At 38.5% G+C, this 1,153,433-nt stretch overlaps 4 protein-coding genes, 1 long non-coding RNA gene and 2 pseudogenes across 9 annotated transcripts; 3 read left to right on the forward strand and 4 right to left on the reverse strand.

The window, feature by feature from the left end:
• Window positions 1–62,523: 62,523 nt before the first annotated feature.
• On the forward strand, window positions 62,524–113,750 carry ERAP2 (endoplasmic reticulum aminopeptidase 2). Of its 3 annotated transcripts, XM_049869350.1 has the most exons (20): window positions 62,524–62,716; window positions 65,061–65,860; window positions 72,409–72,547; window positions 76,900–77,034; window positions 78,449–78,569; window positions 84,397–84,551; window positions 87,551–87,664; window positions 88,623–88,754; window positions 88,961–89,092; window positions 93,532–93,600; window positions 94,672–94,847; window positions 97,779–97,858; window positions 98,861–99,044; window positions 103,137–103,293; window positions 103,776–103,960; window positions 106,856–107,017; window positions 107,525–107,665; window positions 111,025–111,106; window positions 111,815–111,946; window positions 112,487–113,750. In XM_049869350.1, exons 2-20 carry the CDS (start codon window positions 65,304–65,306, stop codon window positions 112,493–112,495), a joined length of 2,862 nt encoding a protein of 953 aa, XP_049725307.1. In that variant the 5' UTR covers window positions 62,524–62,716; window positions 65,061–65,303; the 3' UTR covers window positions 112,496–113,750. The 3 variants fall into 3 exon arrangements, with proteins under 3 accessions (XP_049725307.1, XP_049725288.1, XP_049725298.1); XM_049869331.1 differs by lacking the exon at window positions 112,487–113,750 and having other exon boundaries at window positions 111,815–112,474; XM_049869341.1 differs by lacking the exons at window positions 62,524–62,716; window positions 112,487–113,750 and adding an exon at window positions 64,351–64,874 and having other exon boundaries at window positions 111,815–112,474.
• Window positions 113,751–131,504: 17,754 nt separating this feature from the next.
• LNPEP (leucyl and cystinyl aminopeptidase) lies at window positions 131,505–241,229 on the forward strand. Its single transcript, XM_049869321.1, has 18 exons — window positions 131,505–131,687; window positions 180,136–180,973; window positions 188,619–188,757; window positions 190,206–190,337; window positions 199,527–199,647; window positions 200,330–200,484; window positions 201,827–201,940; window positions 203,300–203,434; window positions 208,269–208,400; window positions 210,788–210,948; window positions 211,168–211,247; window positions 218,021–218,204; window positions 219,308–219,464; window positions 224,735–224,919; window positions 229,251–229,412; window positions 231,023–231,163; window positions 231,844–231,925; window positions 232,452–241,229. Exons 1-18 carry the CDS (start codon window positions 131,669–131,671, stop codon window positions 232,581–232,583), a joined length of 3,069 nt encoding a protein of 1,022 aa, XP_049725278.1. The 5' UTR covers window positions 131,505–131,668; the 3' UTR covers window positions 232,584–241,229.
• Window positions 241,230–324,540: 83,311 nt separating this feature from the next.
• Window positions 324,541–378,590, reverse strand: LIX1 (limb and CNS expressed 1). Its single transcript, XM_049858137.1, has 6 exons — window positions 378,509–378,590; window positions 359,393–359,556; window positions 339,819–339,959; window positions 336,851–336,946; window positions 327,196–327,273; window positions 324,541–324,828 (listed from the first exon to the last, which is right to left on the reverse strand). Exons 1-6 carry the CDS (start codon window positions 378,588–378,590, stop codon window positions 324,541–324,543), a joined length of 849 nt encoding a protein of 282 aa, XP_049714094.1.
• A 13,847-nt stretch (window positions 378,591–392,437) lies between these two features.
• On the reverse strand, window positions 392,438–421,720 carry RIOK2 (RIO kinase 2). Of its 2 annotated transcripts, none has more exons than XM_049870850.1 (10): window positions 421,542–421,720; window positions 417,005–417,143; window positions 415,670–415,786; window positions 413,194–413,369; window positions 410,095–410,183; window positions 405,306–405,497; window positions 401,899–401,991; window positions 400,615–401,139; window positions 398,480–398,576; window positions 392,438–392,731 (listed from the first exon to the last, which is right to left on the reverse strand). In XM_049870850.1, exons 1-10 carry the CDS (start codon window positions 421,605–421,607, stop codon window positions 392,567–392,569), a joined length of 1,659 nt encoding a protein of 552 aa, XP_049726807.1. In that variant the 5' UTR covers window positions 421,608–421,720; the 3' UTR covers window positions 392,438–392,566. The 2 variants fall into 2 exon arrangements, with proteins under 2 accessions (XP_049726807.1, XP_049726809.1); XM_049870852.1 differs by lacking the exon at window positions 392,438–392,731 and adding an exon at window positions 397,322–397,410.
• Window positions 421,721–421,951: 231 nt separating this feature from the next.
• Window positions 421,952–833,543, forward strand: LOC126068367 (uncharacterized). 2 transcript variants are annotated; one of them, XR_007515655.1, is made up of 5 exons: window positions 421,952–422,079; window positions 582,721–582,855; window positions 632,180–632,345; window positions 726,432–726,598; window positions 729,315–729,404. It is a non-coding gene; the product is annotated as an uncharacterized LOC126068367 (long non-coding RNA). The 2 variants fall into 2 exon arrangements; XR_007515662.1 differs by lacking the exons at window positions 726,432–726,598; window positions 729,315–729,404 and adding an exon at window positions 833,447–833,543.
• On the reverse strand, window positions 715,259–715,359 carry LOC126070740 (uncharacterized; annotated as a pseudogene).
• A 179,570-nt stretch (window positions 833,544–1,013,113) lies between the features above and the next one.
• Window positions 1,013,114–1,013,232, reverse strand: LOC126070766 (uncharacterized; annotated as a pseudogene).
• Between the last annotated feature and the right edge of the window lie 140,201 nt (window positions 1,013,233–1,153,433).

A 1,153,433-nucleotide genomic window follows, 5' to 3' on the forward strand; every position in this document is an offset into this window, starting at 1 on the left:
TCCTTTGGAATGTTGGAGTTTACAAGATGCTGTTAATCTGAACATTAAAGCAAATTAGGATTCACAAAAGCCGGTACCCAGGCTTCATCTTGTTTATGGCTCCCACTGCCACAGCAATTGAACAAAGAATGCATTATCTCTTCACTAGAAAAAGTAGGAAAACTAGTAAATTGTGTCCCTCCCAAATTATGTTGGAGACCTAGCCCCCGTGCCTGTGAATGTGACACTGTTTTGGAATACGAGTTTTGTGTTAACAAGGTCATACCGGAGTAGGGTGGGTCCTAAACCTAATCACTTCTGAGTGGTATCCTAGAAAAAGAGCAGAATAGACACAGAGACACACATAAAGGTGGAAGACAGGTGCCAAAGAACAACAAGGAACTCCTGGGGCTCCTGATAAGGAAGGACCTTCCCCTAGAGCTGATGACCTGATTTGGACATCTAGCCTCTAAAACTGTGAGACAATAAATCTCTGTTCCTTAAAGCCACCCACGTGGTATTTTTTGTTTATGGCCATGCTAGCAAACTAAGGTAGCCCCTAAGGACCAGGCCTCAAAAATGGGCAGGATCAGTTGTTGGAGTTCCAGAGCTTGGAAGGAACTACTGGGTATGATACAGAGGAGGGAGGAGAGGTGGGCAGAGTCTGGAGTCAATGTGGCATTGACACCTGTCTAGATCACTCCCCTTCTTAACCAATTAAGAGCTTGAGAATTGCAAACTTGGACATTAAAATATAGGTACTTAGCTCAGAAAAAGCCAGAGAAATTCTGTATGTGGCTTTTGATTTCTAAATCTTCATAGAGAGGTTGCATGTAAAGAATTAAGAAATGTCTACTGTTTAAGGAGGACAAACTCTGAGAAGCAAGGTGGCCCACAGACAGGAGGACTCTGTCTATGGGACACTTTTGAAAGAGAAAATGAATGGTAATCTGGCAGAATGGAGGAGGGGGGAGCAATCAGTATAAACTGGGACTGTCTGATCTCTTCCCAGCCTAAAGCCAAAGGGCAAGGGAGCCAGTCACGGCTAGTCAGTCCCCAGGGCATGCAGCAGGGTGGAAAAAGGGGCAGTGTGGCTCTTGAGGAGCAAATGGAAGCTCTCCAGAACAGGCGTGTTAAAGAATAGCAGGTGTTCCCCATGAACCTAGCTAACCACCTATCAGAGGCTGTGATCGGCTCCTAATTCACCAGCTCATTGAAAGCAACAAATAATGCCAACCTCACTGCATGTTTTTATCTACACAATTCCAAACCAGGAAGAGAAAAACAATCAAAACGGTCAGAGACATTTAAAAAACTAATTTCTGTGTTGTATCAGTCAGGGTTCAGTGGCAGAGAACAGAATCCACAATCAAACTATTTAATCAGAAAGGTTGACTAAATTCCAATGAAACCTAAACCTGAACTACATTTCAAGTCAGCAGACTAAGTGATTTTGAGAATGTCACTCAATTTTGGATAAGCAGTCTCTAAGAACTCCCTTTTTTTAAGACTCACTGACAACCGCTACAGCACAATCACCATGTTTTCACTCTACAATCTCCAGCTGTGTAGTCTGGAGAGAGCCAGTTATTTCACCAGCAAAAGGGAAGAGACAAAAGAGAAATCACTGTGAGACCAGGAAGGGAGGTGTGCCATAGGAGAGCAAGAGAGAGAATCCTAAAACTTTTCCTCCCAGTAACGCTCAGTCATGTTTCTTTTACTTGTCTGTAAGCTTCCTCAAAGCTCAGTTATGCTGTAAGTTTTCTGGGATCTTGTTTGAAAAGACAAACCCCTCCTGGCACCAGGTCAGATCAGCAGTTAGAAATATTATGGATTGAGTTGTTGTGGAATGAATTGTGTCCCCCCAAAATCTGTGTTGTCAATCCTAACCCATATACTTGTGGAAAGGGGTCCTGGTGGCAGAGTGATTAAGTGCTCCGCTGCTAATGGAGAGGTTGGCTGTTGAAACGCACCAGCTGCTCCATGGGAGAAAGATGTGGCAGTCTGCTCCCATAAAGATTACAGCCTTGGAGACCCTATGGGGCAGTTCTGCTGTGCCCTAAAGGGTCACTATGAGTTGGAATCGACTCGAAGGCAATGGGTTTAGTTTGGTTTTATACTTGTGGATGTAATCTCATTTTGGAACACGATTTTCTTTATGTGGATGAAGCCGCTTTAGTGTACGGTGTGTTTTAAACCAATCACTTTTGAAATATAAGAACAGCAGGTTAGGCACAGAAACAAGCAAGCACAAATGGAGGGGAAGATATATGGCACATGAAAATCACCAAGGAATGCCAAAGCTGAGACAGGGATTTTCCTCCAAAGTGGACAGAGAAAGTCTTCCTCTAGGGCCGATGCCCTGAATTCTGATGTCTAGCCTCATAAACTGTGAGAAAATAAATTTGCTAAAACCATCCACTTGTGGTATTTCTTTTATAGCAGCACTAAGAAACTAAGACACATACAAAATAATCACTGTCAACAAGGGTTTAAATCAGGGACGAGTTCTCAGAATCGACATCCACCTCTTCAAGCACTGTGTACACTCGGCACAGTATTATAACATTTCGTGAGGGATACAATTGCCTTCCAAGATGTCATCAAAAGTCTGAGCATATAATAGGCTTTGAGCAGCCATGGATTTAATATTCATGGTTTAGATTATTTGGGAGCAACCATAATGTCTAGAACCTTAGTAGCTTGTAATTTTATTAGAATTATGGGAACTGATGTATGAGTAAGGAGCCACTTCATCAGTGAGTGGACCTGCCTGACCATCCACCCGAACCCAATTCCATTGTTCTCTATTCATCATCACAGGCACAGTCACTTTATTTTTTTTTTCTTTTTAAATATTTTATTGTGTTTTAGGCAAAAGTTTACACAGCAAATTGATTCCCATTCAACAATTCATACATGAATTTTTCTGTGAAATCCCCATAATGTGTCAGCACCCTCACCATTTCCACCCCGACTGCCCATTACTATCCATCCAGTTTCCCTAACCCCTCTTCACCTTCTCATCCTTGCTTTTGTGTAAATGTTGACTGTTTGGTCCCCTATAGCTGATTGTTTAAAGGAGCACATTCCTTCCAGATGTTATTGTTCATTTTATAGGCCAATCTATTATTTGGCTGGAAGGTGACCTCCAGGAGTAGCTTCAGTTCCAGGTTAAGATAATATTTTAGGGTGATAGTCTCAGGGGTTCCTCTAGTCTCCATCAGTTCAGTAGACACAGTCACTTTATAAAGTAGTTTTGTTGTTGTTGTGTGCTGTGAAGTCAATTCCAACTCCTAGTGGCTCCATAGGACAGAGTAGAACTGCCCCATAGGGTTTCCTAGGCTGTAATCTTTATGGGAGCAGATCACCAGGTCTTTTCTTCTGAAGAGCCAGTGGTAGATTTGAACTGCTGACCTTTCCATAACCAGTCAAGTACTTAACCATTGAGCCACCAGGGCTCCTTTTTTTAAAGTGATAAAACCTCAAAAAATATTCAAGCTGCATTTCTAGAATTTCATTAAAAATCTTGATGACTTAAAGTTTTAAAGTTCATTTTCGTACATTTTATCAGAGAAAATATAATACTGAAGTGACATTTGAGATTTGAGTCTTGGGACACAGTCTTGTAAAAGTTTGCTGTGATCTAAACATTACTAGTTTTCCTTAAGCTGTTGAAGATAGTATAACCCATGAGTAAGACTCATGTAATCTTTTGTATTAAGTCCTATAAAATTGCTACTAATACTGAAAATGAAATTTTCTTTTGTCTTATAAAAAATAAACAAGCCATGCCCTTTGCTCAATTGCAAATAAGCAAATACTGATTAGTTGCCAAGTCAAATAGTGTTTTCTCGTTTTATCCTGTTGAATTCTTTGCAGTATTTTATGTTGTTTATAAGTGCTCTTTAAGAAGACACCTTTTAGGAGACCTAATACATGGCATAAACAGTATATAAAACATTGCTAACAATGCACAAACACCAGAAGACAAGCTAGATAACAGAGAGCTCCTAAAAATCAAACACTTATGCTCATCCAAAGACTTCACCAAAAGGGTAAAAAGATAACCTACAGACTGGGAAAAAGTTTTTGGCTATGACAAATCCAATTGGTATCTGATTTCCAAAATCTACATGATACTGGAAAAACTCAACCACAAAAAGACAAATAACTCAATTAAAAAATGGGCAAAGGATATGAACAGGCACTTCACCAAAGAAGACATGGACGTAGCTCACAGATACATGAGGAAATGCTCATGATTGTTAGCCATTAGAGAAACGCAAATCAAAACTACAATGAGATACTATCTCACTCCAACAAAAAAAAAAAAAAATTTTTTTTTTTTTTTAAGGCTGGTATCAATCAAAAAAACAAAGTATAGATGTTGGAGAGGCTGTGGAGAAACTGGAACACTTATACACTGCTGGTGAAAATGTAAAATGGTACAACCACTTTGGAAATTGATTTGGCACTTCCTTAAAAAGCTAGAAATAGAACTACCATAAGATCTAACAATCCCACTCCTTGGGATATATCCTAGAGACATAAGAGCCTTCACGCAAACAGATATATGCACACCCGTGTTCATTGCAGCACTGTTTACAATAGCAAAAAGATGGAAGCAACCAAGGTGCCCATCAATGGATGAGTGGATAAATAAATTATGGTATATTCACGTAATGGAATACTACACAATGATTAAGAACAGTGATGAATCCTTGAAACATCTTATAACATGGAAGAATCGGGAAGGTATTACACTGAGTGAAATTAGTTGCAAAAGGACAAATATCTATAGACCAGTATTTTAAGAATTCAAGAAATACATTAAACACAGAAGAAAGTGTTCTTTGATGGTTACAAGGTTGGGGAGGGGAGGAGAGGGGTATTCACTAATTAGATAGTAGACAAGAACTATTGTAGGTGAAGGGAAAGACAACACACAATACAGGAGAGGTCAGCACAACTGGACTAATCCAAAAGCTAAGAAGAAGTTTCCTGAGTACAAACGAACACTTCAAAGACCAGAGTAGCAGGGATGGGGGTCTGGGGACCATGGTTTCAGGGGACATCTAGGTCAATTGGCATAACCATGCTGCCCCTTTGAGCATTGGTGTAAGCTGCTAATCCCTTCCTCTGCTTCTTTCTCTCTCCTGCAAGACAAGACCTTGTGTGGCCTGTTACGCCATCCTCCACCCATACTTAAAGGTTTTGTTCTTGCCCTACTGTCTGTACTCTAGCCTCACTACCTTTTAATTCTTTAATGGCACCATGCTTCTTCCAGCTGTACAACTTTACTACATGCTATTCTAGCTGCCTGGATTATCTCCAGGAGCCCTGGTTTAGTGATTAGGTGCTATGGCTGCTAACCAAAAGGTCAACAGTTCGAATCCACCAACTGCTCCTTGGAAACCCTATGGGGCAGTTCTACTCTGCCTTATAGGGCCACCATGAGTCAGAACTGACTTGACAGCAATGGGTTTTAGATTATCCCCAGTCCCAACTTCTCTTAACTTCTGCTCATCCTTCAATTTTCCACTCAGAAGTCCCTGCTTTATCTCTCTGAGGGCAACTGAGCCTTGCCTTTGGAAGAATCAGTGGCTCTGCTGTCTGATCCTTCTCCGATTTCCTGAGATCACCCCTTAACCTAAGCATACATTAACCATGTCATTGCTGAGAGTGAGTTTCCACTTTTTAAAGAAAAAAAATTATGAAATATTTGAGAGGCATATGGCATACGTTTCACTCAGCACCCAGCTTAAGATATAAAACATTGTGAATATAGCTAAATCATTGAGAGCGCTTTAAGTGTAACCTACAATGAAATGTTGCTCTTTCTCAGAATTCCTTGTCACTTCCCTTATTGACTGTCAAGCATATCCTATAATTCCTTGGCTCTTTCCTTATTGGCTGCCTTGGATCTCCCACAATTCCTTGGCACGTCCCTTATTGGCTGTCTTGGATCTCCCACAATTCCTTGGCGCTTCCCTTATTGGCTGTCTTGGATCTCCCACAATTCCTTGGCACTTCCATTACTGACTGTCTTGGATTTCTTTTGCCTCCAGCTGTGAACAATGTCATATCTAGTGTTCCTCTGGCTCTGGTGTTCTTTCCATGTTAGTTTCTCCCCATATGCTCCAATAGTTTAACAGATTTGTTTTGGTGGGTCCAGAGAGACCCCATCTTGGAAACCAGCTCTCTAGGAACCCACAAAAGGATACTCCCAACCCACAGTTCAAAAGCCAGTGTAGAAGCAGTCAGTGCTATTTTAGTAGCCTCTTTCAGCTTCAAGAAACAGGGCCAGGGATTAAGTTATTAAAATTGACCCATCTGACCCTTGCTTGAGGTGGTGAACAGACACCTTTTCTTTCCCTACTTTGACCCCCTTTAGCAATTGAAGAAGAGATTCAGAGTATTGATTTCCATTAGGCTGAGCTAAGAGCAGAGTGGTACCAAATTTTGCTCCTGCCCATACCTGTTAGCAGTTGTAAATAAGAAAGATCGATGAGCCAGTGTCATCTGTACCAAAGCCAATCATTGCTATGTAATTGTGGACACAGTGTTACCAGCCGTCTGGGTGGTATTTAAGAATTATCATGCTCATCCAAAGCATGACATTTAAATATTTAGCCAAATATTTGAGAACACAGATTACCTCAGAAACCACATCCCTTAGACACTCCACTGACAGCCTGGTTTTTGGCCTCAACCACCCGCAGCTGCTGTAGGTCTTGGTCATGCCTTAACCAGAACCAAGATATCTTTTCTCTTGGCGCAGGAGTTTTGTCTCCACACATAATAGAATCATATCTTCCTTCTTAAAACTCCTCAGTGGTTTCTCTTGATGCTTCCCAAGGTCTATAAGGCCCTGTGGGATCTAGCCCATGCCTACCCCTCTAATTCATCTTATATCCTTCTCTTTGCTCTCTAACTTTCTACCATACTGACTTCTTCCATTTCCACAAACATGCTGAGCATTTTTCCTCCTCACACGTTATTCTCTCAGACTGGAAAACTCTTTCTCCCCTCTTGCCAAAAATTGGATTTCAATTTAAATACCACCTTCCCTGATCACCTTATCAAAAGAAGGGCCTCTACACATAGCCTTTATTCTTTAGCATAGCTCTACCACAACTTTTTATTCCTTTAAAAAAATTCCCTGCTTACTTGGTCTTTGGTCGGTCTTCTCAGCTAGTCTGTAAGTTATAACTGTGTCTTTCCTTTTCACCATTAAATTCCCAGGCTCTAACAGACAACTTGGAGCCCCGGTGGTGCAGTGATTAAGAGCTTGGTTGCTAACCAAAAGGTCAGCAGTTCAAATCCACCAACCACTCCTTGGAAACCCCATGGGGCAGTCCTACTCTTTTCTGTAGGATCGCTATGAGTTGGAATCAACTAAAGGGCAATGGGTTTGTTTTTTAGCAGACAATTTGGCCTATAGAATCTGTTCCATAAATATTTTTTGACTAAAGGGAGGGAGAGCGAGCAAGAGGAAGGGAAGAAGAATGGATACAGAGATCTCACATATTACTCTCTGGATTAAAGGCTTTCAGTTGTTCGCTATTGTCTACACAATACATTTTAACAGTTGTTCCCCCACTAGAAAGTAATATGTCACAACCTATTTACTGTATTTCTTTTCTGTTGTAACATGTAGTTATGTTGCACCGTAGAAGGGGAGAAATTCTGTCAATAAAATTGTGAAACACCAAGGGTAATGGTTGTACAACATGATTAATGTAATGATATCACTAAGTTGTAGACCTGAAAAATGTTGAATTGACAAATGTTGTGTTACATATATTTTTATAATAAAAAAAATTGTGAGATTCCCTCAGTTCCAAACGTTATTTTTCTCATCATCTTGCTGCATACTATTAGCCACCTTACAGTTAAGTATCTGCTGGACTCACATGTCATTCCCTAAACATTTTACTACAGCAGATTAATATATTCCTATTACCTTCTGGGCCCTTGAAAGTGTCTGAATTTTTGACCTCTGCCTTAAATGTATGATTTTTCTTCTCCAAGAAGACTTCTAGCTCACCATGTCTCAAGTTTGCTATCCTCATTTTGAGATTAATTGGCCATTAAAGATGGGTTATTTTCTCTAACTGTAGGGAAAACTACCCCGAAGTTGAAATAAACTGTCTGTAGAAATGTCTGTTAGATATTTTATTAGTGCGGGGCACAGCTATAAAAATGGTCTGCCTCTACTCCCACAAGGCTCCAATACCCACAGTATTTATGAGATGGTATTGGGGAGAGAAAGAGAACAGATAGAATTAAAAACTATTGTTACATTATTAACATTTAAAATTGCCTCAAGAATTTTGATATCTGAGATTATCCCAATCCTACCTTTTATGCACACCCTCCAAATAGATCTTTTCTGTGTCTTTGCTTAATTTAAATAAAGCAAAGGCAGGGGAAGTCAGTGGACCACTGGAGTCCCTCTATTACTACTGTTAGTTGCCATTGAGTCGATTCTGATTCACGGCGACCCGTGTATGCAGGCTGCAACTGCTCCATAGGGTTTTCAAGGCTGTTACCTTTCAGAAAGAGATTACCAGGCTTGTCTTCTGAGGTGCCTCTGGGTGGGTTCAAACTGACAACCTTTAGCTAGTAGTCAAGTGCTTAATTATTTGCACTACAGAGGGACTCCATGGAGTTGCTCTAGTGAACCCTTTGTAGCTACACAGAGTAGGTATTCTTTTGTCTCCTTTTAAAAGTCAGTTTAGTGGTAGAAGACAAGTGATAAGGAGTTTAAAATAAACCTAAAATGCTTCTCACTGTTTAAGGACTAAAAATATAAAAGTGTTTTTAGGAGTTTGCTGCTTCTAACCTTTTAACAACAGTTTCTATTTTGTTTTCCCCTCCATCTCACCTTCTTCCCTGTCTCCTATGTCCTGCATGTTCCTCCCCTTCCTCCACTGTCCCCAAAAGCTTATCTGAAGAACACTGATACTGCTTGCTTGGCTGACACCCCATAGGAGTAATAAGAAGATAAATGGGTCCTGAAACAATTGACTATTACTTTTTTCTATTGGGCCAACTTAAAATCAGATTTATTAGGTTTCATTATTATTTCAGTACATAGACTTACCTATCTAAAGCTACTGTGATAAATTAGGAATGAACCACAGTCATCTTATAAACTATTTTAAATTTTAGCCTGGATATCTCCTGCCATTTATTCAGTAAACATTTTCTAGTATGTGCACAAAGAACAGAACCATTGAGAACACAGACACCATCTCAGCTGCCTGTTATGGTGTCTATTCCAAGCACCTTCTTGTAATAAAGGTCAAGCCTTTATTTATAGGTCTTTTATGAGTCATTACATTTTATTCATGACTGCAAAGTAGAGATTGATACATTCCAGAAAGTTTATAATCAACTATTGTAGCAAATGGACTACTAAGAATACAAAGGGCGCACTGGGTTTGGGTATTGTCGTTATAAGTATGGGTTAGTAATAATAACATTTATTGGGCACATATTAGGTGCTAGTCTTTAAATATTATTGATTATAAATACTACTTATTTAAATATGTGAAAATGAAAAATAAAACAAATATTTAAGTTAGAATTGATGACATGGGAAGTTTTTTTTGTTTGTTTTTTTTTTTAGTTGTTTGCTTAGTATCAAATAAGCAGTTTAGCCACAAAATCAGTACAATGATGCACTCATCATTTTGGGGGGCCATTTGGATCATAATTACAAAATGACAAGGGTAAAGGGGAGTGGGGAGAGGCCTTCAAATCCATCCTGTGTGAGAGGAGAGCCATGCTGATGACTTCCAGGATGAACAGGACTCTGTATCAGTTTTAACATCCTACATTTTAGCAGTTAGGGGCAGGGAGGCCAATAGGCTTCAGAAAAATCGAGATTTTAAGAAATGACTCACTGACTGGCAATCAAAATGAACTTCGCAGTGTTCTCCTCCATGACATTTTCATTCTATCCTTTCCTAACTTTAAACCAATTCTGCAGACCTCTGGAGGCCCATTCCAAATAACTTACGCATGTGTACAGACAGTTGTGTTAACAGGCAATTCCTTGTTTTTTCATGTGCTGAATAAAATACAACGGATTTCCAAAATTCAATATGAGGTTATTTACAAGATTGCATACTACAACATTTGTACTACTAGCATGCTGATGTGTTTTGAATTTTACTAAATCCAAGAATGCCTTTAATGTGGAAAGAATTAAAAACATCATTTCCCCCATAGCAGCAAATGACTAGTCACTTCTCTGATATACATTAAGACTTCTTAATTGAATTCTTCCCGTCCCTTGTGAACTTTTGATCCATTCTAATTCAATTACATTAACTATTTTAGATTCTGTTAATATGGACATTGTTGTTCACAAAAGAAAAAATTCCTAGAATAATATAACAACCAGGTCAAGATTGAATTAAAGAAAATGCAATTACAATATGTGATTTAGTTTCCGTGAGGGTAAATTGCCTTCCAAATTAATGATTCACTCTTTTTATTTTTAATGATTTATATATATATATTTTTAATAGGTAATATATGCCCAGGGCACAAAAGGCAAAGAGTACAAAAGCATACACACAAGAAACTAAGTATCTCTCATGAATGGAGATGCTCTTCACTGTTAGTAGGTATATAAATTGACAAAAACCCACTTTGGTCAGCAAATTGGCCTTAGCTAGCAAGGTTGAAAATGTGGAATTTCCACTGCTGGTAATGATAGACTAATTGGATCAATCCTCCCACCTAGAACGAGTAAAAAAACTTGAAAGTTTTTTAAAGAAAGTTTATCAAATAGGTAACAAAATGCTGAGGGATAACACTAGGACCACTCTGAAAGAAATTTTCACCCTAGTAAGCCCTGTCTCAGTTTTAGGGTAGGATCCTAGGGCTGCAATCCAGGAATAAAGACAAGCCTGGAAGGAATGTAGCCTTTGCACAGGCTGCAGAACAGCCCAGCATTCTCAGGGAGGCCCGGAAACCAGAAGATGATTCTGGACGGCTGCTGCTTCCAAGAGCTTGATAGAAGCAAATGAAAACCCTCTCTGGAGGAAAATAGCGTCATCCTAGGTCTCAAATTGTTTCTACAAAAGTTGGACATGTTCATAAATATGATTGCCCCACTCCCACTCCTGGTACCTAACTTTGGAAAACTACAGCACTACGCACTAGGGGACATGCACAGGAATGTTCATTGCATCGTGATGACTGAAAATGGACAACTACTGAAATGTTCATCAAGATGGGATATTCATCTAATGGAACACTACAGAGCAGTAAAATTAAATGAAACCTTCATACATGCAATATGGATAAATCTCACAAATATTCAGAAAATATATATATAACAAGATTGTATACAGTGTGATACCAATAATATAAAGTTCTAAAACAAGTAAAGTTCATAATATATTGTTTAAGAATATATGCACATGTAGTCAACCTTAAAAGCAAAGGAGCAATAAACATAAAATTCAGGATAGAGGTTACCCCTGGAGAGGGGGGGTCTTAGTTATCTAGTGATGCTATTACAGAAATACCACAAGTGGTTGGCTTTAACAAACGAAAGTTTATTCTCTTACAGTCTAGTAGGCTAGAAGTCCGAATTCAAGGCACCAGCTCCAGGGAAAAACTTTCTTTCTCTGTCGGTTCTGGAGGAAGGTCCTTGTCATCAATCTTTCCTGGGCCTGGGAGCTTCTCAATGCAGAGACTCCAGGTGCAAGGGACATGCTCTGCTCCTGGTGATTCTTTCTTGGTGGTATGAGCTCTCCATGTCTCTGCTCGCTTCTCTCTTTTATATCTCAAAAGAGATTGGCTTTAGGCAAAATCTAATCTTGTAGATTGAGTCCTGCATCATTAACACCTAATCCCACCTCATTAACATCATAGATGTAGGATTTACAGCTCATAGGAAAATCACGTCAGATGACGAACTGGTGGACAATCACACAATACTAGGAATCATGGATTAGCCAAGATGATGCATGTTTTGGGGAGACACTGTTCAATCCATGACGAGGGGAAGGACGTACAGGGAGCTTCAGCAATATCAGTGATGTTCTCACCAGAGGAAACCATTCTTGAACCTCCAAATATATGCTAGAAATAATATTCACTTTAGAAAGGCATACAGTATATTACTTTTATTGATTATAATACTGGTCTGCAATTTGTGCAAGGGCTGCTTTCCTTCCAGATTAATCAGTACTCCTGGAATGCAGTCTCCTGGGATCCCACCCCAAAGTGGGAACTTTTAGCACCTCTCAAATCTCCATCGACTAAATACAGTCTAGTGTGTCCTTCTTTTCTTGGAAGAAGCACAAGAAATGCTCCCTGGAAGCAAGGATGGTGAGACTGCGTCTTGCATACTTTGGCGACATGTTGTCGGGAGGGATCAGTCCCTGGAAAAAGACATTTGCTTGGCAGAGTACAGGGTCAGCGGGAAAGGGGAAGACTCTCAACAAGGTGGATTGCCACAGTGGCTGCGACAATGAGCTCAAGCATAACAATGATTGTAAGGATGGCTCAGGACCGGGCAGTGTTTCATTCCGCGGTACACGGGGTCACTATAAGTCATAACCAACTCGTCGGCACCTAACAACAGCAACAACAACAGCATGCCCTTCTATGTAGTGGATAACATTGTGAAGAATGGGAATTCCAGAACACTTAACTGTGTTCATGAGGAACCTGTACATAGATCAAGAAGCAATGTTTGAACAGAACAAGGGGATACTGTGTGGTTTAAAATCAGAAAGGGTATGCAGCAGGGTTCTAATACATTATTCACCATACTTATTCAATCTATATGCTGAGCAAATAATCCAAGAAGCTGGACTATATGGAGAAGAACACAGCATCAGGATTGGAAGAGGATTCATTAACAACCTGTGATATGCCTTGTATGTCGAAAGTGAAAAAGACTTGAAGCACTTACTAATGAAGATCGAAGACCACAACTTTCAGTATAGATTACACCTAAACATAAAGAAAACAAAAATCATTACAATTAGATCAATAAAAAACATCATGATTAATGATGAAGAAATGGAAGTTGTCAAGGATTTCGTTCTTTTTGAATCAACAATCAACGCTCATGGAAGCAGCGATAAAGAAATCAAAGGATGTACTGCATTGGGTAAATCTGCTACAAAACACCTCTTTCAAGTGCTAACAAGCAAAGACATCACATTGATGACTAAAATATGCCTAATCCAAGCCAAGGTATTTTCCTTTTTTAAAATATTTTTTAAATTTTATTACTGTTGATAATAAAACCCGAAACCAAACCCGTTGCCATCGAATCCATTCCGACTCATAGCCACACTCTAGGACAGAGTAGAACTTCCCCATAGAGTTTCCAAGGAGCAACTGGTGGGTTCAAACTGCTGACCTTTTGGTTAGCAGCTGTAGCACTTAATCACTAGGCCACCAGGATTTCCGTTGATAAGATACACAGCAAAAATTCAACAATTCAAGTTTATGCATGTACAATTCAATGACATTGATTACATTTTTCAAGTTGTGCAATCATTCTCACCCTCCTTTTGAGTTGTTCCTCCCCTATTAACGTAAACTCACTGCCCTCTAAGGTTCCTATCTAATCTTTCACGTTGATGTTGTCAATTTGATCCCATGTAGATAGATATTAAAAGACAATAATGCTCAGAGTAGATATTTTTCACAGGTTAAGCTATTGTTTGGTTTTAAGAAGGTTCCAGAGAATTTTTTTCTCACTTCCTACAGCCTCTATTATTATTAATTTTTTTATTAAAAAAATTTTTTAATTGTGTTTTAAGTGAAAGTTTACAGTTCAAGTTAGCTTCTCATACAAAACTTTATACACACATTCTTATGTGACCCTAGTTGCTCTCCCTATAAAATGACAGCACATTCCTCCTTTCCACCCCGGATTTCCTATGTCCATTCAACCAGCTCCTGTCCCTTTTTGCCTTCTCATCTTGCCTCTGGACAGGAGCTGCTCATTTAGTCTCATATACTTACTTGAGCTAAGAAGCACATTCCTCATAAGTATCATTTTATGTCTTATAGTCCAGTCTAATCTTCATCTGAAGAGTTGGCTTTGGGAATGGTTTTAATTTTGGGCTAACAGAGTCTTGGTTAGACCATTAAGTCTGATCTTTTTACTAGAATTTTTATTCTGTACCCCACTGTTCTCCTGCTCCATCAGGGACTCTGTTGTATTCCCGGTCAGGGCAGTCATTGGTGGTAGCCGGGCACCATCTACTTCTTCTGGTCTCAGGCTGATTGGAGTCTCTGGTATATGGCCCTTTCTGTCTCTTGAGCTCATGTTTTCCTTGTGTCTTCGGTGTTCTTCATTCTCCTTATCTCCAGGTGGGTTGGGACCAATTGATGCATTTAGATGGCTTCTTGCTAGCTTTTAAGACCCCAGGTGCCACTCACCAAAATGGAATGCAGAACATTTTCTTAATAAACTTTGTTATACCAATTGACCTAGATGTTCCCTGACTATGGTCCCTAGACCCCCGCCCCTGCTGCTCTGTCCGTCAAAGTGTTTGGTTGTATGCAGGAAACTTCTTAGCTTTTGGTTTAGTCTAGTTGTGCTGACTTTCCCTGTATTGTGTATTTTCCTTCCCTTCGGTTAAGATAATTCTTGTCTACTATCTAGTTAGTGAATACCTCTCCCTCCCTCCCCGTCCTCGTAACCATCAAAGAATGTATTCTTCTGTGTTTAAACCTTTTCTTGCATTCTTATAATAGTGGTCTCATATAATATTTGTCCTTTCGCAGCTGACTAATTTCACTCAGCATAAGGCCTTCCAGATTCATCCATGTTATGAGATGTTTCGCGGATTCATTGTTGTTTACAGATTCATGAGTACAAGATTTTATCACTACTGGGTGCTTGTATTACATAAATATTCCTCAACAGCTTTTATTGGAAATGTAGATTTGTTTACTGAAATCAAATGGGTTTGTGTATGTGGCTATTTTTGTTGTTGGTGGTAAGCTAAAAAGAGATATTTTGAAGAACATATGTAGTCTCCATTATAAAGTTAATCTAAAATGTTGGTTCACTGAAGGCCTACTATATACAGATCACTATTTTAGGGACAGGGAGGACATTAAAATAAACAGAATATGGTCATGTGGCTCCTGACCTCAACTTGCATAAGAAAATAACGTAGGAAGAATTCTTTTATAGGATTTTCTTTTCTCCAGATTATCCTCCATGTGTCTTCTGTTTTTCCTGCCCATGTATTGCTTATTTGCCTTTGTAGATAAATTAGGACACTCCCAACCTTAATGTAGTGGAAGTGATCCATTGTTGAATGTAGCAAAATTTATCCCACTTGGAATAAAGTTAGTAATGGGATAGCCCCCAAGTAACTGAACATGAAAAACTGAAACTTAAAATTTTAGATTTAACTTCACAGAATTAATAAAATGTTGCCTTAATATCATTAGATTTTTGGTCCCTCAGTAACTCAATTACATGAGGAATTAAAATAATCTTTCTTTAAAGAAAAAAAAAATGTTTTTGTTACCTCACTCTATTACAAGTCTGCTTTTATCCACTGAATTAATTTTTTTTCCTAAGGTATGCATGTACTTTGTCAACATTCTTAACTCAGGGGCTTTGCAGTCAACAGATTTGATTCTGATTCCAGCTCTGCCACTTTTCTAGCCATGAGAGTTTTTTAAGCTTTTTGGCCTCCGTTTTCTAATTAGTAAAAGGGAAATATTAACCTCAACCACAAAGAGTGCTGTGTATAGCTGGCATATCAATAATATTGATTCCTTCTTTTATTTTAGTACAGTTATCAGACCACGTTCAATTTGAGCAATTTAAAAAAAAAAAGTAGTTGCTAAATCATGGTACTAAGAGTGGGGTCCTAGGTTTGATGGATGTAAATTATACTGAGACAGACCTTATACTTTTGGCTGGAATCACAGTAAAGTGAAGTACTTGAAGAATAAAGAGAGACTTGGAAATGTAATCAAAATAAAATCAATCCCAACCAGTGGTACCTGCAATTTGCTGACATTCTTCACTAAATAACATAGAGAATAGACCTGGAAATGTGATAATTGCAAGTTCTTGATGCTGTACGGAGTAATTTTTTTCTATTTCACTGTTATTACTAAATCATTGCTGTATTGTGTTTAACTCAAATTACACAAAGCATATAATGAGGATTCATTATGTCTCATTTTTTGTTACAAGGTACAAATGTTTACAACCCAAAGGAACACAAAATAGTAGTTACCCAAGCAATAGGCAGTTTTTCAGACTTACTGTATCAAAATGTCTGATTCAGGGATTAAACATTTGTATTTTAAACGAGCACCCTAAATGATTCTTATGTACACAATCAATTTTGAACCACTAGGGTAAGGGCTTTCAGTAATTGCTGTATGTCAAACCCTTTCAGATCTCAAGGAGCACTGTGAGCAGTTAGAGGTACACTGGTGGTCTCTTGGCAGAGAAGCTTGCTTCCATACCAGTAAAACCGGTAAACAATTACATTGTCTGTTGTCTGTTGCTGAAAGAGGCGAAACCCTTCTGTTGATCATTTTAGAAGACTCAGGAATAATTGGAGTTGCCAAGTAGGTTATGACAAAAAACTGTTTAGAACTATTTCTATGGGCCAGCCGAGTGATTCCTGCCACGTGGTGGGGGCCTCAGGGACCCGTCAAGTTCCAGGCACCTCAGAACACCGGTTTATCACAGGGCACAAACTGCTCCAGAGATTTTGAAAAATACAAATAAAAGTCAGATACTCAAATGCTTTTCTCAAATTCCAATGCCGTGGTTGGAATTTCGTACCATAGGTCTTTTAACAACAACCAAATGGAATGCTTCTAATTACAAAGTTTATTTGTGTGAAAAAGGAAGCCCAATGCTTTAAAAAAAAAAGTTATTTAGTATCTCTGTGTATGCTGTTTTAAAGCCTAAGTTTATAGTGTGCTTTTCACCTGAAAAAAACTTGTTTTAAGCTGCGCTATCATTTTTTTTATCATAGCTAAATTCATAGTTGTAGAAACATGAATAAATCCTTCAAAAAGTCAGCAATACCAAGGCTTACCAGTCAGGAAGACCCATCCACCACCGCCAGTCGAGCTGACTCCAACCCGTAGAGGTCCCAGGTGTGTCAGAGTAGAGCTGTGCTCCACAGGCTTTTGATAGCTGATTTTTTTGGAAATAGATCAGCAGGGCTGTCTTCTGAGGTGCCCCTGGATGAACTCAAACCTCTTTTCAGTTAGCAGCCAAGCGCACTAACCATTTGCACAACCCAAAGACTGCATACTACTTGTTAGTTACAATAAATCTCATTAGCTAGGTGGGGAGTCTTCCAAAGAGTAAGCAGGCCTCTGGGAGTGTACAAAGACTTTCCAAGGGACACCCAGGCCCACAGGTGGTTATCAAGGGGGCCAGTTCCCAGAACCTCAACTTCGAAGCCTGTTCTATCTAAATGTGATCTGAGAACACTCTTGTGGTTGAAAGGTCGTGCAGGATCCTCTTTCCACTCCTGCTTTCACTTCACAAAGAAAGGCCAACCTCTCCCCATGGCTAATCTTAGCGGAGTGAAATCCCTGGGGTGAGAAAACCTCCGTGATCCAAATAATGAGAAATGTGAAATTTGGTTTTGGTGTTGAGAAAGTGAATGCCTCTAATGACGGGGTAACACAGCTTTTTTATTTCAGGTGGTGTCCTAGTCTTTGCTTGCAACAAAATTATAGAATGAACTAAAAATACTTTTTAATGGCATGTCGCTACGTGATTTTGGTATCTAAGTGACAAGAGTTCAAAAAATTGAGTAATGTTGCTAGAAAAAAAACTAATTCCATTCTCAGTGATTAACTTATGTGAATAAGATTTCTCAGCACTTACATAAAAAATAATTTAAAAAAAGAATGTAATTGATGCTGAATCCTGACTCACTCTAGCAACAATAATAGTCACACAACAGTGCATCAGTTGAAAAAACCCACACCCATTCATCTGCTTCAGAGAGTTTAATTGTAAAAATTTGTAGTATATTTATGTTGTTTTGATCAGTTGTGTACCATTTATGATTATAATGACGGGGCAAACCAGAAGTTTTTTTAAAAAAAATACTTACGCCTTAGGGTCACTGGCAATTAAACTTTCATTTACATTTCCATGTATATACATATTTTATTTCAGAAAAGTATGATAGGGTAAAAGCTTTCAGTCATAAAAAATACTACATTAGGCTAAAATTCTAGGGAGGAAGTGGAGTGGGGAGGAAGGAGAAATTTCCAACTGTTAAAAAAGAACTTGTTCATCTTTTTAGTATGAATATGATAGATATCAAATATCCAAGGTTTTCCCACTCTACAGGAAACATTTTGAAACGTAATTTAAGTTTTTTTTTAATTGTGCTTTAAGCAAAAGTTTACAGCTCAAGTTAGTTTCTCGTACAAAAATTTATGCATACGTTGTTTTTTGACCCAGTGCTACAGTGAACATGGGTGTGCATGTATCTGTCCATGTAAACGCTCTTATTTCTCTAGGATATATTCCAAGGAGTAGGATTGCTGGCTCATATGGTAGTTCTATTTCTAGCTTTTTAAGGAAGCACCAAATCAATTTCCAAAGTGGTTGTACCATTTTACATTCCCACCAGCAGTATATAAGTGTTCCAGTCTCTCCATAACCTTTCCAACATTGATTATTATTATTATTATTTTTGGATTAATGTTAGCCTTGTTGGGGTAAGATGGTATCTCATTGTAGTTTTGATTTGCATTTCTTTAATGGCTAATGATCCTGAGCATTTCCTCATGTATCTGTTAGCCATCTGAATGTCTTCTTTGGTGAAGTGCTAAAATGTAATATAAATTTTAATGTCAATATTTACGCCATGCCAGAAATTGCTTTATTTACAACAGTTAAACTATAGAAAATTTAGATGTCATTTAAGATTTATATGTAGATTTAAAATTTAAAAATACTGGGGACAGGATTTAGTTTTTAAAAATGATTTTATAAGGCACAACAACAAAATATTTAAAGACCACTGGTAAGCCAGTAGTCATCTAACATCCACAAATGTCCAGGTTGTTAAATGGATTGCTAAGACTGCAGATACCCAGATCCCACCCCAGCCAGAGGTTGGGGCTGAGCAGCTCTGAGGTAGATTAGATTCCTGAGGTGACCAAGTAGCCCTGAGGGGGATTTTGTTGTTTGTGGTCCAAGGACTGTACTTTGAGAAGTGTACTTTGATCTAGGCTTCCTCCCCCTTCCTCCCCACCACCCCGCCCAATTTTGGGGAAGCATGGTGGTTTAGAGGCATATGCATGTATTAGTAATGTAATAGTACTTACCTTGCAATTTAAATTCTTAAATTTGTGGGACCAAGTTGCTCATTTTTGCTTCCTTACTGTTGTCCATGTATTTCTTCCCAAAGTTCATATATGACAACTTTTGAAGTCATATGAGAAGTTATAAAAATGCTGAAGTTTTGTGATCAGGGCTTCACCTCTACTTCCCTCTACCCAAACAGCCACTCATTCATTCATTCAGGGACTGTGATGAGACTTGAGGATCCTAAGAAGAATGATACAAGGTTCCTGTCCTCAAGTAGCTCCCAGTGTAGCAGGGGATACAGCCACATGGACCAGTAATTTTAACACATTGTATAAACGTCAGAGCGGAGAAAAGAACAAAGGACTTTGGGAAACAAATAATGAGCCACAAACTCTGCCTGGGAGAGTTAGAGAGTTTTAAAAGACAAAGTGACAGAACTAAGTTTGAGCCCAAAACAGCAACATGAGAGAACTGAGTAAATCACTCACCATAACACACGCACACACACACCCCAATTCTTAAAATCCTTCCATTGTTTCTTGTTACTTTTAAGATATAGACCAACGGTATTTACATGGCCGTGCATGACCATTTCCCTACCTTCCTCCCAGGTCTTAGTTTTCCCCTGACTCCCTGCCCAACAGATACACTGAATGTCTTTCAATTCCTCGAATGCATTCCCCTCCTTCCTGCTGAACAGTCTTCCCACATGGTATTCCATCTTCCTGAAACAACCTTCGCCCTCACCTTTTCTAACTAAATTCCACAAATATTCGTATCTTAGCTCAAACGCCACTTCCAGAAGCCTCACCTGACTTCATCTAACCTACTCAGACTAAGTCTCAAGTCTTCCTGTTGTGCTGGCTTTTAAAATCTGTCCTTCTCCTTCAAAGCACTGTTCACATTTGTAATAAAATGATTAATTTATTAATGAGTTGCTTATTGCTGTCTCCTCTGATAGAATGGAAACTTGATATACTCAGGTACTGTGTTCCCAAGAAGGAGCCCTGGGGGTACAGTGGTTCAGCATTCAGCTGTGAACCAAAAGGTTGGTGGTTCAAACTCACCAGCCCCCAGCCGCTCTGCAAGAGAAAGATGTGGCAGTCTGCTTCCATAAAAAATTTACAGCCTTGGAAACCCTGTGGGGCAGTTCTACCCTGTCCTGTAGGGTCACTATGACTCAGAATCGGCTGGAAGGCAACAGATTTTACATTACCCGGAGGAGCCCTGGTGGCACAATGATTTAGTGCTCAGCTGCTAACAAAAAGGTTGACAGTTGGAACCCTGGTGACCTGCTCCATAAAGATTACACCCTAGGAAGCCCTCTGGGGGCAGCTCTACTCTCCTGGGTCTCTGTGAGTCATAATTGACTGGGTGGCAAACAACAACAATGCATTGCTAGGACCTGCACAAAATATTTGCTCAATAAATAATTGTTAAATGAAGAAATTAGGTGACTAAATAAGTGCTGTTTTTAACATTCCTGAGAATTCCTAACTTTTCAATAATGAAATCTCCCTAGATCTGCACTATCTGTCTCATAACTTTTAAAGATTTATGTATGTTGTTGTTAAGTGCCGTTGAGTCGGTTCCAACTACAGCATCCCTATAGCAGAGAACTGCCCCATAGTGTTTCCAAGGAGCATCTGGTGGATTTGAACTGCCAACCTTTTGGTTAACATCTGAGCTCTTAACCATTATGCTACCATATATAGGGACCATTTAAAGAAATGATCACAACAGTGCCTAATACATTTATTAACTAAGTTGATGTTGTTACCAGTGTATTAAAGCCATGACTTTTCAGTTCATCAGCCCCAAATTATACTCTTTTTCTGTCATTTGATACAGTTGTCCCTGACCTTGTAGGACACGTCGATTGTTATCATTTTCACTCTTTTCCCCCATTTTCCTCAATGAATCAGTGTGTACTTCAGAGTCCATAACATAATATAAAATTCAAGTCTGCCATATATGGCAGTGTAAAAGTCTGTAGGTAATAGCTCTGACTTAGCAGCAAGTGACAAATATGTAAAGATTTCACTTCTCTAAGGCCCTTAATGATGGCAACTCATAATACCAGTTGTTCTCAATCCTGGCTGCATATTAGAGCTACCCGGAGTGCTTGTAAAAAGCACCGATACTCAGTTAAAGCAGGATCTCTGGCCTAGGCGCTGGTCTGTTTTTAAAGGTCCCAGATATGCAGTCAGTTGTATAATGTGCAGTCAGTTGTGATCCACTGGTGTCCTCACAGTCATGGCTGGGTATGTAACTTCACCCCCACCAAGGGCATATGTTATATCTCCTAATTGCTTAAACTTGGCTAAGATGCAAATACATTACCAAAAAGGGATAGTGACTGTGCAGAAAGCCCTTGGCTGGCTGCCTTATTCACAAAAAATCTCCTTCCCTGAGGACACCGTTGATCTGCAAGGTGGCTATGCCTGTGTATTATAACTCTGTCCTACTGGCCATACGTGATTAGCACAGATGTGGACACCTAAGAGAAGTCAGTCCAATAATCTTTCCTCAGATGTTGTAAGTTTAGAACCAAGTTGGAGCTGAGCAGTAATGCGCTGGTAATGCTTTTTGTAGCATTTGCCAATTTCCTTGGTGTAAATACACTGTGACCAATTTCAGACTAGTAATGTAATATCATCTGGCTTGCAGAATTCCTAAAAATTTAACAGCTGGCTCTCTCAAGACATTGTGAACCAGCTCCAGCACACCACTGAACTGAGTCACTTAAATGTCAGCCCCTTCAGGTGGGGTTCTGAGTCCTTGGGTGATGGAAACAGTTGATTTGCTCAGCTGCTAATCAAAAAATTTGAGGTTCAAGTCCACCCAGAGGCACCTCAGAAGAAAGGCCGTGCCTGACCATTTACTTGCGTTCTGAAAAATCAGCCATTGAAAACCCTGTGCAGCACAGTTCTACTCTGACTGATGCACATGGGGTCGTCTTGAGTTGTAATCAACTCCACAGCAGTTCGTTTCAGGTGAGATTCAAGTATACTTCCTGCCCTGTTTCCTGCCTTTCTTGGGCTGAGTAGTGCAATTCTTTCTTAAATTCCGTGAAGACATGTCCTCCCACCCTTGCCATTATCTTCCCAATAAATTTTTCTTTTTTCCTTAAGCTAATTATGGCCAGTTTTTTTTTTTTTTTTTTTTTGACATGTGCAATAAAAAACAAACTAAACAGAAGAAATAGATGGTACCCAGCTACAACCGATGACTGCCCTGACAGGGAACACAACAGAGAACCCCTGAGAGAGCAGGAGTACAGTGGAATGCAGACCCCAAATTCTCATAAAAGGACCAGACTTAATGGTCTGACTGAGACTAGAAAGACCCTGGAGGTCATGGTCCCCAGACCTTCTGTTAGCCCAAGACAGGAACCATACCCAAAGCCAACTCTTCAAACAGATATTGGACTGGACTCTGGGATAGGAAATGATGCATGCTGGTGAAAGAATGAGCTTTTTGGATCGAGTAGACACATGAGACTTTGTTGGCGTCTCCTGTCTGAAGGGGAGTTGAGAGGGTAGAGGGGGTCAGAAGCTGGCCAAATGGACACAAAAAGAGAGAGTGGAGGGAAGGAGTGTGCTGTCTCATTAGGGTCAGGGCACTTAGGAGTATATAGCAAGGTGTTTATAAATTTTTGTATGAGAGTCCGACTTGATTTGTAAACTTTCATTTAGAACACAATAAAATTTTTTTTTAACTAAAATAATTGGTCACTGATTAATCTATTAACATTTCCGTTTGAATAAATGTATCGGCTGATCAAGCAAGTCAACTTTCAAGTCCCTGGGGGAAACAGAGGAAAGAAAAAATCCTGAAATTGAGGAAAGAGCATAGTCACAGGTGGGGTGAAGGACAGGAGAATGCTAAAAACAAACCTTATTTTCAGCATTTTGCCCAGCACGGTTTCTGGCACTCTCTATCTTCCTTGTAGAAAATTGCTCAAACTTGTAAAAGGTTATTGATCCAAACACTATGAAGCCAGGTTTGTTTGTTTGCAAGCACTCATCTCAGACCCTTTAAAGAGGCTGGGATACTGCAGCTTTGAGTATAGGAGAGAGAGCGGAGGAGTAGGGGAAAGCAAATTGGGTAAGAAAAATTACGTGTCTGAAAAAAAGGCAGAAAAAAATCAGGGGCACTAAGGCATTATGTTTCGTAAAGTAAACAGATTGTCCATGGAATGGTATGTATCTTCAATACGAAAAACTGTATGTGGTATTGGGGAGAAAACTGAGTTCATGTGCTCATTATCGATAAGAGAGATTTAAGCTGGGAGTAGAAAATTTGATTTTAAAAAAAGGATGTCAGTATAAAGACAAAACTAATTACAATCACTTATTCAAACTTTCCACCACTCAGGCTTAATTATATTAAACCGAAAAACTAAAACCATTGCTGTCAAGTCAATTCAGACTTATTAATTATATGTACATCAGTAAATATATTACATACAAATGTGGTTCTTTTATTTTATTAATTTTTCCTCATAAAACTTAGCCTACATAATTTAGGCTGATGTAGCATGTTTGCCTACTTTGTAGTATGTTTGCCTAGTTTAAAAATTAGCAAAACTATGGCTCATATCTTGCCATTCTCTGTTGTGACCTAGTGCACTCAATTATTTCTTCTGGTTCTCCATTCCCTCAGCTGCAAATGATAATTAGATTAGACCATCTCTAAGACCCCTCTGTTGGCCCCGGGTAGTGAAAACGGTTTGCACTAGACTAATAACTGAAGGGCCTGAAGATCTATTCCTATAAGGATTACAGCCATTGAAGACCCTCTGGATGGAAGTTTTACTCTGAAACACATGAAGTTGCCATGAGTCAGAATTGACTCTATGTCAGTGGGTTTGCCTTTTTTTTTTTTTTAAAGATCCCTCTGGCTGTAACAAACCCACCCAGCAGCTCTGTGAAAGAAAGACCTGGCAAACTTTTCTGTAAAGATTATAGCCAAGAAAACCCTATGGAGCAGTTCTACTGTGTCACATGTAGTTGCCATGAGTGGGAATCAACTGGATGGCGCCCAAAACAACAACAACTAGCTTTAATAGTTTAAGGGTCTAAATATAGTTGCATATGCACACTTTCATGTATTTTCTGAGAAAGAAGGGAGAAAAACTAAATGGATACATTCAAAATCTTTGGATTTTTTTCCTTTGAAGATCACACATGAAAAAAAGCAAGGTAAGCATGGGCTTACTTGTGCTTGCTTACTAATCCATAGTGAACAATTTCACACGTGGTGAAAATACATGAAATTGTTCACTACTGACTAGTGAGTAAGCACAAGTAAGCCTTTGCTTATCTTGGTCGCTGGGCCATCCACCCCGCCAGGCATTGTAAATTTGAGAAGAGGCTTTGATTCTGTAGGAAGGTGTTGTAGGTTTGGGAGAGAGACAGATGCCAGCCATACCTAGAAGCAGAATCTTTGATGTGGTGGAAAAATGTAAAATTGTTCGCTACAGATGGTCTGGTAAGCAAGGTAAGCACTGTGCTTACCTTGCCTGTGGAGTAATTCATCCCTGGTGATAGTATGAGGAACTCTGGTCGTACGGTGGTTAAGTACTCAGCTGCTAATCAAAAGGTCAGTTGTTCGAACCCGCCAGCTATGAGAGAAAGATGTGGCAGTCTGTTTCTGCAAAGATTTACAGCCTGGGATACCCTATGGGGCAGTTCTACTGTGCCCTACAGGGTCACTATGAGTTGGAATCAACTAGACGGCAAGGGATCTGGTGTTTGGTTTTTGGTAATAGTGCTAGTCTATCACACAATCTGGCATAATTTGCTTTAATTCCTGGAAGAATCAACTCTTGATACGTAATAGATGATAAAATAGGGAAGTAATAGAAGGATGACACACACACTTGTATCAGCATTCTAACTTAGTCATAAGAAAGAGAACTCAACAGACATCTCCAGGAATCTTGAATGGCCTTTAAAGCTGCCATTATACAATGTATTTTCCTAGTCCAGTGCCTCTTAAATTTGGGTGTTTATAGAAATCAGCTGGGGAACTAGGTAAATATAAAGACCCAAGATATATCTTAGGAGTCCCTGGATGGCATAAACAGTTCAACATTGGCTACTAACCTAGGGGGAAAGACTCATTAACAACCTGTGTTATGCAGATGACACAACCTTGCTTGCTGAAAGTGAAGAGGACTTGAAGCACTTACTGATGAAGATCAAAGACCACAGCCTTCGGTATGGATTACACCTCAACATAAGACAAAAATCCTCACAACTGGACCAATATGCAACATCATGATAAACAGAGAAAAAATAGAAGTAGCCAAGAATTTCATTTTACTTGGATCTACAATCAACACCCATGAAAGCAGCAGTCAAGAAATCAAACAATACATTGCATTGGGCAAATATGTTTAAAAGACATCTTTAAAGTGTCAAAAAGCAAAGATGTCACCCTGAAGGCTAAGGTGCACCTGACCCAAGCCACGGTGTTTTCAATCACCTCATATGCACACGAAAGCTGGACAATGAATAAGAAGGCTGAAGAATTGACGCCTTTGAATTGTGGTGATGGTGAAGAATATTGAATATACCATGGACTGCCAAAAGAACAAACAAATCTGTCTCAGAAGAAGTACAGCCAGAATGCTCCTTAGAAGCAAGGATGACGAGACTTCATCTCAAATACTTTGGACATGTTATCAGGAGGGACTGGTCGCTGGAGAAGGACATCTTGCTTGGTAAAGTGGAGGGTCAGTGAAAAAGAGGAAGACCCTCAATGAGATGGATTGACACAGTGGCTGCAACAAGGGGCTTAAACATAACAAAGATTGTGAGGATGGCGCAGGATCGGGCAGTGTTTTGTTCTGTTGTACATAGGATGACTATGAGTCAGAACTGACTTGACGGCACCTAACAACAACAACCAACCAAAAAGCTGACAGTTAAAATCTATCCAGAGGCACCCCAGAGGAAAAGCCTGGCAATCTACTTCTGAAAGTTCACAGCCATTGAAAATCCTATGGAATGCAGTTCTACTCTGAAACACACAGGGTCGCTATGCATCAGAATCGACCTGACGGCAAGTGGTTTTGGTTTAGAATCTATCCTACTTCAACAGCCTAGCCCTCAGTGTTGATCTGTTGCGTTACTGAGTGGTAATATACAACAAATTTTGAGAATCACTGCTCTTGTCTACTTACATTTCCACTCTTCTTGAAAGTTTTCTACCCATTAGAATTGCCTGAGAAGCTTTTAAAAATCATGATGCCCAGGCTGTGCTCCATACCAATTGAGTCAGAATCTCTCTAGGTGAGTCAGGGATCAATACTTTTTTTTAAACTCCTGAGGTGATTGTAATGTGTAATCAAGTTGGACAACTGGAGTCTTTTACCAATGCTTCTTAAACTGTAATGTGCATACTAATTTCCTAGAAATCTTGTTGACATGCAGATTCTGACTCAGTAGGTCTGGGAGGGGGGCTGAGATTCTGCCCCCAAGAGATATCATTGCTGCTCAGAGAATCACACTTTGAGTAATAAAGTCCTGGAGGGCAATTTTATATCTTCTTTTTTCTGAACTCCCAGCCAGCCAGGAGATGACTTAAAGTTAAGAACTCAGAAATTGAGACACCATGATAAAAGAATAAGTTAATTTTGATTATGCTTCTGATGATATAAAGAAATTTTAAACTAGAACAAATGATAAACTGAAGGTTCTATTTGGATGCTATAATCAGAAGGATAGTGGAAACAGCATATTGGGTGTCCAGGAATAAAACATTAAGTCCACATGGGACAAACAGAACTTCAAAAAGATGACGAGACTTCATCTCAAATACTTTGGACATGTTATGAGGAGGGACCAGTCCCTGGAGAAGGACTAAACCAAAAGCAGTAAGTTTCCTAAATACAACCAAACACTTCAAGGGACAGAGTAGCAGGAGCAGGAGTCTGGGGACCATGGTTTCAGGGAACATCTAGGTCAATTGGCATAACAAAGTATATTAAGAAAATGCTCTGCATCCCACTTTCATGAGTAGCATCTGGGGTCTTAAAAGCTAGCAAGCAGCCATCTAAGATGCATCAATTGGTCTGAATCCACCTGGAGCAAAGGAGCATGAATACCAAAGATACAAGGAAAGTATGAGCCCAAGAGACAGAAGGGGCCACACAAACCAGAGACTCCAATCAGCCTGAGACCAGAAGAACTAGATGGTGCCCAGCTACCACTAATGACTGCCCTGACAGGGAACACAACGGAGAATGCCTGAAAGAGAAGGAGAAAAGTGGGTTGCAGATCTCAAACTCTAGTGAAAAGACTAGACTTAATGGTTTGACTAAGACTGGAGGGGCCCCAGAAGACATGGCCCCCAGGCTCTCTCTTAGTCACAAACTAAAACCATTCCCGAAGCCAACTCTTCAGACAAAGATTAGACTGGACTATAAGACATAAAATGATACTGGTGGGGAGTATGCTTCTTAGTTCAAGTAGACACATGAAACAATGTAGGCAGCTCCGGAGGCAAAATGAGAAGGCAGAGGGGGACAGGAGCTGTTTGAATGGACATGAGAAATACAGGGTGGAGAGGAGGAATGTGCTGTCACATTATAGAGTGAGCAATTAGGGTCACATAACAATGTTTCTGTATGAGAAACTGACTTGAATTGTAAACTTTCACTTGAAGCACAATAAAAAAAAAAAGGAAAAAAAAGATGTGCTAGACAAAAACAAACAAACAAACAAAACCCACTGCAGTTGAGTCAATTCTGACTCATAGTGATCCTATAGGAAAGAGTGGAACTGTCCCATAGGGTTTCCAAGGCTGTAAATCTTTATAGAAGTAGACTGCCACATCTTTCTCCTGCAGAGCGGCTGGTGGGTTCAAACCACCCACCTTTTGGCTAGCAGCCGAGCACTTTAACCACTGTGCCACCAGGACTCAGTGCTAGATAATTGTGTTTGTGCTAGACAAAGATACATTGAAAATCAATATTTTAAGTCAGAGGAGTTGAGAGAAATATATGGTTGATAAAATACTGCTTGTGAGAGCTTTTTTATTGTTGTTATTAAAGATGTTTAATTGTATCTGGAAGTGTTTCTTTAAACTTTTTTTTTTAATTTATACTTTAGATGAAGGTTTACAGAACAAACTAGCTTCTTATTAAACAGCACACATATTTACACATATCGTTTTATGCCATTGGTTAACAACCCCACAACATGTCAACCTTGGGTTTCCTATTACCAGCTTTCCTGACCCCTCCTGCCTTCTAGTCCTTGCCCCTGGGCTGGTGTGCACCTTTAGTCTCCTTTTGTTTTGTGGGCCTGTGCAATCTTTGGATGAAGGGTAAACCTCAGGAGTTGCTTCATTGCTGAGCTAAAAGTGTGTCCGGGGGCCATACTCTTGGAGTTTTCTTCAGTCTCTGTCAGGCCAGCAAGTCTAGTCTTTTTTTCTCAGTTAGAATTTTGTTCTACATTTTTCTCCAACTCTTTCTGGGACCCTATATTGTGATCCCTGTCAGAACAGTCAGTGGTGGTAGCCGGGCACCATCTAGTTGTACTGGACTCAGTCTGGTGGAGGCCATGGTAGATGTGGTCCATTAGTCCTTTGGACTAATCTTCCCCTTTTGTCTTTAGGTTTCTTCGTTCTCCCTTGCTCCCAAAGGGGTGAGACCAGTGGAATATCTTAGACGGCTGCTCATAGGCTTTTAAAACCCCAGAAACTACTCGCCAAAGTAGAATGTAGAGCATTTTCTTTATAAACTGTGTTATGCCAATTGAGCTAGATGTTCCCTGAGGAGAACTTTGTTTTGATGAAAAATTCCTATAGTGATAATGAACTCTAAATTTAGGGGAAGTGCCCTATGAACTCTTTACATTTAATTTCGTGGTTATGATATATTGTCCCTGGGCGGTGCAAATGGTTAACACACTCGACTGCTAACCGAAAGGCTGGAGGTTTGAGTCCATCCAGAGGCACGTTGGAAGGAAGGCCTGGTGACCTACTTTTGGAAAAACCAGCCATTGAAAACCCTATGAGCACAGTTCTACTTTGATACACATGGGGTCACCATGATTTAGATTCAACTGGTTTTATATGGTAACATCAAAATAGAAAGTCCCTCAACGTATTTAAATACAATTTACTTTCCTGAACAATAATGAAAAAACTAAACAAGATTGATTTCCATTATAACTTGCTGATTTTTAAGTAACTCATCTCATTTTCTTAAATGTGTGCTTCAGCTTTGTATATTTAGTTTAGCATCCTAAAAACACCAGCCAAACTGATACATGTGTATCACATTTTAGATAAATTGTACCAAGTATAATTATTTCAGTATAGCTCTTTATGCCCTTAAGTTGCTCTTTTCTCAATTTTTAACCCTTCTTTTAATATATTGAATAATATATTGAAATATGTTCTGAGAATTATTCTTAATAGGTATACAGGTTTCTCCTGCTATCTGAAAGTAGAGTGTTCATATGAAACCTTTCATAAGCCAAAATGGCATAAAGTGAAGAAGCGATTGCCAGTAATTAATATGGGAAAATTTTTTGAGCACTTCCAGACCCCAAAAAATAACCTACCAAATCATAGCAAACAACACATAGAACCTAAAATAACACTAACATACCGTAAGGGCAGGAATGATATGATAAACACACAGCCTATATAAAGCAGAAATAATGTATGTACAGTGTAGTTCCCAGGCAAGGAGCTTGGCAACACCACTCTCACTGCTTGGGGTGTGTGCTGCCTCCTTATTGCCTCCCTGAAAACAAACATTGAACACTAATTTCACTTTTGGCCTTGTTTTGTACAAGTGAAAATCCATTTCGGATTTCTTTCAGCTAGTAAAAACAGGTACTAACGTAGGTCTTTCATAAAAGTTAAGTGGCCTAAATGGAACTTTCGAAAACCAGGGGATACCTGTATAGTGTAGCGCTTCCCAAAGTGTGTTCCCCAGAACACCAAAGCAGCAAGGTCTTCCACCATTCTGCTGAAATAACTTTTGCTGCATGTATTTCTTTCTTTCAGAGGTTCATACTGCAAAGCAGGTTACTAAGGACTCTTACTAAAAGCCCTTGCAAAAAAAATAATACTGCTCAGTTCTGCCTACCAACAGCACCAGTTGTTGTCAGGTTGACTTCGACTCATGGTGACCCCATGTGTGTCAGAATAGAACTGTGCATCATAGGGTTTTCAATGGCTGAGTTTTCCAGAAGCAGATTGCCAGGCCTTTCTTCCAAGGTGCCTCTGGGTGAACTTGAACCTCCAACCTTTCAGTTAGCAGCTGAGTAGGTAAACAATTTGTACCACCCTGGGACTCCAAGCCACTGCTTTCCCAAGCTATTTGGCTACAAAATTCCCTCCCCACCCAGGTCCTCCACACCCCAAACCCCAACATATGTTAATTTCCCATGGCACATATTTTATGAGATGCTGCTATATGAAGTCATATTCATAGAGGTTGGGGGAGTCAGAAAACATTTTGGTGTGCTCAATTTCTTTCTACCCCCTCAAAAATAGCTATTTCAATATATAAATAGCATCCACGAAAATTATTTCTGATAAGAAAGAGTTTAAGGTAATTAAAAGCCCAGGATAATGAAATTACAGTCTATATTTAATTAACTACTTCACAGTAATTAAGTGACTGTTTCTTCTAATCGAAGGCATGACTTTGAGAGTTGATTTTCTGAAAGCAATTTTCTAAGTAATAATTCCATTCATATTGAAACATCAGCTGGAGAAAGGGGTGAACATGGTTCTGTTAATCAGATTGCACCGTGCCTTATGTCCTGGGTCTCCTTTCAATAATGAAGAATGAGCAGGGATATAAGGACCTACAAATTAATTAGATCATCAACCAAACTCTGAGGGGAATGAAAACCTACAGCCCTGTGCAGATTTAGGAGACAGCTCAGTGCTTGGCATGATCTCCTACTGCAGTTAGGCTGAACTGCTTGGTTGATAGATTATATCAAACATTTTTTGGATGCTGCTTATTTTTTGGTCTCTTTCTTTTCCCAGCCTAGGTCTTGTAGGTTGGATTCAAACAACCAATAGGCATGGCACAGCAAACCTGCACACACACTGACTTTGCTTTATGTATTCAATTCGGGCATGAGGCAGTGGACCGCTTGCGTAGCCACCACCCATCTGACAGTGGAGGCTTGCTCGTTGTTATGATGCTGAAGAGGACTCAGCAGAGCTTCCAGACTAAGATGGACCAGGAAGCAAGGCCTGGTGATCTACTTGCAAAAATCAATCAGTGAAAACCTTATGGTTCACACTAGTTTTATCTGCAACCAGTCAGGGGGACGGCATAGAACAGGACAGTGTTTCATTCTGTTGTGCAGGGGGTTGCCATGAGTCAGAGGCCGACTTGTCAGCAACTAACAACAACAACAATTCACACCAGAACAGAGAGTACAATCTCTGTTTTCTGAAAATCCACCTTCTTGAGCACTAGAACCAGAGACATTACTACAACAGGTCACTCCTGTATTAAAGCAACAGATGCACAGTCAAGAGGAGCCAAAGAACTCAATTCTGTGCCTTATGTTGGGACCAGCAATATATGATTACTCTGATTACCTGCAAATAGCAATAAAATATTATTCCTTTTTCAGGGAAGCCGAGACACATATGAAAAGGACTGGCACCGGAGGGAATACAAAAGAAGAAAAAACAGGAGAACAAAGGAGACCGGTGGCAAGGGCAGCACAGATTAGAAACTGCGTGTGGAAAGCCGAGTCCTCTGGCAGCCACGGAAAAGAGACGTGACAAACTTAGAGCAGTTCAGTCATGTGGGGAGGGGGCAGATGGCCTCCTGGTCTCAAAAGGGTAGCAATGAAGGTATTCACTTATTTACTCTCTCACTCACTCATTCAACAAAGACTTACTGAGTCTCTCTGTGAGAGAAATCTAAACTTGTTTGACTTCCAAGCTCCTACTTCTTCCATTACAATGAATCAAGGCAATTAATGATTCCTTAATCTGCTGCAATGAAAAGAATGGCACGAAATTCTCCTGGCATTATATACTCAGGAGCAGAGGTAACATAGATGTTGAATATTGTTTTATGAGATGGGAATGCCAGCGAGGACCAAGGCTGACGGAGGACCAGATACCTCTCTCCCATCTGTGTATAATGCAAAGCCCGTCCCCTTCTCCAGATAGTAGACAAACCATGAAGGTGAAAGATAGAATTCCGGAATTGACTAAGAAAACTTTGATATGACTAACTTTTTTCTAAATCTCTAAAAGCAAGTCTCTACAACTAGGTGGATTTGGGACTAAAGATAGAAGTAAGTTACAGAGAAGGGAAAAATGATACAGTTATTGCATATTTAGGTTTGTAGCCTAGAAAAGTTATGTTCTTGTTGTTGTTAGGTGCCGTTGAGTTGGTTCTGACTTAAACACTGCTGGGTCCTGCACCACCCTCACAATCATTGTTATGCTTGAGCTCATTTTCGTAGCCACTGTGTCAATCCACCTCGTTGAGGGTCTTCCTCTTTGCCACTGACCCTGTACTTTGCCAAGCATGATGTCCTTCTCCAGGTACTGATCCCTCCTAACAACATGTCCAAAGTACATGAAATGCAGTCTCGCCGTCCTTGCTTCCAAGGAACATTCTGGTTTACTTCTTGCAAGACAGGTTTGTTCATTCTTTTGGCAGTCCGTGGTATATTCAATATTCTTCGCCAATACCACAATTCAAAGCCGTCGATTCATCTTTGGGCTTCTTTATTCATTGTCCAGCTTTCAGACGCATATGATGCGACTGAAAATACCATGGCTTGAGTCAGGCGCACCTTAGTCTTCAAGGTAACATCTTTGCTTTTCAACACTTTAAAGAGGTCCTGTGCAGCAGATTTGTCCAATGCAATGCATCATTTAATTTCTTGACTGCTGGTTCCATGGTTGTTGGTTGTAGATCCAAGTAAAATGAAATCCTTGACAACTTCAATCTTTTCTCCGTTTATCATGATGTTGCTCATTGGTCCAGTTGTGAGGATTTTTGTTTTATGTTGAGGTGCAGTCCATACTGAAGGCTGTGGTCTTTGATCTTCGTTAGTAAGTGCTTCAAGTCCTTTTCACTTTCAGCAAGCAAGGTTGTGTCATCTGCATAACACAGGTTGTTAATGAGTCTTCCTCTAAACCTATATTCTTAGGTTTGGTTTAAAAGAAATATTGAAAAAAATTCCACTCCCAAAATTTTCTAGTAAAAATTTAAGAACAAGATATACTACCTCTATTTAACAACAAAAATGATATCACGTTTCCATAAGTATGATTTAGCACTTCTCTACTTTTGAAAGAATAACTTATTCTAGCTGCAAACCCTTATATTCAAGATTGGCCATTAAAATAGACTTTTCAAAAAACCATGTTACAGTCCCATGGTTTTTAATTTAGTTTTACAACGTATAGATGGTGTTGTGAATAGAAACGATGACTCCACTTTTCAAATGAAGTACCTTGATGAATATATTCATTTTCTCCTGACAGGGTATTGTTATTGCCTTAAATTTAATCTTCGTTCTGCATACGCTGCAGGGCTTTTTATGGCTAAACTGTTTTAAATTATCTTATGATTCATCCACCTTGAAAAATGAATGCACTCTACCCACATTAAGGCCGAATGATCTGTAGTACACTGTAGATGACTTTAAATTTGATTTTCTAGAGATATTTTGTTAAAGCATTTATCTTAGCTGTCTAATAACCATGCTTCTCGATTCACTTCAAAGACAGGGTTGGCAGAATTGGCTGAGCTTGCAGAGTATGTACTCGCTCATTATTCAGCAAATGTGGTTGCTGTTAGTTGCTGTGAAGTTGATTCCAACTCATGATGACTCCATGTGTGCAGAGTAGAACTTCTCCACAGGGTTTTCAAGGCTGTGACCTTTCAGAAGCTGATCGCCAGGCCTGATAGGCAAGCAAATAAGGGTCAAGGCTAGAGGTTCTGTTAAAACAGAATGAAGCAAATTAGTCTTCAGGTCCACACAGAAGGAAGAGGCAGCCAGTGTTCCTAAGGATAGGATTGTAATGACCACTCCAGGGGAGAGGTTATTTTTTCCCTGCTCTGGTGTGAAACAACCTGTGGGCAGAAGATAGGGGAGAACGGGATCTAGACAACAGTAGAAATAGATCAGAAGTCTGCAGGTAAATCTGATTATATGTGGCCAAGACAGAGGGGCTAAACTTACTTTAGCTTCATGTATACTAAAAATATGAACACTATAGAGTCTAAAAAATTGTTCCAAAGGTCATTATCAATGCCTGGTATACTTCTCTGTAATTAGAAATATGTATAGATGGGCAAATGCATCTGTTATGTAAGAGGGACTGCTATGATCAACTTAAATTTGGCCCAATGAACCTATCTTCCCCCAGCAAGGGTTTGAATAATATGAGTTGTATTTTGTCCACGTTGTAAACTAGGGAAAAAACTTAGAAAGGCAAAGTTTCTTTCCCACACAAGCCAGTGGCAGACTTATATTTGGAACTCAGAGTGAAATGTGACTTTGGAAAAGTTATCATCTCTGTGTAGTATTTTAAAATATTGTGAGCAGAGTGCCTAAGGAAATAGGAGACAGTATTAGAAATCTGAAGACAATCAACCTCAAAGTACTTAAAAGTTCTAAGGACTAAAGTGTGATAACTTTCCTACACCATAGAAAGCTAAACAAAGTAGTGCAGGCTCTTAATAGGGGAAGCAATTGCATTTGTTCCCATAAGGAAGGAAACATTCACCTATAAAGGACAGGAAATAGATTGGTTTTTGAAGGACATCATCGCATTGGAGCAAATCCATAATCATGGCCATGTCTGACTCCTTCATCAGACAAATAATCTTACTTTAGCGCTTGTTCTCTTCCCCTGTCTCATGTACACACACACGCGCGCGCGCGCACACACACGTACATGCTCAGCTCTGTTACCTGAGCTAATTATTAACCTTCTTAGACCTTACTTTTCTCATCTGTAACATAGGAGCAACAGCATCAGCCTCCTAAGATTTTTGTGAGAATCAAATGAGATGATCCTACAAAGCCCTTAGCACAGTGTCTCTATGGCAGGTAAAAACAGTTAATAATAAGAGCTCAGCTGCTAGCCAAAAAGATTAACAGTCCGAATCCACCAGTTGCTCCTTGGAAACCCTATGGGGCAGGTCTACTCTGTCCTATAGGATCTCTATGAGTTGGAATTGACTCGGTGGCAGTGGGTTTGCTTTGGTTTAACAGGTAAAAAAAAAAGATTGTAATGATTGTCTTTACACATGGGATAGACATTAGTGCAAACTAGTAATATGATTTTGATTCAACAGACTTCCCAAGTATGTAAACAGATGTTGATAAAATGGTCTACAGTCCTCAATTTAACTTGGATTTATAAATGAATTACTTTAAGTGTTGTTTATTGTTAATTGCTGTTGAATCAGTTCCGACTCATGGCGGCACCATGTATAGATCTATACATTCAAACCATTGAAGGTCAGTGCTGTAAAAGAACTCCAAGCCTTTTTCATGGTGCACTAAACAATCATGAGCTAATTTGCATTAAAGAAACACACATTGTATGGGAACAGACTGTATGTTTGTCTTATAATTACAATAATAAATGCAGTGACAATACTTACCACTGAGCCTCATTGCTTAGGGAAAACCTGCATTCAATAAATGATGAGGAACGTTTTTAGAGAATAGATTTTGCAACGTTGAATAACTACCCAATGGAATTCAGCTGTAAGATTGTAAATAACAATTCTGTCAAAACTACTTTATTGATTGACCTGTGCCCCCCAAAAAGATATGTTGAAGTCCTAAACCTGAGCCTATGAATATGACCTTGTTTGGGGGAAATAAGATCTTTCTTTAAAGATATTGTCAGTTAAGTCATATTGCAGAAGGGTGGGTCCTGGTCGTAATTCCTTCTGAGTAGTATCTTATAAAAAGACAGAACACATAGACATGGAGAGAGGGTCACACACAGGGAGAAGATGACATGGTAAGATATATCTACAGGCAGCAAAGGAACACCAAAGATTGACGGCAGCCAGTCCCTCAGACAGAGTCAGCACGGCTGATACCCTGATTTGGACTTCTAGGCTTCAGAACTGTGAGACAATAAATATCTGTTCTTTAACAATACTCAATTTGTGGTATTTTGCTATGAAGGTGCTAGGAAACTAAGAAACAGGCTACATTTATGTCTCTCACCCTTGAGACAGTGGTGTATCAAGAGGCTTTGGAGGAAAGAAAATCAAACCAGAAGGGTGGGCAGAGGCACAAGGATGTGACCAGTTCAACACTCTCTGTGGGGCTTCCCTCATGAATTGCATAGCGACCTCTGATTTTAGGGGAAAGACTATCCATTCCTTTTCATGACTTAAGAAATCAGGCACACCATGCCAAAGGACAGCATATTGACATTTTAAAAGCTTGGCCCACCACCAGAGGAGGCTGCAGAAGAAAATTGGTGACCCTTGGATCACTTCTTCCTCTCTCCCACTTACTTGACAGCTTGAGCAACACTTAGATCTGCTTTCACAATCAAATGAACTTGAGTCCCAGATTCTTGGTTTTGTAGGTAAAAGGGATCGAGAGATGCAGGAGAAGGGAATTTTTGGTTCTCTGATCATTTGTGCAAATACACACACACACCCACATAGATACATACGAATGTGTATGTAGATATGTGTTATCTTCTTCAAGCTTCTCAAGCATTAGCCCAGCCTGTCACATGTGGACTGGCCTGTCTGCCTTTGTACACCTGCACACCTCACACCATCATTGGCCTCCAGAGCTGAATTAAGAAACAGGACAGCCAGGTAGATTCCCAGGGCATCAAACTTTAATGGCTGTCAAAACCAGAGCTGATATTTAACAAATATGCACAGTTGTTCTAGCGTAGTTGTTCTAGCTGTAAAACATTTAAATACTTCCATATTGGTCTCCCTAGTTTCTCCTCTGGGATTTTCAGAAGCCACCTACCCCACCATACCCTGAAATTCTCCATCAGGCAGACACAAAATGTTTAAAGCTTGACCCACCTAGGCATTTAGGTCATGCTCTATACTCAGGAGTAGCCATTCTAATTGGTCAGTGGTAGATGTGCTAATTGTCGTTGTTCTTAGCTTCTGTGAGGTCGGCCGCTGACTCATGATGACCCCTTCCATGCACAACTGAATGAAATGCGCCATCCCCGTGATTGGTTGCAGATGAGATAATGTTCTGGTGTGATCCATAGGGCTCCCATTGACTCAGTTTTTGAAGTAGATTGCCAGACCTTTCTTCCTAGCCTGTCTTAGCCTGGAAGCTCTGCTGAAACCTGTCCAGCAACATAGCAACCTGCAAGCCTCCACTGACAGATGGGTGGTGGCTATGCATGAGGTGCCAGGAATTGAACTCAGGCCTCCTGTGTGGAAGGTGAGAATTCTTCCATTGAACCACCAATGCCTCCAATATGTGCTATACCGATTCTTAAATATTTTTAATATCACCCCTGACTAAAAACATCACAGGAAAATGTCACTTGATGGACAAAACTATACTTGCTGGAACTTTTGTCAAGGAGATCATAATATGGAATTGGAAGGGGTAGTGTTGAGATCGTTAAGGTAAAAATTGAGTCAAGACCCCAAAGCAGCATGTTCAAGGTATGGCTATCTAAGAAGAGTGGGTCTTGTTGATTGCAGTGTTGGGAAGGCTTGTGTGCCGCCACAGCTGAATTTCACAGGACAATAGAGGGAAGACTGTTCTCCCTCCCCCACTTGCAGCACTCAGCCTTCCCTATAAATATATTTTGAAAAGATATTTGAAAAATATTAGTTTGAAAAGGACCAAATTATTAGCCTTTCTGGGATGTTTTGATCTAATATTGTTTCAGCAATTTGACACCAAATTTCACCTTAACCCCCCAAAGTTCAAAGCCTACCCCATATCCTGGGACCCATCCTGTTCTCAGGGACATTTAAGGAGCTAGTTCACCAATCACAGTAACTTATATCAACATTGCTGCTGCTTCTGGCTCTTTCTGCTCTGGCCTTGGGCCCTCATTCTATTAATTAGCCTTAAAAGTGCCATAAATCTATGACTGGCTCCTTCGGGCATGCTTGGTCCATTTCCCTTCTCCTGTGTCTGGCCTAGCCTTTTTCATGTGAAGCCATGTCACATGGGTTCTGCTGCTTTCTTATCCAAATCTCCACATTTTGCCCATTTCACTCTTCTGCCGGACTCCTCACCTGTTACCTTTTGCTGGACCTTGTGGACACTGACCACCCAGCTTTCTCTTCTCCCCCTCTCTCTAGATGTCCTGGCCGCCTGCATCCTGATGCCCTTGGCCGGGCTCCTTCCCTCAGAGTCTCAGCCTTACAGCCTTTCTATTTCAAGCCTCATTGCAATAGCTCCACTGAGCTACTTGCTGTTCTCCCAAATGTGACCTATTCTTTCTTCTCCCTCCATACCTCTGCACACATTTGTTTATAACAGTGTCTCCACTGTTTGCTTGGAAAGATGGGTATCCTTCTCATCTTTCAGGACTCAGCATCATGCCACACTTTCTCAAAGAATCCTTCCCTGATCCCCCTAGGCTGGGATAAGTCTGCCCTCTATGTGCTCTCAAAGCATCTTGTCTTACCCCAGCCTGCACTTATCACACTGTTACTTGTCTTTTTATTTGACCATTTTCCCCAGTAGAGGTGAACACCTAGAGAGAAGAGCATCCTGTGATTGTTTCATCCTCAGCACCTAGGACACTGCCTGGTACATAAAATACTCTCAATAAATTTTTGTGTAATAAAGTACAATGATAAAAAATAATAAAAGCAGATAATACTTCTAAAGCAACTCTGGGAAATGGGTATATTTTCATCATTCTCATTTTACAGATGAAGAAACTGAGCACAGAGAAATTAAGTGACTTTCCCAAGGTAACATATTCAAGAAATACAGATGTGAGTTTCAGATCCAGGCAGTCCATCACCAGTTTGTGTGCTTAACTGGTACTCTATACTGCCTCTTGTTTTTTGAGGAATGGATAGAACCATAGCAATATTAATGCACCATTTGCCATTAGTTCAAAATAACCTTAAATCTAAAAGTCACCTATTGGGTGAGAAAACTTCATTTATATCCAGCCTATTTTAATTCTGAATAGAATAACATATTTTATGTTCAGGCCTAGATGGCAGGTCCCTAGGGGCTGGGGAAGAAAGTAGGGAAGAAAATAAGTGGGGTCAAAGGGAAAATACCAAAAATTGTGTCCACAGGAGAAAGCCAAGATCAAGTCCCCAAAGCCTGTTCAGAATCAGATACCAAGGGTGGGGTGAGAATCTGCAGAAAAGAGCAAGGAAGAGCATGTTGACCTGTAGTTTCTACCAACACAGGGGATACTTTTCATCTTATAAATTTGGTTACAGTGGACATTGAGCCACTGTTGGCCATTGCAACCCCCCTTTTTCATTGCACCTAAGAATCTTGAACTAATAACTTGACGGTCAATGACAGCCATTTACCTGGGGGATTTATGCCAAAGAATTCTGAGTGTTTCTCAGAGCTGTTTCTCCAAACCTTAGATTTGGGTGACAGTATTTGTGGTTAGTAATGAAGTTAACAAGTGTTATACTACATGGCACCATTCCCCTGCCAGAATTTCATTGTTACATTTGATCACTTAATAGAGCCCAGAGAACCCCCTATGCTGGATTAATAGTGGTATGTTAATAAGTAATCACTCTAGCTAAATGTTTCATGCCCAGAACAAAAGACCAGCAAGGAAATAAATGTAAGAAAACAGAGACTTGTGGTGTGGAATGCCAACAAGACCTTCTCCTCATTTTAAAATTTCCTTGTGTTCTTGGTCCATAGAAACACATAAATAAAGCGGTTTCAGCCACAAGGAATTCCAAGAAGCTTGGCTCTCAAGATTTTTACCTACAAAACATGAGATTAGTTGTGAGGCTTCCAGAGTTTTGTACTGATGTTTTGAATAAACGGAAAAGGTGAAACTCGTGTTAGAACAACTCCCCCCTTCCTCCCTCCTCCCCCCCCCATACGTGGGACAGCTGAGATCATGATTTATTCACCACTGTATCCCCTAGGGGAAACCCTGGTGGTGTAGTGGTTAAGTGCTATGGCTGCTAAGCAAGAGGTCAGCGGTCTGAATCCACCAGGTGCTCCTTGGAAACTCTATGGGGCTGTTCTACTCTGTTCTATAGATAGGGTCGCTATGAGTCGGAATCCACTCCCCGGCGATGGTTTTTTTTTTTTTTTTTTTTTGGTAGCCTCCCAGTGGGGAAACCTTGGTGGCGTAGTGGCTAAGAGTTTGGCTGCTAACCAAAAGGCTGGCAGTTCGAATCCACCAGGTGCTCCCTGGAAACCCCATACCCATTGCCGTCAAGTCGATTCCAACTCATAGCGACCCTAGAGGACAGAGTAGAACTACCCCATTGAGTTTCCAAGGAGCGCCTGGCAGATTTGAACTGCCGACATTTTGGTTAGCAGGCATAGCACTTAACCACTATGCCAAACCCCATAGGGCAGCTCTATTCTGTCCTAAGTGCCACTATGAGTCAGAATCAACTCGGTTGCAATGGGTCTGGGTTTTAGCGGAGCCCTGATGGTGCAGTGGTTAAGAACTCGGCTGCTAACCAAAAGATCAGCAGGTTGAATTTACTAGCTGATTCTTGGAAACTCTATGGGTCAGTTCTACTTTGTCCTAAGGGGCTCTATGAGTTGGAATCGACTCCACGGCAACAGGTTTGGTGTTTGGTTTTAGTGACTAGCACTGATGGTGCAGTGGTTAAGCATTCAGCTGCTAACCAAAAGGTCAGCAGTTTGAACCCACCAGCAGCTGTCTGGAAACCCTACAGGGCAGTTCTACTCTGTCCTACAGGGTCACTATGAGTCGACTGGATGGCAATGGGTTTGATTTTTTTGGTTAGTAACTAGCACAGGGCCTGGCTTATTCGGCACTTGATGGGGTTTGCTGAATGGTATCTTCAAGCCACAGAACAGCATTCTTCCTGTCCCTTATGAGCTGTACCTGGGGCATCTCTTCCACACAGGCAAAAAGCCTCTCAGGGAAACAGGCACAAGCACAAGTGTGGGCCATGTTGCAGCTTCACATTTCAAGCAAGCCACTTTTCTGTGAATGTGTGCTGAGGCCAGGGAGCCCTCTGTTGGCCAGAGGTTCCAGGCTGCTGTTCTATGGTATGAGATTGGCTGAGCCAAAGAGAGACATAGTCCTCCATGGGTAAGGGGTTCACTGCTCATCTTTTTTCCAGAATGGGGACAATCTGTGCTTCAATGTCACTCTAACCACATGGTAAGGTGAAAAATGCCCTGACAGAACCTGGAAGGCTAGACTCCTGCCTTGACCTTTCCACTATTCACTGTTAAGTTTCCGGCAAGTCACTTAACCTCACTTAGCTTCAGTTCTCTCAGTAAAATGAGATAATACCTGCCCTGATTTCTGTACAATTGTTCTAGGATCAATGGCACAATGTATATGAAAGTGTTTGTAAACCACAAAACAAAGCGAAACCCATTGCCTCAAGTTGATTCTGATTCATAGTGACCCTATAGGACAGAGTAGAACTGCCCCTTAGATTTCCAAGGCTGTAAACCTTTATGGAAGCAGACCGCTACATCTTTCTCCTGAGGAGCGGCTGGTGGATTCCAATGGCCAATCTTTTGGTCAGCAGCCAAGTGCTTTTAACCACTATGCCACCAGGGCTCCCGCTATAAAACAAACCTGATAAATATGACTAGTATTGTTCGTAGTATTTGTGGCATTATCAATTATGACTGGTTTCTGTGACTCTGACCTATTGACCTCAGCCTCGTAAAATCAGTAAGGTTAAGAGGGCTGTGCTAATGTTTGAAGGGAATTTTCACACATGAAATTTGAAATATAGTCCAACTGTTATAAAATGCTGAACAACATATTGACTACTTGGAGCTGTTGGGCTGACCTGTAGTTTAGTTTGCTTGACTTAACGTGATATTCATGTATGCAAATTAGCATCACATTAATATAAATTAAAGTCTAAAAATACATATTATCTACCAATATGATGGCATTCTACATAGCCTAATTATAAATTAGGCCTCCATGGGTGATAGTAATGGTATTAAGGCTGTATTTACAAAGAAGAAGAAATATATATCAACAGATACATATTGAGCAACTACTGTGTGCCAAGCACTATTTTAGATACTAAGAATATAGCACTGAACATAACAGACATGGCCCCTACCCTCGTGATATTACAATCTGGTAACCCAATCTAGTCTGAGTGGGTCCAGGAAGGTTTCCTTGAATAAGTATCAATTTATGGACAACTTCCATGAAAGGTGTTGGCTAGAATCCAGGGGGAATGGAATAAAAGGAAGAAGTGGAAGAGTCTATTGGACATTTGTCATTTGGTGACTGTTTATCATCCTCAGAATGATTGTCTCACATTTTAAGTCCCATTGCCGCAAAGAAGACGTCAAAACTCAAATTCCCAGTCTTCCTTACAACTAAATTGCGGACATGTGAGCCAGCTCTGCCAATCCAATGCACTAATATGAGACTTCAACTTTGACTTTGAGCAACATAGGTAGACAGTATTCATGTAGCACTTTCTTTTACTTTTTATTTGCACGTGCAGAGGCATCCAGCTATTTCTGGAGAGAGCAATCATTGCAAGGTCAGATCCTGGCTTGGTTCTGTAGCTAAATTGGAGATGTTGTTCTCCTAGAAGTTTAAAAGTCTGTTTCTACAGTCTCCTAACAAGTCTATGAAGTGCCAAATATCCTTCAATACATTCCCACAGCAAAGGAGATGTGAGAAAGAGCCCATGACTATGGGATCTACTGGTCACGTCACCTGCTTCAGCTTCCAGAAGCAGCTGGCATCAGACAGTGAAGGTTGCAGCTGAAATGTCAGCTCTGAAACCATGTTCTCTCTTAAGGGTCTAGGATAAGATCCTCTCTTGTCCCACGCAGCTTGTGGTGGCCCCAGACATTCCTTGCAGCTTGTAGCTTGCAGCTTGCAGCTGCAGCATAGCTCCATCACCACATGGCTGTTTTCCCTCTGTGCCTCTGTCTCTGTACATTTTCTCTTTTTGTATAAGGACCCCAGTCATTTAGGATTCGGACCCACCCTACTCCAATATGAACTCATGTTAATTTAACTGATCATGACATCTTTTAAAAAACCCTATTCCCAAACAAGGTCATATTCGCAGGCATAGGGATCAGGACTTCAACATATCTTTTGAAACTCAAGCATACCAATGATTTTGAGGACAACCCAAAACTGAGCAATATTTCTTTCGGTTATACATAAGGTTACCATGAGTCAGAACTGACTTGACAACAACAATGAATTGTTTGAGGCAATAATCATCAGTTACTGATAACATCACAAAAAGAGAAGCATTCTAACATTATATCGCTCCATACACAACCACCCTGGAGATAGTGTAGGACAGAGCAATATTTTGTTCTGTTATACATAAGGTCAGAGTCCCTAGGTAGTGCAAGACTTAATGCACTAGACAGCTAACCAAAAGGTTGGTGGTTCAAATCCATCTAGAGGCACCTTGGAAGAAAGGCCTGGAAATCTACTTCCAAAAAATCAGCCATTGAAAACCCTGTGGAGCACAGTTCTACTCTGATACACGTAGAGTTACCATTAGTCAGAATCGATTCAATGGTAACAGTTTTTTTTTTTTTTTTTTTACACATAAGGTCTCCATGAATTGGAGTTGACTTGATGGCAACTAACAACAATGGTATCTCACCAAAAAAAATGGAATTGAATGGAATTGCCCTCTGGATCCAACTTCCTGCAGTTACAGGAAATACAGGAGACAGAAGAACATGTTAAACTACACCACAGAGATGCAATCAGCCAAGCCCAGATTGTTGGAAACTCTATAGTACATATCCTAGTTTCTTCAACTAATAGATTGAAAGGAATAGAGGGATGAAGTGGGAACCTATAGTTTAAAAGAGATTTAATGGATATAATCATAAAACACAATGTATAAACTTTATTTAGATCCCAATTCAAGGAAATCAATAAAAATTATGACGTTTATAAGATAACTGAAATTTTAACATTGCCTGGTTATTTGATGATAATAAGAACTTATATATAATTGTTTAAGTATGATAATATCATGCTTATTTTTGAAATGAAAAGACTTCTTATATTTTAGAGCTATCTACAAAAAAAAAGACCAAAAAAAATGCCTTTCTTCAACATCTGACCCACCCGTCACCTCCCAAACCAATGTCCTATTTCTCTTCTACAGCAAACTTCTGGAAAGAATAGTTTCCACTCTCCATTAGCTGTTTCCCCCTTGGTTAACCTACATGTATGCCTATAGCTCTGAGCAGAATAGTTCCCACCTCTATGTAATGCTCTCTTAAAGCTAAGTGGTGTCTCGGAGGTGTCATATGAGTTGCCGGATCCAATCAGTTTGTCTCAACCTTCATCCTCATTATTTGCTTGACCACTCTTTTATGAAACTTTCCTCTCTTGTCTTCTGTGTCACTGTTCTTGTGATCTTCTCCTCTCTGGCTCTTTTTTTCTTTTCTTATCCCCATAAATGTAAAGCTTCTTTAGCTCCTTCCTCTTCTTGCTCCATGTTTTCTCTTAGCCAATTCATCCGCTATCACAACTTTATCACCTCTTGGTGCAATTTTCAACTCTGACTTTTTCATGAATCCTTGTTCATATTTCTAACTACCCACTGATCTTAAATATGGACATTCTTATTAGTTCTTCAAGTCAAATATGATCAGTCTCCAATTGTACCTTCCGCTTATCTCAGTGCAAATCTCTGGTTCTAAACTAGAAACTTAGAAATCCATCTCTATCATTTTGCTCATTTAGTATCACTTGCCCATGTGCCCTCTCCCCTTTTCAAACTCTCATCATTCTTTAAGGCTCAGCTAATAGTTCATCTTCTTCTCAAAGCCTTCCCTGACCCCAAATGTACTGTAAATTCTATCCTATAAGTCTCTGAGGGCAGAGGCTGTCTTAGTTTCCTAGAGCTGCTGTAAAGAACAGAAATTCATTTTTTCACAGTTCAGGGTGTTGCCAGTGCCATGCTCTCTATAAAGGCTCTAGGGTAAGATTCTTGTCTCTCCCAGCTTCTGGTAGTCCCAGATGTTCGTTGGCTTATAGTTGAAACATAACTCCAGTTTCCTCCTCCATTGTCACATGGTACCTGTCTCCCCCAGTTTGGGTGAGTGTGTCTCTGTGTCTGTGCTGCCTTTTATGTAACTAAAAGGTGATTAGGTTTACGACCCACCCTACACTGGTATGCCCTCAATTGAGTAATTGTTTATATTATTACAGAAGGTGATTACATTACATTTCATTGCATGTAATTACATTACCTTACATCCACAGATATGGGGGCTTAGGATTCCAGTACATATTTTTTGTTCTGTTGTACATATGGTCGCTATGAGTCAGAACCAACTGGATGGCACCTAACAACAACAACAAATTTTGAGGGGACACAATTCAATTTATAACAGAAGCCACAGATTAAACAACTTTGTACCTCTCATTCCAACTTAGTCAGCTTTCAAAAATGTCTCTTAAGCAAATGAAGAAAGCAATGAATGAAGAAAAAACTGTAAACATTTTGAGGGATAGAGAGGAAAATGTAATCAAGGCAAACTTCTTGGTACTGCCAGGAATAATATTTACATAGTCATGGTATTTAAACGTACTGTTTGATTTTCAACCTTTAAAATTGACCTACAGGAAAAATAAGACACAGAAGATTTAAATATGATTATATGACATATTATAAATGCTACCTATCTTATTTTTTTGTTTGTTTTTTTGACCTATCTTAAAGCTGTGAAAGTGAAAATCCTGTTGGCAGAAGATGGGGGCAGAAGTTGGGAGGAGAGATAAGGAGACATTTAGGGACATGAATATCTTCCTCTTGGAGGAGTGGAGCTTTGGGGGTCTGGATTCAGACTGCCTAGCCTTGAGTCCCTGCTCTGCCACCTTGCACATCTTGTGACCTTGGGCAAGTCACCCCTCTACCCCCACGCTGCAGTTTTCCTCATCTGATACCTTACAGGGTTATATAAGGATTAAATAAAATAGCTCACATAAAACGCCTAGACTCAGTGTCTGGCAATGGTTAATACCCAGGAAATGTTAGCCGTTGTTATCTTACATAATCAAGCATGTGGAGACACTGTCTAAAGTTGATAAAATCAGAAACCAAGGTTTATGTGTATTGTATAATGATACAAAGGTAACAGAGGAAGTAAAATAAAAGCAATCAAAAACTTACATCAGGAGGGGAAATTGAGGATAATAGAAGTGAACTAAGCCCTCATATTTCAAAGCAGGGAGTGTTAACAGATCCTATTTTAAGGTGTAGTGGTCCAAACATGTTATTTAGAATTAGGGAAGCCACCATTAGAAAACACAAAGCAGCAAAGCTTGCAAATGGTTGTCTCTGGGCAGTGAGAATGGAAGCAGAAAGGAACAGGGAGAAGTTGTATTGCTTTTTGTTGTAACTTTCCTATTTGATTTTTGACCATGTGCGTGCAGTATTTTCATTTGTAAAAAAGGTAACTATGTTCATACACGTATTTACATTTACATGCATGGACAATGCTTCAAGCAGGGGCAAGAGTTGTTTGACTCCTCAGCAGCAGCTAATGTGGCACTTTTGCCGATAATGTCTGCACAAGAAACATCTGTTAAATGAATAGTGTTGCCATCTTCCACTACATTTAAGTAAAGTTCGGTGGTGACCTAACACTGTTACCTTCCAGAGTAATAAGATTGCCTTATTATTAACACGGTAGCAGAGCTGAAAGTTATTTAATTTGTGCCAAATATGTCAAACCCATATGCCCTTGTGTTTTTCTTTAGATTGGCAAACAGGTGCTTCCTTATTATCTGAAAATGACAATGTTCTCAGCATTTCAAGGGGAATGAATGTACATTGAAAATCTCATGTTTTTTCCATCCTGAAAAGAGGCGAGCAGGAGAGTCTCAGATTTACTTTGCTCACTTGTGTAAATCAGGTTAGTACAAATTGCACAGAAATATTCCATCAAATAATAAACAGAAGTCATGTTTCTACTGTGGAAGAAGATTTTAAGATTCTTTTTCACAAAATAAAATTGTAAAACAAAGTGCTAAAAGAGCCAATTGATTACAGAAGGGACTTACTACATACATACTTGGAGGGATAACTAATTTGAAAATGAATCCTGATTTTCAGTCAACTGGATCACATCTAATAGTTTGATTTTGGGGCTCTTGATGATCCAAGTTCAAGAGTAATTTCCTTAGAATATTGGCAAGATTGATAGATTAAACAAGGGAATAATAACTTTTTTTCAAAGTCACTTATGTATAGGCTAAGGCTATCAAAATATTCTTGTCAGCTGTCCAATTCCTAGACCTGTTGTGAGTTAGAATGGGCTCTTGATGTTGTTGTTAGGTGCTGTCGAGTCAGTTCTGATTCATAGTGATCTTATGTACCACAGAACGAAACACTGCCCCGTCCTGTGCCATGTTCACAATTGTTGTTATGCTTGAGCCCATTGTTGTAGTCACTGTGTCAATCCATCTCGTTGATGGTCTTCCTCTTTTCCACTGACCCTGTACTCTGCCAAGCATGATGTCCTTCTTCAGGGACTGATCCCTCCTGACAACATGTCCAAAGTATGTAACATGCAGTCTTGCCATCCTTGCTTCTAAAGAGCATTCTGATTGTACTTCTTCCAAGACAGATTTGTTCCTTCTTTTGGCGGTCCATGGTGTATTCAATATTCTTCGCCAACACCACAATTGAAAGGCATCAATTCTTCTGTGGTTTTCCTTATTCATTGACCAGCTTTCACATGCACATGATACAATTGAAAATACTCCGGCTTACAGAGTCAGGCGCACCTTAGTCTTCAAGGTGACATCCTTGCTTTTCAACACTTTGAAGAGGTCCTGTGCAGCAGATTTGCCCGATGCAATGAGTAGCTGATTTTTTGACTTGCATCCATGACTGTTGATTGTTGATCCAAGTAAAATGAAATCCTTAACAACTTCAATCTTTTCTCCATTTATTGTGATATTGCTTATTGGTCCAGTTGTGAGAATTTTTGTTTTCTTTATGTTAAGGTATAAGCCATACTGAAGGCTGTGGTCTTTGATCTCCACCAGCAAGTGCTTCAGGTCCTCTTCACTTTCAGCAAGCTAAGATCTTGATAGATACGTGCTAATCTAAATTAATAATCTGAAAGACATTTCAGAATTGAGCACCAAGCTAAAAACATGAGAACAAATCCTGGGTCAAAGCTAATATTTTATTTTAGTACCTCACCATGAGCTCACTCTTTCTGTAACTCTCTTTCTATGGTCTTTTACTTGATAATTAATGGGTACAACTGGAGTGATGAGAGTCTGGCCTCTGACAGAATGCTTTGTTCTTTCTCCAACTGATATGTGACCTGCTGCATCCTCCTTATATCTTCTAAATCAGTGAAATTCTTAGCCATGTGACGGGAAAGGTCTCTGAATATCCTCACAGACACAGGAAAATCACTTAAAACCTGCATCTTGTAAAAAATTTTCTATTTAAAAAAGCTTTATTGACTTTAAAGCACCCAACAATGGACAAGAGTAGAAGGAAGTTTGTCTTCTCTGTTTCTAATGTCCCTGCTGACATAATAAAGCCTGTTAGGCTTATCTCCAGTTCCTTTGGTAAATGTGTATAAAAGCGCTAATTCTTTCAAAAGTGAAAACTATCTCCAAAGGAATTAGGAAAAGGAAGATTTGCTTAGATGGAGCAAGCTACAGAAAAGGTGTCAAAATAACCAGATAGAAATACTTGATCAGTAATCACTTGCCCACTACAAGCAGTATATCTGAAGTTTTGTTTTCTAAATTGGAATCAGAATTGGGAAACTAATAAAATTTCAGGTAATCTTCAATTGTTTTTAATCTACCAAAAACAAACAAAAAAAATCCCAGAGTGACACTATTTTTAGTATTTCTTTAAGTTTTATTAGGCCATGCCAGTATCCCAAAATTCCTTTATTTAAAATTTAGTTCCTTTATCACCTACCATACCGTAACTCTCGATCTAGTTGAAGAGCATACTCAACAAATGGTTGAATGACCCCCAAGTTATATTTGGGCATATAATACGTGGTCCATATATGGGGTAGAATACTATCTTCCAAACCCTGCTGCTTTCGTCAGGCTTTGAAAGAACTTTGCTTTTCCAAAGACGCTGTATGCTGGACTGATAAAATATTAGCTGTGTGTACTCACTCCACGTGTGCCTCAAACAAAACCACTCTTTCCCTACTAAAACTACCAATTATGCATACATACAGTAATTGGTTACATTTATCTGTAATCTTACTTTTCTGTGTACTTCCAAATGGTTCCATTAGAAAATGAAATATGATTATTAGATTAAAAGAAGAAGAAAGCTGAATAGTGTTATCCACATGCTTTGTCACCTCCAATTTCGTTATTCTTCTTCTGTTATTATGCCAAAACTATAGTTTCTCCTTTGCTCCAGTGAACATATACTGTTGTTGTTGTTGTTAGGTGCCATCAAGTGGATTCCAACTCATAGGTACTCCCAATGTACAACAGAATTGAAACACTGCCCAGTCCTGCACCATCCTCACAATCATTACACTTAAGCCCATTGTTACATTGTGTCAGTCCATTTCACTGGGGGTCTTCCTCTGTTTCACTGACACTCCACTTTACCAAGAATGATGTTTTCCTCCAGGGACTGATCCCTCCTGACAACATGTCCAAAGTATGTGAGATGTAGTCTCGCCATCCTTGCCTCTAAGGAGCATTCTTGTTGTACTTCTTCCAAGACAGAATTGTTCACTCTTTTGGCAGTCCATGGTATATTCAATATTCTTCGCCAACACCACAATTCAAAGGCATCAACTCTTCTTCGGTCTTCCTTATTCATTGTCCAGCTTTCACATGCATAGGAGGCGATTGAAAACACCATGGCTTGGGTAAGGCGCACCTTAGTCCTTAAAGTGACGTCTTTGCTTTTCAGCACTTTAAAGAGGTCCTTTGCAGCAGATTTTCCCAATGCAATGTGTCTTTTAATTTCTTGACTGCTGCTTCCATGGGTGTTGATTGTGGATCAAAGTAAAATGAAATCCTTGACAACGTCAATCTTTTCTCCGTTTATCATGATGTTGCTCATTGGTCCAGTTGCTAGGATTTTTGTTTTCTTTATGTTGAGGTGTAATCCATAATGAAGGCTGTAATCTTTGATCTTCATCAGTAAGTGCTTCAAGTCCTCTTCACTTTCAGCAAGCAAGGTTGTGCCATCTGCATAACACAGGTTGTTAATGAGTCTTCCTCCAATCCTGACACCCCATTCTTCTTCATATAGTCCGGCTTATTGTATACTAATACTCTGAATTCTCTTAGGGGTCAGCACGGCCTGAACTTTGCGGATCGGTGTGCACAAATTACATTTATATTTAATGTGTTCCTGATTTTGGCCTGTGACTCTTGCCTGGAGGAGTCAATTTTTATGCTAATTTCTAAACCCTTCAATATCCATAATAATTTCAATAATAAAGAGCACACCTGTATAAAAAAGAAAATCCATGAACAGGTATCGCCGTTTGTAACTTACTATGACCATAATGATAATACTTATAACTAACATCGACAAGATGGATTGACACAGTGGCTGCAACAATGGGACTCAAACATAGCAAGGATTGTGAGGATACACAGGACCGGACAGTGTTGTGCATAGGTTCATTATTAGTCAGAACTGACTTGATGGCACTTAACAACAACATAACTGACATTTATTAAGAATGGTTACTTAACATGCCTAACAAACCCAGTTTCCATGCCACCCCAGCACTGCTTAGCCCTACTTACCTCCCAACCATTTGCCCCACTGGTGGTTGTCAGATTTCAGCATCTCTCAGAATCACTCAGAGAGCTTGTTGAAATACAGATTTCTAGAGCCCACTCCACAGCTTCTGATTAATTAGATTGGAAAACGACCAATAATTTGCATTTCTAACATATTCTCTGCTGCTGCTGAAGCCATTGCTGGGAATCACTGCCCTAGGCTGTGGTTTATACCTAGGAGGTACAAACAAGGGACAGTAAGTGGAAAGAGAAAGCCTCTGTTTTCTCTTAGATAAAACTTGGGAATTAGCTCACTAATAAATTTTCAAAATTATAACCACGTTTATAATTTTTACTTAGTTTACAGATTTGTTAGAGGGGTAAGAGGTAGATTCAGAATTTCTATAAAATAGGTTGGTAGCCAAGCACTTAATCACTGTGCCACCAAAGTTCCTAGAATAGGGTGGTAGGAGCAGTGGTCTAGGTTATGAAGCAGCACTGGAGAACAACTGCGCTAGGCTATACTTCCAAGGCAAAGTTACTCAAGTATCCAAATAAGAGTGCAGTCACAAGAGTTCTGATCCCCAGTACTCTACAGCACATTTTAGACATTCAAGCCCACCTACAAACCTGGTTATCTTAGGTCTGGGTTGTGTATTAGATAAATGGGGTTAGTTGCTTTCTTTCGATTGTGTACTTTGCCGCAGGTTGTATGATTGCCTAAAACAGTTAGCTCTAGGACAAATGATTCTCTGAGGTTACGCTTTCCACCACTAGATGGCACTCCTGCTGCTTTTGCTCTTTTCTCTCAGTTAAGGGTTTTTTAAGGGCGTTCTGTTTGGGTACCGCTAAATAACATTGATTTGAAATTTAAAATCAGAGCCTAAGATAACTCAAAATTGCTTTGCTTTGAGGGTAAGCAGTCAGTCTTATTTTGATAATTTAAGTACAATTCGGAAAGCCAGGTGTTAAAGCGTACATAAATGGCCTTAAGGCTGTGATTCATGACTTTGCTAGTGGATAACTACTATCACCTTGCTCAATACTGACTAATTTTATACCAAGCCTTGACAATTTAGGAGTTACAAACAAGGGACATCAGTGGAGAGAGAAGGTGGAAATTAGCTTACTAAACATACTTTCAAAATTATAACTATCAGCCCATCCACTTTCACTTAGTTTACAGCTTTGTTAGAGGTGTAAGAGGTAGATGCAGGATTTCTGTAGAAGACGGCAGGAGGAGCAGTGATCTGGCTGCAAGGAGCTAGGGGAGGGGCTTGTTGTGAAGCTGCATTTGCATATGAAGAGCACTGTTACCCAAAATACCTTAAAAAAAAAAAAATTCCGTTGCCATCTAGGAGATTCTGACTCATAGTTACCCTGTAGGACAAGTAGAACTGTCTCACAGGGTCTCCAGGGAGCAGATGGTAGATTCGAACTGCTAACCTTTTGGTTAGCAGCCAAGCTCTTAACCACTGCACCACCAGGACTCCTAGGGAGACTTGAAGGAGGTGATGAGCATTGGCACGGAAAGAAATGCGGGTGGTGAAAACTAGTTAGTAGTCTGTGACCATCAATCCTGTGCATCTATTGTAAGGTGATCAGACATCTGGCTGGATTGAAGAGTCTGGTATATGAGGACTGGAACCCTGGTGGTGCAAGAGTTAAGCACTCTGCTGCTAAATGAAAGTTAATGACTGGAACCCATCCAGCGGCTCCGTGGGAGAAAAACCTGGTGATCTGCTTCTGTAAGGATTACATCCTAGAAAACCCTATGGAGCAGATCTACTCCATCACATGGGGTCATTACAAGTTGAAGTGAACTCTGTGGCACCTAACAACAATAACAATCCAGGCAAAAGGCCCAGAAAGACCTGTTTTGAGACGTAAAGATTCTCTAAATGAGACAGGGGCAAAGAGAGGGAGGTATACTTCCACTTTCAGTCATGTCAGACTATGTAATTAGAGCCAAACTTCCCACTGAAGACAACTATGAACCCTAACAAAATATAAGAGCTTCTCCTTTAAAGCATCAGAGGCCAAAAAGATAGTCAAGAATTACTGGGCCAAGATTTTAGAGAGGATAGAAATCCAAAATGATGAGCCAGGCACCCAAGGATGTTTTTGCCCTTAGGGCATCTGCAGATTTGGACATGAAAACTGAGAGGTTGAGCAGAGCTTTTGACAGCTTCCAAGTATGTGGCGGGGCGGGGGAGCAGGGGGAGAAAATTCAAGTCCAAGAGCTTCTGAGACTAATAAGAGAAAAGCAGTCCCTGACATCTAGGAGCTGGCCTGATAATATCAGTTAGGCCTTGGTGTTCTGCTGAACACGAACACTTTTATAGAACATCAGCAAGACTACCCTGACTGTGATGGATCAAGACCAAAATAAACGAACTCCAGAATCACGCCTGAACATTATCAAAACATGAACACTGTCCAAGCCACAAAAGTGACCAAACATTCCCATACCCTGCCTAGTATGAGTAACTACTGTTTCTTTACTAATTCCAGCCTTAGCCTCCCTCTAGTCTTCCTCCTCCTTCTGGGTAAGATTTATTGAGATACCCAATCATAGAATTACTAGGTCTTTCTGAGAGCATCCGAACCAGAGCAAAGCCCTGCTTCGTTAAACCACAAAATCACCTAACACATCCTATAAATCCTTTCTAATGCCCCCTTACTAAGATGCTCCATGGCTCCCGTGGTGTGCCTTCTCCCCCATTGTAGAAACAATAAACTACTTACCCAACTACAGGTATGTTGCTGGTGATCTTTGGTGTTGACAGTGAGGGTGCTGAGAAACTATGCTCTGGGTTTAGGAATATGGAAAAACTCGTTATAAACTAGCTCTAGAAATGGCTGCCACTGTGTTTCAGGGTGGTCCCCCCAAAATCTTAAACCCTGAAATTGGACTACAGGGGTTCTGGATTACCAGTGTCCGGCGGCAGCAAGGAGACGCAAACAAAACTCCTCACTGAAGAAAGACTCATTACCCTAGGCCTCCAAATGTTCCCATAAATAATTTTTCCAGCACAAGCTCCAGCACACAATAAAATGAAGAGTTAAGATGACTTGAACAAGAACAGTGAGCAGAAACAGATCTACAGGTTGAGCAATCGACAAACCATGTGAATGAACTCTATCTATCTCACCCCCAGTGGCCACTTACTAGCTATGTCTCCTTGGGCAAATTACATTACTTCATGGAGGTCTCGTCCCCTCATTTGTAAAAAAGGTTAATGATAGTGCCTATTACATTCAGTAGTTTTGAGGATTAATGAGATAACAAAGTGTTTGATGTTTACTGTTTGTTGTTGTTAGGTGTCACCAAGTAGGTTCCGACTTATAGAGGCACTGTGTACTATTTTGCTCAATAATATTTCTTGCCTTCCCTCTTTCCTCCTTTAAAAATGGAGTCACTTTACAGCCCTGGGGCAGGGACCTGAAGGTAGGATGGAACAGGACAGCTGGTAATAGGGAACCCAGGGTTGAGAAGGGAAAGTGTTGACCTGTCATGGGGTTGTTAACCAATGTCGTACAACAATGTGTGTACTAACCGTTTGATGAGAAACTAGTTTGTTCTGTAAACCTTCATCTAAAGTTCAATCTAAAAAAAAATGGAGTCACTTTATTTATTAAAGAAACCACAGGTGCTGACTCCTCAGGAGGGATTAACATACAAAATGGCAATGAATAATGGTCCTTCCTTCTTCCAAGGTCATAAAGATAAACTCCTATGATACAATCTAATGAGCCCTTGTGTCCCAATGGTTAAGCAGCTCAGCTACTAACCCAAAGGTTGGCAACTGAACCTACCCAGCCGCTCCATGGGAGAAAGAACTGGCAATCTGCTTCCATAAAAATTGTTGTCAGAGAATCCCTGAGGGAGCAGGAGAATGGTGGGATGCAGACCCCAAATTCTCAAGAAAAGACCAGACTTAATGGTCTGTCTGAGACTAGAAGAATCCCGGTGGTCATGGTCCCCAAACCTTCTGTTGGCCCAGGACAGGAACCATTCCCAAAGACAACTCATCAGACCTGGAATGGACTGGACAATGGGTTGGGGAGAGATGCTGATGAGGAGTGAGCTACTTGTATCAGGTGGATACTTGAGACTGTTTTGGCATCTCCTGTCTGGAGGGGGGATGGGAGGGTAGAGAGGGTTAGAAACTGGCAAAACGGTCACAAAAGAAGAGACTGGAAGGAGGGAGCAGGCTGACTCACTAGGGGGAGAGTTAATGGGAGTATGTAGTAAGGTGTATATAAGTTTATATGTGACAGACTGACTTGATTTGTCAACTTGCACTTAAAGCACAATAAAAATTATTTTTTAAAAAATGGGCAAAAGATATGAATAGACACTTCACTAAAGAAGACATTCAGGTAGCTGACAGATACATGAGGAAATGTTCACGATCATTAGCCATTAGAGAAATGCAGATCAAAACTACAATGAGATTTCGTCTCACTCCAACAAGGCTGGCATTAATCCAAAAAACACAAAATAAAAAATGTTGGAGAGGCTGTGGAGAGACTGGAACACTTATACTCTGCTGGTGGGACTGTCAAATGGTACAATCACTTTGGAAGTTGATTTGGCGCTTCCTTAAAAAGCTAGAAATAGAACTACCATATGATCCAGCAATCCCACTCCTTGGAATACATCCTAGAGAAATAAGAGCCTTTACACAAACAGATATATGCACATCCATGTTTATTGCAGCACTGTTTACAATAGCAAAAAGATGGAAGCAACCAAGGTGCCCATCAACAGATGAATGGGTAAATAGATTATGGTATATTCACACAATGGAATACTATGCATCGATAAAGAACAGTGAGGAATCTGAAACATTTCATAACATGGAGGAACCTGGAAGGCATTATGCTGAGTGAAATTAGTCAGTTGCAAAAGGACAAATATTGTATAAGACCACTGTTATAAGAACTTGAGAAATAGTTTAAACTGAGAAGAAAACATTCTTTTGTGGTTACGAGAGGGGGGAGGGAGGGAGGGAGGAGGGAGGGAGGGTGGGAGGGGGTATTCACTAATTAGATAGTAGATAAGAACTACTTAGGTGAAGGGAAAGACAGCACACAATACAGGGGAGATCAGCACAATTGCACTAAACCAAAAGCAAAGAAGTTTCCTGAATAAACTGAATGCTTCGAAGGCCAGTGTAGCAGGGGCAGGGGTCTGGGGACCATAGTTTCAGGGGACATCTAAGTCAATTGGCATAATAAAATCTATTAAGGAAACATTCTACATCCCACTTTGAAGAGTGGCATCTGGGGTCTTAAACGTTAGCAAGCAGCCATCTAAGATGCATCAATTGGTCTCAACCCACCTGGATCAAAGCAGAATGAAGAACACCAAGGACACAAGGTGATTACGAGCCCAAGAGACAGAAAGGGCCACATGAACCAGAGACTACATCATCCTGAGACCAGAAGAACTAGATGGTGCCTGGCTACAACTGATGACAGCCCTGACAGAGAACACAACAGAGAACCCCTGAGGGAGCAGGAGAGCAGTGGGATGCAGACCCCAAATTCTCGTAAGACCAGACGTAATGGTCTGACTGAGACTAGAAGGACCCCGGTGGTCATGGCCCCCAGACCTTCTGTTGACCCAGGACAGGAACCATTCCCGAAGCCAACTCTTCAGACATGGATTGGAGTGGACAATGGGTTGGAGAGGGATGCTGGTGAGGAGTGAGCTTCTTGGATCAGGTGGACACTTGAGACTATGTTGGCATCTGCCTGGGGGGGAGATGAGAGGGTGGAGGGGGTTAGAAGCTGGCGAAATGGACACGAAAAGAGAGAGTGGAGGGAGAGAGTGGGCTGTCTCCTTAGCGGGAGAGGAACTGGGAGTGTGTAGCAAGGTATATATGGGTTTTTATGTGAGAGACAGACTTGATTTGTAAACTTTCACTTAAAGCACAATAAAAATTATTAAAATATATATATATAAATAAATATTTAAGAATAAAGGGCCATGGTGGATATAAAAAAAAAAAATTGTTCTTTTGTGCCATTAGGTCAATTCTGACTCATAGCAACACTATATGACAGAGTAAAACTGCCCCATAAAGTGTCCTAGGCTATAATCTTTACAGGAGGGGATCACTAGGTCTTTTCTCCCACAGAGCAGCTGGTGGGTTCAGACAACCAACCTTTTGGTTAGTAGCTGAGAGCTTAACCATTGTGCAACCAGGACTCCTTCCAGTAAAGATTAAAGCCTAGGAAATCCTATGGGGCATTTCTACTCTGTCATATGAGTCCCTGCACCTAAAAACAACAGCAAATAATACATTCTAAAATATTCCTGATTTCGCCCTTCACTTTTAAGTTTTTAAACCATTTGGAATTCATTTTCATGGATGATGTGAAGCAGGATCCAATTTCATTGGTTTTCATATAGATAACCATTTGTTCCAGAATCATTTATTGAACCGTCCTTCATTTTCTCACTGATCTGCAATGCTACTAGCTCTGTCATAAACCAAGTTTCCCTCTGTCCACAGGTCTGTTTCTGGACCCTTTGTTCTGTTCTTTAATCCCTACATCAATACACTTTTTCATTTAGTGTAGCTTTATAGGAGCCCTGATGCTGCAGTGATCAAGAGATTGGCTGCTAACCAAAAAAAAGTCAGCAGTTCGAATCCACCAGCCACTCCTTGGAAACCCTATGGGGCAGTTCTACTCTGGCTTATAGGGTCACTATAGGTCGGAACCAACTTGACGGCAATGGGCGATAGCTTTATAACATGCATTTTGATATCTTAGTAGGCAAACTTCTCATCTTGTTCTTCTCCATACATTTAAATTTTTAAGTCATCTTAATAGTCAATAGTTTATTGAAAATTTAAGATCATATTACATTTTCCCCTTTGCGTTGACTTTTCTTTTTGCTGAAGAAAATACAAAAAAAAAAAAAAAACAATTGGAAATGAAGAATATAGTTAAGGAAAAAACACTAACTAAAACAAAAAAACACTAGATAAGATAAAATCTAAACCAGGCATACTTAAGAGATAAAATTAGGGAATAAAAGATACCAAAACCAAAAAAACACTGTTGTTAAGTCGATTCCAAGTCACAGCAACCCTATAAAACAGAAGAGAATTGCCTCACAGGGTTTCCAAGGCTGTAAACTTTTACTGACACAGACTGCCACATCTTTCTCCCGCAGAGCGGCTGGTAGCTTTGAACCAGGGCTTCGAACTGGTTCTTCCCAGTTTAGTCATGGCCGCTGAAGCAAAATAAAACAGACCCAAATTTTTAAAATGTGAGTGAACCAGAGATATTTGGAACAGGAAAAATTACAGGTCAAAGCCCTGCTAGAAATTTAATCTCCGTTTTAGAAAACAAGGGCAAAGTGCTCATTGCATAGCAACCAAATTTCCTGACTGGCAGAGTTGAAAACGGTGGTGCCCTGTTCAAAGATGGTGTCTGACCGCACTGCTTCGAATGTGTGTAGCTCGCCACAGCCCTGCCAATAATCTAATCTCCTGCATCAGGCTCCTGAAGGGGCTCATTATGCCTCCTCCGAGTCTCCCATTCCAGGGCTTTAACCTATAATTTTTCCCTTACTGGTTATTGTTCCATTTTACCAAGATTTGAAAAATTCGGGTCTGTTCTAATTTTGCTTCGTTGGCCAACCTTTCAGTTAGCAGCTGAGCATGTAACCATCGCACTACCAGGGTTTCTGAATAGGAAGGAGCAATTAAAACAAATTGCCACCACCACCACCTCATCTTTCTACCTAGTTGGGTGGTGGAATTTTTTCATTTTTATAAATACCCTTGAGCTTTGTTCAGGGACAAAATACTTGGTAACAGTTTGATCCTTTTGGATTTTGCTTTTAAGGCAGGACTTGAAGCAGTGTTTTCTCTAAGACTAATCATTTCCTAGGAGCCCTGGTGGTGGTAACTGAGAAATTGGTGGTTTGAACTCACCCAGCCACTCCACAGGAGAAAGACCTGGCAATCTACTTCAGTAAAGATTATAGCCAAGAAAACCCTATGGGGCAGTTCTACTCTTCCCCATGGGTTTCTGTGAGTTGAAATCAATTCAACAGCAAACAATAATTGTTCACTACTACTTTTTTTTTTTTTTTTACTACTTAAGCAAGAAGTGTCCTGGTGACACAATGGTTAAATGCTCGGCTGCTAACCAAAAGGTCGGTGGTTCATGCCCACCAACTGTTCTGCAGGAGAAAGATGTGGCAGCCTGTTTCCATAAAGATTAGAGTCTTATAAACCCTATGAGGCAGTTCTATTCTATCCTATAGGGTCACTATGAGTTGAAATCAACTCGATGGCAACAGGCGTGGTTTGATTTTACAGAGGCAAAATCTTTCCGTGTACTCTATCCGTTGGCACATGTATCTTGAGGCTTTTTAGTTGGCTGGTGTCTGTGCTCACTTCTGACTCTTTCAGGAGTTCAGTCCCTGGCTCTGATATTTTCCTGGCATTCTTATACTGATTAGTGCTCTGCTGAATATTCAAGGACCCTCAGCAGATCTTAGGAGGTTTCTCTCTGGGCAGCGCTCTCCTCTCTGGTATCCTGTCCCGTGAACTCTTGTTTCCTTGCTCTCCCCAGACTCTCAGCTCTGTCTGCTCTACTCACAGGGTCTTCACAGGGTCTTTTGGGCTCTGCCTCAGTTCCCCTCCCTGTGCATGGCCTGGAAACTCTCTTAAGGCAGTATGCTCGGCCATCTCAGAGCTTACCTTGCTTGTTTCCTTCTCTTCCGGGACCACTGTCTTTGTTTGCTTAATAAGCAGGTGGGTAAATCCGATCCCTGTTAATCTATCTTGGCCAGAAGCAGAAGCCCTTATTGACTTTTTAGTTAAATCATTAAGTAATGAGAACCCAAACAATACTGATCAGTTGATTTTCTAAGTTGGGAGCATAAAAATTCACTTTCGAAATAAAATATTTAACAGGTCATAAATCACTCTGGCTTATTTTGACACGATTTTTCCTGTTTGAAAATGTGTCATCGGGATTACTGTTATTTAGGTTATTAGGTAATATTTAATTTGAAAATGACAGGATTATTCATGTGGCTACCAAATGAAAACTTAAAATGTGGTACAATTGTAGTTGCCTTTTTTTTAATGCTTGGAGCCCTGGTAGCACAGTGGCTAAGAGCAACGGCTGCTAACTAAAAGATCAGCAGTTCAAATCCATCAACCGGTCCTTGGAAGCTCTACAGGGCAGCTCTACTGTTTCATAGAGTCAGTATGAGTTGAAACTGACTTGGCACCTAACAACAATGTTTGTTTAATATTTTGTTTGTTCTTTAACAGTGTAATATTTTTATTGCTGCATTTTTCTCTTTTTGTTTTAGCAAATGTTTGTGGAAGTCATATTAAAATATCAATTTTTTTTTAATTATCTTCCTGTCAGCTACTGATTTAAAATTCTGACATTGTGCTGTTATTAATTTTCTGCTGAAACTAAATGAGTTTAAAATAAGCTACAGCAAGCATTTACTAGGTGAATTTCCCCCCATCCCTCATATTTTGCTAAGGAACTCACTCTTCATGTTATCAGACTGTCTTATTTCTTTTCTTAAATTAAAATTTTACAAAACAACATTACAGTCTGCCTTTATTTTATTTGAAAATGAACAGAGGCTTAACAATAATTTTGGAAAGCACTTTTAATGGATTTTAAGAGCTCTTTTGAAAATAAATGGGAGACAGAGAAGAGGAAGTGGTTTCTAAAACTAAGTCAGCCAAGCAGCCCGAACGACAAAACCCAGCATTAACAAAGACCAAGCCACACCTGTGTTCAAAGGAGGAAATTCAACACCAGTGCAAGCAACGAGAGAGGGAGATTCAGTAACGTTTCATTTGTCAGGAAGCTGTTTATCCTGCAGTCTTGCCACCTGCAACACAGACAGCATTAGGCATTTTCAGGGCATCTGAGTACTTGAGATAATGTCCAACTAGTTTCATTTTCTAATTTTTCAGGTTGCAGCACACTAGAAGAAACAATCTTGAAACAGGTCAGAGGGTGAGGATAAATGAAGGTAGCAACAGGAGGCAAATAAAAACAATAGTGGAGGAGGTGGAATAAACTTTGTTTGGTACCCACAAGAATTCAGTGAGATATGGCAATGTGGGGTCTTTTATTATGTCTCATTCACCTCAACATAGCATAAACCAAAAAACCAAACCCGCTGCCACTGAGTCGATTCCAACTCATAGCGACCTTATAGGACAGAGTAGAACTGCCCACGTAGAGTTTCCAAGGAGTGCCCGGTGGGTTCGAACCGCTGACCTTTTGGTTAGCAGCCATATCTCTTAACCACTATGCCAGCAGGGTTTCCCAACATAGCACAATTACTGATTATTATGAACTGATGCATGTAATCTACTTTAACATTTATAAAAGATTTTTTACCTATTATCTCAGTTCAGTTCTGATGTTGACAACCATCCTCTGCAGTAATCAAGGAAAGTGTTATTGCCTCTAATTTGGAGCTAAGAAAATGACTTGTTTTAAGAGGAAGATTCAAACTCAATTCTCTTGATTCTAGGTCCAGCTTGTAATAAGAAAGTCGAATCATTAAGTTTTAAATAAGTTAAGAACAGATTCTCAAATTTGCCTACTGTCTAGAATTTATTTGTAACCCCCAAATCAATACTCAAGAGTCCTTCAGTGGTGCAAATGCTTGCCTATTAACTGAAAGATTGGCCATTTAAATCCACCCAGAGGTGCCTTGCAAGAAAGGCCTGGCAATCTATTTCCAAAAGATCACAGCTTTTTGAAAATCCTATAGAGTACAATCCTACTTGGAAATGCATGGAGTCCCCATAAGTGGGAATAAACTTGAGGGCAACTGTTTGATTTTTTTGTTTGTTAGTTTTTATATATCAACACTCAGGTGCTTTTGGAATCATTTGTAGCCATGCACAGGCACTGAACAGAGCGCACGTTCCCAGCTGAGGTTGAACAAGGCTGCTTTAGAATTTGCAAATTCATTGTCCACAGTACTGCGAATCAATGTTATACGGTGCAAGCATAGGTAATAGGAGGAGGGTTGAAAGAGCTGAAGTTAAAGTAAAAGGCATTGATTTGGGGAAAGAAGATGGTGTTTGAAGTGTTAGGTGAACATCCGTGTAGCTGAAGTCCGTTAGGCTGTCGGAACTGCAGCAACAGAAACCTGAAGGGAGAGATGAGAACAGGAGGGGGAAGTGTGGGATTCATGGGGGATAAACATTAAGTCTCTGCACTAGGGCATACTCTCCGGCGGGGGGGAAATAGAGAAAATGACAGAGGGCAGAGGTTTCATCTTTGTGGAAGGCCCATTCAGGGTCAGGAAGAAGAAGTAAGCCGACCCAACCTAAACCACGAGGCAAGAGCTTACAGGAAGTATGCAGAGTTCAGTCTTCAGAAGAGAAAGTGAAAGCAAGAATAAATTCCCCTTCATTCAAATTGGCGACAGCGAGGATCAAGGTAACACACTAACGTTTCTCTTGGATTTGTCTTAAAAATCAGAATTTTTCAATTAGGGTAATGACCTGAACTAAAGGTATGAAACTGCTGTGTTGGGAGTTTTTGTAATCTAAGACAAGGCTCTGCTTAAGTGGGTGCATCTGAAGCTGGTGTACTGGCAAGTGTGTGCAGTCAGGGGTGGGGCATGATTTAAGAATCCTCCGGCTTAACTGACTTTACTATTTTTTTTGGAGATCTTTTAGCCTTTCCCCAACGATTGTTTCAATTCTTGTGTCCTTCAGTCCCGGGATGCTTTGTTGGCTGCAATGCTAATTAAGGAACCCAAACAAAACCCGCTGCCATCGGAGTCAATTCCGACTCACAGCGACCCTATACTACAGAGTAGAACTGCCCCATATGGTTTCCAAGGAGACCCTGGTGGATTCCAACTGCAGACCTTTTGGTTAGCAGCCATAGCTCTTAACCACTAAGCCACCAGAGTTTCCAATTAAGGAACAGTGCAGTATAACGTGAAGTACAGAGCTCAAAGGTCCCGGAGCTGTATTTCAGTCCCCATGTTGCTGCAAACTTCCTGTGATTTTTGAAAACCCCTCACCGTCTCTGAGTATCAGTTTCTTTATCCGAACACCAAGGATTTATACTAGATGGCTTTAAGAGCCCTTACCAATTGTAAGGGAAAAGACTGAGTAAATATCAAGGCCTTTCTCTCGACTCTTATCGATAAAATATACTTTTCTCTGAGAGTGTTACTAATGGGGCAGAACTACTCCTTAATTTAGATCAGGAAATACAAATTATAATCGCCACAATGATAACATCTAACTTTCCTGGTGTGTTTCCTATATGCTAGTTGCTGCACCTCGTTCTTCATGTGAATTATTTCATTTAATCCTCCCAGAATCCTATGAGGAAGACAATTATCACACTCTTTTTTATAGGCGAGGGAACTGTTGCTCAAAAAATGAGGCCATTTGCCGAGGATCATAGAGGCAAGTGTGGTGGAACTAGTGTTGGAATCCAGGCAGTGTGATCCTAAAGCTCAAGACCTAATTAATAAGCAATTTTATTTTTCAAACCATTAGAAATTCAAGCTCATAGACCAAGTAGGGTTTATGCATTAGAGGTTCTTGAAACATTGATATCTAGTAGCAATTATCTGATGCTGTTTAGAAAAGGAGGGAGAGGTATCATCATTTAACCATTATTTTATTCTTCTTTGTTTCTTTAACAATACCTCTTGATTTGCATTAATGTTGCAAACTGGAAAACTGAAGTGGTCATTTGGATAATTAATTCGAAGGAAACTATTAATGATTTAAAAGAAAAGAAAATCATTGATGAGTTTAAGATGGAGCAGGGAGGAGGTAGGCAAAGGTGGGTGGCAGGGTGGGAGACAGAGTTGAGTCAACCAAATTAACTACCTTATATGTCCTGGTTCTACATAAGTTTTGAAGCCTTACCCTTTTCCTAAGAAAAAATGGCCTTAGTTCTATTGTACAAAAAAAAAAAAAAAAAAATTATTGTACAGAGGCAGTGAATTCAGTTTGATTTAACTGTATTTTCAAAGGTAACAAGGTAAAGAGGACCAAAACAATTTTTAAAAAATATTCTCGGGACATTACAGACTCAAATTTTATTTCTGTGGCTTTTGATATGTGGAAGATAAACCAAGGATAAACACCCAGCTTAATTGTTTGTATATCTTTTATATAGCCACAAAATAAGGCCACTCAGATGATGTCATTTATGAAGAGGTGCTCAATGCTAGTAATAGTAGTTATGATACCTAGTATCCAAAAAATATGGGGTATTCTTTGTCAGTTATTAAGATAAAATAGAAAATATCTCACAACACGGATGAATCTGGAGGACATTACGCGGAGTGAAGTAAGTCAGTCACGAAAGTATGTACTCATGAGTAAATACTCAGAGTATTTGTATGAGGCTGTTATCATAAAAACTCACGAAAAGATTTATGCAGAGGAAAAAAAAAGTAAAATAGAGATGTTCTGCACAGTTTATTTTTTCAGGCGTCTAGGCATACCCTTAAAAGGATGTCGTCAAAGGTTTGAAATGTTCAGCCTACCATGAATTCACACACCTGCCCTCTGCCCATTGCACTGGAATGTTGAGGGGATTCCTTAAGTACAGTTTTAAGGTAGGGTCCTTGCATTTGAGCACTAATGGATTTTTGTGTGAAATAACTGGAAGATAATGTTTGCCCTGATTCTGACAGAGAGCAGATTTTCCCTATTTACATATATCCTTTTTTTCTTAAAGATTTTATTTGTGAATTGAAATCTTTTTCTTCATGCTATAAATGTTTTTTGATTTTTCCTTCTAGATTAAATCTGTTTATTGAAGCATATTTTCCAGGCGCCGTATGACATAACCGGAGCCAAAGCAGTGCTATGAAGAACTGTAAGATATAACCTGGATAGTAACTTAACATCTAAAGAACAGGTTTAGTGTTCCATTTTTTAACTGCCCCATAGGGTTTCCAAGGAGCACCTGGTGGATTTGAACTACTGGCCTTTTAGTTAGCAGCTGTAGCTCTTAACCACTACGCCACCAAGGTTTCCTTGCAATGGTTAATTCACACAGAAAACTAATATTTCGTATTTATGTAGGATTTTATTGCTCAGCAATCCTCCTGCTCAGAATATGTATTTGTTCTCAGCTCTCAATGCCATCTATTAATCAGCTCAGTAAGGATGCTGAGACTATCCCTGTAGCCACCAATGGGGAACCATTTCCTTGGCACAAGCTAAGGCTTCCTCACCTGGTCATTCCCCTCCACTATGACCTCCTTGTCCACCCAAATCTCACCTCCCTGGACTTTACTGCATCTGAGAAGATTGAGATTTTAGTCAGAGAAGCCACCCAGTTTATCATCTTGCACATCAAAGACATTGAAATCATAAATGCCACGCTTCACTCAGAGGAAGATTTGAGGTACAGAAAACCAGGGACAAAACTGAATGTTTTGAGTTATCCTGCTCATCAGCAAATTGCACTCCTGGCTCCGGACGAACTTATTGCTGACATGAGATACTATGTGGCTATTAACTTTCAAGCCAAGTTAGCTGATGGCTTTAAAGGATTTTATAAAAGCACGTACAGAACTCTTGGTGGTGAAACAAGGTAAGACATTGCTCTAGCTGTCACAGTATTTGGGATACTTTCCTTATGGGTGCCATCTCTTTGCCATGAGCATGAATGACACAGTGAACTGGGGGGAACTTGTAAGAAAGAGAAGCTCTGCTATTTCTTAATGAGCCCTCAGTAAAGATGGGAAGACAGGATGCAGAGACAAAAAGCTGGAGGGACAAGAGTTAGGAGGAGAGGCCATTGTACGACTATGATAAGACAGGCATATCTATGTGCTAGAGGAAAGGACAGTAGGTGTAGGAAGAACTGAAATAGGGAAGGCTTCTCAGAGGAGGTGAGTCTTGATCTGGGACTAAAAGAAAATGTAAGTGAGATTTAGATGGGAGAGAAAGAGTGAGGGAGCATTCACTGTCCAAGAGACACCATGATGAAAACCAAGAGGCAGGAACAAGTCTATTTGGAAATATGGTCTCTTTGATCAACACATACTTATTGAGTACCTGATATGTACCAGGCGCTCCTCTAGGCACTACATAGATAGTGGTAAGATATGGTGGAAGAGACAACCAGGGCAAGAAAATAAATTAAAGGTAAGTGATAAATGTTATAAAGAAAATAAAACAGGATGATGTAATAGAAAGTAAGTGTGGCTAGAGGTTGGGGCTTATTTATTTATTTATTATTATTATTGTACTTTAGATGAAGGTTTACAGAACAAATTACCTTCTCATTAAATCATTAGTATACATATTGTTTTGTGACATTGGTTACCAACCCCACAACATGTCAACAGTCTCCCTTCTTGGCTTTGGGTTCTCAATCACCAGCTTTCCTGACCTGTCCTGCTTTCTAGTCCTTGCCCCTGGGCTGGTGTGCCCCTTAGTCTTGTTTTGTTTGATGGGCCTGTCTAATCTTTGGAAACCCTGGTGGTGTAGTGGTTAAGAGTTATGATAATCAGCTGTGCAATCCTACCTTTAATCAATGCAATATTTCCATCACTGTTCCACCCCTGGTAACCACTAATAAACTTTGTTCTCTATACATTTGCCTTTTCTTGTCTTTTTATATAAGTGAGATCATATGATATTTGTCCTTTTGTGATTGACTTATTTCGTTCACCATAACGTCTTCCAGCTCCATCCATATTGTAGCATCTATCAAGACTTCATTTCTCCTACTGGCTCAGTAGTCTTCCATTGTATGTATGTACCACATTTTGTTTATCCATTCATCTGTTGGTGGGCATTTAGGTTGTTTTCACCTTTTGGCTACTGTGAATAGTGCTGCAATGAACATTGGTGTACAAGTCTGTTTGTGTTTCTGCTTTCAGGTCTTTGGGGTTATATAAGTAGGAGTAGAATTGCTGGGTCATATAAAAAATGGTGGTTCTATTCTCAGCTTTTTGAGGAACCACCATACTGTTTTCCACAAAAGTTGTACCACTATGCATTCCCGCCAGCAACAGGTAATGGTTCCAATTTCCTCACATCCTCACCAACTTTTATTTTATTTTCAGTTTTTTTTTTTTTTTTATTAGCCAATCTATTAGGAGTGAAATGGTATCTCGTTGTTTTGATTTGCATCTCTCTGATGGCTAATGATGTTTAGCATCTTTTCATGTGTTTGGTGCCATTCGAATGTCCTCTTTGCTGAAATGTCTATTTAAGTCATTTGTCCATTTCACGATTGGGTTATTAAGTTGTTGAAGTTTTTTTTTATATATATATTTCGGTTGTTAGATTCTAGTTGGATATACGGTTTCTGAAGATATTCTCTCAGTTGGTAGCTTGTCTTTTCACTTTTTTGGTAAAGTCTTTTGATGAACAAAATTTTTTAATTTTTGTGAGGCCTTATCTATTTTATCTTTTGCTCTTTGAGCTTTTGTTATTATACTAGATAATCAATTGTTAAAAAAGTTAGGCCTGGCAGCATTGTCCCTGCTTTTTCTCCTAAGTATTTTATGGTTTTAGTTTTCACATTTAGGTCCTTAATCCATTTTGAATTTGTTTTTGTCTATGGTGTGAGTCATGAATCCTGTTTCATTTTTCTGCATGTAGAAATCCAATCTTCCAGCACCATGTATTGAAGAGATTCTTCTTTCCCCGACGAAAGGATTTAGCACCCTTGTCAAAAATCAGTTGACCATAGATGTGGGGGTTTATTTCTGGACTCCCAATTCTATTCCATTGGTCTATTTGCCTATTGTTATACCAGTATCAGGCTGTTTTGATTACCGTAGCTGTATAATATGTTTTATAACCAGGAAGTGTGAGTCCTCCTACTTTGTTCTTTTTCAACATTGCTTTAGCTATTCAGAGCCTCTTGCTATTCCATATAAAGTTGAGGATTGGTTTTTTTTTTTTTCCATTTCTGTGAAGAGAGCTGTTGGAATTTTGATCAAGATTGTATTGAATTTATAGATCTCTTTTGGTACTACTGACATCTTAACAATATTATATCTTCCATTCCATGAACATGGAACATCTTTCCATTTATTTAAATCTTCTTTAATCTCTTTCGTTAGTGTTTTACAGTTTTCATTGTATAAGTCCTTCATGTCCTGTATTAGATTTATTCCTAGGTGTTTTATTCTCTTCGATGCTATGGTAAATAGAATTTTTTCTCTAATTTCCATTTCATATTTCTCATTGCTGATATATAGCAACCCAACTGACTTTTGTTTGTTGACCTTGTAACTTAAAACTGCTAAATTTCTCTATTAGCTCTGGAAGTTTTCTTGTGGATTCTTTGGGATTTCCTATATATAGGATCATATCCACAAATAGAGAAAATTTTACCTCTTCTTTTCCAATCTGGATACCTTTTATTTCTCTTTCTTGTCTTATTGCTCTGGCTAGGACGTCTAATACAATATTGATAGAGGTGGCGAGAGTGGGCACCCTTGTCTTGATCCCTATTTCAAGGGGAAAACTCTCAGGCCTTTCCATTAAGTACAATGCTGGCTGTTAGCTTTCATATATGCCCTGAATCATATTGAGGAATTTCCCTTTTATTCCAACCCTCTTTAGGATTTTCATCAAGCAAGGGTGTTGGATTTTATCAAATGTTTTTTCTACATCCATAGAGATGATCATGTGGTTCTTTTCCTTTGTTCTACTGCTGTGGTATATTACATTGATTGATTTTCTAATGTTGAACCATCCCTGCATTCCTGGAATAAATCCCACTTGGTCATGACGTATGACTCTTTTAATATGCTGGTGAATTCTGTTTACTAGTATTTGGTTGAGAATTTTTGCATCTGTATTCATAAGAGATACTGGCCTGTTGTTTTCTTGTGGTGTCTTTGTCTGGTTTGGTTATCAGGGTTATATTTGCCTCATGGAATGAATTAGGGAGTTGTCTTGGTTATCTAGTGCTGCTATAACAGAAATACCATAAGCAGATGCCTTTAACAAAGAGAAATTTATTCTCTCACAGTCCAGTAGGCTACAAGTCCAAACTCAGGGTGCGAGCTCCAGGGGAAGGCTTTCTGTCTCTGTCGACTCTGGAGAAAGGTCCTTGTCATCAATCTCCCCTTGGTTTGGGAGCATTTAAGCATAGGAACCTCAGGTCCAAAGGACGTGCCCTGCTCCTGGCACTGCTTTCTTGGTGCTATGAAGTCCCCCGTCTGTGTGCTTGTTTTTCTCTTTTATATCTCAAAAGAAATTGGCTTAAGACACTATCTAATCTTGGAGATCTCATCCATATAACTGCCACTAATTCATCTCATTACATCGTAGTGATAGGATTTACAACACATAGGGAAATCACATCAGATGACAAAATGGTAGACAGTCACATAATACTGGAAATCATGACCTAGCCAACTGGACAGATATTTTGGGAGGACACAGTTCAATCCATGACAGGAGTATTCCTTCCATCTCTATCTTTTGAAGAGTTTAAATAGTGTTGGTGTCAATTCTTCTCTAAATGTTTGGTAGAGTTCCCCCAGTGAAGCCATCAGGTCCAGGACTTTTTGTTGTTGTTGTTGGGAACTTTTTAATTTTTGATTTCATCTCTTCACTTGTTATGGGCCTATTGAGCCTATTTCCCCCTGAGTCAGTTTGGGTAGGTTATGTGCTTCTAAGAATTTCTTCACTTCATCTAGGTTATCCAGTGTGTTGCCATACAGTTGTTCATAATATTCTGTCACAATTCTCTTTATTTCTATTGGGTCAGTTATAATGTGCCCTCTTTCATTTTTTATTTTGGTTATTTGCATCTTTTCTTTGTTAGTCTAGCTAAAGATTTGCCAATTTTATTGGTCTTTTCAAAGAACCAAATTCTGGTTTTATTGATTCTATTGTTTTTTTATTTTCAATTTTATTTATTCCTGCTCTGATCTTTGTTATTTCCTTTCTTCTACTAGGTTTAGGCTTAGTTTGCTCTTCTCTTTCTAGTTACTGAAGTTGTGCTGACTTAGACTGCTGACTTAAGATCTTTCTTCTTTTTTCATGTAAGCATTTATTGCTATAAATTTCCCTCTGAATACTGCTTTCACTGCATTCCTTATGTTTTGGTATATTGTGCTTTCATTTTCATTTGACTCTAGGAAATTTGTGATTTTCTTTTGATTTCTTCCTTGACCCAGTGGTAGTTTAATAGTGTTGTTTAATTTCCACATGTACGTGTATTTCTCAGGGGGTTTTCCTATTATTGATTTCTAGCTTCAATCCTTTGTGATCAGAGAAAATATTTTGTATGATTTCAATATTTTTAAGTTTATCAAGACTTGCTTTGTGACCTAACATTTGGTCTGTCCTGGAGAATGATCCATGTGTGCTGGAGTAGAATGTATATTATGCTGTTTTAGGATGGAGTGTTCTATATATGTCTGTTAAGTTTAGTTGGTTTATAATGTCATTCAAGTCCTATATTTCCTTGTTGGTCTTCTTTCTAGATGTTCTGTCCAATATTGAAAGTGATGTATAATAACCTCCAACTGTAGTACTATTTATTTCTTCCTTCAATTCTATCCGTGTTTGCTTTATATATTAGGTGCTCTGATGTTGGGTACATATATATTTATGATTGTTAAATCTTTTTAATTGACTTTTTTTAATCACTATATAATGTCTATCTTTATCTCTTCTAACAGATTTTGTCTTTGAAGTCTACTTTGTCTGATACTAAGATTGCCTCTCCAGCTCTTTTTTGGTTATTATTTACACAGAATATATTCTTTTCATCCTTTCACTTTCAACCTACTTCTGTCTTTGGGTTTAAGGTTTGTCTTTTGTAAACAACATGTGTCTCATGCAAATAACTGGATCATGATTTTTTTTATCCATTCTGCTACTCTCTGCCTTTTAATTGGGATATTTATTCCATTTACATTCACTGTAATTACTGATAAGAAGTGACTTAAATTTTATGCTTTTCCAATGTAAACTTACTATAACCAAAATTTCACGTTAATGAAAATTATACCAGACACTTGAAATCCCTTGATATTTGCAATAACTGCTACCAAATCCAAATAAATTCTGAGGCCCCAAGCAAATCATTTAGAACCACAGACTCATTTTCCCAGGCTGTATTATAGAAGAAATAAGTAAGCTGAGGCTAAATTATCCAGACAGCATCTCTTGTTTTCCTCCCGACCCTTCTTACCCTGTTTCTGAGACTTTAACTTTTCTCTTCCCCCCTCCTTCTTCAATCAAAATCTGCTCTCCCGATTTGCTTCTCATTTGAAGACAAAGCTTTAAGTCCAAAGAATAAATCTGTAATTATACAATTTCAGTCATTATTGAGGTAATGGGGGATAGAGATTCATCACAGCCTGAGGACTCCAGTCTCTGGCAAGCACAGAGAACCAGAAGTGTCTGGGAGTTTAGGTCCTATTGTACATAGGGTCACTGTGAGTTGGAACCGACTTGAGGGTACCACCACCACCAACAACAACAATATGGAGACACTTAGGCCATGATGGTACAGGAGTAGGAAAGCCCAGCTCTTTGTCTCCAGTAGGGGCAACTCAGAGGTGTAGTTTATACTCCAGAGCTCCCCCGGGGATTAGTCTGAAGTTTAGAGTTTGCCTGAAATGGCTCCCTTGCCTGGCTTGTTCTTTTCCCAGGCCTGCTTTCCTCACTCCCTTATCTGTTTCTCCTGGAAGCATTTGCTTAATAAATCAGAGTCTGCTTTGGGGGAGCGTGGCCTAAGATGTTACTCATATACATAATTATTCAAATGTCTGACCTGGGTCCCCTCGGGTTTGGAGATACTACAGACCTACCAATTTCCTAGTAAATTTTGATATCAAATTCACTGTCCTATCTTAGCCATTTACTAGCTAACGATCTTGGTAAGGTTACTCAAATTCTCTGAGCCTCAATATCCTTGCCTGACATGAGGATTAAGGAGATCATGTAAGTAAAGTACTCAGCAGAATGCATTGCTTATAGTTGGTAGTCACTAAAGTTTCCTTCAAAGAGAGCCTGGATTCACTGAGGTTGTAGTTTGGGAAATTAAGTGTATCACCTCCAGATTTGATGAGCTGTTTGTTGAAGGCAAGGATTCATTTCTCTTCTTGGTTTTCCTTATGTATTCTCTCTGGGGGTGGTGTCTGTTCACAGAATAATTGCAGTAACGGATTTCGAGCCAACCCAGGCACGTGCGGCCTTCCCTTGCTTTGATGAACCATTGTTCAAAGCCAACTTTACAATCAAGATAAGAAGAGAGAGCAGACACATTGCTCTATCCAACATGCCAAAGGTAGGGCCACTTTCAGAAACTTTGGAGAATCTTTCTCAGCTTGAGTTTTGGTCTTTTTTTTTTTTTTTCTTTCATATTTCCTTTGTTTTCAGAACTTAAGACATTAATTTGTTTTTATCTATCTTTGTATTGTATACTAATTCCAATCCTTCTAGAATTTAACATCATTCATTTTTGGGTATCGTTTCACAAGTTTTTTTTTTTTTTTTTTTAAGCTATTTCTATTTTATTTGAGTTCATACAGAAACAGTGTTCTTTTAAACCAGTATTAATTGACCATAGGTGCCCTGGTGGTACAGTGAATAAAGTGCTTGGCTGCTAACTGAAAGGGTGGCAGCTTGAACCCACCAGCCGCTCCATGAGAGAAAGATGTGGCATTCTGCTTGTAAAGACTATAGCCTTGGAAACCCTATGGGGCAATTCTACTCTGTCCTGTAGGATTGCTGTGAGTCAGAATCAACTTGACAGCAGTGGGTTTTTACCTGACCAGGCCAAGATTCAGAACCAGAAGCAGCACTTCTCAAACTCTAATGTTCAAATCAATACCCGAGGAGCTTGTTAGAATTCAGATTCTGACTCAGTAGGTTTGGGGTGACGATTCAAATTCTGTTTTTCTAGCAAATTCCTAGATGTTGCTGCTGCTGGTCCAGGTACCAAATTTGGAGTAACAAGGACCTAGAGGACCCTACCTGGGCCCCACCCCAGGAAGTTCTGGTCTCATAGTCTGTAATGGTGCTTAGAAATCTTTTTTGTTTAAGCTCCACAGGTAGTTCTTGACATTATTATGAAAACTATTTATTATGGTTATAAACATCCATTTTTAATCAAAAGAGACCTCTGAACACCTTTATTTGGCTCACATTATACTCAAAATGCAGAGCTCTTGACCCTGAGCCTCATTGGACCCTGAGTCTCATTGGGTATTTCCTCACTCCTGATGTGCTTGCCATTTGTGCTGTTGAACAAAATGTAAAATACTTCCCCAACACTGCTTGGAAAGCAGAACAAAATTAGAGGCTCTCCTAATAGTCCTTCAGAAGGGTGACCGGCTAAAAGCAGCCAGGTCAACCAGCAAGTGGTCCTGTGCCCACTTTCCTCTCTCCCTAGATGGTGGATGACCTCTAAGGTAAAGGAGAGAAATGAGCATGTCCCAGATTTCTTTTTAATGCTGGAAAAGATATTTGCTCTGAAATCCTGGCAGAGCAGATCAAGGGAAAATGTGGCGGTACTCCACGTGACATGTATCTCACAGGTTTCCATGACTGTCCAGGCAGCACTCTAATAACCTCTTTTTCAGGTAAAAATGATGTGCTGCCGCAACTCTGAATCTTCTTCCCAACAACTTAATTTAAGGACAGTTTATCATTTCAGTCGCCTTCCTGGTAGCTTTTTATTTTTCATACAAATTTTCAAATGGATAATCATGGACAGTAAAGTGAAAATACAGGTTAATAATTAAATTAAAAATTAATCTTAATTAAAATGTGATGCAAACACAAACTGCCATTAATATATATAATATAATTATTATATTAGAATTAAAATTTTCTATCTTCAGAAATCTGCAATAACTTCTCATGTTCGATTTTAAGAAAAGAAAGTAATCACTTTGAAAATATTCTATAAAATCCTTGACTAACTGTATTGCCTCAGTTGACTGGACCAACTCTTTGAGTCGTGCTCAATTCAGCAAATACTTGCTTAACTTTTTACTTCGTGTTGACATACCCAGCCCAGGTTTCCATGTTCTCTGCATAACAGCTGCAACACTAAAGATGGGTTATGGATTGGTGGGAAGAAGCCGCACATATTAACTTCTCAATTTGTTTAGTTGAGGATAGGAGATTTAAGAGAAGTGAAGTGGCAGATCACTAGGCCTGTCTTGAGAGGTGCCTCTGGTTGGTTTTGAACTGCCAGTCTTTTGGCTACTAGTCTATTGATTAACCGTTTGTGCCACCCAGGGACTCCTCAAGCAGTAGTAGAGGTAGCATATCTTTTGTGGCATTTCTTTATCCTTGGCAATTTGGTTAAGAGATATGACTGTTAACCAAAAGATCGGAAGTTCAGATCCACCAGCTGCTCCTTGGAAACCCTGTGGGGCAGTTCTACCCTGTCCTATAGGGTCACTATGAGTAGGAATCCACTGGATGGCAACAGGTTTGGTTTGGTTTTTTCTTCATTCCTTAAAGGAACGTGCACCTGCTGATGACAGTTGCTATGCGTGCAGCGTCCTGCCAACATTGAGAAAACAGCTAAATCCTTGTCCAGCTACAAGTGCTTTATGCTTGGAGCTTCCATCACCATTCTGGAAGAACTTAAACGCGAACACCCCAGACACTTCCATTTATGGCAGTGTTAATCTGCATTGGTCTTTCCAGGCTTCTGAACAAAACTCAGCCTCTATGGGCTACATCTTTATCTGGGGGCAGAAATCAGAATGAATAACCCTCTGTCCCCTAACCATCTCTGTATCGCAGACTATTTTTCCTATAGTCTGACAGTCTCACCGCACCCCCCCCCCCCCCCATTCATCCCTCCACACACTTGACTAAGTGGTTCTATAGCTGTGTTTGGTCAGAAGACCACAATCATATCCCTCCTTGTGCACACTGTAAGATAGGACTCTCCTCTGTTGGAAGGGTGTACCCATAGAACTCTGGTTGAATCAGATTACGAAAAAAAAGAAAAGAAAAATTTAATTTGCTGGTTAAATGTGAAAATTACAGCCCTCTATATGTATCTGTCTTTTTTAGAAGTTCATAGGATTTGGTCAAGTGTTTTTTGCTTTTTTAGAACTGGGAATTGATTTTTTGGTAGAATTCTGTAGAATTTAATAGCACAAACATTTGACATTGAAATAACTGTCTTTTTTAGAAGTTCATAGGATTTGGTCAGGTGTTTTTTGCTTTTTTAGAACTGGGAATTGATTTTTTAGTAGAATTCTGTAGAATTTAATAGCACAAACATTTGACATTGAAATAGGCTAGGCAGTTTATGGTAGTGCTTCAGGCTATCTTCTCTCTTCAAAGCAAACTGCCATCTCATTCGAACATACAAACCATGCGCAGTAAGCCATGGTCAGCACTACCACACAGCCTGACACTGAAAGGAAGAAGAAGACAAAAGAAAAAAGAGCAAGTCTAAGGGTTGTTACCAATTTGAAGAAAGTGGTTTTTTCAGATTATTGGATCTGTATCCATTCAGTACCGAATCCGAACCCTTTGCCATTAAGTCAATTCTGACGCATAGCAACCCGGAGTCAACTCGACAGCAATGCATTTGGTTTGGTTTATCCATTCAGTGTTTAAGGGTCTCGTACTATGATGGGAAACCCTGATGGTGTAGTGGTTAAGTGCTGTGGCTGCTAACCAGAAAGTCGGCAGTTTGAATCCGCCAGGCGCTCCTTGGAAACACTCTGGGGTAGTTCTGCTCTATCCTATAGGTTCTCTATGAGTCGGAATCGACTCAACAGCAGTGGATTTTTTTTTGTGTGTGTGTGTGGGTACTGTGGTGAAGACCATCTTCTGGAAAATCTAGCTAGACCAAATGAAGATAGAATTCAGTAATTATCTAGTGAATTTGATGGATGGAGCTGACCAGACTGTAGGCTTTAAATGCTCTGCTTCCTCCAGTAGATAGGCAGAAGCTTAAATTACTAATGACCTCCATGGGCCTGATTGCTTCCATTGCTGAATCAATGAAGCAAAGATAAAATAAGACTATGACTCAAGCTGTCACACAGAGAGTGAAAGAATGAGCAATGTCACGGGAGTCATGCAGATACATCCACATCTTGGTTCTGTTTCAGAACTAGCCGTGTGATGTTGGAAAATTGAGTTAGCATTTCTGAGCCTCTGTTCCCTCACCTGTGAAATAACACCTACTTCACCCCCACAGAATACGAGGAATAAAAGATAATGTAAAACATCTAGCACAATTTTACTTCCCCTTTCCTTCTTCCACAAAGATTTATTTATTGTACCACAAACAAAGGGAAAGGGGCCATCCTCTGGCATTTTTGCTTAGAAATCCAGAACTTGAATTTATGTCAATATTTAAACAGAAGCGTCAACGGTGTTTTGGTGCTTACAAACAACAAAACAAAATATGATTTGCATCATCTTGGGATCCCCCAAACAGTGATACTGTAAGGGAGTGATACTTTGGGGGAGTCCAGTGATAAAACAGAGGGAAGAGAGGCCACAGAATGTTAACAGGGGCCCTTTCATCTCCTGTAAGGGCATCAAATGCCCTTCAGAGTGCAATGCTTTCCTCTAATTACCTACCTTAAGTCATAGACATTGTTGTTAAATACTCCAGTTTGCAAATACTGATTCCTTTCCTTCCTGTAGGTTCAGACAATTGAACTTGAAGGAGGCCTCTTAGAAGACCACTTTGAAACAACTGTAAAAATGAGTACATACCTGGTAGCCTATATTGTTTGTGATTTCAACTCTGTGAGTGGCACAACCTCATCAGGGGTCAAGGTGAGACTGATTTCTAATTTCATACATGGTGCGAAATAGTGTTCTAAGGGCAATGAGTTTTTTCTTCATTTCCTTAAGTTTTTTTTCCCCCTTATTATCAAAGTATTATGTTTATTTTACAATGCTTGGCAAAAAATAAAATAAAAGATTATCCATAACCCCATCACCAAGACGTAACTACTGATAGCCTTAGAGTATATGCCAACCACGTTTTTTCTATATGCATGTCAGTATACAGTAACAGTATGTACTGTCTATATATATACATACTTTTTTACAAAATAATATATTATACAGACTTTTTAACCCAATTTTCCCTTTAATATGCCATTAAATATTTTTCTGTACTACTCTATTAATAATTACATAGTACTATTCTGCATGGAGAGCCGTGGTGGTGCAGTGGTTAAGAGCTACAGCTGCTAACCAAAAGGTCAGCAGTTCGAATCCACCAGCCACTCCTCGGAAACCCTATGGGGCAGTTCTACGGTGTCCTAGAGGGTCACTGAGTCAGAGGCGACTAGACGGCAACAGGTTTGGTTTTTGGTTTTTGGAGGTATTAGCAGGATTTTAAGAATCAGTATCTACAACTTTATATGTGGGTGATTTGAAGCGAATTACTCAGTCTTCATGTGTTTCAGTCTTTTCATCTCTACAATGAAGGTAATAGCATCCACTAAATAGAGTGGCTGTAAGGGTTAAATTAGATCTTATATTTAAACACTCTGTTTCCTCAGTACATGGGCAAATGTGAACATTTAGCACAGTGCCTTGTAAGTCGTCAAAAAATGATGGCCATTAACATATACTCAGTGTAAGTGTTCTGACGGACTTAAGTTAATTCAGAGCATAAAAACAGGTTATGAAATCAAAGTAGCCCTGTACTTGGAAACCAGGAAACTTGTAATCTCATTTTGTTTTTGTTTTTTTCACTTAATAGCTGGATACTTTGGAAAAGTCATTTAACACATTTGAGTAATTTTTAGTTTAAAGCAAACTAGACAGGATAGTGGATCCAGTAAATTCTCGAGGGCTCTCACACATCCTAGACCTATATATTTTTTTTATTGTGTGAGTGGTCATAATTTTGGCAGGCTCTCCCGTACTAGGGTATATTACAGCAATGAGCTCAAGTGGGGTCTTATAACATAGTGGGTGCAAATAGCTTGAAATTTATAAATTAGCACTAGGGAATGGATTGTAACAGTTGCAGAACCACTGATAATTCTCAAGATTGCCTTTTTCTTTTAATATGTTGCAGATCCTCTTATTCCCTGTTGACAACACGCTTAATGTTATCTCAATACTTTTCTCGAAAAATGCAGTCTGTCTTTCCTTGGGTGAGGGTGGTCAGGAATGAAATTGCCAAGGAGCTGTTAGTCAAAGACCACTTCTTCTGATTCACATTTTCCAGGTCTCCATCTATGCATCCCCAGACAAAGGGAGTCAAACATATTATGCTTTGGACTCATCGCTGAAGCTGCTTGATTTTTATGAAAACTACTTTGATATCAGCTATCCGCTACCAAAGCTGGGTAGGTTCAAATTCCACATCATTGCCTTTGCTTTTGCTTATAGGACTTGATTTGATTTCTTCCCCCTTTATATGTGATGGAAGGAGCGCTGATAGTGCAGTGGTTAAGCATTGGCTGCTAACCAAAAGTTCAGTGGTTCAAACCCACCAGCTGCTCCACAGGAGAAAGATATGTAAGTCTGTTTCCATAAAGATTACAGCCTTGGAAACCATATGGGGCAGTTCTGCTGTACTGTAGGGTTGCTATGAGTTGGAATCAACTTGACAGTAATTGTTTGTTTGTTTGTTTGAATATATAAACGAACACTGAAGAAGTTCAGTTAGCCCAACAAAGAACAATTTCTTCCTCAGAAATGGTCCTTCAGTGTAGAAAATAAAGTGTGACTCGCTTCACTCTTCTCTTATCAAGTGTAATACTATCTGCATTGCATATTAGATTTAATTGGATGAATTTTCTGGAGCAATCTCTATACCGTGTTTATAGAAGACCAACAATCTTTTATAAAACTTACCAAAGGTTTATGTAAGCAGGGAGCTGAAAACCACCTTTTCATATGTTATCTATATTGGCTGGTGAGGTTGGAAGATAAGATTGAGGTATAGATTTAAAAAAACAAAAGATTTGCAGGAAACAGATAATTTGGGAATAAGATGGTACTCACAGTCTAGCTTGGTTTTCATTTTCCATCTTAAAAAACCAAAGGCATGATTTTTTTTCTTTTTTTTTAATTGTGCTTTAAGTGAAAGTTTACAGTTCAAATCAGTTTTTCATTTAAAACCTTATACACACATTGTTATGTGACCCTAGTTGCTCCCTCTACAATGTGACATCACACTGCTCCACTCCACCCTGTATTTCCCATGTCCGTTCAACCATCTCTTGTCCTCCTCTGCCTTCTCATCTTGCCTCTGAACAGGAGCTGTGCATTTAGCTCATGTATCTACTTGAGCCAAGAAGCACACTCTTCACCAGTATCATTTAATGTCTTATTAAAAAAAAAAAAAAAAACCAAACCCAGTGCTGTTGAGTCGATTCCGACTCATAGCAACCCTATAGGACAGAGTAGAACTGCCCTATAGAGTTTCCAAGGAGTACCTGGCGGATTCAAACTGCTGACCTCTTGGTTAGCAACTGTAGCACGTAGCCACTATGCCACCAGGGTTTCTTCCAGTCTAATCTTTGTCTGAAGAGTTGGCTTTGGGAATGGTTTTAGTTCTGGGTTAACAGAGATTCCAGGGGCCATGACCTCTGGGGTCCCTCCCATCTCAATCAGACCATTAAGCCTGGTCTTTTTATGACAATTTGAGTTCTGTACCCCACTTTTCTCCCTCTCCATCAGGGACTGTCTGTTGTGGTCTCTGTCAGGGTGGACATTGGTGGTAGCCAGGCACCATCTAGTTCTTCTGGTCTCAGGCTGATGGAGTCTCTGGTTTATGTGGCCCTTTCTGTCTCTTGGGCTCATATTTTCCTTGTGTCTTTGGTGTTCTTCATTCTCCTTTGCTCCAGGTGGGTTGGGACCAATTGATGCATCTTAGATCGCCACTTGCTAGCTTTTAAGACCCCAGATGCTACTCACCAAAGTGGGATGCAGAACATTTTCTTAATAAACTTTGTTTTGCCAGTTGACCTAGATGTCCCCTGAAACCATGGTCCCCAGCCCCCCACCCCTGCTACTCTGTTGCTTGAAGTGTTTGGTTGTATTCAGGAAACTCCTTACCTTTTGGTTTAGTCCAGTTATGCTGACTTCCCCTGTATTGTGTGTTGTCTTTCCCGTCACCTAAAATAATTCTTGTCTACTCTCTAGTTAGTGAATACTCTCCCTCCCTACCCTTGTAACCATCAAAGAATGTTTTCTTCTGTGTTTAAACAGGTGTGATTTTTATTATGCTGCAGAACATATAAAAACCATCAGTTCTGACAGTGAAAAACATTTTTTTCCTTGGAACTTCAGGACATTCTCCTTATCATATACTTTCTCCTTCCTCCTCACTCCCATGTCTTACCAGTAGTACACTCATCCAGTTTTCCTTAGAAAGCTTAAAAGGGACCCTCAAAACACATCTCCTGGGGCAAATTCCTATAGTTCTGAGTCTCAGTGTATTATTACAGTGCAGGTTCTATATACCCATCAGTATAGATATACTGAGCTCAGTTTACCCATAACCCACTGCTGTCCTCTAGGTCAAAAGTCAAGAAAGGATCAATAACAGCTACCAACAATCTTATGTCGTTCCTGAAAAATGCCCCCATACCCTTAAAGACCATATGAAGCATACTTGAAAAGAAAAGAATCATGCAGCGTGAGAAAAATAGCAGATAATAAAAAAAAAAGCACCTCTAAATAATCCAATTAATGTAAAACCATTGACACAATTTAGACAAGGAGTCATTCCCCACAAATGAAGTGCTAATGAATACTGATCTTTTTTAGTGCTTTTTACTCACTAGAATTAACCAGTACCAACTCTAGACAAGGTAATTGCAAGCCAAGTGACTTGGTTCATTTCAAATTTTAAAGAAATGATCTTCCTTTTTAGCCAAGCAGTATTTTCTTCCAAAATGACTTAGCAGAATGGAAAGGAGGAATTTCAAGACTAAATATCAGCCAGACATTTTCTGACCTACATAAAGTCATTGGCATAAAATATGACCTGGCACCTGATGATATGCGTGGAGCCTAATGATGAGATGACCAACTGTAATAGGGTATGTGCCTGACTTGGATTCCCTTCAAGAAGACAATTTCTAAAAGAGCTTGTTTTAACTTAAAACATGACACCTGTAGTGTGGATCTTATGGATCATACTGTATATTAAGATACATATGTGTGTTTGTGTGTGTGTGTGTATATATACATGTGTGTGTATGAAGATCTATGGGAAGAATCTTATGGATTATACTATTATTAAGATGTATGTATCTCTTAATAATATTGTAATCTATAAGATCCTTCCTGTCAATCTTAATATATATATATACACACACACATTATAAATTAATATACATTATACCTGAGTTGCTTAAATGCTATTAGGTATTACTTTTGCCCCAAGGCTTCCTCAGGAGGTAAAGGAAACACTTGAAAATTCTTATTCTAAATTAAAATCACTATTACAAGCATTTATTAAATGAGACTTGGAAATCACAGCGGAAAAAGAAGCTCAGAAAGCAATTCTAAAGAAAGAGGGAGGACCCGTCGAAGACACACAGCAGTATTTTAAAAACAACTGAAACAGTTTATGAGACGGGAGCAGATGGGTTGTTTCTACGCCAGGCTTTACCTAGCTCTTTACTCCAAGTTGCGACAGCTGAAACGTTTCTTTTCAATAGTCACTCCCTATGTGGAGAACAAATATACAATTGGCTTGTGAATGAAATATGCGTGTATTAAAAATCTGACATTATATGTAGCTACTTGGGGAAAAACAGTCAATCCATGACCTGTGTTCTTTCTGTTGGCAGTAGACATCATCATTCCCATCAATGTTGGTTCTTCTGTATCATTTCTCCAAAATTGCATAATATTTGAGCAATCTATCTGTATAGATAGATATATAGACAGGTAGGTAGGTAGATAGATTTTTCAAGTCTTACCAGCCATCCATATAATATACCACCTTTCGTTTTGACAGGAAGCTTTAAAGTGTGAAAAGGGAGAGTGATTGTTTCAAGGAATACTTTATAAATGCTGGTTTCTGAGTTGTAATAGGCATCCTGAATTTGGATCATGTATTTAGCAGTAATGTCTTGTCAAGGGCCAAGCAAGCCATGCCTAAGACAGCCTGAAAGGGTGGGGAACTGACCATGTTTTTGTCTGAACAAGGGTCCTGTCCCTTTAAGAATTTGATAAGGGAAATGGACTTCCTCCTCAGAAAAATATACATAAGCATACAAAATATTGTGTCTAATTTTAAGGGGTTCGGAGACTTTCCTGAGAAAAAGTGCACAGGCTCTTCTAAAAACATTCACCTAGTTGGACATAGGAAGACCCTGACACCAACTTAGCTCCTTTGATAAATGATCCTGCTGTGTCCTAGAAGTTGTATTAGCTGTGCTGAATCTGGTTCCTTGATTATAGAGAACTATTTGTTTAGCTGATTAAAAAACCAAAACCAAACCCATTGCCGTCAAGTCAATTCTGACTCATAGCGACCCTATTTAGTTGCTTTTAAAGGAAAAGAAGAAAATTAAGGGGTAGGACAGGGAGAGCTCTTTCAATCTCTGGTCTATTTTTTTTACTAATATAATAAGATATATATATATATGTGTGTGTGTTTGTGTGTGTGTGTATACCCACTGCTGTTGAGTCGATTCCGACTCATAGCAATCCTATAGGACAGAGTAGAACTGCCTGATAGAGTTTCCAAGGAGCGCCTGGCAGATTCGAACTGCCGACCTCTTGGTTAGCAGCCGTAGCACTTAACCACTAAGCCACCAGGGTTTCCATATGTGTGTATATATATATATATACCAAAAACCAAACCCAGTGCCATCGAGTCGAGTCTGACTCATAGCGACCCTATAGGACAGAGCAGAACTGCCCCATAGAGTTTCCAAGGAACGCCTGGTGGATTCGAACTGCCGACCCTTTGGTTAGCAGCCATAGCACTTAACCATTATACCACCAGCGTTTCCATATATATATATATATATATATATATACACACATATATGTGTATATAAAATAGCATCATTCATCCTGAACTCTGGAAGTGGTAAAAAAAATAGTAATAACACATCTACAGGAGGCAGTTCAGAGAATATCTGAAGCATGAAGTGGTCTTGTTTCCATAATGGTGGAAAGTAATTATTTGTATCAATGAATTCTATGTATCATGCCATAGTAAGGAAAATGAATGTATTAAGACACATATTTGGATAGTACATATAAGTTAATATACATTGTACCTAAGTTGCTTAAAGATAACTCTATTTCACTTTTTTAGGAGGTAGAAGAGATATTATTAGTGTTGAAAGGAAATTGGGTTCCTCCCTAAGGTCAGAAAGAATTAATGCCCAGAGCTTTTCCTTTACTGCCTTGGAAGAATGGTTGCCCATAACAGAAGCTGTTTAAAAAAACAAAACAAAACAAAAAACGTTGCCATCAAGTTGATTCTGACTCATGGAAACCCCATGTGTTACAGAGAGAACTGAGCTCCATAGGGATATTTTTGGTTGTAATCTTTATGGAAACAGATTGACAAGCCTTTCTCCCACAGAGCTACTGGGTGGGTTTGAACTGCTGACCTTTCAGTTAGCCAATCGTAAACTGCTTGTGCCGCCCATGCCCCTTATAGAGGGCATTATGTGATTGAAATATCAACTGAAATATTGATTATAGAGATTGCTCCTAAAAGATGTTCTCCTCAAATTAAAATTCTGTATCTTCCTCTTTTTTCTTTTAGAAATGAGCTTTATATGTTCCCAAAATTAGAAATTGGTAACTTTCATTCTTAAAAATTGTCAGTAGTACTAATATAAAATACCATGTTAGTGTTTTTAAATAATGTATTTTATTTTTCTTGGCAGTAATACATCCAAAGTATTTTCAGAGTTCAGTGCCATTAGTTGAAAAAAAAGAGTTTAAATATCAATGTTACTCTACCTACAATCAAAACTATATTAAAAGAATTTGTTCTGCTTGGTACAAGGTACTGATTATTTTTGGTCTAACTATGAGACAATGTCAGTGTTTAGACGTTCTTGATGTAGTCAGAAAATTCTCTATATAGTGGATAAAAGGATCATAACATATCTGATGGGGGAGCAAATCCTGCTTCTGGTGTGGAATCCACAATGATCCAGTGTGATTGCTCTTACTTCTTAGATCTAGTTGCCATTCCTGACTTTGAGTCTGGAGCCATGGAAAATTGGGGCCTCATCACATATAGAGAGACGTCACTGCTCTTTGATCCCAAGACCTCTTCTGCTTCTGACAAAATGTGGGTCACCGAAGTCATAGCCCATGAACTGGCACACCAGGTACCTGGCACCTCATGACAGTCTCTTAGTATCAGCCACAAAGAGCAGTATATAGAACCCCATCAATCTTCCTGAACAACATAAAAATCACACATTTACTTCTAGCGGAGACCTTAGGGATTATCGAATCTAATACAATCTGACAGGTAGCAAAGGACTCGATCTCTAGACTATGGGATTCATACTGAAATTTTATCAAAAGAGAAGTAACCACTATGTATATTTATCCTTTAAAACCCTTCAAACAAAGCAGTAGTTCAAATGCCCTTTGGTAAAGAAGCGTAGGGCTATGTAGACATATAGAACACAGAACTAGGAATCCTACAAAGATTTCTATTACAAATATTTCTCCCTTTACCCTCTAGTTCCCTGGCATTCCAATTCAGGGCAAAATCAATCTCTCTTCAGTTGGAATCTGTGATTATGTGGCCATAATGAAGTACTTCAAGTCTAAGTACTCACAGGCTACTTGACCCTGGGCATGTTGCCTAATTTCTGTGAGGTTCGGTGTCCTCATCTATAAAATGAATTTAATAATAGTGCCTACTTCATAAAACTATTATGAGTATTACAGATCAGGGAAGTCATATAGTAAGCACTAAATAAGTGTTAGTTATTAATGGCAATGCAGTCAAGTGTTCTAGGTGCTATTACTACTACTATCGCTAGTACTAACAGCACTAGTGCTACCACTACTACTGCTACCAACTCGTTGTAGGATAAGATTCCCAAGGGCCATCTGTCAACACTATATTACGTATAAATACGGAATTGTAAAAACTAAGTCTACAGATGTCAGAAACTATTTCTACTCTCTTTTATTTCTGAAAATTCCTAGTAACTCAGCAAATTAGTAAAAGCCCAGGAAATTCTCTTTCACCATGTAGGCAAATACCATTCCATTGTAGAATCCAGTAAAATACCTTTAAAAAAATTTTTTTTTTAATTTTATCCTTTATTATCACCATAATCACAAGTGTTTTTTTAAAGTAATGACCCACCCCACCCAGTGCCGTCGAGTCGATTCCGACTCATAGCGACCCTATAGGACAGAGTAGAACTGCCCCATAGAGTTTCCAAGGAGCGCTTGGTGGATTTGAACTGCCAACCCTTTGGTTAGCAGCCATAGCACTTAACCTCTACACCACCAGGGTTTCTAAACTAAGTACCAATTACATAGGAGGCCGTGCTCAGCACTGAACTTTGAGAGCATATGGGCTGCTTCCTCCTGGTTCAGAATCTCCCCACTGGCCTGTTGTTGGTGTTTTGATCATTAGTCACCAGGGGTCTATAGCACTTAATTGAGTCTGGGGATTCCCGATCTTTCTGCTCCATGTTTGTAGAAAATGGTCTAAGAGCTTTCTTTGAGGCTTCACACTCCCTCTGTGCCTTCTTTTAATAGTTCCTGTTTTATGGAGACGCAGCATCTAAGGCTGAAGCAGACAGCATTTTTGCATTGACTATTTTGTCTTCCCACTAGTCTCCCTGTGCCTGTATCACTCCACCATGTAAAACGCTAGCAAGGACTCCCCAGTGCCAGCATGGCATACAAGGCTCCCATGGCCTGATCCTACCTATTTCTCCAGCCTCATCCTTTACCTACCCCAAGCTTTACCCATCCAGACTACCTGCCGTTTCCTAAATGTGCCAGTTTGTGTCACCCCTCTGTGCCTTTGTTCCTGCTATCTGATCTGCCTAGAGCACAGACAGCTCCCTGAGGACTACTTACAAGACTCAGGTAATGAATTATTTCTTAACTGTCCTATATACCCTCTCAGCAGAACTGATTATATCCTTTGTCCCTGGCCCAGACATTGATCATAGCATGTATAACACTTGACTGCATTTATTTGTCTACTAGTTGACCTACATCATTTTTACTGGGGCTGCGGCTATCTTGTACACATCTTTGTATTTCGAACATACGGCATGGGGCTAGGCATATAGTGGGTTTTCAATAGGTATTTGTTGAATGAATGAATAAACCACCATCACTAACTGGTCAAGTAACCAACCTGTACTTCTCATATTCGCCATTTCTCAGACTGACGATATTCTTCCCATCCCTACTCACTGTGCCCTTGGGAAGATTAGCGCCTACTTGCAAAATGATTAAAAAGTCCCAGAAAAGGATTAGAACTTAAACAGTTTCTAAAAGTCATAGACCTAGCATTTTCTGTTCTATAACTATAATGAAAGCTCTTCTGAATCTTAGAATCTTGTTGTTTAAGCTCTCTATCATTCTGGAGATTGCCATTCTAAAATGGATATGCTAGATGCATACTGTTGGGCATATATGAAATTAATTAATTAGTAAATAGATAAGTAATACAAAAGCACATGAAAGAATGATAATATATAAAAATACATAATCTGTGTTAGAGATTAAATGTAGATCAAGGGTAAATCTCTATTTAGGTTACGCTTATGCATCTTTTTATCTTATTCATATGTTTTTTAGATCTCCGACCTTTATTCTCTTTAGTGGCCAACTTAATCCCTTGAAGTAAGTCAGGACAGAGGTTAAACACCAAATTTGCTCATCAATACTATTACATAATGATCTGAGAAATCTAAATGAATTTTTATGATTTTCTTAAGCATCTGCTACTTAATATCAAAAGGTAACTTCACCAAGGACGTTTTGGCTTACATTTATCCTCAGGCAAATCAAAGACAAGGTGAAATTATTCTCATTACACAAAAAAGAAAAACTACCCTACAGAAGATTTCATTTTCTTCCTTGATATGAAACCTAATAACTACGAAATTTTGGGAGGGTGGAATGAGAACTGGAGAGTTAGGGAACTAGAGGCAATAAGGACACATTAGGAAGAAGGGAGAAGTGAATGGTGAGAAAAACGAGAAGGCCAAGAAACAAGTAGAAGGTAGTTGTGCAAGAGAAAAGTATAGCAAAGAGGGAGGAATTTTTTTTCTTCTACAATTAATAATTTTTATGTTTGTCTGATTTCTAATAAAATTGAGATTTTACCTCCTAGTGGTTTGGAAACCTGGTTACAATGGAGTGGTGGAATGATATTTGGCTTAACGAGGGTTTTGCAACATACATGGAGCTTATCTCTATTAATGCTACATATCCGGAACTACAATTTGTAAGTTCATCATTTTGTGTATCATACTACATGTCCTAAGAAGTCATCAGTTTATTGTTCAAATTTTCAGTCAATGCTAAAAAGAAAACGATATAACATTAACATTTTTTGAACAAATGGTACTATATTTGATAAATGAAAAAGATCGTAAAACTAGATGAGATTGAAATTTTAAGAAACCATCAGTATAAAAGCCTCACTCAAAAGAGAGAGCAGATTCGCACAGATATACAGCTGTGTATATGGGGTGAGAAAAAAGACTATCACTGTCTATATACACTCACACAGTAATGCCTGTGACTACTAGGTCCCGTGCAGAGTTCTTGGCCTGTAACCTGAATTGAGTATGACTGGAGTCACACTCCTTCAGAACTTCCAAAGGGCCTGTTGGCTTCCCCAAAATGTGTAAAGGGGTTTCTTCGAACGTGTCTTTTTTTATGAGCATAAAGGATCTGGACACGTCCCAAATCCATCTATCGCGATGGTTAGAAGGGTTAATTAGCTCTTTGGGGGAGACATTTGATCCGGTATGGTGTACACAGACATGGGTTCAAATTCAGGGTCTTTTTACTTGCTATGTGGTGACTAAATTGTTTAATCCCAAAGCCTCATATACTGTCACTTGCAAAGTGTGTATAATGGATCTCCCTTGCAGGAGTGTTGAAAGGATTGCAGGTGATGGATGTAAGGTTCTGGCACATAGCAAGTGTTCACTAAATGGGAAGTATTACTTTTATTTCCAAGGGCTTGATACATGGTGAACATTCAGGCAATGTAGGCTGTGTAACTTTATGAAGCAGAGAACTAGGGAAAGGAAAATATATAAAGAGAAAAGAATATCTTGCAAGAAACATTGATTGAATCCTCACCTCAGGACATCTATTAAAATTAGCGTGTTTTCTATTGCTTTGAGAGTGTCTAATAGAAACTGAAGAAATTTTTTTTTCTCCCCTTTTAGGATGATTATTTTTTGAATGTGTGTTTTGAAGCAATTGCAAAAGACGCCTTGAATTCATCCCGTCCTATCTCCAATCCAGCGGAAACTCCTACTCAAATACGGGAAATGTTCGATGTGGTTTCCTATAACAAGGTAGTAAATGCTGCATGCAGGTGGAAGCTCTGCCTTCAGGAGATAGATAATGAGACATGCAAAACTAACAGTTTAAGTTGTTAGGGGCAGGTTATGTCTACTTTTGGTTTACTTTAAATTTTTCAGACGCTGTGCATATTCAGCTTCCTTTATAAACATACCATACTACCTTTTCCTATATCTTTTTTTTTTTTCCTTTTCTTTAGGGAGCTTGTATTTTGAATATGCTCAAGGATTTTCTGACTGAGGAGAAATTCCGGGAAGGAATAATTCACTACCTAAGGAAGTTCAGTTACAGAAATGCTAAGAACGATGATTTGTGGGCAAGTCTGTCAAATGTAAGTCATAGGTTACAGTACACTGTTGTTAAGTTTGCAAAGCAACAGGCTAACTAAGAAGATTCTTCAATAGTTTTATTGTCAGCCAGCTAATACTTATTGCACTTACCAGGCTGCGAAGGTCCATAGAAGGTAACATCTTTCTTTCTCCTCTGGCACCATACTAGACCAGGATGCCATCACCACGTACTGGGATGACCACCAGACAACAGTTGTCATTGAGTAGACTCTGACTCATGCCGATCTTACGTGTTTCAGAATAGAACTGTGCTTCATAGGGTTTTTAATGGCTGATTTTTCAGAAGTAGATCACCAGGCCTTTCTTCCAAGGCATCTCTGGGTGGACTCGAACCTCCAACCTTTGGTTAACAGCTAAGTGCGTTAACCATTTGCACCACCCAGGGACTCTGGGATGACCACAGGCGTTCTCTATTTGACTTCACTGTCTTTGGCTTCACGTCAGTAGTTAATCCTGCATTTCTAACTTCCCTTGTTCCAACATATTTAGTTGCCTTTGTATTTCCTACCATATAACATGTATGTTATGAAATCTCTGCACAGTTTACAAGGTGAAGATTACCTGCTCAGCTTTATCCCCCAACATGTATACTCTGTTGAGTGAAATTAATCTCTGCTTCTTTTTTTTCATGAGAAGAAATCTTGCTCAATCCCCACCTTGTGCTTTTGTTTCTAGTGCCCTTGCTCCCTGAAATACCCTTCTTTCTTCCATCAGCTCAAACCCTACCCATCTTTGGAGATTCACCTGAGACTTCGCTTCCTCCTCATCAGATTGCTCCAGGCTTCATTGATTTGCCTCTCTGCTGTATGCCTAGAAGAGCACTTACAATCTGTTCCACACGGTGATATTCTCGTTAATTGTGTGGGCTTCTAAATAGCTTAAGAGCAAGAATCATATCCTTTTTTTAGTGCCATGCACTAGCATAGTATTGATCCTCTAGTAGTGATAAATAGTTAATGATTGATTGAAGAACCCATGGTCTCTTTGTCTTCAGGATTCATGTAGTATAACAGGGAAGACAAAGCAGAAAACATACAGTCAACTTAGATGATTCTGATAGTTATTAAAATACTTTTAAAAATTTCAACTGCAAACAAAATGATCTTTTATAGAATTATTAAACTGTTTGGACCTGTGCCTTTAGATAAAAGAGCCAGAAGCAGTCCTTACTTTTTTATATGCACATAAGTCACAGGGACAGTAATAATATTGCTCAGCATTTGTACAGTGCTTTACAGTTTAAAAAACACATGCATCATCTCATTTGATTCTTTGTGTGCCTATAAAGCCTGGACCCAAATGGTCCAATTTAAGTGTGATTTTCTGGTCAAATAAACAAAGAATGGCAATCAAAAGTTATTTCAAAGTAACTGAAATCTCTTAATTGCATTTCTTAAAAAGCATGAAAGGGATCAAAATACAATGTCCATAGTAAAACTTACAAAAATCCTCTTTATGATCCATTTCTGTCATGCCCTATCTCTGCAATTCCTCCTAAACCTCTCAACACCAAGCCTCATGTTGGTTTTGTCTCTCATCCCTCTCCCTTGCAGTGTGTGTGCATGTGTGTGTGCGTGTAGATATCAATTTAGCCTCTCTCCAACAAGAATGTTTTTGGTGTACCTGGTAGGAGTAAGGAGTAATTAAAGGGGGAATTTGGCCAGCAATTACAGAATTTTTTATTTTATTTTATTGTGTTTTAGGTGAAAGTTTATTTGTTCATTCAAAAATTTTGTACACACATTGTTTTGTGACATTCGTTGCAATCCCTACAATGTGTCAGCACTTTCTCCCTTTCTTTTCCACCCTGGGTTCTCAGGGTCCATTCATCCAGTTTTCCTGCCCCTCCCTGCCTTTTCATCTTTGCTTTTGGGCAGGCGTTGCCCGTTTGGTCTCGTATACTTTGTTGAACTACGAAGCAGATTCCTCACGCGTGTTATTGTTTGTTTTATAGGTCTGTCTAATCTTTGGCTGAAAGGTGGACTTCAGGAGTGGCTTCAGTTCTGAGTTAGCAGGGTGTCTGAGAGCCATAGTCTCAGGGGTTCCTCCAGTCACTGTCAGACCAGTAAGTCTGGTCTTTTTTTGTGAATTTGAATTTTGTTCTACTTTTTTCTCTCAGTCTGCCCGGGACCCTCTATTGTGATCCCTTGTCAAAGTGGTCAGTGGTGGTAGCACCATCTAGTTCTTCTGGGCTCAGGTTGGTGGAGGCTGTGGTTTATGCAGTCTGTTAGTCCTTTGGACTAATATTTTCCTTGTGTTTTTGGTTTTCTTCATTCTTTGCTCTGAAGGTGCTGGAACCAATAGATACATTTTAGACAGCTGCTTATAAGTTTTTAAGACCCCAGATGCTACTCAGCAATGTAGGCTGTAGAATATTTTCTTTATGAACTCTATTGTACCAATTGATCTATATATCCCCTGAGACCATGGCTGCCAGCCCTCAAACCCAGTAACTCAGTCCTTCAAGGTGTTTGGATGTATCTAGGAAGCTTCCATGATTTTGCCTTGGTCAAGCTGTGCTGACTTCCACATATTGTGTGTTGTCTTTCACTTCACCAAAGTTAACACTTGTCTACTATCTAGTTAGTGATTTCTTGTCCCTTCCCTCGCAACCATCAAAGATTGTTCTTTTCTGCATGTAAACCTTTTCTTGGGTTTTTATAATAGTAGTCTCATACAATATTTATTACAGGATTCTTTTAGGCCATCTGAGGAAGAAATGAAACTATCAATACTCCTATGTTAATTTTTTTCACATCATGCTTATAACTATCTCGAGAAGGTAAGGTGGGCATCCTGACTTGTCTTGGTTTCTTAGTGTGGCTGTACCACAAATACCACAACTAGTTGGTTTTAAAGAACAGAAATTTGTTTTCTCACAGTTCTCAAGGCTAAATGTCCAAATCAGGGTCTTGGTCATGTTGATTCCTTCTTTGAGCCTCTCTCCTAGCTTCTGGTGTGTGCCAGTGATCCTTAGTTCCTTTCCTTGTAGATGATCCTCACATGTCATCTGTCTTCCCTTATGTGTGTGTCTCTGGGCATCTAATCAAGTCTTTTTATAAATCAAAAATGATTAGATTTTGAACCTCAGTGTGATCTGATTAACATAACAGAGAAAACCCTATTTTGAAACAGGGTTACATCCACAGGTATAGAGGTTAGGATTCCAATGCATATTTTGTTATTTTTATTAGGTGCCACTGAGTCTATTCAGCTCATAGTGACTCCATGTGACACAGTAGAACTGCCCCCATAGGGTTTTCTTGGCTGTAATCTTTATGGAAGCACATTACCAGATCTTTCTCCCGTGGAGCTGCTGGGTGGGTTCGAACCACCAGCCTTTCAGTTAGCAGCCAAGTACTTAACCATTTGTACCATTAGGGCTCCTTTAATACATATTTTGATGGGATACAATTTAACCCATAACATTACCCCATTTTACATATGGGAACACTAAGACTAAGGAAGATTGATTTGGCCAAGGTCATGTACCAAGTCAGTGCTTAAAATCCATCTTTGATTGTATTCATGCTTTCCGTTATATTACAGCTGCTTCCTGGTTATCAAGAAAGTCTCCCCTTTAGGTCCTAGAGTCTGGCTGACTCCCTTCTGACACCCAGTGACAGCATGATATAAAAACAAATTCCTGAAAATATGTTACTCACCATTGTGTCACATAAAGTCAACTCTAATACATGATAATAGCAACTTGGGAATTAAAAGCATTTTTTTGTTGTTATTTTTCATAAGTCCATTTCATAGCACTTGAGAGACATTATATTTCAGTATTTTTCCACTTAAAATTCCCCTTAGAGCATTAACTCCTGGTTATTCGAGGGTAGATTGCCAAGTTGATGATTTTCTTGAGTCTCATTCCAATTCCATTCAGTTCAAAATTTGTTGTGCACCCACTAAATGTTGACTGTGGTGGTCATCGTGGGACTATCCAGGTAAGTAAAGGTGTTTTCCCCACTGCGAAGGAACTCTGATCATAGTTGATAGAAAAAAAGTTAATGTTAGACAGACTTATCTAAATGCTGAATAGGGGCCCAAGTAACATGTACAATAAAAGAATAAAGTAGGACCTTTCCCAGGGGTAAAGGAAGAAATGAAAGGAAAATTCAACACTTTTACAAGTTGACTCAAAATTCTAAAAAGGCTCTTCCACAGATTGAACCCTTTAGAAGTTAAAAATACGTATTTTTTAAACAAGAGAAACTTTTGTGTATTTTCAGCCTATGGTCACTGCAAAGATGCTCTTTTTCTTTTTTTTTTTTCCTTCATTGCACCATGCCTTAATGAATTAAATTTTATGTTTCCATATACCTATGTTCATAAGTATTTGCATTAATATGTGATAATGCATTTTCAGTCAACTCTCAGTGCCCAAATGACAGTGTTCTTTATTCTTGTTTTATAGAGTTGTTCAGAAGGTGATTTTATGTCTGGTGGATTTTGCTATTCCAATTCCAAGATGAGAAGTAACACAGTAAGTACAAAGAGAGCTAGAGCAGAATAGACCGGGTGCATCATTCTGACCTGGAGTGAGAATGATATAAAGAGTAACCCACTTCTCCCTTTAAAATAACTGGAAAGGTAGAATGACTCCACGATTTTCCTTAAGACAAACCTAACTGAAGAGGGAATGTTCAGGCCATACAGAGGGATGCTGCTGTCCCTACTTTTCTCTTTTTTTTTTTTTGCTATCATAATTAAACTTTTCTACAACCATACTGCTAGCTGAAAGTATCTCAGCTTAAAATTCTTTTGAGTGGCTTCTGCTGCATTTGGCATTCCCCTGGGCTCTGCAAAAATGCCCCACCAAGTGTATTGTTGGGTTTGGAAGTAGAATGTATGACTTTCTTGTTTCTGCTTGCCTCAGGGGAGTTATTGAATTACTGTAGAGGGAGAAAGAAAGTCATAATGAAAAAAAGGCTGACTCTTCAAGAGTTACGGTAATTCCCCAAGTTGTTGTTGTTGTAAGTTGTCGCAGAATCGATTCCTACTCGTGGCGACCCCATGTAGTGGTTTGTAAATGAAGATTCAACTTTATCCAGTGATCACAAGTCTATTCTAGAAGCTAAGAAGCTAGACGTTTTTTTCTCCACTTAATACACCTCTACTGATATAATATTGTCCTGTTCGAATATTCACAACTTCTCTAAAGGCAGGCATTTCACTCCTTAACCATCTCCTCTAATAGATTCCACCACTACTGTAGTAAATGAAGGGTTTTCACTGGGGAAGAAGAGGGTACAGGAGGAAGGCTTCAGTCTCAGCCACTCCCCTGATCTTCCTCTTTGGCCTTTCCTGCCATGTGTTAATCTCAGCTCTCACATACATCCACCATTCAGGTAGCTTGCAGAGAGCAGCCCCCGACATTAGCGTAACACAACCAAATGAATCCGTCTGCTCCTGCCCCCATTGCCCTCCCCTGAGATTCCAGTCAGAACCCCCTTCCCTACCCTCATTTGTTTCTGGCATTCAGGGAGGTTGAGGTTTCTGAACTCTTTGAATTCTCCTTTCTCTGTTTAATTACCAAAATCACTTGTGATTTCAGCTCAGCGTTTTGGAGAAGAATGTGGAAATCAAAGAGATGATGAGTACATGGACTCTCCAGAAAGGAATCCCCCTCGTGGTGGTTAACCAAGAAGGGCATTCACTCAGACTGCACCAGGAGCTCTTCCTGAAGGGAGTTTTCAGAGAGGACCCTGAATGGGAGACTCTGCAGGGAAGGTGGCTGGTTTTCTTCTTCTGGTCCAGTTTACCTCATCTTAGTTTGCTCATTATTATTTCGTTAGCTTCCTTTCAGCTGCTCTGGCAACTTTGTGAAAGCTGGTGGCACAGTAATTAAGTGCTAGGGCTGCTAACCAAAGGGTCGGCAATTCGAATCCGCCAGGCGCTCCTTGGAAACTCTATGAGGCAGTTCTACTCTTTCCTATTGTGTGACTGGCCGAGACCTAGGAAGCATTATGACAGCCAGGCATCTTACCAGAGAAAAAATATTCTCTATGTGACAAATTAGATGCTAAGACTTCCTGTTGCCTTTTGTTTTTCAGTAATGGACTATAAAATGTAATATCTTAAAATGTGATGTTTCTTGGTAGCAAATCCAATTATCCACACAGTCATCTCGTTCACCAGGCTATCATGAGAAATCTTATTAAAGGCTTTACTGAAATAAAAACACTGTCCACATTTCTCTGCTCAGTTAGCCCTATTAGTGTGATGAATGAGGTTTATTTAAAATGAAATTTTCCAAGTGAACCTATGCTGGTTCTTATGATTATTGTTTCTTTTTTCTAAGTTGTTTTAATATCATTTCTATAATTTTTCTGAGAATCAAAAACCAATTCAAAGCCTTTAACACATAGAATGTACTATTTTCCTTTTTTGCTTTGTCAGTTGCCTGTTCCCAATCCAATGGCAATTCTTATCCTATTTCTGTATCTACACATCCTTCTAAAGTTTGAACCTCAAAGGGCTTAGACAATTTGTAGCTTGGCAACAGAGCCTGGAAAAATTAATGTTTGATTCATTCTTGGGAAAACAGGACTCACAATTTTGGAACCTGTCACAAGTAATGAGAGAGTTCTAATGAGAGAGGATGGCCCTGAATAATAAATATCTACTACAGTGATCTGTATTTTTCCTCTCTCCGGGCAGTATCTAGACAACTCATAAAATTATTACCCTCTGATTCATGGCTATCTCATGAAGTGCTTCTCTCTCTCTCTACCTCCAGATGTGTTTATGTGGAAAAATCCCTTTCCTTTTAGAGTCAAGATCCACCCACAAATCCCAAACCATTACCCTATAGGACAGGGTAGAACTGCCTCATAGGATTTCCAAGGAGCAGCTGGTGGATATGAACTGCCGATCTTTTGGTTAGGAGTCATATCTCTTAAGCACCTCGCCAAGGATAAAGAAATACCACAAATACCCATATGTCCATTTTTACCTTTTTGTATAAATATTTCAAGTTTGCTTTGTTAATTACCTGTCTTTTGTGGGTTAGTATTTAGATTATTTCTTCTGTCCTTTTACTGGAGCAAGTCAGTATATATTATTCCTTTATTGTTTTATATTTTTCTGAGGACTATTGGATACCTCCTCAGTTACTCTTCTTTTTGTTTTTTTACCTGTCGATATTATCAAGCACATGATTTCACATGGGCAGGATTACTGTAGCTAATATGGATAGAGGAAAATGGATTCTAGAGACTGTGAGAATATTAGACTGAAAAAATAACCAATTTCCAAGGTCTTGCAAGCTCCACAGACACATCTAAACTCCCTGAGGGATGAATTGCTGGGCTGAAGGCTGTGGCGACCGTGGTCTCGGGGAACATCTAGCTCAATTGGCTTAACAGTTTATAAAGGAAATGTTCTAGATTCTACTTTGGTGAGTAGTGTCTGGGGTCTTAAAAACTTGTGAGCAGCCATCTAAGATACTCCACTGGTCTCACCCCATCAAAAGAAGGGAGAATGAAGAAAACCAAAGACACAAGGGAAAGATTAGTCCAAAGGACTAATGGACTGCAACTGCCACAGCCTCCGCCAGACTGAGGCCAGAACAACTAGATGGTGCTTGGCTACCACCATTGACTGCTTAGACAGGGTCCACATTAGAGGGTCCCAGACAGAGCTTCTAAAAAATATAGAACAAAATTCTAACTCACAAAAAAAGACTAGACTTACTGGCCTGACAGAGACTAGAGAAGCCCCAAGAGTATGGCCCCCAGATACCCTTTTAGCTCAGTAATAAAGTCACTCCTGAGGTTCACCCTTCAGCCACAGACTAGGCAGGACCATAAAACAAAATGAGACTAAAGAGGCACACCAGCCCAGGGGCAAGGACTAGAGGGCAGGAGGAGACAGGAAAGCAGGTAATAGGGAACCCAAGGTCGAGAAGGGAGAAGGTTGACATGTCGTGGGGTTGGTACCCAATATCACAAAACAATATGTGTACTAATTGTTTAATGAGAAGCTAGTTTATTCTCTAAACCTTCACCTGAAGTACAATATAAAGAAAGAAAATAGCCAATTTCTGGTATTTACGATAGTAGGGCTACTGAAAAGTAACTGAAGCTTTTTCTTCGAATCCATTTTACTTTTCTGCTTTCTGGACTTGGCCCTCCTGCTGACCACTTGTTTGCAGTCACTTAGCAGTTGGGAGTTGTATGTGGGTTGCCCTGTTGAACAAAAAGATGAGTGAAAAGTCATACTGGAGTAAGTTCTTTATCTCCTAAGGCTTTTCCTACAGCTTTGGTTTTTTTTTTTTTTTTGGTTTGGTTATTTCAATTAACATCAGGCTGTCAGTTGGAATTTTTGTATAGGTGAAAGGAAGATTGGATTTTTTTCCCTCTAACTTAGAAGAAAACAAACAGAATAACTTGTTGTGGTATGAGATTTGGACAGCAAAAGACACAGGTATTTATGACAGAGTTCAAGTAGGTATATATTGTTGAACCTTCCTGATTATCTCGGAAGAAATATTTGCTGTGATTTTAGTCCAAGGGTATGCTAACCTTAAAAAATTTTAAGGCCACTGATAGTGTGAAGGATATGTGATTAGGTGCTTTTTAGAGTCTATCTGAGTCTGATAATGTGAAAATTGAAATGGCCGTTTATTTCGTCTGTAATGATCTTTACTTTCTAACATAGGTACTTTTGGCATATCCCATTGACCTACTCCATGAGTTCCTCTAATGCCATTCACAGGCACATTCTAAAATCAAAGACAGGTAATGAACTAATTAGCCAAATAGGTGTTTTAATGTTGAAATTAAACATGTTTTGAACTACTTGAAGGATACTATAAGTAAATCTAATAAAAGATTTATGTTTGGGATGTTCTCACTTATCCATATATTACTTACCAAGAGAATCCTTCAGCTAGAAGTCTGAATTATTTTTCATTCACTGTGATGTTCTCTTATGCTTTTAATTTAAAAGATAGGTTTGTATTTATATCAAGAAATGATAGACTCCTATTTTATGTCCTATAATACCTCCTAATCCAGCTCTTATGCCATGAGGCAAAAATATATAATGGAAAAAATCATATACTTTGGAATCAATTGGTCTTGGGTTCAAATCTCCACTCTGTCACCTATTAGATATGTGACCTTAAAAAAAAAAAAAAATTAATACTTCTTGAAGCTTGAATTTTCTCATCCTATTTTAAACAGGAACAAGGCCTCACAGAGTTGTTGAGAGAATATTATGTCATTGTTCCACCATGATACTGCCTATCCTGTAACAAAAATGCATAATATAATTTTAATTTCTCCTCTAAGTACTTCACTAAAATTTGAGAGTGTCCATCATAAAGTCGTGTTGAACCTGTAATCCTTATTTCACCGAAAATAAGGACTAAACAAATAGATCACCTATTTAAATGATCAGTAACTAAACCTTGGGGCAAGAGCACCAATAAATTAAGTAAAATTCCAGTCTTACTGAGGTCAGCTAGTTAACAGGGTCCTTGCGTGCCTCTTGAACCTGCATAGGCTGTTTTTTGAGAACCAGTTCAGCAGTCCTTTCCCTATGAATTCATTTTTCAGGTTTGGACCATCTTCTCCAAAAGAGACCATCCAGTGGCATATGAAAATTATTGTTATGATGCTTCTAAAACTTTGTTTTTCCATTGACTTATCAGTAATAGTATGGAAACTAATATTTTTGGAGGTGCACCTGGTGTGCATGTTGATAATGAAATGTCTATGCCAATTTCCTCCTCTTAGATACTCTAGAATTACCTGAAAAGACTAGTTGGTTGAAATTCAATGTGGACTCAAATGGCTACTACATCGTTCATTATGAGGGGCTTGGATGGGACCACCTCATTACACAGTTGAATCAGAACCACACACTTCTCAGACCTAAGGACAGAATCGGTCTAATTCATGATGCATTTCAGCTGGTTAGGTAAGTAATGCAACATTTCATCTGATTTCACAGGAAATAACTGATCTGTTAGTGGCTATGCCACATTTCAGAATCAAAAGTTCAGTGTGGATCATTCATAAGATATGGATCTTAATAGATGTTGAATACTGGTCACCATAGGCCACACCCTACCCACTGATGTATTTTTGCACACATAATGTCTATAAATTTGACCCAACATGTATAAATGTGGAAAATTTACATAAAAATCCTAACTTCTGGAATCTCTTTAAAAATAAGATTTGGCAACATTCCCACAGGACAGCCATAGGGAGAGTGCAGTGACAGATCTCCCTTTAGGCCAGGCCTGCATTCTCCCATGTGCCGAAGTCCCAACCCACACACAATGGCCTATTTTAATCACTTGGGGTAGATTCTTGACGCATTTGAGGTTTTGAACCCCAATTTAAAATTTGTTTATGCCTCTAGCTGGCTATTACACCAAATACCTGAGTAATCTGCTGAACAAGGAGTAATTGAGTTGTCAGTTTAGTGCAAGGTCCATTCATTATTTTACTTACATTGGAGAAACCAATAGAAATTGGTAGAAAAATGAAGGAAGAATTGGCTGCTTATGTTTATTGTACTCTAGACTTTCTCGGAAAGACAAAGTGCTCTCTTTTCTACTTATCAACAGAATAATATGAAAAATAAATCAGGTCACAAGATCTCCAATGGGAAAAAAATTCAGGAGCCAGATGGATGCTTCATAAGCTTTTCCTATTCTGAGAGCTCTGGGATGTACTCACTTTTTTCAGCGTGACATATTATTTCCTTTCAGATGCTCATTTAGGTCAAATTGAGTGAAAGTAACCAACAGCACATCTCTCAGGGAAAGCTTCTTCATACAACAGAACTCCCTAGTTTGAAAAGTGCTTAACCCTCATCGCCATAGACCTCAGGAGCATCATGGCGGCATAGCACATTGGCGATCAGGATTAGGAGAAACAATGTCCTATGCAGAGCGGATGCATAACAGGCTAGCTATGAACCGGGCTATTATTAGTTGAAGGTGGTTTGTCTGCTCAAAGGAGAAGCTCTGAGCAGATCCTGAGAAGGTAGATTGAAAATGTAAGAGTAGAGAGAATGAAGAATATTGACAACTCAGCTGAAAAGAAAACTAGGTGTAGTATAAAATAATTTTTATATGTTAAACGTTCTTTTTAAAATTGTGACCCTAGAATATAATACTCTTTCCTCCTATTGCTGCTGCTGTAAGGTACCACCTGGGCTGTAGATTATGATACTTATACACATAAAAGGAATAGTGATGCTAATCTTTCATGTAATTTGAAAGTCTTTTTTTGCTCTTTCTGGTCTACAGATTTATGGGAAGTCTAAATTTATCAGGAGGAACCCTACAATTATTGATGCATTAGTGGAAAAACATTTTTTTTTTTCATTAGATGGACGGGTTAATGTAGTGTAACAGTGCAGGTGTTGGATTAAAACAGACTTTGAGTTTAAGTACTACCTCTACACCTAATTGTTTAAGCTTGGGCAAGTTATTTAACCTTTGTAAGCCTAAATTTTCTAGCCTAAAAATGTTTCTAATCTTTAAAACCCCAGTAATAATAATATCTAATATGTAGGGCTGTTTTGCGGATTGCATAAGATAATGCAGATAAGGCACTGTACACGGTACCTGCTCAATAAATGTTAGCTGGTAGCCTTAGTAGTATTATCTGACAGAAATTATTTAAAAGGTCATGTGTTGATTGGAACGATGAGATAACAGCACAGAAAAGTGCACATTTCAAACAATGTGAAGTTGGAAAAAAGCAGCATATAAGTTGGTATGTTATTGTGTTTACAACGACATAAGAAAAAATAAGTGAAAAAAGAGGGGATATGGAGACCAGAAGGAAATATTCCAAGATGCTGTTAGTGAATGCACATTGTTGTTAGATGCTATTGAGTCAATTTTGCCTCATAGTGACCCCATACGACAGAGCAGAACTGCCCCATAGGGTTTTCTTTAAAGGAGCAAATCCCCAGGTCTTTCTCCCAGAAAGCCTCAGGGTAGGTTCAAACCACCAACCTTTCTGTCAGCAGCTGAGCGCTTAACTGTTGCACCACGAGGGCTCCTTTTTAATGAGTCTATTAAAAGAAAAGAAAAAAAACAAAACCAGACAATTGCCATAGAGTCAATTGTTAATAGCAACTATATAGGGCAGAGTGGAACTGCTCCATAGGCCTTCCAAGATGGTAATCTTTACGGAAGTAAACTGCCATATCCTTCTCCCTCGACCTGGTGGTGGGTTCAAACCGCTGACCTTTTGGTTAGCGGCCAACTGCTTAACCTTTGGGCAACTAAGGCTCATTCACTGAATGTATAGGGTAGTAAAATTATGAGTGTTTTTTCCCCTGCTCTCTAGTTTCCAGTTGTTCTTGTGGTTTGCTTATATCCCTTTTATATTAAAAAGAGATTTTTTAAAAGTAGCTTAGGATTTAAGAGCTATGGCTGCTAATCAGAACATCAACAGTTCGAATGCATCAGCTGCTCCTTGGAAACACTTTGGGGCAGTTCTACTCTGTCTTATAGGGTCACAATGAATCAGAATCAACACGACGGCAACGGGTTTGTTTTTGAACAAATATTCAGATTAATACAAAGAAAAGCAGGCAAATATAAAGTTTTCTAATAATGGCGTTTGTTTTAGTAAATAAATTAGTCTGGGCTGCAAAGAAAACTAGGTGTAGTATAAAATAATTTTTATATGTTAAATGTTCTTTTTAAAATTGTGACCATAGAATATAATACTCTTTCCTCCTGTTGCTGCTTATGTAAGGTATCAACTGGGATGTAGATTACGATACTTACACACATAAGAGGAATAACGATGACATTTTGTGGATTTGGTTTTTTAAAATATACAGCAGTCCATAGAATCCTAGAGCATGTGGTCCAGCCCTCTGTCTTCAGATGACCTTCTTGGAATTTTTTCCATAATTCTGTTCTAAAGCAAATGTCACTATGATCGAGAAGACTAAAGTCACAACAAAAGTTGGTTATTTTTCACCTCACTTCTTTCTAGTTTCAGTTCCCTCTTTTTAGGTAAGAATTTAAAATGTATGCAAAGGAGGTAGAGCACTGTGTTCATGAAAGACTTAGCAGAGGCATCCTTTGTTCTATAATCTGTTTTCAAGTCACATGATTGTGCTTAGTCTGGATGCTCACGAGCATGGCTTATAGACCTTGCGTGGACACACGCCCTCTCAGAAACGCACGTAAGAACCACTCTACAAAAGGGGCAGTATCATGGTTTATCTGATCTACAGCAGAGACCCTACCTAGCAGAATAATGGTTCTATAGTTTGTTCTCATTATAAGAAGACAGAGAAGGCATGCACCTTTAAAAATCTAACAGGATAAGAATACTTATTTTTGTCCTGCTCACAATGATTGCTGCTTCTCTGTTAAGCTCTAAGAGGGACATCAAAATAAAGAAAAAAGAATGAAAAGTCCTCAAAGTTCCAAATTTACTGGGGAAACAATTCAAACACACAAATGAATCAGAGGATGAAACAATATATTAAAACTTTAGTATTAACTCGTTGAAACTTGTTGCCATCGAGTTGATTCCAACTCACAGTGACCTTATAGGACAGGACAGAGCTATTCCATAGGTTTCCCAGGAGTGGCTGATGGATTTGAACTGCTGACTTTTTGGTTAGCAGCTGAGCTTTTAACCACTGGGCCATCGGGGTTCTACTTTAATATTACTTGGTGCTAAATATTAATATTAGCCAATGTTTTATTTATTAAGCACTTATTATGTGCCAGGCATTGTTCTAAATGCTTTACATATATTAACTCATTTAATCCTCACAACAAGCCTGTGACGAAGATACCATTATTATCCCTATGGTAGAGGGGAGGCAACTGAGCCCAGAGAGGTTAAGTGTTTTGCCCAAGATCACACAGCTAGTCTGTGACAGAGCTAGGATTTAAACCAAATGATCTGGCTCTAATAAACTGGTTCTGTTATTGCTCTCCACTTCATATGTGCTTTAATACTAAGAGCTGTAAGATATGCACGAACTGTTGGTGTTTGCTTTATACCTCAGCGTAGGACGGTTGACCCTTGACAAAGCCCTGGACCTGATTCGCTATCTCCCACATGAAACAAGCAGCCCTGCACTTACCGAAGGTCTGAGACACTTAGAATTATTTTACCACATGATGGACAGAAGGAATATCTCAGATGTCACTGAAAACCTCAAGGTTTGTGTTAGTTTCAGAATATTCATTAAGGAAATACACAGTGCGTGGAGGATCAGCGAGGTTCTGTCTGTACTGTATGAATTCCCTGGCATTAAATCATGGAGAAGCTGAGGAAATTAGCTGATAGCATAGTCAACAGCACAGCGCCTCATAGTTTAATACCCTCATTCCTTGTCATTGCCATCCTGAGTTAGGTATCAGGATCATAAGTGGAAGATTCCTCCTAAAGGTGATTTTCTCTTACGCCAATTGATAGTACCCTCACAAATAGGAGATTAAATCATATTTTTAATGTAGAATCTCTTTCTTAGGTATGATAGGTGGGAGCCAGAAAAAGAGGGAAGAGATATAAAGATAAGTAGTTCTGTGTTTGGGAAAGTTTCGTGTGGGTGGTTTAGATTTGTGTGCTTTAAATTGGTGAGTAAGAACTGTGTTAAGAACTAACTTTAGCCTCTCTGTAAACCATCTTGCACTTCCTGCAGCGTTACCTCCTCCGATATTTTAAGCCAGTGATTGACAAGCAAAGCTGGAGTGATGAGGGCTTGACCTGCGACAGGCTGCTTCGCTCAACTGTCTTGAAGTTGGCCTGTGACCTGAGCCATCCTCCTTGCATCCGGAAGGCGGCTGAACTCTTCTCTTGGTGGTTGGAGTCCAGTGGAAAATTAAAGTAGATTTGGACTTCTTTCTTATTCTTCATTCCTTTCACTTTGATGTAAAAGTCTTTGATCAAGCAAGACATTAGATCTAAAAGTTTTTACTAAGGATAGGAAAAAAAATGTCCTGGGAATTACATACTTGTTTCATGCTCACAAGATAGTAAGTGCTCAGTAGATTTTGTGGGAAGCGAATTTTCATTTCCTGTGGGGAGAGTTAGTAAACATTGGCATGGTAACAGAAAGATACCCAGAGGTGAAACAGGGGGAACCCTATCTCCAAAACTGATGCTCTTCAAAGACAAAAAGATACTAGAGGAAGCAATATGAAATTACCAAACCAAACCCACTGCCGTTGAGTGGATTTCAACTTATAGCAACCCCATAGGACGGAGTAGAACTGCCCCATAGGGTTCCCAAGGCCGTAATCTTTATGGAAGTAGACTGCCACATCTTTCTCCTGCAATCAGCTGGTAGGTTCGAACTGTTGACCTTTTGGTTAGTAGCCAAGTGCTTAACCACTGTGCCACCAGGGCTCCTGCAATGTGAAGTTACATGTAATTAAATCACCAGTGATCTGTTTATGAAACTTGTTGAAAAGCTAGTTAGGGGAGTACCTTTTTTTTTTTTTTTTAATATGTTTGCTCCCTCATCAACCAATACCACAGGCCAAACCTTGACCCCCAAGTTGTCATCTGCCTTCACCTTTAATGGGAAACTGATGACTTCACCATGTAAAGCATGTGCATAGTGGCAAAGATTGATTCTCCTGGCAGTTATGATCAGGAGATGCCCAGGGATCAAATGAATTGTGTTGCAGTTCAGTTTTTTTTTTTTTAGTTGAACAGCTGTTGCCCATAGAAACAGACCATGCTATCTTTTCAATTTAAGCGTTATCTTTGTAACACCTAATTTTATGTTATTATTGTTAAAACTCTGACTCTAGATTTGAATGTTTTAGGAAATCAATTTTATATGTGAATTAAGGAAAATTCCTTTTTAAATTAAAAGTCAAAAAGCTCACAACTTTAGCACTGTGGAATATAAAGGCATGTATTTTTCCTGTGCCAAATGGCTATGTTAGACTATCAGGACTTTTCCCTCCATGACTGAATCTCAGTGAGATTTCTGAAATCCTTTCTTGAATTCTTCATTAAAAAAAAGTAATTCAAGTTTTCTTCTTTTTTGGACTTTTCTGCTTTTTGTGACTTAAGCCTAAAATCCGTTTTAGAAAAAGATATCTTTTCACCCTATTATTCCCTTCTCTTTGCTCATGTTTGAATGGATTGTATGGGTGAAGCTATGTCCTGCTGCCCTATAACACAAGAGAATATTATTATTCCATCTTTATGCTGGTTACAGAAGGCGTGATCTCACCAGCAGTAACCCATCTGCGGTAGATCTGATGGTTCAACGTGCTGAATAGGATGTTTTGCCTATGAAAGTACTCTGTGTAAAACTCATTTATGCTTGTAATCGAGAATAGATAATTAAATATTGTTGTTTTTTAAACTGTGAGACTGCTAGAATGAATCCTAATGAAGAATTTCCTCTAATTTTTTCATTCATTTGTGATTCAAAACGTAATTCTTTGTATATCCCCTATGTGCCAGCGACTGCTGTAGGCGTTAAGGATTCGGTAAATAAAACAACTATAAGGCACCATGAGTCGGAATCAACTCGACACGGCAGATGGGTTTTGGTATCCTACCTTCAAGGAACGTATCCGTTTTCGTAACATTGTACAGTAAAATATACTAAAATTGACTCTTTATGGATTATAATTTAATTAGTCTTTTTTTATAATTCAAATGGCACTTGGGATAGTTAAGCATATATAAAGCATAGTGGAAATAGCACAGGCATTAGAGTCATAGGTTTAAATCTCATCTCGAAAATGGCTAGTTATGTCACTTTGTGTAAGTTAGTTAACCTTTACAAACTTTATTTCCGTTCTTTAAGTCCATTTGTGTAGTTTTGACAGTTAAATAAGATGTACAGAGATTAGTACCAAAAAAAAAAACCAAAAAAACCCATTGCCCTGGAGTGGATTCGGACTCAGAGCAACCCTGTAGGACAAAACTGCCCCATTGGGTTTCCAAAGAGCACCCGGTGGATTCAAACTGCTGATCTTTTGTTTAGCAGCTGTAGCTCTTGACCACTACGCCATCGTGGTTTCCGAGACTGGTAAAGTCCCTACCATATGGTCACTGCATTACAAATGAAAATTTCCTGGTCCCTCACCATTCCTGTGGTATGGTTTCTCTGGGCCATCAATATGAGTATCAGTTCTTTTTGATCTATAGATATTCGGGATTAAAAATCGTGTAGCACCAATCAGGACCAACAAAATCCGTTGCCATTGAGTCGATTCAAACTCATGTTAACCCTATGTGTTACAGAGTAGAATTGTTCCATAGGATTATCTTGGCTGTAATCTTTATGGAAACAGATCACCAGGTCTTTCTTTTGTGGTGTCTTTATGTTAGTAAAAAAAAAAAAGTCTTTATGTTAGTAGTCAAGTGCAAATTGAATCGACTCAGACAACTAACAATAGAGTGCCAATAGAGGTTATTTATTGATAGAATTCTCTATAAACCAGTATTTTCATATTTCAGAAATCATCTTTTATTTGTTAATTCCATCAACGTTCTATTTTCATCTCAGAGTAGATTAAAATTTTATGATTTTTCTACTTGCTAACAAGTTATTATCAGTAAGAGATAAAACACAAAATTAGAAAATTGAAATTAAATAAAATACTTCTATAAAAGATTGGCAAAAAAAAAAAAAAAAGTTTAAAATGCCAGGTATTAGAAACAATTCTGTTACGGTAATTTACAATTGCAATAAGCAAAAGTTTTTTTCTTCATAGAAATTTTTCTCAACTTTTATGCTTAATATTACAGCATCCCAACAGATGTTTTAAAGATTGTGTATTCTGTGGGTGCTCGGACAACAGAAGGATGGGATTACCTCTTAGAGCAATATGGACTGTCAACGTCAGTTGCTGAAAAAAACAAAATTCTGTATGCGTTGTCAACCAGCAAACATCAGGAAAAGTTAGTGAAGTAAGTGCATTCATTTAACTAAATTGTTAAAAGCAAACCTGGTTAACTAAATTGTTAAAAGTAAATTTCAGCCACCAGTTTTAAAGGCATAAAATAATTGAACCTAGATTTGTATTGCTTTGGCTTTACTTCCAGAAAAAAAAATGTACTGACAAAATGCAGATGGTGAAAACAGATATTCCCTCGTTATTGATCATGTGATTGACGCTAGCCAAGCGGCGATATTATACCTTCAGAACCTTGGAGGAAAGTTGTGTATAAAATATGTTCTGGTATATTAGTTCTTTGAACTTTTAAGTAAATAAAGCTAATTACTGCTCGAAAAAAGTAAAAGTTTAATTGGAACATTAAAACTTGAGCCAGTAGAGAATTTTTATTGCTGTTTTTGATAAGTTATACTTTACTGTGCTTCTTTCTGTCCTAGTCTTCTAACATATTGGTAGCCTGAGTTAATTTCTACGCACATAACACATACCATGGAAAAACAAGTGGTTTTTATTTCTTCAGGTTAATTGAACTAGGAATGGAAGGAAAGGTTATCAAGACCCAGGACTTTGCAGCTCTTCTTCATGCGATTGCCAGAAATCCAAAGGGGCAGCAATTAGCCTGGAATTTTGTAAAAGAAAATTGGACTCAACTCCTTAAAAAGTTGGTATTTGTTTACTTCCACTATTAACTTCTCAGAGCAAACTTGCAAGAGAAAGAAAAAGGGGTCTAAAACATTTTGTTTTGGGTAATAAATTCAATAAAATAATATTACAGAAAATTCAGGGAAAAAAAAAAACAAACAAACCTATTGCCACAACTCATAGTGACCCTATAGGACAGAGTAGAACTGCCCCACAGGGTTTCCAAGGAGAACCTGGTGGATTCGAACTGCTGACCTTTTGGTTAACAGCTGTAGCTCTTAACCGCTGTGCCACCATGGCTCCTATATATCCTCCAGAACAGATTTTTAAGCATTTATTTTCTTATAAGTGAAGCTGTGTTACAAGTCCTGTGTCCTCAACCCAGTCCTGATCCTGACTAATTAGCAGTGTAGCGTCACACCGGTTCTCTGGATTGCTCTTGGTTAAATGCTCTGACTCGCAGCAAGACCTTTGTGCAGATCCAGTGAGAGGATGTGTGTGAAATACTTTTTTATCAAGAGCAGGGGCAGCTTGTATGAGACCTGAAGCTTATACAACCTGGGGATCTTTTTCAAGAAAAAGAATACAAAAACATCTTACTTCTGCAAAATTTATGAAAGTACATGACCCTGTGAACACATTGGAAGCAGCTGTGCCAGGAAGCACAGCTGCTTAATGTTTCGTCAGTCCCTTGAAAAATCTGCCTCTCGATCAAGAGTAAAGAACCACAGCCCATCTGCTATAGTTGACCTTTGCTTAAAAAAAATTAAAAAATATATTTTAAAATGTTACAAAATTATAAATTTATATGAGCTACTATTTTTTGAGGAATCTTAAAAGGTTTGGGATTCAATTTTAAAACAAAATTTAAAATGTTGAAGATTTAAAGTTTCAGAAACTCAGACCACCCTAGAAACTTTAAAGTTTATTCCAAATCCCTTATTTTGATTTATGCCTGCAGCTATATTTTTTACAGTTTCAAGGGCTTTAGGGAAGAGTAACACAGGTAGTTAAAGGTCTCCTTTTCCCATAATTCCTCTTGAAAAGAGATAATTATGAGTGTGAACACTGAGGGAGGGTGAAGCATTCTATTTTATTTTTTAATAAGTCTTGGGCTTTGTTTGTATAAGTAATACTGTGGAGAATATACAATTATTTGCTCCTCCCTCTCATGTATATTCTTCCATTTACCCAAATAGTTCAATGAAATCTATCGCTTTTAAAGCTCGTTAGCCCAAATTACCCTGTCCAGGTGTGAGAGAGAGAAATGAGGAGGCAAAGGGAAACAAATTTCCCTCAACAGCCCAGGCAAAGGAGAATTGCTGGGGGCAAAATGTTAAATCCAGTCAACAGCCCTATCTATTCCCACCATCCCCTCCTGGCTCATTCCTTAACTCAGAAGGATCCTATGAAACCTTATACAGTACATCAAACACATTTGGCCTGCTTTGTTAAACCTCAGGAATTTTGATGGGAGCTGATCCCTACCCCCCACCTCCATTCCCAGTTCCCCTGTGGAGGTGGTACAGTGAAAGCCTTGGAGTAACTGAAATAAACCTGATCGGAATTCCTTGCCCCTCCCCCCCTCCAAAATTGGATTGGTTCTGAGTCTTTCCAAGGGTTTCAACTTTTAGAATTAGAGCTCCCCCCAGTATCCTCCTGGGCCTAAAACACCCCCCAGAAACACCAAAAAAAAAAAAAAAAAAAGATTAAATTTTATTGGAATGTATAGGATGAGATTGCTTTCTCTCAGAGCAAACCCGTGGCACTCAGAAATTCCTCATCCAGATCCAAAATGGCACTTATGACCTATATGGAAAATACCGTGTCAGAAAGCTGTGCAATTTGCTTTGTTTATCTCAATGTCAGTTAGCATCTCTGATGTCATCCATACCCAGTTCCTTCTCTCTTATGTCCTAGCACTACAGAGGATTCAGAGTCCTCACAGACAACTTTGTACAAGTAAAAAGTACATTTCCACCCCTTTCTCAGGTCTGCATGGAATTTACATCCACAGGAGACTAAACAGAAACTGCTTGAATTAAAAAGTATATGTTTCCTTAAAGACCCTGTTGGAACCATTGGTTTGGCTATTTGCATGACTGTCATTTCCTTCCTGAAATGATCAGACGTTTCAGCAGTGCCATAGATTTCTTTTGTAATTGCAAATTATGCTCCTACCCACCACGTGTAGGAGCCTAGACTTGGAGCCATTTTCTAAGATGTATCTGTGTTGTGTTCTCTCAGCATGAGCCCCTTGTTAGCTGTGGTAATTCTCTACATAAAAAAAAGGGTGAAAAATGTGGAACTGAATTTCGAATTCTTACAGAAACCTGACTTACTGGATTCATTGAGACTCGGGGAACCCTCAAATCTATTGTCCTAAGATAATTAATCTTTAAGCCTTGAGCTGAAACTACCCCTTGAAGTCATTTTTAAACTAAACAACAATTTAGCTCAACTAGTAGACAATGTTTGCCTTAAGCAGTACACTCTTTTAAAGAACTATCTATGTGAAATCAAATTGACAGTAACTCTAAAACACAGGGCAGAAGTTTAGGGGACAGAGAGTCTAAGTCAATGGTGGCGAAACCATATAGGTAGTGATAACTGGAATGGTGACACCATGCAAAGAATGTAACCCGTTGAACTGTACATGTAGAAAATGTTGGATGGGTGTATGTTTTGTTATGTGTATTGTCACCAAAAATAAAAAATAAACAAAAAGCAGGGTGAGGGATGTAGTCTGTGGCCATGAATGAGAGTTTAATCGAGGAACATTGCCCCAGTATACACAATGCTTAAACACAGTGGTGTCCATCCAACTGGGATGAGGAAGTATGCACGACAGTACATTATTGAGAAAGAAAAAAATATTACTGTATATACTATTTCTTATGTGTTTAAATTTTACATTATTTTAAATTTAGAAATATAAATCATAATTTATATATAAATTAAATAAATATATTATTTATATTATTTCTTATACCATGACAGAAAAACTTTTGTACCTATGACATATTAGTGACATATGAATACAATTTTTAAGTAAAAACAAGTATATTGGGGAGTTCTTGCCAAAAAATCTTTACTGATAGTGGTGCATAATTAAAAAAAAAATGTAGAAAACACTGCTTTAAACAACTGAAATAAGCTAGCCATATGTCCTAAAATCTGTATCTATATTTTTATCTTATTATCAAATTTAATAAATGTCATAGCTTTGCAATTGTACTGGGTAAATGTGTTATTGTAACAGTAGTTAATAGTATTTATTATGCTGTGCAGGTATTAAACATTTAAAATGTGATAGACGATAAACATAAAGCCAGTATATCTATTTCTTATATCTGTGGGACTCGGTTTTATTTTCAGATTTGACTTGGGTTCGTTTGCCATGAGAGTGATTATTTCTGGTACAACGTCTCACTTTTCTTCCAAGGATGAGTTGCAAGAGGTTTGTGACTTTCTGTTGGTAATAAATGAAAAATAAATCTTCAAGTTGTAGAATTGAAAGTAATCTTAGATGAGATCTGGTTTGAAGTTCTTGTTTTTAAGAAAAAAAAAAAAAGTGGCTTGTCCAATATCGCATAGCAAGGAAACAGCAGGGACAAGACTAGAACCTGATTCTTAAAATGCATGTGTTCCTAAATGCATTCAAAGCGCAAATACACTTGAGAGATGATAGTCCTTTTATATTATTTCATTCATATTATATCATGAAGTGATTACATTGAAATTTGAAACTATAGTTAAGTCTTTTTAATAAAACTAGTATTGGTAATTATAGTTTTTTTTTTTTCTTTTCTAAGCATTCTAGTGTTTTACATCTTCTTTCCACAATAAACCTTTAATTCATTTATCCTTTAAACAAATTTAGAACTACAGGACTCAAATCCCAGCTCACTACTTACTCTGTGACTTGGGTAAATCACTTTACTGCCCACAGTGTGCTCACTTGTAAAATGAGAATATATAATTCCTGTCTTACTTTATTGTTTGAAGATAAAGTGAAATAATAATTATGAAAGGAAAAATATTTCAGATATTGGCAGAGAAATGCTTGCACCTGAGTGTATATAATTTGCAAGCTGTCTTGAATCCCTTTGAAAGAGAAAGTGTTTTATGAACCATGCCTCTAATTTTTTTCTTCCTTATTTTCTAGGTGAAACTGTTCTTTGAATCCCTTAAGGCCCAAGGATTACACCTGGATGTTTTTCAAATTGTTCTGGAAACTATAAATAATAATATTAAGTGGCTGGAGAGGAATCTTAACACTCTGAGGACTTGGCTACTGGTTAGTATTTAAATGGTCACCAGAGAATACATCAGATACAGGCTCTATCTACATGAAGTCAAGCAGAATGAATCATGCCAGCAAAGCTCAAGTCAGAGTTCTAGTTTGTCTAACCAGTAAGAGGCCTGAAGAAATCAGCCAGTACAGCGGCCTACTCTCAGTTGTTGTCTACAGCAGACAGATACAATGCTAGGAATAGGGGAAGGCCAGTCAATAGACTATGATGATTTAAAAGTTCCTGAATAATGGGTTTATGTGGATACACACACACACTCACACACACACACACACACAGTTTAGCGGCAACACAGGCCTTCTACATTGTTTCACTCTATGCCAGTATTTTGCGTCTTTTTTTTTTTTAAACATTGCTTAGTATCCTGAAGTTTGCCCAGCCAGTTTTACTTCCAGCAAAAAAATAGCCAATACATAAAAAAAAATCTGTCTCATATACATCCTTCCATCCCATTACTTTCTCCAGCCTTCAACTCAGCCTGAACTAAATAACTAAATAAAATATTTAATTTTTACCATTAACAGAATATCTGATACAAATTATGAAGGGTAAAGGCCAGAAAACCGGAGACTTTGTCACCAAATCTCAAATTATTGGAAACTAGATGTCAAAGTTTATCAAGAAAGCTTACGTCTCTCATTCCTGAAGATCCTGAAGGTAGACTTTTGGGGTTATTTCCAAATGAAGTTGAATTTGCAGTCACAGAGGTACGGGAGAGAAAGAAGATACGCAACATACAGTTTAACCCATGCACTATTACCATTTTTAATACATCTTCTGACGGTTACGGAAGTAGATTGCACTGTATATTTTCAGTAAAATCAGGATTTAATGTAAATATTTTTAATCTATCACTGTATTTTGTGATCCAGTTCTGGAATTTCTTCATATTTTAGTATTCAAGGAATAGTTTAGTCTCTAAAATGTTCTGCTGCATGCTTCTTTTAATTGTTTGAAAAGTAGTTTGGAACAAATAAAGAAAACATTACCCAGACAGTAGGAAACTTAACAAATGCGTAATCCTACATATGCATCGGTATGAAAGTATAAGCAAGTTTTAGAAAGATAAAAGACTTGAATCAGTACATAGGTGACTGACTTACCTAGGTTGTTAAGGAAAGCTGGGGAGGTCGAGGAATGTGTATGTGTAGGGGGGTAGGGTGTTACCCAGTACATTTTTGGAATGATATCGTGAAAGTCAATTATAGCTTCTGTAGACCTTTCTCAGCTGCCAAAGTCAGTGAAAGTCAATTATAGCTTCTGTAGACCTTTCTCAGCTGCCACAGTCAGAGACAGGATAGTTTAGATGGACCATGGGTATGACCCAATTCACCTTTCAAGTTTGTTTTCAAATCATTTCTTGGAATCTTTGAAGCGTCTTTGACTCTAGATTTGACCTGGTCATGGACCTATCTCCGTCTTTATAACACCTAAGTGATATCCCTCTGGAATTACATGTACTTTAGCATAAGGAAACTGAAAGAGTAAACAATACTATTTTCTTCTACCTGGGTAATATGTAAATTAAAGAGTAAAATGTGTATGACTTTTGGTAGAATTGTGTCATCAATAATGTTTCCACAAATACACTGGGTTCTTTGTTTTGTGCAGTAATTTGTCTACCATAAAATTTCAAGTTTTTAATTCCCTTCGTTACTTAAATGCAATATTGATTACTTTTGTAATTTTTAGGATTCTTAAGGATTGAGTACAGGAAGTAGCAATTTTATTGTTTAGAAAGTGAGAATTACTATGCTAAAAATGTTTTGATGAATAAATAGTTTAAAAAAAATAAATCAATTGTATTTATTCCTGTGGTGTTTCAAAAACTTTATGGTGGATGCCAGACCACCAAACACCAGTCCAGGTTTGAGGACTGGTGAGAATAACAACTCAGACTTAGCTAAAGTTAGTTTTACTTCCTTTTACCCCAAATGAACAAACACTTTATGAAAAAATAATGCCCAAGATCATGGATATATGACGGGGTGAGCAAACATACCTTCTCAGTGCCTCCCTTGTTCCCCGCAGAGGCCCACTGAGAATTTTGTGGTCTCAGCAGCCCACACAGCATGAGAAATCCGCCACGTCAGTAAAGCCCAGAACCAATGGCTTGTTACCCTTAGCTTTGAGTGGGCACTTCAGCCCTCAAGAATCCAATTTACTACCATAATAGGAACTTCTTGCCGTACCCCACGTACATACTTCTGCATTTCCTTCGTTGCTGTGCCCTTTGGGCCTATTTGAGGTTCCAGAGAAGCAGGCTTGGCCAGGAACTACTACAAGGAATCCTGATTTTCTGAGGAAAGTTTCTGAGTTTTTTTTTTTTTTTTTTTCATCTCAAACTACAAGGGGACACTTCAAATAGCTACGGAAGTGTTTCCCACCTGAACACTACTGTCAAACACAAGGCTGTTTAAAATGGTCACGTTTTCACTATACAGCTTCACTTACATTTATTAATGACCTCTCTTCCATTTAACCATATATCAATATTTTTCATTTTAACATATAAGGATTTATAACTTCTATATTTACAGACTGTAAATCAATCTGATATCTTAATCTCATCAACATCATGTCTCCAAATTACAAGGAAGAAAGGATGAAAAGGATCATAAAAAGTGGGTTTGCTAGATTAAAACGTATACTTATTTTACGTAATCTCATATTTCATAGATTTTCCTGAAGGGTAGGGTTAATTCATTCTTTTCCCAGCTATGTACAAGAGTGCCTATATCCCTGCATCCTGACCTTGTCAGTACCAGATATCGATCTCTCTCTAGTTATACTTCTGTTGTAAAGTACGATTTTCCCCTGATATTTATATAGCTTTTTTTGTTTTGTTTTTTTACACCACCAGGTTTTTTTTTTTTTTTAAGTAGTAGTATTTGCTTGATACATCTTTTTCTACCCTGTTATTTTATTTTGAATCTCTGGTATACTTAGACTCTTTAGTTTTTAGATGAGTCTTTTGTAAATAGCTTATACCTGAATTTTGTTGCCTATTCTGCTTCTCTTCTTTTCCCTGAATTCTCCGAGGCAGAAAAACTGAAGTTTCAGGTGCCCTAATGGTGAAAGCTGACTTCAGCTTTCTGCTTACCCCTTAGAGTTCCTATCTTTACTTAACTTTTGGTCCATGATTATTCCTTACTAACTTTTCAGGTCATCAATGCATTAAAACAAAATTTTAATACATTCTATATTTTTAGCAGGAACGTCTGTAGGGTATGTAGTCTAGCATATTCCCAGGAACCATAATAATTTTCCGACACACAAATATCCAAGACTTTTACATAACTGGCTCCTTAGGATGAAAATCGGTTTGCAGCATTGACTGTGTAGTATTGACTTCTCATAAATAAGTTTGTGGGGTGCCTAACATTGGACAATGCTTAGGAAAGTTAGCAGTATAAACAGATCATTTGTTGAGGATTAAAATCTGGAAATTTTCCAATATTCCTAGGGAGAAATGGTTAGAAACTGGAAATGTAGACTTAACTAACAAGATAGAAAAACATTATCTATCCTCAGTCACCCATACAAGCTTCAATTTCTGTCATGGATTGAATTGTGTCCCCCCAAAATATCTGTCAACTTGGCTAGGCCATGATTCCCAGTATTGTGTGATTATCCACCATTTTGTCATCTGATGTGATTTTCCTATGTGTTGTAAATCCTATCTTTGTGATGTTAATGAAATGGGATTAGCGGCAGCTAATGAGGCAGGACTCAATCTGCAAGATTAGGTTTTGTTTTAAGCCAATCTCTTTTGAAATATAAAAGAGACAAGTGATCAGAGAGACAGGTGGACCTCATACCACCAAGAAAGCAGTGTTGGGAGCAAAACCTGTCCTTTGGACCTGGGGTTCTGCATGGAGAATCTCCCAGACCAAGGAAAAATTGATAACTAGGACCTTCCCCCAGAGCCGACAGAGAGAGAGAAAGCCTTCCCCTGGAGCTGGTACCCTGAATTTGGACTTCTAGCCTCCTAGACAGTGAAAGAATAATTTTGTCTTCGTTAAAGCCATCCTATTGTGGTATTACTGTTGTAGCAGCATTAGATAACTAAGACACTTCCCAACTATAACTTCAGGATCATTTGCAAATTTTTTTTCCTTTACCCGAAAGTCCTCCTCTTTTACCGTGGTCACAGATAAGATGGGGAAACTGGTTTTCTATTCTCAGTGCATGACTCATTATTATCTTTAGATCTTTACACACAGGACTTTGCACATTTGTGAGTTCCTCTCTCCCTCCATTGAATTATGGTATGTTTTTCTTTCTTTCAATACAATATTTCAAGTTCATTCTCTGTGAATAAAGACTCCCGGTATTAACACCACTTGGGATGTCCCTCTAGTAATCCAAGCTATCTCAGTTACACTTACAAACCTTGTTTTACAACTAGGCAGAGTAAATTGTCTATGAAAACGTTTAGGAGACAAAAATTTATTATTCCTCAACTTTAAATCCTTATTCCATTTTTAAAAATTGTTTTTTTTGTAAACTAAGTTTGATAATTCTAACTTGTCTCCAATATTTTGGAGGTAGGAAGAGAATGGATAGAACACTATGTAAAAACTTCAATATAAAAGAAGCTGGAATCAGAGTGGGAAACTTTTTCTAAAAGGGAAACAAGGTCTCCATGGCATAAAGCTGCTGGTATATAATTTTATTTTCTTTCTACGCATGCTTCCAGATGGAGAGCCAAAGAGTAAAGGCAAGAATCTTAGAAGGACAAACAGGAATTTTTCACTGGTAAGAGGTAATCAGGCAGAGAGATCTAGGTCGATAGGGATCAAAGATTTATCAGAAAAAAAAGGTCTGGTCTGGTGTGAAACAATCTGTGTGAAACCAGACGGAACCCACGGTAGTCAGACTCTGTGTTCTGGGTGAGTTAATTCATTGCATGCTCAAGCACTGAATTTGGCAGTGGTGGCTCAGTGGTAGAATGCTTGCTTTCCATGCAGGAGCCCAGTTTTCCAGTACTCGCCCACACACCTCATGTACAGCCACCACCCGTCTGCCAGCGGGAGCTTTCGTGTTGCTGTGATGCCGAACGGATTTCACCAGAGTTTTCAGACTAAGACAGACTAGGAAGAAAGACCTGATGATCTACTTTCGAAAATCAGCCGATGAAAACCCTATGAATCACAACAATCTGATCTACAGCTATTCATGGGGATGTGCAGGACCTGGCAGCTTTTTGTTCCACTGGGCATGGGGTCACCATGAGTCAGTGCCCACTCAGTTACAGATAACAACAAGAAGTAACAATGAATAAATTGTTGATTAAGTTGTTGGTTAATGAGAGAAGTCTTGGATCACATTTAAAGGTTTCTATTTGATTATTCTTGTTCTAAGTTGTATCTTATCTGTAAATAATAGTTATGATACTACTAATCGAAGCACTGTTTTTAAATATAAAAGTTCTGTATTATAGAAAAGCCATTATTACAAAGGCGTATTATTCTTCTAGTTTTAGTTAACTGTGCCTCTGGGAGGTCTTGCTCTTTGGATCCTATGGCCAAAAGGAATGCACCAACTCTTAGCTCCTCAGTCTTTCTGAGGAACTAGAAAGAAACACCCGTGCAAAAAAGGGCTGTCTAAGAAGGAAACCACACAGATTTTTGTGAAAATACATCTCCCCTTATCCAGTTGTCTTTTCTTCTATAATTCCGCTATGACAAATTCATTCCCCTGGGCTAATAAAAGTTGAAACATTCAATTGTAATCCATTAAGCATGTCATAGAGTGACGTTTTAAAAAAACAGTAATACTTATTTCTATACCACTAGGCCAGAAAAGGAGTCTGAGGGGAGAGAGAGGCCCCTGGGTTGGGAGTCGGGGTTGTGATTCTGGAATGAGGGCAATAGCCAGAAAGTACTGTTTGGTTGGGAAGCTCTGGAGGGCAGTACCTGACACTCTAGGGTGTTGTACACAGAGTGCCTTTGTTAAATATTTGTTGACCCTGTGAAGCAGGACCTGGAAGTGAGGAAGAGAAATAGAAAATGGGAACTAGGAGAACATAGAGACAAGCCTACTTGGCATTTCTGCCTCAGGCTGGTCTTGCTAGTACATGACTGTATATTTCCGTGTCTTGTATTATAAATTATGCAAATATCTTGTGTGCTTGTTCCGATTGGCTCAGTGTATTGCAAGCGACTTAAAAGTAAAGGCTTTGCTCCTGTTTGGTTTTTAATTCTCTTTGCTTCTCTGCACACCATGGGCACCCCACCAATGTTGATATCTGACAGCCTTTGCTGGCAGCTATCAGCCAGAGGGAGGTAAAAAGCATGAGTCAGCCGAGAGTCAGCCAAGAATCACAGTCAAGCATAATCTTCAGCATAAATATTACGGGACCTTCTCATGCTCAACAATAAACAAGAAGCTAAAGGACATATTTTATGGGAGTGGTCCTTAGGCTCTATTTCAGCAGAGTTGTAAGAAATAAAGGAAAAACGAAAACTAAATCAGAATCTTTAGGAGTGTAAACTTCTCCCTAGAAAGAGCAAGTGCATCAAAAATTCTAGCTAGAGATCATTTGTAAAAATGCCATTTATGCCTTCTGACTTTTATAGAAGAGGGCCTATGATTGGTTTTCATGGTTGTAGTGGGACCATCTATCCTTGTCACTTCCTGGCCTAGCTAGGATGGATTTAAGGTTTAGCTATCAACTCAACACCAAAATATCTGTTTCCTCAGGATATCATCATTTTAAATTATCAGGTTAGATTATGTCAGCACTATGCAAATTTGTGGAGCCCTGGTGGCACAGCGATTAAGTGTTCAGCTGCTAACCAAAAGGTCAGCAGTTCAAATCCACCAGCCACTCCTTGGAAACCCTATGAGGCAGTTCAACTCTGTCCTACAGGGTCACTATGAATTGGAATCGACTTGATGGCAATGAGTTTTATTCAAATTTATTTGCTTCTACACTTTATTTTGGAGGTCCAAGGTTTTTGCATGCAAGTCTACGTGGTGTTAAAATTTCAGAATTCACATTCAACAATAATAGCAAATAAATCTTTAATGCTTACTTTGTGCCAGTTTCTGTCCTAGGTGCTTTGGGTACATTAATTCATTTTATCCTCACAATAACCCTATGAGGGGGGTACTTGCCCTCATTTTACAAATGAGAAAATGGAACTTGCCCCAGTCAGAGCTAGAAAATGGCAGAGCCAGAGTTTGAGCCCGTGACTCATCCTCTGGTGGCCAGGCTCTCCACCACAATCCTATGCTACCTCTCATATACCCTAGGATTCCCACAGTGCAATTTCTACTAAAGTTACCTGAGGACCACTGTGATCATTAAGGTTGTGTGTCAACTTGGTTGGGCCACAATTCTCCGTAGTCTGGCAGTTACAGTGTAGTTTGGCAGTCAAATAATGATGTGATCACTTCCATGATGAGATTTAATATGACATGATCACCTCCATGATGGAATCTGTTGCGAGAAGCCGATCAGTTGAAAGGGAGTTTCCTAGGGGAGGTGGACTGCATTCAATATAGGTGGGCTCTCTGGCACTTTTTTTTTTTTCTCTCTGGCAAGACTCATGGGCTTTTGCACACTCTGGATCCTGCAGCTGACTCTTGTTCACCTGACCTCCAGCTCATGGGACTTGAGTTAGCAGCTTACCTGTCTTCTTGCCTACCTGTCTTGGGATTTGTCGATCACTGCAACCTGTGAGCCAAAAATCTACTGTCTGACCTGCCGATCTGGGGTTTGCCAGCCCCTGCAGCTACATGGGTCGAGAGAAGCCTCTAGCCTGACAAAGGAACTTGGGACTTTCCAGCCTCCACAACTATGTGAACCATTTCCTTAATATAAATCTCTCTCTATATATGTTTATAAGTTTCCTTCTCTAGAGAACCCAGCAAACTGTCAGAATAACCTGGGACACTTGTTAAAAATGGGTATCAAAGAGATGGATTGACACAGTGGTGCAACAATGGGCTCAAACGTAGCAACAATTGTGAGGATGGTGCAGGACTGGGAAATGTTTTTTCCGCTACATATGATGCATTTGTCAGTTGGTCATACTGTGATAGCTTGCGTGTTGCTATGATACTGGCAGCTTTGCCACCAATATTTCAAATACCAGCAGGGTCACCCTTGGTGGACAGGTTTCAGTGGAGCTTCCAGACTAAGACAGACTAAGAAGAAGGACCTGGCAGTCTACTTCTGAAAAAATTGGTGAGTGAAACATTATGAATAACAGCTGAACATTGTCTGGTGCCAGAAGATGAGCATCTCAGTTTGGAAAGCACTGGGGAAGTGCTGCCTCCTCAATGTATGGTCAACCTTAATTCAGCCAAGCTTTCGGGATCTTCATCTGCTGATGTGGCATGACTCAAAATGAGAAGAAACAGCTACAAACACCCATTAATAATCAGAAAGTGGAATGTACACAATGAATCTAGGAAAATTTGAAATGGTTGAAAATGAAATGGAACACATAAGGATCGACAGCCCAGGCATTTGTGAGCTGAAATGGACTGGTTTGGCCATTTTGAATCAGGCAACCATATGGTCTACTATGCCGGGAATGACAAATGGAAGAGGAATGGCATTGTGTTCATCTTCAAAAGAGCATTTCAAGATCTATCCTGAATTACAATGCTATAAGTGATGGGAGATAACGTCTTAGTTATCGAGTGCTGCTATAACAAAAATACCACAAGTGAATGGCTTCAACAAACAGAAGTTCATTCTCTCACAGTCAAGTAGGGTAGAAATCCAAATTCAGGACGTCAGCTCCAGGGGAAGGCTTCCTCTCTTTCAGGTCAGGAGGGAGATCTTTGTCATCAACCTTCCCCTGGACTAGTTGCTTCTCAGAGCAGGGACTCCAGGTCCAAAGGATGCTTTTTTCCCTGGCACTACTTTCTTAGTGGTATGAGGTCCCCCTGTCTCTCTGCTTACTTCTCTCTTTTATGTCTCAAAAGAGATTGGCTCAAGACACAATCCAATCTTGTAGATTGAGTCCTGCCTTATTAACATAACTGCCGCTAATTCCATCTCACAACATCGGGGGGATAGGATTTATGACATACAGAAAAATCACATCAAATGACAAAATGGTGGACAATCACACAATACTGGGAATCATGGCCTAGCCAAATTGATACATATTTTGGGGGGACACAGTTCAATCCATGACAGATAATATCCATATGCCTACAAGGAAGACCAGTTAATATGACTATTATTCAAATTTATACACCAATCACTAATGTCAAAGATGAGGAAATTGAAGATTTCTACCAATTTCTGCAGTCTGAAATTGGTCAAATATGCAATCAAGATGCATTGATAATTACTGGCAACTGGAATTCAAGAGCTGGAAATGAAGAAGGACTGTAGCTGGAAAATATGGCCTTGGTGATATGAACAACACCAGAGATTGCATGATAGAATTTTGTAAGACCAATGATTTCTTCATTGTAAATACCAATTTTCAATAATGTAAACAGTGACTATACATGTGGACCTCACCAGATGGAAAACACAGGAATCGAATTGACTACATCTATGGAAAGAGATGATAGAGAAGCTCAATATCATCTGTCAGAGCAAGGCAAGGGGCCAATGGTGGAACAGAACATAAATTTCTCATGTACAAGTTCAAGTTGAAGCTGATGAAAATTAAAACAAGTCCATGAGAACCAAAATATGACCTTGAGTATTTCCCACCTGAATTTGGAGACTATCTCAAGAACAGATTTGATGCATTAAACACTAATGAATGAAGACCAGACAGTCTTGGGAAGACATCAAACATGAAGAAAGCAAGAGGTCATTAAAAAGACAGGAAAGAAAGAAAAGACCAAAACAGAACGTCAGAAGAGACTCTGAGACTTGCTTTTGAATGTAGAGTAGCTAAAGCGAATGGAAAGAATGATTGATGAAGTAAAAGAGTTGAACAGAAGATTTCAAAGGGCAGCTCGAGGAGACAAAGTAAAATATTGTAATGAAACGTTCAAAGACCTGGAGATAGAAAACCAAAAGGGAAGAAGACGCTCAGCATTTCTGAAGCTGAAAGAACTAAAGAAGAAATTCAAGCCTCGATCTGCAATTTTGAAAGATTCTATGGGCAAAATATTGAATGATGCAGGAAGTACCAAAAGCAGATGGAAGGAATACACAGAGTCACTGTACCAAAAGGAATTCATCAAAGTTCCCCCATTTCAGGAGGTAGCAGATGATCAAGAATCCATGGCATTGAAAGCAGATGATCAAGAATCCATGGCATTGAAGATAGAAGTCCAAGCTGCACTGAAGGCATTGGTGAAAAACAAGGCTGCAGTAACTCATGGAATACCAACTGAGATGTTTCAACAAACTGATGCAGCACTGGAAGCGCTCAATCATCTATGCCAAGGAATTTGGAAGACAGCTACCTTGCTAACTGACCAGGAGAGGTCATATTGTGCCCCTTCCAAAGAAAGGTAATCCAACAAAATGGAAATTATGGAACAATATCATTAATATTACACACAAGTAAAATGTTTCTGAAGATCATTAACAAGCAGCTTAAGCAGTAAGTACATCGACAGAGAACTGCCAGAAATTCCAGCCACATTCAGAAGAGGATGCGGAACGAGGGACTACCATTGCTGATGTCACATGGATCTTTGCTCTCTTTATGTTTGATGTCTTCTCACTTCGTCTCATATACTTTGGACATGTTATCAGGAGGGACTATCACTGAAAAAGGACATCATGCTCGGTAAAGTAGAGAGTCAGTGAAAAAGAAAACCCTCAACAAGATGGATAGACACAGTGGCTGCAACCATGGGCTCAAGCATAAAAATGATTGTGAGGATGACACAGGACTGGGCAGTGTTTCTGTTGTGTATGGGGTCCCTATGAGTTGGAACTGACTGGATGGCACCTAACAACTATAACAAATGATTCAAAGTCTGGGGTGGGGCAAGGCTCAGGAATCTGCTTCTTAACAAACTCCCCAGGTGATTCTAATGCTCACCGCGGTTTGACAGTAGCTCCCAGAGTGAAGATTTCTTTTTTAAGCATTTCTAGTGGGTTTAGGGCAACCATCTGGAAAAGACAGAAAAGATATATCTGTGCCTACGGAATTTTCTACAGCATTTCTGTGTTTCTAAGTGGATCAGTGTTTAACTGAATGACTCGGTACCTTTTTAAGAGCCCCTGTGACACAATGGTTAAAATGGCCAGCTGCTAACAGAAAAGTCAGTGGTTCAAATCCACCAGTCCACCTTTTGGTTAGCAGTGGGAGAAAAATGTGGCAATCTGCTTCCATAAATATTTACAGCCTTGGAAACTCTATGGGGCAATTGTACCCTGTCTTATAGGGTTGCTATGAGTCAGAATTGACTCATGGGAGCGGGTTTGGTTTTCTTTTTGGTAACTTTTAATGGTAGCAGCCAGCTACCATTAGACTGAAAAACAAACTTATTTAAACAATGGACAAAGAAGAATATTCTTATGAAATATCATTTGCATTCTAAGTCCATAATGTCAAAAATTTACATTTAAATATGCATATACATACATATTTATGTATGTATAAAACACCTTTATTGAGATATAATTCTCAATAAATTATATATATTATATATAATATATATAAATTTTCATATACAATTTTGATACAGGCAGCATCAAAAGAAGATGGAAGGAATACACAGAGTCACCATATCAAAAAGAATTGGTTGACCTTCGACCTTTTCAGGAGGTAACATATTATCAGGATCTGATGGTGCTGAAGGAAGAAGTCCAAGCTGCGCTGAAGGCATTGGCAAAAAAGGCTCCGGGAATTGACAGAACACTAATTGAGATGTTTCAACAAACATGCAGTGTTGGAAGTGCTTCCTTGTCTATGCCAAGAAATTTGGCCATCCAATTGGAAAAGATCCATATTTACCTATACATATGATCCAACCAAATGCAGAACTTATTGAACAATATCATTAATATCACATGCAAGCAAAATTTTGCTGAAGAGCATTCAAAAACGGCTGCAGCAGTATATCGACAGGGAAATTCCAGAAATTCAGGCTGGTTTCAGAAGAGGATGTGGAACCAGGGATATCATTGCTGATGTCAGATGGACCCTGGCTGAAAGCAGAGAATACCAGAAGGATGTTTACCTGTGTTTTATTGACTATGCAAAAGCATTCGGCTGTGGGGATCATAACAAATTACGGATAACATTGCGGAGAATGGGAATCTAGAACACTTAATTGTGCTCATGAGGAACCTGTACATGGATCAAGAGGCAGTCATTTGAACAGAACAAGAGAATACTGCACAGTGTAAAGTCAGCAAACGTGTGCATCAGGGTTATATCCTTTCACCATACCTATTCAATCTGAATGCTGAGCAAATAATCGGAGAAACTGGACTATATGAAGAAGAACGGGGCACCAGGATTGGAGGAAGACTCATTCACAACCTTCATTATGCAGATGACACAACCTTGCTTGCTGAAAGTGAAGAGGGCTTGACGCACTTACTAATGAAAATCGAAGAACACTGCCTTCAGTATGGATTGCACCTCAACACAAAGAAAACAAAAATCCTCACAGCTCGAACAATAAGCAGCATCATGATAAACCTAGAAAAGATTGAGGTTGTAAAGGATTTCATTCTACTTGGATCCACAATTAACACCCATGGAAGCAGCAGTCAAGAAATCAAAAGACGCATTGTATTGGGCAAATAGGCTGCAAAACACCTCTTTGAAGTGTTGAAATGCAAAGATGTCATCCTGAGGACTAAAGTACACCAGACCCAAGCCATGGTGTTTTAAATTGCCTCATATGCATGCAAAGGCTGGACAATGAATAAGGAAGATGGAAGAAGAATTGATGCCTTTGAATTGTGGCATTGGTGAAGAATATTGAATATACCATGAACTACCAAAAGAATGAACAAGTCTGTCTTGGAGGAAGTACAGCCAGAATGCTCCTCAGAAGCAAGGAAGAAAGGTTGGCGAGACTATGTCTCACATACTTTGGACATATTATCAGGAGGGATCAGTCCCTGGAGAAGGACATCATGGTTGGTAAAATAGAGGATCGATGAAAAAAGGGGAAGACCTTCAAAGAGTCAGATTGACACAGTGGCTGCAACAGTGGGCTCAAGCATAGTAACAGTTGTGAGGATGGTGCAAGACTGGGCAGTGTTTTGTTCTGTTGTGCATACGGTCGTTGTGAGTCAGAACCAACTTGACGACACCTAACAACAACAACAATTCACATATCGTGTAATTCACCCATTTAAAGTGTACAGTTGAATGGTTTTTAGTATATTCACAGAGTTGTGCAACCATTACCAAAATCGATTTTAGGAAGGTTTCATCACCTCAACAATAAACCCCATACCCATTAGTGATCACTCCCCTTTCTCCCTCTAACCCTCTACCTCAGCCCTAAAACCAAACCAAACCAAAACAAAACAAAACCTGTTGTCCTGTGGATTCCAACCCATATTGACTGTAAAGGACAGAATAGAACTGCCCCATAGGGTATCAAAGGGGCAGCTGGTGGATTTGAACTGCTTGACCTTTTGGTTAACAGCCTTATCACTTAACCACTGCGCCACAAGGGCTCCACCCTAGCCTGAGGCAACAATTAATGTACTTTCAGTTTCTCTAGGCTTGCCTGGTGACACAGTGGCTAAAAGCTAAACAAAAGGTCAGCAGTTGGAATCCACCAGCCTCCACAGCAATGGGTTTAGTCTTGCCTATTCTGGACATTTCAATGTCTAGCAGACATGCCTACCTGTGACACATGGAATCATACAATATGTGTTCTTTTGTGACTGGCTTCTATGATTACCATGATGTTTTCAAGGTTCACCATGTTGTAGCATCCATCAATATCTCATTCCTTTTTGTTGCCAAATAATATTCCATTATATGTACGTATCACCTTACATTTATCCATTCGTCAGTTGATGGACATTTGGATTGTTTCCACTTTTTTTGGCTCTTATGAATGATGCTGCTATAAATACTTATGTACAAATTTTATTCTGGGTATACGTTTCCATTTCTTTTGGATATATACCTAGGAGGGGAATTGCTGGATCACACGGTAACGCTAAGCAGCGCTGGTGACACAGTGGTTAAGTGCTTGGCTGCTAACCTAAAGGTCGGTGGCTGGAACCCACCAGCTGCTCCAAGAGAGAAAGATGTGGCAGTCTGCTTCCGTAAAGATTTACTCTGTCCTGTAGGCTTGCTATGATTCTGAGTTGGGTCATCAACGGCTATGGGTTGGGTTGGGTACAGTAACTGTATATTTAACCTTTTCAGGAACTGCCAGACTGTTTTCCAAAGCTGCTGTACCATTTTACATTCCTACCAGCAGTGTATGTGGGTTCTAATTTCTCCACATCTGACATTTATTTTGTTTCCCAGTGTATGTGTAAAAGTATCGCATTGTGGTTTTGATTTGCATTTCCCTGATGGCTAATGATGTTGAGCGTTTTTCACGTGTTTTTTGGCTATTTGTATATCTTTGGAGAAATGTCTATTCAGATCCTTTGCCCACTTTTTAATTGGGTTGTTCGTCTCTTTATTATTGAGTAGTATGAGTTCTTTATATACTCTAGTTATAAGTCCCTTATCAGATGTGTGATACATATTTTCTCCCATTCTATGTTTTGCCCTTTCACTTTCTTGACCGTATCCTTTGAAACAAAATTTTTCTTGATACTTATTTTTAACTTTATTTTATTAGAAAAACGCCCAAGACTAAAGTTTGCTTTTTTTTTTTTTCAATTTTAGTAGTTACTTTTGGATCAAAATTCAAGATTTAACGATATACAGTTTCTTGGGTTAGAATCCTAGCTATATTAATCAATTATTTGAAAATTATATTCAATTTAGTGGGCTCTAGCTTTGTTTTTGCTGTACGAGGTATTTTTTTTAATTATCATTTAAATTATCATTAGTGGTGATGGTTGCACAACATGATGAATGTAATTAATGTCACTGAGTTGTACATGTAAAAAACATGGAAATGAAAAAAATTGAAATGGTAAATGTTTAGTTATATATCTTTTTACCACAACAAAAATAATACATGTGTTTATAATTTTTCATGGATATTTAGATTACCTACCTAACATTTTGGTTGTTAAGTCCCCTTTTGCCTTCCGAATAAGAAAAATGACTTTAAGTACTCTTCTGCCCCCACCTGAAACAAGGGAGGTGAGCCTAACCTCAGCATTTGGAAACTCTGCTTTGTCTAAGAAGTAAATCACTTTTATTTCCAGTGGTTGGTTTAGAAATGTATGGAATACAGTTTTGGCAAATGAGATTTAAGAAGAATCGTAATGGGGGATTTCTGAGAAAAGTTCCCTTGCTCTTCAGAAAGACACCGAAGAGTAGCTTCTGTCTTCCTCCCCTGTTGCAGCCATCTTTGGTGTTTTGGAGAAGTGTTCACACTGAGCATCACTGCAGAGAGCGTGAAAAGTTGGGCTCTTGATGAGATTGTGGAGCTGCGACTGGAGATTGCCTTATCTCTGGATTTGCTATTGTGTGACATAATACACATATATTGTTTAAACTAGTTTGATTTAGGGTTTTGGTTTTGTAATACAAAGCATCTGAACTAAAACCAAACCAAATCAATCCAGCGGCCGTCGAGTCAATTCCAATTCATAGTGACCCTATAGTACAGAGTAGAACTGCCCCATAGAGTTTCCACAGAGCAGCCGGTGGATTCAAACTGCTGACCTTTCAGTTAGCAGCCATAGCATTTAACCACCACACCACCAGGGTTTCCTTCCTGATAATAACCTATTCACTTTACTTGCCTGAGCTTTTTGCTTATTCCTAGGCTCTGTAAGAATGTTGGATACTTATTTTGTTTTCCTTAGCGCTCTAAATAGTTCTTAATTTGGTATAACTTTAAATATTATTAATTTACGCAAAGCGTGTGCACTCAGAACAGGTTGCTGAGGCAATGAGATTATTGACTCCTTTGGTGTTTGCAGTGGCTAAGTAAGGTCTGGGGTATCTGGAAACATCACAGTGGTCACCCTGGGCCTGGTTGAAGCATTCTCCATTTACTCATGAGTGCTGAACAAATATTATCATTTTCAAAAGTATGCATGGAATTAATGTATTTTATTGCTTATTTCAGAATAGTTAGAAGATGTAATAATGCTAAACCAAAGTTGATATGGAATGGAATAGTAGCCTGAAGTTAGCTGTATTTCTCTTTACCCCATATCTCTTTCATGAATTATTGTCATTGGCCCTAATTTCGCTGTGGGAATAAGGAACAACAGCAAACTCCAGAGCACTGGCTTAGAATACAGATGACCTGAATTCCATACCTGCTGCTGGGCCGTGAGTAAATCTCCTAACTTCTCTAGACTTCAGTTCCCTCATCTCTTAAATATGAGGTTTGGATTAGCTGATCTGTGACAAACCAAGTGCCTTATTTTGATGGAAAGGTTCCTACATTCATTGATTAGCAAGTTTGCTCGTTCTTCATAAATGAATGCTGTTTGTTATCCAGGGTGCTCATAAGTTTCCTTTCATACTATTTATTATATATTACAATTAGCCTTCCAAAATTTTGGTTTTCAAATTTTAAACAGTAGACTGATTCTGAAAATAGTAGATGGGTATAGTAGATAATTCACACTATCTCCTCTGGTAATTAGTAGTAACGTCATAATAATTTAAAGTGTTAGATGCTTCAACTAAAGAGGAAATTCTGTGTGGGAGGATAGGAGGAGATTAAGATAGAAACATAATGTGTTTTAGCAGCAAATTTGTGAAATCATGTTCCCTCAAAAAGGCTTTATGAAGTCAAATGTAAAATGGTATCAAAAAACAAACAAATGAAAGGAATGAAATTCATTTTTGTTCTTTTGAGGGTAGCTAGGATTCTGAATGACTTCGGTTTTTATTCTTTTTATCTCTAATACAAAACCGCAAGTCTTTAGATAGCCCTTAATATGTGGGTATGTGCTCAGGCACACAGGTGTAGGAATGGCAGAGGAATGAGGACAAGGTTGACAAAGAAAGGATAAAGAAATTATTTGTCTCTTTGTCAAAGAAATCTCAAAAAGACATGATTTACTTACTTGCTAGTGCAAAAATATTTATCACAAGTCTCTGCAGAGTTGAGGCATGTAAGACAAAACAAGACAACGTGCTTCACACTTAAAAGCATGACAGACTGTAGCTTACAGGTGAGGTGAGTCAACAAGCTGTGGAGTTTTAAATATCTCTGATACTAAGCGATTTGGCTGCAAAAATAACCCCAAAGGAAGATGACCTAAAATGTAAAGAGCCTCTTATCTAAGCAATAGAATCTGTTGGGTCATTTTAACAAAACCCAGATCTGCATATACTATATCATATAGGAACACAGATGCCCCAGCCCTGGTGGTTCACTTTCTGTTTTTCGCTCTGAAGTGCCCTGCAGGGAGCCAGCCTAAAGGGCTCTTACTATCTTTAATGCAGTGGGGAGAGAGCAGTTTTGAGGTATCATACCACGCAGACACTTTCTCTGTACTAATCACAAACACATCATTCAACACTGAGACTTTCTCGGCATTGGAAGTGAACTTGAACTCTAAATACCACTGTACCCATTCACTTATTCATTCAACACTTATTTATTGCATGCTTATCTAGGTACTGGGGTACAGCCCTAAAAAAGGTAATGACTCTGCTCTCATAGAACTTGCATTCCTGAGGGGGAGATAAATAATAATTTAACAAATAAAAAACATTGTTTGACAGCCATGGGTGCTATGAAGAAAATAAAGCAGGGCAAATCTATATAGAGTGGACTGTGTTTGTGGTTATTTTAGATTGCATGGTCAGGGAAGGGCTCTGTGTAGAGGTGACATTTGAGCTTGAGCTGAGACGTAAATAGCAAGACGGAACTAGCAGGCCAAGTAGCAGGCAGAAGGCACAGTTCACGCACGAGGCACATGCAAGAGGAGTGGTTAACGATGCTGGAAGGAACTTGGCGATTTTCAGAAAAGGCATGAGGCACAAAGGCCTGTAATAAGAGCACGGGGAGCAAGAGTAGGAGATGCAGTTCCAGAGTTATGCAAAGAGTTCAGATTTTATTCCATGCGTAAGCGGAGGTTTTGGAGAGGGGGTAGTACATTTAAAAATACAATATTGCAAAAACGCTGCGCACTACAAAAACAACCCGCTATGTACCACAATTTTATTTCTTTGAAATCTAATTTCTAACTCCTGTGCGGGTCAAACGACGCCCAGGTCGTGCCTGTTTGCCCAGGCCGTGCGCACCCTGCTGTCTTGTTCGCATCCAACGCCCTCCTGTTGACAGCCTCGGAGGAGCGTGTGACAGTAGGCAGGCGCAGACCGGCGCAGCGGAGACAAGTCGCTGCAAGGGCCGGGGATATGGGAGGAGGGAGGGGAAGAAGGCGGCGGCCTCCGCCTCGAGGGTAGCAGCGAAGCACAGACGGAGCAAGGGACGAGGAAGCCGCCCAGCTGAGCCTGCCCCGGGGCAACGCGGCCCCTAACGGTTCTGTCTCAGAGGCTTGCCGGGGCTTCCTTGATTTGAAACTGGAAACAATGGTGGCTCAGGGCTGGAAGCCATGGCGCGAGTGCCGGGGGCCTCGGGCGACTACAGGAGTGTCGGCTCCCCGGGCCTAGCGCCCCGCGGCTGGCCCCAGCGTCCGCACTCCCCGGGAGCCGCAGGTGTTGATTTAAGGTCCCCTGGCCGACCCATATCCTGCGGCACGCGCGGCCCCAGGCCGGTCGATCCGCCCCGTGTTTTGTGATCCGACAGCATCGGGAGGCCACGCCCCGAGCCTCCAGCGGAGTACGGCAACCCGGGCGCACCCGGGCCGATGGGGCTTCCCCCCACTTCAGTCCCCTGAGGACCGGCCCTTTGGGGTCGCTCTGCCGCAGGCGGGCAGCCCTTCCGAGACTCGTGGCGCCTGCTCTTTCGGGCCTTGGAGAACTGAGTTCTCCGGGGCCAATCTCCCCAAGGAAACAGAAGCTTAGCCGTCTAGAGAGCGATTCCCGCCCGCTGACTCCCGCTGTCTCTTCTTATCTCGGCTTCAAGGCACCCCCTCAGCGTGACCGCTCCTCATGACGCCTTCCGAATTAGCCACTCCCTCACTCTCCAGCCCACCACCCTGATTTAATTTCACTCTCCAGCCCACCACCCTGATTTAATGTTCTGCGGGGGGGTTTACTCCAGTCTAACTAGTCACCTGGGCTTGTTTATTGTCTCTCTCTGGAACGTACGCTCCACGGGGCAGGGACCATGTTTTTCCGGCGCAATGCTGGATTCCCGGCACATTGGACCGGGCCAGACGCAGTAGGACCTGACATTTGTTGAGCGACTCAACACACTTCTTGTTAGTGGAGAGAGCAGAGTCGCTGGTCCTTCTGGCAGGGGCGGGTCTAGTCTCGGCCCTGCCCCGGCCCCGCCCCCGCCCCAGCTCTAACCTTCTCCTCCCCCGCCTTTCCCCGAAGTCGGCCCCAGCGTGAGCCGCGCTTTTGCCTCAAGCCTCACTGTCTTTTTCTGCAGCCGCCGCGAAAACCCGGAGTGGAGGTTTCGTGGAGCGGCGCTGCCCCTCGCGGCACCTCCCCGGCAGCCCTCGGCGGCCGCGCTGGGCATGCTCAGTCGGCAGGGCCGCCTCAGCTCGCAGAGTAGGAAGCTTGGGCGCTCCAGGTGCAAGGAGCCGCGGTGGGGGGAAAATGGAGCCCTTTACCAATGGTGAGTGAGCGGCCCGAGGCGCCAGGGCGGGGGCTCGCTCTGGCCCAGAGGGTCGTGGGTAACCGGGATACGCGGGGTCGGGCTGCAGTCGCCCCCACCACCAATTTCGCGCGAGGGTTGGGGGCGGCGGAGGGGGACTGTGGGAGGTGCCTGGAGACTCGGCGGTCGGGCAGTGGTCGCACATGGCCGGGGGCTATCTTTGAAGGTCAGCTCCTCCGCCGGCCGGGAGTGGGGGGGGCGCTCGGGTGCGGCCGGGTGGGCTGGCGGACGAACGGCAAAGTTTGGGGTGCTGTGCGCAGAGGAGGGGACAGCGGGAAAGTTGGCAGCCGGTTTTGCCCTCGGCGAGGGCGGTGTCGATCCTGGCTCTTGGGCAGCAAGGGTTAAGCCGCGGCCCCTGCCAAAGCCAACTTCCCTAGTGCGCCGGGAGCTGTCTCCCTGTCCTTCAGCGAGTGGCCGGCGTGACTTCTCCTAATAGGGCGGGGTGGGGATGAGAGGCTTAGTAGATTAATTTAGTGAAAGGAAGGGAAACTTGCGGAAAGGCTTGCTCACCCGTGTCCCATGCCGAGGAGGTGCCAGTCCGCACTGCCATCCTCCTGTCGCCGAGGCTCTCCGCAGGGCGTTCAAGCTTCTTTTCACCGGCTCCCGATGATATCAGTTTCAGTCGAGGACTAATTAAATATCAAGTGTCCGTCACGGTGATACCACGATATTGTTTGAGGCGAGAGTTTACGTAGGTGCCTGCGGGATGCCCTGCAAACAGCTACAGCCCTTTACTGGTGGCGAGAATAAAAACGAGGGCTTTTGTTTGGACTGGAAGTGCTGGAGTCACAAGATAGGGGGGTGAGATATGTAACCATTTCGCGGAGTTGAGTAAATGAATTTCCTTTTAGGATAGAAAGTAGAAAAACTGCCAGCAAGGGAGAATTCACTTGAAAATTTGGAAATTCACCTTATTATTGACAGGTGTTTTCCTGCAGTTGGTCGGTTACTTCAGATAGTTGGATTATAGCGTTAATAGAAGCCAAAGGAAACACTGGTGGCGTAGTGGTTAAGTGATACGGCTGCTAACCAAAAGGTTGGCAGTTCGACTCCACCCGGCGCTCTTTGGAAACTGTGGGGCAGTTCTACTCTGTCCTGTAGGGTCGCTATGAGTCGAAATCGACCCGACGGCATTGGGGTAGAAGCCGAAGTTTTGCTTCCGTTTGGGTGGGCCAGTTCCTACCTGAGAGACAAATATTTTCAGCTATATCCCAAACTCCAGCTTGCATTGAATTTTGTGCTTCCTTCTTGAGGTCAATTGAGTATGCAAACTATTCATTATATTCTCCCTGTCCCTAATTCAGAATGCTTTATTCTGCTTCCATTTTTCTGTCTGTACTGTTTAATTAGACTTAATGAGGATAACTTTAATTTTGAATTCTCTTGCTCATTCAGATTCTGTTTTTAATTACTCAAGTTCTAAGGATAGTCTGGTACAGTTACTCAGAGAATTAAGGACGATTTCAGCGGAAAGGAACCTTAGGGACTTTAGTGTAAAATATGCTTAATGCAAGTAGTTAAGTCTTTGAAATGAATAGTCCAGAGCTTTTTCTTCTATAGGTTTATTCTTTCTTTGAGGTAGAATGCTTGGAGCCTCTGTATCTGTAGGATTTTCAGTGTGAGATTTCATGTAAGTAAAAGGCTGAGTCAAGATTAGGGCTATTTGATTTGGTGAACCTGCCCCTGTAGCATTGAAATACATTCTCAAGTCTTAAATTTCTCATCCCATAGAATATGCTTCTTTAGATGTTAACATTTTCAAAATTTTTACATTTGGGACAGAAACGCAGGTGGCATAGTGGTTAAGTGCTGTGGCTGCTAACCAAAAGATCAGCAGTTCGAATCTACCAGGCGTTCCTTGGAAACTCTTTGGGGCAGTTCTGCTCTGTCCTAGGGTGGTGGAAAAATTCCAGAGAGAACAAAAAAGAAGCAATGCTTCAACTTCCATATAGGAAATTGGATTTCTGATCCTTTCTTACATGTCTTTCAGATTTTCAGTCCATGCTGGAGACACTTTGGCAGTGTATCATCTTAGTTAATGTACTAATCACTACTTGGTGTCTTATCTAGAGTCCTTTAACAAGAAGAATAGAAACTACAACATCTAAAGTCAGTAAGAAATTAGATGTTAGTGATCTGAGGTACTTTTTAGGTTTAAGGTGGACTGAGTATTTCATAACCTTTGAAGTCATAGCTATAGAATTTTCTAAGGTCTTCAGACATGATATGGTGTAGTGGAAAGTATGTTTATCTTGTACATAATCCTTTTGAATACAGAGGATATGTACATGTAATTCTTTTATAGGTCTGGGTGTTCTGGTGCAGAGTATTTCATTATTCATACAATTTATAATTACAGGATTTTTCAGGCTTGGTATTGGCTTAGGTTATACATTCATTATCTTATAATAAAACCTTCACCACATACTTAGACTTTCTCATATATTTCTTTAAGAGATATGTTGGAGCTTAATGAAGAAAGTTTCCGTAATTCAGGAGCACGTATCTTTCAGTTAAAATCTAGTCAGTGGCTTTACCCTCTGGCCTGCACATTCGTAAAGGAGGCAGATTTAGTTTTTTTCTTGTCATTCCTGCCTTCAACATTCACCTGTTCCAGTAGGACTTTCTGCACTTTTCCTGTGTTCTGTCAAAACTTGCTCCTGGTGTGGCCCATTTTTCACAGGCCCTTCTCTGTCTGCTGATAGTGAGTTTATTTGATGAACACCTGTCCAAGGTAACTACTGCTGCAACCCATTTAAAATGCACATCTCCAGAAAGGGCTAAAAAGAAGGACATTATGCCAGGAATTTGGCTCGGGGGATATTTTTGGCCTTGCCCTTGGGAGGGATTGCTGACTGCTGTTCTGAAGATGTGACATCCTGTCTTGTTTTGGATCTTTGGTGCCTTTTTTTTTAATGGGGAGAGAAGTATGCTGACCAGTGCTCATGAGAGGTTTGGCAGTGATGTGTATCCTCGTAAGCAGGTGGAGATGAAACTATTAAGTAGTCATTTTCATATTATAAAAGATTTGATGGCAACGCCCTGGGTCTTTCGATAAAGGTACTGGATTAGGGCAAGTAATTTGATGTCTAACTTTGTTCTTATTTGCATGCAGGGCTGGGATATTTCAGAATAATTTAGGTTCATGTTAAGGAATACGGATGCCAGGGCTCACCCGCAGAATCTAATTTAGTAGAGCTGAGGTTGGGCCTGGGAATCCGCAGTACATGTTGAGGATGCTACGAGTATTCACCAGAAAGGAGCTTTTGGGAAGTTGATCAGGTAAGCAAATTCAGGATTTGGGAAAAAAGCGATAGAAAAGGACTTCTTTTTCTGCTAGTATGTATTTTTTCCCTATACTTTTTAGCTGTCTAATCCAGAGGTTAGAAAAACATTGGTATTTTGAAGTCCTAGAACTAAAAACATAATTTAAACAGTTTGTCATTTTTTCAAATGAGCACAGCCCCCAGGAATCATGTTAGTATCATAGCCCGATGCATACTGTAACAAGAGGGACGTCCCAGTCTCACAGAATTATTTTTGTTTTCAGATTGGTATGCAGTTAAAAGCATTTCCCAACTTCCAAAATGGAAGTCTGGACAAGAATTTAGATATTCATGGTTTGTAAGGCAGTATAAAATTCTGATTTCATCGTTTTGTCTTACAAGTAAGTTGTCATATAGGTATGCATTTCTTAAAAATTTTTAGCATCATCATCTGTCAAAAATGTGACCTTAACACATTTTTGTTTATGTATTTTTTCTTATGTTATATTTTACCACGTTGAGAGAAAACCTTTAAGAAATGGAAGATCGTTGTTTCTCTGTGTGATGAAATAGAAATTCTGTTTTTATCCTTCTGTAGAGTTTTTTATTTCACCTAGGGGGAGTTAGACTATATAGGAATTGAGTGTAAGCAGCGATAAAGCCTACTGTTAACATCATTAACAGTCTAAGGTTGAGGCTGTAGGTAGAAACCAATCCAGTTTTTAACTGGAAAGTTCTTTGCTGTTATCAACTTCCAAAAAAGACTGTCTTGAGACCATTGATTATCACTTATCTGTAGATGATCCCTGAGAACTCAGCCTGAAAGATATAGAACTGGAAAGTTTGATCATAAGGAAATTATATTATATACTAAGGTTAAGCAAGGGGTGATTTCTTGCTCAATAATTTAGTCAAACACCATTTTTTGAATGACCACTTAACAGGTAGATTTCTGCCTAGCCACAGTTACAAAAAAACCACAAACCTGTCATCAGTAGTGTTAACCTAATAAGAGAAATGGATCAGAAGAACCTACTTTGGTTTTCACGCTAATATAAAAATATAGAAATGTAGAAGAAGTAAAGAAGCAGTAAAATGGTGTCTAGGACATTATTCTAATCATGAAGAAAATGTATAGAATTATTTTTATAACCTGTTCGTATAGCATCTGCAACCACTGAACCCACATCTCTACTGATTTAGTATGATCTTATTAGGAAAAAACAACGTTTTAACCCACTCTGTAAAAGCATTAAAAAAAAATTGAGATATGGAGGAGTTTGGCCAAGGTTGCTCCAGAAGTTGGGGCAGCCAGAGAAAGGCAGTCTTTTTTTTTTTTTTTTTTTAATTTAATCCCTAGATATGCAGCTTTTCTGAGAGTTCACAAGAAACCAGGAATGGAAATGGAGGGAAGTTTTGGAGCCTTTGTAGTGGTACAGCGTCTTGAATTCATAATGGTGTTTGTAGAGAAGGCTGCTTACTGCTCTGGTGTTTCTGGGCAGTAAATGTGAGTAAGAGTAGTCCGTGTCCCTGAAAGGGTGGTCAGGCTTCCTCATAAAACGTGATCCATTGTCATAATCCATTTGGGATTATTCTGGGAGAAGACGAATTCTGCTACAGTGGAATTTAAAAGGAAAATTGGTGGTGAAGATGAAAAAAAAGTGAAGATTTGGGGCTAAGGGGGGAAGCTCATAGGCACAGAATTTCAGATTATACCTTAAACCTTGCAAGTCTTTGGCTCAGAAATGAGGACCTCAGGCCTAGGTTGGGGCACAGGATACTGTTGTATTTGGTTGAAAGTTAGAGTCAGGGCTGGAGGGGGAGTTGGAAGGTTGGTCTGGTTGGACAAAAGGATTTGGAGGGTGAGGGAATGAATGAGTTAGAGTCATTGCTAGGGTTTTAATCGTACTATCTTCTTTCATCATCAGAAAATTCATAGTCATTTGTAATGTTAGGACTGTTCATTTTTCTGAATGTAGATTTCAGGAGAAAAAAACAAAAAGAAATATAGAGCCATCTGCTTTGTGCAGCCATCCTGGTAAAAGTCACTGTTCTGTATTGCTTTGTTTTGCTTTAATTTTCTATGGATGTTTTTGGCTGAACAATGAGCCAATTAAGATTTTGTTTTGTTTTTAATTCTAACCTTAGCATCTAAATAAGGAGAAAACTAGTTCATTTGCCAAATAAAGAAAACTCAGGCTTCCAAAGGAGCTTAAAAAACAATGGAGAATTAAGTTTGATTGTAGGAGACCCTTTGAAGTTCTTTTCCTTCTAGTGTGTACTGCTTGATGAAGGTCATCCTGGACATTCCTCCCACATATCTCATAAATGCAGTCACGGAAACAAAACTTGAGCCAACTGTCTAAACCTCTCTAGAACGGGGTGGTCCAAAGTCTTCTCTAGTTTTTGGTGCTGTTGGGAAGGCCAAACCATGATCTGGGTAAAGGAAGTTAAAGAAGGCTTCCTGATGTTTCTGTGATGAAAGCTTCTTAAGCTGGGGGAACAGGAGTATGGGGCAGTACAGTGAGAGAAGTGGTATCTCTGTGGTTTAGGTTTGCCCCTTACCTTCCTGGGTCACATAGCAAATTATGATCTGGGTATGTGGTAGTTTCCCAGGTGTCATTAAGGAATTTTCTGGTGGGGAAAGATGCTTCAGGCCATAGTATTTCTTACAGCTGAAGTTTTTATTTTAAAGAGTTTAAAATAATTGCAACAGTATTATACCATTCCAGGGACCTGTTTTGAGGAAAGCTGTATACAAATTAGTGGGCATGATTGAAGAGAGCTAAATATTTAAAAGATTTTTCTTTAAATTGATGTTGGTAGAAAGATTTGGAGACAGAAGTAATGTAATACTTATCTGCTATCCTTTTGTCCCGTAATTGTGAAAAGGCCCTCAATGGTTAAAGTAAGGCAGGCTGCTGTGGCCCTTGGGACCTAGTGGAGGAGCTAAGTATGCCCAGATTTATCAAGATCGCGTCTAGGAGTTTGGGCTGGTCCACCCTTGTTACACTTACTGGCTGTAGTTTCTGTACTCTTTAAACTGGAATGCTAAATGTCTCAGCCAATGGGGCCATTGACATGACATTTCAGTGTCTAGATTGGGTGGCTAGGTTAAGAAGACAACTCAGACTGATTGTAGGTGTATTGGGTATTAGTCTGTGGAAATAAGAAATGTATTGCTCTTTAAAGAGCAGCATCACTACAGGCAAACAGGCTACTGAAAGGCTTGGTAACTTTACAGGTGGAGGAGACAAACAAAAAAAACCAAATGTGTTGCCATTGAGTCGATTCTAGCTCATAGTGACACTATGAGTAGAACTGCTCCATAGGGTTTCCAAGGAGCAGCTGGTGGATTTGAACTGTCGACTTTTTGCTTAGAAGCAGAGTTCTTAACCAGTCTGCCACCAGGGCTCCAGTTAGAGGAAGCACACAAAATAATTCAGTGTATACAGGAGGATGTAGTCTAATTTGGGGATTATTAAATGATATAGTGTGTTGAGTTAGATAGAAATAAGCATGCGTTCACTAAAGCATGGCCAGCTTTGTTCAAGTGCTGTGCTTTGCAGTTGGTACGTGGTTTTATTTTATTTAATTGTTGGGAAATACTGTTGAAATAATAAAGACTTGAAGAATTCATGCGTAGATGCTTTTCTCGGCAGACAATGGAATGACAGCAACTATTGGTAGAAGAAATGTGGTTATTATCCCAGCCTTTTGGGTAATCTTTGCTATTTTTTTTTTTAAATACATTATTGATAAATAAACTGACCTTCACCAAAATAAAACTTGTTGCCTTCGAGTGAATTCATACTCATGGTGACCCTATCGGACAGAGTAGAACTGCCCCACAGGGTTTCTAAGGAGCACTGGTGGATTCGAACTGCTGGCCTTTCGATTAGCAGCCATAGCTTTTAACCACTATGCAACCAGGGTTTCCAGCTGACCCTCAGTCAGTTGTAAATTGATGACAAAGTAATTTCTGTGGAGATTTAAGATTGTCTTATACCTTGTGTTTTATCAGTCAGATAAGTAAATAAGAAAGTATTCCAGAGAATTATCAGCAAAATCATTCTTTGTTCGTATCCATCTCAGATCAAGTCTGGTAAATTTATTCACCAACTGAAGTATTTTCTAACTCATAAGCTTCCTGTATGTGATGAAGAGCTCTTATACAGATTTACTTTGTAAATCCCATTTGGTAATATACATTCTCTGTTAAATCACTCCCAGATATTCATTATAACTTAATGCCATATTCCATTTTGGATGATAAGGAATTATGATCAATTAAAATGTCATTTTGAAACCATAACCAGGTAGTTAATGGATTTAATAATACTTTTTAGCTTTAGATTTTCTAAAGGTATTTGCTTCTATACAGATTTGCTTGAAAATTAGTGAGCATACTTAGACATCATTGACAATTTTGGGCATCATTTACAATTACCTTTTATAACTAAGTCTTTCCAAAAGATGCTATGAGGTTGTTCAAGGACTGTGGGATCTGTTTTACGAGGAAAGAATAAAAAATACTATATACAAAATAAAGATTGTAAGTTCGATTGGGGGACAAGTTTGATACAAATACAAACGTTGTTGTTGCTGTTGTTACCTGCTGCAGAGTTGGCCCCCCACTCATGGCAACCCTGTGTGCAACAGAACAAAACACTGCTGGATCCTGTGCCATCCCCATGATGGGTTGTGGATTGGACTGTTGGGATCCTTAGAGTTTTCACTGGCTGATTTTCAGAAGTAGATTGCCAGGCCTTTTTTCCTAGTCCATCTTAGTGTGGAAGCTCCACTGAAACCTGTTCAGCAACATAGCAAAATGCAGGCCTTCACTGACAGATGGGCAGTGTCTGCCTGTGAGGTGCGTTGACCGGGAATCTAACCAGTTCTCCTGCACGGAGGGTGAGAATTCTACCACTGACCCACCAGTGACCTCAAATATAAACATTAGGATAAAAACATTAGACTAGGAAGAGAAATGGAAAATTGGAGCTAAAATAATTTTATTTTCCTCCACAAGGATATTAGCTAGCTTTTAAATGAGTAAAATGGCGTATCTTTATGTGGATTTTGATCATTGTCATAATGATAAATAGAAGGGTAAAAGAGCCAGATGCTCTCAGTATGCACTCCTGTGCTGTTTGTCTGAATTTTTTAGCCTGTGGAATATCATGTTGTACCTGATGACTTGATGCTTTTCCGGTGTTCTCTAGACAGAGTTTTAATTACAGCATTTTCCTATTGACAGTTTTTTAAAAACTTTTTCATAGGTCCCGGTGGCACAAATGGTTTGTGTTCAGCTATTAAACAAAGGTTGGCGATTCGAAACAACCCAGTGGTGCAGGGAAGAACGGCCTGGCAGTGTACTTCTGTGAGGATTAAAAACCAAAACCAAAACCAAACCCATTGCTGTGGAGTCGATTCCGACTCATAGTGACCCTAGAGGACAGAGTAGGACCACCCCATAGGGTTTTCAAGGAGTGGCTGGTGGATTCAAACTGCCGACCTTTTGGTTAGCAGCCGAGGTTTTAACCACTACGCCACCAGGGTTCCCTGTAAAGATTACAACCAAGAAAACCCAGTGGAGCTCAGTTCTATATTGTGACGCATGGGGCCACCATAAGTTAGAGTCAGCTCACTTGCAGCGAGTTTGGTTTTATACCCATTAAGCAAATAATTTAAACTCAGTACCCATTAAGCAAATAACGCTCCCTAGCATCTGGTAACCACTAATAAACTTCTGTATCTGTGCATTTGCCTATTCTAGATAATATATAAGAGAGATCTTACAATAGTTGTCCTTTCATGTCTGCCTTACTTCACTCAACCTAATGTTCTCAAGGTTCATCCATGTCCTAGCTTCATTTCTCTTTATGGCGAGTAATATTGCATTGTATGTGTACACTACATTTTGTTTATCCCAAATGTGTCTGTTTTGTTGATGGACCACTTGGGTTATTTCCACCTTTTGGCTGTTGTGAATAATGACGCAGTGAACATCGGTGTACAAGTGTCTAGGTCCTTCGTTTGGAGTCTTTTGTGTATATGCCGTGGAGTGGAATTGCTAGGTCATACGGCAATTCTTTAACTTTTGTGAGGAACAGCCAAAGCTGTTTTCCATAGAAGCTGCACTGTTTCACATTCCCACCAGCAATGCGAGAGGGTTCCCATTTTTCCACATCTTCACCAATACTTGTTATTTTCCATTTTTCTGATAATAGCCATCATAATGTATGTGAAGTGGTATCTCATTGTGCTTTTGATTTGCATTTCTTTAATGACATGGCGCATCTTGTGTCCATTAGTTATTTGTATAGCCTTTGATCATTTTATGATTGGGTTGTTTCTCTTTTTGTTGTTGAATTACAAGAGATTTTTAGACATTTGGATCATTAACCCTTATCAGAGATATGGCTCTCTGGTATTTTCTCCCATTCTTTAGGTTGTCTCTTCACTTTTGTACATAAAGATCTTTGATGTACAAAAATTTTAATTTTGATGACGTCCAGTTTATCTTTTTGTTGTTGTTGTTGCTTGTGCTTTTGGTGTCATGTCTAAGAAATCATTATTAAAAACAAGGTCTTGAAGGTTTACCCTAGTCTTCTAAGAATTTTATGCCTTCAGTTCTTATTCTTAAGTCATTGATCCATTTCGAGTTAATTTTCAAATATCGTGTGAGGTACGGGTCCAACTTCGTTCTTTTGAGAGTGGAGATCGAGTTGCTGCAGCGCCATTTATTGAAGAAGACAGTATTTTTTAATGCCTGGTTGGTTGGTAGTATTCAGTGGATATTATTAGTACTTTATAAATTACTGTTAAGTTTTGCATTTTTCTTTAGTTGTGCATTCTAATTCTATTGCAGATAACAACCCAAGAAAGTAAATACAGAAAAAGTATATATAGAGGAAGAGAAAATATTTTACAAAGAAAAAATATTTTTAGATGATGAATGCTTTGGGCTTAATTCTGTTTTATTGGAACCAGAGAGTTCTGGGGTTCAAATCTATCTCCTTCTCTTTTGGTTGTTATTTTCCTATTGGATTACTTTCTTTTTACATCATGTTAACATTTTTTCTTCATCTCTTTTATCAAGGCTAAAAATATAATAAACCAAAATTACTTCCCGTGTCTCGTTACCATCTATTGAAGAGTAGGGAAGGGGGTCAGAGAGGAAGTATTGATTGAAAATTTTAATACAGATTCTTTTTGCCTACTGTCTTAAAATGCCTCAGTTAACATTTTTTTTAATTTGTTTTGTTTTTTACTTATGCCCATTTATCTCTTTTTAAAAAAAAAAGATAATAGTTTTTTAAAGCTATCCCCCCAATAAATACATTAAATAATACTCTAAAATATGCCTTTACTGTATGCTAACTTGTTCCAAACTTTGTTCTTAAAGCTGAAGTACAGATGTGAATGCAGCATGGTTCCTACCCTCCAGGAGTTTACATTGTGGTAGAATTAGTAATGTTTTTAAAAAGATTATTGACATAAACACAAATTAGTATACCCTCTTTGCAATTTGTCAGACCTCAAGAAGCATAGTTACCATCCCACACCTATCCCCTGAAACACATTTGGCTTTGTACTTAACAATTTTAGTTTTGAAAATCTGTTTGTGAATAGATTTCATTTTGTAAGACTACACATAGTGTAACATAATAACGAAGAGCAGTTGAGACTGCTTACATTCACATCCCGGCTCCTCACTCACTAGTTCTATGATTCTTTAATGATATTACCAGGACATCTTAAATTCTTTAATAAAAAAAAAACTAAAATGTGCATAAAAACTCAAAACTTTTTCTGGTATCAGCAGTGGTCTATAGATAAATTGTGATTTGGACATATTCCAGCCACCTTGACATTTTGAAAACTGGGGAAGAAATGGTATTTGTTGTATCTTAATTCTTTACTGAAGGCTTGAGGCTGGTATAGGAGAACTCTCTCCCTTTCAGATTTATTAAAAATTACCGTGAATTTGCAATACTTTCTGAGAAGTATTGTCCAAGAGTTGAATAACTGTTCATTCCTACATCCAATTTAATTCTGGCCAAATGTGTTTTTCTGGTTTCTTCAAGCAGATACCTGATACGCAACACCTTATCATTCATACAAATAGAACTTCTTTCAATTTTAGACCAGGTTTTAAATATATTTTGTCTATTACTAGAGTTGATATAGTTAAGAATTTAAGATCAAAAAGGGGTAGTCTTAATATGAAGGTAAAGAATAAGGGTAATTCATAAACTGGTAACAAGGGCCGTGTTTTAGAGGCGTCAGGAATGCAAATAAACATGTGTATAATATAATGTTTTTAAAATTGTAACTATTTTGTTATGTTTCCTCGCAGGAAGCTTAAGAAGAAGCTAGTTTCACTAGCAAATTTCTATTTCTGCTAGTGACTATGACGCTGTATTAATATTTTTACTAACTGAATGTAACTTGGCAGCAACTTTTGGCTCTGAGAATCCATTATAAATTATGGCAGTTTACCTCCCTATTGCCATCCTGCCAGAAGTCTGGAGTTTTAATTTTTTTTTTCCTCTCAAAGATATTATTTTGAACTTCTGAAACATAAAAGCTAGTAATTTTGGCCAAACAGCAAGGTGAAGAGGTGAAGGATGTGAGAAATGATCCTTTAAGTATTTGGTGGCTAGTGTTCCTAGAAACCTCAGGGTAAAGAAAATTGTAATTTTCCCACAGGAGTAAATTATTTGGAGCCTACTTTCTGCCCAGAGATGTACAAAGAAGCATAAATGACGTTATGAAAGCAGAGGCACCACTTCTTTAGGACTCCATTTTCCTAATGGTCAAAACCACATTTCGGGTTCTATATAAAGGGCGTACATAATTGTTCAGCCAGGAGCCATGAGTTACATACAGCACATAAAAATATAATTCTGTATTTCTGCTAGAGCTGGTACCTAATACAGTGTGTCACACATATTAGGTGCTCAATAAATGTTATCTGAGACTAGTATTACTTCAGTCAACTCCAAAACAAACACTTAAATAACAGTTTTGTTTTGTTTGTACTCTTAGATGTTTTTTTTTTTTTCCTTTTTCAAGGAAAGTTTAATTTAATGCTGCTTTTCCTTTTTTTCTGTAAACTTCCTAGTAGCAAATAGAGTAATTCCAAATCACTTTTTTGAAATACTTTTTTCAGTGTTCATTCAGCTTTCCTTTCTACTGAGATACATTTATTGAGCACTTGTTGTATTCTAGACTGTCATGGATTGAATTGTGTCCCCCCAAAAATATTTGTCAACTTGGTTAGGCCATGCTTCCCAGTGTTCTGTGGTTGTCCTCCATTTTGTAATTGTAATTTTATGTTAAGAGAATTAGGATGGGATTGTAATACCACCTTTACTCAGGTCACCTCCTTGATCCAGTGTAAGGAAGTTTCCCTGGGGGTGTGGCATGTACCACCTTTTATCCCTCAAGAGATAAAAGGGAAGCAAGCAGTGAGCTGGGGACCTCCTGCCACCAAGAAAGCGACACCAGGAGCAGAGCATGTCCTTTGGACCCGGGGTCCCTGAGCCTGAAAAGCTCCTCAGCCATGGGAAGATTGAGGACAAGGACCTTCTTCCAGAGCCAATAGAGAGAGGAAACCTTCCCCTGGAGCTGACGCCTTGAATTTGGAGTTTTAGCCTACTTTACTATGAGGAAATAAATTTCTCTTTGTTAAAGCCATCCATTTGTGGTATTTCTGTTATGGCAGCACTAGATAACTAAGACACAGACCATGTGAATTGTGTAAGGAAAACAGTGATAAATAAGACACAGTCTTGTTTGTTTGAGGGTAAGGAAGATAATGGTTGAGGGGGCTGTCTCCTACACTGAAGCATTTTCAAAATTCAAAATGACCCAGCATTTTCCTTTGTTTTTTTCATCTTCTGAGCTTATTTTATAGCTAGAGGACTGCTGTGTATTTGAGACCAAAGTGGTGCAGTTAAAAAAGTTTTTCTTCCTGCGGTGCTACAGGGCCTCTGACTGACCTGTCATTAGGGCGCTTTGCCCTTTATTCTTGTTGTTGTTGTTAGTTGCCATCTAGTTGGTTCCTATTCATAGCGACCCTATGTACAGCAGAATGAGACACTGCCCAGTCCTGTGCCATTCTCAGAATCACTGCCATGTTTGAGGCCATGTTGCAGCCACTGTGTCAGTCCATCTTGTTGAGGGTCTTCCTCTTTTTCACTGACCCTCTACTTTACCAAGCAAGACGTCCTTTTCCAGGGACTGACCTCTCCTGATAACATGTCGAAACATGTGAGATGAAGTCTCAGCCACCCATGCTTCCAACGAGCATTTTGTCAGTAGTTCTTCCAAGATAGATTTGTTTGTTTTTCTGGCAGTCCATGGTACATTCAGTATTCTTCACCAACTGTAATTCAAGTGCATCAGTTCTTCCTTGGTCTTCCTTATTCATTTTCCAGCTTTCACATGCATGAGGAGAATGAAGACACCATGGCTTGGGTCAGGCATACCGAAGTGCCATCTTTGCTTTCTAACACTTTAAAGAGGTTTTTTGCAACAGTATGTCATTTGATTTCTTGACCGTTGCTTCCATGGGCGTTGATTGTGGATCCAAGTAAAATGAAATCCTTTACAACTTCAGTCTTTTCTCCATTTATCATGATGTTGCTTATTGGTCCAGTTGTGAGGATTTTTGTTTTCTTTATGTTGAGACATAACCCATATTGAAGGCTGTAGTCTTTGATCTTTACCACTAAGTGCTTCAGGTCCTCATTAGAGAGCCACAAAAAACAATTCCCAGGCCAATTAGATTTGGCTTTAAACAGGAACTTACTAACATTGCATATATTTGGTAAGAAGGCATGAAATGTTCATAGATAAGCTTTCCTGTGACCTTATTGAAAGACTGAAGGAGGCGAAGCTATGTCATGATTAGCAGGTAGGCAGAGCCAATGACATACAGAGTAGCTAGTGGTATGAGTTAGTTGCAGTACAAGTTGAGGTATAAAAATGTGAATTTTGTACCTGATACTAATCAGAAGGAAAAAGGATGTGGATGTTTCTGCCTTGATGTTAATCAGAGGATAAAAATCAAATGGCATTTTGAGAAGAACAAATATCTAAGTTCCTTAGTGGGCACATAACAGATAAATAAGTTATGATCATTAAAAAGAAGTCATTAAAAGACAGGAAAAAAGGAAAGAAAAGACCAAATGGATGGTAGAAGAAACTCTGAAACGTTCTCTTGTATATCAAGTAGCTAAAGCGAACTAAAGAATTGACGAAGTCAAAGAGCTGAACAGAAGATTTCAAAGGGCAACTCGAGAAGTCAAAGTTGTATAATGACATGTGCAAAGACCTGGAGTCAGAAAACCAAAAGGGAAGAACACACTTGACATTTCTCAAGCTGAAAGAGCTAGAAGAAAAAAAAAAAAATTGAAGCCTTGAGTTGCGATAGTGAAGGATTCTATGGGCAAAATACTGAACAACGCAGAAGGAATCAAAAGAAGATGGAAGGAATACAGAGTCAGTGTTCCAGAAAGAATTGGTCGACGTTCAGTCATGTCAGGAGGTAGTATATGATCAAGAACTGATGGTACTGAGGGAAGAAGTCCAAGCAGTACTGAAGGCATTGGTGAAAAACAAGGCTGCATGAATTGACGGAATACCATTTTGAGATGTTTCAACAGATGGATTCAACAGTGGAAGCGCTCACTCATCTTTGCCATGAAAAATGGAAGACAGCTACCTGGCCAACTGACTGGAAAAGATCCATATTTATGCCTATTCCAAGGAAAGGTGATCCAACCAAATGTGAAAATTATTGAAAAATATCTTTAATATCATACACAAGTAAAATTTTGCTGAAGATCATTAAAAAACAGTTAACAGCAGTACATCAACAGAGAACTGCCAGAAATTCAAGCCAAGTTCAGAAGAGGACGTGGAAAGAGGGATATCATTGCTGATGTCAGATGGATATTGACTGAAAGCAGAAAGTACCAGAAAGATGTTTACCTGTGTTTTATTGACTATGCAAAGGCATTTGACCATGTGGGTCATAACAAATTATGGATAACATTGCAAAGATTGGGAATTCCAGAGCACTTAACTGTGCTCATGCAAAACCTGTACATAGATCAAGAGACAGTCATGTGGACAGAAAAAGGGCATACTGTGTACTTTAAAGTCAGGAAAGGTGTGTGTCAGGGTTGTATCCTTTCACCTTATTTATTCATTTCATATGCTGAACAAATAATCCGACCAGCTGGACTATATGAAGAAGAACAAGGCATCAGAATTAGAGGATGACTCATTTACAACCTGTGTTAATGCAAAAGTGTATTAAGAAAACGTTATGCATCCCACTTTGGTGAGTGGCGTCTGGGGTCTTAGAAGCTAGCAAGTGGCCATCTAAGATGCACCAATTGGTCTCAACCCACCTGGAGCAAAGGAGCATGAAGAATACCAAAGATACAAGGAAAATATGAGCCCAAGAGACAGAAAGGGCCACATAAACCAGAGACTCCATCAGCCTGAGACCAAAAGAACTAGATGGTACCTGACTACCACCAATGACTGCCCTGTCTGAGAACACAACAGAGAATCCCTGATGGTACAGAAGAAAAGTGGGATGCAGTCCTCAAATTCTAGTGAAAAGACCAGACTTAATGGTCTGAGACTGGAGGGACCCCACAGGTCGTGGCCCCTGGACTCCCTGTTAGCCCCAAACTAAAACCATTCCTGAAGCCAACTCTTCAGACAAAGATGAGACTGGACTATAAGACATAAAATGGTACTGGTAAGAAGTGTGCTTCTTAGCTCAAGTAGACACATAAGACTATGTGGGCAGCTCCTGTCTGGAGGCAAGATGGGAAGGCAGAGGGGACAGGAGCAAGTTGAATGGACATGGGAAATACAGGGTGGAGAGAAGGGAGTGTGCTGTTACATTGTAGGGAGAGCAACTAGTGCCATATAACGATGTGTGTTTAAGTTTTTGTATAAGAGACTGACTTGAATTGTAAACTTTCACTTGAAGCACACACACAAAAAAAACCCTGTGTTATGCAGATGGCACAGCCTTGCTTGCTGAAAGTGAATAGGACTTAAAGCACTTACTGATAAAGATCAAAGACCACAGCCTTCAGTCTGGATTACACCTCAACATAAAACAAAAATACTCACAACTGGACCTATAAGTAACATCATGATAAACAGAGCAAAGATTGAAGTTGTCAGGAGTTTCATTTTACTTGAATCCACAGTCAACATCCTGTGGAAGCAACAGTTAAAAAATCAAACGATGCATTGCATTGGCCATATCTGCTGCAAAAGAACGCTTTAAAGTGTTAAAAAGCAAAGATGTCACTTTAAGGGCTAAAGTGAGCCTGACCCAAGCCACGGTGTTTTCACTTGCCCCATATGCCTGCGAAAGTTGGACTATGAATATGGAAGATCGAAGAAGAATTGACCAATGTGAGTGTGGTGTTGGTGAAGAATATTGACTATACCATGGACTGCCAAAAGAAGTATAGGCTGAATGTTCCTTAGAAGCAAGGATGGCAAGACTTCGTGTCACATACTTTGGGCATGTCATCAGGAGGGACTAGTCCCTGGAGAAGGAAATTATGCTTAGTAGAGGGTCAGTGAAAAAGAAGAAGACCCTCAATAAGATGGACTGATAACAGTGGCTGCAACAGTGGGCTCAAACATAGCAATGATTGTTAGGATGGTGCAGGACTGGGCAATGTTTTGTTCTGTTGTACATAGGGTCACTTTGAGTTGGAACCACCTCGACAGCACCTAACAACAACAAGTTATGGTGTATGGTAGTGTGAAGACATTGGTTGACACCTTCTTAAAAAGATCTCTATTTTTTTCCTATTCTTCAGTATGTTTGTTGAGGAACTGTGGGGTCTTCATGAATTGGAATTGACTCGATAACAGTGGGTTTCGGTTTTTTTTTTTTTGTATATGGGATTTCTATAGGTATTACACAGGCAGTTTTCATGTTGGACATTTGTTCCTGGATATCTCAAGGTAAAGAAGATTGTGTTTTCTCACAGGAACAGATTATTGGAGTCTGCATTCCTGCCCAGGGATCAAAGAAGCATACATGGTTAAGTTCAGTTATCATCCAGGATGATACAAAACTGTCCCATGCCTGACCTGCCATAGGACGATCCAGTCTTTTTATTATTATTTTTTCCTTTCTGTATTTATTCCCTATGCTTTTTCAAGCAGCGTACTAAGACTTCCATGTTCAAATAAGATATCTGGATAGCTTGGGAGTTTTTTCTTTTATCTTTGAAGGTAGGGTTATGATTCTCAAACTGTTGGTCTCAGGACATGTTTTATATTCCTAAAAATTATCTTGGACCCCAAAGAGCTTTTGTCTATGTGAGCTATGTTGTGTTGTTGTTAGGTGCTGTCAGTTTAATTCCGTTGCATAGTGACCCCTGTGTACAACAGAACGAAATGCTGCCCAGTTCTGCGTCATCCTCACAGTCATTGCTGTGTTTGTGCCCATTGTTGCAGCCACTGTGTCAATCCATCTTGAAGGTCTTCCTCTTTTCCATTGACCCTCTATTTTACCAAGCATGAGGTCCTTCTCCAGGGCCTGGTCTCTCCTGATAACATATCCAAATTATGTGAGACAAAGTCTCGGCATTCTTGCTCTAATGAGCATTCTGGCTGTGCTTTTCTAAGACAGGTTTGTTCGTTCTTCTGGCAGTCCATGATATATTCCATATTCTTCACCAAAACCATAATTCTTCTTCAGTCCTCCTTATTCATTGTCCAGCTTTCAAATGAGTATGAGGCAATTAAAAACACCACGGCTTGGGTCAGGCATACCTTAGTCCTTAAAGTGACGTCTTTGCTTTTTAACTAAGAGCTCAGCTGCTAACCAGCAGTCAAATCTACCAGCTGCTCCCTGGAAACCCTTTGGGGCAGTTCTACTCTATTATGAGTTTGACTTGCTATGAGTCAGAATCAACTCAACTGTAATAAGCTTGGGCTTTGCAGCAGATTTGCCCAGTACAATGTGTCGTGTGATTTCTCAACTGCTGCTTCCGTGGGTGTTGATTGTGGATCGAAGTAAAATGAAATCCTTCATAACGTCAGTCTTTTCTCTGTTTATGGTGATGTTGCTGAGTGGGTTATATCTATAGATATTTACTGTGCTAGAAGTTAACACTAATAAGTTTTTAAAATATTTGTTTATTTAAAAATAACAATAAAAAGCCTTTACATTTTAAGTAACAACATTTTTAATAAAAAGTAATTTTTAAAACAAAAAAGTTATTGAGGTATTGTTTTACATTTTTGCAGCTTTCTTTAATATCTGGCTTAATAGGAGACACTAGATATTTAGATCTGCCTCTGCATTCAGTCTGTTGTAATATTAAACATCATGTAGCCTGTGGAAAACGCCACTGTATCCTTGTGAGAGAGTGGAAGCGATAACAACAAGTAGCATTTTATTATTATGAAAATAGTTTTGACCTTGAAGACCCCCTGAAAGTGTATTAGGGATTTCCAGAGTTACCTGTACCACATCTTGAGGACTGTTAACTTTAAGCATTAAACTTGCCTTTTTTAGGCCTAGGGAAGAATACCTTGGGAGTCCACAGCTATTGTAAGGTTGCAGGAGAGAGACCTGCTCTGATCAGGCATATTTGACAAACCACACATCAGATGGTGTCTTAGGCTGGGTCCTCTAGAGAAGCAAAACTCGTAAAGCATATATATGTATATGTGTGTGTGTGTGTGTCAAGGAAACAGCTCACGTGGTTGTAGAGGCTGAAATGTCCCAAGTCCGTGGGTCAGGCTGGAGGCTTTTCTTGATTTACATAGCCACAGGGGCTGGCTCACCCAAGATCAGCAAGTGAGACAGCAGGGCTCTGGCTCATAGGCTGTGAAGATCAACGCATCCCCAGATTGGCAGGCAAGATGGCAGGTAAGCTGCTAGCTCAAGTCCCAAGAACTGGAGGTCAGATGAACAGGAGCCAGCCGCAGGATCCAGAGCAAGCAAAAGCCCTGAAGCTTTGCCAGAGAGCCCACTCACTTATGTCGGATGCAGGCCACACCGCCAGCAAAACTCACTTTCAACTCACAGCAGATCCCATCATGAAGGTGATGACATTATATCAGATGTCATCATGGAAGTGTTCACGTCATCATGCAACTGCCACACTAAATCATAACTGCCAAACCACTGAGAATCATGGCCCAGCCAAGTTGACACACAGCCTTAATGATCGCAGATGCCTTGCTCCGTTGAGGATTCTAGCGTCATTTATTTCAGCCCTGAATGGTTCTAGGGTATACAGGACACATTTTTTTTTTTTTTTTAACTGTAATTACCTTAAAAAAAATTTTTTTTTTCTGTTTTCAGCTCATACCCAAAGGGTTTTCAGAAAGCTTCTCCTTTTTGCTAGCACCCCCCTCTTCCTCAACGCTGTCTTCCTCCCCAACACTCTTCTCTCCACTGCGTTTAACTTCTCAGCCTGTTAATGATTGCTTAGAATTATCTTCATTTTAATGAATTAAAGGCCTACATGGTTAAGTTCAACTAATTTTGTTTCTCCATGTCCCAATCCATTGACTCGAGTTCAGGATGATTCAAAACCCTTTGTCCCATACCTGCCCTGCCAATAAAATGATCTAGATCTGTGAAAGAACTAGAATTAACCCTCTTTATTTCTGGGCTCTCTGACTAGGGTTGATCTGATTTCTCCAGGCTTTGCCTCTAGGGCATAACCAGGTCAGATGGGACCAGCCTATGGGGTTTAACTATACCTGGAACAGTTAGCTGATCTGTAATTAGCTTAGCTTGCTGTAATGTAATTTCCTTTTGGCAGGCTGTGGGGCAGGGTACTTCTAGTGAGCTTTACACTGATTTTCATCTAGTTTTATGAAGTGGGCTTCATGCTGACATTCCTGATTGGCATTTTGTTGGTTTGAAATGATAGGTATAAACAAGAAGGGGTAGGCCTCATCACAAAATGGTTGGACCTTTTATTTTGCCCTTTTCTTAGAGCAAATTTAATGTAGGAGTTTTAATGGCACCTAAGGTTTGCTTGAATCCAAACTACTTATTCTTTTCTTTCCGCTAACCACTGCTACCTCCCCCTGCCCTCCCTTTCCACATGTCTCTCTCACACACACAGACATAAGAGGCCGTTTATGGTCCAGTTTATTCCATTTAATGAGCTGGAGAAGGATGTTCACCTTACCCAAGTTGGCTTCACTTATTATCTGACCAAATACTATGTCACAATATATTGAAATATTTGGTTCTCCGAGTTTCAGGATTTTTATGTATTTCTTTGCAGTTGGCTTGAAACTTTTCTCTTGCCTAATTGTGTTTTAGGATTTTTTAAAAATGAAATATCAATTTCTAGGAAACAAACCAGTTTATATGAACTACTTGTTGGCAGAGGTTAATGTAAGAAATACTTGTGTTGCACTGTGGCAAAAGTTATTCCTGATTCTGACCCTGTAGCAATTTCTAACCAGTGTTTGTCAGTTTATGTAAAGGATTTTTAAGTAGTAGAAAATATCTACTGTCTTATATGTGAATCATAATCAAAATTGATGTTTAGTTGAGTTTATAAATGCCTGAAAAGTAGCTGAAATAAACAGTAGTGGTGAAACTTAGTTCAATTAATAAATCTAAACTAAACCTTTTTTTAAAATCCCATACAATATTATGCATTTTTGAAATGTATTTTTGGGGAATTGACGAAATTCTGGGTGTGGGAGTAGGGGTGTCATTCCTATTATGAATATCCTTATCAGTCAGGGCACTGATACTGATGTCCCAGCAACTACATGGTGCAGTGACTGATTATTCCCAGTGATGACCACGTGTTCAGGATAGTCTTTCTAAGAAGACAGGAAAGTAATAAAACATGTTGGAAATATTTCTATGCAAAAACAATTTGAAAATTGGTAAGTAAAGTTTTATAAGCACTTAAGAGTTAATAAAGTACCAGCTTTTAGTCTAGCAGGAATCAACTAGTATTGCAAGGGGAGAAAAAAGACCCAGCAGGTAGATTTTCTCTAAAAATCAACTATAATGTGAAAAATTTCTCTTATAATATCATTTTTCAACATTCTTGACTAGTCTCTGCTTTAACCAAGATCACAGTGTAACCATGCTGCTCATTCCTGAGCTGTCAGCTTGTCTGTTCTCTGCAGCGGTTTTTATTCTACTGGTTTGGTCTTAAAGTTTGAGAATTCATTTTATTATAAAATGTAAGAGCTTATTTTTAAAAATGTACTATAGTTCTTTTTGCTCTTTTTAAAGGAAAAAGGATTTTTCAGGTAAAGTAATAACTTCTAGCATCTTGTAGACTTGTTGCTTCAGTTGCTGAGTGTGTGGACAATGCTAGGATGTCCTACTGTTTGCAGAGGACTCTCTTTGTTTTAAATTTTTGTCTACAACGTTGCAAGAACGAAAGACTTATCTGAGGTTGCTTAACTATTTCCTGTACGTCTGGGAAAGTGGTTGTTTGGGTAGAAGTAAACTTAGCTGAGCAGTTCTGCAGGTTAAACCCACTCATCATTTCACTTCCATCTTTTTATAAAGCAGTTAAAAAAAATTTTTTTTTTCTTGGTTCTAGTCATATATACCAACCAGCTGAATAACTTTGGACAAAAGTTAATTATTTTATCTGTGTTAGGCAACAGGATTAGAGGTTCTATAAAAAGGTTCCTAGTTTTATAAAATAGCAATAGTTGCTTACTAAAAAACTCCTAGTTTTATAAAACAGCAAAAACTAAAGTTTCAGTAGAGTGGGTGCCATGTTACATTTGCTTAATTTCATAATCATAGTAAGAGGAAAATACAGGTTAGCGCTCACGATGGAGCAGTGGTACAGTGAATGTAGTTGGACAACATCAAGCAACATGTTTTTTGAATACCTGCTAAGTGCCTGAGAGAGTTACTGGAAACCACAGTGTCTCACACATTGTAGAGATTGTGTTGGTCTCTAGGTTGGGTGGCACTGGTTCCTTAACTTCGATGCAGCTCTTCGGCTCTGACTTTGGAGTGGTTCTTTGACCTTCCCAGCCCAGCTCTGGAGGCTGTGTAGATAGGAAACACTTCCCTGGCACTAAGGGACCTGGTTTGATACTCCTGTGCTATTTTTGGTATTGAAGATTTTAGATACTAAAGTCAAAAAAATGTGGGCTTTGAACTTGGCTCTGTGGCTTTTTAGCTCTGTTACGTCGAGCAAGTTCTTTAACCTCCCTGACTCTCACTTCTTCATCTTTAAAATATTGTGAGGATTAAGTGAGATAACACATGTAAAATGCTGAACATAATATGAAGAGCTGTCATTGCTTAGGAGACATGGTTAAGGGTGGTAGAAAAAGTTTGAAATGGATAATGGTGATAGTTGCACAACATGATGAATATAAGTCACTAAATTGCACATGTGAAGAATGTTGAAATGGCAAATATTTTGTACAAGCATATTTACCACAGCAAAGAAAAATAATACAGAGAGCTAATACTTACTGAGCACTTATTTTGTGGTAGGCTTGATTCTAAATGTTTTGTACGTATCGTTTAATTCTCACAACAGCATTTACAAACACAAACTGAAGCTTGGAAAGATGAAATTACTTGCTCAAAGTTACAGGTAGGAACAGGTGGCAGAGCAGTCTGGTTCCAGAGACCGTTCTTTTTTAAAAAAAATTTTTTATTGTGCTTTAAGTGAAAATTTACAAACCAAGTCAGTCTTTCATACCAAAACTTATATACACCTTGCTGTATACTCCTAGTTGTTCTCCCTGTAATGAGACAGCACAGTCCTTCCCTCCACTTTTTATTTTCGTGTCCATTTGGCCAGCTTCTGACCCCCTCTGCCCTTTCATCTCCTCTCCAGACAGGAGCTGCCCACATAATCTCATGTGTCTACTTGATCCAAGAAGCTCACTCTTCAGTGGTATCATTTTCTGTCCCATAGTCCATTCCAATCCCTGTCTGAAGAGTTGGCTTTGGGAATGGTTCGTATCTTGAGCTAACAGAAGGTCTGGGGACCATGACCCCTGGGGTCCTTCTAGTCTCAGTTAGACAATTAAGTCTGGTCTCTTTACGAGAATTTGAGGTCTGCGTCCCGCTGCTCTCCTACTCCCCCAGAGGTTCTGTGTTGTGCTCCCTGTCAGGGCAGTCATCAGTTGTAGCTGGGCACCATCTAGTTCTTCTGGTCTCAGGCCAATGTAGTCTCTGGTTTATGTGGCCCTTTCTGTCTCTTGGGCTCATAATTACTTTGTGTCTTTGGTGTTCTTCATTCTCCTTTGCTCCAGGTGGGTTGAGACCAATTGATGCATCTTAGATGGCCACTTGCCAGCGTTTTGAGACCCCAGATGCCGCTCTCCAAAGTGAGATGCAGAATATTTTCTTAGTAGATTTTATTATGCCAATTGACTTAGATGTCCCCTGAAACCATGGTCCCCAAACCCCCGCCCCTGCTACACTGGCCTTCGAAGCATTCAGTTTATTCAGGAAACTGCTTTGCTTTTGGGTTTAGTCCAGTTGTGCTGACCTCTCCTGTATCATGTGTTGTCTTTCCCTTCACCTAAAGTAGTTCTTATCTACTATCTAATTAGCGAAAACCCTCCTCCCTCCCCCCTGTCGTAACCATCAAAGAGTATTTTCTTCTCTGTTTAAACTATTTTTCCAGTTCTTGTAATAGTGGTCTCGTATAATATTTGCCCTTGCGCAGCTGACTAATTTCACTCAGCGTAATGCCCTCCAGATTCCTCCATGGTATGAAATGTTTCACGGATTCATCATTGTTCTTTATTGATGCATAGTATTCCATTGTGTGAATATACCATAATTTCTTTATCCATTCATCTGTTAATGGGCACCTTGGTTGCTTCCATCTTTTTGCTGTTGTAAACAGTGCTGCAGTGAACATGGGTTTGCATATATCTGTTCATGTAAAGGCTCTTGTTTCTTTCTCTAGGATATATTCCAAGGAATGGGATTGCTGGATCGTATGGTAGTTCTATTTCTAGCTTTTTAAGGAAGCGCCTAATCAATTTCCAAAGTGGTTGTACCATCTTACATTCCCACCAGCAGTGTATAAGTGTTCTAGCCTCTCCACAGCTGCTCCAACATTATTTTGTGTTTTTTGGATTAATGCCAGCCTTGTTGGAGTGAGAAGGAATCTCATTGTAGTTTTGATTTGCATTTCTCTTATGACTAATGATCATGAACATTTCCTCATGTATCTGTTAGATACCTAAATGTCTTCTTTGGTGAAGTGCCTTTTCATACCCTTTGCCCATATTTTAATTGGGTTATTTGTCTTTTTGCAGTTGAGTTTTTACAGTATCGTGTAGATTTTAGAGATTAGACACTGATCGGAAATGTCATACCTAAAAACTTTCTCCCAGTCTGTAGGTAATCTTTTTACTCTTTTGGTGAAGTCTTTGGATGAGCATAGGTGTTTGATTTGTAGGAGTTCCCAGTTATCTAGTTTTTCTTCTGCATTGTTAGTAATGTTTTGTATACTATTTATGCCATGTGTTAGGGCTCCTAGCATTGTCCCTATTTTTTCTCCCATGATCTTTTCGTTTTAGATTTTATGTTTAGGTCTTTGATCCATTTTGAGTTAGTTTTTGTGCATGGTGTGAGGTATGGATCTTGTTTCATTTTTTTGCAGATGGATATCCAGTTATACCAGCACCATTTGTTAAAAAGACTGTCTTTTCCCCATTTAACTGACTTTGGGCCTTTGTCAAATATCAGCTGCTCATATGTGGATGGATTTATGTCTAGATTCTCAATTCTGTTCCATAGGTCTATGTATCTATTGTTGTACCAGTACCAGGCTGTTTTGACTACTGTGGCAGTAAAATAGGTTCTAAAATCAGGTGGAGTGAGGCCTTCTACTTTGTTGTTCTTTTTCAGTAATGCTTTGCTTATCTGGGGCCTCCTTCCCTTCCATATGAAGTTGGTGATTTGTTTCTCCATCTCATTAAAAAATGTTGTTGGAAAATGGATTGGAGTTGCGTTATATCTATAGATGGCTTTGGTAGAATAGACATTTTTACAATGTTAAGTTTTCCTATCCATGAGCAAGGTAGCACTTACGTAGGTCTCTTTTGGTTTTTTGCAGCAGTGTCTTGTAGTTTTCTTTAAGTCTTTTACATCCCAGAGACCATTCTTAACTCTCTTCTGTGCTGCCTCCTTACTGCTCAGCCCGCTGCCAGCATGTGGTAAAGTCTTCAGCGAATTTGGATTTTATATCATCATCATCATTGGTGGTGGTGGTAGGGTGGTGGTGATGAACTTGATTTTGCTTCTCTCGGTATCTAACTTGGATCCTATGCTCAGATCCCAGGCAGATTCCTTACATTCCCTGATGAGAGTGGGAAATTATGAAGTCATGTACCTCAAGGCCCTTGGGCTTTAGAGAAAAAATGTACAGCTGCACATGAGAGTTTATGTACAGAAAAATGGAAAAAGTTCTGGATACCAGCAATTCATTCTCTCCGTGTCTGGGTGGAAGTAACCATGAGGCCCTGCATGTGCTTCCACTCCAAAAGTGCCACAGAATCATGGAAGTAGTTTAATCTGAATTTTGTCTTGGGGAATAAAATTAGTCTGTAAGAATAATACAACCAAATATTAATAGTGATACTGTGTGGGTGATGGGTAAATCAGTTACCTATTCTTGCATAACAAATCGTCCAAAACCTTAATGGCTTAAAATAACCACCATTTTATTTGCTCATGATTCTGTAGATCAAGGGCTCAGCTGGGTGTTTCTTCTGCTGCTCTTGCCTGAGTTCGCTTAAATTGTAGCAGCCATCATCTGGCAGCTTGACTGTAGCTGGATGGTCTAAGATAGTCCCCATTCACATATCTGGTGGTTGGTGCTAGCTGTTGGCTGGGCGTATTTTTTCCTGCCATTCCTTATCCACAAAGGGGCCAGCTCTGGTTTCCTGCCATGGGGCTTTAAGGACAGCAAGAGAGAAATACTGAATGCTACAAGGCCTCTTGGAATTTAGGCTTAGAAATTCTAGAGCATTACTTTTGCTGCATCATATTGATCAAAATAAGTTACAAGGCCAGTACCGATTCAAAAGGTGAAGTATACACTCCACCTCTTAATAGGAGGTTCTATGGGAGATTGGAAACCCTGGTGGTGTAGTGGTTAAGTGCTACGGCTGCTAAACAAAAGGTCGGCAGTTTTAATCCACCGGACGCTCCTTGGAAACTCTATGGGGCGGTTCTATTCTGTCCTATGGTGTCGCTGTGAGTCGGAATCGACTCAATGGCAAGGGGGTTTTTATGGGAGATTAATAAACTTACCCTGGTGTTCAGACTTCCTAATTTTACTGTCTGGGGCCATTTCCTGGTGGCATAGTGGTTAAGAACTACGGCTGCTAATGAAAACGTCGGCAGTTCAGTTCTACCAGGCGCTCTTTGGAAACCCTATGGGACAGTTCTATCCTGTTCTGCAGGGTTACTATGAGTAGGAATCAACTGGACGGCAGCAGGTTTGGTTTTTTGGTTTTTGGGGGGCCATTTCTGGGATACCTCAACAGAGATGGAATTTTTCATTAATTTACTAATTTTTAACCTTGACAGATTAAAACTTGATCTATGCATGTTTGACTTTTTCCTATTTTTTAACATATAAAAAGTAGGAAGTATAGATAATAAAAACACCCAACATAACCACTCTACCTCCCAGAAAGAATCATTTTTAACATTTTTATTTATATTGTATCCAACTGGATGAAGATATATACGTAAATATAATACATAATATATACGTTTAAAATTCTTGCTTTTCTGTTTTTATTATATTTTGAATATATTTACATGTTTAAAATAAATACAAGTAATTTTCATGTCTGCATAATATTTTGTTGGTATGAATATACCTTTCCCCTGTTATTAAACATTTAGTTTGTGTGTTAGTCATCTAGTGCTGGTATAACAGAAATACCACAGGTGGATGGCTTTAACAAAGAGAAATTTATTTCCTCAGAGTAAAATAGGCTAAAAGTCCAAATGCAGGGCGTCAGCTCCAGCGGAAGTCTTTCTCTCTGTCGGCCTTCTCATCAATTTTCCCCCAGACTAGGAGCTTCTCTGTGCAGAGACCCTGGGTCCAAAAGACATGCTTTGCTCCCAGCACTGCTTTCTTGGTGGTATGAGATTCCCCCTCTCTGCTCGTTTCTCTTTCCTTTTATCTCTTGTAAGATAAAAGGTGGTGTAGGCCACACCCAGGTAAACTCCCTTTACAATGGACCAGGGATGTGACCTGAGAGTGTTAGGTACCACCCTCATCCTCTTTGACCACAGGCAGAGATTATGGTTTACAACACATAGGAAAACCACAAAATGGAGGACAACCACTCAATACTGGGAATCATGACCTAACCAAGTTGACACATATTTTGGGGGGATACAATTCAGTCCATGACAGGTTGTTTTTTTGCTATGTAAATGATAGTGATACTGCTGTAAACATTTTTATAAGTTGTTATACATGTGCAGTTATTCCTAGAATGAAAAATTTTTCTTGTACAGTTACTTTGTCCCTGTTGGTGCAGTGGTTTAAGTGTTCGGCTGCTAACCAAAAGGTAGCAATTTGAATCTACCAGTCTCTCCTTGGAAACCCTTTGGGGCAGTCTACTCTGTCCTGTAGGGTCACTGTGAGTCAAAATTGACTTGACGGCAGTGGGTTTAGTTTTTTTGTTCCCTTGTTCAAGAATGTGACCATGACTTAGGCTTTTGATATATATTTTGAGATGGGATTTTTAAAATTCTCTGATTTAAACTCATCAGTAAGTATAACTTTGCAGAGCTAAGTTCGTGTTATAATAAAATTGTTCGTTAGATAGTCTCAAGTAAATTTATATATTATAGTTTGAGTTAGCTCTTGGGTGTGAGACTTAGACTTACATCTGTTTGTCTTTAACCTATTAAAAATAATAATTTTTAAAAGCTAGTTAAAAATGGAAACCATTGAGAAAAATACATTCTTTAAAAATTTTATTTATTACTCAAAATATGTTTAAACTTGCTTACAAGAACATGTAAGCATGTTATAGAAGGTTTACATGCTTTTACTTTACATGTGGAGTCTTACCTACCAAGGGTTTTATTTTACATATGGAATCACTGATTGGAGTTCTGTATCTGTTTTTTTGCATACTGATGTGTGCCAACCATGATGCATCTGTAACTTTCAGGTCTTTTTTGTTTGTGTGTGTTTTTTAAGTGGACCGAGAACTTAGGTACTTTGAAGCCTGAATGCAAAAATCCTTCTACAGTTTTATAAATCTCATACCCCTTCCCCCAGCCTCTTAACATTTTTCTTTTTCATGTCTAATGTGGCAGTAATGTTCTGAAGACTCACCTTTGGATAATCTTTCTTACACATAACTCAGTTTTCATAGAAACACCAATTTTCTTTTTGTATTTTTTTTAATGTAAGATTTAATCATCAAACTACAACAATTATACAGTCATACAACAATAGCATAAACTTATTTGAGAAGTGTCTTAGTTGTCTGTTGCTGCTGTAACAGAAATACCACACGTGCATGACTTTAAGAAATAGGAATTTGTTCTCTCATAGTTTAGCAGACTAGAAGTCCGAATTCAGAGTGTCAGCTCCAGGAGAAGGCTTTTCCTCTCTGTTGGCTCTGGAGGGAAGGTCCTTGTCATCAATCTTCCCCGGCCTAAGAGCTTCTTAGCACAGGGACCCCAAGTCCAAAGGACATGCTCTGCTCCTGGCTCTCCTTGCTTGTTGGTAATGAGGTCCCTATCTCTGGGCTCCCTTCTCTCTCCTTTTATCTCTTGTAAGATAACGGGTGATTCAGGCCACACCCCAGGGAAATTCCCCTTAAGTTGGATCAGGGCCGTGACCTGAGTAAGAGTGTTGCACCTCACCTTGATCCTCTTCAACATAGCCTAATCTTGCCTCATTAACCACAGGCAGAGATTAGGATTTAAATTTTGTATCTTTGAACTGTGTCATGGCAGGTTTCTTTTTGTTTGTTGTTAACAGCTTTGTTGAAATATAATTTACATACTATAAGCTTTATCCATTTAAAGTGTAAAATTAATGAATTTTACTGTATGGCACGGTTCGGTTCTATAGCTCTTATTTCTGTTTGATAACTCTCCTTGTTCATTGCCATTTTCTAGTAGAATTCTTCACGTTAAATGCTTTTCATAGGTATTTAAAATAATGTACTTCAAAGCTACAAAATTGAACCTGTAAGTAGGCCATAATTTTTTTCTTTTTTTTTTTTTTTTGCCTTCCCTTGGCACTAAATTGTTGATTTTTGCTCATAGGAGTACAGAACTACATAGAAAATAGCAGCAGTGATTAGACTCAATAAATATAATGCAGTGCAGGATTGAAGATGGTAGAAAATTTTCTGACTGCGTGTTTTGGTTTGGTCAAGTATAATTAACGTCTATGTAAGCTACCCTCTGGATTATTTAACCAGAAAATGTTGAGCATTATATAAATTTTAATTGCCTCTTTACAAATTATAGCTGTCATCGGATATCTTAGTTTTATTGTATAAATGCAGTTATAGCAAATGAGTGTGGCCTGTAGATACACTTAATTCCTAGGTATGTTTTGGGAGTAGTTTTAGTATCCTTATAATCAAGATAGCCGTTTGACAAAATATCTTAGAAGTCAGTGAACTTAGAATGCAAAACCCATGTATAAAAATCTCTTTGAAGCAGAAAGTAGTGTCTAACGGTTATCCTGTTCCATACTGGCTGATGTTATGTATTGACATTGCCTTAGCTGATCCTAAAAGACATCAGGAGGCAAGAGTTGTCCGTGTTGATCATTTGGTGTTTATGGGGCAGGAGGCAAAATGAGGTTTCTGGGCTCTTTCTGTTTTATGAATTTATCTACCGATCTGTGCTGCATATCAGTAAGCATCATTTTGAATAGTAAAAGATGTGGGGGTGGGAGAATTATACTTGTGGATTTTAAAGAGAACACTAGAGTGCTTGGGTGAAAAGTAAAAGGTTTGTTTAATTGCTTATGATTTTGAGACTCCTGTTCTTAATATTTAGTATAGTAGAATTGAGTGCTCTGTTAATGTAGCACTTTATTTTTACAAGATGTTGTGACCGACTTTGTTTGATCCATGTGGTAATCTAAGTAGACAGAACAGGTTTGTTTATCCCTTTTACCGAAGAGAAAACTGAGATTCCAACACAAACAAAGTAGTGGAGCCAGGACTAAAATCCCCAGGTTACTCCACACTGTACTTTCTGCCTTCTAAACCATAATTGATTTAAATTATATACCAGATTTGAGGAAAGAAGAGGAAATGTGGTGAGGGGTCTCAAGAATCCTGTCCAATTGAAACAAATGCAGTAACTCAGAAACCGTAATTACTGAAGTACTACTAAGCCCTCTTGATTTATGACCTAGCTTCACAGCAGGTGTTATAAGGACCTTGTTAACTTCATAGCTAGCACATTAATTCTGCCTTATTCCAAGTTTCAGTAAACCTGAGTTCAGCCCTCAAAGACTTTATCAGGGGACATGGAGGTAACTTTCATTAATACTTTGTTTTAATGTGTCCAGATTGCTACTTTCAACATTTACTGCTGGCTTCTTCCCTGCTACGCAGCAGGGATGCAAAGATGAATGACATAAGAGTCCCTCCAAAAGGAATTCATGTGTGAAGCAAAATTTATAATTTCAGTTTACTTATGCAGAAATTACCTTCTCAGTGGGGTAAACTAGGCCTTGAGATTTTTTAAAATCTCTCTTGACGTGTAATACTATAGCGAGTAAAAAGTTACCAGAATTAAAATGTGCCCATTAATCTAGAAAAGTAAATAAAGAGCAAGTTTGGAACTCAGTATATTATCTTAAATGTGAAAGACTGTACACAAGTAGTGTGTGCTACTCTCATTTCCCAGGTTTGGGGGTAGCCAGTGTTCTATAGTGCAGAGAGACTAAGGTGACTAATAATTCTGGAATGATTGCTTTGATCTCTCCCTGTAGCCTCTGTAGAACGTTGGCAGGGTGACCAGCATAATTAACACTGCAAGGCCTAATTATTAGAAAACAAAACAAAACCCTTATGTATGGTGGCTACTAAGAAACAAGCCTGTGCTGGATAGCCTTCCAAGACTACTTTAGAGCAATGACTAGATAATGTTAAGCTTACTACAAATCTAGTTGTTTTACCTAGATTCTCCAATGAGTTACCATAAGGGTAAAATGTGACTATAATATCATCTGTGGAAGTCTTATTGGGCACCCTCCCATTAAAGTATTGCAGTGCTTCTAACCTTTTTATCCTAAGGCAGTAGTTACACATTTTAATTTTTATGGCATACTCTTTTAGGGAGGGGAGGGCAACTGGTCAGAGTAGAACATTTGTTCCAGTAATTGTTGGATTGGTTTTGAAAAATGAGAAAAATTTTGGGTCTGAAAAGGTTACGTTGTTCTAGTATAATGAACCCACCCAGAGGCTCCTTGGAAGATAGGCCTGGTGATGTGCTTCTGAAGGGTCACAGCCTGGAAAACCCTATGGAACAGTTCTACTGGGGCTTATTAAACACATGGGGTAGCCATTAGTCAGAATTCACTTGACAGGAGCTAACAACAACAACAGAAGTGTAATGAAGAAGGAGAAGGGAGAAGCCAGGCCTGTGGGCTGAGGAGAGTGAAGAGGGTGGAATAAGGTACAAAAGTGCAGTGACCACAGCAGCCATGCATGCTTGAGAGAAACCAAGATGTTTATAATAGGCATATGATCTCACAGACTGGTCAGTGGCAGAGCAGACTCTGTGTGGTTGTGTGTGCTTAGGGATTTGTGGAAGCATGGCCGAGGTCCGAGGACCAATTTAGTTAGTTTATATATAGGTTTGACTGTTGGGTCTTTGAGATTCAGAACAAGGTTGCTAGCTATGGAGATTCCTTTCCCATAGTTGTAATCTGAACTGCTGCATAGTTGTACTTCTGCAAAATGAGCCTCAGTGTTGTGATTACCCTAAATGAAGTAAGAATTGTAAATTAGATGCTTAAAAACAAGGCTGCTTTTTTGATTTTCTTACTGAGAAATACTCAGGTAAAATTGTAAGTGGATACTTAAAAAAGGGTTTCCTTTTTTTTTTTTTAAGGGAAAATATACAGAAATCCAAGTGTACAAATTTTTGCTTAAAAATACCTTTTTTACTTTTGAAGAGAGCATTAAGTTTTCTTTAAATAGCAGCCAGTGTAATTCATTCTAAATACTTAGATTTCAAAAAAAAAATTCCCTAGCTGTTTATTTGGAAAGAAGAGAACATTTGTATTTCCTAAATTTGCATATAAGTAGCATTATCACTGGCTAAATGATTTTGCATTTGCCAAACATTCATGAAAGAGGGACAGATATAAGACAGTGGGGCTTATTAAAGAGGATCCGTCTGTAGTCCAAGACCAGCTCAGATTTTTCCTTTTAATTAACCTGACTAAACTTTTGAGAAACAGTGAAAAACTGATCTAGAAGATCAACCAGGATTTGATATATGTGGGTTTTTAGGCCAAATTCTAGGAGAATGTGATTTAGAGCTAGTTACACTGCTTTCCTACTCTCCAGCAGCATTTTTGCTTTTTAAATTTTCTGCTTATCTTTTTTCTATTTCATTGATTTCTGCTCAGTTCTTTATTATTTCTTCTCTGCTATTTGTTTTAGGTTGAATTTGCTGTTCTTTTTCTAGTTTCTTAAGGTAGGAAGTTATGTAATTGATTTTGAGCCTTTTCTGATACAGCCATTTAAACAAATTTATTTTCAAATTTTGATATATTGTGTTTCTTTATTATTACTCATTAAAATATTTTCTGAGTTCCCTGTGGTTTTTCTTTCTTCTTTTTTTAAATATTGTATTGTGTTTTGGGTGAAAGTTTATACAGCAAATTAGGTCCCTTTTAACAGTTTTTATACAAATTGTTTTGTGACATTGGTGACAATTTTCACAATGTGTCAGCTTTCTCATTATTTTCATTCTATTTATTCTGTTTCCATTGATCTAAGTTTCCTTCCCCTCCTTGCCTTCTCATCTTTGCTTTTGGGAAATGTTGACCGTTTGATTTGATATAGTTGATTGTTTAAGGGAGTGCGTAACTCATGGATATTATAAACCAGTCTATTATTTGGTTGATTGGTGACCTCCAGAACTAGCTTTAATTCCAAGTTCAAAGGGTATTTTAGGGCGATAATCTCAGGGATTCCTCTAGTCTCTATCAGTCCAGTAGGTCTGGTCTTTTTTAGGAATTTGAATTTTGTTCAACATTTTTTTCCCATTGTATCTGGGGCCTTCTGTCGTGTCCCTGTTCAGAACTGTTAGTAGTGGTAGCCAGGCACTATCTAGCTCTTTTGGTCTCAGGTTAGAACAGGCCGTGGTTTGTGTGCGTTATCAGTCCTATGGGCTAGATTCTTCTTTGAGTCTTTGGCTTCCTTCATTTTCTTTTGCTCCAGATGAGTAGAGACCAATAGTTAGTTATATCTTAGATGGTTGCTCACAAGCTTTTAAGACCCCAGACACTATTCACCAAACTTAAGATGTTTTGATTTTTCTTTGACCCATGGGTTATTTAGAAGTTTTGTTATTTACTTTCCAAATATCTAGAAATTGTCTAGATAATTTACAATTATGGATTTTTAATTGTTGCCATTGTGGTCAACCAACATAGTCCCTGAAAAGACTACACCTTGTCCTCACTTTGAATCCACCAGGTGCTCCTTGGAAACCATATGGGGCAGTTCTACTCTGTCCTTATAGGGTCGTTATGGGTTGAAATCGACTTGACTGCAACATTTTTTTTTTTTCACTCCTCACTTACTGACTCTCGTTATCTGACATTTCACATTTACAACAGTAGTAAAAAAAACCTACTGTCTGAGTATTTTGTGTGTTAATGATGTACGTCTGGCAGTAACGAATGCCAGGGTACAAGGCGAGAGTAACACTGGCTGTGATGGTTAAGGTTGTGTCAGCTTTACTGGGCCATGAGTCTCAGTGGTTTGGCAGTTATATAATGATATAGTCATCCTCTGTTTTGTGACCTGATGTGATCATCCTTCATTTTCACATAACACTGATTTTCACTTAACAACCTGGTCACACTGGAACCTAACCATGTCAATAAGTGATGAGTGGGTATGTTTCAGTATTTTGAAGTTTACTGATACTTATTTTATGACCCAGCATTATGTTTCATCTTAGCAAATATCCTACATTTATTCTGCAGTTGTTTGGTGGAATGTTCCGCAAATGTCAATTAGATAAAATTGACTGGTAGTATTGTTCAGCTCTTTTATGACTTTACTTCTTTTTTATCTACGTGTTCTATCAGTTATAAAGAGGATAATAGAATCTCCTGTGATTTAGAATTTTTCTGTTTCTGTCTTTGTCATTTTCAATTTTTTGAATTTTGTAGCTCTGTTTTTAGGTACGTGCACATTTAAGATCGATATCTTATTCTGATGGATTTCTCCTTTTATCATTATGAAATTTCCTTCTACTTTATCTGATGTTAAAATTGCCACCAGCGTTCTTAATCTGCTGCTTGTGTGGTATATCTTTTTTCATTCTTTTATTTTTAAACTTTCGTGTCTTTAAATTTAAGATGCATATAGTTGGTTCTTGCTTTCTATAATCTAGTGTGACAATCTGTGCCATTTAATTGGAATGTTTAATTCATTTACATTTAATCTAATTATGGTTTACATCTATCACTTTTCCATTTGTTTCATTAGTTCCTTTTAATTTTGTTTCTGCTTTACTGCCTCATTTTGGGTTAATTGAATATTTTTTTAATATGTTATTTTCTCTCTTGGCTTCTTAGCTGTACATCTTTGTATTATTTTTTCAGTGGTTGCTCTAGCATGAATTATGATATGCATCCTTAAGCTATTAAAGTCTATTTAGAGTCAGTATTGTACCACTTCTTATTTTACAACTGACCCTTTTCATTTCCTACTTTACACCTCTTATTTCTCACTTCATATTTAATGTTCGCTATTTTCCACTTCTCAGTTTACAAGTGTAATTCCTTTTACTCACCCTCTCCACCTTTTGCTCTATTGTTGTCATTTCTTTTATTTCTATATGTGGTACAAACCCCCCCTCACAATGTTTTTCTTGGTTTAAGCAGACAGTTATATTTCAGGAAAATTATGAGAGGGAAAGAGAAAATAGACTTTTGTTTTTACTGCTCATTTACCATTTCCAGTGTTGCCCCTTTTTTCCTGAAGATCTGTGTTTCCATCTGGTGTCCTTCCCCCTCAGCCTGAAGAATATCCTTTATAATTTCCTGTAGTGCACATCTGTTTGAGATTAATTCTGTCAGCTTTCACTTATCTGAAAATGTGTTTCTTTTACCCTTGTGTTTGAAGTGTATTTTCTATGGATATAGAACTCTGAGTTGAATTTTTTTCTTCCAGCCTCTTAAAAATGTTGTTCTGTCATCTTTTGGCCCTCTATCATTGTGATGAAAAATATCATTGTTCTTCTGTATGTAACACGTTGTTTGGCTGCTTTCAAGATTTTCTCTTTATCTTTGGTTTTCAGCAGTTTGACCATAATGTTCCTAGCTGTAGGTTTCTTTGTATTTATTCTGTTTGGGATTTGCTGAGCTTTTTGGATTTAGAAAAATGGCGTTTTTCACCAAACTTAAATACGGTTTTAACTATTATTTCTTCAAGTACTTTTTCCGCCTTGTTCTTTTCCAGGCCTTATGTTAATATATGTGTTAGACCATCAAAATATTGACCCATAGATGTCATATGCTCTTTTCATTTTCTTCAGTCTTTTTTCCTCTTTGTTTCTCAAATTTGGTAGTTTCTAGTAATTTGTCAAGTTAATTGACTCTTCTTCTGTTGTCTCCAATCTTCCATTAAACCCATTCAGCGACTTTTTAATTGTACCTTTCAGTCCAAAGATTTCCCGTACGGTCATCTTTTTTTTTCTGATTTAGTTCCTTTTTATAGTTTCAGTTTCTCTTATCTGTTCACATGTTTTCCTTTTTTAACGCATTTTTCCTTTTTAAGAACTATCTATATGGGGTCAAAGTGATAACAGCAACTCAAAAGATTAGATAGGAACCTTAGGAGCTAGTGAGTTTATGTTAATGGGGAGGAACAACTCAGAAAAGGAGGGTATGAGTGATTACACAACTTGAAGAATGTAATCAATGTTACTGAATTGTACATGTAGAAATGGTTGAATTGGTGTATGTTTTGCTCTGTATATTCTCAACGGCAAAAACAAAATTTTAAAAAATTAGAATGAAGGGCATAAGGAGGAAACACAGGTCTATGATAGAATATCTAAATCTGATTTGCATGGAGGGAGTTCTGAAGAAGTGATGTTTAATCTGAGACTAGGTAGGTGAGAGATGTAGCCAGATAAAGAGGGAGTGAGGTTAAGAGTGTTCTCCCAGTTGAACAGCAGTGCAAAAGTCCTGAGGCAGAAAAGAACCCAGCACATCTGAGAAACCTGTGAAAGCTAGAAGACAGAGAATAAAAAAGAGTATCATAAAATGAGGCTGGAGAGGTAGGTAGGGGCCGGTCTGTTTGAGTCCTCATGGGCCACTCTGGGGGTTCTCACTTTATGTTTTGGATACACAGGGAAGCCATCCAAGAATTTTAACAAGGAAGTGACATGATCAATTTGTGTCCTAAAAGCATCATACGGGCTCCTCTGTGGACAAGGTACTAGAGAAGAGCAAAAGAAGAATCTAGGAGCCAACTTTGGAGGCTTTTAGAGTAATGGGTTGGACTAGGGTGATAGAGATGGAAAGGAAGAAAAAACATATTCAAGGTCTGTTGTGGAGTTTGGGAAGGTATCTCATATCGTATCACCTGCAATATGAAACCGTGAAAACTAAGGTGACCTACCTATTCAGTTCCTGCAGAGTATAATGGAAGCAAATAATGAAATGAATATGATCATAAAACACACACACACATTTACCTTTACTTTTGGGAACATATGTATAATAAATGCTCTGAAGTCTTTGCTAAGTGCAACATTGGTCCTACTTAAAGTCAGTTTCTGTGGAATGCTTTTTTCTTATGGGTCACATTTTCTTGTTTTGTTGAATGTCTAGTAATTTTGAATTATATACTGAACAGTGTTGATGATACATTTTAGAGATGCTGGATTATGTTTTGCTTTAATTAATTTGTAGAATGTTGATTTTCGTTCTAGTAAAAACCAAACCAAACCCATTGCCATCGAGTCAATTCTGACTCATAGTGACCCTGTAGGACGGAGTAGAATTGCCCCATAGGATTTCCTAGGAGCGCCTGGTGGATTCAAACTGCCGACCTTTTGGTTAGCAGCCGTAGCTCTTAACCACTATGCCACCAGGGTTTGTTCTAGTAGGCACATTAATTACTGGCTGACCACCTTGAAACTGTAGGTTTGGTTTTACATTTTGTTACGGTAGATCTGTGGGAAGCCCACAGTGTTTCCCAAGCCACTCTAGCTTAAGAGGACTCAACCTCCAAACCCTGTGTCCCTTGTAGATTTTGTTAGGACTTAGTTTTAGGTTTTGTTAGGTGGGTCTAGAGTATGTCTTATTCTAGGGCATAGTTTTTTACTCCTAATGTGAAGTCTTTGTGGTTTTTCAAGTTGATGCCCAGGGTGCTAATAAGGTCTCTTTACTCTGTTTTGGTTGGACCTCCAGTGTTTTCTTGTACTGCTTGGCTTGTAGTATTCCTGTTCTGTCCTCACCTTAAGCTACTCTTACATAAGCCTCATGTAGTCATGTCTTGCCTAGGCTAAGGAATTGTAGGGAACTCTTGCATAAACCTGTGTGGCTCTCCCTCTGCACAGCTCCCTCCTCTTTAGTGCCCTAATCTCTCCCTGTTTGGTGCCCTGATCTCTGCCTCCTCACCCTGCTCTGCTTGGACTCTAGCTTGTTGTATCACAATTGGGAAATTGTCCTGAGGCAGAAAGCTAGAACAATTGTGGACTCACTTTTTGAGTTTTCCTTCTCTCAGAGTTACATTCTTGCTCTGCCTGTTATCCAGTACCTGAGAACAATTGCATCCTTTTCTCCAGCTTAGTGATCGTTTATGAGAAGAGGAATAGTGTGGTACCAGTTGCTCTATCATACTGGAAGTAGAAGTCTCTTACAGCATTTTTTGGCTTAAAATGAACTTTAGGGGTAACTTAAAAGGGAAAAATAAATCTTAGTTTCTCTTAGTTAGAACTAAATAAAGTGAGCTTATGGTGTTCATGCACTGAACCATTTCTCTCTGATCTTCCTGACTCCCACCCCCGGTCATTTATTCGCTTCTCTCTTCCCAAAGTAAAGAGGGGAAAAGAAAGACCATTCTTGGATCCTACATCCTAGGTCATCACCTCGGGCCTCTCAGTTGGAAGATTAAAGGTGGTTCGTGAAAAAGCACTATATACTAAAAGTAAAATAAGTCCTCTGTGCAAGAACTTTTTGTGTTTTTTTATGACACTGCTTGTATCGATGTGTAAGCAAATAGGATGTTTCAGGGAAGGGGACTGTACTTAGAGACATCCTCTTCAAAAGTGTTCTCTGTTAATGACTAGCCCTTCAGATTCTGGTGAGATAATGATAATATCTAAGCTTTAACTTAAATGAGTGCTGTGATTAGTAGGAAGAGGTTTTCTTCGAGGGTGAAGTAGGGGTTAGGTCATGTTTTGTCAGATTAGACCTGTTGATCTAAAATCAAACGCATTACCATCCAGTTGATTCCAACTCATAGTGACCCTGTAGGACAGATTAGAACTGCCCCATGGGGTTTCCGAGGCTGGGATCTTCAGATAAGCAGACTGCCAAATCTTCCTCCCGTGGAGCAGCTGGTGGATTTGAACCACTGACCTTTTGGTTAGCAGCTGAGTGCTTTAACTACTTTGCCACCAGGACTCTATGATTAGATACATACAGAAAAATTATTTTGTTGTTCTGAATTCTAGTTTTTTTTTTTTTTTTTTTCTTTTTCTTTTTAAGCTTAAACTACTTAGAATAATATCTCTTTTTGATGGGAAGGGATTGCTTATTAGGGAAGTAGTTACATTATTTGATAATGTATTTATTCAAAAATTTAATGGAATTTTCATTTGGAAATGATCTAGAAGATATAAATATTGTCTCCGGCTTGGAGCTTTTGTTGTTGTTAGCTGTCATCTAGTTGACCATCAATCATGGTGAACTTACGTATAACAGAACGAAATATTGCTCTGTCCTGTGCAATCTTCACGATCATTGGTATGTTTGAGTCCACTGTTGTGGTTATTGTGTTGGTCCATCTCATTGAGAGTTTCTGTTGGCCCTCTATTTTACCAAATGTGATGTCCTTTTCTAGCAATTGGTCTTTCCTGACGACATGTCCAAAGTAAGCAAGCCAGACTCTCTTCTTCCTTTGCTTCTAAGGAGCATTCTGGTTGTATTTCTTTCAAGGCTAATATGTTCATTCTTCTGGCAGTCCATGGTGTATATTCAGTATTCTTTGCCAACACCACAATTCAAATGCATCAGTGCTTCTTCTGTCTCTTAGCTCTGCATAAATATGTCATAAGGATTTCAGAAGAATAATTTGTTGTAAGGGCCTAGTTTGAAATAGCAAATCTTTTATCTGCCCGTGAAGGCTTATTTAGATTAGGTCAATTCTTTTAAAGATTTTTAGCTTGTTGATTTGAAAATACATCCCATTTCATTTCATTTTCTCAGAAAATAAGATGGTAGTTTAAAGAATTTAAAGTCGGTAGGAACTTTGCTCCTTTTAATTCAAGTTGTTCACCATGTTGTTGGTCATGGCTTTACTTCTCGTTCTGTCTTTTAAATTGGATCAGTTGATCAGTTACTCTCTTGTCAGTACCCTCTATATGCTGACCCCTTGGCTTCTTGCCACACCCTCTCTACATCTTTAACCCTGGATTAACCATGTGCCTTCTGTACTTTTAGACCTGGGCATTACTTGAAGACGCTTCTGGAGATTGGTGGTATGACGAATTCCACTGGGTTCACTTTGTCCTTGTGTCATCACCCCCCAGGCCTCTCCCATGCCATCTGTCCCTTATCATTCTCCCTAAGCCACCTATTCCTTCCTCACAACTGCTTTTGACTCTGAGTAGATGACCTTGCTTCCTGCTGTTCACACCCTCAGTTTTCCATGCTCATACATGACTCTTCTCTGTTTTCTTCTTCTGCTTTCTTCCAGGCTCAGACAGAGAGAGTGCCTGTCTCCCATCGAGGTTAATCCCTCTATTGGAATCTTGTGATCTCTTCCTGCTTTTCTGGGATAGCACTCCAACAACTGTCTGCTCCTCCTCCACTTCCATCCACGTTTTGTCTTTCTTTATTTCTTCTCCACTGAAATACATGCTTAAGTTGTTCTCATCTTAAACACAGGTAAACAAAAAACAAAACATTTAGTTCTTCTCTATGGCATGTTCTGCATTATTTTGAATCTATGATTTTTCCTTCATACACAGTTGTGTGCCTTGAAAGAGTAGTCTGCACCCTTCCTTTGTTAACTTTCCATTCACGGGCCACGGAAATCAAGCTTCTGCTCCTACTACTCCACCGAAAGTGCCTTAGCAAGTGTCACGGGCTTCTTGGTTGCCAAATCTAGTAACCTCTTTAGACTTTATTTTACTTGACCTTTCTGTTTTTACAGTGCTGAGCACTTCCTTCATGAAACTCTTCCATTGGTCTCTGGGATGCCACTTCGCTGTTTTTTCTAGCTGTGTCCATTTTTCATATTCTCCTTTGTTGCCCCTCTTCCTATGCCCACCACTTAAATGCTGATGCTCCCTGGCTGTACTATTTCAATAGACTCATCCATCTGCATGGTTTTAGTTATCGTGTATACTCAGGTGATTCTGAACTTCAGCTCTTCAACTCAGACCCCTCTTTTGTTCCAGACCCAGATAATACAATCCTTTCAACAATCCTACTAAATAGTCTTATTTTCCACATTTGCAGGTAAGGAAATTAAGAATAAGAGATGTTAGGTAACATGTTTAAAATCAGGCAGTCAGTGTAATAGCCAATATTTGAACCTCAATCTAAAACTAGGCCTTTATAATATGCTATTATAATCAAACATCTCCATCTGTGTATCTCAGAGATACATTAAATGTGACATGTCCCATACTGAACGCCATCTCATTGCTCCATTCTCCCTTCTCTCTCCCTCCTCCCAAATCTAAGAAGGGTTGGGAACCAAAAATCTGTGTCCTCAATCTCAGGGAATGGCACTTCTTCTTATTGTGCAAGCCGGAATGTGTGTAGGGAATTGACATAGACTTAGTTCTCTCTCTCCACCCTGCAGACCCAGCCAACCCAACGGAACATCAGCTTCTATGTATTCTAGCTCTTTAACATGATTTGTAATCGTTCTGCCCTCTCTACTTTCATTGCTGCTGCCATTGTCCAGAGCTTTGTCTTGTCCTGGATTGCCATCATAGTGACTGTCCAACCCATAGCTTCTTAAATTACTTGAAGAATCAAGTTTTTAAAACTTTAATCTGTTGTAGAAATTTGTAGTATACAAACAAAAGAGCTAATAGAAAAATGAAATAAAAAATACAAAATGTAAGTTCCAGTTTAAAAAATTTTAAATACAGCAGATATAAAAATTACTCTGTCAAATTACTATAAAAGGTTTTATATACTGATTTTCTATATGTATCTTGTCACAGACTACTAACAAATAGTTTGCAGATCAACTCTGGTCCACCGACTACATCAAGGGCCCTAGTTCACAGTATGTGATGAAAAGAAATGTCTTCAGGTTTCTTAGATCTATAACCACATCCTGTTGCCGTTGAGTCTATTCTGACTCACAGTGACCCAACAGGGTAGAGTAGAACTGTCCCATAGGGCTTCCAAGGAGTGGCTGGTAGATTTGAACTGCCAGCCTTTTGGTTAGCAGCCAAGCTCTTAACCACTGTGCCACCAGAGCCCTGGGATAACCACATGGCCTTATGTTATTTAAAATGGAAACATTTCAACTAAAAGGTTCCATGCTTTGGGCTTATAGATAGCTTGCATATGTAGATTTCAGATGTTTTAGAAAATTCCCCGTTTCTTTAGGACGCCTTCCTTCAGTAGGAATAAGTCCCATCAGAACAAGCGCTGATTATGCGTTAGTTTAATGCTAAGATTGAAGTGTGCTGACTACAGAGTCAAAACCATCATTTTCCTAAATAGACTTGAAGAACAGTCTTCATGGGATACCTGTGATAAAAGTTACATCTCCTGGTTTGATACATTTAGTTTGATGTGATTATATACACAAAAGAAGGTTTGCTTCTAATTTACAGTAAAATATAGCAGATGGGTTGATGTGCCCCATTTCTGAAAGATTAAAATCCTACATAGGTATCAGACTGACTGAGTGATAAATAATAAAAGTTACCCAGACTTAAGGAGCTGACTAAGCCCTTGTCAAAAGATCTGAAATAACGAAGTACAGACAGCAGATGCGAAACGGTCAAACTGTAGAATATTCCTTGACTTTAAATAGGGTCACGACGGAAAATCAGAAAACACAGCAACAAGGTTCTAAGAGGACAGAATTCAAGGATGGAACCCACTAAGTACTGAAATGAGATTCTGTCTACCCAGAGATAGCTTAGAAATTTGTTAGGTAAAGCCATAGTACCCAGGTCCCAGCTTTTTATACATCAGGTTGGACACAGAATAGAACATGGGCAAGTGCCAAAGAGGACATAGTCTTCTTAAGAAAAGATTTTTTAGACATTTTAAAATCAAAGCAAGTTAAGCAACTAATATATATAGGATCATGACAGGTACTAAAACTCAGCTGTGGAAAATTTTTAAGTGTTCCAAAAACCCATTGCCATTGAGTTGATTTCGACTTATAGTGACCCTATAGGACAGAGTAGAACTGTCCCATAGAGTTTCCAAGGAGCACCTGGTAGATTTGAACTGCTGACCTTTTGGTTAGCAGCCTTAGCTCTTAACCACTGCGCCACCAGGGTTTCCTTTTACCTGTTAAGAGATTAAAAAAAAATTTTTTTTTTATTAAAAATTCAGGTACAGCAATATTTCTCTGCTAATGAGATGCGTGCCCCAGACACAATTAACTATCAAAACAAAGCAAAACATGTGTCACAAGAAGTTGGGGTCACTGTAGCAAAGCTTAGGAGGTTAAATTCCCAAAGCAGGGTGTTGTAACCCTTCTTCCATTTCTAGACCATTTATAGGAGATGGATTGATGACTGCAAAACCCCCACCTAGAAAATAACTGTAAGTTTTATTCCAAGAAACTTTAAAGTAGCATTACTTTTGTAAGGTTCAGGATGAAAAAACCAAACCAAAAACCTATTGCCATTGAGTCAGTCTGACTCATAGCAACCCTATAGGACAGGGTAGAACTGCCCTTTAGGGCTTCCAAGGATTTGAACTGCTGACCTTTTGGTTAGCAGCCAAATGCTTAACCAGTGGACCACCAGGGTTCCTAAGAGGCAGGAAAAGGCAATCTAATTGCAGTCCCTTTACACTCCAAAGCTGAAAGGGGAGAGGTGAAGTGAAAAGGAAATTTGTTTTTAAAAGGAGAAACAAAAAGGCAAATAACTTTTCTTAATTTATATTGTAGCAAGTTAAGCTGAGTTATAGAACAGGTTTTCACCAGGTGAACTGGGATGAGAGGGAGAAATGATGACGCCCAGGGAGAGGGAACCTGGAGGAAAAAAGGCATGTGAAGGATGGCATGCAACAGTCTGGCTTGCTTTCAGAGCAGTAAGCAGTTTGGGCTGGCCAGAGCACTCCCAGGTGGGGAGCAGCTGGTGCTGGCTGGGATTGCCCATGGAGAGGGTTCAGTCCCGTGCTTCTCAAAGCTATGAGTGTGTAAGTCACTGGAGAGTTTGTTAAAATTCAAATTGAGGGAGGGGATTTGAGAGTCTGCTTTTCTAATAAGCTGCCCCTGATATAGATGCTGCTCGTTAACTAACCACACTCTGAGTACCAAAACTGAATTTTATCCTAACATTTATCAATGCTTTGTTTCATGGATTATGTGTTATCACTTTTGGGTTAGTATTTGTTGAATAGCACAAAATACAAAGCATTTCTGTTAAACTAGATATTCTTGATTAGAATGTAAGTTTTGCTCTGCTGATGGTGAGTAGCCTTTTTTTTTTTTTTTCCCCTGAGAAATAACACTCTTAGGAACTTAACTGCCAAATACAAAATAAATAATTTAGGTACAAGCTCTTATCCTTTATTGAATTAGTTTGGGTGGGAGGATGCAATATAATAGTGGAAAGAGCCTAAAATTTGGAATATGATTTTTAGACCTGGGCTGTAATACCGATTTTGTGTCTGGCTAGCTGTGTGACTTTGTGAAGATAAATTAACCTGTTTATGTTTACTCATTTCTGAAATAGCTGTAGGAATACTTGCCATTTTATAAAATTGTTGTGAAGGTTAGAAATGATATGTATAACGTGTCTGGCACATAGTAGGCAACTAATAAGTTGTAATTTTTAATCCTGATTTATTATTAATATTAATAACTATGTTACAGCCAGGAAACCCTGGTTGTGTAGTGGTTAAGTGCTACGGCTGCTAACCAAAAGGTTGGCAGTTCGAATCCACCAGGTGCTCCTTGGAAACTCTATAGGGCAGTTCTACTCAGTGGTAACGGGTTTGGTTTTTTGGTTTGATATGATATAGCCAAATTATTGAAATAGTTGAACCAGTTGGTTCAATTAGCAGCTACGTTAACAGTATGTAGTTCTCTTATGACAGATTCTATTTTAGTAATTTTTTCTATGTTGCTCCTGACAGCAGCAGAATGTTCCAGAACTACTGAATTTCCACACCTTAAGACGAGTCAGCTGACTTTTGGAGAGTCATATCTTTTTAGTGAGAACTGCATTAGAGAAAAACACCTAGTACTGGGGTGCATATGAGCGGTGGTGAGCAAATGTAGCAGACTGGAAAAAATATATCTTTCTGACTTTCTCAAAGTTAGAGTTTATGTTGACTTTTCCATTTAACATATCATGTTGCTGAGCCTTATTTCTTGAGTACTGTGGAGCTTCATCAAAGACTTCTTATTGCACTAACAATTATGGAATAGAATAATGTAGTCTGGATCCTACTCGTATTGAACCTGTAATCATGATACATATTGACTAAGTTCCACCTTCCCCTCCATTCATTCATTTATTCAATAAATACTTGTTGAGTGTCTGTGGTATGTCAGTTATGTTACTAGTTGGTAGGTATATTGATGACCATGATGGGGTTGCTTATTGGACTGAGGAGGGAGTAGCATGTATTTGAAGCTCTTGAAACAATTGGAGCAAAGGCCCTGGCTTATAGTGTGTAGGGGAGCATTTAAGAATTCCACTTTATCCCTACTTGCTTGTGGTGGCTCTATTCATGTAAAGTTGACTTTAATACAACAGCATGATCTACTACTTCAGAGGCAGCTTTCTTACTGTCAAGTTTTCAAGTTAGGCTGTTGAGATTTCAGCTACAAGACGTGGCTCATTTTGCTGAGGATGAAGGAAGATGCTGCTTTCATTTTTTCACACGATGTTTTATCTGTGAACATCCTGTAGTGCATGGGAGCTGTTTTCAAATGATTGCCTTCAAACCGTCCTGTATGCCGGAAGCTAGTTTGGTTTACCCTAAAAATTCTTCTTTTAGACATGTGCTTCTCTGTTTGATCTTGAGCGAGTGAATGATCTCTCTGCATTAGTTTTCTCATGTATAATACAGAGAAAATAATGCCTCATAGATTTGTGAAGATACATGAACTAATAATATATGTAAGATGCTAGAACAGTGCCTAATACCACAATAAATAAATAAAACATTCAATAAATATTAGCTGCTATTATAATTATTTCCATATATAAATTTTTTATAATATACATTTTCATATCTCTACATTTAAGTTCAATATTTTATGTTTGAAATTTTGTTTTGTATATATGAAACCACTTCTAAAGCACATTTAAAAATATTTTATCTGTTTTACTCTTGAAACTTACATTTGCCTGTTTCTCTGTCCTGTGCGGAAGTTTCCAGGGAATACAGCATAGTTGTTCCTCATATGCCAGAAATCCCCAGTGCTGAATTGTGTCCTTAAGGAAACGATAAGCTAGCAGCTCATGTGTTTAACACTATCTGACATTTAATTGGAGAATAAATGTGCATGCTGACACTTTCGTTTTATTAAGCCTGTTAGTAAGAAATAAGCTTTAAAAGTTGGGGAGGGGGACCAAAAAACTCTTTCTTCTAAAACAAAACACTCCCAAACTTCCACTTGATTCCCTTCTTTTACTGGAAGAAATACTCTGGTGAAACCAACTAATGCAGGGTCATTTCAAAAAGCTCTTTCTTCATTTTTTTCCCCTCAGCTAATAGTTTGGTTCCTCATTCTTTCCGGTGAGTTAGCATTGTGCTGTAAACTGGTGGGTGGCAGTACCTAAGTACAAGCACATGGTTCTGATCCCTTTCTCCCTGCCGCTTTAAACAGACCCTTTGGCTAACTTGTGGAGCAGGTATGTGAGAGCATAGGTAGTCCCTTCTTTTTGGTTGCGTAACAGTTTGTTAGATTTTTGTTGTATAATGAAACCATATGTCTTCTCTTTGTGTTCTTACTTTTTTGTTCAGTGCTTCTGATGTGCAAATGGTTGACAACTGTAGTCAGAATTTATCCTTTTGGTGATTTACTAAAGGAGCTCGTCCTCAAAACCTCTGTGCCCAATGAGGAAGGTCTGATGTATAATGATGACTGCTGAAATGGTTGGAGTGGCTAATAAATTTTAGAAAAGTTGGGAGGAGGGAATGGAAATCTTTCTAAATAACAATACTTGTTATCTTTTAGGGAAAGGATAATAGGGGTTTCAATTTGATAACTTTTGAAATCCCTTAAAAGCTGAAATTCAATGATTCTTAAAGAACACTGACTGATCTAATTGTGGTGGTGTTGTTGTATGCCACTGAGTCAGTTCTGACTCATAGCAGCCCTGTAGGACAGAGTAGAGTTGCCTCAGAGGGTTTCCAAGACTGTAATCTTTATGGAAGCCAACTGCCACATCTTTCTCCTGCAGAGCGGTTGGCCAGTTTGAACCAACCTTGCGTTAGCAGCTGAGGGCTTAACCACTGTGCCACCAGGATGCCTTGATCTAATCATAGGAATTATTAATATATGTGGGATTATTTACCCCCACTACTTTTTGAATGTTGTTTTTCAGTGATTCTTGGCAAGATGGAAGGCGTGGTTCTTTAATTTTGTAAAAGCTCCCACCACAAACCCACCCCAAGATCCACTGACATTCACTGGTGTAGAATGTGGTTGTTACAGATGGAAATATGTTGTACTTCTGAATGCTGGGGAAGAGTGGGCAAAAGAAAAGTTTCAATTACAGTTTTACCTGATTTTTATAGTTTTTTTCTGTCTTATTATTTTCTGTTGTTTCTTACATTAGGAAATTCCCTGTATAATTTGTTGCTTCCTGTTCCTGAGATAGGACCATCTCTCTCCTGGGGGTGGGAATCGGGGACACCCAGCATGCCCCTTGGTCACCATTCAAGCCTAGAAACAGTTTGTGGCCCTTGGCCCTCCCTTTGAATAGTAGATCTGAAGGAACAGACCCACAAAGGCTCTGAAAGAAGATTTGAGCCTTTTGGGGCAGGTATTCTGGGGTCCTGGTACCCAGACCCCAGCAGGGGGACACAACTGTGGGCAGGCACATCCCTTTGATCCTATTGATTCCTCACCCTGTGGGGACCGGTACAGAGTCAGGCCAAAGCAAAGCCCTCTAAAGCCCAGGGCAGGGGCCCAGGTTGTTGGGTAGGAGCGTACTGGGGAAATGAGTATATAAATTCAAATGTCTTTTTTTTGACACTAGCCTGTGTATTTAGTTTTCTTGTTTCATGGCTGTGGTATACTGTTATTTATGCTGGGGTTTTTAATGGATGATCCAAGAATGTCATTAGCATCTTCCTTAATTCAGTAGCACTGAAATAGAAATGTCTTAGTAATAAAACAAAATTCTTAGATCAAGTGTGGTCTTGCTAAGAGACATTTTATTATGAGCTTTTTTTTCTAACTCTGTATCTTGTCCTTATATTTTGACTCTTTAGATCGGCTTCAGCTCCCCCGGAATATGATTGAAAACAGCATGTTTGAGGAAGAACCAGATGTGGTGGATTTAGCCAAAGAGCCCTGTTTACATCCTCTAGAGCCTGATGAAGTGGAATATGAGCCCCGGGGTTCACGTCTGCTGGTGCGGGGTCTTGGGGAGCATGAGATGGATGAGGATGAAGAGGATTATGAGTCATCTGCAAAGCTGCTGGGCATGTCCTTTATGAACAGAAGCTCAGGCCTTCGGAACAGTGCAGCCGGCTACAGGCAGAGCCCTGATGGCGCTTGTTCAGTCCCCTCCGCAAGGACCATGGTGGTCTGTGCTTTTGTCATTGTGGTTGCCGTTTCTGTTATCTTGGTGATTTACCTATTGCCCAAATGTACCTTTACCAAAGAAGGCTGCCATAAAAAAAACCAATCAATGGGACTAATTCAGCCACTTGCAACAAATGGGAAATTGTTTCCATGGGCACAAATCAGGCTTCCCACTGCCATTAAGCCACTACGCTATGAACTTAACCTACACCCGAACCTAACCTCGATGACATTCAGGGGTTCTGTGACAATTTCAGTTCAAGCTCTTCAGGCCACATGGAATATCATTCTTCATAGCACAGGCCATAATATTTCAAGAGTGACCATGTCAGCGGTTTCAAGCCAAGAAAAGCAAGTTGAGGTCCTGGAATATCCATTTCATGAACAAATTGCCATTGTTGCCCCTGAAGCGCTTCTAGAAGGGCACAATTATACCTTGAAGATAGAGTATTCGGCAAATATATCTAGTTCTTACTATGGGTTTTATGGCATCTCCTACACAGATGAAAGTAATGAGAAAAAGTAAGTAGCCTTTTTTAAATGATTCTGCTTTGTGCTCTGTGATGACTTCTGGAACTTGGGTCACTTTGCCCACACGAGAGACTCTTAACTGCAGCTTATTTATTTATTTTTAATTTAGGTGGTTATGTGCAAAATAGTGGAATGGTGATTTGGAAGAATGCACAGCTTCTCTCTCAGTCATGGCCTTAAGCGTATGTGGTGGTATGGGTGTGCTGGTGAAGGGGAATGAATAAAGATGAGATCGGTTGAATTCTCTTTTACAGAAATTTAAGTTATTTTAAGCTTTTTATGTCTTATAAGTTGAATCTAATTTTCTAACACCTCACGATGGGGAGCAGAATGAAGAAGAGTATGGATTATTCTTTAAGACCTGTCTTCCTAACGTGCGGCATTTTTAAGAGTTGCTTAAGTACTTGGAAAGAGGGAGCGTGCAGAAGTGTAGTATGACATATGTCATTTTTAGTATCCTTAACCTTTGCTTTGCAATGTTATCCATAATTTGTTATGATTGACTCTGCGGATCATAACAAATTATGGATAACATTATGAAGACTGGGAATTCCAGAACACTTAATTGTGCTCATGAGGAACCTGTACATAGATCAAGAGGCAGTTGTTCGGACAGAACAAGGGGATACTGATTGGTTTAAAGTCAGGAAAGGTTTGTGTCAGGGTTGTATCCTTTCACCATACCTATTATCCAATCTGTATGCTGAGCAAATAACCTGAGAAGCTGGCCTATATGAAGAAGAATGGGGCCTCAAGATCAGAGGAAGACTCATTAACAGTCTGCAATATGCAGGTGACACAACCTTGCTTACTGAAAGTGAAGAGAACTTGAAGGACTTACTGGTGAAGATCAAAGACTACAGCCTTCAGTCTGGATTACACCTCAACATAAAGAAAACAAAAATCCTCACAGCTGGACCAATAAACAACATCATGATAAACAGAGAAAATATTGAAGTTGTCAAGGATTTCATTTTACTTGGATCCATGATCACCCATGGAAGGAGCAGTCAAGAAATCAGACAATGCATTTTGTTGGGCAAACCTGCTGCAAAAGACCTTTTTAATTTAATTAGTGTTAAAAAGCAAAGATAACACTTTAAGGACTAAGGCGCTCCTGACCCAAGCCATGGTGCTTTCATTCGCCTCATAATCATGTGAAAGCTAGACATTGACTAAGGAAGACTGAAGAAGAATTGATGCCTTTGAATTATGGTGTTGGTGAAGAATACTGACTATACCATGGACTGCTGGAAGAACAAACAAATCTGTTGGAAGAAGTACAGCCAGAATGCTCCTTAGAAGCAATGGTGGCAGGACATGTTATCAGGAGGGACCAGTCCCTGGAGAAGGACATCATGCTTAGTAAAACAGAGGTCAGTGAAAAAGAAGACTCTCAATGAGATGGATTGACACAGTGGCTGCAATGGGCTCAAGCATAACAATGATTATGAGGATGGCACGGGACCTGGCAGTGTTTCATTCTGTTGTACATGGGGTCGCTCCATGAATTGGAACCGACTTGACAGCACCTAACAACAACAATGACAATCTTTGCTGGTTTATTTTAAAAATGCCACTCTGACTACTTTGAATTTCTGATGGAAATTGAAAAAATAAAAAAATCAAGGGAAGACTTAATTTGGTTTAAGGGAAAAAAAAAAGTGAGACAAAATATCAAAGTGCTTAGCTCCCTACTTGGAGCTGTTTTGTACTTTACATACACATAGCATGTAGTTTGAATTTCTGGAGAAATGCAGTACACACTGCATACAGGCTATTCTTAACTAGCCATAACATTAGCTCCTGTCTGTGACAAGAGTCCTTTCAGATCTAATTTATAAAATTTGAGCATTCTCTCAGATTTCTCTGTTAACTAGTATGTGAATTGCAGATGGCCATTTGGTTAGTGTATAGTGGTGTATTGAGAGAAATAGAAATGAATATTTAAATCTATGTTAAGGAAACTTTTTGATCCTTCTTAAATAGGAAAAGCGACAAAGCAAGATCTATAGCTCTGTTTAGATAAGTAACTTTTCTCTTTTCCTAGTACTTTTTAAATAAATGGCATTCTGGCTCAACAATTCAGTTTAGGTTGCATGAGAATGAGCATTGAAAGAAAATTTTTAATTACAGTGGTGGTTTGAGGTTTCTTGATTTTAGTTTTCATCATCCCTAGGAAATATATACATAAAAGCAATAATCTTAATATATAAACAGACGTTTAAGTCAAGTCCCCTTACCATCTCCTCAGTCACATCACTGCCTCTTCAGTTCCTTGGACCTGCTGCTGTGTGGTGGAAGAAATAAATATGTAGCAGAGGAAGGTGTCTTTTGGTATAGTCACTTATTGCCTCTTGCCATAGGCAGGATTGAATTGTCTTTAAGGAAGACAGTTCCTTAAAATTAAGAAATAGAGTATTAAAAAAGAGTGTTTTAAAAACCATTGAAATAAATTAGTCTGTGAAACTGTGCTGTTTTTTAAGCCTACCTGATTCAGTAAAATGAATCTCCGCGTGAGTGTATCTCTTGATGCAAGATGAAAGGTAAGAGATTATTTATACCTTTCAGGATGTCTGGGAACTGTAGTGTAAGGGAATTTTTTTGTCTTTTCCTGACTTAATTTTTCTTAGTTCTATTAGAGAAATTTTTATATGTTTGTTTCCCACAAGTATAATTAGAATAAATATTTAAACTGGCAGATAAAGGATCTATTCCTTACTGATTGGAGAATGAGACTGTATGTAAAATCAGACATGTTACAGAGTTGTTGCTTGTAATAAGGAAACTTTACCCATGTGATCTAAAAGGAGGAGTCATCAGTAACCTTGGAGCTAAATCTAGAAGTTTTTGATGATAGACTTGAAATCCTAGATAACAAACTGATACTAAAAGAGCTAGTAAATATATTTGGGGTGGGGGTTTGTTTTGCGTATTTCTGTACCCTCCAGTCACTCAGCATCTTTTTCTTGAGTTATTAAAAGTAGCCTCCTAAGAGATCTCCTGACCTCTAATCTTACCACAGCTTCCCCGTGCCCAGCTTCCCATCTCCTGCACTGCTGCCAGACTCACAGTTCTGTAAGTGCAGATCTGACTGTGTTAGTCTTTGGCACACATCCTTCAGCAGTTCCTCATTTCTAGGAGGATTTGGTTCAAGACCTTTCATAATCTGGACCTTGTTTCTTTTAACAGACCTCACGTTCCACATTGAACTTCCTGTGCACTTTCCTGAAATCTGATGATAATTTTAGCCAATATTTACTGAGAATTGCAGTGCTAAACACTGTTTCAAGTATTTTATATGTTTAGCCTTTGTCTTACTCTCTCAGTGCTGCTATTACAGAAGAACAATCGGGTGACTTAAATGAACAGAAATGTTCTTACAGTTCAGGAGACTAGAAGTCTGAATTCAGGGTGCCAGCTCTAGGAGAAGGCTCTCTCTGCCCATTTGGGGGGAAAATCCCTGTCTCCGCTTTTCTAGTGTTCTCAGCACTCCTTGGAGATCTCCATGTGGCATCCATCTTCCCGCTTTTGTCCTTGCTTCTAACGGCACTGAGTTTTTAGTTTCTCTGCCTAATCTTTTATATCTCAAAAACTATTGGTTTAAAACACATCCTGCACTTATATGCCGTGCTGAACATAACATAAACCAAACCTGTTGCTGTCGAGTCAATTCTGACTAATAGTGACCCTATAGGACAAAGTAGAACTGCCTCATAGGGTTTCCAAGGAGTGCTTGGTGGATTCAAGTTGCCAACCTCTTAGTTAGCAGCCGAACTCTTAACCGCTACACCACTAGGGTTTCATAACATAGAACGTGACAGAAAAGTCTCTTGTCTAATGGAATTACATCCACAGGTGTAGGGGTTAGGATTTACAACATCTATTTTGGGGTACACGATGTAATCTATAATAGTGTCTTATACTTCCAGACACCCTAAGAGGTAGATATTAATATTATATCCATTTTACAGCTAAGGAGGTAGAGGCATATAAAGTAACTCATCTAATATCTTACAGCTAGCAGATAGCGGAGAGGGAACTTAAACCCAAGGTCATTTTAACTGCATAGGCCACCTTCTTAACCATTGTGGCATGCTGGTTCACTAATTTACCCCCTCTTTACTTTTGCACATTGTTATTCCCCATGCTTAGGATTCTATTACCTGACCCTCAGCTAATACATAATTGTCCTTTACATTCCGGTTTGGATGTAATATGCTCCGACAGAACTAGCCTTTTCCGCCAGAGTTAATTTCTTGTTTGTGCTGTCACTTCGCACTTCATACATACTTTATTATCACAGAGCTGTTTATTTACACATCTGTCTCCTAAAGTGGATATGAGTAACTTATCTTTTTGTCCCCAGTCTTTCCAATTATGTGGTTTTGATTCTGGCTACCTGAACATCTCATGATGTAGATTCCATTGGAAACTCATAATTCTCAGGTTTGAATGGTGTATGAGTTGAGCACATGCTGTGGTGCTTAGTGGGTATGTTGAGTTATAGAATTAAAGTCTTGAATTAATGCTGTAAAATTTTTCTCTTAAAAAATACAATAGATAGGATGATAAAGCAGGGGATAGGAAACATTTATTACACAAAGGGTCCAATTTGTTTTTCTTTTAAAGGGAGCATGTTGTCAAGTTCTTTTACTTTATATAACTTATAGGTCACTTCTTGGAACCGAGTTTTTATCACAAGGTTCTTTAGCACAGTAGACCTCTGTGAATGAGCTCTAGTTTTAGGAGAAAAGTTTTCCAGTGTAACTAGAGTTAGTGACAACCTTGGGTAGCTGTGTTTTGCTTTAGCAAAATTTGGTAAAGTTAATCTGAAACATATTTAGAAATAATATCCAGATTAACTGCTACATGAAAACAGACTCTAATTCAGAAGTCGTAGTATGGAGTGAAGACCAAAATGTCTCTGCTTCATGGGAGCAGGGTGTTGTGATTCAGAGGAACCCCTCTCTCAACATTAATTTTTCAAACATACCTTTTTTTTTTTTCCCTACTGATAAGCATGTAGGGTTGGCTTTACTGCTTGGCTGAATACCTGGGAGCTGTACCAGGAATAGGCCAAATTGAGAGTACCACTCTGAAAAAGAGATGTAAAATTTTTAAGCGAAGTTTTCAGACCAGTGATAAGTCTTAAAGTAGTGCTCAAAGTGTAACTAGTATTTCTGAAAGCGAATATAGTCAGTAATTAAAGAACATTGAGTCCCTGGGTCCTGCAAATAGCTAATGTGCTTGGCTTCTAACTGAAAGGTTGGAGTTTTGAGTCTACCCAGAGATGTTTTGGAAGAAAGGCCTGGCAGTCTTCCAAAAAATTAGTCATCGAAAACCCTATGGAGTGCAGTTCTACCCTGACACACATGGGGGTCACTGTGAGTCTCGGTTGACTTGACAGCAACTGGGTAATTATAGAGTAACCTTCAAGGTATTTAACATACGGGACAAAATACAGGTATCATTAAGCAGCAGCCTTCTCAAAGAGACCTTTATGTGAGTTGTTATTGTATCTCTTTTAACAGTAATTTGTAGTTTTATTTGTCTTAGAATTTTTATGATTCAACTTTTATCCAAAAGTGATGGTCCAGGTAGGCTCTGTTGTGTGACTAGTAGGGATATCATCAAACTTTATCCCCTGGGCACAGATGTTATCCTGTGGACACTTGTGACCCCCTACTAAAACCTTCTGTCAACTGAGTAAGAGATATGGCAGGGTGAAGAAATGGAATGTTAGAAACATAATATGCTTAAATTGTTTCAAGTAGGTTTATCACTATCTTTCTTGGAGTTTACTCAATAGAAGCAGTTATTTGGACACATTATTACCAGGAAAAAAAATGAAATAATTTAAGTGTGAAGGAAAATGAAGAGTTATGGCTATATAGTATTTATAATAACAAACATCTATATAGGTCATTATGGTAGACAGTAGTTTCTATAGTAAATAGTCTTATTTGATTCTTACAAAACCCCTGCATGTTTGATAGAGAATGTATCTCAATCTTAACAAGTAAGGAAATTGAGACTTAGGTCATTGATTTGTCTGAAGTCATTTGGATGGAAAAGTACAGAATTAGAGTCTTCTGACTTCAAACCTCACGCTCACTCTTTTCTGCTTGTCCTCTAAAAGTGAAAAATAACCCCTAAGCAAGAAAGCCTACCACATCCAAAGTGGGTGGTTGTATACATGCCATATTGACCAGTACCTGAAGTATGCATAGCAGTGCCACGCTTGTCCTGATACTCTATGGCCATGTTTGGGTGATCTTCCAAATGCAGAAGGTCACCTTAAGAAATACTTAACTGAAAATCTGCATTTTCTCACTTTTTTATGTTTTTCTTCCTGTGTGCTATTAAAGACTTATTGTATGTACAAAAATTGGTCTCTTTGTGTGGAATGACAGAGGAAGAAGGAGTGTCAGGAATAGAAGGAGTAAACGGAATGTGTGACTAATTGGCTCTATGAATCCATGAACAACTGCCTCCTTTTCCATGAGACCAGAACAAAGTGGATGGTGCTCAGCTACCATTCCTGAACATTTTGATAAAAAATTCTATAGAAGAATCCTGATCTAAAGGGGGAAAATGCAGAACAGAGTTTCAAATTATCATGGAATCCAGAATTTCTGGAAACATGGAGGCTAGATGAAACTGTTGCCCTGAGATAATCTTTAAATCTTAAACTATAAAAATATTCCCTAAAGTCTTCTTAAAACCAAACAATAGTTTAGCTTAACTCGTAAAGAACGTCTGCCTTGAGCATCGTGCTATTTTAAGATCAGTTTTTTATGGAATTAAATTGACAACAGCAACTTGAAAGATAGGAAACTTAGGGGACAGTACGTTTATGTTAATGGGGGAGGAACAACTCAGAAAAGGTAGGTGAGAATGGTTGCACAACTCAAAAAATATAATCAGTATCACTGAATTGTACACGTAGAAACTTGAATTGGCATATGGTTTGCTGTGTATTCTCTACAGTAACAGAAATTTTAAATTTTCAAATGCTGCCGTGCTGTAGGAAGGGGAGAAAAAGAATTGATTTATTGTTGAAGAGAATAAAGGAAACCAGCATACTACGGGACATGTAGGTTTTTCAGTCTTCATGAAAGTGCAAGTTATGAAATTGAGGTTTAGTGTTAAGAAACCAGAGTGTATACATATGATTAATGGCATGTAATGACTACCTGTCTTAGTGTTCTTCCATCAGAAACCTTTTAAAGGCCTCACTGGCCAGCCGCAGCCTACCTTTATGGCTTCGTCTCTTGCCACATTGGATAGCGCCCTAGTCCCTGAACATGGACTGCTGTCTGTCTTTCCTTGTGTTGTTTACTCTTTCTAGAATGTACTGTTTTCCCTCCTTTCCCTTTTCAAATATGACTCCTCTTTTAAGGCCCTCTGTAGATTTTGTTGCCACCACTTTGTTTTCACTGTTGTTATGACATGATTTAGAGCCTGACTTTAGCTTCCGTCTGTTGTATAAACCTCTGCCTGTTACAGTAGATTGCAGATCCTTTAATGGCAGGGATTGAATGGTGTTTATCTTAGTATTCCTAGTGCTTGGCTTGGTACCCTGAATAGTAGATGCTCAATAACTGTTGGATTGAATTTGTATTTGTTGTAGGTACTTTGCGGCAACTCAGTTTGAACCCCTGGCAGCAAGATCTGCTTTTCCTTGTTTTGATGAGCCAGCATTTAAAGCCACATTTATCATCAGGATCATAAGGGATGAGCAACACACTGCTTTATCAAATATGCCTAAGGTACTGTTCTGTTCCTCGGAATGTGAAGTCTTGAGTGAGTTTCTTTCTCTATTAAAACGCTTGAATTAAATTTTTCCAAGCCATTGTTGAGAATGATTAAAATCATATGCATTCTTATTCTTTCTTAAAATACTTAAATAAAAGTTAAAATGCATGTTAGAATCGACTGGGAAAAGCCAGCTTCAGGAGCACCTGAGGAAAGAAGGACCCAGTGGACTTGGAATGTATGGGTAAGAAATGTGAAGTGTGAGCTATGTACTAAAAAAAAAAAAATCCATTGCCGTCAAGTCGATTGCGACTCATAGCAACCCCGTAGGACAGAGTAGAACTGCCCTATAGGGTTTCCAAGGAGCAGCTGGTGGATTTGAACTGTTGACCTTTTGTTAGCAGCTGAACACTTAACCACTGTACTACTAGGGCTCCGGTTGTGCAAATATTAACTGTATGCACTAGCATTAAAGATCAAAGTGATATTTTATGGCAGGTGGTGAATTTGCTCTTCTAACAGTGATGTTTGATAGTGTTGAATCACGATTGTTCTTTGTATTTTATTGCTAAGTGAAAAATCTATATTGTTGTAATTGGAAGACTGACTACAAGAACAAGAGCCTCTTTCTTGAGTATTAGCTCTACATGGGAAGCAGTGAGGGCAAGGATGCAACCAAGCAGAGTTGTTTTTATGCTAAACAGGACCTAGGGGATTGCTTTGTTGTCTCAGACACTAGAGGGGCTGTGTGCTGCCTGATCAGGTGCCTCCCAGAACCCATATGTATTTAGGAGAGATGAGCTGCCCCTGGAAGCAGGAGAGGACAGGATCTGTCCTTAGACAAAGATGTCACTCCAAGAGCTCCACTCCTAGCCTTAATTTTCACCTTAGTCTTTCTCTAAAAGAGGTAGATGTCTCCTTCCCTGCTGTCCCAAAGCATATCTTAATTCCAGGTTAGAAATCCTGCAGGGTTGCTTGTATTCCTTTGTCTTGTGCCAACTGCAGCCTTCTCTAGTGACATTCTGCCTTTGATCTCACTGACCCCTCTCAGAGCCCTCAACAGGCCCTCAAAGAAGCCATTTCCCATCATTTGGAGGGACAAAACCTTTTTGGCATCTCAGCTGTAGCTCTTTATTTGGTGACTGTGATTATAGCAGTAGAGTAGAGCACTCCTAGGTTGTAAGTAAGGATTTTGGTTTTGGTGGTGTTTTAAGGGGAGAAACAGAAACATTGTTACTTATTAAAGCTGTCTTTTATGCTCAGTATGTCCTGAAGATGAAGAGTGATAGGACAGACTGAGACTAAGGGTCAATGCTCTGTCAGAAGCTCACGCTGAGTGATAAAATACGCCAGCATCTCCACCACCTGTTTCCTATTTGAGTTTTCTGTTTCTCAGTTGATCTGTCACTGTCACTTACTCCCATAGTTACAGAACTGTCATCTTTCTCCTTTATGCTTGTAGAAATCTTCGGCCTTTATGGAAGATGGACTCGTTCAGGATGAGTTTTCTGAGAGCGTGAAGATGAGCACTTACTTGGTTGCCTTCATTGTGGGGGAGATGAAGAACCTGAGTCAGGACATTAACGGAACCCTGGTATGTGATTGTGGTAATTGTTTGAAAGCCTGTTTTACAAGTAAAAGGTAATGAGGAATCTTTGTTCTAATGAGTACTGCTGGCTTCCCTATAAAGGAAAATAAGCTCTTGTATCACAACTCTGGCATTTTATACCAGAAATGCTTCTTTTGCTTAGCTGTTAATTTACCATCATTAGTGTACTACCAGAAAATCAAAGATTTTCAAGTTTCTTTTGATTTTACTTTTATAGGAGAATTCCAGGAAGACGGTATATGTAAACTAAAACTTCTAGAACTGTGTTGTACAGTATGATAATTACTAGCCTCATGTACCAATTTAAATTTAAATAAAAATTAAATTTACTCCTCAGTGTCACTAGCTGCATTCCAGGTGCTCAGTAGTGCTCACGAGGCTAGCGGCTCCTGTACTGGATAGCGCAGATACAGAACATTTCTGTCACTGCAGAAGAGCCTGTTAGACGGTGCCAGATCCCAGGACACTGGGCAGTCTTAAAAGATAATGTAAAAACCGTTAAAAGAAGAACTCTTAAAAAAAAAACTCTAGGCTGTAAAATTTAGATGAATCATTTTTTTTTAAAACCAGCCCTGAATGAGTTTTCGTCATCTTCAAGTAACAAGTAAGGTTGTTAATTTAAGGGTCTAGTTTATCTGTATTTTTGTTGAAATTTATCATTTGTTGTAATTAGGCTCCTCTGCTTTTCTTTGTCATTAGTGCCTATCTGTAAATGGTTTTTGATTGGATTTTATGCTTTAATTTCACAGTACAGACCTAATAAAGCTAATATTTTCACATACAGTGTTAGAGAAAAGGGTTTTCTTTAAGCTAAAAATTATTTTTCATGATAGAAGTATAGATAGAATTCTTTAATTTTTGTTTTCATTTTTTTAATTCTTAAAAGGGAATATCGTATATACTTTAAACATACTTAGCTTGTTTTATGTTTCCTGTATAGACTAAAGAGCTTTATTTTAATCACTATATTTGAGTCTTAACATTTTGCTATTCTAAAAGGGTTATACTCCTTCCATTAGAAAAGATTATCATGTCTACTCCTTACCTCTTAGAGACAAGGGCAGAGGTAAGGATTCTCTGGCTGTTTATCAGCAATAGTACTGCATGCCTTTATGTTCAACATTAAAGGATGGAGCACTACTCAAAAATAAAGCAGGTATTTAAGGGTAAATGTATACTACATATTGAGCAAGTGCTAACACGGTTTACTTAGCTTCCATGATGAAAGACTTGGTGTGAAGTCTAAACCTTTTCAGAATCCTTTCAAAAGAACGTTAAGATTGGTTTAAATGTGAAAATACACAATTCCATTTCAAGCATTGTACCACAGATTTTCACGCTTGGTAAAGTAGAAGGTCAGGGAAAAAGAGAAAGACCCTCATCGAGGTAGATTGACCGCAGTGGCTTTGACAATGGGCTCAAATGTAGCAACGATTGTGAGGATGGCACAGAACCGGCCAGTGTTTTGTTCTATTGTACATAGGGTTGTTATGAGTTGGAACTGACTCGATGGCACATAACAATAGGAACTACAAATTTAACCCTTGGTTGAGAGGTTCCAGTCTTGATAAAGCCTAAAAGACCAAACCTAAAACAATCAGGTTTGCTTCTTATTCAAGACCCAGTTGAATGCCACCTTCTCCATGAAACACCCACCCCGCCCCCCGCCAAAAAAAAAAAAAAACCCATTGCTGTTGAGTCAATTCTAACTCATAGCCACCCTATAGGACAGAGCAGAACTGCCCCATAGGGCTTCCAAGGAGCATTGGTGGATTCAAACTGCTGATCTTTTGGTTAGCAGCCGAGCTCTTAACCACTATGCCACCAGGGTTTACTTTCTCCATAAAGCTGGGATTAATCTTTCCCTCTTTGGTCTTTCACAGCACTTTATTCACATCTCTGTTGTAGTTATTATCACACTCTTTGATATAAAATACCAGATGTCATATTGTTTGCCATCAAGTTGATATCTAACTCATGGTGACCCCATGTGTGCGTAGTGGAACTGCTCCATAGGGTTTCAAAGGCCGTACATGACTGTTTGGAAGCAGATCGCCATGCCTGTTTTCCAAGACACGTCTGAGTGGGTTCAAGCACTTAACCATTTGCACCACCCTGGAACTCCTCAGATATCATATAGCACTTTTTAATGTATTCCAAAGGTAGTCTTGGCTTTTTTTTTTTATTATTATTTCTTTTGTTCCTTTCTCTCCTTCCTTCGTTCTTCCCTCCCTCTTTATAATTCCTTCCTCACTTTCTTTTCTTTTTCCTTTATCTTTCTAAATTCTCTCTCTTCCTTTCAACTGCTACATTGGTTCTTACTGCTGGTAGGATTACATTCAAATTCACCTTTCTGATATTCAAAGTCCTCCCCACAATTTCAACTGTATTTCCAGTTGCTCTGATGTGAATTCTTCTATCTAGCCAAAAGAGTTATTCATTGCTCACATGTATACTTCATTCTCATTCCTGCCTTTGAACCTTCCTGCTTTAATTTCATTCTTTTGAAATTTATTTCTTCCTATTCAAACCCTGTCCATATTTCATAGCCAAGGTAAAGCCTCAACTCTTTCATAAATCCCTACCTCACTAAAAAAAAATAGTCTAGTTTATATGCATTGTCCTTTAAATTTCTAAACCACTGTCCTCCGAACCTCACAATGTATTGCTTTATAATATTCTACTTTAAATTATTTTATAGTTGTTTCTCAAGTATATTCCTTGTAAAGCTCCTTAATATAATAGATTGTGTTTATTTCCTTCTGATTCCTCACTTTATAACCCAGAGTAGGCATGCATCTTTACTGAATGTATACTGGAATAATAGAAATCCTTATGTAATTCTAAGTAAAAACCAAGCTTAGCTATTACTGAGCAACAGATTACCCTAAAAGTTAATGGCTTAGAAAATAAACATTTATTATCTCATACAGTTTCTATGGGTCAAGAATCTGCAAACAGCTTAGTTGAGTGGTTCTAGCTCAGGGTCTCTCATGAAGTTACAATCAGGGTGTTGGCTGAGGCTGTTGTCACCTGACAGCTTGACTTCCAAGGCAGCACAGTGACATACCTGGCAAATTAGTGCTGGTTGTTGACTAGAGGACTCACTTCCTTATTACATGGACCTCTCCATAGGGCCGACTGCTAGTGTATCCTCATAAAATGGCAACTGACTTCCTCCACATTGAGTTATCCAAGAAAGACGAAGCTGCAATACCTTTTATGAGATAATCTCAGAAGTTACATAGCGTCACTTATTCCATCCATATCTTATTGGCTTGAAGTGAGTCCCTGAGTCCAACCCACATTCAAAGGGAGGGGAATTACCATAAGCTCCATTTCTTAAAGGGAGACATATCAAAAAATTTGTGGACATATTTTAAAACTGCCACTGGCAGGCTTTTTGTTTTGTTTCATTTTTTCTTTTAAATATTTTATTGAAAAGATTACTTGATTAATAAGACATTTGTCTAAGGTTAAGGTAATTTATAAATTGTAGGATTTGTTTGCTAATAAAGCATAATCTATACTGTACGATACAGAGTAGTTAAGTCAAGATACCAGTTGGGAATGAGAAATGAGCTGGAGGCACATAGAAACATGGAATAATTCCTGCTGTCGGGTCACAGTAGAGAACAAGTAAGGACGACTTGAAGTAGAAAGATATGATGAACCAAGGTACCTAAAGACTATAGGAGAACTCGCAACAGGATGTAAAATTTCTTCCTGGCTAGGGGAATATTATTTCGTTCAACGAATAGTTGTTACACATCTGTGTGGCAGGTGATGTATTAGTGCTGGGTTCATAACCATTTCCTTAATGAAGTAATCCAGAAAGGATGCAATGAAGACTGAATACTGAAGTTATCAGCAGTTATCCTGGAGTGCTGTAGGAACTTAAAAGAAGTTAAAACTTGTCTTAAGTAGAAAGAAAAATTAAAGTTTAATGAGTCAATAAAATAATATAATAATATAAATAACGAAATAATTTAAAATAATAAAATTTAATTAACTTTTGAAATAGAAGTTTAATCAGAAAGGTACCTTAGAGCTTGCATTTCTTCAAATCTAGCTTCTTGTATTTACTAATTTATGCATCTTTGATAGTGATGAAAATAGTGTTATTTAATTAAGTTAATTTTAATAGAAAGTGGTCTGCAGTATAGTAGCCTATGATTTATTTGTTTGACTAAAAGAGCACCAGAGTAGGGTTAATGAATCCTTGATGCTTATCCAGTTTCTACTTATGTCCCTGCTCTGTGTGTGTGTGCGCGCGCGCGCGCGCGCATATCCTTGGGCAACTCAGTTTCTTCGGGCTATATTTATTTATCCTATTTAATATAAAAAAGTTCTTTGCCTATTTTTGTATGATAGTTGGGTAGATCAAATACGGTCTTGTTTTTGGATATTTTTTTTTTCTTTTTTTGTGTTATTTTTAATGCACGTATAAGAATTGCGTGGTTATTATAGGAAAATCAGAAAATAGTTTAGCTATTACTACTAATAAGAATACCTAAAATTGTTAGAGTTATTACTACTACTGTCTGCTAGGTACTCAGCATTTTACAGGGATTTTTAAAATTTAAACCTCAAGAGAGCAGGCTAATATGGGCAATACGGTATTAGAGTTAAAGAAGGTAAGAGTGGTCTGCTCAAGGGCCTAGAGCTAGTAAGCTGTGGAGGAGAGATTTGAACCCAGGTTGACTCCAGAGTCCAAGTTTAATCATGCTACTACATCGGTATCTCATACAGGTAAATAAAAAAACCTTCCCTCCCTCTCTCTTCTCCCCCCATCCTCCCTTCTTCTCTCTGTACATACATTACTGTTAAATTTTTGTGTTTATTCTTCCAGTTTATTTTTTTTAAGGGTCATACCATGACTATTACTCTGAGCACTTCCTTTTTTGCATGTGTGAAAACCCTGTTGCATGTCTGTGAGTATAAGTAATCATCAGTTTTAATGGCTACCCAATAGTAAATGTGTTTTTGAAATAATTAACATTATACGAATAAACGATAGTTTTATTAATTTTTCCTGTTATTAGTGACTCCAGAAGAGACCATAACTGATTACCATGGGGCACTCTTGTTTACCTGGCGACAGCTTTGGAACAGAATTCATAGGAAATGGGGAAGAATCTATCATACATTGAGTTATACCCTGTGCTGGCAGCCGTCCTAGGCACTCATTTGTAAACATCTTTTCATTTTACAAATCAGCCTGGGACATTATACACAATTTATATTACTCATTTTACATTATCCCCGTATTTCTGATGAGGAAACTGTCTCAGAGAGGTAGTAATTTACTCAGGATTACACAGCCAATAAGTGATAGAATTCTGATGTCTACCACAATATGCTACTTCTTACACCAAAGGACAAGCAAATAACTTCTGTAGGTGTACCCATTCATGGCTGTTGAGTTGATTCTGACTCATAGTGACCCTATAGGGTAGAGCAGAATTGCTCCATGGGGTTTCCAAGGCTGTGATTTTTATGGAAGCAGTCTGCCACATCTTTCTTCCATGGAGCATCTGGTGGGTTCGAACCACCAACCTTTCAATTAGCAGCCAAGTGCTTAACCACTGTCCCACTAGTGACCAGAAGTTTAGACTCAGTTTAACAAAGGATTTTTATTATGCTAAAATGTTGTAATCAGGGTTCTCTAGAGAAAACAGAACCAGTGATACAGAGACACACACACACATCTGTATGTACCAAATCTGTTGACGTCGAGTTAATTCCAACTCACAGTGACCTTATAGGACAGAGTGGAACTGCTGGTGGCGTCAAGCTGCTTCCCTTTTGGTTAGCAGCTGAGCCCTTAACCACTGCACCACCAGGTCTCCGTGCATATATAGAGAGAGAGAGAAACTTATTTTAAGGAATTGGCTCATGTGATTGTGGGGGCTGACAAGTCCAAAATCTGAAGGTCAGGTGGCAGGCTACAGAGTCAGGAGACAGAGTGTAGAGTTGAGAGAGAGAGTTTTGCCAGAATATTTATAGTCTGGAGGCAGAACACACCCTAAGGACACTGCCTTTTCACCTGATCAGTTGGTTATATTAGATTTCAGTATGGACGACGTTAGGGAACAGCAACTAGACTAGTGTTTGGCCAAACCACCGGAAACCATAGCCTAGCCAAGTTGACACATAAAATTAACCATCCCATGTAGGATGGCATATATTTTGTAATACTTGACATTAGTGCTATATCGTAACATCCAGGAAGAAGGCAGTGGAGCTTTCCTTACTAATACCGATCGTAATTACTAAGCAACTAAAAATGTCAGAGTCGACTGTGGATTATTAAACTTGTCCTATGCAGAGGTAAAGAAGGCTGTGTTGCCAAAAGCCTGAACAGGAACATTTCTCATTTCTGTTCATTTTTCAGTGTTTCTTAAACCTCTCTCTGCCCTTCAGTAATGCCTGAGTTAACTAGAAAATTCCAGGCCAGTTGTGAAATGCACTGCTTTATCTGTTTGTCCTGAGGTGTTTTTGTTTTTGCTGTTGCCTGCTTTTGTTTTCATCATGGACAGATTTAATTTGTAGAATCAGAATCCAATCATGGTTAGTCAGATGTGGATAGTACATCCGCTTAAGAGTCAAACAGAACATCACAGTATTATCTATGTGAATTTATAATTTTAATTTATTCCTAATCAGTCAGGAGCATGATTTAGTTCCAAATCCCCACTAAAAACAATTCTATCTCAAGTATTTCTGCATCAGCCTGGGACATTATATACAATTTATATCATTCTCCTTAAGTCGCCTCTAATCAGCTATCCTGGATTGACTTGATCCTGGTTGTTATTTAGAAATTTATGCTTTTTTGTATGTCCATCTGTCTGTTTAGGAAGCCTGGTATTTGTCAGGAAACAGTATTGGAAAGCTTCAGTATTTTCTGCCTTTATAAATCTTGCAAGCCATATTAGTTGTCCTTTTTTGAGAAGGGGTTTGGTTGTTTTCCCTTTTGTTATCTAGTTCTTATTTTTGTTAAATTAAGGAACAGATAAGTTAGGGGTATTATTTCTCAGCCTAAAAGAGCCCTATTCTCTGAGAACTGACTGGGGGTCTTTATAGTTACGCCCCTTAGAAATCTTCCGTAAGGTCTTAGCAAGAGATTTGGCAAGGCAAGTTTTAAGTTATTAAGCCTTAAGGCATAGGTACCAATTGAATTACACTTGACAGTGTTTGGACTGCTGCTGGAGCCCTGGTAGCAAAGTGGTTAAGAGCTCAGGCTGCTCACTATAAAAGTCAGTCATTTGAATCCACCAGCAGCTCCTTGGAAACCGTATGGGGCGGTTCTATTCTGGCCTATAGTGTTGCTGTGAGTCCCAAGCCCAGAATGCTGTTTAAGACTTTATTTGCTGAGCTAGATTGCTCTTTTTTTTTTTTTTTTTTTTATTGCTTCTGTTGCTCTTAGAAAAAGCTCGATAACTACAATGACGAAATGATTTATCTCTAGGGAGAACTCATACAGTCATAGCAGGTGTTCTTTTAAAGAAAAGAAGAAGTAGAAAGGAAGAGAAAATACCAAATTACCTTTTTTTCCTAATCAGTGTATTCCACAAATGGTACTAAGTGAATCCTTTGGTTAGATTTCTGTTTCATGTAAACGTCTTTTTCCCGTTTAGGGCTAAAACTGACCTCTGTGGCAGAAAGATGCAAGAAGCACACACATCAGGAGGTCAGCTTATAGCTCCCATGGCAGGTGGTGACTGAATTTTATTAAGCTGTTGCTGCAGCCAGGTGCCAAGGGCTACAGATGGTGGAGGGCTAGGTTGGTGAAGTACACTTGGCCACATGACCTGAGAGATTAAATGTCTTCCATAGTTACTTTAGAAAGGCACATATTTTTAATTGGTCAATTCTAATCCTAGAAACTTAATTCTCATGGGATTCTGTTTGGAATATGATAATATGATAATAACTAGCATTTATCGAACCTTCGTGTCAGGCATTATTCTAAATCCTATATGTGATTAGCTCATTTAATCCTCACAGCAATCCAGTGAGGGTAGGCGCTGTTTTTTTTATCACCATTTTACAGACAGGAAACTAACTTGCTCAAGGTCATACAACTAGCAGAGATTTGAACATTGGCATTGTAATACAAAGCCTGTATTCTTAAAATTTTTTTTCTTCACATATAATTTTTATGCCATGTTGCTTTCATAATTCTGTGATTAATGCATACATTCTACAGACTAAAGTCCTACATAAAGACAATTATGGTTAAAATCTATTTGACCTTTTAGAAATTGTCAGTTTTATATTCCTTTATGGAAGACTAAAAATACTTTGGAGTTAGAGTTCACCAGTGTATTTTGTCCATATGACGAATTGTTCTGTCAGACCCTGTTTCTCACTTGTTGAGAGCTTCATTTTGAGGTTTTTATTTTCTGCTAATTCTTGTCCCACTCTCCCGCATGAGTATAGAAGGCTTTTCTGAATCAATTGGAAAACAAATAAATATTTCTTTTTAAAAGCCATTACTTGGAAGGTAATTGCCTAAGTTTTGCCTTTTGATATTTAACTGAAGAAGACATTTATAATTGAGTCACATTTTGTGTGTTTAACTTACGCATTTAGCCAAAAGAAAAGGAAGAATGGCTATGTAAATAATGTGGGTGATGAGGACTGGCTGTGCCATAGTTACTGAGAGAGAGTACACTGGTTTCTAATAAGTTTTTCTAGGATAATTTTTGACAAATGTGCAGTTTCTGCCTTAAACGTTAACTTTAGAACTTAATTCCATTGTAAGATGTGACTCCTTTGTATTGAATGCCTGTGAGATGCCAGGTACTGTGATAGATACTAGAAGGATGAAAATTCAGTCTTATCCTTCAGGTAACTCACAGTCTTGATAGCTCGTGGGCAAGAAGGAGAGTACTATAAAATTAAAGGAGAAAATACTTATAAATTGCTATAAGATGACCCAAAGTAGTTGGATGTTATGTTAGCTTAAAAAACAAAAAAGGAATCGTTGTAGGGAAGGGACTTGCTAAGCTCTGTGGAAGCTAAAGTAGCTATAAGCAAGAGTTTCTGTCCTGAAAGACAGAACTCTATGAAGTTCTCAAATATGCTAGTCTTGACAGTGTTCACCAGAATATTACGCCGTTTTAGTTGTACTTCTCCTTACTTCATACCAATGTTTCCCTTTAGGTTTCTATATATGCTGTACCAGAAAAGATTGATCAAGTTCACCATGCTTTGGAAACAACTGTGAAACTTCTTGAGTTTTATCAAAACTACTTTGAAATTCAATACCCACTTAAGAAACTAGGTAAGAAGCAAACAGTGCTTCTGGTCTTCATTATGATTATAACCTAGATTCATTTTGCAAATTTTTTTAGAAAGAGCTTTTGCCAAAATTATTTAAAAAGAGAATCAATAAATACTGTTAATGCTTTAAAGATTGTCTGTAGTTTTTAAGATTATTTAGATTTCCTGAAGGTATCTGAATTTGGAGCTTAAAACAGAAGCTTGCGATGCTATTACAGAGATGCTGTACAAATGGGGATTTGCTAGGGCTTAGCTTGGAATTTGACCAATCTAACTTTCTAAGAAATTTCCTGATTCAAAGAATAGAAATTGAGTCATGGAAGCTCAGGAAAGCGAGAGGATTTTAGAACTATTTAACGTGAAACTGGTGCTAAATAGAAGCATGTCATCCCTGCACTTCGTGCTTCTTGCTCTGGGAAGCTGATTTATTGTGATGGAGTTAGGTCTCTTTTCTTTACTAAGGGACGGGGAACAGTGAAACTAAAAGGAGTTAATTAGATTGTCCTCAGCTAATGGGTGGGTGAGGTGCTTGAAGGGCTGGAATAAGGAAGGTTCCGCTTGTTAGGATTATAAAAAGAACTCAGTGTCTGCTGGTTCACAGTAATAAGCCAGTGAGTAAAATATTTTAACTAGGAAGGCCCTTCTACAAGGAAAGTTAATTACTTCTGTCTCGTTATGTCCAGATTTGGTGGCTATTCCTGACTCTGAAGCAGGAGCAATGGAAAATTGGGGTTTGCTCACCTTTCGAGAAGAGACACTTCTGTACGATAATAATACTTCTTCAGCGTCGGATAGAAAACTGGTTACTAAAATCATTGCTCATGAGCTGGCCCATCAGGTATTAGTAACCAAGACTGTTACATCTGATACTTGCTGTCTGCTTCATATCCTAGAATTTTAGAATAGATTTAGATGTTAATAATAATTCAGCTTCTTAGTATAGAATCGCCTTCTGTAATAAAAAGGTACCTTTTTAAAACAAACTTAATTTTCAGATGAAAATGCTATCTCATGTTTGTATAGGACTCTATAACTTATACAGCATTTTCATGTCCATACAACTGCTGTAAGGTAGGTGATAATCCCATTTTATAGACATGGAAACTGAGACTCCAAAAAATGACTTGCCTAGAGTCATACAGCTAATAAGTGGCAGCACTAGGCTTTAAAGAACCACCACCTCATTAAGATCTCTCCTCCCCTCCACCCAGTAAAACACAACTGCTTCACCTCTGACAAATGCCAGCTGCTTGGTATGACTGCGACAAAGAATCTTTTTCCCTGAGTTGGATTCTTTTCTGACAACTTTTGAACTGTAATGCTTAGAATTAAAATTACTTTTCTCTATTATTGTTGGGAGAGGAGGTCTTAAGAAAAGAATTAGGGTGCTGTTTGCACCCTAATTTTACGAGTACGTGAATACCTCGTACCCCAACACTTTGCCCCTTTTGTGCCCTGGGTGAAGTGTCTATCGGTGTTAGATATAATTTGGTGAATGCCGTGATGGTGGGAGAATATGAAGGAAGAGTATGACATTCTCTGGTCAGTTTGCTCTCTAGTTCAAATACAATCTGTGAGACTATAGCCCTTGAAGATTTCATGACAAGCTAGCATATGAAGCACACACTTATGTCCTGTTATAAATGGGTCATATAGACAAGTTGTCTTAAGTTCTTTCTGATTACACTTGTTTATATGCATGCCAAATTTCTTATGGAATGATGTTTGAATTCTGTTTTGAATCATGTAAATGCTGTCCTCAACTTGGGCAACTGAAGAGAAACACGAAGTTGGGGCTCTCTGACTTGAAGAAAATCTCTTACATAGAAACTTATTTTTTAGTTGTCACAGATGGTTGTAGATATAATGGAGAAATAATCTTACATGCTAACTTGTTACTAGAAGGTAGAAGAATTTCATTAACTAGTAAATAATACTTTTAATGGGGTACCCCAAAGTTGTTTTGTTTGCCTAATATTAAGCATGGGTGTTAAGTTGATAAATACGCTAGTAGTCTTCCCTGCTTGCTTTCCCATTCAATTAAAGTAAAATGTTAAAATTTTTATTTTATTTTTAAAGTAAATTTATATAACTTTTGTAAGTCTTAAATTCAGTCAATTATTAGAAAATTTCTGAGAAAGTAAACGTCATGTGGGTTAGTACTTTGTCTCTTTCCACAGTGGTTCGGTAATCTGGTAACAATGCAGTGGTGGAATGATCTGTGGCTGAATGAAGGTTTTGCCACCTACATGGAGTATTTTTCTTTGGAAAAAATATTTGAAGAGTTCTCAAGTGTAAGTAAAGTGTTTCTAAGGCCTACTATAAATGCTAGGGGGAAAAATTGCTCATTTTTGCCTTGTATTTTTTATACGTTTGGAGTTATAAAAATGTTTTTAAAAAGGTACAGTAAAATTGACTCTTGTTACTGATTGTCTATACTTTTTGAAATTTGACTAGCTAAAATTATATGAGATTATTTTAAATTTTGTCATTAAAATAAACATTTTTAATTGCTTTCCTGCATTTTATTTTTAACAGATGTGGCCCTTCTGCTCAGAGGAAATTCAGATAAGGTTGAAAAGCCTTTTTCACAGAACAGAACTTTTTGTTCTGTGTATAAAGAGAGAAAAAATGACATTTTTTACCAATGCCGTCTATTTTCAATGTGTAGAGTCTTGTAACAGTGACACATAGGTTGATGCAGACAAATAATTAGACCTTTTTAAGTACAAATCATATTTAGTGCCCTTTTTCAAAGACTTGGAATACCATTTTGTTATAGGGAAACATAGTATTTCTTACTGTGTTAATTCAGTCTCTAGAGATACTTCCTATCCTTAGAGATAATAGGACACAGTAGGCTGCCATATGATAGATATTGCAAAAATAATTCAAGCCAATAGGTGGAAAATGTAAAGATTCCTTTTTGTGACTTTCTATTAAACTTCTTGGAGATATGATCCAAAGCTGGTTCCAAGCAGAAGTACCCTTGAGTTTTCACTCTTGAAATTTCTGTGTCAGGCTTGTTCAAAACTTTCAGGTGGTAGGAAAAACTAATTTTTAGCCAGAATACTAAGCAAGATATTCTAAATCTTTTGTATGCTATTTAAGCAATGAGATACACAGTTTCACCACTTGGTGGTGCCCAGAATGTTTAAAAGCAAATATATGCTACAGGGGTACTCATCTGCTGAGCTCTCAGAGAATTATTTCTGTTCTAAAAGTTATGTTTTATTTAAAATGAACCTCAATTAAGGGAAGTGTATACTATCTTAATAGAAAAGCTGGATTTTATATGAGAAAGCTTTAGAATCAGATTTTTTTTTTTTAATTTCAGGTTTTATTTTTAAAATACTACTAGTATTCATGTCAAATATCTGAATTTGACATTTGGTTTGTTTTAGTAATAAATTCTTAGTTCATATGCTGTTGTTTCAGAAATGCTATTTTGTATGTGACTAGGTTATAACTTTTTTAGGTTATAACTTTATTTGTAAATTAAAAAACATGCATGAAGGGCAGTCTTCCTACATTTTCAGACGCTTATCTTGGTTGTTTTTTTCATGATGAACTTAAGTAACTATTAGTCTAATGCATGCAAATAACTACTATGTACTCTTCATGATATCCCAACCTGTTTAATTTTTTGTTAGTATGAAGATTTCTTAGATGCTCGATTTAAAACCATGAAGAAAGATTCTTTGAATTCATCTCATCCAATATCATCATCATCTGTTCAGTCTTCAGCGCAGATTGAAGAAATGTTTGATTTTCTTTCCTATTTTAAGGTACTGCTGTGCACGAAAAAAGTACCTGGAGTATTTCTGAAATTAATTTCATATGTGAGCAAGTAATATGATTTAGATTATTTTAAAGATCAGGCCATGTTTTCACTTGTCCTCTTAGCTCTAATTAAATTGGGTTTTCAGATATTTGCTTCTATTTAAATCTTGGCCTTAACCTTTTGTTAGTTTTTCTTTCTTTCTCTGCCTCTCTTTTAAGTTCTGTGACTAACATTCCAGGCAATTAACCAGGTCTTCTAGCAAAATATCTTTTAAAGTTGGTTTACTTTCTAGATGCACAGGTAGAATATGTCCAGGGAAGAAAGGCCCTAAACAAGCCCTTGTCTGTGTTACTCGAATAGGGGTATGTTCCGAAGTCAGGATTGTCAAAATAAGTAAGCAAAAAGAGATTTTAAGAATTAAAGATTAGATTGCAGGTTTAGAAACAGACTGCATCACTCCTGAGGTTCATCCTTCAGCCAAAGATTAGATAGCCCATAAAACAAACAATAATACACACAGCCACGTATAGGAGACTACATGGGCACGCTGGCTAAGGGGCAAGGATGAGGAGGCAGGAGAGAACAAGAAAGCGGGATGAATGGAAACGGGAAACCCAGGGTCAGGGGGAAAGTGTTGACATGTTGCGGGGTTGGCAACCAAGGTCACAAAACAATATGTGTATGAATCGTTTAATGAGAAAGTAATTTGCTCTTCATCTAAAGCACAATTTAAAAAAAAAAAAGAAATTAGTAAAATACAGAAAGGTATAAAGGAAAAAAAAAGAACACAGGCTGCAGATTTTCGGGTGAAGCAGAGGTCGACGTCATTCATATTTGTGGGGGAGTGAGAAAAGAGAGATGTATCTTTTGGCTTATTTGCCTCCTTACTCTGGTTATCAGATTTATTGATTAGTAAAGTGAATCCCTGGACAGAGAAGAAAATACTCAAAAAGTGTGAGATACAATTCATGTCAAGAAACTCACGGTGGATACTTGTGTAATATGTGCTAAATAAGTGGTCCAGAAGATTTCTGCCTGGGATGATGAGAATTTTTTTTGGAGGGAAATGGCATTTGAAGTGAGTTTTGAAGAATATAGGTAGATGGGCATGGGTAAGGAAGGGCAGGAAAAGGACAGTGAGGTCTGTAAAGAAACAGTCAGAAATACTAATGGGTAAGGAATATTAGGTTAGGGAGTAAATATTGGACTGGGCTGGAAGCTGCATGTAGGGCAGGGGAAAATGGGAAAGGTAACTTGCGGCTCAGTTGTAGAAGGTCCTAAATGCCATTAAGAAATCTGGATTTTTTTTTCTGTGAGCATTGGGAAGCTTTAGAATACTTTTGAACAGAGGAACGACTTGGTCAAAGTTAGGAATATTAAACTGGCTTCAGTTTATAAGGTACATTTAAGTGGGGAGAGACTAAAGTCACGAAATTGCTACTCAAGTCCTGGAATAAAATGGTAAAAGTTTGAAATGAGAAGCCATAATGATAGTGGAAAGACAATGAGGGGTATAAACAGCGACTGGGAAAGAAATATTTAAATGATGTACAGGGTAAGGAAGATAAAGGAGACAAAAATGTCCCCCCGGTTTCAAGCCTGATTGATAGGAGAATTATAGTACCATTGACAAACAAGGAAATAAATGAGCTATATTAAATATATTCCAATTACAGCTATGCTTATTGGAGCCCATACTGGACCTGTCATTAAAGACAATTTAAAACTTAGAGTTCTAACACGAAACTTAGTTTCAGACTTTTTTATTACAGAGCACTGTCCTTCTCCAGTTTCCACTCTCTAAACCAAGAATTCAGTGTTTGCTGATTATGTGGTCCTACAGCATACTTAACCCCTGTCCATGTGATAACTATTTCAGGATTGCTAATTTTGAAATAACCCACATAAAATTGAGAGAAGTAGGGCACTGAGTAATTAATTTACCAATATTATGTACAAGAATATTGATAGACATTCTTTTTGGTCTTCAAAATCATCAAGCATAGTTCTGATGCAAGTTGTTGTGTGAGAATTCATTCATTCAGCAAATCTTATAGTACTAGCCATGCAACAGGCGTTCTAAGTGCTGGTGATCAGGGAACAAGATGGACTGTGTCTGTTGGAGCTTCTGTTTCAGGGGTCAGAGGTTAGAGACAGACACTGAACAAGTGAATGAATACATAGGTATTGTGTCAGGTGATAAGTACGACTATGAAAAATACAGCACCATAAGGGAAATGATAGTGACAAAGGAAATGCTGTTTGAAGAAGACCACTTGATAAGGTGATGTTTGAATAGCCATCTGAAGGATGTGAAGGAATGGGGCATGTGGATTTCGGGAGCAAGACTGTTCCAGGCAGAGGAAATAGCCAATGTAAAGGGTTTGCATGCAGAAAAAAGGTAACAGCAGGCCTGGGAATGCTGTACTGAGAAAAAGTCTGCTTGCAGAGTTGGCCCTTGATTGGCATCTGAGAAATTGGACTTTGGGAGTATTTTCACCATTCCCTGATAGGGGTTGCTCAGTGTCCCTAAACTGTTTGTAGAAACAATATGGTTCTTTCTGAACACTTGCTTGCTTTCTGGGAGTCTGGAATTTTGGTACATGCTAGGCAGAAAGTGACTCAAACCAAACCAAACCCATTGCCATCGAGTCAATTCTGACTCATAGCGACCCTACAGAACAGAGTAGAACTGCCCCCTAGGGTTTCCATGGAGCGGCTGTTCCATTCACACCGCAGACCTTTTTGTTATCAGCCGTAGCTCTTAACCACTGTACCACCAAGGCTCCAGAAGGTGACCAGCCCCCAATGAAAACCCTGGGTACTGAGTCTGTAATGAGCTTCCTTAGACGACATTTAACACATGTCACAACTCATTGCTGGGGGAATTAAATGCATCCTGTGTGACTACACTGGCAGGTGACCGTTGGGAGCTTGTGCCTGGTTTCCCCTGGACTTTGCTCTGTGCATCTTTTCCCTGTGCTGATTTTGCTTTGTATTCTTTCACCATAATAAGTCATTGTGGTGAGCGTACCTATGGGCTGAGTCCTGTGAGGCATCAAACCTGGGGCTGGTCTTGGGGACCGCTGCATACCTGAGATGAGAGATAGCTTGGTATGTGCAAGTACCGGTGAGGAGCCAATGTATCTGGAGTAGAGTAAGCAAAGGGGAAAGTAGTAGATGAAGTCGGGTCATGGGAAGGGTAGGGTGTCTTTTATTTCTTCAAAATGAGGAATGTTACATAGTTTTTGTTTGTTACTGGGAAGTTGCAGTAGAGAGGGATAGAGGACAAAAAGCGGCTGTTGAGAACAAGAATGAGTACTTTTTTTCTTTCTTTTTAAGGTTTTTTTTTTTTTATTGTGCTTAAGTTAGTCCGTCATATAAAAATTTATATACACTTTCCTATGTGTGTTTTTTTTATGTACTCCTAGTTGCTCTCTCCCTTATGAGACAACACACTCTTTCTCTCCGCCCTGTATTCCCGTGTCCATTCAACCAGCTCCTGTCCCCCTCTGCCTTCTCATTTCCCCTCCAGACAGTAGCTGCCCACATAGTCTCGTGTGTCTACTTGAGCCAAGAAGCTCACTCCTCATCAGTATCATTTTCTGTGTTATAGTCCAGTCCAATCCCTGTCTGAAGAGTTGGCTTTGGGAATGGTTTCAGTCTTGGGCTAACAGAAGGTTTGGGGACCATAACATCCAAGGTCCTTCTGGTCTCAGTCAGACCATTAAGTCTGGTCTTTTTAAGAGAATTTGAGGTCTGTATCCCACTGTCCTGCTGTTCTGTCAGGAATTCTCAGTTGTGTTCCCTGTCAGGGCAGTCATCGGTTGTAGCTGGGCAGGAATGAGTACGTAAATTTATAGGACAACTTAAGAGAGTATTAGGTATTGACTTCACTTATGGGTATCTAATAATCTTGATGCCTTAACATGGCTAGGTTTTTATCAGAAATTAAATTCACTCAAAAGCTTCTTGAGAGCCTACTATGTACTAGGCATTGTTCTAGTCATTGAAATTGAGCTTTTCAATTTTTCCCTCAACTAGCATAGTCTAGAAGAGAAAATAAATACCTATAACAGATTCAGGAATTTATATAAAGTGTTTTCAAAGATAGTAAAATATGGTATTTATTTTGAATCAGGGACGGCTTCACAGAGAAGGTGGTGATGGTTTCAAGATTGGGAACGATGACATGTGCATGAGCAAATAGTGTGTAGACTGAATAATTACATGCCTGATTCTGCACTGTTGGTGTATGTTTGCTGCCCCATACATTCATCAGTTCCAAACATATTTGATGTGACTGCAGGAAGAAGAGAGACCTTGAATACTTCGGCAACATGATAAACTAAAATTAGAAATTAATATACTACCTAGCAGAAAGACTTGAGAATTCTGCTGATTTCGGCAGTGTGCGAATGAATTCAACCAATAACTTTAAGCAGCAAGGATGGGGGTGGGAATGCCACAGAAATTTGGCGTATTTTTCTATTAAAAATAAACTTGTAAACACAGCTTTCCAAAGGCACAGATAAGTAATATGTAGACAGTGAGTACACTGAAAGACCACACCGATGGCTTATGGTAGAATTAGTGTGCGTGGGAATCTACTCCATTAATTCTTTTTCAAATCCCTTAAAATAATTTTTCAGGCAGTTTGTACACACAATCCACATCTGGTTATAGGAGACTAAATAATAGTGCATTACAACAATGTTCTATGCATGTAAATAAAGATTTACAATGATTATATTTTGAATTTTGAATTCTTAACTCTATAATCTATGGTATTCTGTTATTTTTCTCCCTTTTCTCCTTTTTTTTTCTTTTTGGAATAGGGAGCTTCCCTCTTGTTGATGCTGAAAACTTACCTTAGTGAAGATGTGTTTCAACATGCTGTTGTACTTTACCTGCATAAGCATAGCTATGCGTCCATTCAGAGTGACGATCTGTGGGAGAGTTTTAACGAGGTAAGCAACCTCCGTATTTTACTTAGCTTATAAAGTAAGAAGACAGGATTTCTTTTTGTATTTTTATCAAATACGTAAATAAGTCTGTGGTACTAAGGATAGTTATTTAAGAGAAAGGGGGGATGGAGCTTTGTATATAAATATCTACAAATAGGGCACTGCATTGAAAGTCAAGAAATGGGAGTAGTGTTCTTAATCGTTGAAAAAATGGGTGTGTGGCCTTGTATGTAGCCATTTTTATTCTGTGTCGTAATCTCCATTTCTGTTCTGCGGGGAAAGTTGTCTTTTCTGCATTAATGTAAATTACTATAGTTTTATTTGATTTTTTTTTTTTTTTAATCTCATTTCCTATTCTTATCCTTTCCCTGCCATTTGTAATTTTTTTTTTTTGGTCTGTACTCTGCCTTCTGAACCTCTTGTCTTTTGTAGCCCTTTTCCTCTAAAATAGATGATATATCACAGGTTGGTTGCTCATGGGCTGCATACCACACTGCCATGGGTTTGCTGTTTGCATTTTGTCATGCCTGCAGATATTCTAAAAAGCAGTGTAATTAGTAGAAGTTACGCTTCATAGCAGTGCTCGAGCCCAATCCACCTCCTGCATGTGTGCTAACTGCTTAAGTGTTTGAGTTTGTTACCATGATCCACGTTAGTGGTTTTTAATGTTTTGGGAAATCACAGACATATTTGAAAATATGATGAAACTTCTGGACATTTTGCCCAGAAAAACCACATATGTGTAAAATATCATGCAAAGTTTCAAAGTTGAATGGACCCTGAGTTAAGAACCCCTCCTCTGGATCCTTTCCATGAATTCTTTCTGTTTTCTTGCCTTGTCTGGAACCTGGTATTTTCCTAGCTGTTAACCCTTTTCAGAAGACACCTTCCCCTGTTGTTTGCAGTTGTCATGGAGAAGGGCCAGTTTTTATTACGTGAGAGTTGCTTCCAGGCCATTGTTTTTTTTTCTCTTATCATTTATTAACATTTCACTTGAAAGCCATGCTATTTACTTTATACATCTTGTCTTATCTTCTGACGTTTAGAATATATTTCTATCTTCCTCACTGACTTCAACTTTTTCATCATAGTATTTTCCTATCCCAACCTTTTCCCTAACGTCATCCTCAGGTTTTTCAGCATCCACATCAAGGATACCTCATACACTAGCCTCTGCTCATTTGAGTTCTGCTTCCAAGGCCCAAAAGTATGACCATCTTGCTTTTGGGCAAATGTGTTTTCCTCCCAATCTCTGTGCAGAAATACAGAGGTCAGGGCCCTGAAAAGTGTATCACAATGAATTGGGAAGATTCCCTCCATCCTTTTGTGCTTCAAAGAAATAGGCATATGGTGATTGAGGTAGGACCTGCTATAGTGGAGAGATAGCTCCAAACAATTTAGGTACATAATGATTTTAGTTACAGGCAATCCAAATCCATATGTAATCTAGAAAAATAATTTGAATTATCAGTTTTACCCACCTGCTTTAAAAAGAGACTTTTTAAAATTGCCTCTTAATCACTGATACCAGATGCCTTAGGGGCAGTGGGCTTTAGAGGGTCTGTGACCCTCTTGTACTGGGTGCCAGATTTTGTTGGTAAATTCATGTTTTTTCTGGGAAAGAGGGTGTATTACCACAAAAAAGTTTAACACTGATGTAGGGAAGCTTAAAGTCAAGGCAAGTGACCTGTTAACGTTTTACTCTTCTGCGTCTGCCAGCTGCTCCCTAGCATTCCTATAGCGTTGAGCCTTTAAAAGATGAACTCTTTAACATTTATGAAGGCAGAGGGTCCAGGGAACAAAGAGAAACCTGGACCCTGTTGACTCATGGGAGTGAGTTAATAGCAATGCTTCTGATTCTAGACTGTATATCATTATTTGTATCTTGTAAATTGTATTATTGTGGCCTAGAAGAACACATATGCCTTCTTAGGAATTTTAATTAATGTTCAGTTGGTTGATAGCATAGGTACTGCTTTTCTCACTCTCTTTTAGGAGCCTTGGTAGTGCAGTAGTTAACAGCTCAGCTACTAACCAGAAAGTCAGCAGTTCGAATCCACTAGCTGCTCCTTGGAAACCCTACGGGGCAGTTCTCCTCTGTCCTGTAGGGTTGCTGTGAGTCAGAATCGACTTGATGACAATGGGTTTGGTTTCTGGTTTGGCTAGTTATCACTTAGTTCTATTCCAGTGTACTTTCCTTTTATCAAAGTTGCTCATTTACCTAGATTAAAAATGTAGTCTCAATTCAGCATTCATGCCTCTTTGTATTCGCATTAAATATAGTCTTCATAGAATGTGCTAGGGAAAGAAGAAAGGGTAGAGACAAATTAAACTGGTTTCTAAACCAATTTTTATCTTGAAGCAAAAATAATTTGTTCTTTTTTTAATAGGTCACAAACAAAACATTAGATGTGAAGAAGATGATGAAAACCTGGACCCTGCAGAAAGGATTTCCCTTAGTGACTGTTCAAAGGAAAGGAAAGGAACTTGTTGTACAACAAGAGAGATTCTTTTTAAATATAAAGCCTGAAATTCAGCCTTCAGATGCAAGGTGCATGCCCTCTTTCTCTCCATTCTGTCTTCTTTTGCCCCCTCAGGCAAAACATTTTTAAATGTTTTGTAATCATAGGTTCTTAAAAAACCTAACAAGATTATTCCTCTTTGGTAATAGCTTCAAAGATTTCACCCCATTTCCCAAAAAAAGACACATCATTTATAACTGACTTAAAATTGAAAAGAGTAATAATCTTACAGTATTTTCTTTTTACAGCTACCTGTGGCATATTCCACTATCCTATATAACTGATGGAAAAAATTCTCAATCAGTATCCTTACTGGATAAGAAATCAGGTAATTACTATAAGAACTTTTCTGATAAGAAATTGGAAATAATGTGTTAAAAAAATATTGACCAAGGGACAAAAAGGAGATAACACTTTCCAGTGTGCAGACTTCCTGAGCTGGTACACATATGCAAGCTTCTGTATATCACGCACAAAACTGGTCTGTCTTTAGTCAAGTGAACTAAAGTGCAAAAAGTACAGGGAATGTCCTGGCAGCCCTGGTAGAAAATTGCAAGTGCTGTGTTCTTACATCCTTGATCTGCGTTTTATGTCACAGAGTAAGAAGTAGTAGAAGTAGAGCGGTTTCTTAAAGTATGCTCCGCTGGCTACGTTCTAGCAGTGGGTTGGGGCAACTGCATTTTTACAAGCACCCTAGATGATTCTTACACATAATAAAGATTCAAATTTATGACCTAGATTTATAGGAAATAATTATTAATAAAATATCCTGCAGATACGTGTTTTCTGGTAATGAGAAAATGGGGCAAAAAATTATGATAGCAAGGAGAAAGGGGATAATAAAATGTAAAGGTGATATATGCTGACCCACAGGGAGCCTATACAAAGCGATCGAAATGTAGTTTCTGACTGTTAAATACTACCATGAATACCACACCACATGAAAGAACATAAGGCTCTTGGGTTCCGTAGGGACCACTAGTGATGCCTTAGAGATTTATGGAAAGGGGAGTGTCTTGTTTGAATTTGGAAATGGTGTCCAAGCCTGTATTTTTGATGGGGGTGTGTAGCTCTGTGGTAAGGGAATGCACTTTAGAGCCAGATTGCCTCATTCGATTCTTGACTCCACCATTTATAGCTGTGTGATTTTAGGTGAGTTGTGTAACCTCTCTGAGCTTCATTCCTTCAGTTATAGAATGGAGATAGTAACTGTGCTTATTTTCTAAGGTTGTAAGGATTAAATGAGTTAATATCTGTGAATTGCCTAGAACAAGATCTGGTATGTAAGTGTTACATGCTATGTAACTACGAGCTGTCATCATTAATATTGGTGTTACTAAAAAAGTAAGTCTTTAAACAAAGTATATCTACATTACATAAAATCTGGAAAATGTAAAACAAACTATCATCCTTTCATAACTTCTCCCATAATTATTTTTTCTTGTCACTTTTTTAGTGAATATATTTTTATTTAGTTGAAATCATTGTATACCTGTGATTTTTATATCTTGCCTTTTTTTTTTTTTTAACTAAACATACACAGTAATTGACTTCACCTTTCTTTTATCATTGGACACTTGATTCCCCATTATCTTTATTTTAAAAAGCCTCCGTAAAAATTTGGCATCTTAGAGATTTTCCAGTAGATGAATTTTGTTCTTAGGAATGCCAAGAAATGAAATCACTGTGTTACCTTTTGTGATTTGATGCATGTTACTAATTTGCCCTTCTTTTGTGTGGTAACATTTGATAATGCCACCTGAAATGTGCGAGCATGCCAGTGTCGTTGCACTTTTACCAGAGTAGAATGTTGCAATAGCAACAAAAATCTCATTATTTTCAAAACGCTATGAACGGTTGGTGATGTCATCCTATCTTTGGGCAATGTAGCATAGCTGGAGATGCAGGGGAGTGTTGCTTTCTTTGATGAAAACAAAACCCCAAACTTTAAGTGGGCCCCAGAACAGTAGTCTCTGACCTAAGAGAGGACAAATAACCCTATTTACCTATTCCCTGTAGCACAGCCAAAACATGGCTGGAACATTTGAAAGGGGCCAAGAAGGAAATTTTGCAAACCATCTGATAGTGAATTAATTTTTGGTGGTATTTGAAATAATTGGACATTAAGAGATTTGCTTTTATTGTCCCTTTACCCTTTAGCTCAATTTATATGAGAGTTTGTTAAACTCTTTTTGAAATTCACACCCCATAGGGTAGCTCATATTTTCCTGCTATCGCCTTTTCTTTCTAAGCCTGGCAGTCTGTACTTCAGCTGCACAAAAATTCTCTTCAGCAACTCAAACATGCCGTTCTTCCTCTCTTCTCTGGGCATATGCTGTCTCCTCTCCTCAAACAATGCTCCTATTCATTCTTCAGAACTCAGCTGACCCATTGTTTGCCTCCAGGAAGCCTTTCCTTACCAAGACTAGTTAGATGCCCCACTTAGGTGTTTAAATAGCATTCTCTACTTGCCCAGTCATAATATACTATAAGTGCTGTTTCATTTGTATCTATCCCCTCTTGAGGATAGGGATCATGGCTGTGTGAATCACTTTTGTAACCTTAGCATTCAGTAGGCACACAAACATTTATCGAATGAATAAATTTTAGTCAACACGAAGTGATTCAATTGCAGATCTCACTGTTGTATGGAAAGAGCATTCAGAGCCTTATGAAATGAAATCTTCTGTTTCCCTTCATTTGAAAAGACTCTTAATAAAGAGGAATATACAAAATATACTATAATACAATTGGTTTAATCCTGAGCTGGAACCGAGCCAGCGGTGATGAACACAGGGTCTGTCACTTCTTCTCAATTGTGATGTTTCCTTTGCTGCTGCTGTTACCGCTGCCGCTGCTATTTTAGTTCTTGCCAATTCAGTTTTTTAGAGTCCACAGTGAAACTGTTTGACCCTTAGGATAGTTGGGTCTTCTTGGTTCTTAGTGCTCCACTGAGAATCACACTTACTTTAAATGCATTTTTCATTTTTTCTTTTCTCAAAAGAAATGGAGCAGAGAGGGTGACTTCAAGCTTTTGTTATGCCCTATGACTTTTGTTCAGTGTATTATCTTCATGGTTTGTTAGACCTGTAGTATATTTTCATATGTCCTAATTTTGGGGTTGCTGGTTAGTACATTAGTTCAGTTGTATAAAGGAATTAAATTTGGCCCGTATCTTTGTCACTTTTCTCCACATATATTAATTCTGAACATATAATATATGTTGTACATAAGATGGGCTGAAAGGATCCCTTTTTCCAGCCTACATACTCAAAAAGTGTCTCGTTCTCTTCTCTGCCCTCACTTGCCCAGACCTTACTAAAGCCCAAGCTTTTTCGCCGTGGGAAATTTTTATATTAAATCTAATGTGAAACATTTATGCTTCTGGATGAATACGACTGTACCAGAAATATTTTCCTGAAACCAAGGGACATGTCATTGGAGTAAAAAGGCAGGGAGAAAGAAGAATTAAAAAGGGCATGCAATTAAAACATTTATCATGTGCTAGTCACTGTTCTTGCCTTTTCTTCCCCCTGATAAAATAAAGGAGAAAGAAAGGAGTATTGGAGAAAACATTGCTTTTGAAAAAGAGGTTGTAATTCAACTGCCTGTATCATTCTAGCATTGTGGAGCAAACCAGACAGGAAGTTTTGTAACTTTGTAGTGAAAACTTTTTTTTTTTTTTTGGATTCCTGTGCTTCATGTTTCTTTTTAAAACAGTAGTTGATTTTTAAAACTCCTAGACAAATGGTTTTTTTAAATCAATATTATATTACTTCATCTGGGTTTCTGCCATTTAAGGTTAGAGTTGCTCTTTTTTACTACGCAGTGGACTGTGAAAATTGAACTGTTAATCTGTTAATGATTTTATTAAATTAAAAACATATGAGGGTAGCCTCATCCAGATTTTGGAGCTGTAGTATGCAGTTAACCTCCCTGTGTACAAAGCTGTTATTTTTGCTATCTGTGGCTTAAGGTCCTAAATTCTCAATTATTCAAAAGACCTGAAAGAGACTAATCTCTTGCTGTTTTAAAAATGATTCCTCTTTTTTTTTTTTAATGATAAGTCTCTGCACTGCTTTGTATTCTGCCATCTCAGCGCTAGTAATAATTTCAGGTACACTCCCAGCTGTGTTCTTCCCCTCTATCATCTGGATTTGACTGGGTTTATAACATGGCAAGTTGCTTATCAGCCAAAATATTCTGTTTTTCAGTGTTTTCCTATATTTATCCGGTGGAACAATTACCATGCTTACCATTCCTTCTTTTTTTTTTTAGGGCAAAGGAGATTTAGGGCCCTTCTTCCCAAAGCCCTTTCTTGATAAAAGCTCTGTAGAAGATTATCTTTGTTGAACTGGAGAGTGTTGATACTTTTGGGTTTGCTGATTGTTTTTTTAATGATAAGATAATTTCATTATTCATAAGTTAATAATGATTCCAACTTGGAGCAGCTACTATTGCCATCACAAGTATTTCTTAGAACTAATCCTGCTCTGGAAAAAGAAATAAACCCTGTTTAATCTAATTGAGTTTTCCCCATCTGTTGCTGTCTCAGCAATACAACAGAAATTAGTACGGAATTTTGTAATTAAAAAGTCTGATTAGCTGATTTGCCATGTTAAGACATATGTCTGAACATCTGCTGAAACGTCTTCTGTAGTATCATGAGAATTGGAGTAACTAAGATATAAGAGTATCTGATACATTTGAATTAATTCATGCTTTTTAGGTTGACAAACCTCAAGGCTTAGGGTACTGAGTAATATATAATCTCTGTGTTTAAAACGTGTTCCTAAAGCATTTTGTATATAAAAACCTGTACTATATAATTGTTACAATAGTGAAAATTTTAAAACAGCCTACATGTTTCAAAATAGGAGATTGATTAAATTATGGTCTTTGTCTTAGTCATCTAGTGCTTCTGTAACAGAAATACCACAGGTGGATGGCTTTAACAAAGAGAAGTTTATTCTCTCACAATCCAGTAGGCTTAAAAGTTCTAACGTAAGGCGCCAGCTCCAGGGGCAGGCTTTCTCTCTGTGTTGGCTCTGGAGGAAGGTCCTTGTCATCTGTCTTCCCTTGGTCTGGGAGCATCTCAGCATAGGAACCTCAGGCCCAAGGGACACGCTCTGCTCCCACCATTGGTTTCTTGGTGGTATGAAGTCCCCATGTCTCTGCTTGCTTCTCACTTTCGTATCTCAAAAGAGATTGGTTTACAACACTACCTAATCTTGTAGACCTCATCAGTATAACTGCCGTTAATCCATCTTATTACATCATAGAGATAGGATTTACAACATACAGGAGAATCACATAAAATGCTGGGCAGTCAAACAATACTGAGAATCATGGCCCAGCTAAGTTGACAGATATTTTGGGGCAATGCAGTTCAATCCATGACAGTCTTGAAATGAAATATTATGCAGGTACTTGAACAGTACGTGTGAAGACATTGAAAAATGGTGAGGTAATCTGATAAGTGAAAAAGAGGACAAAAATAATGGATATAGCTCCACTGTATAAAATGTAATAACAATTAAAACATGTATAGGAGAAAGCTTGGCAGAAAATGTACCCCCAAAATGCTATCATTATCTGAGTTTAGCTTATTTTTCTTATTTCTACACTTCTTTCTCTTGTAATTTTAAAAATAGGCTTTCTGTACTTTAAAAATGGAAAAAAAAAAACTTGTCACAAGTATCTGCAGACGTTTAGGTTTGATTTGAAACTATTTCTTGTATTATTTATTCATTCATTACTTCAATAAGTGTTTTTTGAGCACGTGCTAGGTGGTGTATTGTTTTAAAGGCCGAGAGATTAGCAGAGAACAAAATAGGAACCTCATGGAGCACATATGCTAATAAATAGTAAAGCTTAAAATACTTGGAAGCATCTTAATTATATTAAATCCCCTTCCTTGTAGCCAACTTCAAAGGGCATTTCTTGATGAGTAATTTTAACTTTAAAATTTATACATATATTTCATTGTCGTTTTTAACTCCTCGTTATTTTCATGTTAGTTGAAATCATTCTGTAGAAATTTCTTACAATTCTCTCAGGGTTTATAGATGTAATGATAGGGGCATGAAAAGTGTATGTAACCTTTCTATCCTCTTTTAAGTCAATTAATTATTCCCTATTTGTGCCTAGTGAGACCTTAAGCCTGCTGTCGTGTTTATTTTGCTAGCTTTAAATTATGCAACTTTTCTAAATGGCTGTGTTCTTCCTTTGCTAACAGAAGAAAAGACAAAGGCTGAGATAGTACACATTTTATAGTGTCTTTGCCTGCTGCTTACCCTATACATACTCTCCTTTCTCCTTGCCTGTCTCATCTAGCCATAATGAACTTGAAAGCCAGTTCAGAGCATGGACCGAGGGCACTCTCCCTAATCTTTGAACACGTAGGGCGTCTACTCCACCCTCTTTACCTAAAAACACCTATATATCCTTAGGTCTCAACAGATGTTATTTCTTCGGAGAAGTTGCTCCTAATCTCCCCTAGAGAGGTGAAACATTTCTTTGTGTGCTTCCAGAGAATGCCATGCTCTCTTTTTCCTATCAGTAGCACTTAGATGTGACACTGTGCTTGCCTGTTTACATTAGACTGTAAGATTCATGAGAGTAGGCATATCTACTTGTTCACCGTTTGATCTCTAATGCCTAGCCTGGAGCCAGTAGTACACAGTAAATAACTGTTAAACCAGAGAGTGGTGATCTTTGTTGACTTGAAAATAGCTACACTGAGAGGCAGACATTTAATTTCTTAGTAGAAGAACTAAATATGAAAATATGAAACCACCCAATGTGGGGCTTGAAGCCACGACCCTGGCATTAAGACTACCGACTGAGCACGGGTCATTTGTTACAGTGATTATGTGATGATGACGGTTGCACCATATGATTGATGTAATTGGTTTCAGGGAATTCTACAAGGGAAAAATGTTGAATTGGCAAATGTGTTACCTATATTTTTGCAACAATAAGAAATATATATACCATATTAACTTTGAAACAAAGTGTTTATTTACTATTTTTTTCCTTCCTCTCCTCTCCCCACCCCCCACCTTTTTCTTTCTTTTTTTTTTTTTTGGTCTGAATTAGGTGTCATCAATCTTACAGAAGAAGTAAAGTGGGTCAAAGTCAATATAAACATGAATGGCTATTATATTGTACACTATGCAGATGAGGACTGGGAAGCACTGATCAAACAGCTGAAAACAAATCCTTATGTTCTGAGTGATAAAGACCGAGCCAACCTCATCAACAACATCTTTGAACTTGCAGGGTAGAATATGCTTGGTTTGTTTTTGTTTTTTAAGCAAGTATTATTGAGGGGGAAAAAAATATTAAAACAGTTCAAAAGAACTAACATATATTGCCTGTTAGTACAACTCGTTTTGAAATGTCGAGGAGGTGTAAGACACATTCCTTGTTGTTAGGGGCTTTATAATCTATTCAGAAATATTAGCTACAGGTATTGGACAGTTAAGTAAAGTAAAACAAGCTTTAAATAATATTTTAATACTGTAGATACCACCCAGCAGGACATGTATTTTGCTGAATGAATTAATATAAGAGTTCAGGCTTCGTTTTATTTCATGAGAAATTTCTGTCCAAGCAGCAATTGGTTTAAGGATGAAACTTAGTGTTTACCCACGGGTTCAAGGGATATCTAATGACTGGAGCGCCTTTATCTGTGTACCATTTGTCTCCTCAAACACTTGTATGGTATTGAATCCCAAAGTCAAGAACGGCACTGACCTTGTATAGATACCCTCTGAATAGAAAGATTACCAGTTTAGATCTTTAATGGGCCTGGAGATAACAGCGGTCAAATGTGTTCTGTCTGACTGTCCTTGACCTTCCCATTTTGGTCCATTTTTATGAAGTGGCCTTCTTATATTATCTCAGCCATCATTATTATTATTTCTACAAAATGGTTAATTTTTAAAGTATGCTCACCATAAGTTCACATAGCTCTTAACAAGTTTGACGAATTCCCACACAACCAAAAAATAAAATTTTTTTGAGTTTCTGATTCAGACGCTGTTTCCACTTCACCTTTGGTAAATGTAATTAATAAATAAAATTAATACTTTTCATCTTTCCTCGACCAAGACATTATAATACTTTTCTTGAGTCAGTAACAATTTGCAGATGACCTGTGGAATAAAAGATGAGCTATTATTTAAGCTCCATAAATACACCTTTAACCTTGGATCGCATGAAGTTAACCAAAGATAATAAAATCTGTAACTTTACAGAATGTCATTCGAGCTTAAATTTTAGGTCTTTAAAATTCACCAAGTTCAAGTTTCTCTTTCAGCATGCATGGAATTCATCTGTCTGTCTCTGCGTATTTACCTTTCCTCTTCTTTTACTCTTCAGCATTGGCAAGGTGCCCCTTCAGAGGGCCTTTGATTTGATTGATTATCTTGGAAAGGAGAACCACACTGCGCCCATCACTGAAGCCCTGTTCCAGACAGGCCTCATCTGTAACCTCCTAGAAAAACGGGGACACATGGATCTGGCCTCAAGACTGGTGGTATGTCTTTCTGCCAGCTTCTCTTTGTTGCTTGACTTTAATATTGTTATGCATAGTCTTCTATTTAACCAGTAATGGGCTGAAAAAGCAAGCAGTTAAATTCAACTTTTTCCACCTTCCTAATTTTGGAATCATTACTTTGGATCAAAATGTCTTTGCATACTCTGAAGAACTGGTAAAAGCTTAGTATGATGTGTCTTGATGGAATATCAGAATACAGACTTCTGTCACTGCTGTCAAATCAACCAAACCCAAACTAAACCCAATGCCGTTGAGCTGATTCCGACTCATAGCGACCCTATAGGACAGAGTAGAACTGGTCCATAGAGTTTCCAAGGAGTGCCTGGTGGATTCAAATTACTGACCCTCTGGTTAGCAGCTGTAGCACTTAACCACTACGCCACCAGGGTTTCCTGTCAAACCAAGGTTGCATGAAAAGAGTCCCTTACCTAGTATGTTTTAAAGCTTTGATTCAGACCCAGATTAACCTAATATTTGTGTTATATCACTGTATTTTAAATTAATTTGTGTTCTCGCAATGACATCTTTCAAAGGATACCTTCTTACTGGAAAAATTAAAGCTGTTTCTTCCTGTTTTGTTTTTTTTTTTTAAGATTTTAAATTAAGTTTGAAAAGTTTGGAACATTCATTTAAGCTTTAAAATGGCAGACCCACATACTAGTTGCTCTCTTGAAAATTAAGTCAGTTTACCATTTAATGTGATCACTTTTATATCCAAGATGGTAATAACAGTAGTTCTTTACGATATTTACATGCATTTCAAAGAAGCATGCAGATAACTTACTGGTCTCTTTAGGGCAAACTTAGACCCAACACAGACTTTCTACGGTTAGTATAGTAAAGATATTGGCCCTTTGTAGCCAACTGGGCTACTGTGGAAGATGTACCTTTGGGTTGTTTGCAATTTGAGGCTCTTAGGAATAGCACTGCTATTGATACTCTTACACGTTTGTATGTATTTCTCTGCGGTATATGCCCTATAGTAGAATTGCTGAGTTATAAAGTATGTATAGTTAATATTGTAGTGCCAAACAATTTTTCAAAGTCGTTGTATCAGTTTATACCCCTACTAGCAGTGTATAAAAATTTTAGTTGCTTCACATCCTTGCCAACACTTAGTATTAATAGTAAATCTTTTTCGTGTTAGCCATTCTAACGGGTACGTAGTAGTATTACAATTTTAGCTTTAGTTTGCATTTCCGTAACGACTAATAACGATGAATTCCTTTTTATATGTTTATCAGCTGTTTGGATGTTTTCTTTTGTGGAGTGCCCAAGTCTATCACTTATTTTTTCTGTTGGGAATATACAAACGTTCTTTATGTATTCTAGATACGAGTTCCGTATTGATCATGTGTATTTGCAAATACCTTCTCTCATTCTCACTTGTCTTTCTGTTGTCTTGATGGTGTTTTTTTATTAACATAAATTCTTAATTTTATTGTAGTTTTTTTAAATCAAATATTTGCCTACTCCAAGGTATTCTTCCATGTTTTCTTCTGAAAACTTTCATGTTGAGATTTACGATCCATCTGGGTTTGATTTTTGTGTATGGTGTGAGGTAGAACCCACATTGACTTTTTCAACATGGATATCCAGCTGGCCCAACCACTGTACTACAGTGTTTACGTATATTTTTCATTGTAGAATACTTTGAAGGTGATTAGTGCCATAACAAGTCAATACCATTTGGCATAGTGATAAATAAGATTTCTTAGTACATATTACTTAATGTTTTCTCACTATTCAAGGACATTGTTGAGACTGAATATATCCTAAGAGGAGACAGGATATCTGCCTGCTCTGAGGCTGCCCAGCTAGTAAAATTTCCTGGTGGCAGAAGGCACTTTTCTCCCTGCTTCTCCCCATTAGCTCTATGTAGGACCGACCTAGTGCTGAGGAAGCTCTTGATACTTCACGCTAACCCTCTGCCTAAGGTAGATGCTAAAAAGCAGTTCAAGGAGTTGGACCTTTTGAATATTTTCCTACTGCAAGATTCAAGTAGTAATTCTTTTCAGCACATCTTCATCTTAGATGATCTCCAGTTCTCAGACAGATGTGTGTTTTTGCAGGGTTGGATCCAGGGCACTGATGGATAGACGTAAAGGCAGGAGGCATAGTATCTGTTTCTAAGACGAGGGGCCCTTTTACTGCTGTAGGTCTTAATAGACTCAATTGTTAATTGAAAGTCAGGCTAGCTTTAGTTTATTAAAAGGGGGAAACTATCTCTTTAAAACACTTACTTCAATCTTAAAGGTATTCTGGTAGCTTCAAAACTCAAAATATGAAATCTGACACACTGTACATAGGGGTTGGGTGGCAGACATTTTTAGATCCTTGGATCCAGTGTTCAGATAACATTGGTGTTTAAGGCTAGGGTCTGGTTCATTTTCATCTCATGATTACCAGGGCATTGTGTGCATTAGTGACCGTTTTGTGATATATGCTGTGGTATTATGGTGGATGCAGTGTACAGGCACATTTGAGTTGTTTTAGATTGTTCACGTGACGTTAACAGCTGATCCCAACCATATTTCTATTTCATCACTTACGCATCTGTCATTCTTTTGCATATGAAGGATTGGTGGGAAAGACCTTTTGCAATAAAAGCTGACATTTCACTTTTAAAAAACTCAGTTGACCCAGAGCTCCCTGGGCATATCAGTGTAAAATTAAAGCAGTAAATCAAAATGTAATACGTAATTGCCAGCATCTTTCCCTATTTTATTTTTAAAATCATTTTGTGTTGTTGTTGTTGCGTTTTCTTGCATATCCAGTGTTTGTGGCTTGTATCAAGTTATTCTCTCTCTCCACTTGTCATTTTCTGTTTCCGTAATCAGAGGGTTGGATTATATTAAGTTTAAATTTCAAAAAACTTAATTTGGGACCGTGGAAAAGCAGATTTCACTTTATTTCAAAAAGGGGATGGTAATTTGAAGTACTTGCTGTGTTTTATTAATATTAGAAATATAACCTGGATTACCTATGAAAATGATCATTTTTCATAGCAGCAGAATTTTATAAAAGCAAATTACTCTTTTTTCTTGATAGAAATCTTTATTCTAATTTATTATCTTATCTTTTGAAATATATTTACAATAAACTACCTTAGTAATTTCTCTCAATGATTTGGTACAGGGAATAACTAGCAAAATTGCCTCCTGTATTTCTAAGAGTAACTTATTAGGAATTAGCTGTAATATTTTCGAATGTTTCTTTTGCTTCTTGCACTTTAAAGTGCTGTTTTTCCACTGGCTTCTTTGCGTTTTAGTCATCTCAGAGAGCTTTGTCATTTTTTACCACTGAGTTTTTTTTTAATAACATTTTAAAGCATGTAACTTTTTTATTTTTTGCCATTCATCCTTTGTTTCTGTTTGATGTTGGCAACTGTAAGAAGGTTTTAAATTTCTTTTATTCTTTAGTCATTTCGGACAGTTCACTGTCATGATGCCATTGAGAAGGTCAGGCCAGGGGAAGACAGCCTGTGCCAGTGCGGTCATGTGTGTCCAGTAGGCTCTCCTGCATTGCTTTTATGTTCCGTGCCTTATCAGTCAGCATGGCAACTACTTTTCCACTTCATGTCCTCCCAGTGACACTTGGCTTTACCACTCGCACATTGTACTAACATGCCTATTGTCACCTATTTCATTGCTTTTGAAATGAACAAACAAAAGCGAGTTGACATCTTAGCACAAATTTTGAGTCCTTCTTGCACATATTCTTTTTTTCACCTCATATTCAGGACTAGAAGAGACTTACTCAGAGAAGGTCTGCAGGTAAAATGGCCTCAGCAGTTTAAAAAGTTCCTGATTCATTTTAGGTATTGACAGTAGTACTTTGGAAGAATCTAATGCTCTGGAAAGAGCTTGAACCAATTTTCTGGGATTAAAAGTTTTTGCATGTGGTTATCTGTGATACTTGACTACTTGAGAAATGGTAATGGTGGTGTTGAAAAAATACCAGTGGAAGGAAATCCCCCTGTGCTGAGAACCCCGGAGAACTGGGGAGGCCCCCTGTGAATTTTTTCATTTTGATTCTCCTTACATAAAGCCTTGAGGATTATTTTTTAAAACATCTACACTTTTTATATCAGAATATTTGTTCCTTCCGGTAATATTCATAAATGTCTTTTTCGTATGATGATTTTTTAAATTCCATGTGTCCTCATCCCTTCCCATGCACAACGGCTTGTAATACGGCAATACTTCCATATACTATGAACAGCTTTTAGGCGTTGTTATGGAGTGAGACGTAAAAGGAAGAGAAATCTCTCGATTTATTAATACTGCAAGTATATACAATTAGCAGTGATATCTCATTCAGAAGTAACTGTAACTGTGGGCTGGATAGTAGAAGATATTAGTGAATGACTGTAAATTTTAAGTGTGATAAGGTATGGCTATGTAGGAAAATGTACTTACTTCTGGGAGTTGCATGCTAAAGTATTTGGAATGAAATATCACGATGCCTCTGACTTCTTTGATATGATTCCACGAGAACCAGAAAAAGCAAAGTGTATGTGTATGTGCTTTCTACCCACATATGGAGACAAAGCAAATGGAAGAGTGATAAAAACCTGTGACTCTAGATGAACAGCATCTGGTGTTCATTCTACTATTCCTGCATCTTTTCTGTAGGTTTAAGTTTTTTTAAATAAAAAGCTGAAGGGAGAAAAAAATAACTATAAACGACTATTCTATCCAGCAGACCTCTTTTCTTGTTAATTTGGTTAGATTAACTTGTTATAAGATCAAGCTAGTTAATATGTTAAATATATCTTTAATATTGGATCCAGACATATTTAAACATTCAATGATCAGCAAAAAAGTACACTTTTCTCTCATTGCCTAATGAATTTACGAATTCTAAAGTCTGAGGGTCAGGAAGTACATATACTCTGAGGGTCAGGAAGTATCGACTTCAGCAGTGGTTATAGATGATTATTTTGGGCAGGACGATTATTTCTGAGTACACACAGAATAAAGGTTTGCTACTGCACAGAAGCCATTCATTCTTTCTGTGTTATATCATTAAAAGTCTTTGTTGCCTATAGCAGCCTTATGTATTGCGCTTGTTATTGGATAGTTTCATCCCAGCTGTATGTGGACTTTGATATGTCAGTTGATATTTAGTAATATGTATTTTTTTTTTTTCTCCTTGGGTAAATGATGGGAGAAAGAAATTTGGTTGTCCTGATTTTTCTGACTATCCTAATTATTATTCCATTATAATCAATTTTGTCTCTCTAGACCAGAGTATTTAAATTACTTCAAAACCAAATCCAACAACAAACCTGGACTGATAAGGGCACCCCATCTATGCGAGAGCTCCGGTCAGTCTTGCTAGACTTTGCTTGTACCCATAGCCTAGAGAACTACAGCGCTACTGCCGTGAAGCTCTTTGATGATTGGGTGGCATCCAATGGAACTCAAAGGTAAAGTGTACTCTACTCAAATGAACTCTTCCTCTTCGTTACCTCACATCATATCCCGAAACCGGGATCTTTTTTTCCTGGGTCATAAATGCTGTAAAACTGTGTGAGTTTTACTGTAGGTGAACTCTGTGCATCTTTCTTCTTAAACAAGTCTCTTTAAATTTAGGACTAGCACATATCATGTGAGGAGTTAGCAGTTAGTAGAAATGGTTTTGGCAATAGTTGGTTCTCTTCAGGTTCCTTACTGGTCATGATGGAAGAAGGTTCAAGCATCAGATGAATAATTGGGATAGGGGTTTGGGTAAGAAATTTTGAGGTTCTTCCCTGGCTGATGCAAATGGTTAACGTGCTCAGCTGCTAACCAAAAGGTTGGAGGCTCAAGTCCACCCAGAGGCACCTGAGAAGAAAGTCCAAGTGATATACTTCTGAAAAATCAGCCATTGAAAACCATACGAGCACTGCTGTACTCTGACACACATGGGGACACCGTGTGTCAGACTCAGCTCAATGGCAACAGTTCCTCCTCCCTTCTGCCCCCATTTCTGACATTTTGATAAAAGAATTTGGTCTTACCCTTCACCACCCTCCGTATTTGCTGCCATGTTTCTACCACGGAACTTACTTTATGATAGCCTATGAGTTGCTAGAGGGCAGGGACCGTGTCTCATTCTCTTCTTCCAGCATCCAGCAAGTTGCCTGTCTGGTTTCTATACATGCTTTGATGTTGTTGTTAGGTGCCGTCGAGTCGATTCTGACTCGTAGAGACCCAGTGCACGACAGAACGAAACACTGCCCCATCCAGCGCCATCCTTACAATCATTGTTATGCTTGAGCTCACTGTTGCAGCCACTGTGTCAGTCCACCTTGTTGAGGGTCTTCCTCTTTTCTGCTGACCCTGTACTCTGCCAAGCATGATGTCCTTCTCCAGGGACTCATCCCTCCTGACAACATGTCCAAAGTATGTAAGATGCAGTCTCGCCATCCTTGCCTCTAAGGAGCATTCTGGCCACACTTCTTCCAAGACAGATTGGTCCGTTCTTTTGGCAGTCCATGGTATATTCAGTATTCTTCGCCAACACCACAATTCAAAAGCGTCAACTCTTCTTCGGTCTTCCTTATTCATTATCCAGCTTTCACATGCATATGATGTGATTGAAAATACCATGGCTTGGGTCAGGCGCACCTTAGTCTTCAGGGTGACATCTTTCCTCTTCAACACTTTGAAGAGGGCCTTTGCAGCAGATTTGCCCAATGCAGTGTATCTTTTGATTTCTTGACTGCTGCTTCCATGGCTGTTGATTGTGGATCCAAGTAAAATGAAATCCTGGACAACTTCACTCTTTTCTCCGTTTATCATGATGTTGCTCATTGGTCCAGTTGTGAGGATTTTTGCTTTATGTTGAGGTGCAGTCCATACTGAAGGCTGTGGTCTTTGATCTTCACTAGTGCTTCAAGTCCTCTTCACTTTCAGCAAGCAAGATTGTGTCATCTGCATAACGCAGGTTGTTAATGAGTCTTCCTCCAATCCTGATGCCCCATTCTTCTTCATATAGGCCAGCTTCTTGTATTATTTATTCAGCATACAGATAAAATAGGTATGGTGAAAGAATACAACCCTGATGCACACCTTTCCAGACTTTAAACCAATCAGTATCCCCTTGTTCTGTCCGAACAACTGCCTCTTGATCTATGTAACGGTTCCTCATGAGCACAGTTAAGTGTTCTGGAATTCGTATTCTTCACAGTGTTATCCATAGTTTGTTATGATCCACACAGTCCAATGCCTTTGCATAGTCAATAAAACACAAGTAAACATCCTTCTGGTATTCTCTGCTTTCAGCCAGGATCCATCTGACATCAGCAATGATATCCCTGGTTCCACATCCTCTTCTGAAACCGGCCTGAATTTCTGGCAGTTCTCTGTCGATATACTGCTGCAGCCGTTTTTGAATGCTCTTCAGCAAAATTTTGCTTGCATGTGATATTAATGATATTGTTCTATAATTTCCACGTTGGGTTGAATTACCTTTCTTGGGAATAGGCATAAATATGGATCTCTTCCAATCAGTTGGCCAGGAAGCTGTCTTCCATATTTCTTGGCATAGACAAGTGAGCACCTCCAGCGCTGCATCTGTTTGTTAAAACATCTCAATTGATATTCCATCAATTCCTGGAGTCTTGTTTTTCGCCAATGCCTTCAGAGCAGCTTGGACCTCTTCCTTCAGTACCATCGGTTCCTGATCATATGCCACCTCTTGAAATGGTTGAATATCGACTAATTCTTTCTGGTATTATGACTCTGTGTATTCCTTCCATCTTCTTTTGATGCTTCCTGCGTCCTTTAATATTTTCACCATGGAATCCTTCACTGTTGCAACTCGGGGCTTGAATTTTTCTTCAGTTCTTTCAGCTTGAGAAACGCAGAGCGTGTTCTTCCCTTTTGGTTTTCCATCTGCACCTCTTTGAACATGTCATTATAATACTTTGTCTTCTCGAGAGGCCCTTTGAAATCTTCTCTTCAGTTCTTTTACTTCATCAAATCTTCCTTTTGCTTTAGCTGCTCGACACTCAAGAGCAAGTTTCAGGGTCTCGTCTGACACCCATCTTGGTCTTTTCTTTCTTTCCTGTCTTTTCAGTGACCTCTTGTTTTCTTCATGGATGGTGTCCTTGATGTCATTCCACAACTCTTCTGGTCTGCAGTCACTAGTGTTTAATGTGTCAAATCTATTCTTCAGATGGTCTCTAAATTCAGGTGGGATATACTCAAGGTCTTATTTTGGCTCTCGTGGACTTGCTCTGATTTTCTTCAGTTTCATCTTGAACTTGCATATGAGCAATTGATGGTCTGTCCCTGGCCTCGTTCTGACCAGTGATTTTGAGCTTTTCCATCGTCTCTTTCCACAGATGTAGTCAGTTTGATTTCTGTGTGTTCCATCTGGAGAGGTCCATGTGTATAGTCGCCGTTTATGTTGGTGAAGGAAGGTATTTGCAGTGAAGAAGTCATTGGTCTTGCAAAATTATATCATTCGATCTCTGGCATTGTTTTTGTCACCAAGGCCGTATTTTCCAACTACTAATCCTTCTTCTTTGTTTCCAACTTTCGCGTTCCAATCGCCAGTAACTATCAATGCATCTTGATTGCATGTTCGATCAATTTCAGACTGTAGCAGCTGATAAAAATCTTCTATTTCTTCATCTTTGGCCCTAGTGGTTGGTGCATAAATTTGAATAATAGTCATATTAACTGGTCTTCCTTATAGGCGTATGGATATTATCCTATCACTGACAGCGTTGTACTTCAGGATAGATCTTGAAACGTTCTTTTTGATGATGAATGCAACACCATTCCTCTTTGAGTTGTCATTCCCAGCATAGTAGACTGTATGACTGTCTGATTCAAAGTGGCCAGTACCAGTCCATTTCAGCTCACTAATGCCTAGGATATCGATGTTTATGCGGTCCATTTCATTTTTGACGATCTTCCAGTTTTCCTAGATTCATACTTCGTACATTTCAGGTTCCGATTATTAACAGATGTTTCCAGCTGTTTCTTCTCATTTTGAGTCGTGCCACATCAGCAAATGAAGGTCCCAAAAGCTTTTCTCCATCCACGTCATTAAGGTCGACTCTACTTTGAGGAGGCAGCTCTTCCCCAGTCATCTTTTGAGTGTCTTCCAACCTGGGGGGCTCATCTTCCAGCACTATATCAGACAGTGTTCCGCTGCTATTCCTAAGGTCTTCACTGGCTGATGCTTTTCAGAAGTAGACTGCCAGGTCCTTCTTCCTAGTCTGTCTTAGTCTGGAAGCTCAGCTGAAACCTGTCCTCCATGGGTGACCCTGCTGGTATCTGAATACCGGTGGTATAGCTTCCAGCATCACAGCAACACACAAGCTCCCATACTACGACAAACTGACAGACACATGCTTATTGAATAATTATTGTATTAGATTGAGTTGATGTTCTTCATAGTCACACCATTAGAGAAGTAAAAAGCAACCAAATCTGTTGCCACCGAGTCGATTCTGACTCATAGCGACCCTATAGGACAGAGTAGAACTGCCCCATAGAGTTTCCAAGGAGCACCTGATGGATCCGAACTGCTGACCTTTTGGTTAGCAGCTGTAGCTCTTAACCACTATACCACCAGGGTTTACCACTAGCAATGTAGCAGCCACTAAATTAACCTTTTTCTTCGCCCTAAGTTGTACAGTGAAGACTCATGTAATTATAACCTCCCCTGACCCCAAAACCACCACCACTAGTTAATTCCTTTGCCTTTGTACTCAGGATTCTTTCTTCTTGTCCTTATGTGTGACCACCTCTCTTACAGCCTACCTACTGATGTCATGACTACTGTGTTCAAAGTTGGAGCAAAAAGTGAGAAAGGCTGGTTATTCCTTTTAAGCAAGTACATCACTATAGGCTCTGAAGCAGAGAAGAATAAAATACTTGAAGCTCTTGCTAGCTCAGAGGATGTACGGAAACTTTACTGGTATGAAATCACCCAAGGAATATGATATATAGAAACAAAAGCGTAAAAGCACTGTGCTCCTAGGGTGGGAAGCTTATTTACTTTGGGATCTCCTTTTACTCCTTTTACTAATAAGCCAGACCTGACCTGGACAGCATGGTAAGGAGCCTGCACATGCTGGGCTTCATTTCAGGGATTAAACTTTACAGAGATGCAGAATATGCTTTGCCCAAGAGAGATGGGGAGATGCCAGGAGTCACAACCCCCTCCTGCTCCCTGCTCAAATCCTTCTCCATCTCTTGGGCACGTTGCCTTTTATTCCACAGTTTGTGCTTCATTCTTTTGGGTCAAGCCATTGCTCTGTCTGAGCCATAACTAAGAAAATACAGATACTTCAGAAAAGCATAACACATAAAAGCTTATGTGAATTTGTCATACTTTTTAATATCTGTCGATGAAGGCCTAGGAATAGTAGTTTCAAATGCAAGAAGAAGAGCAGCAAGTAGGGCCTCTTTAACAGGTGACAGTGGGGTAGTGGAGCTCTAAGTAGCTGAGAGACATGTAAAGGTACCTGCCACCTGGTATGTGGGACACCGGAAGTGAAGAGTCACACTGAGAAGGATGGAGGGAGGCACCTGGGTCTCATTGTTTCTTTTGTGTAATGTTGCTCAGGTAAATCCTAATAGTGTCCCACAGATGTCTTCAGCACCTGCCCAGACCGACCCACTTTCCAAAGGCCTTTAAAGTAGTAACCAACCCCTGACTCAAGCAAATGGAATTTTCTTTTTGTTTTGTTTTTAAACTGCACTAACAATACATTAATAAATTCTCATTATAATGTATTCAGGCAATCCATAAGAATATGGAATAAAATGTAAAAGTGCCTCTTACGACCCTTCACTTCCATTCTTGTCCCCTCTCCTGTGGCCTGTGTATTTATTTACCTGTGGAGGATGGTGCTCCACAAACACAGCCACATTTTTTAGACATGGATTTATTCTCTACCCACTGTTTTGTGATGTGGTTCTTTTTAGCAAATGATCAGTCTTAGAGATTTTCCGTGTCAGTTCCCAAACCTACTTCATTTGTTTTTTATGGCTACACCATGTTCCATAGTATGGCTTTTTAATAATTAACTCACCACATATTGATGAACATTTGGGTTTTTTTCCCCTGTTAAAATACTGCATTTTTGGAGAGTGTGTGCTTTCTTGGTATAAGCGGAGAGTACAGCATAGAAGGTACAAACTGCTTATGTTCAGAAGTCAGGCTTTATTTAGCATTTATTCAAATCGCCCAGTTTTTTAACAGTAGTAACATACCTGCCTGCTTAAATAAGGTTTTTACAGAGAAAAAGAAAAATACCAGTCTCCAGAATTATAAAAAATTCTACCAGAATTTATTTTCTGTGTGTCCGTACTATAAGAAAAACTATTATGTGACAGTATATATAAATGCCTATCTCATTGGCGAGTTCTTCCTTCATTTAAAAAAATGACGAGTTTTCAATCTGTGGACTACTTTAGAGTAATCTAGTACCACAGAACTTTAGTTAGGAGACCAGTACTAATTTCAATCATTACTTCACCCTGAATAATTATTTTGGAGATTAAATCTGCTGTGCTCTTCAGGTTAATGAAAAATAGCCTCGATGGAGATGTCATCCGAACACAGAAGCTGTCCTTCATCATTAGAACAGTGGGCCGACGTTTTCCTGGACACTTACTAGCGTGGGATTTTGTCAAAGAGAACTGGAATAAGCTTGTACAGAAGTAAGTTTCTCAGAGAACTACTGTTAGTATTCTCAAGTTAAAGGGCGCTCAGGGTTATGTTAGTGCACAGGAGTCGTGATTTACTATGAGAGGAAATGCTTCCTTGAAAGTTTAACTGAAAGACCCCCAAATTTTCACATTTGTAAACACAATTCTGTAACATGCTCCATTTAACAGTGGTGTTCCATTTGAGTACTAAACAAGCCCAGCTGTTCCTGACATCAGGTCACTTAGCTCAGCATGGCCATGGACTGTTTCAGAATAGCTATTTAGTTATGCATGTTGAAAAACACCTCTTCATTGGCAAGGGATCAGTTAAGAACTCACACCTAGCTAGAGAGCACATATAGGTTGTCTCTTTTCTTTTCTTCTTTTTTGAAAGTGAGAATGGTATTTCTGGAGTATGATATGATTTTTTAGTAGATTAAATGAATTGATAATTTCTCTGGATATCTCGTAACTCTTCCCTTTTTCCGTTGTTGTCCTTACTAGAAGTTAAGTGTGTGCAGGACTGCTCTTCATTTACTGAGCTGAAGTTCCGAGGATCAGGACTCTGCTCTGCCTTTGGCATATAGATCTTATGTTAAAGCATTTCCTTTACACCCAGGAACAGTGCTTTGCTGCCCAGCCGCTGCCTCATTTTTTTTTTTTTTTTTTTCCTTGTATTCGTGTTTCTCCAGGTTTCATCTGGGGTCCTATACCATACAAAGTATAGTTGCTGGATCAACTCACCTGTTTTCCACGAAGGCACATTTGTCTGAGGTTAGTGGTATAAAATGCTAGTAAGGAGGTTGGATAACCCTTTCTCCTCAGGCTTGCTAAGTTTAAACAAGATGGTGGCTTCTCGTGTCAATCCCTGTCCCTTCTCCCTGTCTGCCTTCGTCAGTGCTAAGATTGACTTACAAAGGGTGGGGTGTGGGGTATTGAGGAAAAATTCCAATTCTGTTCTCAACAATATTCCCTTGATTTATCTCATCCAAATAATTTTTTGAATTAAGACCACATACTTTTTTAAGTAGTAATAATATTGTTTTGAAGAATTCAGTTTCGGGGGTGAATTTTTAGCACCAAGCCTAACTTTAGACTGTACCTTATTTACTGTTATTTGGACCTTTTTTTTCCTATTGTAAGTTTTAAAAATTCATCCTTGTGAGAATAAGGGGAATTCATTTTAAAAAGACCTTCACAATCTTTTTAAAGTTAAAGCTTATTTGAAAAGGATTCTCAGAGTTACTTGAGATTTACTGTCCTTGTCTCCTTTTGAAATATTTCTGTGTGGAACTTACAGGTCCAGGCGTTCTTTGAAAATGAGTCAGAGGCAACATATCGGCTGCGTTGTGTCCAGGAAGCTTTGGAAGTCATTCAGCTCAACATCCAGTGGATGGAGAAGAATTTAAAATCTCTGACGTCGTGGCTGTAGCATGCATAACCACGCCTCTTGTCGCCCATTCAGAGAGTTTGTGAACTTGAGACTCTGCTGCTTTTGCAAAAGCCAAGGTGAAGCCAGGCTCGCTGCTAAGTTGTCTGCAGTCTTAGGAGTTCTAGTTAGCTCAGGGCACATCTGTATTTTTCATCTGTCTTTTCTGAGTGTCTTTGGGCAGTATGTTGTTATTTATTACAAAATTGTATTCACCTATATGCCAGTCTGCTACAAAAACAACGAGTAATTTTTCTACTTTGAAGATACAGAAAGGGGGAAGAATGATCTCTTTTGAAATTCTATTTCTCAATACAAGAAGGTCCTGACACAGTGAAACAAGAAAAGGTCGACCATACGAGCCACCATCTTTGCAGGCTGCTGGTATGTCAGCCATTTGTTGCTTCATGTGTACAAAGTTAGCTTTAGATAATAATGCAGACAACGAAGCATGCGGCCATGGAGACCTGATCTCAGGTGTACAGATCTCCTTTGATTTGGGGTTTTGATTAGTCCTTTATTTTCTGGAAAAATTTAAATAAAATCTATAGCTATTATATTTTCTTCTGCAGAATAGCCAGGTGCTACAGAATTTTTAAATTTTTGTTGTATTGAAAAGCTAAATCACAAGGCCAAAAGATTAAATTTTCCAAATACTTAACACATTTCTTTCAATGTTTTGTAGCATTACCGTAGGAAACTGCTCCAAACCTGAGTTAGCTTTAATTATAATTTTTATTCATGGGTGCAGATACTCCTCAAATCTGTACACCTTTATCACCCCACGCCATAGACATACTGTATGCTGTAGATAAGTATTTCTACATTTGTGACAAGCATTTTGTTAACTCTGGTGTCCTTCGCTGTGACTTTTATCACGATTAATAAGAATATAATTTAAGTTAAAAATTATAACCTATAATTGGCATGATAGATCATAGATTCTTTGAATCATACCCTAATGTGGATTTTTATTTTGTATGATAGAGTAGCATATCAGAAGCATATTTTAAAATAGGGCCTTTGAGAACCTGAACATTTTTGTTTGAAGTTCACCATAGTACCTTAAATAGAAATGAGGAAGATGTGGGAGAGGAGTAACCTGAATTCAGATTGGATATGGTGGGCTTTGAATTTTTTCCAGTATCAGAAACAGTACTTTTCTTTAATTGATAATCATAGTTTTTCTTTCATTGTGGCCAAACTAACATTAAAAGAAATGGCCAAAGAAAGAAAGAAAAAGAAAAATGAGGAAGGATACCCAAAACTGTATGGCATTTTTACTCCTGAGGGAGAAATACTGTACTTGAATTTTTTGAGCTATGCAGACTTACACCTAGATTGTTGTTTCTTTGATTCTTAGGAGAAAAGCTTTCTTCCTAGCAACTCTTAAGTTGTTTATATTTTGTTTGAAAACAGCTTCTATGTACATAAAAAGGGTAGTTATCCATTTGTGAGCACTTAAAACACTCCACAGAGTCAGACAGTGGGGAAAGGTCACCTTTTTTTATTTAGCAGGTGTGAAGCTAGAATATGTGAGATTGTGTATAAAATTATATTTATTTTATGGAAAATATTTTTATAAAACAAAATTTAAAAGGCTGGCAAACTAAAAGATAGTCTTTAATTCTAGTGTGTTTTCCCTCAATTTAGTTTTTTCTGAACATTTATCTTTCTGTTTTAGAGTAGAAAATATATTCTGAATCATCTAAAGATGTCTTATTAAAACTTGGGTGATTGTGCTTTGGTAAATGAATGATAATTTAGTTGATATTGAAAGTTTTTGTGTTTTTGTATTTTAAGAGTGGGGAAAATACTAAGTTTTGGAGGGTTTTGTTGTTACTGGTTTTTTACCATGTTACATTACTAAATTCCACTTTGATACAGAGTATAATTTTGTTACTTCTCAAATTCAGTTATGATTCTTCAGTTTTACTTGCCTGTCTTGACATTGCTTCTGTAATACATGTTAACTCTGCATATGGCAAACCTTGTCTTGAATTTTATCAGTTTTTTTCGTGTGTGTGTGGTGTGGGAAGTATTGTTGTTAGTAAAACCTTATAAAAACTTGGGCTGAAAAAAAGAAGTAACTCATAATCCATTGCTATCTTGGCACTTAAAGGCTGTTCATTTCCATGATACTGGAACCATAATATCTACATTATCAGTAGTCTTATAGGCCTCACCTAAATTTTTCCCACAGAATTCTGTAATTTTTAATGTTAGGCTAGTTCATCCATATGGGACTTATAAAAACTAACTCCAAACCAGAAATATGAGTTTAAATAATAGATAGAATGTGTAGGGTAATAAATAGAGCTTTCAAAGGTTTTTTTCCCAAAAAAAAACTTAATCTTACCCTCAAAATCAAAGATTGAAGCACAGAAGTCAGAATATGCTTTTTTATATAAGCACACAGATCCGTGACAGAATTAAGTACTTGTTTGACAAGTATTATTTGCCTTTCATACTGAGAGACTGTCCACTTGAATGTAATAAAAAAGGCACATCATACTACATTATTAGTGCATTATTAGTACAGAGAGATAAAATTGGAAATGATGGAAGAAAATGTTTGCGTTGGAGATCTGAAAGGTTGTTAAAGTAGAAATCTAAGGAGTCTAGTATGTTCTGTTAATATCAAATGATTAATTAAACTGCAAGTAGTATCAGCTTCCATCAAAAGTTTGTACCTTTCTCCATCTTGTGGTTCTGTATAAGTCTTTTTAAATGAAATTGTGTCATTTGTCATTGTTGTGGTGTTTGTGCAAAACTTTGTCACAGGTTCTGCGTACCACTGATTTCTTTGCATAGCGTTTTGTTTTATTGTACTTTAGTCATTGTAGTAGTAAAAGAGCTGTCAGATGAGTGGTGGGTATCTAGAGTGGATAGAGCTACATCAGTGTTGGTAGTTACAGAACAGAATCCTTTCTGAATGTGAGGAAGTTACATGCTGAATTTGTTGGATTACTGATAGCCTGTTCTTGAGTTGGATTTGAAGGAGTCTGTTCAAACTAGGGCACCTGGAACTATAATCTGCAGTCAGATTGCAGAACATTCAGGTAATTCCCATGAATTTCATGGGGCTGCAGGGAAGGTCTATGCATATCAGAAGATGTGTCATCACAAAGAAAAGACGTTCCTAGGCTAAGTTTGCAAAACTAGAGCTGAGTTCTGTTACATAGACCTAAGAACTGAGGTCATAAGTACGATGTACATTTTCTCCTCTTTGCCTTTGTTGCTTATGTTTTTATTGGAATTTACTCTCTTCTTAAAGAGCTCCCCCTCACTACCCCATTTGTACTTTAAAAAATTAGCGTATGTAAATACTTTTGCATTCTTTTGTTTCATGCTTCTTTCTCTGCATGGGCAGGTAAATACCAAATGAGGAGTGGAGGTCCGAAAGTGTGATATGTCTCCTCTCCTCCCTTTCCCTGACTCCCTGCATGGTAGAATAGTTGATTGATTTCTTTGAGTGGTTTTGGAGGTATATACTTTAAAAACTTACACATGTTTGATACTTTTTTATGTTCTTCACTTTGTATAGTTTATCCTGATGAAAAGTAAGATGCTGTCCTATGAAAATCTCTTCTCCCCTTCCCCTATTTGTGCCGTGTGGGCAACAGCTGACAGAGTGTAGTCATTTGGTTTCCTCCTTCGTAAGGAGGTGATGATGTTGGGAGGAGAGCAGGATCTTTTCTTTTTAAAATGTGTACAGATTTTTTTGCTGCTGTTTGTGGATGTTATGTCATTTTGTACTTCATTCATCCTTCTCAGTGGGTGTTTAGCTACCTAATGAGCTGTGGAGGTCCTGAGGTATGGCAAATGTTCCATTTACTCCCCTTCTTACTGCTTGTGTAGACAACAATGATAGAGTAGTTTCTAGTCTCTTGATCTAATCTTGGAGGGATGGGTATTGTACATCGTTCTTTTAAGAGTGTATAAATGTCTTGCTACTTTTTTACATTTCATTTTATACTTCTTTGTGTGAATACATACATAATGAAAATTGAGGTTCAGAGTATGACAAATCTCTTTCCCTTTTCCGTATTGCCTGTTTGGGCAATAACTAATAAATTGTTTGTTTTATTTTGGGGGGTGGGAGAGAGTGGGGCTGTAAAGTATGAACTTAGTGTACACAGATATATTTGCTACTATATTACTATTTCATTTTGTATTATGTCCTTCTCATGGATGGAGAAGTACCTAATGAAACGTGGAGGTCCGGATGTATAACAATCTCCTCTTCTCCCTTCCCTTATTGCCTGTGTGGGCAATAGCTGATAGAGTAGTTGCTGAATTATTGTTTGTTCATTTGTTTGGGGGGGTGGGCGGCAGGGATGTGTACTTACTGTATATACATGTTTTTACTACTATATTGTATTATTGTACTGGGCTCCCAGTCTTTCACTTGGACTGGACGATACCTAATGAACTATGGAGTTCTGATGTATAACAATCTCCTCTTCTCCCTTTCCCTTATTGCCTGTGTGGGCAATCATTTTAGAGCAGTTTGGGTTTTTTAAAGAATTTTTTGCGAAGGGAGGAGGGAGGGGTTTCAGGGCAAGGCTGTGTACTTTAATATATCTAAACCCCCAAACCCAGTGCACATATATATATATATATATATATATATATATATATATCTTTGCTATTTTTTGTTACTTCATTTTTTTCCTTGTCCTTTACATGGATGTTTAAATATATAAAGAAAATCGAGATTCAGTCTATGTCAAATCTCTTCTTCTGCCGTTTCCTTATTGCCTGTGCGGCAGTGGCTAGTAGAACAGTTGATTAGTTTCAGGGTTTTTTTTTTTTTTTGGAGTTGGGGTGTTGGGGAGAGGGGTGAGATCAGGGTACATACTTTTATAAATGTGTGTACATGTTTTTACTTCTTTTTTATATTATTTCATTGGGTTCCCAGTCCTTCATGTGGACTGTAGGTTGCTAATGACCCGTGGAGTTCTGGATGTCTAACAGTCTCCTCTTTTCCCTTTCCCTTTGTATCTATATAGGCAATAATTTTAAAGTAGTTTGGGTTTTTTTGAAGGCTTCTTTTTGGGGGGATGGGGAGGGGCTAAGGGCGGGACATACACTTTTTAAAAATGTGTATATAGTTTTTGTTACTGTGTTACTTCATTTAGTACCCAGTCCTTGGGCGGACATATGGGTACCTAATAGAACGTGGAGTTCCGGATGTATGAAAACCTCCTATCTCCCCTTCCCATATTGCCTGTGTGGGCAACTGCTTTAGAGGAGTATAGGTTACTGTTTTCACTACACCACCACAGAGAGGGTGGGAGTATGTACTTTAATGTATATAAATGTTTTTATTCATTTTTTTCTGTGCTTCATTTTGTACCTAGATCTTTCCATGGATACTTAGGTATATAAATGAAAACTGAGGTTCATTCTATGAAAAAAAATCTCCACTTCCCCTTCCCCTGTTGCCTGTCTGGGCAATTGCTAGTAGAGTTTTTTGTTTTGTTTTTGCTAGCAGGATGATTTCTGGGTTTGTATTTTTTTTAATGTATATAAATGTTGGCTTTTTGTGTTGTTTTTCTTTCACACCAAACCCAGTGTTTAGTTTTTGGACTTGTGGGTGTAAAATGAAACTTAGACGCCCAGATCTGGAGGTGTGAAAAATCTTTTCTCCTTCCCCGAAAGCCTATGTAAACGGGCAGTTGTTTAAGAGTACTTTAAGGCTGGCTTGTGTGTTTGTTTTTGAGACTTTTATTCAGGAGTGGGCAGGGTATCTATTTTTTTTTTAATATGCATGTTTTTGCCCCTTTTGGTGTTAACATCATTTTGAATCTCGTCCTTTGCATGACTGTTAAGGTACTTGATGAAAGTTGAGATTGATTCTATGAAAAACCCCTTTTCCCTGTTCCTCGTTGCCTGGTGGGCAATGGTAGAAGAATAGATGTTTGGTTCTTCTTTGCATGTGTGGAGGGGCGTATATTCTCTTTAAATGTATATAAGGGTTTGCTACATTTTGTGTGTTGTTATATCTAGTACCCAGTCCTTTGCTGGGACTTACAGATGCATTAATAAAATATGGAGGTCCAGAACCGAACCTAACCTAAAAAACCTACGGAGGTCCAGACGTATGATAAATCTCCTCTTCTCCCCTTCCCCCATTGCCTGCATGGGCAACAGTTTTATAATAATTTGGGGTCTTTGTTTTTTGAGGTTCTTTTATTTGGGTAGTTAGTGGTTAGGGGAAAAGAGCAGGAGGTGTACTTTTTAAAAATGTATATAGATGTTTTGTGTTAATTGATTTTTGTACCTAGCCCTTTGCATGGATGCATAAGTACCTAATGAAAATTGAGGATTAGTGTATGACAAATCTCCCTTCTCCCTTCCCCTTATTGCCTGTGTGGGCAATAGCGAGTAGATAGTTGTATGTAGTTTACTTACTTGTTCATTTGAGGGATTTATAGTTTTGGCAGAGAAGTATTCTTAATAGCTACAAATATTTTTTCTTTGTTATTTCATTTTGTATTTAATCCTTCACATAGCCATATAGGGACCTAATGGAAAATTGAGCTTCATAATATGAGATCACTTCCTCCTTTCCCGCATATTTCCTCACTTAGCAGTAGCTAGTATTATAGTTGTTCTTTGGTTATTTTGTTTTATTCTGTAGGGTAGATGGTTTTTACAGTGTAAATATATATACTCATATAGATAATTTGATTCTTTTTATCATTATTTCTTTTTAGTACTTGGTCTTTGCAGGGCTCTGAAGATACCTAAGAAAAATAAAGGCCCATTAAATCCCTGCCATCTGGCTTAAAGATCTAGCTGTGTGGTGGTGTAACTAATGACAAAAGGCATGTAGCAAATAAGAAGAAGGACTGTTTGGATGGGGGAAGACACCTTGGATATGGTTGAGTTGTGAAAGTAATCAGATCCAGAATTTCTTGTATTGATTCAAACTGAACGAGATAGCCAGAAGGGACCTATACTTTGGAAATTCCAGAAAGGCAGGAGAGCAGTACTTAGTAAAAGTGTGTTTAAAGTTCATTACTAATGAGTCTCAGTAACTGCTAAGCCAATGAAGCCAACCATGGGCCTATAAGATAAGAGTGCTGCCTAAAACTCATCTGAAGACCTTTGAGAGTAGCTCCTTTTTGAAACCTGGAATTCTGATTTACCTACAGAAGTCTGTTGTAGTTCTGGCGATAGCATATTCATGCATAAAAAAAAAAATTTTTTTTTTTTCTTTATCCAATGGAAATTCTTTTAATTCTTGGGAGGAGCCTTTTGAGTTATTGCCATGGTTCCAGTGAATGACAACATGGCCCCAAAAACTAATCCAAAGAGTTGCGGGGGCAGCCCTTTCTACCTTTCAACACCCACATATGGCAGGGCAAGGTTGGCCCTTTCCTACCCAGAGCCTTTTGTGTGGCTGCATCTCTCTCCTCAGGTCTCCATTAACTGGTCCATGCCTGTTCCTTTTTCCTTTTTGTCTTTAGGGCCTGGATGTTAGATACTAGCTTCAATTGCGCTAAAAACATAAGCCAACACTGCCTTGCTAGCTGCATGTTTTTGTGCACATTTCATGCATCCAGACCTGCATGTTTGATTTTAGCGTTCTTGTATTTTATTTCACACGGTTCCTTCATCACCATATGGTAAATGTTATAACACCATGTTGTCTGTATTAAAGAAAATGCATGTGTAAAGATCTTTCTTTTCTTCCTTCCCTCCTTTTTTCCCCTCCTTTCTTCCTTTCAAGCATCTTAGCATTATTTGTTTTAACATTTATACTGATACTACTCCATGCCGAAGATTTGCCATATTTTTTAAGAAACATTGAGTGATACGACTCCTAGAAAATTTGCAGAGATGTTATTTACCATAGCAAATTCTCAGGTTCTAGTGATGAAAAATTAGCCTATACTTTGCTGTTATTTATACCTGCTGCTGTAGAAAAAAAAAGTTTATTCATAACAACACATTTAACTTTGATCATAAATAAAAGAGAGGGAGCACCTTTTTGGAGTTAGTCATGGTAGTCATTAGTGATACTTCTGAATGGTTCTTAATTTGAAATGCTTCAAAGAAAGGAAAGGTCATGGCTTAGCTGAATGAAATGCTCCAGGAATTGAACTGCTGTAAACCAACAGTACAATAGTGTGCTTGTGTGTGTGTGTGTGTGTATGAGATAAGAGTTACAACATAATGGGAGCATTTGCATTAATCACCAAACTCATATTGAGACAAAACTTAGTCTTACAGCTCTCTTGATTAAAGCCAAGTGTTCAATATTGCTGTGAAGAATAGTAGCTTTCAAATACTTTGGAAAGTAGTTACTTGGGAACTTGTAAAACGGTATTACATTTTTGTATTTAAACACCTATAAAGATCTCCAATTCCAAGTCTGAGTTTGTGGGTGGAATTCTAAATTTGTATCATAATCTGTCTTTTGTCAAAGACTTTGAAAATAGAATATATATATACCTAAAATATTGTTTATGTAATTGTGTTGTTTCAACAAGGGAAAAGGCTTATTTTTCTTTGTATTTGTAATGACTTATTTTGCATATGACCAGCACTGACTGAAAGGCATGTGTAACTGCAAACACTGTTCCTTGTTTTTTTCTTTTTTTGTGAAATAAAAATAAAAGTATTTAAATACAATTACTGTGTGGACTCTTTGAATGAAAAACCTCTCTCAGGGCATCAGCCATATCCATTGTCCTTCATAACTTGTTTCCTACCTCATCAGTACCCCCAAATCCCTACTGCATATAACTCAGGCTTTCTCAGCCTCCACACTATTTACATTTTGGGCTGGATAATTCTTTGTTGTGGTGGGCTTCCTATGCATCGTAGGATGTTTAGTAGCATTCCTGGTGTCTACACACTCAATGCCAATAGCAACCCCCGCCCAGTTATCATAACCAAAAATGTCTCCAGATGTTGCTGTATGTTCCCTGTGATTGGGAGGGTGGGTAAAATATAAATGGATTCATGGGCAGTGACTCAGATACAGCTATGTGAACGTGAGTGATCTAGAGCAATCAGTTACTTTTTTACCTACGTCTACGTTCCTGATTGGAGCCCTAGTGACGCGGTGGTTAAGAAAGAACTCAGCTGCTAACCAAAAGTTCAGTAGTTCAAATCCATCAGCCGCTCCTTGGGGACCCTATGGGGCAGTTCTACTCTGTCCTACAGGGTCACTGTGAGTAAGAATCGACTGAAGGACAACGAATATGTTCCTGGTCAGGTCTACAAAAGGAGCTTATTTGTTCTATTCCTATGAGTGGCCTTGAGGTCGAATTTAGAATTTCTTAGACTCCTGGATGTGGAAAGTGGCACCCGTATTCTTTTATAATTGTCAGAGCTTGAAGTTGGGCATATTAGGGTAAGTCTCCAAACTCAACTCCCATACCCAAAATCCTATTTCTTGATACCATGTTCTTATTCAAATCTGTAACGAGGAACATTAATAATATATAGGGGAAATGCTATTAGATATTATGAAGATTGTGATCAAAAGCTTCTGGTTAACTTTTTGATACTTTTTTATCCATAGATACCTGTGGTGGTGGTGTTAGGTGCTGTAGAGTCGGTTCTAACTCAGTGACTCTGTACAACAGAACGAAACACTGCCCAGTCCTGTGCTATCCTCACAATCGTTGCTATGCTTGAGCTCGTTGTTGCAGCCGCCGTCTCAATCCACCTTGTTGAGGGTCTTCCTCTTTTTCTCTGACCCTCTACCAGACAATGTCCTTCTCCAGGGACTGGTCCCTCCTGATAACTTGTCCAAAATACTCAAGACGAAGTCTCACTATCCATGCTTCTAAGGAGCATCCTGGTTATACTTCTTCCAAGACAGATTTATTCATTCTCTTGGTAGTCCACGGTATCTTCAGTATTTCTATGCCAACACCAAAATTCTAAGGTGTCAATTCTTCGGTCTTTTTTATTCATTACCCAGCTTTCGCATGCATATGAGGCAATCGAAAACACCCCGGCTTAGGTCAGGCACACCTTAGTCCTCAAGGTGACATCTTTGCTTTTCAACACTTCAAAGAGGTCTTTTGCAGCAGACTTGCCCAATGCAATGAGTCTTTGGATTTCTTGAATTATTGCCATGGGTGTTGATTGTGGATCCAAGTAAAATGAAATCCTTAGCAACTTCAATCTTTTCTGTTTATTATGATGTTGTTTATTGGTCCAGTTGTGAGGATTTTTGCTTTCTTTATGTTGAGGTGTAATCCATATTGAAGGCTGTAGTCTTTGATCTTCATCAGTAAGACCTTCAAGTCCTCTTCACTTTCAGCAAGGAAGGTTGTATCATCTGCATGTTGCAGGTTGTTAATGAGTCTTCCTCCAATCCTGAAGCTGTGTTCTCCATATAGTCCAGCTTTTCAGCTTATTTGCTTAGCATGCATATTGAACAGGTAATGGTGAGAGGATACAACCCTGACATATACCTTTCCTGACTTTAAACCACACAGTATCCCATTCTGTTTGAACGACTGCCTCTCGATCTATGTACAGGTTCATCATGAGCACAATTAAATGTTCTGGAATTGCCGTTCTTCCCACTGTTATCCATAATTTGTTATGATCTACACAGTCCAATGCCTTTATATAGTCAATAAAACACAAGTAAACATCTTTCTGGTATTCTCTGCTTTCAGCCAGGGTCCATCTGACATTAGCAGTGATATCCCTGATTCCACGTCCTCTTCTGAATCCGGCTTGAATTTCTGGCAGTTCCCTGTTGAAACTGCTGCAGCTACTTTTGAATGATCTTCAGTAAAATTTTACTTGTGTATGATACTGTTTGGTAATATCCACATTAGGTTGGATCACCTTTCTTGGGAATAGGCATCAATATGGATCTCTTCCAATTGGTTGGCCAGGTAGCCGTCTTCCAAATTTCTTGGCATAGACGAGTGAGCATTTCCAGGGAAGCATCCATTTATTGAAACATCTCAGCTTCTATCCTGTCAGTTTCTGGAGACTTGTTTTTCCCCAGTGCCTTCAGTGCACTTTGGACTTCTTTCAGTACCATCGGTTCCTAATCATATGCTACCTCCTGAAATGGTTAAGCGTTGACCAATTCTTTTTTGCTATAGTGACTCTTTGTATTCCTTTCATCTTCTTTTGATGCTTCCTGCATTGCCTAATATTTTCTCTGTAGAATCTTTCAGCACTGAAACTCGAGGCTTGAAATTTTTCTTCAGTTCTTTCAGCTTGAGAAATGCCAAGTGTGTTCTTCCCTTTTGGTTTTCTAATTCCACATCTTTGCACATGTCATTATGATACTTTGTCTTTTTGAGCCGCCCTTTGAAATCTTCTGGTCAGCTCTTGTACTTCATCATTTCTTCCTTTTGCTGTAGCTACTTGACGTTCAAAAGCAAGTTTGAGTCTCTTTCTTGCCTTTTTTTTTTTTAATAATTTTTATTGTGCTTTAAGTGAAAGTCCACAAATCAAGTCAGTCTCCCACACAAAAACCCACACACACCCCACTACACACTCCCAACCACTCTTCCCCCAATGAGACAGCCCGCTCCCCCCTCCACACTCCCCCCGCCGTGTCCTCCTCGCCAGCCTCCAAACCCCTCCACCCTCCCATCTCCCCTCCAGGCAGGAGACACCAACGTATCCTCAAATGTCCACCTGATCCAAGAAGCTCACTCCTCACCAGCATCCCTCTCCAACCCATTGTCCATTCCAATCCATGTCTGAAGAGTTGGCTTCAGGAATGGTTCCTGTCCTGGACCAACAGAAGGTCTGGGGTCCATGACTACCGGGGTCCTTCCAGTCTCAGACCATTAAGCCTGGTCTTAAGAGAATTTTGGGTTTGCATCCCACTGCTCTCTTGCTCCCTCAGGAGTTCTCTGTTGTGTTCCCTGTCAGGGCTGTCATCAGTTCTAGCCGGGCACCATCTAGTTCTTCTGGTCTCAGGATGATGTAGTCCCTGGTTCATGTGGCCCTTTCTGTCCAGGTGGGTTGAGACCAATTGATGCATCTTAGATGGCTGCTTGCTAGTGTTTAAGACCCCAGATGCCACTCTTCAAAGTGGGATGCAGAATTTTTTCTCAATAGATTTTATTATGCCAATTGACTTAGATGTATCCTGAAACCGTGGTCCCCAGACCCCTGCCCCTGCTACGCTGGCCTTCGAAGCATTCAGTTTATTCAGGAAACTGCTTTTGGTTTAGTCCAGTTGTGCTGACCTCCCCTGTGTTGTGTGCTGTCCTTCCCTTCACCTAAAGTAGTTCTTATCTACTATCTAATTAGTGAATGCCCCCTCCCACCCTCCCTCCCTCTCCCCTCTCATAACCACAAAAGAATGTTTTCTTCTCAGTTTAAACTATTTCTCAAGTTCTTATAATAGTGGTCTTATACAATATTTGTCCTTTGCAACTGACTAATTTCACTCAGCATAATGCCTTCAAGCTTCCTCCATGTTATGAAGTGTTTCACAGTCTTTCTTGTCTTTTTAATGAACTCGTTCCTCATGTACGATGTCCTTGCACAATTCATCTGTCTTCGGTCATTAGTGTTCAACTCATCAAATCTATTCTTGAGGTGGTCTCTAAATCCAGGTGGGATATACTTAAGGTTGTACTTTGGTTCTTGTGGACTTGTTCTAATTTTCTTGAGTTTCAGGTTGAACTTACATAGGAGCAATTGGTGGTCTGTTCCACAGTTGGCCCCTGGGCTTGTTCTGATTGATAATATTGAGTTTTTTCATTGTCTCTTTCCACAGATGTAGTCAATTTCATTCCTGTGTATTCCATCTGGTGAAGTCCATGTGTGTATAGTCACTGTTTATGTTGAAGAAAAAAGGTATTTGCAATGAAGAAATTGTTGGTCTTGTAAAATTCTATCATGGGATCTCCGGCGTTGTTTCTATCGCCAAGGCCATATTTTCTAACTACTGAACATTCTTTGTTTCCAACTTTCACTTTGCAATCTCCAGTAATTATCAATGCATCCTGGTTGCATGTTCGATCAATTTCAGACTGCAGAAGTTGGTAAAAATCTTCAGTTTCTTCATCTTTGGCCTTAGTGGTTGGTGTATAAATTTTAATAATAGTCGTATTAACTGGTCTTCTTTGTAGGCATATGGATATTATCCCATCACCAACAGTGTTGTATTTCAGGATAAATCTTGAAATGTTCTTTTTGACAATGAATGCAATGCCATTCTTCAAGTTGTCATTCCCAGCATAGTAGACCATATGATTGTCTGATTCAAAATGGCCAATACCAGTCCATTTCAGCTCACTAATGCCTAGAATATTGATGTTTGTGCATTCCATTTCATTTTTGATGATTTCCATTTTTCCTAGATTCATACTTCATACATTTCATGTTCCAATTAATGGATGTTTACACCTGCTCTCATTTCAAGTCGTGCCACATCAGCAAATGAAGGTCTCAAAAGCTTGACTCCATCCATGTCATCAAGGTCAACTGTACTTTGAGGAGACTTTGAGCTCTTCCCCAGTTGTATTTTGAGTGCCTCCCAGCCTGAGGGGCTCATCTTCTGGCACTATATCAGACAATGTTCCGTTGCTATTTATAAGGTTTTCATTGATTAATTCTTTTCAGAAGTAGACTGCCAAGTCCTTCTTCCTAACCTGTCTTAGTCTGGAAGCTCAGCTGAAACCTGTCCACCATGGGTGACCCTGCTGGTATTTGAATACTGGTGGCATAGCTTCCAACATCACTGCAACACTCAAACCCTCACAGTACGACAAACTGACAGACACAGAGCAGATATCTGTAGTAAACAATTAAAACCAATAATAAATGTAAGGAAGAACACTTAGATTCCAATGAAACTTTTGGATGAACAGTAATAAATCTTTTCCTATTTTTCGAAATAATTTTTTTTTTTTTCTTTTTAGAACTCGTGGCACAGAAGAGCTTGATTTGGTTGTGTTTTCTTTTTGCTTTATTTCAGTTCTCACCATAAAAGTCTCCCCCACAGGGCCTGAAAAGCCTCCATTGCTTTCTTTTCTGAAACTTGTGTGCAAGTTGAAAAGTTGACTAACATGCTATAAAAGGATTTTTTATAAACAGACATTAAAATTCTTAATTATACCCCACCATCTAGATCCAATAATTGGTGATGTATTTCCAGTTCTTTGTACTTGTTCTTCAATTGTATTATTTTTCTTCATAGCTGGACATCTAGTCAACTGGCCTAAGTCCAGTTGAGGCTAAATATGCTTTTGGAAAGCCTATGATTCCTGTTGTTGGTTGAGCTGTGTTATTTTTAGGGCCTATGCTTAAATGCTTTTATGTGGAAACCCCGGTGGTGTAGTGGTTAAGCACTATGGCTGCTAATCAAAAGGCCGGCAGTTCAAATCCACCAGGCACTCCTTGGAAACTCTATGGAGCAGTTCTACTCTGTTCTCTAGGGTCGCTATGAGTCAGAATCGACTCAACAGCAATGGGTAACAGGTATGCTTAGATGTATAATGACAACTTTCATTCCTGCTTTCTCAGTCACTATTGTAAAAGGAAAACAATGTAATAATAAAGTAACCTACAAGATGGTGATGCTGCCAAAGTTGAACTGCTAACAAGCAGGCAGCACCAGGAAGCAATAGTTGGAAAGAAAATCAGGGCATATACAAGAATAAGTGCAACCATCACACAGGAAAGGCTGTTTAGGAGTGTCGGTGTGCTGCTTATTAAAGTGCCATTTCTGTACAAGCCACGTGTGGGAAATTGAAGGCCCTCCTGTTGGATGTTTCTGTTGCTGTTACTTCCCTCGTGTGTGGATGTACCTAAAGTGCTCCACAGCTGCTGCGTGCAAGACCGCACATCGGCTGCACTGTGGGTAAAGTTGCTGTTTGTATCTTCATTCTCTGTGCCTCCCAGGGCTTTGTAATTTTTTATTTGAGCAAAATTATTTGAGTATTACTTATAATCACATGATTACAAAAGCTAATGATTTCAAGAAATTTAAAATACTTGAAAGTCTGTGGCGTGTAGACCAGCATCACATAGAAGTGGAATCGGTCCCTGGTTCAATCATCTTCTGCTTATGGAGAGTTGTTGCTTAATTTCTATTAGCCTTAGATTTCATCATTTATAAAGCAGGTACTACCTACTTGTAGCGTTATTAGGATTAAATAAAATATAAAGTGCCTTGCACAGTACCAGGTGCAAGCATAGTAAGTATCAATGGCTATTGTTAAAACTGTCAGCTGCTTTCTAAGGTATATGGGCAGATGTTAATATCTTTAGTTGCAGGTGGAAATAGTTTTTAAAAATTAAATGAGTTTATTTGAAATGTAAACTTTCACTTAAAGCACAATAAAGAGAAAAATGAGTTTACAGAACTTGCAAATTAGAAAAATAACGTCTGTCTAATCTGTTTTTTGTAAATTTAAGCCTTAAACTCAGAAAAATTTTGCTTAGAGGCATTGTAGTATATTTAGAAAAGACATGAAGTAATATAGGTTTGAGACATGACAAATAAATTCCTGACTCTCATTGGTTTTGGTTAGTCATGAGAAAGAACACAGATACTTGCACACCACTATTCATTGTAGCACTATTCACAATAGCCAAAGAGGTGGAAAGACCCAGGTGTCCATCAACAGATGAATGGATAAAGAAAATGTAGTATATATGTGTGTGGTAGTTGTGTGCCATTGAGTTGATTCTGACTCATAATGCCGCTATACTACAGAGTAGAACTACCCCATAGGCTTTCTAAGGCTGTGGTCTTTATGGAAGTAGACTGCCACATCTTTCTCCCATGGAGTGGCTGGTGGGTTCAAACCAGCAACCTTTCGGTTAGCAGCTGAATGCTTAGTCACTGTGCCACCAGAGGTACTTGGTATATCCATAAAGGCAATATTATTCTGCCACAAAGAGAAATGAATTTCTGGTATATGCTACAATATGGATGAACCTTGATAACATTATTCAAGTGAAATAAGTCACAAAAGGACAAATATGGTACAGCCCCAGTTATATGAAATATCTAGAACAGAAAAATGTATAGAGATCAAAGTTTATTAGTGGTTACTAGGGGTGGGGGAGGGGGAAGAGGCAAGTCATTACTTAGGGGGCACTGAGTATTAAGGTGATGAAAAATTTGAAAATGGGTATTGGTGATGGTTGTACAATGTGATAAACATAATTGATGCTACTGAATTGTGCATGTAAAAATGTTGCAATAGCAAAAGAAAAAAAAATTGGGTGTGTGTGTGTGTATACACCACAATAAAAAGAAGGAAGGAAAGAGAACAGAAGAAAGAGGGAGGGAGGGAAGAAGGGAGAGAGAGAGACCGGGAAGGGAAGAAAAAAAAAATCCTGACTTGACAAATCTGTGATGTCTGTAGTATCTACTTTGCATAATAATCTGTGGCCCAAATGTATGGGGAAAGAAAACTATGCTACTTAATTAGTGCTCAGTAAGTAATATTTTCCTTTCAATTTATTTGCCTGAAGTATGCCAAAGGATCATGCCCAAGTCTCAGTTCTAGCTAGAAAACATTGTATACAACTGCTTGAGATAGCATGATACAGATTATTAGGTTGAATGTTTTAGGATCTCTGTTAATGTTAAAAGGAAACTTCCACATGACCTAGTCTAAATCTCTCCTTTTACAGATAAAGTAAGGGCACCAGAACTTATGGCTTGGCTAAGATCCCACGTAATTAACATTATATGTGAAAGTTGTATACATCTGTGTTTAAATTAGAAACAGTTTGAATGTATCACCTTTGAGACTGTTGTTGTTAGGTGCCGTCGAGTTGGTTCTGACTCATAGCAACCCTATGTACAACAGAAAGAAATACTGCCCAGTCCTCACCATAGTTGTTACACTTGAGCCCATTGTTGCAGCCACTTTGTCAATCCATCTTGTTAAGGGTCTTCCATCTTTTCACTGACTCTCTACCAAGCAAGATGTCCTTCTCCAGGGACTGGTCCAGAAATGAAGGTCCTGAGAGCTTGACTCCATCCACGTTATTAAGGTTGTATTTTGAGTGCCTTCCAACCTGAGGGGCTTGTCTTCCAGCACTATATCAGACAAGGGCCTGCTGCTATTCATAAGGTTTTTGCTGGCCAATTTTTCATAAGTAGGCTGCCAGGTCCTTTTTCCTGGTCTGTCTTAGTCTGGAAGGACAGCTGAAACCTGTCCACCATTGGTGACCCTACTGGTATTTGAAATACTGGTGGCGTTGGTTCTAGCATCACAGCAACACACAAGCCACCACAGTATGACAAACTGACAGACACATGGGCCTTTGAGATTACTGATAGGCAATTGTCTGCAAGATATGGTTGCCTTGGAGAAAAGGCTGTGAGAGTTTACTTTTGAAAGAGGTGTTTCATTAATTTGAAGTGTGGAGGTGAATTAAACTATAGTAATATTTTTAACTTTAAACTTAATGACGACGTGAATGGTCCAAATATATCTCAAATGAGAAGCAGTTTTTTTTTTTGGTATATTTAAACTAAGTGGGTTGCATTGATGTAATCTCTGTCAGGTGGAGGATACCAAAGTCTGGGAGGTTCAGACAAACTTCTGTCACGATCCAAGAGGATATGAGGGAGGTGGGTAAGTCGGTTAGCAATGTAAAGAGCTGAAATGGTTGGTGAAGGAACATAAATATTAGCTTCATCAACTGCAGGTAGAGGGTGAAAATGAACCATTTTGCTAAAGTAGTTTGAAGCAGCCTGAGATGGGCCTTCTGTCCTAGGGTCACCGTACACTCCTAGATTGTGTGTGCACATGTGCCTGCTGCTATTCTTTCCTGCTTTTCGAAGAGCTCACAGCCATGGGAAAAGAGACAATACTAAAACAAATAATTTAAAAATCATCTATTTCATGTATTTGATTTTTTCTCTTTTTTTTTTTTGAGGGGGACTTAGCTGGGATGTCAGCTGACTCTCTGGCTCTTGCATGCCTGTCTGTAGTCTCTTCACTGTCTTGAGTAAACCTGCATGCAGAACTAACACTTCTTCAAGGTTGCATCCCACAAAGTCCACTGATGCCAAAGGCTTACTGAGCAATGTAAGTTCCCCCAAGATTTCATGGGGACAGTCTGGGAGAAAAGTTACCTCAAACACCACAACCAGCAGCTTCATCCTCACTCGATGTTTCTCTTCTGGAGAGCCTCTCCTTTACCTTGCCATTCTGGGGGAATCTTTTTACCTGCCCTACTGCCCTCCTCACCCAGAGAACACACACACACACACACACCAGGTGCTATGGATTGAATTGTGTCCTCCCAAAATATGTGTTGGAATCCTAACCCTTATTCCTGTTGATATAGCCCCATTTGGGAATAGGATTTTCTTTGTTATGTTAGACAGGCCATCTCAGTGTGAGATGAGCTTTAAACCTGATCACTTTTGAGATATAAACAGAGCAGATTAGGCAGAGACAGAAGAAAGCACAAACTGGGGAAGGCAGAGGTACATGTGAGGATGGCCAAGGAACCAAGGAACGCTGGGGCTGTGAAGCTGAGACAAGTATCTTCGCCCAGAGCTGACAAAGAGAGAGAGCTTTCCCCTTATTTGTCCTGAATTTGAACTTGTAGCTTCCTAAACCATAAGGAAATCAATTTGTTTTTTAAAACCACCCACTTGTGGTATTTCTGTTAAAGCAGCACTAGGTAAAATGGATGCTGGACTCTCTGACTCCTTGGTTTTGCCCCTAGACACCCTCCTGAACTTGCAATTTCTCTCTCCTTTATGGCCCTATGGTGTCCCTGGGTGGTACAAACAGTTAATACACTCAGCTTTTACCAGAAAGGTTGGTGGTTTTCGTCCACCCATAGGCACTTCGGAAGAAAGGCCTGGCAATGTACTTCCAAAAATCAACCATTGAAAACTCTATGGAGCACAGTTCTACTCTGACATACATGAGATAACCATGAGTCAGAATCTACTTTCAGCGAGTGGTTTGGGCTTTTGGGTTATGGCACAAATTGGCCCTTTGCTAGTTAGGCTTAGTCCCTGGAGTCTTATCCCTTACTCCAAACAGCTTATCAACTATTTGTTTCAAACAAATGGATGGTTCTCATACAAGGAAACTTTATCTGCCTTTTTAGATTAGCAACAGATTTTTCTTCCTAGCTATGTTTTTCTAGGCTAATATGATAATTGGTTTATAATATCTGAGCACATTCTGACTTTGGGTGGAAGAAAGTGACCATAAATCGAACCTGTAGAAGAGGGAAGCCAGGCCATACTTGTAAAACGTTTTCCATGGATCATTCATTCAATAAATATTTGTGATCATCTATTATGCACCAGGCCCAGGGCTGGGTGGGCACGGTAAAGCTTGATGCTGTAACGTGTGAGGAGCCGGCTCTCGCTGGGAGAATGCCACCTGGGTTTTGTAAACACTGCTGGCGTGGTGGGTGGTAGACAGGCAAGGACATTTGGGTTCATAAGGGATGGGATCAACGGCGTCGCAGTGGGGGTTGTAAGCTCTGAGGCTGGTCCTTCTGCATTCTACTTCAACCCCAGCCCAGCAGCCTTCAGTGGGGTGGGTTTGGGGGACACTCATTCCCCAGCCAGAACTCCCCCTCTGCTCATTCCTGTGTGCGGTGGAATGTGAGAGGTGGAGCCTCTCGCCAGATGCTGCTTCAGTGGCCACAGTTAAAGCCCATGTCACTGACCGGGAACCAGAGGTGCTTTTGATCCATGCTGAGGAACTACGCAGGTATTCACTCCCGGGGTGTTCCAAGTGAGTGACAAGGGGCTGCAAGTTAACTGCCTGTTCCAGTTTCACTGCAGGTTTCCCCTAAATTCTAAATAGTAATATATGACTTTGGCTCACCTCCACCTGAGCTGTAAAAGTGCTTTCATGTGTGACTTTCTCTACGTGGCTAAGCAAGAATTAAGAGCATGTTTTAAGATAGGCTTCTAAAGCAGAGCTTTGACTAACACCTAAGTTCAACAAAAGGTGGTGGAGTAGACTCGACGGCAACTGAACTGGGAGCAACAGTCATCAGAACTGAAATTTGGATCTTTGGCTTTTCCGAGATCTTCACCCTAAATTAAGAACAGTTTGCCCACATCTTTTAAGGAAGCTGTGCTTGGGATGCAGCTTCAGCCGGATTAGGAGTGGTAGAGGAACTCCGAGGACTCCTGTTGTTGCCCAGAGCCCACGAGGGATGACTAGGACCAGCTCAGAAGGCTTGTCTGCCCGGAGACAGCAGAGAGTCCACACAGACCTTGGGAAAGGGGCCCAGATCATGCATAGACTAGGGGAAAATCAGATGGAATTGAAGGAATCCTGGGAAATGTGCTCCTCGAGAGAGGGCGCGAAAGGAAACCTTAGTTTCAAGTGGTTGTTGATGTTAGCTGCCATCGAGACAGTCCCCGATTCGTGGCGACCCACGCACAACAGAACAAAACACTGCCTAGTCCCGCACCATCCCCACGATGAGTTATGCATCGGACTGTTGAGATCCACAGGGTTTTCGCTGGCTGATTTTCAGAAGCAGATCACCAGGCCTTTATTCCTAGTCCATCTTAGCCTAGAAGCTCTGCTGAAACCTGTTCATCATCACAGCAACCCATAAGCCTCCACTGACAGAGACAGGTAGTTTCGGGTAAAGTAGCCTAAATAGAAGTGTCCCTGGGTAGTGCAAACCGTTAGTGTGCTTGGGTGCTAACTGAATGGTTGGCAGTTCGAGTCTGCCCAGAGGTGCCTCAGAAGAAAGCCCGGGCAATCTACTTCCAAAAAATCAGCCACTGAAAATGCTGTGGAGCACAGCTCTTCTCTGACACCCGTGGGGCTGCTGTGAGTCAGAGCTGACTCAACAGCAATCAGTACTGACAGGCCTAAAAAGCAAGTATTTCCCTTTGTATCGTGAAGAGATGGTTAGCTCTAAAGGACTTCCCTCCCCTTCCAGGAAAGTGCCTGGGAAGGCCTGTGGGCCCAGTCAGGTTTCCACTGGCCAGGAGAGGACCAGGAAGGGAACTGAGTCGCCTGGAATACGACTTGGTCCAGCAGATGCTGGGAAGGTGGGGCTTTCCCAGGGCAGCCAGAATTCCCTCCTGAAGGAGGCAATGCTTGGTTTGATTAGGGACTCCCTCACCCCAGGAGTGGAAAAGCTATGCCAGGAAGGCAAGGAATCGTCCTTAGGATCTCTGAGACAAAGCTCCTCTCGGGTACGAGGAATGGTGCTGCTCCTCAAAGCTGTTCCTTCCTACAGTGGTTGCCTGGGGTATGCTTGTCCCGAGTTAGACCACCAGCTCGCTTACCCCGTGCTGAGGCTGAAGTACTGACTGTTGGTTTGCCATGAAAAGTAGTTCCAAATGATGTTGCCTCAAATGTACTCAAGACAACGACCTCTCAGGCTCCTCAGCCGACAGCTGCTCCTGGAAAGTGCCCTCCTTCAGTCCTTACCAGCCCAGTTCTGCAAATCTGCAGGAAAACATAGATGGTACATTCAGATCAGGCTAATCTAATAAGAGGGTAAGTATCTGAGAGTATTGGACTCTGGGCTTTTGGAAGAGGACTGTTTGGCAGACATTGCCTGTGCAACATTTGCAGCTTCAGCTTCCACAAATGTTTATTCCAGGTGCTGATATTTTGAGACTAGCAATTAACAAGCCAGGTGCTTCAGGACTTAGAATACGAGCTTCTGATGCCCCAAACAGACTCATGGCCCACTATGCAGACCCTCCCGGGACAGCAGGAAGCATCCCTTTGGCAGTGGAGCCCCTCCCTAGAATGCTGGCCAGCCAGGGGCTGGGGAGAGGGTGGAGGTGGGTCAAGTTTTCTGAAATCTCTAGTATATAGGGATGCTCAGTTCCTCAAACACTTTCACATTGCTCTTATTCCCTTTCCTACTATTGATAAGAAGCAATTTCTGGCCTTGGCACAATAGTACACCGAAGACTTTGGTGTCTTCTGCCATATTTTATTTGTTTGTTCATTTGTCTGGAAATACTTTTCTTTCTGGAATCCCCGACCCCCCACCCCCAGGTGGAAAGTACTTGGTAAGAAGATGCAGGGTGCCCGGCTTTAGACAAAAGGATGGGAAAAGGAGAGAACCCAGAGGGATCTGAAGCTAAGCTGGGGCACTTCAACCAGAAGTAACCCAAAGGGAAGCCCGGGCTAGGTCAGACACTGGTGTGGAGATGAAAGCAGAAGATGTGGGCTCTTTTCAAGGTCTGTGTTTTCTGCAGATGAAGGGCTGGGGACTCAGGGACAGATTACCCAGTAAGTAAGGTATGCACAAGCTTACTTGCTCTTTCTTACTAATCTGTAGTACACAATTTCTCCTGTTTTTCACCACATCCAAGTGTGAAATTACTCACTACAGATTAAACTACAGATTAGTAAATAGAAACAATTAAACCCGTTCATACCTCAGTTACTGGTTACTCCACCCCTGGTGGGGAGCATCCATAGAGGGTGAGAAGAGTCTGAGTCATGCCTGTGCTGTTTCCCAGGCTGCAAGAGAATAGGACCACTGGTGAAAGAAGTGCTGCTGAGAAAGTTAAGTTACAGTGGGGAACAAGGGTGGGTACTATTAGCTAAGTTATTCAACTTTCAGGGGAAAAAATAAAGAACTAAGTTATAAATATTTGTGCTCCACATTTTTTTGCTGCTGGGAGTAATAGAAATACAGAATTAGAGAAGCTGAAAGATATAAAAATCCCTCTCTATGTAATAAAAGCTAATGGAGATTTCTTAAAGGTAGGATCTGGAAGAGAAAGAAGGCTACCAAAATGGCCAGAGGGCTGTCCCTCCGGAGGAAGGAGGAGACTCCGAGCAAGTTCTTATTTATTTATTTATTTTTGGAGGGAGAGGGTCACAGGTGTTATGGCGAAGAGGGAGCAGGTAATAGGGACAGATATTTAAGAGCTGCTGGATCAAGTGAGGAGTCCCGGGGCGGTGCAAATGGTTAAGGCACTTGGCTGCTAACTGAAAGTTTGAAGGTTCAAGTCCACCCAGAGGTACCTCAGAAGAAAGACCTGGTGATCTACTTCCAAAAAATCAGCCATTGAAAACCCCGTGGAGCACAAGTCTACTCTGACACACAAGGGGTTGCCGTGAGTCAGAGTCTACTCAGCTGCAACTGGCTTTGGTTTTTTGATGAAGGGAGGAGGAAGAGAACATTTAAAAAGGAATGTTTTAGAAATTTAGCCATGTAGCACTTGTGGTATGACCCTCTCTTCTATCAGTATAGACCTGGGGTGAAGCTTCACTTTTCTTTTTTTTTCTTCTTGTTATAAATATACAGAGCTACTTTGCTTTTTTAATAGGCAAGACCACTTCAAACAGCAAGGTACATTGTGATTACAACACAAAAGCAGACAAAGATGGCAAACCCATCCCTGCTTCTGGAATTGGTACCCTGCTTTGGTCATGCACTTAGTGGTGACACTTGTCACTTAGAAATCATTTTTGGGTGCTATTTGTCTTGCTCAGTAGGCCTGCATTCGAACTTAACCTCTAGACATTGGGTTTTATAGATTTCCTTTCATAATTATGGAAGTTGTAATCTGGTTCATCCATCTGAAGGGGAGCTTGCTCAGGTGAGCAAACGCTAGCAAAACATAAAGAAGGTACCAAGTCATTGACTTGCCCACCTTGACCTGCATATAGCAGTTGCTCAGTCATTACTGGTCGAATGTGGTAAGCTGGAGGAAGCTTTGAGGCAGGAGGTAGAGGAGGCAGACAAAACAAAGGACTTACACTTTTTCCTTTAAATATTTTGAACTTTTTACAGCTGGCATGTGCAAAAAAGAAAAGAAAAGAAAAATCTACAACGAATAAAAAAAAATTCAACAGCTTCCATATTTTAAGATGGGAAGTGTTAAAAACATAATTGCATTAGACTAGCAGTACTTAAGCTTTTTGGTCTCAGAACAGCTTTAAATGCCACCCCAAACCCTTGAAACTTTACATTCCTAAAAATTACTTTTATTTATGCAGGTTAAAGTGATCAGTATTTACTGTATTTGAAATTAAAACAAAAATTTTAATATATTTATTTTAATATAATATAATGAACTCAATATATATTAACGTTAATTGGATTTTTTACAACTAATAACTACACTTTACAAAACAAAAAAAATTTAGTAAGAAGAGAGTCATTGTTTTATATTTTTTTACATTAAAAATTTTAATGTAGGAATTTGTTTGTGACAGGTAGAGTCAACATGGCTCTATAGACAGAAGCACCATGCCGTCCCTTCATAGCAAAGACCCGAAAAACTGAGTAAAACAGAGGCAAACATCAACCTGAAATTCTAAGAGCCAAATGAAAAGATAAAGAACTCAGCCAAGCACCAAATGGAATAAGAAACTAACAGACAACAGAGAGCAAGGAGAGATAGACGCAGAGGTCCTCTATCACCATCTTGGACTCTTGTAAGAGATCGGCAGACAGGGAGTATGGGAAAGCAGCTTCATGGAGCTTCCAGCAGGAGACAGAACAACCAGTAACCAGTGATATATGCTTTCCCGCCCCCCATCCTTCTCCCACCCTCTCAGGCTCTGCTGCTTCCTAGCTGGCTGTGGCCGTTCAGCCAACTGGGAGATGCGGGGTCTGTGCCTCTTGGATTCACCCCACGCACACTGGCCAGCTCCATCACTGCCATTTGTTTGTTGTCGGTGTTGCTTTTTTCTGATTCTTTTGGTTGATTCCTTGCCTCTCACCACCTCCCTCTCCTTTCTTTCAAACACCTGGCTCTGTGTGCAAGCTTTGCTGCTTCTTGAAAGGCTGTGAAGCACCACTCAGCTGGGGAATTGCTTCCCCTGTCTGTGTCGCCATGCTGCTGGGATCCCCAGGGTCATTTTTTGTTTTGTTTTGTCTAGTTTGTTTTCTTTTTCTTTTCATGTCTTGGGAGCCCCTTCTAGCTGGGTAGTATTGCCCAGCTTGGGAGCCACTTCCCTGCTCCATGCAGCCATGTTGGTAGGATCTATGGGGGCATTTCTTTCTTTTTTTCCCTCTCTTTTTGTCTTTCTTCATTTCTCAGTTTCTTGTCTCTATACTTATCTTCTTTTCCTGTCTCCTGAATACCTGGCACCGTGTGACACCTCTGTCCCTTCTAGCTAGGCTGTACTTTGCGGCCTGGGAGCTATTCCCCTGGTCTTCACAGACGCACTGATGGGATCCCTGGGGGCTTTTCTTTTCTTTTTTTTTTCTAATTTTTATTTACTTTTTTCTTTTTCATTTATGTTTTTCTTTATTTCTTGTTCTCTCATCTCTCCACTCCAACAGCAATCTTCCTTAGCACTCTTTTGTGTGTGTATGTGTCTGTTTTGTCTACTTTTGCCTCCTATTTCTTTCTGCTCTCTTCTTTCCCATACCCATCTTAGCTCCACACATCACAACCTCCCCCTCCTTTCTGCCTACATGCACTATGCATTGAACACCACACCCCTGAGCAGCACAGACATGATCTACCAGAACTTCCCCTGCACTGATCCCCAGCCCACCCTGTCAGATCTAGAATGTGCCACAACCAACACATCCCAGCCCCTCCCCTTCAGCTGGACCTGCCCTGCTGCACCATAGCTGAGTGATTGGCCCTGCCCATTGAACAAGGAAGTGAAAAGTATCATGCCCACAGATGAGCAAACAACAAAGAGCACACAGCCTGCCTACTTAGGCATAAGCAAATAAAACAAAAAAGCAGGATGAAACAAACAAAAATCCACAATCAATAAACAAAGAAAATAACTACTGAATGTCCTGAAAACAGGAGACAATATCAAAACATATACTAAAAAAAAAAAAAAAAGACAAGATGGTTCCAGTAGGCATCCAAAATAAAACATCAGTGACTTTCCAGTAGAAAAAAAGGCACTGGAACTACCTGATAGGGAATACAAATCTCTAATATTCGGAGCTATCCAAGAGCTGAAGCAAAAAGCAGACAAAAATGAGGGAAAAGTATTCAAATTCATGGAAAAGATGAACAAGGAAAATACGGGGAAAAAAAGGAAGAATTCAGGAAAATAATACAGGAATAAAATGGCAAAATAAATTCACAATTAGAAATCACACAAAAAACAATTAGAAATCCAAAAAATAAATAAGATTTCAGAAATGGACAGTGTCATAGAAGGGCTGAGGAGCAGGTTTGAAAAATGGAAGACAGGATCATCGAAGTTGAAGACAAACACTTGGAAACAAGTCTGAGGAAAAATAGAAAAAATAACAAAGAAAAATGAAATCTTGAGAATTATGTAGGATACAGTCAAAAGCAAAAACGTGCAAGTAATCTGAGTTGCAGTGCAGGAGGAGAAAATGGAAAACACAGAGAGGATCATTGAAGACTTGCTGATGGAAAACTTCCCTAATATCATGAAAGACGAAAAGCTGACCATCCAAGAAGCTCAATGAACCCAATATAGGATAGATCCCAAAAGAAAATCACCAAAAAATATCATAATCAAACTTGCTAAAACCAAAGACAAAGAAAGAATCCTGAGAGTAGCTTGAAACAAACAAAAAGTCACATACAGAGGGGAAACAATAAGACTAAGCTCTAATTGCTTGGCAGAAACCATGCAGGCAAGAAGGCAATGGAATGACATATATAAAACCTTGAAAGAAAAAAATTGCCAACTAGGAATAATATATCCTGCAAAACTCTTGTTCAAATATGATGGTGAAATTTGAACATTTCCAGATGAACAGAAATTAAGGAAACATGTAAAAACCAAACCAAACTTACAAGAATTATTAAAGGGAGTTCTTTGGCTTAAGAACTAACAACATCAGACCATAACCTGAATTTAGGATGTAAGATTGTGCCAGCCAGATACCAACCTTGGAAATGAACTCTCAAGGACTACCCAAAACCAGAAGAATTACAACAGGGAGCCAGAGAGATTAATCAGTAAATGACAACATCAGAGCAATAAAAGAGGGTATAAACAGTGTAAATATAGAACTTTCTAATGGAGAGGAAGGCAAGATGATACCAAATACTAATAGAGTGGTTCAAACCTAGGAAGCTAAGGGTAAATTTCAAGGTAACCACAGAGAAAATTAACAAAACTGCTTATCAAAATAAAGAAGAAAAACATTAAATGTCAGTAAAAACAAAACCCACAAAAACAAAAGAAATGAAAAAAATCCACAAACAAAATAAATTTGACACAGGAGAGTAAAAGAAACAAAGGAAACATCAGCACTACAAGAAAAAAAAAAAAAAGAACTACAAAATGACAGCAATAAACTCACACCTGTCAATAATCACACTGAATGTAAATGGCTAAAATTCACCCATAAAGAGACAGAGAGTGACAGAAGGGATTAAAAAAAACAGGATTCATCAATATGCTGTCTACAAGAGATGCACCTTAGAAACAAACACATAAATTTATTTAAAATCAAAGGATGAAAAAATATATGTCAAGCAAACAGTTACCAAGAAAGAGTAGGAGTGGCAATGGTAGTCTCAGATAAAAAAAAGACTTTAAAACAAAATCCACCACAAAAGACAAAGAAAGGCACTATATAATGACTAAACGTATGATTAATCATGAAGAGATAACCATAATAAACAACTACAATGACAGGGGTATGAAATACATAAAACAAACTTTAGCGGTACTGAGAAGAGAAATTGACAGTTCCACAAGAATAGTAGGAGACTTCAAATACACCACTCTCAGTAAAGGACAGAACATCTAGAAAGAAAAGCAGCAAAGATACAGAAGAGCTAAAGGACACAGTCAGCCAACTCGATCTCATAGACATACATAGAACACTCCACACAACAGCTGCAAATTACACATTCTTTTCCAACGCACATGGAATGTTCTCCAGAATAGATCACATCTTAGGTCACAGAGCAGCCCTCAACAAAATCCAAAACTTTGAGATAATACAAAGTATCTTATCTGACCACAACACCATCAAGGTAGAAATTAACAACAGGAAGAGCAAGGAAAAAAAGTCATTTACATGGAAACTGAATAACACACTGCTTAAAAACCACTGGGTAATAGAAGAAATCAGAGGTGGAATCAAAAAACTCCTAGAAGCAAAGGAAAATGAAAACACATCATACCAAAACCTTTGGGACACAGCAAAGGCAGTGCTCAGAGGTCAATTTATAGCAATAGATACACACATCAAAAAAGAAGAAAGGGACAAAATCAAAACATTAACTATACAACTCGAACTAATAGAAAGAGAAAAGCAAAAAAAGCCCACAGCCATCAGACGAAAAGAAAAAATAAAGAAATTAATGAAATAAAGTATAGAAAAACAATAGAAAGAATCAACAAAACCAAAAGTTGGTTCTTTCAAAGGATCAACAAAGCCAACAAACCACTGGCCAAACTGACAAAAGAAAAACAGGAGAGGATTCAAATAACCTAAATAAGAAATGAAATTTGGGACATTACAACAGATCCAACTGAAATAAAAGGATCATAACAGAGTACTGTGAAAAACTATACTCTGACAAATTCAGAAACCTAGGGGAAAGGGACAAATTTCCAGAAACACACTACCTACCCAAACTAACACAAAATGAAGTTGAAAATCTGAACATACCCATAACAAGAGAAGAGACTGAAAAAGTAAAACAAACAAAAAACTCCCAACAAAAAAAATCCCTGGCCCAGATGACTTCACTGGAGAATTCTAGCAAACATTCAGAGAAAAGCTTACACCAGTACTACTCAAACTATTTCAGAACATAGAAAAGGAAGTGATAATTCTGAATTCACTCTATGAGACTAGCATAACCCCGATACTAAAACCAGGCAAAGACACCAAAAAGAAAGTTACAGACCATTATCTCTCATGAATATAGATGCAAAAATTCTCAATAAAATTCTAGCCAATAGAATTCAACATCATATCAAAAAAAATACACCACAACAAAAGAAGATGATTCGACATTAGAAAATCAATCAATGCAATCCACCACATAAATAAAAGGAAAGGAAAGAATCACATAAGCATCTCAACTGACACAGAAAAGGCATTCGACAAAGTCCAACACCCATTCCTGATTAAAAAAAAAAAACTCAATAAAATAAGTTTAGGGGAAATTTCTCAATGTAATGAAGGGCATCTATGCAAAACAAACAGCCAACATCATTCTTAATGGGGAGAGGCTGAAAACATTCCTCTTGAGAACAGGAGCAAGACAAGGATGCCCTTTATCACAACTCCTATTTAACATTGTGCTGGAAGTCCTAGCTAGAGCAATAAGGCAAGAAAAAGAAATAAAGGGCATCCAAATTGGTAATGAAGAAGTTAAACTGTCCCTATTAGTGGATAATATGATACTATACATAGAAAACCCAAGAGACTCCATGAGAAAACTACTGGAACTAATAGAAAGATTCAGCAGAGCAGCAGGATACAAGATAAACATACAAAAATCAGTTGGATTCCTAGACATCAATAAAGAGAACAATGAAAAGGAAATCAGGAAAATGATACCATTTATAATAGCCCCTAAAAAAAAAAATACTTAGGAATAAATCTGACCAGGAACATAAAATACCTATATACAGAAAACTACCAAACATTACTGCAAGAAACCAAAAGAGATCTACATAAATGGGAAAACATACAATGCTCATGGATAGGTAGACTCAACATTGTGAAAACAACAATTCTACCCACAGCAATTTACAAATACAAAGCAATCCTGATCCAAATACTAACAACATTCTTTAAAGAGATGGAAAAACTTATGATTAACTTTGTATGGAAAGGGAAGAAGCCTCAGATAAATTGAAGAAGAGTAAAGTAGGAGGACTTGCACTACCTGACCTTAGAACCTACTATACAACTACAGTAATCCAAACAGCCTGGCACTGGTTGACAGGTACATTGACCAATGGAACAGAATTGAGAACCCAGATGTAAATCCATCCATGGTCACCTGATCTTCGACAAGGGCCGAAATCCCATCAAATGGAGAAAAGACAGTGTTTTTAACAAATGGTCCTGTCAAAACTGGATGTCCATCTGCAAAAAAGTGAAACAGGACCTATACCTCACACCATACACAAAAACTAATTCAAAAGGGATCAAAGATGTAAACATAAAGCCAAAACGTATAAAGTTCATAGAAAAAAAAATAGGATCAATGCTAGAGACCCTAATACATGGCATTAACAGGATACAAACCATAACCAATGACACACAACCTCCAGAAGATAACCTAGATAACTGGGATCTCCTAAAAATTAAACACTTATGCTCCTCAAAAGACTTCGCCAAAAGAGTGAAAAGAGAACCTACAGACTGGGAAAAAAAATTTGGCTGTTACGAATCCAGTGAAGGTCTAATTTCTAAAACCTACAGGAAAATTCAACACCTTTACAACAAAAAGACAAAAAAAAACCAATTAAAAAATGGGCAAAGGAAATGAGCAGATACTTCACCAAAGAAACAAGGTGAGGAAATGCTCACCATCACTAGCCATTACAGAAATGCAAACCAAAACCACAATGAGATACCATCTCACCCAGCATTACTGGCACGAATCAAAAAAAACAGGAAATAACAAATATTGGAGAGGCTGTAGGGAGATTGGAACTCTTATGCACTGCTGGTGGGAATGCAAAATAATACAACCATTTTGGAAGACAATATGGCGCTTCCTTAGAAAGCTAGAAATAGAAATAAGATATGATCCAGCAAACCCACTCCTCAGAATATACACTAGAGAAACAAGAGCCATCACACAAATAGACGTATACACACCCATGTTCATTGCAGCATTGTTCACAACTGCAAAAAGATGGAAACAACCTAGAAGCCCATCAACAGATGAACGGATACACAAACTGTGGTACATACACACAATGGAGTATTAAGCAATGGTAAAGAACAATGATGAATCTGTGAAGCATCTCATTACATGGATGAATCTGGAGGGCATTATGCTGAGTGAAATAAGTCAATCACAAAAAGACAAACATTGTATGTGACCACTACTATGAAAACGTTTATATACAAAAAGAAACAATTTTTGATGGTTATGAGGGAAGGGAGGAGTAGGGATGGAAAAACACTAAATAGACAATAGGTAAGTGGAAACTGGTGAAGGGTAAGAAAGTACGCAGTACTGGGGAAGCCAGCACAACTTGTACAAGGCAAGATCATGGAAGCTTCATAGACAACTTCAAACTCTCTGAGGGACCGAATTGCTGGACTGTGGGGACCATGGTCTTGGGGAACATCTAGCTCAATTGGCATAGCATAATTTATAAAGAAAATGTTCTACATTCTACTTTGGTGAGTAGCGTCTGGGGTCTTAAAAGCCTGTGAGCGGCCATTTAGGATACTCCAGTTGTCTCATCCCTTCAGGACCAAGGAAGAAGGAACAAAACTAAAGATACAAGGGAAATATTAGTCCAAAGGACAAATGGACCACACCTACCACAGCCTCCACTAGACTGAGTCCAGTGCAACTAGATGGTGCCCGGCTACCACCACTGGCTGCTTTGACAGGTATCACAATAGAGGGATCCGGACAGAGCCGGAAAAAAATGTAGAACAAAATTCTAAGTCACAAAAAATAACCAGACTTATGGGCTTAACAGAGACTGCAGAAACCCTAAGAGTATGGCCCCCAGACACCTTTTTAGCTCAGTAATATAGTCACTCCTGAGGTTCACCCTTCAGCCAAAGATTAGGTAGGCCCATAAAACAAAACGAGACTAAAAGAGCACAACAGCCCAGGGGCAAGAACTAGAAGGAAGGAGGGGACAGGAAAGCTAATAATAGGGAACCCAAGGTTGAGAAGGGAGAGTGTTGACATGGTGTGAGGGTGTTAACCAAGGTCATAAAACAATATGCGTACTAACAGTTTAATGAGAAACTAGTTTGTTCTCTAAAACTTCATCTAAACTGTAATAATAAAAGAAAAAGAAATCTATAGCCAGAAAAAAAAAATCTTACATCAAAAAAATTTTTTTAATGTAATAATTTTTTATACTAAAATTTTTTTATTATGGTAAATATATCTAGATTTTGTCACACACACTTTGGTTATGTTATCAGGAGGGACCAGGCCCTGGAGAAGGACATCATGCCTGGTAAGGTAGAGAGCCAGTGAAAAAGAGGAAAACCCTCAATGAGATGGATTGACACAGTGGCTATAACAATGAGCTCAAACACAGCAAAGATTGTGAGGATGACATAGGACCAGGCAGTGTTTCATTTTGTTGTACATGGGATCATTATGAGTTGGAACTGACTTGACAGCACCTAACAACAACAACAACAGAAACTCAGCACTCCTTAAGCAATGACTTCCAGTTGCCCCTGGTAACCACTAATAAACATTGGTCTCTACACAATTGTCTATTCCAGATATTTCATATAAATGTAATCACACACTATATGTCCTTTGTGTGGACTTATTTCACTTAGCATAATGTTTCCAAGGTTCATCCATGTTGTGGCATGCATCAGAGCTTTGTTTATCCACTGATCTGTTGATGGACACTTCAGTCATTTCCACCTTTTGGCTATTGTGAATAGCGCTGCAATAAACATTGGTGTATAAGTATGTGAGTTCCTGCTTTCAGGTCTTTTGGGTATATACCCAGGAGTGGAACTGCTGGATCTTATGGAAACTATCTAACAAAGTCATTAATATCACACTCAAGTAAAGTTTTGCTGAAGATAATTCAAAAATAGTTGCAGCAGTACATCAACAGGGAACTGCCAGAAATTCAAACCAGATGCAGAAGAAAACGTGGAACAAGGGATATCATTGCTGATATCAGATGGATCTTGGCTGAAAGCAGAGAATACCAAAAGATGTTTACCTGTGTTTTATTGACTATGCAGAGGCATCCCACTGTGTGGATCATAACAAAATTGTGGATAACGCTGGGAAGAATGGGAATTCTAGAACACTTAATCGTGCTCATGAGGAACCTGAACATAGACCAAGAGGCAGTCTTTCGAACAGAACAAGAGAATACTGCATGGTTTAAAATCAGGAAAGGTGTGCATCAGGATTGTATCCTTTCACCACACTTATTCAATCTATATGCTGAGTGAAATAATCTGAGAAGCTGGATTATATGAAGAAGAATTTGGCATCAGGATTGGAGAAAGACTCATTAACAACTTGCCACATGCAGATGATACAACCTTGCTTGCTGAAAGTGAAGAGGACTTGAAGCACTTACAGATGAATATCAAAGACTACAGCTTTCAGTGTGGATTATATCTCAACATAAAGAAAACAAAAATCCTCACAAATGGACCAATTGGCAACATCATGATTAACGGAGAAAACACTAAAGTTATCAAGGATTTCGTTTTACATGGATCAACAATTAATGGCTGTGCAAACAGCAGTCAAGAAATTAAATGATGCATTGCATTGGGCAAATCAGCTGCAAAAGACCTCTTTAAAACGTTGAAAAGCAAAGGTGTCACTTTGAGGACCAAAATGCGCCTAACCCAAGCCATGATATTTTCAATCGCCTCATATGCAGGCGAAAGCTGGACAATAAATAAAGAAGACTGAAGAAGAAATGATGCATTTGAACTATGGTGATGGCAAAGAATACTGAATATACCATGGACAGCCAGAAGAATGAACAAGTTTGTCCTGGAAGAAGTACAGCCAGAGTGCTCCTTGAGAGAGAGGATGGAGAGACTTTGTCTCACATTCTCTGGACATGTTATCAGGGGGAACCAATTCCTGGAGAAGGACATCATGCTTGGTAAGGTAGAGGGCCAGTGAAAAAGAGGAAGACCCTCAAGGAGATGGATTGACGAAATGACTGCAACAATGGGCTCAAATCTTATAACGATTGTGAGGATGGCACAAGATCAGGCAGTGTTTTGTTCTGTTGTACATAGGGTCCCTGTGCGTTGGAACCAACTCAACAGCACCTAGCAACAGTAACAACAACAATAACATGATAATTCTGTTTAATTTTTTGAATGTTTTATATTTTTGCAAATCTCTGTAATTTCTGGACTAATAGAAGACAACTGGATTCTCATACCTATTTCTTCATTCATTCTGTTCTAGGGAGCAAGAGAACTAAACAGACACTTCCAGATGTATGCCTTGGATGAGAAAAGTTTCCAGCTCTGCTACAAGATCAGTAGCTTTCAAATACTTTTGACCTTGACCTAGAGAAACACATACAGGAAATGTTGTGAATACTACCACAAATTACCATGCAGCCTTAGATCAATGGATCAGTTATATAAAGTATCTTTTCAATTTGCGTAATTTTATGTAAATTACAACTACAGGCATCCAAAGTAAGGTACATTTTGCAAGAATAAACATATAACAAAAGAGATAACATATCAAACACATTCTGCAGTTGCCTGTTGGAGGTCAAGGAGGCGAATGGAAGTGGAGAATGAGGAAAAAATAAGAGAAGAAACTTGTGCCAATCAACATGAAAATAAATATGCAATGAACTAATAAGTTTGACTGAGGTTTTTTGTTTCTTTTGTTTTAAATGCATTATTTACCTTGCAACCCAGTTTGTTGATATTACTCACCATTGACAACATGTGTACAGAGTAGAACTGCTCCGTAGGGTTTTCAAGGCTAAGACCTTTTGGAAGCAGATCACCTGGACTTTCTTCCAAAGCACCTCTGTGTGGGTTAGAACCTCCAACTTTTCTCCTAGTAGTCAAGTCCTTAACCACCCAGGAATTCCTGCAACCCAGTACACACATATAAATGTATAAAAACCCAAAACCAAATCCACTGCTATCTAGTCAATTTTGACTCATAGCGACCCTAAAGAACAGAGTAGAACTGCCCCACAGGGTTTCCAAGGAGTGCCTGGTGGATTCGAACTGCCAGCCTTTTGGTTAGCAGCCACAGCTCTTAACAACTACACCACCAGGGTGATGTAATAAGTGTTTACTGTCACTGTGTTCAATATTGTCTAGTTTTATTCTATCTGATTTTTTAAAAAATGCTGGTCACAACCTAATAACTGGATTTCATGTCTCCCTGAGGTGACACAACCTAGAGTTGGAGAACTCTGCACCACACCTCAGTGAAGAGCGCATGGGTTCGGTAGCAGATCATCCGTCAAGTGGCTCTAAATTTGTATAACAAAGACTCCAAAATGAATTAAGCACAGGAGATTTTGCAGGAAGTAGAAACAGTTTGTGTTTCTCCCATTTTATAGAGAGATATTTTGGATTCACTTCTATGCGTAAATGAAGTTTAGAACCCCAGTGGGGTGGGCAGAATAATGGTCCCCCAAAGACTTCTGTGTCCTAATCCCTGGAACCTGTGCATATGTTACCTTACATGACAAAGGGGAATTCAGGTTGCAGATGGAAATAAGATTGATAATCAACTGACTTTAAAATAAGGAAATTATCCTGGATTATCTCGGTGGGCCCAATGTAATCACAAGGGGTCTGTCTTAGGTATCTAATGCTGCTACAACAGAAATACCACGAGTGGATGGCTTTAACAAAGAAATTTATTTTCTCACAGTTTAGGAGGCTAGAAGTCCAAATACAGAATGCCAGCTCAAGAGGAGATCTTTCTCTCTGTGTAGGCTCTGGGGAAAGGTCCTTGTCATCAATCTTCCCCTCGCCTAGGAGCTTCTCAGTACAGGGACCCAAGGTTCAAAAGATGCCTGTGCTCCTCATTCTTCTTACTTGGTGGTAATAATGTCTCTCTGCTTGTTCTCTCTTTTATATCTCAAAAGAGACTGACTCAATATGAAACCTAATTTTGTAGAGTCCTGCCTCATTAACATAACTGCCTCTAATCCCATCTCATTAACATCTTTAGAGGTAAGATTTACAACACATAGGAAAATTACATCGGATGACAAAATGGTGGACAGTCACACAATACTGGGAATCATGTCCTAGCCAAGTTGACACACATTTTTTGAGGACACAATTCAACCCATAATATGGTCCTTAGATGTGGAAAACGCAGGCAGAAGGAGCCAGAGTGATATTAGTGGAGAAGGACTCTGATTCACCCTGCTAGCTTTGAAGATGGAGGAGAGGGACTGCTAACCAAGGATTGTTGACTATCCTCTAGCAGCCAGAAGAGTCAAGGAAATGGATGCTACCCAGAGCCTACAGAAAGCACCGCAGCACTGTCGAGGCCTTGAGTTTAGCCTACTGAGACCTGTGTCAGACTTGGGACCTGCAGAATTGTAGGATAATAATTTTGTGTTGTTTAAGTTGCTAAACTTTGTGGTAATTTATTACAGCAACAAATAGAAAAAATATACACAGTTTGTGGCACAAGCAGCTCATACTCATCTACTAGCCCTGCTGGCACAGTGGTTAAGCACTTGGCTGCTAATAAAAATGTCAGCAGTTCAAACCCACCAGCCACACTCTGCGTGAGAAAGATGTGGCCGTCAGCTTCCATAGAGATTACAGCCTTGGAAACCCTATGGGGCGGTTCTTCTACTCTGCTTTATAGGGTCACTATGAGTCAGATTTGACTCGACGGCAATAGGTTTGGTTTTGGTTTTTTGGACTAACCTAAATGTTGGCAATTGGCAGTTCAAACCCACCCAGGAGCTCTGTGGAAGAAAGGCCCTGCGATCTTCTTCCTTAAAGATTACAACCAAGAAAACCCTATGGAAAGTTCTACTCTGTATCATATGGGATCTCCATGAGTTGGAATCAACTCAATGGAAAGGGATTTGTTTTGTTTTGTGTTTTTGGTATTTGTAAGTACTGTTAGATCTTTCATAAAGATTACAGCCAAAAAAAAACCTATGGACAGTTCTACTGAGTATCACATGAATTTAGAGACCGTCTCAAGAATAGATTTGATACGTTGAACACTAACGACTGAAGACTAGATGAGTTGTGCAAGGACATCGTACATGAAGGATGCAAGAGGTCACTGAAAAGACAGGAAAGAAAGAAAAGACCAAGACAGATGTCAAAGGAGACTCTGAAACTTGCTGTCAAACTCAAGCTGCTAAAGCAAAAGGAAGAAATGATGAAGTAAAAGAACTGAACAGATTTCAAATGGCAGCTCGAGAAGACAAAGTAAAGTCTTATAATGACATGTGCAAAGAGCTGAAGATATAAAACCAAAAGAGAAGAACATGCTTAGCGTTTCTCAAGCTGAAAGAACTGAAGAAAAAATTCAAGCCTTGAGTTGCAATAGTGAAGGATTCTATGGGGAAAATGTTAAATGACGCAGGAAGCACCAAAAGAAGATGGAAGGAATACACAAAGTCATCATACCAAAAAGAATTAGTCAACATTCAACCATTTCAAGAGGTATCATGTGATCAGGAACCGATGGTACTGAAGGAAGAACTCCCAAGCTGCACTGAAGGCATTGGTGAAAAGCAAGGCTCCAGGAATTGACAGAATTCAACAAACATCTGTTTCAACAAACAGATGCAGAGCTGGAAAGGCACACTCATCTATGCCAAGACATATGGAAAACAGTTTCCTGACCAACTGACTGGAAGAGATCCATATTTATGCCTATTCCCAAGAAAGGAGATCCAACCAAATGTGAAAATTATAAAAAAAAAAAATCATTAATATCACATGCAAGCAAAATTTTACTGAAGATCATTCAAAAGCAGAGGCAGCAGTATATCGACATGGAACTGCCAGAAATTCAAGCTAGATTCAGAAGAGGACGTGGAACCAGGGATATCATTGCTGATGTCAGATGGATCCTGGCTGAAAGCAGAGAATACCAGAAGGATGTTTACCTGTGTTTTACTGACTATGCAAAGGCATTCGACTGTGTGGATCATAACAAATTATGGATGAAATTGTGAAGAATGGGCACTCCAGAACAGTTAATCGTGCTCATGAGGAACCTGTGCACAGATCAAGAGGCAGTTGTTCAGACAGAACAAGGGGATATTGAGTGGTTTAAAGTCAGAAAAGGTGTGTGTCAGGGTTGTATCCTTTCACCATGCTTATTCAATCTGTATGCTGAGCAAATAATCCGAGAAGCTGGACTATATGGGCCATCAGGATTGGAGGAAGACTCATTAACAACCCGTGTTATGCAGATGACACAACCTTGCTTGCTGAAAGTGAAGAGGACTTGAAGCACTTACTGATTGAAGATCAAAGACCACAGCCTTCAGTATGGATTACACCTCAGCATAAAGAAAACAAAAATCCTCACAACTGGACCAATGAGCAACATCATGATAAACGGAGAAAAGATTGAAGTTGTCAAGGCTTTCATTTTACTTGGATGCACAACGAACACCCATGGAAGCAGCAGTCAAGAAATCCAAAGACGCATTGCCTCGGCCAAGTCTGCTGCAAAGGACCTCTTTAAAGTGTTGCAAAGCAACGGTATCATCTTGAAGACTAAGGTGAGCGTGACCCAAGCTATGGTATTTTCAATCATATCATACGCATGTGAAAGCTGGGCAATGAATAAGGAAGAACAAAGAAGAATTGATGCCTTTGAATTGTGGTGTTGGTGAAGAATATTGAATATGCCACGGACTGCCCAAAGAACGAATAAATCTGTCTTGGAAGAAGTACAACTAGGGTGCTCCTTGGAAGCAAGGATGGTGTGACTGCATCTTACATATTTTGGACATGTTGTCAGGAGAGATCAGTCCCTGGAAAGGGACATCATGTTTGGTAAAGTACAGGGTCAGCGGAAAACAGGAAGACCATCAACGAGATGGATTGACACAGTGGCTGCAACAGTGGGCTCAAGCATAACAACGATTGTAAGGATGGTGCAGGACCTGGCAGTGTTTCGTTTTATTGTGCATAGGGTTGCTATGAGTGGGAACTGACTCGACGGCACCTAACAACAAGTACATGAGTCAGATTTGATTTGATTTTGGTTTTTTGGGCTAACCTAAATATTGGCAGTTCAAACCCACCCAGCAGCTCCATGAAAGAAAGGCCCGGCGATCTTCTTCTGTAAAGATTTCAACCCTATGGACAGTTCTACTCTGTATCACATGGGATCTCCATGAGTTGGAATCAACTCGATGGAAAGAGATTTGTTTTATGTTTTTGTATATAAGTACAGTCAGAAGAGTTGGATCCAATTACTTGCTAGGTAACTACTAACTACAAATCCCATAATTCCTGACTCTGAGGAAGGAGCTCTAAGCTTGAGACAATTATCACAAATGCAAGTAGTGTTCCTTGGCAATGAAAAGAATAAACAGTTTCAGAAGAGGTCAGATGGAGATTAGACTCACCAACATTATCCTTCAGATGGCAACTCTTGGTACAAACTTATGCTTTTAAAAAAAAAAAAAAGATTTTACTTTCTAAAAATACAGAGTGATTCAAAAGATATATAAACATTTTCACTCATGACAATTTTTGTGAAATACAGGAATTGATTGGGAAGTAAAAACTGAAAAAACAATGGCTCTCGGGGGGGGGGGGTCTGAGTAAAGGTAATATCTAAACCAACAATTATTAACATGTTTTGGGTCACAGATTCATTTGAAACTCTCTATAGAAAAATACACATACATAACTACTCACCCAATTTTGCATTTGCGTGTAAGGGTTTTACAGCCTCCCTGTTTTATAGACCCAAGTTACAAATAGCTCATCTAAATGAGTATTTTCACAATGTCACATCTGATTTTAGGGAGGGATAAATTTCTTAAAAAACATTCACGTGATGGAGCATACATTAGCACAAAGAAATAATATTATCTTCATTCTAGTTAATGGTAGAGGAGCAGACTTTTTTTGGAAGGCTTGAGCTTTTTGTTTTTGTGGTCCATAGGATCTAAATCCAACACTGCAAGGAAAGGGTGTGGGCTCTCCAATCCTATAACTGTGAGCACTGTGGGAAGGATTTTGTCAGCCGCACAGCTCTGAAGTATTGCTTTCACCTGAAACATCTTGGAAAAGTTCACTGTGAAAAACAAGGCCAAGTCCAGAGGCAGAAGCTCCAAGACACCAGTGAGGTACAAGTGGGTGAAAGTGGAGGAAAGCCTTTGGGTTTCCCTGACTTTGTCCAAACACCCATGCTTTTGGTTTTGATTTTTAGCTCTCTTCATGGCAATCTATTAACAGATAACTAAAATTAAAACAAAAGCTTGTGGCCATAGATCAGGTGGTGTGATGCAGTGGTTGGAGCTGGGTGTCTCCTTCCCCTCAGCTGTAAAGTATACATCTCCTGGGGATGCTGTAAAGAACACTTAGCAGAAGGCCCTGAACTCACCAATTGTTTGTCATATATGGGGCAGCTGCTGTTACTGCTATTATTATTTTAAAGTGCTTCACACAGTGATACGATTCTCACAATCCTAGAATTGTTTACTCTGAAAGTGACCTTGTTGTTAGCTGCCATTGAGTCAGCCCCCAACTTATGGTGACCCCATGCACAGGGGAACAAAACGATGCCCAGTCCTGGTCCTGTGCCATCCTCACGATCTGACAATTTTCATTGGCTAATTTTCAGAAGTAGATCACCAGGCCTTTCTTCCTAGTCCGTCTTAGTCTGGAAGCTCCACTGAAACCTGTTCAGCATCATAGCGACATGCAAGCCTCCACTGTGTTTTGTTTTTTTTTTTAATTTTCAGAAGTAGATCACCAGGCCTTTCTTCCTAGTCCGTCTTAGTCTGGAAGCTCCACTGAAACCTGTTCAGCATCATAGCGACATGCAAGCCTCCACTGACAGACAGGTGGTGGCTATGCATGAGGTGCATCGGCTGAAAATCGAACCCTGGTCCCCTGTAGAGAAGGCAAGACTTCGACCACTGAACTATCACCCTGCCCCTGCCTGCCGCCAAAAGTGACCTGAAACCAAAAAAAACAAAAAACAAACTAACCCTGTTGCCGCCAAGTCAATTCCAACTCATAGCGACCCTACAGGACAGAGCTTAGATATAGATTGATGTACTTGCCTCCTTCCTCTTCCCCATTTTATGAGTGAGGGAACCACAACCCAATTAGCTTGAATGATTTGCTCAAGGTCATGCAAAAAGTAAAGGTCAGAAGAAGAACTAGGATCTCATTCTTCTGATTTTGTAAAACAGACACTTGTGCCGTTTTTATTATATCCCTTTTCAGCACTGTGGCTCCACCTATGGCCATTGCTTTATTAATCTACAGCAGCTTTCCATGTAGAACCAAAGGACTTTGTTGTGTTTTGAAAACACCAGAGGGTGGAATGAAAATTTACTGTGCCCATGAATGGGAGCACTTAGTGAGAAACCAAGACTAGCAGATCTTTCAACCTAGTCATCTAATTGCCGTGTTACTTTTTCTCAGTCTGTGCCTGACAGTTTAATCATGTAGCTACACAAGCTAACCTGGGAAAATCAAGATGAAAGGAATATAAAGCATACCACTACAGAAACATCAAAAACCTGCAGGATGTGTTCTGGTTAGGCACTTTGGAACAGTCCTCAGCCAGGAAAATCACGAGATACAAGAGCATTCTTACACACCCAGTAAAAGAGGTAAAGCAGATGCCTTGTGCTAGCCTTCTGTGGATGGTCACACAAGTAGTAACCATATTTTGGTTTTCCTTCCTTTCTAGATGTTATGGGTTGTTTCCAGAAACAGGAAATAGAGAAGGAAGAAGATGGGAACCAGGATGTGGCTTTGACTACACATTCGTGGGATGGAAGGGGCAGAAGATAATCGTGCAGAACTACATGTGAAGGGAGAGAAAGCTAAACAGCTGAAGCATTGTTCAAAGAGACAACACTGTCAGCAGCACAAGTCTAGGGACAGTGGACATAGCGTCAAGAACTCAGGATATTAGGAATCAGCTCTCCAGAATCAGGCATGTGGGCTACTTATATTCAGGAGACTTGATTATTCATATCAAAACCTCAGGGGCCAGGGGAGGTAGCAGGTAGAACTCTATTCCCATAGAAAAGGATGGAACAAGACAGAATAACTTGCAGCCCTGGTCATGAAGGAGAATGGGGTGAAGCTTAGGGGCAGGCCCCATGGCAGAAACCTGCCCGATTCAGCAGAAACCAAACTATAGCCTTACCCAGGTTAGGCAATAGGAAGTAGTGAGCGCTGTCAGTCAGTGATGGTCCTGGAGGGGCTCAAGCTCTTACTGTGTTGGGCAAAGGAGAATCTACGTTTGGGTTTGCATTTAAAAACAGACAAACAAAAAACAGCTGCTGCTGTGTCGATTCTGACTCATGGCAACCACTTGTCTGTCAGAGTAGAACCATGTTCCACAGAGTTTTCAGTGGCTGATTTTTGGAAGTAGGTTGCCAGGCTTTTCTTCTGAGGTGTCTCTGGGTAGAATCGAACCTCCAAATTTTTAGCTAGCAGCCAAGTGCTGTTAACCCTTTGCAGGGACTTAGGTTTCAATAAACCTTTCAAATCATGGAAGAACTACCTGTGTTTGGAAGAGAATTCTAACCACCCCCAGATGCTTGAGGCTGATTGCCTCAGGACTTGGAGAGGGCAAAGGTGGCTGGTAGAGCTAATATGAGAAAAAGAGTTCAGGACCTAGGAGGCAGTGATAGGGGGAAAATGGAAATGACCTGACCCTGACCTCTGAGACCTAAGTCTGAAATAAGTACTGTGAAGTAGATTTGGCTTAAGTGAGTACTTTTTACTATTTTTTCAGGCTCCATGGGGATTTTGCATAAAATTTGCATGTACGTAATAAGCCACTCTTCAAAACTTTGACTTAAATGGCTTCAGCTGAGAGTCAGCTGGTCAGGCTGCTTTTGTGAGGTGGGGAATAGGCTGGTATCTCTGAGGGGGAATGTGCAGGCAACTGTCGGCTCATAAAAAAAAATTGCCATTGATTAGATTTTACTCATGGTGACCCCGTATTTCATAGTAGAACGGTACCACAGGGTTTTCTTGGCTATAATCTTTATGGAAGCAGATTGCCAGGCCTTTCTTCAAAGGCTTTGCTGGGTGGGCTCAAACTGCCAACCTTTAAGTTAGCAGCCGATTGTAAATCACTTTTGCCACTCAGGGACTAGTTAATTGGCTCAAACTAAATAAATATTTCCCTAATGTTTTGCCAAGTGCATGAAGTTCCTGCCATTAAAGACATTCATTTGGTGAAGACAATGTCTTTTTAAGATAACCATTTATAAACACATAACTAAGTGGGGAGAAGACTTTTGTAAATTAGCACAAATTACTTTATCACATTAGCTTATTACAACTTTTAAAAGCAGATCTCTGGGGGAAAATATTTTTTACTGGCAGCAAGAAAAAAGAGTGTTGGAATCGCTTTTATTACTTCACACATCTCATCCCTTGCAACCTCTACTTTGAAAGATTTATGTATAAAATGTTGGGGTGTAATTTATTTATTAAGAATTCTATCATTCTCAGTCCCATTCAGATTGATGGAAGTGCAAGAGTTCTGTATACTGGACTCCTTTGCCCTGGTCTGTTCATATTAACTTAACCTGGGTGAAATAGGTAATTCTCAACTATGAACAGTAAATTCGTATTATAAAAGAGTACTAGAGAAGATACAGAAATAAGCTTTGTTTCTTAAGGCCCGCCTATGTCAAAAAAAAAAAAACAGAAAAATAGGATTTTATGTTTTGTTTGACACTTTTGTTGTCATATGTATGGTCTATCTAAACCAACTGGTGGTTACTGCTTGTCTTAGGCTGGGTTCCCTATAGAAGCAAAACCAGTAAAGCCTATACATGTATATAAAAAGAGATTTATATAAAGGAAATGGCTCACACAGTTGTAGAGGCTGGAAGTCCCAAGTCCTTGAGTCAGGCTGGAGGCTTCTCCTGATTCACACAGCCACAGGTGCTGGCAAATCCAAGATCAGAAGGTCAGATAGCAGGCCTCTGGCTCACAGGGTGCAGACGCTGACTAATCCCGAGATCCGCAGGTGAGACGGCACGTAAGCTTCTATCTCAAGTCCCAAGAACCAGAGGTCAGATGAATAGGAGTCAGCTGCATGATACAGAGCGAGCAAAAATCAGTGAGCCTTGCCAGAAAGTCCACCTACATTGCATGCAGGCCACACTCCTAAGGAAGCTCACCTTCAACTGATTGGCTGCTCACAATAGATCTCATCATGGAGGTGATCACATTATATCGGATCTTACTATGAAGGTGATTATGTCATTAAAAAGCTGCCAAACTACATCATAACTGCCAAACCACTGAGGTTCTTGGCCCAGCCAAGATGACACACAATCTTAGCCATCACATTGCTTTATTAAAATCTGTTAAGGTAAAAATATTCAGGAAATAATAATTGACTTTGAATATAAATGATGGTACTGAAAAGTGATTAATTCCACTTTTGGTGGGCTGACTCTGAAGACAGCAGTATATGTATTGGCTACTATGTTTCAAGCAAAAGAATCAAAATGTAAAAAAACAAACAAACAAAAAAACGCAAAACAACCCAATATATTGATTTGGCATAACTGATGAAACATGAAAGTCCCTGGGTGGTGCAATTGGTTACTGCACTCAACTGCTAACTGAAAGGCTGGAAGTTCAAGTGCACCCAGAGGTGCCTCAGAAGAAAGGCCTGGTGATCTACTTCTGGAAAACCAGCCCTACCATAGAAACTCGTGTGGAGCACCGTTCTGCTCTGACACACCTGGGGTCGACGTGAGTCAGTGGACTCAACAGCTACACTATTACACATTATCTACGTTTTGATATGAGTTTTTGTTATTGTTCAGTTTCGCTGTGATCCATGAGTTTTTAGAAGTATGTGTTTCTAAAATTTCTAAAGACCCGTTGCCATCGAGTCAATTCTGACTCATATTTTTTTAGCTATTTTATTAGCGATTTCTGCATTGTGGTCAGAGAATGTAGTCTGTGCGATACCAGGCGGAATATGGCCCATGGGCTGACAGTTTGAGACCTCTGGACTAGATTGCTCAAGTTGGAATTCTTTACCCTGGCATCTCAGTCATCTAGTGCTGGGATAACAGAAATACCACAGTAGATGGCTTTAACAAAGAGAAGTTTATTTTCTCACAATCTAGTAGGCTAGAAGTCCAAATTCAGGGCATCAGCTGCAGGGAAGGTTTTCTCTCTCTGCAGCTCTGGAGGAAGGTCTTTCTTGTCAATATTCCCCTGGACTAGGAGCTTCTCTGTGCAGGAACCCTGGGCCTAAAGGATGCACTCTGCTCCCCGCTGCTTCTTTCTTGGTGGTATGAGGTCCCCCCGTCTCTCTGCTTGCTTCTTTCTTTTTATATCTCAAGATACAATCCAATCTTGTAGACTGAGTCCTGCTTCACTAACATAACTGCCACCCATCCTCCCTCATTAACATCATAGAGGCAGGATTTATAACACATAGGAAAATCATACGATACTGGGACTCATGACCCAGCCAAGTTGATACATACATTTTGAGGGGGACATAATTTAATCCATGACACCTGGGATGTTTTACTGAAACCTGTTAACATACATGTTTTTAATTAGAAACTTTAAAATTATTTAGTACATTGGGGCAATTTTTTTTCTTTTTTCCCTAGCACAGAAATCTATCAGTTTTAATCCAGCCATTTCTCTGTTGGAGACTAAAGGTTAAAATGTCAGGTAAATATGGTGGGAGCGAAAGATTGTTGGTTCAGCTGACTCTCTAACAGCCGAGAGAGACAGTTTCACAAGGCAGTTCTGATGATAAAGTTGACCTCCTTTGCATACGGAATTAGATTCTTGCCTTAGCCACATATAGCAAAATAGTCTATCTCTGGGCAGTGAATAACAAATACTGTTCATTTCTCTGTGCAGCCCAAATGTCCACAGGATTTTCACCTCATAACATGGTGGAGTATAAAACTCCCCAAGAGCTACAGAGATTTGCAGATGAAAAAATTTGCCCTGCCTTGAGTCCTCTGAGTGCAGGGTGTGCTGCTGAAATCGGTGCTCTCATGCAGCTGATCAAGGGCTGCTTTCCATTCCTGGCCTCCCGTGTGATCCCAGGTAACCTGAGCTCCGGAATGCTCTGGCCAGGCCTTGCAGCCTTAAGGAAGTCATTTCCTTTCCCTTGGAGGTAATGCACATCAATTGGGCAGGGCCACATGTTCAAAGGCCAACATCGCCCTTCGCATGGGGGAAACACCAGGCCTGGTAGAAGCCCTTTGAAATGCCAGGGCAGCTGCAGACTGGTGGAACAGGCACTCCACCATGCCACAGCTGGAATGCATTAAAGATGGCAATTTTTGCCCAAAGGAATAAAGTGCCTTTACATTGGCAGGGCCAAGGACTTGGCTCACTTGACTGTGTTTGTAAAAGGATGCTTAAGGGAACTAAGGCAAAGGAGGCGAGCCTTTCCCCCAGGGCACTGTTTTACGCCGGAGCAACCTGCCTGTGGAAGTAATTAGGTGCTGTGCTGATGGTCTCCCTGTCAGCTTCACAACACTTCTCCGAGTCCAAGAATGTTGTCCACAGAGTGCAGATCTATTCTGTGAAAATTTCCTTGAGGGAAAATGGCCTAAGTATGGGGAAGGTATCCAAACAAGAGCAATGGTGTGGTTTCCCTCCTATAATTATTATTTTTAATGTCCGTACCCTCCTATATAATATCCAACCTGTGTTTAAAAAACAAAAAAGAGAACATATTTCTGAGAGCAGTTTATTCTGATAGTTTTTTTCATTCCATTCCTTCATTTAAAACAAACACATTTTATTATAAAGTCAAATTGAAAGGATGTTGTTGTTGTTAGGTATCTGTCAAGTAGATTGTGAATCATAGCGACCCCACGGGACAGGGAAGAACTGCTCCGTAGGGTTTCTTGGCTGTAATCTTTACGGAAGCAGATTGCCAGGTCTTTCTCCTGTGGAGACACTGGGTGGGTTCAAATCCATGACTTTTCGTTGAGGGCTTAATTGTTTGCATCACCAGTTCATTTAAAAGCAAAAAATATCTTTTAATGAACCTAAATAAATATGATTTCATGGGTAAGATTAAATTTTAGCCAAAATAGTTATGGTAAAAGTCTGAATATGAAGCAACATATTTTCTCTGACAGAGAGATAAAGTGTAAGGCACAGAGCTGGGAACTGAGAACCAGAATTCCAATTCTAGTCCTGCAAGATGCTCACTGAGAACAGGAAGCAATGATTGATTAAGTTCAGGGATTGCTGTGCCTGTATTCCATCCTTGGAGGTCCATGGCAGGCACTGGTATACCAAGAGCTCTCAGACTTGTGACTACATTTCCCATTTGCCTCTGTGATTTCCAGTGTGATTTAGGTTCCATCAATTAGTTGCATCAGTGCAAGATTTGAGTCCAGAACTGAGTTAAGTCAGAGAGAGGTGGTGGTGCATGAGAAGCACATTTTAGCTAGTTCAGATGTAGCGGGTGCAGAACCGCTTTGGAGCCAAGACTTCTGGCAATAACTTCTGGCCCCTGGATTGATAGCTAGAGTGATGTGTTCCTGGGACCCGCAATTGCAGAGGCAGCTTTTTGATTCTCCTATCTCAGGTGAGGCAGTCTAACCCTGGAGCCAGCAGCTGCATTGCAGCTTTCAGATCCCCAGATCTCTGCTTGTAGCTGGGCAACGACTTCCCTAGCAGGCCAGTTCGGCAGTGTTATTCTGAAAGTCATTACATAAAGCCCAACCTATAGCCTCTTCTTCTAGCTCTTCCAACGATTCCCTGAATTAAATCCCTTTCTGCTCAAAATACCTGGAATGGTTTCCCTCACCTGCAATTGAATCCAGGCTGGTGCACCATGGTTCTCACTTTGTGAAATGCTCCTTTAAAATAGCTTTCATGATCCTATGAATTGGGAGAAAAACATAACCTTGACCTACACAGTTCTTGCTGGTTTGTTCCCCTATCTTCTCTAATAGTAAACAGTTCTCACAATTCATGAACTTTCCCCTTTGCCTTGAAGTACTCTGACCCAGCTGCCGTGTCTCTGTGAATATCAGTTCAGTCTCCTCCCAGGGCAGGCTGGGAGATGCCAAGGAATTAAAAACAGCACATGTTATCTTACTGCCACACTCAACACAGTGCCTGACTGAATGAGCCATTGGAAATGATATACGATAAATGGCAGAGAGTTTAGAGCTTCAGAACATTTTCTAACTTCATATGAAATTGCATTTGCACCTTATGTATCACATTCTACCTTTGCTATTAGTTGCCATCGGGTCAATTCTGACTTTGGCAAATTGTTTTTGTCTTCTGGACATGATCGTTCCTAAATCATTCAGTCCAGTTGCTGCTTCAGCGTTGATTCTGACTCATGGTGACCCCGTGTGTGTCAGAGTAGAACTGTGCTCCGTAGGATTTTCAGTGGCTGATTTTTCAGAAGTAGGTTGTCAGACTTTCCTCTGAGGCATCTCTGGGTAGACTTGAACCTCCAATCTTGTGGTTAGCAGCTGAGTGCATTAACTGCACACCCAAGTTGCTGTTGTTAGATGCCATCCAATCGATTCTAACCCATAGTGACCCTATGTAAAACAGAACAAAACACCTGAGCCATCCTCACAATCGTTGTTATTCTTGAGCCCATTGTTGCAGCCACTGTGTCAGTCCATCTTGTTGAGGGTCTTCCCCTTTTTCACTGACCCTCTACTTTACCAAGCATGATGTCCTTCTCCAGGGACTGGTCCCTCCTGATAACATGTCCAAATTACATGAGACAAAGTTTTGCCATCCTTGCTTCTCAGGAGCTCTGAGATTGACGTTGTGTTATTCAGTGATGTGTTTACCAATGTGAATGGCTATAAGAAACAATTGAGAGAAGGATTGGGTGCTCTGAGAAAAAACTTGAAGCAAACTTCACGTGTTTGAGAACCTGCAACCTCAGGTTCCCTTTGACTGCTAAAGAAGATGAAGAAAACAAAGACATGCTGTTAACTACTTAAAATTTTGATTTTTATAAAATTAAATTTAGCAAGAACTTTGAAGTAGATTCTCATTAATTGTAATTACAGAATACTTTATTAAAATCATTAATGATATATTAAAAAAAAAAAACCATTGTCATCAGGCGGATTCTGACTCATAATGACCCTATAGGACAGAATAGAACTGCCCCATAGGGTTTCCAAGGAGCAGCTGGTGGATTTGAACTGCTGACCTTTTTGTTAGCAGCCGACGTCTTAACCACTGCACCACCAGGGCTCCATGATGTATTTAGAAACATAGAAAACTAACATCTACCAGAAACATAAAAGTCACTTATGCTTTTAACTTCAGGTGGGTACAATTTGTGTTTATGGCACCCAAATTTGGGCCACCTCTCCCAGGTGCTCACTGAGGGCTACTATGTGTGAGCCTTGGGCTGGGTCCTGGGTGTACAGTGGTGAATTTAATTTCTGTCCTTGTGTATTGCTCATCATCAAGTGGTTTTTCAAGCAGAAAGAGTCTCAGAATTTCTAGCTGCAACTGTTCATAAGAATTTTCAGGTCTTTTCTGCAAATTCTACTTTCTATAACTTAACCTAAGTTCTCACTAGAACATCATAGATGGCTTTCTCCTCCTTCTGTTTTGTTTTTTAAACTTGCTCATATTTAAGCTATGCCATGATGTTAATTTATTCTTTAAAAAAATTGCAGTTTGAAATCTGCCACATCCCTTAATATTAGTTTAGGTTTTCCCCATATCGTATCCATTGTCTTCACAGGGTGGCTCTTATATAAAGGGGACTGACACTCAAGAAAGCTCTGAGATTGCCGTAGTGCTATTCAGTGATGTGTTTGCCAATGTGAACGATTACAAGAAACAATTGAGATTGGCCGCTCTGAGAAAAAACTTGAAGCAAACTTCACATGGGAACAGGTCTGGGTGAAGGTCATTGTGTTTGTCTCTGTAACTTATTTTATCCCACAGATGGGAAAGGCTGCTAAAGAAAACCATAGCTCTGCACAGAGGAGCATTATCAAGCAATAATTATTTGTATATGGTAATGTTAAATTCTTGGGAGAAACTTGGAGAGGTTGCTCCAGAGGCAGACATTTGAGACTTTTCTAGCTAGATTTCCATGAAATTTCACGAATTTGAGATCCTGTGATTTGAGGACTAATTATGTCTTCCCCAATGCATCTTTATTTAATTTCCATCCCCTTAGCTGAAATCTGACTCTGAGGAATGCAAACAGGAAGGGGTGAGAAAGGTGCCTCCAAGTACTGAGGAACCTTGGAGACACATTTATCCGATAAACATTCCCTTCGGCAATGTCCTTGGGTCTCTTGCTGACGTGTCCTTGCTGACTCTGCACACAATGTGTCTTAGCCCCAAAATGTTGAACTAATCAGGCCTGCTTTTTGATGAGTTCCAAAAATTAAAAAAAAAAAAAAAGCTCTGACATGTTTTTATTTCCTATTTCATTTTTACATCTCTTGCTATTTTTTTTTTTAGTTTAGTGAATTGTGGGTATAGAAAAATGCAGATAGCTATGTTGTAAAGCAAATAAAACATTTTTCTTGAGAAGAACAGATGAGGTTATGTGCCTTTTGAATTCTGAAATAGGATCTATGTTTTAAAATAATGTCCCAGAACTGTTTATTAATTTAAATAATGAATTCATTTCCAAGACCGCCCTTCAATGAAGTACATGGAGCTGGTTGAATGTGACTTTTAATGAAAAACACTACCTTCAGGAACAACAAACACCTACTAAATTATGGTTGTTAGCAAAGAACGACAGATGAATGGCATGGCCATGAGCGTAATGAAGCACATTGGGGTTGATAAAGCAGAAAGGGAAATTATAGAATTTAACACACAACCTCACTCTGGACAGGGAAAGACCACCTTTAAGAAAGAAAAAGAAATAGGAGAATGTGTTTTTCATTTTTACCCATTTCTTCTTCCAAGTTTTGCCCATTAAATTTGTAAACTAGAGGGTACATTATGCAATTGTTCCTATTATTTATCACATCAGGGCAGTTAATGTACTCTAAAGACACATTAAAAATAAGAGTTAGAGTATACCCTTTTCATGGTGACCTTAGTTGGAATCAAAATCTTTCCTCTTCATTGTTACCTCCTTTTCCTATATACCCTGGTCTCCTCACATCAAAGAACCTTGTAGATGCACTCTCCCTAACCCTCATTTTCCATCTCTTTATCTCAGACATCGTTCTCTAGAACAAAACCGTGCTTGCAGTTTTTATTTTTTTAGAGTCGTAGAACGAAGTTTGAAGTAGGACCCCTGGAGGGGGGTGGGGGGGAACAACTTTGAAAAACTTGGTTCATTTGCTCTAATTATTCCTGACTGAAAACAAAGCAAACTGATTTTTTAACCTTTGTTCATTCTATTCTTTCAACCAATTAAATAATCTAATTTGATAGCTTTTAAAGTTGAACAGGATTCCCAGGAAGCCACTACCCTTTCCTTTGAATCTATTAAAAGCCTCTTCTTTTCCCCGCCTCAGAGTGATTTTTCAAGGGGCTAACAGTTTTTATTCAGCTCAGAATATGTTTTATCCCATATTTTTGCAGTTTTGTTTTGCTAAACAACTCATGTCACAAAAAAAGGTGTATAATTATAGAGCAACAGGAATTCAAGAGAGGCTGAGTGGGGAGGATTGTGAAGTTGGGAGGGGAGGCTGATTATCCAAGGATGTTAACTTGTACTGCAATCTGTATACAACAGTCACTTTTTCTGGCTTTCTTCTTCCCTGCTCAGAGCACCCAAGCCCATACCAAGATTCATTTGAAGGGAAAATTAAATTAAAAATGGAAAAGAAGCAGATATGTGAGTCTGACAGTTAGTTTTGACTCCCACCCACAGAGAGTGAAGAAGTTTATTTTTTCAGTAGATACCTGGTTTTTGGTGATCTATTGTTTGTTGCTGTTATTTTTAAAGCTATTCAGTTACTTTATTTTGAAAGGTGGGTGTGAGAAAAGCCTTTCTTTTCCTTTGGAACTAGTCCACATCTTAGCCTGTAAGTAACAGCAACTGTTCTGTATCAGTCATTTTCTGGGCCCTGCTTGTGAATGAACTCTCAGGAGGCATGCCCAGTAACCCCTAGGAACTGGAAATCGTTTACGCACCACGGGTACTGTGCTCCTCTCTTTACATACCAGTGTGTTTATTATTGAAAACCACAATGGAACCACATATTCTGAGCTTTCAAGGAAAGCACTGTAAAATGTGTTATGATTATAATTGGGACTTCTGTCCATTATCTCTCGTTTAATAGTCTGTTGATTTAAAGGTCTTGAAAACAAGAATCTCTGTTTCTTCATATTCTTAGGTCAGGTCATCATCAGACTCTTCTCTGATAAATAGTCCTTTTAAAGCCATTTTGCAGTACATGGAGTTGTTTCTGACTGGGCTGAGGTGAAATAGAAAGTGGAAAATGATACCATTTGCGAACTCATGACCAAACACTGCTAGCACCCATGGCTCCATTTCCATTTATAATAGCAGTAAAAATCTCATGGGATGCTCAATGGGAAGTGAGGTTCATGTAAGTTAACTTAGGATAGTACTGGCATTCTCATTAACATTGACCCCATTCCAGAAGCGATCTGAACACCCCAATAGATTCAATATCTCACTCAGACCCTCTGATATCCACAAGCCTAAACTCCACCCACATAGGGCAGTATCTCCCACACACAATTTTCATATTGGGTTTAAGAAAGATCTGGTTTTAAACTGAAGCAGGAATTGTGGGCTATTTTAACTCCTCGCACTCTCTTATTGCCCCTTGCCTGACAGGAAGAAAAAGATAGGAGAAAAGTAAGATGATTTCATACATTCTTTTAGCAGTGGTTGTTGTTAATTGCTGTCGAGGTGGTTCCAGAACAAAACGCTGCCCAATCCTGTGTCATCCTCATGATCACTGGTATGTTTGAGTTCATTGTTGTGACTGTTGTGTCAACCCATCTCATTGAAGGTTTCCCTCATTTTTGTTGACCCTCTGCTTTACCAGACATGATGCCTTTTTCTAGCAATCTTTTATTGGTGCATACAGCCAATTCGATCTTCATAGACTTGACATTAAAAAATTTATTCAGGGATACAAATTTTCAGAAATTTCTCTTCAATTTAAATAAAAGATTGGACATAAAATACTTTTTATTTTTTTCATTTTAGATGACCTTACAGTTCACTAATTGTCTCTTCTACTATATTAAATCTGTTGTTAAACTTATCTATAAGGTTCTTAATTTCAGTTATTATATTTTTCAATTCTGTAATTTCCATTCAATTCTTTCTTTATAAAATTGGACATTGGTTTAATTTTCCATCTTTTTGTCACTTTCTCTATCTTTTCCTCTATTTTATTAAACTTTTTAATCAGTTGGAAACCCTTGTGGCATAGTGGTTAGGTGCTATGGCTGCTAACCAAAGGGTCGGCAGTTAGAATCCATCAGGCACTCCTTGGAAACTCTATGGGGCAGTTCTACTCTGTCCTATAGGGTCGCTATGAGTCGGAATCAACTTGACAGCACTGGGTTTGGTTTGGTTTTGGTATTAATCAGTTAAAGTCCTTATCTGCTTACACCAATATTTGGATCACATATGAGGTCTGTTTCTATAGTCTATTTTTTCTTTTGGTTTTTAATCATGTAGCCCTGTTTCTTGGCATGTCTAGTGATTTTATTATTATTATTATTAAAACCTGGACACTGTGCATAAGAAAATCATGGATGCTTCAGCTGATTTTATCTTTTTCCATAGAGATATACCCTTTTTTCTACTAAGTGGATAGAGTGAAATCTTATTACCCAGGTCATACCTTATACTAGTTAATACATTTTAAAGATCAACTAGTGATTACAATGTGTAGCAAAGTTCAGGAACTACTGGTATGGCATAGTGTATTTACCAAGGCCTGCTCCTAATCCTTGTCTCTTCAGCTTCTAAGACTGGGCACTAATCCATACTGTCTCAGCGCAGTAAGACTACCAAAGATTCCACTCAACTTTCCAAAGCATTCTGCTTAATTTCTTAACTTTACCTGTCCTGGGCCTCTTCAGAACTCAGCAAATATTTTGAGGGGCAAAACAGGCTCAATTCTTTAGCTTTCCCTTTCACAGGATCATGAACTTAAAGTGCCTAACATTGCCTCTTTGGCTCTTTGTACCTGACAAAAGTTCTACTGATTTTTTTAACCTGATTATCAAATTTCCATATAAATTATTGATTAAAAGGGGGGAGTGAGAAAGAGCCTTTCCAAAACCAAGACTTATTGACATGACTGGAATTTCTGTCTAAGGTTGAGCCCAATTCTTTCTTGTCCTAAGCAATTCCATCTTGGAGTTTTTCTTTGTCATCAGCTTGTCATTTTTGCACAGTCTTCCACTGTATCTTTTAACATAGAAAATAAGCAGTTCTGTAGGAAAATGTGGCTAAAACTAGCCAATGCTAAAGGAATATAAGCTTCACTTTGGACAGGTGTTAAACATGTGACTTTAATTGTCAGCCAATTGTCAGAAAATGCCCCCTTCACTCTGCCTAAAAAAATGTTTTTCTAACTTGTGACTTTTCCATAACCTTGTTCTAACATTCCCTCTAATCTCTGTAAATGTTAACCAATCATAAATGTTTTAGCTGTATCCTTCTGCTTGTCTTTATAAGTCTCTGTATCACTGTAACCCCTTGAAGCATTTTGTTCAGATTATCCTGGCACTGCGTTTTCCATTTTGCAAAATGCTTTTATCACTGTAATAAAACTCTTTGTCTTAAACCTAAACAGATGCAAGGTTTGTTCCGCTACAACAAACCCCAGAAACCTCCCTCTGCCCAAACGAAGTCCATATTTTCAACCCTCTGTCTATGCCCACAATTGACTATATCCCCAGGGACAAAGCAGCAGAGTATCAGTTTACTTCTCCATGACTTGCTTCTCCTCACTCCAAATCTTGGCTCCTTTAGCTTCAGAAACTCCTAAAACACCTATATACATTATTTTGTTAAATCTGACTTTTTTTAGTTTTTCTTAGCCATGATTTGCTGAAAACTATTCCGTTTTACCCAGAAGTGAAATTTGACAACAGCTTTTTAAATATATTACTTAATCATATTCATGATTAATAGTATCTTTTGGCCCAATCCAAATTCAAGTAATCATTTAATCAAAAATTCTTTATTGGGTACCTACTATGTGTCAGTGCTGAGGACAACAGTGGATGAAACAAACACAGTCCCTACCCTTGTGGACCTAACACCCTAGTGTCAGAGAGAGATAAGCAAATAATATAATGTCAAGTGGTAATTTTAGTGCTCTAAAGAAACATAAAGCAAGGTAAGGAGACAGAGAATAGGAAGGGAGGTATTGTTATAGAGCTATTGTTAGCAGCCATGGAGTTGGCCCCTGACTCATGGTGACCCCACGTGTTACAGAGTAGAACTGCTCCATAGCATTTTCTTTTTTTTTTTAATCTTTATGGAAGCAGATCACTAGGTCTTTGTTCTGTGATGCTGCTGGGTGGGTTCAAACTTCCAACCTTTAGGTTAGTAGCCAATTGCAAACCATTTGCACCTCCTAGGCCCCTTTTGTTACAGAGGGTGATCAGGAAAGGCCAAATTGTGAAGCAATGATCTGAATGAAGCCAGGGATCAAACCACATGAATAATCTGAGGTCAGTGTATTCCAGGTACAGAGAACAGCAACAAAGGTCCCGAGATGGGAATATCCCTGGAGTGTTCAAGAAATACCCAAGAGGTCAGTAAAACTAGAATGAGGGAAAGAGTGGTAGAATATAATCTAATATTTTATTCTCGCTCTATTACCTCTTGTATCATATCGTGTTACTTCCTAATGGGGAAGAGAACTCCATTGTCTTTAAGATTCAGTTTTTTGTGTATTGAAAATCTTCTCAGTCATTCTTTTGAGATCTTAGCTTACTATGACATGCTGGGGCCTACACCCTCCACAGGTAAGATTTACTTGTTTTGTTTCCCAGAAAGACTTTAAAATGGCTGCTCATTCAATATGTTTTAACAGAGGGCCAACCATGTCCAGACTCAGCATTCTGAGCCAGGCACACAGAGCCAGGCTGCCTGTAGTGGAACCAAAACCCTTAGTATTTTTAGGAATTACCTTTTCTTTTCTGCAGTGCGTAAACACTGTACATCCTTACACTGCCAGTTTTCAATTTCAAAAGTATTACCAAGTAATAACTATTTGTCCAGTACAATGGAGTGGAGAAAGAGACACAAAAGAAGTATGGTCTTTGCCTGCAAGGAATGTACTCTTGTAGCAGGAATTCCAACTTGAACCTAAGTTGAGTTTGCACCAGGATTCAGTCACAATCTGGTGATTCAGGAGTGAGTCTCCCTCCAATGGAAAAAGCAGATTAAGTAAGGACTTTGGTCCAAAGTCAACAGATCAGTTTTGAAGGGATTTATATTTAATACTAGCTTGGTAGACTCATGCCTTTGCCTTTAGGAGAAAAACTTCAGAAAATTGAGTAAAACCCCAAAAAGTGATTTCACGGATGTTCACTACGGCAGTCAGAACTTAAATCAGTGCAGATTTGCAGCCTGAGTGGAAGATTGCAGGTCTGGGGTTACTTCACAGGCAGGGAAGGGAAGGGGCACATGAAGTCTGAGCAGCAAAGGGACCCAGTCTTCACCCAGAATTGAAAAGATGCAGCTGCAGACCCCTCTCTTTGGTCGCCTAGTGCCTTCCTTGCTTGGCACTGGCAGAAGCAATCGTGCCTTCGACAAGTGTGGCCATCACTGGCAGCATTGCCAGTTTGGGTGGGAGCATCAATGCTCTTGGTATCAACAACCACGGAAGACATCAGCCACAGCACAAAAGAGCAGAAGAGAAAAATGGCACCTCCTCTGTGGTATGCAGAGAATAAAGTCTGCAAGCACCTATGAGGTATTCCCTGGGCCTATCTCAAGTAGGGAGGTAGTTTGAGGGAGCTGGAGCCCCTAGAAGAGGCAAGTTATAAGGACAGAGCCAGAGAATAACATTGTTATGGTCACTGGGATTATATTTTTGTCCTTAGATGTTTTGTTATCTGGAGAAATATATGGAATAAAAAATCTAATTCTACTCATGAGAAAAGAGGGATAAAGTATCTCCATGCTAGACAAGGAGATTAAGACCTAAATGACTTGCATAGATGTAAATGTATTCTTCAGAGAACTTGGGGGTTGAGTTTAGGCTTCTGCCTAAGTTAACCATTTATATATGTTCTGTGTGGCAAAATGGCAAAATAGAAAATACCACTCAACTTGTGAGCTAATGCATGGCTAGAAACCCTCCTTCAGCTTAGCCAAAAAAAAAAAAAAGCCCGTTTCCATCTAGTAGGTTTCGACCCACAGTGACCCTATAGGACAGAGTAGAACTGCCCCCATGGGGTTTACAAGGCTGTAATCTTTATGGAAGCAGACTGTCTTATCTTTCTCCCATGGAGCAGCTGGTGAGTTCGAACAGTAGACCTTTCGCTTAGCAGCTGAGCATTTAACACTTTCAGTGATCTATTCACTTATTTATTTCATTCAACCATTATTCCTGGAACACATCTATGTGCCATCAAGTACTTACTCTGGATTAGGTCCTGAGCTAGGAGATCAAGGGTTCTGCTCTTGTGGGGCTCACATTTGGTGGAGGAGAGATTTGCAAGTCATTACTCTGAAATATTTTGTATCTCCTAAAGCTCTAATCTCCTATCTTCATATCTTTGCATAATTGTTCCCATTGATACATTTTTCCTAACCTGCCCCACTCTATCTTCTGCCTTGCAAATTCCTGCTAACCCTTTGAGGCTCAGCTCAAATATTACTCCCTTTCCTAATCCTTCCTGAAGAGTCTCCTCTTCTTTCCATACAACTTTCCCCATATCACTGTCATAGCTTGACCCTCTAGTAATTGTGCATAGGTTTGGTTTCCCATTGTACTTGAAGGTAAAGTTTGTCTTTGTGCCTAGTGCTGTATTATTCAATAAATATTTATTGAGTAAAGGAAGGAACGTAACGTTGGTCCTGCCCTCTCTCTGCCAGACTCTAGAAGAACATGGTGGTTTTCTCAATTTGATTCCTTTACTTTACCAGCACTGTTGGACTATGTGCTGTTCATACCAAAATTACCTTCTATTGTGCTATAATTTGTCAGTGCACATGTATTGGGTGCCAATATGTTCTAGAAGCTGTGTTAGAACTTTGGGTACAAATATAAATAAGACGTGGTTCCTACCCTGGAGGGGTTTATAGTCTAGGAGGGGAAACAGATACATAAACAGATCATTTTAATACAATGTTATTGTGGTAAAATGAGATCCTTTATGTGGTCTTTTGCCTTGGTTCTTGGAAAAACAGCTTGAGATTCCCCTAAACCCTGAGGAGTTAATGTTGCCCTATTTTTGTAACCCAGAGAGTTTGTTACATTTCTTGGGTAAGATGTAAAAAATTTAGTTTGATATTTTTTGTCTGGCCCTGAGCTGCAGCCTACCATTTGATTGGTACATACCTTGCATGAATTGGACAATATACTATGCAAATGAAGGGACTATGTGCTATGCAAATGAGGTGAGCTGTAGCCTACTACACAAATGAAGTGTCTGTGGCCTACCAAGAGGAAATTGGTCAGTTTGTAGTCCCTGCTGAGAGGGGCTATGCCTTGAAATTGATGAGCAGTTTGTATATATAAGTAGCCAATCCCACAGAGTTTTTTGAGACAGAAAGAAGAGAAACAACAGAAGAAGCAGTAGAAAGAAAGAAGAAAGAGGAAGCAGAGAGACAGGAGATAAGGAACCTCTTAAAAAAGGAATAACATGGATCAAGGGCTGTAACACTGAGGATGACAACAAGCCTGGGAGGGACCCAGTGGCAGAGCTGGCAGTGACAGATGGCAGGGGGCCAAGAGGAGACTCTCCTGAGGGGGCTGAGAAGAGCTTGTCCTCATGGGGCCGAGAGGATACCTGTCCTGAGGGAGCTGAGAGGAGGCCTGCACCGTGGAGAGGAGCTGAGAGAGCTGTCCTGTACCTAAGAAGGGAGACTTTGCCTACATGCTTCCTGATCCTGATCCCGAGTTGTGCCCTGTTGCTTCCTTAATAAACCACTTAACTCTAAGTACGGTCAGTGAGTTCTGTGTGGCCATTGCAATGGATTGTCAAACCTGCAGAGAAGCAGAGAGTGCCATGGGAGGGATGGCTACTGTCAGAATCGGTAAAAAGGTTGGAGAATGGAGGTATGTCTGAGCTCCACCTTATGGGACTCAGCTTTGGGTTGATCCTGGTCATTATTCCCCCTGAAGTTATACAGGTTCCAATGCTACTATTATTACTACTGGTCTCATTTTACTGTTACCTAAATTAAGACAGAAGTATGGGGAGCTCTGAGAGAAGATGGGGTACTAGGGAGAAGAGTATGGACGGTTAGCCTAAGCTGAGGTTTTAATTGTCTTCTTGGCTCTGGTACTCTTGCTGAGCCTAGAAGATTAAAACGAAATGCTGTGATTTATATGGCACCTATTATGTGCCAAATACAATTATCATTGTCCTAAAATTGCCCCTGTTTAAACCTCACAACAAACCTGATAGGAAGATATTATCCCAACTTTCAATATCGAAAAACTGAGCCTTAGATAATGTAAGCAACTTGCCCAAGGTGTGTAGCTAGTAAATGCGAGAACTGGGATGCAAACCCAGGACTGGTATAGACTTATATGGAATCAAAGTTATACAGTAGAGAGAATACACTGGACTTGAGGTAAAATCCAGCTCCATTTCATATTATCCATGTGACCTCGGTAAGTCATGTAAAACCCTCAACCCTCAGTTTTTTCAGCCCACTCACACCTCTGGAACCTGAAGAGAAGTGCGTTCTCCGCAAAAGCTAAGTACTTGCGTATCTTTTACTGCGCCCTCCCCCACCCCCAAGCCAGCTTCAGCGGCTGAATCCCTAGGCCTGAGATAGACCCTGGTGAGCACCTGGAGCCATCCTCCCGGCCTTGGGGAGGGAAAAAAAATCTGTAAAACGGGTATTTAGAAGTTACCTCACAGGATACTTGTGAGGATTAAAATATGAGATACAATTTGAAACCATGTAGCAAGGTGCTTAACCCATTAAATGCTTATTAAGATGTTTTAGTCTCCTTTGGCCTGGCCATAGTCCTGTGAAGCCCTTGCGTTTGTGTAAAATGCTACTTTTCCCCTGTGTGCAAGCTTCAACAGCACAGTTGTTGGACAACAGCAGCGCCTGGATAGTTTTCAAGAGGATTTGAGGTTATATCAGTAGCTTTTAAGTTAAAACATCCCCCAGAAAAGCAGATGCACATTTCTGCACCATTTTCTAAGACCCCAGAGTTCTTGAGTACAGCTGTGTGAAATGAATTTAAAAAGACTAAAATTATTACGTAACCCTGTTTCTCCCTATTGAGGGTGGGGAATGGATTTGACAGGAGACCAACAACTCAGACAAGTCCTAGGATTCCAAGAACTATTAATGTGCAACAAAATGTTAAATATAACCACATTAAATATTCAAAGGCATCTTACTGTTATTCCCTGTATATCTTTCTTATGTGCTAGGCATCCAATCGCATGGCCCATGTACCATGATGCAGCTCAGAGCCTTGAAATTTGATAAGGACACAGTTGACAACATTCCTATTCAAGTATGGTTCTCGGGCCAGCAGTATGAGCATCACTTGGGAACTTGTTAGAAATACATAATCCTGGGCTCTTCCACAGACATACTGAGTCAGGAACTACATTTCAAAATCTTCCCAGGTGATTCTTCTGCTTATTAAAGAGTGAGAAATACTGACTTAGCCAATGATCAGGGAACATTCAGGCCCAGATATAACCAGCAAGGGAGAACAGTAGCGTGACTATATAGATAATTTTAACTTTTTACCTGTGCGACTTTGGGCAAGTTACTTAACCTCTCTGACTCTATTTCCTAATTTATAAGCTGGAGATAATAATAGTTTCTACATCACAGGATTGTTGAAGAGTGTGTGTTAATGCGTAGAGCACTTGAAACAGAATTTGATGAAAAGGAGCTCTGCTTCTTTTACAAATGCAAATGATAGCAGTAGTAGTAATAATTATGATGAAAATGTTGATATAATAATAATGATGACAGAGCAACCAGCTTCACAGTTTGAGTGGAAACAGAAAATTATAACCACCATAGACTCCGTTTTTGCCCTGACTAGCAAAATATGATTAAAGTTAGAGGACAGCAACTTTGGTTCCCATAAATGTCAAAAACCTTGATGTAGTGGAGATGTCGGTACAATGGCTTTGACAAAATAATCCCTGAGCTGGCCACAACGTCTTGTTAGACAGATAGTAAAAGATTAGCAAGGTATTTACATACTTATTACATACTAATGTTTAAGTGAAATTCTTTTTGTATCTTTATCATCATAAACCTGAATTTTTGTCCAAGTCTCTCTGCTGAGAAAGGCAGAGAGCATCCCAGTAAAAGTGAAAGGTCTGTTTTAATAGTTCTAATGACTTTTACCACCACTCTGTCAGTTTGTCATACTGTGGTGCCTTGTGTGTTGCTGTGATACTAGAAGCTATGCCACCCATATTTCAAATGCCAGGAGGGTCACCCATGGTGGATGGGTTACAGAGGAGATACCAGACTGACTAGGTAGAAGGACCTGGTGATCTACTTCTAAAAAAAATTGGCCAGTGAAAACCTTATGAATAGCAGCAGAACCTTGTCTGATATAGTGCCAGAAGATGAGCCCCTCATAAGCCCCAAAATATGACTGGGAAAGAGCTGCCTCCTCAAGGTAGAGTTGACCTTAATGATGTGGATGGAGTAGATCTTTTGGAACCTTCATTTGATGATGTGCCATGACTCAAAATAAAAAGAAACATCTGCAAAAATCCGTTAATAATTGCAATGTAGAATGTACAAAGTATGAATCTAGGAAAATTGGAAGTTGTCGAAAATGAAAATTAAAGGCAGAGCCAAGATGGCGTAATAGACAGATGCTTCCGTTGAGCCCTCTTTACAACAGAGACCTGAAAAAACAAGTGAAACTAGTATATTTGTGACAAGCTAGGACCCCTGAGCATCAAAGGCAAGCTTAGACAACGAACTGAGGGGCAGGGGAAAGAAGAGACCCTTCAGAAGCTGAGAGGAGTTACCGGACCTGAATCATGGGAAGCCCTTAGGCACCATTCCTGGAGCGGCGGCCGCAGCGGCAGTGGGCTGGTACTAGCATTCAGCCGCAGTTTCCTCAGGGAGAAGCAGCCAGCCACACAGCCCACCTCACACCTCTGGAACCTGAAGAGAAGTGTGTTCTCCGCAAAAGCTAAGTACTTGCGTATCTTTTACTGCGCCCTCCCCCACCCCCAAGCCAGCTTCAGCGGCTGAATCCCTAGGCCTGAGATAGACCCTGGTGAGCACCTGGAGCCCTCCTCCCGGCCTTGGGGAGGGAAAAAATTTGCAACTGGGGGGAAAAGATAATTTGCTAGCTCCATTAACTGGGGGAGCTCAGGACAGAAGTGGCTCCTGTCCAGGCATAAACCGTCCGTGGACCTTGAGCACTTTTCCCTCTGCATGGACCTGTGTGGGCCTATTTGGGAGAATAGGCCCTTGTTGGCAAACTCCAACCATTTTAGCTCTGCGGTGGAGAGGTGGGTGTTTGACGTTCGACATTGCTTTGCCTATTAAACAAGGTCCTCACCTACCCTCAACAGAGACCTAAGGACTGGTGGCTCCACATGGGTCACCCAGCCACCCACGACAGGGGTCCAGGGATAACTGGTACCTCCCAGTCCTTACAACAAAAATTTTGGGTGCTCATGGTCTCTCTGCAGAACCCACCCACCAGCACGCTCTAGGGAACAGAGACGCGCTTTCCTCAGAGACAATTGGGGGTCAGTTCTCAGCCCCCTGCCTTGTTCAGAGCGTGATCCCCTGTTGCAATCAGATATGGGTATATACACCAATCACCCCTGCCCCTCTAAGAGTGCAGGACAGAGCCTGTACCACACACTTGATATCAGCTACCTGGAAACCTGAGCTGAATTCATACAAGAAAACTGAATGGACTTCAAGACTGATATACCTGATAACAGCTCTAGCCAGCTGGGGACAGGACACCAGAGCTCCAAAGGCAAAAATAATCAAGCTAGCTCACTCAAGCAACCCATACGGGTATACCAAAACAAAACAAAGCAAGCTACAACACAGTAAGCAAGCATAAACTAATACAATAACTCATAGATGGCTCAGAGACAACAGTCAATATCAAGTCACATAAAGAAACAGACCATGATCACCTCAACAGGCTCTCAAAACAAAGAATCCAGGGATCTTTTAGATGAAAGTGCATCCCTGGAATTACCAGATGCAGAATACAAAAGTTTAATATACAGAACCCTTCAAGACATCAGGAAGGAAATGAGGCAATATGCAGAACAAGCCAAGGAACACACAGGTAAAGCAACTGAAGAAATCAGAAAGGTTATTCAGGAACATAATGAAAAGTTTAATAAGCTGGAAAAATCCATAGACAGACAGCAATCAGAAATTCAGAAGATTAACAATAAAATTACAGAATTAGGTAACTCGATAGAAAGTCAGAGGGGCAGAATTGAGCAAGCAGAAGCTAGAATTTCTGAACTCAAAGATAAATCACTTGGCACTAATACATTTGAAGAAAAATCAGATAGAAGAATTTAAAAAAGGAAGAAACCTTAAGAATCATGTGGGAATCTATCAAGAGAAATAACTTATGAGTGATTGGACTACCAGAACAGGGAGGGATAACAGAAAGTACAGAGAAAATTGTTGAGGATTTGTTGGCAGAAAACTTCCCTGATATTGTGAAAGATGAGAAGATATCTATCCAAGATGCTCATCGAACTCCACTTAAGGTAGATCTTAAAAGAAAGTCACCAGGAAATATTATAATCAAGCTTGCCAAAACCAAAGACAAAGAGCCAATTATAAGAGCAGCGAGGAATAAAAGAAAAGTCTCCTACAAGGGAGAGCCAATAAGAATAAGCTCGGACTACTTGGCAGAAACCATGCAGGCAAGAAGGCAATGGGATGACATATTTAAAAAATTGAAGGAAAAAAATTGCCTGCCAAGAATCATATATCCAGCAAAACTGTCTCTTAAATATGAAGGTGAAATTAACACATTTCCAGATAAACACAAGTTGAGGAAATTCATAAAAACCAAACCAAAACTACAAGAAATACTAAAGGGAGTTCTTTGATTAGAAAATCAATAATATCAGGTATCAACCCAACACTAGAACACTGGGCAGAGCCACCAGAAGTCAACCCAGACAGGGAAATCCAAAAAAAAAAAAGGCAAGATTAAAAAAAAAAAATAGTCCAACACAGGGTAACGGCGATGTTATTATATAAAAGAAGACAATGTTAAAATAATAGAGGGACTAAAAATTTTCTTTTTTAAGAAATGTAATCATACACCTTCCATATGGAAAGGAAGATACAGGGATACAAAGAAATAAAAGTTAGTTATAAATTTAGAAAAATAGGGGTAAATAATAAGGTAACCACAAAGGAGACAAACTATCTTACTCATCAAAATGAAATACAAGGGAAAAATACAGACTCAGCAGAAACAAAATCAACAACAACAAATATGAGGAAACGACAATATATAAAGAAAATCTACTCAGCACATAAAATCAAGTGGGAAAAAGAAACTGTCAGCACACAAAAAAAAGACATCAAAATGATAGCACTAAATTCATACCTATCCATAATTACCCTGAATGTAAATGGACTAAATGTAGCAATAAAGAGACAGAGAATGGCAGAATGGATTAAAAAACAAGATCCGTCTATATGCTGCCTACAAGAGACACCTTAGACTTAGAGACACAAACATCAAAACTCAAAGGATGGGAAAAAATATCAAGCAAACAACAATCAAAAAAGAGCAGGAGTGGCAATATTAATTTCTGACAAAATAGACTTTAAAGTCAAATCCATCAGAAAGGATAAGGAAGGACACTATATAATGATTAAAGGGACAATACACCAAGAAGACATAACCATATTAAATATTTATGCACCCAATGACAGGGCTGCAAGATACATAAAACAAACTCTATCAGCACTGAAAAGTGAGATAGACAGCTCCACAGTAATAGGAGACTTCAACACACCGCTTTCGGTGAAGGACAGGACATCTATAAAGAAGCTCAATAAAGACACGGAAGAACTAAATGCCACAATGAAACAACTTGACCTCGTAGACATATACAGAACACTCCACCCAACAGCAAACAACTATACTTTCTTTTCTAGTGCACATGGAATATTATCTGGAATAGACCACATATTGGGTCATAAAGCAAGCCTTAGCAGAATCCAAAACATTCAAATATTACAAAGCATCTTCTCTAAACTTAAGGCCATAAAAGTGGAAATCAATAACAGAAAAAGCAGGGAAAAGCAATCAAACAATTGGAAACTGAACAATACCCTGCTCAAAAAAGACTGGATTATAGAAGACATTAAGGATGTTCTCATTGTTGTTAAGTGCCGTCGAGTCGGTTCCGACTCATAGCGACCCTATGCACAACAGAACGAAACACTGCCAAGTCCTGCGCCATCCTTACAATCGTTGTTATGCCTGAGTTCATTGTTGCAGCCACTGTGTCAATCCACCTTGTTGAGGGTCTTCCTCTTTTCCACTGACCCTGTACTCTGCCAAGCATGATGTCTTCTCCAGGGACTGATCCCTCCTGACATGTCCAAAGTATGTGAGACGCACTCTCGCCAATCTTGCTTCTAAGGAGCATTCTGGTTGTATTTCTTCCAAGACAGATTTGTTCATTCTTTTGGCAGTCCATGGTACATTCAATATTCTTCACCAACACCACAATTCAAAGGCATCAACTCTCCATCGCTCTTCCTTATTCATTGTCCAGCTTTCACATGCATATGATGTGATTGAAAATACCCTGGCTTGGGTCAGGCACACCTTAGTCTTCAGGGTGACATGTTTGCTTCTTCAACACTTTGAAGAGGTCCTTTGCAGCAGATTTGCCCAATGCAATCTGTCTTTTGATTTCTTGACTGCTGCTTCCATGGCTGTTGATTGTGGATCTAAGTAAAATGAAAGCCTTGACAACTTCAGTCTTTTCTCTGTTTATCATGATGTTGCTCATTGGTCCAGTTGTAAGGATTTTTGTTTTCTTTATGTTGAGGTGTAATCCATACTGAAGGCTGTGGTCTTTGATCTTCATTAGTAAGTGCTTCAAGTCCTCTTCACTTTCAGCAAGCAAGGTTGTGTCATCTGCATAACGCAGGTTGTTAATGAGTCTTCCTCCAATCCCGATGCCCTGTTCTTCTTCATATAGTCCAGCTTCTCGGATTATTTGTTCAGCATACGGATGAAATAGGTATGATGAAAGAATACAACCCTGATGCACACCTTTCCTGACTTTACACCAATCAGTATCCCCTTGTTCTGTCCAAACAACTGCCTCTTGATCTATGTAAAGGTTCCTCATGAGCACAATTAAGTGTTCTGAAATTCCCATTCTTCGCAATGTTATCCATAATTTGTTATGATCCACACAGTCGAATGCCTTTGCATAGTCAATAAAACACAGGTAAACATCCTTCTGGTATTCTCTGCTTTCAGCCAGGATCCATCTGACATCAGCAATGATATCCCTGGTTCCACATCCTGTTCTGAAACCGGCCTGAATTTCTGGCAGTTCCCCGTTGATATACTGCTACAGCTGTTTTTGAATGATCTTCAGTAGAATTTTGCTTGTGTGCGATATTAATGATATTGTTCTATAATTTCCACATTTGGTTGGATTACCTTTCTTGGGAATAGGCATAAATACAGATCTCTTCCAATCAGTTGGCCAGAAAGCTGTCTTCCATATTTCTTGGCATAGACAAGTGAGCACCTCCAGCGCTGCATCTGTTTGTTGAAACATCTCAATTGATATCCCATCAATTCCTGGAGCCATGTTTTTCACCAATGCCTTCAGAGCAGCTTGGACTTCTTCCTTCAGTACCATCAGTTCCTGATCATGTGCCAACTCTTGAAATGGTTGAATATCGAGTAATTCTTTTTGGTATAATGACTCTGTGTATTCCTTCCATCTTCTTTTGATGCTTCCTGCATCATTTAATATTTTCCCCATGGAATCCTTCACTACTGCAACTCAAGGCTTGAAGTTTTTCTTCAGTTCTTTCAGCTTGAGAAATGCCAAGCGTGTGCTTCCCTTTTGGTTTTCCATCTCCAGTTCTTTGCACATGTCATTATAATACTTTATTTTGTCTTCTTGAGAGGCCCTATGAAATCTTCTGTTCAGTTCTTTTACTTTATCAATTCTTTCTTTTGCTTTAGCTGCTCGATGATCAAGAGCAAGTTTCAGAGTCTCGTCTGACATCCACCTTGGTCTTTTCTTTCCTTCCTATCTTTTCAGTGACCTCTTGCTTTCTTCATGGATGATGTCCTTGATGTCTGTCAGTTTGTCATACTGTGGGGGCTTGTGTGTTGCTGTGATGCTGGAAGCTAAGCCACTGGTATTCAGATACAAGCAGGGTCACCCATGGAGGACAGGTTTCAGCTGAGCTTCCAGACTAAGACAGACTAGGAAGAAGGACCCGGCAGTCTACTTCTGAAAAACATGAGCTAGTGAAAACCTTATAAATAGCAGTGGAACATTGTCTGATATAGTGCTGGAAGATGAGCCCCCCAGGTTGGAAGGCACTTAAAAGATGACTGGGGAAGAGCTGCCTCCTCAAAATAGAGTAGACCTTAATGATGTGGATGGAGTAAAGCTTTTGGGACCTTCGTTTGCTGATGTGGCCTGACTCAAAATGAGAACAAACAGCTACAAACATCCATTAAGAATCAGAACCTGGAATGTATGAAGTATGAATTTAGGAAAATTGGAAATCATCAAAAAAGAAATGGAACACATAAACATTGATATCCTAGGCATTAGTGAGCTGAAATGGACTGGTACTGGCCACTTTGAATAGGACAAACATAGAGTCTACTACGCTGGGAATGACAACTTGAAGAGGAATGGTGTTGCATTCATTGTCAAAAACAACTTTTCAAGATCTATCCTGAAGTACAATGCTGTCAGTGATAGGATAATATCCATATGCCTACAAGGAAGACCAGTTAATATGAGTATTATTCCAATTTATGCACCAACCACTAGGGCCAAAGATGAAGAAATAGAAGATTTTTATCAGCTGCTACAATCTGAAATTGATCGAACATGCAATCAAGATGCATTGATAATTACTGGCGATTGGAATGCAAAAGCTGGAAACAAAGAAGAAGGACCAGTAGTTGGAAAATATGGCCTTGGTGATAGAAACAATGTTGGAGATTGAATGATAGAATTTTACAAGACCAACGACTTCTTCATTGCAAATACCTTCTTTCACCAACATAAACGGCGACTATGCACGTGGGCCTCGCCAGATGGAACACACAGAAATCATATTGACTACATCTGTGGAAAGAGACGATGGAAAAGCTCAATATCATCAGTCAGAACAAGGCCAGGGGCCAACTGTGGAACAGACCATCAATTGCTTATATGCAAGTTCAAGCTGAAACTGAAGAAAATCTGAGCAAGTCCACGAGAGCCAAAATATGAGCTTGAGTATATCCCACCTGAATTTAGAGACCATCTGAAGAATAGATTTGATGCATTGAACACTAGTGACCAAAGACCAGACATTAAGGATGGAATAAAGAAATTCAGAGAATCCAATGAGAATGAAAACGCTTCCTATCAGAACCTGTGGGACACGGCAAAAGCGGTGCTCAGAGGCCAATTTATATCAATAAATGCACACATCCCAAAAGAAGGGCCAAAATCAAGGAATTATCCCTACAACTTGAACAAATAGAAAGAGAGCAACAAAAGAAACCCACAGGCACCAGAAGTAAAAAAATAATAAAAATTAGAGCTGAACTAAACGGAATAGAAAACAGAAAAAGAATTAACAAGACCAAAAGCTGTTTTTTTGAGAAAATCAACAAAATTGATAAACCATTGGCCAAAATGACAAAAGAAAAATAGGAGAGGAAGCAAATAACCCGAATAAGAAATGAGATGGGCGATATTACAACAGACCCAACTAAAATTAAAAGAATCATATCAGATTACTATGCAACACTTTACTCAAACAAATTTGAAAACCTAGAAGAAATGGATGAATTCCTAGAAACACACTACCTATCTAAACTAACACAAACAGAGGTAGAACAACTAAATAGACCCATAACAAAAGAAGAGATTGAAAAGGTAATCAAAAAACTCCTAAAAAAAAAAAAAAGCCCTGGTCCAGACGACTTCACTGCAGAGTTCTACCAAACTTTCAGAGAAGAGTTAACACCACTACTACTGAAAGGTATTTCAGGGCATAGAAAAGGATGGAATACTACCAAACTCATTCTATGAAGCCACCATATCCCTGATACCAAAACCAGGTAAAGACACCACAAGAAAAGAAAATGATAGACCTATATCCCTCATGAATGTAGATGCAAAAATCCTCAACAAAATTCTAGCCAATAGAATTCAACAACATATCAAAAAAAAAAATTCACCATGACCAACTGGGATTCATACCAGGTATGCAGAGATGGTTCAACATTAGAAAAACAATTCATGTCATCCACCACATAAATAAAACAAAAGACAAGAATCACATGATTTTATCAATTGATGCAGAAAAGGCATTTGACAAAGTTCAACACTCATTCATGATAAAAACGCTCAGCAAAATAGGAATAGAAGGAAAATTTCTCAACATAATAAAGGGCATTTATACAAAGCCAACACCCAACATCAGCCTAAATGGAGAGAGCCTGAAAACATTTCCAATGAGATCGGGAACCAGACAAGGATGCCCTTTATCACCACTCTTATTCAACATTGTGCTGGAAGTCCCAGCCAGAGCAATTAGGCTAGATAAAGAAATAAAGGGCAACCAGATTGGCAAGGAAGAAGTCAAAGTATCTCTATTTGCAGATGACATGATCTTATACACAGAAAACCCTAAGGAATCCTCCAGAAAACTACTGAAACTAATAGAAGAGTTCAGCAGAGTATCGGGATACAAGATAAACATACAAAAATCAGTTGGATTCCTCTACACCAATAAAAAGAACATCGAAGAGGAAATCACCAAATCAATGCCATTTACAGTAGCCCCCAAGAAGATAAAATACTTAGGAATAAATCTTACCAGAGATATAAAAGACTTATACAGAGAAAACTACAGTACACTTCTGCAAGAAACCAAAGAGACTTACATAAGTGGAAGAACATACCTTGCTCATGGATAGGAAGACTTAACATTATAAGAATGTCTATTCTACCAAAAGCGATCTATACATTTAATGCAATTCTGATCCATATCCCAAGGACATTCTTTAATGAGATGGAGAAACAAATCACCAATTTCATATGGAAGGGAAAGAGGCCCCAGATAAATAAGGCATTACTGAAAAAGAAGAACAAAGTGGGAGGCCTTGCTTTACCTGATTTTAGAACCTATTACACTGCCGCAGTAGTCAAAACAGCCTGGTACTGGTACAACAACAGATACATAGACCAATGGAACAGAATAGAGAATCCAGACATAAATCCATCCACATATGAGCAGTTAATATTTGACAAAGGCCCCAAAACAGTTAAATGGGGAAAAGACAGTCTTTTTAACAAATGGTGCTGGCATAACTGGATATCCACTTGCAAAAAAATGAAACAAGACCCATACCTCACTCCATGCACAAAAATTAACTCAAAATGGATCAAAGACCTAAATAAATCTTATCGGGGAAGAAAAAATAGGGACAACGTTAGGAGCCCTAATACATGGCATAAACAGTATAGAAAACATTATAAAGAGTGTAGAAGAAAAACTAGATAAATGCTCATCCAAAGACTTCACCAAAAGAGTAAAACGACTAACTGCAGACTGGGAAAAAGTTTTTAGCTAGGACATTTCTGATCAGCGCCTGATCTCTAAAATCTACATGATACTGCAAAAACTCAACTGCAAAAAGACAAATAACCCTATTAAAAATGGGCAAAAGATATGAATAGACAGTTCACTAAAGAAGACATTCATATAGCTAACAGATATATGAGGAAATGTTCACGATCATTAGCCATTACAGAAATGCAGATCAAAACTATAATGAGATTTCATCTTGCTCCAACAAGGCTGGCATTAATCCAAAAAACACAAAATAATAAATGTTGGAGAGGCTGTGGAGAGATTGGAAGACTTCTACACTGCTGGTGGGAATGTCAAATGGTACAACTACTTTGGAAATCAATTTGGGGCTTCCTTAAAAAGTTAGAAATAGAACTACCATATGATCCAGCAATCCCACTCCTTGGAATATATCCTAGAGAAAGAAGAGCCTATACACGGACAGATATATGCACACCCATGTTTACTGCAGCACCGTTTACAATAGCAAAAACATGGAAGCAACCAAGGTGCCCATCAATGGATGAATGGATAAATAAATTACGGTATATTCACACAATGGAATACTACGCATCGATTAAGAACAGTGAGGAATCTGTGAAACATTTCATAACATGGAGGAACCTGAAAGACATTATGCTGAGTGAAATTAGTCAGTTGCAAAAGTACAAACATTGTATAAGATCACTATTATAAGAACTTGAGAAATAGTTCAAACTGAGAAGAAAACATTCTTTTGTGGTTACGAGAGGAGGGAGGGAGGGAGGGTGGGAGAGGAGTATTCACTAATTAGATAGTAGATAAGAACTACTTGAGGTGAAGGGAAAGACAGTACACAATATAGGGGAGGTCAGCACAACTGGACTAAACCAAAAGCAAAGAAGCTTCCTGAATAAACTGAATGCTTCAAAGGCCAGCGTAGAAGGGGCGGGGGTCTGGGGACCATGGTTTCAGGGGACATCTAAGTCAATTGGCATAATAAAATCTATTAAGAAAACATTCTGCATCCCACTTTGAAGAGTGGTGTCTGGGGTCTTAAACGCTAGCAAGCAGCCATCTAAGATGCATCAATTGGTCTCAACCCACCTGGATCAAAGGAGGATGAAGAACACCAAGGACACAATGTGATTATGAGCCCAAGAAACAGAAAGAGCCAAATGAGCCAGCGACTACATCATCCTGAGACCAGAAGAACTAGATGGTGCCCGGCTACAACTGATGACTTCCCTGACAGAGAACACAACAGAGAACCCCTGAGGGAGCAGAAGAGCAGTGGGATGCAGACCCCAAATTCTCATAAGACCAGACTTAATGGTCTGACTGAGACTGAAAGGGCCCTGGTGGTCATGGCCCCCAGACCTTCTGTTGGCCCAGGACAGGAACCATTCCCAAAGCCAACTCTTCAGACATGGATTGGACTCGACAATGGGTTGGAGAGGGATGCTGGTGAGGAGTGAGCTTCTTGGATCAGGTGGACACTTGAGACTATGTTGGCAACTCCTGCCTGGAGGGGAGATAGGAGGGTGGAGGGGGTTAGGAGCTGGCAAAAAGGACACGAAAAGAGGGAGTGGAGGGAGAGAGCGGGCTGTCTCATTAAGGGGAGAGTAATTGGAAGTGTGTAGCAAGGTGTATATGGGTTTTTGTGTGAGAGACTGACTTGATTTGTAAACTTTCACTTAAAGCACAATAAAAATTATTTAAAAAAAGTGAAATTTAACACTTGAAGATAAATATCCTAGGCATTACCCATTAGTGAGCTGAAATGGACTGAATTGGACAATCACGTGGTCTACAATGATGGGAATGACAAATTGAAAAGGAATGGCATCAAATTCATTGTCAAAAAGAACATTTCAAGATCTATCCTGAAGTACAACATCGTCAGTGATAGGATAATATCTATACACCTACAAGGAAGAATGGTTAGTACGACCATCATTAAAAATTATGCACCAACCACTAATGCTAAAGATGAAGAAATTGAAGACTTTTACCAACATCTACAGCCTGAAATTGATTAAATATGCAATAAAGATACATTGATAATTCTGGTGATTGGAACAGGAAAGTCGGAAACAAAGAAGAATGGATAGTTGGAAAATATGGCCTTGGTGGTTGAAACAACATTGGAGATTGCGTGATAGAATTGTGCAAGACCAATGAACTATTCATTGGAAATACTATTTTTCAACAACATAAACTAGCTGGATGGAAATCACAGGAACCATATTGACTATATATGTGGAAAGAGATGTTGGGGAAACTCAATATCATCAGTCAGAAGAAGGCAGGGACCAACTGTGGAACAGATCATCATTTGCTCATATGCAAGTTGAAATTGAAGAAAATCAAAACAAGTCCATGAGAGCCAAGGTATGACTTTGAGTATATCCCACCTGAATTTAGAGACCATGTCAAGAATAGATTTGATGCATTGAACGAACACTAATGACCGAAGACCAGATGAGTTGTGGGATGACATCAAGGATATCATACATACATACATATTATACATAATTACATTCTGTCATTAAAAAGAAAGAAAAGACCAAAATGGATGTCAGAAGAGACTCTGAAACTTGCTCTTGAATGTATAGAAGCTGAAACAAAAGGAAGAAAGGATGAAATAAAAGAGCTGAACAGAAGATTTCAAAGGGCAGCTCGAGAAAATGAAGTGAAGTATTATAAAGAAATGTGCAAGGACCTGGAGTTAGGAAACCAAGAGAAGAACACACTAGGCATTTCTCAAGCTGAAATAACTGAAGAAAATTCAAGTCTCAAGTTGAAATACTGAAGAATTCTATGGGCAAAATATTGAACAACACAGGAAGCATCAAAAGAAGGTGGAAGGAATACATGGAGTCACTGTACCAAAAAGAATTTGTCACCATTTCAGGAGGTAGCATATGATCAAGAACCTATGGTATTGAAGGAAGAAATCCAAGCTTCACTGAAGTTATTGGCAAAAAAAAAAGGCTCCAGGAATTGATGGAATACCAATCAAGATGTTTCAACAAATAGGTACAATGCTGGAGGTGCTCAATTGTCTACGCCAAGAGATTTGCGAGACAGCTACCTGGTCAACAGACTGGAAGAGATCCATATTTATACCTATTCCAAAGAAAGGTGATCCAACCAAATGTGGAAATTATCAAACAATATCAATATCACACGCAAGTAAAATTTAGCTAAAGATCATTCAAAAGCAGTTGCATCAGTAAATCAACAGGGAACTGCCAGAAATTCAATCCAGATTTAGAAGAAGATGTAGAACCAGGGATATCATTCCTGCGTCAGATGGATCCTGTCTGAAAGCAGAGAACACCAGAAAGATGTTTACCTGTGTTTTATTGACTATGCAAAGGCATTCAACTGTGTGGATCATAACAAATTATGGATAACACTGTGAAGAATAGGAACTCTAGAACACTTAATTGAGCTCATGAGGAGCCTGTACATAGACCAACAGGCAGTTATTCGAATAGAACAAGGAGATACTGTGTGGCATAAAATCAAGAAAGGTGTGCGTCAGGGTCAGGCGCTGATTAACCAGTAAGCATTGTATGCACCAACTTATATTAAGCAAGGTATGTACAGGCTTACTTGTGTTTATTTACTAATCTGTAGTGAAGAATTTCACATGGGTTTTGCTACATCTTTGACCTTGTGAGAAACAGGTGAAATTGTTCTCTACAGATTAGTAAATAAGCACTAGTAAGACCGTGTGTACCCTGCTTTTTGAGTAATTTGACCGTGGTCAGAGTTGTATACTTTCACCATATTTATTCAATCTGTATGCTGAGCAAGTAATTTGAGAAGCTGGACTACATGAAGAAGAACATGGCATCAGGATTGGAGGAAGACTCATTAACAACCTACAATATGCAGATGACACAACCTTGCTTGCTGAAAGTGAAGAGAACTTGAAGCATTTACTGATGAAGATCAAAGACCACAGCCTTCAGTATGGATTACATCTCACCATAAAGAAAACAAAAATCCTCAGAGAAAAGATTGAAGTTGTCAAGGGTTTCATTTTACTTGGACCCACAATCAATATCCGTGCAAACAGCAGTCAAGGAATCAAAGGATGCATTGTAATCGGAAAATGCACTGCAAAAGACTTCTTTAAAGTGTTAAAAAGCACAGATGCCACTTCGAGGACTAAGGTGCACTTGACCTTAATGTTTTCATTTGCCTTATATGCATGCAAAAGCTAGACAACGGATAAGGAAAGACTGAAGAAAAATTGATACCTTTGAATTATGGTGTTGAAGAATGTTGAATATACCATGAACTGCCAGAACAAATAAATCTGTCTTGGAATTTGTACATCCAGAATGTTCCTTAGAAGCAAAGATGGCAAGACTTCGTCCTACATACTTTTGACACTTATGGATTGAATTGTGTCCCCCCAAAATGTGTGTATTGGCTAGGCCATGATTCCCAGTATTGTGTGATCGTCCACCATTTTGTCATCTAATGTGATTTTTCCCTGTGTTATAAATTCTACCTCTATGATGTTAATGAGGCAAAATTAGAGGCAGTTATGTTAATGAGGCAAAATTCAATCTACAAGATTAGGTTGTATCTGGAGTCAATCTCTTTTGAGATATAAAAGACAGAAGCGAGCAGAGAGATGGGGGAGGGGTGGGAACCTCATACCACCAAGAAAGTAGTGCCAGGGGGCAGAGCACGTCCTTTGGACCTGGGGTCCCTGCACTGAGAAGTTCCTAGAACTAGGGAAGATTGATGACAAGAACCTTCCTCCAGAACCAATAGAGAGAGAAAGCCTTCCCTTAGAGCTGACACCCTGAATTTGGACTTCTAACCTCCTAACCCTGTGAGAGAATAAATTTGTTTGTTAAAGCCAACCACTTGTGGTATTTCTGTTATAGCAGCACTAGATAACTAAGACAGACATGTTACCAGGAGGAACCAGTACCTGGAGAAGGACATCGAGAGGGTCAGCAGAAAAGAGGAAGACCTTCAACGAGATGAATCGCTATGTTTGGCAACAACAACAGGCTCAAACATAGCAACGACTGTAAGGATGGTGCAGGACTGGGTCATGTTTTGTTCTGTTGTATGTAGGGTCACTAGGAGTCAGAGCTGACTCAATAGCACCTAAAAGTATAACAAATGACTTGTTGCCTTATAACTTTCAGACTAGAATATGTTTGCTATAAAAACATTTGTTAGAATATTTGCCATAGACAACTCTATTTGTTCATCTAAAGTCATACACTGTTTATCATAGAAATTTGCTTTACTCCCTAACCTGGTGATAACTATTATGTCCCTGATTTATCCCTAAATAACTTGAATGTATTAAAGAATTGTTCTAACCAAACCAAACCCAATGGCATTGAGTTGATTCAGACTCATAGTGACCCAGTAGGACAGAGTAGAACTACCCCACAGTGTTTCCAAAGCTGTAGTTGTACTAAAAGCAGACTGCCATATCTTTCTCCTGAGAGCAGCTGGTGGATTTGAACTTTTGACCTGAACCACCAACCTTTTCAGTTAACAGCCAAGCCCTTAACCACTGGGCTACTGGGGCTCCTCTAAAAGAATTGTTCAGATACTTTTAAAATTAGAATCCAGAAATGAGCATATAAAAACCAAAAAACCAAACCCGTTGTTGTTGAGTGAATTCTGACTCATAGAGACCCTATAGGACCGAGTAGGACTACTCCATAGAGTTTCCAAGGAGTGGCTGGTGGATTCGAACTGCCAACTTTTGGTTAGCAGCCAAGTTCTTAAGCATGGATCTATATATATATATATGCTTGTTTTGTAAAGTATATATTCTAAATAAAATAATCCATTAACTTTAAAATACGTACTGTAGAACCTAAATTTGCCGAGATAATTAACAGGTGATGTTGAGAGTCATTACATTGCCATTTAGCTGGATAGGAAGGAATGGTATACTTAAAGGGTACGCAAAGTAGATTAATATTAGAAACACTAATTGTGTTGAATTGGGAAAATTCAAGTGGGTTATGATAAAAGATACCAAACACTTATGTCATACAGTTAGAATGTGCATACCCCAAGCTAATGATTTTTTTTTTTTGAGATTGCAGTATTAAGGGATAGTTGATTATTTGATCACTATTTAAAATAGCTTTTCTCCCTCACTAATCTTTAATCTTTGATTAAATGAAGTAGATTATTTGTTTTCAATTTGACCTAAATATGTATTTTCAGTTAATCACCATTTTTATAAATTAATTCCTCCAAGTGCCCAAGTCGTAGAATCAATTAAAAAAAAAAAAGTATGTACAAATAATACTAATTTAGATATTTGCATAAGGTTATGAAGTCTGCTTCTGAGAAATGTATCTCCTCTGCCAGCAGGGAGAAAAGTCATTTTCATTAGACAGGGTGTGCTCAGTTTGAACTGCTCGGGCATAATAATACTGAAGTTTCTCCTCTAATTACTTGGACAAACTAGAATTACTCCCCCGAACACAGAAAACTTTTGTTTTTTAACTCTCAAGGTTTTTTAGTTGAAGTATCATAGCTCATTTGTAGCAGGCGAAACCAGCAGGAGGGGAGGAGAGGGGATTCTCACAGTTGTCTTTGTTCCTTGGTATTAACAGATTTAAAACTTCACCTTTACTGCAACTGTAACGGCAGTGACGAAGCACAGCTGTGTGCATTGGCCCTCCTGCCGTACCGAGTGGGTTTTGTCAAGGCATCTATCTTGAGGGAAAAGGAGCTCACCCACTTAATGACACATTGGTTCAAGACATCATTTGCCAACCCCACTGAGGAAAATAAGTAGGTAACCTGCACATGGGCACCATGTGAGCTTTTCTTTTCATGTCCCTTTTCTTCATGCCTTCAGGCCCCACCCCCTTTTCTTGGAGTAGGGGAGAGCATGTGAACACAAGGGCTGTTATAGAACATCTGTATTACATTATTTCGAAACAGGGCATAATGGTTTGGTGGGAATCAAAGAATAGCAACAAAAATATTCAGTGGCGTAATAACCCAATGGATTGGTGCAAGGAAGTAAAGCACAGAAGAAGAAAAAAAGAGATACTTGTGGTACTATTTGAATGGGGTGTTTAAGGTTTGAGTTTCAAGTTTTTCTTCCGCTGTAGCCGTTCTAACAGAAGCAAAGTTAACAGGTACATCTTCAAAAGTTGATATGTGTGTATTTTAGTATCTTTCCTTCCCTTTGACTGCAGCAAGATCTAGCATACAGCCAAGGCATGTGAGTGAGACACAGTGATTGATTCGAATATTTCAAGATAAACTTTTGATAAACAGATAACTAGAATGCATTTGTATGAATTTTCCATTAGGCAGAAAAGCAGAGAGGGGGGTTTATTAGAACATATATATGGCCACTTTCTACAAGGAATGTTTGTCTTCTTCACCTTTGTAAAAAGTCACTAACAATCCTTAGTTTTTAATCTGAATGACATTGTTTACTATTTGTACCTTATTGGGTTTAACAATGATGTTAATTAACATTAACCACTTTATAAAAGCCTGTGCTGCTTCTATATAATTGGCTCCTATCTTTAAGCAATATTTTTCTCATTTGACTGGGTAAAGATTTAATAGTGCAAATAGAAAAATAAACAGAGAAATAGAGCTTCTTGCATATGTTGATCCTTGGTCAAATGACAAGCCTGGTTTTGAAATCTAATACTTTTTATTCTCTATAGCAGAGAGCAGTCAGAGGTCCAAGAAGAAACTTACGTATTAAAGTACCATATCAATAAGTCTGAGATTCAAAAAGGTAACATTGTGGGGAAACTGGACCTCATATGTTGCAAAAACTGTAGATTGGTTTTCTATTTTTGGAGAATAGTCTGGTAATACGTATTAAAGTTTTAATGTATTAAGAACTTAAAAATATTCAAACCATTTGTCAAGTTAATTCCACTCTAGAGAATTTTTACTGTTTGCTAAAAAAATTGCAGTCATTTATATTAAAAATGCGTTGTAAAAGGGAGCACTTCAAATAAACATTTAAAAAGAAGGCTCAGAAATACCTAGAGGAACTACTCTTGGAAAAAATGAACCAAATGAAAAAAGTAATTTGTATAAATATTTTCAGAATATTGCTACTAATGAGAATTAAAAATTGGGGGATAAAATTCCTCTGAAGAGCAAATAGACTTGTCATATAAACATGATGAAATACTACTCAAGACAAGTTGGGGAAACATGTTAATGCATGGAAAGATTGACATGAAATATGTTCACTGACTAAAACAGAAAACCAAATAATAGGACATAAACCAGAGCTACGTAAATATTCTGTGAAATGTGATGTAAAATCGTTTGTTTATTAATTCTTCCTCCTCTAAATTTGCTTTAGTAAAATGTGAAGAGAATCTTCTGCCTGAAAAATTTTCAACTATGGCTGCCTCTTGGCATTTGGGAGCATCAGATGGTTGAAGTAGAGCTGGACTTTAAGTCTTGTGTTCATTGTTATCAACCACTGTGGGGAAATTGTGAGAAGTGAGTATTAACCAACTCAAATCTGATTTGCTGCCCACCATTTTTTATGAGGACAAGATATTTTATTGGCCTTATATTTTTCTTTTTAGGTAAAACCAAATGGCAATAGTAAGAAAAATTTAACATTTTATTAAGGGGAAAAATTGTATGATTTGTCAGCAAAACACATATTTGGATAGTAACTGATACGATATCTTGAAACTTTTTTTCCTCCTTTGAGACTGTTTTCAACTTTCAGTTTTAACCATTAATTTTTAAAAAATTTTTTATTCTGCTTTAAGTGCAAGTTTACAAATCAAGTCAGTCTCTCATACAAAAACATATGCACCTTGCTACATACTCCCAATTGCTCTCCCCCTAATAAGACAGCCCGCTCCCTCCCTCCACTCTCTCTTTTTGTGTCCATTCTGCCAGCTTCTAACCCCTCTACCCTCTCATCTCCCCTCCAGACAGGAGATGCCAACGTAGTTTCAAGTGTCCACCTGATCCAAGAAGCTCACTCCTCCCCAGAAACCCTCTCCATCCCATTGTCCAGTCCAATCCCTGTCTAAAGTGTTGGCTTTGGGAATGGTACCTGTCCAGGGCCAACAGAAGGCCTGGGGGCCATGACCACCGGGGTCCTTCTAGTCTCCGTCAGACCATTAAGTCTGGTCTTTTTACAAGAATTTGGGATCTGCATCCCACTGCTCTCCTGCTACCTCAGGGGTTTTCTGTTGTGTTCCCTGTCAGGGCAGTCATTGATTGTAGCCAGGCACCATCTAGTTCTTCTGGTCTCAGGCTGATGTAATCTCTGGTTTATGTGGCCCTTTCTGTCTTCTGGTCTTGTGATTATCTTCTGTCCTTGGTGCTCTTCACTCTCCTTTGGTTCAGGTGGGTTAAGACCAATTGATGCATCTTAGATGGCCACTTGCTAGCTTAACCTTTAATTTTTTATATATTTTTTTCTGATGTACATAAATTGCAATTTTGAAGATTTAATGTAAAAAAGTTTCCTCTCTTAACCTCTAACCTCTACCTGTCCAACAATGTTTGGAGCATATTCTTCCAAATTTTTTTTTTTTTTACATATGTTTAATTTTTGAAAAAACTAAAAATGGACATGCATTTTATGTATTGCTTTGTAAATCATTTCTCATTTAATCTATGTCAGATCTTTTTACATCTGTACATAGAGATCTACAGTATTTCTTTTAATGACTGCATTGCATAGGTCATTGCTATCCAAGAGAAATATGATATGAACATCAAATATGAGCCACCTATGTTACTTTGTATATTTCAGTAGCCACATTAAAAAGAGGCAGGTAAAATTAATTGTAATAACATATTTTCTCTAGCCCAATATACGAAAAACATTATCATTTCAACATGTATTCAATATAGAAATTATTGAGATATTTTACTTTTTTCATATTAATCCAGTGTCTATATGTAACATATGAATTTGGACTAGCCACATTTTAACTACTCAGTAGCCACATGTGTTCATATTGAACAGCACAGATAGAGATGTACCATGAAACTATCTAACCAATTTCTCTATTGATGAACATTGGCTTTGTTTCCAATGTTTACTATTATGAACAATAAGATAAAGAACATCCTTTTGCACCTATCTTTGAATACTTGTAGAAATGATTCTACAGGATGAAGTCCTAGAATTATAAAATGCTGAGTCAAAGGGGCAGAACTTATCAAATTTTAATCAAGGTGATTGTATCAATTTACATTCTCACCAATAGAGTCTGAGAGTGTCCTTTCCTTACAAACTCCCCAGATGGGGTATTTTTATTCGTTATTTTTTGCCAGTCTGATTGGTGGAAAAATAAAATCATTGTTTTTAAGTAGTAAAATTAAAAATTGGAATTTCTCATTCTGGAAATTGGCTGTTGAGCATGAATTTTTCTAACTTAATAAACCTGTCTTCATTTTTTGGTTTAATGGAACTCAGTACTAAGTCTTCACTCTGTGTATCCATGTTCCAGAGACTTCCCTCCTCTTGTGCTGTGCAGCTCCTCACAATTTACATCTGGGAACTGGCAGAGAAGCCCCTGTTCTTCTGCCCCACGGAGGAATGAGGGCGGTCCTCAAGCTTTTGGTTATATATGAGATTTCCGGAAATTGATGTTGTTTGGTACAGACACTATCATTCAAAGTTTCCCGTTTTTATAAAAGATAACCAGAAACACACAAGGTAACTATTTGTCTTTTCTACGCCCTTACAATGTGAGAAGCATTTTTGCTATCAAGAAAGAACCCAAGGCCGAGTAATTTTATTAGGATTAAATGTAAATGAGAAGGCTTCAATTACCAAAATCAATTCCCTTTAATATCTTCTCACAGAACTTTAATTCTCAAATGCTTTATAGGGCCACTGTGAATACAGGGTAGTTTGAATAAAATGAATAGAATGTGGAAATAACCAACAACACGGGAAAGAAATTGAAGACAGAATCCAGGGAGGAAATACTGCCTCTGCTTAAGAGCAAAAATGAGAAAGATGCACAGTTACAGGGACAGAGTAGAAGTTTCTAATAGGTATGATTAGTCCTCTATGGACTTGCTCCCATCTTTCCCAGATTTCTACTCTTAACTGAGCTTCTTTTTAACTCTGACATTCTCCCCTCTTCTAACTATGTAGCAATTTAAGGATTTAAAAATGAATGATTTCATTTTGTTTTTTGTTTTATTTAGGCCATTCATTTTAGGCCCTGTGAATCCTACTGTCAACGTTTGTCACACCTGCAACACCTGGGATGAAGTTGCCCATGTGGCGAGAAGCAGCCTGTTGAAAACTCTGTTCAGTGGGGTGAAAGCTGAGCCTCCCTGGCTTTTCACCAACAACTGGAAGACTGGAAAAGGAGATACTCTCCTTGGATTTCTATGAAGAAAACCTAAATTATGCAAAACACTTTGCCAATAAGAATGCTCTGGATGAAGACAGAAAGTTTGGATAAAAGACAGCATCAAGGAAACTTGTGTAATTAAATTCAATACTTTATTGAACTGAATCTTTAACAAATACATTTATGAGAGTCATCATTTAAGAGAAAAGAAACTATGTTTCAGTCTTTAAAAAAAACTGTTATCATCAAGTTGATTTCAACTCATGGGGACACCATATGTTACAGCATAGAACTGCTCCATCTTTATAGAAGCAGATCACCGGGCCTGTCTTCTCTGGTTCCAAAGGGTGGGTTTGAACCACCCACCTTTAGGTGAGTCAGAACCAAACCCATTGCCAGTGGAGTTGATTAAGACTCATAGTGACTCTATAGGACAGAGTAGAACTGACTCATAGGGTTTGCAAGGCTGCAGTTTTTACAGAAGCAGACTGCCACATCTTTCTCCTTTCATGGGTGCAAACCACTGGCCTTTCAGTTAGCAGCCAAGCGCTTAATCACTACACCACCACGGATCCAGCACAAACCATTAGCACCGCCTATGGACTTGTTTCAGCCTTTAAGAGAATTGAACTCCTTTCTCCAAGTCTTTGGGTTTATTTGCTTTGGTGGCCTTGTGACCAAAAAACATTAAAAAAAAAAAAAAAACCAAGTCATTTAAATAAATAAAAAAGCAAATAAAATAAAATGAATTTCCCAGATTATTTGAGAAAAGATTAACATAAAGGTAAAATATGGAGAGAATATCGAAGCTGTCAAGGATTTCATCTTTCTTGGATGCACAACCAACACTCATGGAAGCAACAGTCAAGACATCAAATGACGCACTGCACTGGGCAAATCTGCTGCAAAAGACCTCTTTAAAGTGTTAAAAAGCAAAGATGTTACTTTGAGGACTAAGTTGTGCCTGACCCAAGCCATGGTATTTTCAATCACCTCGTATGCATATGAAAGTTGGACAATGAATAAGGAAGACCAAAGAAGAACTGACACATTTGAATTATGGTGTTGGTGAAGAATATTGAATGGACTGCCAGAAGAATGAACAAATCTGTCTTGAAAGAAGTACAGCCAGAATGCTCCTTAGAAGCAAAGATGGAGAGACTTCATCTCACATACTTTGGACATGTTATCAGGAGGGACCAATCCCGGGAGAAGGACATCATGCTTAGTAAAGCAGAGGGTCAGTGAAAAAGAGGAGGACCCTCAATGAGGTGGATTGACTCAGTAGCTACAAGAATGGGCTCAAGCATAATAATTGTGAGGATGGCGCAGGACTGGGCAGTATTTCGTTCTATTGTACACGGGGTTGCTATGAGTCAGAACCGACTCGATGGGACCTGCAGCAACAAAATATCACCTGCTTTTTAGCTTTAATTAATTATGGTTTTGAGTTGACTTTTCACGTCTCTTGGCAATCTGGAATTTCACTGGGACATCTGTTATTTTCCAAGTTTCCATACAAAAACCTGATACCAAATACCGCCAACTTACTTCCAGGTATCATCTCACAAATCGGTACATGGAAACATGGAAATATCTGGGAGATATTCTGAAGGTTGCCTCAGAATAAATTATTTGTTTCCAAAAATCATTTCACAACCATCTGAATCATGCCTCATGGATTAGAGTGGAGCCATATTTAACATTTGCAAATCGCTCAATAACAAGAAGAAATAAATAAATTATCCAGGCTATTGAAATGTCCGGTTTTGCCACAACTGTTTTCAATTTTTGGAATCAACTGTTTTCTTTTCTATTAGGGAGCATTAGCAGCCACTGATAATGAAATCCAGGGCCTACCAGAAATAGACCAGAGGACATTTCCTGACTCACTCGCATAGCAACAATTCATCGGCCCTGAGGATAAATGAAGTGTGACTGCAGAGTATTGTGAGTGATCAGGTTTCTCCACAGAACAGAACTCTTACATACAAATGAATGCTGTTCCCTTCAGGCGAGTCCTCGGGAAACCTGTGTGCCTTTTCCAGTGATGTGATTGGTCTGGAAGCACTTTGGATTTCCCTTCTGGGGAGAATGTTCTTTTGAACACACTTAATGGTGACAAATCAAGTTCTTTGAAGAAGAGTTTAGTTTTTGGAAATGGCAGTATGCATTCATAGGGGACATCTGTTGTTTCTGTGTACCCAGAATCCTTTTTGCTCACTTCTGGTTGGAGAGACTGCATTTCTTCTATTGTTCATTCTATCTCTGAAGGCCCTCAAGAGTTTTAAAAAAGTCTTGGGAAATGGTCATATTTTGATAACTGAACCCATATTTCCCTTGGGCGACTACTCCTCCCTGACTAGGTTGAGTTGTTTAGGTGGGTTGGCTCGACCACTAGTTCCAGAGGGGCAGCTAGGTGACTCGGACCTGACCACAGCGATTGATTCAGGGATAACACATGACTAAGGCAACACTAAGGCACCGCATTCTGGAACTTGGGGTTGACTGTTGGGAAGAATGTTTCTCATTCTGCTATAATATAAGCATGAGGCTTCTGGCTGCCGTCTTGCTGCTACAAGTGGAAAAAAAAAGCCTGCCTAAAAATGGAGCCAACACAAAAGAAAGGAGAGATGACACACACACACACATATATTTATTTACCTAATGAGAGAGATCAAGTGCTGATTTGTGCCCCTGTATTCAGATGTACTTGGAACAAAAACTAACTTGGGACTTGTTCACGTCATGAGCCAGTAAATGCCGTTTTTGAGTAGGGCTTCTATTTTGTAACCAAGTGAGTCCTGATAACTCTAGTAGAGCAGAGCCAGGTTGTGTGAATGAATGAGCTCATCAGATGAGGAGTAAGGCACCAAGGCGTTCATGACAAATTTCTACTTGAGAAACCTTCACTGAGTACATGCTAAGTATTAGACTTAATACTTGAGATGCTGAGATGAAAATGCAAGTTCAGGATGTACTTTCTATGTTTTCTGCCTACAAGAGTCTGCTCTTCTTCCATTGCTCACATCAACAGGGATATCATTCTGAAGGAGTTTGTGACAAGAATGTCTTCGTCAAAGACGGCTCTCGTGAACATTGTCACAGCTCTCTTGAGCATTGTCAGAGCATGTTATTAATTTCCCATGGTGACTAATATTGAAGAAGATAACAGTTATTTAAGGTTATGAATTCTTTTTTTTTTTTAATAGAATTCTGTTTTCCCTCTTTAGCCATTCCTCATGTGAAACATGAGACCACAGGAATTTCTATGTAGGCAAGACAGGACAGGATGGTTAACACATAAAAAAAATTATTTCAAAGTTTGGAATGACCCTGACCTATGTAAGACTTTACACTGGGGTGGGACAAGCAGGGAATGGGGGTAAATGTTAACCCTGTCGCCAGTTCTAAATCTAGTTTTCTCAACAGCATTTCTGTCCCATTGTCATGGATCCTTTTCATGTCAGCTTTTTTGGTCCAACCTTAGGATGGAGCCCCGGTGGTGTAGCAGTTAAGAGGTAGTTGCTAACGAAAAGGTCGGCAATTCAAATCCACCAGTCGCTCCTTGGAAACACCATGGGGCAGTTCTGAAACCAGAGGTTTCTTGTCTTGTCCTAGTAGCCTATTGAAATAAGACCGATGCCACACCACCAGCTGCAAGGTAAACAGAAAGTAGAAATTTATTGTTTGCACAAACAAGGAGCAATGTGGGACCTAGCAGCCAAAGGCCACGTGCTTCCAGCTCCAGGGGAGCTTGGAGCTTTTATGCCCTCCAGTCCCCAGGGGGTGGGATTGGTGCCCAAAATCCAACACCCCTTCCCTCTGATGTCCATATTTGGAGATCAGGTGCTGAGTCATTTGCAAAGGAAGGGAACTATTGTTTTGCAAATGGCCTCTCCGGTGCAGCTGTGTGCGGGAGAACATCTTCTTCTCCTGTGACGTTCAGGTCAGGGTTCAAGTTCTGGGCCACAGTTCCTCAGGTCCCGCGTGTATGCTGAGATCCTGGTTTGTGCATGCCCGGGATTTTGGCGCCAAATTCAAACCGCCTTTGGGGCCCACGCAGCATGGTTGGGCCAAGCCGCAGTTACAAACAGCAGCTTGGTGGGCTGCCAGAGGGCAACTGTGGCAGAGTGAGAGGACACCTTGGAGGTGGCTTCAGTTCTACTCTGTCCTATATGGTCGCTCCGAGTTGGAATGCCTCAATGGCAATAGGTTGGGTTTTTTTTTTGGTTGGTTAGGATGGAGAGGGCCTGGGCTGTACTGCCCAGTAAAGAATGTGTGGGGTAGCTTTAGGCCAAACCAACCCACCAAACCCACTGCCATCAAGTCTATTCTGACTCATAATGATGCTATAGGACAGAGTAGAACTGCCCCATAGGGTTTCCAAGGCTGTAAATCTCTATGGAAGCAGACTGCCATATCTTTACACCTTTCTCCTGCAGAGTGGCTGGTGGGTTCGATCCACTGACCTTTAAGGTTAGCAGCCGAGCGCTTTAACCACTGCACCACCTGGGCTCCTTAGCTTTAGGCCAGGAGATCTCATATTGAAGTGCAATTAGAAACACCTAATGAAATGATAAAGCATCTGAGAGACAGCATGGTCAAATCCTTTCTGCTGCACCAAACCCGAGGCGCAACATGGCAAATCTGCAATTTACTGTCAGGTTGTAAACCATTTCTTGGTAACCAGGAGGCCATTAGAAAAAGAGAACTAATAGCTAATATGGATTGCTCCATAAACATCACACCCTGCCCATCAGAGTCTGAACACACTTTAACACATGAAAAGTAGCTTTTGTTACTTACAAGAAGCGGACAGTATATAACAGATGAGCAGTCCCCTGGCTCAAATGCTGTCCAGGCAGAGATAACGACTTCCACACACAACCCATGTTGCATTGTGGGTGAGAGGCTTAAATGGGACAGTTACATGGCAGGCCATCCCCCCTGGCTTCTGGAAACTGTTCCAGTGAAACTCTTCCACACCTGGCCTCCACCTGGCATAGTGGCTGAAGGACATAGTAGTAGTCTACATTCTACTTGTCTCCCCCTGGCCAGGTAGGCCCAGGTAGGTGGACTGTAAGCTTAATACAATGTGTGCCCTACTTGCACCATAGCTGAGGAGACAAAAAAACTTCCTCTCCCCAGCCTATGTGACAAATTGTATCTTCTTAACCCTGCTACCAAACATTCTACTGTATCATTCCCCCCTGACTTCTTGAGGGGAGAAGTCGTCAGTCCAGAGTTGTATCTTTTTAACCCTGCTAACAAGCATCAGGCCTTGGTGAGGGGGTGGTGGGGGTGGTTTGTTCTGAGGCCTAAAAAAGTCAGCAGGTGGAGGAATGAAGAAAACCATGGTCACCTGGCTTGTCTAAAGGATTACCTCCTCACAGCACCCATATTCCCAAACCCTTTCCAGCTTTGGTCAGCAGGTCTAGGTGTGGCCTGGGAGCTTGCATTTTTAACCAAGTACTTCAGGTAATTCTGGTACAGATCGTTCATGTACTGTATTTCAGAAAGACAGTCCTGGACCCTGGGGCAGACTCTGGCTCTCTTGCTCATGAGGGGTGTGTATGTGTTTGTGTTTTACCTGCTTTGGTCTGGGCTCCAAGAGAACCTCTTGCCCAAGTGAAAGTATTTGGTCCTACCTAGATCAAAAGAGCTGACATTTGAGTTTGAGGCCAAGACCAAGTGGAGAATAGCTCCCATTTGTTAGGCCATGGGTGTCTTAGCCAATACTTCCTAGGTGAACCTGGGGTTCTCAAACTTGCTCCACACTGGAACTACCTAGGGAGCTTTAAAAAACTACTAATGACTGGGCCCCATTCCGAAGAGTCCGATTTAATTGGTCTGGATGCTGTCTTGCTATTTGGAATTTTTAAAAGCTCCCCAGGTGCTTCAAATGTGTGGCCAAAGTTTAGAACCACTATGGTAGGGAAAAGCTTTTGGTTTTCCTGTAGCCTTGCCTGAAAACAATCTTAAGTTAGCCCTTTAACATGATGGGCACTATAGAAGAAATTCTGACATTTGCATTCTGCAAGGCAGAGCAAATAAAAACATCAACAATATAGGAGATGATATCTTAAATATGTTTACCTATGAATACAGTCAAGGATAATGAAAATATCCTCAGTCAATGGCAAGAAAGGCATGGCAGTATAAAATTCAGAATTATCTACAGCATCTCAGCTAGAGATAAAATCAATTACAAGAATACTTCAGTCTTCAAAAGCTTTCCCTAAAGAAACAGGAAAGTGTTAAACCTTGATGCTTTTTTCTCTTTTCTCCCGAGGCCTAGATAATCAGATTCACATTTGATACAAGTACTGAGCTTCAGCAATAGCTATGGTTTGATTCATTTCATTTTCTAGAAGTAGGTGGATGGGTTTAACAGCAAAAATATGAGTAGGCTATAGCTTTTGAACAAATGGACAATTGAATTTTGAACAGTAGATGAACAGGCTTTATTATATCTGTATGTTCACACGTTTAGTGACTAGTTTGTTTTAAGCTTTTTTTTTTCTCATAGTAACATGTTGTGTTTAGGTTTTGTGAAAGTTAAACTATTGTCATAATACAGTGCAATTCTGTGTCTAAGGATGATGCGATTTGTCTTAGGAATAGGATACATAGGCTACACCTGAGTTAAGTTGACTCCTGGCTGTGGAGTCTAAATTAAGAGTTCTCAACCTTGGGTCCACCTATAGGTAGACTCGGGGAGGGGGGCGTCCTAGGGTAACCCATAGGTAGACTTTGGGGGGGGGTCCTCATATTCTATGAAATTGTGTAATTTTGAATGTCTATTCAAGACACCGAAGGTCTGTTTTTCTGAGAAGAAATCCATAGTTTTTATCAAATTCTTAAAGGGTTTATAGGCAAGAAGGGTAGAGCCCAATGTCCCAAATATTCAGAGAATTGTCTACCTAAGACCACTTTAACACAGTGTGTAATTGAGAAAAAGATACAAAAAAGGAAGAAAAATAACCGTTTTCACCCTTCAACCCCACTCTTCCCAAGGTCAAGATTATAGATATTTGCGTAATGTTCTGAAGGCCATTATGTCTTAGTCAAAATCGATTTGCTATTAAATGAGAATTAAGGAGACCCACAATGGTAACAATTCTGACTTTTGTTTCTTTTGCTGTGGCTTCCATACCATTCCAGGAAGTGTGGGGTTGTTTTGACCAGACTGGGAAAATTGGTAGTGGCCAAAAGAGAACCTCTCTTTCAGTTTACGGAGTGGGTGCAGTTTTCTAAATGTAGCTCACCAAGTAAATCACTATTGTTCCATCTGATTCCTGTTCCTACTTCTAGTTAGATGATACTAGTTTGTGGTGTAGTGGTTAAGTGCTATAGCTACTAACCAAGAGGTCGGCAGTTGGAATCCACCAGGTGCTCCTTGGAAATTTTATGGGGCAATTCTACTCTGTCCTATCGGGTCGCTTTGAGACAGAATCGGCTTGATGGCAGTGGGTTTGGCTTTTTTGTTTTGTTTTGTTTTAGTTTGTGGTAGTCATAGTCAAAGGCTGCCAGTGCAGTAAAGAGATGTACCTAATTTTAATCACACTCAACATGGGAAACTCTGGCTTTTTCAACACAATAATGAAATGAGTATTGACTTTATGAAACCAAACCGAAACCCAAACCCACTGCCGTCAAATCGATTCCAACTCATAGCGACCCTATAGGACAGAGTAGAACTGCCCCATAGGGTTTCCAAGGCTGTAAATCTTTATGGAAGCAAATGCCACATCTTTCTCCTGTGGAACAGCTAGTGGGTTCATGACACTGACCTTTCCGTTAGCAGCCAAGTACTTTACCACTGCACCACCAGGGCTCCTTAACTTTATAAAAAATTTGCTTTAGTTGCCTTAATTTTAAAATCTATTCAAATTACAAAAATTAATTCTAATCCCTTTCGGGGAATATAGGGGGATTAAGTTCTAGGTGACATTTAGGCTCATAATGGGTAGAGCATGATTTTTTTTTTAAATAATGTTTTTAAATAAAGTTTATTTATAATTACATACTATTGCCCTTTGAAGCTATTTGAGTTGGGTAGATACGTAGCTAAATTTTTCCCTGTGAAAAATGTAATAGTGTGAAGTTAATTTTTTTAATCACCAAGGCTAATTATAAAATACATGATCTATAATATATAAAAAAAAAAAAATAGTAACCCAAAAAAACCCAAACCCAGTGCATCGAGTTGATTCCGACTCATAACGACTCTATAGTAATGGCACAAAGGTTAATAGCTTCCCTGCTAACTGAAAGGTTGGTGGTTTGAACCCACCCAGTGGCTCAACGGGAGAAAGACTTGATGATCTGCTCCTGTAAAGATTACAGCCTAGAAAACCATATGGGGCAGTTCTCTTCTGTCACATAGGTTGCTATGAGTCAAAAGTTGGCTCAATGGCACGTGACAACAACGTTATATAGTAGTTTTTATGAGGATGTAAGGAGTGAGTTACCTCTGTACATATTTAGATATGAGGCTAAAATATATTTTTATATAATGGCTTTGGCTTTTAGGAGAGTTAGTTCGCATTTCTATAAACAACAAAAAATGGCAACTTTAATTTTTATTTAAAATTAAGAAAAATGTTTTCTTTAATTTGAATTGTTGGACTAATTTCAGAATAATCCTTTTTGTGCTATAGATGTAGAAATACCTATGAACATTTAAAATTGATATTGCTGCCATTTTTAAAACTGAGTGACCAGGAATTAACTAAAATTTAGTTTTGTGTTTATTGTTGATTTCCTAATCAGTTGATTAACCTAAGCCATTTTCAAATGGAGGTGGAAATATTATCCCTTCTTTAAAGATTACAGAAATCTAAACTTAATAATGACACTACATTTGATCTGTTGGTTATTGTCTTGAACAACAACAAAGATAGCTAAAGATTCCTTCTCTAGCTCCTGAGAAACTATTCAAATGCAAGCACTGTTTGTTACATGCTAACGATTTTTCAAAATGTCTTAAGCTTTAAAAACCCCTGCAGTTTTTCAGTTATAGATATGTGTCTGTAGGGGCAAAAATGAAAACAAATCAGTTCCAATGATCTATATACAAATTAAAATGAACATGATTGATTGCAGGACTCGTAAAAATTGGGTATTGATTCTTCTCGAGGAATAAGAGTGAGGTGACATTTATCCCCATTACAGAAAAGTGTGAATTAAAAAAAATATATATTAATTCATGGTATTTAAGTGTTTTAGTGTTCTCATACTATTACCACTTCAAGATTTCTGATTACTCAATATCCAGATAAAATCCCCACTGTAGTTTTGGATAATACCTAGTAGAACATAAGCTATCACTTAGCTTACAAAGTTTAGGAAGAGACATTGACCCTTGTATGTTTTTAAAAACAATCTATATTTATTTAATCCCAGTATTGTTAAAATTGCTATCATGCTTCTTTCCTCAGTCCTGGCTGCTGTTCTTTTCGGGGGATGCTGCTCCGGTCCATTCTTTGAAACAACATGTATAATCTAGCAAGGCACATTTCAACCAGGCTTTAAAAAAAAAAAAAAAATTTTTTTTTTTTTAGGTTAGAGCCAAGTCTGGCAAATATTTTTCACATAATCCTGTCTCCATCCTTTCAGTTTGAGGTGGAACTATTGAGAGTGAACTACGGAGAGCGTGGTGGAAAAATCACATCAGGTGGGATGTTGGCTAGATGACCTTGTATAAGAGACCCTAAGATTCTGTGAATGGAATGTGTGGGGAGGATTAGTACAGCCTTTAGGTAGTAGTTATGGGTGCTAAAGCCTCAGATGACCTCCTTCCATGAGCTTCCTAACGTTACAGTCCGGCCTCTGCCATCCTTGGGGCACCCGGGTACCTTGCTAAGCCTTGCTAGTGATAGCCACACAGGGCTGTGAGGCTCAGCTGGTCATCACTAGGTGAGGACGTGTCAGGGTCATTGTAGATCTGTGTTAGGGCTAAGCTCAGGATTTCTTTCTTTTCTTTGTAAAACCGTAGTTCTTGTCCTGCCTTCCTGGCTTCCTCCAACTCTCTCAGAGCCATTCGTAGCTCTTGAGAGAGGATTCCTGGTGACTCCCGCTCCTTCATGATCCAGTCCAGCGCCATGTGGCTGCGCATCTTTTCATCTAGGGAATACTGGGAATAGTAGGAGATGACTTCCTGGGAGTAAAGAGACAAAGTCCAGAGTGTAAGTAGAGAACAACAAAGGCACCGTGCTCATGGCCTTCCATGCTTTCTTTCTTTGCCTCCACCCACCCATTCATTGGGGTTTTACCAACAACCATGTCTAATATTGAATATACCATGGACTGCCAAAAGAATGAACAAATTTGTCTTGGAAGAAGTACAAGCGGAATGCTCCTTAGAAGCAAGAATGGTGAGACTATATCTCACATACTTTGGATATGTTTTCAGGAGGGATCACTCCCTGGAGAAGGACATCATGCTTGGTAAAGTAGGTCAGCATAAAAGAGGAAGGCCCTCGACAAGATGGACTGACACAGTGGCTGAACAATGGACTTAAGCATAACAATGATTGTGAGGATGGTGCAGGACCAGGCAGTGTTTCAGTCAGTTGTACATAGGGTCACTATGAATTGGAACCAACTTGACAGCACCTAACAAGAAGGAGTCTCACTGATGTTTACAAACCAATAAAACCAATTGCCTGTCAAGTTGATTCCGATTCACAGTGACACAATGTATGTCAGAGTACAACTGTGCTCCATGAAGTTTTTAATGGCTGATTTTCAGAAATAGATCACTAGGCCTTCTTCTCAGAGGCACCACTAGGTAGCCTCGAACCTCCAGCCTTTCGGTTAGGAGCTGAGCGCATTAACTGTTTGCACCACCCAGGGACTTCGATGTTTACAAACTAAAGCCGTACTTCTTAAAACTAGATGATGGGGTAAGCCAGTACAAGTTGATTCAAAATATAAGCACCAAGAATGACTCCATAATGTTTGCAAAACAAAGCTCTCGTCTTGCTGGAAAATACAAATTTCCTTTGGAAATACATTACTGTAACAACTAGTGTGAATATTACCTCATGTCGTCATTGAACTGTTCTGCCCAGCATTATCTCCTGGCAAGATAGAGAGAGGAAAACAGCTACACCGAGGGACGTGGGCAGAATTGGTTTTGGTTACACCCACTGCAGAAGCCTAATTAGTGGGAAGCTTTAAGTCAAGGGTACCTCAAGAGAAGACTTAGAAACTAGTAGTGCCAGCTTACTAACTGCTATGTTGTTAGCTCACACAGTCCAAATGGCTCACAGTAAATATAGAACGAACTTTAAAAATATATTATGGAATATAGACACTATCATTATTGATATAATAGTGGCACCCTCATGGTACAATTTTCTCTGATGTTTGCAAATAATTAAAAAAATGAGTCACCACTTGACAATTCTCATGTGAAACAAATGCAAAGACATTGCTAACATCCTATATAGGTTTGATGCATACGCTTTAAGAAGATCGTGCGGAGTGGATGCATTGCTTATTTTTATTTTCAAGGACATATGGTATTTATTTATGACCTTAACAAATTAAAAACAATCATGGAAAAGTGTTTATAACCCACCCGGCATATTTCAAAGGCCTTTTATAAAATCAAAGGAAAAGGAAAAAAAAAAAAAAAGCCAAAGCCATTGTCGGCTGCTCATTTCTTTTCCATCTTTGACATTTTGAAAGCCAGACTTTCTAAGCAAAGAACAAGTAAAAACTCCTGGGGCTGCAGTGCCTGGAAGACACTCACATCCACCCTCATCCTGCCGACTAGTACGGGCTCTGTTCCTCAGACAGATGCCTGTTAGGAAATTCTCAAAAATAAACTACTGTCTTTCAAATTCTAACGGCGGGAAAAGGAAGAATACATTTTTGAGGATAGTAGGTGAAAACCGTCAAATATACAGGACGGGATTTTGTCTTTGCCATCCAAAACAGGCAGAAGGATGCTTCTCACAGGCAACAAAGAAACACTACAACCCTGTCTCCTAAAAATAAAGAAGGCATTTACAGACCAAAACATTGGGCTGATTGCCAGCTTGTTCACCTTTATGATAACTTCTGTTGGCCCTTGGGGTCTTTTGGTGAGGATCCCTACAACTAACTTTACCTCTCTTCAGTGAGGCGGCTTCAGAAGCTAGGCATTCTCAGGTTTCTTTCTGCTTGAAGATGTAAGAGGGCACAGCTTTGAATTCTATGTAATAGTCAGGGCGGGTACGTAGAGTAGATTCGGCATTTGATTCAGAAATTATGTCTGTCTTAAAATCCCTCCATTCTGGCGTCAGTACTGGTGTCTGAATCAGTCCTATGCCCAGTCAAGATTCTCCTTATTGTGTGTGTCCTGCCAGTCCCTGACTCACCCAGATTGTTGTATATATTTTTTCATGGTGCCCTCTACTCTGACTCGAAAAGTAAGATACCAAATTTAAATGGAGAAAAATGCAAATATAGGAGCTCCCCAAAGAGAACGACAAGCCCCAAGAGACACAAACCTTGTCTGGGTTGGAAATCTCACCTGTCGGGAACACTTTGTTTCACGAAGGGCTTTTAGGCTTCCGTTCCAGTGCAAGAGTTGAAAAATGGTCATCAGCTCCTACAAAACCCAAATACTTGTCATTGGTCTCAAAAGCAGAAATGTGAAGGAAAGTCTCTCAGGGAAAGTTGAGTAACTGATTCTGAAATCTCTTAGGGAAATAGAATACACAATATTGTCAGAACATTCCAGGACTCTTCAAAGACCAGAGTCCCCAGGCTTCTGGAACATTCTCCCCTGCTGTATCCATACTTGCACAACATAATGACTAAATAATTAACAGATCTCTTTCAACATTAAAAATATATATACTCTAACAATTCTACTTCCAAGAAGTTAGACTTTACCTATACCAGCACATGTGAGACATAATGTACAGACAAGGTTGTTCTCATTACATCGATTTTTTTGAAATTGTCTGAGACTGGGAACATCTTAAAAGCTGCTTTTTAGGTGAATGGCTAACTAAATTATGACACATCCACACTACTGAATACTTTGTAGTTATAAAGAAAGGATGAGAATGCTCTCTAGGTTCTGATATAAGCAATCTCTAACGTGTATCAATATGAAAAAAAAAAATGTTAGGTGCACAACAGTGTGTATGGCATGCTACTACTATTTAGTAAAAAAGACTAGAAAATCCCACCCTATATACATATACATACATATCCTAGGCTTGTACATGCGTACAGTAGTCCTGGCAAGATACAAAGGAATCTCAGAACATTTCTTGCCTCTGAGGAGGGGAAAGGAATGTCTAGGGGCAGGAGTGGGAGGGAGAGAGTCAGTGACATTCTTTTGCACCTTTTGAGTTCCATATCAAGTAACTATACTATGTATTGAAGCAAAAAATAGAAATATTTCAAAATTTAAAAGCCCCACTATAGAGATATATATGATAGACAACCTACAGAAACCGCAAAATACTCCCATGTTTATGAAGTCAGTCAAGAAAACACCTTACAAAAAATGGCGTAGTGGTTAAGTGCTATGGCTGCTAACCAAAGGGTTGGCAGTTCGAATCCACCAGGCGCTCCTTGGACACTCTATGGGGCAGTTCTACTCCGTCCTATAGGGTCGCTATGAGTCAGAAATGACTCGAGGGCACGGGTTTGGGATGATAGACAACCTACAGAAACTGCAAAATACTCCACGTTTATGAAGTCAGTCAAGAAAACACTTTACAATGTGGACAATAAGGTTTGTATTGAAATTAAAACCCACCCATAGTTGCCACATTCACTGGCAATCTGTGAGCACAGCATTAAGGCTTTCTGTGGGCACCATCCTTTCCTCATCTGCTATCAAGGGCACAATAAAGTATATAAACGTGCTGAAGATTTGTATTTCCCTAATGTGATTAGAGCTAGCAGCTTTCCATTGACGTTATCTGTATTTTATTTATGGAGTTATCTTTTTTTTTTTAATCATAGAGACCTCTATTGTGGATTAATAGCACAGACCACAACCATATAATTACAGGCACTCATTATGAAACAGTTCTGTTCTCAATTCTGTCTTTAAGTCGAATTTGTAAGAAAATTGGGAGAGCTAGGAATGGTTCATATCTACCATCAGTTAGTCAAATGCTTGTCTTAGTATACTTAAAGTATACAGTGTACCCTTCTATGCATAAATAACATTAAAGAAACACTTGCAGATACACTAATACATCTTTAACATAATAATACAATAATAAAAATAACAATGTTTTGATGCGAGTTGCAAAGTTGTGGCCATTTGTTATTACGAACCATTGTATATACCTTGAATTTTTAATACAATAGGTTTTATATTATAGCCTTGGGGTTGGTTCATAACTACAGGTTGTACATGAAGCAGGCAGTCATGAAAGGGTTATTAAGGGTAACTAACCATTCCATAATAGTTGTTTTTCAGAAAAGTCTACTTTTGCTACATTTTTGTTATAACTTTTACAGCACTTCACCATGATTGGTCAAATCCCCAGGGTTCTTCTGGCAGGAGGCCCAGACCCAGGCACACTGACTCTGGATCTACTCAATATATGACCTTCCTGGGGTGGAAGTAGCAAGCCACCGCCATTTTTTTTAGGGCTGTGCTCAGTATTTTTAGAGCCTGCACAAAAACTCATTCACTAAAATTATGCAGACTGTGCACGCATCACAAGACTGAAGATCCTCCCCTCATTGTTCATGCATATGTATGTCACTCCCTAAAGGAGCAAATCTGCCTTGGTTCAGGGAGCTGGCAGCCTTAAGTCACAAGACCCTCCCTGCCTCCCAGTTTGCAAACTGCGAATAAAACTTTCTGTTCTTCCAACCCTGCATCTGGCTGACTTCAATTCGCTAGTCTGCTTGACAAGAATCTGTTAGTTGGTGGCTTCATACATAAGTTGGATGTTTGTAACCTGGGAACTTCCTGTATTAGAAAATAATTTCATACAATTAATTAACTTTCCAGTTATGAAAACTTAACTTTTAGATAAATTTCCTACCGTACATTCCAAAAACCTAACTTTTATTTTATTAACTGTCCTTACCACTGATGGCTCAGGAAAAAGATTTTATTATGAAAATCATGAGACACGTAATCGTTCTTTGATTTCGAACATCTTAACATTATTTGGTAAATTTTCAACCTACAAGATTACAGAAAAGCAAATTACACTACATATTAGCATGTCTAAAACTGGCATTAGAAGGTAACGTTTTCCTTCTTTTCAGTCTGAAATCCAGCTTTGCACTTCTTCTATGTTCCACAGCATATTAAGCACCCTGAGAGCTCACAGAGACCTCAGTAAAAGCAAAACCACTTGTTTCCATTAATTAAAATACGATATGAATAGCAGCTGACTTCTCCATCTGTCGCAAATGGAGACCCACCTTCCTCCTAGGGTCCCATGCCCTGTTTTCTCCACTTCTTCCTACCCCTGTACAGATTTTCACTCTGCCACATCAACATAATGACTTGGGAAAGTGTCAGAGGTTTGTTCAATAAACCAAATGTTGCTCCCACTGCTGTGCCTCTCAGTTTTTTCCCCCAAAGTAACCCTAGTGGCCCAGGAAGGTAGATTTGCTCTGCTGTCCCCTTCTGTTCGGGAATCGATCCCAAGTCATGCCGATCCTATGTGTGCAGAGTAGAACTGAGCTCCGTAGGGTTTTCAAGGCTGTGAGCTTTTGGAAGCAGGTCGCTAGGCTTTTCTTCTGAGACACCTCTGAGTGGGTTCAAACTACCAACCTTTTGGTTAGTAGTCAAGTGTTTAACCATTTGTGCTATCCGGGGCCTCCTACAAAATCTACCTCACTCAATACTTGTGCAGTCATAAAAATGAGTAGGAAGGCTCTTGATGTATTGATGGAAACAGTTTCTAAGGTGTTAGGGGAGGGCAGATGTTTGCAAATAAGGTATTTCTTTCCATTTCATGTTTTATGTTAAGAACCCATTTGAATTGTGTATTCTATTTTTTTTATTCTTTGATATATTCATTTTTTTTTTAAATATTACCCCCACTCCTCCTGATTTTCCCAAAATCTTCATGTAAAATTGACAACCCAGGAAGATATACTGGATTTATTCTGTGGCTTTCACTAACCCTCTTGGCTTTGGCTCTCGAGTCCATGCAGCCCAGTCTGAGAAATAACAGAGCTCTCTAAGCAGTTCCCACTCCTGGATCCCCTTAATTCCATCCACTGATAAGGGTTGCCTTATCATTTCTTCACCAATGTCCTCCTACCAGCTATCATTCTTATCCACACACAAACTCCTCCCACCCTCTGGATAAACTTTTGTCATACTATCCAGCAATGCCCCTAAGACTCTGTTGTTTCCTCTCAAGTAAATTCTGACTCATGGTGACCCCATGTGTACAGAGTAGAACTACTTCATAGCGTTTTCAAGGCTGCGACCTTCCAGAAGCAGACCACGAGGCCTATCTTCCAGGGCCCCTCTGGGTGGATTCAAATCTACCTAAAAGCTTAACTGTTTGTGCTACCCAGGGACTCCTGAGACTTTGGAATCCACAGTTCTGCTGAGAATAGAACCAGAAACCTTTCTCATACCTCTCAACACCTTACATCTCTCAAAAGCCTCCCCAGAGAAACCTCAACTGTTTTCACCCTAGGGGCGTGTCAGCCTCCTCCTCTGCTCTGGCTTGCCTAAACTTCTGTTCCATCATTACTTAAGTCGTTTTGGGCAGCTTCCTCAGTGTTGCTCTTGCTTCTAAAGCTTCCAAGGGAAGCTAGCTTTCTTTCCACCTTCTTACACTATTTCTTGATCAAGTTCTTGTTCTCCTCTGGAGAAATATTAATCTCCCCATTATTATGTAAAGTATATTTAAATATTTTCACTTACTTCCTGTCCTGTTTCTTTATTTCCCCTCAGAAGATCAAAATCGCTATCTTCAAATCTTCCCAAATCTGTGTGAACTCTCAACTCAGCCCCAGGAAATCCTTCCTTGCCTCTGATCGATTCCATGAGAAATCCTCAAGTTACTGCAGACTTCTGTAAGGAATTGCTTTCTCATTTCACCATAATTAGGAGTCCCTGTCTAGTACAAACGGTTAATGGGCTTGACCGCTAAATTGAAAGATTAGAAGTTTGAGTCCACTCAGAGGTGCCTCAGAAGAAAGGCCTGGCAATCTACTTCTGAGAAATCAGTCATTGAAAACCCCAGGGAGCACAGTTCTGCTCTGAGACACATGGGGCCTCCACAAGTAGGCATCAACTCAATGAACGGCAACTGGTTTTCTCCATGATTCCTCACTGCTTGGTTTTTATACTATCTCTCTTTACTGGGAGAAGAAACTCGGTCTTTCTAAATGAACTTACTGCTGTCTGCTCAGTAAGGTCTCTGTTTTACTCCTTGCTGAGGCTTTTGTGCTGTGTTGTTTGTTGCGTGGGCTGATCTAGAAGCTGGAAAGTCTGTCTGAACTGACAGAAAAACAAAAAACTGGTCTCATAGGTTGGGCTGGGACTAGGATGACGCAAGTGAGGCGCTTGTCCTGGACACAAAATTTAAGTTGCATGAGGTAAGTTATAAAAAAAAAAAAAAGAAAGAAAAGTGCCCCCAAAACCCCCAAATCCATTGCCATTGAGTCAATTCTGACTCATAGTGACCCTATAAGACAAAGTAGAACTGCCCCATAGAGTTTCCAAAGAGCACCTGGTAGATTGAAACTGCAGACCTTTTGGTTAGCAGCCGAACTCTAACCACTACACCACCAGGGTTTCCTGTATAAACGTAAGATCTTTCATTTAAAATCCTGTCTTTATTTAAAATGTTGTACTTTGTTCACCATGGATTTTTTTTTTTTCACATTACTTTTGATATAGGAGCCCTGGTGACACACAGTTAAGTGCTCAGCTGCTAACTGAAAGGTTGGTGGCTTGAACTCACCCAATGGCTCTGCAGGAGAAAGACTTGGTGATCTGCTCTCTTAAAGACTAAAAAACCAAAACCAAACCTGTTGCTGTTGACTTGATTCCAACTCATAGTGACCCTACAGGGCAGAGTAGAACTGTCTCATAAGTTTCCCAGGGCTGCAATCTTTAAGGAAGCAGACTGCCACACCTTTTTCCCATGGAGTAGCAGGTGGGTTCGAAACGCCAACCTTTCAGTTAGCAGCTGAGCACTTAACCACTGTGCCACTAGGGATCCTCCGGTAAAGATTACCGCCTAGAAAACCCTATGGTGCAGTTCTACTCTGTCACATGAGGTCTCTATGAGTCAAAATCGACTTGACGACACTTAACAAAACAATTCTGATATTTTAAAGTATTGCATTAAAATCTTGTTTATCGTGATTACTGAGGTTTTTTGTGCTCCCTTAAATTTTGTGCACAAGGTGAGCACCTCACTCACCTTACCCTAGTCCGGGCTCTGCTCATGGGTCTATACTAGGGACAGGCCAGCTTCATGGGCACTCAATCTGTGCTCTCACAGAGGGCCCCCACTCGGATTAATGCTCTATTGTTCTCTTGACATTCTTAATTTTTTTTTTTTTTTTTTTTACCAGGGCCCTGCATTTTCATACAACACTGGGCCCTGCAAATTACTTAGCTGTTTCTGGTCAGCCAAGTAAATTTAAAATTGAATGGAAAAATTGAGCCCTGTTTTTTCTTTCTCTTCAGGGAAGGCAGCAGTTGCCCCTTTCATTGTAACTGCCTTGCTGGTTCGTTTTGTCATTCATTCAGTTTAAACCACCAGCAACTGGGCTCTGTCAGAACAGGGCTTCCTGGGGCTGCCTCCTATGAGAAACAATGTTTGGCTTTTCAGCTACTTTGTGGGGAGAAAATGCATATTGCTTCTCTCTGGAGCTATGTCTGGGAGGCTGGCTTGGCTCTGTGCTTCATCAGAAACAAGAAAAACAAACACTGTAAATCTAGAACTTGAAAAACAGGTGGGCACCATCTCCCCACCCAAGAGAGTGGATTTAAGAGGAAATTTGTTTATGGGATGAGGTTTTAAAAGGCGACCTGGAGAATTTAGCAAAGATGTAAATAAACAGCTCTCCCTTGGATTGCATTAGGCTTTAGAAGAAATTTATTAACCAGCTTCAGTCAAAGTCCACCTAGAATCTGACCTTGACGAGACTCAACTACTGGCCCCGCCTCTCCCTCCAGACTTCATGCCGTTTTCTCTATGGCAAAACTACCTCAAAACAGGCATCCCAGCTTGCCTCACACGATGTGAAGGTACGTAGAGGCCTATCATGTTTCCTTCTGAGCCTGGCTGGGTGGTGGCCCCCCCTGAAAGCCTGCAGGCGCTTGGGAGGCACCGGGTTTGTTTTTATACCTTATGAAGTCGTCCATAGCGAGATATAAACCTACATCTATTACCCACCAGGGGAACCAAATTGCTGTCTTGGCTGCAGAAAGAGCCCAGGTCTATGGTCAGTTCCCATTATATGCAGACACAAGCTGATGGGTTTAACCCAGGCCACTAAAGAATGTGCTGGGTCCCAGCAGGCAACCTAGAGCTGGCAGAAGAAAGAAAGATGTGCTGCATCACTCTCCTGCTGGGTTGCCAGTGTTCCTGCTGGGGGTGGAGTGGATTTTCCCTACCCTCATGTCTTCCTCTTCCTTGATCCTCTACCCCACCTCCCTCCACCATTCCTGCACCCAGCCTTTTTTTTTTTTTTTGAGAATTTATGAAGCTTTTCCACAATATGATTGAAATTATTATTTATCTTAGACCACGCAGAAAACACACAACCCTTAGCAAGGCAGTTAAAGTACAGCCAATCCCCAGGTTACAAATGTCTGACTTATGGACAACTTGTACTTAAGACAGTACTGCCGTAAAGCATATTATATTAAAAATTTGAGTTAAATACATGTAATGGTTGGTAATAACTAACGCACACACTACGTTTTGACGCTCATGAAAATATAGTGTGGTTTGGAAGTGTTTCTTAAGTGTTTTATATGCCTACAAAACCCCAGAAAGGTAAAATATATACTATATACTAAGACAAACATTTGACTAACTGATGCTAAATAAGAAGCGTATGTACCTGTTCCTACAAATTTGAATCAAAGACAGACTTAGGAATGGACCTTGTGCGTAACCTGGGGACTTCATGTATTACCAAAAGGAGATTAAGTAGAGCCTTTCATAGTACTTGAAAGGAATTTTAAGATTTTTTTTTTTTAATCTCACCTTCCCCATCTTTGGCAGACAATCACATTCAAAATCATTCTTGATTTTCTGTAAATTGTTATTAAACCACACACAAGCTACTGCATACGGGGGCAGGCAACATTCCACCAAAAAAAGCCAAACCCACTGCCGTCGATTCTGACTCATAGTGACCCTATAGGATAGAGTAGAACTGCCCCATAGAGTTTCCAAGGAGCGCCTGGTGGATTCGAACTGACGACCTTTTGGTTAGCAGCTGTAGCACTTAACTACTATGCCACCAAGGTTTCCAGGCAACATTCAGTCTACAATAAAAGAAGTACAGTAGTCTTTTGAGGGGAGGAGGAATTAAAGTAAATGTGGTTCCTCCTTGGAGGAAGCACTGTACTAAATGGTTTATAAATGTCATCTTATTTAAGTCTCACAAAAACCCTATGAAATGGGTCACAACCAACATATTAATCTGTTTGATTTGGTTTAAGGGGAACTTTGCAGTGAAAAGCTGGTGAAACAGTATAGGGTCATAAGACAGTGTTCTTCACTTATTTCTTAGACTTAAGTCTTTTACTCCCTGTGTGATAATTTCAAACGAAACCCTGGTGGTATAGTGGTTAAGTGCTACGGCTGCTAACCAAAGGCTCAGCAGTTCGAATCCGCCAGGTGCTCCTCAGAAACTCTATGGGGCAGTTCTACTCTGTCCTGTAGGGTTGCTATGAGTTGAAATTGACTCGACGGCACTGGGTTTGGTTTGGTTTTATGATAATTTTGAAAGGAGCCCTGATGGCACAGTGGTTAAGTGCTCAGCTGCTAACCAAGAGGTCGGTGGTTTGATCCCACCAGCTGCACAGAGAGAGAAAGATGTGGCAGTCTGCTTTCCTAAAGATTCAGCCAGACAAGAAAGCCCTATGAGGCAGTTCTACCCTGTCATATGCGTTTGCTATGAGTCAGAATCAACTCGATGGCAATGAGTTTTTGGTTTATGGCAATTCGGTGCAACAGTGAAGAGTTTGGCTGCTAACTGAAAGGTTGGTGGTTTCAATCCATCCAGCTGCTCCTCAGGAGAAAGACCTGGCAATCTGCTTCTGTAAAGCTTACGGCCAAGAACACTACATGGGGCAGTTCTACTCTATCGTATGGGTTTGCTATGAGCCAGAATCAACTAGAGGGCACCCAACAACCACAACATAGCAGTTTAGCTAAGCTATCCAAACCAAACCAAACTCCTTGCCATTGAGTCATTTCTGACTCATAGCGACCCTATAGGACAGAGTAGAACTGCCCCATAGGGTTTCCAAGGCCATAATCTTTACAGAAGCAGACTGCCACGTCTTTCTCCCACAGCTAAGCTATAACAAAAACTCATTGCTGTCGAGTCAGTTCCGAGTTATAGCCCCCCATAGGACGAGAAGAACTGTCCCATATATGGTTTACAGGGCTGTAAATCAATCAAACACAAATCCAGGTGTTGCTGTGGAGGTATTTTATAGATGTGATTAACATGTACAGTCACCTGACTTGAAGTAAAGGAGCTCGTTCTCCATAAACTGGGTGGGACTCACCCAGTCTTTTGAGGGCCTTACGAGTAAAACTGAGGGCTCCCTGAGGAAGAAGAAACTCTGCTCAAGACGGCAGCATAAAACCCTGCCTGCATTTCCAGCTTGCTGGACTCCCTACAAATTCAGACCTGCCAAACCCAACCCTTGCATAAGCTAATTATTTGAAAAATCTTTTTTTACTGGTTATGTTACTCTGGGACAGCCCTGAAGAATCCGCTCCCCTTTGTAAAAGCAAAGATTGTACCTGGTTTGCTTGTTTGTTTCAGCCTACTGAGGTATGCTGAGGTGTAGCTATTGTGCTGGTTTCTAGGAGTTTTAAATTAAAATGACCAAGATGCTTAGGACCAAAAGAAACAAGTCGGTTATTGGAAGGGTGGATGTTGGTGATAAGAGTGACTACTTCTCCCAGGCCTCTGGTTTGGATAGTCAAACGAATATGTGGCAGGAAGTCAGGTACCTGAAATTCCAGCATGGTCTTCCCTATGTTTGACTCCAACATGTAGTGATAGGCCCCAATGCTGGTGCTAGGGTCATCAGCATCATTTAAGGTGCCCTTGGAAAGAAAAGCACAAAGGAATAGATTACTGATTTTTCTCCTCCTTCGTGGGTAGTCATGAATTAATTCTGTGGCTGCACAGTGAGTCTTCTACTGTGGTCCTAACCCTTCAGGTATCCACTCTACAACCAAGTCTCTAGTTGATTTTGGATAAAATTCTTAATCCCCACCATGGCTCAGAGTAAGAGGGTTCTGTAATCAGTTTGAATCTGGTTTTTTATTAGAATGCTAACTGCTTGCTGAAAGAATAATCATTCAAAAGTCGTTGTTAGCTGCCATGAAGTCAGCCCCTGATTCGTGGTGACCTCAGGCACAATGGATACAATGCTGTCCAGTCCTGTGCCTTCCCATGATCTGTTGTGGATCGGACTGTTGTGATCCATAGGGTCTTTACTGGATGATTTTCAGAAACAGATCACTAGGCCTATCTTCCTAGTTTGTCTTAGCCCAGACGCTCCGCTGAAGCCTGTGCAGCATCATGGCAACAATGAGTGGTAGCCGCGCATGAAATGCAGAAATCCCCAGGGTTTTTGTTGGCAGTGGCGTGGTTGCCCTCCAATGCTGCCTTCATTGGTTATGGAAATCATGAGACCCTGACCTCGCTCTGATGATAATCAGGTTATGTAACTCTCATGGAAGAATTCTTTGGTTGTATGAACCATTCATATTTTACTGCCACGGTTCTTAATGAGAGCTTTTTGTAATACATTGCTCTTTGATCCAGAGACATGGATCTTGGTTTATGTTTTTTCATCCTGGACCGCTTAATCTTTAGAAAACAAGGTGGATGGGTGATGGGTAGAAACGAAATTCCCTTTCACTTTGGTAGGAGGGAGTGGTGGTAAAAAAAACCTAAAAGGGGCTTTGAGTGGCATTCGGGCCAATTAGCTCTAGCTTGCTGTTCCACATCCTGTGGCCTTGGATTCCTGGGAAGGTGGGCCATGGCGACTTCATGAGACTGAACAAACAACTGCCAGCATCAGATAGCAGCGAATTTATAGCTTTTGAATGCAATAACATTAACACGCTGCTGCTGAAATATTTATGTTGGCTTTTTAAATATCCCAGAGGAAATCCATCCAAAAGCCTGAAAGCCATATATATTCTCTTTCTTTAGAAATTCCCATGAAAAAAAAAAAAAGATAAATTACATTTACACTGAGGGCCCCTCCTTGCTCCTGAGTAAATTCCACACCTGTATAATCAGGCATCATTTTCCTGACTTCTGTTCCTCAAAGGCACTTGAAATTTACAGGGCTGGAAAATGAAGGCTTCCTTTCATCCTCAGACCAGATATAAAACAGAGCTAGCTCCCTGACAACTCCCTGCCTAGTCACTCACTCTCCTTCCCCTGCCCCTTCCATTATCTCTCCTTGAAGCAAGAAATGCATTTATGAGGAGAAAAGGAACAAAAAGGTCATTGCTGACCTTATAGGACCTCCCTCATTATCTGCAGCTTCTCTAGAATGACACAATCTTTTTAGTCAGACTAAGGAGAAAAGAGGAGTCCCTGGGCAGTGCACACAGTTAAGTGCTCGGCTGCTAACCAAAAGGTTGGCGGTTCAAACACACCCACAGGCACCTGGAAAGAAAGGCCTGTTGATATACTTCTGAAGAAATCAGCTACTGAAACACTTTATGGAGCACAGTTCTACTCTGATACACCTGGAGGCACCATGAGTCTGAATTGACTCAACGGCAACTGGTATAAAGAAAAAAAGAAGGAAAATCTTGAATGTGGTAAGCAGTGTGGGCCCTCAGATTTATTCATCCTAAAGGCAAAGTCGGAGGTGGCTAATCCCTTTGGTTATGCCACATCTGCCCTGGGAGGCACACAGTGAGACACCTGCCTGGGCTATATGAGAGCCACAGGTAGGGACCCAGAGCCTCTTTTATGGCTTCAGGTTTGGAGGTAACATGGGTGAGGAGTTCCAGATAATTCACAGGGCAAATAATCTAACTCTTGGGTTTTTGTGAAAACCTCCTAACCAAATTTCTTAGACAGAGTTTTTTGTTCTTAAAGCATTTTATCCTTAATTTTGTCCATTACAGAAGTTTTTAGAGTTCTCTGAAAGAAATAATTGATATTAACTAAGAATGCTAACAGCTAACAAATATTTGGGCATAAACCTTTCTCCCCTCAAGCAGAAAAGGTGCATTACAGAATCTAATCAAGGTTTTCTTAAAAATACAGATTGTAGGGCTTCATGCAGGCTGAGGAATTGGCATTTTTAAAAATGCCCTAAAGGAATCAATGTTCCTCAAAATACGAACATTCTAAAAAATGCCTGACTTGAGCATTAAGAACTATCTATATGGGATCAAAGTGACAGCAGCAACTCCAAAGATTAGATAGGAACCTTAGGGGGAAGTGAGTTTATGTTAACAGGGGAGGAACAACTCAGGAAAGGAGAGTGAGAATGGTTGCACAACTCAAAGAATGTAATCAATGTCACTAAATTGTATATATAGAAACTGTTGAATTAATGTATATTTTGCTGTGTATATTCTCCATAACAACAACAAAATAAATAAATTTTTTTTTAAAAAGTCAACCTAAAAAAAAAAAAAAACATTTAAATAAGTAAATCAAGGTGACACAAATCAAATCATCTACTTTGATTTAAGGCTTGATATATTGTGATCCAAGAAAGCTAATAAATGTTACTGAGATTTGGAATTGGGAACCAGCTCCAGTTTCATGATTTCTAATCCAAGCATTCTTTTTGCTGAAAAAGAATGAGTTAATGGGTAAAAATTAAACTTTCATGATTCTTAAACTCTGCTCACTTCAGCATCTCCCAAGTTTCAAATGCCTCAGCTGGGGTATTCTGGGCAGCAGCCCCTCCCTTCCCTTATTGGTACTTACACTGGTGGAGGCGACTGCTTCCTGTACACTTTCCATAATGAATTCCTTGGTGATCCTGCGGGAGGGCAGCTCATTGAAGAGAGAGTTGATCAGGGCCACTTTAGCTGCATCTCGTCTGGCCTCAGCTCTACTTAAGCAGCACTTGAGAAGAGAAGGAGAAAAGGAGTGATTAAAGGATTCAGCATCTCACCATTTCATCCCTGCATCAATGGGTCTCTGGACATTTCTATTCATACATTTATTGTCTGGGACTACTCGTCCATACCCACTGCTAATCCCCCTGAAGATCGTGCACATTTTCTTTCAGCTCTAGAGCTCATGCAAATGTCTTGGTCGGTCTTCTATTGCTTTTTGTCTTATTTCACAGTCATTGAATGTGAACCATGTACCAGAGGCTTTGTCTGTGCTGTTAATAAGTAATAATAAAAGTAATAATGGCTACTATTGTGTACTAGGTGATTTACATTCATTATCAGGGCTTTCCTCAAATTCCATCCTGGGGGGGGAGTAGAAAAAAAAAGTAAATAAGAAGAAAAGTCAGAGAAAGGGGAAGACTTGTAATACAGTGATTAAGAAGACAGGTCCTGAAGTGAGACTGCCTGGCATTGTCTAGCTGTAAGACCTCGGGCAAGTTAGTTAATCTCTCTGTGCCTCAATTTCCTGATTTTCCTCCTCTTGTAAAACGGGAATAATAGTAACCCCTTTGTCATAAGGTTGAGGTTAGGATCAATTAGTTAATATAGACAAAGCACTGAGAATACCTGCACCTGGTAGCACTCTATGTGAGTTTTCTATCACACACAAATGCCCTAGCGTTACACTTTTTTTTCCTGCAGGCTAGTGCAAGGGTGCTCCAGTTGATATCAGAGAGAAGATCCTTCCCAAACATTATGGATATCTGTTGTTTTGCTTTTGCGGCATTTATTCCCCACCTTCCTTCTGATAATGGCTCCCTGATTTTCTTGAAGACTATCCCCTCCACCTTGCTCACAGTCCACATAGTTTGCGTGGGATATACTCTATGCCCAGCTCTGAAATGGACAAATATCTATAGCCTGGCCAATCAGCACCTGATTGCCTCACCTACAGTGATTGGTTCAGGGCAAGCATCTGACCTAATCCAGGCTTTCCTGGGATGTTGCTGGAGATTTTGAAAAAGACATCCTTTCAGCTAGGTTGCTAGAGTAACTGGAGCCATCTTGCAATGACTAGGGAAGAGGTTGCCCCAGAATGATGCAATACAGAGGAAAGTAGAGCCAAGGGATGGGTTATCTCTTGATTCTGACAACTTCATTTGATTACCTGAATCCAGTTGAGCTCAAAGTCAAACAGTGCTGGATTTCTCAATTCTGTGAACCAGGATTTTACCCCCTTGCCTTAACCCAGCTTCCGCTGGCTTTCTATCACTTGCAGCCATAACTAAAACACAAATCCATTGCTGCTGAGCCAATTCCAACTCAAAGTGATCCTATAGGACAGAGTAGAACTGCCCCATAGGGTTTCTAAGGAGTGCCTGGTGGATTCGAAACGCTGACCTTTTGCTTAGCAGACATCCTCTTAATCACTACGCCACTAGGGTTTCCAATCCTTATTAATACAAGAAGCCCTGAACTTTCTTTCCTCTTTCAAACTTCCTGTTCCCTTATTTGGACTGAATGCAATGTGGCTTATCCATGTGCACCTTGGTTGCCTCTTCTCCCCTGGCCAGCTGGCCTTGCTGAAGTTAGTGGCCCAGGCCAGGTCCTGGTCAATAGGTAGTCTATAATTAATAATTCATTTAAAAAACGTTCAGTTCCCCCAAATGCAATATCATTCTCCTTCCTCCTTGCCTGGCTTCCCTGTTCTCACATGGATCTGCTCAATGTATCCTGATTCATTTCTTCCCTCTCTCTCTTTTTTTTCAACTAACAAATCCTTCTCTTCAAATTTAGCTTTGACTTGGGCCCTGGGGGTCCAGATACAGGGGTGAAACCCTATGAAAACTTGACTGACTGTGGAACCCACATATGTGGGAGGACCCCAGGGTGTGATGGCCTCTCTCCTGTAGGCCTCTATAAATTCAGAGCCAACATTCTGGAGTTCTAGGGCTCAAACACAGCAATGATTGTGAGGATGGCACAGGACCAGACAATGTTTTGTTCTGTTGTACACAGGGTTGCTATGAGTCGGAACCAACTCAACAGCACCTGACAAGGGTCTGTTCCAGGATCCTATTGGGAGACAAGCCCCAGGTGGAGAAGCCCAGGCGTGGGTCCTAGTCAATGGGGTGGCCAGGCACTCCTGACTCTGCCACTGAGTTGCCTGAACTTTGGAGGCTTATTTCGTCTTGGACAAACAAGGAGGCCAGACTCTCTCACCTCCAAGGCATCCTCTAACTAAATGATGATTCTCAGAATCAGTAAAGCTTGGTAACTGATTTGAAATAAGAAGAAAGTACCAAAGATCATGTTTCCTTTGCAGTTTCATAGTTTTCAAAAGGCTCTGAATCACCAATGGGAAAAAGCCAACCCCTCCCGTTTGCTTTCAGCACATCCTCCAGCTCCTTGCATCTTCCCCTGGGGTTGACTTCTCTGCACTGTCCCAGGGACATTCCAAACTTGTGTCCTGTATTCTCCAGGGGGCTGTCTCTCCTCTCCATCTCCACAAACCCAGTTTGAGTCCCGCTGGGGTCAGGTTCCAGCCCTCCTCTGATTTTCTCTCTTCAGCCTCCTAGACCAGTAACCAGTTGCCAGTCAATTGCCTAGGTCCAAGGTCAGCACTTGGAGGTGCTTGTACACCTTTAGTACGTGGATGAAGTAATTACAAGATTTCTGAAAGGGCAGGAAGATGACACTGAAGAGAATGAAAGAACATCTGCGAGGCACCTAACAAAGCAGAACAATTATGAGCAAGGGGAGCTGTTTCTTTAATTCATTCATTAATTCATTTTTTATTGTGCTTTAGACAAAGGTTTACAGAGCAAGTTAGTTTCTCATTAAACAACTAATAAACATATTTTGTGACATTGGTTGCCAACCCCACGACATGTCCACACTCTCCCCTTCTTGACTTTGGGTTCCCCATTATCAGCTTTCCTGTCCCTTCCTGCTTTCTAGTCCTTGCCCCTCAGCTGGTGTACCCCTTTAGTCTCGTTTTGCTATAGGCCTGTCTAATCTTTGACTGAAGGGTGAACCTCATGAGTGACTTCAGTACTGAGTTACAATGCTGAGTTAAAAGAGTGTCTGGGGGCCATACTCTTGGGGTTTCTCCAGTCTGTCAGACCAGTAAGTCTGGTTTTTTTTTTTTGTGAATTAGAATTTTGTTCTAGGAGGAGCTGTTTTAACCTACCACAGATGAGAGATTTCCAACATCCCCCTTACACGAAGAATGGAGCCGAAGTTCTAAAATGCATACGAAAAATAGTTTGAGGTTTTTCTCTTCTGTGTTGAATGATAAGCAAGAAGGCATTGGAGCAGCTTCAGACAGCAAAGCCGTTCAAAGTTGAGGCCGCTCCCAAAGTTTAGGCCATCTGTGTTAAACCAGGAGTCTGGGCAGATAGGTTGGTTTTTCATTATGGACTTGGGCAGGAATTTAAGGAAGATTTTTGAGTTGAAGTCAGCAGTCTTTCACTTAAACTCAGGTGCCCCTTCTTCCAGGAAGCTTTCCTTGACGACTCCCAAGGTCAGGCTGGGAGAACCAGTGTCCATGGGAGTACTTAAAACACTGCAGTATAATCGTCTGCTAGAACTGTGCCCCACACCCCCCAGGCTGTGAACTCCTTACTGGTAGAAACTGTGACTTAGTCATTTTGTGTCCCCTGCACCTGGCATAGACTTTATTGAAGGAATGAATGAAGGTTAGGAAACTCAAACAAAAGTTACAAAAAGCATCTGACAACGCTCAAGAAATTCTCTTAAAGAAGACAATTAAAGATACACACGTCTTATCTTTAAGCATAGTATGTATTAAGGAGTCCTGATGGCACAACAGTTAAGTGCTTGGCTGCTAACTGAAGAGTCATTGTTTCAAACCCACCAGTGGCTCCATGGGAGAAAAGACCTGGCAATCTGCTCCCGTAAAGATTAAAAAAAGATTACAGCCCAGGAAACCCTATGGGGGCAGTTCTGCTCTGTCACATGGAGTCTCTCTGAGTCAGGATTGACTAGATGGCACCTAACAACAACCTACTAATACAAAGATTTAAAATGCTTGAATTTTGGAGGGATAATTGGCCATTAAGTTCAGATACTCTGAGATTACTTTTTTTTTTTTTGCCGGAGTGTAGGATATGTTCACTGTTCTTTCGAAAATCAGTCCCCCACTGAAAAGCAAACAAAATTTTTGCAAGTACAACCTGACATCTGTAGGAGCAATGTTTTAATAGGAATTTGGCTTTACTAAATCTGTAATAGAGCCTTTGGGGTTTTAGAATTTAGAGAATTAGATTCAGATCCGGACACTTTCAAGAAATTTTATGTAACTTTCTATCTAAATAATAGCAATTTAAACCATCTTTCATGGAGAGAGACCTAGTAAACACTACTTAGATAAAAGAAGCTATCTATTTTAAATAAGACCAGCTAAGTACTAGATCAAAGGCGCCACATACATTTACAACCAAATGGCACTACTTTGGAGATCAAAGTGCTGCCCAGCTGAGAGAACAGAAAGAGCCTTATACCCAGCAAGCATTAAAAAGAACTATGGAGACTTTTTTTTTTTTTTTTATGGAGACTTAGCCAATATCAAGATTTGAAAGCAGACACATGTCTTTACTTATTTTATTGTTTCAATTTCCAGAATTTTTGGTTAAAATGGGGGAGAAAGTGTACCAATTAATAAGTACATAAAATAAAATAAATTCTGAACCATCAAAGGGTTTTTCTTGCTATTGTTTTGCATTTCTGCAAGACAAGTACTTCAAAATGTCTATATAATGTTAACCAGCCGCTTTCTTCTAAATTCTTGAGGTATGAATCCAAGCCAGCAAGGGCTGCATATTTTTCTTTAGGGATCTTTTCGTGGGACCTCTCAAACAATATGAACCCATACTTGGGCAAGAAATTTAGCCGAATAGCAATCTACTTGGCATCTCTAAATCAGAGTGTGGATGCTGCTCTAACAGGCACCGTTGGTGTTAAAGTAACATCAAACTGGGAAATACTGCAAGAAAATAAAATATGGCAAGTGACAGGACATTTTATTGATGTGCCCAAACCAGTTGTCAAAGACATCAGTTGGGGAGTGAATGAAGTATGATGTTATTTCAAAGCAACTTCCTGCTAGAATTAGACTTCCCAGGTTGTATGGTTTATTCTGGCTATTTTGTTTTTTCAGCCAGGCCCCAATCATAAAGACAGATTTGTAAACTATGCCTTATCTGCTAACCAATCTGACTTGTTAATATAAAGAGACTTCTGTCCTTTGCATTCTGTGGAAGTGCAGAGCTGGGATATTTAATAGTTGAGATTTTACTGAAGTCAGCTGTGGATTTCTGAGGCATGTGAAGCCACAGGCTTTCTAAGTGGCTAGCGGACCTCACTCATACATTTATCTTGATGCTCAGATGCCTTTCATTTGCTGGTAGATTATAAACCACTCTAATCTTTTCAAAGCTTCCTGGCTCTAATTTAAAATTAAGGAAAAAAAAAATAGTAAGAGTGTCTGTGGTGTAACTCAGGAAAGCTATTGAAAGGCTGTGTGAGCCACCTCCTGTGTTAGCCTGCCTCCTGGCATTTACACCCTGGTGTGGTTCCCTGAGGGGACTCCCCTCCCACACTGTTCCGGGGTTGGTCTGTGTGGCCAGTAGAACACAGTCAAAGTGATGGTTTGTCACTTCCGGTATGAGGTTATAAAAGACACTGTGGCTTCCGTTTTGGTTGTGCTTACTTTCTCCTTGGATCACTTGTCCTGAGGACAGTCAGCTGCCAGGTTATGAGGAGCCCTGTGGAAACACCCACAAGGAAAGGAACTGAAACCTTCCGCTGGCAGCCATCGGAGTGAGAGGGAAGCTGATCCTCCTGACCCAGTGAAGCCTCCAGAAGGCTGCAGCCCCAGCTGACTGCAACCTTATGGGACACTCTGAGCCAGAACTACCCAGCTGAACAACTTCCAGATTCCTCACTTCAGACACTGTGTGAGGCAGTAAAAAAAAAAAAAATAATAATAAAGCTGCTGGGTTTAGAGGCAATTTGTTATACAGCAATAGATAAGTCTACCACCTGTCTATCGGTTTGTCATACTCTGGTGGCTTGCATGTTGCTATGATGCTGAAAGCTATGCCACCAGTATTTTATATACCAGCAAGGTCACCCATGGCGGACAGGTTTCAGCAGAGCTTCCAGACTCAGACTAGGAAGGAAGGCTTGGAGTGCTACTTAGGAAACTTAGCCAGTAAACCTTATGGATCTCAATAGAAGACTGTCTCATACTGTGTTGGAAGATGAACCCCCTAGGTTAGAAGGTACTGACACAAAAGCAGCAACAATAGACTCAGACGTACCGATAATCAGGAAGATGGTGCAGTACCAGGCAATATTTCACTCTTTTATACATAAGGTCGTCATGAGTTGGAGTCAACTCGATGGCAACTAACAACAATAAATAATACAAAAGCTTTGCAGGCATCAAGTAATTAGGAATAGTCTCAGTACACCTTTGAGGGTGCACTCAGTAATAGTAATTGTCATTGCTGATGCTATGTGCTTGGCCCTGTGCTAAACAGTTCATGTTTATTATCATACTTAGTTATTACAACAATCCTGTGAGGTTGGTTTTGTTATTATTCTTATTTTACAGATGAAGAAACAGAGGCTTAAAGAGGTTATGTATCCTGAGGACATAAACTTAAAAATTGACCAAAACAAGATTGAAACCCAGGTCTGTCTGACTTGAGAGCTCATATTTTTAACTATGCTATTCAGCTCTTCACAGAAATGGCCATTCACCTTGGAATAGAGAGGATCCGTAATTTGGCTAATGTCCTACAACATTACCCAAATTGGTATAGTACTTTAGCCAAAGCTCCAACTTTGATATACCGTGAGTCATTTTAATCTCCTCCTATCCCTACATGACAAACGAGCCTCATTTAGAAAAAAAGGCCAAGAAGGGAATAGCACAGTTGGGCAAAAAACTGTGCTCCAGGAGGAGAGGAATGTTCTGCAAATTATCTTAATATCCTTTTCCTCCCTGTGGTTCCCCTTTTGATTCTTTCCACTATGTGGAGTTTAGGGTTCATAGTAAAGTCACCTAAGGGAAGGAGAGAGAAAGGTCAGCTATGCCTAGACAAGAAGAGGAGATGTAGGAAGCTTCTTCTGGTTGGAAGTGACTTCTTGCTTAAGAAGTCACTGGGGTCAATAAAATTTGGGATTCCACCACATAAAATTGCTCAATAATTTTAAGAAATGTTTGGTAACTCTTCAAGTGTAAAAGTCATTCAAACTAAAGTTCCCCCGCTCCATTGGATAAGAAATTCCTTCAAGACTAGCTCATGCTGGCTGTGTATTTTATTTTGGATTTTAGCCACCAGTAGTCCATAGGTACATTTGAAGATCATTGCCAAGCCTTGGCCAGGAGTCTGGACCAATGGTTTAAAAACTTTAGGGTTTATAATAAGATCACCCAGGGAACTTGTTAAGCACACCCATTCCCAGGCCCCAGCCTGACCTAATGAATCAGAATCCCTTCAGATGGATTCTGGTGGGGGGTCTGTATTTAACAAGCCTTCCAGGTGGTTCTGAAGCAAGTAGACCCAGGGCTACTCTTAGAGAAACACTGCTCAAGCCTTTTGTCCCTGCCTTACCTCATTTCTGACTTGCAGGGGTAAGAATCAGGTTTTGTGGAGCCTGGATTTTACACAATTTGGGGGTCTAGTTTAAGAAAAAAAATTATGAAAATCCAGTGAAAACATTTGGCACTGTGACTTGAAGGGTCACTCTTGGAACCATCAAAGCTTCATTAGCTTCATGGTAAATCTACCTCTAGTAACATCAAAAAGGCTAATTTTTCTCTTGAGAAAACTGTTTCTATCCAAGGGTAAAGAAAAGCAGGATTGAGGTTTAAAAAAAAAAAAAAAAAATCCTTTATAATAGTTCTAAAGAGTGAGAAAAAGTAACACCATAAACATCACTGATTTAACAAAGTCATAATTTTACTTTCTTGCTCAGCAGGTTTTACTTCTTCCATGATAATTTTCCAAATTGTCATACTATACAATGTCAAGATCCAGCCAAGAATAATTGGTAGGCCAGCAGGTTGTCCTGAAATAGAATAGTGGCTAGTCAATGTTTTAGGATGTACAGATGTTCTTGAATTAATTGAAATAAAATTTTGGTAGACCTATACATATATACATCAAAATGCCTAATAAGAAATTAACTTTATTGTGAATTATCTACGGAATGCTTTAAAACTGTTTATTGGCGTGTTACCGTTCAGAAACACGTTTAGCCAAGGTGATAAAATTTAGACTCTGAGAGCAACTTTCCTGGTAGCCCTCATTTGATAAATACTTTTTCCCATTCTTTCCACTAGAAAATAGACAGGATAAATGTGCTGGATAGTTGTTTCTGGATAGTTGTTTCCTAAAGAGAGCACTGTTGGTAGGTTGTCTGTACAGTAAAGTGCAGACAACCTAACAACAGTGCTGTCTTTAGGAAAGTGTGGGGAATGACACTGAGAAGGTACTTTTTGTCACCTGAAACAAACAACAGACATTCTAGAATCATTTATCTGTGCGCTTTAAAAACAAAAAAATGGTCTGCAGGTCCAAAGTGTATGAAAACAAATTAGGCACGCTTTTACCCTATGTCTACCAATGGCAGCCTGGGGGTTGAAAGATGGTCTATAAGGTACAGTTTTTTTTGAGCAAGAACAATAATGCGATAGCAAATGTGACAGGCTGTATCTACATTTGAACGCAAAGTGAAGATGGCGTCCTCCCTGGGGTCAAGGGCAGGGCAGTATTATTTAGGTGGCATGTGTTCAATAGCACATTGTACCCAAGGGGGCCTCCCACGCTGGGAGTTGCAGGTGGCAAAACCAAATAAATTGATTCTGGGAGAGGTGAGAATTCCTGCCCAAATCCTTTAGGCAGTTAAGTCTGTCATTCAGGTGGTTGGGAGTGTTTTGCTTTTGCATCTCAGAGCCCTAGTCTCAGCGAGTGACTTGCAGCCAGCATGTGTACTGTCTGCCAGCTCTGGTCAGTGTCACCAACACCTTCATTTCATCCTGACAGCAAGCCTTCAGCACAAAGAATGCCACAAACCAGGCCCTGCTGCTAATTATACTGTTTTCAGTTCTTTAAGACCTTGCCTGCCCTGGTCTAAGCACGAACATTTGCATGTGTTCCAATTTACCTAATTGCGGATATATTAGCATTTTTTCCCCTTCCAGATGGTGATGTGAAAAAGGGCAACCGTTGAAACTCAGTCACCCAAGTTAATATTGTGTCTCTTTCTCCATAGGTCAGGCTGGCTGCAAATACATTGGGAACAATTTGGAGATCTGAGTGTGCTGAGAGGGGAGACCTTTGCTAGGTGTGGGGGAGGGGACTGGTCTGGGAGCCCAATTTTCAGTGAAAACTCACCAGTTCCTGTCAACTGAAAGAAACGTTTTATGCACATGGTGGGTCAGAATGTTATTTTTATAATCTAAACCACCTGGCCTCCCCCTTCCTTGCCTCTGCCGCAAATGAGCTATATTCTACACACATACCTAGATCATGGTCCCTGGTAACTATTACAAAACCATGTTGTGTTTTGCTCCTTGAGGTTTTTTCTTTTTTCATGTTAAGGTGAAGACAAGATGAATTGATCCGGGCTCAAGATTTTGGTTTATTTTTATAGTGGCTTTGATGTAAAAGAACTTGGATCTGATTGAAGGGAGAAGGATGGGAGGGGATTCGGGAGAGATGGAATCAGACTTTCTCCCTTACTATGTGACTTGCTCGGTGAGACTCTGAGCATCTTCCTAAAGCTTAGGAATTACGGGGGGAAGCCTCCTGTGGAAACCCGTTAAAAACTCATTGCCATCGAGTTGGTTCCGACTCATAGTGACCCTATAGGACAGAGTAGAACTGCCCTGTAGGGTTTCCAAGGAGCGCCTGGTAGACTTGAACTGCCGACCTTTTGGTTAGCAGCTGTAGTTCTTAATCACTATGCCACTAGGGTTTCCATCCCATAGAAGTAGTCTGCAGTCTTTATTTACTGTGGAACCTTTTCCCAGACATTTCTTTCACTACGTTTTACCATCAAGCATCTCTTTTCACTTTGCTTGATAAGAAAAGAAACAAATTAAAGTCAGGGAAGGGACCTGGGGAAGAAATAAAGGGTCTCATTAAAACAATATTCACTACCATTTTCATGGGACAAGTAGTGAATGTCTGTAAATTAGCTGACATATGACTTTGAAATGGAAAGGGGTTATAACTAACCCTCCTATCTTTGGGTCTCATTAGTTGCAAAACAGGACGCCTTCCTGTGGAGATCTCCACCAGGAAATACCTCCTTTGGAAGTTATGTTATATTGCATAGTGTGCAGTACATCTGAGTCAAGGTACACAAGTCTGGAGACAAAGAAGAGGTCACAGATGATTTCAAATAGAAATATTGGCATTGAAACAGGAATAGTGCAGGGTAGAAGTCTCAATTTTATGGCAAGAACTAAATCTCTATTTAGGGCATGGAATGTTTAAGTCAGGCTTTATTGAATAATCAGTAGAAAGAGTATAACAAGTCCATTTAGTCAAGTCTATGAATTAATGAAATTTCTCTTAGTCATTCTCTCCTGGGAAAAACTTAATTTTATCAACCTAGTGATTTATATATGCCTTTAATTCCCAGGATTTTGAGAATAATCATTCAATGTATGCAAGTATAAAGTTTGTGTTTTTTTTAATCTGATAATACAGGTGAAGTTTGCTTGCTGCCTTAAGTAACTAAAGCAAAACAAAATTAAACACCTCTGTCCTTCTTTGGGAAACGCTGGTGGCGTAGTGGTTAAGAGCTACAGCTGCTAACCAAAAGGTTGGCAGTTCGAATCCATCAGGTGCTCCTTGGAAACTCTATAGGGCAGTTCTGCTCTGTGCTATAGGGTCATTATGAGTTAGAATCAACTCGACAGCAACAGGTTTTATCCTCCTTTGGGGGGCCTTGGTGGTGCAGCAGTTAAGAGCTCAGGGTGCTAACCATAAGGTCAGCTGTTTCAATCTACCAGCCACTCCTTGGAAACCCTATGGGGCAGTTCTCTGCTGTCCTATATGGTCGCTATGAGTTGGAATTGACTCAGTGGAGGATTGTTTTTGTTTTTTTCTTTTTTAATCCTTTGGGAGCCCCTGGGTGGCACAAATGCTTGAGGACTCGACTACTAGCTGAAAGGTTGGCAGTTTGAGCCCACCTAGAGGCATCTCAGAAGACAGGCCTGGTAATCGGCTTCTGAAAAGGTCACAGCCTTGAAACCCTGTATAGCAGTTCTACTGTGCACATGGGGGTGGCCATAAGTCGGACTTGACTTGGTGACAACTAATAACAACAGGATCATCCTTCTTTGGGATGCTATATCCCTTGGAAAAGTAGTTTTTCTAGGTATTTTCATAGGAAATGGCTTTGGTTTGGAAACTAGAGTAGCATAAAAATCAAAGGCCATTAAATGAGTTTATTTCTTCTTAGAGACAGAACTTCACAAGGAGCTCATCTGCTGAGTGTCTGTCTCCACCTCTCTTCTCTGCAGCCCTGGTACAAAACACCAAACACTGGATAAAACAAAAATCCCATTGCTGGCAAATCGATTCCAACTCATAGCAACCCCGTAGGACAGAGTAGAACTACCCCATCAGATTTCCAAGGAGCGGCTGGTGGATTTGAACTGCCAACATTTTGGTTAGCAGCCAAGCTCTTAACCACTGTACCACCAGGGCTCCAAATACTGGATAGAAATGAAAAAAAATCAATCAATAGATGCCTATGGAAATACTGAATGTTTCAGTTTCATGTGGTGCCTGGCATTATACTGTCTAGGTACCTAACCCCCGTATTCAACACCTGTATTTATTTTCTGCAAAGAGACTTTAACAACAAAAAATACTTAGGTGAAATAGATATGATACCCCGGTGAATTTGTGTCCCCCACTTCAAATAAATCTAGCTATCACGTCAATGTTTTAGCCAGGGGACATATTTTTTATTCAATCATAATTCATGCACATAAATAATCATATGGTCTAGTACTATACTCAAAGGAATTTTTGTGTTTTGCTCCAAATAGGAATGAAATTCATTAATCCAAATCACTCCAGCAGACTCTATATGGAAGACTACATCACTGGCTTAAACACAAACCTTGAATCACAAACCTTTTAATCAAAATATAAAATAAGATAAAATGCTCAATAAAGTTCCCCTTTTGGATTTGAAAACAAAAACAGCTGCTGAAACAATGAGTGGCTTTCCATCTGAGTTCACCAGGAGGGGAGCCAGACGTTGATCTGATGGCCTTTGTGTTGCTTCTATTGTAAAAAAATGGAAATTACTGCATAGTTTTCATGGTCATGATATGTGGCTGGGGAAGGATTAACTGCCTAGACAAAAATGGCATAAAGAAAATATGTCCAAAATGCCTGAATTTCTACTTAATGCCTGTAATAGTAGAAGATGATTTCTTTTATGAAAGATACAATACGTACTAATGTGTTTAAATATAACTCTCTAAAAGAAAAATAATTGAATATCTATAGATTATTTTATTTATTATCTAGAAATTCAAAAATAAAATCATATTTTCACTTGTCTTTTTCTGTACTGTAGTAGTTTATGAAGACAGTTTAAAGTTTATACCTTCTCTTTCTCTCTCTCTGTGTGTTTCGTGGGCTGTGGTGTCAGGACTAACTGAAAATTCTTTAATTAGTCTTCATGGACAAAAGCCTCCCATTTACTTCAATGGGAGGTTTCTTTGCAAAAAAAACCTGTGGTTTGTGTCCATCAGGGTCTTTTGACTGCTTTCCTTTGATTAATCAGAAAACTAAAGCCCAGTCAGAATACCATTTTTCTAAAGAATGAATGAGCATGATCTCTTACAGCTTTCATGAAACTGCCTGAAACCAGAGGGATTAATCCTGCAATCCAGTCCCATACTCCACTTCAAGTATTTTCAATTACTTGGCACCACTGGAGGTGATGTCCATGGCTCAGTAAGAAAGCTACTGCTGGCATAATGGTTTCTCCATGTCTCTGCACATGGTCTTGGCATTAATAATCCATCGTGAAATGATTTGCAATGCACAGGGGTGACATTTGATTATGTGAAAGGCATTGCAGGAATGAGAATGTATGCTGTTACAGACCAGCTGCTGACGAAAACATGATGAAATGTTATATGGTGAAAATAGCGTTTAAGATGGTTTCTGAACTGAGGAAGCACAGTGTAAGGACATTGCTTTAGGAGAGCCTTTCTTTTTCTTTTTCCCCTGGTTTTCTTTTCTCAAATCATATTTTGGAGGGCCATATGGGTCAAGGGCCAGATTTGGCAGCCAATAACCCAAACACATTTTCAAAACATATTTGATTCAGGAAATTCTGGATCTTTTTAAGCAAGGATGTTAACAGTCCTCCAGAGAACTTTAGTATATGATGACTTAAACATAAGGAAAAGGAGACCCTGAAATGATCAGAGAAATCACCAAGAGGCCTCCCTGCTGAAGACTTCAGTTTTTTCATTTTGTTTTGTATTTTTTAAAGACCATGAGGAGGATGTTGAATGTACTACCTAAGAGAAGTCTTATCATCTTGGTTAGAAATTTATGAGACAATTGAGAGATTCATAATTCTCAAGGCAGCAAAAACCAAAACCAAAAATGAGAACACCAGAATTTCTTTGACTCATGCTTTCCAGGTCTATTCACTGATCTTTCAAATGCATTGTAGTCTAGACAGATTGTAATGCATGTATTTTTTACATATGAACAACCATAACACATGCCTGGGCATGAATATATATGGCCATATCTTGGTTATTCATCGTCATGGAGGCAGGTGGGGGCAAAAATTAAATCCAGAGAGAAGTAAAAGGTCTTTTTAGTCAATACTTTCAAATTCATTCTACTTCCAAAACTTTAACCACAGATATGAACATAATGTCGGCTGCTTTTAGTGTTGTTTGCTTTTCTTTCCTGGAGCACCATCTTGTAGACTCATGTGAAACATCTGAATTGACTATTGATTATAACAAGAATGGACAAATGTTAATTTCATTTGGTTTTGGGATCTGTCATTCATTCATTTCGCTCTTCATTAAACAAAATTTGTTAGGTGCTTACTACATGAAAACCACAGTGCTGAGAGTCTTAGGGAAATAAAGATACAGACCCTAACCCTAAGAGACTTTTATTAAAGACAGAACATGCACATAAGTAACTTTAGCATAAGGAAACAGAGATAACTGCTTTGGGAAATTAGAGGAGGTAGAGATTTCTAGCAGGGAGATTCAGGGAAAATTCATGAAGAATGTGATATTTGAGTGGACTCCTGGAAGATGGGCAGGGTTTAGAAACAAAGAGAAGATGGCAACTATACTTCATGAATAGGTCTCAGAGTGCATATAGGAAGAGTTAGAAGAGGTCAAGGTGCGGATGAGGAACAGTTAGGCTAAAGCATAGGGTGTCAGAAGAGGGATGTGGGGAGATTGGCTGCAAGGAAAGGGTGGGGTCAATTGTATAGTCTGTTGCCAGAGTAAAGAATTTAGACTTTAATAAGAAGACAATGAGGAACAACTGAAACCTTTGTTTTTGCTTTTTATTTTGGAAAAAAAAAAAAAAAAGACTTACAGAAGAGTTCCCAGAAAATCTTCTACAGCATCTAAATTTTCATAGTTTTAAAATATAATGGTTTATATAGTACTCTTATATTACACTCCTGTGATTGTATCCCTTCTTGAATTCTGAGTATGGTCAATGTATTATTTTTTTTTCTTAATCAGAAATGCCAAAGATTTGTCTTTCTTATTTATCTTTTACAGTTTTTGGTTTTGTTGACCTGGTTTGCCAGTTTCCCCCTCCATTCCATCAGCTGCCCGAAAGCTATTCAAAATATATGTTCAATCTGGGTCAAAAAACAAAAAACCTATAGTAAGATTGCTATACAAATGCAGCATCAAAGCATCAAAAAAACAAAAAAAACCTCTGACTCATAAACAAAATGCTGTGCCTAAGTCCCTCAATGATAGAAATTTTGAAGAGCTCTATGATTCTTTTGTCATGAATCTGTGTTGAAATTGGCAGTTCCTTTCAATCTGAAACCATGTGCTTTTCTTTAACTTAAAGAAAATCACTATTATTTATTTCGTATCCTCTATTTCTGTCCTTCCTAAAACTCTTTCTGCTTTACCAGCATTATCCCTGCATCGCCTGTACTGTTTTTTTCCATCTCTTTACCTTTTCTCTAAATTCTAGATCCACTTTCTTTTCCAAATTACTAATTTGGCTATTGCTTATATCCACTCAGCTATTTTCCCTCTTTTAATGTTTTTGTTGCTATAATTCGGCTGTTGTATTTTAAAATTTCTTGCCACCTGCTTGCTCCTTATTTGTAGCTGTTTTAAGAATAAATATCCTCTCAAATTTGTCTGAGGATATTCGTTGTCGTGCTCTCTTTTGTTCTCTACCACTTGAACTATTTCTGTTCTTTTGTTTCCTTGCCTTAATGTTTTCTCTTATGCTTTTGGTTTCCCACAAATGTTTGGTGATCCTTAGCCCACTGGCATTAATGAACAAAGAAGTGGATTAGTTTAGGTGGCTGGCAAGAGCTTCCTCTGTGGTCAAGTAGGTCCGTTTCTCCAGGAGATCTCCCCTGAAGGGGAGGGCTTCTGGGAGCTCTGTACGAGTGGGCAGGGGGTATTGACCGGCAAGCTTCGTTTTAGAATGCTCAAGAATGAACCTGTAGGCATGGGTGGGTGGGAGAACCCCTTCTTCAATTGCGAGAATAAGAGGAGAGCTGCCTTTCTTCTCCTTTCTCTGCTCCTTATCCTTGTCTTTTGTGTCTGGAGTTACATCAAGCTCGGTTCTGTGGCTCCTAGGCCCACACTCAAAGTGATCCCCACCAGGCAATTTACTTCTATTAATCAGAAGTTGCAATCCACTGCTGACCACTGCTCAGGGTAGGGAGAAGCAGGACCTGACTGACTGGGTAGGCTATACCATTATGAAAGCAGTTCTTTAATTACGGTTAAGATTGCCCCAGGGCCCCATCCTCCTCTTGGTATTTGTTCATCTGGAGTTTCTCTAGCTCTTTACCTTCACAGTGTATTTCTCCTGTACATGTTTAGACTGTGGTATTTTTGCACCTAATAATTTGCTTCTACTTCCTTTTATCTCAGAATTGCTTTGAAAGTTCAGCTGTTTCAATGGCAGCCTTCCTTGTTTTCCAGTAGTATTGTAAATTTCCTTATTTAAAAATGTATCTTTGATGTTTTAAGGCATTTTAGACTAGAGAGGAGATTGAGGAATGTCTGAAGTTTACCACCTTAATTCAATGTTGAGAACTTCTTTTGGTGTTTTACATTCTAAATTCAGTTCATCTTGTTGATTCTGGCCCATTGTTGCAAGCTATTTGAGAACTGTTTGAATCCTGTGGCTCAGTTATCCTTCCCAGCCTTACTTATGGCTTAGATGTCTGGAAGCCACTGATTACAATTTGACTGGAACATGATTTCTCCCCCATTCTCCAAGGGTCTAAAAGCTATTTGAAGGCAAGGATCATGTCTTATAATTTTTCTATATTCCCAAACAATGCTGAACACAAGAATAGACACCATGTAAATCCTTATTGAAAGATACTATCTCCACTTCTAAGCCACTACTTACCCTCTAACCTTCTGTAACCTGACTTTCATCCCTTTCTCTTCACTGAAGTTAGTCGTCTGAAGGTTATCAAGGCCTTTGCCTTCAACTCATTGGACCTCTGTTCTGCGATGGACACCAGCTCACTGCATCCTCACTCTTGAGATGTCACATCCCTTGGTTTCCATAAACTTTTTCTTGTGGTTCTTTAGCTCTTCCTGCGTAATTTTCAGACTTTTTAGAGAAATCCTTTTTTATCTTCATACAAAGACTATTCCTAAGAGCACTCCCTGATCTTCTCATTCCATACCTTTTCTTTGGACAGCAGTGCCTGCGGCCATGGCTTCAAGTATGTGAAATGTAGAAATATAGCCCAGATCTCCCTTCTGAGCTTTAGGACATACATTCAGTGACCTGTTGTACATCTCTGCCTGGAGGGCTTCCAAGCACTTCACATTGACTCTGTCACCAGTTCCCACACACCTGCTCCTACTTCTCCTGTGTTCTTTGTCCAGTGGCCAAAGGCAGAGCTGAGGCATCATCTTAATTCCTGTACCTAATGAAATCCTTTTACTCTTACCTCCTAAATATATTGTGTATGCAGCTCAACTCCACAGGCACTTATTGCTCACCTTCCTGTTGGCCTCTTGGCCATCAGCATCATTTAGCTTTACACCATCTTCGTACTACTGCCAGAATCACCTTTCTGCAACACCTTTGACTATATCACTCTATGTTCGGAATTCTTCAGGGGTTTTGATTTTACGTAGAATAAAACCTGTTCTCCTTTGCAAGGCATGAAGATCCTTTATGGTATAATGTCATCTAAACATCATCTCCCACGATTTCCCTGCCACACACACTCACACAATTCTGGAAGGGTTCCTCTTGCTCTGTGCCTTTGAATGCACCATTCCTTAAGCCTAGAATGTCTTCTCCTCCTTTTCTGCTGGCAAAGATACCACGAATCTCAAGTCTTAGCTTGCCTTTGCCCTCCTCATGAATCCTTCTTTGCCGCCCCTCAAGCAGACATGGTTATTTGGGTCTATTTATTAAATTATACCCTTCCCACCCTCCAAAAAGGGTTTGGGGCAATATAAATGTATATCTTGTCATGTAACAGGATAAAATGAATGAGTGAGGCAATAAGATTAACATGAAAATAAAAGTGTAAATATCAAATAACACCAGGTATGAGGTTAGTCTTAAAAATTATATGACATTAAGTTCTGTATACTTGTACAACAGAGAGATACACTGAAAATTTGGCTCTGGCTTTCTTAGTAGTTAAAACTAAGAGGGAAACTTGATTGTTTATGTTTCACAATGTCCATGAGCTATAAATCAAATATCTCTGCCAGTTACTGAAAATTGAGAGGTCATTTACTACATTAAAGGGGTACTTACAAAGGGCACTGGTAAACTCAGAAGTTCCTTCCTTTGTGGTTTTATTGACCCTCTAATATAACTCTATGTAATTACTGTTTTTTTGTTTTTTGTACGCTGATTTCCTCAGGGTAAGGATCATATCTCCAGTACTTGGCCCAATGCTGGACATTTCTGAGTCAATCAATGACTATTTGTTGCACACACTAGGTAACCAGATGTTGGTGATTCATACGGGCAAATGTTTTTGTATGAGTAGCTGTACAACTAGAAATGTATCATCATTTACACCCCTTCATATACATAAACATGATAAAGATTAAACCATTGGAAGGGTCTTTATTATAACGATAACACCAATACTCAAAATACCTACTATGTACCAGATGCCATGCTAAACACATTGTATGTAATTTCATATGACTCGCAACCCATCCCAGGGGTATTATTCCCCACATCAAAGTTGAGAAAATCTGGAAGTTAAGGGTCTACAGTTAGTCAAAGGTAGAACTTAAGCTTAGCTCAGGCGCCCGAATCCTAGCCCTGTGATTGTGAACACTTTGCTGTAGGCTTATGCTTTGGTTGTATAGCAGATTGGTTAGTATTTGATTACAAAGTTCATGCAAGTAGAGATGTTTAATGTGAGCACCAGTGTGTGTCCTGATGGACAGGCCTTGCCATAGCTTCCTGTTCTGTAAGTTTTATTCCAGAATATTTTGAAGGAAAGAAAACAAGAGTTATCTGCCAAATAAGATGATGTGTTATAAAATTAATTTTCCATGAAAAATATCAGGTGACATCCTAATATGAAATATATCTATTTAAAAAAATTGAAACTTCTGACTGGAATATGGACATGGCACAACGTTTTTCACTATAACCAGAAAAACTTATAGTGTTACCTTTTTATAAAAAATGTTTACCCTTATTTTATTTATTTTTTTAATTGTGCTTTAGGTGAAAGTTTACAGCCCAAGTTAATTTCTCATTCAAAAATTTATACACATATTGTTTGGGACATTAGTTGCAATTCCTACAATGTGACAGCACACTCCCCCTTTCCACCCCGGATTCCCTGTGTCCATTCTATCAGTTCCTGCCCCTTTCTGCTTCTCATCCTGCTTTTGGACAGGAGCTGCCCATTTGGTCTTATATATCTGATGGAACTAAAAAGCACATTTCTCACATGTATTATATTTTGTTCTATATTCCTGTCTAATCTTTGTCTGAAGAGTGGGCTTCAGGAGTAATTTCTGTTCTGGGTTTACAGTGCGTCTGCAGGCCATAGTTTCGGGAGTTCCTCCAGTCTCTGTCAGATTATTGGTTTACTCTAATTTTAACCCAATTAACTTTCACTGACAAATTGACCATTGCCTCTTACCTGAAAGTTGCCAAAACAGCTTCCCCCTGGGAGGGTCACATAGCTCACAAAGGGAGGTCCAGGAGATGGCAGCGACTCATAGACCACCACGCCTTCACTTGGGAAGGCAGCCCTCTGTTGCTGCTTGCTTTCCCAAAATTCCTGTAACATCGACACAACATTCACTGAAAAAGACAAGAGAAATCATCAGTTATTAAGGATGGACACACCCTGGCAACAACAAAATTTTACTTGCAGGCTGGATTCTGTAACATGTCAATTCCAGTTTGAGCAGAGTGGAAAATGAATGGCAGGCATGCTTGCAGCTGTGAACGAAGCATATAGTATTTTAGCACGTGTGTGTATTTCTTCAAGAGCAAGACTCAAGTGGTTTTGATACCACAATGCTAATGACATTGCAGTATATTAAAGTTACTTTATAAATTAATTTTTAATATCAAATTTTAAACATCTCCCTCTTCCTCCTTTGAAAATTTGCCTTAATGAAATTTGTCCAGAGCTGTAATTATTCATGGCCCCCTCTCCTATTTCTGAGATTTAAACCTGCAGAGTGGAAGCCAAATTGGGATGTAAGCAATGTGATTTAATGGGGACTCATAAGATTTCAGAGGAGAAAGGCATAAAGAAGAAAACACTTTCATTCTTCCTCCACCCCAGTGTAAAGGAGAATGAAAGGCAATTGTGGAATAAGCAGGAGGCTAGAAAAAGGCATGAGTGAAACTAATAACATGGAGGTCTTGTTAAAGACAAGGTCTGTTAGATGACTTCAGAAAACATAGTAATGGCTACAGCCATATGTTTTAGATTAAATGACCTGTGATAGCCTGTAGAAGTTCCAGATCAAATTAGGTTGGTTTGTTTATCCTGTACTGCAAATTGAATTGTGGAAATTAACAAGGATAATAGAATCATAGACGCCAAAGAGGCCTTACAGGTCGTGTAGGTAAAGCTCTGCCTAATGCAGGAATTTTTTGCATAGCACTTGTGACAGCTGCCCATCTGGCCTGGGCCTGACATGTGGATGGACCTGGTACTTGGTGCATCTTGAGGCAGCCCATTTCAGCTGCTAATGGTTCTAGCTATGAAAAGGTCCTTCTTTGGACTGAGCTACAATCTGGTTTCCTGAAAGGTTGATACAGCAGGTCTACTTCTCTTCTCAGGTGCCTTAGAGATGTTTATACCTTCATCCCCATGAAAGCCCATCACATATTTGAAGGCAGGTTAGGACATCTATTCTTTTTGCCTGCCCTGGCATTTGCATCCAATCTTGTGGAGGATTAAAAAAAAAAAACAGTTGCCGTCAAGTTGATTCTCACTTACAGTGACCCTGTGTGTGTCAGAGTAGGACTATGCGCCATAGAGTTTTCAATAACTGATTTATTTGGAAGTAGATTTCCAGAGCTTTCTTCTAAGGGACCTCTGGTTGGACTCAAACTTCCAATCTTTCAGTTAACAGCTGAGCAGGTTAACCATTTTCACCACCCAGGAATTCCCTCATGGTAATAACACAAAAGTTTTCATTGAAGAACCAATTTTCCTTCAACCATGTGGTCTTTGAGGGCTAGGGTAGGGGGATTTGACCAAGGCCAAGCCATTTAGGGAGCCCTGATGGCATAGTGGTTAAGAGCTTGGCTACTAACCAAAAAGTCAGCAGTTCAAATCCACCAACCACTCCTTGGAAACCCTATGGGGCAGTTCTACTTTGTCCTATAGGATCGCTATGTGTAGGAAATGACTTGATGGCACCTAACAATAACAAAAAGCCATTTAGAGCCCATGAGTATAGGACTTTTGTTGGAAATGCTATGAAACAAACTTCCCTTTTTTTCAATATGGTATCAGAGGCATAGATAGTAAGTGTGGCATTGCCACAGGCAAGGGGAAACCTGGCTGGGAAAAAAGCCAACACGAAGAAGCCTTGTACCAAGAGATAGAGAAAAACTAAGTTCTGATGACGCAGTTTAACCCCAAACTCCAGGATTCTTGGTTGGACTTGTGAGTTATCTGACCCAACACATCTGCTTTTCCCTTAAGTCTTTTTGAAATGGTGTTTCTCACTTGCACGCAAAAGTACCATATAGTCATAGAGATTTCTCATGTTCCCCAAGTTCCAGATTAAATAGTCTTTATTCTTTCAAACATGCTTCACGTAACATGGTGTCTATGCCCTTTGCATCTAAGTCATCCTGAAAACATTAATAGACATGCTTCAAAATGCTAGGCTTTAATATTTTTCAGGGAGTCAGAAGGGTCACAGAGTTTGACCTGGAGGTAAAAACTTCACACAACCCTTTCTAAGCTGCTACTAGAATGCCTGGCTCCTGTAACTCATCCCTAGGACATCGATCAGCTTCAGAGTATGTAATTCAAGCAGATTCTCAAGACTCCCAAAGGATTGGCTGCCTGTGTATATTAAAAAAAACAAAAACTGCACTGTTTTAGTATTTAAGTGTTTTGGGAAAGAAACTGAGAATGTAAGACTGCCAGAGGGGATAACTGAATCAATCAATGAAATACATGTTGACATGGTCAAGTTGCGAATTGGTCATTACAGAGCTTTTGCATTCATTCAGAATTATTGGAAACAATATTTTATACCCATTGATGTACTCAAAATAGAGCTAAAAACTCCTTGCCATTGAATTGATTCCTGTAGGACAGAGTAGAACTGCCTCATATGGTTTCCAAGGAGCGGCTGGTGGATTTGAACTGCCAACCTTTTGGTTAGCAGCTGAGCTCTTAACCACTGTGCCACCAGGGCTCCCAAAATAGAACTATTATTTTCTAGACTGTATTTCTGCCCTCCTCCTCTCCCTCCCACCCCCAAGAAAACAAAGATTTCTACTTGTAGTTGATCTCCAGAATTCAAGGGAGGTGTCTTAAAGATTGAAGCCTGAAACCAAAGCAAACTGCCTATTGCTTTGCTAATCAACAAGGGCCGTTATCCTCCTATATTTAATTCATTGTTGAATGATGTTCAGCTGAGAACTGGAGTAGGAAAATGCAGACTCATGATTATCTAGGTAGAATGAATACCAGAATTTTGGTGCATAAAACTATTTGGATTAAAGAGTTCAAACGTACATACTAAGTAAAATTTCTGCATAAACAAAAGGAGCAGTTTTCAGACTCTTCATTCTGCAAAATTGGAAGATTTCTGTGGCCCAGTGTATGTCATCACCCCTAAAGAGCGCAACATGTGGACACGCACACACACAATCCATCTTTCTATCTCTATCTCCTCTTGTCGACTGCAAAATGAGATGGATGGAGTGCAGCAGGAAGAAGCCCAGCTGGCTGTTTGGAATTCCAAAGGTCGGTGTAGCAGAGGATGCTTTTTTATGAACACATGCTCTTCTATTTTCTTGAAGCAGCATCAATAAGGCTCATGACAATTTTAAAGAAAATGTAAGCAGAGGGTCAAGTACTACTGAAGAAAACCACCCAAGTTTGAGGATGGGCCTCGCTACACATTTTAGTCTTTAGCTACAGTTGTATTTTCAGTGCTCAGCAGATGATCCTGCCTTCCATGTTACAGCATAAACTTGGGCTACCAACTGTGTGATTTCCATCCCTACATCCAGGAACCCATATGTACAAAGGCCCAACTCCACCTTATCTCCTCCAGTCTCAAATGAATTTGTGCTGCTTCTCCTGGGCATTTTTCTATTAGTCATTCCCTTGATATTCTGTTTTTCGATGTTTCCTCTTTCCTCGATCCTTCTCAGCAGTCATAAGCATGCTCAAAACAATGAATGAATCACTCAATTAAACTGAACACTCAACCTTGGCATTATTTCTGGCTACCATTATTACAATTTTCCCATGATAGCCAGGATTCTGGAAAGAATTGACTGTCTCTACTTCCTTATCTTCCATTCATTCTTTAACCCACCATGACCAGGGTTACTGCTACATTATTCCACTGAGACTACTCTGGCAAATACCACCAACTCCTAATTTTCAGTCCTTGTTTACCTGACCTCTTAGCTGCATCAATTTCTTCTAGAAATTCTCATCTCCCTAGGCTTTTGTGGCAGTATTTCTTCCTGATTATGTGTCTCTCTATCCTCAGTCTTTTGTGGACTTCTCTTTCTCGGATCACCCCCACGATGGTTTACGTGAGAATCTTGTCTTCTTTCACTTCTATCTTTTTTTTTTTTTATTAACATTTATTGAGCTTCAAGTGAACATTTACAAATCAAGTCAGACTGTCACATATAAGTTTATATACACCTTACTCTGTTCTCCCACTTGCTCTCCCCCTAATGTGTCAGCCCTTCCAGTCTCTCCTTTTGTGACAATTTTGCCAGCTTCCAACTCTCTCTATCCTCCCATCCCCCCTCCAGACAGGAGATGCCAACACAGTCTCAAGTGTCCACCTGATATAATTAGCTCACTCTTCATCAGCATCTGTCTCCTACCCACTGTCCAGTCCCTTTCATGTCTGCTGAGTTGTCTTCGGGAATGGTTCCTGTCCTGGGCCAACAGAAGGTTTGGGGACCATGACTGCCGGGATTCCTCTAGTCTCAGTCAGACCATTAAGTCTGGTCTTTTTGTGAGAATTTGGGGTCGGCATCCCACTGATCTCCTGCTCCCTCAGGAGTACTCTGTTGTGCTCCCTGCCAGGGCAGTCATCGGTTGTAGCTGGGCACCATCTAGTTCTTCTGGTCTCAGGATGATGTAAGTCTGTAGTTCATGTGGCCCTTTCTGTCTCTTGGGCTCTTAGTTATTGTGTGACCTTGGTATTCTTCATTCTCCTTTGATCGAGGTGGGTTGAGACCAATTGATGCATCTTAGATGGCTGCTTGTTAGCATTTAAGACCCCAGATGCCACATTTCAAAGTGGGATGCAGAATGTTTTCATAATAGAATGATTTTGCCAATTGACTTAGAAGTCCCCTTAAGCCATAGTCCCCAAACCCCCGCCCTTGCTCCGCTGACCTTTCAAGTATTCAGTTTATTCCAGAAACTTCTTTGCTTTTGGTCCAGTCCAGTTGAGCTGACCTTCCATGTATTGAGTATTGTCCTTCCCTTCACCTAAAGCAGTTCTTATCTACTAATTAATCAGTAAAAAACCCTCTCCCACCCTCCCTCCCGCCCTCGTAATCACAAAAGTATGTGTTCTTCTCAGTTTATACTATTTCTCAAAATCTTATAATAGTTTCACGTCTATCTTAACTGCGCTCCTTGAATGACAAAATCTATCTCTATGTCAACTACCATAACATATGCTGACAGCTCCCAAATCACTCCCCTGATGCCTGGACCTGTAATTCCAACTTAGTTAATAATTACCTCTATTCGAATGTTGCCTGACCTAGGGATTTTGGGACATAAGACTGCAGCAATCTCCAGCCTGCACCTGACCTAAATATACATTTTGGATTTGCCAGCTTCGCCACAATTACGTGAGTCAATTCCTTAAAATAAATCTCTTTCTATGTATACATATATACATGTATATGTATACAAACCAAAAACTTAACCCGTTGCCGTCGAGTCCATTCCAACTTGTAGCGACCCTATAGGACAGAGTAGAACTGCCCCATAGAGTTTCCAAGGGGCGTATGTATGTATGTCTCCAGTACCAGTTACCACTGAGCATTGAGTCGATTCTGGTTCACGGTGACCCCATGTATTGCGCAGTAGAACTGTTCCATAGGGTTTTCAAGGCTGAGACCTTTTGGAAGTATATTGCCAGGGCTTTTTAGCTAGGTGCCTCTCGGTGGGTTAGTAGTCTAGCGCTTAACTGCTTGTGCCACCTAGGAACTGACACTCTCCTCTCTCTGCATATATATATATATATGTCTGTGTGTGTGTGTATATACATGTATCTGTATATATATATATATATACACACACACACACACAGATAGACTTATGGGTTCTGTTTCTTTAGAAAACCCTGACTAAGACAACATGTTTCCAGTCTGAGACTGTCACTACACCGAATGTGAAGTCTGTGTTCATATACACAGGCATCCTGATGATCAGTCTTCAGCCAACACTTTGCTCTGGTTTAGAGCAATGTTGTAAATACCCACCAACTGTGTGCCTCCTAAGGGGCTCTGACTGAGCCTACCATTTCAGCTCCCTCTTTTAAATGAGACAGCACAAGAGGAAAGGACCAAAGACTGATGAGGAGCTTCAAGCAGGTTCCTCGGCAGAGGGGCGTGAGGAAAAGCCAAGGTCTGTCTGCCTGATTATGCTGAGTTCAGCCACTTCAGGGTCTGCAGTATATTATTTTTGGTTATGCAGTTTTTCACCCAAGGTTTCTTAATACAGTTCCTTTTGAAAAGTGTCTATTCTGTCTCAGTGGTCACTAAGGGAAAAGGACTTTACCCACAGCCAGGGCAAGATAAATTGATCATCCAGAGCGAATCTGGACCCCAGACGTGGAGCTGGCAGTGAAGCCTCAGCTGGAAACCTGGGCAATGCAGATGGGTAACAATTTGGCTGATTCAAGAGTCAGGGCAAGCTGAGCTGAACAGCCCTTCTGGTCCAGGGTTTAACACTCATAGGCCATCTTTTGGTCTTGCCTTTGCCAAGATAACTAATGTTTAACCTGTAAAATTATTATAAAGAAATAGAAGATTAAATGTCTGAGGCTGGGGGTGTGAGAGGGAGTGGAAGGAGAGAGCATTTTGGGGAGATCCTAGGAACAACAGATGAAATCCAGTTCCCTTTGTGACTCCAATCTGCTTATAACATCTGAGAGTAAAGAAAGCAATTTATCTCTGAATTGACTTTGCATAAACTTCTTAATCCATTCCTCTGCCTCAAATTGCTTTCTCAGACACAAGCAAAAGACCACTTTGGCAGTTTGGCTATGTTGTGTATCAACAACATGACAATTTGCTATGTTGTATAGAGCTCAGCTGCTAACCAAAAGGTCAGCAGTTGGAACCCAGCAGCCGCTCCTTGGAAACCCTCTGGGGCAGTTCTATTCTATCCTGCAGGGTCGCTGTGAGTCAGAATCAACTCGATGGAAACAGGTATATAGACATTAGTGTGGCCGTGTTCTTCACTGTGTTTTGGAATTTGAACACAACAAATGTTTTCAGAGTGGTTATTAGATCTCCAAACACACTTTTTATAAATAAGGTTTTCATCTTCCCCCTTTTCAATCATTCTTTCAGCTTATAATGTTCAGCAGCAGGGTTTTCACACAGGTAGCTGACTGATGTAGATGCTAGGCAGTGTGGAGCACCTTAGCTCTCCATCCTCTGACCCTCTCCAGCAGAAACCTTCTATCTGCATCAACCAGAATAGGCTCTTTACTTGTCCCCAAACACATGGTACTTATTTCTCATCTGTGCCTTTGTTCGTACTTTGAGTGCTATTTCTGCCCCCATCCTCCTCTCCATCCATCTCCTTTACTCCCATTTTTCAGAGGAAATACCGCCTTCTCCATCACACTGTACTCACCCACTCCATCCCACAGGGGCCTCCTTTTTTCCAGCTTTAATTCCGTTACTGGCTCTGTGTCTTAGCACTTAATCTCCTGTAAACCGTGCTAATAAAATGGACGTGGTGCTCCTGGCTAAATTTATCAAGTCAGACTTGTCTGGACTTCCTTCTGGCCAGAGGAATGAAACAACTTGTGGTAACAATTCATCTTATAGACTACACTTTTCTGTTATTAAACTCTGCGGTATGGGTGTGCCTTCTCTTTCCAGCAGACATTAGATCCTAGAGCACAGGGACTCTGGTTTGTTCTTCTCTGCAGCCTCCTTGGTATCCTAGATAGGGCTCTTTACTTAGAAGCAGTTATTGAATTTATGTGGAATGTAAGAAAACTCAACATAATCCAAACAGTTTGAGTGCAATTAAATGAAAGCTTAGAAGATAAGTAAAGTCAGTACGAGACATGGAGAAGTTAGGAGTTCCTTCTGGAATAGAAGATTTCCTGTATGAACTGCCATGATGCCCCCAAGGATGGATGTGGTGGCAGCATCTAAGTCCCAACTACAGATGGTAGGGGTCTATGCAGAAAGATGAAGCCTCCTCAGACTAGACAACGCGATTGCTGGTTGCTTCTTTGCTTGGGTTTTATCTTCACAGTTAACTAAAAAAAAAAAAATGAAAACCCCAAATGGGGATGTCTCAGACTGCCAATTCGAATCAAATTATGTTGCTGCCTGGAGCACTCTGTTGAAAAGGATTGGGAAGTAGCTTCTGGGGTTTGTGAAACAGAACATCGTAATCAACCAGGAATGTGGCCCAGGTGTGGTATATATGTCAACCCTGACCTTCATGGTATGGAGTAATAAGTTCAAGACAGGCCTCTGCCCACAGAGATTTATAATTTGATTGGAGAAATAATATATTCAAAATATAATTAGTGGACAAATATTAAGAGTACTAAATTGTAGAACAGAGATAATTTGAAAGTAATATTTAAAGCTTAAAAATTTATGGCAGTTATAAAATTTATGCAAGAGGAAAAGTAGATGAGTGTGGGCTGAAAAGGTTAGGAAAAAGACTGCATCGAAAGAGTTCCTAAGCAATGCACTTCAGAGGAATGAGACCTAGATAGGGATAGAGGAATGGAGGAAATTGTGATCCCAAAGGAGTGAGAGTGACATTTGACGAGAAGAGTAAGAGAAACAATTATGCTTGAGCTGAGTGACAGGAAAGAGTACCATCAGGGAAAGCATACTATTTGGCGAAAGATAGACTAGAAGTCTTGGTTTCTCTTAATAACTGGAAAAGAACCTCACCCTTTTGGTAGCCTAACTTTACCCAGGTGGGAGAGAAAGGATGGAGCACAGAGTTCCTAGTTGCTTGCACTTGCCCAGGGTGTCGTGTTGCCTGTGGTGACTCCATCCATGTACAGGTGGAGCCATGAGTCATTAGAGCAGGGCCCCGTCACTCGGAGTGAATGTGTGGTTGCTCTTGTACATCTATGTTACCCCAACACAGGACTTTTTTTTTTGGAAAAGCCTGGGCAGAAAACCCATGAGAAGTGGGTAGTCGATGAAGTGAGCAGGAGATTGCTCCTTCTGCAGCTTGGAAACAGCATGAAGCCCCTTCAGAGAAAAATATCAGTAACTGGACACTCAGAGGGATTTTATTCTAAAAATTTAGAGTTTGTCATGTATATTATTATATTTTCAGTTTTACAGGTTGGACATTATGGACATGCTGAGGGGGACACATAATCTCTGTTTTCATACGGAAAGTCTGAGATGTAAAGAATTTAAATGCCCCACACACTACGGAGTATGTTATAGAAGAATCCTCAAATACAGGCACTATAACAACAGGCTTACTGTATCTCATTTCTCCATCTTTTATCAATAGGCAGGCAGTTAACTTGGTGGTTAAAAGCATAGACTCTGGAGCCAAGCTTGCCTGGGCTTAAATCCTGTCTCTACCATTTACCAGCTACAAGATACCTAACCTCTTTGTGCCTCAGTTCCCTCATCTGCAAAATGGAGTACCTGTATGATTTGATCCAGTTACCATTCAAGTCGATTCACATATACCATATGGTTGCTATAAGGCTTAAAATGGAAAATATTTAGAATAGAGCTTCACACATAGTAAGCACTAGAGTGTTAGCTAATATTTATAGTTAGAGGTGGTGAAGGAAGAAAGAAAAAGGCATGATTATACGTTTGGGTACTCTATCTTTGAATCTAACTGTGGATTGGAAACCGAATATTCTAAATTACGGAATATCCTAAAAATAGTCTGCAAGTCTGAAAATTCTCTAATTGAACACTTTATGCTATTTAATTTATTTCCAAAATATGTGACAAGTTCAGAGATTGACGTAAGAGAGCTCATTTGATACCACTCACTGATAAAGTCAAAGCTTTGTAGTAACCAGAAAATAGATGGTTGAAATCCTACATATCTTGAAAATTGAAAACATGGTAAGAAAATCATTTTGATTCTCCCAGAATCCAGATTTTTAGGTCATCCTTTTTAAATGTTGAAGGAACTGGTTCCCTGGAGTCACCTTTAGGTAAAACAATAGCTTAGTAAGCAGCTTAGCAGAGACATTTCACCTAAGGCATTGGGTTCTTTTGTAAAATTATCTATGTGCAGCCAGCTTTGAGAAGCAGGAACTCTAGAATCTGACTAGAGGTTGTGTTAGGATGTATGGCTTGTCCTTGGAGACTGTTTCTGTAACCTGCCCAGTGCTTTGATGTTATCTTTTGGGAAATTAACATATCAATGACCCATATAGTCCCTTTTCACAGTCCTTTCTTTGAGGGGCCTTCTCAAGAAGTTCCAGTGACGCTGCCCAATTAAAATCATATCTACTCACCATAAGTGTATTCTGTTACACTAATTGTTGGTGTTCCTCTAAGTATTTAGGTCTCTGACAATGAGTTTTTGCCCTGGTCTTTCACTTTCTAATGATGGATGCTAACATTTAGTAAAAAGTACAGAGAGAGGAAGCAACTTTTATTTCAAATTTGTGATTAATAACTGCTTATACTTCAGGAAAGCAAAAATAATATAATTCACTGCTCAGTTCAGTTACCTAGTATGAGACAAACCCTGCTTAGAATTCTGACAGTCACTTGTTGCCTGTTGCCCTCAAGTTGATTCTGATTCATCGCGACCCTGTATGACAGAGTAGAGCTGCCCCATAGTTTCCAAGGAGTGCCTGGTGGATTCGAACAGCCGACCTCATGGTTAGCAGCCGTAGCTCTTAACCACTACACCACCAGGGTTTTCTGCTTACAAAAAGGGATCCTAAAGGTCCATTATAAATCTAGATATATATAAAAAATACTTTATGCCTTACATAAGGAAAAATTCTTTCATTACAATAAACCCACCTACTCCTTGCCAAAAAATTAAAGACAAATTTGAAGGGTTACCATTTAAGAATGAATCATTAAGAAACCTTCAAGATGAGTAACATATCTTCAAATTGAGTTTCTGCCTCTGAACAGATGGATTTATGTTATGCAATGGTTTTATATAACCTTCAATTAAATTAGCCTTAGCAGGTGATATTTTAAAATAAATTTAATTAGTATTTTCAATTCTAGCAATTCAATCATGTTCAACTTGCTCTTAACAATGTGATTTCTCAGTTTTGTTGAGGAAAGACAGCAAACAAACCCCCAAATAGTTTAACGGGCAACTCCAGATGTGATGCTGGTTCACTGCTCATTGAAAATGGTTTACAAAATGGGGTGCCTTTGGGTCTTGTGCTGGGCTTGGCTGAACCCCAGTAACTGACCGACAGAACCTACTGTCTAGCAGCTTATAGCCATTCTCAGACTTCGCCACGTTTTGACCAGGTAGTGGAATCTGTGGACACAACCTGTGTGTAGGGTACCAAAACCCACTGCCATAGAGTCATTTCTAACTCACAGTGACCTTATAGGACAGGGTAGAACTATTCCATAGGGTTTCCAAGTCTGTAAATCTTTACAGAAGCAGACTGCCACATCTTTCTCCCACAGAGCGGCTGGTGGCTTTGAGCCACCGACCTTTTGGTTAGCAGCCGAGCACTTTAACCACTGCACCACCAGGGCTGCTTTGTAAAGATTACAGCCTAGAAAACCATGTGACAGTTCTACTCTGTCTCACGGGGCCACTGTGAGTCAAAAATCATAGTAACTGCTGACCTTTTGGTTAGCAGCCAAGCACTTTAACCACTGCACCACCAGGGCTGCTGTATAGAGTACAACACTAGGCATCTTGGGCCCCTTTCTCTTTTGTGTAGACTTTCAGAGGTAGCCACAGCCACACAGCAGGATTGAGACAGCTTGGAGTCTTGCTTTGTTCCTAACAGTAACAGAAGAACTTCGCTTTACTAAAAACCTTTCCTTTAGTTTAAAAAAAAAAATCTGAGCGAGGACCTTCCTCCTTCAGCAGCTGGAAAGCTCCCTTGTGTTTATTCTTTTGTTTGCTTTTTCTGTTCTTTCACTAATGCTCCCCACTGTGAATACTTTCCTGAGGGAATTATGATCCTTTAGGCTGTTTTACAAGGTTAACCTTTCAGGAAATTCTCCAAAACATGCAATAAGAATACACTTGTTTTTTTGCATTAATTTTTATCTTTAAAATTGTGGAAATGTGCATCATTTGGGGAGAAATTTAAATAACAATGTAATTGTGTATTTGGAAGCACAGGGTAATTTTTTTTTTTTTTTAATCGGGAGGGAAAAGAATATGGAGGAGAAAGAGAAAGTCAGAAAGACAAATTAAAATAAAAAGTCATTAAGTATACCACAATTAAACAGCAGCACCAGTGTGCCTGAGCTCATACGTGTGGTTTATATGTGCACCTAGGTCGGATGATGTCATTTGATCACAAAAGCTACATAAAATAAAAACCTGATGTAACTTATTTAACCAATAAGGAAGTATATATCTTTCCCATGTTCTACCCGGCACTGGTATTACACTGCTTTTAAGAGACTTTGTAGGACCACTGATTTTAGATAAGGATCAGTCATACTGGTTGCTTTGCTAACCAGATCTGATTAGTTAAAATGGTTAAATCTGTGCAAATGTGGCTTTAGGCTTATAACCTACCTTCTCTGGGAACGGTCATGATACGAAAGCTTTTGACGAATCCCTACAGCTATCTAACTGGGGTCTATGTAGAAAGCACGGAAGACCGTGGTGCACACTGTGGAAGCCCACAGTTGAGTGGGGACACTGAGGATACGTGTGAGGATCAGCAGCCTAAGCCACTGTGCCATTGTGGCGTACGGGCTGGCTCTGGACTGCTCTTCTGCCAAGCCAACCCCAGACGGCGCTCTGGGGAAGTTGCCGGAGGTGGCTGTGTTTGTCTTCTGAGCCCTTCTCCCTCCATCTGTTTCATCTGGCTGTCAACTTAACCCTGCATATAATTAGCCTGGAATTAAGGTGTCAGTGGATGATGGCTTAGAATGGTCCCAGCACAGTTTATTTTATGATAAAGGAGAACACCTGACCAGGGATAATCCTCCCCACTATTTGTAAAGGAGAAAGTCAACCAACTAGAGATTAAAAAAAAAAAAAAAAACAGGTGTCTATTGTATACCTGCTACGTGCATGGCCCTGTGGGAGGCAACTTGGGTGTGAAATACTCTGCCCTCTGGGGACTTACGATTTTCGATTTTCGGTGTGGACGAAAACACATTGGTGAAGACACGTGAGAGAAATGTAAAGCAAATAGTACAGATCACAAGTGGCAAAGGAGTGGTGACTGAACGATGGGTTCCCACACCTGCTGCCTACCAGGATGAGATCAGAATATGGATCAAGTGGTCATCTTCCCAGCAGAGGGAGACAAAAAAGAAAAGCAAAATCCTAATTCAAACAGCATTCTATGGAGACCGGAGAGAGAGAATACAGTGAACTGCCAAACCAAAACAAACCCACTGGGTCAGTTCTGACTCTCAGCGACTATATAGCACAGAGCAGAACTTCCGCATAGGGTTTCCAGGGCTGTAAATCTTTATGGAAGCGGACTGCCACATCTTTCTCCTGTGGAGCAGCTGGTGGCTTCCAAATACCGACCTTTTGGTTACAAAGAAATACAGGGAGTGTAATAATTGTCTATTTTGTTAATATTAGATTTTCAATAGGATTCCTTTATTTTCTTTTCCTTTTAAACAGGATTGTTTTAACTACCTTGACAGACTAAAATTATATGCACTTTGGAACATGGAGGAAAAGAAATAAGAGCTGTTGGGGTTAAAACTTCAATATTAAATAAAGAAGATTCTTTTATGAAAGCCTTCTAAAGTTTTCTTACATATCTTAAATCAATCTGTAGCACATAATCAGTAAAACCGTATCATTTAAACAGAAAAATCATAACTTAGAAACTCACCCTTATGCAGCTGTAACCTATTACCGGCTGTAACTTAACACATGAGTTTCAGAAGTTGTTAAAATTGAGTTCAGGCTAACAAATCTTAACTGTTAAAAAAAAAAACCTATAGTGAGATGAGACAGCAGACCATGAAGAAGTACCAGATTTTACCACAGGATGGATGTCTATCATATTTTATTTTGATTCATTAAATCTTATTTTCCTATAAGAAATAAATGTATTAGGACAGATATGGCCATTAAGAGATCAAAAAGCATCTATTTTCTTTTTTTCCATTCTGAAAAACTTTCCTCTGGGCCTGAGATATTTTAGCATTTAAACCCTGCCAAGTGTATATTTACTGAAAAAAGAAAAGAGAACAGCTCTTAATGTCACTGATAGCTGATTAGAAATCTGAATTTTTCTCTTAGTATAAATGCAAATAAAAGTAGTTACAGCCTATAACAAATCAAGTAAAATTAGCATTCAGATAGGCTTCAGTAGAAAGGACATCCCATAGTTTAGATGCTAAAATTATCAGAGTTCAAATTATTGTAATCAAGATACAGTCATTATTCTCAAATCAGCTAGCGAGCAGTAGGGTGTTTTTTTTAGGCACAGTTTATGTGGAGGGATTCGGTGCAATATGTGCAGGGATTTTACTGCCCAAGTACCTTCATCCCTTACACGCTACTCCATTCTTTTCTTTGAAATGCAAAAACTATAAATGTATCATCAAATTTATAGATTACAAATATCTACACTCAAAAGCATGGAATGGAGAAAATACTTGACTCTTGAGGATTTTTGCGCTCTCACGTTGTATGTGGCCATGGTCATGATTACCAAGATGTTTTTAATAGCTCTACAATCTGGCCCAATTTTTCTGAAGAGCAAAACTGTACTTTTCTTTGAAGTGTTCACCTATCTAAGTAAAATCTTTCATGAAGAAAAATGTTTCCTCAGATAGAAGAGTTAATGCACCTCAAATGTGTGAGATATTTACCTCCAACTATGCAATGTTTAGTTGAGTTTCTATCTTGTTTTTTCATTGTAAAATTTGAGGAAAAATATTAGTGAACTTTCATATATCACTTTAGAAGTCAATGCTAGACACCAATGCATTCTCATGGCTACAATGACAATTAAATTAACTTTTCAACAATCTGTTTGCCTTGATTTTGGCCTTCAGTCAGTGAAGTGGTTTCTCCCCATACATATATTTGACATTCACAAATCTTGCATTTTGCCTAGATTCTTGCTGCGAAACAGCAGTAATGATCCCTAACTTAGGTATCAGGGAGCATACCTCCAACAGATGTCAATATAAAAATTTCCCCCAATGTAACATAAAGCTATAAATTTCTAGAACTAATCTAGGATCACCATTAACTGCCAAGGTTCCCTATTGCCTGCACTTTAGCGTGACCTTTCCTGATCCGACTCCCACCTGCCTCCTCAGCCAGGTGTCCACCTCCCCCAGTGTGCCATTCTTGTTTTGCCCAATCTGCCTTTGGACAAGTTTTTCCCTTTCCAAAAATGCCCTTCCCCTCTCCACTCTCCTGTCATACTCCAATTGCCCTTTATGTCCCCGCCCACTCAGATGTGTGGTCAGTGGGCTCCATCCACATTTCCAAGGGAATTCATTTCTCTCCCCTTTCTGTTTACCCAACAGATAGAGTTATTACATGAAATGTTAATGTAGCACTTCTGAGAGGCAATGTCTTGTCATGACTAAAGGTGAGGAGTTGGAAGACAGAGTTTGAATCCTGGTTCTATCATTTACTAGCTATGTGACCTTGGGCAAGTCACTTTAACCTCCATAAGCCTCAGTTTCCTCACCTGTAAATAGTGCCTATCACATTATGAGGACTTATCATCCTCACATTACTATTAAATGGACAAAGAAAGAGCACAATGATAGCAGACAAGCGTATTACACTCTTGTAATTTAAGGAGTTGGGGGAAGTGGTTTGTTCAGTGTTAGAATTCTTGCCTTCCACGCAGAAGACCAGAGTTCAATTCTTGACCAATGGGCCTCATACTCAGCCACTACCCGTCTGTCATTGGAAGCTTGCGTGTTGCTCTGATGCTGAAGAGGTTTCAGCGGAGCTTCCAGGCTAAAACAGATTAGAAAGAAGGACCTCGCAATCTACTTCTGAAAACCAACCAATGGAAATCCTATGGATCACAACAGTTCCATCTGCAACGATCATAGGGATGGCTGAGGACCAGGCAGCATTTTGCTCCATTGTGCATAAGTTTGCCACAGGTCAGGGTTGACTTGACAGCAGCTAACAACCACGATTTGAGGGATTAGCACTCAGGTTAGGAGCTGAAAGTGCAGCCATCTTGAAATCATGTGGTGATTTCTTTTAAGAAAGCATGCGACGAACTGTCAAACAGTAGCAAATAAATAGTATGCTCACATACATTCTCTCAAAAGAGCTGATAGGGGCTGCCTTTAGGATAGCCCAGAATCCTTAGTTGTGACTCATGAGTTGAAAAGAAATTGGGTGTTACATGAAGCCAAGAATGGAAGGCAACATGGAGAAATGCCATCGTTTCACGGCAGTGGGACTCTGTCAGTGTGGAGAACTCTAATGACTGTAGTGATGAGGCACTTCTGTAGTGAACAGCCAAGTGTTAGCATAGATGTGCAAACTGCAACTTTTGAGCCCACCTTACTTAAAAACTCTTTCTATTATTTTTCATTTGAAATGTGAAATAGGGAAAGGGAAAAAACAAAACAAAAAACTTGCTATGGAATTCATTTCCTTCCAGGAGAGACAACAAAAACAAATCACAACTATTGCCAGATGAACACCTCGTCTAAAATGAATGACAGATTTAATGCAATACATTGCAAAATGCCGTTTGTGGGCCTCCTTGGCTGAGAAAAGCATTCGAGTTTTATTTCCTTAAATGAACCTAACTATTCCCACGTGCATCTGTCTCAGACCAGAAAATGCTCTGGGTGTTTTCCTACCCACTTGAAAAGAAAATTCACTTTACTATTGCTTATTTTAAAACAAATCAGAAGGCAACTGAGGCAACAAATTAATTGAATGATCATTTACACTCCTTGCATTATGTGTCCAAAGAGTGAAGAGAGGAAAACAAAACAAACAAAAAAAACACCCTGCATTTTTAGAAAAGAAATTTAGAAAAAGTCTGCAAGTAAGTGTTCTTTAAACTTTCCTTCTTTGTTGAACTGTGCTGGGCTTTAAAAACCCCTGGGTCGGTTTTCCATCATTCAGGAAAGTAAGGTAGCAATTTTTTTCAAGGAATTGGCAGTGAAGTTTTCAAGCGCTCAGTCCTTTTCTTTCTGGCAGGAAGACTAGACTAGGGGAGGGGGAGGAGCCAGGAGAGACTAGAGCCAGAGGGAGCTGCTCAGAACCTGGATTCAAGGCTGGTGGCAGCTTTTTACAGGCTGCCAACAGGAGTGCGGGGGCAGCAACTTACGGGCGTGCCAAAGAAAAGGGGCCCACGTGCCAAACGCCAGCACGTGCACTCTAGGTTGCCAAAGCATGGCATAGCCCCCAGACATACTTTTGATGTCCAGCCCCAGAAAGTAAGCAGGCTCGTTCCCACTTATTCCACGAGGACGGTAAGTGGTTAGATGTTTCCGCATTATGAAACTCCCGGTACAGAAATTTGCCATTTGGCTTACATTCATTTAGTTATTTTTTTAGATTAGAGAAAGCCAGAGGGAGAGTATCAGCACTTTAATATGCATACCTCTTAAGCCATGTAAGCAGTTGCCCCTCTATGGGGAAGCAGGTGATGGTTGATTTTTCATATAAATGAGTTCCTCAAAACGTCTGGATGACAGAACTTAATGCATGTTTTATTTTAGCCTTCTTTCTATTCTGTTCTCTCTTCTAAACTGTAAACAATTGCTGGAATTTAGCTAAGCTTTAAAAGTGAGCCATGCAATTTCAGATTTAAACTTCTTAAATTTCCCTTCTCTTTCTTTTTACTGCTTCCACTATCCAAACTCTCAGCCTAAGAGTAGGTCCTATACAATTTATCCAAAGCTTTGGGCAGTCCAAGAGTGCTTTTACTTTTCACTAGTGAATTCAGCGCTATTGCAGTAGGGACACATTCTTTCCTTCCCTCTTCACTTAAAGAAACATACCAAGCCTGAATAGTCTCCGCTAGACTGGGGGAGGGAGTGCTTTTAGTTATTGTAAAATGCTGAAGACAATTTCAAGAAAGAGAGAGAGACAGAGGAAGAAAGGAGAAACAGAAAGTGCAGATTAGTTGCAATTTAATTTCTAAGAGGAAAAAATTATAGAATAAAATGATCTAGCATTTCTCTCTTTTCATCACACATATGAGAAATATAAACTAAAAGGACATCTGGAAAGTAACATTATTCAGCAATCAGAAAGCAAAAATCCAAACCATTGATGTTTTGATGGAGACAAAATTTACATAAATATTCAGAAAGAGGAAAGCTGTAACCTATTGAAAAAAAAAAAAAAAAACAGAAAACTTCCAAATGCATTTTACCTTTTGGGCAGTTGCATAGCAAAGTTCTGTTTCAGAAGCCCTTTGTAATATGAAACCCACTGTAGATAAGATACAATGTGAAGATCGTCTGTTCTGCAGCAGCAGGAAATCAAATTGGTTCCAGAACCGAAGTTACATGACAAATGGTTTAATAGCATTGCAAGAATTGGAAAGCTTGACTGAATTATTTTTTTTCATAATTGTTTTTAAAAATTGAAATAACTTCAAATAGCTGTATGGACTTTTGGGGAGTGTTGCAGAGATGAGAGGCATCTTACTTTATTGCCCTTTTTAACTCAATTGTTATAATTCATTATCAAAATTGAAGAGCTCAGCGGCAATTTATTTTGAACATTTTTGCCTGCAACAAAAACGCTTAGACAAACACAACACTTGGTTTAACATAACTAATATATTTTTATGGAGGATTAAAAAAGTTAACACATACAGATATATTTTACTAACATTTGCAAATAATTTTTAGTTTTAATATCACTACCAACCAGGCTTGCCTTCCTTGAAAAGCACCTGGATAAGTTCCTTAAGTCTTAGGCAGGTCTTAGATTTTAGGAGGAGAGACTTCTAAACTGTTACCAAGACATATCACTGACAAAATAACCCAACAACTAAATGCCTGTAGGTGAAATGAAATCATTTGTCTGACTTTAGTCAGGAACAAGTTAAATATCACTTGGACCACAGCACACGATTACAGAGATTTAAGGGAAATCGTACTTAAATAGGATGTGACTGGACGGTTAGGACCATTTTCTAAAAAGTCAAAAAACTTTTTCCACTGCAGTACTTACAGTCTTTGAAGACCAGCGCGGGGTCTCTGTGAGGCAAGACTTGGGTAATAATGTGTCTCAGGGATTCCAAGGTTCTGTCCATCTCGGGTCTGCCTTTGCGCGCCTCCTGCACAGAGTGTCCTCATGCCTAAATTCTTGCAGTCCTGGACTGAATTTGTGCAGCTCATTGATGCACTGGATTACCAAAGAATCCCTTTTAACATCTGCCAATCAGACATTTCCCAGAATCTAAAGACCCCTCAGGGGGCCCTCCTCCCAGGCTCACTTATCTTTGTTGTATGCTGAGCTAATTAGCTTTAAAGGCTGGCTGACAGGCGGGTTCCCATTGCTTCCTTCTGTTAAACACACCCACCTACAGGCTGGCTGGGGAAGCTAGTTAATCATGGGAACAGTATTCCTTTCCAACCAGATTTTGCCTGAATGGTGTGCAGCTTTCTGACTCGGATTTTTCTTCAGGCCCTCTATCATCACTGTATTGCCCCAGGAATACAGGATATTTCTCAAGGAAATTTTCTAAATAACAAAGGGAGAAAGCTCTTGGGACTTCTAGCTCTGAAGCAGTGTAATTTAAATTCTCCTTTGGTGAAGGAGTTCTATAACGTTATGGATGTAGCCAGGCACCAGATTATGCTTTCTATTTGAATTCAAGAGTGTCTCTCCTGAAGCCAATTTTCCCACCCACACGCCCCCCGCCACCAAATTATAGCCACTTGTGATGGGCCCAACCCACGCAGTGCCGTCGAGATGGGCAGAGGTAAGTAAAACCCGGTGGATTGTCTTACAGCTTGCTTGGAACATTTGTTTCTCTATTTACCCTTCAAGACAAATTATTCCCAAGGAAGACTTTAATTAATTCTGATACTGCTTGTTTCTTTTCATTTCAAGATGATAAGTCTTTCTCTTAAAAATTTCCAGAATAGAAGAAGCAAAAAAATATTTTTAAAATACAGGAAGTTATTAAAGGATTCTAAGAAAATGGAGATTCTTTTTCCACCTATGTCCTATACCATCCAAAAAAATTTGCTAAGTAATCTTTCCTCAGATGACATAATAAATAAGTCATAGGGTTCCATTGAAGTAATAAGGATTCTTATCAGATGTAAGGAACTGATTTTATGGTTGTAGGAGCCCTGGTGGCGCATTGGTTAGGAGCTTGGCTGTTACCTGAAAGGTTGGTGGCTCGAATCCACCAGCTGCTCCTTGGAAACCCTATGGGGCAGTTCTACTCTGTCCTGTAGGGTCACTATGAGTCAGAATTGACTCAATGACAAGGGTCGAGTTGGGTTGGAACCTACATTAGTTATTGAAGTGTTGTTGAGGATTTCTTTACTTTTATTTAAAATGTTTTTCCAGGGTAGGTAGAAGAGACTACTTTCCAATGTTCCTTCCAACTTTTGGATTTCATAATTATACTGTATTTTATGATTAACTGAACCAGTCCTTTAAAGGATATATAAAAATAAAAATGTCTTCCCCGTGATCATCTCATGAGCTAGTTGGTAGAAGAGTGGGCTTCATAAAAGGAAACAGAAGGAAGGAGGCTGTAATAATAATTCTTAGTTTAGTGACTATCACTTAGCAAATACTCACCGAAAGTATATGCCACACAGACCCATACACAGGGGTGCCCCAGAGTGCAAAGATATTGTGATAAAAAAGAACCTGAAAGAAGTACCACTTCATATTAACGCATTTATTTAGGGTCTCAAAGTGCACTTTACAGTTCTGTGGGCTGTACCAAATAGGAAATAGTCAATGTCCTTGCCATTCAGGAGTTTATAATTTAAAACATAATCTAAATGGTTTGTGGACACAAAACTATTGTATATTGATTGGGCACAAAGTACAAATGAACACAAATACTTTCAGTGTGATATTGAATTGGAAACCGAAATATTTAGGGTATATATTAGAGAACCAGAAGAAATAATATGGAACTTTCAAAAGAGTGAGACAGATAAAACAAAAGTAGAGAACAATTGGAAATTATTGATGCTTAGATTTCAGTCAATAAAGAGACATTTCTATAGGCTTAAATTTACTTCCAGAAGTACTTAAAAATATTTTGGTTGTATAGTGTGGTAGAAGAAACGCTGGATTGGGATCAATATGGTGTAGGGTTTGAGATTCCTTATCTGTGTGACTTGAGGAAGTCCCTCTCGTCTTCTCTGGGCTCAGAGTCCTCATTTATAAAAGTAGGGAGTTGTTTCTTTCGGTTCTTACATCTATGATATTACAACTACATTACGAAATGAGTTCGAATTTTATCACAGACTTTCTAGCCTTCTGGAATATCACATATTTATTCTTAAAAGCTGGACAAAGTACTTCTATTCCAAAAGTCAACCTCATATCCGTTCATCAATATGAGAGACATAAATCATTATGATGAATTAAAAAATGCTCACTGCTAATACTAACTGCAATGAAAGGTAAGAATTTGTTAAGAAAGGTAAGGTTCAATCTCCACCAAGAGTTTTATAAAGAAGGCAAACTGTGAGCATCTGCATAGTCAACCCCAAAACAACTTTGCAAAGGTAAGCTTATATGCAAATCATGATCTTTAACGACTTATATTTTAAGAAATAAAAAAGATGAATTCCAAGAATGATGGATTATACGAAATTCCAGTTGGACAGTACTTAGCTGCTTCTTTCCTAGTAAGCCCAATCCTTCAGCAGAAGTTTTCTGAAGCCTTTGCTTAGCATTTCTTGTCTGCCCATAAAGACTTCTTGCCTTAAATTACTGAGATAAGACAGTCTAGAAAAGCAACTATGTGGTTTCTCACCATTCTCTGTCTTTGAGGTAGAAAGCATCTGATGAAGATGGAAGAGCCGGAGAAGTCCCTGTGTGGTATGTCTACTTTAGCACAAATTCCAAAGTTTACATGCTAGGTTTCACTTTCAACCTCAGCCATCTGAAGGTGTATACCAAGGGCAGAAATGATAGTACTGACACAGAGTAGATGACTCCAGCGATAACCCAAGGTCATGTTTTTCACAGATCCTTTTAGAGCACTATTCAGAACTATGAGAAATGGCTTCTTTCAGTGATCAAAATCTACCACTTGATGGCTCAGCAACACTGACCAAGCTCCCAGGGAAGACAGAGATCTTTGAGAAGATGAGAAATGCAGGTGGCATATTCTGCACAATGCAACAACAAAAATCTGTGAGAACAATCATTTTTGGTAAGGAAGAGAGAATGCATTCCTGTCATTCCAATAACATGTTTGATAGATAGCTCTTAAAAGTCATAAACATGATAAATGTTAAAATAACATCCAGAATGTTAGAAAACACAATATATGCATCAAAGAACCATCTTCAGTTAAAAACAGAAGGAAGCTCCTCCACTCCCCCCACCTCTCATGCCATAATGCCTGGGAGAAGAGGCCAGGGCAGGCCAGGCAGGAAGTGGGCCTGTGGGTGAGCCTGCAGGTAAGGTAGGTGAAACTTCAGGTCCAGAAAGGTTTCAGACTAAGGCATGCAGATGCCAAAGAATTAAAAAAAAGCCATTTTGGTATTTTACATTCCAAGTACAGTTCATCTTGATTCTGGCCCGCCCGCAGGCTAGGCTGTTTAAGCACTGTTTGAATTCTGTGACTGAATCTTAGCTGTCCTTCCCAGATTTAACTATGTTTTTTTTTTACCATACCAGTTGCCATGAAGTCGACTCTGACTCAGGGAGACCCCTTGTGTGTGAGAGTAGAGCTGTGCACCACAGGGTTTTCAGTGGCTGATTTTTCAGAAGTAGGCCACCAGGCCTTTCTGCCAAGAAGCCCCTGGGTGGATTCAAACCACTAACTTTTTGGTTAACAGTGAATAAGTTAAGCATTTGAGCCACCCAGGGACTGCCTCCAAAGAATAGGCCTACAATAACTGAGCCTGAGCCAGTTTACAACTCATCCCCAAGGAATCAGGTGACTGCTGGGAAGGACAGGAACCTGAATTAGATTCAGGAAGATTCTGTTCCCTGAAATAATTTCATTTACTTGCTAATGCCTTCATTCTTAAAAATGTACAATTTAAGATAAAATAGTTGAACTTCAACAAGAGGAGTCATGCAGTTAATTTCATTAATATAGTATAATATAGTTTATGGAAACTACTGACGGCAGCTCCTTCAGAATTCCAGTGGGGAGGGGCGTACAGGAGACTGGAAGAGTCTAAATGCTGGAATCATAAAAAGAGAGTCAGAGCTGTGTGCAGGAGTGTTGCTGGGGGTGAGTGGGAGGGTGAAGAAGAAAGGCCAGCAAGAGGTTGACTTTGCAGATGTAATGACTGATGGCTGTTTAGTGTCAGCTTTGTTTAGCCTCGACTAGGAAGAGACCAGTAGGAGGAAGGAATGGCTGGTTAGCATCAACTTTGTTTACTCTCGACTGGGAAGGGACAAGTGAAAGGAATGAAAGGCTGTTTAGTGTTAAATTGTTTACTCTCAACTGGGAAGGGACCAATGAGATGTTTGGACCAAGGTACTTATAAAAAAGTCAGAAAGGCAATTTCAGATGATATCTAGATGTTTAAAAACACAGGTAACATAAAAGAACTTTACCCAGAGCATTTGTTCGTTGCTGTTTTATTATACTTATGAAATCACCAATAAGAACAAATCTGTTGAATTATATGAAAAGTAATTAGAAAACTGATTACTATCCCATCTATAGCTTGAAGAAATGTACACTCCCCATTTTTATGGAAAATTATGAAAGATATTTTTCTGTTATTTCCTTTCCCAGCAGATAAAACCACTATTTATCCCATGGCAGTCAGGGCCTATCCTTCTCATCAGTCCAGAACCGAAACCATTTCTGAAGCCTACTTTTCAGACAAAGATAAGGCAAGCCTATGAAACAAAAAGTAACACACATGAGGAATGTGCTTCTTAGTTCAATTAAAAATAGGAGACCAAAATGGGCAGCTCCTGTCCAAAAGCAGGATGAGAAGGCAGAAAGTGACAGGAACTGGACGAATGGACACAGGGAACCCAGAGTGGAAAGAGGGGAGTGTGATGTCACATTGTGGGGATTGCAACCAATATCACAAAACAATATGTATATAAATTTTTGAAATATAAATTAACTTGGTCTGTAAACTTTCACCTAACCAAAACAAACCAAACCTGTTGCCGTCAAGTTGATTATGACTCATAGCGACCGTATAGGACAGAGTAGAACTGCCCCATAGAGTTTCCAAGGAGCACCTGGTGGATTTGAACTGTTGACCTTTCACTTAGCAGGTGTAGCACTTAATCACTGTGCCACCAGAGTTTCCATCTTTTACCTAAAGCACAATTTAAAAAAGAAGGAGAAGAAAGCACAATAAAAGTGAACCCCTTACACCTGAGTTTTCTTGGGGGATCCTGCATGAGTCCATATTATCTTGATTTACTTATGTAACCAATTACCCATCCCCATCTTGGTATTTGGAGCACTGGTGGTGCAGTGGTTAAGAGCTTGGCTGCTAACTGAAAGGTTGGTGGTTTGAAACCACCAGCTGCTACACAGGAGAAAGATGTGGCAGTCTGCTTCCATCAAGATTACAGCCTTGGAAACCCTGTGGGGGACTTCTGTTCTGTCCTGTAGGGTTGCTATGAGTTGGAATAGACTCCATGGCAATGGAACTTTTTTTTTTAGTTTGGTCTGGATTTAATACTCCCAGGAGCCCAGGAGCCTTGATGGCACAGGGGTTAAGCATTCAGCTGCTAACCAAAAGGTTGGCAGTTCAAATCCACCACCTGTTCCTTGGAAACCCTATGGGGCAATTCTACTCATTCCTATAGGGTTACTATGAATTGGAATTGACTCCACAGCAAAGGGTTTGGATTTTGGTTTTGTTTTGGTATTGAGTCTCCAACAAGAGAAGTAAAACCGATTCTTCAAAAACTATTTATAGACTAAAGATGTCACTGGGGGAGGTGCCATTAGTTCACAGGTTAACACTTTCAGGATCAACTCAGACTTAAAGGTAGGAGAATTCAGATTTTCAAGCCTATAAGATTGGAGATGGCAACACCAAGCCCTTGAGTCATTAGATATGTGTTCTGTGAAAACTGATTGCCTTAACTGTGCAGGCTGACTTCTAGAGTAATACATATTTTGAAAAGGGTAGTTTTTAAGATTCTGGTTTGTTTTGGGGGTAGATTTTGCCAGTGGCCATTACAATAATATTTTCCTTTTCATAAAAGTTTATCTATATAACAGTGTTTGTTGTAGTATTATTCACAATAGCCAAATAGTAGAAACAATCCAAGTATCTACCAACAGATGAATGGATAAACAAAATATGGTATATGCATACAGTGGAATATTGTTCAACCATAAAAAGAAACTTATACATACTGTAACATGAATGAACCTTGAAAACATTATACCGAATGAAATAAATCAGATACAAAAGGACACACATTGTATGATCCCACTGACATGAAGTATCTAGAATGCAAATGCATAGAGACTAAAGTTTATTAGTAGTTACCAAGGGCTGGGGAATGGGGAAGGAGGGAATGAGAGTTATTGCTGATGGGGTACTGAGTCTCTCTTTGGGGTAATGCAAAACTTTTGGAAATGGGTAGTGATGATGGTAGTACAACATGGTGAAAGCAATTAATGTCACTGAATTGTATGTGTCAAAATGGTTGAAAAGGCGAACTTTTTGTTATATATTTTATCATGATAAAATTCAACTTAAAAAAAGTATCTAATTATAGGTTTCTCTCCCTACCTTTTCTTACAGATGAGTGTGTGTGCATACACATTCCCTGGTCTATAACAGGAATTTAATTTGTTGGGTGTTAAGCAAAATCTTTATGTAACAGATGGCTATAAGTGATCTTTTTTTTTTTTTTATAAAGTGATCAAATTGATCCTGAAGAAGTACCTGAGCTCCAGCCTCGTCTCTGAGGCTGCTAAGAGGTGATATTTTCTATAAGGGACATGCTGGGGGATGAGACAGACATCTAGCTCACATGCACTAATTGGAACTACTGGGTTTCTTCTTGAGATAAAGCCGTGTTTCTGGGGGTGTGAATCCTATGTAATGTTTAAGTCTTTGTGATAATAATGAGCTAATTAAAATGGAAATCTGGACTATGGAAAACTATTTTATTTTAATTAAAAAAAATTTTTTTAATTAGATTATTATTATCAATATTAGGTTAAAATAAACCTAGGTGGGAAGAATGTTTTTTGGTTATCAACAAATAACTCACACCTGAGATTAGTTGATGAGTTCAAGCAAGCTAGTAATTTCACAGCTCCATGTAGCTTTCAGTGAAGCTTCCTGTAAGGGCTGCATCATCAGTCTACTCTTAATTCAATTTAGGCTACATTTCTGGCTATGCTTACATTAAGATAAAAGCCTCCTGCCCATCCATTTCACACTGTAAACTATAATTTCCGCTTCACTTCCTATGCAGTCACCACCAGAGCACTGCACTTAGCATGCATCCTGCTGACACAGAAGAAACATTATTTCTTTCCAAAATGTGTTTAAAGAATGAGGAATAGGAAACTGTGTAGAAAGGGGGCCTATTTTTCACAAATTGAAAACTGGAGGAAGACCAAGGTAGAGAATAATACATTCTTCTAATCCTCTCAAGCTACTTTAGTAGCCTTGAGCTCAGGGACATGGAACTACTTCCCCAGCACTGCCCCCAACCCTCATGAAAAAACAGAAAATTTCCACTGAGGAGCTTTTTTCTGTTTCTTGAGATGAATTTTTTTGGGCTTGTGATGAGGAGGTGAAAGGCTTCTTACGGCAAAAAGCTTTGTTTTCTAACAAGGGAAGAAACTGTGGAGGATAGGACTCAATACCCACTTGTGGGTGCTATAGCTTCTGACTCATCCACAGCACCAGGAAGATAAGTCAAAGTTGGTGGACCTTCGTGGCTTTGCAGAAGAGATCCCTGGGCTGAATACAAACTAAACCACCGAGTATGCTCGTTTCCCTACCTCCTCAGTATTTATCGATTCCATCTTTTCCTCTTAATTCCTATATTATCTTTTCTTTTCCTTCCACTCCCTTTGAACCTTACTAAGTGTGACTTTGGACAAGTAATTTTATATCTCAAGATGTTCTCTCATCTCTAAAATGAAAGCAGGGTAATAGAGAATCTCTATAATAACTATAATTCTAGGATGTGATAGTAGGATTCTAGTCCAGACTGCCTTGAACAAATGCTTAGACTACTGACTGGGCAACCTCCTGGATTCTATTCCGGATTCCCTCTAATCCATTCTAATATTGCCAGACAAATTTTTCTTACCTCCTCACATCCTTCCTCCCCCTTTTAAAATCAAATTACTGCACAGTTCAAACCTAGAATTGGTCTTTTTACTATTCCATTAAGTTGAACTTTTTTGTTTTTTAATTTAAAAATCATCTTTAATTTGATTCTTTCCTGCACAATGCCCTTTCCCCAACTACAATATACCAAGTGTACTATATTCATTTCTGTCTTCTGGCTTTTCTGGGTGACTTCCCCCTTTGGAAACTCTGCTTTTCAGTCTACTCATTCATCCAAATTCTCCCTGCCTCAGAAACTCTGCGGAAATGAACCTACAATAATGCTTGATAAAGTACAGGATCAGTGAAAAAGAGGAAGACCCTCAACAGGATGGACTAACAGTGGCTTCAACAATGGGCTCAAGTATAGCGACAATTGTGAGGATGGCACAGAACTAGGCAGTGTTTTGTTCTGTTGTACAGTGTTGCTATGAGTTGGAACTGATTTGATGGCACCTAATAACAATTTTAATAACAAGAAGGGTGAAGACATGTTTCTTTGCCTTCAGTTTCTCAGCTAGTACTGAGTAACTAAGCAAAGCCAAGTAGAATGATGTCATACTAGTTTCATTTCTAATTTGCTTTTAGCACTTGAATATAAGAAAATGTGTTCCAAAATAAATATTATGTAGTTCTATTAATCTGTTTTCACTGTTATTTTACATTATAAAAATGCTTTAAAATATATTATAAAATGAATACTTGAATTTAAAGACATCTGAAATTCAAATACTTCTAGTATTTCAAAAACCAAACCCACTGTGCTCAAATTGATTCTGACTCATAGTAACCCTATGGGACAGCATGAAACTGCCCCATAGAGTTTCCAAGGCTATAATTGTGGAATGAGGGATATCACTGCTGATGTCAGTTGGATTCTGGCTGAAAGCAGAGAATACCAGAAAGATGTTTACTGGTGTTTCATTGAGCAAAGGCATTCAACTGTGTGGATCATAACAAATTATTGCTGACATTGTGAAGAATGGGAATTCCAGAACACTCATGAGAAACCTGTATACTTAGACCAAGAGGTAGTTATTCAGACAGAACAAGGGGATACTACATGGTTTAAAGTTAGGAAACGTGTGTATCAGGGTTGTTGTATCCTTTCACCATGCTCATTCAATCTGTATGCTGAGCAAATAATATGAGAAGCTGGACTAAATGAAGAAGAATGGGGCATCAGGATTGGGGGAAGATTTATTAACAACCTGAGTTATGCAGATGACACAACCTTGCTTGCTGTAAGTGAAGAGGACTTGAAGCACTTATGATAAAGATCAAAGACCACAGCCTTCAGTCTGGATTACACCTCAACATTAAGAAAACAAAAATCCTCACAACTGGACCAATAAGCAACATCATGATAAATGGAGAAAAGATTGAAGTTGTCAAGGATTTCATTTCACTTGAATCCATGATCAACACCCATGGAAGCAGTAGTCAAGAAATCAAATGACATATTGCATTAGACAGATCTTCTGCAAGAGAGGTCTTTAAAGTGTTAAAAAGCAAAGATGTCACTTTAAGGACTAACGTGTGCCTGACCCAAGCCATGGTGTTTTCATGAGAAAGCTAGACAATGAATAAGGAGGACCGAAGAAGAATTGATACCTTTTAATTATGGTATTGGTGAAGGATATTGAATATACCATGAACTGCCAAAAAAATGAACAAACCTGTCCTGGAAGAAGTACAGCCAGAATGCTCCTTAGAGGCAAGGATGGCAAGTGTGATGGTTAAGATTGTGTGTCAACTTGGCTGGGCCCTGATTCTCAGTGTTTCGGCAGTTGTATAATGTTGTGATCACTTCCCTGTTGAAATTTGATATGTGATCACTTCCATGATGAAATCTGCTGAGTGGTACTGGCAGGAGTGGGGCCTGCTCACCACCCCCTCAGCCTTCATCTCTCCGCCTTCTGCCTCCTACTTCCTTCCTGCTCACCTTGCAGAAGTTGTTGGCTTGTTCTGGATCTAGCAGCTGTCTCTTGTCTGACTTCTGGTTCTCCAGACTTGAGCTAGCAGCTTATCTGTCTGTCTTGGGATTTGCCGATCTTCACGGCCTCTGCTCTCTGACCTGCTTATCTTGGGTTCACCAGCCCCTGCAGCTGAGCGACTCAGGAGAAACCTCGTGGTCTTGCCTGCCAACCTTGGGGATTCCTCGACCATCACAGCCTGTGAGCGGGATACCTTCTCTCCAACCTGCTTATCTTGAGTTACCAGCTTCTGTGGCTCCCATGAATTGGAAAAGGACTTTATCCTGATCCAAGGACCTTGGAAATTCCAACCCGTACAATTGCGTGAGCTGTTTCCTTAATATAAATCTCTCAACTGACTGGAAGAGATCCATATTTATGCCTATTTCCAAGAAAGGTGATCCAACCGAATGTGGAAATTATAGAACAATACCAATATCACACGCAAGCAAAATTCTGCTGAAGATCATTCAAAAACGGCTGCAGCAGTATATCGACAGGGAACTGCCAGAAATTCAGGCCGGTTTCAGAAAAGGACGCGGAACCAGGGTTATCATTGCTGATGTCAGATGGATCCTGGCTGAAAGCAGAGAATACCAGAAGGATGTTTACCTGTGTTTTATTGATTATGCAAAGGCTTTGGACTGTGTGGATCATAACAAACTACGGATAACATTGAGAAGAATGGGAATTCCAGAACACTTAATTGTGCTCATGAGGAACCTTTACACCTATCAAGAGGCGGTTGTTCATACAGAACAAGGGGATAGTGATTGGTTTAAAGTCAGGAAAGGTGTGTGTCAGGGTTGTATTCTTTCACCATACCTATTCCATCTGTATGTTGAGCAAATACTCTGAGAAGCTGGACTGTATGAAGAACGGGGCATCAGGATTGGAGGAAGACTCATTAACAACCTGCATTATGCAGATGACACAACCTTGCTTGCTGAAAGTGAAGAGGACTTGAAGCACTTACTAATGAACATCAAAGACCACAGCCTTCAGTATGGATTACCCCTCAACATAAAGAAAACAAAAATCCTCACAACTGGACCAATGAGCAACATCATGATAAACAGAGAAAAGATTGAAGTTGTCAAGGATTTCATTTTACTTGGATCCACAAATCAATAGCCATGGAAGCAGCAGTCAAGAAATCAAAAGATGCATTGCATTGGGCAAATCTGCTGCAAAGGACCTCTTCAAAGTGTTGAAGAGCAAAGATGTCACCCTGAAGACTAAGGTGCGCCTGACCCAAGCCATGGTATTTTCAATCACATCATATGCATGTGAAAGCTGGACAATGAATAAGGAAGACTGAAGAAGAGTTGACGCCTTTGAATTGTGGTGTTGGTGAAGAATATTGAATATACCACGGACTGCCAAAAGAACGAACAAATCTGTCTTGGAAGAAGTGTGGCCAGAATGCTCCTTAGAGGCAAGGATGGCGAGACTGCGTCTTACATACTTTGGATACATTGTCAGGATGGATCAGGACCTCAGAAGGACATCATGCTTGGCAGAGTACAGGGTCAGTGGAAAAGAAGAAGACCCTCAACAAGGTGGATTGACACAGTGGCTGCAACAATGAGCTCAAGCATAACAACGATTGTAAGGATGGTGCAGGACCAGGCAGTGTTTCATTCTGTTGTGCATAGGGTCGCTATGAGTTGGAACTGACTCGACGGCACCTAACAACAACATATATTTATCCACATTACTGGTTTTGCTTCTCTAGAGAACCCAGCCTAAGACAGTGAGACATCGTCTTATATGTTTTGGACATGTTATCAGGAGGGACCAGTCCCTGGAGGACATCATGCTTGGCAAAGTGGAGGGTCAGTAAAAAAGAGGAAGATCCTCAGTGAGATGGATTGACACAGTGCCGCAACAACGGACTCAAGCATAACGGGCAGTGTTTCATTTTGTTGTACACGGGGTCGCTATGAGTTGGAACCAACTCCATGGCACCTAACAATTTTTACAGCAGATTACCACATCATTTTCCATCAGCGAGGCTGGTGGGTTTGAACTGCCAACCTTTCGCTGAGTAGCCAAGCACTTAACCACTGCACCACCAGAGCTCCTTACTTCCAATATGACATTTTCCTTCATTTATTTTTATATATTTAAGTGAATTTATTAGACAATTATGGATGCTGTAGATAATAGCTGAATTAATTTTGTAGAGGTGAAAGGGAGTCTACTATCCTACTACTATTAATCTTTGCGAAGAATCTGTTGTATTCCTTCAGGTAGATCATAATCACGAGTACAGGTGATTTAAGGACATCCTGTCTGGTGACTGAGGTGACATTGCCACCTAGTGGCCATTTTCACTGCAGGTGACCTCCTTCTGAACAAATGGGTGATGTGGAGACATCAGGTGCCAAGTACTGAGCCACCCATCTTCACATCTCTGGATTATAAAGTCCTTAAGGGAGGGACTGTGTGTTATGTATTATTTTTCTTTCCCGCACTATTTGCTAATGTTGAATGAGATCCATCCAGTTAAAAATATGAGTAAGAACATTTCCCTCACCATCTTTTCCCACCTGCAGCTCTTCTCTTTTCAGACCTGCATAATATCTGGCAACTGCAAAAATGGTGGTGGAACTGTTCCCATGCCCACATTACCAATGTAAATGAGAGAAAATAATGTAGATAAAATTATGCACTACTGGCTCATTTTTTAATGGAATTAATTTACTGAATGAATTGTTTATACTTCTTTGGTTTTCAGCCATAGTGTACATTTTCTGTATGGTGAGAAGCCACCTAGTGTCGTGAATAAGGCTATACAGTCCCTGGTGCCAGTCTGCCTGGGTCAGATCCTGGTCCTGTCACGTACCGTGTGGCCTTGAGTCACTAAGCTCCGTGCTGAAGTTTACTCATCTACAGAATGGGAACGCCCAGCCCCTCCCTAGGAGCACTGTGAGATTTAGACGAGCTGACGCACATAAAGGCTTGTAACAGGTCCGGCCTGTGTAAACACTGGCTTTATGTTTTATTGGGCATTTGTGTTTCAGATGTTTCAGTTCCTGTACTTTGCACTACTGGTGCATTTTTACTACCAGAGACTAAAGAAAAAAAAAAAAAAGAGACCGCAGTCCATTCTTTCAGGGGTTAATAAAATACAACCAAGTTGTCAGCAGAATTTCATTAAAATAAATGTAGTTACCATTTTAACAGCTACACCTTATTGAATGTTTACAATGTTCTAAGCATTGTTCAAAGTGCTTTATGTGCATTATCTCAGTTAATTCTCAAAACAACCCTAAAAAGTAGTTATAAATACAATTTTAATAGTAAGAAAACCGAGGGAGAAAAGAAAAAGGGAATGTGGAACTATCTATTTTTGGTGGAGACCAAAAACCAAAACAATAAAAATAGTGATATTTAGACTAACAAAAGAAATTTTCAAATATCCCTAATGTGATAAGCATTGTTCTGAAAAATGATTTTAGATTGACCATAATCAATACTTAAGAACTACAGCTGCTAACCAAAAAGGTTGGCAGCTTGAATCCACCAGGCGCTCCACGGAAACTGTATGGGGCAGTTATACTCTGTCCCATAGGGTCGCTATGAGTCCGAATCGAATCGACGGCAACAGGTTTTAGCAGTATTACTGTAATGATTATTAGGGAAGACACAGATCAAATGAGTCAAATTTACAGGGAAAAAAAAGGATTTATTTATTTATGTACCCATGTTATCCTAAAAAAGGTAAAGGTGGCTTAAAAAGAGATAACTTTTTTCCAAACATATTCGAAATCTCTAATATCTTAAATATATTACTCTCCCCAAAAGCTAACTGCTTCTAAGCTTGATTTAATATTTTGCATGTTTTCCCTCCGTTGTTTAGTAAATATATTTGCTTCTCCTTTCTGCAGTCGACGTCTGACAGCTGCCTTTTGCTGTTTTGTCAACTGACGTTTCACCTTCTGTTTCACTAGTTCCTGAAAAGAAAATTTCTACATTAGCATCACTGATAATAGGCTGTTTCCATGAGTTTGTTGTTTTGTGCCGAGTCAGAAAGTAAAACGGTTTATACAAATATCTTCAAATTTATGTTAACAGCGTGAATTAAAAAAATTCCAAAATCAGATAGTACTATATGAGTCAGCAATAAAACTCCATATAAAACAGAAGAAACTAAATTTCTAACAGAAATACAGATTATATAGCAAAAAGCAGTGTAGAGGCAAAATTCTTTAAATTACCACAGTGCCACCTAGTGTCTATCATGAAAACTGGCAAAAAAAAAAAAACCAAACCTGTTTCTAGGTGAAAAATAGGCATGGTTTTGTAGTGGAAAATTATTTTTGCAAATGTTTACTATTGGTCAAAATACATACAAGAGTGTCCTCATAACTTCAGGGGCAGACATGACAGCAGTTATCCATGCAGAAGTCTTCATTTTTTGGGGACTTTTTGGGAGATGTAGAATGCTTTCTCCTAGTACATGGCCATAAATTTAAATTATTTGTAAGTCAAGACAACAGTGGCACATGTCATAGGACTTAAAGGGTGAATAAGACATTTAAGTATTCAGTTCACAATGACCTTCTCTTGCTCTGAAGCACTACAACCTGTTCTTAATTGAACATATAGCTCTGCATCATTCAAATGTCTCCTAAAAAAGAAGATAAACACAGTCAGAGAAAAAGTGAGGGTCTTTTTTCTTTTTTTTTGAATAATTTATTTTCCTTGTTAAAAATGTACACAGCAAAATGTACACCAATTCAACAAGCATTTTTGAATCATATTCAGCAAAATTTTACTTGTGTGTGGTATTAATGATATTGTTCAATAATTTCTGCATTCTGTTGGATCACCTTTCTCTTGAATGGGCACAACTACGGATCTCTTCCAGTCTGTTGGCCAGGTAGCCATCTTCCAAATTTCTTGGCACAGACAAGTGAGCGCTTCTAGTGTTGCATCTGTTTGTTGAAATAGTTATTTTGTCAATTCCCGGAGCCTTGTTTTTTGCCAACGCCTTCAGTGCAGCTTGGACTTCTTCCTTTAATACCATGGGTTCTTGATCATATGCTACCTCCTGAAATGGTTGAACATTAACAAAATCTTTTTGGTACAGTGACTCTGTGTATTCCTTCACCTTTTTTTGATGCTTCCTGCGTTGTTCAATTTTTTGCTCATAGAACCCTTCACTGTTAAAATTTGAGGCTTGAATTTTTTCTTCAGCTCTTTCAGCTACAGAAATGCCAAGTGTGTTCTTCCCTTTTGGTTTTCTAACTTCAGATCGTTAAACATTTCATTATAATACTTCAGTCTGTCTTCTCGAGCCACCATTTGAAATCTTCCATTCACCTCTTTTACTTCATCATTTCTTCCATTTGCTTTTTTTTTTTTTTTATAACTTTTATTAAGCTTCAAGTGAACGTTTACAAATCCAATCAGTCTGTCACATATTAGTTTACATACATCTCACTCCCTACTCCCACTTGCTCTCCCCCTCTTGAGTCAGCCCTTTCAGTCTCTCCTTTCTTGACAATTTTGCTGGCTTCCCTCTCTCTCTATCCTCCCATCCACCCTCCAGACAAGAGTTGCCAACACAATCTCAAGTGTCCACCTGATATAATTAGCTCACTCTTCATCAGCGTCTCTCTCCCACCCACTGACCAGTCCCTTTCATGTCTGATGAGTTGTCTTCGGGGATGGTTCCTGTCCTGTGCCAACAGAAGGTCTGGGGAGCATGGCCGCCGGGATTCCTCTAGTCTCAGTCAGACCATTAAGTTTGGTCTTTTTATGAGAATTTGGGGTCTGTATCCCACTGATCTTCTGCTCCCTCAGGGGTCCTCTGCTGTGCTCACTGTCAGGGCAGTCATCGATTCTGGCCGGGCGCCAACTAGTTCTTCTGGTCTCAGGATGATGTAAGTCTCTGGTTCATGTGGCCCTTTCTGTCTCTTGGGCTCTTAGTTGTCGTGTGGCCTTGGTGTTCTTCATTTTCCTTTGCTCCAGGTGGGTTGAGACCAATTGATGCATCTTAGATGGCCGCTTGTTAGCATTTAAGACCCCAGACGCCACATTTCAAAGTGGGATGCCGAATGATTTCATAATAGAATTATTTTGCCAATTGACTTAGAAGTCCCTGCAAACCATGTTCCCCAGACCCCCGCGCTTGCTCCGCTGACCTTTGAAGCATTCATTTTATCCCGGGAACTTCTTTGCTTTTGGTCCAGTCCAATTGAGCTGACCTTCCATGTATTGAGTGTTGTCTTTCCCTTCACCTAAAACAGTTCTTATCTACTGATTAATCAATAAAAAACCCTCTCCCACCCTCCCTCCCTCCCTCCCCCCCTCGTAACCACACAAGTATGTGTTCTTCTCAGGTTTACTATTTCTCAAGATTTTATAATAGTGGTCTTATACAATATTTGTCCTTTTGCCTCTGACTACTTTCGCTCAGCACAATGCCTTCCAGGTTCCTCCATGTTATGAAATGTTTCAGAGATTCGTCACTGTTCTTTATCGATGCGTAGTAGTCCATTGTGTGAATATACCACAATTTATTTACCCATTCATCCGTTGATGGACACCTTGGTTGCTTCCAACTTTTTGCTATTGTAAACAGAGCTGCAATAAACATGGGTGTGCATATATCTGTTTGTATGAAGGCTCTTGTATCTCTAGGGTATATTCCCAGGAGTGGGATTTCTGGGTTGTATGGTAGTTCTATTTCTAACTGTTTAAGATAACGCCAGATAGATTTCCAAAGTGGTTGTACCATTTTACATTCCCACCAGCAGTGTATAAGAGTTCCAATCTCTCCGCATCCTCTCCAACATTTATTATTTTGTGTTTTTTGGATTAATGCTAGCCTTGCTGGTGTGAGATGAAATCTCATCGTAGTTTTAATTTGCATTTCTCTAATGGCTAATGATCGAGAGCATTTTCTCATGTATCTGTTGGCTGCCTGAATATCTTCTTTAGTGAAATGTGTGTTCATATCCTTTGCCCACTTCTTGATTGGGTTGTTTGTCTTTTTGTGGTTGAGTTTTGACAGAATCATGTAGATTTTAGAGATCAGGCGCTGGTCGGAGATGTCATAGCTGAAAATTCTTTCCCGATCTGTAGGTGGTCTTTTTACTCTTTTGGAGAAGTCTTTAGATGAGCATAGGTGTTTGATTTTTAGGAGCTTCCAGTTATCGGGTTTCCCTTCATCATTTTTGGTAATGTTTTGTATTCTGTTTATACCTTGTATTAGGGCTCCTAGGGTTGTCCCAATTTTTTGTTCCATGATCTTTATCGTTTTAGTCTTTATGTTTAGGTCTTTGATCCACTTGGAGTTAGTTTTTGTGCATGGTGTGAGGTATGGGTCCTGTTTCATTTTTTTGCAAATGGATATCCAGTTCCATTTCCTTTTGCTTCTCTACATTCAAGAGCAAGTTTCAGAGTCTCTTGTGACATCCATTTTGGTCTTTTTTTTCTTTCCTGTTTTTTTAATGACCCTTTGCTTTCTTCATGTATGATGTCCTTGATGTCACCCCACAACTTGTCTGGTCTTCAGTCACTAGTGTTTGATGTGTCAAATCTATTCTTGAGATGGTCTCTAAATTCAGGTGGAATATACTCAATGTTGTACTTTGTCTCTCATGGACTTGCTTTAATTTTCTTTGGCTTCATTAAAATTTCCTCAGCTTGATTACTGTAATTTTATGTTTTGAAATCAGGAAGTGAGTTCTCCTACTTTCTTTTTCAACATTGCCATTCCATATAAAACTGAGGATTGGTTTTTCCATTTTTGTAAAGGTGGTTGTTTTGATTGGGATTGCATTGTATCTATAGATTTCTTCGGTGGCATTATGGACAACACTATTAAGTTTTCCAATCCGTGAACATGAAACATCTTTCCATTTATTTAAGTCTCCTTTAATCTCTTTCAGCAATGTTTTATAATTTTCACTGTATAAGTCTTTCACCTCCCTGGTTAAATTTATTCCTAGGTATTTTATTCTCTTAGATGTTATTGTAAATGGAATTGTTTCCCTAAGATCCCTTTCAGATTTCTCATTGCTGATGTATAGAAACCAAACTGAATTTTGTTTGTTTACCTTGTACCCTGTAACTTTGCTAAATTCCTCAATTAGCTTTAGCAGCTTTCTTGTGAATTCTTTGGGGTTTTCTACATATATAGGATCGTATCATCAGTAAACAGACATAATTTTACTTCTTTTTTGATGTGTATACCTTTATTTTTCTTGTTTTATTGCTCTGGCTAAGACTTCCAATACATTATTGAATAGGAGCAGTAAGACCAGGCATCCTTGTCTTGTTTCCGATTTCAGTAGGAAAGCTCTCAATCTTTCTCCATCAAATATAATGTGGCTGTTGGTTTTTCACTGATGCCCTTAATTATATCGAGGAACTTTCCTTCTATTCCTGTATTGGTGAGGGTTTTCATCAAGAATGGATGTTGGATTTTATCGAATGCCTGTTCTGCATCAACAGAGATGATCATGTGGTTCTTTTCCTTTGTTCTATTGATGTGGTGTACTGTGTTGACTGATTAATCATTTTATTTCCTCCTTCTACTTTCTATAATGATTTCCTTCTTTTGCTCATTTTAAGTGAAGTTATAACTAAAAACTGGGTTCAGTGATTCTCAATTTAATACCTTAAGCAGGAAGAAAAAAAAAAACAACACACTTATTGCGTGATTTTAATTTATGGAAAAAAAGTGAAAATTACTATGTTGCTCTTTCTTAGTGCTGCACAGAAAATGATTTTTTCAAAAGTTTAAAGTACAATTTTAAAAACACTGCCTGATCCAAAAATAAGACTAGGAAATAGTGTGGGCACCACAGGCTTGTGGTAAATGTTCGCTGATGGCTGCCAAAAGGACTCAGGAAAGTAACTTTCTAAGAAAGCCAAGAACAGCTTTGTTCCACTCATCAGAAGAATTACGGTATTTAGAAATTCACGTTGTTCCCAGATGGCAAATAAGAGTGGTACATCTCCGTAACACCGGTGTTAGAGAACAGGAGTGACAATACCTCCAGAGGCCAGTGAGAATGGCATTGCTCTGGGGAACATGGCCTCTCTAAAATCATGTAAGAATGAGCCATATTTCTCTGTTGAAAATATACAAAGTAAACAAACTGGTTTTCCTTTCTAAGCAGCTCCCAGAGAAGGTTGGCAGGCAGCAAAGCTCCTTGGCAGGAGCTGGACTATTTGTGCTCATTATCCTGCCCAGAAAATGTCCCTTGTGAAATTTCTTTAAAATAAAAATTTGAGATACCAAGAAATATTTTAAAAACTATCTATTTTTCTCCTTCAAAATTTAAGGACAACCTAGCTAGTGAAGGCGGTGCATCTTTACACTTCAGTCCCAGTGTTGTGACTAGCTAGGTAACATGTAGCCTATTTTGGCCTCAATTTCCTTATACTTAAAAAGCAGGGACTAGGCCACATGAGACTCTACAAAGTCCTCCCTTAGATACATTTCTGTGATTTTTATCCTTCAAGTTCACGCTAACTTACATGCTGATTTTTCCCTGAAAGTTGTAACCATTCCAGCTAAAAATGAACCTGCTCTTATATTATTAAATTTGTACCTGTTATAATTTAATATTATTAACATGTGAGGTCCAGATGGCCCTGTAACCCTTACAGTGACTCTGCTCAGTAATCTGACCTCAGCAGTAACCTAATAAACATTTACTAAATGTTAGATGAATAGTTACCGGGGCAATTGTTGAACAGCTGACAACACTGCCTGCAGAAGTAACACTCAGAGTTCTTGTTCTGTATTGAGTAACATCTCCCATATTTTCTTCATCTCTAAAGTTAAAAAAAAAAGATAACAATAATTTATCTAGTTAATCTTTTAATAATATAATTAGTTATGCTTGACTAAATTCATTTACGTTATTCCTTACATGGCAGTAAAACTTAAAGATCAAATTCCTCAGAAATATCAATATATTTAAAATTTCCATGAAGGTAAAGCCACCCACAATTCAGCCCAATGTATTAACAATTTTTATTTTTCAGCTTTCTTAGAGTTATCGTCACAATCAAAATTTTGAACCAAAAAGGTTCTACTAATCCTCTCCTCTTCTTTCACAGAACTATACAAATCTGCCTCTCACAAACTAAATCTCTGAGACATTTTCTTGCCACATTCCCAGAAACAGCAGAGTATAATGGGAACTGAGATGGTACTCCATACAGAGTTCACTCTGCGAAGGCAGAAAAAATTGCAACTACGGAAACTGTCTTACCAGTTTTTCACATTGCTCCGTTTCAATGCATATATAAGAAACTCAGACAATATTAATTCTTAATAGAATTTATTTTTCAGCAATATCCATTATTTTACGTTTCTACTGGTGGCATAGTGGTTAAGCGCTCCACTGCTAACTGAAAGTCCAGCAGTTTGAACCTACCAGCTGTTCCAGGGAGGAAGATATGGCAGCCTGCTTCTGTACAGCTTAAAGCCTTGGAAATCCTATGGGGCAGTTCTACCCTGTCCTCTTGGGTGCTACAAGTCAGAATCAACTTGATGGCAATGAATTTCTTACTTCGAATAGTAAAAATTTTGCCCAGCATGTGTTAAGAGAGTGAGAGCAAATTACTACTATCCTGTGCTTAGAAGACTCTTTAATCCTATGTAGGTTTTCTTCCGTCACTTACTCGAAATCCTGAACCACTGCCACCCTTCACTTCTTACTGTCAAGGTTCTGCTTTAATTTAATTTTACAAGTTTATTATTTAAATGATAGTAGCCCTGAGATTCAAGAAACAGAGCTACATAAAAAAGGAACAAAATTCTCATGCTTTGCTTCATAACAAAACTGTAAAGATAAAAGCAGCTCAAGGATGTAAGTAACACAAACGTGTACTGGGAAAAGCCTAATAAATGTACCGCTGATCTAATTTTGTCATGTTACTATTTTGGAATAAATAAAACCATAATTTCATTACAATAGAGTTGTTTGATTCTGAATGAGCTATCCCAAATCTAAAAGTTAAATGTTAGATCTTTTGCTAATCTAAGTCTGATTAATATCTGCAAGAAAAAAAAAATCTTAAAAGAAAGCAGAATAATACCATCATGTAATTTTAACTGTACATGAACAGGTAAGACAGAAGGTTCAATGTACCAGAGAAAATGCATTGTACGAAAATATTCTCTGTAAAGAACATATTTACTGTATGTTTATTGACCTATACATTAGTCTGTCTTGGAAGAAGTACAGCCAGAATGCTCATCAGAAGCAAGGATGGTGAGATTTCGTCTCGCATACTTTGGATATATTATCAGGAGGGACCAGTTCCTGAAGAAGGGCATCGTGCTCAGTAGAAGGTCAGAGAAAAAGAGGAAGATCCTCAATGAGATGGACTGACACAGTGGCTGCAACAGTGGGCTCAAGCACAACGACGATTGTGAGGATGGTGCAGGACTAGGCAATGTTTCCTTCTGTTGCACAAAGGGTTGCTATAAGTCGGAACCGACTCAATGGCACCGAACAACAACATATAAATCAAATATACATTAAATTATGAAAATATATGAAAAACAATTCATCCATCTTAAAACCATATCATTTTATTAAGAGACTGTTATTAATTCTTTGAAAGTCTGCAGTTTGTATTTTGAAACAGAACAACTGCTTAAAATTTAATCAATAGGCTATTAAGAATCATGCCAATTATAAAGGAGGAATTTTAACAAAAAGGTTATCTGCTTTCCTTTGACACAATGGTGGCTGAAAAGAATGCTGTCAGACTATTTGAGAAAATACTCTTTACCAGAATTGACAAAAGTACTGGTTTCAAGATTAAAGTAAAAAAATCAATCAACAGAAATCCGTACCTGAAAGGCCTCAATTCTTTGTTTAATGATGCCAAGGCAATCAGATGAGGGCATTCGTCTTCATAGTCCTCAGAGCCAGCAGGCATTCCTCCTTGACCTGTCTGACTGTCTTGTCTGGTGCCATTTTCAGTTCTGTTTTTCTCCTTAGAAAACTCAGTTACAGAATTGTTTTCACCAACCCGCCCTTTTATTTCATCTACAGCTTGACTGAATTCAGTCATTTCAAAACCGGGTGCATCAGCACTTCCCTCTGACAGATGGTCTTCCATTGTCTGTTCAAGGTTTACAGGTGACATGCAACAGCAGCCATCTGATTCACCTCCAGGGTTTCCTTCACTTTCATTTTCTGACCTACAAACCGTTGCTTTTTCTGACACCTCTTCATCCGAAAATGCGAATTGAAATCCTTCATCTGCTTCAGTATTTTTATCATCTGGCCCGACTGGATGAAGCAGTTCATCATCTGCCTGCATTTCCTTTGTGTAGCCACTGGCAGAAACCTCTACATCAAGAGAGTCCTCTCTCCTAGGAAGAAAGGAATTTCAAGCATTGAAAGAGGGGAAAAAATCATCTGACGTGGATAAACACTTACACTATTATCCTGACAAGTTATGATTCACAAGCTAGTTTAACAGTACATATATTTTAAACATTTTCTTTGCCTAAATTGTAATACTTAAATTACTTAAGTACACAACTGTAAAAGATACATGCTGGCTGTCACTTTAAAAATAAAACAACTATAGAAAGTTACAGAAACTACAGTTGATATCTTTTGACTTAATAAATTAACTTTTCAGAGGGGGCTATTGATTCTAAAGGTTTTTTCTTCTCTTAAATTATGTGAATCATCCAATCAGAAAGCACTATTTTACCTAAGTATATAAAACAAATGAGAAAATCAGGCTTTGAGAATGTGTGTAATAATTTTGTTCCACAAATCAATTACAATAGTTGCTCTTCTGAATAAAGAAAAAATACAAACTCTGGTACACATCTGGTTTGATTCCTTATAAATGGGTTATTCACACAGACCCAGAATAAAAGTTCTTAATTTATAAGAAACTAGGTATGTTCCTCCCCAAAACTCATTAACATTGGTTTAATGGACCTAAGGCAGGTATTTTTGAGTTTTAAGTTAGGTAGTATATAGCAATGATACTCAACAATGACTATAATTATCAAAGGCCACTATTTGAAAATTTTTAGATGAAAGTGTTAACTTTTAGAATGAAATAAATCAGATATTTAAAGAGTCCTACTAAAGCAATGCAGAATACAAACCTGATATCACTAAAGGCTGGATAAAGCTCACTTTCATAGCTGAAACGTTTTATGAAGAAATCTCTAATGCATTTAACATCTCTGTCAAAATACCTGCAAAAGCAAGAAGTATTTTTGATATAGCCCTTGTTGCTCACCTTCTTATTAGCCAATGACAATATCCTTATTATTTGCTATGACACTTCTATTCCTTACATGAAGGAGAAAAAGATGTTATGCAAAAGGAAAACAAAGACACAAATCAGTTGTCTCAGAAAACTAAAATCAGTGCCAATCATAAGGAATACATGCTGTCCAAGTTATATAGGTCCTATGGTTAAAAAACTCAAGGTTTTCTCATGAAGAAATGTACTAACGGAATATAAGGTAAGCAAGAACCCCAAGAAGGAAGGGCAGAGGTCTGTACTTCCCACCTGTCCTCCTTAGTCGCCTGTCTGTCTGGCTAAGCCTCCATCAGCAACACCCACTAGAACCTCTAGCCAACTGGCAAAGCTGAAGATAAAAAGAGATTAGTGTTTCATAAGGAAAATCTTGGGGACTATTGTATTATGTTTGTGTAGATATGTTTTCCATTACTGATATGCAATAATACCCCAAGAGATAAATAATGATGTGGCTTACAAATAATGATCTGGAGGTTTGTTAATCTGGACTCAGCAGCAGAATACAGGTTGCTTTTTAGGTCTTCATTAAACAGCAAGAGCTGATTCAATTCTCCAGAAGAGTTCCAGATAAGGGAGAATTAAGGATAGGGTGATATGGAATTGACCATTTCCTTGAATTTTAACTGATTATTTTGCAGAAAGATGAAGTTTGGAAATAGAAAGGCAACACCACTATTTGTTCTCAGGGCATCCTGGGAAAAATATCTTAATAAATCACTTTAAAATGATCTTTTTATATATATTCACATACCCTTACTACAAAATAAAACTGGTATAATTTCTTTATTCAGTGCTTGTCCATAAAATTTCAAATTATATCACAATGTCACCCCAAAGAACAATGTTGCCTAAACATGGCATGTGTCAATCTGTTATCATTCCCATCTCTAATGCTGGTAGTTCCCAGATGTTCCTTTACTGTGTGACTATGTTACTCCACGTTAATAAAAATGGTGATTAGTCATCATACAAAGATATACTGACCACCCAAGTGCCAGGCATTAATCTAACAGTATTGTTTTGCTGGAAATGTTTTTTAAATTTGTTTTTCAATGACCTTTCTCTAGCATAAGTATTTCCTAATGAAAAGCAGTAGGAAGACAATGTTCACTTAACACAAGCTGGTTTTGGGCTCAAACTTTGCATGAAAGAGTATACTCTTTTATGTAATACCAGTTGTTACACTAGGGAAAAGGAGAAGTTTCTCATGATAACTGGAACAGAAGAGAAAAAACACCTACACTTAAGTTGATTACACTCGACTGCATTATGAAATACAAGCAAATAAAGGAAAAGGACATATTTCACTACTTGGCTGGTTTAAATGGTTAAGCAATGTGAAAAATATGATTATCACAAAGTATAAAGTGATTCTGCTCTGTGCCAGGGATAAGGCTTTATATGAACTATTTCCTAATAATAAAATAAAAACTAGTCTCATTGGTCTGGCAACTTAGTCTAAAACAGACTTTTATTCAAATTCTTCAATGTGGTTTAAAAAGCAGACAATTTCTTCAGAATTCCAATATATAGCATAAGCTTAATGTAGAGGTTTCAAAAATTAGATCAAAGTGTATGTTTTTTTAAAAATATTGAGAAGTAATAAAGATTCTCTTATAGGTACAATTCTAGTAATCTGATATTCTCTAATAAAAAAACAATTTTTTTTTTTACCATTATCATCAGCCACTTCAAGCCAGTTACTGACCCAAATGATATTATCACAAAACAGGAAAACCATGATAAATAGAAATGGTTCTAATATACATATTGTTGTTGTTAGGTGGTGTTGAGTTGGTTCCCACTCATAGCGACCCTATGAACAACAGAATGAAACACTGCCCGGTCCTGTGCCATCCTCACAAGCATTGTTATACTTGATGCCACTGTTGCAGCCACTGTGTCAATCCATCTCATTGAGGGTCCTCCTCTTTTTTGACTTCACCAAGCATGATGTCCTTCTCCAGGGACTGGTCCCTCCTGATAACACATCCAAAGTATGTGAGATGAAGTCTTACTATCCTTGCTTTTAAGGAGCATTCTGGCTGTATTTCTTCCAAGACAGATTTGTTTCTTCTTTTGGCAGTCCATACATAAATATCAGAAAGATGTTTACCTGTGTTTTACTGACTATGCAAAAGCATTCAACTGTGTGGGTCATAACAAGTTATGGACAACACTGTGGAGAATGGGAATTCCGGAACACTTAATTGTGCTCATGTGAACCCTGTACATAGACCAAGAGGCAGTCATTTGAACAGAACAAGGGAACACTGTGTGGTTTAAAATCGGGAAAGACGTCCATCAGTTTTATCCTTTCACCATACTTATTCAATCTGTATGCTGAGCAAATAATTTGAGAAATTGGACTATATGAAAAAAAAGATGGCATTAGGACTGAAGACTCCTTAAACAACCTTCAATATGCAGATGACACAACCTTGCTTGCTGAAAGCAAAGAGGATCTGAAGCACTTACTGATCAAGACGAAAGAGTACAGCCTTCAGTATGGATTACACCTCAACATAAAGAAGACAAAAATCCTCACATATGTACCAATAAGCAACAACATGAGAAATAGAGAAAAGACTAAAGTTGTCAAAAGATTTTATTTTACTTGGATCTACCATCAATGCCCATGAAAGTAGCAGTCAAGAAATCAAACAGCATATTAAACTTGGCAAATGTGCTGCAAAAGACCTCTTTCAAGAGTTAAAATGCAAAGATGTTACCTTGAGGACTCAAGTGTACCTGACCAAAGCCATGGTATTTTCGATAGCCTCATATGCATGCAAAAGCTGGACAATGAATTAGGAAGGCTGAAGAAAAACTGATGCATTTGAAATATGGTGTTGGTGAAGAACACTGAATATACCACGGACTCCAAGAAAAAGGAAGAAATCTGTCTTGGAAAAAGTACAGACAAATGCTTCTTAGATGAGAGGATGGCTTTGTCTTACATACTTTGGACATGTTATCAGGAGGGACCAGTCCCTGGAGAAGGACATCATGCTTGGTAAAGGATCAGTGAAAAAAAGACCCTCAAGGAGATGGATTGACACAGTGGGTGCAACAATGGGCTCAAGCATAACAACGATTGTAAGGATGGCACAGGACCAGGCAATGGCTCGTTCTGTTGTATGTAGGGTCATTATGACTTGAAACTGACTCGACAGCAACTAACCACAGTAACAACACACATAAACAAAGCCACAGTCATAATAAAATAATTTCAGCACATACCATTCAGCATTGGGATGAGAAGTTGAAACCATCTGTGGAAAATCAATCATGGTGATGTGGTCATCTTTATCCAAAATGAGATTGAATTCATTGAAATCGCCATGAATTAGCCCATGATTTCCAAGTTTAACAATTAGTTCCATAGCTTCATTATATACTGATGCAGGATCTTCAACATGGTGTATCTGACATCTGAAAGTATTTAAAATTATGACAGGAGGTTATTTGTACCTACTTATGATTTAAATGAAAGGAAGAACATGTGTATGCGACATAAGATATAAAAATTGCAGAAAGGTATCAAGAAAATAAAAATTTATCATTATCCTATCATCCAGAGAGGAAAAATTCATACATGATGCTTAATATATTAGTAAGAGAAAAAAAAAAATCTTTTTTTAAAAGGTGAAGATTCGGCTCACCAACCTAGCTGTCTTTAAACTTTTTGGAAGAAAACAGGGCATACATAAATATATACGAACACATGCACATACATGAATCAACAATTCACTTACTGAAATTCCATTAAGCAGGATAATGTATCAGATATTATGTGAAACTTATCATGTAAGTAATCGGCTAGGTTCATCTACATGAATTTCCTTGCTTGTAATCCCCTCAAAAATAAAATATGCTATGAAAATGAAGTATATATTTTTTAGCACAAGGAACTTTTAAATTTCTTGACAAGTTATCAAAATAGGAACATCTGCTTTAAGCCTCCAATACAAACCTACGAGATTCATACACTCGATGAGCTCTCTCTGCTCCTGGAGTCAAATCCTCCCTGCCCACTGCACTATCTATCATCTTCTCTCACCTACCCAAAAGCACTGCTCCAGCAACCACTGCCATTCCCTTCTCTCCAGCACAGTTCACTCCTAATCCCATTAGCATACAGACAAGGTACAACATCTCGTACCTATTTTAAAAAAAGCCACACCTTTGGGAAGATTCCGACTCATAGCAACCCTGTGTGACAGAGCAGAACTGCCCCATAAGGTCTTCTTGGTTGTAATCTTTATGGAAGCAGGCTGCCGGGCCTTTCTCCCGCAGAGCCACTGTGTGGATCTGAACCACTAACCTTTTGTTTAGCTGCTGAGTGCTTAACTGTTGCACCACCAGGGCTCCTTCCTTCTTTTTTTGACCTTTACAGCCAAACTGTCTACATGTGCTTTCTCTGTTTTTTTTTTTTTTTTGAAGAAAACAGCTTGTGCTTTATTTTTATTATTTTTTATTACTGTACTTCAGATGAAGGTTTACAGAACTAATTTCTCATTAAACAATTAGTCACATATTGTTTTGTGACATTGGTTACCAACCCCAAGACATGTCAACACTCTCCCTTTCTCAACCTTGGGCTCCCTATTATCAGCTTTCCTGTCCCTTCCTGCCTTCTAGTCCTTGGCCCTAGTCTGGTGTGCCCCTTTGGCCTCATTTTGTTTTACGGGCCTGTCTAATCTTTGGATGAAGGATGAACCTCAGGAGTGACTTCATTACTGAGCTAAAAGGGTGTCCACGGCAGGGTTTCTCCAGTCTTTGCCAGGCCAGTAAGTTTGGTCTTTTTTCCTGAGTTATAATTTCGTTTTACATTTTTCTCCAGCTTTGTCCAGGACCCTCTGTTGTGATCCCTGTCAGAACAGTCAGTGGTGGTAGCCAGGCACCATCTAGTTGTGCTGGACTCAGTCTGGGGGTAGCTGTGGTAGTTGTGGTCCATTAGTCCTTTGGACTAATCTTTCCCTTGTGTCTTTAGTTTTCTTCATTCTCCCTTGCTCCTGAGACGATGAGACCAGTGGAGTATCTTAGATGGCTGTTCGGAAGCTTTTAAGACCCCAGACGCTACCCATCGAAGTAGAATGTAGAACATTTTCTTTATAAACTATGTTATGCCAATTGAGCTTGATGTTCCCTGAGACTGTGGTCCCCATAACCCTCAGCCCAGTAATTTGGTCCCTCAGGGAGTTTGGATGTGTCTACGGAGCTTCCACAGATGTGTCTATGAAGCTTCCGGAGCCCTAGTGGCATAGCGGTCAAGTGATATAGCTGCTAACCAAAAGGTCGGCAGTTCAAATCCACCATCTGCTCCTCGGAAACCCCATGGGGCAGTTCTACTTTCTCCAATTTCTTTCCTCCCACTCTCCAATGAACCCATTTCCGCAGGCTTTCATTCACCTCACTCCAGTGAAATAGCTCTTGTCAAGGCTACCAATTACTTCCATGTTGCTAAGTCCAACGGTCAAATCTCAGTCTTCATCATATTTTGTCTGGCAGTTGACTTTTTCCATTACTTTGTTGAAACACTTTTTTCTACTTAACTTCTGGTATCCCATACTCTTGGTTTTCCTCCTTCCTCACTGATCATTCCTTCTTAAGTCTCTTTTGGTAGTTCTTCATCTTCTCCCTGACCTCTAATTTTTTTTTTTAATTGTGATTTAGGTGAAAGTTTCAGAGCAAGTTTCTCATTGAACAGTTAATATACAAATTGTTTTGTGATGCTGGTTGCCAACCCCACGATGTGTCACTGCTCTCCCCTTCTCCACCCCAACTTCCCTGTTTCCATCCCTCCTGTTTTCTTGTCCTTTCCTGCCTTCTCATCTTTGCTTTTGGGCTGGTGTGCCCCATTAGTTTCGTATACATGACTGAACTACGAAGCATGACCCTCGTGTGTGTTACTGTTGGCCCTATAAACCTGTCTAATCTTTGGCTGGAGGTTGAACCTCAAAAGTGACTTCAGTACTGAGTCAGAAGCATGTCTGGGGGCCACACTCTCAGGGTTTATCCAGTTTCTGTCAGACCAGCAAGTCGGTTTTTTTTTGTGAATCTGGATTTTATTCTACATTTTTCTCCTGCTGTGTCTGGGGCCCTCTATTGTGATCCCTCCCAGAACAGTTGGTGGTGGTAACCAGGCACCATCTAGTTGTTCTGAGCTCAGTCTGGTGGAGTAGTTGTGGTCCATTAGTCCTTTGGACTAATCTTTCCCTAGTGTTTTTGGTCTTCTTCATTCTCCTTTGCTCCAGCCGGGATAGGACCAGTAGATGTATCTCAAATGGCTGCTCACAGGCTTCTAAGACTCCAGTGACTACTCACCACAGTCGGATGTAGAACATTTTCTTTATAGACTATGTTATGCCAATTGAATTACATGTCCTGAGACCATCTGACCTCTAAGATTTGAAGTTCCTCAAAGCTGAAGCCTAAGCCCAGTCTTGCTGATCTCATTCAGGCTCATGGCTTTAAACACCATACATACATTAATTTCAACCTAGACTTGGACCCCAAACTCCTAGCATCTCCAACTTACCAAGTCTAAAACTGAATCTTTGATTCCGCCCCACCCTCCAACTCCAAACTGCTCTTCTGCAATTTTCCCCATTTCTGTAAATGGTGACATTATCCTTCTAGTTCGTTATTCAGGCCAAAAACCTTGGCTTGCCCTTTCTTTACATCCATATCTAATCTCAAACAAATCATGTTGATTCAACTTGCCAAATATATCAGAATCTAAACATTTTTCATCACTTTTGTGGCTATCACTCTGATGTGAATCACCTTCATCTCTTGCCTGGATTATTACAACGATCTCTTAATTTGTCCTCCTAATTCTGTCCTTATCTCCCTTTAGTCTAAATATAGCAGCCAGCATGATCCTATTACCATATAGTCAAGTCACATCTCTCTGCTCAAAATCCTCCAATGCCTTCCCATCTCAATCAAAATAAAAAAGTTCTTACAATAGCCTACAAGCCTTAAATGATCTGGTCACCTGTTACCTCTCTGTTCTCACCACTTTCAAGTTCCCTTTTTACTCAGCTCTAGCCAGACTGGCTTTCTCGCTGTTCCCCTGAACATTCAGACATGCTTCCACCTCAGGGTCTATGCACTTGTTCCCTCTGTCTGGAATATTTTCTTAAGATATTGCTTCATTTCTTCCCTTGTTTCTTTTAGGTTTCTGCTCAAAAGTCACCTCATCAATGAGACTTTCCTTGACAACCCTATGTAAAAGTGCGGCCTCTTACCCCAACCTCAATACTTCCTATCCTCTTTACCTGCTATATTTTTATCCATAGCACTTATTACCATCTGACATATCATATACTTCCTTGATTAGTTTCTTATTGCATGTCTCCTTCTATCATACATAAGCTCCATGAGGGCAAGGACATTGTTTTGTTCACTGCTGAGCCCAAGGCGCTGCTGGCACCCAGTAAGACTCTTAGTAAATATTTATTGAATGAACATATCACAGAGATTATGCTACAGATTGAACTGTATCCCCAAAAAGATATGGTGAAGTCTTAACCCCTGGTACCTAGGAACAAGACGTTGTTTGGAATCAGGGTCTTTGAAGATATTATAAGTCAATGTGAGGTGATACTGCACTGCAGGAGTATGAGTCCTAATTCAATGTGAGCCAAAGATCACCTGCAGCAACCAGAAGCTTGGAAAGACAAGAATCTTCTCCTAGAGACTTTGGAGGGAATATGGTCTGGCAGACATAGTGATTTGGACTTCCTAGTCTCCAGGACTGTGAGACAATAAATTTTTGTTCTTATAAGCCATCGAACTTGTGGTAGTTTGTTATAGTGGTCTTAGGATACTAATATAGATTCCAAAACCCAAACTGTCAGAACTAAAATGAATTTTCAATTTGCCCTTGAGTCACTCTTTAGATCAACATCTAACCTCCCAGGAATAATATTACACTTAATTAAAAAAATTTTTTTTTATTTTTAAAAAATGAAACTTAGATTTATTTATTGGGATCCATGCTTTCAAGAATAATACTCACAAAGGATAGCCATTTACGAGTTCCATGACTACTGCATGGCGATTGTAATCGATTGGCTTTGGAACTGGAAATTTCCTTTCATACAATGCCTAAAACATAGCAAAACAGGTGTAAGTTAATACAAAGGTCATTCTTTTTTAGAGTACAATGAACGTAGCTGCATACAACCGGAAGAAAAACACTCAAGACTTTACAGAATTACAGTTAACACATGGTTACTCATGTATGGCTTTATCACTACATAGAATAAGCTGGACATCAAAACGAACTTTAAACTAAAGTTTGTTTTATTTCATTTTTTCAACATTCATTCATCGAATATTTACTACACTAGGGTTACAAAAATTAGTGTGAAAAAGTCTTAGCCCTCAAGAGGCTTATAGTCTCTTAGGATATTTCCTCTCTTGCTTTTAAGCTTCTGCCACATACTGGAGTGTGCTCAAAAAATTCAAACCAAAGCAAATTATGTTTTAGGAAATACTCTCTCTTCTGACATATCAGGAAATGAAGTATCCCAATAAATCATACACTTTAGTTCATAGAGCACTGACCTTTCTTTTCTACAGACCATAATAGTAATAGAAATCTATTACATGACAAACACGCACATTTTTTAGTTTGAGACAAAGGTTACTTCAGATCATCCATGTTGCTGCTGTTGGGTGCTATCAAGTTAATTTTGACTCATAGTGATCATCTATACGTCCAACTTTTCCCAGTGTTTAATTTCTTCTAGGCTCATTGTTCACAAACATTGTTCACAAAGTCCTGTTATTTCATCCTTCAAAGTTATGTCTGCCATCTGGAATGCTACCATCTCAAAATAGGCCATCGTCATTTATGCCTGATTACTGCAATAGGAGGAACCCCCCTGGTGGCTCAAGTTAAGCATTTGGCTGCTAACTGAAAGGTCAGCAGTTCAAACTCACCAGTGGCTCCATGGGAGAAAAGACCTGGTGATCTGCTCTTGTAAAGATTTTAGTCTAGGAAACCTGATGGTGCAGTTCTACTCTGTCCTACAGGGTTGCTATGAGTAGGAACCGACTCAATGGTACACAACAGCAACACTACAACAGGGTTCCAGCTCTTGCCACCAATTCTAAATTATTCTGCATACCTATACGAGACTAAAATGCTTATGTCAACTCTCCATTTAAAAAAAAAACAAAACTACAGTGACTGCTTAAATATTGACTGATTCCAATCTGAAGGATTTTTCCTGGTTTCCACAACTTTCTTTAATCTACTTAACCAGTCCTGCTTCTACCAACACTCTCTCCAATAGGCACTCTGGAATGTGGTCAGGACAGTCACCTCACTGTCACCTATTCAGAGGACTCACACCCACACACTTGCTCCTCTGCAAAGTGCACTTCTAGTTATAGCCAAACCATATCCATACTTCATGACTTGGTTCAACTCCCGCCACTTCATGAAGTCTCCGTCATTGACTATTCCACTCTCCTGAAGTTTCTCTGAACTCTACATATTAATTTTTTAAACTGTTTGTTTCATGTGTGTTCATGCTATTGTACTAGTTATTCCTTTAGTATCTGTTCCCCCGACACCACCTATCGCAGTACTTAATACAGTGATAAGCACACAGCTGAATCTCAATACATACTTACTGATTAACAGGGTTAACTTAAAAAGGTTGTCTACTCTTACCTCCTACCTTCTTCAGACAGAATTTGAAGTATTCCCCAATCCAATGATTTTTGTTTGTTTTCAAAGCTTTTCTTTTCAATGCACATGTTTTTTAAAAATTTTTTAATTTTTATTGTGCTTTAAGTGAAAGTTTACAGCTCAGCGTACATGGTCTTGAATATGCCCAGGCAGCCCAACAGCATAACGTTAACAACTGGCAATATCTGTCTAGCCTTTTGTATATCTTAACCCTCATAACTAGTTGCCATTGAGTCAACTCTGACTCATGGTGACCCCACGTGCACCAGAGTAGAACTGTGTCCCATAACGTTTTCAGTGGCTGATTTTTTGGAAGTAGATCATCAAGTCTTTCTTTTGAGGTGACTCTGGATGGACCTGAACCTCCAACCTTTTGGTTAGCAGCCGAGTGTATCTGCACTACCCAGGGACACCAAGCTATAACTTAGTCATATTTTTTCTCTCTTAGAAAAATATGAATGTATTCAAGAAGCGCAACCAGGTTCCATTCTTGTACCTTCATATAAACACCCCAAGAGAATACCTATTACAGTTTTGAGAATCCTTATCAAGCTACCTATGGGCTGAGTGAATATCATAGGATAGGATACAAACTATTATTATAAGAAATATATAACATGTCACTTATTTATTCTACCTTGAGAATATTCCCCCTAGGGTTACTAAAAATTTAACCACATAAATTAAAATAATCTACTCAATAAACACCAAATCAAAACTCCCAAAAAACAACGGTTCACTGATTTTCCATAATTAAAAAAATTGAGATAAATTATGATAAATAAATCCCACTTGACAGAATAATAAAAACAATGTTATTTTCTTCAGTTTAATTTGGTTATTACGAGCCATATTTGACAAAATTGATTCATGAGTTAGAACTGATTCATTAGCACAAAACAAAAACATTAATTTTGAAAGTGAAAGGTTAAAAACGAAAGATTTTTAATGTACAATTTTGTATATTGATATTTATTCCATTATGTGGGAAAAAAAAATACTATCTGAGACATTAAGGTTTCCACAGACAGTAATTCTTGTTTCTTCAATTAAGAGATATATATATATACGAAAAAACTGGATAGATACACATTCACATACACATTTGTGAAGCACTTACATCGATGGCACTGGGACTGGGTTACATCATTAATTATTTTAGGCTACTCTAGCTCATTCATTTTGTAGAATACAGGTTGCTTTTATGCATTTATAACAACTCAAAATACCTTCACGTAGAAAGAAATCATCAGGAAAATAAGCAAAAGAAATAATTGAGAGTTAAAAGCGATCATCTCTAGAGTTTGGGACTGGTGGTAGGAAGATGTGGGGCAACAGGCTGATGCTTGTCATTAAGGCCTTCGAGCTACATGTCTTATTTAATTAAAAAATGTAAAATTATTTTAAAAATACCTTCATATAAGCAAATTCCTTCATGGCAGAGAGACGAGATAAATAAAGCCAAGACACGTTATGTCTGTGTTTATGGTAATCACGCTTATTTTTCAGGTTTCTAAAGGAGGTTCTTCCTAGTCTGTGAAGCTTTAATGCAAATTGATGTCCCTCTTCATTTGCAACGATGTAAATATCTGGAGCCAAGATTTAAAAGTAAGGATTATCATTACACTTTTATTCTGATAATCTGAAACAATTCTAACATCTAGCTTTTTCTGATTTTATTTGTATCAAATATGCTATCTTTCCTAATATAACTAAGGATACTTTTCATTTAGCAGAAACCTTTATATCCCAAGCACCCATCATTTTACCTTACTTACAACCCCAAATGAGAAGCTGACATGTATTACTACCTCCACCAAAGAAGGCAGCAATGCACTGTGTCAAAGGTTACTGCTTCCAAAGATGCGCCCTGTGTCTACCATATGTCAAAACAATCATTCAATTAGCGGGAAAACATTAAATTGTTCCTTAATGTCTTTATGTAAGAGAAGTGATTTAATAATATCTCCCTTTCAACAAAATGAAGTTCAATTTTCAATTACTTCAGTGTATAATACTATTGTTAGAATATGATTCTACAGTAAACAGAATGGTGATCTTCAAATAAGCTTTCCAACTACCAAAACGAGTTACTAGTTGTAATACTGACATTTAGAACAGGTTATAAGTATTCATGAAGAATTTTAGCTATTACTTGTCTTTTGAGAAACAGGCTCTCTCTTACATTTTTGGGATTATAGATGGGGACAAACTTTTTGAAGGATAATGTGGCAGTATCTATCAATATTTTAAATGTAAATACCTTTTGTTCCAATAATTCAATTCCCAAGGATATATTTATAAATTTATTTGCATGTGTACACTTGTACAGGGATGTTTACAGGGTCACTGCTTACCAAAATAAAATAAAGACTAGAAGTTACTTAAAAGCCCATTAACAACTTGACTGGTAAAATAAATTATGGAGCATCCACAGAACTTAATACTCTCCAACTATGAGGAAGATATATTTGCTCATATGAAATGTTATCAGGCATCTATCAACTGAAAAAAATCAAAGTGTAGAATAGTGGGTAATATTTACTTTCACCTGTGATTGAAAAGATATTTATGTCATATGTGGCTGTATATAAAAATGAATTGTCAAGTCAACTGTGACTCATGGCGACCTCATGTGTGTCAGAGGAGAACTGTGCTCTATAGGGTTTTCAATGGACGATTTTTTTCAAGGAGATTATCAGGCCTTTCTTCTGAGTGGACTTGAACTCTCAACCTTTTGGTTAGCAGCTGGGTGTGTTAACTGTCTGCACCACCCAGCAGATTCCTGTGAATGTGTGTGCGTGTGTATATATGTAAATACACACAAACACACTCCTTCAGTGCATATAAATATACTACTTGTATTTATCTAAAAAATTTCTAAAAGGATATGTAAGAAATCAAACAGTGATAGCTTTGGAGGTAAAAACAGGACATTAGAAGTAAGACTTAATGATACTCCTGTATCATTTATCGTTTTGCCATGCAACGAACTTCTTAAAAATTGTATTGGATTTTTGTTTCATTATGATGTGCCTCTCCTATGCATATAACTGGAGTGTTTGTAACAGTCAATGCATCATTCTACACTCAAAAGCAAAGTTAAGATGATGTAAAAAAAATTAACAGAAAGCCTACTCTAAAGAGGGTGTTTCATTACCTCACATACCTTGTATCATATACACACAAGTAGGGCTATATTTAGTTCTCTTACATTATTTCTTAAATATATGCCAAAATCTGAATTATAAACACAGAAGACATACAAACCACATGAAGTAACACGGCAACTTTTTTTGGGTAGACTTCCTAATAATACTTTTAATTTTGCTTCCTCTGTTTAAATAAATAATGTAACTATCCAAGATACAAAGCAGTGTCTAATATAGCATGATATAAAGAAAATCATTCCCTGTTCTTTGTTCCTTCCTGTCTTCCACATAAGAGATTAAAAAACATACAGGTATTTGTTCAATACTATTTTAGAATGCTTTTTTTCCTGTACTGTACATATACCTATTTTTGCTTTGTTGATCATATTGCTGTGATACATAAATATATTCACTGTCTTCTAATACCTCCTTGTGTTATGTATTATTGACTTACAAATGTACAGTTTATCAGATATAAAGTAAAAATGAATATTTGCCAAAATTTCAGTTTTTTGAGGAAAATTAATTCTTAGTATAACTCTATATTTTCAGTAATAGACTTATTAAAAAAAAAACTACTAAACTAAGAGTACTTTCATAATGTGTATTGTTTCCAACTAATTTTTCAATTTACTGTTTAACTGGAAAATACGGAAAAATTAAAGATGAATACTTTTTCAAGGGAACATATACACTAAAGCAAAGAAAATGCTTTCAATATTATTATTAGCACTTACCTGATTCCTTGCCAACACCCATCTGGTTTCCAACAGACTCAACTACCTGTCTTGAAGAAAGTGTTTTCAAAGCTAGGTAATCATAGCCTGCGTTTGTCAACCGATAACCCTGGACAGCTAAACAAGATAACAAAAACCATTTTTTAGTTACATCGCACCACCAAGTAACATCAGTTCAAGGCATTAGAATTTAAACATGGGAAGTCTTAGTTGGAAAAAGATGAACTACCAGTCTTCGAAATTTCCCATTTCTTCCTGTTGCTGTTGTGTGCTGTTGAGTCGATTCTGACACATAGAGACCCTACAGGACAGAGTAGAACTTCCCTACAGGGTTTCCTAGGCTGAAATCATTACCAGAGTAGGTTGCCAGGTCTTTCTTCTGTGGAGCCGCTGGTGGGTTCCAAATGCCAACCTGTTGTTACTAGCCAAGAGCTTAACCACTGAACGACCGGTGTGTACGGGCTACTGAGTCAATTCCGACCCGTTGTAACCATATAGGGCAGAGAAGAACTGCCCCATGGGGTTTCTAATACTGCAATTTTTTACAGAAGCAGATTGACACATTTTTCTCCCGTGGAGCGACTGGTGGGTTCGAACCGCCGACCTTTTGGTTAGGAGCTGAGAGCTTAAACACTGTACCACCAGGGCTCCTTCCTACAATAGACATTTCTTCTCTAGAGTAATGCTACTCAAAGTGTGACCTGCAGACTGATGCCAATCTGTAAATGTTTTGTTACTGGTCTGTGACAAGGTAACTTCAGAAACTGAAATAAAAAGTTTAAGTTCAGACATTTTTACATCAATTTGACCAGCTTGTTTTATGCTTCTGACTTGAATTTGTACCTATATTTTGTATGGTTGTTTTTTATTTCCCTTTATTAGTTAATTCTTTTATTGTATTTTGTACAGATCTGTGAAGGGCTGAAAAAAAGAAACTCTCCCTTCACCACAGATGGTTTGAGAAGGACTGCTCTAGAGTCCTGTGCCTGACTGAATTTTCCAAAGACGGCAGCAACAACATCTATCCCACCTGCTCTTCTGCAGTGCGAATTTGCTACTCCCCTACAACGAGATGGAGCCTATTTCTCTACCCTCTTTGATTTAGGTGGGCCCTGTGATTGCTTTGACCAATAGAATATGGCAGAAATATGCTTTATCACTTCTAGGTCTAGCACTTAAGTTGGTCTGGCAACTTCCACTTCCTGCCTTTTGGAACACCTGCTCCTGGGGAAGCCCCACCCATTGCCATCAAGTCAATTCTGACTCATAGCGACCCTATAGGACAGAGTAGAGGCCAGTCACGAAAAATCAGAAGTGGTGCCTTAAAATACTTACTTTTGGTACGCTCCCAGGCTATGAGTTTATGTTTCACTAATTCTCTTAAAACCTTATTACAGCCACCATGTTTAAGGCTGGCTATAGAAGCAATCAAACTGCAGGGAACTATTTCATGGTTCTTCATGCCCATTTCAACCTGAAATTAAAAGAATCATTATGTGATCACACTTAACACAGAACCCTTATTTATCAAAACCTTGCTAAGAAATTAACTTCTGCTTGAAATTTCCCTACCATGCATTTCCCCAACCAATTCTGAGACATAATTACTCCTTCCTTTGAACATATTTTTAATGACAATTTGATATACAACCATTGATATTCACATTATTTCCCTACTAAACTAAACTAAACGTGCTTCAAAGGAATTTTGAATGCTTAACATACATGTTTCACATACTTACTAAGCAATGTAGGCATTGTATCATACATTATGGAGAATAAATAAATATATGTAGACACACACACAGACACACACACATAAATACTCTCTACTCGAAACAATTGTGGAAATAAAAAATGTATATATCTATTAGAAGGCAGTAAGTGATATATGCTTTAAAAAAAGGTAGCTAAGGGCAGAACAAGAACCCTTCTAGCTAAGGGACTGGTTTCAAGGAAGCAGCAGCAGTTGAGATTGACTTTAAGAGATGAAGGCACATGGAGAAAGTAGGCAAAGGAATATCAAGGAAAGACCAAAAAAAAAAAAAAAAAAAAAAGACTTGGACATGGCACATATGCAAGAAAGTACAGAGCACAGGGTACAGCCAGAAAAGTGGTAATTCTGATGGGAAGACACGTAGAATTTATGAAAAGATGGCTGGAAAAGTTTTTTGAGTAAGATATGTGAGGCCTTGAAACTAAGACCAGGAATTGAGATTTTATACTGAGGAAAGCTGTTGTTATTAGGTGCCATCAAGTCCGTTCCAACTCACAGTGACCCTACGCACTACAGAATGAAACACTGCCTGGTCCTGGACCAGTCTCACAATTGTTGTTATGCTTGAGCCCACTGTTGCAGCCACTATGTCAATCCATCTTATTGAGGGTCTTCCTCTTTTTCGCTGTACTTTACCAAGCATGATGTCTTTCTCTAGGGACTGATCCCCCCTGAAAACATGTCCAAAGTATGTAAGACGTAGTCTCGCCATCCTTGCTTTCAAGGAGCATTCTGGTTGCACTTCTTCCAAGACAGATTTGTTCATTCTTTTTGCAGATCATGGTATATTCAATATCCTTTGCCAACACCACAATTCACGGTCTTCCGTAATCATTGTCCAGCTTTCACATGCATATGCTGCAACTGAAAACACTGTGGCTTGGATCAGGCGCACCCTGGTGTTCAAGGTGGCATCTTTGCTTTTCAACACTTTAAAGAGGTCTTTTGCAGCGGATTTGCCCAATGCAATGCATCTTTTGATTTCGTGACTGTTACTTCCGTGGGTGCTGACTGTGGATCCAGGTAAAATGAAATCCTTGACAACTTCAATCTTTTCTGTTTATCATAATGTTGTTTATTGGTCCAGTTGAGAGGATTTTTGCTTTCTTTATGTTGAAGTGTAATCCACATTGAATGCTGTGGTCTTTGATCTTCATAATGCAGGTTGTTAACGAGTCTTCCTCCAATCCTAGTGCCCTGTTCTTCATATTGTCCGGCTTCTTGGATTATTTGCTCAGCACACAGATTGAACAGGTATGGTGAAAGGATACAACTCCGACGCACACCTTTCCTGACTTTAAACCATGCAGTATCCCCTTGTTCTGTTCAAACAACTGCCTCTTGATCTATGTACAGAGCCCAGCGGAAGATTTCAAAGGGCGCCTCGAGAAGACAAAGTATTATAACAAAATGTGCAAACACCTAGAGTTAGAAAACCAAAAGGGAAGAATACACTTAGCATTTCTCAAACTGAAAGAACTGAAGAGAAAATTCAAGACTTGAGTTGCAATACTGAAGGATTCTAGAGGGAAAATACTAAACAACACAGGAAGCACCAAAAGAAGATGGAAGGAATACACAGAGTCAATGTACCAAAAAGAACTGGTCTATGTTCAACCATTTCAGGAAGTAGCATATGATCAAAAACCAATGGTACTAAAGAAAGAAATTCAAGCTGCACTGAATTGAGGGAATACCAACTGAGATGTTTCAACAAATGGATGCAGCACTAGAAGTGCTCACTTGTCTATTCTAAGAAATTTGGAAAAAAGCTACCAGGCCAACCGACTGGAAGTGATCCATATTTGTACCCATTCCAAAGAACGGTGATCTAACAGAATGTGAAAATTATCAAACAATATAATTAAGAGCACGCACAAGTACAATTTTGCTGAAAATCATTCAAAAGTGGCTGCAGCAGTACATCAACAGGGAACTGACAGAAATTCAAGCGAGATTCAGAAGAGGACATGGAACAGCAGATATCATTGCTGATATCAGATGGATCTTGGCGAAAGCAGACTACCAGAAAGATGTTTACCTGTGCTTTATTGACTATGCAAAGGCATTCAACTGTGTGGATCATAACAAATCATGGATAACATTGCAAAGAAGGGGAATTCCAGAACACTTAATTGTGCTCATGAGGAACCTGTACATAGACCAAGAGGCAGTCATTGGACCAGAACAAGATGATACTGCGTGGTTTAAAATCAGGAAAGGTATGCTTCAGAGTTGTATCCATTCACCATACTTATTCAATTTATACGCTGAGCAAATAATCCAAGAAGCTGGACTGCATGAAGAAGAATGGGGCATCAGGATCGGAGCAGGGGACTCATTAACAACCTGCATTATGCAGATGACACAACCTTGCTCGCTGAAAGTGAAGAGGACTTGATGCACTTACTGATGAAGATCAAAGACTACAGCCTTCAGTATGGATTATACCTAAACATAAAGAAAACAAAAATCCTCACGACTGGACCAACAAGCAACATTATGATCAACGAAGATAAGACTGAAGTTGTCCAGGATTTCGTTTTACTTGGATCCACAATCAACGCCCATGGAAGAAAAAAAAAGCAATCAAGAAATCAAATGACTTATTGCATGGGGCAAATCTGCTGCAAAAAACCTCTTAAAATGTTAAAAAGCAAAGATGTCACCTTGAAGACTAAGGTGCACCTGACCCAAGCCATTATGTTTTCAAGAGCCTCATATGCATTCGAAATCTGGACAATGAATAAGGAAGACTGAAGCAGAATTAACACCTCTGAATTGTAATGTTGGCAAAGAATACTGAATATACTGCGTACTGTAAAAAGAACAAACAAATCTGTCTTGGAAAAAGTACAACCAGAATGCTCCTTAGACGGATGGTGAGACTATGTCTCACATGCTTTGTCCATCTTACCAGGAGGGACCAGTCCCTGGAGAAAGACATCTTGCTTGGTAAAGTAGAGGGTCTGCGAAAAAGAGGAAGATTCTTAACGAGACAGACTGACACAGTGACTTCGCAACAATGGGCTCAAGCATAACAACAGTTGTGAGGATGGCGCAGGACCAGACAGTGTTTCCTTCTGTTGTACACAGGGTACATAGGATTGCTATGAGTTTGAATAGACTCAAAGGCACTTAACAACATCAAGGGCCGACCCATTAAAAACCCACCGCTGTCCCTCTAGTTGATTCCAACTCACAGCAACCCTACAGGACAGAGCAGAACTACACCATAGGGTTTCCAAGGCTGTAATCTTTGCTGAAGCTGACTACAACATCTTTCTCCCGCTAGTAGCTGGACTGTTGACTTTTTGGTTAGCAGCCTAGCACTTAACCACTGTGGCATCAGGGCTTCTCATCAAGTACCATGCATTTTTTTTTAAGACCTTGCAGGCTTCGATAACTACAGACTTTGGTTACAACCATAAACACAAGATTCTTACACAAAGGCAGCCTTCCCTGACTACCCAATTTAAAAGCTGCATCCCCCTTTCTATTCCATTATCCTGTTTCTTATTTTCACTGTTCTTATTATCTGTTATTATCTTCCTTATTTACTCGTTTACTTGATTATCATCCGTGCCTCTCTCCTATCCTGTTGTCAGCTGAATCACTTAAAAAAAAAATTGTTCCTAAATAACCTGACAAATACGTATTGACTGACTGAATGAAAAAAGTGATAGTCTGTGATTGCAGAACTCACCCTTCGTAAATTAACACAATGCTACTTCTACCGATTCTCCCCAGGAGCATCTTAAACCTTCCCCACTGGCCGGAAGCCCAGAGTCTGAAAAGCTTCCCAGGGCACAGATGAGTGAGTGTGGCTGCTTATAGAGCACGGAAAAGGGGAGTGGAAAGAAAAGAATTACAAGGGGAGATATTTACAGTTTTGGGGCGGAAGTTAAATTCCCAAGCAAGAACGATTCTCCAGGCTTATTAAAACTCCGACTCTCGTCGGTCCTCTTTTCCCCCATTCCCAGCTTCCGCGGCGTTCCAGGGCTGAGAGCGCCGGCTCAGCTCCCACGAAACATCAACAGGAAAAGGGCGCAGGGTGGGGAAGGACTAGAGAGAAGGGAAAGGAGTACTTCTTACCGCGGTCAAGACCCTGAAGTCGTCCCTACTCATGTAACGCAACTTGGCCACATTCACTTTCCCCATGGCGGCCGAGCCCAGAAGATTCTTCCACCACAGCCCCAGTGCGCAAAACAGGTCTGTACGGAGACCTTTCACGTGCCGTACAGCCGCTGATGGCTCGCTTGCGTCGCGTGTTACTGCAGGTCCTTGTTAATAAGAAAATTATCTTCTCGCTTGCATGGGAAAGTAAAATGATTTCCGTGTCTTATGAAGGATCTAGTATGGAAAAAAGGAAAGTTTTATTTATAAGTCATTTTGTCATGTGAATGAGTTGGCGGACTGTAAAAGTTCTCTACAATGTGCATTTTAATTTTTCCTAGCTGTCAGGACTGTTGCCTAAATGACACGCCCTGCCTCTGAGAACAGAGTGGAAGCTATAATGGGAGAAACAAATTTCAACTCCAAACTGCAGCTCCTACTTTAGGCTAAGCGAGTTCCAGTAAGACAGGATGAAAATGAACACGGGAGAAGCTCGGGACAATTAGGGCTGTTAAAGGTAACGATAACAGTAACCACCCGAGCCGACCTCCTTCCTCTAACTGCGCCTGCTCAAACCAGGGGAAGGCGTGGTTAGCGAGAACTCCAGTGCGCTTGCTCCGTACTAGGATTTACGTAGTCCCGCGGGACTTCGGGGTGCGCTTGTATGTACTGGAGGCGGAGATGGGATTCAGGGTGAAGGATAGAGGGTGTGTTCTCATCGCCTGTTTCCAGAAATTTGGGAATTTTGATGGTTCAGAGACGGGCCTGCGCTGGTAGCAGCACTTCGAGGGCCCAGTAGCAATTTAAGAGCGTTAGGGGAGTTCTACTCTGGCCTATAGGGTCGCTATGAGTTGGAATCCACCAGACGGTACTGGGTTTTTTTTAGGGTTTTTTTTTTTTTTTATCCACACTAGCTCTGCGAAGCCTCTTCACGCCAACAAAAGGTAGTAACTGGAGCGGGACTTTAAAACAGCTTGCAGTCCGACAGTGAGGATGCATACTCTACCCTATCCTCATTAAAACAACACTAGGAAGGATAACAGTACCAAAACTTGTACGATAATGTTTGTATTCATATCTTATTTCACGAACTATATTTTAAACGTTTAAACGCTACGTCTTACACTACTCATACTAAGCGTAAAGTCCTTGCTGTTGAGGCGATTCCAACTCAACGACCCTACAGGGCAGAGAACTGCCCCATAGGGTTTCCAAGGCTGCAGTCTTTCTGATGGCAGACTGTCACATCTTCTCCCGGTAGGTCTTTGGTCTTTTGGTTAGCTGCTATTAACCACTGCGCCACCAGGGCTGCTTACTCTAGGTGTGAATGCTGCATGTTGTCATCAGGGGTTGTAGTCCACTTCAGCCTTGACCTCATTCCCAACCACTGATATTTAGCTTCTTTCTGAGTCTAGTCTCAAAATTTTTGGTGTAAAGTTTGAAATTCGCTATTTACCGACTCCCCCCCCCCGCCCACCCCCCCGTGTTGCTGAGTCCTAACACAGAACTAGCGCTCAGAAAACTTGCACTGGATTTCGGAGGCAGGCAGCAGACTGTGATTTGCCCTGTCTTTCCAGCCAGAATACTTAGTGGTCTGAAAAAGTGGAACCCTCTATCTCCTCTACAGGCCAACTTCTGGCTTCTTTTTACTCCAGTGCAGTAAATATTTGATTATCTATACTCAACTAATGGAAACCTCCATTTAAACGGAATTTTTCTTTCTGTAATTTATATTGTTGTTAGTGGCCTTCGGAGTCACCTCCAACTCATGGTGACCCCAGTGTAAAACAGAAAAATGTTGCCCAGTCCTGCACCATCTTCATGATTGTTGGTATGCTTGAATCCATTGTTATGGCCGCTGTATATTTTGAGGGTCTCTAACCTAGGAAGTCTCTTCCAACTCACGGACTCATATACTGGCACCATATTGGCCAGTATTTTGTTGGGATCCATAGGATTTTCATTGGCTGATTTTCAAAAGTAGATCACCAGGCCATTCTTCCTAGTCTGTCTTAGTCTGGAAACTCTGCTGAAACCTGTCCACCATGAGTGACCCTGTTGATGTTTGAAATACTGGTGGGGTAGCTCCCCCCATCACAGCAACATGTAAGATGCCAAGGTATGACAAACTGACGGATGGTGGCTAATTCATATCAAGAAGACATAAAAAGGAAAAGTTTTTAAAGAATCTAAATAATTTTTAGAGCAAAACGCCAACAAATCTTTTAGGTGTTGTTTTAGTTTCTTAAGGACCCCTGGTGGTGCAGTGGTTAAGTGTTCAACCACTAACTGAAAGGTTGGGGGTTCGAACCCACCAGCTAATCTATGGGAGAAAGATGTGGCAGTCTGTTCCCATAAAGATTTACAGCCTTGGAAACCCTGTGGAAGAGTTTTGCTGTGTCTTTTTTTTTTTTTTTTAATAGGGTCACTATGAGTCAGCATCGACTCAATACCAATGAGTTTTTTTTTTTCTTTTTGGCTTAGTTTCTTAGTGTCGCTGTAACAGAAATACCACAAGTGGGTAGCTTTAACAGAGATTTATTTTCTCACAGTCTAGGAAGCTAGGAGTTCGAATTCAGAGCATCAGCTCTTGGGGAAGGCTTTCTCTCTCTGTTAGCTCTGGGGGAAGTCCTTGTCTTTTCAGTTTCTGTTCCTTCCTTGGTTACTTGATGATCTTCATGTAGTGTGGCAACCGTCTTCCTACATCTGTGCTTACTTGGTTCTGTGTCTAACCTGCTGTTAAATCTCAAACGTGATTGGTTTAAGACACACCCTACATTGATATGCCCTCATTAACATAACACAGAAGAACTCTATCCCCAAATGGGATTGTATCTACAGGTATATTGTAGTTGGGAGCCCTGGTGGCCCAGTGGTTAAGAGCTTGGCTGCTAACCAAAAGGTCAGCAGTTCGAAGCTTTCGGCCGCTCTTTGAAAACCGTATGGGGCAGTTCTACTCTGTCCTATAGGGTTGCTATGAATTGACTCCATGGCAATGGGTTTGGTTTTTGGATGTCGTTATTATTAGATGCTGTCCAGTTTGTTCCAACTCATAGCGACCCTGTGTACGACAGAAACGCTGTCCAGTCCGGCGCCATCCTCACAGTTGTTGCTGTACTTGAGCCCATCGTTGCACCACTGTGTCAGTTCATCTTGTTGAGGGTCTTCCTCTTTTACACGAACCCTCTTATTTACCAGGCATGATGTCCTTCTCCAGGGAATGGTCCTTCCTGAGTACATGGTCCTTCAAAGTACATGAGACTAAGTCTCGCCATCCTTGCTTCTAATGAGCATTCTGGCTGTACGTCTCCAAGACAGATTTGTTCGTTATTCTGGAAGTCCATGGTATATTCAATATTCTTCACCAACACCATAATTCGAGGCATCAGTTCTTTGGTCTTCCTTATTCATTGTCCAGCTTTCACATGTATATGAGTCCTCAAAGTGACGTGTTTGCTTTTGCACACTTTAAAGATGTCTTTTGCAGCAGATTTGCCCAATGCAATACATCATTTGATTTCTTGACTACAGCTTCCATGGGTGTTGATTGTGGAGCCAAGTAAAATGAAATTCTGGACAACTTCAATCTTTTCTCTTTTCATCATGATGTTGCTTGTTGATCCAGTTGTGAGGATTTTTGATTTCTTAATGTTGAGGTGTAATCCACACTGAAGGCTGTGATCTTTGATCTTTATCAGTAAGTGCTTCAAGTCCTCTTCACTTACAGCAAGCAAGGTTGTGTCATCCGCATAATGCAGGCCGTTAATGAGTCTTTCCCCAATCCTAATGACCTGTTCTTATTCATATAGTCCAGCTTCTTGGATTATTTGCTCAGCATACAGATTGAATAAGTATGGTAAAAGGATACAACCCCTACACACACCTTTTATGATTTTAAGTCACGCAGTATCCCCCGTTCTGTCCAAATGACTGCCCCTTGGTCTAAGTACCAGTTCCTCATGAGCACAATTAAGTGTTCTGGAATTCTTATTCTTTGCAGTGTTATTCATAATTTGTTGTGGTCCACGTAGTCGAATGCCTTTGTATCCACATAGTCAATAAAACACAGGTAAACATCTTTCTGGTATTTTCTGCTTTCAGCCAAGATGCATCTGACATCAGCAGTGATATCCCTTGTTCCACATTTTCTTCTGAATCCAGCTTGAATTTCTAGCAGTTCCCTGTCGAAATACTGCTGCAACCACTTTTGAATTATCTTCAGGAAAGTTTTACTTGCATGTGATATTAATAATACTGTTCAATAATTTCCATATTCTGTTGGATCACCTTCATTTGGGATGGGCACAAATATGGATCTCTTCTAGTCGGTTGGCCAGGTAGCTGTCTTCCAAATTTCTTGGCATAGACAAGTGCTGGATCCGTTTGTTGAAACATCTCAATTGGTATTTCATCAATTCCCAGAACCTTGTTTCTCACCAGTCTTCAGTGCAGCTTGGATTTCTACCTTCACTACCATTGGTTCTTGATCATATGCTACCTCCTGAAAGGTTGAATGTTGACCAGTTCTTTTTGTTACAATGACTCTCTGTATTCCCTCCATCTTCTTTTGATGCTTCCTGTATTGTTCAATGTTTTTCCTGCAGACTCCTTCAATAATGCAACTCAAGGTTTAAGTTTTTTTTCAGTTCTTTCAGCTTGAGAAATGCTGAGTGTGTTCTTCCCTTTTGTTTTTCTAATTCCAGGTCTTTGCACATTTTTTTGTAATACTTTGCCTTCTCGAGCTGCCCTTTGAAATCTCTTGTTCAGCCTGTTTGCTTCATCATTTCTTCCATTTGCTTTAGCTACTTTACATTCAGGAGCAAGCTTCAGAGCCTCTTCTGACATCCATTTTGGTGTTTTCTTTCTTTTCAGTCTATTTAGTGACCTTTTGATTTCTTCATGCGTGATGCCCTTGATGTCATCCCAGATCTCATCTGATCTTCGGTCATTAGTGTTGAATGAATCAAATCTCTTCTTGAGGTGGTCTCTAAATTCAGGTGGGATATGCTCATGGTTGTACTTCTCCCTGGAGAAGGACATCATGCTTGGTAAAATAGAGAGATGGTGAAGAAAAGCAAGACCGTCAAGGAGATGGATTGACATAGTGGCTGCAACAATGGGCTCAAATATAACAACGATTGTGAGAATGGCCCAGGACTGGGCAGTGTTTCGTTCTGTTGTACATAGGGTCTGTATGAGTTGGAGCTGCCTCAGTGTCATATAACAACAACAACAACATATGTGTATATATCTATAAAAAAAAACTATATATGTATGTATATATGTATGTGCGTGCATATATATGTACATTTACATTTATAGACTTAGAGCAGGGGCAAATAGCTTGGCTTGTTGATCAGCAGCCTAGAAGGAGAAAAATTATGGGTTGTGGACAAGGAAGTCTGAGACAGAGGAATGAGAATAGATATATGGGGATGATCAAGAAGTGTGAAGATGTTTGTATTTCATATTAACACTGACCAGAAAATATACAACACAGAAGAGGCATTAAACCGGATAGACTAAAATCATGTCTAGTTGGCATCAGCCGGCCTTTGTTATTGCCACTTGCATCCAGTGATGCCACAATGGGTATACATATCAATTAGCATTAATGGCTGGAACGGAGGAGGGCCCAGCGGCATTGGCTGTGACAAACCAAGGCTATAACAGCTTCTGATGCTCTTGAATACTCAGTCTACCTGGAGCAGAAGCCAATGCTGGATTCCTAGTATAATGCCATCCCTTGAGAAGTCTAGTCACTTGGTGTCAAATTGACTATATTGGACCCCTTCTACCCTAAAAGGGCTGAAGCCAGAGATTCATATTGCTAGGAATAGACATATATTATGGACATGGGCTTGCTTTTCCTGTCTGAAGGGCTTCAGCTTACACCAGTATTCTAGAGCTTACAGAATGTTTGTTCTAGCATGGGATTACATCAAAACACAGGAATATTCATATGGCCATAGTATCATTGTTCATATCATATCCACACCACTGAGAAGATGCTGGCATGCAGAGTGATGGAAAAGTCTGTTGAAGTAATAGCCTGTTGAAGGCATTGTTGAAATCCCAGCTAAGAGTAAGTTTGAGTTATCATCCTCCAGAAGATCACTAACTTTTACATGATACCCAATAGAATACATATGTTCAGGAATCAAGGTTTGGAAATAGAATTGACTCTGCCCATTGTAATTCTCGGAAAACCTGGTGGCTTAGTGGTTAAGTACTACAGCAGCTAACCAACAGGTCAGCAGTTCGAATCCACCAGGTGCTCCTTGGAAACTGTGGGGCAGCTCTACTCTGACCTATAGGGTCGCCTGTGAGTCAGAATCGACTCGACAGCACTGGGTTTGGTTTTGGTATTGTAATTCTCAATGATTACTTGGGGGTGGAGGGGATTGTGTTTTTTTTTTTTTTAATCTCGGCAACCCTGGGCTCTGAAGGTTTAGAAGTCTTGGTTCCCAAAGGGGAATGCTTCCACCAAGTGACACAGCAGAAGTACAATTAAACAATCAGCAATGGCTGCTGCCTGCTTTGGAGGCTTCTTGTTTCAACGAGGCATGGCACAAGAGGGCATGAAGACCTTGGGATAAGGATCTGGATTCTGCCGCCCAGTAAGTCATGGCAGTTGGTAGACATGGCAGCTGAGGGTGGGAGAATGCAGAATGGATAGTAGATGAGAGTAATGATGACTATCGGTTATGGTCCTAAGACAAGCTGTAGTTATGGGGGCTATAGCCTATTCCCTTTACTTTCCTACTATAAGATTCTCCCAGAAAGAGAGGCTAACAGGAATACTGAAGGACCTACTTCCAGAACTTAAACGCAGAAGTAGGTCTAAGCAGCAAAAGGGGTGGACTATGGTGGATACCGTGATGCACCATCCAGATATATCCCTTCAGGAATGAAAGACTTATTTCTCCCAGCTACGAGGAGTGCTACAAGTAGAAAACTCTCAGCTGTCAGCCTCTACTTGGATTGCCTAGACTGAACAGAACTACCGTATGCAAAGTCACGCCTCCTTTCCAGAGTTGCTCGGATCCAAAGATGAATTGACATGAAAGTCAGAAGGTCCAAACTTTATCCCCCAACTTAGCACAACTCTGAGGGGTCATCCTACCTTTAGAACTCCCTGTGGAGTCAACTGAAACTTCCTTTGGGACTGCATCACTGTTCAGCCTCTTCCTTTGCTCAGTCCTGTTTCTTTGCCTGTCCTCCTATAGGGGTTGATAGTCAGAGAAGTTCCTATTAATCCTCCTGCATGCTAATCTCCAGTGTAGGGTCTGCTTGCTTGGGAACTCAAACCAACGTATTTCTGGACTCTCATCCTAGTGATTATTGGATCTTGCTACTAAAAGTGGGATAAAAAAAAAAAAATCCAACTGAAAGATTGGTGATTGGCCTAATTCTGCCACTAACTACTTTTTTAAACTTGGTTTAACTGTTAACTTCTCTCATTTATACAATTTTTAAATTTTGAATGTTTACTATTCAAGGCATTTTGCTAAGCAAAGCGCAGTTCTTTTCCTCAAAGAGCTTATAGGTCTAATGGATCTTAAAATGGATATTAGGTTCTTTATATTATGAAGAGGTTGGACTTCAATTGATGTTTTTAAACCTTTTATTATTATAAGTCTCCATTTCAGATCCTGTCACCTCCATTCCTTTCTGGTTGAGAATCACACTCCCCTGTATATTCCTAGGAAACAAGAATCTTTGGTTTAGATTTGTTTTATGAAAATAATATTTTTAAATTTTGTAAGTAGAAAATTATAATATTTGATATGCATTTTTAAGCTGTACCTCCGAAGCCCATGGAAACTTTGGTAGCACCACTCACCTAAAGAATTACTGGATACTGGATCCCTGTGTCAGTCAGGGTCCTGTCAGAAGAAAGAAGCCATATCAATTATTTAAACAGAGCATTTAATATAAAAAAATAAAAATTAGGTACAAAGTTGTTAACTAGATAAAAGGGGAAAGGAGAACACGAAGTTACCATCAGTAAGCTAGAGAAACAAAAATAAGTGATTGGAATTACTGAAGCTTAGATGCTTAGAAGAGAGGGCCCATGAACCTGAGGCCCATACTTCTGAGGAGGGGGCACTGCCAAGTTGGTGCTGGTATCTCTGGGGCAGGAGGGCATGATAAGGCTGGTTTGGCAAGTAATGGGAAAACTGCAGACTGGATTCAGACATCCTATGGGAAGGAACTGCTGCTGCTGAGGTGAAGAAATGTTAGGGTGATGCTAACAAAAATGGCACGAAGACAGGAGGCTGGAGGAAGGAAACAGGAAACAGACAAGGAGTAAGTCAATTCTTCCTCCTTCTAGTGTTCTTCTTTGGTGGGCCTCGACCTGGAATCAGCTCGCAAAGCAGAAATGTGTTTTGCAAGGTTCCAGCCCTACCATCCGGAAGTGGAGTGTAGAAGTATGGGTTTGGACTTGGGAGGTAATAGCTTAATGCTGGCACAACTTGCAAAATATTTCTGAGTTTTGAGATTTTATTTATCTGCCTGTTTGACCTGCACTGAGTAATAATCGAGTGAGCATTTTATTGTTTTGTCTTTTTTATAATGTTTTCTTTTTATGTACCTTAATTAAGAGAGTAAGTAACTTGTTTCAGAATTTTGATCTTCTGCTTCCTTAGGGAATTTACTTGTTCTAGTCCTGTGCTTGGATTTCTTTTGTTGTTGTTATAGATACGGTTGCCTAAAAGAGTTAAAAATTAATCCCATTACTCTGTTAGAGATTTTTATTTAATATGGGCATTTCAGTTACTTAAAATAGTGTATGTAATTGTCTAGGTTACAAATTAGAACACTAGACGTATTATACTAAGTTAAACTCTTTCAACTGCTGGAATTTTAAATGTTTCCACACATTAAATTTTATATAGTTTTATGTTTTTTTCTTTTTTGAATAATGAATCTTGGCTTTAAAAGTATTCTCCAGATTATAGTGTATTTAGGTGGCTCTCTGTTAGAATAACTTTTTTTTAGTTTAAGGTACTGCCTGATTTCCAAACTAGGTTAAACATTCTTACCACACCCCCTTTAACATGACTTATATACTAGTCTATAATATGAAAACGTTATTTGCTGACAAGGATTTCTCATGAAGGTAGACTTTATATAAAATGTCGTATTAAACTTTCGGTAGGAAATGGTGACATAAATAGAGAATATTAAAAATGAGGTGTTCAAAAGTGGAAAGGTGATTTAATTAGCTGAAGAGTACTTAAAAATGCCAGTTGGCATAAAGCTAACAAACATATGAAAATGTAGTTATTTAGTCACTAGTGTTTATCGGTTGATACATTATTATAAAGAATAATCTATGAAAAAACTTATATCTTGTTTATAAATGTATGAGATGGTCCATAAATACATGTTCTGTAAGATCCAAATTTTGAAACTGGGTTCTAGTCAAGCTTAATGAAAGGCAGTAACTGTGCCAGACCTCCAAATATTGCAATTCTTTTTCATAGGTAAATTTATAAATACCTCAGAATGCTTGCTTTAAGTCCAACTTGAGCAGGCAGTTCATATACTGGGTTCTTTCATGCTAGTTTTGGGAAACCACTGTTCTTAAGACATGTCCAAATGGTTCTACTTTTGTTAGTGCAGGTGTCCCTTTTCAAACAGGCCTCCCAAGGATAGGATTGTTTGGTTCTTTTAGAATTCTTAACTTTGTTAACCTGCCATTTGTAATCAGAGGACATCTGGAAATGTTGAATTAGCTTTTAAAAAACCGACTGGGGTTACCATAGTCAATAATACTCTGATATTCCAAACTCATTTATAAACCTACCAGGGAGTTCTTGTCAAGGAAGTCAGAGGTTGGCATTCATTGACCTGTGGTTGCTGCCTGAATATTAGTTCATATTGAACTGATTTGTTTTTCTAAACATATCTAACATGTTAAGCCTGTATGAAATAAAACTCATACAGTGTAGTTTAGCCGAAGGCAACCCACTGACTGGTCATTTTTAGAAATTTCACTATTTCTGTAAATACTAGAGTTGGTATGTTCTAGTACTTAATACATGGCCTCTTTACAGTCACTGGGGGAGTTGATTATTCAGTTTGTGAATAAACTGAACCCCTCTCTTAGGATTTTCCTCATGGTGCCTGCTTTAAGTATTCCTTTACCTGTGTAACACAGGGCAGATAGATAAAAGAAAGTGAGGTGAGATGCAAACTATGCTACTTCATTGTTATTTTTATTTTATTGACTCTGATAAAATGTTTCTTAAGTTTGACGGTATCATATTGAGGATCCTGGCTCATCTAAGGGCCTACTTTTTCACTATTTCTCTGGATCACTAAAAGTAGATCTCACTGATTCTCAAGATTAGTTTCTTAAATGTCAAGAGAGATCATCATTTATACACATTAAATTATTTCAGAACTAAATCTGTAAAGAAAACCATTTTAATTTTTAAAAATATATTCTTAATGTAGTATTTCATGTTTTTTCAGTACTTTCTTTTTCAATGTTAATTTTTAAATTTTGAACTTACTAAGTTTAACATTAAAATTACTTATAAATATTTAGATATATTTGTTATACTTATCTTACTGATTAGTGTGTATATATACACGCTTCCAGAACTTCCACTTGAATGTTTTTTTTTAATAGCTTTCATTTCACATCAGACTTCCCTGTCTGTTCACTCATCATGTCTATTTTTTTTCTTAAGTATCTGTACATATACATAATAACCAAACCCACTGCCCTCAAGTCAATTCTGACTCATAGTAACCCTGTAAGACAGAGTTAGAACTGCCCCATGGAGTATCCAAGGCTGTAAATCTTTATGGAAGCCGACAGCCACATCTTTCTCCCTTAGAGCGGCTAGTGGGTTTGAACCTGACCTTTGAGTTAGCAACCGGGTGCTTAACCACTGCACCATCGTACATATATATGTATATATATGTGTCTTTAAAATGTATGTATTTTTGTGCTACTTCTAACATCTGGGGGCATTTCAGGACCATTTCTATTGACTCCATTTTGTCTTGATTATGGGTCAGGTTTTATGCCTCTTCTCAAAAGTAGTATTTTTTTATTTTATAGTATACATTGTGAAAGATAGGTTGTAGGGATTCTGTACTATACTGTTTTTCTTTGGTGTGCTGAGGCTTTTTTCTGGCAAACAGTTAAATTACTGGTGAATCCTCTTGAGTCTTCCAAAATTAGAATTTTGCTTTTTTAGTGTGGGCGTATTTCAGATATTTTTTCCTTAGACCTACAGCTTGTCTCTTCCTTTAGGTTGTGGTTCTTACTGGAAAGGCATAGCCTTTTGGGGGTTGCAGTTGAACGCCTGAGAAGCTCTGCAAGGTCTTTGGGCCATTTTCTTTGGGCCTGAATGCAACATCTTCAAGCACTGCAATTTCTGTTTTTTTTTTTTTTTTTTCCCATTTGACAGTATCACAGCAGCTACTATCCATTAGGCCTTGTGGAGTGTCAGCTTGAAATGAATGGCCCTGGCCTTGGTCAAAGCTGTATGCATATTTCTGTGTCAGTCAGCATAACTTCTCTGTGGACCCTGGCTCAAGAAATTCTAGCTGTTTCAATACCCCAGACTCCAATCTTTGCCTCCTTGGCTCAGTGAGACTGCTGTTTTCCACTTGAGTTCTTTCTCGTTGCACCATGGTACAGAAAGTGCCCCCAAGGATGCACCTCATGTTTTTCCCTTTTATACTACTGGTTGTGCAATTTCTAAAAGCAGTTGATCACATATTTTGCCCAGTTTTGTAATTGTTTATAGCAAAGGTTATGTCTAATATCAGTCACTGCATCCTGGCCAAAGGCAGAAACCTGTATCCTGCAACTCCTGTAATTATCTTCTTTTCCCACTCTACATCTGAGTACTAAATGACTACATAAAATCTTTTTTAAAAGTACTTAAAAAAATTTGTCCTGCTTTTCCAAAAGCTAGAAGAGGAGGAAACACTTCCTAAGTCATTCTATGAGGCCAGTATTACGATGATACCCAAACCAATTACAAGAAAACTACAGACTAGCATCTCTCATGAATAGAGAGACCAACAACAACAAAAAACCCTCAACAAAATACTAACAAGCTGAATCCAGCAACTTACAAAAGGGATTATACACCATAACCAAGTGGGGTTTATCCCAGGAATGCAAGATTGGTTCAATATACAAAAGCCAATCAATGTAATACATCACATTAATAGAATAAAAGATAAAAACAACATGATTATCCCAATAGATGAAGAAAAAGCATTTGGAAAAATTCACCACCCTTTCATGATAAAAATACTTAACATACTAAGGACACAAGTGAACTTCCTTAACCTGATGAAGGATATATACAAAAAACTCACAGCTAACATCATATTTTGTGGTGAAAGACCAGTAGCTTTATTCCTAATATTAGAAACAAAGGTGTCTGCCCTCATCACTTCTATTCAAAATTGTACTGAAGGTTGTAGCTAGGGAAATTAGACAAGAAAAAATAAGGCATTCAGATTACAAAGGAAGAATTAAAATGATCTCTGTTACCAGAAAATCTGATTTACATTTAGAAGAGTCTAAGGAACACACATACACACACAAATTATAAGAACTAGTAAGTGAATAAGGAAGCAGGATACAAGGCCAATATGCAAAACTCAGTTATACCTGTATACAGTAAAAATGAATAATTGAAAAATAAAATTAAGAAAACAATTCCATTCATAATAGCTGGCAAGATACGCTGATGAAGGCTGAAATTAGAAGACAACACTTTAAGGAGAAACAGAATATTTGCATAGCTTGGAAGTATCTTCCCCAAATATTTATTAATTATTACTGTGATTTTTACATATGTCTACAAATGCTGTGATATTCCTCCTTCGAACTAGACTTTATACTCTCCCATTAAGTGTGGTCTAGATTTAGTGACTCAATTTAAAAAAAATAGAGTATGGAGAGAGAAAAACAGTAATTTTTTAGTGAGAAGACTGAGTGACATTATCTTAACCAAGTGATCAACGTTTCTGTCACCAGTAATAAGTCATGTTAATATCATGAATCTCATGATATGTTGAGAAGGGCACGTCACCTTTATATTTATCATTCTCAAAAAATTTCAACTCTGGTGTAATCTGAGAAAACATCAGGCAAACCCAAATTGAGAGACCTTCTGTAAAACACTACACCAATCCTCTTAAAAAATATCAAGGTCATGAAGATCAAGGAAAGACTGAGGAACTCTCAGTGATTGGACGAGACTACGGAAACATGAAGACTAAATGCACTGTGGTATCCTGGTTTAGATCCTGGAACAAAAAAAGGGTGTTACTATAGAAATTGGTGAGATCTGAATAGAGCCAGTAGTTTAGTTACTAGTGATATACCAATGTTAATTTATTCATTTTGATAAATGTGTGGTAAATGGTTATGTAAAATGTTAAGATTAGGAGAAGATTAAAGGAAGTGATACTACCTTCACAACTCTTCTGTAAATCTAGGATTGTTTTAAAATAAAAAGTTAAAAAAATTGCTGTCCTTTGTATGCCCTGTTATTTCCTCTTTTGGGTAAATTATGATTTTTCTCTCTTATGAAGAGTCCACTTAAAAATTAATAGGTGATTGACCCTGAATTAGGAGCCCTGGTGGCACAGTAGTTAAGGCGCTTACCTGCTAGACAGAAGATTGGCAGTTTGAGCCGAATAGCTGTTCCATGGGAGAAAGATGTGGCAGTCTGCTTCTGTAAAGATTTACAACCTTGGAAACCCTATGAGGCAGGTCTACTCTCTCCTTTGAGTCTATATGATTTGACAGCAGTGGGTTTGGTTTGGCCCTGAACTCTGTGGGCCATTTATTATTTCTTACTACTTAAACAGTCTTTTCAATCTTCATTCATCTAAGCATTATAGTTAAAATCTTGTAACATGAATCCATGATTCCAGAATATCATATTGTTTGGTTGAAAAAATATGAATGTTACAGAGCTTTTGAACATTTAAATTCAAGTGTCGTATTTCAATTTTAATTTATAATGTAAATTATTTTGTCTTTCAAAACTGATGAAAATTAGATTAATATTATGATATGAGGGTTAATATTGAGATGTCAATATGAAAAGATGCCAACATTAAAACAAAAAACAAGGACCAAATAATGTAGTTGTAGATCTTTCACATGGAGAGGAAGTCAAGGTGATATCAAGAAATAAAAGATTGGTTTAAACTTAGAAATATAGGGCTAAATATTAAGGTAACCACAAAGGAAGCTAACAGTCCTACATATCAAAATAATAAAACAAGAAAAACATAAAGACTCAGCAAATACAAATCAACAAAAATGAAAAGGGTGAAAAGAAAATATATAAAGAAAAATGACTCAGCACAGAAAATTAAGTGGAACAAAGAAACTGTCCACACACACAAAAAAAGACATCAAAATGACGCACTAAACGCATACCTATCAATAATTACGCTGAATGTGAACGGGCTAAATGCACCAATAAAGTGACAGAGAGTGGCAGAATGGATAAAAAAACATGATCCGTCTATATGCCGCCTAGACTTAAAGATACAAACAAAACTCAAAGGATGGAAAAAAAACATATCAAGCAAACAACTATCAAAACAGAGCAGGAGGGGCAATATTAATCTCTGACAAAATGGACTTTAAAATTCACCACAAAGGAAAAGGAAGGACACTATATAATGATTAAAGTGTCAATATATCAGGAGGATATAACCACAGTAAATGTTTATGTCCCCAATGACAAGGCCCCAAAATACATAAAGCAAACTCTAACAGCATTGAAAAGAGAGATAGCTCCCCAATAGTAGCAGGAGACTTCAACATACCACTTTGAGTGAAGGACAGAACATCCAGAAAGAAGCTCAATAAAGACACAGAACTAAATGCCAAAATCAACCAACTTGACCTCATAGACATACACAGAACACTCCACCCAACAGCAGCCAGTATACTTTCTTTTCCAACGAACGTGGAACATTATCTAGAATAGACCATGTGTTGTTGTTGTTAAGTACCATGGAGTCGGTTCCAACTCATAGTGACCCTATGCACAACAGAACAAAACACTGTGCGGTTCTGCTCCATCCTTACAATCGTCGTTACACTTGAGCCCATTGTTGCAGCCACTGTGTTAATCCATCTCATTGAGAGTCTTCCTCTTTTCCACTGACCCTGTACTTTACTGAGCATCATGTCCTTCTCCAGGATCTGATCCCTCCTGACAACATGTTCAAAGTATGTAAGACATACTCTCGCCATCCTTGCTTCTAAGGAGCATTCTGGTTTTGCTTCTTCCAGGACAGATTTGTTTGTTCTTCTGGCTGTTCATGGTATAGTCAATATTCTTTGCCAATACCATAATTCAAAGGAATCAATTCTTCTATTTCTCTTATTCATTGTCTAGCTTTTGCATGCATATGATGAGAATAGGGGAATAGGCATAAATATGGATCTCTTCCAGTCAGTTGGCCAGGAAGCTGTCTTCCATATTTCTTGGCATAGACGAGTGAGCACCTCCAGCGATGCATCTGTTTGTTGAAACATCTCAGTTGATATTCTGTCAATTCCTGGAGCCTTGTTTTTCACCAATGCCTTCAGTGTAGCTGGGACTTCTTACTTCAATACCATCAGTTCCTGAACATATGCTACCTCTTGAAATGGTTGAACAACGACTAATTCTTTTTGGTATAATGACTCTGTGTATTCCTTCCATCTTCTTTTGATGCTTCCTGCGTCATTTAATATTTTCCCCGTAGAATCTTTGACTGTTGCATCTTGAGGCTTGAATTTTTTCCTCAGTTGTTTCAGCTGGAGAAAAGCCGAGCGTGTTCTCTCCTTTTGGCTTTCTATCTCCAGCTCTGCACGTGTCGTTAAAATACTTTACTTTGTCTTCTTGAGCCACCCTTCGAAATCTTCTGTTCAGTTCTTTTACTTCATCATTTCTTCCTTTTGCTTTAGCTGCTTGACATTCGTGAGCAAGTTTCAGAGTCTCCTTTGACATCCATCTTGGTATTTTCTTTCCTGTCTTTTCAAGGACCTCTTGCTTTCTTCATGTATGAAGTGCTTGATGTCATCCCACAACTTGTTTGGTCTTCAGTCACTAGTGTTCAATGCATCAAATCTATTCCTGAGATAGTCTCTAAATTCAGGTGGGATATACTCAAGGTCATATTTTGGCTCTTGTGGACTTGCTCTGATTTTCTTCAGTTTCAGCCTGAACTTCCATATGAGCAATTGATGGTCTATTCCACAGTCCGCCCCTGGCCTTGTTCTGTCAGTGTCTGTCAGTTTGTCGTACTGTGGGGGCTTGCATGTTGCTGTGATGCTGGAAGCCATGCCACCGGTATTCAGATACCAGCAGGGTCATCCATAGAGGACAGGTTTCAGCTGAGCTTCCAGACTAAGACAGATCAGGAAGAAGGACTCGGCAGTCTACTTCTGAAAGGTATTAACCAGTGAAAACCTTATGAATAGCAGTGGGATATTGTCTGATATAGTGCTGGAAGATGAGCCCCCCAGGTTGGAAGGCACTTAAAAGATGACTGGGGAAGAGCTGCCTCCTCAAAGTAGAGTCAACCTTAATGATGTGAATGGAGTAAAGCTTTCAGGATCTTCATTTGCTGATGTGGCACAACTCAAAATGAGAAGAAACAGCTGCAAACATCCATTAATAATCAGAACCTGTAATGTACGAAGTATGAATCTAGGAAAATTGGAAATCATCAAAAATGAAATGGAATGCATAAGGATCAATATCCTAGGCATCAGTGAGCTGATATGGACTGGTATTAGCCATTTTGAATTGGACAATTATATAGTCTACTATGCTGGGAATGACAGCTTGAAGAGGAATGATGTTGCATTCATTGTCAAAAGAGCATTTTGAGATCTATCCTGAAGTACAATGCTGTCAGTGATAGGATAATATCCATACGCCTACAAGGAAGATCAGTTAATACAACTATTATTCAAATATGCACACCAACCACTAAGGCCAAAGAGGAATGGAAGACTTTTATCAGCTGCTGCAGTCTGAAATTGATCGAACATGCAATCAGGATGCATTGATAATTATTGGTGGTTGGAATGTGAAAGTTGGAAGCAAAGAAGAAGGATCTGTATTTGGAAAACACACCCTTGGTGATAGAAACAATGCCAGAGATCAAATGATAGAATTTTGCAAGACCAACGACTTCTTCATTGCAAATACCTTCTTTCACTAACATAAATGGTGATTATGCACATGGACCTTGCTAGATGGAACATACAAGAATCAAATTGACTACATCTCTGGGAAGAGATGATAGAAAAAAAGAAAGACCACACATTAAAAAAAAAAAAAAAATTAGACCACCGGAAAAAAAAAAAAAAAAACAACCCAACCCAACCCAACCCCATTGCCGTCAAGTCGATTCCAACTCATAGCGACCCTACAGGACACAGTAGAACTGTCCCATAGAGTTTCCAAGGAGTGCCTGGTGGATTTGAACTGCCAACCTTTTGGTTAGCAGCTGTAGTTCTTAACCACTGTGCCACCAGTGTTTCCATTAACCCACAAAGCAAGCCTTAACAGATGCCAAAGCATCGAAATATTACAAAGCATCTTTCTGACCATAAGGCCATAAATGTAGAAATCAATAACAGAAAAAGCAAGGAAAAAAAATCAAACACATGGAAACTGAACAACACCTTGCTCCAAAAATACTGGGTTATAGAAGAAATTAAGGATGGAATAAAGAAATTCACAGAATCAAATGAGAATGAAAACACATCCTACCAGAACCTTTGGGACACAGAAAAGCAGTGCTCAGAGTTCAATTTATAGCAATAAATGCACACATCCAAAAAGAAGAAAGGGCCAAAATCAAAACATTAGCCCTACAACTTGAACAAATAGAAAGAGAGCAGCAAAAGATGCCTTTGGGCACCAGAAGAAAGCAAATAATAAAAATTAGGGCAGTGTTAAATGAAATAGAGAGTGGAAAGACAGTGGAAACAGTTAATAAGACTAATAACTGGTTCTTTGAAAAGATCAACAAAATCGATAAACCATTGGCCAAACTGACAAAAGAAAATCAGGAGAGGAAGCAAATAACCTGAATAAGAAATGAGATGGGCGATATCACAACAGACCCAAATGAAATGAAAAGAATCAGAATACTATGAAAAATTGTATGCTAACAAATTTGAAAACCTAGAGGAAATAGAAAAATTTCTAGAAACACACGACCTACCAAACAGAGGTAAAACAACTAAATACACCTATAACAAAAGAAGAGATTGAAAAGGTAATTAAAAAACTCCCAACAATAACAACAAAAAAGCCTTGGCCCTGATGGCTTCACTGGAGAATTCTACCAAACATTTAGAGAAGAGTTAAAACCACTACTATTAAAAGTATTTCAGAGCATAGAAAAAGGTGAAATACTCCCAACTCGTTCTGTGAAGCCAGCATAGTCCTAATACCAAAACCAGGTAAAGACACCAAAAAAAAAAAAAAAAAAAAAGAGAGAAAATTACAAATCAGTATTCTCTATGAACATAGATGAAAAAATTCTAGCCAATAGAATTCAACAACATATCATAAAAGGAATTGACCATGACCAAGTGGGATTCATATCAGGTAAGCAAGGATGGTTCAACATTAGAAAAGCAAAGTAATCCATCACATAAATAAAACAAAAGACAAGAACCACATGATCTTATCAATTGATGCAGAAAAGGCATTTTACAAAGTACAACACCCATTCATGATAAAAACTCTCAGGGAAATAGGAATAGAAGGGAAATTCCTCAACATAATAAAGGGCATTTATACAAAGCCAACAGCCAATATCATCCTAAACGGGGAGAGTCTGAAAGCATTCCCACTGAGAACGGGAACCAGACAAGGATGCCCTTTATCACCACTCTTATTCAACATTGTGCTGGAGGTCCTAGCCAGAGCAATTAGTCTAGAAAAAGTAAAGGGTGTCCAGATTGGTAAGGAAGAAGTAAAAATATCTCTATTTGTAGATGACATGCTCTTATACACAGAAAACCCTAAAGAATCCACAAGAAAAGTACTAGAACTAACAGAAGATTTCAGCAAAGTATCAGGATACGAGATAAGCATACAAAAATCAGATGGATTCCTCTACACCAATAAAGAGACCATCAAAGAGGAAGTCACCAAATCAATACATCTCTGTAAAAGACCTATACAAAGAAAACTACAAGACACTACTGCAAGAAAGCAAAAGAGACCTACATAAGTGGAAAAACATACTTACTCATGAATAGGAAGACCCAACATTGTGAAAATGTCAGTTCTACACAAAGCAATCTACAGATACAATGCAATCCAGATCCAAATTCCAACGACATGCTTTAATGAGATGAAGAAACAAATCACAATGTTCATATGGAAAGGGAAGAGGCCCCGCCTAAGTAAAGCATTACTGAAGAAGAAGAACAAAGTGAGAGGCCTCATGCTACCTGATTTTAGAACCTATTGTACTGCCACTGTAGTCGGAGCAGCCTGGTATTGATACAACAACAGATACATAAACCAATGGAACAGAATTGAGAATCTAGATGTAAATTCATCCACCTATGAGCAGCTGATGTTTGACAAAGGCCCAAAGTCCGTTAAATGGGAAAAAGACCATCTCTAACCAATGGTGCTGGCATAACTGGATATCCATCTGCAAAAAAAAAGAAACAAGATGTAGGAGGGCTTGCGCTACCTGACCTCAGAACCTACTATACAGCTACGGTAGTCAAAACAGCCTGGTACTGGTATGATGACAGATACATTGACCAATGGAACAGAATTGAGAACCCAGATGTAAATCTATCCACCTATGGTCACCTGATCTTAGACAAGGTCCCAAAGTCCATCAAATGGGGAAAGGACAGTCTTTTCAACAGTGGTGCTGGCAAAACTGGATGTCCATCTGCAAAAAAATGAAACAGGGCCTATACCTCACACCATATACAAAAACTAACTCAAAATGGATTAAAGACCTAAATATAAACCCAAAAACCATGAAGTTCATAGAAGAAAAAATAGAATCAATGCTAGAGGCCCTAATACACGGCATTAACAGCATACAAATCACACAAGCTCCAGAGGATAAGCTAGATAACTGGGATTTTCTAAAAATTAAACACTTAACACTCATCAAAAGAGTTCACCAAAACAAGAAAAAGATTAACTAAAGATTGGGAAAAAATTTTTGGTTATTAGAAATCAGACAAAGTTCTAATCTTTAAAATCTACAAGAAAATGCAACACCTCTACAACAAAAAGACATATAATCCAATTAAAAAATGGGCAATGGAAATGAACAGACACTCCACCAAAGAAGACATTCAAGCAGCCAACAGATACATGAGGAAATGCTCATGATCTCTAGCCATTAGAGAAATGCAAATCAAAACAATAAGATACCATCTCTTCTGGGCATTACTGGCACAAATCAATAAAGTATGAAATAACAAATGTTGGACAGGCTGTGGGGACACTGGAACTCTAATGTACTGCTAATGGGAATGCAAAATGATACAACCATTTGGAAAACGATATGGCGCTTCCTTAGAAAGCTAGAAATAGAAATACCATATGATCCAGAAATCCCACTCCTAGGAATATATCCTAGAGTAATAAGAGTTGTCACACAAATAGACATGCACACACATGTTCATTGCATCATTGTTTACAATAGCGAAAAGATGGAAACAACCTAGATGCCCATCAGCAGATGAACGGATAAACAAACTGTGGTACATACACACAATGGAGTATTATGAAATGATAAAGAACAATGATGAATCTGTGAAACAACTCATAAAATGGATGAATCTGGAGAGCATTATGATGAGTGAAATAAGTCAATCACAAAAAGAAATATTGTATGAGACTGCTACTGTAAAAACTCATGAAAAGGTTTACATACGATCTTTGATGGTTATGAAGGAGGGAAGAGATGTAAAAAAATTAATAGACAATAAATAAGTGGAAACTTTGGTGAAGGGTAAGACAGTACAAAATACTGGAGAAGCCAGCACAACCTGAACAAGGCAAGGACGTGGTAGCTCTGTAGACACATCCAAACTCCCTGAGGGACCAAAGTGCTGGCCTGAGGGCTGTGGGGACCATGGTCTTGGGGAACATCTGGCTCAATTGGCGTATCATAGTTTATAAAGAATATGTTCTACATTCTACTTTGGTGAGTAGCACCTGGGGTCTTAAAAGCCTGTGAACAGCCATCTAGGATACTCCACTGTTTTCACCCCTTTGGGAGCAAGGAAGAATGAAGAAAACTAAAGATACAAGGGAAAGATTCGTCCAAAGGACTAATGGACCACATCTACCACGGCCTCCACCAAACCGAGTCCAGTAAAACTAGATGGTGCCCAGCTACCAACACTGACTGCTCTGACAGGGATCACAGTAGAGGGTCCTGGACAGAGGTGGAGAAAAATGTAGAACAAAATTCTAACTCAAAAAGAAAGACCAGACTTGCTGGCCTGACAAGAGACTGGAGAAACCCTAAGAGTATGCCCCCCAGATACCCTTTCAGATCAGTAATAAAGTCATTCCTCACATTCACCCGTCAGCCAAAGATGGAACAAAACAAGACAAAAAGGGTGCACCAGCCCTGGGGCAGGGACTAGAAGGCACGAGGGGACAGGAAAGCAGGTAATGGGGAACCCAGGGTTGAGAAGGGAGAGTGTTGACATGTCGTGGAGTTGTTAACCAATGTCATAGAACAATGTGTATACTCTTTGATGAGAAACGAGTTTGTTTTGTAAACCTTAATGTAAAGTACAATTTAAAAAAAAAAAAAAAGAAGAAACAAGATCCATACCTCATACCATGCACAAACACTAACTCAAAATGGATTAAAGACCTAACCATAAAATCTGAAATGATAAAGATCATGGAAGAAAAAATAGGGACAACACTAGGAACCCTAATACATGGTATAAGCAGTATATAAAACATTACCAACAATGCACAAACACCAGAAGAGAAACTAGATAACTGGGAGCTCCTAAAAATCAAACACTTATGCTCATTCAAAGACTTCACCAAAAGAGTAAAAAGACAACCAAGAGACTGGGAAAATTTTTTAGCTACAACAAATCTAATCAGTATCTAACCTGTAAAATCAAGATGCTGCAAAACCTCAACAACAAAAAGACAAATAACTAAAAAATGGGCAAAGGATATGAATAGGCACCTCACCGAAGAAGACATTCAGGCAGCTAACAGACACATGAGGAAATGTTGATGATCATTAGCCATTAGAGAAATGCAAATCAAAACTAAAATGAGATACCATCTCACTCCAACAAGGCTAGCACTAATCCAAAAAACACAAAATAATAAATGTTGGAGATACTGTGGAGAGACTGGAACACTTATACACTGCTGGTAGGAATGTAAAATGGCACAACCACTTTGGAAATCAATTTGGCACTTCCTTAAAAAGCTAGAAATAGAAGTACCATACAATTCAGCAATCCCACCTACACCTTGGAATATATCCTAGAGAAATAAGAGCTGTCACACGAATAGATACAAGCACACCCATGTTCACTGCAGCACTGTTCACAATAGCAAAAAATGGAAAAAAACCTAGCTGTCCATCAACGGACGAATGGATAAACGAAGTATGGTATATTCACACAATGGACTACTACCCAATGATAAAGAACAACAATGAATTTGCGAAGCATCTGATAACATGGATGAATCTTGAAGGCATTATGCTGAGAAAATTAGTTGCAAAAGGACAAAATATTGTGTGAGACCACTATTATAAGACCTCAAGAAAAGGTTTAAACACAGAAGAAAACAATCTTTGATGGTTACGATGGTGGGGAGGGAAGGAGAGGGGTATTCACTAACTAGATAGTAGATAAAAACTATCTTAGGTGAAGGGAAGGACAGCACACAATACAGGGGAAGTCAGCACAACTGGACTAAACCAAAAGCTAAGAAGTTTCCTGAATAAAACCAAACACTTTGAGGGCCAGAGTAGCAGGGGTGGGGGTCTGGGGACTATGGTTTTGGGGGACATCTAGGTGAATTGGCATGACAAACTCTATTAAGAAAATATTTTGCCTCCCACTTTGGTGAGTGGCATCTGGGGTCTTAAAAGCTAGAAAGTGGCCATCTAAGATACATCAATTGGTCCCAACCCACCAGCAGCAAAGGAGAATGAAAAACATCAAAAACAAAAGGAAAATATGAGCCCAAGAGACAGAAAGGGTCTCATAAACCAGAGACTCCATCAGCCTGAGACCCGAAGAAGTAGATGGTGCCCGGCTACCACCAATAACTGCCCTGACACAAGGGAGAGTCCCTGGTGGAGCAGGACAAAAGTGGGGTGCAGCACTCAAAGTCACATAAAAAGACCAGACTTAATGTTCTGACTGAGACTGGAGGAACCCTGGAAGACATAGCCCCTGGACTCTCTGTTAACCCAGAACTAAAACTATTCCAAAAGACAATTCTTCAGACAAAGATTAGACTGGACAGTAAGACATAAAATGATACTCATAGAGTGTGCTTCTTAGCTCAAGTAGATACATGAGACTCAATGGGCAGCTCCAGTCCAGAGTTGAGATGAAAAAGCAGAAAGGGAAAGGAGCTGGTTGGATGGACATGGGAAATACAGGGTGGAAGGAGGAGTGTGCTGTCACATCATAGGGAGAGCAACTAGGGTCACTTAACAATATGTGGATGAATTTTTGTATGAGAAAGTAACTTGAGCTATAAACTTTCACTTAAAGCACAATTAAAAAAAAGTGGTAGAGGCAGATGAAAGAAAAAAGGCAGAATGTTAGTACTTGTTAAAGCTGTACCATGACTACATTATACTGTTTTATTTTGTGTATGTTTGAATATTTCCATAATAAAAAGCAAAAATGAAAGACACATGGAGGATTTGAACACATTAACTGTCAGCCAGGTAGAGATCCTGAAAAGATGGGACAGAGGTGTGAGAAACGGCTGAATGATGGGTGGAAAGAGGGTGCTCTGTGTTTCCCTGACATATTGGACTGGACAGTCATATTGTCTTCCATACACTGCTCTCTTCTGAGGTCTTCGCTATGGAGATCATTATCCTTTGTCCTGCTTGATCCCACTATCCCAGTCATAGCTGACTGATCCAGGGAGGGGGCTTTATGCAAAGGCATCTATGTGTATTGCAGGGTTTCTGAACATTGGAGCTATTGACATTTTAGGCTGGATAATTCTTTGTCGTGGATCTGATTCTGTGCGTTATAGAATGTCTAGCAGGATCTCTGGTCTCTATCCAGTAGGTGACAGTACTGCTCCTTTAATATGACAACCAAAAATGTCTCCAGACATTGCCAAATGTCCGTTGGGAGTCAAAACTGAAGTATAAGGATATGAAGTTTTAGCTAGGCTCTATTCTTGTACATTGTGGCTGACTTGATTTGGACATGTAGATGCTGTAATTTTTCCATCCTAAATTAAAAGTACATGATGATTTAGAAATAGGAATTCTCAGGTCTTCCTACGTGTTTGTTTCAATAATATAACTTGTTTTATGTCCAGATCCCCTCTATTTTCAGCTTTATCAATGTAGTCTTTTTTTTTGCATAAAATATTCTTAGAATTGTCTTTCCCAAGTTTATGCCTAATACATTTTATTTTACAAAATCCTTTATACATTATTGTTTTTCTAATTGGCAGGCTGCTGTTTCTTCTTTTGGATGTAATTATTTAGTGCATTTTTTTTTTTTTAATTATCTCAAATTTTACAGTATCTTTGGGAATTTAGTTTTTATTTGGATATAAGATCCTGGAAATTTATTTGATAAATTTTGTGGTTCTGGGCATGGTGTAAATGAGACATTTTCAGGTGCTACAATATATAAATAAATGAATGTTTTTTCTGGCTCAGTTTTGTACCATAACCAGCCAGCAGTTCTTGTATTAACTTCTTCAACTGAAGGGGAAGTGCACTTGTACATACTTCTGATTTAATAAAATCCTCAAAATAGGTTTTTGTGCTAATATATTTATAACATGCAGGTGTTTGACAAGAAACATAAATTACATGTGCATAAAATTGGCTCAGGGAAATACTGAAATGTGCTGGGGAGGATATTAAAATATGTATTTGAACGTTTATTTTACAATTCAGCTTGTACATTTTTCAGAACTGTTAGAGAATTCACAGCTCAAATATATGATTTGGTTTTCTCTGTTAAACGTTTCTAATCTTGTACGGTTTTTAATGCTTTTCTATTTTTCTTGAAGCTATTTTATTACTTAGTTAGCCTAGTTGCTTAATTCCTTCTTTTTGGAGCACCCACAGAGATCTGAGTACTGAAAAATCTGTATGATTATTCCCAAGAATCTTATTTATCAGCTCTTTTTTATTATGATTTCCTATGGAAACATGTTTAACTTATGGTTATTTTCTCCATGAGAACCACAAGTCTGCTGGTCTACTTAGAATGACAGTCATCTTTGTATGTTATGCTAAAAAATGTTACTCACATTTTTAAGTGTTTATAGGGAGACAGCACTATTAAATGCAGTATTTTTAAAGGATACTTAAATTGGTGAGGGGTTATATCTGAAATTCAAACATGCCAATTTAATTTGCCTCATAAAAGATATTTATTAAAAATATATTTGAGTGCCCACTGAGTGACACTGTTCTCTTTGAGCATTCTTTTTGATCACTGTTTCTCACCAAATGTATGAAATGGATTTTTCAAACAAGGAAGAGTAATAAAAAATGGATATGATTGAAAAGGAACCATGAACCACAAATTAAGAAAACTGTTGATTATGCATCTGTTTTTAGAATGATATCCATGTAGCCAAGTTCCTTGCCTCCTTCAAATCTTCACATAAATGTCACTTTCCCAATGAAACCTACCTTGACTATTCTGTTGGAAATTATAATCTCATTTCAATCCTGCCCTCCCTTCTCCCATAAACTGGCTCTGTCTTAATAGCACTCATCACTTGCTGGCATACAAAAAATGAAATATGACCATATTTATAATGTTTTTTGTTGTCTATCTGCTCCACTACCCTTACTTTCCCCACCCCTCCCCTCCCCCCGCTGAGCACAAACTCCTCTAGGCAGAGCTGTTTGTTGGTTTCTTACGCCTGTCTCGCAGGGGTCTTAAACACAGTAGTTCAGGGCATTAGAAGAGTGTTTGTTACTTGGAATTCTAGCAGTTCTGCTGCTCTGCGGGAGAAAGCAGTGGCAATCTGCTTCTATAACGATTACAGCCTTGGACACCTTATGGGACAGCTCTGCTCTGTCCTGTAGGGTTGCTGTGAGTCGGAACTGACTGGATGGCACACAGCAACAGGACCAATGAGATCTCTGTTAATTGCATTTTCTGCTATTCTTTTATTATCAGTTTAAACTAAGAAATACAGAACATATTAAGGACCTGAATGAGCAAAAAATGAACTCTCTTTGGTATGGATGTTATGATTTATTTTTATAGATAATAAAGATAATAGCTACCATTTTTGACCATAGGTGATGCCGGGTATTTCACATGTAGTTTCTGTTATTCCTCATGACATCTTTAATGAGGGAGGCAGTGTCATTCCCATTTTATAGGTGAGGAAACTGAAACACGGCGTAGTTAAGTAACAGCTAGTAAATGGCAGGACTGGGAATGAAACTCAAGTGAGTCTGACTTCAAACTCTGTGGTTTTAAGTGATCTCCAGTTGAAAAAGGGAGCCCTGGTAGTGTAGTGGTTACGTGCTCGGCTGCTAACCAAAAGTTTGGTGGTTTGAACCCACCAGCTGCTCTGTGGGAGAAAGATGTGGCAGTCGGCTTCCTTTAAAGATTGAAAAAAAAAAAAAAAAAGTTGCCATCAGGTTGATTCTGACTCTTAGCAATCCTATAGGACAGAGTAGCACTGTCCCATAGAGTTTCCAAGAAGCAGCTGGTGAATTGAACTGCCGACCTTTTGGTTAGCAGCAGAGCTCTTGACCAGTACGCCACTGTGGCTCCCCTGGGGAAGTGCTACCCTGTCCTATAGGGTCACTATGAGTCAGAATTGACTAGATGGCAATGAGTTGGCTCTTTTTTTTTTTTTTTTTTAGTTGACAGGGAACTTTCCTATTAACAGGTCTGATCTTGTGACCATATTGAATAAAATATTTAGCAGATTTTATATATGATTATTGCTGTGGTTGGTGTTAGGTGGCGTGAAGTTGGCTCTGACTCATAGCGACCACAGAACGAAACACTGCCTGGTCCTGCACCGTCCTAATTGTTGCTATGTTTGAGCCCATTGTTGCAGTCGCTGTGTCAATCCATCTCGTAAGGGTCTTCATCTTTTTCTCTAACCCTCCACTTTACCAAGCATGATGTCCTTCACCAGGGATTTGTCCTTCCTGATAATATGTCCAAGGTACGTGAGACAAAGTCTCTCTGTCCTCGCTTTTAAAGAGCATTCTGGCTGTATTTCCAACACAGATTTGTTTTTTCTTCTGGCAGCCCATAGTATATTCAATATTCTTCACCAACACCGCAAAACAAAGGCATCAATTCTTCTTCAGTCTTTCTTACTTGTCCAGCATTCACATGGATATGAGGCGATTGAAAATACCAGGGCTTGGGTCAGGTGCACCTTAGTCCTTAAAGTGGCGTCTTTGCTTTTTAGCACTTTAAAGAGGTCTTTTGTAGTAGATCTTCCCAACACAGTGTGTTGTTTGATTTCTTGACTGGGCATTGCTTCCATGGGCATTGATTGTGGAGCCAAGTAAAATGAAATCCTTGACAACTTCAATCTTTTCTCTGTTTGTCAGTACGTTGCTTACTGCTCCAGTAGTGAGAATTTTTGTATTCTTTATGTTGAGGTACGATCCATACTAAAGGCTGTAGTCTCTGATCTTCATTGGTAAGTGCTTCAAGTCCTCTTCACTTTCAGCAAGCAATGTTATGTCATCTGCATAATGCAGGTTGTTAATGAGTATTCCTCCACTCCTGATGCTGCATTCTTCATATAGTTCATATGTTTTAGTTTTTTTTTTTAAGATTTAAATTACCTTCATTAAATTTCTTCAAGTTTGATATTTTCATTCTTACTGGATTGTGACACTAAGTTCTAAGTGTAGATGAATTCCAAGTAATAGAGCAAATTAATAATAAGATTCAGGATTTAATAAAGAATTCTTGATTTTCAGCCTAATGCAATATCCCGAGATGTAATGTACTAAATGACTATTATTTTTAGGATAACTTGGTGCTTTCTTTATTTCATAAAAAAATCACTGGTTATTTTTCTTATGCATGAAAGATAAAAGCAAAACAAAAACAAAAACTAAGATATTCATAATCAGCTTAGTGGTTGTCTTCACTGTGATTGGTGGTGTTGTTCTTAGTTGCTGTTGCGTCAGTTTCCACTCATAGTGACCCTACGTACAACAGAACGAAACGCTGCCTGGTTCTGCGCCATGCCTAGAATTGTTATGCTTGAGCCCACTGTTGCAGCCACTGTGTCAGTCCACCTCATTGAGGGTCTTCCTCTTTTTTGTTGACCCTGCACTTTACCAAGTATGATGTCCTTCTCCAGGGACTGATCTCTCTTGAGAACATGTCCAAAGTATGTAAGATGTAGTCTCACCATCCTTGCTTCTAAGGGGCATTCTGGTTGCACTTCCTCCAAGACAGATTTGTTTGTTCTTTTGACTGTGATAGGCTGTATTAATCAGAATGCTTGGATTTTTTTTTTTTTTTTAAGTTTCTAGGGCGGGTGTCAGAGAGAACTACAGGGTAGAGATTTTCACACAGCCAGTGTGCTGAATCTGGCTTACAGATATATTTTGTTTGGCCTGCATGGTGTTTTTAAAAATGTGTATTAATGGCTTCACATTTAACAGTATTTAATGGATGAGAGTTTTTCTACAAAAATTGAGATGTCCAACCTCTGAAAAATCAGAATATTTGACCATAGTGACCCTGCTTTCCCACACAGCAACAATTTAGCTGAGTTGAGTAGTGAGGCTGTCTTTAGACCACGCTTCAGTTTGCCATGGTTCCCACCATTCCCTCTTCTCCCTGGACACTGACGTAGTCAGTTACTGTTTATCAGTGTGCATTGCACTGCCGTTTTTTCCTTTATTTGGCCTGTGGTCATGAGTTTCCATCCTCTGCCATAGAGGGAATGTTCTTCTCCGGAAGCCTTTCTCATATCCTCTTTCCGATCAGCACTGTTAGGCCCTGTGTTCCCAGTGTCCCCACAGCACCTACTTTATACCTCTCTTTAATACATATCATTTTTTATGGTAAGTGTTCACTTGATAATCTTTTTTGCTGGATGTGAACTTTTAAAGGTAAGAATTTTGTGTTACGTTCCAATCTCAGGGAATTCTATAGTGTCTGACACTTAAAAGGTGCTAAGTATATGCTTGTTTGTTGAATAAACGAGGAGAGCTTCATATATTTCTTGAAAAGCATAGATTTTAGGATTCAAGTGAATCTTGGAAATAGTTTCTTATAGGCCCTAATTTTTGTCAATGAAAATTATCAAAAGGAGTATTTTGATGATTGCTACAGAACAGGGCCAGGACTATAGTGAGGCCAGAGAGACACATAAGGTGAAAATTTAAGGTGGTACTCACTCTTGGGGTCACACGGTGTCTTAAATTCTGTGTCCTAAGAACCTCTCATCCCTCACCGTGGTCTCAGCTGTGCTGCAGAATGACGTAATACATAAATGAACTTTCAACTTAAAATATTGGCCCTAATTGGAATGGCTATAGCAAGAGACTCTCGATTGATTTTTTTAAAATAATATTTTATTGTTTTGGTGAAAGTTTACACAGCAACTTAGGTTCCCATTTAACAATTTCAATATACATCGTTCAGTGATATTGGTTGCATTTTATACAATGTGTCAGCATTCTCCCTGTTTCCATCTGGTTCCTCCACTTCTGTTGATCTAGCTTCCCTGCCCCCCGCCCCCAACCTTCTCATCTTTACTTAGGATTAATGTTGACTGTTTGGTCTCATATAGGTAATTTTTAAAAGGGCTTATTACTCAATGGTGATATTATTTATTTTATGATCCAATCTGTTATTTAGCTGAAAGGCGACCTCTGGGAGTGGTTTTAGTTCCAAGTTTAAAGAATATCTCAGGGTGACAATCTCAGGGGTTCTTCTCATCTCTACTGGTTTGGTAAGTCTAGTCTTTTTTTAAGAAGTTGAGTTTTGGTCTACGTTTTTGTCCCATTTTTATCCAGGACCATCTATTGTGTCCCTGGTCTAGGCTGATTTTTAAATGAAACATGACCAGAAAAGACATGTTCTCCCTCTCTCTCCATTTTTTGTTTCTCATTACTGTGGCTACTTTAAAAAATTTTCTCTTTATCACTAGTTTTAAGCAATTTAATTATGATGTGCCTGAATGTGGTTTTCTTCATGTTTTTTGTGCTTTGGGTTTGTCAAGCTTCTTGGATCTTTGCATTTATAATTTCCATCAAATTTGGTAAAATTTTAGCAATTATTTCTTCAAATATTTTTTCTGTCTTCTCTCTTCTCCATTAGAACTCCAATTACATGTAGATCAGATAGCTCAATGATACCATGTTCATATTTTTTTTTTCAGTCTGCTTTTCTCTTTGTGGTTCATTTTGGATAGTTTCTATTGCTATGTCTTCAAATTTAATAATATTTTCTACTGCAGTTTCTAATCTGCTGTTAGTCATATCCATTGCATTTTTTATTTCAGACATTTGTAGTTTTCAGCTCTAAAAAATTTGATTTGGGTTGCTTTTTTTTTACAGCTTTCTATGTCTATACCAAAAAAATAAAATTAAAAACAACAAAACCCATTGCCATCAATTGGATTCTGACTCCTAGTGACCCTATAAGACAAGGCAGAACTGCCCCATAGGTTTTCAGAAGAGCGGCTGGTAGATTCAAACTGCTGACCTTTTGGCTAGCAGCCGTAGCTCACCATAGCGCTTAACCACAAGGGCTTGGGGGTTAAAAACCACCAGCAGCTCAGCGGGAGAAAGATGTGGCTGTCTGCTTCTGTAGAGATTTACGGCCTTGGAAATCCTATGGGGCTGCTATGAGTCAGAATTGACTGCACTGGATTTGGTTTTTTGGTTTTTATGTCTGTAAAAACTGATCAAAACCAAACCCATTGCTGTCAAGCCATTTCTGACTCATAGCAACCCTATAGGACAGAGTAGAACTGCTGCATAGAGTTTCCAAGGAGTGGCTGGTGGATTCAAACTGCCGACCCTTTGGTTAGCACCTGTAGCTCTTAAATACTACGCCACGAGTGTTTCCTTTTATGTCTATAGATATGTTCAATTTTTCCTCTGGCTTCCTGGACGGATAGAATATAGTTAATAGTAACTATTTTAATGTCTTTGTCTACTAATTCCATTGTCTATGTCATTTCTGGGTTGGTTTTGATGATCGATTTCCTCCCCCCGCCTTATATTTTTGGTTTAAGTTTTAAAGATTATCTCAGGGCAATAGTTTGGGGGGTTTATCCAGCTTCCGTGGCTCCAGAATGTTTGGAAATTTTGATTGTTGCCAGACATTGAGAATTTTACTTTGTGGGTGCTGTGTATTTTTCTATTCATATAAATATTCTTCAGCTTTTTTCTGGGACTCAGTTAAGTTTCTTAGAAGAAATTTGATTCTCTCATGTCATGATTTTAAGCTTTATTAGTCAGGATTAGAGCAGTGTTTATTCTTTGGCTAATTTTGCCCCACTACTTTTTTTTTTTTTTTACTGAGTCAAAGCCCTTTTGAGTATTCTATGCCTTGAATACACCTGAACACTTTTTAGTGCTTCTTTATGGTCTTAACTATCAATCATTAGTTTTTTTTTTTCTTCATCTTACCTTAAAACAATTCCTTGCAGTGGGCCATTTCAGGCAATAAGTAAGTATAAACTTAGTGTTCCATGATTTGTCCAGCTTTGGGGGAGGGATGTTTATTTTTGGAGTAGGTTCTGCAAGTTCGAGGATAAAAAGGAAAGTCTTTCTGGATGAATGTCTTTGCAGTTTAGTATTTATGGAAATAGTTTATGGTAAAAATTCTCTGCCTATACCTTGAAGATATCTTCCTTGGAATGTCATTTCTCAAGTCCCCTCCTTCTATGCTTTTTCTATGTTAGATGTAAACACTAAAACAAATGTACAAAAAGCTACCTTTTGGATCCATCACAAAAACCACTCACCAACGCACCACTTAAGTGTTTATTGATCATCCACTATGTGTCAAGCACAGTTTTTGGCATTAGGAATATAGCAGTAAATGTAAGAGACAGAGCCATCTTTCCTATGGAGTATAAATTTTAGTAGTGAAAACAAAAAAAGAAATAGGTACGTAATATAGCATTAAGCAGTGAGTATTATGAATCAAATTAAAATAAAGGGCTAGAAAATGACAAAAGTTGTTATTATAGAATATATATATATTATATTATAGGGAAGGCCTCTGTAAGGGGGTGACATTTGAGCAAAGACCAGAATAAAATGAGCCATGGAGATAGCTGGGAAAACTGACATAAGGTAGCTATTATTTTTCCCATTTTATTGATTAGGAAACTGAGGATATGAAAGATAAAGTAACCTACCTAAGGCCACATAGTTGGTATGTGTTAGAGCTGGAATTAGACCTCAAGGCTGTCTGACTCATACCTTTTCCACAGAAGACCTTGTCCTCAGGAGCTTAGAGTTTGACAGCAGTATAGGCTGGTGTAGAATTAAGAGTTAGACTGGATGTCAAAGACTGCATATACTTTGGGGATTGAGAGAGAGGAGACCAGTAAGGGATGGCCTTGCACAGAAAGGTTTTGTGGAAGAGATGGGACTTCAGCTGTGTTCTTGAATGATGAGAAGTGCTATATTCAAAGTGAAAGTCAAACCAGGTGAGAGAAATGACACAAGCAAAACCTCAGACACCAGAAAAAAAATCAGATCTTATACTCGAGGCATGACAGAACTTTCCAGGCAAGGGCACAGAGAATTTTGGGAATGGTTGAGAAATAAAGGGATAGGTAAATTATAAAATGCCTTAAAAGCCAAGAAGTAGAACTTAAACTAGTTGAGCTACTTGATGGGAGAATTGTTGTTGTTGTTAGATGCCGTCAAGTTGGTTTTGGCTCATAGCGATCCTATGAACAACAGAATGAAACACTGCCTGGTTCTGCTCCATTCTCACAACTGTTCCTATGCTTGAGCCCATTGTTACAGGCACTGTGTCAATCCATTTCATTGAGGGTCTTCCTCTTTTCTACTGACCCTGTATTTTACCAAGCATGAGGTCCTTCTCCAGGGACTGATCCCTTCTGATAGCGTGTCCAAAGTATGTGAGAAGTAGTCTTACCATCCTTGCTTCTAAGGAGCATTCTGGTTGTACTTCTTCCAAGACAGGTTTGTTCGTTCTTTAGGCAGTCCACGATATAGTCAATATTCGTCACCGACACCACAATTCAAAGGCATCAATTCTTCTTTGGTCTTCCTTATTTATTGTCCAGCTTTAGCATGTGTGTGAGGTGATTGAAAACACCATGACCTTAGTCCTCAAAGTGACACCTTTGTTTTTCCACACTTTAAAAAGGTCTTTTGCACCAGATTTGCCCAGTGCAACTAATAGGAACCATAAAAAATTTTCGAGCAGTGATGTAACAGGATATTTGCCTTTATTTTTTAAAATTTTATACTTTAACTACTTATCCTCTTCTTTATATATGAGGAAATTAAATCTTTTAGAAGTCATAAGGGTCTCCTGACTTTCCCATGATGTAGGTAGTGTTCTGTGAGATTAATTGGGCAGTGATTTCAAGTTTGACCTTAGGGAAGTAAATTTTATAACTAGATGTCTTAGTCATCTAGCACTGCTATAACAGAAATACCACAAGTGGATGGCTTTAACAAAGTGAAATTTATTCTCTCACAGTTGAGTAGGCTACAAGTCCAAATTCAGGGTGTCAGCTCCAGGGGAAGCGTTTCTCTCATTGCTGGCTCTGGAGGAAGGTCCTTGTCATCAGTCTTCCCTTGGTCAGGGAGCATCTCACCACAAGAACCTCAGGTCCAAAGGATCCACTCTGCTCCTGGCACCGCTTTCTTGGTGGTATGAGGTCCCCAACTCTCTGCTTGCTTCCCCTTCGTTTTTATCTCTTGAGAGATAAAAGGTGGTGCAGGCCACACCCCAGGGAAAATCCGTTTACATTGGATCAGGAATGTGACCTGGGTAAGGGTGTTGCAGTCTCAACTGAATCCTCTTTAACATAAAATCACGATCTCAAAATGGAGGGCAACCACACAATACTGGAAATCATGGCTTAACCAAGTCAACACATATTTCTGGGGGACACAATTCAATCCATGACACTAGAGAACTCTGCTAGCAGACTTTTACAGCAAAAGCTATGGAGTCAGATGGATATGGATGTTACCACTCAGTGTGTGATCTTAAGACAGAATTTTTAAAAAATGTGAGCCTCATTTTTCTTATCTGTAAAACAGGGATAACAATATTTACTGAAAGGTATTGTTATAAGTATTAAATCAAAGGATAGTATGATATAAATTATATGCATAACACAGTGCTTGGATATTTAACTTTGGAGATGCTGGCAGGGAGAATGGAGAAATCCTTAGATAATACATTAGTTTGATCTTTTTATCTCTTATTTGAACTTCCCAAGTAGTGGATTCATTGGCCTTTTCAGTTCAATGTCGTATTTTTCGTATCATTTGCCATGAAAAAGTAATGTTATAAATAGCATAAATGGACTATCAATTTTCAATAATGGGAAAATGAGGTATAAAATTGATTTCTCTGTCCACTACTTACACTTATAGTATTTTAAAGGTAATGAGAAGCATATTTGACAATAAGAGAGATGGTAATTAAATATTATCTGGAATTATTTTTTAAGTGAGAGAAATTAGATAAAAAAAAAAGTCGGTAGAAGGGGTCAGGTATAGGGCTATCTAGGAGCAGTGAAAATGAAGCAAAAGTTCATGTTTGACACTGAAAGATAGATACATCTAACATAGCACAACTATCTGGAGAATTTTGAGCTGAAATAGGATGATGCTCCAACACATTAAAAAAAAAAATTTGTGTATTTTGTTGTTGTTCAGAATATGCACAGCAAAACATACACCAATACATCAGTTTCTACACATGTAATTCAGTGACACTGATTACATTCTCCTGGTTGTGCAACCATTCTCACCTTCCTTCTCTGAGTTGTTCTTTCTCCGCTGACATAAACTCACTGCTCCCTGAGGTTTCTATATAATCTTTTGAGCTGCTGTTGTCAATTTGAGCCCATACAGTTTTCAAAAAAGCATAATCTTCAAGGTAGACATTTTTTTACTAGTTAAACTTAATTGTTTGGTTTTAAGAAGACTTCAGGGAATATTTTTGGCTTAAGTTTTAAAGATTATCTCAGGGCAATAGTTTCAGGGGTTTATCCAGCCTCCATAGCTCCAGAAAATCTGAATTTCATGAGAACTTGAAATTCTGTTGTGCGTTTCCTCCCTTTGATTAGGATTCTTTTATAGAATCTTTGATCAAAATGTTCAGTAATGGTAGCCGGGTACTGTCCAGTTCTTCTGGTCAGCCACTGATCTTTTTATTACTTGGTTTTATCTTTTTTGGAATTTCATGGAATTAAATGGAATCATAAAGTATATAGTCTGTTGTGCGTGGCTTCTTTCACATGGAAAAATGCTTTTGTGCTTCATCTGTATTGTTTGCATGTATCAGAGGATAAAATCAAAACACCTGTTGCCATCAAGTCGATTCTGACTCATAGTGACCCTGTAGAACAGAGTAGAACTTCCCCATAGGGTTTCCAAGGAGCAGCTGATGGGTTTGAACTGCCGATCTTTTGTTACCAGCAACGCTTAACCACTCCCTGCACCACCAGGGCTCTGTATCAGAAGGTAGTTCCTCTTAATTGTATATCCACTGTCTGGGCAGACCATAATTTGTTCCTCTGTTTACCATTTGGTGGGCATTTAGGTTTTCTTTAGTTTTTGGCAATTAAGATTGAAACTGTGAATATTCACTTGCTCGGCTTTGTGTGGACATATGCTTTTATTTCTCTTGCTTGAGTACTTAGGAGTGCAGTGGCTGGGTCATATGGTAAGTGCATTTTTAACTTAATAAAAAATTATGAAACTGTTTCCAAAGTGGCGGTACCATTTTGCATTCATACCAGCAATGTTTGAGAGTTCCAGTTGCTCCACAATTTCATGAACACTTGGTATCTTCAATATTGAAAATGCTCCTCTCAGATCTCTGATTGTGGCCCCAACAGCTGTGTTTTGAAATCCTTCACCACCTTTCCACCTGGGCTACTTTCATTACGAGCTGTTCGCAACCAATGACAGCACAAGAAGAATACTAAAGCATGCCTGTTCCTGGATAGAGAAACACAGCACATGCGCTTTAGGAAGAGAGAACAGAATGTACAAATGCATGAAGATATGACCAGGTGTGTTGTGCACAGGAAACTGAATTTAAGAAAGGTTGGGTGCTGGGTCATATGGTGGAGTGGTAGGAATTGAAACTGGAGACATACTCCATAGAAAGATCATTTCATGGTGTGAAGGGTAGTTTGGAGATAGTCCTAAAGGCAACAAGGTATCAAAAGAAGGATACAGTAGGTTTACTTTGCATTTTAATAGCAGTTACACTAGATTTGAGGATGGGCTGAAGTAGATAGAGCTAAGGAGCACACACTAACCAGCTGTGGTAAAAGTCAGGAGAGACATGGTCAGTGCCAGATACGAAGCAGTGGCAACTTCAGAGCATGAACAGGTTGATGGCAGGGACATTTTGCAGTTGAACCAAAAACATTTAATATCCCATTCCATGAGAGCGATACCTTGAACTTTCAACCATACAAGAGTGGATTCAGTATAATGGTTGAATTTAAGTCCTCGAGAGGTATTTAAGTTGACAGGCAGTATTAAACATGTGTCTGGAGCTTGTTATGGATTGAATTGTGTTCCCCAGAAAGATATGTTGAAGTCCTAACCCCCGTACTTGTGAATGTGACCTCGTTTGTTGAAACTGGGTTTTTGCAGGTGTTATCAGAGTTAAGTTAAAGAGGTCGCTCCAGAGTAGGCTGGATCCTAATACTTTCTGAATGGTGCCTTATAAAAAGAGATAACAGATTCAAAGACCGGCAAAACCTAAATAAATATCTGATTGTTACTGATTTGTAAAAGCCCATTCATTCCTAGTAGTTTGCAAAGTTTCAAACAGAATATATACTCTACTAAAAATGTGAGTAATAAATTCAGATATTATAAGAAATTGACAGCTTCATGTTAGAGAAAACTGTAGTATCACAGAATTTTATATGAGAATATGCTTGACCTAGAAAACAACATTGGGATCATATTTTATAGAGTGGCCCTTGTGTATATTGATTTATGGAAAATAAAAAAGGTAGATACTGTTATGGATCATATGAGTGGTCTATTTTTTATTTAGAACTTTTCTGGGGAAAATATCTATAATCTTTACCAAGAAACCTAAGTTATTTTGTTGACCTGGCAATAAAGTGTGACTCTCAGTTGATTTTTTCATGATAAGGGCAAAAGTGTCAAGAAAGATTTTACAAGCCTATCGTCATTCCATGGAAGTCAAGAACAGCAGAACTTCACAAATCAAACGAGATAGAGACCATAATGTCAATATTTGTGTACTGATAAATATGAGTTGTGAAACTTGGCTTCAGTTGCCAGCTGCTTTAGAGCCTTGGAATTTAAAATTACATTAGTAATAAAAACTAATGAACACAAAATTTCCATTTTTAAAGAACAGTCCTACCTGAATTGCACGTATTTGAGAAAAATAGTTTTGGCAACTGCTGATTAAATATTTGAATCTGGTTTTGTGCACACAGAGCACATTTTATTCATTACATTAACCACATAGTAAATAAATGAACACCACAGTCGTTTACTTTGCTTAAAAATAAGTTAAGTATTAAGTGTGCAATAAATATGTAGAAACGCAAAAGTAGTGAGGACTCTTATAAGATTACTATGCATAAAAACATTTTTGTATCCAACGATTTCATTTTTCTTGAAATTTAACTGAATAATTCTAATCTTATTTCCTATATAATTTTCTATATAAATTTCAAATGTAATTTTGACTCATTCTTTCATATCATGTATTCTGTTAGTTTCTGTGTTGCAACTTGTGTTTAATTGTCCCTGTTGGTGTCTTAGTCATCTAGTGCTGCTATAACAGAAATACCACAAGTGGATGGCTTTAACCAACAGAAATGTATTTCCTCACAGTAAAGTAGGCTAAAAGTCCAAATTTAAGGTGTCAGCCCCAGGGGAAGGCTTTCTCTCTCTGTCAGCTCTGAAGGAAGGTCCTTGTCCTCAATCTTCCTATGGTTGAGGAGTTTCCCAGGCACAGGGACCCTGGGTCCAAAAGATGTGCTCTGCTCCTGGTGCTGCTTTCTTGGTGGTATGAGGTCCCTAACCTTCTACTTCTCTTTCCTTTTATCTCTTGAGGGACAAAAGGTGGTGCAGGCCATATCCCAGGGAAACTCCCTTTACATTGGATCAGGGAGGTGACCTGAGTGAGGGTGGTGTTACAATTCCACGCGAATCCTCTTAACATAAAATTACAATCACAAAATGGAAGACAACCACACAATACTGGGAATCATGGCCTAACCAAGTTGATACACACATTTTTGGGGGGACATAATTCAATCCATGACAGTAAGATAACTTTTTAGTAATATTTTAAGAATCTTTAATTGGCTATCAGTGACTTCTAATAATTTTCCTTCAAGGATAGAAATATTCTAATTATTATTACAAATTTGAAGGTAAGTCATAATCAAAATATTAACCATTACATAAAAATAATGTATTATCTGACCTTTAACCAAGTAGCACTTTTTCAGTTCTTTGCCCCCTTTGGATGTTCGTACATCTTTTTGCTGGGTTCAGCTTGAAAGATTTGAGAAGTATGCCTATGGTAGACATCTGGGGAAAGATTGGTTCTTTTATTCTGCCATTACAACTGAAAAATTAGGATTTCAGACAATGTTTTCAATGGTAATTGGATTCCATATTTTCTACCTTTAATTTTTCACATAAAATTAAAAATGGGGGATATTTGGGATGAAGATTTGCTAGTTGTATTTATCAAGGGAAGATAAAATTGATGATGCAAAATTAAATAATGTAAATATAAATAATGTACATTTAAAACTCAATTGACAATGACAACACTTCCAAGAGCTCTAAAATTCACATCTAATGTTTCATCTCTGTGTAGGAATGACAGAAGATGAACTTTTAATTTTTTTTCAATTGTGCTTTAACTGAAAGTTTACAAATCAAGTCAGTCTCTCATACAAAAATTTATTACACCTTGCTATGTACTCCTAGTTGCTCTCCCCCTAATGAGACAGCACACTCCTCTCCACCCTGTATTCCGCTTGTCCATTCAGCCAGCTTCTGTCCCCCTCTGCCTTCTCATCTCCCCTCCAGACAGGAGCTGCCCACATAGTCCCATGTGTCTATTTGAGCCAAGAAGCTCACTGCTCACCAGTAGAGATGAACTTTTTATTGTTGTTGTTAGGTGCCCTTGAGTGGCTTCCCACTCATAGCGACCCTGTGTACCACAGAACGAAATACTGCCCGGTTCTGTAGCATGCTTGCAATCGTTATGCTTGAGCCCATTGTTGCAGCCACTGTGTTAATACATCTCATTGAGTGTCTTCCTCTTTTCCACTGACCCTGCACTTTACTGAGCATGATGTCCTTCTCCAGGGACTGATCCCTCCTGACAACATGTCCAAAGTATGGAAGACACACTCTTGCCATCCTTGCTTTTAAGGAGCATTCTGGTTTTACTTCTTCCAAGACAGATTTGTTCGTTCTTTTGGCAGTCCATGTATATTCAATATTCTTTGCCAATACCCTAATTCAAAGGAGTCAATTCTTCTTCTGTCTTCCTTATTGTCCAGCTTTCGCATGCATATGATGAAATTGAAAATACTATGGCTTGGGTCAGGTGCATCTTAGTCTTCAAGGTGAAATCTTTGGTTTTCAACAGTTTAAAGAGGTCTTTTGCAGCACACTTTCCCAATGCAATGTATCTTTTGATTTCTTGACTGCTGCTTCCATGGGTGTTGATTGTGGGCCCAGGTAAAATGAAATCCTTGACAACCTCAATCTTTTTCCGTTTATCATGATGTTGCACATTGGTCCAGTTGTGAGGATTTTTGTTTTCTTTATGTTGAGGTGCAGTCCATACTGAAGGCTGTGGTCTTTGATCTTCCTTAGTAAGTGGTTCAAGTCCTCTTCATTTTCAGCAAACAAGGTTGTGTCATCTGCATAATGCAGGTAGTTAATGAGTCTTCCTCCAATCCTGATGCCCTGTTCTTCTTCATATAGTCTGGCTTCTCTGATTATTTGCTCAGCATACAGATTGAATCAGTATGGTGAAAGGATACAACCCTGACACATACCTTTCTGACTTTAATCCACACAGTATTCCCTTGTTCTGTCCAAACAACTGTCTCTTGATCTATGTAAAGATTCCTCATGAGCACAATTAAGTATTCTGGGATTCTCATTCTTTGCAAAGTTATCCATAATTTGTTATGATCCACACAGTCGAATGCTTCTGCGTAGTTAATAAAACACAGGTAAATATCTTTCTGGTATTCTCTGTTTTCAGCCAGGATCCATCTGACATCAGCAATGATATCCCTAGTTCCATGTCCTCTTCTGAAACCGGCCTGAATTTCTGGCAGTTCCATGTTGATATACTGCTGCAGCTGCTTTTGAATGATCTTCAGCAAAATTTTGCTTGTGTGTGATATTAACGATACTATTTGATGATTTCTGCATTTAGATGGATCACATTTCTTGGGAATAGGCATAAATATGGATCTCTTCCAGTTGGTTGGCCAGGTAGCTGTCTTCCAAATTTCTTGGCATAGACGAGTGAGCACTTCCAGCGTTGAAACATCTCAGTTGATATTCTGTCAATTCCTGGAGTCTTGTTTTTCGCCAATGCCTTCAGGGCAACTTGGACTTCTTCCTTCAGTACCATTGGTTCCTGATCATATGCTACCTCTTGAAATGGTTTAACATCAACCAATACTTTGTGGTATAATGACTGTGTGTATTCCTTCCATCTTTTTTTTTTTATTTTTAATTTTTATTTTGCTTTAAGTGAAAGTTTACAAATCAGGTCAGTCTATCATACAAAAATTTATATATACCTTGCTATATACTCGACGGCACTGGGTGGGTTATACTCCTAACTGCTCTCCCCCTAATGAGACAGCCCGCTCCTTCCCTCGACTCTTTCGTTTCGTGTCCATTCTGCCAGCTTCTGACCCCCTCCGCTCTCTCATCTCCCCTCCAGACAGGAGATGCCAACATGGTCTCAAATGTCTACTTGATCCAAGAAGCTCATTCTTCACCAGCATCTTTTTCTGTCCCATTGTCCAGTCCAATCCCTGTCTGAAGAGTTGGCTTTTGGAATGGTTCCTGTCTTGGGCTAACAGAAGGTCTGGGGGCCATGACCACTGGGGTACTTCTAGTCTCAGTGAGACCATTAATTCTGGTCTTTTTACGAGAATTTGAGGTCTGCATCCCACTGATTTCCTGCTCCCTCAGGGGTTCTCTGTTGTGTTCCCTGGTCTCGTCTAATTCTTCTGGTCTCAGGCTGATGTGGTCTGTGGTTTATTTCGCCCTTTCTGACTCTTGGGCTCATAATTACCTTGTGTCCTTGGTGTTCTTTATTCTCCTTTGCTGTAGGTGGGTTGAGACCAATTGATGGATCTTAGATGGCTGCTTGCTAGCGTTTAAGACCCCAGATGCCACTCTCCAAAGTGGGATGTATAACGTTATGTTAATAGATTTTATTATGCCAATGGACTTAGATGCCCCCTGAAACCATGGTCCCCAAACCCTTGCCCTTGCTACTCTAGCCTTCGAAGCATTCAGTTTATTTAGGAAACTTCTTTGCTTTTGGTTTAGTGCAGTGGTGCTGACCTCTCCTGTATTGTGTGTTGTCTCTTCCATCTTCTTTGGATGCTTCCTGTGTCATTTAATATTTTCCCTGTAGGATCCTTCACAGTGGCAACTAACTTTCCTATTGAACTTTTTATTAGGGTCACCATATAACAAAAGAACAGTCAGGACCTCAATACTTACAGAAAATATTAAAATTGGCCATTTTCTTATTAAGTTTCACTGGTGAACCATCATTGGGAGATATATACTGCATGGTTATGCATCTTTTTCACAATAATAGTAAATGCTGTGGATCAATAGTCCTTTTTGTTTCAAATATCTATAATGCTTTAAGGAACGCGTAAAGGAAAACAGATAACCTTCACTTTTCCTTTCAGAATGAGAGTTGGAAAATTTGACCTGCTATGAGGTCAACGACCAGAATATACTATGTTTTAAAAATTTCCCATGAAATGAAAATGGAAAAATTTATTATGAAAAGCTTTAATTGGAGTCATGTTCTTCAGGAACAAAAAAATGTGCTTAAAAATTCTTGGAGGGGTAATCTCAATTAAAAATAAAAATCATGGGAAGATATCCTTCAATTTCTATACTTCGTGTTACATTGCTATAAAATATTTATTTTATTAAAAAATTTATTCTTTGTAGCCATCTGGCAACATATGCCCAAAGCAGAGGTGAATTGTTCATAAAAATAATGAAACTTAATCTTTAGGGCACCTGATTCGCATGGATTTTTTTTAAAGCCACCATTCTGGAAGACAGACTGAATTTGCTTTCTAGTCTGTCTGTAGAGAGTGATACGTCAAAATAATTGATATCTGAGGAAGTGGTCAGAGAGTATGCTGTCAAAATAAATAGGGAAAAAAGTTATGGCGATTGTCAGGCAGATAACTAATAAAACATTATGTTATTTGTCTCAATTTTATAATGTTTGTGGTATTTTTCAGCCTTTTAAAATCTATAATTTGCTGTGATTTCTTATTCTTAAGAAAATGTTCATTTTTGTACAAATTTATTATTTGTAACTTTTTTTCTTAGCGAGCAGTCCCTATATTGTGAAAGCTTCAGGCCTCCTGAAGTCCTTGTCTCAAAGAAGGTTCTTTGCTGTTAGTTGATAGGTTTGAGAGTAAAGTCATTTCCACAGTTAAATTCTCATAGAGGCTGAGTTACATTTGTTTTTAAATAGTTTAATTTATGTGAATTTTAGTTGTCCAGAGAGGTACTAGATATGCCATTTTTAAGTCAACCTCTTATTTAATTATGATATCATGTAATATGTACTTTTTTTTAGACAGAAGGAATCATTTCATATTACAGCTTCAGATTTTAATACTATTCCTGCTAATAATGATATATTGCTTATTTTTCCAAAGGTGAGATTTTTGTTTTGCTAATTAAGGATGATACTTTCCATACTTTTACCCCAACTTAATTTCCCTCACCTCTTTGTGTTCTCTGTTTTATTTTCTCAGTTGTTTGAATTTTTAAGAAATGTTCTAGAATAAAATACAAACAAATAAATTAAAAAAAAACCTTACTTTAGTAGCACCAAGGGTTTTCACAAATGCAGAGTAACTATGTTCATCCTGAAAAGACAGAGTTCTTCAAGTTCTAAGTATAAGAACCATTCCTTTATTTTGAAACTCATATTAAGAATATTCATAGATAATTAGTCTATGCTTTCAAATGTTCTTTCTTTTATATTGCTAACCAAAGAATAGTATTTGCTATGAAAAGAACAAAATGAGTTAACTGTAAGCTCTCCTTCAGAAGAGCAAGGACATATGTGTTATTTATGTACCACGAAAAAATTAAAAAAAAAAAACAACACAAAAAACCCTGCTACAATCGTTATTCTAAAAGATAGTAGACATAAATATATTTCCCAGAAGATTTCTTACTCTAAATAAAGTACTTACTGTTATTTGAATGAAAACTATCCCAGTGGTGTACAATTCTCAGGACAACTTGCTAGATCTTCTTTAGTCATGGGTAGGATATATATGAGAACTGGGTTTTGACACTGATAATTGACTAATTTTGGAATCCTGATGGTGCAGTGGTTAAAGTGAACTACTGCTAACTGAAAGGTCAGTGTTTCACCAGAGGCTCCATTAGAGAAAGATGTAGCAGTCTGCTTCTATAAAGACTACACTCTTGGAAAACCCTATGGTGTCTCTATGAGTGGGGATCGACTGAAAAGCAGTGGGTTTGGGTTTTAAAAGACAAATATAAGTGATTTATTGAAGATAGTTAACATTATCACATCTTCCAAGCTTGTGTGAAAGAAATCATGGATAGGATATATATGAGAACTGGGTTTTGACACTGATTATTGACTAATTTTGTAGCCCTTGGTGGCACAGTGGTTGAAGATCTCAGCTGCTAACCAAAAGGTCAGAGATATGAACTCCCCAGTTGCTCCATGGCAGAAAGATGTGGCAATCTGCTTTTATAAAGATTGGAAACCCTATGGGGCAGTTCTACTCTGTCCTCTAAGGTCACTATGAGTCAGAACTGACACCACGGCAATAGGTTTCTTGACTAATTTTAAACATGTATGCTCTGAACCTTTTTTTTGTAGAAGATTCTGAGATAAAATATTACTGTAATTCTAAATATTTAAATGTACTTCTGCTAAGTTATATCAGAAATTTTCTTAAGGCGGGAGTGTTTTTCTTAAACTGTTACATGAAGGAAAATTGTTTTGTGGTAGACAGCGATGTGGTGACTGAGTTGAAGAGAGAAGGCGTTTAGGACCCAGCAGGTAGGCTTTGGAGGAGGGGCTGGAGGTCGAAGAGGTGCAGCGGTGATGGAATTTGGCTCAATAGGAGGAGCAGGGGAATAGAGGAGCCTATGAAGTGGTGATCGCAAGTTCAGGGTAGGAAGCAACCTTTGTGAGTAGAGAATAGGTTTTGAGACTTATTCCAGAAGAGTTTCATTTCTTCTGTGGTGGTGCTGCCAAGTGTAATAACCGCCTTGTAGAGAGGGATTGAAAACAAGTGGGGATTGTGTGTTAAGCTTGACCAATTTGGATTCCCCAACTAAATGAGTACAAGTGGTTTGTGCCCTCGTATTCCTCATGCCCTGGTGAAAGAATCTTCGCATTTAAAGCAAGTAACTGAGAATTTTACAATATGGATGATGCTCAAGAAGCAGAAAAGAAACAGAATGGGTACGTGACCCTAGGTTGTGGTTTCAAGATCCTGCCCTAAAGAGAAGTAAGTTAATCCTTTGTTTGTGGAAAAACAGCAGAGACCAACTTGAAACTTCTGGTGGCAATTTTCTTTAATAGTTCATTAAAAGCCCTCACACTGCTATTTTGTGACATTTTGTAGCTCTGTAAATATACTGTGGCACTTTGGGGTATGACAGTAAGAAAGAGGGACACGTCTAATTATGAAAATCAATGTGCAATGGCTAGCAGATGTGTGCTGAGAAAGGAAAATGCTATGTCACACCAGAAAGTTTTCTGCTCATGTAGTGTGCTTTAACTTCTCGTCGTAAAATGTTTTTCTACTGTATATTTTTTGCAAGAGTCTTCTTCAGTGTGGAAACCCTGGTAGCATAGTGGTGAAGAGCTATGGCTGCTAAGCAAATGGTTGGCTGCTCGAATCCACCAGGTGCTCCTTGGAATCCCTATGGGGCAGTTCTATTCTGTCCTATAGGGCTGCTATGAGTTGAAATCAACTCGACGGCAATGGGTTTTTTGGTTTTTCTACAGTGTAGAATCTACAGCAAGAACAGAAAATGTCTTCCTGTGGTTTCATCCTTTTGCATCAGGCTTCTTTTTGTGATGATGTGATTGCTCATTTTAGGAACTAGCCTGAGGTGACCAGACCCATGCTGCTGCTACCCTGGAGAGAGAAAAATAAAGGAAATAGAGTTATACAGTTTAAGAAGGAAATTTAAAGAGACCATCTCGTCCAACAGTTTTCGAGCAGCTTTTTCTTTTCCCTTCTCTTTTCCTTCCCTCAAGGTCTCCAGGTGGTGCAAAGGTTTGTACCCATCTACTGTCTTAAAGTTTGGGGGCTCAAGCCTTAACAGTGGCACCTCAGAAGAAAGGCCTAGCAATCTACTTCAGTAAAGATTACAGCCAAGAAGCCGTTATGGAGCATTTCTACTCTGTAACACATGGGGCCTCCATGAGTTAGAATCCATTCAAGGTCAATGGGTTTGGGTTTTCCCCTCATCCCCTTCCCTCCTTTCATTTTTCATTCCCTCTCCTCCCGTCTCTGTGTCTCCTTCCTTCCTTCTTAAAGCCTAGAACCATTTCTTCCATGAAAAACTTATCTGAAAGTGCAATAGGAAGAAAAGATAAAGGCTGCTTTGGTGGAAGCATGGATGAGGCAGTGCCTGAACTCTTCCTGGTTGTAGTTTGAGGGCAAATAATTTGAAAACATCTGATTAATTAAATGAAAAATAGAGCACCAGACATTTAAATGACTTTCTTGAGTTTCTAATTTTGAGTCCTGGGACAATGCAAGTATGTTGAATTTTTGTGGTAATGGGACAAGTTCTTGACATGGATCTCTAGTTCCAGCCATTGCAGTTTTACATTCTTTTCTATTTCTTATCTTCAGATATTAAGTATGAATATGATAGAAAAATTATGTGGATCGGTTTTGATACCCACTTTTCTTTATAATTTAATAAATGATCATTGTACATATGGTTTTATTGCTATAGTAATGAGAAAAGATTGGGTAGATTTAAACATATACATTTGTAAGAAAAAGGAATAACTTTTTATTTGCTAAGGCAATCCTTTATTCTATAATTGTCCTGCAAATACATTATTTGAAAGTTTATAATGTACCAAAAAATTAAAGAGTTTGCTAAGCTCTTGAAAAAAAATACTAATTTTATTAAAAAAAAATTAGCACTTCCTTCCCTGGGGCTATTTTCTATTTCTTTTCTGTGCTCTAAAGAAAAACATATACCTGAAATTAGAAGGACATTGTGTATACAGCAGTGTTACACTGTTGTGAAATAGCTGCCTGCTCTCAAAAGCCCTTGTTCCTCTAGAGGGCAATGCTTCACTTTTACATCGCTAGTCCAGAGAGAAATTTAAGAACACCCTTCTTTCTTAAGAGGCTAAAAATGGTTCCTTGTGCTCTCTCTCTTTTTAAAAAAGATATTGTCTAGCTGAGATATTTAACAGCACATACCTTTTACCAGAAGATGTCCAAGATAATTAGAACTTCCATAAACCAATATTTGATTTGGATTTTTAGGGAAGATTTCCTTGGCTTGCTTTCTGTATTTTCTACGAAAGCGTACAAAGAGCTTGACCTTTGCTTTACATTTAATTATAATTGAGTTCTTGTTTCGGAAAGATAAACTTTTTTTCCCCTTCAAAAACATTTTGATTTGAGGTTCCAAATTTGTCACTCGTCTTGCTGAAAAATGAAGAAAAACCCAAGCCCCCAAAATAAGATCCGAAATACTGCCTGTCTTCTTTGTTCTACCTTTCTATTTGTGTTTTTCGTGCTATTTTTAAAAATTTTTGAATATTCCCCTTCTACCGCAGCTTTATTTTTTGTAGGTACAAACACATGGATTGTTAAGAAGACCAAAGCCTTCTCTGTTCTCTTTAGCCTACTCTCACCTCATCTTCCTTATGAGCAAAACCAAAATTATCAGTGTGGTAAGCAGAATTCTAAGATGGTTTCCAAGATTTCTGGCACCTGGTGTAGACATACCTTCTCCCTGTTATTCAAACACTAATTTAGGCACTGCTGTGAAGAGGAAACCCTGGTGGTGTAGTGGTTAAGTGCTATGGCTGCTAACCAAGAGGTTGGCAGTTCAAATCCTCCAGGCGCTTCTTGGAAACTCTATGGGGCAGTTCTACTCTGTCCTATAAGGTCACTACGAGTCAGAATCAACTCGATGGCAGTGGGTTTTGGTTTGGTGAAGAGATTTGTAGATTAATTAAGATCCCAGGTTAAGTATAAAATAGGGAGATTTTGCAGGTGGCCTGATCCAATCACATAACCCCTTTAAATCTGTGGCTTCTAGAGGTCAGAGACAGAAGTCAGAGCGATTTGAAATGTGAGAGGGATTCAATATGAAGGGGGTTATCCATTGATGGCCTTGAGATGGAGAAGGCCATGGGGCAAGGACCTGAGAGTGGCCGCTGGTGCTGAGAGTGATCCCCAGCTGACAACCAGCAAGAAAACAAGGACCTCAGTTCTGCAGCCACAAACTGAATTTTGCCACAACCGTGTGAACTTGGAAATGGATTCCTGAGTTCTAGATGAGAACACAACCTGGCCAACACCTTGATTTTAGCTCCGCAAGATCCTGGGCAGAGGACCCAGTTAAGCCAGGACAGGACTTTCGAACTGTAGAACTGTGAGATAATAAATGAGTCTTATTTATTTATTTATTTTTAGTATTCTATTTATTTTTGGTGGCAAGATACACAACCAAACATACATCAGTTCACAATTTATACATGCATATGTCCAAAACAGTGGTTACTTACTCTACATTGTGTCACCAGTCTTACTATCTCTACCCATATTATTTCATCACCATTAGTTTAGGCTCTATGCTCCTTAAAATTCTCGTCTGTGTTTTAGATTAAGTGTTGTCAGTTTAAACTCATACAAATAATTCTTTTAAAAAATATTTTATTGTGTTTTAGGTTTTGGTTTTGGTTTTTGGTTAGGTGAAAGTTTACATAGCAAATTAGATTCCCATTTACCAATTTTTATGCAACTTGTTCCATGATATTAGTTACATTTTTTATAATGTATCAACATTCTCATTATTTTCATTCTTTTTGTTCTGCTTTCGTTAATCTAGCTTCCCTGCCCTCCCCCCCGAGCTTCTCTACTCTGCTTTAGCGTAAATGTTGACCACTTGGTCTCACATAGTTGGTTATTTAAGGGAGAACCGTATTCATGGGTGATATTGTTTATTTTATAACCATTGGGAGTGACTTCAGTTCTAAGTTCAAAGGGGATCTTACAGTAATGGTCTCAGGGGTTCCTCTAGTCTCTGTTGGTTTAATAAGTCTGGCCTTTTTTAGGAATCTGAGTTTTGTTCTACGCTTTTCTCCCATTCTAACTGGGACCATCTATTGTGTCCTGGTCAGAAACCTCAGTAATGGTAGCCGGGCACCGTCTACTTTTTCTGGTCTCAGGCTAGATGAGGCCATGGTTCATGTGGGCTATTAGTCCTGTGGTCTAGTTTCTTCTCTGAGTCTTTGATTTTCTTCATTCTCTTTTGTTCCAGACGAGGAGAGAGCAATAGTTGTCTCTTAGATGGCTGCTCGCCAGCTTTTAAGACCCCAGGTGCTACTCACCAAACTAGGATGTGGAACATTATTTTTATGAGCTATGTTATACCAATTGACCAAGTTGTCCCATAAGACTATGGTCCCAAGTCTTCAAACCCAGTAAACCAAACCCATGAGGTGTGTCTATAACTCTGCCCCCCCACATGGTTTATTGTAAATATGAATATACATTCAGCACACATAAGCGTGTATATACATATGCCTATAGATACACCTGTACATGCACACCTGTATACTCACATGTGCCTTCCTATTTTTATTTTAAGCCTCTAAATTTGTGTTGTTATGCAGTAAGAGAAAACTAATACAAAGTAAATAAATTCCTTTAACATTATGTTTAAAGAGTTGACTTGAAAAGTGGAAGCTGTCAAATGATCTGATACTCAGACAATAGTAGCCAGCATTTGGGAATGTTCCATACCCTGTTGTTATAGTGGTGGTTTGCTGGCCAATAACCATGTTCCCTTTTTCCTGGCAAGATTCCTTACTGGGTTGACCTCACACCTAGCTCCTGTGGTAAGAATCAGTTATCTGAAGCCATGTAGGGTATACCACCTGACATGGATTGAATTATGTCCCCCCAAAAATGTATCAGTTAGGTGGCAGTTGTGTTAGTGAGGTGAGGCAGGACTCAACCAACAAGATTGGATTGTGTCTTGAGTTAATCTCTTGAGATAAAAAAGAGAGAAGTGAGCAGAGAGACAGGGGGACCTCATACCACCAAGAAAGCAGTGCCCGGAGCAGAGCACATCCTTTGGACTGGGGTCCCTGCGCAGAGAAGCTCCTAGTCTGGGGGAAGGTTGATGAGAAGGCTGACAGAGAAAGAGAGAGAGAGAGAGAGAGAGAGAGAGAGAGAGAGAGAGAGAGAGAGAGCGCCTTCCCCTGGAGCCTGAATTTGGACTTTTAGCCTACTTTACTGTGAGGAAATAAATTCCTCTTCGTTAAAGCCATCCACTTCTGGTATTTCTGTTATAGCAGCACTAGATGACTAAGACACCACCAGAGACAGGGCATGTGACCCAAGCTGTTCTGTGTGGTTTACATTAAATTTACTATGGTCTTTGTCTTTGACTTCTGAGGGAGAACCTCTAAAACCTTGAAATTTCCCAGGTGATTAAAGTGGCTTTGATGAGGCCTATGGACCATACCTGTGGTATACTAATGAGATGACCCAGGTAGGGGCTGGCCAGGCCAAAAAGACCACCTCATGATACCAGCTGATCTCAGGGAGAGTGGACTGATTCAATCAATCATGACTACGTGTTGTTGTTGTTAGGTGCTGTTGAGTTGGTTTTGACTCATAGCAACCCTATGTACAACAGAACAAAACACTGCTTGTTCCTGCACCATCCTCACAATTGTTGTTATGCTTGAGCCCATTGTTGTAGCCATTGTGTCAATCCATCTCGCTGATAGTCTTCTTCTTTTTCGCTGACCCTCTACTTTACCAAGCACGATATCCTTCTCCAGGGACTGATCCCTCCTGATAACACGTCCAAAGTATGTGAGATGTAATTGCTTCTAAGGAGCATTCTGGTTGTACTTCTTCCAAGACGGATTTGTTTGATCTTTAGGTAAAAAAGGTAGCCCATTGTATAATCAATATTCTTCACCAACACCACAATTCAAAGGCATCAATACTTCTTCAGTCCTCCTTATTCATCATCCAGATTTTGCATGCATATGAGGTGATTGAAAACACCATGGTTTGGGTCAGGTGCACCTTAGTCTTCAAGGTGATGTCTTTGCTTTCTAACATTTTGAAAAGGTCTTTTGCAGCAGATTTGTCCAATGCAATGCATCTTTTGATTTCTTGACTGCTGCTTCCATTGGTGTTGATTGTGGACCCAAGTAAAATGACATCCTTGACAACTTCAGTCTTTTCTCCGTTTATCATTATGTTGCTTATTGGTTCAGTTGTAAGGTTTTTTGTTTTCTTTATGTTGAAGTGTAATCCATACTGAAGGCTGTGGTCTTTGATTTTCATCAGTAAGTGCTTCAAATCCTCTACTTTCAGCAAGCAAGGTTGTGTCATCTGCATAACGTGGGTTGTTAATGAGTCTTTCTCCAATCCTGATGCCCCACTCTTCTTCATATAGTCCAGCTTCTGAGATTATTTGCTTAGCATACAGATTGAATAGGTGTGGTGAGAGGATATGGCCCTGACACACACCTTTCCTGACTTGAAACCATGTAGTAGCCCCTTGTTCTGTCTGAACGACTGCTTCTTGGTCTAGGTATAGGTTCCTCATGAGCACAGTTAAGTGTTCTGGAATTCCCATTTTTCACAATGTTATCCGTAATTTATTATGATCCGCACAGTCGAATGCCTTTGCATAGTCAATAAAACACAGGTAAACGTCTTTCTGGTATTCTCTGCTTTGAGCTAGGATTCATCTGACATCAGCCATGATATCCCTGATTCCACCTTCTTCTCTGAATCCTGCTTGAATTTCTGGCATTTCTCTTCATGAGTAAGTGCTTCAAGTTCTCTTTGCTTTCAATAAGCAAAGTTGTGTCGCCTGCACATTGCAGGTTGTTAAGAGTTTTTCTTCAGTCCTGGTACCTCATTCTTCTTCATATAGTCCAGCTTCTCAGATTATTTGCTCTGCATACAGATTGAATAGTTGTGATGAGAGGATAAAACCCTGATGCACACCTTTCCTTATTTTAAACCACGCAATATCCTCTTTTTCTATTCTAATGATTGCCTTTTGGTCTATGTACAGGTTCTTCCTGAGCACAATTGTGTTCTGGAATTCTCATTTCTCACAATGTTATCCATAATTTGTTATGATTCACACAGTTGAATGCCTTTGCGTGGTCAGTAAAATACAGGTAAACATCTTTCTGGTGTTCTCTGCTTTCAGCCAGGATCCATCTGACATCAGCAATCCATCTGACACCCATTGCTCCACATCCTCTTCTGAATCCAGCTCGAATTTCTGGCAGTTCTCTGTCGATGTACTGCTGCAACCATTTTTGAATTATCTTCAGCGAAATTTTACTTTTGTATGATATTAATGATATTGTTTGATAATTTCCACATTCTGTTGGGTCACCTTTCTTTGGATGGGCACAGATATGGATCTCTTAAGTTGGTTGGCCAGGTAGCTGTCTTCTAAATTTCTTGGCATAAATGAGAGAGGGTAGTATGTCCTGTTTTAGGACATGGAAGCTCTGTGTCGGGCACCCTCCTAGACCTTGCCCTGTGCATCTCTTCATTTGTGTTCTTTTTGCTATAATAAAACTGCATTAGTAAGTACAGAATTTTCTGTGCATTCCGAGTAGTTCTAGTGAATTATTGAAACTGAGGGAGTAGTGGGAGCCAGCAGGTAAGAGTGAGGGGGAATGGGGACCTTTGAGCTTATGGCTGGTGTCCTGAGGGGGTGGAGGGAACCCCTGAATTTGTAGCCAGCAGATCAGAAGTGAGAGTGTCATAAGGATTCCCAAGCTTGCCGCTGGTGTCTGAGATCTTGGGCTGATTTGGCAGTCTGGAGGACTGTGTCCTTTAACTTGTGAAGTCTGACATAGCTCCAGGTGGTTAGGGCTAGAAGAAGAGGCTACATGGCAGCTGGCGTTAGAACAGAAGGGGAGTAGAGGGGAACATTATAGATAATAAATAGGCTGTTTTCCAGGTATGCTCCAGTTAAAATTAATATCAGGAATATTTAGGGGAAAGGTTGGGACACAGACTCTCTTTTCTCCTGTCAACTTGTTGATGTGAGCATTGAAGTTTATAGGTTCTGGAGTGTCAAGGGGAGTGCCATGTATAACCTAAAAATTACGCAACTCAGAGGAAACAAAGCTGAGAAAAGAATTCTGGTTACGCTTTAATCTTGGATGCAGCTGTGCATGAATCTAAATCTGCATCTTCAGTTATTTAAGCCAGTGAATAGACTCTTTTCTTTTTTCCCTTTGCTTATATTTATTTGCGTTGAATTTCTTGTTTCTTGCAACTTCAAGAATCCAAACTGATAGACTATTCGTTATCTCTTTGATTTTCATGATACTGTTCCCTTCTCCATCTTTCAAAGATAGAGCATGTCGCGGAGCTGAAAACTTACCATCTGAACATATTCCCTGTATCTTTGTCTAGTCTTTTAATACTAGAGATAGAAATTTGTGGAAAATTATAATAATATGTTATAATACTTATTGCTTTTACATTATACACATTATATTTGAAGAGCATTAAAGTATTAATTTATTATTGCTTTGGATGAAGTTTGTCTTTTCAGAAATTCTGTCAGAGTAGAATACATTTCGTTTAAAGGCTTTCTTTCAAGTTAATGAAAACAAACTGGGCAATTCTCATTAATTGTCGTTATAATTGCTTATAGTTCTGTTGATGGAAACATGTTGGAGTTCGTTGTGCATAAAAAAGTAATATTTGCTGTATGCAAAGATAAAAATGATTTATATTGGCTACTTTGAAATTAACATTCAGTGCCTTCTCATAACAACAATCTTACTAGCAGAAGAGAGGCTCTATTATATAAAATGTGATATTGCTGGCATAACAATCTTTAATAATTTAAAATACGTTTGAAATATGAGCATTTTATTGTTATACATAAGCGTATGTATGTGTGTGTGTGTATATATATATATATCTTTGTGGGCTTTTTGTTTTCTTACTTGCTTTGTCTGCTTTGAGGACATTTATTTTCAGGCATTAATTTTCCCAGCATGTAGTTGTGATAACAGAGCTGACTGGCCTTAAGCTTGTCCCATTTGAGCTAACCCACCTTTGAGGCTATTCACTGGAAAAAAAAAAAAAATCTTGCAGGTTAGAGTTGACTCAAATAGGGTACAGCAAAAAGTACTTCCATTTCTATAAACACTTAAAATTAATTTTTGATGAATAAAATGTTACATATGGGGTTTTAGGTATTTTTTAGATGTCTTGAGGAACGACCATGAAGGGTATTTTCCAGGTAAGAGTTACACATTTTCATTATATAAATTTCAAAATGAAATTTGGCAACTCCTATAGAAGGAAGTACAATACAAGTTGAGGAAGGAGGATTGCATTGGGAAAATCTGATGCAAAAGACTTCCTTAAAGTATTAAAAAACAAAGATGTCACTTTAAGGACTAAGGTGGGGCTGACCCAAGCCATGGTGTTTTCAATTGCCTTATATGCATGCAAAAGCTGGGCAATAAATTAGGAAGACCAAAGAATAATTGATGCCTATGAATTATGGTGTTGGTGAAGAATATTGAATATATCATGGACTGCCAAAATATCAAACAAATCTGCCTTGGAAGAAGTACATCCAGAATGCTCCTTAGAAGCGAGGATGGCGAGATTTTGTCTCCCATGTTTTGGACATGTTCTCTGTCCCTGGAGAAGGAAATCATGCTTGGTAAATAGAAGGTCAGAGAAAAAGAGGAAGACCCTCAACGAGGTGGATTAACACAGTGGCTGCAACAATGGGCTCAAGCATAGCAAAAATTGTGAGGATGGCGCGGGACCTGGCAGTGTTTCATTCTGTTGTGCATAGGGTCACTACGAGTCAGAGCTAGTTCCGGTATCTGCCAGAAATCCTTGGTTTCTTGGCCTTCTTTGGCTTATATGTGTCAAGGAGGTAGTATGCAGTCTGTCTTCCCTTGTGTGTGCATCTCCCTATGTCTAATCTGCTCTTTACGAGTCAGAAGTGATTAGATTTAGGATGCACTTCACATTGGTATGACCTCAACTGATTGATTGATTACATTATATTAGAATTACCTTATGGAAGGTGATGACGTTACATTAGATGCAAGGTGATTACATTAGATGTAAGGTGATTACATTATATTAGATTGCATTGACAGGTATAGGAGTTAGGATTACAACACATTTTCTGGGGGATACAATTCATTTCATAACCCCACCCCAGGTGGGACCCTTATTCTGTGCACTATTTGCTTTCATCGGGATTTGTAGGTCTGGAAAATCTATTCCTTAACATGGGGATATTCTGTGTTGTTTTTTCTTTTGTAGAACTGTTTGTGTAAGTTTCCATATGCTTTGCTGATTAAAATAATTTATATTTAACTTTGTCTATTTTGTATGTTTTTATCAACATCTTACCATCCCACTGTGATAAGAAATGTGTGATTTGCCAATGGAGATGAGAGAAGAAGAGAAAATTCAATCCTATGTGATGACTTTAGTGAGGAGTGGTGTGAAATGTCTCAGAAGAACTGTTTATAAAAACTGGAAAATATCTAGGATTTTGGGGTATCATCTAAGTTAAGAAAGTAGAAACCAAAGTATGATTGAGAAGAATATTTGGTAAGAAGGAGGTCATTGATATCTTCAAGACAATGCTTTCTCTTGTGGTGGCGTTAGGGAGGATGTGGGGGTCCCAGCCTTGCCTCAGTTCATTTGGAAATGGCATTTCTTGACCACTTGCTGGTATATTTTGAGATGGTGTTACAGTTAGGGAGAAGAGTTCAATTTTACCACACACAAAATTCATTACCATGAATTGTTTCTTAAGATGCTTCTACAGTGTAACATACCCACTTGTTTTCCCAGTTCACTGTTCTGAATTTTTATATCAGTAAGCTACAGATTCTAATTTAAGTAATTTTTAATTATCAACTGTGATTAAACCAAAACTTGCAGTTGTGTTTTTTGGTGGTTACCTCGAAATTCAATGCTTGGATAAGCAGAGAGAAGAACATAGGAGTCCTTACAGTCTCAACCCATGTCCGGTGTTTTTGGCTCCAAGCCTTATTCAAATCTGTTTCCAGGACCTTGGGGCTACACATTTAATCCATGTTTATTCCCTGGAATAAGTGGCAGTATAAATTTTATGGTAGAATCAGTTCTCAGGGAAAGTACCAGAGCGAGGTATAGGATTACTATCCAAAGAGCGGTGAGTTAGGGCCAAGATCTTCAGGGAAGGAAGACCTATATGCTACGATGCATCTAGATGACTGTTTCCACTTTAGGATAAATGGTAAGGGGCCTGGTTGTATGGTACCTTTTCTTTAATAAGAACATATTTTTTTTCCTGGAGATTATATTAAAAAATTTTTTTAACATCTGATTCTGTTGTCTTAAGAAGTGTTTTCAGTGGAATTATTTTGTTTATTTTAATTTTCATATTTCAGTCATTCATTCCACAATTATTTGTACAGTGTGTCAGGCAGTGTTCTGCATGCCTGGTGAACAACTATGAAAATCCCTGCTGCAGTGGAGACAAATAATTAGTAAGTATAACAAATATGAAAACGATAGGGTACTCAAAACCAAAAAAACCCATTGCCATCAAGTCGATTCCAACTCATAGCAACCCTGTAGGACAGAATAGAACTGCCCATATTATTTCCAAGGGTTGCCTGGTGGATTCAAACTGCCAACCTCTTGGTTAGCAGCCATAGCTCTTAACCACTACGCCACCAGGGTTTTCATATAGTCTACTAAAAACCCAGCGCCGTCTACTAGAAGATGCTAAATGCTATCACCTTCTTTGGTCACAAAGCAGTGTCCTTTATGTTTTCCAGACTTAAAATTTGAGTTGGAAGACTCTGTTGGCAAACAAAATATATTTATAAAATTGTAGCAGCCAACTGAAACCTTGTGTTGTCCTTTGATGTTTGTGTTTACTCCCTAAAAGCAATTGGTTTTCAGATTCAGTAGCATTTTTCCACATAATGTGGCCTGTATCCATTAGTTTATCTTTTTTAATTACCAAATCATTTGCCCAGCCTACTGCTTGATCTGAACCTATGTTCCATGATATCACTGAACATTCATTCCTGTGGGAAGACTCAGGGTGGTTTTGAGCTCTAAGCATGAATACTATTGTCCCTTCACCTGAGAAAAAAGGGGTGATTTATGTGCCTTCGTTGTCCTGTAGTCATGGCCCAAACCCGAACATGTTGCCGTCAAGATTCCAACTCGTAGTGAGTCTATAGGAGAGAGCAGAACTGCCCCAGAGGGTTTCCAAGGCTGTAATCTTTGTGGAAGCAGACTGTCACATCTTTCTCCTGCAGAGATGCTACTGGGCTTGAACTGCCAACCTTTTAGTTAGCAGTGTACCGCTTAACCACTGTACCACCAGGGCACCTTGGAGCCATGGCACAGCCCACAGAAAACAGATGCCTGTTGCAACAAGGAAGGGAAAGGACACAAGGATAGGTTTACCCAAGTCTTATATTCCTCTTTCTGTTCGGGGTCTATGTTTATTTGCTATTTTGAAATAATTTCTATTTGAGAAAACAAAGCAAGAAATAAAAACCTGATTCTCAGTGTTCTAACTCAGAAAATAAATCTTGGAAAAATTCACCATCCTTCAGTTTCACAAAGCTGAAATCCTTGGGACAGATGCATTTCAGAATTTAGATGTTTTTTTGCCTTAAAAAAAGCTAATACAGTACCCATACCGGATAGATACTTGTTTTGCAATATAATCTTTATTTAAAATTTCTAATCCCAATTCTTGGGCTTTTAAACTATTTTTGGTGGTTTATCAACTTTATTTATTGGAGTAAATAATTCTTAAGATTCATAATTTAGCAAATAAAATTAGTATTTTATTACTGAGCCAATGGATTTTTGTACCTTTTAAGTAATATGGGAAAATAACTCAGCATTGCTAGAATGTGTAAAACTTTAGTGTTTTAATATACAGTACCTATTATTTTACATAGATGTCAGTTTATTTATAAATATCCAAGAAGGCTTAACTGTTTTATGTGTACCAAATACGTCAAGTGGGTGAAGTAGGAAAAATTAACAGTTAATAGTTTTCTACTTAGTTTATTAAAGGATGCATATTGTTTTGGTGGACAGTCAGAAATGAGTGTTTTATTTTCAGACTCAATTCCATTTAATAAATGTCACAGTTCATTACTTTTCTTACTCTTTAGAATCTGTGCAGCTTAAAAGTGAAAAATCATGTAAAATCATGTATGCAAGCAACTTTTGGGAGCGTTAGTCACTTTTTCAGATAGAAGACAAGCAGGATGTTTTCGCCTCAGCGTTTAGGCCCTCGGCTTGAACATCATGTTGGGTAATTCTAACCACTGAATGTTTGTGTTTGCTAATGAACTTTTAGACTTTAAACAGATTTGTCTCTGGTCTTTAAGTGAAATTCCCAGATGTTGCCTTATCATAAAAGTTGGTATCGAGGAAAATGTTTCTGAAAAGATATCTCCTCTACAAAGTCTTCTATTTTCTTTAAAGTAACTCAACCAAATAATGTGACCTATCAAATTTTTTAAATCTTAATTCAGGGACAAAAGAGGAATGCTGCTCTGGACGTCGCTAGTATAGAACAGGCATTTTCTTTTTCTTTGCCAAGTGTACAGTTCATTGTTCGGTCACCTGTGTCTGTCAGTTTACACACTGAAGGCAGTGCTCAGCACCCCACATTCTTGTCTAGAACTTACGTGGAGGCTTCCAACATTGTCTGGCTCATTATTTCCCAAGGAAGGTTAAGCCCTTTAGTCAGACTGGAATGCTTTGCTAATTAAGAGTCCTTGATTTGGCACCAAATGTGTCATGTCTTCGAGCCTCCAGCTGTGGCCAGGGGCACATTGCTCACTCACGTAAGTGTCCATTGAACATAGTCTCTTGGGAGGACTGCCTGCTATTTTCTATGTGGCAGATTTTAAGCTTGCTAAAGTTTCAATTCCTCTTTAACAGGTGTGAAGTAAATTGAATGAAATGTTTACCAGGAAGATTTTGCTTAATACTGCTAACCTAAAGGTTGGTGGTTGGAACCCACCCAACAGTGCTGTGGAAGAAAGGCCTGGCATCTGTGTCAGTTAAGATTACAGCCAAGAAAGTCCTATGGAGCAGTTCTACTCTGTACCGCATGGGGTTGCCATGAGTCTGAATTGACTTCATGACAACTAATAGCAACCCTCTTTATTATCCTCAATTTTATTGAAGTTAGGTCCATACTATATAATGAAGGCAATAATTTCAAATGTGGAAAAAAAAAGCAAATTTTCTCACTCTTTAAAAAATGAATGTGTCAATAATATCTGTTCCATAGTATTTAACTTCATTTTAGTTAAAAAATTTTTTTTCTTGGTTCTTTTTGATTAGGTAAGAAAAAAGGACTTTTCTCTTTTTGATTTAATTAATAAGGATTACCAAAAGATTGGTTTAAATTATTAAAACTATATTCTATAAATACAGTCCTTTCTTTGATTTCCTTCTTTGCTTCAGGAAATACATAATTTCTGGTTTCTTCTTCAGTTGATAGATTTTCCCAGTCGCGCAGAAGGAGAGATTGAATCAACTGGCTGCGTTTGTGTCTTTGATTGTCCAAGAATGCTTAGGCTTGGTCCTTCTTTTTCACAGGAGTGCTCCTGTGTTGTCTTTTTTTTTTTTTTTTAGGTCTAACCACCTCATTTTTTTTTTTTTTTTTTATTAAGCTTCAAGTGAACATTTACCATTCCAATCAGTCTGTCACATGTAGGTTTACATACATCTTACTCACTTCTCCCACTTGCTCTCCCCCTATTGAGTCAGCCCTTACAGTCTCTCGTTTCGTGCCAATTTTGCCATCTTCCCTCTCTCTCTATCTTCCCATCCCCCTTCCAGTCAAGAGTTGCCAACACACTCTCCCGTGTCCACCTGATTTAATTAGCTCACTCTTCATCAGCATCTCTCTCCCCCCCACTGACCAGTCCTTTTCATGCCTGATGATTTGTCTTCGGGGATGATTCCTGTCCTGTGCCATCAGAAGTTCTGGGGAGCATTGTCTCTGGGATTCCTCTAGTCGCAATCATACCATTAGGTGTGGTCTTTTAATGAGAATTTGGGGTCTGTATCCCATTGGTCTCCTGCTCCCTCAGGAGTTGTCTGTTGTGCTCCCTGACAGGACAGACATCGATTGTGGCCGGGCACCAACTAGTTCTTCTGGTCTCAGGATAATGTAGGTCTCTGGTTCATGTGGCCCTTTCTGTCTCTTGGGTTCTTAGTTGTCGTGTGACCTTGGTGTTCTTCCTTTGCCTTTGCTCCCGGTGGGTTGAGACCAATTAATGTATTTTAGATGGCCGCTTGTTGGCATTTAGGACCCCAGGCGCCACAATTCAAAGTGGGATGTAGAGTGTTTTCATAATAGAATTGTTTTGCCCATTGACTTAGAAGTCCCCTCAAACCAAGTTCCCCAGAGCCCAGCCCCTGCTTCGCTGACCCTTGAAGCTTTCATTTTATCCCGGAAACCTCTTTACTTTTAATCCAGTCCAATTAGGCTGACCTTCCTTGTTTTGAGTGTTGTCTTTCCCTTCACCTAAAGCAGTTCTTATCTACAGATTGATCAATAAAATGCCCTCTCCCTCCCTCCCTCCCTCCCCCCTTTGTAACCACATAAGTATGTGTTCTTTTCCGTTTTTTCTATTTCTCAAGATCTTATAATAGTGGTCTTATACAATATTTGTCCTTTTGCCTCTGACTAATTTCGCTCAGCATAATGCCTTCCAGATTCCTCCATGTTATGAAATGTTTCAGAGATTCGTCACTGTTCTTTATCGATGCGTAGTATTCCATTGTGTGAATATACCACAATTTATTTACCCATTCGTCCGTTGATGGACATCTTGGTTGCTTCCAGCTTTTTGCTATTGTAAACAGAGCTGCAATAAACATGGGTGTGCATATATCTGTTTGTGTGAAGGCTCTTGTATCTTTAGGGTATATTCCGAGGAGTGGGATTTCTGGGTTGTATGGTAGTTCTATTTCTAACTGTTTAAGATAATGCCAGATGGATTTCCAAAGTGGTTGTACCATTTTACAATCCCACCAGCAGTGTATGAGAGTTCCAATCTCTCCACAGCCTCTCCAACATTTATTATTTTGTGTTTTTTGAATTAATGCCAGTCTAGTTGGTGTGAGATGGAATCTCATCGTAGTTTTAATTTGCATTTCTCTAATGGCTAATGATCGAGAGCATTTTCTCATGTATCTGTTGGCTGCCTGAATATCTTCCTTAGTGAAATGTGTGTTCATATCCTTTGCCCACTTCTTGATTGGGTTGTTTGTCTTTTTGTGGTTGAGTTTTGACAGAGTCATGTAGATTTTAGAGATCAGGCGCTGGTCTGAGATGTCATAGCTGAATATTCTTTCCCAGTCTGTAGGTGGTCTTTTTACTCTTTTGGTGAAGTCTTTAGATGAGCATAGGTGTTTGATTTTTAGGAGCTCCCAGTTATCTGGTTTCTCTTCATCATTTTTGGTAATGTTTTGTATTCTGTTTATGCCCTGTATTAGGGCTCCTAGGGTAGATCCTATTTTTTCTTCCATGATTTTTATCGTTTTAGTCTTTATGTTTAGGTCTTTGATCCACTTGGAGTTAGTTTTTGTGCATGGTGTGAGGTATGGGTCCTGTTTCATTCTTTTGCAAATGGATATCCAGTTATGCCAGCACCATTTGTTAAAAAGACTATTATTTCCCCAATTGACTGACACTGGTCCTTTGTCAAATATCAGCTGCTCATACTTGGATGGATTTATATCTGGATTTTCAATTCTGTTCCATTGGTCTATGTGCCTGTTGTTGTACCAGTACCAGGCTGTTTTGACTACTGTAGCTATATAATAGGTTCTGAAATCAGGTAGGGTGAGGCCTCCCACTTTCTTCTTCTTTTTCAGTAATGTTTTGCTTATCCGGGGGTTCTTTCCTTTCCATATGAAATTAGTGATTTGTTTCTCTACCCCCTTAAAGTATGACATTGGTATTTGGATTGGAAGTGCGTTATATGTATAAATGGCTTTTGGTAGAATAGACATTTTTACTATGTTAAGTCTTCCTATCCATGAGCAGGGTATGTTTTTCCACTTAAGTATGTCCTTTTGAATTTCTTGTAGCAGAGTTTTATAGTTTTCTTTGTATAGGTCTTTTACATCCTTGGTAAGATTTATTCCTAAGTATTTTATCTTCTTGGGGGCTACTGTGAATGGTATTGATTTGGTTATTTCCTCTTCGGTGTTCTTTTTGTTGATGTAGAGGAGTCCAAGTGATTTTTGTATGTTTATTTTATATCCTGAGACTCTTCCAAACTCTTCTATTAGTTTCAGTATTTTTCTGGAGGATTCCTTAGGGTTTTCCATGTATATGATCATGTCATCTGCAAATAGTGATAGCTTTACTTCCTCCTTACCAATCTGGATACCCTTTATTTATTTGTCTAGCCTAATTGCCCTGGCTAGGACTTCAAGTACGATGTTGAATAAGAGCGGTGATAAAGGGCATCCTTGTCTGGTTCCCGTTCTCAAGGGAAATGCTTTCAGGTTCTCTCCATTTAGAGTGATATTGGCCGTTGCTTTCTCCTTCTATTTCTCAGCTTTCCTTGGTTAGAGCAAGGAGGTGGTCCTAATGACCCAAGTGTTGTGTTGATTTCTTTATGGGTTAGTTAGCTTCTTGAAGAAAATTCTCTGCCATGGATAGGCCATACTCGTGCATTTGACTACTTGATTCATAGGTATTTATTTATTTTTTGTTTTTTTGTTTTTTTGTAGTTAGTTACAGAAGCTTAGTGCTTTTTTTTTTTTAAAGAAAGTACATTTTGAAAGTAAAAAAGTCGTAGTTCATCTATTGGAAAAATACCATGTAAGATTTTTTGTTTCATGACTAATGAATGTATTCAGATTTCATTACACTTATTCTATCAGTATATTGACATTTTAATTTTGGAATTTATGAGATCTTTTTTTTTTAGAGGAGGAGTCCTGGTGGTACAGTGGTCAAAGCACTTGGCTGCTAACCAAAAGCTGCTAACTGGCTGCTTTGTGGGAGAAAGATGTGGCAGTCTGCTTCTGTAAAGATTATAGCCTAGGAAACTCTATGGGGCAGTCGTACTGTGTTCTATAGGGTTGCTATGGGTTGGAATTGACTCGATAACAGTGAGTTTAGTTTAGTTAGTTTTTAGTAGTCCATCCCCTCTTATAAAAATGAAATGAAGCCTGAAAACATAGATACGTTTTCAAAGTTAAAAAGAAATTATATTAAATATCAAATTAGTGATGGCCAGAAGAAAGAAATTTTCTTTCTCATCGAGAAAGGTTTTAGTGTACTTTCCATGAATTTTCCTGCAAAGAAAAAAAAAAAACCTACCTTCCTTAGGAAATTGTTCATAGAAAGCTCTAGAATTACAAAAAATGTAATATACTTACAGGCTAGCTCAAGAACTTTTAAATTCCTTTGTGCTGATACTTCTTGAGAGACTGCTATACTAAAGATTCAACTGACTCCTTTTTCTTTTAAAGTATATAATCCATTATAAACTATCAGATGGATTAAAGTTGTTTTTAAATATTTTCCCTTGGGAAAAGGATAAATCATTAAGTTTCCTTATTGGGTGCTGAGTAGTTCTATACTTCTCCCCATCTGTTTATTTCACTAGTATTGAAATTCTAAATATATAGAATATACATATATATTCTATATATGTTGTTGTTGTTAGGTGCCGTCGAGTCGATTCCAACTCATAGCGACCCTATGCACAACAGAACGAAACACTGCCTGGTTCTGAGCTATTCTCACAATCGTTGTTATGCTTGAGCTCATTGTTGCAGCCACTGTGTCAATCCACCTCGTTGAGGGTCTTCCTCTTTTCCACTGACCCTGTACTTCGCCAAGCATGATGTCCTTCTCCAGAGACTGATCCCTCCTGGTAACATGTCCAAAGTATGTAAGACACAGTCTTGCCATCCTTACTTCTAAGGAGCACTCTGGTGTACTTCTTCCAAGACAGATTTATTCGTTCTTCTGGCAGTCCATGGTATATTCAACATTCTTTTACGACACCACAATTCAAAGGCATCACTTCTTCTGTCTTCCTTATTCATTATCCAGCTTTCACATGCATATGAAGCCATTGGAAATACCATGGCTTGGGTCAGGCGCACCTTAGTCTTCAAGGTGACATATTTGTTCTTCAACACTTTAAAGAGGCCCTTTGCAGCAGATTTACCCAATGCAATGCGTCTTTTGATTTCTTGACTGCTGCTTCCATGGCTGTTGATTGTGGATCCAAGTAAAATGAAATCCTTGACAACTTCAATCTTTTCTCCGTTTATCATGGTGTTGCTCATTGGTCCAGTTGTGAGGATTTTTGTTTTCTTTATGTTGACATGCAATCCATACTGAAGGCTGTGGTCTTTGATCTTCATTAGTAAGTGCTTCAAGTCCTCTTGACTTTCTGCAAGCAAGGTTGTGTCATCTGCATAATGCAGGTTGTTAATGAGTCTTCCTCCAATCCTGATGTCCTGTTCTTCTTCATGCAATCCAGCTTCTCGGATTATTTGCTCAGCATACAGATTGAATAGGTATGGTGAAAGAATACAACCCTGACGCACACCTTTCCTGACTTTAAGCCACTAAGTATCTCCTTGTTCTGTCTGAACAACTGCCTCTTGATCTATGTAAAGGTTCCTCACGAGCACAGTTAAATGTCCTGGAATTCCCATTCTTCGCAACGTTATCCATAATTTGTTATGATCCACACAGTCAGATGCCTTTGCATAGTCAATAAAACACAGGGAAACATCCTTCTGGTATTCTCTGCTTTTAGCCAGGATCCCTCTGACATCAGCAATGATATCCCTGGTTCCACATCCTCTTCTGAAACCGGCCTGAATTTCTGGCAGTTCCCTGTTGATATACTGCTACAGCCATTTTTGAATGATCTTCAGCAAAATTTTGCTTGCGTGTGATATTAATGATATTGTTTTATAATTTCTACATTCGGTTGGGTCACCTTTCTTGGGAATAGGCATAAATATGGACCTCTTCTAGTCAGTTGGCCAGGAAGCTGTCTTCCATATTTCTTGGCATAGACGAGTGAGCACCTCCAGCGCTGCATCTGTTTGTTGAAACATCTCAGTTGCTATTCCGTCATTTCCTGGAGCCTTGTTTTTCACCAATGCCTTCAGAGCAGCTTGGATTTCTCTAGTACCATCGATTCCTGATCATATGCTACCTCTTGAAATGGATGAACATCGACTAATTCTTTTTGGTATAGTGACTCTGTGTATTCTTTCCATCTTTTTTTGATGCTTCCTGCATCATTTAATATTTTCCCCATAGAATCCTTCACTATTGCAACTCGATGCTTGAATTTTTTCTTCAGTTCTTTCAGCTTGAGAAACGCCGAGCGTGTTCTTCCCTTTTGGTTTTCCATATCCAGCTCTTTGCACATGTCATTATAATACTTTTTCTTCTCAAGCCGCCCTTTGAAATCTTCTGTTCAGTTCTTTTACTTTATCAATTCTTCCTTTTGCTTTAGCTGCTCCATGTTTGAGAACAAGTTTCAGAGTCTCCTCTGACATCCATCTTGGTCTTTTCTTTCTTTCCTGTCTTTTCAGTGACCTCTTGCTTTCTTCATGGATGATGTCCTTGATGTCATTCCAGAACTCATCCGGTCTTTGGTCACCAGTGTTCAATGTGTCAAATATATTCTTGAGGTGGTCTCTGAATTCAGGTGGGATATACTCAAGGTGGTATTTTGGCTCTTGTGGACTTGCTCTGACTTTCTTCAGTTTCAGCTTGAACATGCATATGAGCAATTGATGGTCTGTTCCACAGTTGGCCCCTGGCCTTGTTCTGACTGATGATATTGAGCTTTTCCATTGTCTCTTTCCACAGATGTAGTCAATTTAAGTTCTGTGTGTTCCATCTGGCGTCCATGTGTATAGTCACCGTTTATGTTGGTGAAAGAAGGTATCTGCAATGAAGAAGTCGTTGGTCTTGCAAAATTCTATCATTCGATCTCCAGCATTGTTTCTATCACCAAGGCCGTATTTTCCACGTACTGATCCTTATTCTTTGTTTCCAACTTTCTCATTCCGATCTCCAGTAATTATCAATGCATCTTGATTGCATGTTAGATCAATTTCAAACTGCAGCAGCTGATAAAAACCTGCTATTTCTTCATCTTTGGCCCTAGTGATTGGTGCATATATTTGAATAATAGTTGTATTAACTGGTCTTCCTTGTAGGCTTATGGATATTATCCTATCACTGACAGCATTGTACTTCAGGATAGATCTTGAAATATTCTTTTTGATGATGAATGCAACACCATTCCTCTTCAAGTTGTCATTCCAAGCATAGTAGACTATATGATTGTCCAATTCAAAATGGCCAATACCAGTACATTTCAGTTCACTAATGCCTAGGATATCGATGTTTATGGATTCCGTTTCATTTGTGATGATTTCTAATTTTCCTAGATTCATACTTTGTACATTCCAGGTTCTGATTATTAATGGATGTTTGCAGCTGTTTCTTCTCATTTTAAGTCATGCCACATCAGCAAATGAAGGTCCCGAAAGCTTTACTCCATCCATGTCATTAAGGTCAACTCTACTTTGAGGAGGCAGCTCTTCCCCAGTCATCTTTTGAGTGTCTTCCAACCTGGGGGGCTCATCTTCCAGCACTATATCAGACAGTGTTCCACTGCTATTCGTAAGGTTTTCATTGGCTAATACTTTTCAGAAATAGACTGCTGCGTCCTTCTTCCTAGTCTGCCTTAGTCTGGAAGCTCAGCTGAAACCTGTCCTCCATGGGTGACCCTGCTGGTATCTGAATACTGGTGGCAAAGCTTCCAGTGTGACAGCAACACGCAAGCCCACACAATACGACAAACTGACAGACATGTGAGGGTATTCTATATATACTATACATATTATATATCTCAAAAAAAAAAAACACTCAGAAAGAAGCCCCTCTTATCACAACCTGCCCCTATCTCCCTAAAAAATTGTGTGTGCATATGTATATGTATACGTATATGTATATGTGTCTGTTTATATATAGAATCTATATATTCTATATCTATAATATATATCGAATCTATATATATATGGAAACCCTGGTGGCGTAGTGGTTAAGTGCTATGGCTTCTAACCAAGGGTTGGCAGTTCAAATCCGCCAGGCACTCCTTGGAAACTCTATGGGGCAGTTCTGCTCCATCCTATAGGGTCGCTCTGAGTTGGAATCGATTCAAGGGCACTGGGTGTGTGTGTGTGTATATATATATATATAAAATCCATATATCTCCTTTGATTATAAAGAGGTAGGTGTCCTTTGCAGACGTTTTTAGAAGAATGAAGAGGGAAAAACCCACCAATTTTTTTTGACTGGTTTTTACCACTCTGAGGCAACAAATAGATACAAATTTAGTTAGCCATTTGTTTTTCTTCTTTTACGGATAGTTAATTTATATTTCTAGCTTGTTTATTTGTATTTGAATGAGATATGCATATATCAATATAGTTTATTTATATGGCCAAATCTATTAATTTCTAAATTTTTATTCATTGATTTTATGGTGACAAGTCCATTCTGTGATTTATATTCACTACTATTTTCTTTGTGACTGTTAATAGTTAGCTTTTTAGTTTTTCATTGTGTTTGATTTTTTTTCTTTGATTTATCTTTAATAACACACATAATGCATGAATATAGCCTTGGAAAAGATTCAGACAGCCCACCTGTCAGTGCAAGTTCCCTCCTGGATTTAACCATGGTCACCAGTTTTACGTGTATCTTTCCTGACGTTTTTCTTTGTATTAACATATGTATTAGGCTATTGAGTAATATTTTTCCTTTGGTCCTAGGAAAAGGACAAAAGGACTAGAGGACAAAGCTGAGGACATATGGGGCAGCCAGTACCTCATATTTGAAAGGGAGCTGCTAACAGTTGGGAGTGTGACCATCTCTCTAGGGCTTATATCAGATCTGCAATTCCAACCATGTATCAGTCTCACATTCTAACTATCTACCCTCTTCATTGTATATAAAGGAGCACTGGTGGCGCAGTGGTTAAAAGGAAGAAAGGAGAGGGACAGAAAGAGAGAGAGACGAGAGAGAAAGGGACCCAGCTCCTATTATCCGTAATACTTCCTCCTTCAGGTTTATTTCTTTGTTCAATCCTTCTGGATGTAACAAAGCCACATAGTTCCTTGTGTGGAAGCCTTCATCACCATACCCATATTCTAACACCTTAGGCCAGGCTTCCTGGCACTGACACTCTGGGCTAGTCAGCTCGACATGCAAATGCCCTTCTCACCCTTGCTTTGGCTAGCACCTCACTTCAGGCTATCTCCCCACTTGGAAGCCCTTCCTTCTGCTGCTCAGATGCTGACTCCTCGTGCCTGTCTGCCACTTCCTATTCCCCTCCTTACTGGATCAGGCTCCTCATGTGGGGCCACCGCTCTTGCTTATCTGCTCTCATTACGCCACATGGGCTCACACCCCCTGCAAGGATGCTGTCCTCACTCTGCTTAGGATCTGACATTCAATACTAGGTGCCCCTCCACGTGGACAACCTCCATACCCTGCCTGGATTGCTCTGGGCCCTTCTTTTTCATGGCCACCTCCTTTATCAAATAGGGGCCTGACACCCTGAGAGGGGTTACCTGCATGTGTGGAGGCTCTCTTCATTCTCTTCAGGCTCTAACACTGCACACTGGGCTGCCCCAATTCCTGGATACCATCCTCAACTTACTTCAACTGTACTACCCGGTCCTGGGTTGCATCCTTCATGGGGATATTTGCCTTTACTCCACTTGGCTTTCAGCGTCCTATACCCTTACAAGAATGCTTTCCTCACCCCATTTGGTATGACACCCTATGTGGGGCATCCCTCCTATGTGGATACCATCCTCACCCTGCTTGTGTTTTGCACCTAGGTGTCTGCCTTTCTGCCCCACATAAAACCCATACCCATTGCCATTTAGCCAATTCCTAGTCACAGTGATCCTATAGGACAGAATAGATCTGCCCTATAGGGTTTCCAAGGCTGTAAATCTTTATGAAAGCTGACTGCTACATCTTTCTCCCCCAGAGCAGTGGGTTTGAACTGCCAGCCTTTTGGTTAGCAGCTGAGCACTTTAACCACCATGCCACCAGGGCTTCTATGTCCCACATAACAATGGTCTGAATCATTCAGAAAAGAAGGGAAATGAGGGAAAGGGGAAGGGAAAGAGATGTAATTGATTTTTGCATCTTCCTTTCTTCCAAATGTATTTATTAAATGAAGTTAAAAGGCAAATGTAGCTAAAGGGGGTTTACGGTCTGGATATGAAGACAAATGTAAACAAATGATTACAGTACAATGTGCTAACACAATGCTGCTTCTTAGGTGTTGTGGAGGCCGATCAGCACAACACCTCTCCCAGCTTGCATGAGTTAGAGTAGGCCTTTGGGAGGTGGTGATGAGGAAGCTTGGTCGTTAGAGAATAGGAGAATCTAAATAGATAAAAAAGAGGCCAGGGTAGATTAATGCCAGATTATTTAGTAATTTAAATAGGCATCCTATTAAAAGTGTTAGGGTTACTAGAAAAACACAAATAAATTCAGTTTATTTCAAAACTCTTTATTAATGAGAACATCTCAGTGCAGGAGTAGTTTAAATTTTCTCTTCCCTTCTGCAAAATAAGGAAATTGGTTTAAGAATGAGTTCATGCTGCTTCGAGGCCATGGAAAATACCTGAATAGGAATTATTACAAGCACAAAAAAGAATTTAAAATGAAGGCTTAAATATTTATAGAGATGCCTAATTTATGCTAAGAAAAAACATGAAAACCTCTGAATAAAGAGGGAAGAAAAGTAAGTTATTCTTTATATATGGAATGCTAAATTTTAATTTCTTTTTAATTTTAAATGTCAGCCAGAAATATTATTAAAGAGGGGTTGCCCCTCTAAGACCCTGGAGCTTGCCTTGATGACCCACACTGAATGGCCAAGAAGTTGTACTAGGAGAAGGATATAATTCAATAAGCCTAAGAATTATGGTTGCATGTAAGCCTTGTGTCTGATAGGAGGCTTAAGAATGGGACTAGAAATTCTGTCCCTGGGGATTTTTTTTTCGGATGCACAGTTAGCTCTCTTAACTTGCCTTTCCTATATATACAAAATGGGGGAGATATGTGAAGAGATTTAGATTATGGAACCAAGGCCATGGTTCCTGCAAACAATCTCTTAGATTGATGTGGCTCCAAATAAGAATATGGGAGGGAAGTAGAGGAGGGTGTTTCTTGCCACTGTACCTAGTGAATGTATGCATGTTTATCCTGAAAGAAAACTTGTGCATAACATAGTCTATTAAAATCAAAATTAAATGAATTATGGAATATTTTTTTAGCCTGAGAAAACATAAATATTTCCGATGGTGATTTTGCAAGGCTGAGCATAGTTGGTTTACAGGATGCATTCCATGCTTTCAGTTATTTTCAGGGTACATGAAAATTAGGCAATTTTTTCTTCTTCTTCTTCTTTTTTTTTTTTTTTTTTACAAATCCTGACTTTTAAAAATACGGCTTCTTACTAAGAAAGCATGCATTAAAGTGCTCTTTCTATTTAAAATGATTCCTTTAAAAAAAACATACCTTGCTCGTGGATAGGAAGACTCAACATTGTAAAAATGTCTATTCTACCAAAAGCGATCTACAGATACAATGCAATTCCAATCCAAATTTCAATGACTTTTTTTAATGAGATGGAGAAACAAATCACCAACTTCATACGGAAGGGAAAGAGGCCCCGGGTAAGTAAAGCATTCCTGAAAAAGAAGAACAAAGTGGGAGGCCTCATTCTACCTGATTTTAGAACATATTATACCACCGGTATAGTCAAAACAGCCTGGCACTGGTACAACAGACACATAGACCAATGGAACAGAATTGAAAATCCAGAGATAAATCCATCCACATATGAGCAGCTGATATTTGACAAAGGCCCAAAGTCAGTTAAATGGGGAAAAGACAGTCTCTTTAACAAATGGTGCTGGCATAACTGGATATCCATCTGCAAAAAAATGAAACAAGACCCATACCTCACACCATGCCCAAAAACTAACTCAGAATGGATCAAAGACCTAAATATAAAATCTAAAACGATAAAGATCATGGAAGAAAAATAAGGACAATGCTAGGAGCCCTAATACATGGCATAAACAGTGTACAAAACATTACTAACAATGCACAAACACCAGAAGAAAATCTAGATAACTGGGAGCTCCTAAAAATGAAACACCTATGCTCATCCAAAGACTTCACCAAAAGAGTAAAAAGATTACCTACAGACTGGGAAAAAGTTTTTAGCTATGATATTTCCAATCAGCGTCTGATCTCTAAAATCTACATGATACTGCAAAAACTCAACAACAAAAAGACGAATAACCCAATAAAAAAATTGGCAAAGGATACAAACAGGCACTTTACTAAAGAAGACATTCAGGTAGGTAGCTAACAGATACATGAGGAAATGCTCACGATCATTAGCCATTAGAGAAATGCAAATCAAAACTATAATGAGATACAATCTCACTCCAACAAGACTGGCATTAATCCAAAAAACACAAAATAATACGTGTTGGAGAGGTTGTGGAGAGTCTGGAACACTTATACACTGCTGGTGGGAATGTAAAATGGTACAACCACTTTAGAAATCAATTTCATGCTTCCTTAAAAAGCTAGAAATAGGTGTACCATACGATCCAGCAATCCCACTCCTTGGAATATATCCTAGAGAAATAAGAGTCTTTACACAAACAGATATATGCGTATCTATGTTCACTGCAGCACTGTTTACAATAGCAAAAAGATGGAAGCAACCAAGGTGTCCATCAACTGATGAATGGATAAATAAATTATGGTATATTCACACAATGGAATACTATGCATCGATAAAGAACAATGATGAATCTGTGAAACGTTTCATAACATGGAGGAACCTGGAAGGCATTATGCTGAGTGAAACTATTCAGTTGCAAAAGGACAAATATTGTATAAGACCACTTGAGAAATAGTTCAAACACATAAGAAAATATTCTTTGATGGTTACAAGGATGGGGAGGGAGGGAGGGAGAGGAGTGTTCTCTAATTAGATAGTAAAAAAAAAAAATTAGATAGTAGATAAGAACAATTTTAGGTGAAGGGGAAGAGAGCACACAATACAGGAGAGGTCAGCACAGCTGGACTAAACCAAAAGCAAAGCAGTTTCCTGAATAAACCAAATGCTTCGAAGGCCAGAGTAGTAGGGGTGGGGATCTGGGGACCACGGTTTCAGGGGACATCTAAGTCAATTGGCAATAAAATCTATTAAGAAAACATTCTGCATCCTACTTTGGTGAGTGGCGTCTGGGGTCTTAAACACTAGCAAACGGCCACCTAAGATGCATCAATTGGTCTCAACCCACCTGGGGCAAAGGAGGCTGAAGAACACCAAAGACACAAGGTAATTATGAGCCCAAGAGACAGAAAGGGCCACGTCAACCAGAAACTACATCAGTCTGAGACCAGAAGAACTAGATGATGCCTGGCTACAACTGATGATGGCCCTGACAGGCAACACAACAGAGAACCCCTGAGGGAGCAGGAGAACAGTGGGATGCAGACCACAAATTCTCATAAAAAGACCAGACTTAATGGTCTGACTGAGACTGGAGGGACCCCGGAAGTCATGGTCCCCAGACCTTCTGTTGACCCAACTGCAACCACTCTCAAAGCCAATTCTTCAGACAGGGATTGGACTGGACTATAAGACAGAAAATGTTACTGGTGAGGAGTGATCTTGGCTCAAGTAGACACATGAAACTATGTGAGCAGCTTCTGTCTGGAATGGAGATGAGAAGGCAGGGCGGGACAGAAGCTGGCTGAATGGACACAGGGAATACAGGATGGAGAGAAAGAGTGTGGTGTCTCATTAGGGGGAGAGCAACTAGGAGTACAAAGCAAGGTGTATACAAATTTTTGTATGAGAGACTGACCTGATTTGTAAACTTTTGCTTAAAGCACACACACACACACAAAAATTCCTTTACTTTAATCACAAAATACCTGACCAAATTAAAAGTTCAGTGTGGGATGAAACAGGCAATTTCTGTGGTCCCAATCTGTTGGAAAGGCCCAGGCAGTGATCTTAGGCATCAACGGTGGTAGAGGCCCAATTCTACCATTCATAAATGATATGAGCTTGGGGTGGTTACTTAACATCTCTAAATGTCAAGTTTCTTCATGTGTATAATGTGAATAATAATGTTGAGAAAAGCGATCTCCTGACGTGGCATGATTGTTTGCAGATTACTGAACTGAATGAGCTGTGGATATAATTCAATTTCTATGCTCAAATTCCATGTCCAAATAACTTTGTTTTTAAGGAAACTACTTCACATACACCCAGCTGTTAGCAATGGGTAATACTGGAATTAAAATAAGAATTTACTTACCCCCAAACTAAAAAAAACTTAAGCATGAAAAAATAACTTCGTCCAAAGCAACATATTAAAAAAAAAAAAAAAAACACGCAAAAACTTGCTAGCTTTAGCTCCTTAGTACTTAAGATCCACAGGAGTGGGGATAATATTTTTCATCTCTAATGCAGTGCCGATTGCTTACTGAGAAATAGCTGTGTTGATTGTTAACAGATTTGCCTGAAAAACCATGCTTAAATTGGCTTATATTATCTTTTACTACTGTGAACAGTGACAGTGCTATCTGTGTATTGAGATTACTTATGTAGCATAAAACATTCTGTTAAAGCAATAACTTGTGAGAAACATGATTCCATTAAATCAACAGTTACAATATTTCTGAAATAATAGAGTCGGAATCATTGTACTAGGGTCAAAACAACAACACTTTTGGAAAAATAATTTGCAATTCTAATAAATCAGAGTTTGCTCTTGTTATTTCTTTGGGAAACAATTTTCTTTTTACACATATACTTGCTTGTTTTGTGATTGAAAAATCTTTTGTTAGGCAATTTTCTTTTAAAACTATTCCAGATTGCAATGTATCATTTCAGTTTTCATGGCTGCTTTTATGGTGTTTCTGCAAAAATACTTTAAGTGAAGATGTTGTTAAACTTTAACACTAAGCAAAAGTAAGCATGATTTTAAACAAAATAAAACCCGTGCAGATATAGTTTGACTTTTTTTTTTTTTTTTACAAATGCCTGAATTTATCCACAAATTCTTAACTTTTTAAAAAGTAGCCCTGGTGGCACAGTGGTTAAGCACTTGGCTGCTAACAGAAATGTCAACATTTGAACCCACCAGACACTTTGCAGGAGAAAAGACCTGATGATGTGTTCCCATAAAGATTTCAGTGTAGAGGAGCCAACATGGCGCCCTCGACAGACGCATCGTGCCATCCCTCTGCAGCAAAGATCTGAAAAACTGAGTGAAACAGATACAATCGTCCATCCTGGAACCCTAAGCATCAAATGAAGGGATAAAGAACTAGATCAAACATTGACTGGAAAAAGAAACTGAAGGAAAACAGAGAACGAAGAGAGATAGGGAGTGGAGGTTCCTGTCAAATAACATGGCACAGTGTCGCCATCTTGGAGCACAGCCATCAATGACCCCAGATGGGAGGTATAGGAAGGCAGCTTCAGGGAGCTCCCAAAAGGAAACAGAGCACCCGGTAACCAGAGAAACATGCTTTCCCACCTCTCACCCTTCTGCCTTGTACACCACCTCTGTCTCTCCCGATGGGCCAGCTGAAGAGTGACCGTTCCCTTGCCTGATACATATGGATATTTTCTATGATAATTAAAAAAAAGTAAGGCCAACTATTTCTGAGGATATCATCTGTTGTGCCTGAAATATTTATTTTTCTTTACATTTTATCTTTAGTACTTAAGGTGATGCTGAGATCCTATTTTGAATCATGGTATTTTAGCTTCTGAACTTTGTGTTTGAGTTGGCAGGCAGGTTGACATTGAGTGACCTGGGTTTCTGTCACCCATTTCTATGGAGTTGATTCTGGCTCACAGCGACCCCCACAGAATAGAGCTGTCCCATAGGGTTTCCAAGGCTATAAATCTTTACAGAGCAGACTGCCATGTCGTTCTCCTGGGGAACAGCTAGTGGGTTCAAACCGTCAGCCTTTCAGTTAGCAGCCAGGCCCTTAATCACTGTGCCACTAGGGCTCTGGTTTTCTATTAACTATGTCTATTTCATGCCAGATGTTGACTTTCTTGATTCTGATCCTGTATTGGCCTCAGGACCCCAATTTCTGATGTAATTGTGTGCCTGACAATTGGGTTTTCTTAGTCTCTCCTAACTTCAGTTTAACCAGGCTGCAGCTGTTCAGCAGTTATGAGTTCAAACTTCCTCTGTCGTATCTAGAAACAAGCTTTTCTTAATTTGTTATTTGGCCAAAATAAGGTCTCAAATTGCCCACAGGGCTTTTTTGGTTCATTTTCTACGATTCTTAGATTCTCAAAGCTGTTGACCGATTTGTAGAAGATTTCATATATAATTAGTAAATTGTTTTCTAAATTTTGTTCTCTACGTGCTCTGGAAAAGAAAATTCTGAGGTCACAAGTGTGTGCAAAACACTGTATAGTTTTCCTTTCCTGTTGAAGATTCATGGTGCCCATTAGTTCTACAGTAAAGAAACCTGTTAAGATTTTACTGTAGCATTTTTTAGAGAGAGCAAGGGTTGACTCTGCTATTGTTCTGAAGTTCTGAAGGCATTTTTCTGTGTGCAGGAATTTTGATACTATTATAATCTTGATCTTTAGAGAAGGCCTGAAGCTACCACAGTGTCCAGGTTTCAGACTTGTGGTCTGTAAACTTATACTCTTGACATATTTCTTTCCCTTTATTGCTGGAGAGAATTGGATGAGGAAGGGAGGACTAGGTTGGGCACCGAATTTTAAGGGGATTGGTTAAATAGTGAGATAAATGGTTTGTTTTATCACTTTGATGGGGGTAGTCCTTGTATCATTTCTCCAGATAAAAGCCTAGGCAAGCTCCCATGGGTTGGAGCCATGGAAGATAGCAAAAGCATCAAGTATCAACTGTATTCATAAGGTTTTCACTGGTTAATGGTTTTCAGAAGTAGACTGCCGGGTCCTTCTTCCTAGTCTGTCTTAGTCTGGAAGCTCAGCTGAAACCTGTCCTCCATGGGTGACCCTGCTGGTATTTGAATACTGGTGGGATAGCTTCCAGCTTCACAGCAACACACAAGCCCCCACAGTACGACAAACTGACAGACACGTGGGGGACTCAAAATGAGAAGAAACAGCTACAAACATCCATTAATAATCGGAACCTGCAATGTAAGAACTATGAATCTAGCTGAAATGGACTGGTATTGGCCATTTTGAATCGGATAATCATACAGTCTGCTATGCTGGGAATGACAACTCGAAGAGGAATGCATTCATCGTTAAAAAGAACGTTTCAAGATCTTTCCTGAAGTACAACGCTGTCAGTGATAGGATAATATCCATACGGCTACAAGGAAGAACAGTTAATATGAGTATTATTCAAATTTATGCACCAACCACTAGGGCCAAAGATGAAGAAATAGAAGATTTTTATCATCTGCTGCAGTCTGAAATTGATCGAATGTGCAATCAACATGCATTGATAATTACTGGTGATTGGACTGCAAAAGTTAGAAACAAAGGAGAAGGATTGGTAGTTGGAAAATATGGCTTTGGTGACAGAAACAATGCCGGAGATCGAATGACAGTATTTTGCAAGACCAACGACTTCTTCATTGCAAATACCTTCTTTCACCAACATAAACGGCGACTATACACATGGACCTCGCCAGATGGAACACACAGAAATCAAATTGACTACATCTGTGGAAAAAGACGATGGAAAAGCTCAATATCATCAGTCAGAACAAGGCCAGGGGCCAACTGTGGAACAGACCATCAATTGCTCATATGCATGTTCAAGCTGAAACTGAAGAAAATCCGAGCAAGTCCACGATAGCCGAAATATGACCTTAAGTATATCCCACCTGAATTTAGAGACCATCTCAAGAATAGATTTGATGCACTGAACACTAGCGAACAAGGACCAGACGAGTTGTGCAATGACATCAAGGACATCATCATGAAGAAAGCAAGAGGTCACTGAAAAGACAGGAAAGAAAGAAAAGACCAAGGTGGATGTCAGAGGAGACTCTGAAACTTGCTCTTGAGCGTCGAGCAGCTAAAGCAAAAGGAAGAATTGATGAAGGGAAAGGACTAAACAGAAGATTTCAAAGGGCCTCTCGAGTAGACAAAGTAAAGTATTATAATGACATGTGCAAAGAGCTGGATATGGAAAACCAAAAGGGAAGAACACGCTCGGCGTTTCTCAAGCTGAAAGAACTGAAGAAAAAATTCAAGCCTTGAGTTGCAATAGTGAAGGATTCCATGGGGAAAATATTAAATTGACTCAGGAAGCATCAGAAGAAGATGGAAGGAATACACAGAGTCATTATACCAAAAAGAATTAGTCGATATTCAACCATTTCAAGAGGTGGCATATGATCAGGAACCGATGGTACTGAAGGAAGAAGTCCAAGCTGCTCTGAAGGCATTGGTGAAAAACAAGGCTCCAGGAATTGATGGAATATCAATTGAGACGTTTCAACAAACAGACGCAGCGCTGGAGGTGCTCACTCGTCTATGCCAAGAAATATGGAAGACAGCTTCCTGGCCGAATGACTAGAAGAGATCCATATATGCTTTTTCCCAAGAAAGGTGATCCAAATGAATGTGGAAATTATAGAACAATATCATTAATATCACATGCAAGCAAAATTTTGCTGAAGATCATTCAGAAACAGCTGCAACAGTAAGTATATTGACAGGGAACTGCCAGAAATTTAGGTTGGTTTCAGAAGAGGACGTGGAGCCAGGGATATCATTGCTGATGTCAGATGGATCCTGGCTGAAAGCAGAGAATACCAGAAGGATGTTTACCTGTGTTTTATTGACTATGCAAAGACATTTGACTGTGTGGATCATAAACTGTGGATAACATTGTGAAGAATGGGAATTCCAGAACCCTTAATTGTGCTCATGAGGAACCTTTACATAGATCAAGAGGTGGTTGTTTGTACAGAACAAGGGGATAGTGATTGGTTTAAAGTCAGGAAAGCTGTGCATCAGGGTTGTATTCTTTCACCATATGTATTCCATCTGTATGTTGAGCAAATAATCTGAGAAGCTGGAGTATATGAAGAAGAACGGGGCATCAGGATTGGAGGAAGACTCATTAACAACCTGCATTATGCAGATAACACAACGTTGCTTGCTGAAAGTGAAGAGGATTTGAAGCGCTTACTAATGAAGATCAAAGACCACAGCCTTCAGTATGGATTGCATGTCAATATAAAGAAAACAAAAATCCTCACAACTGGACCAATGAGCAACATCATGATAAATGGAGAAAGGATTGAAGTTGTCAAGGATTTCATTTTACTTGGATCCACAATCAACAGCCATGGAAACCCAAAACCCAGCAGTCAAGAAATCAAAAGACGCATTGCATTGGGTAAATCTGCTGCAAAGGATCTGTTTAAAGTTTTGAAGAGCAAGGATGTCACCTTGAAGACTAAGGTGTGCCTGACCGAAGCCATGGTATTTTTAATCACATTATATGCATGTGAAAGCTGGACAATGAATAAGGAAGACCAAAGAAGAATCAATGCCTTTGAATTGTGTTGGTGAAGAATATTGAATATACCATGGACTGCCAAAAGAACGAACAAATCTGTCTTGGAAGAAGTACAACCAGAATGCTCCTTGAAAGCAAGGATGGCGAGACTGCGTGTTCCATACTTTGGACATGTTGTTAGGAGGGATCAGTCCCTGGAGAAGGACATCACGTTTGGCAGAGTATAGGGTCAGCAGAAAAGAGGAAGACCCTCAACGAGATAGATTGACACATTGGTGCAACAATGAGCTGAAGCATAACAACGATTGTGAGAATGGCTCAGGACCAGGCAGTGTTTCGTTCTGTTGTGCATAGGGTCGCTATGAGTTGGAACCGACTCAACGGCACCTAACAACAACAACAATCAGCTGTATTACCGCAGAGGAGCCCTTGCGGCGCAGTGGTTAAAGCCTTGGCTGCTAACCAAAAGGTCAGTGGTTTGAACCCACCAGCTGCTCCGTGGGAAAGATGTGGCAATCAGCTTCCATAAAGATTACAGCCTTGGAAATCCTTTGGGGCAGTTTTACTACTCTGTTCTAGAGGGTTGCTATGAGCCAGAATTGACTTGATGGCAAGGCTTTGGTTCGGTTTTGGATATTATCTTAGAGATTTATTTGCTGAACAGACCTTGTACTTTATGATCAGGGGCTATCGAGATGGCTGCGTGGGGATGGCTGAGGAATGTGAAATTGTGATGAGAGTTGAAATGTGAAAAGCATGACTTTCAAAGTCTGGAATGACACTTTTATAGTGCTGTTTAATGGGTGTATTCTGCCATTGTGCCTTTGTCTTTACCTCCCCCTTATAGTACAGTTGCTTTTATGTGGATCCTTTGAATAAGCCAGAAATTTTCTTAGTAAATCTAGACCCCTGAGATTTTTTTTTTTAAAAGTCGTTTCAACTATTCAAAGAAATAGTACAATTTCACAAAGTTATTTGACCTTAGGATTCTTTTTGTGTTTACCACCTATGAACATCCTATAGAACCAGTGTGCTCTTAAGCACACTTTGAAAATCATTGCATTAAAAGGTATCTAAATATACCTGCCACTACCCATCTGTCAGTTTGTCGTACTGTGGTGGTTTGTGTGTTGCGGTAATGCTGGAACCTATGCCACTGGTATTTCAAATACCAGCAGGGTCACCCATAGGGGACAGGTTTCAGCAGAGCTTCCAGACTAAGACAGACTAAGCAGAAGGATGGAAATCTACTTCTGAAAATTAGTTGATGAAACTTATAGGTCACAACAGAACATTGTCTGTGTCATTTGCTTTGGAAGTGTTATCAGGAGGGATCAATCACTGGGGGAGGACATCATGTTTGGTGAAGTAGAGGCCCAGTGAGGGTGAGGGAGACCTTTGGTGAGATGGACTGGCACAATAGCTGCAATGATGGACTTGAACTGCCAGTGATCATGAGGCTGATGTAGGACTGGACAACATTTTGTTCTGTTGCATAGAAGGTTGTTATAAGTCAGAGTGACTCTACAGCAAGTATCTATCTAAATATACCTGGGGCTAATTTTCTGGCATCCAAAATAAATGAGCATTATTTCTAAAAGTCTTATATATCTCTACTTATTTTTGATGTCTTGGTAGAAATTTAGGAAACCCTGGTGCTGTAGTGGATGCTAACCAGAAGGTCGGCAGTTCCAATCCACCAGGTACTCCTTGGAAACCCTATGGGGCAGTTCTTCTCTGCTCTTTAGGGTCGCTATGAGTTGGAGTTGACTCGATGGCAATGGGTTTGGCTTTTTTTTTTTTTTTTTTTGGTATGGAGAAATTTATGATTTCAGTAAGATATTTAGATCATAGTCATTGTATTAGTGTATTGGTTTCCTACTTGCTGTAACAAATTATCACAAACAGGGGCTTAAAATGACACAAATTTATTAACTTACAGTTCTGGAGGTCTGAAATCCTAAAATTAAGGTGTTGGCAGGTCTGCAGTTCTTTTACAGGCTCTAGAGGAGAATGTTTCTTTGCCTTTTTCAGCTTTGGGAGGCCACCTACATTCCTTGGCTCATGGTCCCTTTCTTGCATCATCCCATCTCTGTTTCTGTTGTCAGTCTCCCTTTCTGACTCTGAACCTCCTGTCTTGTTCTTATTAGGACCCTTGTTTAAGCACTACAGCTGCTAACCAAGAGGTCGGCAGTTCAAATCCCCCAGGCGCTCCTTGGAAACTCTATGGGGCAGTTCTACTCTGTCCTATAGGGTCGCTATGAGTTGGAATCGACTTGATGGCAGTGGGGTTTTTTTTTTTTTGAACTACACTGGGCCCACCTGGATAATCCAAAATAATTCCCCTATCCCAAGGTTTAATCACATCTTCAAAGTCCCTTTTACCTTGTGGGGCAACATATTCATAGGTTTCAGGGATTAGGATGCGGATATAGGGGCATCTTCTGTCTACCACAGTCATATTTCTATAAAGCATAAAACTCCTGCTTTCTGATCTAAGGCATCTTATTGTAAATCAGTTTCATCATTGGAAACCAAACAATTTCTCTTACAGATTTTTTTTTTAAGGAGCACCAACTGCTAAAATTACACTGAGGAATATTATTATAGATTACTATTACTAGCTATTCTCTCTCTGTCTTCATTCAGAATATTCAATTCTATTTACTGATATCATAAAATCCTACCCCTAAATATATAAGTAGAAATCTAAAATATAAGAACATTTTCCTATATAGCCCAAATAATAGTGTTTTATTTTATAAGCAAATGCAAGAAAATTGTTAAAAACGCTAGTGGGGAAGGTTTTATTAGATAAAAGTAGACTTTTTTGAGCAAATGATTGTTGTTGCTGTTAGTCTTATTGATATTAAATGATACAATTGACTAGTTTTCCCTCTTTGTATTGACTGCCAGGACGCTTAGAGCTAAATTTATGGCCTAAACTTAACATTTATATCTCTCCCTACTCCAATTGCTTTCATTTTTTTCTCCTGATATCCTGACTTTTTTCCCTCTCAACGTACTATGTATATCTTTATGCCTGGCCTGAAATTCTTTTTGGAATGCAGCTATGTGTACATAAATGAGAAAACATTTCCTGATAGTGTTTTGAGGTACTTTTTTCTGAGGAAGCCTGTAGAACCTTCATTCTTACAAGTTTTGTAATTAGAATACCATTGAAACGCTTTGAGTTGGAGCTTTGTTTAGGGAAGATTGAAACTTCCGTAAGTGTTTTCTTGCGTTCCTCTTGTTCTCTTACTGTCAATAATGATGGAAATATTAAATGCCTTTTGTTTTTCTGTTGGGTTCTACTTCATATTGGAACAGGTGAGAACTTCTGCATGATCACTTGAGTCAGCTATCTCTTGTTTGACTCAAATATCCAGATTCACACTACTTGAGTGAGAGCACTCAAATGAAGAAATTCGGTATCTTCTAAGAAAGAATTGACAGAATATGGGGAAAAAGTGAGGAAAGGGGATTCTGATAATTGCTAGCAATTTCTTTTCCACTTATTTTCGATAAAAATAAATACTGTAATGCTCATACAAAATTTTCCTTTCTTTACAATTTTTCCCTGTGGTGCCAGAGTGCAAAACTACCCTGAGGAAGGAAGCGTATTACTTCCTTTGCCCTCCTCCCAGTTTTCTGTTTAAATTCTGCTGCTGCCAAGTTTGAGTGGAAAATCATTCCATTGCCAGTTGGCAACTTACATGACTCTTGGCCAAGAAAGCTATGGAAGCAGCTCTGAAATCTTACATTGTCAGTGCTGTGTGTGTCGTGTAACATCAGTGTGCCTGGAAAACACCAGGATTCACGTCGTCCTCCCTGACATGCTCTCAACTATGACATAAATTCCATGTCATGGATACCAGCATAACAGAGGAGCCCAGAGGAGAGCCTTAGGCTCCCTCATGTGAGTTTCCTGCCACAAATCTGAGGAGGACTATTACTACTATTATTAGTACATATTAGTTGAGCGTTAACTCTATGCTAGGAATTGTGCTAAGCCTTTAAGCGCATTTTTCATTTAATCTTCATAACAACCTTTGTGGAAGTTACTGTTATTATCCCCACTTAGTGGATGAAGAAACTATCACTTAAGAACTTAAGTCACTTGCCCAAGATCACATAGGTTTTCAGAGTTGTGATTAAAACTTTCATGTGTTGACTTTAAAACCCACAGATTTAACCTTTATGCCATGACCTCTATATGCAAATTTGTATATATACAAGGAGCCAGACTTATGCTTAAGAGATCATTTTTACTGTATATGTGTGTGTATATACATGTATATATATATATACTCTGATATAAAAGTAATATGTAGGGCTTGTATCTTGAAAGAAGCTCTCATTTAATATTATTTTTCTATCTGCTATCAACTAGAAATTGCTTTTACATTCGGAAAAGAAATATCACTCTAATATTACCTTGAGATTTATGCGGCATCATTGGGGCATAGCATTAGGGGAAAAAAGAATAACTTTAAATCATTTTGATGGGAGGCCGCTTAATAGACAGATGTAATGATGCTAGGAGTGAGGAAATGGATCTTATGCTCTGGTTCAACTTTGACTCATATTATGACTTTGGAGAGCTATTCAGCGTTTTTATTATTCCAGTATATTTTTCCTGAAATGAAGATATACATAAACACAATGTTATGATTAAATGTGGAGAATCTGAATTGTCTGCCCAAGGAGGGTTAGCCAACAACTAGATCCTAGGCTAATAATATCTAAGTAACCTATGCCTGCCACCCAAGCTGGCCTCATCCACCGACACTGGAAACCATTATTCCTTCTGACAAAGAGAGGCAGGAAGCGCAGGCCTGGTGTATCATCCACAGGTCCTCAGCTTATGCCTCCTTCCTGCCTAAATTAGCCCTCATTCTGACTTGAGTCCAGCTTTGGATTTTATTTCCATTTTGGCTCTTTACCAGTCCTTTCTGCAGAGTTTGCTGCTGTCTTAGCCTCTCTTTGCTACACTCCTCGCCCTTGCGCACCACCCTGATTCTGGGTGTTGCCTTTGACCCCTTTTCATGGGTTTAATGCTAGACACCATCAAAAGTGCACACCCAGCATTCCAGCTGTTGTGATGAGCTTCTCTTAACTCAAAGCTATGTGCTTGTCTGAGAGTCAATTACTAGATGGCTAAAGATTCACTCTAAAGGAAAATGCTTGAAAATATTATTTTATATTAAAAAATCTCTGTATTTAATCATAAAATGATGCTTGGAGCCCTGGTAGTACAGTGGTTAAGAGCTCAGCTGCTAACCAAAAGGTCGGCAGTTAGAATTCACTTGCTGCTCTTTGGAAGCTCTATGTGGCAGTTCTACTCTGTCCTATAGGGTTGCTATGAATAAAAAAATCTCTATAATCATAGAATGATACTTGTATACATAATTAATTTTGAAGAATTTAACCTGCTACATTTGTTTATTGGTTCCTGCCTTCGTTCCTCCCTCCCTCTCCTCCTTGCCTTCTCCTCCTCTTCCCTCTGCCTTCTCTTTCTTTCTCTTTATAAACTTTTTAAAGAAGTTTTAGAGTATTGTAACTAAGAATAACAATAAAGTTATCAGTCTTGGGAGACAGGAAGGTAGAGGTTTTATGTAAGTGAGTCAAAGCCTCATCTTTCCTAACAGGCAGTCAGTAAATGGCACCTCAAATTGGCAAGTCAAGGAGAGATACATGAACATATTATTTAGAACTGTGGCATTAACTACAAGTAGAATCCAAACTAGAAACAGCTAAAAAAAATTTGCCTATGTGTGGTGGGAAAGAAGAGGGGCAGGATGGGAGAATTTCAATTTTTATCATAATCTTGTGATTTGATTTTTTCTTTTTACTGTTTTCATGTATTGCTTTATCATAGCTGAACTTTTTCAGATATGATTGCCCTTATTCTCTGTTCTGCATCTCTATTCCCACTCATCTATGTCTAGAACTTTAGAGTCATCCTTGACACTTTTCCCTTCCTTGCCGTAACGTAAGAACAATTATCAGATTCCACTGTATTTGCCTCTAGATTAAATACTGCTTTGGCTCCACCTAAAACAACCTAACAGATATTAAAAGCATGACCCAAAAAGATCAAATTATTTCCAAGACACTTAACTGCATCCAAGAACTAAGTTCAAGAAAATTTACAGGTATACAAAAATATTCAGCACTGAGCAAGATAAAATTCCCAAAGTCTGATATCCAATCAAAGGTTATCAGGCATGCAAAGAATCAAGAAAAGAACCTATTAGGAGAAGAAAAATTAGTTATTCAAAACTAACTAGAACTCATGTAGATGTCATAATTAGCAGATAAGGACATTAAACTGCTATTATAACTGTATTTTGTATGTTAACAAAATTAAGTAAATGGAGAAAAGACCCAAATGGAACTTCTAGAGATAAGAGCAATAAAGTCCGGGGTGAAAAATACAATGGGTGAGATTAACAACAGATTAGACATTTCAGAAGAAAAGATTAATAAACTTTAAGACACAGTAACTGAAGCGATTAAAACACACACACACAAAGAAAGGATAAAACAAAATAGAGCATCAGTGAGCTATGGACAAGTTCAACTGACCTAATATGCCTATGAGTCCAATAGGCACTTTTCAGTCCTTATTTATTTGACTTTTCAGGAGCATTTGACACTGTTGACTACTTCCACCTTTTCAAAATGCCTTATTTTCTTGGCACCATATTCTGTTGGTTTTACTCTTATCTGACTGCTTATTTTGTTTCCTTTTCTCTTTTTTCTGCCCATCCTTAAATAATCTCCCTTAGGTTACTTTCTCTTCTGACTCTACACACTCCTCCTGGGTGACCTCATTCACTCCAATGGCTTTAATTACCATCTCAAGACTTACTCCAAAATTGTTATCTTCAGTCCAGAACCCTCCTGGCATTACACCCAAATATCTGATTTCCTTCTGGGCTTTCCCTTTGATGTCCCACATGTATCACAAACCCAACACAATCATAACTGAGTTCAAGCACTTTCCTTAATGTTCAATTTGCACCAGTCCTGCATTACTGAATATATCCACTACTCTAGCCAAACCAGAAATCTGGACATCACCTTGGACTTCTTTGACTCCTTCACTTTCCATATCCAATCAGTCACAAAGCCCTGTTAGTCCCAACTCCTAAATATTTCTAGAGTGTAAATACTCTGTCATGTCCATTGCCACCAGTTTAGGCCAGGGAGCTGTCATCTCTCTCCTGGTTATGGCAGAAATATTCTAATTGGTTTCTTGTCTCCAGGTTTTCCAGCTGCAATCAACTTGCTGTCTTATAAAATGAAAATCTGACCAGGTCATCCATCTTCTTAAAACTCTTCAGTGGCTTCCACTTCACTTAGGCCAAAGCCCAAGCTTCTTGGAATTCATGAAAGCGTCTGTCCACTCTCCCATTCATCTTCCACTAATGCTTTCCCACCCTGTGCTCTAAGTTGCAGCCATACAGAGTTTAACATACGGTTATTGAGTTGAATTGAAAAGCATGGGTTGGCTTTGAGGGTTTACCTAAAACTGTTTTCAAAAAGACTTATGTCTGTGCATTCCTCTGTTTCATCAGAATCTCCAAAAAATAAAAAAAATAACAACCTGGCTCATAGAGGCTGATTTGGTATGACTAGAGGCACTCCATGATCCAATTTCTTTATATACCCTAAACCTTTATTGCATACTTTCGATTCATGGAGTGCAAAGGAGTAACCACAATTGGCTAGAGCCATTGAAAGCTGATGGAGGAGGAACTACCAAAGGAAAGTAAGGCCTTTAATATCTTCCACAAGGATGGTTGTAATAGTTTCCTAACTGGTATTTCTGTCTCCAGTCTCTTCCAATCTATTCTGTAATCTGTGGAAAAGCTATTAAAAAAGCACAGGTCTGATCATGTTATTCCTTGTTTAAAACTCTTCAATGGCTCACCTGGATCCTAAGGATGAAGTCCAAATTAGTTTTCACTGTAGCTGAATTGCTCCCTGATCTGGTCCCTGCCTGCTTCTCCATTCAGAGCACTCCCTATGCTCTTACTCTGCATCCTTGCTTCATCCACCCACCAGCTGCAGCACTTTCCCTAATATTCCAGGCTATTTCTTTGCCTTTGTTCATTTCATTTGTTTGATCTACTTTTTTCCATTACCAAAGCTGAAGTGACCATTTCCTTCTTTATGCTTCTAATGGATCTTGTTAAGACTTCCATTGTAGAGCTTGAAGGACTTGGGTGAACACATTTTCCACATTTATCTGTCTCCCTCTGGTAACTTTTTTTTTTTTGTGTGTGTTTTTTTTTTAAATAACTTTTATTAAGCTTCAAGTGAACGTTTACAAATCCAATCAGTCTGTCACATATAAGTTTACATACATCTCACTCCCTACTCCCACTTCCTCTCCCCCTCTTGAGTCAGCCCTTTCAGTCTCTCCTTTCTTGACAATTTTGCCGGTTTCCCTCTCTCTCTATCCTCCCATCCCCCCTCCAGACAAGAGTTGCCAACACAATCTCAAGTGTCCACCTGATATAATTAGCTCACTCTTCATCAGGGTCTCTCTCCCACCCGCTGACCAGTCCCTTTCATTTCTGATGAGTTGTCTTCGGGGATGGTTCCTGTCCTATGTCAACTGAAGGTCTGGGGAGCATGGCCGCCGGGATTCCTCCAGTCTCAGTCAGACCATTAAGTTTGGTCTTTTTATGAGAATTTGGGGTCTGCATCCCACTGATCTCCTGCTCCCTCAGCGGTCCTCTGCTGTGCTCCCTGTCAGGGCAGTCATCGATTGTGGCCGGGCACCAACTAGTTCTTCTGGTCTCAGGATGATGTAGGTCTCTGGTTCATGTGGCCCTTTCTGTCTCTTGGGCTCTTAGTTGTCGTGTGGCCTTGGTGTTCTTCCTTTTCCTTTGCTCCAGGTGGGTTGAGACCAATTGCTGCATCTTAGATGGCTGCTTGTTAGCATTTAAGACCCCAGACGCCACATTTCAAAGTGGGATGCAGAATGATTTCATAATAGAATTATTTTGCCAATTGACTTAGAAGTCCCCGCAAACCATGTTCCCCAGACCCCTGCACTTGCTCCGCTGACCTTTGAAGCATTCATTTTATCCCGGAAACTTCTTTGCTTTTGGTCCAGTCTAATTGAGCTGACCTTCCATGTATTGAGTGTTGTCTTTCCCTTCACCTAAAGCAGTTCTTATCTACGGATTAATCAATAAAAAACCCTTTCCCACCCTCCCTCCCTCCCCCCCTCGTAACCACAAAAGTATGTGTTCTTCTCAGGTTTACTATTTCTCAAGATCTTATAATAGTGGTCTTATACATATTTGTCCTTTTGCCTCTGACTAATTTCGCTCAGCATAATGCCTTCCAGGTTCCTCCATGTTATGAAATGTTTCAGAGATTCGTCACTGTTCTTTATCAATGCGTAGTATTCCATTGTGTGAATATACCACAATTTATTTACCCATTCATCCGTTGATGGACACCTTGGTTGCTTCCAACTTTTTGCTATTGTAAACAGAGCTGCAGTAAACATGGGTGTGCATGTATCTGTTTGTATGAAGGCTCTTGTATCTCTAGGGTATATTCCTAGGAGTGGGATTTCTGGGTTGTATGGTAGTTCTATTTCTAGCTGTTTAAGATAACGCCAGATAGATTTCCAAAGTGGTTGTACCATTTTACATTCCCACCAGCAGTGTATGAGAGTTCCAATCTCTCCGCATCCTCTCCAACATTTATTATTTTGTGTTTTTTGGATTAATGCCAGCCTTGCTGGTGTGAGATGGAATCTCATCGTAGTTTTAATTTGCATTTCTCTAATGGCTAATGATCGGGAGCATTTTCTCATGTATCTGTTGGCTGCCTGAATATCTTCTTTAGTGAAATGTGTGTTCATATCCTTTGCCCACTTCTTGACTGGGTTGTTTGTCTTTTTGTGGTTGAGTTTTGACAGAATCATGTAGATTTTAGAGATCAGGCGCTGGTCGGAGATGTCATAGCTGAAAATTCTTTCCCAGTCTGTAGGTGGTCTTTTTACTCTTTTGGAGAAGTCTTTAGATGAGCATAGGTGTTTGATTTTTAGGAGCTCCCAGTTATCGGGTTTCTCTTCATCATTTTTGGTAATGTTTTGTATTCTGTTTATACCTTGTATTAGGGCTCCTAGGGTTGTCCCAATTTTTTCTTCCATGATCTTTATCGTTTTAGTCTTTATGTTTAGGTCTTTGATCCACTTGGAGTTAGTTTTTGTGCATGGTGTGAGGTATGGGTCCTGTTTCATTTTTTTGCAAGTGGATATCCAGTTATGCCAGCACCATTTGTTAAAAAGGCTATCTTTTCCCCAGTTAATTGACACTGGTCCTTTGTCAAATATCAGCTGCTCATACGTGGATGGATCTATGTCTGAGTTCTCAATTCTGTTCCATTGGTCTATGTGTCTGTTGTTGTACCAGTACCAGGCTGTTTTGACTACTGTGGCTGTATAATAGGTTCTGAAGTCAGGTAAGGTGAGGCCTCCCACTTTCTTCTTCTTTTTCAGTAGTGCTTTGCTTATCCGGGGCTTCTTTCCCTTCCATATGAAATTGGTGATTTGTTTCTCTATCCCCTTAAAATATGACATTGGAATTTGGATCGGAAGTGCGTTAAATGTATAGATGGCTTTTGGTAGAATAGACATTTTTACTATGTTAAGTCTTCCTATCCATGAGCAGGGTATGTTTTTCCACTTAAGTATGTCCTTTTGAATTTCTTGTAGTAGAGCTTTGTAGTTTTCTTTATATAGGTCTTTTACATCCTTGGTAAGATTTATTCCTAAGTATCTTATCTTCTTGGGGGCTACTGTGAATGGTATTGATTTGGTTATTTCCTCTTCGGTGTTCTTTTTGTTGATGTAGAGGAATCCAAGTGATTTTTGTATGTTTATTTTATAACCTGAGACTCTGCCAAACTCTTCTATTAGTTTCAGTAGTTTTCTGGAGGATTCCTTAGGGTTTTCTGTGTATATAATCATGTCATCTGCAAATAGTAATAACTTTACTTCTTCCTTGCCAATCCGGATACCTTTTATTTCTTTGTCTAGCCTAATTGCCCTGGCTAAGACTTCCAACACGATGTTGAATAAGAGCGGTGATAAAGGGCATCCTTGTCTGGTTCCCGTTCTCAAGGGAAATGCTTTCAGGTTCTCTCCATTTAGAGTGATATTGGCTGTTGGCTTTGCATAGATGCCCTTTATTATGCTGAGGAATTTTCCTTCAATTCCTATTTTGGTAAGAGTTTTTATCATAAATGGGTGTTGGACTTTGTCAAATGCCTTTTCTGCATCAATTGATAAGATCATGTGGTTTTTGTCTTTTGTTTTATTTATGTGATGGATTACATTAATGGTTTTTCTGATATTAAACCAGCCTTGCATACCTGGTATAAATCCCACTTGATCAGGGTGAATTATTTTTTTGATGTGTTGTTGGATTCTATTGGCTAGAATTTTGTTGAGGATTTTTGCATCAATGTTCATGAGGGATATAGGTCTATAATTTTCTTTTTTTGTAATGTCTTTACCTGGTTTTGGTATCAGGGAGATGGTGGCTTCATAGAATGAGTTGGGTAGTATTCCGTCATTTTCTATGCTTTGGAATACCTTTAGTAGTAGTGGTGTTAACTCTTCTCTGAAAGTTTGGTAGAACTCTGCAGTGAAGCCGTCCGGGCCAGGGCTTTTTTTTGTTGGGAGTTTTTTGATTACCGTTTCAATCTCTTTTTTTGTTATGGGTCTATTTAGTTGTTCTACTTCTGAATGTGTTAGTTTAGGTAGGTAGTGTTTTACTAGGAATTCATCCATTTCTTCTAGGTTTTCAAATTTGTTAGAGTACAATTTTTCATAATAATCTGAAATGATTCTTTTAATTTCATTTGGTTCTGTTGTGATGTGGTCCTTCTCATTTCTTATTCGGGTTATTTGTTTCCTTTCCTGTATTTCTTTAGTCAGTCTAGCCAATGGTTTATCAATTTTGTTAATTTTTTCAAAGAACCAGCTTTTGGCTTTGTTAATTCTTTCGATTGTTTTTCTGTTCTCTAATTCATTTAGTTCAGCTCTAATTTTTATTATTTGTTTTCTTCTGGTGCCTGATGGATTCTTTTGTTGCTCAGTTTCTATTTGTTCAAGTTGTAGGGACAGTTCTCTGCTTTTGGCTCTTTCTTCTTTTTGTATGTGTGCATTTATTGATATAAATTGGCCTCTGAGCACTGCTTTTGCTGTGTCCCAGAGGTTTTGATAGGAAGTGTTTTCATTCTCGTTGCTTTCTATGAATTTCCTTATTCCCTCCTTAATGTCTTCTATAACCCAGTCTTTTTTCAGAAGGGTGTTGTTCATTTTCCAAGTATTTGATTTCTTTTCCCTAGTTTTTCTGTTATTGATCTCTAGTTTTATTGCCTCGTGGTCTGAGAAGATGCTTTGTAATATTTCGATGTTTTGGACTCTGCAAAGGTTTGTTTTATGACCTAATATGTGGTCTATTCTAGGGAATGTTCCATGTGCGCTAGAAAAAAAAGTATATTTTACAGCAGTTGGGTGGAGAGTTCTGTATAAGTCAATGAGGTCAAGTTGGTTGATTGTTGTAATTAGATCTTCCGTGTCTCTGTTGAGCTTCTTACTGGATGTCCTATCCTTCTCCGAAAGTGGTGTGTTGAAGTCTCCTACTATAATTGTGGAGGTATCTATCTCGCTTTTCAATTCTGTTAAAATTTGATTTATGTATCTTGCAGCCCTGTCATTGGGTGCATAAATATTTAATATGGTTATGTCTTCCTGATCAATTGTCCCTTTTATCATTATATAGTGTCCTTCTTTATCCTTTGTGGTGGATTTAAGTCTAAAGTCTATTTTGTCAGAAATTAATATTGCTACTCCTCTTCTTTTTTGCTTATTGTTTGCTTGATATACTTTTTTCCAACCTTTGAGTTTTAGTTTGTTTGTGTCTCTAAGTCTAAGGTGTGTCTCTTGTAGGCAGCATATAGATGGATTGTGTTTCTTTATCCAGTCTGTGACTCTCTGTCTCTTTATTGGTGCATTTAGTCCATTTACATTCAGGGTAATTATAGATAAATAAGTTTTTAGTGCTGTCATTTTGATGCCTTTTTATGTGTGTTGTTGACAATTTCATTTTTCCACATACTTTTTTGTGCTGAGGCGTTTTTCTTAGTAAATTGTGAGATCCTCATTTTCATAGTGCTTGACTTTATGTTAGTTGAGTCGGTACGTTTTTCTTGGTTTTTATCTTGAGTTATAGAGTTGTTATACCTTTTTGTGGTTACCTTATTATTTACCCCTATTTTCCTAAGTAAAAACCTAACTTGTATTGTTCTATATCGCCTTGTATCACTCTCCATATGGCAGTTCAATGCCTCCTGTATTTAGTCCCTCTTTTTGATTATTGTGATCTTTTACCTATTGACTTCCATGATTCCCTGTTATGTGTATTTTTTTTTTAATTAATCTTAATTTGTTTTTGTGATTTCCCTATTTGAGTTGATATCAGGACGTTCTGTTTTGTGACCTTGTGTTGTGCTGATATCTGATATTATTGGTTCCCTGACCAAACAATATCCTTTAGTATTTCTTGTAGCTTTGGTTTGGTTTTTGCAAATTCTCTAAACTTGTGTTTGTCTGTAAATATCTTAATTTCACCTCATATTTCAGAGAGAGTTTTGCTGGATATATGATCCTTGGCTGGCAGTTTTTCTCCTTCAGTGTTCTGTATATGTTGTCCCATTCCCTTCTTGCCTGCATGGTTTCTGCTGAGTAGTCAGAACATATTCTTACTGATTCTCCCTTGAAGGAAACCTTTCTTTTCTCCCTGGCTGCTTTTAAAATTTTCTCTTTATCTTTGGTTTTGGTGAGTTTGATGATAATATGTCTTGGTGTTTTTCTTTTTGGATCAATCTTAAATGGGGTTCGATGAGCATCTTGGATAGATATCCTTTCGTCTTTCATGATGTGAGGGAAGTTTTCTGTCAGGAGTTCTTCAACTATTTTCTCTGTGTTTTCTGTCCCCCCTCCCTGTTCTGGGACTCCAATCACCCGCAGGTTATCCTTCTTGATAGAGTCCCACATAATTCTTAGGGTTTCTTCATTTTTTTTAATTCTTTTATCTGATTTTTTTTCAGCTATGTTGGTGTCGATTCCCTGGTCCTCCAGATGTCCCAGTCTGCATTCTAATTGCTCGAGTCTGCTCCTCTGACTTCCTAGTGCATTGTCTAATTCTGTTATTTTATTGTTAATCTTTTGGATTTCTACATGTTGTCTCTCTATGGATTCTTGCAACTTATTAATTTTTCCACTATGTTCTTGAATAATCTTTTTGAGTTCTTCAACAGTTTTATCAGTGTGTTCCTTGGCTTTTTCTGCAGTTATCCTAATTTCATTTGTGATATCATTAAGCATTCTGTAAATTAGCTTTTTATATTCTGTATCTGATAATTCCAAGATTGTATCTTCATTTGGGAAAGATTTTGATTCTTTTGTTTGGGGGGTTGGAGAAGCTGTCATGGTCTGCTTCTTTAAGTGGTTTGATATGGATTGTTGTCTCCGAGCCATCACTGGGAAACTGGTTTTTCCAGAAAATCTGCTGCGTCCAGTCCAAATCCCTGCGGGACGGTTCCCCGGCTCGGACGCTGCTCTTTCTGCTCCAAGACCAGTCACTGCCTCCCGGGGACTTCTCCTACTGGTTGCGTCCCATGCCGCCCGTGGAACCGGCTGGTCCCCCTCCCGGGGTTAGTTCAGGGGGGTGGAGCCGCTCTCTGTGCTTGTGCCGTACCTGACTGGTACGCTGGGTCCAGGCTCTGGAAACAATCGCTGCTTCCCCGTATTAGTTCGTTTTCCGTCTCTAAATCTGTGTTTGTTGTTCAGGGTTCGTAGATTGTTATGTATGTGATCGATTCACTTGTTTTTCCGTGTCTTTGTTGTAAGAGGGATCCGAGGTAGCGTCTGCCTAGTCCGCCATCTTGGCTCCGCCCTCTCTGGTAACTTTTTAGGCTATAAACATCTATATTTGTGTGTGTGTGTGGCCCTCTAAAATGTAAGATAAAGCATTTCTCTACTCAAGCTTCCCAACACGTTTAGAATAAAATGAAGAATCCTTAGCATGGCCTGTTTTCTACTTTTTTATTTAAATTTTCTTGTTGTTGTTGAGAATATACACAGCAAATCCTACACCAATTCATCAAGAAAGGACATTGGATTTTATCAAATGCTTTTTCTGCATCCGTAGAGATGATCATGTGGTTCTTTTCCTTTGTTCTATTGATGTGGTGTATTAGGTTGATTGATTTTCTAATGATGAAACTTCCCTGCATTTCTGGAATAAATTTCACCTGGTCATGGTGTATGACTCTTTTAATATGCTGTTGGATTGTGTTTGCTAGTATTTTGTTGAGGAGTTTTGCATCTATATTCATAAGAGATATTGGCCTGTATTTTTCATTTTTTGTGATGGTTTTGTCAGGTTTTGGTATCAGGGTTATATTTGCTTCATAGAAGAATTAAGGAATATTCCTTCCTTTTCTATCCTTTGAAAGAGTTTAATCCGTACTGGTGTCAATTCTTCTCTAAATGTTTGGTATAATTCCCGAGCAAAGCCATTTGGTCCAGGACTTTTTTTTTTGGTTGGGAGCTTTTTGATCACTGATTCTCTGTCTTTACTTATTATAGGCCTGTTGAGCCCTTTCTTTTCTTCTTGAGTCTGTTCAAGTTGGTTGTGTGCTTCTAAGAATTTGTCCTTTTCATCTAGGTTATCCAGTTGGTTACCATATAGTTGTTCATAATATTCTGTCATAATTTCCATTGGATCAGTTGTAATGCCCCCTCTTTTATTTTGATTATTTGCATCTCTTCTTTTCTTTGTAAATCTAGCTAAGGGTTTGTCAGTTTTATTGATCTTTTCAAAGAACTGGCTTCTGGTATTATTCTCTCTGTTCATTTTCTGTTTTTGATTTTGTTTATTTAGGCTATAAACACCTTGAGGGAATGAATCATAGTGTATTTGAATGCTCAAGGCATAGTGTCTGACACATAGGAAGAATTTGTTGTTGTTGTTAGGTGCCATTTAGTCAGTTCTGACTCATAGCAACCCTATGTACCATGAAACACTGCCTGATCCTGCGCCATCCTAAAAATTGTTTTTATGCCTAAGCCCACTGTTGCAGCCACTATATAAATCCATCTCGTTGAGGATCTTCCTCTTTTCCACTGACTCTGTAATTTACCAAGCATGATGTCCTTTTCCAGGGACTGATTCCTCTTGACAATGTGTCCAAAGTATGTAAGACACAGTGTTGCCATCCTTGCTTCTAAGGAACATTCTGGTTGTACTTCTTCCAAGACAGAGTTGTTCGTTGTTTTGGCAGTCCGTGGTATATTCAATATTCTTTGCCAACACCACAATTCAAAGGCATCAGTTCTTCATGAGTCTCCCTTATTCATTGTCCAGCTTTCACATGTATATGATTTGATTGAAAATACCATGGCTTGGGTCAGGCACACCTTAGTCTTCAAGGTGACATCTTTGGTTTTCAACACTTTAAAGAGGTCCTTTGCAGCAGATTTGCCCAATGCAATGAGTCTCGATTTCTTGACTGCTGCTTCCATGGATGTTGATTGTGGATTCAAGTAAAATGAAATCCTTGACAACTTCAATCTTTTCTCCATTTATCATGATGTTGCTCATTGGTCCAGTTGTGAGGATTTTTGTTTTCTTTATGGTGAGGTGTAATCCATACTGAAAGCTGTGGTCTTTGATCTTCATCAGTAAGTGCTTCAAGTCCTCTTGACTTTTGGCAAGCAAGGCTGTGTCATCTGCATAATGCAGGTTCTTAATGAGTCTTCCTCCAGTCTTGATGCCCTGTTTTTCTTCATATAGTCCAGCTTCTCAGATCTAATCTAAGAAAGAAGTGTTTAGTCATGTGATTTTTGGAAGACTAACTAGCTAAATGAATGAATAAAAAGGTGAGCATTGGATTCCACCTCCTTCTGGAAAACAGAACCAAAATGCTTTCCCTGACAATGCTTTACTCTTTGCCCTCACCCAATTTTTTTCGTTTTTCCATTCAGTTACAACCTCCCAAAAGAGTGGTGTGTACTCCATTACCTTTGTTTATTTGATATTTATTTCTTAATTTTTTACAGGCTGGCCTTTGTCTTCCTGATTTTACTGAAATTACTTATTCAGCATATGCGTGCTACCCTTCTCTCTGTGTTCGTTGACTTTTGCTTTTATAATCTCCTTAACATGTCTCCTTCGGTATATTCTACCACCGTCTCACACTCAGCATGTCTCAAATGAAATATTCTATGTTCTTTTCACATCAGTCCCCCATCCTTGAATTTGTACCAGTCATAGAACTAGTCACCCAGTCTGAAATTCTTGAGATCATCTTCACTTTCCTTTTTTTCATTTGTAATATTTCCTTCCGTCGTGTTTCACTTGCACAGGAATTATACTAGCAGACTACCACAACGTTATCATTTTATTATTGCATCTTCACAATAAACTTCTAGCTACCTAATAGAAATATAATGTGAGCCACATATGTAATTTTAGAATTTCTACTGGCAGCTTTAAAAAATTAAAAAAGGAAAATAGCATTTCAAAATATACTTAACATAAAATTATTAATGAGATATTTTACTTTTTTATTTGTTTCAAGTCTTTGAAATTTATTGCATATTTTATGTTTATCACATGTCTCAAGTCAGACTAGACAACTGCAAATGCTCAGTAGCTACATGTGGCTAGGACCTACTGTACTAGACAGCACAGAGCCTCCAGTTTTTTGCTTTTTCTAATGGAATCTACTTGCCTCCAACAGACTAATACCTTTAAGCACTATTTCCTCACACACATATCTGAAGAAAAGGCTCCATGGTTAATTTTATTTGCATTCCATGGAAAGACCTGATCTATTTTGCCTGATTTAATTCAAAGGCCTCCATACATTCCTTTCACATATTTATCCAACATTATTTTCAACTTATTCAACATTATTTTCAGTGACCCTGATGACCCCTGCATATACCATCTCCTCCAGTTACATTTTTTCCCTCACTATTCCATGAACAGTTGCTTTATTTATGCCTTAACTCATATAGTTCTTGTTACTTGGTTGAGTTTCTGTCTTCTCAACTATAAATTCCCAGATCAATTTCTTCTTTCTTTATGAAGCCATTCCTGACTAGTACAGCTATAGGGCAAAGTGTTGCTGTTTGGATGCTAACAAATCAGTAAATTGTGTAGTTAATAATATAACTAAAGTCTAGTTTGTTGTAGTTAATAAAATAACAAAAAATTAATAGTGTGGAGTAAAGTAATTATCACTATGAACTGAATAATAATTACACTCATTATCATTACATCTAAAATTATTATTAGCTAACAGTAATTATTGTTTACTATGTACTGAACGCTATGCTAAGTGAACTACATGGATTATATTATTTGATTCACAAAATAGTATGTGGAAGTTGTTATTACCCTACTTTATAGACAGTATTTTGAAGTACAAAGTGATTAAATAAATTGTCTATCAACAAGTAAAATCAAGTTTTGACTCTTAACTCTGTGACCCCTGCTAATCCAGTGAAGTAGCAGTGACTTATCCAAAAAAGTATAGTCCCTCTACGAGACCGACAGAGTCTTTTAAGGATAAGGATTTTTGCCACTTACCTCTCTTTGGTAACCAAGACACAGTCTAAGATGCTATGCTTAAGAATTTACACACTTATTATGATAACCAAGAAACTAAATCCATTGCCTTTGAGTCATACCGACCCTGTAGGACAGAGTTGTACTGCTCCATAGGGTTTCCAAGGCTTTAGGAAGGAGACTGCCACATCTTTCTCCCACGGAGCTTCTGGTGGGTTCAAAGCATGGACCTTTTGGTTAGCAGCTGAGCACTTAACTACTGCACCACCGGGGGTCCTTCACTTATTATGATTCCTTCCTTCAACTAAAATCTCCTTCTAACCTTCCCTGAGATTGCTACAAGGAAGCTCTGCATTTCCAAAAGTGACCTTTCATCACCTTTATAAAATTAATCAATATATTTCATAAGCAATTTAGAAATAAAAGTGTGTATTTCATAATTCAGTTACATAGAAATTTTTGAAGTCTTGCATGAAAAAATTGTGACTTGTCTTCTGTGGTCCCCTTCTAACTCTTCTCTCTTTTGATAACTCAATTCAGCCTGTGAGTTAAGTATAAACTAGAACTTATTCAGGTACAATTCTTTCAGTGAACTCATTTTAGATAAAATATTCCATTTGTGAACTAGCTGGAAAATAAAGAAATCTCTTATAGTGTGAGATAAATAATCAGATATATGGTACTTGAATGAAATATTATAAATAAATTCTAAAAAATTAGTGTTATTAGCAATACAAAATTAGTGTTATTTATCACCTATGCCATTTAAGTCATACAAATTTGTAAGATGCTCTTACTTTTAAATGTATGGTCTTCAGATTGATATACAAAAAGTCCCTTTACTCCTTCCTTTACAAAAAACAGAAATTGATCATTAAACTTCAGTATCCTCCCACTTACTTTTTATAAATGCATTTGTTGAAAAAGAATATGTACTTCCCATGACAAGTTTTCTGAAAAAAGTTAGTCCTGTTCAGGTCATTCATTTAAAATATTTGTTGAATATAATTTATGTTCGTTTCTGACTGAACTGAAATATCTCTTTAATCCTGTCTGCTTAAGTCTTGAACTGTTTAATCTCTCTTGTCTTTTGTGTCAGATCACTCTTCAACTTCCTTTCTCCTAAAAAATTGAGTTCTAATCAGTACTGAACAGTTTGGAATAATGACCTTATTTTAGCTTCATGTTGCTTATTTTTATTTATTGCTACAATAAAAACCCACTGGTGTAGAGTCAATTCCAACTCATAGTGACCCTATAGAACAGAGTAGAACTGCCCCATTGAGTTTCCAAGGAGCGCCTGGAGGATTTGAACTGCCAATCTCTTGGTTTAGCTTCCTTAATTATCTAGTGCTGCTTTAACAGAAATGCCACAAATGCATGGCTTCAACAAAAAGAAATTTATTCTCTCACAGTCTAGTATGCTAGAAGTCTGAATTTAGAGTGTCAGCTCCAGGGGAAGGCTTTCCTTCTCTGACAGCTCTGGAGGAAGGTCCTTGTCATCAGTCATCCCCTGGACTGGTAGCTTCTCAGCACAGGAACCTCGAGTCCAAAGGATGTGCTCTTCTCCTGGCTCTTATTTCTTGGTGGTATGAGGTCTCATATTCTCTGCTCACTTGTCTTTCCTTTTATCTCTTGCTAGATAAAAGGTGATGCAGGCCACACTCCAGGGAAAGTCCCTTTACATTGGATTGTGGATGTGACCTGCGTAAGGGTGTTACATCCCACCCTAATCTTCTTTAACAGAACCCAATCTTGCCTCATTAACTGCAGGCAGAGATTCGGGTTTACAACACATAGGAAAATTACATCAATCAAAAATGGAGGACAAGCACACAATACTGGGAATCACGGACCTAACCAAGTTGACACATATTTTGGGGGGACACAATTCAATCCATAACAGTAGCCAAACTCTTGCTTTGATGCTAACCAAGATACTTCATTTATCTTTTCTCAAAATTTTTTTTCTAGGTTATCATTAATTTTTCAGGTATAAGATAATCTGTTTTACAATGTTACTGTAATTTTCGTCATTCATAGAGTATTTACATGTTTGGAAACCTTTGTTCCAAAATATTTAGTTTCTTTCACCTTAAATAATCTGTAGCCTGAACTATGACTACATTGTTGTTTTTGTTGTGTGACTGAGTCTATTCTGACTCCTAGCAACCTATAGGACAGAGTAGAACTGCCCCAGTAGGTTTCCTAGGCTGAAATATTTAGAGGAGCAGATCACCATGTCTTCCACCTCCCCCCTACCACTGCTAGAGTGACTGGTGGGTTTGAATCACTGATGTTTAGCAATAAGCATTAGCAGTCAAGAGTTTAACCTTTGCCCCTTGAGATCGGGAACCAAACAAGGATGCCCTTTATCACCACTCTTATTCAACATTGTGCTGGAGGTCCTAGCCAGAGAAATTAGGCTAGATAAAGAAATAAAAGGCATCCAGATTGGTAAGGAAGAAGTAAAAGTATCTCTATTTGCAGATGACACGATCTTATACACAGAAAACCCTAAGGAATCCTCAAGAAAACTACTGAAACTAATAGAAGAGTTCAGCAGAGTGTCCGGATACAAGATAAACATACAAAAACCAGCTGGATTCCTCTACACCAACAAAAAGAACATCAAAGAGGAAATCACCAAATCAAAACCATTTACAGTAGCTGCTAAGAAGAAAAAATACTTAGGAATGACTCTTACCAGGGATGTAAAAGACCTATACAAAGAAAACTACAAGACACTACTGCAGGAAACCAAAATAGACCTACAAAAGTGGAAAAACATACCTTGCTCATGAATAGGAAGTCTCAACATTGTAAAAATGTCTATTCTACCAAAAGTGATATATAGATACAATGCAATTCCAATACAAATTCCAACAACATTTTTTAATGACATGGGGAAACAAATCACCAACTTCATATGGAAGGGAAGGAGGCCCCAGATAAGTAAAGCATTACTGATAAAGAAGAACAATAGTGGGAAGCCTTACTCTACGTGATTTTAGAACCTATGATACTGCCACAGTAGTCAAAACAGCCTGGTACAACAACATATACATAGACCAATGGAACAGAATTGAGAATCCAGACATAAATCCATCCACATATGACCAGTTGATATTTGACAAAGGCCTCAAAACAGTTAAATGGGGAAAAGACAGTCTTTTTAACAAATGGTGCTGGCATAACTGGATATCCACTTGCAAAAAAATAAAACAAGACCTATACCTCACTCCATGCACAAAAATGAGCTCAAAATGTATCAAAGACCTAAATATAAAATCTAAAATGATAAAGATCATGGAAGAAAAAATAGGGACAACATTAGGAGCTCTAATACATGGCATAAACAATATGCAAAACATTACTAACAATGCAGAAGAAAAACTAGGTAACTGGGAGCTGCTAAAAATGAAACACCTATGCTCATCCAAAGACTTCACCAAAAGAGTAAAAAGATTATCTACGGACTGGGAAAAAGTTTTTAGCTATGACGTTTCTGATCAGCGCCTGATCTCTAAAATCTACATGATACTGCAAAAACTCAACTGCAAAAAGACAAATAACCCAATTAAAAAATGGACAAATGATATGAACAGACACTTCACTAAAGAAGACATTCAGGTAGCTAACAGATACGTGAGGAAATGCTCACGATCATTAGCCATTAGAGAAATGCAAATCAAAACTACAATGAGAGTTCATCTCACTCCAACAAGGCTGGCATTAATCCAAAAAACACAAAATAATGAATGATGGAGAGGCTGGAACACTTATACACTGCTGGTGGGACTGTAAAATGGTACAACCACTTTGGAAATTGATTTGGCACTTCCTTAAAAAGCTAGAAATGGAACTACCATACGATCCAGCAATCCCACTCCTCGGAATATATCCTAGAGAAATGAGAGCCTTTACACGAACAGATATGTGCACACCCATGTCTATTGCAGCACTGTTTGCAATAGCAAAAAGATGGAAGCAACCAAGGTACCCATCAACGGATGAATGGATAAATCTTTTTATATCCTCACAATGGAATACTACACATTGATAAAGCACAGTGATGAATCTGTGAAACATTTCATAACATGAAGGAACCTGGAAGGCATTATGCTGAGTGAAATTAGTCAGTTGCAAAAGGACAAATATTGTATAAGACCACTATTATAAGAACTTGAGAAATAGTTTAAACTGAGAAGAAAACATTCTTTTGTTGTTATGAGAGGGGGGAGGGAGGGAGGGAGGGTGGGAGAGGGGTATTCACTAATTAGATAGTAGATAAGAACTACTTTAGGTGAAGGGAAAAACAATACACAATACAGGGGAGGTCAGCACAACTGGACTAAACTAAAAGCAAAGAAGATTCCTGAATAAAATGAATGCTTCGAAGGCCAGCGTAGCAGGGGCAGGAGTCTGGAATCCAAGGTTTCAGGGGACATCTAAGTCAATTGGCATAATAAACTCTATTAAGAAAACATTCTGCATTCCACTTTGAAGAGTGGCGTCTGGGGTCTTAAACGCTAGCAAGCAGCCATCTAAGATACATCAGTGAGTCTCAACACATCTGGATGAAAGGAGAATGAAGAACACCAAGGACACAAGGTAATTATGACCCCAAGAGACAGAAAGGGTCACATAAACCAGAGACTACATCATCCTGAGACCAGAAGTACTAGATGGTGCCTGGCTACAACCGATGACTGCCCCAACAGGGAGCACAACAGAGAACCCCTGAGGGAGCAGGAGAGCAGTGGGTTGCAGACCCCAAATTCTCATAAGACCAGACTTAATGGTCTGACTGAGATTAGAAGGACCCTGGTGGTCATGGCCCGCAGACCTTCTGTTGGCCCAGGACAGGAACCATTCCCAAAGCCAACTCTGCAGACAGGGATTGGACTGGACAATGGGTTGGAGAAGGATGCTGGTAAGGAGTGAGCTTCTTGGATCAGGTGGACACTTGAGACTATGTTGGCATCTCCTGCCTGGAGGGAAGATGAGAGGGTAGAGGGGGTTAGAAGCTGGCAAAATGGGCACAAAAAGAGAGAGTGGAGGGAGGGAGCGGGCTCTCTCATTAGGGGGAGAGTAACGGGGAGTATGTAGCAAGGTGTTTATAAATTTTTGTGTGAGAGACTGACTTGATTTGTAAACTTTCACTTAAAGCATAATAAAAAGCATAAAAAAAAATTCACGCAATTCTCAGTAAGAAAAGGCATTGCCAAATAAACCATGACACACCATAATCTGAAAGATTAACCACCAATTTCGAGTTGTTAAAATGTAAAAAAAAATGTCATTATAAAATTGATGAAATACAGCATTGTCGTACTGTCTCCTAATCTACACTTTGAGATTTGTCCTATTAAAATATTTTGACTTTTTGAATAAGGCTTAACAGAAATGCATGATGAAATAAGAAATCCATTTAATTTTCTTTTAAACCTAAATTTTGATTCATTTGATGATTTTAAAGTGAGAGAAAGAATAAATATCTGGCTGCCTTAAAGAACTAGATAGTAAATGCCTAGCAGTCATTCTTAATAAGAAGTCCACACAAAAGGCATTAGGAACAAAATAAGGACAGACTTTGCAGTATTTATTTCAAAAGTTAGCTCAGAGGAAGGAGAGAAAAAAGATGGTGCCTGTTATGGGTTGAATTTTGTTCCTCCAAAAAATATGTGTCAACGTGGCTGGTCTATGATTCCCAGTACTGTGTGATTAGCCACCATTTTGTCATCTGATGTGATTTTGCTATGTGTTGTAAATCCTACCTCTATGAAGTTAATGAGGTGGGCTTAATGGCAGTTATGTTAATGAGGCAGGACTCACTTTACAAGATTAGGTTGTATCTTAAATCAATTTCTTTTGAGATATAAAAGAGAGAAGTGAGCATAAAGACATGGGGACCTCATACCATCAAGAAACTAGTGCCAGGAGCAGAGTGCTTCCTGGACCAGGAGTCCCTGCACTGAGAAGCTCCTTGGCCAGAGGAAGATTGATGACAAAGACCTTCCTCCAGAGCCAAAAGAGAAAGCCTTTCCCTGGAGCTGATATCCTAAATTTGGACTTCTAGTCTCCTAGACTGTGAGAAAATAAATTTCTTTGTTAAAGCCTTCCACTTGTGGTATTTCTGTTATAGCAGCACTAGGTAACTAAGACAGTACCCCAGAAAGTGGGATAGATTTCTAAGAGAAAATATTATTCTTATTAGTTTGTCAGTACTCAACATGAGTAACAAAGTGATGTACTACATTCTATGTGCCACCATTCTATGAGGGAAACTAAATGTCACAGATCTACAAGTGAGAGGGTCTGGAAACACTTTGTGGATGAAGAACATTAAATAGGCAAATATTTTGAATAGTGGAAACCAATGACATATTAATTGACACGAGCTTTTGTTTATTAGCCCTTTTAGCTGAGGTATTTTTATGGTATTAATAGGAAAAAGGACTAATTAGTTGATATTCTGCTGTCTAAATATGTTGATATTTATTAAGTAGGTTTGATAAATGATTGTGTATTTTGTGCATAAACATGAATAGAAGAAAAGCCTGGTTTTATCTAAAGCCTAATGGCTGCTTATCAAATGTTATATCCCTGTTTTTCTCTGTTGACAACTGGGTGAAGAAACATTTCAAAATACCACTTCTATTGCCCTTTTCTCTAAATAGTCAAGGGTTTGTCACTGCTCGAATAAGTCTGACCTTCAACATCCATCACAGTTTGGCCTCAGTTTACCAATTTAACCTTTTCCATTACTCACTTATGTGAGTATTCTATTCTTTGAAAAAGAAAATTAGAAAGGGAATAAAATAAGAAAATAATTAGGAAAAACAAAACATGCTAAGTTTAGGTACTAGTTTTGATGTCATCCTCTCATGTTAATAACTTAATTGATCTCTCGTCTAGGAACTGAAGTAGAGGCTTCAACTGGGAAAAAAAATGCTAAAGAAATAAGTCTTTGGCAGAGAATGGCACCTTATATCTCTTGTAGAATTTATAAAACTTGTATCTTACGGCAAGTGCACTTTGTCTACAAGACAAAATAATGGAAAACATAAATGAAACAAACATCTAAAAATAACATTTCCTTGTATTCCCATAGAGTTTTAGAATCCCTAAAATATCTTCACATCAAATATCATCATGCTCAGTCCCTGAAAATAAGCCTTTTAAATCAATAACTTTAAGAAACTCACTTGGGTCTTTGAAATTCAGTTTCCTATGAACCTCAGTTTTCTCATCTTGAAATGGTTAAAGGTTTGTTGTGAGGATTAAATGAGATGTTTGTATGGTATTTAAAAGAGTACCCTCCACCCATAGTATGCACTCAGCAACTAACATCTATTGTATGTATTTAATAATATTTATTGGTATGTCAATTTAGTAAATGGAAATACAGAGTTTTCTTTGTCTAGGTCATACAGCTTGTTTAGTAATAGAGTTGGATCTAGTGATTAAAGCTCCTGACTCTTGTTATCTTCCTGGATTTTTTACACAGTCACACTTCTGCATGATCCATGAACACATTTTAGAAATTATTTTAAAGATGAGGCATGTTATTATGAAAAGTATAAGTTTAGGAGCCACACAAATCTGGCTTTAAATCTATTCTCTGACATCTACCAGTTATGTGACCTTGGGAAAATTACTTATTTTAATATCTTATTTTTTCTCATTTGTGAGAGAACCTCAGTTTTCCTATCTGTAAAAGAGATAAAAAAATCTACCTTAAGCTTGTTGAACTCACAGACATGTGTATAAATATAGATATATAGATATTATAGGCATAGATATTTGTATAGAGAGAAACTAGTAGAGTGAATGTCTAGCACATAAGAAATTTAATAAGTGATATTTGATTGCATTAGATATAAGATGATATTTTCATTGAATAATGTTTTTCATTTTTGGACATAATAAAAGCAAGAAAATTTTAATTTGAGTGAAAATTTAAACAATGATGTTTGTATCAAAGAGCTGGGCTAGTTATTCAACACATTTTTTTCCCCAAAATACACAATCACTGACAAGAGTAGGATTTTTAAGCATTTGAAATTGACAATTTCATGTTCATGAATATCTCAGAGAGTCTTCTGAAACTGTTTACGAATTACCCCAAGCCCAGATTTAGGGTTTTCGTTAGGTGCCTTTATGTCTAGATGCTGGTATACTATCATTTTATCACTGAAGAATCACAGATGCTTCTTGGAAAAATTAGAATAACATTCAATAAGGAGTCTGTTGATATATATATATACACACACACACACACACACACACACATACCAAGCACATTTCTTTTCAAGTTTATTCTTGAGAGCTTTTATCTTAGATTGGTATCTTAGTTATTTAGTGCTGCTATAGCAGAAATACCACAAGTGGGTGGCTTTAACAAACGAATTTATTCCCTCACAGTCTAGGAGGCTAGAAGTTTGAATTCAGGGCATCAGCTCTAGGGGAAGGCTTTCTCTCTCTGTTGGCTATAGGAGAAGGTCCTTGTCATCAATCCTCCCCTGGTCTAAAAGCTTCTTCATGCAGGAACCCCAGGTCCAAAGGACATACTCTGCTCCCAGTGCTGCTTTTTTGGTGGTGTGATGTACCCATAAGTCTGAATGGAATCAACGGCAATGGGTTTTTTTTTTTTTTAAAGGATGCTAGCATCAATAGTCATTAGGGAAATGAAAATTAAAACCATACTGAGATACCACCACACAGCTGTTAAAATGACTACAATTAAAAGACTGACCATAGAAATTATTGGGGAAGATGTGGAGAAACTGGAATTCTCAAATGCTGTTTGTGGGAAGGTAAAATGGAATAAAAAATAGTTTGGAAGTGTCTAAAATAGTTTGGATGCTTCTTAGACAGTTCAATATGCACTGCCTTAGGTTGGGTTCTTTAAAGAAGCAAAACCAGTAAAGTGTGTAAATATAAATATATGTAGATAGATAGATTTATATCTAGGAAATGGCTCACACAGTTGTAGAAGCTGGAATGTCCCAAATCTGTGGATTGGGATAGAGGCTTCTCCTGATTCATGTAGCTGCAGGGGCTGATGAGCCCTAGATCATTAGGTCAGAAAGCAGGGCTCTCTCTCACAGTCTCTGATGATTGACGAATCCCAAGATCGGCAGGCAACACCACAGGAAAGCTGCTAGCTCAAAGTCCCAAGAACAGGAGATCGGACAAAAGGAACCAGCTGCAGAATGTCCACTTATATTCGATACAGGCCACACACCCAAGGAAACTCCCTTTTAACTGATTGGCTACTCAAAGCAGATCCTACCATGGGGGTGATCACATATCAAATCTCAACATGGTAGTGATCACAATATTATATGATTGCCAAAACCCTGAGGATCATGGCCCAACCAAGTTGATGCACAGTCTTAACCATCACGGTTGAGTTGCCTGAAAATAGACTATGAGATGCAACATTGCATGTAGAAGGTTTACTGGGTCATGCTCTTGGGAGATAGATGTTTAAGGAAGAGGGGAAGATAGGACTGGGCAAAAGGACAAGTTCACTTGCAATGTGGTTGCAACTGAGGCCTAAGTTGATCCAACTTCTGGGTGGATTGGTGTCCTGCAGCCAAACTGGTCCTTTAGAGTTGTTCCAAACTGAGGCAAGGAGCTTGGCCTGTATATCTTAAGATCACTGGATGAGTGATTCTTGTGGAAGAGGGTGTGAACTTGGTTGAGGTTTTTCTCTGAGGCCCAGGGCAATTCCTCGCAAGGGACACAGCTGTGGGGGTCGGCAGATGACATTCCCAGATGGGCTAGGACATGGCTGGGCTGACTCTGAAGAGGGATCTGGGTGGAGTACCACAGTATACACTGTAGCTTGTCTCTAGTTTTTGCCTAATTTTCTTTTTTTTTTTAATTGTACTTTAGATGAAGGTTTACAGAACAAACTAGTTTCTTATCAAACAGTACACACATTGTTCTGTGACATTGGTTAACAACCCCCTGACATGCCAACACTCTCCCTTCTCAACCCTGGGTTCCCTATTACCAGCTTTCCTGTTCCGTCCTGCCTTCCAGTCCCTGCCCCAGGGCTGATGCACCCCTTTAGTTTTGTTTTTTTCCGTGGGCCTATTCAATCTTTGTATTGCCTAATTTTCAGTTGAAGTAATAAATTTATGGACTGGAAGCACTTACTAATGAAGATCAAAGACCACAGCCTTTAGTATGGATTGCACCTCAACATAAGGAAAACAAAAATCCTTACAACTGGACCAATGAGCAACATCATGATAAACGGAGAAAGGATTGAAGTTGTCAAGGAGTTCATTTTACTTGGATCCACAATCAATAGCCATGGAAGCAGCAGTCAAGAAATCAAAAGACGCATTGCGTTGGGCAAATCTGCTGCAAGGACCTCTTAAAAGTGTTGAAGAGCAAAGATATTACCCTGAAGACTAAGGTGCGCCTGACCCAAGCCATGGTATTTTCAATCACATCATATGCATGTGAAAGCTGGACAATGAATAAGGAAGACTGAAGAAGAATTGATGCCTTTGAATTGTGGTGTTGGCAAAGAATATTGAATATACCAGGGACTGCCAAAAAAACGAACAAATGTCTTAGAAGAAGTGCAGTCAGAATGCTCCTTAGAAGCAAGGATGGCGAGATTGCATCTTACATACTTTGGACATGTTGTCAGGAGGGATCAGACCCTGAAGAAGGACATCATGCTTGGTAGAGTACAGGGTCAGTGGAAAAGAGGAAGACCTTCAACAAGGTGGATTTACACAGTGGTTGCGACAATGAGCTCAAGCATAACAACGATTGTAAGGATGGCTCAGGACCAGCCAGTGTCTCGTTCTGTTGTGCCTAGGGTCGCTATGAGTCGGAACCGACTCGACGGCACCTAACAACAACAACAACAAATTTATGTTGTGTTGTCAAAGCTGGCTCCTGAGGTAATAGCTAGGGTCTCAGTAAGAGAAAAATGTGAATTTCAGGGGTGGGAAGGTGGTGGTGTGAATGGAAGTGGGGATAACCAAGGGGATAATCACACTCATAAGACATATATTTCACACAAATTATAATTTATAATTAAAAAGGAGGACTGTTCAAAAAGGTGTAGAAAGTGTAAGCCAATTTATTTCTAAATGTAATGTTTCTATGTTTTTCCACAATACCTGCTTAAATATACACACCTAGGGATTGTATTGATATATTTGTATCACCCTTTGATCTATCTCACACATAACAGCCATGACTAGGGATGATTTTCACATATTGTGTTAGAACATTTGTATACTTTTTTAGAACCCTGGTACAAGGTGTGGAACCCCTTGGTAGTAAAAAATTTGGCCTTTGGTCCTGGTCCCTCAGAGTTGAACCACACCTAGGCCAATGAGTGGGGGCTGATCAGACCAAGAGAGACTAACTGGAAACCCAATGCTGACTAAGTCTCAAAAGACCATGTGCTGAGGCCAATAGAGGCCTTGGAAGTGGAGGGCTCCTGGGTGGAGAGAGTGAACATCTTGGGATGTTCTCTTGGGAGAGTAATCAGGTCCCCCTGAGAACATGGAAGCTCTGCACTGAGACCCCTCCCAGACCTGGCCCTTTGTATCCTTTTTCTCCTAGATTAAAGACAGCCCTTTCCTTCAGTTTGTGAGTCATTTCAACAGATTGTTGGACCTAAGAAACAGAAGGGGTGGATGCCTGCTGACCTAGACCCGGGTGAATGGGGATGAAAGATAAAGGGCTGCATAGAACAGCTGGTATCTGGACTGATCAGGGAAAGAAAGCTGAGATATCTACAGAGGCAGATGATTTCAGTTTTCCTGGACCAGTTGACACCAATTTACACCTGGAGATACCCTAAAACAGCATTTGAATGACACTTTAGCCCATCTTCCAAATGCTGTCAAAATGCTTTGACTAAATACAGTGATGAGTTTTTCCAGTCTGTTATGTTTTTCAGTCTGTTTTGTTCTGATAAATCTACCAAATTATAAAAATTTGAAATCTAAGGCTTCTTTATTTTGAACAACTTCTCATTGCCTACTTGTAAATGGCAACATCAAGAACAATTGATCTCTGTTGCTTATCTTAGAGAATTTTTTATTTATATCTTTTATCCACACATTGGACAGATATCAAGGGGGTGACTTTCATGTGTAGTTAGGAAATGTGCTGATCAAAGGTGTTTAGTCCCAAGCTCTGTCTATTAGGAACTTATTGTCTGTGAGGCAGTTTATAATCTTGTCTTCCAAGGAATCTGAATTTCATTCATCTCCAATTTGTTAAAGTGTCCTTTATAGATTCATAAATAATAATTCACTTTATTATTTTTCTTATTGACTCTATGAGAATATTCACATTTTTCGTAAATTCGGGGCCAGTTCTAGAGCTTAGCATGTTTTGAGTTTTGCTTAATAGCATATTTGGGACTGGAATTCAAAATTTCTGATTCCAATTTTCATAATTCCTGTTCTTTTGGGTTTTTCACTACCACTCACTCCCTCCAGTAGATCTATAAATACATCTTATATTCCCGAAGATATTTTAACAAGAGAGGTCACAAATTCAGGGCCTACTGGCTAGATCCTATCCACAGATGCATTTTGTTTGTTGTAAAAAGTGTCTTAAAATTTTGGAATTAGTTATATGGTCACAAGTGGATGGAGCTGAAGTTGTTGCCTCTTGAGTTGGAGTATATACTCTTCTTTTCCTCACAATCCCACCATCTCTGTTCTTCCTTGCTGAGACTATTTTTCTTGTATTTTGCTTGCTTCACTTACTTGTGAAGCCACCTTGGCCTCCATCAGCAATGAGTTTGTGATCCCAACTACAGACCATACCTGTGATGCAACTATCAGAAATTGGGCTCTTTAAATTAAAATACTTTTCCCTCTCATTGCAAAAATAATAATACAGGCCCTTTATAAAAAATAAAGTAAAATGAAAAAAAAACAAAAACTACTTGTAATTCAATCTGTAATTTACTTTGGCAACTAAGGCTTACACATATAACACAATCAGAGAAGACTGTAAAAGAGTATCAGTTAGATCTCTTGTATTGCAAGTAACAGAAAACTGAACTCAAATAATGAGAAAAATTTAATGTCTCATTTCACCAAAAATGTAGAGATAGGGCAGGTTTCAAATGAGACTCAATCCATTTTCCTCATCTATAAAAAGAGAAAAGAGATAATATCTATATTAGTTTCCTGTTGCTGCTGTAACAAATTACCATAAACTTGGTGACTTCAACAACAGAAATTTATTCTCTCACAGTTCTGGAAGCCAGTATTCCACAAGCAGCATCACTGGGACAAAATCAAGGCTACAGAGGATCTAGAGGAGAATCCATTCTTTGCTTCTTCCAGCTCCTTCTGGCTGCCACCATTTCTTGGTTTGTGGCCAGTCTCTGACGCATCTTCACATCGCCTTCTCTTTTGTGCGTGTGTCTTCTCTTCTGTATCAAATCTTCCTCTGTTTTTCTCCTATAAGAATACTTGTAATGAAATCTAGGGCCCACCCAAATAATCCAGAATAATCTTTCCATGTAAAGAGCCTAAACTTAATCACATCTGCAAACTCTTTTTTCTTATAAGGTAATTTTACAGGTTCCAGGTGTAACCTGGCCCTACTAATGCCAGTAAATTTCCAGTAGTCCTTAAACTAGCCCAGGTCAGATTTGGCCCACCTCTGCATGTGCAGAAGGGCCAGCTGTGACCACTAATTGACCTCAATAGAGGACGCAGCAACAGGTGGAATGAAACAGAAGGAAAATCAGCACCAGGACCCTATTCTGAAGCAAGAGGCCTGACAAGAACCACGTCACCTCCTGTTTCCTGGCCACTTTCTAGAGTTTTCCCTCCCTGGTACATCTACATTGCTACCATCTTGCTGCCCAAATCACACATAAACACTGCTTCCCTGTAGTTTGGGGAGCTGGGTCTGAGAAACTTCCTCCTGGCTGCTTGCTCTAAGCATTGCAGTAAAGTTACTTTCTCAAAGACCAGTGTCCAGATAATTTGAAAGTCTGAGTGTGTCAGACAAGGACCCACCTTCCTGGGTTCAGTAACACAGGTATTAGGACCCTGTTGTCTCTGAGTGGCCATTATTTAGCCTACTACAATAATTTACTCATTATTATAAGGATAAATGAATAAATACAAATTAAGTGCTTAGAGGGAGTCCCTGGATGGTGCAAATGGTTAAGTGCTTGACTACTAGCTGAAAAGTTGGTGGTGTGAACCCATCCAGAGGCTTCTCCGAAGACAGGCTTGGTGGCCTGCTTCTGAAAGGTCACAGCCTTTAAAACCCTGTGGAGCATTTCTACTCTGTCAGAATTGACTAGATGGCAACTAACAATAACAGGTGCTTAGAAACATTCTATTAGATGTTCACTATTGTTATTATAGTTGTTGTTATCATTCTTTTTGAAACATAGAGCCTCTTGCTGACCTACCCTCTGAGATATAGACAGATTCTTGGTTTCCTGGCAACATGTTCTCAATAGGCTCAGCTGGTCATGGTGCATAGATATGACAGGAGTGAGCAAGTACTCACTCCTTTAGTATATACTGTATATTTAAGTCTATTGCTCAAGCATGCTCCTCAATTTATGGATACTTATTTTCCTTAGAATTTGTGACCTCATATTTTATTGTACTATTTTTAACCTTTTAACAGTTATGAATATTGAATACTATTTAGTAAAGGGTTAAGGCCTGGCATTTACTAGTGTTTACATTTAAACTGATTTTATATGTATTCGATACATTTAAAGTATATTTATTTTATAATGCTATACTATTTATTTGTGTAAGTCCTAAACTTTTGGGGAAATCAAATTGATGACTATTTTCCATTATTTTGAGGAACACTTTAGCAATGAAGGTGAATTAATTGATCACATGAGGTATGTTATTTAATTACAAGTAGTCCTTAATTTATGACAGGGTTCTGTTCTGATGACTCTCATAAGTAAGTTCTGACATAAGTTGAATATCTCTCTTTTTTATTTTTGGTTTTCATTATTATTACCTTTTATTTTCAGTATCTTTATAAATATGATCTTTATTTGTCACTGGAATTTTATTTTATTTGTCTTTGGGGGCTGAAGACATTACATATAAACTTACAGCTTTAACACTGGTGCTTTCTGCTTCCCAAGTTAAGCACACGTTATGTAAACAAACAAAAAGAGAATGGTGATAAGTTTGGTTCGTGGTAACTTGAATACATGTAAGTTGGGGACTACTGTATTGAGTTTTCAGGAATTATACTGGTACATCTTTTAAGGAGCCCTTATGGCACAGCGGTTAAGTATTGGGCTGCTAACCAAAACGTTGGATGTTCAAACCCACCAGCTGCTCCACAAGAGAAAAGACTGGTGATCTGATTCCTGTAAAGATTATAGCCTAGGAAACCCTATGGGACAGTTTTAATCTGTCGTATAAGGTTACTGTAAGTTGGAATCGACTCAGTGGCACACAAAAAAATGCATCTTTTGGACATGTCTTCATAACACCTGGGTCACCATGAATGAGAATTGACTTGATGGCAATGGGTTAGTTTTTTTTTTTTAAATTATTAGTAATATTATTATTATTTTTTTTATCATATTTGATTACTGGAATAAATAACTTTGAGTGAGTATGATGCAATACTATGCATTTTCCACTTGGTGGCTACTATGATTAAAGTTCTGATCATTTTTATTTTAAGAACATTTATTTAAAAGTAAGGTTTAATTATCAGAACTATGGTAAAATTCTTTTTTATTCCTGCTAAGATTTTTTTCTGAGTATATTTTGAATATCGGCACTAAGTAGCTTATATTAAATTCTTGGGAACACATTTTAGAGAACTTTCTTGAATTTTGGCTTTTTAAATATTAGAATTTCAGATCTTCAATTCAAATTCAGAATCTTCAATTTCTTTGTCTTTGGTGTGAGTAGTTGGTATGTCAATTTGATTAATAGTCTTATAAACTGGTCTACCTTGTAGGCATATGGATATTATCCTATCACTAACAGTGTTGCAAATCAGGATAGGTCTTGAAATGTTCTTTTTGACAATATATGCAATGCCATTCCTATTCAATTTGTCATACCCAGCATAGTAGACCACGGGATTGTCCAATTCAAAATGGCCAGTACCAGTTCATTTCACCTCACTAATGCCTAGGATATTGATCTCTATGTATTCCATTTCATTTTTGGTGATTTCCAATTTTCCTAGGTTCGTATTTCATACATTCCATGTTCTAATTATTAATGGATGTTTGCAGCTGTTTCTTTGCGTTTTGAGTCATGCCACATTAGCAAATGAAAAGTCCTAAAAGCTTGGCTCCATTCATGTCATTAAGGTTGATTCTACTTTGAGGAGGTAGCTCTTCCCCAGATGTATCTTGAGTGATTTCCAACCTGAGGGGCTCATTTTCTGGAACAATATCAGACAATGTTCCACTGCTATTCCTAAGGTTTTCACTGGCCAGTTTTTTCAGAAGTAGATTGCCAAGTCCTCCATCCTAGTCTGTCTTAGTCTGAAAGCTCTGCTGAAAACTGTTTACCATGAATGACCCTGCTGGTGTTTGACATACTGGTGGCATAGCTACCAAGATCAGAGCAAAACAGAAGCCATAGTATGACAAATGGGCAGAGGAGTAGTAGGCAGTAATTTCTGGTGACTGGAATACAAGAGTTGGAAACAAATAAGAAGGATTGGTAGTTGGAAAATATGTCCTTGGTGATAGAAATGACAATGGAGATTGCATGATAGAATTTTGCAAGACCAACAACTTATTCATTGCAATAGTTTTTTTCAACAACATAAATGGTGACTATACACTTTGACCTCACTGGATGGAATATAAAGGAATCAAATCAGCTACATCTGTGGAAAGAGATAATGGAGAAACTCAATATCATCAGTCAGAACAAGACCAGTGGTCAACTGCAAAACAGACCATTAATTGCTTGTATGCAAGTTAAAGTCAGAAACCCTGGTGGTGTAATGGTTAAGTCCTACGGCTGCTAATCAAAGCGTCGGCAGTATGATTCTGCCAGACGCTCCTTGGAAACTCTATGGGGCAGTTCTACTTTGTCCTATAGGGTTGCTATGAGTTGGAATTGACTCGATGGCACTGGGATAAGTTAAAGTCAAAGCTGAAGAAAATTAAAACGATCCCATAAGAACTAAAGTATGACCTTGAGTATATCCGACCTGAATTTGGAGACCATCTCAAGAATAGATGCGAGGAGGAGGTGGGGCCAAGATGGCGGAATAGTCAGATGCTTCCTGTGATCCCTCTTACAACAAAGACCTGAAGAAACACATGAATCGATTGTACATAACAATCTAGGAGCCTTGAACATCGAAGACATAGTTTAGGAGTCAGTCAGAGCTGCAGGGTTAGGGAGAGAGAGTTCACAACAGTGAAGAAATGCGGGACCTGACCTAATCGGCACCCTGCAGGCTAGATCATTTGGCACACATGGGCAGAGGCAAGCAGTAGCACCTGGGACACATTTTACCCTGTCAGGAGAAGCTGAGTGGCAGAGAGTCTACACAAGCCTCTGGAGCCAGGGAAAATGGCTCTGGATCTGTGAAAGTTAAGTGCAAGCATTTAGCTTACCATGTGGGATCAAAATAACCCTTTTCCCCAGGGACTTTTGTAAGGGAGAAGTGCCTCTCTTCCCCTCACCTAACCACCCCCTGCCGTGCACTGCTCTGTGCCAGTCTGGCAGTGTTAAGCAGTTGCCACGCCCCTTAGGCTGGAAATGGGACCCAACACACCCAAGCCAGCCTCCTGGCTTTGGGGAGGGAACAAATAAACAAACAAACACACAGAAAAAGAAATTGCCAACTCCTCTAAGCTGGGAGCTCAGGACTTACTGTGCCCAAACCAGCCGCGTGACATTAAAAAATCACCACACCTCCTAAGCCAGGAACTCAGGGCAGGCACTGCTCCTTTTTGCCTTGGCACAGGAACAAGGGGTTCACAGACTTCAATTACCTTTCATATCTGCCTTGACCTGTGTGGGCACATTCAACAGCATAGGCCCTCATTAGCATAGTACAACAGGGTATATACCTAAAGCCTATTTTCAACTGCAACAGCTAAGGAGGAGTGGCAGATTCATGATATTTGACACTGCCCACCCATTAGGCAAGGTCTTCATCGACCCACATCAGGGGCCTGAGGACTGGTGGCTTCACCCATACTATTTAGCCGCTCATGATAGGGGTCTGAGAATAAATGGTGCCGCCCAGTCCTTACAGCCAATGGCACTGAGTGTCCAAAGTCTGGCTGTAAAACCCACCCACCTATGCATTCTAGGGGACAGGGACACGCCTTCTACCTAGACACTCAGGGGCAGCCATTGGCCTCCTCCCTTGCTCAGCATATAACCCCCTACTGCAGCAAGATACCTATGCCTGCTCCAATCACCGCCACGTAGCCCTGCCCATCCAGGACTATAGATGGGAGCCTGTACCACATACTCTGTGACTGATGACCTGGGCACCTGAGCTGAATTCACACAAGGAAAGTAAATGGACTCCTGGGCTCACACACCTAGTAACAGCTCTAACCACGTGGTGACAGGGCGTGAGAGCTTCAAAGATACCAATAATCAAAGGGGCTCACATGCCCAGCCTATTTGGGCATATCAAAACAAAACAAGAAGTTAGGACACAGTAAGCAAATACACAATAAATAAATATAATAACTTATTCATGGCTCAGAGACAACAGTCAATATCAAATCACATAAAGAGACAGACCATGATGGCTCCAGCAAGTGACCAAAACAAAGACCCAAGAAGCCTCCCAGAGGTAGAGAATATCCTGGAATTACCAGAGGTATAATTCAAAAAATTAATATACAGAGCTCTTCAATAGATCATGAAGGAGATCAGGCAAACACAGACCAAACCAAGGAACACACAAAGCCATAGAGGAATTTAGGAAAGCTATATAACAGCAAAACGACAAATTTAACAGGCTGCTAGAATCCATAGAGATATAGAAAATAGAAATTGAGAAGACTAACAAAAAATTTCAGAATAAAATTTTCAAAATTTCAGAATTTTTACTGAGACAACTCAATAGAAAGTCATAGGAGCAGAACTGAGCCAATGGAAGTCAGAATTAGTAAGACTGAAGATAAAGCACCTGATATCAACTTATTTGAGGAAAAATCAGATAAAAGAATTAAAAAAAATTGAAGAAACCCTAAGAATTATGTGGGACTCTATCAAGAGGAATAACCTAAGAATGACTGGAGTACCAGAATGGGGGGTGGGAGGGATAACAGAAAATACAGAGAATTGTTGAAGATTTGTTGGCAGAAAACTTCCCTGATATCGTGAAAGATGAGAAAATATCTATCCAAGGTGCTCATCGAACCCCACACAAGGTAGACCCCAAAAGAAAGTCACTAAGACATATTATTATGAAACTTGGCAAAACCAAAGATAAAGAGAGAATTTTAAGAGCGGTTAGGGATAAACAAAATGTCACCTACAAAGGAAAGCCAATAAGACTAAGCTCAGACTACTCAGCAGAAACCGTGCAGGCAAGAAGGCAATGGGATGACATATATAATGCCTTGAAGGAAATAAATTGCCAGCTAAGACTTATATATCCAGCAAAACTGTCTCTCAAATATGAAGGTGGAATTAGGGCATTTCCTATAAACAGAAATTCAGAGAATTTGTAAAAACCAAACTCAAATTACAAGAAATACTGAAGGGCGTCCTTTGGCTAGAGAACCAATAATATCAGATAACAACCTAAGACTAGAACACAGGACAGAACAACCAGATATCAACCTAGACAGGGAAATCACAAAAAAGAAGTCAAAGCTTAAACACTCAAAATACGGAAACAGAGACGTCAACATGTAAAAGATGACAACAGTAAAAAAAAAAAAAAAAGAGGGACTAAATAGTGTAGTCATAGAACATTCAAATCATGAGGAAGTTAAGGCAATATCAAGAAATAAAAGATTGGTTTAAATTTAGAAAAATAGAGGTAAATTTTAAGGTAACCGCAAATGAAAGGAACAAATCTACACATCAAGATAAAAAAGAATAAAAACGGAGACTCAGCAAATACAAAATCAACAACAATGAGAAAGATGAAAATACATAAAGAAAAATGAAGAACAGAACATCTACAGAGAAGCTCAATAAAGACACGAAAGATCTAAATGCCACAGTCAGCCAGCTTGATCTCGTAGACATGTACAGAACACTCCACCCAACAGCAGCCAAGTATACTTTCTTTTCCAATGCACATGGATCATTCTCCAGAATAGACCACATATTAGGCCACAAAGCAAGACTTTAACAGAATTCAAAACATTGAAATATTACAAAGCATCTTTTCTAACTATAAAGCCATAAAAGTAGAAATCAGTAACAGAAAAAGCAAGGAAAAAAAATTTAAATACATGGAAACTGAACAACACCTTGCTCAAAAACTACTGGTTTGTAAAAGAAATCAAGGATTGAATAATGAAATTCATAGAATCAAATGAGAATAAAAAGATGCCCTGCCAGAACATTTGGAACACAGCAAAAGCAGTGCTCAGAGGTCAATTTATAGCAATAAATGCACACATCCAAAAAGAGGAAAAGGCCAAAATCAAAACATTAACCCTACAACTCAAACAAATTGAAAGAGAGCAGCAATAGAAGCCTTCTGGCACCAGAAGAAAGGAAATAATAAAAAATTAGAGCAAAATGTAATAAATGAATAGCAAAATGAAATAGAGAATAGCAAAACAATTGAAAGAGTCAAGAAGACCAAAACCTGGTTCTTTGAAAAGATCAACAAAATCAATAAACCATTGACCAAACTGAGAAAAGAAAAACAGGGGAGGAAGAAAATAACCCAAATAAGAAATGAGATGGGCAATATCACAACAGACCCAAATGAAGTTAAAAGAATCATAACAGAATACTATGAAAAATTGTACTCCAACAAGCTTGAAAACCTAGAGGAAATGGACAAATTTCTAGAAACACACTATTCTGCCTAAACTAACACAAACCAAGGTAGAAAAACTAAAGAAATGTATAACAAAAGAAGAGATTGAAGAGGTAATAAAAAAACTCCCAAGAAAAAAAGCCCTGGCCCTGATGGCTTCACCGGAGAATTCTACCAAACTTTTAGAGAAGAGTTAAAACCACTACTACTAAAGGTATTTCAGAGCATAAAAAAGGATGGAATACTCCCAAACTCATTCTATGAAGCCAGCATATCCCTGATACCAAAACCATGTAAAGATACCACAAAAAAAGAAAATTACAGACCAATATCCTTCATGAACATAGACGCAAAAATCCTCAACAACATTCTAGTGAATAGAATTCAACAACACATCAAAAAAATAATTCACCATGACCAAGTAAGATTCATACCAGGTATGCAGGGATGTTTCAACATTAGAAAAGCAATCGATGTAATCCATCACATAAATAAAAGACAAGAACAACATGATCTTAACAATTGATGCAGAAAAGGCATTTGACAAAGTCTAACACCCATTCATGATAAAAATTCTCAGCAAAATAGGAATAGAAGGGAAATTCCTGGACACAATAAGGGACATTTATACAAAGCCAACAGCCAACATCATCTTAAATGGAGAGAGTGTGAAAGCATTCCCCTTGAGAACGTGAACCAGGATGCTCTTTATCACCACTCTTATTCAACATTGTGCTGAAGGTCCTAGTTAGGGCAATAAGGCAAGAAAAAGAAAGTGCATTCAAATTGGTAAGGAAGAAGTAAAAGTATTGGTATTTGCAGATGATACGATCTTATACACAGAAAACCCTAAAGAATCCACAAGAAAACTGTCACAGCCTGTGAGTCAGAGCCCTGCTCTCTGACCTGCTTATCTTGGGTTCACCAGCTTCTGCAGCTCCGTAAATTGGGAAAGGACTACCCTGATCCAAGGACTTGGGATGTTCCAACCCCTACAATCACGTGAGCTGTTTCCTGGATATAAATCTCTCTATATATTTATATGCATTACTGGTTTTCCTTCTCTAGTGAACCCATCCTAAGACAATATCCAATAAGGGTCTAATCTCTAAAATCTACAAGAAACTGCAACACCTCAACAACAAAAAGACCAATAACCCAATTAATAAATAAGCTAGAGTATGAAGAGGCACTTCAACAAAGAAGACATTCAGGTGGCTAACAGATACAGGAGGAAATGCTCATGATCATTAGCCATTAGAGAAATGCAAATCAAAACTACAATGAGATACCGTCTCACCCCAACGAGACTAGCATTAATCCAAAAAACAGAAACTAAAAAATGTTGGAGAGGTTGTGGAGAAACTGGAACACTTATGCACTGCTGCTGGGAATATAAAATGGTAGAAACACTTTGGAAATAGATTTGATGTTTCCTTAAAAAGCTAGAAATAGAAGTTCCATAGGCTCTAGCATTCCCCCTCCTTGGAATATATCCTAGAGAAATAAGAGTCATCACATGAATAGATATATGTACACCATGTTCATTGCAGCACTGTTCACAATATCAAAAAGATGGAAACAATCCAGGTGGCCATCAACAAATGAATAAACAAATTATGGTACACACACAAAATGGAATACTATGCATTGGTAAAGAACAATGATAAATTCGTGAAACATATCACAACATGGATGAACCTGGAACGCAATATGCTGAAAGAAATTAGTTAGTTGCAGAAGGACAAATGTTGTGTGAGACCACTATTACAAGAACTCAAGGTTTAAATGCAGAAGAAAATTTTATTTGATGGTTACGAGCATAGGGAGGGAGGAAGAGGGGAATTTCCTAACTAGATAGTAGACAAGAATCATCTTAGGTGAAGGGAAGGACAACACACAATACAGGGGAAGTCAGCACAACTGGACTAAACCAAAAGCTAAGAAGCTTCCTAAACACAACCAAACACTTTGAGGGACAGTGTAGATTGGCCTGTGCTCTGGGACCATGGTGACAGGGGACATCCAGGTCAACTGGCATAACAAAGTTTATTAAGAAAATGTTCTGCATCCCACTTTGGTAAGTGGTGTCTAGGGTTTTAAAAGCTTGAGAGTGGCCACCTAAGATGCATCAGTTGATCCCAGCCCACTTGGAGCAAGGCAGAATGAAGGACATTAAAGACACAAGGAAAATATTAGGCCAAGAGAGAAAAGGGTCACATAAACCAGAGACTCCATCAACCCAAGACCGGAAGAACTAGGTGGTGCCACACTACTATCAGTGACCGCCCTGACAGAGAACACAAGAGAGCCCCTGACGAAGCAGGAGAAAAGTGTGGCGCAGAACTCAAATGTATGTAAACAGACCAGACTTAATGGTCTGACTGAGACTGGAGGAACCCCCGAAGCCATGGCCCCTGGATTCTCTGTTAACCCAGAACTAAAACCATTCCTGAAGCCTACTCTTCAGACAAAGATTAGACTGGACTGTAAAACATAAAATAATACTTGTGAAGAGTGTGAAGAGTGAAGAGACCAAATGGGTGGCTCCTGCCTAGAGGCATGATGAGAAGGCAGGAAGGGACAGGAGCTGGTTGGACAGACACAGGAAACTCAAGGTGGAAAGGGGGAGTGTGCTGTCACCTTATAGGGATTGCATCTAGTGTCACATAGCAATACGTCTATAAATTTTTGTATGAGAAATTAACTTGAGCTGTAATCTTCACCTAAAGCACATACACACACAAAAGAAATATTTGATTGGGGAAAAAAAAAAAAAGAATAACTGTGACCCATTAAAGAGTAATGACTGAAGACCAGATCAGTTGTGGGATGACATCAAGGACATCATACATGAAGAGAGGAAGAGGTTATTAAAAAGACAAGAAAGAAAGAAAGGTCTAAAATGGAGGTCAGAAGAGACTCTGAAACTTGCTCTTGAACGTAGAATGGCTAAAGTGAAAGAAAGAAATGATAAAGTGAAAGAGCTGCACAGGAGATTTCACAGGGTGGCTTGAGAAGGCATAACCAAAACCACACCCACTGTGGTTGAGTTGATTCCGACTCATACCGACCTTATAGGACCAAGTAGAACTGCCCCATAGGGTTTCCAACTGCTGACCTTTTGATTAACAGCAGAGCTCTTAACCATTGCACCACCAGGGGTCCTGAGAAGACAAAGTAAATACTGTAATGTATTTTAAGTATTACAATGAAATGTGCAAAGACCTGGAGTTAGAAAACCCAAAGGGAAGAACACACTCGCCGTTACCCAAGCTGAAGGAACTGAAGAAAAAATTCATGCCTTGAGTTGCAATATTGAAGGATTCTATGGGAAGATACTGGAGGACACAGGAAACATCAAAAGAAAACGGAGGGAACATACATAGTCACTGTACTCAAAAGAATTGGTCAACTTACAACCATTTCAGATGGTAGCATATGATGAAGACCTGATGGTACTAAAGGAAGAATTTTAAGATGCACTGAAGGCATTGACGGAAAACACATCTCCAGGAGTTGATGAAATACCAGTTGATATGTTTCTACAGATGGATGCAAGACTGGAAGTCCTCGCTCCTTTATGCCAAGAAATTTGGAAAACAGCCACCAGGACAATCAGCTGGAAGATATCCATATTTGTGTCCATTACAAAGAAAGGTGATCAACAGAATGTGGAAATTATGGACTAATATCAATAATATCATTAAAGTAAAATTTTGCTGAAGATCATTCAAAAGTGGTTGCAGCAGTACATCAATAGGGAACAGCCAGAAATTCAAGCCAGATTCAGAAGAGGGCATGGAACTAGGGATATCATTGCTGATGTCAGATGGATCTTGACTGAAAGCAGAGAATACCAGAAAGATGTTTATCTGTGTTTTTTTGTCTATGCAAAAGCATTACACTGTGTGGATCATAACGAATTATTGGTAACATTGCATGGAGTGGGAATTCCAGAACACTTGGTTGTGCCCCTGAGGAAACTGTATATAAACCATAAGGTGGTCATGTGAATGAAACAAAGCGATATGTCGTGCTTTAAAATCAGGAAGGTCGTGTGCCAGGCTTGTATCATTTTGCCATACTTATTCAATCTGTATGCTGAGCAAACAATCTGAGAAGCTGGAGTGTATGAAGAACAGGGCATCAGGATTGGAGGAAGAGTCATTAACAACCTGTGATATGCAGAAGATACAACCTTGCTTGCTGAAAGCGAAGAGGACTTGAAGCACTTACCGATGAAGATCAAAGACTACAGCCTTCAGTATGGATTGTACCTCAGCATGAAGAAAACAAAAGTCTTCACAACAGGACCAATAAGCAACATCATGATAAACAGAGAAAAGATTGAAGCTGTTGAGGATTTCATTTTACTTGGATCCACAATCAATCGCCATGGAGCAGCAGTCAGAAAATCAAAGGATGTGTTGTATTGTGATAATCTGCTGGAAAAGACCTCTTTCAAGTGGTAAAAAGCAAAGATGTTCTTTTGAGGACTAAGGTTTGAGCCAAGTCATGGTATTTTCATTAGCCTCATATGCATGCGAAAGCTGGACAATGAATAAGGAAGAGTGAAGAAGAATTGATGCCTTTGCATTATGATGTTGGCAATGAGTATTCAATATACCATGGACTGCCAGAAGAACGTGGCTTTCTTGCAAGAAGTACAACCAGAAGGCTCCTTAGCAGAGAAGATGAGGAGACTTTGTCTCATGTCCTTTGGACATGTTATCAAGAGGGATCAGTCCCTGGAGAAAAGCATTATGCTTGTAAAGTAGAGAGTCAGTGGAAAAGAGGAAGACCCTCCTCAAGAGGGATTGACCAGTGGCTTCAGCAATTATGAAGATGGTTTAGGACTTGGTAGTGTTTCGTTCTGTTGTTCGTTGTGTCACTATTAGTTGGAACCTACTGGATGGCACCTAACAACAATGACAACAAATATTAGGATAATTTCTTTCCATGTAGATTAACAGTTGAATTGAATTAACTTACTGAAAGTAGTTAATTTATTGTTTGGGTTTAAATTATTTTGTAATTTTCAGATTTAATTTTTTAAGAAAAAAAAAAAAAAACTCCAGCTAATACTTTAACTCGTGATATGTATGAAAGCTTTATCTGAGTGCCCTCAAAACTGAAATATTATCCCTTTAGCTTATTTTCTTTCAATAAGTGATTAACTTTTTGGGAATCAGAAACAATTTTTACAGAAATAATCTCTGGGGGAAAAGCATCATCTTATTCTGTTATAAAGTCAATTCCTTTTAAGTTTTTTTAATCCAGTTATAAAAAAGGAAATTAAGGAGAATATCATATCTTTTCTCTACAGTCTGATTATGTGTTCCATTAGCAGTCTGTGACACATTTTTCTGCTTTTGTCGAATATTTTTCTGTGGTCACATATTTCTCTAAGCTAAAAAAAAATTTTTTTTTTTTTAAATTGTCAAGCCATTTCTGGAAATACAAATTATGTATATTGTAAAGGCACAGTATTTGTTGATCTCTGTAATAATATTTATTTTTTATCTGAAATGCATACATATTATTTAAAAACAAAAACTAATCACAATGACATCATAGGCCCTGCCTCCAGTGAACTCAAAATAAGAGGGATAATTTTTTCTTTTTTTATGTAATTAAGATTTATTTCTAAAAAGTTAGGTGGAAAATTCAGTGTCTGTCTTGGCCATCTAATGCTACTATAACAGAAATACCACAAGTGGATGGCTTTAACGAAGAGAAGTTTATTCTCTCACAGCTCAGTAGGCTGGAAGTCCGAATTCAGGGCACAGGCTCCAAGGGAAGGCTTTCTATCTGTGTCAGCTCTGGAGGAAGGTCCTTATCATCAGTCTTCCACCTCTGCACAGGAACCTCAGGTCCAAAGCATGCACTATGCTCCTGGCACTACTTTCTTGGTGGTATGAGGTCCCCACGTCTCTCTGCTAGCTTCTCTCTTTTATGTCTCAATAAAGATTGGCTTAAGACACTATCTAATCTTGTAGATCCCATTTTCATCCATATAAGTGCCACCAATCCATCTCATTACATCATAGTGATAGGATTTACTAACACATAGGGAAATCACATCAGATGACAAAATGGTAGACAATCATGCAATACTGGGAATCATTACCTAGCCAAGTTGACAGATATTTTGGGAGGACACAATTCAATCCATGACAGTGTCTTTATTTAATTTTTTTTCCATTAATAACTCAGTAATATAAAATTCAGAGAATTTTTTACTCTTGCAGGACTCAGACAGTACCTGAGACAGAAGTTGTTGTTGTTGTTGTTAGGTGCTGTCGAGTCGGCCCTGACTCATAGCAACTCTATGCACAATAGAACGAAACACTGCCCGGTCCTGCCCCATCCTTACAATCGTTATGCTTGACCTCATTGTTGCAGCCACTGTGTCAGTCCACCTCGTTGAGGGTCTTCCTCTTTTCCGCTGACCCTGTACTCTGCCAAGCATGATGTCCTTTTCCAGAGACTGATCCCTCCTGACAACATGTCCAAAGTATGTAAGAGGTGGTCTTGCCATCCTTGCTTCTAAGGAGCATTCTGGTTTTACTTCTTCTAAGACAGATTTATTCATTCTTCTGGCAGTCCATGGTATATTCAATATTCTTCGCCAACACCACAATTCAAAGGCATCAATTCTTCTTCAGTCTTCCTTATCCATTGTCCAGCTTTCACATGCATATGATGCGATTGTAAATACCATGGCTTCAGTCAGGCGCACCTTAGTCTTCTTGCAGGACTCAAACAGTGCCTGAGACAGAAGTAGCAATTGCAGTTTAAAATTTCACTAATCCAAACTTATCTTGAAGTCTGTAGAATTCATTTTCTTCTTTCTGTGTTTCATACCCAAAGTCTCTTACTATACCATAAAGGGGACAGTGTACATATTTTAGAAGTCTGAAAATTTCATCTTAGTGAGTTTCATCCAATTGTTGGATTGAGGTATCTAAGTTTAAACGTTTCAAGGGAACTAAATTTGTATAAGCATTTTGAATAAACGATGCTAACCTGATTATTCTTACGCATGTTTCCTTGTGAACCTCTGTGACAGTTTTCCATGTTTCTATACCTAGAATTAAAACTTATGGGTTGTGGGCAATAAGCGTTTTGTAACTTTACTAGATAATACTAAAATTATCTGCAAAGTGGTTTTAACACTTCACACTCCTACCAATAGACTATGGGAGTTTCTCTTGCTGACTGTCCTCACAAGCTTTGTTTTGAGAGAGACTTAATTTTTTTCCCCCACCTATCTGATGGGTTGTTTTTTATTCTATTCCTCTGATTACTGTATGAACGTCTTTTTTTGTTGTTGTTTATTGGCCATTCACGTTTCCTTGTCTGAGAATTGCCTGTTTACCTCATTTGCTCATTTTCCCATAGGATTGTTTATTATGTTGATTTGTGGGAGTACTTTAAGTACCCTGCATACTAATGATTTGAAGGTTGTGTGCATTGTAAATGATGTTTTCTCTCAGCCGGTGGGCTTGTCTTTTTACTTTTTTACGTCTGTTGTGCACTTGTTTGTAATTTTAATGAAATCAAGTGTATCGAGCATTTCCCTTTGTAGCTTGTGCTTTTTTTAGTATGTTGTTTAAGATAATAAATATTTGACCCTTATGGGTATTTTTTTCCCCTGATTTAGTTGTTCGTTTGACACAGGTCCATTTATTGAATAATGAATTCTCCTGCCATTGATTTGTTCTATTACCTCAGTCATATATTAAGCATGCATGAGTCTGTTTCTGGGCTTTCTACTGTGTTCCATTGGTTTGTTTTTCAATCCCTCACTGTCTTAGTTATCTAGTGCTGCTATAACAGAAATACAAGTGGATGGCTTTGACAAGCTGAGATTTATTCTCTCACAGTCTAGGAGGCTGGAAGTCTGAATTCAGGTTGCCAGCTCCAAGAGGAGGCTTTCTGTCTCTGTCAGCTCTGGGGGAAGGTCCTTGTCATCAATCTTCCTCTGGTCTAGGAGCTTCTCGGAGCAGGAATCCTAGGTCTAAAGGATGCACTTCTCTCCCAGTGCTGCTTTCTTGGTAGCGTAAGGTTCCCCTGTCTCTCTGCTTGCTTTTCTCTTCTATGTCTCAGAAGACATTGATTCAAAATACAATCTAATCTGGTACATTGAGTCTTGCCTCACTAACATAACTGCCTCTAATCCTGCTTCATTATCATAGAAGTAGGATTTACAAAACATAGGAAAATTACATCAGATGACAAAACAATGGACAATCACACAATACTGAGAATCATATCCTAACCACGTTGACACACATTTACGGGGACACGATTCAATGCATAATACTCACTAATACGACACAGTATTTGTGACTATACTTTCATAATAAATCTTGATTTCTGAGGCTGGTCCTCTCTTTATGCTCTTCAAAATTTATTTTATTTTTGACCCTTTCAAATCTCCCACATGAATTTTAGAATCTTTTTTTTTTTTGGTATTTAGATTGAAATTGTATTTAATTCATAGATCAATTTGGGAAGAAGGGATATGATACAGAGTGTTTCAGTCTCTGAACATGTATCCTGTCAGGTAGCTTTCTCTGACAACTACAGTTCTCTCATGGTACTGGGAATTGCTTTCTATCTTTGTCCTTCAGACCTCAGATGGTAATAATGGCTTCCACTCTTGGTAGTTCTAGGTTGCTTTGCCATTTTTTACTGGTTTCCCTTAACCCTGTCCACACTATTGAATGTATCAAATGATTGCTTAAATAAAGTTTTCAGTTAAAATACAAATTATAAGGTATATGTGCATTAGTTAGGGTCCTTTCATTTGCAAGTTATAGAATTCTCAAATAAAAATTGTTTAAATAATAAGGGTATTTAATTATTTCCTGTAAAAGAATTTCATAGTTAGACCATACCTGGTTTAACTTAGCACATCCTGGCATGCTTTTCTGTGATTCTCTTGGTAGCTGTAAAGGTTCCAAGTTCATGTCCTTACATGGCATCATCCTAGGTAGTCAGAAGAGGGCACTGCTTCTTCTTACATCTTTCTCTTGTTATATCAAGGGGAAAGAATCTTTCCATATCCCCCAGCAGTTACCTCTTATGTCTCAAGGACAAGTTCTGAGTTGTTTGCCCGGTCCTAAGCAATCACTTAAAACGGTTAATGGAATTGCTAAAACTGATTTAGAGGGATCCTGGTTCATATCCTAAGGCTTGGAGGGGGGGTGGTGCGGGGACTCACCCTCACCCACAGGGAAAACATTGCCGCCCAAATCAAATTGGGGTGTAGAAACTAAGAAAGACGTGACACATTGCTATTGGGTGGGTAAGAACTCAACATTGTCTGCCACAGTATGGAGCTTTTTCAAAAAAGATTTCTTACTTTAACCAACTTCTCTGATTAATTGTCATCCAAATTGTGTCAGACACGAGGGTTTTAAAATTGTTCTTGATGATATCACACAAAAATTGGAATTTTCATTGCAAATGTCGCTAGCATTTCTTAATCCAACTTATTAGAAACTAAGAAAAATAAATTTACTGCTACCATTTTTGAAGCTCTTTGCTTATGTTGGTATTATATCTTAAAATAATGAGTTTTAAGTGTTACTGCCTAATTTTTGAGCTGGCAGCCTGATCTCATCCTATTTGAATACATTTTTAGGGTTAATTTTTAAATGATTATAAGTATTTTGGCTCTTATGAAGAATAAGTTTAAGATGTTATAGGAATGCATTATGGGGGTTTACCTACAACATTGGAATAAAAAATGACATTTAAGAGGAACCCAAAAGATATATTATTCTAAATACCGTCATCACTTTTCCCCTATTTTAAGAAATTTTTCCTGTGTATGTAGCTTAAAGGATCAAATAATACCACAGTGTTGTAAGGAAGGAAACCTGGTGGCTTAGTGGTTAAGTGCTACAGCTGCTAACCAAAGGGTTGGCAGTTCGAACCAGCCAGGCGCTCCTTGGAAACTGTATGGGGCAGTTCTACTCTGTTCTATAGGGTCGCTATGAGTCAGAGTTGACTCTACGGCACTGGGTGGGTTGTAAGCAAAAACAGTTTTCCCGTCTCACCCTCCGGAGTCCTGGTCTCCTAATCTTAAGGACCCTCTTTCCTGTTGTGCAACTCTGGGACACCACTCACAGGGTATACAGTGTGAACTATCCTCCTGAAATTGTGGAACAGAGGTTCTCCTTGGACCTCAGAAACATTACTTTGAACTCTTGCAATTTCTCCTGGCCTTCACCTCCATATATCTAGATAATATGCTTTTACCTTTATTTGTTGATTTTTCAGACTTAGACGTTATCTACCGATTATCCTCTCATAGAAGGTGAAGATTTAACTGTCACACAAAATTTACTGCCCCACTAATAATTTAATTATGTCACAAATTCTGGTTCATTTAATATTCAGGGATTATAACTGGCAATTATTATTCAGAGCCGAGTCAGCTAGAAACTGATTATATTTTCTTTCTGTCTTAGTTTCCTAGTGCTGCTCTAACAGAAATAACACAAATGGGTGACTTTAAAGGAGAGAAACTTATTTTCTCACAGTTTAGGAAATTAGAAGTCCAAATTCAGGGCACTGGCTATAGGAGAAGGGTCTCTAGCTCTCTCTCTCTCTGTTGGCTCTGGGAGATCTTTGTCTTGTTCAGCATTGGTTCCTGTGTATCTTGGTGATCATCATGTGACATCTGTCTTCATGTGTTTGTGCTCATTTGTCTCTGTGTCTGTACTACTCTTTATATCACTCAGATGTGATTCGATTTAGGACACACTCTACACTGATATGGCCTCATTAATATAACAAATAAAATCCTATTCCCAAATAAGGTTACATCCAAATCCCTGGGTGGAGCAAATGGTTAAGCACTCACCTCCTAACTGAAAGGTTGGTTGGTGGTTTGAACTTACCCAGAGGTGCATTGAAAGAAAGTCCTGGTGACCTGCTTCTGAAAGGCCACAGCCCTGAAAACCCTATGGAGCAGTTCTACACTGCAACACATGGGTCACCGTGAGTTGGAATTGACTTGACAACAACAGCAACAAAAACAACAAACTTTTGAGACTTTGCAAAAGTGAAAAACTTTGTTGTACCTTCATATCTGAATAATATTTTAGATATAAGATTTGGGTTGGAAGTCATTCACTTATAAATTATTTTCCAGCTTTTAGTGTTGAGAATTTCAATGCTTTAATGATTTCAAGTTTTTGACCTGCTTTTTTTTTTTCTCTCTGGAAGGTATAAGAATCTTCTCTTTATCCATAGTTTATAAATTTCAACAACGTACCTGGGTATGATCTTTTTTCATTTGTCATGCCTGGGATTTAGTGAGCTATTTTGTTCCAGCGGGTCACTTTATTTCTGGAAGTTTATTTTCTTGCATTTGTTAATGAAGGAGCCCTGGTGGCACAGTGGTTAAGACCTCAGCTGCTAACCAAAAGATCAGCAGTTCAAATCCACCAGCTTCTCTCTGGAAACCCTATAGGGCAGTTCTACTCTATTGGGTAGGGTTGCTATGAGTTGTAATCAACTCAATGGCAACAGGTTTGGTTCTTTTTTTGTTCCAGTGGGACACTTTATCTCTGGATGTTTATTCTCTTGTATTTATTAGTTTCTCTCCGTCCATTTTATTTGTTCTTTCTTTCCAGAACTTACGTTGGCTGGATATTAACTCTTCTAAACTAATTCTCGTATTTTCTTGTTTTTTCACTTTCATTGTCCTATTTTTTTCTTTTATACTTTCTGGGAAATTTCCTTGACTTTATCTTCTATTGAATTTTTTATTTTCCTATCCTATTTCTAGTTTCCAAGAGGTCTCTTTTGTTCTTTGTGTATTTCTTTCTTCTTTTAAAACATATTCTTCTGCAGTGTGGATTAGAAATTGTTGTGTTCCTGTGAGTTTACACTCTTTGTCTACTTTATTGTCATTGCAGTGAAGTTGAAGGAGGGGGTCAAGATTAAAGCATGTGTTCAATATGCTATGTTTGGTCCTATTTGGAATTATTTCGTAAGTGTCTCTCTTTCCCATTATATAGTATGTCTCTTCTGTTCACAGTTGTATCCTTACATCTACCACAGTGCCTGGAGGTATAAAGTGCTAAATAAATATTTGTTAAATAATTAAATGTATCAGCTTGAGAAGAAGGTAATTTTAATTTTGAATAGAACCCAATTTGTTCCTATTTAGGAATTGTTGGAAAGCACCTAAACCAAACCAAATCTGTTGCATTGAATTGATTCTGACTCATAGTGACCCTGCTGGACAGAGCAGAACTGTCGCATAGGGTTTCCAAGGAATGGCTGGTGGATTCGCACTGACCTTTTGGTTAGCGGCTGAGCTCTTAACCGCTATGCAACCAGGGCTCCATTAAAGTGCAGGCACTCAATAATTATTTGAATGGATGTATGAACAAATCAGTAAACATGTATTCAGCACTTATTATATTCTAAAAATTTTGTTTGGCAGAGTAAATTACCAAAAACAAACTAACACATAAATAAAATAAGGTGCCTGACTTAAAAAGTCCAGCCTATCCAGTCTTGTTGGGAGACAGACATGACTATATCACAAACAGAATTTGATAATGCTTTGGTGGTGATTTGAGCAAAATCTCTGTAAAGGAAAGAGTGTTTCACTTTGGAAGACCTGGGAAAGATTTCGCAGAAGAGATGGAAATTGAGTTGGGTTTGGAAAATATATAGGGATTCTCCAGAAAAAGAGTATCCCATGCAAAGAAAATTGCATGTACAAAGTATCATAAACATTAAAGAACTTGTAAGTGTTTCAGTGAGACAATCAGTAGGTTTATTATGACATAGGGGCTGTGGGGAAGCAGAAGTTGGTGCTGTAGAGTAGTTCGTAGCCAAAAATTGAAAAGAAATATATAACATGTTGAAGATTTTGAGTTTTTTTCTTAAAGACCATAGTGATCTGAAAGAAGATTTTAGTAAGATTTTTAGAGAGATAATTATATGGTAAATACTTTTTAAGAGAAGTAATTCTGGAAACATTCTAGAGAGTGGGCCAAAGTGGAAAGGATGAGGACAGGGGCAATAGTTAGGACACCATTGTGTTAGAAGAGTGGAGACATGGTGAAGCAATTCTAATAGAGACAAGAAGCAAAACCAGATGTGAGAGAAATTTTAGAGATAGAATTGAAAGGACATGTTGATTCATGAGAGGTGTGAGAAGAAGGGTATCTTTGAGGAAGACCATGAAGTTTATAGTATAGGAGAAAAGTATGTGGCCATGATGTTAACCTGTGAAAGAATTATGTGGGAAGAGGAGGATAGATTTGGGGTGGGGAAGGAAGGCAATGAATTTAGCTACAGATACATTAAGGTTTGAAGACCATGGTAAGATGGAGAGATGGAAATACCTGGTATCCAAATGAAATATTAAAATATTATTATCAATATTATGCTGTGGCTATACACTAATTGGATTATCCCAGTGGGAGGAAGTTGTCAACATCACCTGGAGATTATTTTAAAAATGTTCTGCAGATTCTGATATATTTTCTCCTAAGTAAAATTCAAGTATAAGGAATTTTATCTTTATGGTTTCATTTTTAACTCTCTTCTTAGTGACAGATAATTTTGCATTGTATTGTTTTTTAATGACCTTCATATTATCCTCTGGTCTTTGTATATTTACCTTTTTGTTGCAAAGACAGAGCAGCAGTGGTTTCAGAAAAGGAATATACTTATCACATTCAAAATTGCTATTTTCAGACTAAAATTATTGCTCTGATTTCAATGATAGATTATTTATAGGGAATGGATTTGACTTGACTAAAACTGTTAAAAATACTTTTGAAGAAAAAAATAAACTTGATTCTTTTCATTTGTCTAAGCCTAAAACATCCATTTAGTTCTTAAACTGCTCTCAATTACTTGCTAATGTATTCCGGCAGTTATAATATATATACTTACATTGGCATATTCTGAGGATTTCTAAGCTTTGATATGTTACTCTCACGTAGTCAAATGTTAACCTTATTACTCTAATTGTAGAAAAAATGGCAACCCAGATTTCAAGTGAACTTTCCAAGCAGATAAATGACAGAGTTCGGAATAAGACTTTGAATTTTAACATCTATCTTACTCTTACTGTCTGAAGAAAACCTTTGTAAGCAAATACAGTTCTTTGCAAAACACTCAGAATCTGTCATTGGGCAACATACTAATAACTAACTGAATAAAAGCAATCTTTTTCATTATTTATAGTTTTCAATGGTGGTGTCTTGTTTGAGAAACAATTTTCAAGACTGATTACTTCACCATGTCACCTTTTCTGTAAGCATTTATGTAAAAGCTTCCACAACGTAAGAAAGTGATCTGGGTGAAATTAAGGCTTGATTTAGTGAGAGAGGGGAGTGGGTCAAGGGCTGCTCATGTAGAGTTTTGTAATGTTTCGATTCTTCTGCTTATATCACAGAATAAATTGAAGTTAAACAACATCTAATTCCTCAAGGCTAAACAGTGTCTGTTCTAGAGATTATACCTCGACTTTCTCCTTGACCGGTTTTACAGACTGTGTTTAAACAGAATTGGTCCTTTTAAAAATAGAATATATTGATCGGTCATTGGCAAAATGTGACTATGTTATTTCCCTGGCTCATTCATTAATTTAATAAATAGTTAAAAAAAATAGTTATGGAGTGTTTATTCAGTACCTGGTATTGTTATCTTATTATGCTGACTTTCTTAAGAAAGAAATAGATCTGCTGTATATTCATATATTTTTATCGTTAGGGTAGTGTAAAAAGGTCCCCATTGCTTTAGTACCTCAGGAGGATCAACTTACTGTTTTCAGGATGTCTATAAGACTTTGCTTTCTGAGGTTAAGGGCATGATGGAATTGCGGAATTCATAATAATTATTTTTATTTTTTGTTTCTGAATTAAGTGATGTGGAAGCCTGGAACATCAAACTACATATTTAATATCTGCTACTGTGTGGCTGTAGTAAAACTCTGTAATTGTTAAATAGTAAAAGTTACCTCATTAATTCTAGTATGATACTGTCTTATAATAAATACATGTTATATTACTCTGTTTTCCATTCCTGTTCCCCCTTTCCTCTTCCTTTTCAACAAGAGTTCCCTATAAAGAGAATGTTTCAGTAAGAAACAAACAGTCATTGCTATTCCGAGGGTACTTGCTTATAGTGTCTTTATCCATGGTATTTACTTTGCAATATTCTTTTGCTAGAAGTTGTTATAACAATATAAATGATAGTAATAACAGTTGCCATTTATTGAATACTTAATATGTACTGTGGACTATGTTAAATATCATCTCAAACAAATAAACAAAAGCCCCAGGTGGTTCCATTCTTTATATGTAGACTAGCTTGTGAACCCTGTTTTTTCTTGGTATTCCACTTACTGGTTATTATTTGAGATTTTGTTTCATGGCCTCCTTAAATTTTTTCTTCTGCTCTATTTTAAGTTCAAGATTAAAAACAAACAGAATTTTTCAATGCTTTCTTTTATTGTCCATCACAATTTCATGCATAACCAGAGATGATCTTTGTTTTAGTCCTCTAGTGCTGCTAGAGAAATATCACAAGCTTTAATAAGCAAATTTATTCTCTCACACTCTAGGAGGCTAGAAATCCAGATTCAGGGCTCCAGCTTCCGGGGAAGACTTTCTCTTTCTTTTGGTTCTAGGTGCAGGTCCTTGTCATCAATCTTCCTCTGGTCTAGGAACTTTTTAGTGCAAGAACCCGGGCTCCAAAAGATGTCTTGTACTCCTGGTGCTTCGTTTTTGGTGGTATAAGATCCCTCTCCTCTCTGCTTGCTTCTCTTTTTTATCTCAAAAGAGATTGACTCAAGATAAAACTTAGTTTTGTAGATTGAGTCCTGTCTCATTAACATAACTGCCTCTAATCCTGCTTCATTAACATCATAGAGGTTAGGATTTACAATACACAGGATAATGACATCAGATCACAAAATGGTAGACAACCACGCAGTACTGGGAATCATGGCCTAGGCAGGTTGATACACATCTTCATGTGTGCAAATTAATAATTTTTTTTTTTTACAATATTGCATATTAACCATTGACAAAAGAGGGTCAAGCAGTGATTGATGGTCCCTGTCCTTACTCGGCAGCACAGTGACTGCTCAGACCTGTGCCTTCCCTTTCCCACCCTTTCTCTTTTGAGAGGCCTGGCTAGTATCAGGGGCATTGTGATTAAATTCCACATTGCACCTAGAACTGGAGGGTCCTTTGTTCACTCCTGGTTTGAAAAGGGGTGTCTGTTTCTTCTGTTTATGTGAGAAAAGAAATAGGGCTAACAATTTTATGGAAACCTTAATGTGCTGTTTGAATGAATTTCATGATAAATGCATGTAACAAAGACCGGTATTGACATTGCCTTCTAGTTTTGGGGCCTAATAAAATTCTTAATCCTTCTCAGAAAATATAGAATTGCCATGTCAATAAATCTTGTCAGATGCCTAAACAAGAAGTCAATATTTATTTAATAGTCACACAAATGGGACTTGGTCTTCAGTATGTTCACTATAAAAGCTAATATGCTGACAATGCTGAGACAGTGGAAATGTTATTCATTAAATGTTCTTAAATAGACATAACAGATTAGTGAGAGAAGTTGCCCAGCCCAAAGTGAGGGACGTTAGTAATTATTAAATGTGATCTGAATCCATTTCAGTTCATCGTGGAATTCTATATCCTTTAAGGATCTTTCTCTCAGGAACTAAATTGTACAAAAATTCAACATTATCCAATAGTTTTCCTTGAACCAAATGAATTGTAGTCTTCTCTGCAAGCTGTAAACAGAGGATTGTTCCATTCCCAGTTATGTGTTTGTGTGTGTGTGTGTGTGTGTATGAGAGAGAGAGAGAGAGAGAGATGTTTAAACTGAAGGAATGGAAATGAAAGTTTTAATTAGGTATAAAGCTACAATAGATGTGAAAGTAGGAAGTGAGGTGAAACAATGGGCTAATATTCAAGGGAAATAGCTCATACCCTTAAAACACTTTCTTCAAAGTCGCCTGTGAGTGAGCAGAGGAGAAAGGATTGGTGAAGAGATTTTTTTTTTTTTAGAAATAACTGGCTGGTACCAGGCTCTAATTCACCACTTAATTCCTTTACCTTTAAGGAAGCCTCCCCACAGGGCTATTTGGAGAGCTTAAGGAGTCCCTAGGTGGTACAAGTAGTTAACATTCTTAGCTGCTAACTGAAAGGTTGGAAAGTCTAGTCCACCCAGAGGTGCTTCGGAAGAAAGATCTGGTGATCTAATTCAGAAAAATCAGCCGTTGAAAATCCTGTGGAGCACAGTTCTACTCTGTCATCCATGGGGTCTCCAGGAATTGGAGTCAGCTCCACAGTAACTGGTTGGTACTAGTATTTGGAGAACTTAATATGTCACTCCTTTTTTTTTTATATCTGGGGTGTGGTGCACTGGGGTTGATGCTCACCCAGAAACCTGGGAGATGAGATTGGGGATGACATGCCTAGAGAGTGCTGCTATGTTGGGATCTGCCCCCACTGCCACAGTTTGTCCAGGCAATAGACGCATAAATGTTTCCTATGGATCTTGGATCTTACGTGGGCCATGCAGAAGAGGGAGCAGGCATGGGAGCCAGGGAAGGGGACATCCTAGTTACTTTCAAGGTCAGAGTTTTGATTAATACCTAGGAACTGAATTTTTTTTTTTCTTTCTGAGACTGATTGTGACTGTAACTCAATTACATTGGAGTGAGCTGAAAATTCAAGGAGTCTGCTATAGTTTCATCTGAGTACAGGTAATATTGCCCCTTCACTGATACATTTTAGGAGACAAAAAGGAATGTTTTTTGTCCAGATAGACAAAGTACTTAAATTACTGGATAAAAAAACCAAACCAAACCAAACCAAACCCACTGGTGTCAGTTCCAACTCATAGCAACCCTATAGGACAGAGTAGAACTGCCCCGTAGGGTTTCCAAGCAGCACCTGGTGGATTCGAACTGCTGATCTTTCGGTTAGCAGCTGTAGCTCTAACAGCTACACCACTGTGGTTTCCAAGCACTTTTGGAAGCAGTGATTAACCTTTTTTTGTATTTGGATAGCACAATTGACCTACCTATAGAAAAAAAAAAAAACAAAAAAAGGTGCCCTGGTGGCACAGTGATTGAAGTATTCAGCTATTCCGCTGGAGAAATTGCTTCCCTAAAGATTTACAGCCTTAAGAACCCTATGGCACAGTTCTACTCTGTCCTATAAAAAAAAAAAAATATATAAGTCAGAACCGACTCCATGGCAAGGGGTTTTAACGTTTACATTTGTATTTTCTTCTGGGTATACATTTATTAAAATCATGTAGGACTTTTGTTTTCTTCCCATGAGTTTATTCTCTGCTAATCTTATGGCTATTTTGCCAAGACTTTCATTTCCACCCAACATTTTCAGGGGAATCAAATTCCAAAGTCAAGATGCCTTATTCAGAACGAAGCTCATTGAATTTGACGTAAATGAGGGTTATCACTGTTTTAAGTTTTTGATTAGTATGGGGTGAACTGCTTTGGAAAGGTAATGTAAAATATGAATTTGGAAGGTTAAGAGATCACAGTGAGGGAGACCAATAAGTTTGCTTTGTAATCGTTGAGGCAAGAAACAGTGAGGACAGGCTTTTAGGGTCTACCATATTTAGCTGCGAGCCTTGATGTGGAAATGCACTTTCTAATGTTACCCCTTTTCTGAAAGTGCACCTTACCTTTGCCAAAAGATTTTTTTGCATAAGGTACCTGTAAACAAACACACAAAAATAATGCCACAAAAATAAGCACGGAACAAAGTCCTATGTTGTTAAGATTTTAGGTTAACGCATTTCTAAGTAAACCAAAACCAAATCTGTTGTTGTCAAGTCGATTTCAATTCATAGTGGCCCTGCAGGATGAAGTAGAACTAACTGCCCCATAGGGTTTCCAAGGAGTGGCTGATGGATTTAAACTGCGACATTTTGGTTAGCAGCCATAGCTCTTAACCACTGTACCACCAGGGCTCCGTTTCTATCTAAGTAAAGGGGTTTAATAGTGTAAGTTAATAATGCAAGTTTAAATAAAAAACTACTAACTGTATATTAAAAAAAAAAATTCTACATGCATGGGTTACAAAAATACAAAAACACAGTTTGGTTGATTTTGTATTCATTCTAAACTAGTTTAATTTTTAAAATGACATTAGCACCTGTATCTGTGTAAACCATCGTGGATAATGACATGCATATATTCTCATTTTTTTTCTTACTATGTATGATTTGCATTATGGCTATTATTTTGTAATAATAGATTAATTTTAATCACATAGTATTCTGATCTTACCTTAAATTTTGTTTTTCCAAACTGGATTTCCTCTGTGGAGTGCTTCTTTTATAGCAGGCTCCCATGAACCATTCCTTCCAGGTGCCCTGTCTGTTTACTCAGGTGAATTAAGCATATGTTTGTCTGACAGCTAAATAATATAGTTGCACAGAGAGTGCTTTATTATTCTCCTTGTGTTTGCAGCTTGAAAGTTACTTGCACATCTAAAGACCATGCAGGGTTTTTTTTTTTTTGTGTGTCCAGAGGGCTAGTTCCCCCTTTGTTTCCTCTTGCCATTGGGAATGTAGGTCAGTGAAGTAAATGAATGAGGAAAAACACACAATAGCATGTGAAACCCTTCCCTCCCTCCTCCACCCTATGGAATTCTTTTGATACTGCAACAATAGAATAATAATTCAAATACCCTGTATACACAGTCTTCCTTACTGCCATTTTTTTACAACTAGCAATTGTGAACAAAAAAATGATATTGATCATTTTGTGCTGGAATAATTTAAAATGTTAAAATGCCTGTTCAAAACTGTAATCTGAAAAGAGACAAAGAAGAAATTGGGGGGGGAAAAAAAAACACCACATTAATTGGTTTCTTATTCTTTTGTTTCTGCATTTTCAAATTTTTTTAAAAGGCAAGCTTTTGGGAAAGGTGGAATAATTTTATTTTTAGTAACTTCTTCCTATTATATTTTTTAGTTTTAAATATTAGGACTGACTTCAAAAACAAGCCTAAAGTAACTGTATATAATACTGACCCATTCCTTTTAGGGGAGTGGATTTATGAATTATATTATGAAATAAAAGGTAATATGTTTTGTTCTTTTCCAATATTTTCAACATTTTCGAGGCTGGGAAATTTTAGATGATTATTTCATTCAATGGTGAATCATTTTTCTGCTTAGATTGAAAATGACGTGTGAGCAGGTGAGAGACTACCAATATGAGTATGAGAAAACATTTTTTCATCAGTAGCTCAATTGAGGTGGCTAGATATGAGTGTTATATTGTAGTATTATAATTATTGTTAATGATTTAAAAAATACTGTGGTAAAATATACATACTATAAAATTTACCATTTTAACTATTTTTGAGTGTACAATTTGGTGGTGCTAAGTATATACACAATGTTATGTAACCCTCAGAAAAATAAGGCCAACACAAACCTGTGTGCCGAATCAGTTCTGACTCATAGCCACCCTATAGGACAGAGCAGAACTGCCCAATAGGGTTTCCAAGGAGCGGCTGGTAGATTTGAATAGCAGACTTTTTGGTTAGCAGCGGAGCTCTTAACCACTGCATATCCCTCACTGCTATTTCCAAATCTTTTTTTTATAATTCCAAACAGAAACTCTATACCCATCGATAACTTCCCATTACCCTCTGCCCTCACAACCTGCTAACCTCTATTCTACTTTCTATCTCTATGAATTTGCCTGTTCTAGCCCTGGTGGCACAGTGGTTAAGAGCTCGGTTGCTGACCAAAAGGTCAGCAGTTCAAATCCACCAGCTATTCCTTGGAAATCCTATGGGGCAATTCTCTGTTCTATAAGATTGTTATGAGTTAGAATTGGCTTGACAGCAACAAGTTTAGATATGTCATATAAGTGGTAAAAATGAAACAGAGTTTCTATAAAATAAGAGTTTTATTCAAATTTAAAGATCTGCAAATTGGGAAACGCCAAAATGAAAGTTCAAAATGGTGTTCTGATGAGGGAGCATAAACTATGTCTTTTATCAGAATTTTGTACAGAATGGGAAAAGCATATGGGGGTGTATTTCACTGGTTGACATTCAACATGCTCTGTAAGACTCATTTGTCGAGAAATTTCTATTGGCTAGGGTACTCAGCCTTAGCTACAGTTTCCTGCATCCCAGAGTTGGTTCCTGCAACATTCTGGGTAGGCTGCCTCGGAATGTTGAGGAACAAGTTATTTGGTCAAGAGTGTGGTCATAGGTCACATACCCTAAAAGCAGAAGCAAGGGCCTAGGACAAAATGGAGTTTGCGTCAGATCTGTCTCAGCCATTTTAGTTATATCAAGCACCTCAGTTTTAGAGTGCTCTTTCACAGTGGAATTGTACAATATTAGTTCCTTTTATCTCTAGCTTACTTCACTGAGCAAAATATCTTCAGGGTTCATCTATGTTGTCACATGTATCAGAACTCCATTCCTTTTTATGGCTGCATGATGTTCCACTATATGTATATATGGGTAGTCCCTGACTTACGACATACTCAAGTCACGACAAACAGCACTTACGACTGCCTTTTTTTGGACACACCTTATTGTTAGTAGTATGCACTACATACAGTGTTGCAGCCCATAATTTGCTGATGTTATCATTCTCATGCCAACCCCAAAGACAAAGATCAGATTTATAAAGATACTGATAATAAAAAAATAAATAAATAAATAAAAAATAAAAGGCAATGAAAATGAAAATTAAAAAAAAAAAGATGTATTCGACTTACCTCATAACTGATTTATGCTGGAGTCGTAGAAACGGAACCCTGTGGTAAGTTGAGGACTATATGTGCCACATTTTATTTATCCATTTATCTGTTGATGAACATTTGGGTTGTTTCTACTTTTGACTATTGTGATAATGCTACTATGAACATTAGTGTATAAGTGTCTGTTTGAGTCCCTGCTTTCAATTCTTTTGAATATATACCTAAAAGTGGAATTGCTGGGTTCTATTTGTGGTAACTCTATGTTTAACTTTAAGAAAGTGCCAAATTGTTCTCCACAGTGGCTGCATTATTTTACAATTCTAACCAGTTTCTTTATGAAGGCCAATTTAACAATTTCTGCAGAATTGAAACACTCAAAATGTATGTAGTAGGTTGAATAATGGCCCTCAAGGACATCAAGACCTAATCCCTGGAACTGTAATTGTTACTTCCTTTAGAAAAAGGGTCTTTTTAAATATGATTAAGTATCCTGAGATGGGGAGAATGTCCTGGATTGTCTAAGTGGGCCCTAAATGCAATCACAAGTGTCTTTATAAGAGTGATACAGACAGAAAGGAGAAAGTAATGTGACTGAAGATTCAGAGATTGGAGTGATGCAGCCACAAGCCAAGGAATACCAGCAGCTGCCCAAAGGTGGAAAAGGCAAGGAAAAGATTTTTGTCTCTAATTTCTGGAAGGATTGTGGCCCTGTTGACACCTTGATTTCAGTCTAGTAAATTTTATTTTGGATATCTGGCCTGCAGAAGTGTGAGAGAATTAATTTCTGTTGTTTAAGCCACCAAGTTTGTGGTAATTTGTTAAGTAGCCACAGGAAACTCATACGCATTTTGGTACTGAGAAGTGGGGTGCTACTGTAATAAATACCTAAAAATGTGGAAGTGGCTTTGGAATTGGGTAATGGGAAGAGGCTGGAATAATTTTGAGGTGCATGTTAGAAAAAGCCTAGATTACCTTAAACAGAGAGTTAGTAGAGATATGGATATTAAAGGTGTTTCTGGTGAGGACTCAGAAGCAAATGAGGAACATGTTATTAGAAACTGGAGGAATGATGATTCTTATTATATATTGGTAAAATTTACTGAAATTGTAGCTTAAAGTTGTATGCAAAGCAGAGTTTGTAAACAACGAACTTGGATTTTTAGCAGAGATTTCTAAGCAAAACGTTGAAGGTATGATCTAGTTTTGTCTTGCTTCTTACATAATGCAGGAGGAAAGAGAAAAATTAAAGGAGGAACTGTTAAGCAAAAATGAATGAAGATTTGATGATTTGGAATATTCTCAGCCTATGCAGAGTGCAAATGTTGATACTAAAATTAAGTAATTCATTGTTAAGAAAATGTGCCCTGGAGAGAAGGTCAAGGATGTGTCTGGACAGCATTTTGCCAAAGAGATTAGGTGTGTGACTCATGAATCCCCTCAACCATCTCAGCTAAGTCAGGAATAGAGATAGGATTATCCAGCGAAGATCTGTGGAGGACAGATCTCTTGTCAATGGTGTAACTCTCTGTGACCCACTGGGGTGAGATTAATTACTTTGTGTGTGGCCTTTCTTGCCATGGTCTTGAAACTCTCACCCAGGTGAATGTGTGATAGGGTAATTGTGGCCTACCAAGGATATTGGTCAGTTTTGCCTTAAAAGAGAACTAATTCCAGAGCAGAGAGGAAAATCCTACCACCACCAAGGAAGAAGTGCCAGGAGCAGAGAGTGGACCAGGGATTCCTGTGCTGAGAATCTCCTGGAAGACTGAGAGAGAGAGAAAGCAAGCTGTAACCCTGAAGACAGTGAGAACTGGTGGCAGGAAAGACCTGGCAGCAGAGACCCAGCAGCAGCCCACAGAGAGAGAAAGCTGAGTGCCTTTGAGCAGAGGCCTAGAGCCAGAGAGAGGTGTGCCTGCGTGGACGGGTGGGAAGAGGCTGTCCTGGTGAAAGAACTGTATCCTTGAGTGTTCCTTAGCCTGAATTGTAATCTGTTATTTCCTTAATAAACCCCATAATTGTGAGTATGGTCTGTGAGTTCTGTGTGACCATTGCAATGAATTATGGAACCCAGCAGAGAGTGCAGTGTGAGGGAAGGTGGGTATCAGAATTAGTAAAGATGGCAGAGAGAGGGGGCTTGTCTGGCCTCCACCTCATGGGACTCAGCCTCGCGCTGTTGATCTTGGTTCTCCTTCCCCCTTGTGGGGTTGGAGGAGGTCAGGCACTTCTCCCAAGCAGTTTTTACACCCACATAGGAAACCCACAGGATTTTGAGAAAGTTATATCATCAGAAACACTGCCAGCTTGGACTAAAAAGGAGAGAGACTGAATGAAATGAAAGAAGGCTGTCAGACTTCCAAAAACTTACAGGTAGGAAATAAGCTCATAAGACTACCCAACTGCAAAGATAGGCTATCCTTCAAGAAAAGGAAGGTTGACTCCAAGGGCAGAGCCTTAGGCCCAGAGGGTGGAGACTCAAGCCACAGAGGATTATTCCCAAATTGTGAAACCTAATGTAATTTGCCATCCTTGGTTTTAAAGTTTCTTGATGGCAGCAATACCTTCATTCCTTCCATTTTTACACTTTTGGATGGGAGCTGTTTATAATAGTTATACTATACCTGTCTCACCATTGTGTTTTGAGAACTGAACTTGTTTTCTAGTTTCAAAGGTCCACAGATAGAGAGGAATTTTGCCCCAGGATGGATCATAACCAGTGTCTCAACCGTATGTGATTTAGATGACAAGATTTAGGACTTCTGAGCTTAAGATTTTTAGATGAAGTTTTTAACTGCAAGTTGATGCCATAATGGATTGAGATTTTGGGGGATGTTGGGATGAGGCCAATGTATTTTGCATGTGGCATGGACATGAATCTTTGAGGGCCAGAGTACAGACTGCAGAAAGCTGAATAATGGTCCCCAAACACATCAGATTCTAATCCTTGGAACCTGTAAATGTTACCTTATTTGGCAAAGGAACTTTTGAGGATGTGATTAAATTCAGGATGCTGAGGTGGGGTTATCCTGGATTTTCCAGGTGGTCCCTAAATACAATCATACGTGTTCTTATAAGAGAGAGGCAGAGATTTCATATAGATGGAAGAGCAAGGCAGTGTAACCACAGAAGCAGAGAGTGCTCTGGCCACACAAGGAATGCCTGCAGCCACCAGAGGCTAGAAGAGGCAAGGAATTGATTATCCCCTAGAATCTCTGCAGGAACTGTGGCCCTGATGACGCAGTGATTCCAGTATAGTGAAATTTATGTTGGACTTCTGGCCTCCAGAACTGTGAGAGAATAAATTCATGTTGTTTTAAGCCATTAAAATTATAAAATCTATTATAATAACCACAGGAAACTAATATAGTTTACAAATTTGAAACTGTTGCCTATTACTGTTAACAGCTTGGATGATATCCTTCTAGATTTTATTTATTTATATACAATTGTATATATGTGTATACTTAAATTTTTAATTTTATTTTACAATGATAAAATATATATTACAAAACATTTGTCATTTCAACCATTTTTATGTGTATAATTCAGTGATATTAATTACTTTCACCATGTGGTACCATCACCACTATATGTTTGCATTCTAGATATTTCACATAAGTGGGATCATACAATATCTATCCTTTCATGTCTGACTTATTTCACTCAACATAATGTTTTCAGGGTTCATCTATGTTACAACATGTATCAGAACTGCATTTCTCTTTGTGATTGAATATCATTCCATGGTATGTATACACCACATTTTATTTATCCATTCATGTGTTAATAGACACTTGTATTGTTTCTACCTTTCGGCTATTGTGAATAATGCTACTATGAACATTGTTGTACAAGTATCTTTTTTGACTCTCTACTTTCAATTATTTTAAGTATATACTGAGGAATAGAATTACAAGGCCATATGATAATTCCATGTTTAACTTTTTGAAGAACCACTAGACTGTTTTCCATAGTGGGTACACCATTTTACAATCCCACCAACAATTTCTCCACATCCTCTCCAACATTTTTTCCTATTTTTTCTGATAATAGCCACCCTAGTGGAGCTGACATGGGAGAAAGACATGGTGATCTGCTTTCATGATTATAGCCTTCAAAACCCTCTGGGGCAGTTCTACTCTATCCTATAGGGTTGCTATGAGTCAGAATCGACTCAGTGGCGGCACGCAGTGGAAGTGAAGGGCTATCTCATTGTAGTTTTGATTTGTATTTTTCTAATGATTAATGACATTGAGCATCTTTTCATAAGCTTATTTACCATTTGTATATTTTCTTTGGTAAAATGTGTATTCAAATCCTCTGCCCACTTTTTGATTGGGCTGTTTGTCATTTTGTTGTTGAGTTTTAGCAGCTCTCTATATATTCTGAATAGTAAACCCTTATCAGATACATGGTTCCCAAATATTTTTTAATCTGTAGGCTGTCTTTTTCACTTTGTTGATAAAGCCTTTTGACTCTAAATGTTTGTGATTTTGATGAAGTCTAATTTATCTAATTTTTCCCTGATTTCTTGTGCTTTTAGTGTCATATCTAAGAATCCATTGTTGGAAAACTAGGTCCTGAAGAACGTCCCCTATGTTTTGTTCTAAGAGTTTTATGGTTTTAGTTTTTACATTTAGGCTGTTGATACATTTAGAGTTCATTAGGTATGAGTCTAACTTCATTATTTTGCATGTGGAGATCCAGTTGTCCTATCACCATTTATTGAAGAGTATTCTTTCCCCCAGTGACTAGTCCTAGCATTCTTGTCAAAAATTAATTGACCGTAGGTGGGGCCAAGATGGTGGAGTAGCCAGATGCTTCTGGTGATCCTTCTTACAACAAAGACCTGAAATAACAAGTGAAACAATTATATTTATGACAAGCTAGGAGCCCTGAGCATCAAAGGCAAAGTTAGAAAATGGACTGAGCAGCAGGGGGAAGGAGACATGGTTCAGAAATGAAGAGGAGTTGCCAGACCTGAATCGCTGGGATCCCTCAGGCACCATTCCCAGGAGCAACAGCGGTGGGCTGGTGGTAGTGTTTGGCTGCAATTTCCTCAGGAAGAAACAGCCAGCTGCACAGCCTACTCACACCTCTGACACCAGAGAAGAACAGCGCTCTCGGCAAAAGCTAAGTACTTGCGTATATTTTACCATGCCCGCAGGCCCCAAGCCAGCTTCAGTGGCTATTGATTTCCCTGGGCCTGAGATATGTCCTGCTGAGCACTCTGAGCCATTCTCCCAGCCTTGGAGAAGGAATAAATTCACAGTTGGGGGAAAAGATAATTTGCCAGCTCCACTAACCTGGGGAGCTCAGAAAAGAAGTGGCTCCTATCTAGGCATAAACAATCCATGGACTTTGAATACTTTCCCCCCTGCCGCATGTACCTGTGTGAGTCTATTAGGAGACTAGGCCCTTGTTGGCAGACTGCAACTGTTTCAGCTGTGTGGTGGAGAGGTGGGTGTTTGATGTTTGGCAACACTTTGCCTATTAAACAGGGTCCTCACACACACACACACACAAATTTATTTATTTTTTTTCACCTACCCACATCAGGGGCTTAAGGACTGGTGGCTCCACTCAGGTCACCCAGCCACCCATGACAGGGGTCCAAGGATAACTGGTACTTCCCAGTCCTTACAACCAAAAGCATCGGGTGCCCATCATCCGTCTGCAGAACCCACCCACCTGTGTGCTCTAGGGAAAAGGGATGTGTTCTCCTCACAGACACTCAGAGGACAGTTGTCAGCTGCCTGCCTTGTTCAGATTGTGACCCCCTGCTGCAACCGGATACCGGTACCTACGCCAATCATCCCTGCCCCTCTAAACTGTAGGATAGAGCCTGTACCACACACTTGGTAATTAGCTACCTGGGCATCTGAGCTGAATCCATACAATAAAAGTGAATGGACTTCTAGGCTTATATACCTGATAACAGCTCTAGCCATTTGTTGACGGGATGTCAGAACTTCAAAGGCAAAAATAATCAAGCTAGCTCACTCAAGCTACCTATTTGGGCATATCAAAACAAAACAAAGCAAGAAGCTAGGATACAGTAAGTAAACAAAATAAACTAATAACTTATAGGTGGCTTGGAGACAACAGTAAATATCAAATCACATAAAGAAGCAGACCACGATTGCTTCAACAAGCTCTCAAAACAAAGAATCAGGGGATCTTCTGGATGAAGGTGCCTTCCTGGAATTGCCGGATGTGGAATACAAAAGATTAATATACAGAATTCTTCAAGACATCAAGAATAAGATCAGGAAGGAGATCAGGCAATACACAGAACGAGCCAAGGAACACACAGATAAAGCAGTTGAAGAATTAAAAAGGTTATTCAAGAACATAATGTAAAATTTCATAAGCTGCAAGAATCCATAGGGAGACATTAATCAGAAATTCAGAAGATTAACAATAAAATTATAGAATTAGACAACTCAATAGAAAGTCAGAGGAGCAGAATTGAGTATGTGGAAGGCAGAATTGGTGAGATTGAAGATAAAGCACTTGGCACCAATACATTTGAAGAAAAATCAGATAAAAGAATTAAAAAAAAGATGAAGAAACCCTAAGAATCATGTGGGACTCTATCAAGAGAAATAACCTATTAGTGATTCGAGTACCAGAACAGGGAGGGATAACAGAAAATACAGAGAGAATTGTTGAAGATTTGTTGGCAGAAAACTTCCCTGATACGGTGAAAGATGAGACGATATCTATCCGAGATGCTCATCAAACTACGCATAAGGTAGATCTTAAAAGAAAGTCACCAAGACATATTATAATCAAACTTGCCAAAACCAAAGATAAAGAGAATTTTAAGAGCAGCTAGGGATAAATGAAAAATCACCTACAAAGGAGAGTCAATAAGAATAAGCTCTGACTACTCGGCAGAAACCATGCAGGCAAGAAGGCAATGGGACAACTTATATAAAGCATTGAAGGAAAAAAAAAAATTGCCAGCGAAGAATCATATATCCATCAAAACTGTCTCTCAAATATGAAGGTGAAATTAAGACATTTCCAGATAAACAGAAGTTTAGGGAATTCGTAAAAACCAAACCAAAACTACAAGAAATACTTTAGTTCTCTGGTTAGAAAATCAGATATCAACCCAAGACTAGCACTCTGGACAGAGCAATCAGATGTCAATCAGGATGGGGAAATCACAAAAATAAATCAAGATTAAAAAAGTACTCAACACAGGGAAACAGTGATGTCATTATGTAAAAGAAGACAACGTTAAAACAATAAAGAGGGACTAAGAAATGTACTCATAGATCTTTCATATGGAGAGGAAGACAAGGCAATACAAAAAATAAAAGTTAGGTTTAAACTTAGAAAAATAGGGGTAAATATTAACCACAAAGGAGACTAACAATCCTACTCGTCAAAATAAAATGCAATAAAAACATAGTCAGCAGAAACAAAATCAACAACGAATAAGAGGAAAAGACAATATATAAAGATAAACTACTCAGCACAAAAATTAAGTGGGAAAAAGAAACTGTCAACAATGCAGAAAAAAAGACATCAAAATGACAACACTAAACTCATACCTATCCATAATTACGCTGAATGTAAATGGACTAAATGCACCAATCAAGAGACAGAGAGTGGCAGAATGGATAAAAAAACATGACCCGTCTATATGCTGCCTACAAGAGACACACCTTAGACTTAGAGACGCAAACAAAAGATCAATTAACCATAAATACGAGAGTTTATTTTTGGACTCTCAATTCTATTCCACTGGTCTATATGTCTATCCGTGTCCCAATACTAGACTGTTTTCATTTCTGTAGCTTTATAGTATATTTTAAAATTAAGAAGTATAAGTCTTCCAACTTTGTTCTCTTTCAAGATTGCTATGGCTCTTTGGGGTTTCTTGCAATTTCATATAAATTTGAGGATTGTTTATTCCATTTCTGCAAAGAAGGCTGTTGGTATTTTGATAGAGATTGCTTTGAATCTATATATCGCTTTGGACAGTATTGACATCTTTTTAAAAAAATATTTGTTGTTTAGGTGAAAGTTTACACAGCAAATTAGGTTTCCATTTAACAATTTTTATGTAAATTGTACCATGACATTGGTTACAATTTTCACAATGTGTCAGAATTCTCATTATTTCCATTTTGTTTGTTCTGTCTCCATTGACCTAGCTTCCCTTCGCTCCTTGCCTTCTTATCTTTGTTTTTGGGTAAATGTTGTCCATTTGGTCTCATATAGTTGATTGTTTAAGGGAACACATTACTCATGGGTGTTATAAACCAATCTATTTTTTGACTGAAAGGTGACCTCCAGAAGTAGCTTCAGTTCCAAGTTGAAAGGGTATGTTAAGGTGGTAGTCTCAGGGATTCCTCTAGTCTCTACGGGACCAGTAAAACCCATTGTTGTTGAGTCAATTCTGACTCATAGCAACCCTATAGGACAGAGTAGAGCTGCGTCATAGGGTTCCTATGGAGCAGCTGGTGGATTCGAACTGCCAACCTTTTTGGTTAACAGCTGTAGCTCTTAAGCACTGCGGCACCAGGGGTCCATGAGTCCAGTAGGTCTGGGCTTTTTAGGAATTTGAATTTTGTTCTACATTTTTCTCTCTATCTGAGAACTTCTGCGTCCCTTGTCAGAACGATTGGTATTTGTGGCTTGGCACCATCTAGCTCTAGTCTCAGGTTAGAAGAGGCTGTGGCTTGTGTGGGCTGTGTTAGTTCTGTGGACTAGTTTCTTCTTTGAGCCTTTGGTTTCCTTCATTCTGTTTTGCTCCAGATGATAAAGACCAATAATTGTATCTTAGATGGCTGCTTATAAGCTTTTAATACCCCAGATGCTACTCAAGAAACTAGGATGTGAAACATTATCTTTATGAACTATGTTATGCCAGTTGACTAAATTGTCCCATGAGTCTATGGTCCTACGTCTTTTAACCCAGTAAATCAGTTATGTGAGTTGTTCGGATATGTCTAGGAAGTCTGCGTAACTGTGCCCTCATGTGCTTTATTATATGTGGATATATATGCAGCACACACAAATATGTATGTACATATGCCTACAGATACACCTATACATGTACATGCCTTTACTTGCATATGCCTTCCAATACACGTATATGCATACCTATCTACCTATGTAACCACACACGTTTTTCGGTTGTTATTACTGTTGTTGCAAAATTATATATGTTATAACATTTACTAAAGTTCTCCCTTTTTCTTGTGTCCTTTTAATGTCTTCGTTTACCTAAGTCAGGTTGTGCAGACTTTACCCATGCTTAGTATTGCCTTTCCTATCACCAATCTAGAAAGTGATCACCCCCTCTTCCTCTTCCTGTCCCTGTTAACTGTCAAAGAAGACTGCTTTATGTGTATATACCTATTCTTGACTTTTTATAATAATGGGACCTTGTAATATTTGTCCTTTTGTGATTGACTTATTTCACTCAGCAAATTTCCTCCAGATTCATCCCTGTTATAAGTTGTTTCACAGACTACTCATTAATCTTTATAGTTGCATAGTATTCCATTGTATGTATGCAACACAGTTTGTTTATCCATTCATCCACTGATAGGCTCTTGTTTCCATCTTTTTGCTGTTGTGAATAATGCTGCAATGAACATGGGTGTGCATATGTCTGTTTCTATCACTGATCTTATATCTCTAGGGTATAACCTAGGGGTGGGATTGCATAAGGTGTTTCTATTTCTAGGTTTTTGAGGAAGCACCATACTGTTTTCCATAGTGGTTGTATGATTTTACAATTCCACCAGCAATATATAAGAGTTTCAATCTCCCCACAACCTTGTCAGCATTTGTTGTTTTCTGTTTTTTTTGATCAGTGCCATTTTGACAGCGGTGAGATGGTATCTCATTGTAGTTTTGATTTGCAGCTCTTTAATGGCTAATGATTGTGAACATCTTTTCATGTATGTGTTGGCCATTTCAATGTCCTTTTTGGTGAAGAGCCTGTTCTTGTTTTTGATTGGATTGTCTTTTTGTTGCTGAATGGTTGAAATTTTCTATGGATTTTAGAGATTAGACCCTTGTCAAATATGCCACCGCCAAAGATTTTTTCCCATTTTGTAAGTTCTATTTTTACTCTTTTGGTAAAGTCTTTTGATGAGCGTAAGTACTTAATTTTTAGGAGACCCCAGTTATCGAGTTTATCTTCTATTGTTCATGCATTTTTAGTTGTGTTTGATAGGCTATTTATGCCAAAAATTAGGTCCCCTAGTTTTGTCCATATGTTATCTTCCGGAAACTTTACAGTTTTAGGTTTAGCATTTAGGTCTTTGATCTATTTTGAGTTAGTTTTTGTGCATGGTGTGCGGTATGGATCCTGTTTCATTTTTCTGCAAATGGATATCCAGCTTTGCCAGCACTATTTGTTAAAGAGACCATTTCTTCCCTATTGAATGGACTCCAACACTTTGTCAAAGATCAGCTTCTTATAGATGGGTGGATGTACTCCGGGTTCTCAGTTCTATTCCATTTGTGTACGTGTCTGTCAGTGAACCAGTGTCAGGGTGTTTTGATTACTATGGCTGTATAGTATGTTTCAAAGGGTCGGCAGTTCAAATCTGCCAAGCACTCCTTGGAAACTCTATGGGGCAGTTCTACTCTGTCCTATAGGGTCGCTATGAGTTGGAATCGACTCGATGGCGCTAGGTATAGTATGTTTTGAGATCAGGAAGTGTGAGTATTGCTTCTTCAATATTGCTTTTCCTGTCTGGAGTCTCTTTCCTTTCCATATAAAGTTGGAGATTAGTTTTTCCATTTCATTAAAGAATGTTGTTGGGATTTGGATCAAGGTTATATATATCTATATATATAATCTTGATTATCTATGTATATAATCTTGGTTAAGATTATTATATCTATAGATTGCTTTGGGTAGTATTGACATTTTCACAATGTTAAGTCTTCCAGTCCATGAGCATGGAATGTTTTTCTATTTATGTAGGTCTGTTTTGGTTTCTTGCCCTAGCATTTTATAGTTTTCTTTTTATAAGTCTTTTACATCCCTGGTTGGGTTTATTCCTAAGTATTTTCTCCTTTTGGGGTCTATTGTAAATGGTATTGTTTTCTTGATTTCTTTTTTGGAGTTCTTGCTAATGTAGAGGAACCCAACTGATTTTTGTGTGTTGATCTTGTACCCTGCCACTTTGCTGAATCCTTCTATTAGTTCCAGCAACTTTCTTGTGGAGTCTGGGGTTTTCTAATGTATAGGATCATGTCATCTGTGAATAAGGGATAGTTTTACTTCTTCATTCCCATTTTGGGTATGCTTTACTTCCCTTTCTTGCCTTATTGCTCTGTAAGAGTTCCAGTACAATATTGAATTAGAGTGGTGATAATGGTCATCCTTGTCTCATTCTTGTTCTCAAGGGGAATGCTCTCAATCTTTTTCTGGTGAGAATAATGTTGGCTGTTGATTTGCATATATGCCCTTGATTAATGGTTAAGAATTTCCCTTCTATTTTGCTGAGAGTTTTTATCAGGAAAGGGTATTAGTCTTTATCATATGTCCTTTTTATGTCAATTGTGATGATCATGTGATTCTTTTTATTTGTTTTATTTATGTGGTGGTTTATATTGATTGATTTTCTAATGTTGAATCATCCTTGCCAAAGGATGACCTTGAGTATATCCCATCTGAATTTAGAGACCATCTCAAGAATACATTTGATTCCTTGAACACTAATGACCTAAGACCAGATGATTGTGGAATGACACCAAGGATATCATACAGGAAGAAAGCAAGAGGTCATTAAAAAGACAGGAAAGAAAGAAAAGACCAAAATGGACTTCAGAAGGGACTCTGTAGCTTGCTTTTGAACGTTGAGCAGCTAAAGCAAAAAGAAAAATTGGTGACATAAAAGAGCTGAACAGAATATTTCAAAGGGTGGCCCGAGAAGACAAAGTATTGTGATGACATGTGCGAAGACCTGGAGATAGAAAATCAAAAGGGAAGAACGCACTCATCATTTCTAAAGCTGAAAGAACTGAAGAAAAAATTCAAGCCTCGTGTTGCAGTACTCGTGTATTCTATGGGGAAAATATTAAATAACGCAGGAAGCATCAAAAGAAGATGGAAGAAATACACAGAGTCACTATACCAAAAAAGAATTGGTCGATGGCCAGCCATTTCAGGAGGTAACATATGATCAGGAACTGATGGTAGTGAAGGAAGAAGTAAGTCCAAGCTGCACTGAAGGCATTGTTGAAAAACAAGGCTCTGGGAATTGATGGAATGCCAATTGAGATGTTTCAACAAATGGATGCAGTGCTGGAAGTGCTCACTCATCTACTGCATGAAATTTGGAAGACAGCTACCTAGACAACTGACTGGAAGATATTCATATTTATGCCTATTCCCAACTGAATGTGGAAATTATCGAACAATATCATTAGTGTCACATGCAAGCAAAACTTTGCCAAAGGTCATCCAAAAGTGGCTGCAGCAGTATATCAACAGGAACTGCCAGAAATTCAAGCCAAATTTAGAAGAGACACAGAGCCAGGAATATCATTGTTGATATCAGATGGATCATGGCTGAAAGCAGAGAATACCAGAAAGATGTTTACCTGTGTTTTATTGACTATGCTAAGAGATTCGACTGTGTGGATCATAACATATTACAGATAACATTGCCGAGAATGGGAATTCTGGACCACTTGATTGTGCTCATGGGGAATCTGTACATGGATCAAGAGGCAGTCATTTGAACAGAACAAGGGGATACTGCAAAGGGATAAAGTCAGGAAAGGTGTTCATCGGGGTTGTATCATTTTACCACACCTATTCCATCTGTACGCTGAGCAAATAATCAGAGAACCTGGACTATATGAAGAAGAATGGGGCATTAGGATTGGGGGAAGGGTCGTTAATGACCTGCATTATGCAGATAACACAACCTGGCTTACGGAAAGGGAAGAGGACTTGAAACCTGTACTAATGAAGATCAAAGATCACAGCCTTGAGTCTGGGTTATACCTCAACGTAAAGAAATAAAAAATCCTCACAACTGGACCAATAAGCAGCATCATGATAAATGGAGAAAAGGTTGAGGTTGTCAAAATTTCTTTTTTACTTGGTCCACAATCAACACCCGTGGAAGCAGTAGTTGAGAAATCAAAAGATGCATTGTATTGGGCAAATCTGCTGCAAAATACCTCTTTAAAGTGTTGAAAAGCAAAGATGTCACCTTGAGGGCTAAGGTGCATCTGACCCAAGCCATGGTATTTTTAATTGCCTTATATGCACATGAAACCTGGACAATGAATGAGGAAGACTGAAGAAGAATTGACGCCTTTGAATTGTGGTGTTGGCAAAGAATATTGAATATAGCATGGACTGCCAGAAGAACAAACAAATCTGCCTTGGAAGAAGTACAACCAGAATGGTCCTTAGAAGCAAGGATGGCGAGATTACATCTCACATACTTTGAACATGTTTCAGGAGAGATCAGTTCCTGGAGAAGGACATCATGTTTGGTAAAGTAGAGGGTCAGTGAAAAAGAGGAAGACCCTCAGTGAGATGGATTGATACAGCGGCTGGAACAATGGGCTCAAGTATAGCAACAATTGTGAGGAAGGCACAGGAACGGGCAACATTTCGTTCTGTTGTGCATAGGGTTGCTATGAGTGTGAACCGATTGGACGACACCTAACAACAATAACAACAACATTCATAAGGTATAACATGTTGATCCTGAGGCTAGTAGTGTCCAGTAGAACTTTCTATGATAATGGAAATGTTCTATATCTGTGCTGTCTAATATAGTAGCCATTAGCCACATGTGCCTGATAAGCACTTGAAATGTAGCTAGTGTGAATGTAGAACAGAATTTAAATTTTATTTAATTTTAAATAATTTAAATTTAAATTCAAAAGACATGTGGCTAGTGGTTACAGTATAAATCAGTACAACCCTAGACAGTCCTTCTCAACTGAGGTGCATGGAGAGAATTTTAAACTTTAGTGCCTGAAAGCATTCACTCTTTCTTGTGAATTTTTACCTCCTGTGAGTCTAAAATGGTACTAGCTATGTTTTAGTATCAGGAGAAATTAGAAAATAGGTACTGAAATCACTTCCTGCAAGTCTTGATTATTTCACAGTTGAGAAAGACTGTCCTAGAAGGTTCTCCCATTATTCTTTTCAGTCAACACCATACCTAACTCCTTCATGAAAGACAAGTGGTTACAATTCTTTTGTCTATCATCATAGATTATTTTTTCTGTTATTTGATTTCATATAAATGAAATCACATTCCATTCTACCTTTATAAGAAAGGTGTATCGTGCACTTTCTTATGTGACTGACTCTTTTCACTCAACTTAATGTTTTTGAGAAGTATCCATGTTGTATGTATTAATGTTGTTGTTGTTAGGTGCCTTTGAGTTGGCTCTGACTCATCGTGACCTCATGTACAACAGAACAAAACACTGCCCAATCCTGCGCCATCATCACAATCTTTGTTATACTTGAGCCCATTGTTGCAGCCACCGTGTCAATCCATCACATTGAGGGTCTTTCTCTTTTTCGCTGACCTTATACTTTACCAAGCATAATGTCCTTCTCCAGGGACTGGTCCCTCCTGATAACATGTCCAAAGCATGTAAGACAAAGTCATGCCATCCTTGTTTCTAAGAAGCATTTCTCTGTTCTTCTTCCAAGAAAAATTTGTTCGTTCTTTTGGCAGTCCATGGTATTTTCAATATTCTTTGCTAACACCATAATTCAAAGGCATCAATTCTTCTTTGGTTTTTCTTATTCACTGACCAGCTTTCACACACATATGAGGCAATTGAAAATGCCATGGCTTGAGTCAGAAGCACCTTAGTCCTCAAGGTGACATCTTTGCTTTTTAACATTTTGAAGAGGTCTTTTGTAGCACGTTTGCCCAATGCAATACTTTGATTTCTTGACTGCTGCATCCACGGGTGCCGATTGTGGATCCATGTAAAATGAAATCCATGACAACTTCAATCTTTCCTCCCTTTATTATGATGTTGCTTATTGGTCCAGTCATTAGGATTTTGGTTTTCTTTTTGTTGAGGTGTAATCTGTACTAAAGGCTGTAGTCTTTGATCTTCATACGTGCTTCAAGTCCTCTCCAGTTTCAGCAAGCAAGGCTGGGTCATCTGTGTATCACACACTTTTAGTGAGTCTTTCTCCAATTCTGATGTCCTGTTCTTCTTCATATGATTCAGCTTCTCGGATTATTTGTTCAGCATACAGACTGAATAAGTATGGTGAAAGGATACAACCCTGACACACTTCTTTCCTGACTTTAAACCATGCAGCATCCCCTTGTTCTATTTGAATAACTGCCTTTTGGTCTATGTGCAGGTTCCTTATGAGCACAGTGAAATGTTCTGGAATTCCTATTCTGTGCAGTGTTATCCATAATTTGTTTTGAGCCACAAAGGCAAATGTCTTTGCATAGTTAATAAAACACAGGTAAACATCTTTCATGTATTCTCTGCTTTCAGCTAGTATCCATGTGATATCAGCAATGATATGCCTTGTTCCATGTCCTTTTCTGAATCTGGCTTGAGCTTCTGGCAGTTCCTTGTTGACGTGCTGTTGCAATTGCTTTTGAATAATCTTCAGCAAAATTTTGCTTGTATGTGGTATTAATAATATTGTTTGATAATTTCTGCATTCTGTTGGATCACCATTCTTTGGAATGGGCACAAATGTGGGTCTCTTCTAGTCATTTGGCCAGGAAGCTGTCTTCCAAATTTCTTGACATAGACCAGTGAGCACCTCTAGCGCTGCATCCATTTGTTGAAACATCTCAGTTGGTATTTGATCAATTTCTGAAGCCTTGTTTCTCACCATTACCTTCAGTGCAGCTTTACTTCTTCCTTCAGTATCATCGATTCTTGTTCATATGCTTCCTCCTGATACAGCTGAATGTCGACCAATTCTTTTAGTGACTCTGTGTATTCCTTGCATCTTCTTTTGATGCTTCCTATGTCATTCAATTCAGTGGGTATGTCATTCAATATTTTCCCCATAGAATCCTTCAGTGTTGCAACTCGTGGCTTGAATTTTCTCTCCTGTTCTTTCAGCTTGAGAAATGCCAAGTGTGTTCTTCTCTTTTGGTTTTCTAATTCCACATCTTTGCACATGTCATTATAATACTTTACTTTGTAGCTGCCCTTTGAAATCTTCTGTTCAGTTGTTTTACTTCATGATTTCTACCTTTCACTTTAGCTACTCGATGTTTGAGAGCAAGTTTCAGACTGTCTTCTGACATATTTTTGGTCTTTCTTTTTTCTTTCCTGTCTTTTTAATGACCTGCTCTTTTCTTCATATATTATGTCCTTAATGTCATTCCACAACTTGTCTGGTTTTCAGTCATTAGTATTCAACGTGTTAAATCTATTCTTGACAAGGTTTTAAAATTCAAGTGGGATATACTCAAGTTTGTATTTTGTTTTAATTTTCTTCAGCTTCAACTTGCACTTTCATAGGAGCAATTGACGGTCTGTTCAGCATTTGACCCCTGGTCTTGTTCTGACTTGTTCTGATGATATTGAGCTCTTCATTGCATCTTTCTATAGATGTAGTCAGTTTGATTGCTGTGTATTCCATCTGGCGAGGGTCATGTGTATAGGTGCAGTTTATGTTGTTGAAAAAAGATATTTGCGATGAATAAGTCGTTGGTCTTGCAAAATTCTTTCATGTGACCTCTAGCATCAATCTTGTCACCAAGGCCATATTGTCTAACTACTGATCCTTCTTTGTTTCCAACTTTTACATTCCAATAACCAGTAATTATCAACGCATTTTGATTGCATGGTCGATCAATTTCAGACTTCAGAAGTTGGAAAAGTCTTCAATTTCTTCATCTTTGGCATTAGTGGTTGGTATGTAAATTTGAAGCATAGTCCTGTTAATTGGTCTTCCTTGTAGGTGTATGGATCTTATCCTATCCCTGACAGCGTTGTACTTCAGGACAGATCTTGACATCTTCTTTTGGACTATGAATGCTAGCTACATCACTGCCCTTCTATTTGTCGTTCCTAGCATAGTAGATCATATGATTGTCTGATTCAAAATGGCCAATACAGTTTATTTCAGCTCACTGATGCCTAGGATATCGATCTTTGTGAGTTCCTTTTCATTTTTGATAACCCCAATTTTCCTATATTCATACTTTGTACATTCCACATTCCAATTATTAATGAATTATTGATGAATGTTTGTGGCTGTTTCTTCTCCTTTTGAGTCATAGCACCTCAGACAATGAAGGTCCTGAAAGATTAACTCCATTCATGTCACTAATGTGGACTCTACTTTGAGGAGGTAGTTCTTTCCCAGTCGTATTTTGAGTGCCTTACAACCTGAGGGGCTCATCTTCTGGAAGTATATCAGACAATGTTCGGCTGCTATTCATAAGGTTTTCATTGGCCTGTGTTTTTAGAAGAAGACCTCTAGGTCCTTCTTCCTTGTCTGGCTTAATCTGAAAGCTCCGCTAAATCTACCATGACTGACACTGCTGTTGTTTGAAATACTGATGGCATAGCTCCCAGCATCACAGCAACATGCAAGCCACCGCGGTATGTGAAACTGTCGATGCGTGTGGGTGTGTTTCATTAGTTCTTTTATATTTCTAAGTAGTATTCCATTGATCAACATACCTTGATTTATTTATCTGTTCTTCAACTGATGACATTTGTGTTGTTTCCAAATATTTGGCTATTAAAAAATAGGGTGCTATAAATATTCATGTACAAGTGTTCTTCTGGACCCGTGTTTTAATTTTTCTTGAGAAAATACCTAGGAATAGAATTATTGAGTCATAGGGTAGGTATATGGTCAAGTTTTTAAGAAGGTGCTAAAATGTTCTGCAAAGTAGTTTTACTATCTTTCACTTCCCCCAGCAATATATGGGCGTTCCAGTTGTTCCACAGCCTTGTCAGCATTTTTTGTAGTCGATTGTTTTTTGGTTTAATCCATTCAATGCTATTTCATATTGTGATTTTACTTTGCATATCCTTGATGAATAATGTGTTGAGCTGCTCTTCATGTGCTCATTGGCCATTTGCATATCTTTTTCAAACTGCCTCTGCAAGTCTTTTGCTTATTAAAAAAATTAGGTTGTTTTTCTTTATATTGTTGATTTGCAGGGTTTTTTAAAAAATATATTCTGGATAGAAGTTTTTTGTCAGATATATGTCTTATGAATAGTCTTTTTCTTAGTATGTGGCTTGTCTATTCATGTTTTGAGTTATGTCTTTTGATGATCAGAAGTTTTAAATTTTTATGAAGTTTAATTTATGTTATTTTTTAATGATTAGTGCTTTCTGTGTCTAAAAATTCTCTACATACCTCATATCATAAAAATATTCTCGTAGATTTTCCTCTAGAAACTTTATGGTTCTGGATTTTACATTTAGATTTTAAGCCATCTGAAATTAATTGTTGTATATGGTGTTAGGTAAACAAAACCAAACCCAGTACCTTCGAGTTGATTCTGACTCATAGCAACCCTATAGGAAAGAGTAGAACTGCCCCATAGAGTTTCCAAGGAGCGCCTGGTGGATTCGAACTGCCGACCCTTTGGTTAGCAGCTGTAGCACTTAACCACTACGCCACCAGGGTTTTCCATGGTATTAGGTAGAAGTCAAAAAATTTTTTTTCCCAATGTAGATAACCAGTTGTCCAGCTCATTTGTTAAAATGTTTTTTTTTTTTTTTTAAATTAATAAATTGCCTTGGTGCTTTGGCCAAAAATCAACTGATTATATATTAGGAGCTCTATTCCTAACTCTCTATTCTATTGGTCTTTTTGGCCTATTCCTTTATTACTGTACTTTACAGTAAGTTTTGAAATCAAGTAATGTTAAGTATTACAATGTTGTTCTTTGCAAAATATTTTTGGCTATTCTAGGTCCTTTGTATTCCATTGGATAATTTTCAATTATTTCGTAAAACTAGCCTATTGGTTTTTTGATTGGGATTGTATTGAATCTATAAATTAATTTCGGCAAATTTGATTCTCAAAAATATTGAAACTTTCAGTTCATGAACATGGCATATCTGTTCATTTAGGTCTTTAATTTTTCTCCCTAAGATTTTGCAGTTTTTTTAGCATAGCGAACTTATACATATTTTGACTTCTTCCTGAAATTTGATGTTTTATTTTAAAATTACAAGTGATTTTTAAAAATTCTATTTTACAATCAATTTAATTGCATTGATTGTTGTTGATTGATTATAATTAACAGCTTTGAATTCTTGGGATAAATTCCACTTGGTGATGATGAATATTTGTACATTGTTCTTGTTGTTAGGCACCGTAGAGCTGGTCCTGACTCATAGCAACCCTATGTACAACAGAACGAAACACTGCCTGATCCTGTGGCACCCTCACAATTATTGCTATGTCTGAGCCCACTGTTGCAGCCACTGTGGCAATCCATCTCATTGAGGCTTTTCTTCTTTTTCGTTGACCCTCTACCAAACGTGATGTCCTTCTCTGGGGACTGATCCCTCTTGAGAACATGTCCAAAGTACATAAGACAAGTCTCATCATCCTCTCTTTTAAGGAGCATTCTGTCTGTACATCTTCTAAGACAGATTTGTTCATTTTTCTGGCAGTTCATGGAATATTCAATATTCTTCTCCAACACTGTAATTCAAAGGCATCAATTCCTCTTTGGTCTTCTCTATTCATTGTCCAGATTTCACATGGGTATGAGGTGATTGAAAACACCACAGCTTGGGTCAGGTGCACTTTAGTCCTCAAAGTGACATATTTGCTTTTTAACACTTTAAAAAGGTTTTTTTTTTTTTCCAGCAGATTTCCCTAATGCAATACATCATTTGATTTCTTGACTGCTGCTTCCATGGGTGTTGGTTGTGGATACAAGTAAAATGAAATTCTTGACAACTTCAATCTTTTCTGTGTTTATTATGTTATTGCTTATTGGTCCATTTGTGAGGACTTTTATTTTCTTTATGTTGAGGTGTCATCCACACTGAAGACTGTGGTCTTTGATCTTCATCATCAAGTACTTTAAGTCCTCTTCCCTTTTTGGTAAGCAAGGTTGTGTCATCTGCATTATGGCAGGTTGTTAAGTCTTTCTCCAGTCCTAATGCCATGCTCTTCTTCATACAGTCCATCTTCTTGGATTATTTGCTCAGCACATAGATTGAATAAGTATGATGAAAGTACTGGACTCAATTTGCTAATAATTTGTCAAAGACATCTATTTCACAAAGTTTTTGGTTTGTGGTTATCTTTTATATAAAATATTTATGAAGCTTTGACAACAAGGTTATGCTGCCTTCATAAAAAGGTTGGAATTTTTCACTCCTCTATTTTCTGTATTTATGTAAGTCATTAATTGCTTTTTCTGTTAAATTTTTAGTAGAATTCACTAGTTAAGCCATCTAGATCTGTAGTTTTATTTAAGTGTTTTCATTACACAATGTCTTTAATAGGTACAGGGTTGTTTAGATTTTCTATTTTTGTTTTGTTAGTTTTAGTAAATTGTGTTTTTCAAAGAATGTTCCCATTTCATTTAAGTTGTTAAATTCATTGGCATAAAATTATTCATAATATTCTCTTATGATCCTTTTAATTTCTGCAGTATCTGAAATGATGTCCCACTTTCAGTTTTGATGTTGGTAATTTGCTTAATAAGTCTTATCAATTTTATTAAAATTTTTAAAGAACCAACTTGAATTTATTGATTTTCTCTATTTTTGTTTTATATTTTACTGATTTCTGCTTTTATCTTTATTAAATTTCTTTCCTTATACTTATTTTGTAATCTAAAATCAGTTAAAACTAATTAAATTTAATTATTCTCTTCCCTTTCAATTATTATATACATCCTTAGTTACATGAGAAATGCTAATACTAATTCTTTTCATTTTATTTATTGACTCTGCAGACATTCATTGAGCATCGGTCTACTCCATGGAAGGTAATGGAGTAAGCAACAGTGAACAAGATAGACAGAGTGTCTGCCTTTCTGTGCCCACACTGTGTTGAGTAGGTGGTCTTTGGGAAAGAAATGACAAGAATGGTAAGTACCATGAATGTGATTTGTAGAGAAATCTGGAATTTATAAGAAGAAATTTATTCAGACTGGGGCTTTGGAAAAAGCATTCCAAGTGTCACTTGGCTACTGTGAGTAACTGTGGGGTTTAAAGAGAGGGAAACATTGATGAATAAAGACTGAATGGGTGGCACTTGCAGGTGAGACATGATGTTATCTGGATTAGAGTAGTGGAAGGGGAAATTTTAAATAGCTTGTATACATATATTAAAAATTTCTTGGTGAAATTCCAGTTTTGATTCAGGAACTAGTTCCTGTTAAAATGGAACTGAAAATGATATAATATCATGAGTTTTGTAAAAGATTTCCCCTGAGTTGACACTCCTTCACAGCAAAATATATCTCATAAATGTTGAGTATAAAGTGTTCAAACATGGAAATAGCATGTCATTCTGCACTGTGACAAGTCAGACAGACTGGGGTGACTGCAGTATATAGGTCACCCACAAAATTAAACTTTGCAAATTTGACTTTTGAATATTAAGATGACTTCTGCAATACAAAGTAGATGAAAAACTGAGTTCATTCTGTGTTGACAGTCCTACTTACTGCATAATTTTTCTGACAGGTTCACTTGTTTGTGAAAATTTGAACATTTAAAGTTAAAAAGAATAATTTGTCAGTGACTCAAATCTTTGACAAAAATAGCATTTTCAAGTATGTTTTGAATGTGAATTTAAGCATCAACCCAATTTTCTAAGCTTCCAAAATCCAGTATTTATACTGGCACAAAATACAGTTATTCATTCAAATATCTTAGATGTCTGTATCTCTCTGTCATCTGCTGTTTCTCTGTCTGCCTGCATAACTACCTACCTTTCTACCTTAAGAATTTGTCAGAAAATTTGGCCTTAATAATTAGCTAACAATTTTACTGGTAGAAAATAAGATACCATCAATTTATTTAAGTTGTTTTTCATTTGTTTTTCTGACTTTCTTTGATAATTTTTTGCTGAATCTTTTAAATAGAAAATTTATGAGTATCGTTTGAATATTGAGGTCATTAAAAAGACAGGAAAGAAAGAAAAGGCCAAAATAGATGTCAGAAGAGACTCTGAAACTTGCTCTTGAACATCAAGTAGCTAAAGCAAAAGGAAAAAATGATGACGTAAAAGAGCTGAACAGAAGATTTCAAAGAGCAGCTCGAGAAGACAAAATAAAGTATTATGATGACATGTGCAAAGACCTGCTGATAGAAAACCAAAAAGGAAGAACATACTCAGCATTTCTCAAGTTGCAAGAACTGAAGAAAAAATTCAAGCCTCAAGTTGCAATAGTGAAGGGTTCTATGGGGAAAATATTAAATGACACAGGAAGCACCAGAGGAAGATGTAAGGAATACACAGAGTTACTATATCAAAAAATAATTGGTCAACGTTCAACCATTTCAGGAGGTAACATATGATCAGGAACCGATGGTAGTGAAGGAAGAAGTCCAAGCTGCACTAAAGGCACTGTCGAAAAACAAGGCTTGGGAATCGATGGAATATCAACTGAGATGTTTCAACAAACGGATGCAGCGCTGGAAGTGCTCACTCACCTATACCACGAAATTTGGAAGACAGCTACCTAGACAACTGACTGGAAGAGATTCATATTTATGCCTATTCCCAAGAAAGTCGATCCAACTGATGTGGAAATTATCGAACAATATCATTAACATCACATGCAAGCAAAATATTCTTGAAGGTCATTCAAAAGTGGCTGCAGCAGTATATCAACAGGGACCTGCCAGAAATCCAAGCCAAATTTAGAAGATGATGTGGAACCAGGGATATCATTGTTGATATCAGATGGATCATGGCTGAAAGCAGAGAATACCAGAAAGATGTTTACCTGTGTTTTATTGACTAAGCTAAGGCATTCGGCTGTGTGGATCATAACAAATTATGGATGACATTGCTGAGAACGGGAATTCTGGAACACTTAATTGTGCTTGTGAGAAATCTGTACAGGTATCAAGAGGCAGTGGTTCAAACAGAACAAGGGAATATTGCATGGCTTAAAGTCAGGAAAGGTGTGCATCAGGATTGTATCCTTTCACCATAGCTATTCAATCTGTATGCTGAACAAAACTCTGAGAAGCTGGACTATATTAAGAAGAATGGGGCATCAGGATTGGAGGAAGAGTATTTAACAACCGGCGTTATGCAGATGACACAACCTTGTTGTTGAAAATGAAGAGGACTTGAAGCACTTACTGATGAAAATCAAAGACTACAGCCTTCAGTATGGATTGCACCTCAACATAAAGAAAACAAAGATTCTTACAACTGGACTGATAAGCAACATCATGGTAAACGGAGAAAAGATTGAGGTTGTCAAGGATTTCATTTTACTTGGATCCAGTCAGCACTCATGGAAGCAGCAGTCAAGAGATCAAAAGACGCATTGCATTGGACAAATTGCTGCAAGGGATCTCTTTAAAATGTTAAAAAGCAAAGATGTGTCTCTGAGGACTAAGAAGCGCCTGGCCCAAGCCATGGTGTTTTTAATCATCTCATATGCATGTGAAAGCTGGACAATGAGTAAGGAAGACCAAAGAAGAACTGATGCCTTTGAATTGTGGTATTGGTGAAGAATATTGAATACGCCATGAAATGCCAAACAACAAACAAATCTATCCTGGAAGAAGTACAACCAGAATTCTCCTTGGAAGCAAGAATGGTGAGACGGTGTCTCACGTACTTTGGACATGTTGTCAGGAGGTATCAGTCCCTGGAGAAGGACAACATGCTTGATAAAGTAGAGGGTCAGTGAAAAAGAGGAAGACCCTCAACGAGATGGAATGACACACTGGCTGCAACAATGTGCCCAAGCATAGCAAAAATTGTGAGGATAGCACAGGGCTGGGCAGTATTTTGTCCTGTTGTGCATAGGGTTGCTATGAGTGGGAACTGATTGGATGGACTGTAACAACAACAACAATTTGAATGCTTTTTTTTCCTTTTCAAATATGAATTGTAGATATCTAGTTCACCTTTATTTAAAAAATGGAAGATAGCCCATTAACTTTTCTGCGGAATTTACCTCCAGTTTTTTTAATAAGTTAAGGCACTGAGTAAAGGGTCAGTTTAATCTAAAAAAAAACCAACTAGAAGACATTCATTAGTCAAGTCTGTTACTGATTACCCAAATGTTGAAAGAGAAATAACCTCATATTTGTTTTATTTTCTAGAGATTCACTGTCATATTTAGTTTAATATCAGGGCAATGCCAAATTTTATTTTAGAAGAATTTTTTTGGAGAGGATATATTAAGGTATTGTCTTAGTCGTCTAGTGCAGCTTTAACAGAAATACCACAAGTGAATGGCTTTAACAGATAAATTTATTCTCTCACAGCCTAGTCTACAAGTCCAAATTCAGGGCGTCAGCTCCAGGGGAAGGCTATCTCTGTTGGCTGTGGAGGAAGATCCTTGTCATTAATCTTCCCTGGGCTAGGAGCTTCTCTGGGCAGGAACCCGGGTCCAAAGAACCCGCGCTCTGCACCCGGCACTGTTTTCTTGGTAGTATGAGGTTCCCATTCTCTGCTTGCTTCCCTTTCCTTTTATCTCCTGTAAGATAGAAGGTGGTGCAGGCCACACTCCAGGGAAACTCCCTTTAAATTGGATCAGGGATGTGACCTTAGTAAGGGTGTTACAATCCCACTCTAATCCTCTTTAACATAAAATTACAATCACAAAATGGAAGACAACCATACAATACTGGGAATCATGGCCTAACCAAGTTGACACGTATTTTTGGGGGACACAATTCAATCCATGACAGGTATTAATAGAAATTTATTTTATATTGCTTTCTAACATTTCCAAATTAGCTTACATATTAGTTTGGTTGATTTGTAGCGAGATATAGTATCATTTATTTTTAACATAAATACTCTACTGAATTTTCAATAATCCTTAAATATAAAAGCTACATTTTCCTTCATTCTCTGACTACAAGGTAGAATTGCGTCTTGGATTGTTTAATTTTATTGATGGTTTCTAATTTAGTGTTTCCTAAATGTCATTCCACCCATTATGACATTTTCACTAGGTCATAATGTTGTTAGTTGCTGTCAAATTGGCTCCAACTCATGGTGACCCATGTGCCATAGAACAAAACATTTCTGTACCACCTTTACAATCATTGGTTTGCTCAAGTCCGTTGTTGCAGCTACTGTGTATTTTGAATGCCTTCCAAACTACAGAGTTCATCTTCTAGCGTTACACTGGACAATATACCACACACTGCCAGAAGAATGAACAAATCTGTCTTGGAAGAAGTACAGCCAGAATGCTCCTTAGAAGGGAGGATGGCGAGGCTTGATCTTATGTACTTTGGACACGTTATCAGGACAGAGCAGTCTCTGGACAAGGACATCATGCTTGGTAAAGCAGGGGGTCAGTAAAAAAGAGGAAGACCCTCAACTAGAGAATTGACACAGTGGCTGCAATAAGGGGCTCAAACATAGCAAAGATTGTGAAAATAGTGCAGGACCAGGCAGCGTTTCATTTTGTTGTATGTAGGGTTGCTATGAGTTGGAACTGTCTTGATGGCACCTAATGGCATCGACAACAACAATTTATTTATCTCCTTGTGGTTTGGGGGAGCTATCTTAGAGGAGAAAGGTCTCTACTCTTCATCTTAAAAATCCAGAATGACTGCACAATGCTTCTTATTACAAGTTAGCTTCCCCTAAAAGACAGAAAGCTTATTAGAGAAAGTTCTTGGGATTGATTCCTACGGAAGGGAAGAGCGTAAAAGGAAATAGAATTAGGCAGAGGTAGAAGTTGGGCTGTGATGAGGTTCAGTGAAGATCTCAGCTAACCCTACCAAATCGAAACAGAATCCACTGCTGTCGAGCCGATTCTGACTCATAGTCACCCATAGGGTTTCAAAGGCTGTAAATCTTTACAGAAGCAGACTGCCATGTCTTTCTCCCACTGGGTTTGAACCGCTGAGCTTTTGGTTAGCAGCTGGGTGCTTTAAACACTGCACCACCAGGGCTTCTAACCCTACAGTCAGCTCTAAAGTTGGGGAGGCCTTCAGAGTTGTCCTGCATTTGTTTCTGAAATACTTCACCAACCTTTTTCTCCTTTCCTTATGGCTGATCTCCTTTTTCTGACATGGCTGCTTTACCTTATTCCTTGGTTGAATAGGCTCTTAATCATATGACCCAGTGTATATATCTATCTGTACATATTTCTGAAATATAAGTTTCAGAAACAATGCTTAGTAGCGTTTATTTCTTTATATCTAATACTTTTTTTAATACAATAAAATGTTGATAGTGATCTATTAAATTCGTTTCACAAACTCTAATGTATCAAATCTTGTAGTTTAAATGCCTTTTTAAATACTCAACTTTTTTTTTTTTTATAGTGCTTTAGGTGACAATTTACAGCTCAAGTTATTTCTCATTCAAAAATTTATACACATATTGTTTCGTGATATGGGTTGCAATCCTCACAATGTGACAGCATGCTCCCCCTTTTCACCCCAGAAAGCATTACTGAAGAAGAAGAACAAAGTGGGAGCCCTCAGACTACCTGATTTCAGAAGGTGTTTTTACTGCTACAGTAGTCACAACAGCCTAGTACTGGAAAAACAACAGACCCTTAGACTAATGGAACAGAAGTGAGAACCCAGACGTAAATTCATCCATCTAAAGGCAGGTTATATTTGAGAAAGGCCCAAAGTCCATTAAATGGGGGAAAAGACAGTCTCTTTAACTGGAATAACTGGATATCCATCTCTAAAAAAATGAAACAGGATCCATACCTCACACCATACATAAAAATTAACTCAAAGTGGATCAAAGACCTAAGTGTAAAACCTAAAACGATAAAGATCACCAAAAAAAAAAAAAAAAAAAAAAAATAGGGACAACACTAGGGGCCCTAATACATGGCATAAATAGTATACAAACCATAACTCACAATTTTCTTATTGCAATTTTCTCTACATGGAGATTTTCGTCTGTATCAACATATGTCCTTACCTACTGGAATCCCATTGACAGAGGTCTCCATATGAATTTCTAACAAGAGAAAAACACCTTTCAAAAAATTTGTTGATTAAACGTCTACATTAACTTGGGAAACTAAGCCGTAATACTATTCCTCATGATATGGGTTTGTTTTTTTTGCCTGGGGCAAATATATGTATTTGCTGGCATATATATAGAAAATTAACTTTGTAATAAAAAAGCTATTCCCATTATATACTCATGGTTCTTAGTTGCAGGCATTTGGAACTACGCTAGCTGTATTGTGTGTTGTCTTTCCCTTCATCTGAAAATCCGAAATAGTTTTTATCTACTATCTAATTAGTAGATAGTACTAATACTAATTAGATACCTCCCTCCCCCCATCTCGTAACCATCAAAAAATATTTTCTTCTCAGTTTAAACTATTTCTCACTTTCTTATAATAGTGGTCTTATACAATAGTTGTCCTTTTGCAACTGACTAAATTCACTCAGCAGAATGCCTTCCAGATTCCTCCATGTTATGAAATGTTTCACAGATTCATCGCTGTTCTTTATCAATCTCTATCTGTTGTGTGAATATACCATAATTTATTTATCCATTCATCTGTTGATGGGCATCTTGGTCACTATCATCTTTTTGCTGTTGTAGACAGTGCTGCAATGAACATGGGTGTGCATATATCTGTCCGTGTAAAGGCTCTTATTTCTCTAGGGTATATTCCGAGGAGTGAGATTGCTGGATAGTATGGTAGTTCTATTTCTAGCTTTTTAAGGAAGCGCCAGATTGATTTCCAAAGTGGTTGTACCATTTTACATCCCCACCAGCAGTGTATAAGTGTTCCAGTCTCTCCACAGCCTCTCAGACATTTACTATTTTGTGTTTTTTGGATTAACGCCAGCCTTGTTGGAGTGAGGTGGAATCTCATTGTAGTTTTGATTTGCATTTCTCTATCGACAGCACTGGGTTTTTTTTTTAATGATCATGAGGGTTTCCTCATGTATCTGTTAGCTACCTCAATGCCTTCTTTAGTGAAGTGCCTGTTCATATCTTTTGCCCATTTTTTGATTAGGTTATTTGTCTTTTTGTAGTTGAGTTTTTGCAGTATCATGTAGATTTTAGAGATCAGGAGCTGATTGGAACTGTCATAGCTAAAACCATTTTCCTAAACTGTAGGTAATCTTTTTAATCTTTTGGTGAAGTCTTTGGATAAGCATAGTGTTCAATGAGCTCCCATTTATCTAGTTTCTCTTCTGCATTGTTAGTAATGTTTTGTATACTGTTTATGCCATGTATTAGGGCTCCTAACGTTGTCCTTATTTTTTCTTCCATGATATTTATTGTTTTAGATTTCATATTTAGTCTTTGATCCATTTTGAGTTAGTTTTAGTGCGTGGTGTGAGGTATGGGTCCTGTTTCACTTTTTTGCAGATGGTTATCCAGTTATGCCAGCACCATTTGTTAAAGAGACTGTCTTTTCTCCATTTAACTGACTTTGGGCCTTTGTCAAATATCAGCTGCTCATATGTGGATGGATACATGTCTGGATTCTCAATTCTGTTCCATTGGTCTATGTATCTGTTGTTGTACCGGTACCAGGCTGTTTTGACTACTGTGGAGGTATAATAGGTTCTAAAATCAGGTAGAATGAGGCCTCCCACTTTGTTCTTCTTTTTCAGTAATGCTTTACTTCTCTGGGGCCTCTTTTCCTGCCATATGAAGTTGGTGATTTGTTTCTCCAGCTCATTAAAAATTGTCATCGGAATTTGGATCGGAATTGCATTGTATCTGTAGATTGCTTTTGGTAGAATAGACATTTTTACAAGGTTAAGTCTTCCTATCCATGAGCAAAGTATGTTTTCCCACTTATGTAGGTCTCTTTTGGTTTCTTGCAGTAGTGTTTTGTAGTTTTCTTTGTGTAAGTCTTTTACATCTCTAGTAAGATTTATTCCTAAGTATTTTATCTTCTTGGGGGCTACTGTGAATGGTACTGATTTGGTAATTTCCTCTTAGATGTTCTTTTTGTTGGTGTAGAGGAATCCAACTGATTTTTGTATGTTTATCTTTTACCCAGATACTCTGCTGGACTCTTCTGTTAGTTTCCATAGTTTTCTTGAGGATTGTTTAGGATTTTCTGTGTATAAAATCATGTTATCTGCGAATACAGATATTTTACTTCTTCCTTGCCAATCTGGATGCCCTTTATTTCTTTATTTAGCCTAATTGCTCTGGCTAGGACCTCCAGCACAATGTTGAATAGGAGTGGTGAACCATCCTTGTCTGGTTCCTGATCTCAAGGGGGATGCTTTCAGACTCTTTCCATTTAGGATGATGTTGGCTATTAGCTTTGTATAAATGCCCTTTATTATGTTGAGGAATTTTCCTTCTAATCCTATTTTGCTGAGAGTTTTTATCATGACTGAGTGCTGAACTTTGTCAAATGCCTTTTCTGCATCAATTGATAAAATCATGTGATTCTTGTCTTTTGTTTTATTTATGTGAGAGATTACATTGATTATTTTTCTAATATTGAACCATCCCTGCATACCTGGTATGAATCCCACTTGGTCATGGTGAATTATTTTTTTGATATGTTTTTGAATTCTATTGGCTAGAATTTTTAGAATTTTGTTGAGGATTTTTGCATTTAAGTTCATGAGGGATATAGGTCTGTAATTTTCTCTTTTTTTGTGGTGTCTTTGCCTGACTTTGGTATCAGGGATATGCTGGCTTCATAGAAGGCGATTGGGAGTATTCTGTCCTTTTCTATGCTCTGAAATACTTTTAGCAGTAGTTGTGTTAACTCTTCTCTGGAAGTTCGGTAGAACTCTGCAGTGAATCTGTCCAAGCCAGTACTTTTTTTTGTTGGGAGTTTTTTTTTTTTTTAATTACCTTTTCAATCTCTTTTTTTTGTTATGGGTCTATTTAGTTGTTTTCCTTCTGTTTGTGTTAGTTTAGGTAGGTAGAGTGTTTCTAGGAATTCATCCATTTCTTCTAGGTTTTAGAGTACAAATTTTCATAGTAATCTGATATGATTCTTTTAATTTCAGTTGGGTCTGTTGTAATATCTCCCATCTCATTTCTTATTTGGGTTATTTGCTTCCTCTCTTGTTTTTCTTTTGTCAGTTTGGCCAATGGTTTATCAATTTTGTTGATCTTTTCAAAGAGCCAGCTTTTGGTCTTGTTAAGTCTTTCAATTGTTTTTCTGTTTTCTATTTCATTTAGTTCAGCTCTAATTTTTATTATTTGCTTTCTTCTGGTACCTGAGGGTTTCTTTAGTTGTTCTCTATTTGTTCAAGTTGTAGGGATAATTCTTTGATTTTGGCCCTTTCTTCTTTTTGTATGTGTGCATTGATTGATATAAATTGACCTCTGAGCACTGCTTACGCTGTGTCCCAAAGGTTCTGACAGGAAGTGTTTTCATTCTCATTGGATTCAACGAATTTCTTTATTCCATCCTTAATGTCTTCTATAATCCAGTCTTTTTTGAGCAGGGTATCGCTCAGTTTCCAAGTGTTTAATTTCTTTCCCCTACTTTTTCTGTTACTGATTTCCATTTTTATGGCCTTATGGTCAGAGAAGATGCTTTATAATATTTCAATGCTTTGGATTCTGCTAAGGTTTGCTTTATGGCCTAATATGTGGTCTATTCTAGAGAATGTTCCATGTGCACTAGAAAAGAAAGCATACTTGACTGCTGTTGGGTGAAGTGTTCTGTATATGTCTATGAGGTCAAGTTGGTTGATTGTGACATTTAGATCTTTCATGTCTTTATTGAACTTCTTTCTGGATGTCCTGTCCAAAAGTGGTATGTTGAAGTCTCCTACTATAATTGTGGCGCTGTCTATCTCACTTTTCAATGCTGTTACAGTTTGTTTTATGTATCTTGCAGAGCTGTGTTTTGATACACAAATATTTAATATGGTTGTATCCTACTGGTATATTATCTCTTTAATCATTATATAGTGTCCTTCCTTATCCTTTGTGGTGGATTTATCTTTAAAGTCTATGTTGTCGGAAATTAATTTTGCCACTCATGGTCTTTTTTGATTGTTGTTTGCTTGATATATTTTTTCCATCCTTTGAGTTTTAGTTTGTTTGTATCTCTAAGTTAAGGTGTGTCTCTTGTAGGCAGCATAGAGATGGATCGTGTTTTTTTAGCCATTCTGCCACTCTGTCTCTTTAGTGGTGCATTTAGTCCATTTACATTCAGTATGATTATGGATAGGTATGAATTTAATGCCGTCATTTTAATGTCTTTTTTTGTGTGTTGTTGACAGTTTCTTTGTGCTGTGTAGTTTATCCTTATATATTGTCTTTTCCTCTTCTTCACTGTTGTTGATTTTGTTTCTGCCGAGTCTAGTCTCTATTTTCTTCTTGTATTTTATTTTGGTGTGTAGGACAGTTTGTCTCCTTTGTGGTTACCTTAATACTTACCCCTATTTTTCTCAATTTAAACCTAAATTTAAATTTATATAGTCTTGTCTTCCTCTCCATATGAAAGATCTATGACTACATTTCTTAGTCCCTCTTTATTGTTTTAATGTCTTCTTTTACTTAATAACATCGGTGTTTCCCTGTTTTGAGTGTTTTTTTTTTTTTAATCTTGATTTATTCTTGTGATTTCCCTGTCTGGGTTGAGATCTGATTGCTGTCTCCAGTGTTCTCGTCTTGGGTTGATACCTGATATTATTGGTTTTCTAACCAAAGAATTCCCTTTAGTATTTCTTATAGTTTTGGTTTGGTTTTTATGAATTCCATAAGCTTCTGTTTATCTGGAAATGTCCTAATTTCACCTTCATATTTGAGAGACAATTTTGCTGTATATATGATTCGTGGCTGGCATTTTTTTTCTTCAATTCTTTATGTGGGTCAGCCCATTGCTTTCTTACCTGAATGGTTTCTGCCGAGTAGTCTGAGCTTATTCTTACTGACTCTCCTTTGTAGATGACTTTTTGTTTATCCCTAGTTGCTGTTAAAATTCTCTCTTTATCTCTGGTTTTGGCAAGTTTGATTGTAATATGTCTTGGTGACTTTCTTTTAAAATCTACCTTATATGGAGTTTGATGAGCATCTTGGATAGATATCTTCTCATCTTTCATGATATCAGGAAAGTTTTCTGGCAATAAATCTTCAACAATTCTCTCTGTATTTTCTATTATCCTTCCCTGTTCTGGTGCTCCAATCACTTGTAGGTTATTTTTCTCGATAGAGTCCCACATGATTCTTAAGGTTTCTTCATGTTTTTAAATTCTTGTATCTGATTTTTCTTCAAATATATTGTTGCCAAGGACTTTATCTTCAAGTTCAGCAATTCTGCCTTCCACTTGCTCAATTCTGCTCCTCTGACTTTCTACTGAATTGTCTAATTTGTAATTGTTTTGTTAACGTTCTGAATTTCTGATTGCTGTCTATGGATTTTTCCAGCTTATTAAATTTTTCATTATGTTCCTGAATAACCTTTTTAATTTCTTCAGCTGCTTTATCTGTGTGTTCCTTGGCTTGTTCTGTGTATAGCTTGATTTCCTTCTTGATGTCTTGAAGGTTCTGTACATCAATCTTTTGTATTCTGCATCTGGTAATTCCAGGAAGCCACTTTCATCTAGAAGATCCCTTAATTCTTTGTTCTGAGATCTTATTAAAACTATCATGGTCTGTTTCTTTATATGATTTGATATTGACTGTTTTCTCCGATCCATGTATAAGTTATTGTATTAGCTTATTTTAAGTTTGCTTACTGTATCCTAGCTTCTTGCTTTGTTTTGTTTTGATATGCCCAAATGGGTTGCTTGAGTGAGCTAGCTTGAGTATTTTTACCTTTGAAGCTTGAACGTCCTGTTACCAGATGGCTAGAACTGTTACAGGTATAGGTATATTAGTCTAGGAGTCCTTTCAGTTTTCTTATGTGGATTCAGGTCAGGTGTCCAGGTAGCTAGTCATCAAGTGCATCGTACAGGCTCTGTCCTACAGTCTTAGATGGGCAGGTGTGACTGGTGTAGGTACTGGTATCTGGTTGAAGCAGGGGGCCATGCTCTGAACAAGGCATGGGGGTGAGAATTGTGCCCCAAATGTCTCTAAGGAAAGTGTGTGCCTCTTCCCTAGAGCATACAGGTGGGTGGGTTCTGGAGGCAGACAATGGGCACCCAAATATTTTGGTTTTAAGGCCTGGGAAGTACCAGGTATCCTTGGACTCCTGTAACGAGTAGCTGGCTGATCTGAGTGGAGCCACCAGTCCTTAGGCCCCTGGTATGGGTAGGTGAGGACCCTGTTTAATAGGCAAAGCAGTGTCAAACATCAAATACCCACCTCTCCACTGCACAGCTGAAACAGTTGTAGTCTGCCAACAAGGGCCTATTCTCCTGAAATAGGCACACACAGGGCCACGCAGGGGGAAAAGGTACTCAGAGTCTACGGACTGTTTATTCCTGGACAGGAGCTGCTTCTGTCCTGAGCTCCCTGGGTTAGTGGAGCTGGCAAATTATATTTTCCCCCAACAGCGAATTTATTCCTTCTCCAAGGCTGGGAGGATGGATCTAGATGCTCAACAGAGCCTATCTCAGGCCCAGGGAAATCAACAGCTGCTGAAGCCGTTTTTGAGGTGAGGGGCGTGGTAAAATATATGCAATTACTTAGCTTTTGCTGAGAGCACCGTTATTCTCTGATTCTGGAGATGTGAGTAGGCTGTGTGGCTGACTGCTTCTTCCCGAGGAAACTGTAGCCGAACACTACCATCAGCCCGCTGCAGCTGCTTCTGGGAGTGGCTCCTGAGGGATCCCAGCGATTCAGGTCTAGCAACTCCTCTCTGCTTCTGAAGCATCTCTTCCTCCCCCTGCCATTCATTTTGTTTTCTAACTTTGCCTTTGATGTTCAGGGCTCTTAAAAAAAAAAAAAAATTTTTTTTTTTTTTCTCCTAGCTTGTCATAAATATACTTGTTTCACTTGTTTTTTCGGGTCTTTGTGGAACTACTTTTGAGTGATCTTCAGGAAAATTTTACTTGCATGTGATATTAATGGTATTGTGCAATAATTTTCAAATTCTGTTGGATCACTTTTGTTTTGAATGGGCACAAATATGGATCTCTTCCAGCTGGTTGGCCAGGAAGCTGTCTTCCAAATTTCTTAACATAAACATAAGTACCTCCATTGCTGCATCTGTTTTTTGAAACATCTCAGTTGGTATTCTGTCAATTCCTGGATCCTTGTTGTTCACCATTCCCTTCAGTACAGCTTGAACTTCTTCCTTTAGTACCATCTGTTCTCGATCATGTGCTACCTCCTGAAATGGTTGATTGTCGACCACTTCTTTTTGGTACAGTAGCTCTTTATTCCTTCCATCTTCTTTTGATGCTTCCTGCCTTGTTAAATATTTTCTCCATATAGTGTTTCAATATTGCAACTCTAGGCTTGAATTTTTTCTTCGGTTCTTTCAGCTTGATAAATGCCAAGAATGTTCTACCCTTTTGGTTTTCTAACTCCAGGTCTTTGCACATGTCATTATAATACTTTATTTTGTCTTTTTGTGCTGCCCTTTGAAATCTTCTGTTCAGCTCCTTTACTTCATCACTTTTTCCATTCACCTTAGCCACTTGATGTTCAAGAGCAAGTTTCAGAGTCTCCTCTGACATCCATTTTGGTCTTTTGTTTCTCTCTTGTCTTTTTAATAAACTCTTGCTTTCTTCATGTATGATGTCCTTGATGTCATTCCACAACTTGTCTGGTCTTGGATCATTAGTGTTCTATGTGTCAAATCTATTCTTGATATGGTCTCTAAATTCAAGTGGGATGTAATTAAGGTGGTATTTTGGCTCTTGTGAACTTGCTCCAAATTTGTTCAGCTTCAGCTTGAACTTGCATAGGAGCAATCGATGGTCTGTTTTACAGTAGTTTCCTGGCCTTGTTCTGACTGATGATATTGAGCTTCTACATCAACTCTTTTCACACACATAGATGTTTGGATTCCTGTGTATTCCATCTGGTGAGGTCCACATGTACTGTAGCTGTTTATGTTGTTGAAGTAAGGTATTTAAACAATGAACAAGTCACTGGTCTTGTAAAATTCTATCATTCAATCTCTTGAGTTGTTTCTGTAACCAAGACCACATTTTCCAACTACTAATCCTTCCCCTTTGTTTCCAACTTTCACATTCCAATCACTAGTAATTATCAGTGCATCTTGATTGCATGTTTGAGTAATTTCAGACTGTAGAAATTGGTAAAAATCTTTCATTTTCTTTTCTTTGGCATTAGTAGTTGGTGTGTAAATTTGAATGATAGTCATATGAACTGGTCTTCCTTGTAGGTGTATGGATATTATCCTATCACTGATAGAGTTATACTTCAGGATAGCTCTTGAAATGTTCTCTTTGATGATGAATGCAACACCCTTCTTTTTCTATTTGTCATTCCCAAAAGAGTTGACCATATGATTGTCCGATTCAGAATCACCAGTGCCAGTACGTTTTGGCTCACTAATGCCTGGAATGTCTGTCTTTATGTGGTCCATTTCATTTTTGACAAGTTCCAATTTTCCCAGTTTCATACTATGTGCATTCTATGTTTTGATTAGTAATGGATATTTGCACCTGTTTCATTTCATTTTGAGTCATGCCACATCAGCAAATGAAGGTCCCAAAAGCTTTACTCCATCCACATCATTAAGGTTGACTCTATTTTGAGAAGGCAGCTCTTCCCCAGTAGTATTTTGAGTGCCTTCCAATCTAAGGGGCTTATCTTCTGGCACTATACCAGATAATATTCTACCACTATTCATAAGGTTTTAACTAGCCTTTTTTTTTTTTTTTTCCAGAAGTAGACTGAGGTCCTTCTTCTTGCCTGTCTTAGTCTGGAAGCTCCATGGGTGATCTTAGTGGTATTTCAAACAGCAGCGGTATTACTTCCAGCATCACAGTAACATGCAAGCTACCACAGTACGATGCTACTGACAGATGCGTGGGGGTGTTAAACACCCCCACATACTGAAAGTTTAAGGAGATGACGGATATGAATGACTATTGTGGTTGTTGTTAATGCTGATGGGTCACTTCAGATTCATGATGACCTTATGTGTGCAGAGTAGAACTGCTCCATAGTGTTTTCAAGGCTGTGACCTTTTGGAAGCAGATCACCAGGCCTATCTTCTGAGGATCCTCCATCTAGGTTTGAACCAGCAACCTTTCAGCTAGTAGTCAAGTGCTTCACTGTTTGCACCACCCAGGGACTCCACTTATGAGTGACCATAAAGATTATTAATTTTCAAGAGGTAGGAAATCTTGGCCCCCAATAAAGTAGCCTTAATTGAAATGTTGGTATCTTTGTTCCTTTCAGGTATGGATAGATACCTGAAGTAATAATTAATTTAGATTCAAAATTAGGCATTTTAATAAAATTCCAAGTATTTTAATCTGTCTAGTATCTCTTTCTTCCTCCTTTTACTAAAATTATGCTGCTTTCCTTTGGGGGTCTGGCCCTTATTGACTACATATCTTGTGAGTTTCTGATGACTGTACTCTGCCCCTTGATCAATGATCAACTCAGGAACAGACATGTTACCCCTAGTGGACAAATGATAGGCCTTCCTTGGGATTTTATATATTGACTCTCAAAAGGAGAAGGCCTCTCTCTTTTCTGTGGTTGTTTGATGGAGTGGTGTGAGCCTAGGATAGAGTTTGCAGCTAACAGTATCAGAAAGGTCGTTCTGGGAAATGGAGAGACAGTTGGCAAGAAGATCCGATAGCATCGTTGGAGGTCCTATTTGCATCAGAATCCAGCCCTACCCTTACATTCCCAGTTACATAAACCAATACATTTCTTATTCCAATTTTGCTCACACTAGTTTGAGGTGACTTTACTCCAACTTAGAGTTGACCTTAACGATGTGGATGGAGTCAAGCTTTTGAGACATTCATTTGCTGATGTGGAAGGACTCAAAATGAGAAGAAACAGCTGCAAACATCCATTGATAATCCAAATGTGGAATGGACAAAGTATGAATCTAGGAAAATTGGATATCATCAGAAATGAAATGGAACACATAAACATCAAAATCTTACATATTAGTGAGCTGAAATGGACTGATATTGGCTACTTTGAATTGGACAATCATGTGGCCTACTAAGCTGGGAATGACAAATTGAAGAGGAACGGTGTCGCGTTCATCGTCAAAAAGAACATTTCGAGATCTATCCTGAAGTACATCACTGTCAGTGACAGAATAATATTCACACACCTACAAGTAAGACCAGTTAATACAACAAATTTATGCACCAACCACTAAGGCCAAAGATGAAGAACTTGAAGATTTTTACCAACTTCTGTGGTCTGAAATTGATCAAACCTGCAATCAAAGTGCATTGGTAATCACTGGTGATTGGAATGCAAAAGTTGGAAACAAAGAAGAAGGATCGGCAATTGGAAAATATGGCCTTGGTGATAGAAATGATGCCAGAGATCTCATGATAGAAATTTGCAACACCAATGACTTCTTCATTGCAAATGCCCTTTTCTCAACAACATAAACAACTACTATACATGTGGACCTCACCAGATGGAATACACAGGAATCAAATGGACTAAATCTCTGGAAGGAGACAATGGAAAAGCTCAAGTGAACAGAAGAAATGATGAAGTAAAAGACCTGAACAGGAGATTTCAAAGGGCTGCTCAAGAAGACAAAGTAAAGTATTACAATGAAATGTGCAAAGACTGGGTGTTAGAAAACCAAAAGGGTAGAACACACTCAGCATTTCTCAAGCTGAAAGAACTGAAGAAAAAATTCAAGCCTCAAGTTGTGATAGTGAAGGACTCTATGGGCAAATTCTGAACCACTCAGGAACTATCAAAAGAAGATGGATGGAATACACAGAGTAGCTGTATCAAAAAGAACTGGTCAACGTACAGTCATTTCAGGGGGTAGCATATGATCAAGAACCAGTGGTACTGGATGGAAGAAGTCCAAGCTGCACTGAAGGCAATGACAAAACACAAGTCTCCAGGGACTGACAGAATAACAATTGAGATGTTTCAACAAACAGATGCAACATTGGAAGTGGTCACTTGTCTATGCCAAGAAATTTCGAAAACAGCTTCCTGTCCAACCAATAAGAAAAGATCCATATTTATGCCTATTCCAAAGAGAGGTGATAGAACAGAATTCGGGAATTATTGCACAATATCATTAATATCACATGCAAGTAAAATTTTGCTGAAGATTATTCAAAAGCAGTTGCAGCAGCACATTGACAGGGAGCTGCCAGAAATTCAAGCTGGATTCAGAAGAGGAAGTGGAACTAGGGACATCATTGTTGATGTCAGATGGTTCATAGCTGAAAGCAGAGAATACCAGAAAGATGTTCACCTGGTTTTATTGACTATGCAAAGACATTGGACTGTGTGGATCATAACAAATTATGAATAACATTGCGAAGCATGAGAATTTCAGAACACTTAATTGTGCTCATGACAAACCTGTACATAGATCAAGAGGCAAACGTTCAAACAGAAAAAGGGGATGCTGCGTTGTTTAAAATCAGGAAAGGTGTGCTTCTGGGTTGTATCCTTTCACCATACGTATTCCATCTGTATGCTGAGGAAATCATCCGAGAAACTGGACTATGTGAAGAAGAAAGGGGTATCAGGGTTGAAGGAAGACTTATTAACAACCTGTGTTATGCAGATGACACAACCTTGCTTAAAAGTGAAGAGGACTTGAAGCACTTACTGAGGAAGATCAAAGACTACAGCTTTCGGTATGGATTGCACCTCAACATAAAGAAAACAAAAATCCTTATAACTGGACCAATAAGGAACATCATGATAAATGGAGAAAAGATTGAAGTTGTCAAGGATTTCATTTTACTTGGATCCACAATCAAAACCCACGGAAGCAGCAGTCAAGAAATCAGCCAAATTATTGCATTGCGCAAATCTGCCTCCAAAGACCTCTTTAAAAAAATCTTTAAAGTGTTAAAAATCAAAGATGTCACTTTGAGGACTCTGGTGCTCCTAACTCAATCCATGGTGTTTTCAGTTTCCTCACATGCATATGAAATCTGGTCAATGAATAAGGAAGACCAATGAAGAACTGACACCTTTGAGTTATGGGGTTGACAAAGAGTGTTGAATATACCTTGGACTGCCAAAAGAACAAAAAAATCTGTCTTTGCAGAAGTACAGCCAGAATGCTCCTTAGAAGAGAGGATGGGGAGACTTTGTGTCACCTATTTTGGACATGTTATCATGAGGGACCAGTCCCTGGAGAATGACAAGTGGAGGATCAACGAAGGAGAGAAAGACCCTTAATGAGATGGATTGACACGGTGGCTTCAAAAATGGGTTCAAGCATAACAATGATCATGAGGATGGTGCAGGACCAGGCAGTGTTTCGTTCTGTTGTACATAGGGCGCTATGAATAGGAACCGACTCAATGGCACCAAACAAGTTTTTTTTTTTAATTTTTGTTGTGCTTTAATTGAAAGTTTACAAACTGAGTCAGTCTCTCATACAAAAATTTATATACGCCTTGCTGTATACTCCTAATTGTTCTCCCCCTAATGAGACAGCACACTCCTTCCCTTCACTCTCTATTTTTGTGTCCATTTAGCCAGCTTCTGACCCCCTCTGCCCTCTCATCTCCTCTCCAGACAGAAATGCCAACATAGTCTCATGTGTCTACTTGATCCAAGAAGCTCACTCTTCACCAGTATCATTTTCTACCCCATAGTCCTGTCCAATCCCTGTCTGAAGAGTTGGCTTTGCGAATGGTTCCTGTCTTGGGCTAACAGAAGGTCTGGGGACCATTACCTCCGGGGTCCTTCTAGTCTCAGTCAGACCATTAAGTCCGGTCTTTTTACAAGAATTTGACGTCTGCATCCCGCTGCTCTCCTGCTCCCTCAGGGGTTCTCTGTTGTGTTCCCTGTCACGGCAGTCATCGGTTGTAGACGGGCACTGTCTAATTCTTCTGGTCTTAGGCTGATGTAGTCTCTGGTTTATGTGGCCCTTTTCTGTCTCTTGGGCTCATAATTACCTTGTGTCTTTGGTGTTCTTCATTTTCCTTTGCTCCAGGTGGGTTGAGACTCATTGATGCATCTTAGATGGGCACTTGCTAGTGTTTAAGACCCCAGAAGCCACTCTCCAAAGTGGGATGCAGAATGTTTTCTTAATAGATTTTATTATGCCAATTGACTTAGATGTCCCCTGAAACCATGGTGCCCAAACCCCTGCCCCTGCTATGCTGGCCTTCGAAGGGTTCAGTTTATTCAGGAAACTTCTTTGGTTTTAGTTTAGTCCAGTATAACAAGTTTTAAATGAATGTCTTTTATTTTTGAACTAAGGAGTTTCAACTACTTTAGAGAGTATGATAATGTTTTTTTTTTTACTTCCTTGATATTAGTTGAAAAATATCACAAATGTCATTTTTATGTAGGAGAATAGGACAGGAAAGAATGAAAATTAATTAAGCACTTGAGTCCTGATCTACCAGCTAATCTCAGAAATTGTTACTTTTCTGGATTTGCATTAACATTTGATAAAGAAACTTGTCAAAATCAATCTGCGAGCATAACTTCTTAAATAAGTACTTTGGCATTGTTTATATATATATATAGGCAGTTTGAATCCATTAGGTACTCCTTGGAAACTCCATGGGGCAGTTCTACTGTGTCCTATAGGGTTGTTATGAATCGGAATCGGCAATGGGTATATATAGATACATGGTATGAGATGTGAAAATGACAGAAAAGAGGTGTTTGTTTAGAAGTTAACAACTTCCTTTTTTATTTTACCAATTGAGGAACTACTGTGTTGAAAGTACTAGCTAGGCACATAGTTGAATAAGAGAGATTCTGTCTTGAACACCCCAGTGGGAGACACAGTTACACTCACAAATAATTCTGAATCAAAACAGTGAATGAGAAAGGAATAATGAGTGTGGGTACAAGAAAGAGAACACACCAGTTGAGGTTGGAGAGTAGGCTTGATGGAAGCCCTTTTAAATCTTTTGCTTCATTTTAATGATTCCTTTCCAAGGGCCAGAATACAGGAAAGCTACAAAGAGATGTGAATGAAAAGGAAATTGGGTATCCAATAAATATTTTGTTGAGTTATTGGCTTTGTTTTCTTGATTGTTTCTTAACAATTCAAACAAACGAGATAATACCCATGGAACAGAAGTAGAAGATATCAGAGAATAAGGGGAGTAGCTCCAGCTTCCTGATTCCAAATCACAGTTTGTTTACAGCACCTCTGGTGGTGCCCCAGAAGTGGGACAAGGAGGTTAGGGATCAGAACAATCTCTTTCTGAAGCTGTAGGAAAAGGGAATGATGAAGCAAAGGAACCAAATAGAAAACCTGGGACTGAAGACAACTGTGAAGGAGAAAATGCTTCCTGGAGAAGGTAACTGTGAGGGCTTGAGGTTGCTAACAGGAAACTAACTCAAAACTTGGAAGTTAAAGGACCCAAGTTTAGTCTGTGCTCCTTCCACCTCTGTCAGTAACCACTTCCGTGTCCCAACCCACAGCTTCTAAAAGCATTTCCAAGTCTTTGGGATTTCCTATAACCTAGCCTTGACCAAGCCAAATAAGTAAGTTTTATTGATCATTATGATCTGAATCTGTTCAAACACACTTGATATTCCTTTTTTTTTTCTTCTGACAAAAGTAAAGGTCAGTTATTTCTCCCTTTGGGAACCTGGAAAGAACTATTTACCTTTTTTGGGTCTCTGACCTATACTGTTATGCTTAGCCTAAAACCTCTAGGACTTAGATTTAAAAAAAAAAAAAATTGTTATGAAGTAAATAAAGGTCTTGAGAAAAGGTACTGATATGAAGTATTTTCTGAAAAAAAAGCTGATATATAAGGAATATAGTCTATTACTAGTCTACTATTATTAGATAAAGGAAGTTTGGTTGTGCAGTGGTTAAACACCCGGCTGATAAACAAAGGATTGTGGGTTGGAACCCACCAGCCGCTCCGCGGGAGAAAGATGTAGCAGTCTGCATCTGTAACGCTTTCAGACTTGGAAATTCTATAGGGAAGTTCTACTCTGTCCTGCAGGTTCTCTCTGAGTTAGACTAGAGTCGATGGCAATGGGTTTGGTGTTTTAAAATTATGATTATTAGATAAGGAATATATTTAAAAAAAAAAAAAAAACTGTTGCCATCGAGGCGATTCTGACTCATAGTGACCCTGTAGGACAGAGTAGAACTGCCCCATAGAGTGTCCAAGGAGCACCCTGGTGGATAGAACTGGCGACTTATTACTTAGCAGCCTTGATGCTTAACCATGGCACCACCAGGACTCCAGATAAGGAATTTAGTAAATCTAAATTTTATTTTTAGGGGTAAATATTCAGAATATATGTATTCGAATGTAGTATATTATGATTTATTTTGCCCCTTAAAAATAAAATTTGGATAGACTATATTCCTTATTGTATACATCATGGAGTCTATTACCTGTACTTCCAATGTGCTTTGAATGATGAAACACTCTGGAAAAATAGTAATTCTGGTGTTCTGAGCAACCATAGCCCTTGATAAAAGTGTTTCTTCTTGACCACACCACTTAGTTTTGTGACTTTGGGTCACAGTTCTTGTTATCTCAGCCATACCCTCAGTCCCGTCATCTTAGAAATGAAGTTATTATCTGCCCTGCCTCCTTTATACAGTAACCTTAGGTATGAAGTGGTATAATGTATGAAAAAGTCCTTATGGAATGCTATTATGTCTCTCTGAGAGGAAAAGCGTGGCATTTTATATGATAGTTTATAGAGAGCCATGATTTGAATCACAGAACTTCCAGGTCCGTGGTAGGCTAGGATGACATTTTAATATAAAACTCCTGAATATTTCACGGTAGGGGATCCTGAGATGATTTCCACCTTCTTAGAGAATTTTATTGGAATTGATTTATGGGGGAAACTTTATAATATTTTATTTTTTCTAAGTCATTTTTATTAAGTAGCATAAAACTCCTAACTCTTCAAGTCTGAAAACAGTTGCAGATAGAAAATATGGAACATAACATGTTGACAAGGAAAAAAGAAAAGGGCATTTCTAGTTTCCATTGTGTCAAGTAGGTGACCTTTTGAATCTGAACTAAAACAAATTGGCAGTGACAGCTTCTGATTTTCACTGATCTCTCTTGAAAAACATTATTGCAAATTGTATCTTGGCAGGAGTACTTTTTTTTAAAATAATGAATTATTCATGAAAAACCACTTCATTTTATAGCGTACCTGCTGAGAAGGTTTTGCTTAGCCTATTAAAGTGTATGCAAAAAGCTGTGCAATTAAACTTTCAATATCATATTCATTTTGCTTTGCTAATGCTTTATAATGCATCATAAGAAGGGCAATGACAAACACATATTCGTATTCGCAGAACATTAAAAAAATAATTAGTACTTGAAAAGGTCACAAGATCAGAGGAAGACTTGCTGTGGCATTTAGCCAGAGGTTGAAATGGTAAGGGACACATCGTTTTCTTTTGATTGATGCTCTTATCCACTGGATTTGTGTTCTCTTAACATTATATAGAATTAGTTGGTACCTTCTGCACCAAAGTTTTACAGCACTTACATGATGATAGCCCACAGCAGCAATCACAGGAGATAGGTCCCACATTGTGTATTCATGAGATGGCTGGCCCTAGTGAGTATCTCATTAGCCGGTCAAAAGGGTAGCAGTTGAATCTCAGGGCCAGGAGTTTTAAAACAGAACATTTTTTATGTTGAGAACTTCAGTACCCTCGGAAGACTTTTTAGTTTAAAGGTTAAGGCAGTTAAAATGCAGGTAAAGTTCTATTACAAAACATATCCCTACAAAAAAGATCCTTATCCGTAAAGATATTTTTATTTTGTAGTAGGTAACACATAAACTCAAAACTATGCATTTGTTATGCAGTGTAACAAAACTGTATCTCTGGTATCTGTCCATTTAATAGTTACAGTTTAACACATGGATCTATGTCATATTTGCATTGTAGACATTCATTCCTTTATTCATTTTTAAACATTCTTTCATCTATTCAATAAATACTTATTGTGTACAAATTATGTTTCAGTTGTTTGAGAAAATCTAGTGATTTCTAGATGAAAGTGGATACCTACCTTTAAGAAGTTCAAGATTAGCGGAAGAGATAGACAAGTGAATTTACAGTTATATTGCAGTTGGGTAAATGCTGCAATTGATTTCTTGCCACAGGCTTTGAATACTTAGAAGTAAGGCGTCTCACACTTCAGGTGTTGGAGGGCAGCCAGTAATGACTCTACAGAGGTTTCATGGAAAGTATCTTGAACGGTGAGAATAAGTTACCTAATTACAGGGAGGAAGAAGGTATTCTAAGGAGAGCTAACAGCATGCATAGAGGCAAGAGACAGTATGTCATGCTCAGGTAGCTGCATGCAGCGTGCGTGAGGAAGTGGGGTGATGGCGGGAGATCAGATCAGGGGCCAGATTATGTAAGGATCTGGTATTTCATGCAAAGATGCTTGGATTGTATCCTTAAGGCAGTGGTTAGTCATTGGAGGACTTTAAACTGGCAGACAGTGACCAGAATTATAGCCTTAAAAGTTCATATCAGAAGGCGGAGGTTAGATTGAAGGAACAGGGACCGGAAGTAGAGAAATTAAAGTTGTAATCAAAGTCGCACATAATGAGGGCCCAAATTAGGTCAAACAACAGGAAGGATAATGAGGAGGGGAGGAGGGATCTGAAATTTATTTGGAAGTAGAATGACAGGACATGATGACTAATTGGATTTTTGGAGTAAAGAAGCCTGGAATGACTTCCAATTATTTGGCCAGGTACATAGTAGTTTCATTTAAGTTGGGATCTACAGAAGGAGAAACAGACAACAGTTGAGCCATGCCAAGTTTTGGTCAAGAATTTGTGTTGTACCATAAAGTAACAGCATCATCAAAATATGAAAATAGATAGTTTAACCCATCGGCAAGATATGAAAGTAGAAGGAACACTGTACTTCGAGGAGACCTGGATTTTATTTCTACTTCTTAAAAAACTGATTTTGTCAGCTTGTCACTTAAATGCTTTCAGACTCATTTTTTTTAACTGCAAAAATGTGAGGTTAGGCTACATAGCCTTGCAGTGCAATGAATTAATTAATATGCCCTTTCTGTCCATAGTCTTTGTGACCCACACACAATGATTGAGTGGGACTATGCAAATAAGGTTTATGGAAACTGTGTTGGGGTTGTGTGTTGGCTTGGCTAGGCCATGATTCCCAGTATTATATGGCTGTCCTCCATTTTGTGATCTGATGTAATTATCCTAATTCTCCATTTTATGTGTTGTAAATCCTAACCTCTAGGGGTGGCACAGTGGTTAAGAGCTACAGTGAGCTATGGCTGCTAACCAAAAGGTAGGTTGATCAAATCCACCAGCCACTCCTTGGAAACCTATGGGGTAGTTCTAATCTGTTATGTAGGGTTGCTATGAGTCAGAGTCAACTTGAAGGCAATGCATTTAGTTTTTTTAAAAATATGTTAATGAGGCAGGATTAGTGTGGGGGTATATCTTGAGTCATAGGCTTGCAGGAGGGCATGACTCAAGTTCCACCCTTACTAAGGTCACACCCTTCCCTGGGGTGTAGCCTGTATCCAGAGTGTATATGTGGGTGCTATGGTGGGACTCCCTCTCTCTCTCTGTCTCTTCATTTGGATCCCATGTCCAGCTCCTCACTGTCTGACCTCTGGTTCTTGAGACTTGAGCCCGTGGCCTGCTGTCTGACCTGCCGATTCTGGGATTCACCAGTTTCCTCAGCCTGTGGGCCAGCAGCCTGTCGTCTGAACTGATTAGCCAACTTGCTCTGCTTTGTGAGCCAGCAGCCTGTCATCTGGCCTGATGATTTGGGTTCATCAGCTCCTGCAGCCGTGTGACTCAGGAGATGCCCATGACTGACCCATGGATTTGGGACTTGTTGGCCTCTACAACTATGTGAGCCATTTCCTTGATACAGTACATGAGTCCTGTGAGACACTGAAGAGAATTAGAGAACCCAAAGACGGGAGGGTGAATACTGATGGGAGGAGGAGTAGTTGATGTTAGAGATGATGGAGTGGTACAGCAATTTAGAAAATTTGGAAATTTGGGCATCTTTAACCTCTGTCTCATAGGAACCAGCTTTGTGCTGATCCTTATAAAAGAAATTATTCATTCAGGCCTTGAGAAGAATTTTTAACTCTAAAATTTTGATTACAGAAAATGTCCATATCAATTGTCAAAATTAAACTCATTTTTTTGCTGCTAAATAACCATCCAGTAAACAAGACATGATAAATTTTAGGAACCAAGAAAAGCAGGATGGGGGTATGTGGCTGTCTGTATCATAGACTTTTCTTTTGCTGGGTTAAAGCAAATGTTTTTTATTTACTAATTCACTATAGAATAGAATGATAGTTTCATCTTTATCCCTTAAGACTGCCATTTTTAAATAATGATTCATTTAATCAAATTTTAATGAAATATAATAAATTTAGATTCTAATAATGACAAGACAAATTTCTTACAGTAACTTTTAAAGAAAAATAAAATTAACTATACACAGGGTTTCCAAGCACTTAACTGCTACGCCACCAGGTTTTCCATACGTTCCTATATTAAACTTTTAAAGAATCAGTTCAAAGTATTGGCATTACAAGTATAAAGTTCTGATATTCAATATGAGGATATTTTATTATTATTATTCAAATCTGTCTTGGAGGAAGTACTGCCAGAATGTTCCTTAGAAGCAAGGATGACGAGACTTCGACTCTTGTACTTTGGACACGTTATCAGGAGGGACCAGTCCCTGGAGAAGGACATTATGCTCAGTAGAGGGTCAAAAAAAAAAAGAGGAAGACCCTCAGTGAGATGGACTGACACAGTGGCTGCAACAATGGGCTCAGATATAGCAACGATTCTGACGATGGCACAGGACCAGGCATTGTTTTATTCTGTTGTACATAGGGTCACTATGTGTCGGAATTAACTTGATGGCACTTAACAACGGCAACAATAATAAAACTTGGCAGTTTTTGGAATGTAAGGCTTTTCCTTGTAGATTTTGTTTACACACATACACATACACACACTATTGAGGCTAAGCTAAATTTTAGGAATGTAATGTTTGATCCTTTCTTTTTTAATGTTGAGCCATTCCTGTATACCTGGTATGAATCCCACTTGGTCATGGTGAATTATTTTTTTGATATGTTGTTGAGTTCTATTGGCTAGAATTTTGTTGAGGATTTTCGTGTCTAAGTTCATGAGGGATATTGATTTGTAATTTTCTTTTTGTGGAGTCTTTACCTGGTTTTGGTATCAGGTTTTGCTGGTTTCATAAAATGAGTTTGGGAGTATTCCATCCTTTTCTATGCTCTGAAATACCTTTAGTAGTGGTGTTAACTCTTCTCTGAAAGTTTGGTAGAATTCTCCAGTGAAGGTGTCAGTGCCAGGGTTTTTTTTTTTGTTGGAAGTTTTTTAATTACCTTTTCGATCTCTTCTTTTGATATAGATGTATTTAGTTGTTCTACTCTGTCCTATAGGGTCGCTATGAGTCAGAATCGACTCGACGGCAGTGGGTTTACCTCTGTTTTAGTTTAGACAGGTAGTGTGTTTCTAGAAACTTGTCCATTTCCTCTAGGTTTTCAAATTTGTTAGAGTACAGTTTCCCATAGTATTCTGTTATGATTCTTTTAATTTCAGTTGGGTTTATTGTGATATAGCCCATCTCATTTCTTATTTGAGTTATTTACTTCCTCTCCTGTTTTTCTTTGTCAGTTTGACCAATGGTATATCGATTTTGTTGATCTTTTCAAAGAACCAGCTTTTGGTCTTGTTAACTCTTTCAATTATTTTTCTGTTCTCTATTTCATTTAATTCTGTTCTAATTTTTATTATTTGCTTTCTTCTGGTGCCTGAGGGCTTCTTTTGCTGCACTCTTTCTATTTGTTCGAGTTGCAGGGATAATTCTTTGATTTTGGCTCTTTCTTCTTTTTGGATCTGTGCATTTATTGCTATAAATTGACCTCTGAGCACTGCTTTTGCTGTGTCCCAAATGTTGTGGTAGGATGTCTTTTCATTCTTATTTGGTTCTATGAATTACTTTATTCCATCCTTAATTTCTTCTAAAACCTGGTAGTTCTTGAGCAAGGTGTTGTTCAGTTTCCATGTGTTTGAAAAATCAGATAAAACCCTATTAAGAAAATGAAAAAACCCTAAGAATTATGTGAGACTCTTGCAAAAGGAATAACCTACGAGTGATTGGAGTACGAGAACAGGGGGGAAAACAGAAAGTACAGAGAGAATTGTTGAAGATTTGTTGGCAGAAAACTTCCCTGATATTGTGAAACATGAGAAGGTATCTATTCAAGATGCTCATTGAACCTCACACAAGGTAGATCCCAAAAGAAAGTCATCAAGACATATTATAATCAAACTTGCCAAAACCAAAGACAAAGAGAGAATTTTAAGAGCACTGAGGGATAAACAAAAAGTTACCAAGTGTGTGGTGCAGCCTCTCACTTACAGTCCTAGATGAGCAGGGGTGATTGGCGTAGGCACAGGTATCTGGATGCAGTAGGGGGTCAGGCACTGACAACTTCCCCTGAGTGTCTGTGAGAAAAGTGTGTCCCTCTTCCCTAGAGCACTTAGGTGATTGGGTTTTGCAATTGCATTGTGGGCACCCAATGCTATTGGCTGTAAGGCCTGGGAGGCACCACTTATTCTTGGACCCCTGTCATGGGTGGCTAGGTAGCATGGGTGGAGCCACCAGTCCTCAGGTCCCTGGGTAGGTGAGGACCCCGCTTAATAGGCAGAGTTGTGTCAAATGTCACGAACATGCCTCTCCACCATATAGGTGAAACAGTTGAAGTTAGACTTCAGTTATATACCCTGTTATACTGTGGTAATGAGGGCCTACACTGTTGAAATGGGCCCACACAGGTCTATTCAGGGGTGAAAGGCATTCAAAGTCCATGAACCCCTTATGCCTGTGCCTAAGCAAGGGAGCTGTTTCTGCCTTGAGTTCCTGGCTTATGGGAGCTGGCAGATTATTTTTCCCTGTTTTTTAATTTTTCCCCTCTCCAAGGCCAGGAGAATAGCTCAGGGTGTATGGGGTCGAAGCACTCTCTAAAGCCAATTCAGACCTGGTGCAGAGTGGGAAGGGGGCAGGTAATTGGGAGAGGGGTTTTTCCCAAAGGGGTGTTTTTTCATCTACCTGGTAGGTTAGACACATGTACCTATCTTTTGCTGGTTGAGCGCCGCTTTTCACTGATTCTGGAGGAGTGAGTAGACTCTTTGCTGCCCGGTCTCTCCCAATGTGTAGAATGTGTCCTGAACTCCACTGCTTGCCTCACCACTGGCATCAGCGATCCCGGCCTGCAGGGTGCTGGTTCCTGCCGGATCAGGTCTGGCAACTCCTCGCTGCTTCTGAACCATCTCTCCCTCCCCCTGCTGCTCAGTCCGATTCCTCAGCTTTGCTTTTGATGTTTAGGGCTCCTAGATTGTCATATATAATCAAGTCACTTGTTTTTTTGGGTCTTTGTTGTAAAAGGGACCATAGGAAGTGTCTGACTACTCTGCCATCTCTTGGTCCTGCCTCCCTTTCTTTCTTTCTTTTTAATGGAAAGCTGATAAGGTTATATCAGCCCTTGCTCAAAATCTTTTATTGGCTCTTCATCTACTAAAGTTCTAATCCTGTCCAATGCCATATGGAAGAGTCTTCACATTAACTGTCCTTTCCTTCCCCATCAACTTTATTTTCTTTCTCTTTCTTAACATCTGCCACATCTAGTCTTTCTGAACCACTTGCAGTTTTCTGGATGGGCCATCTTCAATCTGACTTCTGTGCTTTTGCATAGTGCCTTTTCCTTCACAACCTTTTTTCTTTTCCTTCTCAGTCTGAGTCACTACATCTTCCTCGTTAAAAAAACAAAAAAGCTGTCGAGTTGATTCCGACTCATAGCAACCCTATAGGTCAGAGTAGAGCTGCCCCATGGGGCAACTGGTGGATTCAAACTGCCAACCTTTTGATTATCAGCTGAGCTGTTAACCACTGTGACACCAGGGCTCATTAGTACTCCGGTGTTCCTTATTTGAGGCAACTTTTCCTGACCACCCGATTACTTTTTCTCTTTTTTGATATCTAGATTCACTGCCTCAGTGTATCCTGTATTCTGTTGTACATATCACCCAGTTGCATTTAGTTTTCTTAATTCCACCCTTACTAAACTATAACCCCCTTGAAGACAGCAACTTTGTTTTCTTTCATCCCTATTTACCTAGAGCTGACACACAGTGAATGCCCAATAACTATTGGCTGAGTGAGTGACTGAGTGAATAAATGAATGAATAAGTCTTCCAAAGAAGACTGAAGACTTGGTGTGCGATTCTTTAACAATCCTAGGAAAGCTGTTTGGTAGAATGGTAAAACAGTGTGACCAGCAGCGTTATCACTTACTTAATCACATTTAACTCTTTGTATTTCTCAGTTCTGGGTGACTGAGAATTTTAATTCTGTCAGTAACTCTCTCATGTGGGAGAGGGAATCAAATTAATCCAGTTGAAGTTCTATCTCTTTAAAACAAGTAATATTACTAGTCTGTAACATAGTTGTACCCACAATGGCAGTTTTTCTTTTACTTCTAAAGTTTATAATGAATGGATTATAAGCATACACATTATCAAATTGCACTATGTGTAGTTGATATTCTGTTTTCGTTCTTTGTAATTGAACGTGTCAATGTTATAATTTAGCCTCAAGATTTGGATACGGGGACACATCAATAAAACAATAGAGTTGCTACCTAAATTTAGTTATGTCCCATTCCTTGCCTTGTTTTTATCCCCTTGGCCACTCTGCTAGGCCAGGCTCTTATAAACTCTAACCCAGACCATCACAATAACTTTCCCACTGAGTATTCTGCCTTCCCTCCCTTCCATATAAAATCCATCCAACCTACTGACTGCCAAAGTGATCTTCTGGAAGCATAGAGAAGATCTATCATGTGATTTCCTTGCTCAGAAACATATCCTCTTCCAGGTGCATATAAAAATGAAGTTCAAACTCCTTCACTTGGTATACGAAGAAACCCATATTTGTACTAGGATTCAAATCCAATTTACCTTTATAGCCTCATCTCCTATGTAGATATTGTATAATCAATCAAATTAGAATCTTTGAGTTACTTAAGGATATGTAGCACTTAACATTTTACTCATGACATTGTTTTTTGGCTTGGCATTTCCTTTCCTTCCACTTTATCTGTCAAAATTCATATCCCAGCTCAATGCCACAGTGCCAGAAAAGTTTTTTTTTTTTACCAGCTGACTGTATTATATTTTATGTATTCCTTCAATAAAATGTAATCTTCTCATTGGTGTTTTTGCAATGCTTGAGTATCTATCTGTGAGAGCCCAGTCATTCTGTCTTATAATACAATTAGTTATATATGTTGATCTCCTGTATTAGGTTTTGAGCTTCCAGGGAATTGACACTTGTCTTGATGACTTTTGGATGCATGGTGGCATTAAAGGATTTTTTTTTTTTATGTATACATAGCTCCCTGGGTGGGTGCAGGACCTTTAATTTATTTATTTTTAAATTGTGGTAAAATATATATAATGAACCATTTGGGCAGGGCTTTTTGGGCTGCCTTTCATGAAGTGAATTTTCAAGTTCAGGAAATTGCCTGAGGCAAGGTCTGTGTCCTGTGGCTACATGGTACATGATAGACACAAACTCTTCTTCTTTGCCCTTGTTTTGTCTGGACTCTGCAGCCCTTCTATTTTAACAAGAAAACAGTTATCTCGGACACACTATAGTGAAATTGTTAGCTGCTTAATTCACTCTTTTCATAGTCAATAAAATGAAATCAGAGCATATTTGTTGTGACTGAATCCTGGAAACAACCTGGGCTTCTTGCTGGACATTTGGTCTCATCTGTGAACATTTACACAAGTTATCTTTAAAGCTTGGTATAGGAATGATTATATTCATCTATTTCATGTTGGGGAGTCCTGGATGATACAAACGGTTAAGTGCTCAACTACCAACTGAGAAGTTGGTGGTTCAAACCCACCCAGAAGCACTTTGGAAGAAAGTCTTGACAATATGGTTCCAAAAAGTTCTCGTCCATGAAAATCCTATGGAGTTCTACTCTGCAACACATGAGGTTGCCATGAGTCAGAATTGACTTGATGGCAACTGGTATTTCATGTTGGATCTTTGCATTTCAGAAGGTGATCCCTAATTCTTGGCTACATCTGCCCTCAGTAAGACTTTTTGACATGTGTTACCTTTCAAACCCCCATAGACCACAGGTTGTGTGTTGTACAACTACTAGTTGATTTATATTTTGAAACAATTTAATCACTAAATGTGTATAAAAATAAGTATAAAAACAAAATATGTATTAATATTTAAAGTAATTTAACACAAGTCTTAAAGGAGAAGAAATTCTCAGATAGGTTCAAGAATAGCTTTCAGCACATTCCCTTCTGTCAATACATGTTACTCAGTTCTTTTGAAATTTAATACAGAACTCATCATGGGTGTCAAAAAGTTTTCTGTAAACTTTCCTTGCTGAAGTAACACCAATTTGTTTCCCTTTATTTGTAACTCCTTCTTAGTATGTGTGCTTAGTTCATATTGTTTAGAGCTTTCTGAGACTCTAAAGATTTTTGAAAATGGAATGAAAGATATCTTTCCTCTCTTGTTACTTTAAAAGGACATACATATTGTTGATTGCCTACAACTAGTTAAAATATAATAAATTATACTTTTTGTTTTTATTTGTATATTGATCGTGAATAGCAGCAGCAACTCATAAGATAAAGCAGAGAAAAAAAAAACAAACCTTAATGTGTTTTAATAATTATTCACATTGAAATATACAGCCTAAGGAAAAAAAGAAAAATAAAAACAAAACTAAAACTTACCTTTCCATCTGCCAAAGCATTAGTAATAGTCACATATAGTGAAGCAAAAACATCCTGTCTTAGCTGACAGATGTCACAGCTGTATTCTGGTGATATGGAAAGGACAACATTTCTGAGGCTTAGGCTCATGATGGAGAATGCCCTTCCTTCCCCCTTAACAAGAAACCACAGGATGCAGTTTTGAAGGACTCAGAATTGTCATGACAGGGCATGGAACAACAGATGGCCCCTCAGGCAGACTAACCCTATGTTATTTAATACCAACAGCAAAACTGTCAGCTCTTTCAGGGAAAACATAGAGCCCGGAACCAAAGAATTGATGAGTAAACATGAAAGAAATTGATTTTGAAATATTTGTTTTGAAATGTATTTATGATTTTTTAGTCTAAACACACATTGTTACTGATTTGGAATCCTAAACCACTGTTTGGATTTTAAAAATAAATTATTTGGAAATTGCTGGTAAGAAAACTGTCTCAGGAGACCTTTACCAACAATTTTTAAATGAACTAAAATAAAATGAATTATGATAGATTTGTTGAAAGTTATTGTTTGGTCGCGTGTTTGAACAATAGGTCAAAAGAAGCAATCTCTTCTGAAATTTAATAAATTCATTAGATATCTATGACATTTTCTCCGAATGTTTCATAAGGTAGGTTCATCCTGGACCTTCTCTAAGGAAGTTTAATTCTTTATTTAAGAGAAGAATCTCACTATACTTATAATACTATGGCAAGCTTTCACTATGAAATACTTTTGTTCTTTATGAACAGAAGTTCTGATTTTCATTATACTTTTTTTTTAACATATTCACAAAATTCAAATAATATAAATATGTATAATGTAGGAAAATAACTTCTTCCAACCCTACTCCTCAGCAGTTGCGGTATTACCAGTTGGGTGAATAACCATTTACATTTTTTTCCCTGCATGTGCAATGCATGTGTGTTTACATACACATATTTTTTTTTTTTTTCTTACTAAACTATAGCAGTGCTGGAAATATTCTTTTGCAATATGGCATACATAAAATCTTAAATTAATTAAACTGAAAGCTAGATTTCAATCCGTGGCCAAACACAAAGAAACGAAAAACTTGTATTATTTTCTAAGGGCTTGTCTTTTTTGTCTTAAAGAGAAAAAAGAAAAAAAGAGCTATTTTGGTGTTATTTCACATCATAATAAGCCTATCTCTTTTAGAAGTCAGTGAAACAAATGATGAGAAAAAATATGGTAAATACTTAAAGATTAATTTACTCAACTATAATTAAATGCCTGCTATGTATGAAGCACTGGGTAGGTTTTGTGTGTTTGGAAATAAAAGATATGATCTGAGCCTTAAGCATCTAATAATCTAATGAGAAGGATAAGAAAGGAAACAAACAGTCACAGAGGAATATTAAATAGGGAGCCATGGAAACACATAATAGAGACTTCCAACCCAGTGGAGATAAGTCAGGAAGGGTTCCTAGGCATTAAATATCTTCAGGTTTGGGTAGTTGTAGGTAGGTTCTCTACAGAGACAATTTAGCGTATTAGTTAAGATATGCTATTTTAAGCTATGTATCCTTGGGTGAACACTCTTAGCCTTAATTTTCTCATCTGTAAAAGAATAATGACAGTAGTTGCTTTAGGATTATTATGAAAAATAAAATTATCAATATATTTAAATGTTTAGAACAGTGTCTTTCTAAGCAATATGATGATAATTCAATAAATATTATTCACTATTTAAAGTTCAGTTGGCCATCAGGCAATAAAATATATCAGTCTGTTCATTAAGAGGGAGATCTAAGATTGTTAACAAGGTTGGAACTCATCAGCATTTACGTACCAGATTAAAACATGGATGGGATTGAAATCAACTATGTGGAATATCTAGCATATAGCTAGTATAACATCATTCCCTGGTGGCAACAGTAGTTAAAGTTCTTGGCTGCTAACTGAATCGTGGTTTGAACTTGCCAGGTGCTCTGTGGAGGAAAGATGTGGTAGTCTTGGAAACCCTATGGGCAGTTCTACTCTGTCTTATAGGGTTGCTATGAGTCGGAATCGACTCAATGGCTTAGTTTTTAAGAGTTACGGCTGCTAACCAAAAGGTTGACATTTCAAATCCACCGGGTGTTCCTTGGAAACCGTATTGGGTATTTCTACCCTGTCTTAGAGGGTCACAATGAGTTGGAATCCACTTGACGGCAACTGGTTTGGTTTTGTTTTAGTACAAGAAGAGTGATAAAGTCAGAGCAAAGGGGAGCACAAACTTGCGTTACAGGAGTTAAATAGATCGGTAAAAATTTAAAATAAATTCCAGGAAATGAGAGGGCTGTCTGACCAGGGACAGTTACAAAGCTTGTTATCCCTGGTTGATGACCCAGATGCTTTTAGAGACCTTGCCTTTGTAATGGCCTTTGTAATGGAGCAAATTATCAGGACTGTATGATTTTGTTTTGCAATGCCCAGGAGCCTAGCTATAAGAGCAGAAACAAAAATCTTCAAGAATTTATTCAGGGTTGGGGTACAGTAGTAGTAATGGGAAGGTAGTAATGAGGAATGATGGATTATGGGCTATAAGCTGTTTAGGGAAGGAAATGAAAAAAGTAGATTGATAATATGAAAAAAAAAAGTGATTAAGGGAATGGACAATTTTGATGATGTGGAACAATGAGAAGTTTGGGCCAGAAAGAAGAATGTGAAGTTTACGATTCCAGAAGTAGAACTAGTCTGGGTTGTAGTAATATGGCTGCGAGTAGCTTAAGTGGAGTGAAGTCGAAGTTCTGTAAATTGGCACGAGCTTAAATTTTTTCTTTTAATTTCTAATAGGAAGAGCCACAAGAAAGCTAAAGGAGATTTGTTTAGAGGACCTCGCGCTGTTCATTAAATCTTTTTTTTTCAAATTAAATAGAGGATCTCCTTTAAAGGAAAGAAGGATAAATTCACCAGTTGATGATTCCTTAAGGGCAGGTACTTATTTACTATTGTGTCTTGTATTATTAGTGCCAAGCCCAAGGGCTGTCAATAGAAGAAACTTAATACCCATTTGTTGGACAAATGAACAAATTAATGAGTGAAATAAACCCAAAGTAAAACTAATGCCAATCCCTGACCTTCTAAGAATTCTCCCTCTTAAAAAATGGCATTATATCCTTTTGGTTTGTTATTGTGGTTAGAAATACAGTCAATTTAGAGGCCACTGGAAGTGTAAAAAATTATTTCTCATTTATGCTGAACTTTTGTGAAGTGTTTTTGTTTACTAAAACCAATAGCCATTTTGTGTTCATCTGATGTAAAAGTGTGATTACCTATAATCCTGTGTGTATGTTTTCCGGTTATACAGAGCAGCCTTCTAAAATACACAGATGAGCCATGTAAGTGTCCCATCTCACTACAAAGCAATAAACACTCTCATAATGTTTGACATCACTGTCTTGAATCCAAACAGAAGACTTCAGGAGTGTAGAGAAATTAAAACAGTATTTATAAAAGTTTGCAAATGTTGCACCCAATTGCTTATTTTACTTGAGACAGAATTTACAAATGCAGAATATAAATGGAGTAGAAGGAATTTTATGGATGTTTCTGAATGTGCCACAACTTATATGGTTATATAAATGGGAGAGAGTCATTAAAATACAATTTAGAAGCAAATTTATGATTGTTTAACTTTTTTTTTAACTTATTCTTACCACGATATATCATTAATATGCCAGAACTCTGATGGATAAATCCTGTGCTTGAAACATAGCCATGAATAATTATGTTTTTCTTCCATTGAAAAGTAACACAAATTGACCTTTTCTAGGTATTTCTAAACATCCAGAGCTTTTGTTTTAATATTCTGTGTTGGTGATCTTCAGTTAGGTCACCAAGTCAGGTATTTTTTAAAACAGAAATCAGGGTTAAAATCTCCTCTGAGGTTGTGAGGAAAGAGTCACTCAATGTAAATTATGCATGCATGCACCTATGAGTAAATGCTGAACTAAGAATCGTAAATTTATATTTAAAAATATTTAAAGTTTATTAGGATAAACCTTTGCCCAGGAATCACCAAGAACCACAATATTCCTTTGCATTAATTAAAATAAAAACTGAATTAACATTACTTTTCTACTGAGGTTTTCAGCAAGATAATTAATGTTCTTTTATATCATTGGGATGAGTACACACGTATCTCAACATTTATCAGGATTCCATTAATGTCTGTAGAACAATTTGCTTAAAGGGACAAAAACAAAGCAAAACAAAAAACCCCAAACCTGTTGCCATCTAGTTGATTCCAACTCATAGTGACCACACAGGACAGAGTAGAACTGCCCCACAGGGTTTCCAAGGAGCGGCTGGTGGATTAGAAGTGATGACTTTTTGGCTAGCAGCAGACCTCTTAGCCACTGTGACACCAGGGCTCCAATGGGACAAAATACTATATCCAGATACTTTTAAGAATTTGTCCCCTTTTTGGGGGAATTAATCACCTGGGTTGAACTTGGGATATTAGCTGTTCTTGCACTGTAGACATTGAAATCTTTCTTTTAATGTTTTATAGTCCACTTGTTACAAAATGATTGGAAGCAAATTGTAAAATTTGGGGGAATGAAAAATATCATTCATATGTACAATAACAAGTATTTCTACTACAAGTAAAAAAATCTACTTCAAAATAAATGTTTTCAATTTTTACAGATAAATGCCACAAAGGAATATAATTATTTATTAATATTTAATATTTTATTAAAAATATTTAAAAGCAGAAATCTAATTAAAGATTTTTTAGAGTAAAGATCCATTAGAATTTTTAATAATTGTGTATATAAATATTTAGAATGTAATTCTATATTTTGTAAATAAAATTTAGTATCTTTGCTTACTAGTTAGGCAGTACAAAGTTTTTTCTCTTTGATTTTGAAAACAATAATGCATTGTTTTTCACTAATTATTCTCATACTTCAATAATTTACAAATAACTGAATCTCTTATTGAGATCTTATAATTTTGGAATAAATGTAAAGTTTCTTTTAAAATTAGGATCAGAATGATAAAAATATGTCCATTTTAATCAGTGTTTATATATAAATAAATGACATACTAAGGCTGAAAATATCAGCTTAGTTCTTCTAAGATCTTTTTATTAAACATTTGAATTTTTTCTGGGATACCTGGTTCAAACATCTATTATGGCTTATTTTATCTCTATGACCTAAATTCTCTGACTTAAATTCTATAAATTATGTTCCCTGGGCATCAATTCTTTCTCTGTAAAAAGATGGTAACAAGAGATATCTTTCAGTGCTAAGAAGATTAAATGAAGTAGGCACATACAATGACTGATGTATCCTTGGCTGTCAGGCAGTGTTAGTTTATCTAGAGATTAAGGAACAAATTGATAGTAACAGAAGGACCATAACTCATCATTCCCTAATCGTTGAACACCATCATGCCACAGAGACAATAGGATTCTAGCTCAGGATTTCTGACTTTCTATCAAAGGCCTCACCATAGTGCTTTGCAGCTGACTTCCAACTGCTGGTGATTGCTTTTCTGTGCTTGAGAGTTTTTCTCCTAACAGATAAGACCACTCTGCACATAAAACGGGTCAGAAATGCAGGGGAATTAACACCTCCTTGGAGTAACTCTTAGCCATTGACATGAAAGTTGGTGTACAAATACCCCAACAACCTTGTCCTTTGGAAGAATGTGTGTTCTAAGCTCTAGTTGCCCACAGAGCCCCCTGGCTTGATGATGTAAGCTTTGTTGGTTGTTTTCCTTCTCTTGATTCATTTCCCTACTCCATATCAGTGATCCAAGCAAGTTTCAAATTAATTATTTGCACACATGTTTCAGGATGTGCTTCTGTGGAAATCCAAATGAAGACGAAACTAATGTAAGTTAAACTTTTTCTGCCATTTAGCAAAATTCAAAATGAACCATGCTAATTTGATAGCACTGTAAGGAAGTCAGATATAATATTCAGTAAGTACACAGATGAGGGGAGCCCTGGTGGGGCAGTGGTTAAGAGGTTAGCTGCTAACCAAAAGATTAGTAGTTCAAATCCACCAGCCACTCATTGGAAACCCTATGGGGTAATTCCACACTGTCCTACATGGTTACTATTGAGTTGGAATCGACCTGATGGCAACAGGTTTGTTTGTGTGTGTGTGTGTGTGTGTGTATGTGTGTTTTTGACACAGATGAGGGAAGAATTAATTGTCAAATTTATCTGGGACTAAAAGAAGTCAATCAATACCCATGGAATCGGCAGTGAAGTAATCAAAAGACACATTGCATTGGGAAAATCTACTGCAAAAGACCTCTTTAAAGTGTGAAAAAGCAAAGATGTCATCCTGAAAACTAAGGTTCGCCCTGACTCAAGCCGTGGTGTTTTCAATAGCCTCATATGCATGTGAAAGCTGGACAATGAATAAGAAACACCAAAGAAGAGTTGATACCTTTGAGTTGTGGTGCTGGTGAAGAATATTGAATATACCATGGGCTGCCAAAAGAATGAACAAATCTGTCTTGGAAGAGGTACAGCCAGAATGCTCCTTAGGGGGAAGAATGGTGAGACTGCATCTTACATACTTTGGACATGTTATCAGGAGGGATCAGTCCCAGGACAAGGACATCATGCTTGGTAGAGGGCCATCAAAAAAGAAGAAGACGCTCAAAGATGGATTGACACAGTGGCTGCAATAATGGGCTCATGCATAACAAGATTGTGAGGATGGCACTGGGCAGTGTTTTGTTCTGTTTTACATATGGTTGCCATGAGCCGTATTGGAGTCGACTGCACCTTGCAACAACAACAGCAAAAGAAGTCTGTAGAGAGGTGGGGATGTTGAACTGGGTTTGGAGAATGAGAACTGATGAGCAACAGAGCTTAAGAAAAGCCTCCACGCAAAAGAAATAGCATGATCAAAGAATAAGAAGTGGAAAAAAAAAAAAATCAAACCGTTTGCATCTGAGTCCATTCCAATTCATGGCAACCAGGGAGCCATGGAGCCCAGGGAGGAATGGCTGCTGATGAGGCTGTGAGCACAGCGAAAACGGCTGTAAATGCTAAACCCATGTGTTGGCTTTATTTATTTATTTTTTGGCATGAAAACTTTTTAAAGAGAAGAATGACTTCATTAGAATTGGGCTTTAAAAAGAGCAGAGAATGGGTTTGCTAGGACTTGACAGGGGCAGGAAAATCATTTAAGAGTCTATTGCTCTGGTCTAGAAAAATAATGAAGTTTTCACCCAGTACAATGGCAATGTGAATAGAAAAGAGCTTACAGTTGCTAGAGGTATTTTAGCTAAAGAATCAAGAGGATTGGAAATAAGTGGTGAGGAAGGAGAAGAGCCTAAGATGACCCTGAAGTTTCCAGTTTAAGCAAATATTTGAATTGTGAGGCTTTTATTACCCAGTTGGGGAATTCAAGTGAAAGTGAATATGTAATCACTAACTGATAATGAATGTAATTTTGGATGTGATATTTACATGTAGAGTGACTAAAAGTAGCAGAGCAGATAGATAAATCCAATACCACTAATAGATCAGGACAAAGGGGGACCCTACCCTAGGGCCTATTCTTAAGAGGATCTGCTTGGGCTCTCCTCCAGCTGTGCTTGCTCCATGGAGCAAGGATTCTGAGGGGTCAAGGGGTGGTGTCCAGCTAGAGCTTACTCCCCCTGCTCCTGGCTACCTGAGACCCCAGAATTCTCTGCTAAGATGGCTCTAAGCCCACTTCCAGGGTATGTATAGGCCTTTAACCAAGCCTGTCCTCCCAAGATGCTCCCTGGGTGGTGCAAATGGTTTGTGACTAACAGTTTGAATTAACCCAGTGGCAACCTTGAAGAAAGGCTTGGCAATCTACTTCCATAAAGATTATAGCCAAGAAAACCCTATGGAGCAGTTATAGTCTAGAACATATGGGGTTGCCATGAGACAGAATTGGCTCAATGACAATGGGCTTGTTTTTTTTTTTTTTTTTCCCTGTCTTCCCAAGGGTGGACCATGTTGCCCTGGACACACACCTATGCACAAGGGGTGGCCAATGGATAGCTATTTTATGTAAGTGTGAAAGGACAGAGCTTGAACATGCAGGCCGAGGTGTCTATTAAGGACCCCTCTTTTTTTTTCATGTTGTGTGTTGCAGGTGAGGGTAGGAGGAGAAGGGTAAGCCATAGGGGGAGGCTGTGGGTCAGGGACCAGGGGTCAGGGACAAGTTCTCCCTGTGCAGTTAAGTTCTGGTGCAGAACTTTGGGGCAGAAGTTTTAAATTCAATAGTAGCTATCCTGATCATTATAAAATATGTTTGTCAAAGTAGGAGGATAGTGTATATTTTATTTAACAGTTTGTTGCCTTGATTTATGACTTTTAAATATTTAGACATATGATAGACAGGTTTCCATTTGTGCTCTTGGTTCAGATCCCACTAATGTTAGGAGCAGATCTAGTAAAATCAACCAATTTGTGGTAATATAAACTCAGGTTAGCTTGTAGCAGTTGAAATAGAAAGAAAACCTAAAAGGCGTTTCTTCAAGTGCATTTGACCATCAATATCAAATTTATTTAAAGATAAAATTGGGCTTCAAAGTGTTCTTTGTTCACAGTCAGCAACAAAAACAAAGATTATAGAGTTTAAAAACAATATATTAAATTCAGTTTATGTTTTTGATCTTAAATCACCTATTTTATGTTTTAATTTTCTTGGTATTAATCAATATAAAACTATATTGAGCACTGTAGTTGATACGATAAAGATACTACACTATTTACTTTAGGCTCATTTCTCTGGATACCAAGGCAACCTTTAAAAGCTACTGTTATAGAACTGATGGAAAAAAGGCTTTCCCAAGCTAGATTCATAAATTTGATCGAAGATTATAGGATAAAAACGTTACCTTCTTTTACCTTTAGAGGATGATGCAGAAAAACTGAAAAATAAAATACTTTCATATCTGGCTAAGTAACTTGAAAATCTCACCTTCCTGCTTAGGAAAATATATGTCGTCTCTGGTACATGTTTAACTCATGGAAGAAAAAAACTCCAGCAATACCGTAAAAGTGTTTTTAAACAGAGTGAAATTTCTCTCTTCAAAGACTGAAAATGCCTTAGCAGCATTAGGTTCTATATTGCATGGATTTTTTTTTTTTTTTGTGTGTGTGTGTTTCATGGAATTCATTTTCATCATATTGTATATCTAGTTTTTGTAGATTTACACATTTACACATGTGAGTTTGTTTTCTTGGATTTGACTTCATAAAAAGTACCCCTAGATCTTCAGGACAATCTCTCATTCTGAGTAAATTAAAGCAGGCTGCCCAGTTTACTATGTGTCCAGCTGGCTAAAGGCTTATACAGGAAAGGCACACAAGGAGATTCTGTGGGAGGTATAAGGTAAACATGCTCTTGTTTATGTTTTGCTGATATTCTGGTTGTTTAGAAGTTAGGGAATTTTTTTTCCTTGCTTTGGGCTGTTCTTTACAAAAAAAAAAAAAAAAACCAAACAATCATCCAGTGTGCCTTGTGCCTTTGATCTTTGTTTTCGTACTTTGTTATACAAGGCTCAAAGTCTTACAGTTTGTTGTGTTTCATACTTTGTCAGATCATCCCCTCTGCACATGTATTACCCACAGATGGTTAGAAGTGAAAAAATAAAGGGAAGGTTGAGTGTCTTAAAAATTGACATCTTCCATAAACCTTGGGAGACCGTTGCATAAATATTGGCGTACTTTTGCAGGTGCCAAAGTAGAGCTCTATGGCCTTTCACCTGGCGAAATTAACTTTCTTTTCTTTTTTAGTGTTTACCATAACTTTTCCTAACCTTTGTTTTTCACAAGCATGCCCCTGGGACCAAATTGAACAAGTTGTACAGACACCTGCACACCACAAGGAAAACACCAAACTCCATTCCAGCTCCAGGACAAAGGTTCTACAAATTCCCACAAATGCCCTTTTCGATAGGCTCATAAATCACATGAGGATGTGTCATCAATCTTCAGAGGAATGCTGCAGTGACTTGCTAATTTTGACACTTACAGAAATATTGGTTCCTTAGGTGACTTAAAACATCAAGATTATGCTTTTAAATTCAAGTTATGAAACCCCCTGTATACGTGTGTGCATTTGTGTGCGTGTGCATCTGTGTATGTGTCTTCCTGGCACATATTTTAGTAGTCTCTGAGATCTAATCTAGTTGCTCCCTAATGAATGTGTGCTGAACTGAATTATTAACATTACAAATCTTTTGAAGTTTTGTGTCCGGGGGACAAATCATGTTTAAATTTAAAATATGCAGATCCAATGGCTTATTTCTTGAACACACTTATGCTCAGCACACAAGCAGAACATGGCCAGATGTCAAATATTTAATATTAAGTTTAATTTTGATTGTGTCTTACCCTCACTGTAAAATATTATAAATTGTCTTTCAATGTATATATACTCTTGGGGCCAATATCAGAAGAATAATTTTTTGTAAATCCAAACTTTGAATTAAAACAGTATGCCAAAGTACTTTCCCATCCCAAATGAGAGAATCTAAACGTATGAGATTCAAATTTAGTGATTTCCCCCTCTAGGCTGCTATTGAGATAGCCTAATGGGAAGTCTAGGAGCCCTGGTGGTGCAGTTGTTTAGCAATCGGCTGGTAACTGAAAGGTTGGTGATTTGAACCCACCAGCCACCCCGAGGGAGAAAGATGTGGCAGTCTGCTTCTGTGAAGATTTACAGCCTTGGAAACCCTATGGGGCAGTTCTACTCAGTCCTCTAGGGTTGCTATGAGTCGGCGTCAACTGGATTGCTGTGGGTACAAGACAAAGTCTACCTGCAAAGGAATGGACATCTCTCACTACAACTAAATGTACCGTTTGAGATTTTGTTCACTGGGAAAATTTCTCTTCCCACTCTTTTTCAATGAAACTCCTATTTAGGGCTGTAATGCTGCAACTGTTCACTTCCTTTGGTAGACAGCTTATCATGCGGAACAGCCTATCATGTAAGACATTTGCAGTCAGTCTCCTCTACTTCCACGTTCCAGGCAGCCACTGACCTGATTTCCATCACCATAGATTAGTTTTTCCTGTCCTAGCAGCTCAGTTAAATGAAATCATACAGTATGTATTCTTTTTGTCTGGCTTCTCTCAAGCATAATGAGTCTTTCAATAGTTTTTTCTTATTGCTGAATAGTATTCCATTGTACAGATATACCACAGCTTGTGCATCCATTTACTAGCTGAACATTTAGGTTGCTTCCAGGTTTTTGATATTTTGAATAATGTTACTATGAATACTCATTCATAAGTTTTTATGGACATATATTTTCACTTCTCTTAACTAAATACGTTGAAGTGAAATTACTGGGCTAAATGGTCAGTACATGTTTAAATGGATAAGAAGCTCAAACTTAATCCAATGTTATATTCTGTTCTCCTTAGTCTAATAGCTTTAGAGCACATTTTCAAACACATTCCTCTGATTTCCGCTAAAATATATTAGTAAAATTTTGCAATTCTTTTAGAATATATGCAAACTTACCTTGGGTCAAACTTTGCTCTTGCTTCTCTGAAGTTTTTTGGGATATGACTCTAATTATAGTTAGAGAAGTAATAAAAGGTTGTTGGGGTATAGAATAGACATCTTCTTACAAGGCAACCTCCTCTAGTGAGGTTATTGCATGGTCTTTAACAAGGGAAAACTGGTCTCCTTAGATTCAGGAAGAGCTTTGGCTTCCCCTTGCAAGAGAAGCTCATGGAGACAATTGCTCAAGCCCATCCCATGCTGTGGAGATGTATCATCAGACAGCCCTTCACCAGGCAAAAATCCCTGCGGGCTCTGATGCCTAATGCTATCGCATAGCTTGAGTTAAACATCTCTCTCAGGGTTTCCACTTTATTATTTCCTTAATTCAACGTTAGGCAATGAAAACATTATTGAGTTCCTTCTTGTGCGTGTATCAGGTCCCAGACAGTGGCAGTACGGCAGTGAATAAGATAGGTATGGTCTCTGACCTTAAAGAACTTGTAGCCTCGTGTGGAAGTTAGTTATAATACACGTGAAAAAACCCTTTGTCGTGTTGATTCTGACTTGTAGCGACTCTATAGGACAGAGTAGAACTGCCCCATGTGGTTTCCAGGGAGCACCTGGTGGAGTCGAACTACTGACCTTTTGGTTAGCAGCCGTAGCTCTTAACCACTATGCCACCAGGGTTTCCACTGCTCCACCAGGGCTCCATAATACAAATAACCTAATACACATGAACACCCCCAAAGTGCATAGATACAAATTGTGGGACTGCCGGAAAGAAAAATTGGAGTATGGTCAGGTTATCCTGGAGGGAATTTACATTAAGGAGTGTTGGAGCAGAGAAAGCTCTTTTGAAAGAGTGTTGCTTAAGCAGAGGATTGAAATTAGGTGAAGAGGGGAGGGGCAGCCAGGCAAAGGGAAGAGCAAGTGGCAAGGCCCTGAGGCAGGAGAGAGCTTCCATTTTAAATGAACTGAGAAAAGGTCAGACTTGCTGGAAGGAAGGAAAAAAGCAGGGGAATGTGGGTGAGGTAGGCAGCAGTCAGATCCTGCATTGCTTATAGGCCATGTTAAAAGTTTTAGATTTTATCCCAAGTGCAGTGAGAAGCTATTAAAGTGTATAATGCAGGGGAATGATTTAAAATTCAATATTTCTCAAGATCATTTGACTGTGGTGTGGTGAAGAATTGAAAGGAATCCATGTAAGAAGTGGGTCGTATATTAAGTAGTTCAGGGTAGATAAATTAGAGAAGAAGTGGATGGATTTGAAATACCCTTTGTAGGAAGAGTTCCACATGTCTTGGTGATTGATTGGATGGGGGGATAATGGAGAAGGAGCTTTGAGAACGATTCTGGGTTTGTGTCATGAGCAACTTGAAGGGTAGAGATGCCAGTTAGTGCTATGGGAGGACTAAACAAGAAGCAGATCTAAGGAAAGATCAAAGTTTGGTTTTTGAACATGGTATTTTTGAGGGGCCTGTGAGAGATAAAGTGTGGGTACCAAGTAGGCGAAGAACCTTGGGTTTGTTCCTCAGATGAAATGTCTGGGTTGGAAATGTAAATTTGGGAATCACTTAGCGAGAAAAGCATTAATGGAATGGAAGGCTCTGGGGTGAGCATATGGATGGTTGAATACTATCAGAGATGGTTGTGTTAACAGGAGATCCCTGTCTGCTGTGCACTCCCACCACTTCTACTCTCAAAGATGACCTGGTTTTCTACTTCTTTTTTTTGTTTTTTTTTTAAAGGAATGACCTTTTTATATCAAATCTTCTTCCCTGTCTTCACTCTAATCTATTTTCCATGGTATCAAAGCATCCTTGGTAGTTTTTCCTGCGACTCTCTCTCCACTGTTGTCTTCTGTGGAATTTATCTCTCCTGCTTCTCTCATCTTTGACCATATCAATCCCCTTGTCATTTGACCCCTAAATTTTGGATTTACCCAAGAGTCTCATACTGGGACTTTTTATTTTGTATGTGTCTACTTCCAAGCTTAATAAGCATGTAAGCATGTTGTTAAAATACAATTCTTCTGGTCTCAGCTTTTTATTGAGGCTCTAGATAGCAAAAACAAAATAAAACAGCCAAATACCTAAATATCCCAAACTGAAGTGCTAGATCACCTACTAAGGATGTGCTAAAAGCTTATAAGATGGGATTTTCTGCCATTAGTCATCACCCGTCTCCAGTCTTTAAGAGAATGGTGTTTAAAGTATTGAAGGAGAAATTCCTTGGAGACAATTGAGGTAGTATGTTGGCATTTCCTCCCCCATTGTGGTACGTAGGGGATGATGCTTTCTCTTCTTTCACCTCAGAATAAATGAAGTCGTTTGCCATGTGCCCAGTAGAATGGAATGTTAAGATACAAACTTTTAAAAGGTGATATTAATTGTACAAAGATATAATTACAGAAGGCTTATATGTCTGAGAATGAGTGAAATGTTTTTGTTGTGTCATAGATGCCCTTTTTGTTTACAGATGATTACAGAGGCTAAAATAGCTTGCCCTTTTTAAGAGCACAACCTTTCCCTTGGTGATCTTTTAAATGATTGGTATAATTCATTAGCTTGGTATAAAAATTGACAGACATATTTTGTACAATTTCCAGTAACGCATTATTTATAGATGTTTTGCGCTGTGATTTTTATTAAGTGTGTAGAATAACATGGAAAGTGCAATTGATTTTTTTGTGTTTTCCTACTTTGCATTTTCTTTGGATACAAATCTGTAGTTTAACTTCACTATTATAAATGGGACTATTAACATCTACTACCTGGGAGTATTTTCTAGAACAATTAAGATTTTTTTTAACACTTGTTTAGACACAGAGAACTAGATATAAGAATCTATGAACACTTTTAAGCCCCCAAATTTGTAAAGAATGATGCATAAGGTTCCTTTTCTTTTTATGATTAATCCTGAAAATAATTGTAGTGTTTCATAGTGGAGTCATTTACGTTGAATAATATGGTATTACATTTGCCTACAATGATGTAGTTATTACACTGAAGGTAACATTTGTTTTTCAGGATTAAATTTAGTGACCAGAAAAACACTGGAGGCCAAGATTTGTGTTGAATGGTATTCAGTTAGAAACAAATAATTGACAAGATTTAACAAATGAGGTGATTTCATGAACTACTCTAGATTTTTCCTCTTTTCTTGAAAAATAGTAACACTTTGTTTGCTTTATCATGTGGTAAATTGGCAGGGCCTTTGGTCAGAGCTTGCCCTCTCCTGATTGCCACAGCCTTCGCATGGCATGTCCCCTCTTGTACGGTGTCTGCCTGGCGCCATTGACATTTGAGCTTTTGGCCCATAGCATCCCTAGGTCTGAATGTTAAATATATGTGTCTTCACACAAGACACTGATACTAGTAGAGACTTCTACTTTTTTTTTTAACTGTTGTTTTTCCTCAGCAATTTCTATACTTGCTTGCTCCTAGTGGAAATTTCACTTAATGTTGAGTGTCATTTGTCTTATATTGTAATTTATTTGTATATTTAACATTTTTCGTTTTGAAAAATAATATATGAAAACTCAAAAGATAATTTATTTGACTTAGGTATTTTAGATATAAAGAATGCAAAAGCATGCATTTTAATTAGTGCAAAGTCAATGCAAGGAAAAATGACAAAAATTGTGGAGTGTGTGTATTCATGATACACCCTCTTTGCAGTGATCCCTGTACCAGGAGTGCTACTTAGCATTCTAGGCATTTGAAGGATAAATAATTGGATGAGTCTGATTCTTTTTGCAAATATTTGTATATATTAAATGTTATGAATATATATTGGATTTGTAATAACTGGATTGAATTGTGTTAGCGTGTGTTATATACTTATATACATAGTAAATATTTCAAATATTTAAATCTAAAATTGGAAAGACTGATTTTTATAATCTTCCTGAAAATGCAGATGGTTTTCTATTCATACCTAAGACTCATGAATTTTCCCAATTTTAAAAAAAGAATATTATTTTGTGCTTTTAATATTTACGATCCTTAAACTACTCCTTTCCTTGCTGAAAGCAAAGATGATTTGTTTAAGCATGATATCTGTGCCAGTTTTTAAACAACTACACTAAATCATGAAATTATTTTTAAGCACTTGTAATTTCTGGGAGAGGAAATCATCTCTCTTTAAATCATACAAATAGCTTCATTGAATATTGTGGTCAAACATGGAGGGCTAAGTCATGTTGATTCCTTTGTCTCAGAATATAATAGAAGGATGTGTCCTTTAGACAGGGTGAGTGGAGAAGAGATGATTGAGCAATGTGAATCCGGCAGCCCCTTACTTGCAAACCCAAGCTAATAGCAAACCCAAAGGGACAACCAACATTGAATAAACCTATTTGGTTAGGTCTTCTCTTACGGAAAACTCTCATTTCTTACCCCTTATCCTTTTCAATTAAAAGTTGAAAACAACAGCTAATTTGAAATGTATAAGGCCATATACAAAATTCAATAGCCATGAAATGCTCAAATACCTAATACTCCTTTGAAGAGGCTGTATTAGTTTCCCAGGACTATCGTAACAAACTGCCACAAACTAGGTGGCTTAAACTAACAGAAATTTGTTCTTTCACAATTCTGGAGCCTAGAAGTCTAAAATCAAGGTGTTGGCAGTGTTGGTTCTTTTGGGTGGCCCTGAGGGAGTATCTGCTCCATGCCTCTCTCCTGCTTCTGGTGGTTGCCAGCTATCCTTGGCTGGTAGATGTATCATTCCAATCTCTGTCTTCACTGTCACATGGCATTCTCCTCTCCGTGTGTCCATGTCTCTGCTTCTTCTAAAGACACCAGTCATATTGGGTTCAGGGCCTAGCTTAATTCAATATGACCTCATCTTAACTAATTTCATCTGCAAAGACTCTATTTCTAAATAAGGTCACATTCACCGGTACAAGGGTTAGGACTTAAACACGTCTTTTTGGGAGACACAATCCAACCCATAGCACGGGGTATTATGCTAAACGTAGGAAAATAGAAAGCTAGGGAAATTTAATTTTTGCCTTTGTTGTACTCTTCTCCCTTGCCTCTTTCTTTCTTCATGCTCATTACCCTCTTACTTTTCCAGACTCATTTTCTGTCTGACTCTCAGGGATTATTTTTCTTTTGCTTTTATTTGTATACATTTTGGGTTCTGAGGGTAGGTCTGCCCTGGATCTGCACTAACTATGAGATGATTCTTGGCAGTAGAATTGACTGTTACAGGAAAGTCATTAGAAGGTGTGGATTCAAAGACACCTTAGTGAATTTCTAGACCACTCACCTAGGACCAGAATATCACCATTGTAAGGAAAGTAATACTGACTCAATATAAAATCTAGAGAATTTCAAATGATTCGACCCCCTTCCCATCCCTTATTTGCACTTGAAGCCTTTATTACCTCACTAATTTAATTTCACTTAAAGTAGTATATGGACTTCCATTTTCTGGACTCTAAGCTTCCTTAGGGCAAGAACCGTGTGTTCAGAAGCAAGTTAAGAGCAGATTCTGGAGTCAGGCTGCTTGAGCTAGAATCCTCGTCTGCTATTAACTAGCTGGGTGACTTTGGGCAAATTACTTATTAGCCTGTGCCTCAACCTTGAAGGGTGGTTGTGAGAATTATATGCAAAAGGCGCTTTTAAGAGTTCCTGGTTAAGAGTGTTATGTGAATGTTTACAATTCTATCATTGTTCTTTGTGACCTTTGAGCCCAGCATGGCACAGAGTAGGTACTAAAAAATTTTTATTGAAATAACTCAAGGAATTGGACCCATGTGAACTGTGTGAGAAGCAAGAATTGTACCACTGAGTGATTTGCAAAGTGAGACCATTCCATTTTTCCTTGTTTCCTTTCCTGACTCCTGTCTTTGTTTTCCCTTACCTACAGGCACTTTCCAAAGCTCAGGTCCTGGTGCCTCTCAACATTTGATCCTGCAGCCTCTTCCCTGGAAATGTTATCTTTCCCATGATGTCATCTCTTATCTCTGAGGCAAATGATACTGAAATCCACTGTGCTGGATTTACGTATATGTCCATCATTCTGCTTCCAAAAGGTAAACCAAAAGTGAAGGAGAAGGCACTAGCTAATTTCCAATTATAAAACTTCTATCATTTTTTATGTCTTCTGCTGTCTAATTCCATATTTCCAACAACCTATTGAGTCTTTTACCTCATATTTCAACTGAACCCATCATTTACCCACTCAAATGAACTCCTTTGGTATTTCTTTCTGTTATTGTCTTAATCAAGCCACATCATCGTCATTGGGCACTCGTAATGGCCTCCTAACTGATTTACTTGCCCCTGCAGTCTGTCTTCCATATCAGACACTGCTAGAGTTCCACAGCCACAACTAATCTCGAGACACAAGACTAATCAAGTCATTCAGAAGTTTTTAATCAGCCCTCAGTGCTGAAAAAAATATACTTAAACATTTCATCTTGGAATTACAACTCCTCCCATTCCATTTTGTTCCTGTGTATTGTCCTATTATTCATTAGTTTACTAATTAAAACAGAAACTATACATTCAGCATCTAGAATTTGTCATGAATTATGCTGTTGTTCTTAGGTGCTGTCAAGTCGATTTTTGACTCATAGAAACACAATGTGACAGAGTAGAACTGCCCCACAGAGTTTTTGTGGCTGTAATCTTTATGGAAGCAGATTGTTAGTTCTTTTCTCCAGCAGAGCTGCTGGGTGGGTTTGAACCACCAACCTTTTGGTTATCAGCCAAACACTCAATCATTATGCTACCAGAATGCCTTTTGAATTGTGTTAGGGATAAAAAAAAAAAAAAAAACAAATGAATGAGAGACATAGTTCTACTCCTTAAAGAACACATAGTCCAGTGGGTAGCCAAATAATCCAACATGTACAATGCTGTGATGAGTGCTGCGCAAGATGTGAACTGAGAGTGCACTGAAGACACACAGAAGCAGACATTAGCTGAAGGATGTTTGGACATCAAAAACTGTAGCTAACATCTGCAGCTGATCATGGAAATAGTGCAGAGCTGGGCATCTTTTTGTTTTGTTGTGTATAGGGTCACCGTGAGTCAGAGCTCACTCCAGGACAGCTACCAACAACTTGGAGATAAGAAACATTCTGGGAAAGTAGCACTAAAAAAAAAAAAAAAAAAAAGTCTCCATGAAGTCGATTATGACTCATGGTGACACATGCGTGTCAGAGTAGAACTGTGCTGCATAGAGTTTTCAATGGCTATGATCCTCTGGACACCCACATGTCTGTCAGTTTGTCATACTGTGGGAACTTGCATGTTGCTGTGATGCTGGAAGCTATGCCACCGGTATTCTGATATCATCAGGGTCACCCATGGAGGACAGGTTTCAGCTGAGCTTCCAGACTTAGGCAGACTAAGAAGAACCTGGCAGTCTACTTCTGAAAAGAATTAGCCAGTGAACACCTTATGAATAGCAGCAAAACATTGTCTGATGTAGTGCCAGAAGATGAACCCCCCAAGTTGGGAGGCACTCAAAAGATGACTGGGGAAGAGCTGCCTCCTCAAAGTAGAGCCGACCTTAATGGCGTGGATCAAGTAAAGCTTTCAGGACCTTCATTTTCTAATGTGGCATGATTCAAAATGAGAAGAAACAGCTGTAAACATCCATTAATAATTGGAACCTGAAAGTACGAAGTATGAATCTGGGAAAACTGGAAATCATCAAAAATGAAATGGAACACATAAACATCAATATCTTAGGCATTAGTGAGCTGAAATGGATTGGTATTGGCCATCTTGAATCAAACAATCATATGGTCTACTATGCCAAGAATGACACCTTGAAGAGGAATGGTGTTGCATTCATCATCAAAAAGAACACTTCAAGATCTGTCTTGAAGTACAACACTGTCAGTGATGGGATAATATCCATATACCTGCAAGTAAGACCAATTAATACGACTATTATTCAAATGTATGCACCAACCATTAAGGCCAAAGATGAAGAAACTGAAGATTTTTATCAGCTTTTGCAGTCTGAAATTTATCAAACATTCAGTCAGGATGCATTGATAATTACTGGTGACTGGAATGTGAAAGTTGGAAAAAAAAAAAGAAGGGGGTGGAACCAAGATGGCAGAATGGCAGAATAGAAAGATGCTTCTGGCAAGTCCTCTTTACAACAAAGACCCAAAAAAACAAGTGAAACAAGTACATTTGTGACAAGCTGGGAGCCCTGAGCATCAGAGGCAAGCTTAGATAATGAACTGAGGGGCAGGGGGAGGAAGAGACTGTTCAGAAGTGGAGAGGAGTTACTGGACCTGAATCATGGGGAGCCCTCAGGCACCATTCCCAGAGCGGCAGCGGTGGCGGCGGCGGGCTGGTACTAGCATTTGGCCGCAGTTTCCTCAGGGAGAAGCAGCCAGCCACACAGCCTACTCACATCTCCAGAACCTGAGGAGAACAGTGCTCTCGGCAAAAGCTAAATACTTGTGTATATTTTACCGTGCTCACCAGGGTCTATCTCAGGCCCAGGGATTCAGCCGCTGAAGCTGGCTTGCGGGTGGGGGTAAAACAAAACAAAACAAAACAAAACAAAACAAAACAAAACAAAAAAATAAAAGTTTATTTTTATTTTTTATGTTTTACCCTCACCCCCAAGCCAGCTTCAGCGGCTGAATCCCTGGGCCTGGGATAGACCCTGGTGAGCACCTAGAGCCATCCTTCTGGCCTTGGGGAAGGAAAAAAAATTGCAATTGGGAGGAAAAGATAATTTGCTAGCTGCATTAACCGGGGGAGCTCAGGACAGAAGCAGCTTCTGACCAAGCATGAACTGTCCATGGACCTTGAGCACCTTTCCCTCCTGCATGGACCTGTGTGGGCCTATTTCAGGAGAAGAGGCCCTTGTTGGCAAACTCCAATCATTTCAGCTGTGCAATGGAAAGGTGGGTGTTTGACGTTTGACATTGCTTTGCCTATTAAGCAAGGTCCTCACCTACACACATCAGGGACCTAAAGACTGCTAGAATCATATTAGATTACTATGAAAAACTATACTCAAACAAATTTGAAAACCTAGAAGAAATGGATGAATTCCTAGGAACACACCACCTACCTAAACTAACACAAGCAGAGGTAGTACAACTAAATAGACCCATAACAAAAGAAGAGATTGAAAAGGTAATCAAGAGAAGAGTTAACACCACTACTACTAAAGGAATTTCAGAGCATAGAAAAGGATGGAATACTACCAAACTCATTCTATGAAGCCACCATATCCCTGATACCAAAACCAGGTAAAGGCACCACAAGAAAAGAAACTTAGAGACCTATATCCCTCATGAATGTAGATGCAAAAATCCTCAACAAAATTCTAGCCAATAGAATTCAACAACATATCAAAAAAATAATTCACCATGACCAAGTGGGATTCATACCAGGTATGCAGGGATGGCTCAACATTAGAAAAACAATTAATGTAATCCACCACATAAATAAAACAAAAGACAAGAATCACATGATTTTATCAATTGATGCAGAAAAGGCATTTGACAAAGTCCAACACCTATTCATGATAAAAACTCGCAGCAAAATAGGAATAAAAGGAAAATTCCTCAACATAATAAAGAGCATTTATACAAAGCCAGCATCACCCTAAATGGAGAGAGCCTGAAAGCATTCCCACTGAGATCGGGAACCAGACAAGAATGCCCTTTATCACCGCTCTTATTCAACACTGTGCTGGAAGTCCCAGCCAGAGCAATTAGGCTAAATAGAGAAATAAAGGGCATCCAGATTGGCAAGGAAGAAGTCAAAGTATCTCTATTTGCAGATGACATGATCTTATACACAGAAAACCCTAAGGAATCCTCCAGAAAACTACTGAAACTAATAGAGAGTTCAGCAGAGTATCGGGATACAAGGTAAACATACAAAAATCGGTTGGATTCCTCTACCCCAACAAAAAGAACATCGAAGAGGAAATCACCAAATCAATGCCATTTACAGTAGCCCCCAAGAAGATAAAATACTTAGGAATAAATCTTACCAGAGATGTAAAAGACTTATACAAAGAAAACTACAGTACACTCCTTCAAGAAACCAAAAGAGACTTACATAAGTGGAAGAACATACCTTGCTCATGGATAGGAAGACTTAACATTGTAAAAACGTCTATTCTACCAAATGTGATCTATACGTTTAATGCAATTCTGATCCAATGTCATTCACTGGGATGACATTCTTTAATGAGGTGGAGAAACAAATCGCCAACTTCATATGGAAGGGAAAGAGGCCCCGGGTAAATAAGGCATTACTGAAAAAGAAGAACAAAGTGGAAGGCCTTACTTTACCTGATTTGAAACCTATTATACCGCCACAGTAGTCAAAACATCCTGGACCAATGGAACAGAATTGAGAATCCAGACATAAATCCATCCACATATGAGCAGCTGATATTTGACAAAGGCCCCAAACAGTAAAATGGGGAAAAGACAATCGTTTTAACAAATGATGCTGGTATAACTGGATATCCATCTGCAAAAAAAATGAAACAAGACCTATACCTCACTCCATGCACAAAAACTAACTCAAAATGGATCAAAGACCTAAATATAAAATCTAAAATGATAAAGATCATGGAAGAAAAAATAGGGACAAAGTTAGGAGCCCTAATACATGGCATAAACAGTATACAAAACATTATAAAGAATGTAGAAGGAAAACTAGATTAACTGGGAGCTCCTAAAGATCAAACACCTATGCTCATCTGAAGACTTCACCAAAAGAGTAAAAAGACTACCTACAGACTAGGAAAAAGTTTTTAGCTATGACGTTTCTGATCAGCGCCTGATCTCTAAAATCTACATGATACTGCAAAAACTCAACTGCAAAAAGACAAATAACCCAATTAAAAAATGGGCAAAAGATAGGAATAGACACTTCACTAAAGAAGACATTCAGGTAGCTAACAGATATATGAGGAAATGTTCATGATCATTAGCCATTAAAGAAATGCAGTTTAAAACTACAATGAGATTCCATCTCACTCCAACAAGGCTGGCATTAATCCAAAAAACACAAAATAATAAATGTTGGAGAGGCTGTGGAGAGATTGGAACACTTATACACTGCTGGTGGGAATGTAAAATGGTACAACCACCTTGGAAATTGATTTGGCGCTTCCTTAAAAAGCTACAAATAGAACTACCATACGATCCAGCAATCCCACTCCTTGGAATATATCCTAAAGAAATAAGAGCTTTTACGTGAACAGAAATATGCACACCCATGTTTATTGCAGCACTGTTTACAATAGCAAAAAGATGGAAGCAACCAAGGTGCCCATCAATGGATGAATGGATAAATAAATGATGGTATATTCACACAATGGAATACTATGCATCGATAAAGAACAGTGAGGAATCTGTGAAACATTTCATAACATGGAGGAACCTGGAAGGCGTTATGCTGAGTGAAATTAGTTGCAAAAGGACAAATATTGTATAAGACCACTATTATAAGAACTTGAGAAAGAGTTTAAACTGAGAAGAAAACATTCTCTTGTGGTTACGAGAGCAGGGAGGGAGGGCAGGAGAAGGGTATTCACTAATTAGATGGTAGATAAGAACTACTTTTGGTGAAGGGAAAAGCAGCACACAATACACGGGAGGTCAGCACTGGACTAAACCAAAAGCAACGAAGTTTCCTTTGCATGCTTCAAAGGCCAGTGTAGCAGGGGCAGTGGTCTGAGAAACATGGTTTCAGGGGACATCTAAGTCAATTGGCATAATAAAATCTATTAAGAAAACATCCTGCATCCCACACTTGGAAGAGTGGTGTCTGGGGTCTTAAACGCTATCAAGCAGCCATCTAAGCTGCATCAGTTGGTCTTAGCCCACCTGGATCAAAGCAGAATGAGAACACCAAGGACACAAGGCAATTACGAGCCCAAGAGACAGAAAGGGCTACATGAACCAGAGACTACATAATCCTGAGACCAGAAGCACTAAAATGTGTCTGGCTACAACCAATGACAGCCCTGACAGGGAACACAACAGAGAACCCCTGAGGGAGCAGGAGAGCAGTGGGATGCAGACCCCAAGTTCTCATAAGACCAGACTTAATTGACTGAGACTAGAAGGACCCCAGTGGCCATGGCCCCCAGACCTTCTGTTGGCCCAGGACAGGAACCATTTCCGAAGCCAACTCTTCAGACATGGATTGGACTGGACAATGAGTTGGAGAGGGATGCTGGTGAGGAGTGAGCTTCTTGGATCAGGTGGACACTTGAGACTATGTTGGCATCTCCTGCCCAAATGGGAGATGAGAGGGTGGAGGGAGTTTGAAGCTGGTGAAATGGACACGAAAAGAGAGAGTGGAGGGAGAGAGTGGGCTGTCTCATTGGCAGAGAGTAATTGGGAGCGTGTAGCAAGGTGTATATGGGTTTTTGTGTGAGAGATTGACTTGATTTGTAAACTTACACTTAAACCACAATAAAAATTATTAAAAAAAAAAGAAGGATCAGTAGTTGGAAAAGACGGCCTTGATGATAGAAACAGTGTCAGATAGAGAGAATGATAGAATTTTGCAAGACCGATAACTTCTTCATTGCAAATACCTTTTCTCACCAACATAAACATTGACTTTTTTTTATATACATGGACCTTGCCAGATGGAATACACAGGAATCCAATCAACTACATCTGTGGAAAGAGACGATGGAAAAGCTCAATATCATCAGTCAGAACAAGGCCAGGGGCTGACTGGGGAATAGACCATCACTTTTGCTCATATGCAAGTTCAAGTTGTAACTGAAGAAAATCAGAGCAAGTCCATGAGAGCCAAAGTATGACCTTGAGTATATCCCATCTGTATTTAGAGACCATCTTGAGAATAGATTTGATGCATTGAACACTAATGACTGAAGACCAAACGAGTTGTGGAATGACATCAAGGACATCATACAAAGAGAAAGCAAGAGGTCATTGAAAAGACAGGAAAGAAAGAAAAGACCAAGATAGATGTCAGAGGAGACTCTGAAACTTGCTCTTGAACGTCGAGCAGCTAAAGCAAAAGAAATGATGAAGTAAGAGAACCGAACAGTAGATTTTAAAGGGCGGCTTGAGAAGACAAAGTATTATAGTGGCAGGTGCAAAGAGCTGGAGATAGAAAACCAAAAGGGAAGAAGGCATTCAACGTTTCTCAAGCTGAAAGAACTGAAGAAAAAATTCAAGCCTCGAGTTGCAATGGTGAAGGATTCTATGGGGAATATATCAAACAACGCAGGAAGCATCAAAAGAAAATGGAAGGAATACACAGAGTCATTATACCAAAAAGAATTAGTTGACGTTCAACCATTTCAAGAGGTAGCATATGATCAGGAACCGATGGTACTGAAGGAAGAAGTCCAAACTGCACTGAAGGCATTGGCGAAAAACAAGGCTCCAGGAAATGATGGAATATCAATTGAGATGTTTCAACAAACAGATGCAGAGCTGGGGGTGCTCCCTTGTCTATGCCAAGAAATTTGGAAGACAGCTACCTGGCCAACTGACTGGAAGAGATCCATATTTATGCCTATTTCCAAGAAAGGTGATCCAACCAAATGTGGAAATTATCGAATGATATCGTTAATATCACATACAAGCAAAATTTTACTGAAAACCATTCAAAAGCGGCTGCAGCAGTATATCGACAGGGAACTGCCAGACATTCAGGCCAGATTCAGAAGAGGGCGAGGAACCAGGGATATCATTGCTGATGTCAGATGGATCCTGGCTGAAAGCAGAGAATACCAGAAGGATGTTTACCTGTGTTTTATTGGCTATACAAAGACATTCAACTCTGTGGATCATAACAAATTATGGATAACATTGTGAAGAATGGGAATTCCAGAACGCTTAATTGTGTTCATGAAGAACCTGTACATAGATCGAAAGGCAGTCATTTGGACAGAACAAGGGGATACTGACTTTTTCAAAGTCAGGAAAGGTGTGCATCAGGGTTGTATCCTTTCACTATACCTATTCAGTCTGTATGCTGAGCAAATAATCTGAGAAGCTGGGCTATATGAAGAAGAACGGGGCATCAGGATTGGAGGCAGACTCATTAACAACCTGCATTATGCAGATGACACAAACTTGCTTGCTGAACGTGAAGAGGATTTGAAGCACTTACTAATGAAGATCAAAACCACAGCCTTCAGTATGGATTATACCTCAACATAAAGAAAACAAAAATCCTCACAACTGAACTGATAAGCAACATCATGATAAAAAAAGAAAAGACTTAAGTTGTCAAGGATTTCATTTTATGTGAATTCACAATTAACACCCATGGAAGCAGCAGTCAAGAAATCAAACGATGCATTGCACTGGGAAAATCTACTGTAAAGGATCTATTTAAAGTGTTGAAAAGCAAAGAAGTCACCTTGAAGACTAAGGTGCACCTGACCCAAGCCATGGTATTTTCTTTCTTTTTTTTTTGTACTATCCTTTAAGTGAAAGTTTACAAGTCAGGTCAGTCTCTCATACAAAAATCTATATAAAAAAACACCTTGGTATATACTTCTAGTTGCTCTCCCTCTAATGAGACAGCACACTCTTTGTCTCCACTCTCTATTTTCATGTCCCTCTGCCCTCTCATGTCCCCTCCAGACAGGAGCTGCCCACACAGTGTCATGTGTCTACTTGATCCAGGAGGCTCACTCTTCACCAGTATCCTTTTCTATCCCATAGTCCAGTCCAATCCCTGTCTGAACAGTTGGTTTTGGGAATGGTTCCTGTCATGGGCTAACAGAACATCTGGGGACCATGACCTCCAGGGTGCCTCTAGTCTCAGTCAGACCATTAAGTCTGGTCTTTTTACAAGAATTTGAGGTCTGCTTTTTTTTTTTTTTTTATTGTACTGCTTTCCTGTTCCCTCAGGGGTTGTCTGTTGTGTTCCCTGTCATGGCAGTCATTGGTTGTAGCTGGGCACCATCTAGTTCCTCTGGTCTCAGGCTGATGTAGTCTCTGGTTTATGTGGGTCTTTCTGTCTCTTGGGCTCATAATTACTTTTTGTCTTTGGTGTTCTTCATTCTCCTTTGCTCCAGGTGGGTTGAGACCAATTGATGCATCTTAGATGGCAGCTTGCTAGCGTTTAAGGCCCCAGATGCCACTCTCCAAATTGGGATGCAGAATGTTTTCTTGATAGATTTTATTGTGCCAATTGACCTAGATGTCCCCTGAAACCATGGTCCCAACCCCCCTCCCCTGCTACACTGGCCTTCAAAGTGTTCAGTTTATTCAGGAAACTTCTTTGTTTTTGGTTTAGTCCAGTTGTGCTGACCTCTCCTGTATTGTATGTTGTCTTTACGTTCACCTAAAATTGTTCTTGTCTAATTGGAAGCCCTGGTGGCGTAGTCGTTAAGTGCTATGGCTGCTAACCAAAGGGTCGGCAGTTTGAATCCACCAGGCGCTCCTTGGGAAGTCTATGGGGCAGTTCTACTCTGTTGTATAGGGTCGCTGTGAGTCAGAATCGACTCTATGGCACTGGATTTTGGTTTTTTTTTTCACTGTCTAATTAGTGAATACTCCTCTCCCTCCCTTCCCGCTCTTGTAACCATCAAAGAATATTTTCTTCTCTGTTTAAACTATTTCTTGAATTCTTATAATGGTGGTCTCATACAATATTTGTCCTTTTGCAACTAATTTCACCTAGCATAATGCCTTGCAGATTCCTCCATATTATGAACTGTTTCATGAATTCATCATTGTTCTTTATTGATGTGTAATATTCCATTGTGTGAATACAGCCATGGCATTTTCATTCGCATCTTATGCATGTGAAAGGTGGACAACAAATAAGGAAGATTGAAGAAGAATTATTGCCTTTGAATTGTGGTGTTGGTGAAGAATATTGAATATACCATGGACTGCAAAAAGTACGAAGAAATCTGTCCTGGAAGAAGTACAACCAGGATGCTCCTTAGAAGCAAGGATGGCAAAACAGCATCTTACATATTTTGGACATGTTTTTTGGAGGAGATCAGTCCCTGGAGAAGGACATCATGCTTGATAGAGTACAGGGTCAGTAGAAAAGAGGAAGACCCTCAAGGGGATAGATCAATACAGTGGCTGCAACAATGGTGTCCGGTTTAGTAACCATTGCAAGGATGACGCAGGACCAGGCTGCGTTTCATTCTGTGGTATATAGGGTCGCTATGAGTTGAAACCGACTCGATGGCACTTAAGAACAACAACAAACAACATGATACTTTGGATGTAGATTGTCAGGCCTTTTTTCTGAGGTGCCTTTGGGTGGATTTGAACTGCCTCCTTATCATTAGGAGGGTGTGGGAGGCATGGACTTCACAGGGTGACCCTGTCAGAGCGGTGACACCAAAATGACTATCTATAAGAATATTCCTGTAGTTAAACAACAAAAACATTTCTGAGAAGCCCAGCTTACATGTATCAATATACCTACAATTCTGAAACTCTGTGTTAATTTACTTTTTGAACCTTGTAATGTGCTCCAGTCAGAGCTGTCATTATTACCCGATCACAATGACGCTTTCAATTTCGTGGTTTTTGTCTACATGAGGAGCTATAAGCATGTGCTGTTGTTTTCATTGCTGCTGATGTTTTTATAGTTGCTGATTTTGTCAAATTCTCTGGTGTTTGAGCTACAGTATTGTGGTAATTAGTATTTGTGAGCCTATGTCAATAACTTTTTTGAGGATGAAGAAGTGATTAAAGGAAAAGAAGGAGTGACATACAGGAGTTACAATTTACAAGAAACATTAGTACAAAAGTCATTACTAAGGATTCTATATGGTCTGGTATGGGAGAAGGCCCATGCGGAGGGGTGAGACTGAGTCACTACACTGGGTGACACCAACCTTAGTGACGCCACTGAACCTTATGGTTAGCAGTGTTTAACCGTTTGTGCCGTGCAGGGACTAAATACTATAAAGGATACAAACACATGCATGTATCTGCTCAGGGAGTGAATTTTACCAGCCTAGTTGTAGTGATTAAGAGTTCGCCTGCTAAACAAAAGGTCGGCAGTTTGAATCTACCAGTTGCTCCTTGGAAACCCTATGGGACAGTTCCACTCTGTCCTGTAGGGTCGCTATATTATGAGTTGGAATCAACTCAATGGCAATGGGTTTGGTTTGGTTTTTGGTACAGAAAAGAATTAAACTAAAATCAGGGTTTTGAAGGGCAGGTGGAGCAGAAAACCGTGTGTGAGGTTCTTTGAAAGAGAGTGATTGAAATGACGTCCGGATGCCATGCTGGTATTGAAGGAAGTGAAACCGAAGGGAATGACACAATGAACTGAAGAAAAGCACTTGATCAAGGGATTTGAGATGTCCTTATCTTACTCTGTTCTTGCCGTTGGATCTCTCCATTTCCCATGCTCCAGCCAGGCAGTTCCCAACTGCAATGGCTGCCTTCTCCAAGATTGTGGTCAAAATGTTCCTTTTTCTGGGAATGTTCTTTCCTCCTGGAGCCTCTGTTGAGGATAAGCCCCACCCCAGCTAAAAAAAATTCCATCTATTCTAAGAAAACTTTGGCTTTCTAGTTATTTAATTTGTCTATCTATATTCCCAGAGTACCTTACTGCTCATTTTTATTACTTTTATCCTGCCTTTATTAGGTGTATTTACTCAAGCACTTGCTTCCCTCATTTGATCATGAGTTCTTGGTTGACAGAAACTTGGTTCATTTCTTTAGCATCTGCAGTGCTTGGTACAAAGTGATGCTCAATTTATGAGCAATTACCATGTTTCAGCCACAATACCATGCAGTGTGGTAAAGAAATACATTATGGTCTCTGCCTCATGGACCTTATATTCTGGTGGAGGACAGAGACAATGAATGAGTAAACAAATAAAAAAGATAATTTTAGATTGTGATAAAAGCATGCTGGGCTAGAGAGGGTGGGCAATTTTAGTTAGGGTAACCAGGCAAGGCTTCTCTGAGAAATATTTGAACTGAGAAGGAACCTTGGGAAGGGCCAAGAGCAGGAAAAGGAATGGCAGGTGTAAAGGGCCAAAGTAGGAAAGAGCTTGGCATGCTGAGGCTCTGCCAGTGGTGTGTGGGGCAGACAGTGTTCCAGAGATAGAATTTATGGTTAATGGTGCCAATGGGGCAAAGGGCAAACATAACGCTGGGCTGAGAATTGGGAGACCTTGGGCACATCAGTTGACACTTTTGGGCTTCACTTTTCTTACCTAAAAATGAAGCAGTTGGTTTTAAAAATGTCTTTGGCCTCTCTAGCACTAAGACCCTTTTGGTGTGAGGTTCCACTTTGGTAGGTGGTGTAAGCTTGGGATTTCTGATAAGTGTGTGGGCTGGACAGGAGATTGGATTTTCCCCCCTATGTTCTAATATGCTGGTATCTGTGTGTCCCATCAGAGTATAGCCAGGGATGGGGGAGGGCAGAAAGTTGTGTCTCAAATGACGCTTCCTTTGGCAATCTAGACATAGAGAAAGAACCTGGCTGTCCCAAAAGACACAGCTTTCTTCAGAAAAAAACAGAGCTACTTCAAAAAATTTGAGAGAAAGAAAAGGAAGACATGATCTTACCTTGTGTAATACTGTAGATATCTTGCTACCTGCAAAGATAGACTTGAAGGGGGAAAATATGGGGTTGTCTAACATTTTTAAGTCTGCCATGTCATTCTTTCCCTGACAGATCAGACTATGAATGCCTCATAGGTAGTCTTGCCACTGCATTGACAAAATGCTACCACAACATTACCCTTAACAGAAAAAGCCTGATATATAGATAGTTCTAAGACAGGTAATACTGTATTTGTTCCTTCTCACAGATTAAAAAAAATTGGATCTGAGATGGTGCATTTACCCAAGAGAGTAAATATGAGTGATTTCAATGGTTTATATTTTTGAAGTCAGTGCTAAATATTTTTTATCTGAATAACTTCTTAAATTCAAATTACAAGGGGCCAGAGAGGCTAAAGTTCTGATTAAAGATTAACATAAACTGAACCATAGATTGAATCTGGACTTTTTTTCAGAAAGTGGTTACTTTGCCCAGCTAGTATTTTAACTGTTATTTATGCTAGAGCTGAATAAATGACAGTATCTATTATGTGAAATGATTTATGGGATGTGAATACAAATTGACTTTATTTTCAGACATAAAGAAAAATACTTTATCTTTGAAGTAAAAATAATGAAATGGGATTTTTATGCTGTTATGATTTATAAGACTGTTTATCTGTTGATTAAAACGATGAGGTATAAAATGATTTCATTTTAAACAATTTTAATTGTCATTCTGTGCCTAACACTCTAAAAAAAAAAAAAAACTAGGTTATAAATTTTGATAGTAATTGTAGCTATCTTTATTTTCATTTATGCATCATTTTTATGCAAACCAGTTAACTATGGGATAAGAGGGTGCCTTGAATATAGTTCAATTTTAAGGAAGGTATTTTCAGAAGAGACTTTTTCTCTTTCGTTTGTACACTGCTTTTGTAAGAAGTGAGGATATTGAAATATTTTTTTAGATCTATTTTCCAACAAATAAAACATTCTACTACCTACTTTATCTTAGAACAAAATAAATTTGGATGTATTACACTAAACCCTCTTTATGGTTAATATTAAATTTTGTGGAATAGTGATTTACAAGAAAATTTAAAAAGTCAACCTCTGCTGCCCTAATAGTTTCATTATCTAACATGATGGGATGTTGTTAACTGAATTTTTTTTTTTAGTTTCTTGACCTCCTAAGTTATATAATGAAACTTCCCAGATATTAAAAGACTAAACTCTTTTGGTTTAGTCTCAGTTGGTTATTTTCATAAACAGATGTTATCAACTGTAAACCTACCATCAGAACCAACCAGCCAGTGGTGGGGTCAGCGCCCTTTGAGAAAAACTTCATGGAGGCACAAGTTGAAGGTTATCATTGATGATGTTACATAAATGGAAAAAAAACTAGAGAAAAAAAGAATTTTATTCCTCAAATACAGAAAGTTGAAAACATTAGCAGACTAGGAAACACGGTGTTTTAAAAATTTAAAACCAGATGTGATTCTTAAAATTAATAAGAAAACTAGAAACTACTTATTAAAACCACAGAGGTCTTTGTATTACTCAATATATAAAGTGAAATTTTTTTTCACCCTGCAATAGAAAGGTGATGGGCCACCGGATTAAAGAAAACGCACAATTAACTTAATTATTTCAACTGTGTAAGACTAGAGAGGTCTTTTTTTTCCTTCCATTCCCTAATAAAGAAATACAAATTGAAAGGGATACGATTCATTTTCACCTAGTCTTGATAAAAATGAAGTATAAGGATTTTAGTATGGAATTTTTTTTTAAATCATTTGAAATAAATGTAAAAGATGTGATTTTAGCAAAATTGATATTGCAGTCAATTTAGTTCAATATATGTTTCTTTTGGACTTATTTTATTCAAGACAGTTTGCAAGATACTATAGGGAACACAAATATAATTACAGATTCTTATAGGAGCACTGAGTTTTGGAAACCCTGGTGGCGTAGTGGTTAAGTGCTATGGCTGCTAACCAAAGAGTTGGCAGTTTGAATCTGTCAGGCGCTCCTTGGAAACTCTGTGGGGCAGTTCTACTCTGTCCTATAGGGTCGCTATGAGTTGGAATCGACTCGATGGCACTGGGTTTTTTTTTTTTTTTTATAGGAGCACTGAGTTTAGGAGTGTGTGTGTGTACATGTACACTTTCTGAGGTTTGGTGTTAACACAAGTTAACTAACAGCATATAAGGCAGAATATAATGAGGGCTATAAACTAGTTGCTGTTGAGTTGATTCCAAGTCATGGCGACCCCATGTGTTACACAGTAGAACTGCTCCATAATCTTTATGGAAAGAGATCGCCAAGCTTTTCTTCTGAGGTGCTGCTGGTTGGGTTCAAACTGCCTACCTTTATGTTAGTAGTTGAGCACTTAACCATTTGCAGCATCCGGGGACCTAGGAAAGATAAAAACAAAGTGCCATAAGAATTTGGAGAACAGGGGATATCACATCAACAGAGAAAAATTCAATTTGGACTAAGCATCATCCTATATAAGCCATGCAGAATGGGAAGAATTCAGGCAGTGGGAGATGCCATGTGTTCCGGGGATCTTCATTTGTCCATCCAGATTCACTCTCCACCCTTTTGTACTCTGCTCTGTGCCTTGACAGACTGGCCTGCTTGAAATGGGCTCACTGCTTTCTGGCTTCCAGCTGGTTTTGGCCAATGAGGGCCACTGGCAGGGTAGTAGACTGAGGTTGAGTATTGAATACTTATTCCTTTTGTTCCTACCTATGACCCTAATTCCTTTCAGGCCACTCTCCCTCCACAGAGCTTTCTCTGGTTTCCAGTAATGACTTTATCACCTTGCCTCATTAGGGATGGTAACAGCTCCCTATTGTTGCTACTATGCCATCCTTTATTATTTTTCTTAAACAATGCCCATATTTTGTAAATAGTACCTTTTTGTAGCTCTTGTCAAATTTCCCAAGTTGAGTATATCATCTCTTTCCTGTCAGATTCTTTAAAGATCAGAAATATGAAAAGCTGTTATGTTCATGCTATTCTCTCCTGTCCTCTAGAATCCATGCTTATTGCCTATCTTTTAAGAAAAATTGATTTTTTTATATGGAATTGTGGTATTTGATACCACAATGCCAGTAGGGTCACCCAGGGGGGACAGGTTTCAGCAGAGCTTCCAGACTTAGGTAGCCTGGGAAGAAGGATATAGCAATCTACTTCTAAAAAAAAAAAAATTGGCTAGTGAAAACCTTAGAATGTGGAAATTATCAAACAATATCATTAATATCACATGCAAGTAAAATTTTGCTGAAGATAATTCAGAAATGATTGCAGCAGTTTATTGAAAGGGAATTGCCAGAAATTCAAGCTGGATTCAGAACAGGATGTGGAGCGGAGGATATCATTGCTGATATCAGATGGATCTTGACTAAAAGCAGAGAATATCAGAAAGATGTTTACCTATGTTTTATTGAAATGCAAAGGTATTCTACTGTGTGGATCATAACAAATTATGGATAACATTGCAAAGAAAAGAAATTTGAGAACACTTATTTGTGCTCATGAGGAACCTGTACGTAGACCAAGTGGCTGTCATTCGAATAGAACAAGGGCATACAGTGTGATTTAAAATCAGGAAAGGTATGTATCTCTCTGTATCAGGGTTGTATCCTTTCACAATACTTATTCAGTCTGCATGTGAGCAAATAATCCGAGATGCTAGACGATATGAAGAAGAACTCAGCATCAGAATTTCAGGAAGACTCATTAACAACCTGCAATATGCAGATGACACAACCTTCCTTGCTGAAAGTGAAGAGGACTTGAATCACTTACTGATGAAGGCCGAAGACTACAGCCTTTGGTATGGATTATACCTCAATACAAAGAAAACAAAAATCCTCACAACTGTACCAATAAGCAATGTTTTGATAAACACAGAAGGGACTGAAGTTGTCAAAGATGTCATTTTACTTGGATTCACAATCAATGCCAATGGAAGCTGCCGTCGAGAAACCAATAACATATTGCATTTGGCAAATTTGCTTCAAAAGACCTCTTTTAAGTGTTAAAAAGCAAAATGTTACTTTGAGGACTAACGTGCACCTGACCAAAGCCATGGTACTTTTAATAGCCCCATATGCATGTGAAAGCTGGACAATTAATAAGGAAGACCAAAGAATTGATGCCTTTGAATTATGGTGTTGGCAAAGAATATTGAATATACCATGGACTCCCAGAAGAACGAACAAATCTGTCTTGGAAGAAATATATCCTATAAGGGAGGATGGTGAGACTTCATCTCACATACTTTGGACATGTTACCAGGAGGGACCCATTCCTGGAGAAGGAAACAATTCTTGGTGAAGTAGAGGGTCAGAGAAAAAGGGGAAGACCTCAACGAGATCAATTGACACAGTGGCTGCAACAAAGGGCGCAAGCATAACAATGATGGTGAGGATAGCACAGGATCTGGCAGTGTTTCATTCTCTTGTACCTGGGGTTGCTATGAATCCAGAACCGACTCGATGGCACCTAACAACACAACAACAACAACTAGTGTGTGACCTTGAGCAAGACTCTTAGCATCTGTGGGTCTCAGTTTTCTCATAAGAATCATGGGAATAGTACCTGGCCTTCTAACTTAGAAGATAGTTATGAGGGGAAAAACAGATGCTATATATGAAAGCAGTTTGTAAACTATGAAATGTTATATTATTTGTATATTCTGTTTGCCTAAATTATAAACTCTTTTAGAGGGGCACTATGGTTTGTATTTCTTTGTAACCCATTAATTAGCACTGTTATCTAACCTTTGGCAGATGTTCAATAATTTTGGTATTGATGATGAATAATGAAAATAAAGATATGGAGAATTTTCCAGTAATTTTCTCCTGCCTTTTTTTTTTTGTTTGTTTGTTAGGTGCTGTGGAGTCAATTTTGACTTTGACCAACTACATGTGACAGGGTAGAAATGCCCCAAAGAGTTTTTTAGGTTATAATCTTTACAGGTGCAGATCACTAGGTCTTTCTCCTGAGGAGCTGCTTGGGTAGGTTCGAATTGCTAATCTGTTGGTTAGAAGCTGAGGGCCACTGGGGCTCCTTTTTCTCTTGCTGATAGTCATTCCTTCATTCAGTCACTCATTCATTCTACAGTGCCTCCTATGTGTCATGTGCTATACCAGGTGTTGCCAATATAATAACAAGACTCACTCAGTGCTCTTAAGAAGTTAACAGTCAAGGAAGGAAGACAGAGACTCAGGAGCAGAAAACTATAAAGCATTATGGAAGGGCAAGGACAGAGGTAGATACGATACTGTGGAGAGGGGCACCTGCCCTAGTCTTGGTTATATTGTTCATGTAGACGGTAAATTTCTCAGTAATAATAAAATAGTTTTTCAAATAAAAATTTGAATGTGATGAACTCTTTCATTAAAGTCAATATTGGATACTACATATATAGTTCCTTGAATATTTTAAGAACATAAATTTGATACATAGCAGGTTTATGACTTGAGAATAATAATTTTCCATGGCACTTTTAATTTGAATTCACATTTATCCCAGCTGAAAATTATATATTTTTTGCATGTCATGTTGGTTAACACTGGTCTCCCCTACTATGCTACCAGCTCCATAAGGTCAAAACCGAAACAAAACCGGTTGCTGATTCTGACTCATGGTGACCCCATGTGTGTCAAAGTAGAAGTGAGCTCCACAGGGTTTTTAATAGCTGTGATCTTTTGAAAGTAGATTGCTAGATCTTTCTTCCAAGGCACCTCTGGGTGGATTCAAACCACCAATTAGCTTGATTAGTAGCTGAGCGCATAACTGTTTGCACCACCGAGGGACTTCCCATTAGGTCAAGGACTATGTTAATCTTGTTTTCTTCTGTATGTCTCGGTCTTGTCACAGCATGCATTTAAATATTTGGTGAATGTTGTTTGAATAAATAATCTGTGAATAGTTGGAAGAAGAGATTTATAGGATATTTTAAAACATGGCCTGTTGTTGAACCTGTTTTTACTCTACTATTTTAACAAAATTATCTTTAGGACTTTGCATAGTTTGTGTCTCTATACATTTGTCTGTCTTGGAACTCTCATTCATATCTACAGTTTCAGATATTACCTCTCTCTCAAGCTCTAAATGGACACTTTTGGCAACTCTTGAATGTTCTTTCAACTGAAATACAAAATGCCTAAAATCTAATAATGCTGTCACACAATTCCTCTATTCCAGATCAAAAATCCGTCCACAACTTAAACTTTTCTTTCGGCTTCCTATGGCTGCCTGTAACTGTATCTAGTTGATTAGAAAGTTGTATTGCTCTGTAACTTCTTACATTTTTTGCATCTTTATTCCTTTTTCATTCCTTCCTTTGAGGCTCTAACTTCCTCACACCCAGCACCACCCTGGTTTCCTAGGCTTCACTTTCTCTCCTTTTCAAATCTCTGGACACTTTGCTACCAGATTAACCAGTTGCTATTGATTCCCATTCATGGTGACCCCACGGATCTCAGAGCAGAACTGTGCTCTGCAGGGTTTTTCAACGGTTGATTTGTTTGGAAGTAGATCAGCAGGCTTTTCTTCTGTGGCACCCTCTGGGTGGACTTGAACCTCTAACCTTTCAGTTAGCAGTCAAGCACGTTAACCATTTGCATCACCCAGGAACTCCTGCTGCCGGATTAAACTCACTGAAACCCACAATCGACATGATTTCCTATTCTTCTTCTTACCTTTTAATGAATACTTAATGAATACTTATGAATACTCAATAAACTCTTTAGTTCAACTTTACCATCTTCTTGTGCAAAGTAAAAACAAATTTGGCAAGGAATCTAATATCTTCGGAATGTATCTTTTAGTTTTCTAAACTTGCCTTTGTTTTATTTTTAAACAATGAATCCTTTGCTAAAATTCTTCACTGCACTCTGCTGCCTACAGGACAATATTTAGACTCAGTGCGCTGATTCAGTCTTCGAACACAGAGCCTGGCACATAGAGACACTCAAGGGATAGCTATCAATTTTGTTTGGCATGTGGAAACTAATGTGTGCCAACTTGGGATATTGTTATAGAAGACATTTTCCATAGCCACTTCAGTTGGTTAGGAGAGAGATTTCTAATCTGTGTGCTGGAGAATTCTTTAGGCTAGGCTGCAGTATTTGTCCCCTCAGCCCTGGGGCAGCCCGTGGTGTTTGGAGCTGGGGAGGCATTTGTTTTGTCTGTTTACCGCCGCCCCCCGCCCCGCCGTGCCGTACACATAGCATCATTTTCTATGTGTGTCATGCTGTTACAAAGATTGAGAAGTTCTTGGTAGTGAAGGTGCTGATGTGTTCAGTTTAAAATGATTCAACTGTTAATTAATATTTCTTTCTGATTTGATTATTGAGGTAAAGCAGGAGAGAATCGGTTTAATCAAGGTTGTCACCTTGCTGGCAGATGTGCCAGTTCTGTCCTTCCCCACTGCCCCCTGAAGGTGTGATTTTGGCTGCTTGTCTCCTTGGGGACTTTTGCTGTCACTAGATTAGCATTTTCTCATTTTCTCAGCAAAGTATTTTGCATGATTTCATGCTCAGTGAGGATCTTATGGAAAATATGCCTGTGGCTTTTATAAGAGAAGTGGTAACAGGGGTTAGTTTATATTTTTTTACATTTATGATTTTTACAAAAATATATTTTATGGCTTTTAAAGCAAATTTTAGTGGTCCCATCTGCACACCTGAGATTATTCTGTGGGCAGCTAAGAAGAACACATATTAGCTGCATGTTGACTGAATCTGGTGGCCTGTTTATATAATATCGTTTTTCAATATTTTGTTGATAGAAATCCGTTAGTCTACAAATTACTATTTCAACTCTTACTTTACTTCTAGGAGAGATTGACAGTGTATAAAAAGAGCTGTCAGAATTTATACTTCCAGGAAAAGTGTGGTAACTACCACTGTTAGTTAATTTAAACAGATCGTGATATAAAAAGGAAAAGTTATATTTATTTTTTGCAGACCCAGTGTTTTCTGGCTGAATTACTACAGTTTTCATATACATGTCTTGTGATGTGTTCATCTCAGAAACATGTACATACATTTGTTATAAGAAATTAAGCATAAGCAAACAGAAACCAAGAGGTATTTCGACCCTGTTCCAGGTTACAACCTGACATGTATCAGGCTAGAATATAGTTTCTTTACTGTTTGGGGAAGGCGTAAAATCTTTACTATTTAAGGAATCTAGAAGAGTTCACAAATAATCCTTAATAATGTTTCCAATTTCAGCTAAAAGTGTATTAACTAAAATTGTACAAAACCAAATGCTTACCTTAAGGTGAAGCAAGAGTTTGGTAAAACCATGCTTTTAAGGACTAAGTTGTGATGCACACACACGCACAACCCACACACACAAATCCAGTGGAAAACTTCCTATCTCCTCTTGTGCTCAATTTCCATTTTATATTTATACGTGTGCTGTTGTGGATTGAATTGTGTCCCCAAAATGTGAGTCAATTTGCCTGGGCCATGATTCCCAGTATTGTGTGATTGTCCATCATTTTGTCGTCTGATATGGTTTTCCTCAGTGTTGTAAATCCTAACCTCTATGATGTTAATGAGGCAGGATTAGAGGCAGTTATGTTGATAAGGCAGGACTCAATCTACAAGATTTAGTTGTAGCTTGAGTCAATCTCTTTTGAGATATAAAAGAGAGAAATGAGCAGAGAGGCAGGAGGACCTTATTACCACCAAGCAAGAAGAGCCAGGAGTGTGTGTATCCTTTGGACCCGGGATTCCTGTGCTGAAAATCTCCTAGACCAGGGGAAGATTGAAGACAAAGACCTACCCCCAGAACAGACAGAGACAGAAAGGCTTCCCCTGGATCTGGCACCCTGAAATCAGACTTCTAGCCTCCTAGACTGTGAGAGAATAAATTTCTGTTCGTTAAAGCCATCCACTTGTGGTATTTTTGTTAGAGCAGCCCAGATAAATAAGACACACACATAGGTGTGTATACATGTACAAACACACACATGCACATATATTTTTCTAATTCTTGTCTATTTTGAAACCTATAGTGAGTGGTGTTTGTAAGGACCGTAATCCAAATGCATGCCTATTTGGATATGAGTGAACCACTTTTCATAAATTCTTCATGAAAAAGAGCTGTAGGTTTTAGTATATGGCATTTGTGATTTCTTTTTTGGTTGATTAGGGCTCTTTTAGCCCTACTTGTTTTGCAATGTGCTTCATTTGGATGAGTTGTTACAATTATGTGATGAACTGCAAGTATCTAAGAGGCTACCATTGATTTACTCAACATGAACAAATAAAATTACAATAATATATAAAAATATTCATGATGAAAAATTACCCCATTGGGAATTTTCTCATTTGCAGAACCAGTAAGATTTCAGACAAGATGGTAAATACTTATGATTAAATCAATGTTTTTTACAAATTATTTGTCCTAATTAAGCAAAATTTAATGGCCATCTGTAATGGTATAAATGATGAAATCATTTTGTAGCATAAACAACTTACTGTGCAGTGATTTATCATGGAGACCTCATCATGTCAGTTATATTGGATTGGCTTTGCCCTGCCTGGATTGTATTAGTCAATGTTAGGGAGCACATACAATTGTTAGTTGTACAGAGTGCTGGTAAGGACTAGGACAGAGTCTTCCAAACTTTTTGACCATGACCAATGTTCACACACGCTATAAACACAGACCCCATTAAAAAACAAACAAAAACCACATTGCTGTCAAGTCGATTCCAACTCCTAGCTACCCTGTAAGACAGAGTAGAACTGCCCCATACGGTTTCCAAGGCTATATTCTATAGAAGCAGACTGCCACATCTTGCGTCCTTGGAGTGGCTGGTGGGTTTGAACCGCCAACCTTCAGTTAACACTTAACCACTGTACCACCAGTGTTCCTACATAACTCATGGACATATACAAAAGAAACAGAAGTTTCACAAACTTCCTGTATGCCATGTGCTCTGTTATTTTCTGCTCCATTCAGTTTTGTTATTTTTAAACAACTGGGTATGGTCCACGAAATTGATTTCACAAGCCACTAATATGTTGTGATCGGCAGCTGGAAAAAGCCTCTTCTAAATTGAGTGTGAGGCAAGGAGGGAAGGCATCATGGGCGTTAAATTTAGTTAGTTGCAGTGAAGGTTTGTTATTGATGATCGTCCAGCAGGCATTCCCATTCCTAGTCATGCTCTGATTTTCTTTGGGTGGCTGCCCTGTTTCCACTCTGGATGTTCATGGTGGACAGTTATTTCTAAGTACCAGTCTTTTACCCTAGAGGCCAAGTGGGAATCATGTGATTTAAGATTGGCTCATAGGACTCTCTTCAGAGACTTTACGTTTTAAGAGAGTGATTGAGGAAATGGTTAGAGATCTCAGGGGCAATGTCAACATCATTCTTGCCAGGCTGCTCCAGCATGTTCTGTTTTGTTGCTTCTTGTGGCTCCTTAGGTTCTGGCCAACCATAGCTGTCCCCCAAACTTGGCCCCCAGCGAGTATCCTATTGATCCTGAGTGCCCCTATCCACCAGATGGTTATAATAACATCTGTTTTACTTTAGTTTAATAACATACGTTTTACTTAATTCAGCTAGAGTTAAGTTCTGTTGCTGGCAATCAGATCCTTACCTGATTCATCAGGTAAAAAAGAAGAGCTGCTGATTAAGTTGTTATAACTTAACTGGGAGACTGTCTCCTAGCTAACGCACATGTTATGGAGACGGCAAAGCAAATAGAAGAGAGGTTGGAAACCAAATCATTTGATATGACTGTGCTACCTGACAGATGGCAATAATATATAGCAACATTTCAGAATCATCATATTTTAACAGTAACTTAAATATAAATGCCAAATAGCTAGGTGGCCAGTTGAGGTTGACTAGATTTTTCAAAGGTAGAGGGCCAAAAGATATTTATTTCACTTAAAGATTAATTTTCATCAATAAATGATTGTTTCAATTGATCCAACTTTTTTTTTTTCCCCTCACTGAATTCAGTTTTAACAGATTTTTATATGTCGTTATTGTTAGGTGCTGTTGAGCTGGTTCCAACTCATAATGACTCTATAGAACAGAGTCGAACTGCCCCATACGGTTTCCAAGACTGCTGGTAGGTTGAAACTGCTGACCTTTTGGCTAGCAGCCGTGGCTTTTAACCACTGTGCCACCAGGGCTCTGAAATTCCTAACATCTAGGAATAATCATCATCAAAATGCAGTGAATAATTTTTCAGAACTAAACACTGCCTGGTCCTGCGCCATCCTCCCAATCTTTGCTACACTTGAGCCCATTGTTGCAGCCACTGTATCAGTCCAGCTTCTTGAGGGTCTCCCTCTTTTTTGCTGACCCTCTAATTTACCAAGCATGATGTCCTTTTCCAGGAACTGGTCCCGACCGATAACATGTCCATCATCCTCGCTTCTAAGGAGCATTCTGACTGTACTTCTTTCAAGACAGATTTGTTCTTTCTCCTGTCAATCCACAATATATTCAGTATTTTTCATCAACACTGTAATTCAAAGGCATCAATTCTTCTTCAGTCTTCCCAGTCAATGTCCAGCTTTCCCATGCATGTGAGGAGATTGAAAATACCATGGCTTGGGTCAGGCGCACCTTAGTCCTCAAAGTGACATCTTTGCTTTTTCATACTTGAAAGAGGGTAGTGTACCAGTTAAGAGCTTGGCTACTAACCAGCTGCTCCTCAGAAACCCTATGGGAGCAGTTACACTCTGTCCTTATACGGCTACTATGAGTCAGAGTCGACTCACCACAATGGTTTTTTTTTTTGCAGCTGATTTGCCCAATACAATGCATCGTTTGATTTCTTGACTGCTGCTTTCATGGGCGCTTTTTGTGGATCCAAGCAAAATTACATTCTTGGCTGCCGTAACCTTTTCTCCATTTCTCATGATGTTGCTTATTTGTCCAGTTGTGAGGATTTTTATTTTCTTTATACTGAGGTGTAATCCATACTGAAGGCTGTAGTTGTTGATGTTTATCAGAAAGTGTTTCAAGTTCTCTTTGCTTTCAGCAAGAAAGCTTGTGTCATTTGCATACTGCAGGTTGTTGATGAGTCTTCCACCTACGCTGATGCCACATTCTTGTACATGTAACCCAGCTTCATGGATTATTTACTCGCATGCAGACTGAATAAACATGGTGAAAGAATACAACCCTGACACACACCTTTCCTGACTTTAAACCACACAGTATCTTCTTCTTCTGTCCCAAAGACTGCCTCTTGGTCTATGTACAGGTTCCTCAGGAACACAATTAAGTGTTCCGGTATTCCCATTCTTTGCAATGTCATTCATAATTTGTTGTGATCCACACAGTTGAATGCCTCTGCAAATAAATAAACACAGGTCAACATCTTTCTGGTATTCTCTGCTTTCAGCCAAGATCCATGTGACATCAGCAATGGTATCTGTTATTCCACTGCTCTTCTGAATCCAGTTTGAATTTCTGGCAGTTCCCTGTGGATGTACTGCTGCGACCGTTTTTGAATTATCTTTAGCAAAGTTTTACTTGAGTGTGATATTAATGAGTAATGGTAGTGTTTGATAATTTCCTCATTCTGTTGAATTTTGTTATTGTTTGATATTAATGATATTGTTTGATATTAATGATATTGTTTGATAATTGCCTCATTCTGTTGGATCAACTTTCTTTGAGTTGGGTACAAATATGGATCTCTTCCAGCTGTGTTCCAAATCTCTTGGCATGGATGAGTGCCTCCAGCATTGCATTGCATTCATTTGTTGAAACATATCAATTGGTATTCCATCAATTCCCGGAGACGGTTTTTCATCAATGCCTGCAGTGTTGCCTGGACTTCTTCCTTCAGTACCATCGCAGACACACTGGGAGAGTATGAACTACAGGATTTATTGTAATTTTCATTTCCTCTTTCATTTTAAAAATTATATTTATGAGTGTTCTACAGTACATATTACTTTCAAACTCAGAAAAAAAAAGTTGTTTTAACATTTTCTATGTCCAGCTCTGCCCAGGATTGGGCTTATAAACCCCATGGCATTAATTATATATTTTTTATAGTTTATTTTTGTTGTCATTTAGGATATACATAGCAGAACATACACCAATTCAATAATTTCTACATATACAGTTCAGTTTCATTGTTTACATTCTTTGAGTTGTACAACCATTCTCACCTTCCTTTTTTGAGTTGTTTCTCACCTACTAACATAAACCCACTGCCCACTTTTGAGCCTATATACAGAGACCTTAAAAGAGCTCTATGCTCAAGGCAGACATTCTTTACTAAAAAAAAAAAACAAAAAAACTAGTTATGCTAAATTATTGTTTGGTTTTAAGAAGACTTCAGGGGATATTTTTGGTTTAATGTATAAGGTTTAAAGATTATCTCAGGGCAATAGTTTCAGTGGTTCCTTCATCCTCCATGGTACCAGGAAGTCTGGATTCCATAAAAATTTGGAATACTGTTGTACATTTCCCCCCTTTTGATCAGGATCCTTCCATATAACCTTTGATCAAAATGTTCAGTAATGGTAGCCTGACATTATCCAGTTCTTTTGGAATCATGGCAAAGGAAGCAGTTTTTTATGTGGGCAATTAGCCAGACACTCCATTTCCTCCTCCTATTCCTAACTCTCCTTCTTCCTCTGTTGAGACATGAATTCTGTTTTAAATAAGCCAGTTTATAGACCAATTATCAAACAGATTTTTAAATCAAAGCACAATTTGACTCTTGGATATGTTATGATGTAAGATAAATAAAAATTTATCCAAAAACCAAAAAACCAAACCTGTTGTTGTTGAGTCAATTCTGACTTAAAGCGACCCTATAGGAGAGAGTAGAACTACCCCATAGAGTTTCCAGGGAGCACTTGGTGGATTCAAACTGCCAACCCTTTGGTTAGGAGACATTCCTCTTAACCACTATGCCACCAGAGTTTCCAAAAATTCATCCAGTAGTTATTAATTTTCTAAAGCTCAGAAATCAACAGGACTAGAGTTCTCACTCTTTTTTTTTACTACTAATAAAAAAGAAAATAAAGGTTATATGTAATCTCACCACCCTGAGATAAATATAATAAAATGTTAAGTAAATAAAAATAATCCACCACATAAAATCACAACTTAAAATATGTTATCATTTTGGTGACCATATTCTTTCTGGTGTCTCTTTATGCATGTATACATACGTACATACATACACCTATAATTGCTCATAGGGGGATTGTATCATGATCCTGTTTTTATCAAATGACACTTCCCTTTACCTTCTACACCTACAATATCAGCAACCCCCTGCCCCATGTTCGTCATGTAAACAATCTTGGATATGTCCTTCCATTTTCTCCATGCTAATATAAGACCTATAAATGTATATACATAAACAATTTGGGTTTCTTCTTTATAAAAGTAGGACCATTTTATACATGATTTTGTGTATCACTAATTTCTTACTCAGCAATCTTTGTAGAAATCCCTGCAAGTTATCTGACATAACTCTATAATTTATTCTTTGTAATGGTTACATAATATTGCATGATGTGGATACAGCGTAATTAATGGATTTCCCCATAGATAGTCATTCCATTTCTTTCAGTTCTTGGTCACTGAGAAAAATGTTATAATAGCCATTTACATATATGTTTACTTATTGATACTTTTATTTTTTTGAATACATTCTCAGGAGTAAAATTATTTGCTTAAAGTGTGTATTTTGTTCAATGTTTGCTGTCAGATTGCCTTCTACAAAGAGTGTAACACTTCAGATTTCCACTATTAATGGAAAATTACCTTTGATTTCACATCCCCGTCTGCAATTGGGGTTAAAGCTCTTTTAAATTTTTGGCAGAGTAAAGGCTGTAAAATATTTCATTGTTTTTTAATTTGTGTTTTATCAACAACTAGTTTATTTGAGTCATTCCTTATGTGTGTTAGTGATTAATATTTGCTCATCTATAAAATGTCTATTCGTATTTTTTGCCCATTTTCTATTGGGTTGTTTTCTGTTTCTCATCAATCAGAAAAGTTCTTTATATAATAATACAGAAATGAACACTTATTTATCTGTAAAATAAATATTTTCTAGTTCCATCATTTATCTTTTAACTTTTAAAAAGAGTATCTAGATACCTACCTGTCTATCTATTTATCTGTTTGTCTGTCTTAACTACGTATCTATATCATCTTAAGGTTTATATAATCAAATAGGATCTATTTATTCTGGGATATAGAACTGGTTAGGATAGCTCCCTGAGTTCTACATTTTATATGTAGTAAAATTAGAAAACTTATTTTTTACATTTAGGCATTCACTCCGTATTTGTTTATTACATGTTATAGAACGGTATTGTGTTTTTATTTTTTCTGAAATTGTAGCCGTTTGTGGCAGCACTATTTTTTTAATTGTTTATTCTTTCATCAATGAATTGCTGTGCTACCTTTTCATATAAACTTCATGCATATATACTGATATTTAATTCTAGATTTTCTATTCTATTCCACTAAACATGCCTGTTCCTACAAACAATACTAACATAGAAAATTGACTACTGACACGAGGAATTGCTGTAAGTTGGAATCGACTCCATAGCACACAACAAAAATAATTGTGATTTAATGGTGTATTTTTTTTTATCTTACAATCAATTCCTCTTTCATTCTTCATTCTCATGGTTGTTTTAGAAATTCTTGAGCATTTATTTTTTGTATCAAAATTATAGGGGCTCTGGTGGGTAGGTGTGGTGGTGCAGTGGTTAAGAGCTCAGACTGCTAACTGAAAGGTTGGCAGTTTGAATCCACCAGCCGCTCTTTGGAATCCTCATGGGGCAGTTCTACGCTGTTCTGTAGGGTCGCTATGAGTCAGAATTGACACGATGGTAGTAAGGTTGTTATTATTATTTGGTTTATAGAAATTATAAGATCAATTTAATAAATTGATTTAAATTAAAAAAAAAATCCTGTTAAGAATCTACATGTAATTGTTTTGAATTTATATATTAAGGTGCACTACCTTTTAATTATCATATGACCTTGTAGCCATCAGGAATTTCTTCAGGATTATTTTTACTAGAATTCTGCCAAGAAGGTGCATGGGAAGAACTGACTAACCTAAGAAGAGATTTCTGGTTTTGGTCAATTCACAAACATCATTTTTATCTTTCTAAATTGAAACTTGCTTATTTGTAACATATGTATTGGGCAAAATCCTTCCTAAAATTCCTTTTAGTTCTAAGATTCTGTAATTTATATAGAAATGGGATTAATTACTACCTGGTGCAGGTATATATATATATATGTAACTATGAAAATCCCTATTTGTTATAGGTCCTTAGGTAATTCAAAACATAGCTACTTCATGCCCTGTGGTAAAAATTACAAGCCAGAAGGGTAACCAACCATTCCTGTTTACCTTAGACTTAGGCATTCCTAAGGACATAGGAACATATATTCTAGAGAAAAAAGAGTCATGACATGAATAGACGTACACACGCCCATGTTCACTGCAGCATTTTTCACAATAGTAAAAGGATGGAAACCACCTAAATGCCACCAACAGATGAATGAATAAACAAACTGTGGTACATGCACACAATGGAATGTTACACAACGATAAAAAATAATGATGAATCTTCAAAACATCTCACACCATGGATGAATCTTGAGGACATCATGCTGAGTGAAAAAAGTCAATCACAATAGGGAAAATACTGTATGACTATTATAAAAATTCAAGAAAAGTTTTACACACAGAAAGAAACTTTCTTTGATGGTTACCAGGGATAAGAGGTTGAGGGAGGGAAAATCACTAACTAGATAGTAGACATGTGCTAGCTTTGGTGAAGGGAAAGACAGTACACAGTAAGGGTGAAGTCAGCACAGCATGACCAAGGCAAGGGAAGACACTGACAGGTATGCAAGAATAAAGGGTAACTGTGGTAAATGCTATAACATATACAATCCTGCAAGGCGTGAGAGGGTTTATGTGAGTACATGCACATGCATGTATAGGTTTGGCTATGGATATTTCTACATACATATTTGTATGTACTGCATGTATATTCATACATATATAATAGAGCCCACAGAGAGAACAGTCATGGAAACTTCCTAAACGTAACCAGACACCTCCCGGGACTGAGTAACTTGGCTTGAAGTCTAAGGACCATAGTTTTGGGGGACATCTAGATCACCTGGCATAATATAGCTCATAAAGACAAATTCTACATCCTACTTCGGTGAGTATCATCTGGGGTCTTAAAAGCTTGGGGGCAACCTTCTAAGATACAACTATTGGTCTGTTTCCATCCAGAAAACCAAAGACTCAAGGAAGCAATTAGTCCAAAGGACTAATGAACCATAGGAAGCACAGCCTCCACTAGCCTGAGACCAAAGAACTACACGGTGCCTGGCTACAACTACCTACCACTCTGACCAGGATCACAACAGAAGGTCCCGGTTAGAATGGGGAAATATGTAGAACAAAACTCAAATTTTTTTAAAAAAGGCTAGACTTATTGTTCTAACAGGGACTGGAGGAACCCCTGAGACTATGGGCCTTAGACACCCTTCTAATTTGGAAGTGAAGCCACTCCTGGAGATAATCTTTCACCTGAATAATCAACATTTCTATACAATAAACAACACCTGTGAGGAAAGTGCCCCTTATAACAACTGTCTATATGGGATCAAAAGGGCAACATCTGCCTGAAAGCAAAGATTAGAAGGTGGGAAGGCGCAGCAAAACTCACGGTGGTAATGGGGAAATACTGACACATTGTGGGGATTGCAACCAGTGTTGTGGAACAATTTGTATATAAATTATTGAATGAGAAAATAATTTGCTCTGTGAATTTTCATCTAAAGCACAATAAAATGTGCAAAAAATTTTAGTGATTTCTTGCTGTTAGATCTGCTTAGGTAATAAGCCCTGATTCTGATTAATTACAAAAGAAGTATTACTGGAGTATATTTTAGTATGATGTTTATAAACATATCTGAGAATCAGAGTTTTGACAGAATAAAACACACAAAGATGACCATATATAAAAGGCACACAACTGTCAGACAATGAAAATCTTTCTAGTTAGCAGAATACAAGTTATATTGCATTATCACTGGCTTAAAAAAAAATTTTTTTTTAATGGAATTCTTTAAGGGACTTCAATTTAGGATATTAAGCAGAAAAAGAAATTAGCCATTTATGAAGTCATTTGGTGTAAATTTGTGTCATGTCTTGCTCTCCTCGAAACACCCAGTGCATTGTCATGTTCTTTGTGATCTGGGGAAGTTGCTAGGCAGTGCCACAGATTCTGGCACCATGCCACTAGGTTGTGACAATGCCAACTGCAATATATTACATATCCATTCTTCTCAAAGGCAAGTCTAAGGCAGGTAATGTATTTTACACAAACTGGTAGTTGCATGTCCACTAAAGCATGAGTATTTTGTGCGTAGTATGCATAGAAATGCCAAAAACAAAAAACAGAGTATCTTTGTGTTCTGTGATAACATACCCTGGATTCTTGTCTTTAGATGTGATTTTTCCTTGTATGTGAGTATCATTATTTTGAATTTGCTCTCCATGAATTTTGGAAGTCTATTTTGTATAGATCTGTTTCGATAGCTTAATTTACAGGCTTTTAAAATCGTTTGGATGTTGAAGGGTCTGTTTATTTATTTTTTGTTTGTGGGGAGAAAGTGATTGAATAACAATGATCTGGAATTGTCAGGGCTTAGAATTTTTTGTGATTTGAATTCTTCATGGACATTTTTCAACAATTCTGGGCATCAGTAGACAGATACTTTGTGTGGTGGACATATAAGTGAAGATGGAAATAATTGGGGATGGAGGAGGTTGTGGTGGTGGAGAGAGAGAAAACCACTTAAACCACGTGGGGAATTCTGTGAAATCCAAGACTACATTAGTATGCAAATTGCATCTGATGCTCTCATAAATAATGTGTTTATAGAAAAACAGCCATTTGCTCTAAGTAAATGGTGATGCATGCCACACCTTTGTAGATGATTTGTGGGGCTTGAAGGGGTGACATTGCATCTCCTACTGAGCATATATTCCTTTAACTGTGCACTCAGGAAAATGTATAAATCACAAATGCAAAGTAAGCAAGATCTAGCAACCAGCATTTATTTTAATTATGTGGTATTGAAATGTGTCCTCTCAATATTTTTTGTGACTGATGACTTGTGGAGGTACCTCAGAAAATAAAATTAATCATTAAATATGATGTAATTATCAGCCTTCAGTCTTGCCTATGCTTGTGAAATAATCAAACATATTTGTTTTTACATTTTGATTTCCTTTTGTTCTTTTTGCTGTTGTTAGCTTCTTTTCTGAAACTTGTCCTAAACTGAGTTTAAGCTGCCTTCTGCACTGTCAGGAAAATTAATAATGTTTATTTCTTAACACCATACACTCTAAGATTTTACTAACACTGTATTAATATTACTAAAGAAGGGTAACCAAAAGGGCTTTTGGCTCTCACCCTTTGTTCAGTAAATCAAGCGTAAACATGGTGTGCACATGGCTTTTCAGTGAACTCTGTCATTTTATTTGTCTTTTATCTTGAAGGTTTATTGCTTTACATGCCTTAAAGTGATTCAGGGTCTGAACTGTTTAATCTGGGATGTTTAGGTTATTGATGTCTTAGCATGTGTGAGAAAGTCAGATGCTAAAACTCCTCGCACATGTACCGAAGGTACAGTGTATGTGTTTGAATGATTCATTCCTTGACATGTGAGCTTTGCTCTGCCCTCTTGTTTTTGAAAATGCATTACTTTTCTAAATAATTACCTGAAATAATGGCTCTTTTCTGTGCATTATTTTGTCTTCCTTAAGCATTCCATTTTTTGTTCAAGTATACACCCCTCTCCAGTTGTATTCCAGCTACATAGTTTGTGGGATGGACCCTTGCTCCAGGGGTAATTCTGATTAGTCGAATCAATTGTGGTGTTGCCATTTTTTGTTGGTGATTGGACCAGGTCAACACTAATCAATGCAAGGAATTTCCTCAGCTACAGGAATTGAGTCAGGAATGGACGTATGACCATATTCAAGCAAGTGACATGCAGGGAAAGTTAGCTAGAGTCTTCTGGGAAATGTTTTCTTGCTTTTAAAAGAGGATAACATGAAGAGACAGCCCTTCAGTCGGGATATTGCCATGGGAAGGGTGGGACTTTGGCAGCCCTCTTGACACCAGTTTAGGATTGAGGCTGATACCTGGATGAAGGCCAGCTGAAAAGATCACAGAACCACTAGATTGAGACACCCTTGAAGTCTGCCTATCTTTGAATTTCCACTCATGTCTGCCAATATATTCCCTTTTTGTTTAAACTAGTTTTTGTTTTCTTCTGACACTTGCAACAATGATGCAAGGTTCCCTGGAATTCTCTTTGTTCCAGTTGTTAAATGTCTATTTCCTGCTTGACATTCAAATTTTAGTTCAACTATTGCCTTTTCAGAGAAGCCTTTCCTGATATACAATCTAGAACACCCCTCTCCATCAGTCACTATCTCATTACGCTGCTTTATTTTCTTAATAGAACTTATTACTGGTTTCTTCTTCATCAGTGTATTTGTTTAATGTCTGACTTCTCCCACTAGAATGTAAGCCTCATAAGAGTAGGAAGTTTGTCCATCTCAATTACTACTATATCCCTAGCACTTTGCACAGTGCCTTTGTCCATAAGAGGTGCTCAGTGTTTGATGAATGGATGGATAAATGAACAGTCAGATCTCAAACTCTTTCGGCTCTAAATTCCATGATCTAGCCACTGCACTTTTCTGCCTAGTAAGTAGAAGATTTAGGTTTGTGATCAGCTGCTAACTGAAAGGTTGGTGGTTCAAACTCACCCAGTGGGCCCACAGAAGAAAGACCTAGTGATCTACTTCTGTAAAGATTACAGGCAAGAAAATCCTATGGAGCATGTGGGATCATCCGTAACACATGGAATCACCATGAGTTGGTCCCTGACTCAACAGCAGCTAACAACAATAAGAAGTAGGGGATGGTGTAACCCCAGCAGAAAAACATCAAAAACAAAGGACAAATGGAATATATTGCAGAAAGTCTTTTTTTTTTTATTATTATTATCTGAGAACAAACTGATGCAAATTAAAAATTAATGAAATATAAAAATTTTAGTAGAAATACAAAAATTTTAACAATACAAGGCAACTGAGTTTAAAATGTGGGAGAATAAAAACTTAGTATAATATATGTATATAAAAAATATAGGTCATTAAGAGTTTCTATCTTAATTAAGCAATTTTTGCACAAAGTAGGCATTCAATAAATATTTGCTTGTTTTGTAATTGCAAGTGACTTATATCATTATAAGGTTTTATCTGCAATGCATGGCTTATGGCTTGAATGAGTTCTATAACTTCAGACTCTAAATACCCCAGACAGAGAGGGGCTGCCAAGTCTTGAAGAGCCTTGTCAAAGGGAAGGAACCAGAAAATGAAACTCTAGTAGAGCTCCACTGAAAAGGCAAAGATGATATCAAGGATCACGCCATTCCCTGGTCTAGGGAAGCCTCAGTACTGCTTTAGATGAGCTGAGTTTGGAGTTTCTGAACACTAAGGGGCAGAGACCAGAGATCATTCTGTTGGCACCTTTGTTCTCTACCCAAGACCATGAGTCGGATTCTCCTCCACTGCTTTGCAGACATTCCCCAAAGACAAGCTTGTGAGAGGAAATTGAACATAGTGGTTAAAGGCATTTCTTGAACCCAGAATGTTTGAGGTTGAGTTTCCGCTCTGTAACCTATTGTCCAACTTTGCTTAACTTCTCTGTGCCTCAGTATCTCCATCTGAAAATGTGGCTACTAATAATAATCGGTTCATAACATTGTTGCAAGAAGTAAATGAGTTAATATATGTAAAGGGACATTTCCCAAATTATCTGTGGTGAGGGATCTTTTTTTTTTTAAATTTCCAATCTATTATTGGTATTTTTGTAAAACACAATAAAATGAATTACTAGAAAAATGAAATCAAGAAACACAGACATATTAAATACAAATACCAACTTCTAAAAATAGAGCAGAAAAAAAATTGCTGTTAATTTGCTATAAAAGTTTTAAATGCTTATTCCCAATTTCTGTACTTCATAGTGAATTGCTAACCACCCTCTTTTGAACATCATTAATATGCAAAAACTTAAGACAGTGCTTGGTGTACATTAAGAATATGCTAAGACTCACTGAATGTTAACTATTCCAGGATTCTCCAACGTTGTGGGGCTTACTTTGTTTTAAGGAGCAGACCTAGAAAGGTTTTGCCACTATCTGCAGCTGAGTTCTAAAGGCACAAGTGGGTGACTGAGAAAGGAGAGAGGTATTTAGAACCCTCTTATTACCTCTCTTGAGGCAGAAATACTTGGCTGCAGTGCCTTCCTTTCATAACTCAATGAGTTGGCAGGCTTTTTCAAATGGATATATTCAACAGTAAATAGACCTACTTTCAGGATAGAGAGACACGTCTCACAGGTGTTTTGCAGACATTACCTCCTCTTATTGCAATAGGTATAATTTACCTTCAGAGAAAGGTGCATCCACATGTCAGTGAGACTGACTTAAATCAAAAGACAACTTGTAGTGATATCCTAATTCTATTGATTTTTCACAAAAGAGGAGGAAATCCTAAATTGAATGATGACTATTAGGAGGGACAGCACTATCAAAAGGGCATTTGACCAAGGTTTTCCTGGAGCAAACCCTTTTTGGGTATTATTGCATAGTGGTTAAGAGTTTGTGCTCTGCCATCAGACCACCTGGCTTCAACTCCTAACTGTGTGATTTTGACTATGTATCTCAGTTATCCCATCTGTAATATGGGCAAAACTTACCCCATAGGGCTATAATGAAGATTAAATGAGCTAATATATCTTAGCTAATATCTAGTATCTATAACAATGATAGCTGTCATAGAGTAAGCAGTTTGAAGATACACCATGAACAAAAGAAATCAAAATAGACATCATTTCTGATTAATCAGTTCCTCTTTACACATTTAAAAGGCAGTGCTCCAAGTCTCAAACTAATCTCACACTGCTAAACTTCATTGTTGTTAGGTGCCATCAAGTTAGTTCCGACTCACAGTGACCCTATGTACGATAGTACAAAACACCACCCAGTCCTGTGCCATCCTCACAATTGTTATGCTTGAGCCCATTGTTGCAGCCACTGTGTCAATCCATCTTGTGGAGGGTCTTCCTCTTTTCTCCTGACCCTCTACTTTACCAAGCATGATGTCCTTCTCCAGGGACTGATCCCTCCTGATAACATGTTCAAAGTATGTGAGACATAGTTTCTTCATCTGTGCTTCTAAGAAGCAATCTGGTTGTACTTCTTCCAAGACAGATTTATTCATTTTTTTGGCAGTCCATGGTATATTCGATATTCTTCACCAATATCACAATTGAAAGGTGTCAATTCTTATTTGATCTTCCTTATTCAATGTCCAGCTTTCGCATGCATATGAGACAGTTGAAAACGCCATGGCTTGGGTCAGGCACACCTCAGTCAGATGCATCTTTGCTTTTCAGCACTTTAAAGAGGTCTTTTGCAGTAGATTTGCCAAATACAATGTGTCTTTTGATTTCTTGACTGCTGCTTCCATGGGTGTTGATTGTGAATTCACATAAAATGAAATCCTTGACAACTTCAGTCTTTTCTTTTTTTATCATGGTGTTGCTTATTGGGCCAGTTGTGGGGATTTTTGTTTTCTTTATGCTGAGGGGTAATCCATACTAAAAGCTGTGGCCTTTGATCTTCATCAATAAGTGCTTCAAGTCTTCTTCACTTTCAGCAAGCAAGATTGTGTCATCTGCATAATGCTGGTTGTTAATGAGTCTTCCTCCGATCCTGATTCCCTGTTCTTCTTCATATAGTCCAGCTTCTTGGATTATTTGCTCAACGTACAGATTGATAGGTATAGGGAAAGGATACAACCCTGATGTACGCCTTTCCTGACTTTAAACCATGTAGTATCTCCTTGTTCTGTTTGAATGACTGCCTCTTAATCTATGTACAGGTTCCTCATGAGCACAATTAAAATAAGTGGCTTGAGAAGGCAAAGGAAAGTGTTATAATGACACGTGTAAAGTCTGAGTATAGAAAACCAGGAGGAAAGAACATGCTCAGCATTTCTCAAGCTGAAAAAACTGAAGAAAAAATTCAAGCCTTGAGTTTGCGATATTGAAAGATACTGAAGGATTCAACAGCAGCAGGTTTTTTTAGTGGGGAAAATCAGTTGGTGCAGGAAGCATCAAAAAAAGATGTAAGAAATACACAGAGTCACTATACCAAAAAGAATTGGTTAATATTCAACCATTTCAGGAGGTAGCATAAGATCAGGAACTGATAATACTGAAGGAAGAAGTCCAAGCTGCACTGAAGCCATTGTCAAAAAACAAGGCTCTAGAAATAGAGGGAATACTAACTGAGATGTTTCAACAAATGGGTGCAGCACTGGAAGTGCTCACTCATCTGTGCCAAGAAATTTGGAAGACAGCTTCCTGACCAACTGATTGGAAGAGACCCATATTTCTGCCTATTTTCAAGAAAGGTCATCCAGCAGAATGCAGAAATTATCAAACAATATCATTAATATCACACACAACTAAAATTTTGCTGAAGATCATTCAAAAGTAGCTACAGCAGCCTTTCGACAGGGAACTGCCAGCAGTTCAAGCTGGATTCAGAAGAGGACATGGAACCAGGGATGTCATTGCTGATGTCAGATAGATCCTGGCTGAAAGCAGAGAACACCAGAAGGATGTGTTTTATTGACTATGTTTACCTTTGTTTTATTGACTATGCTGAGGCATCTGGCTGTGTAGACCATAACAAATTATGGATAACATTGTGAAGAATGGGAATTCCAGAATATTTTATTGTGCTCATGAAGAACTTGTGTATAAAACTTCATTAGAAACACTGAAATCCCTCCATACAATCAGCAAAACAGCATCATCCTTGAGATGGGACAATTACGCTGAGTGACCTGGTGAGCAGAATCAGGTGATTCAGAAAGTGGGATTAACCAGACTTGCAGCAGGGAGCACTGAGCATAGGGCATACACAGATGCCTGTGAGCGTCCAGTTCTTCACAGACAGGTGAAGGTGAAAGTGAAAAATGGCTTGGCAGGATTTTATTTTTGAGATTTGTACAACTCTTCAAAGACTCTTCGATAGCCACTTCTTGATTTTTAATGAACAAGTCACCATAGATGTGTTGACACTGACCAATTTAAAGACGTAGGTGAAAACAATGGCTGGACCAAGAAACATGCAATGTAATAGAAGAAAAACAACAAACAAACAAAACAAAAAAACCTGCCTTCAGTTAAAAGCAATACAGTACTAGATTTCAATAACAAATCAAAGACAACTATACTTGATGTTATGATATGGTACATGATTAATTGCCATTAAATGGCATAGGTGTTTAGAAAATGGAAAGATAACTTTAGGCTAGGGGATTTAAACAGTTATTACATTCTGGTTATTAATCATCCTGTAGATTTTATTTTATTCAGCAAGCATAAAATTCTACAAACATACACACATACATATATGTGTACCTCTCCCCAAGTGTCTCACACTAAAAGGGAACTATGAATACAGTATGATTTCAATCAAATAACTTCTAGCAGATGTTTTATGACCTTATGATTTGAATAAAACCGGAAACAAATCCTGATGCATTAATTCCATAGTGTCTTTCAAAATCTACAAGCTCCATAAGGAGCATTACACTGGAACTGTTGAGGCAACCTTAACTTTGTTTTTAATCAAAGCCTTATAATGTGTAATTTGAAGCAAATTTACTTGGCCTACCTGTAAAATATTTGAAAGACAGTCTAATTCTTTGAATATTAATATAGTCTGATTGACCTCAAAATCAACATTCAACATTTTAGATGTACAATTTAACGTTAGGTAAAAGAGAGAGGTTTTTGAAAAATTCAGTTAATAGTAAAAATTAGCACTTTTCAGAGTTGAAGCCCATCAGGATGTCAGCATTTTCTACCTGCCAATTCTCTTTAACCTAATGTCTGATGAGGGTAGCATTAATTAAACCTTTGTTATTTATCCAGTCAATCTATGGACGTCTCAAGTTAGAGACTGTCTAATTAGCCAGATTTCATGGGTGTTCAGTGACAAGCATTAAGAACATGGTACGAATTTTAACTTATGACTTGTTACCACTATGTGATTAGAATACTAGTCAGTCAGTTGATTTTACCATTTGGGGGGGAAAAAACGTTAAACCATTTATACAAGATGTTGTTCTAAGAGCTTAATGGAAAAATCTGACTTTTTCAAGCCAGTGTTTGAAGTAGCACATTCTGTCTTTGCGAAAGATTTCTCAGCAGGACCTGATTTCCATTGCAGCTACGTAAGGACATAAGCAAAGTCTTCTGGCAGTAAGAGGCGAAGTTAAACACGTTTTTCATAAGGTGTTTTTATCCAGAAGACCAAACATACGGTGAACAAATAAATTCTTTGGCTACTCACTTAAATGTGGGCTTGCTGGAGTACTTGAACCTGACCTTGTTATTTTAAGAATGTGCTAATTAAGGACGATAGCAGAGTCAATGTAGTCTTTTTTAGAAAGCAGTAACCAAAAACAATGTAAATGGTAAAAAAAAAAATTCCTAAATGGTTTATATTTACTTCTGGTAAAGTGTAAAATAGAACTCAGTTCTAAACTAGAAGCATTCAGACCTGTACAAATTAGAATTGGAATCAACTCGACAGCAATGGATTTTTTTTTTTTAAAGGAAATTTACTTGACACCTGTGCTTTTGTGAGAATTTACATACTACCCTGCTCAGATTAAGCAAAGGAATACAAATATATAAATTTGGAAGTCAATTGTTACCAGCTATTTTTAGCTATCCACCACCCGTCTGTCAGTTTTTGTACTGAGGTGACTTGCGTGTTGATATGATGCTAGAAGCTATGCTTCCAATATTTCAAATACTAGCAGGGTCACCCATATTTTCAGCAGAGCTTCCAGACTGAGACAGACTACTCTACCTAATCCAAAATCTAGCCAATGAAAACCTCATGGATAGCAACAGAACAGTGTCCAGTACAGTGCTGGAAGATGAGCCCTCAGGTTGGAAGGCACTCAAAATATGAATGGAGAAGAGCTGCCTCTTCAAAGAAGAGTTGACCTGAATGATGGCACAGTGTTCAAAACAATGGACTCAAACATAGCAATAATTGTGAAGATTGCACAGGACCAGGCAACGTTTCATTCTGTTATACATAAAGTTGCTATGGATCAGAGCTGACTCAATGGAAACTAGCAACAACAACATTTTAGCTATAATTCATATCTTTTAAATTTTAAAATAAATTGTCCATTATATCTTTGTATCATTCAGGTCATGGCTGGGGGTGGATCTATTCAATTCAGTCAAGTAAACACACATATACTGAGTGAGACATTTTTACTAGATTGCTGAAACAGGAAAAACAAAATCAAAACAAACAACAGCAAACAAAATTTCGGGCCCTTTATTCAGAAAGGAGCCCTGGTGTCGCAGTGGTTAAGCATTTGGCTGCTAACGAAAAGTTTGGCAGTTCAAATCCACGAGCTGCTTTTCGGAATTCCTATGGGGCACTTCTCTGCCCTATAAGGTCACTATGAGTCAGAATTGACTCGACAGCAATGGGTTTATTCAGAAAACGCACAGGAGCAGTAGCACCTGTAGACATTGAATATTTTAATTACAGGCATAATCTCCAGTAGCATCCCCTAATTTTGATGAAGAAAAATATATTCAGACATTGCCAAATTACTCTTGGTTGAGTCCCACTGTCCTAAAAGTACTCCATATTGATTGCTATTAGATACTGTTTTATGAAACTTGTCTTTCTTTTTTTTATTTTTGTGCTTTATTCTTTTTGTCGTGTGTGTGTGTGTGTGGTTTTCTGTCTAGGAAAAAAAAAAAGGATTTAACAAAAACATAGCACTTACGCTTTTAAAAAATAAAAACAAGGGTTGGAGCCAACATGGTCCTATAGACAGAAGCACCACGCCATCCTCCACAGCAAAGGCCCGAAAAACTAAGTATAACAGAGAAAAAGGTCAATCCTGGTACCCTAAGTTTTGAATGTAGCGACATGGGACTCAACCAAGCATGAATGGAATAAGAAACTGACAGAGAATAGACAGTGAGGAGAGATACAGAGCGAGGTCCCCTATGAGCTAATGCAGCATGGATTTTCCTTCTCGGAGTCCTATTGGAGATTGGCAGACAGGGAGTTCAAGAAAGCAACTTCATGGAGTTCCCAGAAGGAGACAAAAGCACTTGGTATCCAGTGATACACACTTTCCTATCCCCTCAGCTTTCTTCCCACTGCTTGGACATTGCTGCTTCCAGTAGGCCTTGGTTGCTCAGCCTGGGAGTGCTAGCTCTGTACTGCTTGGATTTGCCCCACCCACATTGGCCAGCTCCTTCAGTCCCATTTCTTTGTTGCTGGTGTTGCTTTTTTCAGCTTCTTTTGGTTTCTGCCCCCTCTCTCATTTCCTCCCCTTCCTTTCTGTTGAACATCTGGCTTCTTGTGCCATCTCTGCTTCTTCTTGACAGGCTGTGAAGTGCTGCTTGGCTGGGGAATGGCTTCCCTGGTCCATGCTGCTGCACTGGTGGGATCCCTGGAGACATTTTTTTGTTCGTTTATTTTCTTTTTGTTTTTGTTCATTTCTCATTTCTCGTCTCTCTCTACTTACCTTCTTTTCTTGTCTCCTGAATACCTGGCTCTTTGTGCCGTCTCCACCCCTCCTAGATGGGCTGTACCGTGAGGCTTTGGAGCCACTTCCCCGGGCTGTGCCGCCACGCCAGTGTGATCCCTGGGGACATTTCGTTCTTTTTCTTTTTTGTTTTTCTTCATTTGTCAGTTTCTCATCTCTCTCTAGTTTCCTTCCTTTCCTGTCTCCTGAATACCTGGTGCTGTGTGCCACCTCTGCCCCTTCTAGATGGGCTGTGCCCCGAGTCCTGGGAACCACTTCCCTGGTTGCCAGTGGGATGCCTGGGGACATTTCTTTTATTTATTTATTTTATCTTTTTCCTTTTTGTTTTTCTTCATTTCTCAGTTCCTTGTCTCTTCACCCTAACAGCAGGCCCCCTCAGCACTTTTTTTTTGGGAGGACTCCTGTTTCTTTCTCTGCTTTCTCTTCTTTTCCATACCCACTTAGCTGCACGCATCACAACCTCACTCCTCCCTCCTATCTGCACCATGCGCTGAACAGTGCACCCCTGAACATCACAGGCACAGCCTACCGGAACCTGCCCTGCACTGACCCCTGGCTCCGCCCTTCCAGCCCCAGTATATACCGCAAACGACCCATCCCAACCCCTCCCCTTCAGCTGAATCTGCTCTGCTGGACCAAAGCTGAGCAATTGGCCCTGCTCGTTGGATAAGGTAGTGAGAAGTATCGTGCCCACAGACAAGCAAGCAACAAAGAATGCACGGCCTGCCTGCTCAGACATAACCAAATAAAACAAAAAAGCAGGATGAAACAAACAAATCTACCATCAATAAAGGAAGAAAATAATGACTGAATGTCCCAAAGACAGCAGACAATATCAAAACATAAAAAAAAAAAAATGACAGGATGGTTTCAATAGGCACCCAAAAATAAAACATCATATGACTTCCCAGTACAAGAAAAGACCGTGGAACTACCTGATAGGGAATCAGATCTCTAATATACAGAGCTATCCAAGAATTAAAGCAAAAAGCAGACAAAAATGAGGAAAAAATACATAAATTCATGTAACAGGCAGAAAAAATCATGAAAAAGGCAGACAAAACAATGAAAGAACTCAGGAAAATAATACAGAAAAAAATGTCAAAATAAACTCACAACTAGAAATCATATAAAAACAATTGGAAATCCTAAAGATAAACAACAAGATTTCAGAAATACACAGTGTCATAGAAGGTCTGAGGAGCAAGTTTGAAACAATGGAAGACAGGATAGGTGAAACTGAAGACAAAATACTTGGATACCACTTTGAGGGGAAGTTAGTCCAAAGGACTAATGGACTACAACTACCACAGCCTCCACCGGACTGATTCCAGTACAACTAGATGGTACCCGCTACCACCACTCACTGCTCTGATAGGCATCACAATAGAGGGTCCTGGACAGAGCTAGAGAAAAATGTAGAACAAAATTCTAAACCACAAAAAGAGACCAGACTTACTGGCCTGACAGACACTGGAGAAATCCCAAGAGTATGGCCCCCAGACACCCTTGTAGCTCAATAATGAGGTCACTCCTGAGGCTCATCCTTCAGCTAAAGATTAGACAGGCCCATAAAACAAAACAAAACAAGACTAAAGGCATGTACCAGCCCAGGGACAAGATCTAGAAGGCAGGAGGAGATAGGAACACTGGTAATAGGGAACCCAGGGTTGAAAAGGGAGAGTATTGACATGTTGCGGGCTTGTTAACCAATGTCATAAAACAATATGTCTACTAACTGTTTAATGAGAAGCTAGTTTGTTTTGTAAACCTTTATCTAAAGTACTATTAAAAGAAAAAAAAAAATGTTACCAAAGCAGGAAGGATAATACACATGGGCTAGCTGTAAGTGTTAACTTTAGGACTGCTATATCAGAAGGTGGGACGTTAAAACAATTGTCCAAGGGAGACAAAGCTCTTTTCTGGCACTAAATTCTAAAAGAAATTTCTGTCTAGAATATTTTTCCACTGAAGCATGGAAGGGTTCAAAATTCAAAAGTAAAATTATATAGCTTATTTATATCAAATGGCTATTTTACCTAGCAATCTTTGCTTAAATCTGAGAGTATATGGATGATATGCAATGAATTCAGGACTTGGAGCCCTGGTAGGGTTAGAGCTATGGCTGCTAACCAAAAGGGTGGCAGTTCGAATCCTCCAGATGCTCCTTGGAAACCCTATGGGGCAGGTGACTCTGTCCTATAGGGTCACTATGAGTCGTAATCGACTAGACAACAATGGGCTTTTTGTGAGGTCTTAGCTATAGTGCAATTATGTATCATTTGTCTCATACAGAATTTTGGTTACCCTAAATAGCTGGCTAAAATCTGGCTAGAGATTATACTCTCTGAAGAAAACCTAGAGTATTGGTTCTATACATCGTTGACAGAGAAAGAATCCATAGTTCTGGAAACTAGGTAAGCAGGACTACAAGCAAAACCATGCTTAGATGCATCATAACAAACTGTGAAAACTAAATGTAAAGAGAAAATCTTAAAAGTACACAGAGGAAAAGGCGTATTAATTACATCCAGTTCTTATTATGTGCGGTCATTATGTCCTATAAAGTCACCACGAGCAATTAGTGAATACCAAGCCAACCTTGTTTGAATTCAGTGGGAACAAGCATATCAGGAGTCTCAAATTTTATGCCACTCTGGGCATGCACATGTCTGTGAATGAAAGTAATAGTGCTGCTAGTATTGATTTTAGGGTTACAAATAAATTCTAGAAAGTAGGTAAATTTGCAAGTATGGAATTTGTGAATAATGAGGATCAACTGTATATATAGGACTACAAATAAAAAGACTGACAGCCGATTTTGCATCAAGAACAATGGAGGCCAGAAGATATGTAATATCATTTTTAAAGTGTTGAAATAAAAAACAAAACAGTCACCCTAGAATTCTGTATCTAGAGAAAATATCTTCTGAAGATGATGGTAGAATAAAAGAATTTCAGGTAAATGAAAGTTGAGAGAATTCATCACCAGCAGACTTACAATAAAAGAAATGTTAAACAATAATTTTCAGGAAGAAGGGAAATGATACTAGATAGAAACTTGAATATAGAGAAAAAAAATGAAGAAACCAGAAATGATAACTATATGGATAAATATAAAATATATTTTTCTCTTAATTTCTTAAAAAGATGAGTTTTTTAAAAACATAAATAATATGGCATTATGGGATTTATAACATATAACAAAAGCACAAATGAAGGAGATTAAGTATAATTTTCTATTTCAAGGGTCTTACATTTTATATGAAGTAATAAAATATTCTTAATTCTAAGTAAACTGTTAAGTTAGGGATACATATTATAATCTCAAAAGCAATCTCTAGTAAATGTTATGAAGAAATATAGCTAAAAAACCAATTGAAAAAATAAAACAGAAAATAAAAAAGATTTTTTGATCAACTCCTACCTCCGATAAAAAAGGTAGTAAAGGAGAAACAAGGGAACAAAGAAAAGAGGTGACAAATAGAATAACGAATAGGAAGGTGCATAGAATAATTACATTAATGTAAATGGACTAAATGCTCTAATGAAAAGTCAGAGATTTAAGACTAGATATAAAAGAAATTTTGTGCTGTTTACAAGTGATGCACTTTTAACACAAAAATACAGACAGGCTGAAAGCACAAAAATGGGAAAAAAATACAGCATGCTGACGGTAAGCAAGAGCAGGCTAGTGTGATTCTATTAGATAATGCAAAGTAAACTCCATCCAGGAGACAAAGGGAGGTACATGATAATACATTTGCTTCTAAATACATGAAATAATGTAAGGCAGAGATAGATAAACAAGGACATATAATAATAAAATAATCAAATTATCATGAAGACATAACAACTCTAAGCTTGTGTGTACCTAATAACAGAATTTCAATAGTAATGAAGAGAAAAAATAAATAAACAGGAGAAACAGAAAAAATAGTTGGAGATTTTTAATATCCTGTCAGTAATTAATTGAACAAATAGGTACATAAAATCAGTTAAGATATAGAATATTTGAATAACACTATCAACTATCTTTTTTTTCTTTTAATTTTTATTGTGCTTTAAGTGCAAGTTCACAGACCAAGTCAGTCTCTCATACAAAAACTTATATACACCTTGCTATATACTCCTAGTTGCTCTCCCTCTATTGAGACAGCACACTCCTTCCCTCCACTCCCTATTTTCACGTCCATTTGGCCAGGTTCTGACCCTCTCTGCCCTCTCATCTCCTCTCCAGACAGGAGCTGCCCATATAGTCTCATGTGTCTACTTGATCCAAGAAGCTCACTCTTCACCAGTATCATTTTCTATCCCATAATAGTCCAGTCCAATCCCTGTCTGAAGAGTTGGCTTTGGGAATGGTTCCTGTCTTGGGCTAACAGAAAGCCTAGGGACCATGACCTCTGGGGTCCTTCTAGTCTCAGTGAGACCATCAAGTCTGGTCTTTTTATGAGAAATTGAGGTCTGCATCCCACTGCTCTCCTGCTCCCTCAGGGGTTCTCTGTTGTGTTCCCTGTCATGGCAGTCATTGGTTGTAGCTGCGCACCATCTAGTTCTTCTAGTCTCAGGCTAAGGTAGTCTCTTTTTTATGTGTCCCTTTCTGTCTCTTGGGGTCATACTTACCTTGAGTCTTTGGCGTTCTTCATTCTCCTTTGCTCCAGGTGGGTTGAGACCAATTGATGCATCTTAGATGGCCGTTTGCTAGCGTTTAAGATCCCAGACACTACTCTCCAAAGTGGGATGCTGAATGTTTTCTTAATAGATTTTATTATGCCAATTGACTTAGATGTCCCCTGAAACCATGGTCCCCAAACCCTTGCCCCTGCTACACTGGCATTTGATGCATTCAGTTTATTCAGGAAACTTCTTTTGGTTTAGTCCAGTTGTGATGACCTCTCCTGTATTGTGTGTTGTCTTTCCCTTCACCTAAAATAGTTCTTATCTACTATCTAATTAATGAAAACCCCTCTCCCTCCCTCCCTCCCCACTCTCATAACCATCAAAGAATATTTTCTCTGTTTAAACTATTTCTTGGGTTCTTATAATTGTGGTCTCATACAATATTTGTCCTTTTGCAACTGACTAATTTCACTCAGCATAATGCCTTCCAGATTCCTCCATGTTATGAAATGTTTCACAGATTCATCATTGTTCTTCATCAATGTGTAGTATTCCATTGTGTGAATTTACCATAATTTATTTATCCATTCATTCATTGATGGGCACCTTGGTTGCTTCCATCTTTTTGCTATCGTAAACAGTGCTGCGATGAACATGGGTATGTGTATATCTGTTTGTGTAAAGGCTCTTATTTCTCGAGGATATATTCCGAGGAGTGGGATTGCTGGATCGTATGGTAGTTCTATTTCTTGCTTTTTAAGGAAGCATCAACTTGATTTCCAAAGTGGTTGTACCATTTACATTTCCACCAGCAGTGTATGAGTGTTTCAGTCTCTCCACAACCTTTCCAACATTTATTATTTTGTGTTTTTTGGATTAATGCCAGCCTTGTTGAAGTGAGATGGAGTCTCATTGTAGTTCTGATTTTGTATTTCTCTAATGGCTAATGACCATGAGCATTTCCTCATGTATCTGTTAGCTATCTGAATGCCTTCTTTGGTGAAGTGCCTGTTCATATCCTTGGCCCATTTTTTAATTGGGTTATTTGTCTTTTTGTAGTTGAGTTTTTGCAGTATCATGTTTTAGATATCAGATGCTGATTGGAAATGTCATAGCTAAAAACTTTCTCCTGATTTGTAGGTAATCTTTTTACTCTTTTGGTGAAGTCTTTGAATAAGCATAGGTGTTTGATTTTTAAGAGCTCCCAGTTATCTAGTTTCTCTTCTGCTGCATACAATTCTTCTATTTTGTATACTGCTTATGCCATGTATTAGGGCTCCTAACATTGTCCCTATTTTTTCTTCCATGATCTTTATCATTTTAGATTTTATATTTATGTCTTTGATCTATTTTGAGTTAGTTTTTGTGCATGGTGTGAGGTATGAGTCCTGTTTCATTTTTTTCACAGATGGATATCCAGTTATGCCAGCAGCATTTGTTAAACAGACTGTCTTTTCCCCATTTAACTGACTTTGGGTCTTTGGGAAATATCAGCTGCTCATATGTGGATGGATTTATGTCAGGATTCTCAATTCTGTTCCATTGGTCTATGTATCTGTTGTACTAGTACCAGGCTGTTTTGACTACTGTGGCGGTATAATAGGTTCTAAAATCAGGTAGAGTGAGGCCTCCCACTTTGTTCATCCTCTTCAGTAATGCTTCCCTTATCCGGGGACTCTTTCCCTTCCATATGAAGTTGGTGATTTGTTTCTCCATCTCATTAAAAAATGTCGTTGGAATTTGGATTGGAATTGCATTGTGTTTGTAGATGGCTTTTGGTAGAATAGACATTTTCACAATGTTAAGTCTTCCTATCCTTGAGCAAAGTATGTTTTTCCATTTATGTAGGTCTCTTTTGGTTTCTTGCAGTAGCGTCTTGTAGTTTTCTTTGTACAGGTCTTTTATGTCTCTGGTAAGATTTATTCCTAAGTATTTTATCTTCTTGGGGACTACTGTAAATGGTATTGATTTGGTGATTTCATCTTTGACACTCTTCTTGTTGCTGTAGAGGAATCCAACTGGTTTTTGTATGTTAATCTTGCATCCTGATGCTCTGCTGAACTCTTCTGCTGAACTCTGCTGAAGTTTCAGTAGTTTTCTTGAGGATTCTTTAGGGTTTTCTGTATATAAGATCATGTCATCTGCAAATAGAGATATTTTGACTTCTTCCTTACCAATCTGGATGCCGTTTATTTCTTTATCTAGCCTAATTGCTCTGGCTAGGACCTCCACTACAATGTTGAATAAGAGTGGTGATAAAGGGCATCATTTTCTGGTTCCCGATCTCAAAGGGAATGCTCTCAGACTCTCTCCATTTAGGATGATGTTGGCTATTGGCTTTGTATAATTGCCCTTTATTATGTTGAGGAATTTCCCTTGTATTTCTATTTTGCTGAGAGTTTTTATCTTGAGTGGGTGTTAAACTTTGTCAAATGCATTTTCTGCCTTAGTACTATCAACTGTCGTAACACAATTGTCATTTATGGAACACAGCACTTAACTACTACAGAGTAGAAAGTCTTTTTACAGACTCATGGAGAATTCAAGAAGATAGGCCATATGTGGGGCCATAAAATAAGTATTAGTACATTCAAAAAACTGAAATCATGTGGAATATGATGTCTGACTATAACAGTATTAATCTGTAAATAAAAATAATAAAATATTTATAAAAGTCTTAAATATTTGTCCAATTAAACAAAACCTTTCTAATTACTACAAACCCATTGCTGTGGAGTCGATTCCGGCTCATAGTGACCCTATAGCACAGAGTAGAACTGCCCCATAGAGTTTCCAGGAAGCACTTGGTGAATTCCAAGTGCTGACGTTTTGGTTAGCAGACATAGCTCTTAGTTACTATGCCACTAGCATTTCTCAGTTACTACAAGGCCAAAGAAAAAATTCTTGGTGAAAATTTAGAGTATGTCAAACTAAAAGATAATGAAAAGACAACATATCAAAATTTGTGGAATGAAGCTAAACCAGTGTTTAGAGGGAAATTAACAGCTTTAAGAGCTTATACTCAAATAAAAAAGTTTAAAAGTAAGGGTTTAAATTTCTATATTAAGAAACTAGAAAAAGAAGAACAAATTAAACCCAAAATAAGGAAAAGAATTAGGTAACAGCAGAAATAAATCGAAAGCAAATAAGAGAAAATTAACAAAGTCCATTTAGAATGGTTCATGCTACCTTTAAAAGACAACGTCATATTAAATAATAATTTTGGTTATAGTGTATTGAGTCCCTGTAATGTGCAGATATATCACAACTCATTTATTCTCATAGCGACAGTGTAAAATATGTATCGTCTCCATTTTACACACAAGGAAGCCAAGTTTTGAAGGGCTTAAATAATTTGCTAATGTTACACGGTTAGTAAGCAGTAGAACCAGGATTGAAAATCAGGGGTGATCTGTCCCCAAAACCTGGACACTTTCCATACAGTTATCTGGATGGTTACATAACTATACTATTTATTGATCTGTTGGTCTTTTTTTTAAAATTAAAATTCTTTTTATAGCTCTTGTCTCATATGCTGATTCAGACTCTCCTAGGATGTTTTATTTCCACTGTATCCAGAGCTCAGTTCTTTTCCCAGTTTCTTAATCTTCTGCAATATCACTAAAGTTAAATATACTTATCATAGAATACTTTGGAAACATCTACAGAATTTCATTACTGTACAGTTAATGTTTAATATCTCTGCAGTTTTGAAATGTCAAAACTTACATGACTTTTCTGTCAACACAAACAAGGTGAGATTTACTGAGATTTTTAATCCTTATGAAGATTATTATTTTTAAAGATTTATGATAAAAGTAATAAAATGCAAAAAAACCAATAATTTATTAATATAAAAATTTTGAGTATTTTTATTTTATTAAAGTTAATTATATGACTAAAATTGTGAATTCCTAACTCTACTTTCTTGGTCTTCACACTGAAAAAGGATGCAGGCTTACATGTCTTCCAGTTTTCGATTGCAACTCACTTCTACCAATAAAATATAATGCCTGCCTCTGTTAACTGCTTCACCATTTGTACCACTCAGCTGGCCTAGTTGGGTAAAATAAACTAAATCATCCCTATTTTACATATTAGGAAATGGGTTCAGATAATACAGAGGGAAAGTGAAGAATCAGTATTCAGAAGGCATACTGTTGGCTCAAATCTTGTCCTCTTAACAGTGGGCCACAATATTGGATTTTGGTATACTACACACAAAAAATGATTGATGCTATAGACAATTCAGGCCATATAGATATATCTATATATCTATGTTTCCTGAAAGCTTTTTAAGAAATGAAAATAAGATTATAACCTTTATTACATGTTGAAAATAGTTTTTTTTTTTTTTAAATTCTGATGAAAAGTGTTTGTGATGGTATATTATTATGGTGATTTTGAATCAAAACATGGCTTAAGTATAAAATATCAGTAGTGTTTCTCAGTAATTCTCAAAAATTGAGTTAGTGGATCCTGAACTGTATCACTTCCTGAATTTACTGACTGCAGGACAAGGAAGCTGCATAAAGAAATCAAGTACCATATTTTTCTGCAAATGACACACACCTTCTATGTTTTTTGCCAATCATGCCCTCCCCCAAGAGATATTTTTGTAAGTGCCGCTATGCCATTTTTTTTTTTTACAAGTTGCTGTAAAAAAATTAACGTAGAGCACTTACAAAAATACCTCACTGGGGAGGGCGCTGTCAACAAACAAACAGAAAAAAACAAGGCGCGTATTATTTAGTTGTGGAAAAGTAGGGTGGTTTGTTGCAGGGTTTTTTCAAGGACTGGGCTGGAAGTTTGAAACCCAGAAAGAATGGAGTAAGTACAGTTTTGCTTTAGTTGCCTTTTAAACTTCACTGAATCACACCATTTTCTTTTCGTGTTTGCCAAAGGATCCACTCTCTGAGGGTAAATAGAAGTATAGACTGTTTTTAATAAAAGCAAGTCTCTATTAAAAATTTTCTTTATACACTACTGTGTTCATATTTTTATCGAATGGCTAGTTATCTTCTTTATTGATTGGCTAAAATACCTTAAAATATTTTTTTCTCCATAATAAACTAATCCGTGTATAATTAATCACAAAGTTATAATTGATTTGACTTTAAAAATATTTTAAAATTATAAAATAAAAAACAGATACAGAAAACCATATAAAATTAATGTATAGCTTAATGAATTACAAAAAAATGAACACCCCAATAGCCACCACCCAGGTTAAAAAAAAAAAGAATTCTTGTCAGAAACCCAGAAGCCCTCCATGTGCTCCATCTCCCATAATTAACCATTATCCTGACTTTAATAGTAATCACTACTTTGCATTTATAGTTTTATTACCACAGGTGAATCCAGAGACACTCCGCTTTAGTCCTGTTCATTCATTTATTTAAACCTGATGTGCCTTTTAAGTCTCTTGTAATCAGAACGTTCTCCTTTCATCACTTTCTTTTCTTTTCAATTTATCTTTGAAGATCTCAGGCTATTTGACCTGTAGAGTTTCATACGGCCTGTATTTTTCTGATTATTCATAATACAGTTCAACTTATTTCTCTGTCCTTTATATTTCTAAAAGGTAGCTGGATCCTCAGGTTTGATCAGATTCAGGTTGGATTCATTTTGCAGGATTATAGTTGGTGATGTGTTCCTTTATCAGGAGGCACATGATGTTTTGTTGTCCATCTCTTTGTAATATTCAGCGGTCTCAATACCTGGATCTAGTAATTTATTGTGGTTGCAAATTGACGATAGTCCAGTTTTATCATTTCTTTTGGATTTAATATATGGAATGCCTTAATAAAAAAAATGATTCTTTTCATCTTCTTGGTGATTACCCAGTGGTACAGTTCATAAAGGAAAGACAGGATAAATAGTGTATTTTAATGGAAATAATTCACTCCTACTATGTTTGTTTGCCAACTGCTCCTTTCCCCTTTGAGGTATTTTCATAAGCATACCATGCTAATTTTTTTACAGCAACATGTAAAAAAAAATTGGCATAGTGGTGCTTATGAAAACACCTCGCAGGTGGAGGGGGGGTAGGGCGTGGTTGGCAAACAAATGTAATACCATCATAAAAATATGGTACTTGATTCTTTCTCTTTGTTTACCAGTTTTTAAGATAGTGACTTATGAGATGGTGAATTAGTTCTCCATCATCCTTTGAAACTTACCAATTCTTTTTAAAAATGTCATTATGAATTTAAATGTATTTCTTGGGTTTTAATCCATTGTAATTATTACTCTTAATGAAGCTCAAAAGTTGTAAAATGAGGCCTTTTCAAGTTGGCTCTTGAGTTCTTCAAACATAATCCATTGACTTTGATAATTTTCTTACCACTAGGTGTGACAAGATGTTCCAGGCTCATCTTGCACATTTCCTGCCCCAGCCTGGAAAAACTGTAGTTCAAGGCCATATTCTGGGGACCAGAAATGCTTATTACTACTGGTTCCTTCGTTGTTTCTAGATCTTTTCAGTGGACATATCTCAATCTATCTTTCTATCTAAAGATAAAATAATTTAGAAGATTTATATCAATACTTTAAATTCCGGTATAGAACTATAGGGTATCTACTTAAACTCTTCTACATTGCATCTCTATTCTTTTTATTACACATTGAAAATTCTGGTTCTTGAAGACACAAGGGAAGATAGAACTAGAATATCTCTAAATTACACATTTGCTTTATTCCACGTTATACGAAAAACAGCCTCAGAATAATAATACCAATGTAACTATTGTCAATATCATCTTTTAATTTGTTCTCCTTATCCCTCCCTTCCCCCTTTTATGGAAACCCTTGTGGCATAGTGGTTAAGTGCTATGGCTGCTAACCAAAAACTCAGAAGTTTGAATCCACCAGGTGCTCCCTGGAAACTCTATGGGGCAGTTCTACTCTGTCTTATAGAGTCACTATGAGTTCGAGTTGACTCGATGGCAATGGGTTTGTTTTTTTGGGTTATCCACACTTTTAAAAATAGTTCTATATCTACTTACCAGAGAATATAGCCATACTTTATTGTCTAATACTTTCATAATAAAGTATTCTTTCTATTTAGTGTTAGTTCTACAGGTAACCATGAAAGCTTGTGTTGAAGGGTTTCTAGTCATTTTGGTTGATTGAATTTTATTCTGTAATAGATTCCTCAGGAAATGTTCATGAGGGCAGTATTCTTTGAGTCTTTGCATGTTGATAGCATTTTGTGTGTGCCTTTTCCAAAAGGTCGGCAGTTCGAATCCATCAGCCGCTCCTTGGAAACCCTATGGAGCAGTTCTACTCTGTCATATAGGGTCCCTATAAGTTGGAATCGACTTGATGGCAATGTTTTTTTTTTTAATTTTTTAAAAATAATTGAAAGTCCACTTTTCTGGGTATAAAAGCCTTGACGTGTATTTTCTTTCTTTGTTTCTCTTGAATATGTTTGTAAAATGCTTTTACTTCTATGTTCCAAGAGGAATCTCAAAAGCTAGCTGTGAAGTTGAGGCTGGTGCTGTTTGATTTCCATTCTTTTACTACTGAAGAAATTAACTTTCAGGAGACCCAGTGACTTGTCCAATGTCATACATCTGGCAAGGAGCATAAATACAGTTAGAACTAGGGTTTCCTGACTCTCAAACCAGAGGTTTATTCACGTGGAGTTTTGGGGCCTCTTCTATTATAAAAGAAACATGTTTGCAACATGGCATCTGAACGGATTTGTCATAAAAGCCATTTCCAAGAACTTAATATGCTCAGCAATTTGTAAATATAATTTCACATCTCATTACCTGATTTTTTCTTTCCACTTAAAAAAATCATTCTTTAAGCCATTTTTTAAAACTCTTAGTATTCAGCTTAACTTTGGAAAGTAATTTATAGCACAGTACACTGAAAGCTAGGAGCCTTGGTGGCTCAATGCTAAGCACTTGGCTGCTCACTGAGCAGTCAGTGATTCTGAACCCGCCAGTGGCTTTGAGGGAGAAAAGACCTGGCATTCTGCTCCCGGAAAGATTATAGCCTAGGAAACCCTGTGGGGTAGTTCTACTCTGTCTTCTAGGATTGCTATGAGTTGGAATGAACTTAAGGTCACACAACGACAACTCTGAAAAGAACACAAAAATTCAATCATGCAAACATTTATTTCCTTACTTCAATGGTCAAGGCAGAAGTACTTGCACTGAACTGTGTTTGTTCAAGTGTACTTTAATTTACACAGGGCTAAAAGACTAAAACTCCTTTGATTTTCTGTTCTTGGTGTAGTTAAGAGGAGGTGCTCACCTGGGTAAAGGATGTTGCTTGCTATGCTTGAAAACAGTCACATTACTTGATGTGACTGCAAATTCATGACAAAGAGATCATTCAGTTACTAAGATCCTGCCCATATCAGGATATTCCTTTGCTTCACAGGTTGGTTTTACTGCTGGGTCCTCCTAGTCCAGTGATCAACAGCATGTTAGAGCTGGCCCTGGAGATCACTGAGTGATACTCCCCTTGCCTGCCCTCTACCTACCTGGGGAAATGATTTTCTCACAACACCTCACCATTCTCTCTGCAACAGGCTTTCTTCACTCTTCTTTCCGTATTCATATATAAAACCAAATCCAATCCGTTGCCGTGGACTCGATTCTGACTCACAGTAACTCTATAACCCAGTGCCGTCGAGTCGATACCGACTCATAGTGACCCTATATAGGACAGGGTAAAATTGCTCTGTAGGGTTTCCAAGGCTGTAAATGTGGACTGAAGCAAACTGCCACGTCCTCCTTCCTTGGAGCGGCTGGTGGGTTCCAACTGCCAGCCTTCTGGTTAGCAGCCCAACGCTTAACCGCGGCACCACCGGGGCTCCTTTTTACGTGTGTACTCACTCAAGGTCCTCAGTGGCCTGTCCCCTGCTTACCTGCATATTCTTTCAGTTTCGTTTTTCACCACTACTGGCTCTTCCAAATGTAGGTTCTATTCAGGCTAAACTACTTTCAAATCTGAGAAAATGGTACGTTCTCTTGTCTCAGAACCTTGGCGTGCTGTTTCCTCAGCCTCAAAAACCTTCCCCCCATCACTTTTTACCTGATTCCAGTGTAAACGTTAATCATCAGCTTGGCCGCGCTTTCCCCGGGAAGTTTACTTGAAAATGCCAAGCCCAGTTTGGGTGCCTCTCCCGATTGCATCCATAGCACCCAAATATCTCACATCGTAGCACCTATTATGTGATATTGCAATGACTTTTTATTTGCCAGTATCCACCACTACACTGAATGTTCCGAGAAGATAGGAACCGTGTCTGTTTCCTTAAGTGCCTGTGTCTACCTAGTATAGTATATAGCATGAGGAGGAGGCACCGGTAATTATTAAATGAATAATTGAATTCTTTTTCATGTCGTTATTACCTTATACCTGTATGTATATGCATACACACACACAGCTAAGTATTTTCCACAAATTGACTCCCTTATACCTGTTATCTTTCATTCTGTGTTAAAGACAAGATTATCTTTATTTTTCTATCTTCCAAGGTCCTATGCTAATGGGCCCCTCTATACTTCACCATCCTGTTTTCTCAATAAATATTATTGTTTGAAAAATCAGTAATTGGATTATTATCATTATGTTAAATATTTCGTTGTAAGGATTTTAGTGTTCAAACACTGAAGGGGATTCAAATATTGGCAGGACCAATATGTAAGTTATTCTGAAAATGGTATTTTCACCCCATATTTCCTCTCAAATGCATTTAATCCTCAGGTTTATTTTCATCCTTCAGAACAGCCAGAACTTGAGGTAGATTTCTGTAAAAGTTGTTGTTTCTAGAAATGGTCAAGCACCACAGTACTAAAATACTACCATGATACTCCCCATCCCTCCAAGGGGCACACTATGAATTAACAACTTGGGAAATTAATGTAAAACTCAAAGTCCTATGAATGTTGGTCCCCCAGCAATTCTGAGTTTGGAATCTTGAAAGCACTTAACCTAATGCCTTTGAAAGACAATAGATCAATAGTACTATTTAGAATTTTGCTCATGTTTCTTTGTTCAGATAGCTTTGGATATCAAAGACGAAAAGAACTGTCTGGGAAACACTGAGTCTTATTGCTTACATTCCTGTATGCTGCCCAGATGTGCAGAGGGATTAACAAAGGCAAGACAGAGACACATGGTTTTCTGAGGAGAATTTGCTATTCATTTTCTTGATCCTCTGTAGTATAAACTTTCTGTTACACCTCATTTTAGTCACCAGAATTCTATTTTGTTTTTTCTTCTACCTCTTCCTGAAAGCAAAGTTGAAACTGAAATACTGCCATAAGGCATTCTCCTTGATGTTAGCAGGACTGGATGTAATGTAAAGGCTATTTCTGAGAACCAACTAGTGTTTCCTTTTATATTAATTGCACTTTTGGAAAATGGAACAGATTATTGATTATATTGATTTAACATATAAACTACTCACAGAATATGTTTTATGTCTTTATACAGGGTTTTGCTTAACATCTTGTATTATTTGCACCGAAAATATTGTTTTTTTCCAAGTATTTATTACTGAATATATACAAATATACATATGAGTACAATAGATGAAACATTAATATTCATATGAGTACAATAGATTAAACATTTTTTTAATGATTAAGTTCTGGTTTTGTGGCTGTTTTATATTTATAAACTTAACAAACATCATTAAAATGTTTGTGTAAATTTACCCTTTTTTATTTTATTTTGTATATCAATGATGATTATGGAAATATAAAATCAACGTTAATATTTCCTGTGTCTTTCAAGTTAGATTTGTGATTTTTCTGGCCTTTTTTCCTCCAGCTTTTGCCAATTACTGATTGGTAATTAGTTTTATTAATTCTGGAATGCTATATATTGTTTAAATATGACCAAAAAATTTCATAAGTGAGCCAAAGTGTTATTACTTTGGTTATACAGAGACAAGTGCTATAAACTGGAAGTATTCTAGCTAGATTAGGCAGATATCAAAAGAAATTCAAAAGATTAAACAAAATAAAATTTAACATGGACTGCTTTATGTATTACAATATTATATTTATTGCATGGTACCATGTTGGCCTTCCCTTAGTAAGCTGCTGGGAAGCAGAGACCCCATCTTATTCCTTTTGTGTCACTGAACTTAATGTATTCAAGAAATATTTGACGAATGAGTAAGACATAAGTATGAGTGAATTATGAATTACTTTTTTGTGGCAGTGTATTCATATGGATGAATAATGTAAACATGTTGCTTTTCTAATTCGTCTTGGAAACTTTGTACATTGTGCTATGCTGGGCATCTTTTCTTGACCCACCAAATTCACTCTCCACCTTTCTCCACCTTACTCTCTGCCCTGGAATGTTGAACTGAATGGACACATCAGTAAGGCTCTCAACCCTCTGCCTTCTGGCTGGGTTGGGCCCATGGGCAGGAGATCAGAGGGAAGGAGGAAGGTGGGATTGAGGTATTTATTCCCCTGGCTTCTCTCTGAAAGGTACTTATTGCTTCCTGTGTTGTGCACCTGGAAGTCGCTGCTCCTTTCCAACATACTGTTCCATAGACTCTCTCCTACCTGGTCTTGGTAACCTCTCCCTCCTCTGGTCATCCCTATGGGCTTTGAATTAGTAAAAACCTGGCTGCTGGAAGCCCTGGGTTCCTTCTCTATCCCCTTAGTGAATAGTTCTGTATGTAAATAAACCTTCCTTGAGTTGTACTGAGTTGACTGTGCCACGTGGTTCTCATTACCACCATGACTGATACATACATCTTACTGTGATCCTGTTTTAAAAATTTTATTCTTCAGTTAAGTGCTCAATTAGCAGAACATAAGCAATCACAACATAAAACTTGGTGTACTTGAAGTATTATATAAGCATCAAGCAAGTTTACCAATCTTTTGAACAAAATTATCTCCTTAATTTGTATACCCCACAGGTGAATGATTTAGCATTTAAAATTAATGTATTTATTAATTAAATAAGCAACTGAATACCTATGGTGTGCCAGGAACTATGGATACAAAGATGAAGCAAACTTAGCACATAAAATTAAAAGAAATTCTCGTAATTTAATGTGGGAGGCCGATATATAAATGAATAAAAACTCCACAAAAATAAGTGTTATCTTTTAGGTACATATTTAAAATATTATAGAAATACAAATAATATATCTTAGGGAGCTATCATAGAAAGTTTTCTAGATTTAAAATTTTCACCTAGTACTATATACTGGGCACTATTCTAAGTACTATTCTAATTACGAATACTGCCTCATTTAATCCTCCTGTTAATAAAAAAAAAAAAAAAATTTTTTTTTTTTTTAGAAAGCCCATTTTATATATGAGGAAACTGAGGTGCCGGGAAGTTAAGGCACTCGTTCCAGTTTACATGTTGTTGTTATTAGGTGCTGTTGAGTTGATTCTAATAGAGACTTCATGTGACAGAGTAGAAATGCCCCATAGGGTTTTCTTGGTTGTAATCTTTGTGGAAGCAGATTACCAGATCTTTTTCCACAGAGCTGCTGGATAGGTTTGAACCACCAACCTTCCAGATAGCTGCTGAGTGCCTAGCCATTGCACCACTTATTAACACAGCTGAGATTCAAATCCGGGCAATAAAGCTTTAGAGCCCATGCTTTTGACCACTGTGCTACGTTAAGACTACTTTAATACCCACTCCTTTCTCCATATTCTTATTCACTCAGACTCCTGTGTGCAGAAATACGTAATTGATTGGTCTGCATTATAGATTGAATCGAGTTCCACCAAAAGACATATTAAAGCCCTAACCCGCCTACCTGTGAATGGGACCTTGTTTGGAAATAGGGACTTCGAAGATGCTATCAGTTGAAGTGAGGTCACACTGGAGCAGGGTGGGTCCTAATCCAATACAACTGGTGTCTTTATAAAAAGAGAAGAAGAGACACAAAGACGAGGAAAGGCAGCCACGTGAAGATGGAGGCAGAAACTGGAGTGACGCATGTACAAGCCAAGGAATGGCAAGGATTGCCGGGAACCACCAGAAGAAGAGACAAGGAAAGATCTAGAGTCTTCATGGCCCTGCTGACACCTGATTTCAAACTTCTTGCTCCCAGAACTGTTAAACCCAGTGCCGTCAAGTCGATTCTGACTCATAGCGACCCTATAGAGCAGAGTAGAACTCCCCATAGAGTATCCAAGGAGTGCCTGGCGGATTCGAACTGCGGACCCTTTGGTTAGCAGCTGTAGCACTTAACCAATATGCCACCAGGGTTTCCTCCAGAACTGTTAGACAATAAATTTTTGTTTTTCTAAGCCACCCAGTTTGTGGTCCTTTGTTATGGCAGCCTGAGGAAACTAATATAGTTAGTTTGACAAAAGGATCTTAGCTTGTGGGGGTTGCCTTTCTCGCTTCCTTCTAGGATCCCCCTACCTGGACAAAGGATACATTTCACTTGCATTTGGCTGTGTGAGGTTTAGTGAGGTTAGTATTCCCCTGTACCAGTGGTATAATTAATTCAAACCTGCTGTTGCTGTTGACTTAAGCCATATGTCCAGAGTTATTATTAGGAATAAATATATTTGTCCATCTGCCTGGCTATTGCATCTGTCTCTCAAATGGTTTCCCAATTCAGGCAGAGAAGACAGAGAGGTTGTGTATTTACTTTTTTGAAATGCGAAAAGCTGATGAGTGAGGAAGGGCATTTCAGGAAGAGGGGAGCACTATGTAAAGATGTAAGAAATGGCTTAGCACATTGGGTGCCACGTCAGGTTTATCTGTCCATTCCTAGTAGTTCACTACATGTTAAGGAGCAGGCTGAGATGAAACCTGTATTTTATAACTTCACTCTTATACTTTATAACGTGTATTTTATAAACCACCTGCAGGAAGCCACCAATAGGAGCCATTTTTATAAAGCAGAAGACTAGAGAAAGAATTTAAGGAGAAAGTAAGTGAGCAATAGTGCTACAGGCAGCATAGGGTTTGAATAAGAAAGGGACTGAAGGAGTTCATTAGTATTGGCAGTAAGGCGGCCTAAGGTGACATTCTTGGGAAAGGTTTCACAGATGGAATCCTAACTACAATAGACTGACAAATAAAAAAGAAGTGAGGAGAAGAGGTGGAGGTTAGACACTTCTTTCAGGAAGATGTGAGGGAAAGGAGACAAATTTTAGTTAGCTACAGGGGGACACATGTAACTAGGTATTTTTGTTGTTGTTGTTTGTTTTTGCTTTTTTTGGAGGGGGAGATGAAAGAGATTTAAAAATAGTCTTAATCTGTAGAGAAAGCCTCTAGCAATGTTAAAAAGATTAGGAGAGGGAAAAGAATGAAGTAGACAGTAGACAGGCAGAGGAGTATTCAGTCTTGAGCTTGGGAGGTACTCCTCTCCCTGTGGGTCTGGAGGAAGGAGATGCTGTGGCGTGGATGCATGCCTGCATCCATTATTTGTAATCATTACCTTGTCAGACTCTATTCCAACGTCCCTCACTAACTGAAAGTGTTTAACTGTTACAATGGAATTTGAATCCCTGCTCAAAGAATATGTACTGAGTTTTATTCCTCACAAGTTAAGTTCATGTTGTAAATCTCCGCTTGTCTCACTGTCTCAGGACTTTGAAAAATGACTCCATGTTTTCTGGATGTTCTCTCTGAATACAATGGCCTTGCATAGTGGCTCTCAGAATGAGTGCAGAGAGGAAGGCAAGCAAGGGGAGAGGAATGTCTGCGTGTGCTCTTTGAAAAGCCTTCCCAGTGACTTCCACTCTGGAAAACTACTGACTAAGAAACAACAACAAAAAAGAGCAAACCAGTTGCTTTTGAGTCAATTCCAACTCATGGTGACCCCATGTGGGCAGAGTCAAGTGCACCTCTGGGTGGTTTGAACCACCAGTCTTTCTGTTAGTAATCAAGTGCTTAACCGGTTGTGCCATCCAGGGACTCCTAACCTTCCAAAATTAAGGACTCGCTTTCCTTCCCAGGATAGGCCTCATTCTGATCCATTCCCAAACCAAGACAATGCTAGGCATCATTTAAATATTATCTCTTCTGCTTCCAAGTCTTCGCCAAAGGTGAAATTCCTTGGAACATCCTTGCCTGACTCAACTGGTCTCATGAGTAGAGAGAGAGGGACTGCCCTAGTTGACAGCCAAGCTTTGAGGCAACTGCTTTACTGGGTGCTATGCTATGACCATTTTTTTAGACTCTCTGGAAGACTTGGTAGAGCTATGGCAACATCATGAGACTTAGTGAGTCTGGATTTATGTGATGTGAGATCTCTACTTGCTTACCTCAGTTGGAGCATAAGTAGTAGGTTTATTTTTATTATCTCATAAAAACATAGAAAGCAACAATAAGACTCTACGCAAGAGATTCTATAGGAGTTTCATTTTCTCTTCCCTGTATGTATTTTATCTTCTAGGAAAGGGGCACACATGTTTGTGCAGCTTAAGGACAATAGAAAACAGTTGCAGACTGTTAATTCCATCTGCTCCTCAGAAAGGTTACCTGGTGACATTGAAGTGTCCCAAGGAACTTTCCTATCACCTGGTTCTTCAGTGTGTTTAGGTCTTTCCTGAGCAATCCATCTCACCGCTTCGCTCAGCAAGCTATTTCTAGCCTTTCAAGTTGTCCTTATGTAGGGGACACACACGTGTGTATAAAAAAACAAAGAAAACTCTCCATGTGAGCTGGTGTATGACCAGGAGGAGGGGTCTGTGTCTCATCAGTATCCTTTCCAGAGCAGTTACCACTTCATCCTTTGTCTTTTCTGTAGTGGTTCATTTCTGTTTAAGTTATTGGACAAATGTACCATTGATTTATTTTTAATACTAGATCCGTTTCTTAATCTGAAAGCTGGTGGGACTCAGCCCCATATTTGCAACCATTTCTTGCTCTGATAGTCCTCATTTTCTGTAATCTCCACCCAAGTTGCCAATATCCAAAAAGCACACAGATGGCAGGTAGTGAAATTATACCTGACTTATTTTTTGCATATATTTTTATTTCAGTCATGCCATTAAACCAAACCAAACCTGTTGCCATTGAGTCAATTCCGACTTATAGCAACCCTATAGGACAGAGTAGAACTGCCCCATATTTTACATGATGGCTATTACCTGTAGGCTTCACAGGCTTAAAAATTTCAGTGTCCTGGTTTCTTCTGATACTTATAATCTTCTAAAAAATGATCAGACTAAAAGGAGGGAGTCTCAAGAGGATTTTGGTTCTTATTTCTACGTCTCCCTCAAAGATTCAAAAGCATATAATGTTGTTATTTTTGAGCCATTTCTTAATAAAACATGACATATATGAGTGCCATAGTAGAATTGAGAGAAGATAATCTCTAGAATTAAAATTTTGCTAGTAATGTATTATTTCCTTGGGCTTCACAAATTAATGTTAAGTGACTGTTATGTTACTCAGGGCTGCCAAATGAAGACATTTAAATATGAAATAAAAATTGAAAGTAAATTATTACTTTAGGAAGCAGTATCTGATTTTTCAACAGTTGACTGATCTCTCTCCCTCTCTCTTAAGCAAAAAAACCAAAGCAGGCAAAGCCATGCTTCCTTCTTGTCATACAGAGATATACAAGCACCGGGAGTCTCTTAGAGGAAGCCTTAAAAAAAGTTAAATATATTCTGTGTTTTAATTGTATTTCTGCTGTCAATCACAGACTTACTCTCCAGAGAATAAATATGTTCTTTCCTACCTCTTGCAGATATTCTTGCCTCGTACATAAATTTAAAATGAAAGCTTTAGGTAGAGCATTTAAGAACATTCTTAGTGTCTTAAAAATCATGCCGTGCAGATTCAAGACGCAGTTGACACTTCAGCTCCATCAGAGAATCAGCAGCTGGCAGATACCAATTTTTCTTGTTCAGTCTGATCCATATGACATGAAAATCGCCATTTCAGCTCCACTGTGAATCTGTATCATGAAGTGGCCGTCAGAGGAGAGGGTACTTGTCTTCATTTCTCAAACTGCTATCTCAGGATCACATGAATTTGTTTTCCTGCAAGAAGTCTATTTTCAAAGCAGTCTCTGTGGTGAGAAATGAGTTACAGAAATTATGCTTATTATCCTTTCTTTTTAGTGAAATGAAGATTTGCTTAGTAATGCCAAATAGCAGCATAGCAAGAGCCATGAATAATGGGACAATAATTCACATTTTTTTTTAGCCAGCCTTCATCTTACCTCAGTAGTAACCTACAAAACCTTTACCACTTTACTCCTGATCACTTCTTTTGCCACGAATACAGATTTGTGCCCATTCTGATGGTAGGCCACCCTTTGTTAATTGAATATTTCTACATCTGGTTGCCAGGTCATGTTGCATGAATCTCAAAAAGATTCAAAGGGCTAAGAGGTCTCCAAAAGCCCTTCCAGCTCCATAATTTCCTGGCTTTTGAATGCAGTATCAAAAGATTCTTAAAATGGGAAGCATTTAGCATCCCTTCACTTTGATATATCAAAATTTAAGTGCTGTGTTTTTACTCTTATTTATTGCAGAGAATAAAAATGTCTTTGAATGATGCAGCACCTTTCATTGCTATTCTTTAGCACCTCAACAATAATTTTAGTTTCAGTCGTTTGCAGACATTGACTTCTTTTTTTTGTGTGTGTGGCAATGAAATGTAAACTTATGCTCTCTAGAGGGCTTGTTTCTTCAAGATGAGTTTTACAATTCACTTTTATAAGGGTTGTGGCAGTTACATGCTCTAAATAGCCAGAGACGATAATATTTGAAGAGGAGTTTACTATGATTTTTTAAAAGTTCCCATTTATGTAAATATTTACCATGCCTTTGAGAATACAGTTAATTTGAAGTGACGGTACTGATGCAAAGCCAGGTTAGTTGTGGCATGTCTTTGGTTATTTTGCATTGATTTCCTTGTATCTTTTGCTGTAAAGTACAATAGCACTCCCAATGCTGGACACAATCCTGAGCACTGCTGTGTAGATCTAATGCACAGTGCACCCAACAAGCACAATAGTGCCATTTTCCTGCATTTCTAATAAACCATTCCTCAGTTGATGATTTCCTTAGCATGAGGCAACTCCAAAACACACCTTTGCAACTAAATATTAACTCCACAGATTGGCAAAACAACAATAAAAATATTATCTATTGTCATTCTCTCTGAGACAGATATATAGATCCCCTACAAGAACAGTCACATTGATGAGGAAAAGACTATTTTGTTGTTAGTTGCCATTGAGTCAATTCTGACTCATGGTGACCCCATGTGTTCTGTTTCAAGGCTGTGAGCTTTCAGAAGAAGATCACCAGACCTATTTTCTGAAGTGCCATTGGGTGGGTTTGAACTGCCAACCTTTTGGCTAGTAGTCAAGTACTTAACCATTTGCACCACCCAGGCACTCCTGGAAAAGAAATAGTGTTAGGATAAGTCAGTGACCATCTGGGAATAAAATTGGTTTCATTCCTCACACCATGATAAATTATAACTGGATCACATATTTTAATGTAAAATATAATACCATAAAAAATACTAGAAGAAACCATGGGAAAAGTTATTTTATCCTTGGTGTAGAAAAAGTGTCTCTAACAATATAACACTCAGAAGCTATAATAAAAAAAATCAATAAATTCTACCTAATCCAAATAAAAAATTTCAATTTGGTAAAAACTTACATAAGCAAATTTAAAATACAAATAGCAAACTGGAGAAATTATTTGCAATTGATACTACTGACAAAGGTTTAATTTCCCTAGTATCAATGACTCAAGAGAAAAATAGATAAGAAAAAAAGTCTAACCACCTGATAGGAAAATGAGCAACGTTTATGAACTGAAAGTTAAAAAACAAAACAAAAACAAATGGCTCTTAAAATTATTAAAAAAATTCAACCTCTCTCCTAATAAGGCAAGTGCAATCTAACAATGACAAAATAACAACTTTTCAGAAGGACAAAGACACAGAAGTTTGATCCACACTATGTTGTTAAGGGCAGGAAACAAGTATTCTCACACACTACTGTGAGAACACAAGACTGTACAACTCCTCTGAAGGGCAGCGTGGCAATACTTATCAAAATTAGAAACACATATGCCCTTTAACCTAGTTATTCTTCTTCTGGGAATTGATACTACAGATGTACTCACGTTTAAGAATGATGTATATACAAGTTTATTCATTGTGATCATGAAAGATTGCAAACAGCTTCACTGTCCATCAGTTCTGAACTGGTTTAGCAAATTATGATATAACCATACATTGGAGTGCTACACTGCAGTAAAACAAAAGAAAAACAAAGAACGAATGCATTATAAAGAGACCACCAAAGTATATTAAGTAAAAATAGTAAAGTGAAGGACAGTATGTATAGTATGCTACCATTCTGGTATTGAAAGGGAAACGTGTGTGTGTGTGTGTGTGTGTGTGTATGATAAAATTTCTGAAAGAATACCTCTAAAAAACTAACAACATTGTTGCATGTGAAAATGGGAACTGAGTAGACTAGATGTCAGAAAAAGATTCCATCTTCTTACATTTAAAATTTTGAGTTGTAAAATATACTTCTTCCTCAAAAGTTAAACTGAACATACAAATTTGCACTCACATGTAAACTTCTGAAAAGATAGGAGCATAGCACATTCAGCTTTTAAACCTTTTATGTTTGGCTCTAGCTCCATATTTGCTGCAGATGAATATTGAGATTAAGATGACTCTGAGGTTTAGAAAATCTTGCAAACACAGTTATTCCTTTATCGGAGTAAATCTTTTTACATTCCTACATATGCTGAAACACTTCTAATAAATTCTACTGCATTTATTTAACACTGAGTTTTAAGCTGAGCTTTCTTCATTAGGAAATAATGAGGAATAGGAGCTGCGCAGTGTGGTCTAAGATGGCATATGGAGCGGGGTTATATGTTCAGTCATAGCCCAGACCTCAGATGAGTGAAGTGATAGAAAAAGCACTGGATTAGGATTCAGAAGGTAAGACTTCTATTTCTGGCTTTGCCTTTGATTGATTCTATGACCTAGGGCATTTTATTTCACCTCTCTGGGCCTCAATTAGAGATTTAAAGAGAGGATCTGGAAGACTCTCCCAAGAGTTTAATATTCTATTATTCTGATTTAAATAATTGATAGTTTTATTACTTGAAAAATGCAAGTGTTATGATTCAAGCACCTTTATATTTTGAGAAACATTATAGGACATAGAAAACTCCATAAAAAAATAAATAACAAAACTTTATTTCAATCATCTTAATGGATTGTATAATTAACTCTATGATAGTGGGTGAGTTTTTTTTCACATTAAAATAAGAATTTACATATTTCACATGTAACTGCTAAGTGCAGCCTAGCATTTAGCATATGTAATATATTCTAAAGTTTATAAAGACCATAAATGTTGTTGATTCTATTTTCTGTCTGGGAGAGACTTAAATCTTATCTTCCAGGGCTCGTTAAAGAGGATGTCAGAGCAACATTGACACAGGAAAAGGTCTTAAAACATCCATGGAAGCATCAAAAAGTTTTCCAGGGAGGATTGGGGCAAGTTTTGGGTAGGCATTGCTGCCAATATTAAGCAGGCATGAAGTTTTTTCAAGCATTTGGGAACGTGTGGTTAATTTGGAATTGATGAAATATGTAGTGCTACAGAGGAGTGATTGGAAATGAAGATGAAGTTAGGTAAGGGATAAATACTAAAAGGCATTGTATTATATTCTAAAGGCTTTGGATTTATTGTTTTGGTAACAAAAAGTCATTGAAGTTTTAAAGTAGGTGAGTATTATGCATTTTAGGTAGGTCACTCTGAGCATTACAGACTATGGACTTGGAAAATGGAAGACTGGAGGCAGATGGACCCATTAGGAAACTTTTGCAATAGTAGGCAGACAAAGCCTCGTAAGTGCTTTAACTGTGATAAGATCAGAAATTTGAAATTGGTTGTAGAAAGTGTCTTGCTTTTCTATGATGGCGTGAGCCTATTTCAACTAAATCTTGGGGAGTAGTGAGAATCTAATGACATATCCTTAACAGCAGCATTTTACTTCTTTCTTTTTCTCTCTCTTTCTGGCTCTGCCAAAAGGTTTGCAGCTTATGCAGATACTCTTTTAGTATTTGTGATCTCCCTTCAAATTTTTGTCTGTACATTTGTCTATGCTATTTGATTATTTTATTATATTTCTGATAATTATCTGGTAGAAAAAGGAAATATTTAATATTTGCTATAGCTGTGAACAGTGTGCTTCTTAATATATACAGATGAAACAACCACATGCTGGGAGTAGTACCAAGGTGAAATGTGGCCATGAAGACACTTGATTGTCTGGACCTCTCAGGCTTGTGCAATTGAATTGCCTTGGAACTTTTTTTTCTCCCCTATTGGAAGTTGGTTCCGTAGCTTGATTTCAGGTGCAAGCAACATTCTCACAATACGTGAAACTACAAAAATAGTTTGCACATTTAAAATAGTTTCCATCAATTCTACTTTACTGTAAAAAATCACCACACTATTTCTTTTGAAGGGAGTTATTGAATTAGGTTATGAATATGAAATATAGTTAAACTTTTTTTTTCTTTTTTGTACTTGATGCCAAAAAAAAAAAGTTTCTGAATCTTTTCTCTTTGTGCTCATTCCAACTTCTTGTAAAGGGTCACTGTGTTTCTAAGTTGAATATTTCCTTCCCAACATTGATGCTTTCCTATGTAAGAGAAAGAACAACAGTATTTGAACATCAGAGACAATTTTGCTTCCTGCTTCCCGCCCTTTCTCCCCATCTGTGCAGTGTTGTACTTTTTGCTTGATTGACATTTAAAAAAACTTCACATGATTAAAGATCTTTCTCTGTTGCTTACCCTTTGATTTTTTAGCTAGGAGCAATTAAGTCATTCAGCAGCTTGGCCTTAGAACATGAAGGTGACTTATTTGTCCCACTGTGGCCTATAACCCACTGGCACCACCAGAGCTAAATATTTGTTTAGAATATCAAATATTGTTTTCCCTCAATACCACCTACTCCCTCATTTAAAAATTAAGTTGTTGAACTCATGGGTTTAGAAAATAGAATTCAATAAAATAACACTACAAAAATTAATTGTCTTAGTTACTTCAGAATTTGTTCTACGTCAAGGTCACTGTGGATACCTTTGCTTACCAAGTAGTTAGGTGGATTACGGGAGACAGAAATGAATCTCTGCTTAGCCTACAGAAATACGACTGTTGTTCGTTTTGGCCTCTATCGTTTGCATATCACTTATAATACTCAGGGTTGCAGTAAAATGCAACTCGAACTGGTTAAAAATAAAGACTTTTTTTTCTTCATTTAACTGGAAATTTAGAAGTTAGGCAGGCTTCACGCATGATGTGATTAGTATTATGTATATATGGTTAAATTATGTCATTTCAAGGTTCCAAGTTAATGCTATTTATTCACTCTGTCACCCTCAGGGTCAACTTCGTATTAAGGTGGTTTTGCTTCTTATGGTTGCAAGAAGGCTAACAATGATGGTTGAGTCCAGATGCTTTCGTGTTAATGTTCAGCAGGAGAGAGAGTGTTTCTCTTTGCCAGAAGGCCCGAAAAACCCTCTTTATGTATGCCATTGGTCCAGTTTGGTTTAGGGCTGCTCATTTCTTAGCCAGCAGAATAGATATTGAAGTGTCAGGCATTGTGTTACTACAGTGGGAGAATCTTCATGTAGGAAATGAAGGAAGGGTAGCTGGACCATTTAAATGAGAGCTCACTAAAAGTTTAGGAATAACAAGGAATATAGCAGGAGCCCTGGTGGCACAGTGTTCAAGGTACTTGACTGCTAATCAAAAGGTGAGTGGTTTGAAACCACCAGTGGCTCCACCGAAGAAAGATGTGATGGCCTGCTTCCATAGAGATTTACAGCCTTGGAAACGCTATGGAGTCATTACGAATTGGAATCGACTCGACCGCATTGGGTTTTTGGTTTGTTTTACACACACACACACACACATTCTCTGAATAGATGACGCTTCTGCCACCATACACAAGGAAATCTGTACACACTCTAAATAAAACCTACGTTCTTTGGAGTTGGAATAGGGAATCTCAGTAGACAACTACTTGAACTGCAAGATCTAACTGCTCCTGTTCATGTGGTGTTAGTTTAAGGGAGCCAGCAGATTCCTTCCAAAGTCCAGGAATACATGGCACTGGAGTGCCATATATATGTGTGAGTGTATGCATGCAAGTGCATGTGCAGAAATAATTGAAAGAGAATGACGAAAATTACTGGCATCCTGTAATTTGTCATTTTTCACACTGACAAAATATATATTTTGGGTCTTATTTTATAACTTTGAAAAATATCAGAGTATATCGAAGACACAATACCTAATGGTTCTAAAGCACTTTTATCTAAATAAGTAACCCATTGTAAATTGATTGCATATAACGTTTTCCACGGAGCCCTGGTGGCATAGTGGTTAAGAGCTCAGCTGCTAACCAAAAGGTTGTCAGTTTGCATCCACCAGCCATTGCTTGGAAACCCTTTGGGGCAGTTCTACTCTGCCTATAGGGTTGCTATGTGTTGGAATTGACTGAAGCACTGCACTTGTTTTATACAAATAAACATGTAATGCTTTAGATCAGTTGAAATAGGGTCTTCTAAGAAAAAAAAATCATACAAATCTCAAATGCTCTGATGGTCAAGCTACGTAAAATTTTCATAAAATAGCTTCAGTCCTTGGAGAACCTTAATGCATGAATATACTTGAAATTAGGCTGTGTGATTGTACTATTTAAGCAACTGCTATTGTCCGAATGGAGCCCTGGTGGCGCAGTAGTTATGAGTTTGGCTGCTAAACAAAAGTCAGCAGTTTGAATCCACCAGCCACCCCTTGGAAGCTTTATGGGGCAGTTTTATCTGTCCTATAGGGTTACAATGAATCTGAATCGACCTGATGGCAATATGTATTATCCAAATGAGAATTTTTTTTTCAGTCATTAGCAATTGCTTGTAAAAATATAAAAACACCTAGTCAAGAAGGTGAATCACTATTTTTATAGCCCATTCACACCCTTCAGTATTTTAAAATAAATGTGTTCTTTATTTGACCCACTGAAAATACTGTCCTTCATCTCATCTTTTTAATAACATTCCGGGAATTGAACTATTTCGTTAATTATTGTAAGAAAGAATTCATGTAAACAAAACAAAGCTTAGGAATATTCTTCTGGAGAATTGTCTATGTTATAAACGAAGAAAATCATTAAAATATTTTTGGTAATTATAATTAAACATGCTTCAAAGAAGTGTGTTTAGTACATAAGAATATATGTAGATGGCGAGTTTTGTTTACTTATTAAGATAATAGTTATTGAATCCTTATAAAGTGTTAGGTACTGTTCTTGGTCCTGAAGATAGGACAGATAAGTACACTCCTCTTAAAAAAAAAAAAAGTGAAATTGTAGGGCTCAGAGGAATACACAGAGAATAAATATTGCTTATTAAATTACCAAGGTAATTTCATATAGTGAAAAGTGCGACGAAGGAACTAAAACAATGTGAATTCATAGAGAGTAATGGAAGGAGGCTGGCCCATTAGACTGTTGTGGGGCATTCACTGAGAGGATGGTGCTGGTGCTGGAGCTGAGGTGGAGACATAGAGAGGATATCAACAGTAAATAGACAAAAGGTGTGATCAGGCATTTCAGGCATTGAGTAAATAGGTCAATAAGTGAATAGGAAATATCACAAATATTCAAAGAAATGTAAATTAAAATGCACATCTTTCATCTTTTCAATGAGGCACAAATAAGTAATAAAATATAACCTACGCTGTTAAGAACACAGTGAAACTCGTGCTCTCAAACAAACTAGCAGAGGTAATGAAGAAAAAGTTCGTACCCTTTTATCTATTAGTTCCTTTATGATTTCCCATGCTAAGGCAGAAACAAAAACATGGGAAAGTATATATCTGTCAGAAGATGTTCATTTTAGCATTATATATATTTGTGGAAAATTGTAAACAATCTATTTAATTTTAGTAGATAGTTAAGTAAATTTTGAAGACTCTGCTTATTGTAATTTTATGCAGTCATTAAAGTGGTCATTGCAAAGGTTATGTGAAAACATTGAACAAGAATGAAACGAGAAAAGGAAATAAAATAAATGAAAAGTCAGGTAAATTATTCAAATGTAAGCATATATAACAAGTATGAATTTGTCTTTCTTAATTCTTTTATTACTTTACTATCAAATTATAATGCATAGGATCAGAGCCTTTAAGATTGGAAACTAGGAAGAAGAGGAGAAAAGTGGAGGAGTATCTGTGAACCCCATGTAAGGAGCTGAGAAAAGCAGAAGAAAGGTAGAAAATAAAAAATTATCCACATCAGATGCACACTGTTTCACTATTAGCAAAAGTATTCTGTAAGAGAGAAAATTGGAAATATTTGGCCTCCCATTATAGGTCAGGTGCACCTTAGTCCTCAAGGTGACATCCTTGCTTTTCAACACTTTAAAGAGGTCCTTTGCAGCAGATTTGCCCAGTGCAATACGTCATTTGATTTCTTAATTGCTGCTTCCGTGGATGTTAATGGTGGATCCAAGTAAAATGAAATCCTTGACAATGTCAGCCTTTTCTCTGTTTATCATGATGTTGCTTATTGGTCCCATTGTGAGGATTTTTGTTTTATGTTGAGATGTAATCCATACTGAAGGCTGTGATCTTTGGTCTTCATCAGTAAGTGCTTCAAGTCCTCTTCACTTTCAGCAAGCAAGGTTGTGTCATTTGCATATTGCAGGTTGTTAATGAGTCTTCCTCCAATCCTGATGCTCCATTTGTTCAGCATACAGACTGAATAAGTATCATGAAAAGATATAACCCTCATGCGGACCCTTCTGACTTTAAACCACGCAGTATTCCCTTGTTCTGTTTGAAAGACTGCCTCTTGGTTTATGTGCAGGTTCCTCATGAGCACAATTAAGTGTTCTGGAATTCCCATTCTTGGCAACGTTATTGTAATTTGTTAGCCAGCATCTATTGCACCCATCCTACCAGTCGATCTCTTCTTGTTATCTGGCAATATTATACAGACGCAGGACAAATTGCTCAGCGAAATAGTAAATCTTGCAAAAGACAATATTTCATAAAGTTGATGAAAGTGATTATGGAGACTTACCAAACAATAATTTTGTGGAATTAAGCCATTTAACAATGGAGGAAGGAAGCAATAAGCAAGGATGACTGCAGGATAGTGGGTTGACTAAAGTTACCTTATTTTTTCTGGTACTGTTGACCCATCATTTACAGTTAAGCAGCACTTTATGTAGTGTGCCCAGTTTCCCTGATGACTAGTCTAGCTTTCTTTTTGGATTAAATATTTGACTTGTGCCCCCATCCAATTTTCTTAATTTCTTGGGAACTAGAAACTGTCAGACCTAGTTGCTTGAATGGGTTTCTAGTACCATTTGGGATTCAAGTGTCTCTACCATCTACATTATAACAGTTACTCCTGTGCTCCAGCAACTCACACTAGTGATTTTCTGCATGCCACACCTTTTAGACCCTACTTCAGAACTTGCTGGCTCACCTTGTCAGGCCAGCTTCTTTTGTTGGGATAATTGCATACAAACACACTTCCCAGTGAGCTCTAAGAAGCAGAACTCTGCTAAGTTCCAGCTTCCTCTTCTTTTCCCAACTGTCTCTAAGTTACCAAGGTCTTAGAATGGCTTACACAGAAGTGAAAACTAAATTACTCCTTTCCTCCCTCCCTCCATTCCTCTCCTTTTCCCTCCTTTCCTTCCTTTTCTCCCTTTCTTCCTTCCTTGCTTCCCACTCTCCCTTCTATGCTGCTGCTGCTTTTTCTCCTCTTTCTTCTCCTCCTCCTTTTCTCCCTTCTTTTCCTCTTCCCGCACCCCCCCACACCCATTCTTCTCTTCCTCCTCCTTTTTCTTCTCCATAAGTGAAGGGAAACTTTTTCACCCCATTTAAGAGAATCTCCTTTTTTTTTTTTCAAAGAAAAATAACCCAGTAGGTAAATATGTATGGGATTCCCATCTCAGCATTCTCATATACCCCTTCGAGGACTGTACTTATCACTGGCAGAGACCCTGGCCACAAGTAAACGAAACATAAGATATTTATAAGCAAAGGTTGTTGTTATCTATCCTTTATTCTGAAAGATTAAGTCATGAGAACCTTAATGGATACTACCTTATGGGCGCAATTATTTTGTTTACTAAACACTTTTGTTTTTGTTATAGTAGATGGACCTTGAAGAAGGATCTCTGCCATCTGTGTCCTGAACACCTAAAAAAATAGTTCATCTGCTATTCAAGAAAAATAAACAGAGAGAAGTAGCCTCTGAACTTGGGCCAACCTCTGTCCTGTGCTGTTTCCTCATCCTGAATGTTGCCACATGGTAGACAGTGTGCTTGGGTCACTTTTAGCACATTTTCTGAAATTTAAGGAAAGTCAAGATTGGCCTACCTGTCTTGTAAATAGCATATAATACAGTGTGTCTATGTTTGTGACCTTGTATTAAAAACTCCAGTCAATTCAATGGGCCATGTTTTGTAGAAATCACAAAATATTCTTCATTTAGATTTTTTTTCTTTTATATAAACTTTTGATAAAACACGAAGGCACAACATTAAACCATAATTCAGAGAAATAATTTCTGTGGAGAAGCTAGCATTGTGGAGCATAGACTGGTAACTTTCTTTTCACCTACTTTGATCCAGAAAAATAATTTAGAATACCTTGTATAGCTATGGACCGTATGTGTTACAGCTGACCCACTCTCACTTATTTTTGCTAGACTTTTCAGGACAAGTTCAATGCTCAGGTGAGACCCTGAAGCACAAGCATTTTGTGTAGCTATATGGCTTGGGGAAACCCTGGTTAAGTGCTACAGCTGCTAACCAAAGGGTCGGCACTTTGAATCTGCCAGGTGCTCCCTGGAAACTCTATGGGGCAATTCTACTCCATCCTATAGGGTCGCTATGAGTTGGAATCGACTCAATGGCACTGGGTTTGGTTTTTGGTTTTTTATATGGCTTGGTTGCCAGGTAAAAGTATGGAAACAAAATGGAACGAGGAAGTTGTTCAATGGGCATAAAAAGCTGCTTTGAAAAGAATAAAACAAGAAACTGAGATGCGTATGCCTTTTAAAGCTGGAGCTTATACATTGGAGCTTATGGCTCTAATAAAATACTCTGCTTTTTTGCATAGTAATTATAAGAATAAAAGGTGTGAAAAGGAGATAGAATAAAAAAATATTGAGAGTAAATTTAATTGGGATTTATATATGCAGTCATTCTAGAAATAAATATCCTAAGGCAGGAATATTTTTTGGGGGATACCTCTATAAATATGATTTCTTTATTTCATTTTAATTGGAAGATGATGTGCCCTTAAATGTTCTGAATAGTTTTTTTTGTTTGTTTTGTTTTGGCTTGTTTTCTATATACTATATTAGCATAAAATCAATAGATTTTTAAAAGCATTTTAAACATCGATTTTCTTACAAATCTTTATAAACTGGCTCAGATGTCGTCAGGGTTGCTAAGTGACTGTATACTTCCAATAACCACATTTCATGGATAAACATATCCTAAAATCTGAGCCTACTTTTTCTTTTTAATACCTCAAAAAACGTTATTTTTCTGAACTGTGGAAGTATTGATTGGAGCTCCTTTGCATACTGTATCTTGGGGTAGCAGACTTATGGAGCTTTTGACTGTCAGGTTTATGAAAGCTTTCTTTTCATATAGTTATAATTTATTTACTTATAATCCCTGCTACAAGTTATTTCTCACAAATCAACTGAAGAAGAGGCTTAGAAATGAAAATATAAAGAGTCTCAGACTCATAGCAGTGACACGACTTACCTAGAACCATGATGAAACTTTTAATTTTTGTTCCATCATGTATGATATAAGTCTATTCAGTAGCTCTCACTTTCTTTTGCCACAACAGAGTTCTTTTGCAATTTGACTGTCACCAATGTGCTTCTGGAGCCCTGGTGGCACAATAGTTAAGAGCTACGGCTGCTAACCAAAAGGTCAGCTGTTCGAATCCACCAGCCACTCCTTGAAAACGCTATGCGGCAGTTCTGCTCTTTCCTATAGGGTCATCATGAGTTGGAATAGACTTGACGGCAGCAAGATAGGTTTTTAATATTCTACTTCTTTTTTCTTTACTTATATACTGTTTTTTTTTTTTGTGTGTGTGTGGTTTGGGTATATACTGTTTATCTTTGAAGAGTTTTTTTTTTTTTTTTTTTAAATGACTGATAGACTACAAGGGGAATAATTGAGGTCAAAATTCCCTAATTCCAGTAGGAATAAGAAAGTTTTATTTCTTTTGAAACTTTCTTTTCAGGCCAGGGTCCCAGAGATTGACCACCTCCTCAACTCTAGAAATGTACAAGCAGGGCATATTATATAAAAATAAATAAATAAATGTTTAAGGACATCAGAACATAGGAAAATGGAAATATAGAAAGAGATAAGAAGGATGGAAATGACAGCATACAAAATGCATACTTTTCAGTTTGATTGCAGGCCAGCCGTAGAATCCCAGTTTTATTCTGACTTCCTAAGAAAACAAAGCAAAGGAGAAATGTTTACTTGCTTGTTACATTATTTATATACTTTCCATGTATAGCAGATGCTCAGGAGGACAGAGATGAGAGAGAAATCCTACTTGGGAGATTTAACAGAGAAACCACTGTATAATATGAATCATGTCTTCCAAAACAGTTTCATAGGACTGTCTTTTAGGGTCAACAATATGATAAAAAGGACAATTCGATAAATGCAATTTTACTAGAATACAGAACGACGCAGTCCAAAAATTTAGCTGTCTACTGATCTGCCCTCACCCTCAGCCTGATTTCTAGAAGGGGGAGTGGAAGAAGTTAGGTTAATCTTTTATTCCCTAAATTCTACTGCAACATGACTCCTCAGATAAGATTAATCCTACGCATCCCTCCAAATATTTACTCAATTTGATTTTCTTCTGTTCTGTAGGTAGCAACCTGAGGTGGGACGTGACAATGGCAATTAGCCTTTTCACTTTTCTTTAATCTCACATAGGTATAACTTCTTTATCACGGCCTCAGATGATTCAGTGTTGTCACTGAAACACATTGATCTCATTATCTGGAAGAGAAATGGTACCAAAGTATCTTGGGAAGAGATTTAATAATCTCCTTCTTATGGGCCATCTCTCAGATGAGGAAGTAAATTATTGTGCCTCTGTGCTTTCCTCTGGGGAATCTGAGAGAGCTTTGCAGCAGATAACATCTCAAGAAAAGGAGGAATTCCCCAAAAGGAGAACAGCAGAAGAGTACTGAAGTCAGAGGGGGAAGTATATACAAAGGCACACAGATATATAGAGCATGGGCTGGTTACGAAGTGATAGGCATGGTGGTTGGAATGCAGAAGTGGAGTGCAGGACTGTGTGGGTATGTGACTAACATATGAAGCTGTGAAGAACCTGGAAGAGTTAGGAGGCAGGAAGAGAAGTTTAGGAGGCTACTGTGGTAGTCTGTGTGAGATGAAGGTTTCGAGATGAAGATTTCAAGATGATTTGGAGGTTTCTAGCTTGAAACTAAAACCAGTAGCCTTCGAGTTGATTCCATCCCCATGTGTGCAGAGTAGAACTGCTCCATAGGGTTTTCAAGGCTGTGACCTTTCAGAAGCAGATTGCCAGGACTTTCTTGTGAGATATTCTTGGGAGGTGGTTCAAACTGCTGACCTTTTGGTTAGTTACCAAACCGATCAAAACCAAACCTGTTGCCATGGAGTCAATTTCGACTCATAGCACAGTTGAACTAACTGCCCCTTGGGCTTCCAAGGAGAGGCTGGTGGATTTGAACTGCTGACCTTTTGGTTAGCAAATGAGATCTTAACCACTGCACCACCAAGGCTCTTCTAACATTTAACCGATTGCACCACCCAGGGACTTCTGGCTTGAAAAAAAAAAAAAAAGCCTATGGTATATTCTGATTCACTTTTTTCCTATAAGAATGTTAAAGAAGGAACAGTTTTATTTGTTAGTTAGTTTGGTTGTTTAGGGAAGGGAAAAAATGGAGAAGGTTAGAAGGAATAAATTTCATTTTGGACATGTCGAATCTAATAGACCTTTGAATTACATGTTCAGTAGATAATCATAAGTAAGGATGTAGAGCTTCAGAGAGAAGTCAGGGCTGGATATAAAGATTTGTGAGATAATCAGCACATAGGTGGAGGTAGAAACGATGAGGGAGGGGAGAATCTCAAGAAGAATAGAGTACCTAACTGCTTTGAAAGCCATAAAGAGATCATGTAGGAAAAGACTAGGAGGTGGTCATTTGAATCAGAATGTGGAAAAGTTGTGAGCCTGTGTCAGTGGTCTCTGCTTTGACAGAGGCTAAGGGGATCAAAAGTGCATTTGCATGAACTGAATTATTAGGGACATATTTGTGGTTACTTTTGTATGCTCTGTATACAGCTATACCTTAAAAAAATAACTTTGGCTTTAATTTCATAAAATCATTCCAATAATAAAATATTTGGGGTTTATTTGAAAAAGAGCACCAGTTTAATTCATTTTTTTTGGTTTATTTTTGGTAAAAATATACACAGCAAAACTCATTCTCACTTCACAGTTTCTAGACATAATGAACAGTGACATTGGTTAAATTCTTCACATTGTGTCAACATTCTTCTTATTTTTGTTCTAGTTGTTGTACTTCCATTTATTTAACCTACCTGCCCCCTAACCTTCTCATCTATGCTTTGAAATAGCTGATGACCCTTTGGTCTTGTATAGATAATTTTTTTTTTTTTTAAGTAATACAATACTCAAAGGTGACAATCATTACACTTTGGCTAAACTCTTACTTTATAGGTGACTTCAGGGGATAATTTCAATGCAAGGTTTGAAAAGCAACTCAGGGCCATAGTCTCTGGGACTCTGCAAGACTCAGTTGGTCCAGTAAGTCTGGATTCTTTAAGAATTTAAAGTTCTGTTCCACATTTTCCTCCCTTTTTATCAGGATTTCTCTATTATGTTCCTAATCAGAACCTTCAGTAGTGGTAGCTGGGCACCATGTAGTTCTTCTGGTCTCAAAGTGGAGGAGACAGTTCTTTATGAAGACAATTAGTCCTGCAATCCATTTCCATTTCTGATTCTTAAGTTTCCTTCTTTCTCTTTTGTTCTAGTCTAATAAAGATCAATAGTTGTATCTTCAAGTCACTGTTTTTTTAACTACCACAGAATATATGACTATTTTGCAATCATTTCTGGATGGATGTAAGATAGGCAACTCAGGGCAGAAAGTACACATTAATGCTAAATATGCAGCAATCAGGGGACAAAAAAAAGCATGTATTTAAAATGCACTGCTTCAGCTTGTAATACTTAGATAAGTCAATTTATCCTTTTTGTTTTCTCCTTATTATTATTTTGCTTAATTAGTTTCAGTCATTTTCTGATGATAGGGATGTGATTTTTTTTATTTGTTGTTCATCCATATTTTGATTAACCAGGAGCCTGCTAGAGTGGAAAAAAACACAAAATACAAACTAAAGGAGATTTTTGTTACAACTCTCCCTAGCTATATTAACCTGGACACATCACTTTACCTATTGAGACTTTGCGTCTCAGATAAAATGATGTTTTCTGAATTCATGGAACTACAAGTTTTCTTCCAAGCTCTAAAATTTTATGGGGGAAAAACATAAATGTGGCATTCATTGCTTAAAATCCTCTAACATGTTCCTATTAAACCTACATAAAAATCCAAGCTTTTTCTTGTTGTGATTCACAAATTTTCCATGGTCTGACCCCTGTCTTGCTCTTCAGCCCCTTTTTGCTCCATTTTACCCTTTGTTTCCCAAATTTCAGCCATCTTGGGTTTGTTTTAGTTCTTTCTACCTCAAACACCCTACTCCCTTTATCTGGAATCTTCCTTCCCCTTCACCTCATTAACTCCTACTCTTTCTTTATATCTTGGTCAATCAAATGCTATTTCCTCAGCTAAGCCTTCCCTGAATTTCCCTGTCCCCACCACTGTAGGAGGTACTGGTGGTTCAGTGATAAAATTCTCACCTTTCACGCAGGACACTCAGGTTCCATTCCGGCCAATGTACCTCATTACAGCCATCTGTTAATGGAGGCTTGTGTGTTGCTATGATGCTGAACAGGTTTTAGAGGAAGTATGAAGGCCCTGGTGATCTACTTCTGAAAATCAGGCAATAAAAACCCTATGGATCACAATGGACTGGGTAGCTATAACAACAAAAACCTGTGTTACTTCTTGTCGATTATTTCACCTTAACATTTATCTCAGTCTCTGTTTAATAATTATTTATGTGTACTAAGTTAAAGAGATTGGATGAGCGTGCCAGCAGTTATTTTTTGGTACAACCACCTACTTGTTTCTGTCCCTCATTCTTCCACAGGAACACAAAGAAAAAAAGAAATAGAAGACTGCTTTCATGATAGCCACTTAGGAATTGCCTGATATATGAAGAGGAGGCAGCAACATGAATTTTAGGTCAACCTTTTGATGTGTAGGTCCCAAAACACCATGCCAGGACATTTTATACCTGAAGGGAGAAGTTGGGGTTCAATTATGCAAGATTTATGGAAGAGGACTTAAACTGAACGAGGTATTCAGAACTAAAGAATCTCAGCCTTATCTGGTTGGTGGTCTTGATCATGAACTGATCATCTATGTGTGTAAATAAGCAAGCATCAGAAATACCCAAAGCTAGAAGGTGTCCATTTTTTGTTTCCACTTTCAAGGGTATTTGATAGTTCTGTGGCTCCAGGGAGCTCATCAGTGATTTCAATGGTGACTCTGGTGGCAGGCATGAAAAACAGTCTCAACATCTTTGAGAACTGCCCTAATAATGTGTTTATTTACTTGATGCCCACCTTCCCTCACCATTTGTCTGTCAGTTTGTCATACTGTGGTGGCTTGCATGTTGCTGTAGTGCTGGAAACAATGCCACTGGTATTTCAAATACTAGCAGCGTCACCCGTGTTGGACAGGTTTCAGCAGAGTTTCCAGATTAAAAAGGACCTGGCAGTCTACTTCTGAAAAAATTGGCCAGTGAAAACCTTATAAATAGCTGTAGAACATTGTCTGATATAGTGCTAGAAGATAAGCCCCTCAAGTTATAAGGCACTCAACATAAGACTGGGGAAGCAGAGTCAGCCTTACTGACATGAATAGAGTCAAATATTCAGGACCTTCATTTGCTGATGCAACATGACTCAAAATAAAAAGAAACAGCTACAAACATCTATTAATAATTGGAATGTGGAATGTAAAAAGAATGAATCTAGGAAAATTGGAAATCATCAAAAAATGAAATGGAATCCATAAAGATCAATATCCTAGGCATGAGTGAACTGAAATGGACTGATATTGGCCATTTTCAATCAGACAATCATACTGTCTACTATGCTGGGAATGAAAAATTGAAGAATAGCATGGCATTCGTTGTCAAAAAGAACATTTCAAGATCTATCCTGAAGTACAATGCTGTTAGTGATAGGATAATATCCATATGCCTACAAGGAAAGCCAATTAATACAAGTGTTATTCAAATTTATGCACTAACCACTAAGGCCAAAGAGAAAGAAATTGAAGACTTTAACCAACTTCTTCAGTCTGAAATTAATCAGACATGCAATCAAGATGCATTGATAATTACTGGTGATTGGAATACCAAAGTTGGAAACAAAGAAAAAGGATCAGAGTTGGAAAATATGGCCTCGTTGATAGAAACGACACCAGAAATTGCATGATAGAATTTTGCAAGATCAACCACTGCTTCATAGCAAGTACCCTTTTTCAACAACATAAACAGCAACTATACACGTGGACCTTGCCAGATAGAATACACAGGAATCAAATTGCCTACATCTGTGGGAAGAGGCAATGGAGAAGCTCAATATTATCAGTCACAAGGCGATGGGCCTACTGTGAAAGAGACCATCAATTGCTCATATGAAAGTTCAAGTTAAAGCTAAAGAAAATTGCAGCATGTTCTTGAAAGCCAAAATAGATCTTGAGTATATCCTACCCGAATTTACAGACCATCTCAAAAATAGATTTGACACGTTGAACGCTAATGACCGAAGACCAGATGAGTTGTGCAATGACATCAAGGACATCATACATGAAGAAAGCAAGAGGTCATTAAAAGACAGGAAAGAAAGGACCAAAATGGATGCCAGAAGAGACTTTGAAACTTGCTCTTGAACATCAAGTAGCTAAAGCAAACTGAAGAAATGATGACGTTAAAGAGCTGAACAGAAGTTTTTGAAGGGTGGCTTGAGAAGACAAAGTAAAGTATTATAATAAAATGTGCAAACACCAAAAGGGAAGAACACGCTCAAGATTTCTCAAGCTGAAAGGACTGAAGAAAGAATTCAAGCCTCGAGTTGCAATATTGAAGTACTCTACAGGGAAAATATTGAATATGGAAGGGATACAGAGTCATTGTATCAAAAATAATTGGCCAATGTTCAGCCATTTCAGGAGGCAGCATATGATCAAGAATCCTTAATACTGAAGAAAGAAGTGCAAGCTGTAATGAAGGCATTGGTAAAAACAAATCTCCAGGAATTGACAGAATTGATATGTTTCAACAAATGGGTGCAGTGCTGGAGGTGCTCACTCGTCTATGCCAAAAAATTTGGAAGAGATCCATATCTATGCCCATTCCAAAGACAGGTAATCCAACAGAATGTGGAAATTATGAACAATATCTTTAGTATCACACACATGTAAAATTTTGCTGAAGATCATTCAAAAGTGATTGCAGCAGCACATCGACAGGGAACTACCAGAAATTCAAGCTGGTCAGAAGAGGGTGTGGAATGAGGGATATCATTTTTGATGCCAGATATATCTTGGCCGAAAGCAGAGAATACCAGAAAGACGTTTACCTGTGTTTTTTTGACTGTGCGAAGGCATTCAAGTATGTGAATCATAACAAATTATGGACAACATTGTGAAGAATAGGAATTCCAGAACATTTAATTGTGCTCATGAGAAAACTGTACATACACCAGAAAAGAAGGCAGTCTAAAATCAGGAAAGGTGTATGTCAGGGTTGTATCCTTTCACTATACCTCTTCAATCTGTACCCTAAGCAAATAATCCGAGAAGCTGGACTATATGAAGAAGAATGCGGCATCAGGATGGAAGGAAGACTATTTAACAACCTGCAATATGCAGAAGACAAAACCTTGCTTGCTGAAAGTAAAGAGGACTTGAAGCACTTACTAATGAAGATCAAAGATTATAGCCTTCAGTATGAATTACACCTCAACATAAAGATCAAAAATCCTCACAACTGGACCAATAAGCAACATCATGATAAATAGGGAAAAGATTGAAGTTGTCAAGGGTTTCATTTTACTTGGATCCACAATCAATGCCCATGGAAGCAACAGTCAAGAAATCAAATGGCGTATTGCATTGGGCAAACCTGATTCAAAAGATCTCTTTAAAGTGTTAAAAAGCAAAGATACCACTTTGAGGACTAAGGTGGGCCTGACCCAAACCATGGTATTTTCAATTGCCTCAAAGGTGGACAATGAATAAGGAAGTCTGAAGAAGAATTGATGCCTCTGAATTATGGTATTGATGAAGAATATTGATTGTACCATGGACTGCCAGAGGAACAAACAAATCTGTTTTGAAGAAGCACAGCCAGAATGCTCCTTAGGAGCAAGGATGGTGAGATTTCATCTCACATACTTTGGACATGTTATCAGGAGGAACCAGGCCCAGGAGGAGGACTCATGCTTGGTAAAGTAGAGGATCAGAGAAAAAGAGGAAGACCCCCAACGAGACGGATTGACACAGTGCTGCAACAATGGGCTGAAGCATAACAATGGTTGTGAGGACGGAGCAGGACTGGATAGTCTTTCATATACTTGTACATAGGGTCACTTTGAGTTGGAAATGACTCTAAGGTACTTAACAGCAGCCACAACCACCTTCCCTACTAAGTGTTAACTCCCTAACATCAGGGATAGTACTTGTCTTATTTGCATTGTTACTGTCATGCCTAGCCCTGTCCTGGCACATAGTAGGTGCTGATTCATTTTTTGTGTTTCATTCTTGTACAGGAGCTATGTTAATCTTCTGTGTATTATTCCAATTTTAGTGCTGCCAAAGTGAGCACTTATTCTTTTTTGAATGAATGAATTACTTTAATAGCAAACTGTGGGTGGTGCCTTGAACTCTGCAGAAAAACCAATTCAGACACAGTTTCAGACAGGAATGTATGAAATAACAAGACCATATGACACTGGCATTTCTATTTGTCATGAAAATATTTTTCCACTCTAGTTAGGTCTAAATTAGATTTTTTGCTATACAAAATGATCAATGGAGAGAAATTACATTATCAGTATTTAGAGGAATAAGCCATACTAGACATGGGTAGATTCCTTTTAATGTTAACTACTAAAAATTGCCATATAACTCGATCAAACTTCTGGTAAGATATGTCACTGTAAACCATTCTTAGAATATCCCGAATCTTGTTTGCTTTTTTCGCTGTTAATTTTAAGATTGCCAGTTCTGTCAGTGGGCCCCATCATTGAAACATGTTGTTGTTGTTAGGTAGGTGCCGTTGAGTCGGTTCTGACTCATAGTGACCCTATGCACAATAGAATGAAACACTGCCTGGTCCTGAGCCATCCTTACAATCGTTGTTATGCTTGAGCTCATTGTTGCAGCCACTGTGTCAATCCACCTCGTTGAGGGTCTTCCTCTTTTCCGATGACCCTGTACTTTGCCAAGCATGATGTCCTTCTCCAGGGACTGATTCCTCCTAACAACATGTCCAAAGTATGTAAGACGCAGTCTCACCATCCTTGTTTCTAAGGAGCATTCTGGTTGTACTTCTAAGACAGATTTGTTCGTTCTTTTGGCAGTCCATGGTATATTCAATATTCTTCACCAACACCACAATTCGAAGGCACCAATTCTTCTTCGGTCTTCCTTATTCATTGTCCAGCTTTCACATGCATATGATGCGATTGAAAATACCATGGCTTGGGTCAGGTGCGCCTTATTCTTCAACATTTTAAAGAGGTCCTTTGCAGCAGATTTACCCAATGCAATGCGTCCTTTGATTTCTCGACTGTTGCTTCCATGAGCGTTGACTGTGGATCCAAGAGCATCCTTAATGTGATCCATTGAAAAATAAACAAATGGTTACTGTCAATACTCATTCATAACAGAATTGGGTGCATCTGTATAGAAGTGCGTTATATAGGGTTTTCAACAGATGATTTTTTTGAAAGTAGATTGCCAAGCCTTTTTTCTGAGGCACCTCTGGGTGGACCCAAACTTCCAGTCTGTTGGTTAACAGCTGAATGTGTTAACCCTTTATATCACCCAGCCACTGTATGGGTTTCACAGTCACTCCTTACTTTGTCATAAGGTTTTAGCTCCTCTCCTTCACGCCTTTGACTACGTTAGCCCTTTTTAAGATGGTAAAGAAAACAAAGTGAGACAAAACAAAACAAAATGTTACGGTACAAGCAGGCTCATTTGAAAGAAATGCAAGCTACTACAATCACCTAACAAGTGACTATGAGTGAGGCAGCATTGATCAGATTTTCTTACCCCCTTTGCTGAACAATCTCTTATTATCTTCCCATCTTTCACACCTTGCCTAACTATTTTTTTCCTATGACGTCAGGTTCACTTACTAAAAACATCCTATGACTCTCAGTTATTAATATGCTTAGTCTATCTTTCAAATGTGCGGAAATTTCCCTGTTTTGAATCCTCCTTTCCCCTCCTATTCATACATCTTATATAAACATTCAGAGAATTCTATACAAAATTGTTCTAAAAAAAATAATATTGTACTGTGCAGTAGTTTCCTTCCTTAGGGCTATTAAATGAAAATTGATACTGAGATTTTGAGAGAAGAGCAAGACAAATGCTTTCTCCTTCAAGTGATAAGCAATCACTAAAGAACTGAGCAAGAAAAAGGGTGAAATCCGGAATATCTGCAGAGATATTTCCTTTTATAATGAGTACTGCTTCCTCTCCTGAGTTGTAATTTTATCCATTTAGGCTAAACTTAATAAGGCCTTGATATTATGCGTGAAAGATGGAAATGATGTAAGTACATTTGTGAAGCCAAATTGCTCAAGACAAACCTTCCTACTGAGAAATGAGAGACATATTCTCCCTTTGTCTTAATGCTGATGGCAAATCAAAACCAAAGCTAAAATAGTGGCAACTTGTGGATTGCATCATTTTTTTTAATTGAGTAGAAGAAATAAAATATTATATAACTCATAAAAGTTGAATTAAATAGGTTTTGAAGGAAAAGAAGAATATTAAAAAAAAAATGTGGGGAAAAGAAACTACCATTATGTTTGTCCTTGGATGTTTGATAAGAACTTTCAATTCTTTGTGGGGTATTTCTGAAGGAGCCACCAGCAGGCTTATCAGCACATCAATTCCTGGCATAATGACAGGGCCTTGTCACTTGTTTCTGATCAGCAGGTGATCTGGGACCTTATTCCCAAACTGCAGTAGAATTCAAATGCCATTAAACAGTACAAAAAGAGATCAATTTGGCATCTTAAAAATGTTTTAAAATTAGTTATTACTCCACAAATAGGTCTCACCGAATTTATGAAAAAAAAATCATCTAAATTCTGTTGGTTAGTTGTGAATAATTTACGGGGTTTAGTTATTCAGTACATTCATTCATTGCTTTCACATGTTAATAGCTGTCCACCCACTGTTCTCTCTGAATTGCATCTTAACAAGATTATGTTCCTTTTTTTAATTTATTGAACTAGCATGGAATATATTTATATAAAAATTAGTTGCTTAAATACTTCCTTGATGAAAAACATAGCTGTTGTAATTATATTATGAGTTTTAATCAGGAGAAAAAATGGCCTTTGAAATTTTCTACCTCATTTTATGTTTGTGTGTGTGTGTGCTTTTCTTTCATTATATGATTAGGTATCTTTGTGATTTAATTGAATTTTTATATAAAAAACATGTGACAGGACAGTAAAAGTTTGTTTTGAAAGAAATCTTACGGAAACAATTAATAAATTAATATGACTAACAGAAGACCTGTTTTCTCTGAAAATACTGTTCTTCCAGCAGAGTTCATATATTTCACAATAAAAGACACTCTCGTTTGCTTTGGGTTTAGAAGAAAATTCTCTGAAGCTAGTCCAAAAATGTCCTGTGCTCAGTTTTTTTAATGCAAGTTTCCTTTTGGGGATTCATTATAATTGTTGCCAGCCTAACAAGTACCTCTTCATATAATACAATACTCAAATACCAGCTTATGAAGATGGTTCTCTGAAAAGAGGAAACACATTTTTTACTTGACTAGAATCAAGATGGGGCTGTTTGAAGATCATAAAAACCTGTGGTCCTCAAACCTTAGTGTACAAGAGACTCCACGGGAGGGCTTTGTTAAATGTGTGTTTTCAAGCCCCATCCTCCAAATTGCTGTTCCCACAGGTGTGGACTAAGGTTCGGGAATAAGAAGTTGTGAGTACTACCAAGTGATTCTCATGCCGATTGTCCAAGGACCCACTGATAATGGAGAGAATGCTTATTGAATCGCTAATGCAACTATTTAAGGTCAAAATGAAAAATTGTTGTTGTTAGGTGCCATCGAGTTGGTTCTGACTCATAGTGACCCTATGTATAATACAATGAAACACTGCCTGGTCTTTTGCCATCCTCTTGATTGTTGTTATGCTTGAGCCCATTGTTGCAGCCACTCTGCCATCTCGCTGAGGGTCTTCCTCTTTTTCCACGACCCTATACTTTACCACGCATGATGTCCTTCTCCAGTGACTGATCGCTCCTGATAATATGTCCAAAATAATTGAGACAATGTCTCGCCATTCTTGCTTCTAAAGAGCACTCTGGCTGCACTTCCTCCAAGACAGATTTGTTCGTTCTTTTGACAGTCCATGTTATATTCAATATTCTTCACCAACACCACAATTCGAAGGCATCGATTCTTCTTTGGTTTTCCTTATTCATTGCCCAGCTTTTGCAAACATATGAAGCAACTGAAAACACCTTGGCTTGGGTCAGGCACACCTTAGTCCTTAAAGTGACATCTTTGCTTTTGAACACTTTCAGGAGATCTTTTCAGCAGATTTGCCCAATGCAATGCGTCTTTTGATTTCTTGACTGCTGCTTCCATGGGTGTTGATTGTGGATCCAAGTAAAATGAAATCTTTGACAACTTCAATCTTTTGTCCATTTACCATGATGTTGCTTATTAGCCCAGTTGTGAGGATTTTTTTTTAACTACTTATCTATTGTCTATTTAGTGTTTTTCCATTCTCACCCCCTCCCCTCCCTTGTAACCATCAAAGATTGTTTCTCTTTGTGTGTAAACCTTTTTATGAGTTTTTATAGTAGTGGTCTCATACAATATTTGTCCTTTTGTGATTGACTTATTTCACTCAGCATAATTCCTTCCATATTCATACACGTTGTGAGATGCTTCACAGATTCATCATTGTTCTTTACCATTGCATAGTACTCCATTGTGTGTATGTACCACAGTTTTTTTATCCACTCATCTGTTGATGGGCATCTAGGTTGTTTCTATCTTTTTGCTATTGTCAACGATGCTGCAATGAACATGGGTGTGCATATGTCTGTTTGTGTGACAGCTCTTATTTCTCTAGGATATATGGATTTTTGTTTTCTTTATATTGAGGTGTAATCCATACTGAAGGTTGTAGTCTTTGATACTCATCAGTAAGTGCTTCAAGTCCTCTTTACTTTCAGCAAGCAAGGTTGTGTCATCTGCATAACACAGGTTGTTAATGAGTCTTCTTCTAATCCTGATGCCTCGTTCTTCATATTGTCCAGCTTCTCAGATTATTTGTTCAGCGTAGAGATACCAAAGACCAGATGAGTTGTGGAGTGACATTGAGGACATCATACATGAAGAAAGCAAGAGGTCATTAAAAAGAAAGGAAAGAGAAAAGACCAAAATGGATATCTGAAGAGTCTCTGAAACTTGTTCTTGAAAGTTGAGTAACTAAGTGAACAGAAGAAATGAGGAAGTAAAAGAGCAGAAGATTTCACAGGGCGGCTCAAGAAGAGAAAGTATTATAATGACATGTGCAAAGATCTGGAGTTAGAAAACCCAAAGGGAAGAATATGCTCACCATTTATCAAGCTGAAAGAACTGAAGAAAAATTCAAGCCTCAGGTTGTGATAGTGAAGGACTCCATAGGCAAAATATTGAAGGACACAGGAAGCATCAAAAGAAGATGAAAGGAACACATAGAGTCACTGTACCAAAAAAAAAAAAAGGAAGATTAGACAACAATAAATCCTCTTAGTATACTAGAAATAGAAGGAAATCTCCTTAATTTGATAATGATTATCTACTAAAACCCATGGCAATACACACAGCTGTCAGTGAAGTGATAGATCTATTTTCTATAAATCAGAAATGAAACTTGTGTAGTGCTGTCACTGCTTCTAGTCATCATTATTAGAGGTCTTATTCAGTGCACTAAGACAAGAAAAATATATAAAAAGCATAGGATGAGAAAGGTAGACTCAGGACCGTGATTACATGCTGAAGATATTGTCTAAGTAGAAAAGACAAGGGAATCTACAAATTACTAGCATTAATAAGAGTTTTTCAGAGGTACTGGTTTTAAGATCTGTATATATAAAAAAAAGGCATTCCTAAAACCAGCAACACATATGTAGGAAATATAATTTTAAAAGTATATACTGTTTAAATTAGTTACCCAAATGATAAGATTCCTAGATTCAAACTTAATTAAGTGGTGTGAAGCTTCTATATTAAAAAAAACCTTTGCCGTCAAGTCAGTTCCAACTCATAGTGACCCTATATAAAATAAAATAGAGGAGGTAATAAAAAACTTTTCTGACAGATGTTAAAGAGTTATACCATTTATTAGCATACAGATGCCAATTATCTCCAAATTAATCCATTATTTTTACTGAAATTTGAATCAAAATTCTCATCTACTTATTCTCTATAATTGATGGCCATTTATGACTCCCACCTCAGCCTCCAGTTCCTTGTGATATATATTCACTTGGATTGCCTTGTTGGGATCCCATTGCCTCCTCAGGCTGCCTTACAGGGCAACGTTCCTTTCTTTTAAGATAGCTTTAAATCATCTTTGCCTCTTGCCCAATGGTGATGGTGGTGATGTGGTAGTCTCCAATTATAACCTCTTTCTCTCACTGGGTAGTAGTATTTTTTTTTTTTTAAATCTGACGCAATTTTTTTTTAACATCGGTTTCTCACAGGAATGTTAAAAGCATTAATGGTCCATTTGTTACAATAATGAAAAGTTTGTCCTTTGAGAAGAGTGTACCTAAGAATAATAGTTAATAGCCATAAGATATAATTTTCACTTTGCCCCAAGAGAACAGAAAATATATTCTTAAATGTGTGGTGAATATTTAAGGAGGCTTTAGTCTTAAAAAAGAGGATTTAAATGGTCAAAGTTCTGGAATAGATATTTACCTCAAGAGGTTGTGAGAATTAGAAATAAGAATAGTGAAGTATGTGGCCTATAGTGGGTGCTCAGTCATTATCAATTCCAGAGTCCTTCCTCCAGGAAGCTCTCCCACTGACTGTAGCATCTAGTACTACAATTTGGAAGACAATTAATTTCAGTTTCTTATTAGAATCAACCTCTTATTAACCTTCTTTCGTTTTCCTATGTGTAAAAGTAGTTGAGTAAGAATATCAAATAATTTTGGCTAAAGGAAGACTATATCTTATGTTAGATATAGAGCTATACTATATCCTAAATTTCTCCATGATTTTGACATTTTACTGAGTTCAGTCTGGGAACATTAGTCTCACTGTGTGGATTAGAGAGTTCTGACTTGGGTACTGTGATTTCAAGATGTCCTCTGTCTCATGATAAGATATATATATTTTCTGTCTCATGATAAGATATGTATAGAAATGATGGCTTTGGTTAAAACAAAAGTACAACTTTGTTAAGGGTAGATAGACTTGACTGTATTTTAAAAAGACTGAGTTGAAAAGTGAAAAAGTTTTATTTTTCTTTCAAGAAAGAAAACAGATGGTAAGAAATGCTCTGAACTGACATGTCTGTCTGATGGGTGAGCCTGGGATTGGCTTTGTGAAAAGTGAGAATTGAGAAATAGAGAAAGATGGTGTTGACAAGAAGTTGAATAATTTTGTAATATCACTCTGGGGGGAAGGAGAGTTGAACTTATGACCACTGGCTTCACAGGCTTGTGTGGTATAGCAGAGAACATGACCGTGTTTAGTCTGAGGTCTACCTCATACCCACAAATCCACCACACAACTACACACACTATGTCCCTATGCCTAGAAAAAATAGAGAGATGTTATCCTGTGAGCAAGCATGTGGTGTAGGCCTTAGAAGTGTATTGAAGAAAATAATTCAAAGGCTTTTTGATCAGGCTGAAGTGCCTGTTCTAACAGGGTGTCTCACGCTTTTGCTGAAACATGTATTTTTCTAAACATATAACCTTTGTAACACCTCCTGGGGCCAGCAACTCAAGAAATATTACCTCTGTGGTCAAAAGGAGGTTGTGGAAAGACAGTACCCAAGGAACAGGCCTTCGTGCCAAGCTTGTAGCAAGCCTAGTACCAAACCTCCTCAAGAAATGTTTTACTTCCAGGAAGACATTTTTACAACCTATTCTGAAAAATGTAGCCCTGGTGGCATAGTGGTTAAGAGCTCAGCTGTTTACCAAAAGGTTGGCAGTTCAAATCCACCAGCCCCACCGTGGAAACCCTATGGGGCGGTTCTACTCTGTCCTATAGAGTTGCAGTGAGTCAGAACTGACTCGATGGCACCTGAAAAGAACAATCTGAAAAACGTACATTATAAGCATCTTGTCACTATGGCCGTTGTATGTGCCGGCCGGAACTCCTGCAATTAATTCAGGAAACCAATCCTTGGGAGCCCACCTATACTAATGTACCCAATCATACAAGGCATTTGATGCCAGTAGAGGACCCTGGCCCAGGCCAGAGAAGAAATTTCATTTTAAAATAGCGGTTTTCTCTTCTGTGCCTAATCTTTGGTTACCCTTAAAATATACCCTAAAGGAGACATTTTTTTCTCTGCGAGTAAACAGACGCAAGATGTGGACAGTCTTTCCCAAAAGACCCTTGACCTGTGACCAAGCAGATATAGGATGTCGAAAGCAGTTCCCAGGTGCTTTTTCCTCCATGGTCAGGCAGATGAGAGGGTAGATAAAACCTGGACCCGGAGGGTCTTGACGCACTGCATTATCAGCCTCCTTTACGGTGGACCCCCGGTGAAAGAGATGCTTGAAAAAGCGGCTTTAATGACATATTCCCAGAGAAACATGACCTGTAATTGTCTTGTCACCCCGTATGCTCTCTACCCTCACATACCCCTGTAATTATGATCAATAACCCAATCACTTATCCCCACATATACATTTATGTCCAATCTCGAAGATGGCTTTGGATTGTCCTGCCTCTAACTTCCCCCATCACTTTCTAAACAATGGCAACATTTCACCCTGAGTGCCTGATTCTGCTCCATAAGAAGCCACGGCACCCGGCCACTCTTTGGAATCACTAGGTTTCACTTTGTGTGAGCTGGTGATTCCACATTCGAATGTAGTCATTAACCTTGAATAAATCCCCTGAATTTTATTTTAAGGTCTGAGTAATTTCTGGCGAGGACAGACTACAATCCCTGGATCATTCTGATCTGGGTTTCAATTCTGATTTTGCCCCTTCCTTAACTGGATGTGATAGGTATGAATCACTATTTTCAAAAAACTTGGTGGTGGAAGTAGAACAAAACTTCAGGCTGAGGAAGTGTTGTGGGAGGAGGGTTAATATAAGAGTTTGAGCATGTTTATAACCTGAGGGCTGGGAGAGTTTGAGAAGGAAGCAAAAGGAGTGTTATGTAAGTCAATTTTTTCTTATCTGAAAAATAAGTATAATACATATCTTTAATTTTTTTTTATTAGCAATAAATGAGATAATCATATTTATATTATATACGCATATGTATATGTGTGTATACAAACATACACATACATACACATGCAAACGTGTGTAAATATATACATATACATATTTATATGTAAAATCAGTGAGTCACAGGGCACAGGGCACCAAAAAAAATCCCAACTCGTTGCTCAAATCATTCCAACTCATAGTGACCCTATAGGATAGAGTAGGTACTCAATAAATCGTACCTGGAAGCAAAACTGGTAGTATCTCTGGAACATAAGATAAAATTGGGTGGTTAAGTGCAGCTAAAACTGTACTGCTAGCAGTACTTCCCAACTGAAATTCCTCATCTGAACCACAGGAAATTATTTCGGTGACTATTTTCTCAATTCCCCCAAGGATGTTACATAACTAGTACCATTTTAGATGTGTAGCAGAGAATTTAATTCATTACATACAATGGTTGCTTTAGGGCATTAGGGCTTAAATTATCTTGCAAAACCAGTTGAGAAAATTTGGTTAAATTTATCTAAATAGAACATGCATAGATACAAAAATGCCAACTTATAGAAATGCTAAATTATGCTCCACAATAGCATACTGAAGCCCAGTTACAGAACTCTTTTGAGAATGCAAGCTGTGAGCTGATCTAAAAACTTTAGATGCGGGCAAGTCTTTGTACTTAATCATTTATTTTTGGAGTCAAGCCTCTTATTTATGGGGGTGCCTTTATATGCATTGTCTTTTTTTTTTTTAAGATATAGGATGCGTCATGGCATTTAAAGACAAGACTTGGACCTCAGACAGATTGAAGTTCTCATTCCAGCCTCACCACTCACTATGTGTGTGCACTTGGTGATTTCAGTTGAATTATCTGAGTCTCAGATCCCTCATGTACAAAATCAGATTATTCATTATTGTAAATACTAAGTGATATATACATACATAAAGTGTTTTTAGAACAATGGATGGCACATAGTATGTAATAAATTGCAAACATAAATTTTATTAATTGAGAATGATACAATCTATTTTAAAGATATACATGCACAATGATTTCCTTACTACTGTTATTCAATGAATATTGTCACTATTTCCAAAGGACCAAAGTATTTGTGTTAATTGCCTCATATACATGCAAAAGCTGGACAACAAATAAGGAAGACCAAAGGAGAATTAACACCTTTGAATTGTGGTGTTGGCGAAGAATGTTGAATATACCATGGACTACCAAAAGAATGAACAAATCTGTCTTGGAAGAAATACAACCAGAATGCTCCTTAGAAGCAAGGATGTCGAGACTATGTCTTACATATTTTGGACATGTTATCAGGTGGAATCACTCCCTGGAGAAGGATATCATGCTTGGTAAAGCAGAGGGCCAGGGAAAAAGAGGAAGACCCTCAACGAGATGGATTGATAAACGGTGGCTGCGACAATGTGCTGAAGCATAACAAAGATTGTGAGGATGGAGCAGGGCTGGGCAGTGTTTAGTTCTGTTGTACATAGGATCACTATGAGTTGGGACTGACTCGCAAGCACCTAACAACAGTGACAATCAATTATGATACACTAGGTTATGTTGTAATAAAAACAACCCTCAGATTACTGGAGCTTCAAACAACAAATGCGTTTCACGTGTCAACAATGCAGATGGCGGGAAGGCCTGCTTTACATCATCTTCTCTCTGGGATTCAAGCTGATGGAAACTTTACTATTGAGAATGTTTTGGGTCAAAATGTCAAAGGGAGTAGAGGTCTGGAAACTTAAGCACTGCCAAATGCTTCTACATAGAAAAGACATTGCCATTTCTACTCACATTCCATCAGCGAAAGAAACTCACATGGCTATGCCCAACCACAGTATCTCTGAGAAGTGTAGTTATAGCAAGTGGTCAGGAGTAGAGGAGAAGTAAACACTGGTAAAGAAGGAGTGTCTACCCTAGTAGGGTAGGGCAAATGAGCTTTGAGATAAATGAGCCCCCGAATTCTCTAACTAAAATTGTAGGTACTGACACAAACAACAAAAATCAAGAATTTCACTTATACAGAACAGTTTTATTATTATTTTATGTAATAGAATCAATTCTACCTTTTTTTACTGCTCAAAATAGAACAAATACTGGTGTCTTCTGAGTCTAGTGGAGCTGATGGTCCAACAGAAATTGTTAAAATCTGTAATGTGTTCTCTCAATTCTACAATTTAATTCATTTTTCCCTTAGATTCCATTGAAATGATCTGTACATTTATTTTATAACATATATCCTGGGGACGTCGGAATTTATATAGAAGTCTTAAAACAGAACTTTCTGGGACCTGAAACAAAACAAGTTCAATATCTGAAGACCAATGGAAACTTTTGTGTCATTTGGAAGAAGAAAAAAGAACAGTAAGTGCTAAACTGACCTATAAGAATATTATGCTATCCTAACTATTTTTTTTTAACTAATAAGAGCTTTTTCTGTAATAATGAAATATTTATGTTAAAAAATAGTGCTTCAATTAGTAGTGTCATAACTATTATCTGTAGATAAGGCACGACTTAGAACAAGAATAAACAAAAACAAAATTTTAAGTGTAATCCAAGACCTCTCCATTAACTAACTACTTAACAGACAACTTATTCATTGTTACTTATTGTCATCCCTCAATACGTGGAGACTCTAGGCACAACAGAACAGAAAGCTGCCCAGTCCCGCACCACCCCCGTGACTGGTTTTGGATTGGACTGTTGTGATCCATAGGGTTTTCCTTGGCTGATTTTTGGCAGTAGACTACCAGACCTTTCTTACCTATAATTACCAAACCCAAACCAAACCTGTTACTGTAGAGTTGATTCCGACTCATAGTGACCCTATAGGACAGGGTAGAACTGCCCCATAGGGTTTTCAAGGTTGTAAATTTTTACAGAAACAGACTGCCACATCTTTCTCCCACAGAATGGCTAGTGGGTTCAAAATGCCAAACTATTAGTTAACAGCCAAACACTTAACCACTGCATCACCAGGGCTCCTAGTACCTATAACTAAAAAATCCTGAGAGGGTTTTTCTGTAAACTGGGTGATAATATGTACAAGTGTTATGAAAGAGTTGTTATGTACAATACTAAAACTAAAATTACTGTGCCCTAGATTTTGTTTTCCTAATGCTAGATGCTGTTGATAAAAAGATGTGTGGATTTTTCTGGTTTTTAAGTTTAGGCTACATTGTGTGGTTCATCATTATCTCAAATAAATCTACTCCAAACTTTTGTATTTCTCTAAGGAAGTTTATTTAAAAAAATTTTTTTTTCTTTTAACCGTTTTCTTCCTTGTTGGTATTCACTTTTAGGGAAGAGACCTTGTTATATCATCAGTGTATTTCTTTGGGATCCTTTTTTTGTTTGTTTTTTTAATTCTTATATAGAGATCTGATTCTTTCTATTTATATTTGACCAGTTAATTAAAGGCTCTAATATGATGAAAACAATAAACGCTTCCTATGACAAAAAGCTGGCATGTTAGGATTGACCATTTCTGAATTCTTTATTTTTTAAGCAGGCAGCCTAATATCTTCTCAAATTAATGCAGATAATTACAATGTTTTAAAAATTTGGTGAATGACCATCCTACATAGTTATATCAGGAAAGGTGTTAAAAGGCAATGCAGCTGGTTCTCCTTTTCTAACAGGATCAAGGAATTCTCACTTTATCTTCATTCTGCCCTCAGAAAAGAGTACTTCCATTCCTTTCATGGTTAATGGGGCATTGCCGCAATTGCTTCCTTCCTACTCTAGGGCTCTAATCAAAGGAAGATTAGTGATAGGGCATGTCACAGTTATTCGTGACAAGAGAGCATGAAGCTTTTCTCTCTTTCCCATCTATCTCTTATAGACAGGTGACTTAAAGAAACCACTTGATCATTATTTCAGGTTACAAAACAAGCAACAATTCTGCCTTGTCATGCAGGTATAATGCAAACTTCTCCTCTATTAAATCACTATCAGGTAATGATTTAGAAAGAAATTGGCCAGAGCCTTAAAATAGTTTTCCATTTTCAACAGGTATACCCTGCTCTACCTGTGTCAATTCCCTGCACAGAGGGCCTGGGTAGGCTTGGTGCTCGTTAGTCTTTGGCTCCTTCTGGACTGTACTATATTGGTAGTCAGGTGAAAAATCTCTGCGCAGAGGTGCGGGGGTAATTTTGCAACCTAATGACAGGTCACATCTGCAGGAGGAGCACACTTGAGGAAACAAATTGCTTTTGTAATAGGGCCCTAAGCCTAGGAGAAAAAGATGGACCACTAGTTATTAACTGGACACCAGAGGCTGATTTTTGAAATTGATGGTACCTCCTTACTTATTACTCTAAAATGTACAAAAATTAATGTTAATATTGATCATTAGGCTATAATCCTTATTCTCTGCTTTCATTAGAAATGCCACTTACAGATTCGTATATAGATACTGGTATAATGTATGGTAATCATTGTGGAATTTTTGAGTATTAAAAAATGGGAGGCCCACCTAAGGGTAACTTTAAGATTTGGAACAGAGTTCTGTCGAAGGGATTTTTACTTGCTGATTCCAGTAGTGATGGTGAAGAAAAGAGCAGTACAGGTGTGCCCCATCAGTTAAGTCATTTAAAAGTGAGCTGCTGCCCTAAGGACAAAGAAACAAACGTGACAGAAACTTGATGCACCACTGATTCTGGACTTGAGGGTCCTGGAAACAATCTGAGGCTGAAGATATGGAAGGATGGAAAAACTAGGATCCTCAAGGAGGCCACAGGGCATATGATGAAGCCAAGAAACCTGTTTATTTGTCAATCACTGGGAAAGATGTTGTTGTTGTTAGCTGCTGTCTCATGGTGACCACATGTGTAGCAGAGAAGAACTGCTCCATAGGGTTTCTTGGCTGTAATGTTTATGGAAGCAGATATCCAGGCCTTCTATTCCATGAAAACACTGGGTGGATGTCTTAGTTATCTTGTGTTGCTGTAACAGAAATACCTTAAGCAGATGGCCTTAACAAAGAGAAATTTATTTTCTTACCATCTAGTACACTAGAAGTCTAAATTCAGGGCTTCAGCTCCAGGGGAAGGCTTTCTTTCTGTCGTCTCTGCAGGAGTCATCTCATCAGTCTTCAGGTGGACTAGGAGTTTTCCGCATAGGAACCCAGGTTCTAAGGACGTGCTCTGCTCCCAGCGCTGCTTTCTTGGTGGTATGAGGTCCCCAACTGTCTGTTCACTTCTCTTTCCTTTTATCTCTTGTAAGATAAAAGGTGATGCAGCCCACAGCCCAGGGAAACTCCCTTTACATTGGATCAGGAATGTGACCTGAGTAGGGGTGTTACATCCCACCCTAATCCTCTTTAACATACCCCAATCTTGCCTCATTAACCACAGGCAGAGATGAAGATTTACAACACATAGGAAAATTACATCAATCATGAAATGGAGGACAGCCACACAATAGTGGAAGTTACAGCCTAGACAAGTTGACAGATATTTTTTGGGGGAAACAATTTAATCCATAACTGCCTACCTTTAGGTTAACAGCCAGTCGCAAACTGCTTGTGCCACCTGGGCTCTTGGGAAAGATAGAGAAGACGTTTAAGATCTTGAAGTTTTCTGAAATATGTTTCCATAAGCCATCTGCAGATTAAAGATCTATTACGTTTTCAAGTAATTAAACTTTATTCTAGGCTCAGTCTCAAAAAATTCCTGACAAGAAAAGCATCGGTTTTCCGGTAAGGAGTCCATGGAAGTAAGGCATGTTTATCCATCCTCTTCCTTACTCCCTCCTCCTCAAACAGTCACCAAGCTCATGAGGTAACTATCTATACAGGGGTTATAACTGTGACAGAATCTCAAAGAGGAAGTGTTGTGCTGGCATAAACTGGACCCAAGTTTGACTAAACTCTGTCACTTACGAGTTACTTTTTTAGCATCAGATTTTTTATCACTGAAATGAGGCTAACAACATCTACCTCACATTAATGTGAAGATTATATATTAAATGAGACTATATATGTAAAACACTGAGTAAAGCACTTAATATAGAGAAGATACTTAACTAGAGGTTTATAATTATTATGATTTGCCTCATCTGAGTCAGAATCATCTCTGGAACCAAGGTTCTCACCCACTGGTGTTCAACAATCAGAAGTGTAACTCAGAATCTCCTGGAGTGGGGACCAGGCATTTGTAATATGGGAAAACCTGGAGAGGAGATTCTGACAGCATCTGTCTTGGGATATGCAACTTGATGCAATTCATATCCTTGGACCTGGGCTGTCTCCTGCTGCGGTGAAACGCGCTGCTGGGAGGCAGGCAGAATGCAGCAGTGGGTGAGGATGGAGCCCCCCGAAGCCTCTGGCATAGCCGGTCTGCAATCTTGAAGGTATAGGGAAAACCCAGGTTCTCGCCTCTACAAAATAGACTCCTCGAATGCAGAATAGTATTTTTCTTTGGGTATCTATTTTATAAAGACTTATCGTAATGTTTACCTTAAAGTAATATTGTCTGTAAAACTATTGTTAGAGGTTAGGAGCATGACATAGTGCGATTTCCTTGGGTCCTGGACTCCTTAGGACAATTCTATTTTCTTCGGTTCCAACATGTAATCCCTTGGGAGTCTAGGAGTTAACCTCTTAAGCCAGTTCAACAGAGTAATTGAATCTGAAATTTCTAAAAAAGGGCTCTTAGAATTTAATGTTTCTCCTCTATCAAAGGCATTGAGTTTTATATAATTCATGCCTATGAGTGACAGTTTGTGTCCTCATTTACAAACTTCCAACCTAACCACCCATCTTCCAAAAGTTTTCATCTCCTTTACCGAGACAGAAATAAGTTAAAGAGTTGTGGGGGAAGTGGGGATAGAAAGGAGGGGATGGATTCATGATCTATTTAGGAGGTACAATTGATAGGAATTGACTGGGAGGGAGAGTATTCACTGAGGTTAGTATCCAGGTTTCAAGATGGCACAACTAGATGGATATCAGTATAATTTACTAAAATAGAAGCATAGGACCAGGAATCAAGTTTTGAAGTGAATGATTTAAATTTGGGTTAGGCTATGTTGAGTATGAAGTACCAGATGGGATAACTGGTAGGCAATTTTATATACGGTTTGGGCTAAGGGGAAAAGTCTAGATGTAAGAGCTAGAAAATTAGAACTGTAAACAAAATCCTTGGGTTCTTGTCCTGTCCTATTAGCTGATCAAAATAAGTTGAATGCCAATTGCAAGGGAAACAGAAAGTGGCAATTTATTGTCTGCACAGGCAAGGAGAAATGTGGGGCCTAGCAGCTGAAAGACCATGCACTCCCCGCTTGAGGGGATCAGGACCTTTTATGTCCTTGAGTCCCCAGGGGGCAGGGATTGACTCCTGAAACCCTACACCCTGAGACCTCTCATGCCCAAATCTGAAGATCTGGGTCCTGAGTCATGCTGAGTCACTTCTCATAGGAAGTCTGCGTTGTGGGACCTCTTACTTTGCAAAGGGGCTGTGTTGCCAGAGAATATTTCCCCTCCGGCAATGCTCAGGTCTGGTGTCAGGTAAGGACACGGTTCCTCAGATCTGTGCATGTGGCCCATGCGTGCAAAAAGATCTGGCACCAAATACAAACTACAGTTAGAGACTGCTGTTTGCAAGGGCAGCGAATGAAGTGGGGGCAGCCATGGCAGAGCAGGGTTTCAGAACCAACCTTATTTAGAAGATTTTGCAGTCTGCAATTAATTGTATACATTTAACTGCCTAGATAATTTTGTTATAACTGTAGCCAAATTGTGAGAATTAAGTAATTTTTATTTTTAATGGCAAATCCCAAAGGAACCTACCAAGTTATAGCTATGTAGGATGCACTTATATCTGGATAGTCCTTAACAAATATCTGAGTCTTAATCTGAAGCACAGCAAGGAACCAGCTTTCCCTACCTGATCCAACCCGAAACCAGCCAAACCCACTGCCGTTGAGTTGAGTTGAATTCAACTCATAGTGACCCTACAGCATGGAGCAGAACTGCCTCATTAGCTTTCCAAGGAGCAGCACAGAGCAGAACTGCCTCATTAGCTTTCCAAGGAGCGGCTGGTGGATTCAAACTGCTGACCTTTTAGTTACAGGCCGAATACTTAACCACTGTGCCACCAGGACTCCATTGATTGAACATGCATCCCCAATCACCAGGAACAGAGTTACAACTGAATTGGATAGTCTTACGTGTAGGTTAGATTTAGTAAAAAAATTTAGTAGTGGGTAGGAAATATGATATAATTTTAGAGTACTTCCCTGTATCCCCACCTGTTTTACCCAAATCTCCCTTTCATCCTCACTAATGCATGCAATGCATATAGAAAAGGGAAAGTCTCTTCAACAGAGCAGTATTGCCTACCCAGCTACTCTGCCTAGTTGGATACAGCAAAGAGGCAGATGAAATAGTCCAGTTCCATTCATTTGGCCCCACTAGCCAGGGTAATCTAAAGACACAATCAAGTTGTCTGTTTTTCAATTGGTTAACTGCTCAATTCTACCATAAGGAAAAAGTTATTACAAAGTATTGGAAAGCCTTGGCACATTACTGAGAATGTGCATCCTCAAACAGACCATTTTCTGTTTAAGGAAAACTGATTTATGAATTCTTATTTCAGTACTGACCCTAATTTCAACTGAACAATAGAATAACACCTGAGCTTTTATCCCCACTCTATTACCCCCCATAATAACCCCCATAGCGACCCTATAAAACAGAGTAGAACTGCCCAGTCGTGTTTCCAAGGAGCGGCTTGTGGATTCAAACTGTCCACCTTTTGGTTAGCAGCTGAGTTCTTAATCACTGTGCCAACAGGGCTCCCAGGCTATTACAGTAAGTTGCAAAACAATGCGTGAAATTTCCAGAAACAAGCACAGACATGAAATCTAGAAATTTAGCAAATAGTCATCAGATATTGGTAGAAAATACCTTTTCCAGAGTGTGTAAATAATAACACACACTACAAACCTCTACCCTTTATACTTTTCCTTTTATCCCCCATAGTAGAACTCTCTATAAGTCAGAATATATAAGAATCCACTTGTTGGATGAACCTACTAAGTTGCCATGGTGACTCTTTTTGTCCCTAACAAATGCTAGTGATATTGACATTGAGTTGGTATGACTTTCCTTTTCTTAGTGTTATCTTCTTCCTTAGGCAATTTGCTGTGTCATCTCATTATATTCATGTCTTGAAAGAGGAACCTAGTTCTAAAGCTTGATGTGGTTTATTGATCCTAAAAGATAAGGTAATTCACTGGCCAACATAATTCAAGTTTCCAAAGAAAAAAACTCTGAACTATGCTTTTTTTCATGAAACAATCTGAAATGGAAGCCTCAAAATTCTGGTCCTTGCTTAGCATCCTCAAAATATTTTATTCAGATCAAAATCCAGTCCTTAGCATTAATTTTTTATTCATTTTTTATCACATATCCGTTTAAGCAGCAGTAAGATTTTTCCATTTGTATAACACTGGTAATTATTATCAATTGTTATCTAAATCTGATTCATTCCAATCATTGTACCTTTTACTGTGTGGTTGATGTCAAAAGTTTGAAATTTTGTATGTATTAAATATCTTCTGAAAGATTATACCCTAGAAATGTGACAGAAAGCACTTGTGGCAGTGGACTATCACCTAACTACAGGATTAACAGAGAATGACCAGGTAATAAAAGGAATCATACATATTTTAAATCATCCAGAGTGAACCCAATTAGAATTTTGTTTCAGGAACATGAGGATGAATATTTATGGCTGAGACAGGCAGCCCTTGAATGGAATATTGTATCTCTTTTATTAACTCGGTTTGGAGGATACCATCAGAAAAGGTGTGATTTATTTATTTTTTACTGTGATCTCAGCCTTCAAATATTTTCTCCACAAACAGTACTTTGAGTAGAAGTAGTTCTGTGCTGTAGAGACTAATAAAACCACCTTGCATGGATTGAGTACTTACTGTCTGCCAATCGCTGTTTTAAAGAAATTTACAAGTGTTGTTCCGTTCTCACAGGTGATTCTACTTATTACTCCTGTTATAGGTTGAATTATGTCCCTCACAAAGTTATGGTGAAGCCCTAACTCCCAGCATGGAAATAGAGACCTTGATGTGAATGTGACCTTGATGGAAATAGAGACTTTGAAGGTGTGAGTTAAATTAATATGAGGTCATACTGAGGTAGGGTGGGCCATAATCCAATATGACTGGTACCCTTATAAAATGAGGAGAAGAGATACAGAGACACAGAAACACAAGGGTACCAACAGTGTGAAGAAAAGGCAGAGATTGGAATTATGCTGCAACAAAGCAAAGAATGTCTGGGGCTACCAGAAGCAGGAGCAAGAAGGACAAGTCATCCCCTAGAGCCTTCAGAAATCATCCCCTAGAGCCTTCAGAGAGAGCATGGCCCTGCTGACATCTTCATTTTGTATGTAAGCTGGACGGTAAGTAAGAAAAACTGAAGAAGAATTGACACTTTGAATTGTGGTGTCGGTGAAGGATATTGAATATACCATGGACTGCTAAAAGAATGAACAAATATGTCTTGGAAGAAGCACAACCAGAATGCTCCATAGAAGCAAGGATGGCAAGACTACATCTCACATACCTTGGACATGTTATCGGGAAGGATCAGTCCCTGGAGAAGGACATCATGCTTGGTACAGTCTCTGCAAAAAAAAGGAAGACCCTCAATGAGATGGATTGACACAGCGGCTGCAAAAATGGCCTTAAGCATAACAACGGTTATGAGGATGGTTCAGGACTCGGCAGTGTTTCATTCTGTTGTACACAGCGTCACTATGTGTCAGAACTGATTCTATGGCACCTAACAACAACAACAGCTTACAGAACTGTGAGTCAATAAATTTGTGTAATTTTAAGCCACCTTGTCTATGGTACTCTGTTAAGGCAGCCCTAGGAAACTAAGGGAACCTTGGTCGGGCAGTGGTTAAGATATATGGCTGCTATCCAAGAGGCTGGCAGTTTGAATCCACCAGCTGCTCCTTAGAAACCCAATGGGACAGTTCTATAGGTCACTCTGAGTTGGGATTGACTTGGTGGTAATAGGTTTGGTTTGGTTTAGGAAACCAAGACAATTCTTACGCTATTGATAAGAAAACCGACAAAGAGAGGTTAAGTAACTTGTTTTTTATAGGCAAGAGTTGAAGTGACTTTGCTGGTACAAAAGGCAAACGAAAACTAGACATATGGTCATTTACAAGAAAAAGAATAGAAACATAAGAAGGTTTTACTTATCAGCTTAAACTTGCATGAACTAACAGTGTGAGTTGACAATGCTTATCCACTTAAGATAAATCAGTTTATCATTCAGTACCCAAAACAAAAGGAAATTAGATGTGATTAACCAATCAAAACAAAGGGCAAGATACCTACCTAAAGATTTAAAAAGACATTGTCATTGTGTAAACTGAAGCTCCTCAGCTTGAGAATTCCCTGCTTGAAAACTGTTTTTTTTTTTTTTTGCTCACTAAACCCTTTTATTCTAATTGGCTCCTTGGTCAAATTTTTCTTTTGACAAGACTTCCAAATGTTCAAAGTCAGGCCACCGTTGGTGTGACAAGTACCTTCGAACCTAGCTTTTCTTACTCTGACTGGGTACTCTTCACATACTATCACCAATACACCATCACCAAGTAAGACTTTCCTTATTAAGATACAAGTGTGCAATATTTATTTAGAATATTTGTCTTTGATATAAAAATTAAGTTTCAAAGCATGGTCTCATCTCATGTCTAGCAGCCTTAGCTAAAACGTATTAAGTGCTGACTGTGTGCCTGAACGGTGCAAGCAGTTAACATGCTTGGATGCTATCTGAAAGGTTGTAGGTTGGAGTCCACCCAGAGGCACCTCAAAAGAAAAATTGGCAATCTACTAAAAAATGTTGAATACCCTATGGAGCATAGTTCTGTTTTATGCACATGGAGTTGCCATGAGTTGATATCAACTTCACAGCCACTGATTTTACGCTCCTGGGTCTTCAAAAGGGCCCAATAATAACAGCACCTTCCCTCTGCTCCTCTTCTAACCTGAGCTCTGACCAAAGTAAAAATAAGAAAAAGAGCAGATGGATGCCAAAAATCCCCTCTTTAAATGAGATAGGCTAAACTGGAAGACCTCACAATGGACAGGAACCTTCCTCCTACTTGGCAAGAATGTGTCCAGGTGAAATCTTACTCTCAAGAAGAGAGGAGGTGAGATGCCCTCTTTGTTCTTCTCAAGTTCACCAATAAGATTAAACCAGTCTTCTCTGGTGAAAAGAGAGAGGAGAGTTTGGGGGAGGCCAAGAGTGTTCTATGTCTAAATAGAAGGAAGTGTCATGTGTAAGGAATAAGTATTCTCCCCAGCACTGTATGTCAGGCATCATTCAAGGTGCTTTTTAATATGTTAACTAATTACATCCTCATAACAATCCTGTGACATGGATATACTATCATCACCCTTAAATTACAGAGGGAAAAATGAAGCAGAATATGGTTAAATACTCAGTTTAAGGTCATAGGATTAGTAAGTGGCTACACTGAAATTTGAATTCAGGCAGTCCGTGTCCAACAACAATTCTTTCTTGACCACTGCATTATATTGACTCATAACATCCAGGTGGAACACAAGAAGGCAGTGTTCATGAAAAAGGATTGTTTGAGTTTTGAGTTAAAGGATGAGTAAGATTCTGACAGGAGGAGGAGTCAGGGTGAAGAAGGCATTTCAAGCCAATGAGACACCATGGGAAAACACATGAAAATGGAAAAATGTAGAGCATAGGCTGGGAAAAATGAAAAGTTTATCTTTGTGTGTGTATGTGTGTGCATATGCCCACATGAGAGAGAGAATATGAATTACATAAAGCAAAGTACAAAAATGTTTCTGTAATGAAATGGAACAAGAGAACCAAGGCAATTAGACAGCATCATCTTTATCATTGATAAAGTAGAGAGCGAAAAAGAGAAAGACCCTCAAAGAGATGGATTGGCACAATAGGCTCAAACATACCTACTATTATGAGGATGGCATAGGACTGGGCAGTGTTTCATTTGGTTATACGTAAGGTTGCTGTGAGTTGGAACTGACTTGACGGCACCTAACAACAACAACAACATCATCATCATCAGTTGTGGAACTTTTGGGCAGTAGAGTTTATTCGAGAGTGGCATGCATGATGTAGGTTTTTGGTTGATTACGAAAGATGTCACAAGATTTCCACTGTATTGTCCTGCTCAAGTCCCTGTCTTGGTCACCGTGGCTTCTCAGAGTTTGATCTCTTGTCGATTGTTCTGACTGAACACCCTAAGTCCTATAAACTATAACATTTTTCTCCCCTGGAAGAGGATACTTAAAAGAATGAGTCAATGCCTTTCTCTGCTCATACTAACAGATGTTAGAAAGTAGAAAGAGCCCATAACCAGCTGTTTCATAGCCTGTAATTACAACCTTAATAAATGAATCATTTCCTTTGGCTGGCACTCGTGGGGTCTGAGCATAACATTAAGTGTGTTAGCCATTCTGGAAGCATTCCACTGACTGCTGATGTTTTAACATGGAGGTCTGAGAAATCACGCATACAACAAAAATGGCCCTGACTATATGTAAACGCAAGTTTAGCCATTGGTAGTGAGCGCATATGGAAAAGAAAAGAAGTCATCAAGTCCTTGGTAATGTAATTGGCTTGACTTATTAGGCTGTAGCCTAGAATATAAAAATCAAACTATAAAACATAATCTGCTGTACAGTGTGCTAATTAACCAGCTGGGCCAGCTTTTATAGACTTAATTTTACAGATTTCCTTGAAGACCTAATCTAGTTTGGTGACTCAGAGCTGTATCTCCCTCCTGCTGGGATTTAATAGTTACGGCTCCTGTTTTTTTCTTCGGGATGTCAGAGACCTCATCTTTACCTCGTTTGTCAGATGATATCCTTTCCACATAGAAATCCCTTTGTGAATATCGATATTAGACATTGCATTATAAAGTCCAGATTTTTCTACTACCTGCACAGATTTTTCTCTGTTGTAATTAATGGTCGTATTTCAGAATGGCAGGGTGAAATAGAGGAGACGGAACAAAGCAGCAACAAGGGCTGGATTGAAGATAAGAATGTGGGCTTGGAGTAAAGACAAAGTGAGAAATCAATCAGCTGCAAGCCTTTTCATGATATAGCAACGTGGAATGCAAAAAGGAGAATAAACAGCAAAAATCAGCTCTCATTGCAGCTTTAAGTTTGCAAATTAATCCACCTACAGAGATACATAGAACAATACAAACAAAATGTTTCCAAATGGCTTTTTTTTTTTAAGATAAAGATATACTTAATGCAGGAAATTTGTAAAATATAAAAGAAAAAACAAATCCAGAGATTACCATCGTGAGCATTTCATTGAATTTCCTTCCAACCTTTTTCTACTTAAACTTTACTTGCAATCATTCTGTATGTATAATTTTGTGTTCTCCTTGTTACATTCAGCATTATACCATGACCATTTTCTTCAGTCAGTATGAACCTTCTATGAACGACATTTGTATAGCTTTTTATTGCTGTTTTTTCTATCAACAAAATTCACACTTATTATGGAAAAATTTAGAAAACAAAGGAGATAAAGTTTCTATGACTCAAAATTGACTTGACGGCACCTAACAACAACGATGCCAATGGTAGTGTGTGTGTACATTGATACTAATTCTATAATCTATTTATTTTTTTATTTATGTACATCATATACGTGAGCACACTGTGATTACTTTGCAATGTGGTTTTTATTACTTAGCAATGTATACCAAGATCTTTCCATGTCATATATATTTTTTATATTATTTTAATATATAGTACTATTCCTTTATGTGTATATTACATAATTGATTTAACCAATCTTCTAGTACGGGATTCTCATGTTGCTTCCAAATATTTACTTTTACATATAATACTGCTATAAAAATTCCTATGAATATTTTGCCATTCTTTAGTTTTTTTTTTTTTAAATCTCTTTAAAATCTGTAAATTTGTCCCAATTAACAAACACCCTGCCAATTCCACCCTTGCATTCAACACTAATAGGATGATTCCCTCACTAATAGCCAATTTGATAGGCAGATGTTACCTTGTTGTTAAATGTGTATTCCTTTCATTTCTAATAAGATTTGATATTTTTAATATAGTTTTGGATAACTGTATATTGTAGCACTGCCCCAAAGGGTTTCCTATGCTGTAATCTTCACAGAAGCAGATCACCAGGTCTTTCTCCCACAGAGCTACTGGTGGGTTTGAATTGTCGACCATTTGGTTAGCAACTAAGCTCTTAACCATTGCACAACCAGGGCCCCTTGTATTTATTAGAAGAGAATAATTTGAAAGGAATTTGCAGGAGTGGAGAAAACTCTGCTTTTTCTCTTCCTCTCCTATTCCTCAAGCTGAATGAGGGAAGTATCAAGACAGCTTGACTTCATTCTTGGAGTGAGTTGGTGGGATACAGAAAATGGAGAAGTCTGAAGTCAGGAGGCTGGCTGAAGCAGAACACAAAGGCAGAGCCAAGGGAAAGGACAGCAGAAGGTGTGGCTACTGCATCCAGAATTTGGCAAGGTGGATTTAGAATGTTCCCCTAGAGCCGAAAGGTAGCTGACCATAAGCCACTTTGTGAGGATCTCCCCCATGCTGGCAATGCTATTTTCCAGTTTGTAGGCCACAGATTTCGGAGTCGTTGTAGACTCCTTTCTTTCTTTCATAAACCACAGCCAATCCACCAGTGAAATCTGTCAGCTCCAGAACCTAACCACTGCCTCCAAGGTTACAACTGTAGTGCAAGTCACCTTCATCTCCAGTTCTAACTGAATTCCCGGTTGTATTTTTGTCCCCTTCCTCCAATTTTTTTCAGCATAGTACCCAGAATGGTCCTTTTAATATTTCACTCGGATCATGATTCAGCTCTGCTCAAACCCTGCTTTCAATGGCCTCATGGCTACTCAGGGCAAGGGCTAAATTCTCAAAAATGTCCTATAAGATTTTATGTGATTTGCTTCCCATGCATACATGCATACCTTCCTTTCTTAGCTCATTTTCTACAATTATTCTCCTTTTCATTGTGCAACACGGTGGCCTTTCTACTATCCTTTTAGCCTGATAAATGTTAGCCTACCCCAGGGCCTTTGCACTTATCACCCCCTCCCCGGAACACATGTCCCTAGATATATGTATACTTATTCCTTAAGGTTATTCAGATGAAATTTCTGAGGTCAACCTTTCAGAGACTTCCCCTGACTACCTTTTATATATTAGCATTCCCTTTTGTCATGCCATGTCCCTAAATTCCATTGCATTGTTTTCAAGTACTTATCATCATGTGACATGTTTTTTTGTGCTATAACTAGAATGTGAGCTCTTGGAGAACAAGGAGTTTGTCAATCTTCTTTTCTGTTCTATCCCCAGCACCTACAATAGAGCAGGACACAGAGAAGGCATGCGATGAGTCCATGTTGAGTAAATGATGAGTGAACTGATTGAGAATCAAGAATCAATGTTTCTTCAGTTCAAAGATGCTTTTTTCCCTTTTCTTTGCTGTGTTACTTTTTAGTCATTTTGTTGTTGTTGTTAGCTGCCATTGAGTTGGCCCCGCTTTACCTCATGGTGACCCCATGCACAATGGGATTAGACAGTTGCGATCAATAGGGTTTTCATTGGCTGATTTTTCAGAAGTAGATTGCCAGGGCTTTCTACGTCATCTGTCTAAGCCTGGAGCTCCTAAAATCTGTTCAGCATTATCTAGCAACACATAAGCCTCCACTGACAGGTTGTCGCTGCACTTGAGGTACGTCGGCCATGAATCATACCTGGGTCCCCCTTGCGGAAGGTAAGAATTCCGCCACTGAACCACCACTTCCATCTTTTTAGTCATTTAAGACTGGTAAATTTTCATTCTCAAGAAACCTATTAATAATAAGTAGATATTCATGCTTCTTATGGCTAGAATTTTTTTATAATTATTAATAATAACTGATATAAAAAAATTTTTTTTATATGTGCAATTAATTCCATACCATTTGATATGATTTTGTACTCTGCTACAATGTATTATAGCAATTGGATCAGGATTACAACAACAGGTTCATTTGTAAGGAGGTGTGTTAGTTTCCTATTGCCGCTGTAACAAATTTCCGTAAATGTGGTAGCTTAAAAAACCCCAAATTTATTATCTTACAGTTCTGGGGTCAGATATCTGATACAGGCCTCAGTGGGGTAAAAATAGCTTCAGCAAAATTGCATTACTTTTGAAGGTTCTAGGTGAGAATCTATTTCCTTGCCTTTTCCAGCTTCTAGACACTGCCTGCCTTCCTGGTTCATGGCCCCATTCTGCCATCTTCAAAGTCAGCAACGTAGCATCCCTCTGATCTGGCCAGGAAAGGGCCTCCATTTTTAAGGATTCATGTCATTATATTGGGTCCACTTGGATGATCTTCCCAGCTCAAGCTCCTTAACCCTAATCACATCTACAAAGTCTCTTTTACCATATAAGGTAACACATTCACAGGTTCTGAGAATTAGGACATGGGTATCTCAGGGAAGTGGCAATATTCTGCCCATCACCTAAGAAAACATGACTGTCTTTCACGCTTCTCCCTATTAACCTCTAAGACTACCATCTTATTTTTGCCTTTCTTTTCATTCGGTTTTGTTAAAAAGGATGATAGTTATTAGTTCTCTTCACTTTTTATTTCACTCTCACTCTTTGCTCTCTTGTAATGAATATAACTTCAAATCCCACCAACATGTTGAAAATGTTCTCTCCAAGCCCAACATTGACCTTCTAATAACCAGACTTGATTTTTTTCCTCTGTGTGGCAGAATGTGTCTGAGAAACCAGTGGGCACTCACATCGTTCTCATAACAACCAGGATGGAAGAAGCCCAGTTGACCGTAGTCAGAATATCAGATTATCAGTCACTTTTTCAGTCTGGCCCTCACTGACTGCCAGAGGGCACTGCTCTGAAGTGTCTTGCTATTGGACAGCAGTGAATGCTATCCCAGCCCTGAGTGAGGGTGATTTCTGATGGACATAACTCAGCCATACCATTGTCATTGCTATTTCTGTGTTTTCAACCACACTTGTTAATCGCTATGTGCTGGGCACTGTGCCAACTACTTTACATAAGCTAGTTTATTTAACTCTCACAACAATCCAATGAGGTAGGCATTAGTTTTCTCAATGCACTGTTGAGGAAACTGAGATTCAGAGTTTAAATGAGTTTCCTGGGATATGAGGTAGAAGAACTGGAACGTGAACCCAGGCGTGTATGCCTGAGGTGCGTATTTTAAATGACGATAGACCTTCAGATCTCATGTGCCTGGTTGGTTATGGGTTGCTGTTAGATTCAGTTTAAAATTCTTGATATCATCTCTCCTTTTTTTCTTCCTGCCAGTGGGAACTCTGTCTGTTTCTCCCAGAACTATGGCAGTAATGAGGAGACCAAATGCCCAGTCTTCTGTGGACCAAAACCTTTGGATTCTGTTGTTTCTTTCATTCGGTCATTCATCAAATGTTTATTTAATGCCTATATGATATGCTAGGATAGCTCTGGTGCTGAGAACACAGCAAAATAGACAGACTAAGGCTTTTAATCTGGATAATGATTTGATGATCTACCTAGTGATACTGTGCAAAGAAGTGGCTTGATCAGAAACCACTGAGAAGTTATGAATGCCATAAAAGTCTGGAAAAGGAAGAATTGTTGTGCTAGATTAAAGGTGGCAGGAAACATCTTGGATTATCAGAGGAACAAATTCCATGTCTACATGTCCTACCATACTGGCCACCTTCTTTTTTATTCTATATACTTTGTCATGATGTCTCTTCACTTCAAACCACAACTGTCACTTTTGTACAAGAATTCTTTATCTCTGCCTCTCTTTGATGTCTTCTGCAAATGCTGGAGGCCCACAAACATGTTGTCTACCCAACTTTTTGTCTTGAACATCATGCTACCCCTTCGTGTTCAGCAAGACTAAAGTCAGCTCATACTTCTGACATTTCTTTTTCTATCAGTAGTACTGTTATGGAGCCATGGCGGTGCAGTGATTAAGAGTTTGGCTGCTAACCAAAAGGTTGGCAGTTCGAATTCACTAGCCACTCCTTGGAAACTCTATTGGGCAGTTCTACTGAGTCCTACAGGATCTCTATGAGTCAAAATCGATTTGACAACATGGGCTTGGTTTTTTTGGTAGGACTATTTATGCTTTCTTGGGCTTCAAACTTTAAAGCCATTTTCAGTCTTCTTTCTTCAGTCAACCAATCATTTAGTGTCATTGACTTGTACTACTTGATGCTCTTTATGCTATCGAAGCTCACTGTCCAAACATCACTGGGAACATACCTGTAGTCAAACAATGTTAGGTTTATTTATCTTGCTGTAGCAAGGGAGGACATACCCTAGGGAAACCTTGGAAGCCATTTCAGTAGGGGAAGTTGGAAGGAGCTTCTTACGGAATCTGGGCTTGTATTTGATGATTCTGAGGCAGCATTGGGGGCTATCAAAAAGCAGGATCATTCAGTGATTGGGGTTTTAATAATTTTTATCTAAAATGTGGGGGGATTAAGTGGAGTCTAGAGTTACCATTGGTAAAGGAACAAAGCCACTCAGAGAAAGATGATAGTGCCAGAAGAAGGAGATATTCAACCGTTTTTGTGGTCATAGAGTGACCTTGCCTATGTCTTGCTCTGAACATGGTGATGGAGTGGCCTGAGAATTACCTATTTCCTGTTGTGAACATCACAGCCTATTTTTAATTTTTTCAGTATGTACTCTGTCTGGGTATTTGTTACCATCTGTTACCTCACTTTCTTTCCTCGTTTGAGCTTATTCCCTCATTTCTGGGTAATTGGAGTCATTGCCTATCTTTTCCTTCTGCCTGTCTTGCTCTGCCTGCTCTACCTGTCCTCCACACATTTACCGAATCAGTGAAACTCTACTTTAACCTTGTTACTCCTATGCACAAAACACTTCAACAGATTTCTATTGTTTACCCCAAAAAAGTCTATCTCCTATTCTGATATTCAAGGGAGCCCATACTCTATTTCTAATCAGCCACTTCAATCTTCCCTCCCTGGATTTCCCTACTTTTCTATGTATTTGTCTATTAATTTGAACAGAATATTTGCATTCTATTCTTTATGCCACTGATACTCAAATTTAAAAGGAATCGATGTGCTTTGAAAAATGTGTATCCTTGAGGATAGTCTTCCTGAATCAGAACCTTGAAATAGCGGTGTAAGAGATTATTTATTTATTTATTTATTTAATAACATTTATTAAGCTTCAAGTGAACGTTTACAAATCCAATCAGTCTGTCACATATAAGTTTACATACATCTCACTCCCTACTCCCACATGCTCTCCCCCTCTTGAGTCAGCCCTTTCAGTCTCTCCTTTCTTGACAATTTTGCCGGCTTCCCTCTCTCTCTATCCTCCCATCCCCCCTCCAGACAAGACTTGCCAACACAATCTCAAGTGTCCACCTGATATAATTAGCTCACTCTTCATCAGCGTCTCTCTCCCACCTGCTGACCAGTCCCTTTCATTTCTGATGAGTTGTCTTCGGGGATGGTTCCTGTCCTGTGTCAACTGAAGGTCTGGGGAGCATGGCCGCCGGGATTCCTCCAGTCTCAGTCAGACCATTAAGTTTGGTCTTTTTATGAGAATTTGGGGTCTGCATCCCACTGATCTCCTGCTCCCTCAGGGGTCCTCTGCTGTGCTCCCTGTCAGGGCAGTCATCGATTGTGGCCGGGCACCAGCTAGTTCTTCTGGTCTCAGGATGATGTAGGTCTCTAGTTCATGTAGCCCTTTCTGTCTCTTGGGCTCTTAGTTGTCGTATGGCCTTGGTGTTCTTCATTCTCCTTTGCTCCAGGTGGGTTGAGACCAATTGATGCATCTTAGATGGCTGCTTGTTAGCATTTAAGACCCAGAGGCCACATTTCAAAGTGGGATGCAGAATGATTTCATAATAGAATTATTTTGCCAATTGACTTAGAAGCCCTGCAAACCATGTTCCCCAGACCCCCGCACTTGCTCCGCTGACCTTTGAAGCATTCATTTTATCCCGGAAACTTCTTTGCTTTTGGTCCAGTCCAATTGAGCTGACCTTCCATGTATTGAGTGTTGTCTTTCCCTTCACCTAAAGCAGTTCTTATCTACTGATTAATCAATAAAAAACCCTCTCCCACCCTCCCTCCCTCCCCCCCTCGTAACCACAAAAGTATATGTTCTTCTCAGGTTTACTATTTCTCAAGATCTTATAATTGTGGTCTTATACAATATTTGTCCTTTGGCCTCTGACTCATTTCGCTCAGCATAATGCCTTCCAGGTTCCTCCATGTTATGAAATGTTTCACAGATTCGTCACTGTTCTTTATCGATGTGTAGTATTCCATTGTGTGAATATACCACAATTTATTTACCCATTCATCCGTTGATGGACACCTTGGTTGCTTCCAACTTTTTGCTATTGTAAACAGAGCTGCAATAAACATGGGTGTGCATATATCTGTTTGTGTGAAGGCTCTTGTATCTCTAGGGTATATTCCGAGGAGTGGGATTTCTGGGTTGTATGGTAGTTCTATTTCTAACTGTTTAAGATAACGCCAGATAGATTTCCAAAGTGGTTGTACCATTTTACATTCCCACCAGCAGTGTATGAGAGTTCCAATCTCTCCACAGCCTCTCCAACATTTATTATTTTGTGTTTTTTGGATTAATGCCAGCCTTGCTGGTGTGAGATGGAATCTCATCGTAGTTTTAATTTGCATTTCTCTAATGGCTAATGATCGAGAGCATTTTCTCATGTATCTGTTGGCTGCCTGAATATCTTCTTTAGTGAAATGTGTGTTCATATCCTTTGCCCACTTTTTGATTGGGGTGTTTGTCTTTTTGTGGTAGAGTTTTGACAGAATCATGTAGATTTTAGAGATCAGGCACTGATCGGAGATGTCATAGCTGAAAATTCTTTCCCAGTCTGTAGGTGGTCTTTTTACTCTTTTGGAGAAGTCTTTAGATGAGCATAGGTGTTTGATTTTCAGGAGCTCCCAGTTATCGTGTTTCTCTTCATCATTTTTGGTAATGTTTTGTATTCTGTTTATACCTTGTATTAGGGCTCCTAGGGTTGTCCCAATTTTTTCTTCCATGATCTTTATCGTTTTAGTCTTTATGTTTAGGTCTTTGATCCACTTGGAGTTAGTTTTTGTGCATGGTGTGAGGTATGGGTCCTGTTTCATTTTTTTGCAAATGGATATCCAGTTATGCCAGCACCATTTGTTAAAAAGGCTATCTTTTCCCCAGTTAATTGACACTGGTCCTTTGTCAAATATCAGCTGCTCATACATGGATGGATCTATGTCTGGGTTCTCAATTCTGTTCCATTGGTCTATGTGTCTGTTGTTGTACCAATACCAGGCTGTTTTGACTACTGTGGCTGTATAATAGGTTCTGAAGTCAGGTAAGGTGAGGCCTCCCACTTTCTTCTTCTTTTTCAGTAGTGCTTTGCTTATCCGGGGCTTCTTTCCCTTCCATATGAAATTGGTGATTTGTTTCTCTATCCCCTTAAAATATGACATTGGAATTTGGATTGGAAGTGCGTTAAATGTATAGATGGCTTTTGGTAGAATAGACATTTTTACTATGTTAAGTCTTCCTATCCATGAGCAGGGTATGTTTTTCCACTTAAGTATGTCCTTTTGAATTTCTTGTAGTAGAGCTTTGTAGTTTTCTTTGTATAGGTCTTTTACATCCTTGGTAAGATTTATTCCTAAGTATCTTATCTTCTTGGGGGCTACTGTGAATGGTATTGATTTGGTTATTTCCTCTTCGGTGTTCTTTTTGTTGATGTAGAGGAATCCAAGTGATTTTTGTATGTTTATTTTATAACCTGAGACTCTGCCAAACTCTTCTATTAGTTTCAGTAGTTTTCCGGAGGATTCCTTAGGGTTTTCTGTGTATATAATCATGTCATCTGCAAATAGTAATAACTTTACTTCTTCCTTGCCAATCCGGATACCTTTTATTTCTTTGTCTAGCCTAATTGCCCTGGCTAAGACTTCCAACACGATGTTGAAGAAGAGCGGTGATAAAGGGCATCCTTGTCTGGTTCCCGTTCTCAAGGGAAATGCTTTCAGATTCTCTCCATTTAGAGTGATATTGGCTGTTGGCTTTGCATAGATGCCCTTTATTATGTTGAGGAATTTTCCTTCAATTCCTATTTTGGTGAGAGTTTTTATCATGAATGGGTGTTGGACTTTGTCAAATGCCTTTTCTGCATCAATTGATAAGATCATGTGGTTTTTGTCTTTTGTTTTATTTATGTGATGGATTACATTAATGGTTTTTCTGATATTAAACCAGCCTTGCATACCTGGTATAAATCCCACTTGGTCAGGGTGAATTATTTTTTTGATGTGCTGTTGGATTCTATTGGCTAGAATTTTGTTGAGGATTTTTGCATCAATGTTCATGAGGGATATAGGTCTATAATTTTCTTTTTTTGTAATGTCTTTACCTGGTTTTGGTATCAGGGAGATGGTGGCTTCATAGAATGAGTTGGGTAGTATTCCGTCATTTTCTATGCTTTGGAATACCCTTAGTAGTAGTGGTGTTAACTCTTCTCTGAAAGTTTGGTAGAACTCTGCAGTGAAGCCGTCCGGGCCAGGGCTTTTTTTTTGTTGGGAGTTTTTTGATTACCGTTTCAATCTCTTTTTTTGTTATGGGTCTATTTAGTTGTTCTACTTCTGAATGTGTTAGTTTAGGTAGGTAGTGTTTTTCCAGGAATTCATCCATTTCTTCTAGGTTTTCAAATTTGTTAGAGTACAATTTTTCATAATAATCTGAAATGATTCTTTTAATTTCATTTGGTTCTGTTGTGATGTGGTCCTTCTCATTTCTTATTCGTGTTGTTTCCTTTCCTGTATTTCTTTAGTCAGTCTAGCCAATGGTTTATCAATGTTGTTAATTTTTTCAAAGAACCAGCTTTTGGCTTTGTTAATTCTTCCAATTGTTTTTCTGTTCTCTAATTCATTTAGTTCAGCTCTAATTTTTATTATTTGTTTTCTTCTGGTGCCTGATGGATTCTTTTGTTGCTCAGTTTCTATTTGTTCAAGTTGTAGAGACAGTTCTCTGCTTTTGGCTCTTTCTTCTTTTGGTATGTGTGCGTTTATTGATATAAATTGGCCTCTGAGCACTGCTTTTGCTGTGTCCCAGAGGTTTTGATAGGAAGTATTTTCATTCTCGTTGCTTTCTATGAATTTCCTTATTCCCTCCTTGATGTCTTCTATAACCCAGTCTTTTTTCAGGAGGGTGTTGTTCATTTTCCAAGTATTTGATTTCTTTTCCCTAGTTTTTCTGTTATTGATCTCTAGTTTTATTGCCTTGTGGTCTGAGAAGATGCTTTGTAATATTTCGATGTTTTGGACTCTGCCAAGGTTTGTTTTATGACCTAATATGTGGTCTATTCTAGAGAATGTTCCATGTGCGCTAGAAAAAAAAGTATATTTTGCAGCAGTTGGGTGGAGAGTTCTGTATAAGTCAATGAGGTCAAGTTGGTTGATTGTTGTAATTAGATCTTCCGTGTCTCTGTTGAGCTTCTTACTGGATGTCCTGTCCTTCTCCCAAAGTGGTGTGTTGAAGTCTCCTACTATAATTGTGGAGGTATCTATCTCACTTTTCAATTCTGTTAAAATTTGATTTATGTATCTTGCAGCCCTGTCATTGGGTGCATAAATATTTAATATGGTTATGTCTTCCTGATCAATTGTCCCTTTTATCATTATATAGTGTCCTTCTTTATCCTTTGTGGTGGATTTAAGTCTAAAGTCTATTTTGTCAGAAATTAATATTGCTACTCCTCTTCTTTTTTGCTTATTGTTTGCTTGATATACTTTTTTCCATCCTTTGAGTTTTAGTTTGTTTGTGTCTCTAAGTCTAAGGTGTGTCTCTTGTAGGCCGCATATAGATGGATCGTGTTTCTTTATCCAGTCTGTGACTCTCTGTCTCTTTATTGGTGCATTTAGTCCATTTACATTCAGGGTAATTATAGATAAATAAGTTTTTAGTGCTGTCATTTTGATGCCTTTTTATGTGTGCTGTTGACAATTTCATTTTTCCACATACTTTTTTGTGCTGAGGCGTTTTTCTTAGTAAATTGTGAGATCCTCATTTTCATAGTGCTTGACTTTATGTTAGTTGAGTCGTTACGTTTTTCTTGGTTTTTATCTTGAGTTATAGAGTTGTTATGCCTTTTTGTGGTTACCTTATTATTTACCCCTATTTTTCTAAGTAAAAACCTAACTTGTATTGTTCTATATCGCCTTGTATCACTCTCCATATGGCAGTTCAATGCCTCCTGTATTTAGTCCCTCTTTTTGATTATTGTGATCTTTTACCTATTGACTTCCATGATTCCCTGTTATGTGTATTTTTTTTTTTAATTAATCTTAATTTGTTTGTTTTTGTGATTTCCCTATTTGAGTTGATATCAGGACGTTCTGTTTTGTGACCTTGTGTTGTGCTGGTATCTGATATTATTGGTTCTCTGACCAAACAATATCCTTTAGTATTTCTTGTAGCTTTGGTTTGGTTTTTGCAAATTCTCTAAACTTGTGTTTGTCTGTAAATATCTTAATTTCACCTTCATATTTCAGAGAGAGTTTTGCTGGATATATGATCCTTGGCTGGCAGTTTTTCTCCTTCAGTGTTCTGTGTATGTCGTCCCATTCCCTTCTTGCCTACATGGTTTCTGCTGAGTAGTCAGAACATATTCTTACTGATTCTCCCTTGAAGGAAACCTTTCTTTTCTCCCTGGCTGCTTTTAAAATTTTCTGTTTATCTTTGGTTTTGGTGAGTTTGATGATAATATGTCTTGGTGTTTTTCTTTTTGGATCAATCTTAAACGGGGTTTGATGAGCATCTTGGATAGATATCGTTTCGTCTTTCATGATGTCAGGGAAGTTTTGTGTCAGGAGGTCTTCAACTATTTTCTCTGTGTTTTCTGTCCCTCCTCCCTGTTCTGGGACTCCAATCATCCGCAGGTTATCCTTCTTGATAGAGTCCCACATAATTCTTAGGGTTTCTTCATTTTTTTTAATTCTTTTATCTGATTTTTTTTCAGCTATGTTGGTGTTGATTCCCTGGTCCTCCAGATGTCCCAGTCTGCATTCTAATTGCTCGAGTCTGCTCCTCTGACTTCCTAGTGTGTTGTCTAATTCTGTTATTTTATTGTTAATCTTTTGGATTTCTACATATTGTCTCTCTATGGATTCTTGCAACTTATTCATTTTTCCACTATGTTCTTGAATAATCTTTTTCAGTTCTTCAACAGTTTTATCAGTGTGTTCCTTGGCTTTTTCTGCAGTTATCCTAATTTCATTTGTGATATCATTAAGCATTCTGTAAATTAGTTTTTTATATTCTGTATCTGATAATTCCAAGATTGTATCTTCATTTGGGAAAGATTTTGATTCTTTTGTTTGAGGGGTTGGAGAAGCTGTCATGGTCTGCTTCTTTAAGTGGTTTGATATGGACTTTTGTCTCCGAGCCATCACTGGGAAACTAGTTTTTCCAGAAAATCTGCGTCCAGTCCAAATCCCTGTGGGACGGTTCCCCGGCTCGGACGCTGCTCTTTCTGCTCCAAGACCAGTCACTGCCTCCCGGGGACTTCTCCTACTGGCTGTGTCCCACGCCGCCCGTGGAACCGGCTGGTCCCCCTCCCGGGGTTAGTTCAGGGGGGTGGGGCAGCTCTCTGTGCTTGTGCCGTACCTGACTGGTACGCTGGCTCCAGGCTCTGGAAACAATCGCTGCTTCCCCGTATTAGTTCTTTCTCCGTCTCTAAATCTGTGTTTGTTGTTCAGAGTTCGTAGATTGTTATGTATGTGATCGATTCACTTGTTTTTCCGTGTCTTTGTTGTAAGAGGGATCCGAGGTAGCGTCTGCCTAGTCTGCCATCTTGGCTCCGCCCCTTCGAGATTATTTTTCTTTAAGGTGATTGTGGTGCAGGTTGTTTATGGGCCACATTTTGAGGAACTTTGATTTATGTCTTTGTTCATGCTCTTTCCTCTTTCTGGAAGACTTTCTAATTATCTAAATCATCAACTCTGGTAGGCAGAATAGTAACCTCTCAAAGATGGTCATGTCCTACTTCTCAGAATCTATAAATATGTTATGTACCTCACAAAGGGGAATTATGATAGCAGATGGAATTAAGCTTACTGATCAGGTAACCTTAAAATAAGGAATTATCCTGGATTATATATAAAAAAAAAATTGGATTATATAGGTGGGGCCAATGTAATCACAAAGACCTTTAGATGTGTAAGAGGAAGGCAAAAGAGGATCAGAGAAAGATTTGAAGATATTAAACTGCTGGCTTTGAAGATGGTGAAAAAGGCCATGAGCCAAGGAATGCAGATGGCCTCTAGAAGTTTTAAAGACAAGGAAACAATTTTTCCCCTTGAGCCTCAAGAATGAACTCAGCCCTGCTGACACCTTAGTTTTATCCCAATAGGACCCGTTTCAAACATGTGAACTCCAGAACTGTCTGAAATAAATTTTGTGTTATTTTAAGCTGCTATTTTTGTGGTAATTTGTTACAGCAGCAATAGTAAATCAATACAAACATTCCTTAAAACCTACAAGAAAAGTATGCGCCTGAATCCCTAAACTTGGAGTAACTCTAACTCTGATCTGTAAATGTAATAGCATTTATTGCGTATATCATATCATTCATTTGCCATTTTACCCCTTATAGCCTGTAAGTACTCTGAAGGCAAGGACCTTGCTTTATACTTCTTTCTATCTCTTGTAAAACTAAAGATAAACTTTTATAAATAGTTGGCACTCAATAAATGCTCAGCTCACAAAGAAGGGCAATGTGATCCACTGATACTCATTAATTCTGGATATAAAAATAATTTTAACCAGTGGGATGGACTTTCTCCCAATACTGACCTCCATTACAAATAAATAATTTCTGTATTAACCACAATTTGGTCAACCGCAATTATAAGTTCATAATTATAAATTAAAAAAAAAAAAAAACTTACTGATCCACATGTCCTCAATAAAACTTTTTCTTAGCAATCATGTTTCTTTTCAAGTGAAAAAAAGTAGTAGACATAAATGTCATATATATGCATATGGAGAAAGTTTTTATCTAATTTATATCAATTTGATTATATCAAAAATCTTAGTGGATGAAAAAATTCTTGTATTATTGGTTGAAAAAAAAGTTAGATGAAAAATACAGTTAGCAAAAGGATATTCAAAGTTTACAAACTTTCATAGGTAATTTCTCCACAAAATCTTATCACGTTTTGGGACTTCGACCTGGCTGGTTTTTAAAATGGTATTTTTGAAGGTTCTTGTCACACCCCTTACTGCTTCCAGTTCAATCTTAGCAACTTGGATATGTAATAATGGATTTTCTTTCCTCTTGAAGGTGTATGGAAACCTCTCAGCACGATTGCCTTTTAGGCAATTTAATTTTCTTTTAAGTGTAAGTACCACCTCTGCTGCCACATGGAATAAAGTGAAACAATGTAATCAACCACAAGCCTTAATTCTTATTTCCATGTCCTTGAATCTGTACAACAAAATTATCTTACATCTGCTACCAGTGTGCCACAGCATTTATGTTTTTATTGGTGTTCATAGCATAGTAAACCTTTCACTGTAGTCATAAGCATGTTAGCTCTGAGCTTTCCATTGGCCTGTGGATTTCTACCAGGCTGCAGATTTGGGTCTCCCTGAAGATGTGAGTGGCAGATCAGGCAATTACTCAGAACCCCGAGTACCACCCGATCTACCGGAGGCTCTGTGCTGATGGCCTTATTCATGCACGCCCACAGGACTCTGCTTTCTAAGGTGGGTGTCAGGGGCCGAGAAGGTATAATGTCAACAGTGCAACCGTCACCTGACTTGAGCTTTTGGACTGGAGACTCAAAGCTGCAGAACATGGTGGAAGCACTATTCATCTTTACTGATAAACTTAGCCCTGAGCTCTGTTAGGCATTTTTCCCTGGCTTTGAGAACAAATCTTCAACATGCTCTTTTCTGTCAGAGAGTAAACAGACTGCCTGTTATCTGCTGTCACAAGGTGCTGAGGTGACAGGCAATCTACAGGATAACTTGAAGCAAAGAACACACTCAGTCCTGCTCTCTTCATCATGGTGTGCTTGTGTAAACCAGTGCATCCAGTGGGGCCAGGTTATTGCTGCAAGACCTCTTCTTTCTCTGCATTGATTGTCTATGAAACATGTAATGAACAAATGAGAGAATAAACACTTGAATATACAGCTGTATTTGTTTCTGTGATCAAATAGTTTGGGCATGATTGAATCAGTGACCTTTTGACCACCAGGTTAAACAACTTGTACGACAAGCAAATAGATGGACCTTTTCATGTTGAAGGTGAACTAGTGAGAATAGAGGGAGAAGACAAGGTATTGATGAAGCAAACTGAGCATGAGAGGCCTTAGTGTTAACTCACCTTTAATAGGGCTGGGGGCCTCAGAAAAGTATAATAAAAATGTTCAGTGCTGTGAGTGACATTATTGATGACTAGTGATTCTCACCCTGGCTGCACATTAAAATTATGTAGGGACTTTTTATATAGACCTGTTATTGAAATATAACATGCATTAACTGAAAATTACTCAACAAATTTTGACATGGTGAATATGCCCATGTAACCACCACCAGATTGAGAAATAGAACATTCTTGGCATTCTTAGCCCCCATGTCTTTCCCAGTCATTACCCCCCATAGAAATAATCGCTGGCCTGACTTTAAATACTGTAAATTATTTTTCCTTAATTTTGAACTCTATATACATGGAGTAATAGAGTATTATATTCTTTTGTGTCTGACTTTTTTTCCTGTCAACGTTTTGTGAGATTCTGCAAGTAGCAATAGCACGTTCATTCTCATTGTTGTCTAATGGTCCATTGGATGAATATACCATTTTTTTTTTATTTACCTATTATACTGTTGAAGGACATGGGGGTTGACTACCACTTTTGGTTATTACTAGTAGTATTGTTATAAATGTTATCTTACAGATATTTTGTTGAGCATATGTATAATTTTGTTGAATATACACCCAGGAATGGAATTGCTGTATCATGGTGTTTGTGCATGCTGAGTTCAGTGTTCAGTACCATTCATTTTTCAAAGTGGTTGTACCAATCTACACGCAAGTTCTAGTTGGTCCAACTTCTTACCCTTTGAGTTTTTTACAAAACTCAATACCCAAGCTCTACCCAGGTTCCACCTCAGACCAATTACATCAGAATTTTTGGTGGTAAGGCCCAAGAATTGATATTATTAAACATCTTCTCCAGGTGGCATTAATGTGCGCTAAAAATAATCATTATTCAGTGTGGCAACTGAGGTATGAGGAGGCGAGATGCCTTGCCCAAGTCACCCAGAGAGTGAGCGGCTCAGAATTAGCAGCCAAGTCGCCTGCTACTCCATGCTTTCTCCTCACAGCCTGGCTCATTCGGGGTGCTTCCTTATTTCCTGACCAGTCCACTCTCATACTGTGCAAATGAAATTTGACTTAACCTATACATTTAGAGCCCTTGTTTGCTTACAAAGCAGTTTTCAGGCTTTGTGGGATAGGTATAGCAGTCATGCAGGACTGGCTACATAATTTTCAGAGCCCAGTGCAAAATGAAAATGTAGGGCCTCTTGCTCAAAGATTATTAAGAATTTCAAGACTTGATGGCAGAGCATTAAACCAAGCATGGGGACCTTCTAAGAGTTGTGCCCTGTATGATTGTAGAGGTCACATACTCATGAAGCCAGCCCTGCAGGTATTACTATTTGTATGTTACAAATGAAAAAATAAGGCTTGGCAACTTGGTAAACGGCAGAGTCAATGGTGGTGACTAGTCTGCTGATGCCTGCTTTGCCCTCCTGGCCTAGGGCGTGGAGGATGGGCATGTCCCTCTTCTCTAGGATTTTCCAAGATAAAATGAGTCAAAATTATGTAGACTAAAACAAAAAGGTACAGAAGAAGAAAATGTAAACATAAAATAAAAAAGGAAGGAGAGATAATTTGACAAAAGGAATAACATAATTCTGGAAAAAAAGGGATCCAACTAATTGCTATTAAAGTTGCCATCTGGATTCCTTGTCTTCACGTTCTTCCTGCACATCTCTACTCTATTTCCTAAGACATTTGGTTGATAAGCTACATCCAGGTGTTTGGGCCCTCCCAATTGGTATCTTCATACGCCTTGGGTCAGTGGCAGAGGAGGAGACAGACAGGAATATATTCTCTACTTCCTGCAGTAAATCCTTCTAATCACAGGTGGAAATATGATAAAATTGACAAGAGGGCATGGAGTTGGAAAAAACTGTAAAAAGTAACTCTGAGTTCTAGGTGTTACATGGCAAAATAAACATAATGAAAACTTCTCTCTGATTAGTCTGTTTCTCCCCCATGCCAGCCTCAATAGCTTATTCTTACAAGCCTATGAAACAAACAAACAAACCTAAATCCATTGCCTTCAAGTCAATTCCAACTCACAGCGGCCCTGTTAGGACACAGTAGAACTGCCCGTAGGGTTTCCGAGGAGGATCTGGTGGATTTGAACTGCCAACATTTTGGTTAGCAGTCATAGCTCTTAACCGCTACATCACCGGGGTTTCCATAAGCCTATAAGGACCTTAAAATACTGAGCGTAGGTTGTAATCAATGAGCTATATTATATCTATTTCAATGGGGGACAATTTCTATTCAATTTTGATACTGATGAAGCTGCTCTTTGCCTCTTTTTAGTTGTTTAGGGATGTCTGTGAATAGCAAGAAGTAGTTTGTAACTAATACTTCTATTTTTAAAATGGTCTGTTTTCTTATGAATGGCATCAGCTGAATTGTCTGTCTCTCAAAGATATTCAAAACCATTTGTGACTGGGCTGTGTGATGGTTAATGTTACGTGTTAACTTGGTTAAACTGTAATTCTCAGTGGTTTTGCAGGCGTTGTGTATCACTTTCCATTTTGAGATCTGATGTGAGCAGGCAATCAACTGGAAAAGGAGTTTTTTTGGGGATGTGACCTACGTTCATGATATGAAATAGAAATGAATATTCTGACAAAGCTCACTCTCTCTTGATTCTGCATTTGTTTTGTCGTCCTCTAGTTCTTGAGACATGAATAGCCTTCAGCCTGCCACCTGACCCATGGATTTGGGACTTCCCAGTCTCCAAATTTATTTATTTCCTTGAAATAAATCTTTCTTTATATATTTACATATAAACTTCACTGGTTTTGCTCTTCTAGAAAACCTATCATGCTTGGTAAAGTAGAGGGTCAGCAGAAAAGAGGAAGACCGTCAGTGAGATGGATTGACTCAGTAGCTGAAACAATGGGCTCAAACATAGCAATGATTGTGAGGATGGTTCAGGACCAGGCAGTGTTTTGTTCTGTTGTAGGCAAGTTCACTATGAGTAGGAACTGACTTGATGGCACCTGATGACATAACAATAGAGAACCCAGCCTAGGACAGGTTGCTATCCCACACCCAGAACTTGTAGCCCTCCCATCCCACAAGAGTGAGGATTCAGGAGTCAGAACTTTGGACTTGAACTCAAGCCACCAGACACTTGAATCAAAGGGTGTAACGTCCTTTTGGAAAAATCGCTCACCCTCCCTAACTTCCATTTTTCTTTATATGTAAAATACAGATATTATAATACCACCAACTTCAAAAATTGCTTTGAAGGAATAAATGAAATTGGCGTGTTGGTTAACTGTAAAGTGTGGAACTGATGTTAGCTACTGACGTAGCCCCTGGCTTTGACTTTCCTGTGTATGGACACAGTTCACCTGTCTCCCCTTTACTTCTTCCTCATCCCACCCTTCGCCTTCTGCCTTTAACATAGAGCATGGCTTCAAAGAAAAGATGATTTCACTCAAAAGTGAAACAGCTACACCATTAGGCATGCCCCCCTCTGTGTTTATTTTATTATTACTATTTTTTAAAATCTAAATAAGAAGTTCCATGTGCTTCTTTCTTTGTTGAGAAATCAAATCTAAAATAAACACCCAGATGTAAATGAGCTCCCCAGTTCTAGTGACCCCTCTCTGAGCGGCATCTTTCCTACCTACTCCCCACTCCCAGCATTCATACTAAAGGGGAAGTACGAGAAAGAAGACAGATTAATGTTTTCCCCCGATAGCCTTTTTCTCCTTTGCTGGAGGACTATTTTTTCTTGTTAACTATCTCTAATAAAAGCCTTCATTTTATTCAATAGACTGTGCTAATACTACCCTGAGAATAGTTGGTTTTTATATAGCAGAGTCTTCCTAGAAGCCCAAAGCACTATATAAATATTGTCTCATTAAAAACTCATACATCCTCATGAATTAAGTCAGTGGCTGGTGCGATTTCCTGGATGTACAGATGGCGAAGCAGAGGGTGAGCGGCTTTTGCAAACTGAGAAGAGCTGGGAGGAAAATAGGGAATAGCAGCGGCTTTCTCTCAGACTTGGTGATAAAGCCTCAGGCCAGCTACCCAGATTTTCACAGACTAAAAGGCGTTGGGTGCAATCACCAGACTGTGTTTTGATGAGTACTCAAAACATTATAAACCCCAGGAACACTGCTTTTCTCCAGGCGCTGGGGGTCCACTCTTTCAGCTGGTAAGGGCTAAAAAGAATCTGTAAAGTCTTATAAAGGAGACTTGGTGGCGCAGTTGTTAAAGCACTCGATTGCTGGTGGTTCAAACCCACTAGCTCCTTTGCGGGAGAAAGATGCTATGGTCTGCTTCCCTAAAGATTAAACTAAAAAACCAAATCCGTTGCCATCTAGTCAATTCCGACTCATAGTGACCCTAAAGGCCAGAGTAGAACTGCCCCATAGGGCTTCCAAGGAGCAGCTGGTGGATTCGAACTGCTGATCTTTTAGTTAGCAGCCGAGCTCTTAACCACTGCGCTGCCAGGGCTCCTTGGAAACCCTGTGGGGCAACTCTGCTCTATCCTATAGGGTCGCTATGAGTCAAAACTGACTCAAGGGCAACGGGTGGGTTTAAAGTCTTACACGTAGGACTAGGGCTGCTGTGGCTTTTTCATTGATCACTACGGTTTGTTGAAATAGCTTTTGATATTCTTATTGCTGAATCAATCTGTTCAGTACTCCTCCTACAGCAGATTCTTACATCACCCTACAAAAAAGCAAGCTGCACAACTTTCCAGTTCTGGTCTAATAAAAAAACCAACAAAAAACACAGTTGCTGTCCAGTTGATTCTGATGCATGGTGACCCCATGTGTATCAGACTATAAGTGTGCTCCGTAGGGTTTTCAATGGCTGATCTTTCATAAGTAGATTGTCAGGCCTTTTTTCTGAGGTACCTCTGGATAGATTTGAACTTCCAACCTTTCCTGAGCAGTTAACTGTTTGTACCACCCAGGGACTAGTCAACAATTTTCTAATAAAAAGGAGTAACCCTATATCTATTTTTCATTTTTTAAAGATGTATCTGTCTTCTTTTATCTTTATTTCATCTCTACAAAACCTGCATGGATTAGTTACAAGGCTGCCAAAACTAATGAATAGGCTTACCACATTAGTTGCTAATAAAAGAATTGCTTAATAGAAACTACACAATTAGCAGCACAGAATACCTCTGTAGCTGTACCATACGGCAGCCTAAAACCGAGACCAAGCTTGAAGGGGCTGTCAGTGTCAAGGTTGCTTCTGCTACAGAAACTAACCGGCTAATGGAAACAGCATTGCGGATAGATGCAAAAGCACTCCAAGGCTAAGAAAGAAGCCCGAGGGCCAGGTGAGTTTCCTGTTCATGGGTCAGAGCTGGATTGAAATTGTGACAGCAAGACTGACAGCTTTTTATTATAATATTCATCTCTCTCTAAAATATGGTGAGCAGCTGCCCTACCGACTCAGATAATGCCTATTTCGGAACATCTGCGGTTATAGAAAAGACTATTACTTTCGGCTGAAAGCTGTCTGATAGAGGAATACTTCATTAGAAAAGAAATAGCAGCCTTCACCCACAGTGAGGCGGGGATATTGCTCGGAGTTTTAATTCAGCGTTTACACAGCACAGTATATTCAGGCTTGAAAAGGCTTTGGGATTCATTTCATGGAAGGCAGCATTTCTGAGGTCTTTGTTCTCTACAACATAAAAGCACTGTTCCCTCTGTCTTTTGTTATAAATTAAGAAAGACTAAATCTTTTGTCCTGCTATCAGACTCAAGATGGCAAAAAGGTCATTTCCTTATAGGAAACTTTTTTTTTTTAGCAAGATAATTAACATCCTTTTATTGATGACTTCGACGGCACTAGTTTTTTTTTTTTTTTTTTGTAAAGAAAAGAGAATGAGAGAGTTTTGACTCTCTTAATAAGTAATACTGAGCTTTCTCAAGAGATGTGCTATAAAGGAATTAGTTAGGGACAAGCTGGGAAGAATATATACATTTAAATTGAGCTAGCAGTAGCCTTTCAGAGAAAAGTCTCATCTCCAACTAGCTTTTAAAGGACACAAGTCAGAAACTGTATCCTATTACAATTCCCAAAAAAAAGAAAATAGGAAAAATAAATCTCATTCATAAATCTCAAAACTCATTCCACAGGTTCCATGTTAAAAGCACAATTACAGGTATGTCTCAAGATTAACATATTTTAAAGGCAGTGGGTTGGGTTTATGGATCCCTATTTGCTCTATTTTCCGACGCTTATCTAGTTTGTTCAAAGGCACTATCTCCTGTCAGTGACATCTCTCCCCATAGACAATCTTTTTTTCTTTTTTGGATGAAAGAAATTGGTACTTTAGTGCTGTTGCCAGAAAGTAGGGCAGTGACAGGTTTGAAAAAATCCCAAGAACAGAGATCTGGCACTGCTGGTTTTATGGGCCACAGTGGACTAACGTGGCAAAGTGGGTGAGGCATTTTGCTTGGCTTTGACTTGGTTGCTGCATTGGCCATCAATCACTTTTGATATTCTCATTTTTGAATCAATCTCTTAAGTACTCCTCCAGTATTCCTCCATGGAGCTGTATGCCCACTCCTTATTCTGGAAGAGCCAGCCTATCCAGGCACACGGTTTTGCTAGCCAAATGGAACAGAAGACAGCGGCAAGAGAGTTGGAGGTTTGCTGCTTTCATGGATACACAGGCCTTTCTCAAACATCAGAATGTTCCCATAACAGCTCACCCTTTTACGGTCCTTCCTACATGCCAAGCTATGTTCTAAGTACTTCACATATATGAACTCTTTCAATGAGGACAATGAGTCTTCATTTCTTTTCTCTTTCACTCATCTTGTATATATGCGTATGTGTGTATACATATATATATAATGCATATAAACCTATCTATATGTATATATTGGAAACCCTGATGGCTAACCACAGTAGATTGCCAGGCCTTTCTTCCGAGACACTGCTAACCAAAAGGTCGGCAGTTCAAATCCACCAGGCGCTCCTTGGAAGCCCAATGTGGTGGTTCTACTCTGTCCTTTAGGGTCGCTATGAGTTGGAATCGACTCGACGACAAAGGATTTTTTTGGTTTATATGTATATATTGGGGCCCTGATGACACAGTAGTTAAGAGTGCAGCTGCTAACAAAATGGTTGGTAGTTTCAATCTACCAGCCACTCCTTGGAAAACCTATAGGGAAGTTCTACTGTATCCTTTAGGGTCACTATGAGTCAGAATCAATTCGATGGCAATTTTCTTTTTTAATTGTAGCAGTCCCTGCAATGCTGCTGACATATTAGGGACTCACTAAGCCAAGTCTGTTTACAGTCATGTAATAGTTTTGTGCTTGTCACGCAACTGTATTTTTTTTTTTTTAATTAACTTTTATTGAGCTTCAAGTGAACGTTTACAAATCAAGTCAGTCTGTCACATGTAAGTTTACATACATCTTACTCCGTACTCCCACTTGCTCTCCCCCTAATGAGTCAGCCCTTCCAGTCTCTCCTTTCGTGACAGTTTTGCCAGCTTCCCACTCTCTCTATCCTCCCATCCCCCCTCCAGACAGGAGATGCCAACACACTCCCAAGTGTCCACCTGATATAATTAGCTCACTCTTCATCAGCGTCTCTCTCCCACCCACTGTCCAGTCCCTTTCATGTCTGCTGAGTTGTCTTCGGGGATGGTTCCTGTCCTGGGCCAACAGAAGGTTTGGGGACCATGGCCGCTGGGATTCCTCTAGTCGCAGTCAGACCATTAAGTATGGTCTTTTTATGAGAATTTGGGGTCTGCATCCCACTGATCTCCTGCTCCCTCAGGGGTTCTCTGCTGTGCTCCCTGTCAGGGCAGTCATCGATTGTGGCCGGGCACCAACTAGTTCTTCTGGTCTCAGGATGATGTAGGTCTCTAGTTCATGTGGCCCTTTCTGTCTCTTGGGCTCTTAGTTGTCGTGTGACCTTGGTGTTCTTCATTCTCCTTTGCTCCAGGTGGGTCGAGACCAATTGATGCACCTTAGATGGCCGCTTGTTAGCATTTAAGACCCCAGACGCCACATTTCAAAGTGGGATGCAGAATGTTTTCATACTAGAATTATTTTGCCAATTGACTTAGAAGTCCCCTTAAACCATGTTCCCCAAACCCCCGCCCTTGCTCCGCTGACCTTCGAAGCATTCATTTTATCCCGGAAACTTCTTTGCTTTTGGTCCAGTCCAATTGAGCTGACCTTCCATGTATTGAGTGTTGTCTTTCCCTTCACCTAAAGCAGTTCTTATCTACTAATTAATCAATAAAAAACCCTCTCCCTCCCTCCCTCCCTCCCCCCCTCGTAACCACAAAAGTATGTGTTCTTCTCAGTTTTTACTATTTCTCAAGATCTTATAATAGTGGTCTTACACAATATTTGTCCTTTTGCCTCTGACTAATTTCGCTCAGCATAATGCCTTCCAGGTTCCTCCATGTTATGAAATGTTTCACAGATTCGTCATTGTTCTTTATCGATGCGTAGTATTCCATTGTGTGAATATACCACAATTTATTTACCCATTTATCCGTTGATGGACACCTTGGTTGCTTCCAACTTTTTGCTATTGTAAGCAGAGCTGCAACAAACATGGGTGTGCATATATCTGTTTGTGTGAAGGCTCTTGTTTCTCTAGGGTATATTCCGAGGAGTGGGATTTCTGGGTTGTATGGTAGTTCTATTTCTAACTGTTTAAGATAACGCCAGATAGATTTCCAAAGTGGTTGTACCATTTTACATTCCCACCAGCAGTGTATAAGAGTTCCAATCTCTCCGCAGCCTCTCCAACATTTGTTATTTTGTGTTTTTTGGATTAATGCCAGCCTTGTTGGAGTGAGATGGAATCTTATCGTAGTTTTAATTACGCAACTGTATTTTAATGTATTTGAAGATGGGGATAATTTCATATACATTTTGGTGAGCCAGGAATTCACCCAGACCTGGTGCAGGTATGTGCTCATCTGTTTGTTGAGGAGTTAGACACAGACTGAAGCTTTGCAGAAAGAGTGGGGTTGTGGCTGGCAGAGTTCAATGGAATTATTTATGCCTAAGATCGTATTTTACATTTTGCTTTGTCAAATCAACATCACTCGTGAAGGCTCAAATCCCACTAGCAACTGAATATATTAATGTGGCTAAATATTGGAAAAGGAGATTACTAGGATAATTAGACACTTATTTAGAGAACAAATGACTGTACTTATTTTCATCCATAAAATTTACTTTATTCACCTTTATAATTTAAAAATAACTTGTGTTGCTTTCATAAAAGTTATACTTGCTTCCTTTACTTGTAACTTTATTTTTTATTGTGCTTTTTAGATGGAGGTTTACACAGCAAATTAGTTTCTCATTAAACAGAGTAGATCTGTTCCATATGGTTTCCAAGGAGTGCCTGGTGGATTTGAACTGCCGACCTTTTGGTTAGCAGTCGTAACTCTTAACCACTGTGCCACCAGGGTTTCCATCCTCTGTGAACTGTTATGCCAATTGAGCTAGATGTTCCCCGAGACCATGGTCCCCAGCCCTCAGCTCAGTAATTTGGGAGCTTGGATGTGTCTATGAAACTTCTCTGACTTTGCCTTGGTCAAGTTGTGCTAACTTACCCAGTATTGTGTACTATCTTACCCTTCACCAAGGTTACCATTTATCTATTGTCTAGTTAGTGTTTTTCTCTCCCCACCATTCCTCTCCCTCATAACCATCAAAGATTGTTTCTTTCTATATGTAAACCTTTTCATGAGTTTTTATAATAGCCATCTCATACAATATTTGTCTTTTTGTGATTGACTGATTTCACTCAGCTTAAAAACGCCCTCCAAATTCATCCACGTTGTGAAATATTTTGTAGATTCATCATTGTTCTCACGGTTGCATAGTATTCCATTGTGTGCATGCACTGTAGTTTGTTTATCCATTCATCTGTTGATGGACACTTAGGTTGTTTCCATCTTTTTGCTGTTGTGAATAATGCTGCAATTAACACGGGTGTGCATATATCTGTTCTTGTGACAGCTCTTACTCCTCTAGGATATATTCCTAGGACTGTGATTGCTGGATCCTATGGTATTTCCATTTCTAGTTTTTTAAGGAAGTGCCATATCGTTTTCCCAAATGGTTTTATCATTTTGTATTCCCACCAGCGGTGCATAAGAATTCAAACACCTCACGTCACTCCAACATTTGTTACTTTCTGTTTTTTTGATTCGTGTCAGTAATGTCAGGGTGAGATGGCATGTCATTGTAGTTTTGATTTGCATTTTTCTAATTGCGAGTGGTCACAAGCATTTCCTCATGTGTCTGTTAGCCACCTGAATATCTTCTTCGGTGAAGTGTTTATGCATTTCCTTTGCCCATTTTTTAATTGGATTATTTGTCTGTTTGTTGTATTGTATTGGTGTTGGATTTTCCTATAGATTTTAGAGATTAGAACTTTGTTGGGTATGTCATAGCCAATTTTTTTTTCCCAGTCTGTAGGTTCTCTTTTTACTCTTTTGGTGAAGTCTTCTGATGAGCTTATGTGTTTAATTTTTAGAAGATGCCAGTTATCTAGCTTATCTTCTGATGTTTGTGTGTTGTTATGGTTTGTATCCTGTTTATGCCATGTATCATGGTCTCTAGCATTGATCTTATTTTTTCATCAATGATCTTTATAGTTTTTGGTTTTGTATTTAGGTCTTTGGTCCATTTGGAATTAGTTTTTGTGTATGGTGTAAGCTAGGGTCATGTTTCTTTTTTTTACAGATGGACATCCGGTTTCGCCAGCACCGTTTGTTAAGAAGACTGTCTTTTTCCCGTTTAATGAAATTTTGGCCTTTGTTGAAGATCAGGTGACCATAGGTGGATGAATTTGCATCTGGGTCCTCAATTCTGTTCCATTGGTCAATGTGCCTGTCATTGTACCAGTACCAGGTGGTTTTGACTGCAGTATCTATATAGTACGTTCTGAGGTCAGTAGTGCAAGGCCTCCTACTTTGCTCTTCTTCTTCAATAATGCTTTACTTATGGGGCCTCTTTCCTTTCCATAAAAAAGTTAATGGTTAGTTTTTCCATCTCTGTAAAGAATGCTGTTGGTGTTTGGATTGGTATTGACATTTTCACAATGTTGTGTTTACCTATCCACGAGCATGGTATGTTTTTCCATTTATGTAGACCTCTTTTGGTTTCTTGCAGTAGTGTTTTGTATAGGTCTTTTAGGTTCCTGGTTAGATTTATTCCTAAGTATTTTAGGGGATATTTATAAATGGTATTGCTTTCCTGATTTCCTTTCTGTAGTTCTCTTTATTGGTGTATAGGAATCCACCTGATTTTTCTGTTTATCTTATATTCTGCTACTCTGCAGAATCTTACTACTAGTTCTAGTAGTTTTCTTGTGGAGTCTTTTTGGAATCTGTCTGTGTAGTATCATATCGTCCAAGAATAGGGATAGTCTTACCAATTTGGATGCCCTTTTTTGCTTTTTCTTGCCTTATTGCTCTAGTTAGGACTTCCAGCACAATGTTAAATAGAAGTGGTGATAAAGGACAACAATTTCTTGTTCCAGTCCTCAGGTGGAATGTTTTCAGCCTCTCTCCATTGAGAGGGGTGTTGGCTGTTGGTTTTGTATGGATGCCCTTTATTATGTTGAGGAATTCCCCTTCTATTCCTATTTTATTGGGAGTTTTTATCATTAATGGGCATTGAACTTTATCAAATGCCTTTTCTGTGTCAATTGAGATGATCATGTGATTCTTTTCTTTTGTTCTATTTATGTGGTGGATTACATCAATTGATTTTCTGATGTTGAACCATCCTTGCATACCTGGTATAAATCCCCCTTGTTTCAGGGTATGTATATATATATATTTTTGATATGATGCTGAATTCTACTGGCTAAAATTTTGTTGAGAATTTTTGCATCTATATTCTTGAGGATATTGGTCTGCAATTAAAAAAAAATTAATTAATTTATTTTGTGTCTTTGGTTTTGGTATCAGGGCTATGCTGGCTTCATAGAACAATCTGGAAGTATTCCTTCCTTTTCTATGTTCTGAAATAGTTTGAGTAGTACTGGATTGAATTCTTCTGTGAATGTTTTGTAGAACTGTTCAGTGAAGCCATCTTAGCCAGGGCTTGTTGTTGTTGCTAGGAGTTTTATTTATTTATTTCTTTAAATTACCTTTTCAATCTCTTTTCTTGTTATGGGTCTTTCAGATATCCATCCTCAGTTTGTGTTAGTTTGGGTAGGTAGTGTGTTTCCAGAAATGTGTCCATTTCCTCTAGGTTTTCAAATTTGTTGGAGTATAGTTTTTCATGTACTCTGTTATGATCCTCTTTATTTCAGTTGGGCCTGTTGTAATGTCCCCCTTGTCATTTCTTATTTGGGTTATTTGCTTCTTCTTTTGTTTTTCTTTTATCAGTTTGGTCAATGGTTTGTCAATTGTGTTGATCCTTTCAAATAACCAACTTTTGATTTTGTTGATTTTTTCTATTCTCTATTTCATTTATTTCTGCTCTTATCATCTTTATTATTTCCTTTCTTCTGATGGTTGTGGGCTTCTTTTGCTGTTCTCTATATTTGTTCAAATTGTGTAGCTAATGCTTTGATTTTTTCCCTTTCTTGTTTTTTGATGTGTGCATCTATTCCTATAAATCGCCTTCTCAGCACTGCTTTTGCTGTGTCCCAAAGGTTTTGGTATGATGTGTTTTCATTCTTACTCAATTCTAGGAATTTTTTGATTCCACCACCAATTTCTTCTATTACCCAGTGGTTTTAAGCAAAGTGTTATTCAGTTTCCATGTATATGATTTTTTTTCCTTGCTCTTCCTGTTATTAATTTCTACTTTCATGGCATTGTGATCACAGAAGCTGCTTTGTATTATCTCAACGTTGTGGATTTTGTTGAGGGTTGCTTTGTGGACTAAGATGTGGTCTATTCTGAAGAACATTCCACGTTGTGTTGGAAAAGAAGGTATACTTTCGTGCTGTTGGGTTAAGTGTTCTAAATGTGTCTATGAGTCCAGTTGCTTGCTTGCGGCCTTTAGATCTTCTGTACCCTTTTTCAGTTTCTTTCTGGATGTTCTGTCCTTTACTGAGAATGGTGTGTTGAAGTCTCCTACTGTCATTGTCAAGCTGTCAGTTTCTCTTTTCAGTGTTGTTAAAGTTTGTTATGTGTTTTGGAGCCCTGTGTAGATATTTATTATGGTTATGTCCTCATGGTGGATTGTGCCTTTAATCATTATATAATGTCCTTATTTGTCCTTTTTTTTTTTTTAATCTGAGGGTAGTATTACCACTCTTACTCTTTTTTGGTTGGTATTTGCTTGATGTAGTTTTTTTCCATCCTTTGATTTTTAATATATTTACATCTTTGTTTCTAAGGTGTGTCTTTTGTAGACAGCATATTGATGGGTCCTGTTTTTTTTTTTTTTTTTTTTTTTTAAATCCATTCAGCCACTCTTTGTCTCTGTGGGTGTATTTAAGGAATTTACTTTCAGTGTGATTATCAATAGGTGTGAGTTTATTGCTGTCATTTTGTAGTGCTTTTTTTTTTTGTGGTGCTGACATTTTCTTTGTTCCTCTTACTCTTTATGCTGAATTCCTTTTGTTTGTCAATTTTCTTTTCTTTTGGTTTTCTAGCTTTTGTGTTTACTGAGACCATGGTTTCTTCTTTATTTTGATGAATAGATTTGTTAACTTTCTTTGTGGTTACCTTGAAATTAGCTACTATCTTCCTAAGTTTGAACTAGTCTTTTATTACTTGATATTGTCTTTACTTCATCCCCTTTTGAAAGTTCTATACCTACACCATTTATTCCCTCTTTTATTGTTCTGACCTTGTTGTCATTTACAGATTGACATCTCTGGTTCCCTGTTGTAAATCTTTTGGTTTTGTTTTATCCTTGAGTGTTCATTACCTAGGTTGGTATCTGGCTGATGCTGTCCTGTGTCCCAGATTTGTGTCATTGTCTGATGTTGTTGGTTCTCTAACTGAGGGACTTCCTTTAATAATTCTTGTAAGTTTGGTTTGGTTTTTATATATTCTCTTAATTTCTGTTTATCTGAAAATGTCCTAATTTCATCATCATATTTGAGTGAGAGTTTTGTAGGATATATTTTTCAAGGTTTTATATATGTCATCCCATTGCCTTACTGCCTGCATGGTTTCTGCCTACTAATCAGAGCCTAGCCTTATTGTTTCCCCTTTGTATGTGACTCTTCGCTTTTCTCAAGCTGCTCTCAGGATTCTTTCTTTGTTTTGTTTTTTTGGGAAGTGTGAATATGATATGTCTTGGTGACTTTGTTTTGGGGTCTATCTTATATGGGGTTCATTGGACTTCTTGTGTTGTCAGCTTTTCATCTTTTGTGATGTTAGGGAAGTTTTCTGTCAGCAATTCTTCAATGATCCACTCTGTTTTTTCCAGTTTCTGGAACTTTGATAACACACAAAATTTTGGTCTTGGTTGTATCCCACATCCTTCTCAGATTTGCTTCCTTTTTTTTCCATTTTTTTTCTCTGATTTTTCATCCAACAAAGTGGTACCCAAGGATTTTTCTTCAAATTTGTTGATCCTGTCTTTCATTGTTTCAAATTTGCTCCTACAACCTTCTATTGCACCATCCTTTTTGAAATCTTGTTGTTTATCTTTTGGATTTCTAATTACTGATTTCGTGTGATTTATTTACTTTGTTCTTCTATTATTTTCTTGAATTCCTCCATTGCTTTGTCTGTGTTTTCTCTGACTGTGTCTGTATTTTCCATGATTTTGTCCATTTTTTCTTATTTGTATTTATGTTTTTCTTCTTTTTTTCTTAATCACTTGGAGAATTTCCTATCAGGTAGTTCCAGTGCCATTTCTTCTACCAGAAGGTTATCTGGTATTTTATTTTGGTTGCATAATGGAGCCAACTAGTCCTGTTATTTATTTATTTATTTTTTAAATTTTTTAAATGTGTTTTGATATTGTCTCCTGTCTCTGGAACATTATTTTCTTCATTTGTTGATTGTAGATTTGTTCGTTTCATCCTGCTTTTTTTGTTTTATTTGTTTATGTCTGGGAAGGCAGGCTGGATGTGTTTGGTTGCTTGCTTGTCTGTAGGCATGATACACCTCACCACCTTGTCCAGGTGAGCAGAGCCAGTCACTAAGCTATGATGCACCAGGGCAGGCCCTGTGGGAGGGCACAGGGTGAGGATGGGTTGTTTACAGTACAAATTGGGGCCAGCAGGATGGGGCTGGGGGGCAGTGCAGGGCAGGATGCAGGGGTCTGGGAGTCCACACGATGCCATCCAGGGGTGTGGTGCTTGGTGCATGGTGCAGATAGGCAGGAGGAAAGGGAGAGGATGTGAGGTACAGTGCTAAGCAGATGTCAGAAAGGAAAGAAGAGAGAGAAACAGAAGCAAAATAAAAGCCAAGAAAATGAAGGAAAAAAAGTAATTAAAATGATGGCACAGTGGGAATCGGTGGGTTGGGGTGTGGCAGACCCATGGGGGCCAGGTGCTGGTGGTTCTGTAGCTGAGCGGTGTGGCTTGACCTGTTGAGAAGAGGTATGGGTTGCACATGGGGCTAGGTGGGTGGTAGAAAGAAAAGGAAAGAAGGGAAGAATAAGAGAAGAGACAAACAAGAAAAAACCCTACAACAAAAAATGAATATGGGAACCAGCTGTTGGGGGTGACGTGGAATTGGGTTATCAGTGAGCTGATGCCTCTCTTGCTGGGTTGCATGGCATAACACCTCAGGAAGAGGTAGAAGCATTGCAGGGCCTAAGTGGCAGGAAGAAGGAAGAGGGAGAAGGGAAAGATTAAAAAAAAAAATATGGTGCTGAGAAAGACAGCCTGTGGGGTGGTACAGACCCATGTGCCAGTGGCTCCCTAGCTGAGTGGTGCAGTTCAGCCCATTGAGAAGGGGGAGGTCAGTGCACAGGGCTAGGTGGGCAGGAAAAAGGAAGGGGAGGCAGAGAGGGAGAGAAAGAAACAAAACAAAACAAACAACAAAAATAGTGCTGTGGGAGCCCGCCAGTGCCAGTGACACAAACGCCAGGAGGCCATGTGACAGTGGTTCTCTAGCCGAATCATGCAGCATGGCCCTTTGATAAGGGGCAGAGGCAGAGGACAGAACTAGGTTGGTCGGAGAAAGGAAAGGAAGGAAGAGAGAGAGAAGAAAAAAGCAAAAAAAAAAAAAAAAAAAAGGCACTGGGTGAATCAGCCACTGGGCGAGGGCCAGACCCAGGTGGCAGTGAGCTGTTGTCTCTCTGGCAGAGCAACTGTGGCCTGTTGGTTGTGTAGAGGCCACGTAGAGGGAAGAAGGGTGGGAGATGGGAAAGCATATATCCCTGGTTACCAGGTGCTCTGCCTCCTTTTAGGAGCTCCATGAAGTTGCCTTTCCATACTCCCTGCTTGCAGTCCTTGGTGGCTGTATTCCAAGATGGCAAATCCTTGCAGAGTTATCTAGTAGGGGACCTCCACTCCATAGCTCGCCTTGTTCTCTGTTAGTTTCTTATTCCATTCTTCTCCACTTAATCCATTGCATTGATTGAGTTCTTTATCCCCTCATTTGATGCTTAGGGTTCCAGGATTAACATTTGTATTTGTTTTACTTAGTTTTTGGGGTCTTTGCTGCAGAGGGACAACATGGTGCTTCTGTTTATAGTGCTGTGTTGGTTCTGCCTCTACTTGTAACTTTAAAAAGTAAATTCCACTGATTTTAATGTAATCATTATCCTCCCATAGATTAATTAGGCAAAGGACTTTAAGCATCCTGCGCTTTGCAAATGAGGGAAAAACTGAAGCCCAGGGAAGTGAGATGGTTAGGTCAAAATCACCTGTTAAGTTTTTAGCAGAGCCAGGACTTCAACTCTGGATATATATTTTATTTAGTAAAGACTCAGAGCCTAGCTGGTGCCTAACTTCTGGTAGGAATTCAATAAATATTTGTTGGTAAATAAATTATTATGATTGGATACTGATCAATCAGAACAGAACCTAGACTTAAACAATGGTTGTGCCTATAGTGGTGCATAGTAACCTAAATGTCAGCCCTGAGAGCCATGAGTGTAATCACTGTGCCTACATCAAATGGGCAGATGCTCAGACCTTAGAGTTTATTTAATTCAGCTTCTTTTTCTAGATACATCTCAAATCAAGAACAAGAAGTCAGGTTGTCTCCTGGTGGTAGGTACTTTCTACTACATCATGTCTAAATGTTAAGGTAGAAACAAACTGAGATTATAGTTAAAAGATAATAATTTGGTTGTTGGTAACCAAGTAGTTGAATAATGAGACAAAGGCAAATTTGACCTGTAGGGAGAATAAAGTGCAAAGTAAACCATTGGTGAAGATAAGAAGTGAAGCTGAAACTCAAATGAGAAAGAAACCAAGAAGTTATAAAGCTCATGAAAGTCTATAACAAAAATGCATTATTTAAAATTATAGATAAGCAAATTTTTAAAACATTTCCTGGAACTAGTGCTTGGAATTCAAAGTATGAGAAAGAGAAGGAAGGAGAAAATAGTTGTAATTGACTGAACAGCCAGCATCTTCAATCATATTCTTTGGATTGAACATTCTAATACCTCTATAAAATTCAATTCACTGATGCCTAAAGTAGCAGCATTCCTTGGTAATAAGAAAAAAAGGCATCCTGTGAAGAAAAACACTCCACTCGTTAAACCTTTTGCCTCTTTGTTTTGAAGTGTTACCTGACAGGGAGAAATAAGACGAGGATCAGCTCCCTCCTCCCAACTCAATTATGATCTAGGGTTGCCTTAGCCCATTTATCATAGCAAAATGTCTCTACAATAGGAAAATGCGTAGAAACCAGTTTATTAGTGGTTACCAGAGGCCAGTGGGAGGGGGATGTAGGGAGGTATTGCTGAAGGGGCACTGGGTTTCTGTTAAAGGTGATGAAAAAATCTGGAGGCAAATAATGGCGATGGCTGCATAACATGGTGATGAAATATATATAACAAAACATTTACCATTTCAACCCTTCTACACGTACAAATTCAGTGATGTCAGTTGTTATATATATTTCATCACCATGAAAATTACAAGTTAATAAATGATAAAAAGTAAATCTGGAAGTAATGACATAAAATTTTCTTTTAATATTTGTAGGTGATCAGCATTACAACTAAAACAGAAACAAGCAGCAAAATTAAAATGGTTTCCTTTTTGCGAGCAGGAATCAGGGATGGAGCAGTTACAGCAGGCAGACAGTCATTGATTACGTTTCAAAATAAGGCTTTCTACACTAGGTTTTTTTTGTTTGTTCTGTTGGTTGGTTTTTGAGCCTTGTGCATACATTGCTTTAATGAACCTTTTTTTTGAATATTAAAAAAGTAATTTTTCCAGCTTCATTTTTTTTCTGGAGTGCCCTGCTAGAAACCAGAAATTTGGACGGAAAGAAGGGTTTTCCCAAAGGACAGGCCAAGAGCCCCCCCCCTTTTTTTTTTAATGAGTGGGAGGATGCCTAACCACTCAAATTAAAATATATTTGGCTACTTTCCTACTGCCTGCCCTTTCTTTCTACAACTACCTAGTGATTCATCCCTGCAATATAGGTTTAACAGAGTAAATATGATGAGTGGAAAGCTCTATAAAGTACCCAAAGCCAAATTCACATGCTTTTGTACTCACTATTTTAGACTGACTATATTACCACTTCATCAAATGATATAATGACTCGGTTGCATTTTCAAATTTCTTGATATGATACCAAATAAACATAGATAGCTAATAGACATCTAAAAAACCATTGAATTTCCCTGAGAAGGAAAAGAGGCTACTGGTACATTTCTTCCCTTTTTTTCACCTTCCACATTATTAGGTACTCTTTGAGTATATCTGCTAGTCAGTTTGCCCAAGTTGTAAATCATATGAATCTGTATACCCAGTGGCCACCCAGGACACAATAATGTTATTGGTCATCCATACTTTCACACCTAGGCAATTATCACTGAAAAGATGAGACTTTCTGAAATCTAAGCCATATGCCACCAACACATAAATCAAAGCTGGTTCTCAGTGAAAGGTTGAGTGGCTCTGCACGCGAAGATTCAATGCTGGGTTTCTTTGTGTCCCATTACTCCCTGTGAACCCTGGGGAGGAATACCTTTACTGGGAAGCCTTTAATTGGCTGTATCCCAAGAAGCCCCAGCTATCTATGATCTGACATTAAGTGGAAGGCAATGTGATTCAGACAAAGACAAAAGCCGACAGCCTCACTCTGAAGTGTATGAATATTTAAAACAATGTTAGCGTTACACATGACTGGTAAACAGTGGTTTGTCATGCTTAGGCTGAGTGAATTTTGCCTTTATTTTGCTTTCATCTTTTCAATGTCTAAATAAAGAAAAAGAGCCCTTTTAACCTCATAAGCATATGAATCTTACTACAAACAGTATCTGTACCTTGTTTTAGTCATTTGCCAAAAATTAGTAATTTATATTTTAAAAGACTGCATGCAAATCCTTAATTTCTAATTATAGTTTCCAGGTGCATGAGCTACGGTGATACTTACCAAGTCTTTTATTCTAATTGCAGGGTCCTTTAAAGATAATTTACCTGTGATGTATCTTTATTTCCTCATTTCTAAAATGAGGGCTTGGGTCAAATCAGAGTGCAGGTTTTATTTGACCAGCTTCTTGTTATCTAGGCAGGGCTTAAAAACTTATATTAATTTGTTTTCTAATGTTTAGAGATCAGGTGATTTCCCCTCCTGGTGCCCACCCCCCGCCAATTAATGCTTTTGGCATCTTTGGAAAAATCATAAGATTTAGCAACCCTGGGAACAACTATTGTTTGCAGGCCAGAAGTGGCTGCACCTTTAAGTAGGGGGTGTGCTTTTCAGTTAGCCACAGTCCTGCTGCTCCTCATTATCCTTAACGCAGGCTCAGTGGGAGCCACCATTTCTGTAGTTTACACTACTGCTTTTTCCTACATCTGACAGGCTTTGTTTGTTCATTTGTATTCCTTGTTTGGCCTTTATGAGCATGTGAGTTGTAACCTCTGGACCCTAGATTCTAAAAATCTTATGATTGTGTGACTTTATTTCTCTGCAAAGAGTTGGGAATTATTTAGCTATACAGCAAGGCATCTTGTTAAGGCATAAGTTGTCCTTTAAATTCCTAAAGACGTGTCTGGCGGCTCTGGATAACCATATACGAAAGAAGCTGATATTTTTTTGCCTGGAGGCTGGAGGCTACTCTCCAGTCCTGAGACCACCTGCAATTTCTTGCCATGTGGACTTCTCTAACATTGTACTTACATCATCAGGCCATCAAGGATAGCCTCCCTCTAGCCAGCTATGACAGAGTTTTACATAATGTAACCTAATCGTACGAGTGACATGCCATCACTTTTGCCATAGTCTACAGATTAGAAGCAAGTCATAGGTCCCACCTACATTCAAAGGGAGAAGACTACACAAAGGCATGAATACAAGTAATGAGAATCATTGGCGAACACTCTATGGTCTGTCTGCCACAAATGGTAAAACATTCTTTACTTACTTTAATAAATATTTAGCAACAACATCAATAACATACAGGCTTAATTCACTCAATGCAAAAGAAAGAAAACCGTAGTAATTGTTGTTTTTTCTAGGTGCTGTTGGGGGGACAGCCCCAGCAAGAAAAGACCCTCAGTGTGCGTCCTGGCAGAGAATCTGAAGAACTGACACATAGCCCTTTCCAGATACATGAGTTTATTAAGGGGAACTTACTGACACAGGCAAGCAGCTGCTCCCAAGTGGCAGCTGGCTGGAGTATTTTCCACAACCATCTAGCAAGGGACACAAGCTTATATACCATTCCAACTGGGACCAAGGCTCATTGTTTTCTCCCCCGTTCTTGGGCAGTCAGTGTTCCCAGGGACTTCACGTCCAGGCCCAGATGTTTTTCTTCTTGTTGCTAAGGCATTCTTCGTCCTCGGCCCATGGTCTAGTCATGCCACTCCCGGCATTGTACCTTAGCCTGAGTCCATCCTGAATTCATCCCCAGCATGCTTTGGGGAAGAGCACAGCTGATTCCATTAGGAGGGGATGCATATAGCTGAATAGCATTATCCTACAGGTACCTATAGGACAGAGTAGAACTGCCCCATACGGTTTCCAAGGAGTGGCAGGTGGATTTGAACTGCCGACCTTTTGGTTAGCAGCCAGACTCTTAACCACTACACTACCAGGGCTCCACCATAGTGATAAGTACTTCTTTTTCCTAATTTCTGGTGAAAATGCACATAACAAAACATATCCATTCAATATTTTCTACATGTACAGTTCAACAATACTGGTTTACACTCTGCATTGTGTCACCATTCTATCTCTACCAATGTTGTTTCACCAGCATTAAATTAGATTTTCTGTACACTTACCTTCTCCTGTGTTTTAGAGTTACTGTTGATCTCACATAGATAATTCTTTAAAAGAACTCAATGCTCAAGGCGAACATTCTTTACTTGTTGAGATAGTTGAGCTAAACTGTTGCTTAAAGACAACTTCATGGGATCATTTTAGTTGAAGGTTTAAAGATTATTTCAGGGCAATAGATTCAGAGTTTTCCCCAGTCTCAATGGTTTCTATAAGAATTTGAAATTCTGTTCTACACTTCCTCTTTTTGATCAGGATCCATCTATTGGAAGCCAGGCACAATCCTATTCTGGTCTCATGGCAGTGGAAGTAGTAGTTCATGGAGGCAATTAGACCTGTGGTACATTTCCTTCTCCAATTTCCAGATCTCCTTCTTCCTCTCTTGTTCTGGTAAAATAGCCCAACTGTACCTTAGATGGCCATTCCAAACTTTTAAGACCCTAGGTAAATGATGAGTACTTTTAAAAATATGTAGGTGAATAAGATACAGTTCTTACCTTCTAGCATCTTACATTCTCATATGAAAGACAGATAAATTTATAATTCTATTTATGCTCTAAAAGTTTAAAATATTTTCAAAATGTGCTTTTGAGAATCTATAGAATTAAAATATGTGCTCTGTGAAAAAATAAACAACAGCAGCAACAAAAAACGTTGCTGTTGAGTAGATTCTGAATCATAGAGGCCTATATTTACTTAAGACAGTGGACTGAAATTTTCAGCCAATTGTTTAAAACATGTAAGTTCTTTTGCTTAGCTCTCAATTTAAGAGCAAAATATATTGACTACTGTTGTGAATAATAGCTTCTATTTCTCCACTTACTTTTGTTAGTGTAAGTATGATATAAAATGAAAAAAGTAAAACAGTCATTGCTTGGCGTAGAATAGATGACCAATACTTGTTTTCAAAACTTTGCTTATCATCTTTAGGTAATAGGAATACTGTCGCTAGAGAAAGGACGTTACGGATCCCGTGTGGTTATTGGTAAATGCTTTAACGTCACCCCGAGCTTCTCATGGTGGATTGTTCATGCTAAAGTATTAAAGCGCATACCAAAATAAGACACATCTTACTGTCTTACTTCAGCTCACCACTGCCTAACACATATCTTACTGTGTCCCACCCCTCCCATCTCTCAGGAAAAAAAAAAAAAAATCACATTCCAAATGCTAACATAAATTTCTACAGATCAGATTGCAGTCAAAGAACTTATTTGCAGTGATTCCTAAAAGATGTAAAGCCATGGATCACATGGGTCTAAAGTCTCTACTTGGTGTGATATCAAACCTCAACCCAAATTAATGAGACCTGTGATCACAGCAGAGGCAGCATGTGGCCCTTAATTAGGGAGAAAATGTATGTTTTACTGTCCTGTTTTGACATTTTAGCAGGTGGAAGAATGGAGGACTGCATTGTGCTTAAAATTACCCACTAAAATTTGTGCTTAAAATTATCCATTAAAATTTGTCATATAAACTCTTCTCTCAGAGGAAAAAATCCTACATAGTCTAGGTTACCGTGAATATATGTGTTTGTGTAAATAGCAAATGTCTTTGGCTGTGAATGAGATACTGTTCCTCTATTTGTTGCAAAGAAAGCCATGGCAGGTGCCCAAGTCTTTTCTATTTCTCAGAGAAAGGAAAATGTGGAAGTGTTTGTCATTTCTTTCTATATTTTTTATCTATATTTTGTGGATCAGACATTCTAATTTATTCAGTCAAATCAACTTTTCAACATAATTCTTACTAGCCTGGTCTCTTTGGTACTGCAGATGTTGCTCATTTTTATCTGAGTCTTGAAGTTGAAAGAAAAAAATGCTCCCTTTGACATATTTTTCTTTTCACTTATTGCTGATCCTCTAGACATTTGAGTTTTATCAAATGTCTAAATGAGTTTTATTCCTATCTTACAGAGAAAAACAAGACTTAGTATGTTAAAAGTCCTGCCTAGTGACTGCTGGTGACTAGCACTTGGAATGAAGAAGAAGCACGAATATAAACTGTTCATTATGACAGTGAGGAATCAGAAGTCTCTATTTTATTACATCACATATTCTGATTGCACACACATGTGGATACAGTAGATGAGTATTATAGATGAACACACTACATGTGCAGCTGGGAGAAAGCTGTATGCAAATAAAGTCATGCATATGCAGTAATTCCCAATCATCTAGGAGCTGACTGACTGGTTTGTAAATTTTTCTGAGCTCAGGTTTCTCCTCCAGTCATCTCAATAGATATAGGACCCTGTCAAGTACTTGCTTCATTTGCAAATACCTCCCCATTTCAAATTTCCTGTTAATGTTTTATTGGGTCCACATCGTGAAATAATGTAGTGTCAGTTGTGTGCTCCCAAATTATCCTATGAATATGTTTATCTCCATTGCACAGCCATGTTAAACGTGTTAGTGTGTCACATGTGAATGCATTGTAGGCAGTAGTGTTTTAAGCTAAATTTCAAGGATACAATGACCTTCCGTGGACAATTTTACTGAGAGTCATTTCCTTCATGGCAAAATGTTTTTTAATTGTCAGGTTTTTGGCTCATTCTTTTCTTACTATGCTACAGAGTCAAAGATTTCAGAGTCAGTTGTAAAGATGTATAGGAATGAGGTAGAATCAACAGGAAGGCACCATTAGTAAACTTTATGTGTAAGTGAACAGAGGCACAAGCAGCCTGAAATACGAAAAGATTCATTTGGTTCAGGCTGGGTTAATCTCCATGGTGAAATACACTCAGATCATCTCTTTCTATGGGAGATTTTTTCTGGTAGTAATGCTATAATCTGCTCATCCACTTTGTAATCAAGTGGGTTGGGTCTCTAATGTGTTGCTGAGTCCTTATTGTTTGTGAGACCCTGTGCTCTGTTTTGTGGCGTAAAAGCTGAATAACACATAACATTTGCTTTTGTGGCATTCATAGTCTGGTAGGGTTTACTGTCAGGTCAGTAAATCAATAAATAGTCAATGTTGTCATTATTATTAGCTGCCATCACGTTGTTCCCTGATTAATGAAGATTTCATGCACGGTGGAATGACACACTGCCCAGTCCTTCATCACTGCCATGATTAGTTGCAGATCAGACCGGTTGTGATCCACAGGGCTTTCATTGGCTGATTTTTGGAATTAGATTGCCAACCTTTCCTCCGAGTCCATTGTAGCCTAGAAGATTCACTGAAACTTCCTAAGCATCATAACAACATACAAACCTCTGCGGACAGATGCATGGTGGCTGTGCTTGAGATGCATTGGCTGGGAATAGAACCTGGATCTCCCACATGGAAGGGGAGAAGTCTACCACTGAACCACAAATGACCTTGGCACAGCCAGTAGAAACCTGTAAAAGGAGTTAATTGAGCACTAAGTATGGAACTATCAGATGGCAAAGACTTATTTTTTCATAAGTCAACTGCCCTGAGTGCTTAGTCTGGCAAAAAAGAATACGAAGGCTTGAAGAAAGAGCAGATCAATTAGTAATTATTATAATAACTGTCTTGGATCAGGTTTCCAAGAAGCAAAGCCTGAGAGGGGTTTCTTGTACAAGTGGTTTATTAAGAGTGCTCTCAGAAGCCTGTGAAGCAGATGAGGGAGGCAGGGTGGTGCAGGAGAAGAAGCCGGGTAAAGATGTGGTCTCAGCCTAGCCCACAGGGAGCTCTGGAGTTTGATTGGCACCACTGAGTTGAGGGGCAGGGCTTTGTACCTTACATCGGTAAAAATTGGCTCAGTGAAGTGGCTCCCATATTTGAGACAATTTTCCCAAGAAAAGGGCAGATGTAAGCTGTTTGTAGTTAACACTCATGGTGCTGGCACAACAATGACTAATATTTATTACATGCTTACTGTTGTGTCCCAACAAAATATCTGTCAATTTGGCTAGGCCATGATTCCCAATATTGTTTGATTACCCACTATTTTGTCATCTGATGTGATTTTCCTAAACCCATTGCTGTGAAGTCGATTCTGACTCATCGTGACCCTGTTGGACAGAATACAACTGCCCCATAGGGTTTCCAAGGAGTGGATGGTAGATTTGAACTGCTGACCTGTTGGTTAGCAGCCATAGCTCTCAACCACTAACCCACCAGGGTTCCTTATGTGTTGTAAATCCTATCTCTATGATATTGTTGTTGTTAGGTGCCTCAAGTCGGTTCCAACTTATAGCAACCCTATGTACAACAGAACAAAACACTGCCCGGTCCTGCACCACCCTTACAATCGTTGTTATGCTTGAGCCCATTGTTGCAGCCACTGTGTCAATCCACCTTGTTGAAGGTCTTGCTCTTTTCTGCTGACCCTGTACTTTACCAAGCATGATGTCCTTCTCCAGGGACAGATCCCTCCTGACAACATGTCCAAAGTATGTAAGATGTAGTCTCACCATTCTTGCTTCTAAGGAGCATTCTGGTTGTTCTTCCTCCAAGACAGATTTGTTTATTCTTTTGGCAGTCCGTGGTATATTTAATATTCTTCGCCAACACCACAATACAAAGGCATCAATTTTTCTTTGGTTTCCTTATTCATTGTCTAGCTTTCACATGCATATGATGCGATTGAAAATACCATGGCTTGGGTCAGGGCACCTTAGCCTTCAAGGTGACATCTTTGGTTTTCAACCTTTTAAAGAAGTCCGTTGTAGTAGATTTGCCCCATGCAATGCATCTTTTGATTTTTTGACTGCTGCTATGATGATGTTAATGAGGTAGAATTAGTGGCAGTTGTGTTAACGAGGCAGGACTCAATCTACAAGATTAAGCTGTGTTTTAAGCCAATCTCTTTTGAGATATGAAAGAGAAGTGAGCAAAGAGACATAGGGACTTCATACCACAAAGAAACAAGAGCCAGGGCAATAGCATGTCATTTGGACCTGGGGTCCCTGTGATGGAAACCTTCTGGACTGGGGAAGATTGTTGACATGGATCTTCCCCCAGAGCTGACAGAGAGGAAACCCTTCCTCTGGAGCTGGCATGCTGAATTTGGACATGTAGCCTCCTAGACTGTGAAAGAATAAATTTCTCTTTGTTAAAGCCATCCACTTGTGGTATTTCTCTTATAGTGGCACTAGATAAACAAGACACTATATATCTAATATTCTTACAAGCATTTGCTACATAGAAAAAAAAATACTTGCTACATAGAAGATGTATTAAATCTGTAGATAGATAATGACTTTCTCCACATTTGAAATTAAAGAAAACAGAAGCACAGAAAAGTTAGGTAAATCACCTAAGATCATACAGCTGGTAAGTACCAGAGCCACAATTTGGACTCATTTGTTCTGGTATTCAGGCTGTGCTAACTTGGCTCTCAATTACATGACTGTAATAAGCAATGTTGCTTCAAAAATGTACAAGTAGCACCAGAAGTTGGTTGTAATGTGTTCTCATTTCTTCACAGAAGTAATTATCTAAGATGTGATTAGATTTCCAGCTAATCTACAGGAACTGAGATTTGATTGTGACTTTCAGGAAAACATCTTCCCATGTTCCAACAGCAGTAGCAGCTCCTGGATGTTGACTCCTTTCCCATCTTGTGGGAAAGGCCATATTTTTCACATCTGCTAACCTCTGCTTCTTTCTCCAACCCAATCAAGTTTCCCCTCACTTTTTATACTCTAGTTACATCTTCATTTTACGATTGCATCATTCTCCCTCCTGCCACAGGGTCTTTGCATGTACTGTTTCCTCGGTTTGCACTGTGAATCCTGCTGGCATCCCCTTTCTCGACCGTGTGCTTATTTACTTTCTCATGATCATCCAGATATGATAAAACTTCACTTATTCCAGAGCCTTCCTAACTCTTTGTCTAGAACAAGAATTATTGTCATAAATTCTCATTAAACTATGTTTCTTTCTTCAGAGCTCTTACCTCGTTTCATATTTATTAATTAATTAGTGGGATCATCTAATTAATGTCTGTCTCTTCATGCTCCACGAGGGCAAGGAGTGTTTGCCTCACTCACTGTCATACCCACAGAACCTAATGCAGTGCCTGACACATTATGTATACTCAGTAGATGTTTGTTAATAATGAATAAATGATGGAAAGAATGCATACTGTCTGCTCTTGGTTTCTCACCACAGCCCACTGACTGATTGGGCTCCCCAGCTGACCTGCTTCTTGTACTCTGAGGTTGGGCTTACCGTAAGAGCTTATGCCCATCCAGGGGCATGTTGTGTTTGGGTCTGGGGCCCTTTGGTCTGGCCTAGCTAGTGCCAACCAAACTCAGCTCCTCTGGGGGCCCCTTCCTCTGTCCTTTATCAATGACTCCATTAAATTGTAAATTGGACATATTTGAGGAATAAGGGCCCAGAGCAGACCATCATTAAATTCTATGAATGTAAGAATCTTGCAAGGATACATTGGGGACTTCACAAAACTCCCCTGTTTCACTGGGTCCCTCTTTGAGGGCAGCCACATCCAATAAAGTCATTCTCATTCAAGAGTATGAATATTTACACCTATATTTTAGTGGAACACCTTCAAATAAAGAAAGCAGGTGTTTTAAGGCTTTTTAATAATACATCCCAATTATCTATGAATATTTTATTCTGTTGGGATGTGTTTTTATTAGCAACAAGCTGAAAAGAATTCTAAAGACAGGATTTATAATGAGTGCTTTCCATTAGGAGTCAAAAAAAGAGCCAAGAATATGTCTGCACCTGTTATTCTTCATTAAATTATCAAATTTATGTGTTAATGCATTTATTTTTCTGTAGTGTATACAAGTTTCAAAGTAGGTGAGTTGAAGTGGATAATAGCTTCAATTCCTAACATTTTCCATGTTATTTTACTGGTATAAAGGAAGATGTACCTTACTGATTTGAAATAACAATTATGAGATTTTATTATAAAAAGGAATTGACTCTGTGCATTCATTAGTTTATTCATTTATTTTATAAAAATTATTTAGTATATATCAAACCAAATTTATCATTATCTTACTATCTATTATTTAAACACTTAAATACTCTGGACTGGATCCAGATTTTGCAAAAGGAAACGTATTATTAAAGTTCTTAGGAAAATGTTTATTATTCCTAGAACAATCTTGTAAGGTTTGGACTTAATGAACCAGTAGGTCATTTACATCTCTGCCCTGAACAACTTAACTGAACACTGAATTGAGGCCAGCTCTGGTAGGAACACTCCAACTGTCAAAGAGCAAAAAAACAAAAAAACTGAATATAATAGTGGGATAAAAAGATGAAGCTGAGCCTGTCAAGTTGCAATTGGGAATTATGCATAATGTGATGACCTGTGCTGCAATTTTAACATTTAAAGATGGAATGCATCACTTCTTATATTTATCCTACCTGATAATTCCTCTCTAAGCCCAACAAGATGTTCCGAAGTTCTAGTATTTTTTAAAAATAGATTATACCTACAGTCTCTATATGTGGCAAGAAAACAAATGTTTCCAAAGTTGGAATCTTGGGAATAGACCTCTCTCATAGTGTCACACATGTATTACAGGGTGACTGAGGGCCAGAATTCATGAATTCTCTTCATGGTAAGTAAGCTGACCATACAATTTGCTGGTGAAATTGGAATGATTTTGAGAATGAAAGATTGTGTTTTAAAAAATTATACTCAGAGATAGCCCAAGATGGCAACATAGGCAGACAAACCATACTGTCCCCCTACAACAAAGACCTGAGAAACCAAGTGAAACAGATACAGATGATATTCCTGGAACCCTGAGCATCAAATGGAAAGATAAAGAATTAGATCGAACACTGATTGGAAGCAAATGAAAACAGCAAACAAGGAGTGATACAGAGTAGAAGTGCCTTGCCAGCTGACCCAGCACAGCATGGCCATTTTGAGATAAAGCCATCAGTGATCTTGGGTGAGGAGCACAGGAAGGCAACTTATGGAATTCCTAACAGGAGATAGAGAAACTGTGTAGACATACCTGGAGTAAAGCCAGGTAAGCAGGACATGAGTCAGATCTAAGGAGGGAAAGCACAACAAGGGCAAGAGTTCCAAGGATCCTGGAATCCACAGAGCAGGGAGGGAGCCAGGGCCCAGAGACCTGACCATTAGGATTAGGTTATGTTTTTATGTTAATGAAGCAAGATTAGGGTGGAATGCAATACCCTTACTGAAGTGAAAGCCCTGATCTGATGTAAGGGGAGTTTCACTGGGGTGTGGCCCGCATCACCTTTTGTCTTACAAGAGATAATAGAAGAGAGAAGCCAACAGAGAAGGGACTTAACTACCACCTAGAAACATCTGGGAGCAAAGGATGTCCTTTGGACCACGGTCCCTGTGCTGAGAACCTCCTAGACCTAGAGGATTGATGCTAAGACACATGTAGATCTCCAAGGAATGCTGGGCCCACAGATTTTGAAAAAAAACAAGGTCCTTCCTTTAGAGCTGACAGAGAGAGAAAAATTTTCCCTCGAGTTGGTAAGGTTCCCCGTCTTTCTGCTCACTTCTCTCTTTTATATCTTAAGAGGTTGCCTCAAGACACAATCCAATCTTGAGGATTGAGTCTTGCCTCACACAACTGCGTCCCATTTTCCCTCATTAACATCATAGAGGTAGGATTTACAACATATAGAAAACTCACACAATACCAGGAATCATGGCCCAGCCAAATTGATACACACAGTTTTGGGGGGATAAATTCAATCCATGACATCCCTCCTGGAGCAAAGGATAGTGAAGGAAACCAAAGACTCGGGAAACAGTCCACAGGACTAATGGCCCACACAAACCACAGCCTCCTCTAGCCTGAGACCAGAAGAACTAGGTGGTACCTTCCTGGTTACCACTACCGACCGTTTTGACCAGGGACACAATAGAAGGTCCTGGTTAGAATGGGAGAAAAATGTATAACAAAATTCAAATTCATAAGAAAGACCAGACTTACTGGACTGATAGAGACTAGAGAAACCCCTGAGACTATTGCCGTAAATCGCCTTTTTAACCTGGAACTGAAGCCACACCTGGAGGTAATCTTTTAGCCAAATAATAGACTGGCCAATAAACAATAATGCCCATGAGGAATGTGCTCCTTAAAACCATCAACTATAAGAGACCGAACTTGCAAGATTTGCCCAATAGCAAAGATGAGAAGGCAGGGAGGGGCAGGGAAATTGGAAGGGATAGAAACAGGAAGGCAAGGTGGAAATGGAGAGAGTGCTGACACATTGTGGGAATAGCCACCGATGTCATCAATGTCATGGAACAATATGTGTATGAATTGTTGAATCGGAAACTAATTTGCTGTGTTAACTTTCCCTGAAACAATAAAATATTCCAAAAAAAAAAAAAAAATTCTGATCAGACAAAAAGCAGGAAAATGTGGAGGTATGGTAACTGTAGGGGTGAGTAAAGTCAGATCTTTGCCACTTCTGAATCCATGGCTGTAATACCACATCTATTGTATACTAATACTTTAGTTTGTATTCAGTTTTTTTTTTTTAATTTTTCCTTAAAGTTAAGTCTTTGAAATTATTATCTTTAAACACAGATTACATAAGCCCACATACACAGACATATCCTTTTATTCATTCAATCATTCATTCCTTCAACTAATATTAATTGAGCACTTTCTGTGTTCCACACAATGTACCAGATGTTGGGACAATGTGGTAAGGAAACAAGAGGCAGAGTCCTTTTCTTTATGCACACTGTTGTGTAGTTTGTGCAGTAGATGTTAAGCAGAGTTAGAGAAATCACCAGGACGTGACTTTAACGTTATTACCGTGTGAAATATGTATGTGGCATTTCATGTGTGTACGAAACCCTGGTGGCGTAGTGGTTAAGTGCTATGGCTGCTAACCAAAATGTTGGCAGTTCAAATCTGCGAGGTGCTCCTTGGAAACTCTATGGGGCTGTTCTACCCTGTCTTACAGGCTCACTATGAGCCAGGATCGACTGGATGGCAATGGTTTTTTTTTTTTTTTTAATGTGTATGCGCACATGCACATATATGCAGAAAAATGAGGGTCTGGCTTCATATCATCCCTTCCCTCAAGCTTTTTAAAATTTATGTGGGACGGTAAGCCTAGTGCACATTAAGCAATTTTTAATATGAAGACTACCTAAATGCTAAGTTGTCCAACATTTAGGAGGTAAGGCTAGACATAATAAATATAAAATAATAACAAAATAATAACTGATTATGAGTATCTTTATTAGAACTGTATATTTATAATTAAACATAAAATCAAGAAAGATACCACCTTAAATTTAGACCCCCAAATTTCTTCAAGCTGATAGCTGTATTTCTGCTCAATTGATCTATGTCTTTTTAAAAGTTGTATTTTCTCTTGCTCATCTCAGTGGTTCCTCTGAATTTAAAATGCTCTGTATAGAATTCAGCCTTGTGCTTCAATGGTACAACAGAAGAAAAAAGAAATTATCTTTAGTGATTTCTATCAGATTAAGCCTTGAACAAGAGTTCCTAAGCAGAAAGCGTGAAAAATGCAGCTGACTGCAGAAGTAGAGCAGAGAGGAAAAAAGTTTCCAGGCTTATTTCTGGTTCAGTTCCATGGCTATTTTTTTTTTTATGTATCTTAGGTGAATATAGAATTTTCTCTTTGGGCAGCCTAAAATGCCACGAAGTTCCGCCTTTCATGTCCTTTCTTTTCATGGAGCATTTTACCGCATTCCTCTTTTCCCTGGGATAATAAAACTCTTTACTTCCTAATTGCTCAGTGGAGGATCCACATGGCTAGGATAATAATAAGCTAACACGAGGCCTCAATTTCTGGAAGGCCCTGTGGATTCAGAGAAGTCACAAGGTTTGCTAAAGTGAATTCCTTTTTGCTTGCAATTGATCTCCTAGGTAAAGTAGACCAAAGAAAAAAGATGCAACTTCAGGCATTAGCGGAAAGACCCTACGGAAAGGAACTTTGTTCAAGTGAGGGCATGTCAGCCACAGAGCTTTTAAAAAATGAATCACAAGGTGCATAAGTTTCGTGGAAGTGTCACTGAAATGACTTGACACTAGCTGGTTGTATAACATAAAATCACCTTTCACTGACTCTAAGCCAAACCATTCATTTTAGAGATTCAGCTGGCAGTCTGCCTAAATGTTTGGAGGATTATTTCTGCAAATCCAGGGCTGATGGTCTGAATACTAATTGTCTGGCTAATAAGAGGAAAGCTGCAGAACCATGAAGGTGGCTGTGGATATCCAAAGATGTCAATATCCACGTGGTGTGGAGTGGGACTCGTGTCCTCACAAGGCCGAGCAGTAGCTTTGAGGACTCCCACTGTTCCTTAAGCGTGGGTGGTGGTCTCCTTTCTCCTGATTCCTCCCACAAGTTTGACCATGTAATGTTCTTAAGAGTACAGCTATGTTTGCCCTCAGCATTTTCATTATTATTTTTAGAATTAGTGAACCATTAGTGAAAAAGCACCAGGTTCACCAAAGTCATTAAGTACAGAGAACTTAAAAGATCAATGCTGATTATCAAGCTGGTGTTCTGTTGTGCATTTTGAGGATGATCAGGTTGTAACACTGAAATACTAAGTAGGATCTTAGATATAATACTGCATTTGCTGATGTTATTTTCATCTCTAGAAAACAGTCAATGGTTTCTGAAGTTTTAACATTGATAAATTTTTAAAGTTAAGAAAAGTGAAATATTGCCCGTAGGCAAAAACTGGGCTCACGTGGCAGTATACATATAAATATATATAAACCCATTGCCATCAAGTCGATTCCAACTTGTAGCAACCCTATGGGACAGGGTAGAACTGCCCCATAGGGTTTCCAAGGAGTGACTGGAGGATTTGAACTGCTAACCTTTTGGTTAGCAGCCAAACTCTTAGCCACTGTACCACCAGGCCTCCATATATATATATATACCTACTATAAAGTATTTTTAGTAATGTAGTGATTTTTTCCATAATCCTGTCTTACTAGATTATTAGATAATGGATGTAAATTTTATTTATGACTCTGTTTCCTGAACAGGTTTATTTATTTATTCTGAGTGCATGTGTAGATAGAAACTTGAGCTTTGAACCAGAGAGTGAATAATTCTTCCTACCCACATACTCCCTGGCTCTGGCGTCACTGTATCCCTCTACTTTGTAATGGTTAGAACACGTCACAGAAAAAATGATAATGAAGATAACAAGAATATTTAGTTGGGTGAAGAGAATATTTAAAAAGGATATGAAAACTGTCTTCAAACATTTGTGGACTTCATGGATTTATTGAATGTCTGGTTGGAAAGATAAATGAATGAATGAAGAATGAGCTCAGCACTAAGTGGAAGGCACATGGAAGCAGTGTACAGTGGTTGAGATGGCACGTATGCTCTTCACCCTTAAGGAATTCCCCTTCTAGTGGGAGTGCACACAAATGAAAATGCAATGAATGACTCTACAGTGTGGAAAGAAAAAAGGGTGAAGAAAGTGGTTCTGATTAACTAGGGCAAGTATCAATATTTGTGAAAGGATTAAAAAAATATTTTATATCAAATACATTTCCAAATCTAATACTGAGATATAATTCAATTTAACGTATGTTTACTGAAGACCTACTATGTGCAAAACACCCTGCCTGACATTGAGCCTGTGTGTGGGTGGTGGTATTGGAAGGGCAGCATAAAGATGATGAAAACACCACTAGGAACTTATTAACTTAGCTTTCATATCTGGAAATGCATTTAGAAGTGTTTCCAGTATGCAATAGTTCAATTGTTAGATCAATGCATTTAATTTATTTAACTATAATAAGCTAAAGATTTTTAAAAACTAGTTTGTGATAACTCTCTGATTATGGGCATATTCTTTAATGTATATTTAACTTAGAGTGGGAATAAATGTCTCTAGGAGATGTGCATTGGTGTTTACTTCCAACCAAAAGAAAGAAGAAATGAGTGCTTCTTCTATATTCATATTTAGGTTTATCAGTAAATTTTTCATGGATTTAAATCTCTTCTACAGAGGAGTTGAAGACAGCATTTTCAATGAGGACCAAAGATGTTGATACAGTAAACAAAATCATGATAGGATTTCCAATGAAATGAGTCATATCAAATTGGTCACAGCAGGAAACCTAGGTGATATTCCAAACCAATTACAAATGATGACATCTGAGGGGTTTATTGTAGAGGCTATCCTCAAAATAATAAGGTATCACAAAGCAGCCTACTCTTGGCAAGATGTTTCTAGAGTTATTTTTAGAAATTGGACTTAGCACTGGCTGTAGTTATATTCTGAGATACTGAATTAATTCATATAAAGGTTAAATTACTTCATGACAACAAATAATTTTATATGTTATGGAAAATTTTTAGCTGGTATTTCTTAAAACCCAAAGTTAAAAATCTCTTGGATGCTTTTAGTAAAGTTATAAGTTCTTAGGGGATCAAACGGAACAGAATTATAGCAATTTAGAAACTAATTGAGAGTATAACTTGTTTTTAGCAAAACTGCTGCCCTTCCACAAAAGAATGATTATTTTTTCCTTATTTATTAAACAGGCAACTATTACCTGCTTTACATTAGGTAATTAAGGTACATTTCTAGCATATAATAGTTTTTGCGTGTTTTATTTTTAAATATTTTTATAGTTACAGTTGTATATGTTTATGTAGAAAATTTGTAAACTATAGAAAATATTGATAAAACTGAAAAGCACCAATAATACGGCTCTGATACCATCTACTAATGTTTTATTATTACCTAATTTTCTAGCTCAGATTATTCTATTAGGACTTCCTATTGAAAAAGAGACAGAGAAAGGGAAAGGGAGGGAAAGAGGGAGAGGGAAAGGAATGAAGAGAAAGATAGATGAGAGATAGATGATAGATAGATAGGTAGATAGATAGATGATAGATAGATAGATAGATGATAGATAGATAGATAGATAGATAGATAGATAGATAGATAGATAGATAGATAGATAGATAGATGATAGATAGGTGATAGATAGGTGATAGATAGATAGATAGAAATTCACTCATGTTCACTCTCTTGTTTCAGTCAGCAAGGTGATATGGTATAGGCAATAGGTGCTTTAGGTTAAAAACTTACCTGCTAAATTCCATAGACTACTGGGCTGCATGCTTGGGCTAATTTGTACTTCCCCACAGGAAGAGAATGCCAGATGACTGTTAGGGCAGGTTATTCTACCTAAATCTTTCTGAAGATGGGTCTGTTTATTATTACAAAACCCATAAAAAAGGAATTCATTATAACGGTAAAACATGCTGCTTTGTCGACAGAAATTGGACTCCCTCAGAGGGTTGCCCTGCTAATTCTGATAATTCCTTCAAGGGTTTTCTCTCATGTGTTTCCAAGATGCTCATTTGGCTTTTTCTCTTTGATTTTCATGTGTGTTATCATGATTCCACCTTAGCTGGAACTGACAATTTTAAGTGCACCAATCTACAAGTAGAGCCATCCTCTCTGTGGGTGTCTGCAAAAATATCACTTTGGCCTTTGGGGTAAGGACTCTGGTATCTCTTGCTTATTTTATCACAAGCATGGGATACATCTTTTCCCTCAATATCTAACAACATAGATCAAAGTCTTCCAAGCCTGTCTCCCTTAGGTCAGATTCTGGAATTTAGAAATTTTCCTCTCAAAAACAACCACACCACACACAACAACTATAAAACACATACCACCACCACTGCAACAAAAAAATCCCAACAAATGAAAGACAAAAAACAAACAAACAAACAAAATAGTTGCCTCGTTTACATGTTTGGTCAAACTATTGTAATAGATTCTGGATAACTATCATGCCTTAAACAACTAGAATACTGGACAAAGTACATAAATAAACCTATTGAGACACTGGACAAACGCAGCGCAGTGCTGATCCCTGAAAGAAAGAAAGCAAACAAGGTGAGACCTACTATTTCCCCTGCTTACTACTTGAATACAGTTTCCAGGCTGTAGTACAGGTACAGTGAAACTTAACAGAGCCCAATAGTCTTGCTAAGCCAAAGAGACAGAGATCAGATTTTAGGGAGGTCATGGTGGCTATAATTTCCTTGGCAGAATATCGCAGAGGAAGGAAAATACAAAGAGAGACAGAGAGATGCACTGAGGTTTTTCGTTAAATACTGATTTGGGTATGCATGAAAGAAACTACTTTGAAGTAAGGAAAGAATCACCAGCAAAAAGTAGGTCAAACAATTTACAGAGCTTGTACAGGCTAGAATAATTCATGTTTCCACTAACCAAAGTGGGAAAATCTGCATAACATAAGAACGTTATAGAATTCACAGAGAGGGGACTTAGAACTCAAACCCATTGCCTTCAAGTTGATACTGACTCACAGTGACCCTATAGGACAGAGTAGAACTGCCTCATAGGGTTTCCAAAGCTGTTGGAAGCAGGCTGACAAGTTTTTCTCCCATAGAGTGGCTGGTGTGGTTAAACCACCAACCTTTAGGTTAACAGTTGAACACTTAACCACTGCTCCATCCAGGGGACTTAGTAGTGGGACTAAATTATCCATGGACTAAAGAATACTCTTGACCCACAATATAAACCACTTTACAAATTTCAAAAGCAAGATTTTAAAGACTTCAACTGATTCCACATAAATTAACTGTGTTCCAGATTCAAAAGAGTGCAGCAGAATCTCGCAACCAACAATACCAAATTCTGTCATTCAATAAAAAAAATTATCAGGAATGCAAAGAAGCAGGAAAATATGACATATGACTAGAAAAAACCAAATTTAAAACAAACAGACCCAAAAATGACTGAGATGATGGAAGTGTATAAAGACATTAAAACAGCTATTATAGACAATCTCAGTACGTTACAGAAGGTGGAGGAAAACATAAACACAATGAAGTGAGAATTAGGAGAAATAAAAAGAACCTAAATTGAACTTTTAAAAATAAAAAACGCAAAATCTGAAAAAAAAATTACTGAATAAGATAAACAACAGATTGTAACCTACAGAATAAAAGATCAGCAACCTCGAAGATGAAGCAACAGAAACTATCCATAATGAAGCATGCAGAAAAAAAAGGTTGGAAAACGAGTGAACAGAGCACCAGTGAGTTTGGGACAATATTTGTAACTGAAGTCTCAGAAGGAGAAGAAAAATTGGAGGGGAACAAAAAATATTTGAAGGAATAATGGCTGAATATTTTACAAATTTCATGGAAACTATAACTCACAAATTTAAATTTCAAGGAATTCAAAGTAAATAAGATTAAAGAAAATCACACCAAGGCACATCATAATCAAATTGCTGAAAACCTGCGATAAAGAGAAAAACTTAAAAGCAACCAGGAAAAAAAAAAGGATTACATACAGAGCAATAAAGATATGAATGACAGCAGACTTTTTCGTCTGAATCTATGCAAGCCCAAAAACAGTGGAGACATTTTTAAATTTCTGGAAAAAAAAAAAAAAAAAAGCTGACAGCTGCTAAGTATTTACCCAGAAAAAAACTTAATAAATGAAGACAAAATGGAGATTTCTTCAGACAAGCAAGAGCTAAAAATATTCACCGCCAGCAAAAAAATGTTCAAGAAAATTTTCAAGCAAAAGGAAAATGATGCCAGATAGAAATTTGGTTTTAAACAGAGGAGTGAAGAGTGTTAGAAATGGTAAATATGTGCCTTTTGGATAAAGAACTTAACTTTGGTCTTTGCCCTTGTTTCCTGAGAGATAATTCTAAAACTTTAGAATTTCCTGAGTTTGGATTTTTCTTTGTTATCTAAACAACATCTGAGGATTTTTCAAATGATTGGGGGGCTCGACAGTCCACAAAGTTCACCTGGTAGTCTGTTATCAGCTGACCTCAGAGAGGGAGGGAAGCATGATTCAATCAATCATGCCTATGCAATGAACCCCCAATCATGCATACATAATGAACCAATAAAAACTCTGGACATGGAAGCTCCATGGGCTTTCAAGTTGATGAAAGACATCCATGCACATGGGAGGATAGCACTTTCTTTGGGACATGATAACCTCACATTGGAAACCCTCCCAGACCTCTCCCTATGTGTCTCTTTGTTTGCACACTTTGCTATAATAAAGCTGTAATCATAAGTATAGCACTTTCTGTGAGTTCTGTGAGTTGTTCCAGTGAATTATCAAACTCAAAGGAATAGTGGGAGCCAGACTCTCAGAAGTGAGAAAGCCCAAGGAGGACTTGTGACTGGAATCCTGAAAGTGTAGTGGAAAACTCCTGTATCTATGGCCAGCACATCAGAAATGAGGGCTTTGTATGGACTCTTGAACTTGTGGCTGGCAAACTGCATATTTGCCAATGTGAAGGATGGTGTCCTTTGACCATATGAGACCTAAACTAGCTCTGGGTGGCTAGGGTCAGAGAAAGAAGTTCTGCATGAGCAGTTGGCTTTTGATGTCTTGGGCTGAAGGATGGTGTTCTTTTAACTTTCGAGATAGATGTGCCGCATGGGAGGCTGGTGTCAGAACTGAACAGAAAGAAATGAAAAGTGAGAATTTGTTATCTCCTCATAGTTGAGGACAAAATAGTGGGATTCTGAGATTTCTACACGGAATAGTTGGTGTCAGAAGTGGGATTCACTAGAGCTCAGTGGGCAAATATAAAATACATCTTTCCTTCATTTTTAATCTCTTTTAAATATAATTGAAAGTTTAAAGCAAAACTAATAACAATGACTTTGGCTTTATAGCATATATAGAAGTAAAATGTACGACAACAGAAGCACAGAGGATTATGGCAAATGGAAATATACTGTTGTGTTGTAATGTTCTCAAGGGAAATGATATATCTTTATTTGAAGGCTGATAAATTCAAGCTGTATCACATGAACCCACATCAATCACTAAAATAATATAAAGCTAAAAGGTATAGCTAATAAGCCAAGGGTAGAGATTCATTAATATAAACAAAAGCAAGGGAAGAGAAAAAAGTAACAAAATGCGTATTGGACAGATAGAAATCAAATAGCAAAATTACAGACTTAAACTCACTATACTGTAATTACATTAATTACAAAAGGTCAATTTTTTGCCTCACTCTGAACTCAAGGGAGTCTGAACCCTTCGAGCATTAATACTAAACAAGTGGGTTAAAAAAAAATTTTTTTTTTTTAATTTTAATTTCATTCCAGATTAGCCAGAGTCGCCATGAATTGGAATTGACATGACGGCAATAGGGAATCAGTACAAAGGCAATGAGAACCAAAGAGGCTGTCTCTTACTGACTAGGGAAAAAAAAATTTTTTTTTTTTAAAAAGGGTTACATAAGCATGAAAAGGAAAATAAAGCAATATGTCCATTATAGGATGGAAGCAAATCAGTGGAATGGAGGCACAGAAAGAGGCCAACTTAAAAATATTGTAAAGTCCTAGATCCATCCTGAGCATCACTCCACTGAGTTGCTTCTGTGCCTAAATCCTGGTTCAGTGCTTCATGACAGAGACGAACTGACCACCCCACTCTTCTCCCAGTACCTCCAGAGGCTATCTGGGTATTTCTTTTAGTTCAAACATAATTGACCCAAAGACTCTGACAAAGGAAAATAATTTTTTCTTACTCTTACCCAGTTTAAGGAGTCTTACTAAAGTCTTTGCCGGGATTGACTTCTTCCCAGGATTACTAATAATGGGAACATAATTTTCCGTCAGGAGAAACACATCCTAAACTGACTTTCAATTAACTATATTACCATGTAAAACCAAACCAAAACCTAGTGGCTTAAAACAACAGCAATTTATTATTTCTCATAATTCTGTGAATGGGTAGTCCTTCTGCTGGTTATGTCTGAGCTCATTTAAGTGGTTGGATTCCTCTGGTGAGCTGTCTGGGGCTGGACACAGCTGGGACAACTGGGACAGCTGACATCTCTTTTCATGTCTCTTCGACAAAGCTTGCCTGGACTTCTTCAATCCAGACTACAGTCTCTCAAGAATACACTGTTTGCTGATGTCCTGTTGGTCAAATCAAGTCATGTGGTAAAATCCAGTATCAATATGGGACTACACAAGGGTGTGGATACTGGGAGTTATCATCCATTGGCATCATTAATGTAGTCATCTACCAAAGAGTCTCCTACAGCACAAGATGAAGGACAGAAACTTTCTTCAGACCTCTCCATCACAGCTCTCAATATTCTGCACATACCATCTTGAAGAAGACTCACCAATTTTAAGAACATGAACTATGTATAATAATACGGAACCTAATACATACTCCAGAAAAAAAAAATTGTCATAGTGGACATAATCTCCAGGATTTCTCCTCTGCCCGATGACAAGCTTATGGAATTTTATGGAAAATATTATAATCCCTTACAGCTGTATTTTTTAGAAACTCTCCATTCCAGAAGAGGGTATTTATATTTATAAAACAAATAGTCCACAGGGTGTGCTTCATGGTGCCAAGAGGAAAATATCTTTCTCTAAGGCAAATTCAAATCTATCACCCTTTAAAAGGAGAAAAAAAAAAAAAAAACTGCTTGTAAATTTTAAATGGCTGCTACTCCTTTTTCTTCAAATAAGAGTTAAAAAAAAATCTTAATGTCCAGACTCTCCCAAGTCATTTCATTATACTTCTGCTAGAACTATAGCATCTAGCTTCTAATGAGAACATTTCTTTCTCTAAGATTCCTACTTTTTCTTCTCCAAATTAAAAATGTTGGCAGCAGTTACATATCTGTGGTGATCTCCAGAACAGTTAAATCCTGTTTTTATCCTGGCTCTGTTCACACAGGAAAAATGTAAAACAATATTCTTGTTGTTAGGTGCTGTCAAGTTGGTTCTGACTCATAGTGACTTTATGCACAACAGAACAAAACACTGCCCAGTCTTGTGCCATCCTCGCAATTGTTGTTATGCTTGAGCCATTGTTGCAGCCACTGTGTCAATTCACCTCTTTGAGGGTTTTTCTCTTTTTTGCTGACCCTCTACTTTACCAAGCATGATGTCCTTCTCCAAGGACAGATCCCTCCTGACAACATGTTCAAAGTATGTCAGATGCAGTCTCGCCATCCTTGCTTCTAAGGAGCATTCTGGTTGTACTTCTCTCAAGACAGATTTGTTCGTTCTTTTGGCAGTCCGTGGTATATTTAATATTCTTCTCCAACACCACAATTCAAAGGGGTCAATTCTTCTTTTGTCTTCCTTAGTCATCACTGTCCAGCTTTGCATTCATACGATGTGATTGAAAACACCATGGCTTAAGTCAGGCGCATCTTAGCCCTCAGAGTGACATCTTTGCTTTTTAATACTTTAGAGAGATCTCTTGCAGTCGATTTGCCCAATGCAATGCCTCTTTTGATTCCTTGACTGCTACTTCCATGGGTGTTGATCGTCAATCCAGGTAAAATGAAATCCTTGACAACTTCAATCTTTTCTCTGTTTATCATGATGTTGCTCATTGGTCCAGTAGTGAGGATTTATGTTTTCTTTATGTTGAGGTGTAATCCATAGTGAGGATTTATGTTTTCTTTATGTTGAGGTGTAATCCATACTGAAGGCTGTGGTCTTTGATCTCCATCAGTAAGTGCTTCAAGTCCTCTTCACTTTCAGCAAGCAAGGTTGTGTCATCTGTATAACACAGGTTGTTAATGAGTCTTCCTCCAATCTTGATGCCCTGTTCTTCTTCATACAGTCCACCTTCTTGAATTATTTGCTCAGCATATAGATTGAAAATTATATAACTCTGATGCATACCTTTCCTGACTTTAAACCATGCAGTACTCCCTTGTTCTGTTCAAATGACTGACTCTTGATCCATGTACAGATTCCTCATGAGCACAATTTAATGTTCCAGAATTCCCATTCTCTACAATGTTATCCATAATTTATTATGATTCACAGAGTCGAATGCCTTAGCATAATCAAAACACATGTAAACATCTTTCTGATATTCTCTGCTTCCAGTCAGGATCCATGTGACATCAGCAATGATATCCTGGTTCGACATTCTCTACTAAATCCGGCTTGAATTTCTGGCAGTTCCCTGTTGATATACTGCTGCAGCCACTTTTGAATGATCTTCAGCAAAATTTTGCTTGCTTGTGATATTAATGATACTGTTCCATAATTTCTGCATTCAGTTGAATCACCTTTCTTGGGAATAGGCATAAACATGGATCTCTTCCAGTCGGTTGGCCAGGTAGCTGTCTTCCAAACTTCTTGGCATAAATGAGCAATCACTTCCAGCACTGCATTAATTTGTTGAAACATCTCAATTGGTATTCCACCATTTCCTGGAGCCTAGTTTTTTGACAATACCTTCAGTGCAGCTTGGACTTCTTCCTTCATTACCGTTGGTTCCTGATCATATGTTACCTTCTGAAATGGTTGAACGTCAACCAATTCTTTTTGGTCTAGTGATTCTGTGCTTTCCTTCCATCTTCTTTTGATGCATCTTGCTTCGTTTAATATTTTTGCAGTAGGATCCTTCACTAGTGCAACTCGAGGTTGAATTTTTTTCTTTAGTTCTTTCAGTTTGAGAAATGCTGAGTGTGTTCTTCCATTTTGGTTTTCTATCTCCAGGTCTTTGCACATGTCATCATAATACTCTGTCTTCTTGAGCCACCCTTTGAAATCTTCTGTTCAGCTCTTTTTTTTTTTAATAACTTTTATTAAGCTTCAAGTGAACGTTTACAAATCCAATCAGTCTGTCCCATGTAAGTTTACATACATCTCACTCCCTACTCCCACTTGCTCTCCCCCTCTTGAGTCAGCCCTTTCAGTCTCTCCTTTCTTGACAATTTTGCCGGCTTCCCTCTCTCTCTATCCTCCCATCCCCCCTCGAGACAAGACTTGCCAACACAATCTCAAGTGTCCACCTGATATAATTAGCTCACTCTTCATCAGCGTCTCTCTCCCACCCGCTGACCAGTCCCTTTCATATCTGATGAGTTGTCTTTGGGGATGGTTCCTGTCCTGTGTCAACTGAAGGTCTGGGGAGCATGGCCGCCGGGATTCCTCCAGTCTCAGTCAGACCATTAAGTTTGGTCTTTTTATGAGAATTTGGGGTCTGTATCCCACTGATCTCCTGCTCCCTCAGGGGTCCTCTGCTGTGCTCCCTGTCAGGGCAGTCATCGATTGTGGCCGGGCACCAACTAGTTCTTCTGGTCTCAGGATGATGTAGGTCTCTGGTTCATGTGGCCCTTTCTGTCTCTTAGGCTCTTAGTTGTCGTGTGGCCTTGGTGTTCTTCATTCTCCTTTGCTCCAGGTGGGTTGAGACCAATTGCTGCATCTTAGATGGCCGCTTGTTAGCATTTAAAACCCCAGAGGCCACATTTCAAAGTGGGATGCAGAATGATTTCATAATAGAATTATTTTGCCAATTGACTTAGAAGTCCCCGCAAACCATGTTCCCCAGACCCCCGCCCTTGCTCCGCTGACCTTTGAAGCATTCATTTTATCCCGGAAACTTCTTTGCTTTTGGTCCAGTCCAATTGAGCTGACCTTCCATGTATTGAGTGTTGTCTTTCCCTTCAGCTAAAGCAGTTCTTATCTACTGATTAATCAATAAAAAACCCTCTCCCACCCTCCCTCCCTCCCCCCCTCGTAACCACAAAAGTATGTGTTCTTCTCAGGTTTACTATTTCTCAAGATCTTATAATAGTGGTCTTATACATATTTGTCCTTTTGCCTCTAATTTCGCTCAGCATAATGCCTTCCAGGTTCCTCCACGTTATGAAATGTTTCACAGATTCGTCACTGTTCTTTATCGATGCGTAGTATTCCATTGTGTGAATATACCACAATTTATTTACCCATTCATCCGTTGATGGACACCTTGGTTGCTTCCAACTTTTTGCTATTGTAAACAGAGCTGCAATAAACATGGGTGTGCATGTATCTGTTTGTATGAAGGCTCTTGTATCTCTAGGGTATATTCCTAGGAGTGGGATTTCTGGGTTGTATGGTAGTTCTATTTCTAACTGTTTAAGATAACGCCAGATAGATTTCCAAAGTGGTTGTACCATTTTACATTCCCACCAGCAGTGTATGAGAGTTCCAATCTCTCCGCATCCTCTCCAACATTTATTATTTTGTGTTTTTTGGATTAATGCCAGCCTTGCTGGTGTGAGATGGAATCTCATCGTAGTTTTAATTTGCATTTCTCTAATGGCTAATGATCGGGAGCATTTTCTCATGTATCTGTTGGCTGCCTGAATATCTTCTTTAGTGAAATGTGTGTTCATATCCTTTGCCCACTTCTTGATTGGGTTGTTTGTCTTTTTGTGGTTGAGTTTTGACAGAATCACGTAGATTTTAGAGATCAGGTGCTGGTCGGAGATGTCATAGCTGAAAATTCTTTCCCAATCTGTAAGTGGTCTTTTTACTCTTTTGGAGAAGTCTTTAGATGAGCATAGGTGTTTGATTTTTAGGAGCTCCCAGTTATCGGGTTTCTCTTCATCATTTTTGGTAATGTTTTGTATTCTGTTTATACCTTGTATTAGGGCTCCTAGGGTTGTCCCAATTTTTTCTTCCATGATCTTTATCGTTTTAGTCTTTATGTTTAGGTCTTTGATCCACTTGGAGTTAGTTTTTGTGCATGGTGTGAGGTATGGGTCCTGTTTCATTTTTTTGCAAATGGATATCCAGTTATGCCAGGACCATTTGTTAAAAAGGCTATCTTTTCCCCAGTTAATTGACACTGGTCCTTTGTCAAATATCAGCTGCTCATACGTGGATGGATCTATGTCTAGGTTCTCAATTCTGTTCCATTGGTCTATGTGTCTGTTGTTGTACCAATACCAGGCTGTTTTGACTACTGTGGCTGTATAATAGGTTCTGAAGTCAGGTAAGGTGAGGCCTCCCACTTTCTTCTTCTTTTTCAGTAGTGCTTTGCTTATCCGGGGCTTCTTTCCCTTCCATATGAAATTGGTGATTTGTTTCTCTATCCCCTTAAAATATGACATTGGAATTTGGATCGGAAGTGCGTTAAATGTATAGATGGCTTTTGGTAGAATGGACATTTTTACTATATTAAGTCTTCCTATCCATGAGCAGGGTATGTTTTTCCACTTAAGTATGTCCTTTTGAATTTCTTGTAGTAGAGCTTTGTAGTTTTCTTTGTATAGGTCTTTTACATCCTTGATAAGATTTATTCCTAAGTATCTTATCTTCTTGGGGGCTACTGTGAATGGTATTGATTTGGTTATTTCCTCTTCGGTGTTCTTTTTGTTGATGTAGAGGAATCCAAGAGATTTTTGTATGTTTATTTTATAACCTGAGACTCTGCCAAACTCTTCTATTAGTTTCAGTAGTTTTCCGGAGGATTCCTTAGGGTTTTTTGTGTATATAATCATGTCATCTGCAAATAGTGATAACTTTACTTCTTCCTTGCCAATCTGGATACCTTTTATTTCTTTGTCTAGCCTAATTGCCCTGGCTAGGACTTCCAGCACGATGTTGAATAAGAGCGGTGATAAAGGGCATCCTTGTCTGGTTCCCGTTCTCAAGGGAAATGCTTTCAGGTTCTCTCCATTTAGAGTGATATTGGCTGTTGGCTTTGCATAGATGCCCTTTATTATGTTGAGGAATTTTCCTTCAATTCCTATTTTGGTAAGAGTTTTTATCATGAATGGGTGTTGGACTTTGTCAAATGCCTTTTCTGCATCAATTGATAAGATCATGTGGTTTTTGTCTTTTGTTTTATTTATGTGATGGATTACATTAATGGTTTTTCTGATATTAAACCAGCCTTGCATACCTGGTATAAATCCCACTTGATCAGGGTGAATTATTTTTTTGATGTGTTGTTGGATTCTCTTGGCTAGAATTTTGTTGAGGATTTTTGCATCAATGTTCATGAGGGATATAGGTCTATAATTTTCTTTTTTTATAATGCCTTTACCTGGTTTTGGTATCAGGGAGATGGTGGCTTCATAGAATGAGTTGGGTAGTATTCCGTCGTTTTCTATGCTTTGGAATACCTTCAGAAGTAGTGGTGTTAACCCTTCTCTGAAAGTTTGGTAGAACTCTGCAGTGAAGCCGTCCGGGCCAGGGCTTTTTTTTGTTGGGAGTTTTTTGATTACCGCTTCAATCTCTTTTTTTGTTCTGGGTCTATTTAGTTGTTCTACTTCTGAATGTGTTAGTTTAGGTAGGTAGTGTTTTTCCAGGAATTCATCCATTTCTTCTAGGTTTTCAAATTTGTTAGAGTACAATTTTTCATAATAATCTGAAATGATTCTTTTAATTTCATTTGGTTCTCTTGTGATGTGGTCCTTCTCGTTTCTTATTCGGGTTATTTGTTTCCTTTCCTGTATTTCTTTAGTCAGTCTAGCCAATGGTTTATCAATTTTGTTAATTTTTTCAAAGAACCAGCTTTGGGCTTTGTTAATTCTTTCAATTGTTTTTCTGTTCTCTAATTCATTTAGTTCAGCTCTAATTTTTATTATTTGTTTTCTTCTGGTGCCTGATGGATTCTTTTGTTGCTCAGTTTCTATTTGTTCAAGTTGTAGGGACAGTTCTCTGCTTTTGGCTCTTTCTTCTTTTGGTATGTGTGCATTTATTGATATAAATTGGCCTCTGAGCACTGCTTTTGCTGTGTCCCAGAGGTTTTGATAGGAAGTATTTTCATTCTCGTTGCTTTCTATGAATTTCCTTATTCCCTCCTTGATGTCTTCTATAACCCAGTCTTTTTTCAGGAGGATATTGTTCATTTTCCAAGTATTTGATTTCTTTTCCCTAGTTTTTCTGTTATTGATCTCTAGTTTTATTGCCTTGTGGTCTGAGAAGATGCTTTGTAATATTTTGATGTTTTGGACTTTGCAAAGGTTTGTTTTATGACCTAATATGTGGTCTATTCTAGAGAATGTTCCATGTGCGCTAGAAAAAAAAGTATATTTTGCAGCAGTTGGGTGGAGAGTTCTGTATAAGTCAATGAGGTCAAGTTGGTTGATTGTTGTAATTAGATCTTCCGTGTCTCTGTTGAGCATCTTACTGGATGTCCTGTCCTTCTCCGAAAGTGGTGTGTTGAAGTCTCCTACTATAATTGTGGAGGTATCTATCTCACTTTTCAATTCTGTTAAAATTTGATTTATGTATCTTGCAGCCCTGTCATTGGGTGCATAAATATTTAATATGGTTATGTCTTCCTGATCAATTGTCCCTTTTATCATTATATAGTGTCCTTCTTTATCCTTTGTGGTGGATTTAAGTCTAAAGTCTATTTTGTCAGAAATTAATATTGCTACTCCTCTTCTTTTTTGCTTATTGTTTGGTTGATATACTTTTTTCCATCCTTTGAGTTTTAGTTTGTTTGTGTCTCTAAGTCTAAGGTGTGTCTCTTGTAGGCAGCATATAGATGGATCGTGTTTCTTTATCCAGTCTGTGACTCTCTGTCTCTTTATTGGTGCATTTAGTCCATTTACATTCAGGGTAATTATAGATAAATAAGTTTTTAGTGCTGTCATTTTGATGCCTTTTTATGTGTGTTGTTGACAATTTCATTTTTCCACATACTTTTTTGTGCTGAGGTGTTTTTCTCAGTAAATTGTGAGATCCTCATTTTCATAGTGCTTGACTTTATGTTAGTTGAGTCGTTACGTTTTTCTTGGTTTTTATCTTGAGTTATGGAGTTGTTATACCTTTTTGTGGTTACCTTATTATTTACCCCTATTTTTCTAAGTAAAAACCTAACTTGTATTGTTCTATATCGCCTTGTATCACTCTCCATATGGCAGTTCAATGCCTCCTGTTTTTGATTATTGTGATCTTTTACCTTTTGACTTCCATGATTCCCTGTTATGTGTATTTTTTTTTTAATTAATCTTAATTTGTTTGTTTTTGTGATTTCCCTATTTGAGTTCATATCAGGACGTTCTGTTTTGTGACCTTGTGTTGTGCTGATATCTGATATTATTGGTTCCCTGACCAAACAATATCCTTTAGTATTTCTTGTAGCTTTGGTTTGGTTTTTGCAAATTCTCTAAACTTGTGTTTGTCTGTAAATATCTTAATTTCGCCTTCATATTTCAGAGAGAGTTTTGCTGGATATATGATCCTTGGCTGGCAGTTTTTCTCCTTCAGTGTTCTGTATATGTTGTCCCATTCCCTTCTTGCCTGCATGGTTTTTGCTGAGTAGTCAGAACATATTCTTATTGATTCTCCCTTGAAGGAAACCTTTCTTTTCTCCCTGGCTGCTTTTAAAATTTTCTGTTTATCTTTGGTTTCGGTGAGTTTGATGATAATATGTCTTGGTGTTTTTCTTTTTGGATCAATCTTAAATGGGGTTCGATGAGCATCTTGGATAGATATCGTTTCGTCTTTCATGATGTCAGGGAAGTTTTCTGTCAGGAGTTCTTCAACTATTTTCTCTGTGTTTTCTATCCCCCCTCCCTGTTCTGGGACTCCAATCACCTGCAGGTTATCCTTCTTGATAGAGTCCCACATGATTCTTAGGGTTTCTACATTTTTTTTAATTCTTTTATCTGATTTTTTTTCAGCTATGTTGGTGTTGATTCCCTGGTCCTCCAGATGTCCCAGTCTGCATTCTAATTGCTCGAGTCTGCTCCTCTGACTTCCTAGTGCATTGTCTGATTCTGTTATTTTATTGTTAATCTTTTGGATTTCTACATGTTGTCTCTCTATGGATTCTTGCAACTTATTAATTTTTCCGCTATGTTCTTGAATAATCTTTTTGAGTTCTTCAACAGTTTTATCAGTGTGTTCCTTGGCTTTTTCTGCAGTTATCTTAATTTCATTTGTGATATCATTAAGCATTCTGTAAATTAGTTTTTTATATTCTGTATCTGATAATTCCAAGATTGTATCTTCATTTGGGAAAGATTTTGATTCTTTTGTTTGGGGGTTGGAGAAGCTGTCATGGTCTGCTTCTTTAAGTGGTTTGATATGGATTGTTGTCTCCGAGCCATCACTGGGAAACTAGTTTTTCCAGAAAATCCGCTAAAAAAAAATGCAGTCAGATCCCTATCAGAGTTCTCCCTCTGGCTCAGGCTATTCAGATGTTAATGAAGCCACCTGCGTCCAGTCCAAATCCCTGCGGGACGGTTCCCCGGCTTGGACGCTGCTCTTTCTGCTCCAAGACCAGTCACTGCCTCCCGGGGACTTCTCCTACCGGCTGCATCCCACGCCGCCCGCGGAACCGGCTGGTCCCCTTCCCGGGGTTAGTTCAGGGGGGTGGAGCAGCTCTCTGTGCTTGTGCCGTACCTGACTGGTATGCTGGCTCCAGGCTCTGGAAACAATCGCTGCTTCCCCATATTAGTTCGTTCTCCGTCTCTAAATCTGTGTTTGTTGTTCAGGGTTCGTGGATTGTTATGTATGTGATCGATTCACTTGTTTTTCCGTGTCTTTGTTGTAAGAGGGATCCGAGGTAGCGTCTGCCTAGTCTGCCATCTTGGCTCCGCCCCCTGTTCAGCTCTTTTGATTCATTGTTTTTTCCTTTTGCTTTAGCTACTCAACATTTAAAAGCAAGTTTCAGAGTCTGTTCTGACATCCGTTTAGGTCTTCTCTTTCTCCTGTCTTTTTAATGATGTCTTGTTTCCTTCAAGTATGATGTCCTTGACGTTATTGCACAACTTTTCTCTGCTTTTTGGTCATTAGTGTTCAAAGCATCAAATCTATTCTTGGATGGTCTTTAAATTCAGTTGGGATATACTCAAGGTTGTATTTGGTTCTGGTGGACTTGTTCTAATTTACTTCAGTTTCAACTTGTACTTGCATATGAATAACTGATGGTCTGATCCACAGTCAGCCCCTGGCCTTGTTCTGACTGATGATATTTAGCTTTTCTATCGTCTCTTTTCACAGATGTAGTCAGTTTGATTCCTGTGTATTCCATCTGTCCAGGCCCATGTGTATAGTAGCTGTTTATGTTGGTAAAAAAGGTATTTGCAATGAAGAAGTCGTTGGTCTTGCAAAATTCAGTCATGCCATCTTCAGCATTTTTTCTATCACCAAGGCCATATTTTCTGACTACCGATCCTTCTTCTTTGTTTCCACCCTTCTCATTCCAATCACCAGTAATTATCAGAGCATCCTGGTTACACGTTTGATCAATTTCAGACTGCAGAAGTTGATAAAAACCTTCAATTTCTTCATCTTTGGCCTTAGTGGTTGGTGCATGAATTTGAATAATAGTCATTATTAACTGGTCTTCCTTGTAGGTGTATGGATATCATCCTATCACTGACAGCATTTTACTTCAGGATATATCTTGAAATGTTCTTTTTGATGATGAATGCAATGTCATTCCTCTTCAAGTTGTCATTCCCAGCATAGTAGACCATATGGTTGCCTGACTCAAAACGACCAATATCAGTCCATTTCAGCTCACTGGTGTGTACGATATCGATCTTTAGAAGTTCCATTTTATTAATTAAATTCATTAAAACCATAGATCATTAAAGTTTCATGTCCGTTTGAGATCATCTAGCTCAGTTCCCATTTTGCAGATGAAAAACAGACCTATAGTACTTAAGTTACTGGCTTAATGCAAAAAGTAAATTAACTGAATATGAGGTCTAGAACATAGGTCTGCTGTTTTCCTGGTCCCACCAAGCTGCCTCTACAGAATATTGGATCAAAAGTCAAGAAGAAGACTTGGCTCTGAGTCCTAACTCTCCTTCTGTATCAGTGTGTTAACTAGAGCCAATTTTTTTTTCAATTTTGATATTAAGCATTTTAACTAGATTATTTCTAAGGCTTCTTCATACTTCAAGGTTCTATGATTTATGAAGAATTTCAAAACTAATATACTGGATATATAATTATAATCCCAATAAATGCCATTTCCAAAACCAAACTAAACCCATTGATGTTGAGTCGATTCCAAATCATGGAGATCCTATAGGACAGAGGAGAACTGCCCCACAAGGTTTCCAAAGAATGGCTGGTAGATTTGAACTGCTGACCTTTTGTTTAGCAACCAAGTTCTTAACCACTGTTCCACCAGGGCTCCAGATAAATGCCATTAGTAAACATTAATCATCACTCATATTACCCTCATGTTCTTTTCTATGAATTTAATGAAAATCAGAATTGTTAGCAGGTGATGGTAATTAGAGACTACTGAAAAATCCATAAAGAGCTGGGTAATGTGAACTATTCTGGGTTCCTAGCATTTATTTCTTACTAGAGTCCTGGACTGAATTTTTCCACTACTGTGTTTACGGGGTTGCTATGATTTGGAATCAACTCGACAGCAACTGGTTTGTTTTCTTGGTGTTTATAACTAAAAGTAACACACTGAAGTAGCATGAGCTACCTACTACACCTTATGCAAATAACGTGTGCTGTACGTTTTGCCAACAGTGCAACCCCCTTGTGCATTATTTTCCTAGGTGCACCATATGCATTATATGTGTGGGCGCATTATTTATGTGGACACCTTATTTGTAAAACAATATGGTACTTCAGTTTACCTAACTTGATAACCATCCCAATGATTATCAAGAATTCTGGGGAATCTTGAAATAGTTTCTAGATGAAAAATCAAAATTTAAAAAGTAAGCAAGGCAAATGTATGCAGGATATGAAAAATATTGACTGGTTTAATAAAGAAAACACAAGCAATGATTCCAAAAGCAAATCCACAAACATTAGAAAACAAGCACATTTGTTTCACATCTGAAAAAAACCATGGTGTAAAATAAAGATGAATATGAGCTTTCTTACTGCCTCTGATTTTGAGGCATGGAATTTTAGTTTTACCTTAAATTTTTCCTTCTCTTTCTGCTTATATTCAGGAAATTGCAAATTCCTAACATTTCTGCTTCTAAAATATGCGAATATATAATGATATCTCTTTTTTTCTATAATCTATTCATTAACCTGGTCAATATAGACATTCATTTCCTATTTCCCACCTCTCTACTTGTCACCGCTTTAGTCTCAGAGTTATATGTCATTGTCATAAATGTGACAAGAGTTTTTCAATTGTTGAGGTGATTAAAATCTCACATTTTTCCCATATTGCACGTAGTTCAGACTATTCTGTGATTTCCTGATCTTTGTCAAATTTTATTTTAAAATGTCTTTTTCAGTGCTATTTTTTGTCACACCTTTTTCTTTCTCTCGACCTAATTCAATATTTCCAAAATTAGGAAGCACAGCTGGGTGGTGGAGCCCAGGGATCTTCATTTTAAACAAATGTTTCTGATGTTAGTGGTCCACAGACCATATACAGGTAGACACAGGGTTAAAAGATTTCAGATACCTACCTACATAAAGCTACCTCCTCCCGCCTCATTGGGACCTACTTAATTAGATGCCTGAGTGCCACAGCTGGTGAAAAGTTTCTCATTAATAGCCGTGCCGAGTCCTTGGTGTTTTGTTTTAGAGTCCCTGGGTACTGCAAATGGTTAACACCATTGCTGCTAGCTGAAAGAGTCTCTCTTGTCTATCTGAGAATTCATTCCATCAGTCTTTGTAGGGGAAAAAAAAAAAAAAAAAGAGGGCTATCTATTTTTCCGTATTAGAAACCTGTTAGGCAGAAATTACATAATTCACATTCTGTCTATACCATTTGTGGCTCCATGAGAGGCTTTGAATATGCTAAATGAGAGTATAGGTAGTAAAAGAATCAGGTGCTTGTCTTCAAAAGGGGCTGTCAATTTTATCCGCTTTTGTGGAAAGAAATAGCAGTTATTTTATTCCTTTCTTGAAACACCTGTGTTGTTTTCTTAAAATCTTCAAATAAGTTTTACCTTTTTTTTTTTTTTTTACTGAATACAATGATTTTTTTGTTTTGTTTTGTTTTGTTTTTAATATAGAAATCTATAGTTCAGGAGTTAGGTACAAGATCAATATTTGTAATGGTTTTTGAACTAGCCTGTCAAGTCAGAACAGTGTCTATCCTGGTTCTCTCTGCTTCCCTAACACACTTCATGCAGGTATTTTAGAATAAATTTGCTGTCCAACAAACAGGAGACAGCCCAAGCATGTCTTTTCATGGAGATTCTGAAAAAAATGCTGGAATGCGGTAACATTGCCTCATGATCTGCACTTGTGCTTGGGCTTGCTTCCTTCATGGGAAGCTGTAGATTAAGCAGATTCTCAAAGGAAGACTCCAGCAATAGAATGACTATTAATATTATGGCTAGAAGCCATCAGTATTAAGAGGTGGGTACCACTTCAGAATGCAAATTTTTCATTTTACATATAAATGGAAACTAGTTGTCTGACAATTTCTGCCTTGCAATGGAGGACCCATCCTGGCTCCACATGCAGTTTATTAACATGCAAATTGTTTATTCATTTTTTTCATTTTGGAATTGATTAGAGATCAACATGCAATGAATCTATCTTGGTTTTACAACTAAATGTGCCTTTTGATTAAAGAGGAATTCACCAGTAACGTTTATGGCTTCCTAAGAATAAAGAATTACAGATTCCTAAGAATATGAAGAAGAACTTGGATTCAGGGTTGGAGGAAGACTGATTCACAGCCTGCAATATGCAGATGACACAATCCTGTTTGCTGAATGTGAAGAGAACTTGAAGCAGTTACTGATGAAGATCAAATACTACAGACTTCAGTATGGATTATATCTCAACATAAAAAAAAAAAAAAAAAATCCTCACAACCGGACTAATAAACAACGTTATAATAAACGGAGAGAAGATTGAAGTTGACAAAGATTTCACTTTACTTGGATTCACTATCAAGGCTCACGGAAGCAACAGTCAAGAAATCAAAGGAATTACTGCATTGCGCAAATTGCTGCCAAAGACCTCTTTAAAGCATTAAAAGCAAAGATGTCTCTTTGAAGAGTAAAGTGTGTCTGACCCAAGCCATAGTATTTTCAATCACCTCATATGCATGGGAAAGCTGGACAATGAATAAGAAAGAAGAACTGGTGCCTTCGATTTATGATATTGACTAAGAATATTGAGTGTACCATGGACTGCCAGAAGAATGGAGCCCTGGTGGTACAGTGGTTAAGAGCTCAGTTGGTAACCAGAAAAAGGTCAGCAGTTAGAATACATCAGCTGCTCCTTGGAAACTCTATGGAGCAGTTCTACTTTGTCCTACAGGATTGCTATAAGTCAAAATCAACTTGACAGAAATGGGTTTGCCAGAAAAACGAACAAATCTTTCTTGGAAGAAGTATAACCAGAATGCTCCTTAGCAGTGAGGATGGTGAGTCTTCATCCCATGTACTTTGGGTATCTTGTCAGGAGGGATCAGTCCCTGGAGGAGGAAATCATGCTTGGTAAAGTACAGGATCAGTGAAAAAACAGGAGGACTCTCAGTGAGATGGATTGACACAGTGGCTGCAACAATGGGCTCAAACATAGCAACGACTGTGAGAATGGCACAGCACCAGGCACTGTTTCATTCTATTGGACATAGGGTTGCTATGAGTTGGAACTGACTCGATGGCACCTAATAACAACAAGAAAAAAAGTACTTAAGAATTTATAACTTCCTAAGAAAAAAGCCTTAAGGAAATTTGTCTGACAGCAAAATAACACATGATGAAGGTAAACATCTATTTTTCATTTTCAGTATTTTGATTATAATAAAACAAGATTAAATGATGGTAGGCAAGCGTTCTGATTCTGTTACATATTAAAACCATTGCCATCGAGTCGATTCCAACTGATAGTGACCCAATGGGACAGAGTAGAACTGCTCCATAGGTTTCCAAGGAGCGGCTGGTGGATTCGAACTGTCTACCTTTTGGTTAGTGGCCCAGCTCTTAACCACTTCGCCTCAAGGCTCCCAGTCACATATAGATAATGTCAAAATCCCTCAAAACTGCAAAAACATTTGGTTGGCCTTGACATAGAAAAGTAGGGTAAAAAAAAAAAAATCCCTCAAACTGCAAAAACATTTGGTTGGCCTTGACATAGAAAAGTAGGGTAGCGGAGAGAAATGAGCGCAGGCTGTAGAGTCAGGTGGTATCCATTTGAATCTCAGTTCAGTCATTTATAAGTTGTTTGAATTTAGCAAAACCTCTTAATCTCTCTATGTGCTGTTTCTCATCATAAAATAGGGATAATTTTTTTTCTATCTTGCCAGGCTGTATTGAATTAAATGTAAAGCGCTTAAAATATGTACATAGTAGGCAGTTGTCTGATGACAAATGTTGAAGCACTGGCTCTCCATCTAAACTCTGTTTTGCAGTGTTTGCCAATTTCTGTGGTGTAAATATTTCCACCATGGAGTAAACACCCTCCAGATATGATATGACTGAATACTCAGTTGAAAAGAGATACGCACAATTGGCTCTTAATAGACTACGTGAGCCAGCTCCACCTCCACACCATTGATAAAATCTTGGTTGTTGTTTCCATATACGTGTTTTAAAATAATGGAAGACACTTAAGGGCTTTTAATTCCTTAATTAGATGTGCCATAAAATGTTATGATATATTTTTGATGGCATATTTAGCTTGTAATTTTCGATATAAAAGTCCAATATACAATATATATTCATTCTAGTTTCCCCGTTGAGACTAGAGTCCCTACTTTAAAATGTGCATTTTGTATTTATTAGTTTGCAAGGCGCTCCTTCACTTACCGTACTGTGGGTACCTAACGTTTGCATCTCTCAAGTTTATTGTGTTTACGTTTTTGAACGTGAAGTTGGCTCACCACAGAATTTAACTTCTTATTTATACTCCTATTGTCAGACACAATCAATTTTGAAAAGAAGAAAAAAAGAGAGCGAGAACAAAGCAGCTGGATAGGGTAATGCCTTCCAGATGAGGCAGCAACTGCCCGCTTACCAGGCTGTGAGTTCTCAGTGGGCTTCTGGCATTGAGTTTCCTTGTGAGCATCTTCCTATCAATCTCAGGCAATATATAGCTCAGGCCTCCTGCCTTTTGAGAGTGAAGAATTTGCATCTGTTACAAGTAATGGAGGATAAGGCCCACAGCCTTGTTTTATAGAGTGTCAGTAATTTTTATACATCTAAAAATGCAGCCTAATTAATATACCTGGTCAGAATAAGTATTTATATAGAGTGTAAAATCTGCAAAGGAAAAATTAACTTAATGTTAGCTTTTTTAGGTGTTAACAAAAGAAATTACCTTTACGCTGAGATTTGACAGCAGATTATATAAATTAATAACAAGGCCCCCCATGCTAAAACTGTACCAATTTTTCTTCACAACGGTTAGAACAAGTAATTTATCTGGAGACTCAAACTGTAAATATGCAAGTACGCAACTGACACTTCTTTGGAGTTTAGATATACACAGCTGGCTATGACGTTATCTTGGCTTGCCTCCTAGCTGGGACCAGGGCCTATATATCATTCAGGCTGAACTTTCATGATTTTAAAAAAGAAATTTATAGTTCAATTAAATAAAAAGACTCTAATTAGTAGATTTCTGGAGGATGGTTTGGAACTTTTTTGGAGAAACAGGCCAATTACCTTTTATAAGTCACTCACTCTGTATTCTCAGAAACCTAGAGGTTTCTGACAGTTCAGATCTTTAGAGATATCTTTATCTAGCTAAGGCTACAGGGGTTAGGGCAGAACTCTTACAAATTTTAATTTTGAAATGTTGCTTATAGTATTAGTAGCAAGTCTGTTGTTGTTGTTGTTGCTAGGTGCTATCGTGTTGGTTCTGACTTATAGTGACCCTATGTACAACAGAACGAAATACTTTCTGGTCCTGTGCCGTCCTCACAACTGTTGTAATGCTTGAGCCTATTGTTGCCACCACAGTGTCAATTCATCTCCTTGAGGGTCTTCCACTTTTTCACTGACCCTCTACTTTACCAAGAACGATGTCCTTCTCTAGGGACTGGTCCCTCCTGATAACATGTCCAAAGTAAGTGAGACATAGTCTCACCATCCTCACTTCCAAGGAGCATCCTGGTTGTACTTCTTCCAATAGCAATCATAGAGTCTCTATTACGTGCCAAGCACTAGTCAAAACTAATCCCAAAACGACCCTGTGAGGTAGATTATTATTATCCTAACTTTACCAATGAGAAAATTGAGGTTAAAAAATGTTTTTTTAACTTGGCGAAGATTACAGTTACTAATCAGGAAACCCACTTTTCAAAACTCAGTCTGCGTTTCCACAGCCCACTTTCCTTCCTTGATCTCACCCTGTCTCCAGTACGATGCCGAAAAACAAGCCTTCTTTTGGAAACTGTTTTCAGTTTTTTTTGAAGTTGCAAATTTTTCTTCTCAAAAAAGTGTCACTAACTTGTTCTTCATAAGTGATGTCTATTCTTCAAATTCTGTTCTTGTTCTCTATCATTATACTTAGGAACAAATTTTCTCTTGAAGAGTACGGATGGCAGATTTAGAATATGAAGAGAAAGCGTATACATTTAGAAGCTTAAGATATGAGAAAATGTCTCTATTGTCACAGAAGCACTCAAAGCCTAGATCTGCTAGTGTGGTACTCCATGCAATAGTAACTGCTTTTTATGGAACACTTGGGTTTCATGAAACACAATTCAGAGAGCCAAGATGTTTCATTTCCTTTACATTAGTTATAAAATCGAGGGTATCTGAAAGAAAAACTATACTTGGTAAGTGTAAGACAGGGCTAGAGACATTTTATTAAAATTGTTGTCTCCTCAGGACAGCCCCTCACCCAGCCATTTCCTGAAGTGCTTTTTCTCCTTGGAACTTCTTTGAAAAGAAAACCAGCTGAAATGGGTCCTGCCCTCCATCTTGGCACTCCAGGTAATGTTTGGGTCATTAACTTCCTCGTGCATGGTAATTCTCCACCCCTGAGGGGAGAGCCAACATGCTAATGAACAAAAATGGCTAACTTCCCTTTGAGGGGAATCGAACCCAGCCTCTAGGAAATGCTTACTCATTTTGGAATGCTCTGTGTCATTTTGTATTTTGCAACCGATCTTGCGTATATAAACTAACCTTAACAAGCTGCCTGTGAGCAGTCTTGGAAGGCACTTAGGCCTGACTGTCTCCTCGCTTGGCCAATGAACAAAGTTGCCTTTTGTTCTTCCCAACTTGGTTTCTGTCTTTTTGGCCCCAGACAGAGTCTCACTGAGCAGGACCCGGATTTCCCAGTAACAGTTGGACTATTTTGCGGATTTTCTCAATATTATTTGGAAAAACAAAAGATTTTGAAAACAACTGCAGGTGGGAATCAGCTTTCCTATTTTTTAAAAAGATAATTTTAAAAGCTCACACTGCTGCACCATACACTGGCACACCCCTGGGGTCAGTAGCTCAAACAGTACCGTATTTCGTAGAATCCAAGATGCCTTTGATTTAAGACACACCAGTACTTTATCTACCACTAAGGAAGAAAAAACAGAACAAAAACAACAACAACAAAAAAACCCCTGTCAATTAAATGATGGTAAAATGTTTGCATATTACTTTGGATTAGTATTTTATACTTACAGAAATAGCTTTCTCTGATGTATTTAAACGTAGAATTTTATCATATATCAGTCTTGTGAATACATATAAAGGAAAATATAAACAAAATACACATTATTTAAGGAATTCCAAACACTTCCTCACATTTGAAATCTGATTCTTCTTAGTCACTTTTTGACCTAGTCCTAGATGTCTGTTTTTCTACAAAATATCCTCCCTGCCATGATGACATTTGTGATTCAGCATTTCCTATAAAAAGTACTGTACTGCTTTCTCTGGGATTTTGTTCCAAGCTGCTGATACCTATTTCCCAATATTTGATGTGGTCTCTTTCTTGACTTTACTGGAAGTTGTTTCAAACAATAACCATGACTCATAGTCCTTCCTCACATGGTCCTTTAATGGATTCTTGGCTGAACTATCCAGAGGCTGCAGTTCCCTGTCAAATCATCACAATGACAACAGAGGTCTAGCATTGCCAGGCTGGGGCATCTACCACATGAGCAGTGCCTGGCTGTCAGTGGTTATAGGGTATCTTCGTTGTGACGTACGTCTCAATTTCAGAAATTTGGGATTTAGTGAAATTTGGTATTAAGAGTTGAAAAGCGGAATTTGAAAATGTGACAACTGAGATTATTATGGCAATAGCTAGAAAGAAATGTTTGTTGTCTGTAAAAATATTGTCCTAATGTCAGCAAAAACATACTTTTCATCGTTTCAGTCACCCATCACAAAATGGAATTAATTGCCATGTAATTACAGTTATTGTTCTATGGTTGTACTTCAAAATGAAGTAGTTCATGTAATATTTTTGAAGGTTTTACTGCGAGTTCATACCCTACAATGGTTAATCTCGGTCCTAATGGTCTAATGGTTACAGTAGAATGCCTCTGCTTTTATTGTATTAATCTCAGAGCACAGGGAAACGTCAACACACGTTAAAGGTGGTTTATTCACAGAATCATTTCCACATTATAGTGAACAAACTTTGGAAAGGTGATTTTAGCTTAGGGAAACCAAAGATATGCTATTAGTAGAGCTTTCTTCCTTCTCATGAGGGATGTAAAGATCAGCAACAGAGAAGTCTGAGAAATGATAGAGGCCGTGCCATCAGAAAACCTGTTTGACTCTTTGCATTGCTCTTTTTCTTTGGTTCTAGGAGGAAAATCTCTTCCTAAACCTAGCCAAATGGTTATGAACTATGTATACTTTCAAACAGTTTTAAGGTAGTTTGTCAATTAGTATCAGAAAGGAACAAACCTAATACAAGGTATAGGAACAAAAGCATTCACAAACTGGATGGAACAGGCTAAGAACAATTTAAGTGCTCACAATGATCAAAATGTAGACAATATTTGGTGCTTATTTATTATGGGAAAGGATTAACTTGAAGAATAATAATTATAATAGTAAGAATCACAAGTATTGTTTTATTTTGTATTATGGTGAGTAGAATTTGAGCCATTTAAATGTACTTTATCTTTTTACATTTATTTGCCACATGTTGATTGGAGGATACAAATTAAAGAGTGAGAATGTATCACTGCGTACACAAGAAATATTTTTCCCTCTAAGACCTTTAATAGGCTTTTTTTACCTTTTTTTTTTGTTGTTGTTGTAAAGATACAGATAACAAGTTTGCTACTACAACATTTTTCACAGTGAGATCAGTTACATCAATCATGTTGTACAGCCATCACCAATATTCTTTGTCAAATTTTCCTTCCCCATAAACAAAAACTCATTTCTTCCTAAACAATAATTCCCCCTCGCTCCCACTCCTGGAAACTATTAAACTCTGATCTCTATGCATTTGCCTATTTTTTCTTTTTAGGTATTTCATATTAGTGATATTATACAATGTTGTCCTTTCGTTATTGACTTACTTCACTCAGCAGGCTAGGCTTTTCATAGGAGGAAAAAAATCAGGGAAAACTAGGAGTAATAAATGTAACTTATCTGATAAAAGTATCTCTAAATCATCATCATCATTAACATCATAGCCATTGTTGGTTTTAAAGTAAATTCACATATTTGTAAATTATTGGGGAGAGCATGACGTTGTTGAGGCACTCATCGATAAGAAAACTGATTTACTTAACCCTTGTTTTTCCTGTTGCTAAGAACTCATGGATTCCTGTCTTTTCTGGAACTGTTTTCAAAGCAAACAGAAAAGCTAAACAGTTGCATAATGATGTGTTGCATGTGGAACCAGAAGCAAGCGAATCTCTTCTGGGGGTCGCAGATAAAGGAGAATGAGTAGATAGTCCTGGTCAGAGCATCCCAAAGAAATAAACAAACACAAACGGCTAAGCGAAGAGCTGCTCGTTGAAAGTTTGGCATTCAAAGCTACCCAGAGAAACCTCAAAAGAAAGGCCTGGAGATCTGCTTCCAAAAGATTACAGGAAAGGTTGCAGCAATGAAAACCCTACGGAATGCAGTTTTATTCTGAAATGTACGGGGCAGACACAAGCTGGAAATGACTCAGTGGTGACTGGCTTGGTTTGTGACTGCTTATAGACCCTTCAGGGGCTGCTCTGAGCCAAATGGGCAATTGAGCAGTGGCTTCTGAATTAACAGTGAACAAACATTCCAAGATTATTTGACTTTAAGTCAACTCTCATTGGTTATCCTCAGGTGATTATTTAAACTACTCAGTGCTTTGCTGCTTTTGTTATTATGTGCTGTGGAGTCAATTCTGACTCATAGTGATCCTACTGGACAGGGTAGAACCGCCCCATAGAGTTTCCAAGGCTGTAATCTTTACAGAAGCACACTGCCACATTTTTCTTCCATGGAGCTGCTGGTGGATTGAAACTGCTGACCTTTTGGTTAGCAGCCAAGTGCTTAACCAGTACTCCACCAGGATTCCTTTTTACTACTTTAGAAGTATTTTATTTTAAAGCTATAGTATGTTGTTGTTAGGTACCCTCAAGTCTATAGCGACTCATAGGGACACCATGTGACACAGGAGAACTACCTCATAGGGTTTTCTATGCTGTAGTCTTTACTGGAGCAGATAGCCAGGTCTTTCGCCCATGGAGCCGCTGGCTGGGTTCAAACCACCAATATTTTGGTTAGCAGCCAAGAGCTTAACCATTGCACCACTAAGAAAAAATGCTGCTATTAATTCCAACTCTTACTTTAGCAAAACAAAGTCAAAGAGCATTTTTTGCAGGAGCTGGGGCAGGTTATGCATAGTAAGTGCTACATAAGAATTGAAAAGTTTAGAAGCTGAAGATGTAGAACAGGACGCTATAGAATTTTTCATGTTTTGACAAACCATCTCAACTTTGTGCTTCAAAGAAAGGATTTGTCAGTTTGGGTCAAAAGTCCTTAGCAGCAATAATTATCCTGAGATATAGCTTTAAATGCCTCTTATAAATGCATTGATTTTTATCAACGACAATAGCTTAAAAACCCATATAATTTTGGACATTTTTTCAGAGAGGTTAAAAAACTCAAAATATCTAAAATTTTTCTTGTCAACAATCAATCTGACGGTAGGCTGAATAGATACATCCTTAGAATTTTTTTTTTTAATCTTATTATCCATACTTGCCCATTTTATTTGATTTTTGTTTTTAATTTCTCCCAAGTTTGGACTTCTGAACCCTAGCTAATTTGCAAGGATGAATCACCGATTTTTGAGAAGTTGATAGAAATTTCCTGAGTGTGAATTGTTAAAATTTCTATCTTTTCCCAACAGCTTTAAAGTGGAATTTTAAATTAAATTTTATATGGTTTTATGTTGTGTTCCTAGAATAAAGACCGATTAAAAAAAAATTTCTGTTATTATAAAAAAAGTGGGTATGTAATGGGCAATTATGCATATCAGGCTAACTGATAAATAAAGCACAAGCGTTTCTTTTTCAGGGATAATGGTGTTACTTACTATTAATTTATTTAATTGAAATATATTAAATAAATGTTTGTCCCAAGTGGAGTCCTGAAAGACCTGAGCTTAATTTAAGCCTGTCCATCTAACGCTTCATTTCATAATGTCTAGTATGGCTGTCAATTTATTCTGTTCAAGTCTTGCCTTTCCTAGAAAATCCTAAGCTTTCTGAGGATAAGAACTTGATCTTACATTGCTGTTATACCCTTAAACACCTAACACTGAATTTTGGATACAGAATGTGCTTAATTTGTGGCTTGGTATGATTCAATCTTCAATTCTCAATATACCAAAAACCAAATCGAACCCACTGCCATTAAGTCAATTCCGACTCATAGCGACCCTCTGGAACTGCCCGTAGGGTTTTCACGGAGCGGCTGGTGGATTTGAACTGTTGAAATTTTTGGTTAGCAGCCAATCTCTTAACCCCTACGCCACCAGGGTTCCTCTGCAGTATAGTACAGTGGAATTGTATTTTCTATATTCTGAATATTAGGTACCTTGTATATTGTTACTGATGTTAGCTGGTGTGGAGTCAGCCTCCAACTCATGGTGATTACATGTGCAGGGGAACAAAATTCTGCCCAGTCCTGTACCATTCCCATAACTGCGTGTGGATTGGACCATTGTGATCCATGAGATTTTAATTGACTGATTTTTGGAAGTAGATTGCCAGGCCATTCTTCCTAGTTCATCTTAGTCTGGAAGCTTTGCTGAAACCTTTTCAGCATCATAGCCATACTCAAGTTTCCACCCACAGGCAGGTGGTTGCTGCTAATGAAGGGCATTGCCCGGGAATCAAACTCAGATCTTCTTTTTTTTTTTTTTCCCATGAGAGACAGGAATTCTACCACTGAACCAAAGTCATCGTATCTTTATATTTACCGTCATTACTGTTGAGTCGATTCCAACTCAAAGTGATCCTGTAAGACAGAGTAGAACTGCCCCATACGGTTTTCTAGGCTGTAACCTTTATGGAAGCAGACCGCCTTCTTTCTCCCTCAAAACGGCTGGTGGGTTCAAACAGCTGATCTTTCAGTTAGCAGCCAAGCCCTTAACCACTGCGACAGCAAGTCTTCTTCATCTATATTAGGAGTTTGCAAATTAGAGACCATACCTGGCCTCTGCCTGGTTTTGTAAATAAAGTTTCATTGGAACATAGCCACACCAGTTCATTTAGGCATTGCCTATGGCCGCTTTTGTGTACCAATGGCTAAGCACATTGCTATGATTCAATCTTGAATTCTGCAATATTGTGGAAGAAACCATATGGCCCACGAAGCCAAAGTATTTATTTTCTGAATCTTATAGAAAGTTTGCTTACCTTTGTTCTACATACTTTGATGTAAAATAAAAATATTTTGGATCTTATCATTTAAATTCTTTTACCTTCCAAGAAGCCCTGGTGGTACAAGCAGTTTAACTCTTGCCTGCTAACCGAAAGGTTGACGGTTCGAACCCACTCAGCTGCTCCACGGGAGAAGGACCTGGTGATTTATTTGCTTGCGTAAAGATTACAGCCAAGAAGACTCTGTGGGCAGTTCTACTCAGTCACATGGGGTCACTACGAGTCAGAATCAACTTGATGGCACCCAACAACAATAATCTCCCATAGAAGTAAGTTAAGTGCTAATAATACCTGCGGATGTTATATCTTTTAGCTGAGATTTTCCAGGAAGCATAGATATCAGAAAGGGGGGGGGGGGAATGGGCTATGTACCGTTTTCTTTGCCACAGCTACTGTATTTCTGATTGAAGATAAAACACATCCTAAAAATGCAGTATAGTTTCTTGCCAGGATAAACTTTCTTTAAAGCCAAGATTTAGTTTAAATTAAAAGATTGAAACAGTCACATTATGTTAGAGAAAATGTACAACTGCCTTAAAAATAATTGAATTGGCAGGTCTTGGTAAGCTGCTCTTTGAAACCATACTGCAAATCTACCTAAAATGTATTCATGAAACAGACTTAGCATTAGCTGAAAGAATGGTTTACTTAGAGATCTTAAAAGCACAATTAGTTCCTTACTACATTGATTTTCCAAAGCAATACTCACCTTAAAAATGTGAAGAGCAACCATTTACATTTCTATGCTACTTTAAGAGAGTATGATCACTTTGTGGAAAGTTAACAGATCTTTCCTTTGTTTATCACTGCTTCGGATAGAAATAATGAACAGCTTCAATTTAATACCATTTTGGAACCTGAGGACAATGCCATAAAGCATTGAACATGAAAATATATTTCATTGAAATATTTCTAATAACAATCATTGGATTTGGCTTTCAATGAGTATTGACATATCAATTATGTAGCAATGTTTTGGTTTTTAGACTTTTTTTTTCTTTTTTATTCCATACTATTCATCGATGGATATTTAGATGGGGAAATATATTTCACTTGTACGACTGAGAAGAGAGAAAAGATTTTCTTTTTATTATAATGGCTAAATAATTTAGAAAGAATAATGCTAATTAAGATCAGAGAATTAAAAGAGAAATCAACATTTTGTAATGTTCACTACGTAATAATAACTACCACTCATGGGGGTATTTTCTATATGCTAATATTGTACTTAACATTATTCGTAGATTATTTTGAGAATAAAAACCTTGCATGTAGGAATAGTATACCCATTTTTCAGATGATGTTCAAATACACTAAGTAATTTGGTCAAATTCATTCAGCTGTCAAATGACACAGTTGGATCAGGTCTGTCTGATCATTTGGTGTGTAACTTATCTTGGTAGCTTCCTGAAGGGAGAGACAAACAGACATTAGAGAGGTTTGGGAAGGATAACATGACGGTGGAAAGTAGTAAAATAGTAGTGCTCAGAAGAGTTGGTGGGAGCAGATGGTTGTAGTACTTTGAATTCTCGTCTTGGTAACCCTTATTGAGAATCTTCTGTTTTTTGTATGTTTAGTGCGTTACATTTATTTAATGCATTAATGAGTGTGTAGTGTCCATTGTATATTTGTCTAAACAGTCTCTACTTTGGGCATTTAATCGGTTCCCATGTGTTATTTAGCTTAAATACAATCTCAGGCAGGATTCTTCCTTCAGCCTTTACAAAGAGAGTACTTTTCATAATAATCTAGCTGTACTACAATTTCCTATATTTGTTTTACTTCAAATATACTGACTTTCTATGCTCTGAGCAGTCTTTCACAGTTTGGGAGCCGTGACTCAAACTTTCCTTAGTGTTTATCCATAATATCCAAAACTTTTATATATGTATTTCATTTAAGGAGATCTTCATTTGACCTCTGGTATATAATCAGCTATGTCATTTTCCCCCATAGTTCTGTATTTCCTAGGACAAGATAAATGAGATATGGAATTTTGCCATGTAACTCTGTTGTAAACTCTCAAAGAAAATATCATTGTAAATTTAATTTATATTGCTTCATTTTTGTATTGTCATCCTATTAGTGTGCACATATAAGACTTGACGATAATTTTCAATGTATAAAGAAAATAAGCAATGTTTTATACTGTGCTTTGGGCAGAGTATGATTGTGCTAGTGTAGGGGAAATAGTCTCCAGTCCTTATCTCAATAATTCACATGCCTACGTTTGGTTGATTTTATAAAACAAGATATGATTATTTAATATGAAACTCAGTATTTTAAGCTGCAGTTTTCTACCTTTTTTTTTCTTTAAGCAAGGAGCTAAGGGACAATTGGTTAACAGATAATTGGACGTACTGGTTTAATCTTTGAAAGAAAAATTTTTTGAAATAAAACTTTTGTTCTCCTCAGATAGAGATTTTTAAATAATATTTAAAAAAAATTGGTATGGGGGACTTTTGGGGGGATGAGAAAGAGGGAACACCATAATAGTTGATTCTCATTATTCATGTTAGTTATGTTTTATAAAGTTGCCTCAAACGCTGAGTTAGTGAATACTGAACCATTGCTCCTGGGTAAATATAGGGTTAGGCACTTGCTAGCCTCTGGTCACAATGTTTTCATCAACTGATAGATAAATAACCTTATTTTGTGTGTGTTTCACACAATACATGTAGTATTGATTCATTCATACCGTAAGCCATGCGTGAATGAAGCTTATCTATCTAACACATGTATTCTCTCCCTAAGGCACATCACAGCCTTCTTATGCTTAGGAACACTAGACAGCACTTCAGCACTATGCTTAGGGGTCATTTTAAACAGTAGAGTCACCAACAAAAAGCACAAAAATGTGAAAAACTCGGCACTAAATAGATTGTAAACAAGCTTGTTTACAGTATGAGTGCTGAAACAAGAAGGCAGAACACTGCCTTGTTTTGAACAAATCTGTGTTGGAGGAAGTACAACCACAAAGCTTCTTGGAAGCAAACAGGGCGAGACTATGTCTCACATACTTTGGATATATTATCAGGAGGGATCAGTCCCTGGAGAAGGACACCGTGCTTGGTAAGTAGAGGGTCAGAGGAAAAGAGGAAGACTCTCAATGAGATGGATTGACACAGTGGCTGCAACAATGGGCTCAAATATAACAACCATCCTGAAGATGGTGCAGGACCTGGCAGTGTTTCGTTTTGTTGTACATAGGTTCACTGTGAGCTGGGGTTGACTCGATGGCAGTTAACAACAACAACAGGAACATGGGTGTCCGGCAACTTAAATTTTTGCCACTCTGCACATGTCTACTAATGACTGCAAAAATGCTGTGAGTATTGATTTTGGTGTAACAAATTTTAGTGAGTAGGTGAATTTGCAACTATAGAATCTGTGAATAATGAGAATTGAGTGTAAATGTTTATAGCAAAGATGACTATATACTTAATACCCAGTACAATATCAGAGAGAACCAGACCCTATTACTTGATTGTTGAAGGCATAAGTCATTGAGTAAATGAATGAATAAAGGAATTAACCAATTATCATTCAAATGTAAGGGATTTTTAGATTTTGCTTATCTATGGCCAACAAAACTGTTGTCAGAGTTAGCAGATGTTTATGCCATAGATGGCTGCTCTCCAATGATAACAGAGTATCAGATCCCTAAATTATATTTAGGTGTTGTCTTGAGACTGCTGCTGAGTTTAGTCCTGTTTTTCAGCTACTGAAACCCAAATGAGGCTCATTTGGCCTTTTCTTTTTACATAGCTGGCCATCATGTTGAGGGAGATTTTCAGATATCAAAGTAGAAGGGACAGGTAAAAGTGACTGCAGGAAGGAAAAACAAGAAAATAGAACCTTGAAGGGATACTGATTTTATGAGTGTGACTGGTTCACAATTACTTAAGAAGAAATACATTTTCTGCAAGTGCTCTGAAAGCAGGGAGATCATGAAATGTGGGTAGAAGTCTGAAAGGCAGAAAAGAATTCCTTCTAGCAAAGGCAGTGTTGAGGGAAGAGCAGGAAGTGTTGAGGGAAGGGTCTGTGGTGAGTCAAGTGTTAAGTGCTTGAAGAAGAGTAGCAGGAGATAAGACTGGAAAAGGAGGCTGAAATCAGAGTGAGGCTGGACTTAAATTACAGATTAATGAGTCTAAACCGGTACCGCCCAATACCGTATCTACTAGCCATATTGACAGACTGTAAGTATTAAATACACACCACATTTTGAAGACTTAATATAAAAAAAAAGTAAAATATCATGTTAATAATTTTTATATTGCACATGTTGAAATATTTGGAGGTAATTAAATAAAAAGTATTAAGCATTTAATTGATTTCGCTCATTTGTCTTTACTTTCTTTAATGTGGAAACAAGAAATTTTTTTTTTTATGTGGCTCACATGTATGGGTCCTATTTATGCCTCTGATTGTATTTATATAGAACGACGATAGTTCGGGCTTTTATTTTAAAGCAATGGCTGGGGCAGGAAGGAGGGGGAATGAAGCAGGTAGTGGTGAAGGTTTGGACACTATGTTTGGGGTGATGTTCGTTCAGCTATTGAAAGATTAAGTAGGGAATACGAAATGTAGGACTGGAGCTTGGACAACAGAAACTAGAGGCATGCCCCAGAGATGCCCACATAGAATTGTCTGTGGAGTTGTGAAGGTATGCACTTGGATGATACTCCGTAGGGAGGAAGTGTGCGCAAAAGTGAGCTAGGAGCAGAGGACCAACCTGCGCTAGGTCAGCTTGAGAATAATTTTTACCTTTGAATTCTAAAAGGACTTATGATTTCTAGAAAATGTCTTGGCGGAAACAAAACAAAACAAACCACTACCAACGACAACTGTTTGTCTTGTGGAATGGATCGTTAAAGAGCAATTTCAGCGGATGAATTCAGAACACTGAGTGGCCTAGTACCTTTCCCCTTTGTGTGCACATCCTAAAGAATTTAATTCATCATTTATAAATGGAGGACACCTTGATGGATGGAAGATTAGACACAGGAAATCTAAAATAACTCGGTTAGAAGGTACCAATTTAAAAGGATCTCTATGGCTTGCCATGGCTAAATATGCTTCATCTGGCAGTATGAGATCTTAAAAAAAAAAAAAAAAGAATTAATTGCACTCATAATTGCCCCTCTCCCTAAAAGGGAGGAAACTGTGGGAGGCAAATGAAATCTTGGCAAGCTGTAAAATCTCCAATTCAGGGAGACTGTGCTGGGCCTGGTATCTTCAGACACCGATGGTGAGCGTTGCCCACTGCTCCTATTGACAGAAGGATGGGCAGTTTAGTCTCATTTCCTGTGAGTGATTGAGACCTTGAAACTTTCCATGGTTTCACTGGTGATTGGATTGATGAAAGCGCCCTGTATCACAAGCAGTTTGTACCCAAGCTGAGTCTACGCAAAGCAGAAGCTCTCTTCCCAGAGCCAGGGAACACCATTTGCTGAAGAAGGAAGGGCCACATAGTTGTGGTCCTTACAATCTCACTGCTAAGGTTGGCTACATAATGGGGACAGATGGAGAGAAGTGTGGAGATTTATTGTTGGAAACCCAAAAGAATGAGAAGCAGACAATAAGATCCTAGCTTAGATATATTGTCGTAAAAACTCTGGGAAAGAAACACATAATGTAAATTAATCAAGTGAGGAATGCAGTTCACAGATTTCCAGATATGAATCTAGATGCTGAACAGTTGAACCCACCAGGAGGGTGCCGGTGCTTTTAGGATGGATGATAAAATTTGTCATGTCACATTTATTTTTTTCTCAGTGTCTGAAGAAAACAGTATCTCGTCCCTTGAACCAGGCACAAATTAGCTCTTCTGTGCTTTTGGCCATTGGCTGTCAAAATTTAAGATCTATTAAGAATCACCAGGTGGCTGGTGCCATGTCCGTCTGTGAAGGTGGCAAGAAGAAGCCCCTGAAACAGCCCACGAAGCAGGCCAAGGAAATGGAGAAAAAAGATAAAGCTTTCAAGCAGAAAGAAAAAGAAGAGCAGAAGAAACTCAAGGAGCCAAAAGCAAAGGCTGTGGGGAAGGGCCCCCCCTGGCCACAGGTGGAATTAACAAACGTGGAAAAAACAAGCTGTTCTTTGTGACTGAGGCAATGATGACTCTTGATTCCATTCTTGTTTAAACATCTGGATTTTCTTCTGTAACATCTGTTGCACCTATTGTTAGAATGAAGTGTTGTCTTGGAGCCTATAGTACATTTAAGAATAAGCTTTTGTAAGAAACAAATCATACAATGGTTCATCTCTTTAGTTCCAGGTAACTTTATAAAATACAGATTCCTGGGTCTCAGAGTCGATAGCTCTTCAATAGCAACCAGGAATTTGCTTCTTTAACAATCATCCTAGAAGATTTTGATGAAGAAGGTCCTGGGTGATATCTTTACCTAGTAATTCTCAACGATAAGACATCCATGCATTTGACCCCTTATAGTAGGAATAGAATGTTAACTTGGATGAGGCACTGACTTATTAGTATCAACTGATGCTGGGTAGGAATACATGGACTAAACATCTCTTGTTGCTTTTGATTCCATAATTCTTCATCAGAATAACCAGTCATTGAATACATGTTTGAAGTCACAAATACTGCACCTATCTGTAGGTATATGTTACCATAGACAAAAACTCAAAATATAAACCCCTGAAATATCTTGATGAAAATTTTAATCTTATTTTTTATAGTGGTTATTTAGATTTTATAACTCTATGATTTTATTGGTTCTCAAGTAGCTCAAGGCATCCAGAAATATCTAGATATTTCACAGCAATGTCATTTTGGTTGGCATTGTTCACATAAACCAAAAACCAAACCCATTGCCATCAAGTTGATTCTGACTCATAGCAACCGTATAGGACAAAATAGACTGCCTCATAGAATTTCCAAGGATGAGCTTGTGGATTCGAACTCCAGTGCCACCAGGGCTCCATTGTTCACACAGGTGATGTCAATAGAATTATTTATTTTTCTGTCTAGAATCATCAGGATCAGTTTCATGTAGGTGTTGGAAACTTTAGTATTATTCATGTCCCTCCTTGGTCACCAATTTACTTGCTCGCAACTCTGTAGACACAAATAGGCTACTGCTAGCAAATTTAGGCAAGTGCCTGAACTTGATGTCAGGGATTCTCTTTAGACTTACTTTGTTTTATTCATTTTAAACCCCCACGAGTGCCTCTCCTTTTTTGTCCTGGACTTAATTTTCTTTATAACTGGCTCCCTTTTCTCGTCTAACTCTGAGTGAATTTTGTAATCCCACTTTGGAAAATTTGCCTGACCTATCTCACTTGTAAAATGATTCCCACAGTGGCTTTTCTGTTGCACACAACACAAATATGGGCAAGAGGTATCACAGTCCTGTGCCCAGCTTTGGCCCAGGGCACTATGTGGGGTCCAGAGTACCCTTAGTCCTGTCTTTTTGGATAATAAGTAGTCATGGATTTACCATAAAAAAGTAGTAATTGATTACAGTGATACCATTGCAGATTAATTCCTATTACTGATATTCATTGATCTTGTGGGATTTTATTCACTAAATTTCCAAATATTATGGGATGCTATGGTGGAATATTAACCAATCTGCCCTTCTGCTCCTACCCCATCACATACAAAATAGTCCCTGGAACCCTTCCCAGTTTTGCCACTAGATACACAGTCTCATTATCATAAGCAACTGTTATCACAGTAAAACCAGGAAACATCAACTTCTGTGCATACATCAGAAAGGTTTGGAAGAATTTTCGAGGAGTCATTGGCCCTCTGTATTAGTTTCCCATTGCTGCTAAAGCAAATAACCACAAACCCAATAACTTAAAGCAACACAAATTTATTATCTTACAGCCCTGGGGGTCAGAAGTCCAAAATGAGTCAACAGGGCTGTGTTTCAAAACCAATAACATAGCATCTTCAAATCTCTCTCCTATGCTGGCTGTAATTCTCCTTCCTTTTTCTTATAAGGACCTGTCTTAGTCATCTAGTGCTGCCATAACAGAAATACCGCAAGTGGATGGCTTTAACAAAGAGAAATTTATTCTCTCACAGTCTAGTAAGTTACAAGTCCAAATTCAGGGTGTTGGCTCCAGGGAAAGGCTTTCTGTCTCTGTTGGCTCTGGAGGAAGATTTCTTGTCCTAAAACTTGCCCTGGTTAAGGAGCTTCTCAGGTACAGGGACCCCATGTCTAAAGGACATACTCTGCTCCTGGTGCTGCTTTCTTGGTGGTATGAGGTCCCCAACTCTCTGGTTGCTTCCCTTTCCTTTTATCTCTTGATAGATAAAAGATGGTGCAGGCTACACCCCCGGGAAACTCCCTTTTGAATCAGGGAGGTGACCTGACTAATCCTTGTAACCACGGGCAGAGATTATGATTTATAACACATAGGAAAATCACAAAATGGAGGACAACTACACATGGCTTAACCGAGTTGGCAGATATTTTGGGGGGACACAATTCAATCCATTACAGGACCGTTGTGATGACTTTGGACTAACCTGGTAACCAGGATAATCTATCTCAATTTAATCGAATGTGTAAATTCCCTTCATCTAAGGTAACATATTCATGGGTTCCAGAGATTAGAATGTGAACATCTTTTGGGACCATTGTTCTATTACTTCTGCCATGGACAAAATTTTTTGAGGTGGCAGAGAGAGAAGAGTCAAAGGGTAGGTCTCCGGGAAATCTCTCCACTCCCTGCCCATTTCAAGTTAATTATGAGAATACCGAGAACGCCTTGGGCATCTGGAAATAGAGGGCCATCTTCTCATTTCTTAGGTGGGGCTCAGGAAAGAAAACAAGATTTCCTGCAGTAGCCTAGTGCAACACTGTTGCTATGGTTAGTTGCTATCGAGTTGATTCTGATTCATGGTGACCCATTTTGTACAGAGTAGAATTGCTCCATGGGGTTTTCAAGGCAGTGACCTTTCAGAAGCAGATTGCCAGATCTATCTTCCAAGGTGACACTTGGGGTTCAAACCGCCATTCTTTCGGCTAGCAGTCAAGCACTTAACCATTTGCGCCATCCGATAGGTAGGGAATTTGTTCCTTAGCCGTAGATGTGTAGGCAGTACCTGTGCCACTTACCCTTCAGTATCCCTAGGGTGACAGAGTAGAGCACTTGACAACTCTCTGTGACCCACAGAAGCACTAAGAAGTGGCTAAGAAATGATGAACAGACCCAGATATATCTCATGAATAAAGCAAAGAGAACCGAGTGTATCTGAAACCATTATGTACCAGGTGGGAGATATGACCACTCTCAGGAACAGAAAGGTGGTTGGTGTTCATCCAGTGGATGTCATCATGGACAAACACTGATGACCAGGAGCGAGATGCCCTCTACCAAGGCCATAAAGCCTTGGAAGCTCTCCAGGATTTTGATGCCTCCCTAGAGGGATGAGGAAGGGAAAACTTGAATTGATTGAGTAGACACTTGAAAGAATAAGTTTATCTGGAATTAAGTAAAATGGTCATTAGGTAAAATAGAGGTTCAAAATAGAGATTAAACTGTACTACTTTATAAATTTTGATGTTTACACAATTGAGTTTTATGGCCTAAATATACGCTTTTGGGGAGTCTTCACAGTTTTGTGTGTAACCTCAGGGAGGTCCTAAGAAAAATAGTGACATATTTCTCATTCATCTTTCCATATTCTGTTTCCTTTCTGTTCCCTTTCTTAAGCCTCTCTCCAGATATCACATTGACTAGTCTTCATTATAAAAATTAGGACTCTAAAACCTGGCTTAGGAAATAAGATATATATATATATTTTTTTGCTAATATAACTAGAAAATCTAGTGGAAATAATACACCATAGGATTGGTTTAATCCAAATATTAATGTCATTGAGGTTGCTGCCTCATGTCTCTGTGGTTCTCTCAGGGCTGCCATCCTTAGCACATTCATATTATCCTTAGGCTGACTTCTTTCATGGTTGCAAGAAGGCTGCCAGCTGTAGTATCCAAGTCTACAAGTTTTCCCATTCAAATCCAGGAGCAGACGGGGCTTTTCTTCTCCTAACCATGAAATAAAAATCCTAAACCTTGCTTTGATTAAATAGCTAGGTTGTATGTCCACTCTGAACTGTTCACTACGTCATTGGAATCTCACGTGCTGATTGGTGTAGTCCTTGGTTATGTGTTTATCCTTGAATTAAAAAATGACATGAATGCTTAGATCCATCAGAGCCCACCTTTGGAGCTGGGAGGTGGGGTCAATCTTTCCCACATCGCTTAGCTGCTTTTTCACAAAGAGGGGAGAATAGAACAGATGCTTTCCATACAGTTTTGATTCCCATAAGTACCCACAGTGTCCCCATCATTAAATTATCATATTGTTTTATATCATTTTCTAAGGATTTCCAAGGCATCAATTTTGTTAATTTGATAAACTAAGTTGTATCATTGAGGGCACTCCCAAGAAAATGTATGACTCTCTCGAGCCAGTGGACTGTTTTTATTATAGTATAAAATAAGAGCAATTTCAGGCATAGTAAGTGAGACCAACTCCATGAAAAATTAGCAGGAAGCACATTTGGGGTGCCACAGATTAAATCATTCCTGACAAATGATGGAAGCTAAAAAATGTTTTGCATTTTTAAAGGCTGGAGAGAGAGTGACTGTGTCAATCAAAGAAGGACTTTCTGGCACTGATTAAGGCACTTTTGGATAGGATGAATCATTGATGAACTAGAATAAAATATGAATCATTACTTATATCTTTGTGTATTGAGAGACTCTTAGCATGCACACTATTGATCCTGGGGGAATTATTTTACTCTGTTATTTGAAAGCCAAATTGGGTGCCTCTGTTTTTGCAAGCCTATTTGACACAATATGCTATGATGGCTCTTTTAGGCTCTTTAGGCCCAAACTTTCTATAAAATTATTCACTGTAATGGCTCCTTTGGAGCAGTGACAGGACTTGATACAAATGTTTGTTAAGAACAGTTGGCTTTGCTGATTACCTCCCCAATGACGACAAATAGAAGCTTAAGTGAGGGGATGGGTTTGGGAGTCAGGGCATTGTTTTATCAGGAGATGATAAGACTGCACATCAGGAAAGAAAAAAAAATGGGAGTCGTTGTTTCAGAGTACATGCTACTCTTCGATGCCAAGGGATTTTATACATACGGGTTTTATTTGGCACAATGTATATAATAATATTTTACACAGACTGTAATGTGAATAACACTTTTAAAGTAAAAGTAGATTGAAAAAACAGTGTACAAAGTTATATGAATATTTTTGTTCTATGTACAAGGTTTACAAACATGAAATATGTATTTATTGGATGAATAACTAAATAAGCATACTATTTTACTAGCAAAATTTTAATGAACTCTTAGAGCTAATTGTTGTTATCACTGTTAGTTGCATTGAGTCAGTTCTGACTCATAGTGACCCCATGCACAATGGAACGAAATGTTGCCCGATTCTGCACCATCCTCACAATCCTTGCTATGTTTGAGCCCATTGTTTTAGCCACTGTGTCAGTTCATTTGCTGAGGGCCTTCCTCTTTTTTGTTGACCCTCTACCAAGTATGATGTCCTTCTCCAGGGACTAGTCACTCCTGATGTCATGTCCAAAGTAAGCAAGATGAAGTCTCACTATTCTCACTTGTAAGGAGCATTCTGGCTGTACTTCTTACCAGGCAGATTTGTTAGCTCTTCTGCCAGTCTGTGATATAGTCAATATTCTTTGCCAACACCATAATTCAAAGGCATTAATTCTTCTTTGGTCTTTCTTATTCATTGTCTAGCTTTCACATGCATATGAGGCAATTGAAAATATCATGGCTTGGGTCAGGTACACCTTAATCCTCAAGGTGATATCTTTGTTTTTTAAAACTTTAAAGAGGTCTTTTGCAACAGGTTTGCCCAATGCAATGCATCTTTTGATTTCTTGACTGCTGCTCCCTTGGGCATTGATTGTGGATCCAAGTAAAATGAAATCCTTGACTCAAACCTTCTCTCCATTTATAATGATGTTGTTTATTGGCCCAGTTGTGAGGATTTTTGTTTTCTTTATATTGAGGTGTAATCCATACTGAAGGCTGTGATCTTTGATCTTCATCAGTAAGTGCTTTAAATCCTCTTCACTTTCAGCAAGCCAGGTTGTGTCATCTGCATAATACAGGTTGTTAATGAGTTTTCCTCCAACCCTGATGCTGCGTTTTTCTTCACATAGTCCAGATTTTCAGATTACTTGTTGAGCATATAGATTGAATAAGTGTGGTGATAGGATACAGCCTTGATGCACACCTTTCCTGATTTTAAACCAGGCAGTATTCCCTTGTTCTGTTCAAATGACTGCCTCTTAGTCTATGTACAGGTTCTACCTGAGCACGATTAAGTGTTCTGATATCCCCATTCTTCACAATATTATCCATGATTTGTTATAATCCATACAGTTGAAAGCCTTTGCATAGTCAATAAAACACAGGTAAACATCTTTCTGGTATTCTCTGCTTTCAGCCAAAATCGATCTGAGAAATGATATCCCTCATTCCATGTCCACTTCTGAATCCAGCATAAATTTCTGGAAGTTCCCTGTTGATGACCTGCTGCAACCATTTTTGAATGACTTTTGTAAAATTTTACTTGCCTGTGATATTAATAATATTGTTCAATAATTGCCGCATTCTGTCGGATCACTGCTCTTTGGAATGGGCACAGATATGGATCTCTTTCAGTCAGTTGACCAAGTAGCTGGCATAGACAAGTGAGCACTTCCAGCATTGCATCTGTTTATCGAAACATCTCAGTTGGTATTCTGTCAATTCCTGGAGCCTTGTATTTTGTCAATGCCTTTAGTGCAGCTTGGACTTCTCCCTTAAGTATCATTGGTTCCTGGTCATATGCTACCTCCTGAAATCGTTGAATGTCAACCAATTCTTTTTGGTGCAGTGGTTTTGTGTATTCCTTCCATCTTCTTTTGATGCTTCCTGTATCATTCAATTTTTTGCCCAAAGAATCCATTAATAATGCAGACCAAGGCTCGAATTTTTTTCTTCAGTTCTTTCAGTTTGAGAAATGCTGAGCATTTTCTTTGCTTTTGGTTTTCTAACCCCAGGTCTTTGCACATTCCATTGTAATACTTTGATTTTTCAAGCTGCTCTTTGAAATCTTCTGTTCAGTTGTTTTACTTCATCATTTCTTCCATTTGCTTTAGCTACTCTATGCTGAAGAGCAAGTTTCAGAGTCTCTTCTGACACCCATTTTGGTCTTTTCTGTCTTTTTATTGACCTTTTGCTTTCTTCATGTATGATATCTTTGCAGTCATCCCACAACTGGTATGGTTTTTGTTCCTTGCTGTTCTATGGATCAAAATCTATTCTTGAGATGGCCTGTAAATTCAAGTGGGATATACTCAAGACAGTACTTTGGCTCTCATGTACTTGTTCTAATTTCCTTAAGATTGAACTTACACATAAGCAATTAATGGTCTGTTTTGTAGTTGGCCCCTGGCCTTGTTCTGACTGATAATATTGAGTTTTTCCATTGTCTTTTTCCACAGAAGTAGTCGATTTGGTTCCTGTGTATTCCATCCAGTGAGGTCCACGTGTATAGTTTCTGTTTATGTTGTTGAAAAAAGTATTTACAATTAAGTATTCATGGGTCTTACAAAATTCTATCATGACATTGTTTCCATCACAAAGGCCATATTTTCGGCTACTGATCTTTGTTTCCAGCTTTCCCATTCTAATCACCAGTAATTTTTAATGCATTTTGACTGCATGTTTGATCAATTTCAGACTGCAGAAGTTGGTAGAAATCTTCAATTTCTACGTCTTTGGTCTTAGTGGTTGGTGTGTAAATTGAAAAATAGTTGTATTAACTGGTCTTCCTTGTAGGTGTAACTGACAATGTTATACTTTAGGGTAGATCTTATACTTCAGGATTGATCTTGACAGACTCATCTGTCAGTTTGTCATAGGTCTTGACAGACTGATCTGTCAGTTTGTTTTACTTGTGGTGGCTTGTGTGTTGCTGTGATACTGGAAGCTATGCTACTAGTATTTCAAATACCAGTAGTGTCAACCTTGGTAGACAGATTTCAGTGGAGCTTCCAGACTAAGACAGACTGGGAAGAAGGACCTGGCAATCTACTTCTGAAAAAGTGGCCAGTAAAAACCTTATGTATAGCAGTGAAATAATGCTTAATATAGCACCAGAAGATGAGCCCCTCACATTGGAAGGCACTCAAAATTTGACTGGGGCAGAGCTGCAGTCTCAAAGTAGAGTCAACCTTAATGATGTGGATGGAGTGAAGATTTCAGGACCTTCATTTACTGATATGGCATGCCTTAACATATGAAGAAATAGCTGCAAATATCTATTAGTAATCGAAACGTGGCATGTATGAAGTGTTAAGAATAATTGGAAGTCATCAAAATTGAAATGGAGTGCATAGAGATTGATATCCTAGGCATTAGTGAGCTGAAATGGACTCATACTGGCCATTTTGAATCTGATAATTATATGGTCTACTATGCCGTGAATGACATATTGAAGAGGGAAGAGGGAAAGCCTCACATTCATCATCATAGAGCTGATTAATGATCTGAAATATGTACTAATTTTCTTCCTAGAAGACGTGGAGGTAGTTTATTGACTCCTATTCCTATGATAATTTGGTAGAACTGCCGCATAGGGTTTCCAAGGAGCAACTTGTGGATCCAAACTGTCGACATTTTGGTTAGCAGCCAATCTTTTAAACCACTGCACCACCATGACTCCTGTATTGTATTTATTTTCTTATTAATGACAAAGAGTACTCTTTCTCAAGGAAAGTTTAGTTTGCGTTTAAGAACATCATTTAAATTTACTACTTTCTTTAGCACTTAGTATGCTTGGAATGAGCGTAATTAAGGGTGTCTGAACACAAGAATATCCAGTACTGCATTTGGGATTGAGCTATACTAACAATGCTACATTGTGTTTCCAGAATTAACCTACTATCTGCATATCTTTGTGAAAAGCTGTATGAGATAAGATCATCTACAGATGAACCTCTGAACAAGAGATGTCTTTTTGTCATTAGGTGTAATATTGTGAGGGAATAGCCAGGTACACAGGTAATAATATTTAAAAAAAATTCCGCCTTAATAATAGTTACAGGCCACTCTGGCTCTTCACAGGATTTTAGGACTGTGAGTGTTAATCAAAGGAGCCCTGGTGACCTAGTGGTTAAATGCTTGGTTGCTAACCAAGAGGTTGGTGGGAAAAAAGATTTGGTGGTCTACTTCTGTAAAGCTTACAGCCTTGGAAACAGCTCTGTCTGTCCCATAGGGTCTGTATAAGTCAGAATCAACTTGACAGTAATGGGATTGTGGCTTAATTTACAACTTAAAAGAGATCATTCCTGATTTTTTGTGAATGGAGGATGGACTGGACGAAAGCAAGAACAGAAGTGGGTAGACAAGTTAGGAGGCTACTGCTGTAGTCAAATGAGAGTTATCAACATCTTGGACTGAAGTGACAGCTGTGGAGTTGACAAATTGACAGATCTGATACCATTTTGAAGTAGAATCAATGAAATGGTTGTTAAGAGAGATACAGGGAGAGTCAGCAATAATTCCTAGGTTTCTGGCTTTAATAATGAGATGGATGGTGGGATGATGGCACCATTTACAAACGTGAGGAAGGCTGGGTGGCATAGTAAGTTTTTTGTGTGTGTATGAGGAATTAATTGTCATACAGACACCATACCACCAAGTTTGATTTTGATGTTCTTTCTTTATATTTCCACAGTAACCATTGTTCTTCATTTTTTCCTATTGCGAAATCATTTTCTAATTGCCCACCTACTGTTAATTATTTCTTTTGTTTTCTTTATAACAGAATCCTAGTTTTTTTTTTTGGTGGCAACATGTTCAGATAAAACTTCATTTCTTTGCCTTCCACAGAGGTAGAGGTGACTGTGTGAAAGAAATATGAGAAAGCTTCTTAACAGGGAGATTCAGACGGCACATACCCCATTTTTCCTTTGTGTTTCTTCCTATTTCCTGCCTGAAATGTGGATGAGACAGCTAGAACTGGGGCTGCCACATTGTTACCAACCATATAACAACCATGAAAAAGGAATTAGAGAGACCTTGGTCCTGATATCATTGAGTTGCTGTACTAGTCCTGGATTACCTTTCTTTTATATTTCTTGTTATCTGAGAAAAAAATATGTATATATATTTTGTTAACCCACTGTTATCTGGGTTTTCTGTTGCATTCTGTCAAATCCAAGTTTAACTGACATGTCTCACATGGCATTCATCACATTGTGTGTTGTAATTGTAGATTATGGTAGTTTCTGGTCTTCTACACATGATAGTAAGTTTCTTGAGTTCAGAGTACCTTGCCTTATCTACTTTTGTATTCATGGCACCAAGCACGGGATTAATACATGATAAAACCCGTTGCCATTGGGTCGATTCCAACTCATAGTGACACTAAAGGACAGAGTAGAACTGCCTCATAGGGTTTTCAAGGAGCGCTGGTGGATTCGAAGTGTAGACCTTTTGGTTAGCAGCTGTAGCTCTCAACCACTATGCCACCAGGGTTTTCTAATACACGATAGGCATACAAGTTAGTCAAGGTAGCTTGATAAATAATTAGATCATCAAAATGGTAACAGAAATAAAACATACAGTACAGATAAACCTAGAATGTGTGGATTTATTTATCTCAGGTAGCCCAGTGTTGTGACAAGAAACTTCTTAAAATAATCTTTTCCCTTTACTCACAGTTGGAGTCCCTCTTGGTGCAAATGGTTAACATGCTTAGTTGTTAACTGAAAGGTTGGAGGTTTGAGTCCACCGAGAGATACCTGGGAAGAAAGGCCTGGCTATCTAGTTCTGAAAAATCAGCCATAGAAAACCTTATGGAGTGCAGTTCTACTCTGACACATATAGGATTGCCTTGACAGCAATTGGTTAACTAGTTTACCCAGAGTTAATATCAAAAAAATTTTCAATGTACTAGGTAATTTTTTTGGCATATATTGCTACACAAGTAACTGTAGCCATTCCCTAGGTCCCTGGTGACACAAGTAGTTTGCACTCCACTACTAACCTAGAGGTTGGTGGTTAAAACCCAGTCAGCGACACTGTGTAATAAAGGCCTAGCAATTGGCTTATCTAATAATTACAGCCAAGAAAACTCTAAGCAGTGCAGATCTACTCTGTAACACATGGAGTCGCCATGAGTCAGAATCAACTCGATGACCAATGGGTGGTTTCTTTTTTCCTGTAGTTATTCCAAAACATCTACGCTTATATACATTTTTCATATTTGGAATACTTTCACGTTTGGTATCTCATTTGACCCTCATTATAAACATTTCCATTTTACTGTTAAGGAAAGTAAGGTCCCAAACAATTAATTGACATAATCAAAATCACAATATATGTTGGTGGACTACAACAAAAATACAAAAGCCCTCGAGTCTCATGCTAGTGACACTTTTGCCACATCTCACTATCTAAATCATTTAAGAAAGATTGAATTCATATATAATAACACATAATAGAAAATAAGACATGATACAATAATGTGAAATATGTGCAAGATATAATTAATATGATATAATGTAAATATTTAAGATGTAAAGAGTTACAAAATTAGATGTGTTTTATTTTAGTCCAGTTCTTTGATGTAATAATCATAACTGAATAATGCTCAGTTGAACAGAGTGTTCAGTTCTAATCATGTAATTTGGATAAATGGAGTTCTTAAGTATAATTTTATGGGTTCCTTCTAGAACTGCCTTGTCTAATTTAAATTCTTCCTATAAAATTGGCATATGTCATCTCCTGGGAATGCTATAAGTTAAAATTATTTTATATGTAGTAGAAGCTAAGTAAAACTTGTCTAAAAAAAAGGTCGGTATTGCAATTAGTAGGGGTTTAATATTCCTTAGATATAGTCTTTTTAGTTGCAAATCTGATTCATAGTTTTTTCAGATGTTCTCCAAGTGGGGAAAAGGCCATTTTGTGTCAGTTATTGTTACCTCTACCACTCTTTTACAGTTGTATAATTGTGAAACTTTCAAATTTGTTAGAATTTTAAAAAATAAATATGTGTTAAAGAAAAAGTGAACACTTAAAAAAAATAAAAATGATCTCCCTAAAGTCTTTAATGGGCTTTGATAATGTTAAAATCATTAATTCACTTGTAGTCATTAAAGAATATTATCCAACTTGTCATACTTGGCCATTTCAATGTCACAGGTGCAGCCATGCTTCATTTTGATTAAATAAACTAAGGTTACAAAGTATAATGAATGTTTTAATTGGGTGCGAATATAATAATACGAAAGAAGAGCACAGTAATGACTTATTTCAAAGAGGCTTCATTTATTAGAGTGAATCGTCAGTTCAAGCCTGACACTTTTTATAATACTCAATTGTTTTAGAAATTTTAATTATGCTTTCAAACCAGTTTTTTTCCACTTATTAAGTGTAAATCGCTGTATCCTAGACATTCTTAAGAATTTGGAACATTTACTCATTCTCGTGAAGTACATGTGCTATGTACGAAAAAAAAATTTTTTTTTTTTATGTACACATACCATTAATTATGTAATATATGAGTTACAGTTGACTGGTTTTGTAAGAACTTGAGAAAATGTAGAGCAATGTTTATGTGAAATAATTTTTGCATAAATGATGTTCTATGTTAAATGAAACAATAGAATGCAGCCAAGAAATTTAGTGAGGCTGGAATCAGTGACAAAAAACTCTTTAGTCTGCTAATTTTTTACATAATCTTTGTAGATTTAATTACATATATGAATTACATCCAATGAGACAAGAAGACATTTATTAAGTAGCTACTACATGTCAGTCATTGGGGATAGACATAAAAATGACAATTATATGTTGAGTGCTTACTAAATACCACATGTTGTGCTAAATTTTTACATATATTCTCTCCTTATATCAAAACTGAGCCCTGGTGGCACAATGGTTAAGAGCTTGGCTGCTAACCAAAAGTTCAGCAGTTCAAATCCACCAGCCACTCCCTGGAAGCCCTGCGCGGCAGTTCTACTCTGTCCTATAGGGTCACTATGAGTCGGAATCGACTCAATGGCAACGGGTTTGGTTTTTTTTGGTCTATGTTTCATACCATTCCCAACTAAGAGGGAGCCACCTTGGAGAAATGACTGAATTCAGGGTTGAGGCAGGGAAAGTACAAGATAAGCTTGAAACATCTTGAACCAGAAGTAAGGAAATGCTCAAGAATAACCAGGGCTCACGTCATAAAAGGCACAAAGCAAGCTTAGTAAGGACCCTATTGGTAAATATGGGACATTTTATGCATCAAAATAAGTAATGATATTATTGGATTATATTTCATTAAATTAAAAAATTATTTGTAAGCCTATTCTGCTAGTAAATATGAATGAATTAATTAAAAAGAAATAAGGAAAGTTGTGCTCTTCTTTATAATAAAATGCTAATTGACAAATATAAGAAGAACAATTGGAGTAGAAAATTACCCCTTTTCAACCATTATAGTTGTAATTGATTGAGGCAGGCATCCTCACTGGATACTAAAATCTTTTGGTGTAAGTTTGTGGGAGGAGAAGATGTTCACCTAATGTCAAAGTTTCCTCCCACATTATTAGTTATTATTAATTACAAATGGCATAAGGTGCCTTTATAGTAGAGAAATATAATAGACACAAAAGTGATCAAAGTTAGCATTACCGTCACGGATGCTGTGATGTGCCACTCAAATCCCCCTTTAGGACTAAGGGACAAATTCCCACAGATAGAGTACTTCAGCCAGACAGCCTCCAGCTGTAAGCCCTCTTTAGAGTTGCCTCAGCTGAAAAGGTCATTTCTCCCAAGAGAATGAATGCCCTTTTCCAGTGTGGTCCTGGACTGGTCGACATGGGGGCATGAAGGTCTAGCTCCCTTTCCCCAATGCTGGATAACTCTGAAGGGGCATCTACTCTTCACACCTCCTCTCAGGGTTGGCTGAGACTTTTGTTGGGACTATGTCACAACCCAGTTTCTATGTCCAGCCTATTTTCCTTCCCTTCTCTCCCCTATTTGGTGATCCTAAGAGCACTTCTGGTAAACTATCTACTTACTAGTCTCTCTATCAGAGCCTTCTTCCTGGAGAATTTAACCAGTGACAGAAACAAACTGATGTCACGTGCCTCCAGATATGCTGCACTCAAAAGGGCACAGCACCAATCATGTAATTTTCCTGGCAAAATGCATACACTGAATATAATTATGAGGAAGCAGTCAGACAATCCCAAAGTAAGGGGTTCTATGAAACAACTGGCCTGTACTCTACAAAACCATTTATTTTATTTTGTTATTTATATTTTCTATTTTTTCCTATACTTATAATTATTTGGATAACAAAAGATAGGGGAAAATGCCATTTCCATCAGTTGTATAAATTCTAGGTGAAATGCAATTTTGTGTTAATACAAATAACATTTGTATCTTGCAAACTGCAAGATTCTCTGCTTATAGGCATAGGATCTTTTAGCAAGTAATTTTATGGGCAGTTTGCATAGATGATGTATTTTAAAGCATTGCCAATGTAACTCACCTGAAAGCCTGCTACAATAAGTAACTGAAAAATCTCTCTCCCAGAAACTTCAGACTTGAAAGAAGGGAAAGTGGTAGTTTTCCTCTTTTTTAAGAGTAAAGTGGGAAATGATTTTTTTTTTTCCCCCTGAATGGTGAGAAATGGCAGGAACAGAATGAATGATCGAATGGAAAAGTTAGCTAATAAAGTGGAAAGGCATTATTGGTAACAAAACCAAACCAAAAAACCAAACCCAGTGCCATCAATTCTGACTCATAGTGACCCTATAGAGGTAACAAGGACCTGAAAAAATGAAGAACAAATGGAGAAACTAGTAACTGAAAATATTTCCTTTTCTGTAATACTGTAGACTACAGTTTGATGGTAAATTTGACTGACCACAAACTATAATGAATTTGAAACTGTCGCCCAGGAACACCCCTGGTTATGGAGCAGGGACAATGTTTGACATAGGCTTCCAGGAAGTGTAATTGTGTTCGTGTTTTTGTCTGTCTGAATAGGTGAAAAATAATCAATAGGATATAATGGACGCTGATACCATTGTATCAACTCAGATCCCAGTCAGGAATTAACTCTTCCAAATGGAGTGTGAAAACATAGCCTTCTTTCTCTTTGTCTTAACCAGACAAAAACACTCTGCACGGAAAGATGATCAGGTGTTCAAATTCGACATGGGCAGATTTGTCTGGGTGTGGGAGGTCGGGAGAGAGAGAGACACACAGAGAGAGAGAATGAGCAGAAGCAAGAAGGGGAAGGAAGAAAGAGACAGTACCTTAGTTAACAAATAGAAGAGCTGGCTGCCAGCATTCTAGAATTGCTGGAAAAGCAAACCTTCTTAAACATTTTGTGAAAAAGAGATTTTTGTTAAAGCATAATTTAGTCAAATGTATGACAGATTGAGACTAAGGTCCCTGAAATAAGAAAGTGACAGAACCGTACAGGTCCGTGTAGGATAAAAACAAAGTAGAAAAACAGGGAAGCATCAGCAGAATTTAGACAAAACATGGAAATGAGGAACCCTGAACAGACAAGAAGAAAAATTATTCTTTCAGCAGGTCTGTGTTTTCGTCCGCTTTGTGCACTGAATCAATTGGTAGTTTCTATCAAGCTTCCACTGGAGAGGATCAGCCTGTGAGCTGTCTGGAGGATTCTATCCCACAGCAGTGCTCTGTGATGTGTGGCCCACATAACTCCAAAGTCCAGCACCTGAAATTAACATCTTAAAACAATTCTTGAAGTCTACATCCCACATTCGGTAGAAAGGCCACCTGTCCTCCTGGTATTTCTAAGTATTTATGTTCCTCTTGTCATTCATGGAATAGCAATTGAGATGTTTCAACAAATGGATGCAATGCTGGAAGTGTTCACTTGTCTATACCAAGAAATTTGGAAGATGGCTACCTGGCCAATCGACTGGAAGAAATCCATATTTGTGCTCATTCCAAAGAAAGGTGATCCAATAGAATGAGCAGATTATTGAACGATTATCATTAATTTCACATGGAAATAAAATTTTGCTGAAGGCATTCAAAAACAGCTGGAGAAGTTCGTCAACAGGGAACTGCCAGAAATTCAAGCCAGTTTCAGAAAAGGACATGGAATGAGGGATATCCATTTTCAGTCAGGTGGATCTTGGCTGAAAGCAGAGATTACCAAAAAGATGTTTTATTGACTATGCAAAGGCATTTGGCTGTGTGGATCATAACAAATTATGGATTATGTTGTGAAGAGTGGGAATTCCAGAACAATTGTGCCCATGAGGAACTTGTACATAGAGCAAGAGGCAGTTGTTTAAAGAGCACAAGGGGACACTGCCTGATTTAAAATCAGGAAGGGTATGTGACAGAGTTGTATCCTTTCACCATATCTATTTAATCTGTATGCTGAGGAAGTAATCTGAGAAGCTGGACCATATGAAGTGCAGGGCATCAGGATTGGTGGAAGACTCATTAACAACCACTGTTATGCATTTGACACAACCTCGCTTACTGAACGTGAAGAGGGCTTGAAGCACTTACTGATAAAGATCAAAGACCACAGCCTTCACTATGGATTACACCTCAACACAAAGAAAACCAAAATCCTCACAACTCGATCAATAAGCAAAATCACAATGAACAGAGAAAATACTGAAGCTGTCAAGGATTTCATTCTACGAGGATCCACAATCAACACCCATGGAAACAGCAGTCAAGAAATCAAATGATGTATTGCATTGGGCAAATCTTCTGTAAAAGACTTCTTTAAAGTTTATAAAGCAAAGATATCATTTTGAGGACTAATTTGTGCCTGATCCAAACCATGGTATTTTCAATTGCCTCATATGCATGTGAAAGCTGGACAATGAATAAGGAAGACTGAAGAATAATTGATGCCTTTGAATTATGGTGTTGGTGAAGAATATTGAATATACCATGGACTGCCAAAAAAATGAACAAATCTGTCTTGGAAGAAGTACAGCCAGAATGCTTCTTAGATGCAAGGATGGGGAGGTTTCGTCTCATGTACTTTGGACATGTTATCAGGAGGGAACAGTCCCTGGAGAAGAACATCATGCTTGGTAAAGTAGAGGGTCAATGAAAAAAAAGAAGACCCTTAAGGAGGTGGATTGACACAGTGGCTGTAACAATGGGCTCAAGCATAGCAATGATAGATTGTGAGGATGGTGCAGGACTGGGCAGTGTTTCGTTCTGTTTTACAAGGTTTGCTATGAGTCGGAACAGATTGATGGCACCGAACAACTATGTCATTCATTACTAACAGCAACATCATGCTCCCAGCTCAATTCTTGAATCCTTTTCACTGTACTGCTTGTAGTTGCTTGTCTTGTAGTTGCTCTTAGGGTGTCTGCTTGCCTGTCATGTAGCTTTGGGCAAATTAAAATGAAACTGATGACTGATCAGCCAGAACTCAGGCCAATTTCAGTCCCCTCTCACTTTACCTGGGCATAACCTGCTGCTGTTCTACCTGGGAGGTGGAACAATCTGCACTGATGTACCAGCCACCCTGGCTGCTATTCTCTATCCACACTGCTCTAGCCATGGTCTACCCCACCTGGGAATGTGACTCTCTCACTTTATTTCTATAACAATATTAAGACAAGATTATTTTTAATGTAACTGATTTACATAAAACTTTGGTAATACTGAAGGAGAATTACAATAAAGAATAGTAAATAAGAAGTTTGTCATAGCTCCCCTTCTCTTTAGGTCCCCGCCTTTATTATGATGTTGCCTGCTATTTGGTGGCCTCACCAAGACCAAAAAATGTAATCCAGACATTTCTTACAATTTTCTCTTTCCTAATTACAAATGGATGGGAGAAGCGTGGTTCAGTGTAGGATCCTCAGCTTCCGTGCAGGAGAGCCAGTTTTGATTCTGGCCAGTGCACCTCAAGCACAGCCACCACCCATTGGTCAGTGAAGTCTTGCATGTTGCTATGATGCTGAAGAGGTTCCAGGGATGCTTCCAGACTCAGACAGACTAGGAAGAAAGGCCTGGCAATCTTCCTCTGAAAATCGAGCAATAAATACCCTATGGATCACAATGGTCCAATCCACAACTATTCATGCGGGTGGTGCAGGACCTGGCAGCCATTCATTCCCTTGTGCATGGGATCACCATGAGTCGGGGCAACTAGAAGGCAACTAACAACAACAACAATTACAAACAAATAGTGGTTAGTTGAACCAATCAGAACTTTGTTTTTATTATAAACTTGAGAATGTGAATTCTGTGGAAGAACACCTGTATGGTAAACCAAAACCCGTTGCTGTCAAGTCGATTCTGACTCAAAGTGACCTTATAGGACAGTGCAGAACTGCCCCATATTGTTTCCAAGGAGCGGCTGGTGAGTTCACACTGCTGATCTTTTGGTTAGCAGCCAGATGCTTAACCACTGTGCCACCAGAGCTCCATAGAAAGACACAGATAAGTAAAAGCCAAAAGCTAAGAGACACTCAGCAGAAGCCACCAGGTAGTAAAAATAGACATAGAGAAGCCAGTCCATGGAAATAGATATATTTCAGTTTTTCCACTGGTTCTGAAGAGTTTCTGTGGTATCCAGAATGATGCTCCATGAGGTCTATAGCTGAAGCTATTTGCTAAGGCTGGTTACTTCCTCAGGTGTTCTGAATAACTAAGCCTCGTCACTTAAGGAAAACAGCGTCATTTTGTTCAGGCAACTAAAAAAAGCCTGGCAAACCTATGTTGTTGTGTTGTGTTGTTGTTGGATACCATTGAGTCAGTTCAGACTCATGGCAACCCTATGTACAACAGAATGAAACACTGCCCAGTCCTGCACCATCCTCACAATCGCTATGCTTGAGCCTATTGCTGCAGCCACTGTATCAATTGATTTTATTGTCAGTCTTCCTCTCTTTCGCTGACCCTCTACTTTACCAAGTATGATGCCCTTCACCAGTACTGATCCCCCCTGATAACATGTCTTAAGTATGTGAGACGAAGTCTCATCATCCTTGCTTCTAAGGCGCATGCTGGTTGTACTTCTTCCAAGACAGGTTTGTTTGTTCTTTTGGCAAAACTATAGATTTCACTAATCTTTCAAGTTTCGTCTGTTTTTGGCAGACAGCCTGAAAATGATGTGACTGTAATTATTATTCTTTTGCGAAAGTAGAGCTGAGCATTTCGACTCTTCATTAAACCTTACTCTCTTTCCTGAAGTGAACACAGGTACAAATGAGAAGTGTATAAAACAAGAACTGTGTAGAAAGGGAAGGGAAAATGATGGTGGTCCTGAATTTCCTTTCTGTGTACAGATAACATTAGAGTAACTCATTGGCTTATCTGGGCAACTTCCAGAAAGTAGGCTATAGATTAATGGTGTATAAAAAGCCCGGTAATACCACAGCGTGTTTTTCTCAGACTGTAGCAACTTCTAGACCTTCCCTCTTTCAACTCTTTGGCAACTGACCTACAAATTGTGTATGTGTGTGTCTGTAGTAAAAATATATATGACAAAACATTTTCCATGCTAACATTTTTTACATGTACAATTCAGAGACATCAATCATTTCCTCAAGTGCAAATTTAACTGGAAAATCGACTCTCCCTAAAGCCCAAACAGGACAAATGTGTGTGGTGCAATGATCCCTATGTTATTCTTAACAGGAGCCACCCTTGAAATTAATTGTTTATTTCTGATCTACAAAAGAAAAATGATAAAGATTAACAAAACGCAAAGCAAAAACAACCCCAACCAAAAGCCTGCAAAAATTAAGACCTCACAAATTTATTAATCTTGGAAACAGTTCTACTTTGTGAGTATGTCTTATGGAGATGCCTCTCTTGATTTCTCACAATCCTCATATTATTCCCACTGGTATGTATTTTTACCTGAGATTGGCTCATTATAGCTCTTCTGAGGTTATGTTAAGAGGGAAAAATCTCAGTATGAATAGTAGAACATTCATAGGGCAATCAGAGCCGTTTTCAATCATAATGTTGGATTTTGAAAAGCCTTTTATTGTTGTTGATGTAAAAACAAAGAGGATAAAGCCAGGTAGAACAGGAAGTATTTCTGTGTTTTTCTTTTCATTTTTCGTTCAATAAATTGGAAGAAGGAAAAACAATGCCTAGAGCCACTGGGTAACAGCTCCACCTAACCCTCATGCTTGCTTGAGCTGAGAAATTCTTTATGTCTAATATTGCCAGTAAATTAGATTGTATTGCTTTTATATGAAGGTAACCACCGAAGATAGTTTTTCTTACTCATGGATTAGTCTGTTATTGTGTACTGAAGCATTTAGGAACACCGAAGACTTTATGGGTTTAAAACTAAATGAAGTAATTGGGGCACAGATATAGTAAAAGTCAATAAATCTTCATTTAGTTGCCAGGCTCTTTTCAAGTTAGTTATGGAGAAATAGCTGTTGGACATTTGGGGGGAATTCACAGATATTATGTTGTGTTTTTCATACTTGCCTTATAACCCTCTTCCCCTATGCTGGCAATGTTTCATTTTATCTTTTGTTTTTGAATTAAAAAATATATTGTTTGAAAGATGAAGTAACCTTCTGACTGGCTTAAAGGTAAAACATGCTACATTAGAGAAAATGGGACTAAGCTTCCTTAATGGCATTTATTTTATACCTTTAAAAAGAATATATTTAGAGCACCCATGAGCCTTCTTCCAGACGGGAAAATATTACCTTCTTACCATACAGTAAACAGTGCTCACACAGGTTAAAGTAACGGGAAGGGAACTTTCAAACAAAAGCAAACTTTATGGCATATATATATATATATATATATATTTAAGCTAAAAAACTAAATTTATAACTAGTGCCAAATAGGCCTTTCCCTTTGTCAATAACAGTAAAATTTAAAGGCGTATAAGAATAATCCTAACTACTGGAAAATAAAGACCTTAGGAGAATAATGCTGAAAAGGCTATATTACATTCCATTATATTCTAAAAGCAATCCAAAAATTCTAAAGACAAATGGATTGATTGGGGCATGACCTTCCTCTCTCTCTAGAACTTCTGAAGTTCTCAGACACCAAGAGATTGAAACCTTGTTTAGGACCAGCATCCAGAATTACCAGAGCATTCTTTAGAAGTGCTGACGGTGAGTCTTCATTTTACTTTGGACACGTTGTCAGGAAAGGCCAATTGCTAGAAAAGGACACCATGTTCAGTAAAGTAGAGGGTCAGTGAAAATGAGGGAAACCCTCAATTAGCTATATTGGCACAATAGCCACAACAGTGGGCTCAGGCATATCAAAGATCATAGTGTTAGGACCCGGTTATGTTTTGTTCTTTATACATAAGGTAGCCATGAGTTGGAGCCAAGTCCGTGGCAACTAACAACAACAACAACATCCAGAATCAACCACGTTCTTCCACAACCAGTAGGTGTTTTGCTCTCCGACCATCAACTTGGTGGCACGTCTGAATTTGTCATGTTTTCCTGGTGACCATGCAAGGCACAGCACAGGAGGAATGTGCTTTGAGTAGATGTTCTAAGCTGCCTAGGGCTCATTCTCTCTGCATCATTTCCTTCTTTAAGGTGAAAATCCTCATTACTTTCAGAACTCGTGAGCTAAAGACAAGTGTCATTGGCTAATACTGGAAGAGAGAGAAGACTCAATCTCTATGTTACTGTTGGTTCTCATCAAACTCTGAGAGGTTACTACAAATGCCAAAGAACCTCTAAAACAAGGGTGGATGTCTTAGTTATCTAGTGCTGCTATAACAAAACAAAAACACATGTGGGTAGCTTTAGAGAACAGGAATTTATTTTTTCATAGTTCAGGAGGCTAGAAGTCTGGACTCAGGGCATAGATCAAAGTGGAGATTCTTCTTGCTCTAAAGCCCCAGTCTAGAGCCCCAGAGTTCCTTAGCATTTCTTGGCATTTGTCTTCTCCCCATGTGTCTTTGTGTCTATTTTGTACTTTTTATAACTGAAGGGACCCACTCTACTCTGTACTTTTTATAGCTTAGTACGTCCCACCCTACACTGGCAAGACCTCATTAACACAGCAAAAGAAAAACCTTCTTTCCAAAACAGGATCACAGCCACAAGTACAGGGGTCAGGACTTCAATACATATTTCAGAGAGACACAATTCGATCCACAACAGTGGCCAACATTTTTTGCTTTAGAAATAATTCCGGGAAAAATATAAACTATTTAGAAACTCCATTTATAAACCTCAAAATGGAAATAGTCCATGGAGAGCTATGGAAGAGGAGGGGAGAGCTGAGGAGATGGATGCCTTTTAAACTTAGATTCCCAACCTTACGAAACAGAAGAATGCCAATGAGAATGTAAGGGGGAAGGGGGAGAGCTTGCACTTGGGAGGAGCAAGACACTGGGGGAGTGACATTCCTCAATAATATAGTCCCTACAGGGGTCCCTGACTTGGTAGTTAAACATTAAGCCAAGGAAATGGTCCCTATAGGGGCCTCTAACTTGATAGGTTCCCTAACTTAGTAATTAAACGATAAGCCAAAGAAGTAATCTCTACAGGGGTCCCTGACTTGGCTGTTAAACGTTAACAGGGAAAGATAAGAGAGAAAGGGTATAAAACCCTAAGAAAAAGACTACTGGGGCACTCAGACTCTTTCTTTGTCTGAGTAGCCAGCTTGATGCTCCCTAGTCAAGCGTACTTTTGCCACTAACCCTCTGTTAGCTAACAACCTCTGCTTGCTTGGCACTATTTGTCTCAGTGTTTGAATTCTTTCCTACACCAAAGACAAGAACTGAGGCAATTCTCCAGTAACAAGAAAATCGGCCTGCTTTTTAAACTGCTAAAATGTTAATATTGAGGACATAATTTGAGAAGTAAAACATGGGAGTAAGTTTTCTATTTCTCATATTCATACGAGACTTTTGGGTGAGCAAGGTGCGTTTAAACTTGTTATTTCATCCTTGAAACAACCTCATAATTTAGGAGCTTTTCTTGTTTCAAATTTACAACTGGGGTGTCTTAGCGTGAGAACATGTACTCTGTTAAAGCAAGAGCAAACAGGTTTATTGGAGATTCGAACAGTTAGAACCAGGGACATAATTGTTCTCACAGAGTGAAAACCAAATGCTCGGAGATCCTGAAGGCAAATGGTACATTTTTATGGTAATTTCGGGTACTAACAATATAATATTTCTGACTGGTGCTCTGTGATTTTGGAGACATGAGAGGCAGGACATCTCAAAGCAGGGAATCGATAGGGATTGTTGCAAAGTACATAGGTGGATTATTTTGATAGGTTACATTCTTAAATTACAGAAGTTCGTGACTAAAGTAGGGTAGGTAGGGTGGGCCCAGGATGATTACAAGGCATTCTATGGTAAGAATATTGTTAAAATAGCTCCTTGGGCAAAACATTTCCTGAGAGCTGCTTGTGCAGGAGATTTCTGATAAGCCATCTGCATCAAGACCTCCATAAGAATGTTCTGTCGACATCCTTTGTTTAACCACAAAGAAAAACATTTTCTTAACTGTAGGTTTAAGTCTGTACAAAGGTTGGTGGTTGTTAGAGAAGTAAGCAGGCATGAAGATGGAAACTGGGCTCAAACCCAGGCCAGCTATTCTACTAAGGTGCCTTATTTTTGGAACTCTTGCACAGGGGTAATAGGGCCTCAGGCAGTTAAAGTGACTTGCCCAATATCATATCCCAGTTAAGACATCACTGTGGCTTCTCTTACGTTCTAGTCTCCATGCAATGGAGATACAGACATGCCTGAGATGCAGGACTTTTCCCCCATGAACCTTCCTCTGACTTGGGCCTCTTTCTCTCGTGGTATAGTGGTTGGGATACAAACCCGTATGTATGTACAAACCAAGATAAGAAGGATAAACCAAAAACCAAACTCGTGGCCGTCAAGTCGATTCTGACTCATAGCGACCCTATAGGACAGAGTAGAACTGCCCCCATAGAGTTTCCAAGGAGTTCCTGGTGGATTTGACATGATGACTTTTGGTTAGCAACCATAGTACTTAACCACTTACCCCTCCACGGTTTCCTTGAGAAGGATGGAGGTGCTAAATGCCTGAGGCTAACAAGGAAGGCCCTAGCAGTAGGAGAAACTTCCTAGGTGGAGGAGTGAGAACTTGCAATTCCAAGCAGAGAATCAATCTATGCAAAAGACACTGATAAATAGAAGAAAACTACATGTTCATTGAAGGAGGAGTTTGCTCTGCCTGAAACGAAGGGTCCAAAGGGATGCCAGAGGAGGCAGGTGGACCGGAGGCAACCAAGGGATAGATCTGGAAAGGTCAATAGGAACTGGATAGTGAGGCACCTTACTTACATACTTGCTCCAGTTTTACAGTCTGAATCAAAGGCTTTGGGAGCATAGGTAAAGATAAATACAAACTCGATCCTTGGAGATGGTGCCTAAATTTAGACACTACACTTTCATTTGACCTGTAGGTTCCATAAAAATTAATTATATTTAATAGGGAGCCCCTTGCTTTTGATGTTGCCTTTAACTTTTAGCTTCAGAGAGAAGTCATTACGTTCAATCTAAGCCTTTGAACTAAAAGATGAGATTGTCAGTCTGGAAGAGTTACATGCTTATTTTATTGCAAGATTTTGTGCTTTATTTTACTTGACATCAGGAAATATCTGTGGAAATATTCACTTCCAGTTGATCAGAAATCAGAGAAATAACATAAAGCAATTTCAACTGAAAAAACTAACTGCGAAAATGTGTTCTTGGAGTATGCTTTCTAGTCCTGTTAACTGAATAACCAAGTGTCAGGCAAGAGTCTGCAACGTTCATTCATCTGGCAGAAATCTGAAAGGCAGCCAGTAGGCTGCTGTCACATTACCCGTCTCCCAACTGTCTTCACTTCCAGCTGCTGTTTCTTCCCCCTGGTTTTATAAAATCAAGGATTGTCAGGAGGAAATAGAAAAAAAGAGAAAAAATTCAAGTAAGTGCTTTTGCTCACTAAATTAACTCCAACATCCTGCTGCTGTCAGTTAAGTCTCTCAATACTCTTTCTACCTCCACACTTTTTTCCTATGGCTTTTCTTCTCTTCTTCCTCCACAGGATACACATGTTGCCTGAGTCCCGCCCACACCAGCCTTATTTAAACCTTCATTTTTAGGGCATGCAGAATTTACAGTGCTAAAGATAACGTACTATACAAATGTCTAAGGTGTACATTCTTTTTTTTTTTCTATAATAATAAACATCTGGTTGGTGGTAGATGAGGGGAGGCTTGTTATAGGTGAAACTGCGAACAGGCCACTTGTGAATATAGCATAAAAGGGATTAATAAATCCTAAAATCACAATGAGAAAACACAGACCTCATTTTATTTAAGTAGAAAGGTCCCAAATCCCATGCTGGAGGTGCATGTAATGATAGGTTATTAAATCTCCAAGCTAGCTCCTTCTTCGGTTTCTCTGGGGACCTACCAACAATTACTATTCAGAAAATGTGCATCTGTTGTGACGTGAGATGTTCAGCAGGGAAGCAACACAGCAGCCACTTTCTCTTTACTGAAATACATTTAGAGAAAACACAGTCCCAGGGCTTTGTTCCACAAGCAGATTAAGAACATAATACAGTTTGCCAAGTGAGAAGTCCTCAGATGCCGTCTCACTGCCCTTCTGTCTTGCTAGTTTAAATGCAGCAGGGTGTGCCTCTTATGAGAGAAGGAAAACTGAAAATGGCTGACCAGATTGATTAGAGAGTGTGAAAATCACACAAAACCAACAGCCATCCAATTGTCGAAGCACGTGCCTAGGGAGAGTTCACTGCTTACCTGACACTCGACTTGCCTTTTGAAAGTCGATAGGCTTCAGATATCATATGTCAAGAAGATAATTTATTTGCAATATAAAAAAATAACCCTTCCTTATTCTTTAGAGTCTGGTTTTCTGCATTCCAAATTTTTCGCTTCATGAATTGTACCTGTTTTCTTGCCACCTTTACTTTCTGGCACAGGAGACAGATTTTAGCTCTGTCCTCACTGGAAATGCCAGATCACACTGCCATGGCAATCGGCGTTGTCCTCAGATTCTCCCAAGGATGCCGCCCCCACAAATTCTTCTGACCCATGACTATTTTTCATGATTTCCTGCCCCTCCAAATGGTAAGGCAGATGGTTCAGGCCCCACAGCATACAATACTGACAGTGGCTCCAGGCCTGATGCTGTCAGAAGGACCAACTCCAGAGGCCCACAGGCATGTGGAATTTGGATGCTAACAATAATGTTCTTAAGAAAGGAAGTTTGCAAACACGCTATATATATATATACCAAAAAAAAAAAAAAAAAGCAATTGCCATCCAGTAGGTACTGATTCATATGGACCCGATAGGACACAATAGAACTGTCCCATATGGTTTCTGAGGAGCACATGGTGGATTTGAACTGCTGACCTTTTGGTTAGCAGCTGTAGCTCTTAACCACTATGCCACCAGAGTTTCTGTATATATATATAAAAAAACCCATTGCCGTCGAGTCGATTCCGACTCATAGCAACCCTATAGGATAGAGTAGAACTGCCCCATAGGGTTTCCAAGGAGTGCCTGGTGGGTTCAAACTGCCGACCTCTTGGTTAGCAGCCATAGCACTTAACTACTACGCCACCAGGGTTTCTGTGTCTATATATATAATATATATATGTATCGGAGCCCTGGTGGCACAGTGGTTAAGAGCTTCGCTGAAAACCAAAAGGTCAGCAGTTTGAATCCACCAGCCTCTCCCTGGGAACCCTATGGGGCAGTTCTACTCTGTCCTATAGGGTCGCTATGAGTCAGGATCAACTCTATGGAATTAGGCATATATATAGGGATATAAAGATATTGGGATGAGAGACTTATATATATGGATAGACATGTGCATATGTGTATATATATTAGCCCTGGTGGCACAGTGGTTAAAGTGCTCAGCTGCTACCCAAAAGGTCATAGGTTTGAACCAACCAGCTGCTCTGCAGGAGAAAGATATGCCAGTCTGTTTCTGTATAGATTACAGTGTTGGAAACCTATGGAGCAGTTTTACTGTGTCCTTTAGGGTCTCTATGAGCTAGAATCAACTAGACAGTGGTGGGTTTGAGATATACATATTTTTGTCCTTAGATTTGTTTTTTATAATTTTTATTGTGCTTTTTTAAGTGAAAGTTTACAAATCAAGTCAGTCTCTCACACAAAAACTTATATACACCTTGCTACACGCTCCCAATTACTCTCCCCCTAATGAGACAGCCCGCTCTCTCCCTCCACTCTCTCTTTTCATGTCCATTTCGCCAGCTTCTAACCCCCTCCACCCTCTCATCTCCCCTCCAGGCAGGAGATGCCAACATAATCTCAAGTGTCCACCTGATCCAAGAAGCTCACTCCTCACCAGCATCCCTCTCCAACCCATTGTCCAGTCTAATCCATGCCTGAAGAGTTGGCTTTGGGAATGGTTCCTGTCCTGGGCCAACAGAAGGTCTGGGGGCCATGACCACTGCATCCTTCTAGTCTCAGTCAGACCATTAAGTCTGGTCTTTTTATGAGAATTTGGGGTCTGCATCCCACTGCTCTCCTGCTCCCTCAGGGGTTCTCTGTTGTGTTCCCTGTCAGGGCAGTCATTAGTTGTAGCCGGGCATCATCTAGTTCTTCTGGTCTCAGGATGATGTAGTGTCTGGTTCATGTGGCCCTTTCTGTCTCTTGGGCTTGTAACTACCTTGTGTCCTTGGTGTTCTTCATTCTGCTTTGATCTAGTTGGGTTTAGACCAATTGATGCATCATAAATGGCTGCTTGCTAGCATTTAAGACCCCAGATGCTGCTCTTCAAAGTGGGATGCAGAATGTTTCCTTAATAGATTTTATTATGCCAATTGACTTAGATGTCCCCTGAAACCATGGTCCCCAAACCCCTGCCCCTGCTACTCTGGCCTTTGAAGCATTCAGTTCATTAAGGAAACTTCTTTGCTTTTGGTTTAGTCCAGCTGTGCTGACCTCCCCTGTATTGTGTGTTGTCTTTCCCTTCACCTAAAGTGGTTCTTATCTACTATCTAATTAGTGAATGCCCCTCTCCCACCTTCCCTCCCTCTCCCCCTCGTAACCACAAAAGAATGTTATCTTCTCAGTTTAAACTATTTCTCAAGTTCTTATAATAGTGGTCTTATACAATATTTGCCCTTTTGCAACTGACAAATTTCACTCAGCATAATGCCTTTCAGGGTCCTCCATGTTATGAAATATTTCACAAATTCCTCAGTGTTCTTTATTGATGCCTAGTATTCCATTGTGTGAATGTAAGATAATTTATTTATCCATTCTTCTGTTGATGGGCACCTTGCTTGCTTCCATCTTTTTGCTATTGTAAACAGTGCTGCAGTAAACATGGGTGTGCATGTATCTGTTCGTGTAAAGGGTCTTATTTCTTTAGGATATATTCCGAGGAGTGGGATTGCTGGATCCTATAGTAGTTCTATTTCTAGCTTTTTAAGGAAGTGCCAAATCAATTTCCAAAGTGGTTCTACCATTTGACATTCCCACCAGTAGTGTGTAAGTGTCCCAATCTCTCCACAGCCTCTCCAACATTTATTATTTTGTGTTTTTTGGATGAATGCCAGCCTTGTTGAAGTGAGATGAAATTTCATGGTAGTGTTGATGTTGATCTGCATTTCACTAATGGCTAATGATTGTGAACATTTCCTCGTGTATCTGTTAGCTACCTGAATGTCTTCTTTAGTGAAGTGTCTATTCATATCTTTTAATAGGGTTATTTGTCTTTTTGTAGTTGAGTTTTTTCAGTATCATGTAGATTTTAGAGATCAGGCGCTGATCAGGAATGTCATAGCTAAAAACTTTTTCCCAGTCTGTGGGTAGTATTTTTACTCTTTTGGTGAAGTCTTTGGATGAGCATAGGTGTTTGATTTTTAGGAGTACCCAGTTATCTAGTTTATCTTCTGCATTCTTAATAACGTTTTGTATACTGTTTATGCCATGTATTAGGGCTCCTAACGTGCCTATTTTTTCTTCCATGATCTTTATCGTTTTAGATTTTTTATTTAGGTCTTTGATCCATTTTGAGCTCGGTTTTGTGCATGGAGTGAGGTATGGGTCTTGTTTCGTTTTTTTGCAGATGGATATCCAGTTATGCCAACACCATTTGTTAAAAAGACTGCCTTTTCCCCAGTTAACTGTTTTGGGGTCTTTGTCAAATATCAAATGCTCATATGTGGATGGATTTATGTCTGGGTTCTCAATTCTATTCCATTGGTCTATGTATCTGTTGTTGTACCAGTACCAGGCTGTTTTGACTACTGTGGCAGTATAATAGGTTCTAAAATCAGGTAAAGTAAGGCCTCCCACTGTGTTCTTCTTTTTCAGTAATGCCTTATTTATCCGGGGCCTCTTTCCCTTCCATATGAAATTGGTGATTGTTTCTCCATCTCATTAAAGAATGTCATTGGGATTTGGATCAGAATTGTATTAAATGTATAGATCGCTTTCGGTAGAATAGACATTTTTATAATGTTAAGTCTTCCTATCCATGAGCAAGGTATGGTTTTCCACTTATGTAAGTCTCTTTTGGTTTCTTGCAGAAGTGTACTGTAGTTTTCTTTGTATAAGTCTTTTACATCTCTGGTAAGATTTATTCCTAAGTATTTTATCTTCTTGGGGGCTACTGTAAATGGCATTGATTTGGTGATTTCCTCTTCAATGTTCTTTTTGTTGGGGTAGAGGAATCCAACTGATTTTTGTATGTTTATCTTGTATCCTGATACTCTGCTGAACTCTTCTATTAGTTTCAGTAGTTTTCTTGAGGATTCCTGAGAGTTTTCTGTGTATAAGACCATGTCGTCTGCAAGTAGAGATAATTTTACTTCTTCCTTGCCAATCTGGATGACCTTTACTTTTTTATCTAGCCTAATTGCTCTGGCTAGGACCTCCACTACAATGTCGAATAAGAGTGGTGATAAATGGCATCCTTGTCTGGTTCCCGATCTCAATGGGAATGCTTTCAGGCTCTCTCCATTTAGGGTGATGTTGGGTGTTGGCTTTGTATAAATACCCTTTATTATATTGAGGAATTTTCCTTCTGTTCCTATTTTGCTGAGAGTTTTTATCATGAATGAGTGTTGAACTTTGTCAAATGCCTTTTCTGCATTAATTGATAAAATGATGTGATTCTTGTCTTTTGTTTTATTTATGTGGTGGAGTACCTTAATTGTTTTTCTAATGTTGAACCATCCCTGCATAAACTAAAAACCAAACCCACTGCTGTCGAGTCTATTCTGACTCATAGCGACCTTATAGCATACCTGGTATGAATCCCACTTGTTCATGGTGCATTATTTTTTTGACATGTTGTTGAGTTCTGTTGGCTAGAATTTTGTGGAGGATTTTAGCTTCTACCTTCATGAGGGATATAGGTCTATAGTATTCTTTTTTTGTGGTGTCTTTACCTGGTTTTTGTAGAGGGATATGGTGGCTTCATGGAATGAATTTGGTAGTATTCCTTCCTTTTCTATGCTCTGAAATACCTTTAGTAGTAGTGGTGTTAACTCTTCTCTGAAAGTTTGGTAGAATGCTCCAGTGAAGCCGTCCGGACCAGGGCTTTTTTTCTTGTTGGGAGTTTTTTGATTACCTTCTCCATCTCTTTTGTTATGGGTCTATTTAGTTGTTCTACCTCTGTTTGTATTAGTTTAGGTAGGTGGTGTGTTTCTAGGAATTCATCCTTTTCTTCTAGGTTTTCAAATTTGTTAGAGTACAATTTTTCATAGTAATCTAATATGATTCTTTTAAATTCAGTTGGGTCTGTTGTAATATCACCCATCTCATTTCTCATTCTGATTATTTGGTCCCTCTCCTGTTTCTCTTTTGTCAGTTTGGCCAGTGGTTTATCAATTTTGTTGATTTTTTCAAAAAAACAGCTTTTGGTCTTGTTAATTCTTTCAATTGTTTTTCTGTTTTCTATTTCATTTAGTTCAGCTCTAATTTTTATTATTTGTTTTCCTCTGGTGCCTGTGGGTTTCTTTTGTTGCTCTCTATTTGTTCAAGTTGTAGGGATAATTCTTTGATTTTGGCCCTTTCTTTTTTGGATGTGTGCATTTATTGATATAAATTGGCCTCTGAGCACCACTTTTGCTGTGTCCCTAAGGTTCTGATAGGAAGTGTTTTCATTCTCATTGGATTCTATGAATTTCTTTATTCTATCCTTAATGTCTTCTATAATCCAGTCTTTTTTGAGCAGGATATTGTTTAGTTTCCAAGTGTTTGATTTCTTCTCCCTGCTTTTCCTGTTATTGATTTCCACTTTTATGACATTATGGTCAGAGAAGATGCTTTGTAATATTTCATTGTTTTGAATTCTGCTCAGGCTTGCTTTATGATCTAATATGTGGTCTATTCTGGAGAATGTTCCATGTGCACTAGAAAAAAAGTATACTTGGTTGCTGTTGTTGGGGGGAGTATTCTGTATGTGTCTATGAGGTCAAGTCGGTTGATTGTGGCATTTAGACCTTCTGTGTTTTTATTGAGCTTCTTTCTAGATGTCCTGTCCTTCACCAAAAGTGGTGTATTGAAGCCTCCTAGTGTTATGGTGTAGCTATCTCACTTTTCAATGCTGACAGTTTGTTTTATGTATCTTGCAGCCCTGTCATTGGGTACATAAATATTTAATATGGTTATATCTTCTTGGTGTATTGTCCCTTTAATCATTATACAGTGTCCTTCCTTATCCTTTCTGATGGATTTAACTTTAAAGTCTATTTTGTCAGAAATTAATATTGCCACTCCTGCTCTTTTTTGATTGTTGTTTGCTTGATATATTTTTTTTCCATCCTTTGAGCTTTAGTTTCTTTGTATCTCTAAGTCCGAGGTGTGTCTCTGGTAGGCAGCATATAGATGGATCTTGTTTTTTAATCCATGCTGCCACTCTGTCTCTTTTTTTGGGTTCATTTAGTCCATTTACATTCAGGGGAATTATGGATGGGTATGAATTTAGTGCTATCATTTTGATGTCTTTTTTGTGTGTTGTTGACCGTTTCTTTTTCCCACTTAATTTTATGTGCTGAGTAGATTATATATTGTCCTTTCCTTATGTTTGTTGCTGTTGATTTTGTTTCTGCTGAGTCTCTATTTTTTTCTTGTATTTTATTTTCATGCATAGGATAGTTTGTCTCCTTTGTGGTTACCTTATTATTTACCCCTGTTTTTCTAAATTTAAACCTAACTTTTACTTCTTTGTATCACCGTATCTTCCTCTCCATATGGAAGGTGTGTGATTACATTTTTTAGTCCCTCTTTATTATTTTAATGTTGTCTTCTTTTATGTAATAAAGTCACTGTTACCCTGTTTTGAGCTTTTTTTTTTTATAATCTTGCTTTGTTTTTTTGGATTTCCTTGCCTGGGTTGACTTCTGGTTGCTCTGCCCAGTGTTCTATTGTTGGATTGATACCTAATATTATTGATTTTCTAACCAAAGAACTCCCTTTAGTGTTTCTCGTAGTTCTGGTTTGGTTTTTACGAATTCCCTCAACTTGTGTTTATCTGGAAGTGTCTTAATTTCACCTTCATATTTAACAGTTTTTATTTTATTTTATTTTTGCTGGATATATGATTCTTGGCAAGCAATTTTTTTCCTTCAATTTTTTAAATATGTCATCCCATTGCCTTCTTGCCTGTTTCTGCCGAGTAGCCCAAGTTTATTCTTATTGGCTCTCCTTTGTAGGTGGCTTTTCTTTTATCCTTCGCTGCTCTTATAATTGTCTCTTTATCTTTGGTTTTGGCAAGCTTGATTATAATATGTCTTGGTGACTTTCTTTTAAGATCTACCTTGTGTGGAGTTCGATGAGCATCTTGAATAGATATCTTCTCATCTTTCACGATATCAGGGAAATTTTCTGCCAAGAAATCTTCAACAATTTTCTCTGTATTTTCTTTTATCCCTCCCTGTTCTGGTACTCCAGTCACTCATAGGTTATTTCTCTTCATAGAGTCCTACATGATTCTTAAGATTTCTTCATTTTTTAAAAATTCTTTTATCTGGTTTTTCTTCAAATATGTTAGTGCCAAGTGATTTATCTTTGAGTTCAGAAATTCTAGCTTCTGTTTGCTCAATTCTGCTCCCCTAACTTGCTATTGAGTTGTCTACTTCTGTAATTTTATTGTTAATCTTCTGAATTTCTGATTGCTGTCTGTCTATGGATTTTTCCAGCTTATTAAATTTTTTCATTGTGTTCCTCAGTAATCTTTCTAATTTCTTCAATTGCTTTATCTGTGTGTTCTTTGGCTTGTTTTGGGTATTGCCTCATTTCCTTCCTGAGGTCTTGAAGGGTTCTGTATATTAAGCTTTTGTATTCTGGCTCTGGTAATTCCAGGAATGCACTCTCATCTACAAGATCCCTGGATTCTTTGTTTTGAGAGCCTGTTGAGTTGATCATGGTCTGTTTCTTTATCTGACTTGATATTGACTGTTGTCTCCGAGCCATCTATAAGTTATTGTACTAGTTTATTCTTGCTTACTGTGTTCTAGCTTCTTGCTTTGTTTTGTTTTGGCATACCTCTGTGGGTTGCTTGAGTGAGCTAACGTGATTATTTTCTCCTTTGGAGCTCTGATGTCCTGTCCCCAGATGGCTAGAGCTGTTATCAGGTATATCAGTCTAGGAGTCCATTCGGTTTTCTTGTATGAATTCACCTCGGGTTTCCAGGTAGGTGATCATCAAGCGTGTGGTACAGGCTTTGTCCTACAGTCTTTTAGGGGCAGTGGTGATTGGCATATATACCAGTATCTGATTCCAGCAGGGGCTCATGCTCTGAACAAGGCAGGGGGCTGAGAACTGACCCCCAAGTGTTTCTGAGGAAAGCACATCCCTGTTCCCTACAGCGTGCAGGTAGGTGGGTTCTGCAGATGGACTATGGGCACCCAAAGTTTTGGGTTCTAAGGACTGGGAGGTAGCAGTTATATTTGGACCCTGTCGCGGGTGGCTGGGTGACCTGAGTGGAGCTACCAGTCCTTAGGTCCCTGAAGTGAGTAGGTGAGGACCTTGTTTAATAGGCAAATCAATGTCAAACATCAAACAGCCACCTCTCCACTGCACAGCTGAAATGGTTGGAGTCTGCCAACAAGGGCCTATTCTCCTGAAATAGGCCCACACAGGTCCATGCAGAAGGGAAAGGTACTCAAAATCCACAGACAGTTTATGCCTGGACAGGAGCCGCTTCTGTTCTGAGCTCCCCCAGTTAGTGGAGCTAGCAAATTATGTTTTCCCCCAATTGCAAATTTTTCCCTTCCCCAAGGCTGGGAGGATGGCTCTAGGTGCTCAACAGTGCCTATCTCAGGCCCAGGGAATTCAGCCACTGAAGCCAACTTGGGGGGGGGGCGGGCAGTAAAATATACGCAAGTACTTAGCTTTTGCTGAGAGCGCCGTTCTCCTCTGGTTCCAGAGGTGTGAGTAAGCTGTGTGGCTGGCTGCTTCTCCCTGAGGAAACTGTGACCGAACACTTGTACCAGCCTAGTGCCACCGCTGCTCCAAGAATGGTGCCTGAGGGTTCCCTGCAATTCAGGTCCGGTAACTCCTCTCTGCTTTTGAACGGTCTCTTCCTCCCCCTGCCCCTCAGTTCATTTTCTAAGCTTGCTTTTGGAGCTCAGGGCTCCCAGCTTGTCACAAACATACTCATTTCACTTGTTTTTTTTCGGGTCTTTGTTGTAAAGAGGGCTCACTAGTTATTCTGCCATCTTGGGTCTGCCTCCTGTAATTTTTTTTAAATTAATTTTTATTGTGTTTTAAGTGAAAGTTTACAAATCAGTTCAGTCTCTCACATAAAAATTCACACACACATTGTCATACACTCCGAATTGCTCTCCCTCTAATGAGATAGCACAGTACTTCCCTCCACTCTCTCTCCTTGTGTCCATTCGGCTAGCTTCTGGCCCCCTCTGCCCTCTCATCTCCCCTCCAGATAGGAGATGCCAATATAATCTCATGTGTCCACTTGATGCAAGAAGCTTGTTCTTTACCAGTATCATTTTCCATCCCCTATTCCAGTCCAATCCCTGTATAAAGAGTTAGCTTTGGGAATGGTTCCTGTCTTGGGCTAACAGAAGGTCTGGGGACAATGGCCTTTGGGGTCCCTCTAGTCCTGTCTGACCATTAAGTCTGGTCTTTTTACGAGAATTTGGGGTCTGCATCCCATTGGTCCCTAGATTGTTTACAAGTGATATTTATGAAGAACATTTCCAAAAAGAATGCATTACAAAAACACAGCCATTTAAATATAAGCTCTGCTTTTGTCATTTGGAAACCCTGGTGGCATAGTGGTTAAGTGCTATAGCTGCTAACCAAAGGGTCGGCAGTTTGGATCTGCCAGGCACTCCTTGGAAACTCTATGGGGCAGTTCTACCCTGTCCTATAGGGTCGCTATGAGTCAGAATCGACTCGACGGCACTGGGTTTGGTTTTGGTTGGTTTTGTCATTTAGATTCTTTGAGGTCAAAATTTCTTAGGGTTAGTTGGTCTCGAGTGGTGTACTGTGGTCTATGACAATAAAATTAAATGTACACACACGCACTCACGTCCAACAAAATAAGGTATAAGATTATCTCTGGAAAGTAAAGGAAAAAAATTACCTTCTAACACATCTAAGTCACCAACACCACTCAGCTGGAATTTCAGTGCTACTTCTTCATTCCTTCCATTTAGAAACTACAGTGACTACTTTTTGTGGATTAAACGGTAGTTTATTTGTTGGCTTGTTTATATTTGAATTCTTATCTAGGAGGCCTACTAACTTTTGCATTTATTCATTTATTTGATAAATATTTACTAAAGGCCTGTATGCCTAGATTGGAGCCCTGGCAGTGCACTGGTTAAGCACTTGGCTGCTAACTGAAAGGTTGGTGGTTTGAACCCACCAACCGCTCTGTGGGAAAAGTGTGGCAGTCTGGTTCCATAAAGATTACAGTCTTGGAAATCCTGTGGGGCAGTTCTACTCTGTCATATAGGGTTGCTTTGAGTTGGAATTGACTCTATGGCAATATTTTTTTTTTTTTTTTCCTATATGCTTCAGGCATCTTCTGGGCATGGAGATTACATCCCTAAGCAAAGTCAACAAAAATTCCTTCTTTCCTGTATCTACATTCTGGAGGGACTCTGTAAAGAAATCTAAAATCTTAACTATGGTTCGTTGTCAGGAGAACTGGGCTCCAGAGCTGCTACTTATACTGAGTTATTGGCGGCCTTGGCATATTTATGCCCTGGTTTCTTTGGGCCTCACTTTTCTTGTTTGTGAAGTAAACGAATCAGGCAAGATAACTTTAAGTTCTGTAGGCTTGTTGCAAGTGTGTTGTTCTTCTTTTTATACTGGTATTATGATAATGCAACTGGTAACACTAGGCATCTTTAACTTAAAGAAAAGCATGGCATTTGTTAAGGTAGTGATTTTGTCTGTGATCATTTTTTCATTCCTGCATTCAATAAGTGTGCAATGACTCTCTTCTACGTGTGCTTAGTGTTAAGGATACGTAGATGAATTATACAAGTTTCTGTCCTTATGGTCTAGCTGGGGGAAACATTCATTAAAATAACTATCAGAACTGTCGTGGGATATATCTATGCTTACTAGCATATGAAGAAGGTGCAGTGGGAGACAGACAAGAGTATAATTGATTCTGCACTTGGGGTTTAGGTTGGGCTTACAGTGGAGGAGCCATTTGTCCTGAATCTTGAGGGGTTGGAAAGGTAGGACAAGTGTGAAAGAAACTTTTCAAGGAGAAAGAACAGTGAGCACAATGGTATTGAGATGTGAAAGGGCATTGTGTTATGAAGGGCCAAGCAAATAAAGAGATTCCTGAAGATAAAACTTAAGAGAGCAAATGAGATTAGATATTGAAGAACCTTGTATGCTTCACTAGGAATCTTTAACTTTTAACCTTAAGACAAGGAAACCTTAATAAAGAAGATTAAATAGGGGGAGGATATGAATAGATTTGTTTGTAAGAAGACAAGAAGAAAGAATGCTGTTGAGAGGAAAATGTCCTCAGGGAGACCCTAAAGACTACGTATGCAATAGGCAGGGAAGAAAGTTCATTTAGCCTGAACTGAAGATTTTTCTGGGTCCAGGTCAATGGTATCAATTGGTCTGGTGAGTTTGTTTTCAATTCTAACTGCAATGTCGTATACTTAAAAGTGTTCCAAATAGATTGTCTTTTGTTCATACAAAATACATCATGACAGACCAGAGGAGATGGCAAATCTGCTTGTTTATATGCATAACCAGTTACCTAGTTTTTAGTTAGGCCAAATTTGATGGAATATATGCAGTAAGTGGCTTTATTTTTCTTCATTTTCTCCACCTTTAAGAATATTCTTTAAATCCCCCTTTCTCATCCCTCGAAAACATGGGATGCATGCAAATATCAGAGATTTCAGTCATATTCAGCTATAAGAACAGTCTCATTTTGTTAATTAGGCCACTTATAAAGTAATAAAAGTCCACGTCAATCTTAATTAAAACTTCAATCCCTATTTCAACTTAAAAAAGTCTTCCCTTTCCCTCAGTAAGTCTAACCCATGAACTGGAGACTTGTCATGGAGAAGGGGATAGGAAGAGGGAGTGCGGGGGAGAGCTTAGGGTGGGGTTTGAAGGGTGGACTGTTCTTTCACTCTCCTTTGCTTTTTCCTGTTACTGGATCCTCCAAGGTTTTAGCATTGGAAATAGGAATTAGAGAAAAAGTACTGAAGCCTTTTTACTAAGCTGATGCTTTTATAATTTTCTCTTCATTCCATGTCCTCTGTTATGCTGATATTAAATCTCTGGTTCTCTTATGGGGCCCTGATGTGAATTCTGTAGAGCCCCTGCATGTACCATCTCACTGCAGTCTCCTAATACAGGGCATATACTCTCTGTGGGACCCTTTGTGACGTTCTCACAGCCTCCCACTGCTGGCTATCTTCTCCTGGCAGACTTCTGTTTTGGGTGGGGTGCTTTCAAGATGGCTCAAATTCGGTTGTTTTCTGTGCCAATCACTTTATCTTCAGAAAACTTGTACATCTTTGCCGCATCAAATGGAGATTTGTCCTTTCTGCCTGCCCTAGAATGATGGGTGATCCAGGCATGTTTCTACATTCAGAATTGTCCATGCGAGAAATGTAATCTGGTCTCTTGGTTCAAAAAAAAAAAAAACCCCCAAATTCTGGAGGAAATGTGGCAATTTCTCTTATATTATTCTGGAGGAGACACTGGATGAGCCTTAGGATTGTCCCAGTCGAGCAAGTGTCCAGCAGAGGATTGAGACAGCAGTCTCTTTTTATTGGCACCTCCAAAGTCTGTAGTGTTTTTTCTCAGGCATAGGGGTGAGAAGCAACCACTCCGCAACAAACTGAGAAAGAAAGGCATAGCGCTTTCTTCTTTTAAAAGAAACCCTGGGTCAAAGTGAAGATGCAAGGATTAGTTTGGCCACATCATAGCAATCTGTTGGAGAGTGGGCATATCTGGTGGCATTTTGGAATCTTTCTTTAAAATATCAAAGTATCTTTTATTATCCTCAGCTTTGAAATTTTGTCTAAAATTGGGAGAAAAAGGAAAAATTTCCATTCTATATTCCATTACAAATACTTCTTGCATTTTCCTAGTGTGTTGTATTTTTTCTCTTCCATAATATTTTATAATGTTCACTTTGAGAATTCTAGCCTGTCTTGCTGGGCTAATAGGAGCTAATGAAAAGCTAGATTTATAAAAAGAAGAGCAACATCTTGCTGGGAGCCAACAGTGACAGAGGCGATATTAATCAAAGTAAAAACTCAAAAGGATAAGGACTTTCAGAGATGTCAGATTGTACCACAGCTGCAATTACAACCCCTTATATAGAGGGTTGTACCCAGAGCTTTTCTCTTGAAGGAGTTGACTCTGTTTTATCGAAGGAGGTTCTCTCCTTGAAAACACTCCCTTATAATATTAATCAAACCATTTCCATGCTGGATATCCTAAAACCTTCTTGCTATAGTAAAAATCATATCCATCTACTCTAAATTTCATGTGGAATTGAAACACTGAAAACATTCCTTATTGGTACTATTTCATAAATCAATAACTCCTAGTGATGACTTTTCACATTCTGTTATCGATTAAGGAACACTGTGACATTTTGACCACTTACTAATCTTTAAAATTACTACTAGTAAAGACAAGCAGCAGCCATGATATATTCTCCAACTGACAATTTTTTTTTATTGTTCTTTAAGTGAAAGTTTACAATTCAAGTCAGTTTCTCATATAAAAACTTATACATACATTGTTATGTGACCCTAGTTGCTCTCCCTACAATGTGACAGCACACTCCTCTCCACCCTGTATTTCCCATATCTAGTCAACCAGCTCCTGTTCCCCTCTGCCTTCTCATCTCGCCTTCAGACAGGAGCTGCCCACATAGTCTCATGTATCTACTTGAGCTAAGAAGGACATTCCTCACCAGTATCATTTTATCTCTTATAGTCCAGTCTAATCTTTGTCTGAAGAGTTGACTTTGAGAATGGTTTTAGTAATGGGCTAATGGAGAGTCCAGGTGCCATGACTCCTGGGGCCCCAGCAGTCTCAGTCAGACCATTAAGTCTGGTCTTTTCACTAGAATTTGAGGTCTGCATCACACTTTTCTCCTGTTCCATCAGGGACTCTCTTTTGTATTGCCTGTCAGGGCAGTCATTGGTAGTAGCTGGGCACCATTTAGCTCTTCTGGTCTCAGGCTGATGGAATCTCTGGTTTATGTGGCCCTTTCTTTCTCTTGGGCTCATATATTCCTTGTGTCTTTGGTGTTCTTCATTCTCCTTTGCTCCAGGTGGGTTGAGACCAGTTGATGCATCCTAGATGGCTGCTTGCTAGCTTTTAAGACCCTGGACACCACTCAGCAAAGTGGGGTGCAGAATGTTTTCTTACTACATTTTGTTATGCCCTAACTGACAATTTCAATTTAAGCAGTCTATTTCATTGTCACTGTGATGAGTTCATTGAACCACTGATAAGACTGTCTGTCTATCCAAGGCTTCGGAGTGTCTGTAGTAGAGTAACGTCTATGGTCTTGTGATAAGGGCTGCAGAAGACAACGGAGAAGATAAGAAGGGTTGACAGAGTAAGTCGAGTTAATTTAACAATTCAAATAGAATTTTAACTGTATAAATAATTTTTGGAAACTATTTAACATCTTACATGTTAACCACACAGGAAAATGTAGGGGACTTTAGGGGAGGAGGCTGAGGTGAGCTCCAACTCTAGCCACCCTTCTGTGTTCAGTGGGTCATGCTATGGAGCTCTTCCCTTGAAAGCTTCCATATAGTAATAAATTTTAAGTTATCACATTTAGATGTCAAAGAAGAGAAGAGGCACTGGGCACATTGCAGAGCCAGATGTGCACAGAAATCAGTTTGTTTATACCAATAATTAAGCATGGAAACTCTAGAAGAATTGCATGTATTTATCTGTCCTTGATTTATAGAATCTCTGGCTCCAACTGTAGTCTTTTTTGTTGTGAATGATGCCCATCTTACTTACAGCATTTACCCGAATGGAAGGTACTTTTCAGAATAGGTCTCTTAATTCCTGCGTGATGTGTACCAGATGTGGTTTAGTCCTAAAGGAGGGAACTGGGCATGACATCTTGGTTAAAATTCCATTTATGTACTCTTCTTCCTCTCCTTGTCCCTATCTCCTGTAGCAGCGTGGTGTGCTTAAAGGAATAAGGGTTTTGGAGACAAATAGACTTGTATTTTAATTTTGTCCATGCAATTATTATTATTTATAAATTTAAATGACTTGCTTAACCTCCCTGAGTCCCTATATATTTTCATCTGTAAAATAGGAAAAGTACTAAGAGCTTCCACTTAGCTATTGTGAACTCTTGACACAATATATCGTCTAAACCTCACATATATTTTGTGAGGTCAGTGTTATTATTATCTGCATTTTATGGAGGAGGAAACAGAGGCCAAAGGAACTTAAGTAACTTGACAAGGTCACAGAGTTTGTAAATGGAAGAGCTATGGTTTTAACTCACATCTTTCTCTCTTTCAAAGCCTTTGCTTCCACTATACTTCAAAACTTGAATGCTTCTTTTTTAAGAAGAAAAATAACATCTACATAAGACATCCTTGATAAAACTATTTAAGACAAGATATTTTAGTTAGGGCTCCTTTTGTGAAATTGATTGAAATCCAATTCACACTCACTAAAGCAAATAGAAGGAGCCCTTGTGCCCTGATGGTTAAATGTGAGGCTAGTAATGGAAAGGTTGGCAATTTGAACCCTCAAGGGGCTCTGTAGGAGAAAAGACCTGCTCCTATAAAGATTTCAGCCTAGGAAACCCTAGGGAGGCAGTTTTACTCTGTCCTACAGGGTCCATATAAGTCAGAATCGACTCTAAGGCACACAACAACAACAAACAAAACCAATAGGGAGAGTTATCTGATGACAAATTGGGTAGCTTTTGTATCACCAGATGCCTGCAGATCTTTGGTCAAGGATGAAGAAAAAAAACCTGAATGATATTAGCATTACTATTACCCGTTGTCCTTTCTGCTCTCTTGGCTGAGGTTTATTTCCTTGTTCTTGTTATTAGGTGCCAGCTCATATCAACCCCATGTATAACAGAAGGAAAATCTACCCCATCCTGTGCCATCCCCACAATAATAGATATGTTTGAACCCATTGTTGCAGCCACTCTGTCAATCCATCTCTTTGAGGGTCTTCCTCTTTTTCACTCATCCTCTACTTTACCAAGCATCATGTTCTTCTCCAGGAATTAGTCCTTCCTGATAATATGTCAAAGTAAACGAGTAATCTTGCCATCCTAGCTTCTAACTTTCTGGCTGTACTTCTTCCACGACAGATTTATTCGTTCTTCTGGCAGTTTATGGTATATTTAGTGTTCACCACTAACACCATAATTCATATTTGTCAATTCTTCTTAGGTCTTTCTCTTTCATTGTTCAGCTTTTGCATGCATATGAGACAATTGAAAATAACGTGGCTGGGATGAGGTGCACCTTAGTCATTGTGATGGTTAAACTTATGCGTCAGCTTGGCTCGTCCCTGATTCTCAGTGGTTTGGTACATATTATGTAATTACCCTCCATGGTTGACCTGATATAAGCAGCCAATCAATTGAAAGGGGAGTTCCATTGGGGATGTGGCCTGCATCTAGTATATATATGAATGTTCTAGAAAAGCTCTCTCTCTCTCGATCCTACATCCATCTCATCATCCTCTGACCTCTGGTTCTTGAGACCTGAGCCAATAGCCTGCTGCCTGACCTACCAATTTTATGTTTGGAACCCCTGCAACCATGTGAATCAGAAGAATCCTTCAGGCTGACTCCTGATCCATGGATTTTGGATTTGCCAGCCTCCACAACTGTGTGAATCATTTCCTTGAAATAAATATCTCTCTCTCTTGCTTTCTCTCTCTCTCTCTGTCTATATGCTTTGCTGGTTTTGATCCTCTAGAGAACCCAGCCTAAGACATTTGGTACCGAGAGTATTTGGTACCCAGAGTGGTTCTAGAGGAACAAAATTGTAAGGATGAGTTTTCCGAATTGATTCTCAAGCCTGGCTAGTCTTAAAGGCCCTGATGACTCTGCCTCCAGAGTAAAGAGGGCACTGCTAATCCATGGCATGAGGTTTGCAGTAGAAATACACAAAATATCACCATCAATGAATCAAATATCTGTGACAGACAAGGCTCTGCATGACTGCATATTTGACACTTCTCTACAATTATGTGAGAATGAAAAGTATAAGGAAGCTGGTTGGTTGGTCCTACTTTCTCTAGACAATGTGGTGAAATAAGGAAATGAGTGCAAAGCTTCAGAGTCACAGCTCAAGCACCGCATACAAGACCTGAAATTTGCCAGTTGTTTACTGAAAGAAAGCCTTATTTCTTATAGTAACACAGTGCATGTTGCCGAAAACCAAACCCAGAGTCTTATCATAAGAGTGGCTGAATTACAATGCTAATTGAGTTCCCAACCTTGAACAGTGTCTGAAGTTAAAGGGAGGGCCTATTGGGAAGAAACGGAATCCAGAAACTGGGGATGGGGACATATGAGCAGATAATCAGGAAGCTGGGGACATTTAGCTCCTAAATTCTATTGAATCACTCCTGCCAACAGGACCAGCCCTCTAACTGCCATCTGAAGAGATTACTCTATCTGTCTGCTAAGCTGCCCTCCCCAGTAAAACCATGATCCCTTCCACCATGATCTGATGAGGTTAACCCAGCTGTGCATGAAGAATCTTTGTCTGAAATATCACTGGGGTGGCACCTGGGGCATTACCTGAGGCAGATGCCTTACAAGACATTGCTAAATGTCCCCAGGGCCCACTCCCACCACCTATTTTTGCTTCCAGACTTATAACTAAACTGAAGTCCCAGTGAGCCTGAAGAGGTGACCAAGTGTGCCCCAGGAGGAGGTATGTTATACTCCAAAACAGCTGCTTCATTTTTCTAATACATACAAACAGAAACCTGTGGGAATGGTTATTAAGGATGTGGGATAATGGTGCAAGGAAAATAAAGTTGGATCAGCCTGAGTTTATTGATATGGGCCTGCTAAGCACAGATTCTTTGTCCAATGTTTCAACTTAAGAGGTTAGGAAAGAATCTAATAGTTTATTTGTTTGGTTCACTGAAGCATGGATTATGTGGTGGCCTACACTAAATCAAGTTGAAGTATCAGACCTGCTTTGGTATATTATAGAAGAAGGTGTCCAAAGACTTGGGGAAATTGGCATGTTACAGTGGCTTTATCAGGTTGGACTCACAGACCCACTCATAGAGTTTCCAGAGGACACACCTTATACTACAACAATGAGGAACAAATTTGTGAAGAGAGCCCCAGCATTCATGAAGACTGCAGTGATTGCTAATTTATATAAGTCAGATTTGACAGGGGGAATGGCCCTAACTGAATTAAAACTACTGAATACAATGGGGCTGATTGGACCCCATGGTGGTACGTGACAAGTGGCTGCACTTAATCCACAAAGACAAGGTGGGTGTTGTTGCTGTTATGGACAGCAGAATCAAAGCAATAATCAGAATTGTTGTTGTTGTTGTTAGGTGCCATCGAGTCGATTCCAACTCATAGTGACCCTATGCACAACAGAACGAAACACTGCCCGGTCCTGTGCCATCCTTACAATCGTTATGCTTGACCTCATTGTTGCAGCCACTGTGTCAATCCACCTCATTGAGGGTCTTCCTCTTTTCGACTGACCCTGTACTCTGCCAAGCATGATGTCCTTTTCCAGGGAATGATCCCTCCTGACAACATGTCCAAAGTATGTAAGACACAGTCTCCCCATCCTTGCTTCTAAGGAACATTCTGGCTGTACTTCTTCTAAGACAGATTTGTTGGTTCTTTTGGCAGTCCATGTGTATTCAATATTTTTCTCCAACACCACAATTCAAAGGCGTCAACTCTTCTTTGGTCTTCCTTATTCATTGTCCAGCTTTCACATGCATATGATGTGACTGAAAATACCATGGCTTGGGTCAGGCGCACCTTAGTCTTCAGGGTGACATCTTTGCTCTTCAACACTTTGAAGAGGTCCTTTTCAGCAGATTTTCCCAATGCAATGCATCTTTTGATTTCTTGACTGCTGCTTCCATGGCTGTTGATTGCGGATCCAAGTAAGATGAAATCCTGGACCACTTCAGTCTTTTCTCCATTTATCATGATGTTGCTCATTGGTCCAGTTGTGAGCGTTTTTGTTTTCTTAATGTTGAGGTGTAATCCATACTGAAGGCTGTGGTCGTTGATCGTCATTAGTAAGTGCTTCAAGTCCTCTTCACTTACAGCAAGCAAGGTTGTGTCATCTGCATACGCAGGTTGTTAATGAGTCTTCCTCCAATGTTGATGCCCTGTTCTTCATATAGCCCAGCTTCTTGTATTATTTGTTCAGCATACAGATTAAATAGGTATGGTGAAAGAATACAACCCTGACGCATACCTTTCCTGACTTTAAACCAATCAGTATCCCCTTGTTCTGTCCAAAGAACTGCCTCTTGATCTATGTAAAGGTTCCTCATGAGCACAATTAAGTGTTCTGGAATTCCCATTCTTCTCAGTGTTATCCATAGTTTATTATGATCTACACAGTCAAATGCCTTTGCATAGTCAATAAAACACAGGTAAACATCCTTCTGGTATTCTCTGCTTTGAGCCAGGATCCATCTGACGTCAGCAATGATATCCCTGGTTCCACATCCTCTTCTGAAACTGGCCTGAATTTCTGGCTGTTCCCTGTCGATATACTTACTGCTGCAGCCATTTTTGAATGATCTTCAGCAGAATTTTGCTCGTGTGTGATATTAATGAAATTGTTCTGTAATTTCCACGTTCGGTTGGATCACCTTTCTTGGGAATAGGCATAAATATAGATCTCTTCCAGTCAGTTGGCCAGGAAGCTGTCTTCCGTATTTCTTGGCATAGAAGAGTGAGCACCTCCAGCGCTGCATCTGTTTGTTGAAACATCTCAATTGATATTCCATCAATTCCTGGAGCCTTGTTTTTCGCCAATGCCTTCAGAGCAGCTTGGACTTCTTCCTTCAGTACCATCGATTCCTGATCATATGCCACCTCTTGAAATGGTTGAATATCGACTAATTCTTTTTGGTATAATGACTCTGTGTATTCCTTCCATCTTCTTTTGATGCTTCCTGCATCATTTAATATTTTCCCCATGGAATCCTTCACTATTGCAACTCAAGGCTTGAATTTTTTCTTCAGTTGTTTCAGCTTGAGAAACACCGAGCATGTTCTTCCCCTTTGGTTTTCCATCTCCAGCTGTTTGCACATGTCATTATAATACTTTATTTTGTCTTCTCGAGAGGCCCTTTGAAATCTTCTGTTCAGTTCTTTTACTTTATCAATTCTTCCTTTTGCTTTAACTGCTTGTTGCTCAAGAGCAAGTTTCAGAGTCTCCTCTGACATCCACCTTGGTCTTTTCCTTCTTTCCTGTCTTTTCAGTGACCTCTTGCTTTCTTCATGGATGATGTCCTTGATATCATTCCACAACTCGTCTGGTCTTCGGTCACTAGTGTTCAGTGCGTCAAATCTATTCTTGAGATGGTCTCTAAATTCAGGTGGGATATACTCAAGCTCATATTTTGGCTCTCGTGGACTTGCTCTGATTTTCTTCAGTTTCAGCTTGAACTTGCATATGAGCAATTGATGGTCTGTTCCACAGTTGGCCCCTGGCCTTGTTCTGACTGATGATATTGAGCATTTCCATAGTTTCTTTCCACAGATGTAGTCAATTTGATTTCTGTGTGTTCCACCTGGCTAGGTCCATGTGTATAGTTGCTGTTTATGTTGGTGAAAGAAGGTATTTGCAATGACGAAGTCGCTGGTCTTGCAAAATTCTATCATTCAATCTTTGGCATTGTTTCTGTCACCAAGGCCATATTTTCCAACTACTGATCCTTCTTCTTTGTTTCCAACTTTCGCATTAAAATCACCAGTAATTATCAATGCATCTTGATTATGTGTTTGATCAATTTCAGACTGCAGCAGTTTATAAAAATCTTCTATTTCTTCATCTTTGGCCCTAGTGGCTGGTGCGTAAATTTGAATAATAGTCGTATTAACTGGTCTTCCTTTTAGGCGTATGGATGTTATCCTATCACTGATAGCATTGTACTTCAGGATAGATCTTGAAACGTTCTTTTTGACGATGAATGTAACACCATTCTTCTTCGAGTTGTCATTTCCAGCATAGTAGACTATATGATTTTCTGATTCAAAATGGCCAATACCAGTCCATTTCTGCTCACTAATGCCTAGGATATCGATGTTTATGCAGTCCATTTCATTTTTGATGATTTCCAATTTTCCTAGATTCATACTTTGAACATTCCAGGTTCTAATTATTAATGCATGTTTGCAGCTGTTTCTTCTCATTTTGAGTCGTGCCACATCAGCAAATGAAGGTCCCGAAAACTTTACTCCATCCACATCGTTAAGGTCAACTCTACTTTGAGGAGGCAGCTCTTCCCCAGTCATCTTTTGAGTGCCTTCCAACCTGGGGGGCTCATCTTCCAGCACTATATCAGACAATGTTCTGCTGCTATTCATAAGGTTTTCTCTGGCTAATGCTTTTCAGAAGTAAACTGCCGGGTCCTTCTTCCTAGTCTGTCTTAGTCTGGAAGCTCAGCTGAAACCTGTCCTCCATGGGTGACCCTGCTGGTATCTGAATACCGGTGGCATAGCTTCCAACATCATAGCAGCACACAAGCCCCCACAGTACAACAAACTGACAGACACATGGGGGAATAATCAGAATAGTCTGACACATATGGACTTATGGCATTGGCTAGTTAGTCATGATGACCCTAAAAGTGAAGTAGGTGGAAAACATACTAAATATTTACTTGATTTGTACAAGCACAAGAATTTTAGGTCAAGTGAATGGAAGTCTTACTTGAATTGCCAGAATACAGAGTCACGGCCCTTCAATCAATTCCCAAACTTGAGTGAGTTTACAGACCCACAATCACTTAAATGAAGGAGTGGCCAAGTCCCCTTGAAGAAGGACCTCACTGCAGTGCTAAAAGTTTATACTGTTAATCTTTCTCCTAGCCTCCCCCTTATACTGTTAATCTTTCTCCTAGCCTCCCTCAAAGGGATCTATGGCCTTTTAAGAGAGTGACTGTTCAGCGGGGAAAAGAGAATAACCAAACTTTTTGGGAATTACTGGACACTGGCTTTGAACTGACACTAATCTCAGGATGCCCAAAATATCACTGTGTCCCACCAATCAGAGTAGGGACATATGGAACTCTGGTTATTAGTTCAGTTCCATCTCCCTGAACCCATCCTATAGTGATTTTCCCAGTTATAGAAAGCTTAACTGGAATAGATATACTCAACAATTGGTAAAACCTCCCACACTGGATCCCTGACATGTAGAGTAAGGGCTATCATGGTAAGAAAGTCAAGTGGAAGCCATTAGAACAGCCTCTACCTAGAAAACAGTAAGCCAAAAGCAATACTGCATTCCTGGAGGGATTACAGAGATTACCTTCACCTTCAAGGACTTCAGGGATGCAGGGATGATGATTCCTACCACATCTTCGTTCAACTCACCTATCTGGCCTGCACAAAAAACAGATGGATCTTGGAGAATAACAGTGGACTATCAAAAACTTAACCAAGTGGTTACTGTAATTGCAGCTGCTGTTCTGGATGTGGTTTCACTGCTTGAGCAAATTAATACAGCTCCTAGTACATGGTATGTAGCTCTTGCTCTGGCCAATGCCTTTTCCTCAATTCTGGTTTTGAAGGACCACCAGAAGCCATTTGCCAGAAGTACATCTTCACTGTCTTACTTCAAGGGTATATCAACTCTCCAACCCTGTGTCATAATTTACCTTCTATAAGATGTCACATTGGTCCATAAAGTTGATGACATTCTTCTGACTGCGACCTAGTAGGGACTAAGTATCATTGACTCTAGACTGACCTAATTGTTCATGAAGTTTCAGTGGCTGATAGAGATGCTGTTTAGACTCTTTGGCAGGCCCCTATTGGTGAATTGCAGCACAGACCCTTAAAATTTTGGAGTAAAGCTGTGCCATCCTCTGCAGACATTTATTCTCCTTTTGTGAAACAGCTTTTGGATTGTTACTGGGCCTTAGTAACAACTGAACCTTTAACCATGGGACACCAAGTCTCCATGTGGACTGAGCTGCCAATCATGAACTGGGTGTTGTTTGACCCACAGAGTCATAAAGTCAGGTGTGCGCAGTAGCACTCACATAATAAATAGAAGTGGTATATATGAAATCAGACTTGAGCAGGACCTGAAGACATGAGTAAGTTACAAGAGGAAGCTGCCCAAAAGCCCACGGTTCCCAATTCTGTCACATTACCTTCTTTCTTTCAGTCTGTACCTATGGCCTCATGGGAAGTTCCTTACAATTAGTTGACTGAGGAATAGAAAACTCATGCCTGGTTTACAGATGGTTCTGACAAATGCAGGCACCACTTGGAATAGGATAGTAGCAACACTACAGCTCCTTTTTTTGTGACCTTTCTGAAGGACAATGGTGAAGTGAAATCTTCCCAGTGGGCAGAAATTCCAGCAGTGCATCTGGTCGCTCATTTTGCTTGGAATGAGAGATGGCGTAATGTGTGATTGTATACTGATTCATGGGCTGTGGCCAATGGTTTGGATGAATGGTCAGGCATTTGGAAGGAACATGATTAGAATATTGGTGACAAGGAGGTATGGGGAAGAGGCATGTGGATAGACCTCTTAGAATGGGCCAAAGAAGTGAAGATATTTGTTTCTCATTTGAATGCTCACCAAAGGGTGATATCAGCAGAGGAGGATTTTAACAACCAACTGGATAGGATGTCGCATTTTGTGGAAACCAATCATCCTCTTTCCCCATCCACCCCTGTTATTACCCAATGGGCTCATGAACAAAATGGCCATGGTGGCAGGGATGGAGGTTATGCATGGACTCAGCAATATAGACTTCCACTCACCAAGGCTGACTGGTCTACAGCTACTGCTGAGGGCCCAATCTGCCAGTCACTGAGACCAACACTGAGTCCCTATTTGACATTATTCCTAGGGCAATCAGCCAGCAACCTGGTGGCAGGTTTATTACACTGGACCACTACCATCATGGAAAGGGTAGCGTTTTGTTCTCACTGGGCTAGAGACTTACTCCGGATATGGATTTGCCTTTCCTGTGCACAATACTTCTGCTAAAACTACCATCCACCATCATGATATCCCACATAGCATTGCCTCAGATCAAGGAATTCACTTCGCAGCATATGAAGTGGGGCAATGGTCTCATGCTCATGGAATTCACTGGTCTTACCAATTTCCCTGTCATCCTGAAGTAGATGGCTTGATAGAATGATATAATGGCCTTCTAAAGATGCAATTACAGCACTAACTAGGTGGTAATGCTTTTCAGGTTTGGAACAATGTTCTCCAGGAGGCTGTATATGCTCTAAACCAGTATCCAATATATGGTGCTGCTTCTCACATAACCAGGATTCATGGGTCCAGGAATTAAGGGGTGGAAATGTGAGTGATAACACTCACTATTACCCCTAGCGACCCACTCACAAAGTTTTTTTTTTCCTGTCACTGCTATACTATGCTCTGCATGTCTAGAGGTCTTTGTTCCAAAGGGAGAAATGCTCCCACCAGGAAACACAACACTAATTTTAGTGAACTGGAAGCTAAGAATGCCACCTGGCCACTTTGGGCTTCTTATGCCTCTGGATTAACGGGCAAAGGAGGGAGTTACCATACTGTGTGCTGTGATTAATCCTGACTACCAAGGAAAATCAGATTGATATTACATAACGGAGGTAAAGAAGAGTATGTCTGTGTCATGGATTGAATTGTGTCCCCCCAAAATATGTGCTACCTTGGTTAGACCATGATTCCCAGTATTGTGTGGTTGTCTTCCATTTTGTGATTTGATGTGATTATCCTATGTGTTGTAAATTTTAACCTCCATGATGTTATTGAGGCAGAACTAGAGACTATTATGTTCGTGAGGCAGTACGTGATCTACAGAATTAGATTTTATATCAAGGTGATCTCTTTTGAGACATAAAAGAGAAAATTGAGAAGAGAGGAGAGGGACCTTATACCACCAAGAAACAAATGCCAAAAGTGGAGTGTATCCTTTGGACCTGGGGTCCCTGCACTGAGAAACTCCTAGACCAGGTGAATATTGATGACAAGGATCTTCCTCCAGAACTGACACAGACAGAAAGTCTTCCACAGGAGCTGGTGGCCTAAATTCAGACTTCTAGCCTCCTAGATTGTGAGAAAATATATTTCTGCTTGTGAAAGCCATTCACTTGTGTTCTTTCTCTTATAGAAACACTAGATAACTAAGACAGAATTTGTTACTGGGAGAGTAGGGTGCTGCTCTAACAGATACCTAAATGTGAAAGTGGTTTCGAAACTGAATGGGTAGAGGCTGGAAGAGTTTTAAAGTACATAATAATGAAATTCTAGATTTCCTTGAAGAGACCGTTGGTGGAATTATGGACATTAAACACAATTCTGGTGAAAACTCAGAAAGAGTTAAGGAAAGCTGTAACACCAGAGATGATGCAGAAGGTGAGAAGCAGCAGCAGAGAAATGGAGGCAGTAGAACCAGGAAACTGGCATGACACAGAGTGGAAGTCGCCGCATGGAATGAAATAGCTGAGTGCCTTTGGGCAGGAGGTTTCCTTGAGGAGTGGGGTGCCGATGGGCACTTATTGGTTGAGTTAGGCTTGCTGACCCAGAGATAAAGAGTTGAGCACCTTCTGGCCAAGGTTTACTGGAAGAGTTGGGTGCTTTCAGGCACTTATTGATCGAGCTTTGGAACACTTGCCCCAGCAGGGCAGATGCTGATTTGGCCCAAGGGCCCCAACCAGGAAGCAGAAGCTGAAGAGACAAGGAACACAGGAAACAGAGCTGCCTCAGTCTCAAAGGGTAGTGTCACCACCTCTGGGGTTTCAAAGGGTGGGGCACAGCCTTCTAGGTTTCAATGATCCAGATCTTCACCAACTCAGTTCCAGAGTGTGGGGCTGTCTTTCATCAGTGCAAGTGGGATGTGGCCAGATCTGCTGCCCAAATATGAGTGGCTGGGGCTGCCATGCCTAAGGGGCAGAAGATCAGGGCCTGTTGGGGCCGCAGAGGTAGGGTCTCTGGTCAGATGAACTAGGAGAATGGGGTCACTCAAATTCAAGAGAGCAGAGTTGCTGTTCCAGTTGGCCTGGAAGATGGAGCTGAAACCTAGGTCCAAGGGGTTTCCACCCAGAATCTGGAGAGTGTGGCCAACACCCAGAGTCTGGATGGCAGGGCCATTGCCTAAATGATGTCAGAGAACACAGGATTATTTTCAAGGTTTGAGAGCTAATGTAATGTGTACTGGTGACTTGCTTGGTGCCTCTTATCCCTTCTTTCCCTCCAGTTTCTCACATTTGTAATGGCAATGTCTACCTTGTGTCTTCCAGTATTGTAGTTTGGGAGCAGATAACTTGTGGTGTTCTTGATTTCACAGATGAAGAGGAATTTTGCCCCAGGATGGAATTTAGATTTGGAACTGATTTAAGATTTTAGGATGATATATGATGGGGTGAACGTGTTTTACATGTGGCAAGGACATGAATTCTGAGAGGCCAAAGGGTGGAATGTCATGGATTGAATTGTGTCCCCCTAAAATATGTATCAACTTGGTTAGGCCGTGATTCCCAGTATTGTGTGGTTGTCCTCCACTTTGTGATCTGATGTGAGTATCCCATGTGTTGTTAATCCTAACCTCTATTGTCTTAGTTATATAGTGCTGCTATAACAGAACTATCACAAGTGGATGTCTTTAACAAGAAGAAATTTATTTCCTCACAGTAAAGTAGGCTAAAAGTCCAAATTCGGGATGTCAGCTCCAGGGGAAGGCTTTCTGTCTTCATTGGCTCTGGAGGAATGTCCTTCTCATCAATCCTCCCTGGGACTAGGAGCTTCTCTGAGCAGGAAACCCAGGTCTAAAGGACGTGCTCTGCTCCTGGTGCTGCTTTCTTGATGGTATGAATTACTCCTGTCTCTCTGCTAGCTTATCTTTTTTATATCCCAAAAGAAAATTGCTCAAGACACAATCCAATTCTGTAGTTTGAGTCCTGCCTCATCAACACAACTGCCATCCATTCCCTCTCATTAACATCATAGAGGAAGGATTTACAACACATAGGAAAATCACATCAGACAAAATGGGGGACAATTATACAATACTAGGAATTATGGGCCAGCCAAATTGATACACACGTTTTGGGGGGGACACAATTTAATCCATGACATTCCACCTTTTGGCCCCCAAAATCACATCCTTGCAACATGCAAAACATATACACCCCATCATATCATAGCAAAAGTCTTAGTTCCAAGTCCAAAATCCAAAAATTCCTCTTCATCTGTGAAATCTAGAATACAATTTATCTGTTTCCAAAGGTATAATGGCAGAACAGGCACAAGCTAGACATTTCCACTACAAATGGGAGAAACTGGAGGGAAAGAAGGGATAACATGCTCCAAGCAAGTCAGCAGAGCACATTACATTAGTCCTCAAGGCTTTGAAAATAATTCTCTGTTCTCTGAGACAATTTAAACAATGGACCTGCCCTCCAGACTCTAGATATTGGCCACACTCTCCGGAATCTGAGTGGAGCCCCCTCAGCCCTGGGCTTCAGCTCTGTCTTCCAGGCCCACTGGACAGCAACTCTGCTCCCTCAGCTTTAGATGCACAATTCTAGTTCAGCTGAGTGGCTACTCCACCTTAGAAACCTCAGAGGCCATGGCTCCACCCTTTGAAACTGCAGAGGTCATGGCCATAACTTTTGAGACTGAGGCATCTTGACTTCCTGTGTTCCTTGTCTCTTCAGCTTATGCTTCCTTGTCCCTTGGCTTCTGGGCCCCTCAGGCCTCATGCCCCTGTCTGCCGCGCTGGGGCAAGTGTTCCAAAGCTCAGTAACTCCACTGATAAGTGCCTAAAGACATCCCACTCTGCCTGTAAATTTTGACCAGAACACACTCAGCTCTCTTGCTCTTTGGGTCGGCAAGCCCAGCTCCACCGCTAAGTGCCCAGAGGCACCCCACTTCTCCAGAAGGTCTCCTGTGCACAGGGACTCAGCAATCTTGCTGCATGAATTGGCTCCAGCACTGTCTGGCACTGTTCTCCTGGTCCTGCTGCTGCCGGTTCTCTACTGCTGCCAGTTCTCTCTCACTGCCACTTCTCTATCCATTTGCAGTTTCAAAACCACTTCTGCATTTTAAGTATCTGTTGGAGCAGCACCCCACTCTCTCAGTATCACATTCTGTCTTAGTTATCTAGTGCCGCTATAACAGAAATACCACAAGTGGATGGCTTTAACAAAGAGAAATTTATTTTCTCACAGTAAAGTAGGCTAAAAGTCCAAAATCAGGGTGTCACCTACAAGGGAAGGCTTTCCCTCTCTGATACTTCTGGAGGAAGGTCTTTCAACCATCTCCCCCTGGTCTAAGAGCTTCTCCTTGCAGGAGCCCCAGGTCCAAAGGATGCATTCTGCTCCTGGTGGTATGAGGGTCCCCCGTCTCTCTGCTAGCTTCTCTCTTTTATAACCCAAAAGAAATCAGCTCAAGACACAACCCAATCCTGTGGATTGAGTCTTGCTTCATCAGCACAACTGCCACCCATCCCCCCTCATTAAAATCTTAGAGGCAGGATTTACAACACTTAGAAAAATCACACCAGATGACAAAATGGTGGACAATCACACAATAATGGGAATCGTGGCCCAGCCAAATTGATACACACATGTTTCTAGGGGGACATAATTCAATCTATGACATCTATGATATTAATGAGGGAGGATTAGAGGCTGTTATGTTAATGAGGCAGCACTCAATCTACAGGCTTAGATTGTATTTTGAGTCAATTGCTTTTGAGATATAAAAGAATCAAGCAGAGAGGAGAGGGCCCTCTTACCACCAAGAAAGAAGCAAAGGGTGTGGAATGCGTCCTTTAGACCCAAACTTCCTGCACTGGGAAGCTCCTAGACCAGGGAAAGACTGATGACAAGGACCTTGCCCCAGAACCGACAGAGAGAGAAAGTCTTCCCCAGCAGCTGTCACCCTGAATTCAGACTTCTAGTCTTCTAGGCTGTGAGACAATAAACTTCTGTTTATGGAAGCCAGCCACTTGTATTTCTATTACAGTAGCACTGGATAACTAAGACAGTCTGGAATACAGGGGATCCCTTCGGATGCCTCTTGGTACTACCATGCCCCGTGATTAAAGTCAATGGCAATCTACAGCAACCCAATTCCACATGGCCACTAATGGCCCAGACTCTTCAGAAATGAAAGTTTGGGCCATCCCACCGGGTAAAGAACCATGACCGGCTGAGGGCAAGGGGAATACAGATGAGTGGTAAAAGAAGGTATTTCTAAATACCCAGAAATGAGGACTGTAATTGTTTTTAGCATTTCTTCCTTGTTTTATTTATACATATATATACACGTATGCATATATAGTAATTGTTTTTGTTTTCTTCCCTCCTTTATTCCACTACTTATTATAAAATATAAGATTTAAATGGGGCTAGTGTATTTTTTCAGTTGTATGGATTTTTTTTTTTTTTTAAATCATGTTAGGTGCAAGTATAACTTTATAATTGTCCTTATTTAGAGACTATGGTGGTTTACATACAGGTGCCAAGCTGACAAGGGGTAGACTGTGATGGTTCAGTTTTTGTGTCAACTTGGCTGGGCAGTGATTCTGAGTGGTTTGGCAGGTACTGTGTAATCATCCTCCATTGCGTCATATGATGTGAGCTGCCAGTCAGTTGAAAGGGGAGTCTCCTTCTGGCTGTGGCCTGCATCAAGTATATATGGATGTTCTGGGAAAGCTCACTTCTATCTATCCTACATCTGAGTTATCATCCTTTGACTTGTGATTCTTGGCATGTGAGCTAACAGCCTGCCATCTGTCCTGAAGACTTTAGAATTTGCCAGCTCCCACAGCCCCATAAGCCTACTGTCTGATCTGCCTATTTGGGGTTCGTTAGCCCCTGCAATCATGTGAATCAGGACAAACTTCTAGCCTGGTGCCTGATCCACAGATTTGTCAGCCTCCACTGTGTGAGCCATTTCCTTGAAATAAATCTCTCATGCTCTCTCTCTCTCTCTCTCTCTGTGTCACTGATTTTGCTCCTCTAGAGAACCCAGCCTGAGACAGCCATCAAAGTGATATTTTTGCTTTTAACACTTTAAAGAGGTCTTTTGCAGCTTTTTTTTTTTTTTTTTTTGCAGCTTTTTTTCCCAATGCAATATGTTGTTTGATTTCTGGACTGCTGCTTCCATAGGTATTGATTGTTGATCCAAGTAAAGCAAAATCCTTCACTACTTCAATACTTTCTCTGTTTATCATGATGTTTCTTATTGGTTGCTTTATTTCCTTAGGATTCTCCATGTAATGAGGAATATGGTTGCTGGTAGCTCTGGGAATGGGCGTATTTTTATCATCCTTGATAGAAAAGAAAAGCTGTCTTCCCTGAAGTTTAAACCAGATCTTCTGATTGTCCAGCCTTAGATCGCATGCTCAGTTCCTGTACAATTACTAGGGTCAGGGACACTGGGTCTTTGTATTACCAAAGATGGGTCATTGGCTTACCCTAAGGCCAGGGGAATGGGTTCTATTTTCAGAAAGAGTGAGGGGAAGTAGTATTGAATAGACAAACATTAGCAGCCATGGAATGCTTAAATAAACCACAGTCATATTGTGTGCAGTTACAGATGACTGAGTTAAACACAAAAATATTTTTTAATCTAAAAAAATTGCGGTATTTTCTTTTTTATCCTTGAGTGGGTTTTTGATATGAACACAGGATAAAACAAAACAAAACAAACAAAAAAACCCAGTTGCTTTGTAACTTATAATATTAAAACATTTATTCATTGTAGATTAAATAACGCATCTGTTAATTTATGTAACTGGAAATGTTCCTCAGAAAAGTTTTTTTCTGTTTTGGCCAGAGTGGAAAGAAGGCTCGTACACATGGTGCAATTGCTCTGAATGTCCAAAACAGAAGGACACTATGAGGGCTGGTGCTGTTTGCTTCCTGTTGTAATGTTATATAGTTAATGGGCAGAGAGTGGGAGAGGCTGACAAGATATTCACACAGTCTCATTGTGTGGTACCTGGGAGAGTTAATCAAATGCCACATGATTTATTGAAGAAGATATATTGACAACAGTGCACAAGTACATCAAACAACAAATGAGTCTGGTATGTCTGACTTGTAAGGCGAACAAAAATCAATATTTAAAATGAGAAAATGCAAACATTCTATCTTCATATTAACAGTCTTGAGGAAGCAACAGCTGTTACATTAGTTATCACATTGCAGAACCAACACAGTGTTGTAATTTAATTTCTTGGACCCATAGCTGGTTGGCTCCAGCATCACCACATGATTTAAATCCTGCAAAGTTTGGCTTTACCACTGACTCCAGGTGCAAAATTTTATACTAAGCCTCTATTCCTTTTTGAATTGAGATTCTTCCCAACTAAAGGTTCCTTGCTGGCAATTTAAGGCTTTCAAAACAGAGACTTTCTTAGTGAATTCCACTAAGTGGAATTTCCTGGACTTCCAAGTGTAGGAGTTTGAAATTCATGAGTGGCCTGACCGAGATGTTCGCATATGTCCAGCTTCTCTATTTTCATGGTCATTCTGGATTATCCTTTAATGTGTTTGCTTGCTCTCCCAAGCATTAACCACCTAGTGCTATGGTTGTATAGTTAAGTGTAGGTACCAACAGGATCTTAGGAAACATTTCGAGGTGGGCAAAATATGTGTCACACACACACTCACATACAAATTCACCAATGACTTTATGTTGGTCTTTGTCAGAGAAAAAAAAAAAAGAAAGAAAGCTTCCCAGTTCATTAATGCCACTTACTTTTATTTAAGATCAACTACTTAGATGAATAACTCTCTGCCCTCAAGAATTGTAGACGCTAATGGAAAAGCCGCCAGCACTGCTATTGTAATCAGCACTACAACCCATACACAGCAGTATCAACTATGTAAACCAACATAGTCTACTCTCTAAAACCGATCTTACCATTATCTCTAACTATTAATACTCAGACTCTTTTATAAGAAGTTAAGAGTCACTGCCTAAAATACTTCATGGAAATGAAGAATTCATTCAGTCACTCAAAAAATATGTGTTAGGTATTTGTATTGTGGATACAGCTGTGAAAAAATACCAGATAAGGTCCATGAATCCATGGAAATTAAGTTCTAGTGGGGAGAGGCAGAAACAAAATAAACAAGTAAGTCAATAAGATATTTTAGAGAGTTATAAATGCTGTGAAAAATAGCTGATATGTTTTACAGTCCTGGAGAGTGTTTGCAATTGAAAATAGTCACTTCCTAAATTATTTGATTTTGAAGTATTTGGAATTTATGTTCAGAATTGCTGTTGGACATCTCCTTCCATCTATTCCTCAGCTGGCCATTACATTTTGTTTTCATCAGTCAGAAATATTTTCTTTTTTTAATCTAGCTTGTAAAAGGAAGAGTGAGGGCCATTTGGCTAGCTGGATAGAAACAGAACGAGCTAAAAATCCACCCAGCAATTTGTGGGTGTCTGTGTTTTATAGTTTCCTCTTCTCTTTCTATTCTTTAAGTGCAAACAGCAGGAACAAAGAAGAGAGAGGACAGGAGCAGGGAATGACCCTGAGGAACCCTGGCCTGTATGGGCAGAAGTTCATATGGGAGTTAAAATATGCCCAACCACTTATGAACTCCTTGGATAATAAGGTAAATGGTTCAGTCTTTGCAACATTTTGATATTATAATTTTGATATTATTAAATGTAGATAGCCATCTTCACGCCTTATTGCAAACTTCATCCTCTCAACTCAGTAGAGCTAAGATGAGAGAACTCATTCATTAGAAATCTGGGATACCAGTTCCTAAGTGGGTAGGTGCCCCACTCACAATGGTCACCTACATTTTCTGTACTCTAGGCCCCTATATTGAAAGATAAATTTTATTAAATGTTACACATAATTTTATTCTGTCAATTATCTCATTTCCCAACAAATGTTTTAACTTCAGACTATATGTAGCTAATGCTATGTATGGAAGCTCTGCTGGCGTAGTGGCTAAGTGCTAAGCTGCTAACCAAAAAGTCAGCAGTTTGAATCCATCAGGCTCTCCTTGGGAAAATGCTATATGTAATTTTGTTCTGTGTATAATCTCATTTTCCATGTAACTTTAGACTATGTGTAGCTAATATTCTCACTGCAATCGCCATTGTAGTTTTATAAAAGAATTTATGTATTTTTTTTCTATCCATACACATTTATACTAGCTCTACTTCAGGGGTTTATTTCTACTTCATAATTAATGTTTGTAAATGGTATTTCCAAGGCCCTTCTTTATCAGAGGAATGGTACTCAAAGTTTCTTTGGCAGATAGGAAAGGTTCCCAGGGAGGGAAATCTCCCTCAGGAAACTTTTCAACTGAAGAATTAGTTCCAGGGATGGAGATTTTGTAGGGAGCAGAGAGGTTGAACTTGCTAGGTGAGCTCAGGGAGAGATTTGTAGAAAAGCATGCCAGAGCCGGAAATTAGTCAGATAAAGGAGGCCTCCCAGAAGTAGCGTGTATATGAAACAAAGGTAGAGAAGAAATAAAAGGCATGGATGGCATGGTAAGAAATAGCAATAAGTTTGGTATTGCTTCAGCATCAAGTGGTTTTCAGGAAGTGATGGAAAATGAGGAAGAAGAGGGAGACTGGAGCCAGCATCCTGTATGTCCTTTATGATTTGCTAAGAGGTTTTCTTTGTTTGTACTGTAAGCAATTGGAGGACTTTAATCAGGGAAGTTACATGGTACACTCTGCTTTTTAGACAGATTGCTCACTTTTGTAGCTGTGTAGAGATGGATTTGAAGAGAATCATATTGGAGTCAGGGAAACTAGTTAGGTGGCCATTGCAATTATCTATGTGAAGGTGATGTGCCTGAACTAGGGCAGTGGTAGTTGAAATAGGGAGGAGGGGTCTAGATAACAAAACATGTAGACAGCAATATGAGAAGGACTTAGCAATGAATGAAATGAATATAGTTTGGAAAAGGATGTGGAGAGAATGAGGAACATCAGGGATAATGCCCATGTTTCTAGCTATTGTGTTTGGATGACTCTCCTGAAAGAGAATTCAGGTGGAGGTGAACATACTTGTGGAAAGAGGTAGGTTAAGTTCTAAACATGCTAAGGTAAAGAATACCTAATTATAAATGTTCAGCAGAAAATTGAATATCTAAGTCTGATATTTAGAAGATGTCTGTAGTGAAAAGACAGGTTTTAGAAGGCAACAGTATACAATGTGCTTAAAACTATGAGAGTGGTTCCCATTGTCCAGAGAGAAAATGGAGGCTAGGAAAAGAGAAGGTGCTCTGGAAAAACCAACATTTAATGGGCATACCCAGGATATATTTATATATATTTCCTAGAGCTGCCAAAACAAAATACCACAAAGTGGGTGGTTTTAAAGAACAGAAATTTATTTTATTTTGTCAGAGTTCTAGAGGCTAGAAGTCTGAATTCAGGTATTGGTAAGACCCTGCTCTCTCTCTCTCTCCACTCTAGGGGAAGACCCTTTCTGGCCTCTTTCAGCTTCTGGTAGCCCTAGGCATCTCTTGGCATTCCTTGGCTTGTATCTCCACATGGTGTCTTCCCCCGTGTGTCTCTCTTTCCATGTCTGTTACATCACTGAAAAGGGATTAGGACTATAACCCACCAACCCCAGTGTGACTTAGCTGATAATATTTTCAAAGAAAGATCCTATTTCTCTAAACAAGATCACATTCACAGGTACAGGGATTAGGATTAGGATTTCAACATTTCTTTCTGGGGACACAATTTGATCCATAACACCATCCCTTTGTGAAGCTTGAGTGTTTAGGAAGGCGAGAGGTTGGCAGTGCCAAGAGAAGCCCCTTTTAGATTGGGAGGGGCTTGGGCATGTTTTTAGGCTGAAAGAGCCAGCAAGGATAAAAAAGTCAGAAATTAGGATCTAGAGGCAAAAATTAATGAAAAGACAGGACGGGGGTTATTCAAGGCAAAGAGTTGGCCTTGAATAGTATGAAGGCTTTTGCCTCAGTGACTAGAAGAAAGCTAATAAGGGTGGTTGTGACTATGGAGATGACAGATAATAACAGTAATTGAACGGCGATCATAAAAGATGCCTTTATTTATTTTATTTTCTTGTTTCCTTTTTTCTCCCACAGAATGAAAGATGGTCTTTTGAAAATGAATGGAATAAGAGTTGAGTATGACACTTAATGAAAATGGGAGATGTTTGGAGTAATGACTGAAGGCGGTGAGAAAGGAAAATAATCTTACTGAGTTTGTGGTGGCAGAAATCTGCTTTTTGCATGATTTTTCTGCAGAAGTGCTCACTCTCTTGAGTACAAGAGCAGAAAGGGCTCTTATACCAATCCAAGGTTAGAGTTTTACCAGGTAGGGAAATGAAGGGAAAAAAAGGATTATAGATTTAATGAAATTAGTAGCAGTGTGGCATCACTCAAATGATTTACCTTAGGGTTCATTCTGAATAGAGAAGAAGAAGAAAGAAAAGGGTCTCACAATGGAAGGATCGGTGTCCTGGATCAAAGCCCTGGATATCTCCCTGAGATCTAAAATTAGTTGAGGTGAGAGTAAGATGCTGTAACCAGAGTTTTGGGTGTTTCAGAAAATGTTGAGTAGACCTGAGTTATGACACAATCCTGAGTATAGTTCTGGGAGTCCAGGTGGATTTGAAAAGGCCAAGAATGGGTGCAGAAGGGAGTTTCAGATACATACACAAGGTAGAAAAATTATTCAGAAAGTTTGATGGAAACTCTGCTGTAGGAATGGAAGAAAACTCTACAGATAAAGTGGTGGAAAGAGCTGAAAGTGGGATTGATAGTTGGAGGAGCAAGAGAATATGTAGTATAACAAGGAAAAGGGAGGTGGGGAGATTGGGGTGCTCTTACACTGAAGCTTAGGTATAGGAATGAGAGTCATGTTTATTTATTACTAACCTTGCTGATCCTAACTCTAGCAAAAAGATAACTCTGAGACCAGAACTCTTGATGGCCCCAGCAAGTATTGTGCTCAGGGATGGGTTACCCAATAACCAAGGTATGCACAGGCTTACTTGTGCTTTCTTGCTAATCTGTACTGCACAATTCCACCTGGTTTTCTTTATACCAAAACTATGGTGAAACCCATGTGAAATTCTGCACTGTAGATTAGTAAGTAAACACAATTAAGCCTGCGTATATCTTGCTTACAGTATGCATGTGTTTACAGTAAGCAAGGTATAAAAAACAAAAAACAAACAAACAAAATTACTGTAAACACATGCATGCTTTGCTTACTGACTAATGTGCCCTTGATTGTACTATTCTCCAAAGATTAATGAGCGTCCTGTTCTTGGTAGTAGATGATGACACAAAATATGCTGATAAGCGGTTCACTCCTATATGGCTTTTCTGCATTAAACAGGCTGGCCCTTTAAACCTAGCCCCAGGATTACTAGCTCTTAGGATTTACATAAAGCTGTATATGAGTCTTGGACTTAAAATCTCTAAAACTGGAGTCGACCTATTGGTTTTCATTGTGTGTAATTTTAGGAGGAAGGAAACTGCTCTCTTCCATTTCCTGTTGTTCTTCTATTTATCTTTGGGCAGGGGCATGCTGGCTACGTGAATTAGTTTTGAAATCCTTCTTTCTATTGGTATTGTTTCACATATGGGAAGATAATTTACAGCAGAAAAATACAACTTTTAAAAGGTTTTGACAGAGCTTGCTAATGAGTATTAGATATTTTTCTTATAAAGAAGTTGCTTGCTGCTGCTCCATTTGAAAACCATACCATGGTTAATATGGAAGTGATTTTGTCTGTGATTATTGACTTACACAACAGTTGGTGCTTATAGAGAAGCACTCACATCAGACCCCTCAAGTTTACATGCCAGTCTCATGGTCTTCTGCTCTGACCTGGAGTAAATCACTTAATTACTGTGTATTTCAATTTTTCCAGCAATAAGTGTGAGACTGCATTGCTTAACAAATAAAATACCAAAGGAGAATCAAGAGAACTGCTTGAATGTTAGCCTACCACTGACAGTAATGACTGGACAAGTCAATTACCCTCAAAAAGACTCAGTGTCTTCACTAAAAATAGCATTCACTCCCACACCTGTAAGAAAATTCTAAGGTTTTAAGTAAGTGACAATATCTGTAAGGCATTTCAAGTACGTCTACATGATAGCCAACATATTTACAAGGAATAAGTTGGTGAATAAGATTATGAATAAAACGCATCTATGTGAAAACTGAATCCACCTGTCTCACTTCTTACAATTTTTCTATCCAATTTGTACCCTTGTTTCATATATTTGATTATGTATAACATGTATAACATTATTAAAATATAGGAGCAGGGTAAGCCAATTGTAAATGAATAATCTTCCTTCTACTTACATGCCTATTTCATAGCAATTTACTTAAAGAGTTCGTCTCAATTAAGAGTCTATATTCTCTTAATATCTACTGAGTATTAACCATGTATCAGGAAATGTACTAGTCCTCAAAAAATCAAAGGTAAAAGAACAACATGGCTCCTGCCCTTCACAAGTTCAGCGTCTGGTGACATGCCTTAATGACTGCATTTATTTATCATAAGATATAATAAAGCATACTGTTTGTTTTTATTTTTTAACAAGGTATAAACCTTGTGGACTTTTGACTGATGTCTACCCACTATATAACATGGTGTGATGTGTTATAATAAAGGCATAGCTTGAAAGGTTGGTAAGAATTTGCCAGATGGACAACAGAGAATACAGTTGGTTCAGGCAAAGCAAGCTTTTGTGAAGGTTCATAGGTGGAAGAAAAATAGTAAATAGCGAGTAATTAGAGGTGCAATATATAATAGGTAAAAAAGAGTGTTAAGAGATGAGAATATCATACATTTACATAGAGACCAGATAAAGAGAATATTTATGACTGTGTTTGATTTTATTTTTATAAAAGATGGGAAGACTTGATTTCAAATACAGTGATCATATCGTTTCAGCTAGACCCACTTGATTAATCCACACGTACACACATTTGATAAAATAACACCAAAAGATCAAACATATGAGAAAAGAGTTTTGTCTTTTTTAGAAGTACATATTGTATAATAAGAACAAGTGAAAAAAGGGTAAATAAAGCAAGTATGATAATAATTTTTGAATTGGGGTAATGATAACGTGAAGGTTTGCCATATTATTTTCTCTACTTGATGCATGTTTGGGAATTTTTCCAATACTTTTTTTTTTTCTTTAAAACCACAACTACTAGACTATCTAACATTGGCAATATCAATAAGCAATGGAGTGACATAATTAGACTTACATGTAATTAAGGTCTCAGTGTAGCTCCCAGAGTAAGACAGACTAGGAAGAAAGGAATGGAAATCTCCTAAATATCAGCCAGTGAAAACCCTATGGATCACAACAGTCTGATCCCATTGTGCCTGGGATCACTACAAGTCAGGGACTGACTAATGGCAGCTAACAACAACAACAAGGTCATTCATGCATCAGAATTGATGATAAAGGCAGGAAGGTGCTCAAGACTAGAAGTCTGTTGTAGTATTACAGGTGAGAAATGGTTTAGATCTTAATTTATGAATGATAACTATATGGATGGCCTTTAAAGCTATGATATTTATGATGACATCTCCCAGGATGACTGGGTAGAGCAAATTTAAAGCAATCAAAGACTGGACTCTAGAAAACAACCATGTTTGAACATTAAAAATCTCAAGAGAAGGCATTAAAGACCTGGAGGTGGAATGGTTAGAGAGGCACGAGGAGAATCAGGGAACATTGAGGCTGTTATTAGATGAAAATGCATATTCAATTTCTAAGTATGTTTGAATTTTGCAAGTATGTACCACCTTCCACATGGCTCTAGGTTTTTATTAATTGGAGATCAAGTACTCTATTTAAATAGTTTTTTTTGCTCAGATTTTATAGTCCTTACTTGTTCATGATTATTTTCTGGCTGGCATAGCCATATTACACTTCCAAATAAAAAAGGTCTAATTTATTTCTTTGTTGGGTAAGGATGAGTTTTTGGAGGCCATAAGTTAAAAAAAAAAAAAAAAAACCCAGATCAAAACCAGAGGTCTGGCTTTTATATCACATTCAGGATGCTTATTATTTAGTTATAAACAGCCTGTAGTTAAAACACGTTTTTAAATCAAAGCCAATTAAGTCACATAAATATGATCATTTATACTGTATCTCAATTATTTGACCAATCAAATTTGTTTCCCCACTATTGATAACAAAATGTAATTTGGCCAGGCTGAACCCTAGAAAACTAATAACCAGGCATGATACAGTTAATCTCAGGGTGCAGTCCCTTCTAGTAATAACAGCAACAGTTAATATTTATTGAATACATAGTGGGTATTTGTCAGCAGGCCAAGCACTTTTCACGATTTATCTGGTTTAATCCTTATAACTTTTCTAGGAGGTTTATAATATTTATGCCCAATTGACAGATGAAGACATTGAAATTCAACAAGATTGAATAATTTGCCAAAAGTCACACAGTTAGCAAGTGGCAAGAGGGAATTTGGCCCTATCGGGCATGACTATGAAGCTTATATACGCTCTACTAAGTGTACTACATTTGTACGACATTCTGTTACATTGTCCTCTTGGTCCAGGCATTGAGGCCATCTGATTGTTGGCCCTAATCAGAGGGATATTGGCCCTAATTATATAGACGTACATTATCTGGGGTTTGGGATGCCTAATCATACAGTATAGAACCAGAAAACACGAGTATAGATAGACTTCACTATATGCCATAGAAATCCTGTTTCTTCTCGGGGACTATAGAGACCGATGTTACAACTAGGTTTTCAGCTAACATTCTTTGACTTAAAATAATGGATTTTCCACAAATACTTTGAATTTTTAGTGCAAATTTTATAACTTTATGGGAAAACAAGAACAATTATGGACATATTATAATGTGAATTATTTGAAACAAATTAAAATGACCTATATTAGAGAATATGTTCTACCTTTTTAATACCGTAGAAAAAAATTAATGAGCTGGATGTCATAAATCTTTGAGACAGGTTGGTATTCTCCCAAAACTTTTAAAGGAACCCAAGGATAAAATTATGGAAATAACAGCTAAAATCTGTAGCAACAGTTCACTCTGCCCGAATATTGGCAAGCTGTTAACATCATTTTTTTTTTTCCTCTATTAATGACTAGAGAAGTGACCTAGGAAAGATGGAAACACAACCAACAAATCTATTTCTATGACTATAGACAGTAAGGTTAGTGTGTGATAGTCCAGCCCAGTCAATGCCTGTCAGGTTCACTGCCCCTTACTGGGAAGTCTCAGAAGGCTGGCCGGGCTCATACTCACCTTGCAGGGGCTCCCAAGACACAGGTTACCATGCTGTGTGTCCAGTGACTCCACTAGGCTGACCATGGATGACTTGTTTAGGAATGGATCCTGAGTAAATACACACCAGAAGAAAAGTTAGAGCCACAGCAAAGATGAAACGAAAGGGGAAATTGATGAGTCATTAGCAGGGGTAGCAATAGAAACAAATTTGTTCCCAATTGCTCCCAACAGAGGGGAGAAATGGACAATATTTTTTCTACAGAGATTACACAATCCATTCATAATTCCTTCATTAAATATGAAAGAGAGAGAGAGAATAAATCTTTGTTTTGTTCATGTTTCTTTTAATTGTAAAGGTTGTCTTCTTTATTTCTTTTTATTCAGATCCTCCTCACCTACTCAGGGCCAGCCCAGTCACACTTATCAATGAAGCTTGAAGCAAAATTCCAATTTTTAGATGTATAAAAGTCATCTTAAACTTGACATTTCCAAACCAACTCCTGACACCTCTTTCCAAACCAAGTGTTGCTCCCATAGTCTTCCCATCTAGGCTGATGAACACTCCCTTATTCAGCCCCTGAACCTTGAGAATCATCCTTGATGCTTCTCTTTTTCTTACACCCCACAACCAATCCACCATTGGCTATTTCTTCAAAACTTATACATATCCAGCTACTTTTCACCACCTCCTCTGTCATTGCCTTGACCAATGCTCAACATCATCTAATGTTTTCCTAGTCAGAGTCAAGTTTAAAGTCATTACAATTGCTTACAAGGCCCTACACAATTTGCCACCTACCACCTCTGTGACAGCATGATAAATGGAGAAGAGACTGAATTTGTCAATGACTTTATTCTAATTGGATCAACAATCAATGCAGGCAGCAGTCAAGAAATCAAATGACCTGTATTGGGCAAATCTGTTGCAAAAGACCTTTGAAGTTTTAAAAAGCAAAGATGTCACCTTGAGGACTAAGGTGCGCCTGACTCAAGTCATGATGTTTTCAGTTGCTTCTTATACACTGAAAGCTGGACAATGAAAAAGGAAGGCAGAAGAAGAATCGATGTATTTAAACTGTGGTGTTTGCAAAGAATATTGAATATACCATGAACTGCCAAAAGAATGAACAAATAAGTCTTAGAAGAAATGTAACCACAATATTTCTTAGAACTGAGGATGGCGAGACTTCAACTTGCTTACTTTGGATGCTTCATCAAGAAGGATGTCACTAGAAAAGGAAATCATGTTTGCTAATGTAGAAAGCCAATGAAAACAAGAGAAACCCTTAACGAGATGAAATGACACAATAGTTGCAGCATTGGGCTAAAATGTAGAAATGATTGTGAGGATGGTGTGTAGGACTGGTTAATGTTTCATTCTGTTTTATATAAGGTTGCATTCATAGAAACCCCCCCGAGGGCAACGAACAACAACAACCACTGCCCATTCTTTCTTTCTTAATTCTTTGGTCCAGCTACACTGGTTTCTTGCTTATTCTATGAATCTGCTAGGCATGCTGTTTCTGCCTAGAACCCTTATACCATTCCTTATAAATGGCTCCTTCAAGTCATTTTTCAAATGCTTCACTTTCCCATTGCCCCATTTGAAAATGTAACATATACTCACACTTTTACCCCTGCACTCCCTGTCTCCTGTTATGAATTAAATAGTGTCCTTCAGAAAGTTGTGTTGAAGTCTTAACCTCTCTACCTGTAAATGTAACCCTGCTTGGAAGTAGGGGTTTTCTTCTGTTATGTTAATGAGGTTATTCTGGATAGGTGGGTTCTAAACCTAATCCCTCCTGAGTGGTGTCTTATAAAAATTGCAGAATAGACACAGGCACACAAGCCAACAAATGCCAAGGAATGTCCAGGATTATAGACAAGGAAGGACACTCCCCTAGAGCCAGTGCCCTGATTTGGACTTCTAGCTCCAAAACTATGAAAGCCATCCACATGTGGTATTTTGTTATGGCCGCCCCTAGAAAACTAAGACACCCCCTTATCTGCATTAATTTTTTTCCCTAGCACTGTGATCATCATAGATTTTACTAAGTTCCTCTAAGTAGTATAATTTCTGTGTCTTCTCAATATTATACAATGAGCATACTTGGAGAGTAGAATGATTGGTGCAGGCTGAGAGAATTGGGGAATGTCTTGTGGAGGAGGCAAGACTGAACCTGTGTCCTGCAAGCTTGGTAGGATGGACTTCGAGGTGGGGAGGGAACATTCTAGGACATAATAAAACATGCGGAAAAGGTGAGGGTACTGCGTACCTGGCATATATTAGAGGTAATGAAGAGAAAAACCAGGCTAGCTTTTTCCTTTATCACCAAAATATTGAGTGTTCAGTTGGGAACAGTTATATAGGACCCGGGAGTGTGATTTTAATCATACATGCTTTTTGAATAGAAGAATGCTCTGAAGAAAGCAGTGGCAGAATTTTTCCTCCCAAATTCTTATTCTTTTTCTTTCTTTTTCAGACACTGTCAAGTAATCTTTAGTGTTCTAAACAATTTGTGTATCTCTCTTAGCATCACACCGTACCTAAATATCTGTTGTTTTATGTTGTCGTTGTTAGCTGCCATCAAGTCGATTCCGACTTACAGCTTGTTTTGTGCTAAAAAAAAAAAAACTAGTGTTTTGTGCTACAGTAGTAAAATTCAAGTTTCAATGAAATGCCGTAATTATCTGTTTCTATCAAGATCTGATTTTTTTTTTTAGCCATTTCCAGTGAATTTTTTTCATCAAATATTGTTAAGTGGAAATAGAGATCGCTAACATGGCAATTATCAACCTGGAAATAAAATTTCACAGACTTTAGAAATACAAAGAACATTAATGTTTTTGTTTTGTTTGGCTGAAGAAATCTTAAAGGATTTCTGTTAAAGGATTTTTCTCAGTCTCACACCCATTACATGTTTAACTGTGAGTTGGTGGCACCGCATTCAGGTAAGTTTGTCATCTTCTATAAATGCATCTTTCCCATGTATAGAACATGGATAAATTTCGGCTTTGGCTAGTTCAGTTAAGGTCAAATCGATGCTTCAGATTGAAAGGAAGGAGGAGTAGACACCAACTATGCTATTTCTTGAAATCTGTCCAGCCCACTACAAACTGAGTCCTTTCCAGGAAAAGGCCACCAGACATGATATAACACCCGTGTTTTATTGTTACATTACGATATGGTTGGAACAAAGATTACCTCAGACACTTCACATGGGAGAGTGTGAAAAGCGTTTTTAAAGTCAGGCCTGTAGATTATTGGGCAGACAAAGAATCAATGTCGTAAGGTTTAAAAAAATAAGTAAGATACTAGGACAAATCCAAACGATAGAGTATCTCTGAGCAGGGAAGGGATTGGAGTCTCTTTTCTTTTATTGAGAGCTCAACCTATCAATAATGCTTCTAATAATTTTTTGTAAGTGCCTTCATGCAGAGAGCTCAGTAATTTCCAATGTAATATGTGCACTTCTACCCTTTGTATTTTTAGGATGGGTTATCAACTAAATGTGAATTTAATAGGCTCATTTGCATTTCTATGAGATTCTTCCTTTTTAACAAAATGGAGACTACAAGCATGGGTATAATAAGGCAAGCACTTTAATGTGAGGTGAAGGAGGCTTAGATTAAAAGGAAAACACTCTGTGGAAATATAAACTTAAAAAAAAAAAGCAGCTTACAGGGATGATTATAACGTTTACTTTTCAATCTTATGGACTGTGTGCTTGTGTTGGGAGGCTGGTAGTGAAGAGTCAGGCTGGAGTTCACCTTAAAATCTTAGTCTGGATTGTTTAAAAATGTGAATAAAATAAAATATTTGAAGCCACGTTAAATGCCATGCTTTCCAATAGGTTGCCCCTCAGGCTGAGTTGTGGAAATGCTGTAGGTTGTAGGTTAGACTTTCTAAAAAGGACTGTGTAGAACAACAGGACTATATCTGTATCTTTATGACCTATGAAATGGGTGAGTTAGAAAAGAGATTTCCACCTTTTTAGCCTTTATTTGGTACTTTCTGGTCCCCCTCCAAGGAAAGAGAATCAAATCGTATTTGTACCAAAATCTTTCTCTATTTCCTACCACTCACATACATATGCCACAGAGTATTTAAATTAACTGCCATTTACTATCTGAAATTTGGCTCCTTGTTCAGAAAACATGACTTATGATTTTTGTAAATGGACACGCAACCAAAAACCTGCATTGCATGTATTTAAACTGTAATTTGCCTTTAAAACAATGGTTTGAAACTAATGGTTTGTCTGCTAGGGTTTTAAAACAATTTATAGTTTGGCCTTACTTTTCACTGTTTTTTTTTCCCCCTGTAATGGTAAACTGCTAAGATGTTTTCTGAGAATGAAAGGAACAATTAATATTGCATGTTACATATGTTCAAACCAGATTCTCTCAAAACATGTTATTAAATGACATACACTCCCTTCTCCAGGGAGCACAAGGAACTTTAGAAACAACAGGCTTGAATGCATTCTTTACCTTGGGATGTAGAATATCCTATGAATTGTTCAATTTTTTTCTTCGGTTAAGGAAAATAATGAGCTGGAGAACATTTTTTGTTATCTACCAAGAACCCTATTTCTCTTTCCTGTTCTTTGATTCTCCTCTGTGTGTTCACATCTTCCCAACACAGTCTACATGAATAAATACATTCTGAGCACCAGGGAAGGGCCTGCTCGATTTAATGTGAATTCTAATCGTATTCACTTTTGACAGAAAGGCTAGTTAGTTTAGGAACCCAGGACTAAGTCATTTATGGCACGGCTTCGGAAATGGTGCTTAGTTTATGAATGGGCATGTGACCCAATTCAGGCCAATGAAAGAAGCGGGCTGGAGGGCTTCTTGGGAAGAAGTTTCAATGGTATGAAAAGATGTGTGATTGTGGGATCTAGAACTGTCACTGTTATTCAGCCACTATGAGGATGAAGCCAACCAATATAGAGAGTATGGTGCAGCCTGAGTGCCACAGGATTAAGTAAACCTGAAGTTACCCTTCTTTTAAACTTTGAGTGTGAGCTAAATCATTTCTGTAGTGTTTAAATTAGGTCTCCAGTTACTTAAGGTTATAAGTACATAATTGACACTCTAGTAGGAGAGGAGCTTCCAGATGGGAGAAACTGCTGTCAAATAGGTTACCTCTGAGACTACTAAATTAGGGGAGAGGAACTTAAAACAGATAACTGATATGTAGAAACACAGGAGAGGATAATAAAGAAAATTTAAATTCCTACCAGTTGAAACCTGGAGCAGCCCCTGTAGGTTATCATTTTGCTTTCAGATAACAAAAAGTCCCCCAGTCATTTATGATAAAATAACAGAGCCCTCTTTTTAAAAAATATGTCCAGAATAGTGTATCCACCCACGGTCATCAAGTTGATTATGACTCATAACGACCCCATACGGTTTCCAAGGCTGTAAATCTCTATGAAAGCAGACTGCCACATCTTTTTCCCTCAGAGTTACCGGTGGTTTCAAACCACTGAACTTTCGGTCAGCAGTTGAGCACCTTAACCACTGAGCCACCAGGGCTCCTAGGATAGTGTAATAATGAGAAATTATACATTAGCTTGCAGCTTGTTCCAGGCTGACAGGAAGGAAGAGGGGCTGGTGGATTTTTCCTCTATTCCTCCTCATCATACACTCCATCTGCCCTGCCCCCCTCCACTGCTCCCCTTAGAAATATTATTTTAGGAAAACAGTGTGCTCTGCCCCATCACCTGACCCACTGAAGCTTTCTAAATGGTCTCTTAGTCACCCCTGATACTTGTCAGGAAGCGAGAAGAATGCCCTACCCCCTCCCTCCACAAACGCGGGGGTTGGGGGAGGCCACAACCCACTGGCAACTCATTTCTGGTAAATTCTTTTGCCAGTCCCTGTCTATACTCTCAACCTTTCTAGTCTATTTTGCAGCTAGAAATGAATGGTAAGGTAAGGATCATGTCATGGATTGAATTATGTCCCCCCAAAAATGTATCAATTTGCTGGTCCTTGATTCCCAGTATCATGTGATTTTCCTATATGTTATAAATCCTGCCTCTATAATGTTAATAAGGGAGGGTGGGCAGCCGTCCTGTTAGTGAGGCAGGGCTCAGTCTACAAGATTGGATTGTGCCTTGAGGCAATCTCTTGAGAGAGAAGCAAGCAGAGAGACAGGGGGGCCTCATACCACCAAGAAAGCAGTGCCAGGAGAAGAGAGTGTCCTTTGGACCTGGGGTCCCTGTGCAGAGGAGCTCCTAGTCTAGAGGAAGATTGGTGAGAAGGACCTTTCTCCAGAGCTGACACAGAGAGAAATCCTCTCCCCAGTGTTGATGCCCCGAATTTGGACTTCTAACCTACTAGACTGTGAGAAAATAAATTTCTCTTTCTTAAAGCCAATTACTTGTAGTATTTTTGTTATAGCAGCACTAGATGACCAAGACAGATCACAAAACCAATTCTCCTACAACCCTTTTGCCATACCCTCTTGGGTAGATCAGCCCCAATCTTTGGAATGCAAGAGTGGGGGGCACCTGCTTATCTTTGGGCTTCTGTGGAGCTGACACAGAAAGAGTCCTGTTTTGGTATCCCAAAGAGCCTTGGTAGCACAGTGGTTAAGTGCTTAGTTGTTAACTGGAAGGTTGGTGGTTCGAGCCCACCAGTTGCTCCTCAGGAGAAAGACATGGCAGACTGCTTCTGTAAAGATTATAGCATAGGAAATTCTATGAGGGCAGTTCTACCCTGTCCTATAGAGTTGCTGTGAGGCGGAATTGGCTCCGCAGCAACAGGTAAAGGTAAATTTTATACCTTGTTACTATCACCCTCTTTTCTCCAAATACAGCCTTCAGTATGGATTACACCTCAGCATAAGGAAAACCAAAATCCTCACAACTGGACTAATAAGCAACATCATGATAAATGAAGAAAAGATTGAAGTTGTCAAGTATCTCATTTTACTTGGATTCGTAATCAACACCCATGGAAGCAGCAGTCAAGAAATCAAAAGGCATTGCATTGGGCAAATCTGCTACAAAAGATCTCTTTAAAGTGTTAAAAAGCAAAGATATCACTTTAAGGACTAAGGTGCACCTGACCCAAGCCATGGTGTTTTTAGTTGCTTCATATGCATGGACAGTGAGTAAGTAAGACCAAAGAAGAATTGATGCGTTTGAGTTATGGTGTTGGCAAAATACGTTGACTATGCGACGCACTGCCAAAAGAATGAACAATCTGGAAGTACAACCAGAACGCTTCTTGGAAGCGAGGATGGTGAGACTTGTCTCACATACTTTAGACATCTTATCAGGAGGGACCAGTTCCTGGAGAAGGACATCACACTTGGTAGAGGGTCATCAAAAAAGAAGAAGACCCTCAATGAGGTGGATTGACACAGTGGCTGCAACCATGGACTCAAGCATAATAGCGATCACAAGCATGGCACAGGACTGGGCAGTGTTTTGTTCTGTTGTCAGAACTGACTCGATGGCACTTAACAACAACAACATAATCACTCTCTTAGGATACATTGTTAGAAGTGGATTTCTGCACCATTTTAAGGCCTCTACACATACTGAGAAATCTCTGCCTCCCCAAATGAAGATATTATACCAATTCATACTCTCATCCTCATCACCTAACAGTGACAAAAGAAAAAGAGTACAGTGAGGATATCATTGTTATTTGCAGTGGAGCCGATTCCTACTTAGGAAGACCCTATGTGTGCAGAACAGAACTGCTTTATAGGGTTTTCAAGGGATTGCTCCACAGGGTTTTCAAGGCTGTGACCTTTCAGAAGCAAATCACTAGGCCTATCTTCTGAGCGAGTTCGAAAAGCCAACCTTTCTGCTGGTAGCCTAATGCTTAATTACTTACACCACCCAGGGACTCCTGCGAGAAGAGCAGAGGGAGAGAAAAAACAAAAGACAGAACAATAAAACAAACAAACAGAAAAAACAAAACAAAACCAGTGCTTCAGAATAGAAGAACGATGTAGAGAAATGGGAAGGGATGAGTGCAGTTTGGCAGGAGATGGAGTAGAAACTCCTGTAAGTCAGGTAATGTTGAGCCATGCTCCAGCATAAATATGGTTTATGCCACACTTTTCTTTAAATGTGCAACATATTTGGTTACTATCACATTATTATTGTTAATAACACAATTTTTCTCTGGTTTCATCTCAGGAGGAGTTATTAAGAATTTACGGAATCATTTAAAAATTTTTTCCACAAAATATGGCTATCTTAATTCAGGCCAGAACAGTATTTGTGAAGGCAGCGTGGAGTGGTAGAAAGAAGACCCTTTCTGTGTCCAGGTTCTGCCACTTACCAGATGACTGATTCTGAGACTACTGCTTAATATCAGTGGGCTTGAGGCTCCTCATCCCTAGGAGAATAGCGATGGCTTTCCTGCTTAGCTCATGTAATGATCATGAGGGAAGACGGCATGTGATTTAGAATTTGTAAACTGTTTTTTTTTTTTAAATGATCTTACCAAGCCCTGGTAGCATGGTGGTTAAGAGCTTGACTTGATTCCACCAGCCACTTCTTGGAAGCTTTATGGGGTCATTCTTCTCTGTCCTATAGGGTTGCCATGAGTCGAAATCGACTTGATGGCCACGGGTTTGGTTTGGTTTGGAACGATCTTACGAAGTTCAGGTATGTTGCCTTGTCAACCGCCTGCCAACATGGAGGGAGATTTGGAAGTTTCTAATTGCTCTTCTTTGACCTATTTTCTGCTTTGTTGATGTCCACAGTATTTTTTTTCTCAAAGAAGATACATACATCAAGTGTGCCTTATATCTCTCTGAGTGCATAGTAGCTACTCAGCAAACTATTTCTTGTTTTCCTCTCTCCTCCCACTCTCTCAACTGCATACTCTGGAAATATTTCATTGTGCAATATGACCAGGACTCTTTTAAGTAGCAGCAGAGGGTATATGTATACAGGGCACATGCTGCTTGGTACTTTCATCTTTATTGCATTCAGTATTGTTTGCATGGAATGGAAGGCATTTTCTTCCTAACTTACTTTGGCAAAATTATGTAAACTCTTCCCTATTATCTGTCTGAAATCAGTTCCTAGATTAAACAAATGACATATCTTGACTTTGTTTCCTCATTTAATATTATTGATGTAAAAAACAATAGGAATAACAAAATGCTTCCAGTGTCAATGGTAATTAAAAAACAACCAGAAAGGTAGTAAAATGCATTATGACTTTGGATACAGCTTTTCTTCTTCATTCACTTGGGTGAAAAAAAAATCTAATCTTGAGAGAAAATGTAGGATGTGATTTTGTGCCAGCAATAATTAGCAGAAACAGCTTGATGAGAAACAGGGATGGAAGAATCAATGACAAGCATCAATAAAGTAAAGCCCAAATGAGGCTTCTGTTTTTGATATCAGGTCTTTACACATTGACTTAACCAAATGATTGAGCAATGACATTTTTGATCCCAAACAGTATACCATAAATAGATTTAAGCTGTTTTGACCTTTTCAAATATGTCAGAGCTTTTCCAATTTCCCTGGAGAGTTTACTACAAGGTTTTATGACCAATAATGCCTTCTCATTAAACTCTACAGTTGTTTCATCAAATAGAATTTGAAAATAAAGTCTAAAAATTGCAGAAAGCCAGGAACCAAGGGAAACATTTAAAAATTATATTAATGTTGTACCCTCAGGTCTTAACTCAGGCAGAATAATTAAAAGGTATTTTTCATCATTATTTATTTGTTTGTTTTAAATGATCAGACTCAAACTTTTATTTGGCTTGATCTTAGTTTCTTCTCTTCCCTCTCAAGCCACAAGAAATTGAAAGACCTTTCTTTTGGTAACTTTTATCAGAGTTTGGAAACCCTGGTGACATAGTGGTTAAGAGTGGTCTGCTAACCAAAAGGTCTGCAGTTCAAATCCACCAGGAACTTCTTGGAAACTCTATGGGCCATTTCTACTCTGTCCTGTAGAGTCACTGTGAGTTGGAAAAATAACTCAACAGCAACTTTTTTTTTTTTTAAATCAGAGTCCACTGCTTTTTTTTTTCTTAAACATGTTGCTAAAAACACCACGCCCTTCTTGGTGAATCATAAGGACCCTATGCCCCAAGCTTAGACCAGGGTTTCTCAATCTGGGTGTTATTTACTTTGGATAGGATAATTCTTTACTGTGGGGGCTGTCCTATGCATTGTAGAGTGTTTATCAGCATCCCCACTAGATACAAGTAACACTTTCAAGTTGTGATTATCAAACATATCTTCAGTCATTGCCAAATATCGTCTTAGGGGCAAAATTGCCCCTGGTTCAGAACCATGGCCTTAGATGGAGACTTCTTGTGTATTTCACATGACATACACATAGCTAATTTGATGCAAGAATATGGCCAAAAAGAAGTCTAGAAAAGATAGGAAACCATGGCATACTGGACAATAAAAAACCTGAAAACCAAACCTATTGCCAACAAGCTGATTCTGTCTCATAGCAATCAGACAATACAGGTTCTTAATCACGGCTGTGCAATCAGATCACCTGGGGAGATTTAAAGCACATACCCAGGCCCACCTAGATGAAGTGTATCAGGATCCCTGGGTGGTAGGGCCCAAGAATCATTGCTGAAGTTGACTGATGTAGCTTGTCCTGTGAATCTGATAGGCTGCCTTTGAAGGCAAGAACAAATGTTCTCCTTTTTTCAGGGTTTTTCATCATTTCATTTACCTCCTCTCAGTGTCCAGAGTTGCCAAGAATGGTCTTGAGTTTCCTGTGGGGCAGAAGGGCTATAATTATGACACAAATCAAACTCTCTGTAGGAAGGCTCTGATGGATAAGAATAAGTTCAGGTAAAGCCAATAACAATCCACTTCACTTCCAACTACTTTCCAGTGTGTAGACTAGAACCAACCAAACCCACTGCCATCGAATCAGGTAAAACTTCCCCATAGGGTTTCCAAAGCTGTAAATCTTCATTGAAGCAGACTGCCACATCCTTCTCCTGCAAAGTGGCTGGTGACTTTTTGGGTAGCAGGTGAGTGCCTTAACCACTGCACCACCAAAGCTCCTGTAGACTGGAACTAAAACAAACAACTGAACAAACCAAACCTGTTGCCATTGAGTTGATTCTGACTCACGGTGACCCTCTAGGACAGAGTAGAACTGCCCCACAGAGTTTCCAAGGAGCCGCTGGTGGATTTTAACTGCCAACATTTTGTTTAGCAGCCCCAGCTCTTAACCACTATGCCAGCAGGGTTCTGCTAGACTAGAAGTTCTCAAATTATGATTTCTGAGCACCCAGCAATTTCTATTTTAATAAGGCTACAAATAGTTCTAAAGCACACTAAAATTTGAGAACCATGGCATAGAGACATTCTTCATATTGTGTATCTTCATAGATTTCTTTCAACTGGCTCTAAAAAACCCAGACTTGACAAGGCTTAGATCCCTGATAAATATTTCCAGTAATCTTTTGAAGTCTGTCCCTTAGGATTCTAATTTCTCTGAAATATTATTAGTTGAACCTACTCCATATATATATATATATAAAACAACAGTAAATTGTGTGGATTACATAATTCTTCAATGGAGGAGAGATAGAGGTAAAGCAGAGGTCAGGAGAGGCAGAGGACGCTGAACCTGGCCAAAGTGAATGAATCCAGGTGCTCTTCTAAATCTATCGGATGCTCCGTGGGCTCAGTCAGGTCTCCAGCAACAGCTTAATATTTCGCAAGTATCATTTATCAGCCATAGGCCACAGCCTGAATGGCGAGAGCCGTTCAGGAAGGTGGGACACATACAGAAAAAGGAGAACATGATGGTAGAGACATCCACTGGCTTAGGAGAAAAACAAAGGAACTTTGTGCTTTTTTATATTACATTTATTTTAAGTGAAGTACATTCTTGCATTCTGCTCTATTCAGTTCACTAGTTTGACTATCTGTTATAGGTCAACAATTGAGGTATGTTCCTAGATTACCAAATATCTTAATCAGGGTTCTCTAAGGAAACATATATCTATATCTATTTAAAGAAAGCAAGAGAGCAAGAGAGGTTAATTTATTTTGAGGAATTAGCTCATGTAATTATGGGGGCTGGCAAATTCAAAATCTGTAGGTCAGGCAACAGCTTGGAAATTTCAGTAGTCTCATGTCCCAAAATTGGTAGGTCAGGTGGTGGGGAAGTGGTGGGGGTAGGTCAGGTGGTGGCAAGATGTCAATTTATAGTCTGAAGACAGAATCTTCCCTTAGTAAACATCTCTTTTTGCTCTTAAGGCCTTAAAAATGATTGGATGAGACCTACCTACTTTATAGTATGCAATCTGTTAACCAAAACGTTGGCAGTTTGAATCCACCAGGTGCTCCTTGGAGACCCTATGGGGCAGTTCTACTTTGTCCTATAGGGTTACTATGAGTCGGAATTGACCCGATGACAATGGGTTTAATCTGCTTTACTTTATGGTAAATAATCTGCTTTACTTAAGGCCAACTGATTTAATCACATGTCAGTGCTTCTTAATAACACCTAGACTAGTGTTTGACCAAGTAATTAGACACCATAGCCTATTCGAGTTGACACATAAAATTAACCATCACACCAAAAGTCACTTGCTAGTTGATATAATTATCCCTCAGTTAGCAAATTCATGTAACTTACTTTGTAGTGGAAACTATCACTATGTTTTTGTGGGCAGTGGACTATAAGGAAGCAGGGTAGAAAATAGGTACTAGTTTGACAGGCAGAGAAGGTGTCAAAGGAGAAAGATTCTGTTGCAGCAGACTGGGATGGTAGCAGTGGAGATGGAATCATGATAGCTTTGAGATCTAAGTTGGCAGTACAGTTCTTAGGATATCCTTATAGACTGTATGTAAAAAAGAGAAATCAAGGATAACTCCTGGGTATTTGCCTAATCAGCCATGGGATGTGGCATACTTGACTGAAATTGGGGAATCTGGGGAAGAGGCAGTTTTGGAAAGATTGTCTCTTTTGGCCATATTAATTCTAAGATTCGTATTACACATAAAAATGGAGATGCTGAGAAAACAGAATGCTAAACAAGTCTAAAGTTCAGGGCAAGTGGATTAGGCTAGAGATTTAAATTTAGGAATCACCTTCATATAGATGGAATATAAAACCATGGAACTAGATAAAATCACCTAAATGTGAAGGGAGGAGAAAAGAAGAGAGCCCTGAAGTCTGGGGTTCTTCCACTTGATATTCCTTTCCGCTCGGTGGTCTATATTATTTTTACCACGTTGAACACTTTTATCCTTGGGTTTAATGTTAGTCTTTATGATGGTCACACACAAAATTTTTCTATTTTCTTTTTTAAAATTCTTAGCTAAGCAATTAAATGTCACTTCTAAGTAGCTCTCTAATAATAGCTTCTCCATTACCATTATGGCAACACAGTTCCCTACTGGGACTGAGGGAAACGGGTCCTCATGTTGTCAATACCGGGCTAAGCTTATGAGCAAGCATTTAGGGCAGCTTAGCAATGCATGGTGAGCAAGAAAGGTTGCTTTTTTTTAATTCAAGTCTTTAAAATTCTTTTACTTTCTTTTTGACTGTCTGTTGGTTAATTGTCTTGTCAGCTGTTTTAAGACTGACAGTCACGTGAGGTCAAGCAGAAGAAAAACTGAAGTGGGAAAAGAATCGCATTACTTCACTAGACTATTTTTGAAAATCAGAGATTGAGGATGGCTATTCATAGATATCGGATAGCTCCCATTTTGTGGTTAAAAGAAAGCTTACCCCAAAATGATAAAAATTTGAATTATGAGGTGAATGTGTGTGTACAAGTCTGCATGAGCCCATATAAGCATGTAGATGCTGCATTATTTTCTACCAATAAATTTTATGGCTTTTATATAAAAAAAAAAATATTTGCCAATATGATTCTTTTAGGTGACGATATAACCCTCTTTGGAATGAACTAACAACGTGGCTTCCCAATTGGGTTGTAAAGGAATCAAATGACTAATTTAGCATTCTTGAGGGCAACATTTGGAAGGTTTCGCTTGTCCAGTTTCACTGGCTTACATCGCTCCTTTGTCTATGTCTTTTGCAATTCCTCAGGGTCTCCTCCTTAGCCTTGGAGCTTGAGAAAGCTCTTGTGTAAGGCTTTCCATAGTTAACTCACTTGGCTCTGATGGGCCAAGAAATCCGGTCTGCAGCCAAGATAAACCAAAGCTTTTTTTTTTTTTTTAAATTATCGATACGTTGGCTATTAAATTAATTCAGGGTTAAGAACAGTTAACAATTGTTCATTTTTTCCCCCACTTGAGCAGCAATATCTTGTTTTAGAAATCCCATTCACTTCAGCATTACTTATATTGTACCATTTCCCACATTAAATATTGAAAAGGATTATTTCATTTTAATTTTTTAAAGAATCTATTAAGGTGAAATTCACATAATATGAAATTAACAATTTTAAAATGAAAAATTCAGTGGCATTTTGTACATTCACTATGCTATGCAAACATCATGTCTATCTAATTTTAAAACATTTCTTCACTCCGAAGTAAAGTCCCTTAACTAAAAAGCAGTTCTCTCCATTCTTCCCCTACTCCTCCAGCCTCTAGAAACCACCAAATCTACGTTCTGTCTTTACAAATTTATCTATTCTGAATATTTCATATAAATGTAATCATGCAATATGTGACCTTTTATGTCTAACTTCTTTCACTTAGCATAATGTTTTGAAGGTTCCTTCATGTCGTAGCATGTATCAGTACTTCATTCCTTTTAATGGCTGAATAATACTCAATTGTTTGTATATACCACAATTTTGTTTAGCCATTCATTTGTTGATAGACATTTATGATGTTTTCACCTTTTGGCTATTGTGGATAGCACTCTTAAGAACATGCATGTACGTGTGTTTATTTGACTACTTGTTTTTCTTTCTTTGGGGTATATATCTAGGAGTGTAATTCTGGGGTCCACTGCACGTCTGTAAGTTTGTTGTACTGTAGTGGCTTGTGTGTTGCTGTGATGCTGGAAGCTATGCCACTGGTATTTCAAATAATGGCAGAGTCACCCATGGTGGAAAGGTTTCAGTGGAGCTTCTAGCCTAAGACAGACTACGAAGAAGGACTTGACTGTCTATATCTGAAAAAATTGTCCAGTGAAAACCTTAATGAAGAGCAGTGGAACTGTTTTATGTAGTGCCAGAAAATGAGCTCCTCAGGTTGGAAGGCACTCAGAATTTGGGGAGGAACTGCTTCCTCAAAGTAGAAAACCAAAAAACCCAAACCCACTGCCATTGAGCTGATTCTGACTCATAGAGACCTTAGAGGACAGAGTAGAACTGCCCAAAGGGTTTCCAAGGCAATAAATCTCTATGGAAGCAGACTGCCACATCTTTCTCCTGTGAGAGGCTGGTGGGTTTGAAACACGGACCCTTTAGTTGGCAGCCAAGTGCTTTAACCATTGTGCCGCCAGGACCCCTTCAAAGTAGAATTGACCTTAATGGTATAGAGTAAAGCATTCCACACCTTCATTTGCTAATGTGGCACAACTCAAAAAGAAAAGAAACAGCTCCAAACACGCATTAATAATAGTAACGTGAAATGTAAAAAAGTATGAATATAGGAAATTGGAAGTCATCAGAAATGAAATGGAACACGTAAAGATCGACATACTAAGGCATTAGTAGGCTGAAATAGACTGGTATGGGCCATTTTGAACGGGAAAATCAAATGGTTTACTATGCTGGAAATGACAAATTGAAGAGGAATGGCATTGCATTCATTGTCAAAAAGAACATTTCAAGTTCTATCCTGAAGTACAATTCCGATCAGTGATAGGATAATATCCATATACCTACAAGGAAGACCAGTTAATACGACTATTATTCAAATGTATGTACCAAATGTTCATGTCAAATGAGGAACTTGAAGATTTTTACCAATTTCTGCAGTCTGAAATTGATCAAACATGCAATCAAGAGGCATTGATAATTACTGGTGATTGGAATGCAAAAGTTGGAAACAAATAAGAACAATCTGTAGTTGGAATATACGGCCTTGGTGATAGAAATGACACTGGAGATCGATCCCATGATAGAATTTTGTAAGACCAATGACTTATTCTTTGTAAATATCTTCCATCAACAACACAAGCAACGACTTTCCATGTAGGACTATGCATTTGGACCTCAGTGGATGGAAAACACAAGAATCAAACCTACTACATCTGTGGAAAGAGACAATGGAGAAGCTCAATATTATCAGTCAAAACAAGGCCCGGCACTGACTGGGAATAAATCATCAATTACTCATATGCAAGCTCAAGTTGAAGCTGAAGAAAATTAAAATACGTCTACAAAAACCAAAATAAGACCTTGAGTATACCAACCTGAGTTTGGAAACCATCTAAAGAACAGATTTGATACATTGAGCACTAATGACCAAAGACCAGAGGAGTTGTGGGATGACAATAAGGACATCATACATGAAGAAAGCAGAAGTTCATTAAAAACACAGGAAAGAAAGAAAAGATGAAAATGGATGTCAGAAGAGACTCTGAAACTCGCTCTTGAATGTAGTGTAGCTAAACCAAATGGAAGAAATGATGAAGTAAGAGAGCTGAACAGAAGATTTCAGAGGACAATTTGAGAAGACAAAGTCTTATAAGGAAATGTGCAAAGACCTGGAGCTAGAAAACCAAAAGACAAGAACACACTCAGCAATTTTCAAACTAAAAGAACTGAAGAAAAAAGTCAAGCCTCGAGTTGCAATACTGAAGGATTCTATTAGCAAATTATTGAATGACACAGGAAGCATCAAAAGAAGATGGAAGGAATACATAATCACTGTACCAAAAAGAATTGGTCACATTCAACCATGGTACTGAAGGAAGAAGTTCAAGCTGCACTGAAGGCACTGGTGAAAAACAAGGCTCCAGGAATTGATGGAATACCAATTGAGATGTTTCAACAAATGGATGCAGCATTCGAGGAGCTCACTTGCCTTTTTTTTTTTTTTTAATAGTTTTTATTGTGCTTTAAGTGAAAGTTTACAAATCAAGTCAGTCTCTCACACAAAAACCCATATACACCTTGCTAAACCTTGCTACACGCTCCCAATTACTCTCCCCCTAATGAGACAGCCCGCTCTCTCCCTCCACTCTCTCTTTTCATGTCCATTTCGCCAGCTTCTAACCCCCTCCACCCTCTCATCTCCCCTCCAGGCAGGAGATGCCAACATAGTCTCAAGTGTCCACCTGATCCAAGAAGCTCATTCCTCACCAGCATCCCTCTCCAACCCATTGTCCAGTCCAATCCATGTCTGAAGAGTTGGCTTTGGGAATGGTTCATGTCCTGGGCCAATAGAAGGTCTGGGGGCCATGACCACTGCATCCTTCTAGTCTCAGACCATTAAGTCTGGTCTTTTTATGAGAATTTGGGGTCTGCATCCCACTGCTCTCCTGCTCCCTAAGGGGTTCTCTGTTGTGTTCCCTGTCAGGGCTGTCATTGGTTATAGCCAGGCACCATCTAGTTCTTCTGGTCTCAGGATGATGTAGTCTCTGGTTCATGTGGCCCTTTCTGTCTCTTGGGCTTATAATTGCCTTGTGTCCTTGGTGTTCTTCATTCTCCTTTGATCCAGGTGGGTTGTGACCAATTGATGCATCTTAGATGGCTGCTTGATAGCGTTTAAGACCCCAGACACCACTCTTCAAAGTGGAATGCAGAATGTTTTCTTAATAGATTTCATTATGCCAATTGACTTAGATGTCCCCTGAAACCATGGTCCCCGGAACCCTGCCCCTGCTATGCTGGCCTTCAAAACATTCACTTTATTCATGAAACTTCCTTGCTTTTGGTTTAGTCCAATTGTGCTGACCTCCCCTGTATTGTGTGTTGTCTTTCCCTTCACCTAAAGGAGTTCTTATCTACTATCTAATTAGTGAGTGCCCCTCTCTCAACCTCCCTCCCTCTCCCCTCCCCTCTTGTAAGCACGGAAGAATGTTTTCTTCTCAGTTTAAACTATTTCTCGAGTTCTTGTAATAGTGGTCTTATACAATATTTGTGCTTTTGCAACTGACTAATTTTACTCAGCATAATGCCTTCCAGGTTCCTCCATGTTATGAAGTGTTTCACAGATTCCTCATTGTTCTTTAACGGTGCGTAGTATTCCATTGTGTGAATATATCATAATTTACACATTCATCCATTGATGGGCACATTGGTTGCTTCCATCTTTTTGCTATTGTAAACAGTGCTGCAAAAAACATGGGTGTGCATGTATCTGTTTGTGTAGAGGCTCTTGTTAATTCTTTCAATTGTTTTTCTGTTTTCTATTTCATTTAGTTCAGCTCTAATTTTTATTATTCTTTTTCTTCTGGTGCCTGTGGGTTTCTTTTGTTGCTCTCTTTCTATTTGTTGAAGTTGTAGGGATAGTTCCTTGATTTTGGTCGTTTCTTCTTTTTGGATGTGTGCATTTATTGATATAAATTGGCCTCTGAGCACCACTTTTGCTGTGTCCCAAAGGTTCTGATAGGAAGTGTTTTCATTCTCTTTGGATTCTATGAATTCCTTTATTCCATCCTTAATGTCTTCTCTAATCCAGTCTTTTTTGAGCAGGGTGTTGTTCAGTTTCCAAGTGTTTGATTTGTTTTCCCTGCTTTTCCTGTTATTGATTTCCACTTTTATGGCCTTATGGTCAGAGAAGGTGCTTTGTAATATTTCAATGTTTTGGATTCTGCTAACGCTTCCTTTATGACCTAATATGTGGTCTATTCTAGAGAATGTTCCACGTGCACTAGAAAAGAAAGTATACTTGGTTGCTGTTGGGTGGGGTGTTCTGTATATGTCTCCGAGGTCAAGTTGGTTGATTGTGGCATTTAAATCATCCGTGTCTTTATTGAGCTTCTTTCTGGATGTCCTGTCCTTCACCAAAAGTGGTGTGTTGAAGTCTCCTGCTATTATTGTGGAGCTGTCTATCTCACTTTTCAATGCTGTTAGAGTTTGTTTTATGTATCTTGCAGCCCTGTCATTGGTGCATAAATATTTAATACGGTTATATCTTCTTGGTGTATTGTCCCTTTAATCATTATATAGTGTCATTCCTTATCCTTTCTGATGGATTTAACTTTAAAGTCTATTTTGTCAGAAATTAATATTGCCACTCCTGCTCTTTTTTGATTGTTGTTTGCTTGATACATTTTTTTCCATCCTTTGAGTTTTAGTTTGTTTGTGTCTCTAAATCTAAGCTGTGTCTCTTGTAGGCAGTATATAGATGGATCTTGTTTTTTAATCCATTCTGGCACTCTCTGTCTCTTTATTGGTGTATTTAGTCCATTGACATTCAGGGTAATTATGGATAGAAATGAATTTAGTGCTATCATTTTGATGTCTTTTTTTGTGTGTTGACAGCTTCTTTTTCCCACTTGATTTTATGTGCTGAGTAGATTTTCTTTATATATTGTCCTTTCCTCTTATTTGTTGTTGTTGATTTTGTTTCTGTATTTTTCCCTTGTATTTTATTTTGATGTATAGGATAGTTTGTCTCCTTTGTAGTTACCTTATTATTTACTCCTATTTTTCTAAATTTAAAACTTTTATTTCTTTGTATGGCCCTATCTTCCTCTCCATATGGAAGGTGTGTGATTATATTTCTTAGTCCCTCTTTATTATTTTAATGTTGTCCTCTTTTATATAATAACATTGCCGTTACCCTGTGTGGGTCTATTTTTTTTTTTTTTTTATAGCCTTGCTTTGTTTTTTTGGATTGACGTCTAGTTGCTCTGCCCAGTGTTCTAGTCTTGGGTTGATACCTGATATTATTGATTTTCTAACCAAAGAACTCCCTTTAGTATTTCTTGTAGTTTTGGTTTGGTTTTTACAAATTCCCTCAACTTGTGTTTATCTGGAAATGTCTTAATTTCACCTTCATATTTAAGAGACAGTTTTGTTGGATATATGATTCTTGGCAGGCATTTTTTTTCCTTCAGTTTTTTAAGTATGTCATCCCATTGCCTTCTTGCCTGCATGGTTTCTGCCGAGTAGTACAAGCTTATTCTTATTGGCTCTCCTTTTCTTTTATCCCTCGCTGCTCTTATAATTGTCTCTTTATCTTTGGTTTTGGCAAGCTTGATTATAATATGTCTTGGTGACTTTCTTTTAAGTTTTCCCTTATGTGGAGTTCCACGAGCATCTTGGATAGATATCTTCTCATCTTTCACAATGTCAGGGAAGTTTTCTGCCAACAAATCTTCAACAATTTTCTCTGTATTTTCTGCCATCCCTCCCTGTTCTCGTACTCCAATCACTCGTAGGTTATTTCTCTTGATTGAGTCCCACATGATTCTTAAGGTTTCTTCACTTTTTAAAATTCCTTTATCTGATTTTTCTTCAAATATATTAGTGCCAAGCGATTTATCTTTAAGTTCAGAAATTCTAGCTTCTACTTGCTCAATTCTGTTCCTCTGACTTTCTACTGAGTTGTCTAATTCTGTAAGTTTATTGTTAATCTTCTGAATTTCTGATTGCTGTCTGTGTATGGATTTTTCCAGCTTATTGAACTTTTCATTATGTTCCTGAATAATCTTTCTAATTTGTTCAGTTGCTTTATCTGTGTGTTCCTTGGCTTCTTCTGCATATTGCCTCATTTCCTTCCTGATGTCTTGAAGAGTTCTGTATATTAAACTTTTGTATTCTGGCTCTGGTAATTCCAGAAATGCACTTTCATCTAGAAGATCCCTGGATTCTTTGTTTTGAGAGCCTGTTGAGGTGATCATGGTCTGTTTCTTTATGTGACTTGATACTGACTGCTGTCTCTGAGCCATGTATAAGTTATTGTATTAGTTTATGCTTGCTAACTGTGTTATAGCTGCTTGCTTTGTTTTGTTTTGGTATACTGCTATGGGTTGCTTGAGTGAGCTAGCTTGATTATTTTCTCCTTTGGAGCTCTGGTGTCCTGTCCCCAGCTGGCTAGAGCTATTATCAGGTATATCAGTCTAGGAGTCCATTCAGTTTTCTTGTATGAATTCAGCTCGGGTTTCCAGGTAGCTGATATCAAGTGTATGGTACAGGCTCTGTCCTACAGTCTTAGAGGGGCAGGGATGATTGGCGTATATACCAGTATCTGATTGCAGCAGGGGGTCATGCTGTGAACAAGGCAGGGGGCTGAGAACTGACTCCCAAGTGTATCTGAGGAAAACGTGTCTCTATTCCCTAGAGCGTGCTGGTGGGTGGGTTCTGCAGAGGGACCATGGGCACCCAAAGTTTTTGGTTGTAAGGACTGGGAGGTACCAGTTATCTTTGGACTCCTGTCGCAGGTGGCTGGGTGACCTGAGTGGAGCTACCAGTCCTTAGGTCCCTGATGTGGGTAGGTAAGGACCTTGTTTAATAGGCAAAGCAATGCCAAACATCAAACACCCACCTCTCCACCGGAGAGGTGAAATGGTTGGAGTTTGGCAACAAGGGCCTATTCTCCAGAGGTAGACCTACACAGGTCCATGCAGAAGGGAAAGTTGCTCAAGGTCCACGGACAGTTTATTCCTGGACAGCAGCAGCTTCTGTCCTGAGCTCCCACAGTTAATGGAGCTAGCAAATTATCTTTTCCCCCCAGTTGCAAATTTTTCCTTTCCCCAAGGCTGGGAGGATGGCTCTAGGTGCTCACCAGGGTCTATCTCAGGCCCAGGGATTCAGCCTCTGAAGCTGGCTTGGGGATGGGGGTGTCATGGTAAAATATACGCAAGTACTTAGCTTTTGGTGAGAGCACACCATTCTCCTTAGGTTCCAGAGGTGTGAGTGGGCTGTGTGGCTGGCTGCTTCTCCCTGAGGAAACTGTAGCTGAATGCTAGTACCAGCCCACTGCTGCCGCTGCTGCCACTCTGGGAATGGTGCCTGAGGGCTCGCTGCGATTCAGGTCTTGTAACTCCTCTCCACTTCTGAATGGCCTCTTTCCCCCCTTGATCCTCAGCTCATTGTCTAAGCTTGCCTTTGATGCTCAGGGCTCCCAGGTTGTCACAAATATACTAGTTTCACTTGTTTTTTCGGGCCTTTGTTGTAAAGAGGGCTCGATGGAAGCGTCTGTGTATTCCACCATGTTGGCTCTGCCCTATCGAGCTCACTTTTCTTTATGCCAAGAAATTTCGAAGACAGCTACCTGGCCAACCAACTGGAAGAGACCCATATTTGTGCCCATTCCAAAGAAAAGTAATCCAACAGAATTTGGAAATTATCAAACAATATCAATACCACATGGAAGTAAATTTTTGCTGAAGTTAGTTCAAAAGCAGCTGCAGCAGCACATTGGCTGGGAACTGCCAGAAAGTCAAGCCAGGTTGAGAAGAGGAAGTAGAAGGAGGGATATCATTGTTGATATCAGATACATCTTGGCTGAAAGCAGAGCATACCAGAAAGATATTTACCTGTGTTTTATAGACTATACAAAGGCATATGACTTTGTGCATCATAACAAATTATGGATAACATTGTGAAGAATGGGAATTCTAGAACACTTAATTGTGCTCGTACAAAACCTGTATATACACTAAGGCCATCTTTTGAACAGAACAAGGAATTGCTACTGGGTTTAAAATCAGGAAGTGTGTGCATCAGGATTGTGTCCTTTTACCACACTTATTCAATCTGTATGATGAGCAAATAATCTGAGAAGCTGGCCTATATGAAGATGAACTTGTCATCAGGACTGAAAGAATATTCATAACAACCTGCGATAGGCAGATGACACAACCTTGCTTGCTGAAAGTGAAGAGAACTTGAAGCACTTACTTATGATGATCAAAGACTACAGCCTTCAGTATGGATTATACCTAAACATAAAGAAAACAGAATCCTCACAATGGGACCAATAAACAACACCTTGATAAATGGATAAAAGATTGAAGTTGTCATGGATTTCATTTTACTCGGATCCACAATCAATGTCTATGGAAGCAATAGTCAATAAATCAAAGAACGTATTCAATGAGGAAAATCTGCTGCAAAAGACTTTGTGAAAAGCAAAGATGTCACTTTGAGGATTAAGGTGCGCATGACCCAAGCCACGGTGTTTTCAATCCCGTCATATGCGTTTGAAAACTGGACAACAAATAAGGAAGACTGAAGAAGAATTGATTCCTTTGAATTATTGTATTGTCAAAGAATATTGAATATACTATGGACTACCAGAACAATGAACAAGTCAGTTTTGGAAGAAGTACAGCCAGAGTGAAACTTGGAAAAGAGAATGGTGAGACTTCATCTCATGTACTTTGGACATGTTATCAGGAAGGGCCAGTCCCTGAAGAAGAACTTCATCCTTGGAAAGGTAAACAAAAACAACAAACAACCTGTTGCCATAAAGTTGATTCTGACTTACAGCCACCCTATATGATGCAGTAGAACTGCCCCATAGGCTTTCCAAGGAACTGCTGGTTTGAACTGCCGATCTTATGGTTAGCAGTCGAGCTCTTAACCATTTTGACAACAGGGTAATGTAGAAGGTCAGTGAAGAAGAGGTAGATCCTCGAGGAGATGGACTGACACAATGACTTCAATAAGGGGTTCAGACATATCTATGATTGCGGGGATGGCATAGGACTGGGCAGTGTTTCTTTCTGGTGTACATAGGGGCATTATGAGTCGGAACCGATTTGATAGCACTAAACAACAAGAGCAAGAATTGTTCCATTGAATGGTAATTCTATGTCTGAAATTTTTAGAAACCATCAAACCATTTTCCATAACAGCTGAACTATTTTGCTTTCTTACCAGCTGTGTACAAGGTTTCCAATTTCTCCACATCTTTGCTGAAACTTATTTTCCATTTAATTTTTTAAGAATTCCAGTCATCCTAGTGGGCGTGAAGTACTACCTCGTGATTTCATTTTGCATTTCCCTGATGATTAATGATGTACAGCATCTTTTTATGCATTTAATGGTCATTTGTATCTTTGGAAAAATTTCTGTTCAAGTCCTTTACCCATTTTTAAATTGAGTTTTTCATATTTCTGTTGTTCAGTTATAGCAGTTGTTTTTATATTCTGGGTATTAAACACTTATCATATTTACGATTCCCAAATATTTTCTCCCATTCTTGTAAGTTGTCTTTTCACTTCCTTGGTAATGTCTTTTTATGCACAGAAGTTTTTGATATTGGTGAAATACAATTTATCTATTTTTTCTTCTGTTGCTCGTGCTTTTGGTGTCAAATCTAAGACAAAGCTCATTGCTCCTTAATTTATTATTACAGTGAATATGACTATTCTTTAGTGATTCAGGAAAAGACAGTTTGCATTATAGATGTGGACTTGAAGCCTGATGCAAGTTTGTGTTCATTTGTAATTTATTTCTTGGTAAGAGCTCAGAGAACAATGGGGTAGAAATGTCTTTTTGCATCTCTGAATTACCATTAAGGAAAGAGGAATTTTTCTGCTGGGGAAAAAGAGTAAGGAAACAAAACTTCATGATTCTCTGACAGTGCCTTTTATTAATTTACTACCAAGTAAATTAGCAAACAGGAAATGCAGGAGGTCATGTCTAGCTTAAGGAGCCATCTGTTGAAGGTTCAATGTGAAACCCATTTTGCCCTGAACATATCAAAATAGATGCTACAAGAAAAATAAATTTCAGGAAGATTTGTGATATCTTTGGTTGTGTCTGTGTAGAATTCTATGTAGAAATACATCTATTTGATGTGAATGCTGGCTTTTGAATAGCTACAGTGTAGAGAATATGGGCTTATAAATTTACCTCGTTAACAAAAAATAATGCAAATAAATGCTCACTTGAACTTCACACAACATGGAGACATCAATTCGACATTTACTGAGTGCCTGTGCGTCAGGAGCTATACTGTAAAAACTGTGGATATAAGGATTAGTGAGATACGGGCAACTTTCTCAAGAAACACAGTCTCTAGCCTTGACTCTAAGACAAAATTCTGTCTAGACCATACTCCTCTAGCTCATATATTTTTCTGAAGGCTCAGACAGCAGAACTACCCCAGGAACAAGTGTAGAGAGACAGAACAGATAAACTCCCCAGAGGGATGGCCCCACAGAAGCCCAGGAGACCCCTTCATCTTGTGAAATGCATTCATATACTCCAACACCCCTGGCTCTGAATACAGTCTCAGTTCACCTTTGGGAATATTCCTTTGAAAATTAAGTTATAATGTCTCAAACTTAAACTAAAAAGTGAGGCTCGGACAAACTAAGAATAGGTCTATCTAACCCAAAACACCAAACCCATTGCTGTCCAGTTGACTCTGACTTATAGCGACCCTATAGGACAGAGTACAAGTGCCCCATAGGTATCCAAGGCTGTAATCTTTATGGATGCAGGCTGCTACATCATTCTCCCTCAGAGCAGCAATGAGTTCCAACTGCCAACATTTGCACCACGAGGGCTCCCCCTAGGTCTATCTATCACCCAGAAACACATGCATGTATACCACACAGCCACGACTGGGCTCTAGGTTTATGGGAAAGGGACATTAAAAAAGTAATAAGTTAGAAGATGATTTGCCCAATTTGCAAAAGGTTACCACACTCCCACAGCAATGGGAAATGAGCTGGGTTGATGTCTAAGCAGCAAACAATGGAGTTGGAACACCCTTAGCTATGTTTTTTAGTTTCTGAGTTAAGATCCCTAACTTTTCTACACACCTGACTACAGTGAGCCAGGGTTGGTCAAAGGTCACTGAAAAAGCAGATGCCTGGGTTTCCATTTAATGACACAGAAGTAGCTGCTCGATTAAATTTCACATAATATACGATCATTCTATAACACAAAGCCCAGAAAAGGACTGAGTGGGTGGGAAAAAAAACCAAAAAACTAGAGGATTATTGTGGTCTTTAAAAAACAATAGTCAGTGAGAACAACTAACCACAGGTGCACTTAATAGCCCTGCTTTTGTGAGGGTTCATTTTATTTTGTAGAGTTTTATGTTCTTAAATTTCTCAAATACGGTGTTGGGAAACAATAATGTTGTGGAGGTATTCAACCCCATGGTCCCAGTGTATGCTCGAGGTGTGCTCTGGAATCACTGGCAGTGGAAGCTGACCAGTGTCTGTTCAAAGTGATTTTCGCTTCAGCACAAAATGAACATTTGATGGTCACAATTTTCATTCATTGACTGAAGTTTGTGGGCTTTGTTCTGTCCTGTGTATGGACTAAACTTTCAGTTTAGCTCCACCTATGAATCTCTTTTTATTACCATTGGCAATACAGCATGGACACACCTTTCACTGCCATTTTTCCCCTGGCTATTTTAAAAAAATAATAAGACAAAAATGCAGTATTAAAAGACTGGGTTCAGTTCCTCGTACTCGGCTCAGAGTAACTTTCGACCTCAACGCTATATTACCATCCCCACTCATTCCTCTGTGTTAAATATTGTCATTTTACCTTACAATGCTTGAAGACAGTGGCCACCTGGTAGAATTTCTTGTGGGCAATGTATGTTTATATAGTTGTACATAACTGGTCTGAATCTCTTTTCAAACACGTAACAATTCTGTGATTATTTAAACCATTTGTGTCTTGTTGTAGTTGTTGTTGTTAAACAAACAAAAAAACTCATTGTCATTGAGTGGATTCTGACTTCTAGTGACCCTATAGGACAGAGTAGAACTGCCCCATAGGGTTTTCAAAGAGCACCTGGTGGATTTGAACCTTTATGGTTAGCAGCCGTAGCTCTTAACCACTACACCACCAGGGTTTCCGTTATTGTTGTTAGGTGTCGTCAAGTCAGTTCCAAACCATAGCGACCCTATGTACAACAGAATGAAACATTGCCTGGTCCTGTGCCATCCTCACAAGCGTTGTTAAGCTTGAGTCCATCATTGCAGCCACTGTGTAAATCCATCCCATTGAGGGTATTCCTCTTTTTCGCTGACCCTCTAATTTACCTAGCATGATGTCCTTCTCTAGGGTCTGGTCCCTCCTGATAACATGTCCAAAGTACGTGAGATGAAGTCCCCCATCCTCACTTCCAGGAGTATTCTGGCTGTAATTCTTCTGAGACAGATTTGTTCATTCTTCTGGCAGTCCATCATATATTCAATATTCCTCACCAACACCCTAATTCAAAGTGTCGATTCATGATGCCCTCCTTCAGCGACTGAGCCCTCCTGACAAACTGTCTAAAGTATGTGAAATGTGGTCTTGCCATTCTTGTTTCTACGGAGCATTCTGGTTGTACTTCTTCCAAGACAAATTTGTTTGTTCTTTTGGCAGGCCATGGTATATTCAATATTCTTCTGCAACACCACAATTCAAAGGCTTCAATTCTTCTTTGGTCTTCCTTATTCATTATCCAGCTTTCACATGCATATGAGGCAATTGAAAATCCCATGGGTTGAGTCAGATGCACCTTAGTCCTCAAAGTGACATCTTTGCTTTTTAACACTGTAAAAAGGTCTTTTGCATCAGATTTGCCTAATGCAATAATACATCATTTGATTTCTTGATCACTGCTACCATGGACATTGATTATGGATCCAATAAAATGAAACCTTTGACAATATTTTCTCTGTTTATCATGATTTTATTTATTGATGTAATTGGGAGGATTTTTGTTTTCCTTATGTTGAGGTACAATTCATACCGAAGGCTGAGATCTTGGGTCTTCATCAGTAACTGCTTCAAGTCCTCTTTGCTTTCAGCAAGCAAGGTTGTGTCGATTGCACATTGTTCGTTGGTTGTTAATGAGTCTTTCTCCAGTCCTGATGCCACATTCTTCCTCATATAGTCCAGCTTTTGAATTATTTTCTCAGCATACAGATTTAATAAGTATGGTGAAAGCATACAACCCTGACTCACAACTTTCCTGACTTTAAACCATGCAATACCTCCTTGTTCTATCAAACAATGGCCTTTTGGCTTATGTACAGGTTCCCCATGAGCACAAATAACTGTTCTGGGATTCTCAATTTTCACAATGTTATCCATAATTTGTTATGCACCACACAGTCAAATGTCTTTGCATAGTCAATAAAACACAGGTAAGCATCTTTCTGGTAAGTCTCTGCTTTCAGCCATGATCCATCTGATATCAGCAATGATATCTCTTCTTGAACATCCTCTTCTGAATCCAGCTTGAATTTCTGACAGTTCACTGTCGATACACTGCTGTAACTGCTTTTGAATGATTTTCAGCATAATTTCACTTGTGTCTGATTTTAATGATATTGTTCCATAATCTACAAACTCCGTTGGATCACCTTTCTCTGGAATGGGAACAAATATGCATCTCTTCCAGTCAGTTGCCCAGTCAGCTGTGGTCCAAATTTCTTGGCACAGACAAACGAACACATCCAGTGCTGCAACCATTTGTTGCAACTGTTTGAAAAATCTCAACTGGTAGTCCATCAATTCCTGGAGCCTTGTTTTCACCAGTGCCTTCAGTGCAGTCTGGAATTCTTCCTTCAGTACCATTGATTCCTGACCATATGCTACCTCCTGAAATAGTTGAACATTGACCAGTTCTTTTTGGGACAGTGACACTGTGTATTCCTTCCATCTTCCTGTGTTGTTCAATATTTTGCCCATAGAATCCTTCAATATTACAACTTGAGCCTTGAATTTTTTCTTCAGTTCTTTCAGCTTGAGAAATGCTGAACGTGTTCTACATTTTTGGTTTTCTAACCCCAGGTCTTTGCACATTTCATTATAATACTTTACTTACTCTTCTGGAGCCATTCTTTGAAATCTTCTGTTCAGCTTTTACTTCATCATTTCTTTGTTGTGCATTAGCTACTCCATGTTCAAGAACAAGTTTCAGAGTCTCTTCTGACACTCATTTTAGTCTATTTTTCTTTCCTGTCTTTCTAATGACCTTTTGCTTTCTTCATGATATCATTCAACTATTTGTCTGGTCTTCAGTCTTCAGTGTTCAGTGAGTGAAACCTATTCTGAGATGATCTCTAAATTTATGTGGGATATACTCAAGGTTGTATTTTGCTATAATTTTCTTCAGCTTCAACTTGAATTTGCATATGAGCAATTGATGATCTGTTTTGAAATCGGCCCCCCGGCCTTGTTCTGACTGATGATATTGAGCTTCTCCATCATCCCTTTCCACAAATGTAGTCTCAGTTTTATTCCTGTGTATTCCATCTGGTGAGGTTCACATGTACAGTTGCCATTTATATTGTTGAAAAAGAGTATTTGCAATGACGAAGTCATGGGTATTGAAGAATTCTGTCATGCAATCTTCTGTGCCGTTTCTCTCACCAAGGCCATATTTTCCAACTAGTGATCCTTCTTCTTTGTTTCCTACTTTCACACTCCAATCTACAGTAATTATCAATGCATCTTGATTGCATGTTTGATCAATTTCAGACTGCAGATGTTGGCAAAAATCTTCAATTTTTTCATCTTTGGCCTTAGTTGTTGGTGTGTAAATTTGAATAATAGTTGTATTAACTGGTCTTCCTCGTAGGCATAAGGAAATTATCCTATCACTGACAATGCTGTACTTCAGGATAATTCTTGAAATGTTCTTTATGATAATGAACGCAACGCCATTCTTACTTAATTTGTTATTCCCAGCACAGTAGAACATATGACTGTCTGATTCAAAATGGCCAATACCAGTCCATTTCAGCTCACTGATGCCTAGGATATCAATGTTTATGTGCTCCATTTCATTTTTGACAACTTCTGATGTTCCTAGATTCATAAATACTTTCCATGTTGCTATTATTAGAGGATGTTTGAAGCTGTTTTTCCTCATTTTGAGTCAATCCACATCAGCAAATAAAGGTTTGGGAAACTTGACTCCATCTATGTCATTAAGGTTGACTCTACTTTGAGGAGGCAGCTCTTTTTCCCTTTTGTATTTTGAGTGACTGTCAACCTGAGGGGCTCATCTGGCACTATATCAGACAGTGTTCTGCTGCTATTTATAAGGTTTCCACTGGCCAATTTTTTCAAAAGTTGATGTCAGGTCCTACTTCCTAGTCTGTCTTAGTCTGGAAGCTCTGTTGAAACCTGTCTACCAACTTGTCCTTGCTGGAATTGGAAATACCTGTGGCAAAGCTTCCAGTATCACAGCAACAGCCAAGCTGCCACAGTACAATAAACTGACAGATGAGTGGTGGCTGTGTGTCTTAGTTTCATAATATTGTGGTAAGAATGCCTTCTTGGTGGTGTTGTTACATGGATTAAAATAACATGATAAGCGTATCCAATGTGTGTCTGGCATATTGAAAATGTGGACCATCCAAAATCATTTTAATTTTTTGTTTATCTCACAAATATTTACAAATACCTTCTATATTCTTGGCACAGGTCTAATTGCTGGGGAAAAAGTGGTAAAGAAGACAGATAGTATTTCCTGCTAAGGTTATGTGATATCTGCGATGACTTACTAATTTAGCCTACAAATTTTTATTGACTCTATTTGCATGTGAGGTAATAGAGAAGAAATACAGTGGGGTACAAGCTGGGCTGATGTTCACTAGCACACCCTGTTCATATGTACCTGTTGCTTATAAATGGCATTTGTTTTAGTTGGTCAGTGCCTATGCTATAACAGTTGTTAACTAACAAATCAAAATCAAACCTGTTGTGTCAAGTCAGTTCTGACTCACAGCGACCCTATAGAACAGAGTAGAACTGCTGCATAGGGTTTCCAAGGAGCGGCTGATGGATTTGAACTATCAACCTTTTGATTAGCAGCCCTAGCTGTTAACCACTCTGTCACCAGGGCTCCAGTTGTTAACTATTTGAATATTGCTCCTGAATATAAACAAAATATTTAATGAAATAATCCACATAAAGTACTTAGCATGCTATCTGGCCGATACTACTCAATAAATATTAGTTTTATTATCTTTATTTTCATAAAAACACGTATTATACTTATAAAAAGGGGCTGACAGTCTAAAACTAGAGAACTAATATTTGCTGAAAACCATAATGTAAAACAGAAGATGATAAACATCATAGAAAGTTATAGGAGATTTTGGGGACAGAGATCTTGTCCCTGTGATAGAGATAGGGAAATGGAGAATAATGGCAGGCTTGGTGTTAAAAAAAAAAAAAAAAAGCTTAACCCATTGCCATTGAGTCGACTTTGATTTAGAAATGGCAAATTGACATGGTTTGGACATATGAAGATCGGCAGGAGAGGCTAATAGCTAACCAAAAGGAAACAGAACAGTCCAAGGCAGAATTAGTAAAGGATAGATAGGACTATGTGGTAGGGTGGTAGAAGAACCAAGGAGGCATTCCATTTAACTGTAGCCTAGGCTGTATGCATTATGTCTGGTGAGATGAGTTTGAGGTCCTGAGTGGTAGCCTATAATTTGAATTTGGCTCAGCAAGTAAATAAAGCACAGCAGTCAGTCAGCTGCAGTTGCAACCTCCTACCTTGTTGTAGAACCATGTAGATCAACATACTTTATGATTTCTCAGCCTTGGCACTATTGACATTTTGGGCTGGATAATTCTTTAATATGGGTGCTTTCCTGAACACTGTAAGACGTTTGACAGCAAAACTGATCTCTACCCACTGGACAATTGTAGGGCCCCTTCTGTTGTGACAACCAAAAATGTCACTAGATACTGCCAAATGTCCCCTGTGAGGCAAAATCACCCTGGCGGTCCAGTGGTTAGGCGCTCGACCGCTAACCAAAAGGCCAGCAGTTTGACTCCACCAGCCACTCCTTGGAAACCTTATGGGGCAGGTCTACTCTGCCCTATAGGGTTGCTATGAGTTGGAATCAACTCAATGGCAATGGGTTTTGTTTGGGTTTAAGGCAGAACAAAGACTTTATTTAAAAGTTAAGACCTGGCCACGCCCACCACTAAAATTCAGCAGCAAGTAATCAGTGTCTTGTAGAAAGACAAAGCTGCTCCTGAATATGGCCCTACATTCCAGAGGCTGGTGATGTCCACAGAAACCCCTGAAAAAATACAGACATTATGCAGAATACAGGTAAAAACAAAATGAAACTATGGGTCCTAAAGTATCTTCCTAGTGCTAAGAGGCACAAAACTTGTAAGTTATTTTAAATCATTTTTGGGACTAGGAGGAAAGAGAACAAAAGTTCAGGGGGAACAAATTCCACCCTTGGTTCCCCATATTAACTACATTTGACATTTTCAATTGACAGTAAATTCTTAATTATCTAAATAAGTGGAGACATTGCAATACTTTTGGCATCAGGTTTATGTTCCTAATTAGATCTTCGTTAGACTATTATTAAAACTAATTTGAATGGGTTTAAGAATCGTATGATAGTGGAGGAAGACAACCCAACGGTATGTAGAGGAGCAGGAAGGAAATCAGCCTTAGATTAAATATTTCCTATAGATAAACCAATTCTGAAAAGCACACTTGTGGATCATTAAATAATGAAAAATGAAACTGAGTTTACTGAATGATACCAGCATATCTAATGTGAAGGGGACAGGCAAGGAATGCATTCTGAAATTCCTTCATGGTGGTATTGCTTCTCCCTTTCCTTCACCACCCACCTCCCGATGCCCAAACTTCTTAATATTATCTTCTTAGCTTCTGTTATAAAAGTTCTGTCCTCTCTAGTCTCAACTCTAATTCGTACTTCAGGAAATCACCATCTCCCTTGCAGTAAGGTTTCTCTAACTTTTAACTTTCCCTCCCAGTCTTGTCAGAGCATCTCAATCTTTTGTCATGTAAAATGGGTCTTTCACTTCTCTGTCTCAAAGTCCTCAATGTTCCCATTTCTCATAGGATAAAGTCCAAATTCCTTGGCATGGCAGAGATAGTCTGGTCCCTCCAGCCTTACTTCTACTTCAGTTACACATCTTTCCAATGATTGGTCCCGGACACACTGAGCTATTTCTGTTTATTACTGATGCATAAATTGTGTCATGATTTTTATTTCTTCCAATTTTTCTGTTCAGAATTTTTCTCAATTCCTGATTAGGCTGGCCAGACTGGCAGACTCATCGTTGCAACCTCAGCTAAAGTAACCTTTCTGGAGCCTTTCCTCAACAGCTGCTTTGGGCACTCATACTTCCATCATAGAAGCCCTGATAGTGCAGTGGTTAATTGCTTGGCTGCTAACTGAAAGGTCAGTGGTTCGAACCCACCAGCTTCTTTGCTAGAGAAGGATGTGGCAGTCAGCTTCCATAAAGATTTACAGCCTTGGAGACCATGTGGGGAAGTTCTACCCTGTTCTGTAGGGTTGCTATAAGTTGGAACTGACTCGACATTACACAACAGACACGTAGATTTCTGTCATAATATCTGAGATGATCATTTATTTGTAAATTGTCTCAGTTACCTCATAGAGTGGGCACCTTAAGTGTACAGATCTAGCCTGATTCATCTTGGTACTGATAGCACCTTTTAAGGTGCTTGACATAGAAAACAATTACATATTTACTAAATAGGTAAGTGAATGAACAAAGTTTTTTCCTGAAAGGTGATTCATATATCTTTGTTAACGATGCTTTGTAGCTGTGATATATCCCATTTAATTTTTGTCCATGCGGTAATGTTGCCTTTTCTTACTCATTCACAGGGCATCCCTAAGTCTTCAGGTACCCTATAAAAAGATGCTGCAGTTTCCAACTAACAAGAACAATAATCTTTTTAGGTCAGATCTAAAAATGTAAATATATTCTTAGTTTCCATTGTATAACCTTTCTACCTATTTAGTCAGGCTGGGGTTTGTTTCTTTGTTTTGTTTTATTTTTAATTTGATATGCCGCCCCAAAAGTAGTCCTAGAATTTTTTTTTTTTCCAAATGAAGAGAGATACTTAAATCCTTAGCAAATGACACTGCTGCCACTGATTCAGGCTTCTTATATACAGGCAGTCCTTGGGTTATGAACAAGACTGGTTCTTAACTGTGTCTTTAAGAATTTGTAGGTAAGTCAGAACAACCGCGTACAGTTCTTGTTGTGGTTGTTAAGTGCCATCGAGTCGGTTGCAACTCATAGAGACCCTATGTATAACAGATCTGAGACACTGCCAGATCCTGGGCCATCCTCACAATTGTTGTTATGCTTAAACCCATTGTTGCAGCTACTGTACCAATTCATCTCATTGAGGATCTTCCTCTTTTTCTCTGGCCCTCTATTTTAACAAGTATCATGTCCTTCTCCAGTGACTGATCCCTCCTGACAACATGTCCAAAGTATGTGAGATGTAGTCACCCCACCTTTGGTTCTAAAGAGCTTTCTGGTTGCACTTCTTGAAAGACAGATTTGTTTGTTCTTTTGGCAGTCTATATAGTATATTCAGTATTCTTCTCCAGCACCACAATTCAAAGGCATCAATTCTTCTTTGGTCTTCCATATTCATTGTCCAGCTTGCACATGAATAGGAAGCAATTGAAAGCACCATGGCTTGGGTGAGGTGCACCTTAGTCTTCAAGGTGACTTCTTTGCTTTTCAACACTTTAAAGAGGTCTTTTTGTAGCCAATGTGCCCAGTGCAGTGAGTCTTTTGATTTCTTGACTGCTGCTTCCATGGATGCTGATTGCAGATCCAAGTAAAATGAAATATTTGACAACTTCAGTCTTTCCTCTGTTTATCATGATGTTGCTTATTGGCCCAGTTGTGAGGATTTTTGTTTTCTTTATGTTGAGGTATAATCCATACTGAAGGCTGTGGTCTCTGATCTTCATCAGTGTTTTAAGTCCTCTTTACTTTCAGCCACCAAGGTTGTATCATCTGCATAACACAGGTTGTTAATGGGTCTTCCTCCAATTCTGATGCCCCGTTCTTCCTCATATAGTCCAGTTTCTCAGATTATTTGCTCAGCATACAGATTGAATAGGTATGGTGAAAGGATATAACCCTGCTGCATACCTTTCTTGATTTTAAACCACTCCGTATCCCCTGTTCTGTTCGAAGGACTGCCTCTTGAGTCTATGTACAGGTTCCTCATGATCACAATTTAATATTCTGGAATCCCCGTTCTTTTCAATGTTATCCATAATTTGTTACGATTTACACGGTCGAATGTTTTAGCTTAGGCAATAAAACACAGGTAAACATCTTTCTGGTATTCTCTGCTTTCAGCCAAGATCCATCTGACATCAGCAATGATATCCCTGGTTCCACGTCCCCTTCTGAATCCAGCTTGAATTTCTGGCAGTTCCCTGTTGATATACTGCTGCAGCCACTTTTGAATGATCTTCAGCAAAATTTTACTTGTGCGTGGTATTAATGATATTGTTCGATAATTTCTGCATTCGATTGGATCACTTTTCTTGGGACTAGGCATAAATATGGATCTCTTCCAGTCAGTTGGCCAGGTAGCTGTCTTCCAAATTTCTTGGCATAGATGAGTGAGTACTTCCGGCGTTGCATCTGTTTGTTGGAACACCTCAACTGGTATTCTGTCGATTCCTGGAGCCTTGTTTTTCGCCAGTGCCTTCAGTGCAGTTTGGAATTCTTCCTTCAGTACTCTTTGTTCCTGCTCATATGGTACCTCTGAAATGGTTGAACATCCACCAGTTCTTTTTGGTATAGTGGCTCTGTATTCTTTCCATCTTCTTTTGATGCTTCCCGAGTCATTTAATATTTATTTAGCCTCATTTTAGTGCAAGAAAAGACTAGAAGCTTTTTCAGTTATTTAAAATCTGCCCCTGCAGCAAGTGAAGCTGATTTTGATGAATTTGTTGTGAGTAGGGGTTGGTTCAATTGTTTCAAAGTGAGGGCAAATTTATATAACTTTAAGTGCAAGTACGAGTTGTCCATAAGTCTGACGTTCATGACCCGGGGACTGCCATACTAAACCCTGAAAGGGCCACAGCTTCATGACCCTCACTGTTATTGGGGGACGAATCTAGAAAATTGACTTTTTCTTTCATTGTATTAGAAATATTTTGACATTAGTTAAGGATTCCTTCAGTATAACTACATAGAGATAAGAACAAATAAGGGCTGACTTAACATCATATTGCTGGATATATATTCACCTGAAATATTTAGTCACTTTACTTATTGACAATTGCTATATTGCAATCTCTTTTTGCTTCCTGTCTTAGTTATCTAGTGCTCCTATAACAGAAATATCACAAGCGGATGGCTTTAACAAACAGAAGTTTATTCTCGCACAGTCTAGTGGGTTAGAAGTCCAAATTTAGGGCAGCAGCTCCAGGGGAAGTCTTTCTCTGTTGGCTCTGGAGGAATGTCTTCCCCTGGACAAGGAGCGTCTCAGTGCAGGGACCCCAGTTCCAAGGGACACGCTTTCTTCCTGGCACTATTTCTTGGTGGTATGAGGTCCCCTTGTCTCTCTGCTTGCTTTTCTCTTTTACATCTCAAAGGAGATTGATTTAAGACACAAGGTAATCTTATGGACTGAGTCCCGCCTCATTAACACAACTGCCTCTAATCCTGCCTCATTAACGTAAGATTTACAACATGTAGGAAATCACATCAGATGACAAAATGGTGGACAGTTGCACAATGCTGGGAATCATGGCCTAGCAAGTTGACACATATTTTGGGGGTACGCAGTTCAATCCATGATACTTCCCTTTATTCATTCCTTTTTCTCTCCCTAACCATTGTAGTTCTCCCCGCCCTTTCTTTTCACCACTTCTTTTCCTCCTATTCTATTTTAAACAGCTTATTGGATATACAGTTGAATCTTATTATTTGTAGTAGTTAAGTTCTATAAAGCTGACCAAACACTGAATTAGCAAATACCAAACCCACCTCAGTTGATCTCAGCTGGGAATAAGTGTGTCTGGTAATTCTTTTTTCCTTGCTTTGCATATGGATGTGTCTGGCAATGTGCTACAAATATTGATTTGGGAGCTTATAAATAAGTTTTAGTGAGAAGGCAAATTCTCAAATAAGGAATCAGAAAATAATGAGAATGTAATTTATACATCATAAAGTTCTCCCATTTGGGATGCACAATTCAATGGTTTTTAGTATATTTACAGATTTGAATAACCATCAATGCAATCTAAGTTTAGAATATTTTAATCACCACCAAAAGAAATCTTGTACCCATTAACAGCCAATCCCCATCCCCCTTGTCTACCCCTCAGCCTTAGCAACCAGTTATCTACTTTCTGACTCTCTAGATTTGCCTGTTCTAGACATTTATTATAATGGCAGCATAAAATATGTGATATTTTTTGACTGGCTCATTTCACTTAACATAATTTTTTCAAAATTCACTCATGCTGTGGTATGTATCAGTGCTACAACATATTCATTGCATTCATGTATTCAGTGTAGTCATTCCTTTGTATTGCTGGATAATATTCCATTGTATGGATATACCACATTTCATTTATCCATTCATTGGTGATGAATTTGTGTTGCTTCCCCTTCTTGGCTATTATGAATAATGCCACTACGAACATTCATGTACATGTTTTTTGTGTGTGTGAATATATGTTTTCATTTCTTTTGGTTATATACCTAGTAGTGGAATTTCTGGGTTATATGGTAACTCTTCAGAAACCCTGGTGGAGTGGTGGTTAAGTGCTACAGCTGCAAACCAAAGGGTCAGCAGTTAGAGTCCGCCAGGGGCTCCTTGGAAACTCTATAGGGCAGCTCTTCTCTGTCCTATAGGGTCACTATAAGTTGGAATTGACTTGATGACACTGGGTTTGGTTTGGTTTTTTGTTTATGGTAACTCTCATTTTTAATTTTTTTTTTTATGGTAACTATGTTTAACATTCTGAGGAATTGTCAAACTGTTTCCAAAGTGGCTGCACCATTTTACATTACCTCTAGCAATATGTAAAACCAAACCAAACCAGTTGCCATCAAGAGTAGAACTGTCTCGTATGGTATCCAACGAGGGGCTGGTGGATTCAAACTGATGACCTTTTGCTTGGCAACCGAGCCCTTAACCACTTTCACCACCAGGGCTCCATGTATGAAGATTCTAATTTCTCCCCATCCTCACCGAGACTTCTTATTGTCTGTCTTTTTTATTATAGTCATACTAGTGAATTAACTCTATGGCACTGGATTTGGTTTTTGGTTTGAGTGGGTATGACGAAGTATCTCATTGTGGTTGAGCATATTTTTATGAGTTTGTTAGATATTTGCATATCTTCTTTGGAGAAATGCATATAATTGCTCATTTTAAATTTGCTTATTTAAAAATTGGGCTGTTTATGTTTCATTATTGACTTGTAAGAGTTCTTATGTATTCTGAATCCAAGTTCCTATCAGATATGTCGTTGTTGTTCTTCATCAATGCGTAGTAATCCATTATGTCAATATACCATAATTTATTTACCCATTCATCCGTTGATGGGCACCTTGGTTGCTTCCAACTTTTTGCTATTGTAAACAGTGCTGCAATGAACATGGGTGTGCATATATCTGTTTGTGTAAAGGCTCTTATTTCTCTAGGATATATTCCAAGGAGTGGGATTGCTAGGTGGTTGTTGTTGTTAGGTGCCGTCGATTCGGTTCCGACTCATAGTGACCTACGCACAACAGAACGAAACACTGCCTGGTCTTGCACCATCCTTACAATTGTTGTTTTGCTTGAGCTCATTGTTGCAGCCACCCTGTCAGTCCACCTCGTTGAGGCTCTTCCTCTTTTCCGCTGACCCTGTATTCTGCCAAGCATGATGTCCTTCTCCAGGGACTGATCCCTCCTGAGAACACGTCCAAAGTATGTAAGACGCAGTTTCGCCATCTTTGCCTCTAAGGAGCATTCTGGCCGTACTTCTTCCAAGACAGATTTGTTCATTCTTTTGGCAGTCCATGGTATATTCAATAGTCTTCGCCAACACCACAATTCAAAGGCGTCAACTCTTCTTCGGTCTTCCTTATTCATTGTCCAGCTTTCACATGCATATGATGTGATTGAAAACACCATGGCTTGGGTCAGGCGCACCTTAGTCTTCAGGGTGACATCTTTGCTCTTCAATGCTTTGAAGAGGTCCTTTTCAGCAGATTCTCCCAATGCAATGCTTCTTCTGATTTCTTGACTGCTGCTTCCATGGCTGTTGATTGTGGATCCAAGTAAAATGCAATCCTTGACAACTTCAATCATTTCTCCGTTTATCATGATGTTGCTCATTGGTCCAGTTGTAAGGATTTTTGTTTTCTTTATATTGAGGCGTAACCCATACTGAAGGCTGTGGTCTTTGATCTTCAAAGCAGCGGAACATCAGGTATATGATTTGCAAATATTTCCTCCTAGTCTGTGGGCTGTCTTTTCACTTTCTTGATCTTGTTCTTTGATGCACATAGCTTTTAATTTTGATGACGTCCAACATTTCTTTCTTTTTTTTTTAAATTGTACTTTAGATGAAGGTTTACAGAACAAACTAGTTTCTTATTAAACAGTACACATATTGTTTTATGACATTAGTTTACAAACCCACCACATGCCAACACTCTCTCAACCTTGGGTTCCCTATTATCAGCTTTCCTGTCCCCTCCTCCCTTCTCGTCCTTGTCCTTTGGCTGTTGTGCCCCTTTAGTCTCGTATTGGTTTATCGGCCTGTCTAATCTTTGCCTGAGGGGTGAACTGCAGGAGTGACCTCATTACTGAGTTAACAGGGTGTCCAGGGGCCATATTCCTGGGTTTTTTTCAGTCTGTGTTGGGCCAGTAAGTCTAGTCTTTCTTATGAATTACAGTTTTGCTCTACATTTTTCTCCAGCTCTGTCCAGGACCCTCTATTTTGATCCCTGTTGGAGCAGGTTGACGTCCAACATTTCAATCTTCTGCTTTAATACATATGCTTTTGGTGTCATATCTGAGAACTCTTTGCCTAATAAGGCTCACAATGATTTACTCCTGTATTTTCTTCAAAGAGTTTTATAGTTTTAATTCTTACATTTAAACCTTTGACTCACTTTGAGTTAATTTTTTTTATGTAGAGCGTTAGTTAGGGGCCCAAATTCATTCTTTTGCATGTAGTTATGCAGTTGGACCAGCATTACTTGTTGAAAAGGCTATACTTTCCCCATTGTATTACCTTGGCCCTTTGCCAACAGTATTAAACTGTTCCCAGTCATTCCATAATACCCCGTGACTGTGAGTTCCTGATAAGGCATCCTGTGTCACTTCACAGCACCCCCATACTGTGCAGCAGACCAAGGCCACTTTATTGCTTCTTCTCCATTAGGACATGTGCAATAAGGCACAAAGCTGTCCTTAGGTGAACTTCACACGTCATACTCAAAAAGAACACTCCCCCTAGCCACCATGCTGCACATCCACTACACGCCAACACATGTTAGTTAGTTCCTGGGATTGCCTGCTTATTCTCAGAACCATGAATTATGGATAACTTGCCTATCCTGAGCCTTATAAGTACCCTGGAATCCCCAACCTCAAGGAACTAGATTTGAGACTTAGTTTCCCAGCTCCTTGCTTGACCATCTTGAAATAAAGTCTACTTTCTCTTTCTCAAAGGCCTGGTGTCTCTCAATTTGACTTGAGGGGTCGCACCGGACAGGACCCACACTCATTGGGTTACACCTTTGTCAAAGATCAATTGAGCATAAACATTAGAGTTTACTTCTTAACTGTAAATTCTATTGCATTGATCTATGTGCCTATCCTTATGCTAGTACCACTCTGTCTTGATTACTCAAGCTCACCACAGTGTCTTGCATACTGCAACTTTCGTAACAAATTGTAGTAACTTTTGAAATCGGAAAGTGTGAGCCCAGAAACTTTTCTGTTTTTCAATATTGTTTTGGATATTTTGAGTGCCTTGCATTTCCTTATGAATTTCAGAATCAGCTTATCAATTTCTGGGGAAAGAAAGGCCAGCCGGAGTTTTGGTAGACATTGGGTTGACTCTCTAAAGCAATTTGGAGCGCATTAGCATCTTACTAATATTAATTTCTTCAATTCATGAACATGGAATGTATTACTATTTATTTATATCTTTTTTTAAGTTCTTTCAACAATGATTTGTGGTTTTCTAGACTATATCTTATACTTCTTTTGTTAAATTTATTGCAAATTATTTATTTTATTTTTTGAGGACATTATAAAGGAAATTGTTTACTTAATTTCATTTTCAGATTGTTCCTTGTAGTGTATGGAGATAAAACTAGTTTTTATATGTTGATCTCATATCTTGCAACCTTGCTGAAAATAATTTGTTAATTCTAATAGTTTTTTTTTTTAATTTGATGGATTCCTTAGAATTTTCTATAAACGAGTCACATCATCTGTGAATATAGTTTTACTTCCATTTCAATCTAGGTCCCTCTCCCTTTTTTTTTCCTTGCCTAATTTCCCTGGGTATAGCCTCCAGTACAATGCTGAATAGTAGTGAAAAAAGTGGACATCTTAGTCTTATCTTGATCTTACGGGAAAAGCATTTAGTGTTTCACCACTGACTTTTTTTAAAAAATTGTTTAATTTTATTTTTTATGAAAATATATACAGCTCGTCATTGACTTTGATGTTAGCTGTTTTTTTGTGAATGTTCTTTATCAGGTCGAGGAAGTTCCTTCTAGTACTAGTTTGCTGAGTGTTTCTATCATGTAAAGGTATTGGATTTTTTTTTTTTTTAATGGTTTTCTGATCCAGACTTAAAAGGAACAGTATAGAGAAAATGTCCTGAAAATTGGAATGGTTATATGATTTCTGCTCTTAATTAACATAATGTATTACATTTTTTTTTTTTATTACATTATGTGATTTTCAGATGTTAAATAAGCCTTGCATTTCTGGGATAAACCACATTTGTCATAGTGTAAAATCCTTTTTAATATGTTGTTTGATTTTGCTTTGCTAGTATTTTATTAAGGAATTTTGCATCTTTATTCATAAGGAATATTGCCTGGTTGTTTTCTTGTGATGCCTTTGCTTAATTTGGGTATCAGGGTAATATTAGCCTCATTGAATGAGTTGTAAAGTGTTCTCTCCTCTTCTGTTTTCTGGTAGAGATTGTGAAGAATAGGTGTTACTATTCTTTTAAATGATTGGTAATGTTCACTAATGAAGCCACCTTTTCCTTACGGAAAATTTCTAAATGACTAATTCAATCTCTTTACTTGTCAGAGGTCTACACAGATTTTCTATTTCCTCTTTTGTAAATTTCAGTAATTTGTGTCTTTTCAGCATTTTTTCCCATTTCATCTAAGTTATCTAACTTGTTTGTTCTTTGTTTTTGTGGAGGTGGTATGTCCTCAAGTGGATTCCAATTTATAGTGACCCTATGTTGAACTACCTTATATGGTTTCCTAGGCTGTCATATTTATGGAAGCACATCCCCAGATATTTTCTCCTGTGGAGTCACTTGCGGTTTCAAACCGCTGACCTGTTGGTTAGAATCCAAGCACTTTAGCATTGTGAACTAGGGATCCACAGTATGTATGTACTATGTGCTGGGGCTGAGCTTTGAGCTCAAGGACCTATAGTCTTGTAGGGGAGAAAGATGCAAGTAAAAGTAAGTATAAAAAACTGTTGCTGTCAAATTGATTCAGACTCACAGCAACTCTACAGGACAGAGTAGAACTGCCTCATAGGGTTTCCAAGGAGCAGCTGGTGGATTCAAACTTTCGGTCTTCTGGGTTAGTAGCCGAGCTCTTAACCACTGTGCCACTAAGGCTCCAAAAGTAAGTATAGTACATTGTAAAAGATCCAGACTTAAAAGGAACAGTATAGAGAAAATGTCCTGAAAATTGGGAAAAGAAAGATCTTATTTGCAAGTATAAGTGGCTAGTATCTGAGGTGAGCTCATATTAGACCATATGATCAAAGGTGCCATTTACCATTTTCAGGAGTATCCATATGAAGACGTTTGTACACTGAACAGCCTTGGAAGATAGATAGTGTGACCCTCTGGAGCAAAGGGCTGACATGCCTACTGTCCAGTATAAAAGACTCCATTTCTCTAAGCTCCGAGTTCCTCTCCTGTAATGCAACCCACTGTATATGCAGATATTACTGAGCCCTCTTCATGTTGGCCTGTGAGAAACTTTGCTTGGGGGATGGCGCAAAAAAAAAAAAAATACTGATTCTCTGGCTATTGTATTGTTGTGAGTAATAAAATTCTTTATTTCTGTTGTGGGAGTTTTCAATATGTTTTTTTCCCAGCATCTGTGAAACTATGACATGACAACTTATTAGTTTGAAAGTAAGATAAAATCTCAGACCTTTCACATTTCTTGACAAGGAGATGTGAAGATGTTCAACAGTAGGTAGAGGAAATTCTAAATGAAGAAATGAGCATTGTCAAAGATGTGGATGGGAAAAAGCATAGAATTGTATAGTCTGGTTTTGTGAGATCATGGTGTTCATGGAGAAGGGAAACAGACAACAAGCTTGGAAAAGGAGCATGGGGGGTTGATTTGCAATGAGAATTTTATTTAATCTTATTTAGTAGGAAAGGAGACTAGAAAATGGTCTTTGAAAAAGTATATTTTCTGTTCTTCGAAAGATTAATGTTATAGCAATGTCCATGAGAGGTTAGACAGGGGAAAGACTGAGGAAGGAGAATCAGTTATAATTATATATTATAATTATAATATTCTAAGTAAGGAATAATTGTTTCCCAGAATTGAGTTAGTGGCAGTGGAGATTGAGAAGAGAAGACAAACACGAGAGGTTTAATGCAAACAGAGAAATAATAAATTAGATGCTGTATAGTGGGCAGAGACCTTGTCTATTTGGGTACGAATGTATTTACATACACGTTGGCATGTGACAGGTGTTCAATAAATATTACTGAACTGGAAGTTGAACGAAAAAATTAGCATGAATTCTAACAGAGGAGAAGGGAGAAAAATTTGCTTTAAGTCACAGTAACAGGGAGAATGATGGCAATAAAGGAAGAGCATGTTTGAAGAGCACACTAATGAGTTTATTCTTCAACACATTGAACTTGATACTCCTATGACTCAGCAGGCGGTTAGGAATGGTTAGGAATGGGACTCATAAGTCTGGGAAAGTTCTCAAGCTGATGACCATCAACATAAAAGTGATCACTTAAGGAGAGACAATGAGGAGGAGAAAAAAAAAAGGAGGGGAAGGAGGAGGAGGATGAGGAGAAAAAATACTAGAGTTAAGACAGAAACCCTGAATAATACCCAGACCTGGGATCAAAATGAGAGTTTAAGATAGAGAAAGAGAAGTCAGAGAGATAGAACAAAAGAAGCTTATCTCAAAGTTTTAGAAGATAAGTTGGAATGTTTTTAAAATAAAATGATGGTCACCTGTTCCGAGTCTTCAGCAAGGCTTAGAAGAAGAGGTCTAGGAAAGGGCCACTGGGAAACTAGTGAAATATTTTTGAGAGGGTAATCCAGTAGAGCGGTGAAAGTGGAAGATAAGATTGTAGAGGGTTGCGGATTGAGTAGTAGTGAGGCTATGTGGGAATATGAAGGTTTTTGCAAAAGGTTTAATGTCAGACAATATTTGGGTGAATATGTTCTTGATTTTGGAAGGAACTGGGATATGAATGCAATTTGTAGGTGGTGCGGGTGCATATGTTTGCTGAGGCCCAAATTTCTAAAACAGACAAATTGAAAGCAAGTGATATTCTGTGGGCAAGACTATGATAGCAAATGATGGAGCTGAGTAATAGAATGATGCCTGGGGAATGTGGCCAGGCCAACTGGGTTAAAAAGCATAATTCCAAATATTTTGAAATATTATTGTAAATAATGGGGCCTTCTTTGGAAATAGGGTCTTTAATTTAGCTAAGTTAAGATGAGGTCAAAATGGAGCACCAAAACCGGTTGCCCTTGAATCAATTGTGACTCATAGTGACTGTACAGGACAGAGTAGAACTGTCCCATTGGGCTTCCAATGGAAGCAGGCTGCCACGTCTTTCTTCTACAGAGCAGCTGGTGGGTTTGAACTGCTGACCTTTTGGTTAGCAGCCAAGCACTTAACCACTGCACCACCAGGGCTCCTACCATTCGAGTACATCCTAAATACAATATGACTGGTGTCCTTATAAGAAGAGAAGAGACAGAGAGACTGGCAGAGACACAGAGGGAAGATGACCATGTGAAGATGGAGGCAGAGATTAGAGTTATGCTGCCAATGCCAAGGAATGCTTGGGGCTACCAGAAGCTGGAAGAGACAAAGAAGGATTCCCTCTTGATCTTTGGTGGAAGCATGGCCCCACTGACACCTTGATTTCATACTTCTAGCCGCCAGAACTGTGAAAGAATAAATTTCTGTTGTTGTAAGCCACCACCCAGTTTGTGATACTTTGTTATGGCAGCCCTCTTAAACTAACAGCACTCCCAAACACAACCTATTATGCTTATTTAATCCTAAAATTACTGTTTGCCTAGAAGGTCTTAGAAAAGAAAACAGTCTTTTGCACTGAAACAAAATGAGTATGCTTTCTTTCCTTCTTTTTTTGTAAATAGCTTTCCCTTTAGATTTGGTAGAAGTTAACGTTTTGCAGAGGCTCATCACCATGACAGAGACTGGTCTTAGGAAAGGAATTTTGAAGCTAATAAATAGAGAAGAGTGAATTGTGGTCACTCACCTTGGACAAAGCCCTCATCTTAGGGAAGATAATGTCCCAGTTGTTGCTATTTTTGCCCCAAACAGGAGTCCCAGGTGCCAGGTAGTTAGCTCCCACATCATCATTTACAGCATATGCTATGTACTTGTGAAAACCGATCTTGAGATACAGAAGAAGCCCTGGGTCAGAGAGATGCTCACTGCAGGAAACGATGCTGTTGTCACCTGATGAAGATGGTGTAGGTGATTTAAATGGAGATTTAATTTAAAAATTTTAAAAGAAGAAAGAAAATATCCACTAGTTGAAAGCTTCAACTTAAAAATTAAATAGAATTCTTACTCTAATTTTTACCGTGGATATCATTTAAATAATCAGCTCATGCAAATTGCTTCTGCTGGTGGGCTAAGGGTAAAGTGGCTGCTTTTCTGGTGCTCCTGGGCATAACCATGGGCGATGATTAATAGATTTAAAAACTGGCTAGAATCTTGCATAAGAAACTACCAAACGTTCACTCCTGTTAAGCAGATTGTGTTTCTGGATAACTGAAAAGTTAAGCAGCTTTTTGTCTTCTTGACAAGCTTTTAGTGATACCCACCAATCCTGCAGACAGATTCCAGTGTTACCAGGCCTGCTCTGGAAAAACCCTGGAGGTGTAGAGGTTAAGTGCTACAGTTGCTAACCAGAAGGTCGGTAGTTCGAATCCACCAGGCGCTCCCTGGAAAATCTGTGAGTTGGAATTGACTTGACAGCAATGGGTTTGGTTTGTCTGTTAAGTGTAAGTGGGTTCTACTAAATGTTCTCCAAATGCTAGGTAGAAACTAAACTTAGTAAAAAGCTATTAAAGCTTAATTTGATGCATAGAAAGAAAAAAAACCACTTTTTTTTTTTTTTTTTAATGTCATGAGGTCTCATATTTTTTCCTAGTCTGAGCAAGATTGGCTTTCACAATGTGACCTTGTGAGAGTTGTGCAGGGATGTATTGGTGTGTATTTAGGGGGCTAACGTTACTTCCTTGGTTAAGGATTTTAATTTCCTGGTTTTTCATTAGAGGGACAGTGGGGGCTTTGGAACTCAGAGACATATCTCTGATCATGTGTGTATCTAAGCCCCTGTTAGCAGGCCAGTTTCAAGTATCTTCAATTGTACTGTGCTGGGGAACAAGCCTGAGAGTTGATAGCAGCAGATGAGAGAAGTAAAATCTTTTGCAATCATTTGAAATATATTTTGGGGAAGGCATATAGGTTGTACTGACACATTTCCTGGGTATTCTATATTTTGAAACTATGGAACCTATGTTTTGTGATGTCTTTGGATTGTTTTACACTGTCAACATGGTACAGAAAGAAGACGGTGGTTGTCAAGCAGTGACTGAATACCCATCTGGAAGGAAAGGCTAGAGCCGGGAAGGTACTAAAGATCTTTGAGGGCCTTCACCTTCTCATTCATTCATTCAGAAAATATTTATTGAATATCTACTAGGTGACAGACTCTGAGGATACAATGCATTTCTCAAAGGGTCTACCTTTTGAGTGCTGACAGTCTGGTGGGGGTGGGACACATAGAAAAGTTAACAGTCCATGATGATGGAGTGTAATAACTGCTAGAATAGTAATAAACTTAAGGTGCCTGTCCTAGCATGTGGGAAATCCAGGAAGGCTTCTTTGAGAATTTTGCGTCTAAATTGGATTCTAAAAGACAAATATAACTAGGCAGGTGTAAGGAAGGAAGAGAGATGCTAGGTAGAAAAAACAGAATATGCTAAGTTCTTGGAGATAGCAAAGAGCCTGGTATGCTTAAAAATCTGTAAGTAGTTGATCTGCACCCTGGACCAGTGGTTTGGAGGAAGTGTAAGGAACAGAGAGACATGAGGATATACTGGCGGGCCAGATGAGGCTTCCTATGTCATTTGAATAACTATGGATTTTGTCCTTCTTGCAGGAAAGCAGGGAGCCATTTTAGAGGTTTGAGCAGGGGAATGACAGTGAAATCATCCTGGTTGCAGATGGGAAGTGTTCAGAAGGGGAGACTCTGAATTTAAGGAGACCATTTAAGAGGAAATACAGTGATAAGAGTGAGTGACAACAGCAGCCTCAGCTGAAATGAGATAGTGGTGACAGGGAGAGTGATTTCAGAATTAACGAGCAAGTGTTTATCTCATTCATGGGGGTTCTGTTTATTATTTTCAGTCTCAGATTTCTGCAGGACCTGCCACCACTACAGGCCCTGCTGCCCATAGGACCCCACCAGCCCCAGGGTTCCCAGCCATGTGGTGACCTGATTAGAAGATTGGTCAGGCCTTGGGATTCTTCTCTCATTCTTAAAGAATATGGGAACTGAGACACCAAAACATTGGATCCGTTAATATTGAGAATTTGACCTGAAAGACTGTATGACTGTTAATGAGTGAGAAGAAAAGAACTGATCATCAAAGGGAGGAATATGAAACAGAGTCTCAGATTCTGACAGAGACAAGAGCCACTGGAGCATTTGGGAGACTGAGAGAGTTGTCTGACTTTACTTCATATCCTACTCTTAGATTACCAAAGATGATACTGACTCTACAAGAATCACAGCTTTTTTACTTGAACTATGAGTTTACATTCCTTGACAACAAAGAGCTTTTTCTTGAATAGTGAGCTTATTATTAATAATGCCTCATACCTCAGCATTATGTTTAGAGTCCCTGGGTGGTGCAAATAGTTAATGCCTCAGCAGTTTACTGAAAGGTTGGAAGTTTAAGCTCACCCAGAGGCACCTTGGAAGAAAGGCCTGGTGATCTACTTCCAAAAAATCAGTCTCCAAAAACCTTAGGGAGCACAATCCTACTTTGACACACATGGGATCACTATGAGTCGCAGTTAACTCAATGGCAACTGGTACTAGTACGACATAACTTAGGATTCAAGTGGGGCTAAGTGGGTTGCATGGTGAGTCAGTTGAGGCCTCTGAGCCTTTAATTATTCTATTTCCTTGTTTACATCTCCCTTAGCATATGCATTTGAAAGTGAGGCGGTAGAACGCTCATGATCACAAATTCAGTACTCCGGGTTTCTGAGTTTGAGCCGATGGGTTTGCTGGTTCCCTGGACGTCTTTATTTCCACTTACAAAAACGTCATGAAACTGACCAAAGCATCCCCACCCAGCCTGTCAGAAGCCTTGTGATAGGACAAGTTGATGTGTTATCATTAAAAACCCATCATGTTAGTACTGATCGTATTATCCTAGGGGATGAGAATGCTGCTTTGGCTGTGGAGTGGACCGTGGGAAATGATTGTACTATTTGACAGTAAGAGGAAAAGTATGAGGGCTTCTCCCATCTAATGTTCAAACTCCAGTCTTTTCAGAACAAATAGGCTCCTACATTTGAAGACTCTGAAGCTAGTAAATGGAACTGAAAGCATCTTAGAGCTCCTGTTGACACCACATGGTCATAAACCCTTCAGACTCTGCAAAGAGGTTGTAAAGCAAATTGCTCCTTCACAAGTAAACCAATTAAAGGGAGACAGAGCTTAGACATCTTGGAGCCTAATGAAGGCATTTCAGGGAAATGATGCTCCTTTTCTAGAACAAATGATAAATTCTTGTTATGTGTGAGAAACAGAATTGCTCATAGGAATAAAGTCAAGGGGACAGTGTAGGAACTGCGCTGGTCTATTTTCAGTAACACTGGGTTAGGAATCAGGAGATTTGGGATTCCTAATGTCCTTGGCTGCTAACTGAAACGTTGGAGGTTTGAGTCCATCCAGATATGCCTCGGAAGAAAGGCCTGGTGGTCTACATTTGAAAAATCAGCCATCGAAAACCCTATGGAGAACAATTTTACTCTGACGTGTATGGGGTTTTTATGAGTCAGAGTTGAATCACTGGCAACTGGTTAATCTGACATTAACTAGATGACCTTTGGCAAGTAACCTAACCATTCTGTTTCCTTTCTTATCTGTAAATGGAAAAGTCTTCTCTTCCCATAGACATTTATTGACTAAATACTATTATCCTGTTACTTGCACTTTTTTTTTTTTTACCTGCTTAACCCTCACTAGAATCCCATGGGGAGGCTATAATTATTCATTTGTACTAATAAAGAATCTGAAGCTCCGAGGATCTAAGTAACTTGTCTGAAGTAATTTTGTTGGTAAGTGGTGGAGCCAGAATTCAATTCCAACGTTTGAAGTCCAGTATTATTCCTACTACTGTAAGTTGCCTTCCTTATGGTTTAATTGTGTTTATTAATGTATGTAATTACATTGATCAATGCATGTTATCTCATTTGAATTATTGTCCAGTTTCCTATGTGCTTGTATGTTTTCCCAACTAAATCATAAGGAGAAGGTCATGATGCTTCCATCTTTATATACTTGCCTCCTCACCTCCACAAGGTAGTGTACTGATATTCATTCTTTGTTTATTATTGATTCCTTACTTAGAAAAATATTAATTAAGTATCTATTATGTGGCAGACACTGGTTTAAGTGCTGGGAATATATTAGTGAGCGAAATACATGATATCCTTGACCTAACGCACATTATATTCTACTGGGAGAAGCAAGTAAATAATAAATGGCATAAATCATGAAATATATTAGGATGTGATAAGTGTAATAAAAAAAGGTAGAGCAAGTTAAGGGGATTGAAAATGTGGGAGAAAGTGTTGGTTTGCAATTTTAAACAGGGCCATCATGGTAGGCTTCATTGACAGCTGCATATTTGTTGCCTCAATTCAGTTGGGATTGCCCCCTGACAACTTCAAACTTGGCTTTACTAATGTACAAGGGTGAAATGACAACAGGCCTTGGCCTTAACCAAACTTCACTGACACACACTCATTCCCCACCAGAGAATTTTAGATCAATGTCTTCCATATCCATCTACAGAAACACCAGTGGTATAAGGGGTATGTGGCCAAAGCGTAATCTGAATTTATGTCATGCCCTCTAATGCCGACAGCTCAACACCAGGGTGCAGGGCTTAAGGTAATGCTGACCTTGGTGAGAAAAACATGAGTCTATGAGCCTCACAGATGTGTAATCAATTGTGAGGTAACTGACTACAGGAGGCTTTATACATCTGTCAGCTAAATCAGAACCCTAAAGGGAAAATGCTGTTCTAAAGAACATTAGCCAGATTTGTGCTGCTGACTCGAGGAGTTTAGGTCCATAAACCAATGCATGCATTACAAGGAGACATTGGCATGACAATTTGTCATTGGTGACAGTCATAATCCTGTTTCAGTCTGGTTTTCTAGTTGATATTCATGGAAAAATGTTGGATTGGCTGGGCTGTCATCAGAGATGATTTTGTTTTTATTTTAAGCTTTCTTTTTTATTTCTGTTCCCATCTTAGAATACTTTTCCTCTTGGGTTCTGCCTTAGGCTATATTCTCTAGAGAAACAAAACTAGTGAAGTATATATATATATATAAAACCAAAAAAACCAAACCCGCTGCCATCAAGTCGATTCTGACTCATAACAACCCTATAGAACAGAGTAGAACTGCCCCATAGAGTTTCCAAGGAGCGCCTGGCAGATTCGAACTGCTGAACTCTTGGTTAGCAGCTGTAGCACTTAACCACTACGCCACCAGTGTTTCCATATATATAGCAAAAAAAAAAAAAAAAGATCCCAAATCTGTTGCCATTGAGTCAATTTGGACTTATAGCCACTCTATAGGACAGAGTAGAACTGTCCCGTAGGGTTTCTTAGGACTGGGTGGTGGAGTTGAACTGCCTATCTTTTGATTAGCAGCTGAGCTCTTAGCCACCGTGCCACTAGGGTTCTCTCTCTCTCTATATATGTATGCGTATATATATATGTTATATATATACACACATATATAGGCAGAGAGATTTATCTCAAGGAAATGGCTCATCCGGCTGTGGAAACTGTTAAATCAGATGACAAGCTGCTGGCTCAAGTCCCAAGAACTGGAGGTCAGGTGACGATGAGCCAGAAACAGGATCCAGAGCAAGCAAGCACGCTTTGCCAGAATGTTCACATATATATTAGGTGCAGACCACACTCCAGGGAAACACCACTTACAACTGATTGGCTGATCACATTATGGAGGTGATTACATAATACTGAGAATCGTGGCCTAGCCAAGTTGACATGGAACATTATCCATCACAGACTCCATCTTTCCTCTATTTTCTGCTTGTTCTTTTCTTATCATTCCTTTTTTTTTTCTAAAAGTTATATGCTTTTTTTCTGGCTTTCCTCTTATTTAGCTTTCATCACTGTCATTCCTTCTCTCTCCTCCTTCCTTCTTGTCTTCCTTAAATATTCATGGTGTATCTAGCATGTGCTGGGGGAGGGGATTGTGCTGAGTGCCGCGTAACAGTGGTAAGAAACAGAGGACTTTCACTTACGAACCTATTGTCTAGGTTAAAAGACAGACATTAAACTAGTAAACACAAATAAATCTGTACTTAGCATATGGTGGTGAATTTTATAATGAAAAAAGTTGATGCCTTAAGAGAATAATGGAGGGACCTGCCTTACCTCCATGGTAAGAGAAGTCCTCTCTGAGAAGAGGAAAAAAAGAAATTATGATGAGACTTGAAGGAAGGAAAGGAACTATCCAAGCCAATGTCAAGGGAGCAGTCTTCCAGAGAGAGGGAGCATTGCGAAGAAAGACCTTAGGGATGCCAAGAGCTTGGTGCATGAGTAACTATTCAAAGACCAGTGGTGCTGGAACACAGTGTGGGAGGAAGAACTTGACAATAGGGAAACTGGGGATTCCAGAGGCCTTTCCTCTTATTTTTCCTTCTTTTCTCGTATCCATTTGGGGTGGACATAAATGTGGTATTTATCTGAAGGTACCTTTGATTTTTTAGGTTTCTGCCATGGTTTCTGTTGTTAACAGAACATGATGAGCATGAAAAAATAAAAATATAAAAAGATGCAGAACAAGAAGCTTTGATGAAAGAACCAAGAAGTTTAAGTGGACACTAAGCAAACAGAAGTGGCTACTGTGGTTTTCTACGCAAACATGGACTAGCCTGGTTGCTAAGACACCTAATGTGAATGTGACCCACAGTTATCAGGGTTACAGTTTGCCACAGCATATGCATATGTGTGTAGTGCATGTGTGTGTGCATATACATGTATGTGTATAGTTTTTGCTGAGAGGTAATATTTATGCCTAAATCACAACTAAATGTTTTCTCCTGAATTAAAAAAAACCTTATTTTAGTACTTCAAATTGTTTTGTGAATTTGATGCCTCTTTTGTGTTTTCTGTTTGAAACATTCTTTCTCTCTTTCTTCATTCTTTCAAGAATTATAAAGTAATTCTATGTATAAGTTGTTTTTGTTGTTATTAGGTGCCATCAAGTTGGTTCTGACTCATAGCAACTCTATGTACAACGGAATGAAATACTTCCTGGTCCTGTGCCATTCTCGCAATCGTTGTTATGGTTTGAGCCCATCATTGAAGCCACTGTGTCAGTCCATCTCGTTATGGGTCTTCCTCTTTTTTGCTAACCCTCTCTCTCTCTCTCTGTATATATATATATATATGTACATACACATATATATGTGTGTGTGTGTATATATATATATATATATATAAATCTCTGAGTGGCACAAAGGGTTAAGTGCTCAATTGCTAACTGAAGTTGGTGATTTGAACCCACCCAGAGATGTCTCAGAAGGAAAGCCTGGTGATCTGCTTCTAAAAGGTAACAGCCTTGAAAACCCTATGGAGTGCAGTTCTGTATCATATGGGATTGCCACGAGTTGGAATTGCATTGAAGGCAACTGCTTTGGTTATATGTCTATCTCTGTTTCTTTCTCTATCTGTCTGTATATTTGGAAACTATATTATAGTTTCGTTTTGACAGGCTCAATACTGATGAGTGATCAAGATACAAAATATGTGGCAAAGCTTAATCTTGTAATTTATTAAGATAAAAATATCATGCACTATAAGCTAGAATTCTCTGTAGGTACAAATGGGTATGCAACCTTAGAAATAAATATGCATTTTTGCTAGATGTAACAATTTAGTTAAATGGTTTTGCAGCTTATAAAGGCTTATTCTCCTCATAATATGTGTTTTGAGCAGAATACTTTAGGGAATAACGTCATGCTTTCCTAGAGACTGAATTTAATTTACTAAAAGTTAATGGGAAAAGAATGAGAAAAAAAAAAAAAAACAACTCTCCATTTATTGACCCACATTCTTAAGGAGGCTAAAAAACAACACCATTAAAATCTCTTGTAATACTACAAATGAAACATTAAAAAAAATTATAAAAAATAAAGTGGTTCAAATCAATACTTGATAATAATTGTGTGCTATGTTTTAATTTGCTATAAAGAAGAGGCCCTCAAAGGATTTAGGGAGTCACAGGACACAGGGTGGAATTGGGGGCCACATGTGATAATCATAATAGACCAGTAAGGGATAATGCAGATCGGAACAAAGCTATTAGTACTGGGAAAAGATAAGGATATTAAGGATATAAGATGTGGTGAGTTAAGGAGAGGGAAAATTGAAAATGATTTATATGGTTCTGTTTTACGTGATCTTTATTGCAAAACAGAAAGAGGAAAGTCAGGTCCGTTGGAAAGATGATGAGTTAGGTGGTGAATGTGGTGGGCTTGAAGTGTCTGTTGTGTATCTAGAGGGAGACCTTTGAGGGGTAGCTGAATTAATAAGCTTGGAAACTGGGGAAAGTTTCTGGGCTTAAGTAATGGATTCGGAAATAATTGGCATGTAAGTAGATAGTATATCAAACCGTGGGAGGAGGTGGAATCCATGAGAGTTATGTGTACCTAAGGAATCATAGAGATGTAGATTGGTGTAATGGGGAACATACTGGGCAAACAATTACAGTTTAGACTTTATCCTAACATTTAATAACCAGCCATTTATGCATGTCACCTAGCCCAGTTCCTTTTAAAATAATTGTCAGAGTGACTGTCTTGCCTTCCTTAAAATGGTGTTCTGAGAATAAAATAAGTTAGTATGACTGAAATATCTTTGAAAATCTTACATTCCTTAGTTCCTTTGCTCCTCCCTCCTTCTCTCCCTCCATCTTTCGTTCCTTTCTGCATTCCTTCTTTCCTTCCTTCTGTCTGTTCATCAGTGATCCATCTCTCCAGTGTTCTCCATGAGCAAGGCCTTATGGGCGATAAGATGATGTCTAAAGGATGGTCCTTACTTTTAGAAAGTATCTTAGCTAAACAGTTGGGTGAAGAGCATAAGTGATGGAGACAAGAAGGGAGAACACATGTGAACAACTAATATAATACAACAAAGAAGTAATTTACCACTAGACTAGTTTTTCAAGCAGGGTAATATGAAGGAAAAAAAAGGAGCAATTGATTGAGAGCAGAATGATGAGACAGGTTTCTTGGAGGAAGAAACATCTGAGTTAGACCTTGAAGATGAGGAGAATTGTAGCCAGTGTAGAAATAAGTGAGAGCATTTCAACCTGAGGGATAATAATAAAATTATATTTATTGCGTGATTTTTAAGTGCTTAATACTATGCTAAGTTCTTAAACGTTCGCAAAATTTATTGTGCATTATAAATGGGATAAACATAGTGTAGAGAAAATGATTTTGTCTTGGAATTTTTTCCGTTCTACAAAAAGAATCACGATGTCCTCAGCTCCACTGATATGCAAAATGTATGTACGTACCTGTCCCCAATCCCTTCTGCCCAAGCAATTAGTTTATTTGCCATATCACTCTTCCGTTTCCCTAATCACAGTTAATGAATCAAGAAATGATGAACACCTGACCCAGGTAAGACTCAACTATAAGTTGCCCAGTGAATTATATGTCACATGGCCTGGTTTCTGAAGCTAAAGAAAGTCAGATTCTAAATCTCAGGAATTAAACTGGGAGATAGTGACTTGTATGTGGTAGGGCTGGAAGGTCATGCAGACTTTGGAGTTCTGGTAGTCAACTGGGCTATGAGCAAAAACAGTAAGCAGAGGCATTTGATCATTTGAATAGGGAAAAAGGAGATAACACAAATTTGAGAGACAGAATATACAGAAAGCAGACAGGCCCTATAATGTAGAGACAAAGTATGTACTTTACATGTACTAACTTATTTAATCTTCACAAAACAATGATTAAGTAGGTCCTACACATGAGACGGCTAGGAGTCAGAATCGACGTGACAAGGGGTTTATTATTAGGACCATTTAAAAATGTTTCTTCCTCCAAGAAACGTGTCTCCTCATTCTGCTCCCAATCAATTGCTCCTTTTTTTTCTTCATATTACCCTGCTTGAAAAACTAATCTAGTAGTAGTTTACTTCCTTGATATATCATATTATTTGTTCACATGTCTTCTCTCTTCTTGTCTCCATCACTTATGCTCTTCACCCAACTGCTTAGTTGAGACCTTTTCTAAAAGTAAAGACCATGCTTTAAACATCGTCTTATTCCCCATAAAGCCTTGCTCATGGAGAACACTGGAGAGATGGATCAGTGATAAATAGGAAGGAAGGAAGGGAGGGAGGGAGGGAGGGAGGGAGGGAGGGAGGGAGGGAGGGAGGGAGGGAGGGAGGGAGGGAGGAAGGAAGGAAGGAAGGAAGGAAGGAAGGAAGGAAGGAAGGAAGGAAGGAAGGAAGGAAGGAAGGAAGGAAGGAAGGAAGGAAGGAAGGAAGGAAGGAAGGAAGGAAGGAAGGAAGGAAGGAAGGAAGGAAGGAAGGAAGGATACAGAAGTTAAATCATTGCTGCAGGTTACATGGTTAATCCTTTTTAGTACCCAGACTTGAATCAGGCTGTCTGACTCTGCAGCACATGCCCTTGTAATACCTTGTAGTTCCTAACCTTCCAGTTTTCAGGAAAGCTCTGGCAAATCTGGGCTGTGCTTCACGTTCTGTGAAGTCCACAAGGTTCATTATCCTATAAGAAGTTCCTCTTCTTAAATTTGTTTGGGAAAATTTCTGTTACTTGCATCTAGAACTATGAATAGGAAGGAATTTATCATCCTAGAAAATAAAGCTTTTTTTTTTTTTAACAGACTATCTTATATAGAATAACTTAAAATAACTTAGACTCTTTTGAATTGTAATGGAGGTTATAAAATCTCAACTTATTGAAAATATTCAGTGATAAAGAGGCAGTTATATATCTTGGCTTAGTCTGGCTTCTTTCAGGTCTACAATCTATGTTTCTAAAGAATAAGCAATTATTATAATAGCTACTGGAATCATTGTTTAAATAGCAGAGGCACAGAGAAGAGTGACTACGCCTGGCACTATAAAGGATTGCCTTGCAGAGAAGGAATCATTAAAATTGAATAGTAGAAAAAGAGTAGAAGCTCTCTATGGAGATAAGAGGAAAAGGCATCAAAATAGAATGGGTAGCATATACAAATCCCAAGAATTATGTAAAAGTATGGCTTCACTGTGACTTGGGAACATGTAACAAGATCAGTGACAGTTAAAGGTGTGTGTCATCTTGGCTGGGCCATGGTTCTCAGTGGTTTGGCAGTTATGATGTAGTCTGGCAGTCTTATAATGATGTAATCACTTACATGATGTGATCACCTAAATTATGAGATTTGCTGTGAGTAGCCAAGCAGTTGAAAGGAAGTCTTCTTGGGGGTGTGATCTGCATCCAATATAGGTGGACTTTCAGGTAAGGCTTGTGGGCTTTTGCTCACTCTGGATCCTTAGGCTGGCTTCAGTTAATCTGACCTCTTATTCTTGGGACTTGAGCTAGCTGTTTACCTGTTGTCTTGCCTGCTGATCTTGGGATTTATCAGTCTCCAAAACCTGACAGCCAGGAGAAGCATCCAGTCTGACCATGGATTTGGGACTTTCCAGCCTCTACAACCGTGTAAGCCATTTCCTTGATATAAATCTCTCTCCAATGTCACTATGAGTTGAAATCTACTCAATAGCAATGGGTTTGGTTTCTTGGTTTTATATATGATATTTATACACCTTAGTGGTTTTTCTTCTCTAGAGAACTCAGCCTAAGACATTTGGTACCAAGAGTGGTTCTAGAGAAACACAATTGTAAGGATGAGTTTTTTTAAATCGATTCTCAAGTTTTTTAGTCCTAAAGATGTTGATAACTCTGCTTCCAGTAGTAAAGAAGGCACTGCTAATCCATGGCATGAGGTGACAATAGAAATGCACAAAATATCACCACTGATAGATCAGGTATTGGTGAAAGGTGAAACTGAGTCATTGCATGTTTGACACCTTTCTACAATTTCATCTGAATGAGAAGTATAAGAAAGCTGGTCAGTTGGTCCTACATTTCCTAGACAAAGTGGTGAAGGGAAGAGATGAACTCAGGACTTCAGAATGAAAGCTCAAGTGCCACATAAATGACCTCAAAGTTTCCACTTGTGCCTTGAAAGAAAGCCTTATTCTTGTAGTTACAAAGCTGATATTGCCAAAATCAAACCCAGAGTCTTATTGTAAAAGTGTCTGAATTGCAACGCCAACTGAATTTCCAACCTCAAAATGTGTCTGAAGTTAAAGTGAGGGTATTGATTGGGAAGAAATGAGATCCTGAAACTTGGAGATGGGGACATAAGGACAAATAATCAGGATGCTGGGGACACAGAGCCCTAAATTCTGTTAAATCACTCCTGCCAACAGAACCAGCCCTCTTACATCTGAAGAAATCACTCCATCTTTGTCTGCTAAGCCACCCTCCCCAGTAAAACCACTAACCTCTCCACTCCCATCTGATGAAATGAACCCAGCTGTGCCTGAAGAGCCTTTGTCTGAGTCATTGCCTGGGACATTGCCTGGGGTGGATGTCCTAAAAGACAATGTTGAATGTTCTTAAAACACATCCCCATCACCCATTTTGACTTCTAGACCTATAACTAGACTTAAATCTGAGCGAGCCCCAAGAGATGAAATGCCAAGTGTGATCCAGGAGGAGGTATATTACACTCCAAAAGAACAGCTTGACTGTTCTAATATGTAGAAACAGAAACCTGGAGGATATGTGGTATGGGATAATGGTGCAAGAAACATAAAGATGTATTAGTCTGAGTTTACTGATACGGACCCACTAAGTACAGATTCTTCATTCAGTGTTTTAGCTTGAAATGTTAGGAAAAGAGCTAATAGTTTATTTTGTTGGGTCGCTGAAGCATGGCCTATGTGGTGGCCTACACTAAATCAAGTTGAAGTACTAGACCTGCCTTGGTATACTGTAGAAGGAAGTATCCAAAGGCTTAGGGAAATTCTCAAGTTAGTGTGAATTTATGGGGTTAGACTCACACAAGGAGCACCCAGAGGACACACCTTTTACCACAAGGTTGAGGAACAAATTTGTGAAGGGAGCCCCAGCATCCTTGAAGACTGCTGTGATTGCTATTTTATGTAAATCAGATTTGACAGTGAGAACAGCACTAACTGAATTAAGACACTTAATGTAGGAATCAACTAGATGGCAATGAGTTTTTTTTGGTAACTACAGTGGGGCTAATTGGACCCCTTAGTAGTAGGGGCCAAGTGATGGCACTCAATCAACAAAGATGGACATGGTTACCATAATGGACAGCAGAATCAAAGCAGCAATCAGAATAGTTTGACTCATACAGGCTTATTGCACTGGCTACTTAGTCATGGTGTCCCCAGGAGTGAAATACATAGGAAATCTACCAAATGCTTACTTGATCTGTACAGTGAAAGAATTCTAGGTCAAGTGAACAGCAGTCTAACTTGAATCACCAAAATAGTCAATTCCCAGACTTAAGTGCATTTACTGACCCACAATCCCTTGAATGAAGAGGAAGCTTGGTCCTCTTGAGGAAGGACTCTATTAACACTACAAAAACTTATACTGTTAATCTTACTCCCAGCCTTCCCCAAACGAATCTATGGAATTTTACTACAGTGACTGCTCATTGGGGAAAAAGAAATAACCAGACTTTTCAGGGATTACTGGATACTGGCTCTGAATTGACACTAATTCCAAGAGACCCAAAACATCATTGTGGCCCACAGTGGAGTGGGGGATGTGGAGGTCAGGTTATTCATGGATTCTTAGCTAGTGTCCATCTCAAATAGGTCCAGTGGGTCCCTGAACTTATCCTGTAGTTATATTCCCAGTTCTGGAATGAATAATTGGGATAGATATACTCAGCAACTGGTGGAACACCCACACTGGATCCCTGACAAGTGGAGTAAGGGCTATTATGATAGGAAATGCCAAGTGAAAACCACTGGAATTGACTCTACCTAGGAAAATATTAAACTGAAATAAATACTGTATTCCTGGAGGGGTTGCAGAGATTACTGCCACCATCAAGGTCTTGAAGGATGCAGGGGTGGTGATTCCCACCACATCCCCGTTCAATTTACCCATTTGTCTTCTGCAAAAAAAGGATGGATCTTGGAGAATGACAGTGGATTATCGAAAACTTGACCAGGTGGTGACTCCAATTGCAGCTGCTGTTCCAGATGTGGTTTCACTGCTTGAGTAAATTAATACATCTCCTGGTACCTGATATGCAGCTATTGAACTGGCTAATGACTTTTACTCCATACCCGTTTTGAAGAACCTCCATGAGCAGTTTCCCTTCAGCTGACAAGGCCGGAAATACACCTTCACTGTCCTACCCAAGAGTTACATCAACTCTCTAGCCCTGTATCTCCCCATGCATCTGTCAGTTTGTCATACTGTGGGGCTTGTGTGTTGCTGTTATGATGGAAGCTATGCCCCCGGTATTCAAATATCAACAGGATCACCCAAGGCAGACAGATTTCAGCTAAGCTTCCAGGGTAAAGCAGACTAGAAGGACCCAGAGGTCTACTTCTGAAAAGAATTAGCCAGTGAAAACCTTATGAATAGCAGTGGAATATTGTCTGATTTAGTGCCGGAAGATAAGCCCCTCAGGTTGGCAGGCACTCAAAATAGGACTGAGGAATAGCTGCCTCCTCAAAGTATAGTCTGTCTTAATGATGTGAATTGAGTCAAGCTTTAGGGACTTTCATTTGCTGATGTGGCACAACTCAAAATAAGAAGAAACAGTTGCAAATGTCCATTAATAATCAGAACATGGAACGTATGAATTATGAATCTAGGATAATTGAAAGTCATCAAAAATGAAATGCATAAAGATTGATATCCTAGGCATTAGTGAGCTGAAATGGACTGAAATTGGTCATTTTGAATTGGACAATCATATGGTCTACTATGCCAGGAATGACAAATTGAAGAGGAATGGTGTTGCGTTTGTTGTAAAAAAAAAAAAAAATTCAAGATCTATCCTGAATTACACCGCTTTCAGTGATAGGATAGTGTCCATATGCCTACAAGTAAGAACAGTTAATATGATTATTATTCAAAATTATGCACCAACCACTAAGGCCAAAGATGAAGATTTTTACCAACTTCTGCAGTCTGAAATTGATTGAACATACAATTAGGATGGACTGATAATTACTGGTGACTGGAATGCAAAAGTTGGAAACAAAGAAGAAGGATCAATAGTTGGAAAATACCGCCTTGGTGATAGAAATGATGCAGGAGATTGTATGATTGAATTTTGCAATACCAACAACTTCTTCATTGCAAATACCTTTTTCACCAACGTAAATGGCAACTATACACATGGACTTTGCCAGACAGAATACACAGGAATCAAATAGACTACATCTGTGAAAAGAGACGATAGAAAAGCTTAATATCACCAGTCAGAACAAGGCTGGGGCCGACCAGAGATCAGACCATCAATTGCTCATATGCAAGTTCAAGTGGAAACTGAAGAAAATTAGAACAAGTCCCTGAGACCCAAAATACGACCTTGAGTATATCCAACTTGAATTTAGAGATCATCTCAAAAATAGATTTGATGAGTAGAACAATAATGACCAAAGACCAGACAAATTGTGGAATGACATCAAGGATATCATACATGAAGAAAGCAATAGGTCATTAAGAAGACAGAAGGGAAAGAAAAGACCTAACTGGATGTCAGAAGAGACTTTGAAACTTGCTCTTGAAAGTTGAGTAGCTAAAGCAAAAGGAAAAAATGATGAAATAAAAAGAGCTGAACAGAAGATTTCAAAGGACGGCTTGAGAAGACAAAGAAAAGTAGTATGATGACAGGTGCAAAGACTTGGAGATAGAAAACCAAACGGGAAGAACATGCTCTGCATTTCTCAAGCTGAAAGAACTGAAGAAACAAAATTCAAGCCTCAAGTTGCAATACTTAAGAATTCTATGGGGAAAATATTAAATGATGTAGGAAGCATCCTAAGAAGATGGAAGGAATACACAAAGTCACTATACCAAAAAGAATTGGCCAACATTCAACCATTTCAGAATGTAGCATATGATCAGGAACCACTGGAACTCAAGGAAGAGGTCCAAACTGCACTGAAGGCGTTGGCCAAAAACGAGGCTCCAGGAATTCACGGAATACCAATTGAGATGTTTCAACAAACAGATGCAACGCTGGAAGTGCTCACTCCACTATATCAAGAAATTTGGAAGACAGCTATCAGGCCAACCAGCTGGAAGAAATCCATATTTATGCTTATTCCCAAGAAAGATGAGCTAACTGAATGTGAAAATTATTGAACAATATCGTTAATACCACACGCAAGAAAAATTTTGCTGCAGATCATTCAAAAGCAGCTGCAGCAGTACATTGACAGGGTATTGTCAGAAATTCAAGCCAAATTTAGAAGAGACGTGGAATGAGGGATGTCATTGCTGATGTCAGATGGATCCTGCCTGAAATAAGAGAATACCAGAAAGATGTTTACTTGTGTTTTATTGACTATGCTAAGGCATTTGACTGTGTGGATCATAACAAATTATGGATAACATTGCAGAAAATGAGAATTCAGGAACACTTAATTGTGTTCATGAGGAATCTGTACACAGATCAAGAGGCAGTATTTGAACAGAACAAGGGGATACTGCACGGTGTGAAGTCAGGAAAGGTGTACATCAGGGTTGTATCCTTTCACCATATTTATTCAATCTGCATGGCGAGCAAATAAACCAAGAAGCTGAACTATTTGAAGAAGAATGGGGCATCAGGATTGGAGGAAGACTCATTAACAACTTGCATTATGCGGATGACAAAACCTTGCTTGCTGAAAGTGAAGAGGACTTGAAGCACTTACTGATGAAGAGCAAAGACCACAGCCTTCTCTGTGGATTACACCTCAACATAGAGAAAACAAATATCCTCACAATTGGACCAATAAACAGAGAAAAGATTGAAGTTGTCAAGGATTTCATTTTATCTGGATCCGACAATCAACACCCACGGAAGTAGCAGTCAAGAAGTCAAAAGATGCATTGCATTGGGCAAATCTGCTGCAAAAGACCTCTGTAAAGTGTTGAAAAGCAGAGATGTCACCTTGAGGACTAAGATGCACCTGACCCAAGGCATGGTGTTTTCAGTCACCTCATAGGCATGTGAGAGCTGGACAATGAATAAGGAAGATGGAAGAAGAATTGACACCTTTGAGCTGTGGTGTTGCTGAAGAATATTGAGTATACCATGGACTGCCAAAAGAACGAATGATTCTGTCTTAGAAGAATTGTCAGCAAAATTCTCGGAAGCAAGGATGGTGAGAGTACGTCTCACATACTTCGGGCATGTAATCAGGAGGCATCAGTCCCTGGAGAAGGACATCATGCTTGGTAAAGTGGAGGGCCAGCTAAAAAGAGGAAGACCCTCAATGTGAGGGACTGACCCAGTGGCTGTAACAATGGGCTTAAGCATAGTAACAACTGTGAGGATGGTGTAGGACCAGGCAGTGTTTTGTTCTGTTGTGCATAGGGTTGCTATGAGTTGGAACTGACTTGACGGCACCAAACAACAACAACAACAGTGTCATAATTTAGTCCACAGGGACCTTGACTGCCTTTCGCTTCCATTAGACATTACCCTGGTCCATTACATTGATGATATTATGCTGATTGGACCTAGTGAGAAAGACATGTCAATGACTCTGGACTTATTGGTAAAACATTTGCATGCTGGAGGGTGGGAAATTAATCGGACAAAAATTCAAGTCCCTCCCAACAACTAAAAAGAGGCATAATACCCAGCAGGCCTCTGAATTTTGGAGGCAACATATTCTTTGTTAGCTACTGGTGGCACAGTGTTTAAGAGCTACAGCTGCTGACCAAAATGTCGGCAATTTGAATCTACCAGCTGCTCCTTGGAAACCCTATGGGGCAGTTCTACCCTGTCCTATAGGGTAACTATGAGTTGAAATCAACTCGGCAGCAATGGGTTTGTTTTTTGGGGTTTATATTCCTCATTTGGGTGTGCTGCTGCAGCCTATTTATCAAGTGACTCACAAAGCTGCTAGTTTTGAGTGGAGCCCAGAACAAGGGAACAGGTTCTGGCTGCCATACAAGCAGCTCTGCCACTTGGGCAATATGATCTGGCTGATCCAATGGTGTTTGAAGTGTCAGTGGCAGATAGAGGTGCTATTTGGAGTCTTTGGCAAGCCTCTATTGATGAATCACAGCACACCCTTATAGGATTTTGGAGCAAAGCACTGCCATCCTCTGAAGATATCTATTCTCCTTTTGCGAAACAGATTTTGGCTTGTTACTGGACCTTAGTGGAGACTGAATGCTTAACCATGGGCCACCAAGTCACCATGCGGTTGAGCTGCCCATCATGAACTGGGTGTTGTCTGACCCACAGAGTCATAAAGTTAGACATGAATATAGCACTCCATCATTAAATGGAAGTGGTATATATAAGATGGCACTTGAGTAGGGCCTGAAGGCACAAGTTGCATGATGAAGTGGCATAAATGTCCATGGTATGCACTCCTTTCACATTACCTTCTATCTCCCAGTTTACATCTATGGCCTCATGGGGAATTTCTTAAGATCAGTTGGCTGAAGAAGAGAAAACTTGTGTCTGGTTTACAGATGGTTCTGTGTGATAGGCAGGCACCATTTTAAATTGGACATGAGCAGTACTACAGCCCTTTTTTGGGACTTCCTGAAGATCAGCGATGAAGGGAAATCCACCCAAAGGGCAGAACTTAGAGCAGTGCACCTGGCCTTTCACTTTGCTTTGAAGGAGAAATGGCCTGATGTGTGATTGCATACTGACTCATGAACTGTGACCAATGGTTTGACTGGATGCTCAGGGACTCAGAAGGAACATGAACAGAAAATTGGATGCAAGAAAGTATGGGAAGAGGTATGTGGACAGACCTCTCTGAATGGGCCAGAGAAGTGAAGATATTTGTGTCTCATGTGAATGCTTATCAAAGGGTGACCTCAGCAGAGGAGGATTTTGATAATCAAGCGGATAGGATGGTACATTCTGTGGAACCACTCATCCTCTTTCCCTAGCTGCTCCTGTCATTGCCAATGGGCTCATGAACAAAGTGGCCAGGATAGTGGCAGGATGGAGGTTATGCATGGGCCCAGCAAGGCAGACTTCCACTTTGCAAGGCCAACTTGGCTACAGCCACTGCTGAGTGCCCAACCTGCCAGCAACAGAGACCAACAGAGTCCCCGATATGCCACCATTCCTGGTGGCTGGTTAAATACATTGGGCTGCTTCTATTCATGGAAGGGGCAGTGTTTTGTTCTTACTGGAGTAGACACTTACTTTGGATATGAATTTGCCTTCCCTGCATAAAATGTTTCTGCCAAAACTACCATCTGTGAACTTGCGGAATGTCTTACTCACCATCATGATATCGCACATAGAATTGCCTTGCATTAAGGAACTAACTTCACAGCAAACGAAGTGCGGCAACGGGCCCATGCTCATGGAATTCACTGGTCTTACCATATTCCCCATCATCCTGAAGTAGCTGGCTTGATAGAATGATGGAATGGCCTTCTAAAGGCACAATTACGGTACTAAGTAGGTGGCAATACTTTGCAGGATTGGGGCGATGTTCTCCAGAAGGCTGTATATGCTCTAAACCAGCATCTAATATATGGTGCTGTTTCTCCCATAGCCAGGATTCATGGTCCAGGAATCAAGGGATGGAAATGGGAATGGCACCACTCACAATTACCCCTATTGACCCACTTACAAAACTTTTTCTTCCTTTCCTGGGGTCCCTATGCCCTGCAAGTCTAGAGGCCTTAGTTCTAAAGTGAGGGATGCTCTCATCTGGAGACACATCACTGATTCCATTGAACTGGAAGTTAAGCATGCCAACCAGCCACTTTAGGCTCCTTATGCCTCTGAATCAATAGGCAAAGAAGGGAGCTACCATATTTTCTGGTGTGATTGGTCCTGATTACCAAGAGGAAATCTTATTGATGTTACATAATAGAGGCAAAGAAGAATATGTCTGTAATGCAGGAGATCCCTTAGGGCATCTCTTAGTACTAACATGCCCTGTGATTAATGTCAATGCAAAACTACAGCAACCCAATTCTGACACGACTACTAATGGCCCAGACTCTGCAGGAATGAAGGTTTGGGTCACCCCACCAGGCAAAGAACCACAACCAGCTGATGGGCTTGCTGAGGGCAAAGGGAATACAGAATGGGTAGTAGAAGAAGGTAGTTCTAAATACCAGTTATGACCACATGGCCAGTTGCGGAAATGAAGACTGTAATAGTTATGAGTATTTCTTAAGCATATGTGTGCATCAAATAATTTTGTTCTCTTATAAAATGTAAGCTGTAAACAGGGCTAGTGTGTTTTCAGTTGCAAGTCCGTTAGTTGCATCATTTTAGGTGCAAGTACGACTTTATAATTGTCTTTATTCAGAGATTATGTACTGTTTAAGATGTGTACAGGTGCCAAATTAACAAGGGGTGGACTATGATGGTTAAAGTTGTGTGTCAACTTGTCTGGGTCATGATTCTCAGTGGTTTGGAAGTCATACAATGATGTAATCACATCCAGGATGAGATCTGCTGTGAGTAGCCAATCAGTTGAAAGGGAGTTTCCTTGGGGGTGTGGCCTGCATCCAATATACGTGGACTTTCTGGTAAGGCTAGTGGGCTTTTGTTCACTTTGGATCTTGCAGTTGGCTCCTGTTTGTCCAAGCTCTTGTTCTTAGGACTTGCGCTACCAGCTTACCTGTCGTCTTACCTGCCAACCTTGGGATTCATTGATCTCCACAGCCTGTGGGCCAGGGAGAAGCCTCCAGTCTGACCCATGGATTTGGGTCTACAACCACATGAGCCATTTCCCTGATCTCAATGTCTCTATATGTATTTATATGTTGTACTGGTTTTGCTACTTTATAGAACCCAGCCTAAGGCATACCTCCAAAAGATATATTTGTACTTGTTTATACATGTGTTGTTATGTAAATACATCACAAAATACTCCCCCAGAATAGAATCTAAAAATGAGATTGAAAAGAAATAAACAATCTTTTAAATTAATTTTTCATTTTATTTAAAGTACACAAATGTCTTTGCTCTTATTGAAATTATTACTAATAATATTTTACCAAGCAATGTGAATGAGTATGATTTATTATTTTCAAAGATTTTTTCAAACTTTAATCCAAAACCCATTGCCATCGAGTTGATTCCGACTCATAGCAGCCCTATAGAACAGAGTTGAACTGCCCCATAGGGTTTCTAAGGAGAGGCTGGTAGATTTGAACTGCTGACCTTTTGGTTAGCAGCCAAGCTCTTAACCACTGTGTCACCAGGGCCGGTTCTGTGGTTGGTTTATTTCAGTACCTTAATGAAAATCAAAACAGAAATATATTTATCCCAGTGGAAAAAACAAATGCTTTGTTTGCTGAACTTAATAAATCATGATTCTTAATACTTAAATTCCTTCATTAAAGTATGCAAATGTTTTTGTCAGTTTTCAGACAGTAAATTTCCATCTTCCATGATGAAAATCATCCATTTTTTTTTTAAACTAATCAGAAAGGCTTGCCTTCTTATATTTTTAACACATTTTTCAAAATCCACCAAGCCCTTAATTTGAAAGATTTTCAGACAGGTTCTGAAGTTCTAAATATTTCCTATATGCTACTTGTGAATTTCTTGTATCCCATTTTGGAGACTACAGGCTTTCCTGAGATAACCCAGGGTGATTACCAGCCAGGCTGACCATTGTCAGGGAATCTACCACAGTTGTACAGGTTTGAAAATTATGTATGAAAGCTTTAAAAGTGTATTGGTAAAGCATTTTTATAGGCGATACCTTGTTTTCTTCCAAGAGCACAACAGTGAAAATGTTTCCAAACATCAGGTTTTCAAAATGACTTTATAGCATGAGTTTCTTTTATGAAGAATTTTCTTACTTATTGTCAGTATCACTTTCACCTTGAAGGGACAAATAAAGTTTTTCTTTTTATGAAATATTTTGTTAGGTAGTATCCCGCTGACAGCCATCTGTCGTCACAATGTATATCAATATATTTGAAAAAGCATGTGCTTGGAAAAGGAAAATGCCTAACTTATTTTATGTTTGATGATTCTTTTATGTCCTGGCCATTAGAGAAACTTCTGTGTGGTAAGAAACTCTTTCATGGCCAATTCTATTTCTTTGCAAACACTTGTAAACATTTTGCTATTTAAAGATCTTGCTTTATAAAATTAACCACATCAAATACATTCTGTAGCACGTAACAAGTGATATGTTTTAACATGCTGAAAGCAAACAAACCTCCCTCTAATCCTTTCAGACTGTGGCCTTCCTTTTCCCTTAAGATACCTCATTAACTGTGTCAAATGACTCTCTGACATGTAGGTAAAGTAAGGGCACTGCTAACAACCCATTTATTAAATATTAGTAAAGCTTAATTTCTTCCGTACACACACACACGATTAATAGTTCTGAATATTTCCCCAAATGCCATCTGTGAATTTCTTGCATCCCATTTTGGAGACCACCAGGCTTTTCTGAGATGACCCAGGGTGAGTATCCACCAGGCTGACCATTGTCCAGGGAATCCTCAATGACTGTACCAAAACTGCTGAATTCAGGAGAGAAGGTTCAGGCAGGAGAGTATCCTTCCTGTGGAATGAGAGATGAAATGATGTGACAGAGAGGCACAGAGAGGTTCTATTTAACCATTGTCTTTTTTTTTTTTTTATAACTTTTATTAAGCTTCAAGTGAACGTTTACAAATCCAATCAGTCTGTCACATATAAGTTTACATACATCTCACTCCCTACTCCCACTTGCTCTCCCCCTCTTGAGTCAGCCCTTTCAGTCTCTCCTTTCTTGACAATTTTGCCAGCTTCCCTCTCTCTCTATCCTCCCATCCCCCCTCCAGACAAGAGTTGCCAACACAATCTCGAGTGTCCACCTGATATAATTAGTTCACTCTTCATCAGCATCTCTCTCCCCCCCGCTGACCAGTCCCTTTCATGTCTGATGAATTGTCTTCGGGGATGGTTCCTGTCCCATGCCAACAGAAGGTCTGGGGAGCATGGCCGCCGGGATTCCTCTAGTCTCAGTCAGACCATTAAGTTTGGTCTTTTTATGAGAATTTGGGGTCTGTATCCCACTGATCTCCTGCTCCCTCAGGGGTCCTCTGCTGTGCTCCCTGTCAGGGCAGTCATCGATTGTGGCCGGGCACCAACTAGTTCTTCTGGTCTCAGGATGATGTAGGTCTCTGATTCATGTGGCCCTTTCTGTCTCTTGGGCTCTTAGTTGTCCTGTGGCCTTGGTGTTCTTCATTCTCCTTTGATCCAGGTGGGTTGAGACCAACTGAGGCATCTTAGATGGCCGCTTGTTAGCATTTAAGACCCCAGATGCCACATTTCAAAGTGGGATGCAGAATGATTTCATAATAGAATTATTTTGCCAATTGACTTAGAAGTCCCCGCAAACCATGTTCCCCAGACCCCCGCGCTTGCTCCGCTGACCTTTGAAGCATTCATTTTATCCGGGAAACTTCTTTGCTTTTGGTCCAGTCCAATTGAGCTGACCTTCCATGTATTGAGTGTTGTCTTTCCCTTCACCTAAAGCAGTTCTTATCTACTGATTAATCAATAAAAAACCCTCTCCCACCCTCCCTCCCTCCCCCCCTCGTAACCACAAAAGTATGTGTTCTTCTCAGGTTTACTATTTCTCAAGATCTTATAATAGTGGTCTTATACAATATTTGTCCTTTTGCCTCTGACTAATTTCGCTCAGCATAATGCCTTCCAGGTTCCTCCATGTTATGAAATGTTTCACAGATTCGTCACTGTTCTTTATCGATGCGTAGTATTCCATTGTGTGAATATACCATAATTTATTTACCCATTCATCCGTTGATGGACACCTTGGTTGCTTCCAACTTTTTGCTATTGTATACAGAGCTGCAATAAACATGGGTGTGCATATATCTGTTTGTATGAAGGCTCTTGTATCTCTAGGGTATATTCCCAGGAGTGGGATTTCTGAGTTGTATGGTAGTTCTATTTCTAACTGTTCAAGATAACGCCAGATAGATTTCCAAAGTGGTTGTACCATTTTACATTCCCACCAGCAGTGTATGAGAGTTCCAATCTCTCCACAGCCTCTCCAACATTTATTATTTTGTGTTTTTTGGATTAATGCCAGCCTTGCTGGTGTGAGATGGAATCTCATCGTAGTTTTAATTTGCATTTCTCTAATGGCTAATGATCGAGAGCATTTTCTCATGTATCTGTTGGCTGCCTGAATATCTTCCTTAGTGAAATGTGTGTTCATATCCTTTGCCCACTTCTTGATTGGGTTGTTTGTCTTTTTGTGGTTGAGTTTTGACAGAATGATGTAGATTTTAGAGATCAGGCGCTGGTCGGAGATGTCATAGCTGAAAATTCTTTCCCAATCTGTAGGTGGTCTTTTTACTCTTTTGGAGAAGTCTTTAGATGAGCATAGGTGTTTGATTTTCAGGAGCTCCCAGTTATCTGGTTTCTCTTCATCATTTTTGGTAATGTTTTGTATTCTGTTTATGCCTTGTATTAGGGCTCCTAGGGTTGTCCCAATTTTTTCTTCCATGATCTTTATCGTTTTAGTCTTTATGTTTAGGTCTTTGAGCCACTTGGAGTTAGTTTTTGTGCATGGTGTGAGGTATGGGTCCTGTTTCATTTTTTTGCAAATGGATATCCAGTTATGCCAGCACCATTTGTTAAAAAGGCTATCTTTTCCCCAATTAATTGACACTGGTCCTTTGTCAAATATGAGCTGCTCATATGTGGATGGATCTATGTCTGGGTTCTCAATTCTGTTCCATTGGTCTATGTGCCTGTTGTTGTACCAGTACCAGGCTGTTTCGACTACTGTGGCTGTATAATAGGTTCTGAAGTCAGGTGAAGTGAGGCCTCCCACTTTCTTCTTCTTTTTCAGTAGTGCTTTGCTTATCCGGGGCTTCTTTCCCTTCCATATGAAATTGGTGATTTGTTTCTCTATCCCCTTAAAATATGACATTGGAATTTGGATCAGAAGTGCGTTAAATGTATAGATGGCTTTTGGTAGAATAGACATTTTTACTATGTTAAGTCTTCCTATCCATGAGCAAGGTATGTTTTTCCACTTAAGTATGTCCTTTTGAATTTCTTGTAGTAGAGCTTTGTAGTTTTCTTTGTATAGGTCTTTTACATCCTTGGTAAGATTTATTCCTAAGTATCTTATCTTCTTGGGGGCTACTGTGAATGGTATTGATTTGGGTATTTCCTCTTTGGTGTTCTTTTTGTTGATGTAGAGGAATCCAAATGATTTTTGTATGTTTATTTTATAACCTGAGACTCTGCCAAACTCTTCTATTAGTTTCAGTAGTTTTCTGGAGGATTCCTTAGGGTTTTCTGTGTATATAATCATGTCATCTCCAAATAGTGATAACTTTACTTCTTCCTTGCCAATCCGGATACCTTTTATTTCTTTGTCTAGCCTAATTGCCCTGGCTAGGACTTCCAGCACAATGTTGAATAAGAGTGGTGATAAAGGGCATCCTTGTCTGGTTCCCGTTCTCAAGGGAAATGCTTTCAGGTTCTCTCCATTTAGAGTGATATTGGCTGTTGGCTTTGCATAGATGCCCTTTATTATGTTGAGGAATTTTCCTTCAATTCCTATTTTGGTAAGAGTTTTTATCATAAATGGGTGTTGGACTTTGTCAAATGCCTTTTCTGCATCAATTGATAAGATCATGTGGTTTTTGTCTTTTGTTTTATTTATGTGTTGGATTACATTAATGGTTTTTCTGATATTAAACCAGCCTTGCATACCTGGTATAAATCCCACTTGATCAGGGTGAATTATTTTTTTGATGTGTTGTTGGATTCTATTGGCTAGAATTTTGTTGAGGATTTTTGCATCAATGTTCATGCGGGATATAGGTCTATAATTTTCTTTTTTTGTAATGTCTTTACCTGGTTTTGGTATCAGGGAGATGGTGGCTTCATAGAATGAGTTGGGTAGTATTCCATCATTTTCTATGCTTTGGAATACCTTCAGAAGTAGTGGTGTTAACTCTTCTCTGAAAGTTTGGTAGAACTCTGCAGTGAAGCCGTCCGGGCCAGGGCTTTTTTTTGTTGGGAGTTTTTTGATTACCGCTTCAATCTCTTTTTTTGTTCTGGGTCTATTTAGTTGTTCTACTTCTGAATGTGTTAGTTTAGGTAGGTAGTGTTTTTCCAGGAATTCATCCATTTCTTCTAGGTTTTCAAATTTGTTAGAGTACAATTTTTCATAATAATCTGAAATGATTCTTTTAATTTCATTTGGTTCTGTTGTGATGTGGTCCTTCTCGTTTCTTATTTGGGTTATTTGTTTCCTTTCCTGTATTTCTTTAGTCAGTCTAGCCAATGGTTTATCAATGTTGTTAATTTTTTCAAAGAACCAGCTTTTGGCTTTGTTAATTCTTCCAATTGTTTTTCTGTTCTCTAATTCATTTAGTTCAGCTCTAATTTTTATTATTTGTTTTCTTCTGGTGCCTGATGGATTCTTTTGTTGCTCAGTTTCTATTTGTTCAAGTTGTAGGGACAGTTCTCTGATTTTGGCTCTTTCTTCTTTTTGTATGTGTGCATTTATTGATATAAATTGGCCTCTGAGCACTGCTTTTGCTGTGTCCCAGAGGTTTTGATAGGAAGTATTTTCATTCTCTTTGCTTTCTAAGAATTTCCTTATTCCCTCCTTGATGTCTTCTATAACCCAGTCTTTTTTCAGGAGGGTATTGTTCATTTTCCAAGTATTTGATTTCTTTTCCCTAGTTTTTCTGTTATTGATCTCTAGTTTTATTGCCTTGTGGTCTGAGAAGATGCTTTGTAATATTTCGATGTTTTGGACTCTGCAAAGGTTTGTTTTATGACCTAATATGTGGTCTATTCTAGAGAATGTTCCATGTGCGCTAGAAAAAAAAGTATATTTTGCAGCAGTTGGGTGGAGAGTTCTGTATAAGTCAATGAGGTCAAGTTGGTTGATTGTTGTAATTAGATCTTCCGTGTCTCTATTGAGCTTCTTACTGGATGTCCTGTCCTTCTCTCAAAGTGGTGTGTTGAAGTCTCCTACTATAATTGTGGAGGTATCTATCTCACTTTTCAATTCTGTTAAAATTTGATTTATGTATCTTGCAGCCCTGTCATTGGGTGCATAAATATTTTATATGGTTATGTCTTCCTGATCAATTGTCCCTTTTATCATTATATAGTGTCCTTCTTTATCCTTTTTAGTGGATTTAAGTCTAAAGTCTATTTTGTCAGAAATTAATATTGCTACTCCTCTTCTTTTTTGCTTATTGTTTGCTTGATATACTTTTTTCCATCCTTTGAGTTTTAGTTTGTTTGTGTCTCTAAGTCTAAGGTGTGTCTCTTGTAGGCCGCATATAGATGGATCGTGTTTCTTTATCCAGTCTGTGACTCTCTGTCTCTTTATTGGTGCATTTAGTCCATTTACATTCAGGGTAATTATAGATAAATAAGTTTTTAGTGCTGTCATTTTGATGCCTTTTTTTTTTTTTTTTTTTATAATAACTTTTATTAAGCTTCAAGTGAACGTTTACAAATCCAATCAGTCTGTCACATATAAGTTTACATACATCTCACTCCCTACTCCCACTTACTCTCCCCGTCTTGAGTCAGCCCTTTCAGTCTCTCCTTTCTTGACCATTTTGCCGGCTTCCCTCTCTCTCTATCCTCCCATCCCCCCTCCAGGCAAGAGTTGCCAACACAATCTCAAGTGTCCACCTGATATAATTAGCTCACTCTTCATCAGCATCTCTCTCCCACCCGCTGACCAGTCCCTTTCATTTCTGATGAGTTGTCTTCGGGGATGGTTCCTGTCCTGTGTCAACTGAAGGTCTGGGGAGCATGGCCGCCGGGATTCCTCTAGTCTCAGTCAGACCATTAAGTTTGGTCTTGTTATGAGAATTTGGGGTCTGCATCCCACTGATCTCCTGCTCCCTCAGGGGTCCTCTGCTGAGCTCCCTGTCAGGGCAGTCATCGATTGTGGCCGGGCACCAACTAGTTCTTCTGGTCTCAGGATGATGTAGGTCTCTGGTTCATGTGGCCCTTTCTGTCTCTTGGGCTCTTAGTTGTCATGTGGGCTTGGTGTTCTTCATTTTTCTTTGCTCCAGGTGGGTTGAGACCAATTGCTGCATCTTAGATGGCTGCTTGTTAGCATTTAAGACCCCAGACGCCACATTTCAAAGTGGGATGCAGAATGATTTCATAATAGAATTATTTTGCCAATTGACTTAGAAGTCCCCGCAAACCATGCTCCCCAGACCCCCGCGCTTGCTCCGCTGACCTTTGAAGCATTCATTTTATCCCGGAAACTTCTTTGCTTTTGGTCCAGTCCAATTGAGCTGACCTTCCATGTATTGAGTGTTGTCTTTCCCTTCACCTAAAGCAGTTCTTATCTACTGATTGATCAATAAAAAACCCTCTCCCACCCTCCCTCCCTCCCCCCCTCGTAACCACAAAAGTATGTGTTCTTCTCAGGTTTACTATTTCTCAAGATCTTATAATAGTGGTCTTATACAATATTTGTCCTTTTGCCTCTGACTAATTTCGCTCAGCATAATGCCTTCCAGGTTCCTCCATGTTATGAAATGTTTCAGAGATTCGTCACTGTTCTTTATCGATGCGTAGTATTCCATTGTGTGAATATACCACAATTTATTTACCCATTCATCCGTTGATGGACACCTTGGTTGCTTCCAACTTTTTGCTATTGTAAACAGAGCTGCAATAAACATGGGTGTGCATATATCTGTTTGTATGAAGGCTCTTGTATCTCTAGGGTATATTCCTAGGAGTGGGATTTCTGGGTTGTATGGTAGTTCTATTTCTAACTGTTTAAGATAACGCCAGATAGATTTCCAAAGTGGTTGTACCATTTTACATTCCCACCAGCAGTGTATGAGAGTTCCAATCTCTCCGCAGCCTCTCCAACATTTATTATTTTGTGTTTTTTGGATTAATGCCAGCCTTGCTGGTGTGAGATGGAATCTCATCGTAGTTTTAATTTGCATTTCTCTAATGGCTAATGATCGAGAGCATTTTCTCATGTATCTGTTGGCTGCCTGAATATCTTCTTTAGAGAAATGTGTGTTCATATCCTTTGCCCACTTCTTGATTGGGTTGTTTGTCTTTTTGTGGTTGAGTTTTGACAGAATCATGTAGATTTTAGAGATCAGGCGCTGGTCGGAGATGTCATAGCTGAAAATTCTTTCCCAATCTGTAGGTGGTCTTTTTACTCTTTTGGTGAAGTCTTTAGATGAGCATAGGTGTTTGATTTTTAGGAGCTCCCAGTTATCGGGTTTCTCTTCATCATTTTTGGTAATGTTTTGTATTCTGTTTATACCTTGTATTAGGGCTCCTAGGGTTGTCCCAATTTTTTCTTCCATGATCTTTATCGTTTTAGTCTTTATGTTTAGGTCTTTGAGCCACTTGGAGTTAGTTTTTGTGCATGGTGTGAGGTATGGGTCCTGTTTCATTTTTTTGCAAATGGATATCCAGTTATGCCAGCACCATTTGTTAAAAAGGCTGTCTTTTCCCCAGTTAATTGACACTGGTCCTTTGTCAAATATCAGCTGCTCATACGTGGATGGATCTATGTCTGGGTTCTCAATTCTGTTCCATTGGTCTATTTGTCTGTTGTTGTACCAATACCAGGCTGTTTTGACTACTGTGGCTGTATAATAGTTTCTGAAGTCAGGAAAGGTGAGGCCTCCCACTTTCTTCTTCTTTTTCAGTAGTGCTTTGCTTATCCGGGGCTTCTTTCCGTTCCATATGAAATTGGTGATTTGTTTCTCTATCCCCTTAAAATATGACATTGGAATTTGGATCGGAAGTGCGTTAAATGTATAGATGGCTTTTGGTAGAATAGACATTTTTACTATGTTAAGTCTTCCTATCCATGAGCAAGGTATGTTTTTCCACTTAAGTATGTCCTTTTGAATTTCTTGTAGTAGAGCTTTGTAGTTTTCTTTGTATAGGTCTTTTACATCCTTGGTAAGATTTATTCCTAAGTATCTTATCTTCTTGGGGGCTATTGTGAATGGTATTGATTTGGTTATTTCCTCTTCGGTGTTCTTTTTGTTGATGTAGAGGAATCCAAGTGATTTTTGTATGTTTATTTTATAACCTGAGACTCTGCCAAACTCTTCTATTAGTTTCAGTAGTTTTCTGGAGGATTCCTTAGGGTTTTCTGTGTATATAATCATGTCATCTGCAAATAGTGATAACTTTACTTCTTCCTTGCCAATCCGGATACCTTTTATTTCTTTGTCTAGCCTAATTGCCCTGGCTAGGACTTCCAGCACAATGTTGAATAAGAGTGGTGATAAAGGGCATCCTTGTCTGGTTCCCGTTCTCAAGGGAAATGCTTTCAGGTTCTCTCCATTTAGAGTGATATTGGCTGTTGGCTTTGCATAGATGCCCTTTATTATGTTGAGGAATTTTCCTTCAATTCCTATTTTGGTAAGAGTTTTTATCATAAATGGGTGTTGGACTTTGTCAAATGCCTTTTCTGCATCAATTGATAAGATCATGTGGTTTTTGTCTTTTGTTTTATTTATGTGTTGGATTACATTAATGGTTTTTCTGATATTAAACCAGCCTTGCATACCTGGTATAAATCCCACTTGATCAGGGTGAATTATTTTTTTGATGTGTTGTTGGATTCTATTGGCTAGAATTTTGTTGAGGATTTTTGCATCAATGTTCATGCGGGATATAGGTCTATAATTTTCTTTTTTTGTAATGTCTTTACCTGGTTTTGGTATCAGGGAGATGGTGGCTTCATAGAATGAGTTGGGTAGTATTCCATCATTTTCTATGCTTTGGAATACCTTCAGAAGTAGTGGTGTTAACTCTTCTCTGAAAGTTTGGTAGAACTCTGCAGTGAAGCCGTCCGGGCCAGGGCTTTTTTTTGTTGGGAGTTTTTTGATTACCGCTTCAATCTCTTTTTTTGTTCTGGGTCTATTTAGTTGTTCTACTTCTGAATGTGTTAGTTTAGGTAGGTAGTGTTTTTCCAGGAATTCATCCATTTCTTCTAGGTTTTCAAATTTGTTAGAGTACAATTTTTCATAATAATCTGAAATGATTCTTTTAATTTCATTTGGTTCTGTTGTGATGTGGTCCTTCTCGTTTCTTATTTGGGTTATTTGTTTCCTTTCCTGTATTTCTTTAGTCAGTCTAGCCAATGGTTTATCAATGTTGTTAATTTTTTCAAAGAACCAGCTTTTGGCTTTGTTAATTCTTCCAATTGTTTTTCTGTTCTCTAATTCATTTAGTTCAGCTCTAATTTTTATTATTTGTTTTCTTCTGGTGCCTGATGGATTCTTTTGTTGCTCAGTTTCTATTTGTTCAAGTTGTAGGGACAGTTCTCTGATTTTGGCTCTTTCTTCTTTTTGTATGTGTGCATTTATTGATATAAATTGGCCTCTGAGCACTGCTTTTGCTGTGTCCCAGAGGTTTTGATAGGAAGTATTTTCATTCTCTTTGCTTTCTAAGAATTTCCTTATTCCCTCCTTGATGTCTTCTATAACCCAGTCTTTTTTCAGGAGGGTATTGTTCATTTTCCAAGTATTTGATTTCTTTTCCCTAGTTTTTCTGTTATTGATCTCTAGTTTTATTGCCTTGTGGTCTGAGAAGATGCTTTGTAATATTTCGATGTTTTGGACTCTGCAAAGGTTTGTTTTATGACCTAATATGTGGTCTATTCTAGAGAATGTTCCATGTGCGCTAGAAAAAAAAGTATATTTTGCAGCAGTTGGGTGGAGAGTTCTGTATAAGTCAATGAGGTCAAGTTGGTTGATTGTTGTAATTAGATCTTCCGTGTCTCTATTGAGCTTCTTACTGGATGTCCTGTCCTTCTCTCAAAGTGGTGTGTTGAAGTCTCCTACTATAATTGTGGAGGTATCTATCTCACTTTTCAATTCTGTTAAAATTTGATTTATGTATCTTGCAGCCCTGTCATTGGGTGCATAAATATTTTATATGGTTATGTCTTCCTGATCAATTGTCCCTTTTATCATTATATAGTGTCCTTCTTTATCCTTTTTAGTGGATTTAAGTCTAAAGTCTATTTTGTCAGAAATTAATATTGCTACTCCTCTTCTTTTTTGCTTATTGTTTGCTTGATATACTTTTTTCCATCCTTTGAGTTTTAGTTTGTTTGTGTCTCTAAGTCTAAGGTGTGTCTCTTGTAGGCCGCATATAGATGGATCGTGTTTCTTTATCCAGTCTGTGACTCTCTGTCTCTTTATTGGTGCATTTAGTCCATTTACATTCAGGGTAATTATAGATAAATAAGTTTTTAGTGCTGTCATTTTGATGCCTTTTTTTTTTTTTTTTTTTATAATAACTTTTATTAAGCTTCAAGTGAACGTTTACAAATCCAATCAGTCTGTCACATATAAGTTTACATACATCTCACTCCCTACTCCCACTTACTCTCCCCGTCTTGAGTCAGCCCTTTCAGTCTCTCCTTTCTTGACCATTTTGCCGGCTTCCCTCTCTCTCTATCCTCCCATCCCCCCTCCAGGCAAGAGTTGCCAACACAATCTCAAGTGTCCACCTGATATAATTAGCTCACTCTTCATCAGCATCTCTCTCCCACCCGCTGACCAGTCCCTTTCATTTCTGATGAGTTGTCTTCGGGGATGGTTCCTGTCCTGTGTCAACTGAAGGTCTGGGGAGCATGGCCGCCGGGATTCCTCTAGTCTCAGTCAGACCATTAAGTTTGGTCTTGTTATGAGAATTTGGGGTCTGCATCCCACTGATCTCCTGCTCCCTCAGGGGTCCTCTGCTGAGCTCCCTGTCAGGGCAGTCATCGATTGTGGCCGGGCACCAACTAGTTCTTCTGGTCTCAGGATGATGTAGGTCTCTGGTTCATGTGGCCCTTTCTGTCTCTTGGGCTCTTAGTTGTCATGTGGGCTTGGTGTTCTTCATTTTTCTTTGCTCCAGGTGGGTTGAGACCAATTGCTGCATCTTAGATGGCTGCTTGTTAGCATTTAAGACCCCAGACGCCACATTTCAAAGTGGGATGCAGAATGATTTCATAATAGAATTATTTTGCCAATTGACTTAGAAGTCCCCGCAAACCATGCTCCCCAGACCCCCGCGCTTGCTCCGCTGACCTTTGAAGCATTCATTTTATCCCGGAAACTTCTTTGCTTTTGGTCCAGTCCAATTGAGCTGACCTTCCATGTATTGAGTGTTGTCTTTCCCTTCACCTAAAGCAGTTCTTATCTACTGATTGATCAATAAAAAACCCTCTCCCACCCTCCCTCCCTCCCCCCCTCGTAACCACAAAAGTATGTGTTCTTCTCAGGTTTACTATTTCTCAAGATCTTATAATAGTGGTCTTATACAATATTTGTCCTTTTGCCTCTGACTAATTTCGCTCAGCATAATGCCTTCCAGGTTCCTCCATGTTATGAAATGTTTCAGAGATTCGTCACTGTTCTTTATCGATGCGTAGTATTCCATTGTGTGAATATACCACAATTTATTTACCCATTCATCCGTTGATGGACACCTTGGTTGCTTCCAACTTTTTGCTATTGTAAACAGAGCTGCAATAAACATGGGTGTGCATATATCTGTTTGTATGAAGGCTCTTGTATCTCTAGGGTATATTCCTAGGAGTGGGATTTCTGGGTTGTATGGTAGTTCTATTTCTAACTGTTTAAGATAACGCCAGATAGATTTCCAAAGTGGTTGTACCATTTTACATTCCCACCAGCAGTGTATGAGAGTTCCAATCTCTCCGCAGCCTCTCCAACATTTATTATTTTGTGTTTTTTGGATTAATGCCAGCCTTGCTGGTGTGAGATGGAATCTCATCGTAGTTTTAATTTGCATTTCTCTAATGGCTAATGATCGAGAGCATTTTCTCATGTATCTGTTGGCTGCCTGAATATCTTCTTTAGAGAAATGTGTGTTCATATCCTTTGCCCACTTCTTGATTGGGTTGTTTGTCTTTTTGTGGTTGAGTTTTGACAGAATCATGTAGATTTTAGAGATCAGGCGCTGGTCGGAGATGTCATAGCTGAAAATTCTTTCCCAATCTGTAGGTGGTCTTTTTACTCTTTTGGTGAAGTCTTTAGATGAGCATAGGTGTTTGATTTTTAGGAGCTCCCAGTTATCGGGTTTCTCTTCATCATTTTTGGTAATGTTTTGTATTCTGTTTATACCTTGTATTAGGGCTCCTAGGGTTGTCCCAATTTTTTCTTCCATGATCTTTATCGTTTTAGTCTTTATGTTTAGGTCTTTGAGCCACTTGGAGTTAGTTTTTGTGCATGGTGTGAGGTATGGGTCCTGTTTCATTTTTTTGCAAATGGATATCCAGTTATGCCAGCACCATTTGTTAAAAAGGCTGTCTTTTCCCCAGTTAATTGACACTGGTCCTTTGTCAAATATCAGCTGCTCATACGTGGATGGATCTATGTCTGGGTTCTCAATTCTGTTCCATTGGTCTATTTGTCTGTTGTTGTACCAATACCAGGCTGTTTTGACTACTGTGGCTGTATAATAGTTTCTGAAGTCAGGAAAGGTGAGGCCTCCCACTTTCTTCTTCTTTTTCAGTAGTGCTTTGCTTATCCGGGGCTTCTTTCCGTTCCATATGAAATTGGTGATTTGTTTCTCTATCCCCTTAAAATATGACATTGGAATTTGGATCGGAAGTGCGTTAAATGTATAGATGGCTTTTGGTAGAATAGACATTTTTACTATGTTAAGTCTTCCTATCCATGAGCAAGGTATGTTTTTCCACTTAAGTATGTCCTTTTGAATTTCTTGTAGTAGAGCTTTGTAGTTTTCTTTGTATAGGTCTTTTACATCCTTGGTAAGATTTATTCCTAAGTATCTTATCTTCTTGGGGGCTATTGTGAATGGTATTGATTTGGTTATTTCCTCTTCGGTGTTCTTTTTGTTGATGTAGAGGAATCCAAGTGATTTTTGTATGTTTATTTTATAACCTGAGACTCTGCCAAACTCTTCTATTAGTTTCAGTAGTTTTCTGGAGGATTCCTTAGGGTTTTCTGTGTATATAATCATGTCATCTGCAAATAGTGATAACTTTACTTCTTCCTTGCCAATCCGGATACCTTTTATTTCTTTGTCTAGCCTAATTGCCCTGGCTAGGACTTCCAGCACAATGTTGAATAAGAGTGGTGATAAAGGGCATCCTTGTCTGGTTCCCGTTCTCAAGGGAAATGCTTTCAGGTTCTCTCCATTTAGAGTGATATTGGCTGTTGGCTTTGCATAGATGCCCTTTATTATGTTGAGGAATTTTCCTTCAATTCCTATTTTGGTAAGAGTTTTTATCATAAATGGGTGTTGGACTTTGTCAAATGCCTTTTCTGCATCAATTGATAAGATCATGTGGTTTTTGTCTTTTGTTTTATTTATGTGTTGGATTACATTAATGGTTTTTCTGATATTAAACCAGCCTTGCATACCTGGTATAAATCCCACTTGATCAGGGTGAATTATTTTTTTGATGTGTTGTTGGATTCTATTGGCTAGAATTTTGTTGAGGATTTTTGCATCAATGTTCATGCGGGATATAGGTCTATAATTTTCTTTTTTTGTAATGTCTTTACCTGGTTTTGGTATCAGGGAGATGGTGGCTTCATAGAATGAGTTGGGTAGTATTCCATCATTTTCTATGCTTTGGAATACCTTCAGAAGTAGTGGTGTTAACTCTTCTCTGAAAGTTTGGTAGAACTCTGCAGTGAAGCCGTCCGGGCCAGGGCTTTTTTTTGTTGGGAGTTTTTTGATTACCGCTTCAATCTCTTTTTTTGTTCTGGGTCTATTTAGTTGTTCTACTTCTGAATGTGTTAGTTTAGGTAGGTAGTGTTTTTCCAGGAATTCATCCATTTCTTCTAGGTTTTCAAATTTGTTAGAGTACAATTTTTCATAATAATCTGAAATGATTCTTTTAATTTCATTTGGTTCTGTTGTGATGTGGTCCTTCTCGTTTCTTATTTGGGTTATTTGTTTCCTTTCCTGTATTTCTTTAGTCAGTCTAGCCAATGGTTTATCAATGTTGTTAATTTTTTCAAAGAACCAGCTTTTGGCTTTGTTAATTCTTCCAATTGTTTTTCTGTTCTCTAATTCATTTAGTTCAGCTCTAATTTTTATTATTTGTTTTCTTCTGGTGCCTGATGGATTCTTTTGTTGCTCAGTTTCTATTTGTTCAAGTTGTAGGGACAGTTCTCTGATTTTGGCTCTTTCTTCTTTTTGTATGTGTGCATTTATTGATATAAATTGGCCTCTGAGCACTGCTTTTGCTGTGTCCCAGAGGTTTTGATAGGAAGTATTTTCATTCTCTTTGCTTTCTAAGAATTTCCTTATTCCCTCCTTGATGTCTTCTATAACCCAGTCTTTTTTCAGGAGGGTATTGTTCATTTTCCAAGTATTTGATTTCTTTTCCCTAGTTTTTCTGTTATTGATCTCTAGTTTTATTGCCTTGTGGTCTGAGAAGATGCTTTGTAATATTTCGATGTTTTGGACTCTGCAAAGGTTTGTTTTATGACCTAATATGTGGTCTATTCTAGAGAATGTTCCATGTGCGCTAGAAAAAAAAGTATATTTTGCAGCAGTTGGGTGGAGAGTTCTGTATAAGTCAATGAGGTCAAGTTGGTTGATTGTTGTAATTAGATCTTCCGTGTCTCTATTGAGCTTCTTACTGGATGTCCTGTCCTTCTCTCAAAGTGGTGTGTTGAAGTCTCCTACTATAATTGTGGAGGTATCTATCTCACTTTTCAATTCTGTTAAAATTTGATTTATGTATCTTGCAGCCCTGTCATTGGGTGCATAAATATTTTATATGGTTATGTCTTCCTGATCAATTGTCCCTTTTATCATTATATAGTGTCCTTCTTTATCCTTTTTAGTGGATTTAAGTCTAAAGTCTATTTTGTCACAAATTAATATTGCTACTCCTCTTCTTTTTTGCTTATTGTTTGCTTGATATACTTTTTTCCATCCTTTGAGTTTTAGTTTGTTTGTGTCTCTAAGTCTAAGGTGTGTCTCTTGTAGGCCGCATATAGATGGATCGTGTTTCTTTATCCAGTCTGTGACTCTCTGTCTCTTTATTGGTGCATTTAGTCCATTTACATTCAGGGTAATTATAGATAAATAAGTTTTTAGTGCTGTCATTTTGATGCCTTTTTTTTTTTTTTTTTTTTATAATAACTTTTATTAAGCTTCAAGTGAACGTTTACAAATCCAATCAGTCTGTCACATATAAGTTTACATACATCTCACTCCCTACTCCCACTTACTCTCCCCGTCTTGAGTCAGCCCTTTCAGTCTCTCCTTTCTTGACCATTTTGCCGGCTTCCCTCTCTCTCTATCCTCCCATCCCCCCTCCAGGCAAGAGTTGCCAACACAATCTCAAGTGTCCACCTGATATAATTAGCTCACTCTTCATCAGCATCTCTCTCCCACCCGCTGACCAGTCCCTTTCATTTCTGATGAGTTGTCTTCGGGGATGGTTCCTGTCCTGTGTCAACTGAAGGTCTGGGGAGCATGGCCGCCGGGATTCCTCTAGTCTCAGTCAGACCATTAAGTTTGGTCTTGTTATGAGAATTTGGGGTCTGCATCCCACTGATCTCCTGCTCCCTCAGGGGTCCTCTGCTGAGCTCCCTGTCAGGGCAGTCATCGATTGTGGCCGGGCACCAACTAGTTCTTCTGGTCTCAGGATGATGTAGGTCTCTGGTTCATGTGGCCCTTTCTGTCTCTTGGGCTCTTAGTTGTCATGTGGGCTTGGTGTTCTTCATTTTTCTTTGCTCCAGGTGGGTTGAGACCAATTGCTGCATCTTAGATGGCTGCTTGTTAGCATTTAAGACCCCAGACGCCACATTTCAAAGTGGGATGCAGAATGATTTCATAATAGAATTATTTTGCCAATTGACTTAGAAGTCCCCGCAAACCATGCTCCCCAGACCCCCGCGCTTGCTCCGCTGACCTTTGAAGCATTCATTTTATCCCGGAAACTTCTTTGCTTTTGGTCCAGTCCAATTGAGCTGACCTTCCATGTATTGAGTGTTGTCTTTCCCTTCACCTAAAGCAGTTCTTATCTACTGATTGATCAATAAAAAACCCTCTCCCACCCTCCCTCCCTCCCCCCCTCGTAACCACAAAAGTATGTGTTCTTCTCAGGTTTACTATTTCTCAAGATCTTATAATAGTGGTCTTATACAATATTTGTCCTTTTGCCTCTGACTAATTTCGCTCAGCATAATGCCTTCCAGGTTCCTCCATGTTATGAAATGTTTCAGAGATTCGTCACTGTTCTTTATCGATGCGTAGTATTCCATTGTGTGAATATACCACAATTTATTTACCCATTCATCCGTTGATGGACACCTTGGTTGCTTCCAACTTTTTGCTATTGTAAACAGAGCTGCAATAAACATGGGTGTGCATATATCTGTTTGTATGAAGGCTCTTGTATCTCTAGGGTATATTCCTAGGAGTGGGATTTCTGGGTTGTATGGTAGTTCTATTTCTAACTGTTTAAGATAACGCCAGATAGATTTCCAAAGTGGTTGTACCATTTTACATTCCCACCAGCAGTGTATGAGAGTTCCAATCTCTCCGCAGCCTCTCCAACATTTATTATTTTGTGTTTTTTGGATTAATGCCAGCCTTGCTGGTGTGAGATGGAATCTCATCGTAGTTTTAATTTGCATTTCTCTAATGGCTAATGATCGAGAGCATTTTCTCATGTATCTGTTGGCTGCCTGAATATCTTCTTTAGAGAAATGTGTGTTCATATCCTTTGCCCACTTCTTGATTGGGTTGTTTGTCTTTTTGTGGTTGAGTTTTGACAGAATCATGTAGATTTTAGAGATCAGGCGCTGGTCGGAGATGTCATAGCTGAAAATTCTTTCCCAATCTGTAGGTGGTCTTTTTACTCTTTTGGTGAAGTCTTTAGATGAGCATAGGTGTTTGATTTTTAGGAGCTCCCAGTTATCGGGTTTCTCTTCATCATTTTTGGTAATGTTTTGTATTCTGTTTATACCTTGTATTAGGGCTCCTAGGGTTGTCCCAATTTTTTCTTCCATGATCTTTATCGTTTTAGTCTTTATGTTTAGGTCTTTGAGCCACTTGGAGTTAGTTTTTGTGCATGGTGTGAGGTATGGGTCCTGTTTCATTTTTTTGCAAATGGATATCCAGTTATGCCAGCACCATTTGTTAAAAAGGCTGTCTTTTCCCCAGTTAATTGACACTGGTCCTTTGTCAAATATCAGCTGCTCATACGTGGATGGATCTATGTCTGGGTTCTCAATTCTGTTCCATTGGTCTATTTGTCTGTTGTTGTACCAATACCAGGCTGTTTTGACTACTGTGGCTGTATAATAGTTTCTGAAGTCAGGAAAGGTGAGGCCTCCCACTTTCTTCTTCTTTTTCAGTAGTGCTTTGCTTATCCGGGGCTTCTTTCCGTTCCATATGAAATTGGTGATTTGTTTCTCTATCCCCTTAAAATATGACATTGGAATTTGGATCGGAAGTGCGTTAAATGTATAGATGGCTTTTGGTAGAATAGACATTTTTACTATGTTAAGTCTTCCTATCCATGAGCAAGGTATGTTTTTCCACTTAAGTATGTCCTTTTGAATTTCTTGTAGTAGAGCTTTGTAGTTTTCTTTGTATAGGTCTTTTACATCCTTGGTAAGATTTATTCCTAAGTATCTTATCTTCTTGGGGGCTATTGTGAATGGTATTGATTTGGTTATTTCCTCTTCGGTGTTCTTTTTGTTGATGTAGAGGAATCCAAGTGATTTTTGTATGTTTATTTTATAACCTGAGACTCTGCCAAACTCTTCTATTAGTTTCAGTAGTTTTCTGGAGGATTCCTTAGGGTTTTCTGTGTATATAATCATGTCATCTGCAAATAGTGATAACTTTACTTCTTCCTTGCCAATCCGGATACCTTTTATTTCTTTGTCTAGCCTGATTGCCCTGGCTAAGACTTCCAACACGATGTTGAATAAGAGCGGTGATAAAGGGCATCCTTGTCTGGTTCCCGTTCTCAAGGGAAATGCTTTCAGGTTCTCTCCATTTAGAGTGACATTGGCTGTTGGCTTTGCATAGATGCCCTTTATTATGTTGAGGAATTTTCCTTCAATTCCTATTTTGGTAAGAGTTTTTATCATAAATGGGTGTTGGACTTTGTCAAATGCCTTTTCTGCATCAATTGATAAGATCATGTGGTTTTTGTCTTTTGTTTTATTTATGTGATGGATTACATTAATGGTTTTTCTGATATTAAACCAGCCTTGCATACCTGGTATAAATCCCACTTCATCAGGGTGAATTATTTTTTTGAAGTGTTGTTGGATTCTATTGGCTAGAATTTTGTTGAGGATTTTTGCATCAATGTTCATGAGGGATATAGGTCTATAATTTTCTTTTTTTGTAATGTCTTTACCTGGTTTTGGTATCAGGGAGATGGTGGCTTCATAGAATGAGTTGGGTAGTATTCCGTCATTTTCTATGCTTTGGAATACCTTTAGTAGTAGTGGTGTTAACTCTTCTCTGAAAATTTGGTAGAACTCTGCAGTGAAGCCGTCCGGGCCAGGACTTTTTTTTGTTGGGAGTTTTTTGATTACCGTTTCAATCTCTTTTTTTGTTATGGGTCTATTTAGTTGTTCTACTTCTGAATGTGTTAGTTTAGGTAGGTAGTGTTTTTCCAGGAATTCATCCATTTCTTCTAGGTTTTCAAATTTGTTAGAGTACAATTTTTCATAATAATCTGAAATGATTCTTTTAATTTCATTTGGTTCTGTTGTGATGTGGTCCTTCTCATTTCTTATTCGGGTTATTTGTTTCCTTTCCTGTATTTCTTTAGTCAGTCTAGCCAACGGTTTATCAATTTTGTTAATTTTTTCAAAGAACCAGCTTTTGGCTTTGTTAATTCTTTCAATTGTTTTTCTGTTCTCTAATTCATTTAGTTCAGCTCTAATTTTTATTATTTGTTTTCTTCTGGTGCCTGATGGATTCTTTTGTTGCTCACTTTCTATTTGTTCAAGTTGTAGGGACAGTTCTCTGATTTTGGCTCTTTCTTCTTTTTGTATGTGTGCATTTATTGATATAAATTGGCCTCTGAGCACTGCTTTTGCTGTGTCCCAGAGGTTTTGATAGGAAGTATTTTCATTCTCGTTGCTTTCTATGAATTTCCTTATTCCCTCCTTGATGTCTTCTATAACCCAGTCTTTTTTCAGGAGGGTATTGTTCATTTTCCAAGTATTTGATTTCTTTTCCCTCGTTTTTCTGTTATTGATCTCTAGTTTTATTGCCTTGTGATCTGAGAAGATGCTTTGTAATATTTCGATGTTTTGGACTCTGCAAAGGTTTGTTTTATGACCTAATATGTGGTCTATTCTAGAGAATGTTCCATGTGCGCTGGAAAAAAAAGTATATTTTGCAGCAGTTGGGTGGAGAGTTCTGTATAAGTCAATGAGGTCAAGTTGGTTGATTGTTGTAATTAGATCTTCTGTGTCTCTGTTGAGCTTCTTACTGGATGTCCTGTCCTTCTCCGAAAGTGGTGTGTTGAAGTCTCCTACTATAATTGTGGAGGTATCTATCTCGCTTTTCAGTTCTGTTAAAATTTGATTTATGTATCTTGCAGCCCTGTCATTGGGTGCGTAAATATTTAATATGGTTATGTCTTCCTGATCAATTGTCCCTTTTATCATTATATAGTGTCCTTCTTTATCCTTTGTGGTGGATTTAAGTCTAAAGTCTATTTTGTCAGAAATTAATATTGCTACTCCTCTTCTTTTTTGCTTATTGTTTGCTTGATATACTTTTTTCCATCCTTTGAGTTTTAGTTTGTTTGAGTCTCTAAGTCTAAGGTGTGTCTCTTGTAGGCAGCATATAGATGGATCGTGTTTCTTTATCCAGTCTGTGACTCTCTGTCTCTTTATTGGTGCATTTAGTCCATTTACATTCAGGGTAATTATAGATAAATAAGTTTTTAGTGCTGTCATTTTGATGCCTTTTTATGTGTGTTGTTGACAATTTCATTTTTCCACATACTTTTTTGTGCTGAGGCGTTTTTCTTAGTAAATTGTGAGATCCTCATTTTCATAGTGTTTGACTTTATGTTAGTTGAGTCGTTACGTTTTTCTTGGTTTTTGTCTTGAGTTATAGAGTTGTTATACCTTTTTGTGGTTACCTCATTATATACCCCTATTTTTCTAAGTAAAAACCTAACTTGTATTGTTCTATATCGCCTTGTATCACTCTCCATATGGCAGTTCAATGCCTCCTGTATTTAGTCCGTCTTTTTGATTATTGTGATCTTTTACCTATTGACTTCCATGATTCCCTGTTATGTGTATTTTTTTTTAATTAATCTTAATTTGTTTGTTTTTGTGATTTCCCTATTTGAGTTGATATCAGGACGTTCTGTTTTGTGACCTTGTGTTGTGTTGATATCTGATATTATTGGTTCTCTGACCAAACAATATCCTTCAGTATTTCTTGTAGCTTTGGTTTGGTTTTTGCAAATTCTCTAAACTTGTGTTTGTCTGTAAATATCTTAATTTCACCTTCATATTTCAGAGAGAGTTTTGCTGGATATATGATCCTTGGCTGGCAGTTTTTCTCCTTCAGTGTTCTGTATATGTCGTCCCATTCCCTTCTTGCCTGCATGGTTTCTGCTGAGTAGTCTGAACTTATTCTTATTGATTCTCCCTTGAAGGAAACCTTTCTTTTCTCCCTGGCTGCTTTTAAAATTTTCTGTTTATCTTTGGTTTTGGTGAGTTTGATGATAATATGTCTTGGTGTTTTTCTTTTTGGATCAATCTTAAATGGGGTTCGATGAGCATCTTGGATAGATATCGTTTTGTCTTTCATTATGTCAAGGAAGTTTTCTGTCAGGAGTTCTTCAACTATTCTCTCTGTGTTTTCTGTTATCCCTCCCTGTTCTGGGACTCCAATCACCCGCAGGTTATCCTTCTTGATAGAGTCCCACATAATTCTTAGGGTTTCTTCATTTTTTTTTAATTCTTTTATCTGATTTTTTTTCAGCTATGTTGGTATTGATTCCCTGGTCCTCCAGATGTCCCAGTCTGCATTCTAATTGCTCGAGTCTGCTCCTCTGACTTCCTATTGCGTTGTCTAATTCTGTAATTTTATTCTTAATCTTTTGGATTTCTACATGTTGTCTCTCTATGGATTCTTGCAACTTATTAATTTTTCCAGTATGTTCTTGAATAATCTTTTTGAGTTCTTCAACAGTTTTATCGGTGTGTTCCTTGGCTTTTTCTGCAGTTATCCTAATTTCATTTGTGATATCTTTAAGCATTCTGTAAATTAGTTTTTTATATTCTGTATCTGATAATTCCAGGATTGTATCTTCATTTGGGAAAGATTTTGATTCTTTTGTTTGGGGGGTTGGAGAAGCTGTCATGGTCTGCTTCTTTAAGTGGTTTGATATGGATTGTTGTCTCCGAGCCATCACTGGGAAACTAGTTTTTCCAGAAAATCTGCTGACTGGTGCGCTGGCTTCAGGCTCTGGAAACAATCGCTGCTTCCCCGTATTAGTTCGTTCTCAGTCTCTAAATCTGTGTTTCTTGTTCAGGGTTCGTAGATTGTTATGTATGTGATCGATTCACTTGTTTTTCCGTGTCTTTGTTGTAAGAGGGATCCGAGGTAGCGTCTGCCTAGTCCGCCATCTTGGCTCCGCCCTCTCACCATTGTCTTTTTGAATAGACCAGGTGTTATTAACATTGTTATAACTTACCATATACAGTAGGGAATGAAAAAGAAAATCTGACTCTGTAGCTGGAACTGTGTAGCAGTTGTATGTGCTCTGTACATGACCACTGGGATCCATCCACCCTTTTCTGACACCAGGCTAGTTTCCAAGGCCAGCACCTACATCTTTACCTGGGGGCTTCCCTTGTTTTTGAGAACAGACTTGGCTTGTGCTAGAGGCAAGTTGGAGGTGCCTGGAAATAAACACATCTCTAGAAACAGTCCTAAAGCTATGAATGGTTGGTGTGTGGTTATAAATAACCAGCTCTTTATCCAGGTGGGCTGGATAATCCTGAGGGAGGAGTTTTGCATTGTTACCTACAATTTGCATGTGGGATTAAGCAACAGTCCTCCACTGTGGGAGCTAGCCTTTTCTTACTTATATCACTTCCTCCTCCACCCTGCTATCATGCATGCACCCCTCAAAAAAAATATACCTTGAATCCTCATCTCAGACTCTGTATATGGGGAAGCCTAACTGACTCAGACTCCTAGGCCTACTGTTGGCTTTTTATTGAGACTGGAATTACATATATACCAGAGCTGCAGAAACTCTAGTTGAAATTTAAGGGGTTCTGGAAACTCCAAGAGACACATGTATTAGTTTGAAAATCATTGGGACTAGGAGCAGGGGATTGAGACTTGCCTGAAGATTTCCTTGGTTTCTAGGTTTATCTAAGTCTTCAGAGCCATGGTCTTCCTTTTTCATTTAACTTGAAATCATCTGAAACAGACAGAATTTTGGAGAATAGTCAGTGTGCAACTGACGACTTTGAATGGCTTCTTAAAGATCCTCTGCATACACAAACAGTATAATACCAAAAACCAAACCAGGTGTTGTAGAGTTGATTCTGATTCATGGTGACCCTCCTTTCTTCTGAACTTTCAGAATCTTCCTTTCAAATTATTAGAACTTCTCTACCTTAGGTTTGATTATCTCTCCTTCCTGGACTACTTTCCTATACTAGACATACTTTTCTACCACGGGTCTGTCGTTTTGCCATATTGTGGTGACCTAAGTGTTGCAGTGGTACTGGAAGCTTTGCCACTGGTATTTCAATACTAGCAAGGTTACCCTTGGTGAACAGGTTTCAGGTGAGCTTCTAGACTAAGACAGACTAGGGAGAAGGACCTGACAGTCTACTTCTGAAAAACTTGGCCGTGGAAACTTTATGAACAGCAGCGGAATATTGTCTGGTATCGTGCCTGAGGATGAGACCCTCAGGTTGGAAGAGACTCAAAATAAGACTGGAGAAGAGCCACCTCCTCAAAGTACAGTTAACTTTAATGACATGGATGGCGTAAAGCTTTTGAGATTTTCATTCGCTTATGTGGCACGACTCAAAATGAGAAGAAATAGCTGCAAACATCCATTAAGAATTAGACCAAAAAATGTACAAAATATGATTCAAGAAAAATTGGAAGTCCTTAAAAATGAAGTGGAATGCATAAAGATTGATATCCTAGGCATTAGTGACCTGGAATGGACTAGTATTGACCATTTTGAATCAGATAATCATACGGTTTACTATGCTGGGAATGACAACTTGAAGAGGAATGGAATCACGTTCATCATCAAAAAGAACATTTCACGATCCATGCTGAAGTACAACATGGTCAGTAATAGAATAATATCCATGTCCCGAAAAGGAAGACCAGTTAATACAACTATTTTTTTTAATTTACATACCAACCACTAAGGCCAAAGATGAAGAAATTGAAGATTTTTACCAATTTCAGCAATGTGAAATTGATCAAACAAGCAACCAAGATGCATTGATAATTACTGGTGATTGGAATGTGAAAGTTGGAAACAAAGAAGGAGGAACAATATGGCCTTTGTTATAGATACGACACCAGAGATCTCATGATAGAATTTTGCAAGACCAAAGAATTCTTCATTGCAAATACCTTTTTTCACCAACATAAATGGCCACTATACATATGGACCTCATCAGATAGAATAAGCAAGAATTGAATCGACTACATCTGTGGGAAAGAGATAATGGAAAAACTCAGCATCATCAGTCAAAACAAGGGCAAGGGCTAACTTCAGAAAAGACCATCAATTGCTCATATGCAAGTTCAAGTTGAAGTTGAAGAATATTAGAACAAGCCCATGAGAGCCAAAGTACAAGCTTGAGTATATCCCACCTGAATTTAGAAACCATCTCAAGAATAGTTTTGGTGCACTGAACGCTAATGACCGAACACTAATGATAGACGAGTTGTGGGATGACATCAAGGAGATCATACCTGAATAAAGCAAGGGGTCATTAAAAAGAAAGAAAAGACCAAAATGGATTTCAGAAGAGACTCTGAAATGATGAAGTAAAAAGAGGTGAACAGGAGATTTCAAAGGGTAGCTCAAGAAGACAAAGTATTATAATGAAATGCGCAAAGCCCTGGAGATAGAAAACCAAAAGGGAAGAAAACACTTGGCATTTCTGAAGCTGGAAGAACTGATGAAAAAATTCAAGTCTTGAGTTGAAATATTGAAGGATTCTATGGGGAAAAATATTAAATGATAGAGGAAGCATCAAAAGAAGATGGAAGGAATACACAGAATCACTATACCATAGAGAATTGGTCAATATTCAACCATTTCAGGAGGTAGCAAATGATCAAGAACCGATAGAACTGAAGGAAGCAGTCCAAGCTGCACTGAAGGCATTGGTGAAGAACAAAGCTTCAGGAACTGGTTGAATACCAACTGAGATGTTTCATCAAATGGATGCTGTGCTGGAAGTGCTCACTTGTCTATGCCAAGAAATTTGGGAGACAGTTACCTGGCCAACTGACTAGAAGAGATACATATTTGTGCCCATTCCAAAGAGAAGTGATCCAACAGAATGTGGAAATTATAGAACAATATCATTAACATCACACACAAGTAAAATTTTGCTGAAGATAATTCCAAAGTGATTGGAGCAGTACATTGACAGGGAACTTCCAGAACTTCATTCCAAATTCAGAAGACACGTGGAATGAGGGGTATCATTGTTGATGTCAGATGGATCCTGGCTGAAAGCAGAGAATACCAGAAAGATGTTTACCTTGTTTTTTGACTATGCAAAGGCATTTGACCGTGTGGATCATAACACATTATGGATAACGTTGAGAAGAATGGGAATTTCAGAACACTTAATTGTGCTCTTGAAGAACATGGACTTAGAGCAAAAGGCAATCGTTAGAACAGAACAAGGGAATAATATGTGGTTTAAAAGTGAGAAAGGTGTGCCAGGGTTATATTTTTTCACCATACTTATTCAATCTCTATGCTGAGCAAATAACCCGAGAAGCTGGACTATATTTAAGAATTGAAGGAAGACTCTTTAACAACCTGTGTTGTGCAGATGACCCAAACTTGCTTGCTGAAAGGGGAGAGGACTTGAAGCACTTACTGAGGAAGATTTTATTTTCATACTTGTCTTATTCTCCTGCTAGCTTTTGGGGTTTTTTGAGGCCATAGGCTTAATCCTTTAGCCCTTACATAGCTCCTGACTTGAAGCCCAGTACATATATACCCTTGTCAAATCTGGCTTACAAAAAACTAAATAAAATTAATTTTTAAAGGTTTAATAAACAAAAGAAAAAAAAAAGAGAGAAAACTTCTAAAATAGTTTGAAGCATTGCACAATGTAGTACCCTTGGCTATAGAGAATATTAAAAAAAAAAAATGCAGACAATCTTGTGAGAGTTACTGAAAATTTTTTCTTCCCAAAGCTCTCTGACAAGATTTGCAGTGAAAAACTGCAAGAATCTTGGTAGCCTAGGAGGTTTTGACATGTAACAGATTTTTTTTTTTTTTTTACAATTTGAGTTCTGAATCACTCTTGCCTGCTGTCCTAAATATTTTTCTCAATGTATAGTGATGTGTTGAAGTGACTTGAAGAACTAAATCTATGTTTGGATTTGGGTACCTATGTCTCTTCAGGCTTTTGTCTCTGAAGAATTTTCATTGCTAGCTTTTTCTTAGCACTTCATAAATACACTGGCATAGTCTGGCAGGAGACTAGTTGCTGCTGACAAGGGTAGGATTTTAAATTTGGAATGATAATATTCTGCAGTGCGGTGGCCATATAAGTCAGAAGCATGAGTTATAACCTGCTGAATCAACTGATTCATTTGGATAGGCACTTATGGCCAATATTTGCTGGCTGTATACAATATCATCCTTTTCTTGGAATTTTCAGAGTTCATGAGTTAGTCATCAATATTTATTGAGTGGCTCCTGGATACAGAATATGAGGTACTATATCAGGAGCTATGACATATGTTCAGAGAATGAGAGACTGTACACACATCATGTATCATGGGCTATATTTGGAAGAAAAGTTATCAACCTCCATGATTGCAATAGTCAAGCCAGGCATCTGCCAGTTCAAAAGCCCTGTTCTGGGAAGCCTCAGAATGCTTCTTTTCATACCTAGATGCGTTATGATGTATTTCTAATGAATGTTGTTGTTTTCGTTAGGTGCTGTCAAGTGAATTCCAATTCATTTTGACCCTATGTACAACAGAACAAAACATTGCCTGGCCCAGTGCCATCCTCAAAAATTGTTGTTATGCTTGAGCCCATTGTTGCAACCATTGTGTCAGTCCCTCTCACTGAGGGTCTTCCTCTTTTCAGCTGATCCTCTACTTTATCAAGCATGATATCCTTCTCCAGAAACTGGTCCCTCCTGATAACATGTCCAGAATAGATGAGACAATGTCTCTCTATCCTTGCCTCTAAGGAGCATTCTGGCTGTACTCCTTCCAAGACAGATTTGCTCCTTCTTTTGGCAGTCCATGGTATAATCGATATTCTAATGCATGGGTGGACATAATTTGCACCTCGTATCTCCACCATCTTTGACCAAGTTTACCAGCCCCAGTAGTAGTTGTCGATGAGGCCATTCTGACTCTTGAAGACTCAATGTGTGTCAAAGTGAACTGTGTTCCATAGGGTTTTCAACAGATAACTTTTCAGAAGTAGATCACCAGGTCTTTCTTCTGAGGCACCGCTAGGAGGACTCAAACCTCCAACCTTTTTGCTGTCAGTGGAGCTACTTTAACCACTTCCCTTAACCAGGGACTTGTCGTGATGTAAATCCAAGTTGATGACTGTTTTCTCAGAACAACCTAAGGATGAACAGCAGTGCACTATAGCAGATGTCAGCTAGATGAATTAGGCTCAAACTCAGGGAGTTTAAACAGGAAATTGGACAGAGAAATCAGAAATAGTAGATGTAAATTGAGGAGTGGCTAGGTCACTGAGGTAGAGCACCAGTAGGGAGTAGCCACTGGTTACTCTGAGAGGGCAACAAAGTATCTGAGTTTCTATTACAGCGTCAGAACTGCTATTAGACTCCACGAAATATTACTTTGTGCAGAATTCTGAGGCATGTCCCCTTGATGGTCTCTCAGAGTATCCCTGAGATACAACTAAGGCAGGATTGAACCCATTAACATATTTCGTTTCACTTCTTCCTGGGCTTACTTCCTAACTGCCTCAAAGTGTTTCCTGAGATCCTCTCAAAGGTAATGCTTATCTCAGCATTTACTTAGCGGGGGATACAAATCAATATAATCTTCTCTTTGCATGGTGCTGCAACTCTCATGGGTAGTAAGAACTCGGGGACTAGTTCAGGGCACAGTCACTCAAGTGGATATCAGGCTTTGTACCAACTCACAGCACTGCCATCCTTACTGAAATTTCCTGGACAGAAACCTGAGGACTTGAAAGCTCTTTGAGAGGTGGTTCTCTTGGCTAGCACTCTCAGATCAGGCCTCTTGAATTGACCAAGTGAATTATCATGTGTTAAAATATGATTAGCTCTTTTTAATTACTGACCTGTTACAATAGTTAATTATAAAGTTGTAATTGTCTTAAATTGAAATGGATAGTGTTTTTAGGCACAAAACCTTTTATTAATAATACTTGGCTATCTTTTCAGCATTTTGCTGTTGACTGGCTATTCAATTGTGATTTATTTTCTTTAGAAAAATTCTTATTTCTAGGATGTAACAAAACATTTCATATCCATTATATTAAGTAATTCTTTCTCACACAATTACAAAATTAGCTATAAAATAGGAAAGGCAATTTGCAAGCATTGAATTTTTCTTGGTCATGTAATCTGAAGGAAAAAAAATGACAATTCAGTTCAAAGTCTTCATATTTACATAAGGAGTAAGGAAAGAGACTAAAATGTGTTGGTAAATAAACAGAGAATCCCAGAGAATGGACATTTATGACAGGCTTGAGAAATTCGGCAATGCAAGTTAACTGGGATTGTCAAATCTGCTTTTTAAATAATACATTGTATAAGACTTTGGACATTTTTTCCTACATAGTAAATTTCTCTATGAAATAAACCTGTCATTTAAAGCCACAAACAGTCATGTCTTAAGTTGCAGAATATGAAAAAAATGTATAAAATAAACCTCCTCAATAGCCAAGGTGTACGTATAGTGACACATCAAATCTCATTTGCAGATTTCCAAATAAAATTTCTTTTTGTTTTACTTTAATTATGGATATAATTAATAAATTTCCTAATATATTCAATTAAGCTTTTAAAATATTAAGAAATTTGTCCAGTAAAAATTTTATACACTCATTTGTGAAATTAAAATTGATTGGTGTTTTCATGCAGGTTTCAGAACTGCTTGTGTGCCAAAAAAAAGTGTGTTCTGTTATCTCTCAGGTTCTTTATCATTCTGTCTTCTGTCTGTTCTTGCTCGTATTGCCTTCATTGTCCTCAGCTCAGTGAGATGTCAGCACTTTCACTTTCAAAGAGAATATGTAGTGCATTTCCCTATGCCCTTTCTCTAACGTCGCCAACTACTAGCAGCATGCAAGTGACTTTAATAGGGGCTATGTGTCTTAATTCATTTGTGGAGTCAAAGGATCCATATAAGGCAAACTCTAGCATATGGCAGAGCTAAGTCTCATTGTTCTCACGTAATTCTACCGTTATCAGTTTAATTGATCCTGTTCTTGTCAGAAGGCAATTTGTGTCAGCTCTACAGAAAGGGAGACAACCAATAAAAGGCAATACACTTTAGGGCCAAGTTGTATACTTCTACAGTGTCACTGTCGGGCAGATTTATATTCCTTAGTATTATGCAGGAAATGGTAAAAAAGAAAAGAAAAAAGAAGGGTGAAGAGAACTGTTTTCTCAGTGGGCCAATTAGATGAGGGGTTTGGAAGTAACGAATGAAAAATTTGGACCTCCTAGGTACAGGTTACCTACCTAGAATGCAGTTTAATGGCAATGGTGCATAGAATATCATTAATTCATGAGTAATAATCAGTGGACAATTCACTTAAACACTTAGAAAGGATAGTGTAGTGTTGTAGAGCTCGTGTAAAAGTGCTTCAAGTGTACACAGTTAGCCTTCTATCATCTTCTTTGATGGGGAGAAGAAAAGAAGTTGTGAATAATTTTTGCTTAAAGTACAATTTGAGGACTAGGTTTTTCTTAAAGAGAAATAAGACCTAGGATGCTTACGCTCACCCCTGTTAATAGCTAAAATAATATACATGAATTACAATGTTTCATTTCTTAGATAATTAACAACATTTTGGCACATAACCAAAGCAAATTAAATGAAAACTCAATAACCTGGTGGACCAGAGTTGGAGGGGGAGAAGCATAAAGAATCCCTAGAGCCACTGCGAGTTGATCCACATGTGCACATACAGACAGGCACACACAGAGTTGCACACACACACAAATAACAGTTGCTGAAAACTACCACACTATAAACAAATAGATTTCTCTCACTCAAAGCTCAAATGTAAAAGAATACTTATTCTGATGGGAAAAATCACAGCTTTGTTTTTTAAAAAATTAGCTTCACACACACACACACACACACACAATCAGTTTTGTTTTTTAAAAAATTAGCTTCACACACACACACACACACAATCAGAAATGCCAAAGCAAATAAACAAAACCTGTATTCCAGACGGTTTTCTGGAATACAGGTTTTGTTTATTTGCTTTGGCATTTCTCTGAGTAGCTTTTCAACAGAGGGATTTGTCCAGGTGCTTCCCATTAGTTTTTAATGTCTATACCACCTTTCTTTATTCTGATTTTGACTCATCTTGACACTTTTGGATATGACTGAGAGGCAACCTCAAGTTATTATTATTATTGAGTGAATAGAATTAGAGAGACAATTCTTAATAGTTTCTTGAAGTTTGAGCCTTCTCATTTTAGGACTAGTGTAGTATAGGATATGATACCCATATAAAAATTTGTCAATAACTTTCGTTTGTAAGTTGTTGGTTAATTTCCAGCAACACACTAATCTTCACTCTGTCCTTTTTTATTTCTCTATTTTCTTTGACCACTCCATTTTACATTGCTTGAGCACTCATTGTGGGCAAGCTACAGCACCTTCCCATAAATAACTTAAAATCACTTGATTTGGTGTATTTCTTCATGGAAAGAAAGCATACGCTATTTAGGAACTGGAAGTGAAATTGGAGGTAGAGAAGTAATCTCTGGCTTCTTAGTAAAGGAACATGGTTTTCTAAGACTTAGATTTAAATTTAAGGTATTTATTAATGAAAGCATACACATAAATGTTTCTCTATACTTGATTCTTCACCGATTCCCCAAATTTTTGACTACACATAGAACATCTATGAGTTGTTCTTTCATAATTATCAAAATAACACTGGCTGATAAGTAACATACATATAAACCAATGTCCTTATTCAGTTTATATCTTTGTCATTCTGAGAATTCAACCTTCTCCAGCATGAGTGGATCTGTGTTGAATAACTAAGGTAGGCTGAGTACAAAATAATCTGTACTAGGAATAGATACAGAAAAACTGTGAAAATTTTTCTATTCTGATAATATTTTTTCCCAATTTTATGACCTTTCCAGGAATACTACTTATTTTTTTAATAACCAGAAGTATAGAAGCATGGAAGATGTATTTCCTATGGCACACACACACACACACACGTGCATGTTTGGTAGAATAATATTTGTGATATTATCTTATGCATCCTTCTCCCCCTCTTCTGGTTTTTTTACATTACACTGTGACCTGCCCTCATTCCAGTGTCTAGACTACGAGGCATCCAATGTCTCAGGAAGTTTTGTTACAGCAGAGAGCAAAGAATGAGTCAGATTCTTAACTTTTTAATTAAAAATATCATGGCCTAAGCATAAAGACAAAAGATTTTAAGAAAATACAAGACCAATAAAGTAAGAGCCAGATTTTTCACTCTTGCCCCACTGACCGTATAAAGAATATCCAGACTCAAGAGGTAGGGGGAGAGTGGTGGAGGGGAAAAGACAGAACAGAAAAAGAATGCTTAGCTGCTTGTGAGTCCTTGAAAAAGGGCCAGATACACTTTGTCCCATCCTCTTTCCCTAATTGACAATTCGGGAGAGGTGATAGATCCCCCACCCGTGAATGGGTTTGGCAAACTTTGTGCTCTTTTTTTCCCCCCAGGTAAAACCTAGGAAACAGAATCGTCAACTTCTCTGCATCCTAAAGCCAAAAAAACTCATCACTGTCAAGTTGATTCCGATTCATAGTGACCCTATAGGACAGAGTAGAACTGTCCCATAAGATTTCCAAGGGGTGGCTGGTGGATTCAAACTGTCAGCCTTTTGGTTAGCAGCCAAGTTCTTAACCACCGTGCTTCCCAGCATGGTGCAGAATGGACTTGAAACAGCTTCATTACATATACATTTCATTTCATACACGGTTGGAAAAAGGAAAACCATTTTAATAGTCTTTTCAGATAATTGTGGACATATCTTGAAGTCTCTGGAAAACTCCACCATATCCTTAAGAATGAGAGTAAAAAAGACACGTAATATTTCAGTATTATGAATATGGTTTTAGCCTCATGTACTCCTTGAAATGTCTCAGCAGCTCACAAGTATCTCCAGGCTGTGGTTTGAGAACTACTGGTCTTAAATACATTATTCCAAGAGGGGAAATTTTTTTTTCAGGTTGAATTTTTTATTATTACTTCCAACCAATTTATTTAATCACTTTCACAGGGTGATTTATTTCAGTGACATAGAAGCAATTGGTGAAAACCCTATACAGCAGTAAAAGGATGTACTAAATGTCACTATAAAGTTAGGCAAGGTAAGTCAAATTAAATAATTTATAGTGCCAACAGGTCATCTTCACTTGGTATAATTTTCTCCCTCACACCTTCTCCTTTTACTTTCTTCCTATTTGCCCATTATAACTTGTCTTACTATCACACTCGGTGGTTAGGCAGCTGTGTAACACGTGTGAGGAGGGGTCACTTGCAGGCATTTTTCCATGCTTTGCCCTGATCATCAATCAGCCATGATGAGTGGTTGTGTGAGCAATTTCCATCATGAAAACACCTTGTGGGGTACTTGAGAGTGAGAGAGTAAAGGTGGGCTTAGCAAGAACGAGGAGGCAGGGGAACAAGCCCAACACCAATTTTCTAAATCTGTGGCTGTGTTGGAATGATTGTGAGAGATGATGGATGACTGATATCACTCTTAAGTGTGTTTTACCCCTTAAGATCATTTTGCCAATTTTCTGGTGACCTTAAATGTCCACAGATGTTTGAGATGAAACCTACTGATTTGTAACTCAAAAGCTTACACTGCCAAATTGTTGGAGAATGTCAGTGGAAACTGGCTATTTGACTGCAGTTTCAACAAAGACCGTTGAGTGTCCTGAAGGTACTCTTGTAATTTGCCACTGGCACCAATGTGAAGCTTAATGATTTTTTTTTTTTTTGTACAGTAGGTTGGGGGTAAGAATGGAATGTTACTTATTAGCTGCAGTTCACAGTTGGTGAATATATACTACATTTCCCTGTCTATTACTGTTGATACTCTTAGTTCAAGAAAAAAAAGGTAGCTAGGTCAAAGTTTTGCTGTGTTTTGGATTTATTAAAATAACTGTGAATATTAAAAAAATAATTTTACAGGGCATAAAACATAAGAACATTTTTAAGAAAAATAATATTTTCTATTGACACATACATGAAACAGATGAAATGGATATGAGCTAAAATGAAAAGAATATCTCTATAGTTAAAATATTGCTCTGAAATTTGTTGAAAAAGACACTGGCCTCTCTGTGTCTTTCTGACTTGTAGACCTCATCCTACTTTTTATTCTCTCCTCTCCTTAATGTTCTTTACATTGATTACTAAATGTTTGACAGAAACGATGGCTTACCTTTTTCCTGTCATACCTCCCATTAAGCACATTAAATATTTTAACTACAGTTCACCCCTTTTATTGGGAATAAAAATAGAGAAGCTTTGTATTCAAATATTAAAATATTTAGAGTCTGGATTTCATAGACAATTATTTTCAATGGTAAGTATTATTATTTTCCTTTTCCTAAGATGCATGTCACTTCATTGCTGGGCTTCAAACTGATTCATTCTGGTTCAACCCCCTGTTGCGAATTTGCATTTCCACCCCAGATATACTGAATCAGAATATACATTTTAACAAGATCCCCAGGTGATTCTTATAGGTCCCTAGGAATCACCTGACTCATTTCTATCGTTGCTGTATAACCACATCTACCAGAAATCTTAGTCAGAGTTTCTTAACTTTACTGTATATTAGAATCACCTGAGGAACTTTAAAAACTATAGAGGGCTGGATGCCACTCGAACCAAGGGAATCAGAATCCCTGGCAGGTGCTTTTTCGAAGTCCTCCAAGTGATTCTAATGCACAACTTGAGTTGAGAATCACTGGTCTAGGCTATAAGTGACAAGCTTTCATTTCATATAACACCAACAGATTGTTAATAGCTGTCTAGAGGACCACATTAAGAATGATTCCAAGGTCATGTATGGGCTCATGGTGAGACAGCTGTGATGTACTCCTGATATCTGCAAAGGACCCTAGAGAGGGGATCAGTAGCTGACGTGTCAGGTTCTTACCATCCCTCACATGGCCTTCTGACTTTAAGTTTGTTCCCTTATAAGTACTAAAGTCCACTCCCAATTTCTCTGGTCTGTACACATATTGTGGAGCCCAACATGCATATCTCATAATATCGATGTGGAGCAATTTCATTTTATGCAAGGTTTGCTATTAGTTTTACAAAAAAATGGATTCTAAGAGTAAACCCATTATCTATATCCGTCGCATAGTGGTCAGTATTCAAATATATATTCAGAGGTATTTTAAAACTTCAGAAATCTTGCTTTATATATTCACATATTGCCAAAGCAACTGAGCATTTCTTATGGCCATATTAAAGAATATAAGGGGTCTTTTTTTTTTTTTTTGACAAGACAAATGCCAATATATGTTATTAGTTAAATGTTATGGACTTAGAAGTGAAGGGGTGGGGCTTCCTTTTATTTCAGGTTACCAGTTCTACTTACTCTATAACCTCTGCTAGTTGCTTGATCTACCTGATCTTCAGTTTCGTCATGTATTAAATAGAGCTAGTAATATTATAAGATTTCATTGGTGAATTTTTTTCAGAAGTAAACTGTCAGGTCCTTCTTTCTAGTCTATCTTATTCTGGAAGCTCAGCTGAAACCTGTCCACCCTAGGTGACCCTGCTGGTATCAGACTAGCAATGGCATAGCTTCAAGCATCACAGCAACATCTAGCCCCCACAGTACAACAAATTGATGGCGTGTGGGGAAATCATCAAAAATGAAATGCAACTCATAAACATTGATATCCTAGGCATTATTGAGCTGAAAGGGACTGGTATTGGCCATTTTGAATCAGACAATTACATGGTCTACTAAGCTGGAAATGAGAAAATGAAGAGGAATGACTGTGCATTCATCTTAAAAAATAACATTTCAAGATCTATCCTATGGTACATGGCTATCAGTGATAGGATAATATCCACACGCCTACAAGGAAGACCAGTTAATAGGACTATTATTCAATCTTAACCAACCACTAAGGCCAAAGATGAAAAAATTGAAGATTTTTACCAACTTCTGCAGTCTGAAATTGATCAAACATGCAATCAGGATGCACTGATAATTATTGGTGATTGGAATGTGAAAGTTGGAAACAAAGAAGAAGGATTGGTAGTTGGATAATACGGCCTTGGTGACAGAAATGATACTGAAGATGGCATGATAGAATTTTGCAAGACAGACTTCTTCATTGCAAATAACTTTTTCTTAACAACACAAGCAGCAACTATGCATGTGTAGCTCGCGAGATGGAGTACACAGGAATTAAATAGACTACATGTGTGGGAAGAGATGATGGAAAGCTCAATATCATCAGTCAGAACAAGGTCAGGGGCTGACTGCAGAACAGACTATCAATTGCTCGTATGCAAGTTCAAGTTGAAGCTGAAGAAAATTAGAATTAGTCTAGAAGAGCCAAAGTATGACCTTTAATATATCCCATCTATATTTAAAGACCATCTCAAGAATAGATTTGATGCATTGAACACTAATGATTGAAGACCAGATGAATTGTGAATGACATGAAGGACATCATCCACGAAGAAAGCAAGAGGTCACATTAAAAAGATAGAAAAGAAAGAAAAAAAAAAAATGGATGTCAGAAGAGACTCTGAAAGTTGCTCTTGAACAGAGCAGCTAAAGCCAATGAAAGAAATGAGGAAGTCAAAGAGTTGAACAGATTTCAAAGGGCGGCTCAAGAAGACAAAGTACATTAATTATAATGACATGTGCAAAGACCTGGAGTTAGAAACCAAAAGAGAAGAACACACTTGGCATTTCTCAAGCTGAAAAAATTGAAGGGGGAAAAAAAAAAAATCAAGCCTCCAGTTGCATTATTGAAGAGTTCTAAAAGAAGATGGAAGGAATACACAGAGTTATTGTACCAAAAAGTCATTGTACCATTTCAGTAGGTAGCACATGATCCAGAACCAATGGTACTGAAGGAAGATGTCGAAGCTGCACAAAGACATGGGCAAAAAACAAGGCTTCAGGAGTTGATGGAATACCAGTTGAAATGTTTCAACAAATGGATGCAGCAGTGGAAGTACTCACTTGTCTATGCCAAGAAATTTGGAAGACAGATACCTGCCCAACCAAGTGGAGGAAATCCATATTTATGTCTACCTTAAAGGAAGGTGATCTAACCGAATTTGGAAATTATTAAACAATATCATTAGTATCACACCCAAGTAAAATTTTGCTGAACATCATCCAAAAGCTGTTGCAGCAGTGTATTGACAGGGAATTGCCAGAAATGGAAGCCAGACTGAGAAGAGGACATTGAATTAAGGATATCATTGCTGATGTCAGATGGATCCTGGCTGAAAGCAGAGAATACCAGAAAGACGTTTACGTGTGTTTTATTGACTATGCAAAGGCCTTCGACTGTGTGTACGCTAACAAATTATGGATAAAATTGAGAAGAATGGGAATAATTGTGCTCATGAGAAACCTATACATAAATCAAGAGGCAGTCATAGAACTAGGCTGATCTAGCTACACTTGCAGCTAGCTGTTAGTTGTTAGATGCTGGCAAGTTGACTTTGACTCATAGTGACCCCATGAGACACAGCAGAACTGGCCCAGAAGGTTTTCTTGGCAAATCACCAGGTCTTTTTCCTGTAGAGTGGCTGGGTAAGTTCAAACCACTGGTCATTGATCAGCAGCCTTAGTATTTAACCATTTACACCACCAGCTGTTAGATAATACTTCATAATTTACAAAACCTATTGATTTAAAAAAAAAAATTTTTTTTTTTTTTTTTATTGATTTACATCATCTCATTTGATCCTAATAGCAACCTGTGAGACAGGTACTATTGAACACATTTTTATAGATAAATAAGGGCTCAGAGATTTAAAATGCTTTGATCAGCTGGCTCAGCAATTTTAATTAAAATTTTAATTATTACAATTATAGCTGTAGTATTATGTATACAACTAATTGCCGTTGACTGGGCTGCTTCAGAATAAAATATTATATTTATAAATTTACGATAATACATACTTTAAAATTTTTATAACCTTAATATGGAAAATTGAAAATTGTCAGCATTTATTTTAATTTTTTGTACAAAACTCAATCTTTAAACATTGTTATTTATTTATAGTTTATATTGTCAAAGTTTCAGGATAATTAACATTTTATATCTGATAGTGATTTAAGTCAACAATTTTGTCTACTTTGAAAAATCAAACAAACATTAAGAGGGACAAATATTTCCATTTCAAATTTGCCTGCGTAAGACTATTTCTTGTGCAGAGAGGATGAGATTTCTTTCCCTTTCCAGAGATGACCATTTCCACTTACATTTACAATAACGATTTTGTAGTTTTGTCAGATGCGATCACATCCTGTATACTACAGGTGTTAAGAATTTAAAGGTCAACATCCAAACAAACAGCTAAATGTCTATGTCCAACAGTGTTTGCATATGTTTTCTCACGCCCTTGAATGACCATGCATGCAGCAAATGCACGTGCAAACCATACGGCGAGAGATCTATGGGTCACTTCCAGGAATCTCTACCTATATGGATCGATGTTGCATACAAGCAAAATCACAGTTGAAGATTGCTAGGAGTTAAAATTTCAAATGTGTGATGAAGCCAAAGCACTGAATTCATTTTTAGAACAAAAGGGAAGACTGTAAAAGTACCTAAGTGACTCATTTGTTAGAATATTAAGTACAGAAGCAGGAATATCAACTCTTTTAGGAGACATGCATTATTATATCTCAATAATCTCGCATCCACTCCCTCTGCCAAATTTAAATTTTTCTTAGGAAATAATAAAACTACAACAGAAATATCAGGCCAGCTGACTTACCGTTTTCTAATGGAACTAAGTCAGGAACTACATCCCTTAAGGAATTATAAATTAGGGGTGATGTGCCTTTGATTTCCTTTACTGGGTGTCACGGATTGAACTGTGTTCCCCCAAAAATCTGTCAACTTGGATAGGCCATGATTCCCAGCATTGTGCAGTTGTCCACCATTTTGTCATCTGATGTGATTTTCCTATGTGTAGTAAATCCTACCTCTATGTTAATGAGAAAGAGCCCAATCTACAAGATTAGATTGTGTCTTAAACCAATCTTTTTTGAGATATAAAAGAGAAGCAAGCAGAGAGACATACCACCAAGAAACTAGTGCCAGGAACAGAGTGTGTTCTTTGGACCCAGGGTTCCTGTGCTAAGAAGCTCCCAGACCAGGGGAAGATTGATGACAAGGGCTTTCCTCCAGAGCCAACAGAGAGAGAAAGTCTTCCCCTGGAGCTGGTGCCCTGAATTTGGGTTTCTAGCCTCTTAGACTGTGAGAGAATAAATTTCTGTTTGTTAAAACCATCCACTTGTGATATTTAGGTTATAGCAGCACTAGATGACTAAGATGCTGGGCATGCACTTTCGTGTTTGGCACAGCCACACCATATCCTGTTGTGCTAAACCCTGCGCAGCTCACATATTTAGGTTGCCAGCCCAGCCCCATCAGGATTTAAATTTGTAACTCTTGCAGGTGACCAGGCATACAGCACCCCCACCTCCACACTGTGTGTGATGGTTAAGGCTGTGTTTCATCTTGGCTGGGCCTTGATTCTCAGTGGTTTGGCAGTTATGATATAGTTTAGCAGTTATAAACTGATATAATCACTTCTGTGATTAGATCTGATATAATGTAATCTCCATGATGAGATCTTCTAAGAACAACCAATCAGTTGAAAGGAAGTTTCCTTGGGGGTATGGACTGCATCCAAAATATGTGGACTTTCTAGCGAAGCTTGTTGGCTTTTTCTCTGCTCTGGATCCTGCATTCCGATCATCATCATCTGAGCTCCAGTTCTCGGGACTTAAGTTAGCAGCCTGCCATCTTACTTGCCCATCTTGGATTCATCAGCCTCTGTAACCCGTGAGCCAGTAGTCTTCTGTCTGACCTTCCAATATTGGGTTTGTCAGCCCCTGCAGCATGTTGAGTCAGGAGAAGCCTCCAGCCTGACACCTGACCCATGGACATAGGACTTTCCAGCCTCTACAACTACAAGAGCCATTTCCTTGACATAAATCTCTCTCTCTCTCTCTCTCTCTATATGTATGTATGTATATATATTTGCTGTCAAGTCAGTTCAGACCCATATATATATATACACATACACATACATACACATACACATACATGTGTACATATATATATATATATATAATATATATATTATATATATATATGTACACATACACACACTTCACTGGTTTTGCTTCTTTAGAGAACCCAGCCTAAGACATTTGGTACTAAAAGTGGTTCTAGAAAAACAAAATTGTAAGGATGAATTTTTTAAATTAGTTCTCAAGTCTGGTTAATCTTAAAGATGTTGATGACCCTGTTACCAGGAGTAAAGAAGGCATTGCTAATCCATGGCTTGAGGTGGCAAAAGAAATATGCAAAATATTACCACCAATAAATCAAGCATTGGTGAGAGATGAAGCTCTTGGTGATCGCATGTTTGATACCTTTCTACAATTTTATCAAAATGAGAAGTATAAGGAAGGTGGTTAGTTGGTCCTACTTTCACTAGACAAAGTGGTGAAAGAAAGAGAAGAACTCAGGGCTTCAAAGTCAAAGCTGAAGCACCTTATAACCAACCTAAAACTTGCCATTTTTGCCCTGAAAAAAGCCTTATTTCTTGTAGTAACAAAGCTGATATTGCCAAAATCCAAACCCAGAGTCTTATTGTAAGAGTGGCTGAATTACAAGGCCAACTGAATTCTCAACCTTCAATGGTGTCTGAAGTGAGGGCATTGATTGGGAAGAAATGGGATACTGAAACGTGAGATGGGGATATATGGCCAGATAATCAGGAAAATGGGGACACTGAACCCGTAAATTCCATTGAATCACTCCTGTCAACAAAACCATTAGCCCCTCCACCCCCATCTGATGAGATTAACCCAGCTGTGTCTGAAGAGCCTTTGTCTGAGATATTGCCTGAGTTGTTGTCTGGAGTAGATGCCTTAGAAGACATTGCTGAATGTTCTCAAAACACATCCTGCCACTCATTTTTGCTTCTAAATCTATAACTAGACTTAAGTCCCAGGGAGCCCTTAAAGGTGAAATACAAAGTGTGACCCAGGAGGAGGTATGCTACGCTCCAAAAAAACTGCTTGACTTTTCTTATATGTACAAACAAAAATCTGGGTAATATGTGTGTGAATGGCTATTAATGGCACCACATAATGATGCGAGGAACATAAAGATGGATCAATCTGAGTTTATTGATATGGGCCCACTAAGCCCATGTCAGTAATATTTCATTCAATGTTTCGGCTCGTGAAGGTAGGGAAGGATCTAATAGCTTATTTGGTTGAGTTGCTGAAGCATGGGTTATGTGGTGGCCTACACTAAATCAAGTTAAAGTACCAGACCTGCCATGGTGTACTGTAAAAGAACGTATCCAAAGGCTTAGGGAAATTGGCGTGTTAGAGTGGATTTATCAGGCTGGACCCATAGACCCACACTTGGAGTTCCCAGAGGACACACATCTTACTACAATGGTGAGGAACAAACTTGTGAAGGGAGCCCTAGCATCCTTAGACTGGAGTGACTGCTAGTTTATGTAAATCAGATTTGACAATGGGAACTTCCCCGATTTAAGACTCCTAAATACAATGAGGCTGATTGAACCCCATTGTGGTAGGGGCTATGTGGCGGCACTTACTCGGGGCACTTAATCTACAAAGAAAAGGTAGGTGTGGTTACTGTAATGAACAGAAGAGTCAAAGCAGTAATCAGAATAGTCTGACTTTTATGGAATTCTGGCATTGGCTACTTAGTCATGGTGTCCCTAGGAGGGAAATAGATAGGAGATGTACTAAATATTTACTTGATTTGTACAATCGGAAGAATTCTAGGTCAAGTGAACGAGAGTCTAACTTGAATCGCCAGAATAGAAAGTCAGAGCCCCTTCGTCAATTCCCAGACTTGAGTCAGTTTATAGACCCACGGGTCCTCTTGAATAAAGGGGAGGCTGGGTCCACTTGAGGAAGGACCTTAATGCACTGCCAAAAATTTATACTATTAATCTTTCCTCAGCCTTCCCCAGAAGGATCTACAGCCTTTTATGAGAATGACTATTCACTGGGGAAAATGACATAATCAGTCTTTTTGGCGATTACTGGATACTGGCTCTGAACTGACATTAATTCCAGGAGACCCAAAACGTCACTGTGGCCCACAAGTCACAGTGGGGGTGCATGGAGGTCAGGTTATTAATAGAGTGTTAGCTCATGTCTGTCTCACAGTGCATCTAGTGGGTCCCCGAACCCATTCTGTAGTGATTACCCCAGTTCCAGAACGCATAATTGGAATAGACATACTTAGCGACTGACAGAACCTCCACAGTGGATTCCTCACACATGCAGTAAGGGCTATTATGGTAGAAAAGCCAAGTGGAATCAGTTAGAACTGCCTCTACCTAGGAAAATAGTAAACCAAAAGCAGTACCACATTCCTGGAGGGATTGCAGAGATTACTGCCACCATCAAAGACTTGAAGAATGCAGGGGTGGTGAGTCCCACCACATCCCCACTCAACTCACCTATTTGCCCTGTGCAAAAAACAGATGGATCTTGAAGAATGACAGTGGATTATCGAAAACTTAACCAGGTGGTGACTCCAATTGCAGCTGCTCTTCCAGATGTGGTTTCATTTCTTGGGCAAATTAGTACATCTCCTGGAGCACTGATGGTGCAGTGGTTAAAACTATCGACTGCTAACTGAAAGGTTGGTGGTTCAAAACCACCAGTGGCTCTGCAGGAGAAAGATGTATCAGTCTGCTTCTGTAGACATTTACAGCCTTGGAAACCCTACAGTGTCCCCGTGAGTCAGAATCTACTCAACGGCAGTGGTTTTGAGTTTTTTGTTTGTTTGTTTACCTGATATGCAGCTATTGGTCTGGCTAATGCCTTTCTTCTCCATACCTGTTTTGAAGGACTACCAGAAGCAGTTTGACTTCAGCTAATGAGGCTAGCAATACATTTTCACTTTCCTACCTAGAGGTATATCAAGTCTCCAGGCCTATGTCATAATTTAGTCCAAAGGGACCTTGGTCGACTTTCCCTTCATAAGACATTACACAAATCCATTACATTGATGACATTATGCTGAATGAACATAGTAAGGAAGAAATGTCAATGACTCTGAACTTATGGGTAAAGCATTTGCACGCTAGAGGATGGGAAATTAATCTGAAAAAAATTCAAGTGCTTTCCACCTCAGTGAAATTTCCAGGGTCCCAGTGGTGTTGGGTATGTTGAGATATTCCTTCTAAAGTGAAGGATAAGTTATTGCGTCTGGCATCTCCCACAATTAAAAAGAGTGCTCAATGACTGGTTGGATTCATTGGGTTTTGGAGGCAACATGTTCTTCATTTGGGTGTGTTACTCCGGCCTATTTATCAAGTGACTTATAAGCTGCTAGTTTTGAGTGGAGTCCAGAACAAGAGAAGGCTCTATAACAGGTTCAGGCTGCCATGCAAGTTGCTCTGCCACTTGGGCCATATGATCCGGCTTATCCAATAGTGCCTTGAAGTGTCAGTGACACATAGAGATGCTGTTTGAAGTCCTTGGCAGGCCCCTAATGATGAGTCACAGCACAGACCCTTAAGATTTTGGAGCAAACTCCTGCCATTCTCTGAAGATAACTACTCTCCTTTTGAGAAATAATGTTTGGCTTGTTACTAGGCTTAGTAGAGACTGAATGCTTAGCTATGGGCCACTAAGTCACCGTGTTGCCTGAGTTGGCCGTCATGAATTGAATGTTGTCTGACTCACAGAGCCCTGAAGTTAGAAGTGCACAGCAGCATTCTATCATTAAATGGAAGTGGTATATATGAGGTCGTGCCTGAGCAGGACCTGAAGGCACAAGTATGTTGCATGAAGAAGTGACCCATAGTCTCCCCTCCTGTCACATTACCTTCCCTCTCTCTGTCTGTACCTATGGCCTCATGGCGAGCTTCTTATGTTCAGTTGACTAAGGAAGAGAAAACTTGGGCCTGGTTTACCGATGGTTCTGTGCAATATGAAGGCACCACTCAAAGGTGGACAGTGGCAGCCCTATAGCCCCTTTCTGGATTCTTCCTAAAGGGCAGTGGTGAAAGGAAACCCTCTCAATGGGCAGAACTTTGAGCAGTACACCTGGTCGTTAAACTTTGCTTGGAAGGGGAAATGACTTGATGTGTGATTGTATACCGATTCATGAGCTGGGTTGTCTTTGTTATGTTAATGAGATAGGATTAGTGTACTGCATGTCTTGAGTCAATCTTTTTTGAGATATAAAAGAGATTAAAGAAGCAAGCAAAAAGCAGAATGGAAGAAGACACATGCCAAGCCACATGAAGATCACCAAGGCCTTCCCCTAAAGCTGGCATCCTGAATTCGGATTTTAGCTGCCTGAAGTTTAAAAAGGGAATACATTTCTGTTTGTTAAAGCCATCAACTTGTGGTATTTCTGTTATAGCAGCACTAGATAACTAAGACACAAGTGAAGCAGAAAAGTAACCTAAAGATAGAGGAAGATGGAGAAAGGAAAGGGTGATGAAAAAATAATGTACACTGTAATATATATACATACATCTAAGTGAATAATGACAGACTGCCTAGAAACTAGTAACAAAATTATAAATAAGGACTCTTAAAGTAGAAGTAATAATGGAGCAAGATTTCCAGAGTGACTAAGTGAAGAACTCAGCAAAACCTCTTGCTAAGAAGCAGTAAGACTGGGAAAAATTGTTAAAAACAAATTTCAGGATGTGAAAATTGACCAAAGGCGTTCAGTATATTGAGGATCATTTATTCAAGAAAACCTGAAATCTGGCAAGAATAGTAGAAGTCTCTGGCAATTTCTTCTGGGGTTTTTCTCATTTCCCTCTATCTACCCTTTAGTTAAACTGAGCATTATTCAAGACAAATTCAGACATTCAAGCCAAATCCCAAACATCAAACATGAATATGCATTGTCTTAGTTTTCTAGTACTGCTATAACAGAAATACCACAAAAGGATGCACTTAATAAAGAGAAATTTATTCTTTTACAGCCTGGGAGGCTGGAAGTCCAAATGCAGGGCACCAGCTCCAGGAGATGTTTTTTTCTCTCTGTTGGCTCTGGAGGAAGTTCCTTGTCGCCATTCTCCTGGTCTAGGAGCTTCTCAGGGCAGGGACCCTGTGTCCAAAGGACATGCTATGCTCTCAGTGCTTCTTCCTTGGTGGTATGAGGTCCGCCTGTTCCTCTGCTTGCTTCTCTCTTTTATATCACAAAAGACATTGGCTTAAGATACGACCTAAACTTGTAGATTGAGTACTGACACATTAACATAACTGCCACTAATCCCACTTCATCAACATCATAGAGGTAGGATTTACAACATAGGAAAATCACATCAGATGACAAAATGTTGGACAATCACACAATACTGGGAATCATGGACTAGCTAAGTTGACACACATTTTTGGGGGACACAATTCAATTCATAACATGCATATTTCAGTGATTTTAGACTTGATTTAAGCTGTAATATTCTTGAAAAATTTCCCCTATTTCTATATTATAATACACTAAAAAAATGGGAGATATGATCAATACTCAAAATTAAATGTCTGTATTGGTGGTACCAAAGAATGATGGATAACGAACAAAACTCTTATTCTCTAAAAATATTTTGATATGTTATATATTTATGATTATATAAACTATTGAAAACTAAAGTATCCCTGAAGGAAAAACAATGAATACGGAAGAATCAGTCCTCCAGAGGTCTAGAATATTCTTCCTCAGAGGGTGGCGTTACTGTGAGGGCACCGTGTCCCATGAGGGCAAGCTCCAAAGTTCAGCTGCTTTTCCCACTGGCTGATTAGCCATCCAGTACTTATTGAATGATTACTTCTCAGCATTGATTAGACATAGTAAGGGCTACAGAAAAATTGACACTGGTCCCTAATCTGTAGCTTGGTAATTCTTTCACTTGGACTCACTCACGCAGCTACACCCAGCTGAAGAATTAACTGGGGATTAGACTTAGCTGAGAGAGGTAAAATGGCTCAGTACTGCTTTACATGTGGTCTTTCGACTCCAAGAGGTGAGACTAGACTTCTTCACATGCCAGCAGCAATGATCTAAGAGTACAAGTCCCAATTCACAAATGCACATCAAGCTTCAGCTTCCATTACATTAGTTAATGTCTCATTGGCGAAAGCAAATCACATGGTTAATCTCATGAGGAAGGGGATTTTATAAGAATGTGGTTACAGGAACATGTGATTTACTGAGTTCCATTTGGTAATAATCTACTACAGTCCAACCTCTGGCCTCAATGATTCATGTCTTCCCACATGCAAAATACACTTATCATCTTCTAACCCCTCAGAGCTCCATCCAATCACTGTATCCATTAAGAAGTACATGATCTCATAAACAAAACCAGGTCTGGTTATGGATGAGTTTCTTTGGATAAAGCTCCTCATGATCCAAATACTCATGATCTAAAGAAACAAGTTATTTGCTCCTCATATATTCAACACATAGCAGTGAAACAGAGAGAGGTAACAGCAACAGAGAGAACTGTTCAAAAATGGGAAGAAAACGAAGCACATAAAAACCATTGGACCATAACAATTCTAAAAGCCAGCCAGGCACAAATTAGCAGGGCTTCCCACACAGGAGGCACGGGTGTTCCTTGATTAGGGTACAACTTTGTTCCCTGGAAGTCATTCTCTAATTCATGTTCTCTGTGGCTCTAACTTTGTCCTTTGAGAACTTAGTTCTGGCCTATGAGAAATCTTTCTTATTTCATAAGAAATGGCATGTGTTTGCAGCTGAGTAGCTTTCTTATATAAAAAAGTATATATGTCCACAGTATATCAACACAGAACTCCTAGAAGTTCAAGCCAAATTTAGAACAGAATGTGAAACCAGGGATATCATTGCTGATGTCAGATGGATTCTGGTTGAAAGCAGAGAATACTAGAAAGATGTTTACCTGTGTTTTATCGACTATGCTAAGGCATTCAGTTGTGTGGATCATAACAAATTATGAATAACATTGTGGAGAATGGGAGTTCTGGAACACTTAATTGTGCTCATGAGGAATCTGTCCATGGACCAAGAGGCAGTTGTTCCAACAGAACAAGGTGATACTTCATGGCTTAAAGTCAGGAAAGGTATATGTCAGGGTTGTATACTTTCACTGTACATATTCAATCTGTATGCTGAGCAAATAATCTGAGAAGCTAGACTATATGAAGAAGAACAGGGCATCAGGATTGGAGGAAGACTCATTAACAACCTGTATTATGCAGAGGACACAAACTTGCTTGCTGAAAATGAAGAGGGCTTGAAGTACTTACTGATGAAGATCAAAGACCTCAGCTTTCAGTGTGGATTACACCTTAACATAAGGAAAAATAAAAATCCTCACAACTCGACCAGTAAGCAACATCATGACAAATGGAGAAAAGATTGAGATTGTAAAGGATTTCATCTACCTTGGTCCACAGTCAACACCCAAGGAAGCATCAGTCAAGAAATCAAAAGTGCATTGCGTTGGGCAAATTGGCTGCAAGAGATCTCTTTAAAGTGTTAAAAAGCAAAGAGTTCGCCTTTAGGACTAAGGTGCACCTGACCCAAGCCCTGGTGTTTTCAATCACCTCACATGCATGTGAAAGCTGGACAAGGAATAAAGAAGACTGAAGAATTGATGCCTTTGAATTGTGGTGTTGGAGAAGAATATTGAACATACCATGGACTGCCAAAAGAACGAACAAATCTGTCTCGGAGAAAGTACAACCAGAGTGCTCCTTGGAAGCAAGTGTGGTGAGACTTCATCTCACATACATTATCAGGAGGATCAGTTCCTGCAGAAGGACATCGTGCTTGGTAAAGTAGAGGGTCAGCGGAAAAGAGGAAGACCCTCAATGAGGTGGATTGACACAGTGGCTGCAACAATGGGCTCAAGCATAACAATTGTGAAGATGGCACAGGACTGGGCAGTGTTTTGTTCTGTTGTGCATAGGGTCACTACGAGTTGGAACTGACTCGATGGCACCTAACAACAACAACAACAGCTTTCTTAGCCTATTGCCCTTAGTAATTTGGGGAACCAGAGGCTTCTTTTCCTTTCAAACTATCTGTATCCCTTTTAGTCCAAACTGATAAATTCCCTTAAGAACTTTGTGATATATATGTAAGTCTGATTGGAGTTCATTCCATGTCCCCAATGCCACATCTGTAATTATTTTTAAGGGCAAACCTCTCTTTCTTCATTGGACTCCACATGTGGCAGCTGTGAGAAAATGTCTGTAAGATTCTTAGAATCCCTTTTGTCTAGATAAGCGTTATCTACTAGACACTTAAATTGTTTTTAGGTATTAACAAAAAGTCTTACAGTTACACATTTGATTTAATCTTATCCTTGAACGCATTTTTTTATTTGAGAATCTTCTGCTGGCTGGAGAGACTAAAACTCTAATACAGCATAATTTTCCAATCCAAGTTCTGAATCCTTTATATTTTCCCTAAATTGACCTTGCAACGTGAAGTTTTCTTTGTTTCTCCTCTTTCTCTCCCCTGACTGTATCATTCCCAGCTGAAAGAAGGCAACTGACACTTTTAATATTCTGCTTAGACTTCTCAGCCAGATCTACAAGGTCATTACTGAATCATGAGGCACATTTTCTATCTCCCAAAATGCTGCAGGCAACAGTTCTTGCCATTTCTTTAATACTACAAAACATATGTCGCCATCTTTCCAGACTCCAATAGCAGTTTTGTCACCACCCCTCAGGGATCCAAACACTGCCCAGTCCCAAAGTCAATACCACAACTTTTAGGTTTGTATTTCAGCAACCATGCTGAAATAATTTATTGTTGCTTTAAGTCAGAAATAGGTAAATGATTCAGAAATTACCTATTTCTGACTTAAAGCAACAATAAATGATTATTTCTCACAATTGTATCAGTTGGCTTGGTAGTTCTTCTGCAGCTTTACCCTGGGCTCACTCATGTAGATACATTTAACTAGAGGATCTATTAGGACCTCAGCTTGTTTGAGACATTTATGATGGCTGCCTCTCTTTCCATATGGTTTTTTATCCTCCAGAGGTCTGGAATGCACATAGTGGCATCAATGTTTCATGAGGCAAGCCCCAATGTCCAAGCACTTTTCCCATTGGTGAAAACAAGTTACCTGGCCAAACCCATGTGGGAGAGGACCACACAAGAATATGAATAGTGAGAAACGTGATTCATTGGATTCCATTATTTTAACAAAGTGATACATAATCCATAATCTTATTTTTTAGTAATAGAAAAACGCTGGAGTATGTAGTCATATAGAAATCTCTAAACAGGTGATAGAAATTGAATTTAAAATTTTCTCAAGATCTCAGTACTATTTCTTGATGTTACTTATTCCTACAAGGAAATAATTTCTACTGTCAATCCCGATACTATTTCTAGTCATGAATCTGACAAATTCTGGTTGAAAATACTAGTCCTTGGTTAACATAGACTATTTCCTATAGAGCATCTTAGAATGAGAAGCAAATTCCAATTTCCTTTTTAGGTTATTCTTCCTCTTTCTAAATTTCCTCTTTTTAATATTGGTATGTAGAGTCTCAGTTGGGATAAGAATGTCTAACAAAGCACTCAAGTGGACAGAGCACTTTGATTTTATGCCCCAATGATGTCAGAGGAAAGGCAGCTCTTCTGACGATTGTTTTATTAATGCATTTAAACCTCATTTTTCCTATTTCATAGAATAGGGATGATAACAGTACCTGCCTCATGGGACATTATGATAATTAAATAAAGTAATGCATGTGAGTGCTTAGCAAAGTACATAGTACAAGATAAAATAAAGTACAAGATAGGTGCTCAATAAATGGAATTCAGTGTTATCATATCTCTGCAAATTAATTCATTTTCTTTTGCCTAATTTACTGTAAATTAATTTCTGTTATTTGCAACCTAAGAACTCTAAATGAGTCAATGTATAAATAGAATTGAAATAAAATAATCTGTTTCAAAAAACATCAAATATTTTCAGTTGCCATTAGGCAATGTAGGTTTTAAGTTGTTTATGAGAGCTAACATAAAATTCTGGAGTCAGCTGAAAGTTTCAATTTTTAGCACAACTTTTCTAACTTCCCCTGCCCAGTGCAAAATTAATCACACCCTCAAATATGTCCTCAGAGAGTTTGGATCCTTGCAGGACTATGCGTTGCAAGAAGGTGTAGAGGAAATACTATATTTTTAAAGGTAGATAAAAATGTACTTACATTATATTATGATTATTTTCCAGCATTTCCTTTTTCCTAAATTGTGAGCTAATTGAGGACAAAGGACCTCATTTAGTTCTTATTTTTTGTATATGTAGTACCTATTTCAATGTCTGGCACTTTTAGCAGATCAATAAAAAAAATAATTAAATTGATTTGTTGCCCAGAGCTCCTTGTGAGGAATCAATAGGTATGCAGGAATGTTTGCTTTGTGAATCTTTGTAGAAATAATCCAGTAATAGTCTTCAAAGTCATACAAGAAATAGTTGATGGCTGATAGATGTTTTTTAAAAAGAAAGAAGTTAAAATTAAGAGGGCTTACAAACTGAAGTATCATAACTGATGCCAACTATTGGACATCCATTACAATGTTATGACAAGGTCCCTTACTATATGTTTGGAGTCAGCTGGTCAATATTAAGCACCCAGAAGTTGCATGGCAGGCTACTGGAATCTGGAACACTTAAAAATTTTATTTCTAGCCAAAAGAATTTTCATCATCTATGGAGATGTTCTTATTGATATTGTAATTGCAACTAATCAGCAATTCTAGGGTTTTTAATGATATCTGCTTTCTGAAATTACTTCAGGCTTTGTGAAGTTTGTTAGTAGCTGAAAAGTGAAATAAGCCTTCCATTCCTCTTGCTACTTTAATCTCCTTCAGTTCCCTAATAATCTTTGATGCATTTGAGAGCAGAAGAAAGAATTTCTGAAGATTCCTTATGTTTTAAAGGTAGAATTGAAAGTCTGATCATGCTTGTCTCTTAGTGTAATTAACACAGTGAGAACATTAAGCTAATAAGGTTAAACCCATGGGTTTAACTGCCATATATGCTGGGCTAGGCTCCAAAGCCAGAAAATCAATATTTTAAGATGAGTGGCAAAAACACTAGACTTAGAGGAATATGACACAAGTTTGAATTTTATTTCTTCCACTTACTGTGTAACCTTGGGCAAGTTAATTAGCCCTTTTGGATTAAAGAATGAAAAATAAATATTAAATGAATCTGAATTAATTTTTAGAGGTATTGAGAAGGTAAAATATAATAATATATTTGAAATTAATTTGTAAACTATAACACTTAATGAACACATTAGTGTAAGTTTTATTATCATTATTGGGACATGGAAAAAAGGTTTTGATAGGTTAACATAAAATCTATCACTGTTATAAAAACACTTAATGCTTGGTATTAACAAGTCTCTGGATGGTGTCTTCTATCTATCATCTATCTGTGAATGATATTATAATACTAATATTTTAGTTTAAAATGTATTGGGAATTCCAGCACTATATTTTATATATAGTACTCTGTCTTTTTTTTTTTTCTATATTACTTATGATCAGGTACAATAAAACTGTCAAAGAAGCTCAGAGCCTTAGGGAAATGGGTAAGTGGGTTTTTTGGTTTATAGTTTGGGGCTTTAAGGAAAAAAAATCTATGTCAGCTTCTTGGTGTGTTGGCATTGATACTCTACCATATTTGCTTGTATTTGGGGGAATAATTTTAATGTAAAAGAAGGGCAATATAGCTAGCACCAGTATTACAACTATCCATACACAATACCAATTGTCGATTTTTGAAATTATTATGAGGCAAAAACCACCCAGGTCAGGAAATAGAATGTTGCCAGCCTCCCAAGAAACCCTTTCGTATTTCTCATTATAATCACAATGTCTTCCCTCCTACCACAAATAATCACTATCTTGGCATTAAATCACTTCCTTGTGATGTTCTTTTTATAGTTACATCATTCATTTATGCCCCTAGACACTATAGTCTAGCCTTGCCCATGATTATGATACCATGAAGGGTTTGGGCTGTTGGTGGCTCATCCCCCACATTCTTATAATTTGCAGGTTCGTGGAAATACCTTTCCTTCTAATTTTACTGTGAACGGTTTTCACCAGCTTTAATATTACTATGTAGTTGCTCTCTTGGTTGTTATGTGGGGAATCAGAGAGACTGAAAAACTTGCTGCCACTGCTGCTACCATCTTCCCAGGTCATTATTATCAATTTGTCATCTTTTCCACCAGTTTTTTTTCTTTCTTCTCAAAATGAAACAATGCATATGTAGCCAAAGTATCATTTTTAATTCAAAATTTCAGTCTAGTTTATCTTTCTTCCTAGGGAAAACCATCATAGTGTGTATCCTTCCAGTACATTTTAAACATTCTTAATTATGTAAATATCTTTAAGTAATGTATGGTATTGTTCTATAGGAGTGTTTTTGATTTTATATAATTGACATACCATACATGTGATTCTGAATTTTGCTTTATTCACTTAATATTTAACTTTGGACATTTAAATTCCTTTTTAATGCAACTGAAATATAATATAGCAAGCACCAATATTATAAGAATCCACACAGATAATTGTAATATTTTCAGATTTCCTTTGAATGAATGCATGAAGTTTTATTTATCCATTTCCCTGCAGATGAATGTTTAAATTATTTCTAATTTTGCACTGTGACAAACAATGGTGTGATTGGTATCCTCAGACTTGTACCCTTTACACATGTACAAGATTTTGATACACTTAAGAATGGAACTTAGAAGTATGGCTTATGTACATGACCATGGCTGTAAAAATTTGCTCTCCTACCAGCAGCTGGTAAATGCCATTTCCTTCATATTTATGCCAAGTGATATCATTCAACTTTGTAATTTTTGCCAATCTGGTGAATAAAATAACTTATGGTATTGATTTTCAAGTATTCATTTCCTGCATTACTCATGATATTAAAATTCTCTTTAAAATATTGTATAGAATACCTCTGCTTAGAGCCCAAAACTGGAAGGATTTTATCATTTCCTCACTCTTTCATTTGATATGGATGACTCTATTGAACATTTCTTTTCTCAGAATTGGATAGATTTCAATTTCCTAAACAGAGAAAAGATTGAAGTTGTCAAGGATTTCATTTTACTTGGATCCACAATCAACACCCATGGAAGCAGCGGTCAGGAAATCAAATGACATGTTGCATTGGGCAAATCTGCAAAAGACCTCTTTAAAGTGTTAAAAAGCAAAGATATCACTTTGAGGACTAAGGGCCACCTGACCCAAGCCATGGCATTTTCAATTGCCTCATTTGCATACGAAAGCTAGACAATGAATGAGGATGATTGAAGAAGAAATGATGCCTTTGAATTATGGTGTGAGAGAAAAATATTGAATATACCATGGACTGCCAGAAGAAGGAACAAATCTGTCTTGGCAGAAGTACAGCCAGAATGCTCCTTAGAAGCGAGGATGGTGAGACTATGTCTCATGTACTTTTGACGTGTTATCAAGAGGGATTAGTTGCTGGAGAAGGACATTATGCTTGGTAAAGTACAGGGTCAGTAAAAGAGAGGAAGACCCTCAATGAGGTGGAATGGCACAGTGGCTGCAACAATGGGCTCAAACAAAGCAATGATTGTGAGAATGGCATAGGATCGGACAGTGTTGTTCTGTTGTACATAGGCTCACTGTGAGTCGGAACCAGATTCACCAGCACCTAACAACAACAACAACAACCTTTATCTAATTATAACACCATGGCCTAGCGTCAGCTTAGCTATCTTATTAAATAAATTAGGACAAATTCTAGAACAAATTACATCAATTTGTTCTCCTTTCCTCTCCCTTCTTCCTCTGCCATTCTACTCCTTCTTTCTTCTCTCCTATCCTTTTCTTAATTTAATTTTTTGATCTCAGATGCTGAGGATTTAACTAAGCATATTTCTTGATTATGGCACCTGCCATCATTAGATAAGAGTGTATTACCCATACATCCCTTCCATTTCTTTACTCATCTCCCACTTTACCCTCCATAGGTAAGTAACTGCTGTATTTAAGGCATACCTTTGTATTTATATTTTTTATTATAAATAAAATTTTTGCATAATATGTATAGTATTTCTTACTTTGGTCACTCAACTTCTGTTTTTAAGAGCTATCCAGATTGCAATGGTCATATGCTATCTGTTGCTTCCATATTAGAATAATAGTCCAGGAAGTGATTCCACTACTTTTGCTAAGAGCTCTCCCAGAGATGGAAACCAGGTTTTATGCTTCAATTCCAAGCTAATTCAATGCTACACTAATGAACATCCTTGTACATATTTCTTGTGGGCTTGTGTAAGAATTTCTACAGTATATACACCTGGTAGAAATATTGGATGTATTTTTACTAGATATATATAGGATTTACTTTTAACTAAGTGCTGCGGGGCAATTTTCCAAAGTTGTTGCACCTGCTTATGCCCACTGAAGAAGTGAAAGAGATTTAGTTTATTTATACATTTCTTCCAAAATTTGGCATTATGCTGTTTTTGGAATTTTGCTAATCTAGTTTGTATTTAGCAATAGCTCATTGTCGTTTTAATTAGGATTTCTCCGTTATGCACAGTTTTGAGCATCTCTTTATATATTTGTTTGTCCTTAGTGAATTTTCATTCTTATGCTTTATATTTTCTTGAGGTTTCTAATTTTTTCTTATTAATTTATAGGTATTCTTTGTGCATTCTAGTCCCATTCCAGTTTTATGTGAAAACATCTATCTATCTATCTATCTATATATATATATTAGTGTTTTAAAGATGTCATTCCATTGTCTTCTGCCTTCTATAGTTTCTGGTGTTCTCTTTCCAATATCATACATCCTTTTTTATTCCCTGTGGTTATTTTAAAGGTTTTGTTTATTTGTTTGTTTTTGCCTGTTTCAGCATTTTGATCTGATAGGTGTGAATTTGTTTGTATTTATACTTCTGGGCATTTGTTAATTACTTTTATTTATGAGTTGATGCCTTCCTTCAGGTTTTGAAAATCCTCAGTCATCATGTCTTAAAACAGGTTCGGCCCCTTACTCTTAGCCCTCTCCCTCTATAACATAACATACCATGTTATGTTTTCATTTTGCCCACATTTCTTTTTTCTCTCTGTGGTTCAGGTTAAATATTTTCTATTTATCTCCTTTGAGTTCACTAATCCTCTCTTCTATTGCATTTATCTGCTAATAATCCAATACAATTCATTCTTAATTTTAGATATTCTAATTTTTCATTCTTGGATCTCTATTTAATTTTTAAAAACTACTATTCTGTGTTGAATTTCTCCATTTTTGCAATTATTTGAAAATATTGCTCTCAAAAGTGAAAAAATTAAAAAAGAAAATGCATCCTTGTCTGCTAACTCCAATTTATTTCTCTCTCCCATTTTATTATTTACTTATTTTCTACACACAAAAAAAATAATTTTATTATGGTAAAACATATACATCAGAAAGTTTGCCATTTTAACCATTTTTTAAAAATGTACAATTAAATGACGTCAACTGCCCTCACCATGCAGTGCTACCAACATCATTATCCATTTCCAAAAGGTTTATATCATCCCAAACAGAACTTAGTACTTCTTCAGCAACAACTCTCATTCTAATGAGCTCCTGGCAGCCACTAATCTGTCTTGATGCATTTGACAATTTCAGACATTGTACATAAGTGTGATCATGTAATATTTGTTCTTTTGTGTCTGCCATCTCATTCAACATAATGTTTTCAAGGTTCATCTATCTTGCAGTGTATGACAACATTCCATTTGTCTTTAACACTGAATAATATTCCATTCTGTGTCTGTATTGCTTTTTGTTTTGCATTTATCTGTTGATTAGCACTTGTGTTGTTTCTACTTTTTGGTTATTGTGAATAATGACAGCTGCAATGGACATTGGCATACACATGTCTGTCTGAATCCCTGCTCTTAAGTCTACTGGGTGTATATCTAGAAGTAGAATTGCTGGCTTATGTGGTATTTTATGCTTATTCCATTTTATAAATTTTTGTTTTAAATGCATTACAACTACACTTTCAGAAACATATATGATCATGCTTATATTTTCTTTCCCTATGTTTCCTTTTACTGGGTTAAAAAGTCTCTCTTTGATCATTTTTACAATCTTGGGTATGCATTTCTTTTTTCTCAAATATTAAGTTTAGTGCCTCAAACTTTTCCTTTTTTTAACTGTAAATTTTTTTCCATTTACTTCTTTTCTTATCCTTTGCATTCACTTTTCTTAAGCATGTCTCTTGCAGACATGTTGTTATATCTTTTTGTTAATACAAATAAATTGTCCTTCTGTATTAAGTAGAGATTTAGAGCCATTTACATTTGCTGTGATTATTGTTACATTACGGCTTTTTCCCACCACATTATTTGATATTTAAAAATTTTTATTCTTTATTTTCTTTCAAGTTTTACATAGTACAATTTAAATTTTCTTCTTGAAGTTATCAGGCTGTGTTAGTTTGCCTTCTTATGAAAACTAGAGGTATCTGAACTGCCTTTATTTTTCCTATTATAGACAACAAATGGTTAAGATACTTGAGTCATGATTTAGAAACACAAAGTGAATGTTTTATCCTATCTTTCTCTGTACATTGTATCATGATTACTTTTATATGTCATTATAAATTATTTTTAATGGCTGCATAATATATATTGTAGAAATAAATGGTAATTATTTTCCTTTTTTTCTGGGGCACTTAACAACAACAACAACAAAAAACAGTTGCCTTTGAGTCGATTGCAACTCACAGTGACCCTATAGGACACAGTGACCCATAGAGTCTCCAAGGAGCTGGCAGTGAATTTGATTTGCTGACCTTTCAGTTAGGAGCTGAGTTCCTGGGACATTAAAAAAAAAAAAAAAAAAAAAAACTGTTACCATCAAGTCAATTCCAACTCATAGCAACCCCATAGGACAGAGTAGAACTGTCCCATAGAGTTTCCAAGGAGTGCCTGGGAGATTCGGACTGCCAACCTTTTGGTTAGCAGCTGTAAGTCTTAACCACTACACCACCAGGGTTTCCAAAGCCTACAGCACCCAGTATTCCCAGGCAGTCTCCCATCCAAGTACTAACCAGGGTCGACCCTGCTTAGCTTCCCAGATCAGATGAGATTGTGTGTCTTCAGGGTGGTATGGCCATAGATCTTGGGCAGTTAGGTGGTTTTAATTCCATTAGAATCATAAACAATGCTATGAATATCTTTGTATAAAAATTGTCCAAATCTGTAGTTTCTTAGAACATTGGAATCATAAAATCATGTTTTAGAAATATAATTAATAACAAGGCACATTGAAAGAAACGTTCAAAAAAGACTTGTGATATTCATTGCTAAAGATCTTTACCAAAAGGTTATAAAATAGCCTTATTTTTAAATTGCAGTTTAATTCAATAAATATAAACAAACTCTAAATATAAAAAAAATCGCAATTACAAAACATTGCTAGTTAATTTGTTTTCTCGTTTCAACCATTAAAAGAATCTGCTTTACAGTATACCAAACTAAAGTATGAACTGAACCTGGCAACTTTTAATACCCCAGTGTGAGCAATCATTCTATGCTCTCTAGATTTTGGCCAAACCTTTTTGTTTATTGCTATGCTTTCTAATTTAGGGTAAATGGAATTAAGGGAGTGGTGATATTTATAAGAACAAGTGAATTGGTAAAAAATTCAACGGAATTCCTTACAACATGCAAGCAACCTTTGGGAGACCTGCTCCAACTGGAGATGATGAGATATTTCTGCAGTTGTTCAAATACATTTGGATGGTAGTTATAACATTAGATTAAGTAATGTGCTACGCAAATTGTGTCTTAATCATAGATTTCATTTTCCTTTGAACCCTGCCAAGAACAATTCTCTCTGTTTGGATTTGATTTTGATAATCTTTTAAAATCATTTCTTGCTTGGATCTGGCCAGATATGAATACTTTTTGATTAAGTTTTTAAAATATTCTTTTTTAGTTCAGGAATTCAAAGTCATACAAATGAAGAACTAGAATACAATAATAAAAACAAAATAGATTTTTACCAAAATTGGTTACAACAAGGTCCTTGGCCACTGGTCTCCTTTTGGCTGAACCATCTGGGCTTAATGTCTGAGTTCAGAGAGTTACATCATTGACAGGAAGAAACAGGAAATAAATTTGAGCAACATCTGTTTTTCTCCTTGGACGAATTTGTCAATTTGGATTCCATCTTTTACAGCTGTTTTCCCTTTTGTTTTATAAACTTTAACATTTCCTGGTTATCTTCATTCCTCTAACCTCAACAATATTGGATGGTAACATGGGGAGCTCCTTGGATTTCTTGGTCAGTTTGTTTGACCATGAGCACCTAATCCCAAATATCGTTATGATGGATGCACAAACAATGCTAGATGCAGTAGAAAGTCAGCACATGGTCAGAGTGTATAATAGTAAAGTACATGTTTTTGTTTACCCAAACTTTGTTCTGTTTTACACTGTGCCCAAAACAAAAAACCCTCAATAGTGTTGAAGCATCCATATTTTAGTATGCTTTTCATTTACACTTTTTAGTGCATTACTTGGTTAATTCAAAGATATTTTCACGTGTTTTAAGTGTCAATATTTTTGATGTATTATTAGAAGTGGGACTGAAAATAAAATTTTTGGGTTGGGCGATGCAGTTGAGGACATCAGGAACTGCATTTTCATGAACACCTTGTCTCTCCTCTGCTGTCTTCCTACCCATATTTTCAGGTGTAGCTTGAGGATGATATTCCTTCCCTCTCCCTTACTGGTCCATTAAACTGAAAGTATAAAGCTTTTCTTAGTGCTGAATGGCATTTTCTTATATATTTTATCCCAGATCACTTTTGTTCATTTCTTCTATTTATCATATAGGTGATAAGCTATCTGAAGTTAGTCTTTTGCTGGGCATCCTTAAAACTCCCAGGATGATGTTAGCCAACAGTTTGCACTGACGAATCCTCGTGGAGGAATGAAGATAAATGCAAATAAAACACTCTTGTTTAGAAAGATAGAAATATGTTAGAGTTTCAGTTAAGTTAGATTTAATTGCCAAACTCGGAACTATCTGGGGACTCTTCAGTCATCGTAGCTTTAAGAGCTGAGAATGCAGTAGGAAAATTAGAGATCAGAGTTGGACAGCTTGCTGGTTTCTCCCTCAGGTTGAATAAGCAGTACTCTGCAGCCCTTACATACAAACCTAGAGGAGCTTCCCAAGCAACCCAACTGGCACAAAATCTCTTTTAAGTTCTTCCTATAAAACTCCTTTTGAATTTAGCTTAGCTATAATTGTTTATGGCATTGTTTTAGGTCACTAGTGCCAAGATGTTGTTTTGTAATAATATTAAAAAAGGTGAGTTTATGATACTCTGTATTTCATGAAATCCCAAACCATTTCTCTAGGCAGGATACAAAAGCGTGGTAGGTAAAATGTCCCAGGATTAAAGAGTCAAGACTTTCTCTGCAACAAGCATACACATTCACCACGAACTGTTTCTTCTTTTAGTCACTTATTTACATAATCATCGTATATTTAGGGAGTTGTATGTCAGGCACTAAGCTGTCGTTAGGTGCTGACAAGCCGGTTCTGACTCATTGCGACCCTATGGACAACAGAACAAAGCTCTGCCCAATCCTGCGCCACCCTCGCAATTACTGCTATGCTTGAGCGCATTGTTGCAGCCACTGTGTCAGTCCATCTTGTTGAGGGACTTCCTCTTTTTCACTGACCCTTTACTTTACCAAGCATTGTGTCCTGCTCCAGGGACTGATTCCTCCTTACAACATGTCCAAATTACGTGAGATGTGGTCTTGCCATCCCTGCTTCCAAGGAACATTTTGGCTGTACTTTTTCCAAGACAGATTTGTTCGTTCTTTTGGCAGTCCATGGTATTCAATATTCTTTGCCAACACCACAATTCAAAGGTGTTAATTCTTCTTCGGTCTTCCTTATTCCTTGTCCAGCTTTCACACGCATATGAGGTGATTGAAAACACCATGGCTTGGGTCAGGTCCTCAAGGTAATATCTTTGCTTTTTAACACTTTAAAGACATCTCTTGGAGCCAATTTTCCCAATGCAATACGCCTTTTGATTTCTTGACTGCTGCTTCTGTGGGTGTTGATTTTGGATCCAAGTAAAATGAAATCCTTAACAACCTCAATCTTTTCTCTGTTTATCATGGTGCTGCTTATTGGTCCAGTTGTGAGGATTTTTGTTTTTTACGCTGAGGTGTAATCCACACTGAAGGCTGTGATCTTTGATCTTCATCAGTGAATGCTTCAAGTCCTCTTCACTTTCAGCAAGCTAGATACTGTGATATTGGGCTCTAGTGATTAAAGAAAATCAGAGCCCAGACTGCAGGCATAACAGCCTACACATAGAGAGAGAAGGGAAAAATACATGTATTAATAAGAATTGGCTATGCCCTTTTCCCCCTTTTTCCCATCACAAAATTCCACAAAGGAAATATCGAGCACAGTTGAAGAATTGACTCCTTCTGTTACTGGAGAATGGCCTTGGTTCTTGTCTTCGGTGTAGGAAAGAATTCAAACACTGAGACAAATAGTGCCAAGTGAGCAGAGGTTTATTAGCTAGCAGAGGCTTAGTAATGAAAGTACACTCGACTAGGAAGCTTCAAGCAGGCTACTCAGGTAGAGAAAGAACCTGAGTGCCCTGATAGTCGCCTTCTTAGGGTTTTATACCCCTCTTGCCTCTTATTTCTCCCTGTTAATGTTTAACACCCAAGAGAGGAAACCCTATAGAAACTATTTCCTTGGCTTAAGGTTTAATTACCAAGTTAGGGGCCTTATCAAGTTAGAGACTTTATCAAGTTAAGAACTTTATCAAGTTAAAGACTCCTGTAAGGATCATTTCCTTGGCTTAAAGTTTAACTATGTAGGGACCTTCTTATTGAGGTATGTCACCACCCCCATCTCTTCCTTTGCAGGGACTGTCTTATTGAGGAATGTCACCACCCCCACCTCTTCCTCTTCCCAAGTGCAAGCTTTCTCCCTCCCCCTTACACTTCCTAGAATGATAAATCCTGAACACTTTAAGAGAAAAAGACATTCTAAGTAATACATTTCCTTTTTTATATTGCTTGAACTGAAGAAGGACTAGGAAAGAAACCAAACATGCAAGTGTGTAATAAGGAACTCATTGATGCCGAAGGCAGGGAAATGTGTTTTGTTATCAATTGTGCTGGCCCCCAAATTAGTGCCTGGCCTGGGGGTGGTCTTTAATCTACTTGGTTCAATAGCTTAAGAACTAGATGAGCTTTCACTTCACATTAGTAGGGATGTGGAAAGCAAAACCCAAGCTGAGTGACCCAATCCTAGCCTTCATAGAATCCAGAGCACCCAAGGCACTCTATGTCCTATAGTTCTGACAGACTTCTAGTACTGACTGGCCTGCAGGATCTCAGGGTGTACTCCAGGAAAAACACTATAAACTTGGGCATACAGGTGGGGTGAAGGTAGAATGGATATAGAGGGCAAGATTCTACTGTGGTTACGGATGGGGTTTCCAAAGACAGGAGGGGAAGAGGAAGGCTCAAAGATAATGTGTCTTTCAATGTCAGGGTAAGATAGAGAGATTAAAGAATGGTAAAAGCTGTGAAAGCCAGAACCTGTGTAAGGTGGAAGCCTGTCAGAAAAGGAAAACTCAAATATTTTCCATTAAAACAAGCGATAGAAAAGTGATAAGTCTGCACCCTGTCAAAGGTGAAAAACTTGCAAGACACCAAACAACAAGGCAGTCCCATGGAGTTCTGGCTTCCACAGGTTTCGCTGTATAGGAAATGCCTATAAGGGCACTTCTAACTAATTTTTTAAAGCTTTCACTGTGAGACCCTGGGAAGAATCAAAATTAGTCAGAACTGTACATTTATATTCCTACCTATAATAGAAAAATTAAAAAAAATAAACCCAGGTGTTACTGAGTAGAAATGCTCCAGAGGGTTGTCTATAATCTTTATGGAAGCAGATCGCCAGGCCTTACTTCTATGCTGCCAGTGGGATTATCCCATGTCTTTAATATACACATGCACTTGTGTCAATACACTTAATTGCCTTAGGAAAACTGAAAAGACAGAGTGACAACACAAACACAAAAAAATTGCTGCTCTATCGCATCTCCCCTGACAGAGAAAAAGCATTTTTTTATTTAGAGGTCTTGGGATGTTTTTGTAGTGGCTAAGTAGTCACCACTGAGAATGACAGGCGAAAAGATCTATAAAACTGGAGTCATTTTCTTCCTCAAACTTTTCTTTAGGTTTTTTTTTTTTTTTTTTTTTTTCAGAACAAGGCTGACCTTTGAAATGAGGAAAGGGTAGATATATAAATTAGGAAAATTAACAAAGGATCATTAAGTCACATAATGAATAATTTAAAATGATTAATTAAAATCATTAACATTATAAATTGAGACAATAAGGAGGCCTTCAAATAATATTACAAAGGGTACAATTTTAATAAGAAAAAATCATCTTTAGAGCATAGATGGTTAAGTACTGAAATGGGTAATTTCCCCCCACCAGATGTCTTTAAAAAATATGGATTCATACCATAAAAAAAAATCTTATAGATTTATCATTGGATGTAAAATCTGGAAGTATGATGGGTAGGGGGATTTTTTAGGTTTTATCCTGCTGTGTGATAAGATTTTTGTTTCAGAAAGCTCACCATAGTGACAATGGGGCCAGGGAAAGCAAGTAGCCTAGTAGCAAAATTATATACGGCAGTATATAAATTATATATGGCACCGTATAAGTTAAAATTGCGTATCTAAGGCACAAGCAGTGAGAATGGAAATAATGGATATTTAATAGGTAAAACTGACATGATTTAGTAAAAAAAAAAAATGATATAATAAGTGTCTGGGATAATTTTCAAGTTTTTGCATCTGTGTAGATGATAATGCCATTCACTAATAAAGAAAAAAAAGAACACAGAGAGATTTTAAGAAGAAAATACATCCTAATTAAGGGCTGTGAATACTGAGGTGTCTAATGAAGCATTAGGTGGAGATGGCTAGTAGGTAATTGGTTATATGAGTCAGATTGCTCCAGGTACCACACAGCTCCTTAGAATTACTACTGTTTATGTCACTCCTTCAGGCAACTCATCTGGTCAGGGATTTGCATGTAAACTCTCAGGAAGAAGCTGTACTGGGAAGAAGTTAACCCCATGGATTTTAATCCACTAGCTCTCTGGATTTGGGGAGGGGCAGTGATGGACTGTATGCTTAAGGTAGGGAAGATCAGCCTGCACCTGTCTTCATTAGTTCCTTGTTCCAAAGGATTTCAAGTTGCCTAATGTCCCTGACTCCGCTTATAAACCTTGATGTCTATGGGTGACACAGTCCCTGACTCCGCTTATAAACCTTGATGTCTATGGGTGACACAGACTATAGTCTCAAGGGACTATAGGAGAAAAGCAAGAACAGAATTTAAATACTCTATTCCAGCCTTTCCTCCTATAGTAGTGTATGGTCATTTTGCCATAGGCTTCTGCCACTATTCTCACCCCACCCCTGGTATCTTACACACACACACACACGCACACAGTAAAAATGGTGTGGTGAAGCATCTTCAGAACTTCTTGTCTGACTTCATAAGGGGGAAGAAAGAGTCAAGATGAACATCAGCCCAAGGCTGATTCCTATGAGGTGGAGATCAAACATATTCAAACATATTGCCGCCCTTCAAACTTTTTTTTTTTTTTTTTTTTTTTACCAATTCTGACACCAGCTGTCCCCTCCACAGCATTCTCTACTTCTCCACTGGGTTCAATAATTCATTGCAATTGTCCCACAGAACTCACAGATAAAATTCACCATTATGGGGTTTATTAGGGAAGTACCAGGTTACAAATCAGGATCAACAGGCTGCAGCTTGGGATCAGGATCAGGAAGCGTGTAGGCAAAGTCTCCCTTCTTCAGTGCAGGATGGCTCTCTCAGCTCCTCTTGGTCATGCAGGGCTCCTCGTGGCCCCCTGAGGACAAGCCTCCTTTCTCGGCCCTTGGCCCTCAGCCTGGCCTCTGCCCTGCTTGGGCAAGTGTTACAAAGCTTCTTTAGCTCTGCCGCTAAGTGCCCAGAGGCACCCTACTCTGCCAGAAGCCTCCTGCCTGGAGACACACAACACTCCTGCTCCTTGAGTCAGTAAGACTTTAGTATATCTGTATTCATAGCTGCTAATACCAATATTGGAGTTCTGGTGGTGCAGTGGTTAAGCAATATGGTTGTTAGTCAGAAGGTCAGCAGTTCAAATCCACTAGCCGCTTCTTGGAATCCCTATGGAGCAGTTTTATTTTGTCCTCTAGGGTCCTTATGGGTTGGAATCAACTCGAATGCAATGAGCTTGGATTTTTTTTTTTTTTTGGTTTAATAACAACCTAGTTTGTTGTTTTTTTTTTTCTAAAATTAGCCAGACCAGGTGTATTAATTATCTATTGCTGCATAACAAAGCACTCCAAATATGTTTTACTTAAAACAACTACCTTTTATTACATCTTACAAGTCAGTGTGTTAGCTAGGTACCTCTGCAGATCTGGCCAAGACTAGATCTGGGCTTCCTCAGGTATCTGTAGTCAGCTGCCAGATTGGCTAGTCAATGGGAATGTATGGGCCGTGTGCTGTCGCCATCACTGTAGCCACCTTGCGTGGTGGGCTGGGAAGCCCACTGCACTGTCTTGTGCTCATCTCCTGGTTCTGTGACTGTTTCTCTGGTGCTACTTCTCACTGTCTCATGCCTTCTCCTGTGTTACAGCTCTCTGTCTCCTGAGTTTAGGAGCTTCTCGGTGCAGGGGCTCCGAGTCCAAAGAATGCACTCCATTCCTGGATCTTCTTTCTTGGTGGTAGTGGGGTCCCCACTCCCACCTCTGGGATGGCTTATTTTAAGCCTTGCAAGATGGTAAAACTGACCAACCCCTTTAAGGTTCCATAAACCTTATTTGCATGATCCCACTGCTAAAATGTTCTGCGCACCCTATGTTTGCATTGTTAACAAGCTGTCTAATCCCCTTGGTGGGCCACAAGCACCTTATTTTCATAGTCCCACCGAATCGCTGTGTGGGAGTTACAAGACGATGTGTGGCTAAAAGGGTCATATGAAGTAATTCATTGCACTGCACACATAGATACACATACACACATGCACACACTAGTTCAAGGTGATCTTTTGTTTCATTCTTGAAAATATTAATTTCCCAAGAATTTCTCATTCTTTTAATGTTAGTTCCTTAGATTCACGTTTCTATCTTACCATACGGTTTCCCCAGTGTTGATTTTAGAGGAGCAAGTCAGCACCCCTGCTAGGTGGCCACCTTTCCAGGGTCCCAGTGCATTATCAATCAGGAATATCCATTTCATTCATAATTCTTCTGAAATAACATTCACTTTGATCTTTTCTGAAGTTCAAGTTTTTCATTATCCTCAAACTCGAGGAGTATTTACCCCTCAGTGACAACTTCCCAGCTCTAATTCTGTCCTGTCTTGGCATCATCCTAGGGGGGAAAAAATCTATCTACCTATACATATAGATATGGATATAAACAAATATATATATCTAGAAATGTTCAGCAACATCATCCTTGTTATTGTTCATTGAAAAATCAATGATATTTAAATCCAAAGTGCCATATGGACTCAAATATTTCTATTTAAATGAAGAGAAAGTTCAGCTCCTTTCCCTGGGGATTCTTAGTAAATTGGCTTTTAAAGAGACTGTAGGTAAATGTCTATTAGGAAATATCTTTCAAGAAATATCTTTTTATTGGATTAATTTCAGAAGGTTTTTCTATAGAACATTGTAACTTGTAGTGAAATGGAGATTTCTGGAAGTGTGGCTTCTATTATTATTTGTAACGTCAGTGAGAAAAAATTACATAGAGACTAACCATTGCAAATTCATTTCTCTATTTCTTACAATAATCTGGTACAAAACCAATCTTTATTCCTCCTTTTCCTTTTTCATTCAGACAGCTGCCCTTTTATCACTCTTAATACTATAAAAATGAAAAGGGACTGGCTTTGATGTCTGAGGCATTACATGCACTCCTGTAAAACGTGAGACATTAGTAGATCTCTATTGATAGCTGCTAATAACAACTCTAGTCTGCTATTTATTTTTTCTGAAATTAGCCAGGCCAGGTGTATTAATTATCTATTGCTGTGTAACAAACTATTCCAAGTATTTTTGACTTAGAACAACTATCTTTTATTATATCTTATAAGTCAATGTGTCAGCTGAGTACCTCTGGCTGATCTGGCCAATACTGATTGGGCTTCCTCAGATATCTGTAGTCAGCTGGCAGATTTGCTGGGGCAACAGGAGCGTGTGGGCCATATGCTGTCATCATCCAGTAGGCCAGCTCAGGCTTGTTCACATGGTGCAACAAGTTTCCAAGAAAGAGTGTGGAAGCATGCTCGCCTCTTGGGGCCAAGGCTCAGGATTCCACTGTTAGTCAAAGCAAATCACAAAATCAGCCCTAACTCAAAAGGAAGGAAAATAGGTGCCATCTTTTTATGGGAGGACTCTCTAGGTTACATGGAAAAAGGGCATGGTTATCAGGAGAGGAATGTAATTGCAACCATTTCGCAAACCACACCAACCTATTGGGTGTTATGGGCAAGCAGAGGACAGGATACTTGTAGTACTCTGCTTTGTGACTTTTCCTCTCTCTTCTTTCCTGGGCCAGCGACTTACATGATAATCATAGAGGTTGCTCCTCTAATATGAGAATCAATTATGGTATACAGTTCTTCAAGGCAGAGTCTGGCTGTAATATTTCTCCTCCACTCAGGGCACTTCTCTGGATTGTATACATTGTTGATATATTGGTAGAGGAACACAGTTTTCTTTAGAGCAAACCTTTCTTCTGACCGGGCTGATATATACTCTGAGTGATCGATACTTGTGACATATGGGACATTAAATATTTGAAATTTCATCCCTGTTTGAAAACATATTTGGTACTCAGTCACCGATTCAACAACTCAGTAAGAAATCTGGAATTCAACTCAAAACCCAAGTAAGTTCAAACCCGAGGTAAGATAGTTAAGAACCTTACTCATTTTTTGCCAGAGAATATACATTTTTACTCCTATTCCAGCAAAAATAAGACTTGAATTCTCTATGCTGAATATGTCTGCCTGCCTGTCTGCCTGTTACCGTCCAGTCGATTCCACTCATAGAGAACCTATAGGACTCTGGGAATTCCATCCAGGCACCTTCTGCCTCTAGAATTATTTTACAGGAGCAAACCTGTTTGACTCAAAATACTGCACATGCCGGATGATTTTTATGGATGCATCAAGGCTTGGCACCAAGTAGATAAAACCTCTTTCACCTATCCAATGAATTCAATTTAGCAGCAGCAAAATGCTGTTACCCTTATTCATCATTTTTAATGGTGTTTCTGCAAAGTACTTCATGGTAATTCTCTAAATGTCTCCTTCCCACAACTGATTGGAAAGCTATTATTTTATTTTAATTAGAAAGTTAGGACTTGCACACCTTCAGAGGAAATCATTCTTGCCTAGTAGCAATACAGACTATTTTCCAATTAAAATTGTCTTAATTTTAGTTACCGAAGAAACATTTTTTGCTTAATTAACAAGTAGAAATTTAAAATGAAGCTATAGTTTGCTTTATTCTAGCAAATGTTAACTTGAGTAAGTTTTCATCGAGGCCTCTTCCTTGCGGGATTTAATTATGTAAAGGAAAAAATTTGTTTTCTTTGATGTTAACTTAAAATGACTGACTTGATTATGGTTAATGAAACCTATTTGAATCTCAAGAACTTTTCCAGGCTACAGGGCTGACTGTACCCAAAACGGTCAAGTAGAGTCTCTTCAACATGTTTCTAAACTTTTCCCCTAATTTTTCAACTTCCTCTGAAGGTATTGTGGCCACATGTTTTTGTCTGTCTTTCCTCGTCTATACCTTCTCTCAGAAAATCACTGACATTAAAGAAGTCATGACTAATGTGCATTAGAATTGCTTCTTCCAGTAATATGTATGTTTTAGTCTGGATTCTGGATCATAAAGTAATATCAGAGGTCCCTAACTGATGGCCTTCTGCCATCATCTGGCCTCCAGATGTGTTCTTAAAGCATTTTGAACTAGTTGCTAAAATTTAGAAGTAAGCATATTTCACAAGAAACCTTAGATTTCTGGTATCTCTTGAAATACCTAAAAATCTAGCCATCCTGGGTCTGCCCTCCTGAATAGCAACAGTTGGGTGAAGCTACGATGCCAAATCAAATTTACATTTCAATAGACAGTAAATAACGTTTTAAAATAAGTATATTTTGGGGACATGTTGTTGTCGTTGTTAGGTGCTATCCAGTCGGTTCCAACTCATAATGACCCTGTGTACCACTGCCAAAACACTGCCTGGTCCTGTGCCATCCTCACAATCATTGCTATGCTTGAGCCCATTGTTACAGCCACTGTGTCAATCCATCTAGTACTTATACTAAAGAATGATCCACTGTTTATCTGAAATTCAAATTTAACTGGGCATCTTGTGTTTTTGTTTGTTAAGTCTGACAACCCTATCAGAAGCTAAGCAGTGAGTTCTCACCCTAGGTGGCACACAAGCTGTACAGTTTGCTGCGGTATCCTCTGAGCCCACCTCACTCCTTTAGGTGACCTGCATGACCAGTTAAGCCATTAAAGTTTTACTGCTGTCTTCAACTAGAGAACTGAGTCTCTAACGGTATCTCAGTCTTCAGTTCTACAAGTTGAGTGTGATTATTTTAGCAAAAATCATCCCATGAAAGTGCCTTTCAGATGTGAGGGTCTTTGTGCTTTGGGTTCCTACGTATCCTTTCAAAGGTTCCAGCAGTGGCCACGAGACTAAGGCCTAGACCTTTGCTCTGTTCTGACTCTTTCCCAGGCTTTACCTACGTTACTCTGCCAGGATAAAACAACACTGAGAGGGTCTGATTTTAGACCACTCAGAGGTGTTTAAATCTTGAGGGTTTCCTTTTAAGCCAAAAAAAAAGGATACTAAACCCAGGGGAAAAAAATTATGGAAAAAACGTGTTTATGGTATTAATATTCATAATTGCTAAAATTGGAATCAATTATAATGTTTAACAATAGGGGAAGAGTAAAATAAATTGTGGTACATTTCCAGAGTGGGCTAGTTTATCCCTATTAGTCCTGTTTGTGAAGTGTTTAGAATCATATGGAAAATGTCAGAGTTAAGTCAAAAGAAATCCCAATGGAAAATTGTATACACAATATGAGCATAACATGTAAAGAACCATACACACAGAAAAACAAAAACAACTGAGTAGAAATATATCAAAATAATAGCATGAGTTGCCTGTGGTTGCTGGGGTTCTAGGGCATGTTTTCCCCTTCTATTTTTTTTACATTTTCTTTTCTCTACAATAAATATGGACTACATTTATTTCTGCAGCCACATTTTGAATTTACAGGACTTAAAAAAAATTTCTTTTATATACACACACACAGATATAGGTGCTAAAATTGGATCTTTCTGTCTCAAATTTGTCTGCAGCCTGATGACAGTAGATATCAGATACTACAGTTAACTATAAGGTAGGCCACCATGGAGGATCCGTAAAATCTAGGTAGCTGAGCATTGGTTAGATAATTTTTAAGGCCCTTATATGTGGTGTCAAAACCCTGGTGGTGTAGTGGTTAAGTGCTTAGGGCTGCTAACCAAAAGGTGGCTAGTTCAAATTCACCTGGTGCTCCTTGGAAACTCTATGGGACAGTTCTACTCTGTTCTATAGGTCCCTATGAGTCAGAATTTACTTGAGGGCAATGGGTTATACATGGTGTAGGAGCTCTGGTAGTGCAGTGGTTAAGCACTGGGCTGCTAACTGAAAAATCAGAGGTTTCAACCCACCAGCCACTCTGCAGAAGAAAGATATGGTAGTCTGCTTCCTTAAAGACTACAGCCTTGGAAAGCCAATGGGGCAGAAGCCTAACTATGGTATGGCAGGTACGGTAGGTATTACACTGGCCCTCAGTGTGTGGTGCCAAGGAGCAAATTTCTATTAACCCCTTTCGGCCTGTGGCATATTTACAGAAAATGGCACCTTTGGCAAGGACTGAAAGCGTGCCCCTGTCCAAACATCTCACACCCTTCTTTTAGATAATTTTACCATAATATCAGCTCAAAAATACTAGTTAAGCTTGTTACTCTTTTAACTAACACATCACCGTGCTTGAGGAAGGATACCAGTCTGTACTGGGTTAGTAGAAACTGCTCAGCGGTGTTAAACACCAAGGGCCAGTGCAATGCCCCATATATAGCATTGCTTGGGGAAATTCTATTCTGTCCTATAGGGTCACTGTGAGTTGGAATTGACTTGATGGCAATGGGTTTGGTTTTAGTTTACATACTTTGTGGTTATCTAGAGTTGAGAAGACTGTATAGGGAAGAATTTGTAAAGAGGATATTTTTAGAAAAATTCCTCCTCCATTCTGGAAGAGGAGTTGGAGATTTCTGCCCTTCATCTCAAGCCTAGTAAGAGAACCTTCAATATGACAATTTGAAGAACTGCATGCATGCCTTTTGCAGTTGGAGGAAGCAGGCTATTGATGTCCAATTCCTGTTTGGGAATATCTAAAAGATGAGAAGTGGGCTGGCTAACTGCCAAAGTCATGGCAGGAATGAGAAATGGCTATACAAGGGATCTGTATTTTTAGAGTTTTGGCAAGATAACAAAATTAGGAATGTTTTCTGTGGACTGGATGAGGTTCACATACACCAGAGAGGACCTCCTTGAAGCGATTTTGGGTCCTGTCTAATACAAAAATAGATCAACAAGCTTGAGGACAGAGAGACTATAGCCAAGGATTTTTTAGGCTTGCAGGAAGAGTAAGCTATGATTCAGAAAAGACTACATCCAGGTTACTGTTGGGGAGACAGTCCCAAAGAGCCCAAAAATGTGCCACATTAAAGAGCAGACTTTACACATTAGTCAGGTCTGGAGAACCCTTGAGATCAGCTTATGGTACTTCCAGACAAGTCAAAACTTTCCCATCTCTCCTTTCTCCCCTCTCTTCCAATTTGCAACTCTGGAGGGGTCAGAAATTGTAGCCATCAAAGTAACATGGGCAAAGAAGCTAGAATAGGAAAAAAAAACAGTGAGATCACTCTCCTAGGGGGAAGTAGAGTAGCCATAACTTTAATTAAAATTGGAAGAGTTGCGTGTTACATGGGACTGGGTAAGTTGAGTACAGATAAGGCTATTTTGTGACTTGAGATGATCAAAGGTCATGGACTCAGATGATGGCTTACTCATATTTCCTTGGTTCTCACAATTTCTGTAAAAGATGAACAGAAGGCTTCCAACTGGAAGCACTTGTAACTCTTTACTTAAAGGCTTTTCCTGATATCCATAGCTTTTTTAGTCTGTAAGCAGGGCAGGCCAGAATTTTCAGGGAGCTGACACTTCTCCACTCCACCTCCATGAGCAGCCCTCAGTCAATGACTGATAGGAAATTATGGAAAAATATCCCAGCTCACTGGCCTCTCAAATAGGGTAACCTCAAGATGTGCTCTATACTGTTTCCCAAAGTTTCCCACTGGGATTGAGCTCCAGGTGCCTTCTGTAGTTACATGATCGAAAAGGCTCCTTTTGTTGTCTTTTTTCCCTTTCCTGTCTCATTTTCCCACCCTCCTACCAGTGCTTCATGGAATCATCTCCCAAATAAGCTACTTGCATTAAATCTTTGTTTCAGAGTCTCTTTCTTGGGATATTCGAATTAAGACAGGTGGTACCAGAAGTGGTCATAGTATACAGAACCACAGAATAGAGATTTGAAATTGGATCACTGATGGTCAGATGATAACAAGCACCCTATTCCTGGTGGACCTTGAAGTGATGATAATTGTAGGTATGCTGTCATATCAAAATTATTAAAACTCTCACCTGCAGTGAATTGAGATGGGATATATGCAGAAGGGGATGCAGTGGTTCCTGCGATATTTCTCATACTTGCATATGTGGAAACAATGGTAATTATAACAATTGACATGTTGGTTGACTGTTATTAATTGCCTCTGAAATGTTAAAGGAAGAAAAAGAAGGGCTCAGTTCACCTAACTATCAAATCAAGGTGTGACTTTCACGGCAACATTTGTTGTTGTTATTAGCTGCCATTGAGTCACCCCAGACTCAAGGCAACCCCATGTAACATTTAAAGAGACACTTATTTTATTTAGCCTTAGAGCAGATTGTGGTAAAAATAAGTGCCAGGTTCTAATAGTAAGAGAAACAGAGTAACAAAAAAGGGTAAATTCATAGTTCTGGCAAGTTTCATGTGCTAAAGCCAGAATTCTAATAGGGAAGTGGTAGGGCTTAAGGCCTGGCTAAAATATACTGGCAAGAACCAGGAGAATGTGTCTGAGAATAGTTGTTGACAGTGCTGGACCCCAGGTAAGGCAGAATATAAGACAGGATAAAGTTTATCGATACAGAGGAGCTCTGCCATGACTCAGGATTCAAGGCAAGGAGAGTTGGATCTTATTTCATTTCTGTCATGGATCTTTGAAGTTTGGAAAAAAAACAATAACTTACAGTAAATAAGATAAAGCTGCAGGAACTGACTTAGAAGAGTATTGAGACAGGGGTCACAGGCCTTAGAGAACAGGGGCATATTATAATTGATTAATGATGTTAGCCTGGAAAACAAAACAGCAGACTATGAATTTTGGCAGACCCCAGAGGATACATTCTTCCCTAAGGCAAGAAGAAATATGTCAGTGAAGGGAATACATGCATTGTTGAGAAGCTAGTAGTGGCTCTGCTCTGCAGGTCCTAGCTGATGTTTGGAGATGCTGCTCTGGAGCTGGGCTACTTGGCATCAGTGGGGAATGATAGGAATCCTATACAGTAGAGAGACTTAGCAGTCACGGCCAAGCTGACTGTAACTACAGTATGGGGGAACATGGCCAGAATGGCAATTAGAGATCTTGACAGACTAGTATTTGTGAGTTTGGCTGATAGATCATAATGTTCTTAAGTTTGAGATAGTTGCACAGCAACCCAGGGCACTGCTTACCTTACATGATCAGAAAAGATAAGAACACAGAAGGTACCTTATAAAGAAAATATTCTACATTCTACTTTGGCGAGTAGCATCTGGGGTCTTAAAAGCCTGTGAGTGGCCATCTAAGATACTCCATTGGTCTCACCCCTTCAGGAGCAAGGAAGAATGAAGAAAACTGAAGATACAAGGGAAAGACTAGTCCAAGGACTAAAGGACCACATCTACCATGGCCTCCACCAGGCTGAGTCTAGTATAACTAGATGGTGCCCAGCTACTACCTCTGACTACTCTGACAGGGATCAAAATAGAGGGGCTCAGACAGAGCTGGAGAAAAATGTAGACAAAATTCTAACTCAAAAAGAAATACCAGACTTGCTGACCTGACAGAGACTGGAGAAATCCTGAGAGTATGGCCCCTGGACATCCTTTCAGCTCAGTAATGAAGTCACTCCTGAGATTCAACCTTCAGCCAAAGATTGGACAGGCCCATAAAACAAAACAAGACTAAAAGGGCACACTAGCCCAGAGTTAAGGACTAGAAGTCAGGAGGGAACAGGAAAGCTGGTAATAGGGAACCCAGGGTTGAGAAGGGAGAGTGTTGACATGTTGTGGGATTGTTAACCAATGTCATAAAACAATATGTGTAGTAACTGATCAATGAGAAAATAGTTTGTTCTGTAAACCATCATCTGAAGTACAAAAAAAAAAAAAGGAAACCATGGAAGAGAAGGTTAAAGTCATCCACCATAATGGAAAATTTATGATTCTTTACCTAGGTTCCAGACATGAGACAGTTCTCAGAGTTCACTGAATGAGAAAAAATCTTTAATCCCATAGCATGCATTTCTAATTACCCCAATCCTTCTTCAAAAGGAGATATAACCATTTTCTAGAATAAGAAGACTTCAGAGAAAAGGGAATAAGCAAGTCTTTTAGGGATTATTGGATACAGGATCTAAGCTGACAGTGATAAGTAAGGGACCCCAAATATCATGAATCTCCTAACACTGTTTAGAATAAGGACATACAGAGACCCAGAGAAATATAGAGTTGGCCCAGGCTGATCTCACAGAAGTCCAAAGCATCTATGGACCAACTCTCAGGCTATCTCCTTGATCTCTGAGTGCATATCTGCAGCAGCCAGCACAACATTTACATGGTACTATGAGCTGAAGAGAAAGGTATTGTCTTTGTTACCTAGTGCTGCTTTAACAGAAATACCACAAGTGGGTGGCTTTAACAAAGAGAAATTTATTCTCTCACAGTCTAGGAGGCTAGAAATCTAAATCCAGGGTGCCAGCTCCAGGAGAATGCTTTCTCTCTCTGTTGGCTCTGGGGAAAGATCCTTGTCATCAGTCTTCCCTTGGTCTAGGAGCTTCTCAGTGCTGGGACCCCAGGTCCAAAGGACACACTTTGCTCCTGGCACTACTTTCTTGGTGGTATGAGGTCCCCATGCCTCTCTGCTCACTTCTATTTTTTATATCTCAAAAGACATTGACTTAAAACACAACCTAACTGCTGCTAATCCGACTTCATTAATATCATAGAGGTAGGATTTCCAACACAGGAAAATCACATCAGATAACAAAATGGTGGGCCATCACACAATACTGGGAATCAAGGACTAGCCAAGTTGGCATATATTTTTTGGGGGGACACAATTCAATCCATAACAGGCATCATAGTAGGAAAGTAAAAGTGGAAGTCCTTAAAACTATTGCTACCCTGATTCTGACCCAGATAATAAATTAGAAACAACACTGAGTTTTGGTGAGAAAAGATTTATTTACAATTAGTGCCACCTTCAAGACTTAAAGAATGAGGGGATTGTTCATCATATCTCCATTTAACTCACCAGCCTAGCTCCTGTGTTACGGATTGAACTGTGTCCCCCCAAAATATATTTTGGAATCCTAATCCCTATGTAATCCCTATACCTGTATATGTAATCCTATTTGGAAATAGGGCTTTCTTTGTTATGTTAATGAGGCCATGTCAGTGTAGGGTGTGTCCTATACCTAAGGAGCAGCATACACACAGGGACAAGCAAATACATAGGGGAAAATAGATGCTACGCCACTTGTATATTGCCAGGAACCGAGAAATACTAGAAAAGACAAGAGTCTTTCCCCAGAGCTGATAGGGAGAGAGCCTTTCCCTAGAGCCAGTGCCCTGAATTCAGACTTCTAGTCTCCTGAACTGTGAGGAAATAAATTTATCTTTTTTAAAGCCACCCACTAGTGGTATTTGTTATAGCACTAGGAAACGAAGATGCCCTCCAAGAACCAAATATATTTTGGCAGATGATGGTGGATTACCATAATTTTAACAAGGGGCTGCTTGAGTTGCAGTTGCTATGGTACACATGGTATCTCTATTAAAATGGATCAATATAGCTCTAGAACTTGGAAGGTGGCTAAAGATCTGGCAAATGCATGATTATCAGCATATCTGTATCAATTTATCTTTCCCCTAATCCACTCAATTGACACAATGGACCAAAATGAATTCCACCCATGTAGTAAGTTTACCTCCCAGGTGAGGCACCCAGGACCAAGTACCCAAAATTTTTTGAGCAAGCATCAAACATTGTAGCAAGAAGCAAACAAGCTAGTCCTGAGGTATGAGTAGTTGTGCAGTAGTTCGCTGTAGTCTCCTGGACCTGCTTATCTGCCTATGTGACTAACTACAGAAATTATTCAGTATCTGGAAATGGATAAGCCTTCCAATGTGGTGTACACGGCAAGAATGTGCAAGGATGCTCAGGGCCTGTGGCAGACTGCCTCTACCCCTTTAGCTTTACAGTATTAAGTTCCATCTACTTTGTGTGGCGAGGCAGGACCCTTTGTGACCTGACTCCTAACTCACTCTTCACCCTGCATTTCTGAGCTCAAACTCTGAGCATTTAGTAATAATGACTTGCAGTTATGCAGCCTTATCCTCTATCTGCTTTTTTATGTCCCCCTTTATGTTCATCCTTATCCACTTGGATAAAATATCCTCGTCTTTCTCTTCCAAGATTCAGTTCAGGAATCCTCTAATCCAAGAAGCCTTCACTGAATTTCCTGGCTGGATCAAATATTTCCCTGCTGACTCCCAAAGTATTTGGGATCTATTTAAACCACTTGTCAATGGATTTAAACTCTTGGTGGCAGGATTAGATCCTCTTCCTGAGTATTCCCAGCGTTCAACAAAGTACTGGTCACCTGGTGGACATGAAAATAGTTTCTCTTTTTAAATTATTATTACTATTCATGACTGATTTCATAGTACCCTCCTGCCACATGAACTCACCCCCACTCATATTTGACCTTCTTCCTGTACATTGTTTTGCAATCAAGATATACACAGAAAATATATTTTGATGATCTTTAGATGGAATTCATGTGCCCCCAATCTTGATCTAGTCCCTTACTACCATTATCTGTTTGTAAAGGAGGATGCAGAGAACAAAACAAGCAAATGCACAGTCTTGGATGCCAGCTGGGCCTTTGCCTCCCAAATCTTGACCTGGATTAGACAATGAGGAGCCTTTCCTGGCCTTGTTCTCCAATCATATACCTGCGTCATGCAATATGGAGCACCCATGATAGATGCCGTGGCAGGGATTAAAAGATCCTGAGTCCCTGCTTGAATCCCTCTCTTTTTCTTGCATCAATTCTGCTAATTTCTCCCTTGCTACAGTAGGGCCTTACTGTTATATTTAATCCATAGCTGCCACGGCTAAAATAGTGAGGACGGAACAAGTGATCATTGGAGAGTTATTTTATACAGACCTTATTTTCTTTTTGCTTTCAAGTTGATGTGTTCACTGCCTAGAATTCTTTTAAGAATTGCAAAATGGCACATTGATTCACTTTCCTGACTGCTCTATTAATTCAAGGTGCCATGCAGACACGGTGGGCTTTTTGTATTATTTTTAGTTTTTAATTTTGAGTTCGACTTAGCTAAAACTGAGGAAAAAAGGAACCTACTAAGCTCTTAACAAAGAGAAAATGTGCTCTATGGACATGCAGTGAATTCAGATGCATAAAAATTATCATCAAATTGGTGCATATTGCATTCTTTCTGATTTTGGTTGGTACTGTAACATAATGGAGCACCATGTTACTCTTACCATTTACCTTTTTAAAAAAGTCTATATAAAACTAATGCAGGTAAGAGATACCATATGGGATAGGTTTATTCAAAGATTAATTCATCCATGAAACAGCTTTCTCCAGATGTGGACTGTATACTTTTCAAATCTACATCCCTCCTGGGCCTTTCAACTAGTGAGAGTGACATTGTTTAAGATAAGGTGAGTTAACCTGTAGTCCAGGCCCAGATTTGTCTCCCCCACTGGTTTGTCTCTATCTTAAAGCTGTAACATAGATCGTGGCTTTCAGTAATTGAACCAAGTTAAAAAATAAAATTATAATTAAAAAATAGAGAGGTGTATTTTCTAAGAACAGAACTTTTGATTTTCTCTGCCCTCAATAAAATAAAACAACCACCACAATGGTCAGGACAAAATTTGACTGCATTGCCATTTGATACAGCTATTCAGTTTCCTAATGAGAAGAATCTTCTTTACACAACGTGGAAAATGAATTAGATTAAAGAGGCAACATAAATGCCAAAAATTGAAGATACAAGTTTTATTTCCATTCCTAAAACTAAATATTTCTGGAAACTTGGATCAAACATTTGGTCCTCCTTGTTAGAAAGGTGAATTGAAATATTACTGCTATACTCTCTGGAAGTAGCCAAATTAAATCCTCTACTTAATTCTCATCACCATCATCCATTTCTGCAAGTGATTTCCTGCTATATCTATAAACACTCTTTAAAGCAATAGTAAGGACAACACATCTATCTAAACATCTGTGGAATATCATGTCAACATACACAACTCCTACAGATACCATACTTATATAGAACACCCGTACTTATTAGATTATGGCTATTTTACTTAATTCCTGTGAAGTCAGGGATAATATCTCCATTAATGAATAATGAAACAGGTTAAGAGATTTGAGGCTATGTTCAAAACAGTGCAACTAATTTGTAGCAGATCCAGTTCAAATCAACTCACTTGAGTTCTTAGCAATAGCCATTGAGGCCATATGAAGCTCTCTTTTCAATACCCATGCTAATGATTAAAAATGTTTCTTATGACTTTTCCCAGTAAAGGATAAAATACTCTGAGGAATATCAAAAAGGTTTAAAACTTAACTGTCTTTATCCCCTATTAACCTTTATTTGACTAACCAAATTAAGTTAAATCTTTTTAATACAGATTCTTACAGCACCATGTACTGCCACTTTGAGCACTTGTCAGAGTTATAATTTTACTTTTGCTTATATAATTATTTGATTTGTCTTTTCCCACAGGTTGTGAACCCCATGTGAGCAGGGACCCTGTCTGTTTTTGGATCTCTTTGTGTCTCCTCTGTGTAGCTAACACAATGTCTATCACATAATCAAATGTTTATTGAATAAAAAAATGCATGTAAGAATGAACAAATGACCAAAAACATGTGCTTAGCACCCATTACAGTACTTAGAGCTAACTCAGGGGTGCTGAATGCCTTTACTTGCTATAGGAAGTACATGCCCAGGAAAAGAATGTATCACCTCAAACACCCTTGGATAATCTTTACAGGGCCTTGATTAATTTAAATTATGCCCTTGAAAATTGTAAGACAAAATTCTAATGATATTCTTCATGAGTTATTTATGCTTCTAGTTAGCTTCTACTTCTGTCTTCTAAGCTGAGTCCCTGACTCCCCACAACTCTTCACTTGCTTGCCTTCCATGGAAACACATTTTCAAAGTTCTCACTGACATATCTGACCATTCGTTCTTAATCCCGATCATAGATTTCTCTTCTTCTGTTTGTCCCTTCGGTGACGATTTTGTCCTTGAGCCCCCACTCTTCTCACCCCATGTATGTTAGTATATTTAATCTACATACATTATCTTAAATAGTTTGATTACTTTCATATGTAAGGAATAGGATTTTAAAATGGATTTTTTTCTGTGTTTGTTGAAACCTAAAGACATATATACAGTTCTCAGATTAAAAAGTGAGACACTAGACCACATTTGTGGGACTTGCAGAGGTGAGCTTCAAGGTTCATTTCGTGATGCTTAGCCCAACATCCACACTGAGGCCAAGGGGGAGTATTTCTTAGAGTTGGTCTTGAAGAATTTTCCTTTCTCCATACCCCACATAGGGTAGAGAATGCTCTCTTAGTTTAGATAAAAAGTCTGTGAGAGAATGACTCAAAAGAGGTTGATATCAGACCTATAATAGTAAGTATTCTGGACAGCATGGTGGTCTCCAGGCTTGGTTTAAGTGTTCAATACTGAGTATTTCTCTCCTAGAGTGTGTTAGAATGCTTAGGTATTTTTACACTGGGAGCACCCAATTGCATCTTCCATCATAATAACACTGCTCTGTTCTAGCTGATCTCTTGATAGCATCTGCTGAAAGGAAGCCTTTACAAAGAAAATTCTTTAGAAATGACTACAATCCCTACCAGGCTCCCCGTTGGGTGACCTGCATGTAGTCCACTGGACTCCCTTACCTTGACGCTGACCTCAGAAGGTGCTTAGCTGGCTCCCAATGTGGCTCTCTTCACTCTGCTGCTAGATTTGGAATTCCAGCTCTACATTTACCATTTGTCTTTTTGGATAAGGTTTGAACAACAGTCCTTTTGCTCTTTCAAACTCCAGAGGGCACACATCAAATTAGTCAAGTGAGAACTCTCCTGCTTTTCACCACTACTTTCTCTTCACCACATTTACTCTAATCCTGGAGGTCTCAGAAATCACAGCTAGACCCTGTGTGGGGAAGAGGAAGCTGACAATATCAGAGGAAAGAAGCTGGCCTCCTGTCATCACTGAAGGCTGTAGACCTAAAGCTGACCCAAGCTGTGAGAAAGAAGTCTAACTTTAAATGAAGTTTTTATTTTTGTTATTACACCAACTTGGATATAGTAAGGTACTATAATGAAATGACTCATCCAGAAAAAAGTGACTGAAAGTGTTTCATTATCAGAGAGTGACCAAAGAGTGCTTTTCTTTGCTTCCATTCGGGATTAGAGATAATACTAGCCCATGGAGAAATTTTAAAAGGCAGTTGGGAGAAAAAATAAAGTTTGTGGTTACAACTACTTTATTCATTGTATCTCCAGCCCAGGTTGTTTTCCTTTAAAACTTATATATCCAACAGGTTTTGGTAGGCCTTCACTGGAAGTTCTCAGAAGCATTTCAAAGTCAACGTCTTTAAAATCAATGTCATCAGATTCTTTGCAAACCTGCTCCACTCTCTCTATTTCAGATGCCACCTACAAGTCAAATACATTAGATAAACCTTTGAGATTTCCTATTCTACTTCTTCCACTTTGATTATCAAGTTTTGCCTATGTGCCACCTAAGTATTTCTTCAGTTTTTCTCTTTTTATCCTGGTTTGGATTTTTGCAATCATCCCTTAACTAATTCTTTTTCAACTTGTTTTCCAGTCTTCAATTCTTTATCTACTCTGCAACTGAAGCGATTATATGGATTTTTGCCTTGGCTACATCCCTCACTCTCATGCCTCTCTGGAGCTGTAGGATCAAGCCTAAGAATCTTCATATGGCATCTGAGACTCATCATACTCTGCTCCATGCTGACTTGCTAGACTCATCTGCTGGTCCTTGGCTCGTATTTCAGACCTCATCAAACTCCTTAGAGTTTCCTCCACATATCATGCTGCCTTATACCTTTGCTTACAATATTCTCTCTATGAAGAATACCATTCTCCCTTTTTACCTAGATAAATCCCATGCATTCTTTCCAGCCAAGTTCAGGTGGCACCTCATCTAGGAAAAATTGTCTTATCCTCTTTCCAAAGTGAGCCTCTCAGACTGGGCTATGTACTACACTTTTATTTTTGCATCGTGTCCCTTTTCCCAATTCTCTCACCACCATGCTGCATAGTTTTATAATGATCTGTTCTCTTGTCTTTATCTTACATCAGCCTGTTAGCTACATGACATGGACCTTGTTTGATTAATCTTCTATCTCCCACGTTTACACAATTCCTGATGATGAATAAATATTTGTTTGATTGTTAAGCTAAATACAAATCCATTGGATTGTAATGTGTACAGAGTAGAGGTTATTTATGTTTTGTCCACCAGTGAATTACCAGTGCTTAACCTAGCGCCTGGAATCTAATAGATGTTTCACAGTGGCATGTTGTATTAATCCGTAAGTTAATGAATGATATTGGAGTATTTGTGCATTAAAGAAAATACCTTATTTTTTTATCTTGCTCATTCATTCATTTTTTAAAGCTACAATGTTGAGCCAAAATGGACATGGTCCTTGGGCTTACAGAGCTCCATTTGCCTGACATTGATATAGAGTAATCATATTTTATACAACTATTGCTCTTTTTTTGGAAGGCAATTTAGGAACCCTAGACGTTCCAGTGTAGAAGAAAAACAATAATTGCAGACATTAAATAAATCCTTACGTATTTTTTGCTAGAATAAGTGCTATGAAGAAATAAGAGGTTTACTGGGGGCTTTTAACTACAAATAAAGGGATTTTACTTAACACGGAGGTGAGGCTTCTTTGTTGAAATAATTGTTGAGCTGAGAACTGAAGGAAAAGCATAAGAGGCAGGAAGATGTGGTAGGGAGAACTTTTCAGAGAAAGGAGCTGCGTGTACAAAGGAAAGAAGGCAGAACAGTCTAAGAATCTGAGAAAAAGTCATTATGGCTAGAACTCAGAGAGAGAGAGAGAACATACTGTGATGTGATTATTTGGAGGGGCGGGGGGCAGACCACAAGTTCTCTTAAGAACCATGTTAAAGAGCTAGTCCTTTAAGCTCAAAAGGAAGGCATTTAAATGTTTTCAGCAACCCAACCAAGTGGTAGAATAAGGTTTTCATTCTGTAAAAATGACTTTGGTTGCATGTGTACAACACATTGCCTGGAAGGCAGTAGAAGTGGGTGTGGGAAGACCAGTTAGCAGGCTTTTGATCAGGCGAGAGTAATGGTGGTTTGGATTCAGGTAGATGTAAGAGGAAATGGAAAGAAGTAGAAAGATTCAAAACCTATCTAGGAAGTAATGATATGTCCAGTGAATGTGTTAGTGTTCATATTGTCCATTTTACGGTCTTTCAGGGGCAGAAAATATGACTTAAAATTTTTAAATAATATTATGTATAATTCCACTTAGGAATTTAATAGCAGTCTCAGTTTAATCATAAAATCATAGACTCGTCAAGACCCTGAAGAGTTGTTTGACTTCATTACCTTTCCTTAGGATAGGAAAATGTAGTTTCTATTAATGATATTTATTTTCTTCTGGTCCTCTAGTTAAGGTATTTTTGATTCATTTTGGACTACTCCCTCTCATTTGCTCTTGCCCAACCTAATCATCCATAGTGTAATGCTAATTCTTTATTTCACGACAATAGGAAAAACTGCTTATATTTTCATATCCTCTTATGTGAGTTTTGGGTGCTCTTCATGTCCCATGTAGATTTTTTACTAATAACTTCTGTGTCAGAATGCTTGGTTGCAACTTTAGAGTGTTTTAACCAAATGGGAGTTAATTTTTTAAATCATATAACAAGAAAGAAGTATGTGGTTTTGTTAATTTTATATGCCTATGGAAGGAATACACAGAGTCATTATACCAAAAAGAATTAGTCAATGTTCAACCATTTCAAGAGGTGGCATATGATCAGGAACCGATGGTACTGAAGGAAAAAGTCCAAGCTGATCTGAAGGCATTGGCAAAAACAAGCTCCAGGAATTGATGGAATATCAACTGAGATGTTTCAACAAACAGATACAGCGCTGGAGGTGTTCACTTGTCTATGCCAAGAAATATGGAAAACAACTTCCTGGCCAACTGACTGGAAGACATCCATATTTATGCCTATTCCCAAGAAAGGTAATCCAACTGAATGTGGAAATTATAGAACAATTTCATTAATATCACACGCAAGCAAAATTTTGCTGAAGATCATTCAAAAATGGCTGCAGCAGTATATTGACAGAAAACTGCCAGAAATGTAGGCCGGTTTCAGAAGAGGATGTGGAACCAGGGATATCATTGCTGATGTCAGACAGATCCTGGCTGAAAGCAGAGAATACCAGAAGAATGTTTACCTGTGTTTTATTGATTATGCAAAGGCATTTGACTGTGTGGATCATAACAAACTATGGATAACACTGCGAAGAATGGGAATTCCAGAACACTTAATTGTGCTCGTGAGGAACCTTTACATAGATCAAGAGGCAGTTGTTCAGACAGAACAAGGGGATACTGATTGGTTTAAAGTCAGGAAAGGTGTGTGTCAGGGTTGTATTCTTTCACCATACCTATTTAATCTGTATGCTGAACAAATAATCCGAGAAGCTAGAGTATATGAAGAAGAACAGGGCATTAGGATTGGAGGAAGACTCATTAACAACCTGCCTTATGCAGATGACACAACCTTGCTTGCTGAAAGTGAAGAGGACTTGAAGCACTTACTGATCAAGATCAAAGACCACAGCCTTCAGTGTGGATTACACCTCAACATAAAGCAAACAAAAATCCTCACAACTGGACCAATGAGCAACATCATGGTAAATGGAGAAAAGAGTGAAGTTGTCCAGGATTTCATTTTACTTGGATCCACAATCAACAGCTGTGGAAGCAGCAGTCAAGAAATCAAAAGATGCATTGTATTGGGCAAATCTGTTGCAAAGGACCTCTTCAAAGTGTTGAAGAGCAAAGCTGTCACCCTGAAGACTAAGGTGCACCTGACCCAAGCCATGGTATTTTCAATCACATCATATGCATGTGAAAGCTGGACAATGAATAAGGAAGACTGAAGAAGAGTTGACGCCTTTGAATTGTGGTGTTGGCGAAGAATATTGAATATACCATGGACTGCCAAAAGAACCAACAAATCTGTCTTGGAAGAAGTACGGCCAGAACGCTCCTTAGAGGCAAGGATGGCGAAACTGCATCTTACATACTTTGGACATGTTGTCAGGAAGGATTAGTCCCTGGAGAAGGACATCATGCTTGGCGGAATACAGGGTCAGCGGAAAAGAGGAAGAGCCTCAATGAGGTGGACTAACACAGTGGCTGCAGCAATGAGCTCAAGCAAAACAACAATTGTAAGGATGGCGCAGGACCAGGCAGTGTTTCGTTCTGTTGTGCATAGGGTCGCTATGAGTCGGAACCGAATCGATGGCACCTAACAACAACAACAACCTAGCAATCCCACTCCTTGGAATATATCCTAGAGAAATAAGAGCCTTTACACAAACAGATATATGCACACCCATGTTCATTGCAGCACTGTTTACAATAGCAAAAAGTTGGAAGCAACCAAGGTACCCATCAACGGATGAATGGATAAATAAATTATGGTATATTGACATAATGGATTTACTATGCATTGATGAAGAACAATGATGAATCCATGAAACATCTCATAACATGGAGGAATCTGGAAGGTAGTATGCCGAGTGAAGTTAGTCAGTTGCAAAAGGACAAATATTGTATGAGACCACTATTATAAGAACTCCAAACGAAGTTTAATCACAAGAAAATATTCTTTGATAGTTACAAGGGTGGCATGGGAGGAAGAGGGATATTCACTAATTAGATAATAGACAAGAACTATTTTAGGTGAAGGCAAAGACAACACATGATACAGGAGAAGTCAGCAGATGTGGACTAAACCAAAAGCAAAGAAGTTTCCTGAATACAACCGAATGCTTCGAAGGCCAGAGTATCAGGGATGGGAGTCTGGGGACCACAGTTTCAGGGGACATCTAGGTCAACTGGCATAGCAAAATGTGTTAGGAAAATACTTTGGTGAGTGGTGTCTGGGGTCTTAAACATTAGCAAGCTGCCTTCTAAGATGCATCAATTGGTCTCAACTCACCTGGGTCAAAGGAAAATGAAGAACACCAAAGACAAAAGGTAAAGGTGACCTCAAGAGACAGAGCCACGTAAACCAGATACTACATCAGACTGAGACCAGAAGAACTAGATGGTGCCAAGCTACACTGATGATGACCCTGAAAGGGAACTCAACAGTGAATACCTGTTGGAGCAGGAAAACATTGGGATGTGGACCTCAAATTCTCATAAAAAGATCAGACTTAATTGACCGAATGAGAATGGAGGGACCCCGGCGGTCATGGTCACCAGACCTTTTGTTAGCCAAAGACTGGAACCGTTCCCGAGGCCAACTATTCATTAGGGATTGGACAGACTATATAAGAAAGAAAATTATATTGAGGAATGAGCTTCTTGGCTCAAGTGGACACATGAGACTATGTGGGCTACTCCTGTCTGGAGGCAAGATGAGAAGCCAGGGGGGGACAGGAGCTGGTTGAATGGACACAGGGAATACAGGATGGAGAGGAGGAGTGTGCTGTCTTATTAGGGGGAGAGCAGCTAGGAGAACATAACAAGGTGTATAAGCTTTTGTATGAGTAAAAAAAAAAAAAATTTTTTTTTTTTTTTTGGTATGAGAGTGAAGTAAAGTTCCACTTAAAGCACAATAAAAACAAAAAAAAAAACCCAAAAAACTCAAAACACGGAACACAAAAAGGTCATTTCAGTATACTTTAAATTGTAATTGAATTCATGACTCACAAAATACTCCACAAAATTCTCTTTTTTTTAAATTTTTTTATTGTGCTTTAAGGGAAAGTTTACAAATCAAGTCAGTCTCTCATACAAAAAGCCATACACACCCCACAGTGCACTCCCAGCTGTTCTCCTCTTAACCAGACAGCACATTCCTCCTCTCCACCCTGTAATTGCCTTGTCCAGTCAAACAGCTCCTGTACCCCTCTTCTTTCTCATCTCACCATCAGACAGGAGTCACCTCCATAGTCTCATGTATCTACTTGAGCCTGGAAATTCACTCCTCATCAGCATCATTTTCTATGTTATAGTCCAGGCGAATCCCGGTCTGTAGAGTTGGTTTCTAGAATGGTTCCAATCTTGGGCTGTCAAAGGGTCGAGGGACCATGACCATCAGAGCCCCTCTGGTCCCAGTCAGACCATTAAGCCTGGTCTTTTTATGAGAATTTAAGATCTGCCTCCCACTGTTCTCCTGCTCCATCAGGGATTCACTGTTGTGTTCCCTGTCAGGGCAGTGATTGGTGGTAGCCAGGCACCATCTAGTTCTTCTGGTCTCAGGTTGATGGAACCTGTTTTATGTGGTCCTTTCTGTCTCTTGGGCTCATATTTACCTTGTGTCTTTGGTGTTCCTCATTCTCCTTTACTCCAGGTGAGTTGAGACCAATTTAAGCATCTTGGATGGGTGCTTGCTAGCGTTTAAGACCCCAGACGCCTCTCATCAATGTGGAGTGCAGACCGTTTTCTTAATTATGCCAATTGACCTAGATGTCTCCTGAAACCATGGTCCCCAGACACCTGTCCCTGCTACTCTGGCCTTCGAAGCTTTGGTTATACTGAGGAATTTTCTTTGCTTTTGTTTTAGTCCAGTTGTACTGACTCTCCCTGTGTTATGTGTTGGCCTTCCCTTCACCTAAAAAAAATTTTTGTCTACTATCTAGTTAGTAAATATCCCTCTCCCTCCCTCCCCACCCTCATAACCATCAAAGAATATTTTCTTGTGCTTAAATTTTGTTTGGAGTTCTTATAATAGTGGTCTCATACAATATTTGTCTTTTTGCAATTGACTGATTTCACTCAGCATAATGCCTTCCAGATTCCTCCATTATGAAATGTTTCACAGATTTATTGTTGTTCTTAATCGTTGAGTAGTATTCCATTGTATGAATAAACCATAATTTATTTATCCATTCATCCGTTGATGGGCACCTTGGTTGCTTCCAACTTTTTGCTATTGTAAACAGTGCTGCAATGAACATGGGTGTGCATATATTTGTTTGTGTGAAGGCTCTTATTTCTTTAGGTATATTCCAAGGAGTGGAATTGCTGGGTCGTATGGTAGTTCTATTTCTAGCTTTTTAAGGAAGTGCCAAATTGATTTCCAAAGTGGCTGTACCATTTTACATTCCCACCAGCAGTGTATAAGTGTTCCAGTCTCTCTACAACCTTCCCAACACTTATTATTTTGTATTAATGCCAGCTTTGTTGGGGTGAGATGGAATATCGTTGTAGTTTTGATTTGCATTTCTCTAATAGTAATGATCATGAGCATTTCCTCATGTATCTGTTAGCAGCCTGAGTGTCTTCTTTGGTGAAGTGTATGTTCATATCCTTTGCCCATTTTTAAATTGGGTTTTCTTTTTGTTGTTGAGTTTTTGCAGTAGCATGTAGATTTTAGAGATCAGACGCTGATCCGAAATGTCATAGCTAAAAACTGTTTCCCAAGGTGTAGGTAGCCTTTTTACTCTTTTGCTGAAGTCTCTGGATGAGCATAGGTGTTTGACTTTTATGAGCCCCCAGTTATCTAATTTCTCTTCTGGTTTTCGTACAATGTTAATAATGTTCTGTATACTGTTTATGCCATATATTAACGCTCCTAGTGTTGTCCCTATTTTTTCTTCCATGATCTTTATTGTTTTAGATTTTATATTTAGGCCTTTGATCCATTTCGAGTCAGTTTTTCTGTATGGTGTGAGCTATGGGTCTTGTTTCTTTTTTTTTCAGATGGATATCCAGTTATGCCAGCACCATTTATTGAAGAGACTGTCTGTTTCCCTGTTTAATAGATTTTGGGCCTTTGTCACATATCAACTGCTCATATGTGGATGAATTTATGCCCAGATTCTCAGTTCTGTTCCATTGGTTTAAGTATCTGTTGTTGTACCAGTACCAGGCTGTTTTGACTACTGTGGTGGTATAATATGTTCTAAAATCAGGTAGTGCGAGGCCTCCCACTTTGTTCTTCTTTTTCAATAATACTTTACTTTTCTGGGGCCTCTTTCCCTTCCATATGAAGTTGGTGATTTGTTTCTCCATTTCATTAAAAACTGTCACTGGTATTTGGATCAGATTGCATTGGGTAGAATAGACATTGTTACAATGTTGAGTCTTCCTATCCATGAGCAAGGTATGTTTTTCCACTTATGTAGGTCTCTTTTGATTTATTGCAGTACCGTCTTACAGCTTTCTTCGTATAGGTCTTTTACGTCTCTGATTAGATTTATTCCTAAGTATTTTATCTTCTTAGGGGCTATTGTAAATGGTATTGATTGGTGATTTCCTCTTCGACTTTCTTTTTGTTGATGTAGAGGAATCCAACTGATTTATGTATGTTTATCTTGTATCCTGATACTCTGCTATACGCTTGTATTAGTTTTATTGAGGATTCTTGAGGTCTCTGTGTATAAGATCATGTCATCTGCAAAGGGAGATACCTTTACTTCTCTTTGCCAATTTGGATGCCCTTTATTTCATTACCTAGCCTAACGGCTCTGGCTAGGACCTCCAGCACAACATTGAGTAAGAGTGGTGATAAAGGGCATCCTTGTCTGGTTCCAGTTCTTAAAGGGAATGCTTTGAGTATTTCTCTGTTTAGGATGATGTCGGCTGTTGGCTTTGTACAGATGACCTTTATAATGTTTAGGAATTTTCCATCCATCTCTATTTTGCTGAGAGTTTTTATCATGAATGGGTGTTGGACTTTGTCAAATACCTTTTCTGCATCAATTGATAAGATCATGTGGTTCTTGTCTTTTGTTTTATTTATGTGATGGATTACATTAATTGTTTTTCTAACCTTAACCATCCCTGCATAACTGATATGAATCCCACTTGATCGTGGTGAATTCTTTTTTTGATATCTTGTTGAATTCTATTGGCTAGAATTTTGTTGAGGATTTTTGCGTCTAAGTTCATGAGGGGTATTGGTCTGTAATTTTCTTTTTTTGTGGTGTCTTTACCTGGTTTCGGAATCTGGGATATGCTGAATTCATAGAATGAGTTTGGGAGTATTCCATCCTTTTCTATGTTCTGAAATACCTTCAGTAGTAGTGGTGTTAACTCTTCCCTGAACATCTGGTAGAATTCTCCAGTGAAGCCGTCAGGGCCAGGGCTTTTTTTTTTTTTTTGCTGGGAATTTTTTAATTACTTTTTCAATCTCTTCCTTTGTTATGGGTTTATTTAGCTCTTCTGTCTCTGTTTGTGTTAGTTTAGGTAGGTAATGTGTTTCCAGAAACTTGTCCATGTCCTTTAGGTTTTCAAATTTGTTAGAGTGCAATTTTTCAAGTATTCTATTAGGATTCTTTTAATTTTAGTTGGGTCTGCTGTGATATCACCCATCTCATGTCTTATTCAGGTTATTTGCTTTGTCTCCTGGTTTTCTTTTGTCAGTCCGGCAAAAGCTTAATCAATTTTGTTGATCTTTTCAAAGAACCAGCTTTTGGTCTTGTTAACTCTTTCAATTTTTTTTTCTGTTCTCCATTGCATTTAATTCTGCACCAGTTTTTATTATATGCTTTCTTCTGGTGCCTGAGGGTTTCTTTTGTTGCTGTCTTTCTATTTGTTCAAGTTGTTCTATTTGTTCTTCTTTTTGTATGTGTGCATTTATTGATATAAATTGGCCTCTGAGCCCTGCTTTCGCTGTGTCCCAGAAATTATGATAGGAAGTATTTTCATTCTTATTGGATTCAATGAATTTCTTTAGTCCATCCTTAATTTGTTCTATAATCCAATCATTCTTGAGCAAAGTGTTGTTCAGTTTCCATGTGTTTGATTTCTTTTCTCTGATTTTTCTGTTATTGACTTCTAGTTTTATGGCTTTATGATCAGAGAAGATGCTTTGTAATATTTTGATGTTTTGGATTCTGTTAAGGCTTGCTTTATGACCTAATATGTGGTCTGTTCTAGAGAATGCTCCATGTGCACTAGAAAAGAAAGTATACTTGGATGCTGTTGGGTGGAGTGTTCTGTATATGTCTATGAGGTCAAGTTGGTTGATTGTGGCATTTTAGCTCTTCTGTGTCTTTATTGAGATTCTTTCTGGATGTTCTGTCCTTCACTGAAAGTGGCGTGTTGAAGTTTCCTACTTTTATTGTAGAGCTGTCTATCTCGCTTTTCAATGCTGTTAGAGTTTATGTATCTTGGGAGTTTGTATCTTGAAGCCCAGTCATTGGGTGCATAAATATTTAATATGGTAATATCCTCCTGGTATATTTTCCTTTTAATCATTATATAGTGTCCTTATCCTTTGTGGTAGGTTTAAGTTTGAAGTCTGTTTCATCAGAAATCAGCATAGGCACTCCTGCTCTTTGTTTGATTGCTGTTTGCTTGATATATTTTTTCCACCCTTTGAGTTTTAGTTTGTTTGTGTCTTTAAATTTTAGGTGTGTCTCTTGTAGGTAGCATATAGAGGGATTGTGTTTTTAATCCATTCTGCACTCTCTGTCTCTTTATTGGTGCATTTAGTCCAGTGACATTCAGCATGATTATACACAGGCATGAGTTTAGTGCTGTCATTTTGATGTCTTTTTTTGTGTTGTTGACAGTTTCATTTTTCCAATTTTTGGGGGGGCTGAGTAGTTTTTCTTTGTAAATTGTGTGTTCCTCTTTTTCATTTTTATTGGTTTTGTTTTTGCTGAGTCTTTATGTTTTTCTTGTGTATTATTTTGATGTGTAGGATTGTTAGTCTCCATTGTGGTTACCTGAATATTTACCCCTATATTTCTAAGTTTAAACCTAATTTGTATCTCCCTATATCACCTTGATTTTTTCTCTATAAGGAAGATCTATGACTACTTTTTTAAGTCTCTCTTCATTGATTTAATGTTGTCATCTTTTACATAATGACATCACTGATTCCCTGTTTTGAACATTTTCCTATCTTAATTTATTTTTGTGATTTCTGTATCTGGGTTGATACCTGGTTGCTCTGTCCTGAGTCCTAGTGTTGTGTTGTTTTCTGATATTACTGATTTCTAACCAGAGAATTTCCTTTAGTGTTTCTTGTAGTTTTGGTTTGGTTTTTGCAAGTTCCCTAAGCTTCTGTTTATCTGGAAATGTCCTAATTTAGCCTTCATATTTGAGAGACAGTTTTGCTGGATGTATGATTCTTGGCTGGCAATTTTTCTCCTTCTATACTTTATGTATGTCATCCCATTGCCTTCTTACCTGCATGGTTTCGCTCAGTAGTCTGAGCTTATTCTTATTGATTCTCCTTTGTAGGTAACTTTCTGCTTATCCCTGGCCACTCTTAAAATTTTTTCTTTGTCTTAGGTTTTGGCAAGTTTGATGATAATGTGTCTTGGTGACTTTCTTTTGGGATCTACCTTGTATGGGGTTCGATGAGCATCTTGGATAGATATCCTTTCATCTTTCAAAATGTCAGAGAAGTTTTCTGCCAACAAATCTTCAACAATTCTCTCCGTATTTTCTGTTATCACTCCCTGTTCTGGTACTCCCATCACTCATAGGTTATTTCTCTTGATAGAGTCCCACATGATTCTTAGGTTTCTTCGTTTTTTAAAAATTGTTTTATCTGATTTTTCTTCAAATATATTGTTGCCAAGTGTTTTCTCTTCAATCTTGCTAATTCTAACTTCCAGATCATCAGTTCTGCTCCTCTGACTTTCTACTGAGTTGTCTTATTCTGAAATTTTATTGTTAAATCTTCTAAATTTCTGATTGCTGTCTCTCTATGGATTCTTGCAGCCCATTAAATTTTTCATTATGTTTTTGAATAATCCTCTTAATTTGCTTGACTGCTTTATCTTTGTGCTCCTTGGTTTGTTCTACATTTTGCCATATCTCCTTCCTGATGTCTTGTAGAGTTCTGTATGTTTATCTTTTGTTTTCTACATCTGGTAATTCCAGGAATACATCTTCACCTGAAAGAGTCCTTGATTGTTTGTTTTGGGAGTTTGTCAAGCAAACATGGTCTGTTTCTTTATGTGAAAAAATTCTTTTTTTTTTTTTTATCTTCTTCTAATTTGCTCACAGTCTACAGATTCTGAGAACCTCTTATTTTCTTTTCACTCTTTCTTGCCAACAAAACTGCCTGAGTCTCAATTCTTAATAATTCTCGTGTCTTGATTTTCCTCCTGCCTCTTCAGTCTTGTTTTCTTTTACTTGTTCTCTGAAATCCTATATAAAAATTGAGAGAATGGACTGGCAAAAGCACAACTTTCTCAGGTGATGGAGAAGGGAGAATAGAGAGGAGAACAAAGAGAGTTATGTCAAGAACACTAATACTTCAACACATCTTTTCTCGACTTTCGTCTGAAGAGAATGAAACACATCTTTTAGGAGCATTCTAAGCAACAAAGTTTGGCCTTGAGTTACCAACTTTGCTTGAATCTCAAAATGGATTTTCCTTGTGATTTAGATTAGAAACAAAAGCTGTTAATAAATTCTATTTTCTGTAAATTAACAGAATTTTTTAAAAAGAATTTTAACCTTTACTTCATTTAGAAATTAAGGATACTTTTCCTATGTGCATTTCATTCTAACATTGTCATCCAAAAATGTATTCTGTACAGATTTATTATATTTATAAAGGATTTTACCCTTATTTAAGTTTTTCAGACATTTTAAAGCAGTGATTCAACATTCAAAAATCACTTACCGAACTTCTGATATATGTTAAGGTCTGGGCCAGGTAACAAAGGTACAAAGTCGACAAGTAATTGTAAACTGTACATTGTCTTAGATACCATATTAGAAGTTACAATTCCTATATGACACACAAAGATACACACACAATGGTATTGACTTGTGACATACCCTAGTAGTAATAAGGGCTTCTTAGGGAAAATACAGAATATTAGAGAAAAGAAAAAAATGCCTTCCTCCCAGGCTTAAAGGAAAAAAACCTTCATTTTGTTGTCTTTTTGAGGAGAGTTTGGATGCTGGGAAGGGACATGATTGTCAGGGAGGAATTAGGAATTGAGAGAGGTGTCCTTGAAGGTGAGAATTTTCTAAACTGAGTACACGGGGAAAAAATTCAGTGGCTTCTGGAAGGTAGGATCCAAACTTCTGTTTACTTGAGGGAGATATTTTTTTTCTTTTGGCTAGAATAGAGCTCTATAGGAATTTATCAAAGAGAAAAAGGGAGTTAATAAAAGAGAAAGTAGATTATACAATATTTGACTGTGAAACTATTAGTACTTAATTATAAGAGCCCATTCATTAATTCATTGATCCAACAATTACCTACTGAGTTTTTACTGTGTGCCAGACATTGTATCAGATACTGAGAATTCAACAATAAAAAGATAGACCCTCTTTGATGTTTGACAGCTCATAATTTAAGAATAAAGAATGTACTTTTGTGATTTCTCTAAGTGTTTAATGTCTACAAAAGGTTCTATCATAGGGAGACACTGAAATATTCAATTTTGAATGAGATTTGAAAGTCACTAAAGAAACAAAAATCTAATAGAAGTTCACATTTCTTGTGTCCTTTTGGTGTGCCAAGCACTGCTTAGCTCTTTAGGTTGATTTTTTACTGAATCCTTGCCACAGCTTTATGAGGAAGGTACCGTTATTATGGAAACCCTGGTGACGTAGTGGTTAAGTGCTACGGCTGCTAACCAAAAGGTCAGCAGTTCGAATCCACCAAGTGCTCCTTGGAAACTCTATGGGGGCAGTTCTACTCTGTCTTATAGGGTCTCTATGAGTCAAAATTGACTCAACGGCACTGGGTTTGGTTTTGGTTTACCATTATTATAGATGAGGAAACTGGTCTAGAGATGTTAAGTAAGTTGGTCCTAAAATTCTGTAGCTACTAAAAGGCAGACCTAAAATTTGAAAGAAGAAACCTGACTCCAAATTTCTCTCTTAAGCACCACATTGCATTGAATTCTACTGACTCCCTAGTGTGGCTGATAAGTTCCCAGCTTGCAAAAGTCTCTTTTTTGTGTTTACTCTCTACTATTGGTATTCATACATGGGTAGAGCAGTTTGAGAAGACTTGAACACAGAGGCTGATTTAATCATCACATAAACTCTATGAAATTTTTCTTATAATGATTTGTGCTGTACTAGGACATCATTCAGCAAGTAGAATAGAAAGATCTACTTGTTGAATTGGCTTTTTGTTCCAAACGAAAACCATAAGCCTTTATCTCCCTGCCTATCAGAGTTCCCATTTTGAGTTACACTTCTAGGTTAAGACCTCAAAGTCTCAATGAGAAAGTAAGTTTAGTTGTTTGGGGTTGTTTAAATCATGGTCCAAAACCCGATAGTCAATAATTTTATACTAATTCGCTTGAAAAAATTCCACTCAATATCTTGTTCATTAAATCAACAATTTTGGGACACTGTTTATTTGTCAGATTTTGTCTTAATCACTGGAGACAGCACAGTGAGTAAAAAAAAAAAAAAAACAGCTTTCATACTCTCATGTAACTTACATTCAAGTCGGGGGAGACAAAATAAATAATTATATATATATCCATATACATATATGGATAAGGATATGGATATAGATTGATCTATAGATCAACCAATAGATAGATAGCAGAAGATAAATGGTAAGAAGAGAGGTGATGGATGGTGATGCTTCAGATAGGTGGATTGGGAAAGGCCTCTCAGATGAGGTGACATTAGAGCACACACTTGAGGCAAGTGAGAGAGAGATAGTTGTAGTCTATTTGAGAAAGAGCCTTCACATAGAGAAGAATTTGGGATAACTCTATGGTGGAGGAGCCCTGGTGGTGCAGTGGTTAAGAGCTGCTGCTGCTAACCAAAAGGCTGGCAGTTCCAATCCACCAACCCTCTTTGGAAACCCTATGGGGCAGTTCTACTCTGTCCTATAGGGTCACTGGAGTCAGGATCTACTCAACGGCAATGGGTTCTATGGTGGATGTGAGACTGCCAAAAGGGATGAGGGAGGGAAAGTAAAAGGGTATAAGGAGCCTGCGAGACAAACTTTGACTACTGCAAGTTTGCACACATGTATGTTACACACACCCACACCCACACACACCAGAAATTTTCATGTCCCTTTAGAATATTTGTTTAATTATATTCTCTAGAATTGCAGTAAAATAATTGTTCTATAGAACAACTTCATTACTCCTTGATCTCTATTAGAGGTTTGACCGGTCCCCTTACTTTTGAGAGCTGATGTGTAAGAAGTCCTACATCCACTGTGTTTTCTTTTTGTGGCTCTGAGTACCCCATGGTTATGCATTCTATCTGTGAACACTTTATTTCTATATGCATTTTTTGTTACTTTTAATATATATTTTATCTCTGTTATTATATACTGATTTCTGTGGTTGCAGATTTTGGTATTGTTATCTATTTTAGATAAATAACCAAAAAACCAAACCAAACCCATTGCTGTCTAGTCAATTCTGACTCACAGTGATGCTATACTCAGAGTAGAACTGCCCTGTAGGGTTTCCGAGGAGTGGCTGGTGAATTCAAACTGCCGGCATTTTGGTTAGCAGCCAAGCTCTTAACCACTGTGCCACCAAGGCTCCTTAGACAAATAGTAGAAAGAAATTTCTAAGGTGCTAATCTCATGTAAGATATTAAAACTTACACTTTACACTTAAAACTTACACCAAATTTTTAACTTTGAGGAAATTTTAAATGATCTGGTAAACCACTGCATCTTAAGACTTTTCTGAATAAATGAACCATCCTTTAAAAGTTTATTCTGCAAACCAAGGGCAGGAGTCATCACTAATAAACTGGTTCAAGGTCAGACAATAAATGACACTTCAACCATCAGATATGGCAAGTTTGTGCAAACTGCAGCCAATAAATAGCTCTTCCACGTTTTAAAAAAGATAAGGGTGAGAACATAGTTGAGATGAGAGAAGCAACATATCACTTTAAAAAATTTTTTTTTTGCAATGCTAAGCACTAAAGTTCGTTTAAAAAGTTCATTAGAATATTATTTAAGAAGTAAAAAGTGGGAAAAGGTCATTGGCAAAGTAATTCAACCAAATACAAACGATAAAATTGCCATTAAAGCTATTACTAAATCATTAGGAAGCTTGTGAAATAATGGCAATGATTATATTAAAACATATGCAGTAGAGACAAATGCTACCATTTGGCCTGCACTTGTGTTTCAATGGGTGAATAACCATCTAGGGCTGGTTTTTTATTTACAATATGGATGATGCTGTAGTCTGTGATCAGATTAGCCCCATTTATGGTAGTAAATCACAAGGATAAATAGGATGTAAATTCGCCAAATATATTAAAACAAGCCATGGAGGTGATTTCCTGGCTCCCTGATACTGATTAATTTATTTATATCTACACATAAACCATCCAGGCATGGAGTTTATCCTTGTTCCATAAGAAAGATGGCTCTGTTTAGAACAGTGTCATTTCTGGTACAAAGTTCGAGTTCTTTTGATTTTAGAATTTATTATTCTGTATGACTTTGAGAGGTGAGAGGTAAAGAAACTGACTTCAAAATGATTAAGATCAAAATAATGGTATTTTGTGCAAATTGAAAATTATTTCTGATTTGCCTTGATCTTTTTCTTTTAAAAGATCATAGGATGCTGTTGAACAAAAGGAGCTACTTACTGTGTGTGTGTGTGTGTGTGTGTGTGTGTTTGTAGGGGGGATATGTTGCTTTGGAAACATTTTCTTTTTAATTAAGCTTATTTTTAATGTGCATGAAGATATGTATGCTTTATTATATAATATCAACCACTCTACAAAGAACATTGATACTTAGCTAGTCTATTAATAATCTAAAACTTTCCCTGTGTGCAAAATAATTAAATTAAAAAAATTAAAAGAAAAAAAGCAAACTTTGTACTTCAGTAGAGAGTTACAAAGAAGTCAGAGTTCTAAATCTCCACCAGAAGCAATAGGACACAGTGTCTTAGTCATCTAGTGCTGCTATAACAGAAATACCGTAAGTGGATGGCTTTAACAAAGAGAAATTAATTTTCTCACAGTCCAGTAGGCTAGAAGTCTGAATTCAGAGCATCAGCTCCAGGGGAAGACTTTCTCTCTGTGTTGGCTCTGGAGGAAGGTCCTTGTCCTTAATCTTCCCGTAGTCAAGGAGCTTCTAAGGCACAGGGACCCCAGGTCCAAAGGACACGCTCTGCTCCTGGAGCTGCTTTCTTGGTGGTATAAGGTCCTCACCTCTCTGCTCAATTCCCTTTCCTTTTATCTCTTAATAGTTAAAAAGTGGTGCAGACCACACCCCAGGGAAAATCCCTTTACATTGGATCATCCCACCCTAATCGTCTTTAACCACAAGCAGAGATTATGATTTATAATACAGAGGAAAATCACAAAATGGAGGCCAAACACACGTGGCCTAACAAAGTTGACACATATTTTGGGGGGACACAATTCAATCCATTACACGCAGATTAGAAAGTAAAAGTCAAAAATAAAGGGAAATGGAATAGAAGGAAATGTATTTGGGGGGCATTATAGGTAAAACTTCTTTAGAAAATAAAAGCATCTATTAGTCCCATTGAGGGATGTGAAATATAAAATGGAGGCATTTTTAGAGAATATTTAACTGTGCTTTTTTTTTTTTTAAAAGTAGGAGGGGGGGCCAAGATGGCTGACTAGGTAGACGCTACCTCGGATCCCTCTTGCAACAAAGACTCAGAAAAACAAGTGAACCGATCACATACATGACAATCTACAAACCCTGAACAACAAACACGGATTTAAAGAGTTGACCTGAGTGACAGAGACGGAGAACGAACAACTACGGGGAAGCAGCGACTGTTTTCGGAGCCTGGAGCCAGCGTCCCAGTCAGGTAATCTTGGCACCGGGCTTAGGACTGGGCCCAGGGGAGCTGAACACAACATCTTGTGATGGCACAAACATGGGGCGCAGCCCTACCCCCCTGAACTGACCCCGGGAGGGGGCCCAGCTGGTCTGTGCGGGCGGCGTGGCGACGTGGCTGGTGGGAGGAGAAGTCCCTGGGAGGCAGTGACTGGTTTTGGAGCTGGGAGTGCAGCTTCCCAGCCAGGGAACTTTGGCACCGGGCTTTGGACTGGACACAGGGGGGCTGAACACGGCATCCGGTCATGGCGCAGACAGGGGGTGCAGCCCTACTCCCCTGAACTAACCCCGGGAGGGGGCCCAGCCGGTCTGCAGGGGTGGCGTGGCAACGTGGCTCATGGGACCAGAAGTCCCCGGGAGGCAGCGACTGATTTTGGAGCCGGGAGTGCAGTGTCCCAGCAGGGGAAACTTGATGCTGGGCTTTGGACTGGCAGAAGAGGATCTGACCACGGCTTCACCAGGCCAGACCCTCGGGGACAATCTCCACACAGCCAGCACACGTAGGTGACACACCCCTCGGGAATCTCAGATAAAATAGTCATTCCGAGCAAGATAAGCAACTTTAGCTATATTCTGGGGTGCTACTCTCTCCTGTTTTTCTGAACCCTCCCCTCCCCTTCCCAGGCGGCTTCATTAACATTGGAATTTCCTGAGCCAGAGGGAGAACGGCTCCGGCTCCGTGGCTTTGCTTTTCCCTTTTTTTTTTTTTTTTTTGATCTTTTCCTAACCCATTCTTCCGGCCTGAGAGAAGCAACCACAAAAAGCCCAGGGACCAGAAATCCTTCCCTAATTGGACTAAAAACACAGAACCAGCTCCAGCCAAGCATATATGATCCAAATCTCGGGCTTTCATCCTTACAGGGAACGAGGTGGCTGTTATAATGCAAAGGCAGTTCTGATAGGGATCTGACTGCATTTTTTTTAGCGGATTTACTGGAAAAACAAGTTTCCCAGGTCTGATATCTCTGCTTATTCAACAGAGCCCTAACTGACCCACAACAGGGAACTGAGGGCTGAAGCTCCCCCCAGACCACCTAGCCTCTTGCCTTAGGGGTCTAAGGAGGGTGACATCTACCAATCTGTAGAGGTACTTGCATTGGGGGCCTAAGGTACAGCTGCAGAGCCCTCCCACCAAGGTGCTATAGGAATAGAGACACACCTACCTCACTGACACTTGGGGGAAGCCTGTCAGCATCCTTCCCCCCCTGGAGGGTGAACCCCAGCTGCTAATAGAATCTGGTGCACACAACTATCACCACTACTTCTCGAGGTGGATAGGTGTTAGGGTGCGGCACACACTTGATGACCCAAATCAGATTCTACTCAAGAATAGTGAATAGACTCAGGCATATATATCTGGCAACAGCCCAAACCAGCTGGTAATAGGTCATAAGTAAGTCAAGGGCTACAACAGACAAGACAGCACAATCTAGTAGCTAATCCACGTATATTGAAAGAAAACAAAACAAGATAAGACTCAGTGAGCAAATATAGAATAAATCACTACTATATCTTTTTATATCTTAGTGATGGCTCGGAGACAGCAGTCGATATCAAACCACATAAAGAAGCAGACCATGACAGCTTCTCCAACCCCCCAAACAAAAGAATCAAAATCTTTCCCAAATGAAGATACAATCCTGGAATTATCAGATACAGAATATAAAAAACTAATTTACAGAATGCTTCAAGACATCACAAACAAAATAAGGCAAACTGCAGAAAAAGCCAAGGAACACACTGATAAAACAGTTGAAGAACTCAAAAAGATTATTCAAGAACATAGTGGAAAAATTAATAAGTTGCAAGAATCCATAGAGAGACAGCATGCAGAAATCCAAAAGATTAACAATAAAATTACATAATTAGACAATGCAATAGGAAGTCAGAGGAAGAGACTCGAGCAATTAGAATGCAGAGTGGGAAATCTGGAGGACCAGGGAATTAACACCAACATAGCTGAAAAAAAAATCAAATAAAAGAATTAAAAAAAATGAAGAAACCCTAAGAATCACGTGGGACTCTATCAAGAAGGATAACTTGCGTGTGATTGGAGTCCCAGAACAGGGAGGGAGGACAGAAAACACAGAGAAAATAGTTGAAGATCTGCTGACAAAAAACTTCCCTGACATCATGAAAGACGAAAGGATATCTATCCAAGATGCTTATAGAACCCCATTTAAGACTGATCCAAAAAGAAAAACACCAAGACATATTATCATCAAACTGGCCAAAACCAAAGATAAAGAGAAGATTTTAAAAGCAGCCAGGGAGAAAAGAAAGGTCTCCTTCAAGGGAGAATCAATAAGACTAAGTTCAGACTACTCAGCAGAAACCATGCAGGCAAGAAGGCAATGGGATGACATATACAGAGCACTGAAGGAGAAAAACTGCCAGCCAAGGATCATATATCCAGCAAAACTCTCTCTGAAATATGAAGGTGAAATTAAGATATTTACAGATAAACACAAGCTTAGAGAATTTGCAAAAACCAAACCAAAGCTACAAGAAATACTAAAGGAAATTGGTCAGAAAACCAATAACATCAGATACCAGCACAACACAAGGTCACAGAACAGAACATCCTGATATCAACTCAAATAGGGAAATCACAAAACAAAATAAGATTAATTTTAAAAAGAAAAAAACTCTCAAAACAGGGAATCATTGAAGTCATTATGTAAAAGATCACAATAATCAAAAAGAGGGACTAAATACAGGTGGCATAGAACTGCCATATGGAGAGGGATACAAGGCGATATAGGACAATACAAGTTAGGTTTTTACTTAGAAAAATAGGGGTAAATATTAAGGTGACCACAAAGAGGTATAACAGCTCCATAACTCAAAATAAAAGCCAAGAAAAAAGTAACGACTCAACAAACCTAAAGTCAAAACCTATGAAAATGAGGATCTCACAATTTACAAAGAAAAATGTCTCAGCACAAAAAAGTAAGTGGAAAAATGAAATTGTCAACAACTCACATAAAAAGGCATCAAAATGACAACACTAAACGCTTACTTATCTATAATTACGCTGAATGTAAATGGACTAAATGCACCAATAATGAGACAGAGAGTCTCGGACTGGATAAAGAAAGGCAATCCGTCTATATGCTGCCTACAAGAGACACACCTTAGACTTAGAGACACAAACAAACTAAAACTCAAAGGATGGAAAAAAATATATCAAGCAAACAATAAGCAAAAAAGAAGAGGAGTAGCAATATTAATTTCTGACAAAATAGACTTTAAACTTAAATCCACCAAAAAGGATAAAGAAGGACACTAGATAATGATAAAAGGGACAATTGACCAGGAAGATATAACCATATTAAATATTTATGCACCCAATGACAGGGCTGCAAGATACATAAATCAAATTTTAACAGAACTTAAAAGTGAGATAGACACCTCCACAATTATAGTAGGAGACTTCAACACACCACTTTCGGAGAAGGACAGGACATCCAGTAAGAAGCTCAATAGAGACACTGAAGACCTAATTACAACAATCAACCAACTTGACCTCATTGACTTATACAGAACTCTCCACCCAACTGCTGCAAAGTATACTTTTTTTTCTAGCGCACATGGAACATTCTCCAGAATAGACTACATATTAGGTCATAAAACAAACCTTTGCAGAATCCAAAACATCGAAATATTACAAAGCATCTTCTCAGACCACAAGGCAATAAAAGTAGAAATCAATAACAGAAAAATTAGGGAAAAGAAATCAAATACTTGGAAACTGAACAATACCCTCCTGAAAAAAGACTGGGTTATAGAAGACATTAAGGAGGGAATAAGGAAATTCATAGAATGCAATGAGAATGAAAATACTTCCTATCAAAACCTCTGGGACACAGCAAAAGCAGTGCTCAGAGGCCAATTTATATCGATAAATGCACACATACAAAAAGAAGAAAGAGCCAAAAGCAGAGAACTGTCCCTACAACTTGAACAAATAGAAAGTGAGCAACAAAAGAATCCATCAGGCACCGGAAGAAAACAAAGAGTAAAAATTAGAGCTGAACTAAATGAATTAGAGAACAGAAAACAATTGAAAGAATTAACAAAGCAAAAAGCTGGTTCTTTGAAAAAATTAACAAAATTGATAAACCATTGGCTAGACTGACTAAAGAAATACAGGAAAGGAAACAAATAACCCGAATAAGAAACAAGAAGGGCCACATCACAACAGACCCAACTGAAATTAAAAGAATCATATCAGATTATTACGAAAAATTGTACTCTAACAAATTTGCAAACCTAGAAGAAATGGATGAATTCCTAGAAAAACACTACCTACCTAAACTAACACATTCAGAAGTAGAACAACTAAATAGACCCATAACAAAAAAAGAGATTGAAACTGTAATCAAAAAACTCCCAACAAAAAAAAGCCCTGGTCCGGATGGCTATACTGCAGAGTTCTACCAAACTTTCAGAGAAGAGATAACGCCACTACTACTAAAGGTATTTCAAAGCATAGAAAATGATGGAATACTACCCAACTCATTCTATGAAGCCACCATCTCCCTGATACCAAAACCAGGTAAAGACATCACAAAAAAAGAAAATTACAGACCTATATCCCTCATGAATATAGATGCAAAAATCCTCAACAAAATTCTAGCCAATAGAATTCAACAACATATCAAAAAAATAATCCACCACTACCAAGTGGGATTTATACCAGGTATGCAAGGCTGGTTTAATATTAGAAAAACCATTAATGTAATCCACCATATAAATAAAACAAAAGACAAAAACCACATGGTCTTATCAATTGATGCAGAAAAGGCATTTGACAAAGTCCAAAACCCATTTATGATAAAAACTCTCACCAAAATAGGAATTGAAGGAAAATTCCTCAACATAATAAAGGGCATCTAGGCAAAGCCAACAGCCAACATCTCTCTAAATGGAGAGAGCCTGAAAGCATTTCCCTTGAGAATGGGAACCAGACAAGGATGCCCTTTATCACTGCTCTTAGTCAACATTGTGCTAGAAGTCCTAGCCAGAGCAATTAGGCTAGGCAAAGAAATAAAGGGCATCCAGATTGGCAAAGAGGAAGTAAAATTATCTCTATTTGCAGATGACATGATCTTATACACAGAAAACCCCAAGGAATCCTCCAGAAAACTACTGAAACTAATAGAGGAGTTTAGTCTCCGGTTATAAGATAAACATATAAAAATCACTTGGATTCCTCTATATCAATAAAAAGAACATCGAAGAGGAAATAACCAAATCAATACCAATCACAGTAGCCCTCAAGAAGATAAAATACTTAGGAATAAATCTTACCAAGGATGTAAAAGACCTATACAAAGAAAACTACAAAGCTCTACTACAAGAAATTCAAAAGGACATACTTAAGTGGAAAAACATACCTTGCTCATGGATAGGAAGACTTAACATAGTAAAAATGTCTATTCTACCAAAAGCCATCTATACATACAATGCACTTCCAATCCAAATTCCAATGTCATTTTTTAAGGTGATAGAGAAACAAATCACCAACTTCATATGGAAGTGAAAGAAGCCTCGGATAAGCAAAGCAGTACTGAAAAAGGAGAAGAAAGTGGGAGGCCTCACTCTACCTGATTTCAGAACCTATTATACAGCCACAGTACTCAAAACAGCCTGGTACTGGTACAACAACAGATACATAGACCAATGGAACAGAATTGAGAACCCAGATATAAATCCATCCACATATGAGCAGCTCATATTTGACGAAGGCCCAGTGTCAGTTAATTGGGGAAAAGGTAGTCTTTTTAACAAATGGTGCTGGCATAACTGGATATCCATTTGCAAAAAAATGAAACAAGACTCGTACTTCACACCATGCACAAAAACTAACTCCAAGTGGACCAAAGACCTAACCATAAAGACTAAAACGATAAAGATCATGGAAGAAAAAATAGGGACAACGTTAGGAGCCCTAATACAAGGCATAAACAGAATACAAAACATTACCAAAAATGATGAAGAGAAACCAGATAACTGGGAGCTCCTAAAAACCAAACACCTATGCTCATCTAAATACTTCACCAAAAGAGTAAAAAGACCACCTACAGACTGGGAAAGAATTTTCAGCTATGACATCTCCGACCAGCGCCTGATTTCTAAAATCTATATGATTCTGTCAAAACTCAACCACAAAAAGACAAACAACCCAATCAAGAAGTGGGCAAAGGATATGAACACACACTTCACTAAAGAAGATATTCAGGCAGCTAACAGATACATGAGAAAATGCTCCCGATCATTAGCCATTAGAGACATGCAAATTAAAACTACAATGAGATTCCATCTCACTCCAACAAGGCTGGCATTAATCCAAAAAACACAAAATAATAAATGTTGGAGAGGCTGCGGAGAGATTGGAACTCTTATGCACTGCTGGTGGGAACGTAAAATGGTATAACCACTTTGGAAATCTATCTGGCATTATCTTAAACAGTTAGAAATAGAACTACCATACAACCCAGAAATCCCACTCCTTGGAATATACCCTAGAGAAATAAGAGCCTTCACACAAACAGATACATGCACACCCATGTTTATTGCAGCTCTGTTTACAATAGCAAAAAGCTGGAAGCAACCAAGGTGTCCATCAACGGATGAATGGGTAAATAAATTGTGGTATATTCACACAATGGAATACTACGCATCGATAAAGAACAGTGACGAATCTGTGAAACATTTCATAACGTGGAGGAACCTGGAAGGCATTATGCTGAGCGAAATTAGTCAGAGGCAAAAGGACAAATATTGTATAAGACCACTATTATAAGATCTTGAGAAATAGTATAAACTGAGAAGAACACATACTTTTGTGGTTACAAGGGCGGGGGGAGGGAGGGTGGGAGAGGGTTTTTAACTGATTAATTAGTAGATAAGAACTGCCTTTGGTGAAGGGAAGGACAATACTCAATACATGGAAGGTCAGCTCAACTGGACTGGACCAAAAGCACAGAAGTTTCCCGGATAAACTGAAAGCTTCAAAGGTCAGCGGAGCAAGGGTGGGGATTTGGGGACTATGGTTTAAGGGGACTTCTAAGTCAATTGGCAAAATAATTCTATTATGAAAACATTCTGCATCCCACTTTGAAATGTGGCGTCTGGGGTCTTAAATGGTAACAAGCGGCCATCTAAGATGCATCAATTGGTCTCAACCCACCTGGAGCAAAGGAGAATGAAGAACACCAAGGTCACACGATAACTAAGAGCCCAAGAGACAGAAAGGGCCACATGAACCAGAGACCTACATCATCCTGAGACCAGAAGAACTAGTTGGTGCCCGGCCAGAATCGATGACTGCCCTGCCATGGAGCACAACAGAGAACCCCTGAGGGAGCAGGAGATCAGTGGGATGCAGACCCCAAATTCTCATAAAAAGACCATACTTTTTGGTCTGACTGAGACTAGAGGAATCCTGGCGGTCATGGTCCCCAAACCTTCTGTTGGCCCAGGACAGGAACCATTCCCGAAGACAACTCATCAGACATGAAAGGGACTGGACAGTGGGTAGGAGAGAGATGCTGTTGAAGATTGAGCTAATTATATCAGGTGGACACTTGAGACTGTGTTGGCATCTCCTGTCTGGAGGGGGGATGGGAGGATAGAGAGAGTTGGAAGCTGGCAAAATTGTCACGAAAGGAGAGACTGGAAGGGCTGACTCATTAGGGGGAAAGCAAGTGGGAGTACGGAGTAAGGTGTATATAAACTTATATGTGACAGTCTGACTTGATTTGTAAATGTTCACTTGAAGCTCAATAAAAGTTAATAAAAAAAAAAAAAGTAATAACCCACACCCAGTGCTGAAAGTAATAGATGTCCATAATAAATAACTCAAACAGTAACAAAAGAAAAAAATTGAAAAAAAAAAAAACAAAACAAGTCATCTTTCCACAACTAATTTCAGTCTTCCACACTCACTGCCAGAGGTGCTCCTTGTAACAGTTTGAGTATATTATTTCAGAATGTTTTATACAAATGTAAACCAAACAAAGGTATACATATGCGTGGTTTAAACACATGCAGGCAATGTTTTGCTTCTTGGTTACTCAATCATATACGCTGGAGAGACTTCCGTGTTTGCATTTAAGATATACTCCATCTTTTTTGTTTTGTTTTCATTTTATTTGCTTGAACAGATAATAGAAGCAAGGTCAAAAATCTTAAAAGAAACTGTAATGTTAAAGTAAGCAGCCTCACTACTCCTGCCTCCAGCTACACAGTTCCCTTCATTAGCAACAACTATGTAATTAATTTTTTGGATATCTTTCCAGAGACACACCAGATATTCTACGAGCACATATAACCGCCCCCCCAACATATATGCACACACATGCGTGCATGCACACACACACACACGCACACACACACACAAACTCAAATACACTAAAGGTTGTAAAATATACTAACTGATCTGCACTTTAAAAACAAAATGCAAAAACAACTATCTTTCCTATTGTTCCATTTCAGCATATATAGAGCTGCTCCTTATATATATGTATATTATTATATACATATTATAGCTGCATATTTCATAGTATAAATATACTCTAAATTATTTATTTTGCTATCACAGACATGACTACTGTGTATATTTTAAAGCATACAGCAAAGCATATATAAAAATACATGTTAGGATATACTCCTAGAAGTTAAATTGCTGGAAAAAAATTTGTGCAAAAATAGCTTTGATGTTATCAAATTTCTCTCCACAGTTGTTGAACAAATTTACATTTCTGCCAGCAAAGTATGGGATCCTTCTTTTTTCACATCCTTTCTAATACAGTGCCTAAACTTCTTTTGCAAGCTAGTTGAGTTTTAAAAAATGTTACCACAAAGTGGTTTATATTGCATTTCTCTTTTTTATAAATGAGGTTAAACATCTTTTCACATTTTTAAGGCCCCTTGCCTTTCCATTTAGCTAAACATTCTCCCTACCCTTTCCCAATTTTTCTGTTGGTCTGTTTGGTCTTCTTTTTTTCTTATTAAGTTGATGAAGATTTTATACATTACGAAAATCATTTGTGTATGTATAACTATGTATTTTTCCAAGTGTGTCATATGGTTTTAACTTTGCTTATTATATATCATTTTCAGTCACACTTACTTAATGAAATCGAATTTATTAACGTTTATAGGTTCTGCTTGGTTTTTGGGTTATTTAAGGCATCTGATATTTTAACTTGTAATCAAGTTTGATACAGAAATCTGATTCCCTGCCCCTCTCCCAATGGCCAGTCAGTTGTCTCAATACCATTTATAGAAAATTCATTTTACATACATTTGCAATGCCAATTTTATCATATTCTAAGTTCCCAGATGTATAGGGGTCTTTCTCTGTTTTTCTATTTTATTTCTTTGAAATTTTAGTCCTTTTATGAGCCAATACTGCATTTATTTATTCTGGCTTAACAATACTTCTTAATATCTGATAAAGCTGGGCTCCTTATTTCATTTTCAGAATGTTTTTTGGCCCTTCTTGTATGTGTATTTTTCCAGAAGAACTTTCAAAAGGACTTATCCGGTTAAAAAAACCATAGATAATTAGATATATAGATCTTAAAATGCACATAAAAAATATTGATTTTGGGGTATTGAATTGTGTTTTTAATTAAAATGGAAGCATTGACGATGTTTTCATGTTGGGTGTTCCTATCCAAGTACAACATATGCCTTTGGTTTTGTATATACAATCATGTTCAAATGAAATATTTTAAAGTTTCTGTTATAGAGTTTTGAATATAATTCTTGTTTATTCTAAGAATTATTTTGGTGTCATTTTTTTCTATTCTATTTCTAATTTATTGATTTTCCTGATTTTCTCAGTGTTATATAGCTGAATTCTTTATTATTGTTTATAATACTATTTATTATTGGTAGTTGTAGTAGGAGGAAAAAAAAGTTGTAGTAGGAGTAGTAGTAATAATATGGATTCTCTTGTTTTATCTCAGAGATTCAATAATAACATTTGCAAATAGTGGTAATTCTTGCTTTATCCATAGACATATACACACAAACACACACACGCATATATCTGTATCTGTATCTCTCTCTCTCTCTCTCTATATAAAATCTAGGCTTCTTCCTTGGTTAAGAGTTATTTAAGAGTGCCTTTAAACAATTTCTCGTGTGCATGCTCGTATTTGGATTGTTATTCATCTCTACTTTGCAGTATGATCAGAGGATATTATTTGTATTATTTTTATTTTGGAATTTATGGGGCCTTTTGGAGGCTTCTTGTGGGCTAGTTTATGAATGATCTCTGGAAACTGTAGGAGATGTACTCCCTGCTTCCTGTTTTCAGATTTAACTTATTAAGAATGCTGTTTAGGCCATCTATATCCTTGCTTAATTTTTGTTCACGTGATTTTTCATGTACTGAGGATGGAGAATCAAAATCCTACTACTAAGATCTTTTTCATTTTCATTATTCTATTCTCTGATTTCCTGATGCTATTGCATTGTGACTATTAATCCCGTGTTATTTGGTGCAGAGGTAGCTCATTATGGAAGGTACTTTTTAACAATATAAACTGGCCTGTTTTGTCTCTTTTAATGCCGTTTTTCGTTGAATTCAACGTAGTCTGTTAGAAAGATTAAAGCCCCTTGCTTTCCTTTATTGTAATTGCCTTCTATACCTCCACCTATATTTTTAGTTTTGTCATTATTGTATCTATTTTTATAAGTGCTCTGTGATACACTCCAAGAATCTTTTTTATTTTAAGAGCGAATTTCCCCTATTTGCCTTTGCTTTATACATGATTCCTAAGACTATTTTTCCTGTCAAATTTGATTTAAATTTCTTACCTACCAACTAAAGTCTCTGGGTGGTGCAAATTGTTTGTGCTCGACTACTAACCTGAAGGTTAGCGGTTCAAACCTACCCAGTGGTGCTGCAGAAGAAAAAGTCCTGGTGACTTGCTTCTGTAAAGATTACCTCCAAGAAAGCCCTACAGAGCAGTTTCACCCTGTAACACGTGGGGTTGCCATGAGCTGGGGCCAACTAGATGGCAGCTAACAGCAACATCACCACCTACTAGTACCTGCTAGTTGCTGCCGCGTTCATTCTGACTTATGGAAACCCTATGTGTTTTTTTTTATGTGTTTGAGAGAACTGCACTCCATGGGGTTTTCATGACTGTGACCTTTTGTAAACAGCTTGCCAGGCCTTTCTTCCAAGGGGCCTCTGGGTGGGTTCAAATTGCCAACGTTTTTGTTAGTAGCCACTCAGGGACTCCTTTATGTTCATTAAGGATGCTTAAACATTTATTGTTAAAAGATAATGCCCCAGTGTTGTTATTCAGATATCCAGATTACCTTCAAACTGCCCCAAAATACCAGCCCAAAATAAAAACACCAACCAATGATCCAACCAATCGAAATAACATCAACAAAAAAGTGATTTCAATCCATACATTTCCCCCCTTTTTTTTTTCTTTTTCTTTTTTCAACCAGTTATTTGTTGTTTCTTTGCAAGTGTTTGTTTTAGGTAGAGTCAACTGCCTTTACACTCGTCGATGATCAAAACGCTGGGAAAGCGCTGACTGGGGATGAGGCTTTCTCTTCTTAAACCGGAAACAGCTTCCATGGCACACGGCCTACTATAGGTTTTAGGTCTGAGCTAGCTACATTTATTTTCACCTTTCTCTCTTCTCCCAGCCAACACTCAGTTGCTTAACACTTTTTTTTTTTTTTAAGGTTTTATCCCTGTTTGGGACTGACACCTCTGTGTGGACTCAAATGGCCTTTTTTGTGCTGTTCTTGGTATCCTGCTTATTTGACTAACACAGGAAGCATTCTTTCTGCTCCCCTAGGTGTACTTTGCTGTCTATTTTTTACTTGATGGCTCCTAGCCAGCCCACGATGTTCTATCTCTTTAAACATGAAACAAACCTCTTTAACTCCTTTTCTCCCCTACTCATCCTCTCTACCTTTGAAAAAATAAATTCATATGTTTTTATTACGGAAAGGAGGAAGGCACAGAATATGTTGACCTGATAGGTAATTGTGTATTTCACATGTCTTTTTTATATATATATTAAAAAAAAAAATCTTTTTGTCTAAGCTCATATCTGTATTTAAACATTTTTAAAAATAGATATTTTACAAATATCATATTCTGCCTTTTGAGTGCTTCCTGGGTAAGAATTTGTAACATAATCACTTTACTGGCAAGCCTCTACTCAAGCATAAAACCTCTACAATTTTGAGATTTTTCTATTTTTCATTAAACCCAGGTATACATGTATAAAAAAAAAATACATATACATATATTACATTTATTTTAAAAGTCTCTGCTATTGGTTTTAAATTAAGTAAAATATTTTGTAAAATAATGCATTAATTAAGAAGTTCTTACCACTCTTTTAAATGTGGACTCTTTTCTCCCCTCCTTATCATACAAATGATTTGATAGAGTTGTTGTTGTGTCCCTTTGAACTGATTCTGACTCACAGCAACCCTACATGTCAGAGTAAAACTGTTCCATAGAGTTTCCTAGGCTGTAACCTTTACCAGAGCAGATTGGCAGGTCTTTTCTCCTGCAAAGCACTGACCTTTTTGGTTAGCAGCAGAGCCCTGAGCAATTGTGCTACCAAAGAGAAAAACGAACAAACAATAAAAACCCCTTGACACGTAGAGTCGATTCCAACTCATTTCTCCTTAAAGAGCCTTTAGTTTATGTGTTTCACCCTCTGTCAAATACAACTTTTCAGCTTCTGTTTGAAATGTGTTTTGTTTTCATTTTGTTGACTTTTCTACAGTATTTTCTGATGATGACAAATGGTGGTAACACAGTTCTATGTTCTTTCTTTTCCAATACTTGTAGTTACTGGTTTTTCAATTATGAATTATTGAGTTACTTGTAGTTACTGGGTTTGTTTTTTTGCCCACCCAGAACTCACATCTCTGACCTATAGAGGCAGGCTGTACTTTCTCCGCATTCCTCTTCCATCGCTGTAGTTTTCTTCACAGAACCAACATAAAAAAATATGAAAAAACTCTATAATCCTAACAAAATATATTTGAATTTCCCTTTTGATATAAAAATATGGGTTTAAAATCTATTTTTATATTTATTTTCATTTCTTTCTTAAGAAGATGAGTTTTCACAAGGCATCTGTTTGGGCCAAAGTCCTAAATAAAACACTTTTGTTCATATTTCAGTTTTCTTACAGATTTTTTATATCTTGTAATCTGTTTTAGAGTGTCTCATATAACACTTTGTTCATTCCTTATGTCACACTCCCTGTGCTAAATCTGTGCTCCTTTTGGTCATGGTGTATATATTCACAGATTTTCATTAGAATTTATGACAGGATAAAATGCACAGCCAACATTTTTGCTGTTCATATAGATTTTTTACCATAAAATCTTTATAAAATCTTTATTTACCATAAAGCTTAATCTTTTTTAAAGTTTTTTTTATCGTGCTGTAAATGAAAGTTTACAAATCAAGTCAGTCTCTCGTACAAAAATTTATATGCACCTTGCTATGTACTCCTAGCTGCTCTCCCCCTGATGAGACAGCACACTTCTCTACACCCTGTCTTCCCCTTGGTTATTCAGTCAGCTTCTGAGCCCCTCTGCCTTCTCATCTCGCCTCCAGACAGGAGCTGCCCACATAGTCTCATGTGTCCACTTGAGCCAAGAAACTCACTCCTCACAAGCATCATTTTCTGTCCAGTCAAATCCCTGTCTGAAGAGTTGGCTTTGGGAATGGTTCCAGTCTTGGGCCAACAGAAGGTCCGGGGACCATGACCTCCGGGGTCCCTCTAGTCTCAGTCAGACCATTAAGTCTGGTCTTTTTATGAGATTTTGAGGTCTACATCCCATTGCTCTCCTCTCCTTCAGGGATTCTCTGTTGTGTTCCCCATCAGGGCAGTCACTGGTTATAGCTGGCACCACCTAGCTCTTCTGGTCTCAGGCTAATGTAGTCTCTGGTTTATGTAGCCCTTTCTGTCTCTGAAAAAAAAACTGGGGTTCATAATTACCCTGTATCTTTGGTGTTCTTCATTCTCCTTTGCTCCAGGTGGGTAGAGACCAATTGATGCATCTTAGATGGCCACTTACTAGCTTCTAAGACCGCAGACGCCACTCACCAAAGTGGGATGCACAATGTTTTCTAATAGATTTTTTTGTGCCGGTTGACCTAGATGTTCCCTGCAACCATGATCCCCAGGCCCCCACTCCTGCTACGCTGGCATTCAAAGTGTTCGGTTTATTAAGGAAACTTCTTTGTTTTTAGTCCAGTTGTGCTGACCTCTCCTGTACTGTGTGTTGTCTTTCCCTTCACCTAAAATAGTTTTTGTCCACTACTTAATTAGTGAACACCCCTTTCCCTTCCTCCCTCCCTACCCTCGTAACCATCAAAAAATAGTCTCTTCTCTGTTTAAACTGTTTCTCGAGTTCTTATAATAGTGGTCTTATACAATATTTGTCTTTTTGCAACTGACTAATTTCACTGAGCATAATACCATCCAGATTCCTCCATGTTATGAAATGTTCCATGGATTCATCATTATTCTTTGTCAATGTGTGACTATACCATAATTTATTTATCCCTTCATCCATTGACTGGCACCTTGTTTGCTTCCATCTTTCTGATATTGTAAACAGTGCTTCAGTGAACATGGGTGTGCATATATTTGTTCTTGTAAAGGCTCTTATTTCTCTAGGATATATTCCAAGGAGTGGGATTGCTGGATCATATGGTAGTTCTATTTCTAGCTTTTTAAGGAAGCGCCAAATCGATTTCAAAAGTGGTTGTACCATTTTACATTCCCACCAGCAATGTATAAGTATTCCAGTCTATTCACAACCACTCCAACATTTATTATTTTGTGTTTTTTGAGTTAACACCAGCCTTGTTGGAGTGAGATGGTATCTCATTGTAGTTTTGATTTGCATTCTTTAATGGCTAATAATTGTGAGCATTTCCTTATATGTCTGTTAGGAATGTCTTCTTTGGTGTAGTGCCTGTTCACACACTTTGCCCATTTTTTAATTGGGCTATTTATCTTTTTGTTGTTGAGTTTACGCAGTATCATGTAGATTTTAGAGGTCAGACGCTGATAGGAAATGTCATAGCCTAAAACTTTTTCCCAGTCTGTAGGTAATCTTTTCATTCTTTTGGTAAAATCTTTGAATGAGCATAGGTGTTTGATTTTTAGGAGCTCCCAGTTATCTAGTTTCTCTTCTGTTGTTTGTGCATTGTTAGTAATGTTAGTAATTTTTTTTTTTAGTAATTTTTTTATACTGTTTATGCCATGTGTTAGGGTTCCTAGCATTGTCCCTATTTTTTCTTCTATGATTTTTTTGCTTTAGATTTTAGGTCTTTGATCCATTTTGAGTTAGTTTTTGTGTATGGTGTGAGGTATGGGTCTTGTTTCATTTTTTTTGCAGATGAATGTCCAGTTATGCCAGTGCCATTTGTTAAAGAGTCTGTCTTTTCCCCACTTAACAGACTTTGGGACTTTGTCAAATATCAGCTGCTCATATGTGGATGAATTTATGTCTGGATTCTCAATTCTGTTCCATTGGTCTATGTATCTGTTGTAGTACCAGTACCAGGCTGTTTTGACTACTGAGGCGGTGTAATGTGTTCTAAAACCAGGTAGTGTGAGGCCTCTCACTTTATTCTTTTTCAGTAATGCTTTACTTACCTGGGGCCTCTTTCCCTTCCAAATGAAGCTGATTATTTGTTTCTCCAACTCATTAAAAAATATTGTTGGAATTTGGATTGGAATTGCATTGTATCTATAGATCACTTTTGGTAGAATAGACATTTTTACAATGTTGAGTCTTCCCATCCATGAGCAAGGTATGCTTTTCCACTCATGTAGGTCTCTTTTGGTTTCTTGCAGTAGTGTCTTGTAGTTTTCTTTGTATAGGTCTTTTATGTCTCTGGTTAGACTTATTCCTAAGTATTTTATCTTCATGGGGGCTACTGTAAATGGTATTGATTTGATGATTTCCTCGTTGATGTTCTCTTTGTTGGTGTAGAGGAATCCAACTAAGTTTTGTATGTTTATCTTGTATCCTGATACTCTGCTGAACTCTCCTATTAGTTTCAGTAGTTTTCTTGAGGATTCTTTAGCGTTTTGTGTGTATAATATCATGTCCTCTGCAAATAGAGACACTTTTACTTCTTCCTTACCAATCTGGATGCCCTTTATTCCTTTTATCTAGCCTAACTATTCTGGCTAGGACCTCCAGCACAATGTTGAATAAGAGTGGTGGTAAAGGGCATATTTGTCTAGTTCCCGTTCTCATGGGGAATGCTTTCAGACTCTCTTCTTTTAGGATGATGTTGGCTGTTGGCTTTGTGTGAATGCCCTTTATTATGTTGAGGAATTTTCCTTCTATTTTTATTTTACTGAGTGTTTTTATCATGAATCGGTGTTGGACTTTGTCAAATGCCTTTTCTGCACCAATTGGTAAGATCACGTGGTTCTTGTCTTTTGTTTCATTTATGTGATGGATTACATCGATTGCTTTTCTAAATGTTGAACCATCCCTGCATATCTGGTATGAATCCCACTTGATCATGACGAATTCTTTTTTTGATATGTTGTTGAATTCTATTGGCTAGAATTGTGCTGAGGGTTTTTGCATCTAAGTTTCTGAGGGATACAGGTGTGTAATTTTCTTTTTTTGTGGTGCCTTTATCTAGCTTTTGTATCAGGGATATGCTGGCTTTGTAGAATGAGTTTGGGAGTATTCCATCCTTTTCTATGCTCTGAAATACCTTTAATAGTAGTGGTGTTAACTCTTTGAAACTTTGGTAGAACTCTCCAGTGAAGCCACCAGGGCCAGGGCATTTATTTGTTGGGAGTTTTTAATCTCTTCTTTTTTTATGGATTTATTTAGTTTTTCTCCCTCTGTTTGTGTTAGTTGAGGTAGGTAGTGTGCGTCTAGAAATTCACCCATTTCTCCTAGGTTTTCAAATTTGTTAGAGTACAATTTTTCATAGGAATCTGATATGATTCTTCTAATTTCATTGGGTCTGCTATGATATTGTCCATCATATTATTCAGTTTATTTGTTTCCTCTCCTGTTTTTCTTTTGTCAGTTTGGCCAATGGTTCATCAATTTTGTTAATTTTTTCAAAGAACCAGCTTTTGGTTTTGTTAACTCTTTCAATTGTTTTTATCTTCTCTATTTCATTTAATTCTGCTCTAATTTTTATTACTTGCTTTCTTCTGGTGCCTGAGGGTTTCTTTTGTTGCTCTTTTTTTATTTGCTCAAGTTGTAGTAATAATTCTCGAATTTTGGCCCTTTCTTGTTTTTGGATGTGTGCATTTATTGCTATAAATTGACAGCTGAGCACTGCTTTAGCTGTGTTCCAAAGGATCTGTTAGGAAGTGTTTTTATTCTCATTGAATTTTATGAATGTCTTTATTCTGCCCTTAGTTTCTTCTATAACCCAGTCATTTTTGAACAGGGTGCTGTTCAGTTTCCAAGTGTTTGATTTCTTTTCCCTGATTTTTCTGTTATTGATTTCTACTTTTATAGCTTTATGGTCAGAGAATATGTTTTGAAATATTTCAGTGTTTTGGATTTTGTTAAGGCTTGTTTTATAACCCAATATGTGGCCTATTCTGGAGAATGTTCCATGGGCATTGAAAAAAAATTTTAATTGGCTGCTGTTGGGCCCAGTGTTCTGTATATGTCTATGAGGTCTAGTCGGTTGATTGCAGCATTTAGATCATCTGTGTCTTTATTGAGCTTCTTTTTGGATGTTCTGTCCTTCACCGAAAGTGGTGTGCTGGACTCCTACTATAATTGTGGAGCTGCCTATCTTAGCTCTCAATGCTGTTAGAGTTTGTTTTGTGTATCTTCAAGCCCTGTCATTGGGTGCGTAAATATTTAATATGCTTATATCCTCCTGCTATGTTGTCCCCTTTATCATTATGTAGTGTCCTTCCTTATCCTTTGTGTTGCATTCAACTTTAAACCTTTTTTTGTTAGAAATTAGTATTCCCGCTTCTGCTCTTTTTTTTAACACATAAAAATGTCTTTATTTTATATATAGTTTTACACAAAAAGTGATTTTTTAAAAAAATAATTTTTATTGTCCTTTAAGTGAAAGTTTACAAGTCAAGTCAGTCTGTCACATATAAGCTTATATACACCTTACTCCATATGCCCATTTACTCTCCCCCTAATGACTCAGCCCACTCCCTCCTTCCAGTCTCTCCTTTCGTGACCGTTTTGCCAGTTTCTAAGCCTCTCTACCCTCCCATCTCCCCTCCAGACAGGAGACGCCAACACAGTCTCAAGTGTCCACGTGATAAAAGTAGCTCACTCTTCCTCAGCATCTCCCTTCAACCCATTGTCCAGTCCCTCCATGTCTGATGAGTTGTCTTCGGGAATGGTTCCTGTCCTGTGCCAACAGGTTTGGGGACCATGACTGCCGGGATTCCTCTAGTCTCGGTCAGACCATTAAGTATGGTCTTTTTATAAGAATTTGGGGTCTGCATCCCACTGTTCTCCTGCCCCCTCAGGGGTTCTCTGTTGTGCTCCCTGTCAGGGCAGTCATCAGTTGTGGCTGGGCACCATCCAGTTCTTCTGGTCTCAGGATGATGTAAGTCTCTGGTTCATGTGGACCTTTCTGTCTCTTGGGCTCATAGTTATTGTGTGACTTTGGTGATCTTCATTCTCCTTTGATCCAGGTGGGTTGAGACCGATTGATGCATCTTAGATGGCCGCTTGTTAGAATTTAAGACCCCAGATGCCACACTTCAAAGTGGGATGCAGCATGTTTTCATAATAGAATTATTTTGCCAATTGACTTAGAAGTCCCCTTAAGCCATAGTCCCCAGACCCCCGCCCTTGCTCTGCTCACCTTTGAAGCATTCAGTTTATCCTGAAAACTTCTGTGCTTTTGGTCCAGTCCAGTTGAGCTGACCTTCCATGTATTGAGTATTGTCCTTCCCTTCACCTAAAGTAGTTCTTATCTACTAACTAATCAGTAAATAACCCTCTCCCACCCTCCCTCCCTCCCCCCCATATCCAAAAAAGTGTGTGTTCTTCTCAGTTTATACTATTTCTCAAGATCTTATAATAGTGGTCTTATACAATATTTGTCCTTTTGCCTCTGACTAATTTTTTTTTTTTAATTTCACTAAGCATAATGCCTTCCAGGTTCCTCCATGTTATGAAATGTTTCACACATTCGTCACTGTTCTTTATTGATACGTGGTATTCCATTGTGTGGATACATCATAATTTATTTAACCATTCATCCACTGATGGACACCTTGGTTGCTTCCAGCTTTTTGCTATTGTAAACAGAGCTGCAATAAACATGGGTGAGCATATATCTGTTCGTGTAAAGGCTCTTATTTCTCTAGGGTATATTCCGAGGAGTGGGATTTCTGGGTTGTATGGTAGTTCTATTTCTAACTTTTTAAGAAAACGCCAGATAGATTTCCAAAGTGGTTGTACCATTTTACATTTCCACTAGCAGTGTATAACAGTTCCAATCTCTCTATAGCCTCTCCAACATTTATTATTTTGTGTTTTTTGGATTAATGCCAACCTTGCTGGAGTGAGATGGAATCTCATCGTAGTTTTAATTTGCATTTCTCTAATGGCTAATGATCAAGAGGATTTTCTCATCTATCTGTTAGCTGCCTGAATATTTCCTTAGTGAAGTGCATGTTCATATCCTTTGCCCACTTTTTGATTGGGTTGCTTGTCTTTTTGTGGTTGAGATTTAACAGAATCATATAGATTTTAGAAATCAGGCGCTGGTCGGAGATGTCATAGCTGAAAATTTTTTCCCAGTCTGTAGGTGGTCTTTTTACTCTTTTGGTGAAGTCTTTAGATGAGCATAGGTGTTTGATTTTTAGGAGCTCCCAGTTATCTGGTTTCTCTTCGTCATTTTTGGTAATGTTTTGTATTCTGTTTATGCCTTGTATTAGGGCTCCTAAGGTTGTCCCTATTTTTTCTTCCATGATCTTTATCGTTTTAGTCTTTATGTTTAGGTCTTTGATCCACTTGGAGTTAGTTTTTGTGCATGGTGTGAAGTATGGGTCCTGTTTCATTTTTTGCAAATGGATATCCAGTTATGCCAGCACCATTTGTTAAAAAGACTATCTTTTCCCCAATTAACTGACACTGGGCCTTCGTCAAATATCAGCTGCTCATATGTGGATGGATTTATATCTGGGTTCTCAATTCTGTTCCATTGGTCTATGTGCTGTTGTTGTACCAGTACCAGGCTGTTTTGAGTACTGTGGCTGTATAATATGTTCTAAAATCAGGTAGAATGAGGCCTCCCACTTTCTTCTTCTTTTCAATAATGCTTTACTTATCCAGGGCTTCTTTCCTTTCCATATGAAGTTGGTGATTTGTCTTTCCATCACATTAAAAAATGACATTGGAATTTGGATCAGAAGTGCATTGTATGTATAGATGGCTTTTGGTAGAATAGACATTTTTACTATGTTAAGTCTTCCTATCCATGTGCAAGGTATGTTTTTCCACTTATGTAGGTCCTTTTTAGTTTCTTGCACTAGTACTTTGTAGTTTTCTTTGCATAGGTCTTTTACATCTTTGGTAAGATTTATTCCTAAGTATTTTATCTTCTTGGGGGTTACTGTGATTGGTATTGATTTGGTGATTTCCTCTTTGATGTTCTTTTTGTTGATGTAGAGGAATCCAAGTGATTTTTGTATGTTTATCTTATAACCTGAGACTCTGCCAAACTCTTCTACTAGTTTCAGTAGTTTTCTGGAGGATTCCTTAGGGTTTTCTGTGTATAAGATCATGTCATCTGCAAATAGAGGTAATTTTACTTCTTCCTTGTCAATCTGGATGCCCTTTATTTCTTTGTCTAGCCCAATTGCTCTGGCTAGGACCTCTAGCGCAATGTCGAGTAAGAGCGGTGATAAAGGGTATCCTTGTCTGGTTCCCGTTCTCAAGGGAAATGCTTCAGGCTCTCTCCATTTAGAGTGATGTTGGCTTTGTGTAGATGCCCTTTATTATGTTGAGGAATTTTCCTTCAATTCCTATTTTGCTGAGAGTTTTTATCATGAATGGGTGTTGGACTTTGTCAAATGCCTTTTCTGCATCAATTGATAAGATCATGTGGTTTTCGTCTTTTGTTTTTTTTGTATGGTGAATTACATTAATGGTTTTTCTAATATTAAACCAGCCTTGCATACCTGGTATAAATCCCACTTGGTAGTGGTGGATTATTTTTTTGATATGTTGTTGAATTCTATTGGCTAGAATTTTGTTGAGGATTTTTGCATCTATGTTCATGAGAGATGTAGGTCTGTAATTTTCTTTTTTTGTGGTGTCTTTACCTGGTTTTGGTATCAGGGATATGGTGGCTTCATAGAATGAGTTAGGTAGTATTCCATCATTTTCTATGCTTTGAAATACCTTTAGTAGTAGTGGTGTTAACTCTTCTCTGAATGTTTGGTAGAACTCTGCAGTGAAGCCATCCGGGCCAGGGCGTTTTTTTTTTTTGGAGTTTTTTGATTACAGTTTCAATCTCTTTTTTTGTTCTGGGTCTATTTATTTGTTCTATTTCTGATTGTGTTAGTTTAGGTAGGTAGTGTTTTTCTAGGAATTCATCCATTTCTTCTAGGTTTGCAAATTTGTTAGAGTACAATGTTTCATAATAATCTGATATGATTCTTTTAATTTCAGTTGGGTCTGTTGTGATGTGGCCCATCTCATTTCTTATTCGGGTTATTTGTTTCCTTTCCTGTATTTCTTTAGTCAGTCTAGCCAATGGTTTATCAATTTTGTTAATTTTTTCAAAGAACCAGCTTTTGGCTTTGTTAATTCAATTGTTTTTCTGTTCTCTAATTCATTTATTTCAGCTCTAATTTTTATTATTCTCTTCTCGGGCCTGATGGATTCTTTTGTTGCTCACTTTCTTTTTGTTCAAGTTGTAGGGACAGTTCTCTGATTTTGTTTCTTTCTTCTTTATGTATTTGTGCATTTATCGATATAAATTGGCCTCTGAGCACTGCTTTTGCTGTGTCCCAGAGGTTTTGATAGGAAGTGTGTTCATTCTCGTTGCATTCTATAAATTTCTTTATTCCCTCCTTAATGTCTTCTATAACCTAGTCTTTTTTCAGGAGGGTATTGTTCAGTTTCCAAGTATTTGATTTCTTTTCCCTGATTTTTCTGTTATTGATTTCCACTTTTATGGCCTTGTGGTCTGAAAAGATGCTTTGTAATATTTCGATGTTTTGGATTCTGCACAGGTTTATTTTATGACCTAATATGTAGTCTATTCTGGAGAATGTTCCATGTGCGCTAGAAAAAAAAGTATAGTTTGCAACTGTTGGGTGGAGTGTTCTGTATAAGTCAACGTGGTCAAGTTGGTTGATTGTAGGAATTATGTGTTCCATGTCTCTATTGAGCTTCTTCCTGGAAGTCCTGTCCTTCACTGAAAGTGGTGTGTTGAAGTCTCCTACTATAACTGTGGAGGTGTCTATCTCACTTTTCAGTTTTGTTAAAGTTCGTTTTAAGTATTTTGCAGCCCTGTCATTGGGTGCATAAATATTTAATGTGGTTATATCTTTCTAGTCAATTGTCCCTTTAATCATTATGTGGTGTCCTTCTTTATCCTTGTGGTGGATTTAACTTTAAAGTCTATTTTGTCAGAAATTAATATTGCTACTCCTCTTCTTTTTTGCTTATTGTTTGCTTGATATATTTTTTTCCATCCTTTGAGTTTTAGTTTGTTTGTGTCTCTAAGTCTAAGATGTGTCTCTTGTAGGCAGCATATAGACAGATCGTGTTTCTTTATCCAGTCTGAGACTCTCTGTCTGTTTATTGGTGCATTTTTTCCACTTACATTCAGCGTAATTATAGATAACCAAGTAGGCCAAACCTTGTACATTTCATAATAAATACAAAGTACAAGTGTTACTACAATGCCACCTAAAGGGTAAAAGTGTAGGATAGCACACTAATTAAATGGCATCAAGAATAGGATTTCTTTTGTGAGCCTGGTCTAAGGAAAACATTAAGGGAATGCCATGCAGCCACTGAAAAGATAATGTATGGATTTATTTAGTGACAAAATGACCTTGATGCTTCTAATATTTTGTGAAATAGAGAATGTGATGTCATCTATGGAAAATTGGATCCCATTTTTAAAATGGGAGTAAGCAAGTGCTGTCATTTTGATGCCTTTTTGTGTGTGTTGTGACAATTTCATTTTTCCACTTACTCTTTTGTGCTGAGACGTTTTTCTTTGTAAATTGTTTGTTCCTCATTTTCGTAGTAGTCGAATTTATGTTTGCTGAGTGGATATGTTTTTCTTGGTTTTTATTTTGAGTTATGGAATTGTTATACCTCCTTGTGGTTACCTTAATATTTACCCCTAATTCTCTAAGTAAAAACCTAACTTGTATTGTCCTGTATCACCTTGTTTTCCTCTCCATATGGCAGTTCTATGCCTCCTGTATTTAATCCCTCTTTTTGATTATTGTGATCTTTTACATAATGACTTCAATGATTCCCTGTTTTGAGAGTTTTTTTCTTTTTAAAATTAATCTTATTTTGTTTTGTGATTTCCATATTTGAGTTGATATCAGGATGTTCTATTCTGTGACCTTGTGTTGTGCTGGTATCTGATGTTATTGGTTTTCTGACCAAACAATTTCCTTTAGTATTTCTTGTAGCTTTGGTTTGGTTTTTGCAAATTCTCTAAGCTTGTGTTTATCTGTAAATGTTTTAATTTCACCTTCATATTTGAGAGAGAGTTTTGCTGGATATATGATCCTTGGCTGGCAGTTTTTCTTCTTCAGTGCTCTATATATGTCATCCCATTGCCTTCTTGACTGCATGGTTTCTGCTGAGTCGTCTGAACTTATTCTTATTGATTCTCCTTTGTAGGAGACCTTTCTTTTATCCCTGGCTGCTTTTAAAATTTTCTCTTTCTCTTTGGTTTTGGCAAGTTTGGTGATAATATGTCTTGGTGATTTTCCTTTTTGGCTCAATCTTATATGGGGTTCGATGCACGTCTTGGATAGATATGCTTTCGTCTTTAATGATGTCAGGGAAGTTTTCTGCCAACAGATCTTCAACTATTCTCTCTGTATTTTCTGTTATCCCTCCCTGTTCTGGAACTCCAATCACACGCAAGTTATTCTTCTTGATAGAGTCCCACGTGATTCTTAGAGTTTCTTCATTTTTTTAAATTCTTTTATGTGATTTTTTCCCAGCTATAAAAATATATTGGTGTCAATTTTCTTGTCCTCCAGGTCCCCCACTCTGCATTCCAATTGCTCGATTCTGCTCTTCTGACTTCCTATTGAGTTGTCTAATTCTGTAATTTTACTGTTAATCTTTTGGATTTCTGAATGGTGTATCTCTGTGGATTCTTGCAGCATATTAATTTTTCCACTATTTTCTTGAATAATGTTTTTGATTTCTTCAACTGCTTTATCAGTGTGTTCCTTGGCTCTTTCTGTAGATTGCCTTATTTCATTTCTGAGGTCGTCCCTGATGTCTTGAAGCATTCTGTAAATTAGTTTTTTATATTCTGCATCTGGCAATTCCAGGATTGTATCTTCATTTGGGAAAGATTTTGATTTTTAGTTTGGGGAGTTGTAGAAGCAATCATGGTCTGTTTCTTTACATGGTTTGATATCGACTGCTGTCTCCAAGCCATCTATAAGATATTGTAATGATTTATTCTATATTTGCTCACTGAGTCTTATCTTGTTTTGTTTTCTTTCAATATACGTAGATGGGCTACTAGATTGCTCTGTCTTGATTGTTGTAGCCCTTGAGTCACTTATGTCCTATTACCAGCTGGTTTGGGCTGTTACCAGATATATAAGCCTAAGAGTCCATTCACTATTCTTGAGTAGAATCTGATTTTCGGTCACCAAGTGTGTGGTGCAGACTGTCACCTATCCACCTAGAGGAGTAGTGGTGATAGTTGTGTGCACCAGATTCTAGTAGCAGCAGGGGGTCACACTCTGGGGCGGGGGGCAGGATGCTGACAGGGTTCCCCCAAGTGCCAGTGAGATACGTGTGTCTCTATTCCTAAAGCACCTTGGTGGGTGGGCTCTGCAGCTGTACCTTAGGCACCCAATGTATGTACCTCTACAGATTGGTAGGTGTCACCATCCTCAGACCCCTAAGGCAGGAGGCTAGATGGTCTGGGGGGAGCTTCAGCCCTCAGTTCCCTGTTATGGGTCAGTGAGGGCTCTGTTGACTATGCAGAGATATCAGACCTGGGAAACTTGTCTTTCCGGTAATCTGCTAAAACAATTACAGTCAGATCCCTATCAGAATTGCCTTTGCATTATAATAGCCACCTTGTTGCCTGTAGGGATGAAAGCCCAAGACTGTGGATCTCATATGCTTGGCTGGAGCTGGTTCTGTATTTTTAGTCCAATTTTGGGAAGTCAGGGAAGGATTTTTGGTCCCTGGGTTTTTTGTAGCTGCTTCTCTCAGACCAGGAGAATGGGTTAGGAAAAGACCAAATAAATAAATAAATAAATAAAAACCACAGAACACTTCATTCTCCAGCTCAGGAAATCCAATTTTAATGAAGCCACCTGGGAAGGGGAGGGGAGGGATCAGTTAGATAGGAGAGAGTAGCACCCTGGAATGTAGACAAAGTTACTTTTCTTGTTTGGTGATGACTCTTTTATCTGAGATTTCCTAGGGGTGTGTAGCCTGTGTGCGTTGGCTGGGTCCAGATTGCCCCCGAGGGTCAGGCCCGCGCCCTGTGCTTGTGCTGTCTCAGAAGCCGTGGTCAGTTCCTCTGTTCCCAGTCCAAAACCCAGCGCCAAGATTCCCCAGCTGGGACGCCGCACTCCAGGCTCCAAAACCAGTCGCTGCCTCCTGGTGACTTCTCCTTTCAGCCACGTGGCTGCGCAGCCTGCGTGCACTGGATGGGCTTCCCCGAAGGTCACTTCTGGGGGCTAGGGCTGTGTCCCGTGTTTGTGCCATCTCAGGATGCCGTGCTCAGCTCCCCTGCACCCAGTCCAAAGCCCGGCGCCAAGGTTTTCTGACTGGGATGCTGGCTCCAGGCTCCGAAAACAGTTGTTGCTTCCCTGTGGTTGCTCGTTCTCAGTCTCTGTCACTCAGGTCAACTCTTTAGATCTGTGTTTGATGGTCAGGGTTCGTAGATTGTCATGTATGTGATCGATTCACTTGTTTTTCTGAGCCTTTGTTGCAAGAGGGATCCGAGGTAGCTTTTACCTAGTCAGCCGTCTTGGCCCCGCCCCCCTCCTGCTCTTTTTTGATTGTTGTTGCTTGATACATTTTTTTTCCATCCTTTGAGTTTTACTTTGTGTCTTTAAGTCTAACGTGTGTCTCTTGTAGGCAGCATATAGTCAGATTGTGTTTTTTTATTCACTCTGCCACTGTTTCTTTTTTGGTGCATTTAGTATATTTACATTCAGCATAATTATGGATAAGTATGAGTTTAGTGCTGTCATTTTGATGTCTTTTTGTTTGTGTTGTTGTCAGTTTCTTTTTCCACTTTTTTTGTGCTGAGTAGTTTATATATTGTCTTTTCCTCTTATTTGTTGTTGCTGAGCCTTTATGTTTTTCTTGTGTTTTATTTTGATGTGTAGGATCGTTAGTGTCCTTTGTAGTTACCCTAATATTTACCCATATTTTTCTAGGTTTAAACCTAATTTTTATTTCTTTATATCGCCTTGACTTCCTCTCCATATGAAAGATCTATGACTACATTTTTTAGTCCCTCTTTGTTGTTTTAGTTTTGTCATCTTTTACATAATGACATCAATGTTTCCCTGTTTGAACATTTTTTTTTTAATCTTGATTTATTTTTGTGATTTCCCTATCTGGATTGATATCTGGTTGCTCTGTCCTGTGTTGTAGTCTTGGGTTGATATCTGATATTATTGATTTTCTAACCAGAGAACACCATTTAGTATTTCTTGCAATTTTAGTTTGGTTTTTATGAATTCTCTAAACTTCTGTTTATCTGGAATTGCCCTAATTTCACCTTCATATTTGAGAGACAGTTTTGCTGGTTATATAATTCTTGGCTAGTGTGTATTTTTCTTTCAATGCTTTATATAAGTCATCCCATTGTCTTCTTGCCTGCATGGTTTCTCCTGAGTAGTCTGAGTTTATTCTTATTGATTCTCCTTTGTAGGTGTCTTTGTATTTATCCCTAGCCACTCTTAAAATTCTCTCTTTATGTTTGGTTTTGGCAAGTTTGATTATAATACCTCTTGGTGACTTTCTTTTGAGATCTACCTTATGAGGGGTTCGATGAGCATCTTAGATAGATATTCTCTGGTTTTTCACAATATCAGGGAAGTTTTCTGCCAACAAGTCTTCAACAATTCTCTTTGTATTTTCTGTTATCCCTCCCTGTTCTGGTACTCCAATCACTCGTAGGTTATTTCTCTTGATAGAGTCCGACATGATTCTTAGGGTTTCTTCATTTTTTTAAATTCTATTGTCTTAATTTTTCTTAGAATATATTGGTACCAATTGTTTTATCTTCAGTCTCACTAATTCTGCCTTCAATTTCCTCAATTCTGCTCCTCTGACTTTCTATGGAGTTGTCTAATTCTGAAATTTTATTGTTAATCTGAATTTCTGATTGCTGTCTTTCTATGGAGTCTTACAGTCTATTAAATTTTTCATTATGTTCTTGAATAACTTTTTTAATTTCTTCAACTGCTTTATCTGTGTGTTCCTTTGCTTGTTCTGCATTTTGCTTGATCTCCTTCCTGATCTCTTGAAGAGTTCTGTATATTAATCTGTATTCTACATCTGATAATTCCAGGAATACATCTTCATTCAGAAGATTCTTTGATTCTTTGTTTTGAGAGCTTGTTGAAGAGATCATGGTCTGCTTCTCTATGTGACTTGGTATTGACCGTTGTCTCTGAGCCATCTATAAGTCATTGTATTAATTTATTTTGTTTACATACTGTATCCTAGCTTCTTGCTTTGCTTTGTTTTGATATGCTCAAATAGGCTGCTTGAGCAAGCTAGCTGGATTATTTGCACCTTGGAAGCTCTAATGTACTGTCACCAGATGGCTAGAGCTGTTTCCAGGTATGTGAGCCTAGAAATGCATTCACTTTTCTTGTATGGATTCAGCTCAGGTGACCAGGTAGTTGGTCATCAAGTGTGTGGTACGGGGTCTGTCTTATAGTCTTAGAGGGGGTGTGGCAATTGGTGTAGGCCAGGTATCTGGTTGCAGCAGGGGTCACACTCTGAACAAATGCAAGTGGCTGACAACTGCCCCCAAGTGTTTGTGAAGAAAGCATGTCCTTGTTCCCTAGAGCACACAGGGGTGGGTTCTACAGCTGGAGCATGAGTACCCAATGCTTTTGGTTGTAAGTACTGGGAGGCACCGTTTATCCTTGCACCCCTGTCATGGGTGGCAAGATGATGTTGGTTAGGCCACCAGTCCTCAGGCCCCTGATGTGGGTAGGTGAGGACCCTGTTTAATAGGCAGAGTAGTGTCAAACATCAAAAACTCATCTCTCCACTGCACATCTGAAACAGTTGAAGTCAGATCTCAAGCACATACACTGTCGCAATTACATGGGACTAATCTCCTGAAATGGGCCCACAGATGTCCATGCAGGGATGAAAGGTATTCAAAGTCCGTGGACTATTTGTGCCTGGACAAGAGCTGCTTCTGTCCTGAGCTTCTCAAGTTAGTGGAGCTGGCAGATTATCTTTTCCCCCAATTGTTAATTAATTCCTTCTCCATGGCTGGTAGAATGGCTAAGGTTACACAGCAGGACCCTTCTTAGGCCCAGGGAAATCAAGAGCCACTTAAGCCTGCGTGGGGGCTGGGGTGCAGCAAAATAAGCAGAAGTGCTTACCTTTTGCTGGGTGCGCTGTTCTTCTCTGTTTCCAGATGTGTGAGTAGACTGTGTAGTTCTCTACTTTTCTTTTCAGCTATATCTAATCTGGTATTTAATTGCCCATTGAGATTTTAATTCCAATAATTTTATATGTGGACAGAGCTAGAGATATTTGGAAGTCCTGTTTGGTTACTTTCAGTGTTTTTTTCAAATTTTATCATTTATTTGTATTCTCACATTCTTCATGTGTATTACTTTTTTAATTTATTTAGATAATTTAAATATCATTGCTCCATACTAAATGTCAAATAATTCAAATATATAACAACCTCGTTAATTGCAGTTGAGCTTGCTTGGACTCACGGAGACCCCACGAACAACAGAATAAAATGGTGCCTGGCCCACATCATCCTCATTATCGCCAACATGTTTGGAAGTCCGTTGTAGTGGTCAGTGTGTATTTTGAATGCCTTTCAACCTAGGGGACTCATCTTCCAGCACCATATCAAACAATATGCTGTTCGATCCATAAGGTTTTCATTGGCTACTATGGGAAGTAGATCACCAGGCCTTTTTTCCTAGTCTGTTAGTCTAGAAGCCCCCCTGAAATATGTCCATCATGGGTGACCCTGGTGATATTTGAAATACTGGTGGCATAATGTCCAGCATCACAGAAACACACAAGCCAACACAGTACAAAAAACTGACAGACAGGTAGTGAATATAATTTCTTAGTTATAGGAATTATATCCTTAACTCCTTATCCTTAGAATTTGCCAGAGGCCCCACATGGTACTTTCTCCACCACAGGTATTATACTTCAGGGGCTTGTTTTGGGAAATCCCTCTTGTGTTTTCCAATAAATGGGTTAGGGCAGTATTGTCAAATGCAATTTATGCTGCCTCTAAATCTCAAGGAGGTTTACTAAGTGGTCTGCTTCTTTCTTAGTAGTATGAAGGGCAAGGTGCAAATCTTGTCTTTTACTTCAACATCATTAATGTAGCAGGTCTCTGAATCTTTCTTGTGCTTCTCTCTCATTCTTTAGAGTGCATGTGTCATATAAATGTATTCAGTGCACTTGCCACTTCTTGCTCATCAAGACTGATCATATAATGTTACCAGTATAGTGATTAATGTAATATTTCACAAGACGCCTAGGTACTTCTTGTTCCTTCACACTATATTATGATAAAGAGCCGAAGAATTAGCGAAGTCCTTGGGCAAAATCATGTGTATATATTGTTGTCTACCTCATGTGAATGAAAAATTATTTTGGTTTTTCTTCTAATAGTATGGAAAAGAAAACATTCACCTGATTAGCAGCTATATATAATGTAAACGAAAGTGTATTAACTTGCTCTAAAATAGACATGACATTCAGCACAGCAGTTGCAAATAGGGCAACTAATTGCTTAAGTCTGCAGTAGCCTACTATTATCTACCATGATTGATTCTGTTTTTGTATCAGTCAGATCAGATTGTGAATTAAATTGGACTATGATAATTTGTTTTTTTTATGATAATTATAGAGATATATGATAATTATGTAGAGACTACTATGGCTGCATCAAATTTTGAAGATAGCGCTAATCCCTGCCATTCCCCCAGGATGCATTATTGATTTACTATATTGGAAGAGGAAGTTTAGGGACTTCTACTTGGTTTTACCCTGCAGGTCAAGAAACTTATGTGAACGTTTGTCCAAATTCTAAGTATGTCCATTCCAAAAATACATTTGAAAACTAGGGACATGATCAATGGACAGGTCTGTGGACCAAATAAACCTACTGTGATGAACGTGGCCTACTATTCCAGTTATTACTGGGTAAATCAGGCCAGTCTTTCTATGGAGAACAAAAATGAAAGCTAAGGAAAAAAAGAAAAAGTTTTTATAAACATCTGCTTGAAGGCATGTGAAATCCAAAAAAGCAATGGGATTAAAATGTGAAAGAGGAATGAAGTATAGAGAGGAATGAAATATAGCCTGGCATTTATAATAATTTTCCCCTTTGGAGTGTCTGTCTCTTAGCGGTAAATTGGAAATACACTAGTCCTCATGGGCACTGAAACTCACTCTTCAAACATCTTAATTCCTGAAGTTGTGTAACCTCAAATTTCTAGTGCCCTTGGCCATCCATCAGACACCAATATAAATCCTCTCAGAGGAGGTGAACATCAACTTAGGATTCAAATTTCTTTTAAACTTTATTGTGTACAATACAAAGTACTTAAAAGATAATAAGGGAAACAATCTAACATGTTAGATGACCAAGATAAACAAAAGAAACTGCAGAGAACACCACAGAGGACCCAGATAATATAATCGTCAAGCTATGCTTGACAATTTGAAGGGAATAAAAGATAAAATTGAGAATTTCAGCAAAAACCTAAAAAAATATAAAATAGGTATTCTAGAACAGAATAAAAAATAGCTAAAATAATTTACTTGATAATGCTCAATAGCAGATTAGACACTGCTAGAAGATAAGACTGAAGAAAATACCCACAAAGAAAAGCAAAGAGACAAAGAATGAAAAATAGAGAAAAGGGAGTAAGGATTGCAGATAGAAGGTCTAACATTCATGTAATTGGAGTCCCAGAAAGAGAGGAGAGTAAGATAGAATCAATATTAGAGAAGATAATGCCTAAGAATTTTCCAAAAATAAAGAAATATTTTAAGCTACAGATTCAACAAAACTTATAGAATCAGAATCAATATAAATAAAAAAGGAACTCACACTTAGGCACTCATAGTAAAAATTCTGACAGCTAAAAAGGAAGATTTATCAAAAAAAAAAAAATCCTAAGAAATATCTTTCAAAGAAGCAATGATTTTCCTAGCAGCTGGTTTTTCAACAACAACCACAACAAAAGAATGGAGACTGAAGAAACTTGGAAAATATTGTCAAACTACTGAAAGAAAATAACTTTTTCATATCAAATGAAAAATATCCTTTAAAAAAGAAGGTGAGAGATCATAATGGAATAGTTGGTATATGATCCAAAAAAACAACAAAAAAAACCTGTTGCTGTTCAGTGGGTTCCAACACATAGCGACCCTATAGGACAGAGCAGAATTGCCCCATAGGGCTTCCAAAGAGCTGCCGGTGAATTCAAACTTCTGACTGTTTGGTGAGCAGCTATAGCTTTTAACCACTGTGCCACCAGGGCTCCTTGTATAGCAGGGGTGTGATACTCGAAGGAAGTGAAGCACATGAGGCAAGCTTCAAATTTATCATAGATTTTCCCCTGAGAACATTTTTCAGTTAGAGGTAGCACTAGGGAAAAGAGCTTTTTTAGCTGGAAGCTGCGTTCTTACTAGACTGAGGAGACAAAGGTTGGAATTTGAAGACACCAGAATAGCTGGAAATTGAGGGGCAAAATCCAGGAGAGTAGTGAACCACAGAATATGCTTTTAAAATGCAAGCATTCTGATATGCCCCCATTCCCTATCCAAATTCTTGGTGTTATGTCAAAGTATATTTTCTTGGGTGTGGAGCAAAAAGTTCCTTGCTTTACTTCCTTTTCTTGGTTATAATAGCTTTTTTCAAATCAAGTAACTACTTTTCTCTTGACTTTGTGCAAAAGCAACCTTAAAGATCTCTTAATTTATTGCAATCTGAAATCTGTGGGCTGAAATGCACAAAATTGACCTACTATTATACCAGTTTCTCCCTTTCAGCCAATTTGAGTTTCAGTCTGATGAAGTCATTCCTGATTAGGACAATTCAGTTCTCCATATGGACACAAAGAATCTCATATTTCCCAGCCCTTAGGGCAACTTAAGTTGGCTGTTTATTGCATGTTTATAATGGTTGGTTCACCCTTTCTAGAAATAGCATAAAAGAAAATCTTAGTAAAATCTGATCTGGGATTCCAGCGCAAAAATAAAATGAAAACAAGAAAGCAGATTGCAAAATATCTTTTCAAAACATCAAGAAATTGGCTGAAGAAATTGTACTCGACAGGAGTTTATCTTATACCTAAATTTTTTCCTGCTCTTTGAAAAATCTATCTAACTGACATCTCTCTGAGTAAATTAACCAATTAATTCACCCAAATGAAGATTTACTGCCCAAGCTCTCACCATTTTCTGCACTCTTTCAAAGTAGGAATGCTGCCTTCCTCTTTGCTGTTGTGCTCGTTTACCTATGTGTACAAAATGCATTTCTTCCATAGGTTTGAAGTTCAGATTTATTTTTTATTGTAACAGCTCATGAAAATAGACTTGGTGGCGGGGGGGGGGGATAAACATTTTAATGTAAAAAAAACATTAGCATTGCAGCATAGGCCCTCATCTACTTAATTGAAATTTAGAGCAAATCTAAAGCATGCACTTAAGAACCATAAAGACAGCCTGCTTTTATTGCCACTCAGTTTGTTCCAGACTGTGCATAATGGTGATCAGGAGGACCCTCTTTGCCGTCATTCAAGTGTCTCCATATTGCTTAGTTCTAAAAACAGCAAATTGTTTTAAAACAAAATGAGTGTTTCCTTCTATGCCTTATTGAATGTAAATTTTTAGAACTATTTAATGTTGCTTAAATATATTTTATTTTTCAGTATGCAAAAGGAACAGCTCAAAAAGAGATAGCAAGAGAGAGTCTGCCATGAATGTGCCTGGTGGTACTTCTGGGATGAAAGCATTCCTGTAGAGGTGTCAATCTGTTTGAGTAAGTAGATATATTGACACAAATATTCTTTAAAAAATCACTTTTCAATACCTTCTTTATGCCTACTACTGTGCTGTTTCTTGGTATCTGAGACAGGTTGTAAATATAAATGGCATAAACTTATCTTCAACACACCCCTATTCCAGAAGGACATACAGATTTATAGTTCTCTCTTTCCCTGGAATTCATGACACTGAACTTTCTTAATTTTCCTCCTACTTCTGTGTCCATCTTTTCTCTGTTCCTTAGGAAATTTGTCCTTTACTTAGAAATTAAGGAGCCCCAATGCTGCAGTGGTTAAAGCAGTCATCTGCTAGCCAAAAGGTTGGTGGTTCAAGGCCACCAGCAGCTCCATAGGAGAAAGACATGGTAGTCTACTTCCATAAAGATTACAGCCTTGGAAACCCTATGGGGCAGTTCTACTCCATCCTATAGGGCCACTATGGGTCAGAATCGACAGCAGCAGGTTAACAGGGTTTACACAGAATTTAAATGTTAGAGTTATTCTAGGCACAATTCTAGGCCCTCTTGGAGCCCTGGTGGCACAGTGGTTAGAAGCTCGGCTGAGAACCAAAAGGTGGGCAATTTGAATCCACCAGCTGCTTCTTTAAAACCCTATGGGCAGTTCTACTCAGTCCGACAGTGTCACTATGAGTTGGGATGAACTTGATGGCAACAGGTTTTCTCACTGAGTACTCTCTGTGGATAATCTTCATGTGTCTGACTTTGTTTACAACTTATATGTGGAAATGCACAGGTTTAAATCTTTGGGTCAGATCTCTTTTCCAAACTGTGAAACTGTATGTCAACTAAACCAACAAAACCAAACCCATTGCCATGGAGTCGATTCCAACTCATAGCAACCCTATAGGACAGAGTAGAACTGCCCCATAGAGTTTCCAAGGAACGCCTGGTAGATTTGAACTGCCTACCTTTTGCTTAGCAGCTGTAGCTCTTAACCACTAGGCCATCAGAGTTTCCTATATCCAACTAGGTAGTGCAAATTGAATCTATTAAAAAAATGAACAAATGTTCTTTCCACTCAACCATAACCTTCTTCCAATATGCCCTTATCTTTGAATGACATCACACCAGACATCTAACAACTATACTTAAAACCCCCTTTTCTATCCACTTCCATGACAGATCCACTGCCAAATCTTATCAACTGTTCCTCTTAAATGTTTTCAAAATATTACTCCTTTACTTTGTGTCTATCACCAAATCGTTGAATTGTTGTATAAGCTACTCCCTATTTTATTTAGCAATGATCTAATATCTTGTCTGCCCATCACGTCCTCCACATCTGTGTAACCATACTCTGTAACACTCTTCTTTTTTTTTTTCTTTATTCCACTTTCACTCCCTGAAGTTCTATGGTGTTATTTAACAGTTTATTATTTATTCATGTATTGTTACTGGAAGGTACACTATGAGGGCAGGAATTTTTGTTTGTTTTGGTCACTGATTTATTCCAATATCAAGAACACACTCTGGTACATAGTAACTACTCAATAAATAGTTATTGAATTACCAGACTCCTCCATTAGAATTTCAGGTCCATAATGCAGGCCTTTTGTCTGTCTAGCTCATCCCTATATTACCAGTAACTGGAAGAGCACTTACCACATGTGAAAATCTCAATTATTTTTTCTGGTTAACTGAATAAATATGTAAATGAGTATATTCAATTTCCTTCCAAAGAGTTCTCTATTTTACTTCTAGAGTGATGTTTGCAAAACAAATCAGATCACCTTCAATACATTAAAATGCTGCACATCTGATACACTCTCAATACATATAAACTTAATATCTCCCTTTGCTCTTAGGAAAAACACAAAACTAGTTGACATAATCTCTCAGTGGTGTGACCCTTCTTTATTTCTAGCCTCACCTTTGTTTCATTTTCTGTTCCAACTATTGCAGTCTTCTTTTAAGTTCTCGTACTCACCAGGTTTCTTCCTGCTGTGGAACTCTGGTGTATGCTTCTTTGTTGCCTGACATGACCTTTCCTCCTCCACTTCTTTATCCTTCAGCTCTTCACTTCTGTGTTGCTTACTCAGAGAAGTCTTTCTTGGCCTTCCTGGCTAGTAAAACTGTTTCTCTCCTAAGTTTTTATAGCACACTCTCTCCATGACACTTGTAGTTGCAATATTATGTTTATCTTGTAATTTATTGATAAATGTCTGCCTTCCCCCATAAAATCGTTAGCTCCATTAGGTCAATTCCTTGCCTGCTTTTGCTCAACATTGTATTCCTAGTAACCAGCAAAAAGTCTGGCTTATAGCTGTCAACTGATAAATGTATATTAAATGAATGAAGTTAAACAGATGAAAATGACACCATAAGAAAAATGCTATCATAGACACATAAATAAAATGCATGGAGTAATAATTTGCCAGGACCAAATCTGGATAGTCTCTGTTCAAGACCCAGTGTTCTAACAGATTTCATACTGCAGGACGGTCAAGGTCTCAGTAGGAAACACGTTACGCTCTTAAATTGGGTAATTAAGGACAGTTTGCTTACTTACACAGGTTTAGACAAGGTTTAAAAAACTAACAAGGGATGTGAAGGAAACCATAAACATCTCCAGGCCTGAAAGGGAAGGGCTGGGGTGATGATTGGATTCCAGAGAGGCTGACTCCATGGCAAGGATCACTCTACAGAAGCTGTGGACTTTAGTAGAAGAACTCACTCAGCTGGTGGCAGCCATGCAAGGAGGTTGCTGAGGAAAGGAATACTCTGACTTCACTCTCTGTATTGGTTTCTATTGCTGCTGTAACAAATCCCTCCCACTTAGTGGCTTAAAACAATAAAATTTATTATACTATAGTTCTATAAGTCAGAAGTTTGACATGGGTCTCAGTGGGCTAAAATCAAGGTGTTGGCAGGACTGTGTTCCGTTGTAGATATCAGGGGAGAATCTATTTTCTTGCCATTTCCAGTTTCTAGAGTACACCTGCATTCCTTGGGTAATGGCCCCTTCCTTTATCATCAAACCTAGCAGCTGCATAAGAGCTTCAAATCTCTTTCTGATCCTCCTAACTCTGCTTCCGTCCTCACATTGCCTTCTTTCTCTAGCTCTCACTCTTGCTCTCTGACTCTGACCCACCTGCTTCTCTCGTATGAAAAACTTTGTGTTGACATTAATCCATGAGAATAATCCAGAATAAGGTCTCCATCTCAAGAGTCTAACTTTAATGACATCTGCAAAATCCCTTTGGCCATGTAAGGTAGTATATTCTCAGGTTCTGGAAATTAAGATGTTAACACCTTTTTTTTGGTGGGGCACTGTTCAGACTACCACATTTACAGTCTAATATCTGTTTTCCTGCTAGTGTTTTTCATTGCCCTAATCCAAGTGGAAGCCAGAGGGAAAAGGATCTCATTGATGTTACCTGTATAGTTCAGAGCCTTGGGGCGCAGTGCTTAATCCATCTGTAAGGGCAAATGGACTTCATGTAGAGAAGCCTATACATAGGAATTAATATTATTACTGCATTGTCTATTGGTTCTACCCTGTCCATTTTAAAACCTAATCAGTTTCTTTCATTTATAATGTTGAATCTTTTAATATGTACTATAACTCCTCTGGAGCCCTGGTGGCACAGTGGCTAAGAGCTTGGCTGCTAACCAAAAGGCCAGCAGTTCAAATCCACCAGCCACTCCTTGGAAACCCTATGGGGCAGTTCTACTCTGTCCTATAGGGTCACTATGAGTTGGACTTGAGTCAGTGACAATGGATTTTTTTTTTTCTTTATGACTCTGCTATGCAACACAGCAAGCACTCATTTGTCTATGCCAAAAAATTTGGAAGATAGCCACCTGGACAATCTACTGGAAGACATACATATTTGTGCCCATTCCAAAGAAAGGTGTTCCAACAGAATTCAGTAATTATTGCATAATATCATTACTATCACAAGGGAGTAACATTTTGCTAAAGCTCATTCCAAAGCAGTTGTAGCAGTACATCAACAGGGAACTGCAAGAAATGCAAGCTGAATTCAGAAGAGGACTTAAAACTAGGGATATCAGTGTTGACGTCAGATGGAGCTTGGCTGAAAACAGAAAATATCAGAAAGATGTTTACCTGTGTTTTATTGAATATGCAAACAAATTTGTGTGGATCCTAACAAATTATGGATAACATTGCAAAGAATGGGAATTCTAGAACACTTACTGTGCTCATGCAGAACCTGTACATAGATCAGGAAGCAGTCTTTCAAACAGAGCAAGGCAATACTGCATGGTTTAAAATCAGGAAATGTGTGCAAGTTGTATCCTTTCATTCACTTATTCAGTCTGTATGCTGAGCAAATAATCCAAGAAGCTGGACTAGATGAAGAAGAATGTGGCATCAGGGTTGGAGGAAGACTGATTAACAACCTGCGATATGCAAATAACACAGTCTTGCTTGCTGAAAGCAGGGGATTTGAAGCACTTACTGAAGAAAATCAAAGACTACGGCCTTCAGGATGGATTATACCTCAACATAAAGAAAACGAAAATACAACTAGACCAATAAGCAACATCATGATAAACAGAGAAAAGATTGAAGTTGTAAAGGATTTTATTTTATTGGATCCACATCAACACACATGAAAGCAGCAGTGAAGAAATCAAATGACAATTGCATTGGACAAATCTATTGCAAAAGACCTATTTAAAGCGTTAAAGATGCCACATTGAAGACTAAGGTGCACCTGACCCAAGCTATGGTATTTTCATTTGCCTCATATGCATGTGAAAGCTAGACAATGAATAAGGAAGACCTAAGAATTGATACCTTTGAATTTCTGATGCTGATGAAGAATATTGGGTATGCCATGTGCTGCCAGAAGAACAAACAACTCTGTCTTGGAAGAAGGGAGGATGACAAGACTTCACCTCACATCTTTGGACATGTTATCAGAAGGACCAGTCCCTGGAAAAGAACGCCTTGCTTGGTAAACTAGAGGGTCAGCAAAAGAGAGGAAGACTTCCAACAAGATGGATTGATACAGTGGCTGTGACAATGAGCTCAAACATAGCAACAATTGTGAAGCTGCCACAGGACTGCTCAGTGCTTTGTTCAGTTATACATGGGGTTGCTATGAGTTGGAACCAACTCAATGGCACCTAAAAACAACAACATGACTCTACTATAGATTTTTAAAAATTTAAAATGGCCATGAACATGAGATAAGTGTATAGAAATGCCAATATTTGATTCATATTCTTCCTTTTTTATTCCTCTTAAAAAAGTTTTCTAGACAGTAATAAAAGGAAACAATCCACTTCATCAAAGTTTATTCTAATTTCAAATGTTAAAAAATATACAGTAATTTAGATAGTTTGAATAAAATATGGTAACTATAAATGTTATACGTTGGACAGAGATTTTTATGCCCCCCATGAAATATAATTTTAATCACGTCATTTGGTTCTAGATAATTACTTCATCATTTAAGCAAGTATGTTTGTATTTAGGTAAATAATGTTTTGTACTAGGTATAGAACAATATCTTCAAATATTTAAAGCATGTAAAGCCCAAAAAAGAAATATTTCATAATTTAAAACCAGTGGGGGAAAATATTTTAAAGGGATATAGTCAAAAAAGAATAAAAGAAATTGGAAGGATTTCCTGATTTGAGATTTTGAAGTGAAAGACTCATCTTGGAACTAAACCAATGATTAAATAGCCAGAGCGATACTGGTAAACAATTACATATTGACCAGGAAGGTGTTGGATAATTTAGCTTCCTTTAAAATCTGCCTTCTCAGTTATGAAAAATGCTTGGTCTACACAGAAATAGTTGTTATCTCATGAATCGTGGCTCATACTCTTGAGTGTGTTTGTGAAATGTGTTATTGTGGTTATGAGTCACCTCCCTTACTGTCAATATTTCCTCATTTTTGGGAGCTAGAGGAAGGTGACTCAGTTAAGTCAACCTAATTGATTTGGCACATTGGTGAGGAAGGATTTATCATTACGGACAATATTATTGACTATTCTCTTTCTCTGAACACTGGCCCTTTTGTGTTTGTGTGTGGGTTTCTCTAGTATGTGGAGGCCTTTAGTATAAATACCTATTAACATGAAATTATTTCTTCTCCTGGGACGATGACAGATGTTGACGATGGGTATTGACATACGTGAGCAGGACTGATTTTGTAAGCAGATTTGCTGGTGCAACCAAGAACTGATTCCTGCTCTCATGACACTCAGTGAAAAGATCTATGAACTAGTTACTTTATATCTTCTTGCAAAACCAGCTTCCTCTAACAACATTCTTATAAGTTACATATAACCCTAATAATTAACTATAGCTAGGAATTTTTAAGATACACTTTGCTTCCAGAGATCTAGTTAGTTTTTTAATTCTTCTTCCTTATTCTATTCTTCATTTGGATGTCTAGATGCTTGGTAGATATTAATTAAAGCTTTTTTTTTTTTTTTGCACTTCAAAATGTTCTTTTTTTCCAAGTTTTTCAAAAGGTTATGACATTCATCCCAATATTTTATATTTCAAAACGATAAGAAGAAAAAAAGGTATAATTATTGCTGGCCTATTAATTGAAAGCTTCTATATGTAAGCATAAATCCACCAAATATTATTTTCCATCAGACAATTATTCAAGATTTTTATAACCATTGGAAAATAATGGCTGAAATAATTTATTTTTCTTTAATTTTCATTTATTCATTTTACAAATGCTATCAAAAAAATTTTTTTTTTTTTATCAAACAGGTTCTATGTATTTTCACTGTATTGTGATGTTTCCTTTTGAGGGGGATGGATGTTTTTAATGTGTTTCAGCTTCTGAAGGCACCCATATTACAACTGACATGTATCTGTTATGTAATGTTTCTTTTTTTATCCTCAAAGCTGAGGTTAAATTTAAAGTGAATTTAGTATTCAGTGGTATTATGTAATTTTGAAATATGAAAACTGGTACAGAGGAGAAAAACTACTCTCTAGCTCAAAGTAGATAAATAGATAACTTATAATTCATTTGATAGGTTCAGTGACAGAGAAAACCATAAGGCATTTCTGGAAGTACGTAGAAAGAGGAGTCAAGGAAGAAAACTTCTGGGAGGAAGCATATTTGTCTTGCATTTTAATGGATGATAAAGGCCAAGTGAGAGGAGGAAATAGTGATAAACCTGAGAGAGTATGTCTTGTTCAATGGACTGAAGTATTTTATATGGGTGACATGCAAGGTTTGAGGAGAGGGGAATGCTGGCTTTCAAGAGTCCAGGACCAGATCATGGTGGGCCTTTTTGGTCCACCTAAATATTCCAGGTGAAGTCACTGGGAGGCTGTGAGACTAGTGGCATGTTATTTACCTCTTTGTGCCTCAGTTTCTTTATATGAAAGTGGAGATAATAATGCTAGTTACCTCATAGGGCTCTAGTGAAAATAGAATGAGATGAATAAATAATTTATAAGGTCCCGTGTAGTACAATTTGCACTCAATTGCTTACCTAAAGGTTGGCAGTTCAAACTCACCCAGAGGTACAATGTAACAAAGGCCTGGTGATCTTCTTCCATAAAAAGTACAGCCAAGAAAACTCTGTGGAACTGTTTTTCTCTGTAACATCGCTATGAGTTGGAAGTGACTCAGTGGCAATAGGTGTATGGGTATACACATACACACACACACGTGGTGTATATCTATCTATCTATAGGTATATACCACCGAACAGTGTACCTGGTATAGTAAGTGCTGGATAGATTCTAAGTTTATCATTGAAGAATATAAAGCAGCAAAATTACACTGTATACAAAATCTCCTCCAAAGAGCATGTCTGTCTTTATGATATGTTTGGTATTTCCTTTATCATTATGGCATTTTTCCTGATTTTCTTGGAGTAATAAAGGGTAAACAAAATGAAGAATTGCTTAATCACCAGGAAGCTCATTAAGAATGGTTTAATTGAAATTAAATTTTCGGACCACTTAATTAATATCACTCAGCCTTTCCCTTTTAAGGGTAATTTATCATGTTTTTCTGCAGTCTATATTTGGACAGCTACCATAAACACTGTTTGATCAGCTCAATATTTTGTATAAATCTAACAGAAACCAGAGGCTCTTTGGCTGTGTCTGTTTCCTGAAGAGAACAATTCATGCCAAGTTTCTGTGGCAAAGGTCAGGACTTAATAGATGGTGTGGTATACTTAATAACCCTATGAAATCCTGGATGTTTTACTGCAACTTGGAATCACAGCCCTTTTTCTCTTGTGTCCTCGTGCATACAGGTTTAGGTGCATAAAGAGTTCCTAAGTATTTCCACTCATTTCTTTTCAAACATATCTAGTATAAAAAGCATGTATTTGACTTATTTCCACCAATGTCACTCTTGTTTCTTTTATTTACACACCCTTTCAAGATAAAGTTAGAAATTAATTAATTGCAAAGAAATCGTTTTATTAAATAACACAACACAACTGTTAGTGCTTTTCAGTTACGTGGGAATAAAGTTAATGGCAGTCCTGCTAAAGGCTCTGAAAAGTCTCCTCTTCCCTTCCCCTCCCTTCGCTCCCCTCCATTCCTTTCCCTTCTCTTTCCTCTCTTTCTCTTAATATGAAATCAGCCCTCCCGGCAATACTCTAATACTTATTTCCATTAAGAGGCTGGATGTTTTCCAAATAATTTTTCATCAAAAACTATAAATCAGTAATTGAAAAACAATAAAATGTATCAATATGTAAAACATCCCACTTAAAAGAAGAATTTGCATATAGCATGTCTACCCATAAATTGGGCATTGTATATAAGAATGATTTTATGTTTATGTATATATGCTAATTGGGACAGTAAGATGGTTTTTAAAACTAGAGATGCTTTTTTCCCCATCCCATCAGTTTGCTTCTTTCATTTAAGTGCAGAAAGAAAGAATGCTCTCTGTGCATAACATAGGAATTGGACTTGAGGCTGTAGAGAATATGGCTACTGCAGTGTAATTGCTAGAGGTGCTCCCCTGATTTCGTGTCTATTGATTGAAGAGTGCCTTTGAAGGATATCTATACAAATCTGACTATAGCTTTGAAATTAAAAAAAAGGAAAATAATTCAATAGAATTGGAGTTTCAATAACTTTCCTAAACCATAGAACTGAAAAGACCCTGTGATATCATCTAGTCCCACCCCCACATGGACAGATGAGGAGATTAAGAGCCAGGAGGGTGAAGTTGACTTGCATCGTTGTTAGAGTGTGGGGCTTCTACCTCGGATGGAAGAAAGGAGCATTCCTAGGTTTCTGTCAAGTCCAGATGGTCTTTCCTCATTTTCCTTTGATACTCTTTCCCTTCAACTTAAGAACTATCTATATGAGATCGAAGTGACAACAGCAACTCAGAAGATTAGATAAGAACCTTAGGGGTCAGTGGGTTTATGTTAATGGGGGGGAAACTCAGAAAAGGGGGTGAGAATGGTTGCACAACTCAAAGAATGTAATCAGTGTCACTAAATTGTACACGTAGAAGCAGTCATATTGGTGTATAATTTGCTGTGTATATTCTCACAACAGCAAAATTCAAAAAATAAAATAATTTTGGCAATACCTTAAGGAAAATGGAAACCCTGGTGGTGGAGTGGTTAACAGTTCAACTACTAACAAAAAGATTGGCAGTTCAAATCCACCAGGTGCTCCTTGGAAATACCATGGGGGCAGTTCTACTCTGTCCTATAGGGTCGCTGTGAGTTGGAACTGACTTGACGACAACAGGTTTGGTTTGGTTTTTGGTTTAAGGAAAATATCACTGTGCCTATTTAACAGGAGAACAGATAGGACCTCAGTGAAGTTAAGTTTCACGTACAAATTGCTCCAGTGGGTAGAAGAAGCTGGGCTTAGCCTCTAGGTCTGTAAAGCTCTAAGAACATGACTTTCAATAACTCTACAGCAAGGAAGAGACCTGTGCTGTCTGGAAGAGAAAAGTTGTTTTCCTGGATAGTTTAGCTTATTTAGTAAAGAATGTCTGCCTTGAGTATTGTGCTTTTTTAAGATCTAGCTATATGGGATCAAATTAACCACAGTGTATGTTCTGTTGTGTACATTCTCAATGACAACAAAAATAAAATAAGGCATTTAAAAATATTCATAAAAGTAGTATGTGCATTTCCATAAGGGCAATAGACTGTTTTTCTCTCTATGTGTTCCAAAGGCCTGCCATAAGATGCTTTTTCAGCATTTAGGGGGAAGGTAATAAAATTCAAGTACTTTCCAGCTGCCCAGCTAATCTCTTCCATGTTATGTTTATCATTTTATAATATACACCTGGCAAAGACTTTGATAGATCTTGAAACTATATGGATAATGTCAGGCCATGCCCTATTAATGACTTAGTATAATTTTGGCCTGGCCTCAGTGACAGAAATGAAGGCAAAGATCACATGATAAAATTTTACAAGACCAATGACATATTCATTGGAAATACCTTTTTTCAACAATGTAACAGTGACTATACATGAGGACCTCACCAGACAGAATACACAGGGATCAAATCGACTATGTCTGTTGAAAGAGATGATGGAGAAGCTCAATATCATCAATCAGAACAAGGCCAGGAGCTGTGTAACAGACCATCAGTTGCTCATATGCAAGTTCAAACTGAAGCTGAAGAAAGTTAAAACAAGTTCACGAGAGCCAAAGTACAACCTTGAGTATACCTCACTTGAATTTAGAGACCATATAAAGAAAAGATTTGATGCATTGCACCTTAATAACTGAAGACCAGATGAGTTGTGAGATGACATCAAGGACATCATACACGAAGAAAGCAAAAAGTCATTAAAAAGATAGAAAAGAGAAAAGGCCAAAATGGATATCAAAGATACTATGAAACTTCCTCTTGAATGTAAGAGTAGCTAAAGCAAATGAAAGAAATGATGAAGTAAAAGAGGTAAACAGATTTCAAAGGACAACATGAGAAGACAAAGAAAAGTATTATAATGAAAAGTACAAAGACCTGGAGTTAGAAAACCAAAAGGTAAGAAGACACTTGTTATTTCTCAAGTTGAAAGAACTGAAGAAAAAATTCTAACCTCAAGTTGCAATATTGAAGAATTCTATAGGAAATATAGAACGATACAGGAAGCATCAAAAGAAGATAGACCGAATACACAGTCGATACAAAAAAAGAATTGGTAGACAGCAATTTCAGGAGATAGCTTATGATCAAGAAGTGATGGTATTGAAGGAAGAAGTCCAAGCTGCACTGAAAGCTTTGGTGAAAAACAAGTTTCCAGGAACTGATGGAATACCAATTGAGATGTTTCAACAAACGGATGCAGTGCTGGAATTGCTCACTTGTCTATGCCAAGAAATTTGAAAGACAGCTACTTGGCCAAGTGACTGGAAGGGATCCATGTTTGTGCCCATTCTAAAGAAAGGTGATACAAGGGAATGTGGAAATTATCAAACAGTGTCATTAATATCACATGCAAGTAAAATTTTGCCAAAGATAATTAAAAAATGGTTGCAGCAGTACCTCAACAGAGAACTGCCAGAAATTCAGGCCAGATTCAGAAGAGGCTGTAAAATGAGGCATAGCTGGATCTTGACAGAAAGCAGAGAATACCAGGAAGATGTTTACCTGTGTTTTATTGAATATGCAAAGGCATTTGACTGTATGAATCATAACAAATTATGAATAACATTGAGAAAAATGAGAATTCCAGAACACTTAACAGTGCTCATTAGAACCTCTACAAAGATGAAGAGGTAGTTTTTCAAACAGAAAAGTAAATACTGTGTGGTTTAAATTCAGGAAATTGTGCTTCAGGGTTGTATTCCTTCACCATACTTGTTCAATCTGTAAACTGAGCAAACAATCTGAAAAGCTGAACTATATGAAGAAGAACGGGGCATCAGGATTGGAGGAAGGCTCATTAACAACCAGTGATATACAGATGACACAATTTTGCTTGCTGAAAATGAAGAGGACTCGAAGAACTTACTGATGAAGATCAATGACTACTGCCGATCACATGGATTTCACCTCAACATATAGAAAACCAAAATCTTTACCACTGGACCAATAAAAAACATTATGATAAACAGAAAATATTGAAACTCTCAAGGATTTCATTTTACTTGGATCCACGATCAATGCCCATGAAAGCATCAGCCATGAAATCAAAAGTCGTATTGCATTGGTCAAATCTGCTGCAAAAGACCTCTTTAAAGTACTGAAAAGCAAAGATGTCACCTTGAGGACTGGGGTGCACATGACCCAAGCCATGGTGTTTTCAATCGCCTCATGTGCGTGCATGCAAAAGCTTGACAATGCATGGGGAGGACTGAAGAAGAACTGATACCTTTGAACTGTGGTGTTAACGAAGAATATTGAATATAGTGTACTGCCTAGGAAATGAATGGATCTGTCTTGGAGGAGGTGCAACCTGAGTGCTCCTTGGAAGTGAGGATGGCGAAACTATGGCTCACATACTTTGGAGGTGTTATCAGGAGGAATCAGTCACTGGAAAGGGACAACATGCTTGATGAAGTGGAGGGTCAGTGAAAAGGAGGGGAGCCCTCAAGGAGATGGACTGACACAATGGCTGTATCAATGCACTCAAGCAGGATTGTGAGGATGGCGCAGGACCAGGTAGTGTTTTGTTCTGTTATACATGGGGTCGCTATGAGTGAGAACTGACTTGACAGCACCTGACAACAACAACAACAAATATTCACAAATAAAACTGATATTACTAATTGATAATAGACTGAACCTTCAAGTTTTTTGCACTTGAGAACTCTTTAATCATTAAGTGCTTGATTATTAAATCTTAGACAAAACATTACATAATATAAATGACTAATTTGGTCCTCAGACTTCTGACATGTATAGACACAACATCCAGAGGAAGGAGAAGAAACAGAGGTTAGAGAGTATATAATTTATCTAATTACAACTTCAAGGCTTATGTAATTGAGCACCTGGGTGGTAAGAGGAGCTGGAGCATAAAATTGCCTGACCTTGGAGAACACCATGAACTCTAGTGGGTGCCATGCATCAAGACCTGTGACCAGTCCTGAAAATGAGGACTGGAGAATGAAGCAGGGCCCTGGCTTCACAAGGCCTTGTAGGCCACATTAAAGGACCTAGATTTAGCCCATAGATACACTTTTCACCTTTTTTGATGTGATGGGAATTTATTTTTTATTTTGTAGAATTATATATTTAGTGTTTTTTTTTCAAAAACAATACCTAGAAAGTAAAATTTCTGATAAAAATTCTCAGCTGTTCCTTTAGTTATCTTCAGTTCCTTTTAGAGACAGTATTCTATCTTGTTCATCCTACTAATTGCTGTGGAGTCAATTCTGACTCTTAATGACCTCATGTGTTGCAGAGTAGAACTACTCTTCATAGGGTTTTTATTGCTGTGATCGTTCAAAAGCAGATCACTAGGCCTTTCTTCTGAGGTGTCTCTGGGTGGGTTTAAAAAGCCCATCTTTTGGTTATTGTTTGAACACTTACCTTTCTGACCACCCAGAGAGTCCTGTTCATTCCAGGCATTCCTTTTTCTGTTGCTAGTTTACTTCAAGTGCCTACTGGTATTTGACTGTTGATTTATATTTATGAATAAAGGACTAGGTAGATTCACGGGCCTCCTGCTCTCTTACTGAGTTCTCCTCTGGCAGAAAATTGTTTATATTATCAGGGTGTGCTCACTGTGAGGCTTCACACTGAGTCCTGCCATGGATTGTATTTCCAAAGCCACGACAGTATCTCTTATCCCACAAGTCCTTTTGCAACCTGTCTTTTCCAGGCTGGGTCTGTCCCAGGCTACTGAGAAGCAATACCAAGATAGGATTAGATGTGCAATAGATTAATTGCGGGAAACACCTATGCAGGGAAAAGAGGAGATGGCAAATGAAGATGAGGAGAGCTTCAGGTGGTGAAGCAGTCCTGACCTTGTGAAGGACAGAGGTAAGGATGGCGAGTTGGGTAGGTTGAGTCTCAAACTGTAGTATAGTTGCTAGAAAGGTTATGCCAGACCACTGTGGGGTTCTTAGCCCAGAGTAAGCTTCCAGAGGAGTCCTGTGTCTTGCAGGATAGGCCTGCCTTAGTATCCTTGCCATATTCAGTCAATGGCTAGGAGCAGTTCACAGGAAGTATGGTCTTTGCACAAATGTGGTGGTGAATTCAGAGTGCAATAGCTGGGGATGTCAATCAATTGTGCTACTCAGAAGATCTGAGTGGTGCATTTTCATAGTTGCCTCAGATGCTTCAGTCAATGTGAAGTTTATCTTCCCACTACACCAATCTGAGCTGGCCCTGTCACCTATTTGGTTAATAGAATGCAATGGAAGTAATTGTGTGTAACATCTGAGACTAAGTTTTAGATTTGCAGTTCTTTTTTCACTGCTTGGAACGCTGTCTTTTGGAAACCAGCTGCAAGGTAAGACGCCTATATGTTCTGAGCCGACCATGAAGAAGACCAGTTTAGCTACATGAAGAAAAACAGACCACATGGAAGAGCAAGGTAGTACCAGACATATGAACAGAGACTTTTTGGATCATTTGGCCTAGCCCAGCTACCAGCCAAATGTGACTGAGAGACTGACCCCAGCCAGCACCACATGGAGCAGAAACATTGTCTGGCCAAGCCCTACCCAAAAACCTGATCCAAAGAATCATGAACAAATACAGTGGTTGTGGTTTTAAGCTACTAAATATTGGGTGCATTTCCTACAGCATGAATGGGTCTGCCTTAGTATCCCTGCCACACTCAGTCATGCATGACTTAGTATGATGCTAAGGAATCATGGCTTTTCCACAAGCGTGGTGGATTCAGAATACAACAACTGAGATTGTCATCCGATTGTGCACAGTCAACTGAAACAGAAGTTGGTATCTTCTGTAGTAACGAAAATCTTAAATATGTGCAACTGACCTAGGAACCACAGGCAGGTGAACGTCTGTAGGGTGGAAAGAAACCTGGTATAGAGAAAAGAAAGGCAATGAAGAAATTGCTATTGGAGTCTGGGCAAAACACGGTCTGTTTCATATGGTGGTAGAATGTTTGGTAATAGAGTTGGCTCTCCATATCTGTGGGTTCTTTATACACGGATTCAACCAAAGGAGGACTGAAAATATTTGAGGCAAAAAAACAAAAAACAAACTACATTGCTGCTGACATGTACTATATAGTTAGGCCTACGATGGTTGCTTCTATACTGAATTATGTACAGACTTTTTTTTCTTATCATTATTCCCTAAACAATATAGCATAGCAACTATTTACATAGCGTTTATATTGTATTAGGCATTATAAGTAATCTACAGATGATTTAAAGTATATGGGAGGATGTGCATAAATTATATTTTACAAAAGGAACTTGAGGATCAGTGGATTTTCATATCCGCAGGTGCCCTGGAACCAATCCCCTTTGGATATCAAGGAATGACTGTACTGTCACTTTCAGTAATCTGGAAGATAGAATGTACCTGACTTGTGGATTTGGCTAAGGGAGTTTCCAGGCATCATATTGAAAATATTAACGATGTTGTTTAAATGTGTATTATAAAGTAAATTGAGAAAGATCAGCAAAAAAAAGGAGCTTTTTCATTTTCAAGCAGAATTTTGACTGACAATTTCCAACCTAGGATTTACCAGGTTAGAAAATAAAAGTTTCCCATTTCTAACTTCTCCGTCAGGAACTAAGTCCCCAAAGTGGAAATGGATATAGAGCCAAGATCAAATCCAGGGTGCTGCCTGAAAAATGTGGCCTCCAGGTCACTATTAAGTCCAGAGCACTGCTGGAAAACAGAAATCTCAGAAAGATTTCAGGTGGCACTGCTTTGACCTCTCAGCTTAACAAAATGGCTTCCAAGAATCTTAAGTGAGTTGTCCCATGGCACCTTGATTTACAAACCAAAGTAGAGAGGGGCATGTATTGAAGATATTTGGGGTGTGAATTTAGTAAAATGGAGTGGATTGTAATTTGATATATAGGAAAGATACTTTATTTTCTTTTTCTAGCTACACCATTTTGGGCTGAAAGAGACAAGACAGTTTAAAATGAAAAGAGGTCTCTGGGCCCCCAAACTTCTACAAGCAGGAAGCAAGCTGAGAAAGCCACTCAGCTGCAAACAAGGGCAATGTCTTATGGAAGATAAAGATGATTCAGAGGGTAGAGCGAAGTCCAAGCACAACCACTCCCTGGGAGCACACTTGGGCTGCAATCAATGTTCATTCTCTGCCCCCAGAGAGAATGGAACTGGTGACACGCACTCACCGGACTTCAGAATTGCTATGGGCAAGAGATTTCTGTGGGCCTCCTGATCCTCCCTACCTCCACTGATTTTTTTTTTTCTTCTTGCATCATCGATTTTTTTGCACTTATTCTATCTCAGCTTCCGTATTATATATTGGATGGATGAGAACAGACACCTTTTCTTTTTCACTCATATATCTGTGAGCCTAAGATATTTCGTCCAAAGAACTGCACCCGAGGAAGTTTATTCTCACCTGGAACCAATTTAGATAAAGAAATCTTGGCCCTTGAGCTGTACTAGAATGAGGTTTGGAGGGAAGGGGTAAGTGTGTCTTGAATGTGGGAGGAAATTTTTGTGGCCAGAGGACAGAAATTTAGAAAGATGTGTTCCCAAAATTGGTCACAAAAATATTTGCCAACCCACACGCTCTTTTGGAATGTGACTCTTCCTTGACTTCATTAATTATGAAGCCTGTTTCCACTGTGCTGGAATCTGGGCTGTCTCTAATACCTGTTTTGACCAATAGAATATAGGAGAAATGATCTTATGAAACTTCCAAGTCTGGATCTTAAAAAATCTGCAGCTTCTGTCTTCACCACTTGGTAGCCAACGTTCCCGTAAGAAGTCTGCCTGCCCTAAGATCACGACGCTATAAAGAAATTCAAGCTAGACATGTAAAGGGAGAGTAGTCACGTGGAGGAGGCTTAAAAACAAAAAAAACAAACCCCTTGCCATCCAGTTGATTCTGACTCATAGTGACCCTATAGGACAGAGGAGAACTGCCCCATAGGGTTTCCAAGGAGCAGCTGGTGAATTCAAACTGCTAACCTTTTGGTTAGCAGCTGTAGTTCTCAACCACTGCACCACCAGGGCTGGAGGAGGGCTTGTTGTTGTTGTTAGGTGCCATCAAGTCCGTTACAACTCATAGCAACCTTATGTACAACAGAGGAAAACACTGCCTGGTCCTGCATCATCATCACAATCTTTGTTATGCTTGAGCCCATTGTTGCAGCCACTGTGTCAGTCCATCTCTTTGAGAATGGTCTTCCCATTACTGTCTAGTAGACTCAAACTCCTAGTAACCCTATAGGATGGAGTAGAACTGCCCCATAGGGTTTTCAAGGAACAGCTGATGGATTTGAACTGGTGACCTTTTAGTTAGCAGCCGAGCTTCTAACCACTGCACCACCAGGGCTGGAGGAGGCTTTAACCAAAAAACTAAACCTGTTGCAATTCAGTCGATTCTGACTCATAGCGACCCTACAGGACATAATAGAACTGCCCCATAGGGTTTCCAAAGAGCGGCTGGTGGATTTGAACTGCCAGCCTTTTGGTTAGCAACCAAACGCTTAATCACTGCACCACCAGGGCTCCTTACCAACAATTCCAATGAAGGCTTCTTAAATCTCCTAGCCCATCCCAGCCACCAACTCATTGCAACTATGTAAGCACTGTGCAGCAGAAGAACCTAACTGATGGTTATAGATTAAACCATAGCTTCCAAAGTATGAATTGGAATCCTAACCCCATAACCTGTGAATGTAATCTTGTTTGGAAATAGGTTTTTCTTTGTTATGTTAACAAGGCGATGTTAATGTCCTAAACATAAGTAGTAACATGAAATCTCAGCAAATGGCTGTTAATAGAGTCTAAAAATCTATTATCTGGTGACATAACCATATATTTAATTTTTCCTGTGAAAATAGATGATTCAGACCACAGGTAACTTTTAATTGCATTTAAAGGAGCTCACTGAAAGACCTCATTTCAGGTAGAAATGCATTGAATCCAAAGAAAGTTAAAAAAAAAAAAAAAAGTTATGTGATATTTCAAATCAGAATTTATTTATTAAATTGTATAAACAACATTGCAAACTTTACTCCAAACATGTAGCTAAAAGGAATCACATTGTATTCACAATCTTAATAACACTTCTATCCTTTTTGATGTTTCTCAGGCTTTGTACCACATATTAGTCTATCACTCAAAATATTCTGAAGTGTTAACTTGTTCTCCCAGTTTTCTTGCTCTAGGCCTTTCACCTTATTGGCCTTCCTACCTTTAGCATGTAAGCTTTACCTTTGTCTATTTACAAAAACCCCTTTTGAATAAGAGATAGAAATCTTATCCAAAGTAAAGAGTAAGCGTGAGATAAATGGACAATTGTCTGTCCTGAGCCTTCAAATCTGTGGTAAAAATCGACTCTTTCTGAACTGCAAAATAATCTTTCATTTCTCCCTTTCTCATTCCACTCTACCTCTGAGGAAAGCCTTCTGATGAAAATAACTTACATTAAGGTGTCAACGGCTGATGTTTCCCCCGATTGTATTTGTATTTTAAAAGTTTTTTTGAACAAATATCTGACATAGTGACACCAGAGTTTTTGGAAAATCTTGAAGCAGAAAATACAGGAAGTATGGAAGAGATGAGGGACTATCATCTTGAAACTCATGAAGTGAGGTGACCTGGGAAAGGAACTTCATGAATAGAGAGCAAGTTTGGGAAAGAATGGTCTTCCCCGAATTTAGAAATCACATCATACTGGGAACTACCTGCTTTTCCAATTTATAAACCCATCATTTAGCCAACTAGACACATTTCTTCATATTTCTGTTACCTCAGCTCAGACCATCTGAAATTTAACTATGAAAATAGACTAGTAGAGTTATCAATTATGAAGAAAAAACAAGTAAGGGAAATATATTTAAAGAGAGTCAGTGCAAGTATTAAAACTTTCCTCTTCTGGTAAGTGTCATGTTATTAAAAAATGGAGGCAGTTAATAATGTAACCTGAATTTAAGAAGCACACTAAAATATGTGAGCACAGGACAAATAAATGCACTTTCACTTGAAAGGAAAAAGTAGCAAGTGTTTTATCACTTAATAGTATACTGTTAAATTCCCCACACGTCTGTCAGTTTGTCATATTGTGGTGGCTTGACTGTTGCTGCAATGCTGGAACACCAGTATTTAAAAAACAAGCAGGGTCACCCATAGTGAACAGATTTCAGTGGAACTTCCAGGCTAAGGCAGACTAGGAAAAAGAACCTGGCAGTCTACTTCCGAAAAAATTAGCCAATGAAAACCTTATGAATAGCAGGAAAACATTGTCTGATACAGTGCCAGAAGATGAGCTCCTCCTCTTGGAAGGTACTCAAAATACAACTGGGGAACAGCTTCCTCCTCAAAGTAGAGTTGACCTTAATTACATGGATGGAATCGAGATTTCAGGACCTTCATTTGCTTTTGTGGCACAACTCAAAATGAGAAGAAACAGCTGCAAACATCCATTAAAAATAGGAATGTGGAATGTACAAAGTTTGAAACTAGAAAAATTGAATGCTATCAAAAATGAAATGTAATACAAAAATATCAATATCATAGGCATTAGTAAGGTACAATGGACTAGTGGCCATTTTGTATCAGACAATCATATGGTCTACTATGCTGGGAATGACAAAATGAAAAGGAATGGCATTGCATTCATTGTCAAAAAGAACATTTCAAGATATATGCTGAAGTACAACATTGTCAGTGATAGGATAATATCCACATGCCTACAAGGAAGAGCAGATAATAAGACTATTATTCAAATTTACACTCCAATCACTAATGCCAAAGACGAGGAAATTGAAGATCTTTACCAGCTTCTGCAGTCTGAAATTGATCAAACATGCAATCAAATGCACTGATAATTACGAATGATTGGCATTGGAAAGTTGGAAACAAAAAAGAAGGAACAATAGTTGGATACAAATGACAACAGACATCGCATGATAGAATTTTGCAAGACCATTGACTTCTTCATTGCAAATTCCTTTTTTCACCAACATAAACAGCTACTATGTATGTAGACCTTGCCAGATGGAATACACAGCAATGAAATTGACTACATCTTTGAAAGAGACAATGAAAAAGCTCAATATCAGTCATAACAAGGCCAGGGGCTGACTGTAGAACAGACCATCAATTGTTCATATGCAAGTTCAAGTTGAAGCTGAAGAAAATTAGAACAACTCTGTGACAGCCAAAGTACAACCTTGAGTATACCCACCTGAATTTAGATACAATCTCAAGATTAGACTCATTAAACACTAATGAGTGAAGACTAGATGAGTTGTGGGATAACATTAAGGACATCATACATGAAGAAAGCAAGAGGTCATTAAAAAGAAAGAAAAAACCAAAATGGATGTCAGAAGAGACCCTGAAACTTGCTCTTGAATGTAAAGGCGCTAAAGTGAAAGGAAGAAATGATGAAGTAAAGGAGATGAACAGAAGATTTTAAAGGGTGGATTGAGAAGACAAAGTATTGTAATGAAATGTGCAAAGACCTAGAGTTAGAAACCCAAAAAGGAAGAAAACACTTGGCATTTCTCAAGTTAAAAGAATTAAAGAAAAAATTCAGGCCTCTAGTTGCAATACTGAAGGATTCTATGAGGGAAAATATTAAATGACGCAGGAATCACTAAAAGAAGATGGAAGGAATACACAGAGTCACTGTACCAAAAAGAATTGGTGGATGTTCAACCATTTCAGGAGGTACCATATGATCAAGAACTAATCTTATTGAAGGGAGAAGTCCAAGCTGCATTGAAACATTGGTGAAAAACAAGGCTCCAGGAATTGACAGAATACCGAGTGAAATGTTTCAACAAGTGGTTGCAGCGCTGGAAGTGCTCACTTATTTATGCCAAGAAATTTGTAAGACAGCTACCTGGCCAACTGACTGGAAGAGAGCCATATTTGTGCCCATTCCAAAGGAAGGTGATCCAACAGAATGCAGAAATTATCAAACATTATCATTAATATCACACACGTTCGAAAGCAGTTGCACCAATACATCAACAGAGAGCTGCCAGAAATTCAAGCTGGATTCAAAAAAGGACGTGGAATCAGGGATATCATTGGTGATGTCAAATGAATCTTGGCTGAAAGCAGAGAATACCAGAAAGATGTTTAACAGGTTTTACTGACTATGCAAAGGCATTTGACTGTGTGGACCCTAACAAATTGTCGATAACATTGTGAAGAGTGGGAATTCCAGAACACTTAATTATGCTCATGAGGAACCTATACAAAAAGGCTGTTGTTCAGACAATACAAGGGAATACTGCATAGTTTAAAACCAGGAAAGGTGTGCATCAGGATTGCATACTTTCACCATACTTAATTCAGTCTGAATGCTGAGCAAATAATTCAAGAAGCTGGACTATATGAAGAAGAACTGGGCACCAGGATTGGAGAGACTCATTAACAACCTGCAATATGCAGATGACACAATCTTCCTTGCTGAAAGTGAAGAGGACTTGAAGCACTTATTGATGAAGATCAAAGAATACAGCCTTCAGTATGGATGCATCTAAAAAGAAAGAAAACAAAAATCCTCACAACTGGATCAATAAGCAACATCATGATAAACAGAGAAAAGATTCAGATTGTCAAGGATTTCATTTTACTTGGATTCAAAATCATCACCCATGGAAGCAATAGTCAAGAAATCAAATGACACATTGCACTGGGCAAATCTGCTGCAAAAGCACTCTTTAAAGTGTTAAAAAGCAAAGATGTCACCTTGAAGACTAAAGTGCACCTGACCCAAACCATGGTGTTTTCAATTGCCTCATACGCATGCAAAAGCTGGACAATGATTAAAAAAGACTGAAGATTTGATGTCTTTCAATTATGATGTTGTTGAAGAATATTGAATATACCGTGGACTGCCAAAAGAACAAACATTCTGCCTTGAAAGAAATAAAGCTAGAATGTTCTTTAGAAGCAAAGATGGTAAGACTACATAAAACATATTTTGGGCATGCTATCAAGGTGAATGGAGAAGTACATCATGGTTGGTAAAGTAGAGGGTCAGTGAAAAAGAAGAAGACCTTCCAAGAGATGGATTGACACAGAGGCTGTAACATTGAGCTCAAGCATAACAACAATTTGTGAGGATGGCTCAGGACCAGGTTGTGTTTAGTTCTGTTGAACATAGGGTCGCTATGAGTTGGAATCGACTGGATGGCACCTAACAACAAACATTAAATCTGTCAGATGTCCAACACAAACAATTCTAAAATTAAGAAATGGCATTAGCAATTTATCATAAGTCTATAGACACAAGTGAAATCAGAAATAATATTTCTAGGAGATATCTTAGCTCTATATCTGCATAGACTTGGAATCCTTGATCAAATTAACATGCAGTGTTATAAACTAAAGCTAAGACAAGATAGGAGACTAAAAACAGTTTATGGGATTTATCTTCTGTAGGAGCTGCATAACCTGATGCGTCATTACTCCATGCTTTGGTATGGTTCCAGGGCTCTCATTATAATTCTAGTGATAAAAGCACCTAATGAAACCATTCTGAGGAGGAAGCATGTTTATCAAACTTTACTAATTGTATTATCCCTTGACCATCTAATAGCTTTACTGATGAGGCCTTAAGGGAAGAGTGTTTGCTACTGAAGGAAGACTCCAATTAATCACTACTTAAAAAGAGTCATTTTTCTCTCTTAGAAAAGTTGTCAGTGAGAAAAAAGTTAGTTTTCTGCAATCCAGGAGGAAATTGAACCTCGAACTGTAAAATAGTAAAAGATATTGTATTGTGTCCCCAAAGAAAATATATTGAAGTTCTAACCCCTGTACCTGTGAATGTGACCTGTTTTAGGTATAGGGTTTTTCTTTGATGATATTATCAGTTAAGTTAATGAGTAGAATCCTAATCACTTCTGAGTAGTGTCTTATAAAAGAGAAGAACAGACACACAGAATTACACAGGGGAAGACAGCCATGTGCAGACACATCTATAAGCCAAGGAACACCAAGAGACACTAGGGATACCAGAATCTGAAAGATACAAGGAAGGATCTTCTCCTAGAGCAGACAGAGAGGGAATGACCCTGCCTATGCCCTGTGAGACAATAAATTTTTGTTTTTTTAAAGCCACCCACTTTGTGGCATTTTGTTATAGCAGCCTCAGAAACCTAAGACAGGTTTCCCACCTAATTTGTGATCCTTTGTCTTCACTCCACTGTTTGTGCCAATAGTCCTATTTTCAGAGAAAAATAAAACTTCATGTCTAAATTTATTTTTAACTATTCAGCTCGGCAAAGGTATGCGATAGCATAAACCCACTACACTATTTTAATAAGCCTGACAAAATTTGTGCACACTTTTCTCTGCCTCTTCTCTCCTCACTTTTATTTATAGATTCAAAGAGACATAAAAGGAGCTCAGAAAATAGAATTAAAATATATATAGTATATTTTTAAGTCAGATTTATTTAGGCATAATTTACATATAGTAACATTATCTTTTTAGATGGACAATTCTATGAGTTTTGACTAACATATAGAGTTATATAACTACAGCCACAATCAAGATATCAAAATTATATTTTTCTTTTAAGAAAAGCTCTTAAGGAAACGGTGAGTTAAGGAATGATTGAGGTGGTAAAAAAAGAGTAAATTAATAAGAATTAGTAAGGCCATGAGAAAATAAGCCTGAGAGTACACAGGGAAAAAGAAAGACATGGTTAAGAGAGAAAAGGAAAATAAAAAGGAAAAAAAGAGAATAAGAAAGGTGAGCTGAAAGAACGATGAGAGAGTGATGAGAGTTGGGGATTTGTACTCTGCCAAAGCAGCCAAATATATACGGCAGACCTGGAGGCCGATAGAAGAAGGGGAGATTGTTTTACTTCTCTTATTATGTACAGTCTCATGCCCAGGCACTTCCATCCCCCTTCTTGTTTTTTCCAGTTGCCCCTCTGTTTAGCTTTCTCTCTTCCTGATTCCTACAAGGCAGGATACTATCTTAAGCCTCCTGTGCTCCATGCTGATTATTTAATCCAATTTACTTATGGAGCAATAATTTTTTTTTAACTTTAGTATGATTCACAACTGTCTGTGGAACATTTTAAAATGTATATATAAATATAACTAGAACTAACTCCTAAGATCATACATGATTCACTTATCATTAGGTGTGACCTCTTTTGCCATGTTGAAAACTACTATAATTAAATGTTGGAAAACAGAGAGCAAAATATTCGAACATCAAGAAGACTTAGAAACACAAAATATGCCAAGAGGTCATTATGTAGTGGAATCTAGTCCTGCTAAGATGCTAAGATATACATGTACACAAAGATATGTCCTGCTATGGTTCTGTTGGTCTGTGCTCCCACACAGCTGTGGATGAGTGGGATAACCGGCTGAAGAATAAAGAAATGTATTGTGGTCTTCAATTCCTCTATGTTCTCCTTGATTTTACATTAGAATATCCTACTACTTATACCCTTCTCACTTTTTAAATACATTTTCTCAAGGAGAAAACGGCTAGTAGTCATTTATATTCAGACTGAAACTCATTCATATAGTTTATTGACTCTGATTAGCATCTTCTAACTATTTAACTAAGGAAACAAAAAAAAAATTTTTTTTTAAACTTTCTGCTTTGAGTAAATCCATAAGACTGTGCGGCCAGAGACCTAAAAGGCCAGAGTAAGGCTTCTATAAAGAATATGTACTATTTTCTTTTTTTTCTTTCTTGTGTGCCACTGAGTGTTTGTGTAAAAAATATGCTCTCTGTGTGACAAATTTTGGTCTGAAAGGTGCTTTCCTTGTAATCTGGTAGTGAGATCGTAGGAAGTACCCCAGATTTCTTTGACAGCTAAAATTGTCTAGAACAACCTAAGAGCTGTGCCTGTCCAAATTGTATTAGGTTCATTTGCAGCTCTCCTTGAAAAATAGGAAGGCTTGGCAATGCTGGGAAGAAAGGAAAAAAAAAAAAAAAAAAAAAAACAGTGGAAAGAGCTGAGAAGTAGCTGAATCCCTTAGCAGGGACGTGGACTCTCTCTTTCTCCACAATAAACACCACTAGTTATTGCCCAGTCTGTTGCTCATATTTACAATTTCCAAGACACATTTGGTGGATTTGAACTGCTGACCTTTTGGTTAGCAGCCCTAACTATTAACCACTATGCCACCAGGGTTTCCTCTCCACGATAAACACCTCTTGTTAGTGCCCCATCTGCTGTTCTTATTTACGTTACCTTCCTGGCCCTTTGGGTAATAGCATCTATGATCCTGCATTAAAGATTCAGATAGTGTCAAACAGGTGTGGGTGCAGGTTTCTGCTGGTGTTCAAAATCAAAGATATTTCTCTTGGTGTTTAAAATCACGTAAATGAATAGTCCTAAAGATAAGCTTGTATTTATTGGTTGTGCTTCTTGGAAAAACTGGATCAAAGAGTCATTTAGGACAACTGAACTGTTCTTATTCTCTTCCTTTCTCCTTCCTATCCCTTTATCTTACTCTTTCTCATCTTTCTGCCCCTGAAGTCACAAAGCCGGAGATCCAGAGGACCTGTCCATAGTGCTAACGGTATTTAATGAAAGTTTTTTTTATTCATAGTCAAATGACCCATGGCTTCAAGCAGTACAACAACTATGGCACTAGAGCTTAGGGGGTAATTTGGCTCTTCCAAAACTCTCTAATAGGTGTATGGGGTGGGGGTGGCAAAGGGAAGGATAGGGTCCCAAAATAGAAACTACAGTTGGTGGGAAATCAGATAAAGGACCTTTGATCCTATCAATGTGTTTGTGTGTTTGTGAGAAAGATATATACATATACGAATATATATAATATGTGTATGTGTGTGTATATATATATATATATACAGACACACACATATATATGTTGTTGTTAGGTACTATTGAGTTGGCTCTGACTCATAGCGACCCCATGTATAACAGAACAAAACACTGCCTGGTCCTGCGCCATCCTCACAATCATTGTTATGCTTGAGCCCGTGTATATAGATATATGTGTGTGCGTGTGTGTGGATACACACACACACACACACGTATATAGAGAGAGAAAGTTATAGTAAAGATTAAAGAGTAGGCAAATGCATGCAGTCAGAGAAAAACTGAAGTTTGAATATTGAATGATCAAAATGAGAAGAGAAAATTAAGGCATTACTTCACTACACAAAGTAAATGTTCATTGCAGCCTTTTGAATAAGCTGCCTGTCTATCCTTAAATCTCATTAGGACCATGATTATGTATACCATTAAATATGAATACAACTATAATTGATTTATTATTGATTTAAACAGAAATATCTCCTTTTATTGCTAGTCACAAAGTTTGTTGCTTGTGTAGTGAGGCATTAACTTTACCCAAAGAGATTTCTGGCCCTTGAGTAGAAATCTAATTAAATATAAAATATCCCCTGTCTCCTATGGGATAACCTCTAAATCTTCAGAATTTCCTGAATAATAGAAGTATCTTTGTTATTCATGGTGGGCCTCTTGGACCATACCTGATAGTTTATGATAACAAAATGACTCAGGATGGAGCTGGCCACATGGATAGTCTCAGGGTGGGGACTGGCAATGCTGGAAATACCAATCATTTGTTTAGAGGATTGGGACTTTGAGCTACATGAAAACAGTCCCACCTCTGGGGAGACAAAGGGGCTGGAGATTCACCCCAGTGACATGGGAAATGATTCAATCAACCATGCCAAAATAATGAAACCCAACTCTGGACACCAAAGTTTGAGTGAACTCCTGAGTTGGCAGTACTCCATGAGTATATTGCCACACACTGATACTGGGAGAGTAATGAATGCATCCCTGAGGACAGGGAAGCTTTACATTTGGAATCCTCCCAGTCTCAGATTCTCCTCTATGCATATCTTCCTTTGGTTGGTTCTGATTTGCATCCTTTTACTACAATAAAACTATAAGTATAGTGCTTTCCTGAGTTCTGTGAGACATTATAGTAAATTATTGAACCTGAAGGAATCAACAGGAATTTGTAGCCCGCTAGTCAGAAGTGAAGGTGACACTGGGGATCCCCGCATTGTGACTGGTGTTTGACATCTTGGGCATACATGGCAGTTTGGAGGAATGCACCCTTAACCTTGAGTTTGGCAAATTCACAGTAGTCATGTATAAATATTCATGGACAATTATTTGCTTAAAATATATATAAGCTCCTGGAATCAGAGGTTTTTTTCTGGTTTGTTCCTAGTACATCAAGTTCCTAGAATAGTTCTTGGCACATAGTATAATATATATATATTTTATATATACATAATTTTTTTCTTAATGGATTAATAACCATATGTGCATGGGTGTGTGTGTGAGACAAAGAGAGAATTGTGTGAACATTAGAGTAGATATATACAGTAAAATCTGAAAAAGCTGGAACCTGTGTAAGGCAGAAACCTGCCAGGGAAGGAAAACTAGAATATTTTCCACTAATAGAGAGTGATAGAAAAGTGGTAAGACCACACCCTGTCAAAGGTAGAAAACTTGAGAGACCTGAAAAAATAAGGCAGTCCTGTTGAATTTCAGTGCTCACAAATTTCGCTGTACTAATCTCTGTAATTACATACTTGTGGAATTTGTTGAAACTATGAAATAAAAAAATATTCCAGTTCTTATGTATACATTTGTTTCCAGAAAGGTTTAAAATTTTCAAGTTTTTCACAATAATGATATTAAATAGGAAGTAGTAGAAATTAACATAAAAATTAATATCAATAAATGAGATTGAAGTACCAAATTCTTACAGAGAGTACTTTTAACTTAGTCTCTGCCTGACGATGATTAGGTGTTCTGTGTAAGGTCTCAAAAACTAAAGCTCTTTTCCTGCTCTCTTCCCCAAATAAAACAAAATAGTGAGTTGCTTAGTCTTGAAATAATTTTTATCTTTTCATCAGGGGAGATTTGAGTATGAGAAAATGATTATATAGTAAATATTTGAAGTATTTGAGCTTTATCAGTGAAAGTTACTAACAGGCACAAAATGCATCTGGCACTTTTAAAAATTAATATAGTAAATTCATATCCTCATCCACTTGATTGACAAGTGTCTTAGCCTGGATTTTCTAAAGAAGCAAAACCAGAGAAGCATATATATATATATATATATATAAAACTCAGTGCATATGTACAGAAATTTCTTAAGTGAAATGGCTCTTGCAATTGTGAGGAAATGGCTCATGAAATCGTGGTGGTTGGCAAGTTCCAAATCCATGGGTCAGACAACAGGCTGAAGTCTTCTGCTGACTCATGTGGTTGCAGGGGCTAACGAACCCAAAACCTGCAGGTGAGATGATGTACTAGGTAAGATGACAGACTAGAGGCCTCTGCTTGCTCACAGCATTGTGGGGTTTGGTGAATCTAAAATCTACAGGTCAGGCGGTAGGCCAGAGACTTCTGGTGGCTTGTTGTTGTTGTTTTGCTGTTAGGTGCCATGGAGTTGTTTCTGACTCATAGTGACCGTATGTACCACAGAACGAAACACTGCCCAGTCCTGTGCCATCCTTACAATCATTGTTATGCTTGAACCCATTGTTGCAACCACTGTGTCAATCCATCTCGTCGAGGGTCTTCCTCTTTTCTGATGACCGTGTACCTTATCAAGCATGATGTCCTTCTCCAGAGACTGATCCCTCCTGATAACATGTCTAAAACATCTAAAACACAGTCTCGCCATCCTTGTTTCTAAGGAGCGTTCTGGCTGTACTTCTTCCAAGACAGATTTGTTTGTTCTTTTGACAGTCCACGGTATGTTCAATATTCTTCACCAACACCACAATTCAAAGGCATCAATTCTTCTTCAGTCTTCTTTATTCATTGTCCAGCTTTCATATACATATGATGCGATTGAAAATACCATGGCTTAGGTCAGGCACACCTTAGTTTGCAAGGTGACGTGTCTGCTGTTCAACATTTTAAAGAGGTCCGTTGCAGCAGGTTTGCCCAATGCAATGCGTCTTTTGATTTCTTGACTGCTGCTTCCATGACTGTTGATTGTGGATCGAAGCGAAATGAAATCCTTGACAACTTCAATCTTTTCGCCATTTATCATGATGTTGCTTACTGGTCCACTTGTGAGGATTTTTGGGTTTTTTTATGCTGAAGTTTAATCCGTACTGAAGGCTGTGGTCTTTGACCTTCATTAGTAAGTGCTTCAAGTCCTCTTCACTTTCAGCAAGCAAGGTTGTATCATCTGCATAACACAGGTTGTTAATGAGTCTTCTTCCGATGCTGATCCCCTTTTTTCTCCATATAGTCCAGCTTCTCAGATTATTCTGCCAGTTTAGGTACCAAGAACTGGAGGTCAGGTAACAATAGGAGTGCAGAGATGAGAAAGAGAGTGAGCTTTGCCAAAACACCCATTTATATACTAGAGGCAGGCCACCCCCAAGGAAATTCCCCTTTCAATTGATTGGCTGCTCACATCAGATCACAAAATGGAAGGTGATTTACATGGTGTCTGCCGTACCACTGAGAATCATAACCTAGCCAAGTTGATACATAACATTAACCATCACAAAAAGTATGTCATAAATCTGGCCCTGAGAAATCTAAATTTAAATTTATGGCATTTTTGTCTTGATCAGCCTTGTGTTGAGATCTTGAAATATTGAGAGAGAAAAAACAACGTTATTATGAACACTCAGTCAGTGTGTTATGTTACTAGCTAAGGGTGTCGAGAAGTGCAAAATAGAGAGAGGCAAGAGGAAGGGAAATTCCAGAGGATTGGATTTAAGACCACTGAAAGTAGAAACAAGCATGTTGTTCTTTGTTTTTCTCTTTTATACCATCTATACTTAGATACTAATATAAAAGTGCCCCTATTCCATCTCTGCCCTGGATCTGGGGAAATCTGGTTTGTCCTGTCACACTAAGGCACAATGGGCTTCCTGCTCCCACAATTCTGCTACCTTCTTCAGTGTTCAGGGCCCAATTCTCTGCTTTAAAAGAATTATGAGTATCCGGAGCCGTCGAAAAGTAAAGTAGTTCATAATAATTTAAATAAAAAAAAAATAATTTAAATAGGGCTGAGAAAAGTCTCTGGACAGATAAAGGAAACATTCCTGCTACAGTCCTCACTACATGCACCCATAAACAAGCCAGATAGCTCTTTGTCCGTGGCAATAGAAAGCTCACACTCAGTGGTAAGCGGAGCTGTACGTGTCCTTTGAGCTTTCCTGAGACTCTGGAAAAAGCAATGGACTTTGTGGACCTGGGTGTAGAAGGGCACTCTCTTCTGGCCATCTGAATCTTCCTAATTAGCTTAGTTTTCTTATCATCCTTCACTTTTATCACCTTCTTTGACCCCATTCCCCCTTCTCTCTTGAGAAATGTTTATCTTTTCTAGGGGACAGATAAACGGACCTCTTCTATTCTTTCCAACTTAAGTTTATGGCATTAACTTTGTGCTCTAAATTTTTCAGGGCTCGGCTTTTGAAATGGGCTTGGTGGGGCTGAATTAAAGTTCTTTTTTTTTTTTTTCCTCCACTATAGGAACCCTGGGGATGTAGCGGTTAAGAGTTATGGCTGCTAACTAAAAGGGTGGCAGTTTGAATCTACCAGCTGCTCCTTGGAAACCCTATGGGGAAGTTCTACTTTGTCCTATAGGATCACTAAGAATCAGAATCGACTCGACAGCAACAGGTTTGGTTTTTTGGTTATGATATGTATGCATGGTATAGCAATTACTGTGGATGTATGAAAAGATTTCAGTAATTTAGAAAAATTTAGTGCTTAATAAAAAATATTTATTGCCCATAAATTAATATTTACACCAATTATCATTAAATTCTAATGGAAATTTCAGTTGATTATAAGCAACATAAAATAGAATGGTACAATAATAATTAGCTATATAAGTGATTTTGTACTAACATGTTGCATTTGAAATTATGCTTCTTTACCTGGATGACAATTGCATATCAATTTAGATTTGTTATTACTGTTATGAAAATTACTATTATCTATTTTATTCCTAATATGTGAAATTGATATATATAAAAAGGGACAGGGGTATATCTATGCTGAATAGAACAGGAAACGTAGCCTGTAATTTAAAGAAATTTTACACTCAGTTTTAAACAACTTGAAATATCAGTTGATTACAAAATAACATATATATAATTTGATAATAATGTTTTAAAATAGATCATTTAAACTTTTTAAGTAAAATAGTAAGTGTAATTATGTAGTCCAATATTATGCAGGCTTTTTGTTTATAAGGAAATTTTTGTTAAAGATTGCAGCATCAATTAACTAAAGAATTGTTAAGTTGCAACTATCTTATTAGATTTCTTATAGAAGAAAAAATATGCTTATTTTAGCTTAAAATATAATTAATTTGCATTTAAATAAATGTATGTGCTCAATATGCCTTTAAAAGAGAACTGTGAAATACTCAGCTTTAAAACTTAGCATGGAAACTACCAAACTATTCAATAAATATGAAGACCAAACATATCTTTGCATTAAGAGAATATATAACAGAAATTGTAGGTGAATGTAGAGAGAGTGGTGAAAATAGACAAATGGTGGATAAAAAGGATATAAAAAGCTAGAAACTGGGAGATTCCGGAATAAGTTGGAAATAGAGAAAGAAACTCACATGTTTTTACACAGAGGAAAAGAGACTGAAGAGAAAGAGTAATCCACCAAGACAAACAAAAAAAAATGTCGTTTAGCTCATGCCTGATGCATGTTAGAAACTACATACTCATTGAATTCCTATTGAATGAAAGCATAAAAGAAATATAGGCAGAATAAAATAACTGTTCATGAAATAAATGTATCCATACTGTGACCTCTTTAATATTGCAACTTGAGATTAAAATTCTGATGTGATTTTGCAAATACTGTCTAGGCATAAAATCCTTTCAGTATTTGAAATATAGTTTGGTTCACATAAATTTTTTAAAAAGTGATTGTTTAACATAGTTAGCCAAGTGTTGACAATACAGTGCTGTTGGAAGAGGACATTCGTAATTTAATACAGAAGATAATTTAAAACCTTTTAAAGAAAACATCATGAAGTATGCGTATACTTACATATACTTGGATATATCACTATGTCAATGGATTTTCCTCTACTAGTGATTTTCATAGATAAATATTTAAATTACTATTATTATTATGGATAAAGCAGATCAGAAAACTAAAAATGTAAACCTTGTCCAAAAAGTGTCATAAAAGTAAATGTCCAAAAGTTGAGAAATTGTTATATATGTAGTATTGTAATAACAATTGATTTGTAAAGACTAGATAATCAATTACAAACATTCTTAAAAAGAAAGATTATAGCTGTATATGCAAATGAATGCAAATGTACAAGAATTCAGAGAAAAATTAGAAAATAAAAGTAGATAATTTTATTAAAGGAATAGGATTGGAATTTTCCTGTTTTAATTTTTGACTGACGTATTTGTTCAATAAAAAATGAAGAATTATCAAAGACAACTTATATAATTAATATTTATGCATGAATTTTCTAAAGTCAACTACATTTATTATATGTTCTTTTGAAAATCTCTGAAGTGAAATCATCCCATGAAATTAAACCCTCTAAATATGGTATCCACACTTTTTCAACAGACGAATAAAGGGCTATCCTATTAATATTATCGGGATCTTATTTATGTTGCTGTTGTTGTCAGGTGCCGTGAAGTCAGTTGTGACTCACGGTGACCCTCTGTACAACAGAACGAAACACTACCTGGTCTTGTGCCACTCTCACAATCGTTTCTGTGTTTGAGCCCACTGTTGCAGCAACTGTGCCAATCCATCTCATTGAGGGTCTTCCTCATTTTTACTTACCTCTACTTTACCAAGCATGATGTCCTTCTCCAGGGACTGGTCCCTCTTTCCTACTTACCTTCAAATGCACTTTCAAATGTTCATTTTCTCTAGTGAATTTGTGAAGGAGACAAGGGCAGGCATTTTCAAACCTTATTCTTCCTTAGGTCATAATTTGGTTGCTTAAGGTCATCACTCTCATGGAAGAGATGGATGATAGGTTCTTCAGAGGTAAAAGGGAAAATTAGTTTAAGACGCCTCATCAATATTCCTTATGTAAATTGTAAGCTTGTGTAATTTTTACTTCAATTATTTGTAACCAGTTAATCTAACCTTTGGCATTAGTTAAAGGCAATGAGCTGGAGGCATTTGTTTTAAAAATCAATGTTTTTTTTTTTTTTTTCCTGAAATATGATTCAATAAAATAAGGCTTAACCCAGTGCCTTCGAAATAAGGCTTACAGCTATCCATTTACAGAATTCACATTATTTAGACTTAAAAAAAAATCTCTTAAACTATCAGCAAAAAGCTAATATTGTGATAGTAATATTAATGGACAGGATATTGTGATAGTAATATTAATGGACAGAATTGACATTAGGTCCTAACAAAGCTTTGCAAATAGACTTCAAAATCATTAGCTTCTCCAAAATTGTCTTTGACTTGAGCAATTGTCATTAATACCACCTCCATTCATCAGTGCCACACCTCTACCTTTCTGCTCTGAGTTTTCTGTGTCCTTTAATTGTTCCTGAGATCACTGCATGCAATAAGGGCCTGACATCATCAAACAGAGTCCCCTCAAAAAGATATCCTCAAGATAAAAAAGAAAGAGAAAAGGTGACTTTGATTTTTGTCCTGCTGTTTAATTTTATCTCCCAGACAAATTTTTATTCAATTTGAAATATACGGAAACCCCGATGGCAGAGTGGTTGAGAGCTACAGCTGCTAACCAAAAGGTTGGCAGTTAAATCCATCAGGTGCTCCTTGGAAACCATATGGGGCAGTTCTAATTTTATTTATTTGCCAGAAAAATTTTTATCCAACTTGAAATATATATTTAGAGTTGTTAGGCTAAGAGTATATGATTTTGGGAATGTAAAACAAGTTGAAATGAACCTAGTGTAAATGAGAAACGCTGGAAGATGTAAAAGACCAAAAGGTGATAGAAATTAACATAAATTGTGGGAGGGCAATTATTAAAAAATAAAAATGATAGTAAGTTTTCAGAGGACTTATTCATGGTGGGTATGACGCAAATCTAGTTAAGTAGTATCTAGCTCAGACCAGTCCACCTAATCCTGCTATCAATCTGGTATGCCTTACAGCTTGAGAATCTGGGCCACTGTTGACTTCGTTGGTTGTCTTCAGTGTCAACCCAGCATATATGGTGTAATCACAGAGAAAAACATAAATCAGGTTATATTGAGTTTCTGAAAAAAGTTTGTAATTCTAGTCCCATGCCTACATAGTTGAATCTAAGTTTTGTCTCAGCAACTGAAATTTGAAAACATCATGATTTTTTTTGTAGGTTTATGGCAGAGTTCATATCCAAACTAGATCTATCTGGTATGCAACTATTGGACTATGTGCCTCAAGTCCTCAGACTTTAGTTATTGATCAGTGCTTACTCCTTTACTTCTTTCCGGTTGTATGTGTGTGTGCGTATGTTCTTTTAGTTAGTGTCTATTCTTCAATAAAAAACAAACACTTTTTCCATTTTTGTACACTCAGAAAATGTTTAATATTCTGGACGAGTTTCTTTTTAACTTTACAGATATTTAGATTTTTTTTTTTTTTTTTTTTAATAAATCTCATTTCTTTGAGTCCCTGGGTGGTGCAAATGGTTAACACGTTTGGGTGCTAACTGAAAGGTTGGAGATTCAAGTCCACCAACAGGCTCCTTAGAAGAAAGTCCTGGTGATGTCCTTCCAAAAAATCAGCCTCTGAAAACCCTGTGGAACACAGTTCTATTCTGACACACAAGGGGCCACCATGAGTGGGAATCCACTAGGCTGTAACTGTTTTTTTGTGTTTGTCTCCCTTCTTTAATTACTGAGTTTTTTTTTTTTTTTTTAGTTTTATAAATTCCACTTGGCTATAGGTATTTGAAATGATGAGAATAAGAGAGTTTATAAGGAAGATGACAATTCCAATGGAAATATGAGTTATTGTAGACACACATTAAACTGGAAGACATAAGGGAAAAGATGATGTTTTCTTTGGAAAACACTATCTGCCCTATAATTGCAAGTCAGTTATTTAACAAGGGATAGTCAGAAGTTTTCTGTGAACTTGCTTCAGAGATACACCAAGTGAAGCATTTATGTGTGTATGTATGTATATACATTATATATATATAGTATATGTATATATATATATACACACACAGACAGTAATGAAGTCTTTAAAATACACTCCACTGTGTGAATGTTCTCTCTGAAGAAAATGTTATGACGTGCTTTCGTTAAAGTTAATATTTTGGTTCTGGAAAACAACATGCAAAAGGTGCCCTAGTGGTGCAGTGGTTAAGCACTTGGCTGCTAACTGAAAGGTCAGCAGTGCAAATTCACCAGCCACTGCGTGGGGGAAAGACGTGGGAGTCTGCTTCCATAAAGATTAAGAAAATACAGCCTTACAAACCCCAAGGGGCAGTTCCACTCTGTCCTATACGATTGCTACGAGTCAGAATTGACTTGTTGACAGGTCCTGTTATGTATACATATACTGAGCAGCATGTTTGTATATACATATATATATACACACATACATATAATACATATACATACAAATATATAAACATGCTGCTCAGAACTTTGCTGTAGAACATCAGGAATGGTGTTCAGTGCTTATACTTGGAGACTAAAAATGCCTATGCCTAAAGTTAACTCCTAGAAAATCTTATTTAATGGCTCTGGGTGGGATTCCAGAGAATCTTTGTTTTTAAGAAACTCCACAGGTAATTGCACAGCTGGGTTTGAGAAAAAGTGATGTACATAATGCCAACAGTACAAATGTTCAGTGAACATTTGGCTATTACTTTTATTAAGTCAATCAGTGTTTGTTTGTAGCATTCTATAACTTTACATGTGTGCACATAATTAAAGTTAAATATGCGTCTGCTATTTTTTTAGTACAATGGGAGATAATTATATTGACCGTTGATCAGAGGCCCATGCGCTGCATTTGGTTGTTTTCACTGTAAGACAACTGACTTTCACCAATCCCTTGGGCAATCCATGGCTTTTTCAGTGATTAAACATAAACAGTGATCCATTCCTTTAAAGAAATATCTCACTTACAAAGCATGTGTTTATATCTCAGCCAGTTATTGCATACAGTTCCTACCTCAACATGGATGTGGTTACTTGAATTAAAAGCTGAAAATTACTACCAATTCTAAGTGTTGTCTGCCTGTATTAAGAGACACAAGTCTTATGCAAACTACACAAAGCAAATGGATGCTCATGCTGAGTATAAAGTGGTTGAAAGCAGCATACTTACTAGAAAGCAAAATGCTCTTCATATCTCTATACTATATGGTTACTTTTCAAACAATTTTTCACAAAGAATGAAAATATATATTTCTATATAAATGTAATTATGCTGAATAATTACAGCTTTTTACTTTTTATAATAATAACAGTAGTGATGTAATAAAAATATAACAAAAAGCCCCCCAAAATATATAACAGCAGGTATAATTTATTACTGACAGTTTACCAAGCATCAGGCCCTGATCAGATGTTATGTCATTAATCTTCAAATGAATTCTCTGATGGGTACGTTATTGTCCATATTGAGCAGATGAAGAAACTCAGATTAGGAGATTTAAAATACTAGCCCAAGGACCCAAAGTTAAAACATGATAGGACTGTGTGATTATAAATCCCATAGAGTGCTGCTTCATCAATAACACTGTCATTTCATACTAATTCACATCAATATCTTTATATGGTATAATTAAATTTGTATTCAGAACGAAAATGAACAAAGCATTCAACTAGCAATGTGGAGAAGATACTCAGAGTAAATCTGAAGAATCATGGAGTTGGAAGAGCAGTCCCTACTCCATATCTCTTTTAAGGGTTAATCAACAGACTAAAAGCTTCTATAATGAAGATGTGGGAGCAATGAGAAGGAAGAGAAAGAGCTCAGTGAATTCTTGTTTCAATCTTGTCATATGACCTTGAGCATATTTAATAATCTTTGTGGGTCTCAGTTCTTTAGATGTAAAACAAGGATAATTAATTTTATTAACCTTGCCTAGGTTTTGTGAAGATTAATGAGTTAATCATGTATAGAACACATTCTGTAATTCATTAATGACAAGTACATGAAAAATGGTCAGTACAATATCGGGTCTAAGAAAGAAGGCTATATTCATCATGTGCACTATCTAATGGGCTGCCATAGAGGTTATAATTGAGTTCTTTCCTTTTTAATATTGCTGGTGGTTCTAAGCATCTTATAATGACATGGCCTGCAGAAATGTTTGTGAAGTGGCTGGAAGGCAATATACCATGCTGGGTAACAGAACCATCTTGGCAGTCAAAGTGCCCAGGTCCTAATTCTGGCTCTGCCACTAACTAGCACCCTAGCACCAGGCAAGTTCCTTTACCTTTCTGATATTTGGATTCTATAGTTGAAAGATGACGATAATTTCATCTATCTTTGGTGGAACTTGTACAGATATATTTAACACACATTTATTATCTATCATAGACCTGGTTCTGCCTTGTGTGCCAGGGACACAAAGAGGGAAAGGCAAAATTCTTACCCAGAAGAAGCTTACATTCTAAGAGAAAGCAAGATAATAAACAAATGAAAAATAGGCATACAATATAGGCACCCTCTCCTCACATATCCAGGTGGTTAAGTTCCAAAGGCCATGGTGTTATGTGAAATCAGTGTTACGCAAAAATGGAGGATAACCACATCAGATCACAAAATGGAGGATAGCTACATCATTGTATAACTGCCAAGTTACATCATTACATAACGGCCAAGTTATATCATTACATAGCTGCCAATTACATTGTTATATAACTGCCAATTACATAATTACATTACTGCCAAACCACTGAAAATCATGGCCCAGTCAAGTTGATATATAACCTTAACCATTAAAGCGAATATTACTCTTGCCTTGTACCTCAGAGTTCGTTATTGTCAGACATACATCACTAATATGCAAAATAGTTGGATAGTAGATTTTTTACTATTGCCGTAAATGCAAAATATCAGACAATGTGATAGTCAGATAAGTGAGGAGAAGGTATATTCATATAATAACAAAGACTACTAGGGAAATAAAATAAGGTAAAGGGATGGAGAAAGCTGTGGAATAGGAAGTATAATTTAGATATATCTTTCATGGTGGCCTAAATGATGTCAAGAAAAAGCCATTTGAGAATCTGAAGATGAACTGTTCTAGACAGAGGGAACAATAAAGGAAAGACTCTGAGGCAGGCAGGGGCTTGGCATGTTTGTGGAAAAGCAAAAAGGCCTGTGTGGTTGTAGCAGAGTGTGCAAGGGGGAGGGTTTTGGGGAATGGGACAGAGTGGTAACTAAGAGCCATATACTGGCCCTCTGCTTCTGGTAAAGAGTTTCCATTTTATCCTAAATGTTGTGAGGAGCCATTGGAATGTTTTACCATAGGAAAGAAGTTTCATAAAGACTGCTGGGTTGAGAATGGAGAACCAGAATGGAAATGAGGAGACCACTATAGTGATTCTGATGAGATTTGACAGTGGGTTGAATTGGGGGATCAGCTAGTGGGAGGTAGATGATAGCTGCCAGACTTGGGGTATATTTTCAAGTTTGAGTAGACAGTTCTTTCAGATGGGTTGTGGGAGGGAGTGATAGAAAAGAGGAATCAAGGGTAAAGCTTAGGTTTTTGGGCAAAGCTTGGGAGATAATGAGAGCTTAAGATAAATATGTGCAAAATTTACCAACATGATTAAAAACTGAAAAGCCATGCCAAATCCTCAATAAAAAAGTAAACAAGAGAAAAGACTTGCTTTGGCACAAATGTAAGTATTCAGGTGCTTGGGAGGATCATACAAAGCAACTTGGAATTCTTTCAAGCAATCATTTCTGAGAATAGATTAGGGATGAAGATGCTAATTGTACAGTATGAAAAAACACTTCAGCCAAATAGAACTATCTCATAATTTGTACCCTGAATTGTTAAATCGAAGCTGAGGCTTCGAAACAAAAGAACACCTTAGTAAAGGGAAAATTAAATAAAAAAGAAAGCAACTTCCAACTTGATAATCTAGTTTACAAAATACGGCTTGTTCCATATCTGGTAGATGTCATATAGACTTACACTGTCCGGGAGAATGCATTCAGCAATTGTTGTTTTGGAGGTTAGATCAAAGGACAATAAGTGTTCACCTATATGGTAGGAAAATAAAAGGTCAGCATAGCACAAATAAATGATAACATTTTATTTGATTACAGGCGTAGAAAAGATTTTATATAGCAAACAAGCACGTGTTTGCAAAGCAGAGGGAAAAAAAAAATATTTCCTATCTGAAAAAGAAGAAAACAGGGCTGGCTCTGGTTTATACACACAAAAACAATTTTCAATTGTTAAGAAGTGCTAGTCCCTCTGTCCACAAATCTAGCATAAACACATCTGAAACACACCCCTCTGCTGCTAGGAGAAATCAGAATTAGGGAAGATACAGCTCAGTTGGTGTGAGTTTAAGAGAAATTGAAAATGGACCACAAAGTGAAAAGGCAAAATATTCACTGAAAGTAGGTTTCTGACTGAAATTATTCCCAAATTTTGTACAGATGAGCCAGAAATATGAAAGCAAAAATTTAATACATTCCAGGATGACTAGATAAATGTGAAAATTAGAGACAGAGCAGCATAGAAATAGGTGACGAATAGCAATCCTGCAACTCATGTAAGCATGTAGAACAGGTGCAAGACACTGGTAGAGTATAGAAATATATTTGCTTACAGTATGAGGGTCCAAGAATCCTTCCTCAATATAGTCATTGTATTTATCTTGACAAATAACTTACAAGTCTTTTATATTTGGATATGCTACTATGGGTAAAGATACATATGGAAAATTTACATATTTCATGGAAATAGTTTCCCCTCTATTACTTGTGAATGGGAGCAATATTTTCAAGTAGCAACAACAACAAAATTTGAGCAGCTGAAAGGTGTCATTTCTTTTTCCTGAAAACCTGGGACCCAAAGTTTATAAAATGTCATTTTAAGAGAGAAAAATCAGACTTCTCTGTAGATTAAATACTGAGGTCAAATAGAGGATAATGATTGTAATTTTTGGCTCCCAGTTTGATTTTGTGCTTCTTATTAAAGAATATGGAGTTAGTGAGCATTCCAAGATGGGTGGAAGGGGAGTGATTCTTTGGGATATCAAAAAAATAATATGCTTCGTTTTATTAACTAGTCATGCACTAGAAGCATTGCAATCTATTTTATTACTTTATTTTTTCTACAGACTATTTCCAGGAAGTGACATGCCTATTATATTTTGTGTCCAAATCAAGGATCTAGATACTCTGCTCAGGGTCCACTTGACCAATCTAAGTGATTCTGATAAATGGAAATGGAAGTTTAGTATATGTAAAAGGTAGAGGAAAACAAATGATTTTGCCTTTATCTCTACACCTTCATTTTAGTCTTGACAAACTGAGGGTGTATTTCTGATTCTTCCCACTGAGAACATTTTATAGCAATTGGAAAACATGAGCAAAAATGAAATTTTATCTATTCTACCTTGGGAGTGATAGCCTACACTAAGCCTACACTAAGATTGAGCTTGGGCACTGGTGGCCATTTATATAAATTTATATGAAAACTGTGCAATGGGCCTATGATGAGAATGTTTTCTGAAGATATTGCTTGAGGCAAAATAAAAGAAGGGGTGGAGGGACTGGAAATGGAAGGAACAGCATGTAGTCCCTGCCAGGATCTGAGTCTTGTTGTGACTGTGCCAGGAAGAGAGGCACCTTATCTAAAATGCAGTATGGGTTGGGTTCAGTGAAAACTGGCAGGAATGAAGCACAATCTTGTCTACCCCTCATGCTTTGCACTAGGTGGACATGAAGAAAGTGGCCTGGGAAGAACAGGTGAGCAGGAAGACCACGGAAAGGCACAAGGCCAGATGAGACCTGTCAGGAAAGAAAAAGCAAGCAGTCGGATAAAACACCAACCAGGCACTAAGACCACGCAAAGTAATCATTTAACACTTACCACATGCCGGATATGTTAAATGTGAAATGACTACTTTCTGTGGTCTTAATGCCTGGTTGGCGTTCTAGCTGACTGTTGCTTTTTCTTTCCTGACAAAGTAGTCGTTTAACACTTACCATGTGCCAGACAGAGCCCTGGTGGTGCAGTGGTTAAGAACTCAGGCTGTTAACCAAAAGGTCAGCAGTTCAAATCTACCAGCGGCTCCTTGGAAACCCTATGGGACAGTTGTACTCTGTCCTGTAGGGTCACTATGAGTCAGAATTGACTCGATGGCAATGGATTTGATTTTATTTCTGTGTCACAGAGTAAGCTAGGGACAGGAAATAAATGAATATGATGTTAAATTCCCGGTATCAGAATTTATTCCTCCAGAAAGGAGAAGGAATAAATATGAATAAATATGTAAATACCACATTAAGTAGTAGCATAGTAAGTAGTATGATAGAGAAGTAGAGTGTGTTCTATAAGAAATTAAAAGGGGCATGTTTTAAATGTACGTGAGATTTGTGTGATCAGGTGTGGTAAGGCAAACAGATATGGAAATTAATGTCATGGGAAAGAGAAATTGATTATGCTCACAGTTGCCTGGGGAGAACACAGCACGCCAGGAGGCAGGGCCACACAGGGAGTGCACTTGGGGATTAAGTAACAACAAACTGGAATTATAAGAGAGAGTGTAATACATCTCAAACAGGGTGGGGTTAGCTAGGTTTCATGAGCGCCCTGGGGACTGGTTAATTTGAATTTTTTTTGATGTTCCCTTTACTTAATTTGAATAATTTTGTAGGCTCTAAGGCATGCAGACTGTCTCTAATTGTTGAGTATATAGCCCTGAGGCTATTAATGTGGGTACATAGTGGCCCAGGAGTGTGAGGACCTGATAAGACAAGGGAAGTAGTTGGAGAGTGTCATGGATTGAATTATGTCTCCCCAGTAATGTGTGTATCAATTTGGTTAGGCCTTGATTCCCAGTATTGTGTGTTTGTCCTCCATTTTGTGATTATAATTTTATGTTAATAGGATTAGGATGGGATTGTAACACCACCCTTACTCAGGTCACCTCCCTGAACCAAGGTAAAGGGAGTTTCCCTAGGGTATGGGCTTCACCACCTTTTATCTCTTGAGAGATAAAAGGAAAGGGAAGAAAGCAGAGTTGGGGACCTTGTCCACCAAGAAAGCAGCTCCAGGAGCAGAGCACATCCTTTGGCCACAGGGTCCCCGTGCCTGAGAAGCTCCTCAGCCACAGGAAGATTGAGCACAAGGACCTTCCTCCAGAGCCGACAGAGGGAGAAAGACTTCCCCTGGAGCTGGCATCCCGAATTTGGACTTTTAGCCTACTTTACCGTGAGGAAATAAATTTCTCCTTGTTAAAGCCATCCACTTGTGGTATTTCTGTTATGGCAGCACTAGATGACTAAGAGAGTGGACTTAATCAGCTTCTTAAGAATGGGAACTGAATGGCCTTCAGCCAGAGCCTGAAAATTGTGTCAAGACAGCATTTATTTAAAAAAAAAAAAAAAAGCAAACTCTATTACACAGAATATAAAGTTGATTTAGGAGGTCAAAGAAAGTTTTTTGATATTCTCTTATCAAATGGCTGAAGGTTGAATAGGATTTTGGATGGGAAAAGAAAGGGCAGGGATGGCAAAGAGCATTCACAAAACTACTGGTAAGAGGGAGTGTGGAGAGTTGAAGAAATTAAGAGTCTGATAGAAGGTGTAGTGTGATGCGTTGCTGGTGGAAGAGTAAAAGTAGTTAAGGATGAGAACAGAAAGGTAGTCAGGTGTCAGATCATGAAGTTGCACAAACCATGATAGGGAAGTGTCCTTAACCAAAAGGGAATTAGAAGCCATTGGTTGGTTTTAATGTAGAGGGAGATTTGGTCAAATTTGCATTTTACAAAGAGAGTCCTGAATGCAGGTTTGAGAATGTTTTGGGAAGGGATGAGGGGCAAGACAGCAACATGTATTCTGTTTTAATAGTAGTACAGGAGCAAAATTATGATCAATGCAAACTCAAATCACGGGAAGTCTCATTCCTGTGACATGGACAACCCAGCATCATGGCCGTGAGACACTGGGAGTCACTGCTGTTACCATCAGAGCTGGACTGAATTCTAAACCATCTCTTGCTTCTGTTGGCCACTCTCTACAGGTTCAGAGACTTTGGTTTCTGCCAATATTTATATCCTGCTTCTTTAGGCTTCTTTATTGATAAACATGTTGGAAATTAGGATACAGAGAAATGAATGGATTTGAGATATAGAAAGTAGAATGAGTATCACTTGGTGACTTGATGTTAGGGATGAAGGAGGGAAAAATTCAAAAGTAAAGACTCACTTTGACATAAACAGTTTCATAATGCTGGAACATTTCAGTGAGATAAAATGTAGAAGATTTAGGGAACAACATGATTGGTTTGGTACGTTATAGTCAACCTTGATCATTTTTATTTACCCATCACCTGGATATCTATTAGAGGGAAACCTCCAAATGGAAAGGAATAGGAGAAAAGAGAAGTAGATATTCTTTCTCCTAGTTCCTTGTCACCTAAAGCTCAGGTGTACGACATGAACTCAGCCAATTGGATGCTGCCACCCAGGCCCCTGAATCAGCAAGTAGAGATTAGTTGACAGTATCAAATCCTGGAAGAAGTCAACTTTAATAAGAATTGAAATGCGGCCATTGCTTTTAGCACAGAGTTTCTCAAACTGTGTACCCAGCATATTTTGGGCTGAATAATTCTGTTTTAGGATGCCATCTTATGTATTATGGGATGTTTAGCAACATCCCTGGCCTCTACCCACTAGATGCCAGTAGTATCTTTCAGTTGTGACAACTAAAATGTTGTCAGACGTTGCCAAATATCTCCTGGGAGGGAAAATTATTCCTGGTTGTTTGTGGTATTGGCGAGAGTAGTTCCAGTGCAGTGACGAGGTGGAAGCCAGACAGCAGAGACGTGAGGAGTAAAGCAGAAGAGAGTGCAGGGTGATAGCTGTAGATACTCTTCGAAGCTGTTTTGCTGAAAAGTGAAGCTGAGCTATACCATGGTTGCTTGAAGGGAGAATCGTGAATATATTTAAATCCTAATGAGTCAGTAGAAGGGGAAAAGGATGCAAGAGAGGGGGTAATTAATACCTCAAATTTCCTGAAAAGATGGGAGTAGCTGTACATTCATAAATGCTACTCACTTCTGGTCTAAGATTTGGTCCTAGTTCATCACCTATTTGTCACTTATTTGTGATGCAGATGTACAGAAATGAAGAAAAACATTTAGAAACATTTATAGAATTAGGCTGTTATTTTATATTAGTTGAATCTAATAAAAATATTTTGGCTTGTATTTTATGTCTGTTTTTATTTCACTTTTCTATTTATTCATTTTTATTTGAGACATGTCTCACATACTTTGGACCTGTTATCAGGAGGGATCAGTTCCTAGAGAAGGACATCATGCTTGGCGAAGTTGAGGGTCTGCGAAAAAGAGGAAGACCCTCAACGAGATGGACTGACACAGTGGCTGCAACAATAGGTTTAAGTATAACAACAATTGTGAGGATGGGGCAGGACCGGGCAGTGTTTTCCTCTGTTGTACATGGGGTCACTATGAGTTGAAACTGACTGGATGGCACCTAACCATACCAATTAAACAATCTGGTTCTTCAAAGATAACTTGAAAAATGTTTATCTAGTGCACAGGCAGGATGATTAGACTTAAATAAGAGGAGCAAATATTTTATTCTAATGCAAGGGACTTAGGTGAGGATAGCACAAGAAACAGTAAAAAAACAGGCTCTATTTTCTCTCAAAGAAGGACAACAAGGTATACGTTGAAAGTGAGGTGGGATGTGGTTGAGTCAATGGTTTGAGGAAATGGAGCTTGGAAATGGATGCTGAACAAGAGAGTGCGCTGGTCAGTGGAGCATAAAAAATATGCCTGGAGTTGAAGTCTAAGCATTTATAGTGCTGCCAATCATGCCCAGGTAGACTTCCAGAAATACTGAGAAGAAGGGCTAATATCATGTGTGAGCAAGTAGGGCATAATAGCAAACAAAATTGATGAATAAATTTTAAGGTAATGTTGGTTCCTAAAAGGCTGGTAAGGATATCTACCCATTGCCATAGTGTCAACTCCAACTTATGGTGACCCCATGTGTGTCAGAGCAGAACGGTGCTCCAGAGCATTTCCAATGGCTGATTTTTTGGAAGTATTGCCAGGTCTTTCTTCCAATGTACCTCTGCATGAAAACGAACCTCCAACCTGTCTGTTAGCAGCTGGATATGTTAACCATTTGTATCACCCAGGGACTCTTTGGTAAGGATAGGGGATGTATACGTTTTTTAGATTATTTTTAACATTCATAAGTAAATGTTGTATACCAGGATCAAGTGCTAAGTGCTCAAAGGTTTTATTCTATAAAAGCTTTATTCTACCAAAGGCTTGTGAAATAGGCACTTTAGGCACATTTATAACGTGAAAAGAGCCCTGGTGGTGCAGTGGTTAAGAGCTCAGCTGCTAACCACAAGGTTGGCAGTTCGAATCCATCAGCTACTCCTTGGAAATCCTGTGGAGCATTTCAACTCCATCCTTTAGGATCTCTATGAGTTGATATCCACAGCAATTATTATTATTATTTGGTATAATGTAAGAAGTGATGTTTGAGAGGTTAAATATCCTTGAAGGCATGCAGTAAGCTGGAAGTAAAATGATCGCCAGGTTCCAGATTTACGATTCCCTATTTTAGGTTCTTTTTAAAGTATATAAAAATATGAAGAAGACAAACAAAATTCTGATTATACTGTGACAAAATGAAGGCACAAGATTTTTTCAGTGGGATGGAGTTAGCAGAGTTTTTTTTTTTTTTTTTTCAGATCGCTTATTTTGCTTAGTGTTTCAAATACAAAACCCCCTCAAAAAAACCATACAAAAGGGACCTGCAAATCAGCTCTAGGATATTATGTTCATTGTCTCCCAAGAATGCCTCATTTCAATATATTCGGCTGTCATTCTTCTGGTGGTAGTCAGAAGCATATAATACTGATAATAATACCTTACATTTATATACTGCTTTTCTTTTTTTTTTTTTTTACAGTTTCTTAAGTACTTTCACATGTATTATCTTATATAAGCCTGATAAAAGCTCAGTGAATATATTAACTAATGCTTTATTTTATTCATGGCTGTTAAATTGACATCAGTCATAGACATTTTGCTTATTCATATGGTTGGTTAGCTGTGAAAAGCTTTAATTAGACAAATAGAAAGATACAAAGGGAAGAGAAGTTAACCCTGTATGGGCCATGGAGTATTTATGTGCTACATTTTCTGCCCCTGGAGGTTTATTAGCAAGCATTTGAGCCAGTTTAGTATGTTCTCGAATGATCTTCAGCAAAATTTTAGATCTCTTTAAAGTGTTAAAAACCAGAGTTGTCACTTTAAGGAGTAAGGTGCACCTGACCCAAGCATGGTGTTTTCAATCACCTCATATGCATGTGAAAGCTGGACAACGAATAAGGAAGACCAAAGAAGAATTGATGCCTTTGCATTATGGTGTTGGTAAAGAATATTGAATATACCATGGACTGCCAGAAGAAGGAATAAATCTGTCTTGGAAGAAGTACAGCCAGAATGCTCCTTAGAAGTAGGGATGGGGATACTTTGTCTCACATACTATGGAAATGTTATCAGCAGGGATCAGTCCCCAGAGAAGGATGTCATGCTCGTAAAGTAGAGGGTTAGTGAAAAACAGCAAGTCCCTCAACGAGATGTATCAAGCATAACAATGATTGTGAGCATGGCTCCAGACCAACCAGTGTTTTGTTCTATTGTACATATGGTTGCTATGAGTCAGAACCAATTCAAAGGCACCTAACAACAACAACAGTATGTTCTGGTATCCTGGTGGATTCTGGTGCAACTGCCTAAAAAACAAGGAAGTTGGTTTGCCCCACATTGTGTGTTGAGAGACATTTATACGAGGGGATGCTTCCCAGAAGAGAGATGGTGTGAAAATTTTGTGTCTTTTGGCTTCTGTATTTTTATAGCAAAATAAGGCTTGCAATTATGTTTACTACTTTCTTTGTGTTATTGGGAAGGTATGGTTATTGGCATTTGGAAATATTCAAGTAAATGAGTTATTTTGGGGATGAAGACTTTTTGTGGTGCACTTCCTGGCCATGAGACCTATATGTCTTGCACATGTGATATGCTTTATGGAACATGGTACTGACATGGCCTACTCTAAATCAAACTGATAACAATTATGTGAAGCAAGTGCGCTGTTTATTTAGCATTTTGGACATATTTTTGTGTAGTTTTGGAAAGTTGAGTAAGATATTTGATGGCTCAAGTCTAACCAGGAAGTGTGATGTGCCACGTCCTGCATGTTTGATGTGCTTCATGGAACATGGGACTGATATGTCTCATTTGCAACTGACACACCATTTTTTCAAATAATAAAAAAGCTACCAACAAACATAAATTTAGCATCCATTCCATAGAGAAAAAACATGACATCCCCCCAAAATTCCAACCAAAAAAAAAAAAAGAAAATTCTCCATGAAAGGGTTAAAGTGTTATCTATAATTCTGATTTCTTTAGTTTCCTTCTTACTTGGTGTCATGGATTGAACAGTGCCCCCCCAAAATATATGCCAACTTGGCTAGGCAATGATTTCCTGTATTGTGTGGTTGTACTCCATTTTGTGATCTGATGTAATTGTCCTATGTGTTGTAAATCCTAATTTCTGTCTGTAGTTAGTGAGAGAAGATTAGGTTATATTAAAGAGTATTATGGTGGGATTCAGCACCCTGGATCAGGTCACATCCTTGATACAATGTAAGGGGAGTTTTCTTGGTATGTGGCCTGCATTACCTTTTATCTTACAAGAAATAACAGGAGAAAGAAACAAGAGGGGTGGATGGAGAGCTCCTACTATGAAGAAAGAAAAGCCAGGAGTGAAGCTTATCCTTTGGACCCAGGATCCCTGTGCTGTGAACCTCCTGGACCCTGGGTCCCTGTGCTTGAACCTCCTAGACCCAGGGGAAGATTGATGCCAAAACACATGGAAATCTCCAAGGAATACCAGGCCCACAGATGCTTAAAGGAGACAAGAATATTCCTCCTAAACCATGAGCTGATAGAGACAGAAAGCCTTCCCCTAGAAGTGGGTCCTGAATTCGGACTTCTAACCTCCTAAATTGTGAGAGAGTAAACTTCCATTTGTTAAAGCCATCCACCTGTGGTACTTCTGTTATAATAGCACTAGATAACTAAGACACTTCGTTAGATCAACAAAATTGTTCCTTATGCCTCTTTAGGAGTGACCATTATTTAAATATATGTCCTTTATTTCTAGTCAGTGCTCACACAAACATGAACAGGGAAGTGACTACTACATATGTTAAAATTGCAAGCCACTTTCAAAATATTATTTCTAAATTGGTACCACTAAGTATTTTAATAAAATATTGAAAACTCTGAGAAAAAGATATTTGGGAATTTTGTTTCTTGTTACATAGTAAACCCATATTTATCCAAGAATTTTGAAGAATATGGCGTTGTTATTAATCAAATGATCTCTTTCTTTGCAAGATTAGTCATAATATACACAGATACCTAGATTTCATTAAAAAGGGATATAACACATTATAACTCTAAGATTATCCTAAATATAGCTTATTCTTTCTTAAAATTTTTCAGAAAAAATACTATAAGTATCTTGAAAAATAACTAACAGAGTACAGCAATTTAAAATAAATCTGGTTGCATTTTCAGGCTATTTAAACAATTCATTTTACATATAAATTATTATTATTAGTTTTTCTTCCTTTTCTAGTGGATGTTATATTAAGAGAAAATAGAAAAAAAATGGATTTACTCATCCTTTTTTGTCTCATGTTTTAAGAGAAAATGTGTTTGAATTGAGTGAGCTAAAAAATCAGTCTCAAAGTTCTGTTTATTTGTTATGGTGGTGATCCCACAGTCTATGTATTAAATTTGTACTATGAAAAAATTACTAAGCAATGAAATAAGAGATGTTGATTTATCAAATATGTCTTTGATTTATCATAAAATATATCTTTGAAATTTGTGACCTGAATATTGTTGAATGTACACCGAAGCTGTTTTAGGAAGTTATCATTCTTCCTGTAGTATGTATTAGTGCACACTACTTGGAAAAAAAAAATTGCCTACCTATTGTAGTTAATTTATTTTTATTTATTAAATTATTTAGACCTCTTTCATAGTTTTGTTTCTAAACTGTTATATCATAAAACTAATCTTAATGAACTGGAGATAGATCAGAGAAAGATTATACAGAATTCAACACACTGGAAAACAGTTGTTATTTATAAACATTTTATTTCATTGGGTTAATAAGTAGAATGTACACATTATCTTTCCCCCATGTGTCTGTCAGTTTGTCATACTCTGGGGGCTTGTGTGTTGCTGTGATGCTGGAAGCAATGCCATCAGTATTGAGATACCAGCAGAGTCACCCATGGAGGACAGGTTTCAGCTGAGCTTCCAGACTAAGACAGACTAGGAAGAAGGACCCAGCAGTCTACCTCTGAAAAGCATTAGCCAGTGAAAACCTTATGAATAGCAGAGGAACATTGTCTGATATAGTGCTGGAAGGTGAGCCCCCCAGGTTGGAAGGCATTCAAAAGATGACTGGGGAAGAGCTGCCTCCTCAAAGTAGAATAAAATAAAAAAAATAAAAAAGTACAGTTGACCTTAATGATGTGGATGGAGTAAAGCTTTTGGGACCTTCATTTGCTGATGTGGCATGACTCAAAATGAGAAGAAACAGCTGCAAACATCCATTAATGATCAGAAGCTGGAATGTACAAAGCATGAATCTAGGAAAATTGGAAATCATCAAAAATGAAATGGAACACATAAACATCGATATCCTAGGCGTTAGCTAGCTGAAATGGACTGGTATTGGCCATTTTGAATTGGAAAATCATATAGTCTACTATGCTTGGAATGACAACTCGAAGAGGCATGGTGTTGCATTCATCATCAGAAAGAACTTTTTTGAAGTATTTTGAAGTACAACACTGTCAGTGATAGGATAATATCCATACGCCTACAAGGAAGACCAGGTAATACGACTATTATTCAAATATATGCACCAAGCACTAGGGCCAAAGATGAAGAAATAGAAGATTTTTATCAGCTGCTGCAGTCTGAAATTGATCGAACATGCAATCAAGATGCATTGATAATTACTGGCGATTGGAATGTGAAAATTGGAAACAAAGAAGAAGGATCAGTAGTTGGAAAATATGACCTTGGTGATAGAAACAATGCCGGAGATCGAACAATAGAATTTTGCAAGACCAACGACTTCTTCATTGCAAATACCTTTTTTCACCAACATAAACGGTGACTATATGCATGGACCTCGCCAGATGGAACACACAGAAATCAAACTGACTACATCCGTGTAAAGAGCCAATGGAAAAGCTCAATATCATCAGTCAGAACAAGGCCAGGGGCTGACTATGGAACAGACCATCAATTGCTCATATGCAAGTTCAAGCTGAAACTGAAGAAAATCAGAGCAAGCCCACGAGAGCCAAAATATGACCTTGAGTATATCCCACCTGAATTTAGAGACCAGCTCAAGAATAGACACATTGAACACTAGCGACCAAAGACCAGACAAGTTGTGGAAAGACATCAAGGACCTCATCCATGAAGAAAGCAAGAGGTCACTGAAAAGACAGAAAAGAAAGAAAAGACCAAGATGGATGTCAGAGGAGACTCTGAAACTTGCTCTTGAGCAACGAGCAGTTAAAGCAAAAGGAAGAATTGATGAAGTAAAAGAACTGAATAGAAGATTTCAAAGGGCCTCTTGAGGAGACAAAGTAAAATATTATAATGACATGTGCAAAGAGCTGGAGATGGAAAACCAAAAAGGAAGAACACGCTAGGCATTTCTAAAGCTGCAAGAACTGAAGAAAAAATTCAAGCCTCGAGTTGCAATAGTGGCTTCCATGGGGAAAATATTAAATGATGCAGGAAGCATCAAAAGAAGATGGAACGAATACACAGAGTCATTATACCAAAAAGAATTAGTCGATATTCAACCATTTCAAGAGGTGGCATACGATCCGGAGCTGATGGTACTGAAGGAAGAAGTCCAAGCTGCTCTGAAGGCATTGGTGAAAAACAAGGCTCCAGGAATTGATGGAATATCAATTGAGATGTTTCAACAAACAGATGCAGCACTGGAGGTGCTCACTCATCTATGCCAAGAAATATGGAAGACAACTTCCTTGCAAACTGGCTGGGAGAGATCCATATTTATGCCTATTCCCAAGAAAGGTGATCCAACTGAATGTGGAAATTATAGAACAATATCATTAATATCACACGCAAGCAAAATTCTGCTGAAGATCATTCAAAAACGGCTGCAGCGGTATATCAACAGGGAACTGCCAGAAATTCAGGCCAGTTTCAGAAGAGGACATGGAACCAGGGATATCATTGCTGATGTCAGATGGATCGTGGCTGAAAGCAGAGAATAACAGAAGGATGTTTACCTGTGTTTTATTGACTATGCAAAAGCATTCGACTGTGTGGATCATAACAAACTATGGATAACACTGCGAAGAATGGGGATTCCAGAACACTTAATTGTGCTCATGAGGAACCTTTACATAGACCAAGAGGCAGTTCTTTGGACAGAACAAGGGGATACTGATTGGTTTAAAGTCAGGAAAGGTGTGTGTCAGGGTTGCATTCTTTCACCATACCTATTTGATCTGTATGCTGAGCAAATAATCCGAGAAACTGGACTATATGAAGAAGAACGGGGCATCAGGATTGGAGGAAGACTCATTAACAACCTGTGTTATGCAGGTGACATAACCTTGCTTGCTGAAAGTGAAGAGGACTTGAAGCACTTACTGATGAAGATCAAAGACCACGGCCTTCATTATGGATTACACCTCAGCATAAAGAAAACAAAAATCCTCACAACTAGACCAGTAAGCAACATCATGATAAACGGAGAAAAGACAGAAGTTGTCAAGGATTTCCTTTTACTTGGATCCACAATCAACAGCCATGGAAGCAGCAGTCAAGAAATCAAAAGACTCATTGCATTGGGCAAATCTGCTGCAAAGGACCTCTTCAAAGTGTTGAAGAGCAAAGATGTCACCCTGAAGACTAAGGTGCACCTGACCCAAGCCCTGGTATTTTCAATCACATCATATGCATGTGAAAGCTGGACAATGAATAAGAAAGACTGAAGAAGAGTTGACGCCTTTGAATTGTGGTGTTGACAAAGGATATTGAATATACCATAGACTGCCAAAAGAACGAACATATCTGTCTTGGAAGAAGTGCGGCCAGAATGCTCCTTAGAGGCAAGGATGGCGAGACTGCATCTTACATACTTTGGACATGTTTTCTTAAAAGTCGAGTCAAAAGAATGAACATATCTGTCTTGGAAGAAGTGGGGCCAGAATGCTCCTTAAAGGCAAGGATGACGACACTGCGTCTTACATAGTTTGGACATATATCAGGAGGGATCAGTCCCTGGAGAAGGACTTGGCAGAGTACAGGGTCAGTGGAAAAGAGGAAGACCCTCAATGAGGTGGACTGACACAGTGGCTGCAACAATGAGCTCAAGCATAACAACGATTATAAGGATGGTGCAGGACCAGGCAGTGTTTTGTTCTGTTGTGCATAGGGTCGCTGTGAGTCGGAACCGACTCGATGGCGCCTAACAACAACAACATACATTATCTTGCCACTTTGAATTCACTATCAGCGAGGCAAAAAGTTAGCTAAGGTTTAGTCAGTAGTGAAGCTGAAAGCTTGTGATTAACACTTGGAATCATGATAACTGGTCTGAAGTATTCTGTTGTGTGCCGTGGAGTCGATTCCTACTGACAGCGACCCTACCCTAGAAGATATTTTAATTAAAAAGTGTAGAGATTCAGTTTAATATCTGACCGTCAAAATTTGATAGAATAGAGATCATTGGTACTGTGAAGGATGACTAATACCACTAGTTTAAATAATCAAATAATTAATTATGTCAGAGGTAGTCTCAATTCTTTCTTCCTTTCCAGATTTATCTGTGTTAATATCATACCCATATCAGTTACCCTTGAGTCGATTCCAGCTCATAGCGACCCTATAAGGTAGAGTAGAACTGCCCCATAGGGTTTTCAAGGACCACCTGGTGGATTTGAACTGCCAACCTTTTTGGTTAGCAGCCCAGCCCTTAGCCACTACGCCACCAGGGTTCCCAATATCATAGAAAGAGGTAATAAATTTGGATACAAATTCCGTATTTGATTTCAGTTATAACCAAACAAAAAAACCAAACCCAGTGCCGTCGAGTCGATTCCGACTCATAGTGACCCTATAGGACAGAGCAGAACTGCCCCATAGAGTTTCCAAGGAGCACCTGGCAGATTTGAACTGCCAACCCTTTGGTTAGCAGCCGTAGCACTTAACCACTATGTTACCAGAGTTTCCGATTTCAGTTATACTCATCTATATTTGTGATGAGGCACTTTCTCCATACTTTTAAATTCATATAAATCAATAGGGATTTTAGGCCATGGAAACATATAATCACCCTATATTTTTTTCTTTCCTTTAAAATAAATCTCTCTTAGATCATTTAGGATTTTTAAGCAACCTACCACCTGTCTTTGACCAAATGGACCGAACTTGATATCCACAAATAGACATTGACGCCTGTAAGTCAATGGCACAATGGTGGTAAAGTAGGCAGTAAAAAGTGGAATGCTTTTAAAGTGACAAGAAGACAAAACTGTTAGCATCTTGTCAGTGATGTGTATAAAATATAGCACTGTGAATATCTGAGGAATGTACAGATGAAAAAAAATTAACAACTGCCTTATGTTCTTATTCATTTAAATTTTTTTTTAAGAAGAGCTTTAAACATTTTTTAAAAATTTACGAGACCTCCTTAATCTTCTCATTTAAGCATCTGTTCAATGTTTAAATTTAAACAATGCGATGACTATTATTATTTTATTTTATTTTTTGGTCAAAATCGATTCCATCGCTGTTTTGTTACCTATTGCCATAGCTGTAAAAGAGCAGATGTTTGACTCAAATGTAAATTATTTTAATTGTTTTCATTATGTCTTTATCTGTAGTTTGGCAATGTGGTTCCACAGATACATTCAACCATCTGTTCCGTGGACTTGTGCTTCATATGACTTACAGGAGTGAGTTTATTTTATTGGATCAATTGTTAATACAACAGGAACTCTGTTTGCTCTGGGGCTATTCCACAAGGACTTCGTCAGTACAGAATGCCCACTCTTTTACTAAACGATCTTTCTATATTTTTAAAATAGAACTCCTCTCATCTATTTAACAGTCACAGGCTTTGGGAAAGCATATTGTACAACAGTTTTTGATTTCTACACCTTAAAATACATTTTCCTCAGGGCTTCAATAAACAGCATTCAGGAATGACCATAGTGTTTTTAAGAACTTGTTTTTTTTCTGGCAAAGGAGAATTTTGTACCCATGTTAAAACTTTTGTATACATTTCTGAAATGATGGACTGTGAAACCTTTATGGAATACTATGGGTTTCTGACTGGAGAGTTTTAAACGTATGAGGTGTGATATTTAACATAAAGGTAGTTCTTTCAGGATCTCAGCTCCACAGGTGAGTCAATGAGGCATCATCGGAAACAGCATCACTATTGCAGCAGCGAGACTGCTGCCCAGAACTGGTTAATATTGATCCTGTTTTTTAGAAACTTACTTCCAACATTGTCTGGGAATTATCTTAAGTCAGGACATTTTCTTGCGGAGCCCAAATACAACTGTGTTCTCCAGCTTTCCGAGGTCATTCTCTGCTTCGGTGATCTGATGCCTTAAATCCCCCACCAGTACACTATGTGGGGAACCTCATCTAATATTTTGAGCTCAGGATCTATTTTTACACTTGCCAAAATTGATTAAGGTGCACTGCTAAGCAAAGGACCATTTATTTGGGTCCCCACACTTCAGCATTAATGAAGAAATGGCAGAAGCTTTATGCTCATTTCTTTCATTTATCAAATTCTTTAGCAGGACTGCCCCTGTTCCAGTGTCTATTCTATAAATGGCAAAGATTTATTTTCTTCCTGTGCAGAGAAAGTCCTTGGTGTTTCACTCTAAATGGTAAATATATTCAAGGCAATCCATAGGCTTTTGCACCAGACAGGGTGGCTGTGTAGCTTTGGGAAATTAACTTCTCAGAGCCTCCATTTCTTTCTTAGTAAAACGAGCAAAGTATATACCTTGCAAAATTGTGGAGGAACTAAAAATATTGAATGCAAAATAAGAGTTCAACAATGGGGCTTGTCCTTCTTAGCAAAGATGTTATTTTACCAATTGGAAATACTTTATTTTCTTCCTAGATATTATATTCCTAATTTTCCAAATGCATAGTGTGTTCTTATTCATAGCACAACTTACTGAACCAACCCAATCCATAGCCTGAGGAGTCAGCTGTGTAGCTTTAGTTCTTGCCTTCCTTGCTTACTTGGAGCCAGTTTGTGGTCCCTGCATGAAAAATCGTGCTCCAACTCTGAGATTTTAAATTTTTCTAGAAGAATTAGATTTTTAAAATTTTTACTTTCCAAAAATAAGCACCATTTTCTTCCTCTTTCTCTTCTCTTTATTATTGTTATATTCCCACTTATATCTTTTTGGCTTGGTGATTCTTAATTACTGTCAGATGTAAATTTTGGATTAATAAATCCTACCACATGGACCATTAAGACCCATGAGTATTATATTAAGGGCATTAGCCCTGCTTATAAGACAGTTCTGGTAATACTATTTAGTATTCCATCACTAATGGTGAGTTTTAGTTCCCCCCAGTTTTCAGTGAAGAACCTGACTTAGGTATGAGGATTGAATGGCTCGTAATTATTTCCATTTCCCTCTGAGCAAGATCTGGTTAGCACACTTTGACTTACTTTATACTCACATGGGATAATTTTGCCTATAATTCTACACTAATTGTTCTCAATTTTCCATATTTAAAAATTAGGTATAATTTAAGGGATCATATAAACTTATTTTTAAAAATAGAAGCATGTGATTAATATATCCTAGCAAGTCTCCTTGGATTATTATTTCATCAAATGCTTAGCTGTGCATAGCCAATTTTTAGGAAGTAGCCATTAAAATTTAGTCACAAATCAGAAATTTCTGGGTAACTCAGAAATTACGGAGAACAGGCCATTGGACCTGAAATTTCCCACAAAGGAGTGTTACTCTTTGGGTGTAGGTGCATAAACTTTTTGGGGGCAGTTGGTTCACTAGGATGAACATATTAAGACCCCAATGGTGACCTTGAGCTTGCTTACAAAAGCCAGTTGTGGCCCATGGCTTCCCAACTGTGAGTTCAGTGGCATCCATTAGTAGTTAAAAATTGGCCATGATGGGTGGCTTGAAATTGGCAAAAACTACAAATTACGTTTGTTTGTTTTTAATCTCCAGATCACTGGTTTTTAATCATTAACTAGCACACCACTAACCCTAAGAAATAGGTATGTGAGATTTCCAAGAATCATTGCATAAGAGTGTTTTATCTCTGTTTTTAGGTTATTATTTGTAATTACTCTTCTGGTCCCTGCTGATGATGAATAAGAAACCTCAGAGAGATGTTCTAATGAGGAATTCTCAGACTTTGCTGATGGCCATAGAGAGTTCTCAGACAGGTGGTAAATCAAATAGCAAGCTTCTGTGTATTCTAAAACTCCCTAGTTGTTAAAACGCTGTGGTTATGATTTGGATGGAAAAGACAGTATCACACACATGTGATAAATAAAATGAGTAAAGCTCAATGGTGTGTAGACAATGGCACAGATCAGACACAGGGGTTCTTATTTGCCCTTGCTTTGGCTATTCATTGGTATTGATAAAAATATAAGTAATTCTCTGTGAGAATAAGCTTGATTCTCAGCATCCTTTGGGCCCCTGTCTCTGGCTTGTAAATGGTAGCAGTGGTTCACAGTAATGAACCTACTACAGAGAGACTAGCTAACTTTTATATGAAGACTCATGATGAATTTTGCTCACCTGGTCCCATCAGAGCCATCTGATATACTGAAAACTTAGGGTCCCTTTAAATGAATATTCCTAAAATATTTGCCCAGCATCTTTTCAGATGGAGAAATCATGGAAAGAAAGAACCACTGATCATAATTCCAAGTTTCACACCTCTCACATCAAAACAAAAGTCCTACTCAGCCAGTTTAACCGTCATTGACAGGCAGGCTAATAACTGTTTTGCTTGGGTGTGCTACAAGGAGAATACCTGAGTTGTGCAAATGGTTAACATGCTCAGTTGTTAACCAAAAGTTTGGAGGTTTTACTTTACAGTTAGAGTAGTCAAAACAGCCTGGTGCTGCTACAAAGACAGATACATTGACCAATGGAAAGAAGCAAGAACACAGATGTAAATCCATCCACCTATGGTCACCTGATCTTCAGCAAAGGCCCAAAGTCCATTCAATGGGGGAAAAGATAGTCTTTCTAATAAATGGTGCTGGCAAAACTAGATGTCCATCTGCAAAAAAAATGAAAACAAGACCCATGCCTCACACCATACACAAAAACTAACTCAAAATTGATCAAAGACCTGAATATAAAACCAAAAAATACAAAGCTTATCGAAGAAAAAATAGAATCAATGCTAGAGGCCCTAATACACAGCAGAAATAGGGTACAAACCATAAGTAACAATACACAAACACCAGAAGATAAGCTAGATAACTGGGGTCTTCTAAAATATTAAACACATATGCTCATCAAAACATTTCACTAAAAGAGTAAAAAAAAGAGAACCTACAGACTGGGGGAAAAATTGGCTATAACAAATCCAATAAAAGTCTAATCTCTATTTATGCACCCAGTGGCAGGGCTGCAAGATACAAAAAAACAAACTTTAACAGAACTGAAAAGTGAGATAGACACCTCCACAATTATAATAGGAGACTTCAACACCTCACTTTCGGAGAAGAACAGGACTTGCAGTAAGAAGCTCAAGACACTGAAGACCTAATTGCTACAATCAACCAACTTGACCTCATAGACTTATACAGAACACTCCACCCAACAGCTGCAAAGTATACATTTTTTTCTAGGGCACATGGAACATTCTTTAGAATAGACCACATATTAGGTCATAAAACAAACCTTTGCAGAATCCAAAACATCAAAGTATTACAAAGCATCTTCTCAGACCATAAGGCCATAAAAGTGGAAATCAATAACAGAAAAATCGGGGAAAGGAAATCAAGTACTTGGAAACTGAACAGTATCCTCCTGAAAAAAGACTGGGTTATAGAAGACATTAAGGAAGGAATAAAGAAATTCATAGAATGCAACGACAATGAAAACACTTCTTATCAAAACCTCTGGGACACAGCAAAAGCAGTGCTCAGAGGTCAATTTATAATGATAAATGCACACATACATAAAGAAGAAAGAGCCAAAATCAGAGAACTGTCCCTACATCTTGAACAAATAGAAAGTGAGCAACAAAAGAATCCACCAGGCACCAGAAGAAAGCAAATAATAAAAATTAGAGCTGAACTAAATGAATTAGAGAACAGAAAAAATTGAAAGAATTAACAAAGCCAAAAGCTGGTTCTTTGAACAAATTAACAAAACTGATAAACCATTGGCCAGACTGACTAAAGAAATACAGGAAAGGAAACAAATAACCCGAATAAGAAACGAGATGGGCCATATCACAACAGACCCAACTGAAATTAAAAGAATCATATCAGATTATTACGAAAAATTGTACTCTAACAAATTTGCAAACCTAGAAGAAATGGTTGAATTCCTAGAAAAACACTACCTACCTAAACTAACACAATCAGAAGTAGAACAACTAAATAGACCCAGAACAAAGAAAGAGATTGAAAAAGTAATAAAAAAACTCCCAACAAAAAAAAAAGCCCTGGCCCAGACGGCTTCACTGCAGAGTTCTACCAAACTTTCAGAGAAGAGTTAACACCACTACTACTAAAGGTATGTCAAAGCATAGAAAATGATGGAATACTACCTAACTCATTCTATGAAGCCAGCATATCGCTGTTACCAAAACAGGTAAAGACACCACAAAAAAAGAAAATTATAGACCCATATCCCTCATGAACATTGATGCAAAAATCCTCAACAAAATTCTAGCCAATAGAATTCAACAACATATCAAAAAAAAAAAAAAAAATCCACCACGACCAAGTGGGATTTATACCAGGTATGCAAGGCTGGTTTAATATTAGAAAAACCATTAATGTAATCCACCATATAAATAAAACAAAAGACGAAAACCACATGATCTTATCAATTGCTGCAGAAAAGGCATTTGACAAAGTCCAACACCCATTCATGATAAAAACTCTCAGCAAAATAGGAAATGAAGGAAAATTCCTCAGCATAATAAAGGGCATCTATTTTTTTTTTTTTTTTTATACAAAACCAACATCACTCTAACTGGAGAGAGCCTGAAAGCATTTCCCTTGAGAACGGGAACCAGACAAGGATGCCCTTTATCACCGCTCTTATTCAACATTGTGCTAGAGGTCCTAGCCAGAGCAATTAGGCTGGACAAAGAAATAAAGGGCATCCGGATTGGCAAGGAAGAAGTAAAATTACCTCTATTTGCAGACGACATGATCTTATACACAAAAAACCGTAAAGAATCCTCTAGAAAACTACTGAAACTAATAGAAGAGTTTGGCAGAGTCTCAGGTTATAAGATAAACATACAAAAATCACTTGGATTCCTCTACATCAACAAAAACAACATCGAAGAGGAAATCACCAAATCAATACCATTCACAGTAGCCCCGAAGAAGATAAAATACTTAGGAATAAATCTTATCAAAGATGTAAAAGACCTATGCAAAGAAAACTACAAAGTACTAGTGCAAGAAACTAAAAAAGGCCTACATAAGTGGAAAAACATACCTTGCTCATGGATAGGAAGACTTACCATAGTAAAAATGTCTATTCTACCAAAAGCCATCTATACATACAATGCACTTCTGATCCAAATTCCAATGACATTTTTTAATGTGATGGAGAAACAAATCACCAACTTCATACGGAAAGGAAAGAAGCCCCCGATAAGTAAAGCATTACTGAAAAAGAAGAAGAAAGTGGGAGGCATCACTCTACCTGATTTTAGAATGTATTATACAGCCACAGTAGTCAAAACAGCCTGGTACTGGTACAACAACAGCACATAGACCAATGGAACAGAATTGAGAACCCAGATATAAATCCATCCACATTTCAGCAGCTGATATTTGACAAAGGCCCAGTGTCAGTTAATTGGAGAAAAGATAGTCTTTTTAACAAATGGTGCTGGCATAACTGGATATCTATTTGCAAAAAATGAAACAGAACCCATACTTCACACCATGCACAAAAACTAACTCCAAGTGGATCAAAGACCTAAACATAAAGACTAAAACGATAAAGATCATGGAAGAAAAAATAGGGACAACCTTAGGAGCCCTAATACAAGGCATAAACAGAATACAAAACATTACCAAAAATGATGAAGAGAAACCAGATAACTGGGAGCTCCTAAAAATCAAACACCTATGCTCATCTAAAGACTTCACCAAAAGAGTAAAAAGACCACCTACAGATTGGGAGAGAATTTTCAGCTATGACATCTCCAACCAGCACCTGATCTCTAAAATCTATATGATTCTGTTAAAACTCAACCACAAAAAGACAAACAACTCAATCAAAAAGTGGGCAAAGGATATGAACACGCACTTCACCAAAGAAGATATTCAGGCAGCTAACGGATACACGAGAAAATGCTCTCGATCATTAGCCATTAGAGAAATGCAAATTAAAACTACAATGAGATTCCATCTCATTCCAACAAGGCTGGCATTAATCCAAAAAACACAAAATAATAAATGTTGGAGAGGCTGCGGAGATATTGGAACTCTTATACACTGCTGGTGGGAATGTAAAATGGCACAACCACTTTGGAAATCTATCTGGCATTTTCTTAAAAAGTTAGAAATAGAACTACCATACAATCCAGAAACCCCACCCCTTGGAATATACCCTAGAGAAATAAGAGCCTTTACACGAACAGATATATGCACACCCATGTTTATTACAGCTCTGTTTACAATAGCAAAAAGCTGGAAGCAACCAAGGTGCCCATCAACGGATGAATGGTTAAATAAATTATGGTATATTCACACAATGGAATACTACACATCGATAAAGAACAGTGACAAATCTGTGAAACATTTCATAACATGGAGGAACCTGGAAGGCATTATGCTGAGTGAAATTAGTCAGAGGCAAAAGGACGAATATTGTATAAGACCACTATTATAAGATCTTGAGAAATAGTATAAACTGAGAAGAACATATTCTTTTGTGGTTACGAAGGGGGGAGGGAGGGAGGGTGGGAGAGGGTTATTTACTGATTAGTTAGCAGATAAGAACTACTTTAGGTGAAGGGAAGGACAATACTCAATACACGGAAGATCAGCTCAACTGGACTGGACCAAAAGCAAAGAAGTTTCCGGGATAAAATGAATGCTTTGAAGGTCAGCGGAGCAAGGGCAAAGGTTTGGGGACTATGGCTTAAAGGGACTTCTAAGTCAATTAGCAAAATAATTCTATTATGAAAACATGCTGCATCCCACTTTGAAGTGTGGCATCTCGGGTCTTAAATGCCAACAAGCAGCCATCTAAATGCATCAATTGGTCTCAACCCATCTGGATCAAAGGAGAATGAAGATCACCAAGGTCACAGGATAACTAAGAGCCCAAGAGACAGAAAGGGCCACAAGAACCAGAGACTTATATCATCCTGAGACCAGAAGAACTAGATGATGCCCAGCCACAACTGATGACTGCCCTGACAGGGAGCACAACAGAGAACCCCTGAGGGAGCAGGAGATCAGTGGGATGCAGACCCCAAATTCTCATAAAAAGACCAGACTTAATGGTCTGACTGAGACTAGAGGAATCCCAGCGGTCATGATCCCCAAACCTTCTGTTGGCCCAGGACAAGAACCATTCCCGAAGACAACTCATCAGACATGGAAGGGACTGGACAGTGGGTTGGAGAGAGATGCTGATGAAGAGTGAGCTACTTGTATCAGGTGGACCCTTGAGACTGTGTTAGCATCTCTGTCTGGAGGGGAGTTGGGAGGGTAGAGAGGTCTAGAAACTGGCAAAACAGTCACAAAAGGAGAGACTGGAAGGAGGGAGCGGGCTGACTCATTGGGGGAGAGTAAATGGGAGTATGGAGTAAGGTGTATATAAGCTTATATTTGACGGACTGACTTGATTTGTAAACTTTTGCTTAAAGCACAATAAAAATTATTAAAAAAAAGTCTAATCTCTAAAATCTATAGAAAAATCCAATACCTCTACAACAAAAAGACAAATAATCCAATTAAAAAATAAAAATGGGTAAAAGATATTAAGACACTTCACCAAAGAAGACATTCAGGTGGCTAACAGATGCATGAGGAAATGCTCGAGATCACTAGCCGTTAGAGAAATGCAAATCAAAATCACAATGAGATACCATCTCACCCCAACATTGCTCGCACAAATAAAAAAAAAAAAAAAACAGAAAATAAATGCGGGAGAGGCTTTGTGGGGAAATTTGAACTCTTATACACTGCTGGAGGGAATGCAACCTAGTACAACCATTTTGGAAAATGATATTGCACTTCCTTAAAAAGGTAGGAATAGAAACACCATACCATCCACCAATTCCATTCCTACGAACATATCCTAGAGAAATAAGAGCTATCACATGAATAGACATATGCACACCCATGTTCACTGCAGTATTATTCACAATAGCAAAAAGACAGAAACAACTTAAATGTCCATCAACAAATGAATGGATAAACAAATTACGGTACATACACACAAAGGAATAAAGAAAAATGATGAATCTGTGAACCATCTTACAACACAGATGAATCTGGAGGGCATTAAGCTGAGTGAAATAAGCAAATCACAAAAGGACAAATACTGTATGAGACCACAATTATAAAAACTCATGTAGGTTTACACAACAGAAAGAAATAATCTTTGGTGATTATAATGTGGGGGAAGGGTGGGGAGGGAAAACACTAACTATGCAATTGATAAGTGGTAACTTTGGTGAAGGGTAAGGCAGTACACAGTACTGGGGAAGCCAGCACAACTTAAACAAGGCAAGGTCATAGAAACTTCATAGACACATCCAAGCTCCCTGAGGGACCAAGTTATCAGGTTAAGGGCTAGGGACCATAGTCTCAGGGGGCATCTAGCTCAATTGGCATAAAGTAGTTTATAAAGAAAATGTTCTACATTCTACTTTGGTGAGTAGCACCTAGGGTCTTAAAAGCTTGTGAACATCCATCTAAGATACTCCACTGACTCCATCCCATCTGGAGCAAGGGAGAATGAAGATAATCAAAGACAGCAGGGAAAGATTAGTCCTAAGGACTAACGGACCACACCTACCACAGCCTTCACCAGACTGAGTCCAGCACAACCAGGTGGTGCCCAGCTACCACCACTGACTGCTCTGACAGGGATCACAATAGAGGGTCCTGGACAGAGCTGGAGAAATATGTTGAACAGAATTCAAACTCACAAAAAATAAAAAAGACCAGGCTTACCAGTCTGACTGAGGCTGGAGAAACGCCGAGAGCATGACCCCTGGAAACACTTTTAACTCAGTACTGAAGTTACTCCTGAGATTCATCCTTCAGCCAAAGATTAGACAGGCCCATAAAAATAATAATAATACACATAACCATGTATACAAGACTAAATGGGCACATCATCCCAGGGGCAAGGACAAGAAGGCAAGAGGGGACAGGAAAGCTGGGGGAATGGAAAAAGGGAACCCAAGGTCAGGAACAAAACCCTGCTGGTGTAGTGGCTAAGTATGACGGCTGCTAACCAGGTCAGCAGTTTGAATCCACCAAGTGCTCCTTGGAAACTCTATGAGGCAGTTCTATTCTGTCCTATAGGGTCGCTATGAGTCAGAATCAACTCAACGGCAGTGGGTTTTGGCTTTTTTCTTTTAAGGTCAAGAAAGAAAAATTGTTGACGTGTCACGGGGTTGGCAACCAATGTCACAGAACAATATGTGTATTAATTGCTTCATGAAAACTAATTCGCCCTGTAAATCTTCATCTAAGTGCAGCAAAAAAGAATGTAAATACAATCCCCTTGTTAAAATAAATAATAAAGTATTACTATTAAAGCTAAAAAAAAAAAAAAAAACTTTGAAAGTTTGAGTTCATCCAAGGGTGCGTCAGAAGGAAGTCCTGGCAATCTACTTTCAATGAATCAGCCTTTAAAAACCCTATGGAGCGGTTGTAGTCTGAAACACATGGGTTCTCCGTGAGTCGGAACCGACTCAACAGCAGCTGGTTTACTGGTACTGCAAGGCAGCCTTGTGCTGCTGACCCGATGTGTTTTACTGAAATAACCCTATCTACTCAGGACCTTTTTTTTTTACTCAGGACCACTCGGGACAGTTTCCCTGAGACAAATTCCAATATATACAATTTCTCCACCACTTTCATTTTCAGAGGTGTGTTATTGTTCTTTATAATGGTTAAGGGAACAAGTTTTAGAATGAGATTTTCTAGATTTTCATCTCGGCTCCATTATTTGGTAGCCAGGTGACCTTTGGAAAGTTACCTAGACTTTACTGTGCCTCTGTTTCCCTATGCACGAAGCAGGCATCTTTAAAATGTACAATGTAGACTTTAGGCAGATATAATTATACAGCTATTAAATTATGAAGCTTGCTACAGCCTGGCATATGACCCAGGTTCAGATTAGATTAGTTACAGATTGGTGCCTAAGTCAACTGCCAGCTGCATCTGGTGTTGATTGTCACTATGTTCTCCTCATGGCTTCAATGGTCTTTGTGATATCTTTCAGGAAACCTAACTACGTATTCTGAAAAAATATCTTTCCTGAGGGGGAAAAAAAAATGTTCATCAATCACTTCTCTACTCAATGTTTTCCTATTCACTAGGAAATGATCTTCAAGAGGCTTCAACATTCCCAGGCAATCTCTTTCCATAGGATTCTTCCATTCCGACTGACTTGTCCACTTACTGTCTCTGTGGCTTTTGTCACCACTTTGCTCAGTTAGTATTGTTTCCTTCTACCCATTTACCTAATCCTAATAAATATTGGGTTAATAACTATCCCTAGGAAAGCCTGGTGGTGCAGTGGTTAAGAGCTACAGCTGCTAACCAAAAGTTTGGCAGTTCAAATCCCCCAGGCTCTCCTTGGAAACCCTATGGTGCAGTTCTACTCTGTCCTATAAGGTTGCTATGAGTCGGAATCTACTCGGGTGCAGTGTTTTTTTGGGTGGGTAACTATCCCTAAAACTGTAACTCAGCTCTTATTTCCCTGAAATCTTTCCTTGAAGAGAATTTTTATTTATGTAATATTTCCTCAAGGCAGGAATGGGCAGCGTTTTGTTCTGTTGTACATAGGGTCACTGTGAATCGGAACTGACTTGATGGCACCTAATAACAATAAAGCTTTGTCTGCATCAACTATTTAGCACCTGCCATTAATTCCTTTGTGTTACTATATTATTGGTAGGTGCTCTCAAGTCAGTTCCAACTCATAGTGACCCTATGTAAAAAAGGATGAAGCATTGCTAGATCCTGCGCCATCCTCCCATTATTGCAGCCACTATGTCAATCCATCTTGTTAAGGGTTTTCCACTTTTTTGCTGGCCTTTACCAAGCATGATGCTCTTCTCCAGGGATTGATCCCTCCTGATAAAATGTCCAAAATAAGTGAGAAGAAGACAGAAGTCTCGCCATCCTCATGCTAAGGAACACTCTGGCTGTGCTTCTTCCAAGACAGATTTGTTTGTTCTGGCAGTCCATATTATTTACTATGCT

The sequence above is a fragment of the Elephas maximus genome, chromosome 2 (assembly GCF_024166365.1).
Source record: "Elephas maximus indicus isolate mEleMax1 chromosome 2, mEleMax1 primary haplotype, whole genome shotgun sequence".
NCBI classification, from domain to species: domain Eukaryota; kingdom Metazoa; phylum Chordata; class Mammalia; order Proboscidea; family Elephantidae; genus Elephas; species Elephas maximus.

What these genes read in the sequence shown, in the direction of transcription:
- ERAP2 (XM_049869331.1), top strand. Translation starts at nt 65,304, where the DNA reads ATGGTTAATTCACACAGAAAACTAATATTTCGTATTTATGTAGGATTT. An exon ending in CTATCCGCTACCAAAGCTGG is followed by an intron (nt 78,570 to 84,396) that starts GTAGGTTCAAAT and finishes CTTACTTCTTAG; the next exon opens with ATCTAGTTGCCATTCCTGAC. An exon ending in ATGTCACTGAAAACCTCAAG is followed by an intron (nt 103,294 to 103,775) that starts GTTTGTGTTAGT and finishes CACTTCCTGCAG; the next exon opens with CGTTACCTCCTCCGATATTT.
- LNPEP (XM_049869321.1), top strand. An exon ending in AGGACATTAACGGAACCCTG is followed by an intron (nt 190,338 to 199,526) that starts GTATGTGATTGT and finishes GTTTCCCTTTAG; the next exon opens with GTTTCTATATATGCTGTACC. An exon ending in CTTACTGGATAAGAAATCAG is followed by an intron (nt 211,248 to 218,020) that starts GTAATTACTATA and finishes GGTCTGAATTAG; the next exon opens with GTGTCATCAATCTTACAGAA.
- RIOK2 (XM_049870850.1), bottom strand. Translation starts at nt 421,607, where the DNA reads ATGGGGAAAGTGAATGTGGCCAAGTTGCGTTACATGAGTAGGGACGAC. An exon ending in TCTCATCCCAATGCTGAATG is followed by an intron (nt 401,992 to 405,305) that starts GTATGTGCTGAA and finishes TTGCTTTTGCAG; the next exon opens with GTATTTTGACAGAGATGTTA. An exon ending in GCTGTTCAACAATTGCCCCG is followed by an intron (nt 392,732 to 398,479) that starts GTAACTATTCAT and finishes TTTTCTTTTCAG; the next exon opens with GAACTAGTGAAACAGAAGGT.
- LIX1 (XM_049858137.1), bottom strand. Translation starts at nt 378,590, where the DNA reads ATGGACAGAACCTTGGAATCCCTGAGACACATTATTACCCAAGTCTTG. An exon ending in AAGCAGTCGCCTCCACCAGT is followed by an intron (nt 336,947 to 339,818) that starts GTAAGTACCAAT and finishes TTTCTTTCCAAG; the next exon opens with GGCACCTTAAATGATGCTGA. An exon ending in AGACCATGCTGGAATTTCAG is followed by an intron (nt 327,274 to 336,850) that starts GTACCTGACTTC and finishes TGGGTTTTGTAG; the next exon opens with GAGCTGATGACCATTTTTCA.